This window comes from Boleophthalmus pectinirostris, unplaced genomic scaffold, assembly GCF_026225935.1.
Source record: "Boleophthalmus pectinirostris isolate CB_2022bp ecotype Guang Dong unplaced genomic scaffold, ASM2622593v1 HiC_scaffold_5, whole genome shotgun sequence".
Classification (NCBI taxonomy): Eukaryota; Metazoa; Chordata; class Actinopteri; order Gobiiformes; family Gobiidae; genus Boleophthalmus; species Boleophthalmus pectinirostris.
In genome coordinates, this window is record NW_026571404.1 from 13,630,444 (window position 1) to 14,783,876 (window position 1,153,433).

At 38.2% G+C, this 1,153,433-nt stretch overlaps 15 protein-coding genes, 1 long non-coding RNA gene and 2 pseudogenes across 19 annotated transcripts; 9 read left to right on the forward strand and 9 right to left on the reverse strand.

Moving 5' to 3' along the window:
* Nucleotides 1–48,404: 48,404 nt before the first annotated feature.
* dact2 (dishevelled-binding antagonist of beta-catenin 2) lies at nt 48,405–54,303 on the reverse strand. Its single transcript, XM_020933566.2, has 4 exons — nt 53,934–54,303; nt 52,231–52,357; nt 51,366–51,641; nt 48,405–51,195 (listed from the first exon to the last, which is right to left on the reverse strand). Exons 1-4 carry the CDS (start codon nt 54,207–54,209, stop codon nt 49,334–49,336), a joined length of 2,541 nt encoding a protein of 846 aa, XP_020789225.2. The 5' UTR covers nt 54,210–54,303; the 3' UTR covers nt 48,405–49,333.
* Nucleotides 53,320–57,246, forward strand: LOC129411534 (uncharacterized). Its single transcript, XR_008633341.1, has 3 exons — nt 53,320–53,428; nt 56,835–56,967; nt 57,031–57,246. It is a non-coding gene; the product is annotated as an uncharacterized LOC129411534 (long non-coding RNA).
* A 52,324-nt stretch (nt 57,247–109,570) lies between these two features.
* Nucleotides 109,571–161,418, reverse strand: smoc2 (SPARC related modular calcium binding 2). The gene is made up of 13 exons (XM_055162735.1): nt 161,046–161,418; nt 152,585–152,747; nt 145,700–145,806; nt 144,929–145,028; nt 142,573–142,617; nt 135,516–135,563; nt 133,568–133,642; nt 129,011–129,197; nt 126,808–126,890; nt 113,150–113,249; nt 112,257–112,504; nt 110,550–110,587; nt 109,571–109,957 (listed from the first exon to the last, which is right to left on the reverse strand). Exons 1-13 carry the CDS (start codon nt 161,118–161,120, stop codon nt 109,934–109,936), a joined length of 1,293 nt encoding a protein of 430 aa, XP_055018710.1. The 5' UTR covers nt 161,121–161,418; the 3' UTR covers nt 109,571–109,933.
* An 845-nt stretch (nt 161,419–162,263) lies between these two features.
* eif3s6ip (eukaryotic translation initiation factor 3, subunit 6 interacting protein) lies at nt 162,264–165,729 on the forward strand. The gene is made up of 15 exons (XM_020933537.2): nt 162,264–162,421; nt 162,729–162,771; nt 162,857–163,067; nt 163,143–163,222; nt 163,306–163,367; nt 163,464–163,533; nt 163,622–163,695; nt 163,828–163,999; nt 164,126–164,280; nt 164,352–164,522; nt 164,618–164,751; nt 164,847–165,020; nt 165,100–165,289; nt 165,419–165,499; nt 165,580–165,729. The coding sequence occupies exons 1-15, from the start codon at nt 162,398–162,400 to the stop codon at nt 165,649–165,651; spliced, it is 1,713 nt and encodes a 570-aa protein (XP_020789196.1). The 5' UTR covers nt 162,264–162,397; the 3' UTR covers nt 165,652–165,729.
* A 179-nt stretch (nt 165,730–165,908) lies between these two features.
* On the reverse strand, nt 165,909–493,954 carry cdh23 (cadherin-related 23). The gene is made up of 70 exons (XM_055162881.1): nt 493,836–493,954; nt 492,783–492,846; nt 467,914–468,007; nt 461,520–461,594; nt 413,021–413,160; nt 411,570–411,617; nt 411,119–411,211; nt 364,095–364,289; nt 363,043–363,171; nt 349,990–350,068; nt 328,120–328,232; nt 324,415–324,603; nt 316,030–316,179; nt 311,608–311,766; nt 283,160–283,224; nt 281,756–281,993; nt 275,398–275,503; nt 273,189–273,316; nt 264,972–265,044; nt 261,143–261,259; nt 259,234–259,346; nt 258,296–258,403; nt 250,163–250,352; nt 249,141–249,286; nt 248,672–248,891; nt 247,353–247,505; nt 246,133–246,246; nt 244,699–244,847; nt 233,039–233,099; nt 231,984–232,132; nt 231,289–231,424; nt 230,020–230,408; nt 226,455–226,556; nt 226,324–226,326; nt 225,332–225,481; nt 224,535–224,663; nt 224,248–224,376; nt 223,269–223,496; nt 193,887–194,108; nt 193,289–193,408; nt 192,755–192,935; nt 191,064–191,197; nt 190,402–190,611; nt 188,985–189,092; nt 188,044–188,146; nt 187,509–187,634; nt 186,946–187,149; nt 186,010–186,468; nt 185,368–185,484; nt 184,461–184,685; nt 183,355–183,524; nt 183,129–183,266; nt 180,778–180,897; nt 179,019–179,196; nt 177,794–178,005; nt 176,990–177,184; nt 176,357–176,470; nt 176,155–176,287; nt 174,791–175,054; nt 173,915–174,076; nt 173,055–173,311; nt 172,877–172,974; nt 171,126–171,246; nt 170,469–170,548; nt 170,333–170,373; nt 170,190–170,250; nt 169,564–169,693; nt 168,775–168,894; nt 168,211–168,321; nt 165,909–167,460 (listed from the first exon to the last, which is right to left on the reverse strand). The coding sequence occupies exons 3-70, from the start codon at nt 467,996–467,998 to the stop codon at nt 167,110–167,112; spliced, it is 10,116 nt and encodes a 3,371-aa protein (XP_055018856.1). The 5' UTR covers nt 467,999–468,007; nt 492,783–492,846; nt 493,836–493,954; the 3' UTR covers nt 165,909–167,109.
* vsir (V-set immunoregulatory receptor) lies at nt 195,489–220,685 on the forward strand. Its single transcript, XM_020933490.2, has 7 exons — nt 195,489–195,742; nt 210,664–211,059; nt 212,083–212,130; nt 212,213–212,323; nt 213,155–213,182; nt 214,604–214,779; nt 218,876–220,685. The coding sequence occupies exons 1-7, from the start codon at nt 195,667–195,669 to the stop codon at nt 218,905–218,907; spliced, it is 867 nt and encodes a 288-aa protein (XP_020789149.2). The 5' UTR covers nt 195,489–195,666; the 3' UTR covers nt 218,908–220,685.
* Nucleotides 331,895–334,057, forward strand: LOC110168180 (tripartite motif-containing protein 16-like). Its single transcript, XM_020933601.2, has one exon. The coding sequence runs from the start codon at nt 331,903–331,905 to the stop codon at nt 333,523–333,525; it is 1,623 nt and encodes a 540-aa protein (XP_020789260.2). The 5' UTR covers nt 331,895–331,902; the 3' UTR covers nt 333,526–334,057.
* On the forward strand, nt 341,585–341,701 carry LOC129411646 (5S ribosomal RNA; annotated as a pseudogene).
* On the forward strand, nt 395,323–397,678 carry LOC110168082 (tripartite motif-containing protein 16-like). Its single transcript, XM_020933489.2, has one exon. It carries the CDS (start codon nt 395,324–395,326, stop codon nt 396,938–396,940), a length of 1,617 nt encoding a protein of 538 aa, XP_020789148.2. The 5' UTR covers nt 395,323; the 3' UTR covers nt 396,941–397,678.
* A 23,714-nt stretch (nt 493,955–517,668) lies between the features above and the next one.
* plpp4 (phospholipid phosphatase 4) lies at nt 517,669–694,270 on the forward strand. The gene is made up of 7 exons (XM_020933594.1): nt 517,669–517,754; nt 631,448–631,556; nt 645,941–646,031; nt 662,117–662,180; nt 663,169–663,293; nt 687,809–687,979; nt 694,047–694,270. Exons 1-7 carry the CDS (start codon nt 517,669–517,671, stop codon nt 694,268–694,270), a joined length of 870 nt encoding a protein of 289 aa, XP_020789253.1.
* An 87,108-nt stretch (nt 694,271–781,378) lies between these two features.
* On the reverse strand, nt 781,379–783,644 carry LOC110168073 (tripartite motif-containing protein 16-like). Its single transcript, XM_020933478.2, has one exon. It carries the CDS (start codon nt 783,632–783,634, stop codon nt 782,021–782,023), a length of 1,614 nt encoding a protein of 537 aa, XP_020789137.2. The 5' UTR covers nt 783,635–783,644; the 3' UTR covers nt 781,379–782,020.
* A 4,329-nt stretch (nt 783,645–787,973) lies between these two features.
* On the reverse strand, nt 787,974–790,338 carry LOC110158768 (tripartite motif-containing protein 16-like). Its single transcript, XM_020923288.2, has one exon. It carries the CDS (start codon nt 790,320–790,322, stop codon nt 788,703–788,705), a length of 1,620 nt encoding a protein of 539 aa, XP_020778947.2. The 5' UTR covers nt 790,323–790,338; the 3' UTR covers nt 787,974–788,702.
* A 2,771-nt stretch (nt 790,339–793,109) lies between these two features.
* Nucleotides 793,110–795,353, reverse strand: LOC129411535 (tripartite motif-containing protein 16-like). The gene has a single exon (XM_055162664.1). It carries the CDS (start codon nt 795,307–795,309, stop codon nt 793,687–793,689), a length of 1,623 nt encoding a protein of 540 aa, XP_055018639.1. The 5' UTR covers nt 795,310–795,353; the 3' UTR covers nt 793,110–793,686.
* A 1,301-nt stretch (nt 795,354–796,654) lies between these two features.
* Nucleotides 796,655–798,906, reverse strand: LOC110168112 (tripartite motif-containing protein 16-like). The gene has a single exon (XM_020933519.2). It carries the CDS (start codon nt 798,886–798,888, stop codon nt 797,272–797,274), a length of 1,617 nt encoding a protein of 538 aa, XP_020789178.2. The 5' UTR covers nt 798,889–798,906; the 3' UTR covers nt 796,655–797,271.
* A 1,734-nt stretch (nt 798,907–800,640) lies between these two features.
* On the reverse strand, nt 800,641–802,554 carry LOC129411611 (tripartite motif-containing protein 16-like). The gene is made up of 3 exons (XM_055162956.1): nt 802,542–802,554; nt 801,564–801,760; nt 800,641–801,438 (listed from the first exon to the last, which is right to left on the reverse strand). Exons 1-3 carry the CDS (start codon nt 802,552–802,554, stop codon nt 800,641–800,643), a joined length of 1,008 nt encoding a protein of 335 aa, XP_055018931.1.
* A 6,661-nt stretch (nt 802,555–809,215) lies between these two features.
* On the forward strand, nt 809,216–905,114 carry wdr11 (WD repeat domain 11). Its single transcript, XM_020933538.2, is given in 30 exon segments — nt 809,216–809,421; nt 810,060–810,171; nt 812,502–812,655; nt 813,325–813,498; nt 813,962–814,163; nt 824,898–825,063; nt 829,269–829,368; nt 830,953–831,151; nt 833,490–833,590; nt 841,472–841,648; nt 853,608–853,692; nt 860,162–860,268; nt 869,971–870,046; nt 872,067–872,175; nt 873,816–873,937; nt 874,673–874,820; nt 878,597–878,703; nt 879,341–879,455; nt 883,544–883,715; nt 884,699–884,807; nt 885,203–885,265; nt 886,265–886,330; nt 889,561–889,579; nt 889,581–889,745; nt 893,718–893,813; nt 895,779–895,944; nt 897,307–897,404; nt 898,113–898,258; nt 900,236–900,315; nt 902,610–905,114. Coding segments are annotated over 30 exon segments (3,723 nt in total). The 5' UTR covers nt 809,216–809,335; the 3' UTR covers nt 902,813–905,114.
* Nucleotides 905,115–985,558: 80,444 nt separating this feature from the next.
* On the forward strand, nt 985,559–985,676 carry LOC129411654 (5S ribosomal RNA; annotated as a pseudogene).
* A 54,270-nt stretch (nt 985,677–1,039,946) lies between these two features.
* Nucleotides 1,039,947–1,098,995, reverse strand: fgfr2 (fibroblast growth factor receptor 2). Of its 4 annotated transcripts, none has more exons than XM_020933558.2 (18): nt 1,098,452–1,098,995; nt 1,095,886–1,096,121; nt 1,081,977–1,082,234; nt 1,081,350–1,081,424; nt 1,075,183–1,075,352; nt 1,072,734–1,072,857; nt 1,066,177–1,066,367; nt 1,064,327–1,064,471; nt 1,061,402–1,061,598; nt 1,060,314–1,060,453; nt 1,055,784–1,055,905; nt 1,053,442–1,053,552; nt 1,052,676–1,052,866; nt 1,051,478–1,051,600; nt 1,049,250–1,049,320; nt 1,046,092–1,046,229; nt 1,045,462–1,045,567; nt 1,039,947–1,042,010 (listed from the first exon to the last, which is right to left on the reverse strand). In XM_020933558.2, the coding sequence occupies exons 2-18, from the start codon at nt 1,096,049–1,096,051 to the stop codon at nt 1,041,846–1,041,848; spliced, it is 2,493 nt and encodes an 830-aa protein (XP_020789217.1). In that variant the 5' UTR covers nt 1,096,052–1,096,121; nt 1,098,452–1,098,995; the 3' UTR covers nt 1,039,947–1,041,845. The 4 variants fall into 4 exon arrangements, with proteins under 4 accessions (XP_020789217.1, XP_055018617.1, XP_055018618.1 ...); XM_055162642.1 differs by lacking the exon at nt 1,064,327–1,064,471 and adding an exon at nt 1,065,311–1,065,449; XM_055162643.1 differs by lacking the exon at nt 1,081,977–1,082,234.
* Nucleotides 1,098,996–1,153,433: the final 54,438 nt, after the last annotated feature.

Below are 1,153,433 nucleotides of genomic sequence, written 5' to 3' on the forward strand. Positions count from 1 at the left end.
TGAATCTAGTGAAGGTGTATGCAGATTAAAAAACACAATGGAGCGCCTGTATTATGACCACAATCACGTGTAACAGTCAGCCTAATGTGCAAAGTGCGTGTGATAAACATGTGTGAATGAAACAAAACATAACTCTAAGTATGTTTTTGATGAGGAAACAACATTATAACAAGTAGCTTTAAATAGAAGTAATGTTAATGTTTTATAAATTGTGATAAACTGATGCATTCAAAGCTCCATTACATTGCTTTTCTATGTTTATTTGTCACTTTGGATGAGTTGCTCTATTAACTCAACAGCTTAGACCTGATTGATCTCATTTGTTTGTCCCATTAACAGTTCATTGTGTCTTGAATATATTCCCAAACAGTCCACGGACACACATTTGCATGCCAGTTCCTATCATGTGTATTGGATGTGTATTGGTCAGTGTTGTTTGCCTCTCTCCTCTAAGGTTTACATGATGAGTCTATGAGGAGCGATGTTGTTTAAAGAGCTTTTAATTCTGTGTTTGCGTTCATTTAGCGCCTCCATGCTTGGATTTATAAAGGCAATAGCTGGACTAATACAGCTTCATCTGAGCGGAGTGCTGTTGGTGTTTGGTGAAAGGGTGTGAGGAGAAGGTCTGGGTCACACCATGAGCTCTGAGTGTCAAACCAAACCAGACCTACCCAGGGTCGAGTTTGTGTGCAAAGAGGAACTGCTTTTACCGCCGTCCGCTCAGCTGTGAGACAAGTGTGCCACACCAGGACCTGTTATGTGCAAGCAAAGAGGGGGGTTAGTCACATGTGCAGGGTGGGATCAAGATACTTCAAATAATGGGATGGTTCTGATATTTGGAATGGTCTAAGAATGGTCTCTTTGAAATAGCAATGATATGAGCATAAAAAAGTAATTTACAAAATGATTTTTTTGCTATTAATATTGCGCATAAGCATTAGACTTTAATGACTTTAGACAAACTTTATTGATCCCCAAGGGAAATTATTTGGACACAGTAGCTCACACATCACAGTATTACAAAAAATATAATTCAAAATAATAATAAATTCAAAATAAATATCAAAAATATATGTCATAATTATATAAAAGTATATGTACAAGTTAAAAAATATAGAAATATAGTAATACAAATAAGATACTTCAAATAATGGGTTTTGATATTTACTACAGGGAAACAGTGGTGTCTTTGAAATAGCAATGATATGACAGTTTTTTTTTTCATGCTATTAGGAGAAATTGTACTTCAAAATAGCAGTTGTGAAAATAATGATCACTATTAAAAGATTTAAAAAGTGTAACTATCAAAGAAATTAGTCAGTAACATCAGGTTTATGTATTTGTAGTGTAATCTCAAAAACAAAACAAACAGAAACAGTCAAACAGAAAATGCAATAACATCTTCATGGTAGCAGACCCCCCACCAGAAAAGTGACATAGTACATCTTTAAACTAATGTTAGACTTCAATATATTGTAAAAATCAAAGTTACCTGAATGTTTCTTAGTATTCTCCATTCCACGTGTATCAGACGCACTCCACAGCCCTATTTGCTGTTTCCCCATTATTGCGTCTACAGCCTAATGGATGTAATGACACAGAGAGAACCTGTATTTTTCAGCTCTTATCTGCAGCATTATCATTAGAAAAGGCTCCTCTAGGCTGATTACGCTGAAGGCACCCTGTGATTACTGCAGTCAACAACAAGATGGGTGTGCACCTTTGGGAGACTCAGGTCAAACAAACCAATTAGTCATATGAAAGTTTCACATTGGGTGTACAATTATTACTGTTGTTTTATTACAATGCATAGTATTTGACACTTGACATTCCTTTTGGGTTTGGTCTAGGAAGGATGTGTTAGTAATTTTATTGTTTTTAGTTGAATGATTTTGAATAGTAATGCATATAATTATATCTATATACGTTTCACAATGCCACCGCACTGTTTGCACTAACTGTTCCATTTATTTCTATTGATACTTGCAGTGACGTCATGCTGGGGGTGTTCTGCCTGTAAGCATGGCCAAAAAAAGTTTTAAGATCATCTATAAACTCAAGAAAAAATACAAAATGGATTTACACAACACATTTTCAGGAGCCTGTTTTGAGCTTTCATGGTCCTGTTTAGGTGTTTGATTTTTAACAAAAAGTTTTGAGTGACTAACTGAAAAACAGTTTGTTTTTTTTACAGCTTATGACTGCAATGTGTTATTAGAGAGAGATTTGTTAATAGCACAATTCACATGTTGTTGTTTTAGCTAAGTCTGTTATTTATTGTGTTCAAACAAAACTCAGATTAAAGTCTAATTTGAGCCATAGAGGTTCAGACAGAGCAAAGCCTTCAGTTAGCATTACACCCCCGGGGATGGTGATGACAGCTGCTGCACAGTATCAATGGGGCATTAGCTGAGTCACTCTAAAATTCATCAATATCTAAAGATTTACAGATGGATAAGAGAATTACAGATAGATAATAGAGGAATAACCACAAGCACTGTGTTGAAATGTGGTTGTGATAATACCCAGTAATCATCTGTGCTTAACCTGCAGAATTTATCTTGTGTTTTGTTTGCATCACTCCTGGATTCAGCTCAAGTTCAAATCAGGGTTTCAGCGGCTGTGACACGTGTTGGCCCGAGGCTCTGTTTGAACTGTCAAATGTCCTCAAAATGACACCTGGAACACATGAAGAGAAATAGACCAACCCTATATGAGCTGCTTTCTGATTTATAATTAAACAATAGCTGACCTTTTGATAATAAATAACCTTATGTCATGTCAAAGCTGCATTTTGATCTCAGCACTGTATTTACCTCTTGTATATACAGTCATATATATGCTATACCCAAATGCTGGGATGTCCAAACTTTTTTCTTGGATGGCATATCTAAAAGTAGTCATTAACGGTACATTGTGTAACTTTTGCTTTTACGTTACTCCATGGAGATGTTATTGGTTTGTTCTGAATATTTCACAGTATGGTATTAAATCGTTCTATCTTCATGGAGACCAAACCAGACCAAATTACAGGTCAGAATGTATGTTTTTTTTAGGTATTTTTGAGCTATATAAACAAGTGTAATTTAATAAATGTAACATAGGTCAAGATTGTATAATGTTGAAACGTTCCAGGCACTGACATATACATTGAATAAAGCAGGTGACAGACCCCCAACCAAAAAGTTGCATAGTAGCCTACACCTACAGGCTTTAAAGGGACAGTCCGAAATTTTAGACATAGGACCTCATTTTCTAGTGAGCCATTGTGTTGGAGACATGTGGAGACACTTTTTTAAAATATTCCATCCAGTCCTTGTATTTGCAGAGGCCGCTGGTGCTAGGCTAGTGCATGTCAATGGCCATAGTTATCCTGCCACTAAAAACAGTCTTACCCACTCCACAAAACACCCGAAGTGAATCTATTATTACGCCAGACTGTCGATGTGAATGTCTGTGTTGATAGAATGTTTGAAATAAAGCTATCCTTGCATCGCATGAATCGTTGCATGTTGAGGGACTATTTTCTCATACATCAGTCCGCCGCTGCCAAGCTTTCTATCAGGAAGTACAACTCACTGCTGCTCAGACATAAATCCTTCAAATACAATACTTCTAAAATTATTCTATCGACACAGACATTCACATCAACAGTGCAGCGTTATAATAGATTTGCTTTGGGTGTTTTGTGGAGTGGGTAAGACTGTTTTTAGTGGCAGGATAACTATGGCCTTTGACATGCACTAGCCTAGCACTAGTGACCTCTGCAAATACAAGGACTGGATGGAATATTTAGAAAAGTGTCTCCATATGTCTCCAACACTCTGGCTCACTAGGAAATGAGGCACAGTGGTATCAGTAAAAAGTACTTCCAAGGATAATGTCCCAAGTCCAAAAACAATAGTTTGGAGACCCCTGGCTTTCTGGACATATTTTTATGAATTTCATCTCATTTTGTAATAGTGGGGTATTGTCTCCAAGTAATTTCCCATGTGGAGCAGTGACTAGGTCAGGAATTGGAATACACTAGATGGTTTAAAAGAACCTCGAAAGTTGTAGAGTGTGAACCGGCCAATCAGCGAAGAGTTGTGAAGCCATAACGTCAAACTCAGGCGAGTGTCTGAGTTGTGGTGCAGCACAACAGTAAACAAAGCGGTCGAGATGGATGTAGACAAAGCCATACATTCTGTGTTGGCAACAATTCCCAAGATCAAGGATTTAAAGCTGGAACAAAGAGAATGTTTTGTGAATTTTATCAAGGAGAAAGACGTTCTTGCCCTTTTTTCTATGGGATTCGGCGCATTACATACGTCACGACCAAATAGCAGCGACTGGTTAAATTAAAAAAGTACCCGCCTACCGACGAGCGAACGAATCTCAGAAGGTTTCCACGAAGTGAAAGCGGCTGAAGAACCAGGCTAGTAAAATGCATCTAAATCAGTCTGACCCACTCTCAGTAGATACGCTGAATTCTACTCTCACTTATATGATCACAATGAGATATAAAATCCATAAATCCTGACATCCCTGTTTTGCGGATCACTGGTCCGGACTGAGACTGTATATGGACCTTTATCTTTATCTTAACTCCTAATCGTAAGTTCCCACACAGTTTGATCCTTTGAAGGGAGAAGCGCTGGTGGTTGGACTGTGCCTGGGGCTGCAGTGAAGTCATAGGTGGCTCATTAGACTGTGTTTGAGTGGGACGGGGCTCAGCAGGGGGCGGGCTGTCACATTCACTTTAGTCACTGGACTCATACAGGACAGGCCCAGGACACGGGGGTAATACAAGTCAGCTGATCGCTCTGACCAGACTAATGGACTGGAGATGCTTTATAGAACATACATACATGCTTTGTTAAGACTTTAGACACTCTACATGAATTAGATTAAGCTATAATTACATTTTAGTGGCTCATAATCAAATTTGTTTATGAGTAAAACTGCTTAAAGATGCGTTGTTTCTCATTACCCACCTCTTATTTCTGTATTTCTATATTTTATTTTGACTTGTACATATGCATTTGTATGATTATGCCTTATTTTACACGAGTCTCTTGCTATTTTTGATACTTATTTTAAATTCAGTGTTACCAAATTACAGTTTTTTTCTTTGTTATTATAATATATTGTCATGTGTGAGCTACTGTGTCCAAATAATCTCCCTTGTGGTTTGTTAAGTTTAAGTCTGACTAAGTATCTGTTTTGTATACATGATTTTTCCAGATGTTTTTATTGCTCAACCTGTCCTGTGGTGGGAGATATGGGTGGGTGGGTAAATTTATTGCCAAACTGTGGAAAATTCTTGGCAAAGCAATAACATCTCCATGGAGACAAGCAGCTCTAAGTATCAACAGTGAAACTAAAGATGTTTGCATAGATTTAATTTTGTATTTATTTATTTAGTCATAGTCTTTTTAATAAATGGTTTCTCTGTAGCACCTAATGCAGTACTTCAAGGTGTTCAAGCTAATCAATCAATATTTCACTGCTTTGTTCCACTAAAACCTTTAAGGATCTCTGCATTAGGCCGATCCTACAATATAACCGTTTGAACCAGAGCAGGTGCAGTGGATCTTGGCCAATAAGTCGAGGTATTAGATATAGTAGATAGATGCTGTAGGTAGATAATACTTTATGTATCCCGAAGAAAATTATCATTCATTCATAGTAAGTATTGTGCATGTTATAGTCTAGTCTTCTCTATGTCACCAGACTCGTAATTAGGCCTAAACTATGAACCAGATATTCTATGTTCTTAATAATAAAAATTTAATTGAATTTGACCACCATTATAAAAGAGCTCAACAGTTTTGAAAAAAGTGAGGCTACCAAAATTTTTTAAAGTATACTTTTTTTTTTTCTTTGCCTGCTGAGTTTTGGGAGAGCACAATTGAATGTTGTGTGTACTAGTATCAAAAAACAAGTTTGTTTAAGCATAAAAAGCGGAAAATATTCAAATGTACCCAGCCCTATATGACATGCATCAACCGGTTTCACTTTGTAGAAACCGTCTGACCTCGCAGCATTAGGATTTGTTTGCTCTACGGTAGGCGGGTACTTTTTTTTATTTAACCAATCACTGCTATTTGGTGATGATGTATGTAATGCACTGAATCCTGTAGGAAGAAGGGCGATAACGTCTTTCCCCTTGATAAAATTCACTAAAACATTCTCTTTGTTCCGGCTTTAAACGCTCGATCTCGTGAATCGTTGGCAACACAGAATGTATGGCTTTGTCTACATCCATCTCGACCATTTTGTTTACTGTTGTGCTGTACCACAAAAGGGACCTAGACAGGTGCTTGAGTTTGACGTCATGGCTTCACAACTTTTCGCTGACTGGCCGGTGCGCGGTCTACAAGTTCCACGGTTCTTGCAAACCTTCTAGTGCATTACGATTCCTGACGCTGAAGAGAAATTAAATTGAGCGGAGGCACTAGGCGGTGCCAGCCTGGCTTGTCACCATCTGTATGTAGGTGTGCAATATACAGTTCTGACACATGAGATTTTCTATGCTCACAAAAATGAAGACAAAGCACAGAAACAGACTGAATGCTGCGTCTGATCTGCAGCTGCGTTCTCCTCCTGCACCCCGGACTGGAACACGTTACAAAAACACAGACATGTCCACTTATTTCATTAAAAGTGTCGAAATATTAAGGCATGTTTTGTATAACTTCTAATCTTTTTGTAATTATTTTATTGACTATTTTGTTCCAATATAGCTGGTTCAATTGAATGTTGAAAAGAAAAACAAATGGGCTACATTTAATGTCCAAATAGATGACTTATTCCTGGTTCAATTACAGTTTTTCATTGTTTAAAATTTTAGTAATACTAATTGTACAGATACAGAGACACGATCACTCAGTCAACAATAAAATATGCTCATTAATGTTCAATAATGATCAAATCCACCTTTATTTTGATAATGTTGAATGATATCTATTGATTTGGGTTGCGAAGGTTTGTGACTTTTCAAATATGGGTCCCCAGAAAAAAAAGGTTTGGGAGACACTGGTATATGATGTACTTTTAAGTCCCAAACCTCTAGCTGTAACCATATAGAGGACAGCAATGAATGTTGTGTTTGTTATAGGGTTAAAAGAAACATTTACACAAAAACAACTGACTAAGAATGTTATTGCCAAATTTTACAGAATCAGTGAATAGCAAAAGTTCACTTTAAACATTTCAAAGGTGGGCCAAAGCTTTTCATCACTTCCCTCTGGCATTTAATTCCAGCTAGACAGGATATCTTAGTGGTTTATTGTAGTTTTCACATGTATGCTTTTATCTGTGTATCTGTTTTTTCTGTTTTGGATCAGCTGAAGTTGTTTTAACAAGTGCTATATAAATAAACTTGTTTTTCTGTTATGGGAAAGCTACAACAACTAGCATGCTAAAGTGCACTTCCTTGTAATTAGGTGCAGACAGAGTGCAGCAGACATATTTGGAGCTCAAGAGCTGTTTATACAATATATCTGTAGTGGGGAAAAACACAGGTACAAACAGGTACAAGGCCTTTAATTAAGACCTCATATTTTTCCTGATCATAATGTGGATTTTGAATGGATTTAAAAAGAGTCCTTTATAACAAACTAAGTTAATCTGTTCTCTAATTTTTGGGGTCAAATTGTGTCCCAGTTATTCCTGCGTCACCAGTCTCGGCCTAATCTCACTGACAGACATAAATACAGACATGCAAATGAAAACGCGCTGTAACCTACTTAACACGGCAAAGAACTCAATCAGACACTCCTATTCAAACAACAGAGAGAGAGGGGGAGAGAGATGGAGAGAGAGGGAGAGAGAAAAAGAGAGAGCGAGAAGGGGGTGAGAGAGAGAGAGGAGAGAGCGAGAAAAAGAGAGCAAAAGAGAGAGAGAGAAAAAGAGAGCAAGAGAGAGAGCCAGAAAAAGAGAGAGAGGGAGGGAGAGAGAGACAGAGAGAGGGGGCAGAGAGAGAGAGAGGTAGAGAGAGAGGGAAAAGAGAGAAGGGAGAGAGAGGGGGAGAGAGAGAGAGAGAGAGGAAAAGAGAGAAGGAGGGAGAAAGAGTGAGAGAGGGAGAGCGAGAGAAGGGGAGCAAGAGAGGGAAAGGGAGAGAGACAGAGAGAGAGAAAGAGAAAGAGAGACAGCGATAGAGGGGGGGCAGCGAGGGAGAGAGAGAGAGAAAAGAGAAGAGAGAGAGAAAGAGAGACAGAGAGTCAGGGAGAGAGAGAGGGAGCGAGAGAGAGACAGAGAGAGAGGGGGCAGAGAGAGAGAGAGAGGTAGAGAGAGAGGGAAAGAGAGAAGGGAGAGAGAGAGAGGTAGAGAGAGAGAGAGAAGGGGAGCAAGAGAAGGAAAGGGAGGGAGATAGAGAGAGGGAGAGAGGGGGAGAGAGGAGAAAGGGAGAGAGAGAAACAGGGAGAGAGAGAGAGAGTGAGAGCGAGAGAGAGAAAGAGGGAGGGAGGGAGAGAAAAAAAGGAGAGAGAGAGAGAGAAGGACAGAGAGAGAGAAGGGGTGAAGAGAGAGACAAAGAGAGGGAGAGAGCAAAAGAGGGAGATAGAGAGGGAGAGAGATAGAGAGGGGGGAGAGAGAGACAGGGGGAAAAAGGAGGGCTAGAGAGAGAGAGAGAGATTGATCAAATTTTTATAGGTCCTATATTACACAAACCTGACTACTGTGAGCTTTAAGCCATGTTAGAATGTTGTCCCTTTTCATAAACAGACCTGGAGTTGTGTTTTGTTTCATTCACACATGTTTGAGTAATCCTCCTTTAGTCCAGACCTGGGCATTGTCCAGCTCCGGGGCCACATACGGCCCTTTGTTTGACTCTGACTGGCCCATTTAAGCTCATTTGGAATTACTAAATAAACATATTTCATAATTTTACCTCATGAAATAAAGCTGCATTGCTTTTATTTTAGAAGTGTTTTTAAATGACATATTTGTAAGGCAATCTCACTTTTTCATTGCTTAGTCATAACATAAACTCTTACCAGTCTTACCAGCTTGTCAGAACAATGCTATTTACTGCTTTTTTTTTTAAATAAAGAAATACAATTAATATTATTTAGAACTGAGTTAAGCATTTTGCACCACCCTCCACAATATTTTCTGTTTCTCTTGTGGCCCCATGGAAAAAAATAATTGCTCTGTTCCACCTTGTGATGTCATGTAGTAGTAGCTTTCAAAATAACTGCTACTTTCATCTTTAGTTGAGTAGAGATGTGCAAATCCACCGCTAAACTCATCCAAATGGGTTAAGTGAAGGTTTATGGAGTTTAAAAACATAACAGAGCGTTTTCTGTATCAAAAGGTGGAACAGTGTTTTCTGTTCCAGAGAAGAACTCAGTCTCAGTCAATTCAGGATTTGTTTGTTAAACATGTGGGAATGAAACAAAACTCAATGTTCCAGGTATTTTGTTGATGAGGAAACAACATTGTAACATAGATCAAAAATAATTGTGTAATATGGGCCCTTTAAGAACATCTTCTTAAATAAGTTGAAAAGGGTAAGTTTGGTATGTTGATTAGTAAAACAAGTCATAAATCTTGTCAGTGTGTATTTGCTGAAACTGAAACATATTGGTGTGAGTTTTTAGACACCATCCTGGTTGTAAAGGTCCTCTTAGTGGACAGAGGAGCAGCCTGGCCTTTCATTATGCTAAACAGGGCTAAACGCTAACACACATTGCTGCATAATTGAGCTGTGTTGACAAAGGCTGATGGATGACAATGATTCCCCTGACGCCACTCCAGTGTCACTAACGGGGCACTGGGGTTTGCACTTTACACTTCTCCATTTTACGTTATGGGAGGAGGACTTTTTAAAGACAGCTGGAAAACATGCAGTGAAAGTAGAATGATGTGCTTACCGACATGTTTTTCTATTAAAACTGCAACAGAGATTAAAAACAAAAGATTTCAAATAAAAGACGTCTGTAAATATCGCTTTGTCAATTCATGTTTATCTGTTCTTGTGATTCTTGCAGCTGATCATAATTGTTGTTACTTTCTCAAAAAGGAGTTGTGTATTGTTTCATTCACACATGTTTGAGTAACCCTGCATTATTGGTCTGCACATGCTCTGTTCCACTTTGTGATGTCATGTAGCTGTAGTTTTCAAGTTAACAGCTACCTTTTACATTTATCTCAGCAGTTCCAGGGCTGAAATCATTCAGGTCATGTCCACACAATGTTTTTTGGTCAAAACTGTGAAGTTTTTATTCATTTCGCCCTTTTGTCCACATGGAGCCGGTGTTGCAGGTGGGCGAAAACGGTGTTTATTGAAAACGGCTTCCAGAGTGGAGAAATTTGAGAACACCGGTGTTGTGTTGTCGTGTGGACAAGCAAACTGCAGCTTTTGGAAAAAGATGACGTCGTGACCCCGTCAGCACCATGTGACCAGAAGAGAACTCCACGCAGGAAGGACTTTATGCGCATGCTCTCTTTGTAGTACAGTGTGTCCAGTGGATCTGACTGTATACTGTTTACAGCTCCACACACAGGTGCAGCAGATGTATTACATTGTTTTCACTCAGTGCTCCGTTGTAGTGTGGATGTGAATATTTATTTATCCGACAAGTGTGTGGACGCAATTTTTTTTCAACTGGCAAAAATAAATAAATAAATAAATAAATACAAAAGTCCAGGAGCATTGTCATGTGGATGTAGCCTCAAATGGTTCTAGTGAAGATGTATGGAGTTTAAAAACACAGTTTGATGAGAGAAGAACTCAGTCTAAATATACAGGACCATGTGTTAAACAAGTGTGAATGAAACAAAAAACACAACTCCAGGCATGTTTTTGATGAAGGAACAACATTATAACATAGATCAGAAAATACTGTAATATTGGCCATTTAAGAACATCTTCTTAAATAACTTGAAAAGGGGTGGAAGCTGTGAATATGAGTATGGTATTTAGCAATGTATTATCTCCCGAATATTAATATGGTACTAATATAACAGACTACTATTATTACTACAGGGAAGTGTCAGATTTTGCAGTAACCATGAGCAACTACTTAACCAATATACAGAATAGAAAATGTGTCCAGTTAAGTTCTGGGATAAGTCTTTTTTAGTTGCATTTTACTGTATACACCACACATTTTTATCTTACTTGATTTGAATCACCAATTTTTCTCCTTGACCGCTTCTTCTTCTTCTGTCCAAGAGCCAGCGCCTACATCAAGTGTCTATTTTTTCACTGGTGTCGAGATTATCATTCACTAACATTGGCACCTTCTATAAATACACCATAGTTTCCTGGTCCACAAATCCACTTAGGACATCCTGCCGTGTACATGCGATTGTGAGTACGATCTCATAAGAAGGAAGAAGTCATTCAGCTTTACACTATAGGTGACATAACCGCTCTCGTCTTCTCACAATATTGTCAACCAAGATTAGCTTCTCCTCTTCTCACTATAAGATGAACATTGTGAGACAAAACATCACTGTATAGGAGCCAGGACTGTCCCGGGACGCAGGGTAAATAAAGAGGCAAAGCAAAACCCTGTTAAATACTCAGTCCCTGCTGTTTTGGAGCATTGCCATGACAACGACAGATCTCCTATAGTGAGATGTTTTGGTTTGTTGGAGGCTCCACACTGAGATGTGCCCAAACCGTGGCCCCTGTGTGAGCAGTGGAGCTTAAAACCCAGAAACCAGTTCACACGGGATTACGCCTTTTTGTGTGTGTGTTTACATGATCAGACTGATGCAGCACCAATGTGAGATCCAGATGGAACAGATTAAAGGTCCTATATTACGCAAAATTGATTCTTATGAGCTTTAAGCCATGTTAGAATGTTGTCACCTCATCAAAAACATACCTGGAGTTGTGTTTATTGTCACTGATCCTGCATTATTATTATCTCCAAAGCTCAAAATGCTCTGTTCTACTAAGTAGTGTCATAAAGATATAGTTTTCAAGTGAACAGATTGGCAATTTGAGATCTGAAATGATCCAAATCATTCTAGTGAAAGTGTATGGAGTTTTAAAAAAACAAAGTGAAGCATAAGGTTTGAGAGAAGAACTCATATATATGCAGGATTTGGGTCTTTAAAATGTGAGAATGAAACAAAACACAACTTCAGATGTGTTTTCAATGAAGAAACAACACTTAGATCAGATAGAAGCGCAATAACGACTCATTAAAAGATGGAACAGTAAGGGTGTATTAGTGCTTGAAACTGCATGTAAAATGGATGCAATCGAAAACTACAAAGTGTGAATATGATCTAATCTCTAATATCTAACAGGTTGGGCCCACGTTGTTGAATTTGATAATGTCAGGGGAGTCAAACTCAAATTCACAGAGGGCCAAAAACTGGGACTAGGTCATGAGCCAATCTAAATATTTATTGAAAAATTTCAACAACATCTGTATGTTTTCTCTTGTTTCGAGATATGTAATGTTAAAACTGTTCTTATTAAAATAAATGTTTAATAATAGTTTTGCTTAAACACTGAATCCAGAACAAGTATAATATAAAACAATAATAAAAATTTTAATAAATAATGTCTGTAGCCAGCGGGCAGCTCTAATACGTATTTGATATGATTTCAGGGGCCAAATATAATTAAATCATACATAATTAAATTAAGTCTGGATTATATCATATTTTCAGAGGGAGGGGAGGGTCTTCAAGGGTTTCACAACAATAAAAAAATATATCTTTTTAATGATAAAGATCCTTGAAATACTGCATAATATAAATCTGAAACCCCTGAAGAAATCTATCGGAGATATAGCAGCGACTGGTTAAATAAATACTGTCGAGCGAACGAATTCTAACGCTGTGAGATCAGATGGTTTCTACAAAGTGATGAATCAGGCTAGTGACTGCATGGCCGGCCAAGAAAAGTGTTGTAGCCAAACAGCAGGGCTCTTGTACAAAATTAAAGACGTTTCAATAAGAGGGTTCACAGGGTTCACAGTTCACATATCACTGCTTCATCTTGTTCATGTAAAATAAATTTCACTCTGCACTATTTGCCCTTTACTTCACCAGTACTTTTATTGTAATGAACGTGTCAGATAATAGGCCTGACCCTGAGTGATGATGATACATATTCATTAAAGCTCAGTAGGAAGTCGAGTCCCCGCTGGCCGCCCAGGGGTCATGGGGTCAGCGCTCGGTCACATGAGGGTCTCTGTCTGGAGATGTGACCCCTTCTACAAAACAGGTAATTATGGAGCTATTCAGGTAATGCTGTTAAATAATATGTTTTCCTTGTCATTCGAGTCATTTTCACTGGAAAAAAAACCCCCAAACAAAACCATCTCGCTAAATTAAAATGACCTAAATTAAGAATATTTTACATTATTTGACTGGATTAAACTTGACAAGTCAAATTATCTAACAGTGGAAATAAGTGTGTTTTTCTTAATTCAAGCAACATTCAGTTTTCTTTTGTTTTTCTTTTTTTAAGTGCAAAAAGTTGTTGTTTTTCTTATTTTAAGTGTAGCAAGATGTATTTTCATATTTTAAGTACAAAAAGTGTTGTTCGACTGGCAGATCATTTTACATGTCCAGGGAAATTTACTCAAATCATGATAAAACTTTCTTAATTCAATTCATCTTAACTTGGCGAGATTTAGTTGTTTTTTTTTTTTTTTTGGATCTGGTTTCTTTTAGTTTAGTTTATTTTTACATTTTTGACAATTCCAGTGGCTGTTATATGGAAATATAGTAATGATTCAACCAGGATAGGCATCTGATTTAAAATGAATACACATTTTAAAAGGAAATGCTCAGTTATAGATCATTTCATATACAGTAGTGATCCAAAAGAGAAAGTAAAATGCCTGTATAAAAGAAACGTGGGCATCTGGGGTAAAAATTATGTCAGCTCATCACGTTATAGGCTAATCGTTGACTTAAAGGAATTTATTGCTGAAATATTTCTAGTTTAATATTTATACAGCGCAAAAAAATTAAATCTAGTCAAGTTAAGATGACTTGAATTAAGAAAGTTTTATCATGATTTGAGTCAATTTCACTTGACAAGTAAACTGATCTGCCAGTGGAATAAGACTTTTTGTACTTAAAATATGAAAACACATCTTGTTACACTTAAAATAAGAAAAACAACAACTTTTTTGCACTTAAAATAAGAAATGAAATCGAATGTTGCTTGAATTAAGAAAAACACTCATTCGATTGGTAGGTAATTTGACTTGTCAAGTTGAATCTGCTCAAATAAATATCATTTTAACTTACCTCCATATTACTTTTTGCAGTTTAAACACAGTAGACATATATGCAGAGATGCCACAATCTTGTTTTTTAGCTTCTGATCCATCTTTCATCTATCATTTTGTGTTTTATTGATACTTTACAGCAGATATCGTGAGTATTCTCTAGGGTAAATGCTAATTGTAAGCATGTTCTGTCTGTGGTGACTTTAATCAGAGCTTTAATTTAACACAATCTGACCATAGAACTGAGTTGGAATTGCAATAGATGAGATGATTTTTACCTTTAAACAAGTATCTCGCATAAAATTACAGCCACAAGAGAGCTAGCACCTTTTTTGTTGACAATTAAACTCATAAACTGGACCGTGAAGGCTGAAAATGTGCTGTTTAAATCCTTTTTGTATTTTCTCTACAGTTTTCAGACCATCTTAAACTTTTTTGTCAGTGTTTTGTCAGTATGTTAGAACCTGTAAAACACCAAAAATGCAAAACACTAAACACAAAAAGTATAATATTTAGTTTTAGATAGTTTCATCCTTGCTATAATATGATATGATCTTATGAATATTTGCTTTTTCCTTTAAATTATCACGTATTTCCCCCCTGTGCAGCAATATGAGCATTTCCTCCTCCTCATTTAAGCCCCAGTGTGATCTTGTCTTGGACCTCACTCCGAGCTGCTCAGATTTGTCTGGAGGCCACGCTGCTCGCTCAGCATGACTGACTTTAAAGGAATGTGTGGATAAAATCTCTCTAAATGTAAACATGCTAATCTGCTCTTTGGATCTCCACTCTGCAGTCTTCAGATAAGAGCACAAGAGCCGACGCTTTGGGAGAGACCTTTTACTGTATGTCACATGGCTGATCTAACCCAGACCCCGCTCCTGGATAACCTCCCTTTTGGATAACATTATATCATTATCGCTAATTTCCTGTAGACTTTATTGTAGGGAAATTTGTTCTGCATTTGACCCATCCTTTAAGCAGTTCCTCTAGGCAACATGCCAGGAGCCACGTTATCAAGTTTGTGTGTAATTTGCAATGGGACCTATAAAGCAGTGTTTCACAAACTTTTTTTTTTCTGGGGACCCATATTTTAAAAGTCACAAACCTTTGCGTTCCAAGTCAATAGACATTATTCGTAAATGACAAAATAAAGGTGTATTTAACCATTATTGAACATTAATGAGGATATTTTGTTGCTGACTGAGTGACTGTGTCTCTCTGAACAATTAGTATTACTCAAGTTTTAAACAATGAAAAATAAAAGCAATAAAAGGATCCATAAGTCGCCTATTTGGACATTAAATGCAGCCCATTTCTTTTTCTTTTCAACATTTAACTGAACCAGCAATACTGGAACAAAATAGTCAATAAAATATTTACAAAAAGATTAGAAATTATACCAAAAATTTCTTAACATTTCATCATTTCTAATGAGATAGGTGGACCTTTTCTGCATTTCTGTAGCATGTTCCAGTGTGGGGTGCAGGAGGAGAGCGCAACACGGAAATCAGTGTCAGAACTGTACAGGGGTGTAGTGGGCGTGGTTACGTGAGGGTACGCCATCCATCCACTTCTCCTATGAGATATAAAAAAATAAAATAGCCTACAACTTAAATGCCAAACCGGAGCTATTGGCAAAGGTGAAAACAATCTGCATAGACTTTTGGTATCTCCAGTACTGTCCTATAGTGACCTGCGACATGAGGGACCAGGACTGACGTCACGAATTGCATACATCCGACTTAAAAAATCCCCACTACACCACTGGAACTGTACACTGCAGACTTACATGCAGATGGTGACAAGACGACCCCCCAAAAAATCTCTTGCGACCCACCTGAGGATCATGACCCAGTCTTTGGGAAACACTGATATAAATGAGACTATGCCCTTAGCAATTGTGGTATAAAGTGGTTGTCTTACTTGTAGTACTGTAAATAGTAGTTGTAGCTGTTTCGTTTTTGCATGTCATTGTCACCATTTTTCATGGGTTTCAGCTTTCTAAACTTAGAGGACTTTTCATGGTTCAAAAGATAAAATATTTTGTTCAATCCAGACCAATTTCACGTCAGATCTGTGGAGAGGTGACCCCGCTGACAGTCATAATGCTTGTTTTTCTAAGTATTTTTAAACTACAAAACCACCTGTAATTGAACAAATGAAAGTTAGAACTGTTTAATGACACTGTGGGACATTCCAGAGCAATGACATCCATGGAAACAACAAGGTGACGGACCCCCACCCAAAAAGTGTTTACTTTGACTTGACTACGTTTGAGAGCAGGTATTTGTACTTTCTACTACTCCATTACATTTCTGAACAGGACTGAAAAGTAAAAGTATTTTTGACTGACGTGTGAAACCTGCTGAAAACAAGTTTATTTTATGAACATACATTCATAATTTGAGCAAACAAAAATATAACATAAAAACTGCTAGGAAAAAAATCCATTGTTTCTGTTTAACACAATTCTGCGAAAATCTTCATCAAAATCATTACATTTGAAGCTTTATTACATCTCAAAATCTGTGCGAAATACTTTTACTTTTTACTCTTTAAATACGTTTAAATGGATACTAATACTAATACTTGTTTGAAGGTGCATTTCATTGAATTGTTAATTGCCATTGTGATGGTGCAAAATTTTCATTAGTCTGAAATCAGTGAATACTAGGATATGTAAAAGATAAAGGTTTTTATGGAACATTCCAGGCAAAACAACAACATGTCCATGAAGAATAGAAGATTATAGACGCTCCATCTTAAAGTGTCCATTTAAGGCAACACTTCTCAGAACTTCTTATTTGATCTTATTTCTAAGTATTTGAATATTCACTTGCGCAGAGTTTGACCGAGTTCTTGTGTGTCTCGTCACAGGGTTGATCTTCTCCAGACCCCGCTCCAGAGTCTGTTTCTGGGCTCAGACGCTCAGACGCAGCTGTCAGCCTGTCTGCCCCATGAGGTCATCTGAGCACGTACAGATGCAGGCAGCAGGAGGATGAAGCACAGGTTTCCACTTTGGGTAGAACTCAGATGAAAGAGATTATGACATTTTTTTGTACTTACTCACAAACGTGCACAAGAGATAGAACAAACTGGATTGAAACGATTATTTATTCAGTTTCACTTGTTCAGTTATTAAGTTCCCTGTTGTATGAAAGGAAGGGAGTCCATACATTTTACACACGTTAGTTAAAGTAAAAATAAAAATACAACAATATTAAAACTTCTCGCTATACATACATAGGCATTTTTTACAATAAACAATGTAATGTTGACTTTAAATCGATATAGTGTATATATATTGTGTTGTGTATTAAGTGTTTTTTATTTTAAGTTTGATAAAAGTACACATTATAAGTAGGCTAGATCAGTGTTTCACAACATTTTTTTCTGGGGACCCATATTTTAAAAGTTACAAACCTTCGCGACCCAAGTCAATTGACATTATCCGTAAATGACAAAATAAAAGTGGATTTGACCATTTTTAAACATTAATGAGGATATTTTATTGTTGACTAAGTGATCGTACCTCTGAACAATTAATATTACGAATTACTAATATTATTTAAACAATGAACAGGTGGAAATTAGTACTGATGCTACAACCTGATGTACAATGCATCTCTCCTGTCGAGGTTGATGTGAAAATTGTGCGCTGTCCCTGTCTCAAAATAAATAAATAAATAAATAACAGTAACTGAACCAGCAATAAAAGGATCATAATTCCTCTATTTGGACATTAAATGTAGCCTGTTTCTTTTTCTTTTCAACATTCACTTGAGCAATATTGGAACAAAATCGTCAATAAAATAAAACAGATTAGAAATTATGCAAAACATGTCTTAACATTTCAACATTTCTGATGAGATAGGTGGGCCTGTCTGTGTTTTTGTAGCATGTTCAGTGTCAGGGTGCAGGAGGAGAGCGCAGCAGCAGATCAGACGCAGCATTCAGTCTGTTTCTGTGCTTTGTCTTCATTTTTGTGAGCACAGAAAATCCCAATTCACACATACAGTATAAGTAGTAGTGAATGGAATAAGCAAAGAAACACTGGCCTTACTGAGGAGAGGATATTCAGAAAAAATGCTTATCCGGAATGACGATAAGGTCACAGATCCATGTCTACAGCTGTGTATTGCAGACCTACATGCAGATCGTGACAAGGAGACCCAAAAAAATGTCTTTTGACCCACCTGAGAGTCGTGACCAGGTGTTTGGGAAACAATGGGCTAGATTACACTAAAATCTAAATATTTGCTTTGGATCAACGTAAAGACTTGAGTTAATGACATATGCTGATATTTAATTTTGTTGTGTAATGTTTCAAAATGGCTTGTAGTTCATTTTAAAACCACAGACTTTACAACTTCTCTGATCTTTATAAAGTATTTCTTGTCTCTTCCCAATATCCTTTGAGGGCGTCACTTCCTTCCTGGAGGCATCGATCTTTGAGGAGGAGGCTGTTGTGCAAATGTGGGGGCAGTAAAATGGATAAGAGCTATTGATCTTGAGAAAGTGCCCCAGCCCTGATCAATACACCGATCTTTGTACGGCCGTAGGTTGGTGTAGTACAATAGAATATATATTAGGAAATGTCTAGTGACTTCAGCCTTAGTGGAGCCTGTCATCTTTGTGATATTTATTTAATTATTATGGATTTTGTGCGATGGCGCCTTGAGTTAGCGTGACTGGCTGATCCTATCTGAGACCTCACAGTGCAGAGTTCCCTTGGCAAATACTATAATTGTTGTTTTTGATTTAAGATTATGTGCAAATTAGAAGTTGAAGGTTGTGTCGTTTGTTTTATTTGAATTAAGTGCATTAAGATGAGTCTGATTTTATATTTTAATTTATGGTGTTTTTTGCTTTTTGTTTTTCTTGGAGATAACAATTATAATACTGCTTTTTTTCTCTTTAAAGATGATTTTTACTGGCTTAAAAATGTGAAAAACAGTAATTAATTTTAAACGGTTTGCAGTGGTCCAAAGTACATTTATACTACTTTATATTTTGACTTTAATAACTGCATATACAATATATGTGTATTTAGCTCAAATGCATAAAAACTTGGTAGGGCCTTTAATTATTATTATATGTTTATTGCTCCTGTACTCTTTATGAGGGACCAGGATGAGTATTATTCTGAAAATTGACAAAATTGCTTTAAACATTTGGGGTAGTCACACTGTAGTTGTTGTAGTCATAGTAGTATCAACAGTATCCAACTGCAAGTCGTGTCTTTGGGAAAGACACTTTGAATGTGTTAAGTAATGATTTTCAACCGTTGTATCATTCGTTCATTCATTTTGCAAAATAAAACCAAAAATAAGAAAATTAAAAAACAACAGTTTTCTTTATTATTTGTCTCCAAAACCAAAATTTTGTGTTTAAATGAATAATGGAAATAAGGGATGACGGCCATGTCCTGTTTTCGTGACTTAAACTGTGATGCCGGACTTTTGCACCTCTTAAGAACTGAACCAGGACTAAAACAGGATTAAACCAGGACTAAACCAGGACTAAACCAGGACTAAACCAGGACTAAACCAGGATTAAACCAGGACTAAAACAGGACTAAAACAGGACAAAAACAGGTCTAAACCATGACTAAACTGGTCTCAGTCCCAGTCTGGTCCCGGTCTGGTCCTGGTTTCAGCCATAAACCAGGACTAAACCAGAACTAAACAAGGACTAAACCAGGACTGAACCAAGAGTGTTGGGACGGGCCCAGAGGTACACCCGTGTAGACTGTCTAGTGATCAGGAACTGAGACGAGGACTGAGACCAGGACAGAGACCAGGACTGAGACCAGTGTAGACCTGGTTTAGTCCTGGTTCAATTCTGGTTTAGACCTGGTTTAGTCCTGGTTCAATTCTGGTTTAGACCTGGTTTAGTCTTGGTTCAGTCCGGCATTGCAGTTTAAGTCACGGAAACAGCCGTTATCCGTTATTTCCATTCTTCATTTAAACACAAATTGAAAACTGAAAAAAACCCGAATTGTTATCTGTTTTTTCATTTTGATTTTGGAGACAAATAATGAAAAAAAAAAAAAGTTTGTTATTTTGTTTTTTTATTTTTGGTTTGATTATGAAAAACGAATAAACAAATGACACACAAATTGTTTTCCTACTACAAAAATCAAATACTCAAAGTAAACATCTTGTTACTTATGTATACTTGGAAAAGCATGATTATATGATTGAAAGTTTTAGAGATATGCTAAATGACTAGACGCTCCAGAACTATATTTTCTAAGAGTCTAGCAAATTTTTCTTAGAACATTTCTTTGTTGTACTTCTCAAGTTGAGATTTTCAGTATATGTGATTCTTTTAGATTTTATTGTTCAAAAATTCAAAACATGCATTCGTATTGTGAGAACGCTTGCCTTGAAACTTGAAAGAAAAGGGAAAAAAGAAAAATAAGAAAAGAAATAACATCTCCTTGTATATATTGCATGAATCCTGTGTTCTTTCCGAGTCCCCATAAATATTGAAATGTGCTCATGCTTTAGAAGAAGTATTTAATTTATTCTTAATCTCATTTAAAGTACAAATCACTCTGAAGTTTCTGTATTCTATGTCTTGCTTTTACAGTATAAAATAGCAGAAGTACTTTGAAGCTTGTGTACTAGAATAACACCCAAAGCCTTCAGTTCCTCCACACCAAATGGTTTATGGCCCTTTGCAGTCAGGTCTGGGCTTTTATCAGTGCTGCGTGAAGGGAGCATTTCCATAAGGTATAAAACTGTCAATGCTACACACACTCCCTGTTAACATCCATTCTGAGAAAAAACAGATCTCGACATGTTGTTTTAGCTTCCTCCCAGTGCCCTCAATATACCAGATAAACTCCTTTCTTCTACATGTGCAGTGATATCATAAGTTTTTATTTCTAGGGTTTGCACAAGATGAAGCTCTAATAATAAAATAATTTGAGTCCCATTGTGAACTTTGACAGATCGATGTTTTCCGTGCTGGGTCAAAGATATTGGCACATGTCTTCCAAAATGATGCAAGTCTCATAATCAAGACAAAACAGAAACCTGCTCGTGATTTCCAAAGAAAGTTATGCTGATATGACATGAGGAGTTTGGACATGTGAAAAGTATGAAATGACAACATCTTTTGACCACGTGAAGTCGACCAAGAAAAGTTGAGAAATCAGAGTGACTCTACTGTAGTTTTATTGTTTAAGAATCTTATGGTTTACACAAAATAACTATCATAAAATATAGCATGTTATTAGAGAAATTATGGGAATTATATACAATCAAGAAAATCCATTGTTTCAAGAAAATATTGTTCTGTATCAGCAGTGGATGAAGTACTCAATTTTGTTTAGTAAAAGTACAGATACAGGGGCAAAGGATTACAAAAGTAAAAGTATCACATGAAAAAAAATCTACTTAAGTAAAACTATCGAAGTACCAGTTTAAAATTGTACTTCAAGAGTATAAAGTAAAAGTGTTTTGCAAAGATTTTTAGAACAATTAAAGCAATTTGATAAAGAATTGAGCTGATTTTGAGTGACTTAATAATTTTTCTTTGTTTGTTTGTTTTTGTGTGTTTGGTTTGCTCAAAGTTGGGACATTAACTCAAATGTGCTAAAAAATAAGTCTCAGCTTTTTCAGCAGGTCTCAAACCATAAAGAATAGTATTTTTTACTTTTCAGTCCAGATGTAAAATGTAGTGGAATAGAAAGTACAGATGCACATGTTCTCAAATGTAGTGAAGTAAAAGTAAAGTAAGCAAAGTACTTCAATAAAATGGTTTCATTGTAGATCAATAAAGTTTGAGTAAAGTCTAAGTGAAGCACATGTACCTAAAAACTGTAATGAAATATTGTATTTTAACTTTTATACTTTGCTGCCTTCCTGTTCTGTGTTATGTCTCTTTGTATCTGTTTTGTATTTTCTGCTGTTTTCTGTGTCACTTTCCTAGAAATAACAGATGGAAATTTGCATTTTTGGTATAATCTGTCATATTGTACTGTAATTACAGCTGTTCATTAAAATGCTCTGTCACTATCAAATAAATAAATAAGTGAAAAGTAGCTGCGTATTGTTAATGTTTTTGCAAATCAGACATGAAATTATATTTATGGAATTGTTGCAGTACCACAAATGGCCACTATTGGCGCTAGTGACATTACAGGAGGAGACTGATGGAAAGGAACTAAGTAGGCTCTTCATGATTTCATGAGGCAGAAAATGGCTGACGGTATGTGGGCTGATTTCAATGATAATGTTTTGACAGATTAAGATAAACAGTTACAGCAGGTGCCTACGACCTACAGGTTGGTGGGTCCCATCAGTGCGTTCTGTTGTTGTGTCCTTCGGCAAGACTCTAAACTCACTGGTTCCTTGGTTTATATTAAAAACTATTTATTGTCCAGTGGGGTTATTTAGGTGCCAGTAAATGTGATAATTTTATTCAAATTCTTGCAATCTTTAGTTTGAACGTAAAAGTAAAAGTACAGATAGAGATACAAAACGATTACCCAAGTAAAAGTATCACATGAAAAATCTACTTACATAAAACTATTGAAGTACCTATTTAAAACTGTACTTTAAGAATCAAAAGTAAAAGTGTCAAAAGTAAAAGTATTAAAGCATTTTGATAAAGAACTGAGCTGATTTCGAGTGATTCAACTGATTGTGTTGTTGTTTATTGGTTTACCTGGTTTAAATGTGCTAAAAATAAGTCTCAGTTCTTTTCAGCAGGTCTCAAACCTTAAAGACTTTTCTCATTTGCTTGCTGGGTCAGATCTGTGGAGTGGCGACCCTGCTCACAGTAAAAGTGCATGTTTTTCAAGGTCATTTTGAACAATAAAACACTTGTAATAAATGGTAGATAGGTTATATGCTAAGAAATAATTAAAAAGTTACATTGTACAACTTTAAAATGGCAGTATTTTTGTATCAGTTGTACTTCCTCACCCAAAATGTTGGATTTGTTGTTATTTTGCTACTGTACCATGATTTTGTCACAACACATTAGTTACTGTATTGTTTCTATTACACTGAGTTAACTCAAATGTTTATCCCAAACAACAGATCAAAAGCTCCATTATGCTTGTCTCCTGCCTTCTGGGACCTTCAGCGCTGTGTCCTTCAAGTGTAAATCCGTCTATAAAGTGCCCCACAGTGAGGTTCTGTGTTCAAAGGAAGCTGAGGGGTCAAACCTGCTGGGTCAACCTGCTTTAAGTGACAGCATTTACCCCCAAACCATGGCCCTCTTACCTCCCTGTACCTCTTACCAAAACACATGGGACCCCTTTAGCCTGTCACCTCTGCACACACTCCACCAGGCCTTTGCAGATTTACAGCTTTAACGCCAAATGCACCAATATATCATCCAGGTTTCTCTCAAAAGGCAATATTCTACAGTCTCTATCCATGGATTTCAGAATGGGGAAAAATTAGGGATGCTGCCATAGCGATTATTAATTTAAAGGACCCATAATACACTATTTTTTCATCTATGTTAGAATGTTGTTTCCTCATCAAAAACAGACCTGGAATAATGTTTCTTGTTTTATTCACACATGTTTAACTCACAAACCCTGCATAAACTTGAGTTCTTTTCTCAAACAGAAAACTTTGTTCCATCTTGTGACGCCATAAGCAAATACAGGGAGTGCTCCACTGTGTTTTTAAACTCCATACACCTTCACAATCTCAACTAAACTAAATATAAAATGTAGCTGTTAAAGGGACAGTCCGGAATTTTGCACATAGGACCTAATTTCCTAGTGAGCCAGAGTGTAGGAGGCGTGTGGAGACACTTTTAAAAATATTCCATCCAGTCCTTGTATTTGGAGAGGTCTAGGTAGGCTAGTGCATGTCAATGGCCATAGTTATCCTGCCACTAAAAACAGTCTTATCCACTCCACAAAACACCCAAAATAAATCTATTATTACTCCAGATTATCGATGTGAATGTCTGTGTTAATAGAATAATGTTTGAAATAAAAGTAACCTTGCATCACATGAATCGTCGCATGTTGAGGGACTATTTTCTCATATATCAGTCCGCCGCTGCCAAGCTTTCTATCAGGAAGTACAAGTCTCTGCTGCTGCTCACACATAAATCCTTCAAATGCAAGGTTGGTTTTACTTTTAAAATTATTCTATCGACACAAACATTCACATCGACAGTCTGGTGTAATAATAAATTTGCTTTGGGTGTTTTGTGGAGTGGGTAAGTCTGTTTTTAGTGGCAGGCTAACTATGGCCATTGACATGCGCTAGCCTAGCACCAGCGACCTCTGCAAATACAAGGACTGGATGGAATATTTAAAAAAGTGTCTCCACACGTCTCCAACACTCTGGCTCACTAGGAAATGAGGTCCTATGTCCAAAATTCTGGACTGTCCCTTTAACTTGTCCCTTTTTACTTTGTAAATAATGATAAGGTAATATTTATGGATTAGAAGTTTTAATATTTCTTCCAAAAACACTGAGTCTCCTATAGAGTTATATTGGACTTTACTCTCCATCTGAAATTACGACTTCATCAGATTCTACAACGTGAACACAACCTTGCACGTATTTTAAAGTCTGCTCCATTTCTTAGCTATAAAACTAATGAGTCATGTTTTTTCTTTGTTATTTTTAGGAGCGCTTTCATGTTTATCAGCCCAAATATCCACTTTAGTTTATCTGACAGTGCATTGGAAGCCAGGTGCTAATGTTTGTGTTAGCGCCATAAAGGGAAGTTTTGTTGCTTCTCTTTTAACACGTTTATGTCAGGAAGCTGCGGTGCTAAGATACAGGAAGCTGGCCATATGTTGCTTCAGGTGTCACGGTAAAAATAACATTCCCCAGCGCCTTCCAAATGAGCATAATTAATGAAACATCTGAGTTTTGTGTCACTGGTTGAACTGATAAATCTGCAGCTCACCTCATCAGAATACAGTGCCCCCCTGAACTTTCTCTAATGCCCTGTTACAAAGGGTCGGCCTGGCACCTCCCCCAAAAGTGTCCCCTTTCAAAGAACCATTCATCAGGATAACATTTACACATCACAACACCGCACTAAGCTTCAACTTTTGGCCTCTTGGCGCAGAATTAAGGGTAGAGCTTTCAAGTAAATACAGTATATACAACCAAATTGCATATAGGTTTAGTTAATTTATTTCTTTGCCTGTGACTATTGCCTTCTGTCTAACTGAGCATGTGATGGAAGAATAAAATAAAGCATTGTTATTATTTTAATGCTCTATTTGTGGTTGCAATATCAACACTGGAAAAAATAAAGGTTCTCTTATCCTATTTTCATACACACATTAAAATTGAGACTAAACTGAGAGTATTAAACCTGGATCTACACCTGGATTAGAGTAGGACTAAACCACCACAGTGTACAGTATACTAGACAAACTAGGCTCCAACTATATCCAAGGACTAGTGTGAACAGGCCCTGGTGCATGCAATCAAAATCCAGAAAGAAATTTACTCCCTAATAATTGTGTAAGTTAATTATAATTAAAAGTTTATTTGCTTTGTGGATCTGTGACATTTTCCTGTCATGTCCTCATTGAAGAATTTAACTTAAATGATAGAATAGTTTGTTTTGAATTGAGAATTTCTATAGCAAAAGTCATAATTCACATAATAATCACTGTAACACATGGATACATATTTTGCATTTATCCCAAGCATCATGACATCAATTACTTTTACTCTTAGAGCTATTGAAACACATGGATACAATCTTATCTGTAATCATTAAATCTATCACTTGAAAGCTGATGGTGCACAAACACAATGTGTTAACATCACTTTAGGTACTAGTGTTCTAAATGAAGGCTAAATGAGCTGTACAGTATTGACAGTATTACAGATAAAACAGCACAAAGGACCTCCAGTCACACATCTGTATCTCAGTCATATTTATGAGCTCTTGGTCGGTAGCAGCTGTCTGCAGCTGTCAGTCTTCACCGTATTTCCCTAAGTCTTCATGAAGGATGTGTCTGTTCTCCGTGTGACCTTTGACCTCGCCCTGACTGAGGTTTGGCCTTTTTTGAACCCGACCTGGAGGCGTCCCGTTGGGAGACACTGCAGCCTGTTTAAATCACATTGTCTGCTGTTTGCCTCCTAAAACATACACACTCAGACAGATAGCAAAGTCAATATTGTATTAAGATTATGAGTCATGGACAATATAGAACAACATACACTGACTGTGGTTGGGCTCTAGTGGCCAAATATAGACCATTGATTGGAAAAGTCTTCATTCAGATTTTACGACTTGGTTTCAGTGCACTGTTCCTTTTTGGTTGTACTGTTTTTGGCATTTTTTAACAGCTTGAGGAGCTAGTGATGAACAAATACTGTATGTGTTTTACTGAATGATCATGTGTAGCAACTATCTTGTTTATGAAAATGTTCTACATAAATAAAATAAATTTACTTAATAAAATAAATTTAAGGCATGTTTGGCATGAAGGATTGTAGCTAGGTTTGGGTGACCTAGTTCAGTAGACTTTGCTACTACTACTACTACAACTACTACTACTACTACTACTACTACTACTACTACTACTACTACTACTACTACTACTACTATTACTATTACTATTACTATTACTATTACTATTACTGCTACTACTACTAGTACTACTACTACTGAATCACTACTATTTTCCCAGCTCCATTGGTCATGCAGTTCAACCATCCTTCAACTGCACCTGTCAGGAGCAAGGGGCCAGTAGTTTCAGCACTTACTTTTCCAGATGTTGAGTTCATAGTCAGAAGTACTGAGGTAATGGTTTGTAATACAAATGTGTCTACAACAAGACTAAACCAGGACAAAGCTAAATCTGTGCCAAACTGTGAAATAGTTTAAAACACCAATCACATTCTCACATGCCACATTCAGACAAATGCATGAAGCTATCTGAAATAAACAAGTAAGTAAAAATACCAGGATCATGTAGAGTGGGTTAATACGAATAATTTAAAACCAAAACCAAAAAAATAATAATAATAATAATAATAAAAAAAAAAAAACATGCACCATAGGTTAAATCGTCCTGCCAAACTACCTGACCAAGCCTAGCAACAAGATCATGGAGACAGGTCCCCAGGTGTCCCATGTGTTGCCCACTGCACCTGAAAAATGCAATGGAGAATTTCCCTACAGGGATAATAAAAAGTACTACAAAAAAACAAAACAAACAACAACACACAAAATGATGAGGCTCACTACAGCAGTTACAGAGAGATGTGTACCCATCGAGGTTGTTGCGTTAGCTGGAATGTTCCAAAGTATCTATATAAATCTGTATCTAACCATCCATTATTGCTTTGACCGGGCACACCTCTCCACAGATCTAGCTTGTAACTTGACCTTGTGATGTCAGGGATAAGTTTAATGTCAATTTGTAAAACATGAAGAGAAAGAAAATAATAATTATCTTATTTTTGACAATCAATTGGCACATTACATTCAGTGAGGACATTTAACTGGCAGAAACAACAGCTTATTATTTTGAACAAATCTTGAGTTTGCCCTGTGCACCTGTGAACTAGGAATTGTCTCATTTGAGGAGGGCAAACTAACCACTAACTATCCCAGAGAGACTCACACAGACAAACCAAACGGCTAACCCTGACCCCAAGGAAATGCCCCATAACAAGCAATTTCCCCTCACTCCTGCAGATTTAATTGGCCAGTCTCACGATGTGAACAACACAACATCTCCAAATCCACAGTGATGCAGCTCCTTTCCACCAAAACAGAAAAGCAATATCGTTCATCGTTCAAAATGCAGAGTAAAGGAAATTAAAGAGAAGGTCAAGAGGTTTTGGCACAGTGTCTCATAAAATTAATAGGATATTGATGTTTGTCAGTGGACCAGCTGAGCCTTGCCTGGAGACACACACACACACACACACAGTCAGAGGAGGGGGTGGGGGCTGCATGTTTTCCAGAGGTGTCAGATGAGTGACGTCACAACTCAACAAGCAACTCCACAGTCTACACATGATTCATTAGTGATACAGATGTGCAGAGCTGGTGGTGTTGTGTTGTTGGGATGAATGGTGCAATTGTTCGTTTCAGTGAAATGTGACCATAATGATTCTGTTTTTATATGACTCAGTATACTTCATATCGCTTCAAGGGTCTACAGGGGTCTATTGCAATACACTGGGCATATTTCAGACCATAGATTGTCTGCAAGAAAACACACAAATTATTATTTTTTAAGATGTGCAGATTGAGAATGTCAAATGTTTTTGTAATACAGTGAGTTTATGGGTCTTGTAAAAAGCTGAAATCATGTATTGAAAATCAGCGCCAGTACTGTCAAATTTGCTGGATTGGACGTTGGCTTCCAAATACTGGTTCAGCTGATATCCTGGCTGGACATATAAATCAATGTAATCGACCTGAAAGCCTTATAATGTTTAAACTTTTGCACAAAGCTGTTCTGAAATGACTTAAGAGATAAATAAAAGTTACATAACACATTTGGATCACTTTTGTCTTGTCTTGTTAATTTAATTTTTGTTGATATTGGGTATCAGCAGATAGCCATAGTATCGAAATATGGGTGTGCAAAAATATCAAAACATCAGTATATTGTATTGTTTAATGTGATGATACAGTATCGATATCGTGGGCTGCTGTATCAATATATCACCAAGAGTATTTTTTGGTATATTTTACTAAATTATTTTGTCACAGCGCTACAGTTTTGCTGCTTGTTTAGTGGAAGGAAACTCGTTTATGCAACAAATTTGACATTTTCACTGTTTCGGTGATTAAAATGATTGTGTTTCATATGAACATGGCATATGAAATGTTTTAACAAAGACTTTAATTATCACAGCCATGATTTTTATTTAATCCTATCAAATTGATTTGAGATATATCGTATCGAATCATATCAAATCGAAAGCTCGATGTATCGAGATATGTATCGTATTGTGGCCCATGTATCGAGGTATGTATCATATCGGAAACTTCTTCATGACACCCAGTCTTATATTGGAATCAGTATCATAAATGAAAAAGCTGGATTGGTGGATCTATAAATTTACCTCTTGGATGTTTCATGGTAAAGTACATTGTTGTCAACAGGAAAAACTGTCTCTTGCCTGCCTCCCATCTGGCAATCTGACATGATCACATTCTTGAATGTGAAAAACACCAATAATGTGATTCCTTTGTTCAATTACAGTATGCTAAATATTTCCATCCCACATGTTTTTTTACGAGTCATTGTACTACGTGAGTCTGATATATGACTGTAGTCTGTGAGTTTTCAGACTGGGATCCATTAGGTTTACTCTGCAGGAAGCTTCAGTTTATAGGAGTTCAATGAGGAGCACACTTTCTACAGGTTTATGGCAGAGAGGAGGAGACCGGACACAGTCAATACTCCGAGATGTATAGGCAGCTGCAAACACAAGGACACAAAGGCCTGGACTGGTGCAGAACAGGTGCTATTGTCAAACATGTACTAGTACACCATACCACAATAGTAGGAATGTCAGTTCATGATTATGTGGTTAACTGTGATATTTCAGGTTGCAAAATATATATATTGTATTTTAGAGGCAAAATTATGTTACTTCAAGTCAATCTATAGTTAAAGAAATTATTATCTATTACTGTAATTAGACAAAGAAAATGAAATTGAATTTTCATGCAGCTAAAACCTGGAATAGTCTTCCTGGACATGTGAGACAGGACTCTACTTTACTTTAAATCCAGCCTCAAAACAGTTCTGTTTAACTGCATATGACTGAAAGGTTTTTCATTTTTCATTTTGCACTCTTCCCTCTAATTTAATGTCTCTCTCTCTCTTTAATTTTATGATGATTATTTATGTTTTGATTTGTTTTTATTGTGATTTTAATGTATTTCTTATTCTGTAAAGCCCTTTGAATTACTTTGTGTACAAATTGTGCTATACAAATAAACTTGCTTTTCTTTTCCTGTTAGGTATGGTGTCAGTAATGATCAGTAATAGTAAAATCAGGATTATCCTTCTCACACTAATTCTAACTCTGACATTTAACCAGAATACTGAATACCTGCATTAAAATGTATTTTGTAAAGTATTCTAGTACATGGTTCAATCAGAGGACTGTGATCTAAATACTTAAAATACTTTCACATCGAGTTTCATGATAATCATTTCAATGATAGTGTGAAGACAAAACAGAGTATTCATGACTTTATTTAGATGGAAAAATCTAACATGCAGTCAGAGCAGACCTTTGATTTTAGAAAAGTAACTGTATTTTGAATACCACCAAATGAAAAAGTAAGTGTACAGGTACTCAAAAGTAGTATTCATGATATGTGTTCTTGGTACATGTATTCAGTTACTTCCCAACACTGTAAACTTCTGTGGGAACCATGTTTTGGCTGGTCTTAATAATCTGCAGCTTTCCTGATGTGTTCAAAACAGACAGACAAATGAACTGCTCCACAGCTGCTGGAACAGTTCCACTGAAGAAGTTTTTTCAGTATAATTTAGAGCTACATGATGGACTGTTTCAAGGAAAAGTATCCAAAAGTACAAATAGTGTAAATAGCATTCTAAGCAGTGTCTTGTTTATATGATTCTCAGAAGTAATGTGTCAGGCTGTTTACTTCTTTAACATTGATTAAAGCCCCATTCGCAGTAAAAGTGCCTGACGAGGCCTGTTCTCTAATATAAGGTGTGAAGACTCCAAATGGATCCTTAATGCGTCTGAGGTGTTACAAAATGGTGAGGTGGTGATGTGTGTCTGAAAGCAGGAGATGGTTTAAAATGCTCTCAATAGCTTTGTGGGAAGTTAGCATTATGTTTCTGTTTGCTAATGTGTTTGGGCCTGCACATATCAGCTTATTAGATTAAAAGCTGTTTCTATTCACTGCATCTGTGGGGAGCAGTGGCTTCATTTAGGGTGGGGTGTTCACATGAAAGAACCTGATGATGTCAGGCTTTCAGGTGAGGGCCAAAAGTTCAGCCATACAGTTTCAAAAATAATATCTAAAAAATATATGCACAAATGTAGTACCCGTGCATATGTTTAAGCCTAAATTCCAAAGTGGACCACACCACCACTAAACCAGGACTAAACCAAGACTAGAACAGGACCAAACCAAACCTATATCATGATTAAAGTGGTCTCAAAGCAGGACCAAACCAAAACAAGAGTGACTGGACTTTTATTTAATGACACATTTAGTCCAGTGAACCCACTGTACAAACATAAATAAATCTGCATGTTTGTAATTTTGTCAGCTTCACCTAATTAATATAAAATATTGTTTTCAGCTTTCTGTTTAAATTTTAAGCCTTTTAATCATTCAAATTATGTAATATTACATTTAATTGTTGATTGCTATGCCAACAGTGCTAACTTTCCAGTCTAGAGACTGAATATAATATCATCTAAACTATAACAACCTTATTTGAGAGATATATTTGTATTACTACTGTATATTTCTCTCTATTTTTTATTTGCACACATACATTTATATAATTATGTCTTATTTGACACCAGTCTCTTATTATGTTTGCTTATTTTGAATTTATTATTACCTTTTATATTCTTGCTCTTTGTTATTATATTGTGATGTGTGAGCTACTGTGTCCAATTAATTTCTCTTGAGGATCAGTAAAGTTTGTCTAACACTGCAAAAAAAGCTTGGCCAAAATTTTATATATAAACACTTAAAAGTAGTGAAATTATCTGTCCATGCAGCAAGAATTTTTTACTTGACAAGTCATCTTAAAATAAACTACCTCTATAGTAGAATTAAGCAGTCTCAGAAGATAATAAATCTGAAAACAAGAGAAATCATGATTTGAGTCAATTTCACTTGACAAGTAAAATGATCTTCCATTGGAACCAGACTTTTTGTACTTAAAATATGAAAATACATCTTACTACACTTAAAATAAGAAAAACAACTCTTTGCACGTAAAATAAGAAACAAAATCTAATGTTGATTGATAGATCATTTTACTTGTCAAGTTGAATCGACTCAAATAAAGTCAAATGTTCTTAATTTAAGTCATTTTAATTTAGCTAGATATTGTTTTTGTTCCAGTGTACTAAAAATGTCTTGCGAGCAGTGAAACTACTGTACATATAAGGTATTTCTGGTTAATAAACTAGCTTTATTTATTCATTTTTTACCATTTCCCCCACTCGCACAAGCTGCCCTTTGCTCACTTCTATCTTGTGTCACATTTTAATAGGTGTGGCATGACTCCATCGCACTGGAGTAATGGGGTCTCATTAGTTCAGAGATGTTAAGCCTATAAGTGAGAGGGAGTCCACGCAGAGGTGAGGGGCTTGTTAGTGATGACCATATGGGACAGCGTTGACTTACCAGAGGTTGAGGGGGAGGTACCTGTCTCCCCTCCTCTCTCACCTCCCCCGTTACCCCCCATCCTGTGATCTTATCAGGAGCCCAGGCCAGAGGAGGACCAGCTGTCACTCTCGCCACTCTTTTGAAGTCTCCTACGCACCTCAAACGCACCACTTCAGAAGACTCAAGCCTTGTTATTGTTCATAATGAGAATGGATGGCTTGGTGGGAGAGCTACATGAGGGGCAGATAAGAAGAGATAGAGGCAAATTTCTCAGGGTTTGTTGCAGATCAGAGGTTTTTTTTTAATCATGGAGATGTTTCCAATGTTGTATTACTTTTTAAAATAGCTTGTTGCTTTTTTCTGACTTAATCCCAGCAAAATTCTTGTTAAAAGCGCTGAATCTGTCTTAAAAATGTAAACAACAGCTAGTTCATTTTAGTGTTTAGTGAGTTCATAAGTGCTTTTCCCAACTTTCAGAGGCTAAAGCAGAAACATCCTGACTGTTGGACAGCAAAAAGCATCTAAAACGATTTATTTTACTGATTTTTATGTTGCTGATAACCTGGACCTGAGTACAGTGCTTTGTTTATGTGTAATTTTTATACTGAAATGACAAATAAATTCTGATTCTGATTCAGATCTGATTCTTCGACAATACATAGCAGAATTATTTTGACCTCAAGAGCTGCTCATACAATATCTGCACTGGGGCTCAAACACACAAGGAAAGGTCATGTGTAAAACAAATCAAATCATAATTTTTGAAGTAAATTTTGGTGATTTTTTCCAGATTGCACCTTCCATAAATATCTGTGTGATCTTTGTGCTGAAGTGGTGTACAGCTGTGAGGGTCTGCAGCCTTCAGAGCCTCAGGTGGGACAGAGAGGAGACACTGCTCTGCTCCACACAGGACGCACTGCCCATAAAACACCAGCACGCACACACACAGACACACACACCCAGACACACATACACACAGACTAGCTGATAAAAGAGGAAAGAGAAACAAGCTGTGGTCCTGTCTAACGCACTCCTCCAGACATAGCCGCCCTCCGATTCATCTGCTCCTGTCTGTTTTTCAAATCATGGACTCATGCCAAAACCAAAGTATGCCACTGGGAATCACTGGGTCCCTGATGATTCGATACACGTTTGAGTTAATTTGCAGGTATAAAAAAAAAAACACATACACAATACCATAATAATCAATAATCTTTATATATTTTACATGATATTCTGCGATATGCCACTATTTTAACAACAGTATTTCTCTGTTAATCCAAACTTAACATAAAATACACACTTTTTAGTGATCAAAACAATGAATATGTCTAATGTATTGCATGAAAAACTTAATTTTTTTGTCAAGTCAAGTTTGTGCCATTGTGTGTGTAAAAAAAAAAAAATCTCTCTGTTCCAAGGGAGTAGGTTTGCATAGGGACGGTGAGGACACATCACAACCAATAACCAATATTTGGGGAAGACAAAATAGCACCTGAAGATGGCGACTTGAGCAGGCGTGAGTGAAGACGCTGCACACCAAACTTTGAAAAACTTTTCAAAAGGAACTTACTTCACTTCATCTTCAATTAAACCTGCCTTATCATGAGTTGACAAAGTGCGATTATCGCCACAAGTGCACCTCCCAAACGGAGCCCTACTCGTGCACTGATAGCAGCCAGGAAAGAATTCATAAAACATATAAGTAACATATAAATTCTTATCCCATTTTGCCCTTTCTTATAAAGATGTTTTGTTTGTTTTTTTGTTTTTTGCGGTGCGCATCATACGAAAAGTAAACAATATAATGAATCTGTTATTCAAATAATCTATCAGTTGGTTTCGTTGGTTGTTTCGACCAAAGCTGAGACCAAACCTACGCTCTTGCTCTTTTCAATGGTAATTTTTATAACAGTTGAAAATGATTGCTTTTTGAAGTCGCCAGTGCGACAACATCTATGTGTTTGTACAGTATGTTAAAATCAGATAAGCTTAAGAGCCCTTCAATGTACAAAACAAAGTGGCTTTATAAGATATTTACTGACAGTAAATAAGATATGATCAGTGCACACAAACTGTAGGAGGAAGCTTGGCTCACTGACTTTCTGTAAATGAGGAAATATTCAAGTCACCACTTGAAAAAACTGTATTCATTCTAGACTTCAAAATACTGTGAACCAAGTACAGTTAAACCATGTATTTTCAACTACAAGGGGCTTTAAACCAAAGTGTCCTGATTGCATCAACCTCACGCCTGCGGTTGATGGACCCTTAAACCAAAAAGTTACATAGTGCAGCTTTAAATGTTGATATAAATTTTATATTACAGTAACTCTCCAGCCGGGCCCTTTGGTTTTGAGCTTTGGTGGAACAGACCGAAGAACTAATGTGCAAGATGTGTGTGTGTTAAACATGTATGAATGAAACAAAACACAACTCCAGGTAAGTTCGGGATGAGAAACAACATTATAGATATGTATAGATCAGAAAATAGTGCAATATGGGCCCTTTAAACTTAACGCCGTCTGGAGGTGGGCAGAATATTCACGCTTTTGAGTGAATGATAGGTTTGATGCCATACTTTGGAATTTATCAGGCAAAGGAATAACAAAGTGCGAAAAACAAGCTTGTGTATAATGCATGGGTCTAAAAACACAGTGCTTTTAACTCGTATGTAAAGTTGCCCCTCAGTAACCCCGTGCCTCTGCTCCCTGGACTTCTGCTCCCCGGTTTGGGACAATTAACTGGCAGGTCGGTCTCTCTCACAAAGCCTTGTGTTCACTGTGGGTGCGTGCTCCCCTCACACTCTACGAACTTTTGAACCAGCGCCTGACCACAGCGTGAGGACACAGCAGACAATGGTCGGTAAACAGTGAGGAGAGAAAGAAGGGATTAGGTATTAAATAACAGGATGTGCCTAAAGAGGAGCAGGTGGTGCCTACAGTTTAAGACCCCAAACACGACTGGAATAAGAAAGATTTGAACAGCTTAAAACAGTGCCATGGGATCTTTCTGATATTGTCACTCATTTAAAAGACCAAAGAATTCACACTTGGTTAGTAGTTTAGATAAGTAATACAGTGATTTTTCAAACATAATTAAAATACCAAAAACTATGTGGCCTAGAGTATCAGACTAAACTAGGATCAAGTAGTATAAAGCAAGATTACATCATACTAAACCAGGTCTAAAGTTGATCTTGGTCAAGTCTATTTTGGGGTTAAAATAAAAACACATTTAAAATTCAAACACAGTATAGCATATATTACATTAACTTAAATTTAGGCTTAAAGACTTAGACAAACTTTACTGACCGACAAGGGAAATTATTTGGACACAGTGGCTCACACATCACAATATAATATAACAGGTTTGTCAAATTCACATTCACAGAGGGCCACTATTATAAACTGGGACTAAGTCGTGGGCAAAACTAAATATTTATTGAAAAATTTCAACAACATCTGCGGGTTAGATATGTAATGTTAAAACTTTTCTTATTAAAATAAATGTTTAATAATAGTTTTGCTTAAATATTGAATCCAGAACAAGCTGAATATAAAATAACAACAAATTTTTAAATAAATAATGTCTCTATAGCCTATCTGTAGCCGGCGGGCAGCTTTAATACATATTTGATATAATCTCGTGGGCTAAATATATTTGAGTCTGAGTCTGACATGTCTGCAATATAATAACAAAGAGCAAACATATAATACTAAATAAATAAATAAATAAATAATTGTCATTTTGTTCTTTATAATACAAAACAGTTTCAAAGTAATGCAAAAGGAGTTGGTATTTTTGCAGTTTTGTGAGATTGGAAAAAGATTTAATGCCATTGTTAGTGGTGGGACTTTTGGCTCCTATATGAGATCTGAATTTTTTGCATCCGTTCATGTCAAAGAGCCGTTCAAAACACTGTCTCTTTTTATATTGAATTGTATCACAGAAGCCAATGTGACTCATTTAGCAACCAACTCTAAATTATTTTAAACAATATTTGTTTAAAAATGTTCAACCTGAAAGTGGAAGTTTGCTTGAAATTATGAAATCCTAAATAAAATGTTGCACTACAGTAATTTTAAAACAAACTGTTATTAAGACACCAAATATGTTTTTGTGGGGCTTTGTTGTGCTTAAAGCTGTCAGTGGTGTTGCCTACTCTGCTTCTGTGTTGATCCTTGTGTCAATGTTAAAAAACAGCTAAAGAGCCGACCCATTCACAAACATCACATCACTACTGTTTGTTAGTAAAACTTTGGCGATATAGTGCAACATAAAACAATAAATTATAATAATAGTTTAAAAAAGAGGTGACAGTTGGTGCAGTTTTACAAGATTCTGAGGCATCCATCTGTTTATCTACTATTTTATTTTTATTTATTTATTTATTTTTTATTTTATGTTTTTATTTTTTATTTATGTTTTATTTTATTTATTTTATTTATTTATTTTTTATTATTTTTTATTTTTTTTTTTTAATTTTTTTTTTTTTTACAAAATTTTCCACCTCTTTGCCAGTCCTTCGCTTCAGCATCCCATCTCCTATACACTATCTCAGTATCTATCTCGTCCTCTCTTGTCGTCCATTGTTCACTTTTATACAACTAGTCCTTCGAGCTCCTTAACTGCAGCCCTCACCATTGACATTCATGAGCCTGACATTCCAGTTTAGCTCCATTCATTCGTATGTACAGTAAGCAGAGAGGGACAAAAGCCATCTCCCCCTTCCCCCAAACAGAGAAGAAGCCTATAGAAGCCCTCCGTGAATCCCTGCACATACAACCCCAAAGCATTGTGGTCATAGACAATGTAGATGGAATACACTTTGCTAAGCAGGATTTAATGTTTCTAAAATATGTGAGGCAAGTGAAAGTTGATCTTTTGTTCCTACAGTCTTAGTTTAAGCTGGATCAAGCATCAAACAAACTCCATAGGAAATCCCCTGCTGTTATCCAAGTCTTTACCTTATTGATTTTTGCGAAGATTTCCTGTGAGAATATGCGAGAGAGAAGCTTTTAATCTATGAACCAGGAAGTAGCCCGCTGGTGTATTTAAGGCGCTGTAGCAGATTTTTTTGCTTATCTGTGCAAAATTGTCTTGCCCCAGTACACATCTATCGTATAAACAGCTCTTGAGTCCAAAATAGGTTGACGATTTTCTGTTTGCATCTGATTATTAGGCATTTTAGAGCCCGAGAATTAGAAAATGTGTGGTTAGCATGCTAGTTGTTGACAGCAAATCTCCGCTCTGGAGTCTGAAAGTTGTGAAAAGTGCTTATAAACTCACTGTGGTGAAAAATTAGGAGGCACTATGTGACTTTTTTTTTGTATTGGATCCGTCACCTGCTTGTTTCTATGGAGATGTCATTGCTCTGCTTGGAATGTTCCACAGTATGGCATTAAACAGCTCTACCTTACATTTATTCTATTACAGGTGTTTTTATTATTATTATTTTATTATTCCATATATTTTTATTTTTATTTATTTATTTATTATTATTTATATTTATTTATTTTTTTATCTATTTTTATTTATGTATTTATGTATGTATGTATTTATTTATTTATTTAAAAGACTGGGAGTGAGGAACACAATTTAAATTCTTCATGTTTCATTTGAAAATTGACAATAAACTTTTTGAGTTTGAATTTCAATTATAGTTCTAAAATATATATAAAAAAATAAGTATTCTGACTGGGAGCAGAACTGCCTCTCCACAGCTCTGACCTGTAACTTGGCCTGGTTTAGTCTTCATGAAGATAGATGCTGTGAAACATTCCAGACAAAGCAATAACATCTCAGAGAAAAGCATCTGCCAGACCCTCCACCAGAAAAGTTACACAATGCATCTTTAAAGACAGTAAAACTAAGTACAGCGCCATTAACTCTTACATAAATCAAAACATGAGCTGGTAGCAGGCAGCCTCAGGGGCAGGTGTGACAAACTGTGGGCCCCAAGGCTAAAGTTAGGCCCATGTTTGTCTTGTCCACAAATATATTTTAGTTGTCGTCATAAATCTGTGTCAGTGGTTCGAGGTGACTTTGTAAATGCAGTTGTAGGAAGCTGGGGTCATCGAAACAAAAGACAAGGAATGTTGATGTTTGCTACATACGGTGTTGCAGTGACACGACTATGCACATAAGCTATAATTTACAGATTTGAATTGTCTTTTCACATGTTGAAATTGACTTACTGACTTATTATTTACTTATTATGTTCATGTTAATTCAGTGTTTTTCCCCAATTCTTTTTATCATATTATGAACAGACAAACACACATTTACAAAATCTCAGCCAAAAAGTCTAGTAGCAGTAGTAGTTAATTCAGCATTATTGAAAATTCATATAATTTACAAATGCAGAAATGGGTAAAGTGGATGTACAAGAAATAGTATAATATATGATGAAAGAAACCAAAAGATTTAAATGGTAATGTGTTGTAATGTTATTTTTTCCCCCTCTAAACTGTGATTTATTGCCTGTTGAAACCAAATGTAATGCTTGCGTATGACTGAACAGTATATCTTAAACATATTGATATTGCAAATAATCAATAAACACAAAAATAAAAATACAACAGAAAGTTCTTCATATGACAAGAAATGAGAGTTTTTTGAAAGCAGATAGAAAAATGGCAGATTTTATTCACAATTTGCTTACTGTGTACTCCATTAACCCAGTTTGGTCTTGTCATAAGTTTTTGTTTTAATTTTGCTTAACTTATTGAGTCAAAATGTATTAAAAAACTGCAATGATATAGTTTGCAATACAACATATAGTTATCAAAAATCTTTATCTCGTACCATATGGCTGTTTAACTCTCTGAACTCGTAACGTGCACATTTAGTCTCATATGTCTGTTGTATTGTGAGGGTCAACTTGAACAATTTGATATTATATTGATTATCGGTGTTCATATTCCCAGAAGAAACACGAGACAGTTTTTCCTATTGATTACATGGTATTTTCATAAAAGATAAATGACAACCTGAATCTTTCTCTTAGGCAATGTTCAGACTGCAGGACTTAATGCTCAGTTCAGATTTTTTTGTGAAATTTTTGTTTTTTTTGTTTTGTTTTTTTTGCGAGCTCATTCACATTTCCAATTAAAATGCGACTTGTATCTGATCTCCAGTGTGAACTTTAACACTTGCAGGTACAAATGACAAAATATTTTTTTGGTAGTGCCTTTTGTTTAGACTGTGATGGTGTTTTTGGGGCTTAAAAACACAAAAATCTAAGACCACCCTCCAGAGTGAAAAAGTTGAATACGCTCCGTCGTAGAGTTTCCCATTTACACGGCCCAAGACACAAAACTCTGGTCAGATCTGCTCACGCCGTATACACGTTTACTTCACATACATGTGTCTGACATGCACACCCAGTCGAATTCCACACACTTTTGCTTCACCGTATGCTTGCAGATTTCCTCCCGAAAACACTCGTCTAAACGTGAATTAAAAAGTGAAGACGTGACGCCACTTTTGCGTCTTCTGTTCAGACAGTCATCATGTAAATAAAGCCTCAAATGCCCCAAAAGTGTCCTGCATGGGCATTGGACAACATGACAACGTCACACGCAGTGAGTAGCTCAGTGTTTATGGAAATCACCTAAATGCTGAGCTTGTCTCCCATAATACAGTCCAGTTCTTGTAAAAAGGACAGGTTACATGTCCACGGCCGCTTCATTTGTTTGAGTTTTTAGCCTCCTTGTATTTGACTCGCAGGCTCTTTATTTTCCATTTACATTAGAGCCAGGACCGCCTGTAGCTGTGCTCGGCCATTCAAAAAACACCCTGTTCCAATAAAACCCCTACAATTTGGCATGAACACAGTGATCCCCCCAAATATTAATTAACTCACTAACCTCACTTTCCCTCCATTGACTAGACTCCGAGCCTGACATGTAGGTGGGATGAATGCCACCTGGCCGTTCAGATTGAAGTTACATGTCAAAAGATCGGATATGTATTGGTTTTAGGAGCACATATCCAAGTGGCCTGGGTTACATCTGAAAAAATCAGATCTGTGTCAATCAGACTGTCAATAAAAGATCATATACAGGTCACATAAGGACGGAAAAATCAGATTTGGGTCACCTCAGGCTGCAGTCTGAACGTAGCCTTAGACCCTGGATAGTCCTGTTTCAACAAAGATCAACAATTAACATACACAATATTATTAACAATATTTATTTGAGTTCCCCCATCTGTACTAAATATTTCTGGCTTATAGAGTGTTGTGATGTCCTCTGAAACCCTGCAGTTGTTGCTTACATACTTCCTGCTACGGATAGTATAAGTTATTAAGTTCAGAAGAGCTTAAAAAGTTCAAAGCGTAAACCCTCCTACAGATGCAGTCATGACGTCAGATGTGGTGGAGGTCCTGCAGACAGCTGGAGGGGGTCTTCCTGGGGGTCTTCCTGTGCCCTGTCCTGAGTGGAGACAGACTGGGCGGAGTCTGTGGAGTTTTGGGATTACCTCATGGCCACGCCCCTCCTCCAGCTCTGACCTAATGCATGCTTTTAATTAGCACGTGTCTGTACCTCTGCTTTGTTGTTCTTACCTCTGCTGCTGCTAAACTGCCGTCCACTTCCTTCACTGGTGATATTCATGGCACATTGTCACTGTATTGCAAAGATAACATGGCTATGCTGAGATTGGGGTGGTCTCATTTAAGCCTTTTTATATTTTTATAGCATTACTTTAATTATTTAGTTAAACTACAGTTGGTTTTGCTTTCTGTTTGAAAGACTGTGTCCATTACTTTTGTAGGTCAATCAAGTTTGGTTTCTCTGTAAAACACAGCACAAAAATCAGTGGTGTAAGAAGTTTTCAATTTTGTTTCTTAAGTAAAAGTAAAAATATCACATGAAACTTAAGTAAACATAAAGTAAAGATAGCCTACTCTTTTAAAAATGGAGAGTAAAAAGAGTTTGAGATCTAATAAAGCTTCAAATGTAGTGATTTTAATAAAGATTTGTGCTGAATTTTGTTCAACAGAAACAAATGAATGTATATTTTTTTCTTAGCAGTTTTTATTTGTATATTTTTGTTTGCTCAAACTATGAATGTGTCAAAAATAAAGCATCAGAATTTTCAGCAGGTCAACAAAAATTGAAAAATGTAGTGGAGTAGAAAGTACAGATACCTGCTCGAAAATGTAGTGAAGAAAAGCAAAAATATCCACTTCAAGATGTACTTTTTTCACTTCGAACATTATAATTATTCTCTTTTAGAAAGGAAATGAGACATAACACAAATTTGCATGTATAAAAAACCCTACCAGGACAGTAAAGAAGCATAACTGTAGGAACTATTTGCTTATTTTGTTCATTCTAAAATTTGTTTATTATTTATTTTTTTGTCAATTTGTTTACTAATTTAGCTTTGTTAATTTGCATAATATATTTTGGCTTTGTTAATTTTTGTCTAAATTGGTATTGTTTACGTTAGCACCTTTTCTGTTTTTTGGTTTAATCTGGGTCACCGTGGGGATAAATGAGGGTGGTGCAGGTCGACCAGAGTGCACCTGGGTGGGCCTATAGTTTTTATCAGTTGACAGGAGAGGCAGCAAGAGTAGGCCTAAAACATGTCCTTGTTGTTTACCTAAAAACTGGAAATAAATCTTTGAAACTCAGCTCTGGTCATGGATATTGATTTGTTTTTTGTCACTGCGTAAACCACAAACCCATGGTGCCCAAAAGTGATTATTTGAGCTATATTTAGTTCTGACTTTGCTCACTGCTTTTGTTTGTTACTTTTCTTTGACGCTACAATAAGACATGGGTGAAGAGTAAAGAGAGACATTCAGCTCATAGCTATTTTTACATGTGGTGTTCCAGCCTATTTTGATTCTACAGTCTACAGGTGTCTATCTCAGTGTTAAGACGCATGTTCCCAGTATTAGCTCACACACACAGTGGAGAGTACAGAACAGAGTCTATTTTTATCTCCTTGGACAGTGACGAGTGCGTGCTGCTGCAGCTTCAGCCTGAAAAGTCAACAATCTGTAAACACAAGCCCCACGGCCCTCAGGTGTCTTTGTAATATTATAGCTTCTACAGAAATCTTTATCTATTCTTATCTATGTGTGTGTGGAATGAAAGCTTTTATGACACTGCTTTGGAGGATCTTTCATTTAATGGGTTTCTCAGTGCAATTAGTCAGGTAAATGGGACATTTCCTGTTATGTGAATTAACTTTTCCTTCAGAACTATGGGGTACTTATTTTAATTCAGAAAAGTTATTCATAATATTCAATTCAATGTATATTCAAAATACAAAAATCCTGAGGAAAAGTTAAGTATCTTTTACAGTAGCTGTTAATCACCTTTAGATTTAACCAGCTCAGGTCAGTCAGTTCTGTATGCAAATTTCATAACAATTAAGATATGAACTCAAAGCCTTGGTTCCATCTTCACTCTGACTAACTCTGTCACTGTGTCTATGGGCAAGGCACTTCTTAGATATCTCCTGCATGAGGGATTGGTGGTCTACATACCCATGGCAGCAAAATATAGAGCTGTAAATGTAAGTGTAAGGGCATTAATGCCACGTATTTTAATTAGGGGTGTAACAATAACCAAAATATCGTGATATTGTATCCTCAAAAGTATAGTATCAATAATATTGTGGGCCATCACAATGTATCAAATCACAACTTTCTTTGCTTAAATTCATTGTTATGGTGCAGCAATAGCTAAAAAAACAGAGGGAACTACATCGACCATGATCCTTTGCTCCATTTCAGTGCAGACTACATGAAGAAATAACAGTTCTAAGCACTTTCAAGTCTTAGTTCTTTGGATTAAGTCTTGTCAAGGCATTTTAAGAAGAAAAAGTAGCATATTAACAGTTTTGTTAAGCTCCACAAAATATCTCAATAAATATTGTACCGTGAGATGTATATTATGAAAATATTGTACCATGAGATTTGGAAATCCTTACATCCAATATAATAACTAGTGTTGTAGTGACCGACTTCAAGGCCTTTTTTTTTTTTTTTTTTTTGTGGTCTTGGTCTTGTCTCATACTAGACGGTGTTTGGATTTGTTCTAAGTTTCGGTCTTGAAGGTGCCTGGAAACACAAATAAATGTTGAAAATTACAACGGTGGTCTCGATTTGGTCTCGATGGGCCGTGGTCTCCGTCTTATCTCGATCTCTGCTTTTAAAAGTCTTGGTCTTGTGTCGGTCTCGACCCTCAGAGGTCTTGGTCTTGTCCTGATCTTGGGACCCTGTGGTTTCGAACAGATCTTGGTCTTGATTAGTGTGGTCTTGACTACAATGCTAATAATAATATTTAACAACAGAAACTCCCAGTGTTTGTTGAAAATTCAAATAACTTCTAAAATAGCTTCCCTCTCCCTGCTTTAGACTTCTTTCGCTTTTCTGAGAACTCTCACTTTGCCCTTAGACTTGCAGGTGTGGTGTCAGCCTTGTAATGTTGATCTTGATTAAACCCGATGTCCTCCCCTCCTGGACACATCAGGTGTACATTATGTCTTATCCACAGCACAGCGTAATGAGATCCTCAGTGACACCTGTAGACCTCAGTGGGACAAACCACAGTCCCGTGGGTGAGTCTGGAGAGGGGTGTGGGTTACGCCCTGTACAGTATCCCACAGGCACCACACCTGCTGCCCTTTCTATTTCACCCCTCAGTCGCTCCCATGTGGAATTAATTAAAGTGGCATCAATCTCCAAGGAGCAACAAGTTTTTAAAATGGACAAAAAACACAATAAACAAGGTTGTGTACTTTAGTTACTGTTGCCAATCTGCCTTTTGGGTCCAGCCTGTTTTCTTGCTCATCTCGGGACATTCATAACATTCAGCACGGAGCCTTTTTCGTATAGAGTTTGTATGTGTTTCCATCAAGTTAAAAGCATGCAAAATATTGGCAAAATCATAGTTCTGACCAGCTCAAGATCTGGAGATGTACTGAAGGATGGATCAAATGCAGAGGCAAGATTTCCCTGTTTTTCTCAGGCTCTAAACTCTCTTTAAATACTTAATATTTCAGCATTTTGGGAGGTTTTAAATTAACTTATTTAACATAAAGTACATTTCTGAATATTCAGTTCAGTTTGTTTTTGTATAAATTTCCAAATAATTTTACTAATTGCTTCTCAAACTGCTGATATTAACCCTTCATTGGCCAATAAGTTTAACTAATTGTTTAATAAATATTGTTAAAATATTGTTTAAGAAACAAAACATTCAGCACTGGAGCACTATCACACTTTATTTTGTTATTTTGTTTTTATACATGTTTATTTTACATAATGTGGAATGAATGAAATGTGAAATGTGGGACCTGCCTCTCAAATCTGCAAAACAAATTTACCTACGAGTACGAATAAAGCAACCTAGCCTAACCTAATAAAAGACAAATAAAAGGTAAATCAAGACTGTGGAAAAGAAAATCTGTTTTTGGATATCAAAGGCAATGTAGCTCTCTAAATTCTAAAAAGATTCACTCCAAGTAGTTTGCTTTCAGACCATCGGGCTAAAACAGACTAAACCTGGTCAAAAATTGGACAAAACTGTCAACTTTTTACTTGTAGTTCAGAAATTGGCAGTTCAAGACCTGAAAGTGTATGGAGCTTTGTGTAAAATCCCTCAGTCGTCCTTGTAGAATCCAGGGCAAAAGGAGAAATTCAATTTGTGAACTGGACAAAAGTTTATTTGGTTGAATACGTGTTGCAGCTCATCCAAGTTGCTTCTTCAGTTCTGGTCAGACGCTGGTGGACACTTCCTTATATCTGTCTGAAGGGAGGAGCTAACTACAATGAAACTACAACTAAACTTCACACCTTTGGGCCTGACCTGGCTACCTCTATTGCCTTCTTTGCATGTTTTCATTGAGGTTTGAGGATGGAGTTGTAAATAGGAATTAGATGGTGTCTGAGTTCCCATTTCTGTTCAAAGATGGATTGTCTTTCTTCACAAAAATAGCTTCTTTAACTCCCCTCTCAAACCATTTCTTTTCTCTGGCTAAGATCTGTACCTCACTATCCTCAAAGGAGTGGCACGAGGCTTTTAGATGGAGATGTACAGCCGACTGAGGTCCACTATTGCTTTCTCGTTTGTGCTGGTACATGTATGTTTTTTTTTAAACACAATGGAGTATTTTTCTGTTTGAGAGAAGAACTCCTAAATATGCAAAAAGTGTGGATGAAACAAAACACAGCTCCAGGTTTGTTTTTAAGGAAGAAACAACATTAAATAAATAAGAATGTAGCGTAACTGGGCCCTTTTCCCGGTTGTATCTACAGCAAAATTCGATAACCACTGCTCTAACTTACTAATTACAAATTTTACTACTTTTTAACCAAGACTAAATTAGTGTGCATCTCTAAGGTGCTTCTAGCTCTGAAAAGAGGAAGACAATGTTAAGACACAAAAGAAACAAAGCAGTGAATGGTGCAGTCATATAAAAGCCACTCTACCCCTCTACTCCCTTTATTGTACCGAGATGAGGTGGAGTAACCCAGCGTGGACGGGTCAGCGGGCGAACAAGGTCAACCTGAGATGTCTGGACATCAAAGACAAGTCCAGATCCAGAGTCCAGATCCTAAGTCCAGGCCTAATCCCTTCACCAGCTCCCATCTGCCCCATACCAAAGGGCAGGGGTCAGCTGGTGGAGCAAATACTAATGGATTGATTCATTTGTTGCCACTTGTTCAACTACTTTATGTTCATTGTGGTTTAGGGTTTCTGGCCTTTAGCCCTCTCTGTGTGGGTAAGTAGGGTAAAAATAGGTACGGAGTTAACACGTGACCCCGAGTGAATGGTTTGACACAAAGAAAGTCACAATTGCCTATTTTAAGTGTTGAGTTTCATAAATTACATTAATGATTCATGAGTATTAAAAACCTATCCATCCAATCTAGCCATTAATCTTGTATAGCTTTTCTGTAAACTCAGGGTGTGGCTTGTGTGTGTGCAAATGAGCGTACTGGTTTATTTCAGTTAAAAATGATTCATGTTCACTTTTTTCAGTAGCAGTACAATTGAAGTCCTTAAAGAAATGGGGTTGTTAAGGTGAGTGAAAAATGTGTTTTTTGATTTATTATTGTTTGTATGTATCTTGTAACTATGTGTTGAATTACCTCTTGGCAAAGGACTTGAATAAGATTGATTTTTATTTTTTCAATTACATTCTCCTAGCCAGGGTGGTGCCATCTAGTGCCTCTGCTCAATTTAATTTCTCTCCAGCAACTAGGTCAGGAATGGGAATACACTAGACGGTTTGCAAGAACTCTGGAAGTTATAGAAAGCACACCAGCCAATCAGTGAAGAGCTGTGAAGCCATGACGTCAAACTCAAGCGCCTGTCTGGGTCCCTTTTTGTGGTACAGCACAACAGTAAACAAAGCGGTTGAGGTGGATGTAAATGAAGCCATGTTGGCAACGATTCCTGAGATTGACGATTGAAAGCTGGAACGAAGAGAATGTTTGGTGAATTTTATCAAGGGAAAAGATATTGCCCTTCTTCCTGCGGGATTTCGTGCATTACAGACATCATGACAAAACAGCAGCGATTGGTTAAATAAAAAAAGTACCCACCACTGTCAAGCTAACAAATCCTAATGCTGCGAGGTCAGACGGTTTCCAACCAAGTGAAACCGGCAGATGAATCAGGCTAATGGATGCACCATGTAACTTTTTGGCTGGGGCTCCGTCACCACATTAAACAGTTCTACCTTACATTTATTCAATTACAGGTGGTTTTATATCTCAAAAATACCTAGGAAAACGGGTATTCTGACTGTAAGTGGGGTCACCTCTAAACGGATCTGACTTGTAACTTGGTCTGGATTGGTTTCCATGAAGATAGGAAGGTTTAATGGCATACCGTGAAACATTCCATAACATAACATCTTCACGGAGAAAAGCATTTGATGGACCCTGCACCAGAAAAGTTACACAATGCATCTTTAAACCAGTTTTGTAATTGCAGTAGCCTGCTTCATCAACAAAAATTTCAGAACTTCCTTTGCATCTACTACATTGACATACAGTAATTAGCATAAAACACCCTTGCCCAGTTTTATCTTGGTCACCTTTATAATCTTCTTAGTAACTTCAGGATCACATGGAGCTTCATTATTACAGTAATTCAGTCTCCATAATGTCCTTTTCCTCACCCTTTGTGGAGGAATTTGAATGGAAAAGACCCAGGCTGATTTTGGAAATGAGATTATTTGGCGACTTTGCACAGCTGCCCAGTGTCTAAGCTCCTCTTGACAGGTCTGCAGTGAGGGACCTCTTATCTTCTGTCAGGCCCAATTTAATCCTACGTGTCCCAGGCTCCTGCACCCAGCTGTTTTTAGACTTCAACTCTGCTCCCAGAAACCGGAGAGACTTCCTTAAGCCCAGAGATTTTAAAACAGCAAACTCTTCCTCACTTTAAATGTCTTGAATTTTGAATATTAATCTTGATTTGAAGCATTTGTAGTAGTATTCTGCTACAAAAACTATTCAAAGTTGACATATTTTCAGATATATTTTGCTAAAAAGTACATAAGATCTATATGAAGCTTTTGCAGTTCCTAATAGTTTGTTTTTTGAAAAAGATGCTCCAGAAATGACCAAATGTTACAACAAAAATGTTTATTAAAATTGCTTGTGAAAAAATTGCACTTTTGCCATAGCAATTGACAATTCAAAACCAAATATTACATCTTCTGAAATGTGAAAAGTCCTCAAAATGGTGCTTAAAAACAAGAAGCTGAAACCATGAATAGACCTTTTAGCTAAACAAATATGAAGTTGTTGAAATGACCCTAAATAAGATCATTGTTTTGAATTGACTTAATCTGTTGTATCTATTTGTTTTTGCAGTGTGACTTGTGAATTTTAGTACTTGGATGTTTGCAGGATGTCTGAGAAGTTTCTCCCTCTAATTAAACATTACTGTCTGGGTTGATAATTGAAGAAGTAACTAACAACTCAGGAAACTAGATAAGGAGCGGTTAAAAGCTATTTGAGCCCAAGTGTTTAGCCTGAGTCAGACATTTTCAGCAGTGGGGGGTTTTCAAAACAGGTCCCTGGAGTGCACTGCAATTTAGCTCCTAATACCATAGATCGACCCAGGATAACAGCCAGTTTAATTAGCTTCCCAACCAACATATGGGTACAGATGGACAATAAGGCATTTGAATGTATATTAAACCTGTTTATTTCCAGCACAACGTTATAATCAAAGCAAATGAGTAATAAAGATAAACATTTTGCAATAAAAAAAAAAGATTGGTTTACATAAAAGTACTGATTATATTTGACAAATTGAAATTAAATGCAACCAAAAGTGATTATACATATGTACACGTTACAATAATTATGATATAAATGTTATTACTATACAGTGTGCTGTTTCAATTCAAACCCTATCAACATATTCAGAATAGTGCACGGATAAAGTATAAGTCAACCAAGGGTTCTTACAAGATTATTTGAAGCATTTAGAAAAAAAAAATGTTTTCTGAAGTCTTTCCCAAGTGTGTATCTCAATGCAAATCTTATTAACATACAACAACATTTCGACCAAAAATTGGGCCGAACATTTTTAGGGTGTGGTCACATTTGTCCGGATTTTAGCCAAGTTTAGTTAGTCAGTTCTGATGTAGACTTGCTTTGGTTCTTTTAGTCTTGGGTTAGTCCTACTCGAGTTTCAGTTTCAGTTTCAGTCCTGGGATAGTACAGTATGAACACACCCTTAAAGTATGATTTGAAGTATTTTGAAAAGTCAAATCATCCTTTCTGAAGTCTGTGTTTGGCTTTACACCAGAGTCATAACCTTTAAAGACGCTGGCTGAAATCTTCTGATCTTCTTTTTTAAGGCTCGCGAAGCTTTAATTCTGCAAGATGAAGGAGCCGATCGTGGTGGTGGGGCCTGCTGTTGCTGCTGCACTGGGCGCCCCGCTGTTGTAGGTCCCATAGCGGCATTGGCCCAAACCAAACTCCCATCCTCATCCAGAAAATCCTCCTCCTCATCAAAAGACAAGCTACTATCTGAGTCTGAAAACGACTGGTAGCTTTGACTGGACTCACTATCTCCAAATCTATTCGTTGTATGGTCACTCATTTCTCCGTCGCTGCTCGCCGCGATGGTTGAATGGAAAAGTGAAGCACACTCTGCGGAATACTCGGACTCACATCGGGGCGGGTACCTGCTAGTTATGTGGTAAGGAGCAGCAGGGTATCTAGCGTTGAGATTTTGATGGAAGGAATTCACAGACATCGAAGTTGGGAAGTGGCGTTGTGGTTGTTGCACCCACTGTCCCGTCCTCGAACTCACACTCCTGACCATGTGCATATTTGGAATGGGGGCCTCTCTTGACCTTTGCCGATAAGACATCTGCGCCTGGCATATGTCAACTTGCCTGTCTCCCTGACGCTTCTTTCTCTGATCAACCTCGTACTCCATATTTTGGGGTTTGCGGTGGTTTTTGGTAGATTTGCCAACAGCTGCATTTGGTTGAGGTTTAGCATGGATTTTTTGCGTGTACATAAGTCCTGCGCTACAGTGACTCGAATCTGACCCTGATCCTCGCCTATGCTCGTCTGATAAATAAACAGGTGACTTTTGCGTGATCTTACCCTTTGAAGACTTCTTATGATCCGATTTGCTGTTACTTGAATCCTTTGACTTCTCACCAGAGGAGTAACCATGCTGTTGCTTCCTTGGCTTCTCCACATTCTTCTTTTTAAGCTTCACATTTTTGGTTTTACGATCTGCTTGTCGCACCTTAACTCTTTGGGAGCCAGCTGGTACGAATTGCGCATGGACAAATTGTGGAGAGGTGCTGTGGGGAGCTTCGAAACTATGCCCTTCTTCTGTGCTAGAACTTTGGGATATAACCGATCTTTGCTTTTGCCCTTTCCTATCATGTCTCGGTTCGGTATTATCGCTACTTCTGTAATCCGAATGGCTTCTGGACAAGCTTGAGTACTGCATCGGGAGTTTGTTGACTTTCTTAAGGGTGGAGGTGGTGACTTCGTCTGAGCTGTACTCGCGCGTGTCAGCTGGGAAAGACAGGCGGTGTGAGACTTCGTGAGGTCTTAGCAACTGTTTGTACTTGTTTGTGTTATCAGCTGTCTCCTGACCGGGGTAGTGCCTCTTTTGGTCATTGCCCTGTGCTGGGACGTTTGTGATCTGTGGGGCTGTCGGGGCCGGGGCAGGAGGTGGGGGCAGTGGTGGTAGAGCTGACACCTCTTTTTGGGAAACTTCAGGAAATACCGTTACAACTTCCGACGGCTTCCTGTGTGAATGCTGGGATGAGAGCGTGTCCGAGCCAGATTCGAAGCTGAGTTTACTGAAGCTACGCTGAAGGATTTTGTCAATGTAACCAAAAGTTTTAGTGTCGTAATTGGCCGGTCTTTGGAGTGAGCTGCTCCCGTTCACAAGAGGTCCTTCTAAAAGTCCATTATTTGGGGTTTCGCAGTTTGGGGAAAAGATTGGACTCTGTAGAGCGACTGCATGTAGGGGACTTGGATATTGGTACATCTCTGCTCCAGTACGCGATACAAGATTACTATGAAACTTTGAGTCCATTTGAATGTTTTGGCTTGCGATAGGCTTGCTTGTATCCACTGGCTTGCTGTAATTCTGCATTTGCCCCATCATCCTATCCAGATCACCTAAAAAAGACAAACACAACATGTAAATACCCATTATTATTCTTTTGGCAAACACACGGTTGACATAATATATAATCATGCACTAAATACACATGGGGTTGCTAAGTTACGACAATTAAAGGGTTTATATTAACACGCAAAGCTTACAAAAGTCAATGGGGGACGGTTACCTGTTGACACTGGTCTGGGGCGAGCCTTTTCAGTATTGGCACGGATTCGACTGCTGCCTAAGTGTAAACCGCCTTTGACTCTCGGCGCAGTGGTTTGGGCGGTGCTCTCGTCTGCCGAGCGTCTACGGGACACGTCCGCCTGGTTTTGTGGCTCGTTGTGAATATTTGAGGGGTTCGCGGGTAACGTTGTTTGCGGAGATGACAAGCACGCGCTGTACACCGACGTGCATGAGTTGGACAGAGATCCGGATCCACCATCGCTGAGTTCATAGAAACCTGAGGACAATAAGAAGATTAGTGATTGGGTGAGATATAGCTTTCATAATGTGATGGTTGACTGGTTATGATGCATTACTCATCACTAAGTCAACACATGTGGTATTTTGTGCGGTCTCAGATGACATCATAACTTGTTATTGATGTGCGCTGTTTAGTTTAAAGTGGGGTAAAATAAATGACTTTTGTTAAAGCTTTGATTTTCTAGTGCAACTGGATAACTAGTCAGATAATGGAGCCTGTTGCTAATAAAAATATCAGCGTATTTCTTTTGTCATCTTCAAAAAACACCAACTTGTGGGTTTCAGATAAACTCACAAGTTTCTACAAGTCTATTTTGTTTAATAGAAAGGGAGGAGTGTAAATTTAATATTGTAAATTTGCAGGTTTTATAGAAATGGTATAGAAATCATTGACCTATATGATGATATATGAATAAAATCGCACATCACACAATCACTTTCTATAAATTATGTTTCATGATTTGTGGAGATGATGTTTAGGTGCTGTCAATACTGCAAACTATCTCCTTCTTTCATATGTGGATTTATCCTAATATTACATTCTAGATGCTGAAAATGACCAATACCTGAACTTGGGCGGCTGTCTGTCTCTTGCTGATCCGCTTTGTTCACATCCAACTTCAGCTCATTTATCTGCTGGTCCAGCTGCTGCAAGTGAGTCTTCAGCCCCACATCCTGCTTTCGAAGGCGAGACTGCACAACAAAAAAAGAAAAAAAAAAAAACAACCTCTTTAACTCCAAGCCCAATAAATGCTTTCTTTTTCATGCAACAGGAAGCTCAATGAAAATGTATATTAGGAAGTTTTTTTTATTAGGGGTCTATTGAAATGATGCTTTTAATGTATAGTGATCCGAAAAACAAAGCCGTCCCAGCTGTGGCTACTGATTAACCACAGCAGGACACGGGGAGGTTAGGTTGGGTCGGGACAGGGGCTGGTTGTTGGTTGGTGGGTAACTCATTGCTCCCCCACAGCGAGGGTCAGGTCTGGTCATTGTGTAAACGCAGCGTGAGGAGCGGGCCCTGGGGGTTGGGACCAAAGAAGACTCTGTTTGCACTATAGCTCAGGCAAAGCATGTACTGTTACGGGTACAGTGGACTTCAAATAGCACAACTGACCTCCAAAAATAACCTTAGTTTGAAAAAAAAAAAGATCAGGTTATCAAATGTTTCATATAAAATAGAACCTAACAAAATATATGGTCTTCTGAGTGCCACAAGATTTAAACCAGGACTATATGTGGAAAATGTTCTAATGTAATGTTTTTCTCTTGTTAATAGACCACAAATAATAGTAATTCGTTGAGGTCTCAGTTCTTTTATTATTGTCTGTTTTTCTCTCTAAGTCCTCAAAACAAAATTACACATCTGATAATGAGTATGTGCACAACTTTCCACCGTACACTAAGCACCTTAATCCTCAAGCTACCTGGAAAAAGTCAGTCACGGAAAACCTTATTGCCTCCAGTGAGTTGACTGTATCGCTTTGCACGCACACATCCCGTAGTAAACAGTTCTCACAATGCTCTCCTTTCCTATTTCTTAGTGGTTAATGATTGCGGATAACCCCCTGCAGACTGCACGGGCACGCGCAACGAGGACGCGCACGCACACATCTCAAGGTCCCCCAGGTCCCGCAGTGAACCTTGATTTATGACACTATTCCGTTTCCTACCCCCAGCTGAGGGCATTAAAGTGTGGGGCTGGTAATAATTGAAGCGAGTGCACATGAGAATCAGCTGACTCAATTAGACTGCTGCGGAAATGTAAGTTTGGATAGTCAGACCTTTTGGCTACGGTTGTTTTGATCGTAAAATAAAGCGGTTCAGTGCTTAAGGTGAAGATTTTACGCACGACCTCATCATGAAGTGGTCAAGGACGTTTAAAATAAGGATTCAAAACTCAGGAAATGGTCATAATACACTGATGTACGCAAGTCTATCTCACCTAAATGTAATTTTAAATGTCCCGGAGTGTGCCAAACCGTGCGTAGAAGCGACTTTTATTAACATTTGTAGAATATAAAAACGTCATGCATGAGCCATTGAACAAGTTGCACTGAAAATGTTTATAATTTGTGTAAAATATGACACTATTGTAGCTTTTGCAAGTCTAACTGTGCATTATCGTGCGTAAAAAAGTGAAATCTGGTTATGAAGATGAATGAGGAAGGTATTTAAACATTAAAAACAAAGGAAGACCTATGCAACAGTTTTAGCATGCAGCCCACAGCTCTAAAACTACCATTACTATGTGCTATAATTGTCTTACCAGTTGCTGTTTGAGCGCTGTGAGTGTCGCCTCCAGCCGCTGTTCCTCGGCTCCCATGACTCGTGGGTCCTCCGGACTGTGGTGCACCGAGGTGACCGGCTCCTCTCGGTCCGCCCGCAGCGCCCAGCTCACCATCTCGCTCTGCCTGTCCCGGAGCAGATGGAGCTCCTGCAGCCCGGCCAAAGCAGCGTGCAGCCGCTCCCCGACCCTGCTGCGGTCCACTCCGGCTGGTGCCACGGCCATCATCCCCGCGTTGGAGCCTTTTCTGCTCAACATGTCATGTGCATATCCAGAAAGAAGCAACAGAAAAGTCCGTAAAGTTCCCCGCTGTCTTATCTCTCTTCTCACTCCTGCGTCTTCGCGATGCTCCTCGACTTGTTTAGTTTTTGAACTACCTGTTAGAATAAATGTTGAGCCTAGTAGACACACTGTAGCCCCGCCCACTCACCAAATGGCCTCGCCTCTGATTGGCTGGCCTCACTGTCCCAATGAACATCTGGTATCAATCCTTCCCATTCACGTCCCCAGCGGTGTTGCCCGGGCATGCAGCTCTCAGCTCATCTGCATAATACCCTGGGATGGCCATATTACCTCCCGATTTCCACTCCATTGTCATGTTTATCCGCAGCAGATAAACAGAACACGTTTTAACCTGCGTAAGTCCCTCTCATCGCACCAAATACAGACAGTTCTCAAAATGACTGAAAGCTACAGTGAAAACTTTGACTGACACTCTGATGTCTAATGTCCAATTACTTTCCCTGTGGCCTTTCCATGCTTATTAAATTAGTCACGCTATGAAGCTAAACTCTGTTCAGGTCTTAATGAACGCAATCCAATTAGTGGCGTCGTGTCCGTTCAGCGTCTCAAAGGAGCGATAGATGAATGGCGCCCTCTTGCGGTTGTAAAAGAAAGTTCACCCAAGATACGCTACGGTACATAACCAGTAAATGGATCTGCAGTTTTATGAAAAATCGTTTTGACACACTTCTCTACTGAAAATTGAAATGTGCAAAACAACTCACTAATAGAGTTTCTGAGCTGTGAAAATCTAAAAATCTGTGTTATGAGCAAACATAAGATTAAAAACAGCAACAGCAACAACAACAACAACACAGAGAAATTTAGAGTTATTGCTGGGTTCACCACATTATAAGCCAATACAATATTAGTGAAGTAAAGTCAAGTCAAGTCACCGCTCAGGCTCAGTTTCAGTATACGGTTTATGCTATTTCACAACACAACAATTTGCTATGTGGATTAAAAGGATAAGAACACATTTTTTGTCCAATTTGGGAGAGGGAAGACATTTGAGATAGGAGCAAATTGTCTAGAAACTTCTGAAACCCCTGAAGAAAACAGACTGTGGTTTGTGTGAGTTGTGAGAGTTTTTGTTTTTCTGTCCTTTTTGATGAATGGATCAGTTTTTAATTCTATTGCTATCTTAGATCAATGGCAACGTAAAAAACAAACTTTGAAAAGGTCAGATTCTGTGGCAATTATTTTGAGATAATAAACCTTTCCTTACTTCAAAACCCTTCAGCCATCTTAAATACAGTGTTTTAATCTTTGTCTTAATCTTAATCTTTAATCTTAATATGAATCTTTATCTTAATCTATCTGTTTGTCTCACTCTGAGTGTCTGTCTTTCCAGTGCCAGGATCTTGCCTTTGTCTGATCTGGCATTCATTTTTATTATTTTATTAATAGGTTTATTGCTTCACTTATAATCATTACAGTAATGATTATAATTAAATTTAAGATAATTTAAAAGCAGTTTAGATCCACGCCCTTATTTTCATTTGTGAACATTTGGTGCATGTTTGTGCCTGTGGAGCTGCTGCTGATCACCTGGAAAAATTCTGACTAATTGCTGCACCAGCGGCTGAGTCTGGTCACTGCTGTTCCTGTAATGTTTTTTTTCCTTGTAGATGGTTCAATAAGTGACTTCTATGGCTAATTATTGCTTCATTCGGCTACTTATTTGTTGCGGCTCATGCCTTTTAATAATCGAGTTACTTTAAAAATGTTTTATTGGGATTATATTGCTTTATTTTATCTGTATCAGTGGCACAAAATAGTTTCAATATTATCTCTATGGCAATACCATGTTTAAAAATTCAAAATTCTGTCACTTGTTTAGTTTTTTTCTGTTAAATTTGTGGTGTTACCTGCCTAGGCACTACAGATGGAAATGAATATTCTTGCTATAATCTGGCATATTTACACTGGAGTGATGTAGCTGTTCATTAATATGCACTGTCCCTATTTAATAAATAAATAAATAAATTAATTAATTAAATTGTGGAAATGCACAAATCTTTATTTAGTTAACAGTGATATTAAAAGTTCATTCTAAGCATTTAAAAAGTAAAATTTTAAAATAATAAACAACACAACAAATTGGGATTAAAATATAGGAGCCAACTAAACTAAATTAAATCACAACCAACCAAAATTAATAATGAAAAAACCAACGCTAATCAAACTAAAGCAAACAGTTAGATCCTATATGTCAGTGCACCAAAGTGCTACATACAATATAAAAGGGTTGTTGTTGTCGTTGTGGGATGTTAAGTGCTTAGGTAAAGATTTGTACATTTCCACTGTTTACTGCCTTTGTCCCATGTTTGGCCAGACTTGCATGTGTTTTAATTAAATATATGTTAGTGGGGACCCTGTAGCCTAACCCAGTTACAGTCTGGCATTTGCTATAACTTAAACCTCTCTGCTACGTATGATACAAGACTCCAGACTGATATTTTCTGTGGAATATACTATGAAAGTCAAAATGACTGAGCACATGTACATTTTAAGCCTCTGGACACTTGAGACAATAGTTCTTATATATGTCAGCTATAAATATGACTGATATTAATGCTTTATGTTTTTGTTTCTCAGCTGAAAATGATGGTGAAATTCTTTGGTCAGCCATCAAACAACACTTTGGACTCCAATCCCCAAGCCAAATGTTTCTTCTGAACACCAAAACAAGTGGGAATTCTTGATAAAAAGAATACTTCATTAATTATTGGTAAATTTGTATAATTATTATGTGGAATAGGAATGCTCACTAATTCACTTTTTATTCTTTTAGAGTGAAAAGGAGTTTGAGGAATGTTCTGACTTGCATCCTGGATCGATTCAAACTTATGGCACCAAGATGTTCAGTTCTCTGGAAGAATAAATTAAGATACATTTAAGAGACCATTGCTAGTAAGCTAATATGCTACTATATACTTAAAGTAAAGTAAAGTAAAGTAAAGAATAACATTGAAAAACAGTGACACAAACAAAAAGGTTTTCTTAACAAAATGAAGGGTTTAATACCAGAATTTAACGTGCTCATGAAAAACATGAGGTACTGCCACTTCTTCCAAAGGATGGATCTGTGGAATGATTGGTTTTCAAACACAGCTTAATGAAATTCAGTGAAAGATTAAAAAAAAAAAAAAAAAAAGACTGTAGCCCAGAGTCGTCTTATTGTCTCAGCTTAGCCACTACCAGCTGAAAACTAAAATTACTGAAAAAAAGCCATAAAAATTTTCAAAATGGAATGAATTTCTACAGTTAGAAGGAAAAACACTTTTAACATCTGTATCAGAGAGTTTAAGCCAGACACACACTTGCAAAAGACAACAAGACACATTCAGGTCAGGTGTTTGTAATCAGCAACACTTTAATCAGGGCAGTTTTTTGTGATGTCACCAATTACTGGCTCTTGCAGAGATCACTGGAGGCAGCACGCACACAGTCTTGACTGTTTTTGACCTGAAAGTGTCAATGTACTGCTATTTATTATTATTTTGAAGCTTTCTGACAACAGCATGTGTTGTAGCCTCCAAGGACCTGGCATCCACACATGTGGACACATGTCCAACACATTTTGGGTTGTTCAGGAACATGAATAGTTTTTGCAAATCATTATTCTGTTGTGACTTCATTGTGTTCCATCAAAATGATTAAAACATACAGTGAATGTTTTATCATATGTGGACATATAAATATAAAAATATTATAAAAATATAATTCATTATTTTTGCATTCATCAGGTCCCAATCAGCCCAAATAACAAAGAGAAATCAGTAAAGCATGTCATACAAGAGTTGGGGTCCCAGGAGGTTAATAAGTTCTTATTGTGCATTATATTCTAAGAACAAAACATCTTTAAAATATAATATGCACTCTTGTTCTGATCCAAAACCACTTAAAACCATTTGGCTAAAGGAGGAATTTATGCCTCCATTTGAGCTGTGGTTATCACAAGTTTTCACTGAGAATAATCTGATAATAGAGGAGTCCTATGGAGAGTGATTTAGGGTCTTTGAGATAAAGTTCAGAGCGTCAGCGTGAGGCTGGTGGGAGATGTTCTGAGCTGATCATATCTGATCAAATACCACACACAGAGGGGAGTCCTCCTCAGGCACAAACACTCACATCTGATACAAGACAAGTCACGTGGTCAGATACATCCAGTGCTTTGTTCAGCGCTGCAGATCACTCATTTGATATAAACTCCAGCAGGGACGTCTTTTCAGCAGCATGTATTAAAAATGGACACTAGAGGGCACTGTCACACAGACCAAGATTCTAATGGTTGCACAAAACACTAGTTCTATACCTTTAATTTAATAACACACAGTTTTAACAAGTCATAATTTGAAAACGTGATACTATTTATGTAATAATGAAAAATCATGATCAAATGCCTCTATTATAGTGGCAGTAAAGGTTATCAGTTGTTTTAGTATTTTTATCTTTTGTGGCAGTCCTAACCATTGTGATGCACATTTTAAGTTGGCCAGTATTATCAACATTTAGAGACCATCAAGACCAAAGCTAAACTAGTGAGATTTGTAGAACATATTTGTAGAGTCTGAATAATAAGAGGGAAACTGTTGGCAGGAGAAATCGTGTTTGTTAATGAACAGTATTGTCAGAGGCTCAGTGCTTCGAGATAGCGTCATGTGTTTGGGAGTCCTCCACAGAGCTGCTTTGTGAGGCCTGGAGCTCCCTCATGGCCTTCAAAGCACTTCCTCCTCACTGACATCAGGCGGCTTTCATCACAGCACCACAGTTACAACAGCTCAAAGTGGAACATTCAGGAGAAATGTATCAACAATTTAGACATGACATGCCCAAGTTCTGCATTCAAATAAAATATTTAAATTACTGAGTGTTGTTTTGAAACATACATTTTGCTCTCAGCAGATTTTTTGTTTTGTTTTGTTTTATTATTTTTTGTCCTCACTTGGCCTTGCCTCCATTGATAAGTCATTGCTTTGCCTGGAATGTTCCACAGTAGGGCATTAAGCATACCTCGTCCAACAAGGTTCATTGGGTCTTCCAGTCATTTATTTTATTAGATAACTTTTTTCAGACCAAGAGTTTATTGGGTTTATAGTCCTGTTGGAGTAAGGAGGCAATCAAAATACAGAAACATGCCCACGGGACTATAAACTGGGACAAGGGGGCTTTTTTACTCCCACACACCTGGAATACTGTCCTGAAGAAGTCGGTCTGTAGATGGCGCTGTCGTTCTGCCTCCACTGGTGGGAGGAAAACACCAAAACTTGTTTAAATCAGCCAGACACATCAACACAACTTCATTTGACCATATGAATATATAAAAAAAAGAATAAATTAAGCATATATATCCACAATTTTTTTCACTGTTTTCATAGTCGTGATATTTTGCATGCATTCTTACGTTGACCTTTCTTCTGTTGAAGCATCCAAATCCAAATCTAAAATCCACTTTATTTCTATAGCAAAGTTTCCAAAGTGTTGCACAGAGATCATAAAATGAAGACAACAAAAAGGTAAATTGCTAAAATTTGGTCATACAAGTCCTAAAACAATAAAACCAGTCAAATCAAAATAAAAGCAAAAAAACAAAAAATCATAAAATAGCAGCAAATAAGTCAAATAAATAAAATAAATACAATAAATAAAAAATACAGAGGACCACACAGCTCATTCATGCTTCAGATAAGATCCAAACACTCCAAACACTCACTTCACAGCCTTTATCATAAACCATTTTTATATGAATTTAATGAACTGATTACTTTTCAAATGCCTCTACAAAGTTGTAACTGCACAGGTCAAGAGAAGGTGATGTGCGTTGAAACATGTCCAGTCCAGGTCCAGCGGTCAGGGGTGAGGGGACGAGGCTGACCCCATAATGGACCCTAATTACACGCAATTTACAAAACAAAATTGAGGCACAAATGAGACGACACCTCCCTGTGCAAATGTGAAGATAATGTTAATAGTTTGTACTGAAATCTTAGGTGATAATGAACCAAAACTATCACTTTGGCCAGATGTATTTAAGAGCACTTGTGTTTTATTGTCTTTTTTATCTTCTGTGGAGCTTGAATGCCAGTGTGTAGAGCTTGTACTAACGGCTCACTTGTTGCCGCTTTACTAGTGAAAGAGAATTTTAACAAGTTCACTCATTTAACCATTATAGTGGCAGTAAAAGTTATCAGTTGTTTTAGTATTTTTACCATATCTAGCCAGGTTGGTGCTACCTAGTGCCTCCTCTTAATTTCATTTCTCTCCAACAACTAGGTCAGGAATCAGAATACACTAGACCAGGGGTGTCCAAACTTTTTTCATCAAGGGCCACATTTCTAAACTCAGATGAAGCAGAGGGCTGATCGAGGGCCGTAGACGGGAGCTCAGTACAGTGAATAATAGAAATACGTGCATGTTTAACACTTTAGAATGAGACATCAGTCTTTATTCATGCTAAAATCCTCAAAACCACATACTAAATCTTCAATATTAGCTTTATCAAGGTAGATTTTCAAAAAAACTTGCAGTAAAAAGTTAATTTTTATTGATATAAGGTAATTTGGGCCAATTCTCCTGGAAGGCAGAGGGTCAAGAAAAATTTGTCCAAGGGCCGCATTTGGCCCACGGGCTGTAGTTTGAACATGCCTGCACTAGACGGTTTGCAAAAACCCCGGAAGTGCAAGTTCGGGCACCAGTCAATCAGTGAAGAGCCATATATTCTGTGTTGGCAACAATTTCCGAGATCGAGGATTTAAAGCTGGAATGAAGAGAATGTTTGGTGAATTTCATCAAGGGGAAAGATGTTATTGCCCTTCTTCCTACAGGATTTGGGAAAAGCTTAATATACCAGTTAGTCCCATTAGTGGCGCATTACATACGACTAAATAACAATGATTGGTTAAATGACAAAAAATACCCGCCTACCGTCGAGCGAACGAATTCCAACGCTGCGAGGTCAGACGGTTTCTACGAAGTGAAACGAATTGAAACCGGTATTGGGATTAAGAATTAGAGGACCCATATTACACTATTTTCTGATGTTATGATGTTGTTTCCTCATCAAAACATACCTGGAGTTGTGTTTGTATTGGCTTAAACTCAACTCAAAGTCAATAATCAATTTTGTGTAATATAGGACCTGAGGAGTGATGATTGTTTATTGTTGTAAGGCGGCTTTGAGTGTCCACAAAGGCGCCTAATAACTAAAATGTATTATGTATTATTATTAGACCGAACAAAGTCTACATTGAAACTAAAACAGGCCCAAACCAGAACAGGACAAGTGTGAATGTATCGTTGATTAGTCAGCACTTAGAAGCGTAAAAACACGAACTTTCCAAAACATAAAATTGACGCATTCCAGAGTGAGTGACAAAAACAATTAATTAGCAACAGAATAATGCTCCCTCTTCCAAAACATGCGTGCGTTTTACATCTGTACCAGCACATAATGTTCACTTCAAGTGATTCCCAAATTGGCTATTTACAATGAAGAGAACGTTTTTTAATCAGTGGATCAGATATACACTCCTCCACTCCGCATGGCTTAACCTTGAAGTCATTTGTCACAATTTTTCCATTCCTCCCACTTAACAAATGATAAAGCTTTGTTGATAACAAAACACAAAGTACACCAGCTCCTACCTGCTCAGGTGAGGTACCGGAGTGAGGTGTATCCAAAAACAGGATGTGTGGGAGGCTGCTGACATATAAGGGAATAGAATCCATTCATTCTGTGTATGGAAATTAAGAGCTTATGACTTCAAACAGCTCACATCTGATATCAAATACAAAACATGGGGAGTAAGAGGTTAGAATGGCTTTGGATTCCAGCGCTGGGTGTTGTTGATGTAAACATGTCCGGATGGTGCATTATTTTCTCATATTTCAGTTTTGTTGTTGCTTGTCAGGGATTTCCCACCCATATTCTTTGTCCTCCAGAACACAGCTGTGAGGGGTGAACCTTTCAATGTTTAGGGAAACAAAAAAGTAATTCTTTTGACTCATTTTAAGTCCCTATTTCTTGAACTTATTAGATATGCAAAATATATATATTCTTTATTACACTTTTATTTTTTACGTCAAATAATATGTACGTATAAGATGTTTGCATGTTTTGTTATATTGCTTTTTTAAATTACTTCTATTATATTCTTTAAATTACACAAAATTGACCCTTGTGAGGGTCAAAAACAAACCTGGAGTTGTGTTTTCATTGATACATGTTTGAGTAATACTTTATTATTAGTCTGTCTATGGCTATCTACAGCTTACAATGCTCTGTTTCATCTTAAAGTGGTAATTTTTAAGTTAAGTTACCTTTAAATTTTTGTTCAGTACAGCTAGGCAATTCCAGTTCATCCAAATTATTCTAGTGAAGGTTGTATGGATTTTAAAAACACAGTGGAGCATTCCTATATTACCACATGACATCACAAGGTGTAACTGTGTTTTTTGTTTAAGAGAAGAACTCAGCCTTAATATGCAGAGTTTGTGTGTTAAACAACATGAAAACATGGATCAGAAAATAGTGTAATATGGGCCCTTTAAAGGGGAAAAGGTTCTATACTTTATTTATTTTATTTGTTTATTTATTTATTTCATAAAGTATAAAAGACATTAACAGTGTCATAACATCAAACATACAAGAAATAAATGAAAAGGAGCAGAAAGAAGAGTTATCTTATGTTATCTGCCTCCTTTTACAGACAATACATCAACACTTACAGTCACTTTAAAACATTTCATATCAATACATTTCATTTCAGGCACAGTCAGTCACATCAATTGCAAATAGAAATCTTCACTATTGTGCACACTCAGTTTTCTTTTTCATACATACGCATTGCATTTGATTTTATGTGTTTTTTAAATGTCATCATTGTGCTTGATTCTTTTATATCTTTGTCAAGACTATTTCATAAATGAACTCCTTTCACAGCGATGCTTTGCTCCATAACCTTGGTTCTGAATTTGAGTTTTTTAAACATGCAGGTTCCTTATAATTTGTAGTGACTGGTTCTCATCTCAAACAGTCTTTGTATCTTTCTGTACTTGTCTGTATAGAAAGTTACAGCTACTTTAAAGCTATCTATCTCAACGAGGGGTGAAACCAGGGCAAGTCTTTAAGCAACTTTAAGTACCTTTGGATAGGTTTACATTTGGACTTGCATATCTCACATTATTTCTGGTTAACCTTTGGTTTTAAATATTTATTATATTGATTAAAGTATATGGTATATGATCCTTACTCAAATAGGCTACAGAATGAACACAGAATGCACGAGACTTTGAAAATCCAAATATTGCATTTGCTTAAGTCCAGTAGGTTGAATAATAAAATGGATTTATGTTCCTCGAGTTGCTGATTTGGACATGTATCACATCTGTTTTTTATCTGCAGCCACTCTTAAGAAGTAACACTATATTTCCTATCACCGTCCTCAGCACAGATCCAGAGTTTTGAATTAAAACAGCCTGATTATTTTGGACACTAGAAGATGTGTCTAAATGACCATCCAAAAACATATTTCATTTTGCTTATTCAACACTAAATTAGGGTTTTACAGGGTAATAAAGGCCTGTTCTACTTACTCTTTGAAATATTACTCTCTAGTCTCCTCAAGAGACAGCCACTGTTGTTTCTCAACTTTTGTTTTCCACTTTCTTTTAGTTTTTTGAATCAAGTAAAATATTATGAACTAAATATTGTGATGATTGTCACACAATTATATTTTATTGTAATAAAATTACTACCTGACTTTTCCAAACTTTTAAATACAGATGAGGAAGTTGTTTTGTTTTCTTTAGTTAAGTTGTTATTGGTAGACAATCTTATTCTCATTATGTAATCGTAACAATGTAATGATAGTAAAAAAAAAAAAAAGAGTATAAGTTCACTTTGCTGAGTTGTGTAAACGCTAACCACTGCGCAAAAATACAATGCAAATTATCTAATAATTTTATGCTTTATAGTTCTGCTCCTCAAAACATACTGACATTTGTAAATGAGTGAGTGAATGAGTATTATATGTCAAAGTTGGGTCTGGGCAATATGGCAAAAAAATGAATCACAAATTGTTCCTTGTATTTATCAGTCTGGATTATTATTTCCTCTTTTCAAAAACTAAAAAAGGGGCTTTTCGATATTGATTTTATGAACAAACTAAATTTTCAGTTAATGCCACAGCCCCGATAATGCAATAACAGCCAATAATATAATAATTTTGGCCAAATTTAAATGTGATAAGATGATAATGTAATAAAAGTAACTGTAACTAAAACATAAATGAAGTAAGCTCCTTCAGGTGGTGCTTCATATGCCTTATGTCATGATATTATTGACTCACCATAGTTATTACACTTTTGAACTGTTATTACATTATCGGCTTATTACATTTGAACTTGGCCAAAATCATAATTTACGAAATTGTTACATACACTACCAGTCAAAAGTTTTAGAACACCCAAATTTTTCCTGTTATTTATTGCAATTCAAGTCATGCAAGTCCAATGAAGAGCTTGAAATGGTACAAAGGTAAGAACTGAACAGCCAGAGGTTAAAAAAAGATAAAATATAACAAAACACAAGTCCAAGCTCTGCCAAAACTACCTCAGGAAAAAAGAACAAGATGGTGAGCATGAAAACATGGAGTGTCCAGCACAGTTTCCAGACTTAAACCCCATCGAGCTGGTTTGGGATGAACTGGACAGAAGAGTGAAAGCCAAGCAAACTACAAGTGCCACACATTTATGTGAACTTCTGCAACAGACTTGGGAAGAACTTTCTGAAGAATATTTGATTTCTGTTGTAAAAAGAACGAGCCACGAGTGTGTTCAGCTGTTATATCTGCCAAAGGTGGAGACTTTCATCAATCAAAAGTTTAGAACATGTTGTGGTCGACAGTAAACAGTAAAAAAGTGGAAAAATTAGGGTGTTCTAAAACTTTTCTGACTTTTCTGGTAGTGTATAAACATATTACATACATACCATATTATGCTATATTCTGATCTCTGTTATAATGTTGCTTTCTCATCAAAAACATAACAGGAGTTGTGTTTTGTTTCATTTACACATGTTTAGTAGGGATTTAACAATATATATAATTGTGATAGTGTATCGTCAAAGTTCTCACAATAATATCGTGGACCATCACAATATATCGAATTGCAAATAAATTAAGAGTTATGATGCAGCAACAGCTAAAAAAAGACAGAGGGAACTACATAGACCATGATCCTTTTTTATTTATAATTTTATTTATTTATTTATTTATTTCGGTCACAGGTATATTTTGACATTAATTCACAGACAATCATATTTAACATACACAGACGGAAAAGGTGCAGGCTGAAGCTTAAGCTTATTATGCCTACCCTTTATTCCTTTGTCAGAGCGTCATCTTGACACCAGTTTCATCTTCATAAATACAGCAAGAGGAAACAAAGAAATTAGAAACAGTACAACAAAGTACTACAGCACAAACTAAGTCTCATAATTCCTGTATCTGTCCAGAGTTAAACATTTAAACTTTTTTATAAAGTCCTTTGCTCCGTTTCAGTGTAGACTACATGAAGAAATAACAGTTCTAAACACTTTTAAGTCTTAGTTCTTTGGATTAAGTCTTGTCAAGGCATTTTAAGAGGAAAAAGTAACAGATATAACTGTTTATCCTCCACAAAATATTGCAATAATGTATGTTGTGAAAATATCATACTGAGAGATTTGGATATTGTTACATCCCTAATCATGAGAGCTTTCCCCGGATATCACAATAAATATCATACCATGAGGTTCATACTGTGATGATATCGTATTGTGAGACTTGGATATCGTTACACCCTTGATGTTTAGTGCACAAATCCTGCATTTTTAAGCTTCTCTCAAATGGAAAACACTCTGCTCTACATCATATGGTAGTACACTAAGAGCTCCGCAGTGTTTTTAAGGATGGAAGAGTATTTTGAGCTTTAGGGATGTAGACAGACTAATATACTAATAGAGTTACTCAAACATGAAAGAAAACACAACTCCAGGTTTGTTTTTGATGGCTACCAACATTCTAACATGGCTTAAAGCTCACGAGAGTCAACTTTGTTTAATATAGGACCTTTATTTCCCAGACATTTTAACATAAGACATAAGACAGAAATTCTAATTCATGTTACAGCCCTCTCCACTCTGCCTGTTTCTTGCCTCTTGTCTGTCACATTCTACCCAGTATCCCACCCCACCATTCCACCCCCCTCTGCGCCATGAGAGAGCGCTTTATGCCGCCCGCTCGCAAAATTATCTCCTCATCAAACTTTATTTGAGCCGAACAAATTTCTGTTTATCCAGTGAGTGAGGTGCCCAGTGTCCCATATTATAAAGACATGATCTACCCCCCTCTCCAAGCCAACAGGAGGGTTTAAAGACCTCTATACCTCTTATGTGACAGACTGGGAGAGCTGTTCGGAAAAATATCTTATTCCCCAGGAGAATTGGTAAAGGGGCACTCTGTACACGCACAATTGGGTTAAACTATGTGGAAGATTTTTATCATATTTATGAATTTTCACCTGCCAGGACCACAAGAGTTTTATAAGCTAATAGACAAGTTACATTTGAGTTTGCATGTTTGTTTGCACGTCGGATGAGGAAAAAAATGAAATGAACTAGACACAGTTTTGAAAGACATCATTTAGCTGCAGGAGGGCTGGTTTGACTTGAATGTAAAAGTGTCAAGGGTGATAAAGGGATACTTATCAGGCCAGTCCCCAAAGGCCTATATGTCTCAGTGAAGCAGATTTTACTGAAACTCAAAATTCTGCGTAGTTTTCCAAAGCCCAGTGTAAACAGCCCAGTTAATCAGGTGAAACTGGGAGAAAACACTGTAAAGGGGTGGCATGTTTTGGTGTACATGTCTGGCTACAGTAGGGGTGGTCAGAGGTGGGTCGAGTAGCCATAAAACTCTCGCCAAAAGTAGTACAAAGTTGTGGTTCAAAAGATGATTTAATGGTCTTATATTGTGCAAAACTGACTCTTGTGAGATAAGATGTTGTTACCGCTTCAAAAATACATCTGGGGATTGTATTTTGTTTCATTCACACATGTTTGAGTAACCCTTTATTATTAGTCTGTCTACATCTTCGAAGCTGAAAATGCTCTGTCCACCTTGAGATGTCACGAAGCAATAGAACAGAAGTTATAGAAGCGACAGAAGTTAAATTGTTCAGTATAGATTGGCAATTCCAGGTCTGAAATAATCCAAATAATTCTAGTGAAGGGTTATGGAGTTTAAAAACCCAGTGTATTATCACATGACATCACAAGGTGGAACAGAGTGTTTTCTGTCAGAGAAAAGAACTCAAACTAAGTATGTTAGGTTTGTGTGTTAAACATGTGTGATTAAAACAAAACACAACTCCAGATATGTTTGCGACGAGGAAACAACATTATAACAGAAAACTGCGAAAAATGGCCTGTGAAAACTACTCCTACTAAATAAGAGTAAATGTAAGAGTAACTGCCTGATTTATAATTTTATGGTAATGCATGGAAGGGCAAAACATGACAAAAACACAGCCAAAATTAATTATTTTCAAAGGATAGACACAAAAATTAGAGAAATTAAGTCATATCTGAAAGAGCAACATAAAGCTTTCTTGGAGACTTACAGTGTAAAGTGTAATCAACTGTTACACTATCAAATATAATGCTCAAGTAAGAGTAAAAGTATTATGTCTGAAAAATACAAGAAGTACAATTTTATTAAAAGTTACTCAAATAAATGTAATTGATCAAATGTAACTACTCACTTCTGGGAGTGGTGGTATTGAGTTGAGGCTAAGGTTAATACAAACATTCTAAGATCAAAATGGTGAGACTCACAGCAGCAGTCACAGAGAGACAATATTCTGATGGAAGTCAATAGGAAACAGGGTCATAAAAACCCGGAAGCACTCACATGCAAACTTCCTATTTGGAACGTGCTGGTTAGTGCCTTAACTATGTCCATTTATGTTTACAGTCTATATGAAGTACAGAGGTGACATAATCTTGTTTTGCATATGGTTTTACCTCCTGTATGATGTTATTCACAACAATAGGTTACTTACTAATGGGCTACAAATGAAATTATGTCAGTTAACTTTATATCATATACCATCTAATAATATTGTACCACAGCTACATATGCCTTTCTGTAAAAACCTTGGTGGTGCAGTCTCATGTGCAGTCCATGTGGTGACCATGTTTGAGTCTCAGTGTAATCTGTCCATCGAGAAGCATCATAACAGTCGTGTTTATGTACATTTATCACATGGAGGTTTGGTGCAGTGATTTGAATGAAAAGAGAAACTTCTGAAAAGGCCTTTCTTTGTCTGAGCAGGTTTGTTCTTGTTGACAGGAAAAGCAGCAGACTCTCTTGTGTCATTGTGGCAGTGAGAGGCAGATCTCTCTTGTCTAAACAGCCCTCATGTCCGTGTGTGTGATCGGATCTGCGCTGACATATTTCATGTGGTCCTGCGGAGGAATCACCCCGAGGCCACGACAGGGACACAGGTGTGCAGCTTTAAGACGCTTTCTTTTACCTGCAGTTTGTGCACCTGTGCTCGTCCACGCAGGCCCGAGGCTCCGTCTGTCCAAAAGACACAATCTAAATACAAACTGTATTTTTTGTCAGTAAAAAAGACATTCAGTTTGGAGAAGAGGAGAAGAGAGGGAGACTTCTGACCTACTTTGGAGAACTATACTCAGACTCTAGAGCATGTTTGTATCATGAGTGATTAACATGATACTAACATGATCATCATAATGATATATTCGTATAAGAATTATTCTATTTATTCCACCAAATACATTCTGATGACCCAGAGCTTCATGGACACAGCTCTGTTACACCAACAGGTGTCAGTAGTCGTTCACTTAGCCTCAGAGGGCTCACAAAGTTAGCAGTGACATTACTTGAAAATGTGAAATCTCAGTTGTGATCTTCATTATTACAGTTAAACATTGCTGCTAGAGTATGTCTTGTTGTAGTTCATTAGTTGTATTTACAATATGTACCAGTGTAATAATCACTGCATTACTAAGAGCAGTCTCTGGTCGGTCTTATGACACATGTTCTCTATATGAAGGTTTTCTGTGACAGGTCTTAAGGTGAAATCCAAGGCAAGTTGTACCACATGAGTGAGCAATAAAGTTTTCATATCGAATGACTTCCTTAACACCAGCGTCATGTGATGGCTCCTGTCCCGAACCCCACGTATCCCACAGCTAAGAGTATGCTGTGACTAAACCTATCGACAAACTGTGACTCACGCCCCCTTAAGCCTAGTCATTAAAATAATACATCAGGCCATATTAATTATTCCTGGTGTGGAGATCAAATGTGCGACCCCTGGGTGACCCCTGAACACTTGCTGCAGAAGCAGGTCTAGAGGAGGAGGGGGGAGGAGGAGGGGGGTTAATCCCTCTGAGCCGCCATGGGACCTTCTCATGTGGGCCGGGAGAGATGGAGCGAGGCCTCATGGGCATGACAGCACCAACACAGCTGGACCAGAACTGCAGGACCCCCCCACACATGCACACAGGGAGGGGCTCTGTTCCCACCATAGACACAAGCTTAATACACAATGAGAGCCAGGGTTACCTCATCTGAAAATAAGTTTTGCGAACTTCAGCTCCTTTTAAAAGAGTGATCATCACAAATGTGCAATATATTGATTAGTACTTGAACTCTCTGACCGTACTTGTTAGTCAGTACGATGACACAGGCACCTGCCACTTGCTCAAGTCTAAAAATAAACATTCTCTGCCACACAAGCAGAACAAATTAGGAGCACCATCACAAAGTTTAAATTCATTTTTAAATATTTGTTCTGTAAATTTCGTTTGTTGGTGTCACTGATTGAAATCCAGAGGGAGAGATTATCATAATTCCTTCTCTCTCTCTTTGGCCTGCAGCATAGCCATGTGCTGCCCTCTCAGAGCTGCTCCAGTTCTGCACCGGCTCATCTCTGTGTGTTTCATTAGAGCAGGACCACACAGGACTGTTGGACATTTCCATAAACACTGAGAATCAAACTCAACATTGATCAAAAGCCCCAGATTAGAGTTAGATTTTTGCCCAAACACAGAGTCAGGGCCACTTTCCCAGAGCCTCATGCCATGTTCCAAAAGACAAATGTGCCTTTTGTTTTCTATCAGCAACGTTGAGTGTGCTTGTTTATTACTCAACATCCACACTCTGCACAAACTTATATTTCAAACTCTCAGTCTTAATGGAGCTCTATTGGTTGAGGGACACCACCTGCTTTTCTCCACGAATATGTTATTGCTTTATCTCAGCAATATGACATTCATCTTAAAGTGATCTTGTATTTATTGAGTTTTTATATTTTAAAACATCTTAAAAAACAGCATTCTTATTATGAGCAAGCTAGGCTGATTCGTAACTTGGCCTGATCTCCACCTGCTTGTTTGCACAAAGATAGAGGTTTAAAGCCATACTGTGCCATTTCTTACTAGGAAAAGCATTAACATCTCCATGAAGAGCAAGTGGCAGACTCACCACTTGGAAAGTTACATAATTATTTGTTAACTTAAGTAGTTTTGACAACATTTGCTTTATGATTGTGATTTTTTATTTTAATTCCTTATTATTGTGAACCAAATTATTAGCAAATGGGGTAAAATACAAGTAATACTGTACTCTAAACCACAATAAATCCACAAAACTGAAGTAATTTAAAGGGCTCATATTACACTATTTTCTGATAGATGTTATAATGTTGTTTCCTCATCACAAACATACCTTAGTCAGGCTGGCGCCACCTAGTGCCTCCGCTCAGTTTCATTTCTGTCCAGCAACTAGGTCAGAAATTAGAATACACTAGACGGTTTGCAAGAACCCCAGAAGTTGTAGAGTGTGCACCGGCCAATCAGCAAAGAGCTGTGAAGCCAGCAATTACTTGGACACCACTGAGCGTTCCGGTGCATTACATATGTCTTGACCAAATAGCAGCGACTGGTTAAATAAAAAAAGTACCTGCCTACAGTCGAGTGAAAGAATCCTAATGCTGCGAGGTCAGACGGTTTCCAAGAAGTGAAACCAGCTGATGAGTCAGGCTGAAACATACCTAAAGTTGAGTTTAGTTTTATTTACATGTTCAACACACAAAGTCTGCAAGATCTTCTCTCAAAAAGAAGTGGCTCCACTTTGTGACGTCATGTGGCAATCATAGACTGTATAACGAACTAGACTAAGGGAGTGTGGTGTCCCATAGTGTTCTGCTCCAGGCAAATGAAGCTCATCATGCTGATTACAGAGGCAAATATAGAGCCAAGCATCATATTAGGAATAGAAATGTATTAACAGACAAAATGGCAAAATAAAAAACCCAGGATCATGTAGAGAGGGTTAATACAAACATTGTAAGTCCAAAGTGACTAGGCTCACTGCAGCAGTTATAGAGAGAGCGGGAACTGTATTCTAATGAATGTCAAATGGAGCCGGAGTTCCAGAGCTCCACTGTGTTTTAAAACTCCATCCACCTTCACTAATCATTTGAATAATTTCAGCCCTGAATTGCAAGTCTCTACTGAACAAAAGATAAAAGGTAGCTGTTCATTTGAAAGCTACCACTTGACATGACATCACAAGGTAGAAAAGAGCATTTTGAGCTTGGGAGATAGACAGAGTAATAATAAAGGATTACTCAAACATGTGTGAATGAAACAAAACAACTCCAGGTATGTTTTTGAGGGGGAACAACATTATAATATAGGTCAGAAAATAGCTTAATATGGGCTCTTTAACATTATAACATGACCAAACATTCATAAGAGTCAATTTTGCGTAGTGTAGGACCTTTAATCCCAGGTCAAATATGATTTTTTATTTTTTTTGTCATGTACGTAATGCATCTTTTTTCTGTTGTTTGCCAACTCTGCACCATCCAATCAGGCTCCAAACTGGCACAGCGCTTTACTCCAATAAAACCAAAACAATCGTTATGAATCGTTCCCTGAGGAGAGGCAATTATACTATCAGGCAGAGCGCGGATTACTGCTGTTTGTAAGGGATAATGTGCTGCAAATGTGGGCAAACTTCACCATGCATATTTGAAGAATGAGAAACGCGATCTGTACATCAGTCCGGTTTTATTCACAATTATGGCCTTATTTGTCCAGAAAATGGGGTCTTGTGTAGATGAGAGGTGAAAGGTCAAAGTGAAAAGAGCATAAATGTGGTATGAAGGAGTCAGAGGCTATGGGAAAGTGTCGTGTTATCTGTTAAAAAACTTAGATCCTCCTGCTATCAGCTCTGAAGTCTGCTTTTATTACGCTTAAGGATTTATGGAGGAAGGTGATACTTGAGATATTCCATGTTGTTCATCACTGGTGTAATAAGCGTTAGACCAGAACTACTCTGACCTCATTTTACTAGATTTGCAGTTTGTATACCGATGTTGTGTCCTTTGGCAAGACACAATACCTACCTGGCATTTATAAGTGTATAAATGTGTTGTGTGAGTGATAAGTGATGAATGGTGGAGTGTTATAGCACAGATGGGCATATAAATAATACATTTTCAAAACACTTATTGTATTGTGTAAGTAAAATTGTATTGTACATCATGTTGTATAAGTAAAATTAGGCATTATTCATTGTATGGCAAAAGGAGAAAATCAATTTGTCAACTGGACAACTGAAAGGAGGAGCTAACTACAAGGAAACTACTCTGAAACAAACACATTTACTTATTTACAGTTTCTGTTACTTAGCTAGGCCTATTCAACTTGTGTTGGAACTTATTAGTAGAATCATTCAGGGCCATAATTGGTGCTTTCACACCTCTGGGCCTGACCTGGCTATCCCTATTGTTTTCTTTGCTTGTTTTGATTTAGGTTTGAGGATGGAGTTGTAAATAGGAGATAGATGGAGTTTGAGTCTCGGCTGATTCTGGTATATTAAGCTTTTCCCAAATCCTGTAGAAAGAAGGGCAATAACGTCTTTTCCCCATGACAAAATTCACAGAACATTCTCTTTGTTGCAGCTTTAAATCCTCGATCTCAGGAATTGTTGCCAACACAGAATATCTGGCTTTTCGCTGATTGGCTGGTGCCCGAACTTGCACTTTCGGGGTTCTTGCAAACCTCCAAGTGTATTCCGACTCCTGACCTAGTCGCTGGAGAGAAATGAAATTGAGCGGAGGCACTAGGTGGAGCTAGCCTGGTTAGTCTGAGTCCCCCATTGCTGTTCAAAGATGGATTGTGTTTCCTAACAAAAATAGCTTCTTAAACTCCCCCCTCTAAAACAATTTTTTTTCTCTGGCTAAGATATGTACCTCACTGTCCTCAAAGGAGTAGCCTGAGGCTTTTAGATGGAGATGTACAGAAGACTGAGGTCCACTATTGCTCTCTCGTCTGTGTTGGTACATCCTCTTGTGAAGTGGCTGTTTTGTTTCTCCAGTGTTCCTCCAATTACATTTTAATTACTGTAGTTTCAGAGTAATTTCATTGTCGTTAGCTCCTCCCTGTAGATAAGTAAGATATAAGGCAGATATAAGTAAGCCATTATTGTCTGATCAGAACTGATGCCATGAATTCTACCTGGATGACCCAGGGATTTTACACACATTATTAATTGTATTTACTATCCCCCATTTTCAATTTATCATTTTTTTTTTTAATTATTTGTTTAATATAGATATTTTTAGATGAAGTCCTGTACTTGTAATTATATTTGCTATCTACATTATTGTCTGATGGTGTGCCAGCTTTGGCCCAGCAGAAGACCAGAGAGCGCAGGTGAGCCCGTACTTAAAAAAAAAAAAAACTTTTTTACTTCCTTTTAAAATGTTCAAAAGGAACGTAACTAACTCTAACTTGACAACAGTTTCTGAATACACTGAGAACTTGTTTCATAGGAAGAAATTTAAACTAATACAGTTGACCAAGGTGTGTTTAAAAGTCAAATCATGTAATGTTTTTATATATATATATAAAACTTCCATTCACTGATCATTCACATGTTTATAAGAAACACATTTGAATGATCTGGTCTGACTGTATTTCTGATTATGGCAAAGATGGAGCAGCTGATGGTGCAGACATGTCTCTGGACTTGATCAGACATTGAGTGAGGGCCAAAAACTGATTAGAAAATTCAGACTCAAATAGATCTTTTTAATGTATTTTTTTCTCATAGTAAAAAGTGCTGAGTTGTGAGACCAAACAGCAGATCCATAATATGTCCCTTCTGTCCAGGGCCAAGAGTGACGCAGGACCGCAGAGGGACAGAGAGCCCTGTGTAAGACAGTCTGAGTTATGAACCCAGTCAGACCAATGCTGCGTTGAATAATTTCTCTTTAGGATTACGAATGTGTTCTTATTCTGATTTAGAAAGCACATTTGTACACGTACAAGTACAAATACCCAGTACATTTTAAAGGTACATTAACATTCATGGTGAAGGGTCCAGCACTTGCATTTTTCCATGGGTATGTTATTGTTTTGTTTGGAATGTTCCACAGTATTGCATTAACCATATCATCATGGAGACAAGCAGGTGACGTCACTGGGGTTACAGGTCAGATCTGTGGTGAAATGAGAATGTTCAATATCTCAAAGTAGGCTGTTAAATAGATATAATAATAAAGTGCATGCAATTTAAATAAATGCAAGATAGAGGTGTAATGCCATTCTGTGGAACATTGCAAGCAAAACAACACATTTTCATTGAAACAAGCATGTAGAGAACCCCCCACAGGAAAAGTTACAGATAGTGCATCTACTAATTGACTATATAAGGTAATTGCCACTTAGAGCTGTATTTGTTTTCGAGGTGTGGGAGCAGTTTTAGTTTTGATGGCTGTAAAAGCAAGTTTTTCTTCTGAATAAAATATATAAACTATAAAATTTTACATGGAGAAGTTACTGTAAATGTATTACCTTACCTTAATTAAATCTGAAGTATACTTTTTCTCCTTTCTTTTGAGCAGCATTTACTCATACATTTGATTAAACTGTGTACTGATTACTCACACTTTACCAGTATTTTTATTATTAAGGAAAAGGTTACTTAAATAATTATATGATCACTACTTTTTTCTTTTCTTTCACTATTACTGTTTATTGCTGTTAATTGAAACGTAAATACAGTACAGTAATTATAAAAAATTTTACTTGCACTTAGATATTTATTTTTGTAAATCACCAGTTAGTTGCTCATTACGATTTTAGTCAAAATAATAATGAAACACATTTATTTATTTAAACAAGGACAGTGCACAGAATACATTGCTCTCAAAAAGCAAAAAGATGTTCTGTGCCAGATTTTGTTACAAGTTCCTTTTTATCTGCAGTCCTTTGGCAGAAAGAAGAGACATTAAAGAGTCAATTTACATAAAACATAAAACATAAAACATAAAACATAAAACACCTCTGGCTACAACTATTCATCAATAGCAATGTCTTTTTAAAATACACACCAATTTATCTTTAAAGGTGCACTCCCCATTCACAATGAAGATATTATTGCATTGCTTGGAGTGTTCCACAGTATGGCATTACACTTATTTATCTCAAGTAAGCACAAGCAATGCCACAGCACCAAGGTACAGGATCAGATCTGTGAAAAAGCAAGCCCCCTCACAGTAAGAACACATGTTTTTAAGTAAATAAAAACACATGTAATTAAGTAAAGGCTAGGTTAATAGTATAATGCCACACAAAGCAAAGCAATAACCTGTAAAAACAGATTCACTACTGATATCAGTCAAAATTAATGAAGACCAATTCCCATAAATACAAAGCTGCACATTCATTATCTTCAAAAAATACTCTAAATCCATTTAATTGTTATCATTATCCTCTGTCATGTACAATTATCAAATTAATCAGTATTATTATCCTCTAAAATACAATCCATCAACAACATAACCATCAAGACAAATGTCATGAGTCAAACATAATTAATATAGAGCTGCTTCTGCAAATCTGCACCGTGTTTAAATAGCCAAGACAAAGCTCTTACTTAACTCTATAGGCCCAACTGTGAGTATTAATTACACGTGTCAGAAATAAAATAACAATTCAATGCAGCAGTGATTAGTGTTTTAACATTGCCACATCTCCTCTAATGGGACTGTAAAGGCATTTTAAATATATGACTCTTATACAGGCCTAATTTATATGAGCAGCAGATGGTGTAAACAGGCAGACAGGTGCACATATGGAGCCATGAGTCACGTACTCCAGAGAAGCATGTTTGTGTTTTGAATTAAAATAATAGACGTATGATTGATCAATTTCTTTCAACACATGAACTGCAGCTCAAGATAAACACAACAAGATGTGAATGCTGAAAACGGTCTTGCACCACGCAGTTCGCATGTGTTTTGAGTAAGATGAAGGATCATAAAAACTAAACATTGAGTAAAATTTACTTCAGCTTTAAGAAAACTATAAATTAGTGTTAAGTATGTGCAAATGTGTTCCAGTAATGGCATTTCTGTATTCCTGGCTACATATTTAAAATGTTTTTGTCACCTATAGGATATCACTAGGAATAAAAAGGAAGGAGAATGCATATTTTGAATAGTTGAGTGTATCTCATACCTGTGTTGTGCAATGGGAGGAAGCAGGTTTGATAGTATCAGGGCCGCCATGCTGCAGGCCTGTGAGGTCTCTATCAGTCTGTGCTCAGATCAGTTGTGTGATCAGTGATTGGGATGTGCAGTGAGGATGTGAGCTGTGTAAACTCTGTGGGTCACATTACAGAAAAAGGAAGCCCATTCATCATTGCTCTCAATAAAGGTTATTTTAGCCAAACACAAACTCTGCATTTTAAATCAGAAGGCAGGGAATGGAGTTCTACACATGATCAATCTGAAACAGCTCTCACTGAGTGATTGGGACCTATCAGGATGTTCAGTGCATCACAACAGCAGAACAAACTGAAAACTGAAACTTTGGACAAAAATCCTGAACCACATTTGTCACATTGCCATGTTTGTTTTGGTTCACTTGGTTAGTCCTGACCAGGATCTCTTATCTGGAGAAGGCTCCCTGGGACCACTGCTTCACTGATGGATGGATCAAAACCAAAGAACACATTTAGTTACAGGGGCAATTAAGTATTACATACCACACCAAACCATAAAACCACATGCACCACATGGATGTAGAAAGAGATAGATAAGAAATTGGACATACATCAGTCAAATTACACCAATCCACTTACATCCAATGAGTAACTCACCTTTAATTTACACTTTATTCCCTTGATAAGCAAACACAGCCTGTTGATTTGGCATGTTTTTACTCTAGATGCTGTAAATCATCACTTATTTAGAGAATATCAGTATCATATTTGTTGTTTTTGTATGAAGGCTTTTAAAACTTACCTCACCCGTGGCTTACATCAACATTCATTTTGGCATTTTGTTTAGTTTCCACATCACGTTTCCAGTGACTTTATGTGTATGAACCATGTCCATGACGACAGTTTACGCAGGTACTAGGGGTTCCATGTGGAGAGATATGGGCCTGCACTGACTTTATGAATGAGCTGGTTTTGAGTGGTTCCAGTGAAGAGTTACACTGTGATGCCCCAGACAAATTGAAATTCTAATGAATTTGTATTAATGATATGCAAAAGAAAACATGGATGTTTGGATGCCGGACACGTTCCATATAAACTCAACACAAGCAAAAGGCCAATGAAAACGGTGAGAAATGAATGCCTTCCTGTGGTACCAGGGTCTGCATTATGCAAGAGCTGCTCTCTGCAAGAAGACACGGCCAAAAGGTGTCAAAATGTCAAGAGCCTTTCCTCTTCCAACTTTGTTATCGTTTTTGGAATTAAAATCCTTGAATTCCTCAATCAACGAAGTTACTAGTACAGTGATGAGTAGTACAGACAAGAAGTTCAATTGTTTACAGGATAAGAACTATAAATTAGAATTATTATTTTTTATTTTATTTTTATTTTATTTTATTTTATTTTTTATGGTATTTATTGGAAAAATCAGAATATCAGAAATATATGTACAATAACAGGTTTGAGAGGTTAAGAATGTCAGGATTTCCTGCCTCACTAGAGCAGAGTTTTGGGTTTGATTTCGAAGCCAGGTGAGGTGTCTGTTCTGTGTCCAGGGTGGGTCAAACGCAGAGGACAAAGTTAAAAATGAAAATGTGGATTTTATAGACCAAATTTAGCCTGCATTGGTATTATAGGCCTGGCTCCACAGAGCGGTTTCTGAAAGTTTTCATAAAACTTACTTTTGCGCACAGAGACTAAGTGCTGAGTTTTAACATCAACACTGAACATACACAGAAGCTGGTTTGATACCTGGTTCACAGTTTTGATTTCAGATGGAGTTTGCCAGACATTCATCTGAAATGTAATATCCCACTGGCCTGATGTTTGTGCAGAGATAAGGCTCCACAGGCCGCTGCAGAGGACCAGGTGCCAACTGTGAACACAACCTGTTTTATTGACACCTGCTTCATTTCAGATGCTCCTATTACTGCTCTCAAATATTAATCTAACCTTCAGGACAAGAAGCAGTCTGTGTGGGAAAACTCATTGCTGCTAATCTGGACCTGGGGCTATGACATGGTGCACTGTTGTACCTGATGTAAGTATTGATAAACAAACATCCAGTAAATATTGCAACTTTAAACATCATTACAACTTTGCATTTCAGTTTTGCAACTTTGAAGTGGGTGAAATGTCCTGCCCAAGGACACAACACCAGCAGGAAATGAGATTGATATCAGTTTAGTCGAACTTTGAGAACCACATTTACTTCTGTACCTGGAATTTTTATGTATATCCTCTGCTAACCAAAAATGTCAGAGGTGCACAAGCTCATTTTCTCTTCCAGAGCAGGTTTGGTTATTTCTGATGAGCCAAATAAATCTGTTTTGTATATTTTAATCTTGCTGTCAAAAGACTAATTTGTACTTTCGTAAATATAATTTTAACAGCCCTAACAGTCCAGATTGTGGAGGTATGCTTTTGTAAAACTAATTGTGTTTTATGTAATTGTGATATTAACTGCACTGCGCTTACAGGCTCAGTGCTGGTTGCAGTTTTATGATAGTTTCTGAGTTCAAATAATTATACTATTCACATTATAGCTCTGCAGTGGGTGTAGACTTTAGATATCTGTTTATGGAGGGGGCTCACTTTAGAGGATGACCTTATTTATACAGCTCTGGAAAAAATAAGAAACCTTGCTTCCTTCTGCTCTGACAATGTTCCCCAACTCTGAGGAGTGTTTTTTCCAGCAGGACAATGCTCAACACCACACATTTTGGTCAATCAAAGTGTGGATGAAAGACCACCAGATCAAGACCCTCTCATGGCCAGCCCAATCTCCAAACATGAACTCCATTGAAAACCTCTGGGAACATAATCAAGAGGAAAATGGATGATCATCAGAGTTATTCCACCAGATATTGATTTCTGAACTCTTCCTAAGTTAAAACACCAGTATTGTGTTGTTTTAAAATGAATATGATCTTATTTTCTTTGTATTATTTGAGTTCTGAAAACATTGCATATTTTTTGTTATTTTGACCATTTGTCATTTTCTGCAAATAAATGCTCTAAATAACAATATTTTTATTTGGAATTTGGAAGAAATGTTGTCAGTAGTTTATAGAATGAAAGAAAAATGTTAATTTTACTCAAACTCATACCTATAAGTAGTAAAATTAGAGAAACTGATCATTTTGCAGTGGTCTCTTATTTTTTTTCCAGAGCTGTAGTTATTGGTGGTGCTGGCGTTTTTAATTGGGTGTTTTCGGTTGTGGTAAAAGTTTTCTTTAAGTTAATCTTGTTTCTTTTTCACCCGTAGCATGTCTCCTTCAGCCCATCTTTAGGGCGGAATCTCACCATTGCAGTGGCATCTCCATCTACCCCATATCATTCACTCTTACCTTTGTTTTATTCAACCTGTGAATAAAAGCTGCCTAATAGCTTTTGGAGCCACACACTTGACTGGCTTGCATTGCTATTAGGGATGTAACGGTATCCAAATCTCTCGGTACAATATTATCACGATATGCATCTCACGGTACGATATTTATTGTGATATTTTGGAGAGGCTAATAGAATTGTAGATAGAACACTTTTTGCTTTTAAAATACCTTGACAAGATTTTGGTGTAAATAATTTCCATTATAATCCCAAGAATTAATTAAAAAAACATATTTCTTCATGTTGTTTGCACTGAAATGAACCTTGGGATATGTAGTTCCCAATGTTGATAACCTGTTTCTACTATAAAACAATGCATTTAAGCAAAGGAACTTGATTCGATATATTGTGAGACATTTGACGATACATTATCGCGATATTTCGGTTACTGTTACATCCCTAGTTGTTATTAAAGCTTACATGTAGACCCTGTAAGTGTTACGCCTCTATGAAGTCACTTTCTTTCAAACACTACATGGACTAATATTTCACAATCACACCATTAAAGATAACAGTCTAGAATTGTTCTAACAAATGCAAAAAGGTGACGCTCCTTTCCAGTCTTGGCAGGTCCTTTTGAATAATTTATAATTTAAAAAAATATAAAAATGGCAGCCAAACAGGTCAGCAAACAAAGTAATAAATGAATACAGACAAATGAATGAGTAATGAAACTATGCTTGCTATGTTGTTTCTGTTGTTCCTGCAAAATGTTTAGTAGTGACCCATATCTGAAGAAAGATGGGGACAGCTGAATTAGATTCTTTTAAGTTTGCTTGAATTTGATCAAGTACTCCTTTAAAAAGAGACAGAAAGACAGCTTTTTTTTTTTTTATTACATATGCCAAAAAATGTTAGAAATGTCAGAAAAAAATCTGTTTTTCAATCTCAAATAAAGAAAGTGCCACTGTGACATCCCTCCTTGAAGATAATAGACTTCTGTGTGTCTGTGAAGAGAAGACAGAGTGAAAGAGAGAGAGCGAGCACATGTTCTGAAGCTGTAGCTCTGAATTATCTCCATTGTTTGGAATACCCATTCGTCTTGTGCCTTGTCTCTGCTCTGGCCCGGACTACGCTCGGCACAGATGGGGAAGAAGAAGAAGGGGAGGTGGAGGGTGGGGGGGTTCCATGTGGGCTGTGGGTTCAGTATTGTATGGGGCTCCTCTTAACTCATCGTTTGTCATGACGTAAACCCCAGTGTGAACCGGCTCTTTCTTCTGTCACAAGAACATGACAGTAGATCCTTTGGGCCCTCATAGTGGATGATTAGATGGTTATGTAAACTCCCAAATCTCTATAATCAAAGGAAGATGCATTTGGCCTCATTTTGGCTATCCGCTATCTGCAGAAAATAATCTAAAAATAATAAACTCAGTACCTGCATTAAGTTTGCCATTGACTCAGAACAAGTCTCTTTGTGTTCAGCTGCAACTGAAACATGCAGATGCTTCACCGCAAGAAGGTCCTGGTAGTGTTTTTGGAAAGGTTTCCTCTAAATGCCCTGGTTTGCCATCAATCTCAAATATACGATAGGTTTACGATAGGTTACACTGGGTTTGAGAATGATGAAAAATAAGGAAATTAGTTGCCATAGTGATTTATCACATATTATATTTGAACGGGAAAAAGTCCTCAAAATGCTGCATACAGCACACTGAACAAATTTCCCATGAGAAGGGTCTTTGGGCGCTGTCAAATGTAATAGAAATATAAATTCTATAAACTGCATTACTTCACCAGCAGAGGTTATAATACTCCCTACAATAGAAGCACAGATTTTGCAAAACTCTCTTTCACTTTATAAAAGAAGTTTAAATGTTTAACTCTGGACAAATACATGAAATATGAGACTTAGTTTGTGCTGTAGTACTTTGTTGTACTGTTTCTGATTTGTTTGTTTCCTCTTGCTGTATTTATGAAGATGAACTGGTGTTAAGATGACGCTCTGACAAAGGAATAAAGGGTAGGCATAATAAGCTTAAGCTTCAGCCTACACCTTTTCGGTCTGTGTATGTGTATGTTAAATATGACTGTTAATTAATGTCAAAATATACCTGTGACCGTAATAAATAATCAAATCAATCAGTCAGGCTTTGAGGTGCTATATTTGGTAAAATTTACTCTTGTCAGCCTGAAGCCATGTTAGAATGCTATTTCCTCCTCAAAAACATACATGAAGTGTGTTTTGTTCCACACAAAACATGCTACATAGGTCTCCAAGAAAAATAGCTGATACCTGATAGCTAAGATCAATTAAATATGATCAATCAATGAACCTGCCCAGAGACTAAAAAGAAGGTAAAACAAATTAGCACTGGTGTGACCTGGTACAATGCATCTCTCCTGTTTAAGTTTAATTTAAGTTTAATGTATATTGTGCACTGTCCTTGCCTCATTAAATTAAATAAATAAATAAATTCACACATTTGAGTAATCTTTAATTTTTAGTCTGTCTACATCTCCAAAGCTCAGAATGCTCTGTTCCACCTTGTGATGTCGTGAAGCTCTAGTTTTCACATTAACATCTACCTTTTCCATTTGTTTAAAGACGGGCAATTTCGGGTCAAGTTAACAGCTCCTTTTAACTTTTGTTCAGTAGAGATTGGCAGTTGCAGGGCTGAGATCATCCAAATTATGCTAATGAAGGTGTATGGAGTTTAAAAATACAGTGGGGCTATTCCTGTATTACCACATGACATCACAAGGTGGAACAGAGTGTTTTCTGTTTGAGAGAAAAACTCAGACTAAATATACAGGACTGGTGTATTAAACATGCGTGAGTGAAACAAAACACATCTGCAGGTATGTTTGAGACGAGAAAACAACACAGATCAGAAAGTAGCGTAACATGGGCTCATTAAACGGACAACACTACGATGTATTTAGTTCTCATGAATCTGTGTCTCCTGATGGTAAAAACAAACCCCTCTCGCGTTAAAGTCTCCTGTCTACAACAACACATAGAGGGCAATAGTGTAAATCTGACCAAAAATCTCACAGTTGCATCATTTTCTTGTTCCAAGCGTTCACGTTTATCCATTATCTATGTAAATAATCTAAATTGAGGGCCTGCATGAGATCTATCTGCTATGGACTCAGAACAAGTCTCTTTGTGTTCGACTGAAACTGAGGAGCAACAAAACCAACTTTCCAAATTCAAACAAGCAAGTCCTTTCTCCAACATTTATTTATCTTAGTGAACTGTTGCTCAGAATACATGCTCTTTTCTGCACAGCCTTGGTCCACATTCGCTGTAATTGCGCACATTCACACATAGGACGGCCAGAAAAAACAGGCTGCTGGAGACGGCGACGGTACCACGCACGCAATTTTAGGTTTTGTGCCTTGCTCAATGGTAACTGAAAGAGGCTTGTGTTAAACCTCAGGGCCGGTCAAATGGCTCTGGAAGTCGTGCATGGATAACTGCTATTTAGACTGAATCATTTTACAACATAATGTGATGATGTAGTCAATCCCAGCGTGGCAAAATTGAAAGTTTCTCAAATCTCATGTACACAGTGAAATCATTTGAAACAACAGTGACAAAGAGACAATCTTAAATTATATTATTATAGCTCTATAATTTGAATCTGATTGCAGAAACAAAAAAATGATGCAAGCAAAAACAATTACTTTTACTTCATAACACATGCAGATATTATTGCTTTGCCTGGAATATTCCACTGTATGGTATTAAATGTATTTACATCCATGGATACAAGCAGGTTAGCCTCATTCATCAGACAGTTTCACTGACCTCTCAGCATTAGGATTAGTTCACTTGATAGTAGATGGTACTTTTTTTATTTAACCAATTGCTGTGATTTGGTCATGACGTATGTAATGCACCAAATCCCGTAGGAAGAAGGGCAATAATGTCTTTCCCCTTGATAAAATTCACAAAACATTGTCTTTATTCCGGCTTTAAATTCTCAATCTTGGGAATCGCTGCCAGCACAGAATGTATGGCTTCGTCTACATCCATCTCGACCTCTTTGTCCACAGCTCTTCTTCTACAACTTCCAGGGTTCTTGCAAACCGTCTAGTGTATTCCAATTCCTAACCTTGTCGCTGGACAGAAATTAAATTGAGCTGAGGCACTAGGTGGCTCCAGCCTGGCTACAAGCAAATAGCAGCCCCAGGCCAGTTTACAGGTCAGATCTGTGGAGAGTCAAGCCCACTCACAGTAAGAATACATTATTTTCAAGGCATTTTTAAACAAGGAAATCACCTTTTTAATAAAGACAAGATAATGCCATAGTATAAAAGACTCCAGGTAAATCCCAAATCTTACAGAAATACCAAGAAGACTAAATAATTCACTTTGTCTTTACAAGTGAACCACGACTATTAAGTAAACACATGCTTTTCTTTAACACTACCTTTCATTTTGATACAATCATAAACGATACATTTTGAGCCTTCTTTGTTATTATTATTAGTTTGTACGACCAGAAACAAAAACAAAAAAAAATCTTTACTTTTTTCATTCTTATTGTGGTTTATTTTGTATGATCATAAACAATAAACTTCTGTACCTTCTTAATCATTATTATTACTTTGTACGACCATAAACGGAAAAAACAAAAAACAAAAACGTACATTCTTCATTCTCATTTTGCTTATTTTGATACGATCCCTTTTATCAAACGATAAACTTCTGTGCCTTCGTTAATATTATCATTAGTTTGTACGACCATAATACAGAACAGTACAAGAAAAAAAGAAATTGGGTCATAGTATGTCATTTATTTTGTGATATGTAAATGTTTGTAAAGTTTTGTCATCAATGTACAGAAGCAACCACTTTGTAATGAGTAGGGGTGGGTTAATATAAGTTTTTTCTCCTTCCCACTCTTTTTCGAGAAATGTGCTTTTATGTTGTTTACAATGTTTATGTAGTATGTGTGTGATTATTGTTTCTCTGTCGACACAAAGTCAAAAAAAAATAAATAAATTAATCGAATTGAAGCATGGAGACTAGCAGGGGTGGTTGTGAACATGTGGACCTGTCACCAAAAAGGTTGCATCTTTACATCTCAAGTACCTTTAAAGAAGAGGAACTGTTTATTTCACTGTTATATTACCTTCTGATCACGATTTTAAACATGAGTCTTGTTGTATTAAAACCAGATGAGCAGCCAGACCGTACAGTTTAACACACATTCTCACAGTCTACCATCTCTCCACTGATATAACCTAATATCTCCAAATATCCAGTGTGTACTCTCCCTGCCCCCTCCCTCTCTCTCCAGGTGTTTATGAGTCTAATCCCCCATAATGCCGTGCGTCTGTGGAGCGGAGAGAAGCTGTCCTGTGGGAGTGTGGCAGACCAGGGAGCCCTCATCTGAAGAGCTGTAATGGGAGAGCAAACAGTCTGATTACCGAGGCCCAGCGCACAGCAGCCTGCAGACTGACCCACGCTGCAGCTAAACAAGACTACACATACAGGAGCTCAGCGCAAAGTGAACATTTTTGGCTTTACATGTGATTTGTTTTGCATATTTCATAAAGTTAACTAGATAATAATAAGAAAATCTAGTCAATCCACAATGAGGAATAAGTGAATATAGTTGATCACCATTATGAACATGGAGTGACAGAAAAAAATCAAGCGTCAATCCAGTGTGAGTATTTCTGGTTATTGGGAAAGAGGGGATGGACCAATTGATACTTTGCAGAGACATCACTCTGGGGGGGTTCTACATGTATCTGTAGTAGCAAACACAGCCAAAAAAGTTTTTAAATATTCTGATAACTCAAGGATAAAATACAAAACAACATATCCTCCTGGGACTCGAAGGAAAAAAGTGTATTGCAATATATATTTTTTGTGATTTTCGATCTATTTTGAGGTAAATGAACACCTTAGCATTTAGATTTTTTTTTTTTTATTTATAATTTGTAACATGTCCGCAGTAATGGACTGGGGACATTTTGGTGTTCCATGTGAAATTAACCTAAGAAAAACAAAACATTTTGATGAACAATATCTCTGAAAAGCTTCTACAGACACCTCAAAAAGTTTTTAGACTCCTTTTTAATTTCTTCTACTTCTTCTTCTTCTTATTATTTTTTTATTATTATTATTTTTTTATCATAGTGCAATCACAAACTAGTTCCTACTGAGTTTATTTTTCTTATCCTGGACATGATAGTACATATAATCCCTCAGCCCTATTTACGCAGAGGAATCTAATCCACCAATTAAGATTCTATCTCAAAACACTTAAAAAGATAAACTGGTTAACTCATTGTCCACTCTAAAAGACACAAATGAATGGGCCAGGTCTCAGGAGGATATTTCCAGGAGTCTGTGATCAGTATGAACATTCATGGTCCTGTTCAGGGTTTTGATTTTCAACAAACATGTGAGAGTGATTAACTGAAAAACTATCATTAGTATTATTTAATAGGGACTTGTTGTAGTTCCAGGTATGTCAGTTCATTCTGATCAGATTGTGTTAAAGTAAACTTAGAAAGCCTCAGACAGAGCAGTGCCTACAGTAAGCATCACTCTCCAAGGGAATGTTGATGACTAGGGATGTAACAATATCCAAAACTCTCGGTATGATATTATCACGATATACTTGTTACGCTACGATATTTATTGTGATATTTTGGAGAGGCTAATGTAATTGTAGATGGGACACTTATTGCTTTTAAAATACCTTGAGAAGATTTTTGTGTGAATTATTTCCACCATAATCCCAAAAATCCCATGTTTCTTCATGTTGTCTGCACTGAAATGAATCATGGGATATGTAGTTTCTGATGTTCATAAGCTGTTGCTACTATAAAACCATGCATTTAAGCAAAGTAACTTGTAATTTGACATATTGTGACAGCCCACATTATTATTGTGAGACTTTTGACAATATGGTATTGCAATATTTCGGTTATTGTTACATCCCTATTGATGACATAAATATCAGTTGGCAAAAGACTTCAGCAGTGGAGGAGCAACAGCTCTACTCTAAGCTCCATACATTAGGGTACCACAAAAATCAATGCCCGGATAGTAATCAATACTGAACCTAGAATTGAAACAAGACATTAATTTGAATTATTAATACTAATGTTTTTGATCTATACATGTGTACAGAATAAGTATAAAACTACACGAGCAACATTAAAGAAAACACTATTACTTGGTGTGGGGGTTAGTTTTTTCATTATTGTGGTATCACGATTAAGTATCGAGCCTTTCTCTTAATGTTAAAATTTACTTTTAATAGTAGCATTTTAGTATTGCCACAACAGTACTTTACATAGGTTTATTTTTGTATTTTTATTTTTAAACTGGTCATATTGCACTATTTTCCGATCTGTGTTATAATGTTGCTTCCTCATCACAAACATAATTGCAGTTTTGTTTTGTTTTATTTATTATTTATTATTATTAATGCACAAATCTTGCCTATTTAGGCTGAGTTCTTCCCCAAACAGAAAACTCTCAGTTCCAATTTTTGAGCTCACATGGTAATACAGCAAGCTTCACTGTGTTTTTACACTTTAAACACCTTCACTGAAATAATTTGGTTAATTTCAGACCTGGAATTTCCAATCTCTACTGAACAAAAGGTAAAAGGTAGATAGAAAAATGTTCTTAGATGGCTTAACACTCTCTAAAATCAGTTTTATGTAATATAGGACCTTGAATTTATCATTACCTTTGTTCTGAACTGAAGCCCACTGCTCTGTTTATTATCTTTGGATTGACAGTCTCAGGAGTCAAAATCTACAAGGACAACTAGACTAACTGTTTCTATGCAACAGTAGACTTGTGGTGGTTTAGCCAGGCTCATAATTCCTCAAAATGTAAACCAGACCTGTACAACTATTCACTTTTATAACATTTTTCCCAGTAGCTAGCTTTGGCCAACTTTTACTTTCCATCTTAAGCTTCCCAGTCATTCACTACCACCACACTTCTTCATTAATCTACTGTGGCCAAATTACTTACACTATAAACAAAATTAACAAATTAATCAGTATAAAGAGGAAGTAACGCATCTGAGCTGAATACATTAAGGACAATGCAAACACTGTGCAGGCTCGGCCCATGTTTTACCATATAAATTACTATCTTCACATATTTATTATTTATTTTATTGACACACATGCGCGGTAATAGTGGCTGTATTGTTTTGGGCAGGTTGATTCCCAGCAGGCAGGAGCAGGGCCGTGGTGTCCCCTGCTCCTCAGAGGGCAGACAGGAGCACACAGAGGGGCTTTCTGTGCAGTACACGGGGCCTCTTCACTCTCTGTTGACTCAGGGAATGACTGTGGATGTCAGGCCCGACCGCAGCTGATTCTCTGGGGTGCAGCGAGAGGCACGAGGGGGATACAGCCCGGAGAACCATGGACACTTTCAGAGACTGAGAAGTGCATCAGTTAGAGGTTTTACTCGAAATGGTCAACAAGTCTGCGATAACTATTCTGTCTATAAAATATGATGTTTTGTTCATTTGTTTTTCCAAAAATAAGAAAACAACTATTTTCTTCATTATTTGTCTCCAAAACCAAAATGAAAAAAGGATTCAGTTTTTCAGTTTTCGATTTTATGTTTCAATGAATAATGGAAAAAACGGATAACGGCCATTTCCCGTTTCTGTGACTTAAAGTGCGATGCCGAACTGAAACAGGACTGAACCATGACTAAACCAGGACTAAACCGTTTTCAGTCCTGGTCTGGTCCCAGTCTCAGTCATGGTCTCAGTCCTGATCTCAGTCCTGATCTCAGTCCTGGTCAGTCCCAGTCCATGGTCTGGTCCTGGTCTGGTACCCTGGTCTCAGTCCTGAGTCTCAGTCCTGGTCTGGACCCAGTCTAAGTCCTGGTCTCAGTCCCAGTCTGGTTCCTGTATGGTCCCGGACCTGGTTTTGTCCAGGTTCAGTCTTGGTTCAGTCCTGGTTCAGTTCGGCATTGCAGTTCAAGCCACGAAAACGGGAAACAGCCATTTTAGTTTGTTTTTTTTTTTTTTTTTTGTTTTTTTTTTTCATTTAAACACAAAATTGAAAACTGAAAAAAAACAAATCATTATCAGTTTTTTTCATTTTGGCTTTGAAGACAAATAATGAAGAAAACAGTTGTTTTTTGAATGTTCTTATTTTTGGTTTTATATTGAAAAATGAATGATAAATGGATTTTTCTCAATCATTAGTCTAATAGTAAAACCATAGAGGATGATTTAATATCACAAACATTCACATTACATTTTTTTGGAGACAAATTTTACAATAAAACAAAACAAAACAAAAAATAGCACTTTTTACAGATAACCAAAGTCACTGAGTGCATTTTCAATTCACTCCATACTTGATGGTAATTACTATTGTAGCCACAGCTGCCCTGGGACAGACTGATGGAAGTGGGACTGCCAGTCTGCACCACTGGCTCTAACCAACACTCACGGACACATCTCATTCATACTAGGGAATGCATGTGAAGTGTCTTGCCAAAAGACCCAACAACAGGTGTAACGAGAGGTTCAAAGAGGTTCATTTGGTCTTCTGATATTTTATGTTATTAGGTTCTTTTTTCAGACTGAGAGTTTGTTTTCATACCTGACAGTTTCGACTGCTCCCTGCGATCTGCCTCAGAGTGGTCATGTGATGTTGCTGTGACGTCTCCAGTCAATGTCAATACCCAAAATGGGCAATAAACAAAGATAGAAAGAAAAACAGAACCAGAAAAACAAAAATAAAATAGTAACATTACCGTACATCAGGGGCATAACAGAAAAAGTGCAGAGGGCAAAGAGAAAACACAATATCAGTACACCAGTGAAACCATACAGAAAACTCAGGCATTTACTCCACTCAAAAGACAAAATAGAACCGGAGCATAAATGTAATGTCATATACGAAATACCCTGCATGTTCTGCAATAAAACATACACAGGGAAACAGGGAGGTACATGAAAAAAGGAACACAGGACAGAATGTGAGAAGGAAACAAAGAAGGCGAAAACACGAGTAACAAAACACAAAGCAGAACAAAAACAAAACAAATCTCTGTAAAAAAGAGAAGTACATTATGGATTGGGACGGAGCAAAGATCATTGGGACAGAAGAAAACAAACACTGTCGCTGGATTAAAGAGGCAATCGAAATACAGAAACATACCCACAGGACTATAAACCAGGATGAGGGGGCTTTTTTACTCTCACACGCCTGGGATATTGTCCTGAGGAAGTCGGACTGCAGATGACGCTGTTATCCTGCCTGCATCGGTAAGACAGAGCTAAAACATGTATAAATCAGCTGATCGGACACATCACAGCAACATCACATGACCACTCTGAGGAAGAGCACTCGTGAGCAGTCGAAACTGTCAGGTATGAAAACAAAACTCTTGGTGTGAAAAAATACCCTAATAACTGAACTAAAGCCCCTATAGCACCTATTCCCAGCAATCTCCCATCCAAGTAGAGACCAGGCCCAGCCCTGTTTATCTTCTAAGACCAGAGGAGATCAGGCATTGAAAAGGTCGTATTGCCACAACATAGCACGGATTAACAATTCAAATAGCCAATAGTAACAAACATGTTAAGTATGCTCCATGTTTCTGTTATGGAGGAGAGTTAATGAAGTGTGAGGATTACCTTGTAGGAATTCTTAAATGACCAGAAAAAGCAGGCATCTCTGCTGAGTGTTCTGTGCACAGCTGCGTGCTCATAAACGTCCAGTGCCACGGGGCAGATATTTATACGCCCCCGATGTCTGAGTTAAAATAATAGAAAACAGTCAGGTGCTGTGTAATCCCTTATTATATTTACACAAACATGTTAATGGAAAGAGCCCTCTCCACATGTTTCCACCGTGCTGTAATGTAATGTAATGTGTCAGTGTTTGGGCATGTGTCTGGTCCAGGTGAGGAGCAGGTCTGGAGCACACCTGTGAACACCTGAGCTCATGTGGGGCTGCTGTTTGCTCTCACACCTCACACTCAAACTCATTCAACAGCCTGTCACTCCATCCACAGACCCCTCACCCTTCTGTGCACCAAGAGACAGTCACTTCTGTCCTATGTGGAGGTGCTGAGTTTGGCTTTTTTTTTTTTTTTTAGTTTGATTTAAAGGTGCGCTGTGTAGTTTTTTTAGTGGACAGCATGTTTTCTGCTTGTCTCCAGGGAGATGTTATTGTTTTACCTGAAATGTTCCACATGGCATTTAACTTATCTAACAGGTGACACTACCAGAGACGATACAGGTCAGTCCTGTGGATAAAAAAAAATAAATAAAAATAAAAAATTTAGCCCTAAATTGTTCGTTTAAATCGTTCCATTAAAGATTGACAATGTAACTTCTGGTGGAGGGTACACTACTTGTTTACTGGAGATGAATGTTCTTTGAAAGTACTAAAATGTAATTGACTAGCTGCAGTAGACAAATAAATGAGTTTAATGCTTTACTGTGATCTATTTGCATGAGATAAGCAGGTAGTGGACCCCCCAAAGGTTACACAGGGCAGCTTTAACTTTGTCCTGAACCAAAATGATTAGCATGCTCAAGACATTTCAAATAAAAAGGGACAAGGATGGAATAATTAAAGGGTCCATATTAGGTTACTTTCTGCTCTATGTTATAATATTGTTTCAGAAATCTACCTGGAGTTGTGTTTTGTTTCACTCATTTAACATTAGGGATGTAACAATAACCGAAATATCGTGATATCATATTGTCAGAAGTCTCACAGTAATATTGTGATCTGTCACAATATATCAGAGTTCCTTTGCTTAAATGCATGGTTTTATAATAACAGCAGTTTATAAGCATTGGAAACTCCATATCCCATGATTCATTTCAGTGCAGATAAAATAAAGAACGTGAAGAGATATGCATTTTACTTGAATTCTTGGGATTATGACAGAAATAATTCACACCAAAATCTTGTCAAGGTATTTTAAAAGAAAACTAGAAAAGCACTCAGAGAGCGCAGACGTCCGCCAAGGACTACCCCCATTTTTTATATAAATTGCGATAAAATCAGTCTTCTTGATCAGATCCGGATCAGCCTTTGGAATATGAAAGAGGATCCCATTGTCCATCCCTGAGTCAAATTTCATGGGGTTTGGTCAATAATTAACCGAGATATTGAGAAAAAAAATTTTTGGCCCCATTTACCACAATGTTAACTAAAAATTCAAAGTGATCCAGAATCCAGGATTTCTTCCGGATCACCCCCAAAATGAAATCAGTTCTTCCTTTTCACATTTCCAACAAATCCTGAAAATTTCATCAAAATCGGTCCATAACATTTTGAGTTATGTTGCTAACAGACAAACAAACAAACAAACGAACAAACAGACAAACGCCGGCAAAAACATAACCTCCTTGGCGGAGGTAAAAAAGTGTCCTATCTACAATTATATAAGCCTCTTCAAAATATTGCAACAGATATCGTACTGTGAGATACATATCATGATAATATCGCAGTTGGAAATTGTCACATCCCTATTTAGCACACAAACCCAGCATAAATTTTAGGCTGAGTCCTTCTCTCAAAAAGAACACACTGCACACTGTCTGTCTACATCTCCAAACCTCAAAATGCTCTGTTCCACCTTGTGAGGTCACATGGCAATAAAAGAAGTGCTTTACTGTCTTTTTAAACTCCACACACCTTCACTAGAATCATTGGACAATTGCAGACCCAAAAATGGAAAAGGTAGCTGTTAACTAAAACTAGAACTTCATAACATGAACGGAGCATTTTGAGATTTGGAGATGTACATAGCAAAAACTGGAGGGTTAAAATTTCAGGGTAAAATATTTCAGAGTTGTTTTTAACACAAAAAGTGTTATTTTAACTATTTAAAAGTTAAGTGGGGATTCGAGTTGGGGTTATTTGCCAGAGTTGATATGGTTGAAGATAATTCAACTTCCCTTAGTGTTAATTTGGCTTCTCCCACCCACCACTTCAAACTTCCGTGATCAGTTTGAAGCAGTTTTGTACAAAATTTTATCTTAAATTAACTAAAATAAAGCGTAAAAATAAAACTCCTCTGTGTGTTGTTTAGCTAAATCAGGATAACCCTACAAAGTGTTATCCGTTTACTCTCAAAATATTAATATAACTCTTGATTTCTGGGTTAAACAGGAACTTTGGTCCAGTGTTACTTAATTAACATTTCCAAAAATGTTAAATTAACTCTAGAACAGATTGGACTCATATAAACTCTGAGAAAATGTTCAAATTGATTCTGTGAGAGTCAATTTTAACACTCTACTTTTTGCTGTGTAGACAGACTAATAATAAAGGGTTACGAGTTATGTGAACAAAAAACAAAAAATAAAATATAAAACAAAACATAACTCCGCTCCAGGTATGTTTTTGAGGAGGTAGGAACATTATGCCATGACTTAAAGCTAACAAGAGTCAATTTTGCCTAATATAGGAGCTTTAACCAAACAAAGTGTATTATGATATCCCAGTGTTTACTCATTCACTGCCTATTGTATGAAAGGTCACGGAGCGTTCTCACATATTTGACGTCATAAAACCAAAGTGTGAATTTACATTACCCGTATGGACTGTACTTCAACAGCTCAGACAGGATCCATATGGACACAAAGACAGGTGGGAGTCCTCTTCATCAACAAAAGTACCTTCTCTCAAATACCGAACGCAGAGGTCACGCAGCTGCTGTATACGCCAAGATTTAGTGAACATAAATTTATAAGCAATAGTCAGACCAAGAATTCATAGCTGGCCAAACTGTGGTTAACCCCCAGACATTGTTTTAAATTGTCACTCACTATGGAAACGAGCCTAATTTTTCCATCATTCTGAATTTATTGAAAAATGTCCCGAACCAGACATTTACATAACCTGATTGTTCAAAGCTGACTGGGAGACATGGAGCTCAGACCGAAGACGTGCTCACAGTATTTTGTTGCAGATTACAGCAACAATATGACCGAAAGCCCTTTGTGATTTGTAAGTTTTTGAGGAATCAGCAGAGTAATGAATCATGAAATCACCTTAGAGCAGAAAAATGAGGGAGGCGGGTCAGTCGCATGAGAACCATATGCAGAGTCAGACAGGAGGAAGATATAGATGCACTGTCTTTGCTGTAAATTATAGAGGTCATGGAGGAGAGGAGACAGGAGAAAAATGGTTTCTATGGGTTAACAATGAGAGCCATATTTGGAGAAAGTTCAGACTGTTGTTCGTTAATGACATGTTCTGCTACAAGAGAGTTGACACCTGTTACAAGTAGACCACCTGATTTGTACTGTCTCGAAACACATGAAATCTAATCTAATTTATTTGAAACTATTTGCAGCAGTTCAAACCTTACGTTCCCAACACATTGTTCACCTCCTAATTCATTTGTATTCACAGTAATGCTACCAACAACTTTCATCCTGACAGCGTGAAAAGGTTAAAGTACACTTTATTGTCCCTGTTATGAACATTTGTCCTCTAATCTTGGTCAGGACTACTGTAGCTAGAAGATTTTAACTGTGGTGCATGTTTTGGGCTGATGGGGGAAGCCAGGCTGGCGCCACCTAGTGCCTCCGTTCAATTTCATTTCTCTCCAGCGACTAAGTCAGGAATCAGAATACACTAGACAGATCGCAAAACCCCCGCAAATGTGAGTTTGAACACTATCCAATCAACGAAGAGCCATACATTTTGTGTTGGCAACGATTCCCGAGATCGAGGATTTAAAACTGGAGCAAAAAGAATGTTTGGTGAATTTTCTCAAGGAGAAAGACATTATTGTCCTTCTTCCAATTGGATTTGGGAAAAACTTAATATACCAGTTAGCCCCGTTAGTGGTACATTACATACGTCACGACCAAATAGCAGCGATTGGTCAAATTAAAAAAATACCCACCTACCGTTGAGCGAATGAATCATAATGCTGCGAGGTCAGATGGTTTTCACAAAGTGAAACCGGCTGATGAATCAGGCTAGGTCAGGACTATTTTAGCTAGAAGATTTTACCTATGGTGCATGTTTTGGTTTGATGGAAAAAAACGTAGCTTCTAGAGAAAACCCAATCAGACACAAGGAGAAACACTCAAACTCTGCACAGAAAGGCCCGAAGGATTGAACCTGGAACCTTCTTGCAGTGGAGCGTGTGAGCGACTGCAGCCTGAGATGACCCAAATTAGATTTTTTTCGCCCCTATGTGACCTGTATCTGATGTTTTAAAGACGGATACGATTTTTTCAAATGTGACCCAGGACACTTGGATATGTGGTCCTGAAACATGTCCGATCTTTTGGCATGCGATTTCAGTCTGAACGGTCAGGTCGCATTCATCCCACCTACATGTCAGGCTCAGAGTCTAGTCAATTGAGGAAAAGCGAGGTTATTAGCAAGTTAATTAATATTTGGGGGATCGCTGTATTCAGGCCAAACTGGAGGGGTCTTATTGGAACCGGGCAGTTTTTGAAATGACTGCCAAAGAAATGCCAAAAAAATGAATGCCAAAGATGATAGCCAAATACAAGTAGGCTAAAGACTCAAACAAACGAAGTGGCCGTGGACATGTAACCTGTCCATTTTACGAAGAACTGGTCCTTATTTTAGGAGACAAGCTCAGCGTTTAGGCTACTTCCGTAAACACTGAGCCCACTTGCTGCGTGTGATGTCGTCGTGTCCTCCATTGTGCATGGGGTATTTAAGTTCACACTGGAGATCACATGCAAGTCACATTTAAGTGGAAATGTGAACGACCTTGCAAAAAAAAAAAAAATCTGATTTCACAAAAAATTTTTGAATTTAGCATTAAGCCCTGCAGTCTGAACGTAGCCTAAGATGCTTGGGATGCATTGGGAAAGTAAAGAATAACTCTGGGGCACTGCAAACTAGTTCTGTTTTTCACATGTAAAGACAGCCAAATTCAAAGACAGTGATTTGAACATTCGCTCTGATTTGGTGAGCGCTCTCTGTCATTAGTGTTATGGTGATACTTGTGTAACTCAGTAGCAGCTTTGTCTGGGATGCTGCACCAGGGAAAGTACCAGTGCTCACCTGGTGGTCCACACATACCACCGTCAGGCTGTGTACAGGAGGCACTCTCTCTGCTTTGTCAACACACTCTTCGTCATGAGTGCGGCCAACTGTAAATCTACCCTCTGTAATCACTGATGGTAAGGATCAGCACATCTCAAACCATATCCAGATTAGATTACCCAACTCAGAGTTTATTGTTGACTTTTGTGCCATTTCCTCCAAGTTGGCACAAGAATAAAGATTTTGGTGAGTAATATTTGATATGGTGATTCTCAGTGGGAAGGTTAAACACAGAATGGATAATACAATATAATACAATATAACCTCTGTGTGTAAATATCAGATTCACATTTAAAGAGTCTTTGTTGACATGTGATGAGTTTACACATGGTTATTCAAACACCAAAACCCTCTGGCAAACGTTCTTCGGCTTCACATATGTGAAGGGGGATTATACCTGCAACCATCATTAAATTACATTACATGGTGAAGCATTAACTGTGCCGTGGTTCTCAAACTGTGGTAGATGTACTTCTGGTGGTACATGATCTTGTTCTAGTGGTACATGGATCACTCTTCAGTTCTACTTTGGTTATTTTACAGTCACTTGTATCCAATTATTCTCTCCTTTTATGATCTGTATGGTTTAGCCCTATTTTAGACCTGGTTTAGTCTTAGTTTAGACCTGGAATAGTGCTGCTGTAGACCTGGTTTAGTTCTGGTGGTTCTCAGAAAGTCAAATAAGATGTACTGTGTGTACTGGGTGTGAAATCTCTGAGAACCACTACTCCACTGTATAAGTCAGTGGCTTGGAACTAGTTTGTACAGTACTCCTGAACAGGGTCATGCCTCAAAAAAGCTAACCAGTGCACAATGCAGACTTTTGGACACCTGTGAAGAAATTGTGTGAAGAAATTGTCTTTTATTTTTATTTCTGTCTTTTTCACCTGTATCCATTATTGTACTCCACATTAAAGGTCCTATATTAAACACATTGACTCCTCTGAGCTTTAAGCCACGATATAATGTTGTTTCCTCATCAAAAACCTACCTGCAGTTGTGTTTTGTTTCATTCACACAAGTTTGAGTCACCCTTTATTATTAGTCTGTTTACATCTCCATGAAGAGGTAGTTTCCAAGTTAACATCTCCTTTTACTTTTGGTTCAGTAGAGTGTGGCAACTCCCAGATGGAAATTATCCAAATGATTCTAGTGAAGGTGTATGAAGTATAAAACACAGTGGAGCACTTCCTGTATTACCACATGGGTGTTTTCTGAACCCAAAATATGCAGAGTTTATGTGTTAAACATGTATAAATGAAACAAAACACAGGTATGTTTGTGATAAAGGAACATTATAATGTAAATCAGAAAATAGTGTAATATGGGACCTTTAAGAATAGTAAAATGGGAGTGGGGAGAGACATTCAGCAAATTTTAAGAGGTAATATCCAGCAAAGTAAATTTTATTCATATGAAAGAACAACTCTATAATGCGAAGTAGATAAGGTTGGAACATTAATGGTTTAGGTGTTTGCCCAATGCCCACCAACAAAAAAGTCAACGTTTCAATCCCGGCTCCAACCAGTGCATCTTGTTGTTGTGTCCTTTGGCAACACACTTTGCCCACCTTACCACAGTGTGAGCGTAGTGAGTGTATGAGTGATTGATGGGGTCGGAGGGTCCAGTGTCACGTATTGACCGCTTTTGCTCCTGTCAGTCCAACAATCCCGTGGAAAGAGCTTTGACGACTCAGAAAGGTGCTATAAAAACCCACTGTTATGACCCAGTATTTAAGTCTTCTTTTTAGACCTACATTCCCCGCATTTCATTCAAGTCTTGCCCCTTTCAGAAATACATGGGTTCAGTTCACCTGTGTTTTCTCTCTCATTCCATCGGAGTATCCACCTGGTTGCCCCGATGACCCCCTCCGTGACCTCTGACCCAAGGGCTGCAGCTGAGCGTTTGTCGCACCTGATGTTTGGACAGACTCTGCTTCTCAAAACAGAGAGACATGAATGAACAGGTCAGCGGGCCCTGGCAAACAAAGAATCGCATTACACAAAGACTATATCAATCAAACATCTCCTCTGCGCATTCTCACCATACAGAAATCCCACTGGCTTCAAAGGGAACGCTACACACATCTTTTCCTCTTTTGAGAAGCAGGATTTCTGAAGATTAGCCGTGTTTATTGTCATTTGTAGCTGCTTGACATAACCTGAAGACAAGAAAGAGAGATTACTGACTTTAAAATAATACAAGGTGCAAATAACATAAAATTGTCCCTTTGTTTTCCAGCTCTGCAAAGTAACACTTAAGACTGAGTGACATGCACGGGCAAGCTCAGATACATTCCTAAACACAAATTAGAGTTGGATAAATAAATTCTCTGTCTGTAGATGCTGTTAGGTGAGGTATTGTAGACTGTTAAAGTACATTGTTCTGGTGTGGTAGAGCGCAGAGAGGGCTGGGCTCCTGGTTCGTTGCCATTCCCTTCTACATTCTGTTTGAATTCAGAAGGGATTGGATCTCTGTCAGAATTAAGATGATATTTCTCGTAACGTTCAGACCAAAATATATAACTCCATTTATCTGAAATAAGTAGTTTCGTGCTTTCATTGATGATTTTAAGAAAATTCACACTGTATCCCAGACCTTTATGTTGTTTTTTCCCCCTTTAGACATATATGTAGAAATGTAAAAGTGGGCAAGGTACAAACCCGAGGCACTCCGATTGAATATATTAAAAGTCCTTTATTGCTTGAAGGGAAACCAATGAGTTTCAATCAGCAAAACATTATGCCCTGACGAAGACCATTTTGCTGGTTGAAATGCTTTGTCGTCCCTTGCCCACTTTTACATTTTTCAGTAAGGGTAACTTTCTGTCAGGATTACTAGTTTAACCCTCATAGAGCACCTGTACTGCTATTTTTTACTTTTTTATGACCCAGTGAAGCGCTCTACCTCTTTTCTTCATCTGATGTAAGCATTCATGTTTGTTTTTGATGCGAATGGACCATGTGTCTCTCTGATTGGTTAATCCACCTGTCAATCACGCCCTCTGAAATCAGATCCACTCATCTTTGTAAAGTTTTGTCAAAGTTTGCGGTTTTGACTGGCCAGAAAAATAAAAGTAGTAAGTAAATAGTAGTAAGGAGTAAAAGTTAGATTTTTTTCCCTGCAAAACTTTGGGGGCAGGAGTGTTACTTGGATATACAAAAATTGTGCAGAATTGTCCTTTCAGTGCTCCAGTCTCAAATACAAAATTGAAAAAAGTGAGGCACTCAAAAAGTACAAAATAATTAAAAGCCTTTAATACCACATGGCAGATAAAATTAAAATCACGCCAAAGCGAAAACTGTTTTTGCCCTGATGAAGGCAGAAGGACCGAAACGCGTTGTGATTTTAACTTTATTTCCCATGTGGTATTAAAGCCTTTAAATGATTTTGTACTTTTTTGAGTGCCTCACTTTTTTCAATTTTGTACTTAAATTTTTTTTCCTTTTAATCATTTATATAGACATGGGCATATTAGACTAGATGAAGAGTCAATAACAGTTAGTCAATCTTTATTTATAGTGCCCTTTAAAACACTGAAGGTGACCAAAGTGCTTTCCAATAAAATCAATACAATATATAAAAACATGCAAAATATTAAACAATGAAATAAACACAAATTGTGCAAAGTGTTGAGAGAAAGTTTGAAAAGATACATTTTGAGCCTGGATTAAAAAAAAACGCCCAAATCTGTGACTATATTTAAAACATTAGGCATCAATACAAAATTGTTTTTAGTAGAAAGTAGTTTTTTGATCAGCTAATTTTCAGAGGTACATTTCCATATTAGTCTTTCTGATCTCCAGGCCTGGGATCAGCTTCTTCTGAAATCAAACAAAACTTGAACCTCTCAGACTGCTCTTGCTCTTGATCACTGCTGACGGTTCATTCTCACGTTGGGAAGTGTCCCACCTCTGCTCTGTGCACCTGTCTGGGGCAGGCAGCTGTGGGTGGGCGGGCCTTGGCTGTTCGGGACATTCCTGAGGAGAAGTCACCCCGTTAATCCCCTGAGTTTAGACCCAAAACTACTCCCCCCTCTCACACCCCCCCCTCTCTCTTACCCCCCATACCTCCACAGGCTCTTGTCCCTGCCCAAGCATCCTCTCGTGCTCACTCAGCCTGGGTCATTCTCAAACGGGACAGTTGGAAGTTGTTGTGAGATTGAGATTACAAGAAGAGCACCCACCCCCAGATCAGGGCCCATGGGTGCTAATCCCACAAAACATTCAAGAATGAAGGCAAATATTGTGATCTCGGCCTTGTCTGTAGTGTGTGGGAAAAGTCTGAAATGTTATGTTATGTGACAATTCCTTTTTTCTGAGAAGTAGCATTTTCAAAACACATACTCTAGTTTGGTCTAGTTTATTAAAACTAAACTCACTTAAAAGTGCATTTTCTGGTGGAGAAGTACATCCCCTGTCACATGTTTATCTCTACCAAAACAAGCAGGTGTCACAGGCCAAATTACAGATATGTGGAATGGCAAGCCTGTTTACAAAAATGCATCCTTTACACAAATGCAAGATAGATAAGGATTAAGGTCATACTTTCCAGGAAAAAAGAAACATTGCAACAGAGACAACCATGTGGTGGACCCCCCCACCAAAAAAAATAAGTTCACCTTTAACCATCACTTCTGGCTATTATCTAACCCAAACTTTTTTTTTCTGGTGACCTACATTTTAAAAGTCACAAACCTTCGTGACCCAAATCAATAGTCAATAGAAAATATTATTCGTAAATCACAAACTGAAGGTGGATTGGACCATTATTTAACATTTAATGAGGATATTTAATTGTTTATTTTACAGCATTTCAGCAGTCTGTTTCTGTGCTTTGTCTCATTTTTGTGAGCACAGAAAATCCCAATTCACACATGTATGTAGTAGAGAAAGGAATAAGTATAAACTGGCCCTACCGAGGACAGGATATTCAGACTAAATGCTGATCCAGAATGACGATAAATTCACATATCCATGTATACAACTGTATACTGTAGACCTACATGGAGACTGTAACAAGGCGACCCCAAAAAGAATCTCTTGAGACTCACATGAGGGTTGTGACTCAGTCTTTGAGAAACAATGATCTAACCCAGTAAACTTAAAATTACTTCAATTGTTAAGTACTTAAGTAAAATACTTGAGTTGATTTGGTCTCGTCCATTACACCACACCAAGCTAATTTAGTTTATTTTACAGTAGAAACAAATTTGCCGTAAGCAAAATATTAATTATACATTGTAGCCCAGACTTTCCAATACACATTTTACAATCCCTTACAACACCCCTGCATCACATTACCTGCACTTCCCTGTGTCTGTATTCTGTGTGTATATAATTAGAGTTTAAGGTGTGAAGGTCCCGCCCGCTGAACCTGTCCCGTCGTCTCCTGGAAACTTCTCTGCTCTAATTGGTCATATCGCTCGCTCACTATCACAGCTCGCTCTCCTCCGGTTTATGAGCTGTGAGTCAAACAAGAGGGTCTTTATCACCGGGGAAACGCTGATGTCAGGCCAGACCCCGGGTTTGGGCAGGAGGGGCACAAATGAGGAGGGCTGCAAAGCTCCAGAGCCACAGAGGCAGGATGTCCCATGGCATGTCCCCTGTGAGCTGCACACGCTCTTATGTCCAAATGTTCGTTCATTCCTTTGTACTTTGTGTCCATCTCACTGAGACACCAATGCACAAAAGCTTTGATTGTTTCGTTTCCTTTACCAACAGTATTTTGTGAGAACACTGCTGACCACTGTATTATACATCTAATTATTATCGTGACATTGAATAGAGCCATCCAACACATTATTTGTTCAACTTAAAGTGTTGAAAATGCATGCTATTATTGACTTAAGTCTCCTGAAAGTCATATATAAAGCAAAGTGTAATGTTTTACCTGTAAATATTCAAAGATTCAAAGACTGTTTGAGATGAGAACAAGCCACTACAATTTAAAAGGAACCTACATGTTTAAAAACTTAGATTCAGAACCAAGATTATGGAGCGAAGCATTACTGTGAAAGGAGTTAATTTATGAAATAGTCTTGACAAAGATATAAAAGAATCAAGAACAATGATGGCATTTAAAAAACACATAACACACAAGTCCAGTGCAGTTTGTATGTATGAAAAAGTAAACTAAGTTGTTGTGCATAATAGTGAAGATTTCTCTTTGCAACTGATGAATAATTGTGCCTGAACTGAAATGTACTGATTTAAAATATTTTAAAGTGATTATCTGTGTTGATGTATTGTTGATGACTCTTCTTTCTGCTCCTTTTCATTTATTTCTTGTATGTTTGAAGTTGTGACACTGTTGATGTCTTTTTATACTTTACGAATAAAATAAATAAACAAATAATAATAATAATCAAAATAGGTTGATTTCTGGTACAGGTCTAACCAAGCAGCTTCTTCGGGGCTGCTTCAGTGAATACCTCTACTAATTGTGAAACATTTCTTTTAAGCAAACGTGTAATGACAATGTAATGATTTAAAAATATTGCTAAATGACGATTTTGGATGAAAGCTTAATGGAGCTCTGCAGGTTTTGAAAGTAAATTTTCCATTCATTTTTCCAATAGACTTCAAATATTAGGAGTTCAAAGACAGTTCAAAGACATTGCGGAGGCAGTCATGTGGTATCCATAACGCTGTTGTCCAAAAAGGCTGTGCACGATTCTGCAAAATGTGTTCATAATTTTGTGGTTTATAAAGTTTCAGAAGTAGATTTTAAATTGAAAGGTCTTGTGGTCATTAATTGCCGCATAGCTGATTAAATGAACTTTTAATATTACATTTTTCTGAAAGTCAGTGACAAAAACGAATGGGAAATGTAGCTCTGGATATGGGGGGTGGTCACTGTCGAGCTCCACTGCTGCTTTACTTTCCCAAAAACTCATGTTAGATGCAATGTTCAGGACTCTCAGCATTTACCCCTGAACTAGAAGAAACATTACACACCAGGATAACCTTTCTGTGCGTGTAGCCCTGACCAAACTGAAGATCTATAGATGGGTTCCATGCACTGCTTCAGCTATATGAGATCGCTAAAATATTTTTAGTCTTTTTTCTGTATGTTTTGACCTTGACTTTATATAACTTGTGACTACAGTATTTGAGCACTGAGCACACTGGGGTTATAGAGAAGGGCCTTTATTACCATATCTAATGCAGCGTGAAGAAAATATTAGTTATGAAAACTTTGGTACGGTGGTGTATGAGTGTGTATTTCTGTCTATTTTTATTCGTTTTGGCTTCTCAAACCCATTGGTCACACATGGTCGGCTCGGTAAATCCCTGTGCTTTCCTTCAGTCAGGTGTAAGCACTAAAATCACTAAAACCTCGGCGTTTGTCAATGGGATCTTTGTGGGCTGTAAGTGCACCCTTTCTCACACAACACTTAACACAATTTGTTTGCTTTTGCAGCGCTCCATTAAAAAGTCACACCTTCTCCAGCTATTAATGTATGAGAGACTGAGAGGACTGAGGCACTCTCCAGACCCGCTGCTGGTGCACGAGCACAGGCCACACCAGAGGACCCACGGACGAAAAACTGCTCCCCAGGGTGTCCAAAATTGAAATTAAAGGTGCACTGCATAACATTTCCAGTGGAGGGTCCGCCACCTGCTTGTCTCTGCTTGGTCTAGAATGTTCCACAGTAAAGATCACGAGGGAGACAAGCAGGTTACAGCACTGCTCTACATTACAGTTCAGATCTGTGGAGAGTCGCTCCTATTCACAAAGAAAATAATTGTATCTTTGAACAACAGAAACACCCGTAATGAATAATTGCTAAACGTATATGTTTAAAGTCATACCATGGAACATTTCAGGGAAAGCAATAACATCTCCATGGAGACGAGTAAAGAGAGGACCCTCCAGCTGAAAAGTTATGCATTAAAATAAAAATTAAAATTGAAAAACAGATACTTCAATATGAAAACTAGTATTGATGCTCTTTTGGACATACCACTAAAAATAACATAGGAGACAGTTTGACTTTTTCTAAGTAGTTTTAGCTAATTCACAAAGTAAACTGCATTTAATGTCTGCTGGGAAAATAAGCACATCTTTAAGTGTACAGAGCAGCAAAAAGCACCCACAAATCAAAATGTGTTCAACTTCTAAATAAGAAATGTGAATTGTTAAAAAGAGAACAAACAGATTACTGAAAAACAGCATTTTGATTTGTTAAAATGTTGTGATCGTTGATGACTTTTGAGCATCAGCTGTCTTTTAGGAACAAGTGCAAAAAATATGAAAGGCGTTGGAGGCATGGAGGGTAGGATGTGCAGAAAGCTCTCGTATATGAATGTTGCTTATCAAGCAGGTCAAATATGAAACACAGTACCTGTTCATATATGAGAACTTTCTACACTGACAACATTTTCTGAAACTTTAAAACAGCGGTTGTTCAATCGTTAAATATGTCACCATGTTTAACAAAATGATTTCTTTTTTTATATTAAGGGATTGTTGGTTTAACTCTTTAACTCTTGACTTCGAACTTCATGTAAACTGTCTGAAATTGATTGTATGTATAGTGAGTGGGATGGTGTACTGTGATGGTGTATTGTTGCTGTACTTTTCTCTGTCCTGTAGATCAGTGTTTCCCAAACTTTGTTTCTGGTGACCCATATTTTAAAAGTCACAAACCTTCACGACCCAAGTCAATAGACATTATTCGTAAATCACAAAATAAAGGTGGATTTGACCATAATTGAACATTAATGAGGATATTTTATTGTTTACTGAGTGATCGTGTCTCTCTGAACTATTAGTATTACTCAAGGTTTAACCAATGAAAAACAGTAACTGAAGCAGCAATAAAAGGATCCATAAATCGCTTATTTGGACATTAATGTAGCCCTGTATATTACAGCTCTATATGCAGATCATGACAAGGCGACCCAAAAGAAATGTCAGTCTTTGGGAAACAATGCTGTAGATGATTTGACATCAACCTGCCAAGTGACTTAAGATGGAAATGGCTATGATCTTTACATATTTACATTTTAAATTTTCATTAATATATGCAGTCCCTTTACAAATAAATAAATAAACTAATCAATAAAAAAAAAAAGGATCTTGCCATTGAATTGGACATAAGTTTATTCCTTAAAGCTATCATCTGTACATATTTTTAAATATGTGAAACCTGTTCCCCCCTCCCTCACCTGGCCTTATTTCAGATTAACCTGAGCTTGCTTCTTCTTTCGGGCCAAAGTTGGAGCACTATGAGACACCAGTGAGGTAAATAGCATCTAGTGGTTATGTAAGAATACTTCAGGACAGGGCCGGTCCAATTACAAATAGTAGCTTTAAATGTTTTTTCTGTACAATGTCACGTATTAATATTTCCACATGTGTTTAAAAGCTGATCATTTCTGACAGTAACGTCTTCATGATCCTTTAGTCCCCAGAGGCATCGTGGTGAGATCAGGTACCCTCCTCTGCCCATTTAAATCCACAGTCTGTGCCCACAAACCTCCTCAATGCTAAGTCTGTCCCAGGACACTGTTTGCACACGAGCAAGTGAAAAAGAGAGAGAGAGAGAGAGGGAGAGAAGGACAAACCTCACGATTTGGACCAGACCGATTTTGGATCCATGTCTCCAGCTCCTCCATCAGCGCAGGCATCAGTCCAAGGGGAACATATTTGAAAACGTTGACATTGGGCCAGATCGTAAAAGGTGTTTACGTGCAGAAATCACACATGACAAGCCAGTAGCATTGTGTGGACGGTCTGGCACTGGACTCGGAGTTAATGAAGGAAAATGAAGACTGAGGCTGTGACACTGGTTCACCTGTTACCACGGAGATGTTTGGGAAGAGCAAATGTTGTTCTGGGCGCGGGGCTAAAATCACCAGCAATGAGATTCTAGCCACAACATGAGCTCCAATTAGGAATGTGGCTGTGTCCATGAATTTCAAGTGAGGCGCATGTCTGTCAAAATGAACAATGTGGAATCAAATCAACACAGTTCCGCTGAGACCATGTTCGTAATACATAATATCAGCTCCCAGGTGTAATCTTACCTCAACTGAGAACGTATATTGTCAAAAAACATATATACACAAATAAATAAATACTGGCATTACTGCAATCGGCTATTAAATTTAGCAGCTATTATTGTTACTCCTCATTTATAAACAAAGGGAATCTTTTTTATTCTAATAATTACATTACTATACAAACACATTTATCTGAAAATACAGATTATTTTATTTAAAGGTACAGTATTTGTGGAGGGGACATGTCACCTTCAGGATTATATGTAAACATAAAGTTGACCTTCTTCATGGAGATCAGTTTTATGTAGGGGTGTAAAAATATCCAAGTCTCACAATACGATATTGTCACGGTATGAACCTCATGGTACGATATTTATTGCGATATCATAGGGAAGCTCACGATATGGTGGGTAGGCGATTAGGGATGTAACAATATCCAAATCTCTCTGTACGATATTTTCACGATATACATCTCAAGGTACGACACTTATTGTGATATTTTGTGGAGGCTAAACAGCTAAAACTGTTAATATGCTACTTTTTCCTCTTAAAATGCCTTGACAAGAACCAAGACTTAAAAGTGCTTAGAACTGTTATTTCTTCTTAAAGTCTACACTGAAATGGAGCAAAGGATCATGGTCTATGCAGTTCCCTCTGTCTTTTTGACTATTGCACCATAACTCTTAATTTAAGCAAAAAGAATTGTAATTCAATATATTGTGATGATCCACAATATTATTGTGAGAACTTTGACGATATGATATCAAGATATTTTGATTATTGTTACATCCCTAGTTTTATGTCTTACTGTCAATATTACGGTCACATCCCTATGGAAGCAAGCAGAAAGGGCTTTCCTCCAGGCTAAATAAGAGTTCAGTTTGCAGAGATGAAGCCCACTTACAGTCCAACAACAACAACAACAACAAAAAAAGCATTATTTTATTTATTTCCTGGCTAAAATGTAATAACTGTAATTCACAATATTTGCATGTACGACATAAATAAGTTCTGCATTTCATCACTCCTATCACTTTCCATAGTCGATGTGTACTCCTGTCTCTCTAATCGGAGATAAACTTGTCTTTTCCTTTCATAAGTCAATTTTTCTTCTTTGTTTATGTGTTGGTTCCTGGAAGTCAATAGATCTTACAGAATAAGCGCTAATTTAAAATCCTGCGTCTTGGACCTCGTCTCAGTAATAAAAAACTATAAATGTGCCAAAATTATTTGCAAACATTTCCTCATAAATCCAGTAAAGAGCAAAGGTTTTAAATACCCCTGGTCTGGTGTTGTAATTGAACACATTTTATTTGGTCTGAAAAACAGAAGCATCTGTTCTTCAGATCAGCACTCTCTCAGACCACAGCTTTATTATTGATCATTACTATGACTGGAAGGAAAAACTGCTGTCTACAAATTTAACCACCAATTAGTCCAACTTTAACCTCAATGTCTCACTCGCTTAAATGTCCATATATTTTACATAATTTACATCATTTATCCAACCCTGCTTCTCCCATCACTAACAAGCCTGTCCACAGCTTTGTCAACTGTCTGTTTTCTTACTATTTCCCATATACTAGTGTTGCCCGTGCACGTCAATAGAGTCACCACCTTAAGTTGTATAAAAAAGAGGCACCATATAATTTTATTCTCAATTGTAATGCAAAACAGACATTAGAATAGCAATAGGTGCCAACATACTGTAGTACTGAAAGCCAAAAACGCTTTAATTCTTTGCAAGAAATAAAATCAGATAATATTTTCTTTGCCAATCTGACTTTTTATAATTCATATGGCATCAATTTAAAAAGTCAGTATTATATTTTGAAGTTTTTTGGTTGTGTCCTCTTCTAAAGATAGACTGAAAGTTTGGTCCAGTATGAAAACGACAGCTGCGTGGCTTTTTATTGGGATGACATTTACAGCGACGTCTGCTCCCGTTGGGCACCGCAGTTTTCTAACGAGGAAATCAGCAGACTTGTTTCTTTTAATACGTCGTTTTAGATGAATATTGCAATTTAAAATGTGCAAAACTATAAGATAATGATCCTGGGGTGTCAGAGATTATAAATAGCAGACACAACCACAAAATGTCTTCTTTAAACTAACTAAACTAATTAATTAAATAAGAGTTTGGCCTTGTAGTGTCACTTTGTCTGAACTTTCTGTTGTTGTGGATGCTGATACTGATGCTCAGGAGGGGCAGAGATGAGCTGCTTTAGTTGCTGCTTATATATTTTATCCAATTTCCCCATCAGTCCTGCTTCTTCCATCATTAATAAGCCTGTCCACAACCTTGTTTTGTGCTTTATTTTCTATTTCCCATGAACTAACTGATTTTTGGTTGTGTTTTCTACTAAAACTATATTGAACGTTTTTTTAAGATCATTCCAAATGCTCAAAACTACATTATAACTCATGTGGTACTTGTGAAACAATGGTGCAGGCCGGTAAGAGTAAGCCTTTGGCCTTGTAGTGCGTCTGAACTTTCTATTGCTGTGGATGCTGAGGTGCTTAAGAAGGGCAGAGGTGAGCTTTAATCCACTTTCAGAGGCAGGCTACAGCTCTCAGTTGTCCTGGGGTGCTAAAACCAGACCATTGGACGGGATTATATCACAAAAAGGAGACTAACGTGTTAATCATAAATTAGGGCTAAGCCTGAGTAAGCGGGTCAGTCTGAGGTCAGTGGCGCTATAGGGGACTCAGTGTGTGAAAAGCCACAGATTTTCTCTTAAGTCTCTGTAATCAGCCTGAACAATGTACAGTAGTGTGAAGTGGAGGCCGCCCAGAGCCCATGTTGTTCTTGCAGAAAGAATCCATTCAAGTGCTTAGCTGTGGCTGTTTAATAAGTACAGCTAACACACAAACCCGTGTTGTGGCTCCTATAGTGGTCCCGCTAATAAACCCTGGCACAGTAGAGATCAGTCCATTTGTCTGTCTTCAGTCGCCGTGGAAACATGGGACGTACAGATGTAAGTATCATTCATGTTTCCAATAGCAGAGTGTGGCCCGGGGGGAGCTGGCAGTCTCTGTCAGAATGAGATGAGACACTGTGTTTGCTATGTATGAGTAAGGCTTGGCTCCCACACAAAACAAGGTGCTTTATTAAAGACAGAAACACTGTGTTATGATTTATATAAGAGGCCCTAATATCACACTAATGAGATTAGGCACAATCGGAGGCATACCACGGCCTAATTAAGCATCTTAAAGACATTAGCACACACGTATAAAAGAGACTTTATTTCTAATGACACAAATACATGTGGACATTTTGTATGATCTGCTCTGATTAAAGGAGTTGTAAACTGCTGTACAAAGCACAGGGAGATGCTATAGGTCAGTACATTATTATCTGTGGAGCAAAAACTACATCAACATCAACAGGAAAATACAGGGCAAAATACAGCAAACATCAACAACTTGTACAAGAATACTTTTAGAAACACAAAGACACATACATTGTATGTGTTAAATAATTTGTCAGGACATAAAAAGCTAACTACATCATTCACAGATTCAGCAGTCTGTTTAAATACCTTATTCTACAAAGTGAATTTACATTTCTTTTAAAGTACAAAGTGCAAATACTATGGTTTCCATTGTTGCCGATTGGCGTGGGCACAATCTCCACACAGGAGGCAGTCACAGCGGTTCAGCCTTGTTTTCTCAAAGGATTCTGGGAAACAGAGACATTTGTGTCAAGAAGGAAACTTATATAAACAATGAGATGTTCAGTCTTTTGTGGTGAGAATAAAACTGAATGAAAGATAAAACTTAAAGTTGCATGTGGCATTTCTGGTGGAGGTTCTGTTACTTGTCTCCATGGAGAAGCTAGTGCTTTAGCTGGAATGTTCCACTATATGGCATTAAACTTTTCTTGAATTAATCTAATTACACATTTCTTTCTCCAAAATACCATGCATTGCTTCTGTGAGCAGAGACACTTCTTCACAGATATGACCTGGAGCTTGGCTTGGTCAGGTCACAGGTTTATCTCCATGGAGATTTAATGACATACTGTGGAACATCCAGACAACTCTGTAACACCAGCAGATACACGCAGACAGACAGATTTCTTCCTATGTCTTTAATGCACGGTGTTATGGAGATCACAAAATGTTTTACTAATGTGAGCCTGAGATGACCTGCTGTCTGACAAGAATCATTTATTGAGTGCAAATACAAGCTGTGCTGAAAAGTGCCCCTGTTTAGTTTTACGACCATTAATTGAAGATTAGTGAGTGCGTAACAGGAGATGTTTTACGTACTAGTTTACTGGAGGGCAAGCCGTCGCCTGTTTTGGCCGCTGTAAAAGAACAAATAATAAGAGTCATAAATAAGACAAGTATGTTCGGTGACTGCTTTAGAACAAGAGTTTTAAACATGCATTGTGCTTTTGTCAACACATTCTCCTATAGTGTTGGCTGCAGGTTTGATGTAGTAAGTGTTGATAGTGATAGTGTAATCTAATGCAGATTTCTGTGGTGTGTTTGGATTCATAATGGACCTCGACACTAATATAAAACATCAGCTTCAACAATTTCAGATTTTCCTTTTGGCTACTTCTTATAAAAAACAGGCAATCAACTTTAATCTAGCGTACAAAAGAAGTAAGCCAAATGAGAAAACCAGTGAAGAATTTAAGTTGCTATTCAGGTTGTGGAATCATTTGGTATCCACATGGGAATGGCTGTTTTTGTTTGGTTTTTTTAAGTTTATTTATAATTTTGACAACCCTTCTCTGAAACTCATGTGTATATGGGATTAAAAACATTTACAAAATTTAATACAGAATGTAAAATAATAAACTATATTATTGATAATCAGCATTTCTGTGCTATGTCAGCCCTACACTGCCATCTCAGTCCTTGTTACCTTGCCTTACATCATCAGAGGTATAATACTCCCTACAAGACTAGACTAGACTAGATGAAACTAAACTGCAAAACTGTCACACTGTCTTGAGCGTTCATGTCTGGTTCAAACTTCTCCTGCATCTCCTAATAAATCTACAACAATTATTATCAACTACAATAATCTCCTGCACTCCTGTATTAGTATTTTTATTGTTCTTTATTTGTTTAACACTATTTATCTTTAGTTTGTATTAATGTTCCATCTGAATTCAAGTATTTATTTTTGTTTTTCATGAGGTACATGGTGTAACTTTCACATGGTTGTTTCTGTACATAAATTGTCTTAGTTAAAACTTAAAAAAATGAAGCTCTGATACTTGCATCTGATTCCCTGAGGGCGTGATGCTAACCGTAGGCATGCTTTGTCTAAGCATTGGTTAGTCTTTAATCTGAACTTTATTTTAGCACAATCTGACCATAAAGAACTGGCTAATGTGGAACCACAACAGGTGAACTCACATTTTGGTTGAAAATCAAACTCTTAACAGGAACATGAATGCTCATATTGATCACAGGCTCCTGCAAATGTGTTGTTTAAATCTATTTTGTATTTTTTCTAGAGTTTTCAGACAATATTAAAATTTTTTGGCAAAGTTTGCTAATGTGTAGGGTGACCAGACGTCCCTATTTTCTGGGACAGTCCAGGTTTTGAGTCCTGTGTCCCCTGTCCCAGCAGATTTTTTCAGATTTATACAAGAAATGTCCCAAGTGTCCCTATTTTTGACCAATTTGACAGCTACATACAATAAAGAGAGGCAAATGTTGTCATTTGTTTGGATAAAATACAGAAAAGCTGCTTAAAAATGACCAAAATACAAAGAAAATGTGACTATACTGACTGATATTAGTGCTGTCTGCATAACAGTCTTCCTTAATTACGCACTAGTTTCACAATTTTATTATTACCAACCCAAACCAGGGATGCCCCAATTTTTTATTTTAAAAATCTGGTCACCCTGCTAATGTGACTGTTCAAGATTCTGCCAATAGAGATACATGTAGAACATCCCCGGCGCGATGGATTTCTTTTTTAAATTTTAAACTTGGCATTCCTCTTACCGTCATCCTTGGTAACGCCCAGGCAGCCCATCAGCTCCTGCAGGGAGAGGGCCTTATCGTTGCTGATGTCGCAGTATTCCACAAACTTCTTGACGCACTTTTTGGGTTTGGACTTTTTGCGCAGAAACCGTTTGAATGGTTTGATCTCCTTTTTGCCGATGTCGCCGCTGGAGTTTTTGTCGAGCTGACTGAAATACCAGTGCACCACCCGCTCCTCCAGGGTGTGGTTTGGGTCCGGCTCTGCCATTCTGGAAAACACAATCAGTAAGTTTATATTCTGCTGATGCAAATACATGCAGTCAAAGATACACACATCCAAGACTGTTGAGCCTGCGGCCTTGGTCAAGAAAGAAAGTAGAGCTGTAGTGCATTTAATTGTAATTGAAAATACTAATTGGCAGATCCAAAGAACTGCTGTGTGAATCCACTTTCTTCTTCCACTGAGCAAAACAGTTTCAACAGTTTGTATGTTCAGAAAAAGCTCCCAGAATTTGATTGGATGAAAAAAATACACCAAGAAACATTCTGAAAATATACTTATTTACTATTTACTCAAGTGTAAAATCTATTCAATACAGTGAGTTAAAAAGAAACCAACACTGTTCATAGTGATGGTTTCAAAATATATTGTTTAAGGGTCTAAAATTCAAAGTATAAATGCTAGGCAGATAAAAAAAAACATTCAAAAGTATTGGAGATAAGGTGTGTCTATTATAACTTGACATTGTGGTGTTCCTGTATTTAGCTGTGAGCCCCGGCTGAGCTTGTATACAGAGCTGTAGCACCAAATTCTGTGCCCTCGTTAAACCTTTACCCCCCAGTCCAATGCCCCTGCTTATATATACCACCTCAGTGTTAAATAATGAGAAATAGTTTGATTTAAAAGGGCGTACCTTCCGGCAGACGCAGGGTCGGTCACAGCGTGGACCATGTCTGTGGACAGTGCATCCAGAACACTCGTCAGGAACTCGGTTTTCTTTGCTCCGGGACATCCTAAGAACAAGTGAGCAGGAGATGTGAGCAGAACGTCAAAATCCTTTTGTGGTAAATTAGTCCACTTAAGTTCTGTGCTACTTCAGCTAAGATCTTTACAGGTACACAGAGCACATTCCTGATTTATTGTTCTTGTCTGAATCTAGATAATTACATAATAAATACTAAAAGTAAAATAAGAGTAAAATACTAAGAGTACATTCACATTTGTCCTGGTATGTTTCTGGTATTAGCCCTGGTTTTAGTCCCAGTTTTACACATTTTTATTTCTACTTGAATATTACTTGAAGGTGCATTAGGCAATCTTTCTGGTGGAGGGTAAGCTTGTCTTCATCAAATGTTCCACTGTATGGCATTAAACTTACCCATCTTATTTATTCACACATAGGTTTTATAGCAAAAATACTATGGAGTATACCATTATTTTTTACTGTGACTGGGTTCCCCTAGTGTCATAGTACTCGAGACCGGTCTTGGTCTTAAGACTCGTTTTTTTGCAGTCTTGGTCTCGTGTCGGACTCAACAGTGTTTGGACTCGGTCTTGTCTCTGTCTTGAAGGCATTTGGACTCGGTCTTGTCTCGGTCTCAAGGTCTGATACTCGACAAGTGATAAAATTGGAGATAGATTTATAAAAACATTGATATATATGTGCCAAAATAACTGTAAAATACAAATAAATGGTCTTGATTTGGTCTCGATGTCTTGGTCTTGTCCTGGTCTCGGGACCCTGTGGTCTTGGACTGGTCTTGGTCTCGATTAGTGTGGTCTTGACTACAACACTAGGTTCACTTCTCCACAGATATATCATTTGTAACTTGTTCTGGTGGCATACTTGTCTCCATGAATGAATAGAGTCTAATGCCATACTTTAGAACATTCCAGGCAAAGCAACACCTCCATAGAGACAAGCAAAGCAGCAAACTCTAACAGGAAAATTACATAGTACACCTTTAAAATCTACATCCTTACTTGAGTACCTTCTTGTGGGTTAGTCTATCCCTCTGTATGTATTAGCCAACATGAGAAAATTACAGCCCAGCACCACATTACAACAAGCGGCCGTCATAGGTGGCCCTGTAAATGTCTGGGGAGGGACGTCATGTAACTGTAGTTCTACTGCACGTAAAGACAACAGCGCTAAACTAGACGTATGTTTTACTTTATCTCGTAAAGAGCTGTGTGCAGGAGAGCCAGCTGTCAATCACTCCGGAGGCACCAGAGAGCCACTGACAACCACTGTGAGGGCAACATTCAGTAAAAGTCTGTGCACCACTCTGTAAAATGTGATATCGAGATTAAAAGTTCTATACTACGCTTTGAGTCATGTTAGAGCGTTACCTCATCAAACATTTCTCCAAAGTTGTGTTTCTACGTCTCCAAAGCTCAAAATGCTCTGTTCAACCTTGAGATGTCTTTAATTTATATTTTTTAAAGTCAACTGTTATTTTTAGACATAAACCTAAACATTTTCCTACTTGAGTTATATTTTTATAGAAGTAATAGTAATCGTATTTGAGTAAAAGGTTTTGTTTTGCTCTTCCCACAACGAGCAGCTCTACAAGAGAGAAAAAGATTTATATTGACAATAATAAATGATTTGAACTTTTGTGTTTCTTGCACCGCTCCTTCAGATATGATTTAGTTTGTCTCAATCCATGTATCATTTTTTCCTTCATTTTTCAATATAAAACCAAAAATAAGAAAATGTTTCAGTTTTCAATTTGTGTTTAAATGAATAATGGAAATAATGGATAATGATTTCCCGTTTCTGTGACTTAAACTGTGATGCCAGACTTTTGTACCACATGCGGAGTGAACCAGGACCAAACCAGGACTGAATCAGGACTGAACCAGGACTGAACCACGAGGATTAAACCAGGACTAAACCAGGACTAAACCAGGATTGAACCAGGACTAAAACACAACTGAAACAAGACTAAACCAGGACTAAACCAGGACTAAACGGGTCTCAGTCCTGGTCTCAGTCCTGGTCTCAGTCCTGGTCCCAGTCTCAGTCCTGATCACCCGACAGTCTACGTGGGTGCACTTCCGGGCCCATCCCGACACTCCTGGTTCAGTTCTGTTTTAGTTCTGGTTCAGTCCTGGCTCAGTCCGGCATCGCAGTTTAAGTCACGGAAATGCATTATTCATTTAAACACAAAATCGAAAACTGAAAAAATGAATCATTATCCATTTTTTCATTTGAATGATACACAGATTTGTCTCACTTTTGTGTCTATCCCTTGTAAATACCAGTTTTGAGCATTATTTAATGTCTTGTCCTTTGAAATACATTTACTTTAAATTATAAATCAGATGTTGCAAAAAACTAAATCTAGTCAGATTACGATGACTTGCATTAAGAAAGTTTTATCATCATGATTTGAGTGAATTTCAAGTCAAAGTAAAATAATTTGCCAGTGGAACAAGAGTTTTTGTACTTAAAATATGAAAATACATCTTGCTACACTTAAAATAAGAAAAACAACAACTTTTTGCACCTTGCTTGAATTAAGAAAAACACACTTATTCCATTGGTAGATTATTTTACTTGTCAAGTTGAATTTACTCACATAAAGTCAAATGTTCTTAATTTAATTCATTTTAACTTACCTACATATTGTTTTTTTTCCAGTGAATTTAGTCTTACTTGAATAGTGAATTTCCCAAATACTTTTCCTCTTACTTAAGTCATTTCTTACTACTTTGTGCTTCTATTTGAATAATATTATTCTGAAGTAACGTTTCCTTCTGGACCAGTAAATATTATATGTTGTAATGTTTAAACCCAAATCTATAATACGCACGGTTCATACTTTTCCACGTCCAAGCTCGTGGACTTTTGACTTTTGACAGACACCATGAGTGAGTGTGAGTCGAGCGGCAGACAGTGATTAAGACTGAGCAAATGTTAGTTAAACAAGAGGAAAGTCGACCGTTAAACGCCAAACGAAAAACAACAGAGGAGCCAAATCAAACTGATGGACAACTGCACTGGAATGAGTAATGATAGTGATTGTTGGTTTAGGCCGTATATTTTTAAGAGAGCTTGAGAGAGGTGAAGGCTCCAGGCCGAAAAGAGAGAGGGAGAGAGAAGGGGGGAAGAGAAAGAGAGAAAGAGGGGAAGGTGGGGGTGGGGGGATAAGGACAGAAAGAGTCCAAGATGGAGACAGAGAGAGAGAGAGAGAGAAAAAGGTTACGGTGACTGAGAAACAGAGGAGACACAGAGAAAGGGAGAGAGAGATGGAGGAGAGAAAGCGAGAATGAGAAAGAAAGAAAGAGACAAAAAGAGAGAGGAAGAAAGAGAGAGGGAGGGAGAGAGAGGAGGAAGAAAGAGAAGAGAAGAGGATAAGAAAGAGGAGGAAGCGAGAGAGAGAGAGAGAGAGAGAGAGAGAGGAAGAAGAGAGAGAGGGAAAGAAAGGATGAGAGAGAGGGGGAAAAAGACAGGAGAAGGAGGAAGAGAAAGAGAGAGAGGGGGGAAGAAAGGAAAAGAGAGGTAAAAAGAAACAGAAAAGATAAGAGAGGGGGAAGAAAGAAAGAGAGAGAGAGAGGGAGGAAGAGAGAGAGAGAAGGAGGAAGAGGGGAGGGGAAGATAGGAAGAGAGGTAAAACGAAATAGAAAAGGATAAAAGAGAGGGGGAAGAAAGCAAGAGAGAGGGTGGAACAGAGAAAGGGGGAAAGAAAGAGAGAGGTGAAGAAATGCAGAGAGGGAGGGGGAGAGAGAGAGGGGGAAAAAGAAAGGGAGAGAGAGAGAGAGGGAATAAGAGAGAGAGGGGGAAAGAAAGGGAGATAGAGGTAAAAAGAAAGAGAGAAAAGGAAGAGAAGCAAGGAGAGGAGAGAGAAAAACGAGAGAGAGAAAGAATGAGAGAGAGAGATAGGAAGATAAAGAGCAAGAAAGAGCAAAGAGATGTTGGTAGTTTCTCACAGTTGTTGCCTGTGGAGGAAACATTCTCTGCTGTTTCTTTACGGCCGGAGCCTGAGGGGCCAGATTCTCTCCTCTCTCCGGTAATAGCAGCTTTTGCCGCTGTAACAGGTGTGGACCAGCGCAGCCTCAACAACTCTGGTCCCAATAGAGCTCCAGTCACATGTCCAAACTCCTCATTACATTATTATGAGTACACTGTGCTTAGCTCTGAGTACGCCTCTCAGCCTCTGCCCAGTAAAATGTCACCCCCACCTGTTAATGGACAAAATCGGCCCTTGCCAAATGTCTAGTGGCTAAGTGGTCTAGACACGACACAATTGTAATTCATGGAGCGAAAATGTTGTTGTCGGCTGAAAATTTGAGGTACGTTTTGTGGTTTAAGGTAAAAACTGTTGGCTAAATATTTGGGACGTTTTTTTAAATATAAGATAGAAACATTAATAGCTTAAACAGACTGACTTGAATTAGGAAAATACATCACGGCTGTCACAGCAAATTTCCTACAGATATTGATGGGGGTTATGTTTTTATGATTAAGCTGCATATATCCTTTTTAAAATGGAAAACTTGTATATCGGTGCGTTTTACTAGCCTGATTCATCAGCCGGGTTCACTTCATAGAAACCGACTGATCTCGCAACGTTAGAATTCGTTCGCTCGATAGTAGGCGGGTACTTTTTAATCATTTAACCAATCGCTGCTATTTGGTTGTGATGTATGTAATGCGCCACTAACGGGAATAACTGGTATATTAAGCTTTTCCTAAATCCCATAGGAAAAAGGGCAATAATGTCTTTCCCCTTGATGAAATTCACCAAGCATTCTCTTTATTCCAGCTTTAAATCCTCGATCTCGGGAATAAATCATTGCCAAAACAGAATGTATGGCTCTTCACTGATTAGCTGATGCCCGAACTCACACTTCTGGGATTTTTGTAAACCATCTAGTGTATTCTGATTGCTGACTTAATCGCTGGAAAGAAATTAAATTGAAAGGAGGCACTAGGTGCATCTTCACTAGAATCATTTGGAAGATTTAAGGTCTGAAATTGGCAATCTCTACTGAACAAAGGTAAAAGGAGCTTGAAACTTGATACCGCTTCATGACATCACAAGGTGGAACTGAGCATTTTGGAGATCTAGACTGACTAATAATGGAGGAAAACTAAAATATGTGTGAATTAAATATGTTTTTAAGGAGGTACGATCATTATAACATGGCTTAAAGCTCACAAGAGTCAATTTTGTTTAATCTAGGATCTTTATTGTGCAAGAAAAATATTGTAACCAACTGATTTCTCTTAAAAATAAAATTGGTAGTTTAGCACTGGATATCTGGTAATGTTTAAGGAAAAAATAACTTTAAAATTCATGACAGATATACTGCAGTAGAAGATATTTTGTAATATGGGATTGTAAACAAAAGATCCAACCCAATACGCTGCTGGTTTGCGATGGTAAAAACATTCATCTTAGTGTGACAGGATACTTTTGAATGGACACTAAGTTTAGCATTTCGCATCATATCTCCACTGGGTTAACATTAAGCGAAGTGGCAACAAAGCAAAGCTGATGGAGTGTAGGTGGAGAGGTTGTTTGCTGTGGGACATAAAAACACCAAACAGTAGTGATGATCCCTTTAAAGTTATTTATGGTAACAAAAAATCAACAGAAGAAGACTCAAAAGATTAGACAAGTGAGCACTGATTGAGTCGGGGTTGCTAGATCTCTTCATGCCACTTTCATTTGCCTTTGTCATCTTATCATGTTTGTGCTATCTCTGCGTGTCCAAGCCAAGTGGGCAAACAACAGCTTTGTGCTTCACTCTTATCCATTTAGTTCATTTCATGTGTATCACGATCATTACTATATCAATTTATTGTCCGAAAAAAGAGAGATGAATCATATTGATTGGGAGTTTTTTATCCTTGGTGTCTTTTATTTGCCATAGCGTGGAAATTTTTCTTTTCTTCTTGTTAACATTTGAGCAGTAGAGGTTTAACAAAATCCATTTGACTTTGATTTCTGGATAATACTAAGTAAGGGTGTAAGAAAAAATCCATTCAGTGATATATTGTGATACTTCAATGCACAATTATTGAATCGATTAAAAGGTGATGTGAATTCATTTTTTAAATAATATTTTTCACAAAAATTCATTAGTTACATTCACTGTTCTCATGATTTAAAAAAATGACTACATTATATTTCATACAATTGTGTTCTCTTGAAGGTATAGTTGACTGTATTATTATTAGTAGTATTATTATTGATAAATTGCAATATATCATCCATTGTTTTAGTATCGATATATAGTGATATTGAATCGTGACATGCGAATCATGATATGTATTGTATCGTCAGACTCAAGACATTGCACAACCCTACAACTAAGTAACTATTAACTATAGAACTAACTACATAAAGATACACTAAGTCATTTTTCTAGTGGAGGATCTATAACTTGTATCCATGGAGATGTTATTGCTTTGTCTGGAATGTTCCATAGTTTGGCATTTAACTTAGCTTCAGAATGTATTCAATCACTGTTTTATTGGTAAAAATATGCAAAAAAACATGTATTCTTAATGTGTGCATCTCATCTCTCCACAGATCTAACCTGTCAGAATTGGCCCTGTGGCATCTTTTTGTCTCCATGGAGTTGGATCGTTTCAATACCATGGAACTTTCTAGGCAAAGCAAAAAAACTCTATGGAGATAAGTATGTGGCGGATCGTCTACCCTATATTTTTAATTGTGCATTCCTGTAAAAATAATTTTCACATTATTTGTTGATTATCTTGACAGGCCTATGTACCTTCATTTGTCCTCAGGGGGCATTAGTGGACCTGAAGTACTAGTACTAGTGCAAAAATAGTCTGTTGTTAGTGGAGGTAGTTTTTGGGCGGTCCTGTGTCTGGTCTGGACAGTGTGGCCTGAGGGCAGGGTCCTGCTGTCTGTCAGAGGAAGTCTGGACATTTTCCGTTCAGCTGTAAAATTCTCCTGTGTCTCAGTGAGGAGGAGCATCTTCAGGTTGCACTGTTAGAGGTGAACTAAGCAGGAAGTGTGTCAAAGGGCCCATGTTACCCTGTTTTCTCATCTATGTTATAATGTTTTTTCCTCATCACAAATACCTGGCGTTGTGTTTTATTTCATTCACACATTTAACACACAAACCCTGCAAGTTTAGGCTGTGTTCCACTGAGTTTTTAAACTACATACACTTTCACTAGAATAATTTTGATAATTTCAGCTCTACTCAACTAAAGGTAAAAGGTAGCTGTTGACTTGAAAAGCTACCACTTCCTCACATCACAAGGTTGAACAGAGGATTTAGAGCTTTGGAGATAAACAGAATAATAATAAACAGTTACTCAAACATGTTTTAATTAAACAAAACACAACTCTGGGTATGTTTTTGGTGAGGTAACAGCATTATAACATGGATTAAAGCTCATAAGAGTCAATAAACATGGGCTCTTTTAACTTTTCAACAAAGCAGAATCAAGCTGAATATCAAAAACTATACTACTAAAACCTCGTATACTCATAATAATGCTATAGTCTTAGAGTGCTTTTCCAGATACTCACTGTCGCTCTACATTTTGGTGCATTATTCATGTATTCACTCGGATAGCTTCACTTTCAGAACCTTTATTACGTTAATTCTCCTACACAAAAGTAATACAAAACTCCCAAGCCTTGATAGTAAGGATAAAACTGAAATACAATGAGAGAAATCAGGTTTGAGAAGGTTGAATTGACTTGATGTTTAGACTTTCTGACATATAAACCATTAGTCAAATGCTTGTTGACCTATGCGGTGTGAGGAGCTGGCCCTAAGTGTATGTTTGCAAGTGTGTGCCCGTGTGCTACTGTCAATACTGCCCAGTGTTTTTCTATGGAGCCACATGGGGCAGAGTCCTGTCAGCACCGTGGGTCTCAGCTCCCCCTCTCTCTCCCCCTCTCCTCCTCCTCCTCTTCCCTCTCTCTTCCCCCTCTCTTCTTCCTTGTCGTGCTCCTCGCCCTATAAACCTCTCAACACCGGCGCTTCTACGGCAAATGGGCTGCAGCAACCTGAAGGCAGTGTTTGTAATTATCGTGCAGTGAAAGGCAAAGTCCATAAAGAAAAACAGGTCGCAGGATTGGGGAGTTTATTCAGTCTATTTTACTCCAAATTCAAACACTGTACATACACTTTCAGGAGCTATTTTAACAGTTGTGGTGTTTCGAAGATATTTTAAATGTGACAATTGTTTTCGTGCCAAGTGATGTAATATTTTAAGAAGCAAGAATGCAAGTTACCAAATTTTGCATGCAACCAAAGAACAGTTTTGGTTTAGGAAAGTCCCATCATTACTTAACCAATATAAATATACTGTACCGATGTCTGAGTCATTGTATGAAGTCAGATAATGGCTATGGGAACGAGTTAGAAGGGCCATCTGAGTGAAAACCTAGCATTTTGAGTTGCCACTTCTCCAAAGAAACAGGGCTCCTAATCTAAGCAAGTTTGAAAGAAGCTACACGAATCTTGATCAAATGCAAATATTATGGTTTTATGTTTGTCCACTGTCCAGTCACGATAAAGCAGTGTTTCCCAAAGACTGAGTTGATACCCTCAGGTGGGTCGCAAGAGATTTTTTTGGGTTTGCTTTGTCACAATCTGATACGTTTAAAGTCCAAACAGGCAATCCTCTTATTGCTGGTTTAATGATAATCACTGTATAAAACTTGACTAATACTAATTGTTCAGAGAGACACAGTCACTCAACAATAAAATATTCTCACTAATGTTGAATAATGGTCAAATCCACCTTTATTTTGTGATTTACCGATAATGTCTATTGACTTGGGTTGCAAAGGTTTGTGACTTTTAAAATATGGGCCCTCAGAAAAAAAAAAATGAGAAAAACTGGGCCCATATTACACTATTTTCTGATCTATATTATAAGACCTGACATTGTGTTTTGTTTCATTCACACGTTTAACACACAAACCCTGCATATCGAGACTGAGTTCTTCTCTCAAACTGAAAATACTGAAGTGCTCCATACACCTTCACTAGAACAATTTGGATAATTTCACCCCTGGAATTTCCAATCTCTATTGAACAAAAGGTAAACGATAGCTGTTAACTTGAAAACTACCACTTCATAATGTCACAAGACGGGACAAACCATTTTTGGGCTTTGGGGATGTTGACAGACTAATAATAAAGTCGCGTTTTCTGAAACATAACACAATTCCAGGTATGTATTTGATGAGGTAACAGCATTATAACATGGCTTAAAGTTCACAGGAGTCAGTTGTGTATAATATAGGACCTTTAAAGTAAATACAAAATGTACCATACAAACACTATCGGTTTTAGAACTCCACACTTTTTCCAGTTTTGTTAATTATTTACTGTTTGCAGTTGACCAAAATTTATTCAAAACTTTTGATTCATGAAAGTGTCCACCTTTTCTTTTTACAATAGAAATCAAATATTCTTCAGAAAGTTCTTCCCAAGTCTGTTGCAGAAGTTCTCATAAATGTGTGGCACTTGTAGGTTTCTTGGATTTTACTCTTCTGTACAGTTCATCCCAAAACCAGAGCGATGGGGTTTAAGTCTGGAGACTGTGCTGGACACTCCATATTTTCAAGCTTTACCATCTTGATCTTTTTTCCTGAGGTAGTTTTGGCAGAGCTTGGACTTGTATTTTGTATCTTTTATCTTTTTTAACCTCTGTTCAGTATTTACCTTTGTACCATTTCAAACTATTCATTGGATTTGCACGACTTGAATTGCAATAAATAACTGGAAAAATTATGGTGTTCTAAATCTTTTGACCGGTAGTGTAGACCTAACACCTTAAACCAAATGAATGATAATCTGCTACTGCTCTTCTGCTACTTTGTCTTTTTAAAGGTGCCCCCCAGCTGCTTATCTACACGATGTTGTTGTTGCTTTGCCTGGAAAGTTTCACAGTATGAATTATCTATCTCCATGGAGAGGAGCACCAGATCAGATCTGTGGAGAGGTAAGCTGCTCTCCAGAATAAATGTTTTTCAAGATTTTGTTTTAGCAATGAGAACACCTACAATTGAATAATAATCAAGCTATCTGGACTTTATGCCATACTGTGGAACATTAGAGAAAAGAATAATATCTCCAGTATCTAAGGAGAAAAGCAAAAAGTTACATAGTATACCTTTAAGTATGTGACATTTACAAACCATTCATGCTATAAGTGCTTTACAAAGTGGGGCAGTCTCTGAGGATTTCTGCTCAATGTCTCAACAATAACAGACAGAAGCAGAAGCAGGAACATGCGCTGCTCCATTAATCGCTGTCTGTCTCTGCTCTTTTACACACAAGGCTGAGTGAGGCTGTGGCACCTGCAGCTCCAGTCCAGTCCTGGCCTAGTCCTGGCTCAGTCCTGGCTCAGTCCCGGCTCAATTCTGGCCTGGTCCTCTCTTACATAAACACAGGGATGAGGAGTGAACAGTGAGTGCTCTGTTCAGACTGACTGGATTATTAACATGTTTACCAATCCACCTGAGACACGTCAGGCTGGTCAGCTCTAGACTGTATGAGACTAACTGTAACATATCTGAAAATACAATCTTTCATTGAATGTTTGATAGATTTCAGTTCATTATGAGCGATCATGCAAGCTGTATTTGTGTTCTTTAAAGAGCCCATATTATGTTATTTTTGGATCTACGTTAAAATGTTGTTTCTTACTCAAAAACATACCTGAATCATTTGAATGATTTCAGCCTATTTTGAGCTTTGAAAAGGATAACTGAAACATGTGTAACAACATTATAATATGGCTTAATGCTCACAAGAATCAATTTTGTGAAAGTGAACTTGCTTTTTCAAAAATATTTCAAAAAGTGGTGCCATTATTCTAGCCTTATTCATCAGACGGTTTCATTTTGTGGAAACTGTGTGACCTTGCAGCATTAGGATTCATTCGCTTGACAGTACTTTTTAAAATGTATTTAAAATTTGTTTTTTTTAATTTAACCAATCACTGCTATTTGGTCGTGACATATGTAATGCACCGGAATGCTCAGTGGTGTCCAAGTAATTGCCGGCACAACGGCAAAGCAGAGACTGAATATGTCTGTCAACGATCTTTGTCATTTCTGCGAGATGATCCTGCAAATTAAAGGTGCAACAAAAAATGCGAAGTTTGTATTTGACAAAGGAAGTCTAAAGGAGGATAGTGTGTGCAGTCTGCTGTCGCAACTCAGGCTGGTTCAGCTCTTCGCTGATTGGTCAGTGTGCGTTCTCGCACTTCCGGGGTTCTTGCAAACCGTCTGGTGTATTCTGATTCCTGACCTAGTCACTGGAGAGAAGTGAAACTGAGTGGAGGCACTAGGTGGCGCCAGCCTGGCTACCATTATTCATCACCAACAATGTGATTGTCAGTTGAAAGGATTTAAATCCATAAGATTATGGAACCAATCCTCAACTGATTATGATTCAACATTTGTGGGCCATAATTTTGGATGTTTCTTTCAAAAACCCTCCCATAAACTTATATACTGTGCTGTAGGTCCATGTCCTCCATCTGTTTGTCCAGAGAGCTTAGTTTGACCGTTTGTAGTGGTCACTGGTCAGGACATTTTTGCCAAACACTTTCAAGAGGACATGGATTTCTTTTAAGCAAATCGAGGAAATATCAGTTTATAAAAATATCCATGCTCTGGCTTTAGTCATGTCGTGGTTTCTGTTCGTGTGGTCACTCTACAGCTGTACAGTCTTTATCAAACACACCACAGATTCACATGTGGGAAGGGTGCGTAATTACCACAAAGATGACTAATACAATCTATCTATAATTTACCCGCTGATTCATCTACTTTATTTCATTAAGTCTGTTACAAATTGCCTCATGGTAAAATAGTGATATTAGTAACACAGCTTTTCAATCTTATGTCAGAAAAACTAGACTAATATAACTATATAACACTTTTTTTCTGTTGCACAATTTGGATTCCTCTATGGCAATATTCAGACGATATCACAATATAAGGAAATGTTGTTAGTTGCTTGACCAGCCAGTTGCTTCTACATTCTGTTCAAATACAGAAAGGTCTGGAATAGGACAATAGAGGGTGAAAATCCTCTGTCCATCTGGTCCAACCTCAGCCACTAATTTGTATCACATGTCTCTTAAATGCATAAGACATCTCTCCAAAATTCTAGTAACATTCAGAACAAAATACATAATTTCTTTTCAGGAACGGACCACGCCTGTCAATCACTTGCTCTGGAATCAGGGGGGATATGGCTCCAGACCACTTGTCTTTGTAGATTTTTGTCAAAGCGTGTCGTTCTAGCTGATCTGGTAAGTTAGTTAGTTGTCTCGTCTTACTGTACTCTTTTAATAGTTTTACCACAGACAGTGTCCTCGATATTCACATTTTGCAAAACAAAGTAAGTCTCCAAAATCCTATCAAAAGAACTGCTTTGATAAAGTTTTGAAAACAGGCAGCTCAAACTTCTAATAATGACCAGGTAAAGATACATTTAACATGCATGGCAACTTATAGAACTGAAAATGAACCCTGTTTAACGCACTCGCCTGGTTTTTGAGGAAAATAGGTCTGAATAATGCAGCCGTACCTCCCGGACAAGCTGTTTTTTCCCACCCACAGAGCAGTTATCTGTGCTGCTGTCAGTGCGTCTGTCAGTACCTGTCCCTATCTTCCTCTCATCCATTATCCCCAGCTGTCATCCTGCTGTTTCTCTCTCTCTCCTCCATCTTTGATCTGTCACTCTCTTTAGCCGGGGAAGAACAATCTGGAAAACTTCAAGTCTCAATCAAAACCATACCCATTTCAGATATTTAAAATTGATGTATTTTTAAGTGCCCCAAATCAAAGTACATTAAATTACTATATCAACAATGACTGCCGGCAACCATTTTTATATTTTTGTTATGTTACCAATGTGGAACATGCACACTCCTCAGACACCAAATGAGTAAATAATCTATGATGAACATTAGATTACATAAAAGTCAATGACAGCACAAACTTCAAACATTGCATTTCTTCACTTAAAAAATTAGGTAGTACACATGCAATTCTATTCCCATATAATGATTTTGGCCAATAATTAAGTGTTTAATGAATAGCGGTGTAACGATATCCAAGTCTCACGATACAATATTTTCACGGTATGAACCTCACAGTATGATATTTATTGCGATATTGTGGGAAAGCTCACGATATGGTGGGGAGACTCGTGATTAGGGATGTAACAATATGCAACTCTCACAGTACGATATTTACAAAGACTGTGAATATGTTTCTTTTTCATCTTAAAATGCCTTGACAAGACTTAATCCAAAGAACTAAGACTTAAAAGTGCTTAGAACTGTTATTTCTTCATGTAGTCTACACTGAAATGGAGAATAAGATCATGGTCTATGTAATTCCGTCTGTCTTTTTTTTAGCTACTGCTGCACCATAACTCTTAATTTAAGCAAAGAGACTTATAATTCGATGGTTATTGTGATGGTCCACGATATTATTGTGAGAACTTTGACGATACGATATCACGATGTTTCGGTTATTGTTACATCCTTATTAATGAACTTTAGTTTAAAAAAAAGTAGAGGCCTACCTTGGAGGTGCCTGCTCCTGTAGTGGTCTTTGGGTTTGGTTGGATGTGCTCTGGCGTTAATGTCACATTTTGGCTGCTCATATCTGTGACGGAAGAAAAACGAAAGTAATTTATCATGAAGAAATGGAAAAATCCACTTATTTAAATCATCCAAATACAGTGTTGTTCATATATAGCAAGTTCTCAAGCTTCATGTCCTTTTAGTTTGATTGGTATGTTATGCTGCTCATCTCCATAAAGATGTCTGCCTGGACTGTTCCCATGTATGGCATTAAACCTGTCTATCCTGCATGTACTCAGTTACCATTTTTACAGCTAAAATACCTATTCTTATTGTAAGATGCAGATTCTCCACAAACGTAACCTGGCCTAGTGAAATCAGCTGCTTGTTTCATGAAGATAAATAATGTCATATTGCAGAACATTCCATAACAACTAAGCAATAATATCTCTATGGAGAGTTGATGGTGAACACATAAGAAAAGTAACACACTGCAAGTTTAACTAAATGATTTGTGGTTAACTGGTGTCTCCAAAAAATACAGGGATTAAGTTCTGATGTGAGAGCCCTGAGGAGGGAGCGGGCAGAGGCGAGACGGAGCGTGGGACAGCCGAGGGTATGGCAGAGCGACAGGGCCAAAAACCATCCCAGGACAAAGAAACTCAAGAGGGAAAATCCACACTTCCATATGTGTGCTAATGTGCTGCCTGGCTCTGGGCCTGGAGCCTTGTTAATGTGATCTGCAGCTGAAGAACAGAGAAGTGATGCCAGCACTGTCCGCACTCTGTGACCTTTGACCTCGGAGCTACTGTCTGGAGAAGAGGAGATGTGAGTGGCATACTAGAGTGCACTCTAAAAAGGAATATATGACATGGGTAAAATAACGACAAGTAATCCTGATTTTAGTGGTTTTGACAGTTTTTTGAAGCTGCATGGCTGGGTTTCAGATGGCATTACAGAATTCTATAGGCCAATAATATTTAATACAGATGGAGAAAGCTAAAATGAATATCGTTAAAATGCAGGTTTTTGTTGAAATATATGAAGTTCAAGGGTCGAGTCATAAGTAAAAATAATCAGGTTCAGTATTTGTGAATTATACTTTTACATATTACTATGAAAATGTAATCAAAAGGAAAAACTGGCTCTTGCATCTGGGAGTACAGCAATAAAGATTTTTATTATAGATATTGTATTGATTTAGCCTACTTAGTTGTTTTTATATATTATAATATATAAATATGATTTATATGTATTTTATCATTGGTAATTGTTTGTCAATGGTGGGGCCGAAGAGAGAAGCTTTTATTTACAACACTACAGCGCTTGGGAAACTGTTGTATGTTTAAAATTAAAGTGATTTGGATTTTAAGAACTGGGACAATGAGGGATGAAAATGTATTTAATTTCAGTGTTTTTTATTCAGGCTAAATGATCTATAACAAAGGTGTCCAAACTTTTTTGACCGATGGCTGCATGCTGATTTCACTTTGTGGAAACCATCTGACCTCGCAGCATTAGAATTCGTTCACTTGATGGTAGATGGGTACATTTTTTTTAATCGCTGCTATTTGGTCATGACATATGTAATGCATCAAATGCCTTAGGAAAAGGGGCAATAACGTCTTTCCCCTTGATAAAATTCAACAAACATTCTTTTTGTTCCGGCTTTAAATCCTCGATCTCGGGAATCATTGCCAACACAGAATGTCTGTCTTCGTCTACATCCATCTCGACCACTTTGTTTACTGTTGTGCTGTACCACAGAAGGGACCCAGACAGACGCTTGAGTTTGACATCATGGCTTCACGGCTCTTCGCTGATTGGTCGGTGCGTGGTCTACAACTTTCGGGGTTCTTGCAAACCCTCTAGTGTACTCCGATTCCTGACCTAGTCGCGGGAGAGAGCCTGACTAGCATGTTGAAACATACACAGAGCTAAGTGTCACAGACTGTAAGACATTAAAGCGAATCATTCATAATGTTGCAATTGATGTAGGTCTGAGCCACCACATCTTTAACAAGGCTCGGAACATTTATTTTAGGCCTGGCCAAAACATCAAAATGTTAGGTATTTAAGTTCTGACAGGTTCATTAGGGTTTCGTGTTTGTAATATTTCAAGTTTACAAGATAAAAAAAATATGCTCAACCAAAAGTAAGACCATGTTTTACCATACAATGCACTGCAAAGTTTGCCCTCACCTGGTGGATGTCCCTGGTATGGGTCGCCCCGTGTCCACCAGCACACACCAGCAGTATCCTGTGGAGGGGTGACACTGCACTGGTTTGTACAGTCCTGCCTGAGCACAGTCTGGGACAAACACAGCGTCGTTTTTGTGCTGTCGAGCCTCCTCCTGTGCAGACTGCTGCTCCTGGTCACATGACGAGGCTGAAGGGTCAAAGGGCACGTGTTAAAAGATCATATACTTTTGGTTTTGGAAAAATATGAATCCTTTGTTGTGGCTTTTAAACACGCTGAATGTTTGGAAAAGCCAAGTGAAGTCAGGTTATGTCACTCATCAGTGCTAAATCTTATCTAAAGGAACAAATCTTAAAACATGGTGCAGGAAATAATGCATAGGCCCATGTATTTTACCGATTTTAGAATGCTTTAAATAGGACAGACAAAGAAACATTTTGTAATTTTGGGCATATACTGTTTTGTGCCATTGTCTACTCACAGTATGTTGTGGGTTGAGAGAGACAGCATAAAACAAATCACGGTGCTGATGCAATTATTGAAGTTCTAGTTCACTGTAATAGTACAAAGCTATATGGCATGATTAATATGAACCCAAATGGTTAAATGGTCATTTGAAAATTCCAAAATACTGTTGAATAACATATGAACAGTAGCACATTTATTTCGCACTTTTTGTGTATTTTGGTGTATTTCAAATTGTTAATAACATAACAACTTAATACTACTTTCTCCTTGAGCTCTTAAAAGCTGTTAACCTGCAAGTATCAGCACAAATAAACCATGCTGAGAGGTCATTTGGCTTCTGAAAACGTCCGTCCTCAAAACTAAATGTTTGAGAAACATGGTCGAGGTTTGCAGCGAACGGGAGCCAGTCACAGGATCTGTTTACACTGAGGTACTAGAGACATTTCAGCTTGGATCCAATAAGTACACAGTGCACAGGTCTGGCTGCATGTTTCATAGTTAATATAAATCCACAGTGAAGAGCAGGATGGTGGTAAGAATGGGACTCGGAGACATTGTGTAGACTGTTATATCAGCCCCCCTGGCACTGTTTATGAACATTAACAGGCTAATGACTGAGTACAGCTCCCAATGCCCCGAGTTAAGTAAATATTTGGAGTGCGCGCTGCCCTCTGTGGATGTGTGGGACAGAGCAGACAAGATGGAGGCATCCACAGTCACTCCATCACACTATATGTCTTAGTGTTAGGGGCTAACTAAGCAACAATGACCAATCAGTAAGGATTTAAGAGTGAAAGTGGAAAGACTTCAGACATACTCCCTGCATTAGGATGGACAAGGTCACACTTGATAAAGAAAGTCAGCCTAGTGTTCATAACGCTTTCGGCTATTTTAGTATCAAACTTAGAAAATGATGGGTATAATTTTATTAGTTTGGGAAAATGATTTGCAATTCTGTGTCTTTCTCCTTGAATATGCAATAAATGTAAGGGGCTGCACAATGGTCTAAGCACATCGGTTCTGTGTCTCTCTTCAATCTTCACCCCTATTTCCTGCTGCTTTCTTTAATCAAGTTTTCGTTTTTGTCATTTAAATCCACTGAATATCTTATTGTTTCACCAAGAATGTTCCATAGTATAGCATCAAAAGTATGTGTCTTTCGTAAGGATGTAACGATATCCAAATCTCTCTGGGCATGATATTGTCACGATATGCATTTCACGGTACGATATTTATTGCAATATTTTGGAGACCCTGATATAATTGTAGATAGGACATGTTTCTACTTTTAAAATACCATGACAAGATTTTGGTGTAAATTATTACCACCGTAATCCCAAGAATTCAAGTAAAAAACATATTCATTTGTGTTGTTTGCACTGAAATGAATTATGGGATATGTAGTTTCCTATGTTTAAAAGCTGTTGCTACTGTAAAGCAATGAATTAAGCAAAGAAACTTGTAATTCGATATATTGTGACAGTCCACGGTATTATTGTGAGACTTTCGACAACACTATATCACGATATTTCGATTGTTGTTACATATCTAGTCTTTCATTTATGCAGTTACCAGTGTTTGTACTACTAGAAAAATACCTTGAAAAAATACCTGAGTGAGGATGCCTCTCCAGCGATCTATTTTGTAACTTAACCTGGTGATGCTGGTCACTTGCTTATGACTAAACTGATGGATATGTTTAATGTCATACTGTGGAACATTCCAGGTAAAGCAATGAGATACCCAAAGAGAGAAACAGATGGCAAACGCTCCACCAGAAAAGTCAAAGTGAACCTTTTCTTTCTTTATATCTAACTTTTTTTAATTTTTATTTTAGGTATCACCATCGCTGTAGTGACAAGAGCAATTCAAATGACAGTAAATTGAAGTGAAGTGTCAGAACACAAATTTGAACAAGAGACTATTGTGTACAGTGCTGGAGACTCAGTGGGACAAAGATGTACTATAGTGATGCATCAGGCTTCAATCATAACTCTGTTCCTAATTTCCTCACCACTCTCCAGCAAGGATTCCATAATTGAACACAAATTTTCAACCATATGTTTATAAAAACATTTATCGGCAATTGCCACTCGCCCACCATAGACTTTCACTTTGGTTGTATTATGTTTTATTATGTTTTTGCACTGTTTACTTTCATTAAAAATCTCAAACCACATTAAAGAAGTCAAATGAGATGCCTATGCGCGCTCCGAACCAACTTTCTACACTCCACTTCCTCCGAATGCGCTGCCTTTGTTGCGGTTTGGGTTTTTTTTTACCCCAAAAGAGCAAATGGTAATAAGAACCATCAATGCTGCATATTTCTGGCTTTTTTATTGGTTGTAAATTATGATAATGGGATTCACACACCACTGCACACATGCACACAGGCCTCTAATCTTAAAGCGGCATGTTCAAATTGTCATATTGAAGCAAAAGGCAAAGACCATTGGAGCACAAAGGCTTAAGAGAGAATAGGAAATCCACTGTTTTGGACATGTGCTGATAATTACAGATGCAAGAAACCGCAAAGAAGTAGGTTTAGAGACTGACACACTTTGACACACTGAGCTGTTGGTTTGGAGCGGCCACATGTCCCCAGAAGACAGGAAAACCCAAACCATTATGGCTAACACACGTGGGAAAATACAGCGAGCTTTACAATCTAGTTTTAGTAAATAGACAGTCAGTATTTATGAAGAAGTTCAGAGGGAGAGGCAATGAAAGGGCACAAGTTTAGAAGTATAAATCACTACAAATGAAATAAATGTACAAGCCATTATTATAAGCCATATTGGACAAGATGCAAGAAATGGAGGGAGAGAGGATAGAGACATTCAGTGTGGTCATGGTCGAGAGGCGAACCAACAACACCAATGTGGGAACAACTATATAGGTGCAACATCTTAAACCACTACACTTTGGATTTTAAAAGTTTACACCACCTGATTGTCTCCATGGAGATGTTATTGCTTTGCCTGGAATGTTCCAAAGTATGACAGTAAACATCTTCATGGAGACAAGCAGGGCAAACCACCAGATGATAACTTTAATTATTTCTTACTTCAGTATAAGGCTGCTCGATTGTGGATGAAATTATTATCACGATTATTTTGGTCAATATTGAAATCACGATTATTTAAATGATTATTTTTTAGTTACACAATGCATTTATTCAGCATTTCTCTCTCTCTCTCAAAAAAAATAAAAATAAAAAATAAATAAATAAATAAAAAAATTGAACAATTTTAAACAAATATAGGCTACAAATATGAACCTAAATAAAACATATATACTGCTCTTCTACAATCTCTATATTTAAATAAATAAATACAAAATAAATAAATGAAATAAATATGCTTATTTATATATATAAAAAAAAAATCCCAAAATAAACTTTGTTAAGCTTTAAATTGTTTCAAAATTCATTTAATTGCACAGCCTTACTTCAGTATATTAAGTTATTAAGTGTATTGTGATCAAATTAAACCATACCTAAAGCTCTATAAGAACATTTCCGATAACAGGTTGTGGGTAAATGAGCCTATACCAGTAAACTATCCATGGGTTTCAGAATGATGAATAATTGTGACCGAATTACTATAACTAATAAATATACTATTTTGAATAACAGGCAGCTGAAACCCACGAATACATACCCAGCTGTAGAGGAGTCGCACTAGCACCATATTAAAATAATGACATCTTAATTAGCCTTAATAAAGCAGGAGCAAAGACTGAATTCATGACAAACAAATATTAATGTATTAGTGTATTAAGAATGATTCAGGAACTACTAAATTAATGTTAGTGTTTGGAGTTATGACTATGGTTTAAATAAGCAGTTACTAAGCCTGAATCATTCTTAAATATTTGTTCATCAGATATTATTGAAGTAAATGTCGACTTTCAAGGATGAAAAAAAAACTGTACATAGGTTTTCTCAAGCGGCTGTAGTCAAAGAAATAAAAATAAAAAAATGGCAAAGACAGAATGGGAGGAAGGAGGATATTTGGATGATCCTGTCTTAAATGTTAAAGTGTGTGATCTGTGTTATTCTGAAGTGTTACCATCACATTTAAACTCACATGGTGCTCTGGTCCTGTTGTTCTGCCGGCTGCGGACCTGCTCCGTCCAGAGTGTGGGGTACTGAGAAGTGATGTCTGAAAGAAATCAGAGGAACACTTTTATGAGCTCCAAATCAAAAACACGCTCAAATGTCATCGAAAATCCAAATGTCCCAAACTCTCCCACTGTAAAACACATCAAAGTGCATCTATAACTGCTGCGAGTTCATGTGGAATAAAAGCGTGGCCAGCTGAGACGGTGGTGAACTGTTATCAAATAAACACATTCAAATTAATAGAGAAAGCCACTTATTTCACAACACATGATATTATTGGTGTTGTATCTGTTTATGTGGAACAGGATACACTGGAATGGCCCTAACTGTGAGAAAGTGGCTGTCAGTCATTGGATTTTGGAATATGGAAACAGAAATAAAAACTGATTATGAAAATGCTAAACAAGTAATGAAAATATAATGGAGGTTTTATAGACTCCAGTTCTCAACCAAGCAATAATAAATGCATATAAATAAATACAGGATAGAGTACTAAATAGTAAAACCATGAGGCAGCCAACTTCCAATTCATATATATTATTACGTATGCCTTGTCGGCTTAAAGTTATCAGATATTTTTAAGTAAATGTCAACTTTCAACGATAAGAAATGAGACTGCACACATAGGTTATCTCACTCTTAGCGATCACAAATCATCATAGTTTTAAAAATAAATACGACATACTTTGACTAACAATTTATTTTTCAATGACAGCGATAAATCAGATTGTATTTAGGGAATAAGTGAGGGGGCACAGCCTTAAATGGCCTGGTATGACTGGCTTACAGTGATGGAGGATGTGAGCCTGCTTTAGATAAATGTTATTACTATAATTCTGTTTGCAGACCTCAGCAGATACCTCACTTGTTTTAAGTAGGATGTGGATAGTTAGTGTCAAATGCAGTGGAGTCATTGTGTCCCTGGCAGTACTTACCAGCAGGGATTATTGGGTTATAAATGGCTAGCTACAAATTTAAATGAATATCTGTTATTTCTTAAGTATTTCTTACATAGTTTGGACTAGTTTAACTTAATTATTTATTGAAATTGGCCAGCTTATTTAACTTAATGTGTCATGACTAGGGATGTAACAATATCCAAAATATCGTGATATTGTATCGTCAAAGTTCTCAAAATTATATCGTAGACCATCACAATATATCGAATTACAAGTGTCTTCACTTAAATTAAGAGTTATGGAGCAACAATAGCTAAAAAAAGACAGGGGGAACTACATAGACCATGATCCTTTGCTCCATTTCAGTGTACTACAAGAAGAAATAACAGTTCTAAGCACTTTTAAGTCTTAGTTCTTTGGATTACATCTTGTCAAGGCATTTTAAGAGGAAAAAGTAGCGTATCAGCCTCCACAAAATATCACAATAAATATCGTACTGTGAGCTGTATATTGTGAAAATATCGTACAGAGAGATTTGGTATTGTTACATCCCTATTCATGAGCCTCCCCACCGAATCATGAGCTTTCCCACGATATCGCAATAAATATCGAACCACGAGATTCATACCGTGACGATATCGTATCGTGAGATTTGGATATGGTTACACCCCTAGTCATGACATTTCTCACTGGAATTTAAAAGCACACTATTCTTTTCTGAAGGAGGGTCCACCACATGCTTGTTTCCATGGAAATGTGGCTGGAATGTTCCACAGTATGGCATTAAACTTTCCAGTGGAGACAAGCAAGTGACGTCACCACCAGGGCAAATTACAAATCTAAGAAAAGGTGAAATGTGTTACTTTTCGCAACAAAAAACAAATAAATGCACGATAGATAAACCAGTTGTATTCCAAGATCTCAAAATATATAACGAAGCCAAGTGCAATTACATTTTTGCAAAAAATTCTACAAATTAAACCAGTTAAATTTAAAAAACAGTATAAAACTCACCTTCTTCATCTGTGGAGGGCTGAGGATCCACGACTAGGCCAGTCTCATCTGCATTTAGAATGGAGAATATTTGCAAGGAGACTACAATTACCAGAGTAAGCTAGATTACAGACACTTGACTATGTTTGATTTGCACATTTGCCCGGCCAAGAGGAAAACAAAGAAAAAAGAGAGGAGAGAGAAGGGAATCAGCAGAAGTAGTGGTCATATATTCCAGTGGTTTCCTGTCACGCAACAATCCCATGTTATGCTGGAGACAGATTGAGGTCATATGAAAAGAATTGAGATGATGAGCCGTTGCTGGTGCTCCTCTGAGCCCTCTAATACCTGTGAAAAGTACGTTAAAACATACAGACATTGATCTACAGGCTGGATGTATTGATCACGTGGTTGGCTGGCAAGGAAGGCTTAGTTTTAGAAAATGTGGAACAATTCCAATCCTTCAGGAAAGTAAACATAATAAGTAAAGATAATGTTATTTTAAAATGTTCCAGCTCAGTTTTACTACTTGACCACAATGCAGCACCTCCCCAACTCACAGAACAAAACATTTTGATAACAAATAGTGTATTACGAAATCATATTCTTAGTTTGAGTCCTGATGTACACTTGGTTTGGTCCTTTGGGTCTAGTCTAGTTTCAGTTCCAGGTTTAATCCAAGTAAAAACAGATAGTTAGAAAACAAAAAGTAGGGGTAATTCAAAGGGAAATTCATTCTCTGCATTTGACCCATCCTTCAACAAGTGTCTCTGGGGCAACCTGCTGTACAGTAGCCTGATTCATCAGCCGGTTTCAATTTGTGGAAACCGTCTGACCTCGCAGTGTTAGAATTCATTCAATTAATGGTAGGCGGGTACTTTTTTTATTTAACCATTCGCTGCTATTTGGTCGTGACGTATGTAATTGTGTAATTTTTCTGGTGGAGGGTCCGTCAGATGCTTTTCTCAGTGGAGATGTTATTGCTTTGTCTGGGATGTTTCACAGTATGGCATTAAACATTTCTATATTCATGGAGACCAAACCAGACCAAGTTACAGGTCAGATTTGTGGAGAGGCAACCTTGTTCACAGTCAAAATGCCTGTTTGTCTAGGTATGTTTGAGCTATAATACCACCTGTAATTTAATAAATGTAAGGCAGAGCTGTTTAATGCCATACTGTGGTACATTCCAGAGCAGAGCAATGACAAATCCATAGAAACAAACAGGTGGCGGATCCATAACCAAAAAGTTGCACAGTGCTCCTTTAAGTATAAATAGAGAAAAATATGTGAAATGGAATTATTTAAGTGTAATATTAGACTCTAATATTCAAGTAAAGGTAAAAAACAATGTCTATTTCTTTTCTATCATTTTCTGTAGTGTTTATATCTTCAAAACTTGACTATATATTGACCATTTTAAAAGAATTCAAAAGTTCCCCACTGATTTTTTTTATTGGTTCTAATCACTACATTACTTATTAGTTATTATGAGGCTAAATATTTTAAAACATTGCATTCACTTTTACACAAAGCATCATCTACTAGTATTGGGTAACGCTTTCGTATGTGTAGATGTCGTCAAGACGCAGCAGTCTGGAGTCCGGCGCGTTCACTGGAAATGCCATCTGAGAGAGCGTATTTATGAGTGGGATTTATGATGGACCACTAATGACCCATCTTTACTGTGCGGCCGTTTACATGACTCTAACACCTCTTTTAGCATCTGCCAGGAAACCCCCGCCTTATTTGTGGTCAGAGCTTTTCGTTTTACTGCGCTGTGTCCGTCGTCGCAGAGAAGGGCTCCAGCACGCAAATGCATTTGTCAAAGAAAGGGCCAAAAATCGACTGAGGGTAAGAGAGGTGATTTCAAATGTTTAACACCTAAGAATATATGAGTAAACTATGACTAAGCCGGGGCAAAGAGGAGTAATCTAAGTCTGAACTAATAAACAAAGGCTTAAGTAGAAGTAAACCAGATGGACAAAAGAATGGATAAAAATTTAAAAGGAAAAAATTTTACTTTTGTGAAAGCCAGAATGAGTCTACAAAGTACTACAGCAAGCCTAAAAAGTAGTTAAACCCAATCTACACTCAAACTTATTCCAAAAAGTGTCCAAGGTTTGTCATATTTTATTAACATCGACTCCATAAACTCGCATGTGTCACTGAGTATAGGACAGATTGGAAACTGAAGCAGTGAGCAAAGTCTGGACTCGAAAATACAGCAAAATAAGTTATCCTCCTGAGCAGGGCTTATGAAGTTAGCCATGTTTGTGGAACAGGCCTCAGGTCTAAACAAAGACAGACAGAAAAACCCTGGGTGAGTTTCCCCAGTGTCCACACCCCCTTAAAGAGGACATACTGTGTTTTTGTCTGACATGTAGTTACACAGCATAATACATGATGTTGTATTTTGGATTTTAAATTGCAATATTGATCTAAAATGACTTAATAAAAGACACAAGTTCTCTGGTTTCTGGGTTGGAAAATTCCTCCTTTCCTTCCTTTAAGTTACATAGTTGTAAACGTCATCACAACAAGGTGCTGCGGAGTCAGACCATGCTGTTGGCCTCTCCTATGCATAGTTGTAGATCATGCTAGAAAACAGCAGAATTTGTGCTAAAATGACTATTCAACACTGCAGAATTCTATGTGTATCTGATTAAGAAAATAAAACTGGAGTACAGAGCAGTGGGAGTGTACTGGTGGTGAAAACACAAGCAGATCTGAGCAATGACGTCTTAAATGCAGTATAAAGTTTACTCAAACATGCACAAATCACTCTAAATACAACTTTAAGTGGGTAGATGCGAAGGGGAAACAATGATTAAAAGATTAAAATCTCTAAAAAGTTCATTTTGCACAACATGTCTCCTTTAAAGAAGCAAATTAAAAGCTAATTAGACAGTCCTGGCCATCAAACCAAGATCAAGTTGTGAAGCATCACTGGACACATCTCTGTGGTTACACCCTGCACCTGACAGTTTGCTCAAGCTGCACTCAAGGATGCTTAAAATTTCCCAGTCTTAAACCTTATACTGACACTACAACAGGTCTTCACTAATGATTTTTAAACCCAGTTAAAAACAACACAAACCCAGGTCAGAACCAGAACCTGTCCAGACTTGAACCAGTGCCTCTGAGGCTCTGGTCGTCAGTAAAGCTGACTCAAAACTCCAGTGTAATCAGGGCTGTTCTGAGAGCTGGCACACCACAAATCTACAGTTTACTCTGCCTTTCACCACGCTGTTTATCCAACAGTTCACAGGCAACCACAGACCCTCCCTCCCCCTCTGCCTCCCCCTCCCTCCATCTCTGCATGTGATTTTATATTCCCACTTGATCTATGTGTAATGACTTGGCTGGGATTTCACTGTCAATATACCCCGTTCTGTTTACAGAGCAGAGGCACATGTATAGTCAATGTCATTGGAATAACTGCTTAGCAAACATGCAAAAGAACTTTCACTTTCTATAGAAATTAAATATGTTTACTCAAACAAACTATTTCTCTGAAAATCGTCATCCAAAATTTGCATATTTCTTCTGCGTATTTATAAATCTACCTGATCTGAGAGAACGTTATTATAATCAAAATTCTAATTCTAAATTCAAATATTAAAAAAACAAAATAAATTTTTAAACAAACAACACTTTTTATATAGTTTATTAAAATATACTGTACTACTACACTTCTAGACTATACAAAATCTAATCATACAACACATTTAAAGTCGATATTAATTTTGTTTATGTGTATATATATATATATATATATATATATATATATATATATATATATATATATATAATCTAATTTGAATTAAAACGCCAAACTTGAAAAAGTAAAATTGAAAATGTTGATGCTCAGAGCTGGGGACACATCAAAATGTGTGTTTAGAAGGCAAGCGTCAGCCAAGTTCGACTACTACATGCGCAAATCTGATGTAAATATATGGCCTTAAACTTCTCTGGATGCATGAAAAGCAAATAAACAAAGTAGTCCCAGGCTCTGCTGTCACACCAGGAGGGTAAACAGTGAGGTCAGTGAGGTTTCTGCTCACTGCTCCATTCATTTACTGGGCTACGGGCTGCTATAGACTCAGGGAAACTGGAGTCATATATACGTATCATTTACTGTAAATTCTCATGGTTGTCTGTCTGCCAAAGTTGGTCTGAGAATTCAAAATATGTTTCATGTTTAGCAGTTTTAGGGGTTGCCACAAATAATGTCTCCTTTTTAAATGGTCAGTTCATTTAGTCTGGCCCTTTTCTCCTAGATATCAAACTGTAGCTTTGTCTTTGTCACTTTCCCACACGGCACATCAACACCAGGATTAAACTGGGATTAAATCTGGAATTGAATCAAAATTTTACCAGGATTAAACCAGAGCTAAACCAAAATCAGACCAGGATTAGACCAGGACTAGACCAGGACTGAATCTGGACTAAACCAAGACTACAACAGGACTAAACCAGGACTAGATCAGGACTAGAAGAGCACTAAGTAAGGACTAAACCAGGATTAAACCAAGACTAATTTAGGATGACACTAGAGCTAAACCAGGACCAGAACTAGAAGAGGATTAAACTAGGACTAGATCAAGACTAAATCTGGACTAAACCAAGACTAGACAAGGGCTAAACCAGGTCTAGAAGACTACTAAGCAAGGATTAGACCAGGACTAAACCAAGTCTAAACCAAGAGTAATTCAGGACTACACTAGAGCTAAACCAGGACCAGACCTAGAAGAGGATTAAACTAGATCAGGACTAAATCTGGACTAAACCAGGACTACAACAGCACTAAACCAGAAATAGACCAGGACTAAACCAGGACTAGAAGAGTACTAAGCAAGGACTAAACCAGGAGTAAACCAAGACTAATACAGGATTACACTAGAGCTAAACCAGGATCAGAACTAGAGGAGAGGATTAAACAAGGACTAGATCAGAACAAGAAGAGGACTAAACAAGGATTAGATGAGGACTAAAACAGGACTAAAGTTATAGGAGTATAGACCAGAGCTGAACCATGACTAGACAAGGATTAGAACAGGACCAAACCGAGTCTACATCCCACCAAAAATTACGCCAAACCAGCACCACAGCAGAACAAGTCAATTCAAGTCCATTTCTGATTATATTTTTATTGCTGTAAATTCTATCTATAGCTGTAATTTTCATTTGATTTCATAACTTGCCTGATTGCAATAAATAGAAGAATGACAAAAGGGTGGGAAGTCAGGAGGTAGTAAAAGAAACAAGAATAAAACAGGTCAAGACAGGTCAACCAGCTCAGAATTGTGGGAAACCAAGGAGACAATTTCTTTACAAAACAGTGTCTCAGATATGTATGCAAACAAGTCAGATACAAATGTTTTTCTGTTTTAGAAGCAGATTTATAGTCAAATATCAAATTGATACTAAATAAATCATTCAAGACTCAATACCGATACCACAATGAGGATACAAAGAAATAGAAATAGAATGAATATACAAAATAATAGTACTTTCTTTATCTTATCTTGTTCTGATAAAGCTCAAAATCACTCTAACACTGTTCAGGAAAGCACACATATTGTCCTGTTTTTTGCAGTATTAGTTCTAGTATTGATTAGTATCTGATTTGACAACCCTCATTTATAGTAGTAGTAGTAGTAGTAGTAGTAGTAGTAGTAGTAGTATTTGAACACTGCATTTTCAGGAGGCTACAATAGTAACTGCATTGCACATGAGAAAAAGACCAAGAGGAAAATCAGGCCTGAAATAAAATCACTTTTCTGGTTAAGTCTTAACACAAGCCGTGTCAGTTTTTTGCAGTATTAGTTCTAGTATTGATTAGTATCTGATTTGCAATACTTTTCACATCCCTCATTTATAGTAGTAGAAGTAGTAGTAGTAGTATTTGAACACTATATTTTCAGGAGGCTACAAGAGTAACTGTGACATATGAAAAAGACCAAGAGGAAAATCAGACCTGAAATAAAATCACTTTTCTGGTTAAGTCTTAACACAAGCCGTGTCAATTTTTCACTGGTTTGGACAAGAGTTAAATCAAGGTCAAGTTTAAGAGTGGTTATTTGATTTCTTTGGCCTGTCGCTGGAAAAAAAGAGGTGTGAGTTACAAAAGAATATGGTGGATCCATTTTGGCAGCTGCTGGTAAAACAACACACAGACCACAGCTCTTCTCCTGCTAGTTTTATACGAGCCTCGGGGCTGCTTACACTGTTCAGATTGACAAAATATTAGAGACATGCCTTAACAAGTGACAGACAGAGAGCACATCATAGACCCAGTGCATGCAAACACACTGCAAAAATCTGAGTTAAAATGACTTGAATTCTAAACACTGTATCAATCTTAATTGGAGTAGTTTTGACAAGTTTATTTTGACTTAATGGACTAAATATTTGATTTGTTTCAGTGTGTTTATAACTTCTTTCAAATCACTGCTGATTTAATTTCCAGCTAAACTATTGGTCAGTGGGGTATTGGCCTATTTAGTCCCATTTTTCCACTCTGAAGTTGAACCATGATAGAGTAACAACAGTCAGAAAGTGCGTATACTTAAAGATGCACAGTGTGACTTAAACTTTCAAGTATAAAATTTTGTCTCCCTGAACATTTTCCACATGGCATTCAGTCTATGTATAGAGCTTTTATTTTATTACAGTGTTTTTAGGACTCGAAAAGACCCTAAAAACAGACAGTTACTGTGTGACTGTGAATCTACCTTGGCCTGGTTGTCTCTAAGGAGATATATAGGTCTAATGCCATACTGTGGAATCTTCAAGGCACAAAAATAATACTTCACTGGTGATAAGAGGGAGAAATACCCATGAGTAGAGGAAGTTACACAGTGTGCCATTAATTTATGTAGTTCAAAAAGCAATATTAGATCTGAAAATCCAAAAAATACTCAAATCCAGATTAAGTAATTTGAACTCATGTTGGATAATATTTTTGCAGTGCACATGTTACATGTAAGGACAGCACTGCACCTGTGGCCTGTATCACTACACAGTCTGCACAGAGTCTTATGTCGATGTGTTTTATTCATTAAATTCTCACCTGCTTTGCCCGGCTCTCTCGTGGTCGCCCTCTCCTGCTTTGATCCTGAAAAGCCGTGAAAACATTATCACCACGTTTTTATTGCCTGCCGTTATAAAACAGATTATAAATAGCTGCCATCTGTTACTATAATTATTATTAACCCCATTTCAAGTCCAAGTCCAGGAATCAAAGGTATCGCGGCAAGCTAATTGAAAAGGAACAGCAAAAATGAAGTAATGCTCATAACTACGGTGAGGTAATAAGGCAGAAGTTAAATGGTCCATGACCGAAGGTGCAGGTGAAATCACTATGTACAAATCTATGTTTTAGATACAGAAGTAGTGAATGTTAGTTCACTTTGTCTGTTTCAGAATAGGGAAAATGGCTAACCAAATAATATATTTGTAAAGTATTTGATTAGTTAGTCATTTATAATATTGGCACACACAGAAAGTAAAAGATTGGAGCCTGGCTTCCCATAATGAGGCTTGGTCACATTCAAGCCAAGGTGGGTAAGAGTTGGTAGGGCAAAGAATAAAAACAGCCAAAATAATATAATAATTTGTTTTTTGTTACAATAAACAGTAGAGCAGAATGACGCAATACTGGTTTAGCAAGTCAACAAGTTTGGGGCAGTATTAATTCTTGCTCCTCAGACCAGTACTTTAAGATTGATAATGGCTTCCGGATGACAGCCAAAATGTCGAGACACCTTAGCCTTTGAAAGAATGTCTGAGTTATTTTGTAAAATAAATAAATACATACATTTCACTTCTTCTGACAAGTATTATGACTGTGATAGATAGAGCTATGACATGTTTTAGAAGTAGCATTCTTCAGGCTCCACATTGTAAACAATACCTTGAGAGAGAATATGAACTCAAAAGGATCCTATTCTTTTTAGAACAAATTTGACTTTTCCATGTAAATATATATTGTTCTTTGCAGAGGACAATCTAAACAATTGTCATTCTATATGCAAACTTTGAAAGGCAAACTAAAATTGCAATTGTGTTGATTGATTGTAATATATTGTGCAGCCATATTTGAAACATTTCCTTTACAATGTAATGTTACTGTCTTGTTCAATATGCCTCTGCCGACTGCTATAACACACAGAAAAGGTTTGGATTTTGGTTTGGTCATTTACACAAACTTGCCCCATTGTCCCGGTAGCCCCCAGGAGCGACTCTGTGGGGGACATGTGGCACTGATTTGATTGTTTTTCAGACGCCGTCCTCCAGAACATTCCCCACAGTTTAACTTTGTTTCTCAACTCTTCGGTAGGGATTTTCTGCTTGGTGTATTTACACCAAAAGCCCACGATTTGAGCTCTCCTACAGAGTCAGCCGAGTCTCTGACCACTCTCCCAAAGACTACCAAGACCGAATGACATGGTTTGTTTACCTGGCAATATTTGATAAACTTTTTGCATACAAGGGATGTATTTGAAAGATGGATTGAAAGAAAGTTTTGGGAAATTTTGTGGTTTTATCAACATTTGAACAATGATGCAATGTCACAGGAAATAAACAACACAAGCTGTATCAATGGTGGACAAAGCGTAACCTAGCAAAAATAGGCCCAACAAACAGGTACACACTGGACAAATTAGTTGATGGTTAGTTATTAAAGATCCTATATTATGCAAAATTGACTCTTCTGAGCATTAAGCCATGTTAGAATGTTGTTACCTCTTCAAAAACATACATGGAGTTCTTTGTTGTTTGAGTAACCCTGAATTATTAGTCTGTCAACATCTCCAAAGCTCAAAATGCTCTGTTCCACCTTCTGATGTCATGAAGTCGCAGTGTTCAAACTACCATTTACCTTTAGTTTAGGAGAAATTGGCAATTCCAGGGTTGAAATGATCCAAATCTTCCGGTATTACCACTTGACATCACAATGTGGAACAGAGTGTTCTATTCTGTTTGAGAGAAGAACTCAAGTCTAAATATACAGGGTTTGTTTGTGTGTTAAACATGTGTGAATGAAACAAAACACATCTCCAAGTATATTTGTGATGAGGAAACATTATAACATAGATGAGAAAATAGTGGAACATGGGCCCTTTAAGACATCTCTATATTTAATAAGGCAAATTAAATGATCAATTTCACTTATTATTAGTGCAGTTATCTTGAAACTTAATCTATTAACTAACTCCTTAAAAGGAGGTGGGGTGTTAACCACTCTGCCAACATACAATACAGCAGTTATGAGTAAACAAATTGGTTTTATTTAGTTGTCCAGATCCAAAGTTAGTTCTTGCTTTTTATTTTAAAAGATATTATATTTATCTTTTATGCTATAAATGACTGTATACATTACTATAAATACATTTTGTATAATTATTATTGCAAACTTTTCGTACCTTGACATCTGGGTTTCTTATTGGCCACAGCTGAGCCACTGATCGGTCGACCGTTAGGAGTCACACACCAGCAGTATCCAGTGTAGCTGTGGCACTGAACCTGACAATGCATAAGTCACAAATGGTAATAAATAATTAGTGAAGTTAAATATTTTTATATTCATTGATAAATAGACCTGAATTTATAATTGCTTTCAGATGTTATGTGTTTTAGAGGCTTGTCAAAGCTTCTCAAAGCTCTACACTGTCGTCATTATTCATTCAGCCCACACTTGGAGGTGATTAGCTACTTCTGAAACTACAGCTGCCCTGAGGCAGACAGACTGAAGCAAGGCTGCCAGTCTGTACCATCACCTCTATTGCTGCCACCAGCATTATATACAACATTCATACTAGGCTAGATGGGTGAAGTGTCTTGCCTAAGGACCCAACATCTTAGTTTGAGTGAGAATCAATCCTCTGACCTTCAGGTTCTTGTGAGTTCTAACCACTGTGCCACTGTCGAAGGTTTTACTTATACTGTTTTGACATGTTTTATGAAGATGATTTGACTTATCTCATTATTTATCTTATTTCATATTTGCACTGATCAATTTTCAGCTTTATTTCATTTTATTTTATTTTATTTTTTATTATTATTTTTTTTAACTCAAAACAAATATAATACAATTTTCTTTCAAGCAGCTGGGGTAAGAATTATTAAAAACACTGAAACCATAATTTCCTTTGTGTTATTGAAAACACATATTCTTGTTTAATGTGTGATGTTACCTCACTGTATGTGCCATCAGGGTTGCACACAGGCACAAAGACTTGGGGGAACATCTTCTTGGCCTGCTGTTCAGTGTACTTCTTCTCTGCCACACATCTGGACGTATCTGAGGAACACCACAAATCACAACAGTCACCAAACAAACCCATGAGTCAACCCGGGGCTCTGTATTTCCCCATCCCAAACATAACAAACACAACTGTGATAAAGCCGTATCCCGCTCCCCGATGATGGACAATGAGCTAAAATAGACAAAGGAAGGAGGAGAGCAGGGAGGAAACTATTCAAGACGTCTCGGAAGCAGGAGATCAGTTAGTGGCTGGGAATTGAACCAACACCCACGGCTCTATTAGAAAGCCTTGCTCGCTGCCTGGTGGTAAAGACATTATGGAAGGAGCCAGGCTTTGTAGCTCCTGTTCATTCCAGTGAAAAGGGCTGATGCGAAAGGAAAAGCGGACCTGCTCCTAATGTGTCCACGTCTCACTGAAGAAACCTTGACCGTCTGCAATATTATTTAATTTTTTTCAAGCGTTGGATTAGTATTGTTTAACCTTGCTCAGATCAATTTATAATCCATATTTTAGACTTGACCATGTATTATACAATATTAGCACTGGACTTTTGGCTTTGTGGTTGAGGGTTGTAACCATAGACTAAACATAAAGGGAAATAGAAAACCCGTAGTTCCAAATAGGAAGTGTTCATGGACATGCTTCCAGCTCCATCAACTCTGACTTCTATTGACTTAACATTGAAAAATTGTCACCCCTCTTTCTGTAACTGCTGCAGTGAGCCTCGCCATTTTGGTTTTAAAATAAAAATTAACCTGCTCTACATGATTCTTATTGCTAATATGGAACTGGCTCCAATTTTGCTCCTGTAACTCCGAGCATCATGAGCTTCATTTCACTGGAGTCGAAAGTTATGGGTGACATCACACTCCCTTAGTCCACTTCTTTATACAGTCTATGGTTGTAACAGATAATCGTCAGATTTTCTGTCAGGGTGCAGAATTGACTCGGTAGCAAAAGTTAAAACTGTCAGATTCAAGTAATCCATGTTTATAAGTGGACCTGTGTGTAAGGGCTGTGCAATTGATCAGATTTTACAGCATGTTTTAAAGTAAATTGCACTGAACAATTAAAGAAAAGAAAAAATAAGATTCAGTGTCATAATTATGTTTTTCATAATAAAACAATGATTGAATAAAAAACTGATTGATCCAATGTCAGAAAAAAAAAAAGTTTCTATATGGGCACTGGTACCGTAGCCAGACTGGCACCACCTAGTGCCTCCGCTCAGTTTCATTTCTCTCCAGCGACTAGGTCAGGAATCAGAATACACTAGACGGTTCACAAAAACCCCGGAAATGCAAATTCGGGCACCAGCCAATTAGCGAAGAGCCATACATTCTGTGTTGGCAACGATTCCTGAGATCGAGGATTTAAAGCCGGAATAAAGAGAATGTTTGGTGAAAGGGGAAAGACGTTATTGCCCTTCTACCTACGGGATTTGGGAAAAGCTTAATATACCAGTTCGCCTTGTTAGCGGGGCATTACATACGTCACGACCAAATAGAAGCGATTCATTAAATGAAAAAAAGTACCCGCCTACGCTGAGCAAACGAATCCTAAAGCTCTGAGGTCAGACAGTTTCTACAAAATGAAACCGGCTGAATCAAGATACTTGTACAGACCCACAGAACGCAGACTTTGAGCGTCTGGTAAAGCACTATATAAGACTAATACATTATTATTATAAACATTAAAACATATAGATTAACTATACTGAATACTGTTTCAAGAATTAAAATAAATAAATATAACTGTATTCATAGTAAAGTAGACTTGGTCCTAGCTTTACTTAGCAGCTCCTTGAGAGCCATAATCCAAGTCCAGTCCAAGCTGTATTTTATTATCAGGGGAAGGAGAGAATAATTAGTTATAACATTTGAAATTGCTTCGTCCTTGCCTAAACCTGGGTCAGTATTTCACCTGCGTGCATTTGACATTTTTTCACAAGTTTCTGCCAGAGCAATGCATCATGTGTCATTCCTGAGCTGCCTGTTCTCACCTGGAGCAGCAGCTGTGCAAACCTGCAGGACACAGCTCTCACAGCGCCTCAAACTAACCACTCACTCCAGGGCTCACTTTCTCTGCTTAAAGGTACACTGTGGAACTTTTTGGTGTCGGGTCCGTCACATGCTTGTTTCTATGGATATGTCATTGCTCTGCCTGGAACGCTCCACAGTATGACATTTCATGCTCTAATTTATATTTATTAAATTACAGGTGATTTTATAGATCAAAAATCATTAGAAAACAGGCATTCTGACTGTGAGCAAGTTTGCTTCTCCACAGATCTAACTTGTAACTTGGTGTGGTTTGGTCTCCATGAAGATATTATGAAATATTCTGGACAAAGTAATAACATCTCCATGGAGAAAAACATTTGACATGTAAAGTAGGCTTCATATTTGATTTCAGAACATCGAAGGCAGTCTGTGTTTTCTGTCTTTATCTAAGAAAAAGCTACACATTTTAACCCAAAAGGCAGAGCAAGTTTCTCTTTTAAATAACAATAAAGCATTAAAATATTGTGTGTTATTATTCATTCACTCCACACCTGATGATTTTACGACAACTACTGAAACTGCCAATCTGCATCATCATGAGCAAGGTGTTTGAAGGGTCTTGCCTAAGGACACAGCAACAGTTTGGACTAGAGCCTCTGCTGCCACATTGCAAGGTGACGTCAACATCATAAAAAGGGAAAAATAAATAAATAAAACTCTATTCACTGCTAAAATAGATGCTAAAATGGCCCTAGCTTTACTCAGTAGCTCCTTGAAAGTCATAACCCATGTCCAATCCAGCTTGTATTTTTATTGTCAGAGGTATAGGAGAATAATTAGTTATAACATTTGAAAAGTAAAGTGAAGTGTCTTGCCTAAGGACACAACAACAGTTTGGACATCAACATCATAAAAAAGGAAAAATATAAATAGTGGACTGAAAAACAATGCAGATTTCTGTCGAACCAATCAGTGAAGCAGTTTGATTTAGTTCTAAATAATACAAGACCTATGAGCTCCTCTGTTTTCTCAAGTCATTTTAAAAACTAACCTTGATATTCATTTCTCAACATAAGTTTTAAAACACTCCAGTGGCCTGGCATTGGCTGCACTGCACTGTCCCATTAGACACATTAGACAGTGGCCCTGGTTTGGCTCACTCTGGGCGTGTGTGTGCGTCGCTGTCGTGAAGGAGCAGAGGGGCACACACTTATTCCCACCGGACTGAAATATCTAAAGTTAGCTTCAGTGGAAAAACCCAAAAAACCAAAGAGTTTCTCCAAGGGGTTCAACCGTCTGGAAAAAATGACAAGACATTTTGAATCATCGTTGCGCGGTGATAGAAAACAAATGTGGTGCCAGTTATACCAACCTTAAAACAAAAGATGTGCGATGTGTATAAGAGACAGTTATAATTTATAGTTACGGATATTTTCTTGGATCTGGTATTGTTTTGTTAGGCTTCTCCTTGCTCCAGTGCAGATATATTGTACAGGCAGCTCTTGAGGTCAAAATTTGTCTGCTGTGTTCTGTCTGCATCTAATAAGCACTGTATTGTTTGATAATCAGGAAGTGTACATTAGTATGATAGTTGATGTTAGCGTTACTGTCCCTGCAAAACCTGTTCTGGTTTCTGAGAGTTGTGAAAAGTGATTATAAACTCATTGCAGTGAGTAATTAGGATGCTCAGAACGTATAATTTAAGTGAGGAATAACTTTGGATCAATGCAAATCTTTAAAATGAACTTGTTTTCTTTTTGTTTTTCACATTTTGAAGACAGTAAAAATCAGATACAGTGCCTTTAAGATTATAAATGGGTCTAAATCTGGACTCTTTGGTGGCTAATCCATGAGTGTAGTTTATGTCTCGTGCACTGACGAAGTACCCTTGTCATTCAGTTTACTCAGACAGTCAGCTAACCTCAGTCTATGGGCCCATTATGTCACTGAAACTGACCAGTAATTATCCAATGGGAGGCTCACATTTTACCTCTTTGCTCAGTTAAATCCTGGTGGAGACTTGACCAGGCACAAGTGTATGAAGCTAAACCGCCCACTGCCCGCTTCCCAAACTACATTTCTCATGAATTCTTCCCAAAGACTTTCAGAATAAAAATAATATTTAAAGTTTGTCTGGTAACAAATGACCACATAATGACCAACATGACCACACCTATAATTTTATTTACCGGTAAAATCTGTTTCTGAAATGTTATAAACTGCCAAATCATTTTGTTGCATTTTAAATGTGCTTTTTGGTCTTAAAACAACCGTGTTATGGATATTTGTCACCTCGTAACTGCACCTCGTGATGTTGTTGAACTTTTAATATTTAAATTTTTAAGAAAGTCAAGGTGAAAAATGAATGGAAAATTTACTTCTGGAAGCAGAGCAGGAGTTCACTATTGATCTCTATAGGACAGGGGAGTTAAACTGAAATTCACAGAGGCCAATATTAAAAACTGGGACTAAGTCATGGGCCAAACTAAATATTTCTTGAAAAATTTCAACAACATCTGCATGTTTTTTCTTCTTTCGAGATATGTAATATTAAACCTTTTCTTATTAAAATGAATGTTTAATAATAGTTTTTAATAACAAAATTTGAAATAAATAATGTCTCTATAGCCTATCTGTAGCCGGCGGACCAGCTCTAATACATATTTGATATGATCTCGCAGGCCAAACATAATTATATTGCGGGCCAAATTTGGCCCCCGGGGCCTGAGTTTGACATGTTTGCTATAAGGGAATATTTTATAATTTCAAACAAAATACTGCACAAATTACTGTTATAGTTACATGTGAATAAATAATTCATAAATGTTTGTTTTGGTATCATTATTTCATTTACTGTTTAAATGAACAAATTTGGACATTGTTTGGAAATACCACATTTTTCACACAGCAGTTTCGAAATTTAACACCAAAAGCTGAATTGAGGACGCCAAAAGAGGAGTCATCAGCTGCAACCTTTATTTTTCAACATAAAAAGTCCAAAAACTCTAAATACTCTCTAGTTTAGACAATGCAATATACTTTTTGATTCTTAGATAGTTGTTTGGATCACCTATGTCTGTATAATTTTATTTTTGAAGTAACACTACTGCTACTTTTACTACAATATTTTTGCCTGCTCTCCCACCTCTGGCTCTGGGGCCACTGCTGAGTCTTTCACAGTTCGTCCCCAGTCATCCCAAACCAGAGGGGGTCCCACTCGTATAGACTTGTGTCATTGACGTTTACAATACAACTTTCATGCACTCTCTTCCCTTTCAGCTTCCTGGTTGGACTCCTCTATTCTGTCCAAAACATCCAGATGCCCTAACACAGAGGTTTCCATGGAGACGCAGCGCAGGCATAAAACGAGCCTTTCCATCATACGAGAGCCCTTTTTAACCAAGCCCTCTGCACACTCGCTGCATTTGTGATCTAATATTGTATGGGACAGAATGAGGCATTGTCCCCGGTCTGCAGAGGGGGGGCAGTAGTGAGAGGGGTGGGGTGGAGGGTCTTTGGGGTGGAGTGGTTCTTCCTTCAACAAGCGCCAACAATGAGCGAGTCTGTGAGCTGCCCGGCCTCCTGGTTTTACTTTGCTTCTGCCTTTTTATATGCATACATCCACTGGTGAAATATGCAAGATCTGTATGTAGTTAGAAAATAAGGACTTTAAGCATTAAACAATAACTAAAGTATGTTTAAGTTTCTGACATGCAAGACTCCTGCTGTGCAAACAATAATGGAGGGGAAGTCCATGTGTTTTATTTATAATTTATAGATGAGAGACATAAATGAAAGTATTTTTTTTACTTAAAGCCACGGTATATAACTTTTTTAGACAACAGACTTCATTTTAGTAGAGAGCGGTCTTGCATCTCCACATACCTGACTCTTATTTGGCTTGGAAATATTGTTCCTTTGACTAGAATCTTTAATGGTACGGAATAAAACGTATCTATCTCCATGGAGAAAGTTCCAAAATATGTTTTAACTTCCATGGTTAAAAAAAAAGTTACATACTGACACTTTAACTGTGCACCGTGTACATTTCTGATTAAGGGTCTGCTGCTTTGCCAAAAAAGTTCCACGGTAAAGCATTTTTTATGGTTAAAATACTTCAAAAACAGGCATTTTTACTAAGTTTTACTGTTGTACTTGTATTTCACCTGCTTGTTTTTCACCAGATGTTGCACGTTGCATGTTTAAAAAGTTAATAACCACAATCATAAATCACTAATAAAATGTATATTAATCACTAACTAAACATTGACTGATCACAGGAGTTTTCAGATGATCTAAAAACTTATCCGATTGTGTTTGCTAATGTGTGAAATGTGTCTCTACTGCTGAACATACATGGAAATATATGCAGTACACCCCAAGTGTCATGTTACTGAAAAGTATTAACACTTTAGGATTGATATATTGCAGTCAATTCAAGAAATTAACAGAAACAACAATGCTCTAATTGTGTGATAAACTGAATATAAGTCATCATACTTCTTTACCATTTGAAAGGTTGTTATTTTAAAATGGTTCACTATGTCACAAGCTCCGTAGATTACTGCTTAGGAAAGTAATTGCTGTGAAATGTTGAATGTTGAAGTGAGACAGAGGTGCGCCCCCATCCCAGCGTGTCAAGAGTGTCATTCCCACTCTCTGCTGCACCACTCAAAGAATCACTTATGCTCAAATGAATTAAAGCCATGCAGGAGCTGTGCGGTGTTCTGGGGGTGTTCTGGGAGAGTTCTGGGGGAGCAGGGGGTGTTTTGGGGGAGCGGGGTTTCTGAAGCGTGACTCAAGCCCTGACCTTTGCATGGCCCGCGGATGACCTCCAGCTGAGGGTCACGGCACTTGGCTCGGAGAAACTCGCAGCGAGACGTGAATGTTCGTCCATCGGAGGCGCACAGGGACTTCCGGGAAGCGCCGTTGCAGTCCATGTTACACTCCTTATCCTGGTCCACCCGCAAGAACTGCACAACAAACAACAAGGAAATGAGTACAAGACACACACTATGTATTTAAACTCTTATTACACTGTACAAATCTTTTCTAGCCACTTTCTGCTTTTCCACACTATGGCATTAAATGTACCGATACAGCATTTATTTCAATACAGGTGTTTTTATTGCCACAAAACATGCATTTATACTGTGAGCTGGCTCGCCTCTCAACAAATCTGGGCTATAACTTAGCCTGATCTTGCCACCAAGAGATGTTTAATGCCAAAGTGTGGAACCCTCTAAACAACACAATAATATCTCTATGGGTCTGTCTCCATAAAGATAGATAAGTTTCACGCCCATGTGGAACCTATCATGTTATAAAGGTGACAAAAACTCTGGAATCAGATATTAATTCAGGATTTCCAATACTGATCTGATTCCTTATCAGTGATGGCAAAACATTCTCCACCAACTTGCTGGATTGTTGCACCATACCTTGTAGTTCACTACTCGCTATGAGAACAGTGAGACCTCAATTCAGGACTAGAGTGAACAGAAGACAGCAGCACATGTTCAAAATCAAGCCATGTTTTGATGCTTTGTGATGATATAATTCAACGTTATAGTAATATTGAGGAGTGATGGTGGAAAAAGGAGAAACAGATTCTGACTTCGGAAGAACAGAGAAACTTCACACAGAAAAGATACAACCGGTTTGGGAATTAAACCTGCCTGCAGAAGTCCTAACATCATTTTTCATCACGCCAAATACAGTATATTTTAATAGTCCATTTGAGAATTACTTACATGATTGAAAAAACATACATTACTGCAGATACGTTTTGTGCAGCCTACCGGTAAGTAGCAGCTGCTACAGTTGTAGTAGTAGCTCTAGCAACAGTTTAGGCAACTGCTGAGAGGCTAGCACTCACCTCACAGCAAGAAGGTTCTGAGTTTTCTGTGCAGGGTTTGAATGTTACTCCATGTGTAATCTGAGCTCTAGGATTTCCCCCATCAACCCAAACAGACACAATAGGTAAAAGAGCTGAAGATACCCTAACTTTAACCATGGTATTACAGTGAAAAAAGCACCAGTAGTTGTAAGTTGTAGCAGCTGTAGTAGCAGTAGATGCAGTAGTAGTAATAGTTGTGTAGTGAGAGTGGCAGTGGAGTGCAGCTGTGTTGAAAAAGCCCGGAGTTGACTGACACTTCCTTGTCTTTTGTGCGCTAACACCTGTGCAGTATTCTGTGTTCACTGTGAGGATGTTTTACTGAGCCATGAAAAGGGAAACAAGGACCGGCCCGGGCTCGGATCACCAGAGTCAATGCCACCTTTGTGAGCGAACCCTCCACAGACCACACAATGGGGCGGTGCGGCGGTGGCCAACAAGCTGTGACTGCTACAATGAATGAAGACACAGTGAATGACAAGGCTGAATACAAACATGTCAGCAGAGTATTGGGTTTTCCTATTATTCACATTTCTGTAGAAGAATAATAAGAATAAAAAAATGCACTTCACGAGTTGATACAAGTTTGGTAGGTATTACTTTCAGATATGTTTCTTTAGTACAATATCTACAAATGAAAGCAAGCGAGAGATGATATTTTGAGGTTAAACTAGGGCTGGGCAATATGGCATGTGATTGTAAGTGATTACTTTTTTAAACACAAATAAAAATGGATTTCAATGTCGATATCATAAACATTAAAGACAAACTTTTAATACATATATATTTATTTATTTAAAGTCTGAACTTTGCTCCAAACCATATGACCAGACTAGACCTAGAATAAAAAGCTCCAAACATATCTCCAAAATGTAATGATTTCCCTGACCCTCCCTCAATTTTAATTTATATTTTATGAATTTAATGAAACAATTTTTGTGCATTGAGCTAGAAAAAGTGCACTGTCCATGTGGTGGTTGCAGTGGACTGATATCACTACCAGGCTTGGGTCAGGCATAAAGAAAATACTGACTCCAGCTCCAGCAACATAACTGAAAATAATTTTTAGTAAGTAAATATTGCATTCTGTCAACTGGATAAAAGATTTTAAGTGTATATATGTTTATAAGGGAGGATCTAACTACACTGAAACTAACACACCCTAGTAGTTTACAGTCAGGAGTATAATTTGTTAGTTATTAAGTCTATTGAACTTACCTACTATGTTCTGATCTGTTCACATAATTCAATCGTCCTTTGTAATGAAAACTACCTGGATGAGTGAAGGCTACGCAAACATGTTCTTAGTTATAAATAATTTGTGAGAAATGCACAAATTCCCACCACACACTGAGAGCACACTTTCAGATCTACACCTCAAAGCAGCTTGATATAAATCTTCAGCTAATCAAAAGAAAGAAAAAAGCTCTAACCATTAAAAGGGCGTGATCATGTGACATATAAATTTGTTGTGTCTGACATGTTACAAATGAAGTGAGAGAGGATTTCTGAAGCAGGAGATGAGTTGGAGCTGCCCTGGGCCTGTGCACCTGGAAGAAGAGAAGAACCCAACCCACTCTGTCAACCGCACTCATAAATCCTCACGCAGGATAGGCCCATTCAACAACTACACAAGAACTTAGGGATATTTACAAAGACACAAATGAAGATTTGAAAACATGTGAACTAGTTTCACCCCCGGTGAAAAGTGATCAAATCTTCCCAAGTGTGGACTAAAGGGATTTCCAAAGCACAGGGACGAGAAAGAATCCTCCAGCTGTGAGGCACAAATATGAATATGGATATATTTGCCCTTTAGGAAAAACTATAAATAAAAGTTTTTGGCAGCAAGGTTAAACGAAGCTATCACTGAGGCAGATGCTGTGCAAAACAAACAGCTACTACTACTACTACTACTACTACTACTACTTCTACTACTACTGCTACATCTATTACTGCTTTAAGTCAAACATATAGAAGATTGAAAAAAAAATTAGACTAAAACGACTAGTTACCAAAAGTACTTGGCCTGGGTATCATTAAGAAGTTGTCGATACGATGCATACCTTGATACATAGGCCACGATACTATATATCTCAATACAGTGCACTTTCGATTTGATTCGATACATTTCAAATCGATTTCATACAGTTTAATAAAAAATAAAGGCTAAATCATGACTGTGATACTAAAACTCTTTGTTAAACCAATTCTTCTAAAAAGTTCATAAGAAACACAAACATATTAATCCTTAAAACAGTGAAAATGCCAAATGTGTCGCATAAACGAGTTTTCTTCCTCTGAACTAGCAACAAAACTGTGGCGCTCTAACAAAATAATTTTGTAAAATATACCAAAAAATACTCTTGATGATATATTGATACAGCAGCTCTCAATATTGATACTGTATTATTAAACAATACCATATATTGATATTTTAAAATTGCACACCCCTATTCAAGACTGTGCAATCAACTAATTTAATTGCTTAATTAATTGATCAGTTGATTAATTGATTGATTGATTTAGTACCCTAATATTACAAAACTGGGCTGGAGCTTTCTGTAGGTTGTGACAGATGTTCAAATACTAGTTATTGGAATATGTTTTTTGCACAATCAAGCAAACTTATTTGCTCTTGGGTCTAGTTCCGAAGTTCAAAGCACTTCTATAAAACAATATGTACAATATTCAAGTCAATCAACAGTAACACCAAACCTGGATAAATAGAGAAAGTTATGCTTGAAAGTGCATCTGATGCAAACTTGCTATAATGACCCCACTGTGGACAAGTAAGAATATATAATAAAACCACCTCACACTTATTTTGTTTATAAAATAAGAGAACTTTCATTGTTAACATTAAATTGTGATTGCCTAAAACTTTTATGTAATCAGTTCCAAACGTTTCAGATAATGGCAGAAAGAAAATACTCGATTGTAATTTACAGTCTGAAAAATCTACACCGAATCTGGCTCCTGCACCTGCACATGGGAGGGGAGATGTCTGAATAAGCAATACTAAGCACACAGAGAGGGGAGTCTTTGTATTGGTGTAAAACAGTCTGTGAACCCAGGTCAAGTGCCCCTCCTTGTCCCTGTGGTGGATTTCTTATATTGTCTGGACCATGTAAAGCTGCAGCTAACGATTCAGATTTAGTAGTTGACTAAGGTCACTGATTATTTCTGTGTACTTTGAGACACATTTTAAAAAAGAAATATGATGAATGAAGACTTCTAGATCGAGAATATTTAAAAAAGAATAGAAATTTTGACATTTTTAATCTATAATGCTGTTTTCTTTTGGCCATAGCGTTTGCAATTATCAAAATATAATGGCAATAGGGATTTTTCAACTAATAGTCACAGCCCAAGTTTTCTATTCTCTGGTCCCTGTGGTTCTGAATGACACTCCCCATCGACTCTCCCTCCATTCTCCCACCCCGTTAGGGCATCCAGAGCAGCCTGACCTCCTCTCACCCTCCTCTCGTCTCACTTTGCCACAAGTTCAGCTGGCGTGACAAGCTTATTTGGCTGATGTCTACCGCAAAGCCAATCTGTGGAAATCCAGTTGAGCTGGGATGGGGTGAAAACGTTGACCACCCAAATCTCACAATGTCCCCGGACTATCCGTGTGATCCGGTGTGCCAGCCCAGTGACAGCCCAAACTGAGTCATTCAGCAGCTCAGTGTCCAGAGACATGTGAACTGAAAATCACATTACAGACTGCCAAGAGCCGCTATAGTCTGACATAGAGGACCAATCAAATAACAGGAACCACACAGATTCACATGTAAGGATTTTATCAAAGGCCAAAGCAAAAGACAAAGACCCCACGCAGAAACAGTACATCAAGTGAGATAAAGATAAAAGTAAATATTAGGAGTGACTGATATGCCAAAAAGGTTATATTACAGTAATATTTTTGATTTAATGTTGATAAAAGAGCTTGGATCTGCCTTAAACAGAACTGAATAATGACAAAATCACCAAAATTGTAGTATCTCTTGCAGAAATTAGATTAAGTTTTCTGTAAAACGTGCAAATAAGGTAAACTGTATCAATGAGGTAATTATATGGACCTGACCTGATTTTGAAAACTCACACGATCCAAGATTCAAAGTTTCAAACACAACCCACAACTGTCTTCTCCCATCATTCACTGTTAATGCACTCGGGACCTACTCCACCAGATGTTTATTTGATCAAGCAAAGCATGTGCCATTGTTATAAAACCAATATCATTAACTCTACATAGTCTATCTTTGCCCTGACACAAATGTTACAAACAGATGCACAGAAAAAGCAAAACTAAAAAAAAAAGTATGAAAACTAGGGGTATGCAAAAATATCAAAATATTGTTATATCATATCGTTTAATGTGATGATACAGTATCGATATCATGGACTGCTGTATCGATATATCACCAAGAGTATTTTTTGGTATGTTTTATTCATTTATTTTGTTACAGCGCTACAGTTTTGTTGTATGTTTAGAGGAAGGAAACTTGTTTAGTGTTTCATTCAGTGTACATTTTCACTGTTTTGATGATTAAAATGTTTGTGTTTCATATTCACTGTGCACAAGAAGTGGTTTAACAAAGACTTTTATCACAGATTTAGCCATTATTTTTATTGAACCGAATCGATTTGAAATATATCGTATCGAATTGAAAGTGCACTGTATCAAGATATGTATTGTATCGCGGCCTATGTATCGAGATATGTATCGTATCGTATCGTGGCCTATGTATCGAGATATGTATCGTATCGTATCGTGGCCTATGTATCGAGATATGTATAGTATCGTGGCTTATGTATTGAGATATGTATTGTATCGTGGTCTGTGTATCGAGATATGTATCATATCAGCAACTTCTTAATGATACCCAGCCCTAATGAAAACTATTTTAAATAAGTGAAGAAGAGCGATTGTGTTTTTTCCACAAACTTTGATATCTCAGTTACAATACAAGAGTACTATTGACAAAGAATTAAGTAGTTCTAGTTCAGATATGAGTCATTCTACTATTTAGAAATGATCTAACTTTTGTTCAATATTGATACAGTATCTTTTAAAGTCACCTCCCTGTCTGTACTGAATCATGTCCGGGTTCAATGAAGACATGTCCCGTACAGAGCTGCGGACATGCTCTGCAGATGTGTGTTTGTCCTGTGTTGATGGATGCTCCAGTCCTGACACTCCCCTGATGTCTCACTCCTCCTCTGTCCCATCAGCTCTGCCCCACGCAGTAACTCCACCGTCCCAATGATGGATGAGCCTCCTCAGCTGCACACAGGGCACCAGCTTCCACCACGATTCATCATAAAAGACAACTGCTACAAGACTCAACACATATTCACAAATGCATCATTTGCTGAGGTCCTGCAACTTCCTCTTTGCTTCTTGGTTCTCCTTCAGGACTTAAAATATATATAGGTCTAGAGCTGAATCGAAATCACAGTTGCAGTTTGAGTTGGTGCAATTATTCTTAGGAAAATAGAAAGTCCTCTGCAAATCTTTGGTGTATCTGTAGGTTCAGACTTCTACAAACATGTTCTGAATTTCATGAGACTGCCATATTTATAAGTTCTTTGAAACATTAATGCTTTAGCAATGTTAAAAATGTGCACTTTTAACATAATTCTGCTTTTTATTCATTCTGTATATTGCAACTCTGATCACAAATGCAATAATTTTCAAAAAAAAAAATGCCATTTGATTTTAAAAGCATGCCCACCCTTCCATATCATTCAAATTTTGCTCAAAAGATGCAGTTTGCAGATGCTAAAATAATACAAGAAGGTGGCAAGAGAAACAATTGATGAATGGGTAAGGCTAGAGCATTTTTTTTTCCTTTCCTTTTTTCCAAAACCAAGCAGCATACAATCAAATCCTATTACCTCCCTCTGGTGCTGCAGAATTGTGGTTTTGAATTGGGTACAGAGGAGGCTAGACTCCAGCAGAGAGCATATTGAACGGACGATAAGGGCCTTTTGGGAACGGAGGGCCCTTATTTCCAACACCCAGAGAGGGTCAATATAGGGGCCCAGCTGGGAGAGTGTTAAATCGCCTTTGCTGGAGTTTCCTACTTAGGATACAAGGATGCAAAGGGGGATCATTAGTTTCAGCATGGTGCAATGGAGAAGAAAGTGAATGGGTTTAACAAGGCCGCTACCTCAATCTCAGAAAACCGAAGTACTTCTTGTTAGAAAAGTGCTGTGACAACCAAGCAGGTGCACTCGTGAAGTACTGAGAGTAGGGCACAAAATGGCTTTATACAGGTTAGGACAGAGGCGGCCAATGTTCTTTCATTATTATTTCATATTTCCAAAACCTGTGGAAAAAATCAGCCTCATGAATAACCTGGGCTAATGTCCCATAGATTTAAGTACTTCTTTGACCTCAAATATGCACCAAATATTGCACAGAGCCAGCAAAAACCTCCCTTGTGTCAATCAAACAACTGCAATAGAAAATAGATAGATTGCCGTGCAGTAAAAGTGGCCATAAACTGAAATTATATAGCGTGTTGCATGATAGCCAAGACTCTACATTAAAATGAATGTGGAGACTTTTGACACCCATATAAAGCGCTACTGTCAACTCGCTGAACCGTGGCTCGCCTCTTTCTCTCTCTCCCTCCCTCTCTCTCTCGCGCACCGTCTACATCATTGTTAAAATTCATGGTGCAACTGCGCGGTGCACGGCGTATTCCACCCACATTCCACAACTGCACAGCGCTGTCAGCGAGCAAGCTTCTCCGACCCCTCACCTGCGGGTTAACAACTTTTGGCCATTTGTTTCCAATTGGATATTAAGGCATTTTCAGTCTCGCCATAAATAACGGTGCAAAAGGAGCAGCTTCTAAATCATGAGGGGAAGCCTGTGACAGCGCACATTCCTCTATATTACTATTACTGATGCGTTAACGCTGCTACCCGCACGTGATAATGCCAGGGAAGTTATGGCTATATCTTCCTCAAAACATGGACTTTATAGTGAAAAGTTTACATTTAATTTGTAACTGTTATTAAGCAAAATCATGAAGGGCTTCGACTGGCAGGTTGAAGATGTAAAATTGATGTTTAGAGATGGAAGGAAGGAAAAGACAGTCAAGAATACCAATACCATGGAGTTGCAAACAAGTTCCAAGTTCACACAAACTACACGTTTTTATCATAAATGGTAACTATACCTGGATAAATTACGCGCAACATAAGATGTATTTGTCCTTGTTTATCGATTTTTATGTTTATGCATTTGTATTAAGTCATAAACAACTTTACGCATACGTTCTACTCCAATTTCACTACTCCAATTCCAGCGTTTACGTAATTTAGAAACATGTGGATGATGTGTAGTTATTCCTACCGTGAGGGCTGAGAACTTCTGAGAGCTTCCAGCGCACACCAAACTGAACAAGACAAGCAGAGGACAGGCGCGCATCCTGATGCAGTGTGGCAATGTACTTTCTCCAAATTACGCACGGGTCAAACTTCTCAGTCTTCAGTCCGGACAGTCTGAATATGTGTCTTTGGGTGGTTGTAAATGTGTATAATCCACAGTAGTCCACAGGAGTTCTCGTTATGGTGGTGACGGGCGTGTGGGTTTATTCAGTCTCGTCTGCGCGGTTTGGACTGCCACTGCGTTTGTGTAGACACTCTCCTTATTTCTGGCAGCGCGATAAACCCCCCCGTGTCCCTGACCTTTTCCCCTCCCTCGATGTGTCTTCTCGCTCTCTCCAGCTCTGCTCCACACCCCCTCCACACTTGTATTCTGTGCGCTAGATATGATCCCTTATCGGATGCAGGCAGTTTCCAGTCTGTAGGTGGGGAGGTAGGTGACTCCGGCTGCTGCTGGTAGCTGAGCCAAACACGTCAGGTATTCTTTTCTTTCACCTCTTTTTTTCTGTGCTTCCAAAACCACAACAAGTGATCCCTTTTCAAGAGCCGCTGTGATGGGGCTGCGCTGGCAGACAGAGGAGGGATAGAGCCGTCTACAGGGAGGGCCTGCCAGAAATTCTCACAGCGCATGGCTGAACATTCACTGTCAACAAGATATATGCACTTTTAATGACTAGACAAGAACTCTTTCATAAATCCAATGTGGTAAATAAACGTCAATATATATGGTATCTAACGTCAAAACATGGTGTTATGCAAGCTACGATACAGGCTTTCCCTAGTCGAGCAAGTTACAAATGTGGAGGTTGCAAATTTGGTTTAAATACTGTAGGACTTGGATGCTGTGAAATAACACGAACACTATACATGCTGTTGACTAGTATGATCAAGAGACTCTAACGCCATCAAACGGCACTCATGCGTAACTACATCAAATACAAGTTCAGTTTTACTTCTCAACGAGTCAACTTCAAAAGCTGTCATTTTTCATTGTATTGCATTCTTAATACTTCATACAACAGCGTAAACTGAATCAAAACTTTTGTATATTAAAGGCAGCTTACCGTCCGTGACTTTAACTATGCTTTAGGTTTGTGGCATTTGCGAGCACGCTGGCTCAAGATGCTATGCTCGAATTGCTCAATTTACTACATTTCCCACAATGCGTTGCTCTACTGGCGTTCGAACGTTACGTCACACGCTCCGTTTTCCGCTTCCTCTTCGGTCCCGGCGAGAGCTGCGTGGTTTAGCGGCGCTAGCCAGCTTAGCACATTCACTCTTTTCACTGCTCTGTGCCGCTCCTGGATATATTACTACAAAATGTCTTATCACGACGAGGAGGAGGTGAGCATACTCTTTCTCCCTCTGCGTAAATCTCTGCGTAAAATGTTAGTTGTCAAGCCATTTGCATCAATATCAAACAGGAGCTAGCGGGTGTAGCGTGTAGCATCCAATACCATAATACTGAAGTGCCTCTATACTACATGATCACTTATTGAATTGTTAGAAATCTATTAATAATAAAAACTGTTATTTAAATCTAAACGTGAAGCTACATGTGTGGTATTATCCAACCTGAACACGTAAAGGTGGTGATGCTAGGGCAGTGTTGTGATAAACAATGAGTGACAGATGTTTCTTTCTCCTCCAGTACGATCCCTATGCCTATCCCAATGACTACGACCTGCACACAGGTTAGTATTGCGCCATGTGTCTTATTTGCAGTTGTAAAGCTATTGTGTATCTCATTGTTTACTCCAAACTTGTCTGTTTTTCCAGGCGACCCCAAAGCAGACCTGGCGTATGAGAGGCAGTACGAGCAGCAGACCTATCACGTTATCCCAGAAGTGATCAAAAACTTCCTGCAGTATTTCCATAAAACCATCTCGGACCTGATCGATCAGAAGGTTTATGAGCTGCAGTCGAACAGAGTGTCCAGCGAAAGCATCGAGCAAAAGATCTACGAGATTCAAGATGTCTATGAGAACAGGTGCACTGCTCAGACATTCACAAGTGTTTCTAAATGTGTGTTGTGATTTTGACGTCTTTATTCATCTTTTTTCAGCTGGAATAAGTTGACAGATCGTTTCTTCAAGACATCTCCCTGGCCAGAAGCAGAGGCTATTGCATCTCTTGTTGGCAATGGTGGGTTCATGCGTCTTCTTTTATATAATGACATACAAACTATTACATTTATAACCTGACTCTAAATTGATCACTTTCTGCAGATGCCGTGTTCCTCATCCTCTACAAGGAATTGTACTACAGACACATCTATGCTAAAGTCAGCGTAAGTAATGGTTTAATTTCACTCATTAGTAATCAGTCATCCTGGTGTTTTTTTTTTTTTTTTTCCCCCCACACATATTGTTTTCTGTCTTATTAGGGTGGCCCTACCTTAGACCAGAGGTTTGAATCATACTACAACTATTGCAATCTCTTCAACTACATTCTCAGTAAGTATTTCTCTTGAAAAGACTTAGCTTTATTTAAATTGTTAGGTAAGATAAAGGAAATTGTATCATTATTAATAATAATTAACAGATGCCGATGGCCCTGCTCCCCTGGAGCTTCCGAATCAGTGGCTGTGGGACATCATTGATGAGTTCATCTATCAGGTAATTTGATCTAATTTCATGCGTGTGGTTAAATAATTATTAAATGTACTTACAAATAATGTTGAGTGAGTTACTTGAATGTAACTTATGTAATACAATTTGGGGAAACAAAATTGTTGTTTTGTTGTTCAGTTCCAGTCCTTCAGTCAGTATCGCTGTAAAACGGCAAAGAAGTCTGAGGAGGAGATTGAGTTTCTCAGGAGCAACCCAAAGATCTGGAACGTCCACAGCGTCCTCAATGTGCTGCACTCCCTTGTTGACAAAAGCAACATTAATCGCCAGCTCGAGGTTTACACCAGTGGAGGTACAATTATGTTTACGCTGTGTAAAATAAACAAAATAGTCGTCCTCATTCTTACAAGGGGTATCTAACTTCTGCTATCAATGAAATGATTGGATTTGTTGTATTAATGTTGGAAATGTGTTGCAGGTGACCCAGAGAGCGTGGCTGGGGAATATGGACGTCACTCTCTGTATAAAATGTTGGGATACTTCAGTTTGGTGGGGCTTCTCAGATTGCACTCTCTGCTTGGTGATTATTATCAGGCCATCAAAGTCCTGGAGAATATTGAGCTCAACAAGAAGGTAAATTAATATGCACCATTAACTTTGACTTTCTATTTACCAAAACTGACCAAATTGCTCCGGTCTTTCAGAGCATGTATTCTCGTGTGCCTGAGTGCCAAATTACCACCTACTACTACGTGGGCTTTGCTTACCTGATGATGAGGCGTTACCAAGACGCCATTCGGGTCTTTGCCAACATCCTCCTCTACATCCAAAGAACGAGAAACATGTTCCAGAGGTCTACATACAAATATGAGATGGTAAGTACTATAAATTACTATATAATTCTTAAACTAATCACATTATCAGACTATTAAAATAAGAAGCTAAATGACACTATATATTTCCCCGTCAGATAAACAAGCAGAATGAGCAGATGCATGGGCTTCTGGCCATTGCTCTCACTATGTATCCAATGCGCATTGACGAGAGCATCCACACTCAGCTGAGGGAGAAGTATGGGGACAAGATGCTGCGCATGCAGAAAGGGTAACAGATGTCAAATTACTTTTTATACAGTAAAATGCAGCCTTTATTTTGACATGTTTTTTAAATTCTATACACTTCCACACTTACTTCCACAGAGACCTGCAGGTGTTTGAGGAGTTGTTCAGCTTTGCCTGTCCCAAGTTCCTCTCTCCTGTGGTGCCAAACTACGACAACGTTCACCCAAACTATCACAAGGAGCCCTTCCAGCAGCAGCTCAAGGTGTTTGCAGAGGAGGTGCAGCAGCAGGCACAGCTCTCCACCATCCGCAGGTACGGCTAATGTTTCAGAGCTGTTCTCATACACCTCAAGGAATTAGTTATAAATGTTTAATCACAAATGTGTCTGCAGTTTTCTGAAGCTGTACACCACCATGCCTGTGGCCAAACTGGCCGGGTTTTTGGACATGACTGAACAGGAGTTTCGCATCCAGCTCCTGGTTTTCAAACACAAGATGAAGAATCTGGTTTGGACCAGCGGCATCTCTGCTCTGGATGGAGAGTTCCAGTCCGCCTCCGAAGTCGACTTCTACATTGATAAAGTAAACACATTCATATAATGACTATCATTAAATTGTGTTATATTCTGTAGTCACTTATCTTTTGCTCAAGGCAGTTTTCATTTGCCTTGAATTGACACTAAACTTATCTTTTATTTTGCATCTCAACAGGACATGATCCACATTGCTGACACCAAAGTGGCTCGTCGTTATGGCGACTTTTTCATCAGACAGATCCACAAATTTGAGGAGGTATGTGTGATCATCTGGAGGAAGTAGCAGCCATTATGCCCAACATCCAGTCTGATGTTTTATGTGTTTTTCTAATGCAGCTCAATAGGACACTGAAGAAGATGCCCACTGGGACCACATCTTCAAGCAGCAGTGCAGCTCGGGGAGTCTGACCAGAAAGATTTTGAAAAATAATATTGCTTTTTTCTATGTTACATTGAGAACAATAAAAGGATGGAGTGAGATACTAATTGAGTGTTTTCTATGGAAAAATACGTAACCACTAGATGGCAGCATTTATATATCAGAAAGCTGGGGTTCTCATTGATAGATTCAGAATCTTCTTTGATAAAATGTTGTGTTGACTCCAATTTTCGAGACCATTGTGTAATCCTTTTATTACCACAGATCATTCAGTAACATTTCCCAACATAGATCTCAGGGCTGGTGACAATGACAAATAACTTACAAAGTGGAGGTAAAAAATAATGTAAAAACACACCACTCTTTTCAAAAACAGGATCAGCCTCATATAAACAAAAACATTCACCACCAGAGCACAATACACATACTCTTCAGACATCCAAAAGTGTTATTTCCTACCTATTTTGGTAAGCCAGCATTATTCTTCAAAAATATCTTGAGTCCATAACATTTTTATTTTTTCTATAAAATAAAAAAATAAAGCAACCACTGCCCATTTTGAGCATTTAATGTTTTACTCCCTCTGGTGGCAGTGAAATGTCTCTGTGGGCACATCGCCATCTTCAAGTCTATAAAAAGGGATCATTTATTATTTTTATTCCACCTATTAAGTCTTTACTCCGGGTTTTCAACAGCAATATTAAATCCATCATGAAAGATTCAAGTCCATTGGTCTATTGGTTATTCATGAACAGAATGCTTTATTGGTTAGCCAAGATAGAGGGGCTAACCGAGATCTGTCTATAATGTCTCTTTCAAGTAATAAACCAGCAATATACAGTGTAAAACCAGCCAACAGTCTGTCATAATTGTCAATTGATTCATTTTCTTGGCTAAAATTTCTATCTCAGCAAGTCCCATCCATGTTTTTATTTATTCTCATTTTATTTTTTATTCAAAAGGTGTTTGTGTCCATAACCTCATTGATTGCATCCAAAAACAAGATTATTACGTTAGTATTATTTGTGTGTGTCCCATTGACGGCCATTCGCTGGTCTTAATCTTCGTGTGTGCTTTGAGTGTATGCAGTCCAGGTATTTGACTTGATGGATGAGAATGAGGCACCATTTAATGATAAAAAAAAAAAAAAATCTTGGTTTTGCTTCCCAAAAAATGAAGCCATGTACAAATTTCCAGCTTTATCTTTGTCTGGACCTTCATGACATCTGCTGGTTTAGTTGAAAAGCGCGCCGTCTGTCGTTTTTCATAAATTCAAACTAACTTTCTTTAACACAAAATCCAAAGTTGGACCATTTGATGAAGTGCGTAGTCAGCCCGTCTCTTGCTCTGAGTCTGGCTGGCGGATGGCAGTCCCTAGACTACACACACTCCTCCTGTAGGCGTCCCAGGACCCCATTTGCAAACGAGGGGTGCGTGGGAAGACCCGAACAGGTTATGTCAGCTCAAACCAGCGAGGCCTCGGCTAGTCATAACTCAGTGATCTCTAGAGGACTATCCGAAAGTGTGTGCGCATCCCCATCTTTGTGCCGGTGCATGGGGGTAGATTTTGCCGACTCGGTGCGGGCATTTCTTTCCGAGTACAGCCCCCCATCGGAGTTTAGAGCTTCAAGAGAGCGCGCCAAAGCCCTCTGGTCGTCTTCGGGCAGGCTGTTGATGTCTGAGGAGAGGAGCGTGCCCGTGCTGCCATGGACCACATGGACACCCTCCGGACCCTTCAGCTCCATCGGCAGTTTGTGCTTAAAACGTAATGTGCCCCGACCTCCGCCCCCCATGCCCAACCGCTCGTCATCATCGTCATCCAGGTCGCTTTGGATCAGCTGTGGACAGGGAAATAAATGCAGTTACTTCAGTAGGTTAGCCTTGTGTTTGGGGGGAGTAGCAATTCTAGAAACTGGAAATTGGGAAAAGAGAAATGAGAGTAATATCAAAAGTGTAAAAGAAATGCAACAACTTTGTAACACAACTTTGCGAGCTACAACTGTCACACATTTAAATCAACTATTCATAGGTTTAAGCTTCCTCTTATCACTTATATGCAACAATCTGAGGACTTTCCCCAGCCAATAAATACAATATTTAGTTTTAAATTGTGAATCGCTATGACAACTGTAGTATTTTTATTTCACTCTTCCCGTCATGAACCTTTCCTTAGGGTTTTACCAAAATATGCAATAAAGATTTGAAAACAAAGTAACCACATGTAACGTAACACAACAACAAAATTATTTCTATTTGCAGATGGAACATACTAGTGCAATAGTAGTTAAAAATGCAAAGCAGTTTGTCAAGGAAAAAGGTTTGTATGTAAAACCTGAGAAAGAGAAAAAAGTAGGTTATAGAATACAAAAGTGGGACAAGAGCAAAACATTGAAAGAATCATCCCGAAGCAGCAGTCATGCATGAATAAATCCACACAAACTGGTCCTATCAAGAAGAAAAAGCAAAGACAGTGAGAGGCATGCACCGTGTCAACAGCAAAAAGCCCATCAAAAAGGACAGGATCAGAAGATAAATGGCTCAGAGTGTCCAGTAGGGGGCAGACGGGGGCAGCTCCACTCTAGGCCCACCTCAGTGACAGATGAGCTCTCCTCCTGTCCTGTGTAGCTCGTGACCAGTCGAGCTGCAAAGAGCTTTTTTAACCTTAGGTAGTCGTCCAAGACCACCTTCAGCAGAGAGCCCTGAGAGGACAGCGGTATGAATCAATAATATGTGAGATAAAACAGACATTTCACTTATCTGTGTAAAGTTACAGGGAGTATATATGTTATGAATACATTTTATAGTTAATTTTGAACACAGACAAAAAAAAAAATATATATATATATAAAAAAAAAAAAAATCAACATTATCTTATTTTAATCTACACTTATATCACCCTACGTGCTTTTCATCATAATGTTAACATTTATTTGTTAATTAATAGAAGTTTTGATGAGTTTTAGGATCCATTTTTACTTGTTAATTGAGAATGATTGTTTGCCACTTTAAATAATACTTGATTAATTACATGAGTTAATTTGACTGCTCTCTGAAAAATGTATATTAATTGACATAAAGGGAAAAAAAAAAAAAAGTACCATAATTCCAGCAATAATCTATTAAATTTCTGACAGAATCCACATGCTCCTCACCTTGATGGGTCCGTCCCGCATCAGGTGTCCCAGTTTGGCGATGTTGTCGTACTCCTGGATGGCCGCTCTCAGATACCGATCATCTTCAGGTTTGGCTTGAGGCTCTCGACCAAATGTACCCTAAAAAAAAATGAACATATTGAATGAAAATATGGACAGTAGTACCAGGCTTTAAACGGTGACCCAAACAGATGAGAACAGGACGACTATTACAAGAGATGGACAGAGGCGGGTTACCATTCCTCTCGCAAGATAGACAAGATTAATGCCAACATCTCACTCAAAGCAATAATTTCTCCATGGAGACAAGGAGATAGTGGACCCTCTAGCAGAAATGTTACACAGTGCACGTTTAAGTTGTACTTTGTAGTGTGACTAAACTGCAACAGGCTTCATAATTCTTGAGAAAACACATTAAAATACTCTTACTTGTAATGGTTACTGTCTTTTATTGCCTAATGACTGTTTCATGTTTTGATCATCTAATTTTCTGTTGGTTAAATTGGCAATTTTGTGAAGCCCCACGAGGCGACTTCTGTTGTGATTTTGGGCTCCACAAAAAAAAAAAAAAAAAAAAAAAAATGTTTTTGGTTCTACATCTGCAAAAAGTCAGTACAGTGCATCTTAATACATAAACCAGTCTTCTTTCAAATGTTGATTTATTTATCTAATACTTAAAATAGAAGTATAGAAACACATTCAGTTCTGATCCAATCCATTCTGAAGATATTTATTGTCCTAGGTTTGTATCTACAAGAATTTGTGGCTGCAGTTTAGTCTGTCACTCACATGGGTGCGGGCCGGGCTGTTCCACAGGTCTGCGATGTCACTCAGGTTTTCGGGGAGGTCGTCCTCGTGATCAGCCTGAACCGCCAGCTCCATGTTACGACAGAAGGGGTCCATCCAAACCGGGTTAGCCCTGAACAAAGGGACCACTGGCTGTGATTACATGCACGCTCAAAATCTGATTATTAACACATTTTTGGAGTTATAAGACTATTGAAATGACATGTAAACAGCTCAATGATCTGAACTCTTTCTGATTGTTTGATTACTCACTGAATTTTGTAGTTTGCATGTCACTTAAATATTCTTAGGAACCCAGAAATCTGATAATAATGACATTTTGGTGTGTATGTAAATATAGACACTGTAACCAACTGTAAATATGATGGTGATTGATTAAAACAAACAGCAAGTCTTCATCCGGACTAACTTTGTACAAACCATGACACAAACATGAGTGTGTGAGGAGAGAAAACTAAATCATTTATCAACGCACACAGATACTGGAGACAAGAAAGTTTAAATGTCTTGCCCAAGGACAAAACAATAATGTGCAACGATGGTATGAATCAAACTGCCCAACACTTCTGTCAGTCCTTCTGTAGTTAGTGATAGTAATAAAAACCTACCCTTCAAAGGAGTATTTGTTTGTATTGGGCATGTCCAAAATATCCATTAGACCTGGGTTTCCTAAACAGCAAAAACACAGAATTATTATATTTATCATTCTAACAAAAGCTTCAAATAATAATGATATATAAGTGTATCATACCTGAAGACCCAGCCACAACAGCCTTCAGCTTTCTCTCATGTCTGCAACAAGTAATAGGATTGTGACAAGTTAGATTGTATAAAAAGAAACTGCTTAACAATGTGTGTGTTGTAAAAGAAAAGGAAAGTGGTCTTACACTCTGCGGTAGTGCCAGTTCATTGTGATAAACAGGATTCCCGCTAAGCACAGCAGAACAGCCAAGATAATGATGACAAGCTACAAGAAAAATATATGAAAGTTTGCATTTTCCTCTTTACAGTTCTGTAGTCAAGATCATGAATAAGCAAAACCCAGGGGGGAAAAAAGTCAACACAAAAAAGCCTTATATGAACCCAGTAACAATAAATATAAACAGAAACTCTGACTATCAAAGTCAGCGCTTGGTGTTTTATGTGTAATACATTCAAATAAATAGAACACGTAATTTCCATCACATTAAAACAAGCTGTAAAATATGAATGCAAGTGAATAGGCCTGCAACGATTAATCACAATAACTGTGATTAGATGGCTATTAAAATAATCATAATTGTAATTTGATAATCACTATTGTTACTTGAATTTCATAATGCTAGTAACATCAAAATGTATAAAAAAAAAACAAAAAAAAAAAACATTACTTCAACCTTTATTTAGTTAAAATGTATTTAAAAAATCTCAGTGTATAATAGAAATAATTATTTCATGACTAACTGAAAAAACACACTGCAGACGACTAAATTTAGTCCTTATTATTATTATTTGATTAGAAGACTTGTTTTATTTTTCACAAGTGTACAGTTGTAAGTTCAGACCTGCAGTGTTGACAAATCATCAGGCAGTTTGTCAGAGACCGCAGGCTGAACGTCCACCACACTGTACTTTCTGAACAGGTTCCTCAGCTGCTCCTTGTTTTCATCGATCATCTGGATCACTCTGGAAAACAAAACACAACAATTCAGACATCAATAAAACATGTAATAGTGCATAGTCATTATTGAGATCTAGATCAGTGATTTTCAAACTTTAAAGAGAGGGGATTTTTCTTGTATGGGGTATTCACTTAACCAGATTCATCAGCAGGTTTCACTTCGTGGAAACCGTTTGACCTCGCAGCATTAGGATTCGTTTGCTCGACAGTAAGCAGGTACTTTTTTATTTAACCAATCGCTGCTATTTGGTCATGAGGTATGTAATGTGCCGCTAATGGGGCTAACTGGTGTATAAAGCTTTTACCAAATCCCGTAGGAAGAAGGGCAATAACTTCTTTCCCCTTGATAAAATTTACCAAACATTCTCTTTGTTCCAGCTTTAAATTCTGGATCTCGGGACAACACAGAATGTACGGCTTTGTCTACATCCATCTTGACCACTTTGTTTACTGTTGCGCTGTACCACACAACTCTTCACTGATTGGTCGGTGCGTGGTCTACAACTTCCGAGGTTCTTGCAAACCGCCTTGTGTATTCCGATTCCTGACCTAGTCACTGGAGAGAACATTGAGCGGAGGCACTAGGTGGTGCCAGCCTGGCTAGTATGCACTGCTAACACATAACATATTTAGATCACAATGTTAACGTTTATTGTTTTGAAAATGCTATATTCACCCAAAACAACATATGAACAGGTTTCAAATTTGTTTTTGACGCTCTGAATCCCCCCTCCCTTTGCTCTCTGTGCTACGTCACTCCCCCTCAGAGCACTATCACAACACAATAAGCATGCATCTCGCTGAGAAAACTACTGCACATCACATTAGGTTTGTCAAGTTGTTGTATACTGTTTTGTATCATACTTCTGTATATTTACAGATAATTGTTGTGTGGAAGCATGAACTTGCAATTAAAATAAACAAAAAGTTATGTATCTACCACAGTCTGAGAAACACTGACTGACAACAAAGACAAAATCTGAAGGAATCCCCAGTAACACTAACAAACCCCAGTGCAGCTTAGTTTCCCATGGGACACCATCTTCACAACATTCCAGGATGTGGACAGTGATGGATGTCTCCCTGTTCTTTGGCCCATTACTGACCTTTATTAGGGCTGCTTTCCAACTTTGACACACCACAACAAAATTGGGACCAGGCTGGGACTAAACTTGGACTAGACCACCATAGAACATGACCAAACCAAGTCTATATCACTAAACTGGACTAAAATCTACCTTTAAAGATACACTAGTTTGTCTCCATGGAGATGTTATTGCTTTGCCTGAAATATTCCCCAGTATGGCACTAAATTTGTAGATCATATACAATAAATACATATTTTATTGCACAAAAATACCTTGAGGAACCTGCACTCTTACTGTGAGTGGTGTTGCCTCTCCACAGATCTGATCTCTAACTAACTAACCAGGCGATGTCAACTCTTATCTCCACGGAAATAAGTTAATATGGGCATAAGTTTAATGGAATTCAGTGGAACATTTCAGGCAAAGCTGAAATTCCACCAGTAAAGTTGCATGGTGCATCTTTAAACCTACTCCAAAACTGAATGATTAGATGATTGGATATCCGCTTAAATAAATAAAATAAACTGTAAAATGTAACCATGGATACCTTTCTACATCCAGGATAGTGTTGGTCTCATTGTTCACGACATGGATGAGCATGTCTGTTTGGCCGTAGTTCACGCGGTCCTTCTTATCCACATGAAACTAGAAAGAAAACCAAAAAATTCTATCAAAAAATCCCAAATGTAACCAAAACATTGCCCATTTTATTCAATTCTCCATACCTGAATGTCATCTAAGTTCACAATAGCTCCTGTGATGTTGGACAAAAGGTTGAGAAATTCTTCCTGGTTTTCCCGCACGATGTCTGGGATTTCATTGAAGACTATTTTGAGCCTCTGGTCGTCCCGTAGGATGTAGATGTTCACATTAGAGGTAGTGCAGCGTCCATCAATGTCACAGGCCAAGACCTCCATTTGAAAGTACCCAGGTTTATAGGCCCCAAACAGGTCATATGTGCGGATAATGCCATCTGTTAAGCCTGGAAAGGAAACGAGTGGTTAACTTTATTGTTTTTAATAGTTATAGTAGTAATATTCTCTAAATGAATACTGGTCAATATAATGTCTTGCAGGTTTAGTACTAATTTCAGAAAGATCTACTTGTTTCCAATAGACTTAAAATTAAATGTTATCAGAGATTTGTAAAATGCTAGTTGGGACTAATGAAGGGGAGCTATCCAGTGTTGGAAAGTAACTCACGATATGTACCAAAAATACATATTCTGAATACTAATTTCGAATAACTGTACCCAAATATGGCTGAGTATCCCAGTAGTCCTTTATTTTGTGATAGAATACAGCTACGTTTCAAAAATCAAAGGAATACAAGGCAGTATTTGCATTTTAGTTTTCAAACTCAATAAAAACATTTTCTTCCCAACACTGGCGGTATCTCACTGAGTTAAACATGATTTTGAATAATGCAAAAATGCAATGCAAAAAAATGTAGTGAATAGTTAATTTTGTGCAAATGCTTTCATGCTATTTGAGCAAAGGCCCAAAATCATAAAATTGACCACTCCATGAAAAAAATAATGTGTAAAACCAAACAAAATTATTGACAAAGATGGAGAAGATCTTACCAATAGTGAATACGTTGCCCACAATCTCACTGCCATTGTTCTGGGTCTGGAAGTACTGAGTTGTAACAATGTGGTAATGCACTATACTGTTGTTCCCAATGTCATTGTCTATGGCCACCACTTTGATCAGTTCAGAGCCCACTTTGGCATTGGTGGCCACCCCTGAAATAAGGACATAAATGAGAATTAGAGACATAAAAAATAAAACACAATCTGATTGCTAAATATTATATGATCACATATTGTACCTTAATGTATCTTACAGTAGCTCTCAGCAAGTGGTTAATTATGTTCCAATTATGTTATGGTAAAATTTGATTCATTTAACTTTAAATGTTTTTTAGATTTCCAGTTAAAAGGCCCTATATTACACAATGCTCTGTTCAGCCTTGTGATGCCATGTAGGGGTTTAAGTTAACAGCTACCTTTTACCTTGAGTTTAGTAGAAACTAGCAATTCCAGAGTTGAAATTATCCAAATGATTCTAGTGAAGGTGTATGGAGTTTAAAAACACAATGGAGTACTTCCTGTATTACCACATGACATCACAAGGTGGAAGAGTCAGCCTAAATATGCAGGGTTTGTGTGTTAAATGTGTGAATGAAACAAAACACAAAGCCAAGTATGTTTGTGATGAGGAAACGACATTATGACAAAGATCAGAAAATTGTGTCTTATAAGCCTTTAATCATGCACTGTATTTTGGTTTATTAGATCTATAATAGTAGCTTTGCCCTGTTTTTTCAAGTTATGTATTCAGAAATGAGCTTGAAAATCCTTGTCTTGGTCTTAATAAATGCATAAGAAAGATTACAATTGTATTTTGTCACGTCATAATGTCATATTTTTGTGCTTTCCTAAACCTAAACATCTCACCTGCCGTGTACTCCGCCTTAGTGAAGCGAGGCGTCTGATCATTGATGTCCTCCAGAACGATGCGAACCTCCAGCAGACTGGGGTCCCGAGCGGGGTCCAGGCTTCGGGGTCTGGACGCTCTGGCTCCTCTGGGAGGGGTCCAGCTCTTGTTACTGGAGGCTTTGACGATGATGGAGAAGACAGGAGTTTCCTCTCTGTCCAAATCCCTGGTCAGCCTCAGCTCTCCGTCCAGACTCAAGGCAAAGTTTCCATCTGTGTTTTTCCCTGAAACAAAAAGGCAACTTATAATAAAGCATTATATCTATCAACAATCCTTAGGCTGCACATTTCTACGGCAATGCTTACTGCTACTGAAGTTAGGCTCCAGTCTGGGCTTCAAATTCAATAACACTTTATTTATCCCCAAGGGGACAATTCAGTCTGGGCTTTTACCACTATTTGACCGTGTCCACAGATTTCAGAATGATGAGAAATTAGGCCAGTTGCCACAGTGATTAACAACAAACTATTATTTCCTGGGAATGGAAACTATTTGTTGAAATATTGCATAGAACAGGAAGCTGAAAAAAAATCAATGAATAAAACTTACTTAGCTAAAAATAAACTTTAAACCTGTGCTATTAAACAAGTACCTCTTTTTTTGCATTAGACAACTATTATTTTTTTCAAGTAGTCAGACATCTATAAAAAAACAAAAATGTAAACAGGACCAAGAACATATTGATCAGTGTCCAAATAATACAGGCTTTTGTATGTATGCATTCTTGAGTTTTTAGAAGATCCAAAATGTGTTTGTCTGTTCCTGTTTAATGTTTCCATGGGAACTGTAACCTCAGCAGAATGTAAAGTGATGTAACTGAAAATAATCAATATATTTAGGAAAAAAACATTTAGTTTTGTTTGTTAGTAATGGCATTATGCTACAATACAATATAGACTCAATTGTAAAGGTACAATAAAGAAGTAAATAGAAAATTTAAGTGCCAGTCTCCATGAAAAGAAGCATGGATAAAAAAGTCTAATATTTATTTTAAATATAAAGTAATTTGTGAAGGTTATTTTCTTCAATTAATACACTGTACAGATGTACCAAAATGTTCACATGTGTTGTTTGCATAGTTCAAGGCTACAGCTACAGGCACAGGAGACACATTTATACCAAAGCATCATGATTAAGTTTAGAAATACTCAAAACTGATTGAAATGCATCTCATTCCAGAAGTGGTGCAAAGAGTTAGAGTTAGAGTTATGTTTTAAAAAATTAAAGAGCTGTTTTAACAAATAAATCCCTACATTTTTAGAGAATACTATTTTTCACTAACTACATAAAAAACAACTACTTCTACTTCTACTTCAACTTCTACCTAAATGACTAAAGTAGTACACAATAGCGTTGGATCCCTCGTCTGCGTCCACAGCACTGGTCACTTGTCCCACGATGGTGCCGGGAGGGGAGTGTTCAGGCACTTTCAAGGTTTGGTAAGGCGCACCACCACCCTATACATAACAGTACAATTCAATATATTACAATTATCATAAGAGTAATAAACATCTGAAAACACTTACTGGTGGTTTGAGGAAGACAGGTTCATTGTCATCAATATCTAACAGCGCCACCTGCAGAGGCTGTGTGGTTTCGTAAGGCACTGGCTGACCCATGTCTCGGGCCACAATGATAAGCTGTAGAAAATATTAACTGATTATTAATATTAACTCTAATTTCTAGACAGACAAAAAAGGTAAATTCCAAGTTTTCTTCTCATTTCAAGTGAAAAATGTAAAATTTTTTATGTTAAATATGACTTGACACGTGTTTTTTTTTTTTTTTTTTAATAGAGTAATGAAAATGGACTCAAATTAAGATATTTAATATTTTTTACCCATGTATTTGAGTATTTTGAGTATAAGCCAAGCATCTCTTGAGCATACTGTCTGCATCTAATTAAAAAGCATTTCATTGTTCAATAATTAGGAAGTGTATGTTGACATACTAGTTGTTTGCTTTACTGTCACGGCAAAGCTCTTTTGAGAAGTGCTTATAAACTCATCGCTGTGAATATTTAGAATGCCTGGAAAGCATAAGGGAAGTAAGGAATAACAGTTTCAATTGAAGTAGTTCAGTCTGTTCTGTTTTTTTCACTCCAGCTATGTTTAATTTGTTCAAGGTTGTGATTTTGTAATGTGAGTATTATTGCGTACGCTGAGCAGGGCCTGTTTCTCGCGGTCCAGTTTGACAGTGGTGGTGATCACTCCTGTCATGGCATCGATGTGGAAGTTCTCCCAGTCTCTGTTCCCGGCTCCAGTCTGAAGAAAGGCATAGCGCACTTCTCCATTCACCCCCTCATCTGCATCTGTGGCATGGACCTCGTACACGGGCAGGCCTGGAGGCTGCTCCTGGATCATCACAATAAACAGTAGAGATTTTTACAATAGCTGAAATAGACTTAGACTTAGACAAACTTTGTTGATCCACAAGGGAAATTATTTGGACGCAGTAGCTCACACATCACAATATATTACAATAACAAACAGCAAAAATATAAATGTTAATAACAAATAAGTAGAAAATATAATTTCATTCCTGATGTTAGTAAAATCTGATTTAAAAAACTGTCAATATTTGCATTGTCTAGGATAATATAAGAGAAACTTTTTACCATATTTCATTTGCTTATTCAGTTTGTTAAGTATCTATAGTTATAAAAAAAATCATCCAATGTGAAACAATTTGTTAGATAGTATTACTCAATGTATCTGTATTTCATGTTTGAAAGTATTAAAAGAAAAGTAATAGCAATATCATATAACAAAAAAATCACTCATAAATTTGAAAAGAAAAGGTTAGAAAACGTCAACAACTAAATGTAATTTCCTGCCCTGACAATGTACAACTGATAGCCAGCATCTCAACATTTCATCTATGAGTTATGCAATCAGAAAACACAGTGTATGAACCTATTACTGGGGTTAGTAAGATCATAGTATAAAACCTTTTGCTCGTACCTCAGAGATGTGAATGATGGTACCATTGGCCGGCCGCACAAACACAGGTCTGTTGTCATTGACGTCGATCACGGTGATGATGAGGGTGGCAGTGCCCCACAGCGGAGGTCTGCCCTGGTCTGTGGCCACGACAGTCAGGTTAAAGTGTTCAGAGGAGAGAAGCATGCGGCGCGAGCGGATCAGACCAGTGTTTGGGTCCAAAGCAAAGGCATCTAAAACACAAAAGACAGAGGGTTTAGGGCTGAACAATCTGGGGGGAAATATGTAATTGTGATTTGTGCATTTTTTTCTGGCAAGCAGTATATCTAAATTGTGCCTATTTCAATTTATGTTTTACAAATCAGGATGCAGACATAAGGTAGAGAATATTTCAGCTGTAGTCAGTCATCTGGACACTGTTTTAGCAACTGAGATGTTTTGGCTCCCATTCTTTTTCAGTTTGGGTTAGACCACGCTTGGGCAAATGAGGGATTACACTGTCTTGATGCAGACATAATGTTGCAATTGCAGCCTTCTGGGATGAGTTTATAACAACCATTCATATTGTGATTAGACTGTTGTGATGCAAACATTTGGCATACACATGGTTCATTTAGAATAATATGGAAAAGTACCTTTATTCCAGTGTTTAAATTAAAAGTTCTCCTGTCTGATCTAAGCAGTGAGTTCACGTGCTTGCTTTTACTGCAGTGAGACTTGAGGGCCTGAAGATTATGAGCATCCAGACTGTTTATGGCACTTTTTATACCCACACATCTTCTGAAATGTTGCCAATTAACATAATTATTTGGCAACCGCTTCTTCAGATATATGGCTGTCATCAACTTTTACAAAACGGTAAAATTTTGTAAATCATCTCTCTGATTAATTTATGTTGACATCAGATTAATTTATGTTTTCTGTGTTATTTATAATATTCACAGAAGATGCTGAAATCAAGTTAATTCACTTTTTACCTACAACAGTTTGGTCATTTCAAACATTATAACAGATTTGTAACATCTTATCATAATTCTATTTTTAAATCAATTAGGATTTTCAATAGGACTGGACTAAACCAGGACTAAACTAGAACTAAACTGAGTTCAAATCAGGACCAAATCTGGAAAAGTGTGAATGCAGTCAAAAACATATCACACCAGCATTATATTACAGAATTACTATGGTGTTTTTATGTATTCATATTATTCACAGTGACCTTTTTGCCTTGCGCAGACGCCTGTACCTGTGTTTGCTCCCAGCATGGTGTAGAGTATAGCTCCGTTGTCGCCTTCGTCCAGGTCGGTGGCTTTGATGGTGATGATGGAGGTCCAGCTGGGCTCATTCTCAAACACACTGGTGTTGTAGACACGCTCAGAAAAACGGGGCTGGTAGTCGTTTATGTCCAGGACTGTGATCAGGACCTGTTAGAGTGCACATTCAAAGAGTCATAAGTGATTAATAACACTAGGATCATAAACCAGAGACACATGGTTAATTGTTCAATCTTTTTGGTATTATCACAACTAGGGGTGTGCAAAAATATGAAAATATCGATATACTGTACCATTTAATGTGGTGATACAGTATCGATATTGGGGACTGACTGAGTATTTTTTGGTATATTTTACAAAATCATTTTGTTACAGCGCTACAGTTTTGTTGTTTGTTCAGAGGAAGAAAACTCGTTTATGCAACGCATTTGACATTTTCACTGTTTTGATGAGTAAAATGGATGTGTATCGTATTAACTTTGCATAAGAAATGGTTTACCAAAGACTTTTAGTATCACAGCCATGATTTAACCCTTATTTTTTATTGAACTGTATCGAATCGATCTGAAATGTATCATATCAAATCGAATATATGCCTAGGTATCGAGATATGTATCGTATCGACAACTTCTTAATGATACCCAGCCCTAATCACAACAATGTTCCTGCTGGTGTTCAAAAAACCAAGTAAACTAACTTCAAGCAGGCAAAATAAGTAATAGTAATAATCTACACAAACTTTCGTAAGATATACAATATCTGATAAATAAAGTATTTATCAAACATCAAATCTGGATGTAGTCTGTGAGTTTAAGGTAAAGGTCACGGCACACTTTATTGTCCCATCCTTCAAAGATGTTATTACAACCTGTCAGGAGCAGAGGTGCAAAGACCATCTCCAGATCCGGAGTTAGGCTTGGCTTGGCCTACATTAGCTGGAGGTCTTGACATATTGTGCATGTTTTGGGTTGATGGCAGGAAATGGTAGCCAGGCTGGCACCACCTAGTGTCTCTGCTCAGTTTCATTTCTTTCCAGCGACTAGGTCAGGAATCGGAATACTGTACACTAGATGGTTTGCAAGAACCCTGAAGTGCAGGTCCAGGCACCAGCCAATCAGTGAAGAGCCATACATTCTGTGTTGGCAACGATTCCCGAGATTGAGGATTTAAAGCCGGAACAAAGAGAATGTTTGGTGAATTTTATCAAGGGGAAAGATGTTATTCTTCTTCCTAAAGGATTTGGGAAAAGCTTAATATACCAGTTAGTAAAAAAGTACTCAAATACAGTCTAGCAAAAAGCTTTCTAATGCTGCGAGGTCAGGGTAAATGGAGTGCTTAGATGCAAACTCTGCACACAAAAGCTCTGACCAGCCTGGGAGTTAAACCCACAACCTACTTTCCATGAGCTGTACTCGGGAGAACTAGTCACATCGCCATCATGTAGCCTATAGGTAAATGGGGTAAGGAATAACTAATATTTAACTGATGCAACCGACTTTATAATTAGCCATATGTTTGCTAAACTTTGGACCTGAGGGGGATCCATATGCTTTTGATCAAAAAACAGGCTGTAACTTTGGCCAACTGGTGTAAAACTATTTTATGCAGTTTTAATTTAAAGTTCACAGTGTATTATGCATTGCCCTGTAAAATGTAGTATAATAACCCACAATCCATTTCTATCTTGTCCTTGGATAGCCTTAATATCCATACTGCTCCATAGGCTCATACCTGCACAGAGTTCTCCCTGCGGTTGTTGGGGCTGCCTCCAGGGTTGTCCCGGGCAACAGCGGTCAGAGTGTAATGGTCCTTGGTCTCTCTGTCCAGTGGAGAGAGGATGTAGATCTCGCCCTATCGCACAAACAGGAGGGGAGCGATTAGGAAGGAAGTGCCAGCAGCGTCAGGGAGGGGTCCTTTTATCAACACAGACAGACTGGGTGTCTATGTATCACAATGAGAAGCAACTGGGTAAATGTTTAGGCTACACTCTAGAGCTTTGGTACTTGCACAAAACAATCTCAGTGAGGGAAGTGCAAGATATCTTACATGACACAAAACGTATTCCCACTGACATTTGAGAGACTTGTAGAACTACCAACTCGAGTGTGCTTTCAACTGTACAAATATAACCACACTGAAATGCAGACTGAAACGCAAGATTTGAAAGCAGCTATTTCCTAACATTTAAATTCACTCTCTCCCTATTATGCACATTTCCTATGCAGTCGAAACATAAACCACCACCATTCCATTCACTCCTCTTTTTCACAACGGAGTTCATCATCTCATCAAATAGCAAAAGTTTATCTAGTCAACAATGTTTCCTCACTCCAAACTAATACATCTGTTTTGGTGTCTCCTGGTTAAAGGGCCTATTAAGGATTTGGCGTGGCAGTCATGTACTTAATGCTTTGGCAGCCATACTGGAGGTCAAGGTTGGGGTTGATCCGGAAGGTGTTAGGGGCCGTTCATACCAGAGCGTCAAAAAATGCCCTAGACGCCTTTATTTGGATGACTTTGCATTAGAGTTTAGAAGCCCCAGACGCGACAACGGGGACGAACCGGGAGAAAAATACTTAACGCGCATCAGTTGCCCTGGAAACAAGTGCCCGGTCCCAGCCTTTTCCCGAAACAATGGCAGAACAGACTGAGACAGACTTTAGTGTTCTTATTACATCAGCAGAGAAGATCAGCTCAACGACTGTGGCGTATATATATGTATACTCCGCTAATGACACTGGTCCAGTCCTGGTTCAGTCCTGGTTCAGTTCCGGTCTAGTCCCAGTGCAGTTCTGGTGTCATCTTCGTGATCCGTTCGATGACTGTGGCATATATATTTATGCTCCGCTAATGTTTGAGGTTCTCGGTCCGGTTCTCAGGTCTTTCTCTTTCTTCCTGATAAGTCTTGGGGTACTTGTCCCTGATTGGTTGACGCTGGAAGACGCACTGCAAAAATGCCCAACGCGCGTCGACACAGACTTTACATATAAACTCGATGCTTTGACGCTCTGGTGTGAACGGCCCTTTATTCAGTTACAATATAATCATGGCTACTTTAAAGAGCGCAAACAACATAAAACTGTCTGAAATTGCCAGCTTATTAGATCAGCCGCCATTAGAAAGATATAATGCTAAAGTCATCCTCCTGGTTGTGGAATAGATCCCTAATTCCGACACTCGTTCTGTGCCCAACCTCCAATATCCAGATATTTATAACTACTTAATTCATTCTACATCGTCCTACACCAACCAATTACTGAAAAGCTACAAGGGGTTAGAGGCTTATAAATATTTTGTAGCACAATGGGTGAGATCTTTGTTGATCACCAAGCCTATCAAATCTGTTCCTGATAACAGCCAGGGTATTGTTTTCAGCCAAGTAGAATGGGGGTCAAAATCAGAACAGTAGCTATCCCGGGCGGTGGAAATTGAGGGGGAGATTCACTTTTGCCAGCGAAAGTAAAGACTGGGGTGGGCAGGATTCCATGCTGGCAAAAGTGAGGACCAGGGGGAGAAAAATGCACAGGGCATCCTTATTTTATCGCACACAAACACTACACATTGGTCCAGATAAATAGTTTGACCTCCAGTATGGCGGCAGAAACAACAGGTCACGTGCTTTTGTGATGAAGACGCAAAACCTTAATATTATGCTATTTCTGATCTATGTTATAATGTTTCCTCATTAAAAAACAAAATTGGGTTTTGTTTCATTCACACATGTTTAACACACAAACCCTACATATTAAGTTCTTCTCTCAAACCTTGTCATGTGGTAACTTCTCTTCACTAAACTTCACTAAAATTATTTGGATACTTTCAGACCTGAAATTACCGATCTCTACTGAACTAAAAGTCAAAAGGTAGATGTTAACTTTAAAATTACACCTTACTTCCTGACATCACAAAATGGAAAATAGCATTTTGAGCTTGAAGATGTAGACAATCCAGTAAAAAAACAACTCCAGGTTTGTTTTTGAGGAGAAAACAATATTCAAACATGGCTAACTAGGGTCAATGAATAATTCCATAATACCTTAAATACCTACGATATGAAGTATTAGGATGTATTTTGTACTTACAGTGGTTGGTCTGATCCCAAACTTGCCCTCTCCATCCACCAGACTGTATTCCAGCACAGCAAACAGGCCTGAATCTGCATCTGTGGCCTGGACTCGAACTACGGTGGCCCCTAAGTTCACATTTTCAAAAACTGGCTCCTTCAACACAATGAAATATACAAGTCAACAGAAATAGCGGGGTTTATTCAAATATTTAGATCAAATTGTTTATTTCTTTATTGCGTACATGATAAGCAGGTTGTAGAAAGATTGGATTATTGTCATTGACGTCTACAATGCTCAGATAAACTGGGAGCTCAGCAATTCGTGGAGGGCTGCCGTGGTCCTGGGCTCTGATGGTGAAATTCAGCCAATGGATTTGCTCATAGTCCACTGTCTGGTTGGCCACAATTTTACCTAAAATGTAAACATGATAAATAATTTTAGTAGCAGTGTAGTTTTTTTTTAAATTTGTTTTTAAAAGACCCAGCTCTTTACATATTTATCTTAAAAGGTGCTCTGTGCAACTTGCTGGTAGGGGGTCTGTCACTTTCTTGTCTCCATGGAAATGTCAGTGCTTTGCTGGAATGTTGCACAGTATTGTATTAAACATGTATAACTTTTATTCAATTACAGAGTATTACAAATGTATAAAATATTAAGAACGTGATGATATCCAAGTCTCACGATACGGTGGGGAGGCTCATGATTAGGGATGTAACAATATCCAAATCTCTCTGTACAATATTTTCACGATATATATCTCACGGTACGATATTTATTTCAATATTTTGTGCCTTGACAAGACTTAATCTAAAGAAATATTACTTAAAAGTGCTTAAAACTGTTATTTGTTCTTGTAGTCTGCACTGAAATGGAGCAAAGGATCATCATCTATGTAGTTCCCTCTGTCTTTTTTTTAGCTATTGCTGCACCATAACTATTCATTTAAGCAAAGAGACTTGTAATTTGAAATATTGTGATGGTCTACGATATTATTGTGAGAATTTTGATGATAAGATATCACAATATTTGAATTACTATTGAATCCCTATAAAATATACATTGAAAATTTGTTCTTAATGTGAGCTGGTCCACATCTCCAAATATCTATCCTGTAACAAGCTGCCATACTGCGTCACATTCTAGGAAAAGCAATATCATCGCCGTGGACTCAACCAGATGGCAGACCCTCCACCAAACAAGTTACATCGTGCACCTGTAATATTATACATTCAGTCTACTGCTGCTGTTCTTGTTCTTTTCTTTAAAAACACTGGAGTTAGCACACTTTGGGGCAATTTAAGGCTCTCTCTTATCTTATTACATGGACCTAGCGGCACATCTGAATACCTGTAGAAGGGTCCTCCAGTCGGACATAATCCCCTCGGGGCAGGTGCAGGAGCTGGTAGATCACCTGTCCATTGGGGCCTTTATCTGGGTCCACAGCAGACACGGAGAGGAGGGTGGTCCCAGGCTGAGCTCCCTCTAAAATCTTCTCTGTGAAGTTAGTCACTCCAAATGGACGGAAACGGGGAGCATTGTCATTCACGTCCAATACATTGACGGTCAGCCTCGCTAAAATGACAAGAGCAAATAAGTAGTTTTAAGTTTTAAGTTTGGTGGTTATTCTCCAACAGGCTTCTACATTTCCACACATCAAATTTTTCAGCAACTCACCCTTATATCATAGATGTTTATGTTTTTATTGTATATTTTTGCTTTATTGATGTTGTAAATGCGTTATATAAATAAACTTGACTTTGATTTTGTTATAGCCAAAGAAAATTAAATTCTGCCAACTGGACAAAAGTTTAAAATCCAGTTGACAGAATTGAATTTTCTTTGCTGTGGACCCGATCTGGACGACTGAGGGATTACACAGAGATCTTTGACTTTGATAGATAGCCATACAACAGTACAACAACTCACCCTTATGTAATAGATAACCTCATGTCATGTCAAATCACCATTTCATCTTCGCACTGTTTCTCTTTATTCCACCACCTCTTATATAAAGCATGGATATATTTTATATTTACTATTTTATGGTAATTGTACATAGACAAATCTGTATGTCTGAGCCTTAATCACCTCTTTTATGACTAAATGTTTTTAAATTTGAATTGTATAACCATTTATATTTTTGCTCTTTGTCATTATATTCTAATATGTGAGCTACTGTCCAACTAATTTCCCCTGTGGATTAATAAAGTTTGGGCATAATTGTCTTGTACGTTTGTGTTAATTATTGACTTACCATTTGGGACACTACCGGACTTGTCTATAACTTCACTGGCGTTATCATGGACAGACACAATTATTTCAAATGTAGCAACCAGCTCCCTGTTGAGTGGGTTTCGCACAAAGACTGCACCTGAAATACAAAAATACAACATCGGTTACAATCAATAGAGAGAAGAATGGAAAAATGCAACCAAATTGAAAAACAGATTAACACTTTAAAATACCTACACCTTAATTAGCCTTAGAACAAAGACATATTTGACAGTGAACATATTGTATATTAGGAAAGATTCAGGTTTAGTAGTTACTTAATTAATACCCCAACTCCTCACTCTGACTCCTTAATTAAGTAGTTATGGTGTAGTTAATATAAAAAGGAACCAACAGGTTTAAACCAGGACTAAACCAGGTCTAAAACAGACAGAGAAAGACACTTGGTCTTTTTGCAGTACAGCGCATAGTATCTAAATATTTGAACTTAGGACTTCAGGATATAACTTGGTCTAAACCTGGGACTAAGCCAGATCTAAAGACGGACAAGAACAGGTCTCTGAATTTTGTACATGACTAGGCCTGACCATTAAGTGGTGTGGGCCGAAATCCATTCAATGATTCAACAAAAATACATCCAGATTGACAGAGGCCTGTGTCTCACCGGTGTGCAAATCAATGCCAAAAGAGTCTTGCAGGCCGCCAACTGGGTTGTTCCCATCATCCTTTGCTTCGACGGAGATGATGTAATACTCCAGTCTAGGGTGGAGATCTGGGTCCTCTGCTGTCAATGTTGCAACTACTACACCCGGAGGAGTAGATTCGTTCACATTTATAATGGTGATCGGCTCAATAAAACGCGGCCTTGAGTCATTCACATCGTCCAGAAGCACTGTGAGCGTGGCCGTCCCGGTCAGTGGGGGGGTACCGCGGTCCGTCGCCATGACAACAAGGCGATAGGACCCCCTCTCTTCCCGGTCCAGAGTGGAGTTTCCGACCAGCACCGCCCCGGAGATCGAGTCGACCACAAAGCGATCCTGGGCTCCACTCTCCAGGCGATAAGACAGCCAGCCGTTAGCACCCGAGTCAGCATCTGTGGCCGAGAGCTGAGTGACAACCACACCTGGAAGAGACAAGGAGAAGAAGACAAGATTGAAATGATAATGAACAGAATGCATCTGCAAAAGAGAAAGCTTGTGTAGACCAATTTTTTGAGTGATAAATCATGACTCGCCACAATATCATTGTACTAAAACTTTAACATGTGGTGCTGCTGACACAAATTTCTGTTTATAATCTTCCCCAGTGTAGTCGGATTTAGATATGGATGCATTTTTAATTTTTTTGTATATACGTAGAACATACCGAACACTCCCACTGCCAAGTATCAAACCCCTTTAATTTATATCTAGTTGCTGTATTAATGCAATTGTATCATTTATACTAGTAATACAAAACACAAGTCAGAACTCACAGTAAGAAAGCGTGTTTTTCAGTGTGTTTCAGCATAAAAAATCAAGGCAAGCAGACTCTCCATCAGAAAAGTTACACAGTCCGCTATTTAAAAAAAAAAAAGAGAGAGAATGACTGTCTGTCTGACCTGTGGGGCTATTCTCGGGGAGTCTCACGCTAAAGCTGGAGGGGTTAAAGACTGGAGGGTTGTCGTTTTGGTCCAGGATGGTCACAGACAGAGGGACACTGCTGTTTAAACCTCCAATGTCCTCAGCCACAATGAACAGCTCAACCCTGGGCTCCAGAAATGCCTCGCGATCCAGGTTTGCCCCCACACGGACCAGTATCACTCCTGTCAGAACATTAGACTTCATGAATCTTGCAGAAATTGGTACAAGATCGTATTTAGATTTCTGTGTTTTCGAGAAAGTGTTTTTTCACTCAACAGATAGTTTCAAGGTTCTGGCCTCGTCAAAGCAGGATAAATTCAAATGAAATATGAACACATTTTTTTAGCAATTGATTTAACCAATGACCATGACTTAAATTGATTTAAGGCTCTAATATACTGTATGTTTTACAGTGAAAATAAAGTAAAATGATTCTCTTTCCAGTGTAAATGAATGAAAAATTATTTTGAACAATAAAGTAACATAACAAAGCTGACATACATTCCCAATAGTTGGCTCAGTATACAACCATGTATGTTACCTGTGTCTGGGTTGACAGTGAAGAGGTCCACCCTGGCTCCAGTCAGATTGTATTTGACCACAGCGTTTTGGTTGATGTCCTTATCCTCCGCCAGCACAGGTCCATTCAACACTGTCACTGTGCTGCCTGAAATACACAAAGTCTGCTTTTCACATAGAATAACTTTTTTTTTTCTTGATTTTTATGAAAAACATTAAGCAGTAAGTATTGTTCATAGTAACCAGTATTTTCTTAGTGAATAGTTGCTCTTATGTACAGTAAGTTGTTTTTAATTACGTGTACATTGCCATGACTTGCAACAACTTCTTCTCTTTATCACGCGTGCTAAGTGCAAACAATGGATGGATGCTTCCTATTTTGTAAACAATGATAAATGTCAATCCTTCAAATCATAATCTGTTTAAGAGCAAAGTTCAAACCATCCAGGAAGTAGAGTAGACAGTGAACACAGACTTCAAACCACACATCTTAGCGGTGTATAGATGGGAACAGAGCAGAGCAGAGCAAGTCTAGTAGTAGTTTGAGTGAGCAGTACCTGGTGCAGAGTTCTCAGTGATTTCTGCTCTGTAGCTCGTACGAGTGAATAAAGGCCTGTTATCATTCTCATCCAGGATTGTGATCACCATTGTGTCTGAATCCTGAAGTACGACACAGAACATGGGACTATTAGACATTAGATTAACTTGTAAATTATAAGATTAATGCAAATTCAACATGCATTATTCTAAAACCATGTATATGAGCCAGTTTAGATTAGCTTTGTTTCAATAAAGACCCAAAATACAACATCTATGAAGGATTTGGTAGCCACATTTTTAAAAGAGGTTGCCTTAAAGGATGTAACTAAATAGTGATTGTGATAGTGCAAGAACAAGGTCAGATAAAGGAAACACATTTGCACTCTTTTGGACTGTTAGTTTCTTTTCACAACTTCTAAGTTTATCAGTTTGACACCTCCACAAGTTAAACTAATGCGGTCTTTATATTTACAGAGTAAGCAGCGAGTGTTTATGTTAAACATGGTCGACTGGATTGATTACATTGCTTGATTAATTTACAATATTTTCACAAGTCTAAAGGTAAACCAAGTGAATCTGTGGAGATGTTTGCAATAAGAATGCATTTATTTTAGCAATAAAACACCTGTTACTGAATATATGGAAAATAAATTGGTTTAGTGCCATTCTGTGAAATATTTCAGGCAAAGCATTAAGCATTTCATATACATGTGTTGTTTCCATGTGTATCTGCCAAAAAGAGGGAAATACAAAGTTAGGAAGCAATCTTGGTCAATCTGTAAAAACTGAAAAAATCTATGGGTTTTGGACTTGAGCTAGTCTCAAACATTTCTCTAGCACAGCAGAAAAAGCTTGTTGTCCTTCTTGTAAATAGATCCTCCTTTCTACCAGAACAAATCGCCACTTGAATGTTTAGAATGAAAGTGTAAAAGTTGCATCACACGTGGCAGTATTTTACCCTGCGAGCGATGCGTGGGTTCTCAGGGTTATCTTTGACAGTGATGGTCAGTCTGTACTCGGCCACTCGCTCTCGGTCCAGAGGTCTGTTCACATGTACCACACCAGTCTGAAACACAAACATGTCAATAGATGAAATGAAATTACAGTATATTCCATTTACAATTGGCTTTGGGAACGCCTGAGCGCACCCAAGCTTAGACCACAACTTTGTAATAATAAGTGTTTTTTAGTTAACATTCAGAAATATACATACACTATATATTAAAATACTCATGCAGTATATTAATGTAAGAAAAATATGCATTATAATTACAAATGGCACAGACTGAACTGAGATCGACTGCTCTGGCTCCTTAGCCATATTACACAAAACGAATTTATAAGGATGTAACAATAACCGGATTATCGTGATTTTGTATAGTCAAAGTTCTCACAATATTGTGAACCATCACAATATATCGAATTACAAGTCTCTTTGCTTAAATTAAGAGTTATGGTGCAGCAATACCTAAAAAAATACAGAGGGAACTACATAGACCATGATCCTTTGCTCCATTTCAGTGCAGACTACAAGTCTTAGTCTAAGTCTTAGTTCTTTAAATTAAGTCTGGTCAAGGCATTTTATGATGAAAAAGTAGCATATTAACAGTTTTGTTAGCCTCCACAAATATCGCAGTAAATATCGTACTGTGAGATGTATATCGTGAAAATATTGTACCGAAAGATTTAGATATTGTTACATTCCTAATCGTGAGCCTCCCCACCATATCCTGAGCTTTCCCACGATATCGCAATAAATATCATACCATGAGGTTCATACCGTGACGATATTGTATTGTGAGACTTGGATATTGTTACACCTCTACAAATACATAAGTACATGTGGTTTTTATGACATTCACTATTAATGTGTTCAGCTTTCTGTTAATTTTGAGGAATGTTGACCACTGAAAAAAAAAAATTGTTCTGATTTGTTCATTTCTATGGCAACTGTGCTAATTTTTCATCTCTATGACCTCCATGTATAAGCAGTTAAAAGCAACCAGTATTTCGGCATTTGATATTATGATATGAGCATCTGCAGTAACCCTGGGCTCAGACTCCTCGCGGTGCCGTCCAGTGGAGCCAGGGGAGGTGCTGTAGCGCTCTGGATTAATTCCATTGGGATTCTATTTTTGCCTGACGCCAGAGCCCACCACCGCCTTTTCCCTTACTAAATAAATATTTATTTCATGAACAGGTGCTCTCAGGATGCAGCTTCAGGCAGTGACACAACAGCACAGCGTGAGTGTCATTCTGCAACAAAATTGGTATGACTGAGCCAAAGGTGTGAGGAGTGTCTTTTTAGTTAAAGTTCTGACAGTTAAAAAATAAATTAATAATTCAAATAACGAAAAATTTAAAAAACATCGTACAGTGTCATTGATGTAGAAAGCCCCATCCACGTTGCCAGCGGTGATGTTGTACGTGAGGAGCGCATTTCGTCCGCTGTCTGCATCTGTGGCTCGGACTCTGGCCACTGAGTAGTGAACAGGAGCCCCCTCGCTCACACTGGTGTTATAGGGCAGGTTCAGGATCACTGGGTCATTGTCGTTGATGTCAAGGACCAAGACACCAACCACCACCTGGAAAAAAACACAAAAGTTAATGGGCAAAAAGCTACAAAATTTTAAAGTATACACTTGATGACTCTGGGCCAAAATGACATGTAAATGATGCAGTTTTTAACATGATGGCTTCATTATATTGGCTTTATTATATTGAGTATAATGAGCATGACTTGTCCCACATCAAAATGTATTAGAACTTTTAGACACTGGTATTTAAAACAAAACATAAAATAAGGAACCTTCTACTCCTACACTTATTACATTATATCTATTATTAATCTGTCATCACAATAATGCTTGCCCAATTTCTATTTGTGTAACTGATTGTCTCATGAGGGCAATTTGTCCTCTATAAATCAGAAGTACTTAGCTGAAAGATTAGCGTACTGACTGTTTTGACATTATTAAGTGATGAATGTGAGCAGTGTAAGCCCGAGTTGTTGAGTATAAACAGTACATGTACGCACAGAGCTGTTTCTGGAGGGCGTTCCCAAGTCGCGGGCTGTCACTGTGATGTTGTAGAATCCAGTGGTCTCTCGGTCCAATTCCACATCTTTCCTCACTCTGAGCTCCCCCTCCACCGGAGACACCATGAACTCATCTGATAAAGGCATACAGGCATATCATTAAGACATCGTGCTGTATGCTGTAAAATCTTGTTTCGTCTAAAATGAGTTAATGTCATTTTGGAGGTATCTGAGACCTCCTATATCATGTGAATAAATATCGTGAAAAATATTGAGCTCAAAATTGACCTTTAACCCTTATTTGTCAGATCCTGTGTTCTGCCTTTGTATCATGTATCAAAATTAAGGAGTCGTGCAAAGGCAAAAGGCTGTAACTGTGTATGATTTGTTTGTGATTTACATAGTTAATAAATATATTTTATTTTAAAATCCAACCTCTCGCCTCCTTTTTGTTGCGGCCTTGGCACAGGGTCTTAACACATTAAATAAATATACCTTTATATTCAGTTATACTTAAATTGTCTTTAATATGAAAGTATTTTGTGTATTTATTCATACTGCGCATACTATACTGCAAAGTCACTTGTCAAACTGTTTATCTGTGTAAAGTGTTGCTGCATGATCCTGACCAACACTAAACAGGAAATCCAAAGCTCTTCTACATCATTTCAGACAAACACCATGATGACTCAACCTTGGGGAGGTTTTTATAATGGATGGAAATCTGGGGAAAATCAAGCAAATAATGATCATGTCAGTTTCTGCCTTTTGCCTTCGCACGGCTCCTTATTTTTGATACATGATACAAAGGCAGAACACAGGATCTGACAAATAAGGGTTAAAGGTCAATTTTGAGCTCAATATTTTTCACATACAAATATTTCTTCTTTACAGCAACTAGTTCTAAAATCTTGGGAGCCCCACCCATTATACTTTCGTCTGAACAAAACAGAAACTTTAAAGTAATTTTTCTCAGTTTCACACTTTGGTGAGTTAAGAGCTTTCGTCTTTGCAGGGCTGTATTGAATACTAACATATTTAGCTCATGAGTTTACATTTTATTCATTGTAAACAACAATCATATAAAACAGCTTAATAATAGAAACACGTTCATTGACTCCTTAATAAAAATTTAAATGTTGTGCATCACTAAATTTGATGTTTGACCTGTGTATATATACATCTATAAAATTAAGTACAAATCTGAATTATACAAAAAATGAAAGAAAATATATAAAAACATTAGTAGATGTTACGTGGCAACCATGCAAACAGTGGTATAATATTTGCTTTATTACAACTTCCTTTAGCCATGGGCAGTATATTTATCAGGAAGTGTTGCCATGCTACTTGGTATGAGTTTAATCACAGTTATAAACAATTGCATGCATTCAAAAAGATAAAAAATACTATAGTTTACATTTTCTAGTTGAGAGAAGATAGGAATTCTGGAGCAATTCTGATGAACAAAATCAAAACATGAATATTTTCTTGGTTTCTTTGTAGACAAAACATTAAAACAAAACAAAAGCAGGCACGTAACCTAATCTATGCAACATTTTGATGACTTTTTCACATTCAAAAGTTATAATATTTTGTTCAAACCCATGGATAGTGTTCGACCCATAGAGTAATACTGTCCCCTGGTGTGAAATATAATAAATAATATAACTCAATCCCCCAGCACATACTTTGATAATCTCCTGCTGTGATGCTGTACTCGATTTTGCCATTGAGGCCGGAGTCTTCGTCTGTGGCTTTGACGGTCCAGACTCGGGGTCCCGGCTGCCCCTCTGTCACCTCGAAAGGCCCCTCGTAGGGTCTGGGGAAAGTGGGCGTCACATCGTTTATGTCCAGTACATTCACCAAAACCTGGGGGGAAAGATATTTTGTCAGCCGTTGTGAAGAATGGAGGTACACAACAGCAGTATGCATCACTTGTAATTGGGAATTTAACCGTTAAAACCGTTAATCTGGGGGTTAATGGGGGAACATCTTCTGTTTTAAGCATATCCACAATAATACATTTCTATCAACCATAACAATATCTACTACTAAAATAGGATTAATTTAGTAGAAACCAAGAAATAACTACCTTGTAATGCAAAAAAACAAGTAATATTCTATTTGGTTGGGAGCCTATGAACTTGCATTTACTTTACCAAGCCTATTCTGTTTATTTTAGTTATAAGATATGATACAGTAAAGTGTGGATGTCCTCTTACCGTGGTGCTGGAGGTGAGCCGCAGTCTGAGTATTGGACATTGATCTGTTGCTGTAACGACCAGAGTGTAGTGTCCGTTACTGATCTCATAGTCCAGAGGCTTCACTGCTGTGATCCTCCCCTGAACGAGACACAAACCAGAACTTAACATCTGCGAATACTTTAGTTTTGTTTGCTACAATTAAATATTTTATGGCTTATCACATTTTCCACCTGTCCATATACTTGTACTTGTATTGAGTATAGTTCTAGCCATTGTGATTGTAATTAACTACATTAAAATCATAGTACAAGTACCAATTGTCTCAGTGTGCAGTTTTCTCTATATCCCTAGATTGGCTAGAGCTCAAAATCGTGGTTTAAAATAACTTCAGATTAAACAGGTTTTATGTAAAATATTTATCTAAAATTGTGTAACTAGTACTTTGAGCTGTATTTAAATATAATCTTTATATTTTCACTTAAAAACAAATTTGGCAGCAGTACTTTTTTAGCCGTGTAACTATACTTTTACTGCAAATGTTCAGTACTCTTTCCACCATTGCTACTTCTCCTCTGCACATCTAAAGGTGTGTTTAGTGTTTAGACTTGTTTCTCACCGAGATGCTGTTGATGTTGAAGGTCTGGATGAGGTTTCCCTGGGTGATGGCGTATCTCAGCGTTCCGTTCAGGCCCTCATCCGGATCAATGGCCGTTACCGTGGCGATGGTGGCCCCCACGGTTTCGGGTCCCTCACTCAGGACGGTTTCGTACTCCTCCTCTGGAAACTCAGGGGCGTTATCGTTCTCATCAATAATGCGCACGTAGATGGTGGTTGAAGTCTGCAAGAAAGAATAAAGACTACTACTTTCTACTTCTACTTCATTAAAGTTGCACTATGTAACTTTTGAGAGAAGGATCTGCCACCTGCTTGTGTCTTAAATGTTCCAGATTATGGAATTAAAAGTATCTAGCTCCATGGAGACAAGCAGGTGTTGTCGCCTCACTAAGTTCGTTACCAGTGACACTGAAGGATCGGTCAAATGCAGAGAATAAATTTCCCTACGGGGACAATAAAGTGTACCTTACTTCATTATCATTCTAGTTTTATTACGATTCTATTTGCAAGAACTGTTGTTTAAATTGTAATTTGTGAGCTACTGTGTCCAAGTAATTTCCCTTGTGGATCAATAACATTTGTCTGAGTCTTTATAGCACTAATGCAATTAAAATATGAATGAATGAATGTGTGTTTATTTCGGTAGCATAAGAAGAAATATTATGATATGCATACAAATATTTTTTTACGTGCCTCAAAAACAAAACATAAAAACAAACAAACAAAAAAGTGTAACCCGAAGCCATGGCTTATTACGCCTACCCTTTTTACAGCAGCACTTCGACCCACCAAAGCTTTTTATAAACTAAATTTGTACAGACTATTTTTCAGATGTACAACTTAATCTCCATTATATTTGTTACATATCATTGTTTTGATTTTTTTTTATTGTGAAATAAAGAGTTAATCTTCTTAAGTTCACCCATAAGACCACTCTGTAAAAAACAAAAAGTACTTGAACATTTACCCAGTACTTCCCTGAGAAACAATTTTACTTTTGAACCACAACTGAGTCACTTCCTTGTATATGTAAAGTACTGAAACTACTCTGAACTGCAATTCAAATTACATAAAGAGTAGAATATGGTCAAATCCTGCGTGTCCAGTTCAGCCAGGTTCCTCTCGGGACTGGACTTGGGATGGGAGTTTTAAAGATTGAAATATGCATCAAGGAAATAAAAAATGAAAACAATAACAGAACAAACAGCAAAATAAAAAGTCAACGGTGTTTGTCAAAGTTGCACTGATATCATGTGTATGGCCCTTACTACTGCTTGGATTTTGATTTTAACTTAAAATATACACAATTAAATAAACAACTGTATAAAGAAATGTACAGATTAATTAACAGTGACGCATTAAGATTAAGGAAAAATGCATTTATTTGGCTACAGTTCATTTAAGGGAGTAAGAGTTAACTTCATTTAGACCTAATAAAACTGAGAAAAAAAGCTTTATTTGTCCTCTTTGGTTACATAGCATCACTGTACGAGTTTAAATGCCTCTTTATTAGATCCAGATGTACACGCTTCACTTGTTGGTCGCTGTGGGAGTAAAGAGAGAGAGGCGGGGGCGGGGCCTGTCACTGCGAGTATCACGTTGCTTTACGCTCCAAAGTTACAAGGGAGTCTACCTAAGTTAAAGCCAAAGTGACAGACGATTGACATCCAGTGGGCTGCTCCCTTTAAACCAAACTTCATCCAAAGAGTTTTTACTTTTTTGCTTGTCTTGTAGTTTTCTTTACTTTTCAGCAACTTGTTTTTTCTCTTCCAAACTTAACCATGACGCGCTGGAGAGCTGTTTGCGCACGGAAAGGCGTGATGTTGTTCTGCGCGCTGCTGGTGAATATAGCGAAAGGTAAGTGCGCTTTTTCTGATGCTCGAGGGTTCTCTCCGGGCTCTACGGGCGTGTGAAGGCTTGTTGACATTTTATACCTGGCGACACGATGATGTCCTGGTTCACACAGGGAGAATTACGCGTCCCAAGTTAATGACAGGCAAGAAGCACGCGCCACATACTAGAATAATCACTCGCACAAGAATAATTTGTTTAGTCTAGGCTTTTACGTGAGCTAAACTTGGGGCTTACGATGTCTGCTCGGACCCTGTGCATTGTAAACCCAAACAGCTGCGCAGTCGTGTTCATGTTGGGCGTCAGTCTAGTTAAAATAGACTTTATGGCTTTCTGATCTCGTTAGACGATGTTGTTGTTTTGAACATCTGGCGTAAAGCTGTTCCAACCCCTCCCAAAAAGTGCATTGCTTAATCCCACGTTTTCGAGTCATGTTACCCTGTTTTCCCCCCAACTTTGTCATAACAGTTATTACAAAGTGTGTTTTTACAGAAAACTTTCATAAACGCTTCAGGTTTTGCACTCTATAGGCTACATCACCAATTCAGCGTTTTGGAAAGTTGTTGGAATAGTATATTTTTAAAAAAAAAAAAAAAGTTGAACAAGTTGAACAAGTATCGATGCTGAAAAATACTGAATAGGACTTTCCTGAATAGTTTTAAAATCGTCTTATACAGAGGGACTTATACAAGGACTTTTACGCACACTTGCATGCCCCAAAATGGTTATCGCCAAACGCATCAGGTTGCACAGTGATTCCCACAGTTTTTTTGGCCTTTCTCTTGAATCTTGTCTCGTTGTCTGAGTTTTGGCGCTGCGGGGTAAGTGCGGTGAGGAGTGAGCAGGGACAGCTGTTGCTCGAGGCTTCACATCAAAAGCCATTTAAAACCTGCAGAGGTGATCACTTTTCACTCGGATTCAGCCTATTTAGATTAGCTCGCACGATAAACTCCTTAAAGGCAACATGCTGACACAAATTCTGAGACAACGACTCGGCCTGCTACTATCTGTGCCAAAAGTGAGTCTATTCAGTAATGATATTTAAATGAGCAAACAGAAGGCAAATGAAGACCATATGACTTTGTTGGCAAAGCATTAGATTGAAGTGGCTCATCTTTTATATGCTCCCACCCATCATTAACTAACCCTAACCTTAACAAGCATGGTGTAAAAATATAATTAAATAGTTTCAAGCAAATACAGAGCCACTATGAAGACCACAGACTGCAAAGATGACTATCAGAGCCATTAATTTTACAGACATGCAACTGGCCAGAAGAAATAGTTAAAATGTTAAGACTAAATACAGATATCAGTATTACTATTTATCTATTTATCTATTTATAGGCTTATATGCGTCTTTGAAAGTGAATGCATATCCATTGCATCCCTAGAGTCATATCACATCTCTTTTGTTTAACTTGTTCCTTCCTCCAAATAATGACAAGAACATCTGCTGCTACACTGCCAATGCCAACACTGTACTTATCTAAGCATAACTGAACACACATTGTAATCGGTGCCTTTTCCTTGTTTGTCCTGATAAGTGGATTATCAAGCTTTAGGCCTGTCCTCATTTAGGCTTCCAAAATCAACATATCTTTCTGAGGTAGAACTTGGAGAGAAAAGTTTGAGAAGTGTAGATTAACAAGAAATGGACATAAGCAGGATGTGGCTACTCACTTTATTAATTTGCTAACTTTTTGATAACTTTGTTGATCGGGGCAGCAGACACTGATCCACTGTCTCCAATTAAAAATCATTTAAAGGGTCTAAAAATGGCTGCTTCCTCAGTGGGACAGGAGCAGAGCAGTGAGAAGAGAGGAGTCAGGCGCAGTTGCTGTCCTATGTTTTTGCTGAACTTGCGAACAGTTGTGTTGGTGACACACGGGAACAATAGTGGAGGAGGGGGAGCTCCCGAGTTCTTGGGGACCTTTTCTCTGTATTATGAGTGTGGTGGTGGCTGACAGTAACACGCAAATGACAAATAAGTGGCCTTCACTGCAGTGGTGAAGTAACAGTCAAGGTTATGACATTGAAAGTTGTGGCCTTAACACTGTAACAACATTATTAGGTTTTTAACTTAGTGCACTTCTGATATACATTACCTTTGTAAAGTTAGATTGACTCTTACAGTTTTGTTCCTTTTGTTATACAGTTCAACATTGTATAAAATATAAATCTAACCACAAGGGGGCAAGGTGTCAGTCCTTATAGCCAAGATAAATGGAGAATATCTTGCATAATTTGTTGTCATGGCCTAGAAAAGTGTACAGACAATATTTATGTTTAGATTATTAAGATTTATTTCAGCTTTCTGCAAAATAATCATAATAAACAATGATTTCTTCTCTGTGTGCACTAAATTACTGTCACTGAAAGCATCACATTTCCATTCTATCATACACTGCCTATGCCAGTATAAGCCTGCTATGTCAACAAATAATTCAGTGCATTCAGTTAACCTCAATCTTTTATCCCATTAGATACCAAAATTATGTTTTGATATCAACAAACTCAGTTCCCAATACCACACTGAAGATAAAACCACATGTTTCATACAATAGAATATAATTGTAATTGCATGTAATTTTGTGCATAGTTAGAGTCAATTGTGCCACAGAAGAATAAAGAATTTTTTCTCACACACAAATTACATCAGTACAAAAAGCCCACGTTTCACACAAAAGGGTATTTCAGTGGGTCTATTGCTGAAGTCATGTTGAAATCTTATTGTAAACGTGCATCATTTCACAACAGCATGTTCTTGTGCATTTCTGTGGATTTTTCAAAAAGAGGAACTAAGACTGAACATTTATAAAAAACAGACTAATTTTTAAAGCAACGTGCGAAAGCTTTAAGCTGACTGACCTGTAACATTAACCTCAAAACTACATCCTTTTCACTCAATCTTGTGCTTTGTGTTTCCTGTTGTGCAGGATGTCGTTTGCATTTAATTTTAATGCTGAAGACTTGAAGTGAAACTGCTGTTGTGATGCAGTGGAAAGTGTCAGTGAAGGGGTCCTCCAAATGGTTTTATTAGCATGCAGTGATTGCAAATAAAGACATTATCTAGGGATTTTCTAGGGCTTTCCCCCTAAAAAAACTATTCTATATGTACAGTTTTGCTATTAAACATGCGCTGCAGTAAATAACACGAGTGAGTATGAGTCACAGAAGTTATTTATTCAACCCTCTAAAGCTCAAATCTACTCCTAGTACAGGAAAAAGAAGTCTCTCATGTATAGAAAGATAAGTCAATATAGTAATTATCATGACAGGCCTATTTCCACATGTGTTGAAGTTTTGCACCATGGAAAAAGTAGTGCATTAATCAAAATCAAATAGTTTTCAAATTGTTCTTCTGTGAGCAATAATATCAATAGAGTAAAAGCACAAGATTAGCTGCTTTCTGAATGTGTTGAATATGGACACATTTAGATGATTTGTGCTTTATTTTTCTAAATTTCACTCACTAACTATGATTGATTTGGCCAACAAAACAAACCAACATAGCATCAGAATAAAAATCAATTATAGAGTTGATATTTCAATAAAACCCAACCGACTAGTGACATGTGACAAGTTGGACCAAAAGCTGCACAAGCTAAAATAGAAATTAGTGTTGTCACAATATTGGAATTTCAATGTAGATTTTGATACTAATGAAAAGACTCGCTCCTCGATACAAGAATGATAATTAAAATAATTCATTTTTGGATAATGGGCCTTAATTTTCAACCCAAAATTATAGTAGTTTCTTGAATATTATTATGTGATCTAATATTACATGACCAGTCAAAAGTTTGTACTCACTTTTTCATTTATGTTCTTTATTAGGGATGTAACAATAACTGAAATATTGTGATATCGTATCGTCAAAGTTCTCACAATAATATCACGGACTGTCACAATATATCGAATTACAAGTTTCTTTGCTTAAATTAAGAGTTATGGTGCAGCGACAGATAAAAACAAAGACAGAGGGAACTACATAGACCATGATCCTTTGCTTCATTTCAGTGTAAACTATAAGAAGAAATAACAGTTCTAAGCACTTTTAAGTCTTAGTTCTTTGGATTAAGTCTTGTCAAGGCATTTTAAGAGAAAAAAGTATCATATTAACAGTTTTGCCTCCACAAAATATCGCAATAAATATCGTACTGTGAGATATATATATTGTGAAAATATCGTACCGAGCGACTTGGATATTGTTACATCCCTAATCGTGAGCCTCCCCACCATATCACAGTAAATATCGTACCATGATGTTCATACTGTGACGATATCGTATCGTGAAACTTGGATATTATCGTTGCACCCCTGTTCTTTCTTTCTATGATTTTCTACATTATAGATTCTCAACGGAAGGTATAAAATCTATGGATGAATACATATGGAATGTAACAAACAGAAATATAAACTCAAAATAACTCAAAAACCTACTAGATGAAAGAAAAGATCCGACGCACTCAGAAATGCTTAGCTATAATTTTATTTCATGTCAAATGGCAATGCATTTCGAGTTGCATCTTCATCAGGGCATGTCACTCAAAATGTGTTCTAGATGCCACAAAAAATGCCACCCTTTACTTTGATCCCTGCTGAACTCTTGCAATTTCTTGACCCTCATCATGAAGCTCATTGAGAGATGGCCAAGGGTATGGAGCACTGTCAACAAAGCAAAGGGCGGTTTCTTTAAGGGATTTACAAGTAAAATGTGTAAATATATATAATATACATATTAGTTATTTATAGGGGTGCAACAATATCCAAGTCTCTCGGTACGATATTTTCACGATATACATCTCACAGTAAGATATTTATTGCGATATTTTGTGGAGGCTGATATGCTAGTTTTTCCTCTTAAAATGCCTTGACAAGACTTAATGCATCCATTGCAATCCAATGAACTAGGACTTAAAAGTGCTTAGAACAGTTATTTTTATTATCTATTATAGTCTACTGTACACTGAAATGGAGCAAAGGATCATGGTCTATGTAGTTCCCCCTGTCTTTTTTTAGCTATTGTTGCACCATAACTCTTAATTTAAGCAAAGAGATTTGTAATTCGATATATTGTGATGGTCCACGATATTATTGTGAGAACTTTGATGATACAGTATCACAATATTTCAGTTATTCTTGTAGTTATTTAACTTGTTTCTTTGCTACACATCTTGCTTCGTGTATTAGATGACTTACATATGTATATAAAATGTCGAAAGTAGTAAACAAACAAAAAAAAAAACATTGAATGAGAAAGTGTGTCCAAACCTTTGACTGTTGGTGTATTTCTAATAGAAACCTAAAACTATTCAGGAAAGGCCAAACTGTGTGTATTTAGTATGATTTCTTTACAATATTATAATAAGTATCAACATTCGATACCAGTTTTAGTATCAGTTAGTATGTACGTGCAGATACTTTTGACAACCCTTTTAGAAATCTACCAGCTTTGGGCTGGTTGCCTGTTGTGATCATCAACCCCTGAGTCCATGACACCCAATGACACTCGTATTTCCATTATCTTTATACAATGACATGCTTATTCAAGTTCCCTGTAATCCACGGGACACCAACACAGGTAGTTCATGTTCATCGAGCCCTGATTATTTCCATTACAACAAGAGGAACAGTGCCAAAAGAGTCAGCCAAAATGTATTAAAGTAAATACCTCCTGCAAAAATGTTTTAATGAATTCACACTGGATACGCCTCATGCCCAAGTGAGAGAGATCTGTCAGAGGAAAACGTGTCCCAAACAGGTGGCAGCGGGCCTTAAAACAAAAGAGACACTGTGCCCAAACCCGGAGGGGCTGGGGGATCCTGGGAGGAGAAACCTAGATGTGTAATGGAGCCAAAACACAGATGTCTGCTGACTGAAATGAGAAGTCTGTCCATGAAGAAGATGGCAAGGGCTTATTTTACCTGCTGTTTCTGCAGCAACCACATCAAAAAGAGTTGGCACCAGTTCTGTCGCTATAGGCCAGAAAAACACACAGCTCAGGAGGTAGTTTTACAAAGATGTACAAGACAAGCATTTTTTCCAGGCTGCATCAGTGGAACAAGACAATATGAAGGCAAGCCCTGTGCTAATAAGCGTCAGGTATCTACAACGGAAAAATGACCAAAGCACAAAATGCACTTTAACCCCACAAAAAAGAGAAACAAAACTTTATGACTCTTAGCAGATTATATATACACTACTGTAGGTCAAAAGTAGCTACTGAACATCCGGAGGTTAATAAAAAGATAAAAGATCACAAAACACAAGTCCAAGCTCTGCCAAAACGACCTCAGGAAAAAAACGACAAGATGGTGAACTTGAAAACATGGAGTGTCCAGCACAGTCTCCAGACTTAAAACCCATTGAGCTGGTTTTGGGATGAACTGGACAGAAGAGTGAAAAGCCAAGAAACCTACAAGTGTCACACATTTATGGGAACTTCTGCAACAGACTTGGGAAGAACATTCTGAAGAATATTTGATTTCTATTGTAAAAAGAAGAACGAGTGTGTTCAGCTGTTATATCTGTCAAAGGTCGACACTTTCATGAATCAAAAGTTTAGAATACATTTTGGTCAACAGTAAACAATAAAAAGTAAAAAAAAAAAAAAAAAAACTGGAAAAAGTGAAAAAAAATGTCAAGAGTGTATATAAAAAATAAAAATACATATTAACTTCTACTATAATGAGTTTACCTTGTCCAGCACTGATTTGAGATGTTTTTTTTTGTACATGTATTCAAGTCTCATTTATTTACCTTATTTTTAATGCATGGCCTTATTTATACCTTTTCACCTCAGTTTATGCTTTCTATTATTATTCATTCAGATAGGGCACACATGTTATGTTAACTTTTGGCATAAATTCACTGGAAAGTATAGAAAAAAATGCATTTAGTGTGTACCAGCTTCTGCCCAAACAGACTGAAACTCAAACATCTGTGGAGTAAATGTTCTAAAAGAGAAAATGCACTTACTATATTTCACAAGAATTAAAACAGCCGTATATAGTGCTTTTTGCATTCGCTGGTAGTAAACTAAAACTGTAGCAACAGCTGCCCTGGTGGCTGCCAATCTGTGCCAAGCAATTCTCATGAGCATTGTTAGCTTGAGTCCTGGTTTTAACATGTCATCTACTCTGTCCAGGGACAGAAACAAATTCTTTCTTCATTTTGATCAATTGTGACATTTTCTATTCAATTTCATCATTATCAAAAAATGTTTCAAGCATTACTTTCATGAACATATTCAAGACTTTTAATCAGTGCAGTTTTACACAAAAATAGTCCCATTTCAATCTGTACTTGGCTCCAAATCACATGCTTTCACTGACAGAGGATTGGCTCTAGTTTTAAAGGTGCATTGTGTAACTTTCCTGTTGGAGGGTCCATCAAATGCATTTCTCCATTGCTTTGTCTGGAATGTTTCACAGTATTAAACCTTTTTACCATGAGACCAAACCAGACAGAGTTATAGATCAGATCAGTGGAGAGGCAGCACCGCTCACAGTCAGAATCCCTGTTTTCCTAGGCACTTTTGAACTCTAAAACAATACAATTGAATAAACGTAAAGTAGAGCTATTTAATGTCATACTGAGGAACATTCAAAGCAGAGCAATGACATATCCATAGAAACAAGCAGATGACGGACCACCATAAAAGTTACACAATGCACCTTTAAGGTCCCAACCTTCTGATTCATTTGCCGGTTTCACTTCATGGAAACCGTCTGACCTCGCAACATTAGGATTCCTTCGCTCGATGGCAGGTGCGTACTTTTTTTTATTAAACCAGTCGCTGCTATTTGGTCATGATGTATGTAATGCGCCGCTAATGGAGCTAACAGCTATATTAAGCTTTTCACAAATAGAAAGAAGGGCAATAACGTCTTTCCCCTTGATAAAATTCACCAAACATTCTCTTTATTCCGGCTTTAAATCCTCAATCTCGGGAATTGTTGCCAACACAGAATGTATGGCTTCGTCCTACATCCATCTGGACCGCTTTGTTTACTGTTGTGCTGTACCACAAAAGGGACCCAGACATGGCTTCACAGCTCTTTGCTGATTGGCCGGTGCGCAGTCTACAACTTCTCGGGTTCTAGCAAACCGTCTAGTGTATTCCGATTTCTGAGCTAGTCACTGGAGAGTAATGAAATTGAGTGGAGGCACTAGGTGGCGTCAGCCTGGCTACCAACCTTCAGCCTGTCATGATAATTACTATATCAACTTATCGTTCAGTATATGAAAGCTCGAACAATATGTGTTTGCTATTTTTTCTGTACTGCAATAAGATTTAAGCAGTTACGAGTGATTACTTCTTATTTCTCTCGCTGATTATAGATACAACTACATACTAATTTTGCTATTTTTCTATTGCACTTAACAATATTCTACATTTAGATCTTGACAGGCCTACCCAACCTGATCATTGCTGCTTTGAAATGACAGAATCTGATTTGATAAAAATGTTATTACACGCACAGTCCTAGTTCTGTCCATAGTTCACAAACGATCACACCACATTGAATTCTGGTTACACAACACTCATTTCAATGCACGTGAACCGGTAAATAAGGTCCACTGAACCCAAGTCCTCCACTAAAATCCACACAAGACGCCTACGGTCAAAGGAAGGGTGTGTGAGTGATAATGGGACGGGAGCTTATCCCCCCTATTGTCTCGGTGCAAATGCAGGAACAGCCATCGACCAGGGGGGGCAGCAGTTTCACTCAATCACCCACTCTGGTCCCCCGATAACACAATAGGCACTGACACTTAGACAGGATGCTTCCATATAAACATTTACAAACTCAGGGCTAATCAAAAAGTGAAGGCCGTGGGTTGGTCAGCGTCCGTGTTTCCCTTTCACTGGAATGTAAACCAAATGTCAGACGATCGTGTTGACATTAAGATGGACAGGGCACTTCCTTATTTGTGTTCTAATGTTGTTCAAAAATGTCTTTCACTGTTCCGTAGTAGACACGGATGGAGAAGTGGTTTAGATTTACTGAATTTTCTCTTGCTTGTAACCAACTGGCATTAAAAAAATCATGGTAATAAGCACCAATATAGAAATAGGGCAAAAACCGGATCTTTCCTGAGTAGTTTTAGCTTAGTGTTTCTCCTATCAGACCACACTGTAATATTAAAGAAGCCCCTCTTATTTGGTGCTGAAAATTGAATTTGATTGTCTAAGAAAATTATTGTGGTATCAAAATCTCACGGTACGATATTATCATGATATGCATCTCACGGTATGTTATTTATTGCGATATTTTGAAGAGGCTAATATAATTGTAGATGGGACACTTTTTTGCTTTTAAAAGAGCTTGACAAGATTTTGGTGTGAATTATTTCCGTCATAATCCCAAGAATTCAGTTAAAAAACATATTTTTTCCATGCTGTCTGCACTGAAATGAATCATGGGATATGTAGTTCCCCATGTGTATAAGCTGTTGCTACTATAAAACCATGCATTTAAGCAAAGGAACATGTAATTCGATATATTGTGACAGCCCATGATATTATTGTGAGACTCCTGACGATTTTGGTTATTGTTACATCCCTTAGTATCGAGAATCAACAATTTTCCTTAGTACAGAAATCAAAAATGCATTGTAGTATTCTGACAACAAATTAGATCATACTAAATTAAATTCTCAAAATGTACAGCATTGCCTTGCAGGTTTATAGTAAATATGTGATGGACTGTACTTCTGCTTTTTTGGTGGTGCATGGTTAATTGTTAACAAAGCAATATTGCTTCACAAATTGCTTTGAAATCTCAACCACTCTGGATTTCACCTACATAGTTGCACAAAGAAGTCTGTCTGAAGATACAAATTTAAATTTCTGTAGTTTACTAGTTTAAAGGTCCACTATGTAACTTTTCTGCTGGGTACATCTTATTGTCCCTATGGTGATGTTATTGCTTTCCCTTGAATGTGAAAAAGTATAGCAAACAACATCTCTATTTCCATGCAGACACAAAAATGTATGGAGAGGTGGCCATGCTTATACTACAACTGCATGTTTTTCAAGGTAATTTTGCATAATATAATACTAGATTATGTTTAATTAAGTAGCAGACCATACACCAGAAAAGTTACAGAGTGCAAGAAAATAAATCATGAAAAAAATTTAGAGCCATGTTGGTTGTCAGCATCAGGAGTGTTTTCCATTCAGTTTCAGTGACAGGAGAAGATGGAGAAGCAGTGGGGGCTTTGTTCGCGTGCCGCTTTAAGTCAGGAAGGAAGTTCACTCCTTAAATCCTGCTCTGGCCACTGCTCTTCTGAACACAACATCATTTACAACTGTGCTGCCAGTGGAACAGGGCACACTCGCATGCATACTTCCTCAGTACACCCACACACATGCACTGTACTTAAAATGGAAAACATTCTAAAAGTTGACTTAACAGCTACTCTAACCACTACTGCCTCATTATTATCAATAATCACCTTTCTAGTACTGAGATTTATAGTATTACTATGTTTACTTCTACCAACTGAACTTCCTTGCAAACAACACTTCTTCTGTAACTGCAATTTACACGATTTACCGAAAGCGACACCTTTGGTACTACTACTTCTCCTCGCTTCCTCCAACCATTACTACAGTTATTATAATTGTGGTTTCTTATATGACTAAGTCAAGGCAAGTCATCATGAATTTATTAATGCAAAATTATGCAAAATATGACTTAGCCAACAGTTCACACCTCAGGGTAGATCAATAATTACAGATAAACCTTATAAAAAAAACTAGGGTGTGGTTCTTTCAGTGAAATTAGTTTATTCCTTCGGACAGACAGAACCGGAGCTGTAGTTAAGCTTTAAGTTTGGTCCTAGACATCTTACAGGGCTCAAGCAGGTACTACAACTACTACAATTACTAGGGGTGTAACGATATCAAAGTCTCACGATATGATATTGTCACGGTACGAACCTCACAGTACAATGTTTATTGTGCTAATTTGTGGCGGCAAAACAGCTAAAACTGTTAATATGCTTCTTTTTCCTCTTAAAATGCCTTAACCAGACTTTAGCCAAAGAACTAAGACTTAAAAGTGATTAGAACTGTTATTTCTTCTTGTAGTCTGCACTGAAATGGAGCAAAGGATCATGGTCTGTGTAGTTCCCACTGTCTTTTTTTTAGTTATTGTTGCACCATAACTCTTCATTTAAGCAAAGAGACTTGTAATTCAATATATTGTGATGGCCCACGATATTATTGTGAGAACTTTGACGATACTATATCACGATATTTCAGTTATTGTTACAGACAGAACCGGAGCTGTGTCAACACTGAAAAAGCTACTAAGTTAAGTGGGGAGTTTAGTCCTGAGCAGATTATAGGGCTCAAGCAGGTACTACAACTCCTCCTCCTACTACTACTACTACAATTACTACAACAACAACTACTACTACTACATGACTACTGTACTTTAACTGTAGCAATGCCATGTTACCAGTGGAATATCGAGACACGATCAAGCACACACACTTCCTCCTTCCTTTACACTCATGTAATTGACTTTCATAAACTTCTCTTGCAGTCATCCGGTGTGTCAAATCTGGTACAGAACCACACTAGAGTTGTCATCTCTTTAAATCATACTACAGAGACTAAGAAAAGTCTGAATATATGATCCAATGTGGTGCTTGTGGAGATTTAAAGGTGCTGTGTCTGGAATGTTACACAGTATGGCATTAATCTTGTCTGTCTTGCATTTATTCAGGTATATTGCTCGAAAATGCATGCATTCTTACTGTGAGCAGGGTGACCGCAACACAGATCGCATCTGTGATTTGGCGTGATAGTGAAACCTGCTTGTCTCCCTGGAGATATATTTGATAGGTTTAATGCCCTACCAAGGGACATTCTAGACAAGGTAACATCTATATATAAGTCGTTAAATAAGTAAGTGAACAGTACAAATATTCACAGCAAAGAGTTTATAAGCACTTTCACAGCTTTCAGAGACAAGAGTGGAGTTTTGCTGCATTTTTAAAAATATTTATCATTCTAGCAAAAATAAATCCGTATTTATCTCCTAACTCTACCGAACTTTGCTATTACAACACAGTAATTTCCCCATTGAGGAAGGATAACATATTTATTTTCCCCTTTTATTGTGGTTTTGTTCATGACATCTTATTTTAGCTGCACTAGAGAGCCTGAGGATAGACTTGTTATTAAAATTAAACAATCTTTCAGAGGTTACATTACACAGTTCATTTTGCGATGCTTCATTTCACTACAGCAAAAGCCAAAACAGGATGTGGTCGACGGCGATGTTAACTGTTTTGTATGTTGTATAACATCATTTCGCAGCTGTCCTTATGGTTTCCTGAGTGTACAAAAAGATGCAGTTCTATCAGCTGTATTCATATATAAAAAAAATCGAAAAAAATAAAGTGTTAACCATAATACAGAACAGGATGGTAGAGACGGATAAACTATGCAAGCAAGGATGTCTATTGCTATACCAGAAAAGGGACAAAATATTTTAGAATGGTTGTGATCTTTATCAGAAGTAGTAAAAACTATGTGGTACTAACAATGGGAACTGTGCAATAATGGGAACTGTGCAATAATGGGAACTGTGCAATAATGGGAACTGTGCAATGAATGGGAACTGTGCAATGAATGGAACTATATAATGAGTGGAGTGTGCAATATTTTAGTGTCTGGCCCCCTGTGACCCCAGCCCTTGGGACAACAGATGGAAATTAGCCTTAGGCTACAATCCGGTGTGTTTACATTCATGTTGTCATGTTTGTTCATTAACATGCTCTGTCCCAATCAAATAAATAAATAAATAAAATAAATAAATAAATAAACAAAGAAACTACTAATACTATTACTATTGTATTTGTATCATTGTGGTATTGAAATCACTATCAAGTAACAGGCTTGAAGTACTTAAACTTCAAATATCTACACTACCACTACTACTTGTACTACTACTACTACTACTACTACTACTTGTACTACTTGTACTACTACTACTACTACTACTACTACTTGTACTACTACTACTACTACTACTACTTGACTACTACTACTACTACTACTACTACTTGTACTACTACTACTACTACTACTGTACTACTACTACTACTACTACTTGTACTACTTGTACTACTACTACTACTGTACTACTACTACTACTACTACTACTACTACTTACTACTACTTGTACTACTACTACTACTACTACTACTTGTACTACTACTACTACTACTACTACTACTTGTACTACTACTACTACTACTACTTGTACTACTACTACTACTACTACTACTACTACTACTACTACTACTACTACTACTACTACTACTACTACTACTACTTTTACTACTACTACTACTTGTACTACTTGTACTACAACTACTTGTACTACAACTACTACTACTACTACTACTACTACTACTACTACTAGTACTACTACTACTATTACTACTACTGCTGCTACAACTACTACTACTAATACTTTTGCTGCCATAGGTACAATTACTTCTACCAATATTGTACTTCCGTTACTATCATGATGCCAAAATATTTGACTAAAACTGCATGCGTTCAATTTATGTGTAAAAGCAAGTATATCGCTCTGTACAAATATATAAACCTGCAGTTTTCATGTAGCTGTTCGACTATACCACATAGTAAATCTTGAGACAATTCAAATCCATAGTAACCATCTGTCTGTCTCCTGAGTCACTGGTCTGAAAGCAGTAAATGAGCCGTCTGTAACCACTGCATGAGACTGAGCTAAAATAGAAACAGGAATAACGCATGGGACATTTTATTCTGGAACAGGATTTGGAGACGGAGAAATGCTATAATTAGATTGGTTTACATTGAGAACTCTATCCATACACTGTAGCTTTCCAGTTATTAAAGCAACGCTGCACAACATTGTAGGATCTGTGAGAAATATGCAGCGTATCTGTGTGACAACTGATCTATATAACATAAACCATCCGCAGAAGTTGGTGCATTAAAGGTGCACTGTGTAACTTTATTGTTAGAGAGTCTGCCAGCTGCTTGAAGATGTTACTGCTTGAATGCTGCTGGAATGTTCCACAGTATAGCATTATCTTATCCATCACCATGAAGACACGCAGGTGGCACCCCCAGGTCAAGTTACCAGGTCTACAGGTCTAACTGAGCCTCTTCACAGCTAAAATGCATGATTTCAAGGTCTTTTAACATTTTTCTGTCATTGAGTAAATGTAGTTTAGATATATTTACAGCTATTTCCATGGAGACAAGCTGAAGGCTGACTCACAATGAGAAAGGTTACAGTGTAATGTGGTCAAAAATCTAAAAAATTTAACAATTAGGGCTGGGTATTGTTGAGAAGTTGCCAGTATGATACATACCTCATTACATAGGCCACAATACAATATGATACATAGTAAACTTTCGATTCGATACGATGTATTTCAAATTGATTCGATACAGTTCAGTAAAAAATAAAGACTAAATGATGGCTATGATACAAATTTTTTTTGTTAAACCTCTTCTTGTGCAAAGTTAATATTGAAACGCAAACATTTAAATTATCAAAACAGTGAAAATGTCAAATGTGTCGCATAAACAAGGTTCCTTCCTCAAAACAAACAACAAAACTGTAGCACTGTAACAAAATAATTTAGTAAAACATAGCAAAAAATACTCTCTGCGATGTATCGATACAGCAGCCCACGATATCGATACTGTATCATCACATTAAACGATACGATATATCGATATTTTTATATTTTTGCACACCCTTACAAACAATGTACACATTCAACATTTTTTAAAGTAAAAGTTAAACTAAATAATACATTTGAAGCCATGTGCTAATGAAAATAAAAATATCTGATCTAACATAATTTCCTGTTTTGTCTTCTTTCTTTAGCCAATACAGAGTTGTCCCATGGTCACAGCACACTGGGGGTCGCTGCTCCTCACATGACCTACACCTGTCCAGAGGGGGCAACGGTGAAGCTGGTCTGTAACCAAAGAGGAGCCCTGAAATACCCCAAGGACAAGCTCCACCACACCTGGTTCTTCACCCAGCAGAGCGACCAGCACTGCTCCAGTCACACCAGGCCCAGAAACATGGGACACAAGCCGCCTCCAGGGGTCCACGTGGGCGCCACTGTGGAGAACTTCTGGCTGACTATGGAGAATGTGACCTACTCAGATCAGGGTCGATACTGCTGCATGGCACTGGATGTACAAGAGAAGCCCGACCATAAAAAAGTACCACTCCAGACTTCACACAGCCACATGGTCCTAACAATCACACCAAGTAAGTACATGGAGATACAGTATGTTGGGTTAGATACATGTGAAATTTTGAAGTAGTACTGCACTAGTCTGCAGTCTAATAAGGCAACCATCTCAAGTGTCTTTAATTTGTATTTTGACTGAAATATTAATAGTGAAGTCTGATATATGTAAGCATGTTTTTATATCATTATATTTAAGTTGTGGAAGTGAGAAGAAGTTTGAAGAGCATTTTTCTGTAACAAAAGTAGGGCTTGCAGTCAATTAAAGATCAATTTATGACTAAAAAGTTGGCATGGCAAAACCTCTCAAATATGTAATGTAATATGTATCTAATCTGACCAAGACTACGCATGCACAGTTCATGCAAAAACAACTAAATTTATAAAGAAAATGTATAAAGAAAAGTCTGAAACTGATAAATTGCAGATCAAACTCATGATTCACTTCAAAATTTTCCTTAAAATCCTTAATCCTTAAAATCTAAATCAACTAAACGACTAAAGAACTTCAGACCTAAAGGAGGATATATTGGCAGGTTTACTCAACATTTTGTAAAGAAACTATTCACAACACTAATGCCATTATCTGGTTAAACTGCACTGAGATCTTTAACTGAGACATAAAAGCGACAGAGAAGCGTGCGGGAATGTTGCTGCAGCAAATCTTGAATTTCCCTCAAGATCAATAAAGAATCTCTCTCCCTCTGTAATCTGATGATATTACAGAGAGGCAGATCAACATTAAAGAGCCGATCTTTGAGTTATTAATTAGTACCGACTGCATGTCTGTGGTACAGTTGAATATTTCGGAGATTGAGTATACTCCTGTGTGAGTAAAATGGTAACTGCTGTTGAGGTTTGGCTTTTATAACCAGATCAGCCACTGGGAAACGTGTAGGCAGGTCTAAACTTGCTGAGAGATTAGACTTTGGACAATTAGTCAGCATCCTGTTCCCTGATCTCTCCATATTCATGTTTGTGGTGGTAGTGTTTCTTTATTGTGACATAAAGAAACAATGGCTTCTTTTTGCCTTTGTCCGCAGGGAGAAATGGCTCCGTGTGCACATATGTGGACGCCACTCCGCCCGGAGGTCAGTCCCTGTAATTACGCCTTTAAGCGGGTACATCCACACATTCTGTTTGATTTGTTTACACTGCGTCTTCCCTCCACAGGCACGGTGCCAGTGGCTTTGGCTGTGACTGCCTGTGTTCTGGCTCTGCTTTCACTGCCTCTGATTCTGATGCTGGTTTACAAACAACGAAACGGCGTCCATTCAAGCAGACGTGAGTATTACTGATCATAATACTACAGTGGAAATGTAGACTGTTTGGTGCACTATGGAACTTTTCTAGGGGAGAGACAGGTGGTGACCTGCTGCCTTGATAGTTGAGTTGATATTGCTTTGCCTGAATTGTTCCACAGTATGATAATAGACATGTTTAACTCTATGGAGGCAAGATGATACCATCAGGCCAAGTTACAGGTTAAATTTGACAAGAGGGAAGTCCAAAAAGTCACAGTAATAATGGGTGGTTTTCCAAAGCATTTAGCAATAAACACCTGTAATTGAACAAAATGAAAAATAGATTTAGATTAATGCCATGCTGTGACTTTCCAGGCTAATCTATATCATGTCTATGGAGACAAGCAAGTGGACCAACAGAAAAGTTACAAAGTGCACATTTAAGTGCTTTTCGTAGTACTTAAATGTGTAGTAGTAGTAGTAGTAGTAGTAGTAGTAGTAGTAGTAGTAGTAGTAGTAGGACAAGCTGACAAGTCTGAGTCAAAAAGTCAAAGCAAGTTGTTCTGTATTCAAACAGTAGTTGCAAGCAGTAGCAATAGTAGCTGTAGTAGCAGTAGTACTACAAGTAGTTGTAGTAGTAGTAGCAGTAGATTAATGCACATAACAGATTTGTTTTCTCCCATCTATAAGAACTACCAACAGTAGGTGACCATAATTCAGTCATCTGTTCAAGTTAAGGGTCAAGCTTGTATCCTCCCGCTGTGTTTCCCAGTGGTGTTTTTGAGTCACTTGTTTCCTGGTCTGGAGTTGAACTGTTCCTCTTTGTTTCATTCACTCACAATGGGCCGTTTCCCCTTTCCTCCCTCCGCAGGTGCTCAGGAGCTCGTGAGGATGGACAGGTGAGATTTCCCACACTACACAATTGCACAATGCACAGCTGCTCCTTCTTATTAAAGGGCCTGTACCAGATTTGTTTTCATGTAATAAAATACAATGTGTTTTGCCTAAGTACAGATTATTTGTAAACACGGCTCTAATTGCTGTCTGCATCTAACTGTAGATTATCATCCACACAACAGGAAGTGTGCTGTTTGCATGCTAGTTGTTGTTAGCAGTGGCGTGATTGCAAAACTCTGGCCTCTGAAAGTTGTCAAACATGCTTATAAACCTGATAAATAATTAGGATGCTAGTAATGCCTTAAAAAAAAAAAAGTGTTTCAAATGAACTGGTTCCGTTTTCACATGTTTAACACAATGGAATCAGTCACTGCTCCTTTAATACAGAATTTAACTATTATAATCACTATTAGAATACAATAAATATATTTTTTTTAGCAATTTAGACAGTGTATAATGGAAAATTTACAACAAAAAATGACAGCAAATCTAAAAATCAAATTTTGGAGTAGAGACTGCATGTGCCATTACCTACTACAGTATGAGTTGCAAATTAATTCACTGAATAGCTTGTTGCATAAAACATCTAAAACTTGAAAAATTACACCAAAATGAATGCAGCCCTGAAGCCTATTTCTTTCACAGTAAACCGCTGGCCTAGGCTGTCATTTTATTACCATTTTAAATAAAATAGAGCTTTTTAATGGTATATTTTAAAACTATTTCCCTTCATAGTGATTTTACAACACTATTTTCTGTGTAAAGTATGGTATATCTCATGGCAATACAAATTTTGGGCTTACTGTACAAGATAAATTACCTCCATACAGTCAGCAACTTGAATATCAATTTATCCAGGTTTTGGAGTGGCACAAAGTGTAGACTTTTTGACACCTTCTAACCTCATTAGTAGGGCTGTAACTATATCCAAGTCTCACGATGCGATATCGTCACAGTATGAACCTCACAGTATGATATTTATTGCGATATCGTGGGAAAGCTCACGATATGGTGGGGAGTCTCATGATTAGGGACAATATCCAAACCTCTTGGTACGATATTTTCATGATATACATCTCATGGTACGATATTTATTGTGATATTTTGTGGAGACTGATCTGCTACTTTTTCCTCTTAAAATGTCTTGACAAGACTTAATCCAAACAACTAAGACTAAGTGCTTAGAACTGTTATTTCTTCTTGTAGTCTACACTGAAATGGAGCAAAGAATCATGGTCTATGTAGTTTCCTGCTGCACCATAACTCTTAATTGAAGCAAAGAAACTTGTAATTCGATATATTGTGATGGTCCACGATATTACTGTGAGAACTTTTACGATACGATACGATTTATGTTCCTTTTAAATCTCCAGCTGTGTTTTGTTTTACTAATCATTTCCTTTTTCATATTTCCCATTTCCAGTGAAGCTCAGGGACATGAAAACCCGGTGTTTCTTGGTGGATCTCCTCAGGTTAAAACCAGAACTGTGTCTCAGATCATGACCAGGCAGCCCTCCGAGACAGGGCGCCACCTGCTGTCCGACCCCGGTACACCCCTCTCTCCGGCGGGACATGTGGACGTGTTTTTCCCGGCAGAAGGTAATGCACAACAACTTCATACAATTAGGTAGACTAGTTTAAATCCAATACTTAATTCTGATAAAGATGCACTATGTAAGCTTTCTGGAGATGTTATCGTCCTTCCTGGAACACCCCGCAGTATGACATTAAAGTTTTCGATCTCCAAGGAGAATAAAATGTGGCTTTACACCGCCAAGTTGCAGGTCAAATCAGTGGAAAAGCTGAGTATGTTTGTAATGCATTTTCAGAAATGAGCACACATTTGACAGTAATCCTGAGCGGTTTATTGTGTCATATGTATTACACCAGATGCCCTGCCAGATCCTCTTCATTCATCCATGTTTAAGAATTGCTCCAGGACAATAGCTTTAGTTATTTGTGGCTTGATTATAATAGAGCTTACTGTAGTCTAGTGGGGGAAAATGGCAGAGTGGTCACCATTTATCTGCGCAAATCTATGACAGCTTTGTTACGCTATGGCTCAAAGCTACATTATTATGTTGCACAAAATTTGATGAATTGACAGTCTAGTATTCGGCTCATATGTCATGTAGGCAAATATGTTGTCCCTGCCATTTCAGACTTTGCGGAGCCACAGTTTTCAACAATTGTAACTTTCTCAAAAATTGGGGCTCTCGCTTCTGAGCAAAATAGTCTGAAATATCTTTGTTTTGGAGTGAAGATGCATTGCTATATCCATCTTCTGCCCTGGAAGCAATAGTTCAATCAATGTGAAAGGCATTTGAACTGCTACGAACAATGGTGTTGTAGCTATAAATACATTTTAAGATGCCATTGGTGCTGGAGGTCAGAGAATAGGACTGTGCGGAGTGATTGAACTTTGAGACACGACTGAAGGCGCAGCGGTGTCATAAAAGCTAAAGCTATTTTGATTTTAAATATATTCCCTTTTTAACTTTGTTTTGGTGCAGTGCCTAATGTTCCTTGATGACAAATTAATGACTGCGAGGCTTATTAGCAAGTTCTGCCATAATTTAAAATGGAAATTGTTATCAGCTTGTTCCCATACTAAAATTAAAACACATTAGTAAGACGCAGGCCAACCAAGCGTCTGTCATTTGCATTTTAGATTTTCGGTATTCACATGCAACTGCAAAACACGTCCATTATTTCAAAACGAACACAGTTTTTGGTAAAAACCTGATGCAACAGCAGTAACTTAGCCTTCTTGTGAGTTATGTAGTAACTTCCTGGATGTGGTGCAAGATTTGGAGGAGTGTTTGTAAATGTTATGTGCAGAGAGGCACATAGACGACAGCTGGTTCAGACCTCAAATATTAAGGAGTAAATCTCCCATATGAACACTGCAACCCTTTCCCTGCAAGTCTCCAGGTCTCCACCCAGTAGCAATGCTTGACAGGCATAAAGGCAATGTTAAGCTGGTATAATTTGAAATATTATTCAACATTTCTAATTTTGAAGCATTGCCTTAGTTATATTCAGTCCTTAGTTATATGACTTTCAACTGGTAAAGAGGATAACATTTCACTTCTGACCCAATATATTTGATTTTTAATGCATCACCTTTGCCAAAACTGTTCCAGAGTATGGTATTAAATATATCTATCCATCAATTGAGTCATATATCATAAAAAACATGCATTCTTATGGTGAGTGGGATTGCCTCTCCTCAGATCCGATGCGTAACTTGGCCTAGTGTCATCTGCTAGGCTCCATGGATTGTGTATTGTAGGCAAATGCAGTAACATTTCTATAAAGACAAGCAGGTGGCGGACACTTCACCGGAAAAGCTACATAGTATACCATTAATCCTAGGCCATTTTACCTTTTTTGGAACATAAATAACCTGTTTAGTTAATCTTTAAGGCTTAAGTTAAAGCAATATTGAAGTGTTAAAGTTAAAGCGAATGTCAATCCCCCTGTTTTTTCACTTATTTTCTAGAGGGGCACCTTACAGACATACCAGGCATTCTTCGCTAGTGCCATGTTTCCTGCTTTTTAAAAGGCCAAAGACTTCACATAACTTTCTTTTCTGAGCCCAAAATATTCAGAACTAGCTGATTCTTTGAAACGCCAACTTGCAAAAAAAAATATCTTTCATCTTTCACTACCTCTTAGCAGTTCATGTATGTTTTGTAAAAGTGTACATTTGGGTTTCATTTCTACTGTTTATCTTTCTGTTTTAAATGAGACACTTCACTATTTTTGTGTTATTTGGTATGGTACCTTTCTGTGATGGGAATTTAACTTTTAACCAGTTCCCTATTATTGTCAGTCTCACAAATCAAACATTTGTTCTGCTTTCAAATACATTATACAGTGTTCTATTTATGAGAAATGACTAAAACGGTTATGGAATTTGCAGGATCAAAAATGTATCTATAACTTTTACAAATTTGCATAATGTCAGGAAAAGCTTGATTGAAGTTGTCTGGATCACATCCTGTTTATGTAACCGTTAAAGTGCATTGTAACTTGAGATAAGACCACACCAGCCAACTTTCACTCCTTATATGAATCACCCGAAGTTTGTTCAGCAATGTTCCTTCACTCCCCCCGTTCAACTAGTCATCATAATCTAGCCTGTGTGAAGCTCCCTTAAAAAAACTTTTTTCACATAAACATAGATTATTTGTTGTTTTGGAGCTATATAAAATTTGAATATGAAGTATACTGTACATAAAAACTACAACCAGATCTGGCAAACAGTGATATTTATATTTCTTAGTGATATTTCTGCGCTTTTGGGATAACTCTCTAGTCACTTTATTGCAATACTTCCATCTGAACCCATGACATCTTCTGACTGATTGCTATAATATCATCTAATTATTGTCACAATAAATAAAAATATTGGGATTGTACAGACCAGAGGTAGGGACCTGAGTGACTATTTTTATGACTTGAGACCTGACTTGATAAAATGGACTAAGGCTACGTTCAGACTGCAGGGCTTAACGCTCAATTCCGATTTTTTTGTGAAATCCGATGTTTTTGCGAGGTCGTTCACATTTACAATTAAATGCGACTTGTCTGTGACTCCAGTGTGAACGGTAAATGGCCCGAAAGTGTCCCGCATGCGTACTGGAGGACACGATGACGTCAACCCCATGCGTCACCGCAGCGAGCGTGCTCTGTGTTTACGGAAGTTGTCCAAACATGGACGTGAGCATTGAGCACCTGGTGATTTTACAGTTCCGGTTTCCGCCTGCTTCAGCGCAGAATAGTGACGTTTGTCGCTTGTTGATGGCGTGTAGGTCGGATGGATGCGCTTTGGCTGTTCAGACTGAAGTCGCATGTCAAAAGATCGGATATGTATCGGTTTCAGGACCACATATCCAAGTGGCCTGGGTCGCATTTGAAAAAATCTGATCTGTGCTGTTCAGACTGTCATTAAAAGATCGGATACAGGTCACATAGAAGCCAAAAAATCGGATTTGGGTCACTTCAGGCTGCAGTCTGAACGCAGCCTAAGACTTGGGACTCGACTTGGACTTGAAGGTCAGTGACTTGGGGCTTTACTCGGATTTGAGGCCTGTGACTTGAGAAGACTTGAGAAGCACTTTTAAATCTGAATTATTTATATTCTGACATAATAATTCATAGTAAGATCTTGTCAAGACATTTAAAAAGGAAAAATTAACTAAATTAATTTCTACAACTCTTATATAAATACTCATACATAAATATACCAAGACTTTTTAAGTACAGTTTAGTTTAAGTCATATAAATTGCAAAAATCTAAGCTATATTTGGTTAAGATATAAGACTTGAAATGATTTGAGGCTCAAAGCAGATGACTTGGACATGGACTTATGGGCCAGTGACTCGAGACTCAACTTGGACTTGCCTGTATTTGACATGGGACTTGACTTGGACTTGGGGTCAAAGACTTGAGACTTACTTGAGACTTGCAAAACAATGACTTGGTCCCACCTCTGGTACAGACAATGTTATTCCTGCTTAAGAAACTTCCACTTGTCAATGGCCCAAACCTATTCATTTGTTTTACTCTACAACCACCTCTGCCACAGCTCACTCGATGAACACATATTCCATTATCGTCACCTGTCAGTAGTTATAAAGTTATGTTTGATATGTGTAATAAACCTTGCATGTGTTTCTTTTCCAGATCCAATCCCAGAGTCTCCAGACCTTCTCTAAACTGTGGATGGGAACCTGCCCTCATAGATCATCGCACCGTTGGATTGTTGTCTGTACAGTGTCTGGACTCCAGGAGATTATGTAAAAACTCATTCCAGCTGCAACAACAGCCAGCGGCTAAAACAGGAATCTCTGCTTTTGGAGCTGCATGCTCTGTGGACGTGAATTCAGAGACATGTGGTCGAACTGAAGTCTGCTATCTGTAAATCTGATGATGTTTGCTGCAATAATATTATACGATTTTATTGGCTGCTTTCTCAACTATTCACTTTCCAACTCTTAAAATACACTGTTTCTCTAATCCTAATATAATTGTTTATTAGGAATGCAGTAAGAAGTAGCACATATTCATTAGAGAATATGCCAACATAATCCTACTGTCAACAGAAATACTTACAGATGTTGAGTAAATTAGATTATGTCATGATGGTAAAGATACAGAATCTTTCTTTAATCTTTATTCTGCTTGCTCATTTTGTTTATATGACAAGGGTGAAAACCTGCTTTTTGGCCAAATGACTGAAGTGCTCCAATAGCATTTCAAAGATGCAAGCTTGTAATGTTTTTTTTTTTGTTTTTGTTTTTTTACATGGACCAAGGAAATTAAAATGGTAGGACTGATCTAGTGCCTCAATGAACATACTGTTATTCAAAGATTCAACCTCACAGGGAAAAATTAGAAGTTACATGTTTTATTTGACATAGGGCAAATAAATGAATATGGTAAGAGTGAGATTCCGTTGGCATAAAGGGCTTTTACTCATGTTAGTCATACCAAAGTTCTACTTATTCAACTTGCTCCGAGTGCCATTCACACTGAGGTTTGTGGTACCCATTAAGGCTGACCTCTTTCCTCTGCTACCTCACTTACTGTCAGCTGTGCCGCTGCTGTACTCCTCTTCCTTCCTGGATTCTCAAAAATGCACCAATTTAAATGTGCATAAAACTGTAGCTGTAAATATGTATATGCATTTATTATAAACATTTCATCTAGCATGGAATAATTATAGATATGTTCATCTGAAAGAAATCATTATTGCACTCAAAATAAGATGGGGGTTTGTGTTTTTGCAAATACTAAAGGTGTATGCATAACCTTTTTATTTTTCCCAAATACTTAAAGTCAGAGTATGCAACTTTTTAGCCAGAAAACAGATTAAAATAATATAATGTATGTTTTTCATTTTGCTTGTGTTATTGCACTTAAAAATGTAGAAAAACTTGTGTCTTTACTCTGAGCGAGGGCCTCCTCCTGCTTGTTTCCATGGAAATGTTGATCCTTTGGCTATAATATTTCGCAGTACAGCATTAAACTTATCTGTCTCCATGGAAAATGTTCCAGAGTATGTTTTTAACTTTTTATTTCCATGGAATCATGCAGGTGACATGCCACCTCCGGAAAGTTACATACTGTACCTTTTAAAGAAACCAGAAATAAGAGATATTTTATGGGCTGTGCCTAAACTTCTGCAGATCCACTGTGTTTTATTGAACTTTATGTCAGGCCAAAGTCAGCGATAAATGTGTAGCATGAACAGATGACAGGGTAGGGTGCATCATTCAACTGTTAAATATTATAATATTTGTGTTCAGTAATGTGTATATGTGATATGTATGTGTTTAGGATGATTGTTGTGGATGTTTGACTATTTTTGCTACTTATAAAAGATGTGTACAAAGCTTATTATGATGATGTTTGCTCAAATATAATTGCTCTGTATATTGCATTTAAATGGTCCTTACTGCGGTCTGTACAATAAATCTGCACCTTTTCACCAGAGCATTGTATTTACACTCAGACCATATTGTTTATTGGAGTGGCAGGCCTCCCTCTCTCCGCACAAGGACGAGATGTACCTGGGCCAGGGGACCCATTACAGACAAACAAGGCTGTTCCACTCGTGTGCTTGGTGCACCATGGGGAGCATGGCATTGAGGAAACTAAAGGATAAAACCAACCAGTTTTATAGGAGACAAGAGCTGCGTCAGACTGTCTCATCTCAAAAACTGTAAGCTACCCAAAAGTACTTAAGCCTTTTTAATACCAAATAAGCCTCATCAAATGAATTATGACTAATCTAAATAAATAACAAAAATAAACAAATTATATAAAAATACTTTGAGCCCATTTAAATTAATTGTGCACTCTGAGGGTCCGTCACCATGCCTGCTACCATAGAGATGTCATTGTTTTTTTCTAAAATGTTCCACAGTATTACATTAACTTTATTTATCTTTCATGAAGGCAAGCAATGGATGTCGCCAGAACCAGTTAGAGGTCAGATCTGTGGAAAGGCGACCCTGTTCACAATAAGAATGCATGCTTTTCAATGTATTTTCTTTGCATTAAACATACCTGTGATTGAATAAATGAAGATGTTTAAGGCCGTACTGTGAAACATTCCAGGCAAAGCAATAACATCTCCATGGAGACAAGCAGGTGACAGACCCTTCACCAGAAAAGTTACATAGTGCACCTTTAAATGACAACCTACTTCAACAGAAGATTGCACAATAATTTGAAAACAGAAAAAAAGGTTAATTACTTTTGATTTAGATTTAAGTAATCCTTCCCTGAACAGCTCAATTGCAGGGATTACTACATTAATTTGTAAATCTAAAGTTCTTAACCACATTGCAGTGTGAATGCTTGTGTAAGCCTTGTTAATAAAAGTTCTTCACTCTAAAATCCACGCGCCTAGCAATAGCACAATGGCAACTGTCCAGGGTGTATATGGCTCTGGGCTCAAATTGTCTGAGACTGACTGAAAAAAGCGGGAAACATGTCAGTAGGAAAATTTGAGCTCTTTCTGTCATCTCTGACTCATTCAACACTTAAAAACAACTCCTGGCAATGAGCAGCATGGAAAACCTTCACAAGTAGCATCCATTTATGAGGATGTTGACGTAGTGATAAAGCAGCCAAAAGAAGTCATGGTGCTGTTTGTGTCTGTCCTAAGTCTGGATAAATGAAGAGGGTTGGGCATCTGATATAAACAAAACCACAGATCATATTTATTCTACTATAATGTCCATGTTTACACTATTTTCTGATCTATATTATAATGTTTCGTCTTCAAAAACAAACCTGGAGTTGTGTTTTGTTTCATTGGCACATGTTTAACACACAAATCCTGCATATTTCGGTCTTCTCTCAAACTGAAAACACTTTGTTCCACCTTGTGATGTCATGTGGTAATACAGGAAGTGCTCCACCGTGTTTTTAAACTCCGTACACATTCACTAGAATCACTTGGATGATTTCAGCCCTGGAATTGACCATCTCTACTGAACTAAAAGTAAAAGGAGCTGTTAACTTGAAAACTATCGCTACATGACACCAGAGGATGTAATTTTGAATGAAACAAATGTGTGAAACAAAACACGACTCAGGGTATGTTTTTGAGAAGTTAACAGAATTATAACATGGCTTAAAACTTTAAATATGCACTATATAACATTCCTTTGCTTTTCTTCATAGACATATAATTGCTTTGCCTGGAAAGTTCCACATTATGGCTGTAAACCTTAATGTGTAATTGAATAAATGCAACCTAATAATAAATGCAAAAACATTTCCATGGAGAGAAGCTAGACTCTCTCTCACCAGAAAAAAGTGACATAATGTAAATACATTTCTTTAAAAAATATATATGGGAAGACAAATTATCTCCATACTATACCAAATAAACATGCATAATACTCCATTTTGGTCGCCTGAGGTAAAATAGGTAAAAATCTTCCAATTAACTTAGTCTTGGCCAAGCCTAGGTCCGGATCTGGAGATGGCTCTTGACTACAGACTGTATAAAAGAAGTGGACTAAGCGAGTGTGACGTCACCCATAGCGTTCAGCGCTGCTCAAAAGAGGCTCGAGATGCCCACAATACAAGAGTGAATCTGGAGTCAGGATCTATGTTATGAATAGGATATTTTTGACAGACAAAATAGCGGGAAAAAAAATAAAATCTGGATCATGTAGAGCGGGTTAATACAAACATGTAAAGACCAAAATGATGAGGCTTACTGCAGCAGTTACAGAGAGAGGAACGACAAGATCGTAAAGTAAGTCAGTTGGAGCCAGGGTCAGAAGGAACCGGAAGAGCCTCCTGGCAAACTTCCTATTTGGCACACGGCATCTAGCACGTTAGCTATGTGCACTCATATATATGGTCTATGAACTTGACAGACGGCCCCAGCAGCATTGAAGGAAGGGTCAAATGCTGAGAATGAATTTCCCTCATGGGGGATCAATCAAAGTGCACCTTAACCACTCATTCACACTTTTAGTATTTTTCCCACTTATATTCATAACAATGGCTGGAGACAATTGTTTAGCCATTATATTTAGATGTTTCTTACTGAGAGCGGTGGGTTTCCATCGTCCTCCACAGTGACAGTGAGGAGGTATTCATCTTGGCGTTCCCGATCAGGAGGGGCAGGGCGTGTCACCATTTCCCCAGTAACACGGTCCATGCGGAACGTCAGGTCCTGGTTTCCGGAGGTGATGTAATAAAACAACATGGCGTTTGGCCCGATGTCCCGATCAGTGGCAATCACGCGGAGAACAGACGTGCCACCTCCAACGTTCTGAAAATACAGTGACATCAGTGCTGTGTCAGAATATATAACGGCTGAATCGGAAAATGTATGTTTTTAAAATGCTTAATTTGACAGGACAATAAACTAATTGGATTTAAAGTAGACTCAACTTATTGTTCAGTATATAATAGCTGGAACTATATATTTTTGAGCAGAATTATGTTCCAACTATGAGGAAACTAACAGAATCAATAAATAAATAATAATAATAAAATCAATACATAAAAGCAATACTAAAAAATTTTATAGATAAAAACAATAAATAAATAAATAAATAGAATACACAGAAGACCACACAACTCATGATGTATTAAAAGCCAGAGAATAAAAATGGGTCTTAAAACAAGACTTAAAACACTCCACTGTGGGGGATGTTGGGATGTGGGGAGACAGAGCGTTCCAGAGTTAAGCACCACGAACTGGAACTGGCTCTCGGACCTCAGAACACATGCTGGGGTGTAAATCTGGATGAGGTCTGAGATGTATTGTAGGGCCAGTCCATTCAAAGCTTTAAAAACAAATTATAAAATCTTAAAATCAATTCTAAAATTAAAAGGAAGCCAGTGCAATGACGCAAGAATTGGGCTAATGTGATCGCGCTTTTTGCTCCCTGTTAATAAGTATTATTATAGTATTATTATATACTGTTATATTGTATTATATATTATTATAGTGTATTATTTGCTCAAATTATTAAATCATCTTTATAATATGAATATTGAGGTGACTGATGTCCCACCTCGCTGATGCTGACGTTGTAGCCCCTCTGGCTCTGGATCACTGGAGCGTTGTCGTTCACGTCCAGGATGTTGATGGTGAGAGAGTGGTCCGTGTATCTGGGAGGGGCACCATTGTCTGTGGCCCTCACCTGCAATGACATTATGTAAAAAGGTGGAAAATTATTCACTACAGAGTTTGAGATTGTGTTATTACACCTCAAGGAATTTTCAGTTAATCTAATGTTTAACCAGAGGAGATTTGACGATGCTAAATACTACATTTAGTGTTGACTGATCCTGTACTGACCTTGAGTAGGTAGCGGTCCACTGACTCTCTATCCAAAAAGGCGTTGACATAGACCTCTCCATACGTGTGGTTGACCGTCTTGATTTTGAACACGTCCTGCATATTCCCAGCCACCAGAGTGAAGTTTACCTGAAAGACAGTACAAAAGGAGTGGGAATTTTGGCCAGTCAATGTCAGTCTAGCATACCGTAAACACAAATGAACAGGATTTTCTCAGGGTAGATTATATTATATTCTTTCCAGGCATATGATCATGATCTTACAATGGTTTTTACAAGCAAGGTTTAAGACAGTCAGTATAGAAAGTGTGGTTATTCAGTGGGTCAAATACGGCACAATTGATTTTAACATTAAGTTACATTCATCTAGGGCTGTGCATTTAATCAAATAAAATATTGATTCAATAGTTTTAAACAGCGATTTTAAAAGGAGAGATCTGCAGTCAGTGAAAGCATGCATTTGGAGTTCAAACTTTGATACATTCTTTCTTTTATGTTCATACAATTTATACTGTAAGACATTTTCATACACTGTTAAAAGAAAAAAAATGGAACTGAAAATTCAATATGAGGACTAATATGTTTTTTTTCCCATATTTCCCAGGCCAAATTGTCAAAGCTGAGAACGATATTCTGATTACTGCTTGTTTCAAAGTTCACAAGTCTTATTTCAGTGGGGATTTTATGACGTCTGGAATGAGTCACAAAGTAAATTCACTGTAGCTCAGCATGTAGCTTAAGAAAGGAAACACGCTTGCTCTTGCATAATGTGAAACTTAAATTACTATAGTTTCTTACCAGGCCGTTCAAACCAGCATCTTTGTCTCTGGCCAAAACCACGGCGACTTTCCTGCCCATGGGCGTGTCTTCAAAGATGTCCACGGACGTGTCGGACGTGATGTCAAACTCTGGGCTGTTGTCGTTTTCATCCAAGATTGTAATAGAAACCTACGAGAACAACAGGTTTAAAAATGTCTACTCTGAAATGTCCTTAAAGCTACCATCCATGATTAGACTGGCCGACCCACCCATTTCGTTCTCACATAAAACCACCAGATACTATCTACATCACTGGAGTCTAATAGTGTGACAGAAGAAAACCAGAGAGCACAGGTGAGTCTAAACATAGGCCAGGTGAGGGAGAGGGGAGCAGGGTTCACATCTGCCATTGATTGGTTTAAAAAATCTATGAAACTTACAGGTGGTAGCTTTAAAGGTATACCTAGCAGCACTTGATTTTTACTGTGTTAAAAGTAGGGGAAAAAAATAGCTAATTAAGTGGTCCAAAGTTATTTCTCACTTACCTCTTGCATTTCATATTTACCATAATTAGTTTACTTTTAGAGACAAGTGTGGAGTTTTGCTGCGAGGGCTACACTAACAACTAGCATGCCAATGGATACTTCCTGATTCTTGAAAAATAAAATGCTTTCAATGCAGACAACAGACTTATTTTTACCTCAGAAGCTCCTTATATATCTGCAATGGGGCAAGACACAGTACAGAGCCTTTACCTTTATGATTTATGATGGACCTTAATGATTAATTGCATTTTGTGTTTATTTATTAAGATTCCCATTCCCTATACGTGAGGGTCAGCTTTTCAACTTGCCCATTTAAAAATACTTTAAAACTTATAATTTCATATACATACCTTAAATAGACATACCTTAAATGAGCATTTCTTGCTGTAACACTTAAACAATGCAGCATAATTTAAACTGTAACATATGGTATGGACACACAACAAAAAAACTCAATAAACTTTTTACTGTAGAAAGCATTCTTACCTTCTGTAAATCCATGAAGCATGAATGAAAAATGAATGCTGTTAAGTTTTCTATAAAGGCAAACGCAGTACAGTGAAGCATAATTAAAATAAAAATGATGGAAAATTAGTGTATTTTAAAAAAGCACGCACCACAGTTGAGTCCTTTTTAGGTCCTCCATCATCTGCGACAACTGTCAAAGTGTACGTGTCTCCTTTCTCTCTGTCCAGCAGGCCTGTCACTGTGATTCGACCCTACAAATGCACAAACTATTAGATCATTCTCTCATAATTATTTCATTCAAGATCACACATTTCCCCAAAAGTTAAGAAGCAGCATTGAACAGCAGAAAGAACAAGAAAAGTCAGTATTTCTCATCTAAAACTTCAAAGTAACAGGCTCTTTGATCAGCTTACAGCCATGCAGCAACAAGGGAGCCAAAATCACTGAGCAGTGAGGAGGTGTTATCCAGTTACACTGTTGGTAATAGAAAGAGCAGAAACTATGGACTTTGAAGCTGCAAAATCAGATGTATATAGTTGAAATGCATTCTCTGTAGCAAGTACCAAAATACAAAATACAAGTAGCAAAATACCAAGTAAATTATTAATATGCCATTTAAGACAAAACTGCGTCCTTAGTGCAAAAACATAAATATCATCTTATATTTTTGACAGTGGGTGGAACAAGTCACAAATCCCAAAAGACCAGATTAGAGATAAAACAAAACATAATTAATTTTTAAAAAAATCGACATATATCGTCCTATATTCCCTTTTTCATTTTTACGATTTGTACCAGGGCTGAATTATTTGTGGAGAAAAAAATGGAATTGTGATTTTTCTGACAAGCATTGCGATTTTCCTTCCAGAAGAATTGAAAAGAGACTGAAATATGAACTGACAAACTAATAAAAGAATCACATTTCAGAACATGTTTTGTGTACTTAATGTGAGGCCCATTTCTGGTGTTATTGAATGTCCAGTGGTGTGGCTCAAAAACCATACAGCATGTTAAAATATCTATAATTAAAAAGAGTTACACAAAAAATATATGATGTTTGTGAAAAGGCTTCATTGCAATTGTTGTGGAATTGATTGCTTTTGAAAATAAAATGCTACAAAGGCTTGTTACACCGCAGGACAGCAAAAAGGCATTACACCCCCAAACGTCAAGCACAGATCTAAACTACAGGGTTAGAAGTTTTTATGCAAAATAGGATAGGATATTTTGTTTGTGGAGAAAATGGCAATGGTGATACTTAAAAACTGCAGCCGTTACAATAAAGTACAACCATTCAAATTGCGGTTTTGACTGTGATTAATCATGCATTCTAATCCTAATCATCCTAATTTGTACAACAGGTTTTACACTGTTATTCTGTTCATATTGTATATTTTGTATTTAGAATGCGTTAAAAAAATGCCATGTGTTTTATTTTTATGATTGCTTGTTTTTTGTTGCACCAAATTGCCAAGGTTCGTTCCTATTTTGTTCACTGAGAATGACAATAAAGATTTTCTCAATCTGATACTACAGTACTATTATATCATTGTTTTCTATCAAATTTTCATGACTTATTTTCAACAAAAGCCTCAGGCATTAGTTTCACACCAAATGATGATGATTATGCCACTCAGTAGCAGCCTAATGTCATGTAAAATGGTTTCAGATTAGAGATAAATAATACAGTTGGTTTGAACTTTGGATCAGAAATCGCAACATGTGTAAAAACCAGTAGATTTTTGCACACAAGATCAGAACTGTTGTAACTGTAAGCGAAAAATGCTGAAAAGTTAAAAAAGAAAAGCTATCATCACAGTAGCAGTGATTTAGTAATAGTTTGTGAGTCATAGGAGATTTTTTTTTTTTTTAAATCTTGCACATTTTCAAATCAGCAAAATTTGTACAACTAAATGAGACATGTACTACAGCAAAATTGGATTTTTAAGTTTTTAAAATATTTTAAAATACATACAAGCTCTATCTATGTAATTTAATAATTGTATATTGTTTAAAGGCAAAACTTCAACCTTTCCTTTCCTTAAATTTTTTACTGAGATGAAACCATTATGTAAATGTTACCATATCAATTCATTTAGTTACTGCAATCTTCAACATTACCTACAATTAACTATGTAATTAATAGAACATACGACTGGGCCATAACTTTAAAAAAAAAGCTATCCATCAGAAATGTGCTAAAATGTACTAGCAAAAGTTTTGGTTAAGGTTCAAGTATCACACAAATGTTAAAGGATAAATGTGAAACTACAATTGCAGAAATGTAGCTCTTGAATACTACTTATTTCTTTTCAGCTTTTATGCTTTTATTTAATTGCAGACAGTAAACTATTATTATTATTATTGTTATTATTATTATTATTAATATTTATTAATTAATTATTATATTTATTTTAGTGCTGTCATGCGATTAAAAACATTGAGAGATTAATTAATTATGATCTGTAATTAATTAATCTAATTAATCTCATTTTAATCTCACCTAAAAGTTGCTGAGAAAAGCCTTCAGTTTGAGGTATTTTCATTTAAATTCATTATTACATTATTGTGGCAGATTCAAAAGACTGATATAGATTAAAAAAAGTTGACTTTATAAAGTAATTTTTATTGTTTGACAAATCTCCCCAAATTGGTTGTTGAGCCCAAGTCTCCATGAATAAGAAACTGTTTGCTGTAAAGTAGCAAAGACGAGGAAATCTGAACATAATAACTTTTGTCTACTTAAAGACAATAAAAAGTCCAGTCTTTCCTTAACCATATTAAAAATTATGCTGAATAGAGAAATGCTTTATATATGAGATCACTGGTTTTAGTCCTGGTTTTAGTCCTGGTTTTAGTCCTGGTTTAGTCCTGGTTTAGTCCTGGACTGGGTTAGTCCCGGTTTTAGTCTTGGTGTTAGTTCTGGTTTAGAGGCGCACAGGAGGAAGCGCGGTTTACGCAGCGTACGCGAGAAAATGTACGCGGCGCACGGGAGCACGTCGGTGTCCGCGCAGTAACTATGGAAGGAAACGTGGTCCGCGCGTTCTCAGGTTAATGACGATGATGAAGGTGTGTGTTTGTTTGTGTGTGTGTTTGTGTGTTTGTGTGTTTGTGTGTGTTTGTGTGTATTTGTGTTTGTGTGTGTTTGTGTGCGTGTCCCCTCGTGTCGCAGGTCACTATAGGACAGTAGTGCAGACATCATGAGCCTATGCAGGTTGTTTTCACCAGTGACATTTAAGTTGTAGGCGATTTTATATTTGTTATTTTCTTTTATATTTCACATCGGGAGAATAATTTCCAAGACACGAATGTGTTTTTACCTGTGCACTGCTGCCTCTGTTCTACTGGCTCTTCGACCTCGTCCATTGTGCGACTGACGCCGCCAACGTTAACAATACGTTTACATCGCTCTTATTGCGCGCGTTTTGTGTGGGTTTCCGGCAATGAGTGGAATTACCGAAATAAAAAAATATATAAATGTGTTTTTTTTGTGTGTGTGTGTTGTTGTCCCAACAACACATAAAAACAGGTTTTATAATAAAGCAACTCGCATACAGAAACAGTAAAGTTAGAGATTAAAAATGAGATTAACGTGATTAAAAAACATAACGCGCTAAATATGACTGTAATTAATTAATCACAATTAACGCGATAATTTGACACCCCTAATTTATTTATTTTCTATGCACTTTTCTTCCCTGTTTTGACACTCACTGTGACGCTGTCGATCCTGAAGAGGGCCAGAGCCACAGGGGAAGTGTCTGGGTCGAAGCGGTAAGTCAGCTGGTTCAGATTGTCCGCAGACTGGGCTTGTACTTGAACAACCTCTGTTCCCGTGGCAATGTTTTCCCTCAGCGAAGCTTCGTAACCCGCTGAAAAGAACGCCACGGCCTCGTCAGCCTCGTTCAGCAGAGTGACATAAACAGTGCAGTAGCCTTTGTGAAACGGAGGGGCCTGATCTGTCGCAGAGATGTTCATTAAATAAGTGGTTTTGGTCTCGTAGTCCAGGTACTCCACTGTGGTGACCAGTCCAGTACTGGAGTCCACCTGGAACTTTCTATCGGCTCCAGACACGATGTCATAAGCTACAGCTCCTCCATCACCTGAAGAGAGATATACAACATAATCAACAAACACTAAAGCAGTAGGGATGCACAATATATCACAATCACATGGAAATCACTATTTACAAATATCAAAGTGTGTTTAGATAGATTTGTTTAGACTTCTAATAAGATTGTGTTGCGAAATCAGTTAAAACTTCTCTAAAATTGTAATGTTCAATGTAATTGCACATTGTATATTAATTTACAATGTGCAATTGCATTGAACATTACAATTTTAGAGAAGTATGAACTGATTTTACAACTAAATATTAATACAATAATACAAAATATACAAATAAAATAAAAAAATTATGATAAAATGGCCAATTATGTACCAATATTAAATACAAATTTGTCTTTTTAACTGTGGCGTCAATAGCAATGACCTATTTCCTTTTTGCATAACCAAATAAGGCTGAGTTGTATAATTTCTTCTTGCTGTGTTTTGTGTTTTGGAAATAGCTGGTCGTAGACTAGATGCGTCAAACAAAGAGGAAAAAAAAATCATAAAACAGGAAGCAAGAAGAGGAAGTCTGACAAGTGCAGCAGAAGTGTTAAAGCCAAGCTGAATGTCATGCATGTTTGAAAACATGTTTTTGATGCTTTAGATAAGTCGAGATTAACAAGAGATTTATTATTTATATAATATATGATACTGTAACTAAAACGTGCTTGTAATGAATTCTTTCAAATAATTATATTTCCGCACCTTTGTATTTAATTTTATGGTCCATTCACAAATTTGTGCTATATTTGAACCTGAACTGTGACATTTACAGGTGCATTTTAGCACATTACTGATGGACTGCTATCATCGTATGAATGTTGTCACATTTTAACTCCTCTAATGTGCCTCCTCTAATAACTGTATACAGACCAGTGTCGGGGTCAGTGGCTCGGACCACGATGACAGAGGTGCCGATGCCCGCGGTCTCCCTCAGGCTCAGACGGTTGTACTGCTGTTGTGTGAACACTGGCACTTCATCGTTGGCATCGTCCACATAAATGATCACCTGCAACAAATGAAAAGTGCACAATGTAACTATGTCCTGTTCGTCTTCACGGAGATGTTATTACCTGGACTATCTCACATTGATTCAGTTATAGATGTCTTTATTCCTAAAATAACCCTTGAAAAACGTGCATTATTACTGTCTTGATTATCATTATATTATTATCACGTGCCTTTCTTGGCAGAGAAGTTTAAATTCATACTGTGGAACCTTTCAGATAAAGCATCTAAGAATAACATCTCCATGGCAACAAGCAAAAGGGCGCACTCTGCTGCTTTTTTCAGAGGCATCACATACTGTTGCTGTGACGTGTCTGCTCAGCTAATTTAAACTGATTCTGGCTTAGAAGACAGGACCAAAATCTATTTAAGCAGCAGAGAGCATCAGAGACATGTCCAGATATAACACAAAAATACAGATAAGAATCTCCATATTATGCCAGTAACACATTTATCAACTGTTTGTTTATTGCTGGGACAAGGAAACCCCAAACCCAAAGAGTTGGAGAGAGAATCCACAACAAAACAGCAGACATTTTAGTTTATGTGTCTGTCCTTACCCTGACAGAGCTCCGCATGCTGCCCTCATCACTGTTGAACGCCTCCACCTCCAGCACATGAGAGCTGCTGGTCTCTCGGTCCAAAGCCCTGCGCCCTCGTGTGATCAGTCCGGTCTGGTTATTTATACTGAACCACCCGTTACTGTTCCCTGAAAAACATGAAGAATCAGTAGCCTTTTTATCATATACATACATTAAAGTTCACACAACAGTTTAGACTACAGGTAATTTCACTAACAAATAATTAACATTATTATATTTAAGAATTTAGAAACCTATCTTAACCTATCTTTTTCTATTTTATTTTATTTATTCTAAGGCTGCTCAATTATGGGAAAAAAATCATTGTCACAATTATTTTGGTCAATATTGAAATCACGATTACTCAAACAATTATTTTTAGATGCATTTATTCATTCAGTATTTTTCCCTCTCAAAAGAAAAAAAAAAAAAAAAAAACGGTCAAATTGAAAATTAATAAAGGCTTCAACTATGTACCTTAGAGCAGTTTTGCGATGTATAAAACATAAACGGAATAAAATACACTTTGAACATGAAATAAGGCATAGAAAAACATGAATGCATCTAAAATCAACAATATATCCAACTGTTCTAAATCTCTATATTAAAAAACAAAATAAATATACTTATTTATACAAAAATATCCCAAAATAAACTTTGTTAAGCTTCAACTCGATTATATGAGTTTGGAGATTGTGTGACACACAAATCAAAATTTTTAATCAAAATTTGATTAATTGCACAGCCTTAATTTATTTATTCAAGTTTATAATTTTGCTTCTAAGTTGAACACAGGCAGCAGATATGACTTATTGGCACTGTTACCTATAGAAACCAGGGCCAAACAAGGGCCAAACATGTCTAAATTGCACAATAGTTATGATGAAACTAATAAAAATAGATGACAACACCTCTATGCTCCTTGACTGACATAAAACTATAATAAATATCCAAATAAATATCTCTCCATATTAAGTAGGTCTAGTAATTAGAGAAACATAAGACTTGCAGAACGTTTTAGGTATTGCTCTTACCATTGAGGATTCTGTACAAGACTCGACCATTCTCTCCCTGGTCTGCGTCTGTGGCTTGAACCTGTAATTGCAATGACACATTTATTATAAAAAAAAACAGACCACATATATTTTAAAAACATTTTGACAGACATAGCATATCTATGGATTTCAGAGGGATAAAGAATGAGGACTGTTGCCATAGAAACGTATTATAGCTTTTGAATGGGCAAAGGTCTTCAAAATGTCACATAGGAAGCTGAAACCCCATGAAAAGAACACACTGAAATCCACTACAAATGGATTATAATTGTCCTGATTTAATACTGGTTTTAATCTAGTTTAATTCTGGTTTAAAAGATAGATTTGACCTGGTGTACTACTGGTTTAGATCTTATAAACCTGAGTTTCTGTCCAGTTCTTCCAATGATTTCACTGTATTCGTGTAAGTTTGGTTGTATCCCAGGGTTACTTTTGTTTTGTTATATGTTACAGTAATTTAAATGTGAACTGACATCACCGTAAATCAACTAATAAAAGTGAATACAATGCCTCTGTAAGCCAAGGTGACATGTGCAAACAACCATTTCCACTGAGCTGGGGTTCGCGTGACTCTGTGGTATAACACTTGTACACACACTTGTACCGGTAAGTTGTGAGGTGCTAAAAGTTGTGTTTAAAACTTGTTACCTCATCAAAAACACACCAGGAGATGCGTTTTGTTTCACTCACACATTCTGTCTGCATCTCCAAAGCTCTAAATCGGGGTCACCGCATTATCGCTCCTGACTGTGATGAGGAGCCAGGGTCGGGTCGGTCGTGTAACAGAATTGTATGACCCTGACGACGCAGATTATATTCTTTGAAAACCGCCACACTTTCTTTACATATCAGACAAATTGCACGGTCCTTACACTGAACAAAAAAAATATTGGTTGTCCACTGTTCTTTGAAAACTCAGCACTCTCTGACAACTTTTTGTACTTTAACACTCGCCATTGTGCTGTCCTTAACTGCACTACAGAACTCTGAATGTGCATTGACTGTCACTGTCTGATCTCGAGTCAGGTGATGAAAATTCTGCAATAAATGTAAATACGTCATATAATTATTTAAATATAAATATAAATACTTCATATAAATATATATTTTTTAATTGAAAAAAATGAAAAAAATCTGCAAAATACAAGTAATTTTAAAAAATAGGCCAAGATTTTTGAGGATTGCCTCATAGGGCCAGTTCAAGTGGTGGGGGGAGGAGGGGCTTGGGGGCCGGTCAGAGGGGCGTAGTTTTGGGTCTTAGTTTGATGACCCCTGCTCTAAATGCTCTGTACCACCTTGTGATGTCATGTAGTGGTAGTTTTCAAGTTAATAGCATACAAATTATATCGATACACTAATCTACAAATATCATAATCTTTGAAAATGCACTTTGACTGCCTTATTTTTAGCAGGCCAAAAATATTTTGATCCCAAATGATCCTAAATCATTATATTATGCCGCCTCTTTTATGTTGATAAAAAATAATAATAATATGGGCCATTAATAAAAAAGAGAGGGTGAAAAGGGACATGATATATTCATTCTGAACAGGAAAACCATGATCTCTTACACGTATTCACTAGGGATGTAACAATATTCAAATCTCTCTATACAGTATTTTCACGATATACATCCCATGGTACGATATTTATTGCGATATTTTGCAGACGTTAACAAAACTGTGACAATGCAACTTTTTCCTTCCTTTTTAAAATGCCTTGACAAGAATTTTGTTCTATCATAAACCATTAATTAAGATTTAAACATGCTTAAAAATTAGGATTCTGATTATTATTTGCATTACTTTTCATGTAGTCTAACCTGTAATGGAGCAAATAATCATGGTATATGTAGTTCACTCAGTTTGTTTTAGCGATGACTGCACCAAAGCAATGAATTTAAGCAAAGAGACATGTAATTCGATATATTGTGATGGCCCATGGTATTATTGTGAGACTTTTGACGATATGATATCACAATATTTCAGTTGTTACCTCCCTATTATTCACTCTAATTTAGATTCAGCAGAATAATAATTGCATACAGTAACAGTATACGGCAGTTAAGTACAGAGCCAATAATCATCATAATACAAATTCTTCAAAAAAATCATGCAGCTCTAATTTCATGGACTGCATTTTAATTCAATGCTTCCAGTCGATTAACACTTCTAAGCACTTCCTTGTTGCTCTAGAGCGGTTGCCACAGTAACCCCAGTTCTGTTTGGAAGAGAATTTTCCAATGGCACAGTCTCGGCTGTACTATCCACTGGCAAACGACCAAGAAAAAGAAAAAAAAGTGCAAAAAAAACTCAATTTGGACAGAGAGCTAGGCCTCCCAGACCACTACTGATAAATAGTGCAGTATGCTGGGCAGAGGCTGACTTGTCGGTGTCATAGAGTGGTACGTCCGGGGAGAGACACAGCTTCTGGCGCTGGAAGAGTCCACGCTGCACTGGGGACCAAAACCAAACCTGTGGCTATGCTTTCAAAGTGAATATTCAGTATCCACCAGTGAGTAGCATAGAAGCACCCGTCTGCAAGTGTGGTCAGGTAGGACACTGTGAACCATATGCACAGGTATCAGCAGATCTCCAGGGGCTTTCTTGGCGAAGTGTAAGAATTTCTATAACCTTTGTAATACTAGGTGAGGGCAACTTTATATTCCATATTTACTGCCACAACATGCAGGTAAGGCTGTACTTATTCTATAACGGAAGGAGAATATACAAGATAATTCATGTGTCCTTTCAGAAAGTGCACTCAAAGAAAACCAAAATGGACCAATTTAATACACCAACATGCATCATTAATTAAACCACACTTCATTATCATTATTAAATTCACATCTTGGCAATAACTATAGAAAGTATACATAAACACTTTTTAGCACATACTAGATAAGACGCAAAAGTAGAAATTAACTAAAATTTAAACTCAGGAAGAGTGAATACATTCATCATCATCCATACATACATCAAAAACAGACCTTGAGTTGGGTTTTGGTCCATTCACACATGTTTGTAACCCTGTATTTTTAGTCTATCTACATCTCCAAAAATCAAAATGCTCTGTGTTCCACCTTGTGATGTCATGAAGTGGTCATTTTCAAGCTAATTGCCAACTTTTACCTTTTGTCCAGCTGAGATTGGTAATTCCAGGGCTGAAATTATCCAACAATTCTAGACAAAGTGTATGGAGTTTGAAAAAACAAGGTGGAGCGCTTCCTGTATTACCACATGACATCACAAGGTGCAAAAAGTGTTTTCTGTTCTGTTTTAGAGAAGAACTCAGCTTAAATATGTAGAGTTTGTGTATGTTTTTGATAAGGAGACAACATTATAAAAAAGATCAGAAAATCAAATAATATGGGCCCTTTAATAAATATTAGGGCTGCACAATTTTGATTCAAAAACAAAACAAAAACAGTGATTAAGTGTGATTAAATTTGCAATCAGGATTCAGTTTACCTTTCACACACAAGAATCCAAAACAGTTCAGAACATGTTTGCAGAAATCTCAAACTCAGACAGGTCATTACCTTGTTTACAAAGGGTAATCTATTATTTATTTGTGCCAATTCATAATGAAATTTAAGTAGGCTAATATAGTTATGTTCATTTAAGTTATATTTCTCGAACAAAAAGAGTCTAACAATTTCATACAGGACTGGCAATACCATAAATATTATCCAACTATCACAGGTATTGGACAAACATAATAAAAACATGCTCAAAAAATTGTGACACCATTAATTTTGAAGTATTTTGAACGTATTTAAAAAAAAACAACATAATACAGTAGCCCGTGAGCCTCTCTTAGCCTGTTCCTCTCTCCTGCTCCCCCCATTTAAAGTAAAGGGGCCTAACTTCAGTCTCATTAGCTTTATAAAGAGATGTGAAGAGGGGAGGAGAGGGGAGGGGGGCTGGAGACAAGAGTGTGGGGGGTCAGATCTCAGAGTGATGAATGGGGTATTACACGCCAGACTGAACCATTCAGGACAAAAACAGGGGTGCACAAACTTTAAACCAAAGTTAGTGAAGAAGATATTGCAATCACAAACATATAAAACAAGCATTGGACTATTGTTCTCTATGTATTCTTGTGTGTAGGGTAAAAGTTTAGCTTGAGTTGAGTTGAAACAATAGAAAACACATTGCATCATTGGTTCATTACACCCCCTGCACCCCTTTTACTGCCCCTGTCCTCTCTTGGTTCTCAGCTTCTGGGAAAGTAGCACTTTAAGGGGGGAAAACAAGTGTGGACTGGAGCCACCAAGCAAGTCTGATTCAAGTTACTGGAACAGAGCAAGGTGCAAACTTTTGGAGTGAGTATGTATTTCTCATTGTGGTTTTTATGGTTATGAGATTACAGTGTTTGTGAATGCTTAAAATAAGAAATAGACAGTCACTCAGATGAAAATTACACTGCTTAAATGTCCAAAACCCTCAAGGGAGAGTGTGCATTTTGTGTCTATGGAAACCTGTTTGTTTACCATCACTTTGATGGTTGGCTATGGACATTTTAGGGAGTTGAAGTTAAAAGACTGTGACAAATGCATAACATAAATAGTAAGATATAAACTGTACTTTGTAATTTTCATCATTGTTCAAGAGATTTGTAGATTCACCCCAGGAGTAGAAGTGTATTTGCCAATGCAAGCTATCACTGCTGACTTGTCTTGTTGATTTCTAGTTTTGTTTTTAAGGGTATTTTAGTTCTTTTATAATAAAACACATTACTGTGTTCATAGACTTTTCTTTGAGACACAAATATTTGACAAACCTAGCACAAAACCTAACAACATCTCAGGTTTATTCTTAGTTTAGTTTGGGTTTGGCTTGGGTTTAAAAGGTCTATACTTTTAAAACAGAGTAGTACTTTTCTAGGTTGGAGCCTTTTCTATAATTTAAACAAAACTACTTCAAAATGATGTTTTTTAAAGCATCATGGCAACAGAAGGATTGTTTAACTGTATTTCGTCGTTTGGCTGTATCCAAAGACTACTTTCATAAAACATCACAGTAATTTAAACATGAACTGCCATCATACAATGCCCCTGTATCCTTCATATATTAATCAATCTATATAATAATTATCTCTTTACCATTACTTTAATGGTTGGCTATAGACATTTTAGGGAATTGAAGTTATGTGACTGTGGCCAATACATAACATAAAAAGTAAGATACAAACTGTGCTTGATGTTTTAATTTCTAATAATTTTCATCATTGTTCAAGAGCAGAAATGTATTTACCAGTGCAAGCTATCACTATTGATTTTTCTGTAAAGTTGTTGATTTCTAGTTTTGCTTTTGTAGGTATTTTAGTTTTCATAATTTTAGTTTTCATAATTAAGCACATTACTTTGTTCTTAGATTTTTCTTTGAGACACAAATATTTGACAAACCTAGCACAATCTCAGGTTTATTTTTGGTTTATTTAGCTTGGGTTTAAAAGGTCTAACATAGAATGGAGTAGTACTTTTCTAGTTTGGAGCCTCGAGTTATTCAGTTTCTACAATTTAAACAAAACTACTTCAAAATGATGTTTTTTTAAAGCAGAAAAGAAGAACTGTATTTCACAGTTTGGTTGTATCCAAAAACTACTTTTGTCAAACATCACAGTAATTTAAACATGAACTGTCATCAAACAATGCCCCTGTAACCTTCATTTATTAATCAATCTCTACATTAATTATCTCTATAGTGATAACTCTATAGCTAACTTAGGTAATTGCAGATTTTGTGTCTATGGAAACGTGTTTATTTACCATCACGTTAATGGTTGGCTATAGACATTTTAGGGAATTGAAATTATGAAACTGTGGCAAATACATCACATAAAAAGTAAGATACAAACTGTGCTTGATGTTTTAATTTCTAATAATTTTCATCATTGTCGTTGATTTCTGGTTTTGCTTTTGTGAATATTTTAGTTCTTTTATAATAAAGCACATTACTTTGTTCATAGACTTTTCTTTGAGACACAAATATTTGACAAACCTGGCACAAAACCTAGCACCATCTCAGGTTTATTCTTGGTTTAGTTTGGGTTAGGCTTGGGCTTAAAAGGTCTATAGATTTAATATAGAATAGTACTTTTCTAGTTTGGAGTCTCAAGTTATTCAGTTTCTACAGTGTAAACAAAACTACTTCAAAATTAATAACTATAGCTAACTCAGGCAATTGCAGATTTTGTGTCTATGAAAATGTGTTTGTTTACCATCATGTTAATGGTTGGCTATAGACATTTCAGGGAACTGAAGAACTTTTTGTAGATATTTTAGTTCTTTAATAATTATGAACATTACTTTGTTCTTAGACTTTTCTTTGAGACACAAATATTTGACAAACCTAGCACAAAATCTAGCACTATCTCAGTTTATTCTTGGTTTACTTAGCTTGGGTTTAAAAGGTCTAACATAGAATGGAGTAGTACTTTTCTAGTTTGGAGCCTCGAGTTATTCAGTTTCTAAAATTTAAACAAAACTACTTCAAAATTATGTTATTTTAAAGCAGAAAAGAAGAACTGTATTTCACAGTTTGTTTGTATCCAAAAACTACTTTTGTCAAACATTAACATTAATTTCTAATCATTTTCATTATTGTCGTTGATTTCTAGTTTTGCTTTTGTGGGTATTTTAGTTCTTTTATAATTATGCACATTACTTTGTTCATAGACTTTTCTTTGAGACACAAATATTTGACAAACCTAGCACAAAACCTGGCACCATCTCAGGTTTATTCTTGGTTTAGTTTGGGTTTTGCTTGGATTTAAATGGTCTATAGATTTAATATAGAGTAGTACTTTTCTAGTTCAGAGCCTCGAGTTAATCAGTTTCTACAATTTAAACAAAACTACTTCAAAAGAGATGTTTTTTTAAAGCATCATGGCAACAGAAGGGTCGTAGTTTAGTTGTAAAGAATACATTCGTCAAACATCACAGTAATTCAAACATGAACTGCCATCATACAATGCCCCTGTAACCCACATATATTCATTAAACTATATAATAATTATTTCTATAGTGATAACTCTGTAGCTAACTTAGGTAATTGTAGATTTTTATTTTCTATTCAAAGAAAATTTGTTATAAACTCTGACAAGCAGGTGCCTCTAGCTAAGCTCTCAGGTTCAAGAACACCATGTCTAAATTATTTCTACACTGTGTGGGTGGTATCTTTAATTTGTTTATTTGGGCCACCCAAAATGGTAAGAAAATTTAAAAAATAAGCAAAATAACTGTCACAACTAACAAGTGACTGAAAAATGATGCAGTATTGATTTTTTTGTTTGACCTCATTTTAACCTGAATAGTTCCACTGAGATTCTGATTCTCTTTTACAGAGGAGGACATGCCCTAAACAGGACTTCACTGTGCATGCTTAAGTGTCGAAAACATCACTTTGTTATAGACAGAGAACAAAATGAACCATAAACTAAATCCTATACCAGATCTAGAGAAAATAACACAGTCTGATAAAACAGAGCGGGTATAAGTGTTTAAAATATTACTGACATGAAAAAAAACAAAAACAAATTTGTCTCCATGGAGATGTTATTGCTTTGTCTCAAATGTTCTACGGTATGGCTTTAAACTTGTCTGTATCTTGCATTTATTAATTTATAGTTTGTTTATTGCTCAAAAATGACATTAAAAAGATCAAACACAAAATACAAAGACTCAACAGACCTGACTTGTAAACAGTTGGTCTGGTGGCACCTTTGCCAGGCTGGCGCTGATGCCTGTGAGTTCAGGCATCAGCCAATCAGCAAAAAAGCCATACATTCTGTGTTGGCAACGATTTCTGAGATCGAGGATTTAAAGCTGGAACAAAGAGAATGTTTGGTGAATTATAAAGTTATATAGTGAAGTTATATTACGGGATTTGTGAAAATCTTAATATATCAGTTAGCCCCACTAGCGGCGCATTACATACGTCACAACCAAATAGCAGCAATTGGTTAAATGAAAAAAAGGACCCGCCTACAGTCGCGTGAACAAAGTCTAATCCTGTGAGGTCAGAGGGTTTCTACGAAGTGAAACCAGCTGATGAATCAGGCTTGTACCACCTGCATGTCTCCACGGAAATGCTATAGCTATGTTCCACAGTATGGCATATAAGATACCTATCTCCATGGAGACAAGTAGATGGTGCCACAAGGCCAAGTTACAGATGGTGCTCATGGTGTTTTTGAGGAATAAAATAATATAAATATATAAAAAATGAAAATAGATTAGATTAAAAGGTTAAAGCCATACTGGGGCACATTCCAGGCAGAGCAATAACATCTCCATTGAGACAAACAGGTGACGAAACCCCACTTGAAAGGCTTGAGGGCTTTGAGGGCTAGATTTCAAAATGTAGTTGATAGATATGAAGACAACAGACATTAGTTTAGCTCTCAGGCATAGACAAAGTACGCCTAATCACACTGTCTGCTCTATGGAGTGGTCTATGGACTGGACTGTATTTGTGTGTGTGTGTGTGTGTGTGTGTGTGTGTGTGTGTGTGTGTTGGAGTCGCTGACTAATGAACTGCCTCTCTAACGAGCCATCCCCGCTCCACTGGCCTTTTCACAGCTTTCCTGGCATTTGGTCTTAAAAATAATTTCACGTCCCAATGTGTTCCCCTTAAACCGATAAGCCATGCTTTGTCTGCGCTGAATTAAGGACGATGACATTTACAAATGTTACTGTGCTGAAGATGGGGGCGCGCAAAATGAGAGGGGGGATAATTGGAGACCAGCTAGAAGAGGTGGGAGCAGTGTATTTTACAAGGGCCATTTTAATAAACCCAATTTGTTTTACGTTGAGGAAAGCCTGTCAAGCATTTACTGTTGTGTAGACCTTGATTTAATAACCACATAATTGCTGCAAATGCCAAACACTCGACACATGTGCGCGGAGAAGCAGTGGGCCGGGGTATACTGTACATGTGTATATGAATATTAATCTCAAATATGCTTACTCTGCTTGGTTAGGCCACTGACTCACAACAAAAGACCCCCTCACCCTCACATCAACGTCAGATCTGAAGAAAACATAACCTGTACTAAGCAAACTGGGCATGGTTCCAGAGAGAATTCTATTTTATACATTGCAGTAATAATCAGTTCAATCAATCAAAAAAAAAAAAAAAAAAGATTGAAGAGCATAAAAAGGTTTCCCCTGAAGCTTTAAAGAATGGGTCAAATGGACAAATGACTGTTTCACTGTCTGATTTTTTGGTCAAATCAACAACTTTTGTGAAGCCCTATGCTGTTGTGCAGTACATAACCTGTCTAATAAAACTTCAAAATTATGGCTTGGTATCATTAAGAAATTGCCGATACAATACATACCTCGATACATAGACCACGATACGATACATACCTTGATACAGTGAGCTTTCAATTCGATATGATATGGTTCAATAAAAAAATAAAGGCTAAATCATGGCTGTGATACTAAAAGTCTGTTAAAACACTTCTTGTGCGAAGTGAAAATGAAACACATACATTTTAATTCTAAAAACAGTGAATATGTTAAATGTGTCGCATAAACGAATTTCCTTCTTCTGAACAAACAACAAAACTGTAGCTCTTTAACAAAATAATTGAGTAAAATATACTAAAAAAATACTCTTGGCGATATATTGTTACAGCAGCCCTCGATATTGATACTGTATCAACATATTAAACAATGCCATATATCGATATTTTAATAGGTTTGCACACCCCCTAGTCAAAATAGTATAGTCATTTTAGTCTCAGTCTTTCTAATAATCTGAGCATGACTGCAATGGGGTAGCAGTAAGTCATACAAATATATCTATAAATGTACTGCGTAACTTTAATAGTGGAGGGTATGCAACCTGCTCGTCTCCATGACAATGTTAATGCTTTACCTGGGATGTTCTATTTAGCATTTAGGTTGTCTATACTGCGAAAAATAATATAAATACAACATTTTTCTGACCTAACCTGGTGGAGCCATTTTCCTGTCTCCAAAAAACATTTTCAGGTTTTCAATTACCTAATGTAAATAATGTCCTTTTCCTAGGTCTCCAGACAACATGAACACTACTGACCCAAGCACCAACATCACTTTCCCCACTGGGATAGACAACTCCACCCTGGCCACGCTGTCTAGCCTCCTACACACCTCCATTCCTCCCTCTCTTTCCCCCTCCTCTGCTCCTTCCTCTGTCTCTCCTTCCTCCACCCCTCCCTCTGTCCCATTCCCTCCATCTTACTCTTCCGACATTCACGACCCAGAGTTCACCATCATGATCGTTCTGGGCTTGTCTCTGTTTCTGGCCGGAGTAGCAGCCTTCGTCGTGGTGTGCCAGCCGTCCAAGGGAGATGGGGATTCTGAAAACGACAACTACGAGGATAGTTTCCGGAGCAGGAGCAAGTCGGGAGAGCCCCAACTCAAAAACTGGAAGAGGTTCGGTTCCTATCGCAGATCGTACAACGCTTCGTTCAGGCGGCCGCCGCACAGAAGACCAGAGAGTGTGAAACTGACACAACCGAAGGCGACGCAATGTCTCCGGCAAGAAGCCAACAAGGAGACAAAACAAACAACGCCGTGCATTTGTGATTATGTGACTGAAATTTGACTGGAATTATAAGGAAACGTCAAATTTATCATTCAATCTTTAAGTCTAGAACTGCAAATCGACCATAATCAGACTAGACAATCTGGCTACATACATCAATACCATAAATATCATTCAAATAGAAGGGTGTCTTGGGAAATTTTAATTACACTGGACAGATCTTTACTCCCTGAATGCATCAACCACACACCAGACTAATTATGATTCTCTTTTCAGTACTGACTATTGCAGACTCTTGTCAATTTTGCACAATATTTTTCATAAACACATGATTAAATGCTTGCTCGCAGCCTGATATAACCCAGGATCGAGAAAAGGATAGAATAGTAAAGGAGATTTTTCACAACACTCAACTGTGGTCAGAAGTTGTCTTGCAATCACACGTTCTAGATTGCATTTTTTTGTATAACCTTTCTTGTCAAATAGAACAGCTTTGGCAATCTGAGCAGGAGATGTTAACACAAGAATTCATCAAATACCTGTAGCCTGAATTATTCTATTAGCTACAAGTTGTCAATAACACTTACGGTGACACATTTGTAGGCCTGTCAAGATCACCTTATCCTTGAATACTTTACAGACAGAACAACTATTTTAAGGGTCAGTATGTATCATGGGCACTTTTTCCTTATACTAGTAGAGAAATTTGTGCCATTTTTCTGTATTACAACAAGATTATATTTGTAGAAGACTGAATAAATAACTTTAATGACTCATTATAGATACCAACTAACTACTTAAATGTGTCATTCTGCTATTTATTTATTGCAGCCAGTATATTTAACAATATTGTACTTTTAGGATATAGTTAGTGGCACAATTTTGTATCAGTATAATCATCTATATATTACCATTTAAAATTTGTTACTGTGACAGGCCTACACTTTTGCACTCTGTTCAATGTAGTTTGTTGTTTATTTGTATATTTTAGTTACTGCATAAGCGAAAGTCATGCATCCTGAGCCAAACTACTTGTATTTCTTATTTGTGTTTAGTTTTTCATCAGTTGTGATCATGTGTTTGTATAGATACCTGCAGGATGCTAGTCCCTGTGGGCACAGTCTCGAGGACACTGGTCTCGTAGCTGTTCTGGAGGAAGATGGGTCTGTTGTCATTGACGTCCTGCACCTCCACGAACACTGTGGCTGTCCCCGTCCTCCTGCTGCCAGCGGGACCATTGTCTTTGAGAGAAAAATACAAGTTTAAATGATCAGAGTTAATTAAGTACCACTTTATAATAACTACACCTAATTAACTTAATAAAGCATGAACAAAGGCTTCAAAATGAACAAATGGTTTACTGGCTTAGTGACTGCTTAATGATACTGTACCTGATTTTTACAGTCTTGAAAATGAGAAAAACAGAACTAGAGACCAGAGCAGAATTTTGCCGTGGCAGTAAAGCTAACAACTAGCATGCCAACAGTGCACCTCCTGATTACAGGCCAATAAAATGCTTTCTAATTTCAAACTTTGACCTCAAGAGCTTCTTACATCTCATATCTTTGCTCAAATATGTAGTAAAAAAATAGGGTACATTAAGTTAAGTATTATTAAGTTATTAAGCCTGAATCATTATTGATAAACTATTCATTCATTAAAGCTAATTAAGGTGTAGTTGTTATAAAGTGTAAACCTGTAATTATTATATGACTTAAGACAAGGGCTTGACAGAACGTGAAACGATGTAAACTGTAAATAGGAAAAAAAAAAAAAAAGACATGACAAGTGAATATTATCATTCTTTCACGGCAAATGGACTTAGCTTTTTTTGTTCAATAAACTTTGTAAATAAAATATAATAACCAAAAAAAAAATAAGAAAAAGTAAAAAATGTATGAAAGTTGAATCTTTTTTTTTTTTTCAGTTATGTTTTGCTTTATTAACCTAGTTCTTTCTCCATTTCTGTCCCACTGTGTTTCTTCATAAATTGGTCCATCAAATTAATTTCAACTTTTACAGTGTTTGACATATTGTGAATAAAACATGGCATAAAACTTGTCTGACAACTGCACTCTGCATTTACATACATTTAAAAAAAAATCGTCATTACATTATGGGCATCTGTGCTGCTACATATTATCATAAAACTGTGGTGCGTTTTCCAAATTAAGTCGTAGCTTAAAATGAGACAATCCCCTAAACAGTGTTGATGTCTTTGTCTGCTGAAAATGGGCCACTAATTCTGTCTCTTCGCACAGTTTTATACACGATTCGAGCTCGCTGTCGCCTCCAAAACAGGAAAACCTCAGACTTTTTGTTCTTTCTTTTCAAAAAGGAACAAAGGCGGTTGAGCAATGTTCTGAAATCACTCTGAAATGAGAAGCCCTATGTTGTTTCTATCATCGCAACGAGGAGGGCTTTGAAGATGGCAAAACAAATGAGCAAACAAGACCCATTATGATAAATACAAAGTGTGGACAGTGAAATGAATCTCAAAACACAGAGTTTTATCTTGGACCTCACCGATAGCTTCAATGATGAGTGTGTACGAAGCCTGGGTCTCTCTGTCCAGTCCAACCACAGTCCGGACTATACCATCCCTGAAGCCCACGCTGAATTTACCGTCCTGATTACCACCTGAAATGTACGTAAAACACATAATACGTACAATAAATGTATGCAGAACACTGTATGAAAATAAGTAAAGCAAATGCGCAAGAAGGAAACACAAAATAGGGTTAAAAGGAATGCACTCATGTTAAATTTGTTAAACTAAAAACACTACATCATGCAAAAAAACACCACAAAAAATTGGAATTTGGAACACTGTATGAAAATAAGGGTTAAAAGGAATGCACTAATGTTAAACTTGTTAAACAAAAAATTACACCATCCAAAAAACAACAAAAAACCTGAAATTGGAATCAAAATACAATTTCTTCTATTTTAATTGATGTTAAAAAGACAATAAGATGAGACAACAAAGTAACAGAACAAACAAATCACTGTATTGCGAATTAAAAACATGCAATATCAAGTATCAAGATATAGTTTTCTACTGTGTACACTTCCAAAAACATTCGGTACACAATTGTAGTCTTATAATTTCCTATAAATATGTATCCTTAATTTAAACAAGACATCCAACTGTGTTTTCTAACCCCCTTTTCTAAACTGTGGCAGTGATTACTTCATTTAAAGTACATTTTATCAACATTTTTGCTATTCTTTAGGTAATTTCTTGGTTAAAATATGTTAAACTAAAAAAACAAAACCAAAAAAATATTAAATTGGAATCAAAATACCATTTCTGCTATTTTACTTGCTATTAAAAACACAATAAGATGAGACAAAAAAGTAACAGAACAAAAAACAAATCACTATAGCAAATTAAAACATGCAATATCAGTAATAAGTATCAAGTATCAAGATTTTCTACTGTGTAAATTTCCAACAACATTCAGTACACAATTGAAGCCCTATAATTTCCTACAAATAGGCATCCAACTGTATTTTCTAACCCCCTTTTTTAAACTGTGACAATGATTACTTAATTTAGAGTTCATTTTATCAACGTTTTTGCCATTCTTTGGGGTAATTTCTTAGTTAAAACTACTGTGTCAAAGGTCACTGTAGTCAATAGTCCTATTTATGACCCTCTTTAGCTCTAATCTGGAACAGTCCTGATTTTATTTTTCTTGGTACTTGGTGCGAAACGTTTGAGATTCACTGTGAAGTCTGACCTGTGATGAAGTAGCTGAGTTCGGCGTTGAGCCCGGTGTCGTTGTCGGTGCAGAGGAGGCGGGCGACCACGTGGTCTCTGGGCACACTCTCCTTCAGGGAAACATTGTACAGGCGCGGGTTGAAGGTGGGCGTCTCATCGTTCACATCCAGGACTGACACACGGACAGGGACAGACAGGGGCAGACAGGGGCGAGGACACATGACAGGTGTGCATGAGGACAAAAACAATGGCAAAGCAAATCTATAAACTGTATTCAATAATACAATCTCTATACAGTCTTACAGTATACTTGTTTTATCGTGATTTTACATACCATATTAAAGTTAAAGGTTGTACAGTGTTTAAAAAGTTTGGTTGTAGAATGTATTAGACAACAGAGGTATGCAGACACTGAAAGATGTGTTCACAAAAACATATTTAAGCAAGTCATAAAGTGTAGAGTAACTTCATTCGACTTTTACACTATGTTTATATGATGACGGTCTGAACAGAAGACACAAAAGTGGCGTCGCGTCTTCACTTTTTATTTCGCGTTTAGACGAGCATTTTTGGGAGGAAATCTGCGTGCATACGGTGACGCAAAAGTGTGTGGAATTCGATTGGGTATGCATCCCAGGCAGCTAGGTGGTGATGTATGTGACGTAAAAGCGTACACGACGTGAGCAGATCTGACCAGAGTTTTGCGTCTTGGGCAGTGTAAACGGAAACGTTATGGTGAAGCATATTCAACTTTTCCACTCTGGAGGTTGGTTTCAGATTTATTTTTTGTTTTTAAGCCCCAAAAAGCCATCACAGTCTAAACGAAAGGCACTTCTAATAAAATATTTTGTCATGTAAACAGGCCCTTAGATATAAGATTGTTAAAGCTGTATATTTTAAACGCAGAATTTACACCTGAAAGGCAGCACTGAGGTTTGCACATTTTCCATTGATTCATTTAATTTGAGCACTTGAGTTTCATGTTATGCACGTCGTAACTCTATTACAAAAATAAAAGACAAAACAATGTTCAAAAGGAGTAGGCATAAAAACCTTCCCTTTTTATATTATAAAGACATCAACAAAGTGAAACAAATCTGAGATGATTTGACAGGCTTGTTATGCTGGATGCCCTTACGGAAACACAACTTATATATATATTTACATACTGTACATATGACTGGAGGGCCCAATGCAACTGAAGTGTTATGCCAAGGGACACAACAACATTATATACTCTGGGTAAGTTTTAAACCAGCTACCCTCCCTGTGGGCTATCACTCTACTGGAGCCACTGGAGCCTATATAAAATTAAATGACATTTGTGCTGCTGCTCACCTGACACAGTGAGAGTGGAGGTGGAGGTGCGGGGGAACTTTCCAGCGTCATAGGCGATGATCCGGAGCTGGTACTGTCCGATCTGCTCCCGATCCAGGACAGCAGTGGAGCTCAGCACTCCTGTACTCGTGTTTAAGAAGAAGTCCAGACGCGGCATTCCCACCTGGAGCGCCATGGTGATCAGGCCATTCCTGTCCTCGTCAGGGTCCTCCACTTGGACCTATACAAGAGGGATGGAGTATATGTATATGTAAATGTACAAACAGCTCTAAACTTGTTTTTTTTTATTTTTTTTATTTGATTTAAACCTTGATTGAGCACTTGTATTACTGGGAAAAGGCTTGATACTTAAAACCAAGATTTAAACCATGATTTCAGTTTCAACACATAATAATAATACTACTTTCTTTAATAATATTATGTTTTTTTACTCATTGTGTATCAGTCACCTCTCAATGATTTAATTTACCTTATAAACAGAGGAACCTATGGGCAGGCCTTCTGGTACTTCAGCCACAAAAGGCAGATTGAGAAACGTGGGGTCGTTGTCATTCAGATCCTGCAGATTGACAAAGACTGTGGTGCTTGAAGTGGCCTGCAGTGGAGGGCTGCCACCTAAAGAGGGCGACAGAGGGACACATAAGTGCATCTCTCTCATGGTCAGGTGAGTTTATTAGAGCAATAAAAAGTTTCATGGTCAACATAAAACTTGTGGGATTGGGTTGGGAAAGGAGCTAATAGGTGAGGACTGATAGCTTCCCCATTTTGAAAAACATATTTCTTAGCTTATGTTTCATACACCAACCATAAAATAATTACTACTATCAGCTATGACGATGAATTTGAGAACTTAATTTGAGACTTACTATTCTGATCCGCAGTGGTTAGTATACCAACAAACAAAATATAACAAATAAATAAAATATAACAAAATATGTCCAAGAACGTGATAAACAACCAACAGATGGTACATGTGGGAAGTGAAAAGACAACTATTTAATTGCACCTCAAATGTGCACTTGTAACTTTTCTAGTGGAGGGTCCATCACCTGCTTGTCTCTACTGTTATTGTTTTTATTATTATGAATATGTAATTGTTTTGCTTGGAATGTTACACAGCATAGCATTAAAAGTATCTTGCATTTATTTCCTCAGAGATATTATTATTATTATTATTATTATTTATTTATTTATTTATTTATTATGATTATCTTTCTGTGAGTGGACACGCCCCTGCACAGATCTGACCTGGAACTCTACCTGGTGTTGCTATGTCTGTCTATATAACAGATATATAAATAAAAGCAGACAATTTTCTGTTCGCCACTTCCTCTACTTCTCTGATCAGACACCACAGTACAAAAGGCACATTATAAGGTGAGTATTAAGTAGTCCGGCTTAATCTCTGTGTATATAGTTTTTCAATTACTGGCACATTTGCACAGTGGAAAAAGACCAATCCCCCTTTTTGCCTAAACACACAGTACTTACGGTCGGCTGCAGATATGATAATTGTCCTCATGAGGGCAGCGTCTCGGGGGTTGGAGCTCTCACGATCCAGGGTGACTCCACTGGTGCGGATCTTCCCGTTGTTCCTGTTGATGGTGTAGAATGGGTTTTCAGGGCTGATGCTGTACACCACCGTCCCATTATCGCCATTGTCAGGGTCGTATGCAAGCACCTGGATAGAAGAAGAAAAAAAGAGTCACGTGAGACAGGGATGGGCTATACTGACGAAAAAGAATGAACATTTTGAGACATTTGTATATATGTTTTCAAAGCATTATTTGAGGTTTACATATCAGACAAATAACTGTACAATTCAAATTTTGCATATATTTGACAATATTAACAATATTAATATGATCACACTTTTAGCACTTTTCTATCTTCAAGACACTCAAAGTGGTTTACATCAAGGAACCACTCACCCATTCACATACACATTCATACACCAGTGTACACAGACACAAGCGAGGTGGGTTAAATGTCTTGTCCAAGGATGATCTGTCCACCTCTAAATCAAATATATCCGTGATCTTTAGTTTTAATCTTTGTCTGAAGGATTTCCCTGTGTTCACACTTGAAATCATGGGTCCCGGTTTGGTCCTGAAATAGACTTTTAGTTTGTTTCTATTCAAGTCCAGGTTTAACTACGGTCACCTACAAGTTCTGAGTTTTAGTCACAGTTTTGATGGTGTGTCTTACACATGTAACAATGTCCACAAACTGTTTGCTTGACCTTTTAGTAATAGTTAAGCATGTACGCATCTCAGAATATATTTTGTAGAGAAGCAAATCAAACCAAACATTTTTTAGCAGAAATTTGTAGTTTGGACATGACTTTAATTGCAGCCTTTAATCAATTTTTAATAAGAATTTTGACTCAATTCTCAGTAGTTGTGGAGTCCTGATAAATACACATACAAACAACTTACATACTGAAGTTATAATGTGATCAGTAGCCCAATACAGCATAGTAATGGTTTAGTGTGAAATCAGCAGCCATGTCCCAGAACCCAGCGCCATTATGTAGCTCAGTCTTAAGTCTTATTCTTGAATATTAATTACATGTATAATCTAGTAATGGTATGTGCCAATGCAGATTTTTAATCCAGTTTTAGTAAAATTTATACATGCATAGCTTTCCGAACATCTACTGTAGAGAAAAAAAAAAAACAAAGCAAGGAAGCTTTTGACAGGATATTTGCTTTTCAGTTTTGATTCACTTATGATAAATTGTGCCACCCTGGTAAATACATATATCTGCTATTACAGATGAGTCACAAAGTTATAATAGTGATAATTAGTCCCATATAGCACTGTAATGGTTAAGTGTGAAGTCAGCAGCCCAGTCCCAGCCCTCAGCGTCGTCATGGCTCTTGTTCTAAAGTCACTCTTGTATCCATCAGACATAGAGAAAAATGGCCCTGTCTCTCCTCTGTCACAAAGTGCCGATGGATAACGAATGTATGAGGCCTCCAGCTCGGCTAAAACACAGGCAGATTTTTAAAGAGCTGATCAATTATTCATTTGGCTGACTGAAAATTGCTGGAAACTGCTTAATTGGTCATTAGAGGAACAAAGGTTTTGCAGGTATTTAAAAATTAAGGGACATGTTAGGCAGAAGTCTAGCGGCTGCATTGATCGTGAAGACAAAGGTATGTGATATAAGGAGTTCCACAAAAGCCAGGCCAAATAATCAATGGTAGCTACAGAAGAGAGCACATTAAAAGATGGAGGGGGAATATATCAAGTTTTTTCTATTGAACTGTAGCCCATAGCAAAGCAACTATTGGCTAAAACATATCCTATACTATAGAAAACGTAGTGTAGTGAAGTAGCCTGCAGTTTCATGAAGGTACTTCGACTGGGAAGCTAGTCTGGAAAATTGATTGCAATGCGTATTTTTCACATGTTAAACCAAGTGTCATACATAAAACACTATATTAAAATTATTATTGAAACTAGACATTCATTTGAACAAGAGTCGATACTTAAATAAATCATACATAGGATAGACATAATATGCATAACAGGACATAATTTGACCTTCCCTCAGTAGTATTTAAATGGTCAGGATAGAACTAGGCTAAAAGCACATGGTAATATTAAAGAAATTCTGTGTGTGATCTAGAATACACACTTCTTCAAGGTCCTGTACAGTATGATGCAAAATTGACTCTTGTGAGCATTTAGTCACATTATACTGTTGTTACCTCATCAATAACCTGGACTTTTGTTCAAAGATGGGCAACTCCAGGTCTGAAATTATTATTATATGGACTTTAAAAACACAGAGAGCCCTTTGCCAATCCTCTCCTGAGTCTTACACTTGAGGTCCAAAACAAAGCTTATTTGGACCTGATCTATGAGCTTGGCCCTTGTCCGCTCCAACTCTTCACAGAGAACCCTGACCAGAGCGTTGTCTCCCGGGGGTGTAAGTTCCTGGATCAGACTTCTTTCCTCAGGGTTTGAGGAGTCCTGGATGTTGGGAGACACCAGTTAGGTCTCCTCTCGCTCTTGAGTGCCCCCTGTTGGTGTGGGGCAGAGCACAGCCTCCAGGTTGAAGTCATCATCGTAAAGGTGGGAGTCATCATCTGATGTATAGTGGTACCAGGGATTTGTTGAGAAAGAAGTCGAGCTGTCCATGTTTGTGTACGTAGTCACCAGTATACTGAGTTTTGAGCCATCACTGGTCTCTTGAGAACAGAACGTTTTGTGTAGAAAGTGATATTATGTCCATGGTGATCAAGAAATCTGTCCAGCGCAAATCCAAAATGATTAGCACGGTTAGAAATTAACTTTTCAACTAACTATTAATAAAACTATATTATTATATGTGTATATATTATACATAAAAATGCATCACTATTCATCTGTTAGGGTAAGTGTCAGATCAGCATTTATGATAATCTACATTCATGTGTTGAAAATATGTGTGTTGTACGTGTGTACAGTATACATATTACTAAGCATACATATTGCTAATGTTTCTATTTTTATTCTAGTAGTGATTTGTCAGTTGCTCATCCTATCATTGGCGTTAAAATAACTACATTTCGGTGACTGATACTACTTCATTTGAACATCAGTGGTGAGGAATGCCAAAGGGTTCTGTTTATTTAGCATTTCCATATTGCCACAGGCACATAATATTTAGAATTTTCAGAGAAAGTTACCCTATCAGAGTATTACTGCATGACATCAGCAGGTGAAACACAGTGTTTTCAATTTTCAGCCTAAATATGCAGGGTTTGTGTGTGAAGGAAATAACATTATAACAGAAAATAGTATAATATGGACCCTTTATAAGAAGAAAAAAAAAACAAAAAAACAAAATTTGATTGCACAAACATGTTTGGTTTTGGCCTGAGAAGCGACGGAGGGTGTGGGGACCAGACTGCTCCCTCTGTATAAAAAATACAGAAATATCATTCTGGATTTACCAGGCAAAAGAAAATCATTATTTTGAGTAAAAAAGTTTACAGTGTCAAAAACAGACTATTGACTAAAAATAGTGTTTTGCATCAGAAATCATTATTGACCACTGAGCCTTTTCTTTAGAATTAAAATCAAGTTTGAAATGTTTGTATGGTGAGAACACTCCTACCAGTAATAATTTCTCTCAACAATGTAGCAAGCCATGTTTGTTTTTATAAAGGTAACTGCAAAATTTTTCAAGAAAGTTAGCCAGGGTCAAGGAAAACATACTTATTTATTAGACCCCTTGTATGTATTCATGGTTATCCCAAAATAATACAGGAGTAGACAAAAACACGGTAGGTGGAGGTCTAGTTCTGATTTAGTCTTAAGCACCTGTTATCTGTCAGTAAATGATCATCATTGACATTAATGCAAAATATTCTTTCACTACTGAGCCAGATATGGTGATGGTCAAACTTAACAGGCAAGGTGAGTCGATGAAGTGTCTTGCTCAAGGATACAACATCAGTAGATATGTAATGCCAGTAGATTTGATTGCATCTTGTTTACAAAATGAACTGCTGCCACCCAAACTTCTGGAGTTACTTAGCTTTAAATATAATAATTAACAGCCCGCTTGCATAAAGTGATTTGGACTTTAATACATGGGTTTCAGACGATTTTCAACATTTTGGGGAAAATATATATTATTTTGATTTAAATTAGTTTTTTATCATTCTGAAACCCATATAGCACACTCTACATTTTATGCTGGATGCCCTTCCAGATCCAACCAATTTGTAACATTACCCAGGCTTGAAATTATCCCAAAAAGTACAGTCTTTGGGCTGGATTGGGTGTAACATTTGAATCTTAAAGAGCAGGTGCTACTCTCCTATGAGGGTATTTATGTATTTAACACATAACATATTTAAATCACCATCTAACTTCCCCTTCAGAGCACTACCACATTACAATTGGCATGCATTACGCCAATGAAACCACTTCACACTGCATCAGGTTTGTGAAGTTGTAGTATCGTATTGTTTTGTATCATGTTTGTTTTTGTATATTTATGTAAAATCACCACGTGGGAGCATGGGTGTCTCGGAAAGGACCGTACTGCTAAACCATAAGGAGGGTTCAAATAGGGCCTGGGTGAGATTGCAAAATTACTTGCACATGCATGGATGACATATAAAGCCTCTTTCAGCAGGTTTTTAATAATGCTCAAAAGCTCAAAAAATTGATTTTGCATAATACCCCTCTTTAAAGTCATTTTTTTTTCTACTACTGGTGTCTTCAAAACATTTTGTCCTGGATTGTTACAGATGGTGTAGACTTGTGTGTGTACAATGGAAATGCCTGCAGTGGGGTAGAGGAGCTTGGAGATTTGAGAGGGCTGATCCCTGCTCCGGGCATGGCAAACAAATTCACCGGCTCACTGGACAGCTCCAGGTAGGACGCAGCGGGTTGCCTCTTGTCTCCATGGAAACGCAGGACAGGACCGGGGCTAGACTTGGGGCAATTACAGGTCTGCAAGGCTGGGTGGGCCAATTTATTGAAAAACTGGTCCGAGGGGGGCATCTAGTGTCTGTGCACTGGGGGTGAACGGTCACAATCACTATGCATTACTTAAGTGTATATGCATCTGCACCATGAAGGAGCTCTGAAGACTGAAACTACTACTCTGAGACTCAAACTATCACAACGTTAAGCACAGGTAGAGTAAAATATGATCTTTTATGTCATAGTTATTTTGTAGGCTCAAGTCTTGCACAAATATTCTTTTTTAGACAACACGGCAAGTTTTTTTTTAAATTTTAAACAACTTCTAATGCATATTTTTGGCTTTTTAAAATTGAATTCTTGACAAATGACATTATTAATATGCTAGTTTTAACCACTGTAGCAGTTTTAGCTTATGGATTTTGTTTTCTCTGTATTGCTCTGAGATTCATTATGAAAACTATGTTATAAATACAATCTATTATTATTGTTACATTTTAAAAGTTTGCATATCTTCAAAGCAAAAAGTTATTCTTATCATGTCATGCACCCATGATCTTATGCTTTTTTCTTGGGCATTTTTAACTTCTGACTGCTGTTTTTACTTTAAAAGGTCTCTGATTTCTTTGTAATGTTTCAGACGTCTTGTCTGTTAGGTCTAATGTTTAATGTCTTGTACTGTGTAGTGTCTGTTGTTGTCTAACTGAATGTTTTTACCTGCCTTAGAACAACAGATTAAATTTAGTTTTCTCCAGTGTTGCGAGTAACGTGTTATAAAAGTAACAAATTACTGTAATGCATTGCTTTTTTCTGTAACACAGTAATGTAAGGCATTACAGGGGAAAAAAATGTTATATTTTACCCTGTAAAAATGTCAGTAATGCATGTTACAATGCACTTTTAACTTGGATTGAAGTGATGGGTTTTTCGTTTTTCTTCATACAAATTCACTAAAATCATTGCCATCCTTACGGTTCCGAATGTCGGGGCCTGGAGGGACCATCGCAAAGCTCCACGCTCCATGGGGTTAATCGCAACTCACACCAGATTGCGTTTTGCGGACACCCTGCTCCACGGGCTTGGGGTTCTCTCAAGGGTGGTCCTAGATTCCAATTCCTAGTCCAAGATTAGTCCTTGTTTGGTCCTGGTTTAGTCCTGGTTTAGTCCTGGTTTAGACCTGGTTTAGACCTGGTTCAGTTCTGGTTTAGACCTGGTTAAGTCCTGGTTTAGTCCTGGTTCAGTCCATATACAGTGCAAAAGTCTGGCATCTTCACTAGCTGATTGTTATTGGACAATCAGCAACAGTTATTTTGGTGAGAGTAAGTTAGAGTGCTGCAATAGTCGTGTAATGTCTTACATTTTAAATGCAGTAATATTGTAATGTAACAAATTACTTTGACATCACAGTAACAAGTAATAAATAACACATTACAGTTTTGAAGTAACTTGCCCAACAGTGGTCCTCTCTAGATCACTATGACTTCTTTCATTGTATTACAAAAAAATCTGGAAAAAAGTTTTTTGAATGGATTGAGAACATTGGGCGATTTTTTGTCTTTCTTTGTGAGACATGATTTTAAATCCTCCAACTTTGTAGTAAGGAACATCCTGCTCTTTGTAGATGAAAGGCGAGTAATCTAGTACGCAGTGGTGGGCATGCTGTATTGAAACGACGCATCACAATCACTATGCGTTACTAAAGTATGCATTGGCTTTAGCGTGGAAGACCTCTTAAGATAGCAGATTGAAACCGCCCTAATGTTTAGCACCTATTAGCAATCCTCCTCCCCTCTTTCTCTTCTTTACAATCTCTGCATTGGGTTTCTTAAAATGTGCTCTTCCTTCCTTTTCTGGCTGGAAGCTGAATAATTGTCTATGCATATGACTGCGGGCTACATTTTAATTAGCAATTGGACTCCCTTAATTAGACTCACTGACGTCTCCTTAATTAATGGACAATCAAGGCTTAATTAACAACAGCACACAGCCAAAGACACCAGCAGGACAATAAGAGTTTGGGATAAAATGACTGTGTTTATTCTCTGATGACCTATGCAATTATGTCAAAGGAGCTGGAGATGGTAGATGAGAAGCCATATACATTTAACCTTCATGCACTACTTGAAATTGGCTCATTTTTATGCCAGCTTTAGAATGGTGATCATTATAAATCATGCATATAGTTTTAGTAAACGTTTGAATTCAATTAGGTACTTTTGACATTAGACAAACCCTATTACTATATTAATGACATAGTTTTAAAGGTCTTATATTATGCAAAATTGACTCTTCTGAGCTTTAGATCATGTTATAATGTTGTAACCTCCTCAGAAACATACCTGAAGTTCTGTTTTGTTTCATTCATGCATTTGAATAACCCTATTATTAGTATGTCTACAACTTCAAAGCTCAAAATGCTCTGTTCCACCTTGTCATGAAGAATATTTTTCAAGTTAACAGCTCCTTTTTCTTTTTGTAGAGATCGGAAATTCCAGGGCTGAAATGATCCAAATGATTCTAGTGAGGATGTATGGAGTTTAAAAAATTGTCCAGCAGGAGTGTAGTGGGCGTGGTATGCGGGGGTAAACTGTCCGCCCACTTCTTCAGGCGCATGATATTAAAAAAAATAATAATATAAAATAGCCTACAACTTAAATGTCAAACTGGAGTTACTGGCAATGATGAAAACAACCTGCATAGGCTCATAATATCTTCAGTACTGTCCTATAACAACCTGAAACATGAGGGACCAAGACTGATCCCAGGACTGAACCAGGAGGACTAATCCAGGACGAAAACAGGACTAAATCAAGACTAAACTAGGACTAAACCAGAACTGAACCAGGACTGAGTGTCAGGACGGGCCTGGAGGTGTGTCCGCATAGACTGTCAGGTGACCGCAGGTGAAAGGTGCAGAGCTCTGCAGACTCGGGGCTCTCTCTCTCACTCTCAAGTCTAAGATTAGTCCTGGTTTAGTCCTGGTTTCGACACATTGATGACGTCACAAATCACGTACCCTCATTTAAAAAATCCCCACTACACCACTGCAGTCCAGCAACAAGAAACAAAACACAACTCCAGGTATGTTTGTGATGAGGAAAACACCATTATAACAGAGATAAGAAAATAGCGTAATATGGGTCCTTTGAAGAATCTGCAATGCATAAATTTAAACAGTAGTCGACTTACCGATATAACGTCAGTGTTTATTGGACTCTTTTCCACCACGTTGGCGTAGTACGGCTCATCTGGCCACTTGGGGGCGTTGTCATTTATGTCCAAGACTGTGATGTTTACCTGCACAAAAGAAGAAGATAAGCATGTTATTCTTACATGCACCAACGGGCTCAAACCAGGAAGACATTTGGAAAGATGCAATGACAACTTCCGGTGTAGTACCTGGCACTGGGCTTGCCGTCTGACTGTGATAAAACCCAGTGAAGTAAATGTGATCAGACGTAAAATAAAGACCGCATGTATGAGCTGGAATTATCTTGAATTTGGCGCCCTCGTCTCTTCTAATCGCATGTACCCAGTGCGCTTGGAGTTGTGTGTCAGTGGGGAAATGATAAAAACTGAGGTATGGTTGTAATTGTTGATTGACTGAACATAACGGAACGCTACAGTGACATGGAGATGAAGAAAACTGGGCCTGGGAAGTTGTAATCGCATCATTCCAAACGTTTTCCTGGTTTGTGACGTGACGTGAATAGAGCCTACTGAATACAAGAATAAGGACATTAAAAAAAAAAAAAAACTATCTTTGAGGGTGATTTAACCACCTAACATCTGATTAGAGGGCAACCTAGCTTAACCTTCTACACCATGTCACTACTCCATTAAGAATATTTTAGTTGTTTAGTTGTTTCTGGGAGTACAGCTCGAAAACTCAGTTTCCCTCTCAATTGTGTAGTATCTCATTTGCTATTTAAATCATGACAAAATTGTTAATGGTATTGAATATATGTGGATGCAGACTATGTAACGAAATTCTTAGCATATACCGCTAGTTCTGCAATGTATTCTATTTGTTTGGCCATTTAAATTCCCATTGAAGCTCAGTCATTAGCAGAGAGCTGCTAATTAGAATGGACAGGCCAAACACTAATGATTGACAGATGAATTACCGTGGCGATGCCTGTTTTCTGCTGAGGCCCAACTCCTCCGTCCACGGCGCGAACGATCAGAATATACTCCGCCTTTAACTCACGGTCCAGGAGGGCAGTGGTCGTGATCTCACCTGACAAAAAACAGAAGAAAAAAATACTTTATTATTATGTCTAATTGGTAAGGATGTAACAATAATCACAATATTGTGATATTTATCGTGATATGTATCGTCAAAAGTCTCACAATAATATCATGAGCATCACAATATATCGAATTACAAGTGTTTTTTGCTTAAATTCATTGTCATGGTGCAGCAATAGCTTAAAGAAACCGAAGGAACTACATACCCCATGATCCTTTGCTCTGTTTCCGTCCAATTTACAGAATGAAATAACTCTTAAAAGCACTTTTATATCTTAACTCTTTGGGTTATGAAAGAAAGAAAAAAGGAGCATATTCTACAGCTTTTTGTTGTTGTCTCTACAAAATATCGCAACAAATATTATACCATTAAATGTATATCATGAAAATATCGTACTGAGAAATTGGATATTGTTCCATCCCTACTAATCAGATTATCTTTACTGGTTTAATAATTTATGTCCTTCATGCTGCTGCTGTTCCTGTCTATTCAAGCTTGGGAGTGACAAGAGTTACCGTCGGAAAATGTATTGCGTTGCCTTGAATGTTCCACAGTATGGCATTAAACATATCTTATATAATTTGCTCAACAGGTGTTTTAATTGCATTGTGTTAGGTCACCTGTGTCTCATGCTACGTTTACACTGAAATGAATCACCGTATCAAAATTGATTTGCGTCCAGACGCGTCATTGCTGTGTCCACAAGCCTTCCACACAGCTTTGTGCATATTTGTTTATGTTTTATAGAAACAAAACTTAAAACCACATGGCTAATTTGCACAAACTGAGCCTCAAAAAACAGCTCACTCCTTGTGCCCTGATGCGGTTCAGCTTCTGTCGGACTAAAGGACATGACTCAGTGGAATCTATCTGTGACAGAGGGGTGTTCTGCTGATGGTGAGTCTGTTCTGTGCTTCTGTCGAGTTAGAGGTGGTTCATATTAAACTTTTCAGAGATTATACATCTGCAGGTCATACATGTCGACCGTATTTATGAATGGACATATATTCTAGCCTCTTAGCGTTTTGGCGGTGAATTACTTCTCGGTGCATAGACCTACATCAGCGTATCAGCGTTTTCAGGCGTCCACACAGTGCCGGATCAGATTCATACTCAGAATGAATGAAGGAACTGGCAGCACCAGATCATTCCTTCTCTGGAGTCGTTTTCCATCGGATTAGTGTGGACATCCGCAATGAAAACGACTCAAATACATACTAATGTGGATGGGGCCTCAGTAAGGGTAGATAAGTTTAATGCCATACTCTGGAACCATCCAAGCAAAGCAATAACATCTCCATGGAGACAACCAGATAGTGGACCATCCATCAGAAAAGTTATGTACTGTACTGTGAATTGATAGAGAAAAATAGTAAGTACTACATAATTCAGTACACAATTTATGAGCCAATATCTCAAAGCTACAAAAGCCTGGTGTTATACTCAAACCACCTAAACTTAACACCTTATATTTAACAACCACAAAGGAATTCTGTTTTAGACCACAATTTTAATATAATCAGTGTGTTGTTTATTTTGGTCTTTACTTTATTTTTTATTATAACTCGTTTCCATCTGTTTTAAATATTAACAACAATTTATTTTTAACCATACATTATTAAAAAGAGGGTGTTCATCCTCTACTACTGGGGATAGTATACCACCATATACAACCAGTTTGGCACAATCCTACCGAAGTCTGTCCAATAGTGACAAAGATACATTAAAATATGTGTATATATCTTGGCATGTGCATTTCCATAGCAGCACACAGCTCCACCGACCTGAGCGCGAGTTGAGACGGAACTGAGTGGAGCCCTCCAGGGAGTAGATGAGTGAGGCCTGGCCAAACTCCCTCGAGGCGTCCAAATCAGTCGCATTCACCAGCAGCACTGTCGCCCCTGAGTGAGAGGGAAAGAGAAAGAGGAGAGGGAGAGAGCGGAGAGAGGAAGAGAGAAGGAGAGAGAGAGAGAGAAGGGGAGAGAAGGAGGGACAAAGGGGGAGAGGGTGGAGAAAGTTATAACTTTCACTATGAGAAGAAAGGACTGAACGACTGAGAGACTGAGCCTTAAGAGAAGGGGGGAACTCAGCAAAAATGGTCATTATATTCCGAAAAGGTTCATTTTCTTTCTTTCTTCTTTTACTTGTCTGTAGTCATTGTGCCAAAAACTCTGTAAATCAGCTGGCAAGACACGTCACAGCAACATCACATGACTCATGTGATAATGACTACAGACAAGTAGTCCAATAAACAAACTGGTCATTATCGTTACATCATCATTTTCTTAGGTTATCATTTGGATTAAACTGGATTTATACAGCACTTTCTACCTTCTAGGCATCTAAAGCGCTTCACATCAAAGAAATACTCATCCACTCACACACGCACACACACTCACACACCAATGTATGCAGAGGGGGGTTATGCGTCTTGCCCAAGAACACAAAGAACGTATTCATTGTATCCATCAAACTGCTATTTATTCATTAGTCAACGATAGAAATAGCAATTAAAGCCTAAAACAGTCTCTATGACAATGGGAAAACTTACATTTTACACTGTGAGAAGAGAATTGAATGATTGAGAAAAGTAAAAGAAAGAAAAAAGGAAGAATACATGGCAAAAATGATCAAGATCTTACATTTTATCATTCGGATTAGGATCAAGTAAATTTGGATTTCCAGCTGCAGCTATTCATTATACAATAGCAGAGATAGCAGATTCTAAAACCTAAAACAGTAACTATGGCAATGGTTAAGTTAAACACTAAAACCCAGAGAAACAAATATGTAACAATAAATTAAAATATGTATCTAAATATTTGCTGTACATTAACATTTGTATATATTCTTACAATAACAACAATCAGATGTTATTATTGCAACCAGAAAAGTGGCTGAGGATTAAGTATCGTACAAAAGGTCACAACAGCGCAGGGACATCGCCTCAGACCCATGAAATATTATGCTGCAAGTTACAACTTTCACTGTGAGGAGAGCAAAAATAAATGGAAAGACTGGGCCATGAGAAACAGAAAATGGAAAAAAAAACACAAGACAAAATTATCATTATCTCCAATTTGATATTTTTGGGAGACTGATAAGAGTACAAACTGACAGTTTCATTCAAATGCGTAATAATTATCCAGATAGCCGGGTCTGAAGCCTGAATCAGAAACTATGGTAATGGTCAGTTACACATTTTGCCATAAGGCAGGTTTATCTCCATCTTGCATAATTTATCAATGGCAATTTAAAGTCACCAATTCACAACATTTGACTCCAATCAGTAAGGAGTTTCATCCAACAGAGAGAGAGAGTTCAAAAGTACAATGACCATACATACAAAGTGCGACCAATCAACCAACCAATTAGTCATGCAACTTTTTAATGAAGCTCAGGGTTTAAGTATGGTGCACATTCACAACAGTGCAGGGACTTCGCCTTAGACCCTTAAAAGGTTAAGCTACAAGTTACTGTTACTTTTTATTTAATGTTTTGTTGAATGTGTTTTGACAGCTTTGTTATTTGAGAGAGATATTTTTTATTGTAATTTTGCCTACATTTAAAACAATATTAGTAACACTTTATTCTCTCATAGGTTTCTAATGAATAATAAATGTTAAAACTGAGACCTAAAATGTGCATGTACAAATACACACACAAATGGTCAGTAAATGAGTAACTAAGCATGAATAATTATGAGTAACCATATTCAGCACAGACCAATTCACTGCCAGCTAAGAGCTGACTGAGGTATTAATTAAGGAGTTACTAAACCTGAATCATTATTCATTTGTTCATAAGTTTCATTCACACATGTTTATGTAACCCTTTATTATTATTAGTCTGTCTTAGGGCTGCTCGATTATGGAAAAAATCATTATCACGATTATTTTGGTCAATAGTGAAATCATGATTATTCAAACAATTATTTGTTTTAGTTACATGATGCATTTATTCAGCATTTCTCTTTCTTTATCAAAAAAAAACAACAACAACAAAAACAAAAAAAAAACACTTTGTTATTGATAATTTATGTAAAACTTTCAAATTGAAAATAAATATAGGCTACAAATATGTATCTTAGAGCAGTTTTGTGATGTATAAAATATAAAATGAATAAAATATACTTTGCATATGAAATAAAGCATAGAAAAACATAAATATAACCAAAATAAACTATATATCCAGCTGTTCTACAATCTCTATATTTAAAAATGAAAATAAAAATACTTATTCATAAAAAAATATACTAAAATAAACTATGTTAAGCTTTCGTTTCAACTCGATTATATGAGTTTGGAGATAGTTTGACACCCAAATCGAAATTGCAATCAAAATTCAATTAATTGCAAAGCCTTAGTCTGTCTACATCTCTAAAGCTCAAAATGCTTTGTTCCACTGTGTCATCAAGCAGTAGTGTTCATGTTAACAGCTGCCTTTTACCTTTTGTTCAGTAGAGATTGGCAATTCCAGGGCTGAAATTATCCAGATGATTCTAGTGAAGGTGTGTGGAGTTTGAAAACACAGTGGAGCACTTCCTGTATTACCATGTGACCTAACAAAGTGGAACAGTGTTTTCTGTTTGAGAAAACTCAGTCTAAATATACAGGGTTAAACATGTGTGAATGAAACAAAAACACAACTCCAAGCATATTTCTGATGAGCAAACAATATTATAACATAAATCAGACAATCACATAATATGGGCCGATTAAGAGTGAAAAGGAATTTAACACTCACTAAATATTGGTGAAAAATGGACACAGTACAATGGTTTAGAAATACTGTTTTTATATGATTGTTTTAAGCATAATCTACCCATTGTGAAACCTTAGCATTTAGATTTTAAATATAGCAATGTCCAAAACTGTCTTATTTTCTCATTGCTTTATAAAGATATGCCACAGACGAACCAAAACACATCAGGCTAATTTCTTCACCGCCCCCGTCCACTGCAGCTCTGATGGCATTGCAGCGAGTGGGTTTACGGATTAGCGGATTATCAGCTTGTTTGGCACAGCCTCTTCTTGGCACAGCACTGATCAATATCCAAGTGGGCACGGAGAATACGAGATATGACAGGCTAAAAAGAGCAGCTAAGAGAGGCTAGCCCGAAGCTAAGCCCTGCAGCCCAGATCCCTCTGTCCCCATAGCCTCCTTCTAAAACCCTGCTAAGGTCCAAGCCGCTCAGCCTTTTCTGTGAGAGACATTTTGAGTAGCCAGTTCTGTCGGATCTCCAAAAGGAACAGGGCGGTCAAATATGTAATTTTCCTCCAGAGCCTTGAAATTAATCTATTGTTTGGGATAAAAGAGGTTCCGAAATGCATAAGAATGAATGCAAGCGCCAGTTTTTGCTTTGTAGTTGCTGGATCTGCATTCTGGGGCTGTGCAGTTAAAAACATTATGCAAAACCAAAACAAGTCGAGCAGTAGGAAGGAATAATACAGAGAAATAACCCCCAAAGAAGCCATTTCTTTTTGTCGTAAAGTATAAAGAGTGATTTATGGGCACTACAATGAGATTGGAGTGTATATAAATTGCAGGTTCATTGTTGAAAATTCAATGTAGAAACTTAACCACAACCCCGATAAGAGTAAAATGACTCACCCGCGTTAATGTTTTCGGGGATTCTCACAATGTAGGACGGTTCGCTGAAGGTAGGTGGGTTGTCATTCTCATCCTAAAAACAAAATAAACAGCACCAGTTGTAAGTGATATGCAAATGTGTCAAAGATAATGGTCTCCTATGGGTGCTACATTGTTGGATTTATACATCTGTTTTTAAGCTCCATTCTGTGAGGTGGGAGAAATAAGACATTGTTTTCTAGTGACTTGTTATGGATGGAGGAGTAGTGTTGTAAATTTAAACTCTATAATTCACTAATAAATGGGAATTGTCGTGACCAAGACTTGAACCAGGTATAGTTAAGGGGTAAATACTTGTCTATGCATCTACAAAGCAACAGTCAAGCAAAAACACGTATTGTTTTATCGCCCCCTTGTGGTAGGAATAATCATTAGAATAATCATGTATATAGTGTTTTGTTTCATTCACACATGTTTAACACACAAGAATATTTAGAGTTCTGAGTTCTTCTCTCAGATTGAATACACTCTGTTCCACCTTGTGACGTCATGTGGTTATACCGAAAGTGCTCCACTGTGTTTTAGGCAACGTTTATATGATGACGGTCTGAACAGAAAATGCAAAAGTAGCATCGCCTCTTCACTTTTTATTCCACATTTAGACGAGCATTTTCAGGATGAAAACTGCGAGCATTCAGTGACGCAAAAGAGTATGGAATTTGACTGGATTTGCGTGTACTTAAAGCAACAAGGGCATCTTTGGACATACAGAAGTTTTCACACCACGCATTTTCAATTAGCTACTCCTTCTATAAAGTTGTCCCACCATCGACTGGTTCTCCCAGGTCTTGTCCCTAGCTGTCTGACTCGACTGCGACAAACTGGTGCATCCAGAATTTGACAGAGGTGATTGCAGATCATTGTCTGTTCACTATTAGTATCTGTGCATATTCTGTAGGTTTGTTGGAATGCCTCCTGTAAGTTTATTAGAGCTTCCAGAACAGCTTGAGGGTCCATCGCATGGAAATTATCTGACATGTTTGTTTCTATGCGTATGTGACGTGAGCAGATCTGACCAGAGTTTTGCATCTTGGGCAGTGTAGACGGAAATGCTACAGCGGAGCGTATTCAACTTTTCCACTCTGGAGGGTGATTTCAGATTTTTTTTTTTTTTTTTTTTTTTTTTTTTTTATTTCACAAATTGAAAAATACAATCTTACAGGATTTTTGTTCGATAATAATATCCTCGTACCCGTACCATAAGTATATGCATATTCTCACATATAAATAAATACATACACACATATATATTCATACATATATACATACATATATCTATATACCTACATACCCACATTTACAGACATACACTCGGGTACATTCAACTACATTTGACATTTACCTACATTTTTTTTTTTTTTTAATATATAATTAAATAAACCAGAAATAACATTGTAGCATGGAACCAGGGTGTGCTTTAAGACGTTATTTTATACATTACTCTACATCGCACCAAAGACATATTTCAAAACAGACTGCTAATTTTCAGACTCTATACAAAGTCAGACCATGTTTGTCTAATATAATTTAACCATCCCCTCCATAAATTTTCAAATTTGTCTTTCTCCAACCTAACTGATGCCGTCACTTTCTCCATATTGTATATATTGAGCATTACATCCACCCACTCTTCTACCTTAGGTATTTGATCCGTCCGCCATTTTTTGGTGATTGCCTTTTTGCTCGCCAACAGCATAATTTTCAGTATATTATAATCAATCCTTCTAGTTAAGTTCAGTATATCAATTTTACCCAGATAAAAAACTTCAAAATTTAGGGGAACACTACAATTCACTACTTTATCAATAATACTTTTAACTCCTGTCCAATATGATTTCAATAGTGGTCATCCCCAAAAAATGTGAAAGTGATTTGCCTTGGAAGTACCACAAGATCTCCAACATTTCGTATCTGCATATTTCCTCTGTGCAGGGGTCAGAAAGAATCTACTTATGTTCTTCCATCCATATTCCCTCCAAAATACAGAGTTTGTGGTTGTCCACTGACTTAAACTTATTTGTTCCCAATCTTCTACTGAAATTACAATGTTTGCTTCTCTTTCCCATCTTTCTTTCACATAATCTGTGGTGTCCCCTTTTAAAGCTTCCAAAGCTGTATATAGTTTGGATATAATTTTACTAATTAACTCTGATTTAAGTGCATCCAGAACTATTTTAAGAATACCTGATTGAAATAGATCCCAGTTTACTTTATTAAGTTCTTGCTTTAAATAGTGCCTTAGCTGTAGGTATCTATGAAAATCCGCTTACCAAGATTAAACATGTCCCTTATCTGTTGAAAACTTAGCATTTCTTTGTTTTTTATTATCTCCCAATGCATTTTTGGACCATTTTCCCATGTTCTGAAGGTGCCATCCAACTGGTTTGGACCAAAATCAGTATCATATGCGATCAATCTAAATAATCTACATTGCTCTATTAAATTATGCTTTTTCAAGAGACTGGACCAGATTGACAGAGACACCCACAGCCAAGGGTTAACATTTTGTTTCTTCAATATTTGTAATTTAACATCAAACATTAATGCCTGTATTGGTGGTTTCATATTACCCTTGATGTCTTTCCATTTTGCAACATAATCTGGATCGCCCAAACTCAGCAACACCTTTAACTGAGCGGCTTGATAGTAACTTTTTAAACATGGAAGCGCCAGACCACACTTATTTTTTGCCATTTGTAAAGTTCTAAATTTTATACGTGGTCTTGCAGATTTTTGCATTTTTAAGCTTCAAAAATGCCATCACCATCTAAACGAAAGGCATTTCTGATCAAATATTTTGTAGTTTTTACCTGCAGTCGTTCTCGTGTGAACAGGCCTTTAGACTCCATACACCTTCATTAGAACCATTTAGATAGTTTCAACAATAGAATTGCCAATCTCTGAACAAAAGGTAAAAGGTAGCTGTTAACGTGAACATTACTGCTTCATGACATTACGAGGAGGAACAGAGCATTTTGAGCTTTGGAGATGTGGAGAGACTAATACTGCAGGGTTACTCAAACATGTGTGAATGAAACAAAACACAATAAAGGGAATGTTTTTGAGGATGAAACAACAGCATTATAACATGGCTTAAAGTTCATTTTGCCAATATCACCCACCTCTTGAGAAATCCCAAAATAATTTAATAGTAATCGTCAAAAAGCCCTAAAAAGACAAGAGTGAATTAAAGCACAATGTATGTTAAAGCATCCTTTTGCATTGGCTTTTCACATTTACCTCCCACTCATCTGGTTGTGTGGCTGTTCACTGATCCCCACTGTGTTTGCGCAGTGACACGTTAGCACTTAAACCCCAGTCAGTGCCTATTATCTCTCTGGTTTTACACTGGTGCAAGGCTTTTGTGTCTCTGTAACACTGTTGGAGACTGATAAACCCCTGTGGAGCCACTTATAACAATATGGCGGACAGCAAAGAAGGCACATGTCTCCCTCTCGGCCTCCACGTTTCAGCATACAACTCATTCTTTTACACAGTATTACTCCCTAAAGTGGCATATAGATAGATATATATGAGCCCAAAATACCCCAGCAGGATGCATTCATTGCGCGTTGTGCCGTGTCCCGTTGATGAATAGAGGGTTCGGAGTATAATGGGAAGATAACAGGGGACATAGGTCTACGGTTTGTGTAATCTGGCTCCTCATTACTGGTGCCGTTTTTCTAGTATTTGCATTATCACACAAAAGGTCAACAGTCTACTAATGTCAATGGAGATGCACCTTTAAATGGAGACAAAATACAAATCATGTTGTATGTTAAAGTATCATGCATCTTAATCATTATTGATCATAATTCAATACAACGTGAAGCTTAGTAGGAGGAAAACAAAAACAAAAAAAGAAAAACATCTGACAGCAATGAGGCAATGTAATCTATTATAAACAACTCGAAAATGTTTGTTACTTATGTCCAACAAAGTGACTCAAACAAAATAGTATTGTTAAAATTATCAAAATAAATTTAACCATTTAGACCCACCCCAAGTCATATTAAAATCGTTGCACAACTTGCATAGATCTTGCACTATAATATTTTTTATTAAAGGTTCACTATTTTCTGCTACCTGCCTGTCTCTATGAAACTGATGTTCCACAATAAAACACTGAACCTTTATCAAGCGCTCAGTTTAAAGGGTCTATAATACGTAGTTATGTACGTTATAAAATTATTACCTCACTGAAAGTATACTTGGAGTTGTGTTTTTTTTTTCACACATATTCTGCATATTTACGCTGTGTGCTTAAGTGTTTTAAACTCCATAAATCTTCACTAGAATCATTTGGATAATTTGGAAAACAATCACTTCATGACATCACAATGTGGAAGAGCATTTTAAACTTTGGAGCTATAGACAGACTAATAATAAAGGGTTACTCAAACGTGTGAATGAAACAAAAAGCACCTCCAGGTATGCTTTTGATGAGGTAACAATATTCTCACATCCTTAAAGCTCCCAAGAATCTGTTTCCTAGGATGCAGGATCTTAAATGTCACATTATGAAACATTTCAGACAAAGCAATGACGTCTCCATGAAACAAGCAGCTGGCTGATTCATCACATGGTTTCACTTTGTGGAAACCGTCTGACCTGAATTAGGATTCGTTCGCTCGATGGTAGGCGGGTACTTTTTAAATTTAACCAATCGCTGCTTTTTAATCGTGACATATGTAATGCGCCACTAACAGGGCTAACTGGCATATTAAGCTTTTCCCCAAAACCCATAGGAAGAAGGGCAATAACGTCTTTAACCTTGATAAAATTCACCAAACATTCTCTTTGTTCCAGCTTTAAATCCTCGATTTCGGGAATCGTTGCCAACACAGAATGTATGGCTCTTCACTGATTGACTGGTGCCCGGACATCCAGGATTCTTGCAAACCGTCTAGTGTATTCCGATGAAACTGAGCAGAGGCACTAGATGGCACCAGCCTGGCTAGCTGGCAGACCCCTACCAGAAAAAGTTGCAAATTGCATGTTTTCTTAAACAAAATAGAGAATACTACATTTTCCTATTCAATAATGTATGACTACAACTTGTATATTTCATATTTTGAGTAAACAACACATATTAATAACACAATATTATTTACTTACAGCATTTATATGTGGCTTCAGGTTTACACTGCTGCTGGTTTATCATAATAAAGTGTGATATGTAATGTAATGGAGACATATAGGCTGCAGCGTGCAAGCCTAACAGACTGAGACCATTCGAATACTGCTATGTAGACTAGAAATAAACCATGTTTTATTTTGGGTGTTTCTTCAATATTTTGTTATGTTTCAACAGCACTGGACATTCATTCCTTATGTTTCTTTGCATGTTTGATACTGTATCTTCTGAACATCTTTTCCCTTCTGAGGTCACCATAACAAAATGTCTGCCAAGTCCATCATAACTGGCTGCTGATTTTAAGGTTTTACTTTGATTTTAAGGTTTAAGGTGTTACTATAATACATTTCACTACAGTCACTTTTCTATACAGTCACTTTATCAAAATGAAACTGCACTTCTAGTAGTTTACCGTTTTTGATACTGCACTTGCTTCTTTTAGATAATATTTTTACCTTCCTACCTCTGCCTTAAAGGGCTCATAATACGCTGTTTTCGGATCTATTTTATAATGTTGTTTCCTCATCAAAAACATACTTGGAGTTATGCTTTGTTACATTCACACATGCACAAACGCTGCATATTTAGACTGAGTTCTTGTGTGAAACAAAATGAAACAAGAAACACCTCCAGGTATGTTTTTGATAAGGTAACAGCATTATAACATGGTTTAAAGCTCACAAGAATCCATTCTGTGTAATATAGGACCTTTAGACAAATTATTCTACTCACACAAGAACACAAAGTAAACAATAACCTTTGTACATCACCAGACAAAATGCATGCTTTAATGTAGCACACCTGATCCCATCTCTCCTGACATTTTTATGCACATTGCATAAGACTTTTAATACATATTATTATCAGTGATCACAGTGAACTGTAGACACTACCTTCACATGCAGGCTACACTAACTATACCTGCATGTGTCCTTCTAAGTTGTGAACCCTGGACAATTGGATGTAACCTGGACTGGATCAGATAGCAGCAGAAAAATGGAAAAGCTTTACGTGTAGTAAATATGAAACAGTGGGTCATGGGACCACCAGCTCATGCCATTGTTTGTACAAAGACAGTTCCTTACATATACAAACAAAGATGATAATGTTTTAAGATTAATGTTTACTCAAAGAAATGTAGTGTGCTTGTGTTACCTGACAAAAAGAGCCACATACATAGATGTTCAGGTACAATTTGTAGTTTATAATACAATGAGGAACAGTGAATGTTGAGTTTTTATTAATCATTTTCTACTGTTCTATGATAACTACAATTGAGTTTAAATTATAATCCAGTTCAGAAGCAGAATGAGCCTCACATCTCATTTTAGTTGCCAGTTTCAATGTTGACCTCCAGTTTGTATAAAGCTAAAAGCACTCTCTCTCTCAGATCCTCACTACTTAAATCCTAGCATATGCAATCCATCAAGAATAGGTGCTAGTGCAGCCTCGGCATCTCAATGAGTGAATTCTGGAGATTCTGAGCTTTCAGGTTGTGTGTGTGTGGCCTGTATATGCAAGTGAAATCACTAGCATCCCAGTTGTACTCAGTTGTAATTGCAGAACCTTTTTTAAAACAGTAAGAGCACAGGCTACAAAGTTTTAGTTAGTAATTGCCCAAGCCTAAAATGATTCTGAACCAGCGTCTCTGTGTCTCAAACTGCACTGATTTTGCACAGAAGTTAAAATAAGACATTTGGTGATAAGACTGACAAAAGCGAGCAAACGGCATGTGCAGATATCAGCCCGGAATATGATAAACCTGCAAACAAAGCTGTGCTCAGACATGGATCACAAGGCACTCATAATAACTCAGACGGGTGGAGGAAATATTCAGACATGTGCTAGGTGAAGGCAGAGACATGTGCTACACAGTATTTATATGTTACCTGAAGCAGAGGATATTACTGATGTGGGTAAAGATGTAGAAACTCCTGCAAGATGTGTTCTTGTGTCAAACAAAACTGTGCATTTTATAACATCTATCACTGTATATAGGGCAAAATAGCATTCAGTTCTACAAGCATGAAATTACTATTCTTAACTAAAGGTGCATTATGCAACTTTTTTGACGAAGGGTCAACTTTTATACATAGGCCTATATATTTTGCATATTTTCCATTTCAGACTTTTAAATTACTCTTTTTTTTTTTTAGTTTGAGTGGGGTTCTTCCGCTCAATTTAATTTCTCTCCAGCGACTAGGTCAGGAATCATAATACACTAGATGGTTCGCAAAATCCCCGGAAGTGCGAGTTCGGGCACCAGCCAATCAGCAAAGAGCCATACATTCTGTGTTGGCAACAAATTCCGAGATCAAGGATGTAAAGCTGCAACAAAGAGATTGTTCGTTCAAATTTTATCAAGGGGAAAGACGTTATTGCCCTTCTTCCTACAGGATTTGAGAAAAGCTTAATACATCAGTTATCCGCATTAGCAGAGCATTACAGATGTCATGACCAAATAGCAGTGACTGGTTAAATGAAAAAAGTACCCATCTACCGTTGAGGAAACAAATCCTAATGGTGCGAGGTCAGATGGTTTCTACGAAGTGAAACCGGCTGATGACTCAAGCTAGGGTTGCCACAGATTCTCCACAGATCTGACCTGTACTTTGACCTATTGGTGCCAAGTGTTTGTCTCCATGGAGCTAAATTGAACACCATACTATGAACTGTTCCCAGTAAAGCAATAAAATCTCCACAGGGGTAATGATATATTTTCAAAACAAGTAAAATTAGTTAACATATAGCCATTATATGTGAGGAATAACTGAACTGCTTTACTGCTTTATGTTGCACATCTGGTCACACTTCATTGATTGGTTAAATCCACCTGTCACTCACTCAGAGCATAACAGAGACTCACTAATAGGAGGTGTGGTGATTAAAGGTAGAAAAAAGGTCTATATTTGCATTAAACAGAAAACCACCATCTCTCCAGATTAACAGGATCTGATCATAATTTAATTTCATACTGTCAGACTTTAGGCATCACGTATTTGTACTTCATGTGTATTTCTGTTCTATTGTTCAGTACTCACAATGATTTCCACGACGACCAGTACAGAGCTGTTGAGAGGCGGGTTTCCTCCGTCTTTGGCCATGACTGTGATGTGAATGACCCCACCTGGAATCCGCTCATAGTCCAGAGGCTTCATCACACTGATCACTGCAACAGAAATGTACAGATATTTTAAAAGTCAATTTAAAAGTAAATCAATTAATTTAGTGCATGCACAGAAAAACGTATCTCCATCAAGCCCCCTTTTCTCCCATTTACTGTATCCTTGAAATCCCGCCAAAACATCTCTAATTGAGTTTCTTGCTTTTACAGAAAGTATAAGTTGTTCTAAGTGATTTCTCAAGGTTTTTGCAATTTTAGCAGATTCACAAGTGTCACTTTACGTTAAAGGCAGACCAATCAGAAATAACCAACACAAATAAGGCATGGTTTCTGTAATGACGTGTTTCTATGAGAGGTGAGATAATTCTTTAATTAAGGCTACATTTATATGATGATGGTCTGAACAGAAGATGCAAAAGTGGCATTGCATCTTCTCTTATTATTCCGCGTTTAGACGAGCATTTCAGGAGGAAATCTGCATGGTGAAGCAAAAGTGTGTGGAATTCGACTGGGTATGCATGCCAGACGCTTGGTGGTGATGTATGTGACGTAAACGCATACGTGACGTGAGTAGTTCTGACCAGAGTTTTGCGTCTTAGGCAGTGTAGACGGAAACGCTACAGCGGAGTGTATTCAACTTTTCCACTCTGGACAGTGGTTTCAGATTTTTGTGTTTTTAAGCCCCAAAAACACTGTCGCCGTCTAAAAGAAAGGCACTTCTGATAAAATATTTTGTTGTTTTTACCCCCAAGAGTTCTTGTGTAAACAGGCCCTGAATTTATCTAAAAGAAATAAAGTGAGTTTTCAACCAGTTTTTTGTAGTTTGAATCGAGAGGAAGCTATGACAATTTATTGAAGACGTAGTTTGAGATTCACTGTAGTTTTTAATCTTTAAAACGTAATTAAATCATTAATGATAAAAAAACAACACATAGGACAGTCAGCAGAAAGATATATCTTAAAATAATTTTGAAATGGGGGGACATGTTGAACCATCTGAGAAACAACTGATTAGAGGAAGTTACAGGTATTGCTTCAACAATGTATACTGAAAATCTACCTAAAAATTACAAAATGATCATCACAAACAGACAAGGTTCTCATCAGTTTAAAATCCATAGAAAATACTGTTTTACTCATGGTGCAAAAGATGTTTTAAAGAAAGCAATACTTAGACACATATACTACACATACTACATATTAGCAAGTCACATAATGTACAGATTATCTTGCAACTCAACATGTTTGTATGTAGTCTTATGGTGTTGTGGAAAAGAAATATATCACTTGATGACAAATAATTAATCCATTTATGAAGTCATTTTTGGAATATAGACAAAGGTTTATTCTTGTTACAGCAGATATGGACAGGGCATAGGCCTGCTCTGGCCAGAGACCAACATCCTGCCCTCTCCAGCAGTATGTCCCTCCAGCGTTAGACCCTGAATCTTACAAAGCACCAAGTTTAAATAGCCTGAGATGACCAGAAGACATATACATTTCAAACATCCATATTCACATGCATTTGTCACTTCCTGAGAAGATTAGCAATCAAAAGCAATCTAACATTGTCTTTAACTACCAAACCAAATGAGTTTTAGTTACAAGACCAAATGTGTTTCTAAAAGATAAACTAATCACTATTTTAATTTAATCAATCGTAATCAATATTTTCCTGTGGGGGTCTGGCCTCGGGTACAAATCACATTCATTTACAAAGACAGATTGAGAGAAATCTTTCCATAATATAAATTTCCGTCACAATGGCTATAATCGTACACATAATCCTATAGGTGTGCACAATTTGGGCAAACAATCAAATTGAACTTTTTCTGACAAATACTCAGATTGTGATTAGATTTGAAATCACACTGCACACTGAAACATCTCCAAGAACATTTGACAAAGAACCTGATAAACTAATACAAGAATCTCATGCTTTTCAGAACATGTTTGAAGCTACAGGTGCAACAAGATTCAAGACATTCTGTTCAAAAGGCAGCTGTACTACACCATAAGTTAAACACAGCAAAGCAAAGTTAAATAATCCAAGTAAGTTTTCAAAGTTGTTTTACAGAGTTATGTCTTACCACTCAAAAACTGTGTTCATTATTGTGAAACCTTACCTGCAAAGCCCTCCACCATGATGATGTTGAAGTAACTGGGGAAAGCCGAGATTGAAGTCATGGTGTACGTCAAGAAGTTGTTTGGTGGAGAGTCGTCATCGGTGGCCTGTGGGTGGTCAGACATTTTGATTAGACTTTTATTTTACACCTTTCTGACATGCCAAAATCCATAGAGAGATAGAAAGTTTTAAGTGGGGCAGATGTTGTTTGTTGCGTGAAGTTTATAATACAAAGTAGTCCTTTTTAGAGTATGTGTGGTGATGCCAGGCTGCTGTCAGGGCTTGATGGAGTGTTATCGGACAGTTTAAAGCTCGTATCTGGCTATTAGCGGCGCTACCGTCAATATTGGAGGAACACCAACTGAGCTGAGACAGGCTAACGCAGACAGAGGACATATGATGCTAAGGCTAATCCACAACGCCATCAAAACAATGACACCCACTCATTATTTAGGAACTGGCAACAACTTCAAGATAAATGTCCTGGCATCACTAGAAAGCTGGACAGTTTGTCAAAAATACTTTAAGTGCATATGACAGGTTTTCATGTTTGTTCTAATTATTGCTTGGTTTGGTAGGGTAGTTCATGTGGTAAATATTTAGCATAGTTTTACCTCAATTAAGTGGTAATTTGTATGAAAAAGTTGAGAATGAAAGTACAAAAACACAGGAAGTAGCGTCAGTTCTAATCATAGACTATATAAAGAAGTGGGGAGAGAACTAGGAGCTGAGTTCCATAATTGAAACAGGAATTTATTTACGGACAAAATTGCGAAATAAAAACACTAGGATCATGTAGAGCAAATTGATACAAACATTTTAAAACCAAAACGATGAAGCTCACTGCAGCAGTTACAATTTTTCAATGTAAAGTCAACTGGAAATAGAGTCAATATATTTAACGAGATATTGCCACAAAGAGATACTGGGATAAATGATAATATTGAAACTACTTTATGCCTGACTCAAAAACAATAAAGCAAGATAAAGTGAACCATTTTTAAATAAACATCATTAAAAGGTCTGGGCTGCAACAACTAACAGAATGAAACAATAATTAGCCATAGAAGTTACTTATTCATAGGCTGCTTCATCAGCTGGTTTCACTTCGTGGAAACCGTCTGACCTGGCAGCATTATTATTCGTTCACTTGACAGTAGGTGGGTACTTTTTTATTTAACCAATCGCTGCTGTTTGGTCGTGATGTGTGTAATGCACCACTAACGGGTCTAGCTGGTATATTAAGCTTTTCCCAAATCTCGTAGGAAGAAGGGCAATAACGTCTTTCCCCTTGATAAAATTCACCAAACACTCTCTTTGTTCCCGCTTTAAATCCTCAATCTCTGAGAATTTACAGCTCTTCACTGATTGGCTGGTGCCCGGACTCGCACTTCCGGGGTTCTTGCAAACTGTCTAGTGTATTTTGATTCCTGGCCTAGTTGCTGGAGAGAAATGAAACTGAGCGGAGGCACTAGGCGGTGCCAGACTTATTCAACTTATTCAACCCTGTACAGCTCAAATCTAATATTATTACAACAAAAATAAAAATAAAAAAATCTCACCAATTTTGCAAAGAAATTCTTCATACAAATTACAAATTACAAACAAAACAAAAAATTAAAGGTGCACCTGCTCTCTCTGGAATGTTCCACAGTATGCCTTCCAGTATATCTTACATTTATTAAATTACAGGTGGTTTTATTGCTCAAAAACACCTTGAAACACCTTGACAGGCATTCTGACTGTGAGCAGGGACGCCTCTCCACAGATCTGACCCATAACTTTGTCTTGTTTGGTCTCCATGAAGCTAGAAAGGTTTAATGCCATACTGTGACACATTCCAGACAAAGCAGTAACATCTCCATTGAGAAAAACATTTGATGGACCCTCAACCAGAAACGTTAATTTAATAAAAATAAATAAAAATAAATAAAGGCAAATGCTTTCATAAAATATAATTATGCTAATTATATAAAATGAGTAGTCTAACCTGTTATTTGCATTGTAAGTTAAATCGCTCTATAAATCAAGTAAAAGAGCTGAGTCAGCAATACTGTTCTTCCAAGCGTGTGTGTATTTCCATCGTGCTGTCGACTTGAATCAAACTTCAACAAACTGTATTATTTAAGACAGTCGTTCAGGAAGGTGAGAGGAACTGGGCCAGAAAAATCAAATAGATGAGTGGCAAAAGAGGTAAAGGAAATCAAACCCAGGGGAGAATGAAAAGGGTTTATGAACAGGATTTAGTTAGAAAGCACAAATAGTGAGGAAGCAGGTAAGAGTCTCAAAAGAATTGGTTGTTGAAAGAAAAAAAGAGAGGACTGATCAAGAAAAGCTTTCGAAACATCTGACCCACGTGCAAAAAATGTGTGATGCACTATAATATTGGACACCTGCCAGACTCAATATGATGTTTTTTGGATATTTTAACTTCACTCAGCCATTTGATTTTTCCGCTTTTTAATTTAAAGTATTTTGTAACACTAATTCCTTTTTGCATAAAAGGTAAAATATAATAAAAAAGTTTAGACACAACAAATTCCAGGCACTCCAGAGACGTAAAAATCGCACAAGGATCCACGTCTTCCTAGTGCGGTTTTTACTTCTTTAGAGTGTCTGGATTTCATTGTGTGTAAAGTTTTGATCCTTTTTCCAAGAGCACCCTCTACCTGCTCTCACTGATTGGAACAACTGCAGCAAAAAGCCACATTTTTGTTTTTTCTGTACATAATAAAAAGTTGCCTTGCTGAAATTCAAATCCACAAGAATCACCAGTCACCATCCACGACTGTTTTTCTTCTTGGATCATTTTTGAGATACTGACCACTGCAAACTCAGAGATTCTCTAACCAAGTCTTTTAGCTACCATTAACTGTCAAAAATATGTTGCCCTTTTTTGCTGCTTAAAGGTGAAAGGTGTCCTTGATGTCCCAATTCTTTTGGTTCTTCTGTTGTGATCTGTTGATATGCCCCTTTGCTGCTGCACTGATATTACTAGTACTGTATTCTTATGTTTACATAGTGGGTATACTGTGGTGGGTGTCATAGAGTAGCCAGGCTGGTGCCACCTAGTGCCTCCGCTCAATATCATTTCTCTCCAGCGACTAGGTCAGGAATCGGAATACACTAGACTGTTCGCAAAAACCCCAGAGTTCGGGCACCAGCCAATCAGCAAAGAGTCATATATTTTGTGTTGGCAACAATTTCCAAGATTTAAAGCCGGAACAAAGAGACGATTTGGTAAATTTTATCAAGGGGAAAGACGTTATTGCCCTTCTTCCTACGGGATTTGGGAAAAGCTTAATATACCAGTTAGCCCCATTAGCGGTGCATTAAATGTGAGACGACCAAATAGCAGTGATTAGTTAAGTGAAAAAAAATACTCGCCTACCGTTGAGCAAATAAATCCCAGATGGTTTCTATGAAGTGATACCGACTGATGAATCAGGCTAGTCATAGGGTGGATGCTCTACACTATTATGCACTTTTTAAAATACTATGCAGTCTGTATGATGCTCTAACATAATTTGGTTGTTATTTTATATGACAATAAAGGAACTGAATTGAATTGTGAACCGTGTAACTTTTCTGGGGTCGGTCAGCAAGCTGTCTATATGGAGATGTTATTGCTTTGCCTAGAATGTTCCACAGAATATGCATTTATTGATTTACAAGTGTTTTTTTATTGCTAAAATATGCCTTGAAATGCATGCATTCTTACTTTCAGTGTAGTCACTTCTTTACAAATATAGCCTGTAACTTTGGTCACCTGCTTGCGTCCATGGACATAGTTTAATGCCATTCTGTAGAACATTCCAGGCATTGGCAGCTCGATGGCAGTGGGCGGACCCTTCATCAAAAAGTTTCATACTAGACATTTCATAGTGGTCAAATGGAGAGGACAAATTTCCCTAGGTGGACTATAAAGGCTAACCTTAAACCTTAAACATTAACCTTGAAATTAAAAAAAAAGTTCACTTGGTACCTAAGGCATCTTCTGCTACTGTTTCTGTCTACGGTGGAATAGGACATTTTATTTTAACAATTTCCAAAATCAGTTAATTTATAAAAAAATGTCACTTTTGTCCCTGTATCAACTTCAAACACTTCAGTGAGTACACTAAAGTTATATGATAGAGCAAGAATGCAAATTTTTAGACCAATTTATTGTTTAGTGGAAGAAACTACACAATGAAAACACTGCTTTAGCTGTCACTTGTCACAATGTAATTCATGATAAGTATATATACAGTGCTTTCTTTTACTTCTCTTCTTGTTCCTATCATAGTGTAGAAAACTGAACTTCAAGGCCCATTGCTGACACACACAGCTGGTTTTCGTCATTGCTCCCAGCCGCTGTATTAATACCAGTTTAGGGTTAGCGCAGACTAATCTAACGGAGTGAGCCGAGCGTTCAGGCCAGTCATCAGCTCCAAACATCACAATGTACAGGACAGGGCTGCAGCTATACCCCCAAGAGGTACGCAATAGTTCCTCTGCCCGGGGAGCAATCACAGGAAACGCACAGTCATTAGTTACTATTGTACCGGTGTGCTCTAGCTTTTCTATGGCAGTGACTGATGGCCCACGCACAAGGCTGGCCAGTTCCTCCAGGATAAAGTGCACACAAACATATAACCTCACAATTACAGTAACATCGACAAAGAAAGTGAAAGAAACTCCATCAAAGCACAATGTCTACTTTATTGTTGTGGGCTTTGAAACTAATACAGGCAAGTCTACTGCCCGAGAAAAGTTTGTGTTGATTACTTAAAAAGGCCAAATAAGGCAACAATTTCTTTTTATTGTGGCATAGAAAATAATGTGCGCTAGTGAATTTTGCAGGTCTTGAGGTAGTTTTGGTTCTCTGGGTGCAATGGGCTCCCTCACAGTGTCCAGAAAGTCTCAGGTCAAACAGGTGGACTGGTGAATATAAATTACCAATAGCGAATAAATGTAAGTTTGAGAGGGACTCTTGAGGTGTTGGTTTTGCATTTGGTAAATACATACTAACTCTACAAAGAATTCATGGGTTTCAGCTTCCAGTTTATAAAAGCCACGAAGACTTTTCATTCTTCACAAGACGTAATAGTTTTGCTTTTGAACAAGACAGCAATATTAGTTCATTTATATAGTAGACAGCTTTTCACTAAACCAGAACATACAGTATACCCTCATTATAACGTGGTTCACTTTTCGTGGCCTTGCTGTTTTGCGGATTTTTTGTGTGCAATTTGACATGCTTTTTTTTTCTTTTTAAACAACATATGAATGCGCATTGTGTTCCTCCTCATGCGTCCTGATTGGCTAAGGGACTGTAGACCATTGTCAGTCAATCTCCTACTTGTCGTGTCCCCTGTACAGTACAGAATGTGTTCAGCTTGACAAATTTACATAAATGTTCGATCGCGAGCAGTGTGATTCTGAAGGGCTGTATGTTTGTTTCTCCTCAATAAAAACCACAATGTCAACGAGATGTTCTGCACTGACAAAGGCTCCTGCGGTTGCACCCAAAAGGCAGAGGAAGATACTAACCATCACACAAAAAGTTGGACTTCTGGACATGCTTAAGGAAGGTAGAAGTTACGCGGCTGTAGGGCGCCATTACGGAATAAATTAATCTTCGGTTCATTACATAAAAAAGGAGGAAAATAACATAAGGATGAAAGCAGCAATGAGTTTGAAGAAGGATGCAAAAAGGGTTTTAACTGTCCTGTCTGATAAGTGTATAAAGTGGTGAGGGGTTTTATTGCCTTAAAACAGATATAATCATTGTAAAAATAAAGCTGACTACTTCATGGATTTTCCTTTTGCGGGTTATTTTTAGAACGTAACCCCCGCGATACACGAGGGACCACTGTATTATCAACCAAATATAAAACTATGTCAAATTTGTATTACAGTATTTAGTAGGTGATCTCTCCAAGCATTTGACTTGCACATAATGTAAATATAGTGCATCACCAGTGGTTATAACTTGTCCACAATTGACCAGACCAGAGGAAATATATGTATCTCTGCTAATTCTCACTCATGCATGTAATCAGGTACAGTGTAAAACTGGATCCACTTTAACAAATACAGTAATAGTATCAGAACTCACAATTATTCAGCCAAATGAGAAATAGCCCTGTGAGGTGATAAAACTACAATTCAGTTTACTATCCAAGTTTGTTTCAAATTGAAAGCTTCACCACTCCTGAACCTTGATACATTGCTAAACATTTTGAGAAAAGTCTTGCCTTTGGTCCAAATAGCCCCTCCACACTGTATCTGTATCTAGTTTCAGTACAAATGTCAGTATTGATTAGTATGGGGGTATATGGTCAACAACACTCTCATGATAACATTACACTCACCCTGACTCGGGCCACTGGTATGATGGCCTCTTCATTCTCCCTGAGCGATCCCACGTACATCTCCTTCTGAAACAGCGGCGCGTTGTCGTTTATGTCCAGGACGTTGATTCGGATGCGTCCCGTGGTCAGTTCTCCTCCTCCGTCTCGAGCCAAAACAGTCAAAGTGAAACGCCTCATCAGTTCATAGTCCAGAGCGGCCTGCAGAGTCACCCAGCCAGACTCGGGGTCCAGGGAGAACCTAAATGAGTAAACAAGAGGCAGGCTTTAATTTTTGTTTAGTAGTCTTCAATAGAAAATATGGGCTTTAAAAGGTGAGCTGTGTACAGACGTGGACAAAATTGTTGGTACCCCTCTGGCAATGAAAGAAAAATCAACAATCGTCTCTGAAATAACTTGAAATAATTGATGAAAGCGATAATAAAAAAAAAAAATACTGAAAATTGTCCAATGAAAACCAAACATTGCTTTTCATCTGTGGTTAAAAAGAATCATTAGAAAAAACTAAATAATGAAACTGGCCTGGACAAAAATGATGGTACCCTTAACTTAATAACCTTTTGATGCAAACTCTGCAATCAAACGATTTCTGTAACTGGTCCATGTTCTAGTCCATGTTCAGTGTTGTATCCATCATGTCTCCAAACAGCACAATGACACATGTGACCTTTTAAACAGTCAGACTGACTGAGGACAAGTTTGAAGACACCTGTGATGCCAATTAGAGGACACACCTAAGTTTAACATGTCCCTATTGTCCAATTATTTACAATCTTTTCTAAGGGTACCATCAGTTTTGTCCAGGCCAGTTTCATTAGTTTGTTTTTTTAAATAATTCTGTTGAACAACAAATCAAAAACAATGTCTGATTTTCGTTGGTTATTTTTCAGGAAATTTGTATTTATTATTGCTTTTCTTAATTTCAAGTTATTTTTTTAGTGACCATTGTTGGTTTTTCTTTCATTACCAGCAATTTTGTTCACATCTGTAACTTGTCTGGTGCATTTGTCTCAGAAGATCCACAACATGTCATTAAGCCTATCAAATTTGCAGCTCAGAAATACCTTGAATAACAGAGCTGACCTGTAATTTGGCCTGTTGGCATCACTTATTTGTCTCCATGGATATATATAGTTTATACTGTCAATCTCATAAAAAGTGCTATCATTTTATTTACTGCAGAAAATTTCAAGCTTATACACCGGAGTAGCTGGGACCGTTAAACTAATTACAACCATAATATCTAGTACGTGATGGTGTCTACGTACATATATAGTAGTGGTTTCATAAATTCTCTATAGACTCCAGACATCACACAACCCCAGCTGTCTGAAGTGAGACTTGAACAAATAGACCACGACACTTGTATTTGTACAGTTATATGTAAAAGAGACACAGAGCTCTTACTGATCTGGATCATCACTGAAGTAGTAGCGCACGACCCCAAAAGTCCCGTCGTCACCATCTGTAGCCTGCACACACAAGAGGAACAAGTTTTAATTAAAAAAAACTGAAAAAAGAAGAAAAAAACAAAACTTAACTAACTGAAATGTAAGCTTCTGGTTTTGAGTCCTCTGATGATATGTATTATTAGTAAGAAATACAACACTTAAATGAGATATTGCACAGATCTATAAAAAAGAAAGCACCAATCAGTCGTCATAGTTCAGTAAATACCATTTGAAATAAATAATTGCTTAAAGCTTGTTCAACCAATGAGTTCACTGTTTGATTTGATAGATTTTGATTGTAGTTGGAACAAAATTAAAACGTTAAATCGAGATCCAACACGACACTAACTCAAAAATAAAAACATGACAACGTTCTGAAAAGCAACACATTTATAGTAGATCACATTTTTAGCCTTAATTTGTTTGTTTTGTAAATGTGTGATCTTAAGTGTCATGACCTGCCACTGGCTGGAGACCTTCAGATGATCAGCGTCATCAGATTGTCAGAGGATGCACTTCTCACTTTAACATCTGTCCACAGTGCACTGCTGAGGTGTGATTGTATTTGAAAAAGGCAAATGATTCTTTCTCACAACAGCTTCAGAAAGTGGTGCCATTATTGAGCCCCAAAGAAGTGAATGTTGTCAGATGAAAAGACTTTAAATCATAAGAATTAGAAGGGCAAATCTGTAGACCCAATCCCTGACAAATGATTAAGTCCAATTTTTGTACAATTCTGGCTTGAATATTTCCTCCACTAACAGTGAATCACCCAGAGTTATTTAGGCCCTACATTGATTTTAAAATGTGAACACAGCCTATAGCAAGTACCAGGAAAACCAGTCTGGATCTCAGGCTACTGTGGTTACGAGGCCAGCCAGAACCACACGCTTTGACAAAACTTTACAAAGAGGTACGGGTTTAAAAGTGTATCCTGTCTCCCCAGTTTCAGATAGGCGTGATTGACAGCAGGATTAACAAATCAGAGAAATGCATGATCTGTCACATTCAAAACAAATATGACGGGTTAAAAAGGGCGGAAAAATTACACAGGACAGAAAAAGCTTGTATTCCTGCAATATCTTAATAAATCTTATTAAAGTTAGATAAAAGAAGTAATACATTTTATTCAGAATCATCAGAATTTTCCAGAGAAATGACTAACACATTTGAGTGACACAAATTAGCGGCTGGGGTTGGACCGTCCCAAGTTAGGATGGCTACTTGTCACAGTCTCTGGTCTGATTCTGGACCCTTGTGCATTCAGACAGAATATAGGAGGGACTGGCTGCTCTGGCAAATGTTATAGTATATTTTAACAACTACAGTATATGGATTGCTAGAAAAAGAAAGATTCAAATATGTCAATTTCTGACTTATTTTTGTTTTTTGTCCAGTTGACAGATTTCTTTCTTTCTTCTTTCTTTTGCTGTGAATCCTACCTGGATGACTGAGGGATAACACAGAAAACTATATGGACTGTACTGTAATGGTACTTAAGGATGCAGTTCACAAACAAAAATGTCACATCATTTTGGAGAACACATTTTCTGGAACAAATCTGCTCCCCAGTTTGAGACCCCCTACTTTCTCTCTCTCCGGTTTGTCTCTCTCCTTCCTCTTCTCTCTTTTCTCTCTCCTTCACTTTAGATGCAATTGGCTGAACATGCTAAAAATATTATGCAATATCTTTCTTGGTAAAGTCATAGTCTCTCTCTTTCTCTCTCTCCTGTCCCTCTCCTTCTCTTTCTTTACTCTCTCTCTCCCACTCCTTCTCCATCTCCCCTTTTCTCACCCTGTCTTAACCTCTCTTTCCCCCTTTCCCTCTCTCCGTGTCTCTCTCTCTCTCTCTGTGTGTGTGTAGTGTGGGTCTGATGGATCGTGGCTGGAGAGGCAGTTGTAATAGAGTTTCACTTGAGTGGCTCTACAGTGTGTGGACGTGTCTGAGGCGCGCTCTGTCACCCCCGCGCTGGTCACTGTGATTCACTCCTGCCCCACAATCCACCTTATTACCCCCCTCCTCCTGTATTTGTGTTCTCCATCAATACTGCATGTAAGACAGTGACAACAACCACATCTACACGAGGCTTTCTATACAGTAGACCTCTTGTATTATTGTGTTTTTTTTTACACTGGTACAGGCATGGAACAAACCTAAATGAAAAGTGTGTAGTGTAACAATGACTTTTCACATTTTCCAATACATATTATGTTTATTTATTTCAGACAAAACTGCGGCAAGAATATGGTTACATTTTTATATAGCACTTTTCTACCTTTAAGGCGCAAAGCACTTTACCACTCATTTATTCATACACTAGGGTACACAGACAAGGGCGACGTGGGTTAAGTGCCCTGCCCAAGGACACAACAACAGCACTGTCACCGTAGACAAACACTCTACCAACAAAGCTACTGCCACCCACAATTATGTTACACAAACTCTAAAACATGGCAAGTGAAGATTTTATTCTCAACACAAAATACAAAAAAGTTCAATAGATCTGTAATTAGCCTGGTTCTCTTCTCTGAATATGCTTTAGGACCAATTAATTCATTTATTAATTTAATATTTGTGCCTAATAACCTAAGCTGAGATTTTCCTTTTTCCAAAACTGTTTTTAAACCTCTTCAAAGGGAATTATTTCTACAACAAAAATATGTATTTTACCACAGCTGGCATTTCATTTAAATAAAGCAATAACCAGAGCTGGGGACTTGCAAGTCGTGACTTGGACTCGAGTCAGACTTGAGTGACTATTTTTAGGACTTGAGACTTCACTTGATAAAATGGACTAAGACTTGGGACTCGACTTGGACTTGAAGGTCAATGACTTTGTATTTGACTCGGACTTGAGACGCACTTTTAAATCTGAATTCTTTCTGTTCTGACCGTAATGATTCACACTAAGGTCTTGTCAAGACATTAAAAAAAAAAAAAAAAAAACTAAAATAATTTCTACAACTCTTATATACTCTATAAATACTCATATATAAATATACCTTGACTTTTTAAGTACAATTTAGTTTAAAATTCATATAAATTGCAAAAATCTAAGCTGTATTTGGTACTTTGGTTGAAATATTTGAAATGACTTGAAGCTCAAAGCAGACGACTTTGACTTGACTTGTACTTATGAGCCAGTGACTCGAGACTTGACTTGGACTTGCCTGTATTTGACTTGGGACTTGACTCTGACTTGAGACAACAACTTGAGAATTACTTGAGACTTGCAAAACAGAGACTTGGTCCCACCTCTGGCAATAACTAAGTGATTTTGAGCTGCTTTCGTCATTGTGTTCCTGACTGTTGCTGTAATTGTCAGTACAAGGTTATTACCCACATTAGCTCCACACTGTATCCTGCTTTCTCTCTGCACCATTTCCCTCCTAATTAAATTAAACTTTTCCTCTGCACAAACTTTCATTCCAACTACAACTGAATAATATAATTTTTTTAAGTTTTATGTTAACCAGGGTGAGGTGTCTGCAGCCCTGGGGTCGCTCCATCTCTCCCTCCGTCTCGCTCCATCTGCTGGCGGTCCGCTGAGGGAAGTTTAAAGTCTTTGGCGAGCAGTTGGCAAAGTGACTTGGCCACACTGTCATGGCGATTGTTTGTAAGAATGAATGATTGGTAGAAGAGGGGAGATGCTTATCGCGTTTCTTTATTTTCCCTCTTCCCCTTTCTGTCTGTCTGGCTGTATAAATATATAGGGAGAATGCTATAGCGGCGTCGGCCATATTAGCTCCCTGTCACTGCCTGTCACGCTAACACCCCCAGTGCTATCATTGGAGCACTTATGGGCCTGTCAGTCACCTGGGACAGAGGGGGGAGGAGGGGGGAGAGAGGGGGAGGCACCCGAGGGTGGGGGGAGCGTGTGCCAAGGGGAGATATGTAGAGAACGGGGAGACGGGGGAGGAGCTGAGGATGAGAGAAGACAGAAGGAAAGAGCTATATGATAAAGGGAGCAGTGTGAGGAATGCAAAAGAGCTGCAGTTCAGAAACAGGACAGGAAACGCTTAAAGGTGCTCGTCCCGATTTTTACTCACTTAAAAACTTGAAAAACAGAGCTCGTTAATTTTTTGAATGTGGTCCAAGCTTATTCCTCATTTCCATTCTGAATTTGGAACGTGGTAATTATTCACCACAATGAGTTTATAAGAGTGTTTCACAACTTTAAGAGGCCAGAGTGGAGTGGCGCTGTCACAATAATGCAACAAGCACTATTACAACAACAACAATAATAATTGTGCGTGACACTCAGACAGGAAAATGCTGAAAATGGTTTAGAATTAAATGCAGACAGCAGACAGTAGACAGCAGACTTATTTGGACCTCAAGAGCTGCTTTTACAATTAGTACCAAGGCAAGACAAATTTTGCTCAAATACAAGGGGAAGAAAATCAGATACAGGGTCTAAAAGTTTTGTTTTATAGGGATTCTTTATATATTTTTGGACATAAAATAAATGCAAATTAATAGATAGAGCAATATACTGGAAAGTGTACTTAAAGTTTCACAATGCACCCTCTGGATATTACAAGAAACAATTTATCCCAAAATCAAATAGAGCTTATACAGCTTTTTTGGTCAATAGGTTAAGGTACTTTATCAGCCAGGTTGGCGCCACCTAGTGCCTCCGCTCAATTTCTAGGTCAGGAATCAGAATACATTAGACCAGGGGTTTCAAACTCAAATTCACACAGGGCCAAAATTTAAAACTGGGACTAAGTTGAGGGCCAAACTAAATATTTACTGAAAAATTTCAACAACATCTGCATGTTTTCTCTTCTTTTAAGATATGTAATTGTCAGGGAATTTACCCTAAGACATCAAATTACATTAAATAAGACACACCAAAACGAGACGGCTTAGTTTTTACTTGTGCAAGGAGAGAGCTGTCCGAACACTGTCTGACCCTCTTCTGACAGCTCCTCCCCAACAGCAAGTTTTATTGCAGTCATTTCACAGATAACAATACAGTACATTATGTTATATCACACAATGGTTACAATGATCACATGCTAACAATCTTTAGGCTAAACCACCCTCCCATTTCACACTTGATTACAGGCTCCAGGTGATAAACAATTTGGTCAGTTTTCTCCCAAAAACTTATGCTAACCACATGAGGGAAAAAACCCTTAGCTGTCTTCTCATGGGTGACTTAGGAGATTAGCTTAATGAGTCAGGAGTTCTTGAACTAGAACATATGATATACATATGGAAAAACCCAAAAACGCAATTGTTGATAACTTTAATCACACACACAAATGATTATGATTTTAAATGATTCATAATATTTAAAATAACACAGAAATTCTTTCACAGTAATGTTAAAACTTTTCTTATTAAAATAAATATTTAAAGTCGGAACAAAGAGAATGTTTGTTGAATTTTATCAAGGGGAAAGACGTTATTGCCCTTCTTCCTATGGGATTTGGGAAAAGCTTAATATGCCAGTTATCCCCGTTAGCAGCGCATTACATATGTCACAACCAAATAGCAGAGATTGGTTAAATAAAAAAAGTACCCGTCTACCGTCAAGCAAACAAATTCTTATGCTGCGAGATCAGATGGTTTCCATGAAGTGAAACCGGCTGATGAATCAGGCTAGTACTTTATTGCATCTGTAGGGAAATTCATCCTCTGCATTTGACCCATACTTTAAATTGAGCAAATTGTGTTCGATATTCTGTCTAATATGTCATTACTGGATTTTTATTTTTTTTATATATCAATATATCAATAATAATCATTGTATTAAACAGTCCAATATTTATTAAGACATTGTGCACTATTGATACTTTGCAGTAACTTCATGCAAAATGTCAATTGTGGAAAAGCTACATTCTCTGACAAAACTTGTAAAAAGTGCAATTATTTTCTGTCCTTTAAAAAGAATAATATTACAAAAGGATCATGGTCTTTGTAGTTCGAACTCCCTCGCTTTTATTTACTTTTGGGGGGGGCATGCAGCTTCAATAAAAACAACACAATATTACGCTATTTGCCATCACTGGTAGATATAGTGTTGATTTTTCTGCTCTAGCTTTAGTATGAAGAATCCAATATGTTCTTTGTCATTCGGGTGAAGAATACAAAAAGAGCAATGCACTGCCGCACAGAGGACTGACAGTAAAAGATGAGGTCACCGAGACACGACAGATGAAAACGCAAAGGTTAATACCAGCACCTGACTGGAGTCCCAATCACATCACATGTATTTATCGTCAGCGCAGGGGCCAGGATGTTCTATGGTTCAGTTGACACAAAGCGGGGGCCATTTGGACATTTAAACGTGCATCGATTGACCATCCAGGGCGCTGTGGTGTGTGTGAAATTACAGACCTGGGCTAAACTGGCTGTGCTAATGTGGAGAAAGAACAGGAGAATGGAAAACACAGTGAAAGCAGCAGCCGTTGGTCCATCTGTGAAAGCCACTGTCCAAACTGTCCATGAGCTGACACATGAATACATACACATTTACGAGGGGCAGGGGGAACAGTTGGTGGGCTGCAGCAAATGATTATTTTAGTAGTCAACTAGTCAGTGATTCTTTTTTCAATTTGTCAACTAGTAAAATTAGTTTTGCATTGTACATTGAGATTTTAAGCGCATTTTGTTACTTTTTTATTGTAGAAAAAACAATAAGTGGATTAGAGTATAGCCCGTGGAGAATGAATACACTTGATTTTGTTCGTATTTGGACCTAAAATGGGCTCTAGAGACGTTTTCAATTACTATTAATTTCAAAGCGCACGCCAAAAGCAGAGCAATTTACAGACATGAGCGTTCACACGAGACTAGAATTACCTGAGGAGCTCTGAGTTTGCAGAATTACAGAAGGTAAAATTCTGGTCATTTTTACAGATATTTTTACAGACATGGAAGATTCGCACGGGACTAAAAACACAGATGACGCTCGTAATTTTACAGTTTACCAGGGCCCATGCGAGCAGGGCTTATGACTATAGTGTATCTTTAATGAAACTGATTTTTGATGTTGTTTTGGTCTAATAATGCTGCTGTTAATGATATTCAATATATGGCTAATTGTTCCAGCATTAGTTTTCATATTCACATTCTCACATGGGGTCTTTCTGTGAAGAGTTTGCATGTTTTGGGTACTCAGGTTTTCCCCATCAACATAAAACAGAATACTAATCCTGAAGCTAAGTACCAACCATGGACTTACAGTATATCTCAAGATCTGGAGAAGTGTCCCTGGGCGCAGTACTGAGGTCACCCACTGCTCCTGATAGGATTCCCCAGCAGTATTGAACGATAATACTCTTGATTTTATTTCCAAACAAACCATTGCATCTGCATATTTCAACACTAGTTTGGCCTCCCTCCTCCTCAGTTAAACACTTGAGGCACAACACTTGATTGTTGAGATGTTATCTGAAACCCAACAATGATGTCCATTACGTGGACAAGACTCCTGTAGATAGTAGATAGTAGATTTATACGTAATATATAAGTAATAAAGGCCAATGAAAATGCTATGAATGCGTAACTCTAAATTGGACAGTTTTTCACATGGAGGTATTACAACCTCAGGCCTTCAGTTCTAATTTGTTACCTGGTCTCTGAAGGGTTGACCAGGTTTTGTATTCACCCTGTGTGTCTGTCCAGCCGCGATAATTCCGCCATTTATGGACCGATTGTCACCAAATTTGGTCCGTGGGTAAAACCCCCATGCCCGATCACGCAAAAAACGTTTGGTGACGATCCGAGGTCATTTGAGGTCACACGGGTCAATTGAAAGGTCACGCCATTATAAAGGATAGGCAATTTCGGCAATTTCCGAACCATCTGCGGGCTAAAATATTCATCCAGTCATCACATAAGTTGACACGCACATAACTGGGGTACACTGGATGTTACAGGTTGAAACCGGTCAAGGTAACCAGGGTCAAATATGCGTTTTTGGTCATATCTTCGTGAAGGATCGAGCTAGAGCAACGGGAGTGGTCTCAAAATCTCAAAAAATATTATCTATTTATAATTCTATGCATTTGTATAGTAAAATATTAATAGTTTTTTAGATAATCACTAATGATAACAGTTCCTTTCTCTTTCAGTGTATGCTGTTAAAATTCTAATTAGAACAAAAATAATTTCCACTTCTTCTTTTTCTGGTGATACACAACACATTGATCTACAGTCACAGAACTAACATATATGGAACTCGTGAAAAATTACATTTTCCGTTATTTGCTAGTAAACACAGATGGACCAGGTTGTTATCTCTGATTGCTCTTGTTTTGTGTGTTTAATTTATTTTGCTGGTTGTCCTGAATCCTACTGTGGGAGCCTTGATCCATGATTGGTGGGGCACATCTACACCTGGCCTATCCTGCCTCACCTGCAGCCTCCTTCCCCTGTTTAAGGAGACTGACAGCACCTGTTTGTGGCCAGTATGCTGTTTTGTGTTTGTGTCTCTCTGTGTCAGTCACTTGTTTGTACTAGTGCGTGTCTGACGTTGTTTGTTAAGTTGAGACACTTGTTTAGTTACCTCCGCCAAGGAGGTTATGTTTTTGCCGGCGTTTGTCTGTTTGTTTGTTTGTTTGTTTGTCTGTTAGCAACATACCTCAAAAAGTTATGGACCGATTTTGATGAAATTTTCAGGATTTGTTGGAAATGTGAAAAGGAAGAACTGATTTCATTTTGGGGGTGATCTGGAAGAAATCCTGGATTCTGGATCACTTTGAAATTTTAGTTAACATTGTGGTAAATGGGGCCAAAAATTTTGTTTCTCAATATCTCGGTTAATTATTGACCAAACCCCATGAAATTTGACTCAGAGATGGACAATGGGATCCTCTTTCATATTCCAAAGGCTGATATGGATCTGATCCAGAAGACTGATTTTATCGCAATTTATATAAAAAATGGGGGTAGTCCTTGGCGGAGGTCTGCGCTCTCTGAGTGCTTTTCTAGTTTAGTTCTGTTTTGTGCCTTTTTTATTTTGGGGCATTTACTTTGGTGTTGTACTTTTGTGTGTCCCTTAGTTTAATCGTTTTTATAGACCTGCGTTTTTTTGTGGCACAATACTCATTATTATATGTTAATACTGTTATTTTGTTTGTTAGTTTAGATTATTTTCTGTATATTTTTTAGCCTGTTTTGTTAATTTACCTTTTACATCCCATAAAAACATAAATACAAACTTCAAAGCAACATTCCACAGTTTTAGCAACAGTTAAAGGCACTGTACCATCCAAAGTCATTTCTCAGTATCCTGTGAATTCCGAGCACTTTTTTTTTTTTTTTTTTTTTTGTACCTATAAGAGCTTTTTACAACTTTCAGAGGTTTTCAGAGTTTTTCCATGACATTAACGATAACAACAACTATCATGCTAACATACACTTCCTGATTATCTGACAATAAAATAGACTTATTTTGACCTTACGAGCTGCTTCTACAACATATCTGTACTGGGACAAGATGAATTTTGCTCAAACACAAAATTGGGTACAGGATTTTTAAATAAATAAACAAAGACTGGCAGCATAATCCGTTGCTAGGAGATAGTCTGTGTGGCTTCTGTCTTTAGTCCCAATGCTAAAAGGCTCTGGTATCGGCGCTCTTATCTGAACCAGCCTAAGTTGATAAGGAGTTTCTACAAAGACTGGGTGCACTGCTGATTGCCAATATAAAGTCCACAAACCCCTGGGTCCTCAGGCAGTAACTACAAAAGAGAAATTATTTCTCAGTTGACCAGTTTGGTTAAATGATGTGTTTCTTCCCATCAGAGGAGGTGAAGCCGCCAGCGATTGTAGCTCGTGGGTGCATGGCAGTATGTGTATGGTACTATGTGTATGTGTATAGGTGTGTGTGTGTGTGTGTGTGTGTGTGTGGTACCTGTGAGAGGAGGCTCATTTGTGCCTGTGCTAATGCAACTGTGACAGGCTGATATGAGTGCTATGTGCATATCCGGTATAGCTTAGTATGCACAGTTAGTCAAACCAAACCAATCGTTACACCATAAGAAAGTACAAAACATTTAATAAGCTCTGCACCGGCAACACTTAATAGAAGATGGATAGATTATAACTCACATGTATCTTACATGGAGGAATGTATACATTAGATATGATAATATAAAAATCTATTAAAACAGTTACAGAAATAGTTCACTGATGTTTAAAGCCACATAAAACTATTTCTACCTCAAAGTTGTTTGAACAGAGGTGCACAACTTTCCAAGCCAGGCTGGTGCCACCTAGTGCCTCCACTCAATTTAATTTCTCTCCAGCAACTAGGTCAGAATCAGAAAACACTAGACTATTTGCAAAAGCCCCAGAAGGGCACCAGCCAATCAGCAAAGAGCCATACATTCTGTGTTGTCAACGATTCCCGAGATCAAGGATTTAAAGCCGGAACAAAGAGAGTGTTTGGTGAATTTTATCAAAGGGAAAGACGTTATTGCCCTTCTTCCTATGGGATTTGGGAAAAGCTTAATATACCAGTTAGCCCCTTTAGCGGCGCATTACATACGTCACAACCAAACAGCAGCGATTGGTTAAATGAAAAAAAGTCCCCGCCAACCAACGAGGTCAGAAGGTTTCTATAAAGTGAAATCATCTGATGAATCAGACTACAGCTTTCCCTCATACAAACAATAAAACGCAAGGCAACAGGAGATGCAAGATCCATTTTTTCCCAATAGTTATTTTCTTAAAAGTGGAATCATTTGTGTAAACTGGTTCAATTACCAAAAAAATTCCAAATTCATCTTTCACTAACATTGCATCAATAAATGGACTGCTGAATTCTGAGTAATAAGTTGTGCTCTTCTCTGTCTTGTCTCTGTCTTTGAATACAGTTTGCTTGAGCAATGGTCTGAGATGAGACAAATACCTTTCTTAAAGCTTGTATAAACAAAAGTTCAAATATTATGAGATGTTTTGTTATTGCATATTGCATCGAATGATCTGCCTAACCATCAAGTGATATCCAGAACCAATGATCCATTTGTGCCTGTGCATGCATATAATATAGTATCTTTTAGGGGTGTAACGATATCCAAGTCTCACGATACGATATTGTAATGCAGTGAAACTCACGGTACGATATTTATTGCGATATTGCGGGAAAGCTCATGATATGGTGGGGAGGCTCATGATTAGGGATCTAACAATATCCACATCTCTCGAAACGATATTTTCACAATAAACATCTCACGGTACGATATTTATTGCAATATTTTATGGAGCTAACAAAACTGTGAATATGGTACTTTTTCCTCTTAAAATGCCTTGACAAGGCTTAATCCAAAGAACTAAGACTTAAAAGTGCTTAGAACTGTTATTTCTTCATGAAATGGAGCAAAGAATCATGGTCTCTGTAGTTCTTTTTGTGGCCGCTATTGCGGCACCATAATTTTTAATTTAAGCAAAGAGACTTGTAATTCGATATATTCTGAGGGTCCACGATATTATTGTGAGAACTTTGATGATATGATATCACAATATTTCAGTTATTCTTACATCCCTAGTATTTTTACATACAGTTTCTATACATTATGTGTGTAAAAAAGACATGGACTAAGCCTTCTGATTCTAGTTCACTTAACTCCATCCTATCATTTACTCTATACACTTGTAGTATTACCCGCAGTTGCTTTGTAGGGAGGGATAAGATGGGAGCTTCACCTCACAGCAAAAGACAGAATGTTGTTATTTTAATTGGAGGAAAGGAATCTTAGTTAACTATACTTTTTGGCTTTCTTCTACTGCTGCTATTTAACTTTCTAATGCACCATTACAATTTCCTCATTGAGGGAGAAATAAAGGTTTTCTTATCTTAAATTAGAATATATTTAATAAACACTGACTAAGCTTTTCTGGTTGCAGTCCATTTTAGACTTGAGTATGCAGCCCTACTGTTTACTCTCTAAACTTGTATTATCACAATTGCTTTTTAGAGAGGAAGGAGATGAGAGCCTCACCTCACAGCGACAGACAGAATGTGTGTAACTCTACAGGACTACTGCAGATTATCAGCACAGCCATCTCTGCCTGCACCGGGGAGGTTAAGGCTGCACCGGCTTTTCTATCTCGACTGAGCTGGAATTTGAATTGATTGACTCCTAAAATTGCTTTTTCTGTAGAAGCTTTGAGAGGCGTGGAAAAGGAAACCAATTACTGGCTGTCAAAACAGAGATGACCCATGGACCAGCCCCCTATGTTTCACCTAAATACAGCCGTAGAAGGGAGACAGAGCCAGAAAACACAAAAGGAGCAGTGAAGATGTCCAGAGTGAGACAATGATGAAGACACGCCTGTCAGGTTGTCTCTCTCAGCTTCGGCTTGCTGCTCTCCTGAGGCTGCTTCAAAGGTCCAGTGCCTCACTTACATTTGAACAGCACATGGTACAGATCAGATCCACTATAAGAGATACAAATGGACTACAAGAAAGACATATGTGAATTGGTTATTAGGGGTGTAACAATATCCAATTCTCTTGATACGATATTTTCACGATATGCACTTCATGGTACGATATTTCTTGCGTTTTTTTTATTTTTTTATGTAGGCTAACAAAATTGTGAATATGCTACTTTTGTCTCATCATAATCCAAATAATTAAAAGTGCTTAATAACTGTTATTTCAACATGTAGACTGGACTGAAACACCGCAAAGGATCATGGTCTATGTAGTTCCCTCTGTTTTTTTTAGCTATTGCTGCACCATAACAATGAATTCTCGCAAATAAACGTATAAGTCCATAAATTGTGACAGTCCACGATATTATTGTGAGACTTTTCACAATACAATATCACAATATTTCAGTTTCTGTTACATCCATAGTAATTACAGGCCAATAATGTTGATGAGTGTGGCAAGTAATAGTGAATACATAGGCAATTATATTATATTCTACTTGGTATTTTTATTATAGTATATTTTAAAACATGTATTTACTTTAATATGCCTACTGGACTAATTGTTTACCTTGAACAGCGGCTCAAATGTTTCATGTCGGACAAATACAGGTAATACAATGACAACATATTTGTAAAGTAGCAAATGTAAAGCAAACACAGGTTGGTTTACACATAAAAAGAAAAAAAAAAATGGATGGAGATTTTTCACGCTCTATGGTCCAATTTGAACAGAATGCAGAAAAGACTGGCTGGTCAGGAAAGGACAATTGGCCCATTGTCTAGGTCTAAAAACATCACTGAATCACTGATATAAATAATTTGTTTAATTTGCAGATTTTCTATTTAATATTTATAATGAAAATACAGCACAATCAATAGAGAAAACAGCCTCTATCTGAGTGAGACAACACCATAGAATCTCAAAACAACCAAAAATGTTTGCACAATACTGATAGTAAAACATAGTCACAGATTGCACAACTCTTGCCTCGGTGAATAAGTGGTCTACATTCCTTTAATATGAAGAATAGCTCCCATTGCAACCATTTAACCATTCTTTAGCTCTGGTCTGGCTTAGTGGAGCTTAGTGAAGAGACTAACATAAAGTATTGCATATAAGTTGCATAATACAATTCCTGTATATTTTGCAATTGTGTGGCTTTGCAAAGACTGAAAAACAACTAAGTATTGTCATTTCTTTTATATAATTGTTTACATTTTATAAAGCATTATATTTGAAGACAAAATTTAACCATAATAGCATTCAAAGTGTAGTGGATTTTTTGGAAATTCATGTAAATTTGTACTGAAAGCAATTCATTCAGCGCGAAGTGTTGTTTTTATTTTTGGTTGTTTTGTTTTTGCTAAAGAAAATAAACTTTATATGACTTTAAATGCTTTTTAACAGCACATTAAGTCACTTTTTGATTCAATAAGGTCATTGATCTGCAAATATTAACTGTATTTATAAACGTTTCTTTCTGACTACTCTAAAATTCGGTGAATATTATGTACACACCAACATTTTAAAGTAGTCCGAAAATACTAAAATACAACAAATACAAAATACGGAGAATACATTTCAATACATTAGCATTCATAATACATATTCCCTTACAACCGAGTCCTTGTTTTAGCATTATTGAATATAACTTGTCCAGTATACGCGTCCATTCATAATTAGATGCCCAGTGTTTGTTACGGAAAATTCAATCCACAGTTGGTGATGCATATTTTCTGCATTATTGCACCATACATTTACACTGCTGCTGTTTACTGTACAGCTTACAGTGCAAATCTATCTGGAATTTATACCCATAGTTACAGGGCATTCGCTACACATGATTCTGTAAATAATTAAACTCCTGCGCACACCTCTGCACTGTCGGCTAAACGTACATTTCTATGAGCAATCAAGTCCAACAAGTGAAGGTCGTTAGCTTACGCCTTTTAGCAAATAGGTCCTGAGATCGATCTTTGATTCAATAAATAGTATAAAAAAGTCAAGATGTAACCTGTGCATAACTATAGGTTCTTTCAAGATTCACCCTGCTTAAAGTCATACAGAGGTACCTTTGTGGCTTCAGGAAATATTTGTAAAGGGTTGTATATCTGTGTGCATCTTGGGACGGTCCAAGGTGTAGTCCAACCAATGCTCACATTACTAGGCTTCAGATTGGATCACAATATTAGGCCAATAATGTTTAGTACAGACAGGGGCTAAAATTAATATTGTAATGGAGATTTTTGTTTTAATATTGCAAGTTCTTGAGTTTTGTTATTAACAGGTTAACAGGTTCAACATGATAACTCACATTATAGATTCTGAAAACAACCAATAAGAATAAGGCTGCGTTCAGACTGCAGCCTGAAGTGACCCAAATCAAATTTTTTGGCTTCTATGTGACCTGTATCCGATCTTTTAATGACAGTCTGAAAGACACAGATGCGATTTTTTCAAATGTGACCCAGGCCACTTGGATATGTGGTCCTGAAACCGATACATATCTGATCTTTTGACATGCGACTTCAGTGTGAACGGCCAAAGCGCATTCATCCACCTACACGTTATCAACAAACCACAAACGTCACTATTCTGTGCTGAAGTAGGCGAAAATTGTTAATGAACTCCATGTCACTGAAGTGAAGCACATCACCACTCACCACTCTTGGCTACGTCTCCACATCCACACGTTCCTTTCAATGGACGTCGCTGCCGCTGCCCCACAAAACACCACGGTCAAAAACCTCGTCCTTCTCCTTCTCAATCTCCTCCTTAAAACAAGTAAGTTGTTCATGTTCTGGCTCCGGTACGAGAGTAACTTTAAAATCGCCAGGTGCTCAATGCTCGCGTCCATGTTTGGACAACTTCCGTAAACACAGAGCACGCTCGCTGCGGTTGACGTCGTCGTGTCCTCCAGTGCACATGCGGGACACTTTCGGGCTATTTAACGTTCACACAGGGGATCGCATACAAGTCACATTTAATTGGAAATGTGAACGACCTCGCAAAAACATCAGATTTCACAAAAAAATCGGAATTGAGCGTTAAGCCCTGCAGTCTGAACGTAACCTAAGATGATTGTATGAGTCCAAATATCTATACTGAGGATATCAAGATTGTTTGGTTAAGAGATAATTATGATCATTCATGTCATAATCTAATCAAAAGAACCAAAACAAAATAATGAATCGATAATTATCAAAAATAAGCCAATTAATTCAAATCTAAAATTGTAAGCCAATATGTACATGCAAAGTGTTTTTTAACCGCCTGTTTCAGTTTCACTTTAACTTGTCATTCACAAGTTTGATTTCACAAAGCTGGTTAATTACTACAGAAATATTAATCAGCCAATGTGAATGGGAAAAAAAAGGGTTTCACTTCTGTTTGAACTTTGTATCAGTAATTGTAATAATGAATTGTAATAATGAATTAATGATGTTTCTTCTAACAATAATCAAAAAAACTAAATTTTGAAGTGATATCCCTAACCTTTACACTATCTAATATTGTTCTAGAGTACTTTAAAAATTATATTAACTTAGAGGCTATTCTTGTTTTCAGTTCACAACATTGTACTGTCTTTGGTATGACTGGTTAAATATAGCAGGAAAATGTACATTGTCACAAAAAATGCATGTAGTACTTAAAGATAATAACTTGATTATGTGTGTCTGTTCCACCTTGTGATGTCATGTGGTAATAAAGTGCCCCAGTGTAATTTTAAACTCCATACACCTTCACTAGAATAATTTGGATAATTTCAGACCTGGAATTGTCAATCTCTACTAAACAAATGGTAAACATCACAAGGTGGAACAGAGAATTTTGACGTTTGGGGATGTAGACAAACTAATAATAAAAAGTTACTTAAACATATGTGAATTAAACAAAACGCAACTCCAGGTTTTTGAAGAGGTAACAGTGTTATAACATGGCTTAAAGCTCATAAGAGTCCTTTAAGTAATCATCTGTTTGTCATATGTCTATTTGGAGAGGGCCACTTTCTACCACAACTTAAAGAAATTTTAACTCAACTATTAAACAAAGTATGCTTTCAGTACAAGGCTCTCATAATATTTTATAATAGGCACCTTTGCTGAAATTTGCGACAGCTTGAAAGGCAAATTCCATTTTTATTCACACGCTGCATAATAAGCCCTACTGTGAGAGTTAAAGACAGAAGAGCAGCGAAAGAAAGAATAAAGGAGGACTATACAGAGACTGGTATTGTGGACATAAGCTCCAGCTACAGTCTGTTGCCAGTGAATGGGTTTAATGCAGAGCTCTGAGTCTCTGGCAGCTCCACTTTGCAGACAGGGCCCAGGTCCACCCCCTTGTTTTTATCTGTCCATGTCCTCACGATGAAGGCTGCAGATTGGCACAAGAACAGGCCATGGTTAGGAATGACAAAGCGCGGAGTACACTACAGAGGTACAGAGGGACTGGACAAAAGGCAGCGGATACAAGCAGGAATTACAGCTTGTTCCCACTGGAGTCAGGCTCACAAATGAAGAGTTTGTGGAGAATACAATGCAGACAAAGATGCAACATGTTTTTACAGACTCTCCCAATCATCACGGTAAATTGCACCAGATTTGAAAATGCAAAGAGGTATGTAAGAGCTGTTTTAATCTGGCCCTCGATTTTTTCCATTCATTTAAGCAAAATTTGTCTTGCTCTAGTAAAGCTGTATTTTATCAGCACTATTTTGAGGTCTGCGTTTAATACATGATTCTCCGAAAAAGTGAGCATCAAACCGCCATGTTTGATTTCCCAGTGGGACACATCTACTGTCAAAGGCAAAAGCGCCATCAAAGCAAAATCCCGTTTGTTAAGCAAGAGGTGCAGAAGACAAGCTGAGCTCGCACTTTCATTTTTGACTGGCTTTACAGGAACATCACGTCTTGGTCGCTTTGGAGTGGACGGTGTTTCTTGGTGAACGGCTGGTGCCTTTCACTTTGACGTTGACTTTTTAAATCCGTAACCAAGTTTGAGCGAGGGATTGGGATTTTGCTTTGACGGTGCTCCACGTACAAAAATATTCGCTGCAAACTCGGGATGATTTCTTAGGTTACCTTTTTTGTCCTTCCTGTGTATCAATACTGCCCATCCCCTTCGCCTTTCACTATTTTTCAATTCCATTGGGAAGGGAAACAGTTTGAACAGAGGTTTGCAGTCACACAGATCTGATTCCCTTTTGCAGTTATGGAGTTCGCAAACTTCCGAAGCCCATTTTCCGCTGTTAGGACATCCAACAACCATCCAATTACGATGTCCAAATCCTATAACTATAATATGACAATATCAGAACCAGAAACAAAAGTGATATGCTTCAAAAGACTTGAAAAGATCGGCTTTTACAATAGACACATTCCACTGGAAAATCTAACATGGAGGTTTGATGCTCACTTTTTCAGAGGATCCTTCCCAGTATGCATTGCGCGATGCCTGGAAGTCCGAAATTCGGGATGCATGTATTGTCAAGTGTTTCACTGCCTAATAATCAGGTGCAATGTTAGCATGTTGATTGTTGTAAACTTTAGGGTGAAAAGTGCTTTTAAATTCATCATGGTGAATAATTAGGATGATCCAAATGCATCAGTTAAGTGAGGAATAACTTTGGAATCAACAAGTTTTTAGTTGTTTTTTTTTACATTTTTGCGACAGTAAAATTAGGCACAGTGCCTTTAATTTAGATTTAATTTAGATTTTGCATAGTTGTTCCATTCTGTTGAAAATATATTTAAGTTATAAAATCTACATTAAACATTGTCTTTTTCATTCCATTTTACGTTGCAAAGTGATGGAAATGGAGGAAAGCCACATTTTACAATATAATCACATTTTCTTTTGGAAGCTACAAAAAAATTGCATATTGAATATATTGAAAATTCCAAAATATGCAAAAAGAGTGATAAAAAAGTAAATTGAACAAAACTCTGCAGTGAAATCTTCCAAAATAGGGTACTGAAAGATATTTCTGAAATTTCTTGTTTCATTTGATTATGCATTCGCTTTTTTGGCATTTCAGCACATCTCCGTGGGTTGCAAAAATCGAATTTGATTATGGTCATCTGGGGAATAAAAAAAAACTAAAGGGACATTAACTTTTGCTAATATCACCCACCCCATGAAATAAAATGATTAGTGCCGTCTTAGGAATAGCGTGCTCCAGCAGCACTTTCACAACCTTTTTAGTGAATTACACTGTTTTGTGTTAGAGTCAACAATGCATTCAATCCTGCAGCACCTACAGCAGCTAAATGCCATGGCTTGCATTGTTTATGCTTTTAGTCATTTTTCCACAGTACAATTATGGTCTTTCAGTAGTCAACCTTTATATTGAATAAGAATTTGGTCTAATTGGCACTTTACAGTCACATCATGCTGGGGGTGTCCTACATGTATATCTAAAGATGGAATGTTTAGAAGTTACTAAGGAAGTAACAATATCACGATACGATATTATCACAATATGGATCAAACGATACAATATTTATTGCAATGTTTTGAAGAGGCTAATATTATTGTAGATGGTGATTGCTTTGAAAATACCTTGATAAGATTTTGGTGTGAATTATTACTGTCATATCGTATTTTTCGGACTATAAATTGTACTTTATTTCATGGTTTGGGTGGTTCTGTAACTTATACTCCGGTGCGACATATATATTAAAATTTTCACACTGACAGCCTTGAGGGGGCGCTCTAGGCTTGTGTGCCAGTATCTCCTACTCCTACCACTCCTGTACCATTGTCACTCCAAAACCATCCTGTTAGGATTCAGAAAGGCCGGAATAATTACCTCCGCCAAGGAGGTTATGTTTTTGCCGGCGTTTGTCTGTTTGTTTGTTTGTTTGTTTGTCAGCAACATAACTCAAAACGTTATGGACCGATTTTGATGAAATTTTCAGGATTTGTTGGAAATGTGAAAAGGAAGAACTGATTTCATTTTGGGGGTGATCCGGAAGAAATCCTGGATTCTGGATCACTTTGAAATTTTAGTTAACATTGTGGTAAATGGGGCCAAAAATTTTGTTTCTCAATATCTCGGTTAATTATTGACCAGACCCCATGAAATTTGACTCAGGGATGGACAATGGGATCCTCTTTCATATTCCAAAGGCTGATCCGGATCTGATCCAGAAGACTGATTTTATCGCAATTTCTATAAAAAATGGGGGTAGTCCTTGGCGGAGGTCTGCGCTCTCTGACTGCTTTTCTAGTTCTAACTGGAACTGATGCTGAGTCCGACGACAGCTGCACAGAAGAGGAAGCAGCGCTGCGTTTTCTTCCGGAGGTCGCAAAGTTGCTCAGAAGTGACACATAGGATGAAGAATTCAATGGATTTTGTGATGTGGAGTGAGATGGAGAGTTTGGTAAACTTGTTCTGTTCTGTTGTTTATGTTATAGTTATCTGAAGAACTGTTCATATGTGACATTAACAGTCTGTTGTTCTCTGTTCTATTATTATTACTATAACTTGCCTTTCAAGATGAAATGTCAGTTCCTGTGATTTTAGAAAATAAATTTCCCCCAAAAAGTGCGACTTATAGTCCGTTGCAACTAATATATGATTTTTTCTTCTTCATTACAAATTTTTTGGCTGGTGCGACTTATATCCCGAAAAATACGGTAATCTAAAGAATTCAAGTTAAAAACATATATAAACTGTTGCTTCTATAAAACCATGCATTTAAGCAAAGAAACTTGTAATTCGATATATTGTGACAGCCCATGGTATTACTGTGAGACTTTTGACAATACAATATTTTGGTTATTGTTACATGCCTAGAAGTCACTATAGTGAAACAATGAACACATTAGCAAACACTGTCAAAAAGATTGTCTGAAAACAAAGAAAAAACACAAAATGGATTTTTAAAAACACCTTTTCAGGAGCTTGTGACTAATTGAGCATTCCTGATCCTGTTTAGGTTTTAACAAAAATTGTGAGTGTGAGTAAGACTCGTGGTTAATGTGTGAAAGACGTTTTAAAGTGCACACAACATCTCTCCTGTTGTAGTTCCAAACAAGTCAAGTCTTTCTGGTCATATTGTGTTAAAATTAAGCACAGATTAAAGTCTAACAAGACTCGGACAGAGCAGAGCCTACAGTTAGCAGCACACGGCCAAGGAATATTGATGGCATCAGCTGTAAAGTATCACTATTTACTTGTTTAATCTGAACCAGACGCTTTATCTTGCCATAGACACCAGACAAATTACACACACAAGATAAGAAGTTTAAATATGTATTAAATAACATCATTATCTTAGACTCATTCTTCCTCCCTGTGTCCAAAATATGATGAACCAGCATTGTATGAAACGGCACTCGGAGAGGAGGGAGAGCTGGACCTCCCGCTCTTTATTACAATAATGAATTATAATTACTGTTGTGACTATTACCCCATAAAGGCCTGTCTAAACAGTGAATCCTCCATCTCGTGATTTATAACCTTCGGCTACAAGCATTTATCATGGTGCCTTATAATACACAGCATCAGCACATGAAAATACAGAGAGTTTAGACTGGACTAACTCCAGCTCATATGTTGCTAACTACAAGTGCTTTAAATGAGCACCTGTTTACTTTATTATTGTTTTTAGCAGGAAATGTTTAAATATTTCCCATAGATGAAAGCTACAATACATTTAAGTAAGCTCTTAATAACAACAGCGCAGCTACAAGAGTTTGAGAGTTGTAAAATTAAAAAAAAAAAGTATTTAATATGTCACTATGATGTACAGCAGACATAAAGCAAAAGGGGGCCTATAGCTGGAATAAAAATATGTTGTTGGGGGAATGGAGAATCAACATAAAATAATCCTATGTAGACCACAGTAACACCACAATCACACAGTTGCACACACATGCATAGTTAATGGTTTTATTCATGGATTTCAGCCTCCAGTTATATGCAACATTTTGAAGACTTGTTCCCACTCACAAAATATAATGTTTAGCTTAAATTGGTAATCGCTATGGCAGCATTCCTAATTTTTCATCATACTGAAACCCGTGAATAGGTGAGACAGTTGGGACCTGTTGGGTTTGTCTCCGACTGTTGAATTCTTCGTTGCATCAGTGTATGTTTCCCAATAGGGCTGCAGAAAATGCCCCAAAAATATTGATATACTGCAACATTGATACTTTGCATTGACATCTCACTGGTAGTGGTCTACATATATGTCTATTAGGGGTGTACAAAAATACTGATTATATACTGATTATATAGTATCGATATCGTGGGCTTCTGTATCAATATATCACCAAGAGTATATATATATTTTTTACATATTTTGCTAAATTATTTTATTACAGCACTACAGTTTTATTGCTTGTTTAGTGGAAGGAAACTCATTTATGCAACATATTTGACATATTCACAGTTTTGATGATTAAAATGGGCGTGTTTCATATGAACATTGCACAAGAAGTGGTTTAAAAAAAACTTTTAGTATCACAGCCATGATTTAGCCTTTACCATATGAACCATATCAAACTGTTTTAAAATATTTCGAATCGAAAGCTCACTGTATCGAGATATGTATCACATAGTGGCCTATGTATCGAGGTATGTATCGTATCTGCAACTTCTTAATGATATCCAGCCCTAATGTCTATGGTGGAAAGCTTCTGCAGTTCCCATGGTGGCACAATGCATACATTACTAAACTGGTTAAATTTTAAGTTTTAAGATAGTCTGACAACTCAATAAAAAACACTAAATGGATTTAAACAACACAATTTTTGGAGCCTGTGATGGTTGATGGACATGTTTAGGTGTTTGAAGATCAACAAAAAAAGGTGAGAGTGACTAAATGAACAGATGGCTCTGATTTTGTTTTTAACAGCACAAATCAGTAGTCTGATTCATCAACCGGTCTCGCAGCATTTGAATTAGTTCGCTCAACGGTAGGCGGGTACTTTTTTCATTTAACCAATAGCTGCTATTTGGTCGTGACGTATGTAATGCGCCGCTAATGGGGCTAACTGGTATATTAAGTTATTCCCAAATCCCTTTGGAAGAAGGGCAATAACATCTTTCCCCTTGATAAAATTCACCAAACATTTTCTTTATTCCGGCTTTAAATCCTCAATCTCGGGAATCGTTGCCAACACAGAATGTATGACTCTTTGCTGACTGGCTGGTGCCCGAACTTGCACTTCTGGGGTTTTTGCAAACTGGCTAACGTATTCTGATTCCTGACCTAGTCGCTGGAAAGAAATTAAATTGAGCGAAACACTAGGTGGCGCCAGCCTGGTAATAAATCAGAGCTTCATGGTCAGATTGGATTCAAATCAAACTCAAATTAAAGTCTAAGTTGAGTAGCAGAGCCTGGATGTGTCCTGTATCGTTTCCTGATGTCCTGTTTACCACTGGGATATGATTTGGGATATGCATTGGGAAAGGTTTCTATTCTCTTAGAGTTTATTTACACAGCACTATTACGTATAAATACACATAATAAAGACCAAAACCATACATCTGTTTTGAAAGCAAACCTTGATTGCATTCAGCGCGTTCCCACCTACCTCCATGAGTCAATACAAAACTGCAATCTTCAAGCTGTATAGAATAAATTACCATTCAAAAGTCTGTTAATTGTGACAAATGATCGCATGAGGGCTATAGCATTTTCTATTGTGATGTAAATGATGTATTATATTGTAAGTGTTTGACAAGCCTTCACTGGTGATTTTGACTGTTTGATTTGCTTGGTGTCAGATGTCCTTTTATTGCACTTCACTTGAAAACGTCGGCTTGTCTAAATAACATGGCCTTTCCTTATTACCGCACTGTTAGGCTGAGAGCTGCCTCATAATCCTCAGAGCTATTTAACAGATGGCTCAAAATTGTGTTATAGCAATAAAGCCGAAGGTGCGTGTGTTTTTTTTGACTACTAATTTTCCAAGATGTTAAAGTCATTTACAGTTAATATACAGTGACACATGCTCATGTAATTATATCAATATTGTGTTATGAAGAACGGCAGTGATGAGGAGAATCCCAGTAGGCAGAAGAATTACAGTACAGGAATAGTTGACACAATTGCAGAGCTGAAAAGTATGCATACATGTATTTTAGCTATGATCTAATGGCAAAAAAAAATATCAACTTATCAAAATAATGTATGTAAAAAATCTTAAAAATATGTGAAGTATATGATAAACCTACTAATGGTCTACATTTGTTCATAGCACACTATAACCATTTTATAATGAGATGCACTTAAACCTGTCACAAAAGCAGATTTTGAAGCAAAATATATATCTAAATATTGCAAAAAATTATAATGAAATGATTTTGTTCCATTGGCACAATAACAATAATGCAGAACACTCCCTGTAAACCATTTTTAAATAAACTGTATCATTAAAAGGCCTGAACTACAACAAATAAACAGCAGAATGAACCAATAATTAACCATAGAAGTTATTTATTCTACCTCTACAGCTTTTCTTACATAAAAATGGCAAAAATCTCTCCACTTTTGGAAAGAAATTATACACACGAAAAATATTAAGCACAGAAATAACTCATTGGAGCTTTCAAATACTGAACAATAAGTCGATATTGTATTTGTCACGACAGGTCTTGTCACTTTTGTTTAAAAATACAATAAAGATGAATTCACACATCTTCCCTGATGTTGATTTGGTTCAGACCGGTTTCTTGGCCTGGTTTAGTCCTGGTTTAGTCCTGGTTTAGGTCTGGGATTCGTCCTAGTTTGAGCCAAACTTTAATGTGGTGCTAATGTCAATCAATCAATCTTCAAAAAAAAAAAAAAAAAAAAAAGCAACACAAAGAGCTTTACAGTGATTAAAAACAATCCGACATTTCCTTCCATCTCCCCCACCCCAAAAAGCTCTGCTACACAGTTGGGTCTTGAGATTACTATCTGTGACATAATTATCTTTATTTACTACTAACTATCTGGAATCTGACATAATTACCTTTTTTTTTTTTTTTTTTTTTTTAAACTAACCATCTTGAATCTGGAAACTTATACTAACTGTCTGGAATCTGGGACACTAACTATCTGAAACCAGTAAATAAAGAAAGAAAAGAACCCCCTCTGCAACATCAGCACTTACAACAAAAACACAGTACAGACATAATCGCCAAGACTAGCAACTGGGGAGGAGAGGGAACTGGAGTTGACCCTAAAATATAGACAGATCCTGCAGCCAGGGGGCGCTGGATACAACAAACCCGCCCGCCAATTCTGGGTGGGGCAAAACTTAACCATCTAAGTGTGAAACTACTTCTATTGTTTTATAGTTACAGTGGTCCAAACTTATTCCTCACTTTCCTTTTATTTTCATTCATTTATTTATTTATTTTCTTTAAATTTTGAAAGGAAGCAAGCAAAAACAAAAAAAGGAAAAAAAACTACACAAAAGCCTTCCCACACCCACCCGTCTCTCCACACTCATTCCTCCCTTTTCTAATGCGTTTTCACCACCCTAATTATTCACAGAGATGAGTTTATAAGCAATTTTCAAAAGCTTCTGAAGCCACCGCAGGGTCCTAAGTATCCGTAATAGCAACATAATAAACTACGCTGTCCTAATAACAGTGACCACACAATTATAGCATACTATCCATGCCATCAATTTCAAAGTTTTAATATCCGGATGTCCATTTGGCGAGAGTGTGTCAAGGACATGTCCCCAGCTTTGATTTGCAAATGATCCTTGTGATAAATCCCCTGATCTAAAGCCATCAGCAACAAAAGGGCACCACAAAAGGTAAATTAACCTTGTAAGGCAATCTGGACCTGCATGTTTATAGTATAGAGCCGCTCATCAAATTAGGTTTTATTTCCACTATTACGGCTAACTACGCGGGCTGTAATAAATTGTGTGTCACTGTGAAATAATTATCTCTGTGTGCATGTTTCACTGCAGTAAAAAAGCAAGTGCAGTTTATCAATAAAGCAGCAAGATGTTTATGTAATCCTTTATACCTAAGCTAATTGAGTTAATGCATGTGAGTCCCCTGTTGCCATGCACGCGGCTGGATAGTGGAGCTAGCGTTGGGTTAATATGCACGGCTCATCTGATCACAGCTTATGTACAGTGTTAGTGAATGCATTACTCAGAGCTTCCCAGTGGACATTCACACAGGCAGTGCACTGTTTAATATTTATGGTGCCGCATTACTTATCATTATAAATATTTATTGTGATTTACTCTTTTGTCTGGGTCCTTTTTCTGTCTTCACACCCAGGAGAAGCAGCTCGTATCGCGGCCATCGCTCTGGTTGACTCTCATGGGCCCCACTGAATTTGCCGTCTGTTTATTTCTTATTTATTTTATGTCCTTGGGTATTGTTTTTCGCACTTTCTCTGTTTTACCGTTAGATTGCTAATAGTTTTCGACTGTTCACATGGATTTGCTGCTTATTTCCGTTTGTGCCTCAGTGCCCACACTTACCGGACACTGTGGATCTCTTTGGATTATTGTGCGCTGGAATAAAGATCTGCTAAGATAGGAAACCGTTGTATTATTTAAACTACCTTGGTGTTCTGGGTTGATTTCAAGGTGTTCCACACTTCCACACATAATACTATTAAACCAGGGCTGAACCAGAACTCAAAACAAGACCACGAGACATTCCAGACACACGCAAGCCAAATAAAAACAAAAACACATCTTGTTGAATCTAAAGATATTTGGTGAATGATACAAAACTAACGTCTACTATACAATAATCCTTGCTACAGTTGACTGATCTACTTGTGCTAGTCCCAAACTGTTCAGAATGCACCAAACGTCATTTAAAAAATCTTATTCCATATTCCACATAAAAAGATAAGTATACATAACGAATAACTTTTGGATGGGCCTTTGATTTGGGAAATAAAATAGTAGCATTTAATCATAATCAAGAAAAAAGTCTGGTCTCACAGATGGTATGTGCTCAATCCAATTGTAACATTGCACATTGTAAAATGTGTATTTTGGTGAAAACTCTACTCATACCCTCCCTCAAAAAAACACCTCTAGCACAATAGTTACCAACATCCTCTTTCTCAGGTACACTCTATGTTTTGTCTCTCACTTCTTTTTGTTTGTTTATTAAGGACATCACAATCACACTTGGCAAGCCAGAAGTGTAAGTGCTGCTAGGGGTGTGCAAAAATATTGAAATATCGATATATTGTATTGTTTAATGTGATGATACAGTATCAATATCATGGGCTGCTGTATCGATACATTGCCAAGAGTATTTTTTTGGTTTATTTTACTAAATTATTTTGTAACAGCACTACAGTTTTGTTGCTTTTTTAGAGGAAGGAAACTCGTTTACGTGACACATTTGACATTTTCACAGTTTTGATGATTACAATGTGCATGTTTCATATTAACTTCGCACAATAAGTGGTTTAAACAATGACTTTTAGTCATGATTTAGCCTTTATTTTTACTGAACCGTATCGAATCGATTTGAAATATACGGTACTGAATCAAAAGTGCACTATATCGAGATATGTATGGTATCTGCAACTTCTTAATGATACCCAGCCCTAAGTGCTGGTTTTCAACACTTTGATGCCCAAAAACATTCTTAAGGATCAAAAAAACACACATATATATTATACAGTTCACCTTTTATTAAAGTCTAAACCCATTCTAACTACCCTCAGCTAAGTGCTCGTACCCCTGATTGAGAAACACAGCTTTAGTATACAAATCTCCAGTCTAGACAGTGGACACATATCTTTTTATTAGTGTCCCATTCAGTTGAACAGCAGCCCTCGGGATTGTGCCGCGGGCCGCTCAGTTCGGCAAAGGGCCAACAGCACACAGACTTATGGGGAATTAGACCGGCCCACAATCTCCATTTCATGAGCACCCAGTCCATAAACACTATTGATTTTCACACTGTGCGTTTGCCCCTTATATCCACTGAACTGTGTGTGGTCGGCCGCAGCCAATGCCAGTAATGAATAATAATGCAAAAAGAGGGTCAAAGCCATTTCCCCTCAATCAGGTTAAAGAACTGGTCTCCTCTGAGGACAGACAGTGAGAGCTGAGGTACAGTCTACAGAGAAAAGGCAAAGAACAATTCAGCTGAATCAAATACAGGCAGGGTAAAGCAGTTTTCTATTAATACAGCAGGTATGCTGGATGCTTTCTATGGAACCATACTGATATTTAGGGCAAGATTTTACACCAAATCAAATGAAACTTCACTCATAAAGCCTGGCATGTAACCCAAAGCACTTTACAAAGACAATTAAACCCCCAAAAATCTATCTAGTCAATCTGCTCAATCTACTGTCTATCTTTACGTGTCCTTAGATTTACCCCCCCAAAATATAGGCAGACTTTGAAATCAGATTTTCCTTTGCACATAGCTTACAACTTATAGACAGAGAAAATGAGATACTGGGACCCAAAACTACAGAGCTTCAACTTCACAGAGAGTCCAGCCATTTGTCTGTACTCTGAAGGGTTCAAAAACAGATTTATTTTGAATTGTGGGTCATTTTGGTCAGACATTTTAGGAAAAACACCCTTCATCATATGGGTTAAGTTTAGAAATCCAGACGTTCACTATTTTTGTAATGGCAAGTCTATTGCATAAACCAAATTAATGCAAACGGTGAATAAAAAAATTACATTTACTATCACTTTTCCACACTGGGCGCTCAAACACCTTACATCAAAGACACCTCCACTCATTCACACACACATTCAATCACCAGTATCTGCAGTGTTCAAAAACACAGAATCAGTGGTGCTGCCCAATGTGTTTAAATATTCTCCAAAACCAGCACAGCAAGTTAGAAACTAAAAACTGGACATTCAAAACTGCCAAATATGTAATCAAAATTACCAATCCACAGTACATCACCTGTTAGAGACTACAGTAATCATTCAGATGCATTGTGCCCTGAAGTACATTCTCTTTAGGACTATTTTAAACAATATTTTATTAAACTGAACCAGTACCATGTTTCTGTGTACTCACCAGTATCCGGACCAGTGAGGTTCCGACAGGCGTGTTCTCAGGGAGGCTGATGTTGTACAGAGGGCTGCTGAAGATGGGCCTGTTGTCATTCTCATTGATCAGATCAATGAAAACTCGAGCGAAACCCACATGGTCTGACAACGACTCATTGGCAAATAGCTGTGAAAGGGTTAAAATCACAAAAACATATGAATACAACGCTATTATTAAGAAAAAAAGACATTGCAACTCACAATTTATAGATACACAATAGCTTATTGATTAGATTGCCAGTGAACTCAATTGTCACAGATATTGCAAATTTAAACATTTTTCAACCTTCACTATAAAGTTTTTATTATATTGCTCCATCATGAAGGGAGGAGCTAGCGACACTGAAGTTAAAAGCTTTTTGTTTACAAATCAATAGGCTCTATTTATGCTTATGTCACAAACCAGGAAGACGTTTGGAAAGATGTGATTATAAATTCCAGTGTAGTTTTCGACACTGGGCTCGCCGACCAACTGTGATAAAACCCACTGAAGTAAACGTGATCAGCGGTAAAATGAAGACTGCGTACGTATGTTCTGTTTGGAATCATCTTGAATTTGGCGCCCTCGTCTCTTCTAATCGCATGTACCCAGCGCACTCGGAGTTGTGTGTCAGAGGGAAATGATGAAAACTGAGGTATGGTTGTAATTGCTGATTAGCCGAACATAACGCAACGCTACAGTGACATGGAGATGAAGAAAACTGGGCCATTTTCTCATTTTTCCAAGAACAGAGCCCGCTGGAAGTTGTAATCGCTTCTTTCCAAACATCTTCCTGGTTTGTGACGTAAGCGTGAATAGAGCCCACTGACCTACAGACAAAACAAAAAAGTGTGTTAGTGTCAGTGCAGCTCGCTTCTTCCTTCAGACAGATATAAGGCAGTCCAACCAAAAAACCTGACCAGAACTAAAGGAGCCACTTGAATGAGCGCTGAAATGTCTTCACTCTAAAACTTGCATTGACTTGACAGAATTGAATTTTCTTCTGCTATTGCTATAAAAGAATACCCTCCAAATTTTAGTGCCAAAAGATCTTAATCATGACTTCAGTCTAAAGATTTTCTTGTAAGCATCTGTTGATTATTATGTCTCTCATCTCTGTTGGTCTGTACATGGGCTGGATTATAAGATCCATTGGGTATATATTAGATGCGTATTTGACACGACAGCCTTTTCCATAGTTGGGTGAATATATACAATGTCTATATGTATTCAAATACTCTTCAATTATTATTTTTTCTGCTATGATTAATATTTCATTTATTATTATTGTTGTTGTTATCATTATTATTATACTGTATGTTGATTGCCTTTGCTTTTTGAATTATGTTATTTTGGGTACACTCTTTTACGACCTGTCACCCTTGGGTACATGCCACTCCCTATTCTACCTGAGCTCTTATTCTGTTTTCCTGATGAAGGCCTAGTGCCGACATGTTGCACGGTTTGTCCTAATAAATCTCACATTTTGCAAGTAAGACAGTGTGCGGGATTTTTCTCTATGTTCTTTTGCTATTGCTGCCTTTACTTTAAAATGTCAACATTCCTAAATATCTACACCTGATATGTTTATCATGTTTAACTGTATTCTATATACATTTGTTTTATGAAATATGTTTTTTATTCATATTTTGTCTTCATATATAGTGGTCAGTTGTCACTCATTTTGTATGTTAATCCATTATAAAGTGGGTTTTAACTTTTGAACATGGTAAATAAAGGTACCGTATTTTTCGGACTATAGGTCACACTTTTTTCATGATTTGGCTGCGAGATCGCGCTCTAAGCTTGTGTGTCAGTATCTGCTACTCCTTTTACTTCTGTACCACGGTCACTTCGCTCTACTGCGCATGTCTCCTGCAGAAAGAGCTGCTGTCCTGCTGCAAGTAGTGAAATATTCAGCTGAAAACGATAATCGAGGAGCAGAACGAAAGGGAAAGGTTTGGAGTGAGTGAGAAACTTGTGAGGGACTGGCAGAAAGTGGGGATGGAGAGCAAAACTTCACGGTAACCGGGCGGGTGCCATGCAACTTTCTTGGAAGTCATTGGATGGATCGATAAAGCCTGGACTTCAGTGACAACTGAAACCATCCTGTCGGGTTTCAGAAAGGCCAGAAAAATTCTACCTACAACTGATGCTGAGTCCCACGACAGCTACACAGAAGAGGAAAGTGACGCTTCGTTTACCTCTGGAGGTCATGGAGTTGCTCAGAGGTGACACATAGGATGAAAAATTCTATGGATTTAGTGATTTGGAGTGCATTTTTTGGCTGGTGCAACTTATACTCCGGAGCAACTTATAGTCCGAAAAATACGGTAATTTATATCTTGGTTGTAGTTTTTAATAATGCACTACATAAAATTCTGCCACCTTCTTGTCTCCCTGGAGATGCAGTTGCTTTGCCTGAATATTCCACAGTACAGCACTTAAATTATATATTTTCATGGAGACAAGCAGGTGACATCAAAGGGCAAAGTTACAGGTCATATCTGTGTAGATGTGGGCCAGCTCACAGCATCAAATGTTTGTAAAGGTAATTTTGAGTCATGAGAACCTTGGTAATTGAATAAATAATAGATATGTTTTAATTCTATCTGTACGTTCCCAAGCAAAGCAGTAACCTCTAAAGAGACAAGCACATGACAGAACCACTTGAAAAGTTATGGAGTGAACCTTTAAATACATAATGAAGACTAATCCCTATTACACAGTCTCCTCTAAATAAGGTAAAGCAGAGGTAAAGTGAGGAGACGAAACACCAATTTCCCTGTTCAAACACATCTGGGGTTGGAGCGAGTGATATCGCCTCAGTCCAGTTTAACCGTCTGTCCAAACAAATAAAACAAGCTACAAGAACTAAACATAATGAGCTACTTTAAGTTTAGGACAGTCTGGGCCACAAATCAGTACTGGCCAGAGGTTACTGAACGTAGCATAGGTCTGTGTTAGCTGTAATGGTCTGGAGCTATAGGAGAGTGAATATACAAAAGCACTACAAGCTCTGTGTGTTTTAGAGTGGGTTAGACACCACCTGCAGTTCAACTCATGATGACCCTGCTTTATTATGAGGCTAACAGTGATGAATTGATGTTGTTTTTTCATAAGTGATAATAAATTGTGGGATCAGAAATGTCAAAGTCGTCCACATTTTGATAAGCATGCCAATTTAGAATAATTAATAATGATTTGTTGAGGATAGTCACTCCGTATTTGATTTTCTATTTGAGTTAGACAATTTATAATTAGCTTTAAGGGCAAAACAAAATATGTATATACTATTGTTTCTTACAGCATATGTATAAAAAAAACTGAGTCAAAGCAGTAACAAAGGAAGTAGTGAGTATAACTAACTTTTGGTTTTCATGATTATTTTTAATCATTTTTACACAGCCCAAATATAAAATCAATCAATTAATACCACCCACATTGGTTCACATACACTGGATTACAAAGCACAGTGTAGTTCTGAAATGTGCATGTTTGTACAGTAGATAAGATAAGACTTCTAGAAGGCACAACGTTCATCATAAAAGTCATACTTAAGACACAGTTAAAGGGCCCACATTTTCTGATTTATGTTATGTTTGCTCATCACAAACATACCTGGAGTTGTGGTTTGTTTCATTTACACATGTTTAATACACAAAGAGTTCTCAACTCAAACAGAAAACACTGTTCCACCTTGTGATGTCATGTGGTAAATGGTCACATTTTTATACAGTGCTTATCCACCTTCAAGGCACTTTACGAAAAGGAACCACTCACCCATTCACACACATTCATACATCAGTGTATGCAGACACTGGGGGTGAGGTAGGTTAAGTGTCTTGCCAAAGGACGCAACAATAGCATTCATCTGTGGGAGCTAGAATTCCACCGCCAAACTGTAAGTCAGTGGATTTGACCACTCAACAAATGATGTTTATGTCGAGAGAGGGATTCAAACTGCCAACCTTCAGATCAGTGGACGAACGCTCTACAAACTGAGCTCCGACCCTGTGGTAATACACTCCACTGTGTTTTTTAACTCCATACACCTTCACCAGGATCATTTGGATAGTTTCAGCTCTGGGATTGTCCATCTCTATTGAAGTAAATGTAAAAGGAGCTGTTAACTTGAAAACTATTGCTTCATAACATCATAAGGTGGAGCAGAGCATTTTGAGCTTTGAGATGTGGATAATAAGGATTACTGAAATATGTGTGAATGAAACAAAACTCAACTCCAGGCATGTTTGTGGTGAGGTAAAAGCATTATAACATGGCTTTAGGCTTGGAAGAGTATTTTTTTTTCCTATTATAGAACCTTTAAAAACACATCACAATAAAAGACTACAGCTCTGTGCCCTGTGCTCACCACAGACAGACTTGTGTGGTAAAGGTTAGACTCACAGAGAAGCTGAAGCTGCGGATGGTCTCATAGTCGAGCGGTTTGGCCACCCTCACGCGGATGTCTGCGCGGCCCTGCACAGCTGTAGGCGAAATGGTGAAGTACTCTGAATTGTTCCCTGTCAGAAACACCTGGAACATGCTGTTCACCCCCTGCACAAAGAGATAAGACACACATTGCTTTAGGAAAAAAGGAGAGCTGATAAGAGGCTCTTTGTACAATTATAGTGTCAGATTTAGAGAAGATGCACAAACCAAGTTTTGCAAATTTAATGAGATTTTAAGTTTGTTCTCTTTTAGTGAATGATGTTTTTGTTTGCCTTTATCTATAGGTTTCTAGATAATGAAGATTAAGTCTGCTACTACAGCAATTAACAATTTAAAGCTCAAGTGATGTTGCCAAAATATTGCCTATAAAAGGAAGATGAAGCCCATGAATACAGCAGCTATATCATCCAAGTAGGTTATGGTTTTGCTGGGATTGGTTTATTCATAACATTATAAGTATATATATCATTTTGTCATTATATATTTTTTTCTAAATATAACAAAATATATGTGTTTTTTGGATCCATATCATAGTAGGATATCTTACTATTGCGATATAAGACTTCCAAATTTGCAAAACTATATTAGCATTTTGTCTTTATGTTGTATTTTAGTACTACAAATGATGAGGTTATTTCTAGCCAGCTGCATCCACAGAATGTTTTTCACAAATCTACATCACACTGGGATATTTTACCATTCCAATATTGGGCTTCCAAAATTGCAAAACTAGAATTAGAATTTACTTAGTGGAAAAAATAACAATATGATTTAAATTAGTGTAAAACAGCAATTATCTACCACCACTTGATATCTAACATATCTAACACCATTTGAGTATAGTTTTTTTTTGTTTTTTTTTTTGTTTTTGTTTTTTATGTGGAAAACTGGCAATCACTATGTAGTTTACTATATCTGTGTTAAAATATGTATAATGTTTAAGTCAGGAGATTACATTCAGGTTGGCTCACAGTGTTAGATATGAGGCTGGTGGAGCAGTTTGATGCTTCATGAACTCTGCACTGTGGCCCATTCACCCCTTATCAGTGTGTAAATGTGTTTTTCATATCGGGGTATCTTCCTGCACCACTTCCTCTGCCTGCTCCTTGTATCTAGGATGCACCTTTATAAAGGAGTGTAAAAAAAACTCTTATCATATCATCAAATGCATTGTGCTGTGATCTATGACCTTTACTGTATATATAACGACAGTGAATATAATACACTCCCCATGCATTTTAAACATTATAAAAATAACGGCTGTGCAATAGTGCAACAGGTGCATTATGCTTCAGTTTTCTTGGTGGTCCTTAAAAATGCAGTGTAACTTTTCTGGTGGGTTCAGCTACTGCCTTGTTTCCATGGAGATGTTGAATTAAGATGTTGCTCTTAAAAACACCTTGAAAACTACATTCTCAGTGTTAAGTTAAGTAAGTAGTGGTTCCTCCACCAAATGTTTGTTGACCGCTGACTGTGGCTTTGCTTATTTTATATTGTCTAAATTAAACTAAAACTAAGCTAAAATTAATAATTTATACACCTGTTTTGCAACGCAGACTTGAATCTTATTTTATCATCATCATTTTATCTTAGGTTAGGACAGTTGTTTTTAACCAAATCAGAAAGCCTATATGCACACAAATAAACTGTACAACTGAATTTATTGCAAAATAATCAGTTTCTCCACATTTATAGTCATCAAATTTTATACTGGAGTGTATTGGACTTGTCTGATTAGCCATAAGCCACTAAAGACAGAGGAGCATGTGCTTTGTTTTCATTTTTGGAGACGAGCGATGATTTGATCTTCAGTGACAGCCGTGACTATCTCTTCTATACAGATGTGAGCCGTCTGGGATTTATTTACTTTAAAGTGTAAAAAACATGTCACATTTGTCATCAGGACATTTGGGTGGGTCTGGACATCTGGAAAGCTCTCTGCCATTGTCACTAATGCCAAAGGGTGCTGATAAAATCCTACGCAATTGTATAAGGAAAAAAGTGGGTTATAGGTGAGTACATTTAAGTAACTTTTTTTTATTTATTACGATATAAGGTAAGGTTAGTTTGAATCTATAAATATAACTGTGGTAAATATGCAGACATGACTTTGATCACTTTCTAACTGATCTCATTACTACATAATTTGTTCATGAGTATGTTCCTGAATATGCTGTAACCAGTGTATTCACATTTAATAATTAAAGCAACATCGTGTATGCCATGCCATGTTCTGGATATGGCATGTCACCTGCATTAAGTTTTATGCCATACTTTGTTGTATTACAGTTAAAACAAGAAGATTTCCATGGAGACAAGCAGGAGAAGATCGTATTCCAGACCAAATAAGAGTCAGCTTTATGGAGATGCAACTCATAAATATGCTCATAGTAAGAACGTATGTTTTTCAGTGCAATTAAAACATCAAAAAACATGCTTTAATTTTAGGTTATTTGTTGGATAAAAAGTTAAATGGTGGAGCTGTAAATGGTTAAACATTTATGCATCTTATTATTGGCTCTAAAAATAATAAATAATATTGCAGAGATAATATATCACTATCAATATCTTAATATCAATATCAACATGTTGCTTTGAGGACACATAATTTGAATATAGAGTTTATAATAAATAAATGTGCTTAAACATCACCCACTCAGAGTATTTCAAAGTAGCTGATAGGCCTGGACATTGATTAAAAGCATCTTTCAGAAGAGCATTACAGTCTCAGTAAACCATTATCTCAACTTAAGCCCAGAAACCCTCCTCAGCTGAAATCGCCGGCTTAAGGCTGGACTCTCACATGTGCAGGGGACAGGAGCAGAAGACGGACGTGCCGGTCGATTGGCATTATGCTGCCGGCCCAAATAGCCCCTTGTTTTTGTTTTCATCTGTGGGAGAACCATTGCGGCTGATGACTCCTATTTAAAAGACCATCCAATATGCAGGGATGTCACCTCAAACTGCCCATAAACGTAATTGCCCGTCCATTTGCCACTGCCTTTAGAAGCCCCCAATAAAAGCAGCCTGTCAGACGCAGCTGCCACAAAAGTTTAGTGACAAGTTCCTCCAGCGAAAAGTTTTATAGATGCCCGCAGTGCCCAAGCAAATATGGGAGAAGTGACAAGAGAGAGAGAGGTAACAACCACTTGTGTCATATTGTAAAAAATGAAACGTCTGCCTATAATCCCTTACACTTGGAGAGGCGAGATTACGGCACGGGTGAAGCAGAGTGTGAATGATTGTGTATATCAGCTCTGACATGCAGGTTTAAAGGATCAAAACAAGCAATACAACTGGGGCTAAACAAAAGGGGGCTCATATTTTATTTCTCAAAACAAATGTATTCCTCCGGCGACAGATAAAGTCATATTAGAAGGGGGGGAATTGAAACGGGCATTTGCTCAAACTAAAAATGTAACTTCTAATTTTAGCAGCGTTTTAGTTCAAATGCAACACAATTACAATTACTACAACACTACTGCAGCTTTGACTCTATACTTCTTCTACCACTTTCTGCAGCTGCAACTTTTTCCATCTAAGATAAAAAAAAAACTAAAAAAAAAAACGTTATGACATACTGTTGACTCAAGCAGTTATTTGCAATCCAGAAATATATCCGAAAATACTACTATTACTACTACTATTACTACTGCATCCTAACTAGGGCTGGGTATCATTAAGAAGTTGCCGATAAGATACATACCTTGATACAGTGCACTTTGAATTCGATACGATATATTTCAAAACTATTCATTGCGGTTTAATTAAAAAATAAAGGTTAAATCATGGCTGTGGTACTAAAAGTCTTTGTTAAACCACTTCTTGTGCAGAGTTCATATGAAACACAAACATTTTAATCACCAAAACAGTGAAAATGTCAAATGTGTCTCATAAAATAAGTTTCCTTCCTCTAAACAAGCAACAAAACTGTAGCGCTATAACTAAATAATTGAGTAAAGTATACCAAAAAATACTCTTGGTGATATACCAATACAGCAGCCCACGATATCGATACTGTATCATCACATTAAACAATACAATATATCGATATTTTTGCACACCCTTAATCCTAAACCATAGTATAAATGTGAGAGAAAAAAAAAACTTTGTCGTCATTAACTCCAGCAGTTTGTTATTTGCAATCACAAATATTGCTATGACGCTTTTTGTTACTCTTTTCTACTACTACAAATACATTAAATCATCATTACAGAAAAAAATCAACACTGAGGAATTAGCGGATGTAAGGGCCTGTTTAGTCGAGAACGTTTGCAGGTAAAAACGTCAAAATATTTTATCGGACGTGCCTTTCGTTTAGACGTTGACGGCGTTTTTGTGGCTTAAAAACGCAAAAATCTGAAACCACCCTCCGGAGTGGAAAAGTTGAATACGTTCCGCCGTAGTGTTTCCGTTTACACTGCCCAAGACGCAAAACTCTGGTCAGATCTGCTCACGTCGTGTACGCGTTTACGTCGCATTCATACAGTACACATGTGGGACGGCAAGCGTACCCAATCGAAATCCACATACTTTTGCGTCACCGTATGCACGCAGATTTTATCCTGAGACGCGTTGTCGCTTTTGCATCTTCTGTTCAGACCGTCATCATATAAACGTAGCCTAATAAAGTCGCATTATCGAAGTGCTGTGGGTGAAAGTTGGAGATTGTTTTCCATTTCCCAAAAGATACTAGACAGAAGCTGAGGTGTTACTGCCCAACTGAAAACATCGACCCTTCACTGTCCTAAGTGCTCCTGTTATCTGCCCAACCCTCTCTCCTTTTCTCCCCCCCCTCCTTTTCCTCTTATTCCCGCTCTCATTCTCTCCCTCGTCTTTACACCACCCTCTTTCTCTTATCCCTCTTTCTCTCATCTCTCTCATTCTTGCTCTTTTTACCCTCTTCTCTCATTTGCTCTCTCACCTTCTCTCTGTCTTTCTCTTAACCCCTCCCTTTCTCATTCTCTCTCCCCATCCTTCCCTCTTTCTTACTCCCTTACTCTCATTCTCTCTCCCCCTCTTCTTCTCTTTCTCCCACTCTCTCTCTTACCCCCCTCCCTCTCATCTCTCTCATTCTCACTCTTTTTCCCTGTTCTCTCATTCGCTCTTTCACCTTCTCTCTTTCTCTTACCCCCCTCCATCTCTCTTTTACCAACTCTCTCTCTCGCTCTTACCCCCTCCCTCTCTCATTCTCTCTCTCCATCTTTCTCACTTTCTTACCCCCTCTCTCCCATTCTCTCTCATCTCTCTTTTTCTCTTTTTCCCCTGTTCTCTCATTCACTCTCTCCATCCTTCTCTCTTTCTTACCCCCTTTCTCTCATTCTGTCTTTCTCTCTTTCTTCCTCTTTCTCTCACCCCATCCCTCTCTTATCCTCTCTCACCTTCTCTCTCTCTCTTACCCCCTCCCTCTCTCATTCTCTCTCCCTCTTCCTCTCTTTCTCTCACCCCCATCTCTTTTACCCCCCCTCTTATCACTCTTATTCTCTCTCCCTTTTTCCCCGTTCTCTCATTTGCTCTCTTACCTTCACGCTTTCTTTTACCCCCCTCCCTCTCTTATCAACTCTCTCGCTCTTAAACCCTGCCCCTCTCATTCTCTCTCTCCCTCTTTCTATCTTCCTCTCTCTCTTTCTCTCACACCCCCTCTCTCTTACCAACTCTCTCTCTCACTCTTATCCCATACTTCTCTCTTTCCATTCTTCTTTCTTACCCCCTCTCTCTCATTCTCTCTCCCTTTTTCTAAAACCCTTGTCTCTCTCTTATCCTCTCCCTCTCTCATTCTCTCTCTCCATCTTTTTCTCTCTTTCGTCCTCCCTCTTCTCCCCCGTCTCTCTCTTACCCCTTCTTTCTCTCTCTTCCTCTCTGCTCCTCTGTCTACTTTGGACTTTCTGCTCCACCAATTACTCAGACTGGTACTTTTGCTCTGTAGACGAATCCTTCCCATTTTCTTGTGGGGGGACTGTGCTCTCCATCGCTGCATGTGCTACCTTTTCTCTCAGCACTTGACTCACGGTTATCTGTCAAATTCACCCGGGCCGCCGCTGTGCCTGAATCAATCCGACTTGACTAGCTTTCGGCTTATCTGCACGCCGGGTGATTGATTTTCCTCGTTAGGTATAATTTGATGCTCTATCCCATCTCTTCCAGAGCAAATTAAATTGTAGTTGAGTCCATGTGTGAGTGTGCTGTGTGTGGGAGAGGCAGCGCGACAGTGACAGACTCGAGTGTGTGTTCGCGTTGCGGTGTGGCGTCTCAATGGGAGGTAGACACGACTAATGGGAAGTAGTGGACATGCTAACGCGCTAGAACAGGTAGAGCACTCTGGTTGATACACGCTAAAGTGAGGGTTTACACAGAGATTACGCTCTTTGAAGAGACTGTCACGAAGTTGGAAGCTGAGAGGGGTCACAACAAACGCAAACGCCGCAACAAATACAAACGCGACAACACAACAAAAAGCCACAAGAAACCAAAAACAGCCACAACACATCAAAAAACCCATAATGGAAATTATCGCGGGACTCCATTTTAATGCAAACGTCGCAACAAATACAAACACCACAACACAAACGCAAATGCCGCAACACATTAAAAAGCTGCAACGGAACTGACCGCGGGACTCTATTTTCCGACGGATCGATCAAGCGGCAAGTGAAGAAGACGAACTACAACGTGAAAAGTAAAGGAACGGAGAAGTTGGAAACGTCAGTAAAAGTAATTTATTGTTTTATCATTATTCGTTTCATGTTGTAGTTCTTCTTCTTCACTTGCCGCTTGATCGATCCGTCGGAAAATAGAGTCCCGCGGTCAGTTCTGTTGCAGCTTTTTAATGTGTTGCGGCATTTGCGTTTGTGTTGTGGTGTTTGTATTTGTTGTGGCGTTAGCATTAAAATAGAGTCCTGCGGTCTTTTCCGTTGTGGCTTTTTTGGTGTGTTGTGGCTTTTTTGGTTTGTTGTGACCCCTCTCGACTTCCATAGTATGCATTCATGAAAACAAATTCCGTAACGTGATATATTGCTGAAGAAAATATAGATGATAAACGATAATGTTGAATCTAATTTATGACACTGACGCAATAACCCTGAAGTAGAATTATCTCCAAAAAATATTCTAAAAGTATGCAACATGAACTGTAATAGATACAAAGCAGAATTAAACGCTAGATAAAAGTTATTTCTTTGACTGACTATTGCTCAAATCTAGTTCCTGACCAGTATTAAGAAAAAGTCTCCACAATAAATATTGACACCAAAAAATGATTGTTCCTTCTAATATGTATTGAACGATGAGTCGAAATAGTAATTATCAGGACAGGCCTACCAAGTTGTATGCACATATTAAGTTATACATGATCTTCTGGTGTTGATTGTGTAATAATTAAAAGCTATTTTATATTAGGAGACTTTGGGAATAAGGTGATTTTAATGTTGAAACTCTTCAATCCATGTACTTTGAATATTCTATTGAAGTGATGCTTTTTTATATAAATAATCTAATTCTACACAGAAACCTTTCTGTCAGGTTTATGAAATATATTATTGAAAATATATTTAATTATTATATTGAATCAGTTTTACGTCTTGTGCAGTTTCTTTTTTGTCTGCTCGACATGGCTTCCAAGGACAAAAATGGTTTCGTATGTCGGCACAAATAGAGATATATTATCAATACACAACCTTGTGTCCACGGTTCTTTTATATTATTACTGAATAGTGATGCATTGTTGTTGAATAGTCTATTTTTTTTCTTCAAAACCATAAAATAAAACATTTAAATGTTATACAACAATGCAAAACATATTCTAAATGCAGTAAAATAGTAGCAAATAAATATCTTCTTTCACTCCCAGCAGCACAAATATTTTCAAATTACACAAGAAAATGCACAAAAATCCTTACCAATGCAAAGAAAATGTACACACAATAAATACTGAGCACTCAACATACTACTTAATAATATTAGTATAAGTTAGTGTTTTAAATATACAGTATTGTTGAAAATTATGAGCTTCAATAAAGTATAAAGTAGCAAAGGATTTACTTATTTCACATTCTAAAGCTCAAATCTTCCTGAAATATTATTCTTTCTATCACTGAACAATAACTTGATATAGTACAGCCAATAATATATTAGTATTGTGACAGTCCTAGTTACTAATGATGCAGTTGTTATTCTTTCAAGATATGTTTTCACCAGTATTTTTTCCCTATGCTTGAGTAAGATTTCAAGCATTATTTTTGGAAGTGTCCCAATTACAATTTCCTTCATACTGTAATTTATGTAAACATTTATATTTTCTGTCCCACCTTTGCCACCACACTACTGTAACACGTCAAAACTCACCTCATCTTTGTCTTCTGCCTGGATGTAGAGCGGCAGAGCGAACCCAACCTGTGCCAGTTCGGTGATGGTGACCCTATACTCCGAGCTGTTGAACTTCGGGGCATTGTCATTTTCGTCAATGAGCAGAACAGTGAAGTTGGTCCGTACTGACGCGTTCGACAGGGTACGGTCGTCCTGGCGTTCCGTGGCCTATAGGGGAGCCACGCAGACAGACAAAAAGGACAAGAAATGCATTTGATTGCTTTGAAAAATGTCATTTCGCAGTGCAGCCAGTCACCAGGTATTTAGAGCTGTTCATTTATTGGATCAAAAGGTGGGCAGACTCAAAGCAATCACAGAAATACGTTCAAATATGGGGCCAAGAAAAGGGCGAGAAGACCTCTTTTCCACACCTCTACACAATGAGATTTAGAAGAAAGACACAATTACATAGACTTTTCAACTCCTGTCCATAGATTGAAGAAGAAACAGAAAATGGTTGAGAAGATAGGAATGGGTGTAGTCTTTATTGATAGAGGACTGTCACTTGCTATATAGAATAATAGGTCAAAATGACGCTCTAAATTCTGGTAATCATCACAATGCTTTAGCTGCGCTTGTCCCGTCATTGCTGAATCATTTGACCTCCACCTTCACACGCGGCGCCGCTATCTAAGCCACTTGAAGTTGAGAAATTAGTTGTATTACTATGGCAAACCACAATCAATAGCGTAGCAGCACCTATAAGCACAAGCTGGAGAGAGACGAGACAAAACGCATGAGAAAATCTATATCTTATAAATACATTTTGGGTGCCATTTTTTTCGTTTTTCAGTACTTGCACTTATTCAACTTTTCTGCTTTGCAATTATCGATTTCAATTAATATGAGGTCAGAATATGTTATCAGTTTGCTGTAAACACAATCGGACTTTGAAAACATGGGAGTTTTTTTTTATGTGCTACAATTAAAGCTCGAAGCCCAAATCCCTACTTTCAAGAAGTTGGCAAAGAAGTAGAAAGAAAAATGCAAACAGAATGCCAAGGTTGAAAACAGTAAAACAGTAATAAAACTATATGGATTTCGAATAAAAAATATATTGAGCATAAAAACTGCAGTATTGCATTTAATAACTATTAATTTTGCAAACAGATGGTGCTGGCAACAAATGAAGAGAAAAATATCTGTTGTAAAATAATCTGTTTTTTTTTTATTCAAAATAAAAAATGCTAATGGCCAAAACATGAATATATGAGGATAAAAGAGAAGATCAAAACCTCATTAGATTACATAAAAAATGAGAATCATTAAATGCATGTCATTTTTCAGTTTTTTTGTTAAAGTAAAAAGCCAGAATGCTGTACCAAAATATATATGTTTAATATGTTCCAATCATGTCTGAGTTTGCACAATGGAGCTTAATTATCCTGCCAATCTGTCCAAAAGTCCAAGCTGTTTCCAGAAGTAACAGTTTCCAGTTGTTAACAGTTTAAAGATATGACAATAACTAATGTTCCTAATGTGTTTTTTAAGTCCAATAAAACAAATTTAAAATTTCAAATTCAACAAAATGTTTGTGTAATATTAATAAGTTTCAGAAACAGATGTTTAAAAAAAGTCATAGGTCTTTTTTGGAAAGACTACGGAGAAAATGAATGAGAAATTGACTTCTGGAACCAAGCAGTGGGCAGTCTTTGTTGAGCTCCATTAAACAATCATGGTTATAGTCTCAAATTGAAAACTTTCCTGGGATTATGTTATAGATAGAAACTAAAAAAATATATGATTTTGGGGAAAAGCGTAGACCTTCGTACTTCATACTTGACGTAGCATCAAAATCCACAATGTACCCCACTGGCCTTACACTGAAAAACTGACTTTTTGATCACAAATCTTTCCACTTTGAGTAGCTCTTAGAAATCCATTTCACGCACCCTCTCACACCCTGCGGGGACCACCGGGTGTACAATAGTTTGGAGAAGAAAAAAAACAGAACAGATGAACAGAAATACAGTGGCTGAGTGGACAGAGGTTTTGTGATGGGGATGAGAAACCAGGACTGACATGCTAAAGAGCAGTGGGACAGATACGGCCCAGCGGCTGATGCACTACCCAGAGCAGAGGAACAGTAAATCCTCCTTTTTATCTGTGGCCTCCTCCAGGACTCTGACAGATCTGATGGTCCCCACGCCATGACAGGAACTCACAAACACAGAAGCTCTCTCAAAATGGGCTTTAATAGTGAAGACCAGGTTTGTTCCACAGGTTTTCAATGTGTCATGTACCTCTGCTGTAAAGACTGCTTCAGCTGTCACGCAGAGTGGGGAAGAGAGGAAAGAGATGCCTTATTCTGGTATAAAATAATGGCTAAAGGCACTATGTAACTTTTCTAGTGAAGGATCTGTCACCTACAGTTGTATCTATGGAGATAAAATTGTTTTGCCTTATCCCACAGTATGGCATTAAACTTTTACATGGAGACAAGCAGCTGATGCCAGCAGTTGTATCTATGGAGATAAAATTGTTTTGCCTATATTGTTCTCAATCTCCATAAAGACAAGGCCAAGTCAGATCTGTGTAAAGGTGACCTCTGTCTCAGACAATTAATGTTTTCAAGGTGTTTTTAGCAATAAAAACCTGAAGTTGAAAAAAATACAAGGTCTGTAGGTTTAATGCTATAGGCTACATTTACACGGGTATGTTGAGAAACAAATATTTCCCTCCCTCCATTTTCCAAAATAACATTGTGCACATCGTTTTCAAAAAAGTTTTCGAATAAATACGCCATCATCCGCCATCATAACTACACCAAGCCTATGGGTGGCACCTGGATTAGATTCAAACCTGCAGTATTTATTTCATTACAGTTGTAAGTATTCCTCAAAAATACCTTGAAAAACCTGCATTACTGCCTCTGTTTGCCTCTCCAAAAATCTGTTAAAGAAGTGGCAAAATTGCCAACCTCTGAGCCGTCATTTTTCTCTGGTCATTGATATGATCAATCAGCTGTGTGTGCAAATGCAAACATATGAAAAGTGTTTACACCAGAAGAAATGTGACTGCTGCTCTTAATGCTTCATGATCATCATCAGAGCAAAAGGTAAACACTGGTCGCAGTTTTGGCGTGTCAGCTGCCCTCACACTCCGTTTATCTCACTTAACATGCAAACGCCAAACCGTAGTTTCCCAGAATCTCCACTCTAGCTGGGGTTTTTAGAAAGATTTGTTTTCAGAGGCAAATTTGCCATTTGCGTGTAGAAGATGAGTACAAATGAAGGGAAATGTCTCCATTTTTAAATGGCGCCATAGTGTGGAACAATCCAAGCAAAGTCATCAGAGCCCGTGATTATTATGGTCATAATATCATAAATAAAATATACTAAGACAATTTTAGATGCAAGAAGTGTTTTTTTTTTTTTTCAGGTTACTCTATACTCCAAAAAACTAGTACTAGGTGATTGTTTATATAAAATTGACTTTACTCTGTTATTCATGAAGTTCATAAAGCTGGTCATACACGAGAGTATTGGTGATCTAGTCAACATTGTGATTGAAATAAGTAAATTAATGAAGTTAGTTTCATCTCACAACACAAGGCACACTAAAATTTGATACCGTGACATCGTTATTGGATTACATGTCCAAACCCATACTCAATCTCTATCGCATTTTCTATGTCTCTGTCTTCTTCTGTGAGTACTGCAGTAGACAGCAGCCTTTCCTCACCTCCACAGTAAGCGTGAATCCAGCCGAATACAGCGGGTTTTCTCTGTCCAGCTGTCCATTCACTGTCAGGTCTCCACTAAGGAAGTCCAGGGCAAAAACATGGTTGGTGTTCCCTGCATAGAGAGAGAGAGACAGAGAGACAGAAGACACAAACGTCAAAGGGACAGGCAAAAATGGCATTGTGGATAATTCAACATATGCGCCAAGGGAAGCGAAGAAACGCGCCAGTCTGGTATGTGAGAAATATGGTGTCGGGATTTCATGTAATATTGATACAGTTTTCGCTGCTCACCTGCCTTGAGCTCACCCACCACCTCCGACCCTTTCGCGGTCCTTTGTTTTATCTGCCACAGCCGGAGCCCACCTTTCGGAGAGTGGCTTTTTGCCAGCTCACACTATTGTCTTCAGTGTTTTTGCTGAATATGCAGGGCTAGTGTTGGTTCAAACAAATAAAGTAATGTCACTAAACTTTATCTTTTTAAATTTTAATATGTTTGTATGCTTTTTAAAAGACAAAACAGAATAAATAACAACACCACCATGACTAGGCAGTGTGGAGTAAAAAGTTTAATCTTAATAGTATGAATTAAACATTAAAACTTACAACAGTGGGAGAACTGGGAGGGCATCTGATGTAAAAAAAAACTTGGAACAGGTGATTCAAGGTGTCAGTCACAGAGATGAAACATTTAAGGATGTTGATATTTTCAGTCACTCATTAATGGGTTGGTGGGGCACAGCGAGAATGTAAAGTGGAGGACATCCTGGATAATGGTCAATTAATTGCATGGCTAACGGTGACAGGCCAGACCGATCAATTCTACATCTCTTCAGAGGCCTGCAGGATACATGTCTACGCTTGGTTGGGATCTGAATGTTGGGGAATGTTGATTTCATAATGATCAGATATTGCATAATGTGTTTATCAGATTGTGGCCAAGGATTTTAAATTAAGACTCTAAGGGCCTGAAAAAAGGGTTCCAATTTTGTTTAGATAATGATACTTTTTAGATTAAAACACATTTGCAAATTTAATTGCTAGTTTAGAAGGTAACTATAAAATATAATATTCTTAACATCATTGAATAAATAGGTGGTGATGGTTACTTTGAATCATCTGAAAATACATATATAACAGGTTTTCATATTTTTATTTCACTTGTTTTGTAATTGTGGATTGTGAGATAGTAATTACGGTGAATATTTATCATAGTTTGGATTGGTCAAGTTAGATTTTATGCAAAAAAGTTGAAAAATACAAAATACAGGAAGTACCAGTGAGCTATAAAAACAGATTACCACTACCTATGTCACAAACCCATCCAAAATACAAGGACAATTTACACCCAAAGAGTGAAGAAATGACTAGGTAAGAATTTTAGTTGTGTTAGTTGTGTAATTTTTTGTGTGGGAAAAGTAGGGATGTAACAATATCCAAATCTCACGGTACGATATTATCCTGTTACACGTCTCACGGTATGATATTTATTGAGATATTTTGGAGGGATTAAGACAGGGGTGTCAAACTCAAATTCACAGAGGGCCAAAATTAAAAACTGAGACTAAGTCGTGGGCCAAACTAAATATTAATTGAAAAAATGTAACAACATCTGCATGTTTTCTCTTCTTTTGAGATATGTAAAGTTAAACCTTAAAAAAATGTTTAATAACAGTTTTGCTTAAACATTGAATCCAGAACAAGCATAATACAAAATACTAACACAAATTTTAATAAATAATGTCTCTATGGGCCAAATATCATTATATTGCAGGTCAAATTTGGACCCCGGACCTCAGTTTGACAAGTCTGGATAAACAGAACTGTACATGCACTATTTTTTCCTTTTTAAATACCTTGAACAGTCTTCATTATGAATCATTGCTGCCATATTCCAAAGAAATAAGATTTAAAAGTGCTTAATAAGAGTTATTATATTATGTAGTAAAGTAAGTAACGGATCACAGCCTATGCAGTTCCCTCTTTTTTAAAACTTTTAATTGAAAAACCTTGCCATTTGATATATTGTGATGGACCATGATATTATTGTGAGAGTTCTGACGATACGATATCACGATATTTCAGTTATTGTTACAGCCCCAGTGAAAAGAGTGGTCGAACCATAGGCACTTACAGATACAGAATGATACTTGCCTGTATAATTTATAGACCTACTCTCACAATACACACACTAATATTAATACAGTAAAATATGCTTAGTACACTTGACTTGACTGGTATATTAAATTAAAAGCTGAATGTGAATATTAGTGTCTTTATCATAAATAGCTTTTTAATAACACCTGGGCTGGCTCACTGCACTCTTTACATGCACTGGTGAATCCCATTAACTTTACTACAGTCAATGATCTCATTCAAAGACGTGCATTTCAAATTATTCCACTGCACCGTACTCATTAGCAGGTTCAAAAGCCGTATGTTCTATATTCACTTCAATTACACAGGTTAAAATATTAGACCAAGAGACACTTAAGTCCTCCGCTCATAATATTTAATCCTACTATTGTGTTTGAATATCCTCCCTCTGGTAATGCATTATGGTATTCCCTGTTTTAGATTTTTTTTTTTTTTTTTCTCTGGAGCTGCTGGCTGCTAAATGAAGCTTGTATAAAGACAACAATAAATTACAGTGTGGAGAAAAGGAGGAAGTTCTCTTTTAAATATATTGTGTTTATCTGAAGAAAGATTAAGCGAGATTATTAGGAAGAGTTTATTCAAATCTACAACATCAGTGAGAGAAAGCCTGATGGAAAAAACTTTATTCAAAATATGCAATTCCATAATATATCTTAGTAGTAGATGTTTTTGGAGCTTTCACTCACTCCAAGTAAGATATGACAATATTTATTTCATTAGAAGAAATAATATTGCTTAATTACCTGCTACTATATTACACCATTCCACGCACAGGGCTTATTAAATGCTGTTATTATTAATGTGACTTTAACTTTGATGTATAATTGTGTACAAGTTACAATAGGCTATCACATTACAAAAAAATAAAACATAAAAAAATAATAATAATAAAAAAATCACTGTACTTATTGTGAATGGCCTTATGCAAAAGTGTTTTTACTGTAAACCGTTCTGTAACTTCCCCTGCATTTACAGTGTAGTGTTAAAGGGAATGATAAGCCTTTTCATCCAAGAGCCTGAATATGTGCAGTTGTTCATTGTGATTCTTTGTGACTGCAGCATGTTTTCTGAGACCTGCCCAGGCCCTGCACTATCTCCAAACAGAACAGTTCATACATGTGACATTATCACAATCGTTTACTCTGCTCTAGGTAAGCAAAACATATGAGGCCACTATGAGTCAAAATCAGCAAACATTTACTCCCAATTCTTCCCACACTAAACTATAACTAAAGAGGAACTGTAACCAATAATAAAGATCAGAATAATTGTTATTTAAATTGTTATTTAGGTAAACATGAAAAAAGGAAGAAAAAAAAAGATGACTGAAATTACATTTACATTACATTTTAGTATCACCTTAAGAACCATGACACATGACAAAGTTTTGTTGAATCTTCACTGAAGACAGAACCAGACACAGTTTAAGACTCAGGGTTTACAGTAGATATTATCAAGCGCACCCTTGATACATAAGAGAACCTTCAGTAGTAAACAGCAGACAGACACTAGAGTGGAGAGAAATCTATGGCACAATAGTTTAACTCAGCCTCAGTCACTTTCTCATGCTTAGACCTGTTCAGAGCAGGGGGCGAGGCCTCACACAGTCATTCTGACTGAGTGGAGACATGGCGCAGGGAGCTTTAAACCGGGAAACCATAACTTGTTCCATCTGTTTGGATCTGCTGAAGGAGCCAGTGACTCTTCCCTGTGGACACAGCTACTGCAGAGACTGTATCCAAACCAACTGGGACCAAGAGCAAAGGTACAGCTGTCCTCAATGTAGACAGAGCTTTGTCCCCAGGCCTGTCCTGGTCAAGAGCACAGTGTTAGCCAATATAGTGGAGGAGCTCAAGAAGACAGGGCTCACAGTGCCTCCTGCTGACCACTGCTACGCTGGACCTGGAGATGTGAGTTGTGATTTGTGCACTGGGAGGAAGCTGAAGGCTGTCAGCTCCTGTCTGCAGTGTCTGGTCTCTTACTGTGAGACTCACCTCCAGCCTCATCGTGATGTGGCAGTACTACAGAAACACCAGCTGGTGGCGCCATCTGACAAACTCCAGGAAAATCTTTGCTCTCAACACAACGAGGTGAAGAAGTTGTTCTGCCGCACAGATCAGCAGATCATCTGTTACCTCTGCTCTGTGGACCAACACAAGGGCCATGACACAGTGTCCTCTGCAGCAGAGAGGGCCCAGAGACAGGCACAGCTGGAGGCCAACAAGTCCCTGCTGCTCCAGAGTCTCCAGCACAAAGAGACAGACCTGAAGACGCTCCAACAGGACGCCCAGGACATCAGCCGCTCTGCCAAGAGAGCACTGCAACAAAGTGGGGACATGTTCACTCAGATGATTCTTCTCCTGGAGGAAAGACGCTCTGAAGTGGAGCAGCAGATCCAGTCTGAGCACGAGACCAAACTGAGTCAAGTCCAAGAGCTCCAAGACCAACTGCAGAGGGACATCTGTGATCTGAAGAAGACCATCTCTGAGCTGGACACACTGTCCCTCACTCTGGATCATAACCAGTTTATACTGCACTGTCCTCCACTGTCCACACTCACAAAGAGAACAGAGTCCAGTGTCCAGACCAAAGTAAGGGGGGACTTTGAGGACAATACCAGAGCTGTGTCAGTGCTGAGGGACAAACTGCAACTCACTATCAGACAGTTTAAGCTGCCTAAACCTGAGCCATGCACCAGAGAGGACTTCATCAGATATGCACAGGACATTACAATGGACCCAAACACAGCACACAAACAACTTTTTCTGTCTCATGGAAACAGAAGAGTCACATTTATGGATAAAGAGCAGAGTTATCCTGATCACCCAGAGAGGTTTGTTAGGCTAAGGCAGGTCATGAGCAGAGAGAGTCTGACAGGCCGCTGTTACTGGGAGGTGGAGAGGAGTGGGTACTGGGGGGTTCGTATCGCAGTGTCCTACAGGGACATTAAGAGACAAGGGACCAGAGAGGAATGTGGATTTGGGGACAATGATGCATCTTGGGCGTTAGATTGCAAAGAAAACAGATACTCATTTTGGTTCAATAATGTTGAGTCTGAGGTCTCAGGCCCACTCTCATCCAGAATCGGGGTTTACCTGAACCAGAGCGCAGGGGCTGTTTCCTTTTACAATGTTAAGGGTCAGAGCATGAACCTCCTCCACAGAGTCCACACCAACTTCACTCAGCCTCTGTTCGCTGGAGTCTGGATTTTTTCTGTCAGAGGCACTGCCCATTTCATTAAACTTGAATAAACTTTATATGCCTGTAGAAGTAACAGTAAAAGTAATAACAACAACAACTCAGTGACAAAGTGCATGTGTTTTAATACATTGTCTAATAACTTACTACTATTTGATGTGTGATGAAGTTTAAATATACAAATCTGTTTTATCATGATTTTACTCTTACATTGAATGACTATTATACTAGAATTACTCATTTCATTCTCATTCCAGCCTCCAAAAGACATGCTGAATGCTGTAAATTTGTGACCAAAGCAGCAGCAGCAGGTTGAGACAGGTTCATGGGAAAAGGGTGGGGACCTGTTACACAAACATCCAGTAGAGCAGGATGGTGGAAGAATAGTTTCAATAGGTACTTTAATATTTCTCACTTTTTAATTCACTGCATCATAGTTAATCATTTTAAGACATTTTCTACAAAACAATATCTGAAATCTGTTTACCATTAACCACAGTATTTTTGTATATGTAGTTCAATGTGTATTCTTACAAGCACAAGTGTGTAGTAAGCAAACAATATTATAATAAAGAATCACTATCATTATGGAGTCATTTAAATTTTAAACATTTGTATGTCCAACACTCATGTTTTGTATTAGATATAAATCTGGCCTGTGCAATGTTAATTTTGCTAGATATACACATTCAGTCTTATGTACATGTCTTTCTTTTTCATAGTTTAATGCTTATTTTTTAACATAATTTTGTTTTAAGCAGTTGAAATTAAGGTTTTTTAAAATAGATACAAATAAAAGATGAAGATGCCAACTAAGACTTCTAGATAAAGATAGTAAGACAGAGTATTTTGATGTAATAATTCCACTGTCTTTGATATAAAAGGTCTTACTGCACATGTTTTAGAGTCTGTAGAGACCAGATAACAATATGATGATCAAAGTGTACAATTATTTCAGTGGTCGACCAGTCACAATTATTCAGATTAAACCCTGCGGCCCTTATAAGGTCCATCCTGCTGCTCCTTGTGGGAATTAGTCTCTACTTCATACAGTTTACAGAAATAGCTGGGGTCTAGACTCTGCAGAAACAGGTTCAGATGAAGTCTACAGTGGACAACCTCAGGGTCAACAGATTAACCTGCAGTGCGTGTACTCTCTCCCCGCTCACGGCTCTATTATGGACCGGACCGCGGCAGGAATGAAGAGGAGGGAAGCTGCGGTCCAGAGATCACAGGAGGGGCATCAGGGGGAGCGGGGGGCCCACGGAGAGGCACCAGCCCGGGGTAATTAGCCTGGGCTGGGGCCAAGAGGTGGGGAGAACGAATACTGCTGATCATAACTGACTAAAATATTCTAAAATATTCAGGGAAGTTAAGTTCAAAGCAGGAGACTGGATTGCTCTATAGTATGCATTGTTCTATAGTATGTGTTGAGAAAATTTTAAGGAGACATACAGTGCAAAATCAACCTGTCAGAGCTTTTGACAATGATTGGTTCTCATTCTCATTTACCAATTTGAAGTTGTATTTAGAGTGATTTTAACATGTTTGAATAATTGTCAGAATGACCCCCATTTTGACCCCCAGCGGTATACGCCCACTGTTCCAACATTAATTTCTTAAACGGTGATACACATTGGATTTGCCAGTGTCTCCTTACCATTTGGCATAAATGAAAAATAATAAAAATGCAGCTTGTCAGTGTGATCTGCAGCTGTAAGAAGAGGTGACAGCAGGGTGGAGCTTTGTTGTGATAACAAGATGTAGAGTAAGGGGGCAGGCGGGTCTCAGAGTCCTGCTCCAGGTTCGGTACAGGCAAATAGTTGCTGAAACGAGCGGGTTTTAACATTCTCGAATTTTACAGGTGGGTATGCGGGCGGGTAGTGATTACACACAGGCAGGTCAGGACTAAATTAGGACTAAATTAGGACTAAATCAGGACTAAACCAGGACTAAACCAGGTCTAAACCAGGACAAATCTTGGATTCAAGAGAGAGAACGCTGAGTTTGCCGAGCAGGGTGTCCGCAAAGCGTGTTCGAGCGACAGCAGGTCCTTTACGCCTGGGGTCACCTGACAATCTACGCGGGCGCACCTCCAAGCCCAACCCAATAGTGAGTCCTGGTTCAGTTCTGGTTTAGTCCTGGTTTAGTCCTAGTTCAGTCCCAGGTTAGTCCTGGTTAGTCTTGGGTTAGTCCTAGTTTAATCCAGTCCGTGGCGTGTGTGGCACAAAAGTCCGGCATCTCGATCAATGTTTCTCCTGCTCAGTAAATAAAGCCTGTGAAGTGATGACAGTCAAGTCGTGTCTGTGAATTTGTATTCGTACTGAAGAAAGTGAAACCGTTTCATTTCATTTCATTATTGTAATTCTTGAAATCGTAACTTTTCAATTAATATTCTGATGGACGCTTCAGTTAGAATACTTTTAATTTGTGTGTGATTTACCACGGGCACAGGGGGGTAACAAATGGAATGTTAACGGGCCTAGGCAGGTGCGAGTTTAATTTTAATATAATCATGGGTTAACGGGTGAGTGCGATGCTGTACTGCGAGGGTGCGGGCGGGTGCGGGTCTCTAAAAATGGACCCATGCAGGACTATGGCGGGACTTTGGGCTCTGCAATTTAAAATGTAATTAGCAGACTTGTTTCTTTTATTAAGATGTTTTGAATCAATATTGCAATTTAAATTTATTACAACATAATGATACATACAATTATCACATAATAAGTATATAGCAGACAAAAGCACATGGTGTTTTTTTAAATAATTGCACGAAGAATATAGTATGTAATCACGTGAAACTTGTCGCTGCAGATCTACTCTGAATAGAACTGAGCAATTGTATTCATTTGGAGAACTACATATACAAACTTGACATTTAGGTATTGTTTAAAAAAAAAGACATTTGAAAAGTTTAGCTACGCAAAATGTAGTATTAGAAGAAGGAGTTTCAATTAAACAGAGTGAAATGAGATGAATGAATAAATGAATGCCAGTACATTTTCGGTAATAAATCCTTATGTATCTAATATAGTGTTGCTCGAGGTTTGTTTGTGTAATTAGTTTCTGTATTTACAAACCAATCAGATCAGATTTACTCTCCGGCAAAATAAATAAATAATAAATTAAATAAGTGCGATTATTTCAAAGTTGATGGTTAAAAAGCGATTCCTATATTTGAAGGATTGGTTGTATAAAGAGCTAAAGGCAATTTGTTTTGCTCGGTAAGTTAACCACACAGAGTTTATTTATTTTACTTTATTAAATTGTTGGGGTGTTGTGGGAGAAAGATTTGTGTTTCTACTTCTCTGCAAAGAATTAGATTAACACATTTGCCAACCAAAGATGTTAAAGTTGCACTCTGTAACATGCTTGTCTCCGGGGAGATCTGATTGCTTTGTCTGGAATGTTCTACAGTATTACAACAAAACGATCTAACCTACACTTAATCATTTAGAGATGTTTTAATGCTCAAAAATACCTTGAAAAACAGTGATCGCCTGTCCACGGTCTGGACCTGTAACTTGGCTTAGTGGTTTCACCTTTTTGACTCTGCAGATGTTTAAGTTTAATGCCATACTGTGGAACATTCAGCAAGAACATATGAAAGTTAAATAGATATACCTTTATGAAGTTTGCATGCCCTATGTCCTTTCAGCAAGTTTAAAATCACAAGGATGCCCTCCCCCTTTATTGATATGTCATACTATATTACTGTAAACATATATGATGGAGAAAAAGTAAATTTTACGGTTAATATCTGCAAACCGGAGTGATTTATTTGAGATATGTATTTAGTATTTTGCCACAGCACACCTCTGCAGTGTCACGGTGCAGCACTAATAGTCTCAATTGTCTCATTATGGCTGATATTGACATGGTGGCAGTGGGCAGAGACGCCGCGGGGCTCAGACAGCGCTCTCCGGGCTTCCTGTTTCAGAATTGGTTTGTCAGCTTCAGTGTCTGACCAGAGCAGCTGCATGTAAACCACACAACCGGGGATTCTCCTGCCCCAACAGTCAGCGGTATTTGTTACTATTGCAGTTTTCTACAAATTAGGATACTCACAAACTAAAATGCCAGGATTATGTCACTAAATTAATCCATAAATATAGCTGTGCTTGATGAGACTTAAAGGTTCCTCACTGAAATACACAAGCTGTTATTGCTAAAAAATATGCATTCTTAAAGTAGATGCTCCTCTCCACAGATCTGACCTTTAACTTTTGCTGGTAGTGTCACCTGTTTGTCTCCATGAAGACAGATAAGAGTAATGCCAATTCTCAAAGCCTCGGTGGTGTTAAGCTACTAATGTAGTCACAGCTGCCCTGGGGTAGAGTAATGGAACTTAGAGAGCAAATATGTGCCATCTGCCCCTCTGGCCAAGCCTGATTCACCAGCCGGTTTCACTTCGTGGACCTCGGAGCAGAGAATTAGTTTGCTCGATGGTAGTCGGGTACATTTTTTTATTTAACCAATCACTGCTATTTGGTCCTGACATATCTAAAGCGCCACTAACGGGACTAACGGGTATATTCAGCTTTTCCCAAATCCCGTAAGAAGAAGGGCAATAACGTCTTTCCCCTTGATAAAATACCCTGAACATACTCTTTGTTCTGGCTTTAAATCCTCGATCTTGGGAATCATTGCCAACACAGAACGTATGGCTCTTCACATTCATAGTACTAGGCAAGGTGGGTGAACTGTCTTGCCTAAGGACACAACAACAGAGCTTGGTCTAAGTGAGAATCAGTCCTGCGACCTGTGGGTTGGTGGACAAATACTCTAACCACTAAGCCACTGTTGCCCCACTAACCATACTGATTATTTTGTGTACCAACCAAAAAAGACACATATTAAATAATTATTGTTTTATGACTATTCTGAAGAATCACTAACACAAGTGTGGGGGTGGGGGAGTACAACCCAAAAGCCCCGGGGATCCAAAGACTGGTGACACACAGCTCCATGGCTCCGCAGCTCTCCCCTCCCCGTGCAGCCCTCCCCACACAGCCCTCCCTATCAGTGCAGACCTCTCCTGACAGGACACAGTGAGTGGGCGTCCCGCAGAGAGGAATGTAATCATATTCTAATGTCTGATAAAGACTCCCCAGAGCTCAGCCTGAGCAGTGGTGAGATCCCAGAGGTCAGAGTAGCGTTCTCAACCAACAAATGACTATAAAAAAACACTGCGGCTATTCACCAAGACACCACACAGTTTGTTTGTGGTGCTGCTCATGTGAAGGCATGTATAATTGGTCTGAGCAGAGACTGTCAGAGCGCTATGTGGCTAACTGAGGTTAATTCTGTGATGTGGGACTCCGGGGCATTATACACACTCTGGCATTAGCGCCTGTACTGGACTGGAAAATGAGAAACCACAACATGTTTTTTCTAGTGAATGGACACAAGTGCATCTACCAACACTGCTATGACTTATAGAGGGAGTCTAGAGGCTCCACGAGGTAATAGGAATATTAAAACAGTAATTTGAAAGGACAGACAAACATAATAATTCAGGCTTCACGAAGAATGAAGTGAGGGCTCATTAGAAGGATAATCTCCTTAAATGCTCTCAGAGACTGGAGTCAGAGAGAAACAGAATTGTGTGCTTATTATGCAGAGCGGCCCAAACATGGCGCATTTATCTGATGAAGCCAATGGAGTGTGCGACAAGTGTCTGACAATGACTTTGTGCGCGCTGAGGACACCACCAGGACTTGTCTAAGTGTAATGGGCATGACTAAAGCGTGACAACTGTTTCTGTTAGTGACAACACCAGGGGGGCGCTGGAACACAGTAATGTGATATGGCGCTGCGCCAGGCTGCAGTCTGCAGGCGAAGATCTGTGGACTTTACTAAATGTACACAAATGAGTGTCACTCTTAAGGCTCCCGCCCACAGGCTCACGTTAATGATGAGCTTTAGTTGAATCCTCTCTCACATCTGTGCATTACACCTCTGTGAGACAGGCTCTGCACTCATGTGTTCTGTTTGGGACGCTCTGATAATGGCCCTGTGGGTGTCTTGCCATTGGCAGACAAGCCGCATTTCATGAATACTCAATGAATGAACCAGTTTTATCAAAAGTTTTCTTTCAAAAAGCTTCAAGGACGAAATTCAAGACAATTTTCTGGCAAATAAGTGAGTCCCACTTTTGCTCTTAAAATCATGGTGCTTCAACCAGTCTAAATAACAAATACATTATTGCATCAAGACAAGGCATTTATGTCAAACTGAGTACTAAAGCTATGCATTATTTATCTCATTGCCTTCTAAGGTATATTTATATGAGCATGTAAGTATATTTTGAGAGGAAGGCAGCACATTGTAAGGCTCTGCACTTGCACTTTGTAGGCGATGTTTGCTGTTACAGTATTTTGACCTGATTTGTTCACAGTTTGTGCGACTAAACCAAAAGTGCTGTTTCTGCAGGTTCTGGACCAAACAACAGCTGTCGGTGAGATGCAGGCAAAAAGGAAATCCATTCTGACATCTGGCAACATGCTGCTTCACAACTGAGTGAGACAATGTATAAAACCAACACTGTTCATCAGCACAGGTAATTCAGGTAATTTAGTTAGAAGGAAAATGTAAATCTCAACATTACTTTAAAGTGCTGTGGCAATGAAACCAATCCCCTTCAGTCATTCTAATTCCCCTATGATAAATCAGCTAGGGATGTAGACAATGTAAGAAAAACTAATATGCCAAATGTGCAGTTTGGTTGACTAGAAAACTATTTAAGTCTGTAGCTGATTTTGCCCTGTATTTTGTATAAGGAGCTCCTGAAGTTAAAATCTGCTGCATGATGTCTACAACTAATTTAAAAGTGTTTTATTGTCAGATAATCTGAAAGTCTCAGGTCTCTGAATACTGAAAAAAAAAAAAAAAGTGTACAAAATCATTGCATGTGCATAATTAGGATGCTCCAAATGCAAAAGGTAAGTCAAGAATAACTTTGGACCACTGTAAACTGTTTAAAATGAGGCAGTTCTGTTTTTTCACATTTTTAAGATGAGAAGAAACAGTGCATTTAATAGATTAAAACAACAAAAAGGACTATATCCACTAAATCAGCTATATAACATGACTAAGTTGGGCCTAAACCTGAGTAAACCTGCTTCCAGACTGCTCAGACTTTGGGACTGTGGTGTGCGCAGCGTGCCGTGGACTATCTGCTTTTGGGGGAGAGATTACACAGTCTGAGCTGGAGGAGGGCTTCAGAGCGTCTAATTGAAAATCTACAGAAATCCCAGCGTCACAATAAAAGTCCCCCGGAGAATAACAGGTATTAAGCTTGTCCATATTACAGCAGCTGATCTGAGCAGGGACCAGAGGAAGGGACTGGGGGATAGAGAGATATGGGAATTTCCGACTAAAGAAATAATCGTCTTTTCTTATCGGTAAGTCCAGGCGAGAAATAGTGGCGGTACCTGTCCGACCTGCACCCGGCCACCTCCGAGAAGGTGCATCGGTCTTGTACGGGACCTATGAACTAAACGGGACAGGGGCAGTGGCAAAGATATATTCTGTGTGTGGAAGCCTGCAGCAGAGTGGAGCGAGATTTCTATAGTAAAACTGTATTAAAGTTATCATCTTTTATCAATTTAGACAATTATTCTGCTTTGGTTGTTTCAAATTACAATCCAATAATGTAATTTGTTCTTTTAGTTTAATGTTTGAAAATGCACTGAAGAAAGAACATTCCCAATGGAGAGAAAGCAGAGCAGGAAAAAGCGGAATATAGTGGATTTGTTGAGCTGGCGTGAAACAAAAGATACAAGCAAAAACATAGATAAACAATGGACAAGATAGTTCCGAGGGACATCCATTTTGTCCATGACAGGTTGAATGGACTTCAGGCTCAGTTCTATACAAAATAAAAAGAAAACACACATTTTGAACAGAACAGCAGATTAGTAAAGGAGCACAATGTCACTTTTCTGGTGGAGAGTCCACCACTGCCACTTCTTTGCCCACAGTATGTTATTAAAGTATCCATCTTGCATTTATACAGTTACACATTTTATCGCTATAATTGCTTTGAAAAACATGCATTCTTACTATGAACGAGGGCTCTTCTCCACAGATCTGATGTGTAATTTTGCCCGTAGTGTCATACCATCTTATCAAAGCCTGATCCCGTCAGATCTCAGAAGCTAAGCAAGGCTGGGTCTGGTTAGTACTTGGATGGGAGACCACTGGGAAAATCAGGTGCCACAAGGGGGCACCAGTCACAAAAACTTTCATTGTGTCCTTAGGCAAGACACTTCACCCACTAGTATGAATGTGGTGAGTGAGTGATGGTGGTGATCAGAGGGGCTGATGGCGCAGATTGGCAGCTTCGCTTTGTTTGCCCTAGGGAAGCTGTGGCTACAATAGTAGTTTACCATCACCGGGTATGGAACGAATGAATAATGAACTGTAAAGCATCTCTGTGATACTGTTAAGTTTAATGCGTGAAACACCTCAGGCAAAGCAATAACATCTTCACAGTGACAAGCAGGTTAGCACTTATAATAGCTCAAGTATGTACTGTATGAGACTTTGATTTAATTCCACCAAGATTTATGTAAAAAGTAAAGAGAGCAATGTTCGTTCACACCACAACAGGTCTAATGTTATACTAACTTGCCTTAAGTTCTAATCATGCTCCGTCCAAGCCCTTAACAATCTAGGCTACAGCAAATACACTGTCCTGCTACCATGAGGTAATTGTTTGGCCCAGTAACCTACAACAATTACAGACCATTACAAGTCCATTCAATACGTCAAACAGAGACCAGCGTCATAGCAACAGGATATATGAGCCCAGAGTTTACGTTTAGGTTTAGGTTACTCCTCCAAACACTCACCAGGACACCTGATCTACTTTTACTGCACCTATACAGGCACTACCTGTCTGTTTAATCTACTTTGTGAGTGTCAACACGTCACAGTAGTCTGAGCAATAAAATACAGCTGTTTTTCGTGATTAAATAGGCTGAGATGAACAAAAAAATGTCTCTGCTTTAGTGACAATCCCAATTATATATAATATGATATGTTGCATTGTTGAAATAATTTTAATGTAAATGTATCCATAGAGTTTGACAGCATTATTTAGAAAAAAAAAAAAAAAAAAAATCTAAATAAATTCAGTTGTTGCTGTTGTGCTCTTTAGGCCAAACTAATGGAGGAAACTTATTTAATGTAGGAAGCTGAAAAGTTTTTACTCTGTATGCCCTTCAACATCACAATATATCTGTGTGTGTTTTGGACAGGAAGATAAAGAGGCTGAAGATATGATCCAGATTATGATCAAAATGTTATAAATGTAACCTTAGCAAACTGAATGTGGCCGTCAGGACATTAAAAAGTTTAGACAAAATGTAAAACATTGAAGAAGTTACTGGTCACTGGACACATCAGACTTTGAGTTAAACTAATTCTACGTTTTAGTGCTGCCCTGAACAACAACCACAACAAAACTATCAACGCTTCTACGCAGCTTTGTACACAGCAATCCCAGATCTGCGCTCTGATTGGGCGAGGGAGAGGAAATCCTCATCTCAAGTCCCACAATCATTAGCATAAATCACAGTTGCAATTAAAAGCTCGTTTATCTTAATTACTGAACTAATGAGACGCGTCCCGCAGGAGTGAGCGAGAATCTCCGAGGACAGAGACAGAGGAGTGGAGCCGCACTTAAAACATGCACACCCCGCACGCATCTGCCCCCTGCTGTGGACAGACGGAAGGGACACGCGGGCCAGAGAACAGGGCTCAGCGTTCAAACACATGGGAGGTCCTTGTTAACTATGTGTGGCATTGGCAATAGGCAAGAGTAAATGTACAAACTGTATTTAGAAGATATGGGATGATGCACAATGGCCTAGAGGTTAGGCTGGAGCACAAATGCAATCTCTGTGCCAGCACCATGAGATTCCCATTTATGACAAGCTGCTGAAAGTGGAGTTAGGTGGGGAAAAAAAATAAAAAATAAAAATCAGGTCTGTCTAAATTTTCAGATTAGTTTAGTATTTTTTAAGTATTTTTATTTTTATCCGTTAAAAATAGATGGCAATGGTTTTGTAATTTCATGAACTTAAAAGATTTCTAATCAGTGGCTTTTAACATTTATTACTAAAAAAAAAACAGAACTTCTCTTTGAACATAAACCACACATCCTAAGATTATCATTGACAAATCAACTTGATCTCAATTTAAAACTAGAAAAGCACTCAGAGAGCGCAGACCTCCGCCAAGGACTACAGTCCCCCTCATATTAATTGTGTTTTCCATAAATATTTGTCTCGTATCTTTCAATTTGGAATATGAAAGAGGATCCCATTGTCCATCCCTGAGTCAAATTTCATGGGGTTTGGTCAATAATTAACCGAGATATTGAGAAACAAAATTTTTGGCCCCATTTACCACAATGTTAACAAAAATTTCAAAGTGATCCAGAATCCAGGATTTCTTCCGGATCACCCCCAAAATGAAATCAGTTCTTCCTTTTCACATTTCCAACAAATCCTGAAAATTTCATCAAAATCGGTCCATAACTTTTTGAGTTATGTTGCTAACAGACAAACAAACAAACAAACAGACGAACGCCAGCAAAAACATAACCTCCTTGGCGGAGGTAATAAACAAATAAAAACAAGCTTAAAAATACTATACTCATACATTCACAGTTAGGGGTTTCCTCAACAGCCAAGCCCTTCTACATTCAATTAGAATCCAGAGAGTTCTGGAAATCAGACCACAGAGAATAAAAAAAACCTCCATCCTAACTTGGTATTGTACAACCACCACAGCTAATTTGTATCATGTATCAGAAATATGGAAGACATCTCTGAAAATTCTGATAAAATTAGAACAAAATATCAGACTTCTTTTACCTAGAAAAAATAAGACTTGAGTGCTTCGATTGTTGATTCAGCAGAGGTCTGTGCTGTTTCTCAGTCCTCTGTGTTGTTGTTTTTTTTTTCCTTTTTTCCTCCTAAACCGCTATGTTTGTTTTTACTGAAACGGCACATGTTTCTCTGATTGGCCAATCTGCCTGTCAATCACACCCTCAGGGCTCCAGACTCACTCACTCACTCTCATCTTTGTAATGTTTTGTCAAAGTATGTGGTTCAAAGTATGTGGTTCTGGTCAGTAAAGTTAGGGGTGCATGAGTGATATTGGAAGAAATAAAGAATATATATTTTTTGGATTATCCCGAGGACAATAATGTGGCAATCCATCAGATATTTGCCTGTAAATGTTCAAATATCTAACAATAGGTGAATAAGCAGAAAGCACTTTATATCCTATATTTTATACAGTGCAGCTGCGTGTTACTTTTATATTCAGTCAGTTTTCTGCAGCCTTTTGATACGCTTTTATAATACTATATACTTAATATTCTGTTTTTCATATCTCTGAAACAACAATTGCAATATGATTCATTTTTCAATATATCTCCATCTCCACCCACAGTGTCTTGTCTGAAACACACAGCAGCTCGTACCACAGCGCCCCCTCCCTCCTCTGTGCTGGCTCTGCTGCACCCTTCAGCTCCCATTATCTGTCAAACTTATAATGATTGTATCAGGCTACGGGCCCATCTCCATGAGGGCTTAGTGCAGTGCTATAACTCCTGATATTGCACTGACTGGGAATACATCGCACCACCTAATTAATGTCTTTTTAATGCTCTTCTCCTCTAGAGCCTAACTCAGCCCTTCAACTTTGCAACAAACAGTGCACACAACAACACCACATGTGGCAGACGGTAAGTAAGACAAAGTGAACCAGGGGCCTGTGAAGAAGCATGTCCTCTACAAACTCAGACGCTAACATGTGATCGCTCCGCTGCACCTTTAAAGTGCATGACAGGTTAAGCTGGTGATTCTCAAACTGTGGTACAAGGATTCCTCTACAGTTCAAATATGCATCAAAACATCATATTTTGTGAATTAAGAGTCAGTTTAATCCGCTTTTTTAACAGTTGTTCGGGTGTTTGTCCACAGATCTGAAGGTTGGTGGTTCGAATCCCGCTCTCGACATAAACAACATTGGTTCAACGGTCAGATTCACTGGCTCCCCATTGTGTCCTTGGGCAAGACACTTAACCCAGCTCGCCCCCAGTGTCTGAGTACATTGGTGTATGAATGTGTCAGTGAATGGGTGAGTGGTTGATTGATGTAAAACCCTTTGAGCGTCTTGAAGGTGGAAAAGCGCTATATAAAATGTGTCCGGTTTTATTTATTTATTAGGTTCCCATTAGCTCCACTCGAGGGCCAGATGATCTTCCTATTTTGGACCTGGTTTAACCCTAGCACAGACATAGAATAGTCCAGTTATAGACCTGGCTTAGATCCGGTGGTACTAATTCGAAAGGCCAAATATTCCCTGAGGTGGTACTTGGTGTGAAATGTGGGAGAAAAACATTCTTAGACCAATTCTATTTTAGACTTCACTAAGGATTTGCAGCTTTTTTCTAGTTTTTAACTTTGCAAACATTTAAACCTGTCATATGCACCTTTAAAATGCACCATGTGTCCAGTCAGGCTCCTCCGCTCGGCTCTGGGGTCAGACACTGACTCAGCAGATGGCACAACAATGGATATCTTCATCACCAAAATTCCCACACTGACCAGGATTCCCGGGCCACGACAGCCGTGCGGTCCAGCTGGCAGCTCCGGAGGCTAGTGTCCTTCCATCGCGTCCGGGTCAGTCCAGACGGGGGCGCTCAAGAGTTTAAACCGCATATGACAGGTTTTCATGTTGCTCTAATTATTACTCAGTTTGGAGGATAGTACTTGTGGTAAATATTTATCATAGTTTTACATCAATTAAGTGGCAATTTGTGGAAAAAAGTTGGGAAGAAAAGTATCAAATTTTCCAGACTATAAGTTGCTCCGGAGTATAAGTCGCATGAGTCAAAAAATGCGTAATCAAGAAGGAAAAAAAAACATATATAAGTCACTCCAGACTATAATTCGAACTTTTGGGGGGAAATTTATTTGATAAAATCAGAAAGCAGGAACCGACATTTCATCTTGAAAGGCAAATTATAGTAACAACAATAGAACAGAGAACAACAGGCTGTTAATGTCACATATGAATAGTTGTTCTGTTCTGTTGTTTATGTTCTAGTTATCAGAATAAGTTAAACAAACTCTCCATCTCACTCCAAATCACTAAATCCATTGAATTCTTCATCCTTGGTGTCACTTCTGACCAACTCCACGACCTCCGGAGGTAAACTCAGCATGAGTTCCAGTTAAAATTATTCCAGCCTTTCTGAATCCCAACAGAATGGTTTCGGTTGTCTGAAGTCCAGGCTTTGTCAATCCATCCAGTGACTTCCAGGAAAGTTGGCACACCCTCCTGGTTGTCACAAGTTTCTCGCTCACTCCAAACTTTCTTTCTGCTGCTCGATTAGTGTTTTCGGCTGCATATTTCACTACTTGCAGCTTGTATTCTGCAAAATATGATTTTCTTTTGGGGGAATTTGTGTTCAGTCTTCTCAGTTGTCTTTATAAGTTTGTTTAAACTTTACATTTTTAGTGGTACAGAAGTAATGCTGCGATCGACTGACATGATACAGACAGGACAGCGGCTCTTTCTGCAGGAGACATGCGCAGTAGAGTGACAGTGGTACAGGAGTAATAGGAGATGCAGATACTGACAAACAAGCCTAGAGCGCTCTCTCGCGCTGTCAGTATGAAAATTTTAATATATAAGTCGCACAGGAGTATAAGTTGCAGGACCACCCAAACCGTGAAAAAAAGTACGACTTAAAATCCAAAAAATACTGTACTAAAATACAAGGAGTAGGCTGGTGGTGAGTTCTAAAACACAACACCTCCACATATGTCACCAACACGGAAAATTCTATCCAATATGAAGGAATAATTTACACAAACGGCATTTTTTCTGTCAGTTTAAATCAAATTTAAATGAAATAAAAGTGTTAATTTAAGTGCCTATTTTTATTAGTTTGTGCTAATTGCGCAGTTTTTGATCCTTATGGACATTGAGGTTGCTGGGTATGGGCTATGGGATTACCTCTACATACGTCATCTGCTGCCCATGTCCAACCAGAAAGTAAAAAGACAGACTTCACTAAAATAAAAATTAAAAATTAAGAAAGATTATTAGTCAAATCTCTGTTTTGGAGTGAGGAGAGTAGTCTAACCTGTCATATGCACTTTAAAGAAGCATAATCCTTCTCGCGAGCTTTATTTGACTGATAATGTAGAGGCTGCAGGATCTGTGAGGAGTGTGTCCCGCGGGGCGTCAGTGATAATTGTGCTACAAATAAACAGCCCAGGGGGGTATTAGAGCAGCATTACAGAGACTTGGACCGCGCACTGTTTATGAGCTTTATCTTAATCGAAATATACTCCAACGTGAGCCAAACTTTAATGAGTTAAAGAACTGTTGCTGGCACTCTGTATCTGAGTCACTTTAAGTTGTTTTAGGTAACACTGAAACTTGGGGTGTTTTTTTTTTTTTTTTTTTTCCCCTTCTACTTTTTACTTGTGTGGTAAAAAATTGTTGATTTAGATGTTGAGGGAGATTGTACTAACGGCCTTGTCAAATAAAACTTCAAAAACATTTTCTACAATTGTTGAACTATAGCCTCTAGTGTGCCTTAGGTTTTGAGAAGGGTTTTCTGGCTACTCTCTGGCATCACTCAACAACAAAGTCTTATTTTTTGTATAATACTTTTGTTCCAAGCTGTATTTTTGGCAAATAATAGAATATATTTTTAATACTGTAAAGACAAGATAGAGCTGCCTTTCCACTTTTCTACTGGCAAATCATTTTTAAATTATTACACTGATTTTGTCTTTTGAGTTCTTATTCTTATAGTTTTATGATGAGATTCCAGTTGATTATTTAATAAAGTCTTCAATGCCAATCATAGTGAAACAGTAAAAAGATTTATTTTAGACACACTTCTGTTATTCCAAATCATGTTATAACCTTTTAGAATTTGTCAGGTGGTACATTTACGTGGTCAGTGTCAGTGCATCAATGTATTTTTAGAGAAACAAAGTATGGATTTTTAAATACCTCTTCTAATCTTTAAAGGCACACTGTGTAACTTTGTTGGGGGTCTGTCATCTGCGTGGTGTGAGTGTGGAAACAGCAAAATTCCCATATATCGTATCGTTTAATGTGATGATACAGTATTGATATTGTGGGTTGCTATCTTGACACATCACCAAGAGTATTTTTTGGTATATTTTATTAAATTATTTTGTTACAGCGCTACAGTTTTATTGCTTGTTTAGAGGAAGGAAACTCGTTTATGCGACACATTTGATATTTTCATTGTCATTACTGTCTGTACTGTGTTTTTGTTGTATGTGCTGATGTTGCAGAGGGTTTCTTCCTTTTTTCTATTTATGTACTGGTTCCAGATAGATAGAGTCCAGATTCCAGACTGTTAGTATACATTTCCAGATTCCAGATAGTTAGCTGTAAATAAAATAGCTATGTCAGATTCCAGATAGTTACCAGAAGAAGTAAAAGTAAAATATAATTATGTCACATATAATCTCAAGACCCAACTGTTTAGCTTGGCTTTGTGTGTATGTACGCAAAGCGCTCTGTGTTGCATTTTTGTACGAAAAGCGCTCTATAAATAAAGTTTGATTGACTGTTTTGATGATTAAACTGGGTATGCTTCATAGTAACTTTGCATAAGAAGTGGTTTAACAAAAAGTTGTAGTATCACAGCCATGATTTAAACATTATTTTTACTGAACCGTATCAAATCGATTTGAAATATATTGTACTGAATCAAAAGCACACTGTATAGAGATAATTATCGTATCGTGGCCTATGTATCAATTTGCGTATAATAAATTGGATATGTCATTGCTCTGCTCTGGAATGTTCCACAGTATGACATAAAACAGCTCTTACTTACTTTTATTCAATTACAGGTGGTTTTACAGCTCAAAAAAAGAAAAACAGGAATTCTGACTGCGAGTACAGCTGCCTCTCCACAGATCTGACCTGTAACTTGGTCTAGTTTGGTCTCCATGAAGATAGAAAGGTTTAATACCATACTGTGAAATATTCCTAACAGAGCATAACATCCCCAAGTTACACAATGCACCTTTAATCTTTTCTCTTTCATTTTTGTCTTTGTGCTAACAGAGAAATCACATCATACATAACTATTCAAATGACATTTCAATAATTGGATAACTCCCAAAATCGGATGGTAATGATGAGATTATTGCTCATAAACATGGCCATTGTAAACTTTCTTTCTCTAATGTTGACAGCACAAGCCACATGATGAAAAATTGCGGCGAATATAAGCTGACTTTCGCATAACTGCACCAAACAGTGATTAATAGCTTATGGGCAGAGCTCTTTCCCATTCAGTGAGTGTCTGTATTGACCGTAGTGATGAAGACGAGCCCTGTCTATTATTGCAGTGGGATTATGATAAGCAGCGGTCGATGGCTTTCTGTGTGTGGGGAGAATGTAGGATTGATTGGGAGACACACCTGAGATGATCCTGTAGGCGATGGGTCTCGGACGGCCAAGATCCTGGTCAATGGCTGTTATCTTCCGTACCACGTAACCCTGCACACAACAAACACAAAACAGCACAGGTTTCAGCACAGTGTAACCTTTCATCATCTATTATGAACAACGCTGGTGGTTCAAGTGGGTGACTGTAGCATCTGTAAAAGACCCCTGTTTACCGCTATTGGCGCAAGTGCTCACTATTATGTACCATTATGCAGATAAAGAGAGTTTGGCTAGAATGACCTGAAAATACCAGTTTATCCTCCATACCACGTAACCCCGCACACAGCACAAAACAGTACAGGTATTAGATCGATTTAACCTTCCAGTATCTATTATAAACCACGGTGATGGTTCAAGTGGATGGAATGTATCTGTACAAGTGCACAGTTTAGCAGTACTGAAATACTAAGTAGACTAAAGCACCATTTCTTAACAGTAAAGCTGGGGCTCATATTGGGCCACGAGCACAACCTTAAGCACCACAAAATGAATAATACAATTCAATTCACATTTGAAAGGGCATAGGTTACTTAAAACTGAGTACAACCATTGTTTTCTGACCTACATACAAATTAAGTAGAATGTACAAACTTTTTATTTCAGTTTTCAACATTACTCACTTACTACAGGGTATCTTCAGGTTTGACTACCCCAAATTTAAGACTTTTTAAGACCTTTTCAAGACCACTTAAAAAAAAACCCACCAGATCCAATTCTAATAATAATGATCATTACTCACTGCTTTAAATAACAAAAAATGCTTTATTATAAAATTTCATTCGGATACATTTATAGTAGTATGCATTGCTTGTAAAATGGCCAAAAAATAATTTATAACATTCTAAGACAAACTAAGTATTGTTTGTGCATACTCCAAATTAGACGTTCATTCACGATTTTTATTTATTTTTTTCCCTGCATTTAACATTGCACTGCAGCCCAGTTGAGTGTCCAAAAAAAGGCTAATGAAATTTAAGACTTTTGTGAAAAAAAAATAAGACTTGGACAACATAATTTAAGATTTTTTAAGAACTTAATTAAGGAACATGAAATTTAAGACATTTTTAAGACTTTTAAGACCCCGCGGCTACCCTGTACTAGAGCACTGAGGTTAGTTAATTTTCTGACAAACAAAATAAAACCATTACATCTGACCTTTTTATAAAAGTTTTAAATTCCTTTTGATTTGATCATTAATACCATTTAGCATGATAATTTATAGTTTTTGGAGACATCTGGTGGTAATATTGTAAATAGCGACAATTATACACCTTGCACGAGCCTGTTAACATTAATACCAGACATCCACAAAGTAAATTCTATGATTTTGATGCAGATACATTTACATTATGATCTTTAGTGAGTAAAACAGTGAGTACTAAGTATTGCAATTTCATTTAATACATGTTTGTTGTAGATTTCTCTGCCATTTCCCCACTTATATTGAAAAATCCTTTCAAACTCCCTTCAAAAATGGCAATTTCCTTTGACTTCAACATTTCCATAACACATCTTTGAGAATTAAAAAAAAAAAAACACTACATAAGTATCACTATGTTTTATGTGCTATCGCAGTTCCAGTATATTGTATAGGCAACTCTTGAACAAAAAATAAGGCAACCGCATGCAGTACTAGAAGGCTTTTATTGTATGCTACTCAGGAGGAGAGTGTGGTGTTATCTTTACCATCATGTCAAAACCCTGCACTGGTCTCTGAGAGTTGTGAAAAATGAACTAGTTCTGTTCTTCACATTTTTAAGACAATAAAAATCAGATATAGCACATTTAAATCTTTCACTATAGGTGGCACTGCACAGTCCTACAAGAGTACATGAGTTAAACTGTACACCCCTGTACACTCCCAGACTGACTGCAGAGTTTTGAGTGAAGTGGAAAGCGCTGACACAGTTGCAGACATGTGTCACTTCCTTGTTCCACGAGGAGCTGAGGGCGTGCAGTGACAAAGAGCGTGTCAACTGTTCTCAAGGCTCAACACATATTTACATGGAAAACTCCAGCTCTGGTCCTGTCATAGGTCATCCCTCTGAGGTGCGATCACAGCCCTGTGCTTCTCTGAACAGACTCAACCAACTGGGACGTACTAAAGGAAAGTCTCTTCTAATTTGTATTTTGAATTGTCAAATGTTAATGCACACCATCTTTAATGCATGAATATCAAAGTAAAAGTTTAAAGGGTCTAGTTTTACTGCCATGTCAAATCTCCGCACTGGTCTCTGAGAGCAGTGAAAAGTGTTTATAAGTGAGTAATTAGGAGATTCAGAAAGCATAATGTAAGGAAGGAGGAATAACTTTGGCCCACAAGAAATAAGTTTAAAACAAACTAGTTATGTTTTCTTCTTTTTTTAAAACAGTAAAAAAAATTACACCAGCACAAAAGTAAACCATAAGCAAGACTTTACAAACTATACATTCTTACAGAAGAACTAGTACCAGATCTGTACCACTGCTGAACTAGATTAAAAGTACCAAGACCAGGACAAGTGCTAGACTATGTCAGAAAGAAAAAAGTCTAAACCAGAACAAAACCACTGGACTGATGGAACAAAGACTTTTAGGACAAAAGCAGGACATAGAAAAACAGACATTCTGACTGTGAGCAGGGTTGCCTCTCCACAGATTTGACGAGTAATGCTTAGTTTCCATAATGATAGAAAGGTTTAATGCCATATACCAATGCCAAAACATTTCAGACAAAGCAATAACATCTCTGTGGAGAAAAGCAGGTGATGGACACTCCACCAGAAAAGTCACACAATGCGCCTTTAAACCAGGCTAAACAAGTAGTAAAAAGCATAATCTGAAAACAACAAGAACAACCAAACCAGATTAGGATTACTGGGTCTAGAATAAGACACACCATGTGACTAACAAATACATCTTAAAAAGACTAAATTGTGATTTGCACTTCTCAAAATCTCATTAGGTTAAAATAGCAGAAATCATACTTTGGAACACTCTCCATGGAGACAGATGAGCTTTAAGCCGTACACTGGAATATTATGGCCAAAGGAATAAGATTTTTATGGAAACAAACAGGAGGAGGCCCCCCTTCAGGCCAAATGAGTCTGTTTTGTGAAGATGCAAATCCACTCACAGTAAGAATGCATGTTTCACCAAGTTTTTAGATGCAGTAAAAACATCCAAAAGGAAAAAAAAAAAGTTTAGTATGGCAAAATGAGTGGACCCGTGTACAGGGCGCTCTGGATTGTGGGGTGCGTGTCGTTTTTTGATGGGGTTGGAGGCTTATGAGCGCGCCCTATAGTGTGGAAAATGCAGTATAGTTTGGCAAAAAAGTTACACGATGGGGTTGTAAACGTGAACTGTGTAATTTTTCTGGTGGAGGGTCTGTCAAATATTTTTCTCCATGGAGATGTTCTTGCTTTGTCTGAGATGTTTCACAGTATGGAATTAAACCTTTCTATCATCAGGGAGTCCAAACCAGGCCAAGATACTGGTCAGATATGTGGAGTGGCAACCAAACGCTCACAGTCAGAATGCCCATTTTTCTAGGTATTTTTGAGCAATAAAACCACCTGTAATAAAATAATTATAAAGTAGTTCTGTTTAATGTCATACTGTGGAACTTTCTAAGCAGGGCAATGACATTTCCATAGAAACAAGAAGCTGACAGAGCAAAAGGTTACACAGTACACCAACACAAAACCCCTTCTATACCACTGGATGTACCCTGCCCCATATATCTTAAGAACCAGAGCTTTTTAGATGCATTTTCTGTGTTTTTAGCTGTTCTAAGTGTGGATCTGGGCTGCTCTCTGACGTTTAAGCTCCTTCTAGGACAAACACAATTTGGCTGTCAGATGAATGAGGAGAAGTGGTCCGGGGGTGGGGGTAAGGATATAGTGCTATGCTACGTGTGTGTTCTGGCGGGTGGGTTGTATTGTTGATTGGACATATTGCACTGCTATGGACAGCTTCACAATATTGCACACATACTTCAGCCTCAGTGCCCCCCCTCTCTCTCTCTGCCTCTCTTTATTTCGGTCGCTAAATCTTTCCCGCCCACTCGAATACTCGCGTCTATGTGTTTTTGCGATGCTGGAATTGGTGTCTCTAAAAGGCTTGTAATTGATTTTGTTATAATTGGTCACTGACAGGAGACGCAGGGGCAGAAGCAGAGCAACATGGCATTGGGGCGATTTGCAGGATCAATAGAAGGTGTTGCCTGTAGTGAGAATATGTAGGCAGATGGAATTAAAGTTGTCTAAAAAAAAAAAAAAAAAAAATCAATACCCACATACGGATCAATACAAAAACTATGAAACTAGATACTCCTTTGCGGGTATCAATACATAGAACATAATTACACTTTTGTTCAGAAATGACACCGCAATGTAAGATATGGGACTGGCAATGTGACAAAAATTTACTTTTTTATCATATTGATGGCTCACGATTTGAAATTAGATTAGATTTTCTTTTTTTAATTTACTGAACAACCATTGCCATTTAACGCAAAAATTCAAAATGATTTCTCCAAAGTCTGAACTACTCCAAACCACATACATACACAGAATATTGGCAGTAGATTTTGATTTAAAAGAGCTGATCCTTGATTAGAAATGACCAGAATTTCATTAATTTGACAGCCCATGGTCAAATAATTAGACAAACTATTCTACACTGAAGGTTATGGTTATTAAAGGTGTGCTACCTGATTTTTTAATTTATGTTTTAAACCTTTGAAAAACAGAACTACTTCATTTTAAACAGTTTGCTGTGGTTCAAAATTCTTCCTCACTTCATCTTATGCCAAGGGTCTCCAACCTGTAGTTTGGGAGCTACCAGTAGCTCCTTTCAAGTAGCTCGCCAAGAATTTTATGTATTGCAGATAATTGGTCAAATTTGATTAATTATCATTGCAAATGTATCATTTTGATGCCTAATCTGGTGCACCGATAAATGGATACAGGTTTATGTTGTATAAGCATCTAACTGTTCCCCATCGAAGGCTTGTAGTGGCTTTTATATTTACTCAGTTTCTTTATGACTGCTGAAATTGGTTAGCCAGATTCATCAACCGGTTTCACTTTGTAGAAACTGTCTGGCCTCGCAGCATTAGAATTTGTTCACTTGACAGTAGGCAGGTACTTTTTTATTTAACCAATCGCTGCTATTAGTTTGTGATGTATGTAATGCACCTCTAACTGGTATATTAAGCTTTTCCCAAATCCCGTAGGAAAAAGGGCAATAACGTCTTTCCCCTTAATATAATTCACCAAACATTCTCTTTTAAATCCTTGATCTCAGGAATCATTGCCAAAACAAAATGTATGGCTCTTCGCTGACTGGCTGGTGCCCGAACTCGCACTTTTGGGGTTTTTGTGAACCGTCTAGTGTATTCCGATTCCTGACCTAGTCGCTGGAAAGAAATTAAATTGAGCAGAGGCACTCTGTGGTGCCAGCCTGTCTAGAAATTGGTAGATCTCTGGCATTTCTCTTTTGTAAAGGTAGCTCACTGGAAGAAAAAAAAAAAAAGGTTGGAGACCCCTGCCTTACGCATTATGAGTGTCCTAATTATTGACCATGATGACTTTATAAGCACTTTTCACAACGCTCAGAGACCAGAGTGGAGTTTTGCGGGCAATACACAACAACTAGCATGCTAACACGCACTTCCTGATAATCTGAGAATAAAACGCTTTATATTTAGTCAACCACAGCACACATCAGACATATTTTGACCCCAAGCGCAGCATATAAACATATGTCTGTACATGGATAAAATGGGTAGAGGCCCTTTAAATAGAAATTGTAAAGGAGACAGATAGGACTTGTGCCTCATGTTCATCAAAAATGTTTTTTTTTCACACCATAATATGAACATTTTTCCTTAGAGTTTGAAATTTTAGTATCATGGCAACACCGGAACAGGACTATTGGATATAAGGGGAGAGGATTTTAATATGGCCACCGTGTCGGATTGAAAATTCTCAGTGGATCAGAGAAATCTCACAAAGCACAAAGCACTTTTTTCCATTTGACTTTTTTCAGCTGTCATTCTGCGGTGGTGTTGAAATGTAGACTGACTGGCACAGCGGGAGAGCCCTGAAACAAAAAGAAAATACTAAAGGAAATATAAAAGCACCGATGATGTACTAACAACTCCAAGTCCAAACAGAAAGGCAGACCTGATGGAGTGATTTTCTGCAGGTTTAGACTTTAGATAAATATTTGTGTCCTCTTTGTTTTAGCTTTTATTTTTCTGGTTTATTCAACAGTGAATTTCAAACTGATTTTAATTATTATACAGGTCGTCCTTCCAGTTGCAGCTTGCTATATCGAGGCTTGGAGTAAAGGTGCACTATGCAACCTTTTTTTATGGTGGAGAGTTCACTCCATGCTTGTCTCCAAGGATAAGTTTGTTTATCTTTGTCTGGAATGTTTCACAGTATGGCATTAAAGTTGTGCACACCACCTGCCGGCTAAGTTACAGGTAAGGTCTGTGGAGAGGCCACCCTGCCCACAGCAAGAATCCATGTTTTCCGAGGTATATTTTTCAGCAATAAAACTATTACAGTTGTCCCTCACTGTATCGTAGTTCACCTTTTGCGGTCTTGCTGTTTCGCTGATTTTTTGTGTGCAATTTTACATGCTTTTTTGCATGCTTTTCCGTGCTCGTATTGTGTTCCTCTCCCTGCATCCAGATTGGCTGAGGGATTGTAGACCTTTGTCAATCAATCGTCTCCGTGCCGTGTCTCCTGTACAGTACAGAATGTGTTCATCTTAACAAATTTACATAAATGTTCGATCGCTAGCCGTGAGATTCTGAAGTGCAACATGACTGGGCAATTGCTGCGCTTACAGTGAGGTGCAGAGCTCTCAGTCGGTCCTGTCTCCTGCGGTCACTTCCAAGCCTGTCCCGATGGTGAGTCCTGGTTCAGTTCTGGTTTAGTCCTGGTTTACTCCTATTTTAGTTCTGTTTAGTTCTAGTTCAGTCCTGGTTTGGTCCTCCTCTTCAGTCCTGGAATCACACCTAGGTTAGTCCTGGGTTAGTTTTGGTTTAGTCTTGGTTCAGTCCATGGCATTAATCTCGAGTTAAAGGACAGGTGCGGTGCTGTACTGCGCGGGTGCAGGTCTCTAAAAATGGACCCGTGCAGGACTCTGTGCTGTAGGGCTCCATTACGGAATAAATTAATCTTCGGTTTCTTACATAAAGAAGGAGGAAAATAACAACAGCAGCAATAAGTTTTAAGAAGGATGCAAAAAGGGTTGTAACTGTCCTGTCTGAGAAAAGTGTATAAAGTGTGTGGTGAGGGGTTTTACAGACTTAAGACATATATTGTAATTGTAAAATATAAAGTTGACTACTTCACGGATTTCACCTATCGTGGGCTATTTTTAGAACGTAACCCCCGCAATAAACAAGGGACAATTGTAATGCAAGATAACTTTAATGCCATATTGTGGAACATTCTAGGCACAGCTATAGCCATGGAGACAAGCAGCAGGTTTCATAGTGCCTCTTCAAATCAATTTTATTTAAATTTAAGATGCCTTTTATTATAAACTTAAAATATGAACAATGATAGTTATATTTGGTGTTTAGAAAGGTACACATATTGAGTTCTTTCAGGTGACAAAAAGACTAAAAAGAGCAACCGTTTTTTTTCTCCTGAACTGCACAAAAAGAGAACATTGTCAGTAAGCACAGCCTCACAAAAGCTCTTAGCCCTGTGTTTACCACTGCCTCCGTCCAGCAAATGTGTCAAATCCTCCACTGATTTGTTTGTTTGTGCATTTAGAGCTTTGGTTCCAACACTTGCTATTTGAATACACCGATTGAATGAGTCCATTTCTTTCCTGTGTATTCTGTTCATTTGGAGCGCGCGTGTTTCCTCTTTCCGCGATGTGACCTTCGCGCTGACAGCTGATGAATCAGAGAGTCAGGGAGACACTGGCGCGGGCTTCGTCACGGCCCGTTAATATGCATGCAAATGTAGCACTTGACATTTCTACTATAGCGCTCGAGGTTCGGGACATGGGGGGCAGAGCGGGTGGGGGGTTGGGACACAATGTAAACGAATGAAGAGCAGAGAGAGCAGGAGAGATATGAGAATGGACAGGATTAAGCCCCAGTGAGTAATTGACATGGTATATGAGAGAAAACATCAATAGCTGGACCATTAGCCACCTGGGACGGAGTACAGTGTAGTAGTGGGACCAAACTGAGCATGTGCAAACTGAACTGAAGTAAGGTCACAAAGGTATGTCTTATTTATAGTGTTAATATTACAAGTGTTAACATATGTCATCTATTTGCAGTTCACATTCATTTCATTAACTTTTTAAATTAACCATCACTGTACAGTCATTAAAGAATCCAATCCACTTTATTTCTACAGAACATTTTATAAACAAACACTGTAATTATTAAAGAAAAGAGAGAGCTATTATGCTTGTGTCTCTATATAGTTATAATACTAGACACCTGTGGATTAATATGTTATAATTTGCACATTTTAAGTCACAATATGAATCTTAAATGACTTAATAAAAGAAACAAGTTTGCTGACTTCTGCGACAGAAAACTATCAGCGCATCCCACTGCATAACTGCACATCACACTAGCGAGGAACGGATTTAGTTTTCATTTGTACCAAAATGACTACACAATGACGTGTGTCGCAGATTAAGAAAATAAAACTGCAGAACGATGTAAGTACAGAGAAGTAGCCTGGGGACAGTGAAAATGGGAGTTGATCGGCAATATGGCGTCTTGAAAATAAGAGATTAAACATCGGTCAAACATGCACAAATCACTCAAAATGCAACTTTGAGATTGTAAATAGTGAGGGGAAACAACTATAACATGGTTAAAAGCTCTAAAAGATCAATCTTGCCACTTTAAAAGCGTGTGGTATTTTTTCAAGAATGATAACATAGTCCAACCCGAACCTCTGATCATGATTGGTAGGAAATGTATCTCAGCCTTGGCATCTCTACATACACAAATACACAGATATATAGGACAGAACGGATTAAGCCCCAGTCCGTAATTGACATGGCATATGAGAGAAAACCATTAGTCACCTGGAACCGAGTATAGTGGAGTAGTGTGACCAAACTGAGCATGTGCAAACTGAACTCACTGAGCTAAGGTCACAAAGCTCCAACACTAAGTACTTCAGTGGATTAGAGATGTCAGAGGAGGATTTTTAAAAGCAAAGCCTGAGTCCGACTGGCCCCAAACGCTCACTATGTAATAATGCACTATCTATAGGTAGAGTGTACTCAGGGAACACGTTTGGTTTGGTTTTGATCCTGTTCATATGCTGCATAGCCACTTATAATAATAATAATGATACTGATGTAGCCTTATATTTTTATTATATTTGCACTGTATTAGATTTAAGTATATTTTCTGAATTAATTTAATTTCAAGTTATTTATCTAGATTTTTGAGTGCCTATTTCTATTCTATTCCCCACTGTGGGACAAATAAAGGCTATCTTATCTTACTGTTAACATAGTAAAATTAAATCAGATGATTAAATTGCAGATACATGTTCAAAGTGGCAGAATACGTAAATGTATTTAATTGTTTATTGACTACATTGATCACAGAGAGCTGCAAACTGAAATGCCCTTTTGGGATGAATAAAGTTATTGATCTATTGATTGACTGAAGGTTATCTGCAAAAACAGGATTGTTCATTGAGAGTTTATTGTAACATTTAAATGTAAGAAAATATCCAACATGTACTATTTTGAATCTTGAGCAGTAAAATGTTTCATAGTCAAAACAGGGGTTAAGGTTTATTTCATTTGTGCAGATTTCAGTAACTTTGCATGTGAAAGGTGCATTCACAGTTGGTTTGGTCCGGATTTGCACCCTATTTAAGTCTTGATGTAGACTTTGTTTAGTTCTGCACTTAGTTCTAGTCCTGGTTTAGACCTAGTCTAGGTGTAGTTCTGGTTTTGTCCCATGTCAGTTAAATCCCAATTTGATGTGGTGATTTTGTAAGTGTAAACCCTCCAACAGACACAATCTCCAGTTCTGAAAACATTCATTAGGGGCCATTCAGGAGTCCGTACATTGTCACTACACTCATATAAGCCATATCCAGGGTTCCCACTCTTTTTCAGTGACAAAATTTCAAAACTTTTCCATAACTTTTTCATGACCTAAAGAAAAAATTCCATGACTTTACGGCACCTACATGTGTAGAATTGAACATACTTTTAGGGCTAAATATGAAATGTTAACCCTTTCCACTCGCCTTATGGTATTATAGTTTTGTAATATTCAAAATACTGTCAGTGTATTTATTGTCATCTCTTTTAAACAGAAGGCACATGTGTTAAGAAATAATCACCTAATGATAACAGAACGCTGTAGTTGCATGAAAGAGATACTAAAATTCCATGACTTTTCCAAACCTTTCATTGAATTTACAAAATTCCCTGACTTTTCCAGGCCTACAATATGACAGGTTAAATTTCCATGACTTTTCCAGGATTTCAATGACCGTGGGCATCATGCATATCTAAAGTTTACTATTAGCGTGCTGCTTAACACATTATGTGCAACCGATGTGAGACATTTTGATTTCTTGTGATTGTTCACACTTGTGCAGGTTTTGACAGGAAAAATGAAGCAATGGGCAAAAACATTAATGTGAAAAATCCACCAGTTACTTGTCACCAGATGTTCTTGAAGATCAAATCATATTACATAACTCTGTGTATTTTTAAGCAAAATAACTCCAATTGTCATTTTTATTCACATAAAACAAAGCAATTCTTTGTCGACTAAAAATTGGGTGTGTCAGAAGATCTGTTACATATCCCTGTGTGTATCCAGACTGCACTGACAAGACTACACCTGCATGGGAGTTCATACACAAACAAATATTTATGGAAAAAAGTACTAGGAAACAATGTATTTATACGTATAAAGGCAGGTTAAAAATGTGAATCATGAGTTTCATCTGCCTTTTTACATATAAAAACCTAAAAATACCTAACTCACTCCTTACCTTATTTCTGCAGTTGTCCCATACAAATCCTCATAATCTAAACAAAATTACAAGTCGACTAATACAATTTTTGTTCAACTAAGACACCATAAACCGATTAATCGACTCAGTGACTAAAGGCATACACCCCTACTGATCACAAACAGTAATACATTTATCTCTACCCCTGCATCTCTACATACACAGGCACATACAACCATGCATCCTTATGGGGCTGGTATAAATCCTAAACCCCTTGTGACCTTTGCTGGAGGCCTCTCATCGTCTCGGTACGACTGTAAATCTTACACAGTAATTACAGACTCGCAACCTACTGAGCTGTGAGCAGAGGAGACGAGAAGGCTTTTAAAGGGGATCCAACAGGGAGCAGGATCTGAGAGGTGAGGAATCCTGGCCTGATAATAACTCAAACCTCATTTTAACCAGATTTTAGCTGCACCTGCTCCAAACCGCCCCTGAATAATCAAAGAGGAAGATGTAGGTTGGACAGATGGAGCGCGAGATGAGAAATGGGAGGAAAGATAAGGAGAACATGTTGGCAACAGTGAGAGATGGAGAGAGGAAAAACAGACTGACAGAAGCAGCGGTTTTTACATGAAAGTTACATGAGGGGCGTACAAGCTGTCTTAATGCGCTGGCAGGTGAGTGCACTGGTCATACAGGTCAGGAGCAACTCGGCGAAGTCTGTGTTTATCAATGTTGAACAGTACACATGAACCTGGTTTTAAAAGTGTGCACCGTGCCTTTTCTGTTGTTTAGGTTTTAGTATATACACCTATGGAAACACTAAAATAGATTTTCACTTTACCACAGATTATACTTTCTGTCAAACTGCGTAACTTTTCTGGTATAGAGTCAGTCACCTGCTTGTCTCCATAGAGATGTTATTGCTTTTGCCTTTTATGTTCTACACTACAGTATGGCATTAAACTTAATATCATCAAGCATTTATTTAATTATATTTGTTTTACTGCTCAGAAATGAGTTATGGAGACAATAAGATGGCAAACCCCAACCAGAAAAGTTACACACTGCACCTTAAAATGCCTGTGACTGTCTTATTTGAGGGAACGGGCCATAACTAGGGATGTAACGATAACCGAAATATCGTGATATTGTATCGTCAAAGTTCTCACAATAATATCGTAGACCATCACATATATCGAATTACAAGTCTCTTTGCTTAAATTAAGAGTTATGGTGCAGCAACAGCTAAAAAAAAGACAAAGGGGACTACATAGACCATGATCCTTTGCTCCATTTCAGTGCAGACTACAAGAAGAAATAACAGTTCTAAGCACTTTTAAGTTCTTTGGATTAAGTTTTGTCAACTCATTTTAAGAGGAAAAAGTAGCATATTAACAGTTTTGTTTGCCTACACAAAATATCATAATAAATATCATACCGTGAGATGTACATTTGGATATTGTTACATTCCTAATCGTGAGCCTCCCCTCCATATCGTAATAAATATCGTACCGTGAGGTTCATACCGTGACGATATCGTATCGTGAGACTTGGATATTTTTACAACCTTAACCATAACATTTGATAAAGTTTTGTTTCTCTTATTTTTTTAAAGCTTTGTCATTATCGAAAATATGCTTTGACATTATCTTGAACATGAATTGTTACCCTCCTCTTCCATGAATCCAAGTTGAACGAACACAAAGCAGTTAGTTTCCTGTGGTAATGTTGGCAATCTAAGGCAGAAGGATACCGGAAAGGAAATATGGTTTTAGCTGGCAAAATTTAGCATATTACTGTGGCTTCAATGGGCATAGGTGACAGGTTTTATACTTTTTATTCTTGTATTCCAGTAATTACCTTCATACCATACTGTATTTTCAAAGTTTTAACTAGTACTAGGTTGAAGCCAAAATTTAATAATAACTTTTAAGAACTCCCTTAGGTGTTAGTGTCTGTTCTCGAGGAAAATTTCTGGTTTAAAGCCCCCTCGGCTGATGGCACATTTGTGGTGATATGAAGAATAGCGAGGCTGACCTGTGGTACATTCTCGCGGATGTTGGTGCTGTAGGGCAGGTTGGTGAAGATTGGGTCCATGTCCTGAACATCTGTGATGGAGATGGCCAAGTTAGCCAGACGAGAGAGGGGCTTCTTTTTATCTTGGTCCTGGTGGAAAAAAAACAAACAAACAAACCAAAAAAAAACTGCATCATTATTTTTGTTATTAATGTTTGTGCACTACAAGGAGAAGAAGGCTTTTTTGTAGAAAATAGAGAATTATAGGAGTAGCAGTCACTGAAGCTTGAATAGTTGGATAGAGAAATAGTTTCAGAATATCAGAGCATAAAAAGCAATAAATTAGATTAGATTTGAACTTCATTGTCATTACACATGTACAAGTACAGAGCACGGGCATGGGCATGATTGCTTTGGCTAGAAAGCTCCGCAGTAATGCATTAAACACATCTCTAAGAGCAGGTGGTCCCACTATGTCAAGTTACAGGTCAGATTTGTGGATAGGCAACCTTACTCATAGCAAGGATGCACTTTTTTCAAATTTATTTATTTATTTATTATCTCTTTGTTTAAATTAAGAGTTATTGTGCAGCAAGAGCTAAAAAAAAAAAAAAAGACAGAACTACATAGACCATGATCCTTTGCTCTATTTCATTGCAGACTACAAGAAGAAATAACAGTTCTAAGCATTTTTAAGTCTTAGTTCTTTGGATTAAGTCTTGTCAAGACATTTTAAGAGGAAAAAGTCTCATATTCACAATTTTGTTCGCCTCCACAAAATATCGAAATAAATATCATACCGTGAAATATATTTCGTGAAAATATCGTACTGAGAGATTTGGATATTGTTACATGTCTAATTGTGAGCTTTCCCATGATATCGCAATAAATATCGTACCATGAGGTTCATACCATGACAATATCATATCATGAGACTTTGATATCGTTACACCCTCTAGTTAAATGCCATACTGTGGAGCATTCCAGGCAAAGCAATAACATCTCCATGGAGAAAAGAAAAGTTACACAGAGCATTTTATGTATCATAGGTAGACTGTATACTGTGCACTAACCGTAGCGTTAATAGTGAGCTGATAAGAGGCAGTTCTCTCGTAGTCCAAAGGTTTGATGACTGTGACGGTGCCTCGAGCTCCATCGATGGCGAAAACGTCTGATGGCGGCTGGAAGGAGAAGAGCACGCTGCCCCCAGTGCCCTGGTCTGGATCTGTGGCGTTCACAGTGAACACGGCTGTGCCCCTCACCGTGTCCTGGGAAAAATACAAGAACTGGATTTAAAGGAAGGAAGAGAGAAAAGTCTGCTTTGAGAGTACAGCTGGGAATGACAGAGCTTTAACAATGAACACCTCCTCATTTTAAAACTAGGAACTTTTTCACTTTTTGAGTTCTTTTGCCAGATGCTGTTATTGTAATGGAAATGAAATAATAAATCCAAATATTCTAGTATAAAGGATGAGTTTTAGTTTTGGAAAGTATTTAAGCACTTGACAAGCATTTCTACTTGTCAAAATCTTCTCAACAAAACCTTCTCAACAAATCCATTATTAAGAAAAAAATAATAACAAGAACAACAACAAAAAAATTATGATAAGATAACTGAAGATAGCAACAAGATTTCAGGATCGACCCCCAGGCACTCCGGTTTCCCCATCAGCTGTAGGTAAAAAAAAAAAAAAAAAAATGCACCATATAAAATCCTCTAGCTAAGGCAGTTCTGACCAAAGAAAGCTCAGGATCTGATGGGTCCCTGGTCACTGCTCTACAGTCCCCACTGCCCCTGACAAGTTGCCCCAGCAGCACTGAAGGATGGGTCAAATGTAGAAGACAAATTTCTCTCTGGGGACAATATTATAGACAGTTACAGCACAAAATGTACCAGTCACATGTATTTCAATGTATTTTATCTTATTTTTTGATTCTGTGCTGTAGTTACAGTCGTAATCACCTTGAAACACAAAAGTCGCATTGTCCTCGTCACACTGGTGTTGAAAAACTCATTATAAAGAATGTATCTCAAAAGAATGGCACATTTAGGAAACTGTACAGTCTGTAGACCTAAGGAGCGATTGAACTGCTCCTGACTGACTGCACTTTTATAGTGTACATGTTTAATTCTGCATCCATCTTTTATCCCTCTTCTGTCCTTTAACATCGACCACACCAGCAATTCACTCTCTTTACCTTGCCCTGAAATGCCCTTTTATTTAGTTTTCTTCAGGTTTTTAAGTTGTAGTGACACAAATATAGAGGTACTGAAAGGTTTCTGACCAAGGACACTGTAAATGTTGCAGCCTTATGTAAAATAAATAAATAAATACATATTTGTATACCATCTATAAGCAGGGCTAGGTATTGTGAAACAGTATAGAATATAGATATTGCAAACAAATATATTGTTAGTTTATTTATTTATCTGGGATGTCATTTATTCAGTATAGATAAAAATAAATAAATAAAATAAATCAAGATAATGTATTGTAAACTAGGTATTCTTGTAAGTGGTACATTACACAAAAGTAATAGTGCCCAACTTTATTTACAAATTGAGGGTGTGAGGGAGGGCATCTGATGTAAGTCCCTGCTTTCACCAAAGTAGATAATTTGATTTGGCTTCCCTGGTCTGAAAAGCAAAAAGAAAAGATGCACTATTAGAAGACACATTTGAAGACTGTTTTCATATTTATAATGATCATGAACATAACAAGAGACATGTGAACGTGCTTGTTTGCACTTTGCTATCTGAACCCACTAATCTAGTCCCACACAACAGTTTCTCATCTAAATAAATCAACACTGCTTCTGTCTGATATAATTATCATGCCTGACAGACCGCGCTCGTGAGCAAACTGGAAACACCTGTAAAAGTAAGCTACAGCCAGAAGCTTCATATCACAAATTAACTGGAGGAAAACGCGCTAAAATCTGAATGAATTAAATAGTTGTGCGGCGCATGTTTGTTGCTTGTTGATGCGTGCACCTGCATATCTGACTTGGCGGTCTGCTTTATCTGCTGCTTTGAAGTGAAGAAGCCAGTTTAGCTCGAGTATTAAGCAAATATGTGTTCAACTTATTGGAAAGCGAAACATGTTTAAAGTGTGCGATTTCCAGAGCGCGTTTGTTGCCCGAAGCCTGTGTCATCTATCTCCCTTCACACAGCAGCACCAGAGACAATGGCTCATTAAGATAGCCTGGTGTCAAATGCCCAAAGGTGGGTAAATAACATCACAGGCACAGGTTCAAGTGTTCACACAAACTGGGATTTTGATCTGCAGGATCTGACAGCGCACGGTGTTCAAAGAAGTTCAAAGCTTGATGGAGCAGAGCGGATGACCACAGTGTAATGTGATATGGGTGAGAGGGGAGACAGCACCGCCACTGTGGAGATACACGGAGGTCAAGTAGAAACACAAACAATGGAATTAAACATGAAAATATTTGAATCTCAGAGGAACTTATTGACCAATCATGTAATAACCCAAACTTGAATTTTTCTTAGTTTTCTTGCCACTTTTGCCACCGTGCCAAAATACAAGTCAGATCTGCAGAATGGGGAGACAGCACTGCCACTCTGGAGACGTGGGGATTGTCGGGTGAAAACACAAAGGAAATAAATGTGAAAGAATTTATAACACAATCACGGAATGACCCAAACTATTTTTATTTTGGTTTTGTATGTTTGGCAAACTTATTTCTTTGTGTTTGAGGGGAAAAACAAAGGAGACAACCAAAGCACTGGACAAGAAATAACTGTTAAATGTGTACTGTGTAACTTTTCTGGTGAAGATGAATAGAGAAGAGTAATAGGGCATTAAACATATCCACCTCCATGGAGACAAGCAGGTGATTCAACCAAGCTAAGTTAAAGTTCTCAGAATAAGAATACCGTATTTTCCACACCATAGGGCGCACTTAAAAAGCCTTTAATTTAATCAAAAAACAATTGCGTGCCTTAATAATCCAGAGGGCCTTATATATGAATTTATTCGGGTGTTTTAGTACGACTTTAGTAAACTACAAAGCCGCACAACATTGCAGCATTAAGGCTACTGTAGTCAGGAGCATCGCGGAGTAATACATGCCTGGGCTAAGGTATCAGTATCAACTGTGGTCCAAGTTTTCACGAAGACCGGAATCATCCCTGAACTTCCAGGTAACAGTAACGACAACAATTTGGATAATGGGACACCGTAATCGCCCAACTGTTTGAACAATTATGAGTTATTGTGAATACGCCAGCAATTTGACCGATCTCAGACAGTATTTTTTTTTTACATGTTACAACTGAACAAAGTTGAGAGTTGAGTGAATGCGTTAAATAAAGTTTTACTGACTTATATAACTGTTGTGCTTCGTTTAATGCACCTTATATTCCGGTGCGGTTTATATGTGAAAAAAGCTTGAAAATAGACCATTCAATGACAGTGTGCCTTATAATCCAGAGCGCCCTATAGTGTTGAAAATACGGTACATGTTTTTTCTTGTTTACCCCAATAAAAACAAAGGTAATTGCACAAAAGCTAGTAAAAACAAATGTAACTGAACAAGTTTTAGACTGATTAGTCTAATGTGAAATAAACTGTAGATACTTTTCATAACTATTTCATTGTTTTACTCATATTCAAACTGTGCTTATTCTGAAAATATTACTTAGGGGGAAGGAAGAAAAAAAAGCCTGTTTAAAAAAGTATTTCCACTTTTTTCACAAAATAAAGCTGCAGTCTTTGGTATATATGTATATAGAAAACTTCAAGTAGGCTCCAAGTGCCCAGATTAAGTGTCTCTTCAAATTCAGAGTGCATGTTTACCTAGCTAGAAACATAAAAGCACTTAAAAATGTGCCAAGGTAGACATTAAAATAACCATCTCAGTGAATCGGAGGGATATCCTTCGTCCCTTTTAAAATGAAAATCAAACCAAACTTTAACACCAGCGTAGTCATTTATATACAGCAATACGTGTCTCCATATTTCTCCAGCTCAACTATCTGTAAAATTCCAATGATAAATGGTGTGTGAAGTTGGCTTTGAAAGTGCGACTCATCTGATATTCAAAAGAAAACCCAAACGGCCTTATTTGAGGGATTTTTATCTCACTCCAATCTACAAACACAAGATAAGGCGACAGCAAAACCCCATCCGACTTCCGGAGTAAATCAATGGCAGAAAACCTGTGCTAATTTTCACAACCAAAATACTTTTTTTTTTTTTTGGAATACAAAGAAACAAATTGTAAGTGATTTTGTCTTTAGTTTTAGTTCATTTAAAGACTGTAATCTGAAATCAATAAGCAATACTTGTTCTGTCTTAAAGGGTTTATACCAGAGGATGACTATTATTCAGATGAACATGTGTCATATTTAGCACCTTTCTTTTCTGAAACGTGTTCAATCATGTTTTAGGTGATATATAAATAATATAATAAACAGGGCATAGATTAAATTTTAAACAACACATAATCCAAATTAAGTGCACTTTTGTTTTTTAAATTTTTATTGTAATATTTGTGGGAATTTATTACGTTTGTGGGTTAAACTGACAACTTTGTATCATGTTACAACATATATCTTGAAATCAGCACAACTCCCCTGTCTAATCTGTATGAAATGTCATCTACTACTTTTCTTGCATCAGTGAACAGTGAACAGTAACATGAAAGAAGACACATTAGGTGAGGGTGAACGGGGTGTCCCTGGGACAGTCGCCATTTCTGACACTGAAACCTCACTGAAGGTGGGCTAGTTTCAGTGTAGTTTCAGGCATTTTAATCTTTTGATTTCTTTGATCATTTATTATTTTATCTTTTGAACATCTCTTTTACCAATTTCTGCATAAAAAACAAGCCAACACAGTATGCTATGTGACTGGCATGTGAAAGAAACAATAAAACATGAATATGTATTAAATAAAAGGCAATTGCACACACTTAAAACAATGTTTGATTTTTTTTTTTTTTTTTTTGAATAATGCAAGTGTAAAGGGTAATGGTTGGAGGTGCTTTAGTGCTGTTGACACCTGGGCTCACTCCTCTGCTCCTCCACTACGGCTGCTCCTTTTGGGCGGCTGGACGGCTGTGCTCTTTGACTTTCAAAACCAAACTTCAGGAGATGCAGCTCCTATTGTGCTGAGAACAGTTTAGAGAACAGCTCCTGCACCTTCCTGGACAGTTTCTCTTTTTTTTTGTTGGTTAGATCCCCACCAACATCAGTACAAGTGGTCTGAGTGTCTGTAGGTGCTTTAAGTTTATCTCATGGGCTTTACTGGTGTTGGTTAACTCTTGTTTCAGCTGGACGTTCGTTTCTCACTGTATTGTTATAGAGATATCGTATCTCCTTCGATGCAGTAACTTGGTTTTCCTTCTCTTTACCTTTCTTCTGCGGAGTAGCTTTGAGCTCTTTCAACTCCAGGTCTTTGTACTGAGGAGTTATGAGCCAAACCTGGTCTCTTAAGAACAGAGCATTTGGTGCAGAATGTGTGGAGTCTATCCATGGGTTTACAGAATGATTAGTACAGTTAGAAATGAACTATTCAACTAACTATTAATAAAACAATACTATTATATTATTGATGTAACACTAAAATTGCATCATTATCCATCTGGTAGAGTAAGTGTTAGATCAGCATTTATGATCTACATTCATTTATGTTGAAAATATGTGTGTTGTATGTGTGTACAGTATACATATTTACATATAACTAAGCATACATATTGTTAATGTTACAGTTTTCATTCTAGTTGTGATTTGTCAGTGCCTCATCCTATTATTGGTTTTAAAATAACTACATTTTGTCACTCCCCCTTCAGAGCACTATCAGCACAACACAATCAGCAAGCGTTAATGAAACTACTTCACATCTCATCAGATTTGACAAGTTACGGTGCACAAATTGGTATCATATCTAAAACTTCCACAGACATGTTTTATTTGAGATTTGGCATACATTTGAATTATTATAGCTTTTAAATTAAACAACAATAATCTCAATTTTAATCATTATCACTGATTACTTTTGATTTATTGTTCATGTTGTCAGCAAAGATTTTACATTGTTAAAAGCAAATGACAAAATATGACAAATCAACGCATGTATAGGTAAATCATTAGAATACTAAAATTGTAAAAAGAGTAAATAATGTGTGAAACGTCTGACTTTTGTGTTAAATAAAAAACCTAAACAAAAACAGCATACTATGGCAAAAAAATGACCTCATTACTGTTGCTGTTAGAATAAAAAAATCTACTACATACTGTACGTGAGTGTCATTATTCCTCCGCATGAGTAAAAGCCCATATTAGTCATGGCCCATATTCTTTCATATACAGTGTAAGTGTATGGGAGAGAGTGGGGGCTATTTCCTTTGGGGAGCTGCATGTTAAGTGGTGAGACAGTTGGCGAGGGATGAAGAGACTACCCCACTGCGCCTTATCTGAAGTAACCCTCCTCTTCCTCCTCTCAGAAACACTACTTATATGAGAGAGGAGAAAATATAGACGATGGAGATTTAGAAAGGAAGCTGCCCACTATATTTTGGGCTTTGAGAGCATTCAAAACAGCGAGAAAAAGGGATGTATTGTTTGCAAATCTGTGGAGTGATTTTCCTTAACAATTCGGTGTCCGGTAGGGCTGAATGATTTTGAAAAAGTGTGCGATTTTTCTGTCAAGCATTGTGATTGAGATTAAGTATAGCATTATTTTTCCAAGTGCACATTTAGCGTTGATATTTGAGAGACTGAAACATAAACTGCTAAAGTAACACAAGAATCCCATGCATTTCAAAACATGTTTGCACAGGTATAATAGTTTTGTTTTGTGTTTTATAGATTTTGTTCTTTGCAGAAGAAATTATGCAGTCTTTTTTTTTATGTAATTAGGCCTGAGATATATTGCGATAAACAATAATACTGAAAATACTTCATGCTACTGACACAAAGCAAGATAATCCCAGTAAACCAATTTTTAAATCAACACTATCATTAAAAAGGTCTAAACTGCAAACAACACATGGTAAATTAACCAATAATTAGCAATAGAAGTTATTTATTCTACTCTCTACAGCTCACATCTTACCTTATTACATCAAAATGGCAAAAAAAACAAAAAAACTCACTGCTATTGCTAAGAAAGTATACAGACGATAAATACTGAGCCCCAAACTATATTGTTCCAGCTTTTATATATTAAACAATAAGTCAGTATAGTAATTATCTTGACAGACCTATATGTAATTTTCATCTTATTAACATGCTATTACTGTTGTGTAAAGATGTATTTTAGTATTTTGAGATACTTGAGTGATCTAAGTCTGTACAGAAAGAGGACTAAAGCTTACAATTCTTGAAGTCCTTGGAGTGAATTGTATATGTTTTAGGGAAGCCAAAACAACGCAAATTTAGGCAATGGCGCATACTTTTGCAGTTATTTGCATATGAAAGAAATAAACACATTTAGATCTTCACAATGCCAAGAAAAGAGCTTCTGTTGTGTCAAGAGGAAACAAAATAGAGACTTGAGAAAAATGCATAGTTCTTGTGTATTTTAACCCTAAAACACAATTTTAAGATTTTAGGTTTTTCAATGTAAATATACAAATAGCCTACCTATTATTTTCAGTTTAAAAGATGCACTGAATTTATAGTTCAAGGTTATACAATATTATTAGAGACAACAACAACTGATTACAACATACAGTATATACTAAATGTAAAGCAATTTTCAGTATTTTAAAAAGCACTACAAAATGACAATGTAATACTTTATAAGCCCTCACAAATTTGTAAAACAATGTATAAAGACCCAAATCAAAGCCTGTTGCTATTAATATCAGCATTCAACGTTTCCCAATAATTAGCAATGATCTGGCTTTTAAAGGGCCTTTATTATGCAAAATTGTCTCTGTTTCTGTCGCTTTAAGCCATGTTAGAATGTTGTTACCTCTTCAAAAACAAACCGAGAGTTGTGTTTTGTTCCATTCAAATGTTTGAGTAACCCTGCATTAGGCTGTCAACAGCTCCAAAGCTGGTTTTTATGTTAAACATGTGAATGAAACGAAACACAACTCCATGTTTTTGATGAGTAAATATTATATATGATATGGGCCCCTATAAGTTACCTCAGTCATGTGTGGCCATGAGTCATTCCCAGTATACTGAGTCAAAATGAAAATAGAAAACAAGGTTTAAAAATTCAACATAAACATGAAAAGTTATTTAGCAAACTTTATCATAACTTTCCTTCAATTTGCAGGCCTTGTCATCAGTTATAAAATCATTGTATTGCACCAAGGCAAATAGTCCATATCGGACAACTCTGAACAAAATACCTAACCTTGTTCCTTTGTTTATTGAAATCCACACAGTATTGAGGATAAGTGAACTGTAGCAGAAGCTCCTTGAACTGTGATGATGGATACATTTGTAGAGAAAATGAAATAAAACACATGCAAGTGTAGAGTGAACAGAGTTTGGCAGAGCAGCAGATCTGGGCCCATAAAGCTAAAAGCCTGTCGCTAACAGCCATAGCACAGCTCTAATAAAGGTGGGACTCCCACCTCTCTTTTAACTGGCCCGGATAATGTACTTGTGTAGCTCTTGGCAGGAAAAAGGGGATGTCTCTATTGGGTTTGGTTCAACTTGACAGAGAGGCAGGTGGGACATCCCAAGCTTAGTCTGGGACCAAAGGGAAGGTAGAGGAGAGGGTGAGAGAGGTGAGAAAGAGAGAACGACAGAAAGAGAAAAAGAGCGAAAGAGAGAAAGAGAGAGAGATTTTGAATGAGCTTCTTTAGGGACGACTATTAATATCATACCAGATCCACAAACAGTTCACTTATGTGTCAGTGGGGCAGTAGAAAGCCAAATGTGTTTAGTAAAAAGGCCAATTATTCTCTTCAAAATTAAAAAGCACTCGCTGGTAAAAATGTGAATTAACAGGTCTGCAAGGTCAAAATCTGGTTGTGTTCAAATTCAACAATTTAACAATTTGATGAGGTCAGAATTTCAGATGGAGAGAAAAAGGGCCAGTATAACTCTATGGGTGAGTTACAGTTTATGAAGTAAGAAATAACTGAAAATATTTTATGCTGAACCAGATTATTATTGAATAGTGAACGGGTCCACCAACTTGTCACGTTAAACTTATGGCTCAAAGTCCTTTCAGCTGAAGTACTGGGCATTTATGTTTGAGAAATATTACCACTTTCTTAGAGTGAAACAAAAACCCACTTTAATTAATTTGTGTTAACAGGAGAGATTGAGTATTGTGCCATCTAATTACACTGTTATTAACCAGCTCAAAACATCTGCATTTTAACAGTTAAAAGAAAATTTCTAACAAAGAAGACCTGCCATCCAGTTGATGCAGAAAACTTGAATGCTTTTGGTCCACAAATTACTACAGTTAACACAATCACTGAGGTATAGACTGAAGGAATGTGGATCTGTCAATGCCATTTAAAGCACAAATGAGCCTAACCTGTTTACCAAAAGCTCAAACAGAACCAGAGCCTATATCATATCCTGGGTTGATGATTCTTACTATGATTCAGCAGTGGTCGTCTCTATTGATTTTGTGCTTGGAAAATGCCGTGTTCTCAGGATGAAGTATTTCCTAAACAGACTGCTGAAATGAGCTAAAGGTAATCCCCCACTAAACACTCAGGTGTTTTGCTGTCATGTGTTCAAAGATAAATACACAGATGGTTTAGCTGGAGTAAGATATTTATAAGGTTGTATCCAGTACTTTCATAGGGAAATGACCTGATATTTGACCCATCCTTCAATGACACTAGGACAACCTGTCAGCAGCAGATCTAAAGAGCTAAATCTGGTCAAGCCTGGAGGATTTTACATACGTTGTGAACTTCTGAGTAGCTAAGAAATGCACGGAAGAGCACAGTGGTTAGCACTCATGCATCAAAAAGAAAAGAAGGTCCCAGGTTCGATTCTGATGTAATCTGCATGTTCTCCCTGTGTCGGGGGATGTGGTCTAACGTCCACCTAATGTTGTCCTGACCAAACTTAGCTCAAGGTCGTGGAGACGGGCCCCAAAGTGCTGTACAGTTGCCCAAGCAGCAACACTTCACACTCCTCACACACTTTGACAATACTTTGATAAAACTATAGACGTGTGGGCCTGTCTACCAGATTTCAAATAGGCGTGATTGACAGGCGGATAAACCAATCAGATAAATGCACTGCCTGTTCGTGGCATAACAAACATGGCAGCTTATGAGTAAAAAAAGCACTAAACTCTTATGTATCTGAGGTAAAATAAGTTATATACTTTATTCTGAATAATACAAGTATATTGAAGAGGAGGTGTCTTAAACATTTGGGAGACATGCTCTAAACTGGCAGCTGCAGTTGGACTCAAATAAAGATACTGTTTGGTTGCTGTACCTCTTGCAACATTACTTTTTAATATTATTTTTCCATTGACTTGACAGAACTTTAAGAACAGAGTCTTATTTCAAAAGTTGTTGACCTGGGAAGACTATCGTCTTATACTTAAATACATACTACTTGTATTTAAGAGCAGAAATATCGACCCCAACAGTTTATAAAGTACCTTAAGTAATAAATGACCCGTCTACTGTTATTACCTGGCGTCTACAACCTGGACAATAGCATCCATGCCGTGACTTCACAGCAAAAAACCATGCTAACCCGTCTCAACGTACATTTTGTTCAGTATTTCAACATTAAGCTTAAAGTTTCTTCCTGAAGCTGGTAAAGACCATTCTCCAAGTGGTAGATTCGAGCACAATGCAGCGCTCTTATTTTGTCAGAAATGTTAAAGACAGTGTAATTTGCAGGGGCAGTGGCCGGCCTGAGGCTCCCTGTGGTTGGGCTCCGGCTGTTCTCCACAATAGAGTCGTGATTACACCTACGCGAGTGGCGGCGTTCGCTGGTCGCTTCTGGCTGACGGCTCGGCGGGTTTGTGATTGTACAGGCCCCTATCGCACTTTCTACTTCCTGCCTCTTGCTGCGCTGTCCCTCCATCTCCACCTCCCACATCAGGCCTGTCACTGGGCACGCTGAACCCCAAATTATTCTGACCCATGAGCAGACAAGGCAAATAATTAACTTGGAAGAAAGAAAAGAAAGAAATATGAAGGGTGTTAACCAAAAGGTCTTCAATTGAGGACCTATAGGCTTACATTATAATAAAAAGCTCCAGATTCAGGAAAGTTAAATACAGTTGTTACACTTGACACCTGCTAGTTAGATTTTGAATGCACACTTTTTTATATGGTTTTTACATGCGCAACAATATGCATCATTTTTTATTTCTCCTCAAACCCCCACCTAAATCTGTACTAAACCGAATATATAATAGAGATAAAATAAGTCAAAACTGGGCATGAACCAGGTCTAAACTGAGTAAAAGTAGCTAAAGCAGGACTGAACTTTAAATAAATTGTGTGGGATCTCAGTTTGAGGAACTTTACTCGAGGCTTAACATACAAATACTTCTGCCCCCATGGTTTTAAAGCTAAGAGAACATGTATTTGTCTCTCAATGGGAAAAGACCAATGTTGCAATGCAGAGATACAATAAAATGCAGTTGAAAATTAAGATATAGACTTAAATGTAATCATTTAACTAGAGAATATTAGAATATACAGATATGCATGTGTAAAGATACAAAAAGGTGTACAAATGTAAAAGTGTGCAAGCAGAGAGTAAAACACATTGTGATTAATGGCTCAGATTTTTATAGCACTACTTTTGCTTTTCACACTTAATGGTAGGCTAAGGCACAACAGCACACAACATGGGGACAGTAGCTCAGAGCTTGAAGGTTTGAATAATTAAAAAAAAAGACATTGGTTGACAGGTTGGCAGTGTGATTCCAGTTGTCCTTGGGCAAGTCCTTAGTGTGCGTACACTGGTGTATGAATGTGTGTGTGGTTCCTTGCTGTAAAGTGCTTTGAGTAGCCTGATTCATCAGCCGGTTTCACTTCATGGAAATCGTCTGACCTCGCAGCATTAGGGTTTGTTCGCTGGATGGGAGGCGGGAACTTTTTTTATTTAACCAATCACTGCTATCTGGTCATGACGTACGTAATGCGCCAAATCCCATAGGACGAAGGGCAATAACGTCTTTCTCATTGATAAAATACACCAAACATTCTCTTTGTTCCTGCTTTAAATCCTCAATCTCGGGAATCGTTGCCAACACAGAATGTATGGTTTCGCCTACATCCATCTCGACCGCTTTGTTTACTGTTGTGCTGTACCACAAACGGGATTCAGACAGGCGCTTGAGTTTGATGTCATGGCTTCACAGCTCTTCACTGATTAGCCAGTGCGTGGTTTACAACTTCCGGGGTTCTTGCAAACTAGTGTACTCCGATTCCTGACCTGGAGAGAAATGAAATTGAGCGGAGGCACTAGGTGGCACCAGCCTGACTACGCTTTGAGTGTCTTGAAGGTAGAACGGCAGAAAAGCGCTGTATAAAATTGTGACCATTTAACAAAACATACAGTGGAAATTCTGAAAGTGACTTACCCAAGGACACGGTTTGCAATAATGGGGACTGGGGATGGGATTGAAGCTTCCAAGTAAAGGGCTATTTTATAATCTTCTTGCACCTGTACAAATTAATCTAGTATTGACTTTTTTGTCTGTATCTCTCATACCAATTAAACAATAAAAACCTATAACATATATATTATTTAATCTTACAGTATGAGCAGTGGAGACATGGGAACCTGGTAATGGTTTGGTGGTGGGCAGTGAGTGCAGAGATGCTGAGGCAGGTGAATCGTGAACAAAGTTAAATTAATCATTGCGCTGACACATAAAACCATATTTCACTGTAGAAATGAGCTTATCAATAATTCACAGATATTGAAACAAGACTAAGTGTCCTTCATCTGGCATACGCTTCAACTAAATGAGCTAAAACAGTACACTCTGTTAGAACATGGCTTATGTAAATACGAACCCCCAAATAAACAGCCAAATATAGGGGTCGGGGAAAAGCTTGTTTGTGTACAAAATGTGGATTATGAGACAAAACAATATCTTTTACAGCCTGAACTTTATAGAAACTCCATGTTGCAATCATGTTCCTGGTACAATGAGTCCCAAGGCTCCTGGATCAGACCACTATAACTCAACATAAAGTCATATATCACGGCAATCGGCTTCAAAAACCAATGAGAGAGTCGTCATAAAACAGGCTGCTGCATCAACATTCCTCTCCGGTACAAAACAGGGATAGTATTGGGCTAACACTGTGAAGGATTCAGCAGGTAATACTCAATATTAGTGTAATAATGAAAGCAGTTTAATGGTGCACTATGTAACCTTTCTGGTGGGCGGAGTGCACCACAAGCTTGTCTCCATGGAGATGTTATTGCCTTGAAGTGTGGCTTTGACTTATTTATCTTGCATTTATTTCATTTTGTTATAATTTGTGCTCTTTAAATTGCAATATTAATCTAAAACGACTTAATAAAATAAAAAAGTGTGCTGACTTCCATGTTAGAAAACGGCAATGCTCAATGGGAGCTGATGTCGCTGGAAATGTCATTGTAACCCGCATCTGAGCCACTTTTATTGTAGTGTGTCAGTTCCTCTCTATCCCGATTTCCCCCACTTCCTTTAAGTTATGGGGTCAAAGTGTCACCTCCTCCTCCTCCGCTGTGGTTGTGGCATGGTCTGGCGTCCGCAAACAAACCCTTCGAACAGGCCATGTACGGGGAGACGTTTTCTGCCCAGAATTCAAAGGTCAGGTCTTTGCTATGGTCTGATTCATCCCCAAATCAACTAAACTAAGACATACCCTGATGGCAAGGTAAGTTATGGTAGAAGGACACCATTTTTTCCACCTACTGAACCCTGGAATCCAAACCTTGAACGTGGATTACAGCTGAATCTGCATCACTGAATCATCACGGACTATACCCACAAACTGCAATCACTGGACTGGTTTAAAATGTTTATTTTGTTCTTGTTTTGTTGTTGTGTTATCATTTGCTTAAATTATTTCAATATATTTAGCACCAAAACTCTAAATACTGTCTCCTGTCCATTCACTCATACTCTGGCTCCTTAAAGAACAAGTCATCTGATGCTGCTAAACTGTGTAGCCGTAGTCTGCACCCTAGCCCTAAATTTGTAAATTTGCGTAACATCATCACAACAAAGAGTCGGCATGGATAACTGCAAATCATGCTAGCTTTCACTTGTAACAAAATGACAACGCAGCAATGCCTAATCCTACATGTGTCACTGATTAAGAGAATAAAATTTGAGAATGAAGTAGAGAGCTGGTGTCTGGGGTTGATCGACAATATGGTGTCTTCAAAACAAAAAAGTGATTAGCATGAGCACGTGAACACTGCCAAACAACTGAAGAAAGTGTTGGATCCGTGCACGGCTGTCACCTGGCGGCAGCGGCAGTAATACGAACGGAGAGAAAATAGCACCAAGCGATTCTGAGGTCTGAATTTTTCATTGACAAAGGTTTTGTGATGCAAATGTATCAATCACTCTTTTGAACACATATTGTTCTGAGAAGAAAAAACGCTTTATTTTCGTGACCCCAGCCAACTTGCCGGACTACTTTCGTCAGTTCACCGGACGCTGTTAGAGGTAAGTCAGTGTGGATGCACGACACTGCTGACAGGGATGCCATACAGATTGGGGTGGGCGATATATCGATATTTTAAATATATCGAGAATTCTGACATATCGTATATATCGATATAATGCTTAGATTCAATTCTGATTTCGCCGCTTCACTTGTTTACCTTCTCTCTCGTCGCCTCCGCCTCACTGATTTTGTTCGCTCATGTCTCATTCACTCCTCACTATCGCCGTGAACGCTGAAAGTTGGTGCCAGTGAAAAGCTTCAAGCACCACGAACCTTTTCCACCATTTACAAACAAAACCATCAGCAGCACATCCTCATATTCCACCGAGTCGTGTCCTTCAGCCCGAAAGAAGCTAAACGAGTTGAGCTGCATGAGAAGTGCGCTGTTTATGCAAATGAGCCATGCGCTTAAGTTTGGTTTCTGTAAAATGTAAACACACTTGCGCAAAACTGCATTAAACACATTATTATCGCAAACGGGCTGATGTGGCTCTAGAGTCGTTATGCTTTATATATTGTAAAGTTTATTTATGCAGAAGATTTTAATTAATAATCTGCTGCAGTGTCACTTGTACAACAGTGTTTGGAAACATTGGGTTTGATCTGCAGTGGATTGTGGGAAACCTCAGAACTCCTTACTGCTGGATAATAACATGGATCTATTGAAATAAGGAACATCCTGAGCTTCTTCTGCTAAATGAGCTCATGGTTCTGGTTCTGGTTTGGATAACAGAGTTAATGCAAAGTGCAAATGTGTTGAGTTGTTTTATTTATGAATGAAAAGAAGGAAATATGTATTATTTCTTTTATTATACAGTTAAATTATTATTTATGTAATTAGCTTTTTTTGTAATCTTAAATGTTCCTATATGAACTGCCGACCTCTTACACTTCAATAAAAAAAAAAAAAGACCTTGTGGAATTTGGCAGATTTGTTTTTGCAGTTTTCAGTTTTAGGGGGTTATTTTTTCTTGAACATATATCGAGATATATATCGTATATCGAGATATAGCAAAATATATCGAGATATATTTTTTTATCCATATCGCCCAGCCCTAATACTGATTCATGTCAAAAAACCCAAACTATCCCTTTTAACATTGCTCAAACATGCATGAATCCCTCCAAATACAACTTTGACTGACTAAATGTGAACCGGAAACAAATATGACATGGTTAAAAGCTCTGAAAAGTAAATTTTGCATAATAGGTCTGCTTTTAACTTAATGATTGGCCTACTACAGCGCCCTCCATCACATTTGAGAATACATGGTCACAAGTAACTAGTTCGAGGAGTGGCTCATTTTGCATATTGTAGTGACGGTTTTTAGGAGGATGTACCAGTGTCACCAGAATTGCAATTAATTTTAACTTATTTATCTACTAACACTTTTTATTATACTAGTTGCGCTGTATACCTTTCAGAGCTCAAACGTTTTATCAACATGTGCTTGGCTGGAGCATAAGAAATTAATTTGTGCTTAAGCGGGGCACGTGTCGCACATAGACTTTTAACCACTATTTTATATTCATCCAAGTGCATGTATTCTATTTTGTGGCCCCAGGTTCATTATGACAAACATGAAACACACTGGGAGTATGCTTTATCTGTATTGATTATATTATTCAAGATGTTATTAAATTTATTATTGACTGGAAAGCCATTTTACAGCAATTTAGCACACGGGTCAACTGTGGCCAAACGCACCAGCCCGAATCTGCCTGTAGCACCCGTGAAAATAGAAAGCACTTTTTGGCTTTTTGATTGCTATATTGAGTTTTTGTTATGACATCCCAGTTTCCCTGACAGCCCCTGTAAAAAACATACACACAAAAGTCACACAAAGATGGGAGGAACAATTTTTTCTTCTCTGTTACAGAGGGCTGCATCTATCATTTTTTCCATTGTCCAAAATACATCCAAATGCACCTACTTCAATGGGTCTTAGGCAAAGATATGGTAAACATGTAATTCTGTAAACCAACATTAGTTGTACTTGAGAGGCAGCCAATATTCCTACATTGCCTAGAACAAGGGTGGGCAAACTTTTTGACTCGTGGGCCACAAAGGGAAGCAGATGGATGGAGTGTTTTTGGTAATCCACCTCATAAGAGAAAAATAATAATAATAATAATAACCTGGGATATGTAGAAAACCTATCCATTTGTTTTTGAAATATCCCATCACTAAAAATCATTACAAAGCATTCCAACAAAATATCTGGCTTTCAAGTCCCACAGAATTTACTATTTAATGAAATGACTTTTAAAACACTTAAAATTATCATTATTATCATTATTCAAGTTTGGCAGGCCGGATTAAAAAGATTAAATGGCTGTATATGGCCCCCAGGTTGTAGTTTGCCCACCCCTGGCCTAGAATGTTCCATAGTATTGATATAAAAACGTAATGACCTCTATGGAGGAAAGCAGATGGCGCTACCAAGTCAAGTAACATTCTTAGTACTAGCGAACTTGCTTCTACAGAGATCTGAGCTGTTTTTTGAGGTGTTTTTGAGCAATAAAAGTGAATAACACCCATAAAGTACATAAAAGCCACATATATGTCAAATGTCATACTGTACAACATTGCAGGCAGAGCAATAACATCTCCATAGTGGCAAGAAGATGGCAAGCTCACTAAAACAGTTAGGCAGTGAACCTTTAAAAACTATTTTTTAATTTGAACAAAGCAAATACTTAAAGTCATTGTTCACTATGGCTGTGTCCAAATGTCCACCCTAGACCTAGTCACAGAGACACACAGCTCACTACTTTCAGGTCACGTGACTCTGGCATCTGGGTGAAAAAAAGTCAGCTAAACTCCGACAAAACTTTTCACATAATAGCGTAATTGGACTGGCACTCAAGTATTTATGGTCTAATAATAACCATACAAGTTTTTGTCTAAATGGATCTCATCAATCACTCAAATGGGCTGGATTATTTGCTATAAAATGTGGAAATTATCAATCTTTTAACAACTAATCCTAGCAACTTTACACAGCAAAGATTTAAGAGTGTTTCATTTATAATCAGGGATCAACAGTGCGATAAACCAGAACTCTTATCTGCTTTCATTCAGTCGTGTTGTATCCGGTTAAAGACCTGTCGCGTTCCAGTGTTGTTATTCCAGCTCTTGCAATGCTTTGTGCTTTATATTGACCGGTCTAGTGGTCACTGCCGGACACTACTATTCAAGGTGCATTGTGGGAAATTTTGCACTCCCTATTTTCTCAACTACTGTACATTCGGACACTGTTAACAATGGCGTGACCCCTAGACAGTGCCCGAAGTAGGAAATAGTGAACATTTGGAAACAGCCTACTCCTAATCAACCTCAATCATATGCAATCCAACATATACACCGTAATTTCCAGACTATAAGCCGCTACTTTTTTCTCAGATTTAGAACCCGGAGTCTGATACAATGATGTGGCTAATATATGGACAGATTATTTGTTTGGCACATTGTTCATTCATATATACGGTCTATAGTTTGGTAACAAGTCGGATGTGCGCGCAGTCTGAGTGCAGAAAGCGCCGCTGTCTGTGCGGTTCTCACATGGATCTAGGGTTAACATGAAAATGCAGAGTTATTTAGCACTTAAACAGTTTAATGCCATGTGATAAAATAAGTTATGATGATATGAAGAAACGTCTCAAAATTCAGTAGCCGGACATTCATTCATATCTGATTGATACAACTAACCTAGCCCCCGGGGAAGCCTGAAATCTGCTGAAATCCTACGAGACACTGACACATGAATATGGAGCATAACACTGACATGATACAGACAGAACAGAGGCTCTTTTCTGCAGGAGTCATGCGCCATAAAGTGCAAGGAGAACAGTTATTTTGCACTTCATGCACACACGCTCGACCCTTCTCATGGAAAACACCCGAAGAAATGCAGATGATGCAGCTTTTAAGTTAAAGGCAATTGATGTGGCTGTTGAAGAAGTAAACAGAGCTGCTGCGCGTGAGCTTGGCATTAATGAGTCGATGGTGAGATGTTGGTGACGGCAGCGTGATGAACTGACTCAATGCAAAAAGACAACAAAAACTTTCAGAGGCGATAAAAGCAGATGGCTCGAACTTAATAACATTCTTAAAGACGTGGACACCTGCAGCTTATATTCAGGTGTGGCGTATATATGTATATTTTTTTCATTTTGTTAAAATTTTGTTGATGTGGCTTATATTCAGGTGCACTCAGTAGTCCGGAAATTACGATACTAATATATATAATATTACAATTGTAATATATTATAATACAACCTAAACACAAGTAGGATGTTATTTTCTTGAAAGAAGTTTTTTGTTTTTTTTTTCCCTCTAATACAGTGTACTTTTTATAACCATTCCATTGGTACGTATAGAGCTTAATTGTATTGGTAAGAAATACATTGTGTTCACTGTGAAACTCCTTTGCCCTGACACTGCCGCTTCAAACTGAACTTATTCTTCTTCTCGAAATACATTTGACCCGACATGCCCAGTGACTTTCTGTCCAACGCGCTCCATTAGTGCGACATACAACACACTACATAGATCCTCATTGTACAGTAGAGAGGGCAGCACTGAAAGTGTCTAACATTATAACCTCTTTTCATTCGATCTGCACTTCGGTTCTGCTCTCCAGAAAAGAATGAGCGATGGGCGATTTTGTGGAGAGGCACTCAGACGAACAATATGATTCTCCTATGGCAAAAGTGGTAGACAGGGAGACAAGCCACAACAGTGAGGAGAGGACAGCCCAAGAATGTCCCAAATTGTTCCTGTCTATTTGAGGACCCACTCTGCCCAATGTAAACTTTTAAAAGGGTGCTTGGACCGTCAAATAGTCTCAGATAGCTGTGATTTGGATAATTCGAGGACACTTGTTTTATGGATGCTGATAGTTACACAGTTTGACCACACAGAATGAATTTGTAACTGGATTGTTTTTGTCTGAAGTAGATTTCAATTTACAAATCTTCTCAATGCTGCGTACAGAACTTGTCCTGCTTTGAACTCTGCTTTAGTCCTGCATATAGACTTTGTTCATGTTCAAGTCCTGGTATAGAATTGGTCCATGTCTAGATCTGATTGATGACTTGGCCTGCTGATGCCATCTGCGTGTCTCCATGAGATAGATGATTTTCATGCCATACTGTGGAACATTCCAGTCAGAGCTATAACATCTCCATGAAGAAAAGAAGGTGGCAGAACCTCCACCAGAAAAGTTGAATGTAATCCTTCATTCATCCAAGTTTCAAAGCCAGTCATCCGGACAATGTTACTGAAATAGAGATGCTCTGGCTGCCATCCGGATGCCATTACCACAACATTATGATAATATTGGATGATTGTAGCGGAAACATCTTAATTTTCCTAGACAAGTAGCTTTGAAACCTCTTCTACCAATGTGCGCTTATTCACTAAATAATTTAAATTTGAGTAAGGAATTTTAATTGAGAAAGGTAACCAAATTAATTTTAAAATTCATCTTTTAATCATCAAACATACCTACATACAATTGAGTTGTAAGTTAGAATGGTTACTGAACAAGAATGCATATCCAGTAATGACCTTTTTGCATCGGTCTACGTGATTAGTTTTTGTAGAAACTGTATTAAACACCTTCTCTATGTAACATTTTAGTATTTTGTTATTGAACTGGAAGCAGATTACTTTTCTATATGGGGCCTTTCACAATCTAGACTAAAGTAATTGATGAGTGCTAAAGTTAAAGGGTGCCAAATTAAGTCGTAAAACTCCGAAAGGACACGTTCCAAATATAGACGGACAGGTAGTTTTAGCAGTGCAGACAGTAATGGGTTTTATAGCTTGCCCTTAAGTAGTAGTTCCTCCCTGTCTGAGCTTATGGCACAGCCACTCTAAAGAACAACACCTGTTTGTCTGAATGTACCAGTAATCAGACATGGAACGCCGCTGGGATCCAGGGAGGGAGGGGGAGGCCAGATGGACCGATCCCAGGAGAGGTGCACAAGGACGGGCCACTCTGACAAGTCCTGCAGCCTCTCCAACCACGCTCTGTAAACTTATTTATCTCAATTGAGAATAAAGTGGAAGTATTTCTTTAGGTATAGACTGACCTGTAACAAATAAAACAGCAAAGGAAACTTGTAAAAAGAGAATGAGAAAGTAAACAGAATGCCTAATGCAGGTAGGGGCCGCAGAGGGCCAGCAGTCCTCCCTGAGACATCTACAAACTCACAAGGAAAGAATGGAGAGAGAGAAGGGTGAGACACGGCTTTATCAAGTTTACAAATGTGCATGTAAAAGATTCAAATAAAGTTTTTAGTAGACAAGTTATTGTGTTATTCAGGTTATTGGAACTATGCAGTATTTAAAGGTGTGGTATGTAACCTTTCTGATGATGGGTCCACTACCTGCTTGTCAGTATGGCCTGAAGCTTTTCTATCTTGCATTTATTCAGTTACTGGGTTTTCAGCTACAACAATACCCTGAAATCCCTAAAAATGTCTTCAAGTCCCATCCACCTCTCTTAACTTATTCTGTATCTTTGTGTGTTGTCAAATTATTCAAGTATTCAAGTTCGTCACCATTATGGCAATGTTCCCAAACTGATAAAATGGCATTCTGGGATGAGATAAGACTGCTAAAGCAATAATGGAAATAGTCTATTCAGCTTCCTGTTAAAGGTGACATTTTGAGAACTTTTCACCATTCACTATAATATTTTAGATAAAATTGTCAATTGCTATGGAACAGTCTTAAGTTTTCATCATTCTGAAAAACATAACATGATAATAAGTTCCTCTAAAGTCTTGACATTATTAAATGTATAGCGTATCCTACTCAAAACTACATCCTGAGGGTATGGCTGCATTTTCATTTAAATCTGATGATGGACATTGGACAGTTTGTTTGTGGCTTCACCTCCCACTGAAATCCCTTCTTTTGTGCATGTTTTTTTGTTTCTTTTCGCTTCTTGTCTTTTTTTAAAGAACATTAAATGCAAATTATAGCCAGGCTGATTATCATATAAACGGATGTAGCCTGAAGGGGCAAGACGTTCACTTTTATTTATTTATTTATTTTGTCATATTTTTTCACTGTCGGCCATAAAACTCAGGCTTTAATCAGTCCGCACTTTTCTTTTAAAGACATAAGGGACTCTGGGACTGCTGGACCGGAGCTGTGTGCCTTTATAACAGGAGTTGTATTTACAAGCAGAGTGAGTGCTACCTCTACAATGGTGAGCATAGTTCAACTTCAGCACCAATCAATCGTGTTTCATTACTATCACACAAATATCGAATTAAGGTAAGGTACTACAGGTGACTGGAGACTATAACGGCAACTACAACTGCTAACAGGAATGGCAATGTGTAGTTTTAATGTATATGTGTGTCAAAAGCGAGCAAGAAATCATGACTTGGTTATGAAGAAATGAATATAGTATGAAGACAATATTAAAGGAGCACTATGTAACTATTGGGGCACCGCCTATTTGTCTCCATGGAGATACTATTTATATTTGCTTGTAAACTTGACTTCATTCAATGGTAGGTGTTTGTATAGCTAAAAATCATGCCTCTCCACATATCTGATCTGTAACCTGCTTGATGCTTAATGCCACACTTTGGCATTTTCTAGGAAAATCAAAGACAGAGCTTTTTGAAATATTACCAAGTGACCTAAGGATTCTATAAAAAAGTAGAAGCCCTAGTTATAAATAAATGAGTAGAATTATCAAAATCAAAAAGAAAAAAGCTAATTCAACAGTTGACAAATTGTGTTTAAAATGATCGTATTTTTCGGACTATAAGTAGCACTTCTATTCATGGTTTGGTGGTCCTGCAACTTATACTCCGGTGTGACTCATATATAAAAATGTTCACACTAACAGCCGCAAGAGGGCGCTGTAGGCTCGTGTGCCAGTATTTGTTACATTGTTACTGCACATGTCTCCTGCAGAAAGAGCTGCTGTCCTGTCTGCATCATGTCAGTCGATTGCACAATTACTTCTGTACTACTGAAAATTTTACTTTTTAAATTTAAGTGGCTTCAGTGACAACCAAAAAAAATCCTGTCGGGATTCTGTCTGACAACAGCTACGCAGACCTCCGGAGGTCGCCGAGGATGAAGAATTCAATGGATTTAGTGATTTGGAGTGAGACGGAGACTTTGGTAAACTTGTTATATTATGCTGTTTATGTTATAGTTATCAGAATAACTGTTCATATGTTATGTGAAAAGCCTGTTGTTCTCTATTCTATTGTTGTTACTATAACTTCCCTTTCAAGATGAAATGTCGGTTCCTGGTCTCATTTTATAAAACGAATGTCCCCCAAAAAGAGCGACTTATATATGTTTTTTTTCTTCTTCATGATACATTTTTTGCCTGGTGCGACATGTATTAACAAATGTATATATTTCCCAGATTTCCTAGGAAAAGAAAACTTTATTTTTGTATAACTAAAAAAAAAATACCTCTAGCTGAAGTTTTCATTTCAAGCATATAGGAAAAATACATCCACACCCCAAATCATCTAAAAGCCCAGAGTAAACGGCGTGGTATCAGTGGACTTCTTGCAGTTCAGAGGAGACATTTTGGACTGGGCTCATGTTTGCAGTCACTCAGCAGTTACAAGTGTCTCATTTGAATTCACAGAGAGCGCAGGGAGCATTGTCGGCTAAATTACCCAGAACTAACATGGTCGGGGAAGATAGAGCCGAGTGGTGGCAAGAGAAAAACGATAAAACGAAAAAAGAGTCACAAACAAATCAACACTAAATAAATGAAAAATTGTGTCTCGGAAAAAGTTGTTGTCATTTAAAGATTAATTATCCTCTTGTTATTTGGGAAAAGATGGAACGTGATCGAGCCCAAACTCACATATTGAAATGACTCCGCAGGACGCCAGATTGATTTGCAGTTTGACAATGAAATTATTTTCGTTTTTTTGCTAGAAACATGTAATTGTTTTTAACACTGGTTAGCAACACGGATGTGACACTGACATCTGCCAACACCAACGGATTTCTGCTTCAGCACGTAACTCATTAGGTACTCGGTCAGTTCAGAAATGCTTTTAATTACAGTATTTAGCAGTACATTAAAATCCAAATTTTTAAAATGTTATTCATCGATTCAATAACACAAAGAATAGGCAATATGAAGAAACATGCTACAACTTTTTCAAATTTCTTAAACTTGCTCTATGTAGCTTTTTCTCCTGCCACAGCATTAAATGTATCTCCAGAAACAAGAAAGTTACACCACCAGGACAAGTTACAGCTCATATCTGTGGACAGGCAAGCCCAATCACAGGAAGAATGCATATTTTCAAGTATTTTATTTTCATTGTTGAGAGTAATGTGTTATAAAAGTAACAGATTACTGTAATGTTTTGCGTTTTGCTGTAAAGCAGTAATGTAAGGAATTACAGGGGGAAAAAATTTTAATATTTTACTCTGTACAAATGCTTGAATTAAGTGGTGGGTTTTTCTTTTTTTCCTTCATACAAATGTATATAGTAATCACCACAATATCAGTGGTGAAAAGCAATCATTATGGTTCCGAATGTTGGGGACGGGCCCAGAGGTGCGCCCTTGTAGACCGTCGGATAACCGCGGGCGAAAGGACCGGCGCTGAACTCCACTCCCCATGGGGCTAATCGCAGCTGATGTCTGATCGCGTTTTGTGGACACCCTGCTTCACGGGCTGGGATTTCTTTCAGGGGCGGTCCTAGATTCCAAGTCCTAGTATAAGATTAGACCTGGTTAGTCCTGGTTTAATCCTGGTTCAGTCCTGGTTTAGTCCTGGTTTAGTCCAAAAAGTTCAGCATCTTCGCCAAGTTATTTTATTGAGAATAACTTACCTTTTAAATGCAGTAATATTCTAAATTGACAAATTACTTTGAAATGACAGTATTAAGTAATAAATAACACGTTAAAGTTTTGAAGTAACCTGCCCAACAGCGTTTATTTTTGCAAATTAAAACACCTGCAATTGAATAAACAGGGTTAGATAAGTTTAAATCTATTCTGTGGAAACTTCCAGACAAGCAGGTGGTGTATCCTCTCGAGAAAAGTTACGCAATGCACCTTTAAATGTGTGAAGGCCTTTACACGGCTAAATATTTTATCATGTTTTGATGATTGACTATTTGTTCAGAGTGCAGTACGTGACTGATAAGCGATTCTGGTCTTTTGTTTTGGGTTTGTAAAACTGTTAAATTGAATAGATTCTTTTAAACAGAAACCCACTGTCATATTTTTGTTTTCCCTTTTTTACACTTGCATTTGTGATTCTAAATTGTCCAAAAACACTCGTAGTAACACTGAAGATGAGGCATTTCGCACAAGCCTCATGAATCAATTCACCACAACCTAAAATACATCATGTTCTCTTCTGCCTTTTCCAATGTTTCACCTGAATTTTCCTGGAGTTGTTTTTCCTCCCCTCACATTAAATATTACGAAAACTCCCCATAACCCTGCGTTACTCTGTTAACTATAGCTCCAAGTGCGTTAACCCGTTCACCCGAGTCTATAACACACTGCCAGTGAACTCAGCCAAAGTTCCCATTGAGGCCAGCACCAATCAGATACAATCACATGGGAATGCAGACCTGGCAGTGCATTTTCTCTTTTTTTTCCCCTCTCTCTCTCCTTCTCTCCATCTCCTTCTTTCTTCTCTGCACTTGTTTTTAAGTTTGAATTGCCAGTCTGCTCCTGTAGGTCCAGAGGCTCCATGGACTCCTCCTCTGAAGTGTAGCCTCCAGCAGCGAGCAGGGGACAGACCCGGGGCCTGCACTGTCCTGTTGTCATGGCGTCGGCTCATGAACCAAATCACAAATGCATGCACAAATTTCGATGGTGTTTGTGCAATGGAAAATTCCTGCACCGTGCCCAACTAAAATTAGCAGTCTGGTCGTTACGCCTAATTTGAATGAAAAGCCACATTATTAACATATTAGGGTTAACTTTAAACTGTCCACACAAACAAATGATCAACATGGCTGCAAACACAGTATATAGAAACAATACGAGCAGTTACGCACAACATTTTGAGATCTTGTTTTATATTGTTAAATGCTACAATAACAGTCCTTGATTCTCATCATGCTCAAACCTATAGTTCTGCACATATAACTGCACATATAAATGCATTCAGTACTCAAAAATAGACTTGCTATTTATTTCAATCGAGTGCAAATTATACATTTTTACTTCAAAAAGTGGTATCAAAAAGTGGCTTTGTGTCATTACTAGTTGTGTGAATGGTCAGAATAATAATAGTATGTCTGTCATAATATTGGAATTCAATGTATGACTGTTGAAATTTCTATAAAAATGCTCGTGATTAAAAAGTTAGAAGTTCATTTAACAGCGTATTCAATGATTTAACCGTTGAACCATGAATACAGATACAAAAATAGAAGATTATGTAGCTATGATAGTCCATTGTGAGGATAAATTGAATGAAAGCTTTTTTTTTTTTGCTTACTGATTACCCTTTTATTTGCTAGGAAAAATGCTATAGGAATACAATTGTTTTATCTGGACTCTTCTCATTCAATATTACGTTTATAATGATTATTTATGTTTTTTTGTTTTTTTTTCTATTGTGATTTTAATGCGTTGTACTTTTGTAAATCAATCTGTGTACAAATTGTGCTCTACAAATGCTCTTTTTTTCCACATTGTTTAAACTAAAGTTATCCAGTGATGTGATTTCTATAATTAGACAAAAACAACTATTGCCATGATTTTCAAAGAGTGCCCGTACACATGAGCGGTGTTCAGAGTCCCTGCTGCATTGGTGACTTTACACTCCCTCCATGTAGCGCTGCAGCAGAAACAGTGACAGGCCGATAAGCACAGACAAGCCCTGCATGAGAACGACACTGAGCCAGTCCAAGACCCACCACTTCTATGATCCACACTGAGAGCACACTGATCCACGGGGCAGTTTGTGCTTTGAGCCAGTCCCAAGTGTGGAGAAATGCAGTTCCAGTTATAGTTTATTTGCCATTTGCAGTATGAAAAACACATTGGGAAAACGCATACTGGGCAAGACACTTCATTCAGCTTAAATGAATGTGTTGGGAATGTGATCTAAGAGGCCATTGACGCAACAAGTCCTGGGAGCAAATGCTTGTCGACTTGTAGTATATTTTATTAGTACTTATTCAGTCAAAGATGTAGTGAAGTCAGTGCATCTTTGGACAGTTTAGACCAAGTGTAAATAGAAAAGGGGTGATATACGGTGATTAAACAACTTGTAGTCTAATTCCAGCTATGACAATCTGCTATTTTGGTGTGTTTTTGTCTAATGCAGACACACCTCCCCACCCACTCCTTCTATTGGTCAGCGTCATCTTGCTCTCAGTGACTTGTGCATTAAAAAACAAAGCAACAAATAGTGATTTTGATTTAAAAATAATACAATATATACTAAGTGTGCATGAATTGTGATACAAAATGAAATGAAAACAACAGGAAAAATCACAATCTGGCAGTTTCACCCACATATACAGCAAATTCTGTAATACAAAATTGATTTAAACACATTTTCAGGAGCCTGTGATGAATACAAGCGTCCATGGTTCTGTTTAGGGGTTTGATTTTCAGGAAAAAGGTGAAAGCAACTAACTGAAAAAATGCTGAGCACAAATGAGCTCACCTGTTCCAACAAAGTCAGTTCTTTTTGCCAATTTGTGTTAAAATAAAGCTCAGATAAAAGTAACAAAGCCCCAGACAGAGCATGCTTACAGTTCTCTTCACACCCACGGGGAATGTTGATGACACCAACTGCAAAGTATCAATATATTTGCTTTCATCTGGGATAAAACCTTTGCCAAATTTCAATGCAAATGCAGTACTTATGCGAGGCAGATGTTTTGCTGAGGTGACCCCAAAAGTGAAAAACCAATTGTGAGTATATTGTTTGATGACTCCTTAATAAGAAATCACTGACAGCGCTAATTACTCTAATGGAGAATAGATCTGTGTAGGCCATAATCATAAGCCTTATAAAGTCATCATTACTTACTATTTCCCATAGCCAAGCACATTCGCCATACTGCTACTCCAATCATTTTGCTCTCCTCCATCTCACTGTCTCTTCATCTCAATTAGTGCATAGCAACATTGTCAAATTAAATTACTTCTTGCTGATGAAACATGACACTTGCTATAGAGAGCTCAGCACCAAAGTGTCAGAGACTATCTCTGTTCAAGCACTCTACAGCAACAACACACCAGCATCCAGTAATAGTGTTTTATTGATTTATTTGTCATGAAAAGTTTGTGTAAGTAGCAGCTCATTTGCCTTACAGGTGTGGAGTATTGCAATCCAATAACCTCGAGTCACCATTTCCCATTCGCTGTAATTTTAACAACGCTTTCGACAAGTATGGTCCCAGGGTCAGAGAGAGAAGGGAGCGATGAGTGCGTATCTCAATTATACATCAAAGCTCACACAAAGGAGGCACCATACAATAGGGATAGAAAAGGTGTCAAAAAGATGTGACTAAGTAAGTAGAAGGCAAGTCCCTCCAAAAGTGAGGCACTAAAAATATATGGTGGTTTTCAGCTTCTAGGATCTAGATTCATGTGGATGGATACAGGAGGCAGTGTTCCTGTTCTGAGTATATAAGGCACATGCTCTTTGTAGGCCTCAGCATGGGGGAGATCAATTCCTGGTTCTGACAATTGTGCTCAGTGTCTCTTCCAGCGGCGCGTAGTAGTCAGTTACATTTACTCAGTTGGATTTACTTTATATTTGTTAAAATTAACTGTTAAAGTTGTTTCTGGCCATACCAGCTTGTCAAAGCCTGATCCCGTCTGGTCTCGGAAGCTAAGCAGTGTTGGGCTTGGTTAGTACTAGGATGGGAGACCACTGGGAATACCAGGTTTAATGTCTTTAATGCCACTGTGTCCTTAAGCAAGACACTTCACCGACCTTGCTTGTTATGAATGTAGTGTGTGAGTGTGTGAGTTTTGATGGTAGTTGAGGAGTGCCAACCCTTGAGATATGATTTAGTTTTTCTTTTTGTGGTTTAAACTTTTGCAAAGACCAGAATTTGTGTATTTTTAGTTGTTTTCTCTATACATGCATCCTGAATTTCTGACTTCCGGTAATCGCACAATGCATACTTCAAAGGGTCCTCCGAAAAAGTGAGCATCAAACCACTCATCCCACCAGTGGGATGTGTCTATTGTAAAAGCCAATCTTTTGAACCATATCACTTTAGTTTCTGGTTCTGATATTGTTATATTTTAGTTATGGGATTCGGACATTGTAATTGTGTGGTTGTCGGATGTCCTAAAGTGGAAAATTGGCTTCCGAAGTTTGCGAACTCCTTCGGAGGTTTGCAGTCACACAGATCTGATACCCTTTTGCAGTGATGGAGTTTGCAAAATTCCAAAGCCCGTTTTTTGTTGTTAGGACATCCAACAACCACAGAATTACGATGTCTGAATCCCATAACTAAAATATAATATCAGAACCTGAAACAAAAGTGATATTGTTCAAAAGACTTAAAAAGATCGGCTTTGACAATAGACGCATCACACTGGGAAATCAAACATGGCGGTTTGATGTTCACTTTTTCGGAGGGCCCTTTCCAGTATACATTCTACGATGAATGAAAGTCTAACATTCGGGATGTATGTATTCAACTCTATATCATAAATTAGGATGTTACGTAAGAGTTACAAAGCTACTACAGTTATTGTTACTTGATTAGTAAACACTTGGACAACTACTTTGCACATCTACTTGAGTAATATCATTTGAAAATAATGGCATTTTTACTTGAATACAACGTTGAGCCAATCTCTGGTCTCCAAACTCCATTTCATTTTGGTCCTATTTGCCAGATTTTCCATGTCACTGCACAGTCTGTTATTTTTGTGTCTAATGCCCTTTCATCCATTGAAAATCTAACGCAGTCTGCTTAACTTCAACGCCAAAATTTTCAGATCTGTCTCAGTCGAAGAGAACACCAGGATAATAATCACCCAAAGTGTACTCTATGAACTGGCATGCTAGTGAGGGCGAGAACAGGGGCTAGGTGACATTTCTGAGCATTCAACCATCAAATGCAGGCTTACTCAAGCATGCATCAACCTATCAAAATATATATATACGAGTAAGGTAAGGATGAGGTAAATCATTACAATCCCTTCTTAAAAGTTGATTTAGCAAAATACTGTATGTCCCCTTATGTTCATAGGCGGATATTATTCTAACATTTGATCTGTATAAACTATGGTCTATGCTACAGCCTTACTCAAAACTACAGTGTTTCAGAGGCTTGCTGTCATAGACCCTGGTGCCCTCTGGATAAAGACAGCACACATGACAACCTGAAAATATAAGAGACTCGACAAACATGCAAATTGGAGCTTGAGAAGTGGAGTCTAAACATCTGCTTTGCCCTATAATTAGTTCAAATGTGACTTCTGTAGTTTACACATTATTTAAAACCTGTAAATGAAGCTAGAAAATGTCATCCTTCTACATTGTTCATTTGTCAAATTATTGGCAAACTATCTCGACTGGAAACATGGTGCAAAAGTGGCCAAGTTTAGGTAGAAATATCATCACCTCACAGCATCTTTTATCATCTTTTATCTTTAATGCTGTCGTATCCACAACAGATTTAAGCACACTGGTACATGTATTAAAAGACACAACTAAAAATCTGCACCCATTGGAAAAAAAAATCTTGCTGGAGGTGCATTAAGATGGGCAGACAGATGTACGTAAATTGTGGAGCTATGATGAGACATAGTTGTCCCTCACACTATATTAATATCTGAATTGCTTGCATTGCATCAGACATGATCGTGTAATCAGACTTGGTCACCCATCATTTAGAATGAGATAACAGTTTTCTCACCTCAGATGAGTTTTGGGCTCCATTCAGTGATTCACTGATTTATATTGTTTTTCACTTGTTTTATTTTTCTGTTAAATACAGTCATATTTGTTTTGCTATGGATGGACCATGTGTATACCTGATTTTTTTCTTAATATTTAACATAATGAAAAACAAAAAAAAATGACATATATTATATATATATATATATATATATAGAGAGAGAGAGAGAGAGAGAGAGAGAGAGAGAGAGAGAGAGAGAGAGAGAGAGAGAGAGAGAGAGAGAGAGAGAGAGAGAGAGAGAGAGAGACCACTTCTTCGTACAGTTAACCCTCTTTTACAGTTTATGTTTCATACAGTCAATAATAAAAAATCAATCAGAAAATCATTCAGAAAACATTTTTAGTCTGTAACAGTAGGTTCTTACATACATCAACTGCGCTTTATTTTACATTCAGGTTTTGACTGTTTAGCACATTAACAGGACATCATGAACACCACCACTTGATAAAGAAATGATGTGCTGAATCTTCACTGACAACTGAACGAGAGACAGTTTAAGACTCAGAGTCTACAGTGGTTATTAACAAACACACATCTAATATGTGACGATCAAAGTCTGCTCACTGATCCTTGACAGACACCAGAGAAGAAAAAAATCTACGACATAGTAGTTTAACTCAGCCTCAGTCACATCCTCATGTTTACACCGGTACGAATCTGGAGGAGGGGCCTGTCTCCTCCTCCTGCTCACTACACTCACTTCTGTAAAAGTGAAACTAACACAGTCACTCTGACTGACGGAGACATGGCGCAGAGATCTCTAAACCAGGAAACTATAACTTGTTGCATCTGTTTGGAACTGCTGAAGGATCCAGTGACTCTCCCCTGTGGACACAGCTACTGCAGGGACTGTATCCAAACCAACTGGGACAAAAAACAAAGGTACAGCTGTCCTCAATGTAGACAGAGCTTTGTCCCCAGGCCTGTCCTGGTCAAGAGCACAGTGTTAGCCAATATAGTGGACGAGGTCAAGAAGACAAAGATCAGAGCGCCTTCTGCTGCCCACTGCTACCCCGGACCTGGAGATGTGAGTTGTGATTTGTGCACTGGGAGGAAGCTGAAGGCTGTCAGCTCCTGTCTGCAGTGTCTGGTCTCTTACTGTGAGACTCACCTCCAGCCTCATCATGATGTGCCAGTACTACAGAAACACCAGCTGGTGGCGCCCTCTGACAAACTCCAGGAAAACCTCTGCTCTCAACACAATGAGGTGAAGAAGTTGTTCTGCCACACAGATCAGCAGCTCATCTGTTCCCTCTGTTCTGTGGACCAACACAAGGGCCATGACACAGTGTCCTCTGCAGCAGAGAGGGCCCAGAGACAGGCACAGCTGGAGGCCAACAAGTCCCTGCTGCTCCAGAGTCTCCAGCACAAAGAGACAGACCTGAAGAAGCTCCAACAGGACGCCCAGGACATCAGCTGCTCTGCCCAGACAGCACTGCAGCAAACTGGGGACATGTTCACTCAGATGATTCTTCTCCTGGAGGAAATACGCTCTGAAGTGGAGCAGCAGATCCAGTCTGAGCATGAGACCAAACTGAGTCAAGTCCAAGATCTCCAAGACCAACTGCAGAGGGACATCTGTGATCTGAAGAAGACCATCTCTGAGCTGGACACACTGTCCCTCACTCCGGATCATAACCAGTTTATACTGCACTGTCCTCCACTGTCTACACTCACGAAGGAGCTAGAGTCCAGGGTCCAGACCGGACTAAGAGGAGAATTTGAGGACATGACCAGAGCTGTGTCAGTGCTGAGGGACAAACTGCAGCTCACTCTGAGAGAGTTTAAACTACCTGAGCCATGCACCAGAGAGGACTTCCTCAGATATGCACAGGACATTACACTGGACCCAAACACAGCACACAAAAAACTTTCTTTGGCTGATGGAAACAGAAAAGTCACATTTATGTATAAAGAGCAGAGTTATCCTGATCACCCGGAGAGGTTTGTTAAGTTAAGGCAGGTCATGAGCAGAGAGAGTCTGACAGGCCGCAGTTACTGGGAGGTGGAGTGGAGTGGGGACTGGGGGGTTCGGGTAGCGGTGTCCTACAGGAACCCTATGAGACAAGAGACCACCAGTGAACATGGATTTGGGCACAATGGTACATCCTGGGCCTTATTCTGCAAGAAAAGCAAGTACTCATTTTGGTTCAATAATGTCGAGTCTGAGGTCTCAGGTCCACTTTCGTCCAGAATCGGGGTTTACCTGGACCACAGTGCAGGGGCTCTGTCCTTTTACAGTGTTGATGGTCAGAGTATGAGCCTCCTCCACAGAGTCCACACCAACTTCACTCAGCCTCTGTTCGCTGGAGTCTGGATTTACAATGTTGGAGGCACTGCCCATTTCATTCAACCCAAATAAAATGTATCTGACTGTTAGAAGGACTGTAGACAATGGGAGTGTTTTAGGTGGTAAATTAAAAATGTAAGGATTATATCTAATTATTCCCATGCAAGTCTAATTCATTGTGTTTTTACTTGCTGAATAATTACTGCTGCACAATACTATTACTATTACTAACTACTATGATATATCATATACAAATTGAGGAGAAATTTGTACATTATTATTATTATTATTATCATTTTTTTTATATATATATATTTTTATATATCATGGAGAACATAATCAAAACTAAATCGAACTGTGTTAGGAGTGTTCAATATATTGGATCTGTCATTGCTGCATTGTTCACCTCTAACTGTAAATTTGTGATCAAACTGGTGACTCAGGTTAAGGGATGAGTCAGGGTGTGGGCCTGTAATTACATGAAAATATGTATTAATTGTATCATAGTTAAGCAACTATCTGAAATCTGTTAACCATTAACAGTTGAGTATTCTTTTCACTGATAAAAGTAAATAAATAAAAAAAAAAATCTAATAAATTATCACCACTATGGAGTCACTATTGAATGAAAACATGACATGACAAATGTTCATCTTTCTAATGTTAATCTTGCTTCATAAACATTTAATCTATGTTTTTTCTTTACAATTTTCAAATCACATACTTTTAATATTGCATAATTATTGTCTCATTTTGTGCAAGTGAATTTTTCCAGTTGTTTATTTACTGATTCCAATTATATACTGTTATTAAAGTCACTGTTGTAAACAATAAACCACGAGATGAAAATAAATTAAAATAAAATCTTGACTCAATCTACACATTAATTTTAGGCTATTCTTGTGCTACCAGATCTCACAAGACAAAATTGCAACACAAGATATTTATGACATGAGGAAAATGATCTATGTCTCATTTTGTTTACATTTGGATTGGACAAAAAAGGGATACATATTGGTGAGTTACATCTCTTATAGTTCCAAAAAGCAATGCTACAGTGGAAAACAAAATTATTACATCAGTAAAAAAAATAAAATAAAATAAAAAAACTAAAGTAAGGCCAATTTGGTAACTTGTAAAATGTAAGATTTGGTAATTGGTAATTGCAAAATGTATGTTTTAGGAATTATATTAAAATCTTGTCTTGTCTTGTCTCGTTCTCGTGGATCCAATCTCCTATCTGATCTCATCTTGTGGAAACTGTATCTCGTCCCATCCCTATTAGACAGCACAGAAATAATTGTTTTAACTAATCATGTTTGCATTTAAGACCTACATAGCTATGATTTTTTTTCCCCATGATTGAGCAGTTTTAAATAGAGTAACATGTGAATGAGAGATCCAGTTTCCAAATCCATATTGTCTTAAACATGGGCGCTGCAAAGCCAGAGGCAGACTGTCGGCTGCGGGGACGAAGGAGGGTCCCACTCTTCAGGAAAAGGAGAGAGAGAAAGACGACAGGTTGATTTATTCAAACAGTGAGGAGTGGGCGAATCAAACTTTAATGGCTTTTGAGAGAGCAAGCCACTCTCTCCCCTTTCAATCTTACTACTTCCATGTCTATACCTCTCCCCTTTTCTGCACATTTTTACCTGCGATCTATCCAACTATTTGTTTGGGAAAATCTTGATAGTCAATCACAAACATTGGCGTTAGCATTTTGTCTTATTTTTTCCCTGACAGGCGAATCCGTGGCCATCCCCGCTGCACGCAAATCAAGGTGCTCTTCATGCTCAGTGGGATAAAGTAAATGACAGAAAGATAAAGAGGGAGAGGAGGTGATTTAGCTTCACGAGTGGCAGCCTACACGAAGCCCAGCCACTATTTGTTGTGTTAACCCCTCGACTGGAAAGGATGCAGGGAATAAAGTGTTCACCGCTGCTGCTGACATGCTCGCTGACAGCTCACTCACGGCCATTTGGCTTAAAATACTCCCAAAAGTGCACAAATGTGGGGCAAGTACTGGAAAATAAAGCTACGGAAGGTGGTGGAAACAAGTCTAAAAACAACAACTAAATGCAAATGAATGGTGAAGGTAAGCCAACCAAGATGAAGAACCAATGTATTCAGATGATGTCTATGGTTATGTTGCTCCTTCCTTCTGTTCTTGCTTGTTAAGTCCACACTGACATCCTGTGTATAAGATTTACAGACTGGTAACGGCTGAGTCTGTGAATCAGGCCAAATTCGAACAGAGCTGTGAAATCAGGTTTGTTTATTTCAGTGATCTATCATTTACAACAAAATCTGACTTTCACCTCAGATTAATAGTGTTTAGTGCCATCATAACTATCATGTTTGTTTTGATATGAATGGACCATGCATTTCTTTGATTGGTTAATCTGCCTGTCAGTCATTCCCTTCTGAACTGGGCAATGAGACCAGGGCCAAGAGCGTATATCTTGATAATAACTGTAGTCTTGGCTGGCTGAGCATTCTATTTTCCTCTGCTGTTGTGTCATGATGCAAGACACTTCATCTGCCTTGACTCTGTGGAGATTGTGCTGTGTTGGTGTGCTGGCGTGATATGGCTTTACAGTCTGTCCCAAGGCTACTCACAACAGCTTACTGCCACAAAAACAAATTCAGCCATATAAATTGTCTGCACCAATACCTCACTTCCTGTTTCAAACTTCTAGCTCAGGTGTCGGCAACCCGTGGCTCTTTCATCCTTCTGTTGTGGCTCCCTGTGACTTTGGAAAATAAATATTGAGTATTTAATAACAATGTATTTTTATTTTAGTTTGTTCGTTTTTGAATACAATTCTAAATTTGTATATAATGGTAATCCTGTAACATTAAAATAAAAAATTTGAAATGTTTTTGTCGCTGAAAATATGTATCAAAGCCAGCCCGGCAGCCCGGATTTACCAGGTCCTACACTAGTAGCATGATTTACTGAGCTTTTCAACCCCTGGTATGTTAATGATGGATAAATCAAAGAAAAGAAAAGTTTCTGAAGAAAACAGAACGTTGAATGTTATGTGGGCAGATTAATTTTCTATTACGGCTGATGAGACTGGTACATGTAGAACTACACGCTATAAAATGACGATGGAACACAAGCACGTGGCAGTTTTGGTTTGCTGCAGGTGGATAATTTAAGTTTAGATTTTTATGTCCTTCGAGGAGGACTCAAATAGACACTGAGTAATAATGTGTTTAATGCAGCTTTGCACACATTTGTTTACACTTTACAGAAACAAAACTTAAAACCACATGGCTAATTTGCATAAAATATAAGCGCTCTTTGTGTCGCTGATGCAGCCAGCTTCTGTTGAACTAAAGGACAGGAATCAGTGGAGTATGTGTGTTCTTTCCATGACAGAGGGATGTTCTACTAATGGTGAGTCTGTTCTGTGCTTCTTTGGCTTTGGAGATGATTCATGTTAAACTCTTCAGAGATTATAAGTCTGCAGATCATACACATAGACCGTATATATGAATGGAAAAAATATCCTCTGTAGTATTTCATTGATTTCATAAATGTAACACACTATAGACTTTTATACACGGCATACAAGTAAAAAAAATGATATGCAATATTATCCTCATTTTAGATGTCAAAAGGGTTTTGTGGCTCTGAGTGTTTTCTTTTCTCTGGGAGAAAAATGTCCAAATGGCTCTTTGAGCTTTTAAGGTTGTCGACCCCTGCTCTAGCTGGAAAAGCTAAAACAAACTTGTAGGAAATTACCATGATCATAATGTAACAAGTCTTTAATATAAATCATGCTTTACACCAGATTCCCCAAAAGTTTGTTCTCCAAAGTCTTCTCAATTGACACCCCTTCCTACATGTCCCAACAACCTCCTCCCGCCATGGTCTTTAGAAAGTGTACTTAAATGAGCTGGTTCAATAAAAAAAATATATATATATTATTGTACATTTACTGTCTATTTGTTTTTTTGTTGAAATTGGTCACTCAAGCAAGATAAACAACATATTAAGTTCTATGTAGCTTTTGATTTTGACTGAAATATGCAAAAAGAAAAACAGGTTTTCAGATAAGAAAAATATGAAAATTACAGATTGGGTGCAAAAAAAACCAACTTATAAATATAGTCTGAAGTGAGTGATTTTTTAAAAATGTAACCTTCTGAGTTGATCCATTTCTACCTCTTTGGGCTAAATCTCTGCGTTCCTGGGTTTAGGGTCTTAGTGTCTCTTTGAGGCCAGTGCCTGTCAGCCTTCAGCCCTCAGCTCTGCAGCAAACACATTCAATTACACTACAGCAGCAGGCCGGTATTATGACCGCTGAACACGACTTTGAGAAACATGTGGATGTGCATCTTTAGGTCATTCATTTAGTTTATGATTTAACACACAAATCCTGCATATTTATGATGAGTTCTTCTCTCAAACAAACAAACAAACAAAAAAGAAAAACACTGTTCCACCTTTGTGATGTCATGTGGTAATACAGAAAATGCTCCACTGTGTTTTAAACTACATACTATTGAGGAGTGGGAAGAAGAAAACTTACTCAATCTCCATCCTCATCTTTCATTAAAAACAACTCAAATAACAATATCCAAATCTCTGGGTACGATAATATCACAATATGCCTCTCACAGTACAATATTTATTTCGATATTTTGGAGAGGCTGATATAATTGTAGATAGGACACGATGCTTTTAAAATACCTTGACAAGATTTTGGTGTGAATTATTTCCATCATAATCCCAAGAATTCAAGTAAAAAACATATTTATTTGTGTTGTTTGCACTGAAATGAATCATGGGATATGTAGTTCCCATGTTTATAAGCTGTTGCTACTATAAAACCATGCAGTTAAGCAAAGGAACTTATAATTAAATATATTGTAACAGCCCAATACGACAATACGATATCACAATATTTCGGTTATTGTTACATCCCTGTTTACTGATTCATGTCGAATGACCCTTTATATTACAAATTATAATGGAAAACTGAATATTACAATTACACAAGAAACCACAGAATAACAGAATCTAGTAGTTAAATGTTTATCTTTTAACACTGCATTAGAGTTGTTGATAATGTAGTGATTTTGCATTCATGTTTCTGATTAATATTACCAGACATACTGCATTAAATTTCATGATCACTTTGTGGACCACTGTACAAAGCTTTCCAGTCAATTAAGCAATTCATTTGTGTTTATTCATTTAAACGTTCCAAATAACAAGATTTTGGTGAAACTAATTACCACGTTCATCAGCATCAAATCACAGCTTTATTTGTTAATGACAATTGATAAAGGTAATATTGCCAAAAAGACAGAGGGTTTAATTTACATAGTTAGATTTTGAACAAAGTTACAGAAGGAACGTCGTAAGGCATTAATTTGTGATATCAGAACAGCGCGTATCAAAAACAGGTCTGGTCTGATTCTCTGCCAGATCCCACATCAAGCACTAAGCAGCTCATTCACAGCCATAACAGGGGCTCTCCAGCACCTCACACCATTTTAGCCCAAATATGAGTGCATTTGTGTGTGTCATTAGCACAGGAAATGCTCTCACATTTTCAGATCAAAATTGTTCAGACACAGCAGTGGAGGAGAGGAGCTGGAAGATGAAACGATGATGGGTTGATTCCATTCTCCCAAAATTACCCAGTAAATCCCAATATGCAATTATTCACAGTGTATATCAAACAACAAGAGAGACTAGTGCCCTTGTGTGTAAATACCTGATTTGTTCATTCGCTCTTGTTTATTTCTATTAGCATTAGCAGGGGGCTAGCTTATCTCTGTTACTATGAGCCTTGGAAGGGCTTCAACGAAGGCAATGCCAACCTAGTCCCTCGACTAACAGCATCACTCTCACATTCATTCAACATGGACATGTTTACAGCTTCTAAACCAAAGGATGAAACAATATTCAGATTTCACTGTATTATCGTGGCATTCATGTTACAATATGTCTTATAATAATGTGGCTCGGCTAGAAATGCTACAGAAACAACCTGGACAATATTGGATCTGTTTTTACAATTAAATCCAAAATATTAAAGGGACAGTCTGGAATTTTGGACATAGGACCTCATTTCCTAGTTAGAGTGCTGGAGATGTCTGGAGACACTTTTTTAAATATTCCATCCAGTTCTTGTATTTGCAGAGGTCGCTGGTGCTAGGCTAGTGCATGTCAATGGCCATAGTTTTCCTGCCAATAAAAACAGTCTTACCCACTCCACAAAACACCCAAAGCAAATCTGTTATTATGCCAGACTATTGATGTGAATGTCTGTGTTGATAGAATAATGTCTGAAATAAAACTAACCTTGCATCGCATGAATCATCGCATGTTGAGGGACTATTTTCTCAGCAGCAGCAGCAGCAGAATTTTACTTCCAGTAAGTAAGGTGCTAATATCAGTCCGCCGCTGCCGAGCTTTGTATCAGGAAGTACAACCATGGGTTTAAATCCTTCAAATGCAAGGTTGGTTTTACTTTTTAATTTATTCTATCAACACAGACATTTACATCGACAGTCTCGTGTTATAATTAATTTACCTCGGACACTTTGTGAAGTGGGTAAGACTGTTTTTAGTGGCAGGCTAAGTATACGAGGAAACGTTGTTTTTTGTTTACATCCGTTTTTTCCGCACGTGTGCAGTGGCTGGTAGGCAAAAAGTCAGTCAGGCCGCTTGTTTGTGTTGACAGTTGTGTATGTCTGTCAGGAGATAACTTGTGTTGTTTTGAAGTAGGTTTTGCATTTAATTGTTCTGACATGACTTCATCATCTTACTCTGAGTCACTGGATGTTGAGGATCAAAAATGTTACTCTGAAAAGTTAAAATAGCTGATGAGGTTGATGTTGACTTTGTGATAAGGACGCTTTTTGCCTACCAAAATGTCTGAGGTGATATCATCATGTTTTCTCGGAAGGAAATTAGGTCCTATGTCCCTTTAAGATCTAAAAAAAGGAATAACAATGATTTCTTGATGTCAACTGCAGTGAAACAGAACACAGGACCATGGTAGACCTCTCCGATTTTAGTTTACTGCTATTACAAAATAATGTAATTAGATAAAGATGAAAAAACGCCTTTAATTAAATAAATGCAAGATAGATCAGGTCAGTGGCATACTGTGGAACATTCCAGACAAAGTAATACAACCTCCATGGACACTAGCAGGCTGCGGCTGCTCCACGAGAAAAGTTACATTGTCCTTTAAACTTATGTCTTTTTATCTTTTAGCATGCTGGCTAAAAACATTTCTGATTAAAAAAACATGACTAGGCCTATACTGCAGTGAAAGCAAAATGACTATAGCCTCATACTATAGCGGGTGCTTCTTTTGCTGCAGCCTCTTGCACTTCATGATCCTACGGGTTAGACCGGTATACTGAAATATGACTGAGACAAAATGGAGGCAGAAGTGAGATTTGTTCACCTGCCTCACAACATAAAAAGATAAAAACAGATACAGTTTGGAGACTTATCACCTGGAACCTGTCTGCCAGTGCATCTAATCTGCCTATGCCACAAACATGCAGCTCTGAAATCTTTGCATCACCTTCTTTATGACGACGAAACTCCACTGTGTCAAGATCTATGACACCAAAAGTGTTCCACTGTCAAACAAGAGTAAAATATAATGTGCAGTTGCATGTAACATCACAATAGTAACAGTGAATACCAGATATAGAATAAAATAGCACCAGCTATCACATTCAAAATACTATTTTAAAATTCAAACTGGATTCCCCAGTCAAAACATAACAAAGTTGAAAACTGCTGAACTGCAACCAGTATTGCCAGGAAGTAGCTGAAAGACATTATGGAAAAACAACCCCATTTAGTGCTGTCACCATAAAATTCAAGCTTGATTACAATAATAAACAAAAGGCTTAGTACTCGATATAGATGTCTTCACCATAATGGGAAAAAAAAAATCTCATGAGATACAATGACTAGAAAACCCAGCTCCATTATTTCCTTATAATGTCAACAAGTTGATTACTTTCATGACATTAATACTATCTTGTTTTCAGACTGTAGTCGCTCCGGAATATAAGTCGTATCAACCAAAAAATGCATAAGGACAAAGAAAAAAATTTATATAAGTCGCACCGGACTATAAGTTGCAGTTTTGGGGGGTAATTTTTTTTGTAAAATCAGAGACCAGGAACCGACATTTCATCTTAAAAGGCAAGTTATAGTAATAACAATAGAACAGCAAACAACAGGCTGTTAATGTAACAAACATATGAACAATTTTTCAGATAACTACAGCATGAACAACATAACAAGTTTACCAAACTCTCCATCTCACTCCAAATCACAAAATCCATTGAATTCTTCATTCTCAGTGTCACTTCTGAGCAACGCTGCGACCTCCGGAGGTAAACAAAGCGCCACTTCCTTTTCTGTGTAGCTGTCGTCAGACTCAGCATCAGTTCCAGTTAGAATTATTCCAGCCTTTCTGAATCCCGACAGGATGGTTTTGGATGTCACTGATGTCCAGGCTTTGTCGATCCAGCTTTTCAGGAACGTTGCATGGTGCATCCTCCCAGTTGTCACAAGTTTCTTGCTCACTCCAAACTTTCTTTCTGCTGCTCGATTACCGTTTTCGGCTGCATATTTCGCTACATGCAGCTTGTAAAATCTGCAAAATATGATTTTCTTTTTGTGGGCATTTGTGTTTAGTCTTCTCAATCGTCTTTATAAGTTTGTTTAACTTAAAATTTTCAGTGGTACAGAAGTAATGGTGCGATCAACTGACATGATATAGACAGGACAGTGGCTATTTCTGCAGGAGACATGCGCAGTAGAGTGAAGTGACAGTGGTACAGGAGTAATAGTAGTAGCGGATACTGGTACACAAGCCTACAGCGCCCTCTCACAGCTGTTAGTGTGAAAAGTGTAAGTCGCAGGACCACCCAAGCCATAAAAAAAATGCAATTTATAGTCAGAAAAACACGGTACATGTCTTCACTATAATGGAGAAAAAAGAGCATTTGATACAATGACTAGAAAACTCAGCTCCATTATTTCCATGTAATGTCAACAAGTTTGATTAGTTTTATGACATTAATAGTACTTCTCAAAAAGACCATTCACTGATATTGTTCAACAATACGGCATTCATAGGTTTCAGCTTCCTGATTATAGCCATCATTTCGAGCACTTTTCCAGAACTTAGATTGGACTGTTCTGTTTTTTTGACAATGCTCTTTTGATACTTTACAGCTGACGGGTGTGACGCTAACTAAATGTAAGAGCTGACATGGTTGGAACTACAACAGGAGAGATGATTTGTGCACTTTAAAATGTCTCTTGGTCACAGGCTCTTGAAAACATGTTGTTTAAATCCTCTTTTCAGACTATCTTTAAACTTTTTTTGTCTGTGTTTACTAATGTGTGCGCTATGTCACCAGGGAAACTGCTAAACAGTCTGCCCATAGAGATATCTGTACAACACCTGCAGCATGATGTCACCTCAAAGTATCAATAGTGCTATTTCAAGACACAACAAGCAGGTTTGACATAAACACACGCCCAAAATGACACTCACACATTTCATTCACTATGGGCAGTTTTTCGTTAACAAATCTAGACCTACTCCAACAAGCAATGACTAACTTTTAACCACGCTGCGGCCATCTTTCTATTGAGTTGTAACTGTACATGTGTGGTTCTTTGTGAAGCGCAGCTGTGAGTGTGTGTGCGGAGGCAGCGGGTGACAGTAAAAGGCCCTCGCTGGCACAATAAGAGTAGTTGTTAGCGCTGGCGTTTGATTTGGTCACACTGACAGCCAGAGCCATTACCAGCTCAGGGTCAGGCATCTGCAGAGAGGGAAGAGGAGACAGAAAGAGGGGGACCTTTTTTAGACATATTGCTCTGTAAATATTTGGAGCTGCCAATAGAAGACTCAGCATATATCTGACATCAAAGGTAGAAGTCAGTGTTACTTTATAGGTCAAAAAAGAAATAACTATACTGCAAAAACTAAAATCTAGACAAGTTAAGATTGCTTGAACTAAGAAAGTTTTATTGTGATCTGAGTAAATTTCACCTGACAAATGAAATAAAAATATCAAAGGAACAAGACGTTTTGTACTTAAAATATGAAAATACATGTTGCTGCACTTAAGAAAAACAACAACTTTGAGTAACAAAATCTAAAATTGCTTGAAATAAGAAAAACACACATATTCCATTAGTAGATAATTTTACTTGTCAAGTTGTATCTCCTCAAATAAAGTAAAATGCTCAGAATTTAAGGCAATTATCACTTACCTAGATATTGCTTTTAGTGGATAGAGACGGGAGAGATAGGGTCCGTGAGAACGAGACAAGATGAGATTTTCAAATTATTTACAATAATCAGATAAATTCACAATTTTGGTCACATGAATTAATTAGTTTAACTTCTTTGTATATGTTGGGTTGTGACTGTGTTGTATTTTTATGTATTGATATAAACTTATAAATAGGTCAAAAAAAGAAATGTCAAACCAGAAAAATATCCAGCGTTTTGGTTGATATGTGAATAAATACCTTCACTATACGGCACAAGCAAAGTCTCTATCCAAACTTTTCATATTATTCAGCTGATAATGCCTGAAATTTAGATATTCAGGTATTTAATCTGTTAGTTTATGTTTGCATACACACTTAAATTAGATCCCGGTTTAGTCCTGTTAACACAAACACACGTATCTGAATTCATATTTTAACTCTTATACACATCTAGTCTTGTGCATCGCTTATGTGTTATACATTGGGTGCATTTACATTTAGCCAGAAATAAAAAATTAAAACTAATGATCAGGTAATCCAATATTTTTTGGTGTGTTTACAAGACAAATCTGATCATTAAAACACCTTGGTGACAGTTAATTAGTGGATTTTTGTAGTATTTGGGAAAACAAAGAACAATGATTTTAAAAATAACTATTTCAAATTAGATTCCCCTTTCTTTTTTTTCCATGTCACTACCTGCACATGAGTGAACAAGCAGAAAAAAATGAGAATATTTACTGTATCTAACTATCTTTCTATCATGTGTAATGTGCGAATCGTTCAGCTATGTCACCCTGATCAAACCTAGCATAGGTTTTTGGGTGTTGCACTGCGGTCACCCACTCCCCAGACGATCACTAAAGCACTTTTCTAAATACGAAATGCAACCTTTACCTTTACTTTACATCGTTACAATAAAATCTCCCTTAACCTAAATTGAACTACCTGTAGTGCTTATAGGCAAAGTGAATGACATTCCTCTCTCACTCCATTGTCTGCTGGCATAATAGATTTAGGTTGTGGCCCATCTGCTGTCCAATCACAACATTATTTCTATACGCTGTGTGCATGCGGGCGCCGGCTGGGTGTGTGGTAGCGGTAAATCTGTCCAGCTCATTAGCAATGACAGAGGGAATGCTCCGAGCCCACCTGCTCCCCTTCACCCTCTTTATGGCTCTACAAATTAAAAGGACATTTACACACAGGCTCGCTGCGCCGCGCTCTGCTCCCCTCACCTTGCCACTCACATTGCTTCATCTGCTCCCTCTGCTGAGCTGTGGATACTACACACAAAAGCTTTAGCACACTCAACTGAGCTAATTATTCTCCAAGTCCTATTCACTCTGCAATGGGGTCAGTAAGCCGCTAAGAGGGGAGATTTACAAGCAGTAAAAAGTGTAGCATACAAATAACAGCTTTACTTTACAATCAAACTGCGCATATTTAAGCTTTAGGAGTAGAAACTGCTCACGCTTAGAAGAGAGCTCTCCTGCTGTGTCTCCAGAGTCGGGATGGGATGATACTGACATTTTGTGCCAACACTATCATGGCCAAAATAACCGTAATTAACGATAATATTACAATTCTTATTACAAATGCTGATAGTTAAAAACATTTTATAGATAATAATAATAATAATAAATACAATTTTAATATAGTGGATAAGTTACATGGTTTTTATAGTATTGTACAACTTTCTACAAAATCACAAAATCAAGTGGTATTGCCTTTGTTGCTGATTTTTAGAACTATTTAAAAGCTGGTTTATCCTTTTTATTGCAATAAAAGATATTACTATTATTTTCTCTACCCATCCCTAGTTCATCGGTGTTTCTGAAGAACAAACTGAAACTAAAATACCTCAAATTAACTAATGGTGAAATGTCACTGACCCTTTTATGGACCACAATGGTGGAAAACGCTGGTTTCAGATAATCTCCTATTAAAAAGGCCCCTTACTAAATAGTATTTGAGCATTTGCAGCAACCAATTTGCATCCAAGGCGCCAAATAGTTTAGAGCAAACCATTGAAGTATTACTTTATCATGTTAAAATGTGAAATTTGCACAGCTGTGACCCAAAATTTAAGTTTAATCCAAAAATTACTTTTTAGAGTTTTGGTCTTTGGTGTCAGCAGAAATATTTCCATCTTAAGCTAAATTGTAGCATGTTACCATATCCAAATTTTGTCTACAAATAGAAGCTCGTCTTAATAGTTTTCTTGCTGAGTTCTCATATTATTTAAAGAAAGCATTTATATGGATTTTCCAGGAACAGTCACTGCGTTGGCCCAAGGAGACCTCCTCGGGTAGGTGGTCTAAACCCTCCTTTTTGTCCTATTTATTTGCTGGAGTTATGGATTGAGGAGAGCTTTGAAGATTTGGAGAACACTGAGAAAAGGCTATGTGTCTGTGTGCATTCAGCTCCTATTTGAAGTCTCTCACTCCAGCAATTACTTCATATCAAGGATTAGATGAAGCGCAGGACACATGAGAGAGACAGATGGAGGAGAGAGAGGTAGGAGATTGGGGGAAAGACCTAAAAAGAAAGAACCGACCAGTAGAGATAGAGCAGTTTGTCAATATAAAGACACGAGACAACTCCAGAAAATCATACACTTTTTTCCAAGAGCAAAACAGCAAAGCACTATGAATAACGGATGGGCGCTGTCACTGTCTGTTTACGATGGAAACAATAGTCACAGTGGAGTCAACTTTAAAAAATATACTTACATTCAGAAATTCAGAGACAAAACACTCTGTCTGAGAGGCTTGTGTGAGAAAATATTCACTTGGTGCCATATTGACATTGTCATTATAGGCAGAAAATTGATCTTTATAGGCATAGTCAAGATGGTTTATAGTGTATCGATCATCTCTGTAAATCTGTAAATTGTAACAGCAATGCATACACACAACTCAGCCATAAAATTAAGAAAACAACACAAGTCTACCCTAATTATGATATAGTAGGCAAAAAGTGAAATATTAAACAAGTTTTAATAGATAGACAACTTGATCGGAGTACTGCCAAAACAAGTAGATCTACAGTTTTAATAGAGATGCCATAGTGTAATGCATACAATATTACTCTGTGTACTGCTATAGTACTGCATGAGGCTATTAATATTTATTGAGTACAAATAAATAAACAGACAATTTGCATTTTAATAATATTCCTTATTAAATGTCTATGGTGCTCAGATCAGTTGGCCTAAACAAGGGCTGTGTCCAAATGCCCAAACTATTCCCAACTGAGGGAACTGAGTAAGGGTCACGGCATTTTTAGTGGTGTCTGAATGTGCAGCAGGTGAAAATGTAGTGCACTCACCATTTCCCACAATGCACCTTGAAAAGTAGTGGGCATCGGTGGTCACTAGACCGGTCAATATAGACCACAATTGATTGCTAGAGTCAGAAAAACACCAGTGGACAGAGACGGGTGTTTAACTGGACACAGCATTTGTGAATGAACGCAGATAGAAGTGCTGCTTTATCACACTGTTGATCTTGATCATGAATAAATAAAGCGTTATAGTGTAAAGGTGCTAGTGCTCGCTGCTTACTTTATTGAGCTGTTAAAAGATTGATAATTTCCACATCTCAGACAGAAAAGCTGAATAGTCCAGTCCTTTTGCGTGAGATTCAGCGTGGCAAAAGCTTGTGTGGTTATTATTAGTCCATAAAACACAAATCTAATTTTATTGGAGTTTAGCTGACATTTTTCACCCACTTGCCAAAGTCATGTGACCCGAAAAGTAGTGCTGTGTGACCAAATCGCTCTGTGAATGAGTGTATTAAATAGTCCACCAAACAGCGCATGACTACGTAGTGAATGAGGGGTTAGGGGTTAGGGGTTAGGATGGACATTCGAAAACAGCCAAGGTGACGATTTTCGCTTCAGCTCTCTGTTACTAGTATATTCTTCATATTTCTCTGGGTGGGCCTTACCTCAGGGATCTGGACGGTGTACGGCTGCCCATGGAAAGTTGGTGCGTTATCGTTTACGTCTCCAATTTGGATGTTTACGGTTCCTGTGACCAGCTGAAAAAGAAGCAAAAGACACCTTGGTTAAATCCCGCCAAAAAACACCACCCCCTCAATGACTTAGGAGGGCGCCGGTGAGTCAAAATACACTAATCATGCCAAGTTGGGATTTGGTGAGAAGAAAGAGGGCCAAGAATGAGACTTATACCCGCAAGGCAGAGTAGGTTGAGCGTCAGTAAATTTAAGGAACGGAAATGTGCCGAGTGAGACAGATGTCAGAATGATTACACATAAGAAAAGTGAAAAATGGTGATATTAAAGGAGAGAGGGTGAGAGAAGGACAGGAGTTAGATGTGGCTGGGACATACCTAAACAGAAGGTGTCAAAACAGGTAAAACCAAGGTAACAGTCTTACCTCATGTGAGTCTGTGACGGTGAACTCAACTTGCATCTCCGACTTGGTCTAGGGAGGAACAAATTATACTTACAATAACAATGTGGTATTTCTGAGTCATTTTTAATACAGCTTAATTGTATTATTACTATTATTATTAAGTGAATAAGGGTTGGGATGTGGATAAGGTCAAGTAGTTTATAGCCTCTTTTCTACTGGCACAGTTCGCTTGGGGCCGCCTTGGAGCGACTCCCTCCAGTCCAGTTGCGTTTCCATGCTCTAAGCAAGGTTAGGCAAGGTCCAGGGGCAGGGCTCAGATCTGTGAGACACTGACGTCAATCAAACATTACTTTATAAATAAAATAATCTAATCTATCACATCTGAAATAAACTCATAATTATATGGCAGATTTCAGCAATTCACAAAATTAAGCTTAGTAATTAAAAGTTTGTGGCACTGTGAGACGTGACTAAAGCTACAGCTAAAGTAAACACAAAACAGTTTCACTTCTCTTCGCCTTTCTGCCAAGTTTTAACCTCTCTTTATGTAACACATTGGATTTGGCTCATGTTAGTTGCATTACGCACTGGAAATATAATATTTTCAATCTTTATATGCGAGCGGCATGCATCGATAAAGAGGAAACAGCTGTTGCATTCGTGCTAGCTTTGCTTTGGAGCATGTCAATATACAATTGCCATAACTGGAAATACGATGGTTTATTACAAGATCAAGTAAGCATTTGGTGAGAAATTATTATTTTACATTTATATATGCTTTTCGTCATCTTGTTTCCACCCGACTCTAAGTTCTCTCATGTCCAATCATCTGTTTTGTCACTTTAATCTATACCTTCTGGGGTCTCCACCAGACCCCTCAAACAGGTTCACTTTAGACAATGGACTTAGACAGACGCTTGTGGTCCGTACTGATCCACTCCAGAGCAAATCAGCGCAGCTTATTAGAAGTGCACGATGAATCGTAATACAAACGATTGGTGGCAATTAGCTATTTGCATAGACAGCCATTACTTAAGCTGAGTGATGTACACCACAAACAACAAAATATTTTGCTTCATGTAAAACACTTGATCGCTGTGTAGGTTTTTTCAGTGTTTGAGTCACGGCACAGTTTGCTGTGGGGAAAAAAATAAAAAGACATGCATCGCCATCCATTAAAACATTATCAAATGACACCAATTAGTCACTGTCTGGCACTAGGCATTTTGCAATAGTGGTCGTTTTGTGTTTGAAGTTCGCTTATGATCAATTACTACATTGATTAATGGTTTAGACCTAAAATATGCTGAAATGCATCGAATTGTTGTGTTTACACAATTATTATTGTTTGTTTTACAGCTAATATTTCCTATCTTCTCTTCTTTAAAATGTACACTGGACTGTATCTTGAATTCAAAACAAACTCAACACTACTCATTATAAGTACTAAGCTGGTACATTATTGCTTTTACCTCTCGATCGAGCGGTTGTCGTAGCCACACTCTTCCGTCAGTCTCAACTGTGAAGAACTTCATGGCCTCTTCGCCCATGATCCCGAAGGTAAGAGGGTCACCTTCAGGATCTACAGCCTCCAGCTTTGTCACGGACTGCCCTGTCAAACCACAACAAACACGTTAGAGACAAGGCATTACAAATGACCTCTAAGTGGAACGACTTCTTTACTACCCATACAGAGTGTTCAACATATACACATAGACGTATAAATTCTCTTCAGGAATGTTTTTGAAGATCTCCAGAAAGTTAATTTTGCACAATACTTTAGTAAGTATTAGACATATAACTAGAGATGCAAAAGTATTATGTTTTTACAGCATTTAGCCAACTCCTGCCTGCACTTTGTCAAAAGCATTGATTTATGATGTTCAATGCAGATCTCTATATCATCTTTGTCTCTATTTACCCACATATTAGCAGCCATAAACATCTGTAGTCCCACATCAGTCAACCTGACATTAAAAGTGTACATCCAGCTTGTGTACCATCACCACACATGGGGTATAGGGAGGCGAGGATGTTAATTGCATCCGCAGTGCTCCATAGGCTTCATTTATCATAGACACTTTAGCATAGACACGCAGCTAATCAAAGCTAAGGTGGATGAGGGCATGTAAACACTATACAGCCCGCAGAGGCAAAAGGTCAAAACTGCTCAGAGGACAGTGGAGTGACCTTTGAACCCACAGGACATGCCTCATTACCATCGGGAGCAGGACGACGGTACCGCTCACTCATAATGCCCTTGTCCTCTCGACTTGGAGAAGCTATACTAAACATGTGATGAGCAAACTTTTACCACACAGAAGATATTTTAGAATAATAATTGTAAATATTGCGTCACTTCCTGTTTTCTTGCTGGTGGGATTCAAAAGTGGCATGGCAGGGTGGGAAAGCAAGAATGTTCACAGAATAGCTTGAAACTAAAAGGTAAAAAAGAAAGGTATTTGTTTTTTGTATGTTTTATATGACTTATATTATCTGTCACTGATGTAAAATTAATCACAGTATATATTTTTAGCTTGTACAGTGACTATGTGCACAGAAAATAAATGCATGGAAAAGGCACATTCATCTGTACAAGTGACTATTCAGCTAAGGCTGCTACAATAATAATACATTTTATTTGAGGTGCCTTTCAAGATGACTCAAGATCCCCGTACACCCATGAAAAATAATACAATATAGATTTACAATTTGAACATGAATAATAAAATACGTTAAGTTCAGGTGGAGGTTATATCACATCCTTATCTCCATGGTGAAGCTGCTCCTTTGATTAGAGTCTTCCATCATGCATAAGTCCAACATACTGTAAGTTCACTGCATGAAACTTATGGCCAGCAAAATACGGGTACAAATGATTAAATATGTTATCAGAAGTGCCTTTTGTTTAGATAGTGATGGCATTTGGGGGGCTTAAAAATGCAAAAAATATGAAACCACCCTCCAGATTGGAAAAATTAAATTTTTTCATCTACACTGCCAAAGATGCAAAACTCTGGTCAGATCTGCTCACGTTGCATACGCCTTTACGCCACATACATCACCACCTAGCGTCACCGCCGAGCAGCCTGGCAAGCATACCCAATCGAATTCCACACACTTTTGCGTCACCGTATGCACGCAGATTTCTTCCTGAAAACACTCGTCTAAATGTGGAATAAAAAGTGAAGATGCGACGCCACTTTTGTGTCTTCTGTTCATCATATAAACGTAGCCTTATCCAACATACATTTTATGACAAAAAATACCATGAAAAACAAGTATTCTTACTGGGTTGCTTTTCCGCAGATCTGACCTACAACTTGGCCTTGACACATAACCTGCTTGTCTCTCTGGATAAAGTAAAGTTTAATGCCATGAGTCCAAAATTAAATCCACATTTTAGACAAAGCAATAACATCTCCATGGAGATAAGCATGTTGACAATAAAGTCTATCAGAATTGAGCTAGGACTAATGCTGCGTTCATGGCCCTCGAAAACTCAGGGAACTCCCACTTATTTGCATTTATGTGCTTTTATCTTGCAAGGTTTGGATTTTTCAAATGACAGTAAATCCCTAAATATAAACATGTTTAGTCAAAGAGCTCAAATGGTTATGATATTTTGTCCGTCTTCACACAGCAGGTGACGTCATCAGGCTATCCCCAAGGTTTGACTACCCCAAATTTAAGACTTTTTTAAGACCTTTTTAAGACCACTTAAATGAAAATTAAGACCAACATGGCACCCATTATGCGGGCGAAAAACACCAGATTCAATTCTAATAATGACCAACCAACTACATGTACTATATCTAGAATATAAAAGCCACTGTGGATTAAACCTACACTTCCCCATGATCCATCCAACATCTTCCTCCACTCTACTGATTGTTTACTCATTGCCGCTGGTGCCAGAAACCAAAGTATTTTTTATGCATACTCCAAATTAGACGTTTATTCACATTACATGAGTTTACGCTGTTTTTTTTACCCTCCCTCTGTTTAACAATGCACTGCAGCCCAGTTGAGCATACAAAAAAAAATATGCAAATGAAATTTAAGACCTTTTTGAAAAAAAATAAGACTTGGACAACATAATTTAAACACTTTTTAAGGCCTTAATTTAGGAACATGAAATTTAAGACCTTTTTAAGACCTGTGGCCACCCTGGTCAGGTGTGGACCTGCTTGTTGTGAATTCCGAATTGTGTAAGCATGTATTGCCTTTTTTCAACTCAGAAAAACATTTTCCAGAGTTTCCGAGAACCACATGAATACAGCATAAACCACAATTAAATTATCCCAAAACCTGCATATCAAGACCATTAAATAGAAATAGAAATAAAGCACTAAATGCTCTAAACCAAAACTGCACCACAACTACTAATCCAGGACTTAACCAGGACTAACCCAGAACCACCAGAAGCTAACAACCCATATACTTAAGCTATATGCACCACAGTTTGAGAAGCCCTGCCTGCCCTGCACTAGACTAACCCGGAGTGCACCAGCGCTGTCAGATACAGAGCAAACTGTTTAACACAACAACCAATTAGGTCCACAATCACACAACCCTCTCGTTTATTAATACGCCCCATTTTCCCATGAAAGGGTGGCAAAAATGACTAATTAATATAACGATTTATGAACCCCTCTCATTGCGTCTAATGAGATTTATGCAAATTCAGCTGCTTTCAATATGAGTTATAATTTGGTTGAAGACGGTGCAAATTAAGCATTTTACCTCATAGTCATCAATAATATCCTGACTCTTTTTCCGCACTTTGCAGCACTCTTGAGTAAGATACTGTATTTCCCCTCTGTGTTTGGAGATAGAAGCTTGACTGCACTTAACACGGACAAAGGTAGTCAACTGAAATACTCAGTGCTGCACCTAAAGTCAGGTCACAAAATAAATTATAAAGCAATCAATCTCTCACAGACATCATGAATTAACTGCAGAGTCCACCACCTGCTAGTAAATGTTTCATAATATGGCATTAATCTTGTCTCTTTTTCTGGTTTTACGGCTAAAAATATACACTGAAACACACACATCCTTACTGTGAACAAGCTCAGCCCTCCACAGATCTGACCTGTAACTTGACCTCCATGGAGACAAACAGTTGGCTGTGAACCAGAAAAGTTTCATAGTGCAGCTTTAATGTTATAGCTAATTCGTATATATAATTTAGTTGACATAAAGAGATAAAAAGCTTGGTTATATTTATAGATTTAATACATTAGAATTCCATTAGATTTCCTTTAAAACTGAAATTTATAGGCTAAATATTCTGGATCCTAGAGCATTTAATCATTTGCATGTTGTGAAAGAGATTGACAGTTTAAAAATACCTGACCTTATTTGACTGGAGTGATTCTGTTGTTAAAAAAGCACAAATTGGTCAGATTCAGTAGTGCTCAGTAACATTCACAGCATGTTTTGGACCTGAGGGGAATAAAGCAGGATCCTTCTGAAGCTTATCTGTGACACAGTGGCACCGAGCCCTTTCTCTGACAAATGATGCTATTTAGCAGCAAGTGATGCCAGTCCTACTGTTATGAATGATACCGCGCACATTAGCAGCCCCTCCCTCCCCCTCCAGGAGAGCGATGGGCTGCAGCCACCATCTCTCTCATTCACCTTTCTATCTGCGCGCTCGGCTCCTCTCAAACTCCGCTTCAGACAGAGACACAAACTCCGGGTTACTGCTCTGTTCTCCCAGGCTAATGCTGAAGAAGTGAAGCGTTCACTCAGTAAATGAGACATGGCTGAATCGGAATACATTTAGAACAAATTTAAAACCGCTTCATTACGATAAGTACTTTCTGAAAGTTTGTGTAAGAGTTTTGTGCAAAGACAAAGCACCAGTGGGTTATTGTGGCAGAACTATAGAAGCTTGACTTTAAAACACTGCATCTATAAGGGCTGGGAGATATGTCTTAAAAGGTGCTATATGGAACTTTTCTGGTGGAAAATCCATCACCTGCTTTTTTGTATACAATGTTCCAAGCACCACAGTTCAGATCTGAGAGGCAACTACACTCACAATAACAATGCAGAATTTTCATGGAATTCTTGTCAACAATAGAAGCACCTGTAATTGAATGAGTGTCAGAGAGATGCCAAAATTTGGTAGCCGGATTCATCAGCTGGTTTCACTTCATGGAAATCGTCTGATCTTGCAGTATTACGATTCGTTGGCTCTAAGGAAGGTGGGTGCTTTTTTTTATTTAACCAATCGCTGCTATTTGGTCGTGATGTATGTAATGCGCCAAATCCCATAGGAAGAAGGGCAATAACGTCTTTCCCCTTGATAAAATTCACCAAACATTCTCTTTGTTCCAGCTTTAAATCCTCGATCTCGGGAAACCTTGCCAACAAAGACATCCATCTCGACCGCTTTGTTTACCATTGTGCTGTTCCACAAAAGGGACCCAGACAGGCGCTTGAGTTTGACGTCATGGCTTCACAGCTCTTCACTGATTGGCCGGGGTTCTTGCAAAGCATCCAGTGTATTCTGATTCCTGACATAGTCGCTGGAGAGAAATGAAATTGAGCAGAGGCACTAGGTGACGCCAGCCTGGCTAAAAATTTGAAGCATTATAGGCAAAGCAGCAACATGTGGCAGACCCCACCAGAAATGTTACAGACCTTTAAATCCATTGAAAAACACACACTTTATTAAGGTGACAGTGGCTCATTGAGTTAGTGACAATGGTCCCCTAACCCAGAGGTCAGAAGACTGATTCCCGCTCGGACCAAGTTCTGTCTCTGTAGGCCTGTCAAAACACATTTAAATCATGATTTCTTGCTACATAGAAATACCACGATAAACGATAATATTAAAACTTTATGCCACTAACACCCAAAACATATTGCTCCAGCTATCATATATTCAACGATAAATCGATACAGTAATTTTTGCACAGTCCTATGTTGTAGTGACCTTGTGTCCTTAGTATAAAGTGGTACGTAAGTGGTTGGAAGGGCTGATGGCGTAGATTGGCAGCCATCGGCGGTGGAGTAAATGATAATGCAGTGTTAAGTGCTTTGGGTGTCTTGATAAGCACTATATAAATCCAAAGTGTTATTATTATTATTATTATTTATTATTTATTTATTCTTTTATTATTATTTTTTATTATTATTATTATTTTTTTTTTTTTTTACATGGGCGACAGTAGTTCAGTTGATAGAGTATTTTTCCACTGATCCGGGTGGCGATTTCAATCCTCTCGACATAAATATCATTGGTTGAGCGGTCAAATACACTGACCCACAGGTTGGCTCCCACAGATAAATGCTGTCCTTGTGTCCCTCGGCAAGACACTTAACCCACTTTGTCCCCAGTGTCTGTGTACACTGGTGTATGAACGTGTGTGTGAATGTGTGTTTCCTTGTTGTGAAGTGCTTTGAGAGTCTTGAAGGTGGAAAAGCGCTATATAAAATTTTAACCACTATTATTATTAGATGAACTGTTTTAAAATCAAAATCGTGATCCATGAAAATTTTATTATTTGCCATATGGCGCACCCCTAGCCATAACAGTGAGCAGAGGAGTGCTGCTGCTAACCTAACGGAGCACAGTTTAATTCTGCTCCATGTTTTAGGATAGTCAGGGGGGCACTTGATGCTAAATCAGGGTCTGGAGGATATCAATCTGCTGCAGATCGATACGAGTGCTCCATGTTGGACTGTCCCTGCCCGTGGCCCAAAGGCTTAAGAAAGAGCAGGCCAGCCAAAGCCCTGTTTATTATGAGTGTGACATCTCTGCACCCCTCGTTCATCTGGGCCCTGATTCAGTGGGACAGCCCCTGTCAGGACTTCAATTTCAGGTGTGTTGTGAAATATGTCCAGACATTTTATGGTCCGCAGAAGCTTAATGGGTATATGGGCTGTTCAGGATGCTGTCTACCAAAGCACTGGCAACCTCGACGAAAAGATGAAATCACAATCTAGATATACAGAGAATATGATGTGAGAGTAGGGCTGCATGATGGTTTCTTTTTTATTTTTTTCTGACAAGTTTTTCTAATCCATTTTGCAATATGTGTTTAAAAAGTAGATTTTGTTCACGTTGAACACAAATCCAGGAACATTAACAGAGATTGAACTTATAAACAATACAAGAATCCCATTCATTTCAGTTTGTAGAAGTCTAAACTACATGAACAATATTTGCTGTTTTTGCTTTAATATTGTGCCACTCTAATTGCGATTTTGATTCATTTGCGATAATAACAATAATGCATTGGATACACACACAAACACACACACAGAAGGCTGATATATTGTGCAGCCTTATGTGAGAATGACTTTTTTTCCCTTTTTTTTCTTGCCTAATTTTACATTTGGTGTTTTGTAGATGGTAAGATGTCTATGATAACAACATTTTAGCATAAATGCAGGAAAACAGAGTATTTACCTTTATAAATGTCACCCGTTGTTTGCACTGCTTGTGAATATTAATGGGTTTGTTCTACGTTTAAAATTCAGAAATACTACCTCTTGTGTGTGAGGCTTTGGAGAGAGACTGCAGCGGTGCTCAGAAGAAAACAATAGGGCTTTGTTGTATAGATAACAAATGTGTGGCTTTCCTAGTTCTTATAAATAGTTGATGAGAGTTGAGGCCACAGGGTGAAGTCATGAAGAGGCTGATGAGTCAGAGCCATGCCACTCATGTTTCTGATCTGTCCACACGCAGGATCCACTACATCACTGTCGCTCAAACTTCACCTGTGTCCACGCAAACGCTGCACTCAGCTCTACCGCCAGCACATTCAGCACTATACAGGCTTATACTTACACATCTATAGACAAACCATAGTCACGGTAAAGTACAGAATATACATTTATACACCTACAGACAAACCCTAGTTACTGTAAAGTGCAGAATATGCATTTATAGACCTAAAGACGAGCCCTCGTGACAGTAAAGTACAGAATACACATTTACACACCCACAGTTGAGCCTTAGTCACTGAAAATAAATAATACATTTATGCATCTACAGACAAATCCTAGTTACTGTGAAGTACAGATTACATATTTATACATCTACAAACAAACCCTAGTTACTGTAAAGTACAGAATATACATTTATAGACCTAAAGACAAACCCTAGTGACAGTAAAGTACAGAATACACATTTACACACCCACAGTTGAGCCTTAGTCACTGAAAATAAATAATATACATTTATACATCTACAAACAAACCCTAGTCACTGTAAAGTACAGAATATACATTTACACACCCACAGATGAGCCCTAGTCACTGAAAGTAAAGAATAAACATTTATGCATCTACAGACAAGCTCTAGTTTTTGTAAAGAGGATAAAGAAGTGAAGAGAGGCTATTATCTTATAGACGTATGAAACGTAATTTTGTTGTTTTTGACAATGACAATAAAATCTTGCATCAAATGTGCCACACAAAATCTTAATCAATTAATCACAAATAAAGAACAACTAAATTTGAGATTTTAGTAATTAAATAATCATATCACGAATTACACAGACCTGAAAACATGCCGTTCATGAGAGAAGATATTTTATGCCGACAAATGAGTAACGACCCCAAAATCATAATGAAATGAGTGAATGAGTAAAATGAATGAGGAGAGTATTATGCAAAAATTAGTTTTTGGATCTTTCTACCATGTTAGAATGTTCCCTCATCAAAAACCATGCCTGAAGAAGTTTTCTATGTCATTCATTCATGTTTGAGTAATCATGTGATTTCTCCCGGGATTATTTGAATCATCCTAATGGTGACAGTACGATCCTGTCCAAAGCGAAGCTCACAAGTCTACTATGCAAGTGCAGGATACAAATCAATACAGTACAATTTCACAAATGTGATGTAGTAACTTCATTAGTTAGTTCCGGCTCTACACTAGATGGAAGCACACTTCAAACCAATATTCAGTAATCTGCATACATTTACAGGAACAGTTTCTAAAAGGTTCTTTCAGATATCTTTTCTAAGAAATATTATGTCTTGCCTCCCATTCATTCAGTATAATCAAAACTGTAGTAAAACCAAATAATAAGCCAGCTAATTGCTAATTCTTTCAAGCTTCTATAGAAATTAGTCTGGACCTGAAAGGACTCTGCCCACGTGTAAGCACTGTGTAAGTACTGAGAGACAGAGCACAAGGCCAAAACACTTCATTCAACTCAAATGGACAGTTACGACAGAGGAGTTCAATATGCGGTCATGACCCAACACTAAAAACTACGACATTTAAGAGCACCATGGACATGACAGTGAATAAGCAGCTAAATGTATGCCCTGAAATGCACTCGCAAAGTACAAATGTTTGAGAAAAACAAATGAACAACATGAAAGAATAACACTATTTTTTTTTTAGAGCCAAGGTCAGAATTTTAATATGATCACGATTACGGTAGCTTTCTACTGTGTTTACAGGCAATTAAAGAAACTTTAAGTAGCCTGCACTCTTACCGTTTCAAAAAAGATAATGCACTCACAAACCTCGACTGCCAGTGCCTAAACCTGCATACAGAGGACACACACTCGAGTTTTCTCATTCTCAGTTTAAGGATAGAACATTCCTCAAGTGCAGAACCTGGTTGGAGAATCATCTTGAGAACCAAAACACCAAATTATAAAAGAAAAAATTGGTCATCATGTCCAATAGTTTTGTAATTAATTACAAATCCACCTGTTACTTATACAACTGAGACTAAACAAGGAGAAATGTTTGAGACATGAATTAAACAGAAAAATAAATAAATAAATATGCACTCTCTAAACAGGCAAATTGTCACATATTTGAGAGCACAATTTTATTTCATATAGTTGTATTGTCAGTTTAATAATTACATTTCCAATACCTTTCATTTTTGACTTATCAATTTAAGCAACATAAAAAAAAAACATATACCAACACCAAACAGCGATAAAGGAGAAAGCAATAAGGAAATTGTGAAGAAAATCTGCTATTTTTGCAGCTACTTTCAAAAATGTTTTTCATTTCTTTTCATATAGAGAACTTTCTATAGTATTTTTATTTTTGTAAGTATTGATTATTTGCAATATCAATATGTTTAAGATATATTGTTCATATCACTCTTTCTCGCTCTAAAAGTAAGCATTACATTTGATGTCAACAGGCAATAAATCACAGTTTAGAGGGGGGAAAAACAAACATTCACATTTAATCTTTGTATTATTATTATTATTATTTTATTTTTATTTTTTTTTGTACATCCACTTTACCCATTTCTGCATAAAAAACAAGCCACTGCAGTATGCTATGTGACTGGCATGTGAATTATACAATGTGGAAAAAAAACAAAACATGAATAAGTTCTAAATGAAGGCCAATGCACACATTTAAAACTATTTTTGTATTGTTTTGTTAATAGCTCAAGTGTAAAGGGTAATGGTCGGAGGTGCTTTAGTGCTGCTGACACCCCGGAGTTTCCCTTTGCTCCTCTGAATCTATCCATGGGTTCACATAATGATTAGCACTGTTAGAAATGAACTATTCAACTAACTATTAATAAAACAATACTATTATATTATGGATTTAACACTAATAATGCATCACTATCCATCTGTTAGGGTAAGGGTTAGATCAGCATTTATGATAATCTATGGTGAAAATATGTGTGTTATATGTGCGTACAGTATACATATTTACATATTTCTAAGCATACATACTATTAATGTTTCAATTTTTATTCTAGTTGTGATTTGTCATTTGAGCAACTACATTTTGGTGACTGACGCTGCTTCATTTGGACGTTATTGGTGATGAAAGCCAAAGGGTTGTGTGTGTTTAGTATTTCCATATTTCCACATAATATTTAGAATTTAGGGAGAAAGTTACCCTGTATGGACATCGTAGTGTCCTAGTGGCAATAGCGAGGAAATGTGTCCCTTCATTCGGTCCATGCTTCAATGTTGTATAGAGAAGGAAATAATAGTTTGCAGTTATAGCATTCTGGGGGTGTTCTACTTGTATCTCTAATGGTGGAATGTTTAAGAGTTACCATGCACAAGAAACTGAGGAAAAAAAAAAAGAACACACACAAAATGGACTTAACACATTTTTTCGGAGCCTGTGATCAATATGAGCATTCATGGTCCACGGTCCTTGATTTTCAACAAAAATGTGTGGTAAGTGAAAACTGAAACTGACTAATGCCTGCTAACTCTAACGTGCTGATGTAACTTTATGTGCAAGAGAGTTGTTTAAAGCCACGTTTATATGATGACAAAAGAGGCGCTGTGTCTTCACTTTTTGTTCCAAGTTTAGATGAGTGTTTTAAAGGTTGTAAAGAGGATTTTTCTAAGGGAAGAGAAATTCAGCGACAGTCCTTGTGCGCATTCAGAATTACTGTTGAAGTGACCTTAGTTTAGACGCATCAGTTTTAGACCCTTCGTCTGCTTCGGTCGTGCCATCGCTGGACGAGATCTCCAAGAATCACCTCAGTTTGGCTTTGCTCCTTTTCCCCTTCTCTTCTTCTTTCATCGACCTCAAAAAACTGACTTTCTTTTGGGGCAAACCGGTCGTGGATTCTCGTCCGCCGTCGCGTCAAACTTTGTGCGAAATGCGATGAAGCGACAGTTCGAAAAAGCCTCTAAGAACCGCCGCGTAAACCACGTAATCCCCGCGCTCCAAAGAGTCAGTTATACTAGGGAGTTTGATTGACAACCCAACAGCCAATAGAAAATGAGGGAGCCTCGTTTTCTATTGGCTGATGTTTATCTGGCCTCACTACGTCCACAGTTGATAGATTTTCGTTGTTTTTTTTTTTTGGTCATCATAATTACAAAGCTGCTGCGTCTCTGTAATAGTATTTTAATCTTTCACTGACAGTTTGAAACTAAAAAAAATCCTCCATACAACCTTTAAGGAGGAAATCTGCGTGCATACGGTGACACAAAAGTGTGTGGAATTCTGTTTGGCGGATAGGTGTTGACGCCAGGTGGTGATGTATGTGACATAAACGTGTACGTGACGTGAGCAGATGTGACCAGAGTTTTGCGTCTTGGGTAGTATAGACGGAAACGCTATGGCAGAGCGTATTCAACTTTTCCACTCTGGAGGGTGGTTTCAGATTTTTGTGTTTTTAAACCCCAAAACGTGATCACCGTCTAAACGAAAAGGCACTTCAGATAAAATGTTTTGTCATTTTGTCGTTTTTACCCGCAAGTGTTCTCATGTAAACAGACCCAAAGAGCTGTTGTAGTTCCGGCTAAGTCAGTGCTTTATGGTCAGACTGTGTTAAAATAAAGTGCAGATTAAAATGTCATAAAGCCTCAGACAGAGCAGAGCCTACAGTTAGCATCACACCCTCAAAGAATGGTGATGGCGTCAGCGAGTATCAAGTTACACACAGATTGATGGATACTATGAAAGGAAGTCCCTCCACTAACTTAACTTGTGCACTTTTGAATAGGAAATAGCCCAAAGATTTTTTTTTGTTAGAATTAATCAAATAACTCTATAGGTTTATGGACCACCATTGAAGGCAATTTCTCGAATGTATTATCTGCATTATCGCCTGCGGTCACAAACAGTGTAAGTCTTTAAAACTGTAGATTAAAATGAATAAGGACCTAGCCATATATAGTATTTGCCTTTGCTGAAATAGCTATGTGATGCATTCATATTAAGAGATATAGTACCTTCTGGGAATGCAGGTAAATGTAAAAACAAAGTGTGCCAATCTGACAGGAATGACAACTGTGACAGAGCCTGCATTTCCATACAAACAGGAGGACATGTTCAGGGGGCATGTTTAATGGACATAAAAAGATGCATATAGAGAGATGATTTTCTGTATAGGATGAGAGACACAGTAAAGATTATTCCTCAGGGTGGGCAATTAGACTTCACCCAATAAAAAGATATGGGACCAAAGAAAACAGTTCAATTATATTTTCAAACCTTTGTTGCAGGAATAAACAAAATACTTCATAATACAGCAGTATAAATCACACACTCTATTTTAAAGCACAGGAAAGCTTTATCCCATAATGGCAAATCTGATTAGGATCAAGTTTTTACTTCACTGAGCACTAAGGCAAATATATTCATTAAAGCTGTGATACCTGATTTTCAAAGTGTGAAGAATTAAATATGTGTTTAAATCTAACTAGTCCCTTGCGCTCACAAAGCTCTTGGCACATTGCTTGTATTCACATGAAAAAATATCTGGCCACTAGAACAGTTGTTTGAAGCAGAAATGTTTTCTAATTAGATGAGGACTAGGTCTACCCATCTGATTTTTGTCACAAAGTTCAGTTTTTACAATACACTTTTTATGAGGGGAAAAAAAACACATTTTATTCAATTATGAGGAAAAAAGAGTATTTCAGCGTTAAAAGGTACACTGCACAATTTTTCTGGTGGGTCTGATATCTGCCTATCTCCATGGAGATGTTTGCCTGAAATGTTCCATGGTATGACATTAAACATATCCATCAAAAATTTATTCATTCTGGGTATTTCTATTGCTCAAAAATACAATAAATCCTTCTGTGAATAGGAGCAACTCTCCACAGATCTGAATTGTAATGTAGTATAAGGCTGTAACCTGCTTGTCTCCCTTGTCACCGATTGGTTTAATCTATAATATAAAAAAGACATGTCAAACTCAGGCCCAGGGTCCAAATTTGGCTCACCATATAATTATATTTGGCCCGCAAGATCATATCAAATATGTATTAGAGCTGTTATTATATTATATATAATTTTGTTATTATTTCACGTTATGCTTGTTCTGGATTCCATGTTTAAGCAAAACTATTATTAAACATTTATTTCAATAAGAAAAAGTTTAACATTACATACCTCAAAAGAAGAGAAAACAAGCAGATGTTGTTGACATTTTTCAATAAATATTTAGTTTGGCCCATGACTTAATCCCTGGTTTTAATTTTGGTCATCTGTGAATTTGAGTTTGACACCCCTGATATAGAACATTCTAGATAATACACTAACATTTCAATGGAGACAAGGTAGTGGTTAGTCCTTCACTAGAAATATTACGCAGTGCACGTTTAAATAAAATGGCATACAAATAACATATAGCCAAATGATAATTAATACTAAAACAAGTACTGAAACAATACAATGATAAAATCATTAAGCAGGTATTAAAGTATAAAAACGTTACCTATGCAGGACAAATTAGACCTTTCCTGAATAACTTAGAATATTCTTGAACCGTAACTGGACTAGTTTAAGAAAACACATCAATGTTAAAGAAACAATTATTTTGTGTTTAATCAGAAAGTGTCGGGTTTGTCGGAATCGAGTTTGCAATTCCAGTTTGCTGACAACACTAATGCTATCCCTTCCTGGGTCTTTTGGCTTTTTAGCTTGATCAGTTTAATTTGTTTAAAATATGGCTCAAATTATAAGAGTAGCTCATCTGCAAAAGTTGGTATTTGCTGATTACTGGGAGCTAATTCATCACAATAAAAACCTTATACTTTTACAGCACCAGTGAATCTGGACATTTACGGCGCAGTATCTCATCTTCCTCTCATTTGCCCTTTTCTCCCGCTTCTCCTGTCTGTATGTGTTGCTGATCATAGACTAGAATTAGAGCTGTTTGCCACATCAATAACCGTGATAGGGACCAGAGCCCAAGACAAATAGTGCCCGGAGTGAGGCTTTAAGTGACTTCTGTGTTTTAGCGTAGAGCGATGCAGGAGTCCTTGGGAGGAGCTGAATTAATCCTGCAGATTTATGACTAAATCTGTCACGGCTGAGAGAGGAACAGCGTGGCCCTCTCTCCGACCGCCCCTCAGAGAAATATACGGACCCCCGGAAACCATGAGCGAAAAGTGCAAGCTCCTAAACGGCCCTGATGACGAAGACAAGTATATATCATGGTTGGGTAAGTGAACAGGGTGGCAAAAATATTACAAAATTATGATTGTAAAGGGATTATGATGTTCAAACTACTGTGTATAGTTGTGCAAGATGTAATGTAGTGTAGTAATAGACTTTGGTAATAGTGCACTAGTGTTGTTACGATACTAAAATGTCAAACTGCATTTCAGTAGTAAGGAATAGACTTGATACGCAAGTAGTATCTAGTTTTGGTACTAGTTTTAGCATCAATTAGTATCTGATTTTCGATACATTTGACAACCCAAAGGTGCACCATAGCTTTTCTTTTGGAAGTAGACAAGGTGCTTGTCTGACTGGAGATGTTATTGCTTTGCCTGAGATGCTTTACAATATGGCATTATATTTGCATGGCAATCAAGCCCTTTCTATATTTTGTTTGAATGCAGGAAGGTAAGGAAGCAGAAAAAGCACATCAGACAACTGTCCAATTACAACTCTGGATACATCTTTATGAAGTAAAATCATGTACTCTTGGTTGGCCAGGCAAGCATTACATGTTTCTATCTCTTTTCAGTTAGAAGTGTTTGTAAAAATGCTTAAAGTGAGCTGTCTTGCCTCTACAGATATAACTTGCAACTTGGTCTGATGATGTCCCTATGTAAAGGTTTCTTCTGTAATGACAGCTGACAATGGCTGAAGTAGCAATCAATCAATCAAACTTTATTTATTGAGCGCTTCTCATACAAAAATGCAACCCAAAGCGCTTTACAGTGATTAAAATTATAAACAATCCCACATTTCCTTCTTTTGAAAAATCATGACCCTGCCTGAGCCAATCAATAAAAGACCTGTAATCATGGTTCCAAATAGGAAGATGCCTTCTATGTCCTCCACTGAGAGAGCCGCCAGGCAAACGACTTGCAAGTTTTGCCAGCAGTCCGTCATGTACCCCGCGGGAAAAGTTCTGGGGGGACACCCAGGTTCGCCCGACCCTGAGCTTCTTGTAGGAAAAACTGTGTCACTTGCACTGAGTGACCAAGTTATCAAATCCATAGTTAATTTGGGTTTGGAGAGCAGAGCGGAGAGTCTCTCAAAATATAAAGACACTAGACTAGACGAGACACATACACCGAGGCAAAGCAGGGAGGATAAGACAGAGCATGAGAGGAGAGAAACGCGTCCGCACCGTCAAGAGCCAGAGAGAAAAAAAAGCTGAAGTGTCTTGCTCAAGTACACAACACCACATTGCAGTTGGTCCGAGTTGGGATTGAACCACTGATCTTTGGATTAGGTTGCACTGTGACGGGGTGGTGACTTGTGCACAGTGTTTTTCAAATGACATTCAAAAGTAGTACTACAATTATGATGTAATTAATGTTAAACTGTAATAAATGAATAATATTGGGAAATAGGATATTTTATTTCTGTCATTTACTGTTGAAGCAGAGGCAAATTAAGTTAACTGACCCAAATACATACCAATGATGTGTGATGCTATAGAATAAACAAATCTGTGCTTTGACCTTGTGCCAAAGGGACAGGCAAATATGTTTGCTTAGTTTTCCAATGCTAAGAATGAATGCATCAAAGGGATTAAAGGGAGCCACAAAATGGTGTGTAGCAGGTAGGTAGTGAAATACAAATATGTAAAACCTACATCTTAAAAGCATAGAAAGGCAATTTACATAAAGCAAGAATACAAAAATAAAGAGCACTTATGCAAATGTGAGGAGTGTTCTGCATAAATTACATGCTATAGTTTGAAAACAGTTCCAGGTATGGGTTATTCGCATTCTAATGTCACCAAAATGGACATGATTAAGAAAAAACAAAAGTGCATATTATTACATTATAATGCCTATACGTCTGTCTCAGTCTCAATTAATCACTCACATTTTTAATACTGATAAGCTTTGATGATCATATTCAAAATACTGTTAATATTTACTTTAAAGCACTTTAGTTTCATTCATTATGCATTAACTCTACATGAGTGGGGGCAAACTATTTCTGCAAAGCCAAAGTTGTCCACTTATGCATCATAGAAATGTCTCGCTGGGGACACAACTTTGAACTTTGGGTTACAGGGTGACCGCCCAAACCACTGAGCTACTGCTTCCTGCTATTAAATTGTGCAATTAATCAAGATTAAGCTTGTATCATTTGTAATTTTCAATGAAACATGAGGTCGACAAACAGATAATTCTCTGTCAATGAAAGCATGTGGTTTGGAGCAGACTTTGGAATAAGAAATTATACCTATTTTCCTGTTAAATTGCACTATTTTTCTCAAATATTGTGCTCAATCATTATCTGGAAAAAAAAAACAACAAAAAAAACATTATTTGTCACATTGCCCAGCCTTACAGTGAAAACAAGTACATTGCAGATGCCAAAAGCAATTGACGTCTAAAAATAAAAACATGTCTTCCCATCTAACCTTCTTTCTATTCTTCTATTATTTCCACACTCGCATTTGTTGTAGCACTACAGGTATTCCTCAAGTCCACCGCCTTCTCTCCCGATGACAGCCAGAGTTCGTAGGTCAACTCTGAGTTACCATAGCCTCATTCTTGACTGGAGCACCTGCCATTCCCCAACATCCCTGTCCGCATCCAGCCAGCTGACAGAAACAACATCGCACTTATATTTCAGCCTGCCACACTCTAAATGATGAACATGTAAACGTCGCAGCGGCAGAGAAAGGCCAAAAGGGGGCGACTCTGGCTTCACTGTGGCTCTGGTTGTGTGTGCGGCGCTTCACAATGCAGGTGGCATGTTCCATTACCGAACCATGATTTAGTTGACTCCTAGGTAATAGTCCGCTCCGGTGAGGTCAGCGCAAGGCCAGTCTGAGAGAGAGGAGAGTTGGTTTGGGGAAATGGAGGCAGCAGACTCCGGGGGCAGTTTATGAGGAGGTGGTGTGTACAAGACTGAGCGAAAACAACACAAAAGAAGTCAAGGAAAGAAGTGTATGTCCAGGGAAGTTGATAGACTGGCTAAAATTGTACTGACGGAAATAAATTACTACTAACCAGGGACGGGAGGAGAAGAGATTCCCACGAGATAAAGCAAGACACTGAAATTGGGTCCAAGAGAATGAGACAAAATGTACATTATAATAAATACACGGCGCAGTTCTGTGTACAAACTTGATAACACATGTTTAATTCACTTCCGTTTTATACCATTATTGTCCCACCGCTACAATAATTTTAACAGTGACTTCTCAAAACCATGTACCTCACCAGTACCAGCACTTTACCCCTAAATATTGTTTTAACTTTTTGGATAAATTCCTGGAATATCCTCTGAATATTGTCATAGATTTACCCCTATCACAAAAAACAGCAATAATTTAAAAAAAAAAAGGTATTCAATATTGTAAATATCACCCACCCCAACCCGGAAACCTTGCCGCAAATGTCATGTTGTGCTGACAGCTTGACAACTATAATTGAACTTCTACACATAAACTGCTACAAACGAGTGTATAGAAGAACCAAAGATTTTTAAAACTGTTCTGTAAAAATAACATGTCATTTAGACGTAGGTCATTTTGGATTAATTGCTAAAATATCGTAAAATATAGGTATTCAATATTGTCAAAACTGCCCACATCAACCAGGGCACCTTCAGAGTGCTGTAATGAAACCTTGTGCCAACTGTTTGACAGCTTTATTTTTCAACAAGTTTAACTGCTACCATGGCTACAGATTATTCCATTTCACAGATTTTAAATAGTATTCTGTAAAAGCTGTATAAAATGTGTCTTAATTATTGTTGGGATTATTGAGAGAGGTATTCAATATTGTTATTATCACCAACCCTGACCGACGCACTTTCTTAACGCGAAGTAGTAGCACCGACAGTCTGACAGCTTTATTTTACTACTACTAACATCACTGCTACAAGGACTAAAAAGGTGTATATTTATTTTTATTTAAGGTTTAAAGAGTCTATACCTGATTTTTTTTTTTTTCCATAGTACAAAAATGTGTTTCACTCCATTAAAAATATATTGATATACAGAGCTTAAGGTACAAATGACGCCATGGTGTTCCGAATAAAGCTGTTTGAATAAAGCTTTTTTATCGTCCGAGAATCAGGAAGTGCACTATGAACATGCTAATTTTGTTAACATCACTGTGACGGCAAAACTTCGCTCTGGCCTCTGAAAGTTGTGGAAAGTGTTTATGTAATAAAAGTGCAGTGAATAATTAGGATGCTTGACATATATGTGTTAGGAAAGTGAGGAATAACTTTGGACAACTGCAATTTTTATTTATTGTTTTAGATTTTTAAGACACAAAATAATCAGGGGCTTTAATTGTTCAAGAGTAACATGTTTCCCCAAGGCAGGTTAACCTAAATATTTGATCATAACCAAGCTGCTGCCATGTTCGGTCTGTTTTGATAGACCCTCCTCAGCAGCAGGACGCCTGGACTTTTGTGTGATCAGCAGAGTCACCCGTCCACTCTGATCAGGCCGTACCTCACCTCCGCACGAGGACCAGAGCATGACGGCGCGGTGATAAAACAAACCCGGGAACGGAGCACCGCGGTCGGGCAGAAGGACGAGAGCGAGGGCCTCTTGGTGTGAATGTGCTCTGACAGGACTGCCACATCAGAGCGTGGGATGAGCGTCCACCAATGTCTGTCACTGTCCACAGAGAGGCGCCGCGTGATTGGTTAGTCACAGCTTTGTCTCTGGCTGTTATCATCACCTCGACATTTGGCGTTTGCCTCATTGTTGAAGCGAGGGTTTACTGAAGAAGTTCTAGCTCAGTGGTTTTCAAATTGTGATATGTGAACTAGGGTTTTGTAATATAGCGCAAAAATATCTATATGTGGTCTTGGCTGACAAAGTTCTCTATTTTACTTCTACTGTGTGCACTGTTTTTAGTAAGTAAAATGTAAAAGTAAAAGTAAAATGGACCAAAATCCTACGTCACAGTTTTGTCTTTGTAAAATGTTTGACTTGTAAATAAAGGCATGCCCATTTTTTTGTTTTAATTTAACTGTGCCAAAAAGTATATTATTAAACTATCACAATAATATCATTATCGCAATACAAAAAATAGTAATCAAATATCAATTTCTTTTTCTCATAGTTTAGTGGTTTATTTTAAGAGGGACCATGTGCAAAAGAAGAGATGCCTTATACTGGATTTAGATAAAACTAGTTTCCATCCTCTGTCCTCTGGTAGGTTAACACAATATTGTGCAAACCTGTGGACCACTAGCCTGATTCATTAGCCGGTTTCACTTCATAGAAACCCTCTGACCTCGTAGTGTTAGAATGCATTCACTCGACGGTAGGCTGGTACTTATTTTATTTAACCAATCGCTGCTATTTGCTCGTGACGTATGTGATGCGCCGCTAATGGGGCTAATTGTTATATTAAGCTTTTCCCAAATCCCACAGGAAGAAGCGCAATAACGTCTTTCCCCTTGATAAAATTCACCAAACATTCTCTTTATTCCAGCTTTAAATCCTCGATCTCGGGAAACGTTGACAACACTTACGGGGTTTTTGAGATCTGTCTAGTGTATTTTGATTCCTGATCTAGTTGCTGGAGAGAAATGAAATTGAGCGGAGGCACTAGGTGGCGCTAGCCTGGCTAGTGGACCACCGGCTGAAAGCGAGATCCTCTGCAGTTGGACGCAACACTAAATGTTATTCATACATTTCTTCTCATTTGGCTTGGATCTCATTTAGTCATAGTTTAGTGAAATTTCAAACATGGTTTAAATAATAAATTTTTCAAGATAGAGAACATTTTCAAGCACAATATATTGACGGAGAAAATATAGACGACAAACTAAAATACTGAAACTATTTTATGTCAACACAACAACCCTAAATTAATGATAAATAAGAATGTTAGTTAGTTTGTATCTCTATAATGTCACAGAAGTTATTCAAACCATTACAGCTCAAATCAAACACGTTCCCCACTGGTACAAAAAAAAAGTCCCCAAGATGATACTGACTCCTCCAAAATGACTGTTCCATCTATCATGTATTGAGTGATAGTCAATACAGTAATTATAGTGACAGGCATAGTTATAGTCCTGTTATGGATCCAGTTTTGATCTGGAGGTACCTGCAAAGACACATAGTTTCTTTGGTGGTACTTGGTATGAAAACTTTCAGAACCACTATTTAGCTTATATCTCGAAACTTTCTATTGTGTTCCTATTTTGTATTCAGGTGAAAAATGTTCCCATAACAGCTTCATTTTTAATGATGTTTTGTCTCTTTGGTGTTGTTTGTGTCAACCCAGTGTGATTTATTAAGAGTAGTGTGTGCATGAAACAACAGGACATTCATTGATTAGTGCAAAGTTTCAAAGGTTTTATCAATGGAAACTCTCATAGATGGATGTTGTCATATTAGAAACACTGAAACATTCTTCAATAGAAACATCAAAAACCACCAACAATTCACAGGCTTAACTATCTGAAGTGTCTTGCAGCAACACTAGACTGGTTCCACTGCACATGTTGACTCATGTAGCCCTCTGAATTTAGAATTAGACTTCATCTACACTTGAATAGATAGGATGCTTCAAATAAACAAACACTGAGCAGGCCTCAATAACAGACAGTGTTTGAAGACACTTCCAATTATTATATTACCATAAGATCAGTGGCATTGAGCGCAAAACAGTGCCTGGATTTTGCCTAAGACCTGATAACTTAAAGGAACGCTGCCTTTAATATTCCACAGTAAGGTAATAAATTTATGTAAGATAAATGTTTCCAATTATGGCTGTTTTATTGCTCAAAAATACCTTAAAAACATGCTTTTCTACAGTGAGTGGGGTCACCTATTCATAGATCTCACCTGTAAATTGGCTTTGTGGTGTCTCCTGCTTGTTTCTATGGAGATTGAGAAATGTAATGCCATACTTTGTAACACTGCAGGTAAAGCATTATCTCCGTAGAAACAAGCAACAGTGCACAAACATGGTCAAGAGTGGGATTAAACCAGGACTAGAACAGAACCAAATCAAGTCTACATCAGGACTGAACCCGTATCAAATCAAGACAAGTGGCAAGTGACAAGTGCCCCTTTAAAATTGCGATTCAGTGCTTATACCTGTACTCATCTTGAATCTTTTGGAGATGGCTGCTCTGAATAAGAAATGTCTGCAGATAGAAAGAGTATAGGTCAATGAAACGCTGGTTTAAAAAGTACTGACCGGAGCTGCATTGCAGAGGTACAGTCTCTGATAGAGGAGTTTGAACCTTTTCAAGTGGATGTCTGTGTTTATGTCTGTCTCCCTGTATAAAGAGAGCAAAAATATATTTCTTGCTTTTTTGGAGATCTTCTCCATGGCAAGATTCTGAAAATATCATGGCAATCCATCATAAATGTGCTAAAACATGTCTGTAAATGTCTTGGCCTTCTTGAAAAGTTCTACATTGACTTACAGCTGAATCCATTGTTTTAAGGTCACTACGCTTTTTTGTTGTATATTAACATTTGAGCTGTACGGGGTTGCTCTTTTTATATCAACATACATACATATTTTGTTTATTTGTACTATTTAGCCCTTGCTGCTCATGTTTTATAGCTTCTTATGGAAAGTGGAATAAAGTAGTCTGCAATATTATCGTTTTATCTTGCACCATCCCGCCTGAAGCAATTTCCTAAATTGTGAACGTTATTCACTGACAATGGCAATAAAATTTGTTCTGATTCGGATTTGTGATATCATAAAGAATAACCAGTCAAAGATTGAAACACACATTTGGAGTAGTAAAAAGTAATTAAGTCAAAACTTGTTTTAAATTTGAGATATTTTTAAAAAGCTAAGGGTTTGCAGTGCTGTCAACAAAGCAATGGGTGGCTACTTTGAAGAATTTGAAAATAAATAAATAAATAGTGGCGTGGAGTAGTGAACGGTTTATTTTGGGGGGATTTTGCTCGATAATTCCATATATCCTGGATCATATATTAGACATCTTCCATATGGATCTAAAATGTTGAATTATTTATTATACTTTTTTTTTTTTTATTGTAACAGGCCTAGTCTCAAGTGAGGTTCAAGTACTGTGAATAAGTGAATATTACTTTATGTGTCTACTTATTACACTACAATCTTGTTTTGTTTTTATTTTTTTATTATCTTTAGTATAGACAATACACTTAATATTCCAGTTGAGCATCTCTCCATAACAACATCTCCATCCTCTAATAGAGCAGTTGTGCATAAATGTTTTGTCCGACTGCTTACTTTTTGCCCTGTACCACGCCACACTTGTTTTATGCTTTATAAATGGTCTCATTAACTGTAGAGCTCGTTAGCTCTGGGTCCTAATTAACCAAAATTAATATAGTTTCCTGACAAAGACAATGGCACCGGCAAATTGGCAATTGACCTGTTTGGCCAAAGTGGAGAGAGAGGGGAGAAGGGACATGAGCGAGCTGATATGTTTTGAAGCATCTCTTCAACAAAACCTATAGCTCCTTCACAAGAGATAATCCCAGGACATGTTTTGGCTGCAAATCAATCGGCCAAGACACAAACAACTATTACAGCCATTTTGTAAGGTTCATGAGCGCTTGTAATTACGGGCATCAGCAGAAAAACACTGGTGTCTGACAAATGGCCCACTGCCAAAGAGGTTGTGCGAAGCAATGAGAAAAAGGGAAGATGACAGAAAAGTCCTGCCTTAAAAAAGAGAGGAGAAAAAAAAACATCGACCTGCTAAATGCCAAACACCTTCTTGTCAGTGAGATAAGAGATTCAATTATGTCAACTGGCTGTTAATATCTCCAAATGTTAAAGTGCCTATGACAGGTTGGGCTATTCATTTTACTACAATACGGTTAGAATCATTATATTTATATTTAAGACTTTGCTTAAAAAATCTAATTTCCCTGAGTTTGGCTATTTTTAAATTTTATTTTACTTCCTGGTTGGAAATCATGACACCACACTAGGGAGATTCATAACTGTGCCATGTTGTACACTAGGGTTGTCAACGAGAAACTAAATACTAAGATACTTAAAAAAGTCACCTTATCAGGACAGAAATAAACTTTCCTGTATGGCTTTAGAATTGTATCAGAACAACTATAAGACTAGTATACGCCCACGGACACCTATGGAAGTGTCCATGGACGACAATGCATTACACAGATATAACATCATTATGTAATTATATCAAAGTTAAGTACTATGACTTAAAGTTGAAAATCACATTCTATTGTTTAAAAAAATATAATTTTATTATGATCATCATGGTATTGGAATCGTATGAATTGGAACAGTATGTAGTATTAGAGCCCTCAGTATCGAGTTCCTCAGTATTGAAATTGAGTTTTGATGAAATAATGTTTAGAGAATCAGAAAAAAATGTGTTTGAGTGTAAATTGTGCCTAACTTTTGGACAAACTTCTGGCGAGTATGATCAATAGGGGTGTGCAAAAATAATCAAATATCAATATATAGTATAATTTAATGTGATGATACAGTATCGATATCGTGGGCTGCTGTATTGATATATCACCAAGAGTATTTTTTGGTATATTTAACCAAATTATTTTGGTACAGCGCTACAGATTTGTTGCTTGTTTAGAGGAAGGAAACTTGTTTATGTGACACATTTGACATTTTCACTGTTTTGAGGATTAAAATGAATGTGTTTTATATTAACTTTGCACAAGAAGTGGTTTAACAAAGACTTTTAGCATCACAGCCATGAATTAGCCTTTATTTTTTATTGAATACATTTGAAATATCTTGTATCAAATCAGAAGCTCACTGTCTCGAGATATGTATCGTATCGTGTCCTATGTATCGAGGTATGTATCGTATCGGCAACTTCTTAATGATACCGAGCCCTAATGATCAATATGTTTTACGCTATACTTCTTGTAAATAGCAACTTTTTTTTTTTTTTTTTTTAAACTTTCCTTTACAAATTGCTTCTTGATTTGTGTAAAACTAAAAGATATATAGTCACAACAGGCATTATCCCACCAAATAAATGCTGTTGTTCTGTCCTTGCGTGAGAATATTGCATGAGTGTGTGTGTGTGTGAAGGGGTGAGTGGTTCCTTGATGTAATGCGCTTTGAGTGCCTCGAAGGTGGAAAAGCACAATAGAAATATGATCGTTTGACCATTTAAAAATTAGAGAATGAGAAAAACCTGTCATACACTTTAACATGTGCACAGATTCAGAGGCAGGATAAATTGTTTACAAAAGCAGACCAGTTACAATCTCATAGAAAAAAGTGCACCACACAATTACCCCTTTCCCTCTAAGGCAGTTTGAAGCCAGGTTGCAGCCTAATTTTCAAATAGCGTTTTGCTTTTTGACAGCTAAACTAGACTAAACAGAGGCTGGTGACAGAAACAATTTGCCAGGGTAAAACTGCCTATGTCATCTGGGATTTCTACAGATTTTTGTCTTTATTTTAGTTTTCACTTATTTGTATCTCCATTTGTATTAGTTGTAGAGGTTTGGTGTCTTATAACAGTATTTTGCTGCATAAAATGTAGGCTTGTACATTGACTATCATGATTGGGCTCTATGTAGTTGACCCACACTGCACTCACAAGACTCCAACTACTGGGAACTGCAAAAACAACTACCTATGCAGAATAATCACTAGGAAACAATGTATTTATATAAAGACAGATTTAACTTGTGAATCATGACTATAATCTCCCATTTTACATATGAAATACCAATAAATGCAAAATGTTCAGCTAACTCACTCACTCACGTTTCATTTCTGCTGTTGTCCCACATCATAATCTAAATAAAATGATTAGTCAAGTAAAAATTTTGGTCGACTAAAGCCCTATATCATGTATGTTTGTAATAAGCATTTTACATTGATCAATCATATTATAATCCAAGTATCATTCATTCATTTGTTTACAAAATAAAACCAAAAATAAGAGGGAAAAAAAGACTACTATTTTCTACAATAGATAATGATTTTTTATTTTTTATTATTTTTTATTTTTTTTTCCCAGTTTTCAATTTTGTATTTAAATGAATAATGGAAAAAATGGATAACGGACGTTTCCCATTTCCGTGACTTAAACTGTGATGCCAGATAAATGCACCGCATACGGACTGAACCAGGACTAAAACAGGACTAAAACAGGACTAAAACAGGAATAAAACAGGAATAAACAGGACTAAAACAGGACTAAACCGGTCTCAGTCTTGGTCTGGTCCTGGTCTCAGTCCCGGTCTCAGTCCCGGTCTCAGTCCCGGGCTCAGTCCCGGGCTCAGTCCCGGGCTTAGTCCCGGGCTCAGTCCCGGGCTCAGTCCCAGTCCCAGTCTGGTCCTAGTCCCGGTCTGGTCTCAGTCTCAGTCCTCATCTGGTCCCAGTCTCAGCCCTGGTCTCAGTCCCAATCACCCAACAGTGTACGTGGGCGCCATCCTGACACTCCTGGATCAGTCCTGGTGTAGTCCTGGTTTAGACCTGGTTTAGTCCTGTTTTAGTCCTGGTTCAGTCCTGGTTTAGACCTGGTTTAGTCCTTGTTCTGATCTGGTTTAGTCCTGGTTTAGACCTGGTTTAGTCCTGGTTCAGTTCTGGTTTAGACCTGATTTAGTCTCGGTTCAGTCCGTATGCAGCGCAAAAGTTCAGCATCACAGTTTAAGTCACAGAAACGGCCATTTTTTCTCCATTATTCATTTAAACACAAAATCGAAAACTGAACTAACAAATCATTATCAATTTTTTCAGTTTGGTTTTGGAAACAAATAATGAAGAAAAAAGTTGTTATTTCATGTTCTTATTTTTGGTTTTATTTTGAAAAACGAATGAACGAACGATACACAGATTCATTATGAGCACAGACAGTAAAGTAAATGAAAGATTATCTACCGTTATCTCTTCATCATTGCAGATGTTAGTGGGCGGCATGAGGCAACTGAACATTAGGCCTAAAATGTGACGTTTTAGAAGCACTAACATTAGCAATAATTAGGATCATTGAGTTGTGACTGGTCAAATTGAGCATTTAAATTGTACGGTGTAACACATCCTTAAAATCGTGTAAGAGAGGAACAGTGATCACGCTACTACTATATTGTAACGCGTCAGATTTTTTGAGTTTTTTTTGCCTAGTAGAAGGATATCTCTTCGTACTTTTTATAAATATCGTCTCACCTCAAGTCAGACTCAAAAATGGCCGTGCAATCAGATTTGTTTATTTGAGTGACACATCTGAAACAAAGGCTCATTGGTCACCCGTCATTTTGAATTTATTTTGCTCAGTGATTATGCAGAAATGTGCAATGTTTTTCAGTCCACTGTTTGTTTGTTTTTTCTCTGCAAGTGGGAATATTTGTTTTGATGCGAACAGACCATGTGTGTTCCTGATTGGCTAATCCACCTGTCGCTCACATCCATCTGAACTCGGGGAGATTCAACAATGACCAAACTGAGGTCTTTGTAAAGTATTGGTGAAATGTGTATTCACGATCCAAGGCAATCACGTTAAATGAAAGCAAAGACATCATTGATAGTGATACAAGATAAACTACAATAAACCAATTTGAATACAGATTGAGAAAGGCCTTTTATTTGTTTTGGCAGCCGTTTTCAGAGAGAGGATACATGTTTCAGACCAGAGCAGCATGACAAAGAGGTAAACAATGGCACATACATTTGCACCAGAGACACAGGCTGTGAGTGGGACTGGAGAGTGAGCGCGCCACTTGTCAATTAATCCTATCTGGCACCAGTATGCTGGCCTTTATGAGAACAAATGTCAGCTTTCAAGACAAGGACGAGATAACCTTTCTTCATGAAACTGAGCCGCAGAGACCACGGCTATCGCTGCAGTCGGATAATGTGCAAGGACTCCCTAAAACTGAACCATTGAGTAAACAAAATATTTATCCAGCACAAATCCTTTCGCCAAGTTCAAAACATATCAGCATGCTAATTACCATCACCTCTCGAATGCTAAATATCTGTGAAATAATTAAGTTCAGTTTTAGTTTCTAGAGTTGTTCAGGAAAAAACTTCACTGAGTAAAACAAAAAGTTACAGGTGCACTATGCTTTTCCTGGGGGTCCACCATCTGCTTCTCTCCATAGATACGTTTTGCTTTATCTGCAATGTTCCTCAGTATGGCATTGAACTTTCCCATCTTGCACATATTCAGTTACAGTTGAATTTTTTTTTAGCATGCATTCTTACTGTTGGCGTGTTTGCATTTCCACACATCTGACCTATAACTTGTTCTGGTCGTATCCCAATATCTACATAGGTTTAAAGCCATACTTTGGTAGAAAGTAGGGATGGAACAATAACCAAAAAATCATGATATTGTATCATCAAAACCGTATCGTCTCACAATAATATCGTGGGCTGTCACAATATATCGAATTATAAGTTCCTTTCCTTAAATGTATGGTTTTATAGTTGCAACAGCTTATAAACATCGGAAACTACTAGGGATGTAACAATAACCAAAATATTGTGATATCGTATCGTTAAAATTCTCACAATAATATCATGAACCATCACAATATATTGAATTACAAGTCTCTTTGTTTAAATTAAGAGTAAAAATGACAGAGGGAACTACATAGAACATGATCCTTTGCTCCATTTCAGTGCAGACTACAAGAAGAAATAACAGTTCTAAGCACTTTTAAGTCCTTGTTCTTTGGATTAAGTCTTGTCAAGGCATTTTAAGAGGAAAACGCAGCATATCAGGCTCCACAAAATATCACAATAAATATCGTACCCTGAGATGTATATTGTGAAAATATCGAGAGATTTGGATATTGTTACATCCCTAATCGTAAGCCTCCCCTCCATATCGTGAGCTTTCCCACGATATCGCAATAAATATCGTACCGTGAGATTCATACAGTGATATATCGTATCGTGAGACTGGGATATCATTACACCCCTAGGAACTACATATCCCATGATTCATTTCAGTGCAAACAACATGAAGAAACTGTTTTTTTACATGAATTCTTGGGATTATGACGTAAATAATTTACACCAAAATCTTGTCAAGGTATTTTAAAAGCAAAAAAGTTCTCCTATCAACAATTATATTAGCCTTTCCAAAATATCGCACCGTAAGATGCATATCATAATAATATCGTACCGAGAGAGTTGGATATAATTACATCCCTAGTAGAAAGCTTACAGTCATCTCCATGGAGACAAGCAAGTGGCAGATCCTTGGCCAGAAATGTTACATAGTGCACCTTTAAAGCTGCACTTACACTAAAGCAGGAACTGTCAAAAATGGAGACTAAAATACCGCATCAATAACTTCCAGCATGTCTCTTTAATATATTCACTCATGGTTTAACACGTGTGACCAATGCATCAGTCACCCTCATCACCCACATGAGGGTTAAATGACAGTTGATGGACATGTTATCTGAAGACTAGACAGCAGGGACTAAGGATGCTTTAATACAAATCAGGATCTAAAAAAAAAAGAACAAGGCAAGAATTACAGCGCGTAGTCTGCTCAGCATTTTATTTGTCTGTCAAAACGTCTAATAAAGCATGATGTATATATGGTCTGTAAAGTGACATTTCACAATCTGTGCCGCTGTATCACAATCTAACAAACAACCGTTAGATTTGCAGGTAAGTCAACAGTCGTACATGTGCCTCCATCGCATCTCCAGTGCCCAGGACTGACAGACAGGAAAATACTCAGTGAGAATGCCATCACCGAGCAGACTAGCAGACACAGATCCTAAGCCTGAGAGAGAGTGAAAGAGAGGGAGGAGAGGAGAGAGAGGGGAGATACAGGAGACAGGGAAAAGAGAGAGGAAAAAGGGAATGAAAGAATAGAGGGGGAGGAAAGAGAAAGATGGGGTCCTGGGAGAGATAGAGGGGAGAGACAGATAGGGGGAGAGGGAAAGAGATTGTGGGGGAAAAGGAGGGGTTAAAAGGGAGAGATAGGAGATGGGGAAGAGAGAGAACGTGTTGGAGGGAGCGAGAGAGAGTGAAAAATGTGATAGGAAAGGAACAGCGAGACAGGAAAAAGACCAGGGAGAATGAGAGGATGAGAGGAGAAACAAGCTGGAGCAGACAGAGAGAGAGAGAGAGAGAGGAAGGGAGCAAAAGAATAGAGGTAGAGGGGATGAAGAGAGAAAAAGGGGGGAGGAGGAGGTGCGCTGGGGTGAAACATCAATTTCCAGGTTAGCTGCTCTGCATGGCTCAGGCAGGTATCAGGCGTGACCCACCTGGGAGCGATAAGCAGGTGCTGAGGCTGATCCTCCACCAGCTTTGCTCCTGGTACAGAGGTGCAGAGAGAAGGGGCAAAACACAACAGCACATACAAACAGCTCATAGATGACTAATGCAACTGAAGAGACGAGCGAAGGGCTAGACTAGTGACCGATGCACAGAAATAAGACATAATGGGAACTGTAAAGAGGTGAGTGGGCTATAGTAACTTCATTTTGAATCACATAATCGTTACTACCATATTCAGGGTTCCCACTCTTTTTCACTGACAACATTTCAAAACTTTTCCTTGACTTTTTCATGACCTAATGTGAATTTTCCATGACTTTACAGCAACCTACATGTGCAGAACTGAGCATACTTTTAGGGCTAAATATGAAATGTTAACCCATTCCATCCTATCCAAACATTTACCTTATGGTTTGATATTATATATATTTTTTTAACATTCAAAATACTGTCAGTGCATTTATTGTCGTCTCTTTTAAGCAAAAGGCGCATTCGTTCAGAAATAATGATAATAGCCTAATGATAACTTAACACAGAGATGTCCAAACTTTTTTCAAGGGCCACATGTCAAAACACAGAGCTGATCGAGGGCCATCGACTGGTGCTCAGTACAGTGAATAATTGAAATATATACATTTTTAACATGTTAAAAATGAGAATGAGCCATCATGCCTCTATTCAAGCCTACAATCTCAAAGTGACACACTAAATATTAGATATTGGCATTATAAAAGGGAGATTTTCACATAACTTGTAGTAAAAAGTACTTAAGGTAATTTAAGCCAATTCACCTGGAAGCCTGAGGGACTATCATTGATATGAGGGCCGCATTTGGCCACCGGGCCATAGTTTGGACATGCCTGACTTACCAGAATGCTGTAATTGTGTGAAAGAGGTACTAAAATGCCATGACTTTTCCAGGATTTCCATGACCGTGGGAACCCTGTAAGTTATATTTAGGGTTGTCAATAAAATATTATTTACTGTCAATAAAATATTCCAAGATACAATTTTTAACTAAAAGTACAATAAAAAATAGATACTAATTTCAGCAATTACTGACACTGAAAGAAATGATGATCACATAGGACAAATATAGGTCATATCAGGACTGTATATGAAACAAAAGCTTGAAAATACTAAAAAAAAGTCAATATCAGGTATAAGACAACACAGTATAATTACTACTAAAGTATTTTGAAAACGGTGTTGTTTTGTCCTTGTATCTTTTATACTGTTTTGTGTAAGGAGAGAAACGCTCAGTTCAAAAACTTACTCATTTACTTCAATTCAGATATCTCTTTGTGAATCCTATGTTGAAGAGAGAACAGAGAAGAGATAATAGATGACAAAAACTTTCTTACTTTTGGCATTTTTGGCTCCTGCCCACGCCTGTTTGCAATCAGACCTTCACACAGACTGATGAAGACTAAACACATGTGTCAGTGAAGCAGCCCATTGTGTGGAACAGCTCCTTTGAGAGTTCATTGTAAGTTTGAGGGAGGTGCTCGCTGTGCTACATTTGGTCAGGTAATCTTCCTTGTGTCTGCGTCCTCTGTCAGCTCTCCGCTCTGAACAGCACATCCACGTTCACTCAGACAATTTCAATTAACTTTTACAACCTGCAGAAATATCACCACCGCCATCCAGTGCACTTCTGTCTGTGTCATGTCTCTATCCGAGTCTGGTCATTACAATGGCTGAGAATCACAGGCACAAAAAGGTAAATACAAACTAATCCTGGATGCATAATGCAGCCGTTTTTTCACGGAAAAAGAGATTAGTAAATGTAGAATTGGTATTGTGAAGACTCAGCATTTTGTTAACATGAAGCTCATTTAATTTGCAATACAATAAACAACACTTAACCTACAGGAAGGATTGTGATGGAAATTTAAAACTATAATTCACCAAATAACACAACAGTAATCTCTGAAAACCATCCATAGCTAGACTGGCCAACCGGGCCATGTTTTATTCTCACATATCACCACTGGATGTTATCTATGTTGCTGCAGCTTTGGCCTGACAGAAGAAGAGAGCACAGGTGAGCCTGAACAAAACCAGGTGAGGGGAGGAGGGAGCAGGTTTCACATCTGCCATCTGCTAGTGAAAAAAAATCTAATAAACTTACATATGTCTGCATTAAAGAAGGCATATTGTGCTTTTTCCTGTGTATTTACTATTAAAGTATAAATTATAAAGTATACTACATAGATCATAAATTTATTTTTGTTATTCGGAAACTGTAATATTGGTATGAAAACGTCTTAGTAATAGAAACAGATCTATTGACTTCAAAATTGCAAAACTGAGAGCCAGTTGTATAACCATACATTGTTAAGGTTTTTCCTTTATAACATAGTATGTTTATTGTGAAATCCATTGAAAATTAAGTCCTATTGGATGTTACCCTGTTCTGTAACAATACTTGAATCTAATACTCAACGAAATCAAATAAAAAACAAAACACTAGGGGTGTAATGATATCCAAGTCTCACAATCTTTACGGTATGAACTTCACAGTATGATATTTATTGCGATATCATAGAAAAGCTCACAATATGGTGGGGAGGCTCACGATTAGGGACGTAAAAATATAAAAATTTCTCAGTACGATATTTTCACGATATACATCTCATGATACGATACAATATTTTGTGGAAGTAAACAAAACGGTCACTATGCTACTTTTTACTCTTAAGATGCCTTGACAAGACTTAATCCAAAGAACGAAGACTTAAAAGTGCTTAGAACTGTTATTTCTTCTTGTAGTCTACACAAAAATGGAGCAAAGGATCATGGTCTATGTAGTTTCCTCTGTCTTGTTTTTAGCTATTGCTGAACCATAAGTCTTAATGTAAGCAAAGAGACTTGTAATTCGATATATTGTGATGGTCCACGATATTATTGTGAGAACTTTGACGATACAATGTCACAATATTACGGTTATTGTTACATCCCTACAAAACACTGAACACTATTTTTACTAATTCATTTGAATTTAAATAAAGGTTATCAAAATCTAAATCTGACATTTGTTTGCATGCAATGGCCCATAATAAGACTATATACACAACAGCATGGTTAGTAAGCACAGAGAATATAGTGCGGGATACGCCGTGATGGATGGGGTGTTTGCAGACAGCGCTGAACCATGGACCCCATTATTTCCTGGGGGAGAGAGGGGTGAGAGAGGAAAGAGAGGTAGGAGAGAGGGTGGAGAGAAGAAGGATAGAAGGGAGAGAGGAGAGAGAGAAGGGTGAAAAGAGGGGGGGGGGGGGGGCACCACAGAGGAGAGATAAGAGATGATTGACTCAACCCAAACAGAAGTCCCACACGCAGCCAGTCAGCTCCGGTTATACAGAATCCACTCAGGACTCCACGGGACAGGCCTGACAGTACGGCTCTGCCAAAAGAAGATCAAAACCCTATCCACAATGACGGAGGTGAAGCCATCTCAAGACAGGGGGAAAACAACCACCCATTAACTATATATGGACCCAAGATCTGATACCAACAGGGCTATCCCTATTCTGATTGGATAAACAAACAAACCCCACACACCACTGCTGTATCTTAAATGGGATCACACTCGACTCAAGCACAGATTTTCAATGTGTGTTGGATGTGGGGGTGGTGATACAAAGTGAAGTATTTTGCATTCAAAGTGGAAAGGTTGTCGGTTCAAATCCTCAGACGTGTCTTCCCTACAATACTAAGTTCTTGTCCTACTGTCAGTGTATATTTGTTAGGGCTGCTTGATTATGGAAAAAAAAAAATCATTATCATTTTATCATATTATTTTGGTCAATATTGAAATGATTTTTTAGTTACATGATGCATTTATTCACTCTCATTCATTTTTCTCTCTCTCAAAAAACAAAACAAAACAACCACACACACAAAAACACTTTGCTTTGTTATTGATAATTTAGGCAAAACTTTCAAACTGAAAACAAATAGAGGCTACAAATATGTACCTTAGAGCAGTTTTGCGATATATAAAACATAAAATGATTAAAATATACATTGTACATGAAATAAGGCATAGAAAAACATAAATGTATCAAAAATAAACTATATATCCAGCTGTTCTACAATCTCTATATTTAAAAAATAAAATAAATATACTTAGTTATGCAAAAAATATCTCAAAATAGTTTCAACTCAATTATATGAGTTTGGAGATTGTTTGACACACAAACTGAAATCGCAATCAAAATTCAATTAGCTGGATGAATTCGATGTATAAAATATATTGTGCATTTCTTTTTAAATTGAACAGATAAGTTACTGATGAGAATTATAACCCACTGCCTTTTATTTTGCCTTACAGTGGCCAGAAAAGATCAAATAACAAGAATTATCAGATGTAGTGTTGCACAAAAAATTGTGATCAAAACCTCTTGTAGCATGCGTCAGTAATGGATTTGTATTTGGAAGACAAAATAAATTTTACAATGAATTTTAAAAATATTCTGCCAATCTTTAACATTTTCTGTTTGACTGTTGTCTTTACTGCATCGGCTTTCCATTGTTGCCTCATTTTCTTAGTCAAAACTTGCACAGGTGTGAACAAAACCAAACAAATCCGGTAACTCATATGTAATGTAATTGTTTTCCTGACATTCCAATAATCTGATAAGGGCACAAAACAGATGATGACCAGGTTTTTGGGTGTGCATGTAAACAATGTGAATGAGTGCGGGATCATGCATATCTCAGGACACCCCATAAAGCCCACCCAGCCTGATCTTAAATCGTATATTATTATTGAAAACATGTGTCTTAATGCATCATTGACTTTTACATTGGTGTGATGTATATCCTATTATAGACTGTACTCCTTTGTCTCGTACGGTTTAAGTAATGAACAGTGAGATGTTTATGCTCTGCTGCGTGTTACTTGCATCTATAATATCTAATTACACCAGGCTCAGGTTACGCTCATTCTATAGGTCACTGTTACATGAGATCAGAGCCACAACTAACAAATATTTTGCTAATCACTGAATTAACTGGGTTTTTTTGAGGACTGGAAGAATTCTTTCTTTGTGTGAACCATATCTTCTTTCGGTGTATGTTGTGGAGTCCAGATAATAATTATTTGATTTCCATAGTTAGTTTACCTCAATGTTCGTTGGGTGCAATTCACCGATTAAAAGGGACAGTCCAGAAGTTTGGACATAGAACCTCATTTCCTAGTGAGCCAGAGTGTTGGAGACGTGTGGAGACACTTTTTAAAATATTCCATCCAGTCCTTGTATTTGCAAAGGTCGCTGTTGCTAGGCTAGTGCATGTCAATGGCCATAGTTAGCCTGCCTCTAAAAACAGTCTTACCCACTCCACAAAACACCTGAATCAAATGTATTATTAAGCCAGACTGTTGATGTGAATGTCTGTATTGATAGAATAATGTCTGAAATAAAACTAACCTTGCATCACAAGAATCGTCGCATGTAGAGGGACTATTTTCTCATATATCAGTCCGCCGCTGCCGAGCTTTCTATCAGGAAGTACGACTCGCCGCTGCTGCTCAGACATAAATCCTTCAAATTAAAGGTTGGTTTTACTTCTAAAATGATTCTACTGACACAAACGTTTACATCGACAGTCTGGCATAAAAACAGATTTGCTTCGGGTGTTTTGTGGAGTGGGTAAGTGTTTTTAGTGACAGGCTAACTATGGCCATTGACTTGCACTAGCCTAGCACCAGCAACCTCTGCAAATATAAGGACTATTTTAAAAAGTGTCTCTATATGTCTCCAACACTCTGGCTAACCAGGAAATGAGGTCCTATGCCCAAAATTCCAGACTGTCTCTTTAACCTGTTTCAGCTATACATGAGATCCATATTAGCATTATGCAAATGTATCCTTATACTATATGTTTGTATAGAACTGTATTACACCAGATCTTACTATTTGGTGTAGTATTTGAAGGAGGTTTTAGGCTTGGTAATTATGCTTGTCAATTTCATATCCCTGTTGATTTCTAATGACTATATTTTGCATTCCTGGCAACCACAGCAAACACATTCCATACTGATCAACATGACAACAGGAAAACTGGCTTATAATGCAGCCCAAATCCCTCCTGCTTATTTTTAAAACTCTCACAAATGCTGGAGTGATAAATTATGTGCATACAGACTTAGCAATTAGTAAACATCAACTGGCAGAGCTTCAAACTTTATTTTTTAAAGATGCACTACATAAGTTTTCCGATGGGAGGAGAATAGGGATGGTACATACTGTTTCGGTATGTGTCGTTCGGTTCGGTGTAGGGTTGTGCATGAGTGAATTCACGCAATTTGTGTGTGTTTACATTCCGCCACTACATGTGCAGCTACATGGAAGGGAACTGGTCCGTGATTGGGGTGACAGTGTTTCTCGCAATGCTTTATAGTTAGGGCGGCTGCCTTGACAACAATTTCCCCGCGCTTTGACTACGTCCCACCGGACCACGTGAATCCTCACAAAACTACGGTTGTCACGCCATGGTCCTCACTTTGGCCTTTCACCAGCATGGAATCTCAACCCTCAATGTGGAAAAGTTGTTTTTTTCTGGCCAAAAATATGAAGATCGAGTAAAACTTCATCCTGGAACTGTTAGTGCTGCGCTTTATTTTCTGAAAAGTTTTGTTTACTGTTTACAAGGAATATTTTTTTTTAATAATATTTCATATATTTGTTGCTTATTTGAGAATATTTTATTTAACTTATTTGTTCCCATACTGTACCGTGACCTCAAAAACAAAGGTACGTACCGAACTGTGATTTATGTGTACCGTTACACGCCTAGAGGAGAAGGGTTCTGCCAACTGCTTGTCACCATGGAGATGTTATAGCTTTGCCTGCAATGTTCTGAAGTATGGCATTAAACTGATGTTGCATTTATTCAATTGTGTGTATTCCATTGCTCAAAATACCTTAAAAACATCTTGGTTTGCTGGCACCACCTGCTTGTCTCCATGGAGATAGGCACGTTTAATGCCATACTGTGGAACAATTTAGGCAAAGCATTAACATTTCCATGGAGAGAAGCAGGTAGAGAGCCCTCCAGAAAAGTTACATACTGCACATTTAATAGAGATTGAAAGATATGAAACAATCTCTTATCCAGGATCCATAATTCCCCTATTAAAATTAGGAAAGGGGACACCACATCATCAACACATTTGGACAGGCTCCTTCCTTGCGGCTACTTCCTGCTCGCTAATTCTTATTGAATTAGAAATGCAGCGGAGCTAATTAAAAGTGCAGGGTATTTACTGTGGCACTAGAACAATGCAGAGACCAGGAGAGTTCAGAAGGAAACCAATGAAACAAATGAAAAGGAATGAAAAAGTAGGTGCAAATAAACTTAGGTTTGTGAAGGTTCTCTCTAAGGTCTTCACACTAAGAGAAGAAAATACTGGCTTCAACCTTTTTTTTTTTTAGAAAATCTTAATAGATGTTCCACTTATACTATTTAGGAGAAGAAATTTCAACTTCATTCATTTGTGCTGACAGAAAATTACAGATGTGCTATTACGTGAATATTGGGGCTTTTTAATCAAAAGTTCTTCCGCCAGCCTTGAGTTACTTTACATATATGTCACCTCACAATGCATTACTAAGAGCTTAATACTTAAATGTGTTTAAAATATTTATTGATACATTATATGCAAGGTAAGAATGTGTGATTCATTTTATGTCACCGTGCCCTCGACCAGGAGTTTTCATTGAGGGCAGCTGCATACAGAAATATCTTTGTAGTGGAGGGCCTCAGACTTGTGCTCAATACAGCGAGTCTTCAGATACATTTGTTGAAATAGACATCGGTTTGAGTCACCACAACATTAAAACATTTTGGAACACAATGTTTAGGTCAGTATCACAATGCAATACAATGCTATTGAGGTTACCGTGATAGAGATACTTGAAGTAAAATGTACTGTCTATGATCATTTGGGCCAATCCATCAGGATCCCTGGGGGCCAACAAAAAGTCTGGTCTGAGGGCCGAATTTGGCTCGCTGCCCTAGACGTTTGATTTCATGCCAGTTTTTGTTTCGTGTAGATAGGTCAAGTAATTATAGAGATTTTGATCATAAACCAGGTCAAAAGCTCTGAATTTTGACAACAAATTCTAATACTTAATTCTACTTGTCATCCAGCTCAATTTGAAACTACAGATAATTGAGAAAGCTGCAATGTCACACAAACTCATTCTGTACATTATTACTGTTATTGTATGTTTTGATTTATAAACTGATAATGCTTATTTTAGAGGTGCCACAGAAAATACTCCCATCTCAGAGTAAGCTAACTCTGTTATTATATATTATACTATATTTTTCAGACTATAAGTCACTTCGGAGCATAAGTCGCACCAGCCAACAAATGTATTAATGAAGAAGAAAAAAAAAACCAAAACTTATAAGTCACATTGGACTGTAAGACACACTTTTTGGGGGAAATGTATTATATTTATATTTATATATTAATATAAATGTATATAAAATCAGAGACCAGGAACCGACATTTCATCTTTAAAGGCAAGTTATAGTAATAACAATAGAACAGAGAACAACAGGCTGTTAACATCACATATGAAGAGTTCTTCAGATAACTATAGCACAAACAACAAGTTCACCAAACTCTCTATCTCACTCCAAATCAGTAAATCCATTCAATTCTTCATCCTTGGTGTCACTTCTGAGCTACTCGGCGAAATCTGGAGTTAAACTGAGCACCGTTTTCTCTTCCGCGTAGTTGTCGTCAGACTCAGCATCAGTTCCAGTTAGAATTATTCCAGCCTTTCTGAATCCCGACAGGATGGTTTTGGTTGTCACTGAAGTTACTTAAATTTTTAATTTTCAGTGGTATAGAAGTAATGGTGCGATCAACTGATATGACACACACAACAGCGTTTTTTACTGCAGGAGACATGCGCAGTAGAGCAAAGTGACAGTGGTACAGGAGTAATAGGAACAGCAGATACTGACACACAAACCTAGAGCGCCCCCTTGCGGCTGTCAGTGTGAAAATTTGAGTACATAAGTCGCACCGGAGTATAAGTCGCAGGATGACCCACCAAAAGTGTGACTGTGACTTGTAGTTAAAAAAATACAGTAATCACCTAAACTACACCCATACAGTTCTCGTTGGTCTCTCTCTGTCAACAGCTCAAACCTCAGCATACAGTAAACTCACAATCCCTCTTCTGTACTTGTTAAAACCATCCAAATTTAAACTCCATATAGGCATTTAATTTCCAAAATCTTTATAGAGAATTTCTCATCCTCAGATTCCTTATCCTATCCACCAAATACTGAAATGCTATACACTTTTTTAAAAATCTAAACGGTGGCTAATGTGCTTTGAACCACTTCTGGTAATTGTTTTTTGTTTGTATATTTGATTCTACAAAACAACTTAGAATGTATTTATCAAAGCACTTGCCTCTGGATCATGTGGATAAGATTGTGTGTGTGCGAGTTCTCCCAAGGCATAATGTACAGTAAACACTATAATGTACATAATGACATCTGAGACATCCCTATGAGCCCAATCATTAGCACATCTCCAACATGGGACTCTGGCTACCCCAACAGAGAAGTGGAAGTTTACCATCTTGAACAAATGTGTCTCTGCCTCCTCCACGAGTTAACTGCTCAGCTGAGGGCTTAATCTGCCGAAACAGGGCAAAGTGGATTAGGAGATGAGAGCGTTTAATCAAAGTATTCTTCACATCTAATTACACATCCCATTTCCAAACACTGCGCTCTTATACTGTTATCTGCAATAGAGTTTAAGCATCAGTTTCACTGTAGCAGCTCCCCTCAGAGTGAATGGGCCCATTGCCTGTATCTGACACCTCCATGGATCCAAAACACTAAAGGCAATAACAAGAAACAACAATTAGATTAAACAATGTGCTATGTATTAAGAAGAAGCAATGAGAGGAGATGCAAACTACAACAGGCAGGGATCTACATTACATCTAGAAACTCTACGGCCATATTGAAGCAAATATGTATTTTTATTTTGGACATTTTGTGGGATTGTCCAGATGGGAATAATAAGATGAAGCAATAGTACAAAATCATCCCTTAAGGTTGTGGTTGAGGCTCAAGTAAAAAGTGAAAGCACTTTAAAGGAGAACCATTATGCAAAATCGACTTTTCAGAGCTTTTAACCATGTTATGATTCTTTTGCCTTCTCATTTACCCTCTCGAAGTTGTATTTGGAGTGATTCGTGCATGTTTGAGCCATGTTTAATCACTTATTTTCATGACACGATATTCCGATCAACTCTCAACCCCTGTTTTCACTGCAACTTGCATATGCCCCCTGCGGCTATCCATAGGAGGGGCCAACAACTTCATTGCTCTTTGTTGTGATGATGTTTATGGCAACGTCAGTTCCTATTGGGCACCACAGTTTTCTAACACAGAAGTCAGCGAACTTTTTTTTTTTTTAAGTCTGTAGATGAATATTGCACTTTAAAATGTGCAAATTACAACATAATAATGCAAGGATGCCATAGATTATAACTATATAGCAGGCACAAGCACTATATGTCTTCTTTAAAATGAACAAGAACTTTACACATTAATCAGCCCTTTTTAATACTCTTGAAAGATACAATATTCTTATTTTACATATTGCCAAAACAACAATTGCATTACTTTTTTTTTTTTTTCTCCCACTTCTTACTCAATATAAACTTTTTTTTCCATAAAAACTTTTGATATAGTGCATTAGGACATGATTCATTTGGTGGTTCTTAGGGGGATTGCAGTTCAAGTCCTGCTTTGCATTCATTTAGCAAAGATATGGACATTATTCATTTAAGTTGAATTTTATTCCAAGCTTAGCCCTGGTTATTTGCTGGCTTTGAAGTCCTGGCCAAGTCCCGGTTTATCTCATATTTGTAATGTTCTTTTTCATAATTCAGAAAATAGTGACATTAGAGATGAATATTTACTGAATTCAGCTTTAGACAATTGTCAGTAGGAAGGGCATCTGGCATGAAAATATCTTATTAAATCATCTGTCTGATACTGTAAACTAAAACATGTTGCAGTAATAGTAAGCCTCATCATCAATGCAGCATCACAGCAAACTAAAGCTGTATTATCATAAATTATAAAGGAATAACTCACAACAGTGGCGACTATGTTGTTACTGTGGACTTCATTTGAAATGCTAAAACACAAGAAAACATCCGCACACATTTTTATGCATTTTAATGTACAAACAAACCAGTCTGTGCTTAAGTTATGAACAAATGAAGCGTCACATTCTCTATCCAACTACGGGCTGTTATATAGGATCTCATGCATCACAATAAGGTTAAAGTTTCCCTTTCATGTTCAGTATCAGTAATTTAAAGTAACTTCAAGACAGTGCTATATTCCCTATAGCATTTTGAATTGATTTCTTTACAACCAATGCTTAGATAGTACAACATAACATAACATGACATAGATTTGATTTGAAGGATGTGGTTTGTAAAAAAGTTTTTAATCTGATCACTAAAACAAGTGGTACTTTTATATTCCTTGTTGAAAAGCAAATAAACCTTCAGACCCAAACACTGCAGATTTTATTTTGAGATTTTGGATTTGCCCGAAGTAACACCCGAGGAAAAAAAAAATTAGAATTATTTTCAGGAATACTGTGGACATATTTTAGGACACTTCTGTTTGCTTGCGTTAACTGTATGTCGGATTTATTCAAGTGAGTAGAACAAATTTACTCTTTGCCAACTACACTACACTTCAGTTTTCAGTCAAGAGCAGATGAATCATTTTTCTCCCATGCCTCAGCGTACACAAAATATCACAAATCTTACTGTTAAATACTGTTAGACAATAAAATTTCCAACTCAATTTCGAAACTTAGGAACAGACTAAACTCAATACTGATTCCAATACCACAGTGATGATCAAAAATACTTTAACTTTCCTTTTTTGTCATCCTGCTCTGTTCCATCGTGATCCATGGGCGTAAACTAGTCTCTAAATCATTCTTAAACTATTCAGGAAAGGTCATCATTTCATTTCTGTCCTATAAATATGACGTTTTTAGAATCCACACCTGCTCCAATCAGTTTCGACACTAGTTTTAATATCGATTAGTATCTTAATTTCGATACTTTTGGCAATCCAATATGTTTAAATGTATTGAATTAGGCCTGAATGCTTACAGCCACAGACTTCCTAAACAAAACCAAGCATACATAATTTACACTGCATTTTTCTGCAGGTGAAAGCCCACACTTAAAGTCACAAGGCTGCTGTTATTTACAGCGTTGTACCAAGAATAACATTTTCACAGTTTTAAATATTTTTTTTTTTTACATTTGCAGCTTCCTTAAGAGCTGATTTTCAAGCAATGTTGGGCCTCAGGTGTATCACACTACAATCTAGACAATGCAATGTTTGTCACTAAGCAGACACATCACAGATCTTTCACTGTTACAAACATTTGAAAGTCCCTAATTCACATAATACTCATATTTATTATAAGGAAATGTACCTTAACTACAAAATGTACAGTGCATTTCAGAGGATTTTGGATGGATTACTAAATTATGTCTGATAATTGTAGGATAGTCCCCAAAAACCTTTAGACACTAAGTTTTGGTCAGTATTGTCCTTCCCCTAAAACTGTTCATGTTTTAAATTATATATTTCATTTTTGCCTTTCTTAATACAGCGACTGATAATTAATACTGAAACAGAGACAACAAAAATATAATGAACAATATGCAATATCTAAATGTCAAAGTCCTTTATCTGCACAAATGCTATCCTGGCGCAGCTGCTGTCTATCACTATCTATTTGAAGAGAAACACCTTCGTACTTCAGACAGCTCCTCAGATAGACTCCATGTGAGAGGGAGGAGGAAGTGTAACTCTGATCAAAAATCCATGCTCTGTTCAAACATTTTCCCTCATGTCTTTGATAAATAACTGTATGCTCCGTCTGTACCACCCACTGCTCCACAGCCAGGCCGCCCAGCTCCACTGTACACTTTAGAGCCAGCTTGTTTCAGTCCAGTTTAAGTCCAGTTTAAGCCCAGTTTAAGTCCAGTTTAAATCCAGTTTAAGTCCAGTTTATGTCCAGGTTGAGCTGTTGTCAAAAAAATTAATTAAATAGAATTGATAACTAGATACTAATCATTAGTGCTCCTTTGTAACAATACTGGGAACAATACTGGCAGTAGTCTAAGCAGTGATCCACAGAATTCCCTTTGAGGCATCCAGAACAGATTCTCGAACCACCTCAGCTGCTTGTCTCGACGTGGAGGAGTAGCGGCTCTACTCTGGGCTCCTCCTATTTGACTGAGCCCCTCACCCTATTTCTAAGGGTGTGGCCAGTCACCCTGCAGAGGAAGCTCATTTTGCTTCTATCTGTGATCTGTGATCTTGTCCTTTGTGTCTTTACCCAAAGCTCATGACCATAGGTGATTCAGAAGTTATTTTCACATGAAGACTACAGTGACTTCAGTCTATGCGCCCACTTCTAGTGTTGTATTTTGTGCGCCCAGAAATAAAATCAGAAATAAAAGCTACAATAACTTTTTGCCAGCTTCCCAAACATATACAATATTCTAATGTCTGCAGAGAGTGTTCAAATGCATTTTAAAAGTTTAATAAGGCATCTAATTATGTTAGTTCAAGGTTATTTCACACTTGTATTAAAAAGCCAAATATCATAGTGAAAATGATATGGTGTGCATACAGAGAGAGAAAAGTGACTGGTTTAAGCCTCCATTATTATGTCAGAGGAGCGATTATAAATGTTTCAAAGTCATTGTGTAAAGCTCAAACCTATGATGTTACATCAGTCAAAGGCCAAACATCTCCATGGAGACCAATTCACTTTAAGGAAACCTGATCAATTGCTGTCTCACTGCGCCTGGATCCCAGACAAGAGACAGGTGCTCATTTACACTCATCAAGTGAAGACAAATGAACAGACCAGAGCACAGAAAGAAGAAAACGTTAAAGTAATTATGGCATAACTATATTTAAAATTTCAGATTTTACATTGTTCTCAAATCACTCTTAAATGAAAAAAATCAAAACTTGATAAGCCAGCTAATAAATGTGCTTCCTTTCACATCTCTTTTTGTTATCCAAGGCGCACAGAAAAAGAATAGTGGCTCAGTACTGAAGAATTTAACCACAACCACAAGTGGAGGAAATATTCTAATAAGAGGCAGGGGTAAGAGGGCCAGTTAGTCAAATCTTAATCAAATCAGCATCTATTAATTTCAGATGCAATTACCTTGGGGCCTTGTAATGAAGAGGTCTAAAACAAATTCTCTGTCAAAAACTGTCAATAAAAACATTTGGTTTGGAGAAAGACTTTGCAGGAATAAATGAAACCATTTTTTGTATTAACTGGCACTGACCACATCTGTCTTGTTTATATTTGTCTAAACATGCAAGGCGTATATATTCATTTTTAATATTAACAAAACATATTTAATTAAAAACGTCAGTCAATACAGGAAATACATGTTGTTTTTATTCCATATCACATATTCTGTGATAGCATTAAATTACATCTACACCCCCCAAACATGAAGAGGGAGTTATTGGGATAAAATACTTGGCCTGTACTCATTAAACTGCTGTTCATATTTTTGCCAGAGTGGAAAGTAGTTTTACTGCGGCACATGGCACACACTAACATGTGTTTATGTAGAGGAAGGCCTCCTGGACGAGGACATCTGCTGGACTAATAAACAATAATCCAGACAAATGATTATAGTGTGACCACAGCCCAGTGCCGTAATGACCAGTCCAGGGACATGAGTGACAGAGGAGCAGAGCGGAGCCAACACGCCTGGCCCCAGTCCCAGCAGTGAGAGGACACGCTGGTCCACGGGCACAGGGCACAAAACAGGGCAGGGAAATGAACAGACCCCCACCCTCTAACCTACTGCCCCTTTTACCCCTACTTCCTCATATCACCTATATATCCATGTATTTCAGAATGATGAGACATTTGCATCATTGCCATATGCAGTTTAAAAATAAATGTTATAATTTTGGAATGAGAAAAAGTCAATCTTTGCCTCCAACCATCACCAACATGCACCACTTGCAAACTAGGCAATGTGGGTAAAGTATCTATGCCTAAGGACACAATTTTGCTACTAACAACATAAATAACAACAGAGTGTTTGGCTGCTTTTGTGGATACCTGGCCCAGACACTGAGCTCAGTTTTTAACTTTATATCATGGAATTTTAACCAACTAAAAAGCTGGCTAAGGAGTGAACTGAGAAGCTGGCTGTCAACATTTGAGATGCTACAGATTTTTTACACTGTATGTGGCAGCAAATGTAGCAAAAGATCTTCCAGAAGAAACACTTTGAGGGAATAGACCATTTCATCAGCAACCAAAACATTTGAGTGAAGTAAGAATGAGACCTTTTCTCTTGAGTTCACCTGGTTCCCTGCTGGACACTGCTATGATGCTGCAGGACACAGAGGAGAGGAACATTTGGCTCTTCCACAGGATCTGCTGACCCTCCCTGACCAGTCCTCCGGTTAAACTGCACTGAGACCTTTGACTGAGACACAAAAGCCACTGAGACGCGCAGTGGAAATGCTGCAGCAACATAAACTACTAAACAGTTCGCTGCAGCAACACTTGAATTTCCCTCGGGGTCAATAAAGTATCTGTCTCTCTCTATCTGTGGCATGTGGTATTCTGATAGAAATCGGCAAAAAAAAAAAAAAAGAAAAGAAAACACACATACATAAATAAATCAGTTGTAGTGATCATGCGAAAATACAAAATGTTATTATTACGAGTATAAATCCATAAATGCCAAGCCAGTATACAAACTAAGATATGATAAATATTGAGGAAGGAGTAATTGTGTTGTTTGGTCCAGGTCTGGATGAGGGCCATATCCTTCGACTCCCGAACATAGACATGAGCTCAGAGACAGGAGAGACAGGGGCAGAGCTGCTGTTTCTAATGAGGATGAAGTGTGAGCTGCAGAGGAGCCTCTCAGTGCTCTGGCTCCGGTGCAGAACGTTTAGCCACATGATTGGGATCAGGCCAAACACAACAGAGAGGTACTGATGGAGGGCAGGTGGACGGCCAAACCAAGCCCCAAAAACTAATATTGTGTCTGCTATGTACAAGCAGCTCAGTAGAATGTAATGAGTCAATAAAAGGCAGTAAATAAGACCCAAAGTGATGAGCTTGGTCTTAATATCGTACTAAAGGATCAAGAAAAAAAAAAAAAAGAGGTGATTAATACTAAGACTACTATTGAAACTATACTAATATGAAGTATCAATATAGAAAACCAATTGTCTGCTTAGTTGTGCTGTTCCATTTCAGAACTAATACCACATAGTAATATTAAAGGAACTACTATTATTTTTAGGGGTGTAACGATATCCAAGTCTCACGATACAATATTGTCACTGTATGAACCTCACGGTACGATATTTATTGCGATATCGTCGGAAAGCTCACAATATGGTGGGGAGGCTCATGATTAGGGATGTAACAATATCCAAATCTCTCAGTACGATATTTTCACGTTATACACGTCACTGTGCGATATTTTGTAGAGGCTGACAAACCTGTTAATATGCTACTTTTTCTTCTTAAAATGCCTTGACAAGATTTAATCCAAAGAACTAAGACTTAAAAGTGTTTAGAACTGTTATTTCTTCTTGTAGTCTACATTGAAATGGAGCAAAGGATCATGGTCTATGTAGTTCTCTCTGTCTTTTTTTTTTTTTTTTTTTTTTTTTTTTTTAGCTATTCCTGCACCTTAACTCTTAATTTAAGCAAAGAGACTTGTAATTTGATATATTGTGATGGTCCACGATATTGTTGTGAGAACTTTTAAAATATGATATCCACAATATTTTGGTTATTGTTACATCCCGATTATTTTGTATTGAAAACTACATTTTATTATCTAAAAAATGTGTTTGTGGCATTGAAATAAATTCCCTTTGCTTAGATAAACTTTACTTGGATTTGTATGTTAACATGTGCCATTTAACTATATCTATGTGCAGTTATTTTTAAGTCTATTTTTTTAATTATTTTTAAGCCATTTTTTATTATCTGTTTTATTGCATTGTTACCTTTTTACCTCCGCCAAGGAGGTTATGTTTTTGCCGGCGTTTTGTCTGTTTGTTTGTTTGTTTGTTTGTCTGTTAGCAACATAACTCAAAAAGTTATGGACTGATTTTGATGAAATATTCAGGATTTGTTGGAAATGTGAAAAGGAAGAACTGATTTCATTTTGGGGGTGATCCGGAAGAAATCCTGGATTCTGGATCACTTTGAAATTTTAGTTAACATTGTGGTAAATGGGGCCAAAAAATTTGTTTCTCAATATCTCGGTTAATTATTGACCAAACCCCATGAAATTTGACTCAGGGATGGACAATGGGATCCTCTTTCATATTCCAAAGGCTGATCCGGATCTGATCCAGAAGACTGATTTTATCGCAATTTATATAAAAAATGGGGGTAGTCCTTGGCGGAGGTCTGCGCTCTCTGAGTGCTTTTCTAGTTCCTACTGTTCTTGAATTGCGCATTGCAACACTGGAATTTCCCCACTGTGGGACTAATAAAGGCATATCTTATCTTATATTTGCTATATATTTTTTATGGTGCAATGACATTTATAGGTTCCAGTTGCTTTAAAGGGGACATTTTGAAGAGTTTTGTCCATTTAAAAAAATAAATATTTAGTTTTGATCTGATAATTGCGATGGCTTTGATTCACCTGATATAAATGATCAGAACAGTTGTGCCATGATTGTACACTACACTAAGTTAAGTCACACCACATCCTTAAAAGTCTTCTGAGAAATAAAGTTTTAAAGATTTAAATTCTAAAAAAAAAAAATCCCATGAGTCAAGAGCGGAGAAGAGTGTAAGGTCATGTGATAAAGAAATAAGCTCAATCCTATATAAAGGATTTGATTTCCAGGCCACTGACACCCCGTGGATGAAAAGCCAGACATCTTCAAATTGCCCTGTCAATCACTGCTACAAAAATCATAAAAATAAATAAAAGGAAATCACTGGTCTCAGAGGAATCCGCCGTATAGTGGAACCATAATTCACCTTTGCAAGTGAAAGCCAATAATACGAGTATATGGTAAACATTTATTATTGTGGATTTAACAGGATTTCTGCAAAAAAAAGAAGGCCTTATGAAATATTGTGTAGTTGTAGAAACTATCTCAATATAAGCAATGCCAACTCAGTGTGGTTTAATGCAATTTGAGTGGTCAAAAATACACATCGCAAATCGCAAAGATAGCATAATTTCTTCTGCAAATAACCAAATATCTTGTTGAAGCAGCAGGATTAGCAGGTTTTACAAACTGATTAGACCTCTACAAACATGTTCTAAAGATCCATGTTGCGATTTCAGTCTTCTCTCAAACAGTTCTGCCGCTGAACAGTTTCAAATGTGAACCTTGAACTGAATCCTCGCATTAAAAAACACATTTCAAATCTACTCACTTTTGCAATGTTTGTCAGAAAAGCTTAGTTTGATATTATTCCAAAATTATTCAGCCCTGCCATCCGGATACAAGAAGTGCTTCAAATGGGTATCAAATTCATCTCCAAAACAACAACAAGCTTTAAACTCTACTCAAAACCCACATAATAAGACCAATAGCAGCTGCTGTGAAGAGACTGGTCTACTGTCACTGTCCAGCCTGACTCTCATCTCTACTTGTTTTCTGTCTCTTCGTTTCTGGAGAGAGAGAGAGGACCCTCCCAGTGCGACAGGCAAAGATACAGCTTTACTATAGTCTTCAGAGCGAGACTACATCAAACACACTGACACTTCACACACTTACCCACGCCCAAGTCTTCATAGATCAGGAGGTACGTGGAGAAGAAACTGTTCAAGAAGATGGGAGGCTGGTTGAAGCCTACAAAAAAGATAAACAAAGAGCGTTAATGTCTATCTCAAATGACTCATGAATTGCTCAATTACACTTTCCCCCCAGAAAGTGGATTATAAAAGCAGAACTTGCAAAACCGACCGCTGCATGCTGTTTTAATCTAATTATAAAACACTTGCATCCTTGTAAGAAAGAGCCATGTGAGTCACTATAGGATGCTCTGGGATGAAAGGGTATTGGTTGTGCAAGTGTGCCCTCACTTTTGTGTCTGAAAAAGCAGCTTTAAGTCTGTGCTATTGTCAGAGGGTTTGTGAGAGCTATAAGAACCACTTAGGCAGACTTAAATACATACTTTCTCCTTTCACTGTTTGAAAATTAGGTACCCCAGCGTGCCATCTCCAATATGTTAAATTCAAAACAGCTAATTAATTTTACTGAGCATTTTGCGTATATATTAAAAGACCCATACTGCACTATTTGATCTGTTATACTGTTGTTAGCTCATGAAAAACCTGGAGTTGTGTGTTGTTTCATTCACACACTTGACACAAATCTTGCAAATTTAGGTTGAGTTCTTCTCTCAAACAGGTAACACTCTGTTCCATCTTGTGATGTCACATGGTAATAAAGGAAGTGGTTCACTGTTTTTAAACTCCATACACCTTCACTGGAATCAATCTCTACTGAAAAAAGGGTAAAAGGTGGATGTTAACTTTTTCTTTTTTCCATATTATTTGTCATTTTACCCAGCACATTAATAACAAAATAGTAGGGGTGTAAATGAGATCCAAGTCTCACGATACAATATCATCATGGTATAAAGCTCACAGTATGATATTTATTGCGATGTCGTGGGGAGGCTCACGAGATGTAACAATATCCAGATCTCTCGGTACAATATTTTCACGCTATACATCCCACAGAACGATATTTGTTGTGATATTTTGTGGAGGCAAACAAAATTGTTAATATGCTACTTTTTCCTCTTAATTCATTGTATTTACTTATTTATTTGAGACAGGGACAGGGCACAATTTTTACATTAACCTTAACAGGAGAGATGCATTGTACCAGGTTGTAACACCAGTGCTAATTTCCTACCTGTCGTCCCTGGGCAGGTTCATTGATTGATTGTATTTAACTGACCTTGGCTATCAACTGTTCTTGACAAGACTTAATCCAAAAAACTAAGACTTTAAAATGCTTATGTCTTCATGTAATCTACACTGAAATGGAGACTTCATGGAGAAATGGAGAGATAAATTGAAAATCATCACTTCATGACATCACAAGGTGGAATAAAGCATTTTGAGCTTGGGAGATATAGACAGCCAAATAATAAATAAAACTTGATAATAAAACTTAAACATTTGTGAATAGTACAGAACAACTCAACAACAACAACAAGACAACATCATTATAATTTGGAATGAAACGATATCCTAATCTCTCAATACGATATTTTTACGATATGCATCTCACAGTACAATATTTATTTTTTTCATTTTTATATATTTTGTGGATGCTACCAAAATTGTGAATATGCTACTTTTCTGTCATAATTATTATGATTAATGATTATAATTATAAGTAAGTAAGATTTAAAAGTGCTTAATAAACATTATCATTATGTGGACTGGAGCAGAGCAAAGGATTATGGTCTATGTAGTTCTCTCAGTTTTTGCACCATAACAATGAATTTAAGCAAAGAAACTTATAATTTGATATTTTGCGATGTCCCATGGTATTATTGTGAGACTTTTGACGATACAATACAATATTTCAGTTATTCTTTGAGTGATCCTTAGGTCTCTCCCGGGTGCTATTTGGACCCTCCTGTCAGTTATGTGTATGAGACCAGGAAGATCTCCCCACTCCACACGCTCCCCCCATACATCCCCTCTCTGCTCAGCCCTCCCCTCACAGCGTCAAAACATTTAATACTGTTATTTTAGAAGAATATACAGATTTCAAACCAACAAAAGATAGCATAGTAATCTAAATTTGTGTTATGCAGAAGTGTAATACCCCCACTTAAAATATGTCATACTGTGGTGTTAAATTAGAATATTATTGGACAGTTTGTGACACCCCTTGAGAGGTTAATAGAGATCCATGTTGGAGGAGGTGTCAGTGCTACACAGGCTGTTTAGTCTGAAGATCAGTGAGAAGCAGTGATGTGCTTTGATCAGCTGTGGCGGCAGTGGACCATACAGAAAGAGACAAGGGAGCGCAGAGGAGCCAGACTTTTGAAGTGCAAACAGCAGAACAGCGGGAATCTAAGACACTGCGTTTTGTTCTGTCATTTTGTCTGAGCGCAAGATCGTGGCTTGAAATAAGATCATCTTAGTGAGTTACGCAAGGGTAAGGGAAGGTAGGTGGTGATGTTAATCAGTTTCAATCATATTTTAATGTTTTGTAACAAGAACAATATAATGTGAAGTTGCAGAGTGAATATAGCTCATCGTGGTACAATGAGATCAAATCTAAACTACCACAGTTTAAATATGTTCTCATACTAGGGCTGAATGAGTTATCGTTTTGGACCAAAATTCACAATCTCATACAACACAATTTTGGGAGCGTCAAAGCTGCGTTTTCTTGCAGTGCTCCTAAAGCCCAATGTATGGATTTATGGATCTGCGTCGCGGTCTATGCGCCGCGAAGTAATTCACCGTCACGAAGCGAGGAGGCTAGGATTTAAAATCGGCATTAGTAAAGTTTAACATGAAGCATCTCCAACCCGATAGAAGCACAGAACAGACTCACCATCAGCAGCACATCCTCTGTCACAGAAAGAACACTCATATTCCACTGAGTCATGTCCTTTATTCCGACAGAAGCTGACCGAATCAGGGCACAAGGAGCAAGCTGTTTTTTGTTTTTTTTTCCCCAGAGTTAATATTTATACAAATTAGCAATGTGGTTTTAAGTTTTGTTTCTGAAAAACGTAAACAAATGTGCACAAAGCAGCGTAAATGCAGGAAATGTATGTAGAGCGGTGATACAGAGAACCAATCACAGCCCTTATTGTCTGCGTTGCTTCCCCCTGCAGTCTGCATCATTTAGCTGCGTAGTTATGGTCCAGCATCAAATCATCATGTAGGACTTTGGTGTGATGTAATTTTCTGTGATGTTTGGAAATGTTCATGTGCACTGAAACTTAATTTGAAAAAAAAAAAATCATGGATGAAATCGAAATTGCAATATCTGCCAGAAAAATCACAATTAAATTTGTTCTTAAGAAAGCTTTCTGGGTGTGAGATAGGGCTGAAAGATTTTGAGTAAATGAAGCAAAAACTATAGCCTACCTTTTACAACACTAAGATTTTTTGGTGTAAAATCATTTATGTGTCTTTCCTGAATCTTCACTGATGACCAATAACAGCGGCTGAATTGCTTGTACACTCACTGCAAAGTAGGAAGGTCCCGAGTTCAATTCTCAGACTCTGCACTTTGCAAATTTACACGGTGTTTTGGTGGGTTTCCTCTGGATAGTACTGCCTCTCCATTAGCCTACAACCCAACAGTCCTCCAGCTAAGTACTTCTGACTAAACCCAGCTCAAGATTTGCAGACGGTCCCCGGGCGCTAAAACTGAAGAATGCAGGGGCCAAATTTCAATTTAGGGACAATAAAGTTACCTTATTCTACACACATGAATCTTCTGGCTTTTGGCTAATCATTTGCATACAGTAATTGGAGTAAGATGAGTTATAGGTGTACAGCCAGATTAGGCCTGTCACGATAATTACTATATCAACTTATTGTTCAGTACATGAAAGCTGGAACGATATATTTTTGGTTTCAATATTTGTTGTGGGGACTTTTCCTTTGCAATAATGGGAAGATTTTTGTTATTTTTGTTAGTTTAATACACTAAGATTTGAGCTGTAGAGAGCTGAAGTAACTTTTTATGGCTCATTATTGCTTCATTCTGCTATGTATTTGCTGCAGCTCATGCCTTTAAAACTGACTGTATATTTTAAAATTGGTTTACTGGTATGGGATTACGTTTTGTGTCACTGTCAGTGCAATATTATCGTTTATTGTGAGACTTCTCTGTAGCAATATATAGCGCTTCAAATTTTTATCATGACAGGTCTAAGCCAGATGCCCTTCCAGTGAAAATCTTGTTGACCTAACTGGTTTAAAAAAAAAAGGTTGTGTGAGTATGTGTGAAAGACAACAGAATAAAAGCGCAGAGATAATAAAAAAGTGTGTCAAATGCCTGGTGCTTGATGGAAAAGGGTTGTGACATTCACTTAATCACTGGCCCCAGCTCGACAGAGGAGAGAGAGGGGCTGTCTCCTGTTTGTCACTGCTGCTGTCCTCTGCATTTGTACTGTAAACTGAAACACTACAGAGGGCGGATGATAAACAGGCTCTGTCATTATTAGAGAAAACGTTGATTGAATACAAATATTTGACAAACATTATCCTACCACAGCCAAATTGTTACATACATTACATACACTACTGAAATAAAAACAAACCGAAGACTGTTTAGACAACTCACTTCCTTAAAATGAAGTAAACGGTTGTTAAAGCATTTCTATTTAAAGCAGACCTTTTATGTAAAATCAAATTATTAGAGCTTTTAACCATGTTATAGTTGTTTCCCTTCACCATTGTTTGAGCAATCGTTTATCATTTATTTTCATGACACCATGTTGGCGATCATTCCTCGTTTAAAATGCCACCAGTATACGCCCACTGCTCTGCACTTACTTTTGTTTTTTGTTTTTTTTAAATCACTGATATGCGCAGGATTTGGCACCACTGTGTAGTCATTTTGGTACAAATGGAAAATAATCTGCTGCTTGCTAGTGTGATCTGCAGCTGTCCATCGGAGGTGTTGACTCTTTGTTGTGATGACATGTACAGCAACATCTGTTCCCATTGGGCACTGCACTTTTCTAACACAGAAGTCAGCAGACTTGTTTCTTTTTATTCATTTTTGATGAATATTGTGAATTATAACATCCTGATCCACGGGTGTCATAGATTATAACTATACTGCTCAAAAAAAATGTAAGGAAAACTTTGAAAACACATCAGATCCCAATGTGAAAAAAATGCTGAATATCTATATAAATATGGACAGGGAAATGTCTTAGGAACAAAAGGCTTCCACCTCTTCTAACGGATTAATGGACATTGTCGTGTATCAGGAGAGACCCAGGATCTACTGCACCACTGTTGGCTCTGACAATGGGTTCAAGGATTTCATCCCAATACCTAATGGCAGTCAGACTGCCTTTCTGTAGCCAGTAGAGGTGCGTCCCTCCATGCAGCAGGCAATGTACCGTTCTCCTTGTCTTCTCCAGACTCTTTCACGTCCATCACAGGTGCTCAGGGTGAACCTGCTCTCATCGTCTCCTACAGCTCTGTCTCGCTCTCCTAGACTAACTGCCTGTCTCCTGAAATCTCCTCCATGTTCTGGAGATTGTGCTGGGAGACACATTAAATCTCCTTGCAACGACACGTCCCAATGTGCCATCTTGGAGAAGTTGGACAATCTGAGCAACTTCTGTAGGGTTAAGGAATGGCCTCATACTCCCAATAGTGATAATCACTCCAGCCAAAGCAGCACTCGTGGAAAACCAGCCAAAAAGACCAAGAGGGAGAAACTTGAAGTGACCTCCAACCGCAAAACCAGTTCTGTTTTAGAGGCTGCCTCACTGTTGCCACTCTAGTGCACCTGTTGTTCATTTCCATTAAAAGAGGTGGCATCCTTTTGTTCCTAAGGCACTGCCCTGTCCATATTTGTATAGATATCCAACTTTATTTTTTTTTCCCACACATTGAGATGTGAGGTATTTTTAAAGTGTTTCTTTAAAAATACATTGAGCAGTGTATATAGCAGAGATAGGCACCTCATTAATGTTTTTTATTGACCTTAAGAAAGTTTAAATTCAGTTAGTTTCCCGATTTTAAGAGTTTTGATGATTTAGAATTTCACTTTCTGGTTAGACGTAAGCAGGAGACATGACTCATGCAATTCAAAAAATATTACCTATCAACCAAAAGCAAAATCTCACATAACTGATCAAATTTGACCAAAAAAAAATATGACAACAACTTTGGATTGAATTTTGTTGATGACATAGGTAGAGGCATTCCTGTATTTTCAACTTTTTCACTTGATTAATGTAAAATTATGATACTTATTGACCACACATTACCCCACTTGTTTACATTATAGGATTATAGGATATATTTAGATAGTAGTTTTTAGGTTACAGGATATATTTTAAAGAATTGTGATATCTGTGATTATTTTGCAATAGTATAATAATTCTATTTTGAGATATCTGAGACTATATTGAGTACTGTAATCTTACCTTCACAGAAAGAGTGGAATAACAACAGGGGGAGGAGGAGCCTGGCGAACATCATGGTCCCACCTGAACCCAAACTCCACGACATCACCTGCGCCTGGAGAAAAAAAAAAAGAAAGACATTCATTCATTTATCAGCAATAAACACAAAACTATAACAATAAAAGCTTATAAAGGGTTAACAGATTTCTTATGTGGATTGCTTTACCTGTTTAGATTTTCAGACAGACCAGCATATTCTAAATTAGCTCAGCAGACTGGCACTATTGGCTGACAACATACATATTTTGAAAGGGAAATCCCATTCTAATGAGCCATTTACCCACTTAATAAGAGATAAACACTGGGACATCACCAGTGAAGGTGTCAAAACACAGTAGGTGTCATAAATACCCCACGGCAGCTCTCTGTTAATTAACGCTTGCACAGAAACAAGTCATCATTTAACACAGTGACATTCAACGGAGCCAGAAAGAAGCACCTCAGGGCTGTAGTCGATTAGAGAAACTCTCCATCCACAAAAGATATGCCCCAATGCATCAATTAATCGACTACAAGGGTGTTGGCGAAAGACCTCAAATTATTAGGATCTTTTAGAATTATTAGGATCACAAAAACTATGTAAACAGAGAAGTATGAGAAAGTGTCCAGTCACTCCCAGAACTCCAGCTGAGTCACTCCATGCTTCCTCCTTTCTGCTGTTTTGCTTGTAATTCTTCAAATTTTGTCAACTAATAAAAAATTTGGTTGACTAAGACTCCATCGACTTAATGGACCAAAAGACTACAGGACGACAGCCCTGAGACTGCTCATACAAACACGTATTTCTTTTATTAAGTAAGAACAACCGAAAGTTCAAAGCTTCTTGCAACTTGAAAATTGAAAAAAGCTTATAATTGCATTTTGCCAAGCTGTTATTTGCCTTCAAGTATTATTTAGAGAGGTAAAGTATGTAATGGATATAGCATTTGGTGTTGTTACTACTCCAATTTCAATCTGGAAAAGGTTTGATATTGATTATAAAATCTTAATGATAAAAATACATTTTTATGCACACAAAACCCCAAAATAGTGGTAATATCTTTAATGTTAGCACGCAGTTGCTGCTGTCTAATACTATTTACTATTGATGTAGATCTAGACCAGGGGTGGGCAAACTACGGCCCGGGGGCCATATGCGGTAGCCTGATTCATCAGCCTGTTTTACTTCGTTTCACTTCGTATAAACCATCTGATCTCGCAGTGTTAGAATTTGTTTGCTCGACGGTAGGCAGGTACTTTTTATCATTTAACCAATCGCTGCTATTTGGTCGTGACGTATGTAATGCGCTGTTAACGGGGCTAACTGGTATATTAAGCTTTTCCCAAATCCTGTAGGACAATAACATCTTTCCCCTTGATGAAATTCACCAAACATTCTCTTTGTTCCGGCTTTAAATCCTCAATCTCAGGAATTGTTGACAATACTGAGCAATGGCTCTTCGCTGATTGGCTGGTGCCTGAGCACTCACATCTGGGGTTTTTGTGAACCATCTATTGTATTTTGATTCTTGACCTAGTCGCTAGAGAGAAATGAAATTGAGCAGAGGCACTAGGTGGCACCAGCCTGGCTACATATCCGGCCCCTCTATCGTTAATCTGGCCCACCGAACTTGAATAATAATGATAATAATAATAATTTCCAGTGTTTTAAAAGTCATTTCAACAAATAATTATGGTGGGACTTGAAAGACAGATAGTTTGATGTAATGCGTGGTAATGATTTTCAATTATGGGATATTTCAATAACATGGGATAGATCTATATATCCCATGTTATTTTTTTCTCTTATGATGAGGATTACCAAAACACTCCACTCACTCCACTGCCCCAGGTTCGGCCCTTCCATCAAATTTTCTTTGTGATCTTTCAGAATATCCTTGTAGCATTATAGTTCAAAGACACTAACTTCAAATATTAATGTAATGAAGAAATTAAAGGAGATTCTTCTTTATAATAAAGCCAGCAAACTTTCAAACCTGACCATTGCATTTTACCAGGACTTGTAATATCATTGTGTGCACTATTGTGTTCAACAGTGATACATCAAAACAGCCCTATCCAGTCGTATACAAAAGACCTTGGTGCCTTGATCGCCCTATTTCTCTGCCTCTCCTCCCTCCCTTCCTCACGGCCATTTGTTACCTGTCTCCCCATTTCCTCATTTGTCCCAACAAGGCCCTGGTGGTCAGCGCACTCATTCAGGGACAATTTAATTTCGCACGGTTATCTTTCTAAATTCTTGTTGTCCCTTAGGTCCGCCGAGAGATAAACGCCCAAGAGTGGAGTCGACAGCACGGCCTCTCTATCTGGTACTGGCCTTTTATTGTACCAAAGTGAGAGTAACACAGTGCAGGGAGCATTCAATTTAGACAGAGCGGCTCCTATCTGCAGGTAAAACAAGGTAAAGAATAGTCTGTCATAGGCCACTGAGTGAATAGATATGGTTTGTATGGTCTATATTTACATTACTGTTAGCCGTGCATGAGTGTCTGTCTGAATACAACCATTTGTTTTCATTTGGGCATCGGATTCCACTGGTTTCCTCCGCATTATTGCATTTCACTTTCTGTAAACATTGTGTAGTTGTGTGGGTTTTTTTTTTACACACTTTCCCCATTTCCTGGAGCCAAACTACCATTTATCTCTGCTTTGTGGCTGCTCAGCCTCAGCCCGATCCGTGGTCTCTGCTGCGTACAGTAAGGTTTAAGTGAAAGAAACTAATGAAAAAATATATGGGCCCTGCACACAGCCTGAAATCAAATATTAAACATGAACAAATGCTATACTACACTTATAGATTGTTTCAACACAACATTGTTTTTTTTTTCCTGATGGCTACAAGTGCCCAAGGCTAATATTAACATTTATACTATATAGTGCTGAATAGGGATGTAACAATAACCAAAATATCGTGATATTGTATCGTCAAAAATCTCAATAATAATATCGTAGGCTGTCACAAATATATCGAATTAGAAGTTCCTTTGCTTAAATGCATGGTTTTATAGTAGAAACAGTTTATAAACATAGAGAACTACATATCCCATGATTCATTTCAGTGCAGACAACATGAAGAAATATGTTTTTAATTGAATTCTTGGGAATTCAGTAATAATTCACACCAAAATCTTGTCAAGGTATTTTAAAACCAAAAAAGCACTCCATCTATAATTATGTCAACCTCTCTAAAATATCGCAATAAATATTATACCGTGAGATGCATATCGTTATAATATCGCACCGAGAGATTTGGATATCGTTACATCCCTAGTGCTGAACATAAAAACAAATTATTAAATAACTTACTAACTTAAAACTTAAAGATGTACTATGTAACTTTTCAGGTGCAGCCATATTTTAGACTATTGATTTCTTTCTTCAGCCTGACAAGTAGTTTTTACTTTTCAGAGTTTTCAAAAGTAGTAGTGCAGGCAGTGTTGGGGAGTAACGGATTACATGTACCGCCGTTATGTAATCAGAGTACAAATTATGAGTAACTGTATTCCGTTACAGTTACTGTATCAATGAGTGGTAATTGGATTACAGTTACTTTGCTGAAATAAGTGGATTACAAGGCGGTATTTTCCTGTTTTCACATTTTGTGCTACATCCCATTTATTTATTTTTTTATTTCGGTAATTCCACTCATTGCCAGAAACCCAAACAGAACGCGCACAATAAGAGCGATGTAAACGTCATGTTAAAGTTGGCGGTGTCAGTCACACAGTGGAAGCAGCAGTGCATTGGTAAAAACGCATTTGTGTCTTGGAAATTCTTCTCCCGATGTGAGATAAATATAAAAAAAACAAATATAAAATCGCCTACAACTTAAATGTGAAACTGGAGCTACTCATAGACTCATAATATCTGCACTACTGTCCTATAGTGACCTGCGACATGAGTGGACGTGCACACACAAACACACACAAACACACACCTTCATCATCGTCATCAACCTGAGAACCCGCGGACCACGTCTCCTTCCGTAGTTACAGCGCGGACACCACCGTCTCGTGCGCCGCGTGTGGACCGTGTTTTCTCGCGTAAACCGCGCTTCCTCCTGTGCGCCTCTAAACCAGAACTAACACCAGGACTAAACCAGGACTAATCCAGGACTAAACCAGGACTGAACCAGGTTTAAACTAGGACTAAACCACGACTAAACCAGAACTAAAGACCTGGTCTAGACCAGGTCTAGACCAGGTCTAAAATCAGGAGTAAACCAGGTCTAAAAATCAGGACTAAACCAGGACTAAACCAGGACTAAACCAGGTCTAAACAACATGACACCTAACAGTAGGTTGACCTAATTAAAGGTGATGTCATATGAAAAATAATTTCTTTATCAATAATATTTTTTAATCTGGTGAAGGAAAGGCTTATCTTGTTTCTGTCTTTTAACAGACAAAACCTCTTATATTAAGATCTCGTGGTCTTTGTTTCTCTACAGCAAACAGTTGCTTATTCATGGAGACTTGGGCTCAGACAATTTGAAGACAACAAACAAGAATTTTCAGGATGTGGTTGCTACATTCATGTCGTTTAAAAAAAACATGACAATATCAAGTAATCCAAAGTAATCAGATTACGTTACTCACTTTAAGTAATTTAATGGATTACGTTACAAACTACATTTTGGGGTGTGTAATCTGTAATCTGTAGGGGATTACATTTTAAAAGTAACCTTCCCAACACTGAGTGCAGGGGTCTCCAACTTGTAGCTCTCATCCCCTTCCAAGTAGCTCGACAAGGGATTTCTCAATTACACGTACACCCTGTGCACAATAAGTAAAATCAGATGACTTAAATGCCTTTTACCATTGTACATGTATCATCTGATGCCTAAATTTGTACACTAATAATGGTTTATGTTTTATAGACATCTAACTGTACCTCATCTAAGGCTCACCGTGGCTCTTACATATGCTCAATTTCTTGTGACCGCTAAAACTAGTAGCTCTCTGGCATTTTCATTTTGTAAAAGTAGTTCACCAGAGGAAAAACGTTGGAAACTCCTGTAGCAGTGAGTTGGCAGTGTTGGATTAAGTGAAAAATGCTGAAAACTGCACCATAATCAACAATAGGCAAATTGTATCTCATATTGCTCGAATCATATCTAAAATGTGTGCCATAGTTGTTTAAAAATGCCAAAATTCACAAAAAATCCAAACTTATTAGAATTTTTCAAACTTTCTTTCAAGGCAATACATGAGTTTCAGAGGGATAATAATGTAGCAGAGTTGCCATAGCAATTAATTCAAAATGTTAGGTCTTGTGAATGGGGAAAAGTCATCAAAATAGCACCTATAAACACAAGTACTTTCTACAAGGTTTCACAGTTTTTCTAGGATTATATAATGTCAAAACAGAGCTAAAAAAAAAAGCAACAACTTCTAACTTCAGGCCAAATAAAATGGTATACCAATGAAGGTTCATGTGAAATACGGAGTTAGGATTCAGAAAGTAACTATTCCGAGAGTGTTATGTATTCACCTGACTCAGCAGTAATGAGATGTTCAGTAGATCCTTTCTACTTCATTACTATTGTGGCTAAATGTAAATGTATTATTCCCAGAGGTTACTGCTAAAAAAACTCAAAAGTGAGAAAAGAAAATTTGGACAGAATGTTGGGCTGCACAAGTTTTGGGAAAAATCTAACTGTGATTGCTATTTATGTTTTAAAAAGTAGGATTATTTAAAAACTGCATATTGAACACAAATCCAGGTGCATCAACATTTGAGAGAAGAGTGAAATATGAACTGATAAACTAACATAAGAATCCACTGCATTTTAGGACAGTTTAAACTACAGATGCAAAAGGATTTAACCATAAAACACAGTAAATTTTATACACTGCAGAGGACACTCTTTTAACTAAATAATTAAAGCATTTTTGATTTGCTTGTACAAACTAACTTGCAATTTCAATTCAGATGTGATATATTATACATTACTTGTGCAGCCCTAATAGAAAGTTAGTGTTTTAAAATATAAATAAGCAAGAATTTCCCTTTTGAAGACACAACAACAAAGACAACAGGCATATTACGGGCCTCCCAAAGGTTTCGATCTAAAAGTATGCAGTATTTTCCTCAGTGTGCCACAAAATCAATGGGTGAATATGAGAGAGGGGCCGGGCTGAGACAAATACAGGTTTGAGAGAGCTGACTCATAGCGTCCATCCTGCACAAACATATGTCTGTCTACAGTTAAAGCAGAGTTTCAATATTGAACGCAGTGAGAGAGGAGCCCCCTGCAGGGATACAGATGCACTGCGCTAGAGCAGGGCACTAGGTGGTCAGAGGCACTCCACCTGTCTCCGTCTGCCTCAGCTATCATCAGGAATCTCTGTATTTCAGCATTTCAAAGCATGCACCAGGCAATCTGTTCACTGTACAATACAAGTGGGGGCAGTAATGATAGTTTTCAAGTCAGTGGTGGCTAGAAACATGCAAAAACTACTTGGACATTTATTCAGCAAGTGAATACTGGTCTAGTTCTATAAAATATCTCACTAATTCAAAGAGTCTCTAAAATGTGTCACAACATAGTTCTACTTAAAAGTCCCACACTTGAAGAATGTCACAACAGTTCAAGAATGCCTAACAACAGCTATCAGCAGGAATTTCAGTATTTCAAAACATGGACAAAGCAATTGTTGACTGTACAATACAAGAGGAGGTAGTGATGATAGTTTTCAGGTCTGGGGTGGCAAGAAACATGCAAATACTATCCAGTACTCTTACATTTATTCAGAAAATACTAGTGCCATACTGTTCTAAGAGTCCTGTCCCACATTGCCTCACAGTATAGTTGTTGAATGTGTCACAATAGTTCTAGAGGAAGAATTAACGTTTCTCTCCAAACATCACTAACTATGAAAAATCAAGGCAATTTTGGCAACAGACTGAAAACAATACCATGTGTAGAAGTGTTTAGTGCAGTTTATCGACGAAGCAATTAACAACAAAATTTGCATAAATGCGAACAACTATATGATTAACACTTCTTAAATCTAATGTTATGCTGGACAAATCGTACCAAAAGCAGAATGGCATGATTTAGCGGTGAAATTTAAATTTTAATAAGCACCACAAATCCTACATAAATGAGGGAGGTTTAGAAAAATAAAGAAGAATTTAGAGATGAACAGTTTTTCTTTTGTTACATGATTAAAATGAATAGGTTCAATTGTTTATAAGGATATGGAAAGTCTAGGTATGCAAGTAGGAAGAAGGTTGTAATAGTTACTTTACCACATTGGGAGGACAGGAATCTAAAAAACTATAAGCTATTTATTACCAGTATAAATACGACCAAAAGAGTTATGTAAAATCAATAATAATTCAACAACAAATGCACGGCTTGCATCCAGAGCAAAACAAAACCGATTTCCAAATTATTTTTCTCTCTAAGTTTTTTTGAATAAAGTTTGTACGGTCAAAGTACAACTGAATTTTCAGGTCAAGATCTACAGTAATATGTTAGCATTTGATGTGTCCCAGCTGGACTATTACAGGCCAAACAATGTGCAGTTTATGGCCCATTGGGTTGTGTATCATTACAATCACTTGAAGAGCAGTGGGGCTCTGGGAGAACATGCAGCGGGGGGTCAGATTAAACTACTCAGAGGCTAAACACCTCTGCTCTTTACAATGCACCAAACAGAGCCATATGAGGTGGACACGCATGCTACATTCAGACTTTACAATGTGTACATGTGGTCACCAGTGAAGTCAGGGCATTTCATTTTCTGCTTCAGTACAAAAAAGTCAAAAATAAGTTGTCAATTCCAAAACTTTTCCACAAATTGTAGATATGACAAGTTCCTTTTCTGTCATAATTCATCACAGGGTCACATGATATGTCCGTACGTTTGCCCAGTCCAAAGCCAGCACAAATTGGTCGTTTTGTTATTCTATTAATTACTAGTGTTAAAAATAAATAAATAAATAAATAAAAAGCTTGAAAAATGCCTCACCACAAATCTGACTTATTATTATGAACAAAGATCAATTTAATGCCCTACTGTGGAACATTGAAGAACATTCATAGTGCACACCCAGCTTCCGTTTATAGGCGCTATTTTGAACAAATTTCACCATTCAAAAGAAATAATATTGTGTTTTCAATGGTTGCTAGGGTAACTCTGAAACCCATTGATAGCAATTATTGTAACTGTCAAAACTGTTGGCTCTTATTGTAGCTACTCTCTTGGGTCCTTGTGTTTGTATCCGTCAGTTTTCCCTGATGCAGATAAACTGTATACGGGGTGAAGGGGGGGCAGAGGGGGGTTCCTGGTCTAAAAGCGTCCCTCGCTCCTCCGTCCAGGCCTGTCCCATCTCATCGGCTCCACTGTCAGCCTCCATCAGCCTCCGTCAGTGTCACAGAGTGTCAGAGGGACTGCTCATCCACAGCTCTGCGCTGACACTGCTCCATCAAACTCACTCTCCACAACTCACAAATATTCACCTCTTCTATGGTGTTTTACACAAGTGTATTCTTCGGTTTAAGTCTATAATAACCTCTAAATAAAATTATGCCCAGTAGGGTTGCAATTAACAGTTATTGTAGCAGTCAACTACAAATTTGTCATTAAATTGACCAGGAAAACTATTACAAAACTGAGACTTTGTAAATACACTATTAACCAAATAAAGGTTGAAATATGGTGACTGAAAGCTTCTAAATAGAGAATATTTATGCATTAAATGTATTATTGATGGAAATGTGGCATTTTGATTTAATAATACCACAGTCTCTGTTATGAAAGATATTTTTATGTGTGTTTTAATTGTTGCAGCCCTAATACTTAGACATAAATCAGTAGAAGTGATAAATCTGGTTGGTCAAAGCAACACAAAAGAAAAAGAAAAATCAAAGTTTTGTTAAATCTAATTGAGAGAAAACCACACTTCTTCCCTGTCCACATATGCACAAAGCACTTTTTCACAAACTAAATAGTCCATATTTTTGATAAAAATAGGTTGAAGTACATCTGTCAGCATGGCCATGTTTATTTTGGTTCATTTGGGCACTTCACCTTTGGCTTCTCAATTCTGCTCTGTGATTGGTCCGCCCACTCAGTACAGTGAGCACACTCCAAGATGGATTCTCCGGAGTTGGTGAACTCACAAATATCGCGAGAATCCATCTTGCTGTGCAAGGTTACAGCTCATCACAAACCAAAACAACAGAGTGAGGGGAGAGTGAGGCTTGGCCAGAAGGCTTTTCCCGTCTTATCTCCAGAGTTCCCCTGGCTCCCCTGGATGATGCTGTGATGCTGCAAAACACAGAAGACACAGAGGAGGGACACTTTTGTCTTGAGGGCAGCTACCCCCCTCAAACAGCCCTGACACTGGGTCTGATGACACCACCTGTTGAGCTGCACTGAGCCTTTTGTTTGGGATTTTTTATTTTCATTGTATTTTACTTCTCAATGCGCTTAAATTCTCCCTCTGGGACAAATAAAGTGATTCTGATTTATCAAATCATCAAATTTTACCATGTACTCATTTGCACATTTCATCTTTGGTCATTTCAAAGTGTCAAGCATAAACTCTATTCACTCTATGCAAACATGTATGGCATAAAAGTCTGTGTGATTCATAAAGTAAACATACAATAAAAATGTATTGGTCATATTTATACTTTTTTGCTCAAATCTAAAGCAGAAGCGTGTAAACCCAAAATAGCTCAAAGCAGATTGTGTTTCTGAATACAGTTGGGGGAAGCCTCTTGGGGCATTTCCAGCATCAAAAACTCATTTTGATGAAACATTCCAGTCAATGGAAAAATACAACTTTCATTATGCCTCGGCGATGGATATGAGACAGTGCTGAGTGAAACAATGCATTTTTACAAATTTACAAACATGAAATGAGGCTTCTTGTTTCAGTTGCCATTTGACCATTTGAACTTTTGATTTCTTCACCTACTTGGGGCAATATGACAAAACAAAAATCTAAACTACTATTTCTTCATATTGGTTCATTAAAAATTTTTGCTTCAACTTGCCTCAATAAAAACAAATAAAACCGTCTTTCAATATTAATTTCTTTATCCCAAACAATACAGACTAAATTATTATTACGAGACTACTCTTTCCAAAGTCTGAACTCTGATCCAAAACACTAACATGCTTTTACTGATTGAGAAGTCTCCTCTGTTAAAGTCACACAAGCATATCCTTGACAATTAAACATGACCGCATCTTGATCTTGACTCAGATTCAATTAAATGCAACACCACTTCTTATTTTCCTTTTTATTTAACTAAATACATGCATTACTTATAACTAATATTGTAATTATGAACCAACTACTGCAACAAGTAAAAACTGAAATATTAAAAACGCTGTGAAAAATCAATGCTTTATAATGTGTATCTGGAAATATTATACATCTACACTACACCGTACTACTTTTCCTATGTCAAAGTATTCATCTTCTCATCTGCGTCTGACTCCGGCTTTTATAGCAGTAGTCTCAAAGCCGATTTGACAGTAACCTGTGATTAAGGCAGTGCAAAGTACTGACTAATATGGCCCTGCTATATATGTTTCCCCTGGAGACCCGCGCTGACCCCCATCACGCGTGTATCTGCTTCTTACACCACTCGATATTATTGATTACATGGCAATTGTGTCTGACTGGCCTTAACCCCACGAGCCCCTTCTCAGTGTGTAGCGGAGCACGGCCAAATCTGGATTATCACAGCGGATCGATCGGAGATTTCTGAAACTACAAACCTCCGTGAAAAAGTCGTGGCTTATTAGCGGTGTGACCATGGACAGATTAGCAGGACATTTGGGACTGTTGGTGGTGCAGGACAAAGGGGAGAGAGTGAGAGAGAGGTGAAGAGAGAAGCGCAGTGGTGATGAGTAATGTCTTATTCGTGCCCTCTTGATCTCTTCATCTCAAAAGTTGACACGCGACGCAAAAATCCTTATTCAGCAAAGCACACAACATGACAAGAGAGCAATGCGAATCAAATCCAGGTCAAACAGAGCGGGTAGGGCACAGATAATTTAAATTATAATTAAATGTAGATGGAAAGTATAGTGCAGTGTAATTGAACCACTATCACTTCACACAATCACTTCAATCTCACATTATTATGATTTAAGCAGGTGAAATGAATAGGCCAGCAACTCTCCAGAGCTGGCTACTGGTCACCATGGAAGCAAAGTGAGATTTCCAAGAAGCAAAAACACAAAAATGCCTTAAAATTCCACCTGTCACTCACTCAGACGATCAACTAGAGAAGTGGATGGAGAAAAGTGACAGTGTTTAAGCACAGAGCTACATCACAGAGAGAAACACTGAATTTCAATATGGCCACAAATAACACCGGGATTAAATCTTCAGTTTTTATCAATATACACTACCCAACAGTAAAAAATAATAATGACAAATTGAATTTAATAACATGTTTTTCATTCTAGGGTATTCTCTAATTGGTGTAAAATGAATGCAACTATAATACAGGATTGTCAAAAATAAAAAATAATACTAATACTAATCAATACTTAAACTATCAAAACTAGATATACATTTTTCAAACTGGACAAAATTTTACCTTTACTAAACAGTTTTAAAATAATGCTGAACTTTATTAGTATTCAGTATCACGTACTGGGTATTCCTTAGTAGGGGTGTACAAAAATATTTAAATATTGATATATCGGATTGGTTAATTGGAAGATACATAATCGTTATCATGGGCTGCTGTATCGATATATAGCCAAGAGTAATTTTTAGGATATATTTTACTTAATATTTTGTGTAAGAGCTACAATTGTGTTGACATTTTCTCCATTTTGATGAGTAAATGGGTGTTTTTCATATTATCTTTAGTGGACTTCGTGGACTTTTAGTATCACAGCCCTGATTTAGGCTTTTTATCGAATTAATTTGAAATATATCGTATCGAAAGTACACTGTATGAAAAAGTGGCCTATGTATCGAGGTATGTCATCATATTGGCAACTTCTTAATGATGCCCAGCACTATTCCTTAGTATCAAAATCAAGTTTGACATTTTAGATTGCTGTCAACATTACTATATGTTGAAAACTAGTCAATATTACTAACTGTTACTAATAATAACAAGTATAGTTAGTCATAAAAAAAGAATATACTTGCAATTATAAAGTACAAAAATGCTGATTAATCTAAAAGTAGACAGCATAGCATCCTCCTCTCACTGTACAAGATTCCTTACTCTAGCAGTCTGTGAACACGAGATACAATGAGAGACTCCAGCCATAGCAGCAGAGGAGGATAAGTCCTGAACCATCTTTGATCTGCTCGCCCGGTGGATAAACTGCACAAAGCACTATGGGAGCACAAGACTAGCTCAGCATGCTGTGTACGGAGAGGCTAATTATCTGAAACAACAGGGCCCGGAATCATAATACAGCAGCAGCCTGTCACCGAAGACTGGAGCAGGCACAACTCACTGGTGCTTCACGGTCTGTGCTGACCTGTGGGTTATGAGAGGAGGAGGGAGGGAGAGAGGGAGGGAAGGGGAGAAAAGAAAAGACAGCAGTGTTGTCACAATACTACATTTTTTAACTGGATATTGACACTAAATAATAGACTTGATACAGATTTGTTTCTTATACCATGTAGTCTTACATTACTGCTGATAAAATTATGAAAGGTCAAACATTATCCAGTCAGGTGATTTATTTTTGAGTATCGATACTTGCTTAAATTAGTATCTAGTTTGAATACTAGGTTTAGTATAGAGAGTAGTGAGAGTAGCAGTAGTAGTAGTAGTAGTAGTAGTAGTAGTAGTAAATGGTAGAATAATGTATTTGTAGTAGAATGTAGTAGAACGTAATAGAGTATTAGCAGTAGACAAACAAATGTATTTGTAGTGGTAGTAGTAGTAGTAGTAGTAGTAGTAGTAGTAGTAGTAGTAGTAGTAGTAGTAGTAGCAGCAGTAGTAATAGTAAATGGTAGAGTAATGTACTTGTAGTAGAACGTAGTAGAATTTTGAAGAATGTAGTAGAATGTTGCAGAATATTAGCAGTAGAAAAAAATATATATTATTTGTAGTAGCAACAGAAGTAGTAGTAGTAGTAGTAGTAGTAGTAGTAGTAGTAGTAGTAGTAGTAGTAGTAATAGTAGTAGTAAATGGTAGAGTAATGTACTTGTAGTAGAATGTAGTAGAATGTAGTAGAACGTAGTAGAGTATTAGCAGTAGAAAAAAAATATTATTATTATTATTATATTATTTGTAGCAGCAGCAGTAGTAGTAGTAGCAGCAGTAGTAGTAGTAGTAGTAGTAGTAGTAGTAGTAGTAGTAGTAGTAGTAGTAGTAGTAGTAGTAGTAGTAGTAGTAGTATGATGAGATCGAGAGAGAAAGAGACTTGAGTGTAGTACTCATAGGTAACTCACTGGTGCTTCAATGTCAGAGCTGACCTGGGGGTTGTGAGTGGAGAGAAAGAGAGGGGGAAGAGAAGGAAACAGAGAGAGAGAGTGAGAGAAAGGTGGCAAAGAGAGGAGGAGAGAGAAAGAGACAGATGGAGAAAAGACATGTGAAAGAGCTAGTGAGGGAGGGAGAGTTGAGGAAGAAGCTAAAACCTGATGGCACGCTGACGGAAAGCGTGTGTGAGAGAATGCATGGGATAGAGAGAGAAACAGAAAGATGAGAGAGTGAAGAAAAGAGCGAGAATAGAAAGAGAGCGAAAAGAAGAGAAAAAGATAAAGAGAGAAGGGTCGAGAAAGGTGAGTGTTTATAAGAGAGGAGGGAAAGACAGTGAGGGATAGTGACAGAATGTGTGTGAGAGAGCACAAGGGAGAGAGAGAGAGAAACAGTGGGAGGAGAGAAGAAAAGAAGAGCGAGGGATACACACATGGAAAAAGAAACTGAAATAGAGAGGGATGAGACAGTGAAAAGAGAAAGCTATGCGTTCTAGTTGATTACCATTCACTTGGAGTAAATTGTGGGCTGTAGCCTCCCTCTGAGACAAACAGCTGGAGAGCAGACACTGCACTGTGAGTGTGAGGGGAGTGACTGTTAAAGAGCCAGAGGTTATACGAGCACTTTTACATTCATGAAGATAAGAGATTTAAATTATAGGTTGAACGATGGGGTACGCCACTACAACATGATGATTGCTGATGAAACATATTTGAATTAAAGGTGGGAGATATATTGAAAAATTGATAACTGAAATTGTCGCTTTGGAGATAGGAAAAATTAGTACACCGTTTATAGCTACATTTATTTAAAGGGACAGTCTGGAATTTCGGACATAGGACCTCATTTTCTAGTGAGCCAGAAACATTTTTTTTTTTTTTTTATATTCCATCCAGTCCTTGTATTTGCAGAGGTCGCTGGTGCTAGGCTAGTGCATGTTAATGGCCATAGTTATCCTGCCACTAAAAACAGTCTTACCCACTCCACAAAACACCCGAAGCAAATCTATTATAACGCCAAACTATCGATGTGAATGTCTGTGACAATAGAATTTTAGAAGTAAAACCAACCTTGCATTTGAAGGATTTGTGTCTGAGCAGCAGCAGCGAGTTGTACTTCTGATTGAAAGCTTGGCAGCGGCGGACTGATATATGAGAAAATAGTCCCTCAACATGCGACAATTCCTGCGATACAAGGTTAGTTTTATTTCAAACATTATTCTATCAACACAGACATTCACATCGACAGTCTGGCATATTAACAGATTTGCTTCAGGTGTTTTGTGGAGTGGGTAAGACTGTTTTTAGTGGCAGGATAACTATGGTCATTGAGCAACCTCTGCAAATACAAGGACTGGATGGAATATTTTAAAAAAGTGTCTCCCCATGTCTCCAACTGTCTCCAATACTCTGGCTTACTAGGAAATGAGGTGTCCAAAATTCCAGCCGGTCCCTTTAAGGTCCAATATTACACAAAATTGACTCATGTGAGCTTTAAGCCATGTCATAAAGTTCCCTCATCAAAAACATACCTGGAATTGTGTTTGGTTTCATTCACACATGTTGGAGTAATCCTGCGTAGGTAGTCTGTCTACATCACCAAAGATCAAAATGCTCTGTTCCACCGTGTGATGTCATGAAGTGGTAGTTTTCAAATTAGCAGCTACGTTTTGCCTTTTGCTCGGTAAAGATGAGCAATTCCAGGTTTGAGATCGTCCAAATGATTCTAGTGAAGGTGCATGGAGTTTAAAAACACAGTGGATCATTTCCCGTATTACCACATGACATCACAAAGTGGAACAGTGATTTCAGTTTGAGAAAAGTGTGTGTGAATGACAGAAAATACAACACCAGGTATGTTTTTGATGAGGAAACAATATTAGATCAGAAAATAGCATATATGGACCATTTAAAAATGACCTCAAAAAGAGACAGAAACTCTAGTGTCATCTCCCATTTCTGTGCTGTGTGATACTTGATCAACTAAGACATCTCCAGTCACATTTTAGCACAATTACAATGCCGTAATGTCTAATATTTGTATTTTCTTGATAACAATAACAAGAAAGATGAAGAGATTATGTTCTGTCAATTTCAGCCACCCCTAATTTGAATATATAATCTTTGCATTATCTTCTTGGAGCCTATATGGGCCTTGAAAAGAGTGAACACTGAGCTATTTACAATCACCATTTAATAATTGATTTACAAAACTTAAGATATATAACATATCCTGACTCTAAAAGCCTGATTTAGGAATAATAGAGCCCATTGCTTCCTTAAAATTTGCTGCCAAACTCCACTTAAACTGCTGACTAGTGACTACTACAAGTATTTAGAAGTGGAAGAGATTTCAGTTTCAACTCATTTGCAATATGGGTCTAGTCTGGTCTAACAAGAGCAATTACACAAATGGTTTCTTGGTAAAAAAAAAAAAAAGTCTTCACTGCTTTTTAGCAAATTAAGATATTTAAAAAGTAAACAGCAATATGATCTGATAAGCACAATCACACAATAACTTAAATTTGTTAACTTTTACAAATGGTTGTGTTCCCGAAAAAGCTCAAATATTTTTAATTTCCCAGTATATGAAATCACTAAAACCATGAGCAAAGCTTAAATTAAACACGAGAAGAACTGCAAATGTATGAAACTGTCTTATCTGTAAATGAGATGGGCATGTTTCTGCATATTTATAGCGTGTTGTTCTTTTTAATTTTGCCTCTAAAACGGTAATTTAAGAGGAAAAACACAGCTTTTCTTTGTTTCCAAAGGCATACAGTGTGGATATTTTGACACAACAAGATGCATTGTAATCGGGTTTCTCTGGTTTATGCGGCATTAATGGTAATAGCCGTGTTCATCTCTATTTGAGCCTGTGTTCTGTGGGCCTTTCATCCTCAGCAACGCCATCCACACATTTACAATAGAGAGAGAGTCTACACATTATTAGGATCTCCACGGCTTTGAAAAGGTGGATGATAAACTGGATTTTCTAAACTTGACCCATTTTTTAAAGAGGGGAAATTATGCAAAATTGATTTTTTTGAAAATGTTATACCCTTATCAAAACATGCCTGAAGTCATTTTATATGTCTTTCATGCAAGTTTGAATCATCTGGCGAGCACTATAACTACAATATACAGGCAGTAATAAAGAACGTACAGTCTGCCGCAGCATGTGGTGTGCCCGTACACCCGCCGTACACCTGTACAGTCTGCGGTCCCGCTTGTCTGTACTCTGTCGATGGTCTATCGCATGTTCTGCTGTGCTTTATGTGGAAATACAGCACAGATGTTCAGAGCATGTTTGTTCATATTATATAAAGACTGGGCTCTAAAGGCGACACATTGACGTGCTCTACAGGCGTCGACGTATTTTCGTAATCGTTGTAGCTCTAGACAGCGCTCTGAAGGGGTGATTTTAGCACGAGGAGCAAAGGGACGTGGAACTCAGATTGTAAAAAATTAACACTGTTTTCAGCAAATATAGCATTTTCAAATGACTAAAAGGTATCACAAGGTTCTACACACGGAATGGAATTAATACCATAAACGTGCCCATGTCTTGCCCTAGTGTACTGTCCATCTAATTAAACAGTGTTTCATTGTCCAAAAATCAGGAAATGCACCTAAACATGCTACCGTATTTTCCGGGCTATTAGGCGCACTCTTAAGCCTCCAACCCCATCAAAAAACAACTGTGCGTCCCACAATCCACAGCGCACTATACACAGATCCACTCGGTTGTCCCATAATGACTTCAGTAAACTGCAAAGCCGCACCACCCACAGCGCACGCAAACACGCACGGAGCAGACAGCGACTGCGCAGTGAAAAACACCCACAGCCACACTCATCACTCCACACGGACGAGGAACAGAATGGAGGAACGAACCAAAAAAATTTGTGCAATGTGCCACTTCTAGACACAACTGAACAACTGAGTCACTGCGAACAAGTCAACAATCCAGCGGTCCCAGACAGCACCCTCCCTACATGCCACAACTGAACAAAGCCCAGAGTCACCGTGAACGCGCCAAACAAAGTCCCAATGACCCATCCAACTGTTGTGTTTCGTTTAAAGTCCGAGGCGGTTTATTTGTTAAAAAAAATTTGAAGATAGACCATTTAATGACAAGCCTAATAGCCCGTAAAATACGGTATTTGCTGTTGTAAAACTCGTCATTCTGAGAATTGTGCAAAAAGTGCTTCTAAACTAATTGCAGTAAATAATTAGGATGTTTGTAATACATAAAAAAAGTGAGGAATGACTTTGGACCAATGGAAACCCTTTAAAATGGACTAGCTGTTTTTCATGTTTGTTATGTGTTATTATTTGTAATTGTTATGTCCAGCTGGCATTTTTGCACTTTACTGACAGGGTTCTTCAAAACTTCACTTATCTACTTTTCTGATTCCAGAGTAAAAAAATCAAGATTAATCACAATTGAATCAAACCAACTCGAAAGACTGCAATTATTTAACTAAAGCAATTACATCTCTAAACAATAAAATATTCTGTCTTATGTCTAAAACTTGCGAACCCTGTAGTTTACTTAACAAACTGTTCAAAAATACATTACTGTATTAGTTTAGCATTTCCTATTTCAGTCTTCTTTGAAATGTTAATGCACCTGGACGTTCCACCATTATAAATTAACCAAACAATCTTGATGCCTCTACTTACAATTCAATATTTTTACAAAACTTTTCAGGCAAGTAAAATCCTGGCATAAATCTTACATATGGTGACATTATAAACTCTACTTACTACAGTTGTTAAAACTCTAGTTCATTGGTTTGTTTTTTACACTTGACCTGAGCGTTCCTGTGGGCCTGGTGCGGTGTATATCTCACAGTGCGCTGACAGCTGTGTCAGAGTGCAGTCCATATCCTACAGAGGCTCATTCATCTCCTTTGTCTCTGCTTAGGCCACTCTCATCCCACCTCGGCATCTGAGTGTAGCCCTGAGTGATCAAAACAGCAGCGTTTAATAGCTCCTCTTCAGCACTGACGACCTTTGAACCTCTTCTCATCCTCGTACAGGACGGTCCCCCTCACAGGCAATCCCTTATTGTTGCCGTCTAAAACCTGCACTGTTTTTGCTACTTTTTGTAGTTGGACGTGGCAAACAGATTTTTATTTTTTACATCACTGGCCTGTTTAATTGTCTAATATGATGATTAGGCTGAAACAAGTTAAAGGGACAGGCTGGAATTTTGGACATAGGACCTCATTTCCTTTGTTAGCCAGAGTGTTGGAGACGTGTGGAGACACTTTTTTTAAATATTCCATCCGGTCCTTGTATTTGCAGAGGTCGCTGGTGCTAGACTAGTGCATGTTAATGGCCATAGTTAGCCTGCCACTAAAAATAGTCTTACTCACTTCACAAAGCACCCGAAGCAAATCTATTATTACCCCAGGCTATCGATGTAAATGTCTGTGTTGAATAATTTTAGAAGACCTACATTGCATTTGAAGGATTTGTGTCTGAGCAGCAGCAACGAGTTGTATTTCCTGATAGAAAACTTGGCAGCGGCGGACTGATATATGAGAAAATCGTCCCTCAACATGCAACGATTGATGCGACGCAAGGTTAGTTTACTTGTTGTTGGTTGTTGTTGATGGTTATTTCAAACATTATTCTATCAACACAGATATTTACATCGACAGTCTGGTGTAATAATAGATTTGCTTCGGGTGTTTTGTGGAGTGGGTAAGACTGTTTTTAGTGGCAGGATAACTATGGCCATTGACATGCACTAGCCTAGCACCAGCGACCTCTGCAAATACAAGGACTGGATGGAATATTTTTTTAAAGTGTGTCCACAAGTCTCCAACACTCTGGCTCACTAGGAAATGAGGTCCTATGTCCAAAATTCCAGAGTGTCCCTTTAAAAGTGCACTCTGGAACTTTTCTGGTGTGTATCTCGATTATCTCTAAGGACTTCTTGTTGCTTTGCTTAGAACATTCCACACTACAGCATTATACTTATTTACTACTCTATGGAGACAAGTCGGTAACAAGAGCCAGATCAAGTTACAGCTCAGATCTGTCTAGAGCATACCAAATAACTATAAAAGCTAGATAGATGATACTGTGGAACATTCAAGTCAAAGCAAAAATATCTATGGAGACAAGCAGGTGGAGATCTCCCACTAGGAAAGTTACATAGTGTACCTTTAATCTATTTAATTGACTGAACAATCATTATCTGGACTATTTACAGACTCAAAAGCATGCCATGTACTGAAAGATGACTCAGATAAAGCCATAACTATGTCAAAACAACAAAAGAAATCATGTTTTTGATGACAAACCTATTCAGTCTGTACTCAATCAAAATGTCATCGGAAGCACTCAAAACATTATTAGTAATTATCTGTGGCAATGTAAGTTTAAATTCCAGTAATCATATCTTTAAGCTACTTCATAACTTGAAAATTCTAATCGTTTCATAAATGTCATTATTCTAACGCTTCTTCATTCTTTAAGTACATCATTTTTTAATAAACTAGTGGAAACATTTTGAAGTTAGGTCAGAATTGTTGTTATTCTCGGTTTTACCCTACATGATCCTGAATGTCTCTGTCCGCTCTTCATCCCTATTAGCACTTACGACCACCCTAGAAGTGAAGTCCACAAAACTGAATACAGACAAAACCATGCAAAAATGTGCATCAAGTGAACTCAACATTAAAAAAATTACAGCGTCTCTCAAAATGGCGCCATGTCCCTCTCTGCGTCTCTCGCCAACCTGTTTTTTCTTTGGTTCTGCTCGACTGCCTGGGTTCATTTAATGACCAAACACAGCTGGACCAGTGGAGAGATTCTGGTGGAAATGGAAAAAAGTGTGAAATGTACAATAATCATACCAACAAACCCTGGGGATGTTTTGTGCACACTGAAATAGATGGGGAGAAATAGCCACTTGAGATAATGTAGATCTGAAAATGAAGGCTATTCATAATTATAAGTAATGTCCCTGCACTTGAACTTGCACTTAGGTAGCAAATTAGCACGTCACTGAGAAGAGAAATAGGATTATGCAGTAATTTATCTTCAATTGGCTTATCTAGTTTTCTCCTGCTTATTTCTATTAAGTGCATATCAGCAGGACAGTGGTCAGGGCTCCACAGGACAGACACATCAAGAGTCTTTCAGCAGAGCACATTAAATCACTGTGCACGAGTTTCACAAATTTGCCATACACATGAATGTCTATTGGTGGTGGCAACAAGCTGAGGGGAACATATTAACACAGGGAATACATGGAGAATCCACTTATACAGACCAATGACCTAAGGGTGGGCGCTGTGCCAAAAAGAAAGAAAAAAAAAGAAAAAGAAAAATGGTGTCACAACTGGAAACAGACAAAGATTGAGTTGTACATGTGCACTAATAGAGATATAAGGAATGTATCTGATTTCTGCTCTTTTAAAAACATAAAAAACAGTGTTAGTTCATTTTAAATTGTTTGTTTGCCATTTTTCCAAGCATCCAATTATTCACCACGATGAGTTTACAACAACAATGTTCAGAAGCCAGAGCAGATTTTTGCTAGCCAGGCTGGTACCACTGAATGCCTCCGTTCAATTTAATTTCTTTCCAGGGACTAGGTCAGGAATCGGAATACACTAGATGGTTTGCAAGAGCCCCAGAAGTTGTAGACCACGCACCGGCCAATCAGTGAAGAGCTGTGAAGCCATGACGTCAAACTGAAGCGCCTGTCTGAGTCACTTTTGTGGTACAGCACAACAGTAAACAAAGCAGTTGAGATGGATGTAGACGAAGCCATACATTCTGTGTTGGCAACGATTCCCAAGATAGAGGATTTAAAGCTGGAACAAAAAGAATGTTTGGTGAATTTTATCAAGGGGAAAGACGTTATTGCCCTTCCTCCTATGGGATTTGACACTTTACATACGTCACAACCAAATAGCAGTGTTTGGTCAAATAAAAAAGTACCTGCCTACCGTCGAGTGAACGAATCCTAATGCTGCGAGGTCAGACAGTTTCCAAAATGTGAAACCAGCTGATGAATCAGGCTAGATTTTTGCCGTCACGCAACTGATAACAACAACTAGCATGCAAACAGCGCACCAACATTACATCCTGGTTTGTGGACAACAAAAATGCTTGATAATCTGTTAAAACACACAGTGGTCTAATTTTGACACTAAAAACTGCTTTTATAATACATCTTTATAACACCAGGGCTGGAAAAAGTTGGGTACTTTATGGGTACCATTAAATGTTAAAAAGTCAAGAAAGTCATCTGCTTCTGCATCAAAATCACACTTTCCCTGTAATTGGTTAGATCCACCTGTCACAAGCACAAAATAGTGATCACGAGTAGAACATTAATTTCACCAAAATAGAATATTGACCGATCGTGCAGCCCTACATTCACACTTGTCCTCATTTGAGCCCAATCCTGTATCCTCTTTCTAGGCTAGTCCTGGTTTAACTCAGGTTTAGTTTAAGTCCTAATTTGGATGTGATGTGTGAGCAAATGAACTGTGTGTGTGACTGTGCTTGAGTGTTTTCCTAAACTCCTCTCTCCTCAGACAGTACTCCGCATATGAGACATCATTATACCATTTATGCTAATCATCTGTCTCCATAAAACTTTCATTCCTAATATTTCTCCAACACAAACAGTATTTCCCTCTTTGATCTATACATCTCCATAATTCATCGCATTTCACCAGCAGCCGCTTGTCCAGTCTCACTTTTACTACAGTCTGTGTCTTGGAGTGGGTGTATCTGCAATTCATTGGTCTCTGCTTCATATTGGTTTCATTTGAGGCCGTCAGTCAAGGCTGCGGCCGTCAGATATGGACTATCCATTTCAGGATTTTTCTTCCTTCTCATGTTTTCAATGAATGCAGCAGAGTGACAGACATTTGGAAAGGGCAGCTGTCATTGCCATGCTTTCCTTATGACAAAGAGAAACACTGGAGTCTGCTCTTCATATTGTGTACACTAAAGAGTGGGCTCTACAGGCAAAGTAGTTTAGACACATGACGTCATTTAAAGTGCATAACAAAGCTCTCTCTGATACAGCAGTAGTTCAACTTTTTGGTCTTGAGTAGCTTCTTTCACTCTGAGGGCCATCTCACTCCAGTACAGGTGCTTCTGTAGTTATAAATGAATGTTAACTTGTATTGCAAACTATAACAACGGTATTTTCTTATTTAAATTATATGTATGACAAATTATCCTATACCTACAGGTAAATTTTTTTTGTAATTCTACAATCTAAGTCATGCTACCAAGAGCTCGTAACCCCAGGAGTTCCCATATCCTTGGTTAGAAAACACTGATATACAGTAAAAAACAGAATGTCTATTACAAAATATTTCAAATACATAATTCATTGCCTGGACACATCGATAAAATTTTGTAAACACCAGTATTCACAAGACTGGAGAAAGGTTTCTGAACTCATTTGCTCTCCTGACCTCCGGGCCTACACACTAAAATGGAGTCGATCATAATTCCTTTATATTCAAATTCAGGCAACTCCTCAAGTAACAGGCTGCAGCAACTTTTATAAAGGAAGCTAGTGCATAAATAACAATAAAAACATAGTTGTGATGTAATTATGAATTTACAAAAATCAACCACACATTTTGGAAACTCCAACATCTATAACGGGACAATACTAAATACTACTGTAACTAGTTCTTAGACAGACAGCATTTTTGTTTCAACTTTTCCAACCAAACGGTGAGGAGTTAGAAAAGTCTGCCTGGATCTCCCTGCAGCATCGTGCTGCATGGCTGTCAATGAAGAAAATCATCAAATATTCAACGAGGGCTACAGTTATTGCAACAGTGAGGAATTGGCCAACTTCTGAAGAGAAAAGTACAAGTGAAGTGACCCATGTGACAGAACTAAGGTCTACATTCTTGAACACAGAGGGATCCCTGTCGGAGCTCGCGCTGCGCCGCTGCTGCGTTCAGATGACACATGAATAAATAAGTGGGCAGCCGGCGCTTCCCAGCAGGCGGCTCTGTGTCCCGAGGGCCACCTGAGAGCAGACTGTTCACCTGACACCTGTAAAAGCATGCACGAGGGCCAACACTACCTCACGTTTACCCATTGCCCTGTCACTGACACGTATGGACATTAAAACAAAGACCAATGTAATGGACGTTTAGCGCAATAATACATTAAAATGCCAGCTAGATTTCCTGATTATATTAAGGACAACAGACAACAAAGAACTGCAACAGCATATTTTTAACGAAGACTATAAACTAAATAAACTTAAAAACTGTGGTACATCAGCCAAATGAGACGCGACGCATAGAAATGATCCAAAATGAGCCAACTATAGCGCGCGTAAAAGTAGTGCGCACAGCTGGAGACGAGAGCAGACACTATTTGAATAACACTATCTCCCAGTCTGCCACATTCATACCGCCAAACACTCCTCTTATCAACTCCAAACAGACTGATCATTTCATTATCATATTGTCCTACCTTCCTCGTCCGTGTCCGTGGCTGGCTGAGCGCCGTTGGTTCGACTGCCTGTCCTGCTGCGCTGCGTTTCCAAGTATCAGCCCCTTCTCTCCCCTCCCGCTCTACTCCTGCCCCTCTCTCACCATAGTCCCGGTGTACTCTCCGCTAAAACCACTACTGAGGCTGTGGCTGGTGGGGATTTCAATTTACAGTGACGAAAATCATCCGAGCAAAAACTAAATAACTAGATGTCTGCAAGCGCACGTCTCCCCGATTAGCGCTCTATGAATGAACCATAAGTCTCGGTCTCACACGTGCTGAGCATTTACATGAGCTCAAACAAAGATAATGAACGAACAAGATGGACAGCTATAGTGTGATAAAATGATCTGCATAGTAACAAAATAAACGTGGGCTAAGTTTGAACCATTGCACCTGCAGTCAGATGTTAACAAGACTTGGTTTATGCGAGTTTACAAAAGCCTTCACAACTTAAACTAGGAATTTGTAAAGATTTAATGTAGCCTATCAGTTCCAAAGCCTTCAGAATACGCCCCAGATCCAGCAAATTAGGCAGATTAAATCGGAAATCCTTTATCAACGGCAGAGGTCATGAGCATCAGGAGCAGGCAATACACAGGCCAGGACCGACACCTAGTGGATATTGGCAGAATTACAATTAATAAGTTAAATGTTGTGCACTTTTTCACTAATGGTTCCAAGTGCCATGTCTAACCACATCCAAGAGTGGAATTATATAAAATAAACAAATATGTAAACCGGTCAAAATGTCTTTATTCTGATGTTTATAAGAGTGGTGGAATATCCTGGCACTTATTGATAAATTGTAGCAACAAATCCAGTCTTTTCTCTTGTTGAAATGAAATGTTCTTGCTGATGTGGCCAGTTCACAAACTCACCTCCTACAGCACTTCTGTTCATGGGCGGGGAGATTCACTTTTTCGGTTTAAGCTACATCAAAGTCTGGAAAAGAAAACAAGTTTAAATATTTTCGACAGATATCTAGAAATCCAAGTTGGTTATGTTGCAATAGTGACTAATAAAGACATGTACGTGCATTATTTGATTTAGTTTACACTCCATGATTTTGTCTCATATAGAGTATCAAACCCATCAAATCACTTTTTAAAAAAGGCATAAACAAATTGGACAAGAAACCATCCTCATTTCACCACTGCACTATTTTAGATAAGTATAATCTGCTTAAATGTAATAATTTTGTTGATTTCAAATACGGATGTTTTATCTATAAAGTTTTGCATGGACTTGCCCCCCCTCCGTTACTGGATTTTATTAAAGTAAAGACCGTCAGTGGAATGGGAACTAGGGCCACAGCCCGGGGGAACTGTGAGGTCCCACACAGACGCACCACATTCGGACAATGTGTGTCTCAGTCAGAGGCACAAAATTTTGGAACAGTCTGCCACTATCAATCAATCTATCAAGAGAAACTCCAACTCTTGCCACTTTCAAGTCCTACTTGAAACAGTAGCTAAAGGAAAACCAGACTTGTGGACACTTTTAATGCATAACTCTCAGTTGTTTTTGTTTTTTCTGTTAAATTTATGGTGTTACCTGCCTAGGGACTACAGATGGAAATGAACATTCTTGCTATAATCTGGCATATTTACACTGCAGTGTTGTAGATGTTCATTAATATGCACCGTCCCTATTAAATAAATACATAAATAAAATAAATAAATAGTTATTTTAATGAATCCATGCACACAGTCGCAACACTAAAAAATACACAGTGAAAATCATGTGCCTTTGCTGACCTCTAGTGCGGACTTGGCCCAACTACAACTAAACAGACTACAGGTAAGTTTGTGCAACTTTTGCCAGAAATAAGATGTTTAAATTTAGAATACATCAAAGTACATAACAAAGAAGCATGCAGCATCTGATTCATATTTTAAGACAAGAAAAACTGAGCTTGTTCAAAAACTTACCTTCCAAGGAAATATGTAGCTTGTTCCATGGTGCTAGCTACATTAACACGAATTGTGCTCGATTCCCTGCACGTGTAAGGGCTCATATCCAGAGTGTTTCCACCGCAAGTGAAGAGAAAAGGTACGACAAAGCATAAAATCCTAAGATATAAAATTAAGTGCACTAGGATCGTGTACACAGGTTACAGCTCTTGGAGAAAACGCGCGTACGTGCTGCATTAGAAGCTTATTTAGGGTCAAGTTCCTGTAGTCCACTTTTCTTACACTGAGGCCTACTACAGACTGAAGCCTACTGTCACTCATCTGACTGTTAAGCCTACAGTAGTGTCCATTGCCAATTACTTTACAGGCCAACTACTTTCACTTTACATATACAGTGTGGACTGCATGGTTTATGGACACAAGCCTAATTTTTCTAGACGAGCATATTTGACTTTTCTACAATGTTCCACTGTATGGCATTACACTTATCTGTCACCATGGAAATGAGCACCAGCCAGGTCAAGTTGTATTTCACAAGCTTACAGAAACCTTGCTTTTCAAGTTTTCTCAGCAAATAAAATACTTGTAAGCTAATTGATTAAATGCAGGATATTAAATTTATAGTAATGCCATACTGTGGAACAATTCAAGCTAAACATGGAAACGTGGTGTAACCTCTGCCAGTGCACCTTTAAAGAGTGATGAGCTGTGAATGGACCTACAGGGCCTTTCCACTTAAATCAACGAAACAAAAGAAGAATAGTTTAGAAAATACTCCAGCTAAATCCTGACCAAGCCTCACAAAACATCTGGAGGTGAGTCCCCAATGACAGCAGCTCACGGCTCCTCACAGGCTGCCCAAGCTGCACTGGTTGAAGGAGGTCAGATGCAGAGAATCTGTTTACCTCAGGAGGGATCAATTATTAAATTATACCTTATGTTACCTTATTATGAAAAGGTCATAATGTCAAGTTACTACATTAAGCGATAATTTAGTAATGTGTTGATGTATTTTGAATTGTTTCCAGTCATCTGGGAGAGACAGACACCACACCATGAAGATTTCAGATATTCTCACTCTTCTCACCGAGCCTATTCTGCGACTGGTCTATGTGCTTCAGCAGTGATTCCCAGCAGGTGAGTCAAATACATGTGTACAGTGAATCTCATTCTTTAAATTCATACAGTTAAATGTGGATTATGTAACTTTGTGTGGTGGCTGGTCTTTCACTTGATTGTCTCAATGGAGATATTATTGCTTTATCCAGAATGTTCCACACCGTAACATTAAGCATATTTATCTCCATGTAGCCAAGCAGATGCTGTCACGCCACCAGACCAAGTTTACTCCGATGTTTTCTGTTTTTCTGTTTATGAATCACTACTGAATATGAAAACAACCTGAAAGATATGTCATTGTAATTCTCAACTCAGCCATAGAGATTCAGTGTTTGATTTAATCTTGTTAATGACTGTTTGTGCATGACGATGACATCGCTGAAGGTGCTGTGTCAGATCAGCTTCACTAGTTTAATATAAAAGGTTGTTTGAAGTGCAAGAAAATACAGAGAAATGACTGATCTTTACTATGGACTTATCTGACTCAATGGTCCAAAACATCGGCATCTGAGACGTAAATGACAAAATCGAATATATTGTCTTCTTCAGTTATTGCTTCTGCTATGAGGATTTATACATAACCTTTTCACAGCGGTACAAGATAATGAAGAAAATCATATTTCAGTACCAAACCTGGGCGAATGGAGACAAGCGATGGCAATATCAAAAAAGATCACACAACGCTAAACACAAATCATTTTGTCTGGGCTCTGTTTGACTCTGAAGTTGAATTAAGATCAAACAGTGAAGAAACTGGAGCAAAAATTTTTCTAGTTTCAGTCCAAAAACACAATAGAAAATAAAGCAACTTATTTAAATTTTTATTTTTGTATATTTCATTCTATAAACAAAAAACATATCTACCAATAAAGATGCACCTTTTTGTATTGCTTTGTATTGTTATTTTGGTAAAGCTTTTTAAAGATACATTATGTGACCTTTCTGACATGGAGTCCGATACCCCCTTTGCCATGGAGACATTATTGCTTTGCCTGAAATATTCCAGAGTAGCATTTAACTTATGTGGGCATGAATAAAAGTTGGTGGTCCATCACGAAATTAATGTTGAGTTATGTCTGATGAATTAGGGATTACACGGACACCAGTGCTAAATTATTACTTTGAAAATTATGCATTCTTATTGGAGCAAGGATGATCCCCTCTCCACAGATCACACCTGTAACAGGCCTGGTGACATCACTTACTTCATATACTGTTCAAATCTATGCCATACTGTGGAATATTGCAAGGAAATCAAAAGCATCACCATAGAGACAAGTAGCATATCCTCTACATAAATTGCATTAAAATTAAATTAGTGCGCCATTAAAAAGTTTGACTCTTAAAAATTACTCAAAATTGATTCTTGTGAGCTTTAAGCTATGTTATAATGTTGTTTCCTTGTCAAAAGCATACCTGTAGTTGTGTTTTCTTTAGGGATGTAACAATAACCAAAATATCGTGATATTGTATCGTCAAAGTTCTCACAATAATATCGTGGACCATCACAGTATATTGAATTACAAGTTTCTTTGTTTGAATTAAGAGTTATGGTGCAGCAATAGCTAAAAAGAAGACAGAGGGAACTACATCGACCATGATCCTTTGCTCCATTTCAGTGTAGACAACAAGAAGAAATAACAGTTCTAAGCACTTAGTCTTAGTTCTTGGGATTAAGTCTTGTCAAGGCATTTTTAAAAGTAGCATATTCACAGTTTTGTTAACCTCCAGAAAATAGCGCAATAAATATCGTACTGTGAGATGTATATCGTGAAAACATTATACTGAGAGAGTTGGATATTGTTACATCTTTAATTGTGAGTCTCCCCACCATATCGTGAGCTTTCCCACAATATTGCAATAAAAATTGTACCGTGAAGTTCATACTGTGACGATATCGTATCATGAGACTTGGATATCGTTACACCCCTAATTTTGTTTCATTCATTCATTTGAGTAATCCTTTATTATTAGTCTGTCTACATCTCCAAAGCTAAAAATTTTCCTTGTCGCTTTGAGATGTCAGCTGAAGTTTGCACAGTTTTAACAGCTACCTTTTACATTTTGTTCAGTAGAGATTGGCAATTCAAAGGCTGAAATCATCCAAATGATTCTAGTGAAGGTTCGTGGAGTTTAAAAACACAGTGGAGCACATCCTGTATTAACACATGGCATCATAAGGTATAACGGAGTGTTTTCCATTTGAGGGAAGAAATCGTGTTAAACTTGTGAATGAAACAAAAACAGAACTCAAGGTATATTTGTGATTGGGAAACAGTATTATAACATAGATCAAAAAAAAAAAAAAAAAAAGTAGTATGGACCTTTGTTTATTTCATTCAAGCTTTTCAGGAGTTTCTTAAATCTCTGTACAGGGACTTGAGCTATAGTTTAAAATGCGATGCAATGTTCCCTGTAGGCTCAGAGGACTGGCTAAATGAAAATGTAATTGCTTTAGGATAAGAATAGAAACTATCAAAGAAGGAAGTACAATATAATCTCTACTCTAACTTTTTTTTTTTTCAAACTTGCCTCTTGGCTGTTAATGTAAGTTTTATATTATATGTCCCAAGTTGCTGCCTCTCCAAATGACAAAGTTTATTTATTTATTTAGGTTTTGTGTGGAGTCCTGTAGTGTAAAGTGGAGTAACTTTTCATCCTAACTCCTTTAAATTCTGTTTTTTTGAGGGAGTTCTGGTCCCAGAGGCTCACAGAGTAAAGCAACTTGTGAACTGTGAGGCCAAAATTGTGAACCTTATTTTTTTTATTTGTTTATTATTGCTGTTAATATTGTTATACTTGCCATCTATCCATCCTCATTTTCGGGCATGTCTAAACTTATCGCGGAAACACCAGAAATAGATTATCATTATAGTGCTATACTGTAAACTAGGGCCATAACTTGTCTAATTTGCCCAGCAGCTTATTTAAATTACATGAAAACACCTTTATGTTGTTTAAATTAATGTTTAAATGAAAAAATGGGTTACTTGCTTATAAAAAAATCTCTGCAATTTTTAAAGCTATACGGTGACATGTAGAGATATTCCTTTTAGACCTTATTTATTTATTTGTAAGGGAAATAAGAAAGAAAATTTGGTTCATTTCCATCTCCAGTCCCTCTTTACTGATACTACCGTCTAAAAACGAAGAATCAGTCTGTGAGTTGAGAGAGCCATTCGTGACAACAAGCATATTACGAGCAATTTTTGAGACGAATCACAACATATAAAACAGCTTTTCATTAAGCCTTGAGAATACGTTTTATAGCATTGGGTATAATCATTAAGTCTCTAAATAGGATCTAAATCTAATCTGAAATTACTTGGCTGCTAAATTATGACCTTCTTTATAGTCTATTTTACCATCTTTGCCATTTACTTAGAATTGTCTTGGATTCCCGAGCAGCTGCGTGAGAAAAAGACAAATGGATTATGTCAAAGTTACAAATCAAATTAAAGTCTTTTGGGTCACAGTCTCATAAAAAGAGCTGCATAAAATGTCTGTTCTTGTCACAGTTTCATATTTCACTACAGTGCGTCGTTTTCAAAGGCAGAACTAATTGCCCACATTAATTACTAATGTTACTGAAGACTTTAGCAGAGATGAGAAGATGATCAGATTAGTCAAGCTGTATTATCTTTTTAAAAGCCTACTCCAGCAGACAGTTTGTGGAGACAAAAGCTCAAGAACTGGTTCACTTTTATTCTCTACAAATGATATGATCAGTTATAGTGTATTATGGTTGAAGTGGACAGATTACAAACAATTTATCGCTAATAGAAACTTTGTGCATGCCTTGTACTTCTCTTATATTATCTGTCAATAAAGGGTTCAGTGAGTGGTTAACTTCAGTCTTAATTAGAGGTGTAACGATATCCAAATCTCAGGATAGGATATCGTCACCGTATGAACCTCACGGTACGATATTTATATCATGGGAAAATTCATGATATGGTGGGGAGGCTCACAATTAGGAATGTAACAATATCTAAATCTCCCGTTATGATATTTTTATGATCTGTTATTTCTTCTTGTAGTCTGCACTGAAATGGAGCAAAGGATCATAGTTTATGTAGTTCTCTCTGTTTTTTTAATTATTGTAGCATCATAACTTTTAATTTAAGCAAAGGGCCTTGTAATTCGATATATTGTGACAGTCCATGATATTATTGTGAAAATTTTGACGATACAGTGTCACGATATTTCGGTTATTGTTACACCCCTTGTCTTAATACAGTTTAAAGAGGCACTGTGTAACATTTCTAATGGGGGGTCCACCACCAGCTGGCTCTGTGTTGATGTTATTGTTTGGCCTGAAATGTTCAACACAATGGCATTCATGAAATATCTATAGCATTTTAACACAGGTCTGCCCTATAATGGAATCATCTGCTGGTTTCCGTGGAGATATGTACATGTATAATGCCTAGGGTGGTGCATTGGCAGACCTTCCACCAGAAAAGTTAGATAGAGCACTCTACAATTCTATCTACTTTTTCTAACATAGGTTTGTGTCATTTCAAAGAGAAAAACCTTTTATTTTACATGTGTCTTTTTTAATTGCTACTATTTTTGGTGAAGCTCAGATTCTTTTTAACCTTTTGGTGCTCATTCCAAAACTGGAAAACAGAAAGGTCAATCTTTGCTGCAGTAACATGGTTCTGTCAGTATTTTAAACCAGCAGGCTTTTCTATACCGTTATTATTGATGTTGTAAAGTGACATTATTTGAACAATAACTTAGACTTGGACTTGGACTTGGACTTGGAACAGACCTAGGCTTTGTACTGCTTTGGTTGACTCTGACTTTTAAGCTCATTTGGAATTACAAAATAACCATATTTTATAGTTTTACCTCATGCGTGGACTAAAGCTGCATTGCTTTTTTTAAGGCAAACTCACTTTTTCATTGCTTAGTCATAACATGAACTCTTACCAGTCTTACCATCTTGTCAAAACAATGCTTTATACTAATTTTTATAAAGAAATACAATTAATACTATGCAGAATTGAGTTAAGCATTTTGGCCCAGACCTCCATATTATTTTCTGTTTTTCATGTGGCCCCATGGAAAAAAAAATATTAGACAAACTTTATTGATCCACAAGGGAAATTATTTGGCCACAGTAGCTCACACATCACAATATAAAATAATAACAAAGAGAACAAAAGGGATAAAAAATAAAAATACAATAAAAAAATACAGTTTAAAGATTTCCTCGTAGAAAAGGTTCACTTGCCTCTCTCCTACTTACTAACTGCTTTAAATCCATAACAGCTATAGGATGTAGTAAGGAGATATGCCACAATCATTTTTTGTCAAACCATCTCTTGCTTGACCTTTGACCCTCCTGTCAGATGTTCCTTATGTTTGACGGACAACCCTGCGGAAAAGAGCACACACAAGCATCAAATATTCACTGTAATCTCTCCTATTCTTTGCCTTCCATTTCAAAGCATGTGTTGTTATGAGCTACACAGATGAAATGTTACAACTTCCAGGAACAGACTGAACGATGTAATTTGGACCTGCTTTTTCATGACATGTTTTATTTTTATTGATGAAAGAGAAGAAATGTATACAAAAGATGCCAGAAAAAGAAAATGATGTGTTTCTGCACTTTGGGGAACGCTGAACAGATGGTCTTTGTAATATTGGACCCAAAACTCATTTAATTATTTAGACTCTAATTATAGCACTTCTATAATCATATTTAGTTGGATGCTTTTGTGTTTTCTAGTGTTTTAATAAGCCGTATGTTCAACGTTTAACGCCAGACAAATCAACCATAACATTATGACATAACAGATAATTTCTTCTTCAATGGAATCTGCTAGTAGGATAGGTGAAAGGAAAAGTTTGGAATTTTGGACACAGGGCCTCATTTCCTGGTGAAGTAGAGTGTTGGAGATGTGTGGAGACACTTTTTAAAATATTCCATCCAGTTGTATTTGCAGAGGTCGCTGGTGCTAGGCTAGTGCATGTCAATGGCCATAGTTATCCTGCCACTAAAAACAGTCTTACCCACTCCACAAAGTGTCTCCACACGTCTCCATCACTTTGGACTAACTAGGAAATGAGGTCCGATGTCCAAATTCTGGAGTGTCCCTTTAAGTGTAGGGTTAAGTGTAGAAAGAGGTGGGAATTGTATGAAAAGGTGTATTGTTTTGTAGAAATTAATTATCAAAAAGGCACTAAAACAGATGATTAAAAATTATATGTGGAATGTGTAACTTTTCTGATTCTGATTTAACCTGCTGTCTGTGGGGTCACGTCTCCGCAGATTTGACCTGTAACTTGGCCTGGTAATGTCACCTTCTTATCTCCATAGATCTGTTTACTGCCATACCGTGAAACATTCCAGTGAAAGCATCATTTCCATGGAGACCAGCAGGGGACACCACCAGCCCAAGGTACAGGTCACATCTGTGGAGAGGTGACCCCACTAACTGTATGCATGCATGTAATCTAAGGTATTTTATAATAGCAAAATGGACCATATTGTGGAACATTCTAGGAAAGCAATAACTTCATCATGGATACAAGGAGGCAGTGGATCCTCCCCCAGAAAAGTTACATAGTGCATTTTTTATATTCTTTATAACAAACTTGCTGTGTAAGGGGTGTAGTGGGCGTGGTACATGGCGGTACACTGTCCACCCACTTCTCCCAACGTGAGATATTAAAAAAAATAACAAATATAAAATAGCTACAACTTAAATGTCAAACCGGAGCTACTGGCAATGGTGAAAATAAACTGCATAGACTCATGATATCTCCAGTACTGTCCTTTAGTGACCTGCGACATGAGGGACCAGGACTGAACCAGGACTGAACCAGGACTAAAACTGACTAAAACTAGACTAAACCAGGTCAAAACCAGATCAAAACAAAGTCAAAACCAGGTCAAAACCAAAAACTCTGTGTTGGGACAGGCCCAGAGGTGCGCCCGTGTGACCGCAGGAGAAAGGACCGGCGCAGAACTCCAGATACCCTGCTCCATGGGCTCGGGGTTCTCTCTCTCTCACGATCAAGTCCTGCTTTAATCCTGGTTTAGACCTGGTTTAGTCCTGGTGTTGTCCTGCTTTAGTCCTGGTTTAGACCTGGTTTAGTCCTGGTTCAGTTTTGGTTTAGTCCTTGTTTAGACCTGAAGTGGTAGCCTTTCTGGGGAGAAGGAAGTTTGGGAGTCCCTGCTTAGACTGCTGCCCCTGCGACCCAGCCCTGGATAAGTGGAAGAAAATGGATGGATGGATGGTGGTAGCCTTTGGTGGCCCATCCTCTTACTTACTTAGAAACACTATCTGCAACTAAAATATCTTATATTTGAAAGGGTAATCTTGAGTTGAGTATTTGTTATTAGTTTAGAGCTAGAGCTAAATTAGATTTGTTTCAGCGTGCCTCTCTTCATTTCTACATAGTGCTTCTTATGTGACTAATGGCCACATAACCTTATAATGTAATTCTTTGCATTTAAATGAGGTACATACAGATACAGACAAAAGCATAAAAAACAATCTCCCTGTGCTTCTTAAGTGCATATAGAAAAGCCGCCCACACAGTCACCTTGTACAACAGAGACATCATATGAATACATTCTGTAGTATGGCCTGTGGTTCCCTGTGCACGATCTAACGGGACTAACAATACAGGGAGCATGAGGCAGATAATGCAGGGACTGTGCAGCTCACCATTAGAGCAGTGTCGTGTGGTGTAGTCCAACAACAGAGGAACGGCAACCCAGAGGAGCGTGGCTAACCATGTTAACAAGAAAACACAAGCTCTGCAGGTCAGCCACAGATACTGAGACAATTGTGTTACCATTTATCATCGCTGCTATCACAGTTATATTTATTGTTAATCTTGTGTAGTGCTGATGCTGCTACAAATGGATTGTTTCCCATTTACTTTGAGCTTTGGTTGATGAGAGTATTTAGATATAGTAATCATAATGCAGTGGTTTTATAGAAGCTCAAAGTTACATCCAAATTTTGTGCACTTTTCATACTCTCACTCACGGCTGTGCTCTACAAAGGCAAGAGATCTTAAATCGCCAGAGTGTGAAACTGAGAAAAATGACTTCAAAGTTTCTGTTTTGTCCAGACAAAAGTATAATAGGCAAGGCTCCCAAAATCTGACAACTATTTGCTATAATAAAGAAATATTTGTATGCGAAAAATATTGAGCTCAAAATTGACCTTTGACCTTTATTTGGCAGTTCCTGCACTGTGCCTGCGTATCATGTGCCAAAAATAAGGAGTCGTGCGAAGGCAAAAGGCAGTAACTGACACTGTTTCTGCTTTTTGCCTTCGCGACTCTTTATTTTTGGCTCATGATACGCAGGCAGAGTACAGTTATTGCCAAATAAGGGTCAAAGGTCCATTTTGAGCTCAATATTTTTCACAATATTTATTCACATGATAAAGGAGGTCTCAAATACCTCCAAAATTACATTAATTCATTTTTGACCGAACATTATGTTATTGCCTTCTGCCTTTTAAAGCAGAGTAGTGAAAAGCTTTTTTGTTGCTACAGCCGGGTTAAGAAACACTGAAAACACCCTGTTCCACCTTGTGATGTCATATGGTAGTACAAGAAATGCTTCAGTGTGTTTTTAAACTCCACACAGGTTCACTAGAATCATTTGGATAATTTCAGCCCTGGAACTGCAAATCCCTACTGAACTAAAGGTAAAAAGTTTCTGTTAACTTGAAAACTACTGCTTCATGACATCACAAAGTGGAAGAGAGCATTTTGAGCTTTGGAGACGTAAATAAATGAATAAACCAGGATTACTCAAACATATGTGAATTAAACAAAACACAAATCCCAGCTGCTTTACTAGAATTACAAGACTGAGTTTGATCCAATGATGCCAAATAAACATCTTCAAATAACATGGTTTTGTGAAGTACTCAGACACAATGGCATTTTCACACTGTTTTTGCATTGTCTGTGGACTCGCCAATAACATGAAGTTTTTGATGCTCAATCCCAAACTCTCTTGGGAAAGCCTGTAGTTCTGACTGGCCAGGCTACAGCAATTTTATATGGATCTATAACACAGGTTTATTTGTAGAATAAGGATAAATTTAGCCTCAATAATATCCCTCTTTAGCTCCGAGGCATCAAAGCCAGGTAGCAGAGCCCACTATCTGATGCTGTCTGATGAAGGCTGCTGAAACTATGTTGAAAGCTGGTAATAAATACGCCATAGTCCCTAAAAGCTCAAATATGTGATACCTGTCTGCGAGCTTTTTGAAGTAAGGCTCACCTCTGCTTTTCACAAGTCAGTTTATTTTTGCCGTTGTTGTTGATAAAAAGATGGACTACAGGCATATCACCCACTTTGGTTAAAATGGAATTATAAAACCTGCTAAAGCATGGACAGACTCATTAATCTTAGTCCCATCCAGCTAATGGGACGTCTTGTTAAGCTGTGAGGAGGAGGATTTTATTTTATTTTTTTTCCCACTCATTTGTGTTTGGAGTCAGCTTCCAGCTCGTCAAACCTGTGACCTAGAAATCCACTGGAAAAGTTATTTTAGGTCATGCATTTTTCTATGTTTTTCTTAGCGGTGGTCCCAAATATATTCTCGCTCCTATACTGTGAATTTTGAACAGAAAAAGAGAGGAAAGCTAGAGAAATACATTGTTACTTACTTTTATGCATTATTCACATGGAAAAAAGGTTGAAAAATGTATAGTGTTTTTTTTTTTTTTTTGCAGTAAACAAATGTCTAAATGTCTAAAGTAGCAACAGTAGTAGTAGTAGTAGTAGTAAATAGTAGTATAAATGTAGTAGAATGTAGTGTAGCTAGAATGTAGTAGCAACAGTAGTAGTAGTAGTAGTAGTAGTAGTAGTAGTAAATGGTAGAATAATGTATTTGTAGTAGAATGTAGTAGAGTATTAGCAGTAGAAAAAGTTATGTATTTGTAGTAGCAACAACAGTAGTAGTAAATGGTAGAATAATATATTTGTAGTATAATGTAGTAGGCTGTAGTAGAGTATTAACAGTAGAAAAATGAATGTATTTGTTGTAGTAGTAGTTGTAGTAGTTGTAATAGTTATAGTAGTAGTTGTAGTTGTAGTACAGTAGAATAAGGCTTAAAAAGTATTAGCAGTAGAAAAAATAATGATGTATTTGTAGTAGAATGGTAGCAGTATTTTCAAATATATCAGTTTTTCATACAGAGGCATAACAGTCCAGTCACCACTCCCTCCATTGCACTCATCAGTTTGAACAAAATAAAATTTCTCTCATTTCAGAATAACAGAGTTTAGTGCTTTGCTCATTACTTCTGCAGAAACACCCAATGATTTTCAGTTTCCTCTAATAGGACTTTTGTTTCTTTTCTCGTAAACAACCATATTTGTTTTGATACAGATGGATCATGTGTCTATCTGATTGGCTAATCCCCCTGTCAATCACACACATCTGAACTCTGGGAGATTCAAACGAAACCAGACTCACATCTTCATTTGGGGCCAATCCCATTTCTTATTTGTACCCCTGAAAGTAAATAAATCCCTATGAACTGGGACACCTTTTCCACAATCCCATACATCATCATTAGTCTTCACCACCTTTTACGTAAGCAGACGCAGCGAGCTTTTGCCAGAAATCCAACATGCAATTTACAACTGTGGATTAGAGCACTGCACTGTTTTGCACTGTTTTGTCCTGCACGGTACGGCATGAGACACATTTTAAAAGCTCATTGCGGGCGCGAGTGTAAAGTAAAATACAAATGATGAATGTATGCCTATCATGCATAATTTGTGCTGGATATTTTATTTGGCCTTAATAAAAAAACTTTAAGCAGCCCACTTTGGTGGATTTGGTCTCATCTCGCACACATTTAAGACAATTCCTTTCCGCTTCTCTGTGTTTGATAGAGCTTAAGAAAGAAAATGTCCCCATCTTGCGGGACTTGCGGGCGGAAGTGGGACGAAATATTGCAGAAAATTCACTCCCGCTCAGATGTCTACTGTGGATTCTTTGGTCTCTGTGGTCATGGTAGCAGCCATCTTGCCGGTGATTCGCAAGGCATTCGGGGAAATTGCTCATACCCCGCCACTTGGAGTTTGCCTCTGAAAAATCTTCGTTTGGAGGGTTATGCAGCGCTACCACTTTCCCCCACCCCTCTGCCATAACGGCAACTGGGACACCCCTACACATGAATGGACAAAACAGAGGGGTAGGGCCAAGGGGTGTAATGGGATTTTCAGCCTTAGTATTGGACAAGTGTGTATTTTGGATCCTAGGCTTGGCAGTAGTAAGAGAAGTAGTCATAAAATTAGAAAGAGTAGCCATAGTTACAAAAGTTGTAATCCATTTGGTAAGTTTATAGTAACTGTATTTGAAGTACTGTCGGTTGTTAGTATATTTTGCAAGTCCAGAAACACCAACAGCACAATTTGATCCACTTCATTTTATGTTTCCGTTTTTATTTGGATGCTAATTCTGTTTACTTCCTTGAATAATGAACTCTAATAAAGATTTTACTCAAGTCCATCTCTTGAGAACTACTTTCTTTGAGAAGAGCAGGTATTGCAAGAAAACAAGTTTTAGTGAGTATCAAATATTCATGCGCCTCTATAAAGTGTGCTTTTGTGGCCCTCAGGTTCACTTTGCTACTGCTCCATCACAGTCTGTGTTTGGGCCACTGGAGACAGATTCATAGCTGGATTATTGAACGCTCCAGGGACTATCCAGGCCCGGGCCCTCCTCTGCCTCTGTGTAATGTAATATCATATGTCAGCCCCAGTGTTTAGCCACATGCCTGCATAGATGGATTAGTTCCACCTCTCGACCCACAAACCTCTGGTGACAGTGCTGTCGTCAGGAAATCCTACCCACAATGCTCTATTCATGCACCAGTCTATTTTGGGTTTTTCAGGGATACTAGACCGAACAATATGTGAACAAGAATTTTGAGAAGAATATTGTGTGTAAAAAGGATTTGTGTTTAATTTAATTGTGTTGTCCTATATTATGCCTATTCCTGTCCTATCATTATTATATTATTATTATTATATTATTTTCTTTTAGTCCCCATTTAAACAGATTTTTGCGGTGGAGCTACTGAGATGTCTTTCAGTATTTTTTCTTGGGGTCTTCACTGAAAAATTTGAGCTCACTGAGTTTTAACTTTTGATACCAGTCACTGGCATGCACTTTTCTTGTTTACTACTTGACTTTTGTGATTTCTGATTCTCTGGATGTGGTTTGAATTCCTCCCTCGCCTACATTCCATACACGGTGTTGTTACAAAAGTACACTGTGTGCTTTATTAACAGGCTTGTTTGTTGAGGCTTACCTCTGCTTCAGATAAAAAGATCCATTTTGATACTATGATTATTCATGGTTACAAAAGGAGTCCTCGCTTTAGGGAACTACAGAACCATTTCATAAACTTTACAGTGATAAAGTCTTTGTGAAAGTATTCATGAACCCGTCTTCTGTTATAAGCAAATGAAACCTGTTTATTAAAAGGGCTTGAATACAACCCATCAATCACTTGGTTTGTTGATAATAATATTATAAGCAGCTTATTAAAGCTCACACTTGTTTTGTTGTTAATGACTTATTAATAGTGAAATAACAAATAACAAGTGCTTATTAATGCCTTATAAATACTTTATTAAGGAACCTTATTTTAAAGTGTTACTGAAATATTTTTGGAAATGTTCATTGTTTGTCTGTTCCGTTTTCTGAAATACCTCCTGAATTGTCATTTCTAAGTGCAACTAACACAATCTTTGCTAATTAATACAAATAATAATAAATAAATAAGAGAGAGAGATTTGAGCATAAATGGAAAAGTTAATACAGTTTGTACATTATACTTGAATATATGTGAATATATATGAATATGTATGTATATAGTTGAATATCTCCAGTAACCAGTAAATGAATTCCTCTGTCTCATTGGCCCTCCCCTCCTCCAAGTCAAATCAGTATATGTTATTGTAGACAATCCACTGATGAACCCAATGTAAAATCGAAAAAAAAAATAAAGAAAGGGAAGAAACGGTGCAAAATCTGTTTCCATTTTCATTATTATGTGCTCTACCTAAAATTGAGGTATTAACAAAGTATTAAAATGATGAATTAGTTCTTGTTTTGTTTATGACGCTCGCAGTTCTGCCAGGGGAGAGCTGAGAATCAAACTAAAATGTTACAGGCAGTAGTCAAGCCATAAATAGAGGTCAGTGGGGCCGGTGCACTCTGGGACATACATAATGTACTAAACCACTGCAATGAGTTTGTGTATTATTTAGTGATTTGTAATGTTTTTTTTTTTTATTAATAAAAAAAAGTGTTGGCCATATGGAGGACTGTTTGGTTAATTTGTTAATGTTAAAAAAGATTACTGATGCATTAATTTAGTGCTGTAAAACCTTAAAACCCTGATTTAATAATTGGGGACCTTTCTGGATGAACTGCTGTGAATCACAAAATAGTTAAAGAGGTTATTCAAACTACATTAATAGCAAGTCACTAAATTAACATTCATGATGTCTAGTTGTTCCCCTGATGGGGACCTAATGGTGCACTGAAATGGTAAACTGTAATTATGTACCTATTATTGTGCAGATAAAAAGGCAGGAGAAGAAATAGTTTAATAGCACAATGACATATTTTGTATAAAACATGGTGACGTGTCACACCAAAATGTTGCACTAGCTGTTTAATGTATGGGCAATATGGGGATCTATTGGAATGTGAGCTCCACCAGTGCTGGGTCTTGAGTCCTAGAAAGGTGAGTGTGGGCGTGTGTGCACTGGGTTCCACTGTGTTGGTTTCGCTGAGGCATTTTGAATGATGTCCTCAGGAGGAGGAAGAAGAGGGTAGCAGACTTCAGGTCTGTGCTGGGGTCTTCATGCTCCTCGGTTTCAGAAGGAAAAGAGCGCAGATTTCTTCTACCATCAGGTCAGTGGTTACTCCACTGTCTGCTCACGCAAAGAGTCAGAAAACCCCTGAGCCAGCGAACAAACTGTGTCTCTGGGGGACAGAAACAAAGTCAAATGAGCTGAACATTCATTTCTAACAGATGTGATAATTAACATTGTGTGTGACCTACAGAAAGCTCTCGGGGTGTCTTAAGGACACACGAGGAGCCGCCTTGCCTCAAACGTAGTGTCTCCCATTTTTAGCGTGTTCATAAAATCCCAAGTCTGAGACAAAGAGAACAGTCTGTGCATAGGACTGTCACAAGACTGGATTTAAAGATTGAACATCTTACCAAATTCAGTAGAGGTCTGGCTTCTTCATCTTTACCCCCCATTTCAACATCCCACATCTGAACATGGATGGACCTCTTTCCCCGCTCCTGCACTGCCCTGGTCATGTGGTCAGTAGTGACAGCAGAGAACAGCAGGTCCTCCTGCCGCTGCCTCAAGAGGTGCAGCACCAAAGCAATCTGAGGGACACCAGAAAACAAACACACTTCAGTGTTCACTGGTCTACCTTTTTCTGATAGAAATGCAAAAAGGGAGTGATACTTACAGTGACTTTATACGAGAAGAGTTGTCAGCAGAGCTGGAGTGCTCTCTTCCATATCAGGGTGATGAACAACACCTATTGAAAAGACAGGATTGCTTTACTTTTCACACTTTGCCTGTCAGATCATTTTGGTGGGACATTTTTTAACACATGATAGTGAAAATAGGAATATTGCTGACTGTTTTTAACTGTTTTTGTTTATAACAGGCTATTAGACAAATGTGACGTGCATAATATCCACACTGAACTGTTAGGCAAGGCAAGGCAAGTTTATTTGTATAGCACAATTCGTACACAAAGTAATTCAAAGTGCTTTACAGAATAAGAAATACATTAAAATCATAATAAAAACAAATCAAAACATAAATAATCATGAAGATTAAAATTAAAAAAGAGAGACATAAATTGGAGAGAAGAGTGCAGAATGAAAACCTTTCAGTTATATGCACAGTTAAACAGAAATGTTTTGAGCCTGGATTTAAACAGCGTCACAGAAGAGTCTGTCTCACATGTTCAGACTGTTGCAGGTTTTAGCTGCATGAACCTGAAACGCTGACTCCCCTTGTTTAGTCCTGACTCTGGGCACCAGCAGGAGGCCGGTCCCTGAGGTCCTCAGAGTGCGAGATGGTTCATATGACACTAACATGTCACAGATGTACTTTGGTGCTCAGCCATGGAGAGACTTGTACACAAGCAGAGCTGTTTTAAAGTCTATTCTCTGAGGCACAGGAAGCCAGTGCAGAGACCTGAGCACAGGACTTATGTGCTCGTACTTCCTAGTTCGAGTAAGGACCCGAGCTGCAGCGTTCTGGATGTTCTGGATGTTCTGCAGCGTCTCACAGCTCGTTTGGAGAGACCAGTGAGCAGACCATTACAGTAGTCTAACCTACTGGAGACAAATGCATGGATAAGTTTCTCCAAGTCTGCTTTAGACAGTAAACCTTTGATTTTTGCTATGTTTTTTAGATGGTAAAAGGCTGCGGATGTTATTGATTTGATGTGGCTGTTAAAGTTCAAGTCTGAGTCCATTATTACCCCTAGATTTCTTGCCTGATTTGAAGGTTTTAGAGAGAGAGACTGGAGGTGACTGCTGACACTGTCCCTTTGTTTCTGTGGACCAAACACTATGACTTCAGTCTTGTCAGAGTTTAGCTGGAGAAAGTTGTTTTGCATCCACACACTGATCTGTTGGATGCAGTGACCAAAGTGAGTCCACTGGTCCATAGTCTCCTGCTGCCAGAGAGACGTAGATCTGAGTGTCATCTGCATAATTGTGGTAGGACACATTATTGCTGCTTATTAACTGGCCTAATGGCAGCATGTAGAGATTGAACAACAGGGGGCCCAGGATTGACCCCTGAGGCACCCCACAGGTCAGGGCCATGTCATCTGAGACACAGTTTCCAATTTCAACAAAATACTTCCTGTCTTCTAGATAGGATTTGAACCAGTTTAGTACAGTACCAGAGATGCCCACCCAGTCCTCTAGTCTCTGTAAGAGGATCCCATGATCGACAGTGTCAAAAGCAGCACTCAGATCTAACAGGATCAAGACTGAGACTTTGCCTGCATCAGTGTTCAAGCGGATGTCATTTGTCACCTTGATAAGCGCAGTCTCAGTGCTGTGGTGGGCTCTAAAACCTGACTGGAAAACAGTAGACAGTTAAACATCATTTTAAAACTTAACTGTTCATTGTTCAGGTAAATTGAACCACATTTTTATTGACCATTTTAAGTCTAGATGTGAAGCAGCATCAGATTGACCCTAAATATGAATGGTTTGTGTGTTAAACATATGTGAATAAAACAACTCACAACTCCAGGAAGATGTGTGATGAGGAAACAGCATTTTAACATAGATCAGAAAATAGATGATGATAGAAGATGGGCTCTTTAACAAAATGTAACCAAAGAGACATTTTTATATGTATATGATTTCAGTGTAATGGTCAGGATAAGGGTGGTCTACTAAAAGGTTAAGGTAGACTTTCTTTCCCACAAGAAAATTCATTCTCCGCTCACCCATTCCTCGCTGTCGCTGGGGCAATCTTTCAGGAGCAGTGAGCAACCGCAGTGCTGTGCCCAGGGTTTCATGGTTATGGGCACCTAGCAAGGATTAGTAAAATGAAATTGGTTAAATGAATTATGTATGCAATATATTTTCATATCTTATTCACAAAAATATCTGTTAGGATTAAATATCTGGACTTGCTTAGATTAAAAGCTGACATTTTGCTAAGCAAGTCCAGCTGTTTTAATTTTAATCCTTTGATATATTTTATTCGTGAGTATCTGGCAATTTGCATCAACTATCTGATCTAATCTAATTCTACTTTTGCTTCTAAACCATGATCTTGTTGTTTTAAGGGCCCATATTACACTGTTTTCTGATCTATGTTCCCATATGGAAAAAAACTGGGGAAAAAAATATAAGAATGTACCACTGTCTTTGTAGTAAATCTTTATATAAGGTTAATATGTGCCATGTATGGTTTACTCCTGAAAGTGGCCCCTTTTGCATTTTTTCTCATACAACTATATTATGAAAAACAAGTAGAGATAACATGAACATTTTGCATGACATTTACAGGTAATGTGCATGATAAACTACATTTTCTTTGTATGTTCCATGTAATGTTTCTATTCTTTAATTATATGTTGCAGTTAAAAAAAGGGAGGGGAGGGGGGGATTTAAACCCAGGTCATCCATGTCAAAGGCCAATGACTTACCAGTTGAGCCAACCAGCTGCTTATCACAAAGACAACAATAGCAGATATTGAGGACAGTTTCAAGTACTCTGGTACCTTGGTACTTGTAACTGATATGACCTCTTTTCAGTTGAGGCTTGTGAGAAAAACATAAGTGTATAGCTGCTTTTTTGAATATTACAAGTCAATATAGACCTTTGTAATAATTAGGATTTTGTAGAATAAAAATCCCCCTTTCTCCAACACTTGTGAGGATATTGTATGTTGGATTAGTGTCATATTCAGCCCTTGCAGGTTACAAAGTTTTATATGTTTCATGCTGCACATATTTACCAAAGATCTTGTAACTGTTTTCACTGTCATATAATCATATATAAGATTCAGATAAAACATGTTAAAATGGTGTATGATTTGTTTATACCTTTTCCATATGGGTTATAATGTTTCCTTCCTGGTGTTGTGTTTTGTTTCATTCACACATATTTTGTTTAATTCACACATGTTTAACACACAATCCCTGCATATTTAGGCTGAGTTTCAACCCTAGAATTGCCAGTCTTTACTGAACAAACTGTAAAAGACCACTGTTAACTTGAAAACTACCATACATGACTTACCAATGACATCACAAGGTGGAACAGAGCATTTAGAGCTTTGGAGATGTAGACAGACTAATGAGAAAGAGTTAATCAAACAAACAAAAGAAACAAAACACAATTCCAAGTATGTTTTTAATGAGGTAACACTATAACAATTGTGCATAATATAGGACGTATAAAAAAAAGCAGCTGTTGTGTAGCTCTGCCAGGAACCATTAGTCTCATACTTATCTCTATTTCTATATTGATTTCTATATTGAAACATCATTACATACAGAGTACATACTTAACCCATATATCCGTGCGGTAGTAATCTTAATAAACGTGTTTCCAATGACCCTGGTGAGACTCTTGAGGAACCCTCCAGCACAAAATGTCTCGCCTTTTCTGTGTAGTTTGTGGCTTAAGTATTATTCTGCTCATATATTTGACCTTGTTGAGATGAGTTGTGTGTTGGCGTTAGTGCAGTGAGCCAGCGAGGTTACGGCTGCCAAACACTTTTCTTATACAGCCTCAAGCCAGTCACTGCACAACTCCACAGCTACATAAACAAGCGGGATTAATTATTGTAGATAGCAGGAACTCTCTACATGAATACTGGGATTAAACAACTTACTAGTGTTGTTAAATAAGATATGAGCCATGTCAGTAAGAGGAACATGCAGAGAAGTAAACAGTTTCAAAATGGAGTAACAAAATGTATTCTTGTACAGCAGAAATCCTGTTTTTACTGTTTTCTCTGTGGCTACTACGACATGAGCATAAGGTGTTAAATGTAATTATATAAAATCTGTGTATCATTAGTTTTTCAAAATAAAACCAAAAATAAGAAAACAAAAACACAACAATTTTCTTCATTATTTGTTTCCAAAACCAAAATGAAAAAAATGGATAAGGATTAGTTTTTTCAGTTTTCAATTTTGTGTTTGACTGAGCCCGAGACTGAGACCGGAACCAGACCAGGACCAGCCCGGGACTGACACCGGGATCTGGTTTAGTCCTGGTTCAGTTCTGGTTTAGACCTGGTTTAGTCCTGGTTTAGTCTTGTTTTAGTCCTGGGATCAGTCCTGGTTCAGTCCTAGTCCTGGTTCCGGTCTGGTCCCGGTCTCAGTCCTGGTCTCAGTCCCGTCCCAGCCTGGTCCTGGTCTAGTCTGGTCTCAGTCCTGATTAGTCTACCTCCAGGCCTGTCCCGACACTCCTGGTTCAGTCCTGGTTCAGTCCTGGTTCAGTCCGTATGCGGTGCAAAAACCCGACATCGCAGTTTAAGTCACGGAAACTGGAAACGACCGTTATCAGTTTTTTCCATTATTAATTTAAACACAAAATCAAAAGCTGAAAAAGCAAATCATTATCAGTTTTTTCGTTTAGGTTATGGAGACAAATCATGAAGAATTTTTTTTTTTTTTCCATTTTCTTATTTTTGGTTTTATTTTGAAGAACGAATGGTACACAGATTACATAACACTGCTATTTCAATTCTGCTTACATTAAAATTCATGCCAGCATATTGGATAACTATGACTGTGTAGTTGAGTTTTTTGGCTCAAATTAATGACATAATCAATAGGAGTCATCTCAAACATTAGAAATAGAGGAATAATTCACCCTGTCACTCTCTAATTTGTGTAATTTGCAGAATTTGCTTCAATCGTTCTATTTTTTGACTATATTTTCATTAGTTTACTCACCAGAAGCAGTTAAACATTTTATCTGTCAAGTTAAAACCTTCGTTAGCCAGTTAATTTGAGTTAAATTACTAAGAAATTTTCATAACATTTATTTTTAGAATGCCTCCATGTTTCTCTGCACTCATCTTTAGCATATACTGTATTCCAATCATATATTTTTACAGCATATAGTTGATATTATAGGTTTACCGGTCGGATTTGCTCAGAAAATGTGCACAATTTAGGTTTTCAGCCACTTTAAAACTTAAAAAAGTAATCGAATATGCAGTGTCTTTGTTCATTCATAATGTACACCTCACCTATAACATCTGTAACATCCCAGCGGTGCTCTGCGTTCACGTCAGCACAAACAGACTGAGCTCTGATAGTTCACAGTGACAACCCAATGTCAGACATGTCTCCTCGGACCCTCCTTTACAGACCTGTGTGCTGAGAATGCACACTCTCACCACTGACAGCGCAGGGCTTAATAACCCACTCCACGCCGCCACATCTGCCCTGGGACGAGCTGTCAACAAGCAGGCAGGTACACAGATGAAGACACATGTCCACTCCACAAACGGGACCCAGCTCCTCCGCAGTGACAAACGAGCGATGCTGCTGTCTCACTCTAACAAGAAGCATATTGTGATGAATGTGAGGTGCATGTGTTTAATAGCAGCACGTTTACTTAGTCTATCCACTTTCTGCTTCTAATTTAGTTTTAAAGGTCTTATATTGCGCACAATTTACTCTTTTACTTTTAGCCACATTAAAATCTTGTTGCCCCAAAAACATACCTGCAGCTGTGTGAATATCTTGTGACGTCATGAAGCAGTAGTTTTCTTTTTTTACCTTTTGCATTTGTTATTATCATTATTATCAATGTATTGTCTTGTCTGTGGTTGCAATTGAACCTGTCAAGCCATTTGTTGACATTAAATTAATCACGCTGTGGTGATGGACCCTGTATACACAAGCTTCCCAGCTCCCTTGGAAGTCCATGTTTTTTCACACTTAACACATATGAGCATACACAATATATATGTCAATTGCATGAACATATTTACATATATGAATAAATGTGTGCTGCGTGGGATTGTAATTTAAAATTGTGGAAAAAATAAAATGGAAATGAGTGAATTGACTGAAGTTACAGCTGGGTCCGGTCAAGTGGTAACAGAGGGAAACAGGGGCAGATTTTTCATATTCAAATAGCTCTTATTCAGAAACTAGAGGGACTATTGAAATAAGTAAAGTATCAGAATGTAGGAAAGAGTTAACACTCCAACAGGGTAAAGTTAAACCTGCGATATTATTTCAAGTTCTTGACAAAAATTTTTAAAACTCATGTCGATAAGGGAGGAAATGAAATATGCAGCACTTTTGAGGCAATAAATACAAACAGTGATAACTAGTGGTTCTCACTTACATATCCTTAACAAACTGGTTTGAATATTTGTTTCATATAGTTTTCTACCATATGGTACAAGATTAGGTTTAAAAAACCTCTTACTTTTTGAGTAATGAAATTTTTTATTAAGAAGGTCATGGTAATGGAGGGAAAAGTAACAGAGGGAAAATTGTGCAAGCAAGTAGAAGGTTCATGATTTTGCATAATTTGTCAGCTTTTTTCTTCTGAATACTTTAATATTACTTCAAAATGAAAAGTAACTATTTCTGCAAAATATGTCAGTCCTTCCAAGCAAATTTTGATCATTTTAAATACTTTTTTTTTTTTTAATCATGTACCTTCATCAACAGTTCAAAGATCGAATAACACAAGATATGATGAAATACATCCATTTATTTACATGATTTGCAGATCTTTGAAATTTGGGAAATAATTTTTGTTCTATGTTGCATACATGGTCTGTTTAAAACATATGTAACTTTAGAACCAAAAACAGTACAGAAAAAAGTAAACAGTTTCATAAACTAGAGCACATATGTATCTGTTCAATACATTTTTATATCAGATGCATTAACTTGAATTTTTGGCCTTGCTGTTTACTTCTGCTTGACCCAGCCCAGCTGCCTTTACCTTTAGTCAGACTGAAATCATCCAAATGATTCTAGTGAAGGTGCATGGAGTTAAAAAACACAGCGAATCATTTTCTGTATTATCACATGACATCACAAGGTGGAACAGAGTGTTTCAGTTTAACAAAATAACCTAAATGTGCAGGGTTTCTGTGTTAAACATGTGTGAATGAAACAAAACGCAACTCCAAGTATATTTGTGACGAGAAAACAACATCATAACAGAGATCAGAAAATAACATGATATGGCTCCTTTAATAGCAGCACATTTACATCGCTTATCCACTTCAATACATTTAATTTGATCTTGTATTAATTATTCTTTAAATCACAATTTAGCATCTTTGTGTATTTTTTGTACTGGCCTTCAAATATCACCTCATCTTAGTGATTAATGTAGATATATTCAGTATAATTGACTGATGTTGAATTAATAAACAAATTAGAATAAATAATTTCATATCCCAGATAATTATTACTTAGCTGTGGCATAAGGGAGGGTGCTCAGTCATGACGTGAAGGGCTATTGATTTTCATTCTTGGGAAATAAATACACTCAAGAGTACTCAATTTATCATTTCAATAGCTACATAAAAAGAAGTCTTTGAATCAGACTCCTTATTTTTTATCTGGCTATGAGAAACAAGAACCTATAATTAGAAAAGCCTCGTTTCATTTCGACAAAAATGCAGGTATTTGTAATTTTTTTTGTGCTGTCGTTGGTCACGTGACTGTACAAAGTGAAACCTTGGAGAGAGGGAGGGGGCGGAGAGAGAGGGGTCTTCTTAAGCGCGCGGCGGAGCTCAAAGTCTTCGCCTTTACTTTGCTCTTTGCTTCTCACTTTCTCCGCGCTGCTCAGACCTTGAATTCGCTTTCTTTCTTTTTTTTTCTCGCTCTCTCTTTCTTTGCCCAACTCCGCTGAAAGACATCGCTCAAGTCAATGAGGCAGACTTCCCGAGGGCAGAGCCGCGGCTGACAGAGTTGCAATAAATCAAAGAACCCGCGGGGATCGGATCACACGGAGAGGTGGAGAGGAGCTGACCGGGGAGAGACGCTTCAGGTGACCGAGGAACGATGGAGGCGCGCGGCATGTGTGAATGAAGGACCCCGCTCTCTCCCCGCCGCTGTGTGTAGTGGATTACAAAGTGAACAGTCTCAAAGTGATTACAGCCAAGACGCTCTCACGGATTATCTGGGAATCATGAACGCGCCACCGGATCGCAGGAAAAACGTGCGACAACTGGCTCTGGAGATTGGGATCCGGGTTCTGCTTTTTGGAGTTTTTGTGTAAGTCCAAAATCTCTCTCCCTTCCTATAACGCATGACTACATTTTCTCTTTGAATACGCTTATTTACTCAGCCATGTGCGCTCGTAGTGATCGTGGAGAGGTTGTACGTTGCTCGTTTGCCGCGGAGTGGTGCTGAATGAACAGGTAGCGGAGTCCGGTTTAGTTCAGCACCACGGACAGCTCCGCGTTAACAGGTTACGCTTCAGTGGACACGGTTCAGCACCACGGACAGCGCTAACAGGTTGTAGGATCAGACACAATTCACAGCATTTAGCCCCGCGGATCTGAAGTGCTTAGGTGGGCTCAGTCCATGGGAAGATCCCCTGTAAAAATCCATCGGAAAAGCCCCAGTCACAAGTCACACTTTCTAAGCAAGGTAGGCAAAACAGTGTCGAGGAGGAAGATATTACGAAATGTAAAAGTGTGATTCATTGAGATTGTTTCCAGCAAATAGTGCTTGAAATGTTTGGGGGGATTTAAGACACTCACATGGCTCACGTGACACCCCAAGATTAGATTGACCATACTTTAAAATTGAAATGGAGAGCTGGTTTTATTGAAAATCCAGATATTTTGACCTGGTTTACAACTAATATCTTTGCAATTACCTATCGAAATAAATCAGAAACTAGCACAATGTTCAGTATCTTCTGTCAGCAGCTGAATTATTATAAAGTAATGGTATTTTTAATCACAAATACATGATTCTTGCCAGTTGGAGTGACTTTAGTTTGTGGATCCTACAAATAATGATGTGGTTCAACATGTGTAGATTTTCTGTATGGAGAGTTTTTTCACTAACAAGGGATCTCCCGTAGAGAAGTGTTGTGATTTTGATACAGATTTGATACTCGGTACTGATTTAGATACCCAAATGATTATTTTAAAAGTTTTAGAAAATATTGTGATTTTCAGCTCAGAATAATAGAATTTGTTTATTATTATCTGTTTTTATACTAGTTCTGATCAAATTCAAGAGGAAATTGTCCAGGAAATGTCAAATTGTTTCCAGTTATGTGATTTTTTTTCAGTCAATATCAATACTTGCTTGAATGAGTATTTAATTTTGGTACTAGTTTAAGTGTGTAATAGTATCTGGCAACCTAACACAGAGTTATATTGGCCCCTGCCCCTCCATCGGAAATCATGACATCATATCCTAGAGTGTAATAAATGCGACCTACTAGATATTATTCAGCACCAGAGAGCGCTACGTTAGCAGCTTTAGACATCTTACATAGCCAGTTTTCTGTCTTTATGGATTCTTTGGCTCACTCTAGACTCTACGAATATAAATAGGTTGTAAACTGGCATTACATTACGATTAACAATGATGAAATATAACGCTGGAATAGATGGGTGACATTTTCGGATTTCCTTTTGTCTAGATTTTGACCTGTACATTTCTGACATGTCTACTGTTGTTAGACATTCTTGAACAGCTTTGAAAAACTACACGCTACAAAACATTACATCAGAATCAGACTTCAGCACCAGGGAGAGCGCAGTTCTAACAGGTGGCATGCTGGATCTGACACCGCTGGCAGCTCTTCACCCTGCGGTTCGTTGTGCTTTGTGTACTCTGGGAATACCTCGTTTAAAAGTATACAGATTGTACGTGATTAAATGTGGCTTAGGGAATCTGCTAACACTTTGTAAGCAGGTTAGGTTCAACACAACGGAGGATGAATTATTTATTGTTTGCATGTCCTGCAGGAGATAAGCCTGGTTTGCATCACTATTGTGTCATTTATTGATTTTCTGCTCAGTGCCATATGAAAAAGAACCTCGGGGTGTTGCTTTGTAAAATGACTCACCTTTGCAGCATCTCTCTTGGAATCGCTCCCTGTCTGTAGATGGTTCAGTCTGTGGTGGAGACAGTTGAGGCTGATTTAATGTTTTTACATTGGAGTGGTTCTGCGTCTGCCCACTCTCCCACAGCTCACATTTCAGTAAACACATTTGGCGGCAGCATTTTGGGAGATGATTACAAACAAACAGAACTTTCAGAGGAATTTTGGAGTAAATATTGAATTATTTATGACAAATTTAAAGGCTTTTAAAGTGACGTGGTGCCATGAGGCATCATGTGAAATATTGAGAGTGATTAGAAATGTGAGTTATATACAGTACATTGTGAGTGCGATGTCATTGTTGAAACTGTTTTTATAGTCAGGGATGTTATTTGTCCCCAGTACTAGCCTGTCTGGCGAAACAGTGGCTCCTTTCAAACCAAACCTGTGCCCATAATGTGGACTGATAAGTGTCTGGAGAGAGTGATGTTCTGGAGTGAATGAATTGAATGGTGATTTTGATAAGGACGATGATTTAAAGGTGCTGAGAGAACTGGATGTGAATGTGTTGTAGAAAAAATTATGTATTTCTTGAAGATAAATAATGAATCCATTTGTGAAGCCTGATGAGTTTTTGGAATATAGACACAGTTTTATTCTTGTTACAGCAGATATGGACAGGGCCAGAGCCCAACAGCCTCTCTCCACCAGCAGTATGTCCCTACCACATCTTGCCCCATCTTCCAAGTATCTTCCCCAGTATCTGCCCAAGAGCATTTGAGCTCTGAGTATTTATACAGAAATACAATTTACATACATATCAAAGCAGAGTGACTTTTGTTTCAGAGGCTAGTGCTAAATTAACATACAGCTGAGGACAGGTAAGACAACAAAGGGCTTCCTGAAGGAGGAGACAGTTGTGTCTGCTGAGCCTTTACACAGGTTATTGACTGGTCTGGGTCTCAGGTAGAAATCACATTAATTTACACAAAGACAGATTGAGAGAAGTCTTTCCACAATGTAAATTTCTATCACAAATGATGATACAGAATTGTTTTGATGCTCCGGACATTATAAAGACATTCTCTTTGTATGTTTGATTTTATGAACTATAACATCAACCTCCCTCAGAGTGGTCAAGTGATGTAGCTGTGATGTGTCCGGTCAGCTGATTTATACAGGTTCTGTCGTTGTCTTCCTACCGGTGGAGGCAGGATGACAGCGCCATCTGCAGTCTGACTTCCTCGGGACAGTATCCCAGGTGTGTGAGAGTAAAAAAGCCCCCTTCATCCTGGTTTATCATCCCGCAGGCACATTTCCGTTTTCATTTCGATTGCCTCTTTAGTCCAGCGTCGTTTTTTGTTTTCCTTTGTCCCAGTGATGTTTGCTCTGTCCCAGTCCATAATGTGGTTTTCTGAGGAAGAGCGCTAGTGAGCAGTCAGGTATGAAAACAAACTCTTGGTCTGGAAAAAGAACCCAATAACATATAATTGTTGGAAGACCAAACGAATCTCATTGGACTATAACATCCACCTTCTCAGGGACTACAGGAGGAAATTATCACTGGTGCTTCAACCTGGCCCAATGCACCTTTTCTGTTAAGGTTAATTTACATTATGCACTGTCCCTGTCTCATTAAATAACTAAACTAAACTACTTTCTGTTTGATATCAGACCATGAAATGAAGTACAACAGTTAAATTTTGATACAGTTTGATCAAATTATTAATCAGGGGTCTCTCAAATGCAATCAAATATCAAATATCCTTGTATACAAAGAGACTGAAGTCATTTTTAGATTTGATTTTTTTCTAGATCTTAAACTGTAAATTTCTGAGTTTACCACTGTAAGACATTCTTGAACAGCTTTGAAAAACTACACTCTACAGAACATTACATCAGAATTAGTTAGACTTCAGCACAACAGAGAGCGCTATGCTGACAGGTGGCATGCTGGCAGCCCTTAGCCCTGTGGAATATCCTTGTATCATTCAGGAAGAAAGTCAGAGAGTTTAGTGCTTTGCTTGTTGATACTGCTGTAATCTACACTGTTTCTCACTCCTCTGCTGTTGTGACATAAATCAACTGTGCCTTTCTCTGGTTGGTTGATTCGCCTGTCAATCATGGCCATTATCGCTGTTCGTGACTATATATAGTATCTTGTTGAAGTAAAGTGTGTGATCATGGCTGACCAGGAGAAACAGATGTGTACAGTGGTCCCTAATTTATCACGGGGGTTATGTTCTAAAAATAACTCGGGCTAGGCGAAATCTGCGAAGTAGTGAAACTTTATTTTTTTCACAATTATTATATCTGTTTTAAGGCTGTAAAACCCCTCAACAAACTCTTTATACACTATTCTCAGACAGGACAAGTGCAACCCTTTTTGCATCTTTTGCAACTTGTTGCTGCTGTCATTCTTATGTTATTTTCCTCCTTCTTTATGTAACACACTGAAGATTCATTTATTCTCTCCGTTCCGAGTCCTGCACGGGTCCATTTTTGGAGACACGCACCTGCGCGGTACAGCACCAAACCCGCCCGTTAACCCGAGATTATATCAAACTTTTGCGCTGCCTACGCCACGGACTGAAACAAAACTAAACCAGGACTAACCCAGGACTAACACAGGATTGATTCCAGGATTGAAGAGGAGGACTAAAACAGGAGAAAACCAGGAGTAAAACAGAACTGAACCAGGACTCACAATTGGGACAGGCTCGGAGGTGACTGCAGGAGAAATTACCGACAGAGAGCTCTGCACCGCACGGAGGTAAAAGCAGCAATTGCCCAATTATGCTGCTCTTCAGATTCACGCTGCTAGTGGTCGAACATTTATGTAAATTTCGCAAACTGAACACATTCTATACTGTACAGGAGACACGACACGGAGGAGACTGAATGGCTAGCACTCATGCCTCACAGCAAGAAGGTTCTGGGTTCGATCCCTGGGTCGCCCGGGCCTTTCTGTGTGGAGTTTGCTTGTTTCTCCACGTGTCTGGATGGGTTTCCTCCAGGCACATTGCCTAATATGAAAGTGGTGTGTGCGTGAGTGATGGTGGTGGTCGGAGGGACTGATGGCGCCGATTGGCGTGGCAGCCGTGCTTCTGTCAGTCTGTCCCAGGGCAGCTGTGGCTACAACAGTAGCTTACCATCACCAGGTATAGAGCGAATGAATAATGCTGAATGAATAATGCTGAATAATGCTCTGTAAAGCGTCTTTGGGGACAAAAAATGTCTGTGAAAAGCACTATATAAATAAAGACTTACTTACTCAGCCAATCAGGATGCAGGGGGAGGAACTCAATATGTGCTCATATGCTGTAAAAAAAAAAGCACGTGAATGGGACTGAAAGGTGAACTGCGATATAGCTAGAGACGACTGTACTTTCTTTCTTCCTTCCTTACTTTCTTCTCCTCATTTTACTTTCTTTTCTATTTTTAATTATAAAATCATAACTTTAGACTTTAATTTGAAATGCAGTTAGACTAGTTTTTCATTATCCTATATAATATTGCTTGTGGCCTAAATCTAATTATAAGTAATAACATCAGTGGTTGGATAATTACACAAAAAATTACATTCAAGCAGCGGTATTGTGAAGAAAGCCTGTTTTGTTTCTAATTATGCTCCATGACAAGCTTTATTTAGACTTGTCTTATCTTTCCTCCACTATTTTTGCATATTTTGTGTTTCTTTCAAGTTAATTTCTGTATAGTTTAATGAGTTGTGTTCTCTCTGTGGGACCCTTCCATTGGCCTGTGCTCCTCTGCGTAATCTGCACTGCGCGGCTTAGTTAGGTGTTCCTTCTTTGTCTCCAGTGTCAGACAATGTTAATGAACCTTTCCAGTCCAACAAAGCCAATCTGAGATCTTATCAGGGAGAGGGAAATTGGCCTCTCAATCTCCCGGATCTATGTAAAGGATATAGGAGGATATATGTTTAAAAAGTATGGCAAAAGATGTAAGGAATAAAGCAAGAATGAAAGTAAGAGCAGATAGCAGATGAACAAGGCTTTGAATGAGGATCAGAAGAAACTTGTCGAGTGTTTTAGAGAGAAAATTATGAGAGGTTTTGTTTGGGAAAAGTAGAGGAGGAATAGAAGGATTGTGATGTGGAGGTTGTGGTGGGAGACATATGGGGGAGAGAAAAGACACTGGGAACTCTTTAAATTAACTACACTCGTCACAGCGTTAATAAAGCATGGACAAAGACTTAACTCACACTGAACACAGTTTATAAAGAATGATTCAGTTTTTTTTTGTTTTTTTATTAAAACATTTTAGTTATGTATATCCAGTGTTGGGGAATAACAGGTTACATGTACTGGAGTTATGTAATCTGAGTACAAATGGTATTCAGTTACAGTTACTGTTTCAGTGAGAGGTAATTGGATTACAGTTACTTTGTTGAAATAAATGGATTACATGGCGATATTTTCCTGTTTTCACATTTTGGGCTATACCCCCTTTTATTAAATTTTTTTTTATCCTCAGTAATTCCACTCATTGCCGGAAACTAAACCAGGTCTAAACCAGGTCTAAACCAGGACTAAACCAGGACTAAACAGGATTAAAAATCGATTTCATGATGTATATTAGTATAGACAGAGAGATTTGTGCAGTTTAAATACAAGACATGTAGGGGTGTAACAATAACTGAAATATTGTGATATCACATTGTCAAAGTTCAATAATATCATGGACCATCACAATATGTCGAATTACAAGTCTCCTTGCTTAAATTAAGAGTTATGGTGCAGCAATAGATAAAAAACTACGAGACCATGATCCTTTCCTCCATTTCAGTGTAGACTACATGAAGAAATAACAGTTCTAAGCACTTTTAGAACTAAACTTTTAAGTCTTAGTTCTTTGGATTAAGTCTTCTCAAGGCATGTTAAGAGAAAAAGTTGCATATTAACAGTTTTGTTAGTCTCCACAAATATAACAATAACCGGAATATTGGGATATCGTCTCATCAAAGTTCTCACAATAATATCGTGGACCATCACAATATATCGAATTACAAGTCTCTTTGCTTAAATTAAGAGTTATGGTGCAGCAATAGCAAAAAAAAAAGATAGAGGGAACTACATAGACCATGATTCTTTGCTCCATTTCAGCGTAGACTACATGAAGAAATAACAGTTCTAAGCACTTTTAAGTCTTGATTCCTTGGATTAAGTCTTGTCATGGCATTTTAAGAGGAAAAAGTAGCATATTAACAGTTTTAGCTGTTTAGCCTCCACAAAATATTGCAATAAATATCATATCGTGAGATGTATATTGTGAAAATATCGTACTGAGAGATTTAGATATTGTTACATCCCTAATCGTGAGCCTCCCCATCATATCATGAGCTTTCCCACAATATCGCAATAAATATCATACCGTGAGGTTCATACCGTGATGAAATCGTATCGTGAGATTTGGATATCGTTACACCCCTAGAGACATGTGATCTGTGAACATCTGTAGCATTCAAACTGCACAAATCTCTCTGTCTATGCTAATATCTACATCATGAAATCGATTTTTAATTTTAATTTTAGAATCTGTCTGAGTTCACAAGTTACTTATTAATGAATTACTTATTACTTCTGTTTTATTCATGACCATAATGTTAGTTTTGCTCAGGAGTAGTTCACTAGTTCTAGTCATTGTTCACCTTTACATTTTCGTCTTTTTTACTTTAATAGTCGTGGATAAATTCTTCATGGACAGAATATGTCCTTTGTCGACCTTGTTGGAATGAAAATTTGGTAATGGGGCCGATTTATGAAGCTGGTGGAAAATATGAATGGATGTTTTGCCATAGAAAAGCATTAAAAGCATTATAAGTGACATTTACTCTACATTGCGACACTTCCAGCCGTTGTGAAAAAGGTCTATTGTTTCCTGTTTCATTCACGCATGTTTCACAAACAGAGGTAATAACGTAGCTGTCAACTTGAAAAGTACTGCTTCATGATATCACAAGGGAGAACAGAGCATTTTGAGCTTTGGAAATGTAGACAGAGTAACAATGCAGGATTACTCATGCATGTTGAATGGAAAAAAAATACAACTCTGGGAATTTTTTTTTTTTTTTCTTTTTGCTGAGATAACAATGTTCTAACGTGGCTTAAAGCTCACAAGAGTCAATTTCGCATATGACCTTTAATTAGGTACTTTACAGCGCCTGAATCATTCTTGTTCATTATGAATAAAGTCTTTTTATTAAGGCTAATGAAGGTATATGCATTATAAAGACATTCACTGATGTAGTAACAGAAGACATGAAGTAGTGGGTGTGCAAAAAGAGGTTGCAGATGATCAAGTTTGAGAGAAAGTTAAAGTATAAAGTAGGGATGGGCATGATTAGTCAATTAATCGATAATTGATCATTAAGAATTTCATCGATTAAGTTCATTTTCATTGACAAACCGAATGCAGGTTGCTGTGCGTAGCGTGACCAAACAGGGGTCCGTACATGTAGCTCTCTGCATTCAGAAGGAGCGAGATACAAACAGTCAGTCAGCCTGCAACGTGCTGAAGCGCAAATGCGTATTTAACGATGACTTGTACAAAAAATTCCACGCTTTCCGTTCTGGTCGGGACAAGTGTGAGGCCATGTACACAGTGTATAAAGCAGCACATATGTTTTGGTGTTCAGTGGAAAAAAAGCTCACCAGAACACCAAAAACATGAAAATGTTTTGCCAGGTGAGAGTAGCGCAATGTCGATGACGAATCCCACCCCCCACCCCCCGTACGGTGTCCTGATTTTGACGCAAATATGGTCACACTAACCTGTATTCCACTGAGTCATGTCTTTTAATCTGACAGAAGTTGAACCGCATCAGTTTAAGTTTCGTTTCTGTGAGAGTTGCGCAAAGTTTATAATCTCAAATGGGCTGATGTGGCTTTAGAGTGGTTACGGTTTATATGTCTTAAAGTTGAATTTATTTATGCAGATTAGTAGTGCAGATATCATAACGATGATACATTTGAATATAAAAAATGTTTGATAATCGATCGTTAATTCTCCCGACGATTGATAAAGAAAATTTAATCGAATGCCCATCCCTAGTGTAAACAATCCTAAAATTCTTAGGGCTGCCAGATTAAATGCAATCATATCACTGTTACGTATGTCTTGGTTTGGCTTGGTATTGGTTTACTCCTGATGTAGACCTGGTTTGGTCCTCTTCTACTCCTTGTTTAGTCCTATGTTATTACTTCAGTCCCTGTTTTGATAAGTTTGCGGAAATATGAACACAGCTTGTATCATATAATTGAAATGATTATAGTTAGAAAACCACAAAATAGACTATTTTCCAATTGAAATCATAACTCAGTGGTGGGTGTTGCATTCAGAGTTCCAGTTGCTCTTAAATAAATAACAAAACTTTCTAACATGTGGTCAACGAAACCAAAATTCTCTCCAAAAGCATTAAAGGCTTTATTTTGAATCCTTGCCAGAAAAAACAGGCACGCACGTTTTTAGTTTTATCTTGTATGCTCGAGAGAAGTGGCCTCTCCGCATCTCTCACTCTCTCGTCTCTACAGTTAAGTGTCATTTCTTACACGGCCCCTTTCCTCCAGAAGTCCTTGGATTCCCCCTTAAATCATCTTTAATATCTCTCAGTCTGACACAGGCATAGGTGTCATGGCCGAAGCGCCGTCTGATGCTCTGCCCACCTGAACACAGCTCCCACACTGCGTTAGAGCCGGCGCTTCAGGCCAGAATTTCACACATGATGATCAGCAACGAGGACCTGCCAGGACCCGCCACGCTTTCAAATCTCTATTGCAGACTTGTAGTTAACCTTCATTTCATGTGCATATGGCAGGTTAAACTACACATTTAAGTTTATGTAATTATATATAAATATTTACACAAAAGTTTGGCTATTTTTCTTTAAATGTCTTTCCTCTTTTTAATTCCATAACAGTTACCTAGCAACCATAATGTTAATAAGGGCCAAAATCGGACTAATTTGCACAATAATTATATGAAAATTTATAGGGGCCTTTCGAAGCCCTCAAGGTCAACATACAGAGCAATTTAAAAACGGTTCAGAAGAATCATAAAATACATCAAATTAAACGGTGCTGCAGGGTTTAAATGGTAAATGGACACATTTTTCTATAGCGCTTTTTCCACCTTCAAGGCACTCAAAGCGCTTTTCATCAAGAAAATACTCACAAATTCACGCACACATTCATACACCAGCGGACGCAGACACTAGAGGTGAGGTGGGTTAAACGTCTTGCCCAAGGACGCAACAATAGCATTCATCTGTGGGAGCTGGAATCTCACCGCCAACCTGTGGGTCAGTGGATTTGACCGCTCAACCAATGATGTTTATGTCGAGAGTGGGATTAGAACTTCGAGAGCGGGATTCGACTTCGAGAGCGGGATTCGAATTTCCAGAGCGGGATTTGAGCTGCCAACTTTCGTGTCAATGGACAAACACCGAGCTACCGTCACCCAGGGGTTTAAAGGGACAGTACGGAATTTTGGACATAGGACCTAATAATTTTTTTTAATATTCCATCCAGTCCTTGAGCTCTTATGGGTTAATAATCACAACAGGACCTTGTTTGACAGTACTTTAAACTACATATTAAGACACTTGTACAAGTTTTGCAGATTTTTAGTAAGCGATATATGACCAGACCATTCATGGGACTGGGGTTTAGGTAGTGAGCATTAAAAGGGACAGTTTGGAATTTTGGACATAGGACCTCATTTCCTAGTGAGCCAGAGTGTTGGAGACGTGTGGAGACACTTTTAAAACATATTTCATCCAGTCCTTGTATTTGCAGAGGTCGCTGGTGCTAGACTAGTGCATGTCAATGGCCATAGTTAGCCTCATACTAAAAACAGTCTTACCCACTCCACAAAACACCCGAAGAAAAACAATTATTACACCAGACTATCAATGCAAATTTCTGTGTCGATAGAATAATTTTAGAAGTAAAACCAACCTTGCATTTGAAGGATTTGTTTCTGGGCAGCAGCAACGAGTTGCACTTCCTGATAGAAAGTTGGCAGCGGCGGATTGATATATGAGAAAATAGTTCCTCAGCATGTGACTATTCCTGCGATGCAAGGTTAGTTTTATTTCAAACTTTATTCTATCAACACAGACATTTACATCGACAGTCTGGTGTAATAATAGATTTGCTACGGGTGTTTTGTGGAGTGGGTAAGACTGTTTTTAGTATGAGGCTAACTATGGCCATTGACATGCACTAGCCTAGCACCAGCGACCTCTGCAAATACAAGGACTGGATGGAATATTTAAAAAAGTGTCTCCACACGTCTCCAACACTCTGGCTCTCTTGGAAATGAGGTCCTATGTCCAAAATTCCAGACTGTCCCTTTAAGGATTCAGGTACAAAAGCAGAGTTTTCAGACAGGATTTGAAGAGAGGAGGTGATTCTTTGGCACAGAGGTTTATTGGCAGGTTGTTCCAGAGGGAGGGGCAGAGCTGCTGAAGGCCCTGGCCCATTTGGAGGACAAGCTGGAGGTGTGAGAGAGAGAAAAGGAGGAACACAGAGAACGGGAGGGAGTGTGCAATTGGAGCAGATCTGACAAGTAAGGTAGTGCAAAATTATGGAAGTCTTTGAAAGTGAGTATTTTTAAATCAATGCGAAAATCTCTGAGGCGGAGTTTTGTGAGGATGGGGGCAATGTCAAGAGAAGTGAGTTGCAATAGTCAATACGGGATGTGATAAGGGCATTGCGGCGGTGATACGGGCAGAGTAAGAGAGAGGGTGCTGTACAGGATCACACCCAGACTCTTAACCTGAGGGGAGGGAGAAACTGTGGAGTTATCGATGGTGCGTGAGAATCTGTTGGTATTGGAGAGGGTGGTTTGATATCAAAAAAACAATGGAAGAAACTGGAGGCAGATAAAGTGTTATAAAAATAAATAAAGTGAGATAAAAACTTTTTTGAATCTTGGGTAGCAACTATTTTTTCAAAGACTTTGGAAAGAAACTGTAACTTGGAGATAGGTCAGAAGTTATTCAGCTTAGAGATATCTGATCCTGTTTTTCTTTTTTTTTCTTTTTTTTTTTTTTTTTTGAGAGTGGGTGTGATTAGTGCTGTGCTGGAGAAAGTGAGGAGTGAATGGTGCGAGTAATGAGAGAGGACAGGGAAGTAGGCATAGGGGCAGGTTGACAGGTGGATGGTTTCGAGTTGCAGATGATGGTGGAGATTTCTGTGGTTGTAGGGAGCTTGAAACTGGATAGAGTAGAACAGTGTGAGATAGTAAGAGACAGCCAAGGCTTGCAGTTGGCCTTCCTGCATAGAGAGGATAAGAGATTATGAAGAGTGGGGATTTTGCTGTTGAAAAATGTCATGAAACTATTGCACAGGGTGGATGAGTACATGCGTGGTGGAAGAGTGTGGAGGTTTAAGCATGTTGTTAAGAGTATGTACAATCCCTCTAGCCAGACTGGTGCCACCTACTCAATTTCATTTCTCTCCAGCAACTAGGTCAGGAATCAGAATACACTAGACAGTTTGCAAAAAAAAACCCTGAAGTGCGAGTTCGGGCACCAACCAATTGGTGAAGAACCATACATTCTGCGTTGGCAACGATTCCTGAGATCGAGGGTTTAAAGGAAGAACAAAAAAAAGTTTGGTGAATTTTATCAAGGGGAAAGACATTATTGCTAGTCATATACGTTACCATCGAGTGAACAAATTCCAGCACTGCAATGTCAGACAGTTTCTACAAAGTGAAACCAGCTGATGAATCAGGCTACAATCCCTCAGTCGTCCAGGTAGAATCTATGGCAAAAGAAGAAATTCAGTTTGTCAGCTAGGGGTGTGCAAAAATATTGAAATATCGATATATCATATCATTTAATGTGATAATACAGTATCGATATCATGGGCTGCTGTATCGATATATCACCAAGAGTATTTTTTACTATATTATTTTGTTACAGTGCTACAGTTTTGTTGTTTGTTTAGTGGAAGGAAACTCATTTATGCAACACATTTGATATTTTCACAGTTTTGATGAGTAAAATGTTTGTCTTTCATATGAACTTTGCACAAGAAGTGGTTTAACAAACACTTTTAGTATCACTGCCATGATTTAGCCTTTATTTTTATTGAACCGTATTCGAATCGATTTGAAATATATAGTATTGAATCGAAAGTGCACTGTATTGTGATTTGTATCGTGGCCTATGTATCAAGATACAAATTGTACCAGCAACTCTGAATGATCCCCAGCCCTATTATCAACTGCCTTTGAAGACAGTGAGATACAGATCTTAGCCAGAGAAAGAACTGGTTTGAGAGGGGAGTTAAAGAGGCTATTTTTGTTAGGAAAGAGAATTCTTCCTTAAACAGAAATGGAGGGCTCAGACATAATCTTTCTCCTATTTACAACTCCATCCTCAAACTTAAATCGAAACAAACAAAGAAAACAAAAGGAAAAGCCAGGTCAGGCCCAGAGGTGTGAAAGCACCTTTTATGGCCCTGAATGGTTATGCTAATATGACCCCACACTCAGTGCAAGTTCAATAGGCCGAGCTAACTGACAGAAACAGTAAACAAGTGGGTGATAGTTTCAGAGTAGTTTCTTTGTGGTTAGCTACTCCCTTCAGGCATTGTATATTGATTATAAGGCAGTGTCTATCAGCATCTGACCAGAACTGAAGAACAGCTTGGATGAGCTGCAAAACGTATTCAACCAAAATAAACTTTTGTCCAGTTGACAAATTTAATTTCTTCTTTTGCAGTTGTTAATAGTATTAAAAAGAGCATGGGAGTTATTATTAGACAAATATAAATAAATTACAACACTGTATTTTTTTTTATGAGTTTAAACAGCCAGAAAAAATTCCTTGTGTGTCAGTTCTTGCATTTTGGAATTTTGGACTTTTTGGTGTTGATGACATAGAAGAGATTTTCCATTTTATAACTCACAACTACTTTCTGTATTTTTGTACTTTTGGTAAATATTTACCACAGGTAATATGAAAAACATGAAAACCTGTCAAAAGCACTTTAAGTTTGAATGCAGACTCTTTATCAACAACAAGAGATGCATTTTATGGTCCAACTTTGACTTTGACTTGTGACTAATGTATCAAGGGTGAAAATGTCTGTTATTATTTTTTACTGCCTGGATCTCTGACTTTATTTTTCTGTTCATTTTTCATCATTTGTGCTATAATTAAATTTAGCGGGTCAGATTCAGGGAAAAATACTTGAGCATAATGTTTGCATTCAATAAGGACCCTTGGAGAGCTATTGTGTTTGTGAATGGTGGTAATGAAGAACAACAAGCCTGCCGTTTTCTGCATGATTATCCTATTGATTTTTATTCATACTCACTCATTCTTATACACACAGATCAACACGTGTTTTTTGTACCATTTATAATACTATAGACTGTAGAATTTACCCCAAAACTTGAAAAACTTTGCTTAAATCTGAGTATTTATTGCAAGAAATACCAAGGGATTTTATCTAATGTTTTTGCTCAATATCTTATTTACACTTTCCAATCATTTCTAAAAAAAAAAAAAAAAATGACTAGACCGCAGTGTGTTATTGTGCCTAAAAGTTAATTTGCATATCCAGCCAACTGTACGCACGCTTCTGGATCTGGGTCCTCTCTTTGCAAGTTCAAATTGGCATGACTGGCGAAGTGCATGTTTGTGTCAACTCCAAAAGACAAAAACACGAACTGGATGGAAAACATGATGCAAAACACTGAACTATGGAAATTTGAGGTTAAGAATTTATAAATGTCTGAAGGTATTCCAGAGGACAGACGACTAATTAGTCTGTGATTTGAACGTGCCAAAAGTGGATGGTTGTCAGATTCACTACAGTCTCGTCTGAGCCTCCTGAGTTTGTGATACGGCAAAAAAATCATGATATTTTTCTCTTATATTAATCAAGCTCAATTGTCTATTTGATTGTATTTTTCTTAGACTTAGACAAAATATTGATCCACAACGGAAATGATTTGGACACAGTAGCTCACATCACAATACATATAATAACAAAAATATGAACCTTTCTTCTTTTCAAAATAAATTACATTGGTTTTCAGTGTTGAACATAAACAAGACAGACTATTAATCATTGCTGCTTAACACAAAAACATCCCACTTTCTTCCTCCAAAGTCTGAACTCTGCTCTTCTGCTCTGCTTATACTGACAGGACTGGCTTTGGACCTCATGATTAAAAAACCCCAAGCCTATAATTTATCACACTATGAGACACGGCCAAATCTCTATCTCAACTAAAATGTGATTTATCACCCAGCCCTTGTAGGCATATTCTTACAACGCAATTTTAGTGACTGGACTCAAAAGGATTGCTGCTTTGAATTGATTCTTAAAAGTACACTGTGTAACTTTTCTGATGGAGCGCCCGTCAAATGTCTTTCTCCACAAAAATACTATGCCTTTGTCTGGAATGTTTCACAGTATGATATTTATTGTTTCTATCTTTGTAGACCACGTTACAGGTCAGATATTTGGAGAGGCAATCCCACCCACTGTCAGAATGTTAGTTTTTCTGGGTATTTTGGAGCTATAAAACCATCTGCAAGTGATTAAATATAAAGTAAAGCTGTTTAATGTGTAGCACTTGAGGTTGGATAAAGAGGCTTCAGAGAGTGTTTACTTCCATTTATTGCTGTATGCACTGAAACACAAAAGATACATCTATGACCGTGCTATTTACATCCAGGCACACTTTACAGTTAGGTCACACCACATAGGAGGCTTCTACATTACAAAATTATATTTACCAAAAAGAAATATTCACTTAAAGGTTGTATGGAGGATTTTTTTTTTTTTTTTTTGTTTCAAGTTGTCAATGATAGCATTATAGAGGTGCAGTAGCCTTGTAATTATGATGACCAAAAAAAAGAGAATAAAAATTCATCAACTCTGGACGTGGTGGGGCCAGCTAAACATTTGCCAATAGATAACGACATTGCCTCGTTATCTGTTAGCTGACAGGCTGTCAATCAATCTCCCTACGTTTCTAGCGTAACTGACTTGCCTGCGCGCCGCCGGTACGTGGTTTACGTACGCCTGTCACGCAGTCCACAGACGCAAGCCGCACAGACGCTGTTTACTCCACCAACGCAACAGTTCTTAGCGGCTTTTTTTGACCTATATCTTCCTCGCAGTTAGCACAAAGTTTGTTGCAATGGCGACAAGAATCCAGGAGCAGTTAGCCGCAAAAGAAAGTCCGTTTTTGAGGTCGCTGAAAGAAGAAGACAAGGGGAAAAGCAGCGAAGCCAAACTAAGGTGATTCTTGAAGATTCATTCCAGCGATGGCGCAATTGAAGCAGACGCAGGGTCTAAAGACCAAATTACTCCTGGACAGGTCACTTCTGCTTATTATGAAAACGTACTTTATTTCCAAGAGCTAGTCAAACGTTTTTCAGGACACGAAAGCGATATCCTATGTCTGAAAACGTAATTTTCAAGGCAAAGAAAGAGTCCGCTTGCTGCTGCGTGTTGTAGCTAGTTCATTCGCACTGAATCTCCGCGCAACCTTCTCTGCAACCCTTTCCTGCTCCTCCCCGCTGCCCGTTCCGCTCTTTCCCCTGCTCCTCACTTCTTCGGGCACGGAATCTCCGCGCACCGCTCCTCTCTTCTCTCTCCCTGCTCCGCTCTTCTCTCTGCTCCTCACTTCTCGTCCGCGAACGAAATGTCCGCGCACCCGCTCCCCCCGCTCCTCACTTCTCCGCCTTGCCTAACCAACACTGTAGTTAGTTGTTTACAAGTCATGTGCAGCTCACCAGCTGTAAACAAACCTGTTTTCTGGCGTAAAAGAGGAGGCGTTTCTACGTAGGGAGCTGTAGGGGAGGGGGGGTGGTTTCACGCATGCGCAACATTTGAAAAACGACAAACAGTCGCTGGATTTCTCGTTCCTTGGAAAATCCTCTATACAACCTTTAAATTGTGATTTTTCATCGGAAACACGAGCGACAAATCTATGTCGACTAATCTACCATGCTATTCACGTTCAGGCACACTTTACAATTAGAAAGTTGTCTTCACCTGTCTGCGTGCGTCCCCAGCATATTTCCTGTCTAAAATCTTATTTGTTTCTTGCAAATTAAATATAAAATATAAAATTTCCCTTATACAAATCTTATATAAAATAGTAAAAAATATGCGGTGAGTGGTGCTTTCTAATCTATTATCTTTGCATCCCCAGCATATCTCCTGTCTAAAATTATATTTGCTTCTTGTGCACATTAAATATAAAATACAACATTTCCCTGATACAAAGCTTATATAAAATAATAAAAAAAATAGAAAGCACCTCCCAACTCATATATAATCTATTGTCAGTCTATTACATCATTACTGACTGTTCCTGCTTAATACTATTGGTCCCACAAATGCCATACTGTGGAACATTACAGGCAGAGCAATGACATCTCCATAGAAACAAGCAGGTGATGGACAATCCTTGTATCATTCGTTCATTTGTTTTTCAATATAAAACCAAAAATAAGAAAATGAATAAACAACAGTTTTCTTCATTATTTGTCTCCAAAACCAAAATGAAAAAACAGATGATGATTTGTTTTTTCAGTTTTTGAATTTGTGTTCCAATAAAGAATGGAAAAAATCGGATAACGGCCGGGACCAGAGCGGGACCAGAGCGGGACTAGAGCGGAACCAGTCTGGTCCCGCTCTGGTCCCGGTCAGGTTCCGGTCTGAGTCCCGGTCTCAGTCCTGCTCTGGTCCCGCTCTGGTCCCACTCTGGTTCCGGACCTGGATCAATCCTGGTTCAGTCCGTATGCGGCACTAAAGTCTGGCATTGCAGTCACGGGAGTCACGTAAACGGGAAACGGCCGTTACCCATTTTTTCCATTCTTCATTTAAACGCAAAATCGAAAACTGAAAAAACGAATCGTTGTCTTTTTTTTTCATTTTGGTTTTGGAGACAAATGATGATTTTCTTATTTTTGGTTTTATATTGAAAAACAAATGAACGAATGATACACAGATTATGGACACTCAACCAAAAAGTTCAAAAACCTACACAATGCACCTTTAAAATCCAAATCCACTTTATTTATATAGCACATTTTTATAAACAAAACACTTTCCAGAGTGCTGCACATATAAAGATAACAATAAAAACAACAAATGGTATTAAAAATAACGGAGGATATAAATACACAGTTTAACCTAAAACACTAAAGTCACACTAAGCCAAATACCACTAGTCTATAATTACAGGCTTGCAGTATCAGAAAGTCTGTGCTTGTGTTTCATCATCATGCACTGACAATATCTAGAGCCTAATTAGTCTCTTATTTGTGCTATGTTCATGTGGATACAAATAGATCTTACTGTTAATTAACGGCACAACAGACAGATATAATTTTAGCTCTAGTTCTTGTACTGTGGTATGATGACAGAGGGAGTGCGATCGTTAGACCAGAGGTAGCAGTAATAGTTGAATTGAACTTTCCTCACAAAGCTTTGGCCCTTAGTCCTGTGGGGCAGTGCTCTGTGTTTAGTTTCACCTTTCTGTTGCAGGTGAAGTGATGGATAATTGAGGTCAACAGCGATTACATTTTGGGCTGTCCTCTTGAGGTGTAAAGAGCGCTGTTTTTAGCCTCGCTGTGGTGCAGAGGGGAGGACGGGTGTGGGGCGGTGTCAAGGAGAAATAAGGCCAGACGGATAGTGTCCCAGGTTTTTCTTGTGAACTAGAAGTCTAACTATGTTAACAAAAAAGGTTATGCTTGCTTACTTTGTTAGTTTATGTGCTTATTTAGAAATCAAGAGGTAATAGTTGCCGTTTAAAGATCCTATATTATGCCAAATTGGATCTTTTGAGCTTAAAGACATGTTAGAATGTTATTAAATCCTCCAAAACATACCTGGAGTTGTGTTTTGTTTCATTCACACAGGTTTGAGTCACCCTTTATTATTAGTCTGTCTATCCTTGATGCTCAAAATGCTCTGTTCCACCTTCTGATGTCATGTAGTTGTGTAGTTTTCAATTTAACAGCTGCCCTTTACCTTTTGTTCAGTAGAGATGGGCAATTCCAGGGGTGAATTTATCTAAATTATTCTAGTGAAGGTTTAAAAACACAGTGGAGCCCTTCCTTTATTATGTGTGAATGAAAGAAAACACAACTCTAGGTATGTTTGTGATGAGGAAAGAGCATTAAAGTGCATATCAGAGTTGCACGATTTCCTAATTTCCACTTAATATTATAGTTTTACACTGATTAAGAAGCAGTTTGTGAAGAAAAGTAAGAAAAATGTATTAAACAGTGGAGTTAGCAGTTTGGGGACCCTAGGCGAATTTGAGTTTGGGGCCCTCACTATAATGCACCGTTTTGTTTTTTTGTATTTTTTATATTTATTGTCTGTTATTTTTCCCGTCACTCACATCTTTATTTGAATTATGGTCGACTGGAAACTTGTCTTATTAGTTCGGAAGCCTACTAGATAACCAGGGTTGAAAGTAGTTTTATTTTTTTTGCAAGTACAATTACATTTTTGTTTACATCCATTACATATGATTTTGATTATGCTATGATTATGTTCAAATCAGGGTCAAGCTGTCTCGTCTGTTCTAACGTGAAAGGGGGGAAAGCTTAGACAGTTAAAATATATTTGACAATCAGATAATATGTTGATAGTGTTTTCTTGTTTAAACGTAAACTACTCTCATTTAATGTTGTACTGAGAGAAATTGAACTTGCTCTGAGGCCTCTGCTATTAGTGGCACTTGGTTGGGGGCCCCTCCAAGTTCAGGGGCCCTAAGCGGCCGACTACTTTTGCCTAACGGTAACGCCGCCTCTGGTTGAAAATGAAGTAGCGAGTTCCCTTTTAGAGTGGTCACATCACACTATGAAGATTTTTATCCAAAAGTGAGGCATGTTTTACACTTAAGAAACACATTTTTCTGACACTTAAAAGGTGGACTGCGTAACTTCTCAGCAGGGTCTGACAACTGCTTGGAGATTGTCTGAAATGTTCCACTGTAGGGCATTCATCTCCCTGGAGAAAGCAGGCGGTGACACCAGGCCGATTTACTGGTCAGATCTGTGGAGAGGTAAACTCACTCACACTAGAAATACAGGGTTTCAAGGTACGTTTGAGCAATAAAAACACTCCTGATGAAATAAATAACAGAAAGATACATTTAATGCCACACTGTGAAGCATTCCAGGCAAAGCAATATATAATTTCTTTGTACATTAGAGGAGTTTTGTTATGGAATTCCCTCATTTTAAACTTAAAAAATGGGCCAAATTGGAAAATAATTTTGCACAAATCTTAAATGTAATGATCTTAACTGTGTTTGAGTAATATAACCTGTCACTGTAAACTTTCCGTCAAAACAAGGACTGCACAAAGGCTGTATTTGTTTTCCTCATACAGACTCATTTGTTTAAACTGATAATAAATAATATGACATTTTAGCCTAATTACCCCTGACATTTTCAATTATTTAGATAAGTTTGTGTTGTTCCATTAATGTTTTATTCATGAGTAATTTTGTTTGGTAATTTATTCTTAAGCAGAGTATTGACTAATTGTTTTATTCCATTTATACGTGCTTGTTATTTTTGCCTCTCTGAAAGAGAAGAGAAGAATACACATTTTCTTATTTACACTGCAGATTTGAGGGAGAGTTAAAAAAAAAGTTAAGGCTTGGCTTTTGTTCCTATAGGGAAAGCTGTCCTCTGAGTTTGACCCATCCTTCAAGGTGGAAATACTTGCCAAAAAAAAACTGAATTAAATTAAGCCACAATAAATAGTTTTACCGACCTGTATGTATGCGCAAATGGAGTATGTCCTTCTATCCCTGAGTTTTTTTCTCTTAATTGGTCACATCATCCAAACTATGTCCTTACCTTCACTATTGATACTTTACATCTGATCATCGACATTCTCTGGGACTGTGATGCTAACTGAGGCACTGCTCTGTCTGAAGCTCTGTTAGACTTTAATCCAAGGGTCTCCAACCTGTCAGGAGCTACCAGTAGCTCTCCACCCACTTCTAAGTAGCTCGCCAAGGGATTTCTGAATTACATGTATTGTCCTGAATAACTCAAATTTGATGAATTAAATGCCTACTATTATTGTAAATCTATCATTCATAAATAAATAATGGTTTATGGCTTATGTTTTATCCAACTGTACCCCTTCTAAGTCTCGCCATGGCTCTTGTGTACACTTTATTTCCTTTGACTGTTAAAATGAGTAGCTTTCTGGAGTTTTTTGTTTTGTAAATGTAGCTCACCTGAAGAAAAAGGTTGGAGACCTCTGCTTTAATCCAGAAAGACCAGAAAAGAGCAGGTTTATCTGAAGCTGATATGTGCTGTTAATCAAATCTCTTACACATGAAATTACAGTCGGCTGCACAGCAAAAGTGGAGTGTTAAAACTGACTCTCACAGAATCCATTTTAACATTTTCTCAGGGTTTATATGAGTTCAATCTGTTCTAGAGTTAATTTAACATTTTCGTAAATGTTAATTAAGTAACACTGGACCAAATTTCAAGTTTAACCCCGTTTAACACACAGAGGTGTTTTATTTTTACACTTTATTTTAGTTAATTTAAGATGAAATTATGTTCAAAATTGGTTCAAACTGGTCTTCACTCATGCGATTTTGAAGTGGTGGGTGGGAAGTGCCAAATTAACACTAGGGGAAGTTGAATTGAACACTAAGGCAAGTTTAATTAACACTAGGGGAAGTTGAATTAACACTAGGGGAAGTTGAATTAACACTAATAGAAGTTGAATTAACACTAGGGCAAGTTGAATTAACACTAAGAGAAGCTGAATTAACACTAAGGGAAGTTGAATTAACACTAGGGATAGTTAAATTGACTTCAACCATATCAACTTTGGCAGACAACCCCAATTTAAAACCCCATTTAACTTTCAAATAATTAAAATAACACTTTTTCTGTTAAAAACAACTCTGAAACATTTACATTTACCCTAACAAATTTTAACCCTCCAATTTTTTGCTGTGTATTTAGCATTACCCAAAAGTTTTTCAGGCAGTCACTCTCTCCTTTTTGTTGAAAATCAAAATCCTAAACAGGACTATGAACGCTCGTATTGATCACAGGCTTCTGAAAGTGTGTTGTTTGTGTTTTTTTTTTTTTTTCTTAAATTTTCATCTTCTTTTTTTTTTTTTTTTGTCAATATTTACTCATATATGCTTTGTGTCACCATGGTAACTTCTGATAATTTTGCCATAGATATACATGCAGAACCCCCCTCAGTGTGATGTCACTGCAAAGTATCAATAGTCACTACTTAACTTTAACTTTAACCTTTTTAAACACATATTTTAACTTTAAATCATGTAGTTGATCTAATAATACAGGATTTCCATAAGAGGGACCTGATTTTTGTTCCCATAAGAGAGACAGGATCCCACAAGTCGAGTTTGTATGCAGATTCTTGTCCCCGCAAAGTGATAAAACCCCACCCAGGGGCATGGGGAGCTGCTGATAAACTGAAGATAGAAAATAAATGCAACGCACCTTTTGTTCCCATTTTTTTATCACAAACATTCCACAAATGACGCCACATCAGTCAGTAGCCCCCTGGGAAATAAAAAAAAAACACAATACTCAACAATTCACACGCGCTGCTGCCCTGCTTCAGACACAAAGCACATTTGTTTACTCTCTGTGGACCAGCTACAAAAGCAGAGCGGGTCTCACCTGTGCAGGGGGGTTAGCACAGCCTGGTGTAGTCCCTGTCTGTCTCTGGAGATGCTCTAACCTTACAGAGGCAAGCAAAGAGAATGACACGAAGTTAACCTCACTATCAAACTGCTAATTCAACACCACAGCTATATCTTGATGAGCTGCACCCGCCTTTGTCCCAGGAGGAAAGCTAAAGTTCAATCTAAATGGAAATGGATCTTTGACATTTCACAATACTGAGAAAGAGAATCAGAAAGAAGAAATAATATTGTGTGTTCAGTGGGGATAATAACGCTGGAACGGTTGCCTTGTAATACAGAGCAAACAGTGAAATGGCGCTGCTCCCTGGTTGGCTGCTTCGTATGTCCTCTTCTATAAACCGAACTTTATGATTGAATAAACTCAAATGAAAAACTACTTGGTGGAAAATAAAGTTTTTGGATCAGAAACAATACACATTTATACATGCTCTTTGTATTTAAGACTTTCTAAATGTCATTTGTTTTGTTATTTTAGCTACTCTGTCAATCATCAATGAAGTTTGTCTAAGTCTAACCCTGAAATGCTAATATGAATATACAAGCTAATAATATTAAATATGAAAACAAAGCAAGGTTACAGGATTTTAAAGGAGCACCACATAACTTTTTAATGGACTGCTTGACGTCATGGGGTTATTGCTTAAAAATATCTTAAAAACATCCATTCTATCAGGCAACTCATAAACATCTACATGAAACAAGCAGGTATCAGACCCTCCCTCTCTTTAAAATCGGACTAATATGATTCAGTAATTAATACATCTTTACCCCTTAAAAACAATTAAAATTATAATAATACAGTGTTTTCTTCTTTTATGCCTGTCTTGTGTAAAATAAGTCATCCAGGAATCCATGGCCAAAGGAGAAATTTAACTTGTCAACTGGACAAAAGTTTATTTTACAAATATGTGTGTTAGTTTCAGAGTAATTTCATTGTAGTTAGCTCCTCCCTTCAGGCTGCTATGAGGCAGTATCCAACTAGCCAGGCTGATGCCACCTAGTGCCGCCACTCAGTTTCATTTCTCTCCAGCGACTAGATCAGGAATCAGAATACACTAGACAGTTTGCAAGAACCCTGGAAGTTGTAGACCGCGCACCAGCCAATCAGCGAAGAGCTGTGAAGCCATGACGTCAAACTCAAGCGCCTGTCTGGGTCCCTTTTGTGGTACAGCACAACAGTAAACAAAACGGTCAAGATGGATGTAGACGAAGCCATACATTCTGTGTTGGCAATGGTTCCCGAGATTGAGGATTTAAAGCCGGAACAAAGAGAATGTTTGGTGAATTTTATCAAGGGGAAAGACATTATTGCCCTTCTTGATACGTGATTTGGCGCATTACATATGTCACAACCAAATAGCATTGATTGGTTAAATAAAAAAGTATCCGCCTACCGTAGAGCAAATGAATCCTAATGCTGCGAGATCTGACGGTTTCCATGATGTAAAACCGTATGATCAATCAGGCTAGTGTCCACCAGCATCTAACCAGAACTGAAGAAGCAGCTTGGATGAGCTGTGAAATGTATTCGACCAAAATAAACTTTTGTCCAGTTGACAAATTGAATTTCTCCTTTTGCCATTATGCCTGTCATATCACTTTGCAGTGCCTTTTTAAATAAAGATTAAAGGGCTTAATCTATTTTCTGATCCATGTTTTAATGTTTTCTCCTTATCACAGGTACCTGGAGACGTGCTTTGTTTCTTTCACACATGTTTAACTCACAAATCCTGCATAATTTAGACTGGTTGAATTCTTCTGTCAAACTGAAAAGCTTTTGATGCCATGTGGGAACACAGGAAGTGCTCCACTGTGTTTTTAATACCACTACATGACATCATAAGGAGGAACAGAGCATTTTTAACTTTGGAGATGTAGAAAACAAATGATAAAGTGTTTCTCAAACATGTGTGAGTGAAACAAATCACAGCTCTAGCTATGTTTTTGATGAGTAGCAACATTATAACATGGCTTAAAGGTGCACTGTGCAACTTTTCTGGTAGAGAGGTCACTACAGTTTGTTCCTGCTTTGCCTGGAATGTCCCACAGTATGGCATTATATTTCTCTAGCTTGCATTTACTCAGTTGCAAAGAAAATACCTCAAAAAACATGCATTCTTACTGTGAGGAGGGTCTTGTCTCCACAGATCGGACCTGTAACTTGGGCTTGTGGGGTTGCTTACTTATGTCCATAGAGATTTTAATGCCATACTGTGGAATAACATATCCACAGAGACAAGCAGTAACAGAGCCACTACCTGAAAAGTTACACAGTGCATCTTTAAAGCTCACAAGACTCCATTTGGTGTAATATACGACCTTTAACACTGTTTTGGACAAGAGGGCCACATAGCAGAGAGGAGAGAGATAAGATGGATTCATGCACTTAGAAGATCCAAATTGTTTCTAGATTTTACAGATTAAGACCTGAGGCGCCACTGCTTTAAATGAAAACCACTCACACAGAACTCCCTATCAGCCGTATCTATAACTAAAGCTATCATTCAGACAGCCACCCACAGAAGGCGACTGCAAAATAGGATAGTTTTGTCATTGCTATGGGTACAAAGCTGAAGGTGTATCTGTTTTGTGTTAGACTATTTCAAAACAAAATTACTGTATGTCAAATTAGTATTGTGTAGCCTTGAAATTGGTAATGTTTTTCTTTCTTTTCAAACAGAGAAAGCAGCCCACAGTCTTGACAACTCACAGCCAGATTTCGGAGATGTTTTTGGGGAAGAGCAGAAATGTCAGGCCCCTGGATGGTGAAATAAGAGGATTCTTGACTTGCATGTTAGAGACAGATACTGGATTTGTTTTTGTCATTGTTAAGCTCATAACAGTACTGTTTTTTGTTTTTTTTTTCACTGTAAAATTCAACACCAATTCTCTTGGGTATTTCTAGCTGAGTTGTACTATTTGTCAGATAAACTTTACAGATTTTGGTAACTTCGTGCACGTCTTTCAAATGTTTAAAGCTACACAAAGTTTATTTAGTTGAATGTGTTTCACAGCTCATCCAAGCTGCTTCTTCAGTTCTGGTCAGACGCTGGTGGGTACTGCCTTATATCTGTCTGCAGGGAGGAGCTAACTACAATGAAACAACTCTGGAACTAGAACTGAAGACGCAACTTGGATGAGCTGAGAAACTTGTTTCTTTGTCCAGTAAACACATTGAATTTCTTCTTTGCCTTGGATTCTATCTGGACGACTGAGGGATTTTTCACACATTTCCCATGGAAGATCCATCACCTGCTTGTCTTTTACTGTTTTGACTTGAATGTACCACAATCTGGCATTTAAATTATATGTACCATTTATTTCATTCAAATGTTTCCATTTGTGGCATGTCCAAGCGCTTCTATCTTCATGTCTTGTAGTAACGACTGGCTGAACCAATAATTACGATTATTATTTACATTAACATAACATCTAATAGAGGAAAAGAACCAACAACACCACCGTGGAGTTGGCCCGGGACCAGCTAATGTAAAAGGCACCTAGATTTGTTGTTGAGGATTAGAGGCACAATTCACATTTATCAAAAGTGTACAATTTATTTAAACATTTTCTGTAAATTAGTTTATTGTGACAGTAATGTTTTTAGGAGTTAGGACAATTCGGTTCACAGTTCACTGAATGACTCCTGGTTCCAAAGACATTTTGAGTTCAAATCTCCGGAAAACACCGGTACACAGAAACTGCAAGAAAAGGCAAGGCAGTGACAGTGCACTCAAGTCCATGGCTCAAGATCTTGCTGGACGAGTGCGGCGAAGGACAGGCACCAAACTGCCAGCCTACCCGCTAGCCGGCATGACGAGTGGTACACAAACACCGCGGCAAATATAGGCCCATGGCAGAAAGCACTGAGAATGGTGAACAAGAGGTGTCAACAACGGGAAACGGAAGTAAGAGTGTGAGGTCAGAGCGCGAGGGGACAGAAAGGGAGCACTTTTATAAGTTGACTGATGTCACCGCTAACCAATAGTTAGATTAGACTGTACCCAAGTGGCAGAGCCCTGCAAACTATACTGCCACATATTGTTCAGAAATATATTAAAAAAACAAAACAAAACAAAACAAAATCCATTCTTACTGTGAGTTCGCCTGCTTCTCTACCAATCAGAACTTGTAACTTGGTCTAGTGGAATAACCTGCTTGTCTCTAATGGAGATTGGGTTAAAGAGCTCATGTTACACTAACAGAAAAAAATTCAGTTCCACCTTGTGATGTCATATGGTAATACAGGATGTGCTCCACTATGTTTTTAAACTCCATACACCTTCATTGGAATCATCTGGATAATTTCAGCCCAAATTGCCGATCTCTACTAAACAAAAGTTAAAAGGAAGTTGCTAACTTGAAAACTACTGCTTCATGAAATCGCAAGGAGGAACAGAGCATTTTGAGCTTTAGAGATGTAGCCAGACTGATAATGGTCACATTTATATACAGCGCTTTTGCACCTTCAAGGCACTTTACAACAAGGAACCACTCACCCATTCACACACACACTCACACACCAATGTATGCAGACACTGGGGGCAAAGTGGGTTAAATCACGCTCTACCAACTGAGCTATTGTCGCCCCCACCTTGACGATTTAGCCAGAGTATGTCCACGTATCAGAATTTCCCCAAAACACTGTCATATGCTGAACTATCAATGTTTTTTTGTTTTTGTTTTTTTGTTTTCAATTTTGGGCATATACATAGTGTATTCGTAATGAGCTGGATGTATACATAATGTATTATAACTTGTAAAGAACGTTTTGATTACTTATATATAACTTATACCAACCAATGCTTATTGTGTTGCCAGTGTCCACAACTTATGCCCAACGACAGTCTGACTTAGCATTGTGCACGGCAGCTGATCATACATGCCAAATTGCCGTCGCCTCCCGATCCATGGTCTCACCCAGTTCCTTCTCCGCCGTTGATCTCTTCTTTTCCTGGTTCTATTGGGACGTAACAGGTACAGTGACAAATCGATGAGATCATGCTGATGTTGGAGAATAGATAGTATGTATTCTCGTCTCAGCCTTGCCGGATTCTCCATCTCTCGGATGATGATTTGTAGCGGGTGGTGCCACGGGGTCTGCTCACCATGAAGTCTGGAGGAGTACTGACGGTTTCCACATTTTTATTTACCAATTTCCCTACACGCTGCCAGTACGCCATTATACGGTAGCTATAAGTTACAAACACTTTCAGTAAGTTCTGTGGTCGTCGGAACATGTCAAATACATCTGGAAGTTACACACAGGTTCAAAGCACATTACTTATGGGCACACTAGACATTTTTCTCAACGTATTTGGACTTATGAGTAACTTACAATTAATGTGTGTGAACGTGTGTCAACAAATTGCATAATTTACCTACAACTTATGGCCCACATATGCAGGATGTATAAGCACACACTGACATATGTTGAGAATTTTCGCTCAAAATTAGGGATGGGCATGATTAGTCGATTAATCGATAATTGATCATTAAGAATTTCATCGATTACGTTCATTTTCATCGACAAACCGAATGTAGGGTGCTGTGCGTAGTGTGACCAAACAAGGGTCCGTACATGTAGCTCTCTGCACTCAGAAGGAGCGAGATACAAACAGTCGGTCAGTCTGCAACGTGCCGAAGCGCAAATGCGTATTTAACGATGACTTGTACAAAAAATTCCATGCTTTCTGGTCCGATCGGGACAAGTGGGAGGCCATGTGCACAGTGTACAAAGCAGCACATATGTTTCAGCGTCCAGTGGAAAAAAGCTTTACCAGGTGAGAGTCGCGCAATGTCGATGACGAGTTCCCACCTCCCACCACCTGAACGGTGTCCTGGTTTTGACAAACGCAAATATGGTCACACTAACCTATATTTCACTGAGTCGTGTCCTTTAATCCGACAGAAGTTGAACCGCATCAGTGCACAAGAGCTGTTTTTTTTTTTTTTCTTAACTTAGTTTATGCAAATTAGCCATGTGGTTTTAAGTTTCGTTTCTGTGAGAGTTGCTCAAAACTGCATTAAACACATTATAATCTCAAACGGGCTGATGTGGCTCTAGAGTGGTTATGGTTTATATGTCGTAAAGTTGAATTTATTTATGCAGATTAGTAGTGCAGATAGTAATAATAATTTGATTGAAATTTGATAATTTTAATATAAAAACGTTAATGATTAATCGATCATCGATCGTTAATTCTTCTGACGATCGATTAAGAAAATTTCATCGAATGCCCATCCCTACTCAAAATTTACAACCTTGCTGTATGTCGACGTATGCCAGCGTTCTTCAACGTGCTCATAACTTATGCAAACATTACCTATAACTTGTCCGACGTACACCAGCGTATTTGCCAAATTTTTCATATGTTGCCGTACTCTGGCTAAATCGTTATAGTGTGTGAATAAAGGTTTACTCAAATATGTGTGAATGAAACAAAACATAAATCCACATATGTTTCTGAGGAGGTAACAAAGTCAATTTTGTACTGCACAGCATTCTAGGTAAAACGATAACCTTTTACGAGAAAAGTTACACAGTGTAACTTTAAACATTTTCCCCTCAGATCCTTTTAAAGCAACGTCGTTTCCTTCACTGTAGCTCAGAGTTAGACACATGGGTCTTTATGAGGCCTGCTGCTTTATTGACTGTGTGATTATCGAGATTAGACTCAGCTACATTTTGCTTAAGAATGAATGAGGTGCCATTTGAGCAGCCATTATGTGAGACAGGTAGTACGTCTCTGTGGGGCGGTGGGGATGTTTTTCACTCCAGCTCAAAATCATTAGAGGACAGAAAAACCATCATAGTCCATGCATCACAGTGACATTTAAAAGAGTTTCAATCAATTCTGAGTCCTTCTGTCTGTTTAGCTCACGGAAGACAATATTGTTTCAGAATGTTTTTTTTTACTTAACCTTTATTTTATCAGGAAGTCCCTTGGGATAAAATCTTTTCGAGGGAGACTTGCCAAGAGGCACTTCAGCAAGCATAGTAAAAATGAGTAATGCAGGAAAAAAAGGAAAAAGTGTAAAACAATCTAAAATATCCAGCTGGGGAAGAGCATTTAAATCGCAGACTGTATGTAGAAATGGACATAGCTACGTTCCAAATAGGAAGTGAGCGTGGGGGCAATTCCGGCTCCATCGATTCTGGCTCCAGTTGACTTTACATTGAAAAGCTGTTGCCCCTCTCTCTGTAACTGCTGCAGTGAACCTCGTCATTTTTGTCTTAAATGTTCGAATTTACCCGCTCTACACGATCCTGGTGTTTTTATTTCGCTTTTTTGTTCATAATCTTATTGCCAGAAGTCGATGTTGTGCATCAAGTTCCAAGTCAAATACATGCAAATCCAAGTCAAGTCTCAAGTCACTGGCCCATAAGTCCAAGTCAAGTCCAAGTCGCCTGCGTTGAGCTTCAAGTGATTTCAGGTCTTTAGATTTTTGCAGTTTATATGACTTTTAAGCCAAATTGTACTTAAAAAATCATGATATATTTATGTATGAGTATTTATATAAGAGTTGTAGAAATGCAAATTTTTCCTTTTTAAATGTCTTGTCAAGATCTTAGTGTGAATTATTACGGCCAGAATAGAAAGAATTCAGTAAATAAACAAATAACAGTAAATAACAGTTATTTTGTCATGTAGTCTGCACTGAAATGAAAGGATCATGTTCTATGTAATTCCCTCTGTTTAACTGTATTGTACTGTATTGTACTATATATTACTGTAGTACATTTGAGTATACCATCTTACAGTACTTGTGACATCCAAAGTAACAAACAGAGAAGTGGGAGGGACATGTTCCATTTAAAATTAAACACCGCATACATCAACTGTAAAGAGAAAAGTATTTTCTTAAAACAAATATATTTTTTAGGAGAAGCATCGAGTCTTCTCAAGCCACAGGCCTCAAGTCCAAGTCGAGTCCCAAGTCTCTGTCCATTTTATCAAGTCAAGTCTCAAGTCCTAAAAATAGTAACTCAAGTCTGACTTGAGTCCAAGTCGCGATTTGCAAGTGCCAACCTCTGCTTATTCCTAATATGGAACTCAGCTCCAAATTCTCTCCTGTAACTGCTAGCCTCATGAGCTTCATTTGACTGGAGCTGAAAAGTATAGCTGATGTCTCACTCCCCTTATTCCTCTTCTTTATACAGTCTATAATCTAAACATTTTGAGATAGAGGAGAAATATTAGACATTTGTATTGCTAATGGTTTAAACATGCTCTTTAGTCCACCTTCGCTTTGTCATTTCATGTTTTAGAACTTTAAATAATGTCTGTCTTCAAACAACAGACTCACATCTGTATATGCACGTCCTATACTAATGATGCTATATGGCAGGGAAGGGATTTACTGTTGAATAAACTAGAGTTTGCAGCCTTTTCTGAAATGCTATCAGTTTGAAGCAGAAGTTGTAATTAGGGCAATTAGATGCCAGAAATGCTTAGAATGAGTCTGGCAATGATTTATGGACTTATAAGACCTTTTACCAGTGAAGCAACAAATCACAGGTAAAAGCTTCATATCTGAGTGCTCAGAGGGACCAGACTTACTAAAAAGGATTCCTCAAACAAGCGTGAATAAAGCAAAAATACAACTCCGGGTACGTTTTTGATGAGGGAACATTGTTATGACACAGTTAAAAGCTCAAAAAAAAGTCTGCTTTGCATAATATGTCTCCTTTAAATGAGTTGAGGGGAATCAGTTCCGGTAGCTGCAGAGAGTTTTGCATATTTATGTTGCTTTAATAAGTTGATGATGCAACCTTGGACCATTTATCTTGTTGCTTTAATGTAATGAAGGACCAATTCCACTCAAAGATCTGCATTGCTCATCCTGAACGCAGTAATCTTTTAGAAAGGAAAAACTGTCAGCTTGCAGGGTCAGAGGTGACAGGTGGGCGCTAGTTGAAACTCTTAAAAGCTCTGTTGGTGCTCTCCAGATTACACAAGCCTCCTCTTTTCCATTTTATCCTGTGTTTTTCTTAGGCTGACCTCCAAATATAGAACATGTTACAATGCGATGATACTCAGCAGTGATGTAATGCACGGGGAAGCTCTACATGTATGTGTATGGCAGAATGTTCATCAGACACACTGGGAAACACACTCAAATAAGTTTTAAGATCGTTTGAAATCATGACATTTTTTGTTAGTTTGATTTTCAACAAAAGAGGGAGAATCTTATTTGGGACTTGTTTAACAGCACAAAAGAGCTCACGTAGTGTAGTTCCAACTAAGTCTCTTCTTCCTGCTCAGATTGTGTTCAACTAAAGCTCAGATTAAAGTCTAACAAAGCCTCAGACGGAGCAGAACCTACAGTTGATGACATCAGCCTTAAAGTTTCAGTAGTTTCATATATTCTTAGATTTTCCTTGTGTCTCTGTCTGGACACTTTTGCAGACTCAGGTTTGTTGTTGGACTTCCCACTGAGATAAAACACTTGAGCATGACCTCTGACCCCGCCCTAACCCCACACTCTCCCCAGCTCCTCTCATGTGGAACTCTTCTTGTTTTCGGTCTGTTTTTCTTTTTGTCATAGGATAATCTGGATTCAAGTGCAGATAATGCTTTAGTATATTTACGTCGTGTTATTTGTTGTTATCCATTTGCTGCATTGTACATAACCACAGTCAGAGACACTAACTGTACAGATGTTTTTGTAGCCGTAAAGCTTTACTCTGCTGGCACAGCGCTGAGTTAGATTTTATGTCTATTGTTAAGTCTTTATAGTTAATTATCTTGATTTTGAGCGCAAGTTCATAGTCTCCTGCTGTTCTTGAACTTTGTGCTGCAACATAGTCATTTCTACAGAAGCCGAGAAGGGTCACAACAAACGCAAATCGCCGCAACAAATACAAACGCCACAACACAAATGCAAATGCCGCAACACATTAAAAAGCCACAACACATTAAAAAGCCACAAAGGAAGTGACCGCGGGACTCTATTTTCCGACGGACCGATCAAGCGGCAAGTGAGTAAGAAGAAATACCCGTTCCTCCGTTCCTTTACTTTTCACGTTGTAGTTCTTCTTCTTCACTTGCAGCTTGATCGGTCTGTCAGAAAATAGAGTCCCGCAGTCACTTCAGTTGTGGCTTTTTAATGTGTTGTGGCTTTTTAATGTGTTGTGGCTTTTTAATGTGTTGTGGGTTTTTAATGTGTTGCGGCATTTGCATTTGTTGCGGCATTTGCATTAAAATATAGTCCCGCGGTCATTTCCGTTGTGGATTTTTTTGGTTTGTTGTGGCTTTTTGTTGTGTTGTCGCATTTGTATTTGTTGCAGTGTTTGCGTTTGTTGTGACCCCTCTCGGCTTCCGTAAATTTCCCATTTGTGGGACAATTAAAGGTTTATCTTATCTTACAGAAATCAGAATCAACTTTAATATATAATAAATCTGCTGTCATGTGTTATTATTAGCTGAAACTAATTTTATGAAAGCGCTAAAACTGCTGGACCACTGGTGATTATACTACAGTGTCACAATTCATGAGTTTACATATTAAAATCTGTATGATAGTACTATTTTGTTGCTTGAATGTAGTTCATTGGTTTGTATTAACACAAACCCTGTTAATTTACTAAAAATATAAAATAAAATACTATAATATCGTAGTAAATAATTTATTATCTGTGATACAACTTGTATATAGAAATGCAATAAATTCCCATCCAGCCATGCATTTTCTTCCACTTATCTGGAGCCGGGTCGCTGTAGGCAGAAGTCTAAGCAGAATTTCTTCTCTCTAATTTAATGTTTCTCTCTCTTTTTAATTTTAGGATGATTATTTATGTTTTGATTTGCTTTTATTGTGATTTTACTGTATTTCTTATTCTGTAAAGCACTTTGAATTACTTTGTGTATGAATTGTTCTACACTGCGACCCAAATTATTATGCAAGTCAGTTTTTTAATACTTTCTTGATTCAGATATGTTCCACTGATGAAAAAGTGGTATTATTTCATGCCTGATAGGGCAGTTGATTAACCAAAAGCATAAAATATTTGAAGCATTTACATATTGAGTAAAAATTTGTTAAAAAGTTAATATGCTGTGAACCAAACTATTATGCAGGCATATATAAAGGGGAGTATTCTGTGTTCTATGACCATAAGCACTAAAGATGGGAAAGAAGAAGGACCTCAGTAGTAAGGAGAAGGCTTCTATCGTGAAATTTTTGGGAGAGGGGCGACCAACGATTGAAATAGCAAGATTATTGGACCGAGACCATAGGACAATCAAGGCCTTTGTTTCCAATGGTGAAAAAACAAGAAAAAAACGTGAGGAGGCTCCAAGGAGGAAGCTAACAGCTCGAGATTTGTCAGCTTTAAAGAGAGAAATGATCAAACAGCCGTTGAGTTCCAGTGCAAGCATCTTTTCTGCTGTTGGTCTAGGCCACACCCCAAAGACCTCAAGGAATCGTGTTCTGAAAACGCTTGGTAAGGTCCAAAAAGCGAAAACAAGGCCTCCACTTAATCAAAAACACAAGGACAAAAGACTGGCATGGTGTAAGAAGTATATGAAATTGGATTTTGGGCAAGTTATCTGGACTGATGAGATGCGTGCCACCCTTGATGGTCCGGATGGTTGGGCTAGAGGTTGGATAGCCGAAGGTACCGATGCTCCACCCAGTTTGAGGCGTCAGCAAGGTGGTGGAGGTGTTATGATATGGGCGGGCATCATAAAAAATGAACTCATTGGCCCTTTCCGGGTTGCAGAAGGAGTGAAAATGGATTCGGCAAATTACTGCAAATTCCTAGGAGAAAATTTCCTTCCGTGGTTGAAGAAGAAACCAGCTGCGCAGAGCAAGAAAATGATTTTCATGCATGATAATGCTCCAAGTCATGCATCCAAGTTTACTACTGAATGGCTGGCATCAAAGGGCTTCCTACAGGACAAGATAATGGACTGGCCAGCATCCTCACCCGATTTAAACTGCATCGAAAATCTGTGGTCAATCCTGAAAAGAAGGGTTTTTGAAAATGGAAAACAGTTCTCATCAAAGGATAAGCTGTGGGAAGCTATTGTAAAGGCTGCAAAAAGCATTAAACCTGCTGAAATTGAAAACGTGACATCTTCAATGGACAGCAGGCTCCTTACTCTGATGCAGAAGAAAGGTGGCTACATCTCCAAGTAAAGAATCATCCAGATATGCTTATTATTTGACAATTTGTGCTCAGGACAGTCTATCTGACAATATAAAATATGTTTGTTAATAAAACAAGATGTTTTATTTTCATATACTGGATGTTTTACTTTCAAATAAAGATTTGCATAATAATTTGGTTCACCTGAAATTTAAATTGTTATTACATTTTCCATCTAATGTCATTTATATGTAACATTGTTATGGATAAATTTGTAGAACCAGTATAGCAATGTATCCTAAAAGAAAGGGTGGGCTAACCCCAATAGTTTCTGCAAAGTAATTAAAAACCTAACTTGCATAATAATTTGGGTCGCAGTGTATACAAATAAACTTGCCTTGCCTCCCAGTCTTCCCTCATCCCTTCCCTTCACACTTCTTCCAGCTCCTCCGGGGAAAACCTCAAGGCATTCCCAGGCCAGCCGAGACACATAGTCCATCCAACATGTCCCGGCTCTTCCCTGGCTATTCTACTCTGAGCTCTTCTCATGTGACTGAGCTCCTCGCCTTATCTCTTTAGAGAGCTCAGACATCCTGCGGAGGAAAACACATTTGGAGCGCTTGTATCTGCGATCTTGTTCTTTCGGTCATTACCCAAAGCTCATGACCATAGGTGAGGGTAGGAATGTAGACTGACCTGTAAATCAAGACCTTTGCCTTTTGACTCGGCTTCTCAGCTTCTTCACAACAACAACAACAATAACGGATACCCACAATATAAACGTGCAACACTATCAGTTTATTGCCTGCAACGACCGCTGGGGAATGACATGAACTGTGCAGTCTGTTTCCCGTTTGCCATTTTGTTCACCTTTTTCTATATGGTCCACTGAGACTTCTATAAATAAAATGAATTGAACCATAACCCCAACACATATTCCCATGTCTCCTACGTCCAGTAAAGTACATCTGGATGCGTTATAGGTCATATACTGTAATCTGTAACCTTTTTATCAGTATACATGAAGTTTGTAATCTTGACAAATGTGTGAATGGAGAAACACAGACAGGAAGAGTGAAACTAAAGCTTAAGATCTGTTTAGTCCACACCGCCACTTCCGCATCGTAATTGAACCATGTCAAAAAAAGGCAGCGGGCTCAGACGTATGGGGCTGAAACCAAATAGAAAAGTGGACAGGTTAATTACGGGTTCCTCTATGAAGTGTCTGTCGGAGCGGGCACATCCAATTACTGCGCACAAAAGATAGATAAATCAACAAAGGTGTAACAATAGCAGAGCACAGAGGTTACGGTGGATGTAGTTAACTTCGTTGTACTCTGCTGCATTAATAGTGTGGGTAGGTTTTAATAAGCGGACTTTGATAAAGAGATTAAATCATGAAGCGAAACCACTATGAATTTTAAATGGAAATGTGCCTTTTCGATAGACTAATAATGCCACTTTAAATCTTATTCTTTATGCATAGTCATGAATTTGTAACTGGCTGCATACTAAATCTTATTAAATGTATTTTTGTTCCTAAATTAATTCACCAACTATCCTACAAAAGAAAGTAAAAAGTGGAAAAATATGAAAAAATTGAAGCTACAATTTCACATACAGCAATTTACCTTAGAACAGGATCTCAAACCTTTCACACCAAGTACCACCAAGGAAAAGATTTGGCTTTCCGAGAACCACCAGACCTGAATCAAGTCTATAATAGAGTTAAACCAACTAAATAATTTTCACTGTAGAAGAAAATATAAATAAGAAAATATCTAAAGGAAGATAAGTGGTTTAAGGGTGTAGGTTTGCATAGGGACGGTGGGGACATGTCACAACCAATATTTGGGGAAGACAAAATAGTCCCTACCGATATTTGCCATTTTATTTTAATAAACAAAAATATACATTTATTCAGATATTTTTCCAAACTCAGTAATATTAATTTAACTTGTTTTAGTTCACATTTTGTTTATTAGACAGTCTGAGATGTATGTAAGTAAGTAAGTAAGTAGTTTATTTATATAGAACATTTCACAGACATTTGTCACAAAGATGCTTTACAGATAATTTTTCGCTTTAAAGATGTGAGTGATATGACGACAGGGTTACCTACGCTGCTATTTCATTGGCTGTAACAGAGTGATGTCATTAGTGGAGCCAGGAGCCTAAACTGAGGAAGCAGTAGGACAGTGGCAGCACCTGAAGATGGCAGCTTGAGCAGGCGTGAGTGAAGACGCTGCACACCAAACTTTGAAAAACTTTTTAAAAGGAACTTACTTGTCTTTGTCTTCAGTTAAACTTGCCTTGTATTGAGTCGCGACTATCCCCACAAGTGCACCTCCCAAACGGAGCCCTACTTATGCGCTCTTAGCAGCCGGACCCTATTGACAATATTCCATGGAAAAATGTATGGACATGACCTCACAAATATATATATATATATATTTTAATGTAATTATTTCATTCATAAAGCATAAAAAGACATCGACAGTGTCACAACATCAGACACACAAGAAATGAATGAAAAGGAGCAGAAAGAAGAAAAAATCTTATGTTATCTGCCCCCCTTTCCTTTTTCAAGACAATACCTTAACACCAATGGTTACTAAACATTCCATATCAGTTCAGGCACAATTACTGATCAACTGCAAACAGTAAATCTTCATTATTATACACAACAACTTAGTTTTCTTTTTCATACAGACACACTGCATTCGATTTTATATGTTTTTTAAATGTCATCATTGTACTTGGTTCTTTTATTTCTTTGTCAAGACTATTCCATAAGTTAACTCCTTTCACAGCGACACTTCGCTCCATAACCTTGGTTCTGAATCTGGGTTTTTTAAACATGTAGGTTCCTTTTAAATTGTAGTGGTTTTTATAAATATCTCATCACCAACAAGCAAAGGGAAATCTGCTACAAACTTCTACATCGCTGTTTTCCACTAAAGAATCATCTTTGAAGGACAATGGACACAAACTGTTCATTTTGTGAACTGATAAATGAAACCTCCTCTCACTTATTTTGGACCTACCCAGACTCTGTGTGTTTTGGAAAGAAATCATAAAACATATATGCAACTTCTTATCCTATTTGACCCTTTCTTATAAAGATGTGCTGTTTGGATTTTGCAGTGTGCATCATACGAAAAGTAAACAATATTATATAATTAATCTGTTAATCAAGAAACCTAACAGTTGGTTTCAAATTGTGCAAACCCCAACTGAAGGGCTATTCAAGGAACAACTGAAGAACCTCTGTTACCGCAATTTGAGACTCATTGTGGTAGAATCCTCCATTTCCTTCTCATCGTGGCTGTGACGGTTCTGCTCCTTCAGTCCCCGTGTGGTACATTCAACCGATTTGGGAGCTACTTTCTTTTCATGAGACTCTTTAAGTCGTTTATCCCTATTGGAACTCACTGGAACCCGACTGGATCTGGCTGAAAACGTGTCTGAACTGAAAACAACACAGAGAAGAGACACTTTAGGATTTAGAGTACTGCTTAAAAGCTTGTAATAAATCGTGAATATTTTCTTAACCTCACGGGGGCATTGGTCGGTTTGTAATGCAAGACAAACACTGATTTTATAACTTCGGTCCCTGCTCCAATCGAGTTTGAGGGCCCCGCCTGAAATACGGGTTTTCTATGTATTGTGCAGAGGCCATGGATCACACTTCTATGAATAGGATGTGGACTGACACACAGGGAGGTGCCAGGCTGGAGCTGTTTGTGCTGACTAAATGTGTGCGAAAAAAAACAAAAAAAAAAAAACAATAGACGAGGCAGAGCTGTGGGGATTCCATTAGAGAGAGGAGAGAGAGATGAATGGAAGAGAGGAGAGAGGGAAAGAGACTGAAAGAAAGGCTGAGTGAGCAAGAAGGAAGAGACATAAAGAGGGATGAATGAGAGAGATAGAAGGAAGAGGAGAGAGATGGAAAGTGATTGAAAGAGCCAGAGAGGAAGGAGTGAAAGTGAGGAAAGACAGATAGAGAGAAGAAAGTGGAGAGAGAAGGGATAGAGAGAGAAAGAAAGGTTGAGAGGGAGGAGAGAGAGAGAGAGAGAGAGAGAGGGAGAAGGAAGAGAGTCAGAAAGAGAGATAGAAGGAAGAGGAGAGAGAGGGACAGAGACAGAAAGAGTTAGAGAGGAAGGAGTGAAGAGGAGGGATAGAGAGAGAAAGGAAAGATGAGACGGAAGCGGAAAGAGAGGGAGGCAGAGACAAACTACAAACAGATGGAGGAATGAGGGAAGGAGGGAGGCAGATAGAGAGAGAGAGATCAGATAGAAAAAGGATGACACATACAGGGAGAGAGGGGTGAGAAGAAGATACAGAGAGAAGGAGAGATTGCAAAGACAGATGACAGATTGAGAAATGGGGAGAGAAGAGAGGGCGGGATGAGAAAGAATGGAAGAGGAAGAGGGACAGAGAGGAGAGAGACTGATAGAGAAAGAGATGGAGAAAGGATAGAGAGATATAGAGAAAGAAGAAGAGACAGAGAGAGGAAAGAGAAGAGAGTGGGAGGTAGAGAAAGAGACCAAGAGAGAGACAGAAGCAGATTGAGAGAGGGAAGAGAAGAGAGACGGGAGAGAGACAGAGAGAGAGGGAAGAGAAGAGAAAAAGAGAGACATAAAAAGTCATAAAGAGGGATGAAAGAGATAGGACGAAGAGGAGAGAGAAAATGGAGTGAGAAGAGAGGAAAGACAGATTGAGAGAAGGAGGTGGAGAGAGAGGAGGGATAGAGAGAGAAAGGAAAGATGAGACAGAAGCGGAAAGAGAGGGAGGCAGAGATAAACTACAGAGAGACGGAGGAAGAGGGGGCAGATAGAGAGAGATCAGAGAGGAAGAGAAGGTTAGAAATATAAATAGAGAGAGAGACAGATAGAGAGAGTGAAAAAAGGAGAGAGAGAAAGGGGATGGGATAGATGGGACAGAGAGAAAGGAAAAAGAGAGATAGAGAGAAGTAGAGAAAAGAGAGAGAGAGGGGAGGGTGAGAAAGAATGAGAGAGGAAGAGGGACAGACAGAAAGAGCTAGAGAAAGGGAACAAAGATAGAGAGAAAGAAAAAGAGACAGATAGAAAGGAAGGAGAAGAGAGTAGGAGGCAGAGGTTAGAGAAAGAGCCAAAGAGAGAGACAGAAACAGATTGAGAGATGGAAGAGAAGAGAGGCAGGAGAGACAGAGAAAGAGGGAGAGAGACAGAAAGGGAAGAGAGATAAAGAAAGCGGAAGAGACAGATTGAGAGAGGAAAGAGAAGAGAGTCAGAGGTAGAGGGTAGAGAAAGAGACAAAGAGAGAGACAAAAGCAGATTGAGAGATGGAAGAGAAGAGAGGCAGGAGAGACAGAGAAAGAGGGAGAGAGACAGAGAGAGAATGACAGAGAGAGGGCGAAGAGAAGAGAAATAAAGAGAAAGAAGAAGAGAGATGAAGAGGGATAAGAGATAGAAGGAAGAAGAGAGAGAGGGAAAGAGACTGAAAGAGCTAAAGAGGAAGGAGTGAGAGAGAGAGGAAAGAGAGGGAGGCAGAGACAAATTACAGAGACGGGGGAAGAGGGGACATATTGAGAGAGGGAGACAAATAGAGAGAGAGAGACAGATAGAGAGAATGAAAAAATGGAGAGAGAGAGAGAGAAAGGGGATGGTATAGATGGGACTTAGAGAAGGAGAGAAAGGAAAAGAGAGATCGAGAGAAAGGGGGAGAAGAGAGAGAGAGAGGGGGATGTGATGTTAGAGGGAGAAAGAATGAAAGAAGGAGAGAGAGAGACCAAGAAAGAGATAGAGAATGGGAAAAGAGATAGAGAGAAAGTAGAGAGTGGGAGGTAGAGGTTAGAGAAAGAAACAAAGAGAGAAACAGAAGCAGATTGAGAGAATAAAGAGAAGAGAGGCAGGAAAGACGGAAAAAGAGGGAGAGAGACAGAAAGGGAAGAGAGATAAAGAGAAAGCGGAAGAGACAGATTGAGAGAGGAAAGAGAAGAGATCGGGAGGTAGAGAGTGGGAGAGGAAGAGAAAGAGACAAAGAGAGACAGAAGCAGATTGAGAGAGGGAAGAGAAGAGAGGCAGGAGAGACAGAGAAAGAGGGAGAGAGACAGAAAGGGAAGAGACATAGAGAGAGAGGAAAGAGAAGAGCATGGGAAGTAGAGGTTAGAGAAAGACAAAGAGAAAGACAGAAGTGGATTGAGAGAGAAGAGAAGATTAGGGAAGCAGGAGAGACAGAGTAAGAGGGAGAGAGACAGAAAGGGAAGAGAGATAGAGAGTAGGAGAGGAAGAGAAATACAAAGAGAGAGACAGAAGTGGATTGAGAGAGGAAAGAGAAGAAAGGCAGGAGAGACAGAGAAACAGGGAGACAAAGAAAGAGAGAGGGGGAAGAAAAGAGAGAAACAGAGAGACAGAGAGAGGGAAGAGAAGAGAGCGACTGCGGTGAGAAGTGTGGGGAATCATGTGCTCTCGTCTAAACCATTGTGGCGTTTCATTATTAACTATCAGTGCATGGGCTCATTACATGTCACTGTGCCTGCTGCCATTTAAACATGTCCTCTCCACTAAATCACTGCACGAGAGGAGCCATTTATCCACACTCGTGTCGGCGCCGGGTTAGGATCACTGGAGATTGATGCAGGTGAATGGGAGAATGTGTTTAGATTAGTCTGTACTGGTGTGAGTCCAACGTAACACAACAGACATGTGTATTATAGTGGAGTGTACCAGTGTCATATGTCATCTGTCTGTTCGCCTCTCTCCATGGATCACCTCACGTCATCAGTATTCCCCGAGGGTGTGAAGCTAACTGGAAGCACTGCTCTGTTAGGAGATCTGTTACTCAACTCAAGTGTGATGTAATCTGAGCTTTATTTTAACACAGTCTGACTAGAAAGAACTGATTTGGTTGGAGCTACAAGAGGTGAGATGATTTGTGCGCTCGTATCACAGGCTCCAGAAAATGTGTTGTTTAAATCCATTTTGTATTTTTTCTAGACTATATTAAAACATTTTTGGCATTTTTTTTTTTTTTCCTAATGTGTGGCCATACCTGTTTCGACACAGTGACCGCACCGGCTTGTCAAAACCTTATCCAATCAGATCTCAGAAGCTCAGCAGGGCCGGGGGTGGTTAGTACTTTGATGGGAGACCGCTGGGAAAATCAGTTGCCACAGTGGGTCGCCAGTCACAAACACTGTTATTGTGTCCTGAGGCAAGGCACTTCACCCACATCGCCTAGTATGAAAGTGGTGTGTGTGTGTGTGAGTGATGGTGGTGGTCGGAGGAGCCGATGGTGCAGATTGGCAGCCTTGCTTCCGTCAGTCTGCCCCAGGGCAACAATAGTAGCTTACCACCACCAAGTATGGAGTGAATGAATAATAGGGGTGCAACGATATCCAAGTCTCACGATACGATATTGTCACAGTATAAACCAATATTTCTTGTGATATTGTGGGAAATAGGGGTGTAACAATATCCAAATCTCTCTGTACAATATTTTTACGATATACATCTCATGATACGATATTTATTGTGATATTTTGTGGAAGCTAAACAAAACTGTTAATATGTTATTTTTTCCTCTTAAAATGCCTTGACAAATCTTAATCCAAAGAACTAAGACTTATAAAAGTGCTTAGAACTGTTATTTCTTCTTGTAGTCTGCACTGAAATGGAGCAAAGGATCATGGTCTATGTAGTTCCCTCTGTCTTTGCTGCACCATAACTCTTAATTCAAGCAGAGAGACTTGTAATTCAATATATTGTGATGGTCCACAGTATTATTGTGAGAACTTTGATGATACAATATCACAATATTTCGGTTATTGTTACATCCCTAATGAATAATGATCTGTAAAGCCTCTTTGTCATATGTTAGTGAAAAACTTACTTACTTACTTACTTACTTACTGTGTCACCATGGTAACTGTTGAACATCAGCCAGTAGAGATACATATGCACCCCAGTGTGATTTCACTGCAAAGTCACTGCAAGAAACAGGTCCCCCGGCAGATTGGCCCAGCATCATTTAAACGCTGAGTTACCTTTTATTGTTTTAAAACTGCTGTCTTCAAAAACATATACGTTTCACTTTCATTTTTGACGTTCTGAGTCCAAAGTCACTCTCCCTTCGTAGCACGATCACATTACAAACACTGTGTATTTTGCCAATGAAAATTACGGCACATTGCATTAGGTTTGTTAGTTACTGTAGGCAAATCTTGCAGCTAACCAGAAGTAGGGTTTGAATATGACCCAGAAGAGATCACAAAAATACTGAGACTTGCCTGAATGACACCCAAACCCTCTCCAGGCATGGTTTTGGAGAAGGAATTATTTTAACACGGTAGAAAGCTCAAAATAAAAGCAAAAAAAGAAAGAAAGAATAAAAAGGAGGTAGCACAACACCTGCATGACGTCCTGGAAATTGAAAGTAAAACCAAACAAACAAATCAAATAAATAAATAAATAAATAACCAAACAGAACATTCTCCATGGGTATAGGTGTGTTGTGTTTAGTTCTGTGTCAGGTTTGTGGAGATGCAAGTCCTCTCACAGTAAGAAGAAGTAAGAAGGCATGCTTTTTCTTCTGTTTTCAGGGCAATACAAATGTTCAAAATAATAGTAATAAAAAATACTTATGTTTTTTGACTAAAAAGTGACACAGTGGGGCAGTAGCATTGGTCATTTTGAGTTTGTGTGATGTTTTGGCAGATGAACTACATACTACTACATGGTGTTAGGTGTTCATTTAAAGTTGTATCTTGATTTGTGTATTTCTTCTTTCTCTACATTTACATTTTGCCTGCAGTTTCTTATCATGCATCATCCATCCTCCGTGTTTGTAAATCTCTGAGTTTGCCGGTAGTTACTTTTGCCACTCTTCTGCTCACAGTGCGTGGATCTGATTAGTTTTAGTCAATCTGCTGAGTATGCACCTCATTTCCCCTCACTTAAACACCGTTCCACTCTCTGCCTGGCATTTTGTTGGCTGTAAATTTGCCATCTATTTTCACGTCAGCTCTACGCCATATTTAACCTTTTAAAACTGTTCATAATGCCATTGCGGATTTTACCAGTGTTGCATCAAATTACAGCACAAAACACAATATCGAAATGTTTTTCCAATTAGTGCCAGACTGGGACTCGACTGGAAAACAAAAATTAAACACTTATTTTCCTTCAATAATTTTTTTTTTTATTTTTGGATACGATTAACTTTTAATAAAAATAAATAAATAAAATAAATACTGTAACATTGGCTTTCGGTTTGCAGTGATCCAAAGTTATTCACATACCTTTTGAATACCAAGCATCCTAATTATTCAGGGCAAAGAGTTTATTAGTGTCACAACTTTTTATTTATTTATTTGTATCACATGTAAATATTAGGGATGTAACAATAACCAAAATATCATGATCGTATCTTCAAAAGTCTCACAGTAATATCAAGGACCATCACAATATATGGAATAACAAATTTCTTTGTTTAAATTAATACTTATGGGAGGGAACTACATAGACCATGATCCTTTGCTCCACTTCAGTGCAGACGACGTGGAAAAATAACAGTTCTAAACACTTTTAAATCTTAGTTCTTTGGGTTAAGTCTTGTCAAGGCATTTTAAAAGAAAAAAGTAGCGTATTCACATTTTTGTTCACCACCATAAAATATCGCAATAAATATTGTACCATGAGATGCAGATGGTGAAAATATCGTACCGAGGGATTTCGATATCATTACATCCCTAGTAAATCTGGGTATTTCCTTGTCCCTGCAGTTTGATGATATCATAAAAATCACATAACACAAAAACATTATCACAAAAATAGAACTTCACATTACGATCACACAAACACAAAAGCAACTAGCATGCTAACACACACTTCCTGGTTATTGGAGAGTAAAGTGCTTTATAATTAAATGCAGGCAGTATACAGCAGACTTATTTTGAGCCCAAAAGCAGCTGCTTAATATCTCTATCTGTGGCGAGACGATTTTTTGCCCGAATACATGGAAAAATCTGGTACAGGCCCAAACAAAGTAGTCCAATTTCTTCCCCCAAACCACACTTTTACTGAGAGAGGATTGGCTGTAGAACTCTCTTGCACATCACTGAAGATTAGAAATGACTGAATTAGTAATGCACAAATCCAGCTTTTTCAGTTCCTATACAGATTTTCGATACGTCTGCTGAAACCCAATACCAGAGCAGAGAATGAAAACAGAATTTCCTCAAAATAAAAATGAGTTAAGACTGATCTAGATGCGTTATAGAGATATTATTTATCCTGTAAGTAACTACAGAGCAGCTTTGTGTAAATACAGTCGTCCCTCGCTATATCGCGGTTCACTTTTCGCGGTCTCGCTGTTTCCCTGATTTTTTTGTGTGCAATTTAACATGTTTTTTTTTTTTATTTTTTTTTTACAGTGTATGAACATGTATTGTGTTCCTCCCCCATGCGTCCTGATTGGATAAGGGATTGTAGACCACTGTCAATCAATCTCCTTCGTGCCCTGTCTCTTGTACTGTACAGAATGCATTCAGCTGCCAAATTTACATAAATGTTTGATCGCTGCAGTGTGATTCTGAAGTGTTGTATGTTTGCAAGTTTTCTCCTCGACAAAACCCACAGTGTCGATGAAACGTTCTGCAAAGGCTCCAATGGTTGCACCCAAAACGCAGAGGAAGATGCAAACCATCGCACAAAAAGTTGGACTTCTGGACATGCTGAAGGAAGGGAGAAGTTACTCTGTGGCAGAGTCTTGCACCGGGTTGGGTACGGGCATATAGTTGCTGAAACGGGCGGGTTTTAACGTTCTGGAATTTTACGGGCAGGTATGCGGGCAGGTAGTGATTACACATGGCCGGGTCAGGACTAAACCAGGACTAAACCAGGACTAAACCAGGGCTACACCAAAACTAAACCAGATCTAAACCAGGACTAATCTTAGACTTAAAGGAGAGAACACCGAAGCAGGGCATCCGCAAAGCGCGAATCAGGCAATTGTCGCGCTTACCTCTCTGAGGTGCGGAGCTCTCTGTCAGTCCTTTCTCCTGCGGTCACCTCCGAGCCTGTCCCGACAGTAAGTCCTGGTTTATTCCTGGTTTACTCCTGTTTTAGTCCTGTTTTAGTCCTAGTTCAGTCTTGTTTAGTCCTCCTTTTCAGTCCTGGAATCAGTCCTAGATTAGTCCTGGGTTAGTCCTAGTTTAGTCTTGGTTCAGTCCATGGCGTATGCAGCGCAAAAGTTTGATATAATCTCGGGTTAACGGGCAGGTGCGGGTAGGTGCGGTGCTGTACTGCGTGGGGGCAGGTCTCCAAAAATGGACCTGTGCAGGACTCTGCGCTGTAGGGCTCCATTAAGGAATAAATAAATCTTCAGCTCATTACATAAAGAAGGAGGAAAATAACAAAAGAACGATGGCAGCAATAAGATTTAAGAAGGATGCAAAAAGGGTTGTAACTGTCCTGTCTGAGAAAAGTGTATAAAGTGTGTGGTGAGGGGTTTTACAGCCTTAAAACAGATATAATAATTGTAAAATATAAAGTTGACTACTTTGCGGGTTATTTTTAGAACGTAACTCCCGTAATAAACGAGGGACCACTGTAAAAGATTCAAACATTATGAGAATTTCTTGGCCAACTAGGACCAGTAAACACTGATGTAATATCAACTGAAGCAACATTTTGAAACCGATATCCTATCCAGCAAAATTGGATTGGTACAAATATCCTTTATCAGTATCAAATTGGTGGATCTCTACACTGAATCTCGAATTTGATAAAGTACCCAGCCCTAGTTTGGTGTATATTGTACGTTATGGAGCTGAGCAGAAGGTAGAAACGGCAGCTCTTAAGTCACTCCTACCTCTTCACACTTAACGTCATACTTCTATTCTTAAACCAGCCTCCTTTCTCAGGTATTCCCCATTAGCTCTATATATATAACTGTGAAGAGGGAGAGATGAAGGGAGTGCGCTTGTGGCAGTTTCCTGGTTTGAATCTAAAAATAACTTGTGTCTGCCCTGATGGAGGAGGCTTCATTCATTTGACTGGTGCGTGGTTGTGTCCCGTAGGAGCCACTGTGGTGCTGTCAGACCACACTTTATCAAACCATCCACAGGGTTTTCTGGAAGTCTTTGCAGTGCAGAAAGAATCGTGGTATTTTTAAACAATGCAAAATGGATCACAAAATAAAACAAGGACACAGAAAGTTTAGTAGTCATTTTTTTAATTCAAGACAATCAAGAGAAACAAAGTAGAAATGTTAAGATCTACAACTGCTAATAAGTGGATCCAGGACACTTTTGGAGCTTTTGTGATTAAACATTATTACAACTTCTTCTACAGTTCCCAGATCATCCTAAAGCTTTAAAACCTTTATGAGAGAAAATGGAGAATCATGCAGGAAAGGGGGAAAAATTTCAACATCTGCATAGTTTCTCTTCTTTCGAGCTATGTAATGTTAAACCTTTTCTTATTAAAATAAATGTTTAATAATAGTTTTGCTTAAACATTGAATCCAGAACAAACATAATATAAAATAATAACAACATTTTAAATAAATCTTGTTTCTATAGCTGTTATAGCTATTTCTGTAGCTTTTGAAGCTCCTTTTAAATGTTTTTGTTTTTGTTTTTTTTCCCCACAAGCCAACAACCAGTCAAAAATAACAACTTGCTTCAATGAAAATCCAATCTTTTAACTATGAACAGTCAAAAATCATAAAGAAAACATTCATCCAAGCTTCAGTTTGCTAGACTGTGATTTATTCTGATACACATGGTTCCAAAGCAGATACAAATATTTGGCATCTCTTCTTAGATACAAGTTCATCAAAGTAGTAGTATTAGTAGTAGTATTATCGGTGCATGAGGCGTCCTATCTGAAGCCGGCGGGTCAGCGCTAATAGATATTTGATATGAGCTCGGCAGGCCAAATATAATTATACTGTGGGCCAAATTTGGCCCCCTGGCCTGTGTCTGACATGTCTGGTCTAGACAAAGAAGTGTCTGTTTCACTATCACATTATTCATTTACACTTGTCACTTTATGTCACATTATGAACAGCCGAACTCAAGAAAGACTTCTGAGCAGTAGATTTGAATGGAGATCAACTGGGTTTTTTCATCTTATAAAGTACTCAAGATATAATTACATAGATAAAGTCACATGTATAATTCATAACACTGTCTGCTGTACATGAAACAGCTACAGCACTGTAAATTGTTGGCAATAACCCTTCATGTACATAAACCTGGTGTCATAATCGGTAACAGGTATCGAGTGAATTCCTTGGAATCAAAATTGAGTTTGAAATTTTACTATCCTGACATAGCACATATGTAAAGTGGGAATGCTGTGAACCCATGAGCTTAGACCCATAAATTGTACATATAAAATGTTCATATTAACCTGCTCTACATGATCCTGGGTTTTTATTGTTCTATTTTGTCTGTAAATAAATTCCTATTCCTAATATGAACCTGGCGCCAAGTTCGCCCCTGTAATTTCTAGCACTGATGAACTTCATTTGACTGAACGCTGTGGGTGACATCACACTTAGGGATTTGCCGATCCAGCTTTTTCAGTTCTGATACCGATTTTACAAAGACGGAACGCTGTAACATCATGTCTGGTCAAAAGTGAGTTCATGTGACTTTGGGGGTATTTGAGACCTCTTTTATCATGTGAATAAATATCCTGAAAAATATTGAGCTCAAAATGGCCCTTTGACTCTTATTTGGCAGTTCCTGTACTCTGCCTTTGTATCATGTGCCAAAAATAAGGAGTCATAAATAAAAGTTCAAACATTATGAGACCAGTATTGTCTCCATCCATCCATCCATTTTCGTCGGCTTATCCGGGGCCGGGTCGCGGGGGAAGCAGCCTAAGCAGGGACTCCCAGACTTCCTTCACCCCAGACACGTCCTCCAGCTCCTCCGGGGGGACCCCGAGGCGTTCCCAGGCCAGCCGAGAGACATAGTCCCTCCAGCGTGTCCTGGGTCTTCCCCGGGGCCTCCTCCCGGCGGGACATGCCCAGAACACCTCCCGAGGGAGGCGCCCAGGAGGCATCCGGAACAGATGCCCGAGCCACCTCAACTGGCTCCTCTCGACGTGGAGGAGCAGCGGCTCTACTCCGAGCTCTTCCCGTGTCACTGAGCTCCTCACCCTATCTCAGCGCCCAGCCACCCTGCGAAGGAAACTCATTTCGAGCGTTTGTATCCACGATCTCGTCCTTTCGGTCACTACCCAGAGCTCATGACCATAGGTGAGAGTAGGAACGAAGACTGACCGGTAAATCGAGAGCTTCGCCTTTCGGCTCAGCTCCCTCTTCACCACAACGGTCCGATACAGCGACCGCATCACTGCCGAAGCTGCACCGATCTGCCTGTCAATCTCACGTTCCGTCCTCCCCTCACTCGTGAACAAGACCCCGAGATACTTGAACTCCTCCACTTGAGGCAGGGACTCTCCACCCACCCGGAGAGGGCAAGCCACCTTTTTCCGGTCGAGAACCATGGCCTCAGACTTAGAAGAGCTGATCTTCATCCCAGTATTGTCTCATTTCATCCATTTGTGTTCAGTCAGGATATTGACATAATCGATATTTGGATCCCGATTTCCGATCCTCATGTAAACCTGATTGGCTCCTCACAGCTGAAAAAACAAACCCCCTGTACACCACATACTATACACCGGGCATAACCAAACTTTTTTTCTCTGGGGGCCACATTATCGCTCCTGACGGTGAATGGGGGGCCGAAGTCGGGACCGTGACGACGCAGATTCTATTCTCTGAAAACTGCCACATACCAGACAAACTGCATGGTCCTTACACTGAACAAAAAAATAATCGGACATCCACTGTTCTTGGAAAACAGCACTCTCTGTCAACTTTTTGTACTTTAACACTCGTCATTTTGGTGTCCTTAACTGCACTACAGAACTCTGCACGTGCATTGACTGTCACTGTTTGCTCTCGAGCTTATCAGGTGACGAAAATTCTGCATAAAATGTAAATATTTCATATAATCATTTGCATATAAATATAAATACTTCAAATAAATATAATTTTTTTGTTAAAAAATCTGCAAAATACAAGATGCAGATGTGTTATTATTTGCCAAAAATAGGCCATGACAACTTTTGAGGATTACCTTTTAGGGCCAGTTCAAGAGCAGCCTTAGTTTGATGACCCCTGCACTCCAGTATTATTTTTATTAATTTTTTTGACTGCAACAATGTTCAGTGTTGTTTTTGTAATATGAGAATGGGATCACCTCTCCACAGATCTGAAATGTAACTTTGGTGTCAGCTGTCACCTTGTCATTTTTGACGTATCCACAGTGTTGGGAAGGTTACTTTTAAAATTTATTCCCCTACAGATTACAGACTCCAAAATGTAGTTTGTAACATAATCCATTAAGTTACTTAAAGTGATAATCTGAATACTTTGGATTACTTGATATTGTCATCCTTTTTAAAACTACATGAATGTAACAACCACATCTTGAAAATTCATGTTTGTTCTCTTCAAATTGTCCAAGTCTCCATGAACAGACTTTTGTTTGCTGTAGAGAAGAAAAGACCAGTATGTGTTCACATGAGATGTTTTATGTGCTAAAATAGACAATAAAAAGCCCAGACTTTCCATAAGAAGATTTAAAAAATTATTGATAGAGAAATTATTTCTATATGAGGTCACTGCTGCTTTAAATTATGTCCACACTACTGTTAGTGTCATATTGTTTAGTCCTGGTTTAGCCCTGATTTAGCCCAAAATGTGAAAACAGGAAAATACCACCATGTAATCCATTTATTTCAACAAAGTAACTGTAATCCAATTACCACTCACTGAAACAGAAACTGTAACTGAATACAGTTACTCATAATTTGTACTCTGATTATGTAACGCCGGTACATGTAATCTGTTACTCACCAACACTGCGTATCCATAGAGATAAGGATGGACTATTTGCCAGAAAAGTTATATATTGCACTTTTAAATAATACATAAACACAATTAATCTAACACAAACCTTTCAGAAGCATCACAAAATTCTCAGTGGTTCTTTTTTTTTTTTTTTTTTTTTTTTTAAATCCACAGATACTTTCATTTGCAGCTGTCACCAATTACTTTCATACAATATCTCGAGTGCCACTTCTCACGTCCCTCCGTGGCGTTTTCTGAAAAGACAAAAAACAAATGTGTCAAAGTAAAGTAACGTCCTGGTGGAGTTTGTATTGTTTTTACAGAAGTTATCTTTATTGCAATGGGACTGTTAGTTTGGTTATGTGTATTTGTTGGCATTAAGATCCCCCAGGCTGACAAGAGGCGCTCATGGTGAAGAATGTGATATCTAAAGCTTATTATGTTGGAAAGCTTCGTTATATGTGAAGATGAAAACGGAGACACACGGAGGAAAACAGAATGAAATTACCAAAATCAAATTGAACCAAAACAGCCTGCAGCTCAAAACATAAACAATTCATTAGAAACTTTTCAAGCTAATGTTGCGCGACAATGAGGAGAATTCAGACGTCTTTGTAACTTATCTTGTCAATTGTTTGTTATTGCTTTGCTTATATATGTTCCACAGATATTAAACTTATCTATATCCATGGAGAAGAACAGGTGATACTTATAAGCAGTGGTGGAAAAGTAAAAGTAGTAAAATACTGTACTTAAGTATGCATTTTATATATCTGTACATTTTAAAGTGGATATGTTTTACTTTTACTTCACTTCATTTGAGAGAAAGTTTACTAGTATGTACTTTCTACTCCATTACATCTTTGAACAAAACTGAAAAGTAAAAGTGTGTTTTTAATGTCTGCTGAAAAGGCCGAGAGGTTTATTTTTAACACATTCATAGTTTGAGCGAACACAGATATACAAAACATAAAAATAGCTAGAAAAAAATTATATTGGATGTATTATTCAATTGCTTCTGTTGAATGAAATCATTGTCAAATTCACTACATTTGAAGCTTTATTAGATCTCAAAACCTGTGTGAAATACCGTTACTTCTTACTCTTTAAGCATATTTTTAAATTGGTACTTTAATACTTTTATTTAAGTAGATTTTCATGTGTTAGCTGTACTTTTACTTAACAAAATTGAGTACAGAAGGAAGAGTTGTTTTAAAGATCATTTTGAAACATAAAGACATGATTCAGCAAATGCAATGTAGATAAGTTTAATGCCATATCGTGGAACATTCCAAGCAAAGCAATAACTTCTTCACTGAGATAGGGAAGTGGTAGCCAGGCTAGTGCCTCTGCTCAATTTCATTTCTCTCCAGCAACTAGGTGAGGAATTGGAATACACTAGACAGTTTGCAAGATCCCTGTAAATTGAAGACTGCACACCGGCCCATCAGTGAAGAGCTGTGTGGTACAGCACAACAGTAAACAAAGTGGTCGAGATGGAGGTAGATGAAGCCATATATTCTGTTTTGGCAGATATAAAGCCAGATTGAGGATTTCAAGCCGGAACAAAGAGAATGTTTTTTATCAAGGGTAAAGACGTTATTGTCCTTCTTCCTACAGGATTTGGGAAAAGCTTAATATACCAGTTAGCCCTGTTAGCAGGGAATTACATATGTCACGACCAAACAGCAGTGATTGGTTAGGTAAAAAAAGTACCCACATAACAAATCCTAATGCTGCGAGGTCAGACGGTTTCCATGAAGTGAAACCGGCTGATGAATCAGGCTAGGGATGTGGCAGACTCTTATCAGAAAAGGTACAGATCACCAATATATTGAGTACAGTGATATACTTGAGAATTATAAACTGTTCATGGTGTTTTCTTTAGTAAAACTGTATTTTGTCATTAAACAAATTACTTTAAACTTAAAATTTAAACTTCCAACAGTACAACAATGTTAACACCCCTGTCTCTAAACCACCCCATGGACAACATTTGAAAAATTTCCTATACACAAAGATCGCCAGACATACCTCCCACAAGACACTTTCAAATTATCTTGATTCAAAACAAATAATAAAACACACTGATAACCTTAGGCAATTGAATGCAAGAATCCACCAGACAATATTAAGTTACCAAACTCTGTAAATAGACCTAGATATGAGATAGCTTCACATGTTTATTCAATCTGCTCCTTAGTGAATATGTTGTTTTCTTATTAAGCTCCATTCACAGTTATTGCGTGGCGTAGATTAAAGTGATTTTGACACCCTGCTGGTTTGTTTTTGTCATCACATATTTGTTTTGACTAAACAAAATTACCATATTTCACTTTCTTTCTTCTCCATTGCCTTTGCTTTGACAGATCTACAACCACAGGGATGAAAACCACTCTGATCTTTACTTCTTTATCGTAAAATCCTTCCCTCTTGTCTTTTCACCCTCATGTTGGCTTAAAGGTTCATTATGTAACTTTTTGGTTAGGGGTTCATCACCTGTTTGTTTCTATGGATGTGCCATTTCTCTGCCTGGAATGTTCCGTAGTATGACATTAAACAACTCTGCCTTATTACAGGTGGTTTTATAGCTCAAAAATACCTTGAAAAACAATCATTCTGACTGTGAGTGTGGTTGCCTCTGCATAGATCTGACCTGTAACTTGATCTGGTTTGGTCTCCATGAAGATAGAAACCATACTGTCAACCAGACTAAGCAATAATACCTCCAGGAAAAAAAGAATTTGACAGACTCTCCACTAGAAAAGTTACGGATTGCCCCTTTAAGCAAGTTCAGTGGACTTAGTGGTTAGTAGAATCATTGTTTATATCTACCCCAGCAAGTCTGTTTTATTAATGGAATAGTTCAAAGACACTGGTGACAAATTTTCCAAGGCTTAAAGTGAGTCTTTAGCAGATTTTTAAAATAATTTTCTACCCACTTTCTGTCACCCGTAGAGAGAATGTCTCAGATCAAGACATGCAATTAGCTTTTCCTCAACTTCATACATGTTGGATTAGGCCCAATTTGTTGTAATGTCTCTTCAGTAGTTATTAAACTAGTAAGCTAACCGCAGCTATGAACCTAGAAAACAGCAGTCACAGATAATGATGTCTCCCCCGTGTCTTGGCCAGGTTTATTTCTTTATTTCTCAGTATCATTTCATTCTGATACACACGAGTTTATCAATTTGTTCTTTGGAGTGATTGTAAAATGAGCTTTCACATGAGGCATGATCCTTATATATAGTGACAATGAGAAAAACTTGTACATGTCTTTTATATGCAGATTGTGTGCATATTCTTTGTCTTTATGATTGAACTTGAATCTGTTTTTTATTGACTGCTATGTGCGCCATATTAATGTCACAATACAGTCGTCCTCTCGCTATATCGCGGTTCACTTTTCGTGGTCTCGCTGTTTCGCAGATTTTTTTTGGTGCAATTTTCTTTTTTTTTTTTTTTTTTACAGTGTTTGAACATGCATTGTGTCCCTCCCCCTGCGTCCTGATTGCGGGCAGGTAGTGATTACACACGGGTGGGTCAGGACTAAACCAGGACTACACCAGAACTGCACCAGGTCTAAACCAGGACTAATCTTAGATTTAAGAGAAAGAACCCCGAGCAGGGTGTCTGCAAAGCACGATCAGGCAGTTGTCGTAATTAGCTCCCTGAGGTGTGGAGCTCTGAGCCGGTCCCGACAGTGAGTTCTGGTTTAGTCCTGGTTTAGTCCTGGTTTAGTCCTAGTTTAATCCTGGTTTAGTCCTGTTTTAGTCCTAGTTTAATCCTGGTTTAGTCCTCCTCTTCAGTCCTGGAATCAGTCATAGTTCTAGTCCTAGTCCTAGGTTAGTCCTGGGTTAGTGCTGATTTAGTCTTGGTTCAGTCTGTGGCGTATGCAGCTCAAAAGTTTGATATAATCTTGGGTTAATGGGCAGTTGCGGTGCTGTACTGCACGGGTGCAGGTCTCCAAAAACAGATCTGTGCACGAAATCTTTGGTTCGTTACATAAAGAAGGAGGAAAATAACATAGGGACGACAGCAGCAATAAGTTTTAAGAAGGATGCAAAAAGGATTGTAACTGTCCTGAGAAAAGTGTATAAAGTGTGTGGTGAGGGGTTTTACAGCCTTAAAACAGATATAATAATTGTAAAATATACAGTTGACTACTTTGCAGATTTCACCTATTGTGGGTTATTTTTAGAACGTAACCCCTGCGATAAACGAGGAACCACTGTACTAAAATTTAAAGCTCAATTCCAATACAAGGGAATGGACCCGGTACTTATTCTGGAACCATCAACAGAAATTTGGGGAGAAGACTCACACGAGCCCCTTCTAATATTAATTAATAGGCAGAGATTCCAGTTCTGGCCCCCTAAGACCGGGGACAGCAGACCCTTTTGCCCCCCTCCCATCGACTCCCCTGCTTTTACCTGCTTAAATGAGTATGTAGTTTCGATACTAGATCTGATTTTTGATCCTTTTGACAACTCTACTCCATATGAACAGTGACTGAATAGGCTGAGTGGACCCCAAAAAGAGAACAGTGTTTGCTCTCACAGAATAAGATGTTTTTGTAAATAAAAAAATAAGTCCCCAGGGATGACATGGTCCCCCGGTCATCTTAAACCCACAGTGTGCAGGGGGGTTGGTGCAGTGTAATAAAGACATATGTGATGCTGTGGCAGCAGTGGTCTACAGCGGCTGGATCTGTGCTCTAAATGAACACGGGCAGTGAGGTGAGGAGCCAGTGAAGTGAGGAGGCATTAGCCCACTCTGCTCCTGAGCTCAGTCATGTGTGGAGAGACTGGCCCCATGGTCTGTCAGGCTCCTGATCTCTGCTCTCTCCTGTGGCCTGCATAGTGATTCAGTCTTATCTCCCTGTCAGCTTCATGTTATTATATTGACTCAGTAATGTAATCTTAATTGCAAATCACTAAAAGCTATACTTATTCACAGCAAATAATAACATATGGATTTGTAGATAAATCCATATGTGTTATACTGTAGGTTCTGTATTACACAAAATGGAATCTTGTGAGCTTTAAAGGTTGTATGGAGGATTTTTTTTTAGTTTCAAATTGTCAATGAAAGTTTAAAATACCTTTACAGAGACGCAGCAGCCTTGTAATTATGATGACCAAAAAAAAAAAAAAAATGAAAATCTATCAACTGTGGACGTAGTGAGGCCAGATAAACATCAGCCAATAGATAACAAGGCTGTCTCATTTTCTATTGGCTGTTAGGTTGTCTCCCTACATTTTTAATGTAACTGACTCACGGCGCGCAGGGATTACATGGTTTATGGTTCTTACATGGTTCTTAGAGGCTTTTTCAAACTGTAGCTTCTTCGCAATTCGCACAAAGTTTGTTGCGATGGCGGACGAGAATCCACGACCAGTTCTCCGCAAAAGAAAGTCCGTTTTTGAGGTCGCTGAAAGAAGAAGAGAAGGGGAAAAGGAGCGAAGCCAAACTGAGGTGATTCTTCGAGATTCCTTCCAGCGATGGTGCAACTGAAGCAGACGAAGGGTCTAAAAACTGACGCATCAGTCGCTAAATGATATCTAGACAGGTCACTTCAACAGTAATTCTGAACGTGCACTGGCTGTAAACAAGCGTGATTTCTAGAGGAAGGAGGTGGGAGGAGGTGTTTCTACTGAGGGAGCTGTGGAGGAGGGAGGTGGTGTCACACATGCACAACATTTGAAAAAAGGACTGTCGCTGTATTTCTCTTTCCTTAAAAAATCCTCGATACAACCTTTAAGCCATTGTTTCCCAAAGACTGGGTCGCAAGAGATTTTTTATTTTTTTTTTGTTGGGGTCACCTTGTCCCGATCTGCATGTAGGTCTGCAATATACAGTTCAGACTATTTTGTTCCAATATTGCTGGTTCAATTGAATGCTGAAAAGAAAAAGAAATAGGCTTCATTTAATGTCCAAATAGGCGACTTATTGGTTCAATTACTGTTTTTCATTGTTTAAAACTTGAGAAATAATTGTTCAGAGACACAATCACTCAGTCAACAATAAAGTATCCTCATTAATGTTCAATAACGCTCAAATCCACCTTTATTTTGTGATTTACAAATAATGTCTGTTGACTTAGGTCACGTAGGCTTCTGACTTTTAAAATATGGGTCCCCAGAATTTTTTTTTTGAAACACTGCTTTAAACCATGTGATAATGTTGTTTTCTCATCAAAAACATACCCGGAGCTGTGTTTTGTTTCATTCACACGTGTTATTCTAATCCAGTAACTTTAGATTTTTGGGCTGTCTACTTCTCCAAAGCTCCAATAGCTCTATTATACTGTGTTATGTCATTAAGTGGTAGTTTTCAAGTATTGACACTTTGCAGTGACATTTTGCTGGGGGTGTTCTACATGTATGTGTATTGGCAGAATGTACGTCACTTACCATGGAGACAAAGCACACATTTAGGTGTTTCATTTTCAACAAAAAAAAGGTGAGAGTGACTATTGTTGGCTAATGCTCTCTATCTTGTGACTGTAATGTGATCTGAGAGAGTTTAATAACATAAATCAGCTTGTGTACCTGTTGTAGCGCCAACTAAGGATACGTTCAGACTGCAGCCTGAAGTGACCCAAATCTGATTATTTCGCCCCTAAGTGACCTGTATCTGATCTTTTAAAGACAATCTGAACGACACAGATCAGATTTTTCTAAACGTGACCCAGGCCACTTGGAAATGTGCTCCTAAAACATATACATATCTGATCTTTTCACATGCGACTTCAGTCTGAACGGCCAGGTCACATTCATCCCACCTACACGTCACAAATGTACACAAACCTTCTTCTCATCATAAGAAAATTGTATCTGAACTCTGTCAGGGAAGCATTGTAGCACATCACAATCCCATGACTCTTGGCTACGACACAGCACCCACACGTTCCTTTCTACGGACGTGGCTGCCACTGCCCCACAAAACACCACGGCCAAAAACCTCATCCTTCTCCTTTCTCAGTCTCTCATGTTCTGGCTCTGTTACAACAGCAACTTTAAAATCGCCATGTGCTCAATCCTCGCATCCATGTGTACGCTACGTCCGTAAACACTGAGCATGCTCGCTGTGTGTAACGTCCTCCAGTGCGCATGTGGGACACTTTTGGGGCGTTTAAGGTTCACACTGGAGATCACATACAAGACACATTTAATTGGAAATGTGAACGACCTCGCAAAAAAAAACGTATTTCACAAAAACATCAGCGCATTAAGCCCTGCAGTCTGAACGTAGCCTAAGTCAGTTCTTTATGGCCAGATTGTGTTAAAACAAAAGCTCAGATTAAAACCTCAGACAGAGCAGTGCCAACAGTTAGCACCACACCCCCAGAGAATATGATGCCATCAGCTGCAACGTATGAATTGGTTTGTTGTTCATGTTTCTGTTTGTAGATTTTAGATGCCCAATTGCACGCTTTGTTATATGTGCAGATCTCAAATTTGCCAAAAGTCACTGATTTATGGATTGACTATATTTCTTTTTAATTTTATCCACACAAGCCATGACAGTATTCCTTTTGTCTCGTCCATTTCTTGCTGATCTGTGAGGGCTGGCCTGGCGGTGTCTCTCATGGTCTGACCTCTGCGGACTGGACAGTGGATCCGGACATGTTTGAGCTGAGTTCTGCTGCAGTGAGAGACAGAGAGGAGAAGTGACATTTAGAGCTCTCCCCAAACCCCACAGCCTCCACAGAACACAATATTAATATGCAGCATGTCCTGGGGCAAGATTTAACAAAAGGTTGACTCATTTGTTTATTCCAGACTGAAAATGTTCACTGGCTTAATTTACCTACAAGATTGATTTTGTTGAATCTGTGTGCATTGTAGTATAATTTTATAGTAGTTTTTATTGTCATTTGAAATCTTCCAAATCTATGTAAGCAAGCAGGTGCCACTACTAGACTCAGTTACAGGTCAGATCTGTGGAGATGCGAGCCTGTTCACATGTTTTTCAAAGTATTTGTTATCAATAAATAATAATTAGATAAATAAAAGACATACACATACGTTTTAAGGCCCCATATTACACAAATTTGACCTTTATGCCATGTTATAATGCTGTTACCTCCTTAAAAACAAACCTGGGCTTCCATCTCCAAAGCTCAAAATGCTCTGTTCCACCTTGTGATGTCATGAAGTGATAGATTTCAAATTAACAGCCACGTTTTACTTTAATTTACTTCAGTAGAAATTGGCAATTACAGGGCTCGAAAGTTTCCAAATGATTCCAGTGAAGGTGCATGGAGTTTAAAAACACAGTGGAGCACTTGCTGTATTACCACATGACATCACAAGTTGGAACAAAGTGTTTACAGTTTGAGAGAAGTACTCAGCCTAAATATGCAGGATAAACAAAACACAACTTCAGGTATGTTTTTGATGAGGAAACAAAATTATAACATATCAGAAAATTATGGAAGCCGAGAGGGGTCACAACAAACACAAACGCCACAACAAATACAAATGCGACAACACAACAAAAAGCCACAACAAACCAAAAAAAAAAACACAACGGAAATGACCGCGGAACTCTATTTTAATGCAAATGCTGCAACAAATACAAACGCCACAGCACAAACGCAAATACCGCAACACATTAAAAAGCCGCAACACATCAAAAAGCCACAAAGGAAGTGACCGCGGGACTCTATTTTCCGACGGACCGATCAAGCGGCAAGTGAAGCAGAAGAACTACAACGTGAAAAGTAAAGGAACGGAGAAGTTAGAAACGTAAGTAAAAGTAATTTATTGTTTTATCATTATTCGTTTCACGTTCTAGTTCTTCTTCTTCACTTGCCGCTTGATCGGTCCGTCGGAAAATAGTGTCCCGCGGTCACTTCCTTTGTGGCTTTTTGATGTGTTGTGGCTTTTTAATGTGTTGCGGCATTTGCGTTTGTGTTGTGGCGTTTGTATTTGTTGCGGCGTTTGCATTAAAATAGAGTTCCGTGGCCATTTCCGTTGTGGCTTTTGTTGGTGTGTTGTGGCTTTTTGTTGTGTTGTCGCATTTGTATTTGTTGCGGCGTTTGCTTTTGTTGTGACCCCTCTCGGCTTCCGTAGAAAATAGCGTAATATCAGTATTTTAATTTTATTGCTATACTGTGGAAACTTCCGGACAAAGCAATAGTACTATAGGCACAAGCAGTTAGTGGATCACCCATTAGAAAAGTTCCATATTGCACCTTTTATTATCTATAGCATCTGGGTGGTTATTCTGGCAAGCATGGGCTCTTATAATTCAACTTATAAACCATTTTAAGAGGGAGAGAAGCAGGATTATAGGGCGTAGCAAAGATAACAACTCTGTGACTTGAGGCGACGTTGACAGATTTGTGCCTTCCATTGTCAGCAGGCTTTATGTTTAATGAAGATTTATTAGAACACACTTGTAGTTCAACAGCCCTAATGAGGAAGGCGAGGGAGGAATGACAAATGAATAGAATATAAATGCACTATCTCTATAATCTAGCAAACTGAGAGGAGAAGAGACATGGTCATTTATTTATTTTGCTCAGATTTCATTCATAACAAACATTTGGCCAAGATTGTAGTTATGCTTGGATGGCACTGGAACTGGCTTAAGTAAGGCTGCGTTCAGACTGCAGGGCTTAATGCTCTATTTGGATTTCTTTTTGTGAAATCCGATTTTTTTGCGAGGTCCTTCACATTTACACTTAAATCTGACTTGTATGTGATTTCCAGTGTGAACTTTAAACGCCCCAAAAGTGTCCTGAATGCACACTGGAAGACACAACAACATCACACACAGCAAGCGTACTCAGTCTTTATGGAAGTCGCCTAAACGCTGGCCTTGTCTCCCGAAATACGATCAAGTTCTTTGTAAAATGGACAAGTTACATGTCCATGGCCGCTTTGTTTGTTTGAGTCTTTAGCCTCCTTGTATTTGGCTCGCAGGCTCTTTATTTTTCGTTGACATTGGAGCCAGGACTGCCTGTAGCTGCACTCAGACATTTCTTTGGCAATCATTTCAAAAACTTTCCAGTTTCAACAAGACCCCTCCATTTTGGCCTGAATACAGCGATCCCCCCAAATATTAATGAACTCTCTAACCTCACTTTCCCTCAATTGACTAGACTCCGAGCCTGGTGTGTAGGTGGGATGAATATGACCTGGCCGTTCAGACTGAAGTCGCATGTCAAAAGATCGGATATGTATCGGATTTAGGAGCACATATCCAAGTGTCCTGGGTCACATTTGAAAAAATCTGATCTGTGTCGTTCAGACTGTCAATAAAAGATCAGATACAGGTCGCATAGGGCAGAAAAAAATCACATTTGGGTCACTTCAGGCTGCAGTCTAAACGTAGCCTAAGTTTTGAAAATTGAATACTTAAAGGTGTACTGTTTACCTTTTATTTTAGAGGAGCCGTCAGCAGCTTCTCTTCATGGAGATGTGGCTTGGAATGTTCCACAATATGGCATTACACTTAATTATCTCTATGGAGACAGCAGGTGACGCCATAGGGTCAAGTTACAATGTCATAGAAAATTTTTAAGTCAATAAAAACCCAAGTAAATGCAAGATTAATATGTTTAATGCCATACCGGGACATTCCAAACAAAGCAACAACATCTCCATGGAGACAAGCTGATAGCAGACCAGAAAAGTTACACAGTACACCTTTAATAAGATCTCTACAAACATGTTTAGAAATGCATGGGATTGTTCTATTACTTTATATTTTTTATGTTTTTTCATTCTTCTCTCAAAAGTTTAATCTCTCACTCGTCAAGTTTTGTTCCAAAGGAAAAGAAAAATTCAATTCTGTGAACTGGACAAAAGTTTTCGAGTGGAGACTGAGAAGAGGAATTGAACTGAAACTTTTCTCTGAGTGTTGCTTTTGCTATCTTCTCTCAAATGTGAACGCTCCTGAGTTATTTACCATGTGCACTCTGAACAGAAGCATATACTTTTATACACTTTTTACTATTTAAATATAGATCATAAATAAAATCTGACCATGCAAGACCTGCAATACTTATCAGAAAAATCACATTAGAGTTTTGTTTTTTTTTATTGTGCAGCTCTACCTGTGCTTTTAGTGGTTGGTTAGAACCCAGAGAAAACATATGCAGGCACAGGAAGAACATGCAAATTCCACATGGGCAAGTCCCACAAATTTTGACGTGTGAAACATAGCTGAAATCATAGAAATATAAATGATAAATGACAATATTGCAACTAACACAACAACCCAAGAGCACATTTAAACCACAATCTATTCTAAATGAACAATATTGTTAAAAAAATTATGAGCTGCAGTAAATAAAGAGCAGAACAAAATACTTTAGTTCTTAGTTTGCATCCGTAATGAGCCATAGAAGTTATTCATTTAACCTTTTTTGGCTTAAATATGATCGTATAGTCAAAAAATACCCCCAAATATTCCACTAGTACAAAGAAAAAGTATTCTCGATAACTAAAAACTAAGCTAAACTCACTTGGGCTAAAATTAAACTGCATACCGCTTACTCACGTTGCTCTATTGTACCTTTTGAGAATAACAACGATCTTAAACACTAGATTAAACTTCATGTGGACTGATCACCGCTGTCACTTGCTCAAAAGGGATTTTATTGTCTATGCGTTCAGACGATGAGACTACATTATGATTCAATTTATCCCAACTTTATTCCCTGATGGTTTGCAATGTCACATCTGTTGTCTTTCCACTTTACAAAGCCGGAATTTCTCTCTATGGAACTTGATAGCAAAGGAAATGAGAATGCATATGTTGTTCCCCCAAGGATACATTTGTTCCTTTCTCAAAACTCTCAAAGTGCTGCAATCTCCACCCAATGGAAATCATGCTCTATACAGAAGATTAGTTTTTCTACCCGCTTTGCCACGGAGATAAAATGTGTGAATTACATATTACGGTTTCATGTAATCGTCCTTTACCCACACAAACTAATCATAATAAATATTTCTCCTTGTAAAACCTTTTTACGTTTTAAACTATGTTATATTGTTGCCTTGAGTTGTATTTTTGTAGCCAGGCTGGTGCCACCTAGTGCTTCCACTCAATTTAATTTCTCTCCAGTGACTAGGTCAGGAATCGGAATACACTAGACCAGGGGTGTCCAAACTTTTTTCAAGGGCCTCATATCTAAACACAGACGAAGCAGAGGGCCGATCGAGGGCCATAGACTGGTGCTCATTACAGTGAATAATTGAAATGTGTGCATGTTTAACACATTCGAATGAGCCATCAGTTCTTTATTCACGCTAAGATACTTAAATATTGGCTTTATCAAGGAAGATTTTCAAAAACTTGCAATAAAAAGTTAATTTTTAATTGATGCAAGGTAATTTGGGCCAATTCTCCTGGACGTCTGAGGGCCAAGAAAAATTTGTCTAAGGGCTGCATTTGGCCCATGGGCCATAGTTTGGACATGCCTGCACTAGACGGTTTGCAAAAACCCCGGAAGTGCGAGTTTAGGCACCAGCCAATTAGTGAAGAGCCAAACATTCTGGTTGGCAACGATTGGTGAATTTCATCAAGGGGAAAGACATTATTGCCCTTCTTCCTACGGGATTTGGGAAAAGCTTAATATACCATTTAGCCCCGTTAGTAGCGCATTACATACGGCACGACCAAATATCAGCGACTGAAAAAAAAAAAGTACCCGCCTACCCTCGAGCGAATGAATTATATTGCTGCAAGGTCAGACAGTTTCTACGAAGTGAAACCAGCTGTTGAATCTGCTAGTATTTTTGCTTCATGCACACAATCCAAGAATCCAAAGTAATCTTCTTTGAGCTCTCAAATTTGCTCTGTTTGCATTTCGCCTGGATTGTTGCGTCACAGGCAAAAATCTGGATTTCTTCTATGGAGTTTTTAAGCCCATGAACATCACTGGATTAATTCTAGTGTTCACAACGAATGCATGGTTCTGTTATCTTAGCGTTTATTTACTTCCATGTATAAGCAGCTCTTAAGGTCAGAATATGTCTGCTGTGTTCTGTCTGCGACTAATTATGATCAGTATTCTTGTTATTGTTAGCTCACAGCAAAACACCACTTTGATCTCAAATTGTGAAAAGCATATAAACTTGTCATTTTAATGTTTTATCAAGGGGAATCATTAAAATGCTCGTAATGCATAAGGTAAGTGAGGAATAATTTGTTATCACTGCAAACTGTTTAAAATGAGGTAGGTCTGTTTTCCATGTTAAAGCAGTAAAAATCAGGTACAGCATCTTTTAAAGCCACAACTACAGAGCGTTATATGTTTGATAGAGCCCTAAGGTTTTGTATTAAATAAATATGACAGATTTTGTTCTTACATTTATATAGAAAAAGCCCACAGGAGTCAGCACATGGTTCATTGTGAGTCGAGTCACTGGACTATCCTAAATACTCAGCTCACTTCACAGTCAGCGTCTCACACGTGATCTCACCTGTCAGCCTCGTTCTGCTTTGTTCTGAGTCACTGCTTCTGCGATGAATGAAAATAAATCACATAATTAAAAGAGAAGCTATTTTTCTCACTGTTAATCCAAGACCAATCCACTACTGTTTTCTCTCTGACCCCACGTCTAATGCAACCACAGCTACTACTCGGTAGATCTGTACGAACGCTAGAGCTTTCATTTAATGGAAAGGTGGAAGAAAAATACTCAGAATAAGTGGTCCACAACAAGAAGATGATGAAGGACACACATAATAAATTGCAGTTACTACTACTATTACTACTCCTACTACAATGATCCTTCGTTTATCGTGGGTGTTGTGTTCTCAAAATAACCGTCGATGGATGAAATCCGCGAAGTAGTCAACTATTATATTTTCTTATATCTGTTTTAAGGCTGTAAAACCCCTCACCACACACTTTTCTCAGACAGGACAGTTGCAACCCTTTTTGCATCCTTCTTAAAACTTATTGCTGCTGTTGTTCTTTTATTATTTTCCTCCTTTTTTATGTAATGAACCAAAGATTAATTTATTCCATAATTGAGCCATACAGCGCAGAGTCCTGCATGGGCATTTTTGGAGACCCGCACCCACACAGTCCAGCACCACACTCACCTGTTAACCCGAGATTATATCAAATTTTTGTGCTGCATATGCCACGGACTGAACCAAGACTAAACCAGAACTAACCCAGGACGAAACTAGGACTGATTCAAGGACTGAAGAGGAGGACTAAACCAGGACTGAACTAGGACTAAAATAGGACTAAACCACGACCAAACCAGGACTAAACCAGGACTAAACCAGGAGGTGACCACAGGAGAAAGGACCTGACGGAGAGCTCCGCACCTCATGGAGGTAAAAGCGGCAATTGCCCGATCGCGCTTTATGGACACCCTGCTTAGGGTTCTCTCTCAAGTCCAAGATTAGTCCTGGTTTAGACCTGGTTTCGTACTGACCCACCTGTGTGTAATTACTACTGCCCGTAATACGTAATACGCGTTCATACACTGTAAAAAGAAAAAAAGCATGCAAAATTGCACTAAAGAAATCCGCAAAACAGTGAGACCGCGAAAGTTGAACCACGAAATAGCGAGGGACGACTGTACTGCAAAATCTAATAATATTATGATAACTCCATATTACAACCAAGTCCAAGTTACTACTACAGCTCCTCCTCCAACTCCTCAAATACTTTTTTACTCAGATACTCCTCTGTCTCAGTGGAAATGCTATTGCTGTGCATCGAATGTTCCACAGTTTGGCAATAAACAGAGATTGATGTCTGCATGAGCTCAAGATAAATTTCCCTTCTGGGACAATAAAGTTGAATCTCGCCTAATCTCCATGGAGACGAGCAGGAGGTTCCAGCTCAGAAAGTTTTTCAACTTACTTGGCGAGAAAAACACCTTGAAAAATGCAAAAGAAATGTTCCTATACTGTGGAACGTTCATCTCTATGGAGACAAACAGACGGCCAGAAAAGTTACACATTGCACTTTTGAGACCACCTAGTTTAGTTCATAGTGTGTTGTTATTGCTGCGACTACTCTTATTCTCTGGCTTTTAACTCTGCTTGAGTTGTGAGGTCCTTTGTGCCTTTTATTGATTTTTATTTTATTTTATTAGTTTTATTTGTTTATTGCTATTCTGTGGTTTGGCTCTTATTTTATTTGACTGGTTTTATTGTTTTAAGACTAGTATGATTAATTCTAAGCATTTATTTCATCATTATATTTTTTATTGTTGTTGTTAGTATGTTTTTGTGCAGCACTTTGGGAACTGTTTATGAAATGTGCTAAATAAATAAAGTGGATTGGATTGGACTACTACTACTACTACTACTACTACTACTACTACTACTACTACTACTACTACTACTACTACTACTCCTACTACTAGGACAATCCAGTTACACTCAAGTTTGAAGCAAAGAATGAAGCTAAATAAATGGCTTAATTTTGATAAGGCACATGTTATAAGAAATTCAATCATCTTTACAGTGGTATTTCTCCTTGTGTCTGTGGAAGAGGGGCTCACCTGCTGTTCTGATCCATCGGTCACACTCTGGTCTGTCGTGGGTTAAACTATAGTGACAGCACATTTCACACTTCACCACCTGCACGAGCTCAAACCAGATATATGGAAATGAATTATGGCCTAATCTTATGGGGATCTATTTTTGATTTATGCCTTATAGTTTGAGCTTGCACTTTATTGAAGCTAACACTACTCGGACCTAAAATGGTTGTATTTATGCATAAGTGTAGTGCATTTATGTATGTATAAATGAAAAAATATACAGAGTTGATTGTTGGCTGATTGCATTATCACTATCACATACAGACAAATACACTTTATAACATCTGGGTGAGAAAAGAACATTAGATTTGTTTCTTTTCTTTTTTTTTTCTTAATCAGACTTGCAGGTAGGTACGTAGAATTTTTTACTTTTTGCTGATAACACATTGATTTAGTCCTGATTACAAAAACCTTGTATGTGATGACTAAGTTATTCATGTTTTAATTTAGTGATTAAGATCGCAAACCCATTGTCCGATCAGAATTCAGAATGAGCCTCACGAGTCTCTTATTTAAAAATCCTGTTGGTTTAAGCCTAAAAGGACTCTCTTTCTCTGATATTAAAGGGACAGTCCAGAGTTTTGGACATAGGACTTCGTTTCCTAGTGAGCCAGAGTGTTGGAGACGTGTGGAGACACTTTTTTAAATATTCCATCCAGTCCTTGTATTTGCTGAGGTCACTGGTGCTAGACCAGTGCATGTCAATGGCCATAGTTAGCTTCCCACTCCACAAAACACCCGAAGCAAAACTATTATTATGCCAGACTATCAATGTAAATGTCTGCGTTGGTAAAATAATGTTTGAAATAAAACTAACTTTGCATCGCATGAATCGTTGCATGTTGAGGGACTATTTTCCGTCTGCCGCTGCCATGCTTTCTATCAGGAAGTTATTCTATCAACACGGACATTCACGTCGACAGTGTGGCGTAATAATTGTTTTGCCTTGGGTGCTTTGTGGAGTGGGTAAGACTGTTTTTAGTGACAGTTTAATTATACGAGAAAACACAATGACGTCACGTCCGGGGGCAGCCATTTTGGTAGGCAAAAAGCGTCCATATCAACAAGTCAGCATCAACAGTCAACATCAACATCGTCAACAGTTATCGGCGAGTTTCTGCTTTTCAAAGTAACATTTTTGATCCTCAACATTCAGTGACTTAGAGTGAGATGATGAAGTCATGTCAAAACAATTAAATGCAAAACCTGCATCAAAATAAGACGAGTTATCTCATGACAGACATACACAACTGTCAACACAAACGAGAAGCCCCACTGACTGTTTGCCTACTAGCCACTGCGATGTGCGGAAAAGCCGGATGTAAACACAAACAATGTTTTCTCGTATGGCCACTGACCCTAGCCTAGTCCCAGCGAATAGTGTGTGTCTCCACACGTCTCCAACACTCTGGCTCACTAGGAAATGAGGTCCTATGTCCAAAATTCTGAACTGTCCCTTTATTGCTCACTACCTAAACCCCAGTACCTACAGCCAGTCTTTAACCAGTGCTAGTGCAGCCTCTGCAGCTCAATGAGTGAATTCTAGAGGTTCTGAGCTTTCACACGAGGCATGGTCTGTTCATATATCTCTTACTAAAAATCAAAAATAAAATGTGTACATGTGTCTCAATATGCAGTTTAAAGTGCTGACAAACAAGGTCCTATTGTGAATATAAACCCGTAAGAGCTTAATCCTGTGAAATGTCAACAAAATAACTCAACCAATGACTCCATTATTTATCATAATAAAAAATTCAATGCTCAGTACTTTTATTTGATTTAATATTCTCTCTATTTTTTATTAGTCTTAATATTGCACGCCTGGACCAACAACTTGACAGAATGACAGTACACAGAAGTATTCCCCTTAGATATCTGTTTATATTTTGACTTGATAACGATATATATCCCTAATTAGTAGAAATCAGTCAGTATCTTAAATTAAAGTATGCGAGACAGACAGCTGCAACAAGCCTTACAAAAATAAATGTACAAAACCAAACTTCATGCTTCTAAAGTTTTTGTTTAATAAATTGTCCTCTACATATTCAAGCTTTGATAAGGAAACTAATTTAAGTTTAATTGTGTGCGACTGTGGCAAATTTAATATATAATTCACGTTTTTATCTCTTTCATTTTCTGAAATAGACCAACATGCTCTTTGAATTTGAACACTTAAAGTATAAAACAGGAACCAGCTGTATTATGAAAGGAGCTTGGATCAATAATAAATGAAATGAATGGGTATTTTTGGACATTTCTTTGTTCTAAAACGGTCCAAGTCTTGTTTGAAACACTTTTTTTTTTTGTGAGACTTTTGAAGGCTGCTTTCCAAAGCGATGAGGGGCTGAGGAGCTGTCCAGGGCAGTGTGGTGCTGGCCTCTTCACAGACTCCTGTATTCGAGCCAGGACCAGAGGGCCAAAACCAGGCCAGAAACCACCAGCCAAAACCTGTCTCGCACAGGACATATGGCTGGCTATTTAAAAGGATTACTTCTTGGGCTGCATCTGACAGTTGTGCATATGGTATTCAAGATCTCCTAAATCAAGCACAGGACACTAATGGAGATGCAGATTGAAAATATAACAGTACCAGTTTATAATAATTACATCTTAATTATCCTTAACAGAAAAAAACACTTAATTCATAATGAAACAGTGCTTTATTAATAATGATTTAGGCTTAGTAACTACTTAATTAAGGGGTCAAGGCATTAAAAAAGTAATTACTAAACCATCATACTTAATAAATAAACAAAACTATTTGCTTTTGATTTGATTTATTATGGCTAGTTATCTGTGTCTGCTTATTTATTATTTATTTATTTTTATTTTTTTTACTAGTAGATGGCAGATGTGAAACCTGTTTTCCCCCTCACCTCACCTGGCCTTAGTTCAGCCTTACCTGTGCTCTCTGCTCTTCTTCTGTCAGGCCAAAGCTGACACATGATCAGACTGCAGTAACACAGACAGCATCTAGTGGTGATATGTGAGAATACAACAGGGCTGGTTGGCCAATCTAATTACAGATGGAAATGTAGTTATTGGGTGTTATGTGTTTTAAAATTAAGAGACGCACCATTCAGCTTTTTCAGTTCTGATTTTGATATTATAGCTTTAAGCATCTGCCGATTCCCAGTGTACCAGTGCTGAGACTGACTGTTTCCTTAAAACAAAAATCCAATAAGACAAAGCTGATCCAAATGCGTTATGTAGCTGTTATTTAGACAACTCAGACAACTACAGAACTGCCTGATTCATCTGCCGGTTTCTCTTCATGGAAACCGTCTGGCCTCGTAGCATTAGAATTCGTTCACTCTATGGTAGGCGGGTACTTTTTTAATTTAACCAATTGCTGCTGTTTGGTCGTGACGTATGTAACGCGCCACTAACGGGGCTATGGTATTTAAGCTTTTCCCAAATCCTGTATGATGAAGGGCAAGAACGTTTTCACCAGACATTTTCTTTGTTCCGGCTTTAAATCCTCAATCTCGGGAATTGTTGCGAACACAGAATGTACGGCTTCATCTACATCCATCTTGACCACTTTGTTTACTGTTGTGCTGTACCACAAAAGGGACCCAGTCATGGCTTCACATCTCTTCGCTGATTGGCCAGGGCGTGGTCTACAACTTCCGGGGTTCTTGTAAAGTGTAGTGTAGTGAAGTCTTGTGTATTCCGATTCCCGACCTAGTTGCTGGAGAGAAATGAAACTTGAGCTGAGGCACTAGGTGGCACCAGCCTGGCTCCTACAGAACAGCTCTGTATACAAAAAAAATCTAAACAGTATGAGACTTTCTGGGCCGACTATGACCAGGAAATTTCTTCTTATTTCGTCAATGTATGTGTCCCACCAAGATATCTGTTAAACCAATATTTGGAAACTGATATCCAATGCAGCAATTTGTTCAGTATCAGCATCAATATCCAGAACTAGTATCTGATCGGTGCATCTCTAGTTATAATGTGTTTAAAGAAGACATGAATATGCATTAAAACCTTCTCTCAGATTAGCAGCTTGGGTCATTATCTTTGCACCTTTATGTCATTTTGTCATGTCATAGTTTTTGTCTAATTTTGGTTTTATCACAGTAGCTCTAGGGTTGAACTTATCAGTCTTTTGTCCAACAGTGGCTGCATGTTCTTGGACTCCCATGTTCCTACTTTGCAATTAATTATATCACATTTGGCTTCCTGGCCCTTTTTTTTATTACTGCTCCAGAGTAAGAAAAAGCTCAAATCCAATCAATGCTTTGATGAAAGAATAAACAAAGCTGCACTTAAACTGCCTTTTAACTGTGTGAACTTGGTCAGGTATATTTTTTTAATAAATGAGACAAATCGCAGTCTGCTAATGTTTACAAAATTACCCTTTCCACATTGTGTGTATATTTTAGCTGTATTGTGTGCTGTGAAGAGAGAGAATTTCTATTTCACTCCATGTACACAAGTTACGTTACAAGTCTTTGCATTTTAAAGCAATGTGCCCTGTCCTTCTTCAGGAACCTTTACTTAATGCACTGTTAAAAATCCATTTAAATGTTGATCAATATTCCTTTGGACTCCAGTCTCTGATGAAGCAGACTTTCAGGATCTTTGCGTTTGGCTCATTACACAACCACTCGGCCTTTAAGGTCCTATATTACACAAAATGGATTCTTGTGTGCTTTAAGTTATAATGTTTAAGTTTTAATGTTGTTACCTCATCAAAAACATACATGGAGTTGTGTTTTTTTCATTCACACATGAGTAACCCTTTATTATTAATCTGTCTATATCTCCAAAGCTCAAAATGCTCTGTTCCAGTAGTTTTCAAGTTAATAGCTACTCTTACTAGCCTGGTTCATCAGGAGGTTTCACTTTGTGGAAACCATCTGACCTCGCAGCATTAGAATTTGTTCGCTTGACGGTAGGCAGGTACTTTTTAAATTTAACCAATCGCTGCTATTTGGTCAATGCGCCAAATCCCATAGGAAGAATCACAATGACGTCTTTCCCCTTGATAAAATTCACCAAACATTCTCTTTGTTCCTGCTTTAAATCCTCAATCTCTGGAATCATTGCCAACACAGAATGTATGTCTCTGTCTACATCCATCTCAACCGCTTTGTTTACTGTTGTGCTGAACCAAAAAAGAGACTCAGACAGGCGCTTGAGTTTGACATCATGGCTTCACAGGTCTTCGCTTATTTGCCGGTGCATGGTCTACAACTTCCGGGGTTCTTGCAAATGGTCTAGTGTATTCTGATTCCTGACCTAGTCGCTGGAGAAAAATTAAATTGAGTGGAGGCACTAGGTGGTGCCAGCCTGGCTAACCTTTTACTTTTATTTGAAGAAATGATTCAAAATATTCTACTGAAGATATACAACACAAGGTAGAACAGAGTGTTTTCCATTTCAGAGAAGAACACACAACTCTACCTTTGTTTGTGATGCAGGAAACATTATAACATAGATGAGAAAATTGTGTAATATGAGCCTTTTGAACATTTGATATACTGTAAGTCTTCAAACATAATAAGGACAAACAACACCATTTATTATGAAATATAACTTCAAAACAGTATCCCTTTTTTTTCTATTTTAATTGCTTTATTAAGTTGGGACACTGCATTTCATGAACATACATGAGACCAGGGCTGCAAGATAATCAAAATCACAATTTCAATGGACACAATTAGCAAAATGCAAAGGCTGCAGTTTTTGAAGTTCTTTAATTTCCTCCACAAGCAACTAAATACTTATTCTGCACAAAAACTGCTAACCTCCGTAGTTTAGGTTTGTACAAACATGTTCTGAAATGTGATTCTGGTGTTTTTGTTTGTCAGCGCATATTTCAGACTTTTTGTCAATTTTTCCAGACTTTAAAATGTGAACTTTGATCATAAAAATATAAATTCTAATCGCAATACTTGTTAGAAAAGTCACAGTTTGATATTTTTCCCAACTCGTTAAGCCCCGCATGAGTCACATAAACATGGTAGTTACTATCTATTTCCATTGAGCACTGCTAACTGGCACTGGAGGCAAGGGTGGAGTGGAGTGTCTTGCCGAAGGACACAACAACAGCCTGCACTGAACTGGTGCAGCTCACATCAAATAAAGCCAATTAAGACTAGCAGTTATAGGGCAAATTTAGAGCCAAGTCCGTGTTTGGAAATTCAAGCACGGTATCATCGCAACGTAAGAGCCAATCAGGAGCAGTGGTGTTGAAGGTAATGCACATTTCCTCCTGTACAGTTGGTTCGGCAGGGGGTGTGGGCTTAACAAAGCTGTCAATCAAACCTGTTGCTACCAGTACGAGGAGCAACCTTGAGGAAAGAAGGGACCTGGTGTGCCTGTCATTAAAGGGACAGTCTGAAATTTTTGACATAGGGCCTCATTTCCTAGTGAGCCAGAGTGTTGGAGATTTGTGGAGACACTTTTATAAATATTCCATCCAGTGCTTGTATTTGCAGAGGTCACTGGTGCTAGACTAGTGCAATGTCAATGACCATAGTTATCCTGCCACTAAAAACAGTCTTACCCACTCCACAAAACACCCAAAGCAAATCTGTTATTACGCCAGACTGTCGATGTGAATGTCTGTGTCGATAGAATAATATTTGAAATAAAACTAACCTTGCATCCTTGCTAGGTGATATCTGTTCGCCGCTGCCAAGAATTCTATCAGGAAGTACAACTTGCTGCTGCTGCTCAGACATAAATCCTTCAAATGCAAGGTTGATTTTACTTCTAAAATTATTCTATCGACACAGACATTTACATCGACATTCTGGCATTATAATAGATTTGCTTCGGGTGTTTTGTGGAGTGGGTAAGACTGTTTTTAGTGGCAGGATAACTATGGCCATTGTCATGCACTAGCCTAGCACCAGCGACCTCTGCAAATACAAGGACTGGATGGAATATTTCAAAACGTGTCTCTACATGTCTCCAACACTCTGGCTCACTAGGAAATGAGGTCCTATGTCCAAAATTCCAGACTGTCCCTTTAATGTTCATACATATTTTTCAAGGACCAAAACACCAAAACATTAACATTTTAAGACCAAAATGACAGTTGTGGTGGATACCTTTGCCACTACTCCACTTTTTTTTCCCCACTTCTTTTATTTAATTTACATTAAGTTAATTACAACACACATAGTTTAATTCCTTCATTTCGACTTATATTAACTGAAATGTGTGACCCCAATTTAGAATATAAGTCTGAATTATCACTTACACTTGTTTTTTTTTTTTTTTTTTTTTGAGTGGCCAGACATAAGACCTTTGGCATAGATCATCCATGCTGAACACATTTGTACTAAGTAATTTACGTGCCTATTTACACAAGAACACTTGCAGGTAAAAACAACAGAATATTTCATCGGAAGTGCCTTTTGTTTAGACAGTGACGGTGATTTGGGGACTTAAAAATGCAAAAATCTGAAACCAGCCTCCAGAGTGGAATTCCACACCCTTTTGTGTCACTGTATGCAAGCAGATTTCCTCCTGAAAACACTCGTCTAAACGCAGAATAAAAAGTGAAGACGCGACGCCACTTTTGTGTCTTCTGTTCAGAACGTCATCATAATGTCGACTTAGTTTGTCTAGTTTGTTTAAGGTCACTTTATTATCACTTATTATTTTCTGTATTACATTTATTTGCCTTCTTACTTTGATTAAGTTAGTAGTTTTAGTTAATTATTTAGTGTAATTCTCCCCTCTTGTGTTCGGTTTTAGTTGGCCCTTATGTATCTTCTCATGTACCTCTGTTTTTTGTCTGGTTGGGTTAGTTTTGTTTTGTTCAGTTTGATTTAAGTTACCCCAGTCGGGTCCGGCTTTTTGTTAATGATTTACCTAATTTGAGCCTTTTTTTTTTTTTACTTTATTAAATGTAAACATATTTTTATACCTTGTCTTTGCCTTTCTGTTTGGTCCACTACAACAAGTCTGACAGCAGCAGTTACAAAGATAGGAGCAAGGTTTTTTCCATAAAAAGTCTGCGGCTGCTAGAGGGTTCACTATGTCCATTTAAATATTCAATCTCAGGGTGCGAGTGAGGTTAGTACCAATAAGGTTGCCATAAGTTTGGTGGAGGTATTTCTACTTTTTTAGTCTGTTTTGGCAGCAGCAATAAAACTTCGAACGATCCACTGCTGACCACCGAGCCTGATTGAGCGGCGAGATTTCACGGTCTGATTTAATGTGCGAATGGAAAATAAATGATGCAGAAGATGCTGTCTGCAGAGGGGGCTGGTGTCCTCGTGAGGTCTATAATGGTACAAATGCATTAACTCCTAAATCTCTTTAGTCGTTTTCCAATAGCTTTCTATAATATGATTAAAAGTGGTATTAATTTGGTAGAGGAGCAGCATGGGAGCAATCAGGCGGAAAGAACCCAGTCAACCTCTGAGCTGAAGAGGAATTATTTTAAATTTTGTCTGAAACTTGGCACATCCTCAGCCTTTTCCTATCCACTTTCATTACACTCACACTTCAGTGCTTCTTGCTCCCCAATGAAGGCAAACCGCAGAAAAATGCTATGAAACTTTACGCAAAGAATATTTCAAAATGTCCCTAATGGCTGCAATTCTTCAGTACAAAGCTGCTGAAAAGTCAGTCTCCCTGGTTTCTGCATACATCTTTTCATATTGATCGTGTTCAGATTCAAAGATGTGAGACAGTTTTCCCTATTGATTCCTTTGTACTTCCATTGTACTTCCTTCCATCCAATTCAAAAGGTAAATTCACAAATGTTGAATCCATTTCTATTATTGACTAGACACAAGAACCTAGTATAAAAGAACTGCAGATCTGCATTTTAACATTCCCCATCTGTATTAAATGTTATTGCTGGGTTTCAGATGACATCATAACATCCTATAGGTCCATAATATTTAATACACATGGGAGCAGTTAAGATGAATAGTGTTTAGATGCAATTTTTGCTGTAATACAAGAAGTTAGTGGATCTAGTCACTAATACAAATTTACCTTGAGACTTGTTTAAGAGCACAAATCATCTCACCTGTTGTAGTTCCAACTAATAGCAGTAGTAGTTTATTCAGTAATTTTGCAGCACTACAAAACAAAACAAAACATAGACTACAATTGCATAGATCATGACCAAAATGCCAAACGCTATTAAACAATGACAGAATTCCAAGAAAAAAACAGCATATGAACTAGGGATGGGCATTCTATTACATTTTTGACTTATCATTAATGTTTTATATTGAAATTATCATCATTATTATTACTATAGAGCCACACTGTTTGAGATTATAATGTGTTTAATGCAGCTTTTCCACATCTGTTAAAGTTTTACTTAAAACCACATGGCTCATTTGCATAAACTATAAGTGAAAAAACAACTCTTTCTTTGTGCGCTGATGTGGTTCAGTTTCTGTCGGACTAAAGGAAATGACTCAGTGGAATATGAGCGTTCTTTCTGTGACAGAGGGGTGTTGATGATGATGATGTTGGGTCTGTTCTGTGTGTATATTGTGTTGGAGATGGTTCATGTTTTCAGAGATCATACGTGTGTAGGTTTAGTGCAGCTCTTTATGTTGCAGTAACCAGGATACTGCGTATACATGCACCATGATGAAACCAGGATACTGATGTTCATGTAAACACACTCACTGAGGGATATAGTGAGCTCCAAGGAGGTGCCAGAGCCGAAACGTGGAACTGTGAGGCTGCAACTCCAGTGTTTGCGCTGTCAGATGCAGCCTCGTCTCCTTAAACTACACACAGCAACCTACATTCGGTTTGTCATTACAATGAATGTAATCGACAAAATTCTTAATGATCAGTTAGTCGACTAATCATGCCCATCCCTCATTTGAACAGCAAGTTAACATTTATAATTTCACTTATGACCTACTGTATATAAAAGAGACAAAATATAAATTAAAATTAATACAACTGAATTCATAATTCATTCATTCCAGAACTCTATATCTTTCAAAACATAACACTTTATACAGTTGTTTAAAGGCTTTTACAGTATTAGACTTTTTAAAATCATCACTCAGGTTAGTCCATATACTAACCCCTCAGAAACAGAAATACAATCACTTTTCTTTTAGATCTGTTACGTGCAGGCGCATTAATTCGGATTATTAGTTGTTTTTGTTTTCTTTTGTAGTAAGTTGTAATTAGTCCTTGTTGGTATAGTTTTTGTTTATGGTTTATTTTTGTTTGACTGTGCGGAGCCTATAAATAGGGCTGGTTGCCTGTGGCGCGCTCTCTCTCTCTGCTCCTCCGCTCCATGCACCTTGCTCCGCCCAGCCATGCTCACCTTGTGCGCTCCAGTCTCCGCGCGCTCGCCCTGAGGGTGGCCTCACCCCTGTCAGCCAGGTGCAGGGTGGGCTCAAATGTAGCCTGTGTTAGCCGTTAGCCTTTTGTTTTGACCTGGTGGGACCGGCTGTCCTGTTTTCGCATTTCTTTTGGGTTCAGGTTGGTTTGGGTTTTTTTCTTGTTTGAGTTACAGGTGCTGGCACCGGCTTCTACGGCCCTGTACGGGGTTGGCCCGGTGTCGCACCTTTTTGTTCTGTTTGGCCGGCTCGCCAGGTCCACCTTTCTGTTTATTACTTTTCATTATTTTTTTCTGGGCACGGGAGGGTTTTTAAATTTCTTTAAAAAGGTAAAGTTAAAAAAAAAGGTAAATCAATTAAGAACCAATGATAAATAAAAGAAATTAAAGAGCCATATCTTGACTCCTGTGTCCTTTTTAAATATGTTGAGACCCACCTTGTGGGGGTCGTAACAAGTTCTTAGCTTCATTTTTTTTTTAAAGATACCTGTTCCTCTAAGGTTATACTGACTCAGATAACTCTTGTAAACAAGGAGGAAGCAGATGTTTATAGGCCTTATACATCACTACGGCTGAACTCAGGTCAACAAGATAAAAAAATGTAAGTACTTTTTTAGCTTAACAAAAAGAGAATTGTTGCTGAGTAATTCTCATCATTAATAACCTTAATAACTTGCTTTTGGAGTAGAAGTCAGTTCTTAATGGTGATTGTGTTAAACCAAAGCTCAGAATGAAGTCTAACTTGAGTAAGAGATCCTCAGACAGAGCTGTGCCTTCTGTTAGCATCAGGAAATGTTTATGACTGCAAAGTATCAGCTGACCTTGAGAAATAATAAAAGAAAGACGACAGAACCCATGAAAAATCGTGAACTTACCACAATATGCTGTGCAACAATTGAAGAGTACATAACAAGTTGGAGAAAGTCATTTTTCTGGCTTAATAGGAAGGAAAATGACTGTTTATTATAGTGATTACTATAAAGACTCCCAAACAGAAGTTAATCTAAGCTATTGATGTCCTCGTCTGTGTGCCTAATTACTTTCCAGCTCACAGACATTTTGCTATACCCTTACACAAAGATACTTAAACTGCATGGTGTTACCGGGTTAATGTTGTTTACTTCAGTTTTTGTATCTTAAATGGGTAAATGTCAAACCAACGAAAGAGAAAACAAGACTGAAAAATAGGGAGGGCTAAAACAATGATTCTGAAAGTTATGGACAGTGACTTTGTGAAATGCATTAAAGCTGCCTGATGTAACTTTGCTTGTGTGGGATTGTCTTGATGAAGATGACAGACAGACATGTGTGAATGAAACAAAACACAAATCCAGGTAAGTTTTGTTGAGGTAACAACATTATAACATGGCTTAAAGCTCCCAAGAGTCAATTTTGCACAATATCTGGACTTTAAGTTTGTATTTGTCACATTTTTATTGCCGAAAAATACAATGAGTGCGTATACATGCACATCAGTATCCTGGTTATTAGCCATATCCCTGTTATGTCAGTATTCGGGTTACTGCGTATGCGCACTGAGAAACCGGGACACTCATATATCCGTGTATACATGATCAAATGGAGTATCCCGGTTTCTTGACATAATCTTACAAATGCGCAAGCACAAAAATTAACTTAAATCAATTTCATAAACCAGGAAAAATACAAACCGTGAGCTCCTTTAGCATAAGAAGCTCGGGAGGTTTAACCAGCGGTACGGAGCTATGAGATATCCCACAATCCACTGCACAGATCCAACAGATTCTTCATTAAAATCTTCTGTATAAATAAACTCAACTTTACAACATATAAACCATAACCACCGTAGAGCCACATCAGCCCGAGTGCAGGTCATACGAGTGCAGATTGTACGTGTGCAGGTTTAGCGCAGCTCTTTATTTTACAGTCATTTCATTCGTGTGGTCACTTTATTTATGTCGCTACTGTTGTGGTGAAAAGACTGGAAAGTGTCTTTTGGACACGTGCGCACTCAACTTTATGTTGCAGTAACCGGGGTACTGCGCATACATGCCACAGTATCCCGGTTACTAACGGAATAGACCAGTTACAGTAACCCGGTTTCTAATAATCGGGATACTGCCATAACCAGGATACTGAAAACGGGTTACTGCGTATATATGCACCATGAAGAAACCGGGATACTCAAAAAACCCGATCATAACCGGGATACTGATGTGCATGTATACACACTCATAGAAAAATAGGAGATGACGGTGAGGGAGTGGTAGGAAGAGGCTTTCATGAGGTGTGGTCTGAACTAGGGGTGGGCGATATCTCGATATTTTTAATATATCGATATTTTTTAAAAACTCGATATGAATTCTGACATATCGTATATATCGATATAATGCTTATATTGAATTTTGATTTCGCCGCTTTGCTTGTTTGTTTCTCTGTCGCCGCCCGCGCGCCCTCGCCTCCCTGATTTTGATCGCTCGTGTCTCCTTCACTCGTCACTATCGCCATGAACGCCGAAAGTTGCTGCCAGTGAAAAGCTTCTAGCGCCACGAAACTTTTCCACCATTTACAGACTGTAAAACGTAAACAAGTCCGTGCAAAGCTGCAAAAAAAAACAAACAAAAAAAAAACATAAAATAAAATAATTAACACTATAATCTCAAACGGGCTGATGTGGCTCTTGAGTCGTTATGCTTTATATCTTGTAAAGTTTAGTAATGTAAATTCTATTTATGCAGAAGATTTTAATTAATAATCTGTTGCAGTGTCACTTGTACAAAACTGTTTGGAAACGTTGGGTTTGATCTGCAGTGGATTGTGGGAAACCTCAGAGCTCTTTACTGCTGGTCAGGAACATGGATCTGTTAAAATAAGGAACATCCTGAGCTTCTTCTGTTAAAAGATTTCATGGTTATGATTATGGTCTGGATAACAGAGTTAATGCAAAGATGAGCTTGAGTTGAGTTGTTTTATTTATGGATGAAACAAAGGAAATATGTTTTAGTTCTTTTATTTGACAATTATTATTTATGTAATTAGGGTTTTTTGTAATCTTAATGTTCTATATGAACTGCCACCTCTTACACTTTAATTTTTTAAAAAGGACTTGTGGAATTTGGCATATTTGTTTTTGCAGTTTTCCGTTTTAGGGGATTATTTTTTCCTGTACAGATATCGAGATATATATCGTATATCGAGATATAAGCAAAATATATCGAGATTATTTTTTGATCCATATCGCCAGCCCTAGTCTGAACAAAACATCTATCTTCGTTATTTGTATAGCACTTAGTATTTTAACGCGTGCCGTTATCTTGGCCTATTGAAAAGCTCCCCGATACCCCCCTCCCCGCAGAGACGTGAGGTCAGCCTGTGCTAAGTGAGCATTGTTAGAGCCGCCCTGAAGCCGCCTGTACCTGAACACGATCACTGTGTTATTTAATAGGAGCTCTGGGGCTGGTTTAACACAGACACTTTAGACTGAACTATTGGAGCAGTCTGAGATGTTATTTTGACTTTATTTGAAGTGTGAAAGTTCTTAAAAGTGCCATAGGTGAAACGGGCTGTGCAATTAAATTAAAAGCTACACTCAAGCCAACAATAGAACACTCAGCAGAGTTAAGACCTCCTTTTTTGATAGTGGTAACAGCATGTGCTCAGACTTTGACTGAAGGTAGAAATTATCAAAAGAAAGAAAAAATAGGGCTTTACATAGCAATAACAGTATTTTAAACGTCCTATATTACGCTAAATTGACTCTTGTGAGCTTTAAGACATATTGTAATGTCGTTACCTCATTAAAACATACCTGGAGTTGTATTTTGTTTCATTCACACATTTGAGTAATCCTACATTATTGGGCTGTCTGCTTCTCCAGAGGTGGGACCAACTTGTCATTTTGCAAGTCTCAAGTAAGTCTCAAGTCTTCGACCTCAAGTCCGAGTCAAGGCCCAAGTCAAATACAGACAAGTCCAAGTTGAATCTCGAGTCACTGGCCCATAAATCCAAGTCAAGTCCAAGTCGTGTTTGCATTCATTTCATTTCAAGTCTTTAAACCAAAGTACCAAATATAGCTTAGATTTTTGCAATTTTTATGACTTTTAAACTAAATTGTACTGATAAATTCATAGTGTATTTATATATGAGTATTTATAGAGTATATAAGAGTTGTAGAAATGCAAATTTTCCTTTTTAAATGTCTGTGTGAATCATTATTGTCAGAATAGAAAGAATTCAGATTTAAGTGCTTCTCAAGTCTTCTCAAGTCACAGGCCTCAAGTCTGAGTCAAGTCCCAAGTCATTGACCTTCAAGTCCAAGCTGAGTCCCAAGTCTTAGGCCATTTTATCAAGTCAAGTCTGAAGCCCTAAAACTAGTGACTCAGGTCTGACTTGAGTCCAAGTCACGACTTGCACATCCCTACCACTGACATCTCCAAAGCTCAAAATCCTCTCTTCCATCTTGTGATGTCATGAAGTGGTAGTTTTCAAGTGAACAGCTACCTTTTACTTTTTGTTCAGTAGAGCTTGGCACTTCCTTGGCTAAAATTATCCAAATAATTTTAGTAAAGGTGTATGGAGTTTAAAAACAGAGAGTATTAGCAGATGACATCACAAGTGTTTTCTGTTTGAGAGAAGAACTCTGCCTAAATATGAAGGGATTGTGTGTTAAATGTGTGAATGAAACAAAACACAACTCCAGGTATGTTTGTGATTAGGAAACAACATTGTACATTGATTATAAAATAGTATAACATGGGCCTTTTAAAGCTGATTTTCGAACCAAGGAAGAAGCAAGGGTGTTTAAATCTGTATTTAAGTCTAACTTGCCCATAGCTCTAAAAAATCCTATAGCACATTGTTAATATCCACGTGGATTCATCTTCTGGTGCGTGCTCAACATCTTTCAGAGGGTAAAGTGCAGCCAATCAGAGCGCTGCTTTGGGCACTTACTCACAAGAGAATATAAAAAGATCTTTATTATTAGTTGCAGACAATGTGCAAGTGGCCTCTATTTTTTTCCCAAGTCCTACTTATAAGAGGAAAATGTTATGTGATTGAAATCTACAGGGTTAAACGCTCCATGAATCTTTAAAGCCTATGTGTTACTATTGTGAATAAACCACTGAATAGTTTTTAATAGTATCTTAAAGTTCAGCCTTAATGAATTTGGTTAGTAACTCTATCAAAGTTATTCTGCATTTATTATGAGGTTAAGGTTAAGGGTAAGGGTACACTTTATTGTCCCCATAGGGAAATCTGTCAGCTGCATTTGACCCATGATGAAAAAATGATGTCAGAAACCAGAAAAGCTGAACAGACAGTGCTAAGGTCAGTATCCCCCAGTGCTTTCACAGATTTCAGATAATTTCACTTCTCCCTAAGGTGTTCATCATTAAGATCTTGCAAAGTTTCTGCCTCTGACTGTAATATCCATGAAATTCAGCTGTGATGGAAAATGAGAGTCTTTGCCATGGCAATTCACAATATTACACTGAAGATTCCCTCAAAGTCAAGTCGGCTTCCTGTTGTAGGTGACATTTTGAGAACTTTTTTTGCCATATAAAAGGTATATTTTGTTTTAGATTGTTAATCGCTATGGTAATGGTCCTTATTTTTCATCATCTGAAATGATAGTGTAACAGGAAAAGGAAACCCATAAATACCCAACAAACATATTTCATTTTTTGTTTATCTAATCTATTAATTAATTTAAAGGGCCAATATTACTCTGTTATAATATTTTAATATTTATGTTAAATTGCTGTTTCCTTATCAAAAATGCTAGCCTGATTCATCAGCCAGTTTCAGTTTGTGGAAACCGTCTGACCTCACAACATTAGTATTTGTTCATTCGACAGTAGGAGGGTACATTTTTTTTATTTAACCAGTCACTGCTATTGGGTCATGATGTATGTAAAGCACCAAATCCCATAAGAAGAAGGGCAATAGCGTCTTTCATTGTTCCACTTGATAAAATTCACCAAACATACTCTTTGTTCTGGCTTTAATCCTCAATCTCGAGAATCGTTGCCAACACAGAATGTATGTATTTGTCTACATTCATCTCGATGCTTTGTTTACTGTTGTGCTGTACCACAAAAGGGACCCAGACATGTACTTGACTTTGACGTCCTCACAGCTCTTCCGGTTCCTGATCTAGTCGCTGGAGAGAAATGAAATTGAGCAGAGGGACTAGGTGGCGCCAGCCTGGCTACAAAAACACACCCGGAGCTGTGTTTTGTTTCATTCACACATGTTTAATACACACAAATACTCAATTAAATACAATCAATCATGTGGTAAATGCTCCACTCTGTTTTAAAACTTCACACACCTTTACTACAGAATTATTTGGATCATTTCATTCCTGGGATTGCCAAACTCTGCTGAACTAAAGGTAAAAGGAGCCGTTAATTTGAAAACTACCACTTCACAGAATCACAAGCTGGAACAGAGCTTTTTGAGCTTTGGAGATGTAGACAGACTAATACTGCAGGATTACTCAAACATGTGTGAGTTTTTGATGAGGTATAACATTATCACAAGAATCCATTTTGTAGAATCTTTAACTAACCACATCTTTCTCATTGCACCGTGTCTCCATTTGTACCTTTTTCTCCCTATGAATATATGTGACCTGTTTTATCAATTAAAAGTGATGGCTGGATTGTGTGACATGGTGCAGATTTCCTATGACTAATTGGCAGTTTCTTCCTTAGGCATGCTGCATTAGTTTCAAAAGAAATGCATTGCTTTGATCCCTTCCTTCTCACTGGGGACTTTAATGCGGCCGTGTCAATATTAACTTGTAGCCAGGAGCCTTCTACCTCTGGCCACTGTGTTTCCATCACACAGTTTTTCAATTAGACACTGTCCGACAAGCAAGATTATTAGTACGATCTAAGTCTCTGCCAGAGCCCTCAATCGATACTGCTCTTGGGCATTTTGTCTGCACCTTTGACATATTCTCTTAGTTTAACTGGATCAGCATTGATAACTGCAATCCTCTTTTGTTTATTTCATGGACTATAGCAGCCAAAAGTTTACTGTCTGGAGACCCAAATTAGCTTTAAGTTAATCCAGCTCTATATTACACTCTGCTGCGTTGCTGATTATCTTGCACTGTTTAAAGAGCTGCTAAATTGTCCAATCTAAGCAGATATACGGAAGAAATGTAATTTTCGTTTATTATGAAAAATTGACTCTTATGAGCGTTAATGTTATAATGCTGCAACCTCATCAGAATCACACCTGGAGCTGTGTGTTTTTCGTTCACACATGTTTGAGTAAAGCTTTATTATTAGTCTGTCTATATCAGGCATGTCCAAACTATGGCCCGTGGGCTAAATGCGGCCCTCACACATTTTTTTCTTGGCCCTTAGGCTTCCAGGTAAATTGGCCCAAAGTACCTTGCATCAATTAAAAAGTTTTTACTGCAAGTATGTGGAAAATCTACCTTGATAAAGCTAATATTTAATATTTAGTGTGTGGTTTTAAGGATCTTAGCATGAGTAAAGACTGATGGCTCATTCTAATGTGTTAAACATGCACATATTTCAATTATTCACTGTACTGAGCACCAGTCTGCGGCCCTCGGTCAGTCCTCTGCTTTGTCTGTGTTTAGATATGTGGCCCTTGATGAAAAAAGTTTGGACACTCCTGGTCTACATCGTCAAACCTCAAAATGCTCTGTTCCACATTGAAGCCATAGTTTTCAAGTTAACAGCTCCTTTTTAGCTTTAGCTCAGTAGAGATTTGCAACTCTAGAACTGAAATTATCCAAATGATTCTAATAAAGATGGATGGGGTTTACTTTTAAAGCACTGAAGTACTTACTATATTACCACATAACAGTGTTTTCTGTGTGAAAGATGAACTCAGTCTAAATATGCAGGGTTTGTGTGTTAAACATGTGTAAATGAAACAAAACACAACTCTAAGTATGTTTGTGATGAGGAAATAACATTATAACATAGATCAGAAAATAGAGAAATATGAGCCTTTTACACTGCAACCTCAACTTGTTTCTACAGCTTTCACAAACCATTCCACTTCAACTATAATGAAAGGAATTTACATGCACATTTAACAACTTTCAGACAGCAAACAGGTCAGATTTACTGTCATTAAAACACCAACAGATATTTAATAGTGAACTGACAAAAGAGTTGACTGGACATCAACAAATCCCAGCCTATTCTTTGCAATTAATAAAAAAAAAAAAAAAAAAAAAAAAAATCATGATACAGGGGTCATATTTTTCATCAAATATTTTTTTTGTTTTGTTTTGTTTTGTTTTTTACAATATGACAGTGCTCCCTTTAAAGCCTTTAAAGGTTTTTATTAGAGAAAATGGTGGGTTTGTGAATGTGTGAATGTGTGAATGAAACAAAAGACAACTCCATATATTATTGTTAATGAGGTACAAGCACAACTAAAAGCTCACGTGAGTCAATTTTGTGTAATATAGGACCTTTAACTTTTACTAGTTTATTATGTATTATATTTTCTTGTTTTATTGATGTTTTTGAAGGAGCCTGAGGGCATGTTTACACGAGAAAGCTTGCAGGTAAAAACAACAAAATATTTTATCGGAAGTGCCTTTCGTTTAGACGTTGATGGTGTTTTTGAGGCTTAAAAATGCAAAAATTTGAAACCACCCTCCAGAGTGGAAAAGTTAAATACGCTCTGTCATAGCGTGACTACACTGCGCATGAGGCAAAACTCTAGTCAGATCTGAAAGTGTATCACAGCACCACCTAGCTGCCCGGCATGCATACCCAATCGAATTCCACACACTTTTGCGTCATCGTATGCACACAGATTTCCTCCTGAAAATGCTCATCTAAACGTGGAATAAAAAGTGAAGATGCGATGCCACTTTTGCATCTTTTGTTCAGACCGTCATCATATAAATGTATCTTGAGAGAAGAGACATGAAGCTGGAGAAGTTAATTTACCATCAGTACGGACCTGGGACCTGGGACCTGGGACCAGAGACATGAATTGTCAAGGCAGTGTGATCGTAGTCCTGTTTAGACCTGTCTAATCTGACTATGCTTCTTTTGTAGTATTATACCACTGACAGTGTTGGGAAGGTTATTTTAAAAATGTATTCCCCTACAGATTACAGATTACATACCCCAAAATGACGTTTGTAACATAATCCATTAAATTACTTAAAGTGAGTAATGTAACCTGAATACTTTGGATTACTTGATATTGTCATGCTTTTTAAAACTACATGAATGTAGCAACCACATCCTAAAAATTCTTGGTTGTTGTCTTCAAATTGTCTGTTGAGCCCAAGTCTCCATGAACAGACATTTGTTTACTGTAGAGAAGCAAAGACTAGGATTTTAACATAAAATGTTTTGTTTTATCTGCTAAAAGACAATAAAAAGCCCAGTCTTTATTGAAACATATTAAAAATATTATTGATAGAGAAATGATTTTTATATGAGATCACTGCTGCCTTAAAGTATGTCCACCCTACTGTCATATTGTTTAAACCCTGTTTAGTCCTGGTTTAGTCCAGGTTTAGTCCTAGTTTTAGTCCTGGTTTAGTCCTGGTTTAGCCCAAAATGTGAAAACACGAAAATACCGCCCTGTAATCCAGTTATTTCAACAAAGTAACTGTAATCCAATTACCACTCATGGAAACAGTAACTGTAACTGAATAAAGTTACTCATAATTTGTACTCTGATTACGTAACTCCAGTACATGTAATCTGTTACTCCCCAACACTGACCACTGATGACAACAAGCATGGTGCATATGTGTAATTTCTCTATCAATTATCCTACAAAAACATGATTATTTATATCAGTATCAAAGAACATTTTACATTGAAATACTATTCAATTCCACCTTCTTTTACAGCTTATTCCAAGTGTCCGCTGCTTGGGAGACGCTGCTTTATTACTCAGAAAAGAAATGCTTCTCCTGGTAAGAAAAAGTTAGGACCTTTAAATAATTAAAACTTCCTAACAACTTTCTGAAGTCTGTGTGGTGCACAAGTTGATGGATGTATCCTTAAGAATCTCCGGCCCAGATTTGTCTGTGCATCACAAATCAGTAGCTCTGGGACAACTAACATATATAGTTTCTTGATTCTGTTGTGTGCTAAATCTCCATAGACCATTACAAGCCGGAGGGAAGCGCATGAGAAGTACTTCATTTTTATTTCCTTGGCTTGGGCGGTGTTTGGTGTGTTTTTAAATATGCATGTAGCAGAGATGGCTAAGAATCGGTTATGATGAATTGACCTGATTGTGGAAGTCTAATAAAGAGAGGGAGGAAAGGCGTTATAAAAGTTTCTCATTTGGAAAAGGTCATGTGGATGGATTGTATTTCAATCTCTGCGGAAATACAGATCACGGAGGTTTATTCATTTATATTAACCAGCAAAACTCCTCACCACTCCAAAAATCCCAAATCTGTGACATCAGGAAGTAGGTCTGTCACAGTAATTACTGTATCGACATACTCAATATAGAAAAGATTTTTTGGGGTCAGTATTTCTCGTGTGTACTTTTTCTTTGTACTAGTGAAAAGAGATAAATGGTCATATCAAACCTGTGTATCATTCGTTCATTTGTTTTTCAAAATAAAACCAAAAAAAAAGAAGAAAAAAAAAACAAAACAACAATTTTCTTCATTATTTGTCTCCAAAACCAAAATGAAAAAAATGGATAAACGATTCGATTTTCAGTTTTCGATTTTGTGTTTAAATGAATAATGGAAAAAACGGATCACAGCTGTTTCTCATTTCCGTGACTTAAACTGCGATGACGGACTTTTGTGGCACCTACGGACTGAACCAGGACTAAAACAGAACTAAAACAGGACTAAACCAGGTCTAAACCAGGACTGAGCAAGCACTGAGTGTCGGGAGGTGCAAATGCATAGACTATTGGGTGCTCAAGACTGAGACTGGGACCAGACCAGGACTGAGACCAGGACCAGACCGGTTTAGTCCTGGTTCAGTCCTGGTTTAGTCCTGTTTCAGTCTGTATGCGGCACAAAAGTCCGGTATCACAGTTTAAGTCAAGGAAATGGGAAATGACGTTATCTGTTTTGTTTTGTTTTTTTGTTTTTTTTTTCATTTAAACACATTTAAACACTAAATTAAAAAACTGAAAAAAAGCGAGTCTTTATCCGTTTTTTGGGGAGGATTTTATTTTTATTTTTTTTTTAAAACATATGAACGAATCATACATGGATTATATCATTTAGCCAGTATAATGGGTTTATGTTTGAACGTTTTAGCGTATCAGCTATCAATAAGATAAAATAAGACAAGATAAGATAAACCTTCTTTTGTCTTACAATGGAGACATTGTTATGCAGTGAGTAACTTTCTGGAGACGGCACGTTACCTGCAAAATTCTGTGGAAATAGAAAGTTAAAACCATACTTTAAACATTCTTCAAGTTGTATGTCATACTGTGGATGATTAAAGCCAAAGGAACATTTTGGAAACAAGCAAGAAGAGGCTTTCCTTCAGACCAAGTAAGAGTCATGTTTGTGGAGATGCAAGCCTGTTCAGAGTAAGGACACATGTTATGTTTTTCAGCGAAATAAACACAATCAAATTATTATTATTTTTGTCTAAAAGGTTACATATTGTGGCGTTAAGCAATATACAGCCCTTCAACATTTATTATCGTGGCAGGGCTGTCTCAAAGGATTCAGCTTCTAAACTCATATAGTTGCCATTACAGCTGCTCAGTAATGTTTTAAGATGGAGTTGATAAGACGGTGTTTGCTTCTCTCAGTTCCCTTGACATTTATTTTGTGGCTATACACTATACTCACTTTACAGTCACTATTGGATTTAATCTATTTCAGAGTTCCCAGTGTCCAGAGGCTTCAGTATCATATAGTTTCCTTATTTCTGCCTTCGTCAACACTGTTTATTTTTATGCCCCTCTAGTGTATGTTGGAAATCTAGTCAGCGTTTTGAGTGTCACTATGAAGATAAGTATTTGAATGGAAATCACAAGGAGAGTGTGTACAATATGTGAAGTAGTGGCTGTGAATCGATCATTTTAATCAATTTTGTCTTTTGAAAAAGCTCTAAGTAATTATGCGTTTGAGTGATATTTTTCAGTGTTAAATTCAAAGTAAAGTACTATATTAAGTAGGAATGTAACGATATCCAAGTCTCACGATACAATATCGTCACGGTATGATATTTATTGGGATATCGTGGGAAAGCTCATGATATGGTGGGGAGGCTCACGATTAGGGATGTAACAATACCAAATCTCTTACGATATTTATGCAATATTTTCACGATATACATCTCATGGTATGATATTTATTGTGATATCTTGTGGAGACTAACAAAATTGTTAATATGCCACTTTTTCCTCTTAAAATGCCTTGACAAGACTTAATCCAAAGAACAAAGATTTAAAAGTGCTTAGAACTGTTTTTTTTGTTTTTTTTTTTTGCTATAGCTGCACCATAACTCTTAATTTAAGCAAAGAGACTTGTAATTCAATATATTGTGATGGTCCACGATATTACTGTGAGAACTTTTACATTACAATATCACGATATTTCAGTTATTGTTACATCGTATTAAATAAGATTTTAAGTAACATTTTTAGGTTTTAACTGGACTGAAAAGTAAAAAAGATGATGATGATTTTAGGTGTTGCTTTTACCATGTTTGTGGGTTTAAGGCTTTGAATTCAATTTTTGGCTGTCAGCAAATAAAAATGAATCCAAAAACTGCATAAGAAAATTAAGAAATTGGTTCATATTGCAACTGCTGACCAAAATCTGTATATATATATATTTTTTTTTTTATCAACATCACTACATTTATAATACTTTATCAAAATCTGTGTGAAAAACTGTTACTTTTTACTCTTTAAGTATTAATACATTTTTAAATGGGTATTTTAATACTCCAACTTAAGTGGATTTTTTCACGTGACATTTTTGCTTTTACTTTTTTCTCCTGTAGCTGTACTTTTACTTAAGTAACAAAACCTAATGCTTCATGGACCAGTGGGTAAATTGTGTCTTAAGGCATGTGGTCTCTTTATGATTGGAGTCATTATTTCAGTGGCACATTGATTGGAAAATAAAATGGAAAATTGGCTTGCTGTTTGTCAGACAATTACAGGCATGAGCTTATTGGACACTCATAATAATAATTGTGTTACACTTTGTGCAAATCGTAAATCAATCACCAACACTTCAGTCGGCCTTTTTTTCTTTCTTTTTTTCCTCATGCTAATCAGGTGTTTCGATGGCTTCTTCCATGTTGTATCTCTCCTCCCCCTCCTCCCTCTTATTTCTTTTCATGATTAAAATTGTTCATGCTGTTTGTCATCACACTGTGGTATTAACTATAATATGTATAGCAGGCATCACCAAACATTTTTCTCTGGAGGCCACATTATCCAAACCTGATTCATCAGCCGGTTTCACTTCATAGAAAACGTCTGACCTCGCAGTGTTAGAATTTGTTCGCTCAACGGTAGGCGGGTACTTTTTTTCATTTAACCAATCGCTGCTATTTGGTAGCCACATATGTAATGCGCCGCTAACGGGGCTAACTGGTATATTAAGCTTTTCTCAAATCCCGTAGGAAGAAGGGCAATAAAGTCTTTCCCCTTGATAAAATTCACCAAACATTCTCTTTGTTCCGGCTTTAAATCCTCGGTCTCGGGAATCGTGGACAACACAGAATGTATGGCTCTTCGCTGATTGGCTGGTGCCCAGAGCTGCACTTCCAGGGTTTTCCGTCTAGTGTATTCCGATTCCTGACCTAGTCGCTGGAGAGAAATGAAATTGGTCACCTGACTGTGATAGAGGGCTGGGGTTGGGCTGGCCGTATAACAGAATTGTATGACCCTGACGACGCAGATTATATTCTTTGAAAACCACCACTCTTTCTTTACATATCAGACAAACTGCACCGTCCTTACACTGAACAAAAATATAATTGGTCGTCCACTGTTCTTTGAAAACTTGGAGCTCTCTGTCAAGTTTTTGTACTTTAACACTCGCCATTTCACTGTCCTTAACTGCACTACAGAACTTTGCACATGTGCTGACTGCCACTGTTTGATCTCGAGCTTGTTAGGGAGTTGTGCAGCAAATGTAAATACGTCATATACAGATTTTAATATAAATATAAGTTCTTCGTATAAATATCATTTTTAATTGAAAAAAAACAAAAAAAAATCAACAAAATATAAGATGCAAACCTGTTAATTAGTAATTTAGTCGGCCCCGGGACCTTAGTTTGATGACCCCTATGTACAGTATACTCAGTGTATGTTCAATTCATATAACAACATAACAGTACAGACAGATACAAACATGCAGGTTTGAAAAGGGGATGGATGAAGCAAAGTTTATACATTTCCACTCCCTCCCACACTTCACAGAACAACACTTCAACTATTCAGCAGGCTAGTATGTTATACATGACAAGACGAGACAGATAAAACAAACATTCACCCATTCATCCAGACACAACACGGGCCCAATACTCTCTGACCCTACACCTCCCTCTCATCTAGGTGGTATTTTTTCATTGTTTCACTTTTAAATAGCTTAAACTTTAGCTTTAAACTGAACCAGGCTCCTACACACTTTTAGTTCTTCTGATAATCCGTTCCACAGATTAACTCCACGCACTGAGACGCACATTGACTTTAAAGTAGTTCTAAATTTCGGCTGATAAAATTTACTTCTAAGTTTGTAGTTGATGAGCATTTCCATCTTGAAATAAATCATTTAAATTGGCTGGAAGAGAGCTGATAGATGCCTTGAGCATAATTTGAGCTGTTTTAAAGTTTAGATGATGAAGTTTTAAGTCTGATTATTTTAAAACAGTGGGTTTGTTGGATGCAGATAGTGGACCTTGTGATTAATCCTAATGGCTCTTTTTTGATTGAAATTAAGGGCAGTAAATGAGTCTTAAAGCAGTTTCCCCACACTTCAACACAGTCATTTAAAGAAGACATAACAAATGAACGATACAAAAATAGTGGTGCAATTTAGTTCAGTAATTGACTTAATCTCCTCATCACTCCCACTCATTTAGCAACTTTTGTCCGCAGTTAACTTATATGCGGTTTCCATGACATTTTCTTCTCTATTATAACTCCCAAAAGTACATTTTGTTCAACTCTATCAATACATGTGTTATCAATGGTTATTTGGACTGGTATGGGACTTTGGCGAGTTTAGTTTGTTTTTTAATTCAATGATAATTTCTTTCTATCAAACAATTTTTTATCTTATTCATTTCTACACTGTCAAAAGCTGCTTCAGATTATTCCCTGACCGTATAATATTAGTATCATCAGCAAAAAGTACAAATTTCATTAGCTTAGATTCGTTTTTTACATATGTCATTAATGTACATGATGAATAATGTAGGCCCCAATATGGAACCTTGAGGTACACCACATGTTATTTCCCTAAACCCTGATTTGTGTTGATCAATCTGCACCCCAAGTACCTTTGTAACCATTTTTTTTTTGTCATGATCCTGGAATGCCATAGTTTTCTAGTTTATTTATTAAAATATGATGACCAGTGGTGTCGAAAGCCTTCAATAATCAATAATAATCAAAAATAATCCCAATTATATATATTTTTTCAATGCCATTCCACCATTAAATCAGTTAAGGCAAGTGATGTAGATCTATTTTGTCTAAATTCGTACTGACTATCAGATAACACCTTATGCTTTTCAATAAAACCACAAAATCTAGTGTCAAATAATTTTTCTAGTGTTTTGGAAAACTGTGGCAGGAGGTAATTTGTGAAACAGTGTTTATCTCCCGGTTTGTATAATGGGAAAACTTTGGCTGTTTTCATTCAGTCAGAAAAATTTCCAGTTTGAAAAGTTAAATTGCAGAAATGTGTAAAGGTTTTGCTTATTTCTTCTGTCACTTTATGAACAGTTCTTATGTCTATGCCTTCAATGACTTGCTAAGTTTTATTGTTACATTTTTTTTTTTATAATACCCAACACCTCCTTTTCATCAGCAGGCGTGAGAAACTTTGAATTTGGATTAACTTCCAAGTTTCCGAGACGCTCATTATATTATTGGATTTTTTTTTTAGCCAGTTTTGGTCCAACATTAACAAAAAATCATTAAAGGCATCCACAAGTTTCGATTTTTCCTTTAAAGTTATATTTTTTGCAACAAAATACCCAGGATAACACGGGCTCTTAGAATCACGACCAATGACAGTATTCATTCCAAATTTCTTTTATATCTTTTCTTTTACTGTCTAGTTTAGAGTAATGTGAGAGCATTATATTTCCACTTTACTCACACTCTATTCTACGCTGTGAAGTTTCATAATGTACACAGTTATATCAACTGGAAAAATATCCAGGAAATCCTTTATACACTGTGTGCATTATTAGGCAAGTTATATTTATGAGGAGTAATAACTACAGTGCAAAATGTTAATAAAACTCAAACCTGAATATTTAAGAAAGTAAAAGTGAAGTTTTAGCTTTCTTTGGAGAATATCTGTGTGTGCGCAATTATTGGGCAATTATTCATGTGCAGAATTACTATGCAACTAAATAAAAAAGAAATATTTTCCATTTTCACATTTTATTTTCATCTGTCAGAATAGTAAACAACTCAAAGTTTACAAATAGACTTTCTGACATTAAAAAAAAAAAAAAAAGTGATACATTGCTGTCAATAAAGCCGCCCTTCTTCTCAGTAATGGTCGTTAAGTCTTCCATTCAGAGTCTGTCAGTTTCTTCATCTGTTGACGATTAAGTTTTTGTGCAGCAGCAACCACAGCCTCCCAGACACTGTTCAGAAAGGTGGACTGTTTTCCTTCACCTTAAATCTCTTTAAGAAGGGCCTACAAGATCTCAGTAGGGTTTAGGTCAGGTGAGGAAGGGGACCACGACCACATTTTTAAGGCCTTATAGCCACACAGTGAAGTACTTCAATGTCTACGATGGAGCATTGTCCTGCATAAAAATCATGGTTCTCTTGAAAGATGCAGACTTTTCCCTGTACCGCTGCTGGAAGAAAGTGTCTGACAACTGGTGGTAGCTTTTAGGGTTCATTTTTAGTCCATTTTCAACTTGAAAAGGTCCAACCAGCTCATCATTAATAATACCAACACACTCCAGGTGGGTTGCAGGTCTGGACTATGACAGCGCTGGAGGATAATGGGTTCCCGGTAGCTTCATGTTTGACTCTTTTCAAATCTCTTGCAGTTAATTTGCTTTCTCGACACTTTTCTAGCGACACTGTTGACTATTTGCAACAAAACCTTTGATTTTTGTGTGATCTCGCTCCAATATCTTTGTAATTTCAAAAGTACTACATCCCTCTGAAAGACTTTTTTTTTTTTTTTGGACTTTTCAGAGTGAGTTAAGTCTCTTCTTTGGCCCATTTTGCCAGAGAAAAAGAAGATGCCTAATAATTCTGCACACCTATATACGAAAACAAGAAGGAGAAAGCTCTACTCTAGGCCAAATAAAAGTCAGGTTTATTGAGTTGCAAGCCCACTCAGAGTAAGGATGCAAAAATAACAAAAACAAAATGCTTTTATTTTAGTATATTTGTTCAGAAAATTTGATGTCATAAATCTAGTCATATACTTTGATGTTTTATGAGCACATCTTCAGTAGTTAAGTAATCTTAGGTCCCCAGCTTCAGTAATTACAGAGATATTAAACCATAAACCAGGTCAACAAATCTGCAATCTGACAGATAAACAGCAGAACTCAGACCTGTCCTCCAGCTCAGTTTAAATTACGGTCTTGAAAGAACCTATACGCACCCACACTAAAGTTGTAGTAAAGCAGGGAAATGACTTGCAAAGAGAGAGACAGCCAAGACAATGCCATAAAGTTAATGGTAAGTTGTAGAAAATATGAGCCCCAATAAATGATGAGTCCCGAGATGGCAGATAGAAGATTCGTGAAAGTCATTTGTACCTAAACTTTGATTAAATCTGGGGGAAAAGTCCAGGGGATAATAATACAAGAAACAGATTTCCTTTTATTTTCTGTCTGTCTGTCCTTGACGTTCAAATCTCAGATCGAGTTTTTGATGAAATCCTTCAGTGTTTGGGGAGTCCTGCCATTACCTCACAGCCATATTGGAGTCTTTCTTTGTAATAAACTTTATAATTAGAAACAAGAAGACAAGACATAAGCTCAATGTTGAATCGCAAGCCGTGGGGAAATCTCTGTTGGGCGTATTGATTTCATCAGATTAAAATTCTCCAAAATACCTACAACAACTTTAATTTTAAAGGTGCACTGCGTAACCTTTTGGTTTTGTGTCTATCACCTGCTTGTGTTTTTGTCATTGCTCTGCCTGGAATGTCCCACAGTCTGGCATTAAACAGCTCTACTTTGCATTACAGGTGGTTTTAGGGCTGCTCGATTATGGAAAAAATCATTACCACAATTATTTTGGTTAATACTGAAATCACGATTATTCACACAATTATTTTTTTAGTTACACGATGCGGAAGAAAATAGAAAATGGATGGATGAACGATGCATTTATTCAGCATTTCTCTCTCTCTCGTTCAAAAAAAGCACTTTGTTATTGATAATTTATGCAAAACTTTAAAATTGAAAATAAATATTGGCTACAAATATGAGCAGTTTTGCGATTTGTAAAACTTAAAATGAATAAAATATACTTTAAACATGAAATAAGGCATAGAAAAACATAAATGTATCCAAAAATAAACGATATATCCAGCTGTTCTACAATCCCTATATTTAAAAAATAAAATAAATAAATGTATTTATATACAAAAATATCCCAAAATAAATTTTGTTAAGCTTTAGCATTTCAACTCGATTATATGAATTTGGAGATTGTTTCACACACAAATGGAAATCGCGATCAAAATTCAATTAATTGCATAGTCTTAAATGGTTGAATACGTTGAAAAAGAGTTCTCTCCACAGATCTGACCTGTAGCTTGGTCTGGTCTGGTCTCCATGGAGATAGAAAGGTTTAATGCCATACTGTGAAACATTCCAGACAAAGCAATAACAACTTTGCAAGCATTTGATGGACCCTCCACTAGAAAAGATGCACAACGCACCTTTTAGTTTACAAAAATGATTATTGGCAAGAAAGAAGGCAACAAGAACCACAAAGAAATCCCCTATTTATTATTATCTTCCCCGAGCGTGTGCCATTATTGAATTTCATATCACGTCAAGACACTTTCACAAAAACGATTTATAAATTAGCAGCACATCTCCTTGTCATTTGGGCCACGCGTAAACAAATTGGTCACTGGATTAGACATTGATAGAAGCGTGCGGTAATAGGGGACATGCTCAGAAAATGAAATACGTGGAGATTATTTCCTATCCGACAGTTAGCTCGGGGGGAAAATACGGCGCAAACACATTAAGACGTTTGTGGTGGCGGAGTTTGAGATAAGCCAGCAGCCAGTGACAGGTGGACCGCGCCACTGTGTAATGACCTTGGAGTGTTGTACAGGAGGGACAGTGGCTTGTAAAATGGACGCCTGTATAAGTGTGTAAGTGTGTAGTGCAAATAGACAGGTTTAAAGGCCTATATTATGCTAAACTGACTCTCCTTAAGCCATGTTAGATGCTGTTACCTGATCAAAAATATATATAATACTTACAGTTGTGTTTTTTTTGTGGGGTACATTAAAGGAACAGTCTGTAATTTTGGACATAGGACCTCATTTCCTTGTGAACCAGAGTGCTGTAGATTTGTGGAGACACTTTTTAAAATATTCCATCCAGTCCTTGTATTTGCAGAGGTCACTGGTGCTAGGCTAGTGCAAGTCAATGGCCATTGTTAGCCTGCCACTAAAAACAGTCTTACCCACTCCACAAAACACCTGAAGCAAATCTATTATTACACCAGACTGTCGATGTCAATGTCTGTGTCAATAGGCAGCTGCAGGTAAACAAAATATTACAGAGCTGGTAAAATAAGTGCTACGTGATATTAGTCCACCGCTGCCAACTTTCTATAAGGAAGTACAACTCGCTGCTGCTGCTCAGACGTAAATCCTTCAAATGCAAGATTGAGTTTACTTCTAAAATTATTCTATCGACACAAAGCATTTACATCGATAGTCTGGTGTAATAATATATTTGCCTCGGGTGTTTTGTGGAGTGGGTAGGACTGTTTTTAGTGGCAGGCTAACTATGGCCATTGACATGCACTAGCCTAGCACCAGCGACCTCTGCAAATACAAGGACTGGATGGAATATTTAAAAAAGTGTCTCCACAAATCTACAGCACTCTGGCTCATTAGGAAATGAGGCCCTATGTCCAAAATTCCAAACTGTCCATTTAAGATCAAGTGTGAACAATATGCATGCCAGTCTTCATTGGTTAAGGCTGAGGAGAGGCTGAAGACCTCAGTACTTTGAGTTTGAGTTGAGTTTTTTATGAGGAACATGATCGTGTCAAAGCTTCCTCAGGGTTTGCACAGTCAACTAATATTTAGCTCTGGTACAGATGCTTACCTCACTAGACATACTACTAGAGGCCTCTTCACTGTCGAACGAGACGAACGAGAGCAAAATCGTGTCCATGTACAGTGATGCACAGAGCCATGGTTGAGTGGAACTCGCTTTCTCTTCAAATTACTGCAGCTAATAACAAATCAAGGTTTAAAAAACTACTTTATAGCCCTTCGCAATCAGTAAACAGTAATGAAATGTACTGAGAAATTTTTATTTTTGTGTGCCGTTTTGTTTGTAAGTGTCTTATTTGTTGTTGTACTTTGTTAAATGTGGACCCCAGGAAGAGGAGCCGGTGTCAAGGACATCAGTGAATGAGGTTCTGAATATATCCAGTCAAATAAAAATGCTCTGTCCCAACTTGTGATGTAATTAAATGTTCAAGTTAACAGCTATCTTTTACATTTACTTCAAAAGAGACTGGCAATTCCAAGGTTGAAACTATCCACATGATTCTAGTGAAGGTGCATGGACTGTAAAAACACAGTGGAGCACTTCCTGTATTACCACATGATATCACAAGCTGGAACAAAGTGTTTTCTGTTTTGAGAGAAGAACTCCACCTAAATATGCAGATTTTGTTTGTTTGTTAAATGTGTGAATGAAACAAAACTAAAATCCAGATATGTTTTTGATGAGAAAACAACATTATAACATAGATCAGAAAATAGAGTAATATTGGCCCTTTAAAAACACAAAACTCCAAATTTTAAATGAGTGTTTTGTGGTTCTGTCTGAGTTTTAAGCCAGATGCCCTTTCTGAATCTCTCCAGACTAACTTCTTCACACTCTGACACTGATGGACTGTTCACCCATCTGTCCTTCTATACAAATATGAATTTAAAAAAAACTTTAAAGCTTTACCACATTATATTACATTCTGTGCTTTGATGGACTAATACTAGCAAATGGCAATAATTCTAAGTACCACTAGGCCAATTATTTTTTAATTTTGCTTTTATGTGAGGAACATTATGACCTAAGAAACTAAACAGATTTTAAGCATATAACTGGCTTCTCATAATATCATTTCCAAGTAAAGGATTTCTTCCTAACCTAATTCTGGTGTTTATGTTTCTTAAGGCAGTTTGCAAAAAAGGTGAGATCAAAAGGGCAGCTTTATATTAGTTCACAATATAAAGCAATACAGTATCTTAAAGGTTCACTAGCAGTAACTTTATTGTTGTAAGGTCTGCTAATTGCTTGCTTGCACATGGAGATATTGATTTATCGAGTCATTTGTCTGGAATATTTCACAGTTTTCTGAGTATCTGTCTACAGTTTATTAAGTCATCATCAAATCTAAGTCATCATAATCATCTATTTATTCAGTTACATGTGGTTTATTACAAAAAAATTGCCCCAAACCTTAAAAATGAATGAATGTTAGGGCCTCGCCTCTTCACAGATTTGACCTGCCATCACCTGCTTAATTTCCATGGAGACAGATTAGTTTAATGCCTCACTGTGCAACATTCCAGGCATAACAATAACACCTTCAAGGAAACAAGCAGGTGGCAGACCATTTACCAGAAAAGTGACGTTCTGCACCTTACCCTGATATATTGATTCTAAATCCTGAAACTGTTTTTTGAAATGGTTTAATTTAAATAAATGATCATTGAATCTTGACAAAATGAAATTAATGGTATTTAGTAATAGGAAAATAGAGAATTATATCAAAATTAAATTGAATGAACATGAAATAGAAAGGGTAAATTATATCAGATTTCTTGGAGTGATTATAGATTGCTAAATTATATGGAAATCTCATATACAACATGTACAGAAGAAAGTGTCTAAAACAATTGGAATTTATAGAAATTACAGTAAATTCTGAACAAAAATGCATTGTATCTACTATATCGTTCTCTCATCACACTTTTCTTAACATATGGCCTTGAAATTTGGGGAAACACGTATAAAACTAGAACTAATCCACTCCTTCTATTGCAAAAAAAGCCATTAAACTGATTAACCATGCACTTTCTGATTCACCTGTAACTCTTTGTTCGTCCAATCAAATGTTCTAAAGTTCTATGATTTGGTCGACTACACAGCAAACTTGATGTACAAAGTCAAACATAATGAAATTCCTCTTTCTTTGCAGGCAATGTTCACTCAGAGAGAAAGTAAATATAATCTAAGGGTACATGTACGTTCAACAGGACACATGTAAGACCGTCTCTGAGGGAACACTGTTTATTGAGCAAAGAAGTTCAGTTATGTAACAGTTACTGCAGTGAACTACAACAAGCAACTTCTCTTTGTCAGTTCAAACTAACTTTTATGAGAAGAACAATGGAAAACAATTTCAAAGAATAATGACAGTAAATAGATTTGTATTAGATTTTTTTGTTATTATGATGTAGTAAAATGTATTAATGTCATTCATTTTGAGATGAATGTCCATTATCGTGCTGTAGTTGGAGATCAGGGTAGGCACAATAAGTTTTAACTTCTGCCTACACCTGGTCAGTGACTTACTTATTATTTGACCTGATGCTTCTACATAATGAATATGTTTTATTTATGACATCAGACTGAATATAATGTATGTAGACTTGTAATGGCTCGCGGCCTGGCTCCTCCTCCCCTTGCGTTATTTGCATGTCCTGAGTCGTACCTGGCGTCCGATTGGTGGGGTGTGGTCATGTCTCTGTTGGACTGTCTCCGATATTTGTCCTGCTGCGGTTAGAGGATTGACATCCCATCACCTCGTCCAGTAAAAGTGCTATGCGCCTGTTCCTCCTCGTGGCTGGGTGTCAGGTTCAGTTCTCCTCTCTCATTGATAAACGTGCCTTTGTTGCCTCCCATTGCTACTGTGACTTGTGTGTTGAGACTCTAGGGTTTGACCTATCATTTGTTGTGTATTTGCCAATTTGGCTTGACCCTTGGGCATTTGTATTTTCTTAGATTTATATTTATCCAGTAACACTTTATAATAACTACACCTTATTTAGCCTTAATAAAGCATGAACAAAGACTTAATTAATAATTATTCACACTTAGTAACTACTTAATTACTACCTGAATTAGCACTTAACTTGCACTTAATTCGCCTGTGCTGTAAATAGTTACTCATAAGTATTTCTTACTTAATTACTCATGAACTAACCATTTGCATGTTTACAAATGTATATTTAAGTTCACATTTGAGCATTTTTTAATGATTAGTAAGCTATGAGAGAATGACTTACTAATAATGCAATGCAATGATAATTCAGGCAGCTGTTATCTGTTAGTTCAGTCTTTCTGAGAGCTTTTCTAAAGTGAAGGCTAATTATGCTTTATTAAGCATTTGTTAAGGTTGGTCAAATTCCAGAGAAACAATAATGCATTATTAGTAAATCATTCTCTCATGGCTTACTAATCATTAATAAATGCTCAAATTTGTACTTAAATATACATTTACAAAATGCACACACACAAATGGTTAAGTTCTAATTGAGTAAGTGTTACCATTTATCCCATTAGAGTTATTGTTTAGTTGTATTTGGAATTTTTGATGTATCGAATGTAAAACACCTTCTTTTATTTACTGTACTTACTTACGTTCACTTGTTTGTGTTACTTTACTTTGTCCCGAGCACTGGTTTGTAACAAGACTGGAATGAGTCAAACACTGACCACATAAAAACACATAAACATGAACAAATGCAAAGTGTCGTCGCATCAGCTCAAGCATTCACTAATATTGTTTCAGTCGTATCCCTTATTCTATGATGGTTCAGTGAGAATGAAATGATATATTTGATGTCTACAGTTCAAGTCTAATGCTCCTCTTATTGCGTGGCTTGTCGGTGCGTTGCCATGTTGCTCTGGGTCTGATGACATTGTTGTTTGTGCCCCATATAAGCACATCTGGAGTCATTCAAACAGCATATTGTACATCATTAGCTCGGTGTAATTTATAGCACACAGCTGACCTGAATCTGGCACGAGCGCACTCAGCAAGGTGTAAAATGAACCCCAAGTCTAGTTATCACTGGACTAAACAAATAGACTTCCACTGAGCATAATATGCCGCTGTTTTATAGCCTCATAGAAAAATAATTGATTTTGCTTATGCCCCGTGGAGGGAGAGAAAGAAGACAATCTGAATAATATTGAGCAATGGTTCTCAAGCTGTGGTGAGCGTATGACTGTTGTAAAGGTTTTTAATGGTCAAGTCTATGTGTGTGTTTTAGATGCACTTTTAAATTTGATTGAAAACTGTTTGTTTATTTAGTCACAGATGGACCTAGACAGGCTTTGTTCTTTTTCAGTCCAATTTTATTATAATGAAGTTTCGATTATACTATTGTTATTCTCCCAGTTTCCTGTGTGGTGCGCCCCCTACAGAGCACAAACAGCATGGAAGCATTATGTAAGAGTATGAAAATCTCATAGTATAATTTTATCAAGATCTGCATTTCATAATATGGTATTTATTACATATGCATTGACCAGCCTTGTAACAGTGCTTAATAAGTTATTTCTTCATGTTGTCTTTACTGAGATGGAACAAAGGATCATTGTTTATCTACACTCCCAGTGAAAAGTTTGGAGAGTTGGAGCTGTCCTAAATTGCCTCATTACTGGGAGGAAAATAAACAAAGTGTTGATAAAGTATTTGGAACAAATTAAAAAATTCCACTTTGTGGAAACTATCTGACCTCGCAGCATTAGGATTTGTTCGCTCGACGGTAGGCGGGTACTTTTTTCTCTGCTATTTGGTCGTGAAGAATGTAAAATTCACCAAAACATTCTCTTTGTTCCAGCTTTAAATCCTTAATCTTGGGAATTGTTGCCAACACAGAATGTATGACTTCGTCTACATCCGTCTCAACCGCTTTGTTTACTGTTGTGCTGTACCACAAAAGGGACCCAGACAGGTTCTTGATTTTGACGTTATGGCTTCTCAGCTCTTCACTGATTGGCCGTTGTGCAGTCTACAACTTCCAGGGTTCTTGCAAACCGTCTAGTGTATTCTGATTCCTGACCTAGTCACTGTAGAGAAATGAAATTGAGCGGAGGCACTAGGTGGCGCTCGCCTAAGACAAATCACCTACAGTGAAAAGATTAGATAGACCTTGTTAAAGATATCTTCCAAACTGAGAAACTCACTTTTGTGTCCATTCTTTTGATTTCTTCAGTGAAATTCTACAGTATAAATAATCATAGAAATTATCAAAGAAAAATAATTGAAAATGTTTGTTGAAACTTTTGACTGGTAGTGTAGATCCCCCTGTTCCCTCTTTATTCAAATTACATCATTTGAAAACCAGGGTCAGGTCTGGACATTTTGATGGTCTGTCTTCACAGTGTATTATTGTTCCTTAAAAGTGGCTGTCAGGTAGGCTTCTTAAACGCATCCCCGGCTACTTTGACATGCTGGTCTTATATGATTAACACTGGCGTCAGTTATAAATACGTAATACCAAAAAACTCAAATATGTACGTTTGTAGCATTTTTTTTTTTTTTTTTATTAAAAAAGGAGAAAATACAATCACTACTAGTTCGCCATATTTGTTTACGCCGCAAAGCATTCTGGGTAGCGTCGTCACAAAGTTGTTGTCCTCTGTCGTCGGGTTCAACTTGTGTTTGAGCTCCTTTTTGCTAACGCCACTGAGGGGCTTTCGGTTGTAATTTCCAGTTCGGTAATTTCCAATAATTTCCAATCCAAAACCAGAACTGAACCAGGAGGACTAAACCAAGACTGAATCAGGACTAAAACAGGACTGAACCAGGAGTGAACCAGGAGTGAACCAGGACTAAAACAGGACTAAACGAGGACTGAATCAGGAGAAAAACAGCATGTCAAAATAGCCAGGGATCCTTTTAAGTACAAATAAGAGACAATCTTACAGCTCCTGGATGTGACAGAGCTGTGCAGCGGAAAACTCCCCAACAGTTTTGCCAACTTTAGTGCGGGTGCATTTAACATTTCGTGAGACGCCGCTTGATGCTATGGGGCTTCGTGAGTCTCTGTTAAGGAAAAACAGCAGAAATATGCAGAAGACTTCTCCCTTCTAAGCATCACGGTGAAGCGCTCGGATTGAGATGCGTGGCTGGTTGCCGCAGGCGAGGGGCAGAGAGGAGCACGAGTCTGATGGATGTGGGCCCTCAGGCTGCAGTTTGGGAGAGCATTATTCAGCACTGATAAAGACACATACACAGGGCTAAGGTAGGACTGAACGTCTCCAGTAAACATCTTTATTGACACATATATATTATTGTTCAACATCCATACAGTAAGTTAAACTCTATTACATTCATAGTCCTCCTCTTGGCTATTTTAATGGCTCAGAAATTCAGTTTTATTCACTTATTTTCAAGATGCTATATTGCCGATCAATCCCTGTTTTCATCTCTGCCGGCACACGCCCACTGCTCTCTACTTACTTTGTTCTCCAATTACATTTTTTAATCAGTGATACGCGAAGGATTCAGCTGCATTGCATAGACGTTTTGATAATGAAAAATGAAAAAGAATAAATAAATAAAATCAGATGCCCTCTAGCATGACCCACAGCTATCTTTAGGACGTGCCTTCTCTTTGTTGTTTGACTTTTATGCTGCTCCCTTTGGGCATCACAGTTTTCCAACACAGATGTCAGTAGGGCTGGGTATCATTAACAAGTTGCATATACGATACATACCTCAATACACAGGCCACTATACGATACATATCTCAATACAGGGCACTTTTGATTCTATAACATATATTTCAAATCAATTCGATATGGTTTAATAAAAATCATGGCTGTGATACTAAAAGCCTTTGTTAAACCAATTCTTGTGCTAAGTGAATATGAAACATGCACATTTTAATCATCAAAATAGAGAAAATGTCAAATGAGTCGCATAAAGTTTCCTTCCTCTAAACAAGCAACAAAACTGTAGTGCTGTAACAAAATTATTTCGTAAAATAAACCAACAAAATACGCTCGGCGATATATCGATACAGCAGCCCATGATATTGATACTGTATCATCACATTAAACAATACGATATATCGATATTTCAATAATTTGGCACACCCCTAGACGTCAGTGGACTTGTTTCTTTCTTTAAGTCATTTTAGATTAATATTGCAAATTAAAATGTACAAATTATAACATAATGATCCAAGGGCGTCAGATTATAGATATATAGCAGACATAAGCACAACAAATCTTCTTTAAAGATCCTGTACCTGATTTTATTTTATTCTTGTCAAGATAAAAGATAAACCATGATTCTATGGTAGCAGCTACTAGATAAGAATAAAACTGAAACTGCAAAATACTAACCTATAAATGCACAATCTTTCTTGTAGTAATAATTAATACAGAAGCAAATGATATGGTCATTTTTCTAAGGCACATTGTTTCTAAGAATCATGGGAAGCCAACTGCTTGACACGGTCCCAGACTCTCTGTCATGGTGCATTTCCAGAGTGACAAAAAACAAATAGCTGTCAGAGATTGGAGAACAAAAGGAAACAACTGCATGACACTATCCCAGACACTTGTTTCTGTGCCTGGTGTTTTCATTTACATCTTTTTGTGGTTGAAAAATTGGTCTGTGGCATTTTAACCCTACATGAATGAAATAGTCTGTTTGAATAATCACATGTAAGTACAGAAAAAAGGGCAGGGATAGGGGGTAGGTGAAAACAGATTTTTTTTTTTTTTTCCAGGAATCCAGGAGTACGTGAATGATGAACTCATAAAAGTCTGTTTTACATAGTTTCTTTTGGATGCCAGCCTTAGAATTTGCCAAAGTAAACTGGTGTCGTGGTAATTTTGTTGATGTATCTCGTTGGTAGTAAATTACACAGACTACTATATAATCAAAATCTGTAACAAAACAACACTCCTACACATACATCCCAAATTCTGGATTTCCGGTCACCGCACAGTGCATACTGGGAAGGATCCGCCGAAAAAGTGAGCATCAAACCACCATGTTTGATTTCCCAGTGGGATTTTCCCAGTGGGATTGTCGTCTATTGTCAAAGGTTTCCTTTTTGGTCCTTCCTGTGTATCAATACTGCCCAACACCTTCGCCTTTCACTATTTTTCAATTCCGTTGGGAGGTTTGCAGTCACACAAATCTGATTCCCTTTTGCATTTATGGAGTTTGCAAACTTCCGAAGTCCATTTCTCAAGCCATTTTCTGTTGTTGGGACATCCAACAACCACACAATTACGAAGTCCGAATCCCATAATTAAAATATGACAATATCAGAACCAGAAACAAAAGCGATATGGTTCAAAAGACTTGAAAAGATCGGCTTTGACAGTAGACGCATCCCACTGGGAAATCAAACATGATGGTTTGATGCTCACTTTTTCAGAGGATCCTTCCCAGTATGCATTGCGCGATGACCGTAAGTCCAAAATTCGGGATGCATGTATTGAGAAGAGAACAGTAAAATACCAGCTCTCCTGTTGTACTTTGGTAAAAATAATGAGTCAGCATTCAGATGTCCATTAATTTTGTATTGGAACAGTCCTTCCCCTTCTGCAATATTATATTATTTGCATGTATTAGTTCTGGTAACACATTGTTCTTGTTCTTTAAAGGCACAACACAATTCCAGCTTCAGGGTTCGGCATAAATTATTGTTTCATATTACACTGCCTTAAACACAGAGAAATACCCCACTCTAATAATAGCCTTTTAACAATACATTATGCACACCCATGTAAATAGACTAGCATCATTAAGTATGTGAACCTCAGGCTAAAGCTAATTGTATATATGTGTCTATATGTCTAATGTTATTCCGCTTAATACTGAGCTGAAGCTTGTGCTAAATGTCCTTAGTGAGTTTTACGCCTCATTTTCCCACAGGGCCCCATTCATTCAGCCTGACATCTTCCATTAAGTGATCAATACCACGCATGTCTGTGCCCAGGACTGTTCAATGGTCGTCACTCAAGATGCAAGGACTAAGCATCACTTTTAGAACAAACCTTATAGTGCAACTCCGATTCATAGTCCAATGAGGTTCATTTGGTCTTCCGATATTTTATGTTATTAGGTTATTTTTTCAGACCAAGAGTTTGTTTTCATACCTGACAATTTCGACTGCTCACTAGAGGTCTTCTTCAGAGTGGTCACGTGATGTTGCTGTAACTTGTCCGATCAGCTGATTAATACAGTTTTTGGCGCTGTCTTCTTACCGGTGGAGGCAGGGCGACAGCGCCATCCGCAGTTCGACTTCCTCAGGACAGTATCCCAGGTGTGTGAGAGTAAAAAAGCCCCCTCGTCCTGGTTTGTAGTCCCATGTATATACATGTATTATTATAGAGGAAAACAAACACCGTCATTGGATGAAAGAGGCAATCGAAATACAAAAACATGCCCACCGGAGTATAAATTTATTTTTTTGCAATAAAAAAGGGGGTATGCAAAAATATCAATGGTGATTTGAAATTTGGTGATACTGTATCGTTAATGTAGGCTGCTGCATCAATGTATCGCCAAAAGTATATTTTTGTATATTTTAGCAATGTTTGATGACTGCACTATAATTTTCTTGCTTATTTAATGTAAGAAAACTTGTTTATGCAAACCAGAGGTTAAAAAAAAAAGATAAAAGATAACAAAACACAAGTCCAAGCTCTGCCAAAAATACTTCAGGAAAAAAGAACAAGATGGTGAACTTGAAAACATGGAGTGTCCAGCACAGTCTCCAGACTTAAACCCATCGAGCTGGTTTTGGGATGAACTGGACAAAAGAGTGAAAACCAAGCAACAGATTTGGAAAGAACTTTCTGAAGAATATTTGATTTCTATTGTAAAAAGAACAAGCCATGAGTGTGTTCAGCTGTTATATCTGCCAAAGGTGGACACTTTCAAGAATCAAAAATGTAGAATATGTTCTGGTTAACAGTAAACAATAAAAAACTAGAAAAATTGTGGTGTTATAAAACCGGTAATGTAGGTCTAGGATGTCTCATGATGTTGGAACTTTAATTCATACAAAGCTGTTCAGTAGTTACTTGCAGGATACATAACACAATCTGATCAATTTTGTAACTGATATCGGTCAGTATCGGATATCAGCAGATACTTGAAGCTAGCGATATATCAGAACTGAAAAAGCCGGATCGCTGCATCCCTAATTATGAACTGAATTTGAGATTTCTCTGCACGTGTCAGTTGTCAGTGAGGGCAGCAGTTTCTCAGTAGCTCTGTTTACGTGTGCACAAATAATCTGACTCACCCGATTTTTGTTTTTCACACCGCTGCAGGTTTTCACAAGAACAATTATGCAAATGAGGGCAATTGAATGTGAAAAATGACGAGGATTGGAAGAATTATTTGTACTCTATCTTCCAAATACAACAGCTCCTTTAAAAATCCCCTGATAAACTGATACATGTCCACGTTTTTGTGATGTTCAGATCTAATTATTTTTTCAACATTCGAAAAAACTCAAAAGCTCCTTCCTACCTCTGTTGCATATTATATTTGTGTCCTTCAGCAACGGTTTTCAGCTGTCATGTATGATTACAGTGTGTGTGACGTGAGCGTGACTGGTGGTGGTTGCAGATTGACCAACAATTACGGGAGGGAAAGAATGATGCATGGAATTGGTGAGGAGAAAATTCTGTTTGCCGACTGGACAAAAGTTAGTTTGGTTGAAGATGTTTCGCAGATCATCCAAGCTGCTTCTTCAGTTCTGGTCAGATGCTGGTGGACACTTCCTTATATCTGCAGGGAGGAGTTAACTACACTGAAACTAACACACCTACTTGTTTACAGTTTCTGTTAGTTAATTCGGCCTATTGACTTGTGCAGGGTGTGGGGTCTAATTAACATAAGGGCCCGGTCAAGCAGAAGTAAACAGCAAGGCCAAAAATTCAAGTTAATGCATCTGATATAAAAATGTATTCAACAGATACATATGTACTCTAGTTTATGAAGCTGTTTACCTTTTTTCTGGACCATTTTTGGTTCTAAAGTTACATATGTTTTAAACAGACCATGTATGCAACATGGACCAAAAATTATTTCCCAAATTTCAAAGACCTGCAAATCATGTAAATAAATGGATGTATTTCATCATATCTTGTGTTATTCCATCTTTGAACTGTTAATGAAGGTACATGATTTTTTTTAAAAATGTATTTAAAACGATAAAAATTAGCTTAGAAGGACTGACATATTTATAGAAATTGTTACCTTTCATTTTGAAGTAATATTAAAGTTTTCGGAAGAAAAAAGATGACAAATTATGCAAAATCCTGCACCTTCTACTTGTTTGCACAATTTTCCCTCCGTTACTTTTCCCTCCGTTACCATGACCTTTCTTAATAAAAAAATCTTATTACTCAAAAAGTACGAGGTTTTTCAACCTAATCTTGTACCATCCATCCATCCATCCATCCATTTTCGTCCGCTTATCCGGGGCCGGGTCGCGGGGGCAGCAGCCTAAGCAGGGTCTCCCAGACTTCCTTCACCCCAGACACGTCCTCCAGCTCCTCCGGGGGGACCCCGAGGCGTTCCCAGGCCAGCCGAGAGACAAAGTCCCTCCAGCTTGTCCTGGGTCTTCCCCGGGGCCTCCTCCCGGTGGGACATGCCCAGAACACCTCCCGAGGGAGGCGCCCAGGAGGCATCCGGAACAGATGCCCGAGCCACCTCAACTGGCTCCTCTCGATGTGGAGGAGCAGCGGCTCTACTCCGAGCTCCTCCCGTGTGACTGAGCTCCTCACCCTATCTCTAAGGGAGCGCCCAGCCACCCTGCGAAGGAAACTCATTTCGAGCGCTTGTATCTGCGATCTCGTCCTTTCGGTCACTACCCAGAGCTCATGACCATAGGTCATCTTGTACCATATGGTAGAAAACTATATGAAACAAATATTCAAACCAGTTTGTTAAGGATATGTAAGTGAGAACCACTAGTTATCACTGTTTGTATTTATTGCCCAAAAAGTGCTGCATATTTCATTCCTTCTGTTACCGACATGAGTTTTTACATTTTTTTCATTAACTTGAAAGAATATTGCAGGTTTAACTTTACCCTGTTGGAGTGTAACTCTTTCCTACATTCTAATACCTTACTTATTTCAATAGTCCCTCTAGTTTCTGAATAAGAGCTATTTGAATGTAAAAAATCTGCCCCTGTTTCCCTCCGTTGACCACTTGACCGGACCCATAAAAATTCATGGCCATAATGGAGCTTCCACACCTCTGGCCCTGACCTGGCTACACCTGTTGTTCTGTTGTTTGTTTTGAATTAGGTTTGAGGATGAAGTTGTAAATAGGAGACAGATGGTGTCTGAGTCCTCCATTTCTGTTTAGAGAAGAATTCTCTTTCTTAACAAAAATGGTTTCTTTTACTCCCCTCTCAAACCAATTCTTTTCTCTGGCTAAAATCTGTACCTCACTGTCCTGAAATGAGTGGCCCATGGCTTTTAAGTGAAGATGGACAGCAGACTGAGGTCCACTGCTGCTCTCTCGTCTGTGTTGGTACATCCTCTTGTGAAGTAGCTGTTTAGTTTCTCCATGGAACTGTAAAGCATCTGGAAGTGTCTGGAAAACCCTTAAAACTGATGCAGTGTTTTAGCTTCTTCTTCTTTTTTTTTCTTTGTGATACTTGTATATTTTAAAGTCTTTTCATCCTTTCACGTGCGTAAGAGTTCACAGATCTACAGTTCAAATAAGCACCACTCTGTATTGTTTCAAATGTTAACTAAATCCGTACAGTTTATTCAGCACTAAATTCATACAGAACACTCAGCCGTGCCCTTTTTAAACAAGCAACCCATTTCCATTATGAACAAGTCCATCATAATTATCAGCATTACTATGACTCACGAGTGTGTTTCTCAGAGAGGCACATTTTGAGTCTGTAATGGACATATTTAGTGTAGATATGGTTTGCACAGGGAACATTTATGAATGCTGCAGTCTGGAGCAGATCTGCGCCTAAAGCCGCTTCACACTGGGCTAAGTGATGGGATTGAGTCTAATTCACCTTTCTGAGAATCCATGTGGTATTTTATATTAGTCCCTCTATGAGCACTTTCATTTAATTTTGAACTCACCGCAGAGACAGAACTATGACTATTTTTAGTGTATAGAAACTTTTTAATGATTACTAGAATTTGACTTTCTACAGCTCTCTTCTCTACACTTTTTTTGCGCTGACATTTTTGACTATTGCTTTCTTCTTTTCTGTCTGATAACTACTATATTAAAGGTGCATTATGCTACTTTTTTCAAGTGGAGGGTTTGCTTCCTTCTTGTCTCCATGGAGATGCTATTGCTTTGCCCAGAATGTTTCACAGTATGGCATTAAACTGGAGAGTAGCAGGTGACACCCACTGGTCAAGTTACAGGTCTCTGTGGCAGAGTCCTGCACCGGGTCAGGTACCGGTGCAGGACAAATAGATGCTGAAACGAGCAGGTTTTAACGCTCTTTTTTATTTTATGGGCAGGTATGAGGGGGGGTAGTGATTACACACATCCAGCATCCAGGAACGTCCATAGCCCTGGAAACAAGTGCCATTTCCCGGTCTTTTCCTGGAACAATGGCTGACGAGGTTGAGAGTGTGACTCTAGTGTATTTATTTCATAAAATTCATCAGCGGAGGTGATCAGCACGGTGGCCGCGCTCCTGGTTTAGTCCTGGTCCAGTCTTGAAGTAGTCCTGGCGATCAGCTCGGCAGTTGCGGTGTGTATATATTTATGCTAATGACACTGGTTTAGTCCTGGTTTAGTCCTCATCCAGTCCTTTTTCAGTCCTGGTATAGTCCTGGTTCAGCCCTGGTTCAGTCCTGGTCACGTGGTTTAGTCCTCGTCCAATCCTGGTTTAGTCCTGGTTCAGTCCTGGAGTAGTCCTGGTTTAGACCTGGTGTAGTCCTGGTCCAGTCCTGGTGTAGTCCTGGTTTAGTCCTGGTTTAGACCTGGTTTAGTCCTGGAGTAGTCCTGGTCCAGTCCTGGTGTAGTCCTGGTTCAGACCTGGTTTAGTCCTCATCCAGTCCTGGTTCAGTCCTGGTGTAGTCCTGGTCCAGTCCTGGTGTAGTCCTAGTTTAGACCTGGTGTAGTCCTGGTCCAGTCCTGGTTTAGACCTGGTTTAGACCTCATTCAGTCCTGGTCCAGTCCTGGTGTAGTCCTGGTTTAGTCCTGGTTTAGACCTGGTTTAGACCTCATTCAGTCCTGGTCCAGTCCTGGTGTAGTACTGGCGATCAGCTCTGTGGTTGCAGTATACTTATAATCCTCAAATGACATGGTGTAGGTTCAGTCCTGTTTCAGTCCTGGTTTAGTCCTGGACTGTCGGACTAATGGGCTGACCCCGATTTATCACAGGCACAGGCGGGTAACGGTTGGAATGTTACCGGGTCCGGACGGGTGCGGATTTAACTTTGATATAATCACAGGTTAATGGGCGGGTATGGTGCTGTACTGCATGGGTCTGGGTCTCCAAAAATGGACAGGTACAGGACTCTGCTGTGTGGTGATTAAGCTCATATAAGAATGCATTTTTTCAAGGTTTTGCAAAAAAAGTGGTATTCAAAAATATTGATATATTATAATACAAAATTTCATGATACTGTACCGTTATTGTGAGCTGCTGCACCTATCACCAAAAGTATATTTTTTGTATCTTTTAGCAATTTTTGGTGACCGCACAATAATTTTCTTGCTTATTTAGACAACATGCAGTATATCAACAATCACACATATCGTTATACTGTGATAATATCGTGTATCGTGTATTGTATTGAATCGTGTGTGAATGTGATTCCCAGATCTTGCACAAAAACACCTGCAACTGAATAAAGGCATCATAGATCAGTTTAATGTCATACTGTGGAACATTTCTGACCAAGCAATAAACTCTCTATGACGACAAGCACCAGAAAAGTTAGTCACCTTCAGTACTGCTTTTACTGTTTGATACTGTAATCACCCCCCTATGTGCAATCATTTTGAACTTATTACAAGGATTTTTCTTTTCTTTTTTTTTTTGCTTCCCTAATTTGTCACTTTTGTCCGCCATGTTCTCTATTGTTGTTTAAGTATTGTGGCTAAATGCCGAGAGACTTCCTTCCTTCCTTACCGCTTAAGATCTGCTGATGGGGTATTGAATTATTTGAGCTGGATGACAAAGAAAAAATAGACTTTGTTGATACGAAAGAGAACAAGGTCGCTCTGACAGATTAGCGGGTGGCCAGGGAGAAACACGGGAAGCTCGTGCATGCTAATTTGCTCCCATCAGTGGGACAAACTGCAGCACGGTTTAGTGAAGGGGATTTTAAGTAAAGGTGTTCCATTAAATATTTGAAGAGAGGTCCCCCAAGTCCTTAATAAATACTGAAAAGTAGGCTAAATACGCATAGTGGTACAGCAGGAACGCATACAAATGACTGTGGGTCTTAGTGCGGGATTATACTGTGGGCAGCTATTTGCACAGGATCATTTATTCATAACTGCAGTTTGCATGGGAGCTTTAACTGTGTGGTATTTCTGCTTAAAATGAAATTCAACATAAAATAAATAATTGATACAAGTATAATGATTGATTGGACTGTCCATGAGAAACTGTGACCATTACTTTAGTTAATTATAAACTATCAGGGATGTAACGGTACACAAAAATCACGGTTCAGTACGTACCTTGGTTTTGAGGTCACGGTTCGGTTAATTTTTGGTACAATATGTTAACAAAATAGAAAACCATTTGCTTGTTGTTTATTTGTGTGTTTATTAAACCAACAATCTGTTTTAACATTATACAAACTTGGTTATACTAATAAGTTAATGTATTATGAAATATTATAAAAAATAAATTCCTTGTAAACAGTTAACAAAACTTAAAAAAAAAAAAAAAGTAAAGTGCAGCACTAACAGTTCCAGCGTGAACTTTTACTCAATCTTCTGATTTTTGGCCAGAAAAAACAATTTTTGTCCATTTCTATGGAATGGACAAAAGTAATCGAAAAGTCCTTCAACACCGGAAGAGGTCAAGTGACTGAAAGATTTTGGTCAGATTTTTCTTGCATTATTTCATTTTACATTATTCACACCGTTTGGAGGACTTTTTAGCATTCAGAACGTCCTAAGGTCCTAATTTTTCATCATTTTGAAACCCACGGAGAGAGAAATCGCAGTCATTACCAAACACTAACTATGGTGACATTAAACAGGACAGTAAATTGTTGCTAATCAGCCTTGCAATTGACATTATTAAAGACAGCATCACCTGGCATATAAGTAGTTTGGGAATATGACCTTTAACTAATGTTTAAAAAAAAAAAAAAGTAATAATAATACTGCAACTTGAAATTACACTTTGATCCTATCTGATCAAATATATTGACTCTATACTATCCAGTCTATGCTGAAATATATTTAATACTAGTGAAACAAGTTTTTGCTCTTTTATCTGTATGTTGTTATTTCCAGTCCAACCCAACTGTGTTTGTATAACATATTTTACCAACACAAATTATCCAAAGTGCTGCACGCCAGACTAGGCACAATATAAATGGACACATTGCATAAAATATAGCATAAAAATAAATAAGCAAGTAAATAAAAAATGTAAATATACTAAAGTAAATAAAATGAAATCAATAAAAGAGAGTCAGAGTACCTCATCTTTCTCAGGCTGGGTTAAAATCCAGGAGTCTTAATGTGAGGCGGGAGAGCTTTCCACCGTATTTGTGTTTTTTGTGCCTTGTATTGTCTTTAACATTGCTTTTGACTGACTGAAGTTCTTTTAAATGTGCTATATACATACATACACTGGATTTTCTTCTGATTCATAATGCTTTTTGTTTTTTGCAGGTTCACTGAGTTCCTGGAACCTTTTGAGAGAGTGATCCAACCAGAAGAACTGTGGTTGTACCGGAATCCTCTGGTGGAGTCGGACCACATTCCCAAAAGAGTCATGTTTGTGAGTCCTGCTGTCTGCGGTCTTGTACAGCCTATTCACTTCTGTCACTTTTACACACAGTATCACCCATTAGCTCATAAATAGGGCTACTGTGGTCCACATAAACCACATCTTCACTGTAATTGTGGTGGTCTGCATAGTGCCATATTCAATAGTGTTGGAAGAGCTGACAGATGCAATAAATGGCTACGGAAGAAATATGAGCCCATGATCAGTATATCATCTTTTATTGTTGTCTTTTTGGTGATTATGAACAAAAAACACTAATGACAAAAATGAATCAATATGAGTAATTAAAGACATTTTTTGGTTTATATAATGGAAATAATTTAAAGATCTATTCTGAAAAATATACTGTATTTTTTCGGACTATAAGTCACTCTGGCATATAAGTCACACCAGCCAAAAAATGCATAATGAAGAAGAAGAAAACGTATAAGTCGCACTTTTTGGGGGAAATTTATTTTATCAAATCAGAGACCAGGAACCAACATTTCATCGTGAAAGGCAAGTTATAGTAATATAACAATAGAACAGAGAATAACAGACTGTTAATGTCACATATGAACAGTTCTTCAGATAATTATAGCAGAAACAACAGAACATAAGTTTACCAAACTCTCCTTCTCACTCCAAATCACTAAATCCATAGAATTCTTCATCCTCGATGTCACTTCTGAGCAACTCTGCAACCGTGAGGTAAGCGGAGCGCTGCTTCCTCTTCCACATAGCTGTCGTCAGACTCAGCATGAGTTCCAGTTAGAATTATTCCGGCCTTTCTGAATCCCGACAGGATGGTTTCAGTTGTCACTGAAGTCCAGGCTTTGTTGATTCAATGAGTTTCAAGAAAATTGGCACACCCTCCCGGTTACCATGAAGCTGTGTTCTCCATCCCCACTTTCCACCAGTTCCTCACAAGTTTCTCATTCACTCCAAACTTTCTCTCTGCTGCTCGGTTACTGTTTTCAACTGCATATTTCACTAATTGCAGCAGGACAATAGCTCTTTCTGCAAGAGACATGCACAATAGAGAAAAGTGACAGTGGTACAGGAGTAATAGGAGTAGCAGATACTGATACACAAGACTAGAGCGCCGTCTCACGGCTGTCAGTGTGAAAACTTATAATAATATATAATTAATTATATAACTTATATAATTAATATATAAGTCGCACCAGAGTATAAGTCGCAGAACCACCCAAACCATGGAAAAAGTGTGAATTAATATATTATTATTAAAATATATTAATAATAATAATAATAATAATAATAATAATAATAATAATAATAATAATAATAATAATAATAATAATAATAATAATAATAATTGTTATTATTATTATTATTATATTATTAATAATAATAATAATAATAAAATGTAACAATATGATGTACAAAAGTTATTGCAAAAGCTTCACTGCATAATTAATTCAATAATTTCATTTCTGATGTATTTATTGCCCTGAAGACATAGAAAAACATGTGTCCTTACTGTGAGTGAGTTTTTGCATCTCCCCCTGCTTGTTTCCATTTAAATGTTGTCCCTTGGGTTATAATATTCATTTATAATACATAATGTTCTCAAATATGGTTTTAACTTCCTTTTTTCATAGAATTCTGCAGGTGACCGGCCACCACCAAAACATTATCTGTGTGTCATTGTAGATTGTAACGTACATAACAATGATAAACATTTATGCAGTGGCCCGGCTACTGCTGAGCTACACATGCACCTGATCCTAGTTGTGCTGTCAGAGATAAAAGATGCCCTTGTCCAAAATGTAGATACCTCCTGTTGGGCACATGGGGTGACACTGAATATGTATTGGGTCAAATGTTGTGTCTCTTTGTGTACAATAACAAAACAATCCCAATACCGTGAAGACACACACTGGGGCGTCTGTGAACTGTCCCAGAGAACAATAAGCTGCTGTGTTTATGACTGAGAAAAGACCATTACTATAGATGAGATGATATTTAGGCTCCATAAACTGGTGAAATATTTACAGAACCAAAATGTTAGACAATTATGGAAATGTTATGCCATTTCTGCAGTTCAGAAGCAACGCTATAAAGCTAAACAGTATTAGATGGGCAGGCATTTGGCAGTAATAATCTCAGAGACGAAGCAATCAACAACAAAAAATCCTCTACAGCAATTTTATATTACTTACTTTTGATCTAAAAATGACTTTAGACTCTACTTTCTGTATGTAACTTTCTCGTGAAGGGTCTGTCAACTGCTTGTCTCCATGGAGAAGTTAATTGCTTTGCCTGGAATGTTCCACAGTATGGCATTGTATATACCCATTTATCCACTTATTATAGCAAAAATACAATGAAAAACATCCTTCTTGTGAGCTGCATCGCCTCTTCGCAGATCTGATCCGTAACTTGGCCTCATGGTGTCACCTGCTTGTTTCCACGAACAGAAATACATTTATAAGGTCATATCGTGGAACATACTACGCAAAGCAATACAATTCCCATAAGCAGGTGGTTTCTAGAAGAAGAAGTTACACAGTGCCTCTTTAATGCGTTCACTGTTCATTACTTCCACCAATCACTCATTCACGAACATTTATTCTGCTGCAGTCGGACCACATCCCCAAAAGAGTCATATTTGTGAGTCCTGCTGTCTGCAGTCTGGTGCAATCTATTCACTCTTGTCACTTTTACACGTTGAATCACCCATTAGCTCATAAACAGGGCTATTGTGGTTCACATAAACCACGTCTTCACTGTAACTGTGGTGATCTGTATAGAGCCATAATCAATAATGTTGGCGGAGCTGACAGAGGCAATACAGTGATTGATGGTGGTTTGAGGGAGTAGACGCGTATTGGCATCCACGCTTCCATCAGTCTACCCCAGGGCGGCTGTGGCGAGAGAGGTGCACCAAAACGAACTGTGGGGAGTGAATGAACAGTGCAAGCAACTTTAATGCATTATAAAGAAGAAAGCATACTTATCTTTTATCTTTATCTATTCACTTTTTTATTTTTTATTTTTATTTATTTCAACCCTACCTTTTCTCTATGTTTGTTTATTATTATTATTATTATTATTTTATTTATATATATATATTTTAACATTTTATAGACAATGGCAGGAGGGAGGAGGTTTTGCGGAAGAGAGAAAAAAGGTCACATGCCCTACAACACAGGTGTCAAACATAAGGCCCGGGGGCTAGATCCGGCCCTCCAAGACCTTTAATGTGGCCCTTGGGTGATTTTCTACAAAAATATTTTAAATGTTGAATTTGAATTTTTCTTAAATTTTCAGGTTGTTCATAATATTATAATATTATAATAAGAAAGAGTTCATCAATTAAAAAAGATTTCTCTAATAGATTTGCGTTTCTCTGCACAAATATTTAAACTTATTGTTATTTTTGGGGGTTTATATGTCATGAGTTTTCTGATCTGGCCCCTTTGGGATCAAAGTAGGTTGGATACGGCCCCCGGACCAAAATGAGTTTGACACCCCTGCCCTATAAGGTAAAAGATCTTAACTCGCCAGATTGTGAAACTGAGAAAAATAACTTCACACTTTTGTAGGTAAGTAGGTATAGTAAGTATAGTAGACAGGGCTCCCAAAATTTGACAACTAGTTGCAATAATGAAGAAATATTTGTATGCGAAAAATACTGAGCTGAAAATGGACCTTTGACCCTTATTTGTCACTTCCTGTACTCTGTCTTTGTATCAGGAGCCAAAAATAAGGAGTTCGTGCAAAGGCCAAAGGCAGAAACTGACATGATCATTATTTGCTTGATTTTCCCCAGACTTCCATCCATTATAAGAAACTTACCAAGTTCGAGTCATCATGGTGTTTGTTTGAAATTATGTAGAAGACCTTTGGCTTTCCTGTTTAGTGCTGATCAGGATCGTCTGGCAACACTTACACAGTTAAACAGTTTGACAGACAAGTTACTTTGCAGAATAGTGTGTGTATAGTATGAATAAATACACCAAATACTTTCACATTAAGGATAATTTAAGTATAACTGAATATAAAAGTATATTTATTGAATGTGTTTAGACCCTGTGCCAAGGCTGCAACAAAAAGAAGGAGGCGAGAGGTTGGATTTTAGAATAAAATATATTTATGAACTAAATCACAAACAAAACATGCACTGTTTCTGCCAACTTCTTATTTTTGGCTCACGATACAAAGACAGAGCACAGGAACTGACAAATAAGGGTCAAAGGTCAATTTAGAGCTCAATATTTTTCACGATATTTATTCACATGATAAAGGAGGTCTCAAATACCCCCAAAATGACATGAACTAATTTTTGACCAAACATGAAGTTACGGCGTTCTGCTTTTGTAGGGCAATATTCTTATAAATAGTTTTTCTCTGTGTCACCTGCTTTTTATATACACACATACACACAAAAGGATACTTAACATGCATGACATATTTTTTTAGATAAACAAATAAATAATATAAACTTGTATGAATTCTTCCACCTCTTAGATATTGCCAAAAGCCTGGGTGGGTGAATTGATTTGTAAAGGGCACACGCCAGGGTTGGAACTGAACCACTGACCCTCAGGTTGATGGGCAAACACTCTGTTTTAATAAAAATAGACTTAGGCCCAGAGGTGGAACCAAGTCGTTATTTTGCAAGTCTCAAGTAAGTCTCAAGTCTTTGACCTCAAGTCCAAGTCAAGCCCCAAGTCAAATACAGACAAGTTCAAGTCAAGTCTCGAGTCACTGGCCCATAAGTCCAAGTCAAGTTCACGTCGTCTGCTTTGAGCTTCAAGTCATTTCTAGTCTTTAACCAAAGTACCAAATATAGTTTAGGTTTTTGCAATTTATATGAATTTTAAACTAAGCTGTACTTTAAAAAACATAGTATATTTATATATGAGTATTTATAGAGTATATTAGAGTTGTAGAAATTTATTTTTTTCCTTTTTAAAAGATCTTAGTATGAATCATTATGGTCAGAACAGAAAGAATTCAGATTTATAAGTGCTTCTCAAGTCTTCTCAATTCACAGGCCTCAACTCCCACAGGCCTCACGAGTCCCAAGTCAATGACCTTTCAAGTCCATGTTAAGTCCCAAATCTTAGTCCATTTTATCAAGTCAGGTCTCAAGTCCTATAAATAGTGACTCAAGTCTGACTCAAGTCCAAGTCACGACTTGCAAGTCCCCACCTCTGCTAAGACCGGTCATAATAACAAACTGTGAATTGTGATATGTTGATGAAGTAAATACAGACAATAAAGGATAATAGATAATATTAAAACCAAAATATAAAGTAAAATTATCCACCAAAAATATGGGCTAGTTACACAGTTTGTTTTTGTTTATAATGAGTCTTAGAAGTTCATATTTCACCGTTTTATAACTCAAATCCCAATCTAGTAGAGAAAAATAACCAAAATTTCACAATTACAAAGAAAAATATTGACCCCCAAAAATGATTGTTCCATCTGTCACGAATTGAAGTCGAGTTAGTAATTACTGTGACAGGCCTATGAAGACAAAGGAACTTCTTTATACTTACTTTTACTGCAGACACATACTGTAGTACACATAGACCTGTCTCACTATTGGGCCTGCAGTAACATTTGCAGTGTCTTTATCTAGAATACATTGAGTTTGGTGCAGTAACCAGCCCCCTGCTTCTAAGTGGATGTCCTTAGGCACTCGATGATGGATGAGTTCATTTTTGAAAATCAGTCTGAGCTTTTATACCTCCCCTTTCGTTCTCATTCTTTACTGCCTATAAATGACATGCAGTGGAGTTCGGCCAAGTTGTAACTCAAAATTTGACACAATTTGGCAAATAATTTCTAAGATTTCTTCCATATACAGCAAGATCGTTTTGACCTGCCTTGTCCTGAGAGCGTTGAACCGTTGTATTTAATCAACTTATCGCTTAAATGTAATACGTTTTCATGTCTTTGGCTGTAAATCTCTGTACTGTAGATTTTGGTAGAAGCTGACATATTGTGAGTGAGTGAGAGGTGGGTAAGAGCCTGTCCATCTCTGCTCCTCCTCACATATCAATCATGGCAATATGTGTCCAAACAGCAACAAAGTAGGTGGTCTCGCTGCCAATCAACATGACAGCTGTACTTAACTACGTAACCGGGAAAACATAGTGAATTTGTCCGTAGTGGGAGTGTGGAAATGGATTGGAGACGAAGGAGGCAAAATATAATGTATAAAGTTTGCATTGTTAGCCAAAGCAATAGCCTTAACACAAGAAACCAACCTGGCATTTACTGCGATAAAACTTGAAAGACCGAACTAGTTTATTTTAAATGGATTGCGGTTGTCCAAAGTTATTCCTCTCTTACCTTATGCATTCCAAGCACAATGAGGGTATAAGTACTTTTCACAACTTTCAGAGACCAGAGCAGAGTTTTTCCCTCACAGTAATGCCAACAAGTAGCATACTAACCGTGCACTTACTAATTTCTTTGACAAGAAAACAGTTTATAATGGCAGTAAAAAGCAACAGACACATTTTGATCTCAAGAACGACTTATACAATTTATCTGTACTGAGGAAGGACAAATTTTGCTCAAATACATGGGGGAAAAAACAAGGGCCCTGAATATTTATGTTCAGTTTTTGTCTCAGACTGAAAACACTCTGTTCCACTTTGTGATGTCATGTGATGATAAAGGAAGTGCTCCACTGTGTTTTCAAACTCCATACACCTTCACTTGAAACTTTTTGGTGATTTCAGCCCTGGAATTGCCAAAATCTACTGAACAAAAGGTAAAGGACAGGATAGGAAGGATTTAACTTTAAAACTACTACTACATGGCATCATAAGGTGGATCTAAACATTTGGAGCTTTGGAGATGTGGACAGACTAATAATAAAGAGTTACTCAAATGTGTGAATGAAACAAAACTCAACTCCTGGTATAGACTTAGACTTAGACAAACTTTATTGATCCACAAGGGAAATTATTTGGACACAGTAGCTTAGACATCACAATATAATACAATAACAAAGAGAAACATATAAATGGTAATAATACATTCTAAATAAGTAGCAAAAGTATCTGTACATAAGGGGTGAGTTGTTGTACAGTTGTAGGGAGTAATTATCTGTTAATAAGGGTGAGTTGTTGTACAGTTGTAGGGAGTATTATCTGCTACATAAGGGTGAATTGTTGTACAGTTGTAGGGAGTATTATCTTTTACATAAAGGTGAGTTGTTGTACAGTTGTAGGGAGTATTATCTTTTACATAAAGGTGAGTTGTTGTACAGTTGTAGGGAGTATTATCTTTTACATAAAGGTGAGTTGTTGTACAGTTGTAGGGAGTATTATCTGTTACATAAGGGTGAGTTGTTGTACAGTTGTAGGGAGTATTATCTGTTACATAAAGGTAAGTTATTGTACAGTTGTAGGGAGCATTATCTGTTACATAAAGGTAAGTTGTTGTACATTTGTAGGGAGTATTATCTGCTACATAAGGGTGAATTGTTGTACAGTTTGTAGGGAGTATTATCTGTTACATAAGGGTGAGTTGTTGTACAGTTGTAGGGAGTATTATCTGTTACATAAGGGTGAATTGTTGTACAGTTGTAGGGAGTATTATAGTATGAATGTCATCCTGTATCTCTCAGTGTTTGAACAGAGCTGTTGGAGCCTGTTGGAGAATGAGCTCCTCTGTCCTTCTAGTCTGGTGCAGTGGGTGAGTTGTTGTACAGTTGTAGGGAGTATTATCTCCTTTGTCCCTCTATAGTCTGGTGCAGTGGGTGAGTTGTTGTACAGTTGTAGGGAGTATTATCTCCTTTGTCCCTCTATAGTCTGGTGCAGTGGGTGAGTGCAGTGTGAGTGTAGTCTGTGCAGTGGTGAGTTGTTGTACAGTTGTAGGGAGTATTATCTCCTTTGTCCCTCTATAGTCTGGTGCAGTGGGTGAGCAGGAGTGTCCATGATGGAGAGCGGTTTGTCCAGTGTCCTCTTGTCCCTCACTGTGACAAATGTCTCCATCTTTCACCTGACACGTGACCAACTTTATGGATCAGTTTGTCAATCTGCCCATTGTCCCTTTTACTGCTGCTGCTCCCCCAGCAAATCAGACCTGACCTTTCTCTGTCTCTGTTTTTTGAGGAACAACATTCTAACATGGCTTAAACCTCACAAGAGTCAATTTTGTGTAATAGAGGACCTTTAAACAGAAGCCTGACCTTGTAATTTAATCTACATTGGCCAAACTAAATCCTTTTTGAAGCACTAACTCAAGAATCCACACATCTTGGCCTGTGTGGAGGATCTGTTAAATGAACCAGAGAACGCACATCCCTGGGGGTATAACTCAAAGTGCCCCAGATGCAAACAGCCAACAGTCCCTATGGCTTTGACAGCGCTCCCTTGAAGACCTATGGGATTATCCAGCCATTGAAAATACTATACGTAATAATATTATAATTGGAGGTATGTATGTATGACTCAAGATGACCTTTTTTAAGCCTTGTTAGTCCCTATATGCACACAGCCTAGAGGTTACATATAAGGAAGCAATACAGAAGCCTTTGTTTTTTTAGTTAATGAACCCATATGTCATGTTCGTTTAGCCAAATCAAGAAGGGGCAAAAGGTTAGAAATAAAACATAGGAAGTCACAATGGTACAGACAATTCTATACCAAAATAGCAAAGATAAAAACATGTTGTGGTGGAAGGATTAAAGGGCCCATATTACTCTATTTTCTGAGCTATGTTATAATGTTGATGATGTCTGACAATCTCCACGATAAAGTTGAAGGTAGCAGTTTCAAATTACCAGGGCTGTAGTGGGCGTGGCATGCTGGGATACGCTGTCCACCCACTTCTCCCCAAGTGAGATATGAAAAAATAACAAATATAAAATAGCTACAACTTAAACGTCAAACCGAAGCTTTTAGCAATAGTGAAAACAACCTGCACAGGCTCAGGATATCTGCAGTAGTGTCCTATAGTGACCTGAGACATGAGGGACCAGGACTGAACCAGGATTATACCAGGATTGAACCAGTACTAAAACAGGACTGAACCAAGAATGAACCAGGATTAAAACAGGACTAAACCAGGTCTAAACCAGGTCTAAACCAGGTCTAAACCAGAACCGAACCAGGACTGAGTGTCGAGACGGGCCTGGAAGTGTGCCCGTGTAGACTGTTGGGTGACTGTAGTCAAAAGGACCTGCGCAAAGCTCCGCGTCCCACGGGGTTAAGTGCAGTCGTTGCCCAATCGCACTTTGCGGACACCTTGCCCCACGGGTTCTGGGTTCTCTTCCTCACTCTCAAGGCCAAGATTAGTCCTGTTTTAGACCTGGTTTAGACCTGGTTAAGACTTGATTTATACCTGGTTTATACCTGGTTTAGTCCTGGTTCAGTCCTGGTTCAGTTCTGGTTTAGTCCTGGTTCAGTTCTGGTTCAGTTCTGGTTCAGTTCTGGTTTATTCGTGGTTTAGTCCTGGTTCAGTCCCAGTTTAGTCCTGGTTCAGTCTTGGTTCATGTGTTGTAGCCTATGATTTATGTTGTGTAGGTTATTATAAATTGCGTTAATGTCACATCGATGATGTCATGAATCGCGTACCCCCACTTAAAAAATCCCCACTACCCCACTGCAAACTACTGCTTCTTCACATCACAAAGTGGAACAGAGTATTTTGAGCTTTAGATATTGGACAGACTAATAATAAAGGGCTACTCAAACATGTGAACGAAACAGAACCCAGTGATGAGATAATAACGTTCTAACATGGTTTAAAGCTAACAAGAGTCAATTTTGTTTAATGTAGGACCTTTAACTACTTTTTAACCAGTACAACAAGATTTGCAATTAGTATGACACATCATACCACACATTTTAACTAAGGATTTACCGTGTTTTCAGCCTAAAATGACTCATGTTTAAACTGTAGAAATGCACTATAATGTATTGGTTTTTCACCCAGTTTTTCCATTTTTGATGTGATGTGTGTGCAAGACTGAGCTCAGTATGTCAGCACTTATTTCTTGCAAGAATAGCGAGATATTGAGGTTAAAGATTTTCCAGTTTCATGTTTAATGAAAAACTATACACCCAAAATGTTTCTCCATTCCTTACAGATAGACAGATAGACAGCCGAAGCCTTCTTTTTCCAGATCAATCTGTTATTCAGACAGAAGATGAGTTTGAGGATAGAGAGAAGAGGTTATCGATGAGTTAAATGGCCTTTAAAAGCCTCGCCAGAATAGTCGCACTGAGCGACTGATGAAAAAGTGCAGCTACAGATACATTGCAATCAGTGAAGGACAAGATAAAACCAAATTAATGAGTTCATTTGTTTCATAAGATCTCTCCTTGAGTCCATTCATTATCCAACCATTCTTTTCAAATAACTTCAAGTTCCTCACAATATGGTTCTTCAAAGTGACAGTAATAAAGCTTGTGCATAATTGAATAAGATCACTCATATCATTTTGAAGCTACAGTTAAAATTTGTTCTTGCAAATTAGTAATTAGTTTGTTTATTTCCTCCAGAAACCCAGAAAGAAAGATCTATGAAAACTGAAAATTAATGTGTGTGACTCAACAACACAAACTTGGAGCCAAGTTATGTATTAGGAATAGGAATTTATTTATGGAAAAAATAGCGAACTAAAAACACCAGAGTCAATGTTCGAGTGGATTAATACATTTTAAGTTAACGATGACGAGGCTCATTGCAGCAGTTGCAGAGAGAGAGGTGACAATTTGTCAGTGTAAAGTCAATACATGCATCCTGAATTTCAGACTTCCGGTCATCACGCAAGGCATACTGGGAAGGGTCCTCCGAAAAAGTAAGCATCAAACCACCATGTTTGATTTCCCAGCGGGATTCGTCTATTGTCAAAGCCGATCTTTTCAAGTATTTTGAACCATGTCACTTTTGTTTCTGATTCTGATATTGTCACATTTTAGTTATGGGATTTGGACATCGTAATTGTGTGGTTGTTGGATGTCGTAACAGTGAAAAACAGCTTGAGAAATGGGCTTTGGAAGTTTGCATAAATGCAAAAGGGAATCAGATCTGTGTGACTGCAATCCTTTCAAACTGTTTCCCTTCCCAGCGCAATTGAAAAATAATGAAAGGCGAAGGCAATGGGCAGTACTGATACACAGGAAGAACCAAAAAGGTAACCTTTGGCTACCTGAGAAATCATCTCAAGTTTGCAGCGAACATTTTATATGTGGAGCTCCATCAATGCAAAATCCTGTTTGTTAAGCGAGAGGTACAGAGGAGAAACAGTGCTGAGCTCGCACTTTCTTGTTCGACTGACTTTACAGCAACATCACATCTTGATCGCTTTGCAGTGGAAGGTGTTTCTTGGCGAACAGCTGGCATTGACTTTTTAAAATCGTAACCAAAGTTGAGTGAGGAATCGGGATTTTGCTTTGTTTCCGCGTACCAAATGTTCGCTGCAAACTCAGAATGCTTTCTAAGCCAAAGGTTTCTTTTTTTGTCCTTCTTGTGTATCAGGACATCCAACAACCACACAATTACGATGTTCAAATCCCATAACTAAAATATGACAATAACAGATCCAGAAACAAAAGCAACATGGTTCAAAAGACTTGAAAAGATTGACTTTTATAATAGACGCATCCCATTGGGAAATCAAACATGGCAGTTTGATGCTCATTTTTTCAGTAGTCTCTTCCCACTATGCACTGCACGATGACCAGAAATCCAAAATTCGGGGTGCATGTATAGGAGCCAGATATGCCCCTATTTGGAGGTTAGTTGTTAATTTATATATACAGTCTATGGTGCAACTACTGTGATCTGGCAAATTGTTACTGAGAGCTAAAAAATCTAGGGTAATGCAGCTTTGATATATGAAATTGTTTAAAAATGATGTGCAATTTTTGTTCATTATTGCAATCTCTGCTTACGGCTACAATATTAAAAATGAACACGCTGATGAGACAAGATAATAACCTGACCAGTCAAACTCTTTTGGTGAAAGAATAAAAATCACACTTGCTGCCATCACACATTTATTTAGACTGAGATACTGTAACTGACAATTGCCACAGGGCCTACACTCAGATTTAGATACTCTTTTCACTGTCATATTCACTCAAACTTTACATGAAACCAAACTTCTACCTCGTACATTTTAAATGACTCATATTACATTATTTTCTGGTCTATGTTATAATGCTGCTTCCTCGTCACAAACACACTGTACCTGGAGTTATCTTGTGTTTCATTCACACATGTTTAACACACAAACCCTGCAAATACTGACTGTCTGAAGTGCTCCACTCTGTTTGTAAAGGGACAGTCTGGAATTTTGGACATAGGACCTCATTTCCTAGTGGGCCAGAGTGTTGGAGACGTGTGGAGACACTTTTTAAAATATTCTGTCCAGTCTTTGTATTTGCAGAGGTCACTTGTGCTAGGCTAGTGCATGTCAATGGCCATAGTTAGCCTGTTCCTCCAGACTGTTGATGTAAATGTCTGTGTTGATAGTTTTATTTCAAACATTATTCTAACCTTGCATCACATGAATCGACTCATGTTGAGGGACATTTTTCTGGTATATCAGTCCGCCACTGCCAAGCTTTCTATCAGGAAGTACAACTCGCTGCTGCTGCTCAGACACAAATCCTTCAAATGCAAGGTTGGTTTTACTTCTAAAATTATTCTATCGACACAGACATTTACATCGACAGTCTGGCGAAATAATTGTTTTGCCTTGAGTGTTTTGTGGAGTGGGTAAGACTGTTTTTAGTGGCAGGCTAACTATGGCCATTGACATGCACTAGTCTAGCACCAGCGACCTCTGCAAATACAAGGACTGAATGGAATATTTTAAAAAGTGTCTCCACACGTCTCCAACACTCTGGCTCACTAGGAAATGAGGTCCTATGTTCAAAATTCTGAACTGTATGCCTTCACTAGATTCATTTGGATCTCTATTGAACTAAAGGTAAAAAGTAGCTGTGAACTTGAAAACCACCACTACATGACATCACAAGGTGCAACAGAGCATTTTGAGCTTTGGAGATGTAGACATTTGGAAGCGGTAACAGCATTTTTACCTGTTTTAAAGCGCACAAGAGTCAATTTTGTGCAATAAAGGACCTATAAACAACTGAGAGATGTGGTTGATAAGACTGATCAATGGCTACATATTTCTTGTATTGTTCTCAATTAACACACAGGGGATTAGTGCAGTAGTATTGGTTATCCTGATAAAACTGGAGGCAAACACAGAAATACTTGGAACATGTAAAATGCTGTTGTGAGATTTGTGTTTTTGTGAATCTCTATAGCAAAACACACATAATAAACATCATACAATGCAGTATTTTTTATTACAACTAACTGGAGTGGAAGTGGTTAAACGTGTTCAATGCAGCGGTTGTCGGTTCAATCGCTGCTCTGACCAGTGCATACTGTTGTTGTATCCTTAGGCTAGACATTTTTATTGGCAGCCACGCTTCAGTCAGTCAACCCCAGGGAAGCTGTGGGGCTCGAGGCAGCGTGAGGGGAGAGGGAATGAATAATGTAGTAAAACGCTTTTTGAGGATCTCCAAAGACTCACTCATTGGCGGTATAGCAGATATATATTTACTTGTTTTTATAAATCTGTATATTTGTCACTTCTTTGATATATTTCACTATTTTATTTTATTCTTTGTTTCTTTTTTTATGTGAACTATTCTTATTTTGTTGTTTGGAAGCTGAAGTGTCCAATTTCCTTTTGGATCAATAAACTTTGTCTCTGGCTTTCACATCAAAGACACACCATTCAGCTTTGGTAATTGGATTGTCTTTGCACAAGTACACAACAGCATTAATATACCGGGTATCCAACTACTAACCTATCAGTAAGACGGAGAACGCCGCAACTAACTTTACCCCTCCCTGCTGTGTTCACATCATCTACAGTTTCTTAACAAATTACAAAATTAGTCATTTAATTCATAAATTCTAACCATATTTTAATTACGTTCTCAGTTACGAGTTTGAGCACGACTGCTTCAAAGTTTATACTGACGTGCAAATTGAGTTTATAATTGGTACAAAACCACATTGACAAAGCAGTCTCAAGGGGAATCCTTAAGCAGTGAAGAAATTGAAACCTCCTCATTGTTTTATTACCTGAGCTGCCGAAGCGTTAAATCTGATAAACTGTAATTAATACAATCCTAGGTTTGAATAATTTGAAACCATAATTAAGTAAGGCCAAACTGTCTTCAGATCTCTACAGTGAAAAGTCTATCTGGCCTCATCATTCGCCTTGTTAATTTGCACTTTAAATAATAGATCACTTCATGTCATTCCCAAGGCACAAGTGATTTCATATGGATTTAAAAATGCTGCGTGCTAATGTGTCTGTAATAACGTCTCATTTTTGTGTCTTGGTTTTGTTCCAGGCCATTTCCTTCCTGACTCCGCTGGCCGTGATTTTTGTGGTGAAGATAATTCAGAGGACAGACCGGACAGAGATCAAAGAAGCATGTTTAGGTACTGACCCACTCACTTCATTTTTCTGCTGATTTCTGCTTGTTAAATGTGTAGATCGATGAATAAATAATTTTTAACGCTTGTCAAGGTACTCTGCGTTAATAGGCCTGAATGATCCATATATGGGGGGTCTTTTTTTACTTAAATGTTTAAACGTGGTGAAGCAGTGTCCACTATTTGCTGATGTCCAAAGAAATGTTACTGCTATATCTGGAAAGGTTCATATTATGGCATTAAATATATCTTATCTTTTTATCCAATTACAGGTGTTGTTGCTCAAATACTAGGGAAGCACCACAAATTTGCAGAAAGTTTCATAATGTATTAACTTTTACTTATGTGCAGTTGTTTTGTTACTTGAGGGATAAATAACAGCTACACAACACATTTGGATTTTATTTTTATTTTAAGGAAGTAAATGCTATTTTCCGTCTCTGCGCTGGTTTGGTTCGGTTAATGTCAGGTATTGGCAAATATTTAAAGTGTTGGTGTTGGAAACTGAACTGAAAAAGCTGGATCAGTGCAAAGTAATTAACTTTACTGAGTGACATTACAATACACATTCTCACAGACATTTAATATTGAAAAAGTAATCTTCCTGTTCTTTGGTGTAACCTCTAAGATCTCTGCAGTCGGTGGATCAGCTCAGACCATACAGCAATAATTGGTTTTGGTGCAGATCTGAAGTCCAGTTCCCCCATCATCACCTGCCTTTTTTGAGACAAAAAGTGCTTGAAAAGAACAGGCCTGAATCAGATAGCCTCTCCACACAGCAGGTCTTTTAGATCTCTGTTAAATCAATACTCTGTGTCAGTGGGCGACCCAAGTGGTTAGCACCCTCCCCTCTCCCCCTCTTCCTCCCTCCTCCTCCCTCCTCCCCCTCACTGACATTTCATTATCATCTCTGCAAGGAGTTTGTGAGTAATCCACTGATTCTAAGAGATTTAATTTAGTGCACTGGTTTATTCAAACTCGTATGACTGTACAAAGAGGCAGAAACGCTCCTCTTGATTTTGATTGCATTGATTTTTTTAAAAACACATGCAGTCTAGCCTCCCACAGCCAAAAGAGATACCAAGTGTTTATCTGCTTATTACCAACAGTGCCTAGATTATTTATGTCAAAGCCTTAGTGCTTGGATGGGACACCACTGGGAATATCAGGTGACATAGTGGGACACCAGTGACAAAGTTGTTGTGTCCTTAGGCAAGACACTTCACCCACGTTCCCCAGTATGAATGTGGTGTGTGAGTGAGTGTTGGTGGTCGGAGGGGCTTGGTATCATTAGATAAGCAGGTGATGTGACTGGTCAGATCTGCTGAGAGGCCGCCCTGCCCACAATAAGAATACATGATCTTCAGGTTGTTTTAGCAACAAGTGAGTAACTGCAAGATAGCGCAGTTTAATGTCATACTGTGGAACATTTCTGGTATAAATAATTAATGACATGGAGAGAACATCTGGTGCTAGACTTTAGAGGTGGGTACTTTTTTTAATTTAACCAATCAGTGCTATTTGGTCGTGACATATGTAATGTGCTGCTAACGAGGTGAACTGGTATATTAAGCTTTTCCCAAATCGCGCAGGAAGAAGGACAATAACATCTTTCCCCTGGATAAAATTCACCAAACATTCTCTTTGTTCCACCTTTAAATCTTCGATCTTGGGAATTATTGTCAGCACAGAATATTATGGCTCTTCGCTGATTGGCTGGTTCCCAAACTCACACTTCCAGGGTTTTTGGAAACAGTGTATTCTGATTCCTGACCTAGTCGCTGGAGAGAAATGAAATTAAGTGGAGGCACTCGGTGACGCCAGCCTGGCTAATCTGGTTACACAAAAGTTACACACTGAACCTTCCACTTCCTGCAGGACAATGACATAGCATGTGAAAAATAATCAATAAGAAAGTCACATAATTATTAAGATTGTGAGTTGAATTTGAACTGGTCTATATCTTGCTTTTTTGCAGGGTACACACTTAATCTTCCAGATGAATGCGTGTAAACATCTGGAGGAGAGTCCAGGCGAAAGACTAATGTCCCTGAGGGTACAATAAAATCCACCTTTATCAGTCTCAATACAACCATACGGCAGTTACCTACATGCTGTAGTTAGCACCTTGTTGATGATAACACATGATTGGCTTCGTAGCTATAAGAGCAGCGCTAATGAAGATGCTTGTTGCTTGAATTCTAGTTTAAGTATGCAGCCATTTTCAGAGTGTTTCTTGGTTAAAAGTCCTGCAGAGACATTGCAGCGTCACAAAACATTAGGAAAGTTGAACACAAACCCAATTAAAGAGACACATAGAGAGATGAAGCAGCGTGCTTTGAGATTACAGGAGAGGAGAGGCCATTATCCGGCACTGAGCAGCTCTTATGTGGAACTTTATTGGTGTGCGTCAAAACAACATCACTCACAGGAGCACAGACGAAAGAGCCGTCATTAATCTAACAAGTTTTCTATTTGCATTGGTTTGTGTTATTACCAAATTGTACTTTGAATGAATTACCTATAGAAAATGGGAAATGTCAAAAAAACAAACAAATAAAACAAAATGCTGCCATGAAAATCCACCATGTTTGAAACAGCAGTGCAAAATATCCATAGAGATCTTTACTCCTAAATGCATTTATCGCTCTGTGGTGTCAGTGTACTTTTAAATCAACACTAAATGGTATTTATCGTCTTAACACATCAGTTTAACATTAGGCTGACAAAAATCCTGAACTCTACACACCCATTTTAGTGCTATATATACCAAATGAAAGAAAGTGTCAAGTTCAAAGTTGTTTGAAGTAGCAGAACTAACATAGATTACTATGCCTTTTCCTTATTCTTTACAATCTCAAAACAACACTATCAAAAATACTTGTAGCAGTATATTTGTAACACTGATAAGCAATGCTGAACTAAAATAACTAATATTACTTTAAAGGTGCACCGGTGTGGGGTCCCTGCTGGTCTCCATCATACACTGTATAAAAGAAGTGGACTAAGCGAGTGTTCAGCGCCGCTCAAATGAGGCTCACAATACTAACAGTTACAGGAGAGAATCTGGAGCCAGACTCTGTGTTATGAATAAGATTTTTTTGACGGACAAAATAGCGTATGCAGGTTAATACGAACATTTTAAGACCAAAATGACGAGGCTCACTGCCGCAGTTACAGAGAGAAGGACGGCAAGATCCAAATGTGAGTCAAATTGGAGCCAGAGTCAGAAGGAGCCAGAAGAGCTTCCTGGCGAACTTCCTATTTGGCACACAGTGGCTAGTGCGTTAGCTATGTCCACTCATATACGGTCAGTGTTGGGAAGGTTACTTTTAAAATGTATTCCCCTACAGATTACAGATTACATACCCCCAAATGTACTTTGTAATGAAATCCATTAAATTACTTAAGGTGAGTAACGTAATCTGAATACTTTGGATTACTTGATTTGCTATAGAGAAGCAAAGACTAGGATATCGTAACATAAGATGTTTTGTCTGATAAAAGAAAATAAAAAGCCCAGACTTTACTTAACCAAATCAAAAATATTATTGATAGAAAAGGAGGAGGAGACACGGTCCACGCAGCATGGTTTAGTCCTGTTAAATCCTGATTTAGACATAGTTTAGACCTGGTTTGGACCGTGTTTGGACCTGGTTTTAGTCCTGGTTTTAGTCCTGGCTTTAGTCCTGGTTTAGACTTGGTTTTAGACTTGGGTTTAGACTTGGTTTTAGACCTGGTTTAGACCTGGTTTTAAAAGTGGTTTAGACCTGGTTTAGACCTGGTTTAGTGTCCGGCAATGGGTCACTGTTACTCCCCAAAACTGTATACGGCCTATAGTCTCCGTGGAGATAGTATTCTCTGGAATGTTCTACAATATGGCATTAAACTTACCTTACAATTACTATATTACTTTTGGGGTGTCTGAAAAGGTGGTCAGGGTGATCACATCTGACAGTGTTATTAAAACATTAGGAAATTTAGCATGTTGACTCAATTCCATGCCAATAAAGTTATTCATGAGAATGACTTTAGTCTTGTTGTTTAAAGGGCCCATATTGCACTACACACAAACCCTGCACATTAAGGCTGAGTTCTTCTCTCAAACAGAAAGCACTCCGTTCCACTTTGTGATCTCATGTGGTAATAAAGGAAGTGCCCAACTGTGTCTGTCCACACACTATTACTAATTTCAGCTCTGGAATTGCCCATCTCTAGTGAACTAAAGGTTAAAAGTAGCCGTTAAAGGGCCCATCTCATGCAAAATCAACTTTTCAGTGCTTTTTCTATTTTTTCTACCTCTAAGAGTGATGTGTGGGCCTTATATATGTCGCTGAAGTGGTTTTTAGATTGATCTGGCATTGATTGATTGATTTTTTAACAAATTGCAGCATATTTCTGCCACCCTCCACGTCACAACGAACTAAAGCCTGCTACAACGATGACGAGGCCAGCTACACCTATGATGCATTTGATGTAGCAGAAAATGTTTCGCACCCACCCCCCTCCCCGCTCCACCGCCTCCACCCCACCTCCACCCCGCATCGGCTGACAATTCCAACATGAACACCTAAACAAAAGCGACAGCATAAGCTCATTGTTCTTCACTTTAGTGTACATGATATAATAAGATTATTTACTAGCATTTATTAATACTTTACCAATCACTAATGTTCAGCTGATGTCGACGCGGTGCTTGCGCTTTGTGCACCTCAAAGTCCTCGTCCGATTCTGGGTCCAACACATAAGGCTGAACGCGCTGTATCGCCATGATGAATAAAAGTTTATTCCTGCCGCTATCAGTGTGCACGCCTGTGTCCCCCTCCCTCCCTGAAATGGGCGGAGGAAGGGCGGCTCACTCAGAGTCACGTTTGGAGGGCGGAGCCTGTGCTTTCTCAGGACGGGCGGGGAGATGAGCAATAGATGGCCATTCATAGTTCCTGGTCTGTGACTGCCTCCAAGAAATCAGTAAAATTTCATGACTATTGTGTAATGGATGTTCCAAAACCCAAATTGTGCCTGTATATGTGCAGAAGATACAATGTAAAAAGAGTTTGCATGAGACGGGCCCTTTAACTTGAAAAGACACATGAATATTAAAGTGCTACTCAAAAATGTCTGAATGAAATAAACTACAACTCCAGGTATTTCTGAGGAGGTAATAGCATTATAACATGACTTAAAGCTCATATGAGTGAACTTTGCAAAACACAGAACGTTTAAATGATCCATTTTGTGCAAGCCAGTAGTCTGTAGGCAGCTTGTATTGAGCAGCTGATGAAGTTACGGTTTTGAAATGAGGAAGAATAATCAATCAATACAACGTACAGAAATTTATTACTGCTTGAACTGAAGAACTGTGCTGAGATGTTGAGATTTCAAAGACTCAAATTGACAATCAATGATCCACTGTCGGCATATAGAGTTGTAAATTGAAATGAAATTTAAAAAAGGCTGTTTTGTGATATGAACTTGTATTTTCTCAGACTTTTGCAGCCCTATTATCTCTCAAAGCACCCAATGTTTTGAACTTTAGATGAGATTTTCCACTAACTGCACTATGAGTTGTGCCATCAGTGACTGTTTGATTTTGTTTATAAAGCATGAAAACTATCAGGCAGAACAGGAGATAGCAGCGGCTTCATTGTCTTGCGTGTGTGGGCTGATCGAAGCAATAGAAATACTCATTGTTAGGAGTTGTCAGTCTTTGAGTTGTTGTGACACTGCTCCTCCTCCTCATCACTGCGTCACTATAGAGAACATTTTATTTTTGTAAATACTGGAGACTTGGGTTAAATACTGGACTAGGTGTGTGCATTTTGTTTTTTAACTCTAACCCAAACTATTTTAAAAGTACAATTTAAGAGATTCAACTTGACCACTTTTCCAGTGGAGGGTCTGTCACCTGCTTGTGAAAATGTTTTTGCTTTGCCTAGAATGTCCCACAGCATGGCATTAGACTTACCTATCTTGCAATTATTCATATTTGTACTGCTTTGAAATACCTTGAAAAATACAGTATGTATTCCTACTATGAGTGGGCTTGCTTCTTCACAGACCTGGTGGTGCAAACGAAATGAGATAAATTAGTATAATGCCCAGGGTTCCCATGGTCATGGAAATTCTGGAAAAGTCATGAAATTTTAGTATCCCGTTCAAGCAGGGTTCTATTAAGTTCTCTTTACGCTATTATGATTATTTCCAAACATATGCTCCTTTTATTTAGAAGTTAAGACAATAAATGCACTGACAGTTTTTTGAATGTTAAAAACCTATAACACCAAACCATAAGGTGAGTGGAAAGGGTTAACATTTCATAATTAGCCCTAAAAGACACTTTAGGTCATGAAAAAGTCATGGAAATGCTTTGAAATGTTGTCACTGAAATAAAGTGGGATCCCTGAATGCCGTACTGTATGTGTTTGAGTGAGAGATGTATGTGGGAGTGGGTATTTTGGGCTTTTGTTTTATGAATTGTGCGGATTATGTGGCATGGGAAATGTCTTTGGCTGCAATCCTGCATATTTACAAGTACATATTTGTCCTGTGCATTATCTTGTCTTTTAATATGCATTGTCCCTTTAATAGATAAATACAAATACTGTGGAACATTCCAGGCAAAGCATCTCTATGATGTTGATAGACCCCAGTGTTGTAGTCAAGACCACACTAATCGAGACCAAGACCTGTCCAAGACCACAAGGTCCCAAGCCCGAGATAAGAACAAGACCTCTGAGGGTCAAGGCCAAGACAAGACCAAGACTTTTAAAGGCTGAAATTGAGACAAGACCGAGACCACAGCTCATCCAGACCAAATCAAGACCATCTTTGTAATTTTCTACATTTATTTCTATTTTACAATTATTTTGGCACATTTATATCAATGTTTTTTATAAATCTAGCTCCATTTTATCACTGGTCGAGTGTCAGACCTTGAGACCGAGACAAGACCGAGTCCAAGTGCCTTCAAGACTGTGACAAAACAGAGTCCAAGCACCTTCAAGACTGAGACAAGATTGAGTCAAAGCGCCTTCAAGACTCAGACAAGACCGAGTCCAAGCACCTTCAAGACCGAGAGAAGATTGAGTCCAAGCGCCTTCAAGACCGAGACAAGACCGAGTCCAAATGCCTTCAAAACTGAGACAAGACCGAGTCCAAGCGCCTTCAAGATCGAAACAAGGCCAAGTCCAAGCTTCTTCAAGACAGAGAAAAGACTGAGTTCAAGCACCTTCAAGAGTGAGACAAGACGGAGTCCAAATGCCTTCAAGAGTGAGACAAGACCTAGTCCAAGCACCTTCAAGACTGAGACAAGACCGAGTCCAAACGCCTTCGAGACTGAGACAAGACCGAGTCCAAACGCCTTCAAGACTCAGACAAGACCGAGTCCAAGCACCTTCAAGACCGAGAGAAGATTGAGTCCAAACGCCTTCAAGATCGAGACAAGACCGAGTCCAAACGCCTTCAAGACTCAGACAAGACTGAGTCCAAGCGCCTTCAAGACCGAGAGAAGATTGAGTCCAAACGCCTTCAAGACTCAGACAAGACCGAGTCCAAGCACCTTCAAGACCGAGAGAAGATTGAGTCCAAACGCCTTCAAGATCGAGACAAGACCGAGTCCAAACGCCTTCAAAACTGAGACAAGACCGAGTCCAAGCGCCTTCAAGATCGAGACAAGGCCAAGTACAAGCTTCTTCAAGACCGAGACAAGACCGAGTCCAAGCACCTTCAAGAGTGAGACAAGACCGAGTCCAAACGCCTTCAAAATTGAGACAAGACCGAGTCCAAGCACCTTCAAGACTCAGACAAGACCAAGTCCAAGACGAAACCAAGACTGCAAAAGAAGTACCTCGAGGCCAGTCTTGAAACCAAGACCGGTCTCGAGTACCACGACACTAATGGCTCCTACACCAGAAAAGTTAGTTTGAGCCTCTTTTTTCAATCATCAAGTCAGATGAGGCGTTTCTATTCTTTATCAACCATAAAATAATCAATCCTAAGTTAAGTTGGAAGGCAAAATCAGACATGCTGTGTGTATTTTAATCACCGTTGTTTGTGAACACGCCCGTCTAAAACTGTACAAGGGTCTTTTCATCAGAGGAGCAAATATTTAGACAGAGGAGTCCGTCTGAATCGGCCAATCAAGGGCCTCCGTGCACTTCCACAGGACCGAGTGTGAGTGTGTGTGTGTGTGTGTGTGTGAGTGTGTGTGTGAGTGTGTGTGAGTGTGTGTGTGAGGGCCGCAGCTCCCAAAGCTCTGATTACTCATTAGGCCTTTAACTGTGTGACATTGTGCTTCAGAGCAATTACCAATCAAGCTCTGGGCAAGACAGAAAAGAGAAAAGAGAAAGACAGAGACAGAGAGAGAGAGAGAGAGAGAGGGGAGAGACAGAAAGAGACTCAGAGGGGAAGAGAGAGAAGAGGAGCAGAAAGGGGAACGTAAGAGAGAGAGGGAGGGAGAGAGACTGAGAGAAAGAAGAAGAATATAGAGCGAGAGAGAAAGAGGAGAGATATACAGAAAGAAAGAATGAAAAAAAAAGAAAGTAAGAATGAAAGAAAGAAAGAGGGACAAAAATAGGGGAAGGGGAGAGAAAGCCGGAGAAAAAGAGGAGAGGGTAAGTGGAAAGAGCGAGAGGGAGAGAGACAGAAAGATAAAAAGATGGATGGTCAGAAAGAGTGAAAGAGAGAGAGAAAAAGGAAAGAGAGAAAGAGCACAGAAAGAGAGAGAAAAAAGAGAAGGTGAGAAAGAGGGGAAGGGGAGAGAGAGCGAGAGACAACGTGGAAAGAGACCGGAAGAAAAAAGAGAAAGAGGAGAGAGAAAGTGGAAAGAGTGAGAGAAGAGAGCGACAGAAAGAAAGAAGAGAGAAAGAGGGATGGTCACAGAGAGCGAGAGAGAAAGAGAAGAGAGAGAGGAAAAAGAGAAAAAGGACAGGAGAGAGAAATAAGAGAGAAGGAGAGAAAGAGGGGAAGGGGAGAGAGCAAGAGAGAAAGTGGAAAGAAAGAGAAGAGAGACAGAAAGAAAGAGGAGAGAAAGAGGGATGCTCAGAGAGAGTGAGAGCAAAAGAAGAGATGGAGAAAGAGACAGAAAGAAGAGAGATGGAGAGAGCGAGGATAGAGAAAGTGGAAATAGAGAGATGAGAGAGAGACAGAAAGACGAGAGAAAGAAAGAAGAGAAAAAGAAGGATGGTCACAGAGAGTGTCGGAGAAAGAGCAGAGACTGTGGAAAGAGAAAGAGAGAGAAAGAAGAGAGCGAGAGAAAGAGGAGAGAGAGGAAAGAGAGAAAGAAGAGAGAGAGAGAAAGAAGAGAGAGAGAGAGAACAAGTGGAAAGAGACACAGAAAGAAAGAAGAGAGAAAGAGGGATGGCCAGAGAGAGAGAGAGAGAAGAGAGAGGAAGGGAGAAAGTAAAAAGAGAGAGAGGTGAAATAGGAGAGAAAGAATGATGGTCAGAGAAAGCGAGAGAGAAAAAAGAGAGAAGAAAGAGAGAAAGGACAGAGAGATGATGAGAGAGAGGGAGAGAAAGAGAAAGTGGAAAGAGAGAGAGGAGAGAGAGAGACACAATGAAAAGAGAAAGAGGGAAGGTCAGAGGGAGCAGGGAGGAATGAGGAGAGAGGGGAAAGAGAGAAAGAGGACAGAGAGAGGGAGAGAAAGAAGACAGAAAGCGAGAGAGAAGAGAGAGAGAGAGACAGACGGAAAGAAAGAGAAGAGAAAGTGGGATGGTCAGAGTGAGTGAGAGTGAGAGAGAGAGAGAAAAAGAGGACAGAGAGAGAGAGAAAGAAGAGAGAGGAAGAGAGAAAGTAAAAAGAGAGAGAGGTGAAATAGACAGAAAGAAAGAAGAGAGAAAGAGGGATGGTCAGAGAGCGCGAGAGAGAAGAAAGAGGGAAAGGACAGAGAGACGATGAGAGAGAGGGAGAGAAAGAGAAAGTGGAAAGAGAGAGAGGAGAGAGAGAGACACAAAGAAAAGAGAAAGAGGGATGGTCAGAGAGAGTGAGAGAGAGAGGAAAGAGAGAAAGGACAGAGAGACGATGAGAGAGAGGGTGAAAAAGAGAAAGTGGAAAGAGAGAGAGGAGAGAGAGAGTCACAAAGAAAAGAGAAAGAGGGAAGGTCAGAGGGAGCAGGGAGGAATGAGGAGAGAGGGGAAAGAGAGAAAGAGGACAAAGAGAGGGAGAGAAAGAGAGAGGGGGGCAGAGAGAAAGTGGAAAGAGAGAGAGAGGAGAGGGAGACAGATGGAAAGAAAGAAAAGAGAAAGAGGGATGGTCAGAGAGAGTGAGAGAGAGAGGAAAGAGAGAAAGGACAGAGAGACGATGAGAGAGAGGGAGAGAAAGAGAAAGTGGAAAGAGAGAGAGGAGAGAGAGAGTCACAAAGAAAAGAGAAAAAGGGAAGGTCAGAGGGAGCAGGGGGGAATGAGGAGAGAGGGGAAAGAGAGAAAGAGAAAGAGGACAAAGAGAGGGAGAGAAAGAGAGAGGGGGGGCAGAGAGAAAGTGGAAAGAGAGAGAGAGGAGAGGGAGACAGACGGAAAGAAAGAAAAGAGAAAGAGGGATGGTCAGAGAGAGTGAGAGAGAGAGAGGAAAGAGAGAGAAAGAGATGAGAGAGGAGTGGAGCGTGCGAGAGACAGAGGGAGAGTGGGTGGGTGGGTGGGACGCTCTGGTGATGAGACTCCGAGCTGAAGCAGAGGAGTCATTTGGATAAAGAAGTGCAGTAGATTTAAAGTGAGCAGGTGCTCCGCTCTTGGTCCCTGTAATTGGCCGTAATGTTGGAAACTCATCAGCGTAACAGCAGGTATAATGTCAGACCGCAGCAAAGACTCTCTAATAAGAATATATAGTAATAATAAAGACTTAAGAAATTACTCGGTTTCATCTGGACTCTTTGGTTTCCTCGGTAACCCATAGTAATAAGAGGAAGAGGGCAAGACACAATTCCCACGAGATCTGGACCATGAGAACAATTGTGTGGTTTAGATTACAATTTTGGGCTTCATTTTTTATTCATTTAATACTTTTTACTCCTCTATGGGGGCCGGGGCTTTTTTCCAATTTTTATTTTGATCCTAAGAACGTTGACCTTTTTAGATTTTTATGTCTTCATGAACTGAAAAAAGAGAAAAGGTTTAGTCTGTATTGTCATTTAAATTAAGAAAAAAAAAAAGAGTTTGCTAATTTAGAGACTCTCAGCTGTCATAGGTGTAATTTATGTTTTTTTTTCTCGTTCATCCTCCTCTAAGGCCAAGGAAATGTACAGTAAAATTAAATTAGATCACAGCCTTGACTTTTAAAGTGGTTAACCTTCTACAAAGAGGATCTCATTGAAGTATAGTTTATGATACTAATCACAAATTATGTCTCTGTTCTTTAAATGTTTTTTTAAAATGTAGTCGGGGCTATTATAAGACTATTAGGCTACTGTAACGTACTCCTCATCGGAACACCTGGCAGGAGCATCCGGAGACTGAAATACATCCAGAACAGCGCTGCCAGGATCCTGATGAGGGTGCGAAAATTTGACCATATCACCCCCATCCTGAAATCCCTTCACTGGCTCCCGTATCCCACTCCGGACTGAGTATAGGCGAGTTTCACTGTTGACAAAAGCGTGCGTTGCATGCTGGGAATTATTTTGGTCGGCGGCAAGAAACAATAATTCAACATGACGGACTGAGCGAGAAAGCACGTAAAGGGTATTGATCCTGGTTATTTATCCACTCTGATAGCAGAGGACCCAAGACAATTTGACCAGAAATTGGTCATCAGCATCGATGGACGCCAAATCACCCTTTTCAACCCCGACAAAAGGTGGACCAAACCAAATTTCTGGTCAGAATCGCCAACTACCTGGACAAATATTCACTTCGGCGATATCCACAATGACTTGGTGGAAACTCCTGGGCCATTCACAGCAGAAAAGATGAAAGACTACAAGAGTCTCGATGCGTTGTTGAACTTGTTGGAGTCCACTGTTTGCTAGGATCTTCTACGTTTGCTCTGCGAATGTTTGAAAGCCGTTTTAATTCACCGTTAGTGGTTCTTTTCACTCAGAATACGAAACAGACATTTTCCTTCTTCCGTGCTTCTATTTGTGCATCCGATAATGCAGCAGGAATTTACCATTATCGGGGATAAATACGCGAGGTTACGCACTGTGTTTGACCGCTATCGTGTTTCTTGCCTCCGACCAAAATATTTCCCAGCATGCAACGCGGGCTTTTAATAACAATGGCGTCAGCTGAAACTCGCCTATAAGGTCTCCCTCCTCACCCACCAGTGCATCCACGGTCACTCCCCCCAGTACCTTAAGGAACTCCTCACTCCCCAGACCCCGTCACACACCCTCCGCTCTGCATCCACCAACACTCTCCAACCCCCCAGAACCAAACTCTGCACCATGGCTGATCGGGCCTTTTCAGCTGCAGCTCCAAGGCTTTGGAATATTCTCCCCGACCACTTGAGAGCCCCACAGTCTACTTCTGTTTTTAAACGAAATCTTAAAACGTATCTTTTTACTAAAGCCTTTTGTTGATTGTATTTTATTTTTGTTTTATCTTATTGGTTACTGTAATAATTTTAGCTTGATGCACTGTTTGCTGATGCACTTTTATTCTGTTTTTTTGTTTTTTTTTTTTTTACCTGTAGCACTTTGAGATTATTTTATGTAAAGTGCAATATAAATAAAATGTATTATTATTATTACATTTATTACTATTATTATTTAAAATATATCACTCATTTTACCAGGTTTGGCATTTTTTCTCCTAACAACATGAAAATTGGCACTACACACACCCGTACCAGCAGGATGACACCCTCTGAATCTGGGATCGGTCAGATGAGCGGTTCGAGAGTCACACATGGAACAGACAAACAAACAGACACACAGAGACGTTCCTTGAATTAATAGGTGGATATTTGTCAAGCTTGGTGGTTTTGCTGACTTTGTTCAAAAACGCTCATGCTTGTTATACTTTACACACAAAAAAATACTATACCGGTGACAGACATCCCTTCAGAAAAGTTATATAGTGCACCTTTAAATACATATCTACTGTAATCACTGTTTAAGGGGCTCACATTACGCACAGTCGACCCTTGTGAGCTTTAAGCCAAGTTAGAACGTTGTTACCTCATCAAAAACATACCCAAAGATCAAAATGCTCTGTTCCACCTTGTGATGTCATGAAGTGGTAGTTAACAGCTAGTTTTAATGTTTAGTTTAGTAGAGGCTGAAATTGTCCAAATGATTCTAGTGAAGGTGCATGGAGTTTAAAAACACAGTGGAGAACTTCTTGTATTACCACATGGAATCACCAGAGTGTTTTCTGTTTGAGAGACTTTTCTGAAGGGACGTCTGACATTGTTATAGTATTATTTATTTTTTTATGTGTAAAGTATAGCAAGCATAACAGTTTTTGAACAAAGTCAGCAAAACCACCAAGCTTGACAAATATCCACCTATTAATTCAAGGAACGTCTCTGTGTGTCTGTTTGTTTGTCTTTTCCACGTGTGACTCTCAAACCTCAAATCTCAAATTCAGAGGGTGTCATCCTAACGATACAGGTGTGTCCAGTGCCAATTTTCATGTTGTCAGGACAAAAAATGCCAACCTAAATAAACATGCGAATGTGACAAAACACAACTCCGGGTTTTTTGTGATGAGGAGACAACGTTATTAGCCAGGCTTTCGTCACCTAGTGTCTACGCTCAATTTGAAGTTGTAGACCGCACACCGGCCAATCAAAGAAGAGCTGTGAAATCATGACATCAAACTCAAGCGCCTGTCTGTGTCGAGATGGATGTAGATGAAGCCAGACATTCTGTGTTGGCAACGATTCCCGAAATCGAGGATTTAAAGTTGGAACTAAGAGAATGTTTGGTGAATTTTATCAAGGGGAAAGACGTTATTGCCCTTCTTCCTATGGGATTTGGCACATTACATTTGTCACGACCAAACAGCGGCCATTGGTTAAATTAAAAAAAAGTACCCGCCTACTGTCGAGCAAACGAATCCTAATGCTGCAAGGCCAGACGGTTTCCACAAAGTGAAACCGGCCAATGAATCATTCTACAACATTATAACATAGATTAGAAAATAGCATAATATGGGCTTTAAAATGTGATGGGATACTTGAATTTACCTCACTTTTCCAGCAACAATTTATCCAAATGAGCAATCAAATGAACAATAGACTGTTCACTATACTTCTAAGTGACTGAGGGTGTTGCAGGTGAGTGGGATTAGCCCACAGTGAATGAATAGGATTAACTTGAGAAGGACATGCCTCCACTAATTAGAATCCCAAGAGCTTTCTTCAAGACATAATCAAATAAATTATATTTACTCTCACCCAGGCACTGTGCTTCCTGTTACTCAGTAGGAGAGCACATTTCACTGTTGTCCATGCAATCAGAGGCCAGGTTTAAAGACTTCTCCATAAATGTTTAGAGTGGCTGGAGAGGAATGAAACTGATTAAAGCCAATAGGGTGAAAAACACAATACTGGTGACTGTTAAAGGTCTTAAATTACTCAAAATGGACTCAAAATGGAGCTTCCAGACATGTTATAATGTGTTGCCTTTTCAAAAAACATCATCATTCATTATTATTATTAGTCTTTCTAACAGAGGTGGGACCAAGTCGTTGTTTTGCAAGTCTCAAGTAAGTCTTAAATGTTTTACCTTAAGTCTAAGTCAAGTTCCAAGTCAAATACAGACAAGTTCAAGTCAAGTCTTGAGTCACTGGCCCATAAGTCCAAGTCAAGTCCAAATTGTCTGTTTTGATCTTCAAATTCTTCTTCGTCATTTCAAGTCTTTAAAAAATATAGCTTAGATTTCTGCAATTTAGATAAGATAAGATAAATTGTACTTAAAAAAAAATAATAATAAAAAATTATACTTAAGAAAATCATGGTATATTTATATATGAGTATTTGTTTATTTATTTATTTATTTATTTGAGACAGGGACAGCGCACAATTTTTGCATTAACCTTAACAGGAGAGATGCATTGTACATCAGGCTGTAGCATCAGTGCTAATTTCCACCTGTCGTCCCTGGGCAGGTTCATTGATTGATTGGATTTTTAACTGACTTTGACTATCAACTGACTATTTATAGAGTATATAAGAGTTGTAGAAATGTTATTTTTTCCTTTTTAAATGTGTTGACAAGATCTTTACAGTCAGAATAGAAAGAATTCAGATTTAAAAGAGCTTCTAAGTCTCAAGTCCAAGTCAAGTCCCAAGTCTTGCTCAGTTTTATCAAGTCAAGTCGCAAGTCCTAAAAATAGTGACTCAAGTCTGACTCGAGTCCAAGTCATGACTTGCAAGTCCTACATTTCTACATCTACATCATCTACAGTTCTACATTTCCACAGCTCAAAATGCTGTGTTATTGTGTTAATACTTGTGATGTCATCAGGTGGTAGTTTCCAAGTTAACAGCTCCTTTTACCTTTTGTTTAGTAGAGATTGGAAATTCCAGAGATTAAATTATCCAAATGATTCTTGTGAATTGGCATGGAGTTTAAAAACACAGTGTTAAACAAAACACAGCTCCAGGAACAGTGTGTTTGTGATGAAGAAACAACATTATAACACAGATTAGAAAATAGTGTAGTATATGGTCCCTTTAATCTGTACTTTCTAGGTACATTTATACAATTATACAATTTAGCCTATGTCATTGCTGTTTCTGGGTTTCAGATGACAAGACAACAATCTAGTATAAACCAAAAATATATAACACAGATGGAAAATTAAATTCTACATCATAAAATACAGATTATATTTCCTGCACTTTGTCCATTGCCTTCCATTTGTTGTTACACAAGTTAACACAGTGCGGTATAACATGGAGGCAGACACAAGGACAGAACTTCTTTTCAGCTCAATTGATTAAAACTTAGTAATGCAGAGATAAATTCTCCGTGAACAGCTTTGCACAGATTTCACAAATTAAACAATTTCCCAGACTGCAAAAGACGTCTACCCCACACCCTATCTGAAGCTGATAATTGAATTCCTTAATTTTATCTCAGCCAAAGTTAATGACAAAAATGTGAGTGTTTTGCTTATGTAAGTAAAATATGTTTTCTTTTCTTACAGCGGTGTCCTTGGCCCTTGCTCTCAACGGAGTCTTCACAAACACAATAAAACTGATTGTTGGCAGGTAAGATGTATACTATTTTATTTCATTCTGAATCATTTATAATCAATATTTGGGTTGAATACTGCATAGTTTAAAGATTGTGGTAGTTCATCCAGCCCTTTGAAGTTTGTTGACAGCTTAATATTTGCAGGAGATAAGTACTGAAATTAAAGTATTGGTGGTTTTCAGATCCTTGAAGGTGATTGATTACTTTGTACTTTGCCATGAAATATCCAAAATATACACTACTGGTCAAAAGTTTAAGAATACCCTAATTTTTCCAGTTATTTATTGCAATTCAAATCGTGCAAATCCAATGAAGAGCTTGAAATGGTACAAAGGTAAATACTGAACAGGCAGAGGTTAAAAAAAAAAGCATGATGATCCAAAACACAAGTCCAAGCTCTGCCAAAACTACTTCAGGAAAAAAGAACAAGATGATAAGCTTGAAATCATAGAGTGTCCAGCACAGTCTCAGACTTAAGCCCCACTGAGCTGGTTTGGGATGAACTGGACAGAAACGTGAAAGCCAAGCAAACTACAAGTGCCACACATTTATGGGAACTTCTGCAGCAAACTTGGGAAGAACTTTCTGAAGAAGATTTGATTTCTATTGTAAAAAGAACAAGCCACGAATGTGTTCAGTTGTTATTTGATGAGTCAAAAGTTTAGAATACATTTTGGTCTCTAAATTGATTCCATGATTTATTTTTCAACTCCAATTGCTTATTTGTGTCTATGCTTTCATTTCACAGTGCAATGACACCATAAACTAAATAATTTTCAGTCAAAAACTGGAAAAAGTGTGTTCTAAAACTTTTGACCGGTAGTGTAAACGCACAAATATTGAATCTGATCGTTTCTATTAATGACCAAAGAACTTACAGCACAACAACAATCTACTTTTCAACCACTCATTTTAGCTGCTCCCATCTGTATTAAACATTATTAGTTTATAGAATGTTGTGATGTTTTCTAAAACCCACCAATATATTTCTTGTTTTGTCAGACCCCGGCCAGATTATTTCCAGCGCTGTTTCCCTGATGGACAAGTGAACGTGAAAATGCTGTGCACCGGAGAAGCAGAGGTTGTGTCAGAGGGACGCAAGAGCTTCCCCAGCAGCCACTCCTCCTGTAAGTTCAACACTGTCAGTTCACAGGGTTAAGACTCAACCGGCAAATCAAACTTCTGTTAAACCCAGTCGAGAAAAGCTCAGACATCTTTCCAATACACAAATGCACAAAGCACTTACAAAATAGCTAGAATTTTTGCTAAAGTAGTCTGAAGTACTTCTGTCCATGTCCTCCTCCCTAAACCATGAGGCTGTATCGTATCGTCAAAAGTCTCACAATAATATAATATGTACAGCCACAGTATATTGAATTACAAGCTCCTTTGCTTAGATACATGGTTTTATAGTAGCAACAGCTCATAAACATCAGAAACTACATATCCCATGATAAGTGATGCCACTAACTCGCTACTTAGTAATGCGTTACTGTAGTCCGACTAGTTTTTTCAGTAACGCAGTGCTATTTCCAAACCAGTAGTCAGATTTAAGTTACTTATCTAATACACTGTGCATTACTATTTTTGCGTTTCAGGGCGACGTTGGTTATTTACTTATTTATTTATTTGGCGACGTGGGTTATGTGACCCCAAAGATCGTAGAAATAGTCTCTGGTGACACGTTTCCGATGATGTTACGTCATCTCCGCTCCGCCACAAGTCAGATGTAAACAATGGAGGGAGAGAGGTACGCATTTTGCAGCTGGAAATACAAACATTATTTTGATTTTATTTCAGCTAAGGATGGCAACATAAAGGTTCGTTGTTCACTCTGTACTGGCGACAAAGTGTTGTCTGCCTTCAAGAAGACAACATCAGACCTAAAGAAACATCTAGAGACACAGCACGGCACAACCACGGGAACAGAGCAGGTCCCGCCCGGTGTGAAGAAAACAGTAACGTAAAATAACTTAGTTACTTTTAAAATCAAGTAGTCAGTAACTTAACTAAGTTACTTTTTAAAGAAGTAATCAGTAGTCAGTAGTCAGATTATTATTTCAAAGTAACTATGGCAACACTGCCCATGATTCATTTCAGTGCAGACAACATGAAGAAATATGTTTTTACTTGAATTCTTGGTCTTATGATGGAAATAATTCACACCAAAATCTTGTCAAGGCATTTTAAAAGCAAAAAAGTATCCCATCTACAATTATATCAGCCTCTCCAAAGTATCGCAATAAATATCATACCCTGAGATGCATATCATGATAATGTCGTACCAAGAAATGTGGATATCGTTACATCCCTACTGCCCTGTGATTGGTCCACTGGTTTACCGGGAAATCACAACATCGAGTGTCGAGCCAGATGGATTTACGCAAGTTTGGGAATTCACAAATGCTGTGAGAATGCATCTTACATGTTTTGTTGCGTGTATCAATGAAATTATTACCCATTGTGTCTTCCTTCTGAGGTTATTTTGCATATTTTTACATATCTGAATAGGCAGTTAGTCAGTGGCTTACATGTGAAAGTGTTTGCAGATGTTACTCACACAGTTCACAGTTTATAAACTTGTGTAGCGCTTTTTTAGTCATTAAAATTTGGTTTCCATGAGAAAAATATGACATGAAAAAAAAAAAAAAAAAAACAAGATGCGAAATGAAGAAAAGAATTAACTTTTTTGTGCCACTGTGCTGTCCACCCCTCCAAATTCCTACTTCTTTTTTCTTTTTACAAAACATTAACTTTTTTAAAATGAAATGCAAATGATAAACTACAAAACTATAATTACTCTCAAGCTGCATTTCTGTGACTGCTTGACTTCAGTCTTGATCAACAAAATAACACAGTCCCTTCCTCACTACTTTCTTTGCTCAAAGGTAATTATACCCTGTTACTGTTTATTTACACTCCCCTGGCAGATTGTCAATTAGTTTTAGCTTTGGTAGATTAAGTTTGAGAATATTTAATTTGATTTTGGGGCGTACAGCGAACGAAGCTATTTACTAAACTGTCACGATCGGTGAGGAGAGCATTGGGTTTTCGGGTGCTCCTCCGCACTGTGTTAAATAATTCACATGTTATTGTGTTGTCCGGAGCATGAATTTTAAGTGTTGTTAGCAGATGGGCGAAGGCTGCTGGAAATACACATACTAATACAGATAATACGGGAGGGCACAGACTGTTGGAGTAATACTTATTTTTCTTCATATAGTCGTCATTTATGAGTTGTTGTCTGAGATGTTTGCAGCTTGTTTTTGTAGGACTTATTTATGGAAAAGTTGAGACTGAAGATGTGTTCTCAATTATCCTGGTTTGGTCCTCATTTCAGTCATAATGTAGATTTGTTTTTGTTTTGTTTCAGACCTGGTTAATGCCCAAATTAGGATGATGTTTGAGCAACACACTCTTAAAGCAGACCTATTATTAAATCGACTTTCAGGGCTTTTAACAATGTTTTAGTTCAGTGGTTCCCAAAGTGGGGAAATTTAAGGGAAAAAAAGCATTACATGGTCTATTAAATGTAGTGTGAATTATTCTTCGCACTGATAGGAGGCCATGGCGCATAACACTTTGGGAATGGCCGGATTTGAGAAATATTGTGTTACATTAAACTTAAAAGAAAAGCCCAAGTTTGTCCCGGCTCCTCTACTCAAAGAAAATGTCTTGTTTAGAAGAACTGACAAAACATCAGAGGACAATCCACCCAGGCAGGCTGCTGAGGAGGTTATAAATGTTGGACAAAATTGTTGGAAACCCCCTCAGCCAATTGGAGTGTATCCTCAAAACCCACCGAAAGAACAAAGACCGCCACGACGTCTTCCGAGAAAGACAGGTGACCTCAAGAAAACAAAGAAGAGAAACCGGCTTTTGAAAGTAAACAAACTTGTCAGTCACCGAATGTTCAGGCCTCCGCACCAAAGCCTGAGGTTATCAAGGTGCTGCCTTCAGAACCAGCGAAAGAACAGAGACCGCCCGGACGTCTCCCGAGAAAGGCAGGTGACCATGACACTGCAGCAGAACACGGTGGAGAAAAAACAGCTCCAAAGTCTGAGGTTGTTGAGGTGTACCCTTCTCACTCTCCAAAAGAACAGAGACCACAAAGACGTCGTCTGAGAAGGACAGCAAACAGGAAACAAATGGAGAAAATAAAGAAGAGTGTAACCAAGACCGGACTCTGCTTTTGTTTGATGTAATTCACTTAATCTAGATTTACACCAGGACCCTCCTTCCCCACATTACCCCTCCCCAAGCAAAAGAAATCCTCCCTTCTCTCATTCCAAAACCCAAAAACACCTGAACATTCCCGACCTCCAGTTTGGCATCTTGTACTCTGTTATGAATAGAGGAAAATCTACTGTCGGATCAGGTGAACTTTATAATTTATAATAGTCAATTTAACAATGAAATACACTTCATTTGGGTGTTCAGTGGAGATTTCTTGCACTAACTGGCGTTTCACAGACCTGTCGAAGCTCAATTCCCAATAGAACTGGACTATACGGACAAAAAAAAGAAAAGAAAAATGTTTTATGAATACATTTTGTTTTATTAATTCGAGTTTTATCTTTTATGAAACAATAGAATCTTGTGTGTGTGTTTTATATTAGAGCAGTGGTTGATAAAGGGGCCTTAGGACACTTTGGGAATGACTGGTATAGTTATTTCTCCTTTTCATTTACCTTCTCGAAGTTGTATTTAGAGTGATTCATGCAAGTTTGAGCAATGTTTAATCACTTATTTTCAAGACACCATATACGCATACACCCACTGCTCTGTACTTACTTTGTTCTCCAGTTTTCTCTTCTTTTTTCTCTTATTTTCTCTTCAATCATTGCTATGCGTAGGATTTGGCAGCATCGTGTAGTCATTTTGGTACAAATAAAAACAAAAATCCAAGGCTTGCGAGTGTGATCTGCGGCTATCGATCCGTTCACAACGCTTTATTGTGATGTTTATGCATCTGCGGAAGAGGAAATCATCAGACTTTTTTCTTCTATTAAGTTGTTTTAGATGAATGTTGCGATTTAAAATGATCCATGGGTGTCATAGATTACAACTATACAACCGAACAAACCCAACTTGATTTAAATGACTGTGAGAGTTTGCAGTGGTATAATAATGTAGAAACTAGGGATGGGCATTCGATTCAATTTTCTTAATCGATCGTGGGGAGAATTAACGATCGATTATCGAATAATCATTAACGTTTTTTATATTAAAATGTATCATCATTATTATATCTGCACTACTAATCTGCATAAATAAATTCAACTCAACCACTCTAGAGCCACATCAGCCCGTTTGAGATTATAAACTTTGCACAACTGTCACAGAAACGAAACTTAAACTGCATGGCTAATTTGCATAAACTAAGCAAAGAAAAAAAAAACAGCTCTTGTGCACTGATGCGGTTAAAAGACACGACTCAGTGGAATACAGGTTAGTGTGACCATATTTGCGTTTGTCAAAACCAGGACACTGTACGGGAGGTGGGAGGTGGGGCCTCGTCATCGACATTGCGCTACTCTCACCTGGCAAAGCTTTTTCACGTTTTCGGTGTCCTGGTGAGCTTTTTTTCCACTGGACACCGAAACATCTGTGCTGCTTTGTGCACTGTGCACATGGACTCACACTTGTCCCTAACCCTAACGGAAAGCGTAGAATTTCCAGTACAAGTCATTGTTAAATACGCATTTGCGCTTCGGCAGGTTGCAGACTGACCGACTGTTTGTGTTTGCTCGCTCCTTCTGAGTGCAGAGAGCCACATGTCCGGACCCCCGTTTGGTCACGATACGCACAGCAACCTACATTCAGTTTGTCAATGAAAATGAACATAATCGATGAAATTCTTAATGATCAATTATCGATTAATGGACTAATCATGCCCATCCCTAATAGAAACAGTAGTATTTATGATGAATCCGATACAATACTGGTATCGGGTATCTGTGCTAGTTCAGAAAAATCTGATGAATTAAGTATAAGTTCCAGGATATCGCTTCAAAGGCCAACTAAACTTGCAAAAAGATGATTATCCCAGCTTGCATTGGCTCTTACTCTTGCGCTGCTACTGATGGCACAGAGTTAAATCATTTGAGCTCTAGCAATGCCCAGTCCCACACCAAAAAGCAAAATAAGCTAAGTATAAATATTGTCCGTGGATTCATGAACTTTTAATGGGGTGAAGATAATTGCAAGTCTACATGGTCTGCTAAACATAAACTCCAGAAGCCTGTGGATATTTGGCTTCGGGAAAATATCAGTGCAACTGGCATCAAAGCAAAATTGTAGATGTTTTTCACCATAAAAGTAATGAATTAAATTATGTAAAAAAAAATAATAATAATGGCCAAATAATTTGTCCCAGTAAGTAGCGCTCCAGCTTTTGGCAGAACATTCGTAATCAGTGCTCAAAGAGACTTAATATAAAAGTCAATGGTTTTACTCAATTAAAACACTCTCAGTTATTGGAAATGAAAATGCATATTGATTACAGACATTTTGTGCATTTTAATAAACTTTGCTGGGTTTCAAATGATGCCACAACATTCTGTCTGTTGATTTGAACGCTTTAATTATTAGGTTCAGTGTGATTATATTTTAACATATATTGGATAAGGTGAGACAGATTACAATTCTAGTGCATTAAAATACCCAATTTATCCAGAAGCTAAAACAGACACTTGTATTATCTTGTCTTCAGATGCTCTGAGGCAACACAGCTCCCTGATCTGTCTGGTCCTGTTGGCTGTTATAACTTTAGACCAGCTGCTCTGAAGATCTCCCCAAAGTCCAGTGATTTGGCCTGATTTAAGATTCCCGAAAGTAGTTGAAGATCTTCATTGCTTGTGCACAATATTGTCAAAAATGAGACATGATTTGGCATTGTACACGCAGTCTACAACTTCTCACCAAGATGACTAAGACAGCCTGCCCCATGGCCTTGGCTAACTATAAATAGATTCTGGTGTTGCTTGTTGCTAGTGTGTGCAAAAGTTCTCCACAAAACTTTATTCTCTACTTGCATAATGTGGTTTTATCACTTGGTAAATCTTGGAAGGCTGCATCTCCATGTCCACACTGTTCTCTATAGGGTACTAAAAAAGTTTTGGATGCTGTCCAGATGTCCAGGCGGTGAAAAAGTTTACTGTAGCTTGAGCTGTTAAAAGATCGACAGTTTCCCCTCGTAGACAAAAAGACCAATAATCCTGTTTGTGTTTTGCAGTGTTGGGAGTAAAGCGTTTAATTAAAGTAACAAATTACTGTAATGCATTTATTTTGCTGTAACACAGTAATGTAAGGCATTACAGGGGAAAAATGTTAATATTTTACTTGGTACAAATGTCAGTAACACGTGTTATATTACATTTTTAAACTGGACTGAAGTGGTGGGTTTTTAGTTTTTTTTCTTCATACAAATTCGCTAAAATCACTACGATATCAGCAGCGTTGAAACACCATTGTTATGGTTTTCAAATGTCGGGACAGGCCCAGAGGTGCCCCTGTGTAGACCGTCGGGTGACCGTGAGCAAAAGGACCAGTGTGGAGCTCCATGCCAGACAGGGCTAATCGCAGATGATGCTCGGGTGCGGACACCCTGCTCCACGGGCACCGGGTTCTCTAAGGGGTGGTCCTAGATTTCAAGTCCTGGTCTGGTCCTGGTTTAGACCTGGTTTAGACCTGGTTTAGTCCTGGTTTAGTCCTGGTTTAGACCTGGTTTATTTCTTGTTGAGTTCTGGTTTAGTCCTGGTTCAGTTCTGGTTTAGTCCAGGTTTAGTCCTGGTTCAGTTCTGGTTCAGTCCTGGTTTAGTTCAGGTTCAGTTCTAGTTTAGTCCTGGTTTAGACCTGGTTTAGTTCTGTTTCAGTTCTGGTTTAGTCCTGGTTCAGTTCTGGGTTAGTCCAGATTTAGTCCTGGTTCAGTTCTTGTTCAGTCCTGGTTTAGTCCTGGTTCAGCTCTGGTTTAGACCTGATTTAATCCTGGTTCAGTCCTGGTTTAGTCCTGGTTCAGTCTATGTATGGTGCAAAAGTTCAGCATTTTCACACAGTTATTTTGGTGAGATGTAATGTCTTACATTTTAAATGCAGTAATATTGTAATGTAACAAATTACTTTGAAATGACAGTGACAAGTCATAAATAATGCTTTACAGTTTTGAAGTAACAGTGATGTTTTGTCATTTAAAAGACCACTCTCTCCACTCTCTACCTGAAAAGTTGTGCAGTGCACCTTTAACCAGAACCAGGTCGACCAAGGACTAAACAAATCACCAACTTGAAATGTAGAGCCTCAGATCCTGCTGTTTTGTGCATTGCATCCAAAGTAATTTACTGACTGAGAGCTTGCATTATCGTACATGGCTTATGCGGTAATTTCACAGCCTACTTCTAAAGCTTCACTGATCCTTCGGTATAATAACAAACTTTCACACTAGCTGCTCCTTGGACACCTGTGTAAACCTCAGAGGAGCAGGAGACATTATGGTATTATCTGCTGCACCTGTATAGATTACACTGCTCTAATAGCCTTATGTTGTAGTGGAGGAGTGATTGAGAAAAGCAGGATAGGGCCCATATGTCGGCTTTTCCAGGGAGCAGAAGAAATCTAATTTAGTGTAGCTGTCCCCTTTCACCAGGACGAGAGTTGTTGGAGTTGTATGCAAAAGTGCTTTACAAGATGAACAAGGGCAAAGAGAGGAGAGGAGAGAGGAGAGAGGAAAGAGGAGTGGGGAGGGCTGGATGCTTGACACAAGGACAGAAAATGGATTTACAATGTTGGAAAGAAGACGCCAGTGGATCATATCCGTCTGCTCCTCAAGGATCATCACAGCAAAGTACTGTACAGTGAGATAGTGTTTTTTTTTAAGCCAGATGCCCTTCCAGTCACAGTGTCAGTCTGGAGTCACCTCATGGTTTCTAAAGTGTATGCCAGCAGTAAGAGTAAAGCAACAAAAGTTGATTCAAATAATGATTACTTTATAAATCTCAAGCTCAGACAAACTTTATTCACCCACAAGGGAAATTACTTGGACACAAAAGCTTAGAATCGTAGAACAGATTAGATCTTAAAACAAACATCCAATAGAATGGGAATAAAACTAACAGCATTTGCAAAACATTGTGCCAAAAAGATGACAAATAATCATTTTTTTCTCAAACTTACCTCAAACTCGCATCAGAACAGAAAAGTACACATCAGAACATTTCAAGTTTTATGGACTAAATCTTGTCTAAATCGAATTTTTTTAAAAAGAAAGAAATCAAATAGAAAAACTTCTAAAACTAAAGCAAGATGATTAAAGAAAACCAAACCTAAAACTAAATCAGGACTAAATCATAGAATGGGACTGGACTAAATCCTGAGAAAAAAAAAAAAAAAACTGAAAATGACTCCTGTGTATCCAAAAAGTTTGTGTTCCATTTCTCAGAATCACTTCTCTAAAGTGTTTCTCAAAATGGTGATGCGCACCAGGTGTTTGGAGAATGCTATTTTCCAAAACTCACAACATATAAGCGCACATGTCGGCGGCTCAGGTGTGATGGGATTGCATTTCTGTTATTCGCTCCATAAGTAACAGAGTTATCAACATAGAAGAAGGCAGGAGCCAACACAAAAGCACATCCAAACACATATTGACCTTCTGCTGTGTTGACGCCTAAAGCTATACTTTTCTTTCCTCAAATGTTTCCCACTGTGTAATATAAAAGTCCATTCAGTGTGATCAGGTATTGGCAAACAGAATGCCCAGCCATCTGACATCTTTGATCCTACGTAAACAACAGGAGATTCAGTCACAGCGTAAATTCTTTTTCATTTAAAAACAAAGCTTTTACAATGTGTTTTATACTGAGTGTCAGGATGTTACACAGGCAGAGAAAAACACTGGCAACTACAACAGATTGGGTTTAAAACATCACAGGTGAATACAACTACTTTACTGCTACTCTATTACTGGTACTACAACTAGTGCTGTCAAGCGATAAAAAAAATTGAGAGATTAATTAATTATGATCTGTAATTAATTAATCAAATTAATCTATTTTTTTAAATCTCACCTAAAATTTGCTGATAAAAGCTTCAACTTGAGGTATTTTCATTTGAATTCATTATTACATTATTTTCATACTACTATTAACGTTTTTATATAAGTATCATTATGATTACTATTACTAATCTGCATAAATAAACTCAATTTTACAACATATAAACCATGAACACTCTAGAGCCACATCAGCCCGTTTGACATTAGAATGTGTTTAATGCAGCTTTGTGCAAGTCTCACAGAAACAAAACTTAAAATCGCATGACTAATTTGCATAAACTAAGCGGAGAAAAAAAAACGCTCTTGTGCACTGATGCGGTTCAACTTCTACTAAAGGACACGATTCAGTGGAATAAAGATGTTCTTTCTGAGACAGAGGGATGTTGATGGTGAAGGTGAGTCTGTTCTGTGTCTGTGTCGCGATGTTTTCAGAGATCAGACGTGTGCAGGTTTATCGCAGATGCGGGCGAGAACTGCACAGTGTGGGACTGTGTCCTAACAACACATAAAAACAGATTTTATAATAAGGAAGCTCGCATACAGAAACAGTAAAGTTAGAGCTTAAAAATAAGATTAACACGATTAAAAAACATAACGCGCTAAATATAACTGTAATTAATTAATCGCAATTAACGTGATAATTTGACACCCCTAACTACAACTCTAACTTATAGTATTACTTCCCTATTGTGATTTATTTAAAAAAAAAATTAACTTCTTTATTTAACGAGAAAATTCCCACTGAGTTTTAAAATTCAATTTTCACCTCAGTCCTGGCCCAGAGTGTACCCACTGTACATGTTGAACCCAGGACCTTTTTGCTGTGCAGCAAGAGCAGAATTACTATTACTATTTCTAATAAAGTTCTCATATCTAAGATTTTTTCCAGGACTGTACAAATTTAACAAAAGCATAAATTATGTGGATTTCTTCTCCAATTATCATTAAACTTTAAAACCCCTTATATCCTGTTCCCTCTTAAATCTTGAATTAATAACCACTCAAAACGTCAATCATGGTAGTTACACCGTAGAGAATAGCACTTATTGAAAGAGGTCCTTCACACTCCTCACTCTCCACTCCCTCCTTCTTTAGGGGTTAAGAGGAGCATGTGACAGAGCTCACAAAGCATCTACAGATAATAATGTGCTAACCGTATGCTGAGCCTGATTGGTTATTATGCATCGGATCTGGCTGGAGGCTGAAGCTGGTCCCAGAAGCCTTTGCAGAGGTCAAAGGTGACAAAACAGGAGAGAAAGTTAAACCGAGAGCAGTTTGATTGGCATGAAGCTATACATCATTACGGCATTACTGGTTTAGAGACATAAGTTGGAGTGAATGTAGTCTGCAGGGGCCCTCATTACAGGCTACTGGTTGGAGAATGGTGGTCGCTGGCTCAAACTTCAAAACATGCTTTAGTCCTGACAGAAGCCTTCCTCCGTCAGTCAGTGTGGAGCTGTCACATTGAACACCTGTTGGACGAATAGACAGTTTTTGGACTAGTATTTCAAGTCTGAAGAAAAATCCATTAATTTTGCCCATAGTTTGTCATTCATTTCACATTTAAAGAAATCGTAGCTGAAGTTTAGTGTTAGCAGTGCTCAAAAAAAAGTTTACAACGGTGCAAAAAGTTTACTTCAGGGTAGAACACAGATATAAATCATTGCTGATCCCTAGTGCTGTCATGAAAGTTCTATATTGATCTTGCATAGTTTTACACCAGTAGTGTCGTTCTATATGCCACAGAGTAGATTTTCTTGTGACCCAGTTAAGTTGAATTAGCATAAACATAAATGTGTGGAAAAATACTATGAAGTTCTGCAAGTGTCAGCTATAACTCGACGTGTGTTCTCATTAGAACACGTGTGTGTGTGTATATATATATATATATATATATATATATATATATATATATATATATATATATATATATATATATATATATATATATATATATTTGGGTTTTTCATGCTGTTTGGAGACGTCACATTGACTTAATGATTTCCTGGAGACTGGTCCTAATCTTAACCATAGTAACTGCTTGCTTAACTCTGACTCTAACCTAAATCCTGACCTATTTTAAAGTAAGGTTGTTACGGCCCCAGGCCTTAGTTCTAATTTGTTTTGTGTGATTTTGCTGAGTTCTCCTGATTCCTGCTGTGGGAGCCCTGGTCCCTGATTGGTGGCAAGTCTACGCCCACCTCACCTGCAGCCACCGCCCCCTATTTAAGGAGATTAGCTGCTCCTGATCGGGGCTGCTGGCCTTGGTGGCCAGTCTGCCATTTTGTTTGTTTGTGTGTTTAGTTTAGTTCTCTTTTGTGCCTTTTTTTTTATTTGGTCACTCGATTCTCTTTGTGGGCTTATGTGGTTTAATTTAGGGAACTTGTGTTTAGTTTAGTGTGTGTCCCTTTGTTAACCACTCATTATTGTGTAAGTCTGCATGACCCCTTTTGTGGCACAAAACTCAGTTTATTCTGTTGTTCTGTTTCTTAGTTTGGGTTATTTTCTGTATATTTTAGTCTTTTGTTAATTTACCTTTTACATTCCTGTTAATTAAACATTGTTTAATTTATTCCATTTTACATCTTGGTTTTATTTTTGTTACTTCCCTCACCCCAACGAGCTGGGTCGTAACAAAGGTACACTTTATTGTCCTTTTCTCTTCTGCATTTGACCCATCCTTCATTGCTGCCGCCTCAGGAGCAGTGGGCCCGTATGTGGTCTTGTTGCTAGGCTTGTTCAGCTGAAGGATTGACCTGTTGTGCTTGTTTTTAATCCATATCTGATCTAATAATGAAGAATTTATGTCATGGAGACCTGATTTCTGTCTCCATAAGAGAGGCAGGTCCCAATTGAAAGTCTCTACAGTGTGATAAATATCTGAACAGTATCAGCATTTCTGAACCTTTATTAGGACCAAACCAAACCAGAACCAAAAGCTACAAGAGACTAAAATGTGTGCTTATTTTGTGAACAGCACCACATTGCACTCGTTTAAAAGCCACGAGGCAGTATATTTGTCTCTGATTTTGCTTACGATTTCTTTCTTGTCACAAATTTCACAAATAAAAATTGTATTTCTGTAGCCGTACAGTTTTTATTCATGGAGGTACAATGCCAGCCTGTCCCACAAGGATGTACTTGGCCCATACTCTTGTTCTATTTTTTCGAGGTCCAAACTTCGGCAAAATAAATAACTCATGAGACATATTTGTCTGTAAACCAAAACAAACTTCTCCACTCTGAATGACCCCACACTTTAGGCAGCCTTATCCACTGTGGAAATGAATCGCCTTTATGCAACTAAAATCATTATAATAGGGTGTAATAATAAAAAAACGAACAATGGAATTTTCCTTATTCAAAATAGACGCATTTTGGTACATTTTAAACTGCTCCAGGGCTTTGTGCAATGTTGTTTTCAAACGTTTAATTGGACAAACAGAAAATCTGGTTTTCCTTTTGAGATGCTTTTCAGAGATAAGTATTCTTCTATTATAAATCCACGCCACAAAATAATAATAATGCTTAAAACATCTATTTAGTTTGGCTATATAGTCACTCATGAGTTCGTGTTTATGTCCCATGTTATGTCTTTAATTCATCAGTACATGCAGACAAAGTCCCTATTTCTGGAGAGAACAGTTTGACCTGTAATGTAAAATTTATAACAATTACCGTCAATCATAAAGACACTTGGAACTGTTGTGGAGAAGTGTACACCAACTGCTTGTCTCTACGATGTTACTGTGATGCCTGGAACGTTCCACAGTATCTCTTTCTGTGGAGAAAATAACGTGATGGTCAAGGTTTGGTGGGTTAAGTTATTGGTCAGATCTGGCGAGAGGCGTATCAACTCAAGTTTGTGTTTCAGTGTATTTTTGAGCAATTAAAACCCTGTGATATGAACTCAAGATAGAACAGTTCAATGCCATTCTGCTGAACATTTAATGCAAAGAAATAGCATCTAAATGAAGAAGTTAGTGTGCCTTTAAAGGTCCTATATTACACAAAATTCACTCTTGTGAGCCTTAAACCATGTTATAATGCTGTTATCTAATCAAAAACACATCACCAACACATGGGTTTTGTTTCATTCACACTAGTTTAAGTAACTCTTTATTAAAAGTCTGTCTACAGCTTTAATTTAACAGCTACCTTTTACCTTTTGCTCAGCATAGATTGGTAACCTGATTCATCAGCCAGTTTTACTTCATTTCATTTTGTACAAACCGTCTGCCCTCGCAGCCTTAGATTCCGTTCGCTCAACAGTAGGTGGGTACTTTTTATCATTTAACCAATTGCTGCTATTTGGTCATGACATATGTAATGCTTTATTAACTGGGCTAACTGTTATATTAAGCTTTTCCCAAATCCCATAGGAAGAAGGACAATAACGTCTTTCCCCTTGATGAAATTCACCAAACATTCTCTTTATTCCACCTTTTAAATCCTCGATCACGGGAATCGTTGACAAGACTGAATATATGGCTCTTGGCTGATTGGCTGGTGCCCGAACTCGCACTTCCGGGGTTTTTGCGAACCGTCTATTGTATTTTGATTCCTGACCTAGTTGCTGGAGAGAAATGAAATTAAGCCTGGATGGTAGATTGGCAATTCCAGGCCTGAAATCATCCAAATGATTCGAGTGAAGGTGTATGGAGTTTAAAAACACAGTGGAGCACACGTATGAATGAAACAAAACACAACTCCAGGTATGTTTTTGAAGAGGAAACATCATAACATAGATCAGAAAACAGCGTAATAGCGTCCACCTGAAAATCTCCATACAATCCAGGCAGTTGAAATGTTTTGCCCAGAGACACAACAGCAGTGCGCTTTACCATTCCCCAGTAACAAAGACCACCCCCATGGAGTAACCAGCAGCTCTGCACCAGCACTCTGCATGCACTCCTCTCTCTCGGTTATTAATTTGACCACAAGGGAATCCTATTTCAAATCTATTCAGCTACACGGATTCATTAGCACATTGTTTTGTTACCCTCCACCTGTTGCCTCTTCAGGTGTGGGCTCGCGGGGAATTAAACCTACTTAGACTGCAGCTGGCTAATATAATGCATTTATTGTCTTGTTTAATTAAAGCTCTTTTACATGTATAATTGTGTTTGGGTTGTCTTGCGATTCGTAGGCGTCGCAATCTCGCTATCTCACCTCATGCATTATGGATAGCAATGAGAGAATTTCTATTAGTACCGCCGTCAAGTGCGGAATCACTAGTTGAAAGCCTTGTGTAAATATATGGGCTGTAAATAAATGATTATCAAAGTTTGGGTGTCGCGTTCGCAATAAAACACATTTCTCAACCGCATGACGTCTCCCAAGTCATGCACAGATCGAGTTGGATTTGAAGAATACTTTAAAAATCCATTATGTTTTTCTATAAGACTGCTTTGTGGTGCGCTACATCTCCACCCCTGTTGTAATAAATGAGGGTTTTGAGTGCACTGGGGCATGCGGCGCAGAGGCACATAAAGCAGAATGAATAATTTGAGTTTTTCTCAGTCTGTGGAAAACTATAGCACTTCAGAGTTTATGGTTATTTGAGCAAAGATTAAGATCATTCTTACGAACGCCATTAACCTCACTCCGGCTCCATTTGTTCTTCTTATTTTCATTGTCTGTCACTTTTGTATTTGTTAGAGAAAAAATGTTTTATTGTTCGTTTAGTCATATTTCAGATTTTTGTTCAATTCAAGGACATGTGTTTACAAGAAAGTTATAATACAAGCTAGGAATGTCATGGTTCATGTTTTGTAGTGGTTGTAGTTTGTGTTTTATTTTGACATTTGTCCTGTCACCTTGTATTTTTGAGTGTTACTTCCTGTCTTGATTGTTTGCCCCGCCCTAATGTGTTTCACCTGTGTCTATGTGTGTGCATTTATACGCTGTGTTCTCCTCTGCCCTTGGTTGGTCCATTGTCTCTGTCCGAGTGTCTCTGTGCCTCTTGTCATGGCAATTTAGTCTCGAGTTTTGGATTTTTTGGTTTTGTCATTAAATATTTTTTGAAGCAGTCCTGCGTTTTGGGTCCTCCCTCTGTTTCCACGTGACAAGGAATATACAAATCATTGTGTTCTAGTAATGTGTTGCAGCAGACTGACATGTGTGGTGCTGTGAAATGAGTTAATCTGGAAGGACAATGGAACCAATGACCAGAAGATTCAACTACTTCACGCTGAGAAGCAGAGAAATCAAAATGTTGTTATTAGGTTCTTTTTTTCAGACCAAAAGTTAGTTTTCATACCTGACTGTTTCGACTGCTCACTAGCGTTCTTCCTCAAAGTGGTCACATGATGTTCCTGTGACGTGTTCGGTCACTTGATTTATACAGGTTTTGGTGCAGTCTTCCTACCGGTGGAGGCAGGATGACAGCACCATCTGCAGTCCGACTTCCTCAGGACAGTATCCCAGGTGTGTGAGAGTACAAAAAGCCCCCTCGTCCCGGTTTATAGTCCCATGGGCATGTTTCCGTGTTTCGACTGCCTCTTTATTCCAGCGACGGTGTTTGTTTTCCTCTGTCCCAATGTTTGCTCCGTCCCAGTCCATAATGTGGTTCTCTCTTTTATTGCCTTTACCTGCCTCCACAAGAAGGAAGACAGTGCCAAACCTGTATAAATCAGCTGACCAGACACATCACAACAACATCACATAACTACTCTGAGGAAAAGCGCTAGTGGGCAGTCGAAACTGTCAGCTATGAAAACAAACTCTTGGTCTGAAAAAAGAACCTAATAACATAAAATATCAGAAGACCAAATGAACTTTATTGGACCTTAAGTTAAACCCAGTTGAGAGAAAAACACAGGTGTCTTGCCCCTCCACAAATGCGCAAACCATTTCCCTCTGCACGTTTTTGAAATAGTCTGTATTTCTGCATAAATTAGATGAAATATGTTTGTTTGTTTTGGTTTGTTCAGTGCTGGCTTCCACCAAAACCACAGTGGTGAATGATCAATTGAATGATCAGTAGTCAGTCTGTGCACTGAAAGGTGTTTTCTGGACCTGTCACAAGCAAATGCTTCAGCCGGAGCTGATCAAGACAGATTGTGTGAAGTCACAAAAATTGCGAGAATGCATCTTGCTGGCAATCAAATCAAACGCAAAATCTACATTGACCAAACATTACGTTCAAATAAATAACACTTCCTTGGAGACAAGTGCACCTTGAGAGAAGATAATCAATCTAGGCAGTATAGATTTCTTCTTTTACATATGTGGAGTTAATTGGCCTTGGTTAGACGTCAATGAAAATGCTAAAATGACCCGTGTAGTGGTGCTCTGCTCTTGACCGCTCCCATAGTGAACACGAGAGCTGCTGTTCAGTGCTATACAGCTGACATGTCCCCGGGGTCTCTCTCTCTCTCACATTAGCAGAGCTTCTAGCCTTCTGCCCATGACTCACTGTGAATAATGATCACAGGTAACTCAAGTCTATGGGCCCAGCTGAGGACTGCTCCACTTACAACCACACTGACCGAGACACAATGTTCTTGGTTATCCACGGCTTTCAAAATGATGAAAAAGAAAAGTTGTCATCGAGATTTACAATTTCAAATGAAGAGAATCTGCTGAAATGAGTGTGTTTTTAAAGTTCATACATATTCACCATAATCTCAATGACCATTTCATGATCATATTGACTTCACTAGGCTTGTCTTACTAAACATAAAAATTATACTCTTTGACAGCAATCCCTAATGAACTAAGAAATACACATTTAGTTTTAACCTTGGTGTTATTATAGCATAGTTTTTACAGGCCTTTTCTGTATGTTTCTCCTTGCATCTGGGTGGGTTTCCTTTGGGTTTCCCGCATCAATTCAAAACATGGAAGTCTCAAGATCTGGAAATGGTAACTGGGCACATAATGCTATAGCTCCTGACTGTTGAAGGATGGGTCAAATGCAGAGGAAGTGTACCTTAACGTTATTTACAATGGTGACTTGGGAATTATTGGAAATATAGTACTGTGCAAAAGTTATAGGCAGGTGCGAAAAAACTTGAAATTTTTGGCTGTCGCAGAGTTTGTTCGTCAAAGTGCTGGAGAGAGGTACAATGATGGTTTTCAGCAGGCAACAGTGAAGCACGGTGGAGGTTCCTTGAATGTTTGAGGCTGCATTTCTGCAAAGGGAGTTGGAGATTTGGTGAGGATTAATGGTGTTCTCAATGCTGAGTAATACAGGCAGATACTTATCCATCATGCAATACCATCAAGGAGGCATATGATTGGCTCCAAATTTATTTTGTAGGAGGACAATGACCCCAAACATACAGTCAAAGTCACTGAGAACTATCTTCAGCGTAAAGAAGAACAAAAAGTTGTGGAAGTGATGGTATGGCCCCCACAGAGCCCTGACCTCAACATCATCGAGTGTGTCTGGGATTATATGAAGAGACAGAAGGATGTGAGGAAGCCTACATCCTTCAAAAAATGTATGTAAGTATACCCAGAAAAATGGATGCTCTTTTGAAGGCAAAGGGTGGTCACACCAAATACTGAACTGATTTAGATTTCTCAGTTGTTCATTCACTGCATTTTGTTGATTGATGAAAATAAATGATTAACACTTTGATTTTTGAAGGCATTCCTAGTTCACAGCATTTTTTTTCACATCTGCCTATAACTTTTGCACAGTACTATATATGGTGTAATATTTGTAGCAGTGGTAGCGATAATGGAATACCTGTAGCCTATTAGCAAGAAGTAACCAAACATTCTTTAAAGGCTCACTGTGTAACTTTTCTGGTCGGTCAAATGATTTTCTCCATTTAGACTTAATTACTTTGTCTGGAATGTTTCACACTGTGGCATAGTTACAGGTCAGATAAATGGCGAGGTAACCCTGCTCACAGTCAGAATGTGTGTTATAGCTATTTTTGAGTTATAAAACCACCTGTTATTGAATAAATGTAAGGTAGAGCTGTTTCATGTCACAGAAACAAGCAGGTGAGGGACCCATGACCAAAAAGTTACATAGTGCACCTTCAGTTAATTTGCTATCCCCTACATGTATTTCTGTTTCTATATCCTGAGTATCCCTCTCACCACACAAAGGGCTTTCCTGGTGTAAACGTCCAGTCAGCAGAGCGAGCCAGTGGTTCATGGTTAATTTAGCCCTGTCCTTTGCAAATGAGAAATGTAATGGTGTGAGCGCTGGGAGAGCTATTAAAAAGACTGGTGTGCGGCCTTTGTGATTGGAACAGTACAGGAGGCAGACAGCAGCAGATGGATGGGGCCTGCTTATAGGATAAAGATCCAGGGTGGCTTTAGGAGAACAGCTTTATTTCCTATAAAACTGACCAGGCAGAGCAGGGGGCTTCTGCAATCACAGGGACAGTACCTGGGCCAGAAATGAAAACCCCAGGAGGTGCTTGGTGTGGGCTCAAAGTGTAGTCTTTTTACACAACTTTGAAATGTGAGGTGTTGTCCTTTTGAAATTGGTACATTGTGTTTACTCAACCGATTGGATAAGTTCTCATGAAAGGGGTGACAGCGTCGCCCAATAACCCAAAGTTGGTTCAGTCTCATTTTTACCACTGCATACTGCCATTGTGTCCTTGAGCAAAACACTTCACCCATCATGATTATGTAATGTGTGAGTGTGTTGTTATAGTTGCAGGGGTTTAATATTAAGACTTAAAATGCACCATTAACTTCATTTATTCATTCAGTCTTCAAATAATGAAGTGCTCATCACCAGAGCAATTTGTGACTCTGATTATTCTGTGTTTGAGTTTAAAAACAAAAGCGCTCACAATGGTTTATATTTAGAGGCTTAGGAAAATAAAGGGATCTAGTGTTTTTTTTTTTTTTTTTTTTTTTTTTTTACAAAGAATACATGTATATAGCTATCTATATCCAGTGTTGGGAATAGATAGCTATATAGATAGCCATATATTTTGTGATTTTTTTCCAAAAACACACAGAGTCTGGGCAGGTCCAAAATAAGTAAGAGGCGGATTCATTTTTCAGTTCACAAAATGAACAGTTTGTGTCCATTGCCCTTCTATGATTATTCTTTACAAGATAATGGTGATGTAGAAGTTTGAAGCAGATTTTCCTTTGCTTGTTGGTGATGAGATATTTGTGTGAATAGAGTCCAGCTGCTAACAGTGCACGGGTTTGGGAGGTGCACTTGTGGCGATAGTCGCTCTTTTTCCACGGCGACTCATTATAAGGCAAGTTTAATTGAACATGAGCCAAGTAAGTTCCTTTTGAAAACTTTTTCAAAGTTTGGTGCACAGCGTCTTCACTCACGCCTGCTCAAACCGCCGCCTTCGGGTGCTGCCACTGTCCTGACGCTTCCCCAGTTTAGGCTCCACTAATGACATCACTCTGTTGCAGCCAATGAAATATCGGCAGGGGTAACCCTGTCGTCATATCACTGCATACATCTCAGAATGTCTAATAAACAAAATGTGAACTAAAATTACTACTGAGTTTGGAAGAAATATCAGAATAAGTTTTTTTGTTTATTAAAATTCAATGTCAAATATTGGTAGGGACTATTTTGTCTTCCCCAGATATTGGTTTTGACATTGACCCTCCATCTCTATGCAAACCTACTCCCTTGTTCTGAATACAAATTTTGAGTAACTGTATTCCAGTAGTTCAGTATTCAGAATGCAGTTACTTATCTAAAATCAAAGGAATGCATGTGATACTTGATCTTCAAACTGCACAGAATTAGAGAGAAAAATGTAAAACACTGCTTTTGTTGCGAGTGTGATTTTTTCCTTCTCTGATCAGCTATATATATATATATATATATATATATATATATATATATATATATATATATATATATATATATATATATATATATATATATATATAAATGCATAACAAATGGTCAAACAAACATAAATCTTTTTTTGTTTTTAATCCTATGTTGCATTTTTACACTACAATTTAGATGCAACTCAGCGTGAAAGTTCTTAGTATTCAGATACAGTACTCTGATTCGACCATGTATTGGAACACTTTACAACATTTTAATGCAGGTATTAGGTATTCTGTAACTAAATACATTTTCATAGTATTCCTCCCATCTCTTTCTATAGCTGTACTTGTACTGTGGCGTTTAGTGGACATAATGTTCTGAGCCGTAGACCAAACTGGCCAACACTGGTAATACAAGAGTCCAAATGCAGAGGACCATTAGGGAAAGCTTTTTTATCCTTCCCTCACAATTTAAGAAACAGCTTATTATCAATTTCCTCCAGTCACAACAACATTACTTTTTAGTATCTATCTTAAAAATAAATTGCTGTTTGCCATTTTAAAGGATGGGTCACTGTGCTGTGCTATCTTAATAAAATCCAGTATGAGCCTGCTCCACCTGCTGTCCAGAATCATTTACATAAAGGAGCAGTGCGGTTTAAATGAGGCCAGCACTTAGCCCTGACAGCCAGACATCTGCTGGACTCCTGCCTCTGCCCCGATATAGCTGTAGTTTTAATATTCCTGTCCCGGTTTAGGATGTGGGTGACAAATAGGGGTCTGTGGGTGCTGATAGGTGCTGCCTGGCCTAATGCAGTTCACCAAAACTAACAAATTTGCTCCATGACACTTTCTAGGACCCAATCACATTTAGCTCATACACTAAAATTGGACTCACACTGATAAAACAGGCCATAAAGAAGTGGTTTTATTTTGTGTTAAAAATAATCCATAATTAACTCATTTCACTTTGAATAACATTGAAACTACTGTTAGTATTCCACATTATTGGTCTCACTGTTGCATTCGTAACTTCCTTCCCATTTGAATCCTTCTAACTGTCCTTGCATATGTTTTTCTTGTTCCACTTTTTTAATGTGCCAAAAGATAAACTCTATGGAAAACTTTTGATGCAGAGTCAAGGTTGCGCGGGAGTTTTATTTTACCCAGAGCCCCCTTTCTCTTCAGGCTCGTCCAACTTCTTCATTCCCTTTTATTCTAAAGAAAAGTTCAACAACAGAGATATCCACACATATAAAACAGACTGTTAACCTTTGAGTTTGAATGCAAATGTTTACTTTTGATCTTTGCCCATGAAGTGACCTTAAAAACATACATTCAGCCTTGAGCCTTCATCATATTGAGCAATGAAGAAATCAACTCTTTGCATAACTCACTTCTGCAGGGATAAAATTTAAAAATGATTTATGTGCCCATTTGAAATGTCTATATGTTATTTAGTGCACATTTCAATCTCTTACAGGAACATTCACATTAGAAAAAAAGAAAACATTACAATAAAATGAAATATGTTTGTGGCTTGTGTGGTTTGTGTTCCTCTTTTCTGGCTGGGGGGGTTGCAAAGTGCTTGACTTCATGGTAAAACTGAGCAATATTGTGATAAAACTGGATCTTGATCTCATTCCTGTGACGATCTGCTATTTTGGTAGCCTGATTCATCAGCTGGTTTCACTTCGTGGAAACCTTCTGACCTCACAGCATTGGAATTCGTTCACTCAACAGTAGGCGGGTACTTTTTTTTATTTAACCATTCGCTGTTATTTGGTCGTGACGTATTATAATGCGCTGCTAAAGGGGCTAACTGGTTTATTAAGCTTTTCCCAAATTCCGTAGGAAGAAGGGCAATAACATTTTTCCCCTTGATAAAATTCACCAAACATTCTCTTTGTTCCAACTTTAAATCCTTGATCTCAGGAATCGTTGCCAACACAGAATGTATGGCTCTTCGCTGATTGGCTGGTGCCTGAACTCGCACTTCTGGGGTTCTTTCAAACCGTCTAGTGTATTCTGATTCCTGACCTAGTCGCTGGAGAGAAATGAAACTGAGTGGAGGCACTAGGTGGCGCCAGCCTGGCTACTATTTTGGTAATGTTATCCAAAAACTCAACAGTGACAAAACAGATGTTATAATCATCGGCCCAAAAAACCTCGCCAAACCCATTTCAAACTTCTGTTCCATTCTGACAACACTTCACTCCCTCCATTCCCACTCATCTATAACCTTGGCATCCTCCTCAACCCCAACCTCTCATTTGAATCCCATGTTAAACAAATAACCCAGACTGTCTTTTCCATCTCAAAAACATCGCCCGACTCTGTCCATCGCTCACTTTCTCTGTTGCTGAATCCTTAATCCATGCATTCATCACCTCCAGAATAGACTACTGCAACAGCATTCTTTATGGCACAGCCTCAAAAACTCTCAGTAAACTGCAATGCATTCAAAACTCCCCTGTCCTCCAGAACCTTCACTGGCTCTTCGTTCACTTCAAAATCCTCTTCATCACCTTCAAAGCTCTCCACAAACCAGCCCCTCCCTTACCTCTCTGACCTGCTCCAGCTCCATCACTCTCCCTCTTCTCCTCCAACACCAATCTCCTGTCTCTCCCCTGCAGGATCTTACCTGGCTTTACAAAGATGAGTAGTTCTGGAGCCATATCCTGTCTCTTTGATTTCATAGAGGGTGATTGGCAGATGCATTAACCATAAAAATAAAGCACTCAACCTTTATTTATCTCAGGTAAAAGAAGTTATATATTTTGCGAAGAATGTTACAAGAATTTTTGGCATTTGTGAGGCTGCTGTGGTTGGACTGTCTTAGGTTTGGACGAAGGATTTTCCCCTTCTTTTGTCCAGTTCTAGGGTCCTCAGGATTCAAACAGAATGTAAAAGGGCTGGCTGGTCAGACAATGCAGGACCAAGCTCCGAACCTGGGTAGACAGAGGCTCGTCCATCGCCAACCCCACCCTCTGGCTCACTACTTCAGCAGTTTCATGACTGCATTGAACTCTTGTTTAAAATCCACTCAAAACCCATTTAGAAACACTTTAATGTTTAACCTGCTTTTATAATTATGCTTATACTTTATTTTTATTTACTTTTTTTTTATGTACTCTAATTGTATTTTTGTCTTATATAAGAGATACATACATAAAATGGATTATATTATTACTATTATTCCATTGTGATTCGCTGATTTCTCTGTTTAATGCTGCTGTCTCCTCAAACACAGACACTTTTTCCCACTCATTTTTCCTTATGGTGTACCTTATGGTGTGAGAGGTGGACTTTATTTGCCTCTTTAATGGCAATAGAAAAATACAAACTGTGAGTCATGATAAAATCCAAATTGGGATCTGAACAAAACTGTCATAGGCCCTCCTGCTGCTGCCTTAAGAGGTGCAACACCAAAGCAATCTGAGGGACACCAGAAAACAAACACACTTCACTGTTCACTGGTCTACCTTTTTCTGACAAAAATGCAAAAAGAGAGTGATACTTACGGTGACTTCATAGGAGGACAGTTGCCGACAGAGCTGGAGTGCTCTCTTCTATATCGGGGTGATGAACAACACCAATTGAAAAGACAGGATTGCTTTACTTTTTACACTTTGCCAGTCAGATCATTTTAGTGGGATGTGTGTCCTACAGAAAGTGTCTTACCCTGTTTGGTTGACAAAGACCCTGTATTTGAGCTAGAGAATCCATCACAAATGCAGTAACCACAATGAAATGCACAGAGACCGTAAAGTGGGCACACACGACTGAGTGCAGCTCACAAAAGACCGTATCGAATGCACAGAGGGTTTTTGAAGTTCCTGAATGCTTTGGACAAAAACACGCTGTTACTGCTGCCATGTTAGAACACATGAGAGTGAAAATAGGAATATCGCTGACTGCTTATAACTGTGTTTAAAACAGGCTTTTAGACATATGTGACAGGCATAATATCCACACTGAACTGACAATTAAACGCCATTTGAAACAGAACTGTAATTGAACCACATATTTATAGACATTTTAAGTCTAGATGTGAAAGAGCATCAGACTGTTCTGTACATGAGGAGATCGTTCAAACATTTTCTAATATTTCTTATGCCCAGTTTCTCTACAGAGGTGGAGGTTACAGTGGTAACACTTTAAAATAAAGTTCCCTAATCTTTACAAAAAATATGACTGGGTTGTGACAACAAACTTTGACATAAACCCATTTTCTCTTGATATGGTTGTCACCTCTTCTCAGCCGAGGACAATAGAGGAGTTTGTTTTGTTTTAGCTCTGCTCTGAGGCACCTGTCAGTCCTCATGATTTAATGCTCACGTTTTTGACTGAATCTCCATCGCTCATCCACGATCTGAATGGGCTGCCACGCTCCCATCTGCTTGTTTAATGTTGTATATCTTTAACTTTCTCACTTTGTCCCAACAGTCCAAGGATAAAAAGTCAGTCCATACATGTTTCTTGAAGTTCTGAAAATCCTGAAATATTGTTTTTTTTTTAAACTAACTTTTGCAAGGAAAACCACCAGGGAATCATAGAATATTAAACAACAACGTGTAATATTGTAATTTCTTGCCTTTTATTTGATAATCGTTGTAATTCCATGAAAAATACTCAACTATTGTTATTACAATTAACTTCCTCAATTGAACAATGGTTAAAGATGAATTGACGAGTTAATATATTGTGATAGGTCATACTCATAAAATACATACAACATATCAACATAAACCTAAAATTATGCCATATTATAACAATAATGTTCAGTGTTAAGTGTTTTATTTCAGTTTATCCTACAAAGGAATGAAGTCATGTTCCTTTCTGTTTCAGTTGCCTTTTCTGGTCTGGGCTTCACTTCGTTCTACCTGGCTGGGAAACTGCAGTGCTTCACGGAGCAGGGTAGGGGGCGCAGTTGGAGACTCTGTGCCATGGTTCTGCCTCTCTACAGCGCCATGATGATCGCTCTGTCCCGCACCTGTGACTACAAACACCACTGGCAAGGTCAGACTCACAGACTGTAAATAGAACTGCTAAACTAAGTACTAAAAATGGGGTATAATTTATGTAACCCGTGTGTCAAAGGCTCTCACAAATCATTTTACCCATTGCTATTACTGTTGTCATAATACTTACATTTCAAACTCGATTTCAGTTCTAAGGAATAGACTTCATGCACCAATTCTGACACAACGATGATCATAAAGAACTTCTTTAGAATATGATTTTCAGCATTAAATCATAGTACTATGTCTTTTTATATTACCATGTGGCCTTACAGCTGTCTAATCCCTCAGTTGTACAGATATTTGTTTATCTGGTACTTGTTCTATTACAACTTAAGACCAAATGAGTCTCTAGTTTGGATATTTTTAGTTTCTATTAGTATTTGATTTTGTATTTGATTAGTATTTTTGATTTGATTGAACTTGCCAGCACTGATAGCAAAATGCACACTGTGAAATTTGTGGTGTAATGTTATTTTCTAAATCTATGGGCTGATGTAAAAGTGGAATGTAGAAATGGAAGGTTAATATATTTTACAAGACCAAGCAAACCCATGATTTTGTAAATCCTTAATGAATTGCTGACTGAGATGTGTGGTTGTATTGTACATGTGTGATGTTGTGTGCCTGTGGGTCAGAGTGGACAGTGTGAATTGTTCTCATTGCTGATTGGTGTAACTGTATTGCATAATTAATTTCTATAAATCAGGGGCTGTAGATGGAAACTAGCTGTTCCTTGACATAATGCCTAAACTAAATATACAGGCATGACTAACAAAGCTTTGAAACAGCTTTTTAAGACAGAAAAGTGAAGCAGGATGGCCCACCCTTGGACAGCCAATCAGCTCTCATGCCATAGTGACTCACATTGCTCTTTCTTACAAATTTGCAATAGATGAATGTTTGGCATGTGACGGTCAGATGTTATTTTATTTTTATTTTCACCTTGTGTCATGGGGGGAATTGAAGTTACTAGTTCAAGTTAAATTTTTTACTTGTGTACAGTTGATTACAAAAATATTAATATAAAATAACTGGTCATGTCACTAATAAATAGCAGTAAAATAAGTTTTACAGTCCGCATTACCAGTAAAAGTTACCCCCCCCTCGCTGCAGCAGCAGAGTGAGGGTCTGACTTGTGTGTGGGAGAGCTGTGAGATACTGTGCCAGTGGATGACAGCTCTCTCTCTCATATGGTGCTAATGAGTTTGACTGAGCCATATGTTCATGTGAGCTGGGCACCAAAGACTTATTTCATCAGAAAAAGGACACAAGCTGGAGCGGCATTTCAAAACTTTTATGTATGAAACTGAACACATTTAGAAATTATTATGAAATATTACAATTAAAGAAACTATTACTACAATCACAGCTGAATGTGGGTCTCACAAAACTAAGAATGAAGACACATCCAAGTTTTTTGTCAGTATATGGATAGGCCAGAATAACTTCACTGAGCTGTAGAGGCTGCACTGGCTCTGATTCATGATTGGCTGCTGATGCTGGCATTTAGGTAGTGACCAATCAGATCAGAGAGAGTCCTTTAGGTTTAAAATAATTGGAATTCAGCATTGAAACTGAACTGCTCGACTCAAACCAGAGACTCATCCTGCTTTCTGATCGAATACTGATTTATTCTTAAGACTGGATTGGCTTGGATGAGCTGCAAAACGTTTTCAACCAAAATAAACATTTGTCCTGTTGGATTTCTCCTTTTGCCATGATTTATTCCTATTTACAAAAACATTGGATGTCCATTTATTTATTTTATAATTTTGTGATTTTGGTTGGTTTTGAATCTCAACATGATTATTCGATCAGAAAGCAGGATGAGTCTCTGATTTGAGTTGAGCAGTTCAGTTTCAACGCTGAATTCCGTCACTGAGCTGTAGAGGCTGCACTAGCACTGATTCATAATTGGCTGCTGATGCTGGCGTTTACGTAGTGACCAATCAGATCAGAGAGAGTCCTTTAGGTTTAAACCAATTAGAATTCAGAATTGAAACTGAACTGCTCAACTCAAATCAGAGACTCATTCTGCTTTCTGACCGAATAATCATATTGAGTTTCAAAATCAAACAAAACCACAAAATTATAAAATAAGTAAATGGATGTCCAATGTTTTTGTAAGAAAGAATAATTCATGGCAAAAGGAGAAATCCAATTTGTCAACTGGACAAATGTTTACTTTGGTTGAAAACGTTTTACAGCTCATCCAAGCCAACCCAGTCTAAACAATAAATCAGTATTAGAACTGTTCTAAAATAAAATTGATTTGAACATGTCTGCCTCAAATCTGAAGGCAAATATAGTTCAAGTTTACAAAATCTAAATCTTACATACAGTTCTTTTATGTATTCCCTTTAATAGTTGGAATAAAATAGTTGCTACTAAACAGAACTATATCCATTTATTTTTGTATTATTTGTTTTCAGTCATTATTATCATTTTGACTAAAAAGAAAATAAACAAAAGCTTTGACAATGAGCAAAATCTAAATATTTCTTCTGTACAAACTTTATTTACGTGTTACGCAATCTCCAGTCCTGGTCTCCTCTGTAGTCCCATCCCTCTTTGAGCAGGCTGTAAGTATAAGTCGGTGCAGCCCATTAAACTTGAGGGGCCAATCTGCGCTGTACCAACACAAGCTGAGCGTCACCATTAGCCTGCGCGCTCAGCCATGTTGGTGTGATGGATACAGATAGCCCTGCAGCCTCTGGTACTGCTCACAGCTCACAGCACTTTAGTGTCCAAGAAGGAGGAGGAGGAGGATCACGGAGGTCACCAGAGTCGTACATTATATCAAGTCACAGTCTATTAAATACAGACAAGGGGAATCAAGAGCACTGGAGAAGGTGCATAATGTCACATATAAAACTGTGCAAGTAAAATGTCTTTATTTTACTTTTTGCTTGCTTACTTGGTTTTTATGAGACTGTGAACCAGCGCATGGTCATGTTGCAGGGTTGTTTTTATGCCAGATGCACTGCCTGTTGCAGCTACTTTGATAGTATATGAGAACTATAAATGGTCAAGGTTGTTCAAGTGCCCAAGGACACAGCGATAACATACACATAAATCTGTTCTGCCAACTTTCTGGTCACTATACCATTGGCATTCCAGTTCTACTAAAAAGCAGCTATAAACAAAATTTGATCTTGATATGAGCTCGGTGCTAACACTTTGTGACTTTGTGACTTTGTGACTAAATCCAGAACTAAACCTGGACTAGACTATTTCAATTTCATTTTTCTTCAGTGACTAGGTCAGGAATGGGAATACACTAGACGGTTTGCAAGAACCTTGGAAGTTGTAGACCGCGCATTGGCCAATCAGCAAAGAGCTGTGAAGCTATGACCTCAAAACTCAAGAGCCTGTCTGGGTCCCTTTTGTCGTACAACACAACAGTAAACAAAGCGGTCGAGATGGATGTAGATCACGGGTCTCCAACCTTCTTCCACCACTGAGCTACCTTTACAAAATGAAAATGCCAGAGGGCTACTAGTTTTTCTCACAAAAAAATTAGTAAATATATGGGGCACGGTGAGCCTTTGATGAGGTACAGTTAGATGCTTTTAAAACATAACACATTATCCATTTGTTAGTTTACAAAATTAGGCATCAAAATAATACATGCACAATGGTAATAACAATGGTAATAGGCATTTAATTCATTACATTTTAATTATTTAGCACAATACGTGTAATTCAGAAACCCCTTGGCGAGCTACTAGAAAGTGGATGGAGAGCTACTGGTAGCTCCCAGGCTACAGGTTGGAGACCCCGGATGTAGATGAAGACATACATTCTGTGTTGTCAATGATTCCCAAGATCAAGGATTTAAAGCCAGAAAAAAGAGAACTTTTGGTGAATTTAACCACTGAGCGAACGAATCCTAATGCTGCGAGGTCAGATGGTTTCCACAAAGTGAAATTGTCTGATGAATCAGGCTAGGATTAGACCAGGACTACAACAGAACTAAACCAGGCCTATATCAGGAGCAACCTTTAAACTGCAATATTTAGAACTAGGTGTCAGCATAACCAAACATTAAGGCTCTATCTACTGCAAACCCATAAAATACATATTGTGTAGTATAATGTTACTGTAAATATTTAGTACAGGTACATGTTTTTCAGTACAGTCCATCTCTGACAATCAATGAACTATGACAGCATATAACCACAGACCATAAAGTAGAAATCACCCGGAGATTACACGTGCCTGTATCCTGAAGCAGAATATATTGAGGAAACTATATGTTATAATACGCATGTCTTTTCTTCCTGTGTGACTGCTGCCAGCTGGCCCTGTCATATTGATCTATCCCCTGCACTAAGACTTAATATTCACTCTGATGGCTGGATGGTATGGGATAAATCCTAGTTTCAAGGAGAGTGGTGGTGCATATGAAAATACTCAGTGACGATGATGAAGTGATGAAGACAGCCTAACTAAACGCCCAGGCCCATTTATGCATGTTGTATTGTATTTCATTACGTGCTCAACTAGTGATGCGGAGAGAATTTGCATAATGTTCTTGAAAATTGGGTGCATCCTTCTTTTTGGGCTAACAAACTGTACACTCTGCAGAATCCAAACTGCAATGCACACGTTATTCAGCCACCAAGTGTTGTCACCCTTAACTGTATATACACAAATGATCGCTGAGTTGTAAATAGGAAGCGTTCACGGACACACTTCTGGCTCCATCGACTGCTTCCAATTGATTTGACATTGAAAAATTGTCACCTCTTTCTCTGTAACTGCAGCTGTGAGCCTCGACATTTTGGTCTTAAAAGTTGTCTGTATTAACCCAGCCGCTCTACATGATCCTGGTGCTTTTATTTCGCTATTTTGTCCATTACTAAATTCATTTACCTAATATGGAGATGCTATGGTTGACGTCTATGATTCTGATAGAGCTCCGGATCATTCTGAAACTGGAAGGGTCCAATTTCAATGTTAATATATCATTTGCAGTGTTGATACTTGTTCAAATGACTTCAAAACTAATACTAATACTAATACTAAGTCATATTTTAGTATTGATTAGTATCTGATTTGTGTATTATTATTATTTTTTGCACTGTTAGTTTGGTTACTTTTTTATCAGACATTTTATGCTCTATTCTCATATATATTATCATATCATGAGTGGACCACTTTAGAGAAATTCTGACCACTGCAGACTCAGAGCGTATTATATAGTAGAAGATCTGCAATTTAGAAGATGGTCATCGAGCTATCCTCATTTGGCTGTTACCTTTTGTGCCTGTTAGACTTTTGGCTGACAGGACGGCGTAATAGTGAGCGCTGGCAGCTGATTTTTCCAGACTGGATTGGCTCTTTCTGAGTGGAGTTTGCATGTTGTCCCCCGTCTGTGCAAATGTCTTTAAGTACTGCGCATAAACTTTACAAGAGAGGCTCATCTCAACCAATATCTTGAAAGCTGCAAGTCATTTTTTCTGCTCCAGCAATTTGATTCCTGCTTTCACTGGTAGCCTGAATGTCTCTCCCCACTCTCTCGCTCTCATTACATTTTTCACATTATCTGTCCTGTTCAATAATTTAAATAAATCCCTTAAAAACTCTCAGTCTGCTTCAACATTGAGAACTTTGAGAACACAATGTTCACTTACTGTGTATCATCCCACCCACTAAATAATGTCTGTAAAGTAGATTATACAAATATTTCAAACTCTTTTCTTTATACAATACTGTCATTTTAATCTGTATTGTTCTTTCTTAATTACAATGTGGTTATGTTCTAGTTTTGATAAAGTTCAAGTTTTTTTTTTATTGTTCAGAAAAGGTAAAATTTTGTCAAATTTATGTGATTCTAGTGTGTAGTCTGAATACTAGATGTAGTACGGATTAGACAACCCTGTTATAAACAATGTGCTTCTATGCTACGCTGTTTCTCTCAATGATCATAATGTTCAGACATAAACTGCTTTTGGCTCACTTAATGTCTTACTATGATATTTTTTGCAGACACTACATTATATTTCACCTCCTCTGCTTGAGCTAAAACCAGCCCCATGTTTCTGTTCTTTCCTCAGATGCTCTTGTCGGGGGAGTGATCGGACTGCTTTTTGCCTATATCTGCTACCGCCAGCACTACCCGCCTTTCCTGCACACGGACTGCCACCTGCCTTACGCCAGCCTGGCCTCTGCCCCCACAGCTGCCTCTGGTCACGGCCACCTGCACCCACGGGACGACCCCCCACCCACCGAGAACGCCACCACTCTGCCCATGGAGGGTCTCACTGAGGGGACCTTATGACTAGTGGCCCCCACCGAGATGCAGCCCCCTAGCCCCCCCGTAGCAGAGGAGTGATGGGGATTTTTCTACAACTGTCCCATGAACACTTGGACCATCTCTCTCTGTCCCTCTGCAACCGTCTCGGTGGAAGCCACATTCTGTTGTTGTTTGTTTTTAATATCTGGCTCTTTTGCGGCAGCCAGTAAAGTCTATATTTAGATGTGATGTATGAGAGCTGTACAAATATGGGACAAGAGGACAGAGGGAAGAGCAGAAAGCAAAAGAAAACAAGTTTTGTTTCAGATAAAAGATTGTTTTATGAGATTATATGAAAAAATACAGTACTGTGCAACTATTTGTCGTAAAGAAAGACTATGAAAAATGTTTTCAGTTTACACAATCATAAAAAAAATAGGAAGTGCTTGAAAAGTGGAGACCTCTTTAAAGGCAATGGCCCTGTCTCGCAATGGCAGAAACTAACTTTAGTCGATACTTTGCAGCTGATGTCATCAACATTCTCTGGGGTTGTGATGTTAACTGTGGGCACTGCTCTGTCTGAGGGGCTATTATTACTTCATAAGAACTTTGTTTTTGTTCTTGAGGTGATAAGAACAAGGACAAAGTTAATTTGGGCTCTGACATTTCATACTTCAACCACCACCATTGATAATCTTATTTATTGTAACATCCCTTTCATTCACACACATCCCACATTGGCCTGTTAGCTAAGTATTAATAGATTACCTATTTATTAGTTTGATCTGGAGTAGGAGTCATATTGGTGAATGTCTCCCTGTGTTTCGTTTTCTAGCCTGATCACTTTTTTTTTTTTGGTGATGTGCCTTTTGGTTTTCGAAAACTTGTCATGAAGATTACGGCAGACTTTTCTACACTGATTTTCGTCCAAACCTAAAATGTCCGCGATCTCCCTCCATGAATTTCTTACCATATGGCTGTCTTTATAGTCATTGAGCCTCGTGTCGTATAGATGTTTGTATTTTCTCACCATTTCCGGCAGCTGTGACTCCATATCATCCTTTTTTTTGCTCCGCACCAGCAAGGAAGCAGGTGTTGGATCTCATGCGCACATAAACCACGCCCACATAAATAACCAATCAGCGAACATGTCGGACAACGCTGCCAAGCTGCCAAACAAAGTACTGCTCGGTTGAGTTGTCGAGAGCAAGCCGAACAAAATATCAGTCACTCTCATCTTTTTTGTTGAAAATCAAACAGAGACATTGTATTGTTTGATTTTGATCACAGGTTTCTTCTTGAGTTTGAGTTTTCAAACGATCTTAAAACATTTTTGGCAGTGTTTGCTATTGCGTGCACTATGTCATCATAGTAATTATTGAACATTCTGCCATACACATACATGCAGAACACCCCCAGCATGATGTCAATGCAAAGTATCACTACTGTCCGGCACATAGCAGTAGCTCTGTCAGTGAAATCATAAAATACATAACACAGAGGTGATTCAGGCTTAGCAGCTCCTTAATTAAGAGGTTAGAGTTTACTAAGCCTGAATAATTCTTTCTAAACTATTTGTTAATTATGGATTAATTCTTTGCCTGTGCTTTATTAGGGCTAATTGAACCCTAGTTATAATGTGTTACCAAGTTTTCATTAGCTCCTGCTCAGTTCACCTTTCTTGTCTTTGTACAAAGTTTAACAAAACGTGCCGCGCATACTCGATAGAAAGACTTCAATAATTATAAAATATAAAGTTTACATATGTAGTTGTCTCATTAACCTCATGACATCACATCACAATGCTTCAGTGACGGGTGGTTTTGTGCTTTGCTGGAGGTTCTGGCGTTATAGGTGCTTCTACAGTTCGTATTACATTGTTAAAATCAAGAGCAATCCCAGGACATCTTATTAAATGTCACAGAGACAATTTGGGAGCGCCTCTGCCCTCACAGTTTCTGCTTGTATCGGCTTGTCCAGTTACAGCCAGGTCACACAAGGATGACAGACGAAGTAAGGAAAATAAAATGTGCTTTTCTCTAAATAGAAATACAGACAGATTCACAACACAATGACATAAACTCAGCCTAAATATTCCATTACACTGAGTTTTATTTACACTCCTGAGTACACAAAAAACTGTACTTTTTGACAAATTAAGCCTTTGGTGTCAAATTAAAAGTTATTGTTAAGTTTAATACATTCTATTTTACTTTATTTTATGTATTGACTGATTTCAGGGACCATGTTTAAACACATTAATCTCATGAAATTAGTCATAATTTATCTAGATCTCTAGATTTAAAATAGTGTCGATGAACAGGTTAACAGGGGCAGGTTAACAAACCTCAGAAATAAAATACACCCAGATATCCATCCACTCAAATGACTAAACTACTACTACTATGTAACTTTTCTTGTATGCAGCCCTCTACATCCGACTTTCTACGGAGATTTGCCTGGAATGTTCCACAGTATGTCATTAAACCTTTTTTGTATTTATTCAATTATAGATGCCAAAAATATATTGGGTGGGGTTGCCTCTCCACAGATCTGGCCTATAACTTACAGTAGAGATACAGTAGATAGTAGGATTTAACAATAACCGAAATATCATCATATTGTATCGTCAAAAGTCTCAAAATAATATCGTGGGCTGTCACAATATATCGAATCACAAGTTCCTTTGCTTAAATTCATGGTTTTATAATAACATACGGCTTATAAACATCGGGAACTACATATCCCATGATTCATTGCAGTGCAAACAACATGAAGATATCTGTTTTTTACTTGAATTCTTGAGATTATGATGGAAATAATTCACACAAAAATCTTATCAAGGTATTTTTATTTTCAAAATATCGCAATAAATATCGTACCGTAAGATGCATATCGTGATAATATCGTACCGAGAAATTTGGATATCGTTACATCCCTAGTAGATATGTTTAATGCTGTATTGTGCAAAATTCCACTGAGAGAAAAGTTACAGAGTGTGCCTTTAAAAGAATAATATAGGTAACCCAATGCGTTCATTAATTTATTTTTTCATTGTAGCCCCAGAAAAGACCGCACCAGCAAGATTATTAAAACTGGTCCAAACTCCAAGCATAATTTCTACCACATTTATTTTCTTCCATTTCACTTTCGTCGTGTAAAACCCTTAATCCGCCCCATGTTAGCACTTTATTTTCCAGAGGCTGTATTTAAGGCACGCTCCAGAGGTTGTCCCGGGACACAGACTAATTACCGCGTAGTGAGGGTGATCAATATTCAGCAGGTGGTCCCGGTCTGGTGCTGGAAGTGTTTCTGGATCGCTGCAAACTGCAATCTGATCCAGTATTAATACTCATTACAGGAGGTCGCCAGTGTCTCTTACGAGGACATTACAAGTATATGAGGTGCTTTGGGCTCTACAGGCTTTGCAAATGGGATTCAGCTAATACAATACTATTCAATATGAGCCAATCTGCTCCCAGTAGTGGCAATTATATTATCAATGCTTTTTTTATAATCTTGTGGGAGTTAAAGGCGCACTGTGTAACTTTTCTGGTGGAGGGAACAGATCCAAATCCATTTTATTTATATAGCACATTTTACAAACAGAACAGTTTGCAAAATGCTGCACAAAGGCCATAAAAAGAAAGTAAAAGGTATAATCGCTGAGAATTTGAGCATCATCCTAAAACAAAATCAAAACCATAAAATCATAAAATAGCAATAAATAAATAAAATAAATAAAAAAATACATAAAAACATAGCGCACCACACAACCGAGAATAAAAGTGGGTGTTAAGATGAGACTTAAAACACTCCACTGTCAGACTTATGGGCCAGTGACTCGAGACTCGACTTGGACTTGCCTGTATTTGACTTGGCATTTGACTGGGACTTGAGGTCAAAGACTTGAGACTTACTTGACACTTGCAAAACAAAGACTTGGTCCCACCTCTGCTAAATGTTACAAAAACATGCTGTGTAACTTTCCAGGCAAACCAATAATATCTCAATGGAAAAGTTACACACTGCAACTTTAATATGTTATCTATGAATGCATTTTCCAAATTCTGAACAATTTTGTGTTTTGTGAGGTTAAAATATTTTCATGTCACCAGAGCAGAAGAAAGGTAAACACAATACAATTTGATAATTATGTTGCAAATAACCCTGCATTCTATTGAATGTCAGTAGTCGATAAATCCGAGTTAGTTTTCCTCACATCTGTTGTAAATGTTTTCTATTGCAACAGTTGGGGAAAATTAGCCAGGCACCACCTAGTGCCTCCGCTCAATTTCATTTCTTTCCAGTGACTAGACTAGGTCAGGAATCGGAATACACTAGATGGTTTGCAAGAACCCCGGAAGTTGTAGACCGTGCACCGTCCAGTCAGCAAAGAGCTGTGGTGTCTGGGTCTCTTTTGTGGTACAGCACAACAGTAAACAAAGCGGTCCAGATGGATGTAGACAAAGCCATACATTCTGTGTTGGCAACGATTCCTGAGAATCAAGATGGAAGAAAGAGAACGTTTGGTGAATTTTATCAAGGGGAAAGATGTTATTGTCCTTCTTCCTATAGGATTTGGGGCATTACATATGCCACGACCAAATAGCAGCAATTGGTTAAATAAAAAAAGTACCCGCCTAGCGTCGAGCAAATGAAGCATAACGCTGCGAGGTCAGACAGTTTCCACAAAGTGAAATCGGCTGGCTGAATGAATCAGGCTAGGGGAAAATATGGATGTCCAAGAAAGTTTAATGTAGTAGGCAGTTGTTCAGAAACAAACTTCTGTCTACTGTCAAATGATGTGAAAGAAAGTGTAAATGCCACTGCAAAGTCTTTAGAAAACACTTTCTCTACACATTCACAACTTAACATATCAAAATGCCGAAAAGACAGTTCTTCCCGTTTACTGTGTGCTCCACCATTTTTGCTGTAATGTAAATCCAAACGACTCAGTCTGCGCTGAACTAGCCTGAGTTTATGTTTCGGAACCCTGATTTGATTGGCTGTTCTTTCTCGAGATGGAGGTCGGTTTTCCCCGAGTCCCGAGCACAATAGAATGCAGCATAACTTCTATAGGCGTCTTTCTTTGTAACATTTTGTATTAGCCTTGTCCTTACTTCAAAATTGTTTTGATGTCCCTTCAAAAGTTTCTGGGCTGCTTCAATCTTTATTCTTTTCTAACAACTGGCATGCGGTTTTTACTATTGTGAACGAAATATGATTGTGCTTTGAAAAACATTGCCTTTTGTTTCTTGTTTCTTTCGTTTTTGCCCATTTTAGCTGTACTACCAGTTTATCCACGCTGCCACATAGCCCGATGACTGGTTCCCTATCATCAACAAAGCAATTCTCAACCTCTTACAGTTTTGTTAGAAATGATGAAAAACACAGTTGCCTTGGTTACCGTGTGTTTTTGCTTTTGTTGTGGCATTAATGGGAAATCTCTAGTCTATAGGAAGATACAATGGCTTATTTGCACTGAAGTGGAATGAGCTATGCTGTCAGGACAATGTGAAGTGTGGTAAAACAGAAGTGCACGGTGGTCCTGATATCGTGTCAGCTCTCAGTGCGTGTTTCTGTCTCTGTCTTCAACGTTTGACAAGTGTTTTACAAAACCTGAGATGTAACGGACAGGCTGACAGCTGCTACGTGCTAAACTATACACACACATCACTTCGAGACACACTAGATTCACGGTTGTAGCTGTTGGTAACTGGTGTTTTATAGAAAATCATTTAAAGGTGCACTGTGTAACCTTTCTGGTGACAGGGCGTAGGTTTGGGCTCAGCTTTGGTGGGGACATAATCAGCTAACCCCCCCCAAATGAAACCAAGTGATAGGTTACTTGTACACACATACACAGTCACATTATGCTGACTACTTCAACACTTTCCTTTTTCCTTTTTTTAAATTTTAAGAACATTTTGTGCAACAGAAAAACATTCCAGATAACAAATAACATTAACCTATAAAATTCTTGCTCTCAAAATAAATAATACAACTGCTGCATTATTGGGATCTTGTGCATTGAACAGCAAAAACATCGCTCTTCTAAGATGATTCTTTAGCGGATAACAGCGAAGTAGAAGTTTGTAGCAGATTTCCCTTTGCTTGTTGGTCATGAGATATTTGTGAGGTCATGTCCAGACATTTTTCCATGGAATATTGTCAATAGAGCTAACAGCACGTAGGGTTCTGTTTGGGAGGTGCACTTATGGTGATAGTCGCTCTTTTTCCGTGGCGACTCATTATAAGGCAAGTTTTATTGAAGATGAAGCCAAGTAAGTTCCTTTTGAAAAGTTTTTCAAAGTTTGGTGTGCAGCGTCTTCACTCACGCCTGCTCAAGTCGACATCTTTGGGTGCTGGCCCCGTCCTACCGCTTCCCCAGTTTAGGCTTCTGGCTTCGCTAATGAGATCACTCTGTTGCAGCCAATGAAATAGTGGCAGGAGCAACCCTGTCGTCATATCACTGAATACATCTCAGAATGTCTAATAGGCAAGGCAAGGCAAGGCAAGTTTATTTGTATAGCACAATTCGTACACAAAGTAATTCAAAGTGCTTTACAGAATAAGAAATACATTAAAATCATAATAAAAACAAATCAAAACATAAATAATCATGAAGATTAAAATTAAAAAAGAGAGACATAAATTGGAGAGAAGAGTGCGGAATGAAAACCTTTCAGTTATATGCACAGTTAAACAGAAATGTTTTGAGTCTGGATTTAAACAGCGTCACAGAAGAGTCTGTCTCACATGTTCAGACTGTTGCAGGTTTTAGCTGCATGAACCTGAAACGCTGACTCCCCTTGTTTAGTCCTGACTCTGGGCACCAGCAGGAGGCCGGTCCCTGAGGTCCTCAGAGTGCGAGATGGTTCATATGACACTAACATGTCACAGATGTACTTTGGTGCTCGGCCATGGAGAGACTTGTACACAAGCAGAGCTGTTTTAAAGTCTATTCTCTGAGGCACAGGAAGCCAGTGCAGAGACCTGAGCACAGGACTTATGTGCTCGTACTTCCTAGTTCGAGTCAGGACCCGAGCTGCAGCGTTCTGGATGTTCTGCAGCGTCTCACAGCTCGTTTGGAGAGACCAGTGAGCAGACCATTACAGTAGTCTAATCTACTGGAGACAAACGCATGGATAAGTTTCTCCAAGTCTGATTTAGACAGTAAACCTTTGATTTTTGCTATGTTTTTTAGATGGTAAAAGGCTGCAGATGTTATTGATTTGATGTGGCTGTTAAAGTTCAAGTCTGAGTCCATTATTACCCCTAGATTTCTTGCCTGATTTGAAGGTTTTAGAGAGAGAGACTGGAGGTGACTGCTGACACTGTCCCTTTGTTTCTGTGGACCAAACACTATAACTTCAGTCTTGTCAGAGTTTAGCTGGAGAAAGTTGTTTTGCATCCACACACTGATCTGTTGGATGCAATGACCAAGTGACTCCACTGGTCCATAGTCTCCTGCTGCCAGAGATAATAATAATTAAAATGAGAACTAAAACGTGTTCAATTAATACCATGGAGTCTGGAAAAATATCAGAATAAATTTATATTTTTGTTTATTAAAATAAAATGGCAAATATTGGTAGGGACTATTTTGTCTTAAACCAAATATTGGTTGTGGCACATCCCCACCATCCTTATGTAAACCTACGCCCTTGTTCTGGTGGGAGTTGTCTGTTCCACAACAACATCTATTCATTTACAGGTGTTTTTCATTGCTCATAGAAGAGCTGCCAATCACGCTATTGATTAGCCAATCTTTTTTTTTTTCATTTGTACCAAAATAACTACTGCAGAACCCTACGCCTATCACCATTTGAGAAAATTAAATCGTAGAATGAACTAAGTACAAAACAGTGTGTGCTGGTGGTGGTGAAAACAGAAGTTGATTGGCAAAATGGTGTCTTGAAAATAAGCGGTTAAAGATTGTTCAGACATGCATGAATCACTCCAGATACAACTTTAGGAGAATAAATGGTGAGGGGAAGCAATCATAGCGCAGTTAAAAACTCTAAAAAGTCGATTTTGCATAATAGCTCTGCTTTTAGGAACATGTATTCTTTCAGTGATCAGACTTGCCTCTCTAATGTGACTTGGCCCAACAAGACCCAAACTGATCATTGACACTCTGAAATTTGATTTGATTCGATCTTAACGTTATTAAAAATGTGCTCATGTTCAGTTTATTACACATCCGCACCTGTCTCCCATGTTTTTGTCTATACAGAAGAGAAAATTTGAAACCCTCTTAGACATGCACAGTGTACACGCAGACGACTGACGCACTGACTGTCTGAATGTACTGCTCGTCACTTCTATTACCACGTGTCAAAACACATAAAACGCTGTGCAGCTCTGTGTAGGCAGCTTCATTTTTAGCTCCTGTCCTTGTTTGGAGAGATACAAAATGAAACCTAAGTGTGTTTTCAACAGAACCAGCCATAATGTCACACCGTTCTATTGAACATGTCATTGAGGCTAACAAGAACAAACACGCTCTTTATGACTCTAAAGACGAGAAATAAGCAGGTGATGGTCAGTTCAGTGTGTGCAGTTAAAGAAGCACTGTGGAACTTTCAGGTGGAGGGTCCGCTACCTGCCTGGATTAATAAATACTGCATAGTTTTGTTTTGGAATGTTCCACAGTATGACATTAAACATACATCTTGCATTTATTCAATTACAGATGATTTTATTCCTCCAAAATACTTTGAATAAACTCTTCAGATTTGAGCTGTAACTTGGACTACGTTTACACTGAAACAAATCTGCATATCACGTATCACCGTATCGGAAACGATCTGCATCCAGACACGTCGTTTCTGTGTCCGCATGCCTTCCCTTTCCACACAGCTATGAGCATATTTGTTTACGTTTTACAGAAACAAAACTTAAAACCACATGGCTCATTTGCATAAACTAATCTCTCAAAAAAACAGCAGCTTCTGTCGGACTAAAGGACACGACTCAGTGGAATATGTGTTCTTTCTGTGGCAGAGGGGTGTTCTGCTGATGGTGAGTCTGTTCTGTGCTTCTGTCGCGCTGGAGATGGTTCATGTTTTTTCAGAGATTATACGTCTGCAGGTCGTACACATGGACCGTATATATAAATTCTGTTCCATCTCTGGAGCCATTTTCAGTCAGATTAGTGTGGACGAACACTGCATCCGCAACGAAAAGACTCGAATACGTACTAGTGTGGATGGGGCTTTGGCTTGCTGGCATTGCATGTTTGTCTCCATGGAGATAGATAAGCTTAATGCTATACTGTGGAACATTCCAGGCAAATAATAACATTCCATGGAGGCAGGCAAGGGGTGCGTCCTCCACCAGCAAAGTTATACACTGCACCTTTAAAGTACTCACTATTGCCTTTCTAGCAATTATAGCGTATTCTTCTTATATTAACATGAATAGCTGTTATTTTTTCATGCTTCTTCAAATTATTACTTCTTCCTTTTCGGTCAAAGATGTTTTGTCCCAATGTCTGCCTTGTATTTATGGGTTAAAACTTCCTATTCATGGTTTTGAACATTGTGTAGTACATTTCTGCATTTTGTAGTTTTTATTTTGAGGACTTTATCCCATTCAAATGGTAGTATTTTGTTCAAATTGTCCATCTCTATGGTAACAGTCCTAAAATTTCATAATTTTGAAAACACGGATAGTCGCAATTATTCATGACAAACAATTCCTTCCTGATTTGAAGGACTTTATGAGGACCTTTTCCATTCGAAAGATAAAAATTCTACTTTTAATTTGAATTTCTAAATTGCTGTGACCACAGAGAACGGTTGACATAGCCTGAAACCCATGGGCACTTTTCAGTCTTCAAAAAACAAAGATTATTATTATTTATTTATATTATTTATTATTAACATTTTTACTGTTAATTGCTATGGCGATGGTGCTAATTTCCTCACTCAGAAACCCATACATGTAGTGGACATTTTGTTAGCTCTGGTTTATTCATTGTGTAAGAATAATTTTATTGTTATTACCAGAGATGTAGGATTAAAACCTTTGTCTTCAAACACTCAAACTTATTTTCATTTATAATATGAACTACTGCTACTTTTAATAATAACAGTAATGTGCGTTATTAACATTTATGAAGCACAACGTCAGTATTGTATGTCTGTGGTTTGTTCACCTGCTTACATCTTAAAGGTGCATTGTGTAACTTTTCTTGTGGAGGGTGTGTCATCAGATTTTATTGCTTTGCCTGAAATGCTCTGGCCTGATTCATCAGCCGGTTTCACTTTGTAGAAACCGTCTGACTTTGCAGTGTTAGAATTTGTTCGCTCGACGGTAGGCAGGTACTTTTATCATTTAACCAATCACTGCTATTTGGTCGTCATGTATGTAATGCGCCGCTAACGGGGCTAACTGGTATATTAAGCTTTTCCCAAATCCCGTAGGAAGAAGGGCAATAATGTCTTTCCCCTTGATCAAATTCACCAAACATTCTCTTTGTTCCGGCTTTAAATCCTCAATCTCGGGAATTGTTGACAACGCTGAATGCATGGCTCTTCGCTGATTGGTTGGTGCCCGAACTTGCACTTCCAGCATTTTTGCAAATCATTTATTGTATTTTGATTCCTGACCTAGCGCTGGAGAGAAATGAAATTGAGTGGATGCAGTAGGTGGCGCCAGCCTGGCTAGAAATGTTCCACAGTACAGCATTAAATGTATATATCTTGCATTTATTCAACTACAGGTGTTTTTATTGTTTAAAGATCTGACGCGTATCTTGGTTTGGTGGTGCGTTTGATGCCGTACTGTTTAATGCAATACTGTGGAGCTTTCTGGACAGAGCAACAACATCTCCATGGAGACGAGGAGGTAACAGACTCCTCCACCAGAAACACACACACAGTGCGTCTTTTTCTGTTGTTCCTATTGCTAGTTAAGCACTACTTTCTTATAAACTAATATTAATGACCACCATTCACTTTCTGCTTGATGAATAATTCCGCGCTCCCCAATAACAATACTGTATTTTTTCATTTAACTTTCAAGGACGGCCACCATTTGTCGTGTTTCCACATTGTTGGCTTTTCCAAGGACTCGAACTGAACTCTGTGATAATTAAAGAATTATTCTGAATAGACATCTGAAGAAAAAAAGGGTTAAAGTAAAATCTTTTTTCATGGCATGCTGGTCTCATTTGTGAGTTTTCTACAGATACGCATGTTTGGCCTTGAGAAATATTTCAGTTGTGTTTTTTGCTGTTTATAACATACTTCACGTACAATAAAGGACTGCAAATGTGTGAAAAAAGATGTAATTATGAAAAGAAAAGCCCTGTATATTGTAAGTATTTTTACACAGAGTCTTATTATATGCAAATGAGTTTCACTGTTGCCGTTAGCAGCACACACCTGATTGAATCGTTGTTCAGTGCATTTTGGCTCAGGCAGAGTGAGTCATGTGACCAGTCAGTGGACATGTGTTGTGCTTTTCTGTACCAGTCGTGCTGCAGTTGTTTAGAAAGTTTTCAATAAATGTCTGTATGCCAAAAGAAAACCGCTGTGCTGTCTTTTCTACATGATTTTAACTACTACAACCAATACAACTACTACAGCAGCTACTACTACTATTATAACAACTACAATGACTACAACAGCTACAACTACAAGAACTACAACTACTATAACAACTACAAATACTATTACAACTACTGCTACAATTATAAGTACTACAACTACTACTACTACTACTACAACAATTACTACAGCGACTACTACAACTACTAGTACAACTATTATAACTACAACATCTACAACTACAGCAACTACAACGACTACTACAGCTCCAACAATTGCAACTACTACTACAACAACTTCAGCAACTACAGCTACAACTACAACAAGTACAACAATTACAACTATAACAACTACTACTATAGCTACTACAATAATTACTACTACTACAACAGCTACAAATACAGCTACAACTACAACAACTACTACAACAGCAACTACTACTACTACTACAATTTCTACAACTACTTCTACAACAACTATCACTACAACTAAAAGTACTACTACTACTACTACTACTACTACAACAACTACTACAACTATTATTACTACTACAACTACAACTATTGTTACTATAGTTACTACAACTACTAGCAGTAGCTCAGTTGGTAGAGCATTCGCCAACTGATCTAAAGGTTGGTGCGGTTAGATCCACTGACCCGCAGGTTGGCTGGTGTGATTCCAGCTCCCACAGATGAATGCTGTTGTTGTGTCCTTGGGCAAGACACTTAACCCACCTTGCCCACAGTGTCTGCGTACACTGGTGTGTGAATGTGTGTGTGAATGGGTGAGTGGTTCCTTGTTGTAAAGTGCTTTGAGTGCCTTGAAGGTGGAAAAGCGCTATAGAAAAATGTGACCATTTACTATTACAACTACTAGCACAATAGCTACTACTACTACAGCAACTAATACTACTACTATTACAACTACTACAACAACTATAATGACTACTACTACTACTACTAGTACTACTGAGTAAAAGATGAGTACAACGTCCATTATATTAACCGTTGCTATGTCTTGGCGGCTAAAGGCTATCCCAGCTTTTACAATGTCTCTGTGGGATTCCTGACACAGTACCAGGTATATACTTTATACGGCACACATATCACAGAGAATACTACAACTATAACCTGCTGAATTATAAAATAGGGCTTTTTTTCCAGGTTGTCAGTTCTGCTACTTTCAAATCTATTTCTTATTCATGGCTTTTCAATTGTGCTGTTCAAAACGATTGTGCCCTTTTAAATACAGGCGAAGAGAATTTGCAACATGTGTGCAAGGATACAACTACACCACCAGCAAGATACAGTGTCATTTAAAGAGAAACTTCTTACAAATTATGGTTTATTTTTATTCATACTTATACTTGGAATACGTATAATACTCGAGTACCCAACTTTAACAGTAAGCCATTGGGTTTGAGGAACTCTTTGTGGAGATCATCCTTGAAATTTCCTTGAAGTCTTAAAAACAAAAGACTGACATCCTATAACATGAACAAAAAGCCGAAGAAGACGGACAAATCCAACTCCCAGTACAATAGATACAAAGGACCCCAATTAAAACCAATTAAAAGGAGGACTACAGCTATTATTTTATGGGAATTTATGTCAAGGCTCTATAGGAAAATGTTCCACAGGATATCTGACAACATATTCATTTCTATTCAGTTCTATTCTCCTGGTGTTGGCTATTGATACAATGGTTAACACACAATGACGTGACTAAAGCCTTTTACTGATGCCACATAAAATGAAAAAATGATAATGTGGAGAAAAATAAACAATAATAAACGAATAATCAGTGTTGGGAAGGTTACTTTTAAAATGTATTCCCCTACAGATTACAGATTACATACCCCTAAATGTAGTTTGTAATGTAATCCATTAAATTACTTAAAGTGAGTAATGTAATCTGAATACTTTGGATTACTTGATTTGCTGTAGAGAAGCAAAGACCAGGATATCGTAACATAAGATGTTTTAAAAGAAAATAAAAAGCCCAGACTTTAGTTAACCGTATTAAAAATATTATTGATAGAAGAGGAGGAGACACATCCACGCAGCATGGTTTAGTCCTGTTAAATCCTGTTTTAGTCCTGGTTTAGTCCTGGTTTTAGACCTGTTTTAGACCTGGTTTAGACCTGGTTTAGATCTAGTTTAGACCTGGTTTTAGTCCTGGTTTAGTCCTGGTTTAATCCTGGTTTTAGACCTGTTTTAGTCCTGGTTTAGTCCTGGTTTTAGACCTGTTTTAGACCTGGTTTAGACCTGGTTTAGATCTAGTTTAGATCTAGTTTAGACCTGGTTTTAGTCCTGGTTTAGTCCTGCTTTAGACCTGGTTAAGATTTAGTTTAGACCTGGTTTAGTTTCCGGCAAAGAGTGGAATTACCGAAGGAAAAAAAACAAAAAAAAACAGGATATAGCCCAAAATGTGAAAACAGGAAAATACCACTGTGTAATCCATTTATTTCAACAAAGTAACTGTAATCCAATTACCACTCACTGAAACAGTAACTGTAACCGAATACAGTTACTCATAATTTGTACTCTGATTAAGTAACTCCGGTACATGTAATCTGTTACTCCCCAACTCTGCGAATAATTAAAGGTACAGTATGTAACTTTCTAGAGGTTACACATCACCTGGATAATTACATGGAAATAGAAAGTTAAAGCGAAGAGCTGTGAAGCCATGACGTCAAACTCAAGCGCCTGTCTGGGTCCCTTTTGTGATATGGCACAACAGTAAACAAAGCGGTTCAGATGGATGTAGACGAATGTAACTGAGTGGTTTGTATCCCCTGATTAATTACTCACACAATTCGGTCTGGCATTAAAAAAAAAAAAAAAAAAGGACAAGGGCAATGTGGTATAAAAAGTTACAAATCTTATTCTTATACTAGACATTTAAAAATTATTACACAACTAACAAATTAACCCTTATAAATACAGGATTCAACCCCTAATCAAAATTAGTATTCTCAAACCAAACGTTAATGAAAAAAACAATCCGACTAGTTAAACCCTACATTAAGTTAAAGTGCTAGTGCTACGTAAACAAGAATGCTGTGCTAATTGGTGCTTAAAGTGCGTGTGCCAAGGTATTTGAGGTAGGCTTTAACTTAAAGTGCATAAAGTTCCAGATGGTGAAAAGTGCTGGTGCTAAGGGGAACGATCTGGGCTAAAGTGACTTGTGCTAACCTTGCTTTTTACTGTGAACCCAGTCAGATATTGCACTTCCTCTCTAAGACCTCAGCTACTGTCCCACAACATTCATCAATAAAAATCAACACTAGGAATAAGGATAAGAATAAGAATAAAGAGCAAGAATAAAGCAGCAGTGGCAATCTGTTACACAGGGAACAATAAATTAGCTTCAGGTAGCCATTAGCGACCACCGCCCCAGGTAAACAACAAAAAAAGACATTTACTGAAAGTTTAGAAGGGGGAAGGGGGCACTCTACATGGGACTCAGAGTACGTTCGGAGCGGCCGCCATCACCACCAACTCCACACAGCACCTTGAATCCAGATTCCACAATTAACACGTTAGGGCAGGTTTTTAAACAGCAAACATTCTCAAGAAAAACAGCTTTGCTACTTACATGCGCCGCGTACATCTACGAGCCGAAAAGTCCCGACAACGGCACACCTATTTCTACTCACTAATCAGTGACGCCGGGAGCCATGCACAACGACACACAGGCGGATGTATTCACGGACACATTACGATAAAAAAGAAAAAGAAAAAGAGCCTCTGCTAACCACCTGGTTACACAAAGCCATACATTCTGTGTCGGCAACGATTCCTGAGATTGAGAATTTAAAGCCAGAACAAAGAGAATGTTTGGTGAATTTCATCAAGGGGAAAGACGTTATTGCCCTTCTTCCTACGGGATTTGGCGCCTTACATACGTCACGACCAAATAGCAGCGATTGGCAAAATAAAAAAACGTACCCGCCTACCATCGGGTGAACGAATCCCAATTCTACGAGATCAGACAGTCTCCACGAAGTGAAAGTGGCTGATGAATCAAACTAAGACCAAGACCAGGACTCAGGCTAGAAGGTTATAACCAAAGGAAAAAGCATAACCATGGAGACAAGCAGAAGGCCAAATAAAAGTCAGGTTTGTGGAGATGCAAGCCAGGTCCGAGTAAGGATGCTTCTCTATATGTTCAGTGCAGTAAACACAAGAAAAATGAATGCCTTTTTCTGGTTATATATTCCAGTCTTTGTAAAGTTTTTTGGAGAGTACAGCACCAGACTTGACTTCTCGCTTACACAAACGCCCCGGGTAATATTGGATTAAGAGCACAACTCAACCTTTGTCACCATAGCAACCACATGCACAAATCATCAGCGTTATACGAACCCTTTCACAGGGGTCGTATAACGCTCTTACCCTCCCTGACCCTGACCACGGGGCAGTACCTCTCCTCACACGTTAACACAACAGTGCGTCACGTCCAGCGCGTCATAAACTCCGAGATAAAGCCGAGCGCCGCTTCTGTCACCTCTCCCCCATTACACAGCCATTACGCAGCGACCGCCCGAGAAACGCAGGCACAGAACTCGTCGCAGGTGACAATAATGAACCGTCGGTGTTTCATTTCATTACATTTTCGATCCTAAACGTCTTTATTGTGTGATCACTGTGCAGTATAGTAATAGCAACCAATTAACTGTTACCTCGGGCGAGAAAGATAAAATGAGATGGAAGTGAATGAGCAATTTGAAACGTGGGAATTAATCAGGTAATCTTCAAGCAGACGACTAATTCTGTAATGATCTTATGTAATTATGTTGTTATTATTACCCTGGAGTTTAAAGGTGCACTGTGGAACTTTCCTGGTGGGTTGTTTGCCACCTGCTTGTCTCCATGGAGATTCAAACTACACTGATTTGTGCTTGTAAAAGGGTAAATTATTAATAGAATTGTAACTGTGATCTCTCTTGTTTATTTCTGTTGTACTACTATTTGTACTTCATATTCCCTCCTGAAGAAAAACACAAATTACTACAAGTACTTTTGCCTTTAGCCACGGAATAGCTAGAGGCTAATGAATGAGACCATCTCATCTCGCTCCCGCTTCATTTCGCTCTCTCTCCTTCTCCCACTTTCTTTCTTTCTTGCGCTTTGTTCCCATCTCTTTCTCTCTCACTTTCCACCTCTCACTCTCTCCCTTCGTAATGATCGCTCTCTGTCTCTACCTCCCTTTCTCTCCAGCTTACCCAATCGTTCCTTCCTCGTTCCGATCTCTCTTTCTCTCTCTCCCTCAGTCATTCTTTCTTTCTCTTTCTTCTCTCCACCTCTCTCCCTTTGCCACTTGCCCTCTCTCTGCCTCTCTCCATTTCTCTCTGTTTGTTTCTGTCTCCCTTGGTTCTTGTTCACTTTCTATTGTCATCTTTCTTTCTCTCTCTCTTTCCCCCTATCTCCCCCTCACTCTCCGTCTCCCTCTGCACTTCTCACTCTCCATCGCTCTCCCTCTTTCCCTTCTCTTCCTCTCACTCTCCCTCCCTCTCTTTCTCCGGCTCTCTCGCTCTCCATTTCTCACTGTCCACGTCTCTCCCTCTCACTCTCCATCTCCCTTTCTTTCCCCTCCACCTCTCTATGCATTTCTTACTCTCCATCACCTCCATCTTTCTTTCTCTCTCCTCCTCTCTCCACCTCTTTCTCCCTCATTATTCCCCCCTTTCTCTCCATCCCTCGTCAATTCCCTCCCTCTTTCTCTCCTTCACTCTCTATCTCTCTTTCTCTCTCTACCCCCTCTCTTTCCCACTCTCCCTCCCTCTCTCTCTCTCTCTCTCTCTCTCTCTCTGTCTCTCCATCTCCAGCTTTCTCTCTCTTATCGTCTCTCCCTCTCTCTCTTACTCTCTCTCTTACCCTCTCTCTCTCTCTCTTACTCTCTCTCTCTCTCTCTCTCTCTCTCTCTCTTTTACACACTCTCTCTCTTACCCCCGTCTCTATTTATCTCTCTTAACCTCTCTCTCTTACCCCTCTCTCTCTCTCTCTCTTCTCTCTTTACACACTCTCTCTCTTACCCCCGTCTCTATTTATCTCTCTTAACTCTCTCTCTCTTACCTCCCTCTCTCTCTCTCTCTTCTCTCTTTTACTTTTACACTCTCTCTCTTACCCCGTCTCTATTTATCTCTCTTAACCTCTCTCTCTTACCCCCTCTCTCTCTCTCTTCTCTCTTTTACACTCTCTCTCTCTTACCCCCGTCTCTATTTATCTCTCTTAACCTCTCTCTCTTACCCCTCTCTCTCTCTTCTCTCTTTTACACACTCTCTCTCTTACCCCCGTCTCTATTTATCTCTCTTAACCTCTCTCTCTTACCCCCTCTCTCTCTCTTTCTCTCTTTTACACACTCTCTCTCTTACCCCCGTCTCTATTTATCTCTCTTAACCTCTCTCTCTTTCTTTCTTATCCTCTCTCTCTTACACTCTCTTTCTCTTACCCTCTCTCTTTCTCTTATCCTCTCTTTTTTTCTCTTACCTTCTTTTTCTCTTACCCTCTCTCTCTTACCCCCTCTCTCTTATTCTCTCTCTTTCTCTCTCTTATCCTCTATCTCTTGCACTCTCTTTCTCCTACCCCCCTCTCTCTCTTACCCTGTCTTTCTTAGTCTCTTTCCTTCTCCATCTCTCTCTCTCTTACCCCCTCTCTCTCTCCATCTCTTTCTTTCTCTCTCTCTTACCCTCTCTCTTTTACCCCCTCTCTCATTCACTCTCTCTCTCTCTTAACCTCTCTTTTTCTCTCACCCTCTCTCTCATTTATCTTCTCTCTCTTTCTCCATCTCTTTCTCCATCCCTTTCTCTCTCTTTGTCCCTCTCTCTCTCTGTGTCCTGTCCTTTTTATAGTCCTATAATGAGAGCTGTAGTTTCACTGAGTTGGAGCTGAACAAAGATCCTGACACTGTCCATTATATTAACCGGCGTTAGCTCTGGGCGGCTAAAGGCTAACACAGTTTTTCCAATGCCTCTCTGGGATCCGGGTATATACAGTACTTTATATATCGCACATATCACACAGAATACTATAACTATAACCTGCTGAATTATAAAATAGGGGCTTTTTCAGTTCTCGCTTCTGCTACTTTCAATTCTATTTCTTATTCATGGCTTTCAAAATTGTGCTGGTCAAAACGATTCAACCTCTGTAAATGCAGGTGAAGAGAATCTGAATTTACAAAAAGGCTTATGTAAAGGTGAATGAACAAATGTAATAAGGCATAACAGAATTTAATTTGATTTCGTATGCTTTGTGCAGAGGTTAAACGGGGTCTTGTGAGAAGAAAGAAAAGCACGTGGGACTATTCAATCAAAACATTATCGCAAAAAATATTGTCACGATTGAATTCAAAGTTTTCAATAGAGGCTTTACACCGTCACGTGTCCCCCAAGGCAATGGTAACTACGCCGCCATGACACCGGGCACGCTATGTCATTGACTTCAGTAGCATCGGACAAACATGGGCAGGTTTTATTGTGTATTTGGTTGTTGTAGACGCTCTGAAAGGGATAAAATGATTCGTTTCTTCACTGTTCCTCTGGAAATTACTCATCAGGAGCTCAAACAAGGGAATTATCGAAAAAAAAGACGGGAATTATGGCTAGAGAACATAAACCGCAAAGAGATTTCCTCTGGTACCATCAAGACACACTCACGTCACTTTCATCAAGGTATTTGCTATTTAAATTGTTTCATAGCTTATTTAATGTAAGAAGCACATTTACTGAACTGAAATGTAAAAAGAAAACATTTGCAGTGTGAGTGACAGTAGAAACTGTATTTTCCAACGCACATATAAACATGTCACTCGTCGTAGGATTGATGTTTTCTTTATTTCTTTATTTCTTTCTAACGTTTGCGAGGATCTTTTCATGGTCGATTCTTTCGAGGTTCGGCTCACAGAGTCTTTGACTCGTGCGCCATGTTGATCATAGGAGCCGAATGTGGGTTCACTGAATCGTAAACTAGCGCGGGTTTTCCTGGACAAATTTATAAAATTTTAGTTCAGTAAATGTGCTTCTTTCATTAAATAAGCTATGAAACAATTTAAATAGCAAATACCTTGATGAAACTTCGGGTGTCTTGATGGTGTCTTGATGGTTTTTTTCAATAATTCCCTTGTTTGAGCTCCTAATGAGTAATTTCCAGAGGAATAGTGAAGAAAAAAATCATTTTATCCCTTTCAGAGCATCTAGAACAGCCAAATACACAACAAAACCTGCCCATGTTTCTCCGATGCTGCTGAAGTCAATGACATAGCGTGCCCGGTGTCATGGCGGCGTAGTTACCATTGCCATGAGGGACACGTGACGGTGCAAAGCCTCTATTGTTATAGCAAAACATGAAATTAATATTATCTGATAGTTAGACTAACACATAACACTCAATTGCAACTAAAGCGATCCATTTCAACATTTGATTTTGAAGTTACAGAAGGAATGTTTACACTGGTAACATTTCAGAGTTAAGGCAGAACAAGGTTAGCTTCAAGGATGTATTGTTTTCATTTAAAGTTAAAGTCGAGCACATTTGAATCCATGGTTTGTACAAAATGACCCTGAACTAGACATGCCTTTTCTCAACAAATTGCACTATTGTTGTTAAGTGTGGCCTGACTCATCCAGTTAAAATAACAGCTCTTAACAAACTGACTGACACTCCAGTTTAAAAGCTTCTAATGGTTCGCGAAAGCGTCATTATGATTTTTGGAAATGTTAAATCCATCTCGTATCGCAGACTTCTCTTGGACCACTTGTTTTAGAAATTTCACTCAGTCCTGTTTAATTAAGGTTTACAGGTCACTTAAAGGTGCACTGTGTCATTTTTCTGCTTGAGGGTCTGTCACCTGCTTTTTATTTAATTTAACTATCTCCATGGAGACAAGCAGCCAGCAGTGGGACCGACTCTTTGTTTTGCAAGTCTCAAGTAAGTCTCAAGTCTTTGACCTCAAGTCCGAGTCAAGTCCCAAGTCAAATACACCCAAGTCCATAAGTTCAAGTCAAGTCCAAGTTGTCTGCTTTGAACAAGTAATTTCAAGTTTTTAAACCAAAGTACCAAATATAGCTTAGATTTTTGCAATTTATATGAATTTTAAACTAAATTGTACTTAAAAAGTCACAGTATATTTATATATGAGTATTTATAGAGTATACAAGAGTTGCTAAATCTCTTGTGATGTGAGTGAATCATTACGGTCAGAACAGAAATAATTCAGATTTAATAGTCACAGGCCTCAAGTCCAAATCAAGTCCCACAAGTCAATGACCTTCAAGTCCAAGTTGAGTCCCAAGTCTTAGTCCATTTAATCAAGTCAAGTCTCAAGTCCTAAAAATAGTGACTCAAGTCTGACTCGAGTCCAAGTCACAACTTGCAAGTTCCCAGCTCTGCAAGCAGCCACATCATCAGGCCAAGGTACGAGTCAGATATGCAGCGAAGCAGGTTCATTCAAACTGAGAATGCATGTTTTTGTGGTAATTTTGAGGAATAAAAATAATTGAATAGATGCAAGACATACTGTGCCTGAGTGACGAGCGCTAGTATAGTCTGCTTCACTTTTGAGTTTTGAGTTTGAAAGAAAAAGCTAGAATGTGCTTTCATTTGGACTTTCTTTTTGGAAAAATAATTAGATTATTTTTCAAAGAGGAACAGTTTATGTTTGTTATCTAAGTTAGATGTAATGAAACTTTGTAAATGGCATCTAAAACAACTGGGCTTACTGACCCTACATAGAGCACAGAATGAATAAACTGTTGGATTTATGGATCTATACTTCCATAGTTGGATTATACATATACATGCAGTCCATGTGCAATCACTTATAGTTGTGTCCAGTTGTTGACGGTGATGTGCATGCACACATTCTGACTCGTCGTGTGCACTCGTGTGGTCTAGCAATCATCTGATGCATTCTGATGGATATTTTATGTGTTTAAGCAAGAAGGCTGTCAGTGTAGTCAACAAAAGCTCTAAATGTTGTGTAGAATCAGCAGTGTGTTTGTTCTGCATTAAATCATGTTGGCTCAGCGCTGCCTTGGCCTCCTCCAGCGCACCTCCTCAGGCATCTATAGGCTACAGACAGTTATATCTGTAAATATAGGCAGCTGGCCAGGGCCCCAAGGCCCCAAGGCCCCAAGGCCACTGTCTGCCACTGTTTTTTAGTCTAGTGGTTTGTGCCTTAAACAGTCTGAATCATTTGTCAGAATAAAGAGCAGTAAATAGTCACTGTCCAGGGTGGAGCTCTTTCAGAGACAGTCCAAAAAAACAAAAGAAACCAAAACATATATAATTCAAATTAGTCGGACTAATATATCATAGGCTCTTTAATAACATCCAGACAGACTGTATTTATTTATTTTTAATGGTCAATGGTTTTGGTGCTTTTCCACCTTGAAGGTTCTCAAAGTGCTTTACACATGTGACATTACATCAAGGATCCACTCATCCATCCACCCAAGGACGTAGGTTTGCAGAGGGACGGTAGGACATGTCACAACCAATATTTGGGGAAAACAAAATAGTCGCTACCAATATTTGCCATTTTATTTGATGATGAGTCACTGCAGAAAAAGAGCGACTATCACCACAAGTGCACCTCCCAAAAGGAGCCCTACTCATGCATTGTTAACAGCCGGACTCTACTGACAATATTCCATGGAAAAATGTCTGGACATGACCTCACAAATATCTCATCACCAACAAGCAAAGGGAAATCTGCTACAAACTTCTACATTGCAGTTATTCGCTAAAGAATCTGCTTAGAAGGACATTGGACACAAACTGTACATTTTGCAAACTGAAAAATGAAACCACCTCTCACTTATTTTGAACCTGCTCAGACTCTGTGTGTTTTTATAAAACATATATGTAACTTCTTATCCCATTTTACCCTTTCTTATAAAGACAGGCTGTTTGTTTTTTGCAGTGTGCATCATACAAAAAGTAAACAATATTATATAATTAATCTGTTAATCAAGTAACCTATCAGTTGGTTTCATGGGAGGGGAGGGGGTTAGCTGTCCCCACCAAAGCTGAGACCAAACCTACGCCCTTGCATCCACCAGTGTACACATGCAATGGGGGGCAAAGCAACATCTACAGGAGCTGGAATCGCACCACCAACCTGATGGTCAATGTTTATATCAATTATGTCTCTACTCACTGAGCTACTGGCGCTCTATTTTACATTATTTTCAGCTCACCTCTGAACCTGAACCTAACATACATTATTGAGTACAGAAAGTTTACATTTGGGACCTGAAATCGTCTTCCTCTTTCACCTTCCACATACTGTCCATTATATAAGAGTCTCCAGTGGTGCTGTAGGACCCATTGTACTGTAAACTCCATAAGTATTCCCACTCAGGTCGGTGAGCACCTGTTCATGAATTATTCAACACCTCCACATCCGGTTATTCTCAACTCTCTTCAGCTTTTTCTTCTGGTCCAATCCACATGGGGTATGAGAACATGTGTGAGTGCTATCAGGACATTTTTAGAAGCAATCTTAAAAGCTACAACAGTCTCACCTCTGCCTTTTCTGTACAGGTCGGTGTCCTTGTCCATTGACGTGTTTATTCAACGTATAACTTGTGTACAGTAGCAGCAATAGTTTCTCTTCTCTAAAATTATAATAAGCTGCATGTGGATTGGCTGGCTGCATTGCATTGGCAGATGTGTCAAATCCTGGAATACACTGAGGGAAAGAAGGCGATTGGTTTAGAAATTTCTATTTTTGTCCAAAATGCGCAGGAAAAAAACTGTTGCCAAAAATTCCTTACTGGGGATAGGCTGGCTTTGAATATGTTTGCTCCTGAGATTATAACTATAACCTCTTATTACTTTGAAATTGTAGTTGTTCCCATGTACCGTAAATTCCGGACTATAAGCCGCTACTTTTTTCTTACATTCTGAATCCTGCGGCTAATATATAGATGGATTTTTTATTTGGCACGTTGTCCATTCATATACACGGTCTATGGTTTGGCAACACAGCGGATATGTGCAGCCTGAGCGCAGAAAGCACCGTTGTCTGTGCACTCAAATAGTTTATCGTCGTGTGATAAAATAAGTTATGAGGGGGACACGTTTTACCCGTATGCGTAAATGACAACAAGAAACATCTCAAACTTCAGTAGTCGGACATTCACTCATACCTGATTGACAGAACTAGCCCCACCCCCGAGAGAGTCTGAAATCTGTTGAAATCTTCCAAGACACTGACATGATACAGACAGGACAGAGGCTCTTTCTGCAGGACACATGCGCCGAGGAAGATGATCGTTTCACTGTGTTTTGAACAGTTATTTTACGCTTCATACACACACCCTCCTCATGGAAAACACACAAAGAAATGCAGATGATGCAGCTTTTAAGTTAACGCCGATTGATGTGGCTGTCGAAGAAGGTAATCGAGCTGCTGCACGAGAGCTCAGCATCAATGAGTCGGTGAGATTTTGGCGACAGCAGCGTGATGAACTGACTCAACGCAAAAAGACGACAAAAGCTTTCAGAGGCATTAAAAGCAGACGGCCCAAACTTGAAAACATTCTTGAGGACATGGACACCTGCGGCTTACATTCAGATGCAGCCTATATATGTACAAATTTTTTAAATTTTGTTAAAATTTTGTTGATGCAGTGTATATTCAGGTACACTCAATAGTCTGGAATTTACGGTATTTGAGCAAAAGTTGTCTTGTCACAGTACAGATATATAAGCATTTTATTGTCATACAACCAGTAAGTGTGTGTTAACTTGCTAATTGTTGTGAGTTTTACCATCAAGGCAAAACTGGTAGTGAAAAGTGCATATAAGTCGTGGTGAATAATTAGGATGCTTTGAATGAACTGTGCTGTTTTTCACATTTTTTAGACAGTGAAAATCAAGAATAGCGGCTTTAAATACAGCAATGTATCAAAGACAAAACATGTTTGCAAGGACAAGGGCAAAGAATTAAAAATGATGTTTGCTGTATTTAGTTTTTTCAGATCTACCTTGAATAAACAACAAAACAATACTTGCAAAAATAGTTTTAATACATTTATTTTGTCACTGAAAATCCCTTACATTTTCTACCACACACAACCAACTTATTCTGAGACCTCCTCATCCTATCAGTGTCTCCTGGTATAACCGTATTGATTTGAAGGGGGCTGTCAGGGTCCTTTCCATCTCCCAGCATGCCTTGCTCCTTTCTCTCTTTGTACAAGTTGTGGCATGTAGGTCAGCGCTGGTACCTGGTGCAGGGCTGATAAAGAGAGAATCCATTGGCTCCTCTCTGGACAGCCTTTTTTTTTTTTTTTGTCCATCATGCTTCATTGCTGAGTGAGAAGAGGTCTCCCAGGTCCATATATTGAACAATGACTATCAGTACTTCATCAATATGTAAACTAGATTCGAATAGGGTAGCATTTCTTTTTTCTTTTTTTTTTTGGCTACAGAAAATCAGCCGACATACTGTGACTGGAATACACAATGTCAGAGAAGTTTCTTGCCCGACAACATTGATGATGTGTCCAAATCGAGTGAGGTTTTGGTTAGAGAGTTTCCATTTCTGGGCTGTTCTGAGGGCTCTCACTGCCAGCTCAATCCTTGTTAGATTGGCCAACATTATCAGAGGTGTAATACTCCCTACAACAGGTGCATAGCCAGAATGCATTGTACTAGACTAAAATCGACAACGCTATCATGTCTCTGGGTTAGAGGTGTGCAAAAATACTGAAATATCGATATATCGTATTGTTTAATGTGATGACACAGTATCGATATCGTAGGCTGCTGTATCAGTATATTGGCAAGAATATTTTTTTGTTACAGCACTACAATTTCGTGGCTTATTTAGCGGAAGGAAACTCGTTTATGCAGCACATTTAACATTTTTACTGTTTTGATGATTAAAATGTTTGTGTTTCACATTCACTTTGCACAAGAAGTGGTTTAACAAAGACTTTTAGAATCAAAGCCATGATTTAGCCTTTGTTTTCATCATCAATCGATCAAACTTGATTTATAGAGTGCTTTTCATACAGAAAAATGCAACACAAAGCATTGATAGCCTGATTCATCAGCTGGTTTCATTTTGTAGAAACCGTCTGACTTCGCAGCGTTAGGATTCGTTCACTCGACGGTAGGCGGGTACTTTTTTTCATTTAACCAATCGCTGCTATTTGATCGTGACGTATGTAATGTGCTGCTAACGGGGCTAACTAGTATATTAAGCTTTTCCCAAATCCCATAGAAAGAAGGCCAATAATGTTTTTCCCCTCGATAAAATTCACCAAACATTCTCTTTGTTCTGGCTTTAAATCCTCGATCGTGGGAACTGTTGACAACACTGAATGTACGGCTCTTCACTGATTGGCTGGTGCCCGGACTCGCACTTCTGGGGTCCTTGCAAACCATCTAGTGTATTCTAATTCCTGACCTAGTCGCTGGAGAGAAATTAAATTGAGCGGAGGCACTAGGTGACGCCAGCCTGGCTATTACATTGAACCGTATCGAATCGATTTGAAATATACTGTATCAAATTGGAAGTGCACTATATTGAGATATGTATCGTATCGTGGCCTATGTATCAAGGTATGTATCGTATCAGCAGCTTCTTAATGATACCCAGCCCTGCTCTGGGTGCTGGGTTTTGTACTGATGGTAAATAAAAAACTTTTCCTGCATTAGAACTCAAGCATCATGCCTCTTCTCCCAACTCTAGTGCTGCTACAATTTATTTTATAGTTTTATCCTTCCTCCAAAGCTGCTGCGTCACTGTTGCTCGGCCAGTGAATAATGCAAAATTATAATGTTAATAATATAAAGATGAGCCTACACATAAATCCTATAGCCATTTTATTTTATCATCTACACCTTTTTATCAGGGTAATGTTTCATATTTAACTCCCCCAGTCGTTCAGCCGATGCATCATAAAGGCAGACACCAAGGACTGTATTTTTAGAGTGAATCTCCACCAGTAATATCAAGGCTTATGTAACTTTTAGGTTGGGATCTGTCACTCGATATGTCATTGCTCTACCTGGAATGTTCCAGAGTATAAAATAAAACAGCTTATTCAATACGTGGATCCCGAATTTCAATTGTCATCGCGCAATGCATACTGAGAAGGGCCCTCCAAAAAAGTGAGCATCAAACCACCATGTTTGATTTCCCAGTGGGATGTGTGTATTGTCAAAGTCAGTCTTTTCAAGTCTTTTGAAGCATATGGCTTTTGTTTTTGGTTCTGATATTGTCATATTTTAGTTATGGGATTTGGACATCATAACTGTGTGGTTGTTGGATGTCCTAACAGCAGAAAACGGCTCAAGAAATGGGCTTCAGAAGTTTGTGAACTCCATAAATGCAAAAGGGAATAAGATCTGTGTGACTGCAAACTGCTTCCCTTCCCAACGGAATTGAAAAATAGTGAAAGGCAAAGGCGATGTGCTGTATTGGTACACAGGAAGGACCAAAAAGGTAACCTTTTACTGCCTAAGAAATCATCCCGAGTTAGCAGCAAACATTTTTTATGTGGAGCTCCATCAAAGCAAAATCCCGATCCCTCGCTCAACCTTGATTAAGAATTTTAAAAGTCAGCGCCAAAGCGAAAAGCACCAGCTGTTCGTCAAGAAACACTTTCCACTGCAAAGCAACCAAGACATGATGTTGCTGTAAAGCCAGTCGAACAACAAAGTGCGAGCTCACCCTGCGTGTCTTCTCTACCTCTTACTTAACAAATGAGTTTTTGCTTTTATGGAGCTCCACATAAAAATGTTCGTTGCAAACTTGGGATGATTTCTTAGGCAGTCAAACGTTAACTTTTTCGTTTTTCCTGTGTATCAATACTGCACATCGCCTTCCCCTTTCACTATTTTTCAATTCCTTTGGGAAGGGAAACAGTTTGAATGGAGGTTTGCAGTCACACAGATCTGATTCCCTTTTGCAGTTACGGAGTTTGCAAACTTCCGAAGCCAATTTTCCGCTGTTAGGACATCCAACAACCACACAATTACGATGTCCGAATCCCATAACTAAAATATGACAATATCAGAACCAGAAACAAAAGTGATATGGTTCAAAAGACTTGAAAAGATTGGCTTTGACATCCTACTGGGAAATCAAACATGGCGGTTTGATGCTCACTTTTTCGGATGACCATTTTTTGGAGGTCCAAAATTCGGGATGCATGTATTACAAATGGTTTCATAGCTCAAAAATACCAAGAAAAACAGGTATTCTGACTGTGAGCAGGGTTGCCTCTCCACAGATCTGACCTGTAACGTGGTCTGGTTTGGCCTCCATGAGGACAGAAAGGTTTAAAACATTCCAGCCAAAGCAATAATTTCCATGGATAAAAGTATTTCATGCACCCTCCACTAAAAAAGTAACACAATGCACCTTTTAAGTTTGTTTCTTTTTGTGCCATCTTTATTTCTAATGAAAGCAAATACATGAATAGATATTTTTTTATACATGATCTCAACTAAATTCTGTACAAAACAAAACAGCACACTCAAACAAAACTGACTGACAAAACTTATTTCTTCTCACTGCAGATTAACCGACTGACTAAGCAGAATAAATCTCCAAATGTGAACTCAGCAGACGAGCTCCTCTCATCTGTCCTCTGTAGTTTATAGTGAGACTTTGACTTTGACGAGACGCACTGAAGCTCCCGTTGTGCCCCGAGAACCACAGCTGGCCCACCTGCTCTCATCTATTATACACTATTATGTGGCAATACCTCCTTCTGAGCCATCATTCACTTACTTTACTTTTAGGTCTCCATTCTTCTCACGATGGGGTTTTAGAAGTTTAAAACAGAAGCGTGAAATGTGCTCCATGGATTCATAAACAAGCATTCATCTTCTAGTAATAGCTTCACTTTTTATGGCCTGAACTAGCACGAAGTCTTAATTCATAATGTATAGAGTTTATTAAGAATGATACAGGCTTAATAACTACTCAGTTAATACCATAACAACATACTAAGGCAATATTCAGACTGCAGGGCTTAATGCTCAATTCTGATTTTTTTTGCGAAATCTGATGTTTTTGCGAGGTCGTTCACATTTCCAATTAAATGCGACTTGTATGTGATCTCCAGTGTGAACATTAAATGGCCTAAAAGTGTCCCGCATGTGCACTGGAGGACACGATGACGTCAACCGGAGCGAGCGTGCTCTGTGTTTACGGAAGTTGTTCAAACATGGATGCGAGCATTGAGCGCCTGGCGATTTTAAAGTTCCTCTCGTACCGGAGTCAGAACATGAACAACTTACTTGTTTTAAGGAGGAGATTGAGAAGGAGAAGGACATGGTTTTTGGCCATGGTGTTTTGTGGGGCAGTGGCAGAAACGTGTGGATGCGGAGACGGAGCCAAGAGTGGTGAGTGGTGATGTGCTTCGCTTCAGTGACACAGAGTTCATTAACAATTTTTGCCTACTTCAGAGCAGAATAGTGACGTTTGTGGCTTGTTGATAACGCGTAGATCGGATGAATGCCCTTTGGCCGTTCACACTGAAGTCGCATGTCAAAAGATCGGATATGTTTCGGTTTCAGGACCACATATCGAAGTGGTCGGGGTCGCATTTGAAAAAATCTGATCTGTGTCATTAAAAGATCAGATACAGGTCACATAGGAGCCAAAAAATCTGATTTGAGTCACTTCAGGCTGCAGTCTGAACGTAGCCTATGTTACTAGGCCAGTTGAATAGTTATTTAGCCGGTGGAGTTTTGCAAAGAAGATGCACAAGGTTGATAGTTCAAACTCAATTTTAGACTGAAAAGCACACCTGAATTTCCCTTAAGATCAATAAGGTAAGTCTTGCTCTTTCTCTTTGCATTTGCACCCTTAAGCAAGACACTTCACTCACCATGCCAGTGTTGTTGTAGAAGTTTTCAGCTTGTCCAAAAAAGGATGGAAGTAAAAGGCTGGAGACCAACTGGATGTCTTAAGCAGGAGAAGTTTATTTACCATCAATAATACGGACCCAGGGAGAGATGAAAAGTCAACTTAGTATGATTTCAAAAGTGAACATAGTGTGATCTTTGAGGGTTCAAGTCCCTCTTTCTATGCTTCCAAAGGCGAAGGTTTATAAAGCAAGTGTTGTGAGACTATGAAGGCCAGTAGGCACCGGTTAGACAGAAATACGCTGTGATTTAGATAGTGGTATGCCCGTGGTATGCCAAGGGAAGTTGATCGTGTTACTATAGCTCCTGTGAGTCAATGTTCAACTGAGAGATGTACGTAGAGGATAAATTAAATTACTTAAGTCTGTTCACAACTGCAGTGGCCTCCCTTGGCTTCATAAAACTGCTGATTTTACCAACAGAAAATTAGAAATCTAACCACAAAACAGTCAATAGTTTATCTCTATGTAAGGTGTGGCAGAGTGGAGGTAAAAATATATATAACTTTATTTTACAAACCAAAATTGTACATATAAGGACACTTACAATAAACCCACACATACACACACACCCACACACACACACACACACATAAAACCTACAGTGATGTAAGGTCTGGTAGAATTAAAATACATATACATATCTTGCTCTTCCAAAATTTCCAGATGTCAGAATAGTGTCACTTTCCTTCAGTCAAGCACATTATAATTCCATTTCTTGATTCAATTAACCTACACATAAATTTATACATGAGGTTCCTCATTAGAGCCTGGAACGTGGGAATATTTGCAGTCACAAACAAAGCACAAGCACTTTCCCACCTTGGAGTCTTTAGCAGCATTCTGAGACCATCATTATGTGCCACCTTTAGTCGCCTCATATAAAGAATGAGGCGATTAAAAGCAATAATAATAATAATAATAATAATAATAATAATAATACATATATTTACAAAATAAAACAATAAATAAAGCAAAACTTTTGGGCCCGATGAAATACTAAAATAAAACAGCCAGTGTAAAAACAGGAGTGGAGTCAGGAGAAGGTCCTCTGTCAAGTGTTTGTTAAAAGCGTCCACCAGGAGTAGGCTGTTAGGTAATTAAAACAGGAAATAAAACCACTTTCAAAATAAAAGCAAGCAAATAATACATGCAATAAACACACAAATAAAGTCACTGCAGAAAGTGCTTGTGCATTTTCCCCGTGTTACAAATAGTCCTGTGGAAATTATGTATAAATAAAAAGTGATGGTGGTGGTTGGAGCGTAGTTGGGACAGATGGACGGCTAAGTTTTTCAGGACGAGTGGGGCTGGTAGTTTACAATCTCTGAATGTGGAGAGAGAGTGAAACAGGGCGTAACCTTATTTGCCAGTTTTTATGGGATTAGCAAGTGATTGGTGGTATTTCGAGCGGTTGTTGGCATAGATTGGCAGCCACTCTTTTTTGCAATCAACCAAGGGCAAAAGTGACCACAGTAACTTACAACTACTGAGTGTGAAGAGTGAATGAACAAATCTATAGGTGAAGTTTGATGTGTCGTCTTTTGTCGTGCCATTATCATCCTTTAGCCAGGCTGGCGCCACCTAATGCCTCAATGCTCAATTTAATTTCTCCCCAGCGACTAGGTCAGGAATTGGAATACACTAGACGGTTTGTAAGAACCTCAGAAGTGCGAGTTCAAGCACCAGCCAATCAGCGAAGAGCCACACATTCTGTTTATGGCAACGATTCCCGAGTTCGAGGATTTAAAGCCGGAACAAAGAGAATGTTTAGTAAATTTTATCAAGGGGAAAGATGTTATTACTCTTCTTACAACGAGATTTGGAAAAAGCTTAATATACCAGTTAGCCCCGTTTGCGGCACATTACATACGTCACAACCAAATAGCAGCGATTGGTTAAATAAAAAAAGTAGCCGCCTACTGTCGAGCGAACGAATCCTAATGCTGTGAGGTCAGACGGTTTCCACAAAGTGAAACCAGCTGATGAATCAGGCTAGGGCAAAAGTGACCACAGTAACTTACAACTATTGAGTGTGAAGAGTGAATGAATGAGTAACTTTTGAATGTTCAGAAATGCCATATGATAAACTGTCTTGCTCATCGGCACAACAAATCTATGGGTGAAGTCTTTTGTTGTGCCATTGTCATCCTTATCAAGCCTATAGCTATTCAAGTTAGCTTTGCTTTAAAATTGTATACATTATCCTATATTTTTGACACATTTTATAAGCAGCATGATCCTGGTTAGATTCCTTTATTATGCAAAATCCGACGTGTCCTTATCTGCTTTGCGTTAGGACATATATTATTTACTAATATCACATTTCATCAGAACAAAAAAGTTTCACATTAAAAGCATACAGGGAAAAGAAAACCATGCATTTTTCAGAGGAGGTGTCAAAAAGAACAATGAATTGAATATTTTATGAAAAAGTTTGACTGCCCTCCCTGAACTTCTAATGAGTCTGCAGCCAAAATATGACACTTTTAGGACAGGGAATGTTGGTCTATTAAACTCTCATTACACTGGCAATATAGTTAAAATATACATACACAAGTCTATATTTTGGGAAAGTTTTTGTTTTGTGAAGTGTGAAATTGTTTCGTTGCTTTTGCACAGAGCCAAATGAGCTGCTGGAGAGGTTTTGAATGGAATAAAGTTCATAAACAGGACCAAAATAACCACACATAATCCATCATATTAGTTGAGACTTGAGAGTATTCCTTGTACTTGACTCAACCTTGGTAAATAGATTTGATTTGGAGTATGGTGGAAAATCTATTCTAAACCAATATTACCAAACTTCATAATGGGAGGTTTGAATTTTAATTAAATTACTTTTAATTATGGAACATTGGCAGCCTCTCTTCCATCAGTCTGTCTACCCCAGGGCAGCCTGCTTCAGTATAGTACTTACCACCACCAAGTATGAAGAGAATGAATAATGCACTGAATTATAGAGCGACTTTGGTCATCTGGAAAAGCACCATATAAAAATAATATATTACCATTAACATGTTGCAATGTTACTTTAAAACACCTACATAAGCAGCAGTAACTGATACGTGATGACAATATTTCATACACTTATTTTAATGATGCACTATGTAAACTGGAGGGTTCTTGTCTGTCTCCATGGAGATGGTATTGCTTTACAATGTAGTATCAAACTTATTTATCTAGTATTTATTTTCTTGTGTTTTTTGTTGCTCAAAAATACTTTGAAAGTACACAATTACATTTCCAGGGTGACAAATTGGTTGGCTGCTTTTGTGGCTATCAGGCTCATGGTCATGATTATACATCAGACTTGGAGCTCAGAGGATGTTGTGTAGCGACATGCACTGACACGCCCCTTTTCCTCGGACGTCACAACTCAGAAGAGCTCAGAGAAGATTGAGCAAGGATTCTGAGATAGAATCCAAGATGGCTGCACCCAGTGTCAGAGAAGAGCCCAGTGTCAGTCTTTTAAATATGAACTGTTTTCATTGTGTTTAAACACGTTGGTGGTTTAAATGACAGTTTCAGTCACTCATATTACTGCAGTACCATACTGCATCTGTATCAGTGCCTGTGGGTCTGGTAGTTTGTGTTGTGGTGAAGTCAATATTGAACAAAGACTTGTTTGAAACGGGTGTTGTTAAACATCCCAAGGTTTGCTAACAGAAGATAAACAACAGCAATAACAGCTTTCAGGTTGGTGTCGGACACGCAAAACTGGAATGGGGCGTCTAGTGCGTTGAAGTGCAGACATGACGTCACATCCAAGATCCAAGTGGGAGATGGATGGATAATCGAAAACACCATTATACTCAGCAGTTATTTTAAATTTTTTGTTTTGAGCTCAGTTTTTAACAGGCTTTTTACACCATATGTGGGAGCAAATGTGGCGTAAGACATTCCAGAGGAAATATTTCAAGACCTTCCAGATGAAACACTTTAAAGGAATTAGCCATTTCATCACCAATCGAAACAGCAGAGCAGAGTAACAACAAGACCTTTCTGTTGTGTTCACCTGGTTCCTCCCTGAACATTACTGCGATGCTTCAGGAGGCAGAGGAGGGACACTTTTGGGGACACACAGATCTACTGAGCCTATCTGTCCAGTCCTTCTGTTATACTGCACTGAGACCTTTGACTGAGACACAAATGCAACTGAGAGGTGCAGTGTCAATAAAGTATCTGTCTCTCTCTCTCTCTCTGAAAACACACATTCTTTCCACAGATCAGACGTGTAACTTGGCCTATACTTTTGTCTCCATGGAGATATGAGCTGTTTGATGCCATACTGTTAAACATTCAGGCAAAGCTTTAACATATAACAATCAAGGTTGGTTGCATAGAAATGTTACAGTTAGTATAGCGCATTCAATAATCTAAACATGAAAATACGCAATAAACTCTGTGGTTAAAACTGAACGCCTTAATGCAAAACAAAACAATTAAATGACAGTAGTGTTGCATATTTATGTTGTGTGCATATGATTCTCATTAGTGTATGAAGAGGCTCTTCTATCTGATGAGTGGGCGCGCTGCTATGGACCTGTGTTGCGAAGGGCACTTCAATGTTAAGTGATATTAGATGCCAGTGAGTGTTGATGCATTAGTTCCAGCTTTATTCAACGATCCTAATGGTCTTGATCTGAGCGAGAAGAGAGCGATGTCCTTCACAGCAAAACAATGAATACTATTTGAAGAACATGAAGAGCCCAACAACCACGCACAGAAAGAGACACGGTAACATCCTGCTTTCAAAAGTGTAAAAATTGAGGGGTTTTTTTATATGAAAAGATGTGTTTGGCAAAGCTGTTCTCTAGATAATATTTAAGCAATGTTTCATTTGCTCAAAAAGTACACTGAGTTCAAATGTTCTCAATAAATCCTTTTAAAATGAGCAGTGTGGAAAAGCTACAGTCACAGCAGCAACAACAGCTGTGGGATTTCTCATTCAGTAGTGTTTAAAAATGGGCTGCAAGATTAAAATGTTAAAATGCTGTTTGAAGGCAGCAGTGAGTTGGTAGCTGTTGAGGTCTTACAATGAGGCACTATAAATTACTGTTGTAGTGTCTAAGTGAGTATGTTTATCAAATAACTATACTTTATATCTTTATTCTTATCTTCATTTTATAAACACATTTCTTAGTATCTGACCTGTACTATCCTGGAGGAGATAACATGCATGAATGTAACGTTTCTATATTTTTCAAGTTACAGGTCAGATCTGGAGAAGCGAGCCCACCCACAATAAGACCACATGTTTATTTATTTATTTATTTATTTAGAATAAAGATAAATGTAATCTGATAAATGCAAGACAGACCAGTTTAATGCCATAATGTGGAATATTCCAGGCAAAGCAATAACCTCTCTATGGAGACAAGCAGGTGGTGGACACCAACACCTCCACAAGAAAATGTACATATAGTAAATTTTTCTATAATTAATTTTCTATTTAGATTTAATATATCATGTATAATTATATTGGTCCCTGTTATATTTTCACATATCAGTACCAGATGCTGTCTAAATGACTGTAGTCTGATAGTGTGCTACCTTTGGCCTGACAGAAGAATACCAGAGTGCATGTGAGTCTATAGACTGATAAAGGTAAATGTCGCAAACAGGAAGTGAGCATGGGGGCGCTTCCTGCTCCACTGACTTTGTTTCCAATTGATTGTTTCCCTCTCTCTGTAACTGCTGCAGTGAGTCTCGTCTTTTTGGTCTTAAAATGTTCATATCAACCTGCTCTACATGATCCGGGTGTTTTTATTTCACTATTTTGTCCATTAATAAATTCTGGAACTCCTCTCCAGATTCACTCCTATAGCCGCTGGCTTCGTGAGCTTCATTTGACTGGAGCCGAACTTTATGGATGATGTCACACCCCCTTAGGATACATTCAGACTGCAGCCTGAAGTGACCCAAATCCAATTTTTTCACCCCTATGTGACCTGTATCTGATCTTTTAATGACTTTTAATGAGTCTGTACAACACAGATCAAATTTTTCCAAACACAACCCAGGCCACTTGGATATGTGGTCCTAAAACCAATACATATCCAATCTTATGACGTGCGACTTCAGTCTGAATGGCCAGGTCACATTCATCCCACCTACACGGTCATAACAACACAGTAACAAGCACCTGTTGCGAGCCAATACAACCCAACACTGACATGTTTCCCGTGAGAATGGTACAAGTATACACTCACAAACGTACACAAACGTTCTTCTCGTCTTTTGAAAATTGTGTATGAACTCTGTGCCAGTGAAGCATTCGAGCACATCGCAATCCCACCACCCGCACGTCCTTTAATACAGACGTTGCTGCCACTGCCCCACAAAACACCATGGCCAAAAACCTTCTCCTTCTCAATCTCCTCCTTGAAACAAATAAGCTGTACATGTTCTGGCTCCGGTACGACAGCAACTTTTAAACTGCCAGGTGCTCATAGCGTCCAAGTTTAGGCGACTTCTGTAATCACTGAGCACGCTCGCTGAGTGTGACATCGTTGTGTCCTTCAATGCACATGTGGGACAGTTTTGGGGCATTTAAAGTTCACACTGGAAAGCACATACAAGTCACTTTTAATTGGAAATGTGAACGACAGATTTCACAAAAATTGAGCATTAAGCCCTGCAGTCTGAACGTAGCTTTAGTCCACTTTTTATACAGCCCTGAACAAAGGCTACACGAGGGAAGAGGGGGGGGTAACAGATTTCACATCTTTCATCTACGGGTGACAAATAATCAAATAAACTTGCAGATGGTAGATTTAAATCCAAATTGCGTAGAGAAAGCACAGTAGCTTCCATTTCCGTAGCTTTCATTTGTGCAAAGCTCCTGTCAGGTCGATCTCGCCACAGTGTTTCATGAGAACGCAGGTGTTAAAATCCCCCTTCTCTGTGCCTCGCTATTGCTTTGTCCCCATTTTGCACATGCCTCCCAAACAGTAGCTCTGAGTATCCAGTGTCCAGTACCTGCGTCCATTATCTGAAGCAGTAATGGCTTCCCTTGTTATCTGGCTTTCTCAGTATTGACACATGCATTTGAAACAGAAACACACAACACCTTACAATAACAATAACAAGGTCTACGAACTGATAGAAATCTAAAGTGTATACTCAGGTGGCACATATAGATTTTTGAGAGGTAATTTTCAGATGTCCTCTCATGTTTTTATGAGTAAATCCAATTAGTGTTTACTACAACAGCAGTGTGTTTGAGCCATTGTGTCAGCATGTTAGAAACCTCCCAAGAGGCTTCCATTACTGCGTTCATTTGTGCACATTGCGTTCCTCTCTCCGGATCTGACGCTTTGCTCCTATAACACACGTTTAAAGATTTACAAGATTTCACACCATCTGAGCCAATAGTAACAAGGAAATGACAAATAGTCTTGTTTTATTTGCTGTAATTGGTGTTTTGGTACTATCCACTATTTTTGTACATTCGCTTGAAAGTTGTAGAGGGTTTGAAGATTGGATTTTCCGTTCGATTTAGATGCTATTTAAAAGTCATCATCATTGCTGCTTTCTCCCTCATCATTTTACTCTTGTATAAATCTTCTGTAAGCTTTTTAAGATGGTTATTTGTTAACTTTTTGTAGACTCTGACAAATACACTGCAAAAATTAAAATTTAGTCAAGTTAAGATGACTTGAATTAAGAAAGTTTCATCATGATTTGAGTCAATTTCACTTGACAAGTAAAATTATCTACCACTTCTACTACTTGAAATGTGAAAATACATCTTGTGACACATAAATGAAAAAGAAAAACAACAACTCTTTGCACTTAAAATAAGAAACAAAATCGAATGTTGCTTGAATTAAGAAAAACAGACTTATTCCATTCGTAGATCATTTCACTTGTCAAGTTGAATCTACTCAAATAAAGTCAAATGTTCTTAATTTATGTCATGTTCACTTGTCTAGATATTGTTTTTTTCCAGTCACAGACACAGATCTGTACACAACATGCTTTATATGGCAACGTAATTTCTCCTTTTTTTTAAATTTATGTTTATTAAGGACATCAAAGTCGCATTAGACAAGCCAGATGCATTGCTTTGAGTGTTTTAGCACAAGTGTGAGTTTTCAACACCTGTCCATATAAAAGAAAATAAACTACATGCATAAAAACAGACAATACAAGACACATAAGTTACATACAGATAAAATATATACATTACATTTTCAATGGATGCATTTTTTGACAGTTCCACAGTTTGGCTCCTTTTAGCAGAGAAAAAGACTGCCCAAGAGCCGTCCTGTACATAGGAACAACACAATTATCACTATAGCTCCTCTTGTGTTCACTCTGTGTGTACATTTTATGGTCCTGACAAATTCTGAATTTAGTAATGCATCACAGTTAAGACACTTAAAAAGCAATTTAAGATTGGTAAAGAAAGAAATTTGTAAAAATGTTGCCATCTTTTGACTTTTGCCATGGATTCTACCTGGACGACTGAGGGATTTTACACACAGCAACATGAACTGTATATATAGAGTGTGGACTGTGGTGACTGAAAGTGAATGGGACTATAGATTTAATTATTGATTGTCTATCTGGATGAATGGTTGTATTAATATCGATTGTATTTTATTGGCATGTATGCCATTTATGACATCAACCAGTGTGCCAGTGGCAAAAACTGCCGTTGTGTCCCTAGGCAAGACACTTCACCCACATTGCCTAGTATCAAAGTGGTGTGTGCGTGAGTGATGATGGTGGAGGTCGGAGGGGCCGATGGCGCAGATTGGCAGCCTCGCTTCTGTCAGTCTACCCCAGGGCACCTGTGGCCACAGTAGTAGCTCACCAGTGAATGAGTAATGAACTGTAAAGCGCTTTAGGTATCTTGAAAGATATGCAATGATTAATGATTAAATAATTAAACTGTTGTGGGATTGCATTAGTAAATTTGCAATTTTTCTATAATCTGGCATAAACATACTACCTCTTTGTCAAGTCAATATTTTATGTACATTGTCCCTGATAAATAAACAAAAATAATGCACTAAATTAGACACATAGAAAACACAAAAATGAAATCAAATTTGCATCTGCTGAATAAATTATAAGAAAATATGTGCTACTACAAATATATTCTGGGTTGTGTGAAATTATGCTTGGCTTGAACACTCCAAAATAACCGGTTTCTAGGGATGTAACAATAATCGAAATATTGTGATATTGTATCGTAGTTCTCCCAGTAATATCGTGGACCATCACAATATATCGAATTACAAGTCTCATTGCTTAAATTAAGAGTTATGTTGCAGTAATAGCTACAAAAAGACAGCGGGAACTACATAGACCATGATCCTTTGCTCTATTTCAGTGCAGACTACATGAAGAAATAACAGTTCTAAGCACTTTTAAGTCTTAGTTCTTTGGATTAAGTCTTGTCAAGGCATTTTAAGAGGAAAAAGTAGCATATTAACAGTTTTAGCTGTTTAGTCAACACAAAGTATCGCAATAAATATCATACCGTCAGATTTGGGTTTTATTACATCCCTAATCATGAGTTTTCCCACCATATCTCAATAAATATCATACTGTGAGGTTCATTACGTGACGATATCGTAGCGTGACACTTGGATATCATATCATACATCTCTACTGGTTTGACTTCATTCTAAACACATATCTACTTTTAAAGAGGCACTGTGTAACTTTTCTGTTGAAGGCTCTGCCACTGTGAACTGCAGGCACTAAGATCAGTCTCTAAAAAACTGACAGCATTATGAAAATGATTGTGAATGTTTTATGAAACAGATTTTGATAATAATTTGTATAATATGTTGAAAAGAAGACAATGAAGACTTTTTTGAACCATGTTTCTTAAAAAAAAATTATAATAAAAATAAATCTTTTCTCAAACTGATTACAAATTCTCGGAAATTTCCATTCTAAAAGCTCTAATCCACCCTGGCACTCTGCTTCTGGAGAGCTGCTGCTGCTGCTGCTGCTAATGCACTCTTTGTAACTCTCAGACCTTTTTATTTAGTAAAATCCTTGAACCCTAAAACCCCAGGATCTAAAGTAGACATAGACCAGCACATTTAGTCCTACTGTTAAGAGGATAGAAAATTCGTCTTCATTAAACTGTAGCCATTTCCATAAACATTTTATTCTCAATAGACTCAAGGTAATCTAGCCATAAGAGGTTGAGAGGACATAGTGTACCTGAGAATTAGCTTTTCAGACACTAGCAAAATTACAGGAAAAACTACATGATCAAAATTATTCTTGTATTACTAGGTTAGGGTGACCAAACGTCCTTGTTTACCCCGTAGAGTTCCAGTTTTGAGCGCTGTGTCCCTTGTCTCAGTTTTATAAAAGCAATGTGTGGGTGTCCATGTTTTTGACCAATCTGATATCTGAGAGGGGAATTTATTGTTTTGGTTTTTGTTTTTGTTTAGCTAAAATGCAGAAAACCATGCTTGAAAATGCTCCTAAGGCAAAAAATGTACAGACTGAAGTACCTTTTTATCCAGATTATACACTGATCCACAAGTGAATCAAGAACAGACAATGCTGTGAGCTCTTTTCAATTTTATTTATACCAACCATCCCAACATTAAATTTAGAAAATCCCTTCCCCTTACACTAGGTAATATGATGATGTATTAAAACATGTAGAGTAAACTGATATTCAGGGCTGGCTCTAGGCATTTGGAGGCCCCAATAAGATTTTAGTTGTGGCCCCCAAATGGAGACGTAGGCCCCATCCACATTAATATGTATTTGGGTAATTTTTGTTGTGAATGCAGTGTTTGTCCACAATGATCTGATGGAAAACGGCTCCAGAGATGGAACGATCTGGTGCCGCTAGCTCCCACGAATTCGTCTGAGTACAAATTTGATCTGGCACTGTGTGGACGCCTGAAAATTCTGATACGCTGACGTAGGAGCTTTAGTTACCGTCTTTATTGGACCACGTCACTGTGACTTGCGCCTTCCTGATTCGCTGGGTTCGTGACATCGGTCATGTGACGTTATTGCGGAAAACAGTTTAAACAAACCATAGACTAATGGGAAACAGCGTAGCTAGAACTACTTGCTGGTAAACGGTCCACAAAAAGATTGTTTTTACGCTTGACATCTTCCTTGGCTTGAAATTGGCTGCTCCATCTTACTAGTGTTTCAGGCGGTTTCACGTTAAAGGGCGAAGTATAATTCCATAGGTCTATGCATGTGACTCGCAGACGTATAATCTCTAAAAAGTTAAACATAAACCATCTCCAACGCGATAAAAGCACAGAACAGACTCACCATCAGCAGAACACCTCTCTGTTACAGAAAGAACACATTTATTCTACTGAGTCTTTTCCTTTTTATTCCAACAGAGGCTAAACCGCGTCAGGGCACAAGGAGCGAGCTGTTTTTTGAGCGCTTAGTTTATGCAAATTACCCATGTGGTTTTAAGTTTCGTTTCTGTAAAACATAAGCAAATGTGCACAAAGCTGTGTGGAGAGGGAAAGCTTGAGGACACAGAAACAACGTGTCTGGACGCAAATCGTTTCTGGTACGGTGATACAGTGATTCTCCAATGAGATTCATGTGGTCTTCTGATATTTTATGTTATTAGGTTCTTTTTTCAGACCTAGAGTTTTGTTCTCTTCCTATAGGTCTGAAAAAAGAACCTTATAACATAAGATACGGTGATTCGTTTCAGTGTAAATGTAGCCATAGTTTTAAAAAATTGACACACCACCAAGCATGACATTATCAGCAAAAAACAAGGTCACTCAGTTTAATCCTGCGCTCCTTTTTGTCCGTCAGTCCCCGTCCTAAACTTTCTTTTAGAAGTCATTTCATTATTATCATTATTTCATTGCACATTTTTTTCTGTTATATTTGTCCCAAGTGAATTGTAACCAAGTTGCAAAGGCCTATATGATTTAAGCCTCTCCTGTGGGTTGACTTTTTGAAAAGAAACTTCTTCAAAGGTTTCGGTGGAAGTTTTCAGTGCTGCAGAGCTGACAGATAAATATTTTATCTCAACTATTGTCTTATTTATGAGTTTTATTTGTTTAATTGCCTTCAGTTCCGTCAGCAGATGAATCACAAATGAGATACTTTTTGAAATCTACATGGTACATTTCTTTTTGTTTCTGTGCCGACTGTCACTGATACTTCCCAATGTTTGAAAAGGAACTGCATAACTCATATCATTTCTTTCAAAGTGCACTCTCTTGGAGGCATGGTCGCGCAGCTCTCACCTCAGAACAAAAGGGTTTTCACTTATTTTCAACATTCAGTATTGCTACTAAGTATTGATAGTACCTTTTGCACTTTTGAGCTATATAATGACCAAATAAAACATAGAAATTAAATGAAAATACTTAAAAATGGCAAAAACTATGCTTCCAAACATGCTTCTCTTTTGATAATAACAACATAATAGAGATATCGGGAGATATGCTGTAACAATCACTCACTTAAAGCTGCACTATGTAACTTTTATTGTCCTCTACCAGCTTCTTTCCATGAAGTTGTAATTCCTTTCCTGAAATGTTTCACGGTATGGCATTAAACTTATCTTGCATTTATTCACTTCAGTTGTTTTTATTGCTTAAAACATTTATGAAAAACATGCTTTCTAACCCGGTGGTGTTGCCGACCGGTCTCCATGGAGATAGACGCCATGCTGTGGAACATTCCAGGTAAAGCAGCTCATCTCCATGGAGACAAGTCAATGGTAGACCCTCTACTAAGTGCAGCTTTAAGTTCACATATTCACTTGAGTTTCCTTAAAAGATAAATGTTGTGTAAAACCTTCTTTAATGAGCATTTAAAGTGTCCATGTTACGCTATTTTCTGATCGATGTTTTAATGTTGTTCTCTCATCAAACACAAACCTGGAGTTGTGTTTTATTTCATTCACACGTTTGACGCATAAATACTGTATATTTAGGCTGAGTTCTTCTCTGAAACGGAAAACGCTCTGTTCCTGTTTTGTGTGTGTATGTAAATCTGGTCCCTGAGCCCTGTACTCGGATTTGCAGGAGCTGAAATCACCGGACAGAGGCTGGACGTCTGATCGCTCGCCGGTTTGGCCAGGCACCCTTCCGCCCCCACCAATCCGCGGAAGCCACCTGTGGGGGAACGGACTACAAAAGGGACAGTCTTCCTCCTGCTCGGCACGACTGGACACCTGCCTGACAGCTCGCCGTTTTTTTTATTTTTTTTTATTCAGTTGTGTCTCATTTTGCGTTAATGATGCTGGCTGATGGCTCTGTTATTTGATTTAATTTGAGACACTTTTGTTATTCATGTAGAACAACTTGAGTTAGGTTCTTTTTTTGTTACCTCCGCCAAGGAGGTTATGTTTTTGCCGGCGTTTGTCTGTTTCGTCTGTTTGTTTGTTTGTTTGTCTGTTAGCAACATAACTCAAAAAGTTATGGACCGATTTTGATGAAATTTTCAGGATTTGTTGGAAATGTGAAAAGGAAGAACTGATTTCATTTTGGGGGTGATCCGGAAGAAATCCTGGATTCTGGATCACTTTGAAATTTTAGTTAACATTGTGGTAAATGGGGCCAAAAATTTTGTTTCTCAATATCTCGGTTAATTATTGACCAAACCCCATGAAATTTGACTCAGGGATGGACAATGGGATCCTCTTTCATATTCCAAAGGCTGATCCGGATCTGATCCAGAAGACTGATTTTATCGCAATTTATATAAAAAATGGGGGTAGTCCTTGGCGGAGGTCTGCGCTCTCTGAGTGCTTTTCTAGTTGTACTTAGTTTAGGGCTCTATAGTTTGGTAATTCCTTTTTGTTTAAACGCCTTTATTTCACCACCACATTTCTTTGTTGTTGTTGTTTTTTTTTTTTTTCTTTCCTACATTGTAAATTAATAAATTCACAATTTTTAGTTAAACCTTTAACATCTTGGTTTTTATTATTGCTTCTCTTCTTCCCTAGCAAACGAAACATAACAGTAATACAGGAAGTGCTCCACTGTGTTTTTAAACTCCATTTATTATCATCATTATTCATCCATAAACTCCACTTCATTAAAATCATTTGGATGATTTCAACCCTAGAATTGCCAATCTCTGCTGAACAAAAGATACCACTACATGACATCACAAAGTGCAACAGAGCATTTTGAGCTTTGGACATGTAACCAGACTAATAAACCAGAATAACTCAAACATGTGTAAATGAAACAAAACACAACTCCAGATATGTTTTTGATGAGATAACAACATTCTAAAATGTCTTGAAGCTCACAGGAATCCATTTTGTGTCATATAGGTCAGTGTTTCACAAACTTTTTTTTCTGGGGACCCATATTTTAAAAGTCACAAACCTTCACGACCCAAGTCAATAGACATTATTGGTAAATCACAAAATAAAGGTGGATTTGACCATTATTGAACATTAATGAGGATATTTTATTGTTGATTGAGTGATCGTGTCTCTCTGAACAATTAGTATAAGTATTATTCAAGTTTTAAACAATGAAAAACACTAATTGAACCAACAATAAAAGGATCCATAAGTCGCCTATTTGGACTTTAAATGTAATCCATTTCATTTTCTTTTCAGCTTTCAATTGAACCAGCAATATTGGAACTAAATAGTCAATAAAATAATTACAAAAAGGTTAGAAATGATAGAAAGCATGTCTTAACATTTGAGCATTTCTAATGATAATTCTGTGTTTTTGTTGCATGTTCCAGTCCGGCTGCAGGAGGAGAGCGCAGCAGCAGATCAGGCGCAGCATTCAGTTTGCTTCTGTGCTTTGTCTTCATTTTTGTGAGCACAGAAACTCATAATTCACACTTACAGTATATGTACGTAGCAGTGAAAGGAATAAGCCTAGAAATACTGACCCTACTGAGGACAGGAGATTCTGATGAAATGCTTATCCATAATCAGGTCACAGATCGATGTATGCGACTGTGTACTGCAGACCTACATGCAGATTGTGACAAGGTGGCCCAAAAAAATCTCTTGCGACCCAGTGTGTTGAAATGACTGTCCATCATTATAAGCTTACTCAAAGATATATTTTCATTGATTTATGTAACCTCTGCAATACCTCATTAGAAAATACTGCAATTATTATGTCTCGATGTGTACTTTTGCTGCTAAAACTATTGAAAAGTTGTTTGCTTGGGCTGTTTTCAGGTTAAAATGAGATTCATGGGATTTGTAATTGGAGTGGTTAGCCCTGGGACTGGACCACATGTAGCCCGAGGAGTGGGCCAGTCTTGTGAAGTGCAGATGAAGAGTGAAAGTGGGGCATGCAGTGACTGATGTGCGACGTTTAGAGCCACTGGCAGCCCCCCCGTGCAGCCTCCCAGCGGTGTGACGGGGGGAGCGGCGCTGATAAGAGGGACTGATCAAAACCACAAAAACACAAACTGCTCTGGGACAGTTTGGAGGCGCACGCTCAAGACGCTAAAACCGCCTCTGAAATGTTTCTGTAATCAGTAAACACGCACAGGTACGAGAGAGAGAGAGAGGGGGATTCTGGAGAGAAAACTGAGAGAGAGAGAGGGAAAGAAAGAGACAAAGAGAGATATAGAGAGAGAGAGAGAAAGAGAGAGACAAAAGGGACAGAGAGATGGAGACAGTGAGAAAGGAAGAGAGAGAGAGAAAGAGAGAGATTGAGGCAGTGAGAGAGAAAGAGAGCAGGAAAGTAAGGGACAGACAGAGAGAGGCAGAGAGAGAGACGAGATACAGAGAGAGAGAGAGAGAGAGAGAAAGAGAGAGAGATGAAGGCAGTGAGAGAGAAAGAGAGAGGGAAAGTAAGGGACAGACAGACAGAGAGAGACACAGAGAGAGACACAGATACAGAGAGAGAGAGAGACAAAAGGAGAGAGAGTTGGAGACAGTGAGAGAGAGAAAGAGAGAGAGAGAGGGAAAGAAAGAGACAGAAGGAGACACACAGAGAGACAGAGATACAAAGAGAGAGAGAGAAAGAGAAAGGCAGAGAGAGATGGAGACAGTGAGAGATGAAGAGAGAGAGGGAAAGAAAGACAGAGAGAGAAGCAGAGATACAGAGAGAGAGAGAGAGAGAGAAAGGAAAAGAGAGATGGAGAGAGAGAGGGAAAAAAGAGAGAGAGAGACACAAAGAGAGAGAGATGGAGACACAGAGAGAGAGAGACAAAGGAAAAGAGAGACAGAGACAGTGAGAGAGAAAGAGAGGGGGCGAGGGAAAGAAAGAGACAGATAGAGAGACACACACAGGCAGAAAGAGAGAGGCAAAGAGAAAAACAGAGAGACAGACACAGAGCAAAAGACAGAGAGAGAAAGAGAGAGAGAAAGAGAGGCAGAGAGCGACACACACAGAGGGACAGAGAGGGAGAGTCAGAGAGAGAGGTAGAAAGAAAGACAAAGAGACAGACAGGTAGAAAGAGAGAGAAAGAGAGGCAGCAAGATAGAGACTAAGAAAGAGACAGAGAGAAAAAGAGATAGCGAGAGAGACGCACGCAAAGAAGGACAGAGAGGATGAGACAGAGAAAGAAAGACAAAGATACAGACAGAGAGAGAGAGAGAGAAAGAGAGAGACTAAGAAAGAGACAGAGAGAGATAGAAGAGAAAAGCAGAGACAGAGAGTTGTAGAAAACATGGCGCCCTTGAGAGCAAACACTAGAAACTGACGATTCAGACTCCATGGATTTTCTTGGACGGGCAAACAGAGTAGAACACCGATCATTCTCTTAGATGAAAAAGTGTGTTGTTTCATCTTCTATCTTCATACCGTCAAACTAGGAAACTGCGACATCCTCCTTCGTAGTCGGCATGTGAATACTAGTATTTTTAGTTTTAGCCAACCACAGTAATGACTCATAGTTCAGCAAAACTCTTCATGTAAAATATTCTTGTGTTTTGGTGTTACTATGTACTTTTCTGAACTGTCATCTGATCAACGGTGCTTCTCTATCTTGCCACATGTTGTCCTTATACTTTTTAATATTGCTTATTTATTTTTCCTTTTATCACTCTCAATCACTGGGCCTCGAGGAACACGTTTTGTTTTCTCGTGTGTTTCTCTCACGTCCTTGAAAGACAAATAAAGAACCTTGAACCTTGGTGTAATGTCTTAACCCTTACTGACTCATATGCAGTACGTTATCTTTTCGTTACCTTCTGGTTTATAATCTTGAACAGGGTTACTGCTGTTAGCCGGGACATATGCAAGACATATACCACACCGCCATGCACTTCTGGTCTGAAATCAGGTCCAGAGTGGTCATTTCTTGAGTTTCCACTGTACAGGATTTAGTCAAGGGTGTAGGTTTGCATAGGGACATGTCACGACCAATATTTGGGGAAGGCAAAATAGTCCCTACCAATAGTCCCTACTAATTTTAGACTGAGATATATTCAGTGATATGACGACAGGGTTACTCCTGCCGCTATTTCATTGGCTGCAACAGAGTGAAAGCAACAGAGCCTAAACTAGGGAAGAGGCAGGGCAGGGCCAGCACCCGAAGATGTCGGCTTGAGCAGGCGTGAGTGAAGACGCTGCACACCAAACTTTGAAAAACTTTTCAAAAGGAACTTACTTCACTTCATCTTCAATTAAACTTGCCTTATAATGAGTCGCCGCGGAAAAAGAGCGACTATCACCACAAGTGCACCTCCCAAACGGAGCCCTATTGACTCTATTGACAATATTCCATGGACAAATGTCTGGACATGACCTCACAAATATCTCATCACCAACAAGCAAAGGGAAATCTGCTACAAACTTCTACATCGCTGTTATCCACTAAAGAATCATCTTAGAAGGGCCATGGACACAAACTGTACATTTTGCAAACTGAAAAATGAAACCTCCTCTCACTTATTTTGGACCTGCCCAGACTCTGTGTGTTTTTGGAAAGAATTAATTTAAAAAATACGCAATTTCTTATCCCATTTGACCCTTTCTTATAAAGACGTGCTGTTTGGTTTTTGCAGTGTGCATCATACGAAAAGTAAACAACATTATATAATTAATCAAGTAACCTATCAGTTGGTTTCATGAGGGGCTTGGATTTAATCTGGTCAAACTTAAACTCAGAAAATTAGATTAGTTTATTTCAAATATGCATGGAGAATGAACAAGGTCATGGGTCATCTCTCATTTAGAACAAAATCAAACTTTTCCTCAGATTCTGCGGAGGTCTATTTAAACATAAACCAACATACTTTCTTTGATTGGCTAATACACCTGCCAGTCAGGTCCATCTGAACTTGTAAAGATTGTCTGCGTACTCTGGTGTATGAATGTGTGAGTGAATGGGTGAGTGGTTCCTTGTTCCTTGAAGGTGGAAAAGCGCTATATAAAAATTTGATCATTTACCATTTCACTGACAATACAAATTTGAGCTTTATATGTAAATTATATCACTAAGCGTGTCTCATAGTGCCCAGTTTGCATCTTCTGTAAACTGAAAGTGGAGGCATAAACCACAGACATACTGTATTTGATGATCCAGATGTCCGCTGATCCGTTGACGCCATTGTCAGCAAATCTAAAAATGATTCACTGACCCGCAGAGCACACCACATACTGTCTCATAATGAGCTCTGTGTTGTTTGGGGAACACTGGTTTTAGCCAAGAAAGGATCCAGGCTAGTGCGAAGAACAAAGAGGTTATCTGGACCTGTGTCCTGTTTGAAGTTGGAGCATTTTCAAAAAAGATTAATGCTGCTAATTTGTTTCTGTAATTAAAGCCCTGTACACGTGTATTTGACAAAAAGGAAATGGTCTTACCCCAGTACAGATAAATTGTATCAGCAGTTCTTGACGTCAAAATATGTCAGCTCTGTACAGGCTGCAACTAATTATAAAGTGCTGTATGGTTTGATAATCAGGAAGTGCCCATTAGCATGCTAGTTGGGACAAAAATCTCCGCTTTGGTCTCTGAAAGTTGTGAAAAGTGCCATAAACTCACTGCAGTGAATATTTAGGATGCATAAGGTAAGTGAGGAATAAATTTTGATCGCTGCAAAATGTTTAAAATGAATAAGTTGGATTTTTTACGTTTTTGAAGACAGTAAAAATCAGGTACGGAGCCTTTAACATTTTCACAGTCACGGCTACCAAATTCCTCCTTCTGTTTATTCTTTTATCCCCCATTTCTAACCATTGAAATACTTCAGCTCAAATCTTCTATTCTAATTTGCCACAGCACTGCTTGGCCACAAAAAACCTTAAGCTTCAGTTTAATGTGCAGTGGTGTAACTCCCCCTTTTATTGCACTGATGGTCCAGTGCAGTTTATGTCTGTAGAGCTGTTTTACTTTTCCATCCTCTCTCCTTTAATGATAACAAAATAAAAGGTACAATGCCCCACAGGCTGGTCATTCAAAGGGGTCGTAAAAGCAGAACTTTGTGACAAAATCAGACAGCTGTGAGGTGTCTCCATCTATTATGAAACATTTTATTGATCAAAACCTTGTAAGAAGAACTGTGTGTGTTGTTGTATAACGCTTAAGAAGAGAGCTGATTTACTCCACATTGGCCGTCCACTTTGTTTCATTTCTACTACTTTTATTGAATTGACTCAGTTACATTTACTTGAGCAACGTTTTAAGAGAAAGTGTACTTTTCAGAGTGCTTTTCTGAGCAGAATAAGCCAGCAGAGCAAACATACTTTCTCATTGTGTGGGCTATCCTTGGAAAATACCAGATTTTGTGCATTATTTAATGTTTTCTCCTCCATATTACATTAACTTCAAATTATACAGTGGATGTTATGTCCTGTCCTTTGTTCACCTGAGCTCTCTGCTCTTCTTCTGTCAGGCCAAAGCTGACACATGATCAGACTGCAGTAACTAAGACAGCATCTCGTGGTGATATGTAAGAATACAACAACAGTCTAATTATAGATGTAGTCGTTTACCCAAATACTTTTTTACTCTTACTTCAGTAATTTCTTGGACCTCTACTTTGTACTTCTACTTGAGCCATATTATTTTGAAGTAGCATTACTCTTACTTTTGGCTATACTACCCACCTATGTCATAGCCAGGCTGGCACCACCTAGTGCCTCCGCTCAATTTCATTTCTCTCCAGCGACTAAGTCAGGAATCAGAAAACACTAGACTGTTTGCAAAAACCCTGGAAGTCAGGCACTAACCAATCAGCAAAGAGCTGTACATTCTGTGTTGGCAACGATTCCCGAGATCGAGGATTTAAAGCCGGAACAAAGAGAATGTTTGGTGAATTTTACCAAAGGGAAAGTCACTATTGCCCTTCTTCCTACGGGATTTGGGAAAAGCTTACCGTATTTTCTGCACTATAGGGTGCTCTGGATTATAAGGTGCACTGTCATTGAATGGTCTATTTTCAAACTTTCTTTACATATAAACCGCACCAGACTATAAGGCGCATTAAACGAAACACAACAGTTAAGTCAGTCAGTCAAACTTTATTTAATGCGTTCACAATAACTCTCAACTTTGCTCAATTGTAACATCTAAAAAAATACAGTCTGAAACCGCTAAATTGTTAGCATATTCACAATAACTCATAATTGTTCAAACAGTTGGGCGATTACGGCGTCCAGCACACCCGCATCCCTCTCGTCATTATCTGAGTCAGTGTCGTTACTGTTACTTGAGAGTTCAGTGATGATTCTGGTCTTGGTGAAAGCTCGGACCACAGTTGATACTGATCCCTTAGCCCAGGCGTCCACGATCCGTTGGCAGATTGTGGCGTACGTCCCTCGGCGCTGTCTCCCTGTCTCGGTGAATGTGTGTTCACCTTCTCTCATCCACTGCTCCCACGCAGTTCGCAGTTTAACTTTATAACAGCCTTGAGTTTAAAGTCGCCGTTGTAAGCGTGTCTTTTGACAGGTGCATTTTGATATTAAAAGGAATCACATTATGTATTACTCCGTGATGCTTCTGACTACGGTCACAGTAATGCTGCAAGTTGTGCGGCTTTGTAGTTTACTAAAGTTGTACAAAGACACCCGAATAAATTCATATATAAGGTGCTTTGGATTATAAGGCGCACAGTCAGTTTTTGATGAAATTAAAGGCTTTTAAGTGTGCCCTATAGTGCGGAAAATACAGTAATATATCAGTTAGCCTTGTTAGCGGTGCATTACATATGTCACGACCAAATAGCAGCGATTGGTTGAATAAAAAAAAAAGTACCCGCCTACCGTCGAGCAAACGAATCCTAATGCTGCGAGGTCAGACGGTTTCCACCAGGTGAAACCGGCTGATGAATCAGGCTACCTCTGCCAAGCAAGATAGATTTAAATACCTACTTAGTCCTTTCATGGTTCGAAAGTCATGCACTCAGATTCAATACGCTTCCTGATAATACACTAGAATTGCACTGACTATTGCCATTTTTTGAGGAAAATAGATATCAAAATGACAGTATTGCAGGGGATAGAGGGGTCTAATTTTATGCCTGATTGGTGTAATTGTATAAGAATGCAATTTACGTGTTCCAAAGCAGAATACAAAGCCTGATGTTATAACAAAAGCAGTGGAGTGTGCAGTTTAATAATGATAGAGCCATCTGGATGCTATAACTGAACTTTGCCTAACATTGCCCATATGGAAGAACAGCTCTCAAACTTTCTTGTGCATAAGCTTGTTGACATATTGAGTGCAGCAGAGGCATATCTTAAGTACATCTGACACTGAAGGTTACCACGGAGAAATAAATAGTTTCCAACTCACGCATAGACTTGACCCTCTTGTCCCTCAACCACTGAAACTTATTGCCATTGATTTATGAGGATTTGCGCTGAAGGAGCTGCACAAAATAACAATATGTACCTTCAAAGTTGACTGACATTATGGAAAAAGTAAGTGCAACAAATATAATTAGCTATAAAGAGCTTTTAATATTCAAACACTGCTGATTGTTTATTTAAAGGCATTAACGGTCTTATATTATGCAAAAGCTTTTAGCCATGTTAGAATATTGTTTCCTCATCAAAAATATACATGAAGTTGTGTTTTGTTTCATTCACACATGTTTCTTTATTATTAGTCTGTCCACATTTCCAAAGCTCAAAATGCTCTCTTCCACCTTGTGATGTCATGAAGCGGTAGTTTCAAGTTAACAGCTCTTTTTATTTTTAGTTCAGCAGAGAGAATAAAATGATCCATGATTGTAGTGAAGGTTTGTAGAGTTTAAAAACACAGTGGAGCACTTTCTGTACTGACACATGACATCACAAGGTGGAGTGTTTCTGAGCTTTGCCTAAATATACAGTGTTTGTGTGTTTCTGAATGAAAGAAAACACAACTCCAGGTATATTTTAATGCTGAAAACATACAAAACATAGATTTTTAAAAGTATAATATGGCCCTTTAAGCTTTCCCTTCAAGTCATGTAAACATATTCATTCTATTTTTGTCTCTATCTCTATGTGTCATACCTGGACGACTGAGGGATTACACAGACATCCATTTCTCATTGAAAAAATTGACTTTAAATGCGAAACTTTTCTGGCTCACGTCCACCACCTGATGTTTCCATGGCAACGTTATGTTGTTTTGATCTGTGGAGAGTCGCCCATATTCGCAGAAGGAATTGCTGAATTTTTGAGCAACAGAAACACCCAAAATGAATAAATTCTAGATGGAAATGTAAAGCCATAACATGTCCATGGAGACAAGCGGGTGATGAACCATCCACTAGAGAGGTTGTGCAGTGCACCTTTAAATTAAAAATATCCGTCTTCTGTATCATCTACTCTATTATCTCTCCATCTCACATAATCTCACCGGAGACTGTTTTGGGGATAAAAGCTTTGTAGTATTAAAGTAATATTGCACATATTACTGAGTGTCAAACTGCTGTAAATATCTAAAAAAAAAAAACAAATACACTGCAAATGTGGCTGCAAACCAAGCACTACAAAAGCACGTTTATTCCAGCAGCCCCCAGTGTCCTGAACAAGTGATTTTATTATATTTATCTTATTTATGCCCCTTTGCACATATGCCATATTTTTATTCTTGTTTTAATGTATTATTTCTAATGGGGAGTTCTTTTAGCCTGCACTGTGTACTGCTGTCACTTTTGCTGCTGCCAGACTGATCATCGGTTCCAAAAAGAGAGACTATATTACACCCATCCCAGACCAACTCCACTGGTTACTTGTTAAATACAGAATTGATTTTAAAATTGTATTATTTGTTGTTTAAATCACTTAACTCTCTCGCGCCACAATACAGCACTGATCTTTTAACCCCACACACAGCCTCACAGGTCTCTCTCAACTCTCTCAACCTACTGTCCGTCCAACCATCCCGCCTCAAAACCAGGGGAGGTCGAGCTTTCTCTGTTGTGCCCCCCAAGCTTTGGAACACCCTCGTCTTCATCTGAGATCTTGCCTCTCCCTCCTACCTCACTTTAAAACCCTTCTAAAAACAATTTTTTTCAAGATGGCCTTCAACAGCCCATGAGCTCTATTCAGGCTATTGGTAAATGGTCACATTTTTCTGTTGCGCTTTTCCACCGTCAAGGCACTCTAAAGCTTTACAACAAGGAACCACTCACCCATTCACTCACAAACACATTCATACACCGGTGTACTCAGACACTGGGGGCGAGGTGGGTTAAGTGTCTTGCCCAAGGACACAACAACAGCATTCATCTGTGGGAGCTGGAATCACACCAGCCAACCTGTGGGTCAGTGGATCTGACCGCTCAACCAATTATGTTTTTTGTTTTTTTTTATGTCAAGAGCAGGATTTGAACCTCCAACCTTCAGATCAGTGGACAAACGCTTTACCAACTGAGCAACTGTGGATCAAGTCACTCTTTTATGCAATATTTTATGTATTTTATATTTGTGTTATTGTTTCACTATGTAGTGTTTTATGATGTAAAGCACTTTGGGGTGACTTGTTATGGTTGTTTTTAAATGTACTATATAAATAAAATTACTTGACTTGACTAGATGCAGATGTGTTTATGTGAATGAATCAGTGAGCTGACAAAAAGTATGTGTTACCAATAAAGTTACCTTGAACCTTGCAGTGTAGAGGCTTGTTATCACAGAAGTTAATGCATGTGATTTTTATTACTATTACTGTTATTGCTATTGTAGTTTTGGTAGAAAATATAAAAAGAAAAAAGCACAAATCTATTTAATATTAATTTAATGTGAATATTTGCAAAGATATTAGGATTGTGTTGCCATATCTCAGCCTGCAATATTGTATAAATGAAGTACAACAGTGCATGTTTTTGATGTTTGGATAATGTCAGATCAGATGGTAAGATGAAAGGTCAAATATAACAAAAATGACTGATTTCGTTCATATGAAGTACGAGTTTTTAAACCTGTTTCCTTGGTTACTACTATATTAGCTTCATTGTTCCATTAATATTGCTGTCTCTGCTATAGCTTGCCTCATCCTTAACCTTTATGGAGGTGTCTGAGGTGTAATAAACATCAAACTTGCCCTCAATAAAACCCTGTTAATTTGTTTGCCCCTGTCATTTTCCTAATAAAGGTTTATCTGATATCGACTATAGTGAAACGCACGGATGACACATACAAGAATATTTATCATGATTCTGTTCTGTGTGCGAGGAAGGCCGTTTGACACTGGAGTGACGGATCGTGCCTTACAGCGTTCACGTTCATAATCGCACAGGGAGGAGTGGACATATTGGTGGTAGACTGGCAGCCCTGGGTTTACGAGGCCTGTTTAAATATGCATGAATCATAACAGTGATTTACAGATAATTTCCTGTGGATGAAAGTTTAATGAGTCTTGTACTGTGGCATCTGCCCACATGAAACTCCAGTGCCATCAGCGAGATTAACCTGCCTCTCATTATCAAGACCGCATGAATATTTACTGCTTTGTGAGTACATCGTGATTATAAGTTCTAGCAGTAATTACAGCTATATTCTATACTATACTGTTTTTCTTCTTTCCTCTCTATCATGCTAAAATCATCTGGAAATACAGAGGTCTCATGAAGGACTATATGTCATGAGTATGAATAGGGCTGAATATTTCTATGCAGATTATAGATATACATGTCTTGTTTTCACTTTTATCATGTTTATGCGGCGTTATGAGTGGTAATACACGTTAAATCCTTAAAGAGTTCATATTGAGAATGTAACTTTCAGCAACAGAGCTCCCCCTACAGCTCCCACACTGTCAGGGAACAGACTTCTTTTATTTTCTTTTTTATTGAAATAAGGCAATATAATCAAATAAAAGGCAAGGCAAGTTTATTTGTATAGCACAATTAGTACAGAAAGAAATTCAAAGTGCTTTCCAGAATAAGAAATCCATTAAAATCACAATAGGAACAAATCAAAATATAAATAATCGTCATAAAATTAAAAAGAGAGAGAGATTAAATTAGAGAGAAGAGTGCAGAATGAAAAATGAGAATCTTTCACTCATATGCAGCTAAGTAAAAACATTTTGAGCCTGGATTTAAACAGCGTCAAAGTAGAGGCCTGTTTCACATCTCCAGGAAAACTGTTCAAGGTTTTAGCTTCATGAACCTGAAACGCTGACTCCTCGTGTTTAGTCCGTGACTCTGGGCACCAGCAGGAGGCCGGTCCCTGAAGTCCTCAGAGTGCGATACGGTTCATATGACACTAACATGTCACAGATGGACTTCGGTGCTCGGCCATGGAGAGACTTGTACACAAACAGAGCCATTTTAAAGTCTATTCTCTGAGCCACAGGGGGAAGGGGAGAGACCTGAGCACAGGACGCATGTGCTTGTACTTCCTAGTTCGTGTCAGGACCTGAGCTGCAGCGTTCTGGATGTACTGCAACGTCTCACAGCTCGTTTGGAGAGACCAGTGAGCAGACCATTACAGTATCTAACCTACTGGAGACAAACGCATGGATAAGTCTCTACAAGTCTGCTTTAGACGGTACACCTTTGATTTTTGCTGTTTTTTTAGATGGTAAAAGTTTGTTATTGATTTGATGTGGCTGTTAAAGTTCAAGTCTGAGTCTATTATCACTCCTAGATTTCTTGCCTGATTTCAAGGTTTTAGAGAGAGAGGGGCTGGAGGTGACTGCTGACACTGTCTGGCTATCAAATAAATAATGTTGCCAAATCTAAAGAAAAGAGCCCAGGTTTCCCAGAAGAACGCTCTTCGGGTGAGCCAAGGCTGGTTTTCTGCACAGAGACAGCAGAGAGAGACAACAAATGCTTCAAAAATCTTCATATCCAAATCCACTTTATTTCTATAGCACATTTTACAGACACAGCAGTTTCTAAAGTGCTCCACAGAGATTATAAAATGAAGACAACAAAAAAGTAAATTGCTAAAAATGTGATCATACCAGTCCTAAAACAACATGAACATACACATAAACATCACAGGGACTTACAAAGACCTTTAATGAGTTAAAAATGTAATTTAGCTCTGCTTTAATAAACAATGACAATGACAATGACAATGACATGACATTATTCACAGCTTTTACAACTTGCTATAGCTGTCTATACTTATAAACATTGTAAATGAAAGGTGAGTATCCTAAATTCTGTCATAAGATTGAAATAATTAAAAAAATAAATCAATTCTGTTCAAGTTTGTATCAGGCCATTGGTCCATGGTACAGGTCAGATGTTTTAAGGTATTTTTTAACGATAAAAACTCTTGTAATTTAATAAATACAAGACCTTGCCATACTGAGGAACATTACAAGCCATCTCTATGGAAACATGCAGGATGTGGACCCCCACCAAAAAGGTTACATAGTGCACCTTTATATAGTAGTAGTAAATATGGTATAGACAGTGTTGGGGAGGAACAGATTACATGTACTAGCGTTACATAATCAGAGTACAACTTATGAGTAACTGTATTCAGTTACAGTTACTGTTTCAGTGAGTGGTAACTGGATTACAGTTACTTTGTTGAAATAAATGGAGCACACTGCAATATGTTCCTGTTTTCACATTTTGGGCTAAGCCAGGACTAAAACCAGAACTAAAACCAAGTCTAAACCAGAACTAAAACCAAGTCTAAACCAAGTCTAAACCAGGACTAAACCAGGACTAAACCAGAACTAAAACCAGGACTAAACCAGGTCTACTCTAAACAATATGACACCTAACAGTGGGTGGACATAATTTAAGGCAGCAGTGATCTCATATAAAAATCATTTCTCTATCAATAATATTTTTAATCTGGTTAAGGAAAGACTGGGCTTTTTGTGTTTTTAAGAAGATAAAACATCTTCGTCTTTGCTTCTCTACAATAAACAAAATCCTGTTCATGGAGACTTGGGCTCAACAGACAATTTGAAGAGAACAAACAAGAATTTTCAAGATGTGGTCGCTACATTCATGTAGTTTTAAAAAGCATGACAATATCAAGTAATCCAAAGTATTCAGATTACGTTACTCACTTTAAGTAATTTAATGGATTACGTTACAAACTACATTTTGGGGTATGTAATCTGTAATCTGTAGGGGAATACATTTTAAAAGTGGGTATAAAGTATATTATGCTTGAATTTTACCTTACCTTACCTTACTTTTTACCCGATCTTCTCTGTCATCACTAATCTAAAATCAAAAATAAAATATCTTAAACTGAGAATTTATTCCCTTGATATCACTGAACTTTCCTCATGATAAACCCCGATTATAGTTAACCTCGTGTGTGTGTGTGCGTCACCTTTTCATCTGCTGCTCTAAGCTCTGATCTTGATGCCACTTCACAAACCTGTAGCTCTCCGCTCCTCGCCCTCCGCTCTCGGACTGTAGTAATCTTCTTATTCCAGCGCGGGTGGGATTACCTGAGTGCGGATGTGCAGAATAAGACCCTCTCCTCCACAAGACCACCCCCTCTTTCTCTCTCGTGTGTCCAGGCACAAGATGCACCCCGTAATCATTTGGTCTCACATACTAGTAGAGACACCGTGACATCACACTGTACCCCGATGGTGAATATTATCTGACTGGGTTTTTAGACATGCTCCACTCCCCATCCAAACCTCATGAGCTCCAACCTCCTACTAGAAATGAACATGAAATTGGTGATTTAGCCGAGGTGACATAATCTCCAAATGATGCTTTGAAGTGTGGTCCTGAAATAGACAGCAGACTCATGTCAGGTGAAGAGGGATATTTCAGGCAATTTAAAAGTTGAAGTGAGTGCACTGACTAGTTTACGTAATAAAAAAAAATCATTTGCCTTTTTCTTTGCCGGTGTGATTTTATGACAGATGCAATTCCCCCAAAACCACCCACAAGTAGCAAATATAAAAGAACTAATTAGATTCATAGTGCACTCACAGAGGCTTTGATTGCATATTAATTCTTTATATGTCACAGTTTCAATTAGACACAGAATCACAGATCACAGCAGGTAAGTTGGTAAGTGGTTTGATACAATGATTGTGTGGAATATTGTAAGGAGGCAGGCAGGCAGACAGGCAAGCAGGCTGACAACTGGGCAGAGAGAAAGGGAAGTTAAAAAAATATACAAATATTCCAGAAGCAGAGACTGAGCCAAGGATTCACTAATTGGTAGTAGAAATAACGAACTGGCGAGGAGTGGTTGAAGAGCCAGGCTTCTTATACTGTAGATGAGGGGCTGATGGGAGAGAGGCGTTCCATCTGCCAAACATGATTTAGTAACGCCCGTGTCAGGTCCAGGTAAAGTGGAGACAGAACACAGAAGAGAGGTGGAGATGCAGAGAGGAGGAGGAGACTCCAAAAACCAGGAGCGGATCCTGACACTATACTAACAAGATGAAATAAGTAAGTCTTGGCAATAGGCTTTATTCAGGCTTAAGTCACACACCAGGAAGACGTTTGGAAAACTGCAATGACAACGTTTGGTGTAGTTCCTGTCACTGGGCTCGCCGACCGACTGTGATAAAACCCACTGAAGTAAATGTGATCAGCGGTAAAATGAAGACTGAGTATGTATGTGCTGTTTGGAATCATCTTGAATTTGGTGCCCCCGTCTCTTCTAATCACATGTAACCAGTGCGTTCAGAGTTTTGTGTCAGCGGGGAAATGATGAAAAATGAGGTATGGCTGTAATTGTGACATGTGGATGAAGAAAACAGGGACATTTTCTAATTTTTCCTAGATTTTCTCATCAGATTTTCAAACGTCTTCCTGGTTTGTGATGTAAATGTGAATAGAGCCTATATGGTAAAAAAAAAATAAAAGTATGTAATTTTTCCCCACATATTGAGCATTGAGTGATTACAATTTTTTTTTTTTCCCAAAATAAAATACACTTTAATCGTTTCAAGGTGCACTACATAACTTTTTGCCTGTGGGTCCGTCACCTGCTTGTTTAGTATGTTATTGCTCTGCTTGGAAAGTTCCACAGTATGACATTAAACTGTCCTATTTTACATTTATTCAATTACAAATGGTTTTATAGATCAAAAATACCTAGAAAAACAAACATGCTGACTGTGAGCAGGGTTACCTCTTTATAGACCTGGAGCTTGGTCTGGTTTGTTCTCCATTACTATAGACAGTGTTGGGGACTAACAGATTACATGTACCAGAGTTACGTAATCAGAGTACAAATTATGAGTAACTGTATTCGGTTACAGTTACTGTTTCAATGAGCGGTAATTAGATTACAGTTACTTTGTTGAAATAAATGGATTACAGGGCGGTATTTTCCTGTTTTCACATTTTGGGCTATATCCCTTTTATTTATTTATTTATTTTTGGGGGTAATTCCACTCATTGCCAGACACTAAATCAGGTCTAAAACCAGGTCTAAACCAGGTCTAAACTAGGACTAAACCAGGACTAAACAAGGACTAAAACCAGGTCTGAACCAGGTCCAAACCAGGTCTAAACCAGGTCTAAAACCAGGTCTTAACCAGGTCTAAACTAGGACTAAACCAGGTCTAAACCAGGTCTAAAACCAGTCTAAAACCAAGTCTAAACTAGGACTAAACCAGGTCTAAACCAGGTCTAAAACCAGGTCTAAAACCAGGTCTAAAACCAGGTCTTAACCAGGTCTAAACTAGGACTAAACCAGGTTTAAACCAGGTCTAAAACCAGATCTAAACAAGGACTAAACCAAGACTAAACCAGGACTAAACTATGTCTCAAACAGGATTTAACAGGACTAAACCATGCTGTACGGACCGTGTCTCCTCGTCTTCTATCAATAATATTTTTAATTTGGTTAAGTAAAGTCTGGGCTTTTTATTTTCTTTTAGCAGACAAAACATCTTATGTTACGATATCCTGGTCTTTGCTGCTCTACAAGTATCAAGTAATCCAAAGTATTCAGATTATGTTACTCACTTTACGTAACTTAATGGATTACGTTACAAACTACATTTTGGGGTATGTAATCTGTAATCTGTAGGGGAATACATTTTAAAAGTAACCTTCCCAACACTGACTATAGACAGGTTTAATGCCATACTGTGAAACATTCCAGGCAAAGCAATGGCATCAAGCATTTGACAGGCCCTCTACCAGAAAAGTTATATAATGCACATTCGTTTAACACTGTCAAATTGTGAACTGCTTTTATTCAAACTAAAAAAACACACGCTTGTATTGACCGAGGATTGGCTGTAGACTTCTTGGTTAAAAGGACCCAAGCTGATCATTGACTTTTCGAATGGACTGAACCTCGATCTTAATTAAAATTAGATTAATTGCACAGCCCTAATGGTGATACAAGCTCATGTCGACACAGCTGCCATAGGGGTGACGTGGCTGCTTATCTTTCCCAATGGCCTCTCCTGACACGCCACATTCAGACTTAGATAAAAAACATGAAGACTCTGTCGTGGTTTATCAGTATATTCTTTTTTTTTTTTTTTAAATAGCTATACAAAAACAGGAAATACTAAATTCTTGGCTATGATGTGGTCATTAAAGCCTTGAACTCCAGAGCCAACAGATGGAAACACAGCCTCCAACTGTTGTTTGACATTTGAGGCCAAACAAACTGTCCCCCTCTGCATACGAGATCAGGAAATCCAGTATTACCACACCGTTAATGGCTCTGCAAACTGCTCCAATATTGCATAGATATACATAGATATAAGGACCCGCTGCTATGGTAACGGCCTATATCCACACGGAGGGGGGCAATGTTATGTCACAACTTCTCTAATGTCTTTGATTGCTGTTTGAAGACTGGATTCATACCAGAGGAGGGTAGAGTAAGCTAAAATTGTATTAAAGTAAGAGAAATGTTACTTTAAAATAACAAAGTAGAAGTGTAAAGTAGTGTTCCAAGAAATAACTCAAGTAAAAAGTATTTCAAGTAAGATTAAAGAGTAACTTCAGGGCGTATCATCTCCGATTATAATTTAAAGTTAATGTAATTGTAAGTACAAAAGATTAAATACTGCGCAAAACATATTTTCAAAGGATGTAACAAAAGAACAAACTCAACCAGAGACGGGAGTTGAAAATTTGCATTTGCTACACTCTGTATGCATCCCATCAGCTGCACGCTTTGTTTTGTCACTACATCTGATTGCATTGTCGCTGCCAAATAAATAAATAAATAAATCAGATAAACAAAATCATGTCTGACGGTGCAGTGCGAGAAACAAGGGTACAAGTATGCTGCTAGAAAAGTACTCTGAAAAGTACAAGTTATTAAAAAAGTAAATGTAACTGAGCAAATGCAGCTTAAAAACTACAATGAATTTAAAATGTTAATGTATCTGAGTAAATGTAACTGAGTAAATGTAAGTGAAAAGTACAATTTATTTGAAATGTTAATGTACCCGAGTAAATGTAACCTTTTTTGTTTCTTTTTCCTATAGTCATGTGCTGTGGTCACATAATTACAGTGTAATTGTATTGAATGTCTCCTGTGTGTCCCGTTCTACATTTATGCCCTGACGAAGACCATGTTGCTGGTTGAAACACATTGGCGTCCCTCCATGTAATAAAGAACTTTTAATACATTCAGTCGGAGCGCCTCGGGTTTGTCCCTTGCTCACTTTTACATTTTTCAGTGAGGGCAACATTCTGTTAAGATAAACAAGAAAAATGTGTCTGTTCTTCCCGCACAATCTGAACTCTGCTCTAAACAACATGCTTCAAGTATGTCACTGACAATTACACATCACTGAATACTGATTATCTGCCCTGCCCTAAAATACTGGAAGTACAAATATGAAATCTGACTGTTAAATCATGTACCTTGAATAGTTTTCACTGCTTTCTGAATTGACCCTCACAAGCATAAAATTAGCGTCACCATAGAAACTCATAGCCTTGCCTTCTGAATCGGTTTGCATTCCGTCTCGTAGAAAACACTGCTTTTCTCTTTTTGTAGTCGGCCCTATTTGGTGCAGTGGCTAAAATATTTCTCATTAGTGCGGATGTGTCTGCAGTGTCCAGCTCCCCTATGGAGATGAGATAACTGTACCATTAAAGCAATAGGCATTACGAGGCCCCATTTGTTTGTGGAGATGCATAAAGGGGTAATAGGAGAGATTTGAGAGGGTAAACAGTTTGAATTATTGTGGTGGTCTCTAAAGCATCTGGTTAATGGATTCCCATTTGTTTCCAGTGAAGAGCAATAGCGGCTGTGGGGCCAGCCTTGAGTCATTAAGGGTATATACAAGTGGATATGTTAACTAAAGGGCCACTGTGTCATTCTGGCAAGAGCTAGAAGCTTCAGCATTACACAGCAGTTACATTATACTTGTACTATGTCTGTGAACAACTTTGGTGGTAGTTTAGAAGGATTTATTTGTCTATGCGCCAACCTTGTTAAAAGAGGCAAGTAGTTATGTTTTACAAAATGGGTTTTTCGACAGGAAATGGTGGGTTAATTAGCTAACACTTCTCTGATTGGAGTCTTTTCTTAATAATTTACAATTTGACAGTGAATCATTTAGTAGAGCCCTAAGACCTGGGATATGCAGAGGAAAAATGATTACTCAAAATCTTCAATATTCTATGACACTGCACTCATGCCTCACAACAAGATGGTTCCTGGTTTCCCTCATCAGCCCAAAACATGCACAATAGATAAAATCCTCCAGCTAAGGTAGTCCTGATCAAGCCAAGCTCAAGATCTGGGCACCACGGGGCCCACTGCTCCTGACAGGTTGCCCCAAGGACATTGAATGGTGGGTCAAATGCAGAGGACTTTTTTTTTTTTTTTTTTTTAATCTATGAGGACAATAACATGTATCTTAACCTGAAAGGGCCCATCTCATGCAAAATACCTCTTTTCACATTGTATCTTCTGCACATATACAAGCACAATTTGGGTTTTGGAACATCCATTACACAATAGTTATGAAATCTTACTGATTTCTTGGAGGTAGTCACAGACCAGGAACTATGAAAGACCGGCTACTGCTCATCCCCCCGCTTGTCCTGAGAAAGCACAGGCTCCGCCCTCAAAACGTGACGTAGGCTTTGAGTGAGCCGCCCTTCCTCCGCCCATCTCAGGGAGGGAGGGGGAGACAGGCGTGCACCCTGATAGCGGTAGGAATAAACTTTTATTCATCATGGCGATATAGCATGTTCAGCCGCATGTGTTGGACCCCGAATCGGACAAGGACTTGGAGGTGCACGAAGCACAAGCACCGCGTCGGCTACAGCGGAACATTACTGATTGGTAAAGTATTAATAAACACTGGTAGATAAACTTGTTGCTATACATGGCAGTGTATAACAACAGCGTATGCTGTCGCTTTTGTTTAGGTGTTCATGTGGGAATTGTCAGTCGATGAGGGGTGGAGGTGGGGCGGAGGAGGTGGAGCGGGGGAGGAAGGCGGGTGCGTTGCGCTCTCTGCTACGTCAAACGTGTCATAGGTGTATCTGCCGAGTCATCGTTGTAGCAGCTTTAGTTCGTTGTCACATGGGAGGGTGGCAGAAATACGCTGCAATTTGTTAAAAAAAAAAAAAACGCCAAATCAATCTAAAAAATGCTTCGGCGACATATACAAGGCCCACACATCACTCTTAGAAGGCAGAAAGCTCTGAAAAGTTGATTTTGCATGAGATGGGCCCTTTAAAGATGCACTGTGAAACTTTTCTGGTAGCGGGTCTGTCAAACGCTTTTCTCCATGGAGATGTTATTGTTTTGTCTCGAGTGTTTCACAGTATGGTATTAAACCTTTCTATTCTAATTCAGTTCAATTTCTTTATTGTCATTGTCATAGAAAATAACAACATAATTAAGTGAGAGCATCACACAAACTGCACAGTATTTTAAAAGTGCGTAATAGCGTAGAGCACCCCCCTATGACACCCACCACATAAACATTACACCCACTATGTAAACATTTGAATACAGTACTAGTAATAATATCAGTGCAGCAGCGAAGGGGCATATCAACAAATCACAACAAAAGAACCAAAAGAACTGGGACATCAAGGATCGGGTGGATAGATTTTGTATTTTAAATGTCCTGTTGCAGCAAAGTCCAGTTCACAGTTATTGTAACGGGTGGATATAGTTTACTGACTTTAAGAGGATGGGAGAGAAGGGAGCAGGGCACTGTTCAGCAACCTCACTGCCTAACTGAAACCAAACCAGACCAAGTTACAGTTTAGATCTATGGAGAGGCAACCCTGCTCACAGTCAGAATGCCTGATTTTCTAGGTATTTCTGAGCTATAAAATGGAAAAGGACTGACATATCCTTAGAAATAAACATGTGACTGGCCCCCAACCAAAGAGTTACATAGTGCACTAATGGAAATGTAGGTATTTTTAAACATTATTTTTATTTAGTTCATCAACTTTCCCAGGGGTTTGATGCTAACTAGAGGCATAGCTCTGTCAGAGGCTCCTTTAGACTTTAATCTGAGTTTTGTTTTAACACAACTGAACATAAAGAACTGACTTAGTTGGAACGACAGCACCTCCAGAATAACATTACAATCTCAAGGTAGGTATTTTCAAACCTTTGTAGCCTGTTTTTGCTTATGTGAATTGTATCACCATGGTAACAGATGAACAGTCCATCATACAAATATATAGAGAACCCCCCCAGCGTGATGCAAATGCAAAGTAAATGCAAAGTATCAATTAAAACAACAATGAAGATCATAATTTCCACGTCTCCAGTATTGAAATAAACAGCTCTTAATTTACATAGCAGGTTCTCTTCACTCATTCTTGTTTATCTCTTTCTCAGTAAATGTTTCCACCGCGGTCCAAAGGTGAGATCTCTAACCTGCGTAGTCCTTTTTGCATTTTGTATGTTTGTTTCTGAATATGCACTTACAGCAAAGCAGCCCGTTGTTATTATGGCCTGAAGTGAAAGCCAGGGTTGTCTGAACTTTAACAACTTGTCTCCCACACACTTGCCCATTAAAAGGTCAGAGCCTGTTCCTCCATAGGAACATAATACCGCTGTCTATTTGAGATCACCACAAAGACACAATGTGAAATGTTCCCCCGGTGTGCTATAGATTCCCCAGCTCAATTTAATCAGCGCCCTCTGCAATAAAAGACAAACATATATTGAACTATGTTTACTGTACAGCCAACAGGGGAAAATGTCTTCTGCCTCTGGACTTACAATGGTGTTATTCTACTTTTGTGTGTCTGTCAATATCTCCACACTTTGCTCTCGGTTCCCCTGCTCCTCAAATATATATTGTCAACAACACCAGCAAGAAGATACCACAGTACTGCGTTTTATTTGGTTGTATTTTTGAAGTATTGTTATTGTTTTGTTAAGGGCAACTATAAAAACAATCAGCAAGATACCAGTGAACTATGTGTACTGGTCCCATTATGTTTGAATACATTTCACAAATAGTTTTTTGTTGTATAAATATTACAAAACAGGCATTTGCTGAGACAAGTTAAAGAAAGGACATAACAGCATGATAATTATTAGAAAAAGTTTTAATACCTGCCTATTTTATATCCTAGCAGGTCATGTTTCGCCTTTTGAAATAAATAATGTTTTGTCCTTCCGATTATATTAACTTCAAAATAGTCGCCCTGAATATCTACAGTGTTTTTCTATGACAATGAAAATGAAAATCTTTATTACTGAATCTTGAGTCTAATCTTGAATAACTTGAATAAAAATATGATATGTGGGTCAAATGATTTGCTGTATCGACCACGTAGATAAACCAAGAAGACAAATGTTGTTTAGCCGTGTTATGTTTATACAAAAGCACAAGACAAATTAAAGGCCCTATATTACGCAAAATTGATTCTTGAAAGCTTTAAGTCATGTTAAAATATTCATTCACATATGTTTGAGCAAACATTTATTATTAGTCTGTCTACATCTCCAAAGCTCAAAATCCTCTCACTCACCTTTTACCTTTTGTTTAGCAGAGATTAGACATTTCAGGGCTGAAATTAACCAGATAATTGTAGTGAAGGTGTCTGCAGTTTAAAAACACAGTGGAGCACTCCCTGTATTACCCCATCACAAGAGAAACTGGGTGTTTTCTTTTTGACCGAAGAGCTCAGGCTACGTTTACACCTAGCCGGGTATGTTGAGAAACAAATATTTTCCTCCCTCCATTTTCCAAAATAACATTGTGCACACAGCATCGTTTTTAAAAAAAAGTTTTCATTTACATCAACCCGCATAAATACACCATCGAGTGCCGTCATAACTACGCAAAGCCTCTGGGTGGCACCTGGATTAGATTCAAACCTGTAGCATTTATTTCATTACAGTTGTAAGTATTACTCACAAATACCTTGAAAAACATGCATTACTGAGCGGGCTCGCCTCTCCACAGATCTGTTAAAGATGTGGTAAAATTGCTGAGCTCCAAGCCTCATTCGTCTCTGGTCATTGAAATGATACATCAGCTGTGTGCAAATGCAAACACATGAAAAGTGTTTGCACCAGAAGAAATGTGACTCCTCCATCATCATCATCAGAGAAAAAGGTAAACATTGGTGTCACTTTTGGCACATCAGCTCCTACAACTCCATTTATCTCACTTTACACGCAAACACCAAACCGTAGTTTTCCAGAATGTCCACTCTAGATGGAGTTTTTAGAAAGATTTGTTTTCAGAGGCGAATTTGCCGTTTGCGTGTAAAAGACAAAGGGAAATGTCTCTGTTTCTAGAAATAGCCATGTACGTGTAAACTAGGCCTCGTGATATGAGCAGTGTTTGTGTGTTAAAGATGTGTGAATGAAACAAACACAACTCCAGATACGTTTGTGATGAGGAGACAATGTTGTAACACAGATAAGAAAATAGCCCAATATGAGCCCTTTACAAATGAAAATAATAATGTTGCTTGTCGTGTGTATACCGTAGTAGGGCTGCAGTAGCATTTATTAATAGTGTTTATGCCCTTTATCGAAATTTATTGTGTTGCCGTTGATATACAAAGACATAACAGATGTATTTCTCTCGACAAACACAGAGAGTACAGCAGGTGTCAGCTCCAGCCCACAGGTATTCATCTTGCCTTAGCCCCTGCACAGCCTGCTCAGTCTGGCAGAGATGCAATCAAACCAGAGTTAACATGACAAATGGAGACTAAATGAGACAAACGCAGCACGCAGTCACCGTGAGAGGCCCTTCATTTAACAGCTGAATGCCTGTTTGTGTAAAGGTTGCTGGTTTAATAGATTTACATGTGTTCAGTAAATGCAAAGTGAAAAACAGGGAGTGTGTCCAGAACATGACAAAACACGTCTTTCTTTAAGCTCATGCTGTATCAATAAAACATGAGGCCAAACTCAGATACACTCAAAACACACATAACATTCTCCTATAGCTTGCCGTAAATTCAAATGTGCAACTTACAAGGTTCACCAAAGGAAAGACCCACAGAGAAATAAAATATTAGATACCCTAACCCTAACCCTAACCCTATAAAAACAGCGGCTGCACTGATACATGGTCACTTCAAGATGTACGATATAACTTTTCTCATGAGGGGGCCACCACCTGTATGGAGATATTTTGGTTATAAGGATTAAATTTTGTTCTGATACCAATATTATTTGATACCACTATGGGGATTGAGAATAGCTTTTTTTTCTCTCAAAAGACTTATTACTTATAACACCATCACTTATTTTGCATTGCATGAGCATTGTATGAATAAAGGTTCAAACATTATGAGATGTTCTGAATCTGGAGCCTCAATCAAACATTAAATAGTCCTATTAAAACCAAATAAAACCCCAACCAGCATATTGCCTGAGTTAATGTCATGGAACTGATACTCAATCCAGCAGATTTTCAGTGCGAGTGCCAATATTCGATACCAGTATTCATGCAACCATAGTTTTTGCTTTGCCAGGAATGTTCCAAGGAATGGCATTAAGCTATGTAGTTTTTTATTCAGTTAGACATGTTTTTATTGTCAAAATAAATAGCTTGAAAAACTAAATGACTGACTGAATGAACCTTTATCCTGACCTGGTGGCATCAGATGCATAAATATGCATATTTGAATGTCTTGTTGTGAAACAATTAAGCAGGAAAGTTACATAGTTCACCTTTAAATATTTTTAAAGTATTAAGGATCTAAAACCTTCATCCACATTAGGTAACACGTAAGCCTCTGCATTTGGCCCATTCAGTTCTACTGGGTCAACAAGACTGGAGTACTCGGTGATCATCCCCACTCCATGGCAAAAGATACTGTATTTTTTGGACTATAAGTTGCTCCAGAGTACAAGTCGCACCAGCCAAAAAATGTGTAATGAAGAAGAAACAAATAAGTCGCACCTTTTCAAGGGAAATTTATTTTATAAAATTAGAAACAAAGAACTGACAGTTCATCTTATGTTTAGCAAGTTATAGTAATAACAATAAAATAGAGAACAACAGGCTGTTAACGTCACATATGAACAGTTCTTCAGATAAACTATAGCATAAACAACAGAGTAGAACAAGTCTTCCAAAATCTCCATCTCACTCTAAATCACTAAATCCATTGAATTCTTCATCCTCAGTGTCACTTCTGAACAACTCTGCAACCTCCGGAGGTAAACATAGCTCAGCTTCCTTTTCTGTGTAGCTGTCATCAGACTCAGCATCAGTTCCAGTTAGAATCATTCTGGCCTTTCTGAATCCCGACAGGTTGGTTTCGGTTGTCAATGAAGTCACTTAAATTTTCAGTTTTCAGTGGTACAGAAATAATGGTGTGATCGACAGACATGATACAGACTGGACGGCGGCTCTTTCTGCAGGAGACATGTGCAGTAGAGCCAATGACAGTGGTACAGCAGTAATAGGAGTAGCAGATACTGGCACATGTGCCTAGAGCTTCCTCTCGAGGCTGTCAGTGTGAAAAGTTTAATATAAAAGTCACACAGGGGTATAAGTCGCAGGACCGCCCAAACCATGAAAAAAGTGCAACTTATAGTCCAAAAAATATGGTTTGTAAAATCCTGAAATATACCAAATTTAATGTCCTCCTGTCTGCTTTGATTCTCTCCCTTCCTTCTCTCCCTCTCTCTGCTCCTGTCTGCCCTCTTACCTCTCTCCATCTCTGCTCCCCTTTACTTTCTGTTCCCATCTGTTCCTCTTCCTCTCTGCTCTTGCTTGATTTGGTCTGCCCCTGTCTGCTGTTCTCATGTCTTTTCCCCTTTCTCCTCCTCTGCTCCTGTCTTCTCCCTCTCTCTTTCACTTTCTGTTCTACTCCGTCTCTCTCTACACCTGTTTGATCCTCTTTCTCTCCATCTCTCCTCCTTTTTCCTCCTCCTCTCCCCGTCTCCTGTCCACAGGTCTACTTTCGCGCTTGTCTTTTCCACTCTGTTGCTCTTTATCTCGCTAACCTCCATCCTCTGCCGTCTCGCTGTCTCCGGATCACCCCAATCGCCGATCGCTCTACTGGAACCTGCTCCCATTTCAGCGGCCGCCATGATTGATTACCCATCAGCCCTTTTGGCTCATCTGCTCTCACCATCACCACTGCACTGTCTCTGCCTCCAATTTTAAGGGCCAAGACGAATCAGATGGAAGGAGCCAAAACAAGGACAGTGTGGACTTACGTGTCTGAAAGCATTAGATCAAAAACATGAAATTCTGGGTCATAACTTTAACAGCAGGTCAGCGTGTCTCTCCTGGGAGTGGAGTGACCTTTCCTTCTGTCAGAAAATACACAACTCAGACACTCTAAAGGACACTGGGCTCATATTCATTCAGCGTGTTTATTATTAGCTTTCATATCACTCGCCAGTCTTAGTTTCTATTCTCCTGACATCAACTTCACTGGTTATTATTTATCTAGTTCAAATGCATTCATCTCAGTTATCCAGAATATCTCAAACAATATTTAATTCCATTCAGATATTCAGATACAGTTTACGTCATGCAGATCAGATTTTTTTGTTGTCCCAAGAGTCAAAAAACAAATTAACTTCTGTCCCTTCATTTAAAAATGCTCTAGTTCAATATTTATATAACCCATGTAATTGTTTTTGATAATTTTGTTGAATTTTGTTGTTCATTTTGTTGTATTTTTTGACTATATTTAAGCTCTGTCTCAGGTTTTGTTCAAATTTGACTTATTATGTGTTTAACAGTCAAGTGTTTGTGAGTGTGTGTGTGTATGTTGTGTTGATTTTGTTGTTTTGATGTTTATTTTAATGTATGTAGCTGACTGCCTGCCCTGTATCTGTTTTTTTGTTGTTGTACTATGAGGACCCCCTCGAAAACAAAATGGCAAGACATCTCAAGGGGCTTATCCTCCAAACATATAAATTCAAATTCAATTAAAAAATACATCAAATCAAAATTTCGTGGGACCTGATATGCAATCTTGGTAATTTTGATATTTGATTTAGTGTTATAATAGAAATTTGTAATAGATGCAGTATTTTCCTAGCCTGATTCAGCCGGTTTCACTTCGTAGAAACCGTTTGACCTCGCAGCGTTAGAATTCGTTCACTCGAAGGTAGACGGGTACTTTTTTAATTTAACTAATCGCTGCTATTTGGTTATGACGTATGTAATGCACCGTTAACTGGTTATAACTGGTATATTAAGCTTTTCCCAAATCCTGTAGGAAGAAGGGCAATAACGTCTTTCCCCTTGATGAACTTCACCAAATATTCTCTTTGTTCCAGCTTTAAATCCTCGATATCAGGAATCGTTGCTAACACAGAATGATTGGCTTTTCGCTGATTGGCTGGTGCCCGAACTTGCACTTCTGGGGTTTTTGCAAACCGTCTAGTGTATTCTCAGTCGCTGGAGAGAAATGAAATTGAGTGGAGGCATTAGGTGGCACCAGCCTGGCTATTATTTTCCGAAAACTTTGATCAAACTTATAGTGTTGACATTATCTAATTTGGGTGTTCAAAACAGGATTTATGAACTATGGACAATGTAAAGGTATTAGCACTTGAAAAAAAAACTTAAAATATAAATCTTTAAATAGTTTTTTTGTTTGTTTGTTTAGACATTCACAGGATTTAAGTTAAAGGGCTTGCACCTGTTTTTGAGCAAAATGTGTCTTGCCACAGTACAAATATACGGTATAAGCAGCTCTTGAAGTCTGTTGCATACTGTCTAATTATAGTTTAGAGAATCAGAAAGTGCACATTAGCAAGCTGGTTGTTGTTAGTTTTACCATCCCTGCATCAACTCCACACTGTCTGAGTAATTAGGACGCTCTGAATGCATACAGTGAGGAATAACCTTGGACCACTGCAAACTGTTTAAAATGATAAATACATTTTTAAGACAGTTACATCATGGTACACAATGAACAAGAAGCCTGTTATAGTAATATAAATGTACTATTATGACAACTATCTAACCTCTCCTCACTTTTGTGGAGTTATTTATATAAAGCTCCATGGTAATATTGTGCCTGCTCGCGTTGCATTCCCCCTTGAGAAGTACCCTGCGTATAGTTAAATCAATGCGACAGGTGGCGTGGGTAATTGGGTTCACTCACTGGTTAAATGTGCCCTTGACTTTTGCTGTTCTGCTTTGTTCACATATTTGAAGCTCTATTATTCACAAACTCAAAAAGTGGCATTGTTGAACTACAAGTTTGAAGTTTTATTCTCAACTAAAGTGAAAGTGCAAACGTGGGAGGATGTGTGTAGGAGGCTGTGCCCATTGTTAATATGAACACAATGTATGTTGTAAAAGTGAGGCAAGGTTGTCTTAAGACTTGTCTGGAGTAAAAGGACTTGCACATTCAGATGTAGAAATAACATCTGCGAGTGTACACTAGGTGAGGTTCAATTATTCAGTTGTTCAGTTATTCAAACCCAAGATGTCAGTGTGAGAGAAGGTACTGCTGAAGAAATAAAAGAACACATTATACAAACAATCAAGGTTATACCATATGAAAAGTGTTTAATTATTAGCAAATTATTTTACCATATATTTTTTGAAGGTGTACTATAACCTTTTTCATGGAGGGTCCACACTGTCTCCATGGAGCTTTACTTCACACAGTATGGCATTAAATTTAACTATCTCCATGGAGAGCTGGTGACACAACTGGGACAATTCACTGGTGACACACACAAAGCAAGAGGGATTTTAATGCCATACTGTGGAACACAAAGCAATAACATCTCCATGGAGACAACCCAGGCTGTACATAGTGAACCTAAATAGCTTGCCTTGAGATAGATAATAATTAAGAAAAAAAAGTGTCATGTCTTTGGGTTAAAAGACATTTATAGCTTAAAAAAGGTTAATAAGTTAAAAGTTATAAATAATTCATTCTTAGTCATTAAAAATTTCAGTCATTTCATATTTGCAAAATGTTAAAAAGATTTGGATCAAATCATCAGAGTGAAATATCTTCAGCTTTAAGGATCGTTTATTTTCAGTAAGGGGTGAGCGCCTCTGTGTCATCGATGATCTTTAATGGTTGTTTTGCTCTCAGTAAAAGTCTGCTGCTTCCACGGTGACTGGCAACTGAAGTCTGAATATCGCTCTTGTTCACGCTGATTGTTTTCTAACGTTCGAACCTTGGATCATTTTTGCCTTTTAAAAAAATATATACAAAAGATCGCCATAAAAACAAGAAAGGGTACGCCTTGTGTACAGAGATTTCTTTATTAGTTCGCTGGTTGTCTTGCGTCATATAGTAGTGTGTTGTGAGTTCAGCACAAAAAGTGATTGTATTTCTGTTTAATCAATCTAACGCTGTAGAAGCCTTAAAAAAGAGTATAAAGCCTTATGTTTTGAAATATACAGAGCTCTGGAATGAATGAATTATGCATTAAATTTAGTTTGTTTTAATTTTTATTTTGTCTCTTATATATACAGCAAGTCGAAAGTGAAATTGTAAATGCAAACTTGCTGTTCATACGCTGCTTTCTTTCTTGGATTTCTGTCATTGTTTAATAGGGTTTGGCTTTATAAGTAGTTTTTACTTCAGCCTAAACCAGAGGTGTCCTAAGTTTTTTCATCAAGAGCCACATCTCTAAACAACGATGAAGCAGAGGGCCGATTGAGGGCCGTGGACTCATGCTCAGTACAGGGAATAACTGAAATGTGCATGTTTAACACATTCGAATGAGCCATCAGTCCTTTATTCATGCTAAGATCCTTAAAACCAAACACTAAATTTGAAATATTAGCTTTATCAAGGTAGACTTTCAAAAAACTTGCAGTAAAAAATATTTTTTTAATTGATGCAAGATAATTTGGGCCATTTCACCTGGAAGTCTGAGGGCCAAGAAAAATTTCTCTGAGGGCTGCATTTGGCCCCCGGGCCATAGTTTGGACATGCCTGGCCTAAACCCTTTCGAGCATGATCCATGGAGTTGTAGTCTATGTTTTGTTTTGTTTTGTTTGTAGTGCTGCAAAATAACCGAATAAACTACTACTACAACTACTACATCTTTCTCTCATATTCCTGTTTATGGTTTGATTAAAACCAACTGAGGCAAGTCGAAAGAATATTGACTTACCTTATAGTTGAACTGCCACATGTGGGTGTTATTGGTCAAAATACTTGAAATCTGGGAATATTTGGTTGAAGTTTCCCCTGTCTCAGCCCTGTGGCCATTGGCACTTTATGTATAAGCACAGAGCTGTAGAATACGCTCTCAGCTCTTTGTCAACATTCAATCAGTAGGTGCCAATAATACAAACAACTGTGTATGCCTGTGTTGACTTTCTGCTTACAAAGTTAAATGAAAAGAAAACACTGCTATTGGAATTGGACGCGAAGAGACAACCTACAATCCCCAACTAAAACTGATGTGGAAAACTGCCACTGCCTGAAAAACAAAATCTACAACCCTCTTTTAGCACCTCACAAATGCTTTTTCCACTTATTTACTCACAAGCCCTGCGTCACTCTGCCGGCCAATTAACACCGTGCTGCTATGCATCCAGTCTTTGGCAAAGTCATCAAACTTAATTGAATCTGCGCTAATTAGCCGCTAACTCGTGCCTGGACCAAGATGGCTGCTTCTAATTGAAAGTCACGCTCCATTGGACATGTGAGTGCTGATAGAGTTTGTACACAGCGGCACATGCACTTTTATCGTCTGGGTTTATGGTCTTCGTTTGTAATGACAAAGGTGCATTATGCATTGTGACTCCTATAAAAGAGTTCTGCACGGCGACTCGCTTTAGCTTTTGCAGCACTCATATGGTAATCAACACCCACGATAAGTTATCTGCTAAAAACAAACTGCCTCCGTGTACACTTTTACAGTATATGTGGTGTAATTTAGCTCACGAACAAGTAGTAGACTCCAGTGATAGCTTATTATTTCAATTGGCTTTTAGCAGTTAGCTGAATTTTTATTTGGCTTCTCCAATTTAGCCATTTAGACATTTTCAATTGTTCTCATCAAGGTTTGCATGATTTTTACTCTTTTTGCAACCAGTCATATTATTATAACAATGAAATTTTGAAGAAGAATATAATGCAAGTGAGAATTGACCGTCAAGTTGGAGGGAAATCGACTGCACCTCAATTGCTCATAAACTTTTTCTTTTTTTTCAAATAAAATTACAATAAAGGTTACAGAATTCCATTAAACTCTTGGGTGTCTCTTCGCTCCCAATTCCTGTATCAATATTTTCTTTTCATTTAACTTCATAAGCAGAACGTCAACACAGGCATACACACTTGTTTGTATCATTGGCACCAATTGATTGAATGTTGACAAAGAGCCACAGGACTGAGACAGGGGAAACTTTAACCTTCACTGAGTTGGAAATATTCACAGATTAAAAGTGTTTTGAGCCATTACGGAGCCCGCCCGATGACATACGTGAAAAAAGATATTAAATCGTGGCCTCAAATTATTATTTCGTTCCCACAATATGTAATTCGTTCCCACACTTTAGCTAAATCGTTTGCACATTTATCTAAATCGTTCCCACGTTTTAGCTATATTGTTCACACATTTTAGTAAGTAAGTCTTTATTTCTATAGCGCTTTTCACAGACATTTTTGTCACAAAGACGCTTTACAGAGCAATACATTCAGCATTATTCATTCACTCTGTACCTGGTGATGGTAAGCTACTGTTGTAGCCACAGCTGCCTTGGGGCAGACTGACAGAAGCACGGTTGCCATGCCACTCGGCGCCATCGGTCCCTCTGACCACCACCACCATCACTCACACACACACCACTTTCATACAAGGCAATGTGGGTGAAGTGTCTTACCTGACACACAATGATCGAATTGATTGTATTTAACTGTCCTTAACTATCAACTCTTCTTGGAGACCTGTAGCATGTTTTCGGTTGATAGTAATTTGAGGCCACGATTTAGTATCTTCTTTCAGCCGGGCTCTGTATAAAAGTGCTTAGAACTGTTATTTCTTTTTGTAGTCTGCACTGAAATGGAGCAAAGGATCATGGTCTATGTAGTTTCCTCTGTCTTTTTTAGCTGTTGCTGCACCATAACTTTTAATTTAAGCAAAGAGACTTGTAATACGATATCACAATATTTTGGTTATTGTTACGTCACTAGTGTAAACAAGTAGGGTGTTAGTTTCAGAATAGTTTGTGTAGTTAGCACCTCCTTCAGGCAGATATAAGACAGTGTCCACCAGCGTCTGACCACAACTGAAGAAGAAACTCGGATGAGCTGCAAAACTGACTGAATTTGTCCGTGATATCAGAGAGACGCATGCCCCGTGTCACGTTTAGAGCAGAAGTAAGACTCAAAACGCAAGACTGCGTTTCCGAAATTTAATTTAGCAAAAAATGTAATAAAACTAAGAATGACCAAACACAAAAATCCAAATAGACGTGACATTAGTAAATGACAAATGAACCAACAAAGGGCAAAGGAGAACACAGGGTACAAATGCACACAGATGAATGACACTGGTGAGACACATTACCAGTAAGGCAAACGATCAATACAACAGGAAGTAAAACTCAAAACACACACACGGCTAGAGAAATACAAAATAAAATTGGGTCAAGAATAATAAAATCATTCAGTGAAAATTAACAGTGACACTCAAACAAAAGAAGAAAAAGTTATATAAATTATTTTCACAGAATTAGCAATCAAAAACCACACAAGTGCAAGTAAAATAAGTTAAAAACAAGAATTATATTTTTTGTTTAATATGTTTTTGGGGGTTTTTTTGAGGAGGAGGAGGAAAGGAGAGAGCTGTGAAATATTTTCAACCTAAATAAACGTTTATCCTGCTGACTTATTGAATTCCTCATTTGTTAAGTTTAGGCTTCAGTGTATAACAATGCAGTCCTCACCTTATGAGTATTCCATTGTCATTGTTGCACTCAGGATCACGTTCCTGATGCTCGTCTGATTTTCAATGACACCACAATGTGACATTTCAGGCCGAGCCCTTCTTCAGACGTGAAAGGTTCAGTTTCATACCTGTTAGAAATAGGCCCGGGTCCAGTCAGCCGACCCACCCAAGAAAACTGACCCAAGAAAACTATTGTAATCAAAAAATGTTTAATGGTTCACATGGTTAGCTCAGCTGACTTGGCTCGAAACATCACCTTATAGTGTCATTGAAATAAAAATTTGGGCGCTTCAAAGATTCAGCAATCCCAATTGGGTATTACTGATGTGTTTAGAAGTAAGGGGTCAGGTTATTGCCCTCATAAAGCGAAAGAACATCAAACATTAGACAGGGGTCCAATGTTAGATCACGTAACATGTAGCTGAAATAGGCGGACACACCGATTGCGCCACAGATTGGCTGCACTATACCAAGACACAGCCTCTTTCGATTCACCGGTGTCCAGTGAATCACAAACATCAGTCTGTGTCTGTGTGCTGGCATGATCTGAATCAAGGAGCTCTGACTTGGTGAGACTTGTTTCTAAAAGCTCCTCCTCTCTATTCTGACCGTCCGAAACATCGCTGTTACTAACCGGGCTTGAACTAGAGAGTGCAATCGTGTTATCCAGCACTAAAGTTTGTTGGTCCGCTAAGGTCTCTAAATCTGCGTTCGAAAACGGAAGCGCTGTTGCCAGATTTCGAAATATCTCCTCCTCGAGCTGGTCGAGCTTCTGTCGCTGCTCTCGGATGGTTTGCCTATGATCATTTAAGTTCTGGAAAAGCTCCACCAGCCTCTCCAAACCGTTAATGTTTGTTTGATGTTTCTCAATGAGCTCCTCTTTTTCGACGATTGTGTCCTGCAACATTTCAATCATTAGCTTTAGATCAGCTATCTCTGAAGTCATCTTCTTTACCGCTGTGTTGTTTTTATCTATTAGAGACGTTTGTTTGATTTTGAGGTCTTCGTTCTCATCCTTTTGTTTGTCCACCTCGGCTCTAAGACTATTATTTTTGCACCTCAGACTATCTATTTCACTCAAAAGCTCCTTATGCATGGATTCTACGTATTTATCGATGGTGTTGTTTGCCTCTTTTAATTGATCTGAGAGAAATATCGCCTCTGATTTTAACCGATTATTTTCCTTCATGATTTTCTGTTGCTTATTTACAAATTCATCTATCTCAGTTTGCATCTTGTTCACTTTATCCAAGAGGTCATTAGTGTAGTCTGGACGAGGTGTTGCGCTTTGCTTCAGTCGATGCTGGAGTTTCTCGAGGTCTTCACATTGCAGCTCAAGTGTCTGCTCTAAATCACTTGCCCTTGTGTATTCGTCTTGAAGTATTTGATCTTTTCTCTTGATTACATCTTTTAGCTTTTTGTTTTGCTCTATCAGAGACTTTTCTTTGTTTTCTAGTTTAACGTTTATAGTCTTTAGCTCCTCCAGCTGCTCTGAAAGAAGCTCCGTCTGGTCTAAGGCAGTTTGCAGTTTTTGTGCCAAATCTGAATTTGTCCAAGACATCTGGTCAATCTCATCCTTTTTTTCCTCCAAGAACAGCTGTAATTCGCGCACTACAGAATCTAGACTCTCATTCTGATCAGTCAGAGATTTTTCCTTGATTTCCAGATGAGCGTTCACAGCCAAAAGATCCTCCAGCTGCTCTGAAAGAAACTTCGTCTGGTCTTGTAGAATTTTCTCGTTTATCTCGAGGAAATAAATTCTCTCCTGCATGTGACTTCTTTCCCGATCGCCAGCACGATGGACTGTTTCATACTCTAAAGCAGTTTGCAGTTTTTTCTTAAAAGCCGAATTTATCTGAGTCACCTGGTCAATCTCATCCTGTTTGTCCTCCAAGAGCAGCTGCAGATCATTGACTTCACAGTATAGTTTCACGTTCTGTTTCGCAAGCATACTATTTTTAGCTTTAAGCGCAGCGTTTTTGGCTTCAACTTTATCATTTTGTGACATAAGTTGATTTACCAAAGCCTCCTGCGCTGAAATATTCTCCGTTAAAAGTTTAATCTTGTTCTTTAGACATTCATTCTCATGGGTCAATCCGCGATCGCTGACGGAGGTGTGACGATTATGTTGAAGCATTTTGCTGTTTTTACTTCCTACTTCGTTAACTACTTTTCGTATTTTAAGTTTAACGGCGTTTAGTGTCTTTTAAAAGTGAGTTCTCTGCTAATCAGAAACTTATCACGCAACGTTTTGTATTCCACTAAAAATGTGTTGTGTGACTGTCTGCTCTTCCCCTATCACCACCACAAGAAAATAAATTAAATAACGGCTTTGCATCAAAGCTCAATGTGATGTCATAAGGTGCTGGTGTTACCATGGCAACCGAGCCAGCTCAGATGTTGGTCGAGGTGTTCTATTGGTCGGTTCCAGATGACATCACGGCGTTCCACGGGCCACTGCTGTGGGTGGGTTTTCAGATTCTAGAACACGATGATGTCATAGTCCCAGACAGGGAGGGGGGAGGGGCCAGATTTCCCAGTTGTTACGTTCAGACTGCAGGGCTTAACGCTCAATTCCGATTTTTTTTTTGTGTGAAATCCGATGTTTTTGCGAGGTCGTTCACATTTCCAATTAAATGCGACTTGTATTCGATCCCATGTGTGAACAGTAAACGGCCCGAAAGTGTCCCGCATGCGCACTGGAGGAAACGATGACGTCAACCGCAGCGAGCGTGCTCTGTGTTTACGGAAGTTGTCCAAACATGGACGCGAGCATTGAGCACCTATAGATTTTAAAGTTCCTCTCGTACCGGAGCCTGAACATGAACAACTTACTTGTTTTAAGGAGGAGATTGAGAAGGAGAAGGACGAGGTTTTTTGGCCGTGGCGTTTTTTGGGACAGTGGCAGCAACGTCCGTTGAAAGGAACGTGTGGATGTGGAGACGTAGCCAAGAGTGGTGAGTGGTGATGTGCTTCTCTTCAGTAACACAGAGTTCATTAACAATTTTCAAAATACGCTGGCGTACGTCATATAAGTTCTAGGTAAGTATTGTTTAAGTTATGAGCACGCTGGCATACGACAACATACGGCAAGATCGTCGAAAAATTTTGAGCATGCTGAAAATTTCTTGACGTATGTCAGCGTATGTTTATACATCCTGCATACGCGGCCATAAGTTGTAGGTAAGTTATGTGATCATTGACACACGTTAACTGTAAGTTTCTTATAATTCCAAATACATTGAGAAAATGTCTAGTGTACCCATAACTTATGAGTAACGTGCTTTGAACTTATGTGTAACTTATATAGAACTTATCTCCAACGTATATTGACGTATGCAGACGTATTTGACATGTTCCAGACGACCACAGAACTTACTGAACGTGTTTCTAACTTGTAGCTACCGTATAATGGCGAATTGGCAGCGTTTAGGAGAATCGGTATAAAAATGGGGAGGAAACCGTCAGTACTCCTCCAGACTTTGTGCTCTCATATATCATATGAGCCGATGCAAAACACTTGATCAATACTTCGGCCACAGAGAATATCAGACAGTGGAAAAATGTCCTCACTGAGAGCCATGGGATCAGTTATTTTCATTTTTGAAAAGAGCATCATGTAGGTGATCTGGGGAGAACATCATTATGCCAGCTCAATAAGAAGACTTTTTTACTCACCCTGTATTATCCATAGAATTTGTCCTCCACAAATAATGACATCCAGTCAACAAAACCGCACTATTAATCCATTTGAGTCATTCTTTGAAAGTAAAAAGGCGAGAGTCGCACGAGTGTTTGTTTACGTCCAACGCGTGTGAAGCTGTAGATTAGCGATAGTGACTCTACTTCCTGTGGATTTTATGTCGTCTTTTATGCTTTAAAAACCATGTATTCGAAACCCACATAGCAAAAAATATCGCGGCGGGATACGCGGCGGATCCGCCGGAGATTCGCGGCGGATCCGCAGAACGGATCCGCATCGGAGTTCACTTCACATCGCCGCGGATCAGCAACGGATCCCCGCGCGGATACGCAGCGGATCAGTCGCGCCTCGCGCGGATCCGTCAAAATAAGCCCGGATCCGCGGCGGAGGGCGGCTGATCGCTGCGTATCTCGCGGATCCGCCCAGGACCCGTTTTTGGATCCGCTTTCAGAACCGGTTATCTGTCCGCGGATCTGTTTATTGTGTCGTTAGGAGCCTAAAATGCTTCAGATTAATACTGATCCTTCTTTACTGGACCTATACACACCAGCAGATTTGCATTGTACTGTACAAAATTTTCCAGCAAGTATTAAAAACTAGGATATAAGGCTTAAATTTAAAAACATAAACTTAAACAATTTCAAAGTTGGATCAGTGATACCAATCACTAAATCTCATTAGTAAGAAAAAGAAACTTTTTTTTTTTTTTTTTTACATTGTAAACAATATTTATTTAAATCATTAATTAGAAATCTTAGGACATGAATAATCATTATTAATGTTATTAGGACTTATATACCCTTCGAGTTAACAATGCTTCATTCTTAATATTGAAAATGACAATTTACAGTTTTTACTAAAAATAGTCAAATAAGCAAAGTTTTGTTTTTTTTTAAATGGCAAAAAACAATATAAGCTATATTGAGTAGCCTGGACAGATGAGACAGAGTGTAGCCAACCATACTGTTCAAACTCAACTTAATTTGTGTTTACCACCACAGAACCAAATAGACGGGTGGTTGTTCTATTAGAGTGTGCAGTGTGTGAGCTTCAGAGCCTCTTCTTTAGCTTCAGCTTGAGGCAGAGAGGCAGAGGTGTAGTGAGGGGCTCCTCTTCGTCCTACTGGTGAAGATCCAGTCTGTCAGTGTCCAGCTCTGACTCCCCTCTCACAGCATCTGAAATGACACCAGTGTGTATTAAACACCCATTACACCTCTTATTCTTAAGGAGTTAGAGTTTTGAAGAACATTGTAGTCAGACAGTGGCTGTGTGATTTGAATATGAAAGGTAAAACACTTGAATTGGAGAAATCTATGCACTTACAGAGGGTCAGTCTTTAAACTTCACCACAGCAGGTTCTGAAGAAACAATTGCACAACAACAGGTGTGATTATAATGTGCATATGTTTAGTTATGAAAGTGGATAATACAGTAACTTACAGAGGTCTGTCTTTACATTTTGAACTTGGCCCAGCGAGGGAATCTGTAAAAATAAGAAAACAAATATCAGTTTGGATCATTTCAGGCCACAGTGTTTAATCAAGTCGCAGTATTTACCTCCAGAGGGTCTTTATCATGCTGTTATGTCCATCTATCTTTATTAACCATAGTTATATCTGAAACAGAGATGAAAACATTAATTTACTCATAGGAAATACTTTTTAGCGCAGATAAAACTGAAACTCTTTTGTTTTAGTTATAAGCCTGAGTATGAACATGAGACATATTTCACTGCTAGTTAAATACACAATACTCTACTTAATTTACTTTTTACCACAACATTTTAAAATTATAATATAATTTATGATGGTGTTCATGTCAATTATCAGTGTAATTTTAGATGTGACACATTAGTGTTCATAGTCAACATCTCCACTGGAAGTTCTGAAGCCCCGTTTCAAGTCCCATAACAGAAAGTTAGAGACAAAAGTCAGAATCTGACTCTAAACTAAATCTTCACTGTCACAAAAATCATTTAAAACGTACTGACTTCTGATCAGCGTGCCGGAGCTCTGATGTGACATCCAGGCAGAAGGACGGGTCCTGATGGAGACCACTCAGCAAGAAGGACAGAGTCCTGATGTCATCTGGGGGAAAAACACATAAGTTTTGGTTGGTTAGCTAACGTTAGCTGTTGTTAAAGTTGCTGCTTTTTATTACGTTACGTATTATGGCACGTTGCGTTAAATATTGTATTAAAGCACTGACATGACACTGCACTTTATTCAACTCAACAGTCAACACTCTAGTTACACAAAATAATATTATCTCTGGTTAAAACCAACAGATCAGACCAACCGGTGTCCCGTCGTCCAGGCCGAAGGGAGAGCGCGAGAGCGGGTCCAGCCAGAACCGAGGCCCGTAGACACGACCAATGATCACGGACAGAATTACAATTCTTGTGATCGTAAAAAATTACAAGAATATAAGTTAGTGTGTATATAAAATAGTATTAATAAGATGGGATCTACCTCAAGAGATGGAGTTATCCTGACTCCTGACCTTCACATCGTCTTCATCACGGTTAGCTGCTACTGTCGCTAACTTTCCACTGCACTCGTTCCAAACTGAATTAAAACACACAGAGTCACCAGATGTACACACACCACAATATAACGTTAACGTTTATGTACATTAATGACGACTAATACAATTAACTTTTTAAACATTACTTACATTGAAATCCACGACCACAGGTGATGTGTTTTTCTCTCAGGGTTCTGATAACGGCTCAGAGTCAGTGGCGCTGTTCCGCGCAGCGGAATCCGAACCGTGGTTGGCCGCGGATCCGCGCAATTGATATAAAATCATTGGTCAAAACAAAGTTGTTAGTGTTAAAAGTACGCTTCACAGTGCGGAATCTAAGATGATTTAACAGCAGACTTCTCTCTGTAACAGCAGGCCATCCAGTTAGGTTATTCCAACAGTCAGAATGCGAATTACGGAACAAAATACGCAGCGGAATCCGCAAGGACGCGGACTGTGGGGCGGAATTTGGCGGGACGAAAGCGGATCCTAAAATCCTATGAGTTGGGACTGCACACATTCACAAATAATAATCATTTTGTCTTGTTTCTAAACTAGAAGTGTAAGGCTGTGAGCTCTAGAAGTGCAGTGGGAGTGGTTTTACTGTAGACAGACAGCTGACGAGATCGCGCTCACAACTTTACAGCCTGAGGTCTGCAGACAGATTCTGCAGTATATACCGACCTATCAATCGATCTGTTGCATTCAGCACCATGTACAGAGAGAGACTGATATGATGATAAGTTACTAACACGTTATGTATACGTCCAACTCGTTATGAATACACTATGTATACGCCCAAAATAAAAAAAAATAAAAAAAACACTGTTGGTTCAGCGTATGCCAGCGTTTTAGGGAAATTCTGGTACGTCAGCATACGCTGGCTAAATCGTCAAGGTGTGACAGGGCCTTAACGAGGCTAACTGGTATATTAAGCTTTTCCCAACTTCCGTTGGAAGAAGGGCAATAACGTCTTCCCCTTGAAAATTCACCCATTCTCTTTGTTACGGCTTTAAATTCTAGATCTTGAGAATCGTTGACAACACAGAATGTATGGCTCTTCGCTGATTGGCTGGTGTCCGGACTCGCACTTCCGGGGTTTTTGCAAACCATCTAGTGTATTCTGATTTCTGACCTAGTCACTGGAGAGAAATGAAATTGAGTAGAGGCACTAGGTGGCGCCAGCCTGACTAATTCTTCATGCCTCTTGTCATAAAACTTATAAAATCCTTTTATATTCATCTACAAAATATTGCAACATTTGTACCAAAACTGTAACATTTTACCACTTGATATCTTTTGGTTTGTGGACAGTAGAGAGGTATTTGGCAGTTTGATTTTATTCTAGTCACAACCAATCATGGTTAGGTAATTTTTATTTTTTTATTTTTTTACAAATGTTCCTTTTATAAATGGACGAAACGTATTTGTTGGCTGCTTATGTGGTTACCTGTCTCACACACTGAACATTTTTTGAAACTTTTTTGCGCTCAGTTTTTAACATAATATCATGGAATTTTAACCAACTAAGAAGTGCAACTTGTGCATTTCAAAGGACACCGGTAAGGAACTGTCGGATTTGGTGAAATGGGCTGTTTTTCTCGTATCCATGAAGACCGTGCAAGAGGCTAGATACAGTAAGTAGCTAGCTGTGGTAATTTGAGATGGTACAGTTTTTTTATGTGGCAGCAAATGTGGCAAAAGATCTTCCAGAAGAAACACTTTGAGGGAATAGACCATTTCATCACCAACCAAAACACCAGCACTGAGTAAGAACGAGGTCTTTTCTGTTGTGTTCACCCAGGTTTCTTCACCTGGTTCCCTCCTGGACACTGCTGTGATACTGCAGGACAAAGAGGAGAGACACTTTAGGCTCTTGTAGGATCTGCTGACCCTCCCTGACCAGTTCTTCTGTTAAACTGCACTGATACCTTTGACTGAGACACAAAAGCCACTGAGAAGCACAGCGGAAATATTGCAGCAACATCAAATACAACAATTTGCTGCAGCGAAACTTGAATTTCCCTTAGGATCAATAAAGCATCTCTCGCTCTCATATTTCTGACAGTAGCTTAATGTTCTTAATTACAGCGCCAGGTCCTGAACGCATTTTCGATCTATGCAATTTCCATGCGTACTTTGTATTTTGAACGTTTGTAGGCCTTGAGCTCCCACTACCACTCTCTATCTGATCTGTTTTCTCCAATACAATGCCCAGTTCAATTAAGTGTCAAGTCAATATTTATTATTATGAAGCCCACCTGATCAATGCAGCCTGAATGGAAGAATCCAATATAGAGATTGAGAGGATGAGGGAAAGCATATCACTGTCTCCAGCAGGCACTTCGCTCTCTTTTGTGTTTAATGGGCATGGTTTAAGCATATCCATGGCAACAGGGGCTATGATTACATGATTAACAATCTCATATGGCCATAGGATGCAGTATTTGTTAGATCTTTTGAAGGTCCAATGGATAACAGCTTTGGCGTATTGTTAAACCCAAAAGCCAGGATGAGATTTTAATTTACTGTTGCATCATGTTCCTATTATCAGAACATTAGTCTATCTATGAAAAAGAAATATTAGGGAGATTTGAAAGTTTATAAATTGGTAATATGTTTATTTTATGCTGAGAAATTTGTTTTTTATGAATTATAGTATTATAATGTGTAGGGCTGGGTATCATTAAGAAGTTGCTGATCCGATACATACGTCGATACATAGGCCATGATACGATACATATATCGATACAGTGCACTTTCAGTTTGATATGATATATTTCAAATCGATTCAATACGATACGGTTCAACAAAAAAATAATGACGAAATGTTGGATGTGGTACTAAAAGTGTTTGTTAAACCACTTCCTGTGCAAAATGAATACGAAACAAACATTTTACTCATCAAAACAGTGAAAATGTTAAATTTGTCACATAAACAAGTCTCCTTTCAAGTTTCCAAACAGCAAAACTGTAGCTGTAACAAAATAATTTAGTAAAATATAGTAAAAAATACTCTTGGAAATATATCGATACAACAGCCCACGATATCGATACTGTATCATTACATTAAACGATACGATATATTGATATTTCGATATTTTTGCACACCCCTAATAATGTGATGGTGAGTACTTAAAATTAAAAATTATTTCCAGGACTGCAGAACACAGGGCAGATTGTGTAATGGAAGATTTATTATTTCATTTCGCCTGCTTCTTCAATATGGACAACTTAACAAAAAACACAATTACACAGTGTTATAGAAAATGTATACATATCATTTATTTTGTTAGTTTGTGAGCCAAAAGAGCAGGATTTGCTTTGCATGTGTTTGATCATCACCTTGTTTTTGTTACATTTAATATTAGTGTAAAATCCCTCAGTTGTCCAGATAGAATCCATGGCAAAGAAGAAATTCAATCAAGTTTATTTTGGTTGAATACATTTGAATTTGCCACATTTAATATTACATTAAGCAGTAACTGAACATGACAAGGCTTACATTTATATAGGGATCAATTTTTTTCCACAGAAATTCACACAGAAAGTTTATACTTGCAATTAGCAGTTTTAAATGTACAGGTTTGTGTGAATTGGGCATATTGTAATGTGCCCCTACCAAGGCATGTTAGAAAAAATATTTGCCAAAAGACATCAGCACACAAAAACAAAAGTATCAATGGAAATTTTACCACTGTCCATAACAAAAGTGTCAGTAAAAGTAAGCATTTTTACCTTTCGCTATTAGTAGTACTAGCAGCAGTGTTTGTATATTTTATGTGTATATACAGATTTTACTCCTAACCTGATCGTTTATTGTGATTCAAGCCTTAATAACTCTGTAGAGCAATATTGAGTCCCGCGATATTTGTGAGCCCACAAACTTACAGGAATCCATCTTAGAGTGCGCCCGCTTTACTGTTAATTCATTAGACGGACCGATCACAAAGCAGCATTGGGGTTTGTGCAGAAGTCAAAGGAACCAAAACAAACACGGCACTTGGTGCATCTGTGGACAGGGAAGATGCTTTTCTCTTAACTGATTGGGACAAAAGTTAGATTTTTCAGTTGGTTCCTCTGTTGTGACGCTTCAGCCAGTTACATTCAAGTAGTCCTCATGACTATCTGAGTTTACTGATCACTTTCAGCGAGAGCCATTCCAGACTGATGAGGTGTAGAACTCAATTGACTGTGCTACATACTGTATATCAATCTGGCATGAGCTATTACTTTTTTATTATATTGAGATCTGTAAAGACAAAATGCTGATTAATTGATTCATCTTGACATCTGTTGTCAAATCAAAACAATCAAAACAATAGTTATAGTGATTTAAGATCTAGTATTAGAACTATTTTACTGTGAAAATGGAACTGAATAGGAAAGCACATATGTTGATGGTAAGTGGTCACTTATACAGCACATTTCTCTCTTAAGGCACTCAAAGCTGTTTTCAACAACGAGTCACTTATACAGTCACACACACATTCACATACAAGTGTTTGCAGACACTGAGTGCAAGGTGGGTTAAGTGTCTTGCCCAAGGACACAACATTATTCACCTGTAAGATCTGAGATTGAACTTTCAACCTTCATATCAGTGGACAAACACTCTGCCAAGAAAAGAGAAAAAGCTATAATATACTTTTATATATATATATATATATATATATATATATATATATATATATATATATATATATATATATATATATATATATACACACTTAATAACACTTAATATTAATGTTTTTTTGCATCAGTCATTTCTGGGACAACCCCAGAATTTACCCAATATTTACCAAACATTTGATACTATTCTCAAAATCAACCAAACTTGAACTTTTATGCTTTATTTACTTTACATTACATTTACTGTTTACTCTTAAAGTTTTACTGTATTTGATTTTTTTTTCATGTGATAATTCTTTGCTACTGATATACAAGTATTCTTATGGTATGTTAATCTGTACACAGTGAAAAGAATGCATTTTGAACTGCACATAAAAATCACTCTGGTTAATGGTTAACGAATTTCAGATAATGTGCTTAACAATGATACAATTAATTTTACAATTCATGTAGTTAAAGGCCCGCACCCTTCGCCCTTTAACCTGACGCCACCAGTTTGATCACAGATTTACAGACAGAGCTGAGCAGAGCAGCAATGACAGATCCAGCATACTGAACACTAACATTATTCAGTCTAGTTTTGATTAAGTTTCTATGACGAAGAATGTTATTTGAAAAGTGCGATCAGGAAGGGCAAGTCAGAGGAACCTTGGTCAAAACATAAGCAAATACTGTGGATATTCCTCACCAATTTATGCAAAAATAGTAGTTTGTAATAGTAAATGTATTGTGCTAGCAGTAGAATTGGTAAGTGTAGAAATAATCATTCAATGCACAAGACAACTTGATGACATACATGCCAGTAATTAAATATAATCCTTACATTTTACATTAATCTCCACAAACACCTGTCTATACTTCTAACTTCAGCCATACGTTTTATTTTAGTTTAATAAAACAGGCAGTGTCTCCAAAGTCACTAAGCCAGACTCCAGCAAACAGAGGCTGAGTGAAGGTGGTGTGGACTCTGTGGAGGAGGTTCATGCTCTGACCCTTAACACTGTAAAAGGACAGAGCCCCTGAGCTGTGGTTCAGGTAAACCCCGATTCTGGACGAAAATGGACTTGAGATCTCAGACTTGACATTATTTAACCAAAATGAGTATCTGTTTTCCTTGCAATCTAACGCCCAAGATGCATCATAATCCCCAAATCTACATTCCTCTGTGGTCCCTCGTCTCTTAATGTCCCTGTAGGACACTGCTATACGAACCCAAAGCCTCCCGCTCCACTCCACCTCCCAGTAACAGCGACCTGTCAGACTCTCCCTGCTCATGACCTGCCACCTTTCAACAAACCTCTCCGGGTGATCAGGATACCTCTGCTCTTTAACCATAGCTCTGACTCTTCTGTTTCTCTCAGACAAAGACAGATATTTGTGTGCTGTGTTTGGGTCCAGTGTAATGTCCTGTGCATATCTGATGAAGTCCTCTCTGGTGCATGGCTCAGTTAGTTTAAACTCTCTCAGAGCGATCTGCAGTTTGTCCCTCAGCACTGACACAGCTCTGGTCATGTCCTCAAAGTCCCCCCTTAGTCCGGTCTGGACCCTGGACTCTGTCCTTTTTGTGAGTTTGAACAGTGGAGGACAGTGCAGTATAAACTGGTTATGGTCTGGAGTGAGGGACAGTGTGTCCAGCTCAGAGATGGTCTTCTTCAGATCACAGATGTCCCTCTGCAGTTGGTCTTGGAGCTCTTTGACTTGACTCAGTTTGATCTCGTACTCAGACTGGATCTGCTGCTCCACTTCAGAGCGTCTTTCCTCCAGGAGAAGAATCATCTGAGTGAACATGTCCTCACTTTGTTGCAGTGCTCTCTTGGCAGAGCGGCTAATGTCCTGGGCGTCCTGTTGGAGCTTCTTCAGGTCTGTCGCTTTGTGCTGGAGACTCTGGAGCAGCATGGACTTTTTGGCCTCCAGCTGTGCCTGTCTCTGGGCCCTCTCTGCTGCAGAGGACACTGTGTCATGGCCCTTGTGTTGGTCCACACAGAGGGAACAGATGAGCTGCTGATCTGTGCGGCAGAACAACTTCTTCACCTCGTTGTGTTGTGAGCAGAGGTTTTCCTGGAGTTTGTCAGAGGGCGCCACCAGCTGGTGTTTCTGTAGTACTGCTACATCACGATGAGGCTGGAGGTGAGTCTCACAGTAAGAGACCAGACACTGCAGACAGGAGCTGACAGCCTTCAGCTTCCTCCCAGTGCACAAATCACAACTCACATCTCCAGGTCCAGCGTAGCAGTGGTCAGCAGGGGGCGCTCTGATCTTTGTCTTCTTGAGCTCCTCCACTATATTGGCTAACACTGTGCTCTTGACCAGGACAGGCCTGGGGACAAAGCTCTGTCTACATTGAGGACAGCTGTACCTTTGCTCTTGGTCCCAGTTGGTTTGGATACAGTCTCTGCAGTAGCTGTGTCCACAGGGAAGAGTCACTGGCTCCTTCAGCAGATCCAAACAGATGGGACAAGTTATAGTTTCCTGGTTTAGAGCTCGCTGCGCCATGTCTCCACTCAGTCAGAGTGACTGTGTTAGGTTTACTTTTACAGAAGTGAGTGTAGTGAGCAGGAGGAGGAGACAGGCCCCGCCCCCTTCTTCTTTACAGGTCTAAACATGAGGAAGTGACTGAGGCTGAATTAAACTACTGTGTCATAGATTTCTCTAAAAAACAAGAAACCACTGGTAAAGTAAAAAAAATAAAATAATAATAATAATTGGGAAATTGACTTTCAACAAGTAGATTAGGAACAAATGCAAATGTATATGACTCATCAAACAACAAATACTAATTATTATTGGGAATTCTCTTGTAAGGTCATTAATCATTATTTAAAAAAACGTAATATATAGACTTGAACATATGAGATGTAACTCTAAAATATGTTGGCGTATATTCATTGTATTTCATATTTTCATCTCGTTATTTATTTTTCTTTTGTAATTATATTGATCATATATCTTTTGTTTTACCTTTCTGTAAATCTAGTCTAATCTCTGTATTACTGACCGTATATGAAACCGAAATTGTGAAAAAGGAAATACTGTAGAAATCTAAGCAAGATATTGAATTTATTATTTTGGGGTTTTGGGTGATACCACAGAGAAACAAAGAACTATAGTTTCCGTTAAAGTAATTTTTTAAAACATCTGTACTGTACTTAAGTACATTTTAATGTGGATACTTTTTACTTCACTACATTTGAGAGCAGGTGTCTATAACTTACTTCACTATATTTTTGAAAATGAGAAGTAGATCAAATTATTTCTATAATACAAAGATTAAGCAAATACTACTACTACAACTACTCCTTAACTGATGTAGTCATAGTATTTAGTAATAGTAATAGTATTGAGTTAGCAGTAGAAGTTGTAATGGTAGTAGTAATAATCCTTCAGTGCACAAGTAAACATGATGAATTAGACATTTTCATGAATCTGCTAAAACATTCCCATTGTCTGCTTCCCTCTAACTTCAGATACATTTCATTTGAGTTTAATAAAATGGACAGTGTCTCCAACAGTCCATACACCAGTGAACAGAGGCTGAGTGAAGGCGCTGTGGAGTCTGTGGAGGAAAAAAAACTCTACTTCCCAGTAACAGCAGCCTGAATGGATCAAGGGTCACTGAGCAGACTTTGATTGTCATATGTTCGAGGTGTATTTCACAGTAACTAATGTAAACCCTGAGTCTGAAACTGTCTCTGGGTCTGTCCTCAGTGAAGATTCAGCAAAACATTTCATTGTGAAGAGCTTGTGTTCCTGGCATTCAGTTTCCATCCTAAAAGGTCTAACAATAAAAGAAAAAATAAGACATGGGTGAATCTACTGCTAAGACTGAAAATATTTTACCTCGATTTTGATAACTGTGACAGAAGATAAACTGTTGGAAGAAGAGTATTTCTCAAAAAGATCAGCTGGATCTACCTTAGACAAGATATTAGACAAGATTTATTATTGTTGGTTTTCAGATGCTATCACTGTAATAAAAAAGTACAAAACAAAGTACTGCAAAAGTACATTTTTAAGTATCTGTATTGTACTTGAGCAAATTTTAAAGTGGACTTTTTTTTACTTTTACTTCACTAAATTTGAGAGCAGGTATCTGTACTTTCTATTTCACTATAATTTTGATCTGGACTAAAAAGTTTGTAATTTTTGCTTGTAGTCTGGGACATGAGGTTGAGGCTGAGTGTTTATTTTTTAACATGTTCATTCGTTATGAGCAAACAAATACAACTGCAAGAAAAAAATGAAACTAGATTAAATATTTTTTGATTAGCACAATTCAAATTTCAAAATCACTACATTTGACACTATTCTTGAAATCTAAAATACTGTTACTTTTACATTTGAAGTACACTTTTAGGCCTGTACCTCAGCGCTTTTACTTAAGTAGGTTTTTTTCTTGTTATACTTGAGTAAGTTACCTAAAGTTTGTAAGTAAAATGAGTTCTTCTTCCACCACTGCAGTATTACAAACTCCTGTGTCTCATAGAAGCTGTGGTAAAATGAATAGAACTGATATCTGCTGATTTTGTGCATAATGTGGTTGGATGTCACCACTAATACAAATGATCATATTCAACATTTAGGACTTTTTTACTTTTGATATTTCTGATTCAGACAATAATGATGCAATATTAAAACAAATATGTGGTAAAAACTAGCAATAAACAATTTGCAAGAAAGAAATGTAACTAAAACTAAATAGGTAGCAAAATGACATTAGAAACAAGAATATTGGTCCTGTCATGTTTTTATTAAATAGTGACTCCATAGTGATAATAGTTTATTTGAGTGTTTTTATTTTATTTATTTTTATTTGTACACACTGAAAATACATTTTTATCTTCATATACAACAAATCACTAATATTAAACAGATTTTAGATATGTGCTCAAGAAAAAATATCATAAAATCAAACAATGATACAAAGAATATATATTTAATGTATTATAAATGTACAGGTTTGTGTAAATTGGGCATATTGTAATGTGCCCCTACCAAGGCATGTAAGAAAAAATATTTGCCAAAAGACATCAGCACACAAAAACAAAGTATCAATTGAAATTTTACCACTGTCCATAACAAAAGTGTCAGTAAAAGTAAGCATTTTTACCTTTCACTATTAGTAGTACTAGCAGCAGTGTTTGTATATTTTATGTGTATATACAGATTTTACTCCTAACCTGATCGTTTATTGTGATTCAAGCCTTAATAACTCTGTAGAGCAATATTGAGTCCCGCGATATTTGTGAGTCCACAAACTCACAAAAATCCATCTTAGAGTGCGCCCGCTTTACTGTTAATTCATTAGACGGACCGATCACAAAGCAGCATTGGGGTTTGTGCAGAAGTCAAAGGAACCAAAACAAACACGGCGGTTGGTGCATCTGTGGACAGGGAAGATGCTTTTCTCTTAACTGATTGTGACAAAAGTTAGATTTTTCAGTTGGTTCCTCTGTTGTGACGCTTCAGCCAGTTACATTCAAGTAGTCCTCATGACTATCTGAGTTTACTGATCACTTTCAGCGAGAGCCATTCCAGACTGATAAGGTGTAGAACTCAATTGACTGTGCTACATACTGGATATCAATTTGGCATGAGCTATTACTTTTTTATTATATTGAGATCTGTAAAGACAAAATGCTGATTAACTGATTTATCTTGGCATCTGTTGTCAAATCAAAACAATCAAAACAATAGTTATAGTGATTTAAGATCTAGTATTAGAACTATTTTGCTGTGAAAATGGAACTGAATAGGAAAGCACATATGTTGATGGTAAGTGGTCAGTTAGACAGCACTTTGCTATTTTAAGGCACTCAAAGCTTTTTTGAACAATGAGCCACTCAACCATTCACCTACACATTCATACACAAGTGTTTGCAGACACTGAGTGCAAGGTGGGTTAAGTGTCTTGCCCAAGGACACAACATTATTCACCTGTAAGATCTGAGATTGAACTTTCAACCTTCATATCATGGACAAACACTCTGCCAAGAAAAGAGAAAAAGCTATATTTATATATATATATATATATATATATATATATATATATATATATTATGTATGTGTGTGTGTGTGTATATATATTAGGGTGTCAAATTATGCGTTAATTGCGATTAATTAATTACAGTCATATTTAGCGCGTTATGTTTTTTAATTGCGTTAATCTCATTTTTAATCTCTAACTTATGTGTTTCTGTATGTGAGTTTCTTTATTATAAAACCTGTTTTTATGTGTTGTTGGGACAACAACACACACACACACAAAACACATTTATAATTTTTTTAATTTCGGTAATTCCACTCATTGCCGGAAAGCCACACAAAACGCGCGCTGTAAGAGCGTAAGTAAACGTCATGTTAACGTTGGTTATGTTCAGATTTCCTCGTCTTTGCTACTTTACAGCAAACAGTTTCTTATTCATGGAGACTTGGGCTCAACAGCCAATTTGCAGAGATTTGTTAAACAATAAATTACTTTATAAAGTCACTTTTTCTTTTGATCTGCCACAATAATGTAATAATGAATTTAAATGAAAATACCTCAAATTGAAGGCTTTTCTCAGCAATTTTTAGGTGAGATTAAAATGAGATTAATTAGATTAATTAATTACAGATTAATTAATCTCTCAATTTTTTTAATCGCATGACAGCACTTAATATATATATATATATATATATATATATATATATATATATATATATATATACATACTATAATATAACACTTAATATAATAAGTGTTTGTTTACCACACTTTTTTTTGCATCAGTCATTTCTGGGACAACCCCAAAATTTACTAAACATTTGATCCTATTCTCAAAATCAGCCAAACTTGAACTTTTATGCTTTATTTACTTTACATTACATTTATTTTTTACTCTGAAAGTTTTACTGTATTTGATATTTTTCATGTGATACTTTTACAGAATAATTCTTTGCTACTCAATTTGTACTTTTACATACATGCATACATACATTAATATACAAGTATTCTTATGGTATTTTAATCTGCACTGAAAAGAATACATTTTGAACAGCACATACAAAAAAATCACTCTGGATAATGGTTAACAGATATGTGTTTAACAATGACACAATTAATTTTACAATTCATGTAGTTAAAGGCCCGCACCCTTTGCCCTTTAACCTGACACCACCAGTTTGTTCACAGATTTACAGATAGAGCTGAGCAGAGCAGCAATGACAGATCCAGCATACTGAACACTAACATTATTCAGTCTAGTTTTGATTAAGTTTCTATGACGAAGAATGTTACTTCAAAAGTCTGATCAGGTGAGCCAAGTCAGAGGAACTTGGTCAAACATGCAACAAACATGCAAAACATGCAAATGCTGTGGATATTCCTCCACAATTTATGCAGACATAGTTAGTAATAGTAATACTATTGCACTAGCAGTAGAAGTGGTAAGTGTAGTAATAATCATTCAATGCACAAGACAACTTGATGAATTAGACATACATACCAATAATTAAATATAAACTTTACATTTTACATTAATCTCCAAAGACACCCGTTAGATACTAATTTCAGTCATACATTTTATTTGAGTTTAATGAAATGGGCAGTGTGTCCAAAACTATTAAGCCAGACTCCAGTGAACAGAGGCTGAGTGAAGTTGGTGTGGACTCTGTGGAGGAGGTTCATGCTCTGACCATTAACACTGTAAAAGGACAGAGCCCCTGCACTGTGGTCCAGGTAAACCCCGATTCTGGACGAAAGTGGACCTGAGACCTCAGACTCGACATTATTGAACCAAAATGAGTATCTGTTTCCCCTGCAGTCTAATGCCCAAGATGCATGATTATTCCCAAATTTATATTCCTCTCTGGTCCTTTGTCTCATAGCGTCCCTGTAGGACACTGCTATACGAACCCCCCTGTCCCCACTCCTCTCCACCTCCCAGTAACAGCGACCGGTCAGACTCTCCCTGCTCATGGCCTGCCACCATCTAACAAACCTCTCTTGGTGATCAGAATAACTCTGCTCTTTATTCATAACTGTGACTCTTCTGTTTCCATCAGACAAAGACAGTTGTTTGTGTGCTGTGTTTGGGTCCAGTGTAATGTCCTGTGAGTATCTGATGAAGTCCTCTCTGGTGCATGGCTCAGGTTCAGTCAGTTTAAACTCTCTCAGAGTGAGCTGCAGTTTGTCCCTCAGCACTGACACAGCTCTGGTCATGTCCTCAAATTCCCCTCTTAGTCCGGTCTGGACCCTGGACTCTGTTCCCTTTGTGAGTGTGGACAGTGGAGGACAGTGCAGTATAAACTGGTTATGATCCGGAGTGAGGGACAGTGTGTCCAGCTCAGAGATGGTCTTCTTCAGATCACAGATGTCCCTCTGCAGTTGGTCTTGGAGCTCTTGGACTTGACTCAGTTTGGTCTCGTGCTCAGACTGGATCTGCTGCTCCACTTCAGAGCGTCTTTTCTCCAGGAGAAGAATCATCTGAGTGAACATGTCCCCACTTTGTTGCAGTGCTGTCTTGGCAGAGCGGCTAATGTCCTGGGCGTCCTGTTGGAGCTTCTTCAGGTCTGTCTCTTTGTGCTGGAGACTCTGGAGCAGCAGGGACTTGTTGGCCTCCAGCTGTGCCTGTCTCTGGGCCCTCTCTGCTGCAGAGGACACTGTGTCATGGCCCCTGTGTTGGTCCACACAGAGGGAGCAGATGATCTGCTGATCTGTGTGGCAGAATAACTCCATCAGTTTGTTGTGTTGAGAGCAGAGATTTTCCTGGAGTTTGTCAGAGGGCGCCACCAGCTGGTGTTTCTGTAGTACTGCCACATCACGATGAGGCTGGAGGTGAGTCTCACAGTAAGAGACCAGACACTGCAGACAGGAGCTGACAGCCTTCAGCTTCCTCCCAGTGCACAAATCACAACTCACATCTCCAGGTCCGGCATAGCAGTGGTCAGCAGGGGGCGCTGTGAGCCCTGTATTCTTTAGCTCCTCCACTATATTGGCTAACACTGTGCTCTTGACCAGGACAGGCCTGGGGACAAAGCTCTGTCTACATTGAGGACAGCTGTACCTTTGCTCTTGGTCCCAGTTGGTTTGGATACAGTCTCTGCAGTAGCTGTGTCCACAGGGAAGAGTCACTGGATCCTTCAGCAGATCCAAACAGATGGAACAAGTTATAGTTTCCTGGTTTAGAGCTCGCTGCGCCATGTCTCCAGTCACTGTGTTAGTTTCACTTTTACAGAAGTGAGTGGAGTGAGCAGGAGGAGGAGACAGGCCCCGCCCCCTGCTCCTTTACAGGTCTAAACATGAGGAAGTGACTGAGGCTGAATTAAACTACTGTGTCATAGATTTCTCTCCAAAACAAGAAACCACTGATAAAGTTAAAAAATAAATGAGAAAATGAACCTTCAGCAAGTAGGTTGTGAACAAATTTATATGAATATTCATCAAACATCAAATACTAATTATTAAAGGGAATTCTCTTGTAAGGTCGTTAATCATTATTTTAAAAAACTAAATATATAGACTTAAAAATATGGGATGTAACTCTAACATATTATTGTGTATATTTTTTGTATTCTATATTTTCATTTTGTTATATATTTTTTCTTCTTGTATTTTATTTATTTATTTTTCTTCTGTAATTATATTGCTTATATATGTTTTGTTTTAACATTCTGTAAAAAATGAAATTGAGGAAAAAATGCTGAGGGAAAAAAAACACCTTAACTTGCTTAATCATGCTTCGATTATTATAAACTGCAAATAAGAAAAAGATTAAATGAAAAATGAAGAACAGTTAAATCTACTGCTAAAGTTAAAGATGTTTCACCTGAATTATAGTCTAATCTCTGTATGACTGACCGTATGTATGAGATATTGAATTTATTATTTGGGGGTTTCAGGTAGTATCGCAGTATTACAGTGGTGGAAAGTAACAAAGTACAAAAGTTTCTGTAAAAGTATTTTTTTCTGTACTGTGCCTAAGGACATTTTAATGTGGATACTTTTTAATTCACTACATTTGAGAGCAGGTGTCTGTTGTTTGCTTCGCTATATTTTTGAAAATGAGAAGTAGATCAAATTGTTTCTATTGTCCAAAGATTAAGCAAATACTACAACTACTCCTCAACTGATGTAGTCATAATATTTAGTAATAGTAATAGTATTGAGTTAGCAGTAGAAGTTGTAATGGTAGTAGTAATAATCCTTCAGTGCACAAGTAAACATGATGAATTAGACATTTTCATGAATCTGCTAAAACATTCCCATTGTCTGCTTCCCTCTAACTTCAGATACATTTCATTTGAGTTTAATAAAATGGACAGTGTCTCCAACAGTCCATACACCAGTGAACAGAGGCCGAGTGAAGGCGCTGTGGACTATATGGAGGAAAAACTCCTCTTCCCAGTAACAGCAGCCTGAATGGATCAAGGGCCACAGAGCAGACTTTGATTGTCACATGTTCGAGGTGTATTTCACAGTAACTAATGTAAACCCTGAGTCTGAAACTGTCTCTGGGTCTGTCCTCAGTGAAGATTCAGCAAAACATTTCATTATGAAGAGCTTGTGTTCCTGATATCCGGTTTCCATCCTAAAGGGTCTAACAATAGATGCATCACAAATTTTGGACATCAGGTCATTGCGCAATGCATACTGGGAAAGATTTCCCAGTATGCATTGCGATTTTTTCCAAAAAAGTAAGCATCCAACCGCCATATTTGTTTTCCCAGTGGGATGCTTCTATTGACAAAGCTGATCTTTTCAAGTCTTTTGAACCATATCGCTTTTGTTTCTGGTTCTGATATTGTCATATTTTAGTTTTGGGATTTGGACATCGTAATTGTGTGGTTGTTGCATGTCCTAACAGCAGAAAACTGCTTGAGAAATTTGTTTGCGAACTTCATAACTGCAAAAGGGAATCAGATCTGTGTGAATGCAAATCACCGGAATTGAAAAATAGTGAAAGGTGATGGGCAGTATTGTTACACAGGAAAGACGAAAAAGGTAACCTCTGACTGCTTAAATCATCCCGAGTTTGCAGTGAACATTTTGTATGTGGAGCACCATCAAAGCAAAACCCCAATCCCTCGCTCAACCGTGGTTACGAATTTAAAAAGTCAACGCCAAAGGTTGTTCGCCAAGAAACACCATCCACTGCAAAGCGACCAAGACTTAATGTTGCTGTAAAGCCACAAGAGCAAGAAAGTGCGAGCTCAGCCTGTTTGTCCTTTGCACCTCTCGCTTAACAATCGGGATCCCATTTTGATGGAGCTCCACATATAAAATGTTTGCTGCAAACTCGGGATGATTTAGGCAGCCAAAGATTACCTTTTTCGTCTTTCCTGTGTATCAATACAGCACATCGCCTTCGCCTTTCACTATTTTTCAGTTCCGTTGGGAAGGGAAACAGTTTGAACGCAGGTTTGCAGTCACACAGATCTGATTCCCTTTTGCATTTATGGAGTTCGCAAGCCCATTTCTCAAGCCGTTTTCCGCTGTTAGGACATCCAACAACCACACAGTTACAATGTCTGAATCCCATAACTAAAATATGACAATATCAGAATCAGAAACAAAAGCGATATGGTTCAAAAGACTCCAAAAGACGTAAAATGAATAGAACTGATATCTGCTGATTTTGTGCATGATGTGGTTGGATGTCACCACTAATACAAATGATCATATCCAACATTTAGGACTTTTTTACTTTTGATATTTCTGATTCTTTTTTTTTTTTTTTATTTTTTTTTTTTAAGGAATACTGGCTCCTGCCTCCCATCTGAGAAAATGAAGTGCTCTTATTCTAGAACCAGGAGACTCAGATAGACAATAATGATGCAATATTAAAACAAATATGTGGTAAAAACTAACAATAAACTATGTGCAAGAAAGAAATGTAACTAAAACTAAACAGGTAGCAAAATGACATTAGAAACAAGAATATTAGTCCTGTCATGCTTTTATTAAATAATGACTCCAAAGTGATAATAGTTTATTTGAGTGTTTTTATTTTATTTATTTTTTATTTCTACACACTGAAAATACATTTTTATCTTCATATACGACAAATCACTAATATTAAGCAGATTTTAGATATGCACACAAGAAAAAATATCATAAAATCAAACAATGATACAAAGAATTAATATTTTTATGGAGTTATAGGTCCACACCCTTTTCCCTTTAACACACTGAACACTCCTAACATTAATCAGTTTAGTTTTTATTATGTTTCTATGAGAGAGAATGTGCCCATACTTCAAAAATCTGATCAGGTGAACCAAGTTAGAGGAACCTGGTCAAAACACAGAAACACAAAACAAAGTACTGTAGCTACTGCTCTTCAATTCATGTAGTCATAGTACATAGTAATAGTAATAGTAATAGTAATAGTAATAGTATTGTGTTAGCAGTAAGTGGTAATTGTAGATCATCAAATGCATAAGAAAAATGGATGACTCAGACTTTGATAGTAACAATTAAACATATTTTTCTATTCTTAATTCATCTCCAAAAACTCTCCCACTGTTCACATTCCTCTAACTTCAGCAGAACAGCAAGATACATTTTATTTGAGTTGAATGAAATGGGCAGTGTCTCCAACGTTACCAAGCCAGACTCCAGTGAACAGAGGCTGAGTGAAGTTGGTGTGGACTCTGTGGAGGAGGTTCATGCTCTGACCATTAACACTGTAAAAGGACAGAGCCCCTGCGCTGTGGTCCAGGTAAACCCCGATTCTGGACGAAAATGGACCTGAGACCTCAGACTCGACATTATTGAACCAAAATGAGTATGTGCTTTTCCCACAGTGCAGGGCCCAAGATTTATCATTGTTCCCAAATCCACATTCCTCTCTGGTCCCTTGTCTCTTTATGTCCCTGTAGGACACTGCTATATGAACCCTCAAGTACCCGCTCCACTCCACCTCCCAGTAACAGCGTCCTGTCAGACTCTCTCTGCTCATGACTTGACACCTTTCAACAAACCTCTCCGGGTGATCAGGATAACTCTGCTCTTTATCCATAGCTCTGACTCTCCTGTTTCCGTCGGAAAGAGACAGTTGTTTGTGTGCTGTGTTTGGGTCCAGTGTAATGTCCTGTGAGTATCTGATGAAGTCCTCTCTGGTGCATGGCTCAGGTTCAATCAGTTTAAACTCTCTCAGAGCGATCTGCAGTTTGTCCCTCAGCACTGACACATCTCTGGTCATGTCCTCAAAGTCCCCCCTTAGTCCGGTCTGGACACTGGACTCTGTCCCCTTTGTGAATGTAGACAGTGGAGGACAGTGCAGTATAAACTGGTTATGATCCAGAGTGAGGGACAGTGTGTCCAGCTCAGAGATGGTCTTCTTCAGATCACAGATGTCCCTCTGCAGTTGGTCTTGGAGCTCTTGGGCTTGATTCAGTTTGGTCTCATGCTCAGACTGGATCTGCTGCTCCACTTCAGAGCGTCTTTCCTCCAGGAGAAGAATCATCTGAGTGAACATGTCCCCACTTTGTTGCAGTGCTGTCTGGGCAGAGCGGCTAATGTCCTGGGCGTCCTGTTGGAGCTTCTTCAGGTCTGTCTCTTTGTGCTGGAGACTCTGGAGCAGCAGGGACTTGTTGGCCTCCAGCTGTGCCTGTCTCTGGGCCCTCTCTGCTGCAGAGGACACTGTGTCATGGCCCTTGTGTTGGTCCACAGAACAGAGGTAACAGATGATCTGCTGATCTGTGCGGCAGAATAACTTCTTCACCTCGTTGTGTTGAGAGCAGAGATTTTCCTGGAATTTGTCAGAGGGCGCCACCAGCTGGTGTTTCTGTAGTACTGCCACATCACGATGAGGCTGGAGATGAGTTTCACAGTAAGAGACCAGACACTGCATACAGGAGCTGACAGCCTTCAGCTTCCTCCCAGTGCACAAATCACAACTCACATCTCCTGGTCCAGCGTAGCAGTGGTCAGCAGGAGGCACTGTGAGCCCTGTATTCTTTAGCTCCTCCACTATATTGGCTAACACTGTGCTCTTGACCAGGACAGGCCTGGGGACAAAGCTCTGTCTACATTGAGGACAGCTGTACCTTTCCTCTTGGTCCCAGTTGGTTTGGATACAGTCCCTGCAGTAGCTGTGTCCACAGGGGAGAGTCACTGGATCCTTCAGCAGATCCAAACAGATGGAACAAGTTATAGTTTCCTGGTTTAGAGCTCGCTGCGCCATGTCTCCGTCAGTCAGAGGGACTGTTAGTTTCACTTTTGCACAAGTGAGTGTAGTGAGCAAGAAGAGGAAGAGACAGGCCCCTCCTCTTGTTCCTTTACAAGTCTTAACATGAGGAAGTGACTGAGGCCGAGTTAAACTACTGTGTCATAGATTTTTCTCCAAAACAATAAATCCGGTTTCCATCCTAAAGGGTCTAACAATACAGGCATCACGAATTTTGGACTTCTGGTCATTGTGCAATGCATACAGGGAAGGATTTCCTAGTATGCATTGCGAAATTTTTGGAAAAAGTGAGCATCAAACTGCCATGTTTGATTTCCCAGTGGGATGCTTCTATTGACAAAGCCAGGCTTTTCTAGTCTTTTGAACCATATCGCTTTTGTTTCTGGTTCAGATATTGTCATATTTTAGTTTTGGGATTTGGACATCGTAATTGTGTGGTTGTTGGATGTCCTAACAGCGGAAAACGGCTCAAGAAAGGTTTTTGCGAACTTTGTAACTGCAAAAGGGAGTCAGATTTGTATGACTGCAAATCTCCGTTCAAACTCTTTCCCTTCCCAACGGAACTGAAAAATAGTGAAAGGCGATGGGCAGTATTGTTACACAGGAAAGACAAAAAAAGGTAACCTCTGACTGCTTAAATCATCCCGAGTTTGCAGTGAACATTTTGTATGTGGAGCGCCATCAAAGCAAAACCCCAATCCCTCGCTCAACCACAGTTATGAATTTAAAAAGTCAACGCCAAAGCGAAAGGCATCAGCTGTTTTCCAAGAAACACCTTCCACTGCAAAGCGACCAAGACGTGATGTTGCTGTAAAGCCACAAGAACAAGAAAGTGCGAGCTCATCCTGTTTGTCCTCTGCACCTCTCGCTTAACAAACGGGATCCCACTTTGATGGCGCTCCACATACAAAATGTTCGCTGCAAACTCGGGATGATTTAGGCAGTCAAAGGTTCCCTTTTTCATCCTTCCTGGGTATCAGTACTGCCCATCACCTTTGCCTTTCACTATTTTTCAATTCCGTTGTCAAGGGAAACTGTTTGATTAGAGGTTTGCAGTCACACAGATCTGATTCCCTTTTGCATTTATGGAGTTTGCAAACTTCCAGAGCCCATTTATCAAGCCGTTTTCCGCTGTTAGGACATACAACAACCACATGATTACAATGTCCGAATCCCATAACTAAAATACAACAATATCAGAACCAGAAACAAAAGCAATATGGTTCAAAAGACTTAAAATGAATAGAACTGATATCTGCTGATTTTGTGCATGATGTGGTTGGATGTCACCACTAATACAAATGATCATATCCAGCATTTAGGACTTTTGATATTTCTGATTCAGATTTTTTTTTTTTTTTTTTTTTTTTTTTTTTTTAAGGAATACTGGCAAGAATGTTGGTCCTGTCATGTTTGCATTAAATAGTGACTCCATAGTGATAATAGTTTATTTGAGTGTTTTTATTTTATTTATTTTTATTTGTACACACTGAAAATATTACATTTTGATCTGCCTATACAACAAATCACTAATATTAAACAGGTTTTAGATATGCGCCCAAAAAAAAAAAAAAAAATCATAAAATCAAACAATGATACAAAGAATATATATTTTTGCGGACTCCCCATACTTCAAAAATCTGATCAGGTGAGCCAAATTAGAAGAACCTGGTCAAAACACAGAAACACAAAACAAAGTACTGTAGCTACTGCTCTTCAATTCATGTAGTCATAGTACTTAGTAATAGTAATAGTAATAGTAATAGTAATAGTAATAGTAATAGTAATAGTATTGTGTTAGCAGTAAGTGGTAATTGTAGATCATCAAATGCATAAGAAAAATGGATGACTCAGAGTTTGATAGTAACAATTAAACATATTTTTCTATTCTTAATTCATCTCCAAAAACTCTCCCACTGTTCACATTCCTCTAACTTCAGCAGAACAGCAAGATACATTTTATTTGAGTTGAATAAAATGAGCAGTGTCTCCAAAGTTACCAAGCCAGACTCCAGTGAACAGAGGCTGAGTGAAGTTGGTGTGGACTCTGTGGAGGAGGTTCATGCTCTGACCATTAACACTGTAAAAGGACAGAGCCCCTGCACTGTGGTCCAGGTAAACCCCGATTCTGGACGAAAATGGACCTGAGACCTCAGACTCGACATTATTGAACCAAAATGAGTATGTGCTTTTCCCACAGTGCAGGGCCCAGGATTTATCATTGTTCCCAAATCCACATTCCTCTCTGGTCCCTTGTCTCTTTATGTCCCTGTAGGACACTGCTATACGAACCCCCCAGTCCCCACTCCACTCCACCTCCCAGTAACAGCGGCCTGTCAGACTCTCTCTGCTCATAACCTGACACCACTTAACAAACCCCTCAGGGTGATCAGGATAACTCTGCTCTTTATTCATAACTGTCACTCTTCTGTTTCCATCAGACAGAGACAGATATTTGTGTGCTGTGTTTGGGTCCAGTGTAATGTCCTGTGAGTATCTGATGAAGTCCTCTCTGGTGCATGGCTCAGGTTCAGTCAGTTTAAACTCTCTCAGAGCGATCTGCAGTTTGTCCCTCAGCACTGACACAGCTCTGGTAATGTCCTCAAAGTCCCCCCTTGGTCCGGTCTGGACACTGGTTCTCTTCGTGAGTGTAGACAGTGGAGGACAGTGCAGTATAAACTGGTTATGATCTGGAGTGAGGGACAGTGTGTCCAGCTCAGAGATGGTCTTCTTCAGATCACAGATGTCCCTCTGCAGTTGGTCTTGGAGCTCTTGGACTTGACTCAGTTTGGTCTCGTGCTCAGACTGGATCTGCTGCTCCACTTCAGAGCGTCTTTCCTCCAGGAGAAGAATCATCTGAGTGAACATGTCCCCACTTTGTTGCAGTGCTGTCTGGGCAGAGCGGCTGATGTTCTGGGCGTCCTGTTGGAGCGTCTTCAGGTCTGTCTCTTTGTGCTGGAGACTCTGGAGCAGCAGGGACTTGTTGGCCTCCAGCTGTGCCTGTCTCTGGGCCCTCTCTGCTGCAGAGGACACTGTGTCATGGCCCTTGTGTTGGTCCACAGAACAGAGGTAACAGATGATCTGCTGATCTGTGTGGCAGAATAACTCCATCAGTTTGTTGTGTTGAGAGCAGAGATTTTCCTGGAGTTTGTCAGAGGGCGCCACCAGCTGGTGTTTCTGTAGTACTGCCACATCACGATGAGGCTGGAGGTGAGTCTCACAGTAAGAGACCAGACACTGCAGACAGGAGCTAACAGCCTTCAGCTTCCTCCCAGTGCACAAATCACAACTCACATCTCCAGGTCCGGCATAGCAGTGGTCAGCAGGGGGCGCTGTAAGCCCTGTCTTCTTCAGCTCCTCCACTATATTGGCTAACACTGTGCTCTTGACCAGGACAGGCCTGGGGACAAAGCTCTGTCTACATTGAGGACAGCTGTACCTTTCCTCTTGGTCCCAGTTGGTTTGGATACAGTCCCTGCAGTAGCTGTGTCCACAGGGGAGAGTCACTGGATCCTTCAGCAGATCCAAACAGATGGAACAAGTTATAGTTTCCTGGTTTAGAGATCTCTGTGCCATGTCTCCACTCAGTCAGAGTGACTGTTAGTTTTACTTTTACAGAAGTGAGTCTAGTGAACAGGAGGAGGAGACAGGCCTCGCCCCCTGCTCTGTACAGGTCTAAACATGAGGAAGTGACTAAGGTTCAGATAAACTACTATGTTATAATTTTTTCTCCTCTCAGGTGTCTGTCTGCTGTTTTCTGATAGTACTCTTATGTATCAAGGGTCTCTGAATAGACTAGACGAAAGAGGAGATCCGAGGAAATCCCCTATATATTTAGCTGTTATTTCTATTTTATGTAAAACACCAACGTGTTTCGACTTGCGTCTTCATCAGGGCATGCAAAACTCACAGGTGCATATGGATTTTATTTAAATGTACGAGTCACATGACTACACTGTCATGTGTATACATACATTACAATTGTATGTATTGTGTGTATGTATGTAACATTCTAAACACTCCTAATATTATTCAGTTTAGTTTTGGTTCTATTTCAGTGTCAGAGAATGTTCAGATCAGAGGAACTTGGTCAAAACACAGAAATGTAAGCAACAACTACTGTAAATATTCCTCTTCAATATATGTAGTCATAGTAGTTAATAATACTAATAGTATTGTGCTAGCAGTAGAATAATAATAATCATTTGATGCACAGGGAAAAAAATATGTATTAGGCTTAAATGGTAATCATTAAACATAATCTTAAAATTTTTCATGAATCTCCAAAAACATCAGTCTACATCCTTTTAATTTCAGCCATACATTTCATTTGAGTTTAATGAAATGGACAGTGTCTCCATAATCACAGAGCCAGACTCCAGACTCTGTGGCCAGTTCTGTCAGACTGGTCTTCTCATGACCTCATAATAAACAAACCTCTCCAGGTGATCAGGATGCGTCTGAGCTGCAGTTTGTCCCTGAGCACTGAGCACTACTGTGTCTAATAAAGATAGAGGCTGTGGTGGCAAAATTAATGTTATTGATATCTGCTAATAATTTACTTGGATGTCATCACTAATATAAATGATCATGTTCAACATTTAGGACTTTTAAACTTTTGGATATTTCAATTTTGATTGATTGATTGATTGATTGATTTTTTAAGAGAAAACCTGGCTCCTGCCTCCCACCTGAGAGCATGACTCCCTCTTCTAGAATCAGGAATAATAAAGACAAAAACAAGTGGAAAATTTCACTTGTACAAAATGAGATAAAGAAAGATATTAATTATTCATGTGATATTCAAACAATATATGTGATGGGAAAAAACATTAAAATATGTAAATAAAGAACAACAGATAAAAACTTAAACTTTTTGAAGTGCATTTAAAAACACTCTAGTTAATGGGAAAGAATACATATTTTCATGTAGTTACAGACCCACACCCATTTCTCTTTAACCTGACTCCACCAGTTTGGCCACAAATTTACAGATACTTTACCTAGTGATCAGAGCAGCAGTGACAGGACTAAAATACTGAATACTTGGATACTTGGATTATGTTTCTGTGACAGAGGATGTTTTTTCAAAAGTCTGATCATGTAAGACACGTCAGTGGAACTTGGTCAAAACATTGAAATAAGCAAGTAGAATTCCTCCTCAGTGTATGTAGTCATAGTAGCTAGTAATAGTATTGTGCTGGCAGTATAAGTGGTGATTGTAGTAGTAACTGAACTTAAGTAAAAACATTATGAATTACACATGAAGAATTACCCTCCCATTGTCTACATCCTTAACTTCAGCAGAACAGTAAAAAACATTATTTATTATTTTAGTTTAATGAAGTGAGCAGTGTCTCCAAATGTGTAAAAACGGACACCAGTGAACAGAGGCTGAGTGAAGTTGGTGTGGACTTTGTGGAGGAGGTTCATGCTCTGACCCTTAACACTGTAAAAGGACAGAAGCCCTGCACTGTGGTCCAGGTAAACCCCGATTCTGGACGAAAATGGACCTGACACCTTAGACTCCACATTATTGAACCAAAATGAGTATTTATTTTCTGTGCTGTATAAGGCCCAGGATTTATCATTGTCCCCAAACAGACATTCAGTGGGAGTCCCTTGTCTCTTAATGTCCCTGTAGGACACCGCTATGCGAACCCTCAAGTCCCCGCTCCACTCCACCTCCCAGTAACAGCAGCCTGTCAGACTTTCTCTGCTCATGACCTGCCGCCATTCAACAAACCTCTCAGGGTGATCAGGACACCTCTGCTCTTTATTCCTAACTGTGACTCTTCTGTTTCCATCAAACAGAGACAATTGTTTGTGTGCTGTGTTTGGGTCCATTTTAATGTCCTGTGAGTATCTGATGAAGTCCTCTCTGGTGCATAGCCCAGGTTGAGGCAGCTTAAACTCTCTGATAGTGAGCTGCACTTTGTCCCTGAGCACTGACACAGCTCTGGTCATGTCCTCAAAGTCCCCCTTTAGTCCGATCTGGACACTGGACTCTGTTCTCTTCGTGAGTGTGGACAGTGGCGGACAGTGCAGTATAAACTGGTTATGATCTGGAGTGAGGGACAGTGTGTCCAGCTCAGAGATGGTCTTCTTCAGATCACAGATGTCCCTCTGCAGTTGGGCTTGGAGATTTCAGACTTGACTCAGTTTGGTCTCGTGGTCAGACTGGATCTGCTGCTCCACTTCAGAGCGTCTTTCCTCCAGGAGAAGGACCATCTGAGTGAACATGTCCCCACTTTGCTGCAGTGCTCTCTGGGCAGAGCGTCCTGTTGGAGCTTCTTCAGGTCTGTCTCTTTGTGCTGGAGACTCTGGAACAGCAGGGACTTGTTGGCCTGCAGCTGTGCCTGTCTCTGGGCCCTCTCTGCTGCAGAGGACACTGTGTTATGGCCCTTGTGTTGGTCCACAGAGCAGAGGTAACAGATGATCTGCTGATCTGTGTGGCAGAATAACGTCTTCACCTCATTATGTTGAGAGCAGAGGTTTTCCTGGAGTTTGTCAGTAGCTGGTGTTTCTGTAGTACTTTTACAGAAGTGAGTGTAGTGAGCAGAAGAAGGAGACAGGCCCCGCCCCGGCTCTGTACAGGTGCGTAAGCATGATGAAGTAACTGAGGCTGAATTAAACTATATTGTCATACATTTCTCTTCTCTCTAGTGTCTGTTTGCTGTTTACTGAAAGCGCTGCTATGTGTCAAGGGTTTATGAACAATCTTTGATCATCACATGTTAGAGGTGTACTTGAGGTGTGCTACTGTAAACATTGAGTATTAAAGTGTCTCTGGTTCTGACCTCAGTGAAGATTCTGCAAAACATTTAATTCTGAGGAGGTTGTCCTGTTAATGTACTAAAGGGTCTAGTAATAAGCCAAAAATGAAATACAGTTATTGGATTAATCTACTGCTGAAGATTACCATACTGAAAAAAGAAAGAAAGGTATAAACATATTTTCCACTTAACAACACATTAGACCCTACTTATTTAATTTTGCCATTTGTATGGAAACACCACAAGAGCAGCAAATTTCAAGAGTGACTCTGTAATCTAGACATAATGACTGACAACTTTCAGAATACCTAAATTTCATTCTGATAGATACAGTTAGAGACATGCACATCCAATAAAAGTTGCGAGTGCGTGCTGTTGCGACAAAAATTGTAGTCAGTCGGGTCAAGCCCTTCTTCAAACATGGGAAGAAGGGCTTGATCATGAAACACTGACATTTTAGGGTCATTATGATAAAAATTTGGCATCTCCAAAGAACAGCAGTGCAGACCTGTTTTTGTTTTTTGTTTTTGCACAAACTTTATTCTGATCCAGTGGCCCTTTGAGTTATTATTAAGTTAGTATAAGACAAGATGTGGAATGAAATTTCAAAAATCTGTCATATTTTTTTCAATACTATATGGGGGTGGTAACAAGAGGGTTGAAGGTTTGATACATGATTTAATACAAGTCTGCATATTCTCCCTGTGTGTCATTGTTGTCAGCTTCAACATTCGAGGACCTTCTCAAAATGAGTTAATCCATTCTAAAGATATTTTCCTTCATATTGTTAATCACTATGGCAACTGTCAAAGATGACCATCATTCAGAAAGCCTTGGATAGTGTTCATGATTTTGATCTTCCGTCTTAAACTTGTAAGGACTTCTAACCATTCAAAATATATGATGTTTTAGTTTAAATCTTGATTGAATGGTGTGTATCTGTATGCTGTGAATAGCACCTGAACCTTATTATTCCTAGGATTTAAAAAAATAATAATAATAAAGTTAATGAAGAAAGAAATGAACTGCTACACTTGCACACATGGAGTTTGGATTTCCTTAAAGAGTCAGGTAGCTGCCTCGTTCAGCCACAACATTAGCGATGTCAACAGTCACTGGGCTTGTAATTATATTAGCCTATGACTGAGGGAGTGCCGGTGCTGAGCTGAATTTTAACACTGCAGCACATGAGAGTGGAATGAGAAGCAGTAAAGGAGCAGCTCTGCTATAACAAAGACAGGTCCATAAAAGAGAAATGCATGTGTTTTTAAGTGACCATGGATGGAATTTAAACCTCAGTAAAGCTTAAGTATCTGAACCAAACAATGAAAACACAACAGAACTAGAATATGTGTACAACAGACCTTTTCAACGTCTTTGTCACATAGCAGACAGAATTGAAAAAATAACTGCGGTACTTGAAATATTTTGAACAGAACAATACATTGCTTATATTGTTTTGTTTGTGTGAAATTTTTACTTTTGTCCTCCCAGTTAGATTTGAAATATGAGCAAAATAAAAGTTGTATTACCAAATGAGTGTATTGTGTGTTATGCCACTGACATAAGAACCCTAAAGCAGGATTTCCTCAAAAAACTATTCTATATGTGCAATATTGTTAAACAGCACGAGCTGCAATAAATAAATGAAATACTTAATGAGTCATAGAAGTAATTAATCCAACCCCCTACAGCTCAAATCATATTTTGTAATGAGTAAAAAAAAAACTATCTTGTTATTTTTTTATCTTTGATCATGATCTTTGATGATGAAAAATATTTTACCTTCTGGGAGCAACGGTCTTCAGAAGCCTTTTTTTTTTTTTTTTTGGCCACTCCTATGCAGATGATCACGATTTTTCATTTTACATATGCAGTTTTATTCTTGGCTGTCAAATCTGTTTCTATGAACTGTATTTTTTTCAACAAGTGCTAAAATAAATAAATAAAATATACTGCGGAAAAGTAACAGAATGTTCCTCAAAAATAAATATTTACCCCACTCCGCCAAAATAAATGTTCCATCTATCAGGTATTCGGCAATAAAGCCCTATGCACATGGGATTATTTTATTTTTATTTTTATTTTTATTAAGGACAACAGAATATAACATTTAACAAAATACAATAATCAACATTTAACAAATTACAATAATCAACATAAAAACAAAACACAAAAACATAAAGCAACACCAACAACACCCACAACAACCCAACCCACAACCAAATTTTTGTTTTATTTGGTTAAATAAAACAAAAATAATGTGATAGTGCAACATAAACACACTGCTAGCCTCCCTTACATTTATATATTTGGACCAATTTATAATTGAAATTCCTTTTTCTCCCTTTTTTTAATAAACATTTTTAGTCCATATACTTAAACTAATATTATTTTCACCATCACTGTTTCCTTTTATCATCTTTTACTATTTATTACAATCTCAAAGCATAATTTTAAAGACATTTTCTTTTATGGCATTAGTTTTATCTTGGGATGTCTGTAAAATTGAAATTACCCTACAACGTTCGGGATAAGCAATGTCAGTAAACTACCTGTTTTTACTTTATTCTGAAAACGGTGGACTGATAAACACAGAAACAAGACAACAACCTTTTAATTCATCATGTTGCCAACGTTGTAATTATAGTAATTGTTGTGACAGGCTCATATGGACACAACAACAGTAACATTAGACACTAACCGCTGCCCCACTGTGATTCAGTACTAACCAAACCCAACCCTGCTTATTGTTTCATTCAGTGGCTGTATGTACCAGTGCTGTTACATCTCATTCACATATAATGAGATGTAACACAAAGCATTCTGTTTGCATACAAGCCTCAAGTTGAATGGACCATTATCACAGACAGCTGATGTATTCTGTTATAGTCCAGCACATTCTCTGCCCGAACTGTAATTATGTGTTCTCTCCATTTCCATTACTGAAGCATTATTACAGTCTAGTGCCTGGGGTCCCATCGGCCAGAGCTGCTGAACCCAAACGTCACAGGCACAGGAAGCAGAAACTGTCAAATAAAAGCTGATTTATTACCTCTCACTACCTCTAATAAAGGTTTCAGCTGAAGGCAAAACTGAAAATCAACTTGTGCCTGAGCCCACAGAAAACAAACAGGTGTCACTACAGAATAAATACAAGTGTAGACTTTTATGTGCAAAGAAGTGGTGGTCTGAAAAAGATAAACTGTGAAAAGTTGCATGTGATGCTAAAATCCTTCATTGTGGTACTTGACATACAGACCTACATCTCTACCAGTCATTCAATATTACCTCCCTAACAAGACCAAATCTCTTCACTTTTGGCACACAGAGGCAACTGAAGGTGAGTTTTCCCCAGCTGTATCAGTCAAAATTCAGTGCATATATAAGTGCAAATGACAGATTAGACGATTCATTTCTCTAATAGTGTTTCCTAAAGACTGGGTTGATACCCTCAGGTGGGACCCAAGACATTTTTTTTGGGTTGCCTTGTCACGATCTGCATGTGGATCTGCAGTTACAGTTCTGACACATAAGTGAGGTAGTGAGTCAGCAAATCCTATTCCAATCCAATCCTATTCCCTATTCCAATACTGCTGGTTCAATTGAATGTTGAAAAGAAAAAGAAATGGGCCACATTTAATGTCCAAATAGGCGACTTCTGGATACCTTTTATTGCTGGTTTAAGTACTGTTTTTCATTGTTTAAAACTTAAGTAATGTTAATTGTTCAGAGAGACACGATCACTCAGTCAACAATAAAATATCCTCATTAATGTTCAATAATGGTCAAATCCACCTTTATTTTGGGATTTACAAATAATGTCTATTGACTTGGGAAACACTGCTTTAAAACATGGTTAACATCATTATATAGATTTGACTAAACATCTTGCTTAGTCTTTTCTAGTTTTGTAATTTAGGTGAAGTGTATTGTTTTACTTCCTGATTGGACATGGGCAGCATATATGATATACAGTATATAAAGGCATGTTACCTCGCAACCATAATGTTAACAAGGGCCAAAATGTGTTTAAATCACATAATAGTTATGATTTGACAAAATAAAAATAAATTACAATACCTTTATTTTGTTAAATCAAGGCTTAAACTGTCAGAAAAATACCTTCCTCTAGTGTAAATGTTCTCTGCATTTTGACTGGAATTGATGACGTAGGTAAAGGGATTATATTTTAACTCAAGGCTACTTTCTGTATTTTTCAACTTTTTGTTTTCTACTTTTCTTCACAGACTCCATCTAAACTGAAGTCAAATCTCAGATACTATCCCACCAAACCAAATGATAATTAGAAAAATATGTTAATCTGTCAAATGCACTTTAAGACATTTTTCATTCATTTTTATGTTTGGCACTTCTTGTTCTGTTAGACGGTGTGCAACCTGCTTGTTTACAATGTTATTACTTTGCTCAGAATATTCCACAGTATGGCATTACACATATGGATACAACGAGATGACGCAACCAGGCTAAGTTACAACTCTGATCTATGGAGAGGCGTGAGAGCTTACCTTAACACTGCATATTTTTCAAGGTATTATTTATAGCAGTAAAACCCAATATGTTTAATCCTATACAGTGGAACATTCCAGGCAAAGGAAAACAATCTCCATGGAGACAAGAAGGTGCTTTACCCCCCTCCTGAAACGTTGCATATGCGATACAAAACAATACGCAAAAGTTTACCTGGGATGACTGTTGTTGTTAAAAATTTATAAATAGTATAATTAGGCTACAGATTAAAGTTTTATGGTAAATATAAATTATTCTAAACTTCTTCTAGACTCACAGGAAAATCTCAGATAAATACCTGAACATGATTTAATCCATATTAATTTGGAAATTGCATTTAGTGTAGTCATATTAACCTACTACTAGTAAACAAAATTTGGCAGAAAACACCAGTGCTAAAACGTATCAGCAAAGACACCTGTATGAGCTTAAAATGGCTGAAAAGGGCAATGAGATGAGAGCCTTTTTCTGACCAAATTGACAATGTAACACACCACCGTTTAAGGGATCGTGACATTTCAGGAAGTATTCTTGGCAGCCTCTCCGTGCATTTCGCCGAGGACATCAATGCAAATTTAATCCTGGATCCATTGAAAACTCAAGTACCAAATTAATCAAATGAAAGATCCCTCTGGTACTTTGGTATTCCCAGCCTCCTGTGCAAAGTGTCAAGTCGCCTTAAAATGAACAGTTGGTATAAGTGAGTAAGGTTTTAGAAAAGAGAAAGGAGAAGAATTCTTCCAGATATCACATGTGGTAGAATTAGATTGCTCTTATTGAAAATATTATGGCAAGATGATACAGTAGGCCTGAAACCTTGGTATGAGTTTAATCTGATTTTAGGTGCGATTTTGAGTACTTCTGACCATTCAAAAAGATAGTAATATATTTTGAATTGCTAACTGCTATCACACCAGTGCAAATTTAACATCACTTTGAAACTTTTATTGTTTTGTTTAAACTTGCCAGTACATAAATAAAAGACTTATGATAAATGCAAAGGGCATATATTGACTGCAGAACACTGTGACTGCAAAATGGTTTTCAGTGTGTCAAGTAATCAGTCGTCAACCAACATAAAATCAACATGCAAATCATGTTAAGAAAATTCAATAACAACATGACAGAAACCCTGTCGTCTGGCTGAACATGTATGGAGGAGGGGCCTGGCTGTCTGACAAATATATATAGTCAGTGTGAAAATGAATTTACTGCTGCAGTCACACAAATAACATAAAGTGTTACCTTGAAAGAAAAAAAAAAAACAGATTTGTCGGTGGAGCTATCGTCCTCTGCATCCTATAAATGTATGATTTACAGTGAAATACAAATGCACTTCAAAACACTAAACACATTTTAATCAGAAATATGTATATGTTTTTGAATATCATGAATATTAGGTTTAGTAACGTTTGTATGAAAACTATGAGCTATCTTCTGTCTGATTTACTACTTCTAGTGTAGTACTGTTTATTGTAACTCTTTCTGTTTACACACACAAGACACACTGAGGGCTGTGTGCATTATTATCTAGTGTACTACTTGGTTCACGATGAGACATAACCCTGCCGAAAAAGGAGTGAACTGATTTTTTGCCAAAAGAGATCAGCGACAGTTTATGGATAAATTACAGAAGCTGTAGAGACCATAAGCCATTTGCTCTGCTGCCTTGTATTTGAGAGCTCAAAAAGACACAACAACCTTGAGAGCCTTTGAGAAAATGCCCAAACCACTAAAAAGTCCTTCCACTAAGCAACATCTTGTCTATATGGGAAACCACAAATATAGAAAAAATACCATATGATTATATTTTGTATAGCATATGGTATTTCTTGAACTTTGTATTTGTTCAGTTTTGTGTGATTTTACTCTATATCACAGAATGTCATTGTATATGGATAGTGCTGGGGAGTAACGGATTACATGTACCAGAGTTATGTAATCAGAGTACAAATTATGAGTAACTGTATTCAGTTACAGTTACTGTTTCAGTGAGTGGTAATTGGATTACAGTTTTGTTGAAATAAGTGGATTACACGGCGGTATTTTTCTGTTTTCACATTTTGGGTTATATTCCCCCCTTTTTTTTTTTCTTTTTTTTTTTTCGGTAATTCCACTCATTGCCGGAAACTAAACTAGGTCTAAACTAGATCTAAACCAGGTCTAAACCAGGACTAAAACCAGGACTAAAACCAGGACTAAAACTAGATCTAAACTAGAGCTAAACCAGGGCTAAAACCAGGTCTAAACCAGATCTAAACCAGATCTAAACCAGGTCTAAACCAGATCTAAAACAGGTCTAAAACCAGGTCTAAACCAGGACTAAACCATCCTAGTCTTTGTTTCTCTACAGCAAATCCAAAGTATTCAGATTACGTTACTCACTTTAAATAACTTCATGGATTACGTTACAAACTACATTTTGGGGTATGTAATCTGTAATCTGTAGGGGAATACATTTTAAAAGTAACCTTCCCAACATTGGATATGGCTAGTTTATAATAAACGAGCTTTGGATGTAATGAATGTAATGTATTTTAGGAGAAAGAGAAAAAAGGAACGTCGCAACTATTGTATTGTTTCTACACGGCGCTAGATTTAGTAACACACCAGTACTTCCTGTTTAGAATTGACAACAGCGATTCATTGAAGCTATCTGTTTTTAACCGCGTTTTAGATCACAAACGTGGATGTAGCGTGGATAGTCACCTTCAAATATGATTCCTTACACGGTCAACATCAAACTAGCAGCTCGGACGTTGACTGGCACTCTCAATTTGCAGAATAAAACCGCTGTTGACTGGTGAGTAGCGCTGCTCGGTGATTAGCTTCATTTGAGAGCTCGTTCTCTTCCGACAGATGCGGGGATGTTGTGATGCTCAGGACATGGCGTTTGCACTGGATCTAGATTTACAGCATGCATCTGTCCAATCAAGTTATAAACGCTATTAAAGTGCTTAATAAACGCAGCAAATGTAGGCCCATATGCGGCACTGTTTGCATGTAAGAAGGGCATCCTCTGCTGTCATGTGATATGGCATGATGGCCCTGCATTTGTGACATGTTTGCTTCGCACAGAAAAGAGTAGCTCATGAATACTGTGTCATCTCTGTAAAATTGTAAACTGAACGAAAGTAAATGTTATTAATTAGGTTTAAACGTTGCTAATGGGACCCTAAACTAGACTAAATTAGTTATAGAGCTTTATATTATTCCCACATTTTCATGCATTTCCAAAACAGTATCCCCTCACAACATTAACTTTTGTATTTTCTGCCTCATTTCATCTTCATATTACTTACCATCATAATTGAGAACATGTTTAATGATAATAGAAAAGTTAAATGTATTACTTGTAAGTGCGTATTATATTGTTCATTTGTTTAGTATTTATATTCAGTTTTACATAGATTTTGTTTATAAATGAATTTCTTTTTCCAGGGGTTGGCAGGGGCTCATAGCTCAGGGATGTCACTCCAGCATCCTCATCATTGACCCAAAGACCTCACAGACTATTCAGGTCCTGGAGAAGCACAAAGCCAATGTGGTGAAGGTATGCATGATATTATTATAATGTGAAAATAATGGTGTTTACAGGAACTTTGATAACCAACCCTTAAGTTCCTAGTGTTTCAGCAAATTACATGTGTTAAAAAGCTAAAAAAAAAAAAAAATGTTGCAGTTAGACATTATTTTAATTATATTGGACTAATAAATGTACATAGCTAATGCTCTAGCTGCCACATTCCATATAGAAAGTTCACATGCAGCTCTTATGGCTCCTTCTAACCCTGGCTCCCATTGACTTACATTAGAATATTGGAGCCCCTCTCTCTGTAACTGCTGCTGTGAGCCTTGTCATTTTGGTCTTAAAATGTTTGTATTAACCTGGTCTACATGATCCTGGTATTTCTATTTTGTCAGTTTAAAAAAATCACTCTGTCACCACTAGCATCACAAGCTTCATTTGCATGGATCCGAACGCTATGGGTCACACTCGCTTAGTCCACTTCTTTATACAGTCTGTAATTGGAGCGCACCTAATTGTTATTGTATAATACCTGTAATATATATAATATACACATATTTTATTTTACAATAATTCATTGCTTTACTTTACATGTTTCAACACTTACTTTCACCAGTCTATTCTCATAATGATCAATATTAATAATTAATTTGAAGTTCAAAAATAATAATTTATTTATCTCCATATATAGTATGTGACATCGGTCTTCTAGTGCAAATAGCAAGTTTCTGTTTGGAGGCATGTATCTTACTTTTTTGCACATCCAACCCACTGACAATCAATTATATTTTTAGTTTCGTCTCTTTTTCCTGCGGTTTTTGTGCTGCCCTTAAGAGCAAATAATACACTTAGTCAGTCAGTGTTTGAAGTGGGATTTTTTTGTTAATATGCTCCCTTTTGTTTATTCCTTTTCCTTTGATGTTTATAGACCTTTTACTTGTATTACATTTTCAGGAAACTCCAAGCTCACACCTACATTCTTTTTTATGTATCTCACGGATTGTATTAATGTTAACTTTGTGTCACCTTGGGCAGAGTTGCGTTCATAAGTCTGGCAGCTCTTGTGTTTAAATCAACCACAGAAGCAGATAGAGTTAGCCTTTCACAGGTGGAGAAATCATGACTTTAGGTGTGCTATTGTGTCTGTGTTGTGTATTAGAGTAAATAATGGTCCAATAAATCCAGTGGCGATTATCAGCAGCGCGGCTCAATCCGTAGCTCCCATTTCTCACTGTGAAGAACACTTTAATCTTGTAAGGCGGCGCAGACACAGGGATGGGCCATTCCTCATCATCTGCTCAAGAAACAAAGCTTTAGTGCAATAGCATCTACAATAAAATCTATGCTTACAATATTCATGAGAAATGCAGGCCTGATAAAACATTTATGCAAAGTTCCCCTGTTGGAGCCTATGTCTTTTGAAATAACTATCATTTGTAAGCTTCCTTGTTTCCAATTTCTTTCACGCTATAAAGTAAAATTTGTTTTGCTCCAGTCTCCATTACATATCGAATGTAAAAACAACTCTTAGGGTCAGAATGAAAGCTCTATGTGCTGTTTGCATTTAATTATAAAAAATATATATTTAATTGCGAACCATGGTGTAAGTGTAGAGATTGAGTGGAAAAAAAGATTTCTCTCAATCTGTCTTTGTGTTACTGAATGTGTTTTCTACCTGAGACCCAGACCGGTCTTTATCATGTGGCTCAGCAGAAACTGTCCCCACCTGACAGGAAACTCTTTGTTGTAGTGTAAGTCTCTGCTTTGATATGTAAGTAACTTGTATTTCTGTATAAATAGAGCTCAGATGCTCCGAGGTGACTAGGGGAAGACGCTTGAAAAGCTGTAGGTCTGTGGCCAGGGCAGGCTTAGGCCCTGTCCATATCTGCTGTAACAAAAAAATTAACTTTTGTCTGTATTTCAAAAACAAATGGATTAATTATTTAACATCAAGATAATTTTTTCCACAACATAAGGCGCTGTTAGTTTAGTAGATGTTGTTAGCAGTGGTGTAATGGCCAAACTCCTCTCTGGCCTCTGAACAATGTGGAAAGCACTTATAAACTCCCAGCGAATATGTTACGAAAGTGAGGAATATGTATGGAATGCTTAAAACTGTTTAAAATGAAGTAGTCCTGTTTTTCAGGTTTTTAAAGCTGTAAAAATCAGGAACTGTGCTTTTGAAAGTGAACTATTGAAGAACTAACACGTTCTCCCACCTCTATGTCCTGACCCCCTCTTTACGGAGAAGTCTTTCAGTTGGACAGATTTAGAAATACGTTTTTGTTCCTTTTGAATCAATCTTTTCTTCACTAAAGCCTCCCATATAATCACCTTCTCTTTCTGTAATGCAGGTGAAATGGTCCAGAGAAAACTATTATCACAACCTGAGCTCTCCATACTGTCTGCGGCTGGCCTCAGGCGACGCATCGGGGAAAATCATCGTGTGGGACGTGGTCAGTGGGACGGCCCATTGTGAGATACAGGAGCACTCCAAACCCATCCAAGGTCAACCACATGGAGATTAAGAAACTGCTGATAACTTTTACTTATGTGTATTGACACCCTAACCAAAGCACAGAGAAATTCTTCATTTTCTTTTATTCCCAGTGGATCAGACATTACCATGTGTCATATGTGAACACCATTATAAGGACTGAAAAAGTACTAGTATAGTTAATTTGACATAAACCTGCAGATAAAAAAGCAGGCATCTAGAATGAATTTAAATAACAATTTTGCTTCTAAAACATACTGTATATAGTTTTTGTCCTAGGAGTTGTTATGCATATTTAGTTTGTTGTTATTGTAGAAAATTTGAGATTGTATAGAAAAAACATTATTTAGGTCATGAAACTATTGATTTTGAAAATTTTGTTACTGTCACAGAAGCTTCCCGAGGTCTCATAAATTCATTCAGAAAATAATGTTATGAATAGATTTCTGTAAATTATTTTGATAATTTTTTTTTTTTTTTTTTTAACTTTACTTGAATAACGTTACTGTAAAGTGGCAATACTTTTGACAACTATGACTCTTACTGAACTTGGGTGACAGCATGTCTCTGCCAGAAGGAGATACTCTGGGCTTTTCAGCATTCAAACAGGCACAGTCCAGTCCTGGCTCTCACTTCAGTTTTCTATTTTCCCCTCATTGTCTTGTCTTGTTTGTCTTTAGACTTGGAGTGGCTGTGGACTCAGGATGCCTCTCGGGACCTGCTGCTGGCAGTTCATCCTCCAAACTACATCGTCCTGTGGAATGGAGACACAGGCACCAAACTGTGGAAGAAGAGCTACGCAGAGAATATCCTGTCCTTCTCCTTCGACCCTTTTGACCCTTCCAACATGGCCTGTAATCGTTTTTTTTTTTTTTTTTTTTTTTTAATGGAGATGTATTCTGTTATGCTAAATATATTTTTTTGTTTTTTGTGGCAATTGTTGCCTCAAGTGCTTTAAAAATGTGTTTATCAATTACTAAAATGCTGAAGTGTTAAAAAATAGACAAATTGTTCAGTCAAAGAATTGTTGCTGTATAGTTTAAATGCTTACACTGCAAAACATTTACATGAGACAAAATAAGTTTGAGTTCAGAAATAACAAATCATTTGTTTTTAATATTTTGTCCAAATGTTTTGACTGGAGTAAGGTAATTGCACTCACTAAGTTAACAAAAAAATCAGGACCACATTTCATTTAAAAACTCAATGGCTCTTCAGAAATATAACATTTGTAATCAAATTTATGTTTAACACATTGACAGTTGCATTGTTTGTGAAGCTCTATATTGCTGAACTGATTATTATCCTCCTCATCAGTGCTCACGAGCGAAGGGATAGTCTTCATCACAGACTTCTCCCCGTCCAAACCTCCAGGAAGTGCAGGGAAGAAGGTCTACATCGCGAGCCCCCACGCCAGCCCCGCCCACACCAAACCTGCTCCTGCTGCTGCCCCCGCCCCCACCGGAGCCAAGAAGGCCCTCAACAAGGTCAAAGTCCTCATCACCAACGAGAAGCCCACGTGAGTAACTCTGAATGTATTTAAATGAATACAGTTTCTATGTTTTATTCAAGTGTGGTTTCCCTGTATGTGAAAAATGTGATGGCTTTTGGTATGATAATATAACCCCTAACTAATGTAGATGACAGCGTTCTGCTGAAGCACAGGCAGCTATTATGTTTTACTGGATAAAACTGCTGGAGTGAAATGTTGAACCTACTGCCTCTGTTTAAATGAACTGTATATAGCCTGAGCTTTCACTGTTTAAAATAAGTACGTAGAGAACAAAAATTGTACAACTGGAGTTCATAAGTATTTTTTTAAGCAATTTAGCTAGTATGGTTTAGGAATATGTTGTAATACTGGTTACATGTTTAAGTAGCATAATAATATTCTCCCCTCACTGCGTTTTAAATACAGTCCATATCGTTTGAAGAAACTGCCCTGAGCCAAAGTAAACACAAAGCTCTGAGCAGACTCTAGTAGAACAGGGCTAATGGAGGACACCATGAAAGGATTGAAGTGAAGGCTCGTTCAGGAAAGACTGGTTTCCATGACGGAATATTATGGTTCAGTCAGTGGAGTTTTGACAGTATATTAGTGTAAATGACAGGATTTACTTCTGATATTTGGCATTTCCCGTTTATCTGTGTCGCAGGCTTATGTGAAATAAGTCAGTTATTCCCTCTTTTTAAATTTTTTATCCTTCACTTTGAACAGTACAGTTACATTACATCTTTATTATGCTCTGCAAGAATGATAAAAGAGCTAGAAGCAAGAAGACAAGAAGACTCTTATCGCTAGTTTCAAGCTAGGTTGATACAGCATGAGCCCATTTATAATTGTATAATATGTTAATTAGTTATAATTAGCACAATTTTGATACTGAATACTGAGCTCCATTTTGCCTTAATACAACTCAGTGGCTCGTGGCTTTTAATTCATGGCTTTCTTCTCTTATCAGTTTTGTCATTGTCATTTTCCGGCACCATTTTCCATTGCTTTTCAGTGTAGATATGCTTGAGTATAAGGCTGCGGATTGTGATTAGATTTCCAATATGTGTTTAAAAAGCAGGATTGTGTTCTGAGCACACATTGCAAGCATATCTTCTTTGAGAAAAGACTGAAATATTAACGGCTAAACTAAATATATACTAAATAATCCTTGTAGACAGTACATTTTGTTCTTTACTCAGAACGTTCTGCTATAGACTACAAACTTCATTGGGCAATTATTGGGCAAGTATTGGGCAATTATTTGGACACAGAAGCTCATCACATCGCATCACAATATAATATAATAACAAAGACCAAAAATACAAATAACAAGTAATGATAAAATTCAAAATAAGTAGCAAAAATAGCAAGAAATATAGTAATACTTATATATATTTTAGCCATAAAAGAGGCTGTACCAATCTAAATAAATGCAGCTTTTTAAGCAGCAGGTCAGAGAAAACAAAAATATTGGGCTATGGTGAAAATTTAAGACGCTAAAAAGTGCCCATATCAGCCCGATATATATTGGCCCATATATTGGTCTGTCTCTAGTTTATATCTTCATTTCCACTCAAACTGTACTTGGAACATATTATACAGCCACTTGTCATGTCTATGGATGATCTTAATTCCTTTGATCTACAACTTTCTCTCTCTGTGCAGTTCAGTTATTATCACCATTTGTCTGGTTAATCGCACTCGACATGTTGGACTCAGGGCATCTACGCTTCCAAAGGTCACTCTTTTATATACAGTATATACATATACAGTATATGTATGTATCTGTGATTCAGCTTCATGTCTGTGTGTGTCAGCCTGAATAGATGAAGTTATGTCCTTTGCTTCTTGACCTTGTCCAATCAAAGGCTCTTGTTGGATAAACCAGAATGAATGTTTAAAGCATTTCAGTGCAAGATAATGGATTTAAAGGGAGTATCTGGTACTAATAAAATCAGTTCACCCTCTTTTCAAGCATCATTGCTAAAGGAAAGTGGGATTTAAAAGCAGGTTAAAATGGAATCAGCTGATTTTCCTGTGGCCGGGAGAAATGTTAACTGTTCATTAAATATTATGGGGTTTCTAATTAAAAAAAAAAAAAAAGAAAAGAAAATTCAGTGCTGATTAGCTGTTTAATAGATTCAAAAGTATCTACATTATAAATCTCCAAATTAGACTTAATTTTTTATACACTATAATAAGTAACTAGTTGATAAAACTTGGATTTTTTTGAATAATTAAATGTTCACCACCTGCTTGTCTCCAGGGACATCTAATTGCTTTGTCTGGAATGTTCCACAGTATGGCATTAAAGTTATCTATCTGTCCCGTATAACAGGTTTTATTGCCTTTAAAATCAGCTTCTTAAAATGACTATGCTCACCTCTCCACTGGTTTGACCTGTTAACTTGGCCTGATGGTGTCTTACTTGTTTTAGTTAAATGTTATACCAGTGGTTCCCAAAGTAGCGTCCAGGGATCCAGGGGGGCCTCAAAGGATGTCCACAGAACATACAAGAAAGAAAATTGAGTTTTAAATCAACTTTACATGAGATATTTCTTTATATTAGTATTAAGCCCACAGGAATCGATCATTTTAACATAACTCTAAGGAGAAAACATTACGTATTCGTTTGTATGTAGAAAGAAATATTATTAAATGGGCCCTGTGTGATCATCGCATCAATTGGGGCTGGCCATTGCACAACAGACTTTGGGAATGGTTGTGCTATACAATGGAAATAACATTTCCATGGAGACAAGCAGGCAGCAGATCCTCCACCAGAAAAGAGACAACTGTGGTCGACACATTTCTGCAGCACCTGGGCTGGCATTAGTAAAATGGCGTCGCTGTAGTTTTAATGTGATATTTTCAAGTTTCCTTCCAACAAGTTGCGTTTGGCTCTTCTCTCAAGGTAACGATGCTGACTCAGCCACTGTGCATGGAGGTCGCCACTTCTTAAACACTCTCCAATTTGCTACTCGCTTCATTTTTGGCAAGAAAACGAATCTGTTGAAGGCAAATAGTGACAGCTTATTTGTTTTGGAGGGACGCAGCAGAAGGCCAAACTATTCATCACACCAAGGTTTACTCAGATGATTAAAGGCAGGGCTAATATGAGATTAATGGGTTTAGGTTGAAATGAAACAGGATTTACTTTGAACATGTGAGACGACATGAGCCTGAGAGGAAGAGACGCTAAGCCATTTCATTATTATGTAACAAGAAACTAGGCGGAAATGTTAGACGGAGCTCAAAGTCTCATATGATGGAAACATGACGCTTATTCCTATTATTACTATTCTCACACTGTGGAATGATTTTAATTGGAATGGTTTAATATTGTCTTTTAATTAGCAATTTTAATGAGGATATAAATTAAAACTGCAATGATCACTCACTTTGCCAGAATTTCATTGTAGGCTGTATTTATTTTTATTCAAGAGTGTATTTTATTTTTCCTTCTTTTTTGAGGTCATGCTTTAGTTGTTATTTTTCATTTATAAAATATTAAGCATGTGCTGAGGCCACGGTACCATAATATCTATACATCAAATAATATGCAAAGAGGCTATTTTTGTTAGGCAATCCATCTCTGAACAGAAATGGGGGGCTTAGATATCATTTATTATGCATTTACAACTCCATCCTGAGGCCTAAATCAAAACAAAGAATGCAATACAAATAGCCAAATAGTATGCTAATAAGTGTGAGAGCAACCATTAGGGACAGTTCACAATTAGTGTAGTTCAGGGGTCTCTAACCTTTTTCCTCCGGTGAGCTACCTTGACAAAACAGAAATTCCAGAGAGCTACTCATTTTGGCGGAACTAAAGTGTACATAAGAGACATAACAAGACTTAGATGTGGTACAGTTAGATAAAATATAAAACATTAAACATTATTTATGAGTGCACAAAGTCAGGCATCAAAGTGATAGATTTACAATAATAATAGGCATATACTTCATCAAATTTTAGTTATTCAGGACAATTTGTGTAATTCAGAAATCCCTTGGCGAGCTACTTGAAAAGGGGTGGAGAGCTACTGGTGGTGTAGTTCAATAGACCTAGTTAACAAGCAGAAACTGTAAATAAATTATAGTTTGAGGCTACATTTATATGATGACGGTCTGAACAGAAGATGCAAAAGTGGCGCCGCGTCTTCTCTCTTTATTCCGCGTTTAGACGAGCTTTATCAAGAGGAAATTTGCGTGCATACGGTGAAGCAAAAGTGTGTGGAATTTGAGTGTGTATGCATGCCAGGCGGCTAGGTGGTGACGCCAGGTGGTGATGTATGTGATGTAAACGCGTACAAGACGTGAGCAGATCTGACCAGAGTTTTGCGTCTTGGGCAGTGTAGATGGAAACGCTATAGCGGAGCGTACTTTTCCACTCTGGAGGGTGGTTTCTGATTTTGGCATTTTTAAGCCCATAAAACGCCGTCACCGTCTAAACAAAAGACACTTCTGATAAAATATTTTGTCGTTTTTACCCGCAAGCGTTCTCGTGTAAATAGGCCCTTAGTTTCAGTGCAGTTATCTCCTCCTTTCAGACAGACATAAGGCAGTGTCCATCAGCACTTGACCAGAACTGAAGAAGCCACTTGGATGAGTCTTCACCAAAACTAGAATCTAAACGTTTGTCCTGTTGACTGAATTTTCTTTCTTTCTTTATTTTTGCTATAAACCAGTATGGCTTATATTTATTAAATCTACATTAATGAAAAAAGTATAACAACTCTGAAACTGTTACAATGAACTATGTCTTATTTGTTTTAGAAATATTAGAGCACTCATACCTGATCTATATATAAGATTACGTTATTGACTATTTATCTTCATAGAACACATTCTGCGTGTGCCGTCTCATCCAAAGCCCTAGTTAATGGTCCCACACAGCCTTCTGTTTGTCAAAATGAGATGAATTATTCCCCAAATCTCCAGATCTGGACGTCCCTCGCTGCAGCAGTGCTAATGACAAACCCACATTAATCTACTGTCACTGTTCATTTACTTCCTTTTCACCGCTCCTGTCCGAGCCTCTGTTCTTTGTTAGCTGACACTTCTTTCCCTTGCACTGTCTTGTCAAATATAATTGCTATAGAAAATCACAGGTTTTATTTAAAGGTTGTTACTTTTTCTCCTGTTGTGCTTCAGATGATAGATGGTGATTTAAGACACAGTTCTGCTTGTCCAATCTATTATCAGACACTTTCTGAGTCCAACACAGTATCGTGTAAATTACTACCTTTGCTGTCAGCCAATAATGTGTGAAAAGATGCGCTCCTTTATCAATGAGTGTCATTTGAAAACCACTAGATTGGTTTCATTGTCTCCACTCTGCCATCGCAAACGGCGAGGTGATTTGAATATTTCAAGGAAGTAATGATAGTAATGTTGTCCAAGACTGATTACATACAGGATATCAAGAGCTTTATCAAAACTCTTTTTAAACTTAAAGCTGCACTCCGTATCTTTTCTAGTTGTAGGTCTGTCAACGGCTTGTATCTATGGAAATGCTTTAGCGTTGCTTAGCATTTTCCACAGATGGTATTAATCTGTCAAGCATTTAAGTTTTAAAGTTGTTTTATGCCTTGAAAAACATAAATTTTTACTGTAGCAACTTGCAACCTGACCTGTAACTTGTCGTGGTGTGCCTACCTGCTTGTCTCCATGCAGACCGGTATAAGTGTTATGTCAGAGAGGCAAGTGGTGGACCCCTCTAACTAAAAGCTATGCAGTGCGGCTTTAAAGGAAATAATTGTAACTTGCTTTTCTTGTAGTTTGAATATTAAATATTATATGAGCCTTTTTTAGTTTGTAGTAAACTGGTTTTAGTTGTAGGAACTTAATGCAGAACGAATTGCTTTTGAAACTAGTGCTTGTTATAATTAATAAAAAAGGTTTAGTGCTTGCTTTCTGAAGTTAGTTTGCTTAATCTACTTTAATGTTCTCATGCAGCGAGCCGTCTCCAGTTGTTTTCTTCTGCTGCTGGTGGTCTCCCTTCTATACACTCTCTGAGCCATAATTAAACAAATTAATTACTCTCTCAGTAGGATCCATATACTATATTCATGCAGCAAATTATAATCCTTAAATCATCCACTCTTATGTTTTTTTGCATTCATTGAACAAGCAGATAACAGTTAAAATATTACATTTGTCTGTGCTCTCTGTGCTCTGCTCTTTCCACTGGTTACTGATTCTATATTTCTCAAGTGGACTGCAAGGTTAATCATAATTAAAGCTGCTCGCGGCGACGATGGCCCTCGCCCCGGTACACGAACCAAGGCCTGCAGATCCTTCATCAGAAAAATTACACAGTGCACCAATAAATGTATTTCAGGAGTCTTTGCACCCCTCCTGGCCAATGTAAAAAATGCCCCATATATTTTTGTTGCTTCTAGTCATTCATAGAATTTAATCCCCGAATTTAGTACAAGGGGGTGCTACAGTGTACACTTGTCATATGCTTCATAGTATATTATATTCAGTTCGAATGATTAAATTTCAGCATGATTGGACTATGTATATGAGTGTAAGATTTATGGCCTGAGCCAGTAACAGAGTAACTGGCGACTGGTATTGTTCTTTGCCCGTTTCTTCTTCTGTTTTATTATTATGCAAACAATAATGATTTTGAGGGCCTAAACATCGACAAAAAGTCACCAAACCGGGTATGGAATTTGACAAAACAGGCATCATGACAATGCCCAAAGTGACCCGACTCAACAGTGCCCTCTGTAAGTGGACCCCTATGGAAGTGGGGAGAAGCAAAGTTTGGCGTAGGCAAACGAAATTTGGAACAGTGATAGGGAACAATAAGACAAATCAAAAGTTGAATTGACGCATACCCCCATGACGAACAGAAAGTAGGACATATTGGATCAAAAAATTTGCCACCACTTTGTGTGTTTGTAAAACACTACTAGTTTGTTTTTTGGTCCAAATGAGCTCACATTGAACATGTTACATCTGAACAACATAGGTTCAAAAATGTATACGTTTTTTGTGAATATTCCTAAAGGTTTTTTGATGACTTCTCATGGTCACAGGCTTTGGTCTAGAGATATTAAACTAAGACTCTGAAGACTAATACAACTGAACACTATAGCGCCCCCTACTATAGACATGAAATGTCAACATTATCGTATTTGTACCAAATTTGAGGATTACATTTTATGCATGATTACAAGCAAAAAATCTATTACAGACATGAGGCATTTTTCATGGTTGGCCAGCAGGGGCGCAAACACTTAAAAAAAATAAAATAAAATCTTAGAGGCACATGCTTAGTCCAATCATGCTGGAATTTGAATCACTAATGCGTGATCTTGGCCTGAATATAATATATTATAAAGCATATGAAAAGTGTACACTATAGCACCCCCTAGTGTAGAAATGAAGCATCAACATTATTGGATTTGTCCCAGATTGGGGGATTAAATTCTATGCATGACTATGAGCAAAATATTATATTACAGACATAGTGAATTTGCCACGATGGACCAGCAGGGGCGCAAATACTCCCCCCCAAAAATATACAGTCTCATTTTGACCAAAAACCAAGGACTAGATGAGTTTTAGCGGCAATTTATTTATTTATTTTTTATTTTTATCTGAGTTTTCGCTGGGCCAGTGGATCACATACCTGATTTGGGGGCATTTCATCCATGTTCAGGGGGTGAAAGATGCGATTTCCTACATTTCCTACAGAGAGAGCAAAGAAAAAACAGCAAAGAACAATAGCCCTCGCCAGTTACTCTGTTACGAGCTTGGGTCAATAAAATAAAATATGCAGTTTGACTTGTTGCAAATGCGTGGACTGCTAAGGCTGTAATTATGTAAGGTAATAAGCCCTTTTTAGAATTAAATACCTTGTCTACAGTACTGTGAGATTGTCTGGCCAGCCAAACCCACAAGCTTCGACAATACTAATTTGACAATGATGTGTGGGTCTGGAACTGTACCCTGTCTCCAGATACTTCAGATATGAGTGATTGACAGGCACATTAAACCACAGAAACTGTAGTCCATTTGTATTAAAACAAACATGGTGGCTTTTGAGTAAAAAAACAACAACAAAAAAACAGTTTTAAACAATCAACAAGCAAAGCACCAAACTCTTATTCATCTCAGGTAAAAGAAGTTATATATACAGTATTGTTCTGAATTAGACAAGAATTGTTGAGAGACGTCTTCTGCATTAGAGAGGCATGCTACGAATTCGCATTGGTTGTTTGTTTTGCCCTTCATAGTCCAGTTCCTGACATTATGAATGTAGACAAGATTGGCTGATTATTTTATTTTATGTATTTGATCTTTATCCAACTGTTAAATTGGTTTGACACTTTTAGAATGTATCTTTTATATCTTGGTCTTCATACATTTATCAGGTTACAAGCTTTCTTCATTTTTCCAAGAACACATTTCTTTTGTTTTGTTCCTCTGTCACAAAGCTCTGACGCAGGTTTTTCTCAGAATCTTGCACTTTAAGGTCTCAAATATATTTCTATTTCTGCCCACTGGAAACTGCTGCTGCGATTGTTATTGGTGTGATTTAGTGCACCATCTTGCACAGGTGCTCCCATTGAGTCCTTTTTTATCCGGCGGTCTTTCTATGGTCGGTAATAATCAGGAAGACGCTGTAAAATTTGTGTGTCTTTTTCATGATCTAGGGGGAGTGATTGATGGATAAACCTGCTACTAAGGATTTGTGTTTTCTTGTTTTGTTTTTTTTACCATTTAATCATATCGCGAAAACGTTAAAACCTGGTATATAGAAGTTTTTACAGTCAACATAAACAGTTACAGTAATGATCTGGGGGTGTGTGAGACATGATAATATTCTGTATTATAAGTGTTGCATTGTAATTTACTGTTAGTGGTATATTGTGTCCATCTGGTGTATTTTTATTGTTGTATGTATAAATTGCTTGAAGCTCTAACTAAACTTTTTCATCATGCGACTACTTTCCTTCATGTAAAAGAAAATTTTAGCGTGACTTCATTACAATGCCACAATTTCTTTTTAGTATTTTCAGTTTTGATTTAATTAGGATAGATGTTGTAGTGCTATATCAACAAGACATAATCTTTAATAAGTCTTTAACAATTTAGCAGCTTGGTTTATTTATTGCTTATTACTTGACCACTCCAGACCACTTAACTGCACCAATTGTTGAACATATTGTAAGTATAATTGTGTCTGCATAAATAATTGGGAATATATTTTATGAAATGAGTCTTAAAAAATAATCGACAATCAACGTGCCACACTGGTGAAGCCGTGGATCTGTTACATCAGTTATAAATTATTAAAGAGACAATAATGTTTTCAGACTGAGCTTGATGTGGTCCCACGGTAGCTGTTAGATGTAATTTAATGTAGTAATGGCTTTCCTTTGTGTATTTAGTCCACCCTGTTATCAAATTAATATACTGATTAAACTAGGGCTGCACAATTTTGAAAAAAAAAAATAGAAGAAGAATTGTTTTTTTTGCAAATAAAATGTGCAATTTATGTTCAAAAAGTAGGATTCTCTTCAGAGGGCACATCGTAAAACAAACTCCAGTAGCATTAACATAGAAGACTGAAATATGAACCCATAAACAAATCCAAGAAGCCTATGCATTTCAGTTTGCCTTAGTTTTAACTCAAGGTATTATATGATTTTCTATAAAGAGACTGTCTTTTTTTTTTTTTTTTTCCCATTACAGCCTTTGCGGTTTAATAATTTCAGAAACTCATTGTGATTTCAGTGGCTGGTTCTCAGATGATGTCACAAGATTCTGTTGGCCAATAATATTTAATATAGATGGGAGGCAGTTAAAATACTTCTGTTAAAGGGACAGTCCAGAATTTTGGATTTAGGACCTCATTTCCTAGTGAGCCACAGTGTTGGAGACGTGTGGAGACACTTTTTTAAATATTCCATCCAGTCCATGTATTTGCAGAGGTCGCTGGTGCTAGACTAGTGCATGTCAAAGGCCATAGTTACCTGCCACTAAAAACAGTCTTACCCACTCCACAAAGCACCCGAAGTAAATCTGTTATTACACCAGACTGTCGATGTAAATGTTTGTGTTGACAGAATGAAAAAAAAAATACAACAAAATAAATGAAATATAACTAACCTTGTATCGCATCAATTAGTCGCATGTTGAGGGACTATTTTCTCAGCAGCAGTGGAATTTTACTTTGCCGGTTGGTGAGATAGGTGCTAGGTGATATTAGTCCGCCGCAGCCAAGCTTTCTATTAGTAGTACAACCATAGATCTAAATCCTTCAAATGCAAGGCTTGTTTTACTTCTAAATTATTCTATCGACACAGACATTTACATCGAAAATCTGGCGCGTAATGCATTTGCTTTAAGTGTTTTATGAAGTGGGTATGACTGTTTTTAGTGACCACCAGCGACCTCTACAAATGCAAGTACTGGATGGAATATTTTTAAAAAGTGCCTCCACACGTCTCCAACACTCTGGCTCAGTAGGAAATGAGGGCCTATGTCCAAAATTCTGGACTGTCAATTTTAAAATGTGAAGTTTTGTTATATTACTGTACTGTTTGCTCACTAATGCAAATGATGAGTTTCAAAATGTGTGCACTTACCTTTTGGCTATGTCATCTCAAAGTACATTCGTGTCAACAGGGAAAAATCGTCCTTGTATGAAATTATCACATCTAGACTCTGAAAACCACCAATTGTGCAACGCTAAATTTAATAATTGTCCCTGTTGTTTTTTTTTCCCAGTGCGGAGGCTGTGACGCTGAATGACTGCCTGCAGCTGTCCTACCTCCCGTCCAAAAGGAACCACATGCTGCTGCTGTATCCCAGAGAGATCCTCATCCTGGACCTGGAGCTGAGCCAGACTGTGGGGGTGGTGGCCATCGAGCGTTCAGGAGTGCCCTTCACACAGGTATGGCATAGGCACAGCTTGTCCTCGCATCCAGGTTAATGAAGCCTAAACTTTGTAGGAGTTTCACAAAAAGTTTACTACAAAAGTTTGGGTCAGAGATCATTTGTAGTTTGGGTGGTTTCAGTATCAAATATGTTGCCTTAGTCTCATATTTATTGTGTAATTATTCTTACATTACCATTCCTCTGTGGTACCAGCTTCATGAAATAAAACTTTCTGATCAATGTGACTTAAACAGACAAATAAAAGGTTTACTAGGTTTGCTTTTTAGTATAGTCAAGTATATAGTAGTATACTGTATTTTCCACACCATAGGGCACACTCTTAAGCCTCCAACCGCATCAAAAAAATGACTGCGCACCCCACAATCCAGAGCACCCTATACACGAATCCACTCGGGTATCCCAGCACGACTTCAGTAAACTACAAAGCCGCACCACCCGCAGGCGCACACAAACACACACGGAGCAGACAGCGAAAAACACCCGCAGAAAAACTACGCCGACGAGGAACGTAAAGGAGGAACAAACCGAAAAAGCGAGTCCGATGTGCCACTTCTAGACACAACTGAACAACTGAGTCACTGTGAACACGCCGGACAATCCAGCGGTCCCAGACAGCACCCTCCCAATGCGCCAAGCCGAGAGTCACCGTGAACGTGACAAACAAAGTCCGACTGACCCATCCAACTGTTGTGTTTTGTTTAAAGTCCGGTGCGGTTTATTTGTGAAAAAAGTTTGAAAATAGACCATTTAATGACGGTGCGCCTTATAATCCAGAGCGCCTAATAGTGCGGAAAATATGGTAAGTATAGATTGAACAAAAATAACTTTTTTTTCCTTTTGTGATTATGTTGTTAACTGAATAACCATGATTATTTGTTTTTGTCTAATTGTGATGCTGATCTGTTGGCAGGCACTTTAACAGTGGGCATAAAGCCAAGTAAAAAATATTATACTGCCAGTATTGTTGTCTAACCACAGCTTTCTACCATTGTTATTCTAGAAAATATTTTAAGATAAATGCATTTATTCCCGTATCTATAACCGGAATAGATTACGCAGCATGGGGCATCCCTCTTTTATCCAGTCCACTTTATTTCTATAGCACATTTTATAAAGAGACCAAAAGTGATGCACATAGTGAAATAAAATCAACAACAACACAATAAAAGCCAAAGAATAAAAGTGTCTATTGGTCATTACTAAAAATATCCTAAACACCATTTGCTTCTTTGTGGTTAGTTTCATCCGGCACTTGTTTTATGCGTTGTTTTAATAAAAAGGAGCTTAGCGTGTGGATTTCAGAGAAAACAGCTTAGTTAGCTTACTGCTGCAGGTTAGATAAATATAGGTAAGACTTTGCTTTCCTATTTCAAACCTTCCTGGATTTAGCCCATGGCCGTCAACATAATGCTATTTATGTACGTTCCCTTAAATGAACCGTCTCTGCAGTTTGTGCTTAAAGAATACATATTATGCATTCTTGTGGCTTTAATTCTCCTTTAAAAATGCTTTAGTCACCGTGGGATTAATATTTCATATTTTCTAACTTAAAATAATGTCTTCATTTGGAAAGTATACCTTTTATAAACTACACATTAGTTTTCAATTGAGGCATTTAGGCTTTGGAGCTCAGGAATAGGAGCCAACAATGGCAACAAAGGAAGTCCTTACCTCCAGTGAATGCTATACTAATAAAGTCAGGCATTTTTTGTGAACATAATTTTACCTTAGAATGAATTTGTGTGTTTATGGGCCTAAAACTTTTGAGGGCCCAGAGACTACTTTGATTATTTGTTTATAGTTAATTTGTTTATATATTTTCATACATATCTAAGAAGGAGAAAATGTAATTGACTTTAAACTAAGGTCTCTCTGCTCGAATTAACAGATAAATGATTTAATGAAAAAAGCGCGAATGAAGCAAAAAATGCAGCTCTTGATATGTTCAGTTTTGCATAATATGTTCTTTAAACTGAAAACTGCAGGTGCTTCTCAGAAATCAGTTTCCAATAGTTCCCTGTTCACCCACTGTAGTTCATCCTGCTGTGAGTGTTAAACTCCCTCCTCTCTTTTCCGTCTCACCTTATGTCTGTGTGATGGAGACTCAGCAGGTCAGCCCAGTCCTGATTAGAAGTAATGTGTGGCACCAACTACTTACACTTTTCAATGCCAGCAGCTGCCTGACCTCTATAAGTTCCCATGTTTTCTACTTAACTAAATGATTAGAAATGCAAATAAAACTTTTAGATGGAGGATTTGTCACAGTTGTTCTTTCAGTAATGGAAAAATAAGTTAGTTTGGCTACACAGTTCGGTCTCGAGCAAGAGTATGACCTGGTTAAGTGTTGCATTAAATTAAAATTCTTGAATTTGGGGAACGTTTTAACATTTTAACGCTGGATTTACACCTAATGCATGCAGACTGACTACTACTACCACTACGGTGTACTGTGGTGCGTATTTGACCAAGGCAGCAGTGTTTCACCTGTGTTCACTCGATAGCACTCGTGTAATGACCTGAAAACTGCTCCTGACTGCTGCAGTGTGCTTTACAAAGACCTGCACCTCACTCGGACCTATGCCCGCCGAGGTCTGAGGCCAGTCTCATAGGAAACATTGGTTTTAAAGAAGACATATCGTGCTTGTACTGAGAACAAGGTCAGTAGTGCTCACTGGATCTCAAGTTGAGTTGAGTAGCCTACCTGGTGCTCTTCAGTATTGTTGGCCAAATAACTACTTTTAGCACAACTATGAGTGACTAAATGGTGAGGGGAAATAACCGCAACATGAGAATAGCAAAATAGATCTGCTTTAATAACTATGCATGTCTTGCCAGACCCACGTGAGTCCAGAACCACACCGGCTTGCAGTTAATGTACACCTAGAGTAAGCAAAAGTGTACCTTTCCAAGACAGTTTTGTGTTGATAACAAGACAAAGTCAAAATAATGTCATTTGCACTTACATGTCTTTATCCAAAACATCATGTATTTTCATTTTCCCCATAAATCATATTTATGTGTCTTGACAGCATTTTAGGTTAAATCCATTTACTCATAGTTAAATGATGCTGAAAGTGCAGAGAAGGGCTTTGTTGTCCAGAAGTCGGCCCCAAAGTCACAGCTTGAGAGCGCGTAGTTATTATTCAGCTGTCCTGTCCGGGCCTGGTCCAAGCCTCTCCCCTCTAAGTGTTATAAAGTGCTTGTCATGCAGCCAATTTGCATGACTGATCACACGGCTTCGGGGAAAATGGGGAAGATGTAAGGGCTATGGAGATACAGGCAAATGCAAACGAATGGAGGCCTATCATGTACAGTGCATGAAAGTCATGTATACAGCCTTTAGTATTGATGACACTTTACAGATGCATGAACCTGGTTTATAATGTGATACCTAGCTTCCAAATTTAACTATTGACATAAAGGGTTAAAGGCCCTGTACACTTTTTTCCAACTTATTTGAGCAAAATTTGTCTGGCCCAGTACAGAAATATTTTATAAGCAGCTCTTGAGGTCAGAATACTGTATGTCCACTGTGAGCTGCCTGCATGAAATTATAAAGTATTTTATTGTCCAATAAACAGGAAGTGTGCCGTTAACATGCTAGTTGTTGTTATCATCAGTGTGACAGGAAAATTGGTCTCTAAAAGTGTGGAAAAGTGCTAATAAATGATTGCGTTTAATAGATAAATGTGGAAGAGGAATACATTTGGATCACTGCAAAATGTTTGAAATGTTCGTCATGTTTTAAGATGCTAAAAATTATGCATTTGAAGGATTTTTTTTTTCTTTTGGAGGAGGTGTTGATGAATAGTTTTTTGCTGTCGACAGACAGAGCTCACATCTCTTTGATTGAGCATTGCTTATACAAGGAGGAGCTTAAACACATAAATTCACATGATTATTAGCCTTGTTTTTACACAACCTTGTTTTTGCCACAATAAACTGTCATTCAGATTCATCTTTGGCTCCTGAGAAGTCTAATAGTAAATCGGTGCAGTCAACATGTTTGATAGAGCCATTAAATCAAGGACACCTCCTGCTGCTGAGGCTAATGTTGCCCATTACAAACTCCCCCCAGACTAAAACACAATTATTTGTTTTAACAGAGCTCTGGTTATTTTTTCTCATTACTGAACATGTATTAATTCCTAAAGGTAATTTAAGATACAACTTGCTTGTTTCTTCTGTGTAATAATATAGGTGATCCCTTGTGCCCAACGGGACGCCCTGTACTGCCTCCATGAAAACGGATGTATCACTCTGCGTGTGTGTCGCTCCACCTCCACTGAAGATGCATCAGGTCTGTAAAATACTGTTCCTTCTGTTATTAGCCATGTTTGTCATCATACTCAAAAGAGAAAAAATACCACTCTGAAAATAAAGGATCCAAAAGTTAAGAAAGAAGCTTTATTGAATTAATCTACCATACTTATCTAACTGGACTGGACTGCTGGCTTATATTCAATTAAATTATCAAATTACAGTGTGGAGTGAATTAATAATGCAATGCAAAGCACTCTGGGTATCTTGAAAGGCACTACATAAATCCAGTGCATTTTTATTTCATTTAAGCTGTCTAGGCTAACCTGCCCCTGTGCCCATGAGAGAATTTGCCTTCAAAAGTTTAAGATACTGTTTTATCAGCTTTGTGAAATGGGACCTCATTGTCCGGTCTGATGTCCCCACCTCACTTGTTACATTTATTTTACTGCTTATCTCACCTGGTCTTTTTTCCTTTGCCATTTACTTACTGTGAGTCCCTTATGTGCTCTTGAATCTTATCTTAGTCATTTTACTATCTCCCCTCTCTGCACCTTCTAATGTAAATGTCTTCCTTTTCCCAGCTGCTTCATTATGTGGATTGCCTAGCGTATCTCTATTTCAGCTCAATTACTTCTGACATCATTATGTATTATCACTTTTTACTGCTATCATTCCAATATATAGTGGAAAAGTTTCACTATTTTTGTTGTAAGAACAATTTTAGTCATTGGCTGTAGAGTAAATAATTCATTTTGGTGTGTATCCCTGTGGATGTTAATGTATTCTGCTCTGTTTTGAAAGTTAGATCTTAACTTTTACTCACTAAAAATGAACGGTGATGTAGTTGTAGTAAGGTTCTAAGGCTCTAGTGAGGGTGGATTGACGTATTGCCTCACAACAGCCCCTCTTCGTTTCATTTCAAATGCAGAACGGTCTAGAACCAGACCATGAAGTTCATTTAAATCTGTATTTACTTGGGATGTGCCAGTCATTGTTGCTTATTTATAGCATGCATGTGTCTTTTCAATGTGGTAGACTTCTCCTCATATCCTGCTAACATTCAGAACTCAATCTCGTTTTACTTCACATTTACAGAATTTAGTGCTTAGATTCCGCAGAAATCTGTGCAGTATCTCAGTTCTCTGTGGTTTTTTTTTATATTACGTTTCTTTTGGCACAAATGGACCATGTGTTTCTCTGATTGGTTACTACACGTGTCAGTCACACCCATCAGAAACTGTAGAGATGGGATATGTTCCAGACTATCTATGGGTTTCAGAATGATTAAAAAAAATTAGGAGTGTTTGCATAATAATTAAAACGTAAATATCCTTTCAATGATGAAACATCATTAAATTGTGTAAGTGGAAGCTGAAACCCATAAATACAATTTGAAAAGTAGAGTAAAACCATGTACTCTTTGGTTCCAAGCATATTTATCTCTGTAGTAGACGCTTGAATCTTGATTACAGTGTCAGGGCACTGTATATCCAAACCAATGCAAAAATAAGACCAGTGCTTCTACTCTGTACAATGCCTTCCTGAAATTGTATGTTTTTGTGTATTGTTTCTTGACTTTACACTGTTTAACATTAGTTTACATTTCTCATTTTCCTTTCAGACCCAGAGCAGACAGTGCAGGAGCTTGTGTACGACCTGCGTTCTCAGTGCGATGCCATCAGAGTGACCAAGACCGTGCGCCCGTATCGAATGGTCATCTGCCCTGTCAACGAAAACAACGCTGCCCTGATGGTCAGCGATGGAAGAGTTATGCTATGGGAGCTCAAAGCACACTCTGGCAAGACCACAGTCAATCCCAGGTACACAAAACTATAGATGGACTATTTGTTGTGTTTATCTACAGAGCAGATGCGCCCAACCCGAATGCAGAAAGCTGTTTACTCACTTATCATGAAGTTGCAACGGTACCTAGTGATGATGCCATCGCACAGCAGCTTATCACCATGTGATAAAATAAGTTATGCTGCTAAACTAACATTGGTGAATGGTATATGCCTTAATGACTCAAACTGAGTGGATCACTCATTTCCAGAAAATCACAAACATAACATGGAAAGTCACATATTATATAACATTTTCATAGATGGGAAAGTTACGTAAAAGTTACACTCATATTTTAACATTTAAATTTATTCCTCCCTAAGATCTACTCCCTACTGCCTCAGGATTGAAACCATTTTGTCTACAAACCACAGGCTGATCATTGCAATCTGCAAACGATTGGTTCAATGACATTTCTATAAATTGCACAGCTCATGGTATGGTGGGTAGGTGTTTGAAACTTGTCATGCACATACTGTTGTTATGTCCTTGGGCCAGATGGTTCATCCATATCACTCATGCTTATGTCACGGTAGCTGAAAATTGCAAATCCTTCTATTTCTGATTTACATTTTACACCTTCAATGGAATATTTTTGTCACATATGTTTGAGCTTCAAACATTTGAAGCAGAGACAGCAATTGCAGAAGCATACAGTTAAAAGTTGAGATACTTAGCTGACTGACTCAGTGGTTTGAAAGGGGTATAATCCTCTGGGCTAATTTTAGATTTCTCACTAAATTGTTCAGGTAGGAGGAGGTACATTTAAGATGATTACAAGCTTCGCCGATGTGGCAAGTTCCGTGTGATGGAAGCAAGAGATTTGTGCCCTAAAGCGTTGCAAGCAAAATGATGTATGTTAAACGGGTACTTTATTTTAATGCATTTGGAAATGACAACAATGTTTTAGAAGCTTATATTTTCTACATAAAGTTTTTCTAACTTGCAGATAAAATACTTGCACTAGTCAAATTTGTGATATGGTTAGACAAATAAATCTCCACTCAAATTAGACTTATTTTGGATTGATAAGACTTTCATTAGGATAGGATTGCTTTTCCTTTTTAGTGTTCTCATAACATAAAATTGACACGAATCCTTTTCATTTCAGTGGTGGTCCCATGCAGCCAGCTGTCTTTTTCCTGTGAATTCAATTGACATTCAAATCCCCCTCTGCGTTTTGTTTAGCATTCTGCCTTTCACTGTCTGTTTGGCACACAAAGCTTAAAACAAATGTTTAAAAGAGGTTCTGGCACTGGTAGTGTGTACTGATGTGACTAATAATTCCTGCTACACTCTTTAGAGACGCTATGTTGTCACTCTGAGCCAACCGTATAACGATAAATGAAGATGGACTATTTATAGAGGAACCACTTTGCTAGATTTCAAGCTTTTTTTTTTTTTTTTTTGCTCTGTTATGTTTGTGTCAGGCAGCTAATAGAGCAAAAATGCTGTTTTTGTTTTAAGAAAAAAGCTTTAAAGGTCATATGTTATGCAAAACTGACTCTTGTGGGGTTTTATTGGTTTTAGAATGTTGTCAACTCATCAAAACATACCTGGAGTTGTGTTTTGTTTCTTTCAAACATTTGAGTAACCCTGCCTTATTAGTTAGTCTGTTGACATCTCCAAAGGTCAAAATGAATAGTATCAAAAATTAAATACTAATCAATACTAAAACTAGATACTAATTTGAGCAAGTATTGATACTAAAAAAGTCAAATTCACAGGACAGAAATGAATCCTGAATAATTTTAGAATATGCCCATGAACCACTATGGAACCTGCCAGTATGAACAGATATAAGACCACATGTAATAGAAAAGAAAGTACTATTCAATGTTGAAATGTTGAATCACATTCTTTTGTCTAAAGAAATGGTGTTTTTTATGATCATAGTGGTATCTGAATCGGTATTGACTATCAAGTCTGTTCACTAGTATCAAAATTGAGTGTGAAATTTTAGTGACATTTTTGTGACAACACTATTGACAAAAACATTCTTACAAGTGTTGTGCTCATTTCTTGGTTGATAAACACTGTAGATTAGTAATACAATACTATTAAGACAATACTGTAAACATGTTTATTCTCTTAACAGTGTGAATCCATCTGCTTTAGCCTTCCATAAAATCCAACTTTCTAATATTTACTTTGTTACAGACAACAAATGATTATTCAGCATAGAGTTGGTTAGCCGTTTTTGTGAATTGGAAGTTCATATTGTGACCACTACCATTATGTATTTCCATTTCATTGATTATGTAATTTTATGAATAATATTTCGAGATCATTTAGTATCTCTCATTTGTCCTACAGCTCAGGTCTGTCTCCACTTTACTCTCCTGTGGCATTCTGTGGCGCTCCGTTGGGTCCAAACCAAAAGAGGATTCAGGATCTCTCCCTCAACAGCATGATCGGTAAGAACATGGCACTATACATTATTGTGTTGGATTAAATAAATGTTAAAGATAATGTTGTGTCAATTAAAGATGCGATATTTAGCTTTCCTGGTGGGGATACCATACCTGGTCTTTTCCATGGAGATTTTAATGTTTTACCTGTAAGCTTCCACAAATAAACATGTATATTGTGTTTTATGTATTACAGTTTTTATTGCTAAAAGAAAAAAGATCTCATCTGTCTCTTGGCCTGGTGATACTGTCTGCTTTTCTCCATGGAGATATGTGATTAATGACATGCTGTGGAACATTTTGGGTAATCCAATAACATCTCCACTGAGACAAGCATGTGGCGAAAAGTGACATAATGCTCCTTTAGACCATATTGTAAATTGTTTGTGAGCAAAGAGGTGAAAACTACTGTGTATTTGTGCCATTTCCGAACTTGATAAAAGTATACAATGAAATTATTAGTTTTGGTTAATTCAGTAAATAAAGCAAAAGGGTTTGCAGTTGAAATCTATGCACTACAAATTATTTTAGCTGGTATTTTTAACTCAGCTCAATCATTCCAAGACTTTTTGCTCACTTCCTGGCTGACAAACTTTGTACGTATTATTTTTTAAGCTATAAATGACAATGACTAAATAGGTCATCTACCTAACAGACTGTGAGTCCATCTGTTAAAACAAAAATAATGCCTAAATTTATCTCAGTTGCGAATATGCATATCTTACAAAAATAAACGTTAACATCAACACAGAAAAATGAAAGCTTAGTAGTATTTTACTGTAAAACTGCTGAAACACTATGTGCCTGGTGTCTGCTGAGAATAAATGATATATTGTGTTCATACTGTGACTGGAGCAAGTAATGTAGGTGAAATGTCTTGCTAAAGGACAGCAGTAATCTCTAATGAATCTGGGGGAGTGGGACTTGAACTACCAATCCACAGACACCTTTTCCACAGGCTGTGAACTGTACCCTGGCTACATCGGCAGGGACATTTCCTTCCTGACAAAAAATAAAATGAATAAATAAATTCTTACCTTTTCAAAGAAGTATTCAAAACATTTCAGACTGTTCTGCTATGTGAGCGCAGGCTAATGCAAGGTCAGCCTTTTGATTATAATAAATTATTGTAGATGCTTTTTATCAGGCAGAATGTATGTTTCTATGGCAACAGTGTCTTTGGTCAGCTGTGGGCAAAAAGCAAATATGAAAAGGCAGACATCACAGACACACAACTGGGTTACGCAAGTCATTTTAAATGAAGGGTAAATGTTTAATTCAATAGCCTTTTTCACCCCAGCTTTTATTCTATGTAAATACATTTTGCCTCGTGCCTTAAAATGCGTCAAGGTAATAAAAAAAAAAAAATCCCTTGCTTAAATTGTCTTGCCTTACTTTAACCCATAATTCTAATAATAATGCAAACACAAACATGTTTACAATGACCACATTCAGGCAGGCCAGAAAGTGTGTGAAATTACATCCAAGCAGCTCTCACAGTCCTCCTGGATGCACACGGCTGTGTCCTTTGCTCCTGTAACTTTCCAGTGTCCCGCTAAATTTGAATTTTCCAGACGGAGGAGCTTCACCACAAACAAGAACAAAGTCATGTTTCCTCAGTTTGATTAAAACACGCAGGTCTGACATCAACCACAATCAAGCGACCTCTGAACATGTTTGACAGAGAATCTTAAAAAACTTGTGTTACTGTAAAATTTGAGTTTGCAATTTGTGCAGCTCCTTTCGGACCATTTTATTTTATTTTTCAGTAAAAAAAATCCATTAATCCATTAATCACTTGTAGGGTTGGATATCATTAAGAAGTTGCCAATACGATACATACCTTGATACAATACATATCATCGATACAGTGCACTTTCAGTTTGATACGATATATTTCAAATCGATTTGATACGGTTCAATAAAAAATAATGGCTAAATTGTGGCTGTGATACTAAAAGTCTTTAGTAAACCACTTCTTGTGCAAAGTGAAAATGAAACACAAACATTTTAATCATCAAAACAGTGAAAATGTCAAATTGTCACATAAGCAAATTTCCTTCCACTAAATAAGCAACAAAACTGCAGTGCTGTAACAAAATAATGTAGTAAAATATACCAAAAAATACTCTTGGTGATATATTGATACAGCAGCCCACGATATCGATACTGTATCATCACATTAAGTGATACGATATGTCGATATTTCAATATTTTTGCAAACTCCTACTCACTATCGTGCTGTGCAGCCGTCTGTCTGAGGTGCAAACAGCTGCACAACTCTTCGCTGTGATGCTTTAGCTTTTACCCTTACATAACCTTGAATTATTTACCTCATAGGAGTTTGCTTTTCTCCATAGATTCACAAACAGATTTTCCTACAATGTGATGAATATGCGCCCCCACACATGCACACACATCCAGTACTGTATTTTTATTTATTTTTTTATTTTTTGTAATTTATTCTTGCTCCATGTTGAGTCATCTGACCTCCTGTTGTGACACCTTTTAGAACACACAAGAAACACAATAATAAAATCTAACCAAAAATTCTGACTTCATGCTAAAAGTACAGTCACTGAGGACATTTTAGATCTTACCCTTGTACCATCTGGTCTCAAGTCATGAAAGTTAACTTGACACTCAACTTTTACTTTTTAAAACTCCAGAGAGAGAATATAAAGTCCAGCACTTTATTGTAGTGTTCCCATGCCTCATATTTACCGCTCATGTTTGTGGCCTGAGGGCGTAGCTTTCTGTAACCCTTTTATGTTGCTATACAGAGGATCAGTAGACAGGACAGTATCAGTCTCCCGAGGGTGCTCTGGCCTTACTTTTTCAAAATCTTGCTCACCTCATCTTACAATCTCACCCTCTGTCTCTCCTCCCAAAGATTCCCAAATGTGAGTGATAAAATCGTAATCATATGCATTTTTTTATTTATTTGCGTGTTGTTCAGGGGAGCCGAACTGTCAGAGAGTCAGCGGCCCTTGGGGGAGTGCAGTGCTTGTTGTAATGTGCATAGGGAGGATTTTGTATTTCTGCCACACACAAACGTGCTCGGAGACTGCTGACTGCCTGAAGCTACAGCTCAGAGTGACAGTTGGTGAATAAAGCCCTTTGTTATGAAGCTGTGGGCCTGCAGGATACTGGAATTCTGACTTGCATAGTTGTAGAGGCTAATTAAAATTTGATAGATAGTTTGACAGTGGACTGGCATGTAGATGCTGGCGGGAGAATGCAAATAAACAAATTAAAAACTTGTGGTGTTACTGAGACTGCATAATTTTGGTGCTGAGGTTAACTACACAGGGCATCCAGTATAACAAGGATACATCTATTTGTATTCATGAATTTGACAGTTATTCGTTCTTTATCCCGGTGCTAGAGCCACAAACCTGTCAGTCACCATAGATAAAAAGATTAACATTAAATCATTATCATATTTAGATCACCATGTTACTTTTAGTTTTAGTGTTTTGAAAAGTATATACTCACTGAAAACCAGTGGCGGAGTTAGCAGTTTGGGGGCCTTAGACGAACTTGAGTTTGGGGCTGTCACTACAATGCACCATTTTTTTTGTTTTGTCTTGTTTAATATATTTATTGTCTGTTTCCCATTGTTCTTGAGACATGCACATCTCAATTTATTTAAATTATGGTGGATTGGTAACTTGTTTTATTAGTTAGGTAGCCTACTAGATAACCAGAACTGGGAGTAGTTTTATTTTTTTTCCTATCACATTTTTGCTTGGCACTGAGGGCAATTGGTCGGGGCCCCTCCAGGTTTGGGGGCCCAAGGCAGCTGCCTACTTTTGCCTAATGGTAGCGCCGCCTCTGCTAAAAACATCACTTTTGTTTTTGACATTCTTAGTCCCCCCTCCCTCTTCTATTTGCACAGTCACTCCCACTTCAGAGCGCCGTCACATTACAATAGAGATCAACCTTTTTTTTTTTCTTTCATGGTCGATCCCAATACCCATTGTTAAGAATTCAGAGAAGCCACTGGTCTATAAGCTCTGATGACATTTTTGGGCTGATATGTAATGTAGATTTTGAATATTTTCCTCAAATTCTGCAATGTTTACTGCATATTCATCCATAGACACAAACTTAAATTGGATCTGTCTAGTCCTTTTTTTGAGCATTTATCTCTTTATCGGTGCACTGAAAAATCCAAATCTCAGTCAAACGATATATTGGTCCATCTGTAATAAAAAATAAAAAAAAAACTCTTTAGGTGCATTTTTGATGAGGGAATGTTAGAGAAAAATCCCACACACCGTCTTACTTGCAAATTGTGAGATTTATTAGGACAAACCGTGCAATGTTTCGGCACTAGGCCTTCGTCAGGCAAACAGAATGAGAGCTCAGGTGGCCATCTTAAATAGAGTATGGCAAGCACCCAAGGGTGATGGGTCATAAAGAAATAGTGCACTCAAAACCACATAATTCAAAAAACAAAGACACTCAACATACAGTGTAATGATAATAATAATGAAATATTAATCATTAGTTGAAAACTCATTGAATAATAAGAAAAATAATACATTTTTCAAGTAAGACGGTGTGCGGGATTTTTCTCTATGTTCTTGGGCTGCTCCCTCTCCTCCGATGCACCCATCTCTAGTAAATGATGTGCGAAGTTCTTATTCTTTTATGAGGGAATGTTATAACATGGTCGAAAAAGTTGATTTTGCATAATATTACCTGTTTAAAAACACAAGAGAAACTATATACTGGTCCATTTAATTACTAGCCTATCTTTTCCAAATATAAAGTATTTGAAAGAGTTAAAGGAAACTTAAAGAAATCAGTAGTTAACTTAAGCATTTGTCAAGTGACCAAGTAGCAAAAGAATGAATGAGACAAGGTTGGTATGAGAAAGGAAAACTATTCTGTGCAATTAATCAGATTTTAATCAATTGCGTTTTGATCTTTTCTAACTGTTAATCATCAGCTAGATCTTCTCTCAGATGTTAAGTGTCTTGCCTAAGGAACCAACAGTACGTGGGAACAGGAATCAAGCTATCAGCTTTTGTGTGGATTAGTCTTATTCCAGTTTAGCCACTGGAGTTTTACATCCCACCTCAACACATGCAATGTCCTGAGTGCATATATTTTGGCAGTTAATGGGACAGAAAACCTTTTCATAAAAAATTGATGTTGCCTCTACTGCAATACAGACTACTACAAAGAACCTAGCTGAAACCGTAGCATGACCCATTGACTTTACATCTTGTCTTTATGTTGTTTGTTTGGAGTTTCATCATTATCTTGCGCCATTATCTTTGGAGCTGCCACGCATTTTAAATAGATGATAAAACATGATGGGGAAATAAAATGGATTTTCTGACTCGAATTAAACTTGAGGTTACACTCAGACGATGAAGATCAAAAGGACATGACCGGGCAATTAAAAATACGATCTCATTTTAACATTCAGCTCATTGAAAATACTTGTTAATATAGGTTTGGTAGAATAACGCTTGATGTCGTGCTAGTATATAGTTAAGAAAATAGCTCAAAATCTGATGATGCTTGATTGAAGCTCTAATTATTGAACCACAAAGTCCCACGGTAATTCAATATAACTTTGAGAAGGTTAATTTAATGGGGTAAAGCAAATGGTTATTTTGTACAGCCATAAATTGTAATAGCTTCTGATTAACTTGGATTTTCAGTATATTAAGTTTAATGACACAGAGTAAAAACTAAAGTGTTTTTATTAGCATGAAGTTGGTTAATGGCATCAACTTATGACCATAACTGGCATCTTAATAGTCGTCCAACCTCTCAACTAAATTAACCACTGTCCTTATAGAAAGTAAAACCAAAAAATAAATAAGTTCTAAGTAAATAAGTTCTTACTATTTCTGCCTCTAACCTTTTTGGAACACCCCCTATGTTGTGGCTTCACTTACCTATACAATTTTGTTTGTTTTTGTGCTGCTCCATTATAGAAATTACAGTTAACACCATCTGTAGGTTTTGTTTGGTTAACCAGGAGACCCAAGACTTGATGCCAGCTGATTAAACATATACTATATTATGGTGCCACCTAGTGCCTCCTCTCAATTTCATTTCTCTCCAGCAACTAGGTCAGGAATTGGAATACACTAGACTACGGAAGCCGAGAGGGGTCACAACAAACGCAAACGCCGCAACAAATACAAATGCGACAACACAACAAAAAGCCACAACAAACCAAAAACAGCCACAACACACCAAAAAAAGCTACAACGGAAATGACCGCGGGACTCTATTTTAATGCAAACGGCGCAACAAATTCAAACGCCACAACACAAACGCAAATGCTACAACACATTAAAAAGCCACAACACATTAAAAAGCCACAACGGAAGTGACAGCGGGACTCTATTTTCCGACGGACCGATCAAGCGGCAAGTGAAGAAGAAGAACTACAACATGAAACGAATGATGATAAAACAATAGATTACTTTTACTTACGTTTCCAACTTCTCTGTTTCTTTACTTTTCACGTTGTAGTTCTTCTTCTTCACTTGTTGTGGCTTTTTAATGTGTTGCGGCATTTGCATTTGCGTTGTGGCTTTTGTGTTTGTTGTGACATCTCTCGGCTTCCGTACTAGACAGTTCACAAAAACCCCGGAAGTGTGAGTTCGGCCACCAGCCAATCAGCGAAAAGCCTTGCCTGTGTTGGCAACGATTCCCAAGATTGATTATTTAAAGCCAAAACAAAGAGAATGTTTGGTGAATTTTATCAAGGGGAAAGACGTTATTGCCCTTATTCCTATGGGATTTGGGAAAAACTTAATATACTAGTTAGCCCCGTTAGCGGCACATTACATATGTCACGATCAAATAGCAGTGATTGGTTAAATTTAAAAAAGTTGCCACCTACCATTGAGCAAATGAATTCTAACACTGCAAGGTCACCCCAGTTTTAATCGAAAGAAAAGAGGAGAACAGAGTACTCTATAGAAGATGTTAATGTATCTCCCCACTACAGGAACACCTCACCCCTCTGCCCCCAGGACAGAGGTACAGGGCGCTCAGGTGGAGGAGGGCCCGCTCATCCCCTCGGTCATCACATTTTTTAACAACATTTCCCGCTGAGTGTACTGTAATGTTTATTGTAATGTGTTTGTTGTGCTGTGTTGTTGGTGTATATGTCAAACGAGCTCTGTGTGCGTGAAAATGAACTTCCCCCTGGGGACAAAAGTCTAAAGTCTAAGTCTATCTCCTGTATATAAAAATCAGTATTGCTTTGTATCAAATTGAAACTGAGCTTGAATATTGTAGTAAAATGGGAAAATGTATAAAAATTAAAAATAAAATAAATAAAAATAAATAAATTAAAATAAAATAAAAATAATGATACAAACAATAAATATGAATAAATTATTGGTAACAATAATAATGGAAACATTAATGGTAATGATAATGTGTTTATGTTTTTTGTTGTAAAAAAATATATATTTTTTTTTTTTGCCTGTACCATGTCCTGTTCCTGTGCACCTGTTTTGTCTGCCTCCAATTGACTCCAGCCTGCTATTGGTTGATGTGTTCCACTTGAAGGCCACGCCCATGTTTTGTTTTAATTAAGCCCTAATGAAGACCAGTTAAGGTCCAAACATGTTGGCTTTGGCCATTCAAATAAAGGCCTTTTAACTATATTTTTCCCCGTGCGATGTGTTAACTTTTTCTACTTGTTTGGAGTGCCTGGAATCTGTTGTGTTTGAATATTGTAGTATTTGAAATTTTAGTAATGTCATATCTAGAACAAGTGCAGGGCAATCATTCAGACTCCCAAATAGCTAATTACTAATGTCCATCCATCCCTTTTCTTTTGCTTTATTTGTGGACTGGTCATGGATTAATAATGTCTAAAATCTTCTTTTTTAGGTCAGACCCTGATTGCTGGAGAGACCCCTCCTCCTTCCTCAAACCAACATGAGGTCCAGCTGAAGTTCCTGTTGACCGGTTTACTTTCTGGACTCCCCCTGCCTCCATTCGCCCTCCGCATGTGCCCCCCGCTCACCACCAAAAACATCAGCCACTACCAACCATTACTGGCTGTTGGTGAGTAACTTTAAACAAGCAACACTGGACAGCAAACTCATCTATGAAACATTGGGATGTAATTGAAAATGTCAACTTTTTGTGCTAACATTGTGATGATTACAGTACTTGTTTAATTAAGAAAACAATTACTCAGGCCAGAAAGTGCTAACTGGCTTCCCAAAACTTTTCTTACCCACCCACTATGCTTTTGTGTAGTGTAAAAAAATACTATTAATTTAAGACAAAATTACACTTGCATATTTCTTAGCTCTATGTAGGAGGACCTCAGCAACAGTTTAGTAGTTTAGTTTTTTGCCAATATACAAACCAAACAAAAGATCCATTGTACAACACAATTATATAAAAATAAATACATTCTACTGGCATTATTTAACAATGTGCTTTGGCCTTCATTATCAATATGAATCCCTTAAATATGTGCTCATATTCTCCACTCGCCAGCAATGTAATTAATGGAAATCAAGCAAATTATTACACGTCCAATTATGTTATACCTCATAAATACATTTTGGTTTGAAAGTGAAACGTTCATTTATGAAATTACTACAGTTTAACATCATTTTGTGGGCTGTAGATTTTAAAATATTGATAGCGATATAAGCAGCAAGACATGTTCTGGATATTTATTTGTTTCATAGGGACAGTGCATATTAATGAACATCTATAATTACAGTGTAAATATAACAGATTTTTTTGTCCTGCTTGATCAGGATACGATTTTGAAAAGCAGATTTGTAACACATTCATTTGAAGGACACAAATTGGAAATCTGGGAGTTCTTTTTTACACTCAATATTTTCTAGACTGCTAAGACGCAAATGCCAAGGAGCACTATGATTTTGTATTGTGGTTTCCCTCCTCTGCAATGTCCTATCTATGGTATTTTATTGTCAAAATGTCCTCCTTTCTGGTCATTAGTCACCTCAGCAGTCTCTCCGGACGGCACATTTGGGTGTTGGGGGAAAGACACTTGTCCATTTGATTTATGAAATGTTGGCACACAAAATATAGTCCAGTAAGTTCTGGGGTGGAAAAGTATGGCTCCTCTACTTTTAGTTTGAAACTGTTGGTGGGTAACAGAGGACCTTATAAAACATATGAAGGGGAAATTAGTACTTGGGCAGGCAGTTTTTTTACAGCAACACAATTATCTCAAAATGTGAAAGAGCAGAGAGTGGTCCATAAGCCAGTGAATTGCACAGCTTACACAACACACTCATATCTTCATCTTTCTCGATTTTAAAATTACATGTAATCGTTTTTTTTTTTCAAACTACTATAATTATTTCATTTCCTTGAAGGACATTGGTAGACCCATTAACCTTTATTTCTGTGTCTGAATTTTAATGAGTTTGCCATTTAAACCTATTGTGAAATATTGCACATTTAATCTTTCAGTTTTTATAATTGCCTTTAATAATAATCATAATAATAATTCTGCATCAGTTTTATATAGCGCTTTTCTGGACACTCAAAGACGCTTTACAGTTTGGTGCATTATTCATTCTCTCCACACTCGGTGGTGGTAAACTACTATTATAGCCACAGCTGCTCTAGGGCAGACTGACGGAAGTGAGACTGCCAATCTGCGCCATCAGCCCCTCTGACCACCACCATCACTCACGCACACACCACTTTCATACTAGGCAATGTGGGTGAAGTGTCTTGCCTAAGGACACAATGACAGTTTTTGCGAGTGGAAGCCGGTTTGGCCACATATCTCTAGTCTGAATAATTAAAAGTGCTCAAAGGGAAATATGACGCCTTTCTCATTTACTCATTTACATTCACTCTATACTTGAAGGTAATAAGGCATAGTCACTGGTCAGATCTGTGGAGAGGTGACCCCACTCAAGATAAAAATGCATATTGTATAATATACTTGTATACAGTATAACAACTGGAATTAAATGTAATACCGTACAGTGAAACATTGCCATCAACGCATAACATCTTCAGAGACTGACAGGTGTTGAACCCCACACCAGAAAAAACCCATAGTGCACCTTTAATCTTCACCATGTAAAATCTTCTGTAAAATGTACCGTTAAATGAACATTGTGCTAGCCCATAACCTAGTCAATGTTTACTTCAATGATGTAGACACTCTTCTAAATGTGTTTACCCATTCCATGTTTCAGTCATTTAAATTGCATATAATCTTAAAGTTTGGTTGAAAGTTTGAAAACACAAAGTGCCAAAAAAGCAGGTCATTGGATTTGGCTGTGCAGTTGGTGAGAACTTATTCGACAAAGATAGACTTGAAGTGAAAAAATAATCTGGCTTTATTACTCCCCCAAGATAGCTGCTGGGGGAGAAAAAGAAAAAGTTTGGATTTATTTGTTGTAGAGCAACACAGTGCTTTTTGGGAACCTCAGTAATGATGCATAAATTGGTAGTGTGTCTATGTGAATGGCAAATTAAGAGTGAATTCAAAACGACTATCTTGGCTTTATACTATGAATTCGTGCTATCTCCTTATGCCGGCATGAACATCCATTTGAAGCAATGGCAAGGCAGCTCTTTCCCCCCCATGCTGAAAACCCTGAGTTTAGTTGTCAAGCTGAAAAATGGGCTACGCTTAGTCCCCTGACATGGCCCACATAAATTAATCATAGCTCAAAGACACGAGCTCCCCTCTGTGCCGCAGACACACAGATAAATAAGATCACCTCCAGACCACCACGGTTTCATCGAGAGGTATTGTTTTTACAGAAGGGTGCGTCATGTCTTCACTGTGGAACATGCACACGTCTTTGGTTCCACATAAATCATTTTTTGGCGCAGCATTGGACATTAACGTTATCACAACGCAGATATGGCGTTTATGTGATTGTGAAAAGATGCGAAAAGAGTCAAGGATTTGCCAGAATTGTCACAAGTAACATCCAAATTACATTTACACTTACTGTTAGATCTCTCAACAGAAAAAACTAAATACGATTGATGTTTGAAGATAAATGTAAAAAGGATGATCTGACCATGCCAATCTGGATGAACTTGTTTCTACTTAAAGGACTCTTTCTGATCTGAATTATCACTACCTAAACCTCAGCACCTACAGCCATTTATGATTCAGTGCTAGTGCGGCCTCTACAGCTCGATGGATGAATTTTGGAGGTTCTGAGCTTTCATATGAAGCATGATCTTTCTATATACTGAGAATGAGAAAAAAAAACTTGAATGTGTCCTCTAAATCCAGGCCAAGGCACTGGCATCCCAAATGAGATGCAGCTATAATTGCAATACCGTTTTTAAAACCTTAAGAGCGCAGACTACATACAGTTCCTTTAATACAGTTTAATGCTCAGGACTCCCACGGTCATGGAAATCCTGGAAAAGTCATGGAAATTGAAAATGCCACTTTCCAGATCTGGAAAAGTCATGGGATTTTGTTAATTCAATGAAAGTTTTGGAAAAGTAATAGAATTTTAGTATCTCTTTCACCCAACTACAGCTTTGTGTTAAGTTATCATTAGGGTATTATTAGGGGTGTAATGATATCCAAGTCTCACAATCCAATATTGTCACGGTATGAACTTCACGGTACGATATTTATTGCGATATCGTGGGAAAGCTCATGATATGGTGGGGAGGCTCACGATGTAACAATATCCAAATCTCTCGGTACGATATTTTCCCTATATACATCTCACAGTGCGATATTTATTGCGATATTTTGTGGAGGCTAACAAAACATAATATGCTACTTTTTTCTCTTAAAATGCCTTGACAAGACCAATCCAAAGAACTAAGACTTAAAGGTGCTTAGAACTGTTATTTCTATTATCTATTATAGTCTACACTGAAATGGATCATGGTCTATGTAGTTCCGTCTGTCTTTTTTTTTAGCTATTGCTGCACCATAACTCTTAATTTAAGCAAAGAGACTTCTAATTCGATATATTGTGATGGTTCACAATATTATTGTGACAACTTTGACAATACGATATCACGATATTTCGGTTATTGTTACATCCCTGGCTATTAACATATGTGCCTTTTTTTGTTTGTTTGTTTTTTTTTGTTTAAAGACAACAATAAATGCACTGACAGTATTTTGAATGTTAAAAAACTATAATACCAGACTTTAAGGTTAGTGGAAAGGGTTAACATTTCATATTTAATGCTGTAAATTGCTGTAAAGTCATGGAAAATTCACTTTAGGTCATGAAAAAATCATGGAAAAGTTTAGAAATTTTGTCAGTGAAAAAGAGTGGGAATTCTGAAACACAGGCACTTCTACTTTTCCCACCCACAACAGAAGAAACCAATATCTTTAGTTACCTTACTGTAAATCTACTCTTTCTAAATGAACTGACGAATCGAAATCATTACCCAAATTGGAAAAACAGAAAAGCTATTGTCTGGGTCCACTGTAATTCTAATTGCTTTGTTGTACTTTTATCTTGGCGGAAGTTTATGCATTATTCAGCTATTTAAATGATTAAAATCACGATCTATGGCTTGTAGACACTAGACCATTCTCTAATGCAAGAAACAAATTGCATTCCCTCCATCTGAATCAAAGAGAGTAATCCTGGTCTGTCTGATATTTACACATTTGTGAGATGTGCTTTTGGTGGAACTGAAAGGACCCAAAAAGCCTCCACTCCAATCTGAGCCCTTTTAGCGGCACAGCGGACACACAACTGTAATTTGTTTCTCCCAATGAGAGCTTAAATTCAGGAGCGACGTGAATGGGACTGCAGCCCATCACACACAGATGGTCAGGGGTAGACTCTGCTCATCTGGCCCCCGCTGGCGTCCTGGATGCGCAAACTGGAACGTGGCCGGATCACTTTTCAGTCCGCATGATTCGTCAAGTCCCCATAGAAATCTACACGGAGAAGCAGTTAAACAGACTCCAGCTGCTGAGCCAAAGTATGTCTTTTGTTGCACGTCCTCCTAGCAGTGTTGTAAATAGTGAATAGGTTTTGGATAATGACACTGGGGATTACCACTAGACCATGTTTAAAAGGTGATGAGAGAGGCCTAGGGCTTTTTCTGTTTAATACAAAACGTCATCCAGAGGGTAGCATTTCATTAACAGGCCATTTCTTAGTAGTGCCAATAGGATTATCATTATCGGAAGGTCATGAGAGCCATTTCGTTTGACTTGAGGAAGAGCATTTAATCTTTTAATAACGTAGCCACCAAGTATCGGATCTGGACAGCGGGTAGTGTTGTCACGATACTAAAATTTCAATCTCTATTTTGAATCCAAGAAATAGATTCGATATGCAATAACGATTCTGATACCACCATCTTTAGTTTGACAATAACATAATTTTCAACATTTAAATCAGGTATCCTAGCAATTTATATATTTTGTTTTGTGATATAGTCCAATAAACACGCCTTTAGAAACAAACAAACAAAACAAAAAATGAACGTATCCTATATTTTTTTTGTTCTGACTGGACCTTAGGGTATAAATACTTAGATTAACTCGTTGTTTATTCTTTTACCACCATCTTTAGTTTGACAATAACATAATTTTCAACATTAAATCAGGTATCCTAGCAATTTATATATTTTGTTTTGTGATATAGTCCAATAAACACGCCTTTAGAAACAAACAAACCAAACAAAAAATGAACGTATCCTATATTTTTTTTGTTCTGACTGGACCTTAGGGTATAAATACTTAGATTAACTCGTTGTTTATTCTTTTATAATTCAATCTAGGAAATCTTATTGGCTGCCCATCACCGCCATTCTGCTTTCTTACAAAATAAAGGAAAACAAAAAGCCTCAAAACAGAACTAAACATGGTTATTGGATATTTAATTGGTTAATAAGTTGTGCGGCAGAGGCAAAACATTTGGAGCTCCTTACAGCCAAATTACTTTAGTCCATCAAATAAACTAAAAGCAGTATTATGAGGTAAGTAGTGAAGTTACTGCCATTACCTCAGACACTTTTTGAGTAATGTACTTTTGATGAAAAACACTGTAGACGTAGTATATTTAATTTATAGCCAATTTCCTATAGTAGCTCTTAAATCAGCACGTTATAGAAGTTAGAAACCACACCGCTGGAGTAAGTGCTCTCTTGAATGGGGGCACTGGTCCTGTCTGTCATGCCTGATGGTTGACGTGCTCCTTCATGGTGTGATCTGAGTTGTCAGTGATTTCTGTAATGATGCGGGTTTGTGCAGTGTGGCAGGTGCTGTGGGGCCCCTGGCATCTGTCACCTCTTGTATTTTACTATGGGCCAGAGAATACAGCTCATCAGTGTGTCCCCAGTGGGTAAGTGCTTGGCAGGACACACCTCACTCAGTTTACACTTCCCCTTTTTCTCTCTCTCTCTCTCTCTCTCTCTCTCGCACATACACCTTTTTCTTTCTTTCTCTCTCTCCTCTATGTTTTCTCTTCTGACTCTTTCTTTTCTACCTCTCTTTCCCTATCCCCCTTTCCTAAATGCGTCATCTTGTTTAAAATGTCCTTTCATCTCCTTCTCAATGAAGCGGATGAAAGGACAGGATGTCTCACTTAAGCAAGGTGCAGGACTAGATAACATGGTTGCATTCGTATTTGTCCATTTGGTTACTATAGTAATGGGAGAAAACATATTTCTTTTGGATATCCATTTGGGGAAATGAATGGTGGCGATAAATGCCAGAGGTGTTGTACTGTATGAGTGTAACAAGTTTTATAGGAATGTAAAACTGAACTTGAAATACGTTCGCTTGCATTCATAAGTGCTACCTGCATTCAGAGACTCTTCCTGCTGCAGTATACTTTTGAAGCTTTTGAAACTGTGTCCTTAGATAGGTATTTGTTACATAGTTTTGCTGTATTTTTTATTTTTATCTTGATAAACTCAGATATAGTTTAGAGTGCTGGTTTTGCCCTCGCGGTTCATGTTACTTTGACAAAGATTCACCTTGAATGAAAGCTGAAACACGCGTACAGTAGCTACTTTATCCACAGGTTCACACATTTTTCATTTCTATTACCAATATTTTGCTTTAATTTTTTTTTTATACACACTGATGCAGATATTTTACATAGCTGAATAAATCTAACTTGGCATGTACTGTAAATATGTTATTGCTTTAATTGATTAGCCTCACTCTGAATCAATATCCTGGAACAAATTCTTGGTAAACTAGTAAATTCATGTGGATTGAATTGGAGCAGTGCCCAGTTATAATACTGATATTTGTACATCTTTAAATTAGGGCTGCAAGATTAATTGCGAGGGAATCTAAATCACAATATGAATGGATGCAATTAGCAAATCGCAAAGGCTGCAGTCTTTTGAAGTATCATAATTTCCTCCTCAAGAAACAAAATATCCTGTTTTATTCTTTATATAGTAGTAGTTTAGACCTCTACAAACATGATTTCAAATGTTGTGTTAGTTTGTCAGCTCATATTTCAGCATTTTTGTGAATTCTAGATGCGTTTACAAGGTGAACTTTGAACATTTAGAACATAAATGAGAAATGTAGTCGCAATGTCAATACTTGCAATTAGATATTTTACCCAAATCTTTCAGCCGTACCTTAAGTTTGTGTAGTTACAATGTATTAGAGGCAGTATTCAAAAATTCCAATTGCATACCTCCTATACATTGATTGTAACAGCTCTACTTGGCCTAAAGGGTCACACACACTCTTTGTCCGCTCTTTACAAGTTTGCGCAGAGTGAAGAAACCAAATCAACCCCTGTCTGTGAAGGTGAACTTGCTTTTTTCTACTGTGCGCTACAGATAATACGACTGCTGATTGTAACTGTAGCCAGGGTTGAAACTGCCACTCAGAGAGCCTCGCTACAGACAGACATGATTCACTCTTTGTTTCCTCTATCTCTCACTCCACTTCCTCCGGCACAGCGCTCTTTCTTTGGCCCATTTCTCCAAACGAATCTTAATTGAGGGTGTGCAGCCAACCTCAGTACCCACAAGCACCGGTGTCTGCTCTCCTGTCCCAAACCCTGTAATCTGCCGCACTCCTGACAGCTCCATTACACAAAGCCGAAAGCCCTTTTTCACAGCTCGCGTTTCGGGGAAAGATAAAGCAAATGCTCAAGGAAAAGCCTTGAATAAGATGCCCCACTGTTGTCGTAAATAAAGTTGATATTTAACAGTGCGAAGAAAAGTTTGTGGAGAGACTTAAGATTGTAGTAATACTTTGTTACTCCTTTGGTGAGTTTGTTGATTCACCTGCGATGCTGGGTACAGGGATTTCATGGGGTCAGCTTTGTGGTAGCCTGGAGAGCAAGATTTTTCCAACCTGCAGGCTTTTTTTGACAGGACAGAGGACAGAAATATTACAACAAAAAAAAAAAGTTTTATTTTGTCTAAAAACAAAATGGTTTCAATATTAATTTCCTAAACTTAAGACTGAATTTTTAATAACTAGCATTTGAAACAGAAAATAATCAAATGTATTTTTTCGAACTGTGACTTCTGCTCCAAAACCAAAAAAAGCCAAAAAAAGCTGTAGACCTGTTCATTAAAAAATCCTAAGCATATCGCTGACAATTAGAAATGACTGAAATATATTTGAAATGAGGGTAAAGCGTGGGGAGAGACATTCAGCAAACATCTGGAGCCTGTACAGAACCTAAGTTATTGTGCAGCCTCTTTGATATGTTTGTTTTCCATGACTGTTTTCTTTATTTATTTGAGTTGCATTAAGCTTCCTCTCAATGTCAATACATTCCTGTTTTGCTTAAACTATAGAAAACAAGGATTTGCATCATAAAGGAAAGGCAGCATCCAGGGCAGGCAGCGTGAAAACCAAATGATTATTCGATGGACTCATTCTTTTCTCCAGTGGTCTGTCAAACAAATATCAATTATGTTCAGAGAGTCCACACAAGCACATTTAGTTTGAAATGCATAAACTCCTCTTCCTCCGACTCCCCCAGTGGAGCTGAGGTGAGACAAAAGACGTGCATGAATTCACTGTTTTCAAATTAAGTGGGTTACTGCAGGAATTTTAATAAAAATGCTTCAGAAGTGCCAGGTTTTTTAGGTTGAAATGAAAAACAGTGTCTTTTTCATAAAATAAAACAACACATTCAGCTTACATCAGCTCAAAATTCTGACTCTCAAAAAAGAAGGTAGTTTATGAAGAAGTAGACTAGTTTTAGCTTTGTTCGGTTAAATGGGCATTAGGCGTTATCTGGTTACCATGGCGGTAATACAGGCTGCGATTCGCCATAGATTGACCTTAGTGCATAGCTCTCCATGTTTCCCAGTTTGACAATGGCACAAACTGTAAACAACTTAAAAACCTTGAATTTTTGCCACCATATTTTTCCTATCATTCAGTTCTCATCTCTACATTTAACCTTGAAGCCAGTCGCATCAGCTGAACTGTTATTTGCCACCATAAAGCCATGGTTTATTTTTCAGTATGAAATAGAAAAAAAAATACTTTTAATAAAATGAAACAACATAACATGTCAACTTTATTACATCAGAACTTCAGACTGCGGCATCAAAATCACATCAAACGCCTTTATTTGGATGCCTTTACACTTGAGGGTTCAGATTTTCCATCTGATGTTTGATGCTGACATTTTAGAGAAACATTACAGCTCTAAATGATGATACATAAAGAAGAAAATAGATAGATAAAGTAAGGTTTAGCTTTGTTCAGTAATGTTGTTAATTAGCTATTATGTGGTTACAGTGTACAGTGATAGAAAGCACTATTTAACAGTCGACCGCCACTGTTCTATCAAAGCAGCGTCTTCACCAATGTATATGAATAGCTTTTGATTCATAAATATTAACCTTGTTGGTGCAGATGTTTCCATGTTTCTTGCTTTGAAGGTTGCACAAACTGTAAACAACTTGACAGCCTCTAATTTCCGTCACCATGCTGTTGCCAGTCATTCAATTCTCATCCCCAAACTTAACCTTGAAGCCAATTATATTAGCTGAACTGCTATTTACCACCACGAAGTCATAGTTTATTTTTTCTGGCCGTGGGTAGATGACGGAAAAAACACTGTATAAATTATGTGTTGAATGTTTATTTCCACCTACCTACTTCCTGTTTGCCTGATCCCTCCAGCTGTTCCCCTTATGCAGGGCTATTGGTGCCCACTGTGCAGGATTGCCTATCGACACCTCCAGATGTTGGGCCAGCATGGGGCTGTCTCCGGGCCGACCAGTGCAGAGGGAACATACGTGTGTGTATTCAATCTCATCACACTGGGGGTAATTAGAGAACCAGACGTGTCCGGATGTACTTCAGGCTTCACACCAAGGTCGTAGCCAGTGATTAGAAATGAGTGGGGTATATTTATTTGCTATCTGAAAAGAGGATTATGGAACTGTATTAGCTCACCATAAAAGCCCCTATATTACACCAAATTGACTCTTGTGAGCTTTAAGCCATGCTATAATGTTGTTACATTATTAAAAACATCTCTGGAGTTGTGTTTTGCTTCATTCACACATGTTTGAGTAACCCTTTATTATTAGTCTGTTTACATCTCCAAAGCTCAGAATGCTTTGTTCCACTTTGTGAAGTCATGAAGAAGTAGTTTTCAAGTTAATGGCTTCTTTTTAACTTTAGTTTAGTGGAGATTGGCAATTCCAGGGGGGAAATTAGCCAAATGATTATAGTGAAGGTCTATGGAGTTTAAAAACACAGTGGAGCAATTTCTGTATTACAAGTTGGGGCAGAGTGCTTTCCATTTGAGGGAAGAACCTAGCCTAAATATGAAGAGTTTGTATGTTAAATATATGTGAATGAAAGGAAACACAACTCCAGGTGTGTTTTTGATGAGGAAACAACATTATAACATAGATCAGAAAATAGCCTAATATCGGCACTTCAAATTCAAAATATAAAATGTCAACTTTTGCCTCTAAATACTACTAAACAGCACTTTCAGTTAAGCAAGAATCCCATTTTTGCCACAAAAAATTATCTATAAAGTAGGTGGATGTGTGTAAAATGTTGCACCGATTCTCTGGGAGACTTTAAAATGATTTTGTGATCCGTGTAAAACTTATTTTCTGTCAAGATTTGCAACCCCATGGAAAACAATAAAATATGTATATGTGTATATTTTTTTCATCATATTTTTTGTTATGAGCATAGCGTCTTATGCCTTAAGGTGTCAAATGAGTTGTTCGAATGTGTTTGCAGGTTTGAACGCAACTTGCTTCTGTATTTTTCAGTAACTATATGTTTTTCTTGTCTACACTGAAAATTCTTCCTTCATAATGTGTCATAACATTTCATTAATAATTACTCTGAAGTGTTCTCCTCATTATTTCAACAATTGAGTGAAGACTGTTGAGTGATTTGGGAATACTTCACCAGACTGCACCTCTCCTCTTATTTCCACGCTTTACACTTTAAATATCTCAAAGTGCTTTTGTGCTAGTAAGAATGAACTAAGATGTTGTTAATTTCTTTATTATCAATATTGCCATTACTTTGTTTCTGTGCAGCACTTTTGAAAACTGTACAAAATGTCCTAAACAAATGAAATGGATTGGATACAGAACAATGCCAGAGAAATGAAAGCTTGAAATCCCTCCTGAATTAGAAACAAAACATTTTGAAAACAATTTTCTTAATTCACTCTTGCTGTGAAGTACATAACCAAACTCTCTGCCTCTCTCTCTCTTTTGGATTTGCTGTTCTGCTATTTTGAATCTTTCACAAAAATATCATTGGAGCTGGTTCCTTTTGTATAAAATGTCATCGCTGGTATTTAAACAGATGGAGGAGAAGGTCCCAGAGGCTGATTAAAATGTACCAGGAGCTCTCTGTGGCTATGAGCTGAGTGACAGGAGTTTGATGTACTGCCTCTATCCACATATCTGCAGCTCTGTGATGGGAGGAACACAGGGTTGTGGAGAGGAGGAGCGGAAAGAGGAGAGATTGTGCTTAGATAAGTAACGGTGACCTTTTCCTTCCTTTCTTCCATGTCATTTCTCACAGGCTGCACTTTGTCATGTGTTGCAGGGACAAGTAATGGCTCTGTCCTGGTCTATAACCTCACCAGTGGGCTGCTTCACAAGGAACTCAGTGTGCACTCGTGTGAAGTCAGGTAAGAGGTGAAAAATGGTGCAATGCTTTTAGTCCGTGTGGATGTAATATGTTCAATGGCCAACTATAAAAAAGTATGCATGCTTTTCTTACTAATTAAGGATATGTACTTTTAGACTGTAAGGATAATCAAACTCATTCATCCTTGCCGTTTCAAAAGATATTGGTAGTTTTCAGATGACATCATACTCTCAAACGGAGGGCAAGAGGCCTTTTTTCCTGTTGATTTAATTGAACTTTGTCATGAAATATCTAAAAGGTGAAGTCATAAATGTTAAACTTGATCATTTCTATTAGCAGAGGTGGGGATTTGCAAATCATGACTTCGACTCAAGTCAGACTTGAGTCACTATTTTTAGGACTTGAGACTTGGCTTGATAAAATGGACTAAGACTTGAGACTTAATTTGGACTTGAAGGTCAGTGATTTGGAACTTGACTTGGACTTGAGGCCTGTGACTTGAGAAGACTTGAGAAGCACTTTTCAATCTGAATTCTTTCTAGACCATAATGATTCACACTAAGCTCTTGTCAAGACATTTAAAAAGGAAGAATTTACATTTCTACAACTCTTATATACTCTATAAATACTCATATATAAATATACTATGACTTTTAAGTAAAATTTATCTTAAAAATCAGATAAATTGCAAAAATCTAAGCTCAAAGCAGATGACTTGGACTTGACTTGGACATATGGGCCAGTGACTCGAGACTCGACTTGGACTTGCCTGTATTTGACTTAAGATTTGACTCGAATTTGAGGTCAAAGACTTGAGACTTACTTGAGACTTGCAAAACAAGAACTTAATTATAATAATACACTTTATTTATAGGCACCTTTTGTGGCCCTCAAGGTCACCTTTCAGAGCAGATTAAAAACAGTTCATAAAATGCAGGACTGAGGGTTCAGGTGCAGTAGCGAATTGGAAAAGGTGAGTTTTCAGACAGACAATATTTAGCTGCCACCATCTATATTAAATATTATTGGCCAATAGAATGCTGTGATGTCGTCTGAAACCCAGAAATTTTGGGTTATAAATTGTTAGGATTATAAATTGTTATAAATTGTTAAGTGATATGGCTTTGTTTTCATCACTATGACACTCCAGGAGAGACTAAAAACATGGAGAGAACATAACTGTGACAATAAATTATGATTGAATACATTATGCAAACCAAATATATGACTGTAACATGTATCATCAAATTATTAAAGCTTTTGTTATGAGAATAATTACATTTGAAGTGTAGTTTTGCAGTGCATCTACCTAATGTGCAAAAAGTGCTATTGAATTTGTTGTTGTTTATTACTAATAACATTGCAATCTATCTCACATCCCTCATTATTTCACTTTTCATTCTTTTATTAATTGAACATGTGCTACTGGAACAAAGTGAATTTCGTGTATTTTCCTTTGAAACTGACTAAGTCTGTCATGATAACAAATTTTCAAACACGATATATTGCTATATAAAAGTATAACGATAAACAATCACATTTAATTCCTCTCACACAATAACAATAAAGCAGGATTATCCTTGTAAACCATTAGTATCATTAAAAGTCATGAGCTCCAACAACAAATAAAAAACAGAATGAAGTAATAATAATTAACCATAGAAGTGATTTACTCAACTCTGTGCAGGTCATATCTTATCATATTATAACAAAAATAACAAAAATCAAATCATTATTGCAAAGAAAATGTACAGACAAATATTAAGCCCAAAAATATTGTTATAATATTGTTCCAGCTTTCACGTATTGAACGATAAGGCAAGCCCATTATTATTGTGATAATTATGTGTTCTGGGCAATTTAAACTAACATCTGTAAGATTATTTGATGTTTTTTTTATTTTTTATACCCCTCACCTGGCCTTTGTTCAGGCTCACCTTTGTTCTCTGGTCTTCTTCAGTCAAAGAAGCTTCAAAGCTGGGGCACTGTCAGACAGAAGTAACACAGATAGCTTCTAGTGGTGATACGTGAGAGTACAACAGGAGCGAATCTAATTACAGATGGTAGCTTTAAGCAACATGACTGATGCTTTAATTGGTTATGAAAAGGCAGTTTTTCATTACTTTGACGTTTTAATGATCAAACACGTTATTATTATTATTATTATTTAGGTCTGCACCTTTCAGTATTAAAAAAAACAGCTTGACAGATTATAAAAAAATATTTCTTAAGACTAGAGTTATTTTTCAGACTGAATATTGTTTCATGATTAATTTGGGCCAAACACACAGTACTGTAGCCCTGGTGATGTCTTCCTGGCAGTGTTTACAGTCTCTTTCCTCTTCAGAAGAACTCCCTCACAGTGAAATGACAGCAGAATGAACCTCGGCGTCACAGAGGGCACATTGATTATTGTTGATTGTTTTCAGCCTCATTAGTGTCTGCACAGGCAATTGGCACTCACATGATTACAGTGCAGAGTCAGTGCAGGTTCCTGAAAGAAAATCATTTCCTGTAATGTTTGAGTAGTTAGCCTCACTGCAAAATGGGTTGTGGCATTGATTAAATTCCAAAATAACTAACTGTGTCATTTTGAGAAGATTATGTGCTAATTTTCAGACTGTACACAAAACCAGTTGACCTGGTGAGTCTATTATACCTGTGTGTGTGCATGTGTGTGTTTGTGTGTATGTTCATACTCTGCACATTGCCTTGAAATGAAAAACGTTTTAACAAATTGTGAAGAAACTGAAAAGCTAGCTAATTAGTCAGTCTGTTGCTTTGCATTTTGATTTTAATTGTGTGTCAAAATTCACAATAACACCATTCAAGGCCTTTTAACTTCATATGTGTAGTTTGGAACAGGTCTTATTAAAAATATAACATAGACTATCACATCTATGGTGTGATAGTCTTGTTCCACCAAATCAAGTGATAATTGGAGCAAAATAAAACCAAATGAAAACCTGTCATGTGCACTTAAAAGGAGTGGCAGCATTGGCAATCGGGAGACTTCCCAGTCAGCAGGCAGCCTCTGCGGACCTCTCAGGGCTGTGAGAGACTGGAGAGATGCGAGAGGAGCACACTCTCCGGAGGCCGCTCCCCTCTCCCATCTCTCCCGTCTGATACAGCTAATCTCTGCTGTGGTTCTGTGTGGAGCTGTCATCGCAGGCTGCAGAGCACTGCCACTCCCAAAACCTCAGAAAAGTTCTTCCAGCACACACTGCTATCTCAAGGCACTGTTAACTTCAACTAAACACTTCACGTGACCCTTTCAAAGTAAAACCATTTGTATTGATGAACAGCAGAATGACCCTATTATGGAAAGATATTAAACTGACTAACTGTGCAAAACAAAAAAGCTGTTCTGTCTAGAGCAACAGTGGATTTGTACGCATAAATAATGCTTTGAATTTAACATTTTACTTGAAATAAATTATTGAACATAAAAAGAATATTATAGGCCTATTGTTTGATGCATAGAATTAAATATACGCCAAGATGACTTGTAGCCTAAAAAGACCATTATTATTTCCATCAGGAATGGGTTTTTTTAGAAGTAATGTGTTAAAACAAGCCTGTTTCAGTGTCGACGATCAAGTATCAGAACATGTATGAAGCATAAAATCAACCAGAAAAGGACAAAAATATTACTATACATCCTTGTTTAAGATGTTTCTGCTCATATTATTTTTAATCTGTTTTGTTGTGTTTTTCATTTGTTTTATTAATAGATGATATACTTGATATTTCTTCCACTCTACCTCCACATCACTATCCTTCTTCTGTACATGAGCTGCCTAACCATGCATGGAAATCAATCCATCACATCTATTTACTACATGTTCTCAACACGCTACATAGCAGAAGTGCCTATGGTGTAATTTATGGCTTTGCTTTTTCGTAGTGCTACAACGTACATTTTAATTTGCTTCACAGAAATGTCACTAATTGAATTAATGATGGTTGCTTTTATTTAATCTGTCTCTATTAGGGCTGAGGTACTCTGAACATTTGCAGTGACAAGTCGATGTGAAGCCATTGGTTACACCTGCGATCAGACTGTGCACAAGCAAATAGTATTATTGATTTCTTGTCCCATACCCAGTCTATGGATATTAATTTTACTTTATTCTTTGAAAAACATGTCGATTTCTTGTGGCCATTTAACAAGACGTACAGCAAGTAGTGTGTAATGCCTCGAACCTCTAGAACATTTTCATACATACATTTGTACACCTTAAGGAATTTTACTTACAATACTCGGCATTTGCATTATGGGGTTATTTCTGATAATTTAAAGGTTTGCATCACAGTGGTCTTAATATAAACTAGTTGTCTATGACACACAAGTACACAAGTTATGTTTTATTTAGGAGTTTAGTCTGATTTTTACATATAAATACCAAAAAACTCTACAAATCTTTCAAACTTACTCACTATCTTCTCCTTTCTGCTGTTGTCCCATCAAAATGCTTACTTAAATGATACAGTAAGCCAATGCCAATTTTGGTTTGACTAAGACACCATCGACTGATTAATCGACTAAATGACTAAAGGTCTACATACAAAAAATTTATTATTATTATTGTTTTTGATGTTGTTGTTGTTAATAATAATGATCATAATAATCATAATAATAGTAGTAGTCGTAGTCGTAATAGTCGTTGTAGTTGTAGTGTATAGTGTTCTTCTTCTAGTTACTCATAGTATTCTTTTTTTTTTTTTTTTCCCAAAAAAAAATTTAATGCAAAACTCATTATTATTAACTTTCTTATGCAAAACATATCAATTTTAGTTGTGTTGTTTTAACATGTCTTACGTGACAGCTTGTATTGTGTATATCGGAATTGTAAAAATGCCAGAACAATTTATTTTAATTAGAGCCAACAAGTTGCAAGAAAGTGCACTTCTACCTCCTGTAGTTACTTCTTCTGATCTATTGTCTAATTAACGTCTATGGGCCACGCTGAATGAAACCAAAATGAAAATGCCGAAACAGCAGCCCTCAAGCTTATACAATAAACCAAGTGGGCATATACACACAGCACCATAACATTAGCAATAAATAAGGATTAATTAACCATCAGACTCAAGTAATTCAATGTGATAAAGAATTGATCGCAGCAAAGAGCATTGGTTGAATCAAAGCCTGATTCACTATATTGAGAGTCCACAAAATTAGTACTAATGATAAAATGTAAATGTGGAACTTTTCAGGTCTCGTCTCTGAACAGATTTTATTCATTTGCCTGCAGTTTCACAGTATGCCATTAAAGTTTCACAGGTCATATTTTAGAGTAAGAATACCAGTGTGTTCTTGTAATTAAACACATGGAAGAGGGATGAGTGTAATGTCATTCAGTGTTACTCTCCAAGAAAAGCAGTAACATCTCAATGGAGACAAGATGATGGCAGGACCTATAGAAGTAAACTTACATAGTGCATCTTTAAACAATGAAAAGACCATGTATTTTCTTGGTGTAATATAATTCTTTCTTTTTCCATATTTCCAAAACCAGGCATTATATCACAGCTGTAAGTTAATGTTTCGCCGGCTCTCTCCCAAACAAAGCAAAACAATGCTGTAATCAACAATGAATCCACATTTAAATGTTGAAAGCAGGATCATTCTGAAATGTGTTTTATGGAAATGAACTCCCTGGCCCCTGCACAACCAATGGCAGAGGAGAAGGCTATTTAGCATCTCATTTACATTTAGCAGAGAAATCAGCTAATTAATCATGCAGCTATTGCCAATCTCGTCAGTGCTGAGTTTGTGGTCCTTTAGCTGAACCCGCGTATCCATAGCTCACAAACCTGGGATTTTAGGATTAAGGTATCAGATGAGGTCAATAATGGGGATTATACAACTACTCAGGAGGAATATACTGTAACAAAGAAAACTACAAACTATCTAGGCCAAAATGGATTATATAAGATAGTTTTTTTTTTTTTTTTTTGGTTTTTTAGGGTTAGGGGTTTGATCTCACAGTTCAAACTCTCAACAGATACCTTAGAAGGCTTTAATCTTTACAATTAAACAGATTACAGCCCAACAAAACAAGATTATTGACATACGATTGGACAATTCCTTTACATTGGTTTATTTCAAAATGAGAATGTCAATATTATTTGCTTAATCAATGAGAATTATTTAGCTCACCCTATAAATGTAAGAAATAAGAAATACAATTTTAAAGCTAAATGAATGGTTATCTAATATGTGAAAAATAAATTAAGGATTTGCACTGGTTTTGGTCATGGTGTCAATAATTGTGAATAATCATAAAATGTCAATCACACAATGAATTTCTCTAAAAAACTGGATATCAAGACATTTTGAAGTGCCTACACACACACATAGAAAAGCTGTTTTGTATGGTTGGCACTGACTGAACCCAATTATCTGTTACCACCGTAATGTCTTTTCTGTCTTTTCTTTCATCCACAGAGCACAAGTGTTCTTTCCTTCAGTCCTATCCAACTTGTGTTGTATTTGTGCACAGGGGCATTGAGTGGGTGAGCCTGACCAGTTTCCTGTCCTTTGCCACTTCTGCCCCGAACAACATGGGTCTGGTGCGAAACGAGCTGCAGCATGTCGATCTGCCCACAGGTGAGTCCATTCACTATTGGCTTCACCCCAGGGAGCGCACACATAGTTTTCTATGCGATTCTTTGCATTTTCAACAGCGTTTAGAAGAGAGCAGTCTCAAAACATTGCCTTTTTGTTTTCTTAAAAGTCTGTTTATCGTTTTGCTCGAGGGTGTAGTTTCACACTCCACTAAAATATCGGTGCGAGCAAAACTGAAAGAATTCTCCAACTGAATTGCCTGAACAGCTACGTGATTTGAGTGGTTTGGAATTGGCTGATATATATTCTTTTTAAAAAACAGACATGCTCCCAACCTTTCATGGTCCTTACTATTGTGGCTCATTGATAAGTAAGCCCTGTGTTTTGTCTCATTAAATACCCCATTTTCTCCGAGCCCAACTACTCTTCTGAACTTGCCTACTACTACTACTACTACTACTACTACTACTACTACTACTACTACTACTACTACTACTACTACTACTACTACTACTGCTACTGCTCCTATCTCTGTTCTGATCTATATTGCAACACTGCTCACTCGAGTGCCTATATTATTTGAAATACTGTGTCAAAAATTGATGTATTTTTGTAGGCAGGTCAGGAATCGGAATACACTAGACCAGGGGTGTCCAAACTTTTTTCATCAAGGGCCACATATCTAAAGACAGACAAAGCAGAGGGCCGATCGACGGCCGTAGACTTGAGCTCAATACAGTGAATAATTAAAATATGTGCATGTTTAACACGTTAGAATGAATAAAGATTAATGGCTCATTCTAAGATCCTTAAAACCACACACTAAATATTAAATATGTGCTTTCTCCAGGTAGATTTTCAAAAAAAACTTGCAAAACTTAATTTTTAATTGATGCAGGTAATTTGGGCCAATTCACCTGGAAGCCTGAGGGCCAAGAAAGATTTGTCTGAGGGCCGCATTTGGCCCTCGGGCCATAGTTTGGACATGCCTGCACTAGACAGTTTGCAAAAAGTTGTAGACTCTGTACTAGCCAATCAGTCAAGAGCTGTGAAGCCATGACGTCAAGCTCTAGCAGCTGTCTGGGTCCCTTTTGTGGTACAGCACAACAGCAAACAAAGCGATCCAGATGGATGTAGACGAAGCCATACATTCTGTGTTGGCAATGATTCCCGAGATCGAGGATTTAAAGCCGGAACAAAGAGAATGTTTGGTGAATTTTAGGGGGAAAGACGTTATTGCCTTTCTTCCTGCGGGATTTGGCGCATTACATACATCACGACCAAATAGCAGCGATTATTTAAATAAAAAAAGTACCCACCTATCATCGAGTGAATGAATCTTAATGCTGCAAGGTCAGACGGTTTCCACAAACTGAAACCAGCTGATGAATCAGGCTAGTATTTGAGAGACATGACATTAAAATTCCCAACGCTGTTTTGGTTGAGGGCATAACAGAGGCAGTAGAGGATAATTATTTCTGAACCAGAGTCTGAATTTGATAGCACGCTTGTAGTTGAGTTCATGAGTGGTGCCGCATTGGAAGCATCACGTCCAATATTACCCTGCATTTTTGTTACTGCTGAAAAAACAGACACATTTTGCATTTCTGAGCTTTCTACTGTCTGTAATAATAATAAAGTTTGTCATTTTATGCACTTTTGACTTATTTTCATAGTACTTAAAATGTGCTGTGAACAAAAAGTGATAGTCCATGTTGATGACTCATGATTTCCATTGCCAGTTTCACAGCATTAAATGGTCTGTAGAAGATTACATTTTTTCTCTAAAGATAAATTGTCTTTTCATCATAATTGAACGGTAACATCTGCTAAATCTGGAAAGAAGCTGAGACTATGAAGTATAATCTATTAATTTGATTAGCATTTTCTCAAGTAGTAACTAATACTACCTTGTTTCATCCAATCAGGCATATTGTTACTAAGAATCATGGGGATCCAACTGCCTGACATTATCCCAGACACTTCATTCTTTGTCATGGTGCATTTTCAAGAGTGACACACACAAAAAAAAAAGCAAATAGCTGGCAGGGACTAGAGTTCAAAAACTACAACATGTTCCTGATGGATTGACACCAGGTACAAGGCCTTTAAAAACCCTAAATGTTCACTTTTACACACGCATTTTGAAGGTAGCAAGTTGCTGAGAAAGTTTTTGCGGTAGCCTTGTTCCCGAACGATTTGATAAAACTTTGGTGGCTTGTCTTTGTGTTTCTTTTGTAACTTTTGGGAAATCTGATCTTTTTGTGTCTGATAAAAAGTTTGGACGAAAACATCAATAACAATTTAATTTGAGTGAGTGCAGAGACAGTACAATAGATCTGGGATGGGTTTCCTCTAGCAGAAGCATAACAGGCTTTCACACTTGGCTTACTGACCTCTGTGGAGGACAAGGTATCGAGTTTTATATGTCAAACAGTCTACAGGACATGTAAAGACAGCAACAACAACAGCAACAGAGGCAAATGTAACACAACTCATTATATAGAAACACAAGAACAATTTATTTGGAGGTAGACCAACAATCTCTGAATATTGAACTGTAATTTGTTACACATGGTGACACATTTGACTTTTCAACAACCTTTCACAGTGAAGTTTGAGCTTTCAGAAGAAGAAAACTTTAGTCACCTATTACAGACAGCATAGCCATTGTAATCAAAATTGTGATTCAAGAAGACTGTGCTGTTTTTTCAAATATGTAGGTGACTGACAGTATCACTGTTGGCTTTTTAATAATACATTTTATTTATATGGTGCTTTTCATGACACCCAGACGCCTTACAAAACAAATATTGAAACAGTCAAAGGAGCAATGTACAACTAATACAGAACAGATAAAAACAGTGAAGACCGAATAAGACAAGAATGCAGTTGGATGATACAGTCTTTGAATAGTTGCTGCCTCGACAATAGCAGCTGGTGGATGAATATTCTCCCTCATAAATTTGGAGCTCTTTTCTGTACAGCAGCAGAGCCGAGGTACGTGTGAGGAGTGAAAATGACTCCCGTTTGGCATAGCCTCAAACACAGTATAAATATTGATCATGTTTACTGATGGTAATTGCACATTACTTATACATGCGTGACATGACAGGCACCATTACCGCACAACTTTTCCATAATCTACAATTAGCAGCCAACCTTAACACGTCTAACTTTGAAAAACTGCATCTTGCTGTCTTCTTGAAAATGTAGTTTGTAGTTAGTGATGACAACTAAATACACTACTTATCTCACAGTAATTTTTAGAGCTTGTATTTAAGAAAATCAAAAGTAATTAACTATTTTTTTCCTTCAAAATTATAGAAGCTCAAATTTTGTCTTTGCACTCTTTAAAGCTAGCAAATGTAAGTTTAAACTTTTTTTTTTTCCATAGTAGATGGCAGATGTAAAAACTGTTCCTTCTCCCCTTACCTAATCTTTATTTGTTCATTCTCACCTGTGCTCTCAGGTCTTCTTCTGTCAGACAGCAATAATCTAGATAGCATCTAGTGATACCTTATTTTTTGGATTATAAAGTGCACTGGATTATAAAGATCAATATCAATAATGTTGAATTCTCTTGTCTATTTTCATACATAAGGCACACCAGATTATAGGGTGCATTAAGAGAAACAAAACGGATAACAGACAGACAAGTCAAACTTTATTCAATTCATTCACCATAACTCTCAACATTGTTCATTTGGAACACATACACTCACTTTTTCAGTTCATTCTTCTATCACAAATCCATCAAATTCTTCATCTTCAGTGTCTGAGTTTAACAGTTGGGCGATTTCGGCATCAAGCCCGGGCCTCTCTCATCATTATCCGAGTCAGTCTCTGTCGCTGTTACTTAGCTGTTCAGTGATGACTCTGGCCTTCATGAAAGCTCGGACGACACTTGAGACTGAGACCTTAGCCCAGGCCTCCACGATCCACTGGCAGACCTCGACATAAGTTGCCCGGTGTTGCCTCTCTGTCTTCCTGAATGTGTATTACTCTGCAAGGCTCCTGATTACGGGGGCCATAATGCTCCAACAATTCATCAGTCTGGCTTCACAGCTTACTAAAGTCATTTTGAGAGATTTTCGAGTGGCGTGTACCACAAAAAATCGGTTCGAGGTCAGTGAGCAAAACCAGAATTAATACATAAGGCACACTGTCGATTTTTGAGAAGGATTTTAAATATAGTGCAAAAAGTACTGTGTGTGAGAATACAACAGTGCCGGGTCAGCCCGTCTAATTAAAAATGGCAGCTTTAAGTGCCACACTGTTTAATGGGTTTTTTAAATCAAGATATCTACAGCCAATCCTGTCACTAAAAGAATGCTTTTTGGAGCAGAGTTCAGACTTTGTAAGATTATTTTGTACTTTTTAAAGAGGCACTGATTAATAGGCCTGTCATGATAATTACTCTAGCTACGTTTTCTTAATTTTGTAGTATATGATTAGATTTGAGCTGTAGAGTCGAGAAACTGCCTTCTTTATAAATACTAACCAACTGCTAAGTGTTTCATTCTGCAGTTTGTTTATTGCTTAACTCATGTTTTTCAAATATATGCCTCATTTAGAAAAAGATTTACTGGTATTATCCTGCTTTAGGGATATTGTATCAGCAGCATAAAGTAGTTTAAACATTATTGTCTATTTTGATATTTTCTGAAGCAATATATTTCAATATAATCATGACTGTCTTACTGAGTACTGAGTCATCATCATGAGTTTCATTTCAAAGGACATTTTTATTTGTTTTTGAGATGTCATGATCAATCGATACAGGAACAAACTGTGACACATTTTATTGCCATATCTCCCAGCCCTAGATACAACTCTTCCACTGTGTGTACATAACTGCTTGAAAACTCAGAAGAGGACTTTACACAGAGGGCCTGAGCACAGTCTGTATTGTCTCTCTTGCTCTGTTTGTTCAAACTATCCTTCCTCACTCAGTACACATCACTTTTGTTTCCTCTCCACACTTTGAGGTCACCCTTGGCTCCTACGCTGCAGGCTCTTCTGTGTCTTGTACATTTTTAAACAGCCCCCTCCCCTTCCTGCTCCCAAAATCAGATCAGTGTTATATGCCACACCTGAAGGGCATTGTTGCTTAGTTTATACGGGCACCTTGATCCTCTGCATAATTCCTGTTTTAAATATATAGATACATAACAGGGGAGACATGGGGCTGTCCAGACGGTCTCAGGGCAGCTATCGAAAGTAAAATTACAAGAACAGAAGAAGTTGTTCAAGATGGTTCACTTAAAATGTATATTGCTAATTGGTTAAGTCATTCCGTTGTTTCCCAAAGACTGGATCATGACGCTCAGGTGGGTCGCAAGAGATTTGTTTTGGGGTCGCCTTGTCACAGTCTGCATGTAGGGCTACAGTATACATATAGATCTGACATCTCTGCGTACCACCTTGCGTAACAAATTTTCTGTGGGAAACACTGATTGCTGTTTTTCATTGTTCAGAGTGACACAATCACTCAAATATCCTCATTAATGTTCAATAATGGTCACATATTTTTTGATTTACGAATAATGTCTATTGACTTGGGTCACGAAGATTTGTGACTTTTAAAATTTGGGTCCCCAGAAAAAACTACCTGTGCATTTATTACATTTGTAGACAAGATCAGATTTTTTCACGATTTATTTGTTTATTTAATCAAATGAGAATTAAAGGTGAATTTAAGGTTCATTAAATGACTTTCCTGGTGAAGGCTACACCATCTGCTTGTCTTAATATAGATTACGGTTTGTAGACGGTTTCTCAGTATGACATTAAATTTATCAACACTGTATCTATGGAGACAAGCATGTACGATTTTCTTTTTCAATGCATTTGTTATCAGTAAAAACCCATGTAACTGAATCAATAAAAGATGGATAATTTTATTGGCATATTCCAGGTGAATCAATTATATCTGGACACAAGTAAGGTTTGCGGTAGTTAATTTACTCTTGTATACTGTGCTGTAACATTTGTGGTGCAGGTTGCATCACAACAAATTCCAGTAGTAGTGAATAGAAATTAAACAGTCTCTTATATGGTTCACAAACATTTTCATGATTAGACAAAATTCTCAAATATTAGCCTTGTCTGATCTCTAAATAAATCTTTCATAACCAAATTACCAAGCAGTGTTCTGGCTTTTTCATTTTTGACCTCTGAGTGGTAACAGCCACATTGCCCCAAAATGAAACCCATCTTTGGACTGTCATCTCACAATTGTCTTGTGTTTTCTCAGAGCATTGAATTTAATATGACAATCATGGACTGTGCTCTGTGTGATTGTGCGATCGGTTGCTATGGTTGGTAATTGCGGCCCTGTTTCAAATTGCAGTAATTGTTTTTTTCTTCTTGGAGTGGAGCCAAAGTGGTACAATCTGTCAAAGCCATTTCAGATTCAGGACCAAGCACAGAGACACTGCCACTGTCTGCTATTTCATTCTCTCCCGTCAGATCAGAAAGTGTCCATGGGGTAAGAAATAAATGGGGTTAGAAATATAAAGTAACTCTAGTATTTTATCCACACTTTTCTACCTCTCTTCTACCACTTTTCTACCCTTTTAATGGCGGTACATAATGTGAAAACTTTGAGAGACACTGTCCAATAGCATACTTCAGTATGAGTTCAGTAAAGGCACCGTAACGAAGGGCACACCATGTTTGAAATCATTTTAATCATGTTTTTTACCTGCAAGGTTTTTAATAGTTACAAATCGATGATACAAATTGTAGGAAACAAAATGATTAGACAATAACTCATAGAAAAAAATCACTGCTGTGCTGTACCAAGGGCATTCACTGCCAGCTCAGACCTTATCTTTACATTGTAAACTACACAGGGTTTCAGTGGTCATGGAAAAAAATGTGGAAAAGTCATGGAAATTGAAAATGTAATTTTCCAGGCCTGGAAAAGTCATGGAATTTTAGTATCTCTTTCACGCAACTACAGCATTCTGTTAATTTATCATTAGGCTATTATGATTATTTCTGAACATATGCGCCTTTTGTTTAAAGGAGATGACAATAAATGCACTGACAGTTTTTTGAATGTTAAAAAACTATAATATCAAACCATCAGGTGAGTGGAAATGGTTAACATTTCATATTTAGCCCTAAAAGTCTGATCAATTCTACACATGTAGGGTGCCGTAAAGTCATGGAAATTTCACTTTAGATCATGGAAAAGTCATGGAAAAATGTTGAAATTTAGTCAGTGAAAAAGAGTGGGAAGCTTGACTACATCATCAGAGGTAAATTGCTCCCTTCAATGAAAGCATAGCTGGATTAGACCAGACTGTGACCTGAGTAGACCAGACTATACCAGAACTGTCACAATGTCTTTAGGGTTCATATATCTCCGGTGCCGGGTCCTGTACCGATGGTAAATAAACTTCACCTCTTCTTCAGGAGATGGCATCCACTGATCCGAAGGCTGGCGGTACAAGGTTCAAGCTCCCACAAATGAATGCTGTTGTTGTGTCCTTGGGCAAAACATTTAACCCACCTCACCTCCAGTGTTTGTGTATATTAGTCTGCAAATGTGTGTGAATGTGTAATTGCCTTGAAGGTGGAAAAGAGCTATATAAAAATGTGACAATTTACCATTTAACATTCTTAAACTGTCTCTCTTCCAATAACTCTGCACTCTTTAAAAGCCTTTAGAAAATCTGTGCTTTGTTCATGTCTTTCAGTCATTCTTGTAGCTTCTCTGTAGTATAATAAAAAAAGAGCCAAAAATGTGTGTTAAGTGTCTTGCCCAAGGACACAACAAGCCATGGAGAGCAGCTTTTAAACTACCAGCACTATATATCGGCTCACAGGATAGGATAATGGCACTATACCTTCAGAATCACAGTTATATTACTTGTACTTGGCTCCTTCTTGTGCTGCTTCTTCTGATGTGGACTCCAGCTGAAGTATTTGACACTGCCCTTTTGCCAGACAGATGAAACAGCAGCAGCAGGAGTCAGACTCAAGTGAGATCGATCCTTTTGTACAGGTGTGAGTGCAGGATACATTTCTCATGTTTTCTCCTCTTTCTCTTTCTCTTTCTTTCTCTCACCCACCCCCTTTCTGACAATCCGCCACCCCTTTCTTTCACTCTTTTTCTTTCTTGTGCCTCTCTCTTATTCTCTCACACTCTCTCTCTCTCTGGCTGTCTCGTGACTCCCTCTCTCTCTCTCTTTCTTTCGCTCTCTCTCTGTGTGTGTCTTGTGACTCCCTCCCTCTTTCTTTTCTGCTTTCTCTCTCTGTGTCTCTCTCTCACCGTCTCTCTCTCTCTCTCTCACGTCTCGCTCTCTCTCTCACGTCTCTCTCTCTTTCTCCGTCTCTCGCTCTCTCTCACCATCTGTTTGTCTCTCTCACTCTGTTTGTCTCTGTCTCTCTCTCTTTCTCTGTGTGTGTGTCTTGTGACTCCCTCTCTCTCTCTCTTTCTTTTTTGCTCTCGCTCTGTGTCTCATTTCTCCCTTTCTCTCTCTCACTCGTTGTTTGTTTCTCTCTCTCTCTCTCTCTCTCTCTCTGTTTGTGTCTTCTGACTCTCTCTCACTCTCTGTTTGTCTCTCTCTCTCTCGTGACTCCCTCTCTCTCTTTCTCTCTCTCACTCACTGTCTCTCTCTCTGACTGTCTCATGACTCCCTCTCTCTCTTTCTCTCTCTCACTCACTGTCTCTCTCTCTCTGACTGTCTCGTGACTCCCTCTCTCTCTCTTTCTTTCACTCTCTCTCTGTGTGTGTCTTGTGACTCCCTCTCTCTCTCACTCTGTTTGTCTCTCTCTCTGTCTCTCTGTGTGTGTCTTGTGACTCCCTCTCTCTTTCTTTTCTGCTTTCTCTCTCTGTGTCTTTCTCTCACCGTGTCTCTCTCTCTCACGTCTCTCTCTCTTTCTCCGTCTCTCGCTCTCTCTCACCACCTGTTTGTCTCTCTCTCACTCTCCTCTCTCTCACTCTGTTTGTCTCTGTCTCTCTCTCTCTCTCTGTGTGTGTCTTGTGACTCCCTCTCTCTCTCTTTCTTTTTTGCTCTCTCTCTGTGTCTCATTTCTCCCTTTCTCGTTGTTTGTTTCTCTCTCTCTCTCTCTCTTTCTGTTTGTATCTTGTGACTCTCTCTCACTCTCTGTTTGTCTCTCTCACTCTCTGTCTCTCTCTCTCTCGTGACTCCCTCTCTCTCTTTCTCTCTCTTACTCACTGTCTCTCTCTCTCTCTCTCTCGCTCTTGCTCTCTTATGACTCCCTCTCTCTCTCGCTCCCACGCTCGCTCTCTCTTGCTTTCTCTCTGTGTCTTGTTATTCCCTCGCTCTCCCTCTCATTTATTCATTCATTTCCTCTTTCTCTCTCAATCTCATTCTCTCTCTCATTCTTTCTCTCTTTCTTTCTCTTTCCTCCTTGCTCTAACTCTCACTCTCTCCCCCTCCCTCTGTCTCTTTACCTGTCTGTCTGTCTTTCTTTCTTTCATTGTCTCTACCTCTGTATGTATGTGTGTGTCTCTCTCTTTGGTCCTTTCTCTATCCCTGTCTCTCTTCCTCCCTCCCTCTTTCTCTTTACCTCTCTTTCTTACATTCGCATTTCTCGCTCTTTCTCTTTCATCCTTTCTCTCTTTCTCTCTCTCATTCTATCCCCCTTTCTCTCTCTCCCTCGTTTCTTCCTCACTCTGTCTAACTCTCACTGTCTGTCTTTACCTCTGTCCCCCTCCCTTCCGCCTCGTCTCCCCGTCCCTCTCTCCGTCTGTGTTTCCAGGCAGGTGTTTTGCTTTCCGAGGAGAGCGAGGCAATGACGAGCCCCCCATCGAGATGATTAAAGTGTCTCATCTCAAGTAAGTTACTTCCGCACCACCAACAAAAACAACATTTGCACTACTGTTTTGCCTGCTTTTTATCTAACAAAAACAAGGTACTTAACGCAGGTTCACGGAAAATTTACCTCCATAAGCAAACACAACAAACTCCATGCTCTGTAGTGTAATAAACCTTAAATTTAAATGTTAGGTAGAAAAATGTCACTTCATTGTTAAGAGTCTATAGAATAAACCTGTTTGAAGAGTATGCAAGTATTAAAACAAGGCCACCGATTTATTCACCTTTTATAAAAGCAGGAATTGTTAGTACATTACTTATTTTTACATTGTTCCCAAGTGAATTTAAAAGTCAACACTGTAATCGATGTAAAATATGTTTAATAAGATGAGTACGTTTAGTCAAACCTCACTTCTCTCAGTTCACTTTGTCGGACTATGTTGTATTTTTTTCTCTTCAATTCATGCGCACCAGTTCTGTTTTGATTTTAATGAGATATTGTTATAAGATCTGACAGGCACACATCTGCATGGCTGTCTTCACGTATAATTTTATTCATGCTGTGCACATTTATTCAATCTCATCAACAGTTTTTCAGAATTAAATTACACGTTATTTGATTGTTTGTCGTTTTGGCGACAGGCTAATTATCTGACTTTGTGCGGCAGTTTGGTTTCATGATGTTTTTTAATTGTATCCTAGTGGTGTTGTCACAATAGAAAACATGATACTAAGGAAAAAGGTTTTATACTTGTTTTTATTTTGTACTGTTTATAATATCAGCACTCCTTTTTTTAATATACAATGGAATGTTATTTCCAACACTAAATAATAGTACTTTCTTTAAAACAACCATCTGGTCTTTTTTTCTATTTATCCAAGCAAAATTTGTCTTGTTTTAGCTCAGATATTTTGTATAAGCAGCTCTTGAGGACAAAGTAAGTCCGCTGCCTGCTGTCTGAATCAAATTATGAAGTGCTTTATTGTCTGATAATCAGGAGGTGCGTGTTAGTATGCGGATTGTTTTTGGAGTTACAGTGACAGCTTCTGAAAGTTGTGAAAAGTGCTTTTAAACTAATAATAATATTTAGGATGTTCTGAATATGTATGGTAAGTGAGGAATAACTTTGGAACTCTGCAAAAGTTTTAAAAAGGAACTAGTTCTGTATTTCGTGTTTTTAAGACCGGTACAGTACCTTTAAATTTTCAGGAAATGTCAGACTTTGTCCTATTCATCTTTGTTTTGTTTTATTTTTTCTCTTTTTGTTCTGGTTGCCCACTTAAAAAGAATAATACTGCTCTTATTGTAGTAAACTGAAGTTGTTTACATGCTAAATAACTCTAAACATCAGGCTCCATTTTGTACCTTTTCTCCCTGTGGTGCTTCTGGAGGTTGGAGATTTCTACTCTGAATCGTGCTGCGCTGTGAGCCAGGGAGCTTGTTAAGACTGGATTTCCTGCCAATTTCCACCTCACGGCTGGTTACATCATTCAAACTGGCCACAGGTCCATGCTGTGAAATGCACTGGCTCTTTCTAGAACAATGGGCAGACCCAGACACAAGAGACATGCTTTCAGAATGCATTTTTTACGGTTTTGTTGTCGTATTACAAGGTCTAATCGCACAAGTGCCCATGCAACAGCTGAGTAGTTTAATTCCAACAGTGATAGAAGTTACTACACAGTCCCAGCACATAAAATGATAAAATGATTAAAAGAAATGCTATTATGGATTTCATCAACCTTCTATTTTACAGCTGTAGATTTGAATTGACTATAGACTATATAAAGTAGTTCCAAATTAGGAATTGTAATGGATTTACGGATAAACTAGTGAAATAAAAACACCAGGATCATGTAGAGTGGGTTAATACGAACATTTTAAGACCAAAATGACGAGTTTGAAAACAGCAATTACGGAGGGAATTAGAGGTTTTTCAACACAAAGTGAATTTGAACCAGAGCCGAAACAGTGTAAGTGCTTGTGTTGTATTGTAAGGGCCTTGTATTGATTAAGTTGTTTTGTTTCTCGATCTTTAGACAGTACCTGGTGGTGGTGTTCAGGGACAAGCCTCTGGAGCTGTGGGACATCCGTACTGGGACACTTCTGAGGGAGATGGCCAAGAACTTCCCCACTGTCACTGCACTGGTAAAATCAATTCATTAATTAATCCAATCAACAAATGTAATCATTATTTATCCCCGAGCGACAACTTTAAGGGAAGGGGTTCGATACCATGGAGATGTTTTTTGACACAGTTTTTTTTTTTGCATTCACTCCGTTGCAAGTTTTTTATTGCTCAGAAAAACCTAAAAAATAATTCAATTAAATCTCCATGGAGACGAGATGATAGCGGGCCCTCCACTGGAAATGTTACATAACTTTAAGCTCATTGAGAAGTTAAAATCCAAGGTTAAATAGAAGAATACATGCGCTAATTCATTTCAACTTGATTTCCAGCATATTAACAGTCAAATTTCCTTCACTGGTTAGTTTTAGTTTTGTTTATTATTTAGCTTTTAAATTCACACAAACTACTATTGCTTTGTATTAATCTAATTTATACCATACTTTGATTTATTTCGATTACATTCAAGTTATGTTTCCAGTTATACTACGTAAAATGCCAAGGCTAAAGTCTCCAAAGTAGTTTAAAGTCAGAGTAATCCTTAGAATATACCCATAGGCTGTATAACTTTATAAAGTATTATATTACCATTTTCAGTTTGTCTACATGTTACTGTCCTTGGAGTTATTTTGACAAATCGTTCCCTTCAAGTAATAAATGTATGTTGAAGACGGCCATTACAGATAGAGCAAAGGTTCTTGTAGTTTTGCATCACATCAGCAGTTACCATATCCATTTGACCAAACTATCTGTTAGGGCCATAATGACACGCTCCGTTTGCTTTCTCATTCTAATGCCCTATTGCACTTTTTGACACTTCCGCTGCATGTGTTTGTGTACTGTAGGCAATTTGAAAGATTAGTCCTTAAATTTCTCCAAGCTCAGCACATTAGAACGCAGGCAGCTTCATTAGGCCAAAGAAACGCTCATAAAAGAAGACTTACGCTGGACCAACTTTACTGTACGCCGTAAAATACCCCTCCAGTGTGAATAAATCTGGCAATAACCTTAATAATACATGCTGAACTTCCACACACCCGTATTGTTGTCTTATTTCCATATTGATTTCAATCTCAAGTCTCGCTACAGCTCATACAATAATGTACGGAGCGCTGGGAAATGGCTCTCCTTTGTGGACCTCTGGCATTTACTATATGCACTACAGGTTTTATCTACTCAAGTCTATACCCAATAAGCAATACTTGTTCTGTCTTAAAGGCTTGATACAAGAGAGGGTGACTATAATCCAGGCTTATCATATTTAGTTATAGCACCTTTCTTTTCCGAAGCGGCTCGACTCATGTTTTTGGTGATATATAAATGCAGTAATAAACAATAAATACATTTTAAACAACACACAATACGAAGTAAATGCACTTTTGTTTTTTGCTTTTCATATGATTGTGGGAATTTATTATGTTTATGGGTTTATTACATTTAAAACTGACAACATTTCACTGACAGGACATAGGGTTAGCTGTTACACAAGGGTGAGTTGTATGTTGTTGTACAGTTGTATGGAGTAGTGCTCATTCGCTATCCTAAGCAGACTGTTGTTTTTATTTATTTTGTAATCAATAAATTCACCCCATCTCCTCTTTTTCACGTTTTTGCTGATTTGAGTGTGTTATATAACGATGTTTGTCCATCTGTTAAACAGGAGTGGTCCCCTTCCCATAACCTGAAAAGTCTGAAGAAGAAACAGATGGCAGCAAGAGAGGCCATGGCCCGACAGACAGTGTCTGACGCAGAGCAAACCAGTGTGGAGTCTTCAGTCATCAGGTCAGCACAAGGATTTACCAGTTTTTCAACCATTTAAAGCCAAATCCACTTTATTTAAAACCAGATTTTATAAACAAAATGGATTTTATAAACAAAATGATTTTACAGTGGGCAGCAGTAGCTCAGTTGGTCTCCGATCATTGGTGAGTGGTCAGATCCACTGACCCACAGGTTAGCTTGTGTGATTCCTGCTCCCACAGATAAATGCTATTGTCCTTGGGCAAGACACTTAACCCACCTCGCCCCCAGTGTCTGCGTACACTGGTGTGTGAATGTGTGTGTGAACGGGTGAGTGGTTTCTTGTTGTAAAACGCTTCGAGTGCCTTGAAGGTGGAAAAGTGCTATATAAAAACCATTTACCATTTACAACGTACTGCAAAGCAACACAAAACTACTAAAAGTATAGAAACAAAACCATAAAAATAAAATCCTCAACTGACTTTAAGTGTGTATAATTTTTATTTTTTTTTTTAGAGCTTTACAATATTTAACTTTTATTTTATCATTATAACCACATTGTGCTTTGATTCAGTTACAGTTGTCCAAGTAATCTTTGTTTCCTATGACAGAGCTTTTCTGTGAGCTCTACTTACATTTGTATTTCATTATGAGTTCTACACAAAAGAAAAATATAGTTTCAGTTCCTACTTTTAAAACTATTATAATTGGGGTTAAAAACTGCCCCATCTGTATCTAAGTCCACTGTCTTATTTGTGTGGTAATTGTCTTGTGCAGCCTCCTCCAGGACGCGGAGAGTAAGTCTGAGACGAGTCAGGCCATCTCCGCCCGAGAGCACTTTGTGTTCACAGACACAGATGGACAGGTTTACCACATCACAGTTGAGGGAAACACGGTCAAAGATGGAGCACGGATACCCCCCGATGTGAGTACGAACATGACACTTTAGTAAGGCTGTAACCATCAATTGTGACGAGTCAACAAAAAATAATAATCATAGTTGTATTTTGATAATCGTAATCATTATCAGGATTGTACAGACTCCAAAACACATACTAAATTACTTGGCATTCTTAACTCAAAATGTCAAGAAAGAATAAACACTTCCTAATTTACATAAATAATGCACAATATTCATAAATAGTTTTTACAGAAGCATGTCACAATATTTCAACCTTTATTTGGTTAAAATTGTATTATAAAAAGTGTCAGTGTACAACAGAAATAATCGCTTGACGAGTTTACTAATCTCAAAAATAAATACTTCTCTTGTATTCATACATCTGTATTTTTCTGCCGTATTTGTAGGCTTGTCACTATAACAAACTTAAACAAATGTGTTATATCGCTAAAGAAAATGTCACAATAAATGATGATATTGAAACAATGTTGTGCCACTGACACAATAACCCTAAAGCAGGAACCATTTTCTACATGTACAATATCATAAAAAATACTAAAGTTAGGTAGTATTTATAGTAAGTTAAAGCTACTTATTGCAAACTTTACAGGTCATATCCAATTATTCTATGATAAATACCAAAAAAGAAACAATACACACATTTTAAATTGTGTACTTGTCCTGCAATGTTATTTAATTTGTGGTCCTACAACCATTAATGTGCCCAGAAATCTTTTAATCAGTTAATTTAGTGATTTAATCAGTCAACTAACCCAACTTGGTATATTTTTCTCCAGGCAAATACTTGTTAAAAGTTATAAGAGTCATTGATGAGCTCTGTATTTATTTTATACAGTGCTGTATGTTTGAAAAGTCAGGCCTTGCTCACCTTTGAACTGTGTAGGCTGTAAATGCACCACTCTGATGAAAACAGACAATTCCTTTACAATACTACGAGTTTATGTTTCCAGATTTCACTTCAGTCTGTAATCTCTCAGTGAGATCCAACTGAAATTCCATCTGGATGCGTATTGTGTTTCTTTGTTAAACAGTGGGGGATTCTGAGAGTTGGTGCATGCAGTGCTTGTATTACAGCACATGGGCAAAGATACCAAAGTAAAATCCACACACAATAAGTCCAGTCTTACCCATATCCAAGTCTCACAGAAGCTAGCAGCAGGATTTCATTTAAGATAAAGGTATGTGGTTAAACTGTATAACCAAAAGTATCCAGAACCAGAATTACTTTTCTGAAATTCTGAGAAGGGTTCCAAAAGTTTTTGACTTCAATTGCATGTAAAAGATGTTTTATGATCGGAGAATCACTACAAAACTAATCAAAACTAAAACTAGTATCAAAGTAGATGTTAGTAAAGGTTTTATTAATCCATTGTGAAGGAAATTTGTTCTCTGCATTTGACCCATTCTTCAAGCAGTGCTGCTGGGGAACCTGTCAGGAGCAGTGAGCTGCTGCAGTCCAGCGCTCAGGGACCCAACTCCAGACCTTGTGTTTAACTCATTTGAGCAAGTATCGATTCTGACAAAAAAGCAAAACACACCTTAAGAAAACCTTGTGTGAAAAGTTTAGAATGGTCTTAAATTAAGACCATTCTAAACTTTTGGATTAAGACTCTTAATCCAGTATATCAGAACTGAAAACAAAGAGAAAACTACTATTAAATTGTGTGGTTGACACTGAAGACTTTTTTTCCACTGTGGTCTTAAAATCCGTATAGAGCCTTTTCCTAAGTATTGTAATCGAGTTTGAAAATTGTGTATCGCATTAATGCTGCCGGGCATAAATGAGTAGTTTTAGCATTTTAGATTAATTTCTAGTTAATGAGTAGAATATTTTGTCTGAACAAATACATTTAAATCCGGATTGGCTGACTATATCCTAAAAATGTGTCTAGTGAGTCCCAGCTATCAGTAGCATTTTTCTTTTGCCTGTGTTTACCCAAAGTGATGTTTGTTTACCCAGTGCAACACAATATTTTCTGCCCAATGCACCACAAACGGTGTGTTATTATGTACCACAACTTCTGGCTTCAGCTTTAGTCGAGTTTATCTTTTCAGAACTTGTTCGAAATTGTTCCCCTTCTGAGCCACGATGTGCAAACTTTCTACAGGGTGCTACGAGGAGAATAGCCGGATATTATTTCCTGTCACTTATATTTATCTACTACTGTAACTTATTTCCAGTTGCCAAAACTGTTGACATTGTTGGACATTAGATTGTCAGGAAGAGGAAAGCTACTGTCAAATATCTGATTTGGGAGTCCATTTGTGAGTTACTGTCTATCTTTTCACTCCGTGTTTCGCCTTTATTGAAATGCCACACAGTCTCTGGATGTTCGCCCAAGAATTTATACCACCTTATCACCACGTCGGGTGTTGTAGATTCATTGCTAGAAGATTTGCATAGCCCCAAGGTTTTATGGTGCTTTCAAGATGATGGAGCATCTTCATCTTGCTGTCAAGAAACTGATTGAAACTCCCTTAAAAAGTTTTGTCCCATCAACTTTAATCCAGCCTTAATATAGATTCTCAGATACTTAATGCGATAGTGCAGTCTCCTGTCAGGGGCCCACTCGGAGCGTTCAGACTTGTTTACGCCTGTCACCACCATGTTTTCTTTCATTTTCATCATCAGTTTTATTCTTACTTAGTACTGCTTCATACGTTCACAGAGCAGATGGTGTTTTATACAAAGTGTGTATTTTCCTCAGATTGCTGCTCAAATTGTACACACAACTATTCTATTGAGAAAGCAGAGTTTTTATGATCTTGTCAGTATGGCAAAATTGATTGGAACAGATTATTATTAAGTCTACCATGAGTATTCATGAGTGGGATTGTATTTCTTTGTATGAATTTAGAGTAGTACAACCCCAATGAAAACAAAATGTCAACATTGAAGCTACAAGTTTAGTGTCTTTTAATGTATTCAAAGACACTAATGTAATCTATTTTTATCTATTTAGGACAGAGCACATTAATAAACAATCGTGACAGACCATGATAATGTTTTCAAAGGTAATGTATTTATAGAAATACGGTACTTTTAAGACTTCTCAATTCAAAAGTGTATGACCAAAAGTAAAAGTGAAAGCAAGAAAATAAATAAGATTGTACATGCTACTAGCCTCATCTGTCCATAGGTTTCAGAGTGATGAAAAAAACTTTCAAAATACATCAAAATAATGGTGAAGAGTCCTCAACATGTCTGTAAAGAGGAACCCGAAACCCATGAATACTTTCTCACCAACTTTGTCTCCCTGAAATGGCAGTTGAAGTTGATATCTCATTAGTTGTCTGTCTAATGTCACTTCTCACTTCTTCCATAAGTTGAATATTGAGAATAATATTGTGTAAACAACACAGTCCCCCCTCTCCCAAGTCTGTAATGAGTTTTCAAAGTGACATTTTTCTTTTCCGTTTGAGTGATTTTCATTTTACAGCCATCCAACTCAAAATCCAATACCAACATTTGTACAGCGGGTGAGAAATAGTGCTTTGTGTTGTATTGATTGTCAGATTCATAGTTTGCAGTCTGTGCCTCCACATCGTAATCACACATTCAAGTAGCACCGACACTGAGCTTATTGATGACTTTTTCAGAGTCATGAGAAAGCAGGACCATTGCTATAACGATTAACAATTAAAAATATTATGTGTTTTGAATGTGAAAAAGTCCTCAACATTTTTCTTTTAACAGTAAGCTGAAGTCCATGAATAGGTCTTCTCTTTATATTTTCTTTATTTTACATTCTCAAATATGGCCTGTTCTGCTGTTACAGGGAAGTATGGGGAGCATCGCCTGCATCGCCTGGAAAGGAGACACTCTGGTGCTTGGAGACGTGGACGGCAATCTCAATTTCTGGGACCTTAAAGCACGTTTGTCAAGGTACGTTTTTATGCTCACGTTATTATTCATACTTTGCAACTGATGTCCTCAACATTCCTTGGGGGTGTGACGCTAAAGTTAGACGTTAATTTGAGATTTATGTTAACACAATCTGACCAAAGAGAACTGACTCAGCTGGAAATACGACAGGTGAGCTGATTTGTGGTGGTAAACAAGTCCCTCTCAAATAAAATTACTCTCACAAGCTAGTTTGCATGTTTCAACTAGTCACTCTCACCTTTGTAGTTAAAAAAGAAACACCTAAACAAGACTGTGAACACATATTGATCACAAACTCCTGAAAATGTGTCACTAGTTTGCTTCACTCGTCAAAAATGACAGATGTATTAAAGTTTAAATAAAGTTAGTTCTGTGTACTAATTGTAAAACAAAAGTATTATTCTCACTTATTTGGATATGGGAGCAAAAGTTAGTAATCATAGTTTTCTCCATTAACAAGAAACTCTGCTTTACTGATAGATTTACTTTAGTTCCAGTTCTGCTTAAACATATTCAGAGTTAAGTATTGGGGAATTTCCAGTTTGAGTTTTTAATTATTCTTCGCTTTGGCAGCCGTCCTAGTTTCTCATCATCTGAAAGTAGATTATCATTTTTAATTTACCCTGTTTGACATTAGGGGCATACCAACGCACAGAGGATGGGTGAAGAAGATCCGCTTTGCTCCGGGGAAAGGCAACCAGAAGCTGCTGGTGATGTACACAGACGGAGCGGAGGTCTGGGACACCAAAGAGGTAAAACTACAGTACACAGGGCTTTGGAGTCACATACAGAGAGGCTACATCCACACAGTGAATCCTCTTTGTGCATCGCTTTTTTAGACACCATAACTGAACTGGGAGCCTCTGTAACAGGCTACTACGGATTTATTTTGGCAGAATGGATGTTTTTTTTCTGCAACTTCTCACTAGGGATGTAACAATAATTTGGGTTTGTCAAGATACCAACCAAAAATAGCTGTACCTTTTGCCTTTGTCTATGTTTCAGAGAACTATGATTTGACTTTCATTGTCACTGGGAGGGCCAAGCACTAAAAACACTAGATATTTTATACGTCTTATTGTATTAAAAATGGAACAGCTTTTTACGTGAATCAGATGCAGTCCCTTTTAACCTTGGAAAGTAATTTAAAACAGTAGCTCTCAAACTTCACAGCAAGTAAAGGATTAAAGAAAGGATTTGGCTTTCTGTGTATGACCAAGTATTTAACAGGACTAATCTAGGGCTAAACCAGGTCTAAAAGTGGACTACAACATCCACACTGTCGTTCTAAACAAGAAATTATTCAAATGAGGGCAAAAACTGGATAAAATGAACTCTAAATTAGGCAAACCTTAAGTGCAAACCCTCTTCTGCTTTTATTTCACAAGGGATGTAACAATAACCGGAATATTCTGAAATCTTATCGTTAAGTCTCGCAGTAACATAGTGGGCCTTCATAATACAATCAAATTACAAGTCTCTTTGCTTAATTTCATTGTTGTGGTGCAGCAATAGCTAAAAAACAAAGGGATCTGCATAGGCCATGATCCTTTGCTATGCTTCATTGCAGACTACTATGAAGAAATGTTTTTGATTATGATAAAACCAAATGTTTGTCAAGTAACATATTCACAATTTGGTTAGCCTCCACAATATATTGCAATAAATATCGTACCATGAGATCCATATCATGAAAACAAGTATTGAGATTTGGATTTCTTTTCATCCCTATAAATCACTGGGGATTTGAATCACCATTTGAGAAGTGTTATTTTTAAACTAATATCACAATGACATTAAATTATTATATACTCCATACTGCCATATGAGGAAATATGCAGATAGATAAGAACACCCATATGAGGTAAAGAAATATATGACTACTGCGTTCTGAGTTTATTATAATAGATACAGAAAGGCAATATTTATATGCCAATAATATACTGCCTGTCAGCCTGTACCCGATTCTTTCCCATTTATTTGAGCAAAATGTGTCTTACTTACCCCAGTACAGATATTTTATATATTATATAAGCAGCTCTTGAGGTCGAGATATGTCTGCTGTGTGCTGTCTGCGTCTAATTATAAGTCAGTTAATTAGGAAGCGCTCATTAGCTTCCTAGGTATTATTAGCTTTAGCATGATGGCAAAACTCTGGTGTTGGAGTGTTGTGAAAAGTGCTTAAAAACTAATTAGGATGTTCAGAATGCATAAGGTAAGTGAGGAATGGACCACGGCAAACCTTTTAAAACTAGTTCTGTTTTTAATATATTTAAGATGGCAAAATAGGTAGCCAGGCTGGCGCCACCTAGTGCTTCCGCTCAATTTTATTTCTCTCCAGCGACTAGGTCAGGAATCGGAATAACCCCAGAAGTGCGAGTTCGGGCACCTGGCAATCTGCAAAGAGCTATACATTCTGTGTTTGGCAATGATTCCCAAGATTAAAGCTGGAACAAAGAGAATGTATGGTGAATTTTATTAAGGGAAAAGACGTTATTGTCCTTCTTCCTACGGGATTTGGGAAAAGCGTAATATACCAGTTAGCCCCCCCTTAGTGGTGCATTACATACATCACGACCAAATAGCAGCGTTTGGTTAAATATAAAAAGTACCCACCTACCATTGGGTGAACGAATCCTAATCCTAAAAGGTCAGACGGTTTCTACAAAGTGAAACCGGCTGATGAATCGGGCTAAAAATCAGATACACTATCTTTCATTTTTTTGGTCATATCTAATTATGATTTTTCTTTAAATCTAATGTGTAAGTGCCTTTGCCTGTCGAGATGCAAACCAAAAATGTCTCTACCTTTTGCCTTTGCCCATGTTTCAAAGATCATGCTGATTTAAAGTAGACAAGAGTTGACTAGAGTTGATTATCCCTGGGAAAGCACTAACCACATGAAATATTTTATACGTCTTGATGCATTTTCTTGAATAAGTTGTGGTCATTCTGAAAAAAAGGAAAGCAATTTAAAGCTCTCAAACTTTCCACCAAGTACCACCAAAGAAAAGTTTTGGCTTTCTGAGAATGGCCAAAAGTGTTTAACAAGACTATGTCAGGTATAATCTAGGACTAAATAACATCATTTCATTGTAGTTCTAACCAAAAAATTATCTGAAGGATGCGAAAAGTGGATAAAATGAACTCTAAATTAACTCACATACTGAAACACTGATTTAAAAGATTACTACGGAGACTTAATCCATTTAAATTGTTTTAGATTACCATTTCTTACGTTTCCTCTGATTCATAATTTGATCACGTATTTTAAACCAGACTGTAATTTTTATATCCTTGATCTCAGCATCAGTGAAAATTTCAGTGCAGAGTAACATAAATTTGGACATGCATCAAGGTTTAGGACATTCTGGCACATTCGGCAAAGGGGTCCCGGTGGAGCACTAGCATCATGTTGCAGAGATGGATTCCTTCAGGGGACTCAAGATTAGATTTAGTTTTATTTTGTAATGGTTGAAGGTAGACAACAGATGTGTGGGTCTGCAGAGGACTGGGGCACAGGTTTAGCACAGAAACAGCGAGAGAGAAAGAGGTAAGAGAAGGGAGAAAACACAAGATGGAGCTCTGATATGCTCCACTGATCTGCTGACAACTGGCTCCCACATCCACCTGTGAACATCCAGAGAGGGAACCAGGCAACAGTGTGCAGTCTACTACTCTCATCTGCTTCCACTGACCGATTAACTGGATAAATATCTCCATCGTGGCACCTGTTGTTGGATGGGAAATAGAATCTACGACCGGGTTGTTTATTTTAGTTGGTATGCAAGAAAAAGGATGTAAAGTGGAGCTAGGCGATATGACAAAATAATTACTTTGAATAAAATTTGATTTAGTCGTATTAAATAAATACTGACTCTCAATATGCATTTCCTGAACATCAACAGCGTCACTGGCGTTTAATACAAAAAATAGTTTGATACATTCCTCAAAAGTGTGAACATTTTCTTGATAATTACCGGTCGTCAACCTTGAGTTAGATTAAAATGTTATTATTTGCAGTAAGAAAAAATGTGTCTAGCATGGACTAGAATAACAACGTTACAACTCCAACAGCGTTAAGGAACAGCTGAAGAAAAAAGCATTGTGACCTACGGCTGCTCGATTATGGAAAAAATCATTATCATGATTATTTTGGTCAATATTGAAATCACCAATATTTATACGATTATTTTTAGTTACATGATGCATTTATTCAGCATTTCTCTCTCAAAAAAAACTTTGTTTTCAAATTTAATATAAATATAGGCTACAAATATGAACCTTAGAGCAGTTTTGCGATGTATAAAACATAAAATGAATAAAATATACATTGAACATGAAATAAAGCATAGAAAAACATAAATGTTTCCAAAATAAACTACAGATGTATCCAGATGTTCTACAATCTCTATATTTAAAAATAAAAGAAATATACTTATTTATATAAAAATATCCCAAAATATTAAGCTTTATCGTTTCAACTTGATTACATGAGTTTGAAGATCGTTTGACAAACAAATCAAAATCATGATCAAAATTCAGTTACTTGCACAGCCTTATTGTAACCCTTGATAATTTAAACAGCTCTGCTCTTTATAGAATATAACATCCTGTGTAATAAACATGTAATCTTAACGGTTTAAATGTAATCTTTAGTCCAGTGTTATTACAGGTTTTCACACTGACCGTTACATTGTACATTGTGGTAGATGCAATGAACCAGAAATGAACTAGTGTAAAATAAAGTGTGACCCTTAACTTAAATATGTCCTTCATAAATTTATATATGTATATTATCTAATCAGCCCATGTTGTGTTTGTCCTTGGTCTCCTGCAGGTCCAGATGGTGAGCAGCATGAGGATAGGGCGAAATGTAAACTACAGGATCCTGGACATCGACTGGTGCACCTCAGATAAAGTGGTCCTGGCCTCAGACGACGGCTGTATCCGGGTTTTGGAGATGGCCATGAAGTCTGCCAGTTATCGCATGGACGAGCAGGACCTGACCGGTGAGACGGGGACCAGAAGGGAAAGAAATACTAAAGCTTTAAAGTTATTTGGGATGAAAGTGCGCTTGTTTTGTAAATATGCTACAAAGCAACAAAGCTCATTTAGAGTGCAGGTGCAAGAATATTTAGCAACAAAGTGAAAATGCAAATTGTTCTAAAGTTGCTGACTGGTAGCATTACAGAAATCTACCTAAATCATTCTGCTTTCTACATTGTTACGCTTCCTCCTTTTTGAGGTATTCTTTGCCAAGTAGGGCTCTCAAAAGTATACATTTCTAAAGATTCTAATAGATACTTGAACTAATATTGACACTGATATTCATTTGAACAAATAGCAAGACAAAATTTGACCTTTCCTGAACAGTTTTAGAAAGGTCTTTATCTATATCAAAATTTGTATAAGACATGTAGCTATATTATCATTTTTGTTGGAAATTACATTCTATTAATTTTATGGTTTTAAAATGATCTTGTTTTATTTTTTTTACTTAATCCAATCCAATCAACTTTATTTATATAACACATTTTATAAACATGACAGTTTTCAAAGTGCTGCACAGACAAATTCATGCAATAAAAGAGGGTAAATCATAATTAAAAACAATAAATGTAAAGTGTTAAAATGCATAAAGCTAAAAACAATAAAAAACAATAAATAAAATAAAAATAAATAAATTAAAGACACAGAGGACCACACAACTCACGCCGTGTTAAAAGCTCGAGAGAAAAAGTGGGTCTTAAGATGAGACTTAAACAACACGGTGGGGACTGTTTGGATGTGGGGGGTTATGTATCAAAATTGGTATCACTAAAGTGGCCATTAATAAACATAACAAATAGCCATAGATTAAAATATATATATGTTTCTGCAAAAAAGCATAGGTAACAACCAGCTGTATATTGTAACTAGAATAACATTGCCCCCTTCATAAATTAGCTGTAGCATTAAATTAAACATGTATAATTTGTTCATATTTGTGTAGATCCGGTGTGGTGTCCCTATCTGCTGCTTCCCCGAGCCGCCCTCACCCTCAAAGCCTTCCTGCTCCTCCAGCCCTGGTCCGGCACCTTCACTATGGACATCACTCAAGTGTAAGTCCTATTACTCCTCCACTGTTTCCCATCATTACACCATTACAATGTTGAACGCAGACACTTATGTAACCCAGAAGCAATTATTAAGATAGTGCCGACCATCCGAGTGAACCGTTTATCACTTCGAAATTAAAATAATCCCCAATTTGCCTGTGTAAGGAAGTGTAGAGACTGTAATAAAGTCCTATTGAAGTGGGCCTTCTGAGCTGTTAAATACACAATCATCTTATCACACGTCAGCCTGTTTATAGATGTGGGCTCACAGCGTTATCTGACCTCAGCATAATGTGTGAATGAAGTTATGTATTACAGCTCAGTGTAAATCAGCGACGTGTACCAGTCTAATCAGGTCAGGTGGGTTCATTTGAGTTTAATTTAGATTTTTTTTCCAGAGACTACAATGAGAAAAATGAGATAAAAGGACTGATACAGGAGCAGCTCAACTCTTTGTCAAAGTAAGATTTTTCTGTTTGTAATACGCACACGATGATTTAAAGTTATGTTCTGATGTTTTAAGACTTAATAAGATATTGAAAACAAGTGGACCATTAGGGCTGGGCGAAATTACAAAAAATGAATCACTGTTTTCCCTCATGTTTAGCTGTAACAAATTTTGATTCTTTTTAATTTTGTCTTATTAAAAGGGATAAAAATTACTTTTGATATTAATTTCTTGAAATGAAACAGCAGAGACTTTTAATCAGTCCCTGTGAAAAAGTCTAATATCTGAAAGTCTGAAATCCAAACCACTTTTCTTTTACTCTCAGAGGATGGGATGTAGACCTCTCAATTAAAAAGACAAGGGGTCACTCTGGAGGTGTGAAAAACATGTGTTCAGAAGGTTGTGTCCAGCTTGTAGACTGCCAATTAGTAGATAGAGAAGATACTGAAGACTGCATTTGCGTAATTAATCTCCAAAGATTGTGTGTATTCATAATGCATATTACCTCTAAAGATTTGATGATTAGATGATTTATTGATCAGCTAGGATCTTTGGAATATGGGTTAACTTAATGCAATCTTAATCATAAATGTGCAAAGTTATTCAGGTTTAGCCACTTTAAAAAACATTTAGGTTTCATAGATAAAGTCAGCATTAAATACTCCTCAGCAATGAATCAAGTCCATTAATCCATAGACCATAGATTAGTTTATTTTTTAAGACAAAATAAATGATGCCGTTGTTTCATGCACAGTTTGTTTTAATTTATCCGTATCTGTATTGTATGTCTGATTCACAGAGCAATTACAAAAGAGTCATTACCTAGTTTGCATTAAACCTTTTGCAATTCATAAAAGTCATATGTGCATGAAGTTTTTCTCATTTATCAGGGTGATTGAGTGAAGGTTTTGTTGTGCTTTGCGATTAATAAAAATCTTTAAGAGTCACTTGTTGTGTAGACTGTGACAACATTGATAGCTGTTTGTGACGCTGTGTTTTGACTGGTCCACAGTGACATGAAGAGTGTGCTACTGGACCCTGAGCTGAGCCTGCTGCAGCGCTGCCTCCTAGTGTCCAGGTACGTCACACCCCACGAAGAATTAAACATGTCTGGGCTTTGTACAGGCTGTGATGTCCTGACAGCTGGTGTTTTTCTCACTGAAAGATATTGAGATATTGATATAGGATGCTCAAAGGAGAACGTGTTGAAGATGCACTGTGTAAGTTTTCTGATGTCCACTACCTGCTTGTCTCCATGGAGATTTCTATACTTCTTTACTTTATCTTATTTCCATGGAGACATTTTTTACTCCTAACATCCTTGAAACACCATGAGTTCAGGATTGGGGATTTATTATTATTTTTTATTTATTTATTTTGGGCGGGGATGGGGACCTGTTGCCTCCCCTCAATTTCATTTCTCTCCAGCGACTCTGTCAGGAATCAAAAAACAATAGACGGTTCGCAAAAACCCAACGATTCCCGAGATCGAGGATTTAAAGCTGGAGTGAAGAGAATGTTTGGTGAATTTTATCAAGGGGATAGACGTTATTGCCCTTCTTCCTACAGGATTTGGGAAAAACTTAATATACCAGTTAGCCCCGTCAGCGGCACATTACATACGTCATGACCAAATCGCAGCGATTGGTTAAATGATAAAAAGTACCCACCTATCAGCAAGCAAACAAATTGTACCACTGCAAGGTCAGACGGTTCGTACGAAGTGAAACGAAGTAAAAGCGGCTGATGAATCAGGCTAGATTTTTGTTTGATCACAAGTCTAAAAAATGATAGAAATAAAAAAAAATATTGTAATGCACCTGCTGTAATTTTTAACATTAACTATGCCATGAGGACCATTTCAGGACCAGGCTGTTAAACGCAGCATTTTTCCTGAATTGGTCCTCATTGTATACTTAGTGTTAAAACTTACGGCAGGTACATTACAATTTTAAAGCAAAAAGTAAGTTGAGGTTTATTTGTCACGTTTTTGCTAAGTAGTTACATCTCCTGACAAAATAATTGATTATATTTTTGCTGTACTTTCGTTGCATGTGCATCTTCTCCAAAGGCATGACGTTGTGAGCTTGTGTCAGCAGCTCTGATCTGCGCCCCACTTCTCATCTCCCCTGAGGATAAATCTGAAATCTGGAGCAGCCCTTTCACTTGATATGCACAATCCTCCCGTGTCTGCATTTTTATTTAAAACACACTTTACCTGAAATGTCAGACTCCTGCTCTTCTACTTAATTGGCACAGGCTACATCTGGTTTAGTCCCTCATTAGTCCTGGTTTAGATACAATTCAGGGCGCACCATGGAGCTTTCCAATAAAATCTTCACGGAAACAAGCAGCTTAAATTTTTCTGATGGGATTACCCTCAAAAGTTTCATAGTATAGCATTAAACATATCTAGCGTTTAGTCAGTTCTGCTATGTATTGCTCAAAAATCGCTTGAAGGAATGCTTACTGTAGCAGGGTCCCCTCTCCACACTTGGCCTGGCAGCATTACTAGGTTGTCTCCATGGAGATAGATGACTTTAATGCCATACTGATGAATATTCCCAGCAAAGTAAAAGTTACACCGTGCACTTTCAACCTGTGAAAGCTAAAAAATCTGCCCCATTGTCTAATTAGCAGAACCTATGTTTAAGGTTCACTGAGTTTTTTTTTTTTTTTTATCACAAGTTGCCTTTGTTCACATGGTCACGTATCCTAGCAACAGCTGTGTAGTGATATGCCATTTTAAACAACAGAACAAAATGCTGGACAATGAACGGAGCCAGTGCAGCGGATCTAACCAATTTCTGATCATTAGTGTACTAGTATTTTAATTTAACGTGCTCTGTTTTATATTTAGTTTATTACTGTATACATATTTTGCTTTTACGCCTCATTTGGTATTTGGTGACGACAAACTGACTTGAATTCTTAGGTGGGACAAGCGGCTTTTATTGTCTAGCTCTCATTGGCTACAGTTTAGAGCCCTGTACTCCCGCGGGCCTGCCACGAGACCCACAGGACCCGATGCACAACAGTGCAGCGAGGGACACATTTTGGAAGCTCATTGCAGGCAGGAGCAGGATTGCACAATGCGGGAGCGGGTGGGTGAGAGGATAAACTGCAGTCCCGCAAACTAAATCTGAGTGTAAAGTAAAATATACAAATGATGAATGATATTTTATTTGGCCTTAATTAAAAATATTTTAAGCAGCCTAAATGTGCGGATGTGTTCTAATCTCACTCACATTTTAGACAATTCCTGTCCACTACTCCGTGTTTGATAGAGCTTAAGAACGCAAACGTCCCCATCTTGCAGGACTTGTGGGCAGGAGCGGGACAAATTATTGTAGATGCAGGCAGGAGTGGGACTGCACAGTGTGGGAGCGTGCGGGAGCGTGCGGGAGCGGGCGGGAGCGGGCGGGAGCGGGCGGGAGCGGGCGGGAGCGGGCGGGAGCGGGCGGGAGCGGGCGGGAGCGGGCGGGAGCGGGCGGGAGCGGGCGGGACCGGGCAGGAGCGGGACCGGGCAGGAGCAGGACTGCACAGTGTGGGAGCGGGCGAGAGCAGGACTGAAAATTCAGTCCCGCGCAGACCTCCAACATGTTTTAGTCCAAGTTTGCACCTGATTCAGTCCTGATTCAGTCCTAACCTGTCGTCCATTTGAAACACTTTCTCTTAAAGCTAATTACAATGGCTGACCTGAATGTATGCCTATCATGCATAATTTGTGCTGGATATTTTATTTGGTCTTAATAAAAGCATTTTAAGCAGCCTAAACTTGCAGACGTGGTCTAATCTTGCTCACATTTTAGACAGTTCCTTTTCACTACTCCGTGTTTGATAGATTTTAAGAAAGCGAATATCCCCGTCTAGCGGGACTTGCAGGCAGGACAAAATATTGCAGATGCGGGCGTGAGCAGGACTGAAAATTACAATTCTTTGCGGGAGCAGGCAGGAGCGGGCGGGAGCAGGACTGAAAATTCACTCCTGTTTCAGTCCTGATTCAGTCCTAACCTGACATCCATTTGAAACATTTTCTCTCAAAGCTACCCTCCATAATTAGAGTAGCTGACCCGCCCCTGTTGTATCCTAACATATCACCACTGGATGCTATCTATATTACTGCTGTCTGACAGTGTGCTAGCTTTGGCCTGACAGAAGAAGTCCAAAGAGCACAGGTGAGCACGCATAAATGCCAGATGAGGGAACGAGAACTGGCTTCCATCTACTGAAAAAACTGAACTGAAAAAATCAAATAAACATGCAGATGGTTGGATTCATCTGTTGCTGTGTTTTTTGTTTTTTCAGGTTATTTGGAGATGAGTCCTGACCTGCTCTTCTGGACCGTGGCGTCCCATTACCTGCAGTCGTTCGCCCAGGCCCGGCTCCTCAGTTTGTCGAGCGGAGAAAACCAGAATGAAGAGACTCAACCTTCGCCTCAGAATCACCTCGATATCTGCCACGATGTCCTCTGTGAAAGCTCCTATTTCCAGGTCAGTGCAAAACAAAACACTTCACTTCACTGCGTCTATATGCAGGAACATTGTAGACAAACAATAAATTCCCCAATAAGAAATCACTGGGCTACAAAGCAACTGGCAGCACAGGCGACGACAATGTCAGCAACTCTGCTCTGGCCACACAATAGACTCCACTGTTACTGTTAGAGCTTTCATTTGGTCTTTTCATTTCATTCCTGACCTGTCACACGTCAACAGCATGCCCATCAATCTTACTCAGTAGTTTTAAAACGTTTTTAACCTACTGGACAAATTTTACACTGCAAAAAGGTTTAACCAAATGCAATCTAACAAACAGGTCACATTAGTAATACTATCAAACTATATTTATTCATCTTATGCCAGTACTCACTGTTTTACATGCTCCTCTTTCTTGAAGCTTTGTTTGTTGTGTGAATAGATTCAATTCAAATGCTTCTCATCTATATTATCTGGTCCAATACTTTTTTTTTTTGCTGTTTTGACCCTGTCCACTGTACCAAAATGCTACACAAGATATCTCTGACTGTTCTCTCATATCACTGAGCCTAAAATAACGAATAATACATAAATATTTATGTTTTCTTCATTAATTTACAAATACAGGTGTGGTGATAATGAAATCAGAGAGATGTATCTCTTAGGATCCTGTATTGTATAGTTAGACTAGGTATCATTAAGAAGTTGCCGATACAATACATACCTCGATACATAGGCCACTATACCATACAAATCTCGATACAGTGCACTTTCAATTCGATACGATATATTTCAAAATGATTCGATATGGTTCAATAAAAAATAAAACTTTAATCATGTCTGTGATAGTATAAGACTTTGTTAAATCACTCCTTGTGCAATGTTCATATGAAAACGCCCATTTTTTGTGAATATGTCAAATTTGTTGCATAAACGAGTTTCCTTCCTCTAAACAAGCAACAAAAATGTAGCTGCAACAAAATAATTTAGTTAAATAAACCAAAAAATACTCTTGGTGATATATCGATACAGCAGCCCAAGATATCGATATTGTATCATCACATTAAAAGATAGGATATATCAATATTTCGATATTTTTGCACACCTCTATTGTACAGTGTGAATGCTGTCTGTGTGTTGTCTTTTGTTTTGTTTTGGTTTATTTTTTCTTTCTTTTCTGTAAATGCTATTTTTGTCAGTGTATTTAGGACCTCGCAAACATGATGCAAGTACTATTATACTATATTAAACTAAGTACTATTATATTATATTACTAGCACTTGACAGACTTAGAAAACTATTGTATTGTATAAAATAGTAAAATCTCAAACCTTAATTATGCAAGTAACTCTGTTCCAGGATCCCAAATTTGATGCACATCCAAGCATTAAGCATTACTCTAAATCCAATCTTACTTTTCATATTCCATTATTAGGGGAATCAGTATTTTATTATGTTCTAGGATGAAGTAATGTCCTTTCAATAGACTTGTCTCACTAGCTCCCAGTCTTTTAAGGCAAACTTCTCTTATCAATCTCGGATGCTGTACCAGTGACGTTATCCCACACTGAGATAAGCCCATTTGAAATAACAGCTCTGTTGTGCTTCGTCATTGTTGGATCATTCGTCTTGGAGAGGACATGGCTGACCGTGCTCCAGTCCTTCTGCCTCTGTTTTCCTCTTTAATTATCCACTCTGTTTGTTCTGGGACGGGAAAGTGTGCCCCGAAGATTCATCACGTTTTATGGTCGCCAAGCTCAATGTAGAAGTTTACTCTGGTCGAAGGTGGTGCCAGACATCAGTACATTTCAATATATATGTATATTTTGTTAGGAATATATTTGAAAATCTTGGCGCACCTAAAATTTGCTCATTATTTGATTCGTGGAATTATAAAATCAGTGAGATATTTATGTTAACAGTTCCATTTGATCTGATGTGAGTAATCGAATTTCTTCCTGAGTGTTTACATTTTTGTAGGATTTGATACGAGAAACTATGAAAAATAGGCAAAGTAATGTGGCAAAGACAAAAGGATATGTTAAATGATTCAAAGAGTTGTTTTAAAATTCATTGTACTACTTCATTAGTTACCGTTGATTCCCCAACTTGTGTTACCGGGTGTTTTTGAGGTGCATGTTCACACACACATCTGATTATTCTGGTGATCTGATTTTTACTGACCACGTAAATTTAATCACTGTTCTTGTTACTTGATTCATAAGTACTCAATCGTGTAATTAAGTGCATTGCAGTATTGGCTTTGGACAGCAAAACATATTTTCCCCAAGTGGAACATTAAAGGAACAATTCGACTTTTCACCATCTGTACTGGCAGACATAGATTCTTGCCAGTGCCAAATGTTGCACCATTTTCCAGACACTCAATTACTCACCTAAATGTACAGATAATGCAAATTTATGTAGAGATAGTCTTCCAGAAGTACTTCACAACACTGTCATGTCATGCACTTCCACATGAATGAAGAGCGTTTTGTTGATTTCTGAGCAATAACTTAAACATTATTCATATTGTGCCGGTACTTAGTGGTACAAATGTGACTAACTCCTGAAATGTGGTGACTGACGACTTCTACTTTTTTATTTAAAATTTTGTTTTGCTGTCTTTAGGCATGTGTTTTGGAGTCTGAATAGTCCAGATAATTTCAGTTACCAAAATACGATTACAATCACAGGGTAGCTGCAGGGTCTTAAAAGTCTTAAAAAGGTCTTAAATTTCATGTTCCCAAATTAAGGCCTTAAAAAGTCCTTAAATTATATTGTCCAAGTCTTATTTTTTCACAGAAGTCTTAAATTTCATTAGCCTTTTTTGTATGCTCAACTGGGCTGTAAATGTTAAATGGAGGGAGTAAAAAAAAAAAAACAACAACGTGAAATTGCGTAACATGAATGAACGTCTAATGTGGAGTATACGCAAACAATACTTTGGTTTCTGGCGCTGTCGGCCATGAGTAACAATCAGTAGAGTGGACGAAGACGTTGGATGGATCATGGGGAAGTGTAGGTTTAATCCACAGTGGTTCTTAGATTCTAGATATAGTACAGTAGTTGGTTGGTCATTATTAAAATTGGATCTGGTGTTTTTAAGTGGTCTTAAAAAGGTCTTAAAAAGTCTTAAATTTGGGGTAATCAAACCTGGGGATACCTTGAATCAGGTCACTCTTATTTCAGTATGTCCATATTACCGAAATCCTACAATTGCTTGGTATTAGAACAGTTTATAAAGTAAATCAGACTGGGAAGACAAATGAATAAAGCGAGTGTTATGGTCTTTTTCACTGTTATTGTGTGAGCCCTCACTGTAATCCCATAGCTGCATTAGAGCCCACACAGCTCTGTCTGCATCAGTCTCTTGTTGTCATAAAAAAGGAGCTCCAATGGCAGCCGCCTGACCATAATTACTAATATACCCTCGACTCCAAGTTACTAAACTGGATTGGGCTGTCTCTGTACGATTTATGTCCAGGGCTCCGGCTCACACAAGGATCCATCATAATAAAGTAAAACCTTGCGTTCGATACAGAGACACAAGTCCCCACATGGCACAGCAGGCACAGTCACTTATTCACTTTCTACAGCTCAGTTTTATTGGATCCTTTGCTCTCTCATCTCTTTTATGAAAATAAGGTGTCGTACCGGGAAAAATCTATCTTTTTGATGTTTCAAAATAAAGTGGGATGATCTTTTATTGAGAGCATGTAATAAAAAGTGCAGAAAGAATAATAGGACAAACAGCAGAGTGAGGGGTAATAAAGCTTTGTGAATATTTTAAAGGTTTTGAAATTACTTTTTAAATTACACTTTTCAACTCGCCGCATTCTTCGCCTGCTAAGTTCCCCGTCTATTTATAGTCTCATCAACTTTTGCTGCCACACATTTGCTCAAAAAGTCTTTCCCTATTACTCTGTATTGATTGCTTTGTCTCCAGATGGTTGAATTAATCATTTTGTTTGTTGTGCGCCGCAGAAGTTCCAGCTGGATAGAGTTCACCTGCAGGAAGTGAAGCGCTCCAGCTACGATCACACCAAGAAATGTGCCGACCAGCTCCTCCTGCTGGGACAGGTAGGCACTGCACCACCAACTGATGATACATCCATACACTGACAATGCTTTCTGTAAAACTGAATGGATTTTAATTTTAATATTCTGGGATTAATGGACTTTACTGCAACTGCTACTGCTATTAGTACTGCTACCACGTCTACTACTACTCTTACTCAAACACTGTATGTGCAGATAAAATATTTGATCTACAATGTATAGATTTTACCTGAACTATACTACTACTAATACAACTTTTCAGAAAGTAAAGCTCAGCACTAACAGTTCCAGAATGAATTTTTACTCAATCTTCATATTTTTGACCAGAAAAAACAACTTGTCCACATTGTCTGTACTAAGTGCAGATCTGCTGCAGTTATAATATTCCCAGCGGTTGAAAATACCATTTCCCTAGAGACAGAGGTCACAGGTACGAGGGGGGTAATGAGGGGGAGCGGAGATACTGTGCCAGCGAAAGTGAGGACCGGGGTGTGACGACCATAGTTTTGCGAGAATTCACGTGGTGGGACATAGTCACTGCAGGGCGCAATTGTTGTCAAGGCAGCCACCCTAACTATAAAGCTCTGCGGGAAACATTACGGACGAGTTCCCTCATGAATATTAAAGAGCTGAGCCTTCCGTGTAGCTGCACATGTAATGGTGGAAGGTAAACACACACAAATTGTGTGAACTCACTCGTGCACTGCCCTGCACCAAACCAAACTCAATTTACTAAAATGGTTTGTCATGAATACATGTGCTGTTACACCCCTGCTCAATACTGATTAGTATACTGTACCATGATTGTAAAAAAAAAACACTTCATTTAGACAGTAGTATGTCATTTTCATCATTTGGTCAAATTCATTCTAAAGCGATTCAGGAAAGGTTAATTTCTGTCTTGTTATTGTGACTTTTTAGCATCAATACTTGCATAAATGAGTGTTTAGTTTCATTCATTTGACTTTTGATACTCTTGACAACCCTGCCTATTCTACAAACCAATTTTATTTTGTTCAAATGACCCTTACCAAACGCAATGACTCGTGTAGCCTGGTTGTTTTCCTGCATTATAAACTCCTGCAGGCCTTGTATATCTAACCCACCCTCTCCCTCCACTTATCTGCTGGTATATGCATGCTCTCATAATAGCACTAAGGATATATGCGTGCTGTCTGAGCTAATGATGCGAGTGTGAGGATAAGGACCGCCATCTTTGTCCCTGGAGGCTCATCTGTTTGGCATTTAAGACACCTCTAACACTGGCAATGTCCCCACTCCACTCTCTCCTATCACACGGAGCAATCAGGAAGCCCTCTGATGAAAGAACATAGCTCGTATAAACCCGCTCCTCTGACCCCACGATGAGCTACTGACGGCCATTCTCGCGCTGATGAAAAGAGGAGATAATCAACATCATTTCCCCCAGACAAAGCGCATTGTTTGCAGTGTCTCGGCGGTTGCCTGGCTCCTTTCTTCTCCATGACCTCTAGTGGTTTTGCTTTCACCTTTTGCTTGCAAAGTGGGAGAGACCCTCCGCAGGTGAGACCTAATCAGAGGGGAAGATGTAGAATTGTTATTAACATGCATATTTATATCTCAAAAGAAAATTATAATCTGTTAACTGGACAAAAGTTTTAATATTTCTCCACCCTTTACTGTAAACAACCAGGGTGTGTTGGTTTTAGTGTAGTTCGCTGCTCCCTTCAGATGAATAAAAGACAGTGACTGTAACCAAAGAAGCCTCTAGAGTTGCAAAATGCATTCACTCTTAAAAACTTTTCTCCAGTTGACAAATTGACAAATAAATTGTGATGGAACATATCTAGACAAATGCAAAATATTGGATGCTCTCTCTGTCTATCTATCAATCTTCCTCTGCTTTGTGCTTACTTTGTTGTCTTAGGTTATAGTTAAATACAAAAAAGCACAATATCTCTTCTGTTAGATTCATTTCACTGTTTTTGCTCATGTCTCTTGTCACAGACGGACAGGGCAGTGCAGTTGCTCTTGGAGACGAGTGCAGACAACCCGAGCTACTACTGCGATTCACTCAAAGCCTGTCTGGTCACCACTATCACCTCTTCAGGGCCGTCTCAGTCCACCATCAAGCTAGTGGCCACCAATATGATCGCTAATGGAAAACTAGCAGGTATACACTTCATTTAACATCACACAAACAAAACTGTACATTTGAGTTTTTCTGGAAAACTTCTCTGCGTTTACTGTTACTGCAACAACAGTGCTTTGACTGAGGACTAATGGCCATATGGAAATGTATTTTTTTCCGGACCCAAATAATGAGACATACACTCAACATTAGGGCTGGGTATCTTTCAGAAGTTGCCGATACGATAATACCTTGATACATAAGCCACGATACAATACATATCTCGATACAGTGAGTTTACGATTCAACACCATATATTTCAAATTGCTTTGATTTCATGATTTTCTGGTTGCTGTATAAAAAAAGAGGTGAGGACCACAAGAGCATTTTCTGAAGGTTTAATACAAACACACAGAGCTCTGGCTCTACTGCCTACATGCAACGACAGAGAGAGTGAGTCTCAGGATAGTTTTTATACACTGTTGTGGACAACAGGTGTGAGGCTCATGTCAAACAGAGTGATCAATACATGGTCAAGCAACAACTGTAGTCATAAAGGTGTACTGTGACAAGTTAACTTTAGCAACAACAAATGGTCTGTTGGGATCCAGAAACATTCCTTAATGTAATTTTAGGAAATAACAGACTTCTTCTCCTATTCCTTACATGAAGCTTGTTTGTCCTTCAACTAACATTAAAAAAACATGCCATCACGCTTCAATACGGTTCAATAAAAAAATAATGGCTAATTTGTGGCTGTGATACTAAAAGTCTTTGTTAAACCACTTCTTGTGCAGAGTTAACATGAAACACACCCATTTTAATCATCAAAACAGTGAAAAAGTCAAATAAGTTGCATAACAGAGTTTCCTTCCTTTGATGAAAACATTAAAACTGTAGCACTGTAACAAAATAATTTAGTAAAATATACCAAAAAAATACTCTAGACGATATATCAATACAGCAGCCCATGATATCGATACTGTATCATCACATTTTTGATATTTTTGCACACCCCAGCCAACATGCATAATATCAGAAAACTTATCATGATTTAACACCTGACAAAGTCTAACAAAAAAAAAAAAAACAATGTCTTTACTAGAAATATTGGAACTACACTCACTCCGCATTTGTTTTGTAACTTAGCATCTCAAGTTAAAGTATTTAGGTAGTTTTCCACTTCTATTATAATGCCTTCTTCCTCAGACCTATAGTTGTCATGATTTGCCTTACCAACAACTGTAAGAAATGAATAAATGAAAGACATACACAATATTTTTACAGACCTAGAGACTGTCTGCCTGTCTGAATATACTCTTTTCAATACTATAGAGCCGTATTGACTTGTGTGGCTGTCTTGAACATATAGGCTTACAATTTGTCTGTTTGTGTTGCTGTCAGAGGGGGTCCAGCTGCTGTGTTTGATTGACAAGGCTGCAGATGCGTGTCGATACCTCCAGACCTATGGGGAGTGGAACCGCGCTGCTTGGCTGGCGAAGGTAACTCAGCATGAAGTGTCCATCAGCAGGAAGTACTAGATATAGAGCCATGTTTACACCAGACTGATATGTAGCTTGTATATCTGGAATATGATCATTATAAGAATTTTGGGACCGTGTGAAAATGCATTGGTCTCTTCAACGTAGTTCTAAAAAGTTGTTCATTAACTCCGACAGCTGCAGTCGCTGGTGCAATAAAATAACCCTGATATAATTAGCATGAAGAAGATTTGTCTCGCAGTTGCTCCTTTAAGCTTCCTAAAGATATGATAGCAACAGTACAGTCACAGTCAGGCTGTTTAATCCTTGCACGCACTTCTTTCAAACTGGGACTACACTAAGACTAATTGTGTTACTTAAGCAGAACTAGAACAAGTCTACATCAAAAGTAAATTGGGCTCAAACCAGGATCAAGCCAGGATACAGCCATATAATATCACCATGCATGTGTCATAATAACATATAGCATGTAAATATCAAGCAGTATTTTGTGAGCTATAATACTGGCTTTGTTAATAATTCATAATACTGTAGTTCTTGTTAGGCTTTATATTTTTTAGAGAGAAAAAATACACAGACACAGTTATGCATTACCTGATTTAAAAGTAACCAGTTTTGAGGATGTTCTTTACTGACTTCCAAAATGAATGCGAGAGAAAATAACGTACAAAAGTATTAAAGTTAATTTGTTTTGTTCTGGTTTGACAGGTGCGTCTGAACCCGTGTGAGAGCTCGGACGTCCTGAAGCGTTGGGCAGAACACCTTTGCTCTCCTCAGGTCAACCAGAAGTCCAAGGCCATCCTGGTGCTGCTGTCCCTCGGTTGCTTCTACAAAGTGGGAGAAATGCTCCACAGGTGAGGCCCCGTGTTACGACCCAGCTCTGCTTGGGACAGGGGAAGTAACAAAAGAACCAAGATGTAAATAGTAAAACTAAAGTTGTAATTTATTTAAAAGGAATGTAAAGGTAAAACTAACAAAAGATGATATTTACAAGGATTAACAAAAAGAGGATCTAAACAGAGTAGCTAAATGTGTAACTAAAAGTGACAGAATTGTACAAATTATATTAACACAAAAAGACTACTAGTGTCTCAAACACCAAATTAACAAAAGCTACACAGATACACAAGTGTGGCATGCAGTTCACAGGCAGAACAGCAGTCAAGAGTGGCAGGGGGCAGGTCCTTTTAAGGTGTGGCAGCTGCAGATGTAGGCCCAGGATTGTCCAGGCATTAGGGCGATACACCAATCAGCTAGAAGGGACCGAGGAGCCAGCTTGTGTTGAATCCATCAATCACAGCAGGGGTCTGGAAGATTGAGGCTTGCATGCACACACACACGGATCAGCAGCAGCAGCAGCAGACTTAAACATATATGGCTATAGGACAGGGGTCTCCAACCTGTAGCTCTCCACCCTCTTCTAAGTAGCTCACCAAAGGATTTCTGAATTATACATATTGTACTGAATGGCTCAAATTTGATGAACTACCATTATAACTACTGTACTATTTACCCAGGATATTCCCAGTGTTGAGCCCTGTGTCCCCTACCCCAGCAGATTTATCCAAAACCACTGATTTGCCTCAGTTTTATACAAGAAATGTCCCAGGTTTCCCTATTTTTGACCAATCTGTTCCCTGCCAACAGTAACAAGAGGCATAAATTGTCATTTGTTTTAGGCAAGTTACAGAAAAAGCTGCTTAAAAATCACCCAAACACAAAGAAAATGTGACTATACTGACTTACATGTTAGTCACGAATGGTCTCTACCTAACAATTTTCCTTAATTACGCACTCGTTTCACAGTTTTATTGTTACCAATCACCAAAAAAAAAAAAAAAAACTGGGATGTCACAGTTTTTTTTATTTTGGAAATCTGGTCACCATAAACTTCGTGCACGAATAATAAGATAAAGTTTATGTTATATTGGTATGTAATTGTTCCCCATCTAAGGTTTTCCTATGCTCAATTTCTTGAGCTGAAATACTTAACTTTTTTGCTTTTTTTCACCAGAAGAAAAACGCTGGAGACCCCTGTTTTAGAGGGAACTATAGCCAGTCATAGAGCAGTACTAAAACCTACTTATTTTGCATTACGTTACCAGAGTAAATTGATTTAATGAGAGTTTTGTTAATATTAATGGTTTGATTTAACCATTGTTCATTAATATTATACAGTTTAGTTTTGGTATTAATTAAGGGTAGACTCTTTAAAGGTGCACTATGTCACTTTTCTGGTGAGGTGTCAGGGACCTGCTTGTCTGTATGGAGATGTTATTGCTTTGTCTGGAATCTTCTACAGTGTGACATAAAATTTATCTTTGTTGCATTTTTAGAAATACAATGTTTTTTACATCTTCATTGAGAATGTAAAAAAATTTGAACTTGGCACATCAGTTACTTTAGACGGGTGCATTTGAAAAGAGGGAGCAGCCCAAGAACATAGAGAAAAATCCCGCACACTGTCTTACTTGCAAATTGTGAGATTTATTATTACTTTATTATTATTATATTATTGCATGGTTTGTCCTAATAAATCTCACAATTTGCAAGTAAGACGGTGTGTGGGATTGAGAAAGCAGGTATTAGACACTCCACCACAAAAGTTCTTTGGTGCACCTTAACCTTTGAAAGAGCCTTTGGTCCTTGATCCAGTATTGATCGACCATTCTTCTCAGTGACAAACCTTAGCACTCAGCTCTTACAGTATTAGAAGATGATGTATGCTTTAGCTTCACACCTTTCAAGGCTGTAGTGATAATAGTTACTAACACAATAGCTCTTTCTTTCTCATTTACCTCTGTGTGCCCCCTGTGTCCATGCGGGGGCAGTATGCGTCAGTTTGACCGGGCTGCCCTCTTCATCGAGGCCTGTCTGAAGTACGGGGTGATGGAGGCCAATGAAACGTCCAATATCCTTTTTTTCAAGACGCCATTACTGCCACGGAGGAACATTTACCATAATTATAAAATGTATAACTCTCCACTTCATCCTTTTCTATAGATGAGCACTGAACACAGGAAAGCTTTTACTCAATAGGGGTCGCTCCCCCATCGGACACTAATAACACTCTTTAGCTTTCATCTTTCATCATCATTAGATTTTTATCACAGGAAGAGCTCAACGACTGTCTAATGTGCCTAGAAATGTGTTATAAAACTGAAATGTGACATAATCGTAAGTATAGTGTGCTCACAAATTGACACCTTTCCAAGTCTATCTTTCCTTACTTTTTCATGTAAGTTTCTGAACACGGTTTTTAAAAGGTAAGGTCTGTAGCCTGGGCTTTTACTCTTAAACATGGTACTACACTCACAAATGACCCAGGTTTGCCAGTGCCTTACCCTGCATCTTGAGGTTACATACACGTTTTTCTTATTCTCAGTATACGGACAGAGAGGCTGCACAAACACTGAGCAGGTCCTGGGGTTTAGGTAGTGACCAGCTCAATTTAGGTGTTGGAACTGGCAGCCCAAATGAGAGACCTTGGCCTTTATGTCTAATATTTTTATAATTAAGAATTTGTCAGTATTAGAATTGTTATCAGTAAAAGCAATGTTAGATTTGAACATGTCTACCTTGTATCCGGGGTCATGTTAATAACACAAAACATAGTACATACTGGCAAACACGCATGTAGACATTAAGTTAACAACATCAAGTTTTTTTTTTTAGAACTGTGCTGTCATTCTAAACTCCTTTTAAGATGACGAGGAGAAAATTCAGTTTGTCGACTGGACAAAAGTTAATTTGGTTGAAGACGTTTCGCAGTTCATCCAAGCTGCTTCTTCAGTTCTGGTCAGAATGCTGGTGGACACTTCCTTATATCTGTCTGCACCGAGGAGCTAACTAACTACTCTGAAACTAACACACCTACTTGTTTACTGTTTCTGTTAGTAAGTTAGTCCTATTGACCTGTACTGGTGTGGGGGTCTAATTAGCATAACAATTAGACCCCACACCCAATAACCAAACTAACTTTTGTCCAGTCGACAAACTGAATTTTCTCCTCGCCATGGATTCTACCTGGGCGACTGAGAGATTCTTCACACATCCTTTAAGATGATTTAAGAGATATACTGTATGTTTTTACCACTACAGTAAAATTCTCTCCTTGTTTATCTGCTTGAATATGATCCACCTCAAACAGTATTTAATCTTGAAGTTTATTATTTATTGCCTTCAGTGAATACAAGGCTTGACCGGTGGTTTGTTCATCGGTCAGTTTTAGCTCACATAAGATAAATAACATCCAGCAGCACTGACCAAACCTTGTCTTGTAAGATTTATCTGATAATATTTTTCAGTCAGATATAGTTCTCAGAGTAACATGGATCAGAGTCGCTTTAAATTACACCGAAAGTATCGAGTGATGATGAACCTTGAGGAAAAGTGCTGCCACTGATCATAACCACCATCAACTTTTTGTGTTTAGAAAAGAACAAGCTACAAGTTTAGAGTGAGTTTGACAAACGCAACATTGTGATGGCCAAACAAATTGCACAGGGCATCTCCAAAACTGCAGCTCACAGACAAGTGGATTTAATTGCTTGAGAAATGAAAGATAGTTTTGATTACGCTGGGTCTCAGATGACAGCACAGCATTTAAGCATGTAATATTTACAGTAGCTAGAGGGCAGTTAAAATTACTAATAAACTCTAAGATGCATAGATCATTGTTTTACATTTTACTTTTTAATTTAATATTAATTGTTGTAATCAGATTTTTAATTATTTCACGTATAATATATAGTATACAAGTGTATTACTCGACACGGTTTTGTCACCCGCGTTATACTCAGCTTCAGGGCAATACAGGTTTACTCAAGCATGTCGATCAAATACATTTTAGAATAATGTAAGATATAAGATTACTGAACACTGTAACATGACTTAAAATCTTTTACATAATAATATGGTATGTACGTACTAATATACATGGTCAGGTTCAACTTCAAAATGGTAAACAGCATTTTTTCCTTATGAAAAAAACATGTAATCAATATGGAAACATGATCCTGCCCTCGATGTGCGATTGTGTAATCTGAAAACCACTATAAATGTGTCAGAATTACACCAAGCATCACATTTTGTTGAGCATGTGATTTTTAACTATCATTTTACTATCAGTGGTCTTAATACTGTGACTGATCTGTTTGTATAACCTCCGAGACATACTGTGTTTGTCCTTGACCGTCACTGCACATAAACTGATCGAGGCAGCGTTCCTGGACTACGCCCGGCTGCTGCGCACGCTCGGGCTGAGAGAGGGCGCTGCTCTGTGGGCGTCCCGGGCTGGTACTGCAGGAGAGGCCCTGATGGAGGAGCTGTTCCAGGGGGAGGGGGGCGTCCCGGACAATCTACTGGCTGACGATGAGGTGGAAGTGGGCTTGGAGAGCACTGAGTGAGGAGAGAGGATAAGAAGGATATACTGACCCTTTCGGTGTGTGTAAACAACTTAAACTGTGTATGCTTTTTGGTGCCATAGGTTAATGTATTTTCTCTTGTTTTTTTTTCAATGAAATACCAACAAAACTGTAAAAGATTATTTGGCACATGACATATCCAGTAAGACAAAATGTGTTGCCACTTCTAATTGTCTATAAGTAACATATAGACCTTGATTTTGAAGGTGCACTATGTAACTTTTGTGGATGAAGTTACACTGCGTTGTCTCTATAGAAGTGTTCTTGATTTGCCTGGAATGTTCCACAGTATGACATTAATCTTATCTTAATTTTTTATTATTATTTAACTGTTTTATTATACCTTGGGAAACATGGATTCTTGTTAAGAGCAGGTTTACCTCTTCATAGATCTGATGTGTAACTTGTCCTGGTTTCGTCTCCATGGAGTTGTATACATTTAATGCCATACTGTGGAGCATTCTACTAAAACCAAAACATCTTTATAGAGAGAGGCAGGCATTTATTTTCATTTTAAAAAAGCATGCACAGTTTGATTGTTTACCAGATGCATTATGGGAGTACTACTACTACTACAGGTGCAGGTCACCATCTCATTCCCTTGTGGTAGGTTTGACGGGAACAGCGCTTCATACTAAAAAGAAAGATGAGTTTGTCCATGTCACTGAAGTGTGGTTGTGATTAGTGTGTTTTCGCTGTTTCATATCACCACTGTGCGATGATGTGCAATTGTGTTTGCATGCGATATGTTCAAAACACTTTCCTTAAATTGCCTCAAAGGTTGATTGGACTCATATCGTTCACTGTTATTGTTGTTATTGTTAATGATTGTTTTATGAAATCGATTTTTGAATGTTTATTTGCTAAGCTTTATTTTTTTCACATCCAGATAATGCAATGTGTACCCACCCTTTGATACGCTTAGCCCGCTCTAAACCAAGAATGACAGTCAATTTTGTTGTCACTTGTCCCACATTAAGTTAGAGAGAGAAAGAGGAGAGATACTTTATTGATCCTGAGGGAAATTCAAGCTAATAGACCCTCAACAAAACACCGGATAAAAAATGCTATTGTTACAGTTATTACAATTATTTGAATGTTTTCCATTGTGTACAAGGTTGCATATTGAAAAAAAAAGCTTCAGACTTGAGATTTCTAGTCCAAAAACATGCATAAGAGATAAGGTTAGGTAAAATCCTCCAACTAAAATAGTACTGACGAAGCTCAAGAACTGGAGATGAGCCCCTGTTTACGCTGTTAATAAAGTGTACCTTACCTACATGCGTTCATCCTTTTGGTAGATTTGGCCCTTTAGAAACTGTCCTCTAGTTTTATGCATGACAAAGAGAAAGAAAGATTAGAACCGTGTATAAAATGTCCGTATTTTGTTACACACTCCACTAACATATCGATCATATTGTGTCAAATTGAAAGCGACTGCCTCTAGTGGTGACAAGACTCCAAACTTTTCAACCAAATGCCTGAAAGTTTAGTTTTTGCACTTTTTTAAAACACCAAATCTACCTTTTTTTTTAATTACTGGGTGAATATTTGATCTTTTTCTTTACATCTAGTGGTGAGTGCGTGATCAAAACCTTTATCATGTTCACGTTTTTCCTTATATTTGTACTTAGGGTGTCTACTACTCTACTCTGTAATCCATTTCTATTATTTGCTCAATGAAAGGTAATTTATTATCGTGTGTGTGTGTGGTAAATTACTCCAATTAACTGTCTCATCTTGTCAAAAAGCGAGATTGATAAATACAAGCAAAAAATCTTGACAAAAAAAAAACTTCTCAGAGATAATATGATAATTCTTTTAAAGTTGGTGGAGTTTTTGTGTGGATATTTGCCTTGTGGTGCTGTGTGTTTGGATGGAGACTCAAACTTCATACATGGATCAATTGTAACGAGCATTGAATTCCGTGTTAGTATTTTTTTATTCTTCTGTGTATGCAAGAATCTATGGAGTAGGCTATATGTTTCCCTCGGCCCAGCAAGTTGAAAGTCCATACTATTGTTCAAACCCATAGACTTTGAATCAACTCCACTGTAAAAAACATAAACTACCACTTGTGTCATTAACATCCGCTGCTTGTCTGTACAAACAAAATATTACCTTTGGGTCTTCGGAGAGAAAACGCCTCAAACGGGATATTTTGAAAGAATTGTGTCATTATTTGTATTGTTAATTGTTTACTAAAGCCTAATGCTTTAAGATGAAGTATAACAAGAGAAAAGATGTATGTATATATGGATTACAATAAAAAGTTAACAATTTAGTCTTTAGTCTTTTTTTTTTTTTTTTTTCATTTAACATTCTTGCATTTTTGTTGGATGGTTAAAACTTCACTTTTCTCCTTGGAGATATTATTGCTATGTTTATGTATAGGGGTGTAACAATCTCCGAGTCTCACAATACGATATCGTCACGGTATGAACCTCACAGTACGATATTTATTGCGATATTTTGTGGAGGCTGCAAACAAAACTGTTAATGTGCTACTTTTTTCCTCTTAAACTGCCTTGACAAGACTTAATCCAAAGAACTAAGACTTAAAAGTGCTTACCGTAGAACTGTTATTTCTTCATGTAGTCTGCACTGAAATGGAGCAAAGGGTCATGGTCTATGTAGTAGGGCTGGGCGATATGGATCAAAAAATATATCTCGATATATTTTGCTATATCTCGATATACAATATATATCTCGATATATGTTCAAGAAAAAATAACCCCCTAAAACTGAAAACTGCAAAAACAAATCTGCCAAAATCCACAAGGTCCTTTTTTTTTTTTTAATTGAAGTGTAAGAGGTAGGCAGTTCATATAGGAACATTTAGGATTACAAAAAATAATAATTTAACTGTAAAATAAAATAAATAACATATTTTCTTCTTTTCATTCATAAATAAAACAACTGAACACAAGCTCATCTTTGCATTAACTCTGTTATCCAGACCAGAACCAGAACCATGAGCTCCTTTAGCAGAAGAAGCTCAGGATGTTCCTTATTTTAACAGATCCATGTTATTATCCAGCAGTGAGGAGCTCTGAGGTTTAATCCCACAATCCACTGCAGATCAAACCCAACGTTTCCAAACACTATTGTACAAGTGACACTGCAGCAGATTATTAATTAAAATCTTCTGCATAAATAAACTTTACAATATATAAAGTATAACGACTCCAGAGCCACATCAGCCCGTTTGCGATAATAATGTGTTTAATGCAGTTTTGCGCACATGTGTTTACATTTTACAGAAACCAAACTTAAGCGCGTGACTCATTTGCATAAACAGCACTTCTCATGCAGCTCAGCTCGTTTAGCTTCTTTTGGGCTAAAGGACGCGACTCGGTGGAACATGAGGATGTGCTGCTTATGGTTTTGTCTGTAAATGGTGGAAAAGGTTCGTGGTGCTTGAAGCTTTTCACTGGCACCAACTTTCGGTGTTCACGGTGGTAGTGAGAAGTGAAGGAGACACGAGCGAACAAAATCAGGGAGGCGGAGGCGACGAGAAAGAAAACAAACAAGCGAAGCAGCGAAATCAAAATTGAATATAAGCATCATATCGATATATACGATATGTCAGAATTCATATCGAGTTTAAAAAGTATCTCGATATATTTCAAATATCGATATATCGCCCACCCCTACTATGTAGTTCTCTGTCTTTTTTTTTTTGCTGCACCCCATCCATCCATTTTCTTGCGCTTTATCCAGGGCCAGGTCACGGAGGCAGCAGTCCAAGCAGGGACTCCCAGACTTCCCGTTCCACGCACACGTCCTCCAGCTCCTTTGGGGTGATCCCAAGGCGTTCCTATAAATATACATATATAAATATACCATGAGTTTTTAAGTAAAATTTTGTTTAAAAGTCATATAAATTGCAAAAATCTAAGACTTGAAATGACTTGAAGCTCAAAGCAGATGACTTGGACTTGACTTGGTCTTTCAGGCTGGTGACTTGCCTGTTTTTGCCTTGGGACTTGAGTCGGACTTGAGGTCAAAGACTTGAGACTTACTTGAGACTTGCAAAACGACGACTTGGTCCCACCTCTGATTTATAGGTTTACATTTCTAGACTTTTCTCCTTCTGTCTTTCCAGGTTGCTTTGTCTGAAACAGTTTGTTTTCAGGTCAGTCTGGGCTGGAGTCTTCAGAAGTGAGTGTTTCAAAACACTTCACCAAATGAAAGATGTGAAGATTGTGTTTATTTGAAATAGCCTTCCAGGACAGATAAGGTGAAGTATTTTCTCTGTACTCGAGGAGACACTTCACCTGCTCTACACCAGAGGGCGCTGTTCTTCTAATAATCCCACCAAACAGCCTTCTTAATAAAACAGCCCATGATTAAAGCTGGAGCTAATATATCACCACTCTGTTGCATTAAGACCCAGTACGCAGCCAGGTATATTGAGTTAGAATATTGGTGCATTTATCAAAGTGTCTTTCCAATGAATAACTTCCTGTTGGAACTGGTTTTCAGGATTAATGGCTTTGCTTTTTTTCACTCAGATGCCCCGCCAACAGCTGGCTGCAGCCCTATAGCCAGGTCTCTCTTTGAGCGCCTCACACTTATTCATTGCCCTGTGTCTGGTTGGTCCAAAAAGCAGAGGAAAAGCATTTGCAGAGACAGAGAGTTACACAAATGAGTGGATTGTCCAGCTGTAATGGTTTAATGAATGACTGCCGGAGAGTGGGGCCAGCCCCTTGGAGCAGGGACATCAGCATGCAGCACCTGTCCCACTGGAAGCACCGAGCGCAGGCAGCAGACCAGCAGACCAGCAGACCGGTAGAGGGGGCAGTGGGCAAAACCTGGGCTTGAGTGAGTAGTGTGGTTTTAAATGAAAAGGGACTCTGCAGTTACACACTAAATCCACAGAGCTCTCGGGCAAATGCTTCTTGGAAAATTGGGCCTGTGCGTCATAAGAAGTAATTTAACTGATGAAAATAGACAAAAAAATATTATAATTGTGGCTTTTTTTCTGTTTGTTTTTTTCAAAGCAGTCTACTCTGAAAAAAAATTACTGGTCTATTCGTTCCAAAAGCAAAATTTGCCTAATTGTAAACAGCAATGTTGATCTGAAATGGCTTAATAACACAAGCACTTTTTTACTTTTTATTGTTGAAACATGACATGACATGACTTTTTGAATAGTTATTTAAGTACAGGGGCAATAGGGGTGGATAAAAACTGAAATTTACTGACCACACAAGCCTTGAAACCAGTACTAGAACATGAATGAATTCGTCGAAATGATGAGGGACCACGATGAGCTCACCAGTGACCGTCTGCTCCACTTCCGGATGTAAATTTTCCATTCATTTTTCCCCACAGACTTCATATATTTAGTTCAAAGACATCGGAGACACTACCCAGCTACAGCTGCTACTAACTAATATCCACAATCCAAATCCTGTTTATTTATAAAGCACTATTAAAAATGACAAAGTTTACCAAAGTAAGTAAAGTTTATTTATGTAGCACTTTTCACAGAGACACAGATAGGTCACTAAACTAAAAACAGCAGAAGTCATAGCAGTGCTGTACATAAAGATAAAAACATATGTATAATACGATGAAAAAAATTATATATACAACAATTATTGAACAGTAAAAGACCTCAAAACTAGTTAAAAGCCAAAGAAAGCAAGTGTGTTTTAAGAAGTGATTTAAAAGCAAGAAGAGAATCAGCTTGTCTTACGTGAACTTATTCCATAATTTAGGCCCAACAATAGAAAATGCTGTGTGTTCTCCAAGCTTCTACCTGGACAGAGGAACCACGAGCAGAGCAGATCTGAGGGAACACACTGGAGAACAGTATGGCACCAGACAAAACAAACAAACGTATTTTTAAAATCCACTTTGAAATGAACAGGGAGTCAGTGAAGGGCAGACAGGATTGGGGACACGCGGTTTTATTTCCGTGAACCAGTTAAAAGACGAGCAGCTTCGTTTTGGACTGGCTTATAGTAACATAGAGAGCAGTCTTGTCGTGACAAAAGTGTGGATCAAAATCTCAAAATGGTCTTGAAAGTGATGGCTTTATCTTTGCCAACTGCCTCAAATGGAAAACGCCAGTCTTTATCACAACATTTATTTGTTTGTCAAGTTTAAAGTCGTTTTAAGTCCAAAAAGCATGTTTAAAGTTCGGATGTAGTCGTTTTAAGTCCGAATGTAGTCGTTTTAAGTCCGAATGTTGTCATTTTAAGTCCGAATGTAGTCGTTTTAAGTCCAAAAAACACATTTAAAACACAAGATTTGGTGAAATGCTTTGATAACTTAAAGGTTTATAAAGATTCTAAAATTAGAGGGTTATTGTCATTAGATACCACATAGCTGATTAACCCTGAGCAAGCTTTCACTTATTTATTTATTTATTTTTCTGGAAAGTCTATGGGGAAAATGAATGAGAAATGTACTTCCGTAAGCATGGGTGTGGGCGGTCACTGTTGAGCTTCATTATAGCACATTTAAAAGCTCATAAAGGTCAGTGTTACATAATATGCCTCCTTTAATTAAAACTACCAGTCGAACTAACCTCAGCCACCCAGCTCTTACTTAATCAAGCTTCTTTTTACACTACTTTCTCTCTCTCTTCCTCTCTTATCTCTCTCTTCTCCGTTTCTTAATAAAGACTTGTATTTAGACTTTAGGTTTACACATTGTGCCAGCCTATATCCCTCTTTCTCTCCCCCGTCTCGATCGCTTCCATCTGCCCGCTGGCGTTCACCTTAGTGGGGCCTCAGACTCAAAGAGGTGGTGACAGAAAAACAAGATTAAATACGTTTGGACGTGGACGAAAGAGCAGTGAGTTTTGTTTAAGAGACTGAGATGGCTGGTGTTGCATGCTCCGTACAGAGGAATTAACAGCCCGTTGTAAATGAATTGGTTGAGTTAGACTGAGCCCCTATGTAGTGCACGCAGAGGCACAGGCAGGTCAGAGAGTTCCCATGGTCCTGTGGGGCTGTCGGGGGATTGTAAGTCAGGGTGGGCAAGTCTAAACCTGAAGTCAGAGCTCAGCAAATTCAGTCTTAAATGTGTGAGTTTGGCTGAGAGTGATTTAAAGTTCCTAAACAGAAGTAGTATAAACACCAACATGATAAGATATGTGTGTATTTTGTGTATTTTTTTGTTTTAAATGTCAGCCAATATCGTCTTAAAGGGACAGTCCAGAATTTTGGACTCATTTCCTACTGAGCCAGAGTGTTGGAGACATGTGGAGACACTTTTTTAAATATTCCATCCAGTTCTTGTATTTGCAGAGGTCACTGGTGCTAGGCTAGTGCATGTCAATGGCCATACTTATCCTGCCTCTAAAAACAGTCTTACCCACTCCACAAAACACTCAAAGCAAATCTATTATTACAGCAGACTGTCGATGTAAATGTCTGTGTTGATAGAATAATGTTTGAAATAAAACTAACCTTGCATCACATGAATCGTCACATGTTGAGGGACTATTTTCTCATATATCAGTCCACCTCTGCCAAGCTTTTTATCAGGAAGTAAAACTCACTGCTGCTGCTCAGACATAAATCCTTCAAATGCAAAGTTGGTTTTACTTCTAAAATTATTCTACTGACACAAACATTCACATCGACAGTCTGGTGTAATAAGAAATTTGCTTCGGGTGTTTTGTGGAGTTGGTAAGACTCATGGATCTATTAAAATAACTGGATAGGGTATTGTTGCTTGTAGCTGCCTCCAGTTGACGTAGTGGTCGCTCACTGGTAGTTCAGCGGAAAAAATCCCCTGGGCTGAGACAAGATTTTTCTTATAGAGTGCAATGTAATCACGGCTGACAGGGCACCTACAACTTTCAAAAATGTCATTTTTTGTGGCAATTTTTACCTGTTTTTATATCATAAACTTTTTCTCAGATCAAAATCCTTCAGTTGTCTTAAAACATGCTTTACAATCATTCTCTCTGCTCTAGCTCCTCTCGCTCTGACTGGTCAAAGTGATCACGTGATACATAAGACCGAGCACTACTGCACATGCTCGGTCGGCCCACAGCCACCGAAAGTACCTCGCCGGGCTAAAGGCTAATCTGGAATCATGCGCCATTGAGATCAGCCCATTGACTTGAAATTTGCGGCCATTTTGAAACCCCGGGCCTTGGTAAGACTGTTTTTAGTGGCAGGATAACTATGGCCATTGACTTGCAAATACAAGGACTGGATGGAATATTTTAAAAAGTGTCTCCACACGTCTCCAACACTCTGACTCACTAGGAAATGAGGCCCTATGGCCAAAATTTCGAAATGTCCCTTTAAAGGTCCAATTCTGGAGATGCAAGCACTCACTTTATGCATGTTTTTCAGTGCAATAACCACGACCATAATGAAAAAAACAAACAAACATGCTTTTATTTTAGTCTATTTTGTGGCTAAAATGTTTATACTGCAGTCCTGTATTACGCCAACTTGACTCTTGTTGTTACCTCACCTGGAGTTGTGTTTTGTTTCATTCACAGACATTTGAGTAACACTTTATTATTAATCTGTCTACATCTTTAAAGCTCAAAATGCTCTGGTCCTTCATGTCATAAAGCTGTCGTTGTCAAGTTAACAGCTCCTTTTACCTTACGTTCAGCAGAGATTTGTAATTGTAGGACTGAAATTATCCAGATGATTCTATTGAAGGTGTATGGAGTCTTTAAAGATCAATAAAGTTTGTCTAAGTCTAAAAACACAGTGGAGCACTTCCTGTATTACCACCATACGCAGAATTTGTGTGAATGAAACAAAACTCAACTCCAGGTTTGTTTGTGATGAGGAAACAACATTATAACAGACAGTGTTGGGGAGTAACAGATTACATGTACCGGAGTTACGTAATCAGAGTACAAATTATAAGTAACTGTATTCGGTTACAGTTACTGTTTCAGTGAGCGGTAATTGGATTACAGTTACTTTGTTGAAATAAATGGATTACACGGCGGTATTTTCCTGAATTTCACATTTTGGGCTATATCCGGGTAATTCCACTCATTGCCGGAAACTAAACCAGGTCTAAAACAGGACTAAAACCAAGTCTAAACTAAAGATAAACTTGATCTAAACCAGGTCTAAACCAGGTCTAAACCAGGTCTAAAACCAGATTTAAAACCAGGTTTAAAACCAGGACTAAACCAGGACTAAAACCAGGTCTAAACTAGAGCTATACTAGATCTAAACCAGGATTAAACCAGGACTAAAACCAGGTCTAAACTAAAGATAAACTTGGTCTAAACCAGGACTAAACCAGGTCTAAACCAGGACTAAAACCAGGTCTAAACTAGAGCTAAACTAGATCTAAACCAGGTCTAAAACCAGGATTAAACCAGGACTAAAACCAGGTCTAAACTAGAGCTATACTAGATCTAAACCAGGATTAAACCAGGACTAAAACCAGGTCTAAACTAAAGATAAACTTGGTCTAAACCAGGTCTAAACCAGGTCTAAACCAGGTCTAAGCCAGGTCTAAACCAGGACTAAAACCAGGTCTAAACTAGAGCTAAACTAGATCTAAACCAGGTCTATACCAGGTCTATACCAGGTTTAAAACCAGGTCTAAAATCAGGTCTAAACCAGGACTAAACCAGGACTAAAACCAGGCCTGAACTAGCACTAAACTAGATCTAAAACAGGACAGGACTAAAACAGGACTAAACCATGCTGCGTGGATGTGTCTCCTCGTCTTCTATCAATAATATTTTTAATTTGGTAAAGTAAAATCTGGGCTTTTCATTTTCTTTTAGCAGATAAAATATTTTGTGTTACGATTTCCTGGTCTTTGCTTCTCTACAGCAAATCAAGTAATCCAAAGTATTCAGATTACGTTACTCACTTTAAGTAATTTAATGAATTCCGTTACAAACTACATTTTGGGGTATGTAATCTGTAATCTGTAGGGGAATACATTTTAAAAGTAACCTTCCCAACACTGAAAACAGATCAGAAAATAGTAATGGACCGTTTAAATATGTGATTAATATAAAATGAGAGAGCTATGGAGCGATGTATGTCATGTTTACGAATCTTTAATGCGGTTTTATGCAAGAAAAACACTTGAAAACTTGAGAGGGTTTAAACTGATTTAGGTTGATTTGATTTTAAGTGCATACATTTCCCAGACTCCTCGGCCTCTCGAATGGGCAGTGGGGCTGTTTTGTCTCAGTGGGACGTCTTGAACATGTGCTCAGACCATTTCCACATCTGTCACCCTGAGTTCACCTCGTGCTCCGGGCCAACATCACACTGCAGAGGAAGGAAAGCACACGTCCCATCTGATAACTCTCTCAGGACGCTTTCTCTCTCTCTCTCTCTTCACTCTCTCTACTCTCTCTTTCTCTTTTCTCTACCATCTCTCTTTCTCCTCTGTCTTTTCTCGTTTTCTTTCCCTGTCTTCCCTCAAACTTTTCTCCCTCTGTCTCTTCCCTCTTTTCTTCTTTCTCCTCTCTCTCTTCTCTCTCTAATCTCCTTTTCTCTATTCTCCCAACTCCTCTCTTTCTCGTCTCTCTGCTCCTCTTCCCCACACTCTTTTCCTTACTCTCTCACCCCTTTTTCTTCTGTCTTTGCTCACTATTTTGTCCCTCTCTCCATTCACCCTCTTTTCCCCCTTTTTCAGTTTTCTCTACTCTCTTTCTCTCGCTCCTCTTTCCTCTCTATACCCTTCTTTTCCCTCACTTTCTCTTGTCCTTCTCTCTTTCTTCTTTAGCCCTCTATCTTTTCTTTCTCCTCACTGACTCCCCTTTCTCTCTCTCTTCACTCCCTCTACTCTCCCTTTCTCCCTTCTCTACTACCTCTCTTTCTCCTGTCTTTGCTCACTCTCTGTTCCCTCTCTCCCCCCTCTCTTCCCTCACCCTTTCCTCCCTCTGTCTCTTCCCTCTTTTCTTCTTTCTCCTCTCTCTCTTCTCTCTCTAATCTCCTTTTCTCTATTCTCCCAACTCCTCTCTCTCTCGTCTCTCTGCTCCTCTTCCCCACGCTCTTTTCTAGACCTCTCCGCTCTTCTCTTTGCTCACCCTTTTTTTCCACCTCTTTATGTTTTCCTTACTCTCTCACCCCTTTTTCTTCTGTCTTTGCTCACTATTTTGTCCCCCTCTCTCCATTCACCCTCTTTTCCCCCTTTTTCAGTTTTCTCTACTCTCTTTCTTCTCCCTCTTTTCCCTCACTTTCTCTTTACCGTTTCTCTTTTTTAACATTCTTTCCCCTCTATCCTCTCTTCCCCCTTTTTTATACTCTATCCCTATATCTTGGCTCACGAACATTTCTCTCTCTTTCCCTTCTTTCTCCCGCACCCCTCTTTCCTCTTTCCTCCCTCTCTCTTGCTTTCTTTTCTTTTTTCATCTCTCTATTCCCCTCTCTTTTTTTTCTTTAACCCTCCATCCCCTCTATCTTTTCTTTCTCCTCCCTGACTTCCCTTTCTCTCTCTTCACTCTCTCTACTCTTTCTCCTGACTTTGCTCACTCTCTTTTTCCTGTCTGCCCCTCTCTTCCCTCACTCTTTCCTCCCTCTCTCTCCCTTTCTTTTCTAACTTTCCCATCTCTTCCCTCTTTCCGTTTTCTCTCCTCTCTTTCTCTCGCTCCTCTTTCCTCTCCATACCCTTCTTTTCCCTCACTTTCTCTTGTCCTTCTCTCTTTCTTCTTTAACCCTCTATCTTTTCTGACTCCCCTTTCTCTCTCTCTTCACTCCCTCTACTCTCCCTTTCTCTCTTCTCTACCACCTCTCTTTCTCCTGTCTTTGCTCACTCTCTCTTCCCTCTCTCCCCCCTCTCTTCCCTCAATCTTTCCTCCCTTGATTTCTTTTCTAACTCCCCTCTCTTTCCTCTTTTCTTTTCTTCTTTTTCTTCCTCCCACTCCTCTTTCCTCTCTTTACTCGCTGTCTCTCTCTTCTCTCTCTAATCTCCTTTTCTCTATTCTTCAACTCCTCTCTCTCCTCTCTCTGCTCCTATTCCTCGCACTCCTTTCCAGCCCTCTCTCTCTCTCCTCTCCTCTCTCTTCACTCACCCTCTTTTCCCCCTCTTTCCATTTTCTCTACTCTCCCTCACCTCTCTTTCCCCTAACCTTCTTTCTTGCCTCGTTCTTCTTTAACTCTCTTTCCTCTATATCTTTTCTTTCTCCTCCCTGACTCCCCTTTCTCTCTCTCTCTCCACTCTCTCTACTCTCCCTTTCTCTCTTCCCTCTCTTTCTCCTCTCTCTTCCCTCACTCTTTCCTCCCTCGATTTCTTTTCTAACTTTCTCTCCATTATCTTCCCTCTTTTCTTCTTTCTCCTCTCACTCTCCTCTCACTCCTCTTTCCTCTTTGCTCTCTATCCCTCTCTTCTCTCTCTCTGCTCCTATTCCCCACACTGTTTTCTAGCCCACTCTCTTTCCCCCCTCTTTTCGTTTTCTCTACTCTTTCTCTCACTCCTTTTTCTTCTCTTATCCCCCCTCTTTTCACTCACTTTCTCTCTTTCCTCTCTTTCCCTCTCTTCTCTCTCTAATCTCCTTTTCTCTATTCTCCAACTCCTGTCTCTCTTCTTTCGCTCTCTCTCTTTTCTAGTCCTCTCTCTCTGCTTTAGTTCCCTCTTTTCCCCCTCTTTCTCTTTTCTCTACTCTCTCTCTTTCCCCTCTACCCCCTCTTTTCCCTCATTTTCTCTCTTCCTTCTCTCTTTCTTCTTTAACTCTCTTTCCCCTCTATCTTTTCTTTCTTCTTCCATACTCCCCTTTCCTTTCTTTATCTTCTATCTCTACCCCTCTTTCTCTTTTCTCTTGGCTCACTCACGTTTCGCTCTCTTTTCCCTCCTCTCTTTCCTCATTTTCTTTCTTCCCTCTCTCTCTCTTTCTTCCTTTGCCCTCTTCTCGCTTCTCTAACTTTCTCTCCCCTTTTCCTTCTGTCTTATTTTTTCCAACCGTCCATTTCTCTTTCTCTCTCTGTCTACTCTGTCTTTTCTCTCTCTCTTCTCTCTGCTCTCCTCTCTCTTTGCTCGCCCTCTTTTCCCCCCTCTTTCCTTTTTCTTTACTCTCTTTCTCACCCCTCTTTTCCCTAACTTTCTTTCTTGCCTCTTTTTCTTCTTTAACCCTCTTTCCTCACTATTCTTTCTTTCTCCTCCCTGACTCCCCTTTCTCTCTCTCTCCACTCTCTCTACTCTCCCTTTCTCTCTTCCCTCTCTTTCTCCCCTCTCTTCCCCCACTCTTCCCTCTCTCTCTCGCTTTTCTCTCTATCCCACTCTCTTATCATACTTTCTCTTTTCCTTCACTCTTTCTTTTTTTTTAACTCTTTCCTCCCTATCCTTTCGTTCTCCTCCCTGACTCTCCTTTCTCTCTCTCTCTTCACTCTCTCTACTCTTCCCTTTCTCTCTTCTCTACCGTTATTCTCCAACTCCTCTCTCCCCACCCTCCTCTCTCTTCGCTCACCCTCTTTTCCCTCCTCTCTCCATTTTCTCTATTCTCTCTCTCGCCCCTCTTTCCTCTCTATCCCCCTCTTTTCCCTCACTTTCTCTCTCTTCCTTCTCTCTTTCTTTCTTCTTTAACCCTCTTTCCCCTCTATCCTTTCTTTCTGCTCCCTGACTCCCCTTTCTCTCTCTCCTCTCTACTCTCCCTTTTTCTCTTTTCTACCACCCTTTTTTCTCCCCTCTCTCCCTCCTCTTCCCTCGCTCTTTCCTCTCTTGCTTTTTTCTACTTCTCTCTCCCCTCTCTTTCCTTTTTTCTTCTTTCTCCTCTCACTCCTCTTTCCTCTCTTTACTCTCTCCCTCTCTCTTTAATCTCATTTTCTCTTTTCTCCAACTCCTCTCTCCCCTCTCTCTCTCTGCTCTCCTCTTTCTTCACTCTTTCCATTTTCTCTACTCTCTCTTTTGCCCCTCTTTCCTCTCTTTCCCTCACTTTCTCTCTTCCCTCTCTCTTTCTTCTTTACCCCTCTTTCGCCTCTATCATTTCTTTCTCCTCCCTGACCCCTCTTTCCTTTTTTTATCCTCTATCTCTACCCCTCTTTCTCTTTTCTCTTGGCTCACTCACGTTTTGCTCTCTTTTCCCTCCTCTCTTTCCTCTCTCTTCCCTTACTTCCATTCTTCCCTCTCTCTTTCTTCCTTTACCCCCTCCTCTCTCCTCGCTTCTCTAACTTTCTCTCCTCTTTTCCTTCTGTCTTATTTTTTCCAACAGTCCGTTCCTCTTTCTTCTCTCTTTTCTTTCTCTCTGTCTCTGTCTACTCTCCACTCCCCTCGTCTCTCTCTCGTCTTTCTCCTCGCTCCCTCTCTTTTCCAGCCCCAGGAGAGAGACGAGAGCAGAGCCTCGGGTGATGTTGAAGGTATAGGGGCTCCGTTCTTTATCTGATCTCATTTAGGTGAGTGTCAGTGCTAAGCCAGGCCTATCCACACAAAACAAACGCACACCGCTCGCATAGAAACAGCAGGGCTTTAGTGAAAGACGAAGAAGAAGACGAAGAGGAGGAGGGTGAGGAGGGGTTATGAGGGTCCCACCGGATCTCTGCCCCATCACCAAACTCTTATCAACTCCCTCAAATGACTCGTGGGTAGAAGAGACTGCGGTAAAGTACTGCTGGTTGTGCTGTAGTAGAGCGTGGGCGTAAAAAATAAGTTTCTAATTTCTTTTATCTGGAAGAAATCAGGAAGTAAATAAACTCAGAACGCCGCTGTGTTTCTGCTCTTAAAGGGACCACTGTGCAGCTTTTCAGATGGACAGATTTGGCTTTGGTGATAATGTTCCAAGTATGGCATTTAGCTTATCGATCTTCATTGTGTGATTTTCTGTTGAGAGGCAAGTGCTGAAATGGATGAAGTACTCAGTTTTGTTACTTAAGGGTCCAGTCAAGCGGTAAAGGAGGGAAACAGGGGCAGACTTTTTACATTCAAATAGCTCTTATTCAGAAACTAGAGGGACTATTGAAATAAGTAAAGTATTATAATGTAGGAAAGAGTTAACACTCCAACAGGGTAAAGTTAAAACTGTGATATTCTTTCAAGTTGTTGACAAAAAATTAAACTCATGTCGGTAACGGAGGGAATGAAATATGCAGCACTTTTTGGGCAATAAATACAAACAGTGATAACTCTTGGTTCTCACTTACATATCCTGAACAAACTGTTTGAATATTTGCTTCATATAGTTTTCTACCATATGGTACAAGATTAGGTTGAAAAACCTCTTACTTTTTGAGTAATGACATTTTTTATTAAGAAGGTCATGGTAACGGAGGGAAAATTGTGCAAACAAGTAGAAGGTTCATGATTTTGCATAATTTGTCGCTTTTTTCTTCCGAATACTTTAATATTACTTCAAAATGAAAGGAAACTATTTCTATAAAATATGTCAGTCCTTCCAAGCAAATTTTTATCATTTTAAATACTTTTTTTTTTTTTTTAAATCATGTACCTTCATCAACAGTTCAAAGATGGAATAACACAAGATATGATGAAATACATCCATTTATTTACATGATTTTCAGGTCTTTGAAATTTGGGAAATATTTTTTGTTCCATGTTTCATACATGGTCTGTTTAAAACATATGTAACTTTAGAACAAAAAATGGTACAGAAAAAAGGTCAACAGTTTCATAAACTAGAGTACATATTCTATCTGTTGAATACATTTTTATATCAGATGCATTAACTTGAATTTTTGGCCTTGCTGTATATTTCTTTAACCTTTTAAAAAATGACTTAAAGGGCAAAAAGTAAAAGCATTTTGCCAAGATTTTTAGAACAGTGTGAAATGTGGAAATTTGGATATTTTTTTCAATTGATTGACTTAATGCTTCTAAGCATTTTTGTGCTTTTGTGTATTTGGTCTGGTCAAAGTTTGGACAAAAACTCAAATTAAATGTTCTAAAAAATAATGTTTATATGCTGACGGTCTGAACAGAAGACGCTAAAGTGGAGTCGCGTCTTCACTTTTTATTCCACCTTTAGACGAGTGTTTTCAGCAGGAAAACTGCGTGCATACAGTGACGCAAAAGTGTGTGGAATTGGATTGTGTATGCATGCCAGGAGGCTCGGTGGTGATGTATGTGACGTAAACTCGTACACGACGTGAGCAGGTCTTACCAGAGTTTTGCGTCTTGGGCAGTGTAGACAGAAACACTACAGTACTACGGTATTCAGCTTTTCCACTCTGGAGATGGGTTCAGATTTTTGTGTATTTAAGCCCCAAAACCACCGTTACCATCTAAACCAGACATGTTCAACTCAGGCACAGTGACCAAAATTTGGCCGGCGATATAATTATGTTTGGCCCGTGAGATCATATCAAATATGTATTAGAATTCACCCGCTTGCTACAGATAGACTATAGAGATTTTATTATTTACTTAAACTTGTGTTATTATTTTATATTTTGTTTGATCTGGATTCAATGTTTAAGCAAAACCATTATTAAACATTTATCTTAATAAGAAATGGTTTAACATTACATGAAAATGTTGTGGACGTTTTTCAATAAATACTTAGTTTGGCCCATGACTTAGTTCCTGGTTTTTAATTTTGGCCTCTGTGAATTTGAGTTTGACACCCCTGATCTAAACAAAAGGCACTTCTGATCAAATATTTGTTGTTTTTACCCACAAGCATTTTTGTGTAAACAGGCCCTCAGCCATTTCAGCAGGTCTTACACCATAAAGAAAAGTACTTTTTACTTTTCAGTCCTGATCTAAAATGTAGTGGAGTGTAAAGTGCAGATACACGTTCTCAAATGTAGTGTAGTGAAAGTAAAAGTAAGAAGTATGCACTGTTAAATGTACTTAAGTATTGTATTTAACTTTTGTACTTAGTTACCTTCCAAAACTGGGCTAGTGCAGATTTTCCAGATATTTTTTTACAAAACACATGAACTAGAATAAATACTTTCTATATAATTTTAATGTCCTACTATCGTGCTTCATAACAGAGAATCGCGTGAAACAACAACTACGAGAGACCGGTCTGGGAGTGACAGAGAGAAGTGAGTCACAGATTTAGTTAGAATAAATAATAATCCCAGTTGTTGTGTGTTGTGCTTGGACTCTTTCTGAAAGAGGCTTTGCAATCACAATTCATTCTCTCTCCATATTTGGTTTAGGCTTTTTATTCTAGTATTGTGCTGCTGTTTTGTTCATTATAGAAAACAATAATTAAAGGACTTACTTAAGGACAGGGTAAACTCATAAGTCAATAATTAAAGTCAAATTATCCAGAATTCTACTATTTTGTATTGTTTGGGTTTCATTGTTTATATACCTAAGCAAAGGGGAATCAATGGTTTCATTGTGAGTGTATTCGGTGTGGTCTAACTTCTCTGTCTTTATATTTGACACTGCTAATCCTCCGAGTACAGACAGATGTGTGATAATAGGCTGTTCATTCAGTGACAGGAGTTGACTTCAATGCAGTGAAGCATCATGGGAAATAACCACTGTGGCGGAGGATTAGCAGCTGATGATGTTAATGTCAAGTGGAGAAGGAAATCCTCACTGCTGTGTCAACAATTACACACTCAGCGCCAGTTTGCTGACAGGTCTAATGCCATCATCGTGTAATGTTAGGCCCACAGTACAGGCACATAGACACTTTTTTAACCAACCTGGACACAGTACAGATGGAAAAGATTGATGAATTAAAAAGAAAAGTTAGATTCTATTTGTGGTCACTGTAGCTCCTCTGTTATTGAGGAGTGAATGATGTGATTATGGCATAAAATCTCAGTGTTTTACTGCTCATTTTCCTAGAAAAACATATATTCTGTATGTGAGTGGGCTGTTGGTGTCACCTGATCGTCCCCATGGAGACAGATAAGTTTAAAGACGTACTGTGAAACATTCCAGGCAAAGCAGACAAGCAGCTGCCAGAAGTCCTGCCCTCATGACCCGGCAATGGATAAGTGGAAGAAAATGGATGGATGGATGAAATGATCCTTTTGTAGAGGCATCTTAGATGGATGTCTCACCCGACTCTTCACCCCCACCTTGATTACTCTCCTATATACTATACTATACTATTTTGTACTTTATATATAGTACAAAATCCTGCATGTATAGGATATTTACATATATATATATGTAATAAATAAGCTCAGCTCAGTGCGCACAGCTGGTCCGGCCAGAGCCAGAACACGTGGCCGAACCTGCAGACGAACCCGCTCCTGGAGCCTGCAGCCGAAGCCGGAGCCAGCGGTCGGGCCTGCGGTCAGAGCCAGAGCCTGCAAAGTAAGTATCCATGAATTTGCTTTAAATGACAGATATAAAAGTACAGTATCATGAAATTACTCTCCCGGGAGGAGCTCAGAGTAGAGCTGCTGCTCCTCCACATCGAGAGGAGCCAGTCTACTGTAGAAAATAAAAAATATTAACAATATAAGTATTACAAAATATATTTTACAAAAGCCTTAGTGGATCAGGAAATATTTCAGGATCTTTGTCATAAGCAGATATTCCAGTGCAGTAGAGCATATTTGACTTTTATAGATATTTTGAGTGTGAGAGTGCTTCTCTCTACAGACTCCAGAGTAAAGTCCTGTGTAACCTGCCTCTTCCTCTGTGCCCTGAGTCTGACCCAGTCTGGATGAGGTTTCTCAGTCTGAGGGGCACGTCCCGGATACCTCTGTTTTCTGTTTCTCTACAGGTTTCCCCTCTGAGCATTGACTGGACACAGTGGACTCATGAGGAGGACCTTGGAGGACTGAAGAGAGGAGGACTGTTGGAGCAAAAGCCCATTTTGACTTCTCTCCTCAGGGTACAACCAAACCAGCTGTGCTCTTTACCCGAAATCTCCCTCCCCTGGACCTGAAAGCAAAACATCCGGCAAGTGGTTAACCTGAAATGGCAATTAATCAAATCTAAATAGTATCTACATTACAGTCTAAAGTCATAAGTCATACGCTTTAGTTTTTGGCTTTACTCACTTGACAGTGTTCCCCAGAGTTTGTCTCTTGATGGCCACCGTAAATTATGCCAATGTCAGCTGTATTTTTACATGTGTGCTTTTGGACCACTGTCAAAATAAAGGCAATTGAACAAGTCAACATAACTTGCAGAAAAACTCCATATTCGGGCTCATGGTTTAAACGTCTACAAATGTTTCTGTGAAATGAATTTCTTAAACTACTATTAAGACTAAATGCAGCAATTATCGAGTATTATTATGTGGCTTTGGAAAAAGTAATGACGGTAATAGAGAACCTTTTATAATTAGATGTTTTAAGCAAGGTAACTCATTCTGGTTCATTTTTAGGTCATACAGATGATTTAATAAAAGGTACACAATGAAACTTTTCTATAGGAAAGTTCACTACCTGCTTGTCTCCAAGGAGATATTCCACAGTATGGCATTAAACTGACCTGCCTTCATGAAAAGCAGTTGAGTGAGAGGTGATTTCTATGAATAGATGACCCTGTGCACATTATGAACGTTTTTGAAGTATTTTTGAGAAATACTTTCCCCGCACATCAGCCCCAAAACATCAGAGATTCATCCACACACCACATGTTTAAAAAAAAAAGCTCTGAAAATCCATCTCCTTCATTTTGGAGGAATACAGATGGAAGAATATAAATAGATTCTTTTTGACCCCTGCACACGAAATGTTGGAGATCCTGTGGTACTTTCACAGATCACTTTCACATTTTTTTGTGGATGCTCACAATTGAAATCATATTGGACAGGAGTTAAAATTATTATTGACAAAGAAGCAAATTGTAACATTCCCTTAAATTTTAAAGTTTTTTTTATCTGGCTAAAATAGATATACTGAACTTAACGAACGGCAAACGGATCAAATACCAAAGTTAGAAGAGTAATGCTTAGTATAAACAATATGGAGAAAGTGATGACATCGGTTGGGCTGGAGACAGACAAACTTGAAAATTTATGGAGGGGATGGTTGAATTATGTTAGACAAACATGATGTGACAAAGTGGGGCCTTTGTCTCATTTTAAATTCACGTTAGTTTATGTTAAACATTTAGATTTTTGCTTTGCTTTGGAAGTTACCTGGATACTCACCTGGGGGGAGATACTTCCTGCTGGGCGGAGTGTAAATATAAGCAGGTGTCATCAGTTAAGGGAGAGACTTCTGTGCAGGTTGTTTGGGGTTTTTCGATTTGTGTTTCTTATTTTCTGTATATTTATACTTTTGTTGATGTTAACTGAAGAAGTCTGTTTTAAAATAAATGTTGTCTGGTTAAGGACACCTTTTTTTTGTTGCATCTGCCTCCTACTTTGACCACTTTGGCCAGTTTCCCCACACACAGTCTGACTTTGTATAGGGTTTGAAAATTATCTGTTTAGAAATAAGTCTTTGGCATAATGTATAGGAATGTATATAATAATGTTTTAAAGCACACCCTTGTTCAATGCTACAATGTTATTTCTGATTTATTTAACTTTATTTAAAAAAGAAAGAAAGAAAATCCTTCTCCTTCAAACCACTTTTAATTCACTTTTGTTTCTTCTGTTTGTCTTTGTTCGTGTTTTCATATAGACCAGGGGTGTCAAACTCATTTTGGTCCGGGGGCCGTATCCAACCTACTTTGATCCCAAAAGGGGCCGGATCAGAAAACTCATGACATATAAACCCCAGAAATAGTGATAAGTTCAAATATTTGTGCAGAGAAACTCAAATCTATTACAGAAATCTTTTTTTAATTGATGAACTCTTTCTTTTACAAAATATTATAATATTATGAACAACCTGAAACTTTAAGAAAAATGCAATGTAACCACAATGTTTTAACATTAACTTGTATGCAAGTAGGAATAAGTAAATTTTTCTTGAGAAATCCTGCACTCAGTGTCCACTTTTCTCATTTTGGACATTTTGCTGATGAGGGTGTCACGGTCAACAGTCAAAACGTTCTTCCTTTACGAGCGTTTGGAAAGAGACAAGTCTTCATTTGTGCTGCTCTGGTGGGAGGGGCCACGTACAGAGGTGCTGGAGATGTTGTTATGATAAGAGACGCAGAAAATTACCAATATTTTAATAGAAACTATAAATAAAATATTTTAGTAGAAAATCAGCCGAGGGCCAGATTAAAGGTCTTGGAGGGCCAGATCTGGTCCCCGGGCCGTAAGTTTGACACCCCTGATATAGAGCGTATTTGGGTATCTTGAAAAGCACTATACAAGTGTCATGTGTTGTTATTATTATGCAACATCTCCATGGTGACGGATAAACATACTACTTTACACATACTAGTTCAACCTGCTGATATAAAAGTGTCAGAGTTGTATTCTGGTTTCAAGACAGTTGTGCTACAGTCACCTACCATGCCACTAATCAAAATTGAATTTGCTAAAGTAAAATTTCAGTTTAAGTACATTTTTCAATTATAAAATGTACCTCAAGAGTAAAGTTATTACTATAAAATCAAATTGAGTGAACATGTAATCCCTTTCCACTTATTTCTTAAATGGTTTTAGGCTGTGAATGTAGTGCATTAGTGGTTTTACTGTAAATCAAATTATGGTCAAAACATTTTAACATTTCACATAAAGAGCTGAATATATATCACATTAAAACCGCATAAGTGCAGCAGTACACCAGGCCAGTAGAGTCATTCTTTAAATTCCCCTTTTCAGACATACACCATGGTTTGTTTACTCAGTATTTTGGCTGCAGGCGACTCTTTCCTCTTCCTCTCAGACTATAATACACTGCCTGTTACAGTCACACAAGAATCCTATAGCTCCACTTTAAACAGTCAGAGGTCTGCTCAAGCCATCAGTCTGAAATATCCCATTTAGTCGCTCCCTGTGCCCCATTAAAACACTGCCACAGACCACCCCATCTGAGACTGCATTCAGGAGCGTGTCCAGTCCATTTAATTATACTGCCAAATGTCCACAAGAGGGCAGCAGAGGTCCACAAAACTGCACTCAACTTAAATCTGGATTCAACTCAGACCTGTTGTAGATATAGAGGTCACATTTTCAACTTCCATACTTCTTTTTCATGGTTAAAGATGGTTAAAGATAAATGCTACTTTAAAGTTTCCTTTGCGTGTCCATAATTACAGCTATTTAGTAATAATGATATACTGCAAATGGTACTGCCTTAACTTATGTCATTGCTCATTCATTCATTCATTCATTTTATTTGTTTGAGTGAGGTAAAACAAAATCAAGAACAATAACAACAAAAAAGGGTTAAAGATAAATGCTACTTTAAAGTTTCTTTTGTGTATCCATAATTATAGGTGTTCAGTAATAAGGGTATACAATACTGCAATTGGTAGTGTCTTATATTCGGTCATTGCTCATTCACTCATTCATTCCTTCATTCATTTTATTTATTTGAGTAAAGTAACATCAACAAAAAAAAAAAAAAAAAAAAAAAAATTGGGACTTGGTGCTTTTTTTTTCACTTTTTTAATGCTTACTTTTCATATTGATAGTTACTAAGTGCTTATAAATAACACTGTGGGCATCTCCCATTTTTAGCTTTATATTTTAATGTGCTTATTTTCTTGGGACATGTCCATATATTTATTGTTGTGAGTTGAATTTTAAACGTGTAAATATATGCAGTTAAAATGTAATGTCTGGCCTATGTTGGGCAGAGGTAGAATTGTTATAGTTAGTAGCTCTGTCTGCCACACCGGAGCCTCCTCTTGCCTGTGGCTATGTATTACTAGTGCTTTCTAACACCTTATAAATGGTTTACTAAGGAACCCTAAATTAAAAGTATCCTTCTGAGACCTGGCCCATTCATTTGTGTCCTTTATAGTGGACACTGAGTTAACCAGTCGATCTTTTAAGTGTTTTGAGACAGACTCTTAATGGGGGGACTAGGTTCCTCTATCTAAATAGAGCTGGGGGATTATAGGAACTATCATGTCCAGGATAAAAAATGAACTTGAGTTAGTTTGTGGCTACACTATGATAAAAAAAAAAAGAAGAAGAAGAAGAAGAAATTAAAAGGGAGTCTAAAAACTTTTTGAAGCGACTGCAGAAGCTTGACAGAGATGCTGGTCATCAAAAAAGTTGTTTTTCTTAGCTTGTTAACTTCACATGGATTTATACCAAAATGTCCCCGAAATGTCCTTCCATTAGAGAGGACATGTTGCAAAATTATAAATGAAAAAAAAAAAAAAAAAAATTTCTAAAGTGTTAATTTAATTTACCTCCAAATAGAGAGAAAAATCACACACACAAAAAAATATCGCAATACACTTTTTTTCTTCAGGTCCCAGGAGGTTAAATTTGCTCACATTATCAGAAAAGTTTGAAATTGTAAAATATTGGTCAAATTATGAGTTGGTGGAGAAAATGCTTGTTAATTAACATCATATAACATATAACATTATGTGCACGATCTTAATATGTTGGATTATAGCCTTGGACTCATTTCTATCCCATATTCTCACAAACTCACATTAAGACACCAGCATTTTTCAGCAGTGGAATCAAAGTGGGTGAAGTGTTTTGCCCAAGGACACAACAGTATGCTCCTGCTCCACTGCAGCACCTTCTATTTCCATGTAGTACTGACCAGATCCTGCATGCATCGCTTCTGAGATCAGGCAGTGCAGTACAGTCTCTCCCTGGAGTCGATATGTTTTATTTATTTTATCCAGCGCATCAGTTATCTGTCAGTGGAATTAAAACATTTCCTTTGAAGTTGGACTAAAACTGATCTGATGCAAATGAGGACGTACTGCCTGCAACTGATAACACAATACAACTTGTACATTTGTGAGATCTTTGTTCTTGCAGTCTCACAAAAGCAGCATTCAAACACACCCTCACAAAGTCCAGATTAGCTCAGCGCTCCGTCACTCAGGCCTGGGAGTGCTGTTTGATGCAGAGCAGCTGAAAGACTCTGCCACTCTGTAAACGCATGACATCAGTTTTACATCAGAGAGACGGCGTGGCCAATGAGAGCTGCAGAGGAGAGGGAGACGGAGGGAGGAGAGAGGGGAGTGGGACCGTGGAGTGTATGTATAAGAGGAGAGGGACGGGGGATAAGTGAGAGAAGGACATGGGAGGGCCCCGTCTGACACTGTCCTGTTGAGTTATATGTAATCCTTTTAGATGGGCAGGGCGAGCTTCTGCATGCACATCACTGCTCCAACACATTACAAACTCACAACTCTCTGCTGCATTCTGACAAGTCCAATGGAAATCAGCCACTTCTGTAGTTTTTGTTACAAGCTTTAGGTTTATAAAACTAATTAAACTTTTAGTAGACAATTCAGAATGCAAAAGAAAACTGGACAACAACTTTTTAAGAATGAACTTCTCGCCAGTCGAGTAGCTTCTTCTGTTCTGACAGGGTTCTGAGGAAGAAATAATGAAGTTTAATTTATGTATTCTACTTACGGTTCTTGGAACAGGCTCAAAGGGTAAAACCAGGGCTAAACCAAACACTAAAAGAGCTTCACATAGGACGGAGATCTCCAGCCTTTTTCCTCTGGTGAGCTACCTTTAAAAAACAAAAATGCCAAAGAGCTACTCATTTTTGCGGTCGCAAGAAATTGACAAAGTTAGAAGAGCTACGGCAAGCTTTAGACTGAGTACAGTTAAGATGCCTATAAAACATAAAACATGATCCATTTATTAGTGCACAAGTTCGGCATCAAAATGACACATTTACAACAGTAATTAACCAGCTTTTAGTTATTAAGCCCAATACATATAATTCAGAAATCCTTTGGCGAGCTGCTTGGAAAGGGGTGGAGAGCTACTGGTGACTCCCGAGCTACAGGTTGGAGACTCCTGACATAGGGTGACATCCTTGGTTTTGGTTGGTTGGTAATAATACAATTGAGAAACAAGTGTGTAATTAAGGAAAATTGTTATGGACTCAGCACTAATTGAGGGTGGCCAGACGTCCCTATTTACCCAGGACGCTCCCAGTTTTAAGCCCTGTGTCCTCTGTCCCTGCAGATTTATCCAAAACCATTGATTTGTCCCAGTTTTATTTAATAAATGGCCTAGGTGTCTCTATTTTTGACCCATCTGTTCCCAGCCAACAGTAAAGAGAGGCATACATTGTCATTTGTTGAGGTAAAATACAGAAAAGCTGCTTAAAAATGACCAAAACGCAAAGAAAATGTGACTCTACTGACTCATGTTAGTCCTGAATTGGCTGAGTGCATTGCAGTTTTCTTTCATTACGCACTCGATTCACAATTTTATTATTACCAACCACCACAAACTGGGGGAGTCCCAGTTTTTTATTTTGAAAATCTGGTCACCCCACAACAGTGTGAGTCAGTATAATCACATTTTCTTTGTGTTTTGGTCATTTTTAAGCAGCTTTTCTGTATTTTACCAAAACAAATGACAATGTATGCCTCTTTTTACTGTTGGGAGGAAACAGACTGGTCAAAAATAGGGACACCTGGGACATTTCTTGTGTAAAACTGGGACAAATCACTGGTTTTGTATAAATCTGCTGGGACAGGTGACATAGGGCTCAAAATTGGGACTGTCCCGGGTAAATAGGGATGTCTGGTCACCCTAGCTTCACAGTTACTCAACTAGAATTCTGACCTAAGCAACCAACAGCTCAATCAGGGTTTCAACTGAGCACAACACCAGAACAGGCACTATGAAATTCACTAAATAAAGTGCACCAATGTACCACCAGTTGTGCATTTGCACTTTGAGAATCCCCAGTGTCGTTCTCCTGTGTGACGGTCCAGCCTGCACCACACACATCACAACCTGAATCTGCACTGTGGTTTTCTGTGTCCTTGTTGCAAACTGGCAATTCCTTGAAAAGCAGGAACAAAGAGTAGATTTTCCTTTTGCCTGGAGCTATGAGGTCCAGCCCTCGGAGGAAAAAGAAATGGATCTTCTCCAAATGCCACCGTGGGTGCGCTAATGCTGCTTTTGTTGCTCGCGTTAATTCTATTATGCTAATCGAGGGTGAATCCAAGCCTTCTTTCTTTTCCCCTTGCCTGCTTGCTCCATGCCTGTTCCATGGGCCCCCACCAGAACGCTTCCGGCACAGAGCGAGCTGTTAAATGGTCCCTGGAGGCCCCTGGCAGATTAAATGCAGGGTTACACAAGGGAAAGAAAGTTACCAAATAGGTTTAGTTTTTCTTCCTGTCACTAATGTTTATCTACGTCCCAATCACTTTAAATGCATCTGGGCAGTTTTGCAAGCTCTTTTATTTCATTTTATCAATAGAGGCATTGTTTGTAAATCGGCAGCAGATGCGATAATGATACAAGTAATACGGTCAGGCTGTAAATACATGGAGATTTGAGGAGATTTGTGGACTTTGGGGATGTGCTGTGCCAGACTGGGAGATGTAACTGATATTGGGAAACAGCAGTTTGAAATTTTTACTTTTATCTTTACTGCACTCTCTCAGGGTATGTGTGTGTGTTGGATTGTAGGACTATTTTTTATTTAGTTTAGACCATTATTAACATTCTGAAGAAATAACCATAGTTAATGATGGTTCGTAAGTAAGTTAGATTTTAAGTGGGCCATGAAACAAAGTTATTATTGTCTGAAACTTGCAAAAAGCTTCTATTGTGTAAGAAAAGGTTTAACGTAGCACCCCGGTGTGTGTGTACGATGAAGTATGAATGTGTGTGTGAATGGGTGAATGGTTTCTTGATGTACAGTTTGATGATTTGTCATTTAGATCAATGTTGGAAACTTAGACGAAACATTGCACTTTACCATTTCAAGAATGAGTCTGTGCTTTGGGGGGTCATGTTTTGTCCCAGCCTGATTCATTGCAGCATTAGGATTCGTTCACTCGAAGGTAGGCAGGTACTTTTTGTTATTTAACCAGTAGCTGCTGTTTGGTCTTGACGTATGTAAAGTGCCAGAACGCTCAGTGGTGTCCAGGTAATTGCCGGCACTACAGCAAACAAAGCAGAGATCATTGTCGTTTCTGTGAGGTGAACTTGCGAATTAAAGGTGCAATAAAAAATGTGAAGTTTCCATCGATGCATCCATTTTCTTCCTCTTATCCGTGTCAGTGTATCAGGGGCAGCAGTCTAAGCAGGGACTCCCAGAAAATGCAAAGTTTGTATTTGACAAAGGAAGTCCAAAGGAGGATAGTGTATGCAGTCTGCTATCGCAACTCGGGTTGGTTCAGCTCTTCACTGACTGGCAGGTGCGCGGTCTGCAACTTCCGAGGTTCTTGCAAACTGTCTGGTGTATTCTGATTCCTCATCTAGTCGCTGGAGAGATATGAAATTGAGAAGAAGCACTAGGGTTTATTCCTCCAGGGTTAGTCCTACTTTGTGGTTCAGTATAAGTGCCTTTTTTTAGTATTATATTTTTCAATTAGAATATGACAAACAAACATTTACCTCTGGAGCAAAAAAAAACCCAAACAGTAATAGTAAAACCAGTATATCATCACAATATGTCAAATTACAAGTTTCTTCTTTACTTGGATTCATTGTTGTGGTGAAGCAAAAGCTAAAAACAAAAAGTAAACTGAGGGAAAAATATGGACCATGTTCCTTTCTTCCATTTCAGTGTAGACTACAGAAAGAAATAACTGTTATGAAGCACTGTTATTAAGGCTTGTCACTGTATTTTAAAAAGAAAAAAATTACTTCTGCAAAATATTGTAATAAATATCGGACCATGAGATGCATATCGTGAAGGTATTGAGAAATTTGGATATCATTACATCCCTATTTACTACAGTATTGTTGTAATTATTTTTTACAATTTAATATACATTTATTAGGGATGTAATGCTATCCAAATCTCTTGGTACAATATTATCACGATATGGATCTCATGCTACAGTATTTATTGCAATATTATGAAGAGGCTGATATAATTGTAGATAAAACACATTCTGTTTCTGCTTTTAAAATTCCCTGACAAGATTTTGGTGTGAATTATTTCCGTTATAATCCCAAGAATTCAAATAGAAACATATTTCTTCATGTTGTTTGCACTGAAATGAATCATGGGATATGTAGTTCCCAATGTTTATAAGCCGCTTCTACTGTAAACTATGCATTTAAGTAAAAGAACTTGTAATTCGATATATTGTGACAGCCCACGATAATATTGTGAGACTTTTTACCACGATACCACGATATTTTGGTTATTGTTACATCCCTGACATTTACTGTATAGCCTTTATAATAATTTATGCTCATATTACTACTAATTATAATTATAGGAAGGCACATAAGGATTTCAGTCTAGACAGAACTGCAGCCTGCCATGCTAGTCCCATTATTGGTGTCTGAAAATAATCTGTGTGTGTTGTGGTAAAGCATAAAAAGCTATTTGCCGTCAATGACAATATTTTGTAATTCAGATCTAAGCATGTTTAGCTGTTGATGCATTTCTCATGGCTGGGTAAAAGGCTTGGCGGGGCCCCTTAAAGCACGCTACGACTCGGTAATTATATTTATTGTTCAATCTATAGGGTCTACACTACAGTTTGTGCATCTTCTGGGCAACTCTGGACCCCCCCCAATCCTCCAAAACTGGGCCCACCTCCAGCAGCCCTCTTTTAAAATGTCATGCTTTGTCATCATTAAATGCTATGAATCACGTTTTAAGGACAAGCTTAAGCAAAACATGGCAACTGGCAAACATGGCAGTGATAAATCAGAAATAATGAAACAGCGCTCTAAGTGAAACCAGGAGGGCCGAGAGGAGGACTGTGGGTAACCTGATAGGGCAGGAGGCAGGAGAGCCAGTAAAGCCCAGCCTCAGCGCGACATGAAGCCCACAGAGGAGGCCTGCACACGGGTACGATCTTCTGCACAGACCCTGGGAGAGTGGACATAAGCAGTGCATTGTTACAGAAGGAGAAAGGGCATTCTGAATTTCGCACTTCCAGTCATTGCACAATGCATACTGGGAAGGGTTATCTGAAAAAGAGAGCATCAAACCATCATGTTTCACAGTAGGATGCATTTATTGTCAAAGCCGATCTTTTCAAGTCTTTTGAACCATGTCGCTTTTGTTTCTGGTTCTGATATCGTCATATTTTAGTTATGGGATTGTGACATCGTAATTGTGTGGTTGTTGGATGTCCTAACAGCGGAAAACGGCTCAAGAAATGGGCTTTGGGACTGAGAACTCCATAACTGCAAAAGGGAATCAGATCTGTGTGACTGCAAACCTCTGTTCAAACTGTTTCCCTTCCCAACGGAACTGAAAAATAGTGAACGGCGAAGGCAATGGGCAGTACTGATACACAGGCAGGACAAAAAAGGAATCTTTTGCTGCCTAAGAAATAATTCTGAGTTTGCAGCTATCAGTTTGTATTTGGAGCGCCATCAAAGTGAAATCCTGTTTGTTAAGCGAGAGGTACAGAAAACAAGCAGGCTGAGCTCGCACTTTCTTCACACATCACGTCTCGGTCGCTTTGCAGTGGACGCTGTGGCTTGGAGAACAGCTGGTGCCTTTCGCTTTGGCGTTGACTTTTTAAATTTGTTACCAAGGTTGAGGGATCAGGGTTTTGCTTTGATGGCGCTCCACATACAAAATGTTTGATAAATTGTACTTAAAAAATCATAGTATATTTATATAGGAGTATTTATAGAGTATATATGAGTTGTAGAAATTGATTTAGTTAATTTTCCTTTTTAAATGTCTTGACAAGAACTTAGTGTGAATCATTACGGTCAGAATAGAAAGAATTCAGATTTAAAAGTGCTCCTCAACTCTTCTCATGTCACAGGCCTCAAGTCTGAGTCAAGTCCCAAGAAACTGTTCAAGTCGAGTCCCAAGTCTTAGTCTATTTCATCAAGTCAAGCCTGAAGTCCTAAAAACAGTGACTCAAGTCTGACTCAAATCCAAGTCACGACTTCCCCACCTCTGCAAAAATACTGCAGTAGTCTTCACATAGTTTTGCGGTAAACCTCAGAAGTATAACATGGATGAACTGGTACTCAAAAACCTCACTGCAACATTTCAAATTCTTATCTACCTTTTGGGTCTACAATAGATGGTCAGTAGAAGTTAAAGCGCCCAAATCACCAGAGTTTTGCGGTTCAACACACGCTTGTCTTACTTTTTAATGTGCTTTGGCAAGACACTTTGCCTGTATCAGTGTCTTTATACTGACTGTGATGGCAGGTCAAAGGTCAAGGGTACAGGCACAGAATAGCAGCCACATTACTGTCAGCCTGCCCCGTTACAACTGTGGCAAAGATCTAGTTTACCCAGCGATTAGTTTAAAGGTTGTAAATTACCTTGGAAATAAAAGTATACCACAATTATTCTCAAACTCATGTGTGTGCAAAACTTGAGCCAGTGCTTGGCTGCCTCTCTGTCTCCTGCACTCTGGGGTCAGTTCTTGTAGATTGGTTTTCTGTAATTGTTGTATTAGCTAACAGTGATATTTGCAACAGTGCCACAAATACTAAATTATATGAAACAAAAAGAAATGGACGCATTGTTTTAAAACTAGACTTAAAGAGCCATATTACGTCAAGTTCTGATTTATTAATAACGTTTCCTCATCAAAAACATACACAGAGTTTTGTTTTGTTTCATTCACATGTTTAACGCCCAAACCCTGCACATTTAGACTGTGTTTTTCTCTCGAACACTCTGTTCCACCTTGTCATGTCATGTGGCAATACAGGATGTGCTCCACTGTGTTTTTAAACTCCAAACACCTTCACTTGAATCATTTGGATAATATCAGCTCTAGAACTGCCAATCTCTACTGAACAAAAGACAAAAGGTTGCTGTCCGGAATTTTGGACACAGGGCCTCATTTCCTAGTGAGCCAGAGTGTTGGAGACGTGTGGAGACACTTTTTTAAATATTCCATCCAGTTCTTGTATTTGCAGAGGTCACTGGTGCTAGGTTAGTGCATGTCAATGGCCATAGTTATCCTGCCACTAAAAACACACTCCTTACCCACTCCACAAACACCTGAAGCAAATCTATTATTACTATTATATTATTACACCAGACTGTCGATGTGAATGTCTGTGTTGATAGAATAATGTCTGAAATAAAACTAACCTTGCATCGCATGAATTGTCACATGTTGAGGGACTATTTTCTTATATATCAGTCCGCCGCTGCCAAACTTTCTATCAGGAAATACAACTCGCTGCTTCTGCTCACACATAAATCCTTCAAATGCAAGGTTGGTTTTACTTCTAAAATTACTCTATTGACACAGGCATTTACATCGATAGACTGGTGTAATCATTGTTTTGCTTTGGGTGTTTTGTGGAGTGGGTAAGCAGGCTAACTATGGCCATTGACATGTGTCTTGACACGTCTCCAACACTCTGGCTCACTAGGAAATGAGACCCTATGTCCAAAATTCTGATTTTAAAGTACCAGCATCCTGACAAAAAGCAGAAAGAGAACTGAAAAGTGTACTCAAGTAAAAGTACAGCTATATTTAAAATGTACTCAACAATGCTCTGAGGACTCAAGTCTGCTCTGGTCCTTGATGAAGAGTTTGAAGGTATCACAGAAACTAACCAGCGGTATCTCAAGTCCAAAAATCACATTTGAACTGCAAGATTCAGCAAAATGTTTTAATAACTTCAGAAACAGACTTTACATAGAAATTTGAAGTCTTGTAGTCATTAGCCACAACGCTGATTAGACATGAGCAAACTTTTCACATTTTGGAAAGTCTATCAGGAAAATTAATGGGAAATTTACTTCTGGAACCAGGGGGTGGGCGGTCACTGTTCAGCTCCATTACAAATACATGTACTGAAGACAAATTCGTATGTAAAAATAAAGCACATACACATAAAAAGCATCATTTAGTTGTTTTAAAATGTAATCCGCATGTTTTCTGAGCTCTGGCCAATCAGAGCAGACAATACAGAGACAGTTGTGAGACAGTGGTGCTTCAGGACACTTCTCAATAAGTCCTATGAATTAAAATGTGTAATACATGCATCATGAATTTCTGACTGCCGGTCATCACGCAATGCATACTGGGAAGGATTTTCCGAAGAAATTAGCATCAAACCGCCATGTTTGATTTCCCAGTGTTGACAAAGCTGGTCTTTTCAAGTCTTTTGAACCATATCGCTTTTGTTTCTGGTTCTGATATTGTCATTTTCAGACATCATAATTGTGTGGTTGTTGGATGTTCTAACAGCAGAAAACAGCTTGAGAAACAGGCTTCGGAAGTTTGCGAACTCCATAACTACAAAAGGGAATCAGATCTGTGTGACTGCAAACCTCTGTGTTTCGCTTCCCTTTTTGGAATTGAAAAATAGTGAAAGGTGAAGATGATGGGCTCTCACTTTCTTGTTCTTGTGGCTTTACAGCAACATCACGTCTTGGTCTCTTTGCAGTGGAAGGTGTTTCTTGGCGAACAGATGATGCCTTTGGCTTTGGCGTTGACTTTTTAAATTCGTAACCAAGGTTGAGCGAGGGATCTGGATTTTGCTTTGTTGGCGCTCCAAATACAAAATGTTCACTGCCTTTTTAAGTCAAAGGTTACCTTTTCGTCCTTCCTCTGTATAAATACTGCCCATCGCCTTCACCTTTCACTGTTTTTCAGTTCCGTTGGGAAGGGAAATATTTTGAATGGAGCTTTGCAGTCACACAGATCTGATTCCCTTTTGCATTTATGGAGTTCGTAAACTTCTGAAGCCCATGTCTCAAGCAGTTTTCTGCTGTTGGGACATCCAACAACCACACAATTATGATGTTCAAATCCCATAACTAAAATATGACAATATCAGAACCAGAAACAAAAGCGATATGGTTCAAAAGACTTGAAAAGATCAGCTTTGATAATTGACTCCTCCCACTGGGAAATCAAACATGGCAGTTTGATGCTCACTTTTTCTGAGGATCCTTCCCAGTATGCATTGTGCGATGACCGGAAGTCTGAAATTCGTGATGCATGTATTACACACTTTTGGACACTCTCATTCAATATTTTTTTTCTTTGTACTACTTTCTGCATTTTATATACAAACAGAAGAACTCAAGTATGTGATGAGGATACTGTATATAGACTTATGTTGCACAGAAAAAAGTCAAATAACACAACTAAATATGTTTTTTATGTTTATTTAAAAAGCTTTGTTGCTTTATTGCTACTGAAATGGTTTTCACTTCACAGCTGAATCAACGAATGCCAATAATGCAAACCAGGCAAAACAAAGCTTGGCTATTTTGACTGATTTTTATGTTGTTGTTTTTTTCTCATTATTAACAAGTATTGAGTTATTTTGAGGTTATTTTTTGTTTGCTACATTTCACATGTATCCATTCATAGTTTTGATACCTTCAGTGAGATTCTACAATGTAATAAAGAGGAAAAATACATGAAAAAGCTTGTCGAAAACCTTTGACTGATAGCGTATACTAGATAAAATAAAAGTACAGGTTTAAAAGTCAACTCAAAAAAGTACAATTACCCAAAGAAATCATCTCAACTTCCATGACGTGAGTGTTTGCAATTACTTTCCACCTCTGTATTTGATGTTTATATTACCTGTCTTTTAATATCTCACTCACAACTCTGAACGTCTCGCTTTATAAAGATATATGGTCCAATCAAGTTGAGAGACTATTCTTGACCTTATTGGATTTATAAATATCTAATCAAGACAAACGGGCTGTCCTTTTAATGCTCCTAATCCACATTCCCCTGTCTTTTAAGGAAATCTCACTGAACATTTTTCTACTCCACGTCCAATGATGGCCGATTATCCAGGACTTAGTGTATTTTAAGTCCTGTGCATATAAGGGGCCTCACTACTGTGCACGCCATAAAGGGCAGCAGTTAGTGTGTGAGCGATGATCCATGCGCCAGACACCGGTGGACTTTTTCTCTCCAAAAATGATATCAATTCCCTCACGCTGTAGTACGTTTGGCTCACGGAGGAGCTATGTAGGTAAGAAGTGTGTCAGGAGAATGAATGGTTGTGTCCCAGACTGGTCAGCTAATAAAGAAGGCCGTTAAGTTTAAGGAGGGAGGGAGGGGAGAATGCGTATCATCTTTCACTCCCCTCTATGGCTTGTCATCGTGCCTAAATCAGCTTTGTGTTAAATGTAGCCGATGCATAAAGCTCCGTCCACTGCTCAGTGCACAGAAATGGGACTAGAAAAAAGGCTGGGGAAAACGCAGTCCAGATATTACAACAAGAGATATAAAGAAGTACTCAGTAACATAAGAGAAAGCAGAATGGTTGATGGAAAGATTGTACTTGAAACAGTTTTAACATTTCAGACATCAATACACATTTCAAGCAATGACAAAATATCCATAAATTCAAGTTGTTATACAGAGTGAGTCTGAATATTAGAAGTAAAACGTGGTCACTTCTCCGCAGCTCTGACCTGTAGCATCGTGGTGTCACCTGCTTCTATCCACAGAGATACAGTGTATAAGTTTAACACAGTCATGTCGCTATAGAGTCAAGCAGAAAATTGACAATAATTAAAAATATAAAAAAATTGTACAGGAGACAGAGGTGGGGACATGCAGGTCGTGACTTGGACTCTAGTCAGACTTGAGTCACTATTTTTAGGACTTGAGACTTGACTTGATGAAATGGACTAAGACTTGGGACTCCACTTGGACTTGAAGGTCAATGACTTGGGATCTGACTCGGACTTGAGGCCTGTGACTTGAGGAGCACTTTAAATCTGAATTCTTTCTATTCTGACCATAATGATTCACTCTAAGATCTTGCCAAGACAAAAGGGAAAAATTAAATTAATTTCTACAACTCTTATATACTCTATAAATACTCACATCTATAAATATACTTTGACTTTATAAGTACAATTTAGTTTAAAGTTCATATAAATTGCAAAAATCTGAGCTATGTTTGGTATTTTGCTTAAAGACTTGAAATGACTTGAAGCTCAAAGCAGATGACTTGGACTTGACTTGGACTTATGGGCCAGTGACTTGTGACTCAACTTGGACTTGCTTGTATTTTCTTGGGACTTGACTCGGACTTGAGGTCAAAGACTTGAGACTTACTTGAGACTTGCAAAACAAAGACTTGGTCCCACCTGAGATACATTTTTGTCTAACAATAATGAAGCATATTGGAAAACTGGAAATTATTATCATAAAACTATAAAAATAACTAAATAAATATTTGTTTGTGGACTACTAAAAGTACAATTTCTGAGAACATCACAACAACCAAGTGGAACTAAATGTAACAGTTCCCAGCATGCCCCTCCTTCCTGCCCCTCACAGTGGAAATTGCATTGGCCATGGTGAGGGAGATGCATAGGGCTCAAGTTTCGACTCTTTTTGAACTTTTCATCGTCGATAAATTGCGAGATGAAGCCGATTAGTAAAGTGTATTTTGGCTTCTTCTCACAGCTGGGTGACCGCTGTGTGTTGATATGTACAGACCGTTGTTCTTGGACCATACTTCTGCTTTTTCAGAATAAGAGCTGCACAAAGATAAATAGAGTGCCAATAAAAGTGAAAGGAACACTGTACACATTGCGGGCTATCAGAATCAGATGTATGCATGTGGTTAATGTAGTGGATAGCGTTCACAAGTTCCCACCGATGCCTTGAGTTAAAGAAAAGTAGCCCATAAAACATTTCAGGTGCTTTTAAAAAATGGTTTCGCTCAAGTGGGTTTTGTTAAAAGATCAAAATCAGTCTAATGATGCCCCAATTATTATTATTATTATTATTATTTTTATATCACAATTCAAATAATACACTCTGGTGGCGCCACAGTGTTGGTCAGTGGTAAAGTTTTTCTTGTGTAGTTCCACTTCTGGCCACACGATGTCAGCCTTATGCGCATCCATAGACTACAACTACACAGGAGAGTTAATTGACAAACAAACACGTGGGTCCAGGTAAGTAATGCTTAAAAAAACAAAACTTACAAAAATACATCGATTGCATAGATTGATCACGCACAGAAATGTATTAAAAATGAATATAATTTGGATATGTTTTCAAATCCAGATGCTATAATTTACGCAACAATGTAAATGCTTCTCTGAACTAGCAGTGCTAAAGTGCAAAATGGTAGCTTTTTAGGATGACCAGATGTCCCTATTTACTCAGGACAGTCCAAGTTTTGAGCCCTGTGTCCCCTGTCCCAGCAGATTTATCCAAAACCATTGATTTGTCCCAGTTTTATACAATAAATGTCCCAGGTGTCCCTATTTTTGACCAATTTGATCCCTACCAACAATAAAGAGAGGCATAAGTTATCATTTGTTTAGGTAAAATGCAGAAAAGCTGCTTAAAATGACCAAAATTGTGACTATATTGACTCACATGTTAGTCAGGAATTGTCTCTGCTTAACATTTTTCCTTAATTCCGCACTAGTTTTACAATTTTATTATTACCAATCACCAAAAAACCAGGGATGTTCCATTTTTTTATATTGAAAATCTGGTCACCCTGGGTAGCCTTCAACTCTTTGTAGCTTTTTAAAATCTTTATGTTCAGAAAATGTATCTATAATAAGATTTTATTATAGATATGTTTCAGAATAATACATCTGTTACATCAGTGCGTCATCAAAGTTAGAATTAAAAAGTTATTGTTTCTACTTGTCATTTTGTGTACAATGATTTTATTTATTTTTTTTTTTGATATTTTCCTTAAGTTTAGCTGTGTTATTTCCTAATATAGCTCCTCTTACTTGAGTTGTGTTGCTACTTAGAATTAAGCGGCTGTGGTCGATTATAGCAGTCTTTCACTTCACATAGCTTACATTTATTCTTGTGACTTTTGTATCGGGTTATACTCTGCTACGCTCCAGCAGTAGAAGAGCTATGTAGGAAAATTTGAAAACGATTTTTACTTGAAACACTAATCCCAACATTTATCAACATGATCCTGGAATAAGTAACTGTGAGCAGATGGAGGAGTGAGCATAAAGACTGCTTTTATATTAACTAATACCTTATTGGACAGCAATGTATCACCTTGAATAGGTCTTTTTTCTTTCTTCAAATCTGACTATAATCTTAGAGGAAGTCAATATTGACAAAAATTAAGAATAACATTTTCCCATTATCTTGATAACAATTTTAGATATTTTAACAATGCATGAAGAATGTGCTAAAATCTGAATATGAACTCCAATTCACCTGTATTGATGTACTGAGAAAACGTCATCCCCTCTCTCCATAACTGCTGCGTTATTTTTCTATAAATCAGTTCCTGGGACTCGGCTGCAGATTTGCCCTGACTACTAGCCTCAGTGAGCTTAATTTGACTGGAGCCAAACACTATGGGTGACGTCACACTCCATACGCCAGACCTGAGCATTGTTCAGCTCTCGAGCCACATATGACCGGCCTGTTTAAGATATTTGGAATGACAAAATAAACATATTTCATAATTTTACCTCATGCATAGACTAAAGCTGCATTGCTTTTATTTTAGAGGTGTTTTTAAATGACATTTTTTGTAAGGCAAACTCACTTTTCATTGCTTAGTCATAACATAAACTTACCAGTCTTACCAGCTCGTCAAAACAATGATTTACTGCTTTTTATAAAGAAATATAATTAATATTATGCAGAATTGAGTGAAGCATTTTGTCCCAGCCCTCCACAATATTTTTTGTTTCTCATGTGGCCCCATGAAAAAAAATAATTGCCCACCCACCATCAGAAAATGAGAACGGATCATAAAATTAACCAAAAAAGTGCTAAAATGTCACTTTACACCTTTGTTTTAGAAGTTTACATTAAACATGTCTTTATTTTTTTAACTATAAACGATAGGCGACTAATTGATCTTCAGGGCATACTGTATCTTGTGCATAGTTGACCTAAAATTTCTTTAGCCGACTGCAGCCCTGGCACCCTGAGAAGCCTGAAAATGTTGCCATTTTTTCTTTAAACTAGCAAAACAGCTGAAGTTCTCCCTTGATTCTTTTCCCAGGCCTGTTTGTGGAGGAAGAGGAGAGAAGGGAGGTGTCCGGGTTGATAACCCCTCTCAATCACTCTGACACTGGGACCGGAGCGGTGTCGAGGTGGGGCCTCTGGAGGGGGCTGAGGCTGGACCCCCAAAATGGAGCTACAACAACACAGAAGAGTGAGAAGGTATGAAGCAGGAATGATGATAAGATGTACAGACAGAGAAAGGCAAACACCCATTAACAAGGACTGAAACTGAAAGCCAAGTGAATTTAAGTTTGAGCACTGCTGAAATTTAACAAGGCTACATATGTGCCAAGAAAAATAATGTATATTTCTCCGATTTCAACACTTGAGGCTTGCTCAGTGGCTGTATAGATTTAATTCATACATTTAATCTCTCTGGTTTCTTCTCGCTTTCCACGCTATTGACAGAACTACTCAGCCTTTACATTTTTTTCTCTGAGCATTCAATTTCACTTTCTTTTGTGTAATATAATTTATTACTCCAAAGTTACTAAACCCACTCTTTAATGAAGGCTTTAAATTCCTTTCAAATGAGACACATGACCAAGATTTGAACTGGTAATTTTATGTAATCCCAAAAACCGAGATTTGAACCAAAGTATACCAAATATGACCATCAATACTCTTAATGAAGCATGAAAAACAGACACAATTTGTACTCAACAAATAGTTTACCAAGTGATTCATGCTTAGTACAACTTATTCCATAACCCTAACGCTTAACCCCTTAATTAAGTGGTTATTAATTGTAAACGATTTGAACACTATTTGAAGTCAATGGACCCGTTTCTAATATAAAGCAGATTAGATCAATTTTGCAGTTTATAATGACTAGAATGTAAAATAACGATGGACGCATGTCATTACTTAATACAAAACATTTCTCTACCTGCGAAAGTTGTGAAACATGCATGCTGACTAGAGATGTAACAATATCCAAGTCTGATGATACGATATTGTCACGGTACGAACCTCACGGTACAATGTTTATTGCGATATCGTGGGAAAGCTCACGATATGATGGGGAGGTTCACGATTAACAATATCCAAATCTTTCAGTACGATATTTTCACGATATACATCTCACAGTACGATATTTATTGTGATATTTTGTGGAGGCTAACAAAACTGTTAATATGCGACTTTTTCCTCTTAAAATGCCTTGACAAGACTTAAACCAAAGAACTAAGACTTAAAAGTGCTTAGAACTGTTATTTCCTCATGTAGTCTGCACTGAAATGGAGCAAAGGATCATGGTCTATGTAGTTCCCTCTGTCTTTTTTTAAACTATTGCTGCACCTCTTATTTTAAGCAAAGAGACTTGTAATTTGATATATTGTGATGGTCCCCAATATTATTGTGAGAACTTTGACAATACGATACCACGATATTTCGGTTATTGTTACATCTTTAATACTAACTCATTGCAGTGAACAATTAGGATGCTGGGAGTCCACTAGAAAACTGAGGATTAAATTTGATCTGCTGCAGACTATTAGACTGATTCATCAGCCGGTTTTATTTTGTTTCAATTCGTAGAAACCGTCTGACCTCGCAGCCTTAGAATTAGTTCGCTTCACGGTAGGCAGGTACTTTTTGTCATTTAACCAGTTGTTGCTATTTGGTCGTGACGTATGTAATGCGCCACTAATGGAGCTAACTGTTATATTAAGCTTTTCCCAAATCCCGTTGGAAGTAGGGCAATAACATCTTTCCACTTTATGAAATTCACCAAACATTCTCTTTGTTCCGGCTTTAAATCCTCGATCTTGGGAATCGTTGACAACACTGAATATATGGCTCTTCGCTGATTGGCTGGTGCCCAAACTTGCACTTTTTTTTGCGAACTGTCTATTGTATTTTGATTCCTGATCTAGTCGCTGGAGAGAAATTAAATTGAGCGGGGGCACTAGGTGGCGCCAGCCTGGCTAGCAAACTATTTCAAATGAACTAGTTTTGTTTTTCACACTTTCAAAAACTGTAAATGTACGGTACAGTGCCTGTAAGTGAAAAGCGAGTTTTGAGTGCTTTTTCGCACCCAAAAGCAGCAGAGATATACCGAGCGGGGTCAGAAAAGAAGGGCAGTGATAAGCCATGACACAGAGTGATGGAAGGGCTGGCACAGAGCTGCTTTATCTGTTTGGTCAAATGTTTGAAAGACTCATTTTTCTTTCGCGATCACTCTCCTGTCATCCTGCTATCGGCTCTCCTCAGGCGCCCATGTCTTATCACACTCCCAGAGGCCAATAGGTTTATGTAGGTTTAGGTTATCATAAATATGCATTACCACATTTTTACTGTATGACTGCTATGTGCTGTGCAGATAAGGCCCGGCAACTTCATGCTCTATTTGAATTACAGCCCACTTTTGAACCTGATAAAAATGACACTTAGTATAAACATATAAATGGATGATTGCATATGTTAAGGAATTTCACTGATTGTCCACTGCTTTCAGATGGGGCACAGCCAAGGGGAAAAGTCCGCTCCTGCAGAGTCTTCCACTGCGTAAATAAACTTCGGCCTAAATCTTTCAGGGAGGCTTCATCTGTCACCGGGCTGTGTCACCAAGAGGTAAAAGAAATCATAGAACGGTGTGTTGGTTTTCAAGTTGTACTGTGTATCTTTTCTGTTGGCAGGACCGGTATTGACGTGTATCCATGGAGATGTTATTGCTTTGTCTAGTTGCAAATCAGATCTGTTAAGAGGTGAAAAAGGCATGTTTTTCAAGGTATTTTTAGCAGTAGAAACACTTGTAATTATATAAATACAATGGTTTAATGCAGTACTGTGGAACATTTCAAGCATAGCAATAGCATCTCTATGGAGACATGTGGAAGAACTCACAGAAAAGTTCCATAGTGCACCTTTAACGGAAGCCAGTAAGCCACATGTGGTCGATAACACATTTTACAATGGGGAAACATGAGGTAGTCTTAATCTAAAGCAGCCATAAGTGAGACCAAGTACATACAGCTGTACTGACCAGCTCAGGCCTCTTCTCTCACACTCCACTCTGATAACTGAGATCTATGGTACACAACAAGTCATGGACTTTACTGTATAAACCGGCGTGTCAAGGCAGAGTTTGTCCCATAGTCTCCTCTACAATTAATCTGACTGCTACTTGCTCAAAGCCATAGTAACACAATGTGTTTGACAAAGTTTTTATAGCAACCCCAAAGCGAGAGATAAAAATGGTACATCCCTCTGTATCGTTCTCAGCAGTCTTCAGGCCGGGGCAGGTGAGCTCCCAAAGACAGTGGTAGTTGTGGGAATCTTGAGGTTTACATAAGAGATTGGACAAGCCCTGTTAACAACATGCGCTGTGGTGACTTCACACTTTGCTGCAGGTTGCCAATAACATTTCTACAGATTTCTGCTTGTCAGGGCTAAACAATTAAACTGTGGAAGTTTCCAAGATTGTAAATCAGTTTTATTTGTGTTTGAGCTTATTATAACACAATCATTTACTTTGAGAATCACTTTAGTAAATCCTACCCATGACAGTAGGTGATTTTCACAGTGTTAAAGGTAGTTTAGTTTTATTCAGAGATGCCAATCAAAACAGTATCTGCAGGCAAACAATAAATTAAATAGTTTTAAACCTTAGTCAATTCCAAACAAGTTGGTCAATTATTTTGTTTGTCTGAACATTTTAATGATTATTTATTTCACACTGGTGTCTATAAAAAAACATAAATTGATCTTCTAGAAGATGTAGCGCTTCCAGAAGTCACTAGAAGAGGCTGCTAGAATTGGCTAAGGAAGTGTGTGTAGAATTTGTCGTTCAAATTTCATAATCATGACATGATCTCATTTGTATCCCCAGATATGAGATAAACATGTTTCTCAACTGTAATGTTGACTTATTCTTGGTTACAAAAACATTGACATGATGGCCAAGTTGTCATGTTGTCATTTGGTGTTTTGGTTCTCAAGACTATTATCCAATCAGAAAGCAGAATGAGCCTCCTCATATAAATAGGTTGCCAATTAAAACAAACTGTTGGATATAAGCCTAAAAGATCTTCTCTGATCTGAATCCTTGCTACCTGGAGCCTCTGCAGCTCAGCGTGTGAATTCTGGAGCTTTCACTAGACCTGTCCATTTTCTGAGAATGAGAAAAACGTGTGAAGACACTGTGGCAACCCAGGCTCAGTTGTGATGGTATTATCCTTTTTAAACCAGTAGGTGTGGATGCTACAGTCCCTGCCTTTAATAAAATCAGTTTAAAAGGACAGTTTATGTCTGTCTACTAAGAAAACATATAAGGGCACAGTTGAAGCATTTTAGAGCAATACTTAAAAAGGTCTGCGTCAGTGGTTCTGTAAATTGTGACTTAAAACTTCAGTTGCTCCAGTCCACAGGTTGTTGAATTTGTTTGCACAATGTCTTTGCCTGCTCTGTTCATTCTAAGTGGTGCAGGACTGCAGTGTCACGGTACAGAGGTAGGGCTATGGTGAACTGCTTTTCAAAATCAAACAACTCATTGCTGTTTCTTCTTAATCTCTGTTTGTCTCTCGTTGCGAGCGCGGGCTATTAATCAGGCCTAACATAAATACATTGTGACAGCAGATTGTAATGGTGTGTGTGACTGCTGGCAGCGGGTGCTCAGAGCCAGATAAACAAGATAAGAGGGGAAGCAGACAACCACTGCAGCCCAGATGTGGTCACTTTGTCTGGGCAATAGTGTTAGGGCTGGGTGATATGGTCATGGTGATAAAAATCAAGTTGTGGTTATTTTGTCATATCACGTTTTAGTTCTTTGCGGTTTAATAGAACTCTGTGCTTAAACACTCCTATTGGTCAGCCTCTTATGCCCTGAGTGAGTAGATTTAACCAATGACTGTGATCCAGGAACTTTGATAAGAAACAGAATACTTTAAATATATAGCCAGTATAAAGTTTAATTGAATTGTGATCAAATCAAAATTCTAATCTGGTTCTAAGAAAATGTGCTATAGACTTTTAGGCACAGCATGCACCCCCTAATTAGAGGTACTGAGGAGTAGGTCTGATACTCAATAATACAAATTTTGATACCACATTGATGATAAAAATGCTCCTTAATAATGACGAAATGCTCATTAATAGTCATTAATGTTACCATTAGTGCAGGGTTTCATTCAGAAGTTACCAGTACGATACATACCTCGATACACAGACATGATACAATACATATCCCGATACACTGAGCTCTCGGTTCAATACAGTGTATTAAATCAAATTGGTTCAGTATGGTTCAGTTAAAAATAAAGGCAAAATCATGGCTGTGATACTGAAAGTCTTTGTTAAAACACTTCTTGTGCAAAGTTAAAATGAAACACAAACATTTTAAACATCAATATAATGAAAATGTCAAATGTGTTGCATAAAAGAGTTTCCTTCCTCTAAACAAGCAACAAAACTGCTCTGTAACAAAATAATTCAGTAAAATATACCAAAAATTACTCTTGGTGATATATCGATACAGCAGCCCACGATATCAGTACTGTATCATCACATTACACTACGATATATCGATATTTTGATATTTTTGCACACCCCTAGTTTCCACATGCTCTTATACTAGTTCTGAAGCTTTTAGATTTTTTTTGATGATTGTTTTTTTCGTTATCGACATTTGCTTGACTGAGTATTTAATTTTAGTAATAGCGTTAGAATTGATTAGTGTAGTTTCGTGTTTCTAGATTCTGACACAGACACTACTTAGTACCAGAACGTGTTGTCTGATGTGTTGTTTGTTGCCGATAAAATCAATGAAAGTGTTTCCAGCCGTTGTAACCCTTAAAATAGAAATATACAAAAGTTAAAATGTCAAGTGCATCCATTCATTAAGTACCATTTTGTATATAACAGACATTTGTCAGCTGTACTGGGCATAGTCTTATGAACCGTCTCTTTGTGTACGTTGCTGTGTTGTGGCTAATGCTTCATGCTGGTTGAAATGTCATAACTTCAGGTTTGTGCTAACACGCAAAGATGAATGTATTTTTACCATACCACCCCCAGACCTAAAATGTTAGTCCAGCAGTAAACTAGCCAGCGTGATTGTTTTTAAAGCCCACAGCAGTAAAAAAGGCCTGAAAGATGTCTCCCAAACATTGTATAAATATTTATTATTTCTAAAACAGGGCCACACCAAAAGCATGCTGAAAGATCACAATGGAACGCAAACCACATGCAAGCTCAGAGTAAAGAAAAGTGATGCATTTATTTGATTTGGGTCATGGTCCGTCCCCACATTTTTATGCTTTTGTCTCAATATTTCAGACTTTAGCTTCAAAGACTTGGCATTGCAGTAAACCACTTACAGAACAAAGCCGTTGCTGTGCTGTCATTTCTGCTGTTCTCTGCCCAGTTCTCACATTTGAAACGTTACGATTATTTTTATTTGTTATGAATCTTTTTTGTTGCTATCAGCCGTGTCTAGGTTAAATTTTGCGATACTCTAAAAACATCCAGTTGACAGAATATAACCTCATTTAACTGTAAACAACTTTATCCAACTCTCACTACAAAATAGGACTGGTCTGGTTTAGTCTGTTTGATTGATCTATGTTGTCTTATTCGTCTACGTTTTTTATTTGTTGGCCATGGGGTTGTCAAAAGTCTGATACTAATCCATACAAAAGCTGGTATTGAAACTACATACTCATTTCAAGTATTGGTACTAAAAAGTCACATTCATAAGACATAAATGAACCTTTCCCAAAGAGCTTTAGAATGATTTTGAGTTGTATTGGAACAAATATAAGACCACATAGACTATGGACCACTATGGAACATACTTCAGGGTTCCCACTCTTTTTCACTGACAAAATTTCTAAACTTTTCCATGACTTTTTCATGACCTAAAGTGAATTTTCCATGACTTCACAGCACCTACATGTGTAGAATTTAACGTAATTTAGGGCTAAATATGAAATGGTAACCCTTTCCACTCACCTTATGGTTTGGTATTATAGTTTTTTAACATTCAAAATACTGTCAGTGCATTTATTGTCATCTCTTTTAAACAAAAGGCACAGACATTCGGAAATAATCATAGTCGCCTCATGATAACTCACCAGAATGCTGTAGTTGTGTGAAAGAGATACTAAAATTCCATGACTTTTCCAAAATTTTCATTGAATTTACAAAATTCCATGACTTTTCCCGGCCTGGAAAATTAAATTTTCAGTTTCCATGACTTTTCCAGGATTTCCTCGGCCATGGGAACCCTGATACTTGGACGACTGAGGGATTACACAGATATAAGGCCACATGGTAATATAAAAGAAAGTACAATGATTTAAGGTTGAAAATTACATTCTAATGTCTAAATAAATTGTTTTTTATCATTGGGGTATTGAAATCATTATTGAGTATTGAGTCTATCCCCTTGTATTGAAATTGAGTTTGAAATTTTAGCATGATGTCAGCTCAACACTAGTTGGCTAATAATTGTACAACAGAACAAAGGAGAAAGCACGGAGTCAGCTGGAGTTTTTCTTGTGACTGAACTGTTTAATCTGCCTTTCACTTATGTTTATTTCTCTGCAAAAATTGTTGTATTTGCACAAGATGATATAAAAAAAAAAAAGAACTTCTGCTAACACAATCACTTTCAGTTGATTCACTGATGCACGGGGCATGACTGTACTCAATCAAGAATTTGTTTAGCCATCTATCCTAATCCTATTCTAGTTTTAATATTGCAGTTAGATTAGAAAATTTTAAATCAATAAGCTATATTCACGAAAGACTTGATACTACAATGTTTTGTAATTTGCAGGGAGCATTATAATAACCAGTAGCGACTATTCAAACTGCATGTGATTTTGATTGAACTGCAACTCTAGTTTTCGTGTACTTCAAGCCATTGTAATTTAATTGCAGAAATACAATTGATCTACCTTGATTTTAAAAACACATAAAACACATGTATGTAGTTGCATAAGGAGTAAAACTTGGCAACCTTCCCTTTCTATCATGAGGACAACATGGATCGGGATTGTGTTGTTTTTCTCTTTGCCTTGTGTAGAAAATAATAGTGTGTTAAGGCAAGGAAACGAAAATTGCAAGCGTCATGTTTTTCTTTTGTCCCAGGCCCAGCATCTTTTCGTTGAGTGATTGGAACAGTCAATTCAGCGTGAACCTATACATCAGTGCAAAGGTAGCGTAGGATCCCCCTGCCTCTCACTCACCCATGCATGCCTCTTAAACATGCACTCGATCAAACCCAAATGTGAGCAGCAGCAGCTAAACGTGTACGTCGGGGCTTCTTACTGGAGGAGGTCCTGGTCCTTTGTTCCTGTCTGTGTATCTGCTGTGGTCTGTCTGTCACAGCTCTGAACGTGGCCCCCTGCACATGCTTCTAATCAGGAAATCTTACAGTCTGCCAGACCACTGTACTGTACTGTACCCCTCCTCCTCTCTCGCTCTCTGCATCAGACTTTCACTGCACTTAGCGCTATTAAAAACCCCTCTGTCTCTTTTCTTTCTCTCTTCCTCCCTCTTTCCCTCTCTTGCTCTCTGTCTCTCTCTCTCCTTCTCTCTTTCTTTTTCTCTCTCACTCTCTTTCCTTTTCTCTCTGTCTCTCCCTCTTTCTTTGGCTTTCACGGAGGAGACTCACTGGCGCCATGCTGTGGGGGAAAAGTGGTAAATCATGCAGTGTCTGAAGTAGAAGTTGAAATGGTCAGATAGAGAACAGTTGTAATAAACTTAAAACTTTAAACTCACACTAATTAATTAATTAATTCAAACTAAATTTTAATTATGGCTATTTTAAAGTGAAATATTTAACATTCTTCTGTGCATACCACTATTCCTATAAATATAGAGTAAAGAGCATGAAATACAAATTTTTTTGTATTTTATTTATAATAATACATGCATTGTTATTATTGTTATAAGAAAAAAGCAGATACATGTCACACTGCATATGAACAAATACAACGAGAGACTTTGCAAGATTTTGAAGAAAACTCCACATTCATTTTAACATTCTTTAAACACTTTTCCCCTTTTTGTCTTATCAGATGCCATCAAAACAAGTTGTTCTCTCTCTTTGACATGAAACTTAGTAAAGTAGAGCTGTCAAAACACTGAATAACCTAGAGTAGCCTTCACTGAGCAGCAGATCGGGAGTCCTCATATCCTGCTTTAACATAATCACATTTGTCACAGATATTTCTCTTTTTGCCCACTGGCTTTTACCTTTTGCCCTGAGTTTTACACTCTACCCCTCTCAGGTGAAGTCACTGACAGCTGGAGTGACAGCCTCATTAGAGCTTCATTACACGGCTGCTTGGACAGGAGGAGGAAGAGGAGGATGAGGAGGAGGATGGGTCTATAAAGCAGGACAGGCCGCTTCAGTGACCCACTCACTCACACAGGAGCACGCACCTGGCCCAGGTGAGAGATTCTTCACATTCAGCCCTCCAGGTAACCAGCTCAGCTCAAACTGTCAAGACACGTATGTATACAGCAGGTTGAAATGTATGTATTCACTCAACATGGTACACAATCTGACATCAGCATTCAGAAAAACAAAAAATTTAAACTAAAATTAACATATCAATGCACAATCATTTACCAAATACCTGTATATTGATCACAAATGCGGTAATACTCTATAATGGGTAAAAATTGCTCATGAAAATACACCTTCAACTGTCTAATCCCATCCCGGTGACATTCTTGATTTGCTCTTCCTTAATAATTGGTTGTATTTCTAATATTTAATACTACTCAGAAGTGAACCTCAGCGGCTTAACGTGCCACAATCACAAACTTATTGTCAGTTCTGTTCTGCAATTGTCAACAAAGCTCTTCCCCAGGTTTTGTTTTTGAGAAGAAACACATTGGAGGCTGAGAACCATTAAGTAGTTAAATTAAGTGCTTTGAATGGAAACCAGATTTAGCCATTTTGAAAGGTTTGGGGATTGAATTACAAACCCACAAGTATATTATGAACCTTTACAGAAGACTGATATTAGATTTAGATGTTGAAAATAGTTAGAAATTGTGCTCCAGGCTGGATATTGCGTTTGTAAAACTGCTGAGGTTCAGAATAGAAAAAGAAGGTCTGTGAGGTGCTAGTTCATTGTATTGGTGTTGCTTTTAGGCACCAGTGCATTATTACTTATTTACACAGCTTTGTGCATGTTTGAGCACCTGTCCACAGCTCGAAAAACCTCCCTAATATTGATAAATGGGCCTTGCGGAGTCCTTTGGGATCTTATAGAAACAGGCTGCACCCAGAATTCTTTGCCAGTGAAATATATCTTAATGAAGGAAAAGCAGGAATAGTGGGAATTTCAGCTGCCACAAGTATGTACAGGGTGCTGTTAAATGAACTGAGCGCTACAGTCAGGAATGGGACCAAATACAAGACGTGTCACTTTGGGTTGTGTGCATATGTGTGAATTTTAAAAAGACTTGGCCTGGTTTAGCGTGCAGAGTCCCATTTGAACTCGTGAACTGACTTTTAGGAAGTGGGTGTTTGATTCAGCATTTTTTACCTTGACGTTTTAATGTTTGCAAAAGAGACCACCAACGCAGGGAACAAAAATTTATGAAGGATATTAAAAAATGTGTAAAATCTGATCTTAACCACTGCCTGACTGTGCAGAAACGCCAATAATTAATCTGCCCAATGTTGAGATGATTGTGTTATACTTTTCCCATTGGTGCTCAAGGGTAGTTTAAGTCTAATATTCACACCTCATTCCAACCTCTGGCACTGTTAGACTGACCATTAAACAGATGTGGCAACGGCTAGTTCTCATCATAGCTTTTTCGAAAGATGCACTACGTAACTTTTTTGGTGGAAAGCCTGTCACCATGGAGTTGTTATGTTTTTTCCAATAATGCTAAATTAGTATTAGCCAGGTTGGTGCCACCTAGTGCCTCTGCTCAAGGTCATTTCTCTCCAGTGACTAGATCAGGAAACGGAATACACTAGACGATTTGCGAAAACCTCAGAAGTGCGAGTCCGGGCCACAGCCAATCAGCGAAGAGTCGTACATTCTGTGTTGGCAACAATTCCCGAGATCGAGGATTTAAAGCTGGAACAAAGACAGTGTTTGGTGAATTTTATCAAGGGGAAAGACGTTATTGCCCTTCTTCCTATGAGATTTGGGAAAAGCTTAATATACCAGTTAGCCCTGTTAGCGGCGCATTACATATGTCACGACGAAATGGCAGCGATTGGTTAAATAAAAAACTACCCACCTACCGTCGAGTGAACGAATTCTGATACTGTGAGGTCAGACAGTTTCCATGAAGTGAAACCAGCTGATGAATCAGGCTACAATAGTATGTCACCAAACATCTATCATAAGTTTTTATTGCTTAAAAAATATCTACTTATCTCTTAGTTATATACTTATATAAGCAGGGTCACATGTCCACATTTCTGATTTGTAATGACCTGCTGGCATCACCTGCTTGTTCCCATAGAGATAGATAACTTTAATGCTGTATTGTGAAACATTCTTTTTTTTTTACTATATTTCTGTTAGAACGTTTTAGTTTTGTATATCACATATTTACATACACAGATTATTAGTGTTGCAGATCACAATAAATCATCCGACTGACCTCATCTGAGGAGTGTCTCAAGAAAAATGTCATTTGTTCCATAACCTGAATTTTGTCGATTATTTCATCCCATTCTGAAATAGTAGGAGATTTGTCTTGTATCCATTTTCGTGTGATCCCTTTCTTGCTGGCTGCTTGTAGTATTTGAAGAAGGTATCTGTCTTTTTTTTTTTCAGCCCTATGAAACATTCTTGGTAAAGCATTAATATCTGCTTGGACACAATCATGTGGAGGACTGCCAACCAGAAAAGTTACACAGAACATTGAATAAAAAAAACAAAAAACACTCACTGTACTTGTAAGATGTAATATGTTATAATATGTATTGAGTGATAGCAGTTCATTCTAAAACCCCAGTGCATCCTACTTTCTAAGAGCTAAAACAATCGATACATCTATTAAATCTGACTGTTAATATTTAATACATTGCTTTGTTCCTCAAGGGTATGCAACTGTTCCTAATATTTAGGTCTTTTATCACTTTTTATAACGTCTTATATAATATCTTTAAATATGTATTACTGATGGACAACTGCTGACTTCCTTTTTCCCACTGTGCATATTCTTTTCTCCCTGCGTAACCCATATATTTGTACCTGAGGTGGTTAGCCCATAAATTTGACACAGTGGCTGCCTTTCCAGTGAAGCACAACATTTGAGCATGATCCCACTTTTCCTGAGCTCCCAGGCACCAAAAGGACTGCGCTTAAAACCAGCTACAAAATAGAAACATCTTTGGCACGTCTCGCTGACATTCAAAACCCTGCGGCGGCTGCATCTCGGGGCATATCATTGCTCTATTTGGTGAAATGATAATTATGATAATGAGCAGTGGAGGGGCCTAATAGTCCCTTTTCCCCGCAACAGGAACTATAGCAGAGCTGTGCAGAGGCATGCCAAAACCACAGTGCGCATACAGCTCAGAGGAAGACAAGACAGGCAAACGAATGCAGAGCAGAGCAGTCCTGAAAACTGAGAAGGGGTACTCTATAGGGTTTTGATAAATACTTTCATATGGAGCGTACCCCACATGTTTGATTCTCACTGAATGCGGCTGGTTTGGCGGCCTTATAAAGCGATCCAAGAATCATTTCCATGACTAGACGGCTTTGCTGTGCATGTGTATTTGATTTCTTCATGTTTTCTTCTTTCATGTATATTATGATAGCTGTAATTAATCTGGATATATTTCTGAAAGACCCGAAAGACACTCAAACATTTATTACTTTTGTTTTTCAGCGGCATGTATAAGGAACCACATTAAAATCTCAGAAAAAGTGAAGTGTTTGTAGACTCTTTGATTTATGCTAAATGACCCAAGATGTGAATTATAAGTAACATTTATAAAAAATGAAACTCGATAACACAGTCTGTTTTGAAAAGTGTGCTTATTTGTGTCCTTTGGGTGTTTTTCAGTAAAAAGTCTAGTAGCTTTTTTTTTTTTTTTTTTTGGTAATTCCTTCTTAATGGTGTAGTAAATGTTAGTCCCATTGATAGATCTAGCCTTTTTTGCCCACCCACTTGTCATTTGTTCCAGTTTATACTCTGCAATTATCATATGATATGGGGTTAGGCATGGGATGTGATCATTGTGATAATTATTACAATTACTGACCGCTTTAAAATGTTGATTCTATATTAGTAATTATAAGTATTACTAAGTTCCATGTTGAAACAAATATAATATTACACTTTGTTATAAGTGAAAACAACAACGATCTAGAAGAATAGTGGCTTCTTTCTGCACATTTGGTGGTATAATGGTGATTATCATCACAGTTACAGTACCGCAAATGATAAACAATATTATTGCTTATTGTCCCATGAATATAGCTGTGGAGCAGCTGCCTCCAGGATGCAAACTCCTTCAAATGTAACATATTTATATGATTTGATAAAACATCAGCTGTCAGTGCACACTGGTTCAGTTTGAAAACTTGGAACTTCGAAGACATAATTTTGGAAATATAAAACATGTATAGGCATAGTTTGCACATGCAAATATTCAGCATTGTCAGAAGTGTATGGTCCAGAGCTCAGTTGCTATTCCTGAACTGCCTGTGCAGTAAAACCCTATTCTTTCCTTTCTTCTCATTCATTTTGACATTGGCTCCCCTCTCTTCTTCACCTGGCCCTGTGCTGCTCGCTGCGTGGGTAGGGCATGTCACTGATGTCATAGCCTGCCCCGAGCTCAGCTCAAGTATAAAAAGATCCCTTCTCTTTTTCCAAGGGTCTGAATTGGGCTTTAGATGGGCTATTTGTGTGGACATTATGCTTGTGTTGCCAGGTTTGAGTTGAGATTTCCAGCGCTCCCACAGAGTTAATGGTCACGCTGTGAATGGTCACCAGGGCAATAGTCAAACAGAACGATGATCTTTTCGAGGAAAGAGGATGTGCACGCTTGTATTTTAAGGTGTTTTTTAAAGGTGCATTGTGTAACTTTTTTGGTGATGGGGCCTGCCTGGCTCTTTAGCTTTTATCCAATAGCAGGTGTTACCATAACTCAAAAAGACTATGATTGCATTCTTACTATGAGTGGGGTTGCCTCTCCGTAGATCTGACCTCTAACTTGCCCCGGTGGCGTCACGTGCTTACACAGTGCAGAAGGCTTAGTTTAATTGATGTGTGACAGGAGGTTTGCAGACAGTTTAAGTACTGTTGAAACTTTTGAGAGGTTAGCTAACATTTAGACAGGCTTACACATTTTTATTTTTTGTCTAAGGGCGGAGTTTTCAAGTAACATTGTGTCCCTTTTCCAAGCAGGTCACTCTTGGTTTCTTGTGTCACTTGATATCTCAGTTTCTTTTAATAGCTTTAACTTTTTAACATTTTTTCTTTCTGTAATGGAGTTTAATCTTGCATCTTGAACTTTATATTATTGCAATGTTCTACTATAAATTGTATTGCTGGTTTATGTGGACTCTGTTACAAAACTATTTAAAAAACTTGTCCAGATGATGACTGTTGAAAACTTCTCTACACTTCTTAGATGATTCCTCAATAGTTTACAAAAAATATAGTTGTGGATAGTGGTTTTGTTTGTCCACCGTACAATTCCTGTAGGTTTGACCCAGAAACCACCAGCACCACAGGGCAGGAACTTACTGAGTAGTACCAGATCTCCTAATTGGATGCAATAATACAAGATAAGAGCTCTACAGATGTTAACGATAGCATTGTCCCATCTGACCAATTAACTATTATGCTGTTGACCAAACAAAGCACAGGTGCACTGTGTCTCTCTCTCTCTATATATATATATAATTTTCTATCTCTTGCTCCCTCCCCCTTTCTCCTTCTTTCTCCTTCTCTTTCTCTCTCTCTCTCAGGTGGCCTTCCATGTGCCCTGTCTCCACACTCCTTCAGTAAACACATTGAACGCCTGGTTTGCTTTGCTCTGCACCGTTGTTACACTTACAAGAAAAAAATGTCTTAAAGAGGCAGTCGTGGCCTTGTTTTCCTGAATAGCTTGACATTTTACAGTGTACAGGAATGGCTCACTCAACATCACTTAGAGCGTATTTCCCGTAAGGCTAATAGAGCCGTGTTGACTCAGTGAAGGAGGTCACGATTGCTGATGTCTGACAGTTGAACCAGGTGTATAGCAAGAAAGGCTGGGCGATATTGACGAATATGAATGTGTGGATGTTCCTTTGGGATTACCTCGATGAAAAAAAAGGATTATATTTTTGAAATCCATAAGAAATGTGCTGAATTTGTCTTAATTGCGGCACAAGTCATTGCAAGTCAGTGTGCCACTTCTGCGCAACTCTGATCTTGAATTTGGCCTATTTATCTCTTTAGTTTTTTTAGTTTATTTAATTAATGAAACAGGGACAGTACATAATATACATTCACCTTAACAGGAGAGATTCATTGTACCGGGTTATAGCGACGGTCCTCATTTCCACCTGTAGTCTCTGGGCAGGTTGATGTTATAGTTCATAAAATCAAACATACAAAGAGAATATCTTTATTAGGACTGGAGCATCATAACAATTCTGTATCATCAGTGTTGGGGAGTAACGGATTACATGTACCGGAGTTACGTAATCAGAGTGCAAATTATGAGTAACTGATGAGTTACTTGGTTGAAATAAATGGATTACACAGAGGTATTTTCCTGTTTTCACATTTTGGGCTATATCCCTTTTTTTTTTTTTTTTTTTTTTTTTTTTCGGTAATTCCACTCATTGCCGGACACTAAACCAGGTTTAAACCCAGGTCTAAACCCAGGTCTAAACCAGGTCTAAACCCTGGTCCAAACCAGGTCTAAACCAGGACTAAACCAGGACTAAAACCAGGTCTAAACCAGGACTAAAACCAAGACTAAACCAGGACTAAAGCAGGACTAAAACCAGGTCTAAACCAGGACTAAACCAGGACTAAACCAGGACTAAACCAGGACTAAAACCAAGTCTAAACTATGTCTCAAACAGGATTTAACAGGACTAAACCATGCTGCGTGGATCGTGTCTCCTCCTCTTCTATCAATACTATTTTTAATTTGGTTAAGTAAAGTCTGGACTTTTCTTTTAGCAGACAAAACATCTTATGTGAAGATAATCCAAAGTATTCAGATTACGTTACTCACCTTAAGTAATTTAAGGATTCCATAACAGACTACATTTTGGGGTATGTAATCTGTAATCTGTAGGGGAATACATTTTAAAAGTCACCTTCCCAACACTGCGTATCATCTTTCACACCCAGTTGTCTCAGCACCTTAAAATCATCATCCTTCATCCATCCATGGAGATGTATAAATTAAATGCCATACTGTGGAACATTCCAGGCAAATAATTACTTTTACATGAAGATGAGCAGAAGGGGCAAGTCTTTTTCATTGATCAGTCGAAGGTTTTTTAATCGAGAGGTCTACAGTCCTGTCAGTAGAAACATGTGGTTTCAAGTTGAATTCAGATTTACGCCACTTGATATAGTATTTTATGTCCATGTTTTATATAAAATAGCTCACCCCTAAGCTCCAAGTATAGCCCAAATATAAAAGAACCATGACATAAACAATGAAACTATAGGAACCACCATACACCCTTTTCTTTTCCTTGTATCTATTTTGTTCAATATTTTTATTATAGAGAATTGGGCTGTAAGATTAATCACAATCAGATCTAAAATGCAATGGCTGCAATTTTTTAAGGGCTGTAATTTCTACTACAAACAACAAAATATCTTAATCTATAATTACTCCTATTGTGCATAAATCCTACTAACCTTGCGGTTTAGATCTGTACAAACATGTTCTGAAATATGATTCTTGTATTAGTTTGTCAACTCATATTTCAGACTTTTTACCATTTCTTCTGTACACATTTAAACTTCACATATTCCTATTATAAAAAAATCACAAATCTAATGCTTGTGATAAAAATAATTTGTATTTTGCCCATTATCATTCAGCCCTGGTGTATATTGTTACCCTCTGCCGTAGGTGTGTGTTCATAGTAAAAAGGATCTTAAATTTCTTTAAATAAATCTATTCTTGTTAGAGTAACTGTCTTGTGTTACTACTACTTTTGAACTATTCTGCACATGAAGCACACTCCCCTCTATTTCACCAACAATATGTAGCGTAATAGTTTGGCTCAGACTGGCAATTATTGTTTTGATTCAGAGCTATAAGTGTGTAAATATGCCCATAATCGAGCTGGCAGGACTGCACTGACAGAAATGGTTTCCAGACGCAAAGGAGCCAGTGGAGGAATGTTCACTTTTTGTAAACAAAGAGAAAACCCTAAAAGAACCAAAACAATGCAACTTTTGAAAACTTTTCCCATAAGATTTTCTGCTGTTACTGTTTCTAATCCATTATTTCTCTTCTTCGGAACATTTTTACCATACCTGGAAAATACTGGGATATTGTCAGTGTACTATGCATTCATAAAGGCCAGTTTTGTTCCAGACCATGCGTGCCTTCACTGTTTACATGTGAATTTGAGTAAGTGAGTGTAACTTTTTCAATAACACTGGAATGGGGTCTTTTAGGGGGATCACATCCGCTGCCAGAGCCCTGCACTGTGTTACCAATGCGGGCCTGAGCGATGGTTCTGCCTCGGGATAATGAGAGGGGGGCCAGTAGAAGAGGGTGCAAGCATTTGGGGATAAGCTTTGGCTAATGACGAGGAAGTCACAGTTAGCTTTGATGTGCACGGGTCCATTGGCACATTGATAGTAAGCTGTGTGCTATAGCGAGGAGAGCGCTAATCTTCTTATGCTTAACATTCCTGTATTTTTAAGGAGCGCTCCGTGTCCCTGTCTGGGCGTTTTATGGGTTTGTTGGTGAACAGTTCGCAGGCGTGCACCCACACTGCAAAAAGTGAAATCTCTTACTTGTCAGTTTCACTTGACGAGAGAAAAAAATGACAAGTTTTCAAGTAGAACACCCATGAATGCTTTTGAGTATTCTAGTCATGTCTCCCAGGCCCTATTCGAACCCTCCTTACGGTGAGCAGTAAGATTGTGTCCAAATGAAACTCATTAAACATGTTTATATGTTGATTTTGGCAAAAAAAAGGTATTTTCAAAACGATAAAAGGTAACATGGTGATCTAATACGTAATGTGTTAGCAGTCAATACCACACAGAGGTGTAATACTCCCTCTTTAAGATAAGAAAAATACAACACTTTGCACTTAAAATATGAAAAAAAAAAACCCTGTGCTGCTTGAAAAAAACAACAACATAAATACATACTTACATTATGAGTAGGGATGTAATGATATCCAAATCTCTCAGTATGATATTTATTGCGATATTTTGGAGAGGTTAATATAATTGTAGATGGGACACTTTTTTGCTTTTAAAATACCTTGATAAGATTTTGGTGTGAATTATTTCTGTCACAATCCCAAGAATTCAAGTAAAAAACATATTTCTTCATGTTCTGCACTGAAATGAATCATGGGATATGTAGTTCCCGATGTTTATAAGCTGTTACTACTATAAAACCATGCATTTAAGCAAAGGAACTTGTGATTTGATATATTGTGACAGCCCCTGATATTATTGTGAGTCTTTTGTCAATACGATATCATGATATTTTGGTTATTGTTGCATCCCTAATTATTAGTACTTATATATTGGAGTATTTTATGTGTAGAGTTGAAACTACTACAAGTAAAATGTTCTTAATTCTAATCTGTCTCACTGTATTGTATCTATGTATTATTATTATTATTTTTTATTTATGTGTTGTTACTGCAAACCAAAATGCCCCGCTCTGGGATAATAAAAACTTCTTGAACCCAGATATTACTTTTTGCAGTGCGTTTCACAGTTGGTTTGTATAAATAAAAACAGAGAACGTGAGAGGAGGCTGTGGTTGGAGGGCTGGCTTTCCTAACGGTGGGAGGGCCACTTTAGGTCACAGTACGAGATGGTTTGTGCTAAACTGGAACAGGTTTACCAGTGGCTTTGGGGTCGATAGCCGCATCCGTTATTGGCACAGCGCGTCTAATGCTAATCGCACAGAGGAAAAACTTGATTTGATTTTGGACATAAACTTTTTTCCTTTCAAAAGAGACATCATAATCATAATCGCTCGCTATGATTGATTTTTCCTCACGTCTGCTTGGAATGGTTTGACCAGAATGTTTCCTTTGTCGTCTGGAAGGTATTTATAGACGTGAGATTTCCAATTAGGCTGAATTGGCTTCACGGCGACTTTAAACAATATTCCTTGAGGTGATTTGAAAAAGTACAGAACTGGAAATTGTTGTGGTTATGCCAGTTTGAGAGAAAAACTCCCCAAAACGTCAACGAAGATGGAAAATCTGGTGCTGGTTTGTCCTCCCCCCGGCCGCACTGGCATTGTGACTCACCAAATAACCAAATGAGTTCAGCTTGGTTCACAGCGTGGGCCACAGCAGGGGCTCCATCACAACATTAACTTGTATATATCTGTCTTAGAATAACACATTTTCACGAAGCATAAACTTGAAATAAAACCGAAAACGTTCTTCAAAAGTTCTTCAATCCTTTCTGTGTTCTTACTTTAATTTGTAACTCATTTTAGTTAATTTGTTTGACCTAAATTATGGTAATTTTTCCTCATTACAATAATTTCAAACCAAATGTCTTTCTGGAGTTGTTATTACATTGCCTGTAATGTTTCACAGTGGGGCATTAGACTTAATTTAATCTCTTGCAATTATTCGATAACAGATGTTTTTATTGTTTCGAGAAATACCTTGAAAAATAAACATTCTTACACTGAGTGGGGTCGCCTTAGATCTGATTTGTAATTTTACCTGACAACGTGCTTATGCCGTACTGTGGAACATTCCAGAGACGACTAAAAGTTACATAGTTAGGCTGACCAGAAGTCCTTATTTACCTTGGACAGTCCCAGTTTTGAGCCCTGCGTCCTCTGTCCCAGCCGATTGATCCAAAACCTTTGATTTGTCCCAGTTTTATACTAGAAATATCCTTGGTGTCCCTATTTTGACCACTTTGATACCCACCAACAGTAAAGAGGGGAATATATTGTCATTTGTTTAGCTAAAATACAGAAAAATTAGCTTGAGAGTGACCATAAGAAAAAAAAATGCACCATCAGAAGTCCCTCAGGTTATGGTGGACTCACAAAATAAGTTATGAATGTACAGTCAGTTACAGTTACTCTCTCTTTTCACTATTTTATTCATGCCAACCATCCCAACCAGGGTGTGTCCCAGTTTTGAATTTTTTAGGGAAGCGTGCCTATGTTCCTACTGCCCTTATTTCTAAGGTTTTGGGGTTTTTTTTCTTTCCAGAACTAGGCCCTATGTTCTCATATTTCCTTTACCATCCATTTGCTTTAGATTTTATCCCCATTTCTCCCAATTTGGTCAGCAATTACACCCAACCTGTTATCCAGCAGCAGATGTTACAGATGTAATGTGGAGGTCGTGGTGCAAAGGACCCTAGGTTGAAATTACTAGGGCGCTTATGGAAAAAAACATTATCACGATTATTTTGGTCAATATTGAAGTCACGATTATTCAAACGGTTATTTTTTAGTTACGTGATGCATTTATTCAGCATTTCTCTCTCAAAAAAAACCAAACCAAAACAAAAAATACACTTTGTTATTAATAATTTATGCAAAACTTTCAAATTGAAAATAAATATAGGCTACAAATATGTACATTAGAGCAGTTTTGCGATGTATAAAACATAAAATGGATAAAATATAGTTTACTTCATACATCAACATGTATCCAAAATAAGCTATATATCCAGCTGTTTTACAATCTCTATATTAAAAAAATAAAATAAATATACTTACTTATATAAAAAAATATCCCTAAATAAACTTGGTTAAGCTTTAAATAGTTTCAACTCGATTATATGAGCATGAAGATTGACACACAAATCAAAATCGTGATCAAAATTCTATTAAATGCACAGCCTTACTCTGAATCATCCCCTTTAAATGCGGTATAAAAATAAAAAAAATTACTTTTCGAATTTCATTTTGAGAAAAATCTTACAATTAATACAAATCTTAGGAATGAGGGAACATAGGGCTGTGGGAACATAGGGCTGATCCCATACATAGTGCATCTTTGAACTTCTTTTTAGTACTTCTGTTTGTTGATGTTTGGTCTAGAAAAGTTGATGAACCCTCCGTCACCTCTCGTGTGCTTTTTGGCCGACAGAACATAAGCTAGCAGCTGTGTTAGCCAAAGGCGCTATATCCTGCATTCACTTTCACAGCCAAAACCCACACCCTCCAGGGCACGACCAGAGGAATGCACCCCGACGCGGCTCTCATCTCTGGGTTTGGACTACCCCGCTGCACCAGATCTCCTCCAAGACCCCCAGACGCCACAATCCAACTGTTTTCCATCGCTCACGCTAACTCCTCACCCTTTGTGCTCCTTTCTCTCCTTTTGTGCTAGTTTGTTTGCAGAGCTAGAGTACACATTGCGGTGTACAGGGGTTTGAGCCTGATAAAGAGCTGCGCCGGGCTGCTGTGAGGGCCATGAGAGCACAAACATTACGCCATTGAGTAAACGCACTGCGGGGCCCCCTCCTGAGCGCCTTTTGTTATTGCAGCTCTCATGCATCAGGTCACGGCAGACAGAATGCAGCTCATATGGCACGTCTTATCTCAAAATCCAACCCCAAACCCACTGGTACAGCCTATTCTGGGAAGTGGGACCGTGCTAAGGCGTTCTTCTTATTCGTTTTGAGGGATTTGATGTAATGCGATTTATAAGTGCAGTTATGAAAGGGTGTTTTAGCTTAAGTCTTTGATGGCTATCAGTGCTGTTTGTTTGACCAAGATCAATCATTGTTGTTGAACATTTGCCAGTGATATTAATGTTTGAATTAAAGCAAATAGCTTTCATCAAATCTCCATTTATCCATCGGAGACTAGTGTAGTTTGGCAAAGTTGTGGGAAAATCATCTCTACTGCACTTAACAAACATGAGCCATCCTTTTATTTAACAAAACACAGGAAGTAAATTGGTCATTAGCTAGTTGACATCTCTTTCTCTCAGTATTACCTGGTCCAGAAAATGTATCCTTAATCACTTTATTCATTTCTTTAAAGGCACTGTACCTGATTTTACCTGATTGTCCTAAAAATGCGGAAAATTCATTTAAAACAGTTTGTAGTGGTTCAAAGTTATTCAGCACTTTCCTTATGAATTCTGAGTCTTCTAGTTTTTCATCATGATGGGTTTATAGGCACTTTTCACAACTTTCAGAGGCCAAAGCTGAGTTTTACCCACAATAACTATCATGGCAATCACACACTTCCCGGGTAAGGGTGTGCACAAATACAGTATCGATATCAATATCATGATTATTTTTTGGTATATTTTACTAAATTATTTTGTTACAGAGCTGTTAGAGCAATTCATCAGCCCATCTGACCTCACGGCGTAAAAATTCGTTTGCTCGATGGTCGGCGGGTATTTTTTTTTTATTTAACCAATCGCTGCTATTTGGTTGTGACATATGTAATGCACCGCTAACGGGACTAACTGGTATATTAAGCTTTTCCCAAATCCTGTAGGAAGAAGGGCAATAACGTCTTTCCCCTTGATAAAATTCACCAAACATTCTCTTTGTTTAAATCCTCAATTTTGGGAATCCTTGCCAATACAGAATATATGGCTCTTCGCTAATTGGTTGGTGCCCAAACTTGCACTTCTGGAGTTCTTGCAAACCGTCTAGTGTATTCCGATTCCTGACCTAGTTGCTGGAGAGAAATTAAATTGAGTGGAGGCACTAGGTGGCGCCAGCCTGGCTAAAAGATTTGTTGCTCTTTTAGGGAAAGGAAACTCATTTATGCGACATTTCACTGTTTGGTGATTAAAATGTTTGTGTTTGATATTAACTTTGCACAAGAAGTAGTTTAACGAAGACTTTTAGTATCACAACCATGATTTAGTCTTTATTTTTTATTGAACCATATCAAATCGATTTGAAATATATCGTATCGAATCTAAAGTGCCTTGTACAAGATATGTATTGTATCGTGGACTCTGTATTGAGGTATGTATCTTAATTATTCCCAGCCCTACTACTCAGACAATAAAATAATTATAATTAGATGCAGAGAGTACTCAGCAGACTTTTGACTTATTTTGACTTCAAGACCTGCTTATACAATACATCTGTACTGCGGAAGATACATTTTGCGCAAATATATGGAAAAAAGCCAGGTACAGGGCCTAGTGCATGCAGACTTATGGTTCAGTCACCCCCTTACTACACGTTTTTGTTTGGCTGTTCTGTTGCTAAGTTTGAGGAAAGAAAAAGTGAGTTATAACAGGAAACATTTCATATAAACACTGTCAACCTCTCCGAGTGAGACTGATTTTTTCTCAAGCGACTGGCTTATGTTCTAGTGTACCTGCCCTATCTGGAACATGTGAGTGAAATGTTTTGCTTTTTGTGCAAACTGTACCCTATCTTTTTGGATTCTTGGAAACTACACGAGCATATGATTGCGTGAACAACACATCTCAGAATACTCCTGAACTGATGAAGCATGATCTTTTTTTTTTCAAACGATGGCTTTGCTGGAATTTGCCTTAAAGGTTCAATATATTTGCTATTTTCTGATCTAAGGTGTTTCCTCATAAAAAAAAAAAAACATCTATAGTTTTGTTTTGTTATGTTTTGAGTTCTTCTCTCAAACAAAAAACACTCTGTACCACCTTGTGATGTCATGTGTTAACACAGGTAGTGCTCTAATATTTTTTAAACTCCGTACACCTTCACTAGATTAATTTAGAGCTGATTTTTTTTCACAAGAGCCACATTGGAGCAAAATCAAGAGGAGAGCCACTTATACCCAACATACTCCAATATACCAAGTCACCTTTGCAAATGTACATTTCTACATCTAAATTGGACATCCCACAAAAAAGAAACACACCTAATACATTTGCATTTAAACCATATTTACCTTAATACTGGGGTGAGCGGAAGCTGGCATGCATCATTACTATTACTAATCTGCATAAATAAACTCAGCTTTACAACATATAAACCATAACCACTATAGAGCCACATCAGCCCGTTTGCGATTATAATGTGTTTAATACTGTAGCTTTGCGCACATTTGTTTACATTTTACAGAAACGAACCTTAAAACCACATGGATAATTTGCATAAACTATAAGTGCTGAAAAATAAAACAGCTCTTTCCCTCCTTTCCTGATGCGTCAGCTTCTGTTGGACACAACTCAGTGTTATATGAGCGTTCTCTCAGTGACAGATGGTTGTTGATGCTCATGGTGAGTCTTTTCTGTGTTTATGTCACGTTGAAGATGGTTCATGTTTTCAGAGATCATACCTGTGCAGGTCATATGAGTCATTTCACTCTCTTTAATTATGTTGACCACTTTATTTAGATGATGTTAATCAAGAGCAGTACTACTTTTTAAACGCGAGTTAGGTCAAAACATTTTTTTGCAGTCGGAGTTGTGAGTGGGTTAGTTGAAATCGTCGGTCAGGTGCAGGTCATTTATACATGGACCCGTGCTTCATGGTTGCACGTGTCACAGTGCCCCCTGTAGGAAACGCTATTATTTAAGCCTTGATTTATACTGGGTGTAATGCAGATATTTGTGTTGCAATGTTCACTATATGTTTATCTAGCATATTTGAAAAAAAAAAAATTGGCTGTGTTACTATTTTTGGTTTAAGATTGCAAACCACCAATTAAAGCTTGACAAGCCACGCAATGAGTATCCCTGATTTTGATCATTTCACCTCTGGAATTGCCAAAATCTTCTGAACAAAAGGCGAAAGGGAGGTGTTAAAAACTACTGCTTCATGACACATAAGGTGGAAGAGAGCATTTTGAGTTTTGGACAGACTAATAATAAAGGGTTATTCAAACATGTGCAAAGTCAGTGTGCCTAAATAACTGTGTGTGCACATGCCAATGGCCTCAAACAGGAAGTTAGGGTTACCAGGCTGGTTAAGGTTTCTTCTATGAGGCACAACCACGTCTCAGTCTAGGCTGGAGTCAGAGGGTCTCACCTTGTTAAAGCTGGGCACTTAATGAAAACTGATGACAGATTAATCATTAGAGCTGCCTACAATGGACATTTATACACTTCATTCACAGGTGACCTTGGAGACTGGGGACCTGTAAAGTGGTAGTAAACCGATATCCAATCTTTTCATTAGAAGTTCCTAATGTCTCTTTCAAAGTTTTTAAAAACTTCTTCCAGGAACAGACAACAAACTGCACTTACTTTGAGCAATGAAATGAAAAGGCCATTGCCATCTTTAGTTACACTTTGCTAATATCAGTCTGAAAACGTACTCATTATTTTTATTTTTATTTTTTTTTGTCTTTTGTGCTGCAAAATGTAGAAAAAAATATGACTCTATGTAGTGATATTCAGAAAAGGAGACAGTAAGTCCAGATAAATTAAAAACGTAAATGTCCTAATTTACTAGTCAAACTAATCTAAATTGAATCTTAACTAACGCTAAACAAAACAAGGTTAAAATCTAACTTTTTACAATTTATTGTCAAAAAAAGTCACAGTTAGTTAGCTTCAAATGTGGTTTACCATTATCTTGATACTGCTCATTCTTTATACATTGTGCAGGCCTAGTTTCTGCATATTTGGAGAAGTGGCCAACACTACAATAGCCTTTATCCCAGTCAGATTGGAAACTTTAAGATGATCCATAGTTTGTGGTCATGAGCTAAACCTCCTCATCAGCGCTGTTGAGATTTGTGGTGGAGGTCTCCTTGACAACTGGCTTATTGAAAATCACAGGAAGACAAGATAATATGGCTGTAGCTTTGATGGAATTCATCCCACAACACAGAATAGTATTGTATCATGGTTTTAACATGTGTTGAGCTAGCACATTCTTTCCATTCTTTCCACTCTTTATAATAACAAAATCGTTAATAGCCTCAATAAATCACAAACAAAGACTTTATTCATAATGTACAAATAGTTTATTAAGAAAGATTCAGTTTACCTGGGATCCAGAATACACACTTCTTGAATACTTGAATATGAAGATGTGAGTTTGGTCACGGGTGAATCTCCCAGAGTTTCAGATGGGCTGATTGACAGATGGATTAGACTATCACGAACATGCATGGTCCATTAAAGTAAATAATGCAGCTTATAAAATATCACAGGGGCCTGAAAAACACTGTGGATTTTTGAAGAATCATTGAGCGTAGCACTAAACGCTGTTACTGAGAGGTGAGAGAATTTTGAATTTGTTGTAAATGATAATTGCCCAATGAGCTTCATTGTTTCACATGTGTCACTGAAATAAACACATCTGAGTATTTCCTTATTCTTTATTAAGGCAGATTTATTATGCAAACTCAATTTTCATAAATTTTAATCATGTTATTGTTGTTTCCCCTTCTGATTTCCCCTTTTATTTGGAGTGATTCGTATGTGTGAGCAATCTCCACTTTTATTTTCTTAATAAGTGATACACATAGATTTAGCAGCATTACATAGTCATTTTGGTCCAAAAAAAAAAGTGTGATCTGTAACTATTCATTGGAGTTGCCGACTCTTTTGTCACGACGTTTACTGTGACACTTGTCGCCACTGGGGACGTCAGTTTTTAACGTGGAAGTCAGCCAACTTGTTTCTTTTATTAAGTTGTTTTAGATTAATGTTTAAAATGTGCAAATTAGAACATAATGATCCACCGGTGTTGTAGATTATAACTATATAGCAGACATAAGCACAATATGTGTTCTTTAAGGCTATACAGTTATTAAAAAGTGCTCCATAAATTGTGTGGGTGAAGAAGGCAAATGCAAGAAATTTTACAGTGAAAAAGTATATAACAGCACATAAAAAACACCTTGAAGGACTCTACTAGTGGAATTTTCCTTTAAGACCTCATCTTAACCCACCGCTGTGTACATATTTAAACATGAAGCCTGCTATAGTACAGCCATAAGCCTGCATGTCCTGACAAGAGCTAGAGCGCTAAGGCACAGGATGTACAGCAGATTTAAGATAATCGTTCATTTACCTTAAGCACCTGGGAGCTTGTGCAACTCTATCCCTCATAAAAAAAATAATTTTAAATGGTGGCCCAGTTTTATTTCACTTCAACTACATTGAGATGAAGTCCAAATTTTCAGTTGAAAGTAAGGTAACAGCATTATAAATCCATTTTGAGTAATACGGGACCTTTAAATATTATGTCTTCCTTTAATTTTTTTTTATCAGTTACTCGATCTTTATTTGTATTGTAAACAGCAAACAGCCATGTGAATGCATTTGTTTCTTGGTCAGAGCAGAGCTGGACGTGAGCCAAAGGTCTTTATTGCCCTGAAAACATTAGCAGTGATCACTTGTTTTTGCCACTGACTGCTACAGACTCATTATTGTGATTAATAGATAGTGAAACTGTAATGGGAGTGAGTTAGGTCCAAGAATAGCACTGGGTTTCAGTGATATTTTAACTTCTCATCAGTCTCTAAAGGGAGAGATTAGCTTCAGTAATGACTTTGTTTGTTACAGAAAAGTCTGAGTTTTCTTAATGACTCATTCACTGATTAAAGCATTTTTTATTTTTACAAAATTGTTTAATTCTTGTGCACCTGATCATTACAATGTCCTGCTAATAATAGACAGATAGTTCTTTGTTCATAGCCATATTATTGGAATTTATTTAACAGGGTCAGCTGTCTTGAAAGTTTAAATACATTTTGTATGAAGGAGTATAAGCAGTCCCCATGAAGGTAGTAGTATTTCCTTTACAATACAGTCTTAAAAATACATTTTTAAATACAATTTACTTTTTGTTGAATAATATTTAAGTAACATTGTGTGGGATCCAGAATACACATTTCTTCCATATGTTACAAAGATGTGAGTCTGGTCACTGCAGGGGTGTGATTGACAGGTGGATTACCCAATCAGGGACATGCATTGTCTGTCTGTATCTGAAAAAATAAAAGGAAAAAAACTCACAGGGGATTGAAAATCATGGCAGATTTCTGCAAGACTTTAGTGGTTCTCAATGAGAGAAGCACTAAACTCTCAATTTGAGGTGAGCGAATTAGATTTTATTTGTAAATGATAGGTGACCAATGAGCTCCTTTGTTTCACGTGTCAATGAAAAGAATGAGCCTGATTAGAAGATCACATTTTGTCAGGCTTGAGGCACAATGGAGGGCGTGAGGACCAGACTGATCAACCTGTAAAGAAAATACAAAGTAACAGAACTTCTTTGATTACTTCCTCCTTATTTGTCACATAGCAGAGCAGTTTTCCAATCCAAACCTTATATTTTCCTTGTTGCATTGTTGCTCTTTTTAATGGAGAATTTCATTTACAGGGGAAGTGAGCATAAATTACAGATAATTGTAGCGTTTGGATGTGAGACAGTGGAGTCGCTCGTCAAACAGGAGGCTGCTGAAAGTGGACGCCTGAGAGTTCACGGCTGGTTGGAGCCAATGCACAGAGCCGTGTGTGTAAGAGGGTATTTATTACATCGTGGGGACTGAAATGTCACTATGGGAATCTGGAGGTAAATCCTTCACTACTTCATCGACATGGTTGGGCACATTTAGGTTAGGCAAGTAGTGATTAAGGCAAGTAGTGGCCAGTTCCCAAAGGCTTAAAGTATAAACATATTTGTTTATGTATTCTTGTTTACTGAGAGCTGCTTTTACAATATATCTACACACGGACAAGATCCATTTTACTTTATATCGGAAACAGCTCCTTTAATTGTCCTATTACCCCTGCATTTTGCCCTGCATATTACTGCTGGGGCCACATGTCAGAATCATTGTGTAATAGCAGTGCCCTTCTCCAGATCTTATTTTAGGTTAGGTTAAGTTAAGTTTACTTCGTTAAACTTGACATGAGTTTCAGCATGTTTTCTGTCTGATCATAAGTCTGTTTCATTTTTATAAGGCCCATATTACCCTATTTTCTGATTTTAGGATGTTGTTTCCTCGCCACAAACTTACCTGGAGTTGTGTTTTATTTCACTCACACATGTTTAACACACAAATCCTGCATATTTAGACTGAGTTCTTGAAACAGACCTGGAATTGCCAATCTACTGAACAAATGTTGACCAAAATTACTCAAACGTGTGTGAATGAAACAAAACACAACTCTAGATATGCTTATGATGAGGTAACAGCGTTTTAACATGGCTTAAAGCTCACAAGAATCAATTTTGTTTAATATAGGACTATCTATGTCCCCTTAAGACACGTGAATCTGCTTTGTGGATTATGCATGTGTGAATATAAAGACTAGTGTAAGAAAGGACCCCTCCCTCTGTTTGTTCTCCCCAGCATGGCTCTAACACCAGGCTCTGCTCCAGGACTATATTTTATAAGTGTATGTAATTGTCCTCTACAATAACAGCCACCATGTTTGCTCTGGCAGTGGACAGTGTGCAGCAGTGTGAGAGGGGCTCGGGGCCAGCTCTGTGGGGCTGGTCATGTTTTCTTATGGTATCTAGATTCGCTGGAGTTGCCAAGATCTTTGGGGGCAGCGAGAGTGCATGGACATTTGCGTTGCAGTTAAGCTTTGTTCACAGACCCATATCAGTAACATACCAGTACGCACCGGGATTGCAGCCTCTTGAACCTACAACTATTTGCTCTCTTCCTATAGTGCTGTAGGATTACTTGCACAGTTTAGTTCCAAGTCCTATTTTTTAGTAGTTGACCCAAGGATTTCTGGGCCGATTAAAGACATGCCCCGTGCATTGGTTAGTCAGCTTTAAGGGTGTGGCAAGAGCTCTCAATTTGATTAGAAACTCTCCAAAAACAACTCTATAGAGAAGTAGTAAACTAGTCAGGATGGCGCCACCTAGTGCCTCCACTCAATTTCATTTCTCTCCAACGACTAGGTCAAGAATCGGAATACACTAGATGGTTTGCAAGCACACCGGAAGATGTAGATTGTGCACCGGCCAATCAGAGAAGAGCTATGAAGCCAAAACTGGGTCCCTTTTGTAGTACAGCACAACGGAAAACAAAGCGAAAGTGAATTTTATCAAGGGGAAAGACGTTATTGCCCTTCATCCTATGGGATTTGGAAAAAGCTTAATATACTAGTTAAACCCTGTTAGTGGCGCGTTACATACGTCATGACCAAATAGCAGCGATTGGTTAAAAAAAAAAAGTACCCACCTACCCTCGAGCGAACAAATCCTAATGCTGCGAGGTCAGACGGTTTCCATGAGGTGAAACCAGCTGATGGATAAGGCTAGTAGTAAACAGCACAAAAACTGAAAAGTCTGAAATCTTTGCCTGACCACCCTATCCCTTCTGCAATCTGTTCGAATCCAGAAGGAACTGGAATCAGATCTTAGAGCCTGGAAAGCCTCCGTCCAAACTTGAGATGGTCCAACCACAGCTGCTAATTTGTAGCATGTGTCTCTCAAATGCAGAAGACCTCTCCTCTTGAAAATTCTCGTAACATTCAGAACCAAATATATGACTTCTGAGATAAGTAATAGTTTGGAGCTTTAGTAGTTGATTCCCAGAAAGTCCATGCTATTTCTCAGTCCTTTATGTTGTTTTTCCCCCTTTTTTACATCTAAGCAACCATGTTTGTTTTGACGTGAATTTGTTAATCTACATGTCAACCACGCTCTATGAAATCAGGGACACAGGATAACTCACTCCATGCTTTTAGCTCTTTGTTGTTTTGCATAAATATCTTTTAATCTTGGTAAAATAATTACAAAAAACACCAATGACAGATTAATTGCCTAAATGACTAAAGAACTACAATCTTACTTGTTTGAACACTGATATGGATGGTAAGGCTGACTCATTTTGGTCACATAGCTGAGTAATGGTGAGAATAAATGTTGGTTGATTAGTTTTCTTTTTACAACAAGCAACAAAGGGTCTAATTATTGTTGTTTGTGTTTCATCAGTCATACCCACAATAGACATAACAACACTTTCTTAAACCACGAGGCCTTCTACTTTGTCTTTGGTTAAATGTGCCGGTCAAACTGACATTGGCTGACCCTTTCTTGAGTTGACTTCAGCCCGAGCTGTTGTCATTTTTGACGCAACCACTTGTAGGTCAGAGACTGAGTTTCAGTGCTGGCTCTATTGTAATGCAGTTTTATATCAAAGCATTCTCCCATTTTATCATCCAAGTCTCTCTATGAGCTCATCAGATCTGACACCAGCACAGCACAGCCCTGTCTCGTTTCAACACCCCCCTCTTTCTTTCTTTCTCTCTAACTCTCAGTTTTTTTTCTTGACTGTCTCCTTTCCTTTTCTTTTTCATCTCTTTTTTTCACCTCCCTCTTTCTTCTGTCTCTCTTACTCCCTCCCGCCCTTTCTTTTTTGCTCTCAGCGGAGTCTTTCTTACCCAGTCTCTCTCTCCGTTCGGCCTTTCCTCCCTCTGTGTCTTTCTCTCCCTCTTCTTCTCTCCCTCCGTCCCTTCTCACTCCTTTCTCCCTCTTTTTGACTCTCTGTCTCTCTGACCCTCTCTCTCTCTTGCACCCACCCTTCCATACATATCTGCAGTTTTCCCTCGTGTCTCGGGGGCAGAGAGGTGTTGCCCTTAGCCTCAGTCAGGTGCGTTGGTGGAGGGGGTTAAGTGGAGCCTGGAGCAGCCCACAGCAGCAGCCTAAGCCCCCTGACAGACAGCTCTTTATGGCCCAGGTCCAGGTGTGAGAGAGAGGGAGAGAAAGAGAGAGAGTCTGATTAAAGCGTCTCACGGAGCTCCGCCTCTTTGCTGTGTGTAAAGACTCGCCACGTACTGAGGTATCCGCAAACATGGAGATTTATGGGCTCTGTCGCAGCACCATCTCAGTCAACACTTATTTATTGCTTTATTTTTTATTACTGTGTGAGAATTTCTAGCCTGGCGCAAACAGAAAATAGTTCTTCTTGTATTATTACTTAATTCACACACCCTCATTTAGACATCTTGGTGATACTTTCTGGATAGTGTTAAGAAAAAAAGAAGGGAAAGAAAGTAGTTTTATTTACATTTCCCAAGATGTGTATAATCAAACACAATGGCATGAATAAGTCCATAATTGGCAAGTCTCAGTCAAGTCCGTGACAAGTGCCAAATCCTATGCTTTGAGATTCATGTCCTTTCAAGTACTTGCAACCAAATCATATTTTTGCAATTGATATGATGTTTCTAAATTTTCCACCTAAAAAAATAATCACAGAGACAGACGTGAGGAGTGATACAACATGGCTATATCTATCTACAGTGGTCCCTCGTTTATCGCGGGGGTTACGTTCTAACAATAACCCGCGACAGGTGAAATCCACAACGTAGTCAACTTTATATTTTCCAATTATTATATCTGTTTTAAGGCTGTAAAACCCCTCACCACACACTTTATACACTTTTCTTAGACAGGACACTTACAACCCTTTTTGCATCCTTCTTAAAACTTATTGCTGCTTTCGTCCTTATTATCGTTATTTTCCTCCTTCATGTAACGAACCGAAGATTCATTTATTCCGTAATGGAGCCTACAGTGCAGAGTCCTGCACGGGTTCATTTTTGGGGCCTCGCACCCTCGCAGTACAGCACCGCACCCACCCATTAACCTGAGATTATATGAAATTTTTGTGCTGCATATGCCACAGACTAAAACAGGACTAAAATAGGAGTAAACCAGGATTAAACGAGGACTAAACCAGAACTGAACCAGGACCCACTGTCGGGACGGGCTCAGGGGTGACAGCAGAAGAAAGGACTGGTGTTCCGGCGCAGAAGTCTACCTGGCAGTACCCGCCCGCATACCCGCCCGTAATGTTCAGCAACTATATGGTTTGCATGTTTCTCTGCCTTTTAGGTGCGACCACAGGAGCCTTTGTTGGTGCAGAACGTTTTGTCGACATTGTGGGTTTTGTCGGTGAGAAAACGTCTTCAGAATCTCACGGCTAGCGACCAAATGTTTATGTAAATTTGTCAAGCTGAATGCATTCTGTACTGTACAAGAGACACAACACGGAGGAGATTGATTGACAACGGTCTAGAGTTCCTCAGCCAATCAGGTTGCAGGGGGAGGAATACAATGCAAGTTCATACACTGTAAAAAAAAAAAAAAAAAAAAAAGCATGCAAAATTGCACTAAAAGAAATTTGTGAAACAGCGAGACCGCGAAAGGTGATATATATATATCTATATATCTATATAGATAGATAGAGATAGAATATAGATATAGAATATTTACGAATAATGTGTATTGAAGAAAATCTGAAATTGTTCATTCTCTTTGGCATTTAGATTTAATAGGACCACTGCCTTTGTTACTTTGAAAAAAGACCAATATCTGGCAATGATTATTATAGTATTTATGGTTGACTAGTCACAGTTAGTCAACTAATCCTTGCAGTCCTACTGGCTTATAAAAAAATGTATCTGATTCTCTCAAAGAACAAAAGTGATATGTAAAAAATTAAGTTGATCAAAACCAGAACGCTCCAGTGAATGTGCCCGTACTCAATCTCAATGTTTCATGTGCAAGCCAAGGCCATTCTTCTTCTGGAGTTTGTCAGAATGTTAGCGACCCACACGTTATTTACTTCCTGTCGGCTTTGGCAACAGGAAATGGATGGAGACAGGGGAGGCAGCACGCATCAGTTCAAACAACATCTGCTTACCACCGTCCGCCGTGTTTGGGCAAATATCTGAGCTCCTAACATCCCCTTGGAGATTACATACCCTCTGTCTCCTCTGCTCATGTCAGCCATCATAGTCCACTGTGGAGCAAATACAGCACTGACTTTGACTAAGTGATGGGTGTATAATGTCTGTATACTAAATTAATTATTGTATCCTCATGGAAACTAGGGGTGGGACGAGACACAATTCCCACAAGATGAGAGGAGACATGAGATTGGGTTCATGAGAGCAAGATAGGCCAATATTTTTACATAGTTCATAATAATTGTTGTGAAGCGGGTAACAATTTTGACCTCTTTTTTTGTGTGTGTTTTTCCTGTCATTGTACTTGCATTTTGGAAGTATGGCTCTTCAAAATATGTAACTCACCAGCGGTTTACCCTTTTTTGTACAATCTACATGTAAACACAAGGAAAACATCTCACAAGATTATTTCCTCATGTGGGCACAATATTGTAGCAATTTTATCTCACAACATCTTGATGCTCTGATCCAGCTTTTTCAGTTCCGATATCTATTTCAGAACTGCCGCTTTAAGTATTTGCTGATATTTCCCGATATCAACAAATACGAGTACAGATTGAACAGCATTTATTTTCTTTATACGAAAATAAAATAAGACAAAGCTGATCCAAATGTGTTATGTAGCTGTTATTTATCTCTCAAGAAACCACAGAACAACTTTGTATAAATAAAAAGTTCAAACATTACAAAACTTTTTCTGGGCCAGTCTTATTACATGTATGTCAAAATGGGATATCGACTGAACCTATGTTTTCAGTATCGGCGCTGATATCAGATACCAGAGGTGGGGACTTGAGTCAGACTTGAGTCACTATTTTTAGGACTTGAGACTTGACTTGACTTGAGAAAATAGACTAAGACTTGGGATGTGACTCGGACTTGAAGCTCATAGACTTGGGACTTGACATGGACTTGAGCCGTGTAACTTGAGAAGACTTGCTACTCTGACCATAATGGCTCATATTAAGAGCTTAACAAGACATTTAAAAAGGAAAAAAATTGCATTTCTACAACTCTTATATAAATACTGATATATAAATATACCATGTTGATGATTTTTAAGTACAATTTAGTTTAAAATTCATATAAATTGCAAAAATCTAAGGTGCTTTGGTTTAAAGAAATGACTTGAAGCTTAAAGCAGACGACGTGGACTTGGCTTGGACTTATGGGCCAGTGACTCGAGACTCTACTTGGACTTGCCTATATGTGATTTGGGACTTGACTCGGACTTGAGGTCAAAAATTGAGATTTACTTGAGACTTGCAAAACGACTTCATCCCAACTTTGTCAGATACTGGTATCGGTTCGATGCATCCCTAAACCTAAAGCATGCACTAATACTTAAGAGAGATACTCCTTACTAGAATTATTGCTCAATGAGTGTCTGGACTGTGCATTATCCCCCAGTTTAATTGAAGGACGGGTCAAATGAGGTGTGCAAATGGCTCTACAGGGACATTAAAGTCACCTTAACCTACAATAAGGCACATTCTTTTAGTTGTGTTTCGGAGTAAGCCCTATTTGTCGAGCATGCTCCAGCACATCTCTTCTTGAACAATCCTTCAAATCCCCAAGGTCGAAGGTCAACCTCTAAGTTGAGTTCAAGTGAAGTCATTTGCCTTGTAGCTAAACAGAGAGACAAAACCAGCATGACCAAACTGCAGTCATCCAGAAAAAAATAACCGATTTAACCAAAGCCACAGGTACAAGTCTGAACCTGTGAGACCACGTTGAACCCAGGAAAACACCTCTCTTGTCTATTTCAGCTCACTTTTAATCAGATGTAGTTACGACAATTTTCTCAACATTACTCACAAGCTTTGGGCTCATTATGTCATGGATTGTTGCACTAAGACACGCCCCTGTTCTCTCATGGAATTTCTTAGATATGCCTTAAAATTGTGTTTCCATGTCCTATAGAATTACTCACAGCTACTACCACTGTTGTAAAAAAAATGTCTAGTTTAAACATGCACAATGCAACTTCTAATGTATATAGACAAGCAGACTGCGGCTTGTCAATTTGAAGAGGTCCTTGCTTTGCCTGGAATGTTATTTGATATGACATTAAACTTTTCTTGCTTTCATTTAATTACACATGTTTTTATTGCTCAAAAATGATTTAATAAAAATACTGTGAATTGGCTTACAGAGGTGGGACCAAGTCGTTGTTTTGCAAGACTCAAGTAAGTCTGAAGTCTTTGACCTAAAGTCCGAGTCAAGTCCCAAGTCATAGACATGCAAGTCCAAGTCGAGTCTCGAGTCACTGGCCCATAAGTCCAAGTCAAGTCCATGTCATCTGCTTTGAGCTTCAAGTCATTTCAAGTCTTTAAACCAAAGTACCAAATATAGGTTTGATTTTTGCAATTTATATTAATTTTAAACTGAATTGTACTTAAAAAGTCATGGTATATTTATATATGTGTATTTAGATAAGAGTTGTAGAAATGCTATTTTTTCCTTTTTAAATGTTTTGACAAGATCTGAGTGTGAATCATTACAATGGAACAGAAAGAATTCAGATTTAAAAGTGCTAAATAACAGATATTTTGTCACGTGTCTGCACTGAAATGTAAGGATCGTGTTGTGTAGTTCTCTCTGTTTTACTGTATTGTACTGCTATATTACTGTAGTACATTTGAGTATCACAGTACTTCAGTTACATCCAAAGTACCAAACAGAACTTGGAGGGACATGTTCCAGTTTGTTCCTATAAAATTCTGCGCCGCATTTAACAACTGTAAAGAGAAAAATATTTTATAAAACATTTTTGGGACAAGCATAGAGTTTTCTCAAGTCACAGGCCTCAAGTCCGAGTCAAGTCCCAAGTCACTGACCTTCAAGTCCAAGTCGAGTCCCCAGTCTTAGTCCATTTTATCAAGTCAAGTCTCAAGTCCTAAAAATAGTGACTCAAGTCTGACTGAAGTCCAACCCATGACTCACAGGTCCCACCTTTGTTGGCTTGCCTCTCCGCAGATATGACCTGTCTCCACTAAAAAGTTTAATGCCTTCCTGAGAAATATTCCAGGCAAAGCAACATCTCCATGGTAACAAGCAAGTGGCAGATTCTACACTGAAAATGTTACAGTGCTCTTTTAAAATGCTTTAAAACACTAATTCTGATGCATTAATTCTGCTAAAATATCAAGCCAGTGAGCCATTTTGTTGTATTTGAATTAGCAAGAGTGATTTTTTCACCTTATATGCAATATGAAGGGATATATTACATCAGTAGGCCAGGTCATAGAAGGTTATTTTTTAATATACCCCCGTGTCTCTTATATTTGGTCTACAGTATGTCTTTCTCTATACATTTGTGCTTACTGCGGGGGATTTAAATCCACTTCATGATTTTTCCATTTCCTCCCTAGAGCCCCCTGCATTTCAAAGTCCTGTCCTTACATGCATGTATCTAATTGGTGCAAATATTTATATCCGATTCTTTTCAGCAGAGAATCACTGTATTGGAAAATGGGACAAAAGAAGCAGTCGTCAGGAGGGGCTGACGTTAGATAATACCTTATTAATCTTACCTCTCTGTGTGTTTCCTATCTGGATTCCCATTGGACAATCACTCATTTAATCTTTATGGGATAGTGGAGTTGTGTTGGGGAATATTCTGGCAGAAGTAGGATCATGCTTGTCCTGACAGGTACAGTTAAAAACACTTCAACTTGATGCTTTGTGCTCTTTATTGTCAGAGGTGACAGAGGAGGAAAAATTATGCTTTGGCCAAATTGTGCTTTGGCCACTAGAATTACCGAGTGGGAAGAGTAACCAAATTTTAGTAAGAAAGAGTATCATATCAACCAGGGTGTCCAAACTTATATACTTACTTACACGCATATTGAAAACATTTTTTGAGCTGAGGGCCACAGACCGGGGTTGATAGTGAGTCATTCACATTTTTGCATTTTACACAACTTTGACAGATTCCTGGCCTGTACCTTTAGTAAAGCTTGGAACACCTAGACCTACAATTTCAGATCTGTATCACAATGCAATGTGATGTTATTGACGTAAAAGTGATTCTGTGTATGATCAGTCCTAGCTGGAGTTTGGACACGCCAGGCTTAAACAATATGTGTCAGAAAACTATTAGGAAAAGCACAGTTTCTTCATAAAGTTACTCAATAAAATGTAATTGAGTAAATGTAACAGAGTACTACCCACTGCTTCGTGTGGTTGGTTCTGTGTTCTGTTTGCGTATGTGTCCAGCGGTCTCCATCAGGACCTCTGTGGAGAGTGACTCCAGTCATAATGTTTGGATTTGAGGCTCACTTTATGTGGCTTTGGACGGGCTTCTGGTCTGAACAACAATGTCACTAACACAACTGCGTTGTTTCACTGAGCTGTTACTCTGATATAACATGGCACTAGGGTCTGCTGTGCTTTTGAAGTCCTTTATGTGGATTTATATTGTGAGATACAGATGTTGCAGGTCAAAAATACTTTAGTGAGTTTTGAAGTAAACATATTTTAAGAATACAGTAAGGAAATATATTGGTCACATTTTAAAGTTGCAATTATTTTAGAGATCAACACCAGTTTTCCTTTTCTCTGTGGGGTCTTACTTACTAAAACCAGCTGCAATCTTGTGACCCGTGTGAATAGTTTCTAGTTCATATTTCAGTATTTTTTAAATGTTTCAATGATTTAAAATGTGCACAGTGAGCAAAGTTTTATTTTAAAAGAAAAATTACACAATTTTTCAAATTGCAATACTGTAAAAAATCCAAAATCATTCCAATCCTAATTTAAAGTTATACACATATGAGTCAAATTTTTGCTCACATTTTAACAAAAAAATTAAGTAATGGAAAGGCTATGAGAGATGTTTTTAGTATAAGGCTTTGTAGCAGATGTGCGCATTTCTAAATTGTGTGTGTAGCAGAAGAAACGTAAAATATATCATGCTGTTTGCCAGATGCTTGTCCAGTGCAGGGGGTAAAAGTTTCTTATACAAATCATCGGTTCCTGACAGGCACAAATACACAAATGTCACACTCAAATCTGCTTGCGTCTCCTCTTCTCCTGATGGGGTCTGGCCTCCCCAAGGAAACCACTGTTAAAAGGTCCTATATTATACAACATCTTGTGAGCTTTAAGCCAAATTATAACACTGTCACCTCCTCAAAAACATAACTGAAGTTGTGTTTTGTTTCATTCACACGTTTGGTTAACCCTTCATTATTACTCTGTCTACATCTGCAAAGCTCATAGCTCAGTTGACAGGTTTCTTTTACCTTTATTCCAGTAGGGACTGACAATTCCAGGACTGAAATCATGATTCTAGTGAAGGTGTATGCAGTTTTAAAACACAGTGGAGCACTTCCTGTATTACCACATGACTCAGAGCATTTTCTGTTTGAAAAAAGGAACGCACCCCCTAAATATGCAGGGTTTGTGTTAAAATGAGTGTGAATGAAGCAAAACTAACAAAAGAGCTTTCTTTTGGCACAGTACTCAGTTTTTACTCAGTTAAATGTATTTATTATAATTGTGAATTGTACTTCTCTGAGTAGTTTTAGCACTATACTGCTGTTTGAGCAGCCTATGAGTATTCAGTAGTTATAGTTGAGTAAAAGTTTTTGGTCACTTATCCTGCTCTGAGTAAGCCTACATGTGACAAAAATTTTATTTTGAAATTTCTTTTCACTTCTGAATCCATTTTGTGCATGATTTAATGTTATTAAATTCACTTCAAATTATAAATCAGTTGTTATATCGTGATCGTTACACACGCCATTAAATAATAGTATTCCCAAATACTTTTTTACTCTTACTTGAGCAATTTCTTGGACCACTACATTGTGCTTCTACGTTGTGGTTTTACTATTTTGAATTAACAGTACTACTTCTTTTTTTTTTGGCTACTCTACCCACCTGAGGCCATAAAATCATTGGTTTCATTGGAAAACAACTAGACATTGTCACTTTCAAAAACCTCTAAATCCCAGTTCACCAGCTTCTGCCACCAGTCCATTTTCCTCTCCCGTTTGTCCTTCCGATTCCAGTCTTTTTTAACACATTCACTTTTTCCTTATATTCCCCATGTTATTTATATGAGTTCACCATGGTCCAGTGGAAGGTTCCCCTGGGGAGGCAGAGCAGTGGGCTGACGGCTCTGACCTGTGTCTAACCTGCACACAGAGGCCCTTTGTGCATATATACATTTTATAACAACTCAACTTTTCTACTTATAGTGTCGTTCAGCAGACACGGAACAAGCACTGCAAACCTCTATATAAGACAGAGAGTGATGAGAAAGGTGCTGTGCAGAAATAAATATTATAATAAATACAACCAACTGCTACAAACATGCCACTACTACTATTACTCTTCTGTTTCTGCTACAAATCATACTATAGTTGTACTGTTTACTCTGGCTATAGTTACAATACCACAACTTCGGCAGTGAAGGATGGGTCAAATGCTGAGAACAAATTTCCCTATGTGGACAACAAAGTGTACTTTACCTTACCTTACCTTCCACAATCTCTTTTACTGCATCTACTACTAACACTATGTTTACCACAATACATTTTACTACTCAATACTGTATATTTGTTTCTTCAGATAAAAGGCCTGAAGGAACTCAGTGCAATAATCTATTTATTTATTTAATGTTTTTATTGGTATGGATGTGAGAATGTGTCTATATTTATTCATTTTTACTGCTGCATATTTGCTCTGTAGAAGTTTTGTTGTATTTTGCACAGTGACAATAAATCTAAATCTGAATCTACCACTACTACTGTTCCAAGTGTTGCAGTACTATTACTAGAAGTACTTCGACTATTTATATTACTAGTCTTGCTTGTACTGTGAAGTAGGCTATCAAGGCCAGATCTTGCTGTAATTATTGTTTCTGCACCAAAATATGCCCCCCCAATTTTCCCCAAGTAAGGCTATATTTCAGAAAACAGAAAACCTACTCCAAACACTTGATATAAACTTTTGAGAAAAATATTTGACCAAAAGTATCCCGTTACTTTCCATTTTTTGCCTGTGCTTTCTGAAACACAAACAGTTGGATTTTTCCTGGTGGTAGGCAGGGAGGATGGCTCATATTTTCCATAGAGTGAAGCGTGTCATGAACTTTGGGGCTGTGGGCATTGGCAGCCGCTGATGTAGCCACAAATTCAAACCGGGTCCTCTGCTCTGAGAACGTCCTCTCTGCTCACGGGACAATAGCACCCAGATGTGGAGATGTTTTCGAATAACGCTTTGGTCTTCTCACAAATCTAGTATCATTTTCAGTGCTTTTCCTGATAATGTATTCTACCCAGACGCACACATATTCAAACCAGTCATCACCTCTCTGTGTGTACAGCCTGCAGCTTTACAACAGTGTGGATGCAGGACTTTCTATTCAAATGAGTGAAAAGATGAAACTATGGTAATTCAAGCTGTCTATCCTGATCAAAATCTAGCTTTTACATTGCTTTCGAAGTCATGGTATTTTTTTGTTATAATGCATAATTTTGTTTAAATGAACAGACAGGTAGAAGATGTGCAAAACAATCAATAAACAACTTATAAAATGTCCACTGCATGTAAAACTGCTGCACATACACATAAACATTTCACATACATGGAACATTAACCATACATGGAAAACAAATCGCTGATATCAAATAGACTGTACAGTATTGTAATATATATATATATATATATATATACATAATACATGAGTTCATGTCTTGGCAACAATGTCAAAGAAACATGCCATTGGGATAGATTTGTGTTTTTCAATGAATAATAATAACTTAGGGTGACAGTAGCTCAGTTGATAACTAGTTGATGGTTTGAATCCCACTGTCCACATAAACATCATTGGTACAGCGGTCAGATTCACTGACCCACAGTTTGATGGTGTTCTTCGGCAAAACACTTAACCCATCTCTCCTCCAGTGTCAGCAGACACTGGTATATGAATGTATGTGAGAATGAGTAAGTTGTTCTTTGATATAAAATGCTTTGAGTGCCTTCAGGGTGGAAAAGCGCTATATAAAAATGTGATCAGTTACCATTTAACAGAATTGTATTTATTAATTTATTTCAGAATAATATAATTCACATAAACCCTAGGTGTTGGCAAGTAAAATTGTTTATTGTTTCAATATTGATAAAATATATTATAAAAGAAAAGCAGGTCACTGCTACTTATCTTTGTCCACTCAATCCGAATAGTATTTTTGAAATCATGGTCTCTATTTAACTAAAGTCAGTCCTGTTTTGTCTCCTGATGTCACACTGAGTCGTCATTTTGATGAAATCAGTGACAGTTGCGCGATAGACTTGCAGCTCTGACACATGGGGAGTCCTTTGCTTTGTTGCTGAAATCCCCTCTGAATGTCACTGCTCATAATATCTATGCTTTTCATCCCAATACATCCTGCCTCTAGCATAATCGATATAGTAACTTATAATTATAGTTATCAGATTCATTTTTCTCATAAACATTAAACAGTTTGTCAACAGTTGAGTGGCCAGTGTTTTCATTTTGGCAAAGAAACATTGTGTGAAAGGAAGGGAGTGGACCTCAAAGATTTATGACATTGCCCCTAAAAAGTCAATATGGGTTTCGGATTACATCTACGGAGCAGTGCAGATTTATGTTTAATAAGCTTCAGGTGTTGGCAGGCTTGGGTTCGGGGCTGGGGAGGGCATAGTTTACTCCACACACACAGATCCTGTTGAGTCCATTTTAGCTGTCAGACTCTGGACCAATGAGTCTGGAAAAACAGAGCAAGCTTTGTGCCCGAGCGCTTACATGTGGCAGTTACATGTGGCAGTTATGGCCGTGTGTAGCAGTATGACAGCAGTGTGTCAGGGCAGAGGCAGACAAATGGAAAAGTTTATATAAATACTTAAATGACAAAAAAACAGCTATACAATGGAATGTTTATAAGGGAGATTGATGGCAAATAGGTTGACAGTCTGTCTCAGGGCAGCTGTGACTACAACCACCACCAAGTGTGGAGTGAATAATGCACTGTAAAGCACTTTGGCTATCATGAAAGGCATCAAACAGGCTATAAGAACTAGTAACCATCTGTATCCCATGGCCATGCATTACAAACAAACCAACCATGGCAGCTGTAAAAGCCTCAAAATCTGTGGAATTGAACATATTATACAAATAATTAGAGGAGGAGATAGACTGAAAAAACAGAGAGAGTCCTATTGGATCTACACTCTCAAGGCTACCCAGTTTACAGGAATCAATAGTTAGATTTCTCCCCCTTACTTTAAAACCACATGTTTTAAATGTACAGTCTATTCCTATTTTTAACATCTTTGTCTCCTGTAACTGTTTAAGACAGGCCCTCTAATATATTATACAAATTATACATGTTGTATCTGTAGCACTTTTGTATTTTTTGCACTATATATATTTATACTATGTATTTTTCTATATATTGGTTGTTGGGAATTGTACTATTTATACATTGTATACCTTGTATTATATATTATTTCAAATAGCTTGCAACTAAAATCTGTTCAGCCTACATGCCCCATCATGCACCAGGGGACTGTGCACAAGCCCACTGTGAACATGTGACCTACACCTATTACTTTAAATCTGTACTGTAACAACCATCTTGAGCTTGCCCTGATGAAGGCCGAAATGTGTGATATTAACTTTATCTGCTCTGTGGTATTAAAGGCTTTTAATTATTTTGTACTTTTTGAGTGCCTCAGTTTTTTCAACTTTTTATTTGAACATTAAATGCTTTTCATTATTATTATTACATATTAACAATGTGTAGAAAATAGTGTTGTATATAAATAGTGTAGAAAAGTGTTGATAAATATACAAATATTTAAATTATATATGCACATAATATTGGCTATATTTATTTGGGTATTCTCAACCAGTGTTGTGCAATAAAGATTACCCCCATATTGAGAACAATGATAATACTTGAAAAATTATTATTCAAAATATATATTTTTAATAAATAATGTGTAAATGAAAAAAACATACCCAAAATATTTTTTATTACATTACATTGCATCAATAAGTGAAGTCTGATGTGAAATATTTTGAATGTACCCTCTGCCTCCCATGTTTCCATAAAGACACCATCTTTTTGCATCTACTAAGAGCTAAGATAGTGTGATGAGTGGTGATACGTCTTCCCTCTAAAATGTTGTCCAGTTTACATAATGTGTCCTTTTTGTGCGATTACATAAGACAGGATTGTAACATACACCTTTTCTATAGCTGAGATAAGATCAGATTCATATAACAGATATTTATTTATTACACAGAAAAGCTGCATTGTAAAGGTGACGGGTGAGATTGACAGCAGCTGTTAACACGACCCCTCCTCTATTCATCTCTCTCCTTTTACTTTCTGCAGTGAGAGTGACAGACAGAAGCACACTATAAAAGACATTTGTATGTTTAAGGTGTGCCCCCAGCCAAAGCTTTACAATGTCTACCTGGAGGATTTCAAAACACCTCCCGCTTTGGCCCTGATGGTATTGATGTTTGGCAATGAGACAAAGACATAGTTTAAGTTTAGACCCTCTGTACCTCGCACATGTGTTGAGTCTTGCCCTAAAAACCCCATCTTAAACTCTTCATAGATCCTAGCTGTCAGTTATGGGCCAATGGTAAATCATGTTAGTGAGCGTACCTGCTGACATCCCAAAATGTCTGAAACCACCAAAAAGTGCAGCTCGAGCACTTTTCTGGAGTTTGTCTGAAATGGAAAAATGTGAAACTGAATAGGACGAGTTAGCCTATGGCATTGAACCCATTACCCTCTGTCAAAGTTTGAAAGTTTTCAGAAGGAAGGTTACTGACTCAACATGTCCTCTCCTCATATTAAAATAGGCTACAAATTACTTTTAATCCTCACTGAGGCAAATACAAGTCTAATTTTGAACTAGCATACATGGGAATTGACCCCATATGACTGGAGTTGCTAAGTTACTACAGCTTCTATGGACATCACCATATTAGGCAAGGTGTCTTGTCTTGTATGCACAGGTCTTTATAACTCTGCTACTCTACTTTAATTTGTCTTTTGCGTTTGACCCATCCTTTAATGCTGCAGGGTCGACCTGTCAGGAGCAGTGGGCCCCACAGTGTAGTGCAGGGGTCTCCAACCTTTTTCCTCAAGTAAGCTCCTTTTAGAAAATGAAAATGCCAAAGAGATACTTATTTTAGCGATCTCAAGATCAAAGCCTTTGTGGCCATACCGGCTTGTCAAAGCCTGATCCAGTTAGATCTCAGAAGCTAAGCAGGGCTGGGCCTTGTTAGTACTTGGATGTGAGACCACTGGGAAAATCAGGAGCCACAGTGAGGCGCCAGCCATGAAATCTGTTGTTGTGTCCTTAGGCAAGGCACTTCACCCACATTGCCTAGTTTGAAAGTGGTGTGTGTGTGTGTGTGTGTGTGTGTGTGTGTGTGAGATGGTTGTGGTCGGAGGGGCTGATGGTGCAGATTGGCAGCCTCGCTTCTATCAGTCTGCCCCAGTGCAGCTGTGGCGACAATAGTAGTTTACCACCACCGGGTATGGAGTGAATGAATAATGCTCTGTAAAACATCTTTGAGTGTCCAAAAAAGCGCTATTTAAAACTGATGCATTGTTATTATTATTATTTTATTTTATTTTTTTAAAGCCATGGCCTTAGATGGGAACAGTTACATGTTTGTAAAACATAAACCATTATACATTTATCAGTGCACATATAAGGCATCAAAATAATACATTTACAATGGCAATGGACATTTAACTAATCAAAATTAAGTTATTCAGCGCAATACGTAGAACAGGTAGCTCCCGAGCTACAGGTTGGAGACCCCTGGTATAGTTCCTGGGGACCCATCTCCAGATATTGAGTCTAGCTTGGTCAGAAGTACCTTAGCTGGAGGATTTTACCTATTCTGCAGACATTGGGATAAGGATGCACAACTCACAGAAAGTAGGTTCTTTAACAACCTCCTTTTCAACAAAAAACATAACTACTAGGTCTAATACTGCAACTCCACCTATGAATACGGTAGCTATAATCCCACCAGTAACATAAGGCCACTGGCTTCCATTTCTTTAGATATTTTTCAAATATTTCAAAGACAATCAATCAATTTTGTGATGGCAGTGAGCTCCTGAAACTTCCCACCTTAATTATCCAATCTTCTTGTTTGTTGCATCCAAAAACCTGCTGTTGTCTTGCTGGAAAAGCGGCAAGTAATCCTATTGTAAACTGTAAACTAGGCCACCCAAAGAAACAGGTCATTATGTTTGCAGAGTCGAAAATTGCACTAATTTAAACTAGTCCCTATCGCGTTAGAGTAAATTGAAGACATTAAATATAATAGCACCTCTAATAGTGGCAGATCCCATTTTTAAGTATCTTGGAATTGTTTCTGTCTGGGGAAAAAATGTTGTATCAGTTTCTTACCAAGCCAGCTAGAGTTTGCATTCCATAAGCATTTTGTGTTATAAGGAAACAAGAGGAAAAGGTGTGTGTATTCTTCGAGTGGGAGCTGAAGTTGGGTTAGAAGGCGATAATTGCAGATATTTGTACACCGAGTCATGTATAGCAAGTGAAGAATAGGGTTTGTGGGATTGGCTGAGGTTGTGTTTTTGTGTGTTGTGTAAAATGGCACAAGTGGCCTTCATTCATTGGACACACGCTGCAGGGCCAGATCTGTTACTGCCTCACAATGGAGCGCAGGTCCCTGGGCAGTTCTCAAGTAGATCACTTTACCCCAAGCACCAGCCCAGCCTCTCCTTCCTGCTCCTGTCACACCAACAGGTTATGATTACATGTACAAACCTAGATACTGTCGAGGCACAGTACAAAACACACATTTGTATCTTATTACTAATGCAAAAGAATTTAATTGCATGGAAAAAATGTTTAAAGTTAAGACATTTTAACACCCATCCAAGTGGCTTTTCCACCAACACAGTAACTCTAAAGCAGAATTATTAAAATCCACAGTACAACTACATTATACTTTGGGAAACTACTGTGAAATCTATATCTAATTTTTGTTAGTACAGACTTACGTAATAACTAGATTATTTTAAACTGTATAAGGCCTAAATTGTACAGTGTCACTACCATCGCTTTATCTAACATTGATTTTTGTATTTCATTACTTGAACCAATCACAGTCGTTCCCTCGCGGCGCATCCATACGCACTGAGAGCCTCAGACTGAAACTTTACACTGCCCAAAGAACAACACGGAAACCCCATACCACACACACCTACCTGTCCATGGGTGATCAGGTGGCCGAGCTCCTTTCAGTAAACAAACCTGTTCCATAGATTTGAATACACAAACCTTCAAATTCTACTGTGGAAAATGCTGGTACCCTTTACTCTTTACGCTTTACTGTGACAACAAAACTGTGTTCTGACAAAAAAAAAAAACAACTTAAGTTTATAAGCTCATCACAGTGAATCAGTGAATAATTAGGAAGCTGTGGAAAGAAAAGTGAAGAATAAGTTTGGACTGCTTGGACTGTGTAAAATGAACTAGTGCTGTTTTTCATGTTTCAAGGCAGTATAAATCAGTAGGGATGCACCGTTCCGATACTGGAAAATTAGCTGGATCAGCTATCAGCTTCCTGATGTCGGCTCAGCCAAACTGATGTAATAAGCCATTTACTGGATATAGTTGGTCCAGTATCATAATGTTTGAATAGTACAAAGATAGTTGCTTGAGGGTTTTGTCCTATTTAATTTTTGTTTAAAGAAAATAAATGCTGTTTTCAGTCCTGGCACTGGTATCAGTTCATAATGTTTACTGGCAGATACTTAAAGCTATAGCATCAAAATTGTTTTTGGAACTGAAAAAGTTGGATCGGTGCATCACTATAAATCAGGTATAGTGCCTATAAAGTCCAAATAGGATAAATATATGACTGCCCATTGTATTGAAACTGTATGTGACTGCACTCTGGGGCTTCACCCAGTCTTCACATTGAACATTTCAAGGCCAAAAAAGTTTAACTGTCTATCCACAAATGATGGTTATGATCAGAAATTATACTTTACATGTCACATAAAAAAGCTTTAATTGCATGTTCTCATGTGGAAGCGGATTTGTACTGTATGAAGAGGAGTTCAGATAGTCTCATGTGGACCAGTTTTAAACAGACAAGAGGATTTGAGCTAAATTCCTCAAAACTGGGTCCAACTCCTCTGATTTACCGCAGGTCTGGTCTGGCACTGCTGTACACAAAGATTCATCATTAATCTTGGTTCCTCTGATATGTGCTGGACGACCCAATGCACCACTGTTTGCTCTGTTGTGTTTATTATTTTTGCTGTTTTAAGAATGAAACCTTTCCCACGGCTGGGGTCTTGTTCTCAGTAAAATAGCTTTGGAGTTCTGCACTTATAACATTTATTCTATTCAATCAAGCATTTACTTGGTCATGGGTCAAATACTGTCTGTCTCACTTGAGTTTGCTGAGGGTAGGGCTGTCTTATTATAGAAACTATTCAGCAATTCCATTTGTCTTTATTCTATGATTGATAAACAAGAACAGATACAAAATATATATATAATTTTATTACACACTTGACCATAACGTATTCCCAGACCATCAGTTTTTCTTGTAAAACAATATTGAATCTGGACCAAACACCAAATAATTCAAGATGTGCTTTTTACTTTTAGTAAATAATTGCTCGATATAACATTTCTGACTACCTACATATTTTTTTCTTCTTGTAGAATTAACTTGACATATCGGCGTTAGATTTGAACCTTTCTGGTCCATAGATATTTTTTACCTTTGCCAGAAAATCCAGCCACTTCCTGTACGTACTGTGTGTTTTGTTTCTGAAAGGAACTGTGCATATTTTAGCACAAAAGGAGACTTCACATTGATTTAGGGTCAGTGGAGGTAATGTTGATAAATGCGCCCCCATCCCAACTTCCTTTTACTCCCTGTTAGGTTGAGTACATTGTATATTTGGATGAGTAATGACCGGTAGTGCAGCTATCCATAATATTGTTGAGCAGCCATGTGTATTCAGCAAAATGCACTTTTATTTTGAAAAGATGCAACACCACACCAGTCACTAAAATATCATCGAAAGACAATAATTGTAAAAGAGGTGTAAATAACACCTGTGTTACTGTATCTGTCTCTTTGAATTTTGAAGTGGTTCTTTTAGTGTCTCTTTTTTGTTCCGAAGTTTTCTCAGGAGTCAGGAGGACCTTCCAATATGGCCAATTATCCGTCCATTTTCTTCTGCTTTATCTGAGGCCGGTTGTGGATAATTACATTAAATTACCTTGAGTTTGATTTTTTTTCAATGCACACCTGGCAGTCTCACAAGACATACTGGTTGAAAATCTAGGGTCTATTTTGCATAGGGACAACGTTGACAAATTTTTATATTTTTGAAGTATTGCGATACCAGTAAGAGCATAATTTGACAATGTCTTTGCTGTAAATGTATTTGTTGAGGTTCAAGCATCACAGACATACAAAGACTGAAATTATCCACGATGTATATGTTGTATACAGCTTTTTGCAGCATTTTTAGAGAGGTTTTGATTATTATTATATCTTTAAAACTAAATTCTACGTGTATAGCTACTAGTTTTTGGTCAGTAGCCCATCACATGGAGCCATAGTGGTGCAGTGCTGTCATCACTTTTCTATAAGGGAGTCGCCTGGAGCGTTAAACAGACTGAGCTCAGAGCTGATTAACTCGTGTTACTATACATTTACCATCAACACTTTGTCACATAAATGGCTATTATTACATCCACCGTCAACTCCCACATTTTTAGAAAAATACAAAATTCTACCACTGTAAAAGTCCCTTAAAACCACCATCAATGCACTTTCTGATAATGATTAGTTTCTGTACTATTTAATATGCCATTTCCTTTTATTACACAGTGAGAAAGTGTGAAGCCGTGTTTGTTTGTACTGTTAATTATTTAGCAGGGCATGACCTGTCTGTGCGACTGCTTATTAAAAGGTAATAATAACTGTTGTGGTACGGGAAGCATAAAAGCTCCACATATGTTTCATAGGCTCACTAAAAACATTACGTTGGTACTTCGTTCTGTTTAATGTTGGGTATGTATTTTTGGCCCGTGAATTGGCTGACAAGATTGGTGCATATTTGTGAAGGATAGAACATCTTTGAAATGCAAGTACGACAATAACTGAATATGGTGTAGCCAATGTGTTTCGAGTTATAGAATAATTCATGCCATATTTGTATTAATTCTCATGAAATACACTACCGGTCAAAAGTTTTAGAACACCCTTTTTTTTCCAGTTTTTTTATTGCAATTCAAGTCATGCAAGTCCAATGAAGAGCTTGAAATGATACAAAGGTAAGAACTGAACAGCCAGAGTTTAAAAAAAAAGATGAAGGATACAAAACACAAGTCCTAGCTCTCCCAAAACTACCTCAGGTAAAAAGAACAAGATGGTAAGCTTGAAAACATGGAGTGTCCAGCACAGTCTCCAAACTTAAATCCCATTGAGCTGGTTTTGGGATGAACAGGACAGAAAAGTGAAAGCCAAACAACCTACAAGTGCCACACATTTACGGGAACTTCTGCAACAGACTGGGGAAGAACTTTCTGAAGAAGATTTGATTTTTATTGTAAAAAGAACGAGCCACAAGTGTGTTCAACTGTTTTATCTGCCAAAGGTGGACACTTTCATCAGTCAAAAGTTTAGAATATGATTTGGTCAACAGTAAACAGTAAAAAAAACTACAAAAAGTGTGGTATTCTAAAACTTTTGACCGGTAGTGTAACTTCATTCAAATAACACGCCAGTTATGTCAAAGTTTTTGCTTTTCAAGTCAGTGCCTCCCATCTTTCTGTTTGAATGGAGCAGCCATGACTGCTTTGCCAGGCTGGCGCCACCTAGTGCCTCCGCTCAATTTCATTTCTCTCCAGCAACTAGGTCCTCGAAGTGCGAGTCCTGGCACCAGCCAATCAGCAAAGAGCCATACGTTCTGTGTTGGCAACCATTCCCGAGATTGATGATTTAAAGCCCAAACAAAGAGAATGTTTGGTGAATTTTATCAAGGGGAAAAACGCCCTTCTTCCTACAGGATTTGGGAACAGCTTAATATACCAGTTTGCCCCGTTAGCGGCGCATTACATTTGTCACGACCAAATAGCAGCGATTGGTTGAATTTAAAAGAATACCTGCCGCCCAGCAAGCGAACAAATTCTAATGCTGTGAGGTCAGACAGTTTACATGAAGTGAAACTGTCTGATGTATCAGGCTAAGGACTGCTTGAATCAAAGGTCAAATCACTTTTGACTTATGTCAAATGTGGAAGACATCTCTTAAATATTCTCAGATCATTGAGAGACAATTATTTAACTCCTTTCTTACCTCTTTTGCCTCAAAGTTCAGTGCTGTGCTTGTTGAACTCCTCTGTGTTTTTGTTGTATTTTACTTGTAAACCACCATGTCTGTTTTGAAGCATGAGTCTTTCTGATTGGTTAATCCACCTGTCAGTCACGCCCATCGGGCATTGTGGAGACAGTATTAGTCAGTTAGATCTGTGTACCCTTCTTCTCTTTTGTATTCAGGTTGGACTGTTTTGCTTGGCTTACTTAATTGAAAGGCTTTACACGTGCTAATGACTGAACCTGATTACCTGACACTGAAAACTTGTACTTCTACTTGTAACTCCACCTCGACACAGATCAAGCTCACACAATATATAGATTTTAATTATGTAGCCTGTATTTTAAATTGTGTGTACCTGTCTGACACATAACCACCCTTATTTAAGAGCGACGGGAATTCCCAAAACTCAACTGAACATATAAATTTCACAATATACTGTTACGAGTTGAAGAGGTCAAATGAATGCTGACAATTTAATTTTCTTATCTAACTTCAGTGACAGTTTAATTCCCTGATTATTCCCGTTCCAAGCCTCTCTCTCCTCCCCTTGGGCTCCTTGACTCAGTGGGAAAGAGAAAGTGTACAGTTCTTGGGTGAACCGGGTGCTCGACATGTACAGTCTTGCTCAATGACTTCATGCCATAGCTGGGTGTTGTTATAATGCCTGCTTTCTCGTAGTATCTCTAGGCCTTTTTGGCTGCGTCTAACCACATCCAGGGAGAGAGATAGAGCTTCACTCCCAGGAACACACTTACGCGCTAAAGGGCAAAAATAAACATAATAAAAAATAAACCACATGGAGAAGCCTCTGTGAAGATTAGTCTTTTTTTAGCAGCTAACTGGCACAGCGCTGTATTTACCCATGCAGCCCACAGTGAGTGTAAAGTTGTAATTTTTCAATTTGAGATCTAACAAGTTACAACACTTCGGTCAGATTGTGTTTTTCTGTTCCATGATGCAAGATTCTCCTCCACTGGCAGTGAGCAGGCCTGGAAGACTTTACTGCATAAGACTAAAACGTAGTTAGCATCATTAAGATTTTGATTTGCAAATTGGATTTTCTGGGGTTTGCTTCCAAAAGGGTTTCCTGTTAACCTCACTGGCCTAAAATCGTGGATCTATTAAAATAACTGGATAGGGTATTGCTGCTTGTAGCTGCCTCCAGTTGACATAGTGGTCAGTCATTGGTACTTCAGTGAAAACATCCCCTGGGCTGAGACAAGATTTTTCTCATAGAGCGCAATGTAATCACAAACTGCTCGTGTTCGACTGACAGGGCACCTACGACTCTCAAAAATGTCGGATTTTGTGGTGATTTTTCCCCATTTTTATATGATAAACTTTTTCTCAGCTCAAAATCTTTCAGTTGTCTTAAAAAAAGCTTTATAATCATTAGCTCCGGCTTTGCTCTAACTCCACCTCCGCTCTGATTGGTCAAAGAGATCACATGATACACAAGACAGTGCTCCATGCATGTGCTCATGTGCATTTGCGTGTTTGCGAAAGAAAAGAGCACTACTGCGCATGCTCGGTCGGCCCACAGCCACCAGAAGTACCTAGCTGGGCTAAAGGCTAATCTGGAGTCATGCGCCTTTGAGCTCGGCCGATTGACTTGAATGTGTGGCCATTCTGAAACCCTGGGGCTTGCCTTAAACCTGCAAAGTAACCTTATCCTTCAGCTAGGTACTCACAAAACACACACAGAATGAAGGAAATATAGCAAAAATGTTGGCTATATATGTAATATGTGAAACAATCACAAAAAACCTCAGTATTGTGGATTTTATTTAACTTATGTTCCTGATGAAGGGTCCACCATCTACTTGTCTTAATGATGATGTTATCATTTTGCCTGAAATGTTCCACAGTATGGCAATAAACTTAATTGCCTTCATGGTGATGCCAAAAGGCCAAGCTACTAGTCATGGATATGGACAGCTCACAGTAAGAAAGCTAGTTTCTTGGCACTTAAAAATGTCTTTAATAAAATGAATAGATAAATGTGTTTAATGCCATACTGTGAAATATTCCTGATAATATTCCTGGTAAAGCAATAACTCCATGGGGTCAGTCGTTTAGCGGACCCTCCACCAGGACACTTAATGCTCTTTAAACCTTCGCACAGGTGGTGTTATTCTGACTAATGCTATGGAGCTCTGAAACTTGTACTTTGATGATACCGGGGAACCTCCTCTTCCAGCGCAGTAGTCTTTCTCTTGTCATTTTTGTGGTGTTTTTACTGCTGCCGGTGTGAGTACTAAGGAGAAAGGTGTGCCATCGTGTGCCATCATGTTCAACAACAATGAGAAAGACAGCGGTAAAATCACATCAAAGTCACTTCCTGTAACTCCTCTCACACTTTATTAGAGCAGGTGGTGCAGCAAGACAAAATGTACTGCAGAGGGTTTTCAGAAGTATCAGGAAGTCAATATTAATCCTTACCAAAACTAATAACGATACTAAAACTAATATTAAAAATCACATTAACGGGGCAAAATTTTAGCTTTCCTGAACAGTTTAGGGCACACTCACACTAGGCCTTTTGAACTACACCAGGCTCAAGCACGATTTTGTAAGGTTCTATGGCCCGAAGCTGAGAAAATAAGTTCAGTGGCATGAAATATCTTTTATTGAGTCAGAGGTGAGTCCTGCTGTGATACACGTTCCTCTGTGATTTTATGGATATGGATTTTATAACAGCGTAGAGGTGTGAAGAGTGAGAATGTCCGGAGGAGAAAGGCTGCAAAACTTGAGCACAGTTTTTTGCAGCAGAGTTTATTCACCGTTTTCCTCGTATGAAGAGTATGAGTAAAACGTCCGTACACCTGACACGGCTTGTACTCTAAAGTGGTGCGTGTGCGTGTACATGATCAACTGTGCCGTGCTTTAACTCACCTCCTCTACCCAGGCCGAAGTCCCAAACGCGCTGTGTCTGGGCACGGTTCAATTGTGCTCACACTGGACAAATGTACAACTGTTTAGGTTGCAGTTTGATTCAGCCAGTGTGAGAGCATCCCTAGTATGCATTTGAGTTTTATCAGAACAGGTATAAGACAGTATGGTAAAATAAAGAAACAATAGTTATATTGTGTTGAAAATGACTATTACTTAAAAAGCAGCATTTTTCATCTTCATTCTGATATCATAATCAGTATCAGGTATTGTGTCAATTCGTCTGTATTTGGAATTAAGAGCCTGTTTACACGAGAAAGCTTGCGGGTAAAAACAATAGAATATTTTATTGGAAGTGCCTTTTGTTTAGATGGTGAGGCCATTTTTGGAGCTTAAAAACGCAAAAATCTGAAACCACCCTCCAGAGTGGAAAAGTTGAATAAGCTCTGCCGTAGCATTTCCATCTACACTGCTCATTGCCCAAGATGCAAAACTCTGGTCAGATCTGTTCCTGTCATGTACACATTTACGCCGCATACATACAGTACACAGAAACAAACACATTGGATCTTTTCCATGCGTCGGACCTTCAAACTGCTCTGGCAGCTCTAATAAACTTACAGGCGGCATCCCAACAATTGTACAGAATATGCAGAGATACTATTAGTGAACAGAGAAGGTTCTGCAATTACCTCAAATTCTGGATGCACCAGCTCATCGCAGGCAAGTCAGACGGCTATGGACGAGACCTGGGAGAACCAGTCGATGGTGAGAAAACTTTGTGGAAGGAATAGCTGAAGAAAATGTGTGGCGTGAAAACTTCTGTATGTCCAAAGATACCCTTGATGCTTTAAGTACAAGCATACCCAATTGAATTCCACACACTTTTGCAACACCATATGCACGCAGATCTCCTCCCGAAAACACTCGTCTACACGCGGAATAAAAAGTGCAGATGCGACGCCACTTTTGTGTCTTCTGTTCAGACCGTCATCATATAAACGGGGCCTAAGATTAAAATTTTAGTATTGTGATAACACTAGTACTGCACACTTCTTATTAACTGCTTTTGTCAGATTTTGGAATTGTTTTAAAAAGATTAGCTTCAGGTATAGATCAGAACTTAAACTACACATAAAAGCCATTTCATTTTTTCCATTTCCAAGTTAAAAAATATGTTAATTCATTATGGAGCATAAACTTTGTTATGGTTTATGTAATCCACTTTACATTATTTATTTCCAGCACTGGTCTGCTCATTTGTACAATTACTTTTTTGTATTATCTTTAACTCATTTTAAGTAGGCCATTAAACCTTCAATTAGATACATGAGGTAGATCTCAAAGTTAAAAGATGTGAGAGAGTTTGAATGTTATAGAAATGCTAAATATGTGTTTTGACCTTCAGTGGGATAGCAACAGGATTTATGAATACAGAGAACTAACTATGAAGCAACACAGATCATTTTTAAAACTATATTTTCTTATATCTTTCTAAACATTTGCAACATTTGCAGCTTTACCTCTATTTTTCTATCCCTTCACCCAAAATCGACCTTTGGCTTCGACCATGTATTTTCCAAATAGCAAAGCCAATGTTCAAGCCACTATATTCCTCAAGTAACCACTATTGTGCTTACTGTTTTCATATGCACTTTTATTAACGATGACCACAACCTCAAATATGTTACATTAGGTTAATTTATTTGAAAAGAAATAAGAGTTGAGTGCAGCATTGGGTAAGTGGTTGCAATTTGAAGCATTTATTATATGCATTTGTAAAAGTTGATTTAATGTAACATGTTAAGGTAACAAGATATTCAGAGAAAAGTTGTATATACCTTATCTCATACTTTTTTTTTTAGAACCAAAGATTCAATATGTAACTTTTCTGAGTCTGCTACGTTATTGTCTCCATAGAGATGTTTGTGGCCATACCAGCTTGTGAAGCCTTATCCCATCAGATCTCAGAAGCTCACCAGGGCTGGGTCTGGTTAGTACTTAGTTGGGAGATCGCTGCGAAAATCAGGTGCCACAGTGGAGCGGTAGTCACAAAAACTGTTGTTGTATTTTTAGGCAAGGCATTTCAGCCACATTTTCTAGTATGAAAGTGGTGTGTGTGTGAGTGATGTGGTGGTCAGAGGGGCCAATGGCGCAGATTTGCAGCCACACTTCTGTCAGTCTGCCCCAGGGCAGCTGTGGCTACAGTAGTAGCTTACCACCACAGAGTGTGGAGTGAATGAATCTGTGAAGCGTCTTTGTGACATATGTCTGTGAAAATCGCTACATAAATAAAAACTTACTTTCTTATTTACTTATTGCATTGCATGTATTGTTCCATATTATAGCATTACATTTTTCTATCTCCATGGAGATGTTATTGCTTTGCACTGGATGTTCCACAGTATAGCATTTAGCTGTTATATATCCATGGTAACAAGCAGGTTCCATTACTGGACCAAGTTATAAGTCAGATCTTTGTGGATATGTCCATGATTTATTTTTGACCAATAACAGCCTGCAAATGAAATGCATAATTTCATATTTTGGAACATTCTAGACAAAGGAATAACATCTCTATGGAGGCAAGCAGGTTGCAGGCAACCCAACGGAAAAATTTCATAGTGCAGCTTTAGTAATGTCATCCATATTCTCTTCTTTCAGCTCTGTGGAAAAGCATTTAACTTTTGAAGACCTTCTATTTATTACATGCAAAGTTGGCTTTAGTAATTTCCCATCTCAGATTCTGAATATTCAGGTTTAGTCTTGGGCCAGTTTTTCAGCAGACAGTAACTCATGGAGGATTATGTGTTTCAGGTGAGTGCACAACCTGATCACTCATTTCTCAGTCTCTTCACCTTCAGCCAAACAGTCAATAAAGCAGAACCATCTTTACTGTCCCGGGTACAGCAAAATCCTCTGAGTCTCACAGTATAAAATGTCTTTCATACTATTCTCTGTATCCTTCCGCCTACCTACTATTATTATTAGGTCTATTGGGGTGCATATACTGTATCTGGTAACTGGTGGGAGCTGGCTTGTTCAAAGAACACTATCAATAATTTATAAGCAAAAAAAAAAAAAAAAATCCATCTTTTCACTGCATAGCTTCGTAAATCTGAAAAGTGTTAAGGGATTCTTGCCTACAACAATTTTGTAACATTAGCAATTCTTCTATGGAAGATGCTAAAACAAGCTTTGGGATAATTGTTATTTGTGATTCATAATTCTCTACAATGACTCAAAGTAGTATTTTGGCCATGTTTTCAAAACGTATTCTAAAGCCTATAAAGTTTGTTTTCAATGAGTATACAGAAGCCATTGTGCTGTCCCTATGTGAACTTAAAGGCTATGTACCCAATTGTTTCCGTGTATTTGTACAAAATTGATCTTGACCCAGTACAGATACAGTATATTGTAAGCAGTTCTTGAGGTCGTGTGGTGTGTGCTCTCTACATTCAATTAGAAAGCATTTTATTGTCCTATAATCTGGAAGTGCGCGTTAGCAAGCAAGTCGTTGTTATCTTTACTAAGGCCGCTCTGTTGTGAAAAGCACTTATAAACTTGCAGTGAATAGTTAGGATGCTCGGAATGCAAATTTGGAGTCATATAGTCCTTGGTTATAATTGTCTCATTTGAACTCTGAACTTTTCCTTCTCATCAGTTTGCTCTTTTGAGGATTGAACTCTTCTGTTTGGTTTTCGCTGTTGGTTTACACAAATATTGCATCATGCATTTGGTAATCTTCACTGATATCTCTCTGACAGAAAGCAGCCCCAGTCCGTCTGCACTTATCCTCTGTTGTCAAACCACGATTTACAGCTGAAGCATAAACTCAAGCCGACCCAGAGCCGGAGAAGACATTTCTGACAAGGGGGACTTAAACACGCACTTCTCAGCCTGAATGCACAGAACCCAATACTGCCACATGAGGACGAGTGGGGCCTGGTTTCCAATGCACCATCTGGCTCACTCCGGTGCTCTGGATGTAAAACTGTACAAAACACCACAAATTTACTACGCTATAGCTTAAATTATAATTCAAGTCAAAAAGTGAAAAAGAAATGATAAAGGACTAACAAAATAATATCTATTTACTAACTTGGTCTTGATGGGACCAAACCATGAATATTGCTAGTCCAATAAGGTTCACTTGGTTTTCTAATAATTTATGTTATTAGGTTCTTTTTTCAGACCAAGAGTTTGGTTTCATACCTGACAGTTTGGATTGTTCGTGATGTTGCTGTGACGTGTCCGCTCAGCTGATTTATACAGGTTTTGGCGTTGTCTTCTTACCGGAGGAGGCAAGATGACGGCGCCATCTGCAGCCCGACTTCCTTAGAGCAGTATCCCAGGTGTGTGACAATAAAAAAGCCCCTCGTCCCAGTTAATACACGGATTATATTATTATATCAGCCTCCTCCGACAGGAAGACAGCTCCAAAACCTGTATAAATCATCTGACTGGGCACGTCACAGCAACATCACGTGACCACTCTGAGGACGACCGCTAGTGAGCAGGTATGAAAACAAACTCTTGGACTGAAAAAAGAACCTAATAATGTGAATACTGCTGCAAAGCTGATTAACTTAAATTACTTCAGTTAAGTGTATCTGAGTAGCTGGAGGGGTAAATAACCATTAAACCACCAGTCATAGTCTACGCTACTAACAATTGACTAAGGACAATTGACTCAATCTAGAAAATGTGGAGACCAAAGGGAGGAGCGGGGCTCAGAGCATCAAAAACGAAAGTGAGACTCATCAGAAATGTTAATATGTTGTTATTGGTGAATATAGCATTTTCAAAATTATAAAAACTATGTTATGTTTTAGCAGTTACTCCATAGAAGTAAAATACCCCCTCTTTAAAAGAATCACTATTATTAACCAAACACATGTACGATTAAACCAGGACAAGCTTATACCAGTGATGTGGACAGTCTTGATGAAAGTGAATGACTTGTGATCTGAGAGTGCATGTGTTTGTGGAGTTAGTGAAAGTTGCATTTGCCAAAGTTGCGCCTTCATGTGGACGACTCAAACCCCAGGTCCCCCAAAGCATGTCTGCCGTTTGTCAAATGAGAGACTTCCACCACAGGGTTAACTGGAAACATAAGGGTCCTGGTTAGATCTGCGGGAGTCGAGGATAGAGAGTGGGATAGAAAGAGAGAGAGTTGGGGTGCTTTCTGTGCAGACAAAACAAAAGCATATCCTTAAACTGGAAGGCCAATCAATGGAGCGAGACACAAACGAAGCTGGACAGATTTTTATTGTAGCTGCTGGATGGATGAAGTGACTGAGGAGTTTTTTTTCCTATTTAGGCCATTGTTTAACCAAATTCATTCCAGCAAAAACCTTTTTATTAAAACATACGATTCCATGTTCATAAGAATGCTTTAACCTTATCTCTACCCTACTATATCATTCTGGCTTAGCTTTGACTGGTTCACAGTATGCGTTTAAAGTATGTATAATACATATATTCAATTGCAGGTGTTTTTATTTCTCAAAAGTGCCTAAAGCTATTTGTTTTCTTACACAGTGAGTTCTCCTCTCCACAACTCTGACCTGTAACCTGCTTGTCTCCATGGGAATGTTAAATATCATACTGTGGGACATTCCTGGCAATGCAATAACACTGGCATGCAGAAAACCAGGTGGCAAATCTTCCACCAAAGTTACATAGTGTGCCTTTAACTAGACATAAATAATTGATCTGAACAAAATACCAACTTCAGCCAAAAGGGTTCAGTAGCAACGGTCTACATTTTTAATATGTGCTTTCCCATTGTCAAGTATAAGACGTGTAGCTTAAAGCGTTCGCCCCTAAGCCAAGACATTCTGAGCATAGAGCTCTGCAGCATATTGTTTTATTTATTAAAGGAGAACTATTCTGCTAAAAAATCTGCTACTCACTGCTACTGCAACGCTCCATAGGAAGGGCCCACAGCTACACAGCACTTTGTTGTGATGACGTTTACTCTGATGCTGGCTCCCATCGTGCACTGCAGTTTTCTAACATGAAAGTCAGTGGACTTGTTGCTTATATTAAGTCGTTGTAGATGAGTATTGTGATTTCAGATGTGCACATTTTAACAGTGATCCACGGTAGGGCTGGACTGTAATATGGTATTACGGTATCCCGCGGTATCAAAAAGTAGCAACAGTATCAGTTTCATTACCGTCATTAAAAAAATCTGGAGCGCATAAGGACCTAACATTATATTATAATTTATTGATACTTAAATTAGTTTGCGCAGCACAAATGAATGTGTGGTTGTATTTTCAATTTAATGCTGTCACAATTTAAAATTAATAGTAGTCCATAATGTTTATTTTAATCTGCATGGGGAGATGATGTTCGATTAGTTTCACTCTGTTGTCACGTGACAGCTCATAAGGGAGACCAAGACAAGATGGCAAGTCTGGCCACAAGTAAGTTGGTCCCCCCCAAAAAATATTAGTACTTCTGCAGTTTGCCAGCATTTTGGCTTCAAGCTACTTAAAACCACATGGCTCATTTGCATAAATTGTAAAGCGATGATAAAAAAAAGCTCTTTCCTTCCTAGTGTCCTTTAGTACAGCTTCTGTTGGACTAATGGACAAGACTCAGTGGAATATGAGCGTGTGTTGTGTTGGAGATGTTTCATGTTAAACTTTTCAGAGATTATAAGTCTGCAGGTCATACGCATAGACCTTATAGTGGTGCAGCTTCATAGCTTACCAAAGTCATACTAAAACATTTTGGTAATACCGTACAGTAAAATCCTGAGAAGGATTAACGGTATCAAAATTTGGATACCGCCCAACCCTACTCCACGGTGTCATTGATTATAACTATATAGCAGACAGAAGCACAATAGGTCTTCTTTGATTTACCTCTGTTATGACAAGTATATCTCCACCATTATATCTTCATGTCCTCAAAACCTGCCCTCAAACCCACAGCCCACAATGTTACTCACAACAGAACAAACCTTCACTTGAAACTAGCTTACACAATACTACTGCTATTGTACTTTTGTGTGTCAATGAGTACGACTATGTTTGCCTTTTACAAAAGCAAAGAGCACCGCACAAAGCAGCGTAAAAGTGAGGCCACACCACAGCTCACCCCCATTGTCTGCCCTGAACAGTCTGCCAACACCTACACTTAAATAAGTGACAGCTCTTTGTCATGGTCAAAGACAACAGGAAGCTCATCAGGAAGGAAGTCTCCCAGATATTTTTAGATTTATGAATGAAACAAATTATGAAGCGCAGGTGTGTTATGAGAGATACAAGGTCACAATAGAAGAAAGAGGACGAGTATTTGCTTTTCAAGTGATGTTACGCTGGAGCAATTAAACGTAATGGAAATCTGTACTGCTGCTGTAGCAACAAAACATGACTCTGACAACATTCAACTATGAAGGTGTAGTTGGAGGCAGGTTACGCAGAAAGGAAACTGTTATTATCATAAAGCACAAAATATATAAAGGGCACACAAATAAGGAGTTTTTGAGAATAACCGTATTGATGTAAGATCTGATTTGTTTTCTATACACATTTATAATTGGATTAACAAGCTAAAACGTACAAACTTTTTTAGAGCAGCTCACTGGCAGAAGGTTTGCCAGGAATTTGAAGGTCAGTCGCTCCAAACTCTGGCCCTTGCCTGCTGCTGTTGTTGTGTCCGTTTGTAAGACATGTCATCCATGGGTGTGAGATCAATCATGATAGAATACAAATCATAGTTTGAATGTTCGCAATTAGCAAATTGCGAAGGCTGAAATGATTTAGTTATTATAGTGTCCTCTGCAAGAACAAGATCCCAAATAAATAGTGCCTGCATTGTTTCGGTGGTGAGACAGAAGTGCTGGCAATCTCAATTGAAGAAAAAATATTTGAATTGTTCCAACTGGACTATTATTTATGTAATGTCCAATAAAATCTCTTCATGGGATCTTTTTATCTATACAACCTGCAAACCCGGTACTTTAGACCTATTCAAAAATCTTTTGAAGATAATTTGTTTCTTATGTCTCTTTCTTAGTTTATAGGCCTGTTTCAGTGTTCTCTCAGATGTTCACATAATGAATCTTTTAAAATATCCCTTGTGGACTGAATTTTGTTTTTGAATTATAAATTGCAAATTGAATCTCAACCATACTACTTGTCAAAATGATCACTATTAGATCATTGTCCGAAATTGTTGAGCCTTCACCTGTATTCCCTGTAGTGTCTGTCCAAGCATCCAAATATGCAAAAGTTTTTCTTAATCAATGTTATGACAGTGTCAGTGCAGGCCATTTATTCTACTGATGTCATTTTAATACACCTTTTATCACAAATTTCTATGGTTCAACATAATAGCATCCAGTCCCACAGATGTTTAGTGATTTTTGTCCTCCTGCCAACACACATCAGTACTGTGTTAACAGGTGTGCCTCCTCATGTCTCCCCTGTACAGCACCAAGATGGCGGCCCTCACGCAAACTTTGGCTGATCGCTTACCCCTGTCTCTCTCCATCTGGTGCGAGCTGTGGCCCATCTACAATCCATTAGCACGTCATCCATCATTCATAACACCAAACGCTGTCTGAGTGATCCACGCTAATGCAAACCAAAGCAACACTGCAGCTATCACAGGCGCGCAGTCTGTCAGGGAACGCCAAGTCTATCACACATTTAGGACCAATGAGAATGCTGGCAAAAACAAAAATGAAAGAAAAAAAGAGAAAGTCGACATTTTAATATTGTTTTTAATGAATATATGGTAACATTTGACGCAAATGTAGGGCTAAGTGTAAAGTTGAATTCTTTGCGGTTCTTACATCAACAAACACAACTTATTTTGTTTTAATTTCTGTTTATTGAACCTTATTATTATTGTGTTTAACAATGCAGGACCTGAATATAATTACATATCCTATGGTTTCAGACATTTAAAACAAACTATAGTAGAATAAATTATATTTTGATTAAGACATTTGACTTGGCTTGTATTTAGCAGTGGGACAGAATCTTCTTTAATGCTCATCACAAGGTATGTTGCTCATAAATAGTCTTTCCTAAACATAGAAAAATAAGGTTAAATTTACCTGGTCAACTGAGGGATTACACAGACAAAAAAAGCTAAATTTCTGTTTTGAAAGCACTACTTTAGATTTAGATTTGGTAATTTATGGCTTATGAGTGCAAGATGATACCTCTTGGACCTCTGCGACCCCACCAAATTGGCCTAAACTCCCATTGTTTACCACTGCCACTGCCTTAACTGCTTATATTTTGTTGTTATTGATAGAGCCTTTATTGCCTTTTTGCCCTTCTTCACCCTTGACCGGCCCGCTCCAGCTACTGCCCTCCCTCCAAAGCCCTGATTGTGTTTTAATTTTGGGTGCTCTTGGGTGACTGGAGTCCCACTTTGTTTACACTGATCTGCAGAATGGGGCTCTCTGCTGCCACCCAGTCAGCTCCTTATCTGATGCAATGGACCATTGATCACCTCTTAGCCCCACAATGAATCACCTCTCTGTTACTTAAAGGGGGTCATCCTGTGTAACCCTAAACTAACTTACTATATTGCTGCTTTGGGTTCACTTAACTTGCAATTGCGGTTGTGCCCTGTCCTCTTATGTGAGCTCTGAAGCATCTGTGTACGATGTATGGAGGATATTGTTCGGCTGAAATTAAATGCAACGTTGCGATTCATTTGAACCTGCTCATGCAAGTCTGCAGGCAATATAGTATAGTGCAGTTGCATGTTGTAGCGTGCTGGCTCATACCACTGGTAATGGACCCATGTGAACACATTTGCACATATATTTAAATAAATAATAAGTCCCCTATGGGAACAATAAAGTGTACCTTGCCTTATCTCTATATTAAAGGTGCACAGTGAGACTTTCTGGTGGAGGTATAGAGTTTCCAAGACTTTCAGAATTATGAGAAAAGGACTGTTAACAAATATGTTTATGTATTACATTTTTCTGAATAGGGAAAAGACTTTGGGTTGGTTTTTGTCACATCAAAGTATAATTCAATTTAAGTACTATACTATTGTAGTCTTGCTAGCTTTTTAACACTTTTCAGTTCATTCAATCAATTTGTTCAATTTTACCCATTTATTTATCTTCTTTATTTATTTGACAGGGACAATGCAGTCATACATAATCAGAGGCAGAGCGAGCAGCTGGTGTGACGCACGTTGACATACACACACAATACAATATAATATTTACAGGTGGGTACAACTTTGGTTTGTTTTAACCAGGACTTGAGCCTCAAGCTAAAGCTCTGTTCTGCACTTGAGTTCAGGTGGTAGTGAGTTCCATAGTTTACAATATTGATATGAAAAGGCTGCCTGTCCACATGTGGTCCTGCGCTGTAGGATTGTACACTTATTACTGGAGGTGCTTCTGGTGACTCTGTTGTTGGTTTGTCTCTTAGTAAATGTATTTAGTGGCTCTGGTGCTAGATTATGAATGTATCTGAATATCAGTTTAAGAGAATAGAATTTATTAAAAGTCTTCTGTTAATAAATATATTTCTTCAGTGGTGATATTGGATTGTTTTTTTGTTTGTTTGTTTTTTCCATGATGTTTATTGCTCGATTGTAAAATGAACCAATGCGTTTAGTGACTGAGGGAGCTGCCTGAGCCCATGCTGTCATGCAGTATGATATGTGAGAGCATATCATAGCATGCATGTATATCAGGGTCACCTAGTTTGCAGTATAGTGCCTGATTCATTTGAAACAGCTGAGATTGTTATGTATGGTTTGGGATATTTTTTGTCACTGTTTTAATTATGTCTTTTTACTTTGGTTAATCCTGACACTTCCGATTTAGTCACAGAAAGTCACCATTTGTTGTGGTGCTACTCAGTTTAAGCACCACTATGCTTCATTTTATTCATCCAAATGAACTGTTTTCGTGCACCATGCAGTTTTGAAATCCCTCAAGAATCAATATCCGACCACAGCTCCTAATCAAGAATGACTTTTATCATTCATAAGAAGCTACTTGTAAATATTTATCCATTGCACAAACCCCAAACCCATTAGGCCTTAAGTAAACTAACATAATTCTTTCCTAAGTATGCATATGTGGAATCAAACAAGTCCGTTGCTAAGTTAATATAAGTGGCTCCATATGGTTTGTGTTGTTATTCAAGTTGCATTTTTGACAATACTTTGGCTTTCACAATTAACCCATGTCTGCCCAGACAGTCCCTGCTTCTTGCACAATCCTTCTTAACTTCACTCTGGTTTGTAATTTGTCACAACTATGTCACAAACGAACCGAACACTATTTAGAGTTGTGGAAAACATCTATTGCGATTTTGTTCGATGAAGGCATTGTTTTGTTGTGGGTGTGACTAATACGAGTAATAAGTTACATACGGCCCTTTGTTTTATGTTGACACCAAAAAGAGGATGTCAGGCTGAGTGGGGATTTGGTTAGGATCATAGATGTTGTGTAGACCTTTTAATTACGCATAACATTTCTAAATTGTGACATGAAATCATCCATACCACAATTTGAAATGTAACTGTGGTTCAGTGGTTCAATAATGTCTGAACTTGACAGCTGGCAGAAATTATATCTTTATGCTTGTCTCCATAATTTAAAATCTAGTTAATTAGGGGTAAAAAAAAATCTTTCTTCCACATCGACACTTTAAAAAAACAGCACAGTAATGGCATAAGAATAAGATGGAAATAGCACGATACCCACAATAACAAGTAGCCTAATAATCTGTATCTGATAATTCCTATTATAATGGAATAAAGTAGAACAACAGATGTGTCCTATTTCCTTAAGTGAGTCAAGATTCAAGACCATTTATTGTCATATACATAGTAAGGAAAAACAAATGTAATAAAATTCTATTATTATTATGTTTTATATGTATCATTTACTGTCTACACGAAATGACGCAAAACAGGATTTTAGTTATGAAATACAGATTTTGGTAAAGACTAGATCTTATCATTTTTACATTTTTCACTCATTGAGTTTGTTTTCTTGAGAAAGCAAGCTAGAGGCTAGGTATTTTGTTTTTATGCACGTTGTCATAGGAACAAAACGCACTTGATTCAGTGATAGTCGGCTACTTGAGACCCATTAAACTTAAAAAAAAAAAAAAAAGTTTGCAATGTTCAGTTATGTTTGTCTTCTACAAATCACTGCAAATATGCTGTTATCATGAAAAAGAAATGTGCACAGATCTTAACAAAATGCATTTTGGTGTGATGCTTTCTGACAAAATTATTTTTCAAGTAAGCGGTGAAAGGACAAAGCATATTTTTGGATTGGACATTGTCAGACATACTTTTTAGTGCATTATTCAATTCCTTCTCATTTATAACTTCCACAGCTGTCCTGGGGCAAACGGAGAAATGTATGGCTGCCATTTTAAGCCAAAAGTCCTACTGACTTGAACACATAATAGTTCTTGCAAATTCAAGTTAAGAGTAAATTATTGAATACTCCCCCCTTTCTTTCCATATGTCCAACTCTGGATTCTTTCAAAAAGTAGCTGAAGAAAATAAAAAGCTTTTTGGTTTACTTGAGTCCTATGACCCTATTTTACTTATAGTTGTTTTTTTGGTATATCTGCTCTCTGTAAAACACTTGTGTTTTGTCTATGAATAGTGCTGTATAAATAAAGTTTACTTCCTTACTACAGACCCATTAAACTTAAAATAAAAAAGTTGGCAATGTTTGGTGATGTTTGTCCTCTACAAATCACTGCAAATATGCTGTTATCATGAAAAAGAAACGTGCACAAATATTAAGAAAAGGCGTTTGATGTGATGCTCTCTGACTAAATCATTATTCGAGCAAATGGTGCAAGAACAACTCATATTTTTGGATTGGACATCGTCAGTATAAGAATTGCTATTTAGTGCATTATTCAATTCCTCCTCATTTATAACTTCCACAGCTGTCCTGGGGCAAACAGAAAAATGTATGGCTGCCATTTTATGCCAAAAATCCCACTGACTTGAACACATAATAGTTCTTGCAAATTCAGGTTTAGAGTAAATTATTGAATACTCCCCCCTTTCTTTCCATATGTCCAACTCTGGATTCTTTCAAAAAGTAGCTGAAGAAAATAAAAAGCTTTTTGGTTTACTTGAGTCCTATGACCCTATTTTACTTATACTTGTTTTTTGGTATATCTGCTCTCTGTAAAGCACTTGTGTTTTGTCTATGAAAAGTGCAGTATAAATAAAGTTTACTTCTTTACTACAAACCTATTAAACTTAAAATAAAAAAGTTGGCTATGTTTAGTAATGTTTGTCCTCTACAAATCACTGCAAATATGCTGCTATCATGAAAAAGAAACGTGCACAAATATTAAGAAAAGGCATTTTGGTGTTGATCTAACAAAAACAACTTCTTCTTTGGGCTTCCTGGTTAATTACAGTGTAACTACCATAATCACATGTTTAGTTACCATGTTTTTTTTCCATCTCATTACCAAGCTATTACTGCGTTGTCAAGTGGAACGCTATCTCTGTCGAGCCAGTCAACTTCCCCCACATTTTCTTAAAGGTTAAAGTTAAGTTAATCTTGCTAACCAACATAAGCAAACACTTAACCTCCTTTCTGGGGGCAATACACAATAAAAATGAAGTGCCAATATTTCACCTCATCATGGCTTTACGCACAGTATTAATTATCCACATCAGCGTGCTGGCTTAAGTCCAAACTGCAGATAAGTGTAGTGGTTGTAAGTCAGACCACAGCCTCCCATTGCTACACTAGTGAAACTTATTAGGCCCTATATACTTGGCCCATTACGGTTCCGGACCTCATGGCACCAAAATGTCTGCACCCTCAGTTTCATGAAGGGCGGGGGTTAAGGGCAGATTTCTGCTTCCCTCCTGAGCTTAGTCAGATAGCATCACACCAAAAGTAGTAGCAGCACTTAGACTCTGAAACTGAACCACAAAACCCCCTCCTCCTGCCCAGGACTTAATTGGACCATAATTTTACAGTACGCCTTGGTTGGAGATGTGTCCCGTGTGGGGAGAGGGGCTCTTCCAAACGCCCCATTAAAGGATTTCAGCAGTGTGCATTCACCCCATAAGGTAGAGTTTCAGTTCGGGTCAGCATTCCTCAAAATAATCACAGTCAGGGGTGGGAGAAATAGTCTAAACTTAAACTAAAATCATTATTTGAGCAAGTGGTGAAAGGACAATGCATATTTTTGGATTGGACATTGTCAGTACATGACATGCTATTTAGTGCATTATTCCATTCCTCCTCATTTATAACTTCCACAGCTGTCTTGGGGCAAAAAAAGAAATGTATGGCTGCCATTTTATGCCAAAAGTCCCACCGACTTGAACACATAATAGTTCTTGCAAATTTAAGTTAAGAGTCAATTATTGATGCTCTCCCCTTTTCTTTCTGTGTAGCCAACTCTGGATTCTTTTAAGCAGCTGAAGACATTCCTGTTTAGAAAAGCTTTTCGTTTACTTGAGTCCTATGAGACTATTTTACTTAAAGTTGTTTTTTGGTGTACCTGCTCTCTATAAAGCACTTTGTGATTTTATCTGTGAAAAGTGCTGTATAAATAAAGTTTACTTACTTACTTAAGTTTAGTTACTTACTTACTAATGCCGGACATACACTGTGCGATATTGTCGATCGTTTCACTCAGCCCCAGCTCAAACTGTACGACCAAATCGCAGGGTTTAAAAGTTCACAGCTTCATTCATGTTCTCACACTATACAAACTACTTCAACAGAGCGAAACCCTCACCAGAGGTGACTGGATTTCAAACAGGTTTGATATTCTTGCGACCTACGATTGCCGATCGGGAGCTGGTCGTGAGGTTTTAATCGGTTCTTGTTACCCCATGTTTACTACACGAAGCACGACACACGATTAAGTGAAAACCCAATCCCAAAAACAGTGGCATGAGTGAAAACTCATCTCAAAAAGGGCCAAAAATCGCACAGTGTGTGCCAGCCTTAAAGTGTTATGCCCAGTGACACAACAACCGCTTGAGGTTCCAGATTTGCGTTAAGATTTTCTTTTAAGGTGCACTATGTAACTTTTTTGGTGGATGGTCTGCCACTGACTTAGCTCCCTGGAGATGTCAGTGCTTTGCCTAAAATATTACTCTTTAAATGCTTTAAGTGTAGCTCCAGGTGGTGCCAATAGGTCAAGTTCCTGGTTAGATCAGTGAAGAGGCGAGTCTGCTCACACAGTAGGAATGCATTTTTCAATGTTGGTAAATTGAAAACACGTACAGAGAAATAAATGCTAAATTGATAAGTTTAAGGCCATGCTGTTAACTTTTCACTTTAGAAATAATAAGGTCTTTTAAGTGCACCTGAAAAATACATATGCCCTTTCACCAGTACTGCTAACTGAATGTCACTCCTTATATGGTACGTGGAAAGACCCAATTCATCAAAACACCGACAAAACCACTTCATTTTTCCCTTAAATGAAAATATGCTCGTATCATTACACTGTACTTTTTAACGCCTTCCCCTTAGCAGCAGCAGCTCTGAGGTGAGCACGGCTGCCTCAAGAATGTGTAAAGCGGTAAATAGATTCCCTTTTCGTCCTTCATACTATTTTAACTGGAGCCCATCCAGTCAGCTTATTACCCAGAGAAACAATGTCTCCACTGTGTAAGCACGGACTCGTCAAACTTTAGGCAGCTCTCAGATAAATGCGCTCACACTTCTAGACTTTCCACACCATCCCACATAAGGAACCATTACCACCATTGTCGATTCATGCGTTCACCTGTTTAAATACATGTGTCTTAAAGGTGCTATTTAACTTTTCAGGAAGAGGGTCCCACACCTGTTTGACTCCATGAAGTTGGTATTACTTTGCTCAGATTGTTCCACAGTAAGGCATTAAACACATCTATCTTCACGAGGAGCTGGAGACGCCACAAAGCCAAGTATTTTGAGCTTTGGAGATGTAGACAGACTCAGACTAATAAACCAGGATTACTCAAACATGTGTGAATGAAACAAAACACAATTCCCGGTATGTTTTTGATGTGGTAACAACATTCTGACATGACTTTAAAGATCACAAGAGTCAATTTTGCGTAATATAAAACCTTTAAGTTAACAGGGCTTTTGTCACTGTTAGTCAGCGATTTTTCCTCCAACGTTGCCTAAATCTGGCCATATTTGCAGGAGCTTGAAGAACGCCAACATTCACACCTAAAAAGGAATTCAGCTTTGACCAATGGAAAAATACCACTTCTTATTAACAGTGGTGCTTATGCAGTTCCTTCAGATGCAGTTAGAGGCACTTAAAAGGACTCCAGAGCTACTTTTGGTCCATTGGGGGATGTTTATGCAGTCTGATGATTAGCAAGTGCATGACAGTAAATGGTTGAAACAGTTTGAAACTAAATTAAATGTCACTTATGTTCTGAATTCTTTCAAAGTTTGGCTCCAAATGCAACAGTTTTCCATGTTGTGGGTTGGTGTCGTCTGCAGTGCATTTTTCTCAGGTCACTAGCACCACAATTAAAACTGTCTTAATTAAAAGGAAATCTGTGGTAATCCAGAGTAGTTAAATTCAGATTTTGATTATTACTCTTTCCCTGAAGCAACGGCAAAAATGTGGCAGCTTTGGTTGTGACGGCGTTTACGGCAAGGGGAGGCGGTAACTGGCTCCTAACACTTCACTTGGCACCACAGTTTTTCAACCCAGAAGTCAGAGCAATTGTTTCTTTTATCAAGTTGTTTTAGATGAATTTTCAGATTTAAAATATCCAAAATATGACATAACGATCCATGGGTCTCATAGATTATAACTTCATAGTAGACAAAAGCACAATATATCTTCTTTAAAGGTGCACTGTGTAACTTTTTGGACATGTTATTGCTTTTCCTGGCCAGTTTACAGGTCTGATTTGTGGAGTGGTGATGGTTTTAAAAAGTCTAAGAGGGCAATTAGGACCTGAGCTCTTGCATGGCATGCTTTATTGATTTCTCTTTATTATTTGGGCTGATTGGGGACCTGATGAGTGCAAAAACTAAGAATTATATTTATTTATTTTTTTTATAAATTTATATGTCAACATGTGATATATAAAACATTCATTTTATGTTTTAATCATTTTGATGGAACATAATAAAATTACAATTAAATTAACTATTTTTTAGTGCCTGAACAACCCAGAAAGTGTTGAACCTATATGTTTGCGTATGTGGACGCCAGGTCCTAGAAGGCTACTACTGCAGGCATTTTTGGTGCAGCTCTTTCTCTTTATCTTGGTTTGTGGCTGGTTAAAGGGTCCATTTTATGCTATTTTCTGAACTATTTTATTGTTTCCTCATCACAAACATAGCTGGTGTTGTGTTTTGTTTCATTCATACTTGATTAACATGCAAATCCTGCATATTTAGGATGAATTCTTCTCTCAAACAGAAAGTCATGAAGAAATGCTCCACTGTGGTTTTTAAACTGCATACACTTTCACTAGAATTATTTGGATAATTTCAGTCTTGGAATTACCAATCTGTACTGAGCAAAAGGTGAAAGGTAGAACTTGAAAACAGCCACTACATGCCATCACAAGGTATAACAGAGCTTTGGAAATGTGCTATACTCATAATAAATGGTTACTCAAGTACATGTGAATAAAACAAAACACAACTCTGGGTATGATTTTTATTTTGATTCTGAAATGGCTCAAAGCTCTCAAGAGTCAATATTGTGTAATAAAGGACTTTTAAATGATTACACAGGCTTATTTGATCACTTTAGGTAGCAGAACATTTCCCTCTGTCCCTTATTTTCCAAGATGAATTCACATTACTAGCTACAAGATATTTTTGAATGCATTTTACTGAAATATTTTTGATACAGTAGCGTTAAAGCGACTTCTAAACACTGAAGACAGATTATGTGCTTAAGTGCCTCTACGTGTGAGAGGTGAAGTCAGACCTTGATGAATTTGGTATTTTAGAAATGTCCCTCTCCTCCCAGTGAAAAACATCCATTCTCAGGTATCGTTTTACTCAATCATAGCTTCACCTTTTACTGTAGCGCACAATCCAGCATTATGCCCCCCTATTTGCTTATATACATGTCAGTATTTGCTAACTGCTCGTAGCGTTGAAACCCCATGCGTTGGTCTTTTATTGCTTACACATATTTCAACACTTTTCCTGCCCCGCGGCGAGAGGAAGACCAAACATCCTCTGTCGTAAATTTTCTGACTCAGGAGTATGCCACACAGGAAACCATAGAGTCATTCGCACAGGTCCTGAGGTGCAGACCAGAGCATCGTATATCACCGCTGCAGTCAACAACAGCAGCAGGCCTAAGGATGGATGTGATTTTTGGAAGGGAAAACACACCACTTTTACTTATCTTTGAATTCAAATAAGAAGATATCTAAGAATTATTAAGTGAAAATTGGTTGAAAAAATAAAATAGTTGTTATAATCTTGTCATCTGGTATTTCAGTGAACATATGCTATTGTAATTATGAACAAACTAAGGTAACACTTTATAATGACTGCAATATTTGCTGACTTTACAAAACATGAATAAAGACTTAATTTATGATGAACAAATAGTTGACAGTTGATAAAGAATGATTCAGGCTAAATAACCACTAAGGGGTTAGATATTGTGGTTAAGGTTATTAATAAAAGACTGCTTGAGACGGCTATATAAATATAATTTATGACACCCATGGATCATTATGTAATTTGCACATTTTAAATCAAAATATTCATCAAAAACAACTTAATAAAAGAAACATGTCCATTGATTTCTGCATTTGAAAACTGTCATGCACAATGGGAGCCATAAACGTCATCACAAAAGCAAAAAGCAAAAGGCCATGAAGTTGTCAGCACCTCCAAGGTGTAGCTGCAGATCTCCTTTGCGAGTAGCAGTTTTTGTTTTTTTGTTTTTTTTTCATTTGTACCAAACTGCATTAGCCTGATTCATCAGCCGGTTTCACTTAGTTTCACTTCTTAGAAACCGTCTGACCTCGCTGTGTTGAAATTCGTTTACTCGAAAGTAGATGGGTACTTTTTGTGATTTAACCAATCGCTGCTGTTTGGTAGTCACGTATGTAATGCGGCACAGACAGGGCTATCTGGTATATTAAGCTTTTACCAAATCCCATAAGAAGAAGGGCAATAACGTCTTTCCCCTTGACGAAATTCACCAAACATTCTCTTTGTTCCTGCTTTATCAATTTCTGAAATCGTTGACAACACAGAATGTACGACTCTTTGCTGATTGGCTGGTGCCCGGACTTGCACTTCTGGGGTTTTTGCAACCCATCTGGTGTATTTTGTTTCCTGACCTAGTTGCTGGAGAGAAATGAAATTGAGCGGAGGCACTAGGTGACGCCAGCCTGGCTAAAAGTGTATAGCACCAATTAAGAAAATAAAATTAGAGAATGAAGTTAGTACACAACAGTGGTCGTATTCCAGTGGCGTTGAGAACAGGAGTGGATTGGCACTGTGGTGTCTTGAAAATCAGAGGTTACAGATTTCTCAAACATGCACCAATCCCTTTAAATACAACTTCAAGATACTCTGAAAAGTCCATTTTGCATAATAGGTGTAGTTTTACCCACTTTAATGTTTGACAAGTTAATTGTAAATTATTTTTAATCAGTTGTTTTAGTGAGAAGAATGCTTTTCTCTAAAAAAAAAACAGTTATACTAACAGTTGTGATAGTTTTTTTTTTTTTTTTTATGTTAGCAGTAGCAGTGAAAGTGGTTATGTCTGGTGCAAAATAGTGGGCATAATAATCGTATGACAGTATCTAACAGTAATTATTGAATATGTTATATACCAATCATTCAGTATAAACATATTTATCTCTGAGGGGCAATCTAAGCACTTTGAACATTAAGTAAATCAAATTGAATTTCTCCTTTGCCAACATTAAGTAAAGTTCTGTCAGTATGGAAAAACACACTGAGCATGCATCTTTGTCACTGCCTGTCTCCACGGTACTAAATGAGTGATTTGCATGTCTGTGTATGTGACCCTCTTCACTTCACTAATCTAATAGGAAATCAAATCCAAAGTAAGATTACGTCAGAGCTGGTCTCGATCTGCAGATGAAATGGCTCTCGTTTATCAGACATGATTCATACATCACAGTCTTCTTATTTACCTCTCAGTGATGGATGGCATCATTATGGAGATTACATTTGATCTCGATGTGTATCTATGTCTTCACCAGTCTCCTCAGCCTGTCCGACAGTCTTTTACGGTACATGAGTTTTTTAGAAAGAACAAAGATGGTTAAATGCCTGTTCTATTTTAACATACAGTTTTGTTTTTGTATGTGAGTGCAACTAAGAATTATTTTGCTTATAGATAAAAACTTTGTTAAGAGATTTAGCATAAGATTGCCATGAATACAAACTTATTTTGAACCACATAAAGCTAAACCTAAACTGCACTTGCTGGATCATTTTTGAAGACATGTTTTTACGGTAATTCAATAAAAACACATTCTTCTTGTGCTGTTTTGACTTCTGACTATTCTGTGTTGATAATATAACTTTTTCTCTTAGTAAAATTTATGTTTTAGAATCTATTTACTGTCCAACAATTATAAATGAACAAATTAGTTGTTAACAATCTTTAATTTTAATTACTGAATGCATTTTTTTCCTTTTATAGTATAAGTCAAGAAAAACACAATTGTTCTTTTTAATATGGGTCTGTGCAGCTTGACTCAGTCCAAGGACTTTGTCTTGAGATATTTATCTTTACCAGATAGGACCCTTTTGTCTGTTAGCAGCACAAGTTTCACTTCATTGTCTGAATTTAGGTTGGAATTTACTTGGCAAAGGTGCTTTCCAAGTGCTTCAGGTCAAGTTAAGGTATTCAGGTTACTGTGCAGTCTTGTTTGTTGCACTGTTCTTTTTTTTTTTTTTTTTTTTTCCTTTTTTCTAACAATGGCAAACAATGCTATGAAGAAACAATGGTTAATGAAGCACTATGTCACTTTTCTGGTGGATGTTTTGCCGCCTGTCTGTCTAGGTGGAGCTGTATTTTCCTTGTCGAAGCTTAGCTCTCCTATTACCATTATTATTGTTATTGTAATCTTTATTAATGTACATGATCCCAATGAAAACTAAATAAATATGAAATAATTGAATAAATGTAATATAGGTTCTGTGGGACATTCCAAGAAAAGTGATCTCCATGTGGACAAGTAGGCAGGACAAGTAGACCCTTCATCAAAAAGTTACATAGTGCCTCTTTAACCCTAAAAGAGGTTCTGTTTATTGTAATAAAAACTTAAATAACTTAAGGATGTACATGCAGTACTTTTCTATTCCCGTTAGGATAAACAGGAAGTATTTATTTACAAATACACCTTTCCTGTTGTGGCTCAGTGTATGGTCATAAGGTTGACTCATACACTCATTAAAACATTTTCTGCATTTTTCTTAGCTTTTAAAACACTTTGGTTTATTTTGAATCTCGGTGTGGTCGTCTCTTTAGTAGCACCCACAGTTTGTCACCCAGCCGCCTCTGCCAGAACGCTCCCTGCCTGGTTTATGGGTGTTTACTTAAGAGCTGTGTTGAGTGCGCAGTGAGATGTCTATCACTGAGAAGAAAATTGACAAATGCCTTAGCCGGTAACACTACTTGCTTCTGTGACGATATTTGGTCTCAGTAAGGCATTTTAAGACTGGACTCATTCACTGTTCATTATGTTCATTTTCTGTGTTTATTTGTTCTGGGAAAATACATAAATGTAGCCTGACTGACGCCCAGGACAAAAGAGCGGGGAAAAGCGGGGGTTCAACTTGACGATAAAATGACTGTTAATGCAGCTGTGTGTATGCAGGCCTTGTATTTCTGCTCAATCCCCAATGCGTTTAACCTTGTTCGGAAACCACAAAAGAGCCATCTCGAGATTAACCGGAAAACTGAGTAATGGTGTATTGTGGGAAAACATGGACCACTTTAATTTCAATAAGAATGCTACTGCTGCTGAGTAAATACAACCAAATGCAAAAATGGGCATCTATTTGATTACTGGATTCCTACATGATGTAACTATTACTAGTATAACTCTTGTATAAATGGCGTTTATATGAAATTATTTTAGGTAATTGATAGTGATTTACAGAACATAATTGTTTAGATGGAGGGGATCTTGATGCTGAAGTGAAGCTGTGTTATATTGTTTTTATGCCACTCCATTAAAGGTGCATTTTAGTAACTTTTCTAGTGGAGGGTCTGTTAAATGCTTTTCTCCACTGGGATGTTATTTCTTTGTCTGGAATGTTTCACAGTATGGCATTAAACCTTTCTATCATCATGGAGACCAAGCCAAACCAAGTTACTGGTCAGATCTGTGGAGAGGTGACTCCGCTTACAATCAGAATTCATGTTTTTCTGAGCTATAAAACCATCTATAATTTAGTAAATGTAAGGCAAAGCTGTTAAAGTCATACTGTGGAACACTGCAGACAGAGGACTGACATATCCATAGAAACAAGCAGGTGACGGACCTCCAACCAAAAAGTTACATAGTGCACTGGCCATACTATTTAAGCCCCTTGCCAATTAATGTCATATACTGCAGTATGCACTGAGCAAAACTAACATTATGGTCATGAATAAAACATAAAATGAAACGTGTTAACTCAGACTGATTCTAGTATTAAAATTGAAAATCAATTTCATAATGTAGATATTAGCACAGACAGAGAGATTTGTGCAGTTTAAATGTGAGACATGTGATCTGTGAACATCTGTAGCCTTCGAACTGCACAAATCTCTCTATCTATGATTTGATTTTTTATTTTAATTTTAGAATCAGTCTGAGTTCACGTTACTTATTAACAAATTGCTTATTTCTTATGTTTCATTCTTGATCATAACATTAGTTTTGCTCAGGAGTATTTCTCTACTCGCCTTTACGTTTTCGTCTTTCTTACCTTGATAGTTGTGGATAAATTCTTCATGGACAGAATATGTCCTTTCTCGACTTTGTTGGATGCAGACTTGGTGATGGGGCAGATTTATGAAGCTGGTGGAAAATATGCAAGACATTTCCATAGATATTTTGCCATAGAAAAGCATTAACGTAAATGGCATTTACCCTACATCGCAGCACTTCCGGCCATTATGAAAAAGATCTATGGACACAACAACAGTATGTGATGGATGGTGTCTAAAACAATTCACCAATCTAACAAACTGCGTAACTTACTAGAGCACTTGAGATCACATGCATCCTCTTTGACTATCTAATAACGCATAATGGCTTTGTATTTTTCATAATTTTAAAAGGACTGTTTTTTGATGTCATGCTTGTTTTTATCTTTTTGTTGCCGTAGTGGAAACCTTATGACCTAGACTGAATTGGGAAATGAGCCACAAATATCTGTAATTTGAGATTAAACTATCATTCCTCTGTTTATTTATCTATGTCAAGTTCTCCCACTTGAACTATATAAAAAGTACTAAAAAGTCTATACCCTGAAGTAGCACTAATTGTTTGAACACCTTTCTGTATCCCTGTGCAGGAAGCCCCAGAGCAGGAGGGGAGAGAGAAGGGAGCGTGAGGGGAGAGAGAAGGGAGCGTGAGGGGAGAGAGAAGGGAGCGTGAGGGGAGAGAGAGGAGCAAAGGAGGAAGTCTCGTCACAATGGCTGATATGGGACCGCAGAGCTCAAGGCAACACCTACATGATTAGATTAACACGCGAACAAAATACTCCCTTCCTTTGGCTCATTTCTGTGGAAGCACTCGTGTCTTTGTTTCTATTCCAAATGTAATTAGATTTAAGTAAAGCGAACTCTGAAAAAGGTTTAATCAGAAGCATTTCAATGAAGGGGCCAAAAGTTAATTGCTTTTTATGTAATGACTTGATACAGCTTTTACAGACCAGATACCATGGTGTAATTCAAATTAGGATCGTTTCGTTTTAGCCATAGTGTGCATTTTCAGTGTTCAGAATACAGAAAAGGTGATCACTCTTACAGATTTTCCAGTATATCACACTAAACTTGCTCATCTCTATGGAGACAACCAGGTCAGGTCTGTGGAGATGTGTTCCCATTTCAAAGTAAGCAATAAACACACTTGTAACTGAATAAAGTTTTGTGCCATATTGTGGAACATTCTAGGCAAAGCAATAACATCTCTACAGAGACAAGCAGCTGATAGACCCTCTACCCCAGAAGTGGGCAATTATTTTTTTTCCATGGGGCCACATGAGAAACAGGAAATATTGTGGAGGGCCGGGCCAAAATGCTTAACTCAATTCTGCATAATATTAATTGTATTTCTTTATAAAAAGCAAGAAATAGCATTGTTTTTATGCGCTGGTAAGTTATAGAGTTTATGGAGTTTATGTTATGACTTAGCAAGGAAAAGTGAGATTGCCTTACAAAAAAATCTAATTAAAATAGAAAACACCTCTAAAATAAAAGCAATGCAGCTCTAGTCCATGCATGAGATGAAATTATGAAATATGTTTATTTTGTAATTCCAAATGAGCCAGAGTCAACCAAATGTGTGGCCTGGAGCTGTACAATGCCCAGGTCTGTTCTACCCAAAACGTTTTATAGTGCGCCTTTAAGAACATTAATTAATATTGCACAACTGTCTTACTGTCACTGACATAATCATGTACTGCATTTATCTTTATGGCAGAATGTTTGTCCGTGACCATGGTGACACAATGCAAACATTAGCAAAGGCTGCCAACATGGATTTAAACAACACATTTTCTGGAGCCTGTGATCAATAGAAGCGTTCATGGTCCAGTAAAGGTGTTTGATTTTCAACAGGGAGAGTGAATAACAAAAAAACTGTTGGATAAAGTTAACTAGCTTGTGAGTGTAATGTTATTGGAGTGAGACTTTTTTTAACAGCCTGAATGAGCTCACCTGTTGTAGTTCCAGCTAAGTCAGTTTTTATGATAAGATTGTGTTAAAACAAAAGTTTACTTCACATTAGTTAGTATTATTTCATTTCATAGCTTAATTTAATTCCTTTATTTAGACTTTTATTCTAATTTGGGATTCACACATTTTAGTTCATATAAGTTTGAATTATCACTTGTACTTGATTTTTTTTTTGTTTTTTTTGTTTTGTTTGATTGGCCAGACGGAGGACCCTTGGCAGAGACCATCCACTCCGAACAAAGGGGGGGAGCGCTATTTAGTTAGTTTTACATTTTAAGTTTAAGTTAGTTTGTCTAGTTTGTTTAAGGTTATTTTATTATCACTTATTATTTTATTTATTATACTTATTTGCCTTCCTATTACTTTGATTAAATTAGGAGTTTTAGTTAATTATTTAGTGTAATTCCTTCCTCTTGTTTTCAGTTTTAGTTGGTCCTCATGTATTTAAACACCTCTGTTATTTGCATGGTTGGGTTAGTTTTGTTGTGTTCAGTTTGATTTAAGTTATCCCAGCTTTTTGTTAATGATTTACCTAATTTGCCTTTGTTAAATAATATTTTTGACTTAATTAAATTTAAACTTATTTTTATGCCTTGTCTTTGCCTTTCTGTTTGGACCACTACACTTAGATTGAATTCTATTATGAGTAAGAGAGCTTCAGACAGAGCAGTGCCTTCATTTAGCAGGGAATGTGGATGAATGCAGCTGCAAAAAAATCAATAAAAGCTGTGTTGGTAAGTTAGCATGTTAACATATTGGCCTGCATGCCGAAGACAAATCCAGTGTCATGCTGACTACTTGAAGATCGTAAAGTTCAGTACAGAATTGCTTCCCCATCTGTTCCGGTGCAGGTGGAGCTTACTTTGGCGACGCAGGTGAATATATTGTCCCTGTTTATGGCCTGAACCTGGTCAGGCTCAGTCACTTCCTGTTTTGGAGTCATTCTAAGTTCACTGGTACAGCAGAGGAGGCATTATTACTGTAGAGTCCTGCAACAGTCCTCCCCATAACTATTTCCTGTCCGTGAGCTTGGCCTCTGGAGATGCTCCGCTGTCACTCGTTCTAAAGTGCTGAAGCCTGTATTCTAAGCTCAATCTCCCAAAATGCACCTCTCCACTCTGCGCTTCGAGGCCTGGGAACGCCATAAAGCCCGTTTTACAAGGTGACATGACATAAAAACACAGGGAGAGCCAGCGGAGAAGGGGGCAACGCCAGGAAAGCGAGCAAAACTTTAACATTTGCTTATTTCATTTTGTATTAGATTTCACATTCAAAGAGGAGGACAATCGTTTGACGCTTATTGCCGGGTTTGTGGGTCTAAAACAGCGAGTGGATTCAATAGCTGTAGTGGTGGTGGTGGGCCGGGGTCTGTCTGCCATCACCCATGTCCACTTACACAGTTTGAGGGTCTCGCGGGGGTGGAGAGGGGATTACTGCTCTGACTGATCCTAGAGGGCCACGCACTTAACACTACTGTAAACAACAAGCCCATTTGAGAGCTCACACTCAGAGCAGAACCAGGGCCAGTGTGCAGATCTCTGGCACAGATACAAAGCAGTGCCAGTCTGTACTTCATTCAGCTGACTGGAAAATTCAATCTATTAAAACGCGTAAAAGGTTATGTTGAGATTTTGCACTTTGAAGTTTGGGATATTTCCTAACTTTTAATGCCGTCCAGACTTAGAAAAGAACACTTTATACAGTTCATAAGTTCAATTGTTTTAATACGATTTTATTTCATTGTCCATTGGGCTGTCTCCAGTTTTAGCACGTTTTACAGTGAAGTCATAAAGCATTGGGAAGTTCAATACGCATTTAAAGTTGGATTGAAGTGATAATTTTTGCTTCTAATCATGATAGAATAGTTTTTGTCATATTTGTTACAGTTTATTTTGTGACTTTTCCACAGATCATAGGTCAGATTTCAGGAAAACTCACTCACCAATGTATCCACTTCTCAACCATGACTCACTGATAGAAAAACTGTAATATTGTTATTCCTTTGTATTATTTGTGCAATTTGTAGCAATGAAGATGTACTGAATGCTATAGTTAGTTAAAACATTATCACTATGTTACGTCAGTTTTAGTTTTAGCAGGTACAACGACACACAATACTCAATACTTTTTGGATTAATTTACAAATTATGTAGATACTGTGTGTGTAATAAATGTAACAATTTGATATGAAACACGATACATGGCTCACGATACGATATTATCACGATACATGTGATAATTGATTTTTTTGCACATGACACTCTGATATGTTGCTGTTTTTTTAAGAACCAAATACATTTTAGCAGCAATATTTCTTTGTTAAACCACTTCTTGTTCAAAGTTAATATGAAATGCATCTATTTTAATCATCAAAACAGTGAACATGTTAAGCGTATTGCATAAACAAGTTTTCTTTCAGTAAATACGCAAAACAACAGTAGTATATCAGTACAGTACAGTAGTTTAATAGTATATCTATGAGGTTAATATTTATCAAATTTGTATTTTTATGTATAAAATTCTTTATAATTCAACTATGATCCCTGAACTTTTCACATTTTAATTTAAAACCAATGCAGAGATTCATAGATGCAATGCTCATCAAAATCATAATTTCATGTTCCAAAATGTGTCACATCAAGAGCTCAGTTTTCTATGATAAAGAGGCTGTAAATTGTGGAGCCAGTTTTCACATCTGGTTAGTGACAGCAAATCAGAGGCGCTGATATTTCATAATAATTTTTGATAATCATTCAATTGTGGATGTTGCATTGTGTTTTAATCCATGTTTGAATCAAAATAAATAAATAGTGTGGTCACAAAAAATTGCTAAAAGATGCCAAAAAATACTCCTAGTGATATATCGATACAGCAACCCATGACAATGACACTGTATCACAAAATTTAGTATCATGATATATTGGTATTTTGATATTTTAGTACACCCATAAATAAATGCATATCTTACTTAGAATTATGAATTAATTCTCCTTATGTTTCTGCTCCTTTTTTTTAATACCATTGGCTTGTGCTCCAGATTCTTCCTATTCAAAAACCATTATATTTGAATGGGACTACTGGTGTACCCAAGGACCAGTTATCCCTTTTAATTAAGACCATATTTTTTTCCTTCCTTATTCCCTCTCTCATTTTTGAAGTTCACCAAAGCTATGAAAAATGAACTGTTTTTTCCTATATCTAATTTATCATGGTTTAGCTGGGATTACACTGAGGTTTTTGACACTCATTGAAACTGACATGAAGACTTAAAGATGCATTCTGGAACATGTCCCAGACCAAGTTATATTTTCTCATCTCTAAAATGGTCTTTTGTGGTCTTTTGGTGTTCACGTTCCTCCGTTTGCCCTCTTACGATTTTATTATATGGGCCTCAAGAATTCGCTTTGTTCATATGTGGGAGATAATAACACTGGTCTAGTCTGGATAAGGCAATAGCTGCAGACTTAGCAGTGTTTTTTTGCGTGACAGGGGTTCATATAAAAAGATTTTGCTCCATAATTTGCTTGGCTTGGGTCCGCTCCAGAAAGGCACAGGAATTTTCGTCCGTTTTAAGGGAAGGGGGCTGGTACAGTGGACTAAACCCCCAGCTCAATATGGTTCACATTTTTCTCTGCCTGTAAATGTGAATGAATTATCTCGCTTTGGAGTGGAGGAGAGACTTTGATTTGATCTTGAATGTGGTAGGAGGGCTGCTTTCAGACAAATGTTATGCATTGTAAAGTAATGGAGGGAAAGGAAAAGACTAATAATAAACGATCATTATCATATGACCGAAAGTAAGGTGTAATTAATTGTGAGTAAGTTTTGTCACTCATCCAAGTAGTTTCTTCAGTTGTGACATTGCTCTGGCTTAAATATCTCCTTCTGAAGGAAGAATTAACTTGACTGAAACTACACACCCTTGTTGTTTACAGTAAGAAGTATCTGGTATTATTTTAATCCATTGAATTATACTCAAGTGTGAACTGTTGCCTAAATATTTATGACCCCAATGTGTCATCGGGCACCTATTAGCATACTTTGATTATGTGTGCAAAGTGTATTTAAGTACACAACAGTAAACACACTACCAGACTAATTAACTACAACTGCTGCTGTGGCAATTACTGCTTCAATCAGCACTACTACAGGTTTGTAATAACTAGCATTAGTGTTGCTACTACTATTCCTAAACAACATTGCTATGAGGATTGACTTCTGTAAGAGTAAGGGCTTTTAGGTACGCCTGTGTACACTTACGATACTTTTGAATATATTGAAATATATGTGTCAGGAAGGGCATAAGATGCAAATATATAGTAGTAGGCTATTCAAATCACTAAAACATACAAAGTAGTTGTTTTGCTGTAGTGACAGCAGAAATGAAACGTGAATAGAGAAACACAATTAGCGTGCCCATTAGGGATGTAATAATAACTGAAATATTGTGACATCATATCGTCAGAAGTCTCAATAATATTGTGGGCTGTCACAATATATCAATATATCGAAGTAGAAGTTACTTTGCTTAAATGCTTGGTTTTATAGTAGCAACAGCTTATGAACATCGGAAACTACATATCCCATGATTCATTTCAGTGCAAATAACATGAAGAGATATGTTTTTTACTTGAATTCTTGGGATTTGACAGAAATAATTCTCACAAATTCTCTCAAAATCTTGTCAAGGTATTTTAAAAACAAAAAAGTGTCCTATCTACAATTATATTTGCCTCTCCAAAATATCACAGTATATATATAATATCGTACCGTGAGATTTGGATATCATTACATCCCTAGTGCCCATCTATTAATACTGCACCTATAGTACTGTACCTATTCAAGCTTTCATAGTAAGACGTGCATGCTACAAACTCTCTCAGTAAGACAAATATGCAACAAACTAAACGTGCTGTATGTTACTTTTTTTTCTACTATAATTGATGTAATTGCGTTTACTGTACATAAGACTCAATGTACTCCTGCAGGTTCTGTGTCCTCACTCAGTTCCCACGTTGTTAGTAGTATTTGTTGTGTAGAATGAGCGTGGATGTGAGACCTAAACATTACCCTGCAGACAGTGCGAGCAAGCGGGGAGTCAGTCTGTCTGTCCCACTTTGGTTAATTGTGTTTGGAGCAGCACGTTTTGAGCCGTTTATTCCCGCTCTGCTCCTGTGTTGACAGCCAGGGTGCTCTTCATAAACAGTATAAATCACTGTGGATCTAAGTGACTCATCTTCATCAGTTGTCAGAGATTTCACACAAAAGAGCCAAATGCAAAACCTGGGCAGGTCCCTGGGAACAAGTCAGACATCATAATCGTCATAATACTCAGCTCATTATCTCTGCTCTTCAAAGGTTAATGTGGGAAAACAGCTCTGCAATGCACTGCACCTTTCTGATATATTACAGAGTTATTGCCAAATCAGTAAACGTAATATTTTTGTAAGTTTATTGGTTTATACCTGGTTTATGGGGCAACAGGTGGTAGACGTCATCTAATAAAAATGACGTTGATAGTTTTATCCCACTGATCAGAGCATTGTTGTGTCTCTGAGCAATGCACTTCATCACCGTCTTTATCCAGTAATATGTGATGTGTTTGTGCATGATTGGTGGTGGTCTGAGAGGCCATCCATCCATTTTCTTTCACTTATCTGAGGCCAGGTAGGCAGGGCAGCAGTCTAAGCAGGGACTCCCAGACTTCCTTCACCCTGGACACTTCCTCCAGCTCCTCCAGAGGGAACACAAGGCATTCCCAGGCCAGCCCAGAGACATAGTCCCTCCAGCGTGTTCTGGGTTGGTTGGAGAGGCCATTTTAGCACATTTGCAGCCAGATATCTGCATGTCCCATGGCAGCTCTACTACAGTAGTTTGAAGTAGACATTCTAAATTGACTTAATTAGCTTACTCAAAGTTTTATTTTGATTCATGCATTTATTCCTGTTTTGTCTTTCAGTTTAGATTTGAGCCTCATAAAATTTCTGTCTTCACCAACCTCATGTAGGTAGAGGTAAAAAATGACGCATTGCAAATTTTCAACAAGAAAAGCAAAACAAAAACAAAAAAATCTGCTACTTTGTAAAGTGAAAAGTCATTATGAAGAGTTTCAGTTCTGCAGTTTTAAACAAGAAGTAAATGCCTGTTTGTACTATTAAGTTCTTGTAGATCAGGGGTCTAGATCTAGAAGAACTTAATAGTATCTCCCTCCATCCAGATTTTAGTTCTGATTTTAGTCCTGGTTTAGACCTGGTTTTAGTCCTGATTTTAGTCCTGTGTTAGACATGGTTTAGTCCTGGTTTAGACTTGGTTTAGTCCTGGTTTAGACCTGGTTTAGATGTGGTTTTAGTTCTGGTTTAGAGGCACAATCCACTCTACGTACGCAAGAAGACAGGGTCCATGCAGCGTACGTGAGGAGGCGCGATCCACGTGGCGTATATGAGGCAAAAAAGGGATATGTTCCAAACTGAATAGGTTGTCAGAATGGTGACATAAATTTTCAGCTAATACATGCACACACAATTGCTGATATCCATACCACTGCAGATGTGTACAGATGTGGACCGTTATTTTTTCTTCACGTGTGTGTCGCGCCTCCCCAGTGGCTCTTTGGCTCCTCCCAGGGTAGTTGGGCCTCACCTTTTGAAAACCGCTGTTCTAGATCCGTATTGCACTTTACAATGAACAAAACGTAAAATTGTAATCTGCCTAGTAGGATTAAACTGCCCTTGTTTCTCAGAGTTATTGTAACTCATATCTATTGCCCATCCATATTTGTCTATTTATTTTCACTCCCTTCCACTCTGCGTGAGTCCACTCTGCTCCTCTCATGGGAACCACTCTCTTTTCGAAGCTCCATAGCCAAGGAATTTCGGCAGGACCTCGTTGGTTTATTTGTGCAGCCCTCCGTGGTACTTCTGACTGCGCTGGTTCGATTGAGCCTGGTCCCGAACGCGAACAGCTCATGGAGAGTTGGAGCTGCATCCAGATGGTGCAGAGATGTGTGCCAGTAGAGAGAGAGAAAGAGGGGGTCTGAGGGCTTGGACTTTAGCCTAGAACCACAACCTCCTGACAGGCTACAGGCGCAGGACAGACCCAGGCAGCACAAAGCCCCCTTTCACCCCCCTCCTACCACCTCCCTACCCTCACCCGCACCTCTCCTCCGTCAGGGGCAGACACCTCGGGGAATATATTGAATACAGACGTGGGCTGAACCTTGACATTTAAATTCAAATATTCCAAAATATGACACATACGGAGAGGCAAACAAACTTATGACAAAATGTATTCATTCCATGGATCATTTATGCACTGCAGTTGATCTCACTGTTTTTAAAGAGCGGGCTTTCTAACTGGTAGGTTGCCGTCCAGAAAGTTGTGAGAAGGTTGAGTGCAGGTTGAGTGTGAATTTTATTATGCAGAAGCCAAATGACTAACCAAGAGTATCTGTATTTTTTCTCTTTAATTAGCCAAAAATGTTTCATGTCATTGAAAGCTCACCAGTGGTCTTATGGTCTTGGTTTCCATATAAAACAGTACCTTCATTTAACATATTATATTTTTCTTTTTTTTTCTTTTTTTACCTTTGTAACCATGAATTCTTACGACAAACCAAGTCTCCTTTTCACATCAATCCAACCTGTGCCTTTGCCTGGTGGCGTAACCATTAGGGATGTAACAGTAATCGAAATATTGTGATATCGTATTGTCAAAGTTCTCACAATAATATCGTGGACCATCGCAATATATCGAATTACAAGTCTGTTTGCTTAAATTAAGAGTTATGGTGCAGCAATAGCTAAAAAAGACAGAGGGAACTACACAGACCATGATCCTTTGCTCCATTTCCATTTAGACTACAATAAGGTATAACAGTTCTAACACTTTTAAGTCTTAGTTCTTTGGATTAAGTCTTGTCAAGGTGTTTTAATAGGAAAAAGTAGCATATTAGGCTCCACAAAATATCGCAGTTAATATCGTACTGTGAGATGTATATCGTGAAAATATTGTACCGAGATATTTGGATATAATTACGTCCATAATCGTGAGCTTTCCCACCATATCTCAATAAATATTGTACCGTGAGGTTCAGACCGTGACGATATCGTATCATGAGACTTGGATATCGTTACACCCCTAGTAACCATGGAGATATATGTTTAATGTTACACTGTGTAAGGTTCCCCCACTAGAAAAAGTTACATACGGCATCTTTAAACTTGATCGATTTGCAATATAAGATTTATAACCCTTACCCATCCATTTTACATATGTTCTATATAAACCAATGGAATGAGAGTTTTATCACAAGTAATGAATCCTTTATCTTGCACCGTGGACCTATTGCAAATGTAGAATATATGTCCGAGCTGCAAAGGGACTATTGACCACTCACCTATTGATCTGCGCACACACACAGCCAGACTCAGTGCAGCCATTTGAACTCACTAAAGCACAGCACTATTCTGGAAAATGTGAAAAATGGACAGAAGTGTCAAGCCTTAGTGGAGATGGATTCTAACCCGTAGCTGAACCCAAAACTCTCTCTGTCTCTCTCCCTCCCCATCTCTCTCACTCTCTAGCTGTGCCTCCCTCTCTTTTGCTCACTTTTTCTCTCTCTGTCTCTCTTTTGTGCCACTCTCTCTTCCCTCCCTCTTTCTTTCGCTCTATTTCTCTCTCTCTTTGTCTTTCTTTCTCTCTCTCTCTCTCTGTCTCTGCATCTGATGTCTGCCTGAATGCCTGCAGCACACCTTGAACTGCCTGGCCCTCTCTGAGCTCTCAGACACAAAATGCACTCAGAGCAATCACGCCCACTATTGTCTTTTAATGAAACGGATAATGATTCAAGATGTTGCAACACTTTTTTTTTTTTGCGAGTGACAACAAATTCAATGCTTGAATAGCAAATATTTGGCAGCTGTTTCAAATTCACACTGTCTATATTAAGAGTTTATAGGCTTAAATAAAATTGTGTTGTCGAAGAATAAACAACTTGTGGGTTTAGTCCTGGTATGGTAACAGTTAGTTGTGGTGTTAATGGCTCTTTATAAAGGTACTGGTTAGAAAGTTACACTTTTGCCTTAAATATAATAGGTGCTTCTAAATAATTAAAATTTAAAAAGGCATTATTTATATGATTTATAATATAAGTTATTGTTTAAGCATGCTTCTTCTTTTTATAATGTTCTCGTAGTGCAGCAACCACTTCTTTTGAGCAGAACTACCAACCTGGAATTAACATATCTTGACTTAACCCTGATTTGCTCATAGTTTAGTCAAAGCACTCATCCCTCACTGTCTTTTAAATAACAATCTTAAAAATATTGCAACATTCTGGCAGATGGCGGCAAACCAGAGGAATTTAAAGGAGAGAAAAGCATGTAGGACTGAAAGGCTTTGAGCTAAGTCATTAACACAGAGCTATAATTACCTGATGTTGTCTCAGTGGCGAGCTTTGCCTGGGCAGGACAGGGCTGGCTCCTGTTGTGCGCAGCAGACAGACAGGGACACAGAAACACGTCACTCACAGCACTTTTATTTAATAACCTCCTGCAGAAAGAATCACAAAGAGGAACAGTTTCAAACTCTGCTCTCCCCCTCAACTTTCAGCACTCAACCATCCTGACCACTGCAGGTGAAAGAGCACCGAGAGGAGCAGAAAGGGCATCGGGGTAGATTAAAAAAATACAACACCTTTTTTTTTTTTTTTTTTAAAAGAAAGGTTTAAAGGTGCGCTGTGTGTGCACTTTTTGTTGGGGGTCTGTCACCTTTTGGTCTTCTTGAAGATGTTATTGGAACGTTTCACAGTATGGCATTAAACGAATCCATCTTGTAGTAGTAGTTTTCAGCAATTAAATACCCTAAAAAACATGCATTTTTTTCTGTGAGCAAACTCACCTCTCCACAGAGCTCACCTGTAACTTGACATAGTAGCTTCACATGTTTGCAAGTTTGTTATACTGTGTGTCACTCCAGGCAAACCTGTGACCTCCATGTAGACAAACAGCACACTCTTCTCTAGAAAAAGGTACACTGTGTACCTTTTAAGCATTTTTAATGAATTAACATGTAACTTTTAATAGAAAGCACATAACAACCTAAATGTGATTCCTATATTTTCTGATCCTCTAGTTTGGCAGTAACTATACTAATTATACTATGTTAACCATGTCAGTAGGAGCTATTGGTCATTATCATTTTAGTAATACCTGCAAAAATATGGTAACTGAGTAAGAGCATAGCAGTTTTCACATACTATATCCCAGAGTATCATTTTGGAGTAGTACTTTTAACTGACTAGAGCATTCTAAAGCCAATTGTTCCATATCCAGTAGAGCAGTGCAGGTGAGCTGAGGTGTTCATGTTATTTGTGCCCCCTGTGTGATTTACTCCCCTCATCCGTCACCACGGAGCTGTCATGAAATCGTTTGTCATCCATTGAAAACATGCCACCATCAGTTTAGAGTGTGCCAGCACCCGCAGCTGAGTATGCACCCCTATGGACACAAATCTTTTATTTGACGTAAAGTCAAATAAAAGAGGTGTGTCATAGTTCTTCAGGGGTTTTTTTTAGAATCATTTTTATTTTAATATTAATTTTATTTTGGCTGTTTGGTTTTGTGTATTTGAATACTAGTGTTTTGAATAGGTTTAGTCTAATGTAAAAGATTAAGAGTTATGGTGCAGCATATCGAATGTACAGTCAGTTTTACATATTGTGGTATATTGCTGTGATATTAATAATGGCATTAATCTTACCTTTCATGGTCTGATGTGTGGAGTATAGTAAGAATGTTTTTTCAGGCACATCAGGAAATCAGGAACAAAACAATTTATGATAATTAAGTTTAAACAATCCAGGCAATGCAATCATATGAGACAAGCAGGAGGTTTATTCTTTTCCAGAACAGTTCCATAGTGCACCTTTAAAACCATATCTGTCCATGAATTTGAAGAACTTGGGGCCAACATTTAACTACCTCTTAATTTCTCATTTCATTATAGAAAAAGATCGTCGGTTATAGCTTGTGATGCATTTTGTATCAAATTTATCCACAGACATTTGATAAAATTAATCTCCACATTTCACATTTTGAAACTACAACAATCCAAACTTCTCTTTTTGCTTTTCCCTCCACTTCAGGTTCTCCTTCCCTCCAATCCTCTCTCCCTCCCCCTCCTTCTCCTCTCATACTTCTCGTCTACACACCATTCAAATGTGGTCTCTGGGGAGCCATATCTCTCCTGCTCTGGCCTCCTGCACTGTTTCAATTAGACACCGTTTATGGGCACTCGAGTTTTTTTTAAGACTCTTTTATTAGCCCAGCGCTATGTTGACTGTGCGCAGTAACAGTATTGGAGTGGTTAGCGTCTCTTGTGTGTAAATAGCAATATATCTCCATAGAACGTACAGGGGCCAGACTTTTCACTATCCGAGCTGCGATTACTGCCATCTTTCTGTCCTCCTGTCACTAAAATATTACTCTCTGGATCATTTTGAATTTGCGTGAGGGAAGAGCTGTGCATATTGGAGAACTTGGCTTTTGTAGAATTTTGAGACGTAGTACAAGGAGACAACATCTGATTCACGGTTTTCCCAGCACACAGAGCTATAAACTATAGATTGGATTCGTGAGACTTCTTTCACATGCACAACTCAAGGTATAAATATGAGAAGAGCAGTAAAATGTCTGGAAGATGGTTGAAATAGTGAAACAACTCAGATAATGCAAAACCAGAAGCAAAACATTCACCAGCAGGATTGAGTACTCTACCTTACTTTACCCTACTGTTATATGTGCACTGAGAGAAAATGAAAAGATGATTTCAACAAGATGTCTTCTCAGTTAGTGTCCAACTTTTTTCCATAAAAACAGTTTGAAAATGTGTCAAGGCTTAGACTATTCAATTGCACTAAATAAGTTGCAGTGTATTTGTTATGTCTGAACGTTGAAAAAAGTAAAAGGTAATTTTTTATAGAATCTCTTGCTTTTTGATTGTTTTTTAGGAACTAGAGTCTGATAAGTGCTGTAGTAGTGTGTCTTGCTTGAGGACACAACAATACAATATTTAACAGTGTGACAAGGGTTTGAACCTTGACACTTTTTAGTAGTAGATGAACTGCTGTATGTACCTCCTACTGTTACCCCTGCCCCTCAAAAAGTCACTGACCCATTCCCAGTTGAAACCACTATTTTAGGAAAAAAGTGAAATTATCCCATGCAGTGGAAAAGACTTTGATGTTTGGACTAACATCCCAAAACCACATCAAACTTTACAGCTTTGGACGTCACTCATGACATCATCAGTGTGAGACAGGACAGCGAGGACGGGGGTAAACGGTGGGCGTATGTGATTGGCATTTCTGGGCACAGGGGCACAATGACTCAGTATTTTTACAGCACACCCAGAGCTGAGGACAAGCCAGGAGAATAAAGTATAAAAACTCAACAGCTAATAGGGTTACTTGTCATTCGTGTCATTACACAGGGCAGTGTTTTTCACACCTCAAACTTGAAATATGGCATCATCAGCCATTTTGGATGTTCTAGCTCTTAAGTTTTAGCCAGGCTGGCGTCACCTAGTGCCTCCATCCAATTTAGTTTCTCATCAGCAATTAGGTCAGGAATCGGAATACACTAGAAGGTCTGCAAGAACCCCAGAAGTTGTAGACCGCGCACCGGCCAATCAGAGAAGAGCTGTGAAGCCATGACGTCAAACTCAAGCACCTGTCTGGGTCCCTTTTGTGGTACAACACAACAGTAAACAAAATGGTTGAGATGGATGTAGATGAAGCCATACATTCTGTGTTGGCAACGATTCCCGAGATCGAGGATTTAAAGCCAAAATAAAGAGAATGTTTGTTGAATTTTATCAATGGGAAAGACATTATTGCCCTTCTTCCTTCGGGACGTGGCACATTACATACATCATCACCAAATAGCAGCGATTGGTTAAATATAAAAAGTACTTGCCTACCGTTGAGTGAACGAATCCTAACGCTGCCAGGTCAGACGGTTTCCACGAAGTGAAACCGGCTGATGAATCAGGCTGCTTACGTTAAGGAGTAGTAAGTAAGTAGTAAAAATAAAACTTATTTTGACATAATAGGCTGACAAACATTGTTGGTTATTTCAAAATTAGAACCTGATTTCAAAATTTTTACTTTTTAGCCTAAATTTTGCTGATAATAAGGCATATCTTTCAAAATGCATTAAAATTGATGTCTGAATTTCCAATATTTTCATAATAAATATTGTATTGCACTTAGTACCATATCAAAGTACAAGGATTCCTTTCATCTTAAAAAATAAATTTAAGCTTAAATCTACTCAGACTGATTGTTGTAATGGTATCGGGTCACTCATTGCTAAACAATAGAAGGCAGTACACATTGTATTACATTACCTCCCTTCTGGTGATTTCAACAGCAGTGATCTACTGTTCTGCACTTGAAACTTGTGCTTACTGAACAAACAAAAGCAGTCTAACTCTCAAACATGTGATTGTGTAAAATCTGGCAACCTCTGGCATCTTTTTCTAAACAATTTTATCGCATTTTCCACCATCCACTCTCCAACCTGTTACTTTAAACTCTACAGCACTGCAAACCTTGCACAAACAAAGCAGCCTTATAAAGTAACTGAGTGAAATGTACAAATTACAGCATGTACGGGAGACAATTGCACCAGTTCAGATTGTTTATTAGATTCAGAGGGAGACCAACCCCACTCTCATGACTTCTACATCCTCACGCGCAGAAAAAGACCTCATCAAAGTGGATCCCTCTTGCACCAGGGCTGTGACCTGCTGCTGAACCAGTCATTACCACTATGCTCAACTGTAATGCTAGTGATCAGGAACGTGACATAGTTCAACATGGTACTGACTGAGCAAAGGTTTAGTCAGGTGTGTAAATATACATGTATGGTGTTTTTGAACATTTGAAAATGACAATTGGACAAAAGCCCCAGGCAAATACATTTCTGATCTTTACTGAATACAGACATGTATTTCTCTAAGAATACAAATTGACAACACTAAATTTAGTTACACTTAGTTAAATGTTTGATGTGGGCATTTTTTGATCGATGACCAGCACTGTGGAGTTTCGGTTGCTAGTTAAAGGTAAATTGCTTTGTAATCATTATTATATCATTCAATACAAGCTACACAATAAAGGCTAGATCAGATAGAGGACTGAGTCACTGCCACAATGTTCTGGTAAACACAGAGAACAAATTCCAGGAGTCATATCAGGCCGGGTGCTGACCAAATCGACTGAGGGTGCATTAATTGTATGCGCCTAAAATGAAGGTTCACACTATTGTAAATGAAGTTGCAGTGCACTCTTTTGCACCCCTATGGAGCTCAGGTCTGAATCAAAACCAGAAACATCTGGCTGTGAAGTGCCAGTGCCAAACACTGAGCCACTGTGATGTTGCACAAGAACAGGATTGGTTAAATCTAGCTGTCGCTCACTCAGAGCCTGACAGAGTAAGAAAACCAGAGAAAAAATGTGTGTGTTTGAACAGACAGCTGCATTAAATAGAGAAATGGTGAATCACTGTATGACAATAAGACCAAAAGAGCATATTATCACAGGGAATAGATCATGATTCGATTTTCAATCTCCCTGCATTGTTGAGTTCAAGTTTGAGAACAATGTCTTTTCTTCAGTGGGGTAGGCCTGTAGTAGTAGTAGTAGTGCCTATAATGCCTATAATAGCTATAATCTCTAATTTTGTAAATAAAATGCTTCTCAATTCTGTTTAAATCATGTTTTGACCTGATTGGCCAGTAGAGGGGGCTTCACTGAAAAATCTACTTTTCACTTTGAAATAATATTTGCAGAAGATGAAGTGACTCTGAGGGGAGAGAAAGTTCAGACTTAAGCCCTGCCTATGGAGGTCACTTAGCAGCTTTGTTAAGACTACCTCCAACTCCACCCCCAGCGCAGGACCCCTCTCTCCCTCACCCTTTACCCCAACTCAGTGTGTGCTGCTGGGGGCTTATCTGCTCTGGATGTGGGCTCCTTCGACTCTCACAAAGCCCCGTGTTGACATTCCAGAGGACCAAGCCTTATGCAAACACACCAGGCCCCACCAGATGGCTAAGCAAGGGAGGACAGTGTTAAGACCAAGGAGGGAACCAAAGGCCAGGAAGGAACAACAAGATCAGAAAATAAATGAGCTCAAATCAAATACAATGTCAGAATACCCCAGAAGTCGTGGTCAACAGATGGTCCAGTGTTGTGTCTTTGATCAAATCTGCTGTCCTTTGCTTCTTGTTTGTCCCCTTGCAGACCATACATAGTTTTTTCTTTTCTGTCCTGCAGTCACTGGCCTCTCCCACCAAAGTCAATCAAAGCTAATATTTGGGGGTCACCAGGTTAATCTCCAGAGCATTTGAAAACCATGGAGAAAAGTCCTCCAAATGAGAAACTGGTTGAGAGATTTGTGAGACTGTGGGTCATGTTTACCTATAGGCTAGAAACTTATTAAACACATACCATTTTTACTATTACCCACTGCTTTTCCAAATTACAATGCACTTATATGCAAGGACTATTGAGGTTTATGATATGCGTGTCTCTCTGAATTGTTGTACACATTATCAGTTTGGAATGGTGATCAGAAAACTCTGAAAATCATGATCTATTTGAATCTAATTGTTCGCAGAACAAGACAAAAAAATTAAGCCTTTGTCACATCCAGTTGAGAGAAAAGCACAACTTTTCCTGTCCACAGATGCACAAAGCTCTTACCTTTTGCACGCTTTTCACAAACAAAATAGTCTATGTTGACTCTAAAATAGGCTGAAGTACATCTGTCTGTATCGCCATGTTTGTTTTGTTTGTTTGGGCACTTCGCCTTTGGCTTCCGCATAAACCTCAATGCTGCTCTGTGATTGGTCGCCCACCACCTTTCGGGCCCTATCTTACCAGCGGACACATGCCAAGCTGAGCACGAGTTGGTGAACTCACAAATACCATGAGAATCCATTTTGCTCTGTGAGGTTATGCTTTGACCACACGTGTTATTTTACAAAGGAGTCTATTTCAACAGCTTGGTCTGCAGGCCTTGCCCACTTCTAAGTTAATTGCACTTTTTGTGTGATTTTGAAGCCGTTGTGTGTGGTGTCACAATGTATGCTGTATTAGAATCCCCCCAAATAGAAATGTCAAAATAAATATGGTAACTAATAATTGCTATAATTACATATTTGACATAATATTAAGGTGATGAACATACCCAAAATCTACTTCATTTACATCAGCGCATCAATCAATGGTAAGTAAGTTGAAAATCAATAGTAAGTAAGTAAAAAATGAAATGTGCAAGCTTCCATAAACAAAATGTCAGTATAGTGGCGGCCCATCATACTGTATAGTACTTTAAACTTGTACACTTACTTGTTAAACATTGCATTAGTAGTGATAGGAATCCTGTGATTATCTGGGAACTACACGTGATTTTTACTCCGTCATTGCTTAAAACCTATAGTTTTTTCTTCCTTGATGACTCTTGGTAGCTTTACGTGTAAATAATGTGTTCTTTAGCATTAGGCAGGATTTACCAGGCTTGGACTTGTTCAGTATAAACATTCACGTAAGACGTTTTGAGTTTTTCCCGCTGTAGACTTGTCCCCTCTTGTCTCCGGATCCCGCAAAGAGGCTTGGAGCAAGAAGTTCGTCCCAAAAAACATTCCTCTTTTTCCATACAATCGGATTGCACTGGAGCAGAGAGAGGAGAGAGAGTGGTAGTGTACTGCATACACCCTTATTAACTATGGGGGAAGCCGGATATGTACTTTTATCACTAGGCCTGTGTATTGTGCTCAGGGCTGAAGGGGGAGTGACAAGAGGAGGGCAAATAAAAGATTAGCTTGTTCTATCTTCTCGACATGCCCGCTGATGTGTGTGCATGCCTCTATGACACGAATACAGGCTCAGGTTACTTTCTTTATTTACAGTTACAATAAACAGCCTGCACTGTGAGATTGGAGCTGGAAAGAGCTTGGTCTGTACACTTTTGGTTTGGAATCTGGCAATGGAAACTTCAAGATAATGGTGCATTTTTAGATCGGAGACTTTAAGATATCAGCCAGGCCTTCTCCAACTCAGCAAAAATATAAAACTAGAGGTTACATTTTGCAGTCAATTAGAAGCTACTAGTATTTTATTTAGCAAGTTTTCATTATTTAACATAGTTTTCCTTCTGAGCCGAGTGTCTGACAGAGTGGCAGCAGGTCACAGTACCTCCTGGAAATTTTCCGAAACCTTCACTCTTTTTTTATTTGACACCAGTCTCTTGCTATTTTTGCTACTTATTGGCCTGAGCCAGTAACAGAGTAATTGGCGAGGGCTTTTGTTCTTTGCCCATTTCTTCTTATAATTTTTTGCTCAGTAGGAAATCATATTTTTCACCCCCTGAACATGGAAGGAAAGTCCCCAAATCAGATTATGAAATCTAATACAACTAAACACTATAGTATAGAGCCTCCTACCATAGACATGAAATTGCTTTAATTTTGAATTTATTATTACCATTTATATTTTGTTCTTTTGGTATTGTAATATATTTTGATGTGTGAGCCACTGTGTCCAGATAATTTCCCTTGTGGATCAATTAAATTTGTCTAAAGGCCGTCACACACTACAGGAGAATTTGCTTGATTTTGGCTGCAATTTGCTTCTCCCGCAGTTCGACGAGGTGTGACCCAACTTTGTGTCTTCGTGTGTGATTTTGAAGCCGCTGTGTGTGGTGTCAGTGTGATTCTGTGCTACTCTGTCAGATCGTAACCACCAAACATCAGCAACAGTACGGTAGCAGCCAATAAAACAGAGTGTCAGGGGCAGATGGAGTGACTGACACAGAGACACAAGATACAAACGCAAAAAATAGTGAAAATAATGAGAAGACTTTATTATTCACCTCCTCTCGTAAAGATGTACATTTAAATGTAGCATCTCATCCATATTATCCATAAAATTTGCCCTCTGCAAATAATAACACCCACTTCACTAAAAAACACTATTAATCCAGTTTGAAGCGTTCTTTAAAAATAAAAAAGCAAGGTGTATATCCACGCAGATCAGGGTGAAGCTGCAGATTAGCGATAGTGACTCTTGTGTACTTAATCGCCAACCTTCTGTGCATTAGAAATCATGTATCTGAAGTGTTGCATCACATTCCACAAATAAAAATAACACAGTTTTGTCTTGCATCTAAACTAGAAGTACAATGCTCTGATTTTTGAACACTCAAGAGTCCCAAAGTAAGTTGTTTTACTCTAGACAGGAAACAGCTGACGCGATCACGCTCACAACTTTGTAGTACACAGCCATATGCCGCAGTAGTCTTTGTGATCGGAGATTAAAATCTCATAAGATTCTCCTCATGTCTGTGGTTTGCAGTTTTTGTTGCACATTTAAAAATCATTTAAGGCTGAAAAGTCCTGTAGTGTGTGCCGGCTTTAAGTCTTTCAAAGTTAGCAAAATATTACTGCATTCTACCATTGTGTCCTTGGGCAACACACTTCACCAACCTGGCTGCTGGTCTAGGAATGAATATGGTGTGTGTGATTAGTAGTTGTAGAAGCCAGGAGCAGCCACAATTCCATCTATGAGTCCCAGGGCAGCTGTGGCTAGTTCAGTAATATACTATTTTCTGACAATACTGGGAAAAGTATTAATCCATATCAACATTATAGGACTGTGAGAAGCTCAGGGATCAGCCTCTTGCTGCTTTTGATGCTAAACAATTTATGCATCTAAAATCTGTCTTCCTGAAGATGTTCAAGTCTAGACTCAAAGCGTTTTATTTACCTGTGCAAATGACAGGAAGGATTTTATCTGCAGTCAGTCATCTATAATGATTTTTTGATATTTTCTTAGACTTGTTTGCTTTGATCATTTGTATCCTTTTTGATCTGTAAAAGCTCTATAAATAAACTTGCCTCGTCTAAACAACAACTATATTAAAATTCAATGTTTGATGACTTTGAGCAGTGGAGCGTGGCACGATTTGAGTTGCTGAGGCCACATCTGTGACTGTCACTCTAGTGCCTCTCTGCATTAGATCAGCTTCAATTTACTTACTAATAACTCACCCCACTACCATGTGCTTACTCCGCTGGATTAAATCTATACTGATAACAGACTGGGGAATCAATCAGGCCATTTTAGTCTGGCGGCAGCGATCACAACCACACTCAAATCGACTTGTATCCAGTGAGAGCAAGGATAATGAGCAAGACACCACACTGCAATCTCTGACTTCTCAAATCCAATGATTATGGGGCAGTTTCTTATCTGATGCTTTCATTGGTTTATAATACATTTGCTTTTTAGTCATTTGTTTTTTTTTCTGGCTCGTGATACTTGTCAGGTGTAGTCAGTGACCATAGTGGAAGATTAATCTGTTTTTATTCATGTTTTAAATCATGGTGGCCTTTGAAACTAAATACTTTATTTACTAGACCTTTAGTCATTTGGTCGATTAATTGGTTGAATGGTGTTTCAGTTGACCAAAGTTTGTGTTAGTCAACTTACCCTTTTATTTAGATTATATGGATTTAAATGGGACAACAGCAGAAAGGAAATGTTAGTGAGTGAGTTTGCTCACTCACTAACTCACTCGCTTTTTTTTGTATTTATATGTAAAAAGACAGAATAAACTCACAAATGTAATCTGTCTTTATATGAATACATCGTTTCCTAGTACCATAAGTAGTTGTTTGGACACATGGAGTCTTGTGAGTGCAAACAGATATGTTGAGATGCGTAATACATTTGAGATCGTTAGCCACACCTCCTTTTTAATCAAGTAATCAATTGGCAGGACATGTCTGTAATCAACAAAGAATTACCATTACATTCCTGTTATTTTCTATTATAAACACATTGGGTACAAACCATTTACTTCCCATTGATCCTGAATTGGAATTTGGTACTGTCACAAAGATTTATGCTGCCTCTGTCCAGAATATAAATCAGTTGATCAGTGCCGAGTTCTTTCTAATCACTGTTTAGTTTATAATAAATTTTGTAGAAGTGTGAGAAAAAAAAGGCTAATAGTAATAATGGTGAGTTTGGTATTTGCACCCCTAAACCCAATTTTAAGAAATATATTATTCTACACTCCCTGTGGACCTGTTCTCTGTGTCATATTAATTTGAGATATAGTGGAAAATCCCTCTCTTTGCAGTAAAGAATAGTGTTATAAAACATAGTATTGTATTTTCTAACCAGCACTGACAGCTTTGATATCTCCACCCAGAACACATGCATGAGAAAGGAATAGTAATGCTGAAAGATGCTGTAGCTGTAACATACAGTATGCGGTGCTTATTGTCATTGAAAATTAAAGAGACATTGAAAACAATGGATTTTCCATTATTTATTTTGCATGTGGCATGAACACTTGCAAAAACCAAAACATTTTATCCTTGGTCCAGTAAAAAACAACATTTCAATTATTTAATACTTTGTTTTCAGCTTTCAATTCTGTCAAGTAAAATTTTGGAGTCTATTTTTAGTCTACAAGAGCTAGAAGAAGTAACCAAAATTGTTGTTTATTTCCAAACTGTATATAAATCCAGAAATCTGACTCTTTCCTAAAGTTAGCAAAGACGTCTGGATAGAAATGGTATCAACATCTACATACAAAAGGGATTAGCTGACTATAAAATGTACAGTTTGTAAAATTTTAACTTAAAATTCACATTCATATATAAAAATTACAAAACCTGGATCTTTCAAACCCACTAAAAATAGCTTTTCTGTTACTGCTGAAAGATCATTTTAAATTACCATAAAATTTCATGGATTATTTCTGTATTACAACCATTATTAATGCCATACTCTCTTTCATAATCTTTTGTTTTTTTCTCTTTTTTCATATTTATTTAAAAACAACATAAGTCAATAAATTAACGTGCTACCTCAGTCCCTGAAAAGCCAATACTCCACTGTGTTACTGAGAGAGAGTTAAACAGATATGTGTGGCCATAGACAGTAGAAATTATAATGGACCAAGAGACTATGAAGGTACAGCTGGCTCCTATAGGCTCCCATTCAAAAATATAAACATTGTAACTCTATATACATTCACCACTTCGCTTTTGGAGGTTTATGTGTTGCTAATTATTCATTTTTAATTTAGCAGCTGATTCCCCACTGCTAAATGGGAGACAAAATCTATAACAACTTGCTGCTTGCTTCAATATTATACTTAAAACTGAGGGTCTCAACTGGTAATTATCATTTTTAGACTCTTTAAATTTATTTATAACAACCTATAGTATGTGGCATGTGTATTTTAATGTTAAATGAACATTGGCTTCAACCTCACCAGTCGAGAATCACAGTTTTAAAGCATATTGAAGAGCATACATTCGATTTAGCTAAAAATAAATAGCTAAATGTTATAAATGCTATATGTTCTTTAGGTAGTACCATTAGTGCCACTAGTTACTTAAGTACCTGTATTTGTGACACTTTCCCAAACATTTTTTTTTAAATATGGCATGGATTTCCACACCAACTCCCCCCCACTCCCATTCCATGTACATTATAAGCCCCATAGTTTCTTAGTCTCCATTTGTACTGTCTATGTTTTGAGTGCATGTGTGCATGAAACAGAAATATAGGACACATCCATTAGCGTACCTTGGTTGGTGAGGGTTGTGGTTATTTTGGAGTCCATACAAAAAATAATTCATGTAAATATATAATATATATATTTTTACATATTTGAATATATTTACAAATATACCCAGCACTATACATTATACTGATTTGTTTTTCTCCAGAATAATTGGAAGGGTTCATATAAAGAATGTAAAAAGAAATGCGTCAATATTACAAAATAAACATATCTCCTATTCCTCTGCTTTGTTAGTCGAAGTTTTCTTTTAGTCCATTTTCCTATCTGTAATCTAGTCCATTGTTTACAAGTTCACATTGGTCCGTACATACATTCCTCCAAGGGCAGAAATAACAGTCTTGGAATGGCAGCCTGCGAGGTTGGTTCAATGTTCAAAATACCAAACACCCCAAAACTTGAGAACTTGAAGCCTTGAACTTGATGAAAGTGTAGGATTTTGCGAGAAGCTTTCGTCCATTCAGTCTTTCAGCAAAAATCCATAATTTAAGACCACTTTTGACCCCATCTCTAGGTCCATGAGTCTGTTGGGACCGCAGAGGTGTAATAGGAGAACAGGGGTGTTGGTGGAAGTGTCTCGAAGAAGTAGGTTTTGTTGGGGTAGTTAGAAGTCTTAATTTTTTTTCATGTTTTGACGTTCCCGTTGATGTGCTGGTATTTGGGGAGGCAGGGCTCGTCCGGTGATGGATCGTGAGAAAACACAGAGTCGTCACCAGAGGAACACGAGCTGCGAGTGTCCGGGAAACTGGGGGAATACTGCTCTGTCGGGGTGCACAGGTCCAGGTACTCCTACAACAACAACACAAGAGGAATTTGTTTAGAGACAAAGCTTAGAGAGGTGCAAGGAATCAATCACAGATAATCACGTTGTAACTGAGTTGATTTTTGGGGAGGAGGTAGCTTGCCTTTAATCTTCTGAGATAACTTGTACAGCTTTTAAGACAGTCAGAACTAACAAAAGTTGGTGCAAACTGTATTTTAAAGATTTATATTGCAGTGGAAGCCATTTGGTCTGGCCCAGAGTTGTTAACAGTTATAAAAGATAAGATAACATTTATGTGTCTCATTAAGGGGAAATTCCAGTTGATTCACGTGTTAAAGGAACACTATGTCACATTTCTGAAGGGAGTTCCACCACCTGCTTTTCTCAACAGAAACGTGCAACTTCGCCTGGGATTTTTCAATTTCATTTCTCTCCAGCGACTAGGTCAGGAATCGGAATACACTAGATGGTTCGCAAAAACTCTGGAAGTGCAAGTTCGGGCACCAGCCAATCAGCAAAGAGTCATATATTCTGTGTTGGCAACAATTCCCAATATCTATGATTTCAAGCCGGAACAAAGAGAATGTTTGGTGAATTTTATCAAGGGGAAAGACGTTATTGCCCTTCTTCCTACGGGATTTGAGAAACTCTTAATATACCAGTTAGCCCCGTTAGTGGCACATTACATACGTCACGACCAAGTAGCGGTGATTGCTTCAATGAAAGAAGTACCCGCCTACGATTGAGCGAACAAATTCTAACGCTGCGAGGCCAGACGGTTTCTACGAAGTGAAACTGGCTGATGAATCAGGCTAGGGATGTTTCACAGTATGGCATTAAGTTTACTGTATCTGTCTCTGTGGGGACAAGCAGGTGACACCACCAGACCAAGTTATAAGCCATAACTGTACAGAGGCAATCCCGCTCACAGTAGATATGCATGTTTTTCAATAAAAATCTGTCAGCAACTCAATAGATGCACATAGATTTATTGCTATACAGTGGAACGTCCGGGCAAAGCAGTAAAGTCTCCATAGAGACAAGCAAGTAGCAGAGGAGAAATGTTACATAGTGCATAGATCGTAACTAAGCTTCTATAAACACAACTGATATGGGATTTACTGAAGAAACTTGGCCTTTTCAAACACAACTACAGACTCTGCCAAGGGCACAACAACAATATGAACTGGCTGCAACTGCTAAAATTTCACTAGTGCCACTTCAGCCACAGACACCATAGACTCATGTTTTTATTGCTGGTTCTTGTAATTGGGTGTTTTTGCCATGTAACAGTTCTTTACCTTCAGTACAAACTTCCCACCTCTGCAGAAATGACCCATGGAAAGAATGTCAGTTATTGGAGAACGAACATAGTGCACTAAACCCAAGTCAACACAGACAGGGGCTTTCCAGAAGAGGCTGAGACCAGCAGAGTAAAGATGTATCACCTTCATTATTATATTTTTCTAAACCACATCACCCTGGAAGGATTTATGAAAAGGAGCAGAACAAATAATCTCTAACTGGATACTGTATGAAAATATTTGCAAGAATAATAGGCAAGGAATTGATGGCTAGACAGCAGCATGGTCCAAGCTGGCTTAGTGAAAGATTTTGGAAAAAGTCTAGGGCGGATTTTAATGTGTGTCTACTCTTCATTTATCACTGTGCAGTTTAGATTAGATCATGTGAATTTGGTTTATTTTTACTTTCCAGTGATTTTAAGTATAGCGGCTCTACACTTTTGGCCTTTTCTGTATCTTATTTTTCCCACAGTTCGTCAAGTCTTAAAGATGCACTATGTAACTTTTCTGGTGGAAGTTCTGCCCCCTTCTTGTCTCCATGGATATGCTTTTGCTTCGCCTAGAATGCTAGAATGTTCCGCAGTAGAGCATTCAACTTGCATATCTATTGTTTATTCCATTACAGGTGTTTTAAGCCGTTATTACTGTGAGAGGGGGATTGCCTCATCATAGATCTGATCTGTAATTTGGCTTAGTGCTGCTTTTCTCCATGGAGATACATACGATAAAGTTAATGTCATACTATAGAACATTCTACAACGGGGGTCTCCAACCTTTTTCTTCTGCTGAGCTACCGTTACAAAATGAAAATGCCAAAGAGCGAGAAACTGAGAAAGTATAAAAGCCATGGTGAGTCTTAGATGGGGTACAGTTAGAAGTTTATAAAACATAAACCATTATCCATTTGTTAGTGCAGAAGTTAGGCATCAAAATGATAAATTTAAAATGGTAAATAATCAGATTTTATTTATTAAGAACAATACGTATAATTCAGAATTCCCTTGGCGAGCTACTTGGAAGGGGGTGGAGAGTTACTGGTAGCTTCCATGCTACAGGTTGCAGACCCCTGTTCTACAATGATATCTACTTGGCAGTAGGTGTTGGCCCCTCCATAGAAAAGTTACATAGTGCATCTTTAATCTTAATTCTTGGGCTATAAAGGTAAAATAGAAAACTTTATGAAAATGCTTCCATGTGTATTAGAACAACAAAGAAATGCGATTTATTGACTCCATTTGAGAAAAGTACCATTCAAACATGGCGTCATCCGTCTAAAGATCAATCCGAACGCAGTTCTGACATGTTGCAAATACTGAAACTGGCAGCTCAAAACGGACCGTACCACAAAAATGAGGATGAAGAAAGACGAGCAATCCCAAAATCCTGGCACTAATCTATGAGGCTGGTGTGACGGCTTTCATGTAGACACCCTCTTTCCTTCTGTTCTTTCATGGGTGTTATTAGTGCACGTTTTGAAAAAGTTTTTGGGGTTTTCTAGAAAATGAGCACTAGCTGGCTTCTATTTTCCCAGCTCAACAAGAACAGGCTCACATTACTGCGGACCTCCACATCTGCCAGCGGTTTGGGGCAGAGACGCACAGGGGAGGAGGGAGGAAAAAATGCTGCTTTATTACATTTCAAAAGTTCAAACTCCAAGTTGGGCTTTTTTGGCATAAATTCACAAAGTTCCCTTTTCCAAAACAGACTAGTCTTGACAGCTTTCCACATAGACAGCCTCTTTTCAGGCCTTTTTGCGGATATCACACTAGACAGGATTGAATGGAAAAGCACAGCCATTATAGGAAGGGAATCATGGTGGTGATGATTGGGCAATTTTAATAGGCCACAGCCGCCACACTGGGCCCAAATTAAATTGTTAGGCCGAGTTTTGGTCAATACTGAGGCCTTTGGTTGGCGACTCGCGCTCTTAAAACTTTCAACAATATTGTGCAGGAACCTCCACGCACTGGCACCCGTTCCATTTAGATTGGACTGTGAGCATGGTCTGCATAGGAATGTAGCATATTCCATTTTATTGTTATGAAATGTTGGGACCCCATTTGCCAGGAAATTATAGCTCGGCCGACCACCCTGAATGGTTTCAAGATGGAAAATTGAGCGCTTTTGTTGCTCTTTTGCAGTGAGCGTGCAGAGGAGCGAGAGCTGTGCCCACCTCGTTGGTGTTTAGGGTTAAGATCCGATCCAGATCCTCCACGAGCTGCTTGAAGGTGGGTCTCTGGGAGGAGATGGCGTGCCAGCAGTCTTTCATCATCATGTACCTGTAGGAGACATTACATAAGTTAGACAAACGAAAAGAAAATTCTGTAAATCTATTCAGTATTACACTTGTGTATGACCTGAAATGGCTTTAGTTTGAAATCCCGCTAAGCGATATGCTGCTCTACTTTCTGCCCACTGTTATTCTCTTGGTCTCATTATAGTCATCAACATTATCCTGTGGTTTTCAAAATTTCCATGATAAGTACCACTGCATACAATATTTGACCTTCAAGGACCAGACTGGATTTGACTTAGTCTTAATCATGACTATAGCAGGAATTATTTTGGCCTAAACCAGGATTAGACCATGACAAACTGGGTGTAAACCAGGTTTTAAACCAGGGCAGCACCCAAACGTATTGCAAAACTGAAATAATAAGTCAGACCAATATAAAACCCTCTGAACTAAGACCTCATTATAAATACTAGCTTTCATCATAGCCAGTTGCACCAATAAAGTTGGTCTGTGTATAAGAAACGTTGTGTCAGAAACATTTAGTGAAATGTTTAAGCACAGACGTACAGCTCATTGGTGCAGTTGCCGGGCTTGTCCATGCGATGTCCCTCTTTTAGTAACTTGAAGAGCTCTTCGACGGGGATGCCCGGGTAAGGGGAACCACCGAGGGTGAAGATTTCCCACATCAGCACCCCAAATGACCAGCTGGGGAGGCAAACAGAAATGGTGCATTAGTATGTGCTATCCTTCTGTGTAGGAAAGTAAAACTCAATAGACTGATCAACACAGATTTTGTTTACATGTTGAGTCGGTGTACCCCTGTGAGATGCTCCATTACTTCCTATGTTATTACAGTTGCATATTTTTTCCTATGTAATTTTCCACTGTGGGTGCTGATTCCTTCAATCCAGAGCTGAGTGATATGACAAAAACAATTTAGAGCTATCACAATTTTGTATTCAATTTCATTTTGTTACTATAAATTCCTGATCAAGAAGACAAACCTTTTTTTTTTTTAACATGTTTTTATTGACAAAGAATTGGCTGTAGACTAAGGTCAGTTTGTCCCTTTTGTAAAAAAAAAAAAAAAATGCAGTGTGAAACTTTTTGAAAAGAGATATAAAAAAAATCATTTGAATAACTGAAAATGACTCTTCTAGATGAAAATATTTGAATAAAAAGCATAGTGTATCTTTGAACCACTATATCGTTTACATTAGCGGCTCTGGCCTGTAGTGCTCAACAATGTCCCTGCAGTGGTGTCAATGGCTTCTTTCTGCAGTTGGGCGGCTTGTGGCACGGACCCACTCACTTTGGCCCAGGGGTCAATGCTGTCTTTTGTTGCCTCTCTGGACACTTACACAGACTGACATTGTCCTTTCTCACCACACCAAAACAAACAGCGGACCACCCAGCAGAAACAAAAGGCCGAAGATGACTTTAACTACTTCCTTGTGGTTTTATATCTCCCTCCACTTGCGCACAAAGCCCGTATTATAACCTACAAGGAAATGTATACACTGTACGCCACACCCTGAAGTTGTCCGTATAGGCACGCAGCCATAGAGAACCAGTTTTTATCAGTTCTTCTATCTATTGACACAAGCAGATTTGTTCCCGGTTCCCTATCTTGGAGTAGTATCTTTTGTTGACACACTTGGATCGCCTTTCCGTCCCAAATTAGCGCTTGTCAACTTGTGGACATTTGCGTTTGACTGCATCCAAGCTTGACTCCGCAAACAAACGCGCATACCGACACGTTCTGGGTCACATTGAATGGACCTTGCTTTTGTATTTTGTGCTTTAAACCTGCCTAAAGACACCGTAAGCTCTGGTAGATCGATACAAAGAGGTGACCTAATTTTCTGGTTTACTTACACAACATCTTGCTCGCATTGATTAAAAGCTATATGAATATAAACATCAGAACCAAATGTCAATACACATGCACGACTTTTATGGCGTAATATAATTTTATTGTCTTACTGCACTGCCCACATCCAGTCTCGACCATTACCGGTACTAAGCTAACCACATCTCCATCCCTTGGGCCTATTCGTCAAACTGGCCTGCATTGGAATTCATGTATTCATTTAATCTGATGTCATGTATGGATTGCTTGCACTGCTGTGTTGCGTGGAGGATGCAGCCTACTTCTCTAACACCCTTTTCTCATGCATTCATATGTTATAGTATGAGGACCCAATTACTAAAAGTGAAATGATGAAATTAGCTAACAGAAGTGGTTGCGGGATCATACTATCGATTATAACCAAGGCAAAGGGCATCGCAAGTGTGTTCGTTATGTATGCCCAAACACGCACATTGAGACACTTGTTTGTGGTAAGAGCCATGCCTATCTGCGCGCCTAGCAGGACGAAATCTGTTTACTCTGCTACTGCTGTTCTATGACTCATTCGCGCACCCAAGCCCCTTTCCCAGGGGTCACCGTGCGAAGCATTTATCTAATTGCCACATACACTTTCTGCTGCCAGTGTCTGCAGCACCAACTTCAAACAGCGCTGTCAAAACACATGAGACTCAAATGTTAAAAAGAGGGACGCGTTGCCTTTGTACTGTTTTTAGAGGAAGTGGGGGGGAAAGGACAGACAGAGACGGGTCAGCAATCCACGTAGTCCAAGAAGAAAGACGCCGAAATGAAATGGGAGGGGGAATGTTTTGATCAGAGATTGGTCTGACAATACGCAGCGCCACATGTTCAAAGTATTACTGAATCTTGGTGAAGAGTGCAGAGAGGGGCTTGCAGGGGGTAAAAGAGAAAGTTTAGGTCTATCCGTACTGGAGGGCCAAAGCTTTGTTGTACATTCAAACATCCATGGAGGCAAAGAGAAGGGGAGACTTCCGAGCCAGGATCCAGGATGGAGGGGTTATTCGTGGGGAGGAGGTGCTGCCGAACCCCTGCTCCTTCCAGAGCCCTTTGAAGCCGTTCAGATTAGTAACACGGCATTGGCTCCAAGTCTAGCGTGAAATCCTCACTTTTGCTGCTGACCGGCCAGTCCTGGTTCTTTGTAACTCGCCACCCCCAACTACCACTCACCAGTACAACACCAAAACACCTAACCAAGCCTCAAAAACAAGTCCAGTTAACTAATGATGTGAAATGTATCTTAAGCTGCCTAGAAACAAAAATATAAGGCCCTTATGAGGTAACATTGAGAATCTCTGTCCAATTTAAATATACTTGGGTTTCAGCTTCCTGTTATCCATGCATCCAGAATGATGAAAAAATAGGACTGCCACAGTGATGAACAATAAACAACTAAACATAATATATTCTGAAGGGAAAAAGTCCTCAAAATGTTGCATATTCATGGGTTTCAGCCTCCTGTTGGAACTTTTTTAGCACTCTTTCCCATTCAAAGGATATTTTGTTAAGATAAGTTGTTACTCGCTATGGCGACAGTCCTAATTTTTCATCATTATGAGACCCATGGAGACAGCATTCTTCTCATAACCACACGGACATGTTTTATTTGTATTATTTACTATTGGTAATATATCCCAGTGATGCTTTCCACTACAGTGTAAATAGACTTGAATGTTAGTTCTGGCCAAATGTGCATGCTCTAATTGGCTGTTGTCTCTTGCTTATCAACACACAACTCCAAAATACAGGATCAAATTGCTCTCATGTTGATATCCCAATGCTTTCTGGTAAAAAATAAATATATTTTAGGTTGAAAAAATACATTTTAGATACTTACACGTCACTCTGGTGTGTGTAGACACGATCAAAAAGTGCTTCAGGAGCCATCCATTTTACTGGTAGACGACCCTGCGGAGACAAATAAAGGACAAAGGTCAAATCAGATCAACTAGAATCGCCTACAAGTCCTTTCTGTTTCTGCTAAAATCAGCATGTTAAAATCCAGTTAAGATCTCATTGCTTCTCCAAAGCCCGATAAGTGAGAGCTGTTTGGGGAATAGGGTTCTGCTGCATCTGTCTGCATGGAGGATTTCCCATAGGAACATTTACATTGTTAAAGCCACAGAGCCGATAAACAGGTCATAGATAACAGCGGGTTTATCTGTGTTTGCTGCAGTCGAGACGCTAAACACCACTGACTGGACGACCTTGGTCAGTATCAGAATAGTAGCTTAATGGATGCTCTAATCTAATCAGCGAGCATGTTGTAGAAAATAAAGTTGTAGCAGTCAAACAAATGTTCCTGTGAAGTGGGTCTATTTTTGTAATACAGTTTTCTTAAGGTGTTTTTTTCATTTAAATTTAAATTGTGTTTCCTTATTGAACCTAAATCATTTATCTAGGTAAGAATTTGATATTGTATGTGCTTGTTTAATGAGATGTTAAGTAAACTTTGTTATTTAAAGAGGAAATATGCAACTTTTCTGGTGGCGCTTCTGCCTCTTGATTCTCTCCATGGAGATGTTATTACGTTCCTTGGATTGTTTCACAGTAATGCATTAAATTTGTTGTCTATTTCCACTGAGACAAGCTGCTGATGCCAAGTTACGAGCCAGATCTGCAGAGAGACCTCATATCTAGAAGTATGGGTTATTTACTACTTTCAAATGAGTCATTCAACTCTATCTAGTGCCCCAGTGTACCTGCTATAGATCATAATTTATTTCTATGCTTCCAAACTGACATCTTCACTCTTCTAGCTTGATTAATTACATCACAACTGCATAATATAAAATCATCTGGAAAGTTTGCACGCTATTGCACGCCATTTATCCCATGCTCATAATTCTGGAGTTGTCCCGTGATTGAACAAAGACGAACCAACAAAAGCCGCTCTGTGTAAATTAGTTTCGGCGTCAGATCACTGTTATTGTCGTAATCATCAGCTCCATCAGCATCACGCTCTATTGTTGCCCATGTTGTTGTTCTCAGCGAGATTGTGCATGCTACGGGAGGCAACCATGCATACCAAATTAGGATGCGCTACCAATGCAGATTTGCCTTGCTTTGCTGCGCTGTGGGAACGAGAAAGACGCCACTACTGGGCCACTTTAGAAATGTCAATTATGTTTAGCTGCTCTCTCCCTCTCTTTGCCCAAGCTCTTAGTCTTTTTAGCTAATTGTATAAGTGGTGATGAAGCTAAAGGAACAAGGGAGTGAGGGATAAACAGTCCACATTCACAAGGCTTCATGGGAACTTGAGGTTTCTGCCAAAGGATCAGCCAAGATGGAGAGCAGAGGGAACGGAGGGCATTGGACAAAGAATGGTTCCAATCTGAACAATTATTTAAGAGCATTTTAAAGTACAACTGTTTAAGGGGCTGCTATGACGTATGCCGTATTGTTGTGTTGCCTATCTATTCTAATTGTGTGTGTGTTATTGTTTATGTATTTTAACCTTACTTTGCAAGCAACAGGTATCTAGAGTTGCAAAGGTTACAAATTACAGGACGTTTTTTGCCCATATAAACCTAATAATTGTTAGCCTGATTCATCAGCCGGTTTCACTTCGTAGAAACTGTCTGACCTCTCAGTGACCTCTCAGTGTTAGAATTTGTTCACTCGACGGTAGGCAGGTACTTTTTTCACCTAACCAATTCCTTTTCCTAAATCCCATAGGAAGAAGGGCAATAACGTCTTTCCCCTTGATAAAATTCACCAAACATTCTCTTTGTTTCGGCTTTAAATCCTTGATCTCAGGAATCGTTACCAACACAGAATGTATGGCTCTTCTCTGATTGGCTGGTGCCCGAACTCACACTTGTGGGGGTTTTGTGACTGTCTAGTGTATTCTGATTCCTGGCCTAATCACTGGAGAGAAATGAAACTGAGCGGTGGCACTAGGTGGGGCCAGCCTGGCTAATTAATTGTACCAATCACTCAAAATATTGTGTATTCATGAACAAGAAGAATAACAGTAGACTGACAAAAACGTCAGCTGGAATCATTTTAAGTGCATTTCTAATCTCTAATGTAATTTGTGTTGGCAATATGCTGAGTACTTACATTTGTTGTCTTTTTATAGTAGTCGATATTGTGCACATCCCGGGCCAAGCCAAAGTCTGCGATCTTCATGACATTGCTTTCTGTTACGAGAACGTTCCTGGCCGCCAAGTCTCTGTGTATACACTAAAGGGAGGAAAAACAATAAGGTTAAACGTTACCATGGAAATATCGGTCTGTTTTCCTTCATATAGGTATAAATCACGTTTGAAAACAGCTGTGAGCTCCAGGAAAAATGTTTATGATGCAAGCCACCAACTCATCACATGTCCATTCTGCAACCTGAAGTTACAATGACTTCACTGACTAACATGTTGAGATAGGTAGGAATTCCTGGCATATTTTCAGCATACAGTAAGCACAGCCGAACGCGCATGTGTGCTTATGTGTTGCGTGTTCATATTGTCGCATTCCTCAGCAAAATACAATAGACAACATGACTGCCCCCCCCATTGTGAAAACTGTCTAATGCTACTACCACACAGAGGGGCTTTTGTAGTCCGATGGGGAACAATAGCAAAGATGGGCAGGAGGTTAGGGTGTTGTTTTCTTATGTGAAATCAACATGGGGAAAAGATTTTGGGTGGGAGGAGTAGCAGTGGCAGAGTGGTTAGCCTCTCTGTGGAAATAGTTCCTGACAAATAAAGAATAAAGAAAGAAAATGTGGAAATTCTGATGAGATAACAGCGAAACTAGATTAATAAATAAATGAACAATACTGTGTACTAATAAGAAGTCGTCAACACTCATCTCTGAATATTTCCAGTTCGCTTAGTTGAAAATGCACAAAACATGTTGAATTTTTTTTTTTCTATAGGCAACTACAAATGTATTTATAAAGTAAAGTACAGTATGTGTCCTGCTGACTCATGAATTCACACTCTGTCCTTTGAGCTCCAGTTTAGTCCTTATGTAGACCTGGTTTGTTCTTGTCCTTGTACTGATTTAGTCCTTAGTGAAAGTTTGGTTCTGGATTTAGTCTCAGCATGAGTCTAAATATAAAAATGACGCATTTTAATCAACCTATTGAGCAGTTGTTGAAGTGAATAGTGGTTTTTACATCCTCCAATTTTAGACTTAGACTTAGACGAACTTTATTGATCCAAAAGCGAAATTATTTGGACACATTAGCTCACACATCACAATATATTATAATAACAAAAAGCAAGAATATAAACGGTAATAATAATCTCTTTCTTACTTTCTGTGATGCTAGGTACTCCATGCCACGGGCCACCTGATAAGTGCAGGACACGAGGTCTTTGAAGGTGAGCTGTTCGTCTGAGACTCGGGCGATGTCGTAGGAGTACTCCATCCCGGGAGGCCGGCGGGCTCTCAGGTACTCTCGGAGGTTTCCTTTAGAGGCATATTCCACTATCACGTACAGAGGGCCTAAATGGGACACAACACAATGTTAATACCACCATTAAGATTCTATAATGCTGTCCCTATTGTGAAGAAATTGCGCAAATTATTTCAATGGAGTGCACGAACAATAAACTCTGTAAGCTTCTAGGATCACACCTCTTAGGCTACACGAACGACAACAACATTGGGACTTAACTGTGACTCGACTAGAAACTAAACTTGGACTGGAACAGGACTAACCAGGACCAAGCAGGACCAAACCAAGTCCACATCAGTACTACAAACGGCTCAAACAAATGTGTACAATTTCACTGTTTCTCAATTTACCAACTGAAATGGAAGAAATTGGACAGATGTACAGAAGTTTGTGTTTAATATTCTTCTCAATAGTTATTTTTGGTTGCAGTTTAATTTACAGAATTGAGATATGGTTGGTATTTTATAACTAAACGTGTGTTTATGTTAACTAATCATAGAACTAGTTATTCTACTTTATTTCATGGCAATATGAGGGACACCTAACCTGGAATGAAGGCTAAAAATCATTGTCCCACATCATTTATATTACAGTTTACTATTACGTAAATGGATTCCTTTACCATCTTGTGTGCATGCCCCTAGAAGATTGATGATGTTCTTATGCTTTCCAATCATCTTCATCATCTCCATCTCTGAGACCAGGTCCGACAGGTCCTTTTCTGTGGCATCATCTACAAAACAAAGATATAGATATTTAGAAGGATAATTAGACATAACATTAAACAAACTAGCTTTAATCTGATCACCCTTTAACCCACGGACAGAGCACTTTGTCAGACATCACCCTGTTTTGGAGGTGCCTGATTAAGTGTGGTTGACAGACATTGCAGGCTAAAGTTTCACGCTCACACAAACTACAGAGGACAGCTTTCAGCACTGAGGGCAGAGCAGCAGGAATTAAAGATGCTCAATCTAGATTCATTATCTTCTGGCTCTTTTCAGGAACTCAAAATGGCATCCCATGAATGTCTGCCTAAGAAAAGCAAACAGTAAGATGACCTAGTTTTACTTAGTAAAGTCTGTTCTTATCGGTTCTTATCAAAAACTTTAATACAAGTTTGGGTAGATCTGCTGGGAACATTAGCTCGAGTTACTCCTTGTCTTGGTATGTTTTTTGTTTTTTTTTACTTTTGCCATTTCTATCAGTCTATGTATTTGAGCACAATGTCTCTGTATTCTACTTATATAAATAAATATCTATAATAAATCTCAAGAGTTCTGAGACAAATAGTGTTATGTGCTAGCACCAGAGTTGCTGTAGTCGCAGAGGTCGTTGTTGTTGATTTTAATGGGATTTAAGTTGGAATATAAAAAATAGGTTGTAATTGTTGTATTAGGAAATTAATATAACCTATGATGGATTTGCATAATATTCTACAGGTACTATAATTAATTATAGAGCTTTACTGGCAAGATGTGCACAGTGTCCATAGAGATGCATTAGCAAAACAAACTAAAAAGGTAAACAAAAGAGTCATGGAACAAATCCAAGATACTGGATCACCACTGGTTCATAAATTTATCACACTATAATTTGAGAATTCTTTTCAATCAACGCTTAATTAATTTATTAAAAGTCAAAACAAAATATCTTCTAAATATCTAACATTTGTAGAAATTTTATTTAGCTTGTTTTTGCATGTCTTGTATTTTTATCAGATTGCTATCAGATGTGCATCAGATGTTTTAAATGTTCTTTATAAATAAACTAAACTAACCAAAGTTAGTTACTCCCTGTGCCTCAGTCCCTTCAGACTGACTCGCCTCTTTGTGCTGAGCTTGAACCAGCTGCAGCTCTGGGTCAGGTATGTGACCGCCCCAAACTCTTACCTCTCACCCAATCTGCCTGCCCTCACTCAGCAAGCACCAATAACCAATCATAATGACAGCCCCGCCCCCTCCCTCGCCCTTCACTCACCCACACACACACCGCAGCATAAATCACATGTAAAGTCCACTCAGGTTTCCCACAATTCATAATGGAGTCATCTATGGTCTCCTTAAAGACACTATTCCAAACTGACACATGAATCCAGCTCGACACACCTTGTATTTTAATAGAATTCATTTTATTTTAGTTTCCTTGTGTATTGTCTGAACTACTGTGTAAACACGGTAATAATAGGCCTACTAGTGGACTTAATGCTTCTGATTTTTTAAACAAATAATATTGCAACATGTGAGCAGTGAAGTTAGGATGTGTGCGTTTTTTATTTCTCCACGGAGATTATGTTGTTTTGCTTGGAATGTTTCACAAAATTGCATAAAATTTTGCAATCTCCATGGAGACAACCAGGTGACTCCACCAAAGGATTTTTTGGCAGTAAAATGACTGTATTTGAATAGTTGAAAGATATTATTTATACCTTACAGAAGAAATTTATAGCCAAAGCAATTTTCATGAGTCAAATAGGTGACATGCACATAAGTATAACTGCATATTACATTGTATTGTCCATTCACATTAAAATACAGGTTGCAAGTCTAGGCACAAAAGACAGCCAGTGTACTTTTAAACACTTGAAAACTTAGATAAATGTGTTAATTATTTGGGAAATTGGCACCAAAATGAATAGGGTTAGGATTAGTAGATGATTGGCTGTGGTGATTTAGAGACGTACAATGTGAAAGACCCCAAAGACACCTATAATCAATCAATATTGCATGAAATGACTACTTGAGTGTACTCCAAATGCACTTTCATATATTTTTATTATAATTCTTGCCATGTTAAATTATAATTCCACCCATCCAAACTTGTGTTCTGTCCACTTGAGATCTGATGACACTGCCCTCTTTGCAGTTCTGTATCTGAATGGGTCTATATCTCTGTCCCAGCACATGCCAGCCGTTTATATTACAGTCTATGGTAACTCTGTCTGACTGGGGGAAATGCTCTTACCTTTCAGCATCTTGACTGCAACGGTTACGGCCTCCTTGGGTTTGTCCTTATCAATGCCAAGAGCCTCTGCCATTACAACTTGGCCAAAGCAACCTTCACCTAGGGGCTTGCCCAGTGTCAACCTGTATCCAAAACACAAGACAAAAAGACAAAGTGAGACGTAAGCTTAAGCCATTGACCTCAACTGGCCGGGCATTGATTCATTACTGTGCAGAATAAACAGGTTAGATTAAGAGAGGGAATGAAACTAGGCACCGTGCCATGACCACCCCGCCCTGGCCTTTTTTTTTTTTTTTTTTTTTTTTTTTTTTTACTGGATTGCCTGCTCTGTTTCACTGCAATGGTATGTGTGGTAGTTGTAGTGGCTGCAGACCGTGCCAAGGTTGTATGCAATTACAAAAGCTTATATACCTTTATAAATTGTTTCTCCTACGTTGGCATGCTCAGGGACACATGCATTATAGGTTATTGGAAAGACCTTGATACATGCATTACGAGTGTACGGTTTCATGATTGATTTGGAAACAAGGACGCTGCTGTATTGTGGTTTGTGGAGTTTTTAATGTATTTTCTGGAAAGTTTAAAGTATAAAATAAAAGTTGTTCTCAGTGGTTCGCTCAAGGTCCGAAAAAGAACTGTTTAGCTGATCACAAAGAAGTTTAGTTATATTGGCAACAGTGAAACTTTGGAGATGTTGTTGCTTTGCCAGGTATGTTCCACAGTATGCCATTAAATGCATCTATCTTGCATTTATTACATTACAGGTGTTTTTATCATTCAGGAATACCTTTACAAACATGCATTCTAATAGCGAGCAGGCTTGACTCTCCGTAGATGTAGCTTTTAAAATGGCTTGGTGGAAACTCCTGCTTTGCTTCATGGAAATAGATGAGTTTAATGCCATACTATGTAACATTCTGAGCAAAGCTAGAGTGACCAGACATCTCTATTTACCCGGGACAATCCCTGTGTTAAGCCCTGTGTCCCCTGTCCCAGCAGATTTATCCAAAACTATTGATTTGTCTCAGTTTTTTACAAGAAATGGCCCGGGTGTCCCTATTTTTTGACAAATCTGAGACATGCCAACAGTAAAGTGAGGCATAAATTGTCATTTGTTGAGGTAAAATTCAGAAAAGCTGCTTAAAAATGACCAAAACACAAAGAATATGTGACTATTCTGACTCACACGTTAGTCATGAATGGGCACAGAAAAGAACAGTTTGTCTTAATTATGCAGTTGTATTATTACCAACCATTTTAAACCGAGGGTGTCCCAGTTTTTGATGAGTTTTGGAAAATCTGGTCACCCTAAACAAAGCATAACAATTCCATAGAGACAAGCAAGCTGTGAACGCTATCAGAAAAGATAGATAAAGTGCATATTTAATTATTTTTTTATTTATATATACTTTACATTTGGGATAGCAGTACTAAATATTAATGTGGCGTTTAACAGTGACTTTTTTGTTCTACTTCCTGTTGCCACATCTCTCGTCCTCCATCACATGCTCAATCATAGTCCTGTCACCTTTGACCTCTAGCCTCACACTGCACCCTGGTCTGTGTATTTTTTCTCCTTGTGACTGACATGTGTTGGTTCTGGCTTTAAATGCACATGGGGCTGCCTATGTCAACAGTGGAGCTGCTGCTGTGATGCCTAGAGCCTTACGCCCGGCGCCCGGCTATGGCAACACAATCCCCCGTCTGTCCTCACCGCTCGGCACGCTCAATGCTAGCTATTCTATCTGTCCAGCCACACATAATCAATGTTATTTTTCCCTTTCGCACAAACCGCTAACGTTAGCATTCTTCTGTGTTCTGCTATCCCAACATGATCCCTCTGGCGCGGGGATGACAGGACAGGAATAAAGACCCAAAGAGACAAGATTTATTTAGTTCAAGCAAAACATCCCTCCAATGGCTGTCGTTTCATGGCTGTGGAACAAAACTGAACCCAAATGCTATTCACAGCGAAACTACCACATCAGAAATGAATTTAATCAGAACTGATGGGGTGGTAAGGATATTATTTTACGTCAGTCTCTTAACCGAAGACAGGCCTTTGTTTTCCATTTTATTACTGCGCTCAATGTTAAACACAAGTCGTCCTATTCTTTGTTATTGTTACTCCAAAATATTATGTACTACTTTCTATACATATAATACTGCACATGCAAATAACTCAACTAAACTAAAAAAAAAAAAGCAATGCAACTATTACCATCTTTACAACTTTAATGGTGTACTATGCATCTACCACCTTGTTGTCTCCATGGAGATGTTATTGCTTTATATGTTTGATTTAAACATTTCTCTTACACAACCACGCCAGTTTACAAGAAAGATCTGGGAAGAGGCGAGGTCTGTCACAATTATAATGTATTATAATGTGTGTATGTTTTCCAAAGCATTTTTGAACAAGAAAAAATGACTACAATACTACAAGATAAGTTTAATACTATACTGTAGAACTTTCCAGCCATGGAGACAAGAAAGTGGAAGGCCCTCTTCTAGAAAAGTAGCATAGCGCATCTTTAAGCACCTTTCTGCAAACACTCGCCTACTTTACTACTACTACTGCTGCTATTTAGCCTGACTCATCAGCTGGTTTCACTTTGTAGAAACCGTCTGACCTCGCAGCGTTAGGATTCGTTCGCTCAACGTACTTTTTTTATTTAACCAATCGCTGCAATTTCATCATGACGTATGTAATGCGCCACTAACGGAGTTAACTGGTATGTTAAGATTTTCCCAAATCCCGTAGGAAGAAGGGCAATAACGTCTTTCCCCTTAATAAAATTCACTAAACATCCTCTTTGTTTCAGCTTTAAATCCTCGATCTTGAAATCATTGCCAACATAGAATGAGAATATATGGCTCTTCGCTGATTCACTGGTGCCCGAACTCTTACTTCCAGGGTTTTTGCAAACGGTCTAGTGTATTCCGATTCCTGACCTAATTGCTGGAGAGAAATAAAATTGAGCCGAGGCACTAGGTGGCGCCAACCTGGCTAGAACTTTACAGCCATGGAGACAAGAAAGTTGCATGCCCTCCTCTAGAAAAGTTACACAGTGCATTTTTAAGCACCTTTCTTCAACCACTAGCCTACTTTACTACTACTGGTGATGCTTTCACAACTAGTTAAAAATAGTAGTCCCCACAGTACTCAAGTAAAAATATAAAAGTTAGTATTTAGTATTATCAATTGTAACAGTAGAAGTAAAGTCACTTTCCACCTCTGATTTTAATCTGCTGTAACCTTTGCTGTTTTATTAAATCCAGCCTTGAAGCTCATGGTTGGCTGCTGCCGTAGCTGTGACTAAGTGAAACCTCAGCACTTTGAATTCTTCTGGTATGAACAACACACTGAGCCCAAACACGCCGCGGACAAAAGCTAGCAGCAGCGCTAACCATTAATTAACACCGCAGCACCATCCCTTACCAGCAGCAGTGCAAGTGTAAGGAGTTTGTTTATGAGAGAGCAGAGGCAGTACGGGCGCCAAGTCAGGACACACTTATGTATAAACAGGGGCATGCATCACTGTAGTAGTAAGTGATCATTTGGCCTTCGCGTATTAGCAGAGCACAAGAGTTTTAAATGTAACAGAGATCAGACCAGACACATTCTTGTTGTACTAATATGGGTGTGCCTGCAACTGTATTATTACGTCATTTTCATAAACAGTGTTGGCTTTGTGGATCAGGGTGTAGAGAGAACGCCAACAACACTTTTTGCATGATGCAGCACGTTTGTAAAGCTTCTAGTCATTGTGCATAGGTCTATATACGCTCCTTTTCATTTTAATACTAAGGCTTAGAGTATGCTGAGCTATATAAAGATTAGTGCGCTCATTTTTAGTCATGGGGGTGTGACTGAAAAACCCATCTGATTTTATGAGAGATAGAAATGTTAGGCCAGATTATTTTGCATTTGTCGAACCAAAAAACATAAATTTATGGTTTTAGCTATGGAAAAGTACACATATTACCAAACTGAGTTAAGCCCACTCAGAGTAAGAATTAGGGATGTAACAATAACCGAAATATCATGATATTGTATCGTCAAAAGTCTCACAATAATATCCTGGACTGTCACAATATATCAAATTACAAGTTCCTTTGCTTAAATGCATGGTTTTATAGTAGCAACAGCTTATAACATAGGGAACTACATATCCCATGATTCATTTCAGTGCAGACAACATGAAGATAGATGTTTTTATGAATTCTTGGGATTATGACGGAAATAATTCACACCAAAATCTTGTCAAGGTATTTTAAAAGCAAAAAAGTGTCCTATCTACAATTATATTAGCCTCTTCAAAATATCACAATAAATATCGTACCGTGAGATGCATATCGTGATATTATCGTGCCGAGAGATTTGGATATCGTTACATCCCTAGTTAGACAAACATGGAGATGAGCAGGAAGCAAACACTCTACCAGGAAAGCTACACAATGTACTTTTAAATATTTACTATTATGCCCTTACATACATAATTAACCACATTTAGAAAACACTTTTACCTGTCTCGGGCAAACTCCCAGCGTGGATCTTCGGGCAGGTCGTACTCCGGTATGGGGTCGTCGTGCGCAGAACTTCTTCTCGTTGTTATTCGGACTAAAGGTGCATTTGAGTTCATAGATGCACTCGAATCCGCCGAAACCTATAGAAGAAATAATGGCTGATCACCAAAGTCTGGGTTCACGCACAGTTCAAAACCAAGGCAATTCTAGAGGAGCCGATTTAGATAGGATTTAGTTTATAGGTCTTAACACTGTTCATTAAACTTCTAAAGAATGTTCCTCTAGGGCAGTAAACACCAAAGTGAAGTTAAAAACAATTATTTAGACTGATGGGTGCGACTCCTTGGACCACTGTCAGCAGGACTTATCTGGGCGCTCGTCTGTCTAACCTTACCTTGACATCAGGATTCTTTGCAGCCCCTCCACAGAAAGTAATCCAACACTTTTGTGCCTTTGGAGTGTAGATTTAATTTCCCTTGAGGGAGAAGCAGTGCTCAAACATAGACAACAATCTTCCAGGGCAGCAGTGCTAACTTGCTCAGAAATGCATGCCTCTTTAAATATACCTGGAGGTGTATTGTTTAAAATACCAAAGCTAAGTGCACAGAGGCGAGAAGTGTTTTGATTTTAGATTCGAATAAAATCGTTGATTACCTAATGATTTAACAAGATTTTTTTTTGTCTTTTTGTAAAGGATCATGATAAACACTTTTTTTATGAGCTTTTTTGTCAGCATGGACTAAAATATGTTCATGTGGCATATTATGTGACATTATAAATGACGCAAAAAAAGAGAAATAAGATGCTAAAATATAGGTTTTCACAAATTTGCAACATTTTGACTAATACTTTTTAGAATTTCCAACTTATTATTCTAAACATAACATACATTTGAAATCTGAACTTGGCAAATTAATTCAGTCTAGTTTTGTGTTTTCAATTACTTGTTAATTTATAGTTAGATTTCTTTATGTATTTATTTATTTTTGAAGGATAATATTGAAAATTGCCTACATATTTACTTGTGTGTTTGTATCTCCTCTAGAGGTGTTAGATGCCGTTGGAACTCTTTATCTACTTTCTGTTACCTGGCGGCGCAGGGGGATCTGTTTGCTCAGCTTGTGGACCGCCGGCTGCCCTCCGAAGTCTGGTTTCTTCGCCGTGTTCCTCATCCGACACACCACCACGATGCCCACCATGCACGCGATCAGGAAGACCCCCGCGCAGTATATGGCAATCTCCACGTAGTCTGGAGGAATGGGCCCTATTGGGCTATCCGTGTGCGCTAATGGATTCAGAGTTAGAAGAAAGAGTGAGAAATAACAGGTAAATGCTTCACAAACTCCACTTTCTAAACACATCTGGTTGGCAGGTTGGCGATGCATAGACAAATTGTACTAAAGATGACTGAATGTAATCACTGGGCAGGCTAGCTAAACAGAGATTTTAGCGTTGTTTTTCTTTGATGGTACCAGCATGCTTACATTGACTCTATCATAGTCTGTGCGGGAAGGACCAGTCTAAACAGATCCATAATCGTGACTCATCTACACTGCCAGTGTATATGTCTATGTTCAGGGCAAATCTAAGAGGCTTGTGTATTATGGAACAGGGTTAGACAAGGGAGTATAGTGTCCTTTAAAACTATGACATCTTTTACTATCAACAAAGCAAAATAAAACTTTGAAAAAATTGTCCGAATAGTGACTTCTTCTTTCGGATATGAATTTTCTATTTACTAAGACAGTATTAGCATGTACCCTTGAGATTATACAGGCATATATAGTTTTATTATTATACTTTCCATGTTAGATACTAAGGCAATAACAGTGCATCCCAGTATGGTAACACAGCATCGCTGATAAGTTTGTGATATCTAGGCTATCTGGACTTTCCCAGAACAGACCCAAGACTTAGGCCACAAGGTAATATTAAGTAAGCAACTATTTTGAGATAAAAAATTTTAAATATTCTGTTTGTGTTGTATTTGTTATCAAGACCTTTCCATAAAAAAATAAAAATCAAGTTTGAAATTTCAGTATTTCAGAAAACACTACTTGAAAATCATTTATTGTCATGGATTTAAAGCATTGGTTTTGCATTGCATGGCAAATACCAAAAATTCAGGCCTATTTTATAACATTTTCTGGATGAGTAAACTTATTTTGGACAGATTCCTTGAGTGCATACTGTTCACATTATAAATCTTGGCTCGGTCACCTCACTGCCCTCTGAACCCACAGTGCACTCTGTAGAAGAACTCTATTACTGTATCTCCTATTGAACTTCCTGCAGGAAGTTGAAGTGTGCTGGACAAAAATGACCTGTTCCATAATGTATAAGCCTCCAGACCACAGGCCCTAGTGCTGTGCAGAGCCAGCTGGAGGTGAAGCACCATGAAGCAACCTCTGCCTTCTTTCAATGTGTCCAAAAACCACACAACTAACACAGATACCCCAGCCTCGAAGGCGCCAGTGGGGCAGATAGACTGCGCCAGGGGCAATAAATATTACACATGATTCCCAAGAGAAAAGCTTGGCCTGTGATCCTCATATGCTATTGTTTAGAGTCAAAATAAAGATAGCATGTTTTAATTACAGCCTTAATAATAGGGTTGACTATGTTGCGGGATTGAGACAGCTAACTGTTAAAACATCAATCTTGTTTAAAATCTCATCTCAAAGCCAGTTTTACTACTTTAGCCTATATTCGACAGTCATCTTTCATCTGTCTGGCCTAAAGTGAACTTAGATAGTACGCTTTAAGTATGTATAAGCCAACGTTAGCATAATAACTACCAGATGTGTAGCAAGGGATATAAAGTAGGATTGAACAACACGCATTTTATGGTACAAGTTGCGATTTTTGGCTCTGATAATTGTGAAAGTCAAGCCAACTTCAAAAGTGTCTTAAGCTATGACTTTCTACCTTTATTTCAAGTAGAAATAAAGATTGTAGAAGTAGCCAATTATCAGCGCCAGGAAACAGGGTGGGGGAATGTCTTACTTATGGGGCAATAGTGAGACACAGACAGACATGCACAGTTCAAATGTGAAGTGAAAAGATATTCCCAGAGGAGTGAGGAAGAGGAATATTACATAAGGCAAAAGGCAGGTCCCAGTCTGGAGTCTGGAGTCACTGGAGCTGCTCTGGGAGATATACTTCCGTCTCAGTGCACCAGGTCTTAGGAAACTACATTCTTATCTGCGCTGGGTTTTCAACAGCTCCATGGATATGAGTGGAATTATGGATCATATGCTTACTACTAGGATCATGTGTCTGGACTGTAGCATTAATGAGCTAAAATGGGCCTAACGGAGGACTAGACTAGGTCAAATCCCTTGGTTAAAGCTCTTTTAGCCAAAAATACACAAATATAAAGGCATATTTTGTGTTCATTGCAGTGAAGAGGCGTGTATGTTGTTCCTTGGCTCTAATATTCCACAGTATGACATATGTAAACCTATCTACCTCTGTGAAGTATGGTTTTACCTTTTATTTCCATGGAATCATGCAACCTCAAGAAAGTTACTCAGTGTTACTTTAATATAAAGATAAACTACAAACTCTTCAATTCTCTGCAATGACCAAAAACTGTATTGGAGAGGCCACACTCTGAAACTCTGGAATTGCCATATATACTGTATATTTTTCTTATTATGGGCAGCATAAACATTGAGTTTGAAGAATTAAAAGATGTGTAAATAATAAGCTAGGAACTAGGAATTTATGTACCTGGAAAAAACACTATGACTTAACAATGAATAAACCCAGAACTATGAATTTATATACCTGGAAAACACACTTATTTAAAAAGTAGTAACCAGGTTTAGACGAGGAACATACCAATTCAAATGACAATAAAACCTAGATGAAATTGAAATTGAAATAATAATAGACTCTTTCAAGGTAGTGGGACGTGCCTTCATGCCTTTTGTGTATCTATAACAAACAAATATGTCTACAAATGAAATAATAGAAAGAAAAGAGAGTCTATAGACCAGTATATGTACCTGGAAGCACCGTCAACCAAGCAGTTTGATAGGAGATCCCGATAGAATTACCCGCCAAGCATGTATACTCCCCAGCATCTTCAAAAGTAACATTGGGCAAGTAGAGAACCTCAATCTCCTTATCTGTAGTGTTAACACCAGCCGTCTGAGGAGAGGGAAGGAGAAGGAGGAGAGAGGGAGGAGAAGAAGGTGAGGAAGGAAGAAAAGACAGAAACAAATGAGTCCCACAACACCAAGAAAGATCTAATGAGAGAAATCTGGGGAGTGTCCATCGATGAGGTCTGATCACTGCCTGCTGGGGTTTACAAGGGCTGAAGAAAGTACCAATAAAGCATAGACCCAAAATACTAGACATGGACAGCTAGAATTAATGGACACTAGAACATAAAATTTGAAATATTTGTGTATTTCACCACTAAGCCAATATTGTTAAACCAGTAATGCATCAGTAAGCTTTGTGCAATGTTATTTTTATTGGATTTATTACATGTTTATCCATTTTTGTCCCGGAATAGCCCCAAACGATCTAACTAGACTAAATCATAACTTGTAATTTGACTAGAAACTTCTTGGGTGGCCAGGCTGTAATGTTATTTGGTGCCAATTCTTACTTCAAATGACTTAGTCCATTAATTTCTTCTGTCTATGCAGCTACTACAATATTGAAAAGTATGCACAAAAGACCAAATGAAGCCTAAAAAGTTTTCCCATCACCTTTAACATATACCAGTAAAGTTTAACCCATGCATTTCAATAAACAACATGGAAAGTACAATGCTTCAAAACAGTACTTCCATGGCTTTACCGATGTCTGCAATAGAAAAAGCTGAAAAATAAACACTTTTTGAGAAGAGAAGGTCCAGGAGCCACCAACAGACCACCAACCAATCACCATGAGGAGGACCACAGCACAGCGAGGCAAGGGTGAAGCCCAGGACACCAAGTATGGAGAGTTTGGGTTGACCAAGCCTTGAATGGTTTTACCTGGGATAACCGTGAGCCAACCCGACTGGTTTGCTTCGCCTATATAATTGGAGACTTTACAAATGTACTCCCCAGCGTCTTTCTCGGTCACGTTGGTGAGGGTCAGAATCTCCACATCTGTGCTGTTTATGCCAGATCGCTGGAAATTCATACATAAATATATCTCAAACTTGTGTAACAAATACATTGAATATCCAGTTAAAAGCTGGAGGAGAGCGAAAGACCCAGAATCACCACCTACAGAAGAGCTCTGTTCATATTAATAAGGTTAGAAACATAGAAGTAAAATGTTTTATGCACAGTTTGGTCAAAAGTCTCTTGCTTTGAAATGCCTTTTCCTTCTGCGCTAATCATGTGATGAGGAAATAAGTCAAGGAAACAGCAAGCTTTGCCAATAAGTGTTGACATTGTGCACTGTCAAATACACTGGACATTTATGGCTTACAATGAGGGCCAACATTATACATTATTATCAGCAACCAAAAGAGTTTCAGTAATTAAGTAATAATAATTTAAAGATTTGTTTTCATGTAATTAGGTCAAATCTGCCTGAATACAGAGATATAGTAAAAGCAGATCAAAAAGTCAAAATTATTATTATATTTTGCACCCCTTTTTCTATAGACTCAAACATGTAATTTAGCTTGAATCAAAAAGCTTAGTATCAACTGAACAGCGCCAACAAAATGAACAAAAATGTATACCTGAGCGTGGACATAGCATGCACATTTCAAATACCTGAGCTGATAATGTGAGTAAGACAGAGCCTAATCCTTTTGAAGAGCTTTGAAGTTTGAAACACCTGCACATTCTGGAAAAAGTTGGAGGATTTTTCTTGCAAAATGAAAACGTAAAAGTATTCTTACCTTGAGCACGCGAACATATGGGTGTCCGTCTGGCCCATAGCGACTGCCGTTCTGGGTGATGTGTTTTAACCATTGGATGTGTGGCTGAGCGTCGCTGTACACTTTACAGACAAAGCGTGCGTCCTCTCCTACATGGACCGTGGTGTTAGCCGGGAGTCCAGCCTGCAGGATCGGCCGGTGTGGAGAACGCTCTGTGGAAAATGGAGGATCAGAATTAAAATGGATGTTCTCAGAGTTGGCCAATATAAATGTAAGAATCCCCCAAAATAAACCAGCACTTCCATTCCACTATGTACGGTTTTAAAACACAGGAGTTGCTTCCGATATCCAAATGCACTTAGGTATTTTATCTCAAGTTCAAAGATATGACTAAGGAAAAGTTGGAGAAAATTCAGGAGCAACTTGTCAAATGTCAGATTTGTATCAGGAGATAAGGAAATCGATACATTAAATTACATTTCCAAGTAGTTTTTAGTGTTACTACTATATAATATATAGGATGATTTTGACAGCCTCTCGTTATTTATTTATTTATTCTTTATTTCTGATGCAAATATTTGGTCCATACTTAAAAAGACGAAACTGGATACAAAAAATAAACAAAGCACCCAAATTTGTCCATAGAGTTAGTTAAAAAGTGTTGAGTTTCTGTGCCCTTTGCTTTCTCAGAGCAGAGGTGTAACGGCATGAGCTCATTTGAGGATTGGTCATAGTCATTATGATCCGAGTTTTTAGACACCTCCAGGCGCGACATAAATGTGTGCATTAAATGTCTAAGCAGTGTCTCACAGGTGGGTATGTGAGCGTCCACAAACAGCTTTGACCTTAACCTTCAAATAAACAAAGCAGTATATTATGCAATGAGCACAACAAGAGAAATCCTGAGGTGTGGTGTGAGCAGTAAACTTTAGAGGTGCAAATACAAAACATTCCGTTAATAAAAACATATCTGGTTAACATTACATATTATTCAGAGCTGATCTATTCGGCTTTGACTCTATTCTCCCGTTCATTTCCTGTTATGTCTTCATAAGCGTCAAAATAAAGCTTGAAAATGTGCACGAGATGTACAAAGTAATAAAAAGGGAATCATTAGAGCTTTTCTTTGAGCCTCGGCGACTTTATCTGCGTAAAACAGGACTTCACATTCTGGACTTGGAATGTGTTTCTACTCCCACTGAGCTTCACACAAAACAAGAGGCAGGGCCATTTATGTGTAAAAGTACTTCAAAACTATGCAGTGGGAGGAGCTTGGCCAAGTATGATGTATGTGCGAAGGTGGAAAGTAGTGTAGGGCTGCAATAGATGAGAAAAGATGCAATATTCGATAGTATAAATTATGATTACAATATATTAAAGTAACTGGGAATATGTCAGATCTCATAGTTTTGTCTAGAATTTTCCCCAGTATAGCATTAAACACATGTAGCTTGCATTTATTCAATTACAGGTGTTTTTATTCAGGATTCACCTACCTCTCTTCTGATCTGGATCTGTAACTTGGCCTGGCATCACCTACTCGTCTCAATGGAGATAAGTTTAATGCCATACTAAGAAATGTCTATATAGCAATAACACCTATATACCACCTTTTACCCTTTATATGGTAATAGTAAATAGTATTAGTAGTAGTAAATAAGAATTTTCTCCATACTAGGCTCCTTTTTCTGTGTGCTGCATGTGAGAGGTTGACATAAACAGTGTTGAAGTTTGAAAAGTGAAACATACCAAGCTGCCCTACATGCTTTCACCACCTGCATTCTTTTACAGGCTAAACATTTGGCCGGTGAATCCAAATACTCGACCTGTTGAACAATGGCCTTCTTTCAAACGGACCCCAACCCATAGTAGACCGACCGACCGACCGACCAACCCCCACCCTTGGGCCCAGAATGACATCACTCAGCCCGGGGCAGTGCAATGGCTTTCCAAAACAAAGCCTGAGGTGGGTGCTCGGATTAAGTCGGTGGAGTATGAGGTCGGGGGTGGGTCAAGACAGGGGGATGGTGAAGAGAAGTGATGGAGAAAATAGAAAAGGAGGTGGGCTTAAGAAGAACCAGGCTAAAAATGGGTGAAGAATGAGCAGCCTTAGTATTTATAGTATTGAGTAGGGCTGAACTGCGTAATACTAATTTACAGTTGTGATAATGCAATCCAAATATCACACATGCTACACTGTACATGAGTTTTGTAGCCTTACATTTTTACTATGAGCACACACTTGTATTTTAGTATCTTAAGGCTGTTCAAAATATTTCTGATTTTCTAGTTAAAATGTTTAGAAGTCTATTTTTATTGTTTATTTATCTCTCCTGCTGAAAAGAACCTGAACTGTGTGTTCCAGGATTGGAATTTCCCCTTTTCGGGATAAATAAAGGTCCTCCTATCTATCTATTTATAAAACTATTAAGGACACTCGGTAGTAACTAACTATATTAGTTTGGTTTATTCATTTATATTCAGACATTTGTACAGTACTCTCTTCTTTTTAACCTTTTTCTCCTTTATATTGCCTTAGTCTATTTCAGTCAAGTGATGCTCAGAGCAGTGTTGTTGGTCTAAAGTCTAAAAAAGGCAGAAGAATTAGCTGTGTGAAGGGAGATAGGAGAGGTATCAGCCCATGTACAGTCCATATGTCTGTCTGCCTGTCTCCTCTTTATAAAACCTGTCAGATATTGGCTCCTCCCGCTCCTCCTGGCTGTGCATTCCTCGCGTTGGTCGTGCTTATTGCTTCACTGACTTCTCCTCCTACACCGCTCCGTCTTATCACAGTCAAAACCACTCGGGCTCATATCATTTTATGTGTCAGTGCAAATGATTCAGCTCTGCCCATCTAACGGGTAACTTTGGAGACTGGCGGAGAAAAGGGTCAGCAAAAAGAATGGGAAACAGTTGGAAATCCCAGGCGGTGGTCCAGGGGTAAAACTAGACTTTGGTACATTTGATCAATTAGTCCCTAGAATAGTTTAATTTACTTATTTTAAAATGTAGTAGCATGGTCATTAAAGGGGGTGTACTTAGTTTGCATCTAATTATAAAGCATATTTATCGCACAGGAACCAGGAAGTAAAGCTGATGCATGCTAGTCATTTACAGCGACGGCAAAACTCCACTCTGGCCTCTGAAAGTAAAAAGCACTTCTAAACTCTTCACAGTAAAAAATTAAGATGCTGTAAGAGGCCGTTGCAAACTGTTTAGAATGAACTAGTTCTGTTTTTCGTGTACAGTGCCTTTAAAATTGTGTTCCAAAAGTGTTCCAAAGAAACACAACTTTGAAAAAAAAAACTGTGCTCAAATTAAGCTTTTTAAATGGTAAAACTTTGAAAAAATTTGAAATAGTAACAATGGATGAATTCAGAAGTGTGTAGTTAGTTAGCTAGTTGGTTTATGTATTAATTTGAAGTATTGTTGCTTGCAGTCCTGGTGTCACGGTTTAAACTAATCAGTCATTATTTAGATAGTTGCTTTGTTGCTGACAGTGGAGTGATGGAGCATGAGTCCTCCTGGGGCTTTCAATGTGTCCCATGTGAGACCAGTGAACTCTGGGTAACCTCCCTGCTCAGGATCAGAGTGGCATCTACAGGTTGGTACGGGTCAACAAACAAAGCCCCGCTCAGCCAATCAGAGCCAGTGTTAAGACTTAATAGGGTTAATAGAAGGAGAGGGGAGATCTTTGAAATATCAGAAAATGTAATCGCAAGTTTGATTATTCATGGGTATAAGCAACATTTTTGAGGGATTTTTCTTCCCATTTAAAAGTTCAGTTGTTAATCGGTAGTTAAGTTATATGTTATATTATACAAGTTATATGTTCAGATACTTTTTCTTCATAGTAAAATCTGGTTAGGTGTAGGTTAGATAACTGAACTTTTGGGCAGGAGTACTGATAAGAACTGCTTACTCTCTCTCTCCTCCTCGCTCTCTTTCTCTCTCTCCACTTTTTTTCTCCCTCTCTCAACCCGGAATAATGGATTGAAATAAAACAGGAGGTTACAGGGTGCAGGGGGCAGCGGCAGTGGAGCCAGACGTGAAGGGGTTTACTGCTCTGTCGCCAATAAAACTCAACGAAAAGCAGAAATGTATGCTTCAGACTGAGCACTTTAAAGACTATAAGACTATACAGGAGTGAGCCTTAAGTACAGGTATGTTCTGTATTGTACTTTATGTTCCTCCATTTGTTCAAAAAAAGTTCCCTATGGTCACTTACGAAGGCATTACACTGAGGTCTGAAAGAATTTGTGTGGTTCAGACTGGAATTAAAATAACTGAGAGAAATGACAGAACCTTTGCCATATTTTAAAGTACATCCTTAATTACTAGCTAAAACCGATTTAATATCAGACGCATATTAAGATTAGTGCTTTGCTTGTTTTTTCTGCAGAAATCAGTGCTGTTTCTCAATCATGTGTTTTGTTTTGTTTTCTTCTCTATTTGGAAGCTGCCGTGATTGTTTTGACACAACCAGGCCATGTATTTCTCTGATTGGTTCATTCGCCTCTCAATCACGCCCATCAGAAATCAAGGGAGACATGATAAGATTGTAGACTCAAACGTCTTTGTAAAGTATTGTCAAAGCGTCTGGTTTTGATGGCCAGGTAAGTTCAAATGAGGCCGATGTAGTGAAAAGTCTAATCTGCAGGATAGGGTCAGGGAGGTTACTTGGCCTCATAGTAGACATAGTACACATATTTACTATCACAATCCTTCTTCTTTTGTAAACTGACGTGTATTGATTTTGCAAACAGGGCAGAAAAAGTCTCTTTGCATTCGGGCTCCAAAGGTCGGGTTGACAGGTTGAGTGGGTTGGTTCTGAACTCTGTGGAATAGTGCTGATGATAGCAGAATGATGTGTGTGAAACCATTTTAAAAGTTTTGCATTTTTACTTCTTTATAGAGAAAGGATTGTCATATTAAATGCAGAATGGTACCTTTTTAGGGTTTACTTATTATAGTATAGTTATGTTGGTTTTATAGAGAAAGCGTTTGTTTGAAAAGATGACAATGACCTTTCAGTGACTCAACCTTTGACCAATCACGTGCCTGCATAAAACTGGACCTCTGATTGGTTGGTTACTACTACTACTACTACTACTACTACTACTACTACTACTACTACTACTACTACTACTAATACTACTACTACTACTATTACTACTACTACTAGCACTACTACTACACCGACTGCTGCTAAAGCTAGTAGAGACCAAAATATTTTAAAGATAGACTGTTCAATTTTAGAAAGAAGGTAGTCTGTCTCACGTACTGTCACAGACATTACTACTACCACTCCTACTACTACTAAAACTACTACTAATACTTCTATTACAATGTTAAAGGGACAGGCCAAAATTTTGGACATAGGACCTCATTTCCTAGTGAGCCAGAGTGTTGGAGATGTGTGGAGACACTTTTTTAAATATTCAATCCAGTCCTTGTATTTGCAGAGGTCGCTGGTGCTAGGCTAGTGCAAGTCAATGGCCATAGTTTATCCTGCCACTAAAAACAGTCTTACCCACTCCACAAAACACCCAAAGCAAATCTATTATTACACCAGACTGTCAGTTTAAATGTCTGTGTTGATAGAATAAGGTTTGAAATAAAACTAACCTTGCGTCACATGAATCGTTGCATGTTGAGGGACTATTTTCTCAGATATCAGTCCGCCACTGCCAAGCTTTCTATCAGGAAGTACAAATCACTGCTGCTGCGCAAACATAAATCCTTCAAATGCTAGATTGGTTTTACTTCTAAAATTATTCTATCGACACAGACATTTACATTAATAGTCTGATGTAATAATAGATTTGCTTCGGGTGCTTTGTGGCGCAGGTAAGTGGTGTGTTTTTAGTGGCAGGCTAACTATGCTAATGCTATGCTAACTTGGAAATGAGGTCCAAAATTCCGGACTGCCCCTTTAAAGCTATGACAGACCAAAAGAAAGACATGATTTAACTTTAGAATGTCTGTCACACATGTAGGCCTGTTTTTTTTGTACTAAAACCACACAGCTGCTGCTAAAACTCCAAAATAATTACTGAGCAGTGAACACTTTGAACAGTAAGACATTTGTATTTACTCTGCAAAGGTCCATTTCCCACCATAACTGAGGTCTTAATATGAAACTGCATTCAAGCTGTTGACATGTGAGTTTTTACAGTGACTTGGCTCCACTGCTTGACCTGCACCTGCTTCTTTAGTGCACCTGGGCCTTCAAACAATGAAGCCATAAACACTGGAGTTTCACTATGCGGGCTCTCCGCTCGCACACACTTCGGACAGCTGTTTAAAGTGTATTTACAGGTATATTTTAAAAGCTGTCAATATAAGACCGCTGTGTCCTGTCTCCATGCTAATTATTAAGTCAGAGAATCAGGAAGAGCACTGTTAGCATGCTAGTTGTCATTAGGATTACCGTGATGAGAAAACTTCGCTTTGAAAGTTGTGAAAAGCGCTCATAAACTGATGCTCAGAATGCATAAGGAAAGCGTAGTAAAGCTTTGAACTGCTACACACAATTTAAAATACACTAGTTCTGCACTTCGCCTTTGTGTACTCACCTACTACGTCCAGCGTGTACGTGTGGTTGATGGATCCAAACTCATTTTCGACCAGACAGGTGTAGTTGCCTTTATCTGATGGCACCACGCTCTCCATGATCAGGGTCCAGTGCTGGCTTCGTACCTGGGAATTAAAATGAGAAATGTAATTGAATCTCAACATCAGATTGTACAAGTATTAAAAAGCACGGTTGGACTAAATAGAAAGATCAAAAATACACAAAATGAGATTAGATTAGGTCCACATATCTTATTTATTTATTTATTTTCAATTACTTAATTAGTCACCATTAGTTTCTAGGGACACATAATTATGTTTTTGTCATTTAATTTGTACGGCAGGCTCAAAGCATTTTTGTGATTCTCAGTTGTGCTGATTGTGTGACCCAGTTCTATTCCTTATAACTGCAGAGCTGTGCAATTAATCACATTTTGGAGATCAGGGTTCATTATTTGTAACTGGCAATGATCACCTTGGGACTTTTTAATCAACAGGACCACAGCAAGTACAGCCATTAAAAGCATGTGGTTTGGCGCTGAGATCAGACTTTTGACTGCATGTGTGTTAAATGGAAAATAATTTATTTAAATCGAAAAATGGCGTTGTGTCCTGGTGTATGAATATACGTGTGTAAATGGGTTTCCTTGGTTGAAGATGGAAAAGCACTATATAAAAATGTGACCATTTACCAAAGCTATAAAAAAAACGAATGCGTAATCCTTTAGTCATCCAGGTAGGTTCCATTTCAAAACTTTTGTGCAGTTGAAAGAGTTGAGTCAAACGACGTCGTAATATTAGCTATAAGCCTGTTTGTAATTGTACTTTGACTGAACTGTCTATTCTTTCCATGAAAATCGCTTTTGGATACTCGTCACGCTAGAGACCAATTTGCAAAACAAGCGCTGCTATTTTCCTTTGGCGTTGTGTCTCACTGCAGTGCTAAGTGACGTGTACAAAGTAATTTATGTTGATATTAACATTGCATCAGCTCATTCATTATTCATTTGTTGTACTTGTAGAGGTCTTTACGGCGAATTGAGCACGCACAATGTCAGCAAGTTGCCTGGAACATGATGCCCATTCCGCTTAAACTTTAACCATCTTAGCGACTGTGTTTGTAAACCCCATTTGAATAGACCCAAGTTAGCATTTCTACATAGGAGCCAGCAGGACCTGTTCTCCCTGATTAAGTTACGTGACACATTTTAGACTTACTTTCTCTATACTGTACTGTCTGGGAGCATTTAACCCTCACGTACTGGGCCTTGGGTTTCCGACTGACAGGAAGTGAAAAGGACTATTTGAGGTAACGGGGGGAGGGAGAGCTCAGAGGGGAGAGGAGGGTGGGTGCATGGATGGGCAATTTCAATTTCACACAAGAAACGCTGGGTTTGCTCTGTCTGCTCTATCAGCCTGACTGTCCACTGAAGGGAGGAAGAGAGGACAGAGGAGCTATGGGCCTGTGGGTGCTTGTAAAAACAGAAGTGCAAAGTGTATTGTAAAGTAATAGGAGACAGTAGCAGTAGGAGCGGCAGAGAAAATACTTGGTAAATATATAGTAGTATAACTATAAATGTATTGTAAAGTAACAGCGGTTCTGGTGACGGTTAGTGTTGCAGTAGTAAACGTCTTAATAGTAATAATAGTAGAATATTATTAGGAGTCGTAGTTGTTGGGAAATGGTAGTAGGGGTAGAATTGGATGCAAAAATCTAAAAACATCAATAAGCAGCCCACTTCTACTTAGGGATGTAACGATATCCAATTCTCTCAATACAATATTTTCACGATATGCAACTTATGGTGCGATATTTTATGTAGGCTAACAAAATTATGAATATGCTACTTTGTGATAATCCAAATAATTAAGATTTAAAAGTGCTTAATAACAGCACAAAAGGATCATGGTCTGTGTAGCTCCCTCTGTTTTTTAGCTATTGCTGCACCATAACAATGAATTTAAGCAAAGAGGTTTCTAATTCAATATATTGTCCGTGATATTACTGTGAGACTCCTGATGATAAAATTTGGTGATGGTTAGTATTGCAGTAGTAAAAGTAGTAGTCTTAATAGTACTAATGGTAATAATAGAATATGATTAGACTAGTAGTTGTTTGGAAATTGTAGTAAGGGTAGAACAATCTAAAAATACCAATAAGTAGCCTATTTCTAGACAGTATAACATATATTATTATTTTCCCTTTCTTTTTTTTCTCATGAGCAGCTATGTTTGTTTTGATACGGACGAACCATGTGTGTCTCTGATTTGCTTATGCACCTGTCAATCATGCCCATCGGATCTCACAAACTCAGTCACACATATTTTTGTAAAGTAATGGAGAAATGTGTAATCTTGGGTTGATATTTAATTTAATACTGCATACATCATGATATATAGTTGTGACTGAAGCAGTAATATTGTATTCATTTTCTATTTGTTTGTGCTTACCTTGTAGCCCCCCATGCGGTCCTCTTGGCGGAAAGGCCTGTTGTTCTTGAGCCAGCGCAGTTTGGGGGTGGGTTTGCCTCCTGCAGCACAGCGGAACTTGACTGTGTTTGCAGCTGGCACCGCATGCAGCTTCTTCTCCATCTTCGCCGAGGATGTCCAGTAGGGGGCGCCTGGAAAGAACCGCAATCAAGGTAAGTGCAAATGTTTCAAAGTACTTCAAAGTTTTCTGTGTTAAAACAAGGATGCATGAAAGATTGGCAGTGACTGAAGGATAAAATGTTGGATTTTGTTGTGAATCCTGATCACCATTGAAATCACCAGGTATTGGATTTTGTACCAATTTGAAATATAAGCATAATAGACCAATTTCGCCCACAAATTGTACCAATATATTGATTATTTTCCATTTTCTATAGAGATTTTATTAATCAATTGAAAAATCTTCTAAATCTGTACTTCTTTTTAAAGGGCCCATATTAAACTATTTTCTGATTTAAGTTATAATGTTGTATCTTCATCAATATTATATCTGGAGTTGTGTTGCTTCATTCACACATGTTTATACAATAAACAAATTTCTGTTCCACCTTGTGATGTCATGTGGTAATACAAGAAGTGCTCCCCTGTTTTTTTAAACTCCACACACTTTCACTAGAATCTTTTGGATAATTTCCCATATGGAATTAACAATCTCTATTGAACAAAAGTTAAAATGTAGTAAATGTAATGTTAACTTGAACCCTAGTGCTTCATGACATCACAAGGTGGAGAGCAAAACACAAATCCGAGTATGTTTTTGATAAGGTAACAACATCCTAACATGGTTTAAAGCTCACAAGAATCAGTTTTGCGTCATATAGGACCTTTAAATATGTCTTTTGTGGGTGGTCATTTTGCTTCGTATTGTCCAGTGTCTTTCTATTCTTTGTTAAAATCCTGGCTAAAGCTGCACAATACTGCAGAGTATAACAGCACACAGGCTGGAGGCTATTGGACTGAGAGAGGCTGATACAGAGCAAGCAAGCGTGACCGCGAAGGAGCCAAGGCTGAACCAATCTTAACACTTTCCAAACCCCACTTAGATATGACCCACAACCACAATACACACAAACATAACACACATATGTACACAACTAAACAAAAACACACACTTTTCAGACACCACTGTAGTCTCTCCTGTTACAAAACTCCGGGGGGGAGAGAGGGGCTGGGCGTTGCCAACAGGGTAACTGGACCATCACATTCAATTTCATCTCATTCCACTTAGCGGCTTTTTTTCTTTCCTCCATTTCCCCCAATTACCAGAGCTCTCCTGTTTATCGGCCTGACACTTGGCGAGGGATGCTTATCACACTTAGGAAGCCATTATCAGCCATCAAGGATTTAATTATCTGTTTTTGGTAAATGTTTTGATTAGGGCGAAAAACATGTAATTTTTGTGATACTAGTAAGAATAAAGCAAGATATGACAAGGGGTTTTGAATGCTCCCTTAGATACTACTAATCACTATTTTGGATTGTTTGTGCCTGTCCCAAGCCTGCATAATAGACAAAAAAGAATTGGAAAGGGCATTTGGTCTAAAAAACAATGTGCAATACTAGAAGGCAACGATTGTCATTTGCTTTCTAGCTCATAAAAACTATAAAAGTCAAACTGTCAACAATCATTGCATAATCAAAACAAAGCCAGTGATCCAGCAGATATAATGTGTTTCCCATGGTAGTGCTAAATAATGACATTTCCATCTTAATCTCTGCGAACATTTGCAAAAGTTAAATAAACATACAGTATGCCACATGGACCTGTGACTATATACAACTAAGATTACGACTCTGATACAACCAATGTGTTTTGTCATATTGCAATAGCTCTGAACAGTGTCCAGACTTCATCAAGACTTCCTGAAATCTATCACTTCCCAAGCTCCCATTTGTCCCAGCTCCAGCCTGCTTTTCTCAGCTGGACGTTCCTCCGTAGCCCCCCTGTTGCCCCCCTCTCCCCTGTTTCTCCTTCTCTCCCTCTCTCGCTCCCTCTCTCCTCTCTGCACCTGGGAGCGTGATTGCCTAAACAGATGGGGCTCCAAGCTCAAAGTCAAACAACAGCCCAAACGGTCCATACACCACCACCCTAGCACTTCCCTCTCACTTATAGCAGAAGTAACACAGGGAATACCCAGTAGATAACAGCTCTTGAATACTGCTCATAAACATATAAATAAGACCCAGGAGATTGCTTGATACAGCCCCCCTCCCAAACACCGACAATCCAGGCCCCTCACTCGGCACACACTATCTGAAACTTGCCATGAATTTCTCTGGCACGGACCACCGGACAAGACATGCATACTTGGATGGACAAGTCCGTAAACAGCGCTCTTCCTTCCTCTACTGCAAATGGTGCAAAGTATAAGTAATTTAAGATCCTCTTCCTGTATTGTCACGTTGTTTGTGATCTATAAGAAGTACACATTAACCGTAATATACAAATACGTTTAGATGGATAGGTCTGTCGTGATAATTGCTATATTGACTTTTTGGGGGTCTATTAGTGTTGTAGTCAAGACTGAATTAATTGAGACCAAGACCTGTCCAAGACCACAGCATCCCGAGACCAGGCCAAGACCAAGACCTCTGAGGATCGAGACCGAGACTTTTAAAGGCCCGAGACTGAGACAAGACTGGGACCATGGCCCATCGAGATCAAATCATGACCATCTTTGTAATTTTTGACATTTATTTGCATTTTACAGCTATTTTGGCACATATACATGTCAATGTTTTTATACATTTATCTCCATTTTATCACTCCTTGGGTGTCAGACTTCGAGACTGAGTTTAAGCGCTTTAAAGACTGAGAAAAGACTGAATCCAAGCACCTTCAAGACCGAGATAAGACTGAGTCCAAATGCGGTTGAGCCCTATACGAGACCAAGACTGCAAAAACCGTCTCGAGGAAGGTCTCAAGCCCATGACCGGTCTCGAGTATTACGACACTAGGGTCTATATTTATCACGTCTATTTTCTTTGCACTACTGGTAAGTTTTTTGTTTGTTTGTTTTTGGCTGGACATTTGGCATAAAATATAGACCAAGAGGATTTGTAGATGATAGGAGGCAGATTGTGCACTGCATTGACTTGAATTACATTGTATTACAATGTGATCACAATGTATGTTCCAGGACTTTCATGATTTTTTTTTCTATAGTAGATTAGTCCTTATTGCATTAGTCAAGACTGAGTAGCATGTTTTCTGAATACTTTTTAAGACAGTCCACCTCGACATAGACAGATGAGGTGTAGACTAGCCCATTGCGAAGCTGTCTCTTCTGGACGACCTCTGACCCTGTAATGGCGGTCGGGTCGGAGGATGAAGCAAGGACTTGAAAGGTGAGAGAGGCAGTTTCCCAGGCTCTTCCGTCCGACAGGGCACTTCTTCAAACGGGACAGTACCCCTCTGCCTCTCTCCTCCTCGCCCTCCAGATGCTCCAGATGGGGATGAACTCTCACTGCGGAGCCCCCCCATCCGGACCCTCTTCTCCACGGCTGTTTGTCCTACAGCTGACCGGGGGTGAGCTGAGGTTATCTGACTGCGAGCGATGACGTTACACTGCTATTGCCGTTTCTAAGTTAAATGTTTCCAGGTTGAGTTGTTGCATCACATGGTGCATTGTGAGACTATATAAGCTATACACGAAAAGCAAACACTGAATAAACAATGCACCTGAATGACTAATAGCAAGCAATGAAATACAGTGACATTAATATATTTTTACTGGGCTTGACACTGTAATCACTATATCAACTTACGGTTCAATATATGAAAGCTGGAACAATATATTTTGGGGCTCAATATTTAACGTGTGTATTTCTGCTAGTTTTTTTTTTTTTAATACGGAAAGATTTGAGCTCTAGAGGGATGAAAAGCTAATTATTTGCTCATTCATTTATTATACTGATACTGTATTAAATGGTTTAACAGAATTATCCTGCTTTATATTTTTATTCTGTCTGCAGCATAAAGTAGTTTCAATATTATTGTTTATCGTGATATTCCTCTGTGGCAATATATCAGGCTTCAAAATTTGTTATCGTGACTGAATTTATACCATATCGTGGCAAAATGTGGCAAAATAATGCAATTTCATTTGAATGCAGATAATTTGGCTAAAGATTTTACATCAGATGCCCTTCCAGACCAGCTCCTCTTAATTTATCCTGACTTTGGACTAGCACAAACTTTATGGCTACAGTTTTGTCCAAAAATGATAAATTCTCATATCGGCATATTTAGTTTTACAGCAATTTCCTCAAGTCAATGGAAGTACTTCAAAGGGCTGAAAATCCCACAAGAACTAAAGTATACAAATATATACAGTACTTAAATTGTAGTAGTAGTCCATTGTACTATCTATTTACTTTAAGCTAGAATTGTCAAGGGTTGAGAAATACATTTCAAAACATCAAGTCTATGGGCCAAAGCTCCACGTGGCTTTTTAAACTAAATGACATCAGCCCCCTCCTGACGGTGTCCCCCCTAAAACCAGCCTCCCTCTCATCCGATAACACCACTGCATTAATGACGCAGCACAAACTCCCCAGACCGCCGCCTCTCCCCAACCTTTGCTTTTTCAACTTCTCCTCAAAGCCAAATCAAAACGCTTTGTTTTGCTCTCTGGCCCTGTGCCCTCCGCCTATTTGAAGTTTAGAAAAAAAAGTAAAAGTTGAATATATTTTGTATCACGCCCACATACACCCACCTCCTCCTCGCTCACTCCAAAAGTCCAAGCTCTCAAAACCTCTGGTCACGATCCAACTTTACCCCTCCTCCTACTTTTCAACTTTTTTTTCCAAGTTACATTTTAATAATAATCTAACTTTTGACTATTGAAAAACACATGTGAGCTCACAAACTGCCAGAACAGCTTTCTCTTTGTTTTCTTGCTGGATCTTTTCCCTTTCCACTATTTTTTTCTCCGTCAGTCTTTCTCTCTCCCCCATATTTAATGGATTTCAGGCAATTACAGTCGGCCCGTAGTGGGGGAGGAGACCTAGCGTGTGGAGAATTTTAACAAGATGTGGAAGCCCTCATTTTGACTTTCGAGTGTGTGTGTGTGCATGTGTGTGCATATTCGGGTGCAAAGCATGTGTGCACGTGGCTATATAAACTAAAGGCTAGCGTTGAAGTTAGCAGGCGAGGTTTTGGAGCTAGAAACTTTCTCTTTCTCACACACACAGAGGACCATCAGGTGGGTAACAAAGGTCCAGATGGGTGTCTTTTATAATGGATGAGCCCAGCTGACTGCATGGCTGGCTGGCTGGCTGGCTGGATAGATGGTTGCTTGGCTAGGCCCCATGAAGCCAAACTACACGAGAGACGTTAGCTAAAGGAATGTGAAGAATCCCTATATTCCCTGGAGGACCGCGCCTGGGAGACATACACAAATCCACACAAACTTCACAGCAAAGGGCGAGACTGGAACTCAACAGAATAGATGTAAAGAGCAAGCCATAGGTGACAGTTAACGCTTATGAACCACACTGTCAGGAGAAAATTGCTGCATGTTATTATGATTTTTGCTTCATGTTTTCATAGTTACCCAGCAACCAAAATGGTAAATTTATGTGAATATCCTGCTGTCAAGTGAGTTTTCAGAATAAGCTATTTAAGGGTGCTTTCATTCACTTTCACTTGGTTTCTGGTTCTGCTCTACTCCTGGTTTTGTCCTGGTTTAGTCCTGTTTTTATCCTGGTTTTGTCCTGTTTTTTCCTTGTTTAGCACTGTTATAGCACTGGTATAGCACTGGTATAGTCTTGGTTTAGTCCTGGTTTAGTCCTAGTTTAGTCCAGTTTTTGAATCAAGCAAGTGTGAAGTCTAAAGGTTTGGTTCATATTGTTGTCAGTATCATACCTTTTTATACCACATGAAAGCACCTAATTATCATATGGCTAGTGATTGAAAATGTAAACACAAATTCAATAAAAACAGAGCAGGATTACTACTAAGCAGCATGCACAATGTAGCCAAATGCATTAGCGGACGAGACACTGCCAAAGCGAAACGAAGCACATCAGAGAAGCAGACGCACTCTTGAACACAGCACATTTAGAATGAGGGCAGGACACAGACTAGTCTAACTTCACTCAGAGTTTGGTCCCTGGATACTCACTTAACTGCTCACCGTCGCCCCCTGTGTCCTCCGAGCGCTCAGTATCGTCCTCATCATCCCCCGACGAGATGGCATCTGCACAGAGCAACCAGGGTTACTGCTGCCGGCGCTCACACAAGCCCCTCTGCTAAAGCTAAAGCTAAAGCATGCACTGTTCTCAAATCACTCAGCACTGACCTAATGTTAAATATCAATAACAGGCCTCACAGTTGCCCTTCATGGTTATTGTTTAATCTCTCTTAAATCAGGCTGAGGGTACATCCTGGGCAGTCAGAGGTCAACACACGGAGACACAGACAACATTCACTCACATTCACCAGGGACACATTTAACGGACCAATTCTCCTGGACATGCACCTGTGCTATGTGTGTTTTTGGACAAACGCTGAGGACGAACAACAGCAGTAACACATAAGGGACATACAGACTTCACACCAGTAATCACGGGCTGCCCTGACTCCTCTTAGCACTTTGATACAAACATTCACTCCAACACAAATAGTTTTGTAGCACTATCCAAGAATACAAGTCTCCAAAACACTACGTGCATGGGGCTTCATTAGTTCCCTCCATGGCCCTACCCTATCTCCTCTAGCCCTGCTCTGCACCTGCCTTCTCCTGACTCACCTGTCACATTGACTATGAAGCAGACCGTGTCTGAGCCCACACTGGTGCAGGCGTACAGGCCTGAGTCCTTGGCCGTAGTGTCACGGATCTGCAGCACGTCCTGCTCTATCAGCGTGCGATTGTTGGCGCCCAGAGAGCGGCCATCTTTGGTCCAGGTGATGGTCCCCTTGAGTGGCAGCGGGCAGCTCAGCTTCAGCACCTCGCCCGGGTGCACTGAGCACAGGGTGGGCTTAGATATGTGGTATTTGTTGGAGGCCTCTGCAGCGGTGAGGGCAGGTAGAGAGGTGCACAGAGACAGACAGAAGAGGGGAGGAAGAGACAAGCCAGAGTGTAAGAAACAAAATCACCACATGACCCCATGGATGCAATTCAATCATTGTACGCAGAGGAGCAATACAGAAAGAATAGGCCCACGTTAAATCACCACCTTATCATCCCCACAATCATCCCAAAGTTAAACTCCACTTTTCTGTCACAGTCTATCATTGGTCTGTATGGAGTTAGAGCATGCAGTTTATCTCCCAACAGTGTTTACAGAAAAATCATTGCAGGTGAATATTGAACTGGCCCTTATTCCAAAACACCTTTTCTGATTGAAGCCAAGCAGCTGATGTGTACATTTGTGAGTCAATGAGCCAAACTCCACACTGTTTGTCCACCAGGAAAGAGAGCAGCCAGAAGACCAAGCAGTTTTCAGCAGGGCAGAGGGGGGAGGAGAGAGGGTCATATTTTGGACTGTACGTTTTCGACCTGACCATAGCCTGACCCCACTGCTTTCCATCGCTTTCATAACACGGCCATGGAGGACTTATAACCCCTGCACAGTATCCAGCGGCCAAAGCAGAGTCAGCGGCTCAGTGTGACTCCAAAGTGCATAAAACCTTCACATCTGGGACTGAATCCAAGTGTGAGTTCGCATGTGTGTACAGTGTGTCGTCTGCATCGCAAAGCCTGCATTACGAATATATGACAACACAGCTCAAGGCAGAGTAACGTCCATCCAAATTTTTACCATTAAAATACATATGTCCTAGAAATATAATATGCACTGGATTACGCAGTCCGTTGTTTTGATTAAAGGTCCTATATTTCACAAAATGGATTCTTTTGAGCTTTAAGCCTTTTTTGAATGTTGTTGTCTCCCCAAAAACAGACCTGGACTTGTGTTTTGTTTCATTCACACATGTTTGAGTAATCTTTTATTATTAGTCTGTCTACAGCCCCAAAGCTCAAAACGCTCTGTTCTGCCTTGTGATGTTATGAAGCGGTGGTTTTCAAGTGAACAGCTACTTTTTGTTTGCAGTTCAGTCGAGAATGGCAGTTCCAACACTGAAATTGTCCAAATGATTGTAGTGGTGAATGCAATTTAAAAGCACAGTGGAGCGTTTTCTGTTTGAGAGAAGAACACAGCCTAAATATGGATTTGTCAATGAAACAAAACACAACTCCAGGTATTATAAAATTGACAAAAAAAATTGCGTAACATGAATATGAACCCTTTAAGATGAATCAGCAAGTGTTTTGGGGGTACATCCAAACAATGACCACTTAGGCTAGGATTACACTAACGCCAAAACCTGGTTAACCACTCTGCCATGTTACACAATAAAGAATACCATAACATTACAATATAACTATTAATTATGTATTATGTAGCTCTGTTTTATTACCCAAGTACCTCTTCATATCCATCAATTACTATCAAACAGCTTCTCTTTACAATACAATTCAGTGCAAGCGCGGAGGATTAGAGTAGCTTAAGCGCCAACAATAAATTAAATAGAAAGCTGAGGCTAAATCTAAGTTGCTAGTATTTCTAGTATATTTTTGTAGTAGCAGTAGTACTTGGGCTGGGCAGTTATTTGAATATGAATCGAGGTCGCAATGTCATGTCAGTAAAATGTGATTTGTAGCAAAGGGCAGACTTTGAAATGAAAGAGAAATTGGGCGTAAAGAATTTGTTTAATGGTAATGATCACAAGCACGTATGCTCCAAGGACATTATTTTGTTTTTGAAAAGAAAAAACAACAAACAGAAAATCCAGATTGATCAATGTGACGAAAATAGTGATTCATTTTTCCCCATGTCGCTCAGTCCTACGTAATGCTATGACACAATACCACAACTACAGTACTCCTCTGTGTATACTAGTAGTCGTACATAGAGGCACGAGCCAGTGATTGAGGCGTGTTTGTAAGAGTTTAAATGTCCCCCGTGGGCAAGTCAGCACACACAGGTACAGTCCCTGCATTGTCTCCTATCCGGAAATAATTAACCCTCTCCACCGAGCACTAAGACCGAGAGGCTGTGGGTGGCCTGGCGATAAGGTGGAGCAGGGCTGATTGATGGAAGCCTTCTCAAATACCTTTTAAGGCATGATTTTTCAGACCAGACGCTTTGACATTACAGGCTCCAGACTTGTGTTCAGGTTTGGGGCATGTGCAGGGAGAAGTGTGGGTGTTTGGCATGGGAGTGTTATGAGAACTGGGTGAAATATGGCCCTAAATGTTACGCTGTCAAAAAGGGTTGAGCGATAAGAGATTTGTGGGAGTTAGTGAAGGGTAGGTTGAATACAGTGTCTTAAAAGATTAGCAATTGAAAAGGTTTTAAGATGGTAAATATTGAGTTGAATGGGGGAAAAGAATATTGATGTGTTATTATGTTTGCTTATAATTTGCCCTATTGTGTTACATTAGTCCAGTTTTCACCAAGAATTCCTTGCCAAATCCTTTGATAAGTGTGTATCAGTAATGCATTTGTTGACATCTGTGAAACTTTCCTAGTGGGACTTTCCTTTACAACCTGGAATATTCCAGTATGGCATTAAACATCCAGCATCAATTTAGCATTTTATCAGTTAAAGTTGTTACTGTAGAAAATACCTTATTAACCTACTTTTACAGTGAGCAGATGAATTTAATAGAATACCAGCTCGAGCGTCCCCCTGGCTTGAAAATCTCAGTGCGAGTATCATTCTCTCGGCAGGAACGTCTCCCTCCTCCCGAGAGAGGACATTCTCGTCGGCTTTTAGCCAGCCATGTCACGCACTGTGATGTATTGAGTTAGAAAATCTGCATTCTATATCATAATAAAATGAAATGTGAGTGTACCAGACGAAATGTCGGGCCTTGTTTATGTCATTTTACCGATCTTCCTGAAGCGGCACACACATTTTTTCTGTCTGTAATATCAATATAATCCTCATTTGCTTTCAGAGGCTAACTATGAAATCGTATTTTAAATCATTTTTTCTTGTTGCCCGTGTCTTATAGCAGCCGTAACTGTTGATTTGGGAAGAAATATTAATTATTTCTAACCTGCCACGAACATAATTTGGAAGCACACACAAGACACAAGAAACTTAAAAAGCAACTGAATTTGTTCTAAAAATCATTCAGATTCACTTTTAGGAATGTCTTATCTATGTATTTCATTGAAATAGGTAAGATAAAATCCTGAGATAGTTGTGTGAATTTCCAACTTGGGGACCTTCCGGCCAGGGAGACTTTCCAGCTGATTCCTGTTTAATACCAATACTAATATTGAGGAACATTTCAGGCAAAGAAATAACATGTCCATGGAGACAAACAGGTGGCTGTCCCTTCATGAGAAAAGTTACATAGTTCTACTTTAAGTTATAGTTTTGTGTGTAGAGACAGGTAAGAATACACTCACTTTTATAATACCTTTTTCTTTTGGGGGTTTTGTCTTATCTAAACACTACTGCTATAACTACAAGCCTATAAATGTCTGTAAGTTGGAACATGCGATGTACAGTTTCCATCTTGTATGGGTTTATTCCAAGACCATATATTTCAAAGTGACTAAGCAATGCACCACCTGGATTTTTCCAAATACTCTACAAGCAGCTCTAGTCTTTTCTGCTGTCAGCACTTCCTACACAAAACAAGGAGCTTTACTGAAAGACGATCCAGCCAGAAAAATGTTGACGAGAAACTGTTTTCACTGTCTTCTGTTAGATTAAAGAACAACATGCACGTGTGAGGAGCATCTTTGTCCCATCACCATCTGTCCTGCTCCGTCAGCTCCTCCTCTGTCTCCTGTCCTCCTTCCACTGTCTCTCTCTCTTTCACTCCTCCTTGCCCCTCCCCCCACTTCACACAGAGAGACCCCCCCGTGACCCCGAGACCCCCGTGACCTGACCCTGACCTGCCCAAACCTGTTGACACCTCCGACATGCCCGATTCTTCATGGGAAACCTGTGAGGAGCAAGAACAGCCCCGAGACTACGACCTGCAGGAGGATCTACACAGGAGTCTATGTATGTGTCTTACTGTATGCTTTTATATTGTTTTGTTTTATTTGAAAGCACTTTGGTCACTTTGGCGATGCTGTGGAGGACTGGAAAAGCAATTGTCACAGCTAAAACTTGTGCTCAAATCCAACTGTGTGTTTATACTACTAATATATTTACTAGTATTTAAGATTTGTTTAAAAAAAAAATTGAGATTTAACTCAATTTCCAGTATCATAACGTGGCCACAATTACCAGTTAAACCTCCTTCCTTGACATTTAGATGAAAAAGGTGCCAGTTTTTGAGAATATAACGTAAGTACAAAACTTAACCACATCCGTAATATGACAAATAACGAATAATTTTGAAGCAATAAGACTTTAATTGCGGTATGACCCAATTATGTCACTATGTGGTAAAAGACAAAACACTGATAAACGCAGTTCTCAAGAAATTGTTTCCAGTCCTCAATAAGTAAATTTGGTAAGGAAGTGATGGCAAACTGAGTCTACTAGTACAAGCGTGAATGCCATATCTATGTACTTATCTATATATTTATGTTACTTCTTTGGTAAATCTGTCTATTCTCTCCTCTTGTCCACCGTCCTCTCTAGAATCCATTACACCAAACTGAGCTCACATAGCGTCTTGTCCTCTCCTCTCAGAGCTGTTCTTCTGGGCTCCACGCTGAGCTAAAGACTTGAAACGCTCCACTTCAGCATTTTCATCTCAGAGTTTCAGCCGCCGCGGGGTCCTCCTTCTCGTTCACAAGTACTTTTCCTCCATCTCTATCAAAGCGCTTCTCTCACTCTCCTCCTCCCCTTTTTTCACTATCATTCGGTCTCTATCTGTCGCAGCTATTACACATGTCCGTCAGGTGTGATAAGGCTGCCCACTCCACACACAATCTCATCTTTCACACCATCTAGGCAGAAAATAATTAGTCTCGCAGCCCAAGATGGAGGAGGCCATTCTCATAAGCGTCTTCACATCTGCTCGGTCTGTCCTGCCGTCTGTCAAATCACTCAGAGATGACAGGAGATGTTGAAAGTGCAGTGCTGAAGGCCTTGTTTTTGCGCTAAAGTGTTTTCATCGTGCACAGTTTTGGACAACTTTTTTATGCTTTTATAATGACTACATCTTTTTGGAACAGTAATTTAAGATGGATAGTCTAATAGTTTAAGATTGTGAAATATATTTTTGATATTAATGATGTTTCAGCTTCCTCTTACATGCAACATTTTGATGACTTTTTTATTTCCCAATGAAAAATTATCTCAGTTTAAATTGTTTATCAGTATGGCAATGGCTTTTATAGCTTTCATTATTCTGAAACATAGACTGTATAAAGAAGTGGACTAAGGGAGTATGACGTAATTCATAATGTTTGGCGCCAATCAAATTAAGCTGTCGATGGTAGAGGTTATAGCGAATTTGGAGTCAGTTCCATTATAGGACTATATTCACAGACAAAACAGCTAAATAAAAACATGTAGAGCTGGTTATTATGAACATTTTAAGACCAAAATAGACGAGGCTCACTACAGCAGTTAGAAAAAGAGAGTTGACAATTTTCAGGGTTCCCACACTCATGGAAATCTTGGAAAAGGCATGGAAGTTTATAAATTCAATGAAAGGTTTGGAAAAATCATGGAATTTTAGTATCTCCTTCACGCAACTACAGCGTTCTGTTAAGTTATCATTAGGCTATTATGATTATTTCCGAACATATGCGCCTTTTGTTTAAAAGAGACGTTAATAAATGCACTGACAGTTTTTTGAATGTTAAAAAACTATAATACCAAACCATAAGGTGAGTGGAAAGGGTTAACATTTCATATTTAGCTCTAAAAGTTTGCTCAATTCTACACAGGGTGCCGTAAAATCATGGAAAATTCACTTTAGGTCATGAAAAATTCATGGAAAAGTTTTTAAATTTTGCCAGTGAAAAAGAGCGGGAACCCTGATTTTTCAGTGTAAAGTCAATTGGAGCCAATGGATCCAGATGCGCCTCCTTGCTCAATTCCAACCTTGAACATGGCGCGTTAGCTGTGCCCATTTTTATATACAGTCTATGTTCTGAAATCCCTGGGTAGAAATCTAAAATTAAATCGACAGTTTATCATTATCTGAAAGCCTAATACCAGATACAAGGCCAGCTCTATTAACTTTTCATGGGTAAATCAGTAACTTCTAATATATGAATAGCATGCTGGGTAACTGTGGTGCTGGGTTCAATCTCCGGTCAAGTCATAGTTTCGTGGAATTTTTTGTTTGTTTTATTAAAAGTGACTCATTGTTAATTGAGTTAATAAGTTACAAAATGCCCACTACAACTTTTCTTTCTTATTTACGTTATCATACAATAGGCAATATGCTTTAAAGGTGCACTGTGTAGCTTTTCTGTTTGACGATGTGCTTGTCTACATGGAGGTGTTATTGTTTTGCCTGGAATGTTCCAAAGTACAGCTTACCTACGTTGCATTAACTAAATCTGTAGTGGTTTAATTCTGATAAAATACCTTTTTAATGCCTCACCTCTCCATAGATCTGACCTGTGACTTCACCTGGTGATGTTATCTGCTTTTCATCCACCAGAAAAGTTGCACAGTGCATCTTTAAACCTTTACATCATTGCAGGTTTTGACCTCATCGCCTTTCTTTTGTAGTAAGTCGACATTTTTTTCCTCAAATCTCCCCCGCAGAAGCCCACTTCATCTATAAATCCGCACTCTCCTCTCCTCCCTGTGGCTCTGCTTGATGGGAAAGGTGGACTAAATGTAATGAGTGCCATCTCTCAGACACACGGCTAAATCACATTAAACAGGGCCTCAGCCAGATCCTGCCTCTGCATCCTGCTCACGTCTCCTCATCCTGGGACTTAGCGCTCTTTTTGTACTCCCTAGCTCCTCACTGATGTCTGTGTCCTTTCTCATTCAAATCCCCCTTTAGTCTTTTTATGATGACAAAGGAGCTGTTGCATGGACTGGCTCCTGCTGGTTTCCATGGCAACGACCCCAACTCCCATGACCCCCCCCCCTCCATCGCAATACCCCCATGTCCTGAACCCAACACGACCTCTTTGGGTTTTATCAGAGAGACCCCTTTGTTTGAAAACTTCTAACTAGACTTCGAATTAGCATTTAATGTGTTTTATATCGAGCTACATATCCATTAAAAAGACACGTTAAAGATGAACGGTCTACACGAAAATGCTTTTATAGACTATTTTAATCATCAGTGGGATTCTGTTGTGTTGAGAATTTGCATCATTTACTATTTGTTGTAATTTTGTAATTTAAACCATTCAGTTATTCATCAAAAACATACTTGTGTTGTGGTTTGTTTCATTCACACATGTTTAACCAAAAAAAAAAAAAAAACACACACACATGCACACAAATCCTGCATGTTTAGCCTAAGTTCTCAAACAGAAAACACTCTGTTCCACCTTGTGATGTCATGTGGTGATACAGGAATTTCTCAAGTGTGTTTTTAACCTCCAAACACCTTCGCCAGAATCAATAATTAATTTTAGCCAGCCCTAGAATTGATACTGGACTGCAATTTCTGCTGAAGTAAATGTAAAAAGTCACTGTTAACTTAAAAACTACCACTGGATGACATCACAAGGTGGACCAGAGCATTTGGAGATGTAGACTAGTAATAAAGGGTTACTGAAACATGTGTGAACAAAACACAACTCCAGGTCTGCATTATAACATGGTTTAAAGCGCTCATTTGTGCAATATAGGATCTTTAAAGGACCATTACGTAACTTTTCCTGCTGGTGTCCTTTTACCTGCTCATCCATTAAACCCTAACAGACTCAAAATAGACTCAAACGGACAAACATAGCCCCTTATCAGGCCAGTGTGTGCCGTGAATTGAATTTTAATCAAGATTAAGATTCAGTCATTTGATTGTCAATGATCAGCTCGGGTCTGGAGCCAGGAATGTCAGTAACCGCAGTCTGGAGCAGAGTTCAGATGTTTTGGCTACGTTTATGTGATGACGGTTTGAACAGAAGATGAAAAAGTGGCGTCGTGTCTTCACTTTTTATTCCGTGTTTAGACAAGCGTTTTCAGGAGGATATCTGCGTACATACAGTGACGCAAAAGTGTGTGGAATTCAATTGTGTATGCATGCCAGGCGGCTAAGTGGTGATGTATGTGACGTAAACGCGTAGACGACGTGAGCAGATCTGACCAGAGTTTTGCGTCTTGGGCAATGTAGACAGAGACACTACAGCGGAGCGTATTCAACTTTTGCACTCTGGAGGGTAGATTCAGATTTTTGCGTTTTTAAGCTTCAAAAATGCCGTCACTGTCTAAATGAAAGGCGCTTCCGATAAAATATTTTGCCGTTTTTACCTGCAGGCGTTCTCGTGTAAACAGGCCCTTGGAGGAAGAATTTTGACACATTTATTTTTTTTATTGCCCTGATTAAAATCTGTGTTCAGGAAAAGATAACAAAAAGACCAAATCAAAATCACATTATAAATCAAGCGATAAATCTAAAAATATTGCCCACTTTCAGACCACATCTCCCTAAGTAAACAGCCACGGTCATTTACACACACATGCATTGACTCCCTGTGAACTTTTTAGATTAACACCAGTCTGCAACAGGCTAATAAAACTGTGTGTGAAGGTCATATATCAGGTCCAAGTGCCCCCAGGTCACACCAGCAGCCCTCCTCTCTCAGCTTTGTGCATTTGTTTAGAGCTCAAGTCCACTCACACATACATACTGCGGGCTATTAACTAGCCAGCTGACACTTTTATACTTTTACAGCCCTGCTCCTACTGTGTGGATAGACCATTACAGATGCAGAGATGCCTTGACTTTCCCACCTTGGCAAACGAAGGATATACGCACTCGGATGGTGTTGACTTTAGTTTTTCCGGGTAAGGGGGCAGTTTGATGTGTGTAAAAGCACTTTTACTCAGAATTCCCATCAGCAGGTTATATAATGTTTGTATTGTATGACGTTGTTTCAGCTGATTAGTTGGGATTACTATCTTGTTTTGTTGCTGCTGTAGGTTGATGGAAGGTTCAACACGGCCCCATTATTACTTAAGCTAAGCAATTTATTACAGTCAGTGTGAAATCATAGTTTGAATTGTTCTTGTTAGTTTAGTTTAGTCCACTCCTTTACTACTCTAATTCTGTTCATCAAAATCTGTTATACAACTTAAACTTTTATTTAAAGGTACAGAATGTAACTTTCACCTGCATGATTCTATGGAAATATGATGTCAAAACCTCCTCCAGGTGATATTAAAGTCAGTTCTGTGGAGATGCAAGCCCACTCAGAGTAAAAACATCTTTTTTAGTGCAATAAACCAAAATGAAAGCTTTTATTTGAGCCTATTTTGTGGCTAAAACATTACATTCTGTGGCTTTACGTCATTCAATCTACCATAACTTTTATTCAAATCAGATGAAGTATCATTTTATATTTGTTAAACACTGATTTACGCTTATAGTCTTAAAATCTATTTGCCCCATTTGGGTTTATGAGAATTTTGGCAACGCATTTCCCCTCATCTGCTTCCTATTTCACTGTTGTCTCGCTATCCCTCACTTATTCCATGATCTATACAAAAGGGTCAAGCGCATTATATATTAAGCCAAAGTAACATACTGCAGACACACCTTTTAAGCTGTCACCATTGTTATGCAGCCCGGGGTAGTTAAATCACCAGGCAAACTTTCAACAACATTGGCACCGATACAGAATAGGCAACAATAGCTCTGTTATGGACAACTAAATCCACCGCACCACTACTGTTACAGCAACCACCTGTAAACAAACGTACACAAGGCCACCAGGCGGGCAGCAGGCGTGGGCCCCATTGACACTGATATGCAATCTGATGGATAGACAACAATTAGAGCTCCCACACGCGGTGCAGGGTGGCCAGGGCTCCGGGGCAGGGGCAGGAGAGGGGGGCAAACTAAACTAAAAGGGGGTTAAACATTCACCAATCTGTCTTGCTAAGATCACAGTGCCCTGAAGCAGCTGATCGGAAAGAGAGGAGGAGACTTGTGCACGTAGGTGGAATAGAGTAGAAGGAAAGGTGAGAATTAAGATAAAGTAAAATATTCGGTTTATATTTATGGACTGGTTTAGGGATAGTTTTAAAAGCTGTTATTTCAAGTTATCTGTGAATAAATCATACTAAATACAAAGCAATAATAACACTTATGATATGTGCAGTCTAAAAACGTATTACTAAAGAACATGAAACTTTTCTAGTGGAGGTTCTGCTCCCTGCTTGTCATAATCCAGATGTTTCTGCTTTGCCTGCAGTGTTCCACAGTATGGCATTAACTTTAACTTAAATTATCTCCACGGGGACCAGCAAGTGACTTCACCAGTCTGAGTTACAGGCCAGATCTGTGAGAATGCATGTTTTTAGGGTACACTTATTAACATCTAACTACCCGCTAATTAGCAGAGTTGTAAATGGTTAATTTGTCATTAATTAGTATTTATTCAGCACTTATTAATGTCTAATTCCTCATAAACTTATTCTGCTATTAGTTATTTACAAACACTTTCCTATTAATAAATTTCTTATTATTGCTTATTAATATGATAGTAGGTCATTTTTGTTCATGAATTATGATTCTAATAAGCTTTTGGCACAAATAACTAAAAACTAAATTTCTTCTGCTTCTAATCCTTAACAACACCAGCTTATTAGAATCATAATTCATGGACAAAAATGGCCTTCATCATACTATTAAGCAGTAATAAGGAGCGTATTAATAAGAAAGCGTAAAAATCTAACTAATAGCAGAATAAGCTTTTGGGGAATTGCATATTAATAAGGGTTAAATAAACACAAATTAAAGACAAATTAACATTTACAATATGCCAATTAGCAGGTAGTTAGATGTCATTAAGTGTTTCCTAAAATAAAGTTTTACCCATGGTTTTTGTATGTATTTTTAGCAGTCAAACATTTGGATTAAGTTAAGTTTAGTGCCATACTGTGAAATATTCCAGGCAAAACAATAAAAAGCATTAGAAAAGTTACCTAATTAATTAATTATGACAATTAAATATAGAAAATAATTTTAGAAAATGTACATATATATTTAAAGTAATAACTGAAGTTTACTAAAAGTGAGATAGATCAGTTTGAATGTTGGTTTTAATTGCAGTGTGAACATCTCCATTTAATTCAATCACCTAAAGCTGGACAGGACCAAAATCCCATCAGTCTTTGCGATGCGCAGCGCTGACCCCACATCAGATAAAAGGGGGTCACTCGTCTGTGGTCATGTGACTTCTCCTCATTCTGCTCCTAATCTCCCCTCACCTGACCACACTGCTGGATAATCCTTCCATTTAAAGCACACGAGTCAAATATGCACAAATCCTCTTTTCATGACAATTGTGTAACTTTTTGAACTTTCATGCTTCCATTTATCCGCTGCAAGACTAAACATATCAAACCAGATAAAACATTTAAAGTTATCTAAATACTTTTACTGTCTGGACTACAAAAAACACTCTAAAGCAAAACAAAACAGTTGAATTGTTATGGTAAATCAGTGGTTCTCAAACTTTTTTTTTTTACTAAGTACCAGCTAAGAAAATATTTGTAACACCAGATTTAAACTAAAACAAGAAGTACACCAGGTTTAAACTTGATCTAAAACAGGATTACTTGAGTAATCCTAAACAAGGACTAACCCAAAGTAGGACAGCATTTAAAAATACAAAATTAAACGCCTCTCTATATATTTTTCTTTCTGTTGTTTTGACATATAAGTTGTTCACTGAGTCACCTTTTCTTACACCACCCTGACCACTTATCCAGGCTTAGTGCAGGCACAAAGAGTTATTGTAAACATCTACGCATGGCTTTCTAAATATAGTCAAATTAGTCTTCTCTAATTATCGGACTAGTGTCATTGGACTCTTGGGGCGAGAAAAACTTTATACCAGTAAAACCTGTAACACCATTTGAAAACTTTTGACCTGTAGGATCGCCCAGCGTGGAGCCTAACAGTCTAAGACATCAACAACAACAAGTATAGCTCAGCCTTTCATTAGAACCACAGGTAAACGCAGCACCTGACCCCCTGGGCAAAGGTCAAAACACAAAGGACAAGACAGAAGAGGAGGCGTTAGTGGTTTAAAAAAGTGATTCTAGCTTGCAATTAGCATGCTGATTAAGGCCTGGGAACAAAAGCTTTTCAAGAATGTGCATGACCGTCCATCACAACAAAGTAACAACAGACGGCACTAGTGGAGAGCGGGGAAAGAAACGCTCAGATTGCACGTGTTTTTGCTGAACACGTAGAAATGGCGTATTAAAGTAATTGACTCAGAAAGGGTTGAAAGACGAGTGTTTTTCTCTCTCCTACAGCTTGTCTGCAGTCGGGAAGGGCACCAGCGCAGTGCCAGTACAAACAGTGACCCACCCATTTCACAGCCCATGTCCACCCACACTCTAACATACCACTGTGTACTACTACTACTACTTTACTACTACTACTACTACGAAGACGACGACCATAAGTACTACAGGTACAGACTATGGTGAGAAATGCATGCTACTTTTGGATATATGTGAGCCTTCCCGTCAAGCCCGATGTTATCTTAAGTTTATACGATTTTGAGAATTGATTTATATGATGTTGTGAAAACAGGAAGTTAACTGTAGTATTGTAACAGTTATTTGTGTAGTTTGATAGCATGAAGAAATGCAATCAGTCACTGTCACTCATTTGTTTCCCACGTAACAGACTGACTTTATGTAATCTTTTTTGTAGTGCAGGCGTAGACGAAACAAGATTTCTCAGTTCTCATTTTTATGCTGTAGTCGTAAAGTCAAACGTAACTTAATTTTTACTGCATTTACCAATATATACACAGATTTATTCCGTCTTCTTTCAAGTACTTCCTCATTTCACATTTCCTTAAAGGTGCATTGTGTAACTTTTCTGGTGGAGGGTCTGTCAAATGCTTTTCTCCATAGACATGTTATTGTTTTGTCTAGAATGTTTCACAGTATGGCATTAAACCTTTCTATCTTAATGGAGACCAAACTAGACAGAGAACTAGAAGTTACAGGTCAGATCTGCAGAGTGGCAACCCCGCTCTCAGTCAGAATGCCTGTTTTTCTAGGTATTTTTGAGCTGTAAAACCACTTGTAATTGAATAAATGTAAGGTAGAGCTGTTTAAAGTCATACTGTGAAACATTCCAGGCAGAGCAATGGCATATCCATAGAAACAAGCAGGTGATAGACCTCCAAACAAAAAGTTACACAGTGCACCTTTAATAAAAGCTTGTATAAATCATAATGTCTAGAATTTAAAACTTTAACATAATTTTAAAACTACTCAGAGCTTATCTAAGGTAAAAGAATTAAGAACTGCAAAACGAAGTTACACAACAAAACAAGATATTTCAGTAGATTAAACTGGAGTTTCAATAACAGTTTCACTCAAAACAAAATGTAGAAATCTCAACTTCATTGCAACACAAACAAATAGTATGTCAATGTAACAATATTGCAAAAAAGATTCTATTCTACTGTCTTGTTAAACCTCCCCACAAGAGTTGCTCCAGCCTGCTCCTTTTACTCTCATCCCACTTTAACCCGTACGAGTTTGAGTCTTACCTTCTGGCTCCTCTGTGGTCTCCTCGTCTTTAGCAGCGGTGAGGGGGGGCCGTGCTACGCTGAGCGACAGCAGAGACACCAGAACCAGCGCAGCCAGCAGCCGGGCCATTCCGTTAGAGAAGAGCCATACCCCCCCTCTCCACCTCCCCCTGGACACTGATCCCATCTGAGGGCGTCCGGCAAACCATCAACTGCTGGAGGCGCGGACTGTCACTCACTGGAATTCTGCCAATCACCTACGAAAAGAGAAAGAAGAAGCTGTTAAGTGAGAGTGAAACAAGGATTAACAAATCTATTATGGATAATTTAAATGTATATTCAGTAGTTTGATCACATAATCCGTACACAATGCAGTTTTCAAAATCTAAACTTGAGCCAAATATTTCAAAAACATAGCATTTTCTGTATTTAAATATATGTAGGGCACCTTGATTATGGCAAAAAGCATCTCAATTATTTGTGTCATAATTGAAGCAAAGATTATTTCACGTAATTACTTATAAAGTCTGTAATTTTTTTGTTTTATTTTTGAATAATTCATCTTATCGATTTGTATTTGTGTTAGACTACAAACATTTTCTTACTCACTTCCGAGTCTTTCCTGAGGTTTTTACATTTTCTTTTCTAGCCTGTCCAAACATTTTTCTTAACACTTTCTTGCGTTTGTTGAAATCAAATCCTCCACAGCCCACTTCAGGTCCTCAGCCCGCTGCTTGAGAACCACAGAATTAGCCTAAATCAACAGCGCCATGATCGGGACGGTGTTACAAAATGCTGTCAAACCCGCTGTGCCACAGACATACCGAGGCACTGAGGCACCAGCAACGCATCACTCCTGCCTTCTTCAAAGTATAATTGTAGGCAGTGTGCACTGGTTAGGCTTAACGCAAACTAATTAGCCCGGCAATGCTGCGTTAAAGCGGTCAATCACAGCGCGTAAACCGGTCTCATGTCTGTGTGAGTCATCGCTTATTCAGTGATGAGGGCTTTTTATATGGAAATGTGGGATCAGCCAACCCTCATGCGGTGTGGAATCTGAATACCACTTTATTAGCTTTTCTAAATTGAGAATAAATGAAATACAGGATGGAATAAATCAATTTGGAGTGGGTACTTGCAACACGTTAACCACAATAGAGCAAATGTGTCAATTATATGGATATTATTTTGTTCCCGTGCGCAACAGATGCCTTAAACCTGTTGCTACGTCGCTCCGTCTTTTCTCTTTGCCACTTCAATAAAACGCCACTGCTTTTGAGTTCTTCTGCTTGATTATAAGAGCCTTAAGATTATCACTGAAATGCAACACTGTTTTATTTGGGCCAGTCGCGCTCGCATGTGTGCAAGCAAGCAGACATCTGCGGTACAAGCGCACACCACAGTCTCCAGAGGTTTGGTGAAGTCACGCTTCCCTGCGCTCCTTCTCACTCCAGCTGGAGAGATCGATTTGTGCAACCCGCAAACGCACATGGAACAGACTGGGACTATGAGAGGAACTAGTTAAACATAACCCTATTTAAACAGTTTGAATAATTTATCCACAATACAATGCAGTGCAGTTCATGCGCATTGACATTTTGGACACAGTGATGGCCAAGACGCAGAGAAGTATGACAAAACAATTAATACAACAGCAAAACAAGTATGCATATCACTGGTAAACATACAAACTAAAAAAATGTATATATATTTTTAACAATACATAAATATAAACCAGTTTTTCATTGGCTAAAGATGAGACAACCCAAAGCACATCCCAAACTCTCCAAACGCATGAAGTAGACTATCTGCGCAGAAATGACACAACTATGAATTATATATTGCGCAGCATATGATAAATGCAACGAAAGTAACTATAGCGGATGACAAAAAATAAAGTTCAACCTCTCAAACCTTTGCAGATGTGTCCGCAGTGCCGTTGTGCGTCGTGACAGCGGGAACACACGAGGTTTCCACACAAACACGGTGCACCGCAACTTTCATTTAACAAAAAAACAGCCTTTGAATGAATTTTCTTTGGCACTGATTAAATTCCTATTGAAATTCAAATCACTTGGCTCCCGTTGACAATGGGGGCTCATTTGGAGGCGCTCAGTGATTTAGGGCTCCAGCACCAAGCAGTGGAAAAACAAGTGCGGTCACGGGATAATTGGCAACGTAAATGCGACGTAGAAAATTAAGCCAAGTAATAAATAACCAGGACACTGTTAATGGGGTCTAAACAGTGGTGATGCAAGATGCTGCGTGGTGTTGGTCCTACTGTAAACATCATCGATTCTTTTTTACTAAACACAAATTACTACTTGCCTTAATGTATGCAAGGTAATTAATTAACGACGTTTTAAGATTCTAGCGGGCTAAATGCACATTAATTCAAATTATCTGCGTTTTAACGAAATGAAACTTCAAGCAACTCCGTAAAGTCAACATGGAAAACTCTAGACTTTGATTGTTGCATGTGGCGCTTGCACAAAACGAAAACAAAACGTAATAGTAGTATGCGTAAAAGTTATCCAACTGTGCGTAACCGAGCGTAAATGAGGGACTTGAGGGTTGGGGTACTTACTTGTATGAGCTAAAGTCGTGGAGGTATCTGTTTTGGCATGCACAGATAAGGGAGGAGAGAGCATGGGCTGAATTCACACACAGGAATGCCCCGACTCCACAATGCACCAAAAATCTCTACGACGCGCTGTTCTTTTCGGCTTTTCCACTCCTCCAGCCGCCGCAACAAAAGTGTACACAGGTATAATCCAACTTCTGCTGCGAGTGTAGTCCAATGCCACGCAAAGAAATCCGACTTTTTACGCGTTATCCTTTGGGAACTCTACGGAAAATCTCGCAGCGCAGTCCCTCTGAAACTTTGCTCCTCCAAGTTTCTGCTACATGCCCCGTCTCCACTTGTCAAAGGCGCACAGGGTCTGCAGACTGTGAGAAGAAGGGGAAGAGACCAAAAGCGTGTAGCTGTCCAATGTAAAATGTCATAAAATCCCTGCGATGCGAACTGTCCCCGCGAAACGAGCGTCTTCCGTGCGTCTCTGCGTCTGCCAGCCCTCGTACTGTTCCTCAGACGCTTTGTCAGGTTTACGAGGTTTTTTCTGCTCCTTACTTCTCCACACACAGCCCTCCTCCTTCGCTTCAGTGGGTGTCATTCCCCCACGAGCACCCCCAGTTGTAATTCGAGCCGCTTCCTGGCCGCTCAGCCTTCCTCCGCCCATCAAACTGCAGCGCTGCCTTTGCCTTGACAGTCCCGCGCTCCGAGGCGAGGGCCCCAGCGCTCTGCCCCGGCTCACGCACGGGACACCGTGGTAAGCACGCCCCCCAGCGGCCGGCACATGCAGCGGGTTCAACAAGTGTCCCATATGAGATCGAGCTATAGTGCACATGCAGAACACATGGGGACAAACGCGGGCTAAAAACGATACAGGCCTATGGTTTGTCCCAGGGTGTGTCTGTGCTCGGCTGAAACATGTTCAGTAGGGTATCTCAATAATAACAAACCCCTTTTGTTTTTCTGATACCTTATTAGGCATCAGACAGCACTGATTGAATCCAGCCAACCCCACAGTGGACCATGTTGCCTTACATGCTGTTGTACAGTCTGGTATGGTGGGAAAATGTATATGTATGGCTAAAAGGATCCACTGTGCTCATAGCCTATGTGCCCAGAATAGAAAAGTGATTTCTTACAATTACTTCTCCTCACATTGTACAATCAGTAATAGTCAATATGCATTAAAACATCTGACGCAAGAACAAGATCTGCCCCTGAAAACATGTCTGAACAGAATAATGTATTTTTATTTTATTTTTTTTTCTGTATATTGCAGCAAATTATTTTATTATTTACAGCTGTACCATCAAAAAAGAAAAATATATCATCAAAATAACAAAAATATGTATACTCACAGTACAGGTTGTCTTCAAGAGGTAAGTTAAAACCTTAGCAGAATGTGTCCCTTTCTTAGATTTGTAAATTGGTTAAGGTACAAATGTGAGACACTTACCTGACAGATACATATTAAAAAACTTTATTGCATAAGGCGGGACACCAGTGCGCTTCAACAAACAGTCTGGTCTTTGCCATTTTGAGTAAGGGCCACAGTCTACTAGCCTGATTCATCAGACGGTTTCACTTCGCTCAAAGGTAGGCGGGTACTTTTTTTATTTAACCAATCGCTGCTATTTGGTCGTGACATATGTAATGCAACGCTAACGGGACTAACTTGTATATTAAGCGTTTCCCAAATCCCTCAGGAAGAAGGGCGAGAACGTCTTTCCCCTTGATTAAATTCACCAAACATTCTCTTTGTTCCGGCTTTAAATCCTCAATCTCGAGAATCGTTGCCAACACAGAATGTATGGCTCTTCGCTGATTGGCTGGTACCCGGACTCGCACTTTCAGGGTTCTTGCAAACCATCTAGTGTATTCCAATTCCTGATCGATTCGCTGGAGAGAAATGAAATTGAGCGGAGGCACTAGGTGGCACCAGCCTGGCTACCCCCCATTCTACCCCCTAAAAACCCTTTCCATCAGTCTGCAGGGCCAGTCATGATACAAACTTTTTCAATAACATGACACCGTTACATATATAAATACATGTTAATTCCAAACAGATATATATATTTGTTTATGAGTGCAGAATACCTAAGCCTGCTCTCAGATAGACCCCCTCTTAGACGCTATGTGAGTGTGACTGCATTTCTCAACAGTGAGAGTGCACAGAGGCCCCCTGTCTCTGCCCCCCACCGCCTCAAGCTGTCGCCTGCATTGGTTCAAGTGCTCTCAGTGGCAGAAGAAACTTTTATTTTTGGTGACGAAGCCTCCTTTTCATAAACAGGGGAAGGGAAACGTTTCTATTCATCCTCAAAAGAACGACTAACCTCTTTTTTCTACCCACTCTGAATGAGGCTGTTTTTCGCCTGTGCTTTCCCTCTATTTCTACCTCCAGCAGTAAAACTATCCCCATCGCACCAGCCCTGACAGTTCGGCCACGTTTTGGGGGGGAGAAGACACATTTTTCAAGGGTGACACAAAATACCCCCTACTGTTTCTCTATTTTGCTTTATTCCTCGCGCAACATAAGTCTATTTACAATCCTCTAATTTATTTTTACATCACGACAGACTCAGAGCCCTTCACCGAGGAATCCATCAAACTCATAGCCCCAATTAATTTCAACCCCCTTTCTTGCTTTATCCCTCCACTGCCCCAAAAAGAAGGAAAAGAGAAGAGGCAGCCAGAGGAAGTGACAAGTTAATAGCTAGCAATCAGTGTCCTGGATGAGTGTATTGATTAACTGTCCATAGAAATCTTTGGAATAGTCAGAAGGCGTCTCCAGCGTTAATGGGAGATACGTGTTAATAGGTGTGGGTCTAACTTAAGGTGATGGCAGGGTTAGGGGTGCTGCGTGGCCATTAGGAGACCCCCTGCTGCTATGATAATGGAGCAGGCATCAAAATGAGCTAATCAAGAGCTGGCCGTTAGATGCTTTTGTCCAGTGAGACCGCAGCAGGCAGGATAATTGTGGATTTTCAAAGTGCTCTTCGTTTGTGAATGGAATTTCTGAGTAGATCGCTCAGATGAAACAACAAAGCTGTCTGGGATAGCTGCATCTCTTTGTTAAATTACTTTCGGGGAGTTACTTTGTGTATTTGCAAATACGTCTTCAGCTGTATCTATCTCCATCTCTGTCCAAGCTTAGCGGAATAAAACAAAATACAAAATCTACATCGCAGTTTATAACAGTTTTTCACTTTTACTCAGAGGTGGGACCAAGTCATGGTTTTTGCAAGTCTCAAGTAAGTCTCAAGTCTTTGACCTCAAGTCCGAGTCAAGTCCCAAGTCAAATACAGAGAAGTCCAAGTCGAGTCTCGAGTCACTGGCCCATAAGTCCAAGTCAAGTTCAAGTTGTCTGCATGAGCTTCAAGTCATTTCAAGTCCTAAAACCAAAGTACCAAATATAGCTTAGATTTTTGCAATTTATATGCATTTTAAGATAAATTATACTTTAAAAGTCATGGTATATTTATATGTGAGTATTTATATGAAAAATGCAATTTTTTCCTTTTTAAATGTCTTGACAAGATCTTAGTGCGAATCATTACAGTCAGAACAGAAAGAATTCAGATTTAAAAGTGCTAAATAGCAGCTATTTTTTCATGTAGTCTGCAATGAAATGGAAGGATGTTTTATGCAGCTCCCTCTGTTTTACTGTATTGTACTGTATATTACTGTAGTACATTTGATGATACCATCTCACAGTACTTCAGTTACATTCAAAGTAACAAACAGAAGTGGGAGGGATATGTTCCAGTTTGTTCCTGTAAAATTCAGCACTGCATTTATCAACTGAAAAGAGAAAAGTATTTTCTAAAAACATTTTTTTAGGAGAAGCATCAAGTCTTCTCAAGTCACAGGCCTCAAATTAGAGTCAATCCCACATCTTTCAAGTTCAAGTTGAGTCCCAAGTCTTAGTCCATTTTATCAAGTCAAGTCTCAAGTCCTAAAAATAATGACTCAAGTTTGACTCAAGTCCAAGTCACGACTTGCAAGTCCCCACACCTCTGCTACTGATACTTTGCACATGATGTTGTCAATATTCCCTTCCCTGGAGGTGTGATGCTAACTGTAGGCTCTGCTATGTCTGAGGCTGAGCTTTTTTAACACAGTCTGACCAGAAAGAGCTGTTTTAGTAAGAACTACAACAGGCGAGCCGATTCTTCATGTTAAACAAGTTCCTCTCAAATGGAGTTAATATGATTAACTGAGGTTCAGGAGCTGGACCATGCCTCAACCTCCTCCACAGCCGACCTCAGCTTATCCTAACCATGCCTTCAATTACACAGAAGCCCTAATTATACGGCCTATCATGACAACACCGTCCGTGTCAGCGCTCTCGTCCCCCTCCCACCCCGTGTCTGAAGACATCATCGTCAAGAAAGGGGTGGGGTTCTAAATCAGCTGGGTGGCCATTTTGGGTTGAAGACGGAGTCCCCACCCTGAGTCCTTCCACCCACAGCCATCACATCTATCCACCATCAATAAATATCTTTATCGTATTCTATTGTTGTGGCATGGTCTGTGCTAGTGAAATAACATTACAGTCATAAGATAGCCAGCAGCTTTTCAGTTAGTCTTGAGTTTTCAGACTTAGAACTTTTTGTCACCATAGTAACTGCTGAACATTCCACCGTATAGATGCATGTACAGCTCCCCCAACACATTGTCACTGAAGAGTATCAATACAACTCAGGGCATATAGTCCATGCCTCAATCAACCAGTTAAGTTCGTTCATTAAAGTAAATCCCAGCTAATGCACAGATCTCACTCAGTATATTAGAGTCTATAGCAGTCAAGAGCTGAAGGGAATTGGTTAGATAGGCTGAGCCTTCAAATTAAATGCATTCTTGTTTATTCAGTAACCATGCACTTAAAATGTTCTGACAAAGGTATCCTTTTTGCGTTAGACTGGAGAATTAAGAGAGGGTGAATAACGCTACATAGTCACATTCATTTATTGTGAACAAGTGTAAGTAGAACTAATCACAAATTGAAAATAGCTAATGCTGCAAATTTATTCTGAGTATTTACACAAATAATCTGCCTAAATTAATTACACGTATGAGAATTTTATTGGAGGTAGATTGTTTGTTTGACTCCTGTGAGGTTTTTGTCATGTTAGTATGTTGTTACCTCATCAAAAATATACCTGGAGTTGTGTTTTGTTTCATTCACACATGTTTGAGTAACTCTTTATTATCAGTCTGTCTACATCTCCAAACCTCCAGATGCTCTGATCTACCTTGTGATGTCATTTAGTGGCAGTTTTAAAGGTCACAGCAACCTTTTAACTTTTGTTCAACAGATTGAAAACCTCAAGGCTGAAATCATCCAAATGACTCTCATGAAGATATATGGAGTTTTAAAACACAGTAGAGCACTTCATGTATTACCACATGACATCACAAGGTGGAACAGACTGTTTTCTGTTTGAGAAAGTGTACCATATATGCAGGATTTGTGTGTTAAATGTGTGAATGAAACAAAAAACACATCTCCAGATATGTTTTTCAATGAGGAATTATATATAGATTAAAACATATCCCAGAAAATAGCATAATATGAAGCAGCCCTTATATTATGTTTTCATCCACAAAACTGCATTATATATTATTCATGTCTCACCCCCAAACTTGAATTAATACAGAGTGATTCAATATGGCCGCCAGGAGTCTGCTCATTTGTCTACAGTGGACGGAAATATAAAACAAGAGGCTGAAACACAGTTCTCGTACAAAGCAGTTTTTGAGTTATGAATCTGTTGTGGGATAGTCGTGGTGTAGCTTACTGATTCTGTGCCCCTCTCCTCTCCGCTCTCTCCTACTCTCCAGGCCACTTCCTCCAGTTGAAGTTTTCCATAAAAACAGAACTCCCTCCTCCAGTCTGCGTCAATGGGCCCTAACAGAGATATTCAGGCAACACAAAACTGCCCTGTTCTCCTCTGGGCTATCTGTCTCCCGGCCTCCAGGAAGGTACTGCTCTCCATCACGGACGTTGGTGATATGTTTTGATTACTTCACTTCAACTAGCGAGACTGCAACTTTTCCGTTTTTCTTTTAACAAGTATCTATTGGCTGTGACTTTGTGCAATGCGTGTGGCAGGTTTTCATATTTTTTGATTGAATACTTTGTTTAATGGGATAGAATCTGTATAATTTTTCTGTTCTCCAATTGGTAGTTTGTGAAGAAAAGTTGAGAAAAAATTTGACAAGTACAAGAAGTAGAGCTGAATACTAAAACGGAATCTCTCTATGCCATCAATACACACAATTCCATCCAAAATGTATGTACTGGAAACATATTTTTTGACAATTTAGGCGTTGATCTAACAAATTAAATGTGTTGGCATGTGTTTTAATTAGTCAATAATTAACTGTTGTGTAAAATTAGATTAGAGGTTTGACCCTTGTTTGCAGTTGCTAGGTCATAGTTATGGATTTACCTTTACGCATATCGTATCTGCTGCCCGTGTGAAACCAAGAAGTGAAATTATACAGCAATCTCCACCAAAATTGTCAAATTAGGGGAAAAAATGCAGATTAATGGTCCTATAGTCCACAAAATTGAGTCTTGTAAGCTTTTAGCCATGTTAGAATGTTGTTATTTCATCAAAAACATACCCGGAGTTGTGTTTTGTTTAGGTAATTAGTTTATCTTAACAGCTACAATTTACCTTTTGTTCAGTAGAGATGGTCAATTCCAGGGCTGAAATCATTCAAATGATTCCAGTGAAGGTGTATGGATTTTAAAAACAGTGGAGCACTACAAAACTACTACAAAACAAAAAAAACAAAAACAGAAACTTCATAGCAAGAAGGTTCTCGGTTTGATCGTCCGGGCACTCCGGTTTCACCCATTAACCCAAAAACATGCTCCATAGGTACAGCCCTCCAGCTAATCATCAAGGTGTGACAGGGCCATAAGTTAGACCTCACCAAACCTAGCAACAAAATCATGGAGATGGGTCCCAGGGCGCCCCATGTGCTGCCCACTGCTCCTAAAAGGATGGGTGAAATGCAGAGGACAATTTCCGTATGGGAACAATAAAGTACTACAAAATAAACAAAACACTTCCCGTATTACCACATGACATCACAAAGTGGAAAAGAGTGAGAAGAATTCAGCCTAAATATGGAGAAAGTGTGTGCTGAATGAAAGAAAACACAGGGTTCCCACGGTGATGGAAATCCTGGAAAAGTCAAGGAGATATGAAAAAGTAATTTTCCAGACCTGAAAAAGTCATGGAATTTTTTTTAAGTTCAATGAAAGTTTTGGAAAAGTCATGGAATTTTAGTATCTTTTTCACGCAACTACAGTGTTATGATAAGTTATCATTAGGCTATTATGATTATTTCTGAAAGTATGTGCCTTTTGTTTAAAAGAAACAACAATAAATGCACTGACAGTATTCTGAATGTTAAAAAACTATAATACCAAACCATAAAGTGAGTGGAAAGGGTTAACATTTCATATTTAGCTCTAAAAGTCTGCTCAATTCTGCACATGTAGCGTGCCGTAAAGTCATGGAAAATTCACTTAAGGTCATGAAAAAGTCATGGAAAATTCACTTTAGGTCATGAAAAAGTCATGTAAAGGTTTTGAAATTTTGTCAGTGGAAAAGAGTGGGAATCCTGAAAACACAACGCGAGGTATGTTTGTGATGAGGAAACAACATTATAACATAGATCAAAAATAGTGCAAGATGGGCCCTTTAAGATCTTTAGCAAAATCGTAAATTTGAACGTTAACTACATTTGAGCTAAATCAGTAGTGTAAGCTGTCATATTCACTTTAAAACATCAAACACTGGTGAGTCATGTCTCGCAGTGAATATGAAACAAATGCATGGATCTTAGGTGGAGGGGGTGAGGAGGAGAGGAGGAGTCCGGAGTACAGGGGGACGCCTTGGGGTCTAATTTGAACCATACAGTGGCCCCTCTGTGCGAAGTCATGTGGCAGAAGCGTAACAGGACCCCCGGCTCAAATGGGACAGGCAGAGTTACCACACGCACCAAAGTGTTAGACAGATATGAATGGACCAAAGGGCTGAGAGGGGAGAGCAGTGAGGGATGGCGCCAAAACAAAATGCTATGTCAATGTTGTGGTATGTGCTTTTACACAGGATCAGTCAAAAGTTTAGACACACCTTCTTTTTCTCTGTATTTTTTTCTTTATATTTACTACTTTGTACTTTTTAGATAGATACAGAAGACATCAAATTTATGTTATGTGGCAAAGCAAAGTTAGAGAGATGCAATATTCTTTTATATTTTTTAATTCAGATCCTTAAAGTACCCACACCCTTTCTTTGTTGACAGCGATGCAAACCCTTGGTCGTCTCATTGAGCTTCTTGATGAAGTCTCCTGAAATGGTTTTCATTTCACAGCTGTGTCTGGTCAGGGTCAAGAAATGCCTAAAGTGCAGAAGGGTGATTTTTTTTTTTTTTTTTTTACAAAATTAAAATAGAACATACCATATTTTTCGGACTATAATCTACACTGAATTATAAGGCACATTAAGTGAAATAAACAGACGACACTTGAGACTGATCTTAGCCCAGGCATCCACAATCCATTGGCAGATCGTGGCGTAACTCGCCCGGCATTTCCTCCCTGTTTTGGTAAATGTGTATTATGAATGTGAATGTGGGTGGATAATTTAAGTTTGTATTTTTATTTCCTACAAGGAGGACTCCAATATACATTGAGTAATGATGTGTGTAATGCAGCTTTGGGCACATTTGTTTACGTTTTACAGAAACTAAACTTAAAACCACATGGCTTATTTGCATAAACTATAAGCGCTGAAAAAAACTGCTCTTTCTAGCTTCTGTCGGACTAAAGGACATGACTCACTCCACAAGGCTCCTGACTATGGTAGCTGTAATGCTCCGACAATCCATCAAGCAGGCTTTGTAGTTTACCAAAGTCGTACTAAAACATTTTGAGAGATTTTTGAGCTTATTGTACCTCATAAAATTGGTTCGAGGTCAGTAAGCACAACCAGAATTAATACATAAGGCGCACCGGATTATAAGATGCTCTGTAGATTTTTGAGAAACTAAAAGTAATTTAAATGAGCCTTATAGTCTGAAAAATATTTTGAAGAACATATTTTTTGTTTAAAAGTTCAAATATTCTGAGACTTTCTTGGCCTGTTACGACCAGTAAATAGTCTTATTACATTAATATTTATAACCAGTCAAGCTGAATCAGTATTCATAAGTTGATGTCTGATCCAGTATTTTTTTTAGGATTGGCGCCGATATTTGTTCTTAGTATCAAATCGGTGCATATTAAGACTTACTCTCAAATCTTATACAAATCACACAGTGTACAAAGTATTATAGACAGTCGAATACCTTTGAATCCTTAATATGTTCCTTAATATTTCTAACATCATGCATTGTTCTCTCTTTTGTATTTTTAACTTTTTTGCTATCTTGATTCAGCATGACTCACCCCAAGTTCTGACCCCTCACCTTCTCACGTCTAAGTATGCATTCAGGTCGTGCATTCATCTTGTCCAAAACCCCCTCGCAGACCTCCCACTCGTTTTCTGCCACGAGACATCTCCAGCCCTTCTCCTTTGAGCTCTTTAGGCATCACTCCATAAGTCATCTTGCCCTCCCCTCCACAGCCACTGATAGGGCTTAAGAACCACAACGGGACCGTGCCCTCCTCCCCCTCTGCCCCTCCTCCCTCCCCCCTCAGCAGGTAACAGGGGCAGAGCTCACAGGGAGGGGGTACACAGATTCCGCACATGCTTGTACATCTCGGTACTCCAGAGCGGGTGAATAGCTGGGATGCCTGTACAATGAGCTAGAGTCCAAAAGAGAAGGGGTAAAAGAAGATATTTACAGTTTGACAAGTTGGTAAATGTTTGTGTTGTTGTCAGTTATGGTGCGGTAAAAACAGTAGTGCAAGTGGAAAAGTAAAACGCTGAGTACATTTGATTAAAAAAAAAAAAAGTAAAAAAGAAACCCACAGAATTTGATTTTTGATCTGTGTTTACATGCACATTAGAAAATAATGTTGTATTTAAAAGACAAAATTTACTTAAAATAACTTTCAATTTATGACATTTTGTCTTTCTCACATTAGTTTGGTTGTTTGTTTATTCAGTTCTGCTCCTCCTACTACTACTACTGCTACTACTACTACTACTAGTACTGTTAATGCTATTACTATTACTATTACTACTGCCATTATCACAACAATGCTCCTCCTCCTCCTCCTACTACTACTACCACCACTCCTACTACTGGTACTACTACTACTACTAGTACTACCACTACTACTACTACTACTACTGTTAATGTGATTACTACTGCTGCTATTAGTACTACTATTACCTCTATTACTACTACTGCCATTACCACAACAATGCTCCACCTCCTAATCCTCCTCCTCCTACTTCTACTACTGTTAATGCTATTACTACTACTATTACTACTGCCATTACCACTACCATTACTACTACTACCTCTTCATTAAATGCTATGATTAGTTCTACTTCTACACTCACTGTATACCACACTACTAATGAATAGTACCACTTCTCGTAATGTCTGTATCCAGCACAACTCTTTCTATTTTTAACATCCTCTTTCTTCTTTCATTTGGTCTTTGTGACATTAGTTTGTTCTTTTTCGCATAATTTTACTCGTGAAAACATGCAACGGTGTGAACAATCAGAAAGGAATCAGATTACTACATCAGATATAGTGCTCGTTAATTGAAAAAGACGTAATGGGTTCATTTCACAGATCGAATGGTGCATTGCAGTGTGGAGTTTGCGTCTCTCTTCTGTTTGCGCAGGTCACATTAAGTCTACTGGTTGTGTACGTAGTCTCAGTCGCTCAGAACCAACTAACCACAATTTGTAAGTATTGAATCAGGATCAGAATCAGAATTTATTTGTCATTTCAGTATAAAAATACACAGAAATGAGACACTGCACTCAGGTCCAGGTGAACAGCAGTATAAACAATAATAAGAATAAATAGTTTAAAATATTGCATGTCAAATACAGACTTTAAAAAACATCCCCACTTGCCCCTATTTTCTAAAGTGTGTTCCAAGTCAGTGCTATCTTGTAAGGTGCATTAGTGTTCGGGCTTTCTGACAGAATTGATACATTGTAGTGACATCAAGCTGGGGGTGTTCTATATGCATCTCTGTTGGCGAATGTACAGCAGCTACCATGGTGACACAATGCACATGTTTGACTGAAAACGCTGTCAGGTCAGATTGTGTTAAAATAAAATCAGATGAAAGTTTAATTTGAGTAACAGAGCTTCAGACAGAGCAGAGCCTACGGTTAGCACCACACCCCCAGAGAATGTTAATGTTTTTAGCTGCAAAGCATCGATAAACAAGTCAATAACCTTACCTTATCTGCATGTTTCACTAGACTGTACTATTGGACAGTGTGGTACAGCATCTACATCTACATTTACTAGTACTGTCTGCTGTAGAAAGATTTCCGTACACAATGTCACAGGTCTGAACCAAAATCCATTGTTTCTGACTCATTAAGACAGTTTGACGCACTAGACTGCTCAGATATGGATGAGTCATGCATTTTACTTTCACAGACATTTGTTTCTCAATGTCTCGGTCCATAAAGAGTTAAGTCCACCGCCCACTGCTGCTCAGAAGATTCACTGCTGACGTCACTCTCTCTGACCTCACTGTAAAATCAATCTTATGGAGAGTTTTGTTGGTGGGTGTTTGTTGCATTTTCTTGGACTGACAGTTGGTTTTCTGTACAGCAGCATCATGCAAAGTTCTACTGTCACGCCACTGCTAACAACAACTAGCATGCTAACAGCACACACCAGCATTAAATCCTGGATCTCAGATAATAAAATTGCTTTATCATTCGACACAGGTGGTGCACATTTTGACAGAAGAGCAGCTTTTATAATATATCTGTAATGGGACAAGACATTTTTTTCTTTATGATATGACAATAAAATTATGCAAACTGGACTCTTGTGAGCTTTAAGTTGTACTAGAATGTTGTTTCTTCATCAGAAACATGCATGGAGTTGTGTTTGTTTCATTCACACATGTGATGTCATGATGCAGCAGTTTTCGAGGGAACAGCTCCTTTTCAGTAGCCAGGCTGGCACCACCTAGTGCCTCCGCTCAGTTTTATTTCTCTCCAGCGACAGGTCAGGAATCTGAATACACTAGACGGTTTGCAAGAACCCCAAAAGTTGTAGACCAGGCATCGGCCAATCAGCAAAGAGCTGCGAAGCCATGACTGGGTCCTCTTTTGTGGTACAGCACAATAGTAAACAAAGCGGTCGAGATGGATGTAGACAAAGCCAAACATTCTGTGTTGGCAACGATTCCTAAGATCAATGATTTAAAGCCGGAACAAAGAGAATGTTTGGTCAATTTTATCAAGGGGAAAGACGTTATTGCCCTTCTTCCTATGGGCTTTAGGAAAAACTTAATATACTAATTAGCCCCATTAGTGGCGCATTACATACGTCACGACCAAATAGCAGCGATTGGTACCTGCCTACCGTTGAGCAAATGAATCCTAATGCTGCAAGGTCAGATGGTTTCCACAAAGTGAAACCGGCTGATGAATCAGTCTACCTTTCCAGGGCTGAAATCATCCAGATGATGATAGTGAAAATGTATGACATTTAAAAACACAGTGAAGCACTTCTTGTATTGTATTAACACATGACATCACAAGGTGGAACAGAGTGTTCTCTGTTTGAGAGAAGAACTCAGCCTAAATATCCAGGGTTTGTATGCTAAATATGTGTGAGTGAAACAAAACCCAGTTGTATCCATGTATGTTTTTGATGATAAACAACACTGTAATATAGATCAGAAAAGTGTAATACGGGCCCTTTAAATATGAAACGTGCCATCTCACTCTGGCAACCTCTACTCATCAATTTCTCCTAATATATGCCTTTGGTTAAAGAGTACCAGATTTGTACACTTCCTGTTCCTCCTCAGGACCTGTGGGTTAGACATTAGTGCTGACCGTAAGATCGTACACAGCCCCCCTGCCCTGCTTACACTGGGGGGTAAGTTAATCTTTAAACCGTGCTCAAAACCCATTCAGACTGTACCCATCCCTCTGACTGACAGCGACTGAGGCGTCCGCTCTGCTGTCCCATAATCCTCTGCTCTCCCCTGCCGCCCCTAACACGCTACACTGATACTATCTTTAAATATGCCGGGACCTCAAAGCAACTTTCACTACATTTCAGGAGCAGGTGGTTCCTATTGTGGGTCTTTACACCTTTTAGAGATGATCTGGGCTTGTCGTCTGGGAGATCTTTACAAACTGTTTCTTGTCACTCAGTTTGATGGACTATGTACTAAAGAGGCTTACAAAGAGGGAGTATAGGAGTGCCCACCTTTACAACAGAGCATTCCCTTCATACACTGCATTCATTGTTTATGTATCGGAGGGGCCCGGGCGAATAAATCACGAGGTCAGTGAATGGGCTGTCCGACCTCTGAACCCCGGGCCAAGAAAAGCCTCTGCTCTATGTCCTGATGTCATCGACAAGTCATTACCAGCAGGTTTTCAACACCTCCCAAGTCCCGCCCCCTCAAGCTGACGCAGGGGCGTGATTGGACGAGCCCAAACCGCAGGATCTAAATCACAGTTTGCACAGGCAGTTATAGACTTGACCTTGGTGAGATGCAGGGTCCCTTCCCCCTGTTCCCACATTTAACTGTGTTTATGGTTACTCTGTGTGTTCCCTGGGCTATACAGAAGCTGGGAAAGTTATAGATAGCACATTTACTACTGCTACTACTACTGAGAAAGTAACGCTTGCAAACACTGAAAAAGCTACTTAGGATGCTGCTATTCTACTACTTCCACTACCTTTGACCTAACTACTACTACTACTACTGTTACTACTACTACATCTTCACACTACTGAAACTACAATTACTACTACCACTGCCAGTGTTTGAGGGTTCTAATGTGTCTGGATACTTTTTCATAATTCTATTACTAGTGCTACTACTACGACTGCATAGTACAACTGCTAATGAATACTCTTTGTGTTCCCTGGGCTATGCAGAAGCTGGGAAAAGTTATAGTTATAGATAGAGCTCTTACTACTACTACTACTACTACTACTACTACTACTACTACTACTACTACTACTACTACTACTACTACTACTACTACTACTACTACTACTGAGAAAATAAAGTTTGCAAGCACTGAAAAAGCTACTAGGGATGCTGCTTTGCTACTACTTCCACTACTTTTGACCTAACTACTACTACTACTATTACTACTACTACTACATCTTTGCACTACTGAAACTACAGCCACTACTACCACTACCAGTGTTTGAGGGTTGTAATGTGTCTGCGTACTGTTTCATAATTCTACTACTACGACCGCATACTACAACTGCTAATGAATACTCTGTGTGTTCCCTGGGCTAAACAGAAGCTAGGAAAAGTTATAGATAGAGCTCTTACTACTGCTACTACTACTACTACTACTACTACTACTACTACTACTACTACTACTACTACTGCTACTACTACTACTACTACTACTACTACTACTAGTACTACTGAGAAAGTAAAGTTTGCAAGCACTGGAAAAGCTACTTGGCATGCTGCTATGCTACTACTTCTACTGCCTTTGATCTTACTACTACTACATTTTCGCACTACTGAAACTACAACTACTACTACAAGTGTTTCAATGTTGTAATGTGTCGACGACGACGACAACAGCGACAACAACAACAACTCTTTATTTACAAAGCTCTTTTGAAAACAGGGTTTACAAAGTGCTGTCCAAGCAGCAACGAACATACAAAAAGCATAAAAATATCACACAGAAGGCATTTTAAAACAGACAATGATGCAAACAATCCAGTAAATTATAATAAATAAATAAAAAGAAATAGAATAAAAATAAATAAGGAATAAAATCAAACTAAAACTAGTCAAAGGAAGGCCAACTGATAAAAATGAGTCTTAAGAAGTGATTTATCTAGCACTTTTACTACTACTATTACTATTACTACCACTACTACTACTTTTTCATAATACTACTACCAGTGATACTACTACTACTGCATACTACAACTGTTTATGAATAGTACCACTTCTTGTAATGTGTCTTTATGGTTGTTAATGCTACCACTGCTACTACTGCTGATACTGTTACAGCTAGTACTACTAAAACTACTACTACTACCATTACTACTACTACTACCACCTCTTTATGAAATACTGTGACTAGTGCTACACCTACTACCACTGTATACTACACTAATGAGTAGTATACTTGTAATGTCTGTATCCAGCACTACTACTACTACTACTATTACTACCTCTTCATACTTCTTACCATTACAATGATCAAATATATGACTAGTGCTACTTCTACTCCCACTGTATACTGCAGCTACTAATGAATAGTACTTGTTGGTGTAATGTGTGTGTACGGTTGTTTATCCAGCAGGTCTTTAGACATGTGTCAGTGCTTCTCTGTTAAACACCACCGGGTCATTGAGCCAAAGCATATGTTTTCTTAAGGGAGGACGAGGTGAGTCGGGGTTAACAATTTTGACCGTGAACGCCAATCTTGAGTTTTAAATTGAGCTGAGCAGTCTCCAGGGGGTTCACCTCCGCACCAGGGCCCATGACCTTTGACCCTCTGCTATGCGTCCAGGCACATAGATACACTTATACACAGACTGACACATGTCCTCAAGAGACTGACACATGTCCTCAAGAGCACAGGATGGTTTATTTAGCGCATATTTGGGCACTCCTTAGTCTTTTGTGATACAGGATGGTCTGTTGAAGATTACTGCTTGTTGCGAATACACTCTCACAGAACATTTGTAATTATCCAGGATTATCCAGTCCCCTAAAGGTGACATCTGAAGTCAAGTCTAGTCAATGTGAAGCTATAAAAACAGATTACTGAATGTGAAAGGTAAGATAAGCTTGCTGCTCATTGTAAGAATGGATGTGCTTTATGAAAATTATTTAACCATTAAAAGCAATAAAGAGGAGTGGAGGAAAAGTGGCAGAAAAGTTACAGAGTGCACCTTTTAGCTTACTTTTTTAAGTCACAGTTTATTCACTTTGCCAAAATTAAGGTAAGATAGATAGTGGTTATTTTAACATTCATTTATGTTGTTTTTTTCAATTTTGCTACATTTTACCCATCATTTAATAGTCCTATATTATACAAAATTGCCTCTTGTGAGCTTTAAACCTTACTATAATTTTGTCAGCTCATCAAAAAAATACCAAGAGTTGTGTTTTGTTTATTCAAATATGACTGAGTAACCCTTTATTATTAGTCTGTCTACATGCTCTGTTCCATCTTGTGTAGTGGTAGTTTTCAAATTAGCAGCTATTTACCTTTAGTTCAGTACAGATGGGCGATTCCAGGACTGAAATTATTCTAGTGAAGGTGTATCAAGTTTATAAACAGTGGAGCACTTGTATTACCAGTTGACATCAGAAGGTGGAACAGAGTGTTTTCTGTTAGAGAGAAGAAGTAAACATTTGTGAACGGAACAAAACACTGGGTTTGTTTTTGACGAGGAAACATTATCAGAAAAATCTGAAAATAACATAATATGGGTCCTTAATGTTGGTGGGGCAAGGAACCATGAGTGACCACACTGCTGTACTTTGGAACTTCTCACTACATAAATTTAATGTGTATCTTTGTCGAGAGTGCCTGTCTTGAGGAGGAGCACTTTCTGCATACATCTTGTTGAAAAAACTCACCACCTTTATGAACATCAGGAGTGTAGTGGGTGTGGTACGTGGGGGTACGCAGTCCACTCACTTCTCCCGATGTGAGATATAAAAAAATAACAAATATAAAGCTTAAATGTCAAACCGAAGTGACCTGAGACATGAGGGATCAAGTCTGAGGGATCAAGTCTTCAGGACTGAACCAGGTCTGAACCAGGACTAAAATAGGACTGAGTGTTGGGATGGACCCAGAGGTGCGCCCACGTAGACTGTCGGGTGACCGCAGGTGAAAGGACCGGCGCAGAGCTTCGTGCCCCATGGGGCTAAGCGCAACTGTCGCCTGATCATGCTTTGTGGACACGCTGCTCCACGGGCTCGGGGTTCTCTCTCTTGCTTTCACTCAAGTCCAAGATTAGTCCTGGTTTAGTCCTGATTTAGACCTGGTTTAGACCTGGTTTAGTCCTGGTTCAGTCCTGGTTTAGTCCTGATTTAGACCTGGTTTAGACCTGGTCAGTGTTGGGGAGTAACAGATTACATGTACCGAAGTTACGTAATCAGAGTACAAATTATGAGTAACTGTATTCGGTTACAGTTACTGTTTTAATGAGAGGTAATTGGATTACAGTTACTTTGTTGAAATAAATGGATTACACTGCAGTATTTTCCTGTTGTCACATTTCGGGCTATATCCCTTTTTTGTTTTTTTTGTTTTTTTTGGTAATTCCACTCATTGCACTAAACCAGGTCCAAACCAGGTCTAAACCAGGTCTAAAACAGGATTTAACAGGATTAAATCATGCTGTGCGGGCCATGTCTCCTCCTCTTCTATAAATAATATTTTTTATTTGGTTAAGTAAAGTCTGGGCTTTTTTATTTTCTTTTAACAGACAAAAAATCTTATGTGAAGATTTCCTAGTCTTTGCTTCTCTACAGCCAATCAAGTAATCCAAAGTATTCAGATTATGTTACTCACTTTAAGTAATTTAATGGATTCTGTTACAAACTACATTTTGGGGTATGTAATCTGTAATCTGTAGGGGAATACATTTTAAAAGTAACCTTCCCAACACTGGACCTGGTGTAGTCCTGGTTTAGATGAGGTTCAGTCCTGGTTCAGTTCTGGTTCAGTCCTGGTTTAGACCTGGTTTAATCCTCCTGGTTCAGTCACAAATCGTGTACCCAGACTTAAAAAAAATCCCCACTACACCACTGATGAACACTGTATATTAATTATATTTTTTGAAGGAGCTTGTTCTCTCAGCTGCTCTATAATTCTCCTGCTAATGTTTATTTTTACACCCTCTCTCCCCAGTTCTCCACACTGTACTTCTATGAACTCTTCACTCCTCCACTCAGCCTGTTGCGGCTTGCCCTTCTCCTTCTTTCTGACTGACAGATTTACATTGTTTTGTCTTAGCGTTCTGCGCCTGCAAGGTCTAATCATACACTGTTGAGCAATGACTTCATATCTCTCATCAACACCGGCTATTCCTCATGCGTCTCCCGTCCTGTTGCCCGTAGCGATGGCAGAAAGACAACGCAAATCAGACGAGGTTCAACTCTTGGCCCAATAAAAGTTTGCAATGTGAAATTTATGTTCTTGGGTTAAACCACCTGGATTCCCAATAGACAAAGAGCCATTGAAGGAATCATTTATATAAAGATTATTCCTACACCGGTCTTGGAGCATGGCCCGGAAAAGTTAGGAAAAGTATAGCCTTTATATGTAAACAGTAGTCTTACGGTTTGGGAAAAGCTGGCGTTATTATCCATGAAAAAAACACGGGAGTACAAATAAATTAATCAAGTGTAGCAGCACGTCTCTGCAGTTGGGGTGCCCCGCTAGCGTTGGATCCATCAATCATGATCAAATCAGGGGAAAAATGGGCCAGGGCCAAATGGCTGAATAGATCCAACAGTGCAGAAGTGCAAGAAGTTCGTTTGGAATTTAAATGAAGTTTGTGGTGAGTCAAAGAAAACAGATCTATGAGAGATAAACAGCAGAGGAATGTAACGAGACACTTTTACACAAGTGTTATACAAGAGTTTATAGTTTGATTTGCCTATTTGGAAAGGCAATGATTTTTTATTGAAGTCAAACCATTTCATACAAGTATTCTCGACTCTAAAAGCTGTACTTGTGGGATAATTTGATGTAGAAATAGATGTCTATATATGGTGGAAATTGTAATAGCAGCAATGATTGAAGTAGGCAAGTAAAAAATCACTTCTTAGTTCTACCATAAGTATTAATGCAATAGTCTTAGTCTAATCTAGTAATTTAAAATATCGTGATATCGTATCATCAAAGTTCTCACAATAACATCGCGGACCATCACAATATATCGAATTACAAGTCTCTTTGCTTAAGAGTTCTGGTGCAGCAAGAGCTAAAAAAGACAGAGGGAACTACATAGACCATGATCCTTTTACTCCATTTCAGTGCAGACTACGAGAAGAAACAACAGTTCAAAACATTTTTAAGTCTTAGGTCTTTGGATTAAGTCTTGTCAAAGCATTTTAAGAGGAAAAGTAGCATCAGCCTCCACCCAATATCACAATAAATATCGTACCGTGAGATGTATATCGTGAAAATATCGTACTGGGAGATTTGGATATCCATTACATCCATAATCGTGAGTCTCCCCACCATATCGTGAGCTTCCACAGGATATCGCAATAAATATCGTACCATGAGGTTCATACCAATATCGTATCGTGGGACTTGGATATCGTTACACCTCTAGTAATTTATACAGTATAAGTTGCTTTAAAGGCTTGTCCATTACTCATTCACTCCTCACTCGGTGGTTGTAATCTTCTCTTGTAGACTGACAGAAACAAGGCCGAGAATCTGACCCTCACTAGTCAGTCGCTCACAAATCACATTCACAAACTAGGCAATGCGGATAAAGTGTCTTGCCTAAGGACACAACAACAGTTTACACCAGAACCACTTCTCCTCCACTGTGGCACCTGGTATTCCCATCCGTCCCGATCGCAGTTTCATTTTGTTGTGCACTTGAGAAACCGCTGGTGTCGTGGATTAAGAGTGCTTTGTCCTTGCTCACTGTGACTATTGTTATTATGCCCTTGGGCAAGACAATGTGTGCCAGGTCTTTGATTCAGAGCATGTCTTTTTAACCATGGAACATTAATGCGGTGACGTAAAATCCTTAAAGTTTACAGTTATTTGAAGTACCTGAAGAGAGGGGTTGTAAAGCGTGGTTTCCCTGTGTAATTTACCGCATATGACAAGACTCCACTTACAGTTAACTTAAGCTGATAAAACGATCATCGAATAATGGAGCACTAACAGACCTGCAATTATAATTTTATTCAAATCATTGGGATCAAAGTGCAGAGAAACATTATTGTGCAAGTTTTGTCTGTGCTAATCTTTGAACCAGACCTCTAATTTAAATGGAGAGCTTGTAGAGACATGTAGCCGGGATCAAAGCAGCTCCCTCCCTGTGATAAGATCTGGTTTGTAAATGGGTGTCAGTAATGAAGGAAAATGACTGTTAATGCATTTGTCACAGCTGGTCGTCCATGTAAAGTAATATGAAAGTGACATTTTAGGACCTCAAATACCTACGTGATATGATACGAAATGAGAAAGCGTTTTTTTAGTTTTAGTGTTTTGGATTTTGAGATTCAAAACACGCCCGTAGTGATTAAGCTCTGGTTTGTCACTTTATACTGGGTGACAAAAATATAGCTAGTACCTTTTAGAGCATATGACAGGTTTACACATTTATGTTATTAGCCTTTCATGCTGTTTTGGTGGGATAGTACCTGTGGTAAATTTTTATGATAGTTTAGTCTGTCAAGTGAGAGTTTTTTAGATAATTACAGCAATTAGGGTTGTGTTTTAAGTCCCCGTGACATCAATACAGAACATTTCATCCAAAATGCAGGGGCAGATTAGCCAGGCTGGTGCCACCTAGTGCCTCCGCTCAATTTCATTTCTCTCCAGCGACTAGGTCAGGAATCAGAATACACTAGACGGTTTGCAAGAACCCTGGAAGTGCGACTTTAGGTACCAGCCAATCAGCAAAGAGCCGTACATTCTGTGTTGGCAACGATTTCTGAGATCATGGATTTAAAGCCAGAACAAAAAAAATGTTTAGTGAATTTTCTTCCTTCTTCTCCTTCTTCCTGTGGGATTCTGGAAAGCTTAATATACCAGTTAGCCTCGTTAGCAGCGCATTACATACGTCACGACCAAATAGCAGCGATTGGATAAATTTAAAAAAGTACCCACCCTAACCCTAACCATTGAGTGAACAAATTCTAACGCTGCGAGGTCAGGCAGTTTTTAATAACCTCTATATGTATTTCCCATTTGCTGTCCATGTCCAGAAGTAAAATCATAAAATTTACCAAATGTTATTTTCAAACGAGCAAAATCTCAAATATAATGATGTTAACTAAGTTTCTGTGATTAGTCATATGCGACATACTTCAGAATTCAGTAATTAAATTGCATTTGCATATAGAGTCACAGGTATTTATGTTAAAATTGATGGCATTGCATTTTTGTGTATATAGTTTGGAAAAAAACAATGATGGAAACTGTAGGCGGACTGTCATTTTGTTGCCAAAACAATGCACCTTTACGCAGCCAATGTTGTGAGCTCATAAAACTCTGACAGCTTTATTTGTATACTGATTGTCTCGTTCTCGTAGGTGTCAAAAACAGTAGTCTGACATTTACGATGTGCTACAGCTCTGTTCCATATAAAACACATGATCTGTCACTTAATCTGTGTGACACAGTGGGAACAGGCCATCCTCAGCTCTGTCTGTTTGTACTGTTAAAGTGCACTGTGTTTTGCTGCTGTGGTGGGAAAGGCTCGCAGTGACAGGAGCAGTGAAAGTGAAGCAGACACACCTGTAAACTGATGCCTGGGAATCCTCATGTTCAGAGACGCCACGCCCACTTTACACATAGACTCCGCCCCCCCGCACACACCTCCTTCACATCATCCTTAACACAGTCTTGCTCAAAGTCGACCAAAATTATGTAAAATTGTTATGAAAACATACTGGAGTCTAGAAGTCAAAACCACAGTTATTATTTAGTTCTATTACAGCTCCAGTTAGTGCATGCTGCTGTGTCCTTAGGCAAGACACTTCATCGACTTTTCTTGCCATGAATGTGGTTTGTGAACAAATTGGTTGTTGGTGATGGTTTGAGTGGCTGTTGGTGTAAATTAGCAGCCATATCTTCATCAGTCAGCCCCAGGGCAGATACATTTCTCACCACTGAGTGTGGAATGAATAATAATATAATTTCATGTGCTTTGTGTCTTGAAAGATTCCTAGTTTTATTTGAGTACTAATGATACTTCAGTTTCATTCACTTCATGTATCTTTAGTTCTAGACTCGTGTTTAGACAATACAAACAAAACAATAATAACTTCATGGCTCCATTAAAAACTTGAAAAACAGATGCGATTATGACTATATGTTTATCACAAGATATTTAAGTGCAACAGGCACCAATGGATTGAATTTCATTTGTGAGAAGCAAAAAAAAAAATCACTCATTCAGTTTTAAAGTAAAAAGAAAATGTGAGTTCTTGTATTAAAATTTCAGTATCAAAGTACAACAAACAAGTAAGATATTCAGGTAGTCAGTCAATAACTGCAACTTTCACTATTACCAGGTACTCCTACTGCAGTACCTCCTACTGCAATACCTGGCACTCCTACTGCAGTACCTGGTAATAGTGACAATGGCAACTGGTATTGGTAATATAGTACGCTTTAATATACACCTTCTTTTGGCAACTACTCTATCAATAATACTTCTGTTATTACCAGAGGTGGAGACTTACGAGTTGTCGAGTCAGACTTGAGTCACTATTTTTACGACTTGAGACTTGACTTGATAAAATGGACAAAGACTTGGGACTCGACTTGAACTTGGAGGGCAGTAACTCGGGACTTGACTTGGACTTGAGGCCTGTGACTTGAGAAGACTTGATGCTTTTCCTAAAAAATATGTTTTTAGAAAATACTTTCTCTTTACAGTTGGTACATGCTTAATTTTAAAGGAACAAAATGGAGCATATCCCTCCCACTTCTGTTTGTTACTTTGGATGGAACTGAAGTACTGTGAGATGGTATCCTCAAATGTACTACAGTAATATATAGTACAATACAATAATATACAGTACAATACAGTAAAACAGAGAGAACTACAAAGAACATGAACCTTTCATTTCAGTGGAGCCTTCATGACAAAATAACTGTTATTTAGCACTGTTAAATCCAAATAAATACTCGAATATAAATATACCATGACTTTTTAAGTACAATATCTAAGCTGTATTTGGTAATTTTTTTGGTTTAAAGACTTGAAATGACTTGAAACTCAAAGCAGATGACTTTGACTTGACTTGGACTCATGGGCCAGTGACTCAGGACTCTACTCGGACTTGCCTGTCTTTGACTCGGGACTTGACTTGGACTTGAGGTCAAAGACTTGTGACTTACTTGCAAAACAACAAGTTGGTCCCACTTCTCATTATTACTACAAGCACGCCAACCACTGCTACAACTAGAACTACTGTATTAATAAAAAGAACAATTTGGATCATTGTTCAATTTATTGACTATTGTGTATTTTACTTAAACTACTTGAATATAAATAAGTCATTGTAACGTAACATGTGACAGCAAACTACTGTCTAAAATGACATAAAAAGACAGTGATGAACTTTTTGTCATGTAAACTCACACACTATCCATCATATTTATTCATAACCCGTTTTCATATTTCCATCTCACTCTTGACAGCCCGCCGAGGTGAAAAATCCACTATTAATTTTGTCCCAATAAGGCTTTTGTTCTGGTGCGTTTGACAATCAATACGGCGCTGTCAGGAGAGTTGATAGGTGGAGAAATGGTGGAGTGTGACCTCTGACCCTGGAGCTTTGAGCCCAGACAAAGGTGGAGCAGACTGGGGCTGTGCGCAGTGAGAGGGGGAGGGCACGATCACACCCCCGACTCAATAGAAGAGGCAGAAGCAGCATTTTGTATCTGGAGTTGATTAATAGTTGTGGAGAGTGGAATTGTAGCAAAAGGCGCCAAAAATTTGTATAGACGGACGTACAATAGGCCTGTACTCACATTTTTTACATGACATTTAAAGACCTGTTATTACTGGAGCGGCTAAAGGAGCAACTTTACTTTTCTTCTGCTAAAAAGTTCCCTGATTGGTTTATTGATTGGTTGTCATTAATTTAGTATTTTTTCAGGCTTGGGGTTATTTCAGTCGAAAGCAACTTCTGGGTGAAGGTTAGTTTAAATTTTGATCAAGCAAGCATACATTTATAATTTTGTAATTTTTGATAACACTTTATTTTAGGAACCACATATAAATCAGAGTTGTTAGTAGTGAGTATTCAGCTTGTATTTAATGTGCATCCAAGTATCCGTACTAATGATGCTAATGAACAGTAATTAAATGTGTCAGTGGAGGAAATAGTTAATGGCAAAATACTAAATAATAATAATAATAATAATAACCAATATTGCCATTAACATGTGATAAACTGTAGTGTTATAAAAAGGCAAAAATAATACCACATTCAATAATAGGGATGTTATGATATCCAAATCTCGATACGATACGGTATATACGATATTGCGATATTTTGCAGAAGGTAACAGAATTGTGAATATGCTACTTTTCTGTCATAATCCAAATAATTATGATTTAAAAGTGCTTAATAACAGTTGTTTTATCATGTAGATTGGACTAAAACAGAGCAAAGGATCATGGTCTATGTAGTTCTGTCTGTTTTTTAGCTGTTGATGCACCGTAACAATGAATTTAAGCAAAGATAATTGTAATTCGATTGATTTTGTATAAGCCTGCGTGACTCGTTTTGTGGCACAAAACTGTAATTCTGTTGTTTTGTTTCTTAGTTTAAGTTATTTTCTGTATATATTTTAGCCTGTTTTGTTAATTTACCTTACTTCATTTATTCAATTTTTCCACCTTGTTTTTTTTTTTTTTTTGTTACTTGACCCCAGTGAGCTGAGTTGTAACACCCACGATATTATTGAGAGACTTTTGGCGACACAATAACATGATATTTCGGTTATTGTTACATGCCTTTTCAATAACTGATTTTACATTTGAGACCAAACACAAATGAATTCTTGTGACTGACATTAAAACATCAAAAATACAAAAGGTACTTAAAAATACAACACTCCCTTCCAACTATGTGTATTCACCACAGAGAGCTACAATTTCCCACTACTCTTCAAATGTACCAATCCTTGTTCTTCCATTGAGTTTTATTTAAAAAGAGGCACATCCATCACAGAGTAAACATTAACCAGGTTTAACAGAGCTGAGGAGGAGGAGGATGAAGAGGAGGATGGGTTGGGGGGGTCTCTGCTCAGAGAGAGGGGCAGAATGACAAACAGAAACCCTCCATGAGGACACAAACTCAGGCTGAAAGAACTCAAGATTAATGTAAGAGGAAGTTCCCACTGAGCCAGAGCGCTTATATTGAGTACTGCTAAAGCTATTTGGAGAAGTGTTCCAAATTAATGGTGCGCTGGGTCACTTTTAGGTGAAGGGTGCATTACCTGAGTGTCTCCGTGGGAAATGCTATCGCTGTGCCCGTATTTCACCGTATGCCTTTAAACTTGTCTATCTCAGAACTTGATTTTTTCATTTTTGTTTGAAAATTGGGGTATATTGGGAACAATTAAATGCAAACTTTACTAGTATTCTGGGTTATGGAAATCCAAACACTTGTATCTGTATCTAATGTATCTGGGAAATATATCAGATGTGGTAAGGAAGGATGACATGTATCTGACAAAAACTGTTCTCTCTGATCCACCTGCACAACAAGACTGGATCAGGATTGTGGAGAGTATTTCAGTGATGGAAAGAATAACATATCATCTGAAAGTGAAAGGGTATAAATACAATGAGCAATGGGAAAAATGTAATACATTCATAAATGACACCAGTAAAACAAAATAGTACATTTAGATTTATGTATTTATTTTGGGCAAGTAAGACATTTACATTATTTTACAATGGAACATGTAACATTAATGAAATAGCAGAAATAACAACAACAAAAAAATAAAATAAAAACTTATTTAGTCCCAGCCCTCTCCTCCAATCTAACACAATGAGCTTTCTTTTGAATTTTTCAGACATTTTACATTCAACTAGATGAACTATTTACAAGTGCAGACAAAGAGTCACTGTTATAGTTTGATAACATAACTGCATTGCAATAATACATAAAGATATCAACAATGGTAACAGACAGCACATACAAGCAATGGTAAGGAAACAACAAGCATAAACCAGCACTACAGAAGGAAGTATTGTTCTAATATTATGACCCACTCTCTATTTACTGTAGCCAGACCATATGTTTATATAACAACTTGAATTTATGGATATTTTAGCATTGCTTGAGAGATGTATCCAGACTGTTCCAGAGTTTTACACCACATATAGACACACAGAAACTTTTATGGGTAGTTTGAACATAAGGCAATTTGAAATTTCCATAGCCTCTAAAATTATGAGTTCTCTCTCATTTTGAACACGCTTTGTAGATTACTTGGTAGTACATTTTTGAATTTTCTAAATAAAATTAACAGTGTATAATATTTTACACGGTTAGAAATCTTTAGGAGCTTGGATTATTAAATGGCATGACATTAAAGCGTCATTACCAAATGCATGTTTAAATAAGAACCTGTAACTCCAGACTTTTGTTACTGTTTGTTTTTGACTTATATTGATTTTTGTATGTTTTGAAATGTTACCAAGAACCGATTAAAAACAAGGTGGTGACAAGCAGGTGATACCACAGACCCAACTTACAGGTCATATCTTTGGAGAAACAACCTTGCTCACAGTAAAAAGTCATGTTTTTAAAAAGTATATTGTTGGATAAATAAAAACACCTATACAGTGTTCCCTCGTTTATCGCGGGGGTTATGTTCTACAAAATAACAGGTGATAGGTGAAATCCGCGAAGTAGTCAACTTTATATTTTACAATTATTATATCTAGGAGGCTGTAAAACCCCTCACCACACACTTTATACACTTTTCTCACACAGGACAGTTAAAACTCTTTTTGCATCCTTCTTAAATCTTATTGCTGCTGTTGTCCTTTTGTTATTTTCGTCCTTCTTTATGTAAAAAAACGAAGATTAATTTATTCGTTAATGGAGCCCTACAGAGTCCTGCACGGGTTCATTTTTGGAGACCCGCAGCCACGCAGTACAGCACCACACCCGCCTGCACCTGCACCTTAACCCAAGATTATGTCAAACTTTTGTGCTGCATGCGCCACAGACTGAACCAAGATTAAACCAGAACTAACCCAGGACTAAACTAGGACTGATTCAAGGACTGAAGAGGAGGACTAAACCAGGACTGAACTAGAAATAAAACAGGACTGAAACAAGAGTAAACCAGGACTAAACCAGAACTGAACCAGGACTCACTGTCGGGACAGGCTCGGAGGTGACTGTAGGAAAAAGGACAGACAGAGAGCTCCGCACCTCACGGAGGTAAGCGTGGCAATTGCCAAATTGTAAATTTGGCAGCTGAACACATTCTGTACTGTACAGGAGACACGACACAGAGGAGATTGATTGACAATGGTCTACAATCCCTCAGCCAATCAGGACGCAGGGGGAGGAACACAATACACGCTCATAGGCTGTGAAAAAAAAAGCACGCAAAATTGCACTAAAAAGATCCGCAAAACAGTGAGACCACAAAAGGTGAACCACGATATAGCGAGGGTCGACTGTACCCGAATACATGTAAGATATATCCTTTTAATGTCATACTATGGAATATTCCAGGCAAAAGTGCGTGACGGACCCACACCCTCAGAAAAGTTACACGCACTGCGCCTTTAAATACGCATATGAGTGATTGATTTGTTGGTCTAATTCCTGAATTCTGTTTAATTGCTGAGCAAGACTCTCCGCCTATCTGCTCAATGTATGCATGCACACGTAGGAGACAAAGAAGCGACTGCAGCACTTTTCAAGTCAATTAAATACACTTTGATCTATAGTCGAGTGATTTAAGAGTTGCCCTGGGGCAGACGAATGCAGATATGGCAGCGGTTCTTTGCCAATAGCCTCCAGTGTGCTCCACAGGACACTATTACCATATATTTAGGAGGCCAGGTGATTAAAAGGACGTACTATAGTTTTGAAATGCACAAAGGAGAGAGAGTGGATATTTGAGTTGAAAGTTGCTGAGGTTTGAGTTGTTGTGCGATAAGAGGAGACATGGAGAAGACCAAAGAGGTGAGTTATGGATGTGGTGAAGGAGGACACACGCTTGTACAGACAGGAGGAGGAACATCATTTATTTATGTGTACTCGCTATCACCACTTTTGTACAAGAACTATTTCTTGTTCTTGGTGGAGTTTTTGTTGTTGAATAAGCCTGTATATATATTTACATTGTGGCCCCTGCCTTCAGACTCGTTAATTTTTAGTAAACATGAGGATCAAAAGTGCATAGCTTTAGCTCAGGGGTCTCTATCGTTTTTCCTCTAGTGAGCTTCTTTATAAAGCAAAAATGCCAGAGAGCTACTCATTTCAGAAACTGAGAAAGGAGAAGAGTTGGCGAGCCTTAGATGGGTACAGTTAGATGCCTCTTAAACATAAACCATTATCCATTTCTTAGTGCACAAGTTAGGCATCAAAATGACACACTTACAATGGTGATTAATCAGATTTACATACATATACATAATACATATACTGTATTTTCCACACTATAGGGCGCACTCAAAAGCGTCCAACCCCATCAAAAAACTACTGTGCGCCCCACGATCCAGAGCCCCTTATCCACTCGGGTGTCCCAGCACGACTTCAATAAACTACAAATCCGCACCACCCACAGTGCACGCAAACACACACGGAGCAGACAGCGACCGCGCGGCGAAAAACACCCACAGCCACACTCATCACTCCACGCCGACGATGAACGGAACGGAGGAAAGAACCGAAAAAGCGAGTGCAATGTGCCACTTGTAGCCACAACTGAACAACTGAGTCACTGCAAACACGCCAACAATCCAGTGGTCCCAGACAGCACCCTCCCTACACGCCACAAATGGACAAAGCCCAGAGTCACCGTGAACACGCCAAACAAAGTCTGACTGACCCATCCAACTGTTGTGTTTCATTTCATGCGCTTTATAGTCCGGTGCGTTTTATTTGTGAAAAAAGTTCGAAAATAGACCATTCAATGACAGTGCGCCTTATCATCCAGAGCACCCTGTAGTGCGGCAAATACAGTAATCCAGAAATCCTTTGGCAAGCTACTTGGAAAGGGGTGGAGAGCTCCCGGGCTACAGGTTGGAGACCCCTGGTGTAATCCAACCACTCTAACACAAACTTTTACCCATACGCACAACCGACCCCACGTCACACAGAGTATATTGTTTGCGCCACGCCCCTTTTACAGGGAAAACGATCTCTGAGAACCAAAGTTCAGAGCCAAAAAGTTCTGTCTTAGTGACTGTTGTTGTTCGCATTAGACATGCTGAAGAGTTGCTGTGTGGTTGGGTGTACGAACAATTCAAAAACAACAATCCATTCCCCTACCATGTCCACAAAAATAGCTAGCTGCACCTTAATCCAGGAAGCAGGTTAAAGCTTTTGCTGGAAAATATTAGCCTTTAATTACAACAACTACACCAAAAATGAATCGGACCAAAGAAAACAGAAATGTACACTAACAGTTATCAGCTATGACAGAAATTATACTATCTCTAAATTTACGAGCTAACGTACGTAAATCTGATCCTGAGAGTCAACTATACTCTACGATTAAAATGCTAATATAAAGGCAAAATACAGGAAAAATATTTGTTACCTGGAGACTCGGTGAGATATGAATAAATGTGCAAGTTTGACACTTTTGGCACTGGGTGTGGTTGTTGCTCTTTGTACGTGGGAGACTGAAGGGGCAGGTTTTCATATTAATTGAATAAGCTTTTGTACTTATCTTTCACGGTGGTAATGTTTTGTGTTGTCATATTGATTTGGTGTATTTTCTGTTACTATCTACACCTAAGAGTTCTGTATGAATTACGTTTATTGACCCTAATTTGCATTGAAGTTCATGAGAGGGGTCGTTTGTTTTCCCACAGAAAGTTCCCGGATGTGCCAGTCTATCGTATACTATCATATAATTACACTCTACGTGCTACAGTGTAATTGATATTGTAATATAATGTGTGTTGCAAGCTCTTTTCCAGCCTTAAATAAGACAACACAAACAACATCAGCAGTACTTGGCTTTTATCTACGGACAGAAAAGTGGTGGTTACAGTTTACATCTTGTGTAATCTGAGCTGACCCCATACGTGGCAGTTTAGCTAAAAACCACTTGGAAATTTAAGTCTTTATTTAAGAATGTATCAAGCCCCCAGCCCCAAAAGAGAGAGAAAGGGAGGGAGGGTGCAGCTGTGACCCCCTCACGTCTCGTAAGAAAGCAGTGGAGCTCAAAGACTGCTTTAAAGTGAGGAAGGTCAAATGATGAAGACCAGAGAGACGTCCTGCAGCGCCCACAGATGAGACAAGGTTAAGTCTTCAAGTCAGATTTGTAACAAAGATACAGCTACAAAGAGAAGAGACTAATTCTGAAATGAATCATTATTTTAATTTGTACTTGGCTGATTTAGAGTTTAATAAAGGATTTCAAGTTTTGGGTTGGTCTAGTCCCATGAATATAAAGTGGAATTATGTGCAAAAACATGTTTGTGTGCAAGATTCTTAGTCAAATATCAGGTAAAATAATGCAAAAACGTCCTATCTCAATAATCTTGGTGATATAGTCATGGCTGCCCTGAGGCTGACTGAAATGAATGTGTTTGCCAATCAGTTTTAATTATCTCTCTAACCACCACAATCACTCACTTTCACACCTCATGCACAAGGGAGTTGAAGTGTTTTGCCCAAGGACACAATAAATTGGAATTGAAATGGCAACTGTTCTTTCAAATTCCTTCAGTATCAGCTGTCGCCCAATGCATCAAGACAAGACATTTCTGAGTAATTCTGCGCTGTGGTTTTTTTAATCAATCTAACCAGTCCCAAAATACTGTGTGTCTTTTTTTGTTTAGTTTTTTTTTTTTATGTATTTAATGTTTATTTATTTATTTAATCTGTTTTATTTTATTTATTTATTCATGTATTTATGTATTTATTTATTTTTAGTACTGCTTTTATGTGTTGATTTTATTATTTTTGTTCATTGATTTTATGTATTATTTTATTTATTGATTCTATTAGTTTGCTGTTTTGTTTTTTTTTTTGTTTTTTTTTACACTATGTAAAGCACTTTGAAAACTGTCTTGTTTAGAAAATGTGCTAGACAAATAAAGTTGGATTGGAAAATACAATTCATTCTGACCAGTATGTGAAAGAGTCCATATTAGACTATTTTCCGATCTGTGTTATAATCTTATTTTCTCATCAAAAACATACCTGGAGTTGTGTTTTTTGTTGTTGTTGTTGTTGTTGTTGTTTGTTTCATATATATTTAGGTTGAGTTCTTCTCTCAGACACAAAGTCACTGTCATGTCATGCAGAGTTTTTAAAGTCCGTACACTGACTTCAAGCCAATCTCTACTGAACAAAAGGTAAAAGGAGCTGTTCACTTGAAAACTTGTAATGCTTCATGACATTTCAATTTGGAACAGAGCATTTTGAGCTTTAGACGTGTAGACAGACTAATATTAAAAAGTTTCTCAAACATATGTGAATGAAACAAAACACAACTCCAGGTACACTACCGGTCAAAAGTTTTAGAACACCCTAATTTTTCCAGTTATTTATTGCAAGTCAAGTCGTGTAAGTCCAATGAAGAGCTTGAAATGGTACAAAGGTAAGAACTGAACAGCCAGAGGTTAAAATAAAAGATAAAAGATAACAAAACACAAGTCCAAGCTCTGCCAAAACTACCTCAGGAATAAAGAACAAGATGGTAAGCTTGAAAACATAGAGTGTCCAGCACAGTCTCCAGAGTTAAACCCCATTGAGCTGGTTTTGGATGAACTGGACACACATTTATGAGAACTTTCGCAACAGACTTGGGAAGAACTTTCTGAAGAATATTTGATTTCTATTGTAAAAAGAACGAGCCACGAGTGTGTTCAGCTGTTATATCTGCCAAAGGTGGACACTTTCATCAATCAAAAGTTTAGAATACGTTTTGGTCAACAGTAAGCAGTAAAAACCTGGAAAAAGTGTGGTGTTCTAAAACTTTTGATCAGTAGTGTATGTTTTTGATGAGGTAACAACATTCAAACATGGCTTAAAGCTCACAAGAGTCAGTTTTGTGTACTATAGGACCTTTAAACAAATTGCAAACCACATGTAACAAACTGACTTGCGGTCTTTGTCACACTAATGGAAATCATGCCAGGGTGCAGACAGACCCTCTCGCTAAACTGGGCCGGTGGGTCTCTGTTGTCCCGTGGAGAGGGGACCCCGTGTCTCCTACAATGGGTCGAGGTTGTAGTTTAGCCCCTGACCCAGAGCTGCACCCTTCACCTTCAACAAGAATCACACTCACAAACACATATTACACAATACAGACTCAATGGGGCCAAATAAATCCATGAATGATTGATGTGACAATGAAAAGAAAAGAGACTGGGCAGAGGTTGGACAACTTCTGATTCTTGAGCACACTTCCACTCATACACACCACAATGGGACTAAATCCAGAAATAAACCAGGATTTACCCAGTTTAGAACAGGATAAAACCATACTGCTTACAAATCTGTCAGCGTGTGGTCTCTTCCTGTGAGCTTTTAGCCACGTTAGAATGTTGTTACCTCATCAAAAGCATACCTGGAGCTGTGTTTTGTTTCATTCACACATGTTTGAGTAATCTTGTATTATTACTGTGTCTGCATCTCCAAAGCGTAAAATGCTTTGTTCCACCGTGTAATGTCATGAAGAGGTTAGTTCTCAAGTAAACAGCTCCTTTTGCCTTTTGTTCAGTAGAGAGTTTTTCATTTTTCAAAATAAAACCAAAATAAGAAAACAAAAAATACTACTTTATTTTTTTTTTTTTCATTATTTGTCTCCAAAACCAAAATTAAAAAAAACTAATGACAATTTGTTTTTGCAGTTTTTGATTTTGTGTTTAAATGAAAAATGGAAAAAACGAATAACGGACGTTTCTCGTTTCCATGACTTAAACTGCCGGATTTTGCACCGTATACGGACTGAACCAGGACTGAACCAGGACTAAACCAGGACTAAACCAGTCTCACTCCTGGTCTCAGTCCCAGTCTCAGTCCTAGACAAGTCCTGGTCTGAGTCCCAGTCTAAGTCCCAGTCTGGTCCCAGTGTGACTCCTGGTCGCAGTTCTGGTCTGAGTCCTGGTCTCAGTCCTGGTCTGGTCCCGGTGTGAGTCCTGGTCTCAGTCCCAGTCCGAGTCCCTGTCTCAGTCCTGGTCTGTTCCCAGTATGAGTGCCAGTCTGGTCCCCGTTTGGTCCCAGTCTCAGTCCTGATCACCTGATGCTGGCGCACCTCCGACACCGTCCTGACACTCCTGGTTCAGTCCTGATTTAGTCCTGGGTCAGTCCTGGTTCAGGACTGAGACAGGAACCAGACCGGGACCAGGACCGGGACTGAGACCAGGACTGAGACTAGTCCTAGATTAGTCCTAGTTTAGTCCTGGTTTAGTCCTGTTTTAATCCTGGTTCAGTCCATATGCGGCGCAAAAGTTCAGCATCACAGTTTAAGTCACGGAAACAGGAAACAGCCATTATCTGTTTTTTCATTTGGGTTTTGGAGACAAATAATGAAGAAAATAGCTGTTTTTTTCATTTTCTTATTTTTGTTTTTGTTTTGAAAAACGAATGAATGAATGACACACGGATTCACTTTGTGTATTACCACATGATATCAAAGTGTGTTTTCAGTTTGAGAGAAAATCACAGCCTAAATATGCAGAGTTTATGTGTTAAACATGTGTGAATGAAACAAAACAAAACCTCCAGGTATGTTTTTGATGTGGAAACAGCATCATAACAGATCAGAAAATAGTGTAATACAGGCCCTTTAACGATTATCTTTTTGAACATGAACTACTAAACGTCTTAAAATGTAGACCAGCCGTACAACCACATGGGGTTCGAATTAAAACATGATTTGATATAAATATGTAACTGGTATTTCCAGTACAAAAGACACTAACCGCATCCTCTGTTACTGTGGATGTGGGCAGCCTCTGACCACAGAACAAATACTACTCAGTGCACTATTTCATGTTTGTCTCAGTGTGTGGTGTCACAGTGAGTAAATAAGTGCAGGGGTACACAAAAGGGCTGCGTGAGTCAATCAAACACACATGCTCTGGACAATGGCAAGCAAAAGTTATCATTAAAGCAGGCCTCTTATGCAACGTGGACTTTTCAGTGTTTTCACCCAAGATACAGTTGTTTCCTCTTCTCATTTAAGATTTCAAAGTTGTATTTGGAGTGATTTGTGCGTGCTTGAGCAATGTTTTCACCACCACTGACATATGCGCATTGGTTTGTACTTCTTTCGTTCTTCAATGTTACTTTTTAATTGATGATGCTCGTAGGATTCGGTTAAGTAGTTTTTGGTACAAATGAAAAGTTAGAAGACTCTTTGGTGTGATGAGGTTTACGACGTGGAGGGACAGAGTGTTCCAGAGTTTGGCTCCAGCCACAGAGAAGATTTTTTGCATAAATCTTTAATAATTTTCTCAATTCCCAACTCAAATTCTACTGCAGTATTTCATGGATCATTTTGGACCATCATTAGAACCATAATGACTATCTATTCATCCAAAAAAAAGACACATTTAAAGGTCCTCTGTTACGTAAAATTGACTCTTGTGAACTTTAAGATGTGTTATAATGTTGTTTCCTCATCAAAAACATACCCAGAGTTGTGTTTTGATTCATTCATACATGTTTGAATAACTTTTTTATATTAGTCTGTCTACATCTTTAAATCTCAAAATGCTCAGTTCCACCTTGTGATGTCATGAAGCAGTAGTTTTCAAGTTGACAGCTCCTTTTACCTTTTGTTCAGTAGAAATTGGCAAATCCAAAACTGAAGTTACATAAATGATTTGGAAAAAAATTGACTCTTGTGAGCTTTAAACCATGTTAGAATGTTGTTACCTCCTCAGACACAGACCTGGAGTTGTGTTTTGTTTCATTCACACATGTTTGAGCAATTATTATTATTATTCCACCTTCATCTCCAAATCTTAAAATGCTCTGTTCCACTTTGTTATGTCATGAATTTTAGTTTTCAGGTTAATACCGTTTACATTTTTCTTAGTAGAGATTGGAAATTCCATGTCTGAAATGATCCAAATGATTCCAGAGAAGGTATATGAACTTTAAAAACACAGTGAAGCACTTCTTTTATTACCACATGACATCACAAGGTGGAACAGTGTTTTCTGTATGAAAGAAATATTGATAAATATGCAGGATTTGTTACTTGAACATGTGAAAACAAATCAAAACTCCGGGTATATTTGTAATGAGGAAACAAAATTATAACATAGATTAGAAAATAGCGTAACATGGGCTCTTTAAACATTGTGCAGCATTTATTTTATTATTTATTATAAGTATTTCTTTTATAGTTAGTAGTACAAAGAGTAGTAAAGGACCTATGAGCATATATAGATTGTAGTTGTCCAGATCTAGTTGACGTTGCAAGGGCATTTTTGTCGCAGTGAGAGAAGAGACTTGAGAGAAACGTACCAGATTAGGTCAGATTATTCACTGTGGTGACGCAACCCAGTCCAAGCTGCACCTGCCCTGGACTATTGTGCGCTGCAGTTGACATAAAAGTAGAGAGTGTGTTTTTGTCCACTGGTTGCTTCCTTGTTTTGTGGTTAAAGGCTGTGGAAAATTGGCTGCTCGGGGCTGCAGAGGTGGATGTTTTCCCTGGAGCAGCTCGCGGACGGGGCACATTCCTGGGAAAGCTGTGTAAATCCGTGCATTGATTTGGTGTGAAACCCTCCTGACCTCTGGAATACATTAGCAGATTAGCCATGGGGCCCTGTGCTCGCCCGGCCCATTGAAGAGGACCATGCCACAGGCGCTTTAGCCCTGAAATAACAGTAAGTCCGGATACCAGCGCGGCAGATGGGCCCACGCTGGCTACCACTGACAAACAGCAATTAAACTACTCACTGTGCGGAGTACAGCGCTGGCTGGTTTCACAATGGTGTTCAGGAGGCCAAGGAAGGGAAGGACTGCAAACTTGAGTCTATATCATTGACTGTATATGTAAATGGACATAGATAACCCTCTACCTGCCACGATACAAATAGGAAATGAGCATGGGGCTGCTTCTGGCTAAATAGATTCTGTTTGTATTAACGCGCTCTGCATCATCCTGGTGTTTTTATTTCTCTATTTTGTCCGTAAATAAATTCCTATTCCTAATATTGAACTCGGCTCGGCTATAACTGCTGATCTCCTGAGCTTCATTTGGCTGGTGAATCAAAATCAGTATTACCATATTTTCCAGGTTATTAGACGTGGTCTTAAGCCTCTAACCGCATCAAAAAACGACCTCGCGCGCTGCAATCCAGAGCGCCCTATACACGAATCCACTCAGGTGTCCCATCACGACTTTAGTAAACTATAAAGCCGCAAACATACACGGAGCAGACAGCGACCGTGCAGAGAAACACACCCGCAGCCACACTCATCACTCCACACGGACGAGGAACGGAACGAAGGAATGAACCGACAAAGCGAGTCCAGTGTGCCACTCTGAGCCACAACTGAACAACTGAGTCACTGCGAACACGCCAACAACCCAGCGGTCCCAGACAGCACCCTTCCTACACGCCACAACTGAACAAAGCCGAGACTCACCGTGAACACGACAAACAAACTGACCCATCGAACTGTTGTGTTTCGTTTAAAGTCCGCTGCTGTTTATATGTGAAAAAAGTTCGAAAATAGACCATTTAATGACAATGCGTCTTATAATCCGGAGCGCCTAATAGCCCGGAAAAATACGGTAAGTCTATTCTTTAGTACTGAAATTGAGTTTTACATTTTATCATCAGTTTTATCATTTTATTCGTGACAAGACTAGTTGGTAATACTTTCTACTAAGGTTGTAAATACCCTAATAGAAGTGTTCATTTTAGTCAGGCCTTTGTAGACAGCTCAGGGGTCCTTGGGTTACCATGGTGACGCGGTTACTTGTGGCGTAACTGCTGTGACTTCACATCATTTCTGTTAACCTGTCAAAGTCTGCGTCTATGACATGATAGAGATTACCAGATCAAATCAGATAAAAGATTGGAGACAGGACATTAAAGCTCATAAAATACGTTCCTGAGTCCGTTTTACTCTCTGACCGGAGTATTGTTTGGGTGAAGTGTCCCAGTACACAGTATACAGTCCTCCCTAGCTATCTCCAACAGTATATATATGCAAAATAGAGCTTATAAAATGTTCCATCCATTACTTTTCTTGTGCTTCTCCAGGAGGCGGGATGCAGAGGCAGCAGTCTGAGCAGAGATGTCCAGACTTCCCTTTCCATGCACACTTCCTCAGCTCCTCTGGGGACTTTTCCTTTTGCTGAAATATGCTATCTGCATGATAAATTATGACTACAAAATACTCTGAAAAAAGGAAATATATGAGTCTTGTCAGATTAGTGTCTTTTTGTGGTTGATACATTATTATCACAACAAATTTTTAAAAAATCATGACAGTGACGTTTTCTTTATTTATACTAATGACCAATCAGTACTTTTCAGCTCAAACTAAAATGCACAAAAATTATCGTATATTTTTCATTTTGATGTAACCAATACCCTTTTTTGTTCCCCCCCAGTGTTTGACACAAAGATTGGAGGCTCTATTCCTGCAAAAGCCGTGACAGTGGAGAAAATTAAACTGTATGAAGAGTGGAGTAACTGTAAGGCAAAATGTAAAGGATTTCAGTGGTTTTCTATTAAGGAGAAAAAAAAAAAAAAACCCAAAACAAACTACTGAAATCCTGAAAACTTATACTCTTGAACTAAATGTACTGTATGAATGTGTAACCCGACTGCCTCCCCTTCTAGTTATTAACTTTTTTTTCTTTTATCTATTTGTATGTATACATATTTATATTATATATTTTATATATATTTATTGAATTATTATTATTTACTCATTTATTTTATTTATTTTTTTCTTTCTTTTATGTACTTTTTACATTTATATTAATTTTATGTTTGGGAAAAAAAGACTGAGTATATATACTGTTAGCCTGATTCATCAGCCGGTTTCACTTCATTTCACTTCATAGGAACCGTCTGACCTCGCAGCATTGGAATTCGTTCGCTCGACGGTAGGCGGGTATTTTTTTTATTTAACCAATCGCTGCTATTTTGTAGTCACGTATGTAATGCGCCGCTAACGGGACTAACAGGTATATTAAGATTTTCCCAAATCCCTTAGGAAGAAAGGCAATAACGTCTTTTCCCTTGATGAAATTTAGCAAACATTCTCTTTGTTCCAGCTTTAAATCCTCGATCTCAGGAATCGTTGACAACACTGAATATATGTCTTTTCGATGATTGGCTGGTGCGTGGTTTACAACTTCCAGGGTTTTTGGAAACCGTCTAGTGCAGGGGTGTCAAACTCATTTTGGTCCGGGGGCCGTATCCAACCTACTTTAATCCCAAAGGGGCCAGATCAGAAAACTCATGGCATATAAACCCCAAAAATAACAATAAGTTCAAATATTTGTGCAGAGAAACACAAATCTATTACAGAAATCTTTTTTAATTGATGAACTCTTTCTTTTTACAAAATATTATAATATTATGAACAACCTGAAATTTTAAGAAAAATTCAATTTCAACACAATGTTTTAACATGAACTTGTATGTAAACAGGAATAAGAATAAGAAAATCCTGCACTCGGCTCCACTTTTCTCATTTTTGACTTTTTCTGATGAGGGTGTCACGGTCAACAGTCAAAACGATCGTCCTTTAAGAGCGTTTGGAAAGAGACAAGTCTTCATTTGTGCTGCTCTGGTGGGAGGGGCCACGCACAGAGACGCTGCTATGCTCAGCACCGCAGAAAATTAACAATATTTTAATAGAAAATATAATTTAAATATTTTGGTAGAAGATCACCCAAGGGCCACATTAAAGGTCTTGGAGGGCCGGATCTGGCCCCCGGGCCTTATGTTTGACACCTGTGGTCTAGTGTATTCTGATTCCTGACCTAGCTGCTGGAGAGAAATGAAATTGAGCGGAGGCACTAGGTGGCGCTGGCCTGGCAAATATACTGTGACTTATGTGGACAAAAAAAAGCACTGAATAAATTGCAACTGACATTCCTGCATACTGCCTTTGTGGGCAATACACATCACTTTTCTTGTCTATGCAAATGCGATGAGCAGTGGTTGTATAAGTCACAGAAGGTACAGAATTACCAAATAAGTAACTTCTAAGTTTAAATGAGGATTGAATAAAAACACACCATCTAAAAGTGCTAAAAGACTAACGCATTATTAAATAAATTAGTGAAGTAAACAAATGAGCTAGTGGGAGAAATGACTATCTTTTAAACTGTCTCTGTTTTTGGTGCTAGGTTTTGAACTTGTGGAATGCAGAGAGTAAAGACCCAGTTTTCTTTGGACCAAGCCCTGTCCGGATCATAAATACGCCTGCATTTGGAGGAGGAGGCCCCTAAAACATGTTATAGAGGTCAGAGGTCACGGCAGTATAAATGTTTTGGGCTCCATATGTTTTCAGGGAGATTGATGGTCATCGCCATGGGGACGTCCACTGTTATGCTTTTCCAGATCTGTCAATGGGAAATAAGACGTACATAAAAGGGCAAAGTCAATGTTAAAAGTTGATTTATGGAGTTCTGTGAGAGAAACAAGATGGAGGATTTGGGGGAAGGCTGTTGGCGTGATAGCACATGTTTTCAAATGATAAATATTAAGTCCTTCTTTCTGGCCAAATCCTAGTTTCAAGATAGCGTGGGGTACAAAAGTAGTTATCTGATTTGTAAAAGTGATTTAAGGTGAAACTTTGACTCGTACACTGTGTTAAACTGACGGCGTTTATGGATGAGAATGAAAGGAATTTTAATCTTTCACCTTTAACATAGATACAGAATATGGAACTAGGGCGTGTCCTGATTTTTGACGGTATTTGTCAAAATTTGGGGGTTGACATGACGAGAAGTTTGCAAAATCCATCTGAAAAAGGTCACTAGGCACGAAGAGATTATAACAGTATAATCTGTCAGCATCATATTGTCATGACTAACAATAATAATGATGCATTGGGTTTAGTTTTTGTTGTTTTTTTAACACTTTAAGACACTTTACATTACATTTATTGTCTTTACAACGGAAGAGAAGCTGCCAATCTACACAATCGACCCTTCCAACTACCACATTCACACTTGCTTGACCAGCCAGTCCATTTTACATTTTGTTCAAATCCAGAAAGGCCTGGAATTGGACCATAAAGTGTGAAAAATCTCCGTCCAAACTTGAGACAATCCAACAACAGAGATTAATTTGTTGCACGTGCTCCTCAAATCTCCTCTAAAAAATTTGTAACATTCAGAACAAAATATACAACTTCTTTAGCTGAAATAAGTTTGGTGCTTTGTTTGTTAATTCTGTAAAAATCTGTGTTGTTTTTCAGTACTTTATGTAGATACACTACTGGTCAAAAGTTTTAGAACATCCTGATTTTTCCAGTTATTTATTGCAGTTCAAGTTGTGCATATCCAATGTACAGCTTGAAATGGTACAAAGGTAAGAACTGAACAGCCAGAAGTCAAAAAATATAAAAGATAACAAAAGGTCTGCCAAAACTACCTCAGGAAAAACAAAACAAAATGGTGAGCCTGAAAACATGATTGGTTTTGGATGAACAGGACAGAAGAGTGAAATCCAAGCAACCTGCAAGTGCCACACATTTATGGAAACTTCTGCAGCAAACTTGGGAAGAACTTTCTGAAGAATATTTGATTTCTATTGTAAAAAGAATGAGCCACGAGTGTGTTCAACTGTTTTATCTGCCAAAGGTGGTCACTTTCATCAATTAAAAGTTTAAAATACGTTTTGATCAACAGTAAACAAGTAAAAAAATGGAAAAAGTGTGGTGTTCTAAAACTTTTGACTGGTAATGTATTGCTCCTTTTGTATGTGTAAGAAGCCATGTTTGTTTTTAGAGTGAACAAAGCATGTGTCTTTCTGATTGGTTAATCCTCCTGTCATTCGCGGCCTGTGAAATCAGGGACACAGGTCACAACTCCAAATCCACTTGTCTTTGTAAAGTTTTGTCAGAGCGGTTTTGGCTGGCCACTGTGACATTTATACCAGGTAATATGTGTGAAGTGTCTTGCCTAGAGACACATCAGCAGTTTCGAGTTGAGTCACTGCAAGTACTAACCAGGCCCGGCTTTTAATACCTGATGAGAGGGGAATTGAAAAGCAGGTACAGTTCCAATGACAGGTTTCAATATATTATTAATGGATACAGTAGATACTAGGGCTGGGTGTCATCCGGAAGTTGCTGATATGATACATACCTCAATACAGTGAGTTTATGATTTGAAACAATTCAGTACGAGATATTTCAAAACAATTCAATTTGGTTCAGTGAAAAATAACGGCTAAATCATGACTGTGATACTAAACGTCTTTGTTAAACCACTTTTTGTGCAAAGTTCATATGAAACACACCCATTTTCATCATCAAAACGGTGAAAATGTCAAATGTTTTCTTCTTATTTATTTGTAAAGGGACAGCACATATTAATGAACATTACAAATAAATACGTAAAGATTAAAGCTAACGTGGCTAATTTCCATCTTCAGTCCCTCGGCAAGTTGATGTAAAATCATCTACAGGACAGAGAAAAGTACAGTAACAATCACACAAAAGTACATAAAACCAGCACATTCACTATGCATACAACACACTCACTATACATACAACGCTCTAACTATACATACACATTAATTTCAAACAGTTCATTTGAAGTTCAACGTCAAGAGTTTAAGAGTTAAACCAACAATCCTTCAATATAAAAGAAAATGTAATTTGGTTAAACACAGTGATATATTTGGCCTTTGAACTTCACTGTTTTAAAGCTTTAGAAAATGCCGCAGTGTTTGAAAGTTCTCGTATATGAGCAGGCTCTGTGTTCCATGTTTAACTTGTTTGAAAATGTGTTGCATAAATGAGTTTCCCACTAAACAAGCAACAAAACTTTAACTATAACAAAATAATTTAGTAAAATATACCAAAAAAATACTCTTGGCAATATATCGATACAGCAGCCCACGATATCTATACTGTGTCATCACATTAAATGAAACGATATATCGATATTTCAGTATTTTTGCACACCTCTAGTGGCAACATTAAAATATTGCATAAAACTATATACAAGATGTTTACATTTGCCACTTAAAAACAAGTTTCACACAAAATTATCCAGTAAATGAAATTTGAACACATGGTGGAAACATGTTAATAAGTCTAAGCATCAGGTTGTCTCAAGTCACAGGGCTCAAGTCCGAGTCAAGTTCCAAATCACTGACCGTCAAGTCCAAGTCGAGTCCCAAGTCTATTGTCTATTTTATCAAGTCAAGTGTCAAGTCCTAAAAATAGTAACTTGAGTCCAAGTCACGACTTGCAGGTCCCCACCTCTGCCAAATACCACCAAGTAAGTCTGAACTCGTCAAAACTTCAAATCAAGATCAAATCTCAACTAATCAATTTACAACATTTCTTTTTGACAATGTGGTAACCTTTTTCCGCTGATGCTTTCTGATTCCCTGTTACGGACTCCCACTCCCTGCTCTAACTTGTAGCATCCGTGTGTATCTCTGCCCTATCTGTGTGCATGCCCCGACACTGCTACTGCAATGCTACCTGATCTGTTTACCAATACTGCGCTCGACTGGCCAGCGGCTACGGCACAGCTCACCACAATGGGCTGTTTTATAGGAGCACACTTCACCTGCAGCCCTGAAACTTAAGGAGGAGTCAGACATTGAACGCGTAATTAAACCTGTTGCAGCATTACATTGGTGAGCGCGATGTATTTTTATGAAGAATGTGGTTCTGGTGGGTTCCACATTAAACAGATAAAGACAGATCTGTTCACATTAGACTTTTCTCATCCCACATATTTGAGAGAGGAAGTTCAAAACCATAATTACCCAACACTTCTGGCTCATATGCAGAATTATGAGTGTTTTCCAGCACAAATTAACCAAAAGATAATTTACTGCACATGGAACATGGTTAAAGGCTCCAGATTTCTTTAACTCTGTTATTATGTTGTATCCTCGGCAATCATTTTTGTAACTTTTTGTTTCTCTCTTGCCAAGTATGTTCCACAGTATGGCATTAAACGCATCTAAAAACACACATTCTTACTGTGAGTAACTTGGCTTTATGGTTTAACTTGCTTGTTTCCATGGAGACAGATATAGATTTAGTGCAATACTCCAAAAAACATAATAAACCCAAATGAATTCTGGCTCCATCTCTCCCCTTTCACCTCTCTGCCCTTCTTTCTCTCTCTTTCTCGCTCTCTCCTCCGCCTCTCTCAGTGCCATCTCTCTCTAGTTCTCTCTCTCCCCCTCTTTTTTTCCTCTATCACTCCCTTCTGCAGCTCCTTCCTCTCTCCTCTATCTTTTTCACTTTTTTCTCTCTATGTCTCCTCCTCTGCCCCCTCTCTCTTCCTTCTCTGTCTATCTTTCTCTCTCTATCTCTCTCTCCCCCTTTGCCCCATTCTGCCCTCTTTCCTCTGTCCTCTATATTTCTCCCTTCTTTCTCTCTATCTCATCCCCTCTGGCCCCCCACTCTCTCCTCTCTCTTTCTCTCTCTCCTCTCTCTTTCTCCACTTTTTCTCTCTCTCTGTTTCTTTGTCCCCCCTCTTTCTCCTCTATCTCCCCCATTTCTTCTGCCTTCTTTTCTCTACTATTTCTCAACTGTCTCAATTTCTCTCCTCCTCTGCTCCCTCTCTTTCCTCTATAGCCTCCGCATCTTTCTCTCCCCCTCTCTTTCTCCACCTCTTTCTATCTCTCTCCTCCTTTGCCCCTTTCTCTCTCGCTCTCTCTCTTTCTCACCCCCTCTATCTCTCCCCCTCTTATCTCTCTCTCTTTCTCTCTCCCCCTCTCCATTTCGCTCTTTCTCTCTCTCTATGTCTCCCCTCTTTATTTCTCTCTATATCTCTCCCCCTCCTCTCTCTTTCTCTCAATCAACCCCATCTTCCCCCTTTCTTTTTCTCTCTCTATATCCTCTATACCCTCTTCCCCCCTCTCCTCTCTCTTTCTCTCTATCACCTCCCTTTTCCTCCTCTCTTTTCTCTCTCTTTCTCTCTCTCTATCCCCCCCTTCCACCACTCTCTCTTCCTCTCTCTCTTTCTCCACCTCTTTCTATTGCTCTCCTCCTTTGCCCCTTTCTCTCTCTTTCTCACCCCCTCTACCCTCTCTCTCTCTCTCTATCTCTCCCCCTCTTATCTCTCTCTTTCTCTCTTCCCCCTCTCCATTTCTCTCTTTCTCTCTCTCTATCTTTCTCCCTCTTCCCCCACTCTCTCCTCTCTCTTTCTCTCTCTCTTTATGCCTCCCCCTCTCCATTTCTCTCTCTCTATCTCTCCCTGTCCCCCCGTCCTCTCTCTTTCTCTCTATCGACCCCATCTTCCCCCTCTCTTTTTCTCTCTCTCTATCTCTCCCCCTCTTCCCCCACTCTCTCTCCTCTCTCTTTCTCCACCTCTTTCTATCTCTCTCCTCCTTTGCCCCTTTCTCTCTCTCTCTCTCTTTCTCACCCCCTCTTCCCCCCTCTCTCTTTCTCTCTCCCCCTCTCCATTTCTCTTCTCTATCTCTCCCCCTCTTCCCCCACTTTCTCTCCTCTCTCTTTCTCTCTCTCTCTTTATGCCTCCCCCTCTGCCCCCTCTCCATTTCTCTCTCTCTCTCTGCCTGTACCCCCGTCCTCTCTCTTTCTCTCTATCGATCCCATCTTCCCCCTCTCTGTTTCTCTCTCTATATCTCTCACCCTCTTCCCCCACTCTCTCTCCCCTCTCTTTCTCTCTCTCTCTTTATGTCTCCCCCTCTTCCCCCTCTCCATTTCTTTCTTTATATCTCTCCCCCCTCTCTCCTCTCTCTTTCTCTCATCCCCCCCTCTTCCCCTCTCTTTTCTCTCTCTATATCTCTCCCCTCTCTCTCCTTCTCTCTATCTCTCCCCCTCTCTCTCTCTCTTCTCTCTCTCTCTCTATCTCCCTCCCTTCCCCCCCTCTCGCTCCTCTCTCTTTCTCGCTATTGACCCCCCCTTCCCCTCTCTTTTTCTCTCTCTTCCTCTCTCTATCTCTCCCCCTCTTCCACCACTCTCTCTCCTCTCTCTCCCCCTCTCCCTCCTCTCACTTTCTCTCTCTCTGTCTCTCTCCTCTCTCTCTCTCCTCTCACACACTTTCTCTCTCCTCCGCTCGTCCGCCCCTCCCTCTCGTCTTTTGTCCGGGGTCCATCTCCTGCTCTGACATGATCTCTCCATTCATGTGCCAGTCTGCTCCTGCGCTCTCTGTGAGGGGGCAGCTCCGGCCTGATGAGCCCATAAAGGACCCCCGCGTTAGGCCATGGAGACCCCGGATGGCCCTGTCCCGTGTTCCCACAGCCGCCCTGTCTGTCAGGCGCTGAGTGACAGGTGCTGACACAACACACGACCCACCCACACTCCTCATTCATCTGTCTGATCATTCAAATCTGGACATCACAGAGGGAACTTTCTCTATAGAGGACGGTACGCTTTGTCTGGAAGGTTCCACAGTATGGCATTACACTTGAGTTACATTGTTTTATTGCTCAAAAATACATTGAAAATTAATGCATTTTTACTATCGTCGTCCACATTCCATGAGCGTGTAACTGGAAGCACTGCTCTGTCTGAAGCTCTTCTACCCAAGTTAGACTTAATCTGAGCTTCATTTTAACAAAATCCAAAAATAGCTCATATAGTTGCAACAGACATAAAATTATAGTCACAAAAATCAAACACCTGCAAATGTGTGCTTGAAATTCATTTTGTATTTGTATTTCATGTAGTTCAGACGTACTTTGTGGTATTTGATTTGGATTTTTTTTTTTTTTTTTTTGGAGATGTTTCTTTCTTTTGATTCATCAGTCGGTTTCACTTCGTGGAAACTGTCTGACCTCGCAGCATTAGGATTCATTCACTCGATGGTAGATGGGTACTTTTTTTATTTAACCAATCGCTGCTATTTTGTCGTGATGTATGTAATGTGCCGGAACACTAACAGTGGTGTCCAAATAATTGCCGGCACAACAGCAAACAAAGCAGAGAGTGAACATGTCTGTCAATGATTATTGTCGTTTCTGTGAGGTGAACTTGCGAATTAAAGGTGCAATAAAAAATGCTAAGTTTGTATCGTCTACATCCATCTCGACCGCTTATTTTACTGTTGTGCTGTACCACAAATCGACCCAGACAGGCGCTTGAGTTTAATGTCATGACTTCACAGCTCTTCGCTGATTGGCCGGTCCTCCTACAACTTGCAGGGTTCTTGCAAATCGTCTAGTGTATTTCGATTCCTGAACTAGTCGCTGAAGAGAAATGAATTTAGGTGGTCCCAGCCTGGCTAGATGTTTCTACCATGTGTTCAAATTTCAAAACCTGATAATTGATAATTTTGCACAAAACTTGTTTTTATAAAGAGGGTATGAATGTGGCAAAGGTAAGTATCTTGTATGTTTTTGTGCAATATTTTAATGTAGTAGCCACTGTATTTGTATTCAGTTTTAGTTAACACTTTTTTATAATGTGTGCTTTGCGTCACCTTCACTATACAGATACATGTAGAACAGCTCAATGTGATGTGTTAGTAGATCAGTTTAATGCCGTACTGTGGCACATTCCAGGAAAAGCCATAAAATCATCATGGAGACAAGCAGATGGCAGATGCAGCTTTACCTCCAAAAAACTTGGTCACATTGTGATACAGCACTTTTCCACCTACATGACACTCAAAGCGCTTTACAACAAGGAAACACTCACCCATTGACACACACATTCATACACTAGCGTACACAGACATTAGGGGCGAGGTGGGTAAAGTGTCTTGCCCAAGGACACAACAACATTCATCTGTGGGAGCTGGAATTGCACTGCCAAACCTGTAGGTCAGTGGATCTGACCGCTCAACCAATGATGTTTTATTTGTTTGTTTGTTTTTGTGTTGAGAGTGAGATTTGAACCATGGACAAACTTACCAACTGAGCTCCTGCCGCCCCATAAGGTTGTGGTTTGCTCCTCTAACCTTATATTCATTGTGAAAATACTTTTGTTTATCACTTCATGACAGGTTATTTTTCACTGTGCACAAATAAAACCATACTGAAGCTTTGAATCCAGACGTAACTATCTCCCATACCAGCCCCTTTCCTATGAGCCTGGCGTCCAGAGGGGTGGGGCTCAGGGTGGGCATCGTGCCAGCAGCTCCACCTCGTCTCCTCATGAGCAGTATGTGTTTGAAAAGCAGGAATGCACCGTGCTAAATCTGCACCAAAGATCCTCGTGTGGGTGGCAGCCGGGACGTGAGACAGTGACATAGACCCAAAATATCCCACGCTATTTCTATAGACTGACAGTGTGCAGCTCAAGAGTCTTGGGAGTGAGAGAATTGTTACTTCCAAAAGAGTGAAATTAAGTTGAAATAAATTTGGCCCAAAAAGAAAATTGTTGAACTTCATCATTATTTGTTTGGAGGGGATTGGCTCGACGAACTTGACATATTAAACTTACGGCTTAAAGGTCTTTCAACAAGATTCACAAATGTTTGAGGTTGGAAACTGGCACAACCTTCTGATTTGTAACTTGGCCTGCAGTGTCAGTGTCAAGTCTAAAGGTCTTATATTAAACAAAATTGACTCTTGTGAGCTTTAAGCCATGTTATAATGCTGTTGCCTCCATCCACGGATTTCATTTTTGTTTCACTTACACTTGTTTGAATAACCATGAATTATAAGTCTACATCTCCAAGGTTCGAAATGCACCGTTCCACCTTGGGTTGTCATGTAGTGGTTATTTTCAAGTTAAAAGCTACCTTTTACCTTTTGTTGGGTAAAAAGTAGATTCCTGGGCTGAAATTATCCAAATGATTCTAAAAAAAAGTGTATTAAGTTTTGTGTTTTGTGTTTGCGGGAAGAACTCAGTCTATGCAGGGTTTGTGTTCTAAACAACATTTAAGCAAAACACAATTCCAGGTCTGTTTTTGATGAGAAAACAACATTATAACCAGGGGTGTAGTGGGCCTGGTACAAGGGGATTCGCCGTCCCCCCATTTCTCCCGACGTGAGATATAAAAAAATAACAAATATAACATAGTTACAACTTAAACGTCAAACCGGAGCTATTGGCAACGGGAAAAACAACCTGCATAGGCTCATGATATGACTGAACCAGGACTGAACCAGGACTGAGTGTCAGGACAAGCCCGCAGGTGCGCCCGTGTAGACTGTCGAGTGACCACAAGCAAAAGGATTGCCGCATTGACCTGGTTTAGTCCTTGTGTAGTCCTGGTTTAGTTCTGGTTTAGATCTGATTTAATCTGGGTTCAGTTCTGGTTTAGTCCTAGTTTAGTTCTGGTTTTGACCTGGTTTAGTCCTGCTTTAGTCCTGTTGTAGTTCTGTGTTAGTTCTGGTTCAGTCCTGGTTCAATTCTGGTTTATTCCTAGTTTAGACCTAGTTTAGATCTGGTTTAGTCCTGTTTTAGTCCTAGTTCAGTCCTGGTTCATGTGTTGTAGCCTCTGATTTATGTTCTGTAGGTGATTATAAATGGGGTTAATGTTAATAACATGATTCCGCAGCATTTTGATTAAAAAAATAAATACAAAAATTAAAATTTTTACTGGGTTCGAGCCTTTATGTTTGTATTGAAAGAGTTTTTTTTTCTTTTTCTTTCTTTTAAAGGTTGGTAGGTGGGCGGGATTCATCACATCGATGACGTCACGAATCGGGTAAGTTAAAAAAAAAAAAAAACACTACACAACTGATTATACCAGATCAGAAAATTGCATAATATGGGCCTTTTAAAAGTACAACTTAAAGATTTTTCATCTGACAAACATCATGTGTTTGAGGTTGAAAACTGGCACAACCTTCTGTCCTGTAACTTGGCCTGCAGCTTCACTGTCAAGTTTAATGCAATACTGTGGAACATTACAGCAAGGCACTAACATTGAAGAGAGATAACAGTATGTGCACCCTCTTCTGGAAAACTTACATTACACCTTTAAAATAATCCAACAAATGTAACTCCACCTGTTTGACTTACATACGTTTAAGTTCGTGTCCCGTTGTTGATATCTTCAGGGTGCAAACTTGAGATTCAGAGCAGGTTCCTCCCTCGTCCCACCAAAACTTTCTGCTGACTAAAAACAGTTTGGGTTTCATGAATTCGCTGAAGGGTCAACTGACTTATTACAAACTTTTGCTCCCTGAATTCTCCCTGTAAAGCTGTCCTGGTCCGTCACTCATCTGCACCACCTCGCTGTCCATGTAAGTGATAGGAGTTTTATCCCAAATAACTTGTGTCTTTGCGTGTGCTGTTAAGGTGAGGTGACACTGGATCCTCTGTTTGTCTGTAAAACAATATGGCGGTTACTAAGCCACTGGTGTAAAATGGATATATAACGTCCTATTGTAGCCTCAGTTAGTAGGACATTGGGTTTGTTTACATCAGAAAGCTTTATTGGTGCACTATGTAACTTTTCTGGTGAAAGATGCGGCGCCAGCTTGTCTCTGTGAAGACATTATCACTTTGCCTGGAAAGTACCACAGTAATGCATTTACGTGACATATAAACATCTCCATCTAGACGTCACCCGTGCACGTTTAACAACAAAATATGACTCATAAATCTGAAATAAATTTACAGGTAAATCTAAATATTTCATGCATGTAATGTGTTATTATCCACAAGAGAATCAGGTTGAAGGGTGTAGGGCAGGGGGTAGCTCTCCACCCCAGTCCAAGTAGCTCACCGAGGTATTTCTGAATTATATGTACTGTGCTGAATAAGTAAAATTTGATTAATTACCATTGTAAATCTGCCATAGAAATGCCCAGGTTTGTGCACTAATAAATGAATAATGGTTTATATTTTATTTATCTAACTGTCCCTAATCTAAGGCTATAGCTCTTATATATACTACATTCTTGCCACTGTTAAAATAAGTAGCTTTTTGGCATTTTTGTTTTATAAAGGTAGCTCACCAGAGGAAAAAGGTTGGAGACCCTTGGTGTAGGGCAGGGGTGTCAAACTCGTGTCAAAGTCGTGGGCCAAACTAAATATTTAAATGGAAAATTTCAACAACATCTGCATGTTTTCTCTTCTTTCGAGATATTTAATGTTAAATCTTTTCTTGTTAAAATAAATGTTTAATAATAGTTTTGCTTAAATATTGAATCCAGAACAAGCAAAATATAAAATAATAACACAATTTTAAATAAATAATGTCTCTATAGCCTATCTGTAATCGGCGAGCCAGCTCTAATACATATTTGATATCATCTCATGGGCCAAATATAATTATATTGCAGGCAAAATTTGGCCCCCAGGCCTATGTTTGACATGTGTGGTGTAGGGTATAGAGCACAGGATAAAAAACCATTTACGCTGTTGTAATGTTTTTTCCAGCTAAGACAACTGGCTAAAATTAAGCCCATTTTGTCAGCATTTTGAAACAGCCACACTTGCATTTGTGACCACCAGATTGAATTATTGTAATGCACTTTATGTTGGTGTCAGCCAAAATGCACTTTGCTGTTTGCAGCGGGTCCAAAACTCAGTGGCTTGACTTTTAAACCTCACTCTCTCCTCAGGGTTACATTGACCCGAAGTTTTTTTTTTTTTTCCTTCCCGATCTGTTGGGGCGGGTCAATCAGTGTATTTGAAAATACATTTTTGATAAATAAATTTATAATAATAAATGTTTGGGTCTGACTGACCCACCCCAAGAGAGCGGGAAGGAAAAAAAGATTTTTCTTCAGGTCAATGTGACCCCGAGGAGAGCGTGAGGGTTTTTAACTGGACCCCGGAAACACAAGAGCATCTCACCGATTTTATCCTCTCTCCATTGGCTCTCAGTGTTTTAGAGTCAAGTTTAAAATTCTTTTATTTACTACCTACCTCATGGACCTGATCCACCCTTATGCACTCACAGGTCAGCAAACCAGCCCCAGCTCGCCATCCCAAAAATTAAACGTGAGCTTCATGGGGACTGTGCATTTTCTATTGCTGTCCTGCAGCTCTGGAACCAGTTGCCATTAGCGATCAGACAGGCGGAGTCTGTACTCGTTTTTAAATCACTCCTAAAACACATCTTTTTTCACTGGCTTTTAACAAGTGACATGTACTTTTCTTGTTGTAGAGTATCTTATTGTTTTCTATGTTTTGTAGTAGTTGTATTGTGTTGTACTGCAGTTGTCCTTATCCATTTTATGCTTGTGTACAGCAGTTTGGTCAGCTGTAAAGTTTTTTTAAAAGTGCTTTACAAATAAAGTTGGTATGATATGGTATGATAAAAGAAAAAATATATATATAAATCCAAATACACTGACATTTAACCAAGATATTACTATAAAAACACCACTCTGACCTGAATTTGCAACCAGGAAAAACAAGTGCAATATTCCAGTTATATTAAATAGCTATAAAATTTTTTATTATAATTTATATTAAGGGAAAACCTCAATCTCATATATTTGATAAGGTAGAAATAGAGAAGACATGCTGCCCAAACACAGAGCCTTACGTCAGTTTGACCCCTATTTGTGCATTGTTTTCCAGATTTTGGAATCTTTTATTGTTTAAAAGAAAAAGTGACAGAAATCTTGGGGCTCGTTCATGTGTAAACCTTAAGGCTGCGTTATGCTTCGAATGTTCCCTGAAGAAAGATGCTTGAGAGGCCATGCATGAAGTGTGACCAGTGCATTCTTCCTATTATTATTTATGCAGTTTATTTCAATTCATTTTCCAACACGTCATCCCTGCATTCCTGGTATTGATTCTAATTTGTGCAAGAGATAGAGACTTATATGCGATGACCAAACTATCTCCAACAACACGGGCTTCTATTGGAAAACCAGACGTGCTAATGACTGGATGAATATAAAGCGAAACTAGTAAGTGGGTGGAGAAGACTGAGTGGATTTCTGTCACAAAGATGAGATAATTAAATGGTAAAATTTGCTTGAGAAAATGTTGAGAAAGTGTCCCACATGAAGAGATCTTAAAGGTGTAGGGATAATGAATATGTCTTGTGAGCGACAGCAGTTTGTGATGGTAATGTTGTGGATGTGGAGGCTGTTCTGGGGCACTGGTTCGGGAGAAAGACGGACACGCTTCACTGTCCCTGCTTTTGTCTCCGAGTGCTGCTCCATCTGTCCCGTCGACCAATCACAGCAAGGATCACTAGCTTTCAGTGATAGGCCTGAGGTAGAGTTTCCAACAAAGCATGACATGATGAGCACCTGGCTAATACATAGTGCCACTTAAAACTATAGACCTGTGCAGTACGTCAGATAGTGACCACTGCAGACCAGGAGCACTTCAGTAAATGATGCTTTGGAGATGCTCTCAACCTGTTTTCTCACCATTGTAAAATTTGTTCCTTTTCAGACTAGCTCAAATCCTTATGTGTATCCAATTTAATCCTTAAAGAGCACATATTATGCTATTTTTTGCTCTGTTATAATGTTGTTTCCTTGTCAAAAACATACATTCATTCACACACAGTGTTGGGAAGGTTACTTTTAAAATGTATTCCCCTACAGATTACAGATTACATACCCCAAAATGTAGTTTGTAACGTAATCCATTAAATTACTTAAAGTGAGTAATGTAATCTGAATACTTTGGATTACTTGATCTGCTGTAGAGAAGCAAAGATGAGGATATTGTAACATAAGATATTTTGTCTGCTAAAAGATAATTTAAAAAAACAGTCTTTACTTAAAATATTATTGATAGAAGAGGGGGAGACACGGTCCACGCAGCATGATTTAGTCCTGTTAAATCCTGTTTTAGACCTGGTTTAGTCCTGGTTTAGTCCTGGTTTAGACCTAGTTTAGACCTGGTTTAGACCAGGTTTAGAACTGGTTTGGACCTGGGTTTAGCCCTGGTTTAGACCCGGTTTAGTGTCTGACAATGAGTGGAATTACCGAGAGAAAAAAAAAAAGGGGAATAGCCCAAAGTGTGAGAGCAGGAAAATACCGCCGTGTAATCCATTTATTTCAAACAAGTAACTGTAATCCAATTACCTCTCACTGAAACAGTAACTGTAACTGAATACAGTTACTCATAATTTGTACTCTGATTACGTAACTCCGGTACATGTAATCTGTTAGTCCCCAACACTGTTCACACATTTACCACAAAAACACATTTAGGCGGAGTCTTTTTCTTAAATAAAAAACACTGTCCACTTTGTGTTGTTGTGTGTTAATACTAAAAGTGCTCCACTTTTAAACTCCATACACCTTCTCTAGATTTTATTTTATTTTAAATTTTTTTGAGGATTTTGACCCTGGAATTGTCAATCTCTACTTAACAAAAGGTAAAAGTTAACTGTTAATTTGAAAATGACCACTTCATGACATAACAAGATGGAACAGAGCAATTTGAGTTTTTGAGATGTAGACAGACACAGACTAATCACGCAGGATTAATCAAGCATGTCTGAATGAAACAATAAACTAATCTGGGTGTGTATTTGATGAAGTAACAACATTATAAAATGGCTTAATGGCTCACATTTTGCGTCACATAGTGGGGAAAAATTGTGTATTTGGAACAATGAGACTGTACTTCTCAGATGTTGTTCAGTCTAAAAGAATGGGTGTGCTGTGGTCCAAAGCAAGAAGAATATCTGATGAAGGCTTTTTTTGCCGAAACGTTATATTGAAAATAAATAAGCTTTTGGACATCGGCCATCTGAGTGTGCTATGCATTTTTTCACTTTTGTCAGTCTAAAAGAATAGCCACTTTTGCCTCTGATTAATCTATAACAGTGTTTCCCAAAGTCTGGAAAAGCTCCTTTAGGTGGTGCTCAGACAGCTCTTCAGTTTGTGGCTGTACCGAATTTTATCCACTTTTTGTCATTCTTTGGATCATTTCTTGTTTGTTCCAGTGGGATGATGTAGTCTATTTAGACCTCATTTAGCTCTGGTTTAGACCTGGAACAGTTCTGTTGTATACTTGGTGATTTGGTGGTACTCAGAAAGCCTGATCGTCTCTTTGGTTGTGCTGGGTGTTTCAGAGCCGCTGATCTACAATTAAACCTGAGAATCATCCACTACCAGTGCGTTGTTTTAGCCCCCTCTGGACCTGCACATTTTCTTTGCTTTTTAGCTCAAGGACCATATCTGCAGATGACTATTTGCATGGACAGACTGACTGACTGACCATCTCCTCCTTGGAAAAATATGAGAAAAACGACACAAAAAGTAAAATGTTATCCCCAAACTCTGCATTTGACCTTAGTTCATCGAGGATTAGCCAGTAGTTCATGTTTTAGGTTAATAAGTCCAATATAAATTCTGTATCTGCGCATTCCTCTGTCCTAAAGTATCAGATGTAAGAACAGTAGTTGGCTGTTGGCTCAGATCCTCGCTCTTCTCCGGATCCTGTGGCTCCGTGAATCTGGCTCTGCGTTCCTGCTGCTTTCCTGTCCAGACGTTTTTGATTCTCGCGGTTCTCGACATGTGTGGCTGAATCTTCTTTATATTCTACTATTGTTTATAAAGCAGTAAAACCTCAGAGAGACTGGGCTTCACTCTTCAAACCAAAATGGAAAATGTTTGAGGAAAATGATATTATAAAGTGGCTATGGCTTCCTCCCTCTCAGCGCTGGATATAGGGTTTTTGTTTTAATATTCTTCGTGTTACACTTGAAGACTGCCAGCAAGCAATGTAAACATTAGAATAAAAATGGATTGGGACTTTCAAAGTGGTGCTCTTGACTGATCTAAACGCACTTGAGAACTCAGACCAAGACCCTGACCCTATATCGTAATGTTATAGTTCTTATACAGTAATATGTATCTTCTCATTGGTTATGGCATTAAAACCACTGAACACTCC

Coding starts and splice junctions, on each gene's coding strand:
- dact2 (XM_020933566.2), bottom strand. CDS start 54,209: ATGTTGAGCAGAAAAGGCTCCAACGCGGGGATGATGGCCGTGGCACCA. Junction 52,358..53,933: donor CAGCGCTCAAACAGCAACTG/GTAAGACAATTA, acceptor TTTGTTGTGCAG/TCTCGCCTTCGAAAGCAGGA. Junction 51,196..51,365: donor CCCCAGACCAGTGTCAACAG/GTAACCGTCCCC, acceptor TGTCTTTTTTAG/GTGATCTGGATAGGATGATG.
- smoc2 (XM_055162735.1), bottom strand. CDS start 161,120: ATGCGCGCCTGTCCTCTGCTTGTCTTGTTCAGTTTGGTGTGCGCTGGA. Junction 113,250..126,807: donor CAGGAGCAGGCACCTCCAAG/GTAGGCCTCTAC, acceptor ACTTGTTCTTAG/GATGTCCCGGAGCAAAGAAA. Junction 109,958..110,549: donor GCTTGCCCTCCAGTAAACTA/GTACGTAAAACA, acceptor TCTGTTTCCCAG/AATCCTTTGAGAAAACAAGG.
- eif3s6ip (XM_020933537.2), top strand. CDS start 162,398: ATGTCTTATCACGACGAGGAGGAG. Junction 162,422..162,728: donor CTTATCACGACGAGGAGGAG/GTGAGCATACTC, acceptor TTTCTCCTCCAG/TACGATCCCTATGCCTATCC. Junction 162,772..162,856: donor TGACTACGACCTGCACACAG/GTTAGTATTGCG, acceptor CTGTTTTTCCAG/GCGACCCCAAAGCAGACCTG.
- vsir (XM_020933490.2), top strand. CDS start 195,667: ATGACGCGCTGGAGAGCTGTTTGCGCACGGAAAGGCGTGATGTTGTTC. Junction 211,060..212,082: donor GGTCCTAACAATCACACCAA/GTAAGTACATGG, acceptor CTTTGTCCGCAG/GGAGAAATGGCTCCGTGTGC. Junction 214,780..218,875: donor CGTGTTTTTCCCGGCAGAAG/GTAATGCACAAC, acceptor TTTCTTTTCCAG/ATCCAATCCCAGAGTCTCCA.
- LOC110168180 (XM_020933601.2), top strand. CDS start 331,903: ATGGCGCAGGGAGCTTTAAACCGGGAAACCATAACTTGTTCCATCTGT.
- LOC110168082 (XM_020933489.2), top strand. CDS start 395,324: ATGGCGCAGAGATCTCTAAACCAGGAAACTATAACTTGTTGCATCTGT.
- cdh23 (XM_055162881.1), bottom strand. CDS start 467,998: ATGTCGTGGAGTTTGGGTTCAGGTGGGACCATGATGTTCGCCAGGCTC. Junction 258,404..259,233: donor AGAAAACAGGCATCGCCACG/GTAATTCATCTG, acceptor TCTTTTGTGCAG/GTAAACATCACAGTCTTGGA. Junction 191,198..192,754: donor CACAGCAGGAGATTATCAAA/GTATGTGCTGGG, acceptor TGCCTTTATCAG/ATGAGTTCATGGTGTCTCCG.
- plpp4 (XM_020933594.1), top strand. CDS start 517,669: ATGAACGCGCCACCGGATCGCAGGAAAAACGTGCGACAACTGGCTCTG. Junction 517,755..631,447: donor CTGCTTTTTGGAGTTTTTGT/GTAAGTCCAAAA, acceptor TGTTTTTTGCAG/GTTCACTGAGTTCCTGGAAC. Junction 663,294..687,808: donor CCCCAGCAGCCACTCCTCCT/GTAAGTTCAACA, acceptor TTTCTGTTTCAG/TTGCCTTTTCTGGTCTGGGC.
- LOC110168073 (XM_020933478.2), bottom strand. CDS start 783,634: ATGGCGCAGCGAGCTCTAAACCAGGAAACTATAACTTGTCCCATCTGT.
- LOC110158768 (XM_020923288.2), bottom strand. CDS start 790,322: ATGGCGCAGCGAGCTCTAAACCAGGAAACTATAACTTGTTCCATCTGT.
- LOC129411535 (XM_055162664.1), bottom strand. CDS start 795,309: ATGGCGCAGCGAGCTCTAAACCAGGAAACTATAACTTGTTCCATCTGT.
- LOC110168112 (XM_020933519.2), bottom strand. CDS start 798,888: ATGGCACAGAGATCTCTAAACCAGGAAACTATAACTTGTTCCATCTGT.
- LOC129411611 (XM_055162956.1), bottom strand. Junction 801,439..801,563: donor CCAGAGAGCACTGCAGCAAA/GTGGGGACATGT, acceptor GCCCAACTGCAG/AGGGACATCTGTGATCTGAA.
- fgfr2 (XM_020933558.2), bottom strand. CDS start 1,096,051: ATGGGATCAGTGTCCAGGGGGAGGTGGAGAGGGGGGGTATGGCTCTTC. Junction 1,066,368..1,072,733: donor GTACACGCTGGACGTAGTAG/GTGAGTACACAA, acceptor CATTTTCCACAG/AGCGTTCTCCACACCGGCCG. Junction 1,053,553..1,055,783: donor TGCAGTCAAGATGCTGAAAG/GTAAGAGCATTT, acceptor TTTGTTTTGTAG/ATGATGCCACAGAAAAGGAC.